This window comes from Macaca thibetana, chromosome 8 (genome assembly GCF_024542745.1).
Source record: "Macaca thibetana thibetana isolate TM-01 chromosome 8, ASM2454274v1, whole genome shotgun sequence".
Classification (NCBI taxonomy): domain Eukaryota; kingdom Metazoa; phylum Chordata; class Mammalia; order Primates; family Cercopithecidae; genus Macaca; species Macaca thibetana.
In genome coordinates, this window is record NC_065585.1 from 20,345,724 (window position 1) to 21,499,156 (window position 1,153,433).

Genomic DNA, 1,153,433 nt, shown 5'->3' on the forward strand with positions numbered 1-1,153,433 from the left:
AGTAACTTCCACCTGAGCCAACTGGCATTTTAAACAATGTCCTGGGACTCAGGACAAACAAGCCCACTAAGGTAACTGGAAACATCCAAACGGGGAAAAAAGTCAGTAAGTTAACAAAAATGCAAGAGTTCCCCTGCCTTGGCCAGCCTTGCGTTTCACAGACGTAAGCGAGAACATTTTGCAGCTGTTCACGTACATATCACTCTTCTGTTCCAACCGAAGTTTCAACCTCACTGTCTGCAGGTTTGTCTGAAAGCCCAATGTGGTTGACAGTGGTCGGAAAAAGAACCACAGAACTGGATCGCTTGGTCTGCGACTATCAGATCTCAACCACAATGTCACTCTAAGCCTAGGGAAGGGTTTCTTTGCCCCTGATTTCTAAGTACAGTTTGAGCATTCCTAATGCAAAATCTGAAATCCGAAATGTTCCAAAATCTGAAACTGTTTGAGTCTCCTTTTGGACATAAAGCCACAGAAGAAAATTTTACACCTGACCTCATGTGATGGGTCGCAGTTAAAACAGACGCATGATGGTTTATTCAGCATCCCTAAGGGAAAAGAGATCCTCCTAGCTGTGATATATCTTTTCTGAGCATACCCGCAAAGGGTAATAAATCCTACCAGGGCAGGCTGGACCCGCCAGCGGCAGGTTCTCCACGATGCAAAGAAGACTTCTAAGACAAAACTGTCACTGATGAGGCAAATGACTCTGGAGGAAAGATTTTTTTAAAACATCCAACAGAATGCCTCCCCCTCCTTGGAGGACCCATTTTCGGTCCCTCAAGTGCGTCCGATGTTTCTTCTCACTGCAAAAAAATAAAATAAAGTACAGTGTACAGTAACCTTTTAGTCAAAACACAGCATCGCAGGTGGAGACTAAAAGCCAGCTGCTGTTTGTTGCTGCTGTTGTTTAGCAACTGATTCAGGTATTTTAGTGATGCACTGTGCTGCTTCTTTACCCTGAACACATGATTTTTTACTGTATTAATGGTATGTCCATTTTGTATTGCTAGGTCCTCATGTGTGAGTAAATATGAGAAAATGATTGCTTCTCAGGAGCATAGAAATTCAGAGTCAGGAATGGTGGTGATGCCAAACAACCACAGATTGTCCATGTGGGTGGCTGAGAGAGTGACATCTTTGCTTTCTGATGGTTCTGTGTACACAAACTTTGTTTCATGCACAGAATTATTAAAGTATTGTATAAAATTACCTTCAGGCTTTGTGTATAAGGTATATATGAAATAGAAATGAAATTCATGTTTAGACTTGGGTCCCATCCCCAAGATACCTCGTTATGTATATGCAAATATTCTAAAATCCAAAATCCGAAACACTTTTGGTCCCAAGCATTTCGAATAAGGGATCCTTCACCCTTATTTATAAAACAAACCTTTAGGTTCTCAAACTCCTTTTCCATCTGTGGGAGGGGCAGAAGGAATGAAAGGCACATGCCTCTTATTCCCTCTTATTCCGTGCTGGGATGGGCATGGGGGAAGTGACTTGGAGTTAACATTTAGTCGACACCTACTGCATGCCAAGACCTTCCTTTTTGTTCTTCGCAGCAGCCTCACAAAGTAGAGATTGTTTTCTGCCATTCACAGATAAAGAAATGGCAGCCTTGGCAGATTCGTCCAACATGCCCAAACACACACCCAATGACAAAAAGAAGAGCCACTGCTAACGTTGGTGAGCACTTCCCATGAGTTAGCCCTGTGCTAAGCACTTTGATAGACATTATTTCTTTTACTTTTCTGAACAACTCTATAAGATGGATAGTACTGTTATCCCCATTCTATAATTGAGGAAACCGAGGTTTAGAGAGGTAAGTGACTTGTGCTGGGTCACACAGCCAGTAGGTTTGGAGGAGAGAGTCAAGCTTTGGTCATGAAAATACAGTTCAGACACTCTATTTAGACTCTTTTGGTCAGCTGGTCTTGAAACTCTGTCCTTGCTTTGTGGGGAAACAAAGTTTACTGGATAAAAAAATGAAGAGAAAGAGTGAGCGCCTACTGAGCACGAGGCTATACTAAAGGAAATAAAAGATGTTGGGCTTGGGCTCTGTCCAGATTGTCTAGTAAAGAGAATAGATGTTAAACAAAAATATAACTCTAGCAACTGTGGTATAATTGCTATTATATAAACAAGCAAATCCTGAAGGAGCCCAGAAGGAGTGCTGATAGTCAACGGAAGAAACTGAAAGGTGTCACTAAAGGTGACATTTTAATTGACATTTACTCTTATTTTCTTGTTTTCAAGTGAGCAGTGGGCGCGCCTCCCATTGCCCATGCCCTCCCCACCATGTTGCAGCTCCCAGCTCGGGTTGACACAGATCCAACCCTCAGGTTCAGCTTCGGGCCCTGGCTACAAACCAGGGAGATCCCCTCCTGCTTGCCTTGCTGTAAGGATGACATGTGATCTAAGCTGTTCTAACCAAAGTGAAGGCCGGGACGTGTGCTTGATGGTTTTCAGTTAAGAAGACTCTTCTTCGTCTTTCTTTCCCAGGTGGCACATACCCACGAGGTCCGGAACCACTGCCACATTTGTGCTACCAGGGGAGCCAGGCTAAAAGCAAAGCCAAAACGGCGAGAACAGTTTGGCCAAAAGAGCTACAGAGAAATAGACCTGGAACACAGGCCCAAGGCCCACACTACTTTGGACAGTTTCAAGAATGAGCTAATGAATTCATTTATTGTTTTAGCCATTTGGAGTTAGGTTTTCCATTATTTGTCACCCAAAGCATCCCAACTGATCCAAAGTCTATTTTTAGAAATGTGTGAAGATAGCCATAAAGTGTTTCACTCTTGATGTCATCAGGATCAAGTATTGGTCAGGGGTCTTCTGGTTTCAAGAGATGGAAAAACCAGCCCAAACTAACTTAAGCAAAAATAAAATGCATCAGCTGAAGAACATGAACAGTTAGGGAATAAGGTGGGCTTCAGGCATAGTTGACTACAAGAATTCAGACAAAATCACCAAAATTCAGGTTTTTTCCATGTCTCTGCTCAATTCTGTCCTCCTTCATGTGTTGGCCTTATTCTCAGACATGACCTCACTTTCCAGGTGTAGTCTAGATCTTAAGACCACTCACGTTCAAGTCCAATGGGAAAGAGTAGCTCCATTTTCATGTTAACCAAGAAAACCACCTCGGGTTTTCTGACTGGACCTTGGCTCAAGCCTGTTTCCTCTCTCCGACTAACCACTGCAGCCCAGGGAAGGGACTTTCCCGGGTGACTTGGACCTTACTCCAATGATTCACCACTGGGACCAACGTAGAGGTCAGCTTCACGCAAAGCACGTGGCTCAAAGTGGGGTAGGTGTTTTCCCCAAACCTAAATCAAGCAAGGTAGAAATAGGCAACAAAATAACAGATGTCCTGCTGGGCCCCGTGGCTCACGCCTGTAATCCAAACACTTTGGGAGGCCGAGGCAGGTGGATTACCTGAGTTTGGGAGTTTGAGACCAGCCTGACCAACATGGAGAAACCCCGTCTCTATTAAAAATACAAAAGTTAGCCGGGTGTGATGGTATGCACCTGTAGTTCCAGCTTCTTGGGGAGGCTGAGGCAGGAGAATCGCTTGAACCCAGGAGGTGGAGGTTGCAGTGAGCCGAGATCGTGTCATTGCTCTCCAGCCCGGGCAACAAGAGCAAAACTCCATCTCAAAAAAATAAAAAATAAAAATATAACAGATGTCCCCTGCAGCTCACTTGAAAGTAATTCAGCCTACATTCCTAACATAATGTGGATTTGCAACAGGTGGGTTTAAGAGCAAATTTTGTTTATCACAGTTAAGCATTCCTTTCCTGTGTTTGCCAGCCTAAACCAGAAATAGTTCCTATGAGGTTTTCATTCTTTTTCCATGAGTTCATTTGTTCTTTCAAATATTTTCTGAGTACTAATGAAGACAGTAAAAATAGTTTTCACACTTACTAAACACACATATAACACATTATCTTATTTAATTCTACTACTAGCTCATCGGTTCTCAAGCAGGGGTGATTTCGCTCACCCAAGGACACGTGGCAATGTCTGGAGACCGTTTTGGTTGTCATAACTCCAGGGCTGCTGCTGGCATCTACTGAGTAGAGGCCTCGAATGCTGCTGAATATCCTGCATTGCACAGGACAGCCCTCCACAGCACGGAATTATCCAACCCCCAACGCTCGCAGCATGGAGATTGAGAAACCTTATACGTGCTCGTGACACTATCTTCACTTCTATAGATGAAAAAAAATGAAGCTTAGAAAAGTTAAGCAACTTGTCCAAGCTTATGCAAGGTACGAAGTAGTAGTGGTGGAGATTTTCATTCAAAGCCCTTGCTTTTATCTGTTGATAATTAAACTTGAAATTGGAACTCAGTGTGCCTCCACTCTATCCCCACCCACTCTAAATTGTGGGTCAGTGGATTGGGACCCATAGGCGTTACTGTAACAGGATTGCAGGTGATGTCAGTGTAAGCAGCTGACAACTGTTTGGAGACCCCTGCAAGGCAGAGGCCCTGCACACATGGGTGCCAGGCCTGGGGGAGGCAAAGATGTGTGGTCTCCGGAGGAGATAGGCTCATGGGCTGCTATGACACACAGTGGGATGAATGTATAATGACTGCTATTTCACATCTCCAATCTTTGCACATGCTTTCTCCTCTGCTTGGAATTCTTTCTGCTCTTCTCTTTTCTAACTTCTCATCCTTTAAGCTCATCTAGAAAGCTTGTCTACCCTCCCTCTCTACAGTCTGTTTTAGGTGTCCTCTGTGGTCCCATAACACCCTAAACAGAATGGAATAGTTCCACTCCTCACACAATATTGTAACTAGAATTTGACTTGGCTGTCTCATCCCCTGGACTGTCAGTCACCTAAGAATGGAACCAACAGTCATGAACCTTTGTGCCCAGCCCAGTGCCTGGTGGTGGGGTATTTGCCACAAATTACTATTTGCTGTTTGTCTTTTTTTTTTTTTTTTTTTTTTTTTTTTTTTTGAGACGGAGTCTCGCTCTGTATCCCAGGCTGGAATGCAGTGGCACGATCTCTGCTCACTGCCAACTCCGCCTCCCGGGTTCACGCCATTCTCCTGCCCCAGCCTCCCGAGTAGCTGGGACTACAGGCGCCCACCACCACGCCTGGCTAATTTTTTTGTATTTTTAGTAGAGACGGGGATTCACCCTGTTAGCCAGGATGGTCTTGATCTCCTGAACTAGTGATCCACCTGCCTCGGCCTCCCAAAGTGCTGGGATTACAAGTGTGAGCCACCACACCTGGCCTGCTGTTTGCTTATTCTAGGAGTCAGCAAACTTTTGCTGTGAAGTGTTAGATAATAAATATTTTAGGCTTTGTAAGCCACATATCATCACAAATACTTAACTGTTGTTGTAACACAAAAAATCCATAGAAAATATGAAAATGAATGAGCTTGGCTGTGTACCAATAAAACTTTATTTACAAAAGCAGGCGGTGGACCAGATTTGGCCCGTGGGCCACAGTTTGCTGACTTTCGTCTATTAAAATAACCATTCTTCCATCAGTATGTCCCCATAAAATTTTAGATGTGCACATTACTGCCCAGCAACCTCCAAAATACAGTTATATTTTCCAGCCAAATACGGACATGTGAATAAATTCTAGCCAATGAGAAGCAGGGAGAAGCATTATTTGGGATTCCCTGGAAGGCTGTTTAAAAGCAGGTGATTCATTTGGGAAAGGCCCCTTTCCTCCCTTCTGTTTTTACTCCTTCTTCCAACCTATGAAGGGCTCCAGGAGCTATTTCAGGGTTTGAGGCGACTTTGAAGAAAGAAGCCACAAGCAAGGAAAGGAGAGCAGAAAGTAGGAGCCAGAGTCCTTGACAACACCAAGGAGCCGCCATGCTTTTCCTGCATGGCCAACCTGTAGACTTTACATGACAGAAAAACGAACCCTGTCTTGTTTAAGCCACTGCATATGTTTGTGTTACTATTGGCATGAGAACGTAATCTTAACCATATACCATCGCGTGGAAACACTCGACAAATATCAGAGCAGTGAGAGGAACGCTCAAAGCATCAGGGAGTGCCACAGAGGAAATGAGTTTTGCCGGGGTGGGTAGGGAGCCATGGAAACAAACACAGGGGCCTCCTCAGGCTTTTCGTGGTTAAGCACCCGGGGTGATTCACGTCTCTGGCCAGTTCCTTCCGGCCTCTTTCTTCCTCCCTACAGGGGACTTTCTTTTTATAGTGTCATCCATCAGCTACTCTCTCTTCGGAGGTATCCTTCTTCAAGTTTGTATGTCATAGAGAATTCAGTTTCCTACCAGAGATTATTCTGTTTCTTGTCAGTTTTACTTACTGGACACCAAAGAAGAGCAGCTGGGAGAACCCCGTAAGTGACAAAAGAGCAGCGCCTACCAGAGTGAGGACACGGAACAGGTCCTTCTTGCCATGGTCACTGATGTGATTGCCTTCTGTTGCCAGCACGTGGGTGGCAGAAAGGGGAAAGCCTGGCTCTAGCGTCAGACAACCCTGAGTTTAAATAATGGCTCAGTCTCTGGACGGTGTGGCATTGGCCAAGTCATGTCATTTCACTGAGAGTCAGTTTTTCAAACTACAAAATAAGTTGATCATCACTTTCTCATAGCAATGTTATAAGAATTAGATAGTGAAAGGGTGACCGGCACAGAGTGAGGGTTCAAATGATGGTTCCGGAAACCTCTCTCTGCCTGCTACCCTGACGATGAGGATGAGAACTTGGCATTGGGGTGGATCCCATGCCACTGCTTTGGAAGGGCAAAACCTCCCAGCTTTCAAACTTAACACTTCCTTCCTTTCCTCTTTTCTTAGCCTGTCCCCACACAATTGAACTTCCCTTGTATTCTTTCACCCGACTTTAAAGTGCTAGCAGAACAATCATTCGAATCAGTAAAAAATACAAAACAAAAAAAACCTATTTTTTTCCCTGACATTATTTCATACAATCAGACTCACTCGAGTCCCGCAGAGACATCCAGTGCTACAAGGACATTCTCCATGTCACGCTTACTGGCCACGCACTTTCACTTTCCGATGAATGAGGCCTTGGCACGGTCATCTCCAACTGAACAAGTGGTCACATGACACTTTAAACCTGGAGGCCATTTCCATAAAGGTGTCTTACAAATACAAAATAGTCCACATCCCAGGAGAGGTCTGAAAAAGCTATTAGTGCTATGCAGTGGAAATGAACAACCCAAAAAAAGCTGCCCGCAACGAACAGGACCGCATGGTATCCAGCGTGGGAGCTGGGTTCCATAGAGCAGCGGTCCACATGGCTGGAAATACAGCACTGCTTCCTGTAAATGGTGTCAAGGAGAAGTGGGCAAGCTCCAGAGAGAGGGCAAGTGAAGGGGACCTGCAGGTGATGGCTCTTTGGAAGAATTTGTGGCAGGGCCACTGATTGAGTATATCAATAAAAAATAACCCCCTCAAAGGGAAAGAAGAGCAAATTGTGGCATAGATCTGGGTGGGCAAGAAGCAAATGGTCCCTCTTTTTCCCTAGCATCTGGTAAAGTGAATGTTTCGCCTTTTTTTTTTTTTTTTTTTTTTTTGAGACAAGGGCTTGCTCTGTCATCAGGCTGGTATGTGGTGGCACAATTATGAGTCACTGCAGCCTTGACTTCATGGGCTCAAGTGATCCTCCCACCTTAGCCTCCTATGTAGTTGGGACTCCAGGCAAGTGCCAGCAGGTCCAGCTAATTTTTTGTATACTTTGTAGAGACGGGGGTTTTTACCACGTTGCCCAGGCTGGTCTTGAACACCGGGGCTCAAGCGATCCTCCCACCTCAGCCTCCCAAAGTGCCAGGATTACAGGTATGAGCCACTGTACCCTGTGTAAATGTTTCTTTTCATTCAACTGGGCATCCAGACCTCACAAAAGAAACAATTAGGCATCAGGAATATATGAACAAAAGCCTGATGGGGCAGAGTAAATGAATGACTGTTTGTATATAGTGAAGCCTTTCTCTTTGGTTGTTGACAATAACCATGGCCTAAGGAGAAAACAGAGTAAATGAATTAGGGAGACTAAATAGTATTAACTTCCAGTGTGTATGGGAGGTTATGTTAGGCCCTGTGCAGATTAGATAGAAGCCACTCATTCATTCATTCATTCAGTCAGTCAGTCATTCCATAATACCTGTTAGACCTGTGTCATGTAGTAGGCCTTGAGGTAGGTAATTGCTGGGGATTTGCTGGTGACTAGGTAGCCATACCTCTGCCCATATGCAGCTGACATTGCAGGAGGTAGAGTGATAGCCATGAGCCTCCACATTCTGGACCTGGCATCAAATTGCCTCTGTAGAATCCTGGTTCCATCATACCCTCTGCATGATGATGTTGGCCAAGTTACTTAACCCTGTCATACCTCAGTTTCCCCACCTGCGAAATGTGAATACTAATAGCATCCCCCTTGTGGGGTCAGAGTGAGGCGTGCATGAGATAATGCACATGAAACACTCAGAACAGAGAGCCATTCTGTGAGTTCTAGTTGTGGTGGCTGTTATTATTATCAGTGCAGGCCAGAGGGGCTGAGAACGCCAACCTGGAGCAAGTAATAACAAATGCACTGAGAATGAGCACAGCTGTGTATTATGGCAACACTTAAGAGGAGCTCATCTGAGAGCTAGATGTGCATTTGGTGGCAGAATCTGGGCTGGGACCCAGTCTCCTGGGTTCTGACCTAGCCTCTTTCCTCAGGCTGCTGGAGACTTACTCAAAACACAACCAACTGCATGGGACTATGGCCCACAGACTAAAATAGAAAAGTAATGAGCCACAGTAGCACACACATTAGTATCACCTGCATCATGGCCAAGCAGAACAACGGTTTGCAGAGGCAGATGGCAACCAGGATAAAAAGTCAAGCTCTAGTGGAATGGACCGGGGCACACCCTAACTCCAGTCCTTGCTAGTTTTGCGGCCTTAAGCCAATTACTTAGCTTTTTCCTGTCCTCAGTTCCTCTCCCTGTTAAATGAGGCTAATGATAGAACCTATCTTACAGGGTTACTGTGTTTAGAATATTCTAAAACTAGCAGCCTTTGTTGTTGTTGTTGTTTTTATTGTTAAATCTCAGGCCCAGGTTCCTATGAGTGTATATTAATCATTCAGTTCCTAAATTTGTACCCTCTGTGTGAAGCTGTTCAGGGTTGACCTAAGTAATCACAGGTTTACGTGGTTCTGAAATCCTGGCTGGGGAGTGATAGCTGGTGCTATGGTTTGGATCTGTGTTCCTCCCCAAAACTCATTTTGAATTGTAATCCCCAGTGTTGGAGGTGGGGCCTGGTGGGAGGTAATTGGATCATGGGGGTGGACTCCCCCTTGGTGCTGTTCTCATGATAGTGAGTGACTGCTCATGAGATCTGGTTGTTTAAAAGTGTGTGGTACCGGCTGGGCACAGTGGCTCACGCCTGTAATCCCAGCACTTTGGGAGGCCAAGGCGGGCGGATCACGAATTCAGGAGATCGAGACCATCCTGGCTAACACGGTGAAACCCCATCTCTACTAAAAATATAAAAAATTAGCCAGGCGTGGTGGCGGGCGCCTGTAGTCCCAGCTACTCGGGAGACTGAGGCAGGTGAATGGCCCGAGCCCGGAAGGCGGAGCTTGCAGTGAGCCGAGATCGCCAGGCTGCACTCCAGCCTGGGGGACAGAGCGAGACTCCGCCTCAAAAAAAAAAAAAAAAAAAAAAAAAAAAAAGTGTGTGGTACCTCCCTCCCACCTGCCTTCCTCCTGCTCTGGCCACGTGAGGTGCTGGCGTCCCCTTTGCCTTCTGCCATGATTGGAAGCTCCCTGACGCCTCCTCAGAAGTAGATGCCGCCATGCTTCCTGTACAGTCTGCAGAACTGTGAACTAGTGAAACCTCTTTTCCTTATAAATTACCCAGCCTCGGGTGTTTACAACAGTGCAAGAACGAACTAATAAAGCTGTTGTCCCCCTTCTTTTGATTGTTCCTGGCCCACACCAGGAACCTGCCTGGATGGTTTCCTTAGAATTTGGCTGAAGTAAGTTGAGGCCATGTCACTGTTATTAAAGAACCAGACATAAACTTCTTAACAAACAGGCAGGCTATTTTTTAAAAAAACATTAATTACACATTTTATTTGTAAAAGCAACATAACAACACCATTAGGCCATTTTTAATTACAGCTTTATTGTCATATGATTCACTACCGTAAAATTCACCCTTTCACAGTGTACAGTTAGCCACAGAGTTGTACAAGTATCACCACTAATTCCAGAATATTTTCATCACCTCCAAGAAGAACCCCATGCCCTTTAGCAGGCACTCCCTAGTCTCTCCTCCCCACTTCCCCAGCTCCTGGCAACTATGAATCCTACTCTGGACATTGCACGGAAATAGAATAATAGAGGCTGGGAGCAGTGGTTCCCAGCATTTTGGGAATCTAAGGCAGGTGGATTGCTTGAGCTTAGGAGTTCAAGACCAGCTTGGGAAACATGGCAAAACGTCAGCTCTACAAAAAATACAAAAAATTAGCCCGGTGTGGTGGTGCACACCTGTGGTCCTAACTACTCGGGAGGCTGAGGTGGGAGGATCACTTGAGCCTGGGAGGTCAAGGCTGCAGTGTGCCGAGACCACACTACCGCACTCCAGCCTGGGGGAGTGAGACCCTGTGAAAGAAGAAAGAAGAGAGAGAGAGAGAGAGAGAGAGAAAGAGAAGAGGGAGAGAGAAAGAGGGAAAGAGAGAAAGAGAGAGAGAGAAAGAAAGAAAGAAAGAAAGAAAGAAAGAGAAAGAAAGAGAGAGAGAAAAGAAAGAAAGAGAGAAAAAAGAAAGAAATTGAGAGAGAGAGGAGAAAGAGAGAAAGAAAGAAAGGGAGGGAGGGAGGGAAGAAAAGGAAAGAAGGAAGGGAAGGGAAGGAAGGAAGGAAGGAAGGAAGGAAGGAAGGAAGGAAGGAAGGAAAGAAGAGAATATTTGGCCTTTTCCTTTCACTTAGCGTAATATTTTCAAGGTTTATCCATGTTGTAGCATGGGTTAGTACTTTATTCCTTTTTATGGTTGAATAATATTCCAATGTATGGTGTAACATTTTGTTTATTCATTCATCAGTTGATGGATATGTTTGGCTATTATAAATACCACTGCTATGACCATTCGTATATAAGTTTTAGTGTGGACATATGTTTTTAATTTTCTTGGATAGATACCTGGAATTGGAATTGCTGGATCATATAGTAACTCTATGCTTAACTCTTTGAGGAGTTGCTAAGTTATTTTCCAAAGAGACTGTACCATTTTTATTCCTACCAGTAATGTCTGAGAGTTCCAATTTCTCTACATCCTCATTAGCACTTACAATTGTCCATTTTTAAGATTATGACTATCCTAGTTGGTATTAGGCAAGTTTTTAAAGAGAAAAAAATCTTACAGTTGTTTCTTTATTATTATTATTATTATTATTATTATTTAAGTTCTAGGGTACACGTGCATAACGTGCAGGTTTGTTACATATGTATACTTGTGCCATGTTGCTGTGCTGCACCCATCAACTCGTCAGCACCCATCAACTCGTCATTTACATCAGGTATAACTCCCAGTGCAATCCCTCCCCCCTCCCCCCTCCCCATGATAGGCCCCGGTGTGTGATGTTCCCCTTCCCGAGTCCAAGTGATCTCATTGTTCAGTTCCCACCTATGAGTGAGAACATGCGGTGTTTGGTTTTCTGTTCTTGTCATTCTTAGCAAACTATTACAGTTGTTTCTTCACAGATCTTCACTCGGCCTCCCAAAGTGCTGGGAGCCACTGCTCCCAGCTTTTATTATTCTATTTCTATGCCGTGTCAGGAGTAGGCAAATCCGTAGAGACAGAAAGTTGAAGGCTTAGAACTGTGCCTGGCATTTAATAGACAACACGAAACATATACTTGTTAAATAAATAAATCATTTTGTCATCTCAATGGGACTATTTCCATTTTGTTTTATTCCTGTCTAATCTGTCTACATAATACATATTTCACACAGTTACAACTATATTTGCAATTCTTCCTGCTTTCTTTCACCTCACATTAAACTTTAAAATATCATGTTTCCACACAGCCTTCATAATTATTATTGTATTGGCTGCCTAATAGTTCATTTATTGGATGCAGTGTAATGGACTAAACCATTAGATAGTTAGTGTGCATGTGATTTTTCAATACTGAGTTTTTAGCAAGTTGGAAGTGAAGGAGAAAGTTGCCTATTTGGCAGCCTTTTCCAAATGACAATGTGATGGCTGGAGAGAGCAGACAGAAAAATACCTGTATTCCAGCCAGGCGCAGTGGCTCACGCCTATAATCCTAGCACTTTGGGAGGCTGAGGCGGGTGGATCATGAGGTCAGGAGATCAAGACCATCCTGGCTAACACAGTGAAATCCCGTCTCTACTAAAAATAAAAATAAAAATAAAAATAGCCAGGCGTGGTGGTGGGCGCCTGTAGTCCCAGCTACTCCGGAGAATGGCGGGAAGCTGGGAGGCGGAATTGCAGTGAGCCCAGATTACACCACTACACTCCAGCCTGGGCAACAGAGCGAGACTCTGTCTCCAAAAAAAAGAAAGAAAGAAAAAAGAAAACTACCTGTATTCATCAGGGCTCTCCAGAGAAAGAAAACTAATGGGGATCTATACATATATAAGTAAATCCCTCTCTCTCTCTTTCTCTTTCATGTGTGCATATATATATACACACACACACAAAATGTATAAATATATTTATACATTATTTCATATATACATATATATTTATATACATATATACACACACACACACACATATAGGTATTTTAGGCTTGCTAGGGCTTTGCAGGCCATATTTCACAAATACTCAACTGTTGTTATAACTCAAAAATATCCATAGAAAATATGTAAATGAATGTGCTTTGTTGTGTACCCTACCAATAAAACTTTATTTACAAAAGCATGTGGTAGGCCAGATTTGGTCTGTGGGCCACAGTTATTGACCTCTGTAAATATATGTGTGTGTGTGCGCGTGTGTGTGTGTGTATAGATTTACAGATGTATAAACATAAATTTATTATAGTAATAAATAAATACAGAGCTTCATTATAAAAAATTCGCTCACGTGATTATGGAGGCTGGAGGCTAGCAAGTCGATTCTGCAGCATGGGCCCACAGGCTGGAGATTCAGGAGAGCCAATGGTGCCAGTGAAGTTCAAAGGCAGTCTACTGGAGAATTCATTCCTGCTCAGGGAAGTTGGTCTTTTTTTCTATTCAGATCTTCAACTCATTGAATGAGGCCCACCCATATTACGAAGAGAAATCTCCTTTACTCAAAGTTCACCAACTTAAATGTTTTTTTTTTTTTTTTTTTTTTTTTTTTTTGAGACGGAGTCTCGCTCTGTCGCCCAGGCTGGAGTGCAGTGGCGCGATCTCGGCTCACTGCAAGCTCCGCCTCCCGGGTTCACGCCATTCTCCTGCCTCAGCCTCCCGAGTAGCTGGGACTACAGGCGCCCACAACCGCGCCCGGCTAATTTTTTGTATTTTTAGTAGAGACGGGGTTTCACCGTGGTCTCGATCTCCTGACCTTGTGATCCGCCCGCCTCGGCCTCCCAAAGTGCTGGGATTACAGGCGTGAGCCACCGCGCCCGGCCCAACTTAAATGTTAATCTCATCCAGCAACACCCTCTAAGTTGACACATAAAGTTAATCATCACAATCCTGAATGGATTCCAAGGTCCTGCTTTGGTTTCCTGTGTTGTGTACATGAAAAAATTACCTAAGAGTCTGACCCACTTATGAACCCTGCCTTCTAAGCTTCATTGCTTAAACAAAGGCAAAATAGAATAAAGAGAGAAGAGTAGAGGTGGCTGCAAAATGAAGAATATTAGCTTCATTATTAGGACAGTAGATTCCAAACCAGTAGGGTTTTGATGAGCATTTCTGTCTTCCTCATTATACTGTCGTTGCCTTATCCTGAGTTTTCCACCTTCAGTCTGTATGCCCTTGATACAGTTTGACTGTGTCCCCACCAAAATCTCATCTTGAATTGTAGCTCCCATAATCCCCATGTGTCGTGGGAGGGACCTGGTGGGAGGTAATTAAATCATGGGGGCAGGTTTTTCCCATACTATTCTCATGATAGTGAATAAGTCTCATGAGAACTGATGGTTTGATAAGGGGCAGTTCCCCTGCACACGTTCTATTGCCTGCCACCATGCAAGACATGTCTTTGCTCCTCCTTCACCTTCCACCATGATTGTGAGGCCTCCCCAGCCATGTGGAACTGTGAGTCCATTAAATCTCTTTTTCTTTATAAATTACTCAGTCTTGGGTATGTCTTTATTAGCAGCATGAGAACAGACTAATATACTCGTTGAAGGCAAAGACTGTGCCTGGAGCCCCATTGTAGCTCTTGGGTTCACCTGTTAAGTCCTCAACAAATTTTGGTCCTTATTTATAAATTGCTATTGTTTGCATGTGTCCTCCAAACTTCATGTATTGGAAACTTAATCCCATGCAACAGTTTTTGGGAGGTGGGGCCTAATAAAAGCTGATTAGGTCAGAGGGCTCTGCCCTCATGAATGGATTAATGTTGTTATAACAGGAGTGAGTTATTTATCTCGAAAGTACCTTTGTTATAAAAGTGAGTCCGGCCTCCTCTTGCTTGCTCACTGTTGCCCTTTCTTGCCTTCCACCTTCTGCCATGAGATGACACAACATGAAGGCCCTCACCAGATGCAGGCACCATGCTCTTAGACTTTCCAGTCTCTGGAACAGTGAGCCAAATAAACTTCTATTGTTTATAAATTAATCCATCTCAGGTATTCTGGCATAGCTGCAGAAAACAGACTAAGACACAGATATTCAAGGTGTGCCTAACTTGTGCTGCCTCTGTGTAAACAGCTTAGGTACATGGTCTTGATTACATCTTACAACAAGCATATGAAGTAGGTACTGTTCTCACGTGCATAGTGGATTGCCTGGTGAAATGGAATTTTTTTTAAAAAGCTTGATGTTTAGGAATTCCTGGCTGCTTCTTTGTGTTGGGGAGAAAGCAAACCTTCTAGAAACATCTTTTGTTATTCTAGGAAAAATCACTTGAATAGCACTTCTTAGTAAACAAATGCGAAGAGGTAGATACCCATTTCCCGGTGAGACAGAAAGGTCAGGATGATGGCTTCCCCTTGTCCTCCTCTTATGAGGTAGACAAAGTCAGCACCTCTCCTTCCATTTCTGTAAGTCCTCACAGGGTATAAAGTTGGCTGCTAGAAGGTAGTAGGAGACAGCATATAGAGACAAGAGAAGGAAAATTCTAGATAAAATCGAGCCTCATGTCTAGTTTACATGCATAGCTGCTCCTGGAGACAGCTATTCCCTCTCCTCCCCAGCCTGGTTCCCAGCTCGGCTCCATAGGATCTCTCCTTTCTCTCCTTTTCTAGAAAGTTCTTGTTCTGCCTCATTATTCCCACCATGCATAGCCTTTTGGTTATGTGTCTGCATTGCATAATTTAACACAGTGGCTCCTAATGTGCTTTTTAAATATGAGACCATCTTTAACCGTTTAAAATTGTATTTATCTGTATAAAACTAACACATACTTGTAAAAATAATACAAATAATACAGAAATGTATTATGTAGAATGTTGGAGTCTGTCATTATGACATCCATTGAGATAAACGTCACTGACAACTGCTTTTGTGTATTTTCTGGATCATTTTCTGCATATTGTACAATAACAGTAGTGTTAGTAGCTAATATCGCAATGAGCAAAGCACTTGCCACACACTTTACATTTTGCCTATATTATTTTTAATCCTCACATCACATTCCTGATATAGGATTATTAGATTTCATTTGACAAAAGAGCAAACTGAGGCTCACAGAGCAGTAAATAAACTTGCACATGGTCCAATTAAGCAAGGGGTGGATCAAGGTTCAAATCTCAGCAACTGAGCTCCAGAACCTTTCTTTGCAATAACCATGATATTTGTTATTGTGTCTACAATTTGGGATAATAATATAAATGCTGGTTTGCAACTTGCTTTTACACTCAGTATTTTTAAAAACTAGTACTTACAAATGCGCTTTCTTCTTTTTAATGCAAGGGGTTGATGCATTGTACCATAAAGTGAAGTGTTAGTGATTCCACAGAATAGGCATTGTGCATTCTAACTGAATTGGTGTTTTGCACATCACAGCAGTAGCTACAAATATTTGAAGAGAAGGGTATGTGTATGAATGAGACATATTATTTCTTGGATTTTTACTGTGAAAATGAACAAAGACAAACCAAACGAGAAAAGCAAAAGCTATTTATTCTGAGCTTGCTATAGCAAGGGAGTCAACCACCAACTCCTTGTTCTGAAAGAGACTCAAAAGGAGGAAGAGGAGTGGAAAACTTATCAAATGGGAAAAAGGGAAGGCTTCAGCGTGCCCTGATTGGAAGCTGTTGTCCTGGAGAAGCTGGAGGCGGCTAATGAGAAGTGGGGCATCCTATGTGATTGATTAGGGTGCATATCTCGCTTTCTCTGGTTGGTCCTAAATTGGAAGCAGGGACAAAAATCAGGAAGGCTGTCGGCTATTAATCAAACCCTAGCCATTTTGGGTCAATTGTTACAGAAGTTATCCTTTAACTTCCTATTTTGTTACTAGGGATAGCAATTCTGGCTTCCTGCAAGTCTGACTTATAGTAAGCTGGCTTTCCGGGCTGATAGTTATAGATAAGTGGGTTGGTTTCCTGGCCACGCTTCTGCAGGTTTTGGGTCCAAGTTCTACTTTTATATATGGTCTGGCCATTGTCCATTTGTATTTTCAGTCTCTCAATATGCAAGGCTTGGTGGTTCATAAGGATGTATGAACCCCTTCAGCACATTCCATGGAGGACCCTCTCTTCACAGCCCATGGAAAGGAATCCACTGCTTTAAAATATCAGAAAATGATGCAGGCATGTATCCCGGGATTAGATGCTTTGGGCAGGTAGCAATCTGGCTTGGACCTCTGTGTCCTCAAATGTCAGATATTTTGCCAGGCATGGAGCAGAGTCCTCAGTCAGTATGCATTCTTCTCCAGGGTAAGAGAATCCAGTAAGGTGGTTTTTAGCTGTGATGCACTGGGGAGATAGTGCTGTGTGTTGTTAAGAAATTTAGAATTAGAAGTTTTGGGTTCTGGTGATATTCTGCCACTTACTTGTTGTGTGCCTTTGAGAAGTCCACAGCTCCAAGCCTGTTTCTGCTCCTGGAATGTAAGTCCAGTTTAGCCCTTTCACAGCCAACCTACCCCCTGTGTCCGTGTGAGATCTGCACAATATCTGTGAAAATGCTTCATAAATTATGTAGAGTTATGCAAATGTGAGTATTATCGGGATTATAGTATGTTATTGCCTGGAATCACGCTTCCAGTATTTTGAAGAATCCATTAATGGGATGCTCTTAAATTTCTTTTTTTTCCCGGCATTGTTCTCAGCCAGGCTACAACAAGGAGTCTTACTTGATCAGTATGGTCTTTACTTAGGTATTTACTCAGCTTTCAGGTCTTTAAAGCAGCACATGATTTTCAAGTGAGTTATTCAATTAATCGTTTCTGTATCACTCTGATGCCCCTTTGGACTGTCTGCTTATTGAAAGCCATCCCATCTGGAGGGGCTGCTCCAACTCCCTGCTCATCCTGCAAACGGATCAAATGGCCTCCAGGGGAAATCCCAATTAATGGCAAAATCAATTAGTCACAAGTTGGGAAGAAAGAGAGAGCCAAATGGTTACCCAACACATAATTTACCTTCCTTTACACAATGCGGTGGTCCAGTAATGCATCTAAATGGGATTTCTACAAATTGAATCAAAATGAAGGAGACTGCCATTTAAAGAGCCCCCGGGGGGAATTACTTGATAAAAGATCTTTCCATATTCATGAATGAGTCTCTTGAGAGAACTGCTATTTCTAAATTTGAATTCTTAAAATCCAGTTTTCAAATTATTATTACATTAGAATAGTTTCTATAATGATAATAGTCATAGAGATCCAATGACTAAAAAGTACATGAATTGTGTGGCTATAGGTTTTTCTCCTCTGGGAGTTAAAGTTTAAAGAGAGATGGTACCTTGGTGATAGGTCCTTTATACAAGGCCCTTCCTTCACTTTGACAAGGGAAGAAAAATTTCAACTCGCGCTAAAGAAAATCTCCAACAATTAGTTATAACCAATAAAGGAATGGGTTGCCCTTTGAAGTATTAAGCTGCCTGTCAGAAAAAAATTTAGATTATAAAGAACAACTTTGTGGAAATCTGTTTTCATTTTATGATTAGTCTTGAATTTGTTCTAGAAAATACATGTCTGTGGAGGTATGAGAAGCCCTCTCTTATTTCAACAGGTTTATATTAAAATAGCTTTAGGGTAAAATAAATATAAACAACAAGTTTTGGGGGAAAGGAACTGTCCCAGTGGCCATTGGGAAGAAGAATGGGTGGCGGCCACCTGCTTTGCCTAGTGATGCGGGCTTCCTGCTGTTTGTATTTATAGACACATCAAGGCGGGGATGGGGCATCAGAGCACATGGGGGAAGATGAAGCATCACCTGAGAAAGGCCTTTCTTCTTTCTCCATGAATGCCTCCTTGAGTCACTGCCTGGAGCCAACAGCACCATCCCTTCCTTAATGTCTTTTCCCAACTGTTTCTGCAACACATAAACACACACATACACACAGAGATAGATGTATACATCTAGATATCTAAAACAGACAAAGAACCCAGAGAGAGCTTAAAATCAGGACTACAGGTCAGCCAGACTCATGTGGAAGACATCACCCGGAAGTGACCAATCCTCTCATTTTACAAATGAGGAAAGTGAGGCCCAGAGAGGCTATGTGACTCACCTGCCACTCAGGTGGACAAGTCATTTCTTTTCCCTCCATCTCCTGATATGCATCACAGCATCTTCCCGCCTTGAGGACAGGGAGCCAGGAGGTGTGGTGCTCATTAGTTGGGTAATGGCTGCCACCACCTTTGAAGCTGCTGGATAGGATCCCAGGTAAATAGCATTACACCCTGCAAATGAAATGGTTCCCTGTACACAACCTGTTTTCACTTGTTGCCTGTGGCCGCTGGCCACTTGTGGCTGGAAAGATTACCACTGAACTCCAGGTCACAAGCCTCCATCTGCTCACAACCTTCAGAAAATAGGAGGGCTGGGGCTGGTTCTTATTATTAAAAGCAAACAAACCCATTATTAAAAGTAAACAAGACAGAACTGCTTTGAAACAATTGATTAAATGTCTCCTGGCTCAGAAGCCTAAATTCACCGCTATTAGCCCAAACCAAGCCTTCCTTAGTGAGAATCTAGAGAGGAAATCTAACAGTTTCTTGTTAAAAAGAATCCCCCTGCCCCCCTGCCCCTGCCCCCACCGTTCTCTTGGGCATTCAGTAACTGCTGCAAGCTAAGCTCAGTAACCACATTATCTCTAATTCTCAAGATTTTGAAATGAGCATTACATTTTGTATTTTATGCAATGGGATGGGCCAGTCAAGTAATTTGCTAACGGACACAGCTGAAACATTGAAACACCAGAATTCGAACTTAAGTCTCTATGACTTCAAACCCCATGCCCATTCCATCTTACACACTGCCCCCATTAAAAATAGTCTCCCATGTTGTTGTCTCTGTTGTTGATTTCAAAGAAAAGCTGAAGACCTAGGAGAAGAAAATCTGCTGTCTGCTCAGGTAAAATCTCTTGAAATTGCAGGCAATCTGGTAGAGTTGTTCTGGGGAGTAAGCTCTGAGCCACCCTGGTTACTTAAATGTATAAAGTGGACAGAGCAAAGACGATAGATGCCAAACTGCTGGTGTTCAACATCTTTCCCCAATGTCTGCCTAATTCCAGTGCCGTTTAATATACTTTGTTTTCCAAACAAACCAGAATACACACAAAGCTTGCAGTGCAAGGTACAGAATCTTGGCTTTGCCAGCAAATCCAGAGTTAAGCTCTCAGTGACTGACTCCTACTAGCCAAACTTACAAGAGACTGACATATAGTCAGACCATTAAGTGACTACAATAAGATTTTGTTTGCCCAAGTGTCTTAATGCTAGAAACATCTAAACAATGGTTTATTGCAAAATGAATTTTAAAATCTTTAAAATCATGCTATTTGAAGACTCAATAAACAATCTGCTATGTGTCCAAATCTGGGGAATGGAGAGATTTACCACACCACCAATGACTATTTGGGGAACTTACAGCAGCCAATCTCTTCGTGTGGATGGATGGTGTCAACTGTTACAAATAGATGGGCAATGACTCTACCAGTTATTTCATGATGTAAAAAACCTTATGAATCATAAGAAATAAAAAACCACTTATGGGAAAACACTTTGTAAGTTCCTCAAAAGGATACACATAGATTTTCCACAGAACCCAGCAATTCCACTATAGGTATATATCCAAGAGGATTGAAAACATACCCACACAGAAACTCACCCAAGTGTTCATAGCACCTTTATTAGTAACAGCCAAGAAGTACAAACAACTCAAATATCCATCAAGTGATGAATAAACAAGATGTGATATAACCAGACAATGAAATATTATTCAGCCATAAAAAAATAAAGTATCGATCCACGCTACTGCATGGATAAACCTTGAGAACACTATGCTAAGTGAAACCAACCAGATTTTAAAAGGCCACACGTTGTATGATTCATTTACATGAAATGTCCAGAATAGGCAAATCCATAGAGACAGAGTAGATTAGTGGTTATGTAGGGCTAGGGACAAGGGAGGTTGTGTGGAAATGGAGAATGGCTGCTAATAGGTAGCGGGTTGGTTTGAGGGGTGATAACAATGTTCTAAAATTGATTGTGGGGATAGTTGCACAACTGTGAATATACTAAAACTCACTGAATTTTGCACTTTAAAAGAGTGCATTTTATGGTATGCGAATTATATCTCAATAAAGCTGGTTTAATTAGAAAGACATAGCCAGTCTTTTTAACCCTAGCACTCATGCCTGTAGTCCTAGCACTTTGGGAGGCAGGCAGCCGAGGCAGGCAGATTCAATGTCTCCTGGCTCAGAAGCCTAAATTCACCCCTGTGACCACAAGCCACGTCTTCCTTGGTGAAAATCTAAAGAGGGAATCTAACAGTTTCTTGTCAAGGAGAATCCCCCTGCCCCTCTGTGCCCCTGCCACCCCCCACTGCCGCCACTGTTCTCTTGGGCATTCAGTAACCGCTGCAGGCTCAGTTAAGTCGAGCTCAGGAGTTCAAGAGCAGCCTGGGCAAATGGTAAAACCACATCTTTACAAAAAATACAAAACTTAGCTGTGCCTGATGGTGCACGCCTGTAGTTCCAGCTACTCGGGAGGCTGAAGTGGGAGGATGTCATGGGCCCGGGAAGCAGAGGTTGTGGTGAGCCGAGATCGTGCCACTGCACTCCAGCCTGGGTGACAGAGCCAGACCTTGTCTGAAAAAAAAAAAAAAAAAAAGACATTTACGACTGAGCAGTAGATGTTCATGCTGAATATTTTCCATTGCTCCCCTGACCCCCAATTCACTCTCCAACCTCCCCTGCTTTGCTTTGTCAGAAAGCTGTTCTGTATGGACTGTACCAACAGGCACCTTTGTATGAGTGATCAACCCATTTATTGTCCAAACTGTGGTACTTTTGAGAAAGAACGATGGGAGCAAACCAGGACTCTGTGGACAAATGTCTGTTGGAGTTCGGTTCTTGCCGTGCAGGTTGGCTGCAGGGCCCTTCAGAGGGCCACAGCTCTTGCCACACCCAACCCCCTCCACACAGCTGGCTCTCTGGGTTCCAGCTCACCCCCTCTTCTTGCTCTCTCCTGGCAGGGTTGGTGATGGCTTCTCACCATTGCTGGACCCCAGAGCTGCGCCATCCATGGTTTTCCCTACACCCTGCCCATGTCTGTGCAAACAGTCTCTTTCTTAAACTTCCTTCTTTCCCAGTTTGAGTGGGCCATCTGTTTCCTGCCTGTACCCTACAGACACAAAACTCCAGAAAATAAGCACGAAAGATAAATTTGAAAGGAAGGGTGTGGTCGGCACAGAGAGCCTCCTAGATATCTTCCAAAGAGCCATTGCGCCGACTCTCCTGTTTCTGCAGATTTCTGTTACGCCAAATCCTGCAAATAAATGATTTTACCACACCCACCCCCAGCAACTAGGATGTTACAACAAATACAATTTTAATTTTTTTTTATTATAAGGAGTTTTTTTGACACTTTGAAAGAAACGAGAAGAAAGAAATTGTAATTTGCAGTGTGAGAATTCAGTATGAAAAAATCCATTCATTTGGCTTATCTTGTTCAGAACTTGCAGTGCTCCCTCAAACTGAGGATTGATGCATTTCAACTCTACAAAATTCTCAGGCAATATCTCTTGGAGTATCTGTTCCCCTTCCCCATTTTCTCTGGAACTAGCAATATGCTGTAGTCTCATGTCCTCCGTGTCTCCTAACCTCTTTAGTCTATTTTCTATTAACATTTCTTTATTTCTGGGCTTCCTTCTGAACTTTCTGATTAAAAACATTTCCTTTTCAGCTCCATGTCTATTCAGTTCTCTAACTTGTCCATACATAGTTCCAAGGCACATGGTAATTCCAGGGACTGTAATTTTCATTTCTAGGCTTTCTTTGATTCCTTTTTCATGATGCTTTTCTCTTTTCATAGTGTCTGTTTTGTGTCCTTCTTTTATATTTGAATTATTTTAAATTTGCTTACCTCTATCAGACTGATGTATTATCTTCAGTTCTTGGTGGTTGAGCCCTGCTGGGAGTTTGCTGATTCTTGAGTGTGATGAGTGCACTGTGGCCTTGTATTGATCAATTCTTTATAGTTCTGAATCACAAGCTCAATTCAGGAGGCTTTCCGTGGGAATATTGCAAGGACTTGATTGAAGGTGTATCCCCTCGGAGCCATTTCTCATTTGTTTCTTCTGGGTTACCCAGGATTATTTTAGACCAGGAACAATTTTTCACAGTAATTTTCATTTTAGGTATTTCGGATCCATTTAAGATATGGCGAACTGAAACGCCCAAATGCAGCTGTGGTGCAGGCCTCTGTCACAATTTTTTCACTGAATGCTTTTCACTTCTTCCCAGATCCCAGACAGACTAAGGCTGCCAGGCTGCTGTGCCGGCCACCTGTCCTGGTGGGCAGATTGTTTCTCATCCACTTGCCCTTGAACTACAGCAGCTATGGGGTGTCCCAGCTCTGCAGGTGGCTCTCAGTGGCATATTCCTGACTTGCATAGGACTGGGAACTTTTTTCTGGTCCTCCTTGGGGGTGAACACGGAGGCTAAGCCCTTGGATTATTGAAACCAAGGACTCCTCCTAGGGCAATTGAAGCATCAGCTATCATACATTCTATTTTTTTTTTTTTTTTTTTTTTTTTGAGGCTGAGTCTCACTCTATCACCCAGGCTGGAGTGCAGTGGCATGATCTCTGCTCATGGCAACCTCTGCCTCCTGAGTTCAAGTGATTCTCCTGCCTCAGTCTCCCAAGTAGCTGGGATTACAGGTGCCCACCACCTTGCCTGGCTAATTTTTGTATTTTTAGTAAAGACAAGGTTTCACCATGTTGGCCAGGCTGGTCTCAAACTCCTGACCTCAAGTGATCTGACTGCCTCGGCCTCCCAAAGTGCTGGGATTACAGGTGTGAGCCACCATGCCTGGCCACACCTGAAACTTTCAATAAGGCCTGGGATGAGGCTGGTGAACGGAGGGATTTTGAGCAGGAAAAGGACAAAAGATCACACCTACCCCCTTAAATTAGATTATTGTCCCACATTTCAGCATCTTTCTGACTTTCCCCTCCTTTCAAAATATCAAGCACTCACTGTGCAGACATCAAGATCCTATTAACATGCAACTCCTTTCACAACTATTTATTTTATTTATTTATTTTTATTTTTATTTTTATTTTTGAGATGGAGTCTCACTCTGTTGCCCAGGCTGAAGTGCAGTGGCGTGATCTCGGCTCACTACAACCTCTGCCTCCCGGGTTCAAGCAATTCTCTGCCTTAGCCTCCTGAGTAGCTGGAATTACAGGCATCCACCACCATGCTCAGCTAATTTTTGTATTTTTAGTAGAGACGAGGTTTCACCATGTTGGCCAGGCTGGTCTTGAACGCCTAACCTTGTGATCCATCCGACTCAGTCTCCCAAAGTGCTGGGATTACAGGTGTGAGCCACCGTGCCTGGCCTGTAGCTGTTTTTAACAGCTCCTAAAAGAAGAATCCAAAGGAAAGAATCTCCATTAGATGAATTTCAACCCCTGTGGTCTTGGAGAAGAGAGATTGAGAGTCAATGAAGTCTTCCCAAAACAACTGCCCTTCCTGCTTTGTGCCAAACTGCCCAGTGGATGATGCGGTTAGAGTGTGTGCTGCCTTCTCCTAGCTCTGTGACCTCTAGGGCAGGTTATCTGATCTCTGCGGGCAGCCTCTATTTCCTCGGGAGTTCCTACCTCACTGGCTATTCCTAGGATTAAAGTGGATGTCAAAGGCCTATCACATAGTAGGGCTACACACATGAGTTCCCTTGTTCCTCAGGAGTGATTCTCAACTCTGGCTGCTCCAAGGACGCTGCCTGGTCCTCAAACTTGGCTGTACATTGGAATCCCCTTGGGAATTTTAAAACACCCGTACCTGGACTCCATTCCCAGTGAGTCTGATTTACTTGTCCTGGGCTGTCACCTGGCCATCAGGCTGTTTCAGAGCTTCCCAGGTGATTCAAATGTGTGGCAACATTAAGAACCCTGATCTAGGAAACTTTCAAAGAAAGTACCCAGGACCAGGTTCTACTCCTAAACAATTTGAGAAGAACCTCTGGTGGGGGTTGGCTATGGGATTTTAAAGAATGTATCATGCATGTTTTATTCTGTCATCACATAAAGACATACAGACATATGTGTGTATGTGAATGGGTGTGTGTGGACAGATTTTGTTAATGTTTGTTTTACAGAAGCAGGATCACAAAACACATACTTTTCTGGATCTTACTATGACACAATAATTTCTGCAGAAATCCTTCCAGGTCAATGAATATTATTCTAATTCATTCTTTTTTCTTTTAATTTTTTATTTTGACATAATTTCAGACTTACAGAAATGTTGCAAGAATAGTACAAAGATATCTCATTTCCTCTTCATTAGATTTCCCAAATGTTACCCTGTTATGGTATTTGCTTCAAGCTTGGCCTTTTTAAAACAATTTTTTTAATTTTTTTTTTTAATTGAGACAAGGTCTCGCTCTGTCATCCAGGCTGAAATGCAATGGTGTGAACACATCTTACTGCAGCCTTGACCTCCTGGGCTCAAGCGATCCTCTCACCTCAGCCTCCTGAGTAGCTGGGACTGTAGGCACATGCCATCACAGCTGGCTAATTTTTTGTACAGATGCGGTCTCGCTATGTTGCGCAGGCTGGTCTTGAGCTCCTAGGCTCAGGTGATCCTCACACCTCCCACCTTCCCAAAGTGCTGGGATTATACATGTGAGCCGCCGTGCCCAGCCAAGCTTGGGTATGTTTTAAAAGCTCCTCAGGTGAGTCTAATGCACAGCCAGGTTGCTCTGTGGGGCCTCCCAGTTCGCTACGAGACTTAAGGCAGTGTTTGTGAAACTTCTGACCTTCGTGAGGGGTCTTTGCATTAGAGGCAGTTATGTGAGGTGGTTAAGACACTGGGCTTGAAGTCATGCTGCTAGGTTTGAATTCTAGCTATATTGCTTCCTCCCTCCTGACCCACCTTCTGTGCCTCAGGTTTTTCATCTGTAAAATAAGGGTAATTGAAGTGCTAACTCCTAAGGCTTTGTGAGGATTGAGTGAGATTACTTGGGATAGTACTTGGCACACAGTAAGTATATACTAAAGGTTAGTTATTTGTGTATTTATTATTACCATAGCTCATCTGTGAAACAAAATTGCCTTAAGCTTGCCCTGGTCACCTATAAGCAGAATTCTTTCTGATCTGAGTCATTAAATTCTTTAGACAAATTAGGGAGTTATCAGTATGTAAGAGTTTCCATTTAGAAACAAGCCCCTTTTGAAAATGGAATTAGTGAGGATCAATTAAAAATATCTGTCACAGTGACTCACCCTAAGAGATGTTTCGTATGTGTTTTGTGGATGGCAGGCTGGAAAATGCCCAAATGTAACCCCAATGTCCAGAATGTGTCACTGGGGCAGGAGACCACTGAAAGGTGATGAACTGATTAGTAGCAAGGCCGAAGGGGGTGGCGAGGAGTGTAAAGAGCAAATTCTCCCCTCAAGGACCAGCTGCCCCGCAGGCCTAGGCCAGGTGGGAATGTGAGCCCTGAATTGCCACATGTTCCTATCTTCCTGGAAATGCTGAAACTTTGTACCTTGAGGTGAAGTTTCCCAATTTCTAAATATTTTTAGATTTCCCAATTTTAGAAACTCCTCTGCAGGCCAGTTTGTAGCTTCCAATCACGGGAGTCAAATAGCGGGGTTGGAAGATCCAAAAGGGGAAAGAAGTCGTAATATTTTGTATTTCTCCAGGACTGTTTGAAGAAGAGAGGCGTATCTGGTGGTTCTAGGTTGCCAGGATATTGTGTCTGCTCTCCAGTGGGGTAGGAACCTGGTTGGGTTCCATTCCTGAGACATTTCTTCAGCACCTGCTTTGTGCCAAACCACGCTTGTTCTCCCAGGAGCATCCAATCTCCTTTGCTTTGCATATGTGCTCCCAAGCTGCCTGCTGACTACTAATTTGACTTCTGCAATGCCTTGATATGGAGAATTGGGCTCTCAGGGGAGCAGATAGCCCTGCTGCAAGTTATAAACCAAGACCGTCTGGGTCCTGATCTCCCTCTCATTAACAGTATTTCTGGGGCTTAGCTCTTTCTGTACCATACAAGCATGATGAGAAAAATATATATTTTATAAGTAAGATAAGGGTCTGGTCAGAGTAGCAATAAAAGAGCATGAAAAACATATTATTTTACAAAACCTTATGTTTACATACCATATGAAGCAATTCAGAAATATATCTAGTTATTTCGAATCCATCAGAGGCATCTGAGTTTACCTAAAAGTGTAAAATATTATACATTACACAAAACCCAACATTTCATCACGTAAACAACAGAAAAGGGACCCCCTATTGTCACAGAGGCAGATTCTATAACCTGAAACACCTCCTGCCATAGTCATGTAGACACAGTTGGTAAAATGTAATCAGAATCTCTTTAAATATATGCAGAGCCAGCCTAAAAGAAGGGAAGTCCCCAACAGCCAGAAAAAAAAGAGAATCTGAAAACAAGGAAAGAATGTATGACAGCTGGCCAGGCACGGTGGCTCACGCCTGTAATCCCAGTACTTTGGGAGGCCAAGGTGGGTAGATCATCTGAGGTCAGGAGTTCGAGACCAGCCTGGCCAACATGGAGGCTGAGGCAGGAGAATCACTTGAACCTGGGAGGTGGAGGTTGCAGTGAGCCGAGATTGCACTATTGCTCTCCAGCATGGGTGACAGAGCAAGGCTCAGTCAAAAAAAAAACAGTGCCAGGTGTCCCTCCCACTTTCCTGCATCTGGGAACACTTTTCCAGCCTCCCTTTCAAGGAGTTTTGGGATGCTTCACTTTCTCATGAGAGACAAGGGCCTGGTGGTCAGGCCAAGGGAAAAAGGTCACAAGAGAGGTGTGCTTTGGCAAACATTGCTAAAGTTGGGGTATTTGGGGCATTAAAATTTAAGCATGTGGTAGGAAAGCTGGACCAAGTGTCCACTGGGCTAAGGCCCCTTATCCCAGGAGTTCAGGAGGCTGGGTAAAAGGGAGACCTGGGGCATGGAAGTCAGAAAACCAGGGTTGGATTCCTTCCAAAAGTGAAATGAGGACCAGAATGATAATTTCCTTCAAGTAGACATAATACATGTAAAATGCCCAGATTGCACACAGTAGACCCTCAGCAACGTCCCTGGGACAGCATGCCAATGTTACAGAATTGAAACGGGGCCAGGGCTGGACTTGAGCCTTGGCCTCATCCCTACTTCTTCTGTTGATAAGATTTATCGAATGATTATTTACTAGACGCCAGGTACCACTTTTGCTTTCATTGATTAGCTCATGTAATGTTCAGAACAGCCCTATCAGGTGGAAGCCATCATTATCCCTATTTACAGATGGATGAGGAAACTGAGGCCCAGAAAGCTTAAGTAACGTACCCAAGGGTATATACAGTTTGTAGGTTGTAAACTGGAGTTTGAATCCCAGCAATCAGACTCTACAAGTAGTCATCTTGATCGTTAGAATACCAGTAGTATTAAAGTCACAATAATGATTGGCGGCAAACTATGTGTCAAGCACCCGTTATTGGCAAGGTGAAGATGAGTCGGATGCATTTGAATGCCCTTGGGGACAGGATCCAGCAGGGGTGATCAAGAGATCAGTTACTTCCTGAAGGTAACACCCTTCCTGGTGATTTCCGGGAGTCGGGTGGGGAAGGTGGGTTGCAGTTAAGAGTTGGGCAGAGTGATCCAGGGGAATATTATCTTTTGCAGCTGTGCTATGTAACTCCATGCATCCCTTTGATCCATAAAGTTTTCAAAGCCAGACCTTTTCCCATTACGGAGTGAATCTGACACAAGTGTACAGCATTTTGACCTTGGTTGCTTTTGGCCCCACTCCCCCCAGTCTTTTCTTTTGTTATGTTTTGTACTTCAAATGGTTAGCTCAAGAGTCAGAGGAACTGTCCGGAGTTAGGTGCTTATGTTTTAAGATCTTTTAAAAGTTGCTCATTTGATTCTCCTCCCTCTGTCCCATTTGGCGTTCATCTGAATGAGGGCTCCTGGTTATGCAGATAGGCAGTGTAGCTGTGAAAACGGACCACTAGGTCCCAAATCAACATGGGCACATTTGTGCTCTTTGCAGGTTCAACCTCTTAGGAGGGCTCCCTGCGGTTATACCAACGCTGGCTGCTCTCAGTGGGCCTGAAAACCATCAACCTTCCAAGTCAGAGGCAGTCAGCAATCTCGATAGACTGATGGATCGTGGACAGAAGCTCTAACGCTGTTTCCATTCATTTAGCAACAGCAAATCAATCCACTTTCCCAGCATCCTGCAACTTTATCGAACTCGGCATCCCATTGCAGGATACGCCCCTGAACTCTCCTTAATTGTATATTTCGCTATTTGCAATCAGGACTGGGCGATGCAGTCCTAACATTAGAGAATGGGCGTTTTCTCAGAAGGCCGCAGTAGCTGCAGCAGCTTTCCCGCCCTACTAAGAGCTCACTACAAGCGGGCTCCGGGCTAGGCGCGCCACCCATGCAAATCCCCGGGGAGCGGCGGTGCACCCTCCATTCCTCCCGTCCCGCGCGCTCGCAGCCATTGTAGGGTGGGCGCTCGCCAGGCAGGGTGCCGACACGCCCTCTCCGCGCTGCAACGGGCGGCCGGGGGAGGAGAGGGTGCGCGGTGCGCACAGGAGGGAGAGGCTCCGGCCCAGCGCCTCCTGCCCGCCAGCAGACCAGCAGGCTCCTCTTTGCGGCGAGTGCCCCACGCGCCTCTCGGGCGCGCGCTCCCAGCCCCGCCCGCGTTCGGCGGCCGCACAGCCACGAGAGCGCGCCCCCGCGCGGCGGACGCACGGCCGCGAGCGCGCGTGCGCCCCTCCGAACGTCCGCGGGAGCCCAGCCAGAGCGAGCGCCGGGGGCCGGGCGCGCAGGAGTGAAAAGGAGGCGGCGGCCGCAGCTGCGAGCAACAGATCCGGACGCCGCGAGCAGACCCGCTCTGGTGTTGGGCGGTTTTTTCTTAATTGCAGAAAAATTTATTAAATTGGAAAATCTTGAGTTTTTCAATGGCGCTGGCCCCGGGTCAGCGGGCGGTTTTCTCTGCATCAAGATGGGCTTTGCCGTTTCCGTAGTGGGCACCAGTGGTGGCCTGATTGTCAGTCTTCTCCCGGCATTTTTAAGGCCAGGAGCCGAGCGCTGCATGTAGGCGAATACCCTACAGAGCGGTTTGGTTTTAAAATTACTGTTGTTATTATTTTGGGCAGAGAACAGTCGGGTTGGTGTACACCGGCCTCGCTGCAGAAGAAGCTGCGAATCCGAGGTGGGTGAAATTCCTCCCGGGGTGAGCGAGCCCCGGCCCCGCGCGCAGTCCAGCGGCCCCGCGTGTGTGCCCTCGCCCTGCCGGCGCCGGGAAAATGGAGGCTGTGATTGAGAAGGAATGCAGCGCGCTCGGAGGCCTCTTCCAGACCATCATCAGCGACATGAAGGTAGGACGCCGGGGGTGCGGCTGCGGAGCCGGCCGCCGGCTCTGACCTCGCCGCCGCGCTTCGCCTCCACCCCGGGCCGGCCGCCCGGCCATTCCCTGCGCCGTGGCCGCCGGCCACCTGCGGGAGCTCCCGGCTCTGGTGTCACCTGCTCACCCGGGGCGCTGCTCCAGGCTCTGCTGGGTCACTAGGCGGGCGGCTTCTCTGGGGGGTGTCTGCTGTCCCACGCCATCTCCCCGCTCATTGTCCCAGGGGGCGGCACCATTTCTTTGCCTCGGGGGCTCAGGGCACTGGCTCCAAGTTTTCCCATTGTCTGTCCCTGAACTGAATGTCTGGGACCCGCGGGGGCTGGATGCCCGGGCGGACACCTGATTCCCCCGGGCACGGGGTGGGGGCGCCTGGCGCGGTGGTGGGGAGGGAGTGAGGGCTCTGCCCGCGCGCAGGAAGGAGTCCCCTAGCCTAGAAGACTGAGAGGGAAAGCCAGTCCCTCCTCGGCTGTCAGGTCTCCTTGGAGTGGGGGATCTGAGCAAATTAGTTATTAATTGGGCTGTTCCGAAGCTGGTAAAGCTGTGCGCGCCCTCTCTCAGCCCTCCCGCGGGGCGCGGGGCCGAAGTTCCCGGGCAGCCTTGCAGGGGCCCCACCTTCCCCCAGCTGAACCTGAAGGCAAGATTGGGGCCACCGAAGTAACTGTATCCCGGCCTCCCAGACCCAAACGGACACACACTCTAAGGTTTTCTCTTGGAAGGGTTGTGAAGATGGTGTGTGTGTGCGCGCGTGCATGTGTGCGCGCGCGCGCGTGTGGGGGCGGGGAACAACACCCTAGCTTTTTCCTGCAAAGGGTGGGACTGGGCATAACCTGATCCTCGGATGTGGATTTTCTGGTGCCTAGAGATAGACCAGGGCCCCGTGTTATTCATCCAGAGGAAATAAAACCAGCCGCGCGAGCTGGCTGGAGGTGGGAATTGGGGGCGGTGGGGGAAATTATTTTTTTAATGTGTATTTAGGGAGCTTCTCTTTGGCTCTGGCCCAGCCCGTTTGCCTCAACAGATCCCGCTCCGGGGAGGTGGTGTTTAATTAAAAGCCCGCTTCCAAAACGAGTGGGCAGGTTTGGAAAGCTGTGCACCGAGTGGGTGTGGACAGCCCCTCTTCAGCCGCTGCCTGGGCGCCTGGAGGAGCTTTTGTCTGATGAAGTGTAAGGTTTAGAGAGGCTCCGAGCCTCGGAGATGGTCTTTGGGAAGGAATGCTCAGCTGTCATGGCCTGCTTCCACCTTTCAGAACCAACTGCCACCTCACCCAGGGTGAACTTTACTAAGGTGCCTCTGTCCTGGTCTTGTCCGTTTTGAAATCTTTCTACAGATCTCGTGCCTTTTGTCACAAATTGTCCTTAGCATAGCATAATCTGCAGCCAGACTCTGCTTGCCCAGGAATGCTTATAATCCAGGCCCTTGGAATTAGATGGATTATTCCCTGTTGAAAGACAGCCCCTTTCATTCTGTTGCCCCCAGTGCACGCTGAATTATTGAAGTGGTCTTTTGAGACAGAGATGGGTCCTCCCTCCTTGGGCTCTGGCCTTAATTTTAAACTTAAATTCTGCACATCCTAGAGTCAAACAGGATTTGGTTTGAGGCACACATGGTGTATTCTGATCTTGTGGGGAGGAATTTGAAATAGGTTGGTAAAGCCGCCTGTGTTTTTTTGAGGAGATAAATGGATGTTTCCCACCCCTCAGCAGCAACAAGGAACCCAGTGGTCTGACGGATCTGTCCACTGCAGTCCTGGAGTGATCACACCTGGAGTTTTTTCTCTCTTTGTTCTTTAATCCAGAATCCAGGCTCGGTTCTTCCCATTCACTGGTTTGAATCAAAAGCCCTTCGGAAGGTGACCTGCCCAAAGGGTGGGCTGTCCTGCTTTCCACCTGCCATCCTGTGGCTGTGTGGCAGTATGCCCTGGCTGGGGCCTCACGGGTGCCAAGGTGGTGTTTTTTCCCTTGCCTGGTTCCAGTTAAAAATAAAGACATCTTCTTTAATGCCCAGTCACGGCGGAATCTAGAGTTTGTGTATCCTGACTTCTTTCCCTTTGAGTTTAGTAGGTTTGTTCAGTATCCTGTGGGAAATCATTTATTTTGAAGTTTTTTTTTTAGTTCGTTTTGTTTTGGCAGTAAAATTTTAAAAGCAAGGTGGAGTGGAAGACTAAAACATGCCTTGGGTTCTGCAGAGTTTTAGACTTTCGGAGATTCGAGAGATAAGGAGAAAGAGGGAGTGTCTGATTTCCTAGATTGTTTATGCATAAGACAATTCGGAATATTTTCTTGGACTTTGCTTCTTAAAAGACTTCATCGTGGATTAGATGCCGATGACATTTTAAATGGAAATTTAAAATTTTTAAATTTGAACAAATCTGATAAGCAGTATGTAGTGTGCAGATGCATGAAGTCACCAGCAACAAAAGTCAGTTTTTAATATTTGAAATCAACTGACTTTCTAATGACCTCTTTTTCTTTTCTTTAAACTCCCACAATGGGTTTATAATGCCATTGGTCTCTTTTCTGTTTGCTCTGAGGGAAAAGCGTAAATGTCGGAAACCCACTTGGAATGCCATCTTGATAAAAATTTTTAGGTTATTTTCTCAGAAGTGATGTTGGCCTGGGTGAGAAAAGGATAAGGAAAATGGTTTTATTAGTAGCATTTGATTCTTCAAAATGTACAGCAGCACAGGAAGGGAGTCAATTTCCTCTTTGGAGAAAGAAAAAAAAAACAGTTAAAAAAGGGAATAATTTCAAGGCCTGGCACCCTCTATCTTCTGAAATCAGAGAACCTCAAGACATGGAAAAAAGCAAGAGAGAGAGGATTCTTTGTGCTTTCTTCTAAAGATACTTCGTCTGAGTCCTCGGCTGGCTGTCAGGGCATGGGTTTTCTCCTTTTCAGGGGGTAAGGTATGGAAGAAATCCTGACTCTTTCTCTACCGGGGAACAGCACCATGTAAAGCAAGCAGCAGCTAGTAAATAAGGTATCGATTCCTTGACGAGAGGAAACCTGGTGGTTTGTTTCCCGTTTATTCTACCCTGCTGTGGTGGTGGTCACTAATGAACGGTGTTGTGCAGAATCACCTACTGGCTGCCTTTCCTCTCATCCATGCAAATTAGTAAATCACTGACCAAATCGGCTGGTGTGAGTTGGTTCCAGAGGAAAGGGGAGACAATTATTCACGTGGCTGGGGGGAAGGACCCACAGCTGGTTTGTCCAGGGAATAGTAGTCTGGAAGTGACTGTTGACTGCCTTCTGATGTGTGGACAATCTTGACTGCATCAAGGAGGTCCTGGAATCTTTTTGGAGTTTCTATCCAAGCCCTGGGAAGGGAGGGCTCCATGTCTCAAACAGCAGCTTTGTGCCTTTGCTTTTGAGTCATTGAACCAGCATCGATTTTGGTGATGTCTGGGGAGTTTTTAAGACCAGGAGACTTTGCTGGCCAAAATTGAGGACAGCTCACTCTGCGGGTGTCTTTCTTCTTTTAATAATTAACTTGGTTAAAAAAAACAAAGTTGGATGTCTGAAATCAAATATTTTCTTCACCCTTGTTGCTCAAGAATCAGCATGTCGAGAGCTGAACTGGGCCTGCTGCGGGTAGAACTTTGTACGAGGTTAGGAGTACATAATGTGACTGGGGCAAGAAAATCCTAACCACACCTGATTCTTCCACCCCATGTGTCACTTTAGACAGGGGTGTCCTGTTACCAGCACCTGTGCTGAGCAGAATAGAGGCCTTGTTCAGTTCCTCCCCACTGCCCCCCACCTGTGTTTGCCATCACTATCCTCTCTCCTAAGTTCTGCCTAAAATGAGAACTGCTAAAGGGACTTCTTGAATTCCATGGAAATCTCTTTGTGGTTTGAAGCCACGTCGTGATATTTTCCCTCCCATATCATAAGATGGAGAATGTGGCTAGTGGGTCCAACACTGGATATTGATTTCTGGGTAGTTTTTTTCCCCCTCACTGCTTTGTTTTGGGGTTCCCATCAGAAGAGAGGTACACTTCCTTGCTGTTTATGAAGGGCAATTGTGTGGAATGCCTTTTGCTTGGCTCTGCCCTAGGAGAGCTCCTTGTCCTGTGGGCTGTAAACAGATAATGCGAATCCAATATGGTGGCTGTGAAGGAAGGGCTGTGGTTCAGCCTAGAGAAGAGCATCAGTCTCTGCAGGAGTTCCCTTGGAGGCCTCAAAAAAAGAGTTTTCTCCAGGACAGTACTGAAAACCCAGCCAAGGCCTCAGCCAGGTGCTCTGAGGGAGGTGGGCCGCTCTCTGTAAATGGTGACAGCCACCCAAAGGCAGGACAAGCAGAGCACTTGTAAAGGACAGATGGGCCCCATGTTGGCTTTTCTCTTAGCAAACGGTTGTATTTGGCCAGGATTTTACAGCTTCCTCATTTCGGGCCCATGGGAGAAGGAGGTGAAGTAAACATGTTATAAAATCGACAGCAGGAACTGCCTGGGATGGGTACCCAGAGATTTTGGACCTCTTCTATATAGATTCATCTTTTTGGTTTTTTGGGTGCCAATCTTGTTGTTTGGAAATCGTTTCTGGCCTGGTTTGGGTGTTTCTTTGTGAAAACCCCTTCCTATTTAGTTTTTGTGAAAACCCTTTACTATTTAGTCAAATTTTTTGGAACTTCTAGCTTGATGCTGTGAACCTTTATGTTCTGAAATTCCACAGTTTGTAGTGCTCCAAATCAAGAGAGGTCATTCCTAGGTCCTGGTTTGCATAGAAGGTAAGCCGAGTTTGGATTTTGCCTGGTTCAGCCATCGCCCAGTTCTTACTAGAGTAACATGTACTCATTCCTTAGTATTTATGGAGCATCAGTGGTGTTTCAGGCACCAAACGTGGCATAATGATTTCAGCGAGTAAACACGTAGGATTTCCCATTAAATTTGCATTTCAGGCATACTAAAAAATTGTTCACTGTTTAAGTATGTTCCCTGCGTGCTGTGTGTTCTCAGTTGCTGACCTCTAGCCCTTTGAACTCTTCTTTTGCACCTCAGTCACAGGGAAAAGGAAAAAAGCTAAAATGATGTCTGTCGATTTGGCTAGCTCACTTAAGGCTGTTAAAATGCTTGGAGGGTGAAAAGGATGAAACTATTGATTCATTAGATGCTTTATCTCCAATTTTCATCTCGGCTTTTTCCATCTTTGCAGGCATGGGCGGCGATAGCTGGCAAGATTCCTTCTCTAGTGAGACCATTTAGATGTTCAAATTGAGTACGGACAAATGAGGTCATTTTGAGTTCCCCATTACTTCTTGGAACTGCCTTCAGGACACTTACCCCCAAAACCCACACCTCTGCAAAAACAAAAAAATACCTCACCCCAAACCAAACCAAAGCCAAAGGACAGATTTAGCTGCCTAGGACGTCAGACAAGAATTTTTGGGGGCCGTTTAAAGGGAACTAACCGATGCCGTGAGCAGTTTAACTCAGATTTGGAGATAGCACTGCTGATATGGCCTTATTTAGTAGCAAACAGGAGAGGCAAACGAAGTTAAGGAGTAAATTAATTGAGCACTAAGGAAGCCCATTGTCATGATTGCTGAGGTTCTCCCTTGAATTAGCAATAGACTGCAGGTTTCATCTGAGTATGAGCCACCAAGGCAAATCAGAAACAACCAACCAACCAAAAACTTAAAAGTAGCAATTCCCAGCACAGAATCCACTCCAGAGCAGCCCCTGTCTCAGCACCTGGAAGGCCTAGGCTTGGGGCTCTCTCATCTCGCCTGCTTCCTCATTTGGTTGGAGGTGACAGTGTTTTTACCTGCTGAGCAAATGTGAGGGTTTGGGTTGTTTAAGATTTTCTGGGAGCTGGGCATGGTGGCTCACCTGTAATCCCAGCACTTTGTGGTACTGAGGTGGCAGGATTGCTTAGGGCCGGGAGTTCGAGACCAGTCTGGGGAACAGTGAGACCCTGTCTCTACAAAAAATTAAAATAAAATGAAAAAATAAAAGATGCTGTGGGGTGCCACTGGGCACATAGTAGGTGCTCAGTATTCACTGCATGCAGTGAGCGGGGGCAGAAAGGGACTTGGTGGGAACCTACTGTGTGCTGTGCCTTGTGTTAAGAACTTGGTGCGCATGATTTCATGTCATCCTCACATCCACCCCACTTAACAGATAAGAACAGTAAGGCTTGGAGGGATTCAGTAACTTATCTAAGGCCATGGGGAGGTGGAACTGGTAGTCAGACCTTAGCCTGTTTGACCCTAACATTGGAGTTCTTTAGAGCATGCCTAAGGCAGGCACGGGGGTGTGGATTTAGTCCTAGCAAACAGCCCTTTACTTGCCTGAGTCCCATGGGAGGCTCAAGGAAGGAATCAAGGACTCATCTCTGTGTCTGTAGCACAGAGCCTGCCCGGAGGTGTGAGCCTGCACTGAGATGCCTCCAGGTGTGTTGTGGGGTGGGCAGCTCCAATTCGGCTGTCACCTTTGTGGAAGTTGTTTCATTTATGACATGTCCACACATTGTGGCTTCCTTCCCTCTCCCACTTACCAACTTCTCCGTTAGACAACTTGGCATCCTCTGTTGCTCATAGTTCTCCCCCCATGAGCACAGGGCAGATAAGCTTTTGGGCCAGGCTTAGGCACGTCACCCTCGATGCCTGGACTTGTCCCCTCATGAGGCCCATGGAGTCTTCTGGTGACTGGCCATAGGTCTGGGGAGTCCCTAGGTCCCTGAGGCTAGGTGACTCTGAAAGCCTGGCAACCATCTCCCAGTCTCATAATCATACGAATTAACTAAGTTCACCCGAAGTTCAGGTGACTCCTGAAACAGTACTCCTTTACCTTGAACTCTTGTTGTGTCCAGCCCCGGACCTCTCTTGTTAAAGAGCTTTCTGTGTTTAATCATGTCCTGGTGGCCCTCCCGTTTGGGTTGAGTCGGTAGGGCCCTTGCATATCTGTGTTTGGAGAAGTGGATGGGCTCATCAACAAAACTCCTTCCTGGCCGGGCGCGGTGGCTCACGCCTGTAATCCCAGCACTTTGGGAGGCCGAGACGGGCGGATCACGAGGTCAGGAGATCGAGACCATCCTGGCTAACACGGTGAAACCCCGTCTCTACTAAAAAATACAAAAAACTAGCCGGGCGAGGTGGCGGGCGCCTGTAGTCCCAGCTACTCGGGAGGCTGAGGCAGGAGAATGGCGGGAACCCGGGAGGCAGAGCTTGCAGTGAGCCGAGATCTGGTCACTGCGCTCCAGCCTGGGCGACAGAGCGAGACTCCGTCTCAAAAAAAAAAAAAAAAAAAAAAAAAAAAAAACTCCTTCCTGTGCTGCCTCTTGGCGTATCTGGCCTTGGTCATAGGTTCTAAGTGGTTTTTCTTTTTCTGTCTAGTGTAAGTGGGTGAAAAAAAAATCAATTGAGTTGAGTGCCTTTTGAACTGTGTGTCTTTTTATTTGCTTGCTTTCTCTCAAAGCAGTAGAAAGTTTCAGCTCACTCAGCACCAGCAGCTTCCTGGGCATGGAGGTGGGCAGCAGGTTTAGCCTGGGTCTCCTCTGCTGCCTGCCACGTGATGGGGGCTCCGAGGGCCGCGGGTGTGGGTCTCACCAGAAGATGAGGTTCTAGGCAGGTGTACCTCATTTGGCAGCATGCGTGTGGTTATGGAGCAAGGTCCATTGGGTTCCCTGGGAGCTTGGAGATGCTGCTGCCTGGGCCAGGGCTCTGATTAGTGCCCTGGGGTACATTCACGACATTAAGATTTTGAAAAGCACCCCAGGTAATTCTAGTGATGGCCAATGTTGAGAATCACCAAGCTGTGTAAGTCTTCCCTCAAAGCCTTTTCTGGTTGGGCGAGGTGCCTCACATCTGTAATCCCATCACTCTGGGAGGCTGAGGTGGGTGGATCACCTGAGGTCAGGAGTTTGAGACCAGCCTGGCCACCATGGCGAAACCCTGTCTCTGCAAAAAATACAAAAATTAGCCGGGCGTGATCACGCACGCCTATAGTCCCAGCTACTCAGTAGGCTGAAGCAGGAGAATTGCTTGAACCCAGAAGGTAGAGGTTGCAGTGAGCCAAGATCATGCCACTGGACTCCAGCCTGGGTGACAGAGTGAGACTCAGTCTTTAAAAAAAAAAAAAAAAAAAAAAAAAGCCTTAATCTTACCCAAATCTGAATATAGAAGTACCTTTAGATAGTTGCACACCAATGTGAATATACTTAGCGCTACTGAATTGTGATGCTTAAAGATAGTCAAGATGGTACAATTTATGTGTATTTTACCACAATTAAAAATAAAAATTAAGCCGGATGCGGTGGCTCACTCCTGTAATCCCAGAACTTTGGGAGGCCAAGGTGGGCAGATCACGAGGTCAAAAGATCAAGACCATCCTGACCAACATGGCCGCAAAAGTCAGCTGGGCATGATGGTGCACGCCTGTAGTCCCAGCTACTCAGGAGGCTGTGGCAGAAGAATCGGTTGAGCCTGGGAGGTGGAGGTTGCAGTGAGCTGAGATCACGCCACTGCACTCCAGCCTGGTGACAGAACGAGACTCTGTCTCAAAAAATAAAAAATAAAAAAAATTTAAAAACCTTAGAGTTAAATGTTAAAGTAAATAAACTGAAACATAAAAATAAACCACAAAGGATCTTTAGACTACTTTGCTGTGATTTATTGATTCTGTCCGATGTGATTTTTTTGCGATGATGGAAATTGTCAAATACATGAGCCACTAGCCACGTTTGACTATTGAGTACATGAAGTGCGGCTAGTGCAATCAAGGAATTAGCTTTATTTTTAGTCACTTTTCATTTGTTTAAACTTAAATAGCCATATATGGCTAGTGGCTACCGTACTGAACAGTTGCAGATCTATAACATACCGTCTAGATAATTATAGTGTGCCTGCTTTGCAACACAGCTTTCTGACTATCTTCTACCTTCTGCTGGCTACGACACTGCCCCTAAACCCCTCCGTAGAAATTCTGGAGCTAGAGTTGACCTTGAAGTTAAAGGAATCTGATTCAAATCCCGTGGGCAAGTTATCTAATCTCTCTGAGCCTTGGTTTCCTCTTCCGTAAAATGGGTCTAATGAACCTGAAAGAGCTGTTGGAGGATTCTGAAATGAAACATTGCTTGTGAAGGTTTTCACACATTGCCTGGTGAACGTACACTCAAATGTTAGAAGCGGTAACTATTGTGTCTTGTAGATTTGGGAATGAGGTATTTTGAAGTCTTAAAATCAGTGGAGTAATTATCTCCACCCCTTCTTAGGACAGACACTGCCCCACTCTATTTACGGAGCTGTATTTAGAGCTTGCAGTGAAGTTGCAGGAAATGGAGAAGTTTGAGTTTTTTTCTTCCTAAGTAAATCGCTCCCGAGTTCATTATGAAGGTCAACTGGCCCAGCAGGACGTATTTGCATTCTCTGTTTGCAAACCCTACTGTTTGTTTATCAGGGAAGGAGAGGGTGGGGTACCTGGCTAGGACATTTGTAACTCAGATACATTGAGGCCCGGGGGAGGGAAGTTGCTTTATTAGGGTCATCGTTTCCCATCTACGTCCTTTGAGTTTCCTCCTTTTTCTGGGGCAACCACCAGAAGTGGCCATCCCGCACCTCTAGTCTGCCCTATAGCAGCAGCTTCCCAAGTCTTGGCCGCATCTGGGTTCTTCCCGTGGGCCGAATGTGGCAGTCCTGCCTTAACCTTTTGTGTGAGTGGCCCCAGCTGAGTGGCCCGCTGTGTGTCCAGCGCTCCCCAGCTCGGACTCCAGGCTTCCTTGAACACAGCCTGTGCTCCTCCCTCTTGCTGTTTGTCCTGTCCTGTCTCTGTCATTGCTGCCTATTGAAATCTTTCTCATCCTTCAAGGCCCCGTCAGTGACCTTATTCTCTGGTGCCTCCTTTTCCCTCAAAGCTGGGTAACCCTAAAGCCATTTTGTACATTCTGTGTGACGTTCTACCTAGTATTGATTATATCCTACCTTAAAAAGTGGTTGTACTTGGGCCTTGAAGTCTGGCTCTAGCACTTCCTAGCTCAATTGCTTTGAGCAAGTTACTCAAGTTTACTGAGCCTTGATTTTCTTACCTGTAAAATGGGAGAAGAGGTGAATAATCTTTCCCTCTTAAAGTTGTTGAGTATTAAATAAAGTAAAAGTCGAGGGCTTGGCATGAAATAAGTGCTAAATAAATGCTCGTATCTATTTGAGCTACCCTAGTAGTTCCTGGCAGAGCCTCCTGCTGCTGGTGGCACTCAGATGTTTCAAAGAATAGAAGCAACCTATGTCTTCACTTTGGTAGTGCAGTAGACGCAAGTGCAGTGCTTTTCAACATTCAACATGTAAGTAATTTGAGATAACACAGTACATGTATTCGTCTAATACGGTGGCAATACCTACTGTGTGCTGAGGCTGCCGGGGGGTGGAGGAACACCTGTGGACAGTATAGACACAGTCATTGCCCTGAAGTGCTCAGTCTAGGAGAGAGGCAGGCAGGTAATTAGAGTTCAGCATAATCTGCACCACCATAGAGATCAGCCTAAGATTGTGTGGGGGCCCTGGGGAGGGCCTCTGATTCCCATTTAGGGTGGGAGTACAGAGTCCAGGAAGGCTTTTGATCTGGGTGACACCCTCGCTCAGAACTGAGTTTTATTTTGGTTGTTTAAAAAGCATTTATATGCAAACCAGGCACTATGCTAAGTGCTTGATACAAACTTACTTAATCTTCCAACCACCCAGCAAGGTAGTCTTAGTAACTATTATAATTCCCATTTTACAGATGGGGAAACGGAGGTGCTGAGCGGTTAAGCCATTTGCCCATGTCATACAGCTAGTGAGAGGCACAGCTGGGAGTTAGTTGGCAGTCTAGCTCCGGGGTCTGTGCGCCTCTCCACCAGACTGGTCTCTCGCTCTTGCACCCTAGCAGTTTCGATTCTGTAAGAGGTGTATTTCATTCATCTCCTTGTTTACTCTATTTGTACCGTTAGGACTCAGAATGAGACAGATAAAACACACAAAAATCTAGACTCGCCTCTGAGCTTCTTCCAGAAGTTCAAGGGGTCTCCCTCTAATTACGAGGAATATGCCCTGGCCATCGACATGAAGTTGTTGGGCTGGGCCAGTGCAGTTTTTGGAGCAGCTGGGCTGTGAGACCAAAGTGTGCAGTAGGATTGTCCAAGGTGGCAGCCACACGACACATGTTTGTTTTGCTGGAGAAGCCCCTCTGTCAAGGGTCGCCCCGGTAACCGCTCTGCACCCCGAGTGATTGAGTGCAAAGGAGGAAGCGGGCAGATATTTGCAGTAGGAGGCTGGAAGAGCTCGGGGATTAGTTCCCAGGGAGACCTCCCTTCTGAGGCTGGACTCCTCCTGCAGCCGAGCACGCAGCCATTAAGGAAGTCTTTGAGTTTGGTTTAATGGCCCCTCTTTGTTTTGAAGTGGCTGTTTACTGAACCTTCAAAGCCGGCTCCGCAGCAGGATGTGATCGAGGGCCTGAATAATTGGATGAGGCACCCCAATAGGAAGCAGGGAGCGGGGAGCAGAGCCAGGAGTAGCTGACAGCCAAGCCCTCTGTCTGAGCCTCCGCTGGAGGGAGTGAGGTTGTCCTGCAAACAGAAGTTGACCTGAAGCAGGGGTCCCCTGGAACCTGGCCTCTTTGATGTTGTGCTGGCCTTAATTAGGAACACCCTAATTAAGTCACTGAGGAGGAAGCTTTTTTCTAAAAAAAAAAAATTAGCAAATGTTTTGAGAGCATTTCATGAGGGATTTACTTCTCAAAGATTATGTAAGTAATGTATTAATGGAAGAAAAACTAGAAACTTCAGTTAAGTAAAAAATAAGTCACCCGCAAGCGCTTGATAAGAAAGTGGGTTATGTTCACATTCACAAGAGCTCGCACATATTCAGCAAAGGGTCAGGGAGCCCCAACACTGTGTTAGAAACTTCTTTCTTCACTTAGCGGCCTGGTGTCCTTGCTTTTCCGTGTGTGTCGTTGTGAGCAGTGTCAGTGTTAATGGCTGTATGATGTTGCACTGCTTTGTATGTCTCTAATTAATTCATTTGGTCAAAACATATTTGAGAAGTTACTAGTACCAGGTTCTGAGTGCTGGGAGATAGCAGCAAACACAATGGACACAAATCCCTGCCCTCCTGGAACTTACATTCTAGTGGAGTGAGGTGCAGGTGAAGCAGACACACGGAATAAGTCAATTCTCTTGTATAGTAGAAGGATTATATGCAGTGGGGAAAAAGCACTGTTGCTGTTTTTATTTTTTATTTTTATTTTTATATATGTTTTTTGAGATGGAGTCTTGCTCTGTCCCCCAGGCCGGAGTATGCAGTGGCGCAAACTTGGCTCCCTGCAACCTCTGCCTCCCAGGTTCAAGTGATTCTCCTGCCTCAGCCTCCCAAGTAGCTAGGACTATAGGCATCCCCCACCACACCTGGCTAATTTTCTTTTGTATTTTTAGTGAAGATGGGGTTTCACCATGTTGGCCAGGCTGGTCTTGAACTCCTGATCTTAAGTGATCTGCCCGCCTTGGCCTCACAAAGTGCTGGGATTACAGGTGTGAGCCACCGCTCCCAGCCTGTTGCTGTTTTTAAGTAGAGTGGTTAGGGTGGGCCTCGCAGAGAAGGTGACGTTAGAGCAACAAGTTAAGAACTGTGAAGATGTGGGCAGGGGGTGGGGGCGGTGTTCAGGGAAAGGGAAGAGAGCATGCGCAGAAGCCCTGAGGTAGAAGCCAGTACCTCCCTCATTTGTGTTTAGGGTGCGTCCAGTTTTTTTTTTTTTTTTACTAATTATAGGTAACCCTACAACAAGTACATCCTTGTGACTAGACATTGATTTACATCAGTGATTTCCCCTGAAGGACTTTTTATCCTTGGTCAAAATGTGTGTTTTTTTCAAGACTTTTGAAACCCATTACCCAAAGCCTACCAAAAAGCATGTGTCAGTTCCCAGTTCCCATGTGTGAGGGTGGTGAGCCCATGAATTATGTCTGAAGGAGCTAGATGTGAACGCTAGGACCTAGCTGACACCCCTGCTTCCAAAGGCACAAAGGGACATGTGGCATCTTACCTAGTGCAGTGTTTCTCAAATCTTGCTGTGTGTAATTTTTAGCAAGCAAAAGTGTCCCTGGAGAATGGGTTAAAATGCAGATTCCCTGGCTGCATCCCAAGAGACTTTTTGTTGATCTGGGGTGGAGCTTAGAATCTGCAGTGTTAGCAGACACTTCAGGTCATTCTCTGGTAGGTCTTGGTGGGATTGCACCAGGAGTAGGTGGAAGTGGAGTGTCTCCTGGGCCACCTGAACCACTGAGAGCTTCCTCTGCAGCTCCTGAAGTATGTAGGAAGCTATCTCCTGCTCATGTGTCCCCACCCCTAACTCCACCACAGATGTACCTGGAATGTGATCAGGCAGACGAAATGAGTTCTGCGCCTAGACAGAGCATAATCTCGACTTCCTTTCATTTGCTAATTCTGTCTTTTGCAGGGAATGCTTCCTCTTTCTTTCATTTCTCTTTGCCCAGAAAATTCCCATTTATCCTTTGAGACCGAGGTGAGGCATTGCCTCGCTCTGGGAACCACACTGTCCAGCACTTTATATCTCGAGTATGCTGCCCTTGGGGCTTTGGGATCTGCAGTTCCACATCAGCTTTACTGACAGTCTGAGTTCCTCAACGCTTTGGTCTCTTTCTCTGTATGGCCTACCCTTCACTGAGTGCCTGCGCATAGTAGGTGCCCATTTGTGGCCCGGTCAGCGTGACTGGCATTGGACATTGAATCATCAAAGCAGAGTTGAGTTCTACTTACTAGTCACCCTTCTAAGCACTTGTCTTTTTCCCCATCATCCTATAATCACCATTTGAGGCAAGGACTGCCATCAGCATCCTTTACAGATGAAGACAGGGCGGCACCAGATGATGAAGTCGCTTGCCCAGGGTCACCCAGTGAGCACATCTGAAGTTCGCAGGCTGACTCTGGAGTCAAGCTCTTAACCACCAGGCCGCACAAGGCCTTTCGGGCTCCGGAATATGGCTATACCTCAGCGTCCTCTCTCCAGGCAAGAAAAATGACATTCAATGGAAAGACACTTAAAAAAAAATGGCTATAGAAATGACAAACACAGTTATCACTGTGACACTGGTGGCCTCTGACTCTTTACTGGCCACCAGGGCATCGTTCCTAGTAGCCTGGGGTGGGAGTTGAGGTCACAGAGGAGGTGCTATCTGTCTCTTGTTCCAAAGGGGAAATCTGCTTCATGGAAAATTGCAGAGCACACTAAGTGTGTACAGCGCACCAAGGCCAGTGCCTGCCCCAGGGTGGATGTGACAAGTTCATCATGCTGCCCTTGGCTGGGGAGAGGTCTCAGTTTAAAAGGGAAGATGGACTAAAAAAAGTAAGGAAAAGAAAACAAATTCAATAGCAACAAAAATAAAAAAAAGAAGAAGAAAAAGAGAAAAAACAAAAAAATAAAGAGAAAAAGAAAAGAAAGAGCAAAAAAAAAAAAAAAAGGAATATGGAATGAATACAGAGGTGTGTGTGTATTTAGGGGAGCAAAACCTCAAACATGATCCTCTCTAGGGTACAGGGTGTTTGCGTGTCTGTTCAAGGTATTGGAGAGATTGGCCCCAAGAGGAACGAATCCCTAAAATGCAGAAGCAGTTTTGGAGTTGGGTGGAGGCAGGTCAGAGCGGGCACTTCCAGGAAAAAGAAATGGGTGAGTGTAAATGGAGCAACATGAAGTCATGCTCACAAGGTCTAACATTTCATAGGGTGTGCAAGCCTCTAGGTGTTCTGCCAGGTTCAATATCTAAGGTGGACATTTATGGATAGGAATAAACATATGAAACAATAGCTTTGGCCTCTACCTAGTATTGATTATATCCTACCTTAAAAAGTGGTTGTACTTGGGCCTTGAAGCCTGGCTGTAGTACCTCCTAGCTCTATTGGAGGATAGGAGGCCAAAGGTTAGAGGGTAGATATTTATTATTCTGGGGAGGATTAAAGGTATACAAATACTAGGTACAAGCAGCCAGCCCCTGTATTAGGTGGTTAAATATTGAGTTCCCAGGTTTCCAGATGTGGAGAGTCAGTCAGTCTTAGTTGAACCCATTATACAATTTTATTTTAAAAAGAACTGGGCAGGCTGGGAGTGGTGGCTCACGCTTGTAATCAGTCTTCTGGAGGCCGAGGCAGGCGGATCACTTGAGGTCAGGAGTTCAAGACCACCCTGTCCAACATGGTGAAACCCCATCTCTACTAAAAATACAAAAAATTAGCTGAACATGATGGCACACTCCTGTAGTCCCAGCTACGCAGAGGCTGGGGCGGGGGGATCACTTGAATCCAGGAGGCGGAGGTTGCAGTGAGCCAAGGCAGCACCACTGTACTCCAGCCTGGGCGACATAGCAAGACTCCATCTCAGAACATAAAAAATAAAATAAAATAAACAACGGTGCAAACTTAGGATCAATTAATGCAGTTAACCAGGCGTGAGGGCAAACCCTTCCCTGACCTTGGGCAAATTACTTAACTTTTTCTGTGCCCTATTTTCCTATGGTTAGTAGGGAAGTGTTAAATGCCTGCTTTACCAGCCGCCCTTTCAGTGGTGTTGTGAAAGACCTCTGTAGTCTCGAATACAGCATACATGGGAGGCGGTGCCTTCTGTGCCCATCATGACGTCAGTTTGGATTCCCACATGGCAGGTTTTCACCTTTGAAAACTTGGCCATACAAATGTCAGGTGGCTGGTAATGCAGGCAGTGACTCACCATAAACCTCTTCCTCTCTCTTTTGATGGGAGGAACTATCTGAAATAATAAAGGAAATGTCATGGCAGTAATGGCCATGGCTCTCACTTGTAATCTCAACATGTTGGGAGGCCAAGGCAGGCAGATTGCTTGAATCCAGGAGTTCGAGACCAGCCTGGGCAACATGGCGAAACCCATCTCTACTAAAAATACAAAAATTAGTTGGGTGTGGTAGTGTTTCCCTGTTGTCCCAGCTACTTGGGGGACTGAGGCAGGAGGATCGCTTGGGCCTGGGAAGTTGAGGCTGCAGTGAGCTGATATTGTGCCACTGCACTCCAGCCTTGGTGACAAAGTGAGACCCTGTCTCAAAACAAAAAAACAGGCCAGCTTCAGTGGCTCATGCCTGTAATCCCAGCTCTTTGAGAGGCTGAGGTGGGCAGATCTTCTGAGGTCAGGAGTTCGAGACCAGCCTGGCCAACATAGCAAAACCCTGTCTCTACTAAAAATACAAAAAATAGCCAGATGTAGTGGTGCACGCCTATAATCCCAGCTATTTGGGAGGGTGAGGCAGGAGAATCTCTTGAACCCCATAGTCGGAGGTTGCAGTGAGCGATATCACACCACTGCACTTCCAGCCTGAGTGACAGAGCGAGACTCTGTCTCAAAACAGACAAACCCAAAATTGGGGAATGAGTTGAATTTAGGGGATGAAAGAGAAGAGGGATTCTGTTTTTCAAGAAATGTGGAGCATGGAACACATACATACATTTTACAGTGGTTAAAAAATAGAACCAAAAGCCTAGCTGTGATTGTAGAGCACCCTGAGGTAGCGACACCCTAAGGGGTGCCATTGACGTGGGGTGGCCATTGCTGTCCAATAGAACTTTCTGCAGTGATAGAGATGTTCTGTGTCTGTGCTGTCCAGTATGGTAGCCACTAGCCACTGCAGAGCACTTGAGGTATGGCTAGTGGGCTGAACAACTGAATTTTACATTTTATTTAATCATACTTTTTAAAATTTTTTTTTGAGATGGAGTCTCGCTCTGTCACCCAGGCTGGAGTACAGTGGCCTGATCTCAGCTCACTGCAACCTCCGCCTCCCGGGTTTATGCCATTCTTCTGCCTCAGCCTCCTGAGTAGCTGGGACTACAGGTGCCCGCCACCTCGTCCGGCTAGTTTTTTTGTATTTTTTAGTAGAAACGGGGTTTCACCGTGTTAGTCAGGATGGTCTTGATCTCCTGACCTTGGGATCCACCCGTCTCGGCCTCCCAAAGTGCTGGGATTACAGGCGTGAGCCACCGCGCCTGGCCTAATCATACTTTAAATAACCTCATGTAGAGCTCCCCTGTTGGACAGCTCAGGATACAGAAAGGAATACTTCCTGGTGGAGAACTTAAGAAATGAAATGACTTGGAAGATACGGTTGACATATTTGTTTGGTTCTTTTTATTTTAAGTGGAGACACCCAGATGTCAGAAAACAGCTTGATATCCTTGATTTGTTTGGTTAGGGTGTTAATAGTTACAAGTGGAGAAGTTTGCGAGGGGAGATGGATGGATGGATGGAGGGAGCACCTTTTGTGGTTCAGTCTTCCTTTTCATAGGCATGTTTATTGCTCTTGTGCTTGGGCAAGTGGGTGAGGGTGGGCGGGCGAGGAAGCAACCATTGATTATCCCCAAGGCTGTCATCCGCTTGATGGACAGGGATAATTAGTGGATTAGGCAAGCCCCAATCAGAGAATAAAAGCCCAGGAATGGTATTTATGATGGATGGGCTTACCCAGTGCCTTTCATCTGAGGATCTTAGGAGCCCTTCATCTCGCAGGATTGGGTGGGGAAGGGTGGTTTTGGGGACAAAGCTATGACAGGCATTCATGGGTCCTTTCTGTCATCCCACACGCCCACTTCTGGAAGCTGAGTGGATTCCTGCCTCATGCTTAAGGAAGCAGGGAGGCCAGAGCCACTGCTGCGTAGGTCAGAAGGTGCCAGCCTCCTCTGGAAGCTGTGTAAAGCAGCTTCAGGGTAACCTGAAGGCTGAGCTCATCCAGGGTATACCCAGCGGAAGAAGAGGAAGGATGCTGTTGGCTATGTTCCTCACACTCACCCTGCTGAGGTCTCTGCAGACCTGGGAAGGGGTCATGGCGGCAGGGGTGGCTGTGGCAGCTGGAGATTTAAGAGCCCCTCCCAGATTGACTCTATTGATCTCCTGGTAGAAGAAGATCAGTTTGTGTGTTCACAGAAAACCAAGATGGGATAAAATTATCCATAATCATACCACAGGTGCCAACAGCTGTGAACCTCTCTGTGCGTTTCTACCAGGCATTTTTCTACCCAAGACATTTCTCTTTGTTGTGTGTTTTGTGTTTTCTTTCTTCCTTTTTTCTTTTTTTTTTCCTGAGACAGCCTCGTTCTGTCGCCTAGGCTAGAGTGCAGTAGCGTGATCTCAGCTCATTGTAACCTTTGCCTCCTGGGCTTTAGCGATTTTCATGCCTTAGCCTCCTGAGTAACTGGGATTACAGAGGTGTGCCACCATGCCGCACTAATTTTTTGTATTTTTAGTAGAGATGGGGTTTTGCCATGTTCCCCAGGCTGGTCTCGAACTCCTGAGCTCGGGTGATCCATCTGCCTCAGCCTTCCAAAGTGCTAGGAGTACAGGAGTGAGGCACTGTGCCCAGCCTCGTGCTTTCTTTTTTATGTGGTTGGGGGTCCTGACCATTTCTAGGGTGACATTACAATCCCTCTGGGCCATCTGCAGTTGTAATCAGGTGCCATGTGTGCAGGGCACCCTTGTCCTCTTCTGCTCTACCTTGTCTGGGCTCCTAAAGAACCCACATAGAAAGCGCGACCCAACCTGCTGTCTAAGCCACTCTTTGCAGCCCTGGGACTGGGCTGGGCTGGGCTGGGCTGGAGGAGGCTGGCTCTGTTCATGTGGTTACTTGCACTTCCCAGAATCAGGGAACACTTGGGCTGCAAAGTCAGATCTGGCATCCAATTGCAACCTGGAGCTCTCTGCTCCAACCTCTCTGGACGTCAGTTTCCTCAGCTCTAAAATAACAGCAGTACCTGCCTGCCTGGGCTGCTGTGAGGATGCAGTGAGAATGCAGGTCAAGTTGGGCTTCTTAGAGAGTGGTGTGTGGACCAGGAGCAGCAGCACCTCTCAGATTAAACGGCCCCGCCTTGACCAAGCAAATCAGAACCTGCCTGGCTGCAAGCTCCCCAGGTGATGGATTTGTAAATTACAGCTTGGGAAGGGCCAATATATATACCTGGCGCCTGGCAACTCTTTAGAAAGTGACGCTTCATGATGATGGTGATGACAGTGATGCTTGTCAAGGTGAACAGAGATACTTGGGAAGTTACCTGGCTGGTCATATACCCCACGGCTTGATTTCTCAGCCAGATCCACTGGTGAACCAGCCTCTGTCTGGCACCTTTTGGGCAGAACAAAGGCCTTTGAGCTGGAACCCCACTCTCTAGAGCCTCTGCCCTTCTGGTTCCTACTTGACTCTCCCCTGAACTGAATTCCTCCTCCTCATGTGAGTCCTCCCTAGCTCTGTGGCTCCTCCAAGTTGTCCTTTCTCTGGCAGCCACAGTTCCCAGCCCCTCTCTGTTCCTTGTGTGGCCATGTGGTGTCGAATTTCCTCAGCTGTCCCGGTGGGGCTGGGCTGGGAGAGGCAGTTGCTGCATTATTTATGGAGCTCCGGTCACCAGCCGTGCCGATGAGTTACACACAGTTATTCTCTGCACCGTGTGTGGGATGCCGTCCTGGGCCTCTGTTTAATACAACACAAAATGAAGCCAAACGACCAGAAGCCAGAATGGCTGTTGGCCGACTGCTGTGCCTTGCTTGTGTCAGGCAAATGGCTTGCCGTGGGTCCTGGCTCTAGGGAAAGTGGAGGAAGGGGAGGAAGATGAGGAGAGGCACTCGGGGGTGTCTCCCAAGCTCCACTTTGAGGGTGGGGTGGGGAGGCCAACTTGTGGATTTGTTTAGGTGGCCACCAAACTCCTCAGTTGAAGGACATTTAGGAGGCCTTTTTTCCTAAAAAGTAAGAAAGTGACTTCATTATTTTCCTCTTTCCCCCAGGAACCAGAGTGATGCCAGGTATGTGACCGTTAGCCAGGTTCTCCCATCACCTGGCTGGTCTGGAATTTATGTCACTCACTGAATGAAGGCCACCCTGGTCTTCCTTGACTGTGCCAAGACCCCACCCTGGGTCTTGTCCTGGAAGGCTGCCCTTGCCCACCTGGGCCACTTTGCCCATGTTCTGCCTGGAGGAGTGGCCAGCATAAATGTGCCACTCCAGTGTCTCTTGGAGAGAGCTGGTCGGTGTCCCCTGCCTCCTTTTGTGTCAGCTGCACCCCCTACCAGAAGTACTTTTCCTTCCTCCCTTCATTTCTCTGTCCTTGTCCCACAGTCCAGAGGGGAAGCCCTTAGGCTCATAGACAGCAAACTGTACGATGTGATAAGTTGGGGAGTAGGCGCAGCTAACCCAGAGGTAGGTGGGAAGGGGGTGTGTCAGAGAATGTTCCAGAAGAGGTGTCACAGCTGGGTAGTGATGGCCGAATAGGAGTTTTCAAGATTGCTGAATCCCCCTGGAGGTTTGAAGAGAAGCAGCCACAGGGTGTGCTGTGTGTGGGGAGCGTGGGTGAGATCATGCATTCAGGGAAGCCTCATCTCTCACCCAAGGAAGTGAGACTGCCATGCAGTTTGATGGAGGGAGTCCTCTTTGTACGCGTGTAAACAAACTGGCTTTCTCTTACGTCTCTTTAATAGGGGCCTTCTCCTTTCTTAGAACCCAACGTAATCTGAGTTGTATTTTCAACCAACGCACTGCCAAGGGCTCCAGAAACTCCCTGCTCTCCTCTCTGAAGACATTCAGGGGGCTCCTGGAGGAGGAACATCTTCTCGTTTTGCCTCGTGACTTTGGACTTGGCAGAAGCCGGGGTGCAGTGGGAGTTTTGTTTTCTTTGATTTGGGTCTGTCTGGATCGTTGTGAAGCCTTTGTGTGTTCTCGGGTGAAATCCACAGCGGGGTCTGTGTGGAATCGTTTTCACGGCTCTGGGAGTGCATTCCGAGGAATTTCCTCAAATGTGGACAGAGCTCAGCCAGCAACCTCAGGAATGAACTTTCTGGGGACTTCTTGGTCGGTGGATGCAGATGCAAAAACCAAGGACAGTTGGGGAATTGCTTCCTGAAAGGCTCTAAGAGCTTCCAGTGTCTCGGGTTGCGGGTTTCTTTCGAAACTTGAGCATGGTCTCCTTTGTGTAGTCTTGCTGTCCAAAAGGCAGGACTTTGTCTCTGCTGCCTTTCCATCTTTCTATAGTTACCTCCTTCCTCCTTTCTTACTTCCACTAAGCTTGGATTATTATAGTAAAACTGCTCTCAGGTGGGTAGAAACTTCTTTTTTCCTTGAAAGAAACTTACAAAAATATCTGGAACAACCCAACATCACCTTGCCTTTACATGTTAATAACATTTACTCACTTTTTTTTTCATTTCTCAACAAGGAGGTTTTTGTCTTCCGTTCTTAGAGGTTGATTTTTTTTCTTTTTTTAGAATCTATTAAATTATATATTGCCTAAAACAGGTGGGCCTGACTTTCTCTGATAGACTGTCAAGTATCATTAAGTCAGGAACAAGCTGCTTTGGGCAACCTTCTGGCTGGGTGGGTGTTCGTAGGCAGGGAGCTGTTAGCTGTACCCCTCGACTAGAAAGGTGACCCCTCCTTTTGTTGCTAATTTGGTAAAGACTGAAGTGATGCTCCAAGTGGGGGCAGATAAGAAGTTTCTTCAGTGGTTTGAGTAGTTGTCTTTTTTCAGGCATACTCACCTCGGGGTTGAGTACTCCACCCTACCATTTGCTTAGCAGCAGCAGAGAAATCGTCTGGCACTGAACACCCACCTGCCCTTGCCTTGGTCTGTTTCTGCCTAACCATGGTTCCCTAATAGGGAGGTGCAGACACTTCCCACATTGGCTGGTTCCACCCCGAGGACTCAGAAAGGGGGGTTCCAGTCTGGATGGACAGTCTGACTTAGAGAGACTTTACGGTTTGTCCCCCACACATCCTAAAGGAGATTACTGAGAGCCTATGGCCACTTGGATCCCTCATATCAAATGTTTGTTGAGCACTTCCGCTGTGCTGGGCACTGCACCGAACACTTTCTGTATATGACCTCATCTGTTCCTCATCCCAGCCCCGTGAAGACGTGACTGAAACCCACTCAGAGGTCAAATGACTTGCCCAGTGTCGCATAGCAAATGGGAGAGCTAGAGTTCAATCCAAAAGATTGGGCTTCTGTACTTGCCTTCTTTATTCATCTCCTTCATTCTTTCAGTGTTCAGTAATTGGTGGTGTTGGTCATGGTGATGGAATTATTTGTTTTGGTTATCATCATTTTAAGGGAATGATCCCTGAGAGGTGAAATGATTTCCCCTAGTCCATGACTGGCAGGGCTGTGACTAGACCTCAGGACCCAGTGCTCCCTGCCCAGGCCACTGGTCCGTTCTGCATGTTCTCAATTAACATGCCTCACCTTTTCCTTTGACTTTTTTACTTTGAGACAGGGTCTTGCTCTGTTGCCCAGGCTGGAGTGCGGTGGCACAATCACAGCTCACTGCATCCTCGATCTTCCGGACTCAAGCAATTCTCCCACCTCAGCCTCCTGAGTAGCTGGGACTACAGGCATTTGCCGCAGCACCCAGCTAGGTTTTTTTTTTTCTGTTGAGATGGAGTCTCGCTCTTTCGCCCAGGCCAGAGTGCAATGGTGTGATCTCAGCTCACTGCAACCCCTGCTTCCGGGTTTCAAGCAATTCTCTGCTTCAGCCTCTCGAGTAACTGGGATTACAGGTGCCTGCTATCACGCCCAGCTAATTTTTGTATTTTTAGTAGAGATGGGTTTCACCATCTTGGCCAGGCTGGTCTTGAACTCCTGACCTCCTGATCCACTTTCCTCAGCCTCCCAAAATGCTGGGATTACAGGTGTGAGCCACTGTGACTGGCCTGGGTTTTTTTTTTTTTTTTTTTTTTTAGAGATTGGGTCTCGCCATGTTATCCAGGCTGGTCTCGAACTCCTGGGCTCAAGTGATCCTCCTGCCTCGGCTTCCCAAAGTGCTAGGATTACAGGTGTGAGCCACTGCCCCGGCCCACCTTTTTCTTAAGAAATACTTTGATCATCTTAATAATATTTCTCCAGGCCTCCCTGAATGGGAGTGGTTGGTGTTTGAGAGAGGAGAGTCTGGCTCCCTGGTCCTTCTTCCTTGTGTAGCTGAGAGATGGTGGCACCTTTGCCTAGAAGTAGGTGAGCAGTGTTTCTGAATGTGCTCAGATTTCTCCGAAAGCTTTTCGTCATGTCTTGTGGCTCAGAAAGAGAAGGAATGGTCAGATGAAGCTGCTATTGGTTGCTTGAGCCTTTGTGTTCTTAGAGGTGCCAACTGCTGTCCCTCTGGACAGAGATCTCCAGTGGCCATCCTGAGGACTCTGATCTTGGCCCTTATCTCTTTAATTGGATATAGGTGTACAAAGACTGGATTAAAAAAATGATATGTATGTTGGGTATCATAATTGGAGTTTCCACTATGTCTTGATGGGCCTTCAATGATAGCCTGAGCTCTCACAAGTTTTCATTTGACATAAGTTAATATACAGTTTTGCTCTTGGGTGGAAGTAACTCCCAGGGCACACACTGGGGATGGAGGCGATGTCGGTGGGAGGGGGGCGGGGGGGGGGGGAAAACAAGACCCTCACACAGGTGTTGGTTGACAGTAGCTCAGGTGTAGCTGCCAAAGGGCCTCTGCCAGGAGCCAGCCAGCCAGGATTCTTGCCCAGCTGTAACTTAGTTTTCCGTAGGGGCGAATTGCCACTTAGAGGAATAAATCCAGAAACCTGCACTTGGGCCAAGCAGGTCTCAAATGCATGAAGGCAGAACTGATGGATGTAATCTAGCAGCATGTGTGAAACAGACTTTAGAGTTTGGGTGGATTGTAAATTCATGGTGCTGTTGTTACCAGAACCTCTAATTTGATCTGAAGTTTTAAAAAATGTAGTGACTTTATTGTTTTCATTAAAATGATACATGACCCTTATAAAGAAAACTCACAAGACTCTAGCCATAGAGGAAAGTACAAAGGAGAAAGCAACACATTGGTCCAGATTTTAACTCCCAGAAGTAACCTGTTTTAATATTTTGTAGACAATTTTCCAGATTATGTACGTTTTCAGACAGAATTGACAGCTACAGAAGTATATAAATAGGCAATTCTATAACAAGGTGTTCCTTGTTATAATGAGTGCTATGCATGATCTTTTGAAAAAACATACTTGGTTGTACTTATTTAGCAGAAGAAAATGAAACTGAAGTGAAGTAATACTGTAATTGGTTCTTCACCACTTTCTTTAAATTGATTTCTCAGATGTGCCTTAAAGCAGTGGTTCTTGACTGGGCGTGATTTTGTCCCCTAGGGGCCATCTGGCAATGTCTCATTTTTGATTGTCCCAAATAGGGGGTGGGGGAACACCGGCATCTAGTCAATGGAAGATAGGGATACTGCTAAACATCTTAAATGTGCAGGACAGCCCCCAAGACAAAGAATTTTCTGGCCCCAAATGTCCGTAGTGTTGAGGCTGAGAATCTGCTCTAAGGGTAAGAAAAAATGATGATTAATACCATTAGGAAGGTAAAACTGTTATGTTTTAGCTGGGTTGCAGTTTTAAACAGTTTTGATTGGGCTTCTGTAATGAAAGATGAGTTGATTAACCTCATTATAATTTCTTCCTCCTTTCCTTAACAAGAAAACCAAGAGGTAGCATATATTGTTTTTACCTTGTCAAGGTTCATAACATTTACACTCTATTCTGAAAACATAATCCCCAGTTGTTTAGTCTTAGTTTTGTTTTATTTTATTTTATTTTATTTTGTTTTTTGAGACAGAGTCTTGCTCTGTTGCCCAGGCTGGAGTGCAGTGGTGTGATCTCAGCTCACCGTAAGCTCTGTCTCCCAGGCTCAAGTGATTCTCATGCCTCAGCCTCCTGAGTAGCTGGGACTACAGGCATGCGCCGCCATGCCTGGCTAATTTTTGTATTTTTGGTAGAGGCTAGGTTTCACCACGTTGGCCAGGAGGATCTCGATCTCCTGGCCTCAAGCGGTCCACCCACCTTGGCCTCCCAAAGTGTTGGAATTACAGCTGTAAGCCACAGCGCCCGGCCCTTAGTTCTGTACTTAAATGATCAATGCCACATACCACTTCTCAGCCCATTGTTTCACGTTTTCTGGGTTGATTTTGAGTCACCTCTTGGTTGGTGGGCTGTTTGATCTTGATATAAATTTAACATGTGTAGGAAGGGAGATGTCGGTCCCCGCTCTGCTTTGCCCTGTTGGACTTGCACCTGCAGATTTGAGTTTGTGTCTGTGCACCATACTTAGAGGAAGAGTAGAGAGACACGTATGAGTGTTTCTGGGATGCTGTCGGGGTGTGAAGCAGGGTCCTGGGGAGAAATGGGGTTGGATGTGAAACTGAATTTTGAAAAGACTTCATGTGGAAGCAGGATTATTGATCTTAACTGAGGGCTCCCAGAAGGTTACAGCTAGAACTGCATGAACATCAAGGACAGGGTGGCTGATAATGGGCTACCCTGGGAAGGTGATGAGTTCCCTGTTAGCTGAAGTGTGTTGGGGAACCACCTGTTGCTATGCTGTCCCTAGGTGTTGGGCTTAAGCCATCAGATGAGCCGCTGCATTAGGTAACTTTCCAACCTTGAGAGTCTGATAGTCTAATTAATGCTTTCTGTAACCACCTGTCCTGGGGAAGCACCCTAATCACTCCGGTTCCCTCCTTTGTGCTGTTTGGGGCAAGGGGGAGAACAGCCAGGGCCATGTTGCATGAGCAGGTGGTTCAGGGTGGAGCCTTACATGTTCTGTACACCTTAAATTTGGATCCACCATCTAACAACTCAAAAGTGTATGTGTGAGGTTCTGCCAAACTCATTTACAAGATTACAGGAACTGAGCACATTCTAAACTGATTCCTGAGCCAATACATGTATATAGAATCCAGGAAACATATCGCAGACCTGCAAAGGAAGAGAACATACACAGATTGTTCCCTGCATGATTGGAATTGGGTGTTCTGTTAATGTAGTAATCAGATGTCTGTCGCAGTGTGACTTACTGATATCTTTGATTTGTCGCAGGGGAGCTATCCAGTTTGGGAAGATTTCATAAACAAAGCAGGAAAGCTGCAGTCCCAGCTTCGGTAAGTAGAAGCATGTGTTCTACAGGAAAAGGACAACATCCTCAGACAAGGATGGAGTGGGACAGACCAAAATGCAGATTGATTAGGGTTGATTCAGGAAGTGCTACAGATAGGGAAGCATGCGGTGGGTTCTGATTGGAGCATGATCACCTGTAGCCATATATCCTGGGCCCTGATTCCCATATGTAAAATGGGACTCATTCATGTCTGCTTTGCCTCCTTCCATAGGAATTTTGAGAGTCAAATGAGGTAAGTACTGTATGTAAGGTAGCAACAGGTAACATTTCTGTGTTGCTCGCTATGTGCCAGGCATTTGTTAACTTGTTTAAATCTCATAACCCCATGAGGTACATGCTATTATTATCCCCATTTTACTGATGAGGAAACTGAGGCACAGGAAAGTTAAATAACTTATCCATCACATCACTAGTAAATGGCAGAGCAAGGATTTGGCTCTCTGGCTTGAGTCCATGTTCTCCTCCATTCTGCTTACTGCCTCTCCACATACAGAGTTTAACACCTTGTGTTGGTTTTTTTTAACTCCACATTAGAATTTAAAACTGGTGTGGTGGCTCATGCCTGTAATCCCAGCACTTTGGGAGACTGAGGTAGGCGGGTCACGAGGTCAGGAGTTCGAGACCAGACTGGCCAACATGGCAAAATCCCATCTCTACTAAAAATACAAAAATTAGCTGGGCATGGTGACGGGTGCATGTAATCCCAGCTACTTGGGAGGCTGAAGCAGGAAAATCGCTTGAACCTGGGAGGCGGAGGTTGCAGTGAACCGAGATCATGCCATTGCACTGCAGCCTGGGCGACAAGAGCAAGACTCCGTCTAAAATAAAATAAAATAACAAAATAAAATAAAACCTTGTGTTGACTATTGTATAATTCCATTTACATGAAACATCTATCAAAAGCATATCTATAGAGTGATGTCAATCAGTGGTTGCCTGGGGACAGGGTGAAGAAGGAGAGTGACAAGTGGGTAAGATGGATCTTTTGGGTTGGTGGAAATGTTCTATAATTGGATTGTGGTAATGGTTGAACAACTCCAAATTTACTAAAAATCATTGACTCATACCCTGAAAAAGGGTGTATTTTATGGTATGTAAATTATGCCTCCGTAAAGCTGCCTAAACAGGATCCAGTGCTGAGCTCTAAGGGGCTGTGATCGCCTAGTCTCGTGCTTGTTCACGTATCATGTGACATGAGATAGAAAATATGTCGGCATCTTCTTGTTAAAGCTCTACCCTTTTAAATCATTGTGGTGAAGGGATGCAATTACACTTAGTGGGTGCTTCATGAAGGACAGGACATTTTAAAAAGGAATTATTTTGATGGTCCTGGTTCACGGCATTTAGGCGATGACATTGGCTGGTTTGGATGGAGGAAGATAAAGGTTCAGAGAGAGCAGGCCAGGCAGGGGTTTTCCAGGATGAATAGCCATGTGGACGACAGAGAGGTGGGAGGGGGTGATGTGATGCTCTCGGGCCTTTGCCTGTGGACACCAGGGGTCACTGCCCAGAGTGTTAGCCATAGGACTGGAGGGTCCATGGCGCCCTATAGACTAAAGAACTCGGGAAGGGTGCGTCTTTTTTCTTTTATTCCTTCAGTTTTGTTTGGGGCCTGGGATTTCTATCCATGAACTGGAGCCTCAGACGGACAATGAACTTGGAATACCGCACCTTCCCCAGTTGTCAAGTCCTGTACTTAAGCCCTGTTTAAGCGCTTGTAATTACTTTCTGCTGGATCAGATACCACCTCCCCTGCTCAGGATTCAGGGCTCCTCACCTGAGTCCTTCACCAGCCTCACCTTATTTAGCTGTATCTACTCCCACCTCCATGTCTGCCATGATTACCATTTATTTTAGGTAACTTCATCTCCATCCTGTGGGAGGTCTCCTCCTGTAGTAATACAGTAAAACATTTAAATATATTTCCCTCTACTTTTTTAAGATTCAGCCTCATTTAACTGTCTGGCAGGCTTTCAGGGTAGACCAAGAAAATTGTTGTCTTCCCCTTTTGTCAGTAAGGATCTTGAAGCTTAAAGTAATGAACGGATCAGCTGTCTTAAACATATTAAGTAAAATTTAAAGTAATCTTAACTTATCCCTATTGGTGCAGGATACATTTTATATTATTAAACAATATTTTGTCCTGAAGGCAGGGACCGTTTCTTTATTATTTTGTTAAACTAATAGTACAGGACTGAGAGCAATATAGAGGCCTCATGCACATGGTTTAATTTTGTGTATTAGAGAAAGGATGAAGTTTAGATCGCAGAAGAGGCATAGACGCCTTGGTATATTTAAGCTGAATCACTCCCTTGTGTTTCTGTTGGTTACAAGTTTGCCCCATCAGAGAGGGCCAAGATGTCTTGTGACTATGTCAGACAGTGAAATATGACTGCCATTTAAAAGCCTCGAAATTGATCACCATCCTAATTTTCAGTGGAGCCCTGGTGACCGTGTAATACACAAGATACCTCTACAGCTGGTTCATTAAATTTGGATGATTGGCGTTGAGTTGGATGAGAATAAATCCAGCCATTGTGTCAGATATTAATTGTAAATCAGAACCAGCTATTTATAAATCCCAAGATGTTTGATAAAGCTAATTTTTCCAGGGTTTGTGTTTGATGTCAACTCTTTAAAAAATATGCTTCAAAGTGGTTTTCTGTATGTGTATGTCATTATTTTTAAAAATGTTGAGCAGAATGTTTTCTTGCTCTACTGGAAAATAACAGGCCTCATTCTGAAGTTTGGCTCTAAGGGACTGTTGCCTAGATTTTCCCAGGATCTACTTCCAGCACCTTCCAGGAACCTTTTGTTTCAAAGCTACTGTTGCTGATGTTTAAAGGCCATTCCTTTCCCTTTTTCTTTCTTTTTTCTTTTTCTTTTTGAGAGAGGGTATTGCTGTGTCACCTAGGCTGGAGTACAGTGGTGCAGCCATGGCTCACTGCACCCTTGATCTCCTGGATTCAAGTGGTCATCCCGCCTCAGCCTCCTGAGTAGCTGGGACTACAGACATGCACCACTGTGCCTGGCTAATTTAAAAACACTTTTTTTTTTTTTTTGTAGAGATGGAGTCTTAGTATGTTGCCCAGGCTGGTCTTAAACTCCTGAGCTCAAGTGATCCTCCCACCTCAGCTTTCCAAAGTGCTGGGATTACAGGCATGAGCCACTACAGCTGGTTTCATTTTTCTCTATTTTGAAATCTTCCCTTTCAAGTCCTTATTGTTATTCTTCCTTCAGCAACTTTGCATTGTTAGGAACACTCAATAAAGACTGGAGTTATATAAGAAATACTTGAAAACTAATACTTAGTTACAAGTTTGATTGTAAAGTCCTTGAATTCAAGTTCTAGGACTTGTTTGTGTGGAAGCCATGGCCCTGGCTTGGAGTGTTGACTACACTGAATGGTGCCTTAGATCATGACTCTTGGAACCAGTAGACCACAGAGGGCTCAGAGCATCTTGTGTCCAAAAAAATATGAAGAGCCCAGAATAATTTCTAGGACATAAATGACTATAGTACCTTCTCCTCATTCTTAACTTGTAGGAATTTGGCAGATTCGGTTGAAACAGTAGTATCTCAGTTTCATTATAACCAGGATCTAGGGAGAAAAGTCACACTGCCAGGATCTTGTTTTATAGTGAGTCAAGCCTAAGCCTGTGAGTCATGAGGCTGGGATACTTGGCCCAGCTCTGGTATGAACTAGGGCTGTGTTTGTGGCCTTGTATTTGTGGCCTCCATTTTCCTATTCCTAAAAACGAACTGTTTGAACTACATGATCTGTCTTCCAGATTCCTTCCCCCAACTGATGTGTATATGTATATATTGCTTTCCTACTCCAAAATTAATTTCACCTCTACCGCTTCTATTTTTTAATGTTTTATTTTTTCTTTTAGGTAGAAATGCCTGTTTTCCTCCTGTAGAAAATTTTGCCTGGTGATAGGTTTTTTTGTTTGTTTGTTTGTTTTTTGAGACAGAGTCTTGCTCTGTCACCTAGGCTGGAGTGCAGTGTCGTGATCTCGGCTCACTGCAACCTCTGCCTCCTGGGCTCAAGTGATTCTCCTGCCTCAGCCTCCCAAGTAGCTGGGATTATAGGTGCGTGCCACCATGCCTGGCTAATTTTTTGTATTTTTAGTAGACACGGGGTTTCACCATCTTGGCTAGGTTGGTCTTGAACTCCTGATCTCAAGTGATCCACCTCCCTCAGCCTCCCAAAGTGCCAGGAATACAGGGGTGAGCCACCACGCCTGGCCCTGGTAATGGTTTTATATACAGTCAGATGAAATGGAATGGGAAGGGCTACTAGCGTTTAGCACCAAATGAACTGGATGTTATTCGAGTGGAGTACTTGGGAAAAAGTGGGTTCAACAAGCCAATGATTGTCCATGCTCAGTTGAGTTATTTCTGGAGGAAGGTTACATGTACTCCTTAGAGGTTTTAGGCCTTGAGCAGTAATGAATTTGCTAGGGAGAGACATTCCTCATGCTTTTGTTATCTGTTTGCATTTTAGGACAACAGTAGTAGCAGCAGCTGCCTTCTTGGACGCCTTTCAGAAAGTGGCTGACATGGCCACCAACACACGTGGTAAGCAGATGGAGGCTGACTCCCAGCGTTAACTGCATTCAGCACGTGATTTCTTTCCCTTGGGTGGCTGCACAAGAAGATGCAGCTTAAGTTATCAGAGCTGAGCTGACTCGTATTTTCCCATTTTTTAAAACTCTGTGGGATTCCATATATTAGAAGTTGCAACTAGTTTTCCGGATAATAAAGCACATGTGAAGAAGAATGAAAAAGGAAGAAAGTGAACCACCGTTTCTGCACGAGTTGGCTTGATGGATTTTTTGATCACTTTAATGATGTGCTGGTTGTGGAAGCTTGAGCCGTGCCTTTGGTTGCAATTTGCGTTTTCCTCCTTCCATGGGTTTTCCTTGTTTGCTCGTGGAATGGGAAGCAGTATGAATGATTGGATAGACCATTTTTCTGAGTTTCCATAAAATGAGGAACCCTTTTAAAATAAGGATCTCATTGCGTTGTATCTATTTATGTGTCCCTCACATTTGACTGCAAACCTGTTGAGATAGAGACTATGACTTACTCACGTCTGAAACCCCAAAACATAGTGCCTAGAGCATAGGAGATGTTTACAGTGTGTTTATTAAATCAATGAAAAAAATTTAATGGCTTTAGCAAGTACTGAATCATATAAAGGTTATTTATAACATGTGAAAAGTATAAAAAGAAAATGAATGCCCTGTATGCCGGACCATCTTTAGAAATGCAACATTATGGTTGGGTGCAGTGGCTCATGCCTGTAATCCCAGCACTTTGGGAGGCCGAGGCAAGAGGTCCAAGGTAGATCACTTGAGGTCAGGAGTTCGAGACTAACCTGGCCAACATGGCGAAACCCCATCTCTACTAAAAATACAAAAATTAGCACTCCAGCCTGGGCAACAGTGAGACTCTGTCTCAAAAAAAAAAGAAAAGAAAAGAAATGCATGCAACATGACCAGTAACAGACGGTTCCCCTATTCAAAGGGAGGAGTGTGCTTTCCTTTTCCTTGCAATGCAGCTACTCTCTCCTGCCTCTTACTTTGCGTTGTCTTTCTGGGTCTCCTTGTTGCACCGGCAGCTATAGGCCTGTTCTTTTCATTGTCGTGGTGACATTGGTAAATTTGGGTTGTAGGAGCAAGTGTTGGGGACTGCTCCCAGGCACATGAAAGTTTCTCCGAACCACCTTCAGTGCAGTGATACTCATTTATCACAGGTGCTTAATTAAATATTTGAATGAATTTGCAGCAAGAACGCTTCTCATTCATTGAACAAACTCCTTTTATTTCAGGCACTGTCATGGGACCACAAGAAGCAATATGACTCTCCTTGTCCTGGAGGGGCTTACAATTGAGTGGGGAAAATGAGATGTATAAATAAAGAATTTCAGCATAGAAATAATATGTTTGGTATGGTAATAGTTGTAGAACAAAGTGCTAGGGGAATATAGAAGAGTGAGCAGTTCACTCAGGGAGTTAACAGGGTTTTACAACGTTCCCTTGGAGAATGCAGCAGATAAATTAGAACCATGGTTTCCTCATCCAGTATGTCAACTTGGTGTGGATCTTATCCAGTATCTTTTTAAAAGTCCTTTAACAAAATTCCATAGCTTATGTGTGTCTGTTATAGAAACTTGAGAAAATACAGCCGTAAAGAGGAACTTAATATGCAAACCATTGCAGGGTTAATAGTATTGCATTTTATATTTTCTTCTACTTCAGCAGTGTGTGGAACTGGACTTGCCAGCCATATTGATATCTTTCTGTAATAGCCATTAGAATAGGTTTTTTTTTTTTTTTAATTTTTTTTTCCGGCAGAATCTCACTCTGCCTCTCAGGCTGAAATGCAGTGGTGCAGTCTTGGCTCACTGCAACCTCCACCTCCCCAGATTCAAGCAATTCTCCTGCCTCGACCTCCTGTGTAGCTGGGATTACAGGCATGTGCCACCATGCCCAACTAATTTTTGTATTTTTAGTAGAGATGGGGTTTCACCATGTTAGCCAGGCTAGTCTCCAACTCCTGACTTCAAGTGATCTGCCCACCTCGGCCTCCCATAGTGCTGGGATTACAGGCGTGAGCCACCGTGCCTGGCCCAGAATATGTCTTTTTTTAAGAAAGCTGCTCTACTGTTTTAAGGAACTTAGATATCTGGCATTGCATGTTTGAGGCTCTGTGATAATAATGTTTTTATATTTTAATGTTTAATTCTTGGATGGATCCTATAGATGGACTGGAAAGAGATCCCCAGATTGTCCATAAGTTCCTGTAGTGGGAACCTGGGATTTTGAAGATGCTGCTCCCAGAATGGTTCCTGGCGGGGCACTGCAGGGTCTGGAAATTGTCATCTTTGAAGGGAAGGAAAACAGCCATTATTTGTGCACAAAGAAACCAAAGAGCCTCACTGCAGAAGTGATGGGGGTAGAGTAGTAGTTTGGAGGGTGATGTATTTCACCAAAGGCAAATAATCTCATAGTGAACAAACCCGTGCTTTGACATTTTTTTTTTTTTTTTTTTTTTTTTGAGGCAGAATCTTGCTCTTGTCACCTAGGCTGGAATGCAGTGGCGTGATGTTGGCTCACTGCAACTTCTGCCTCTCGGGTTCTTGTGATTCTCCTGCCTCAGCCTCCCAAATAGCTGGGATTACAGGTGCCCACCATCATGCCTTGCTAATTTTTGTATTTTTAGTAGAGACAGGGTTTCGTCATGTTGGCCAGACTGGTCTCGAACTCCTGACCTTGTGATCCACCTGCCTCGGCCTCCCAAAGTACTAGGATTACAGGCGTGAGCCACCACACCCGGTTGCTTTGACATATTTTTAGACCATTGGATTTCAGATCATTTTTAGTGATGCCAGATACTTTCTGTTTAAAATCCATATGTACTACTATTTTCATTGAATGTGGGAGTGTGAGAACTCTCAAATGACCTAAAAGTATATGGGTGATAGAAAGAAGGTATATTTTACAGAGATAAGAGAAACTTGAATATCCTTCTTAATAAGTATCAGAAGTGACTTCTATTCATTTTTGCTTAAAAATTTTAAAAATAGAACATTCTCTTTAGTTTAAAAAATTGAAATAAGTAGGCTGGGTGTGGTGACTCACACCTGTAATCCCAGCATTTGGGAGGCTGAGGCGGGTGGATTACCTGAGGGCAGGAGTTCAAGACCACCCTGACCAACATGGTGAAATCCTGTCTCTACTAAAAATATAAAAATTAGCCAGACATAGGGGCGGGCACCTTTAATCCCAGCTACTCGAGAGGCTGAGGCAGGAGAATCACTTGAACTCAGGAGGTGGAGGTTGCAGTGAGCCGAGATTGTACCACTGCACTCCAGCCTGGGCGACAGAGCAAGACTCTGTGTCCAAAAGAAAAAAAAAAAATTGAAGTAAGTGTGTAAAGTAAAATCTACCCTCCCCACCTCCCCGCCCCTCCCGGGAGTTGGGTTTAGTGTCATTTACAGATGTTTTTGCATATATAAACATGCCTGGGAGAAAAAAACCCAAAAAACTAGTTTTCCACAACATGTGGAATGACACATGGAATAAAATATACCTGTGTGACCTTTTTCAGAAGGTAGCCCCTGACAAACATTGTTCCTGTGCTTTTTACAGCATAGTATATTATAGTTACCTTTCCAGTACCTATAGATCCACCTGATTCTTTCTAGCGGCCAAATGGAATTTCTGAATATAGCACTGTCTGAATATAGCACAGCTGAATCATTATTCTATTGATAGATATTTAGGTTATCTCCAGGTATTTGCTACTACAAGGTCTGCTGCAATTAATGCCCAAGTATATATCCTTTTGGAGTCCTACAAGTGATCTATTTTTAATGATGTATGGATCACCAGGGAAATGATAATCTGTAAAAAGCGCTTCAAGCTGTTTTGGTCAGCAGCAAATAGATTTGGGCTTAGGGTTGGTGTAGGCGGTGACTCTAACAGAGTGTGTGATTCGATATCTACCCTCTCCAGAAAGAGTATCCTTGGTTCACTCCCTTGCTTAGCACCTTTACATGTATTTTTTTTTTTTTTAAGTCTCTCTTGATGGAAGTGGTAGGAGGGAATTACAATTATTATTAAGTACATCTCTTCTGGGCAAGTGCCCAGAATTTCAAGCAAGCAGGTTGCTGTGGTTTCCAAAATATTAGCGTCTCATATTGTTTCCAAAAGGAAACAGCTTTGAGTGGTCTTTGTCCTTTATAGGAAATCTTTTGCACTAGCTATTAATAAAATTTACTTAGGAAAAACTTTGCAAACTAGTCACTATAAGAGCAAAATCAATCTAGTCATTATGTACCTATTGTTCAACAGAATGTGGAAATATGTTAGAACTTAATGGCTTTCATTATTTTTTAAATGAAAGTGTGTAAGTGGATATTATAATGTGTGTATTTGTGTTAATAATTAAACTATAATGGAATTCCAATTATTAGCACTAGGCAGAGTTCCATATTTTGTTGATTTTAGACTCTGGATGAATATACAATTTGTTTTAAATATGAAAGTACCATTTTCTGTATTATTGGACACAAAAAATTGGTTTCTAGGTATCTGGTAGACATGGAACCCAAGGCTTTGTGGAGCAGAGTCTCTGCTTCCTTCACATCCATAATGGACCAGCATGTGGCTCTCACAGGAGCTGAGAATGTTTGAGCTGAGTGGCATGCATTTGTCTGGGCTACTTAAAAAAATAAGAAAAGGAAAATTAAGGAAATTAAGAAACAGATGATAAATACCTACCACATAGGCTATGGTGAGAATAAAAAGACTTAATACACATAAACCACTCAGAACAGAGCCCAGCCCATGGTACACATTCAATAAAGGCTAGCTATCCTGATTTTCAGTCTTAAAATCATGCCTACTTTTTAGGGTAACAACTTAAAGAATCTGGACATTAAAGATGATCTAGTCTGCCCGGATCCATTTCCTTCCTTCTGAGAATCTGAAACGTCCTCCTCAGGCATTGGATGTATTATCATCTAAACTTTCCTGAGATGGTTGTTCAAAACCATAAAAGTAATTACAGAGGCACACGGAGGCAGCTGAAAAGGAGAGTCACACAGCACTGCTCTTCAAAGGCCCTTGCTGACACAAGCAGATGGCACACTGGCCAGGATGGGCCAGTGCTGACTCAGAGGGAGTGTATCATCCACTCCGTACTCCGCGCAAGTCCCTGATGTGTCAGGCCACAGGCTTACAGGTGTTCAAATTTCATTCCCCATTTTGATCCTGAATGCGTTAAAAAAAAAAATCTGTGTAGCACAAAAAATAATCTATGTAGTTGAAATAACAAAAGTCTATATGCAGTAGTAAGAGTAACCACTAGCTTGGGATCTGGGATGCGTAGGTTTGACTTTGTGCCTTTGCAGCTATGTGATCTTGAGTAAATATTTCCTTTCTCTGGGCTTCCATTTTCCCACCTATAAAGGGTCTAGGAGACTAGATGATCACAAGTACTTTTTTTTTTGGCTCTAATATTCTATGGTTTTAAATCTTGCCTTGGTGCTCATTAACTATGAATGAAGTTGGACAGTGTAAATTTCCTTTTCTATATTATCTTTAGAGCTTCCAATTTTTGCTCTGACGACAAAGGAAGTAGAGGAAGCAAGATTAAGCCAAAGATAATGGAGAGAGAAGGTTAGAAGAGAAAAAGGGAAAAGTACAGATGGGCATTTGGGTTGAGGCCTCTTCTCAGACTTGAGTGTGTGCAGGAGGAAGGCAGGTGGACACTGGACCTTCTAGGACAGGCATCGAAGGGTGGACCAACAGACATGTGCTTTAGTCAGTGAGTCTGGATCACTGAGGTTGATGAAGAAAATTGCTGACGGCTCAGTTCTTACAAATGTGTTACACGTTTGCAGTACAGATTTTGGTAAATGCCATGGTCTCCAGATCTGGCATTAGGCATCACAGATACTCAAGAAGTTCACTTTAAGGGACAGATTTCAGGGCCCTGTCACTCCTATGGAATCAGAATAACTAGGTGAGCCCCCAGAATCTCCAATTTTGAAAAGCTTTCCAGGAGATGTTGCTCTCCAGTGAGGTATGTTTGTGCTGTCCTGTAAAGCCTCTTGCCATCTTGCCGTAACGCACCTGTCCAATGGCGTCTCCCTGCCCATGGCCGGCCACTGCACCCAGGAAGAACTGCTCACTGTTTGCTGAAACCCTTAAAACCCTTGATCCCTATCTGCTGGCACATGTGCATTCCAGGCCCAGAATGCCCTTTCCAGCCCTCCCCCTCTTAACCCTGTTTGTATGCATGAGGATCTGCTGCGGATCTTCCAGGGGTTTAAGAGCTGTATCACTTGTGAGACCTTTGTCTCCCTTCAGGAAGTAAACTGGGTCCTTGCTCAGGGCCTCAGGGGACATGCTGGGGTTAGAGGGGTCCCCTAGCTGTGCTGTCACTACCTTCCCCACCAGATTGCAAATACCTCCAACAGGGCCTGCTCCTTTCTGAGGAACTCACATTCCCAGATGCTGAGTATCTGGCCTTCAGCAGGCTGCAGACCCATCTGCTGAATGAATGACTGTGCACAAACAGCAGCTTCCACTTTCATGCAGCCCTCATGGATCCTGGTGGGAAGCCCGTCAGCTCTTGGGCAAGGGACCGTTGGGATGGGGTCTTGGCAGGATTCCTCCCTGGAGTTCAGAATTTGAATCTTGGTGACCCCTCCCTGAGGTCAAGTCTCTGGTGCAAGGGACAGCTAGGTAGAAGGCACCCACCCTGCTTCAAGGATAGAGTGGAGGAGGGGAGGGAATCTTGCCTCTGAGGGGAGAAGGTGCTGGGTTATTTGGGTTCTCAGCTGGGTTGTTTCCTGGCTCCAGCCAGACTGCTCTTGTTTGCTCCTGAGTTTTATTTTAACCAGATTGTTTAATTGAGACTTCACTAGCCTTTAACTTCTGGATTGACTTTGGTGTTCAAGCCCAGAACTCTTTCATGTAATTAGAGTCTTAGTATTTCTACCTAGCAAACTTTTTTTTTTTAAAAAAAGATTGATAAATAATAATCTACATGTTATGGGGGTACATATGATACTTTGATAAATTCATATAATGTGTAAAGTTCAAATCATTTGAGAGGCCGAGGTGGATGGATCACTTGATGTCAGGAGTTTGAGACCAGCCTGGCCAACATGGCGAAATCCTGGCTCTACTAAAAGTACAAAAAAAATTAGCTGAGCTTGCTGGAGGGCCTTTAATTCCAGCTACTTGGGAGGCTGAGGCATGACAATCACTTGAACTCAGGAGGCGGAGGCTGCAATGAGCTGAGATCATGCCTCTGCACTCCAGCCTGGGTAATGGAGCGAGACTTTGTCTCAAAAAAAAAAAAAAAATCAAATCAGGGTAATTGGGGTATCTATCACCTGAAATATCTGTCTTCTTATTGCTACCTAGCAAACTCTTTAGCCTCAAATTGAAAACAATTTTTTTCAAATTAAAAACATCATATAAAAGGCCCTTCTTGCAGGTCTGGAACTGAAAATTCTTTGGATATTACCATAAAGGAATGTAGTCAAATTTCTTCATTTGATTAAAAATAAAAAGGCATATCAGCTGGGCACGGTGCCTCACGCCTGTAATCCCAGCACTTTGGGAGACCGAGACGAGTGGATCACGAGGTCAGGAGTTCGAGACCAGCCTGGCGAATATGGTGAAACCTCATCTCTACTAAAAATACAAAAATTAGCTGGGCATGGTGGCAGGCACCTGTAGTCCCAGCTACTTGGGAGGCTGAGGCAGGAGAATTGCTTGAAACCTGGGAGGCGGAGGTTGCAGTGAGCCAAGATCGCACTGCTCTATTCCAGCCTGGGCGACAGAGCAAGACTCGGTCTCAAAAAAAAAAATAAAAAATTCTAGAAACTATCTAAACTGTATATATATGTGTGTGTGTTTGTGTACACATATGCATGTATGTGTATCCATATACTTTTTATATTGAACACTTTTTATAATCTCAGTCTTACGTAAAATACAAATAAAATCTATAAAAATGGTTGATATTTATAATAATAGGCAACATAGCTAAAAACTGTGGTTATTATATAAGCGTAGCTTCAAGATAAATTTCCCAGCTCCTGAGCCTTCTATACACAGATTTTAGAGCTGCCATTGCCTTAGCAGGAGGTGATGTAAAAAGTATTGTTTTAAATGGATTCGTAAATGTACATTCTGCTTTAGGTTTCATCATTTTGATGTTTTGCCACTTCAATTTGTCTTGCGTCATTTTAATTTGTTAGCACAATATATTTAGTCATATACATCTGCGATGAATAAAACATCTTTTTAAAAATGGCCCAGGCATGTGAAGTTAGTCTTACCATTTTCCATTTTTAAAGCTGTCATTTTTTGGAGTATGCTTTCTATGAAACTTCAGTCTTTGTATTGAGCCTAGGACAGTAGAGTGTCATGCATTTTTAGCATTTTTACAACTCACACTATACATAAGGACTGGAAATAACAAATGAATCTGTATATTTATACAGAGTGTTTTTATTTTATAAATTTTAAAAAATACCTTGTTTTTGATGTTTTTCAGTTGATGGAGTTACAGTTGCTTATGTGTTTGATTATTTTGATGGGCAAGTACATATATTTAGGAGATTTGTAACCGTGAACCTAGCATTACCGCTGATAAAACGAATCCCTCCTTTCTAATCCCATCGATCTTTTCTTGATGTAAGAACTGATGCCTGACGACAGCACTGTTCCCCATTTGACAAGTGGCCTTTTATTATTGATCTTTGGTTGGGTAGCAACAGTTGCCGGAGAGAATTGTTCATTGTGGTCAACCAGTGTTCCTGCCTCAGTAGTGATTTGCTTTTAACCGTGTCTTCCTGGAATGACACTTGAAAGGGCAGTCATCATGTGTTAGCCCAGAATGAACTCACCGGAATCCCACATTTACCAGAACATATCCTGGATCCCCAGGGCAGGATGTCACCAGAATTCTATAATCCTCCAGCAGGGATAGTGAGGGATATCAAAATTCCACACCCAAGCATGCATGTCTGTCCTGCTCAGGATTATCTTATCCCTAACAGAGAGAAATTCTTGCCCCATTCAGTGGGGTTTTCCCATTAGGCTTTAGTGTATTACCCCAGATGATACTTGAATTACGTCTGGATGCGTGTATGCTGTTCTCTGTCTAACCTCAGCAGCCTTCACCAATGCTGGTGAATTATGTGGTGGTGGTGGTGGCGGTGGTGGTGGCGGTGGCGGCGGTAACAGCGGCAGTGGGGAGGAAGGTCCAAGGTTGGAGAGGATGTGTGTTTTTATGGGTGACTGAGTTGATTTGTGTGCAGCATGGTTATTTGTGTTGTTAGGCAGTTTACATAATAAAGTGGTTTACTCAGCATTTTCCCTCTTCCAGCTAACAGAGCCACCGTGCGTTTTGTATACAAGCACTGACAATTCTCCTCTCCTCTCCTCCCCCACCTCTTTCCATCCTAGTTCTTACCTTTGCTTCCCATAGATTGGCTTTTTGTTTTGGCTTAATAACTAATACCCCACCCCATCCCCACTGCCACACACACACACACACCTTGTAGTCACTTTTGGTAAAGCATTAGCATTCATGAAAGAATGCAGTTATTTTAGTTCATGCAGATGAAGCAAAGAATTTTTTTTTTTTTTTTTTTTTTTTTGAGATGGAGTTTCACTCTTGTTGCCCAGGCTGGAGTGCAATGGCACGATCTCAGCTCTCAGCTCACTGCAACCTCCACCTCCCGGGTTCAAGCAACTCTCCTGCCTCATCCTCCCGAGCAGCTGGTATTACAGGCATGTGCCACCTTGCCCAGCTAATTTTTGTGTTTCTAGTAGAGACGGGGTTTCTCCATGTTGGTCAGGCTGGTCTCAAACTCCCGACCTCAGGTGATCCGCCCACCTTGGCCTCCCAAAGTGCTGGGATTACAGGCGTGAGCCAGCATGCCCGGCCAATTTTTTTTTTTTAATGTTCTCTTGTGACGAATCATTTGCCATAGAGCTACGAACTTGGTTTGGTCTGCTCTGCCCATCTTAGATAAAAATAACCATGTGGAATGTAAATGTGAACTTGAAGACACTTGAAGTTGTCAAACTAGTATTTTTCTAGGACTGATCTGTTCAGTCAGACCACATAGATTGCCTCCTCTGTGCTCCCTCTGAAAAAGTCTCAGCTAGAAAACACGCACAAGATGTGAAAGCTACTTGGAACTAAAATTTTCACTTTAACCTGCGCTTGTGTCCTCCGCTGTAGGAAAAGTGTTGTTACTGGCAAATAACTCAAGGAACAGTTATAGAATACTAAGAAGGTCTTCTGTCACCGAGAATTTGGCAGTGAATCTTCCTGACTCATTTTAAATAAATTTGATTTGTACACACTTGAAGAAAGCTTAAAGTGAGAACTACTTGGAAGTGGTTTTTTTTTTTTTTTTTTAAAGTAACTATCTGGCCTTTCATTTTTAAGAAGATACAGGATTTATTTTTCTTCTGCTCATGTACTATCTAGTGCAACCTTTTCATTTTTACTAGGGACACTGAGTCTCAGTGAAGCCTCTTGTCCGAGCTTACCCAGCTAGGAAGAAGGAGAGTGGGGATTGTAGCGTGATTTCCCTTGAAAACCACCTAAGCAGTTGTTAGCTCTGCCTTCTGGGTTTCATGGTGAGGGGAGTTCAAGGAGGACATGGCACAGGTTGTGAAAAAAATCTCTGTTCTGTGCTCTCAGCCGGTGATTGTTTACAGACATTTTGGTTTGCTTGTTTGTTAATAAGAAACCCGTGGTCATCTGGTTTCCAAAGCAGCTGTCTGCTTCCATTCTGGGTCTTCGTTTCTCTGTGGAACATATTTTTGTTTTCTGTTAGCTCTTTGGAAGCGGGGAGGCTATTTTTGCTTGTATTTTAATCATTTGTTTCATTTGACATAAGCTTCTTAACTGTAAGAATAATGAGGCTTCAATTCATCTACATTGCCTTCAGTTCATCTGCATGCACACATACACACGTACACACACATATACACATACACACAATATACACACAACACACATGTACACACAACACACACAACATACACACATAGACATGTACACATATGTATACATACACATCATACACGTACACACATACATATACACACACATGCACACACACAAGATACATACAACACACATGTACACATACACACAACATACACATATAGACATGTACACATACACACATACACATGTTCACAATATATACACATATACACACAAAACATACACAACGTACACATACACATATATACACACAACGTACACTTATGCACATACACACGCACACATGTACGCACACACAAATACACATTTTTTGATTCCCAAATGTTTACAATTGCCATGGAACTCCTATTTCTAGTAAAAGACACTGCTGTGGTAATCTGCAGCATTTCCTGCTGTGTGTGCTAGGGCCCAGGGACCTCGGTTACCATGGAAACTAATATCCAGCCGCCCGGGTGGTACTTCCCTTTAGAGCCGCATTTGAGCGCATTTCACAGTTCAATACAATGCTGCTTATTCCTGCCTTTAAAATCAGGAAAGAGGGCAAAGCTGATTGATTACAAGTAAAATGAAAAAGTACTGTTTCTGCTAAGACAGAAAGGGACCTTTAGTACGTGCCCTTTTAATGTGATTGTCAGAAGTAGGACAGTGCACAGTGTCTCAAAGATGGCCAAAGGATCTGATACAATACAAAAGAATTGTGGAGGCGACAGTAAACGTTCTTCTTCCTGTGCTGCTGATCCACAGGCTTCTGTTTGAGAATGACTGGCCTGCGAGGCTGACAAGGGCATTCATCTGCTGGCTCTGGTGGCGTCCATTTGGTTCACCAGAAGGGCTTGAGGGCAGACAAAAGACCTTGAGCTCTCTGCGTGTGCCAGTCATCCTGTGTTTCCTGACCCCTGTCTCTCTCAGAACCCACTCACAGAACCAGATCCGAGAGCCTGGGAGAGCTTGCCCGGATTTCAGCCTTTGAGTTGCCACTTAAGCACGTGATTGCCATCTGTGCTTGCTTAAAGGCGGATGCTGATTAGGAGAGTGATACTTCATTTGGATAATACGATTTAAGCCCAAGTGCAAGATGTGTTGCTTGTGCTGGAACTGCAGGAAATATGAGCCATGGAAACGCACCACCCAACCTCCTGTAGTGGTCCAGGTGGTCCTGCCGGTCACTGTCCACAGTATGTCTGTGTGGGAGACGACAGTGATCCCAAGCCTTGGTTTCCATGCAGGTATATGGACTCCTGCTTAATGAGATTGGAGGATAGTAATTGCCTCCACCCTTATTTAGATGATGCCCATCGCTCTGGCTTTGTGTTTTCAAATGTGTTTGGAGAAAGCGAGTGCCGGGAGAGTGTGCTATTTGGAGAGCTCAGTCCAGCCTCGGTCTTGAGCATCAACTGTGGGTCCTCTGCTATTGGGGCTCTCGACTCACCCGCCAGCTGCCTTATCTCAGGTTGAGGAAGGGAGTGGGAGCCCCATTTGCAAATGAGGCAACTCTTGGTGACTTGAAGTCACCTGGTTAAAATGGCACACAACTTCGAAGCTGCATGCCATTTTAACCAAGTGTGCCAGACACTCGTTTCTGGAGTGTGTATCTCGTCTGTGTGAGGCTCCGGTCCCACATTCTTCCCACCTCAGGGATCAGTTTATGGAAACACCTCAGCATTGACACCAGGGCTTCTCAATCTGTGATTTGGGGCTGGATAAATATTAGTCGTGAGGGGCATGCTGTGCATTGTAGGTTGCTTAGCAGCATTCTCAGCCTCTACCCCCTCTCAGTTGTGAAATCCAAAAATGTGTATTGAGATCGGCCCTGGTTGAGAACCACCAAGCTAGACCTATTTGGGTTTTGTTGGGCAATTTAATGAAACTATGGCTATGCCTTTTTTGAGGCAGTTGTAACCAGCTTGGTTCATTGAAGCTAGGTTTTAAATCATTCATAACTAAGTTATAATGTTAGGAACTGGACAGTCCATGCATTGTTTCATCTGAAAAATGACTACTCTGCCAAGTTGCACGTATACAACTCTATAAAGAGTCCACATCTTACTAAAAAAAAGACCGCTTCCTTTTTACCAGAAGGTCATTTCCCGGAGTGAAAATATGCAGGTCTTTTGTTGTTGTTTTCAGAAGATTAATTCAAATAAGAATAGGAATGGGGTGAACAGAGCGCTTGAGTTCCCATTTGTGTCGCGCTGCCTGCGTGATGGAGAGAGGGCTCAGCGAGGTGGAGCCGGATCGGGAGGCGGCTGCAGGCCCCCTCTGCCTGCTCACAGCTGTGTGGCCCTGGGTGGGTCAGGACAGCCGGACACACCTCAGTTTTGTTGTCTGTGAGATGACAGTCAGGTCTGCTGCACCTGCTTGTCAGGGTGATGGTGGAGTCAAATGAGGTCGTAGTTGTGAAAGCATTTGATAAATTGTAAAGCCCAGGCAGCTGTGATGAGAGGTCGCAGTGCTCTTGTGACTCGGGACTTCAGGGGTCCCTGGCCACCTTCCGACTGCTGGCTCCTTGGTCACTTAGAGACGCGGCGTTCACTTGGGTTCCACCTTCGCCCCGCGTGGCCTGTCCCCTCCCGCTTGTCTGTCTCCAACTTCTGCCGCTGTTTGGGATCCAGTTCAGTCCCTGTTTTCTCCTGAATGACTTCTGGCATTTTAAAATTATTTTTTATAATTATTATTTTAAACAAATATTTTAAGTGTGATGTATGATTATAATGATTGTTAGTTTATTGTATGGTTTGTGATTAGATTTGGGGGATGAATGGTGTCTTGAATGAATGTGGGGTTTTTGGCTGTTTCCCCAGTACATGCCCCATGTGTATTGAATATGTCATCCTCCCCTGCGTCACGCACACTCGGAATGGCCTCTCCCTTCCCTCACCTGCAGGCTCTGACTTACCCTCCAAGGTTATCTCAGGCGGTCTCTCCTCCAGGACGCCTTTCCTCCTTGAGGGGCTTGGGAGCCCCCGAGAGCTCTGCTCAGAATCTGGGCTTTGCTGTTGTATCCCTGTACGGTATGTTAACTGTTCCCTGGTCTGGAGATTCTCCCACCTTGGCCTCCCAAAGTGCTGGGATTGCAGGTGCGGGTCACTGCATCCGGGCTCCTTTCTTTTATTTTTTTCTCATTGAGGTGAAATTCATGTAACATAAAACTAACCATTTTTAAGTGAACAGTTAGTGACATTTTGGACATTTTTGCAGTGCTGTGTAACACCACCCCATCTAATTCCAAAACGTTTTCAAACCATTCCAAAACCATGAAAGAAAGCCCTGTACCAGGATGATGCAAAGGTTCTGGAGATGGAGGTGGTCATGGTTACACAACAATGTGAATATATTTAATGCCACTGGATTGTGTATTTAGAAATGGTTAATTAAAATAGTGAATTTCTTGTTTTATATTTATTTATTTACTATGAGAAAAACACACAAAATCTCATACTCATTAAGTAGTTACTCCCTGTCCCCACCCTTCCCAGCCTCTGGCACTGTTTTGTGTTTTATTGTTATAGCTTTAGCCCCTAACATAGTAGGGGCCAAATAAATCTTCTTTGAATGAATGGAATGAGTTTCTACTTGAACGCACATTTATCTATCTAATGGCTATGTGACGGGCACAGTTATCTTTAAGGACATTTCTTTGAGATGTTTCACTAGCGTTTATTTAAGGGATTTTCTACTTATCTCCCAGCATCTCCATAGACATACCTCTTAAGCAAAAGCTAACTTTGTAGCTTATCTGCACCCCTCTTCATTATCTTTAGTTGACATTTGGAGCCAGTGATGGAACCCGGTGCTATCTGTGTGGCACACTCACAAACAAAGTGTTATTAAATCTCTCAAATACATGTAGCAGGTCAAATATATGCGTTTTCTTAGGATGTTGAAGTTTTCGATTACTGCTGCTTTTATGAGGGAGAAGGAAAATCTACCCATCCTTTTAGAAATGAACGTTCTAATCTCATTGCTTCCTTGAAACATGGCCGCCTTGTCGTTACTTCTTTTCTTTATGCTTGCAACTCACAAAATCTTGTTCTTTTCTGTTGCTCTATAATTTATAAAACTGTATTGCAGTTGGCTTGGATAGAATTTACTTAAGCATAGTTGAGCCTTTAGATTTTCCTTCTGGCATGGACAAAAGCGTCATTAATTATGAATATGAATTCCTTTGCAAAATGACAAGATTGAACATTTCCTCATGCCAGTAACCCAGCTGTCTCATTCTGATGAGCAACAAAGACTTTTTAGAGATTGTTTTTAATGGCCGTGGTATCAGATACTAAAAAATAAGAAACTAAAAGGAATGCAAAGTAGCTTACAGTTCATTTGTCTAGAAAAAAAGAAATAACGAAAGGTTCTTGCTATCCTGTGGCTGTCTTTACTCTGATGGTACATTTGCAATCTCCAAGTTTTGGACGTGGCTGCAGACCAAATGGTTGTGCTGCTCTGCTGTTGTCCGAGGGAGGATTCTGTTTGTTCAGATGATCAGTATTTAAGAATCCTATGGCCCAGGTCACTTTTTCGCTCTCCTTGGTTTGATAATGGTAATGGGAGTGGCGTCAGAGCCCCCACCACGTGTGGGTACCGGCTTGTTATGGCCTCACCACCATCCACTTGGTAACTTATCGACACTGGAAGAGGCTGCAACTGGGCTCCGATTCCAGAGCCTTTAACTGCTGTGTCATGGGGTCTTGGTCCTGAGTGTGTCTGCTCAGCCGTCGGTTGACCATCTTAGTAAGATAGTTTCTGATGTTTCCACCCACCCTGTGTCTTGACAGGTTTGCGGCCAGATTTAGATATGGCAGTGGGCTCCTTCGTGTTGGAAAGCTTGTGTTGTTCCACTCTGTGTGTCTGGATGCTTCCTAGGGCGTGTCCCACCTCTGGCCTCCGGCTGGGGTTTTCTAGTCTGGAGAGGGACCTGTGTTTCTGAGTTCTCTCCAGGGTGTCAGAGAAGCCGACACTCTTGGAAATTCCCTACTAAGTTTGGATCCTTGCCTGTACATATATCTATATATATGTGTACATATCTATATGTGTATATACGTATATATATACACATAAAGCTAGTATTTGATAGAGTACTGCAGGCTATTGTAAGGCTTTGTTTCTGTTCACAATTCTTTGAATGAGGATTTTGGGGTCATTGTTTTTCTTCCTTTTTTTAAATTTCATTTTTTTAAAATCACGGGCCGCTTCCTTTTTAACCAAATGTTAAACATTAAACATTAAAACATTTGTGTGTAAGAAACTTTTTTTTTTTGTTTTGCTTACTTTAAATGGAAGTGCTGTGACATTAAACATCAGGTTTAAATCACATGGAAACAAAATGGGGCCAGACAGTTGAATGTACTGTCATTTCACTACTTTAGGAAACATCAGGAGAGGAACCAAGATGGTCTGAAAAGGTCATAGATTGGGGAAGGAAGGGCTGCGATGATCATTTGTCAACGTTCAAAAAGCAAGACAAAATGGTTATACCTGGTTCAGAGCCCATCCATTTTTGTTTTCTTCAAGAACGTGGTTAAAAATGTGTTTTGGTTTCAGAAAAGCCCTGATTTTCTTTGATATTTAGTATAAATTTGGATTGAAATGCCATATCCCATCATCATCATACGTAGGCACGTGCTTTTTGTGTGTGCTGTAAGTAAAATGTCTACACTGGGTCATTTCCTTCTCCACCCAGTTCCCCTTCGTTGAAGTAGGAGCTGGTTTCAGTTAGCTGCCCTGAGCTGCCCTTGCAGTTAGCCACTGGCCCATTCAGCAGCGTGGTCTCCCCTTGATGACTCCAGGCTTCCTTCTGCCTCAGGAGAGCCAGACCGGCCACTTTGACCTCCTGTCTACTGTATTCTCACCCTGCAGGAATGGAGGCTGTAGGCTAGAGCCTGCCGGTTTGGTGAGGCTCAGATCCAAAGGCTTACTCTCCTGGAATGGGGCCTGTCTCCTGTCTCTGCCGCCCCTCACACCTGTGGCCTCGTGCACTGCTGGATTATTTGCCCGAGGTGAAGAAGAAGCATTGAAGGGATAGCCTTATTAGTTTTGGATTCAGCTGCTTTGCTGCTGATGGTTATGCAACCCCCAGGGACCTGCTGTTTAGCAAATAGAGCTGAGCACAGCCTGGGGGAGGCTGTGGAAGATGAGGGTGGGCACACGTTGATAACCAGTGTCCCCACCCTGCTCTGACTTCACTTAAAAACAACCCCCAAAATGGCTTTAGCTTAAAATGGAAAAGATGGTAAATTATTCTGGCGCAAGGGCTACCCTGTTGTTAGAGGTAAGAAATTGCATGGCTGCTGTTTAAGAACCTTTAGTTGAGCTGAATCCCAGCCTGCACTCTTTTTTTGCAGTGTGACCTTTGGAAAGTTGCCTTAAGCTCTGTGTACCTGTTTTCTGATCTGTAAGTTGGATGTGATAACAGCACCTTTGTAGGCTGTGTGTCGAGTGTTTGAGAAGGTGTATAGAGAGCTGTCAGTGCCTGGTTCATAGTAGCCTTCGATCATTAGCTCATGTGAATCAGGAAAGCTAGTGTTTATCAGCACATACAAATGTGTCAGGCACTATGCTCTGGGCTTGTTATCAGTTATAGTAATCTTTGTAGAAAGCAGTTTTGTTTTGTTTTATTTTGTTTTGTTTTGTTGAGACGCTGTTTTTTTGCTCTTGTCACTGAGGCTAGAGTGCAATGGCATGATCTCGGCTCACTGCAACCTCCATCTCCCAGGTTCAAGTGATTCTCCTGCCTCAGCCTCCTGAGGAGCTGAGATTACAGGTGCCTGCCACCACACCCGGCTAATTTTTGTATTTTTAGTAGAGACGGTGTTTCACCATGTTGGCCAGGCTGGTCTCTAACTCCTGACCTCAAGTGATCCACCTGCCTCGGCCTCCCAAGGTTCTGGGATTACAGGCACGAGCCACTGTGCCCAGCCAGGAGGCAGTTTTGAGAGAGAGGTAGTGTTGATTTAAACTAAGCAGTGGTCATGTATTTCTATCATTGAAATAGATTTGGGATGGTTACATTTTTATTGTGGATATTTAAAAAGACATACCTCAAAACAAAACAGAACAGAAACTGGGAATGGCATAGAAGCAGAACCTTTCCTGCTTGAAATAGCTCCTTCAGCATAAAACACATGTGGGAGTCCTGAGGTTGGCATTTCTCTCTGCCGCTGGGATGCTGAGTGGAAGATATGTTACTTGAGTTCATCATTTGCTTTTTTTTTTTTTTTTTTTTTTTTTTAATGTCACAGCTTCCCTCTGTTGTTTTCAACTCCATAGACACATTTGTGTAAGGTTTTAAAAGTTCAGCTTTTCACTTAGGAGGAAGCTGAGCTCTGTAATTTTCCTTTTTGCCTCTGACACTAGGACATTGGAGTCTCGTTCATGCTGGGGGACCCTCTCTACTCTGGGCTATGCCACTTAATCCTCAGGTGGCCCTGAACAGATTATTAACTTGCTTAGAGGTGATTAAGGAGCTCCTCTCCTGTGGTCTAAAGAAACCCCCACTCTGGCCAGTAGGGTCTTGGTGACCTTGCTGAACCATCCTGCCCTAGGAGGAGAGCCTGAGGTAACATAAAATGCAGAGAAGCAATGACCTCAAAGCAGCTGGGTAGATGTGACAGCTCCTCAAAGCCTTACCTGTTTTGCCTAAGAGGAGTGTCCTTCATTCGTACCTATAGAAACACTAGTTGGCAACAGTGAGTTTTCTCTGACACGTGTAAGTTTCTCTATTTAGAGTCCATTGGAAGTCAGGACCACCTGGGTGTTTTTTGAAAGAGATGACTGTAATAGAAGTATTATAATACTACACTATTGGCATAATAGGTACATTATATGCTATTCATACTGTAGAAATGTTATATTGGAGGCTGGAACCTGAAGCCCCTGCTTGTGGCACACAGATAACCTTTGTGTTTTCCTATAATCCTTTCCACCTTCTCCTTGGGGTGATGCCCCTCCTAGTGTGCTCTCCCCGGGACTCAGCTGCCTCGGGCTTCCTTCTTAGCCACTATTAGCTGAGAGCAGAGGCAGCAGCTCTGGTTGGCTGTGGCCCCTGGAGCTCTGACATCTGGAGGGGACGAGGACCCCGTTCGGATGACTCATGCCCTTCCCTACCCAGGCTGCCTGACTCTTGATCTTACCTAGTACTTTTTCTCAATATCTAATTCCTGAGCCCCTGCGATGGAGTTGTCCTGCTTAGACAAGCCCTTGTGTTCCACATGTGTGGTCTGATCCAGTGAGAAAGAAGTTGCCATTTAAACATCTCATCTTGAAGAACCATTCTGCCTTTCATGCTTCATGTATTGAACGCTGAAACGGATAGGAGTCTTAGCTTTCCCTGTGCGTTTCCAAGGGTTTAATACATACATAATGATCAGGAGAACCTGATTTAACATTTTGCTCACCCTAGTATTTAGAAAAACATTCTGGAGAAGGTAATAAAGACTAAGTTTAAAGAATGTCTTGGCAGTTGTTAAAGGAGATTTTAATTAAATCCCAAACTAGTGGGTACATGAGAATAATTCAGTTTGAGGGTAACTGTTGGGTGTCCTCATTAAAGTCTATACAGTGCATTGTATGCATTTTCTCCTGTTAAAGATTTAGGCAGCTTTAAATGCTGTTTCTCCTAGACCTTGTTGCAAATACATGCAAAATCTCAAGATTCTCATAAACTATAAATCTTGTGTTGGCATTTTCTGAAGTTCATTTTGGGCATGGATAGGGAAGGTTATGAGTCAGGTGACAGGAGTTTCCATACCATATCCATGTTTTTCATTGTGACCATGTGGCAGCTGGTTCCTTGATATAGCCAAGATGCTCTGAGCACGTTCCACAGAGGACTGGGCTGGCTTCTGGAAAGGGCTCTAGAAGCAGATGAGGCAAAGATTTTGGCCCACTAGAGCCAACTGTCCAGAATGTAAGAGAGTGCATGCAACACCTTAATATCTATAACTTTCTAAAAGTCCTAATATTTGAGCCTTACTCCCTGGTAGACTATTTTACTAATCTGAGATGGGACTTGGGCATCAGTATGTTCTAAAGCTTCCAAGGTGGGTCTAAGTATAGCCAGAATTAGATAGCACTGCCTAGACCATGAGCGTTGGAGGGTGATAACACAAGACCCTTGTGAATTTTCAAATGCTAAGCAGCTACTACAGTGTGCGACGGCAGTGAGGATGGTCATACCCTCCTATTAGAGCAGTTGCGAGGATTAAATAAAACCTTCGGTTAAATGAAGAGAACAAACCTGAGTTGAGATGCCAGCGCTAGGCTTGGCTTACTTCTTAGCTAAAGGACTTGCCCTCACAAAACAACCTTGCCTCTGCTAGGATTCGGACCTTGTCTTGGCCAAACCGTAAATTAGCACTTGCTGTGGACCAACGAACTTCTGAATAGTGCCAACCATGAGAGTTTAAGCCTTTGAATGCCAAGGATCTCCTGAATTCATGCTCCAGAGCTGCCCCCAGACTTACAGGTTAAAGTGGAACTAGTAGTGCAGAAAGTAAAGAAGGGATAGGTGTTTTATAGTCAAAGGAGTGTGTTAGGCATGCCTGTGTGTTTCTGATGAAAATAGCTAACGAATGGTCTGCAGGTTCCATGATGGTAGAGACTGGCGTCTACCTTGTTCATCTTTGTGCTCTTGTAGCCCAGTACACTGTAGTAGTAAAATCTTTGTTGAATGAGAGGATGAATTAGGGCCTACCAGGCTGATAGGGCTTGGCTGTGTCCCCACCCAAATCTCATCTTGAACTGTAGCTCCCATAATCCTTACGTGTTGTGGGAGGGACCTGGTGGGAGGTAACTGAATCACGAGGGTGGGTTTTCCTGCGTTGTTCTTGTGATAGTGAGTAAGTCTCACAAGATCTGATGGTTTGATAAAGGGCAGTTCCTCTGCACATGCTGAGGTACCTTTGCTCTTCCTTCACCTTCTGCCTTGATTGCAAGGCCTCCCCAGCCATGTGGAACTGTGAGTCCATTAAATCTCTTTTTCTTTATAAATTACCCAGTCTCAGGTATTTCTTCATAGCAGTATGAAAATGGACTAATACACAGGCCCTGCACTAAAGTGTTGGGGCTATTTGAGAAAGATGTTTTTAGGTCTGCTCTTAAATGGATAGAGAATTTGGAGAGGCTAATTAGTTTTCCCCAGGTCACAGAGCTAAAGAGCGGAACCGGGATCTTAAGTCTGGAATTATTCCTGTGATACTGCTCTGCCAGCTTCCTCGCCATAAATATGTATACTATCCACTAGCCAAAGTCATCTCTAAAATGCATTCAGTGGATGAAAGGGGATCAGCTGAGATCATGGTTTGGGAGGGATCAGTGTCAATTTGTCACCATAACACTGAAATCTCTTGGGGATCAAAATGTTTGCGGGAAAAGGTATATTTTGATGTACTTTCTTTCTGGCGGCATGACCAGTACTGGACACATTAGAGGCATCTAGTGAGTACTTACTGATTTGATTCAGAAAATAGGAGTAACTATTCTTGAATTTCTTTTATTGAAGAGAAAGGAATGAAACATTTAACTTTTAGCAGTAAGCAAGCACATTTTAAAATTTGTGGTCCTCTGCCAACAGGTGACTAAAGGAGTCTTTAAATTTGGTTTAAATGACTAAAGGAGATTCACAGAACAGGGGTAGGTATTTTCTTTCTGAATTATGCTGTTGTAATGTTGTCCTTGCCTTGTTCTTTTCTGGTTTACGCAGAACTTTAAACCTCCCTCCCCCATAAAGAAAGAAAAAAACCAGATACACCATACCCTAGAAAGTTAGCATCCATGATTTAAAGAAGGGGTAGGCAAACTATAGCCTCTGGGCCAAATCCAGCCTGCTATTGGCCCGTGAGCTAAGAATGACTATTAAAGAGTTGGGAAAAAAAATGAAAACAGTAATGTTTTGTGACATCCAAAAATGGCATGAATTTCAAATGTGAGAGTGCATCCCTAAAGTTTTATGGGAACACAGCCCATTTGTTTGGGTTTTGTCTGTGGTTACTTCTGTGTTACAGTGGCATAGGTGAGTAGTCACAGCAGAGACCAAAGGGCCCTCAAAGCCTGACATGTTTACTAAATGACCTTTCCTGGCAAAATGTCCCTGATTTCACTTTAAAGCAAAGTACCTTGGGAGGGAAGGGCTAGGAGTGTGGAGGTACAGGTAGAAAATATATTTCCTCTTACCCTTTCCTTGCCTTTAGTAAAATTTAAGTGTTCAAGATGGAAAAAAAAATTTCTCCCTGCCTCCTCCTGATTTGCGTACCCCGGAATTGAGAGTCTTGACTGGGGAAGACAAAAGTGGGGAAATGAACAATTGGTGATCGCGGAGACTATGAGAAGGAGGACTTTGGTATTTCTCCAGCCAGATAATTCGCAGGCTTAGCACTCCCTTTTTTTTCTGTGTGCCTTTGAAATTCTCAATAGTCCAATTTTTTTATTTTTTGCATCACATGGGGAACACAGTATGAGAATGTTCATCTGACTGACTTTATTATGTATACAATGACGAGTATTGGACATGACACAATGCACCGTGCCAAGTCCTTTTCATCAGCGTGTGTTTTGTGCCTGTGGTTGGCTGATTGATGGGACTGGGTCTGGCAGGCCTGGCTCCTAAGGTGAGATTGCATTTTGCCCCTTCAAGTAGCCTCCTGTGATTGCACTCACTTTATACTGATTTTGAAGCCCCAAACCTTGGATTAAAAAAGAATTCAAGGGAACGGAGACCTTTTCACTTGACACTTGAAGATTCTTAGCACCTAGAGGGAGTTGAGACTCTTTGTTTTGCTGAGGAGTTGTCTTGGAAGCAAACAGTGACAATATTGATATTGACAACATTAGACTCTCCATTGCCTGAGTTTAGATTTGAGCGCGTTCTTTCATTTGGCCAGAGCTGTAGCAGAGCAGCAGAAGGCTGGCCTGGTTGCCTCACATTTGCGTCTGTCCGCGTGAGGTTTTGAGCTGAAAGTCTTTGGATGGTCGTGAAATCTTGACTTGATAAAAATGGCTCTGTTCAAAGAAAGGTCTGAGTGTTCTGGTCACTTAATTAGATGGCAAAGATTTGGAGATGAAGAGCTTTGCTTTTGTTCTCTCCTGTATCATTTTTCTTTCTACGTCCCTGCAGTGTCTTTACTTTTTAAAGAATTTAGTCTTTAATACCGTCTTTGCATTTTCCATGCATGTTAGGAATAACGTCCAGTTTTGAGACAGTCCTATTACACATTCTGAGTTATTAATTTTTAAAAATCAAATCATTCATGAACACCTTTTAATTCCTTCACAAACTCTTCATGTGCCTGACTTAGCCTTAGAAGTTCTTTGCTGTTTTCTTATTATAAAAGTGGAGTGAGATTAGAAAGTGATGGATTAATGAGGAAGGAAGCACAACTGAAACACCATTCATATGACCAGGGTCTACCTCACACACTTGTTAGAATGGAATGTGAAAGTGCCTTAAAAGACGTCACCCGCTACATGAGTGTTCACAGCAACATTATTCACGATAACCAAAAGGCAGAAACATCCCAGCTGCCCGTTACTGGATGAATGGATCAACAAATTGTGGTATGTACATAATGGAATATTATTCAACCATAAAAAGGGATGAAGTGCAGATGCTACAACTTGGATGAACCTCAAACGTGTTAGTGAAAGTCAAGAGACAAGAGGTCTCGTATCATATAATTCCACTTATGGGGAAATGCTCAGGATAGGTAAATCCATAGAGATAGGAAGCGGATTCCAGGTTGCCAGAGGTTGGTGAGAGTAGGGATTGGGGAGTGACTGCTTAGTGGCCATGGGGGTTTTATTTTGGGGCAATGAAAATGTTTCTGAACTAGGTAGAGATGGTCATTACTCACATTATGAATGCCCTAAATGCTTCTGAATTGTTCACTTTAAAATGATTGATTTCGTCATATGTCAATTTCACTTCAATTATAAAACACACACATGCATAATCTGCATCAATGTCACTATATATGGTACACCCTATTCATCGCCAGGACTTGTCAGCCTTGATGTACTTGGTCCCCAGCCCTGTGTTAGAGGGAGAACAAAGCACACCTTTACACACAGGCGACCTGAACAGAGCTCAAGGGCAATGGAACTTGCTCAAGGCCAAGTCATTGGGAAGTGGCAGTTGTAGGACTGGCTCTTGGGTTTTCCTGTTTTCCATGCATCTTTATTCATTATTTCTACATGGCGTTTGCTGGCAGGGGAGGCTGACACATTGGGTAGACTAGTGAAGGATCAATGTTCCAAGAGAAGCTTCTAGTCTGCCCCTCGGAGGGCAGGCAAAGCTCCTCGACATACCCGCCATGAAGCGGAGGCTAGTTCAGCCTTGTTATTTCCTGACTTCTTGGAGCTGGCTTTCTCTATTTCAAAATAGAAAGAGCAAGAATGTTAAGAGGGCTGGACATGGTGGCTCATGCCTGTAATCCCAGCATTTTGGGAGGTCAAGGTGGGTGGATCACCTGAGGTCCAGAGTTTGAGACCAGCCAGGCCAATGTGGTGAAACCCCGTCTCTACTAGAAATACAAAAATTAGCCAGGCATGGTGGCACGCGCCTGTAATCCCAGCTACCTGGGATGCTGAGGCAGAAGAACTGATTAAACCTGGGAGGCAGAGGTTGCAGTGCGTTGCACTGCACTCCAACCCGGGTGGCAGAGCAAGACTCTGACTCAAAAAATAAAGAATGATAAGAGGACTTACCTCGTAGGATTGTTGGGAGTTTTTAACCAGATTGTGCAGTGCCTGGGAGAAGTTTAGTAAATGTAATCTGGCCGGGCGTGGTGGCTCATGCCTGTAATTCCAGCACTTTGGGAGGCTGAGGGGGGCAGATCCCTATGGCCAGGAGTTTGAAACCAGCCTGGCCGACATGGCAAAACCCTGTCTGTACTAAAACTACAAAAATTACCGGGTGTGGTGGCGTGTGCCTATAATCCCAGGTACTTGGGAGGCCGAGACAGGAGAATTGCTTGAAGCAGGAGGCGGACCAAGTACATCAAGGCTGACAGCTCCTGGCAATGCGTGGGGTGTACCATATATAGTGACGCTGATGCAGATTATGCATATTTTATAATTGAAGTGTTTTTTATAATTCAAGTGGAATTGACATAAGACAAAATCATTTTAAAGTGAGTAATTCAGTGACATTTAGTGCATTCATAGTGTGCGATAATGACCACCTCTACCTAGTTCAAAACCCAGTTGCAGTGAGCCGAGATTGTGGCTCTGCACTCCAGCCTGGGCGACAGAGCGAGACTCCATCTCAAAAAATAATAAAAAAAAATAATATATTCTGTGCCTGCCCCTTAGACAGTCTGGTTCTTTAAGTTTCTTGGAAAGGTTCAGGGAAAAGCCCTGTGCCCTCCTAGGTGGCCAGATGAGACGTGACTTGGAGCCCCCTTCCACCCTGCATCGTGCTGCAGCTTGGATCACTGGCCCTGCCCTGTCTCCTGCTCTCTGAGGAGGAGGACCCTTCCTGTGTCTGGAGCAAGGGCCACGGATTTCACAGTTGGGTGGCACTGACAAAGCTGCAAAGGCTCGGTGGCTTTTTTAGCAAGTCACCTTGTGCCATTTTTCAGGTAGATCTGGCTGTTGGTTCCGTGAAATATGGCCACGTTGGTGAAATACTCTTAGGCTTCTGAAAAAGAGAGGGGGAAAAAAAGAAATAGTGCTTTCCTCTGCTCGACACACCACAGTTCCAGCTTCAGGGTGCCCTAACACAAGGCAAGAGAAACGTGCAGCTTTGAATCTGGGGCTCCTTCTCTTCTTGTAGTAACATAAATTGACGCGGCCCATCTGTGCTGCTTCAGAACAAACAAGAATGAAGTCATGGTGCTTAAAATAGCACAGGGTGGAGTGGCTGAGAGCAACTCTCACTCTTCCACCTCCCCTGGGGACTTTTACGCAGGGTTTTGGAATGGTGGCTGTGGGTTCGGCTCCCTTGGCACCACATCTGGGTCATGCATGTGCTCGTGACCAGCTTTTACTCCACGTGCAGGTAGCACTCGTTAAGAGTGATTTTTTTTTTCTTTTTTTTTCTTTTTGTGAGACGGAGTCTTGCTCTGTCACCCAGGCTGGAGTGCAGTGGTGCGACCTCAGCTCACTGCAACCTCCACCTCCTGGGTTCAAGCGATTCTCCTGCCTTAGCCTCCCTAGTAGCTGGGATTACAGGCACCTGCCACCATTCCTGGCTAGGGAGTGATTTTCTCTGAGAGGGAGATTAGCTGTGAAAGTGAGTGTGGTATCTTATCTAATGTTACGTGGCTTTCCCTTCTTTGTATCTCCTGTGCTGTCATTATGTATTTCAGGGCCACTTTAAAACGCAGCTCACCTTCCTAATGTAGTGCACTAGTCCAGCGAGAACATCCGGAAACTTCATTTGCAAGCTTGGGGTGACCCTGAAGGAAATCCTCCCAGCTTGCAAAATTCAGTTCCTGGGGTTTGGCTGTCTTTCCTGGAGAATAAATGAGAGGTCACATTTCTTCTTCCTCATGCCCTTCTTCCTTCTCCATATATATATGTGTGTGTGTGTGTCTGTGCATATGTGTATTTATTTTAGGATGGGATGTTGCTGTATTGCCCAGGCTGAAATGCAGTGGCACAATCTCAGCTCACTGCAGCTTCACCTTTCCTGGCTCAGCAGATCCTCCCACCTCAGCCTCCTGAGTAGCTGGGACTATGGGTGCATGCCACCACACCCAGCTATTTAAAAAAAATTTTTTTTGTAGAGATGAGGTTTCATCATGTTATCCAGGCTAGTCTCAAATTCCTGGGTTCAAGCAGTCGTCCCACCTCGGCCTCTCAGAGTGCTGGGATTACGTGTATGAGCCACCATGCCCAGCCCTTCCCCCCCCCCCTTTTTTTTTTTTTTTGAGGCAGAGTCTTGCTCTGTTGCCCAGGCTAGAGTGCAGTGGTGTGATCTTGGCTCACTGCAACCTCCGTCTCCTGGGTTCAAGCGATTGTCCTGCTTCAGCCTCCCAAGTACCTGGGATTATAGGCACATGCCACCACACCTGGCTAATTTTTGTATTTTTGGTAGAGATGGGGTTTCACAGTGTTGGCCAGGCTGGTCTCGAACTCCTGACCTCAAGTCATCCACCCGCCTTGGCCTCCCAAAGTTTTGGGATTACAGGTGTGAACCACTGCACCCGGCCCCTTCTCTGTACTTTTAAGTGAACAAAAATAATATTAACGTGTTAACACTGTCTTTGTATGTTTTATAGTCTGGCTGTATCTTAGTACTTCACAAATGCTGAAAAAATTACATTCTTAATTATTGTTCCTTTAGAAATTATGAAGCATGCGTTCCAACTGATATCTCTATGGATATCGCTGCTGGATTTTTTTAAAACTTCCACAGAGTAGTACTTGCTATGCATGGAAACATGCACTCTTTGTGTGAGTTGCATTGGTTGGGAAATTTCCTGATGGTCACTGAATATGGCAAAAATTGAGCTTTTACCTTGCCTACACAAATAGTATTGATCATAGTGTGTTTATGGACAGACTCTCAATCTCTTCTCCCTAAGTTATTTTGATAAAGGAAATGGATATTGGTCACGGTATGTGTTTCCTGGGGCAGAATGCTGTGTTCTTAAGTGTCTGGTATTGCTCTGTTGTCTAGATGAAGTCAGGTGTCCAGTAACCACTGTTTACAAACTTGAATCGGTACATCTTGAACTAATTTGCTCTTGCCATGAATCCTTCTCCAGTGTTTGAGCCACCCAGTGGGAATAGGAATGTCCTGGAACACTCCGTCTCCACTTTGGTCATCTTCAGAAAAGTTATCTTTCCTTTAGAGAAACTTTGGGGGTTGCTGTGTATGCCGTGCAATTTTAGAGTAGAAGGCAGCCAGGGAGGGCGAGACTAGTGAAGGAGGGATCCCTGAGAGAGTCATGACTTTCCTGGCCATCGAGGACTCGCCAAGTGGATGGAAAGAGGGAGGACAGCCTAGCAAGAGGGGCCCCATCATTCGAGGTATGGTGTCTAGCTTGGTACCCATGCAAGACTGTGAGGAGACGGGTCTTTGGAGTGCAGAACGGGGTAGAAGCAACGGGAGAAAGAAGGTTGATGCGGGTCATGAGGTCAGGTGAGGATTTGATTCTGGAGGAGGGCTCAGTGGGAAAATTTTGGAGGTCAGAAATCTTATGGGGAGAAAAGTATTTGAGGGAGCCTAGCCTGTCAGGGTGGATGTGGAAGGGAGGCCAGTTTAGAAAGGCAGCGATTGGAGCAATCTAGGCCCAATGAGCTTATTGGCATTGGGATGCAAAGGCTTTTCAGGGGAAAAAAAAAAAAATGTTCTAGAAGATCGTAGCCATGATCTTTATGGCTTCATTAGGACTAATCACTATGGAAAATTAAGGATGCCCATGTCTTATATTTAATATGGTAGCTGTGTTTTCTTTTGGTTGAGCTGGGCTTTTGGCACTCCTGGGCTCTGCATCTTAAGCCATTTTAGAGAGATTATTTGACGTCCTCAGAGGGAGAAGAACGCTAAAGCCACCTCTTTTAATCTATGGTCTCTGGAGTTTTCCTCTTTAACCACTTTGGAGACGGGATGAATTGGTTTCTTAGTAATTAAGAGCTAGGAGCTCTTTTTATTGCTTGTCCTTAACCTCTGACTTCACTGCCCCAGTCTGAACATCCGAATGAGATGATGTTGTGAAAGCTCGTGGTAAGCCCTAGGGTGCTGTACAAATGGTGTTTATCTGAAGCTCACTTCCTTGCTTTTAGTCGTGTTGCTCAAATGATCAATCCTAAGCGTATCATGTTTGCTGACCTCATACATACATTCGTATTTTAATTTGTAGCTTTTTATTGATTTCTGAGACTCCTTTGCAAGTACAACCAAGTCAGGAGTCCCTAACCATGCCTGCAAGGCCGTGTGGGGTGCTGCCCGCCTGAGTCTCATCTCCTTTGCTACCACTGGTCCCTTTTGTTTGCTCCACCATATTGGCCAAATTCCTTTCCATGCTGTTCCCTCTGTTTGGTTGCTCTTCTGCGATCTTTGTGTGGTTTCAGCTCAAATATAACCTCAGGAGGGCTTTTCTGACTGGCCAGCAAAATACCCCATCCTCCTCCCACTGCACACCCCATTTATCCTTTCTGTTCCTTGGCAGTATTTTATGGCACTTAGAATTCTATGAAATTCTTATTTGTTTTCATGACTCATTTTGCCTGTTTCCACCCTCCCACTAGCATGTAAGCTCCATGAGGGCAGCACTTTGTTTTATGTTCTCTGTATCCATAGTACCTGGCGCGCAGTAAATATTTATTGAGTGAATGAAATGAATAAGAAGTTTACATGAATGAATGTTAAAATAGCCTGTGCTTGCAGACACATCCTACTGCAGAGATATTTGGATGCTATTAGTAGAGCAGGAGCAAGACGCGTGTACCATCTGCCTTTATCTAGTGTGGGGAGATTCCTCTAGTGTTCTCTAGCTATCCACTTTCTTTTACCAGTATAAACTCAAAAGAGTAAACGTTAACTTTGCTTAGCCAAATGGAACCAGCAGATTTTAGCACACGATCTATAAAGGTCATTGCTTTGCTTCGTGTCCCTGAACGTATACAGACAAAGACACTGAACGTTAGTAGAAAGCAGCCAGAAATATGTAGGTCACTGTCTTTGACTCAGTTTTGGCTGGGACCTTCTGCAGTGGTCCTACAAAACAAACCCAAAAATAAACAAAATTACCTTCAGTATATTCACTGGCCGGCTCTCTTTTTTTCCCCAAGTCCAAGAAATCTGGCCTTCATCTAAAGGAACTGTTTTCTTATTTGGGATGTCAATCATTAAAGGTGTCCATTTCATGTTTGGAGTGAGCTGTACTATAAACGCTGGGCTGTGTGGTTGTATCAGTTTGTGCAAACAGTAGGAGCCAAGTACGTCTTGTTCACCCCCGAGTTAGCATCATTTGTCGCACTATCTCAGCAGAGCGGAGACGGTGGACACCTACGCAGTTTCTGAGGCTGTGCTTTCTACTGATTGTTTGTTTAATTAGAAAATGAGTAATTATTTATCCAGAAAATAGAATCCAAAGCCGTGGGGCTGAAATCTTCTCTAATTGCACCACGCGATCATGCTTTTCTGAGGATTGTGCTTTTGGTGTGTGTAGGTGGTAGGGGAGTCTTATTTTGTGGCTAGTATTTACTGAGAGATCCATCTTTTGCTCAGCACCTCAAGTGGAACAAAATGAAGTCAGTGGCAATCAACCTGCTTTGTAATAAAAGTTTAAAAGCCAGATACAATCAGAATATCTGTCTAAACAGTGAGGTTTGTGTTCATTCCACAGCTTTGGGGACCGGCTACATGTAGGACATCATTGAAGGTAAACTAATGTGTGGGAAAGGACCCCTGTGTACAAGAAGGTGGTGTTTCGCACTTCACGGGAACAAAGGGAGTCAAACCTTGATAAGCTTTGTGGAATTTGCTGGGCAAAAGCTTGTTTGGGGTGAGATCCTGTCGATACAGCCAAGAATGGAGTTTGGCTTCTGCATATAGGTCAGCTTTTTGATGGGTGACCAAACCCACTGAGGTCTTCATTTCGGCTAACTGCTGATGCCATTTCATTTTTCTTTTCCGGTCCCATTCAGAGGTATGGATTTTCCCTTCCTAATAACCGAGTCTGGCATGCTGTTGAAGAGTGTCAGGGGTATGTGCTAAGTTGACCTTGTAGGTCTGTTTTCCATCCTGACACAGAGGGGCTACTGGGAAGTTTTTAGCCAGCTCTGATGACAGGGAGGGAGGAGTTCACTTGTGGAGCTGGTAAGGGCATGAACGAGAAAGGGGGGTTTTCAAATGGAGCTAGGGCAGGATGAATTCCCGCCGTAGATGTGAGCTGAGGTGTGGAAACCTGGCTTTGTGTCTGCTGGATGAAGCAGATCTGGTGACATCTCCTGTCCACAGCATCACTCTCTATGAACGCACTGGTAGGGTTAGGGACTGAACAGAACATGCCTAACAAGACGGGGCACGTGGAACTGATTGTGCCTGTGAGAAAACAAAAAGCGAATCACCACCTTCCTCTAGCCCACACCTGTGGCCGTTTGCGCTGTGTCCTCCTCAGTTGCTGGCCGGGCCTGTTGACATCTTGGTTTTAGAAAGCCCAGCGGTGGAGGTGAAAGCCTTGGAGACTTATTTTGTTTTTGTTTTTGTTTTGAGACAGGGTGGTGTCCCCCAGGCTGGAGTGCAGTGGCGCGATCATGACTCACTGCAGCCTTGACCCTCTGAACTCAGGTGATCTTCCCACCTCAGGGGTCCCCCAACCGCCCTGCCCTAGTAGCTGGGACTACAGGCACACAGCACCATGTCTGGCTAATTTTTTTTTTTTTTTTAATAGAGAAAGGGTCTTGCCATATTGCCCAGGCTGGTCTTGAACTCCTGGGCCCAAGCGATCCTCCCACCCCGGCCTCCCAAAGTGCTGGGATTACAGGCGTGAGCCACCATGCCCAACCATGCCTGGCTAATTTTCTTATAGTGACAGGGTCTCACCATATTGCCCAGGCTGGTCTTGAACTCCTGGGCTCAAGCGATCCTCCCACCCCGGCCTCCCAAACTGCTGGGATTACAGGTGTGAACCACTGTGCCTGGCTGCTCGGAGACTTTGAATCTTAGCTCGGAGCGCAGTAGCTGTTTGACTTCACCAGCTATGGATCCTTTTTAAGTCCCAGTTTCCTCTTGTGTCTGAAATGATAATAATACCTCCTCCTAGAGTTGTTGTCATTTATTTATTTGTTTATTTATTTATTTTTTTGAGACGGAGTTTCACTTCTGTTGCTCAGGCTGGAGTGCAATGCTGTGATCTCAGCTCACTGCAACCTTTGCTTCCCAGGTTCAAGCGATTCTTCCACCTTAGCCTCCTGAGTAGCTGGGATTACAGGCGTGCACCACTATGCCCAGTTAATTTTGTATTTTTAGTAGAAATAGGGTTTCTCCATGTTGGTCAGGATGGTCTCGAATTCCCAACCTCAGGCGAAACGCCCGCCTCGGCCTCCCAAAGTGCTGGGATTATAGGCGTGAGCCACCGCGCCTGGCCTATTGTTATTTTTGTGCGTGTGTGTGGTAAAATATACATAACATCAAAGTTATCATTTTAACCATTTCTACGTGGATAATTCAGTGGCATTAAGCACATTCACACTGTTGTGCAGCCACCAGCACCGTCCATCTCCAGAACATTTTCGTCTTCTCAAACTGACGCTCTGTACCTGTTAAACCGCCAGCACCCCCACAACCCCTTAAAAGAGCTGAGATTTGAACCCAGGGGTTTTGGCTCCATGTGTCTCGTGTTCTACCATATCATAAGAGAGTTTGTGGTCTTAAACATTTAAGACATCTCCTAAGAACCTATTATGTTAGTTGGTGCTATCTGCAAAAACGCATTTTCTAAATGAACTTAGGCCTCATCCTTGATCTGTCCCTAAGGTTGAATGAGACCCCGAACTAATGAGGTTTGCTGTGTGATTCTGCTGAAAATCTCACTGCGGACGTTGCAGAGTTCAGTCGCCCCTTCTCCGGGCTCATCTTGCCATGTTTTCTCTCATCACTGGACGCCTTGACCACCATGAGGGTTTCCCCCCATCAGCCTCAGGGGCTTCCAGTTCCTAGTTTGCCTCCTGTCTCTGTGGCTGTTCCTTCTTGGTTGTCTTTACTGGAATTTTCATTTTCTTTCCCCTGTTGGCGCTCTTGGAGTCTGTGTCTTGGCCTTCTCTCAGAAACATGTTGCCCTTCCACAGTTGCCCTGAGAGGGTGTCAGAATCCACACACAGCTCCGGACCTGATCTCCTGGTGAGCCCCGCATCCCCTGGGGAGAGCGCCTCCCCGTGAGGGTCATGCCTTCTCCTCAAACTCACCATCTCAAATCAAATCCTAAGATAGGGGGAAGCCCAGGGCGTGGCCATCTCCTCTCTCCTCCACCTGAATCCCAGCCTGCTTCTCAGGTCTGTTCTTCTCTTCTTTTTATACACTAGCGAGACTAGATTTGTCTTGGGTTTGTTTGGACTTTTCCCTGCTTCTTAAATGGGAACTTTTAATTTCTGTCCTTATTCCCACTGGCTTCTTCAACTCTCCCCCTAAACTCCTCCATTGACCTGCTCCTGTCCCTACTGCTGATGGATTTTCTTTCCTTAGTTCAGATCTGATCACCCCTCTTCCCTGTTTGAAAGCCCCCCAGGACCCCCATTAATGGTCACGTGATGAAGCTCACCATCTGCTGACTGGCATTCTAACCCTCTGCCGGCTGGGCTCGCTCTGCACTGATGACCCCTTCTCATTCTCCCTCCACCCTCCCTATCCCATGACCAACACCCTATCACAGGGGCCCTTCATCTTTTTGGACCTCAGACCCCTTCAAGGAGTAGACAGCTATGGACCGCCTCCCTAGAAAGGTACATGTTCACTCAGTTTTCCATTCAATTTCAAGGGGTCTGTGGATCCCGATGGTGAACTTAGCTGAATGCCCATGCTAGACTATACATTCTAAGCCTCTTTGTCTTATATTTGTGCCATTTTCTCTTATATCTTTGTTCCTTTGTCTTTGTTCCTGTGTTTCCATCAGTATTTTTCTTCAGTGCACTTTCCTGTCAGAGTTAATTTTTCCCTCTATCGTGCTTGTACAGCACATTACCAGAACATCTATTTAGCATTTGTATTAGAGTTGATAGTTTGCATGGCCGCCTTGCCCTTGTGTTCCTGAGCACAGTGCCTTGCATGTGTTACACATAGTCATGCGTCCATCTATTCATTGATTCAACAGTTTCTTCAGCTCTTGTGAGCTAGCCACAGTTCTTGTCCTGGGACTCTGCTAGGAAATATGATCCACTCCCCGCCCCAGTGAGATCGGTTTAATGGAGACTGTACACAGATAAGCAGGATGTTATCATGCAGTAAGACTATTGAGCATTTACTGTGTGCTGGGTGCTAATGAGCACATTGTATTAGTATGTGTGTTATCTCTGAATTCTCACAACAGCTTTGTGAAATAGGGTCTAATATTTTAGGGATGAAGCAATGGAGACCCCAGCTAGGTTTAGTAACTTACCTAAAATCATGAGACTCATCAGCAGTAGAGTGGAATTTCAACACTGTAGACTGTCTCTGAGGGCCAGATTTTTTTTTTTTTTTGAGAAGGAGTTTCACTCTTATTGCCCAGGCGGAAGTACAATGGCACGATCTCAGCTCACTGCAACCTCCATCTCCTGGGTTCAAGTGGTTCTCCTGCCTCAGCCTCCTGAGTAGCTTGGATTACAGGCATGCGCCACCACGCCCCGCTAATTTTGTGTTTTTAGTAGAGATGGGGTTTCTCCATGTTGGTCAGGCTGGTCTCAAACTCCCAACCTCAGGTGATCCGCTCGCCTTGGCCCCCCAAAGTCCTGGGATTATAGGCATGAGCCACTGTGCCCGGGTTTAGGGGTCAGATTTTTTATAGCTAGACTGTCTGAGATCATCCTGGCCAAGCCAGGGCCCTGTGAGAGGCCAGGAGAAAGCAGAAGAGAGGAGAAAAGCCAAGCGGAAATCACCAAAGTCTTCCTGAAAGAGTACGGAGAATTGGGATGAAGACAAAGTAACCAGGGGCCCAAAGGTGAGATTGAGTGAGTGGGTGAACTGTGGATGAAATGTTATGAACTCAGGTCTGTGGAGATGGAAAAAGGAGAGAAGGCAGTGCCTGTGGAATGAATCGGGGAGAAAAATAGAATTAGCCACTGAACAGACTATCGAATCGAGCAAATAAATCTTTAAAGAATTCCAAAGATAGAAATGCCTTAGACACAGCAGGAATAATTTTTGTTTCAACATTGGAAGGCAGCCCTGCTTCTTATTATAGACATGTTCAAATAGTTTAAGTGCTGGTTACTGACCAGATTATCTGGTACAAACATTTGTATTACAGCAAGTTATTTACCCTCTCCACGCTTAGTGTTCATATTAATAAGATGGGGATAAAAAATGCTTATTTCCTCAAATCCAAGAACTATCAATTTAGCTGCACCTTTCGTTTATGTAGCACTAAGGGAACAAAAAAAAGTCCTGCCAACTGAACTATGTGCCTTTCAGAGGTGTTACCATGTTGGGGGAAAAGGATTAACTGTAAAATGGATTCTAGGATTGGTCTTAGAATCAAGGAAATAGAATAGTCTGCTTCCTAGTGTCACTGTGAACAGTGCCAGATGCGTAGCAGTTGCTCACTATATTTGATGATGAGGATGTTGGTGGTGACGGTGGTAGTGTTTATGTAGAAGGAAACAGGCCTGGAGGCTGAAGCAACTGTGACTTGATGTAAGCAAAAGCTACTAGTCAAGTGCTCCCGTTGCAGATTTTGCTATTTTAGACTAGAGGGGTCTCCTGACACATGAGAGCCCTGTTGCCTGTAATTCTATGTTACCAGAGGCTGTGAGTGTGTATGCTTTTAGGTATAATATGACCAAGTGTTCATATGCCTATTTAAAACCTAAGGGGAAATGAAGGGCTCAATTTTACAGTATGGCTTCTAATCTTGTGTGCTCCTGAACTCTGGTCTACACACTCCCAACGATTAGAGAGACATTTTGTAACCAGAAATGCTTGGGTTCAGACTAGAATGCTTGAGTGCTACCAAATTAAAGGCCAGTGGGAAGCTACTTGGAGAAGCAGCCTCTGGCACTGTGGTAAAGGAGCATTTATCTAGAGACGGGCCTGGCTGGAAGGAGATGGCCCCGCCTGTGTCTCAGGAGACTTTAATTAGGACCATTGGCTTGGCTGCCCCATGATGACAGGTTGAACTTATGCCTGTGGTTCTGAGCCATGAAATCACCCCTGGGAACAGCCCAGCAGAACCGTGGGTGGCACCCCCAAGGACTGGAGAGGAGGTGGCCCTGCAGGCGCTGGCTTCTGCCTGCCAGTCCAGCCGCTCTCTCCTGGGGTTCTCCACCTGGGCCTCGCCTGCTCCTCCTGCTCAAGTGTCTTCTCACTGACCTGGGCACAGGTTACTTCTGTGCTGTGCTTTGCTTTATTTCTCCTTTGTCTGCAGACACCACTGGGCCAGAACCAGTTCATCCCGGGTGTTTAGACTCAAACTGGGGTGTCATCTCCTGAGGAGCCCCTATGATCTGCGCTTCCTCTCTGTGCTCTGTGATGCCCTAGGCTTCTCTCTCTCATGGCGTTTCCTGTCCTTTCTGTCTGTGTGTGTGTCTCCGCCCTCCCTGAGGAATGGGACCACATCTTACTCATCTTCGTATTCACTGTGCTTTCCCATAGGAGGCTATTTACAGAAGGACACAGGAATGGACAGAGGGGCAAAATATCAAAAGCTGATACTTGAAGGGTCCGCAGAGGAGGAGAGAGGAGGACGGCTTTTCTAAGTAGAGGAATAAGGAGCCACATATGCAGGGGAGCCAAGAAAGGGAAAAGGAAAATTCATAGAATCTGCTGCTTTAAAGAGTGTGGGGAGAGAGGGGAGGTGGGACGGTTCTACTCTTGACCTTGGTGGCAGCATGGATTGGGCGGGCGGGGGTTCTGGGCTGATGGTGCATGCTGAAGCTGGGTTTCCTAACTGGCCTCAGAGGCTTCTGGTTTGAGGGAGGTGGATGGGAGGGCTGAGTGAGTGCAGGGGTTGTCCTCCAGAGGACACGTGTCCTTGGCTTCCTATGTAGGTCTTTGCCAAGGTGTCTGTGGGAAGCCTCCTTAAGCAAAGGGGCCCCAAGGCTGTGGACATGTATGTGTGTCTGCCAGTCTGTCTGTCTGTCTTAGCATGAGGTTTAGCAGGCAGCCTCAGGAAAAACTTAAGCCCAAAAGGGAGTGTCTGGCCACGCTGCTGGTGCTCCCTCTTTCCTAAAGAGACACGTGTGCAGGTGTCCGAGTGCAGGCTAAGTACAGGCTGCCCATTTCGGCTCCAGAACCCAGCCAGGCAGCTCTTGGCACAGCATCCCTGAGGGAGGTTTCAGCGTGGGGCAGGGAGTGGGGCCCAGAGTCTGATATCCAGTGTCTTTGCCTGGCTAAAGGACAGCAGCTGTCCCTTGGTTACCCAGAGAAAACAATCAGGAAAGGCTCGCGGTCGTGTCTCTCAGTCCCTTGGACCGTTAGGTCGTTGCCCTTGATTTCCGTGAGCTTTATCTGACTACAAGGTACGTTCCATGGTCCCCTTGGATACGACGACAATTGTACCTGGTCTGTTTCCTCCCAAGAATTTCTGAGGACTTTAAAATTTAACCTGTGGGAGGGCAGAGAGGGAAGTCTTGGTACTTACAAATAAAAAAGCATTACTGCCTTATTCTCCCATCCCCCCCCAATATTTACAAATATAATAAATACTAGCTTTCATTTACTCTCTGGAGCAGGGATTCTTCAATGTGGAAGTTTACCTCAGAATCACTTGGGTAGCTGTTTGACCGTACGTATGTCTAGACCCTGTCTTCGGAGGGTGCGTCAGGAGGCCTGGGGCAGAGCCTGGATCCTGAGTATTGGGGAAAGGCTCTCCAGGTAATTGTGATGGATGCCCTAGACAGAGAACCAGTGTGTTAGATGGAAAAGCTTCCAGATAGCAGAGACTGCGGCCTCTCTTGGTGTCCTGTGCTGTGTCTGGCATACTGTATTTTTTTAATTCAGAAATATTTATTGACTACCGTGTGCCAGACCCTGGAATACATTCATATCACTATTCTTGGTGCTCCTAGAGCCGTGGTGGAGGGACCCTAATTGTGTTGGATGCCCTGAAACCAGATGGGCTTCTATTCATTCTCAGTTGTCATTGGATTATGGTCTTCCTGAGTGGTGTGAGGTAGGCACCCGGAATTATAGCATTGACGTTGTCCCCTTTCCCAAAAATTGAACATAGCTCACCAAACAGGGGCCCCTGGAACATTGTAACAGATGGGATCAATAGATCTAACATGCCACCCCTGCCTTTCCCATTAACTTTCAGACTAAAGAGCTGAGCTTGGGACAGGACTGGGCTGGATCATTTCCCTTTCTCTTTAATCTAGAAAGAACCTGAAGCTGGCCACTTCCTTGGTGTTCATGGATGGGTGTGAGCCATCTTGAGCCTCTCCTATCTGCTAGACACAAAGGACATGAAGATGAATGGAGCATGGCACTCATACTTTACAAATATCATAGTCTAAGGGGAGTCAGAAATGTAGACAGGGCCAGGCGCGGTGGCTCACGCCTGTAATCCCAGCACTTTGGGAGGCCGAGGCGGGTGGATCACCATGTCAGGAGATTGAGACCATCCTGGCTAACACAGTGAAACCCCGTCTCTACTAAAAATACAAAACAATTAGCCGGGCGTGGTGGTGGGCACCTGTAGTCCCAGCTACACGGGAAGCTGAGGCAGGAGAATGGTGTGAACCCGGGAGGTGGAGCTTGCAGTGAGCCGAGATCACGCCACCGCACCCCAGCCTGGGTGACAGAGTGAGACTCAGTCTCAAAAAAAAACAAGAAATGCAGACAGATGTGTGTGACAGGTCCTGAATGTATGCTGAGCAAACTGTGAGCAAGCTCACAGCTATGGTGGGTTGTGGGAAATATGGAAATCCTTTATGGGGCAGTGCTGATTGGACTTCCCAGGTTCCTTGCTAGCCCCGGCCTTTGAGGGGTGGTGTTTGTAGGGGGCGGCTGACCAGGAAGGAAGCCTTGCCACCCCTCACCTGGGCTGGGGAGGCTCTGCTTCGTGCCTCTCCCAGCAGTGCTTGCACGTTTGGCGTGGCTAGGACTCCACTACCTGACCCTGTGGCCTGTCCAGTTTTCAAGCTGATGGTCACACGTATCTTCCCAGCTGCAGGGCTCCTTTTGTGTTAGCCTGAGACAATCGTAGCTTCTGTTTCTAAGAGCTAGTGCTTTGATGGAAAACATGGCTCATGAACTTGCTCTTTGTCTAGATCCTGTAATAATCAGGTTGTGCAGGCGTGAATTGTTAGTAAAAATTCATTGGTTTACAGAAAAAAAAAAACAAACCTAGAAGGAAATAAAGGGACATGTCTAATGTTGGTGGTGTTTCTGGGTAGTGGGTATATTGGTACCATTTTCCCAAGCTTTTTACTTTTCAAGTTACCCTTTCATTTTGGAAAAAGATGATAAACATTATTTCTTAAAACCTGCATGTGTTAGTGAGCTATTGTTCCTGAAACCCTTTCCTCCAAGGATGAAGGTTCTGAGTGATAAACTTTTTAATGATCAAACTCATCCCACTGCCCTCTGGCATCTTACTGGTGGGTGGGTCTGTTGTTTTTTTTTTCAGACGGAGTCTTGCTCTGTCGCCCAGGCTGGGGTGCAGTGGCGTGATATCGACTCACTGCAAGCTCTGCTTCCCAGGTTCACGCCATTCTCCTGCCTCAGCCTCCCGAGTAGCTGGGACTACAGGCTCCCGCCACCTTGCCTGGCTAAGTTTTTGTATTTTTTAGCAGAGAGAGGGTTTCACCGTGTTAGCCAGGATGGTCTCGATCTCCTGACCTTGTGATCCGCCTGCCTCGGCCTCCCAAAGTGCTGGGATTACAGGTGTGAGCCACCGCACCCGGCCTGGGTCTAGATTTACTGTTCACTGACTGTTCCATTTTCTCTGTTGATTGAAGATGGCCTCAGGGCCAAGAGGTGACTACTGTCAGAGGATACAGTGTGATCCAAATTGTGTGTGTGTGAATGTGTGCGTGGGAGGGTGTGTGTGTGTGTTCCACCTGGCCCTTGGGGCACAAGTCCCTCATCCTTTGCTCTTGTGGGAGGACCCTAGACCAGGCTGCTTAGTATAGAGGAGAACCAGAGTATCACAGGGCACCCAGGAGGAAGAGAGGATGGGTGAGTTGAGGGGCGTTTCCATACTGCGCTAGCATGAAAGCTGTACCACATTCAGAATTTTAGAACACTGATATCATGTGCATTTAGAACAAGCTTCGTAGAAATATTGTGGCTGCTCTGATTCCTCCACTAAGCCAGAGCCTCATGTTTGGTGTGTAGTGGGAGGCATCTCAGCCCCAGCAAGTGGGAGGGAGGGTTAATGCTCTAAACAAGGAACTTCCTCTTCTGTTGGAGGCGTGGGTTAGTGATCTGTGCTGTTGTGTAGGAAACCTTGTTGATTTATCCCCTTGATCTTGCCTCCACCCTTCAGCTTGAGGGGGTGTGTGTGTGTGTGTGTCCATGCGCGTGGGCAACTTTCTAAATACCAAAATATACCTTCTAATTATAAACTAGTGCCATTGGTTCCTTGCCCCCACCCGCCCTTGTTTACTTTCTTTTGGTTAAAGTGCTGCTCCTTTCGAAAGGCCCCCGTCTTTGTGGCACAGCCTATTCCAGATCATTCAAATGGTTGTTTGTGCTTTTCTGATTCCTGACTCTGGGCTGCCGAATGCTTTTTCATCTCCTACAAGTGAGCTCAGAGCCAGAGAAGGGCTTTTGAAAGTTCATTTCTGAAATGTACACATGTGTACTGTCTTGAAGTCCAGGCATATCCTCGGGACAGCTGTGTGGCTTTGAGATCCACTGAGTGGCCATCCCACCTGCCATGTTTCTGGGGGGTGGTACATTTCAGTATGTGAAAAGAGAGACTACTTCTAATACTCTGTGACTCTTATTCAAGTTCAAGTTCCATGGGAACTGAATCACAAGGTCTGGTTTTAGGAGTAAGAGAGAGAGTCAGGAAGAGAGATGATTCCTTACCATTTTGTGTACATGTTATTTATTTCTATTTTGTTGTTGTATTTGGACTCTAATTCTGGGCTGGGATAGCCCTCACTGCCTGAAGTAATTGCTTCTTACGAATAGCCACTGCATTTATTGCTATCTTCATGTTACCCAGGTGGGAGCGGAGCGGCCCAGGTGTTGGCCCATCAATGCACTTGAGTAGAGAACCCAGGGTGAACGCCAGGCACGTTACATGGTTCCCTTGGATGCGACAACAATCGTATCTGGTCTGTTTTCTCCCAAGAATTTCTGAGGACTTTAAAATTTAGCCAGTGGACCAATACAGTTTAAATGTATTACTGCTTGCCAGTAGGAGCCAAATCATAATTCTTAGCCTGTAATCTCCTGAGAAATGAGCTGAGCAGCTCCATGTGATTTTTTAGGTAGCTTTTCTGGAATTAGCCTAGAGTGGCCATTCATGTGTTTCAATCTAAGTGTTTCACTTTATTTAAAGGGCAACCTTCTGAAATATTATCAGCTAAAGGCATACCCTATATACACATAATTCCCAAGATGCAAGTCACAGAAATAGATTGAGTGTCATGGAGAAAAACTTAATAAACTATAAATTCTTATATACACAGAATTTGAACTCCTAAATTGCTATGGTAATTGATACCATTTAGCTATTATTATTTAATTATTTAAAGTTCCCTCATTGTTCTAAACAGGGCAGAAGGAGACTTTAATAATGCACTTTTTATTGTGCGTTATTCATTTCATCGAATCATTCATGATTCTAGTTATATCTCAGGTTCTTAACTAGTGTTAAGTTCTTGCAAAGGAATTGCTTACTGAGTTCAGTTGGCAGGTTAGTATTAAGAGGTATCCTTTAAAACAAAGTTCAAAATTGCTGCGGTTTTGTTCAGATGCATTTGAAATATGCAAAGATATGATGCCTTAGTTCAGGCTCCTAAAAGAAAAACCCATAGCCTGGATGGCGCAAACAACAGAAATTTATTTCTCACAGCTTTGGAGGCTGGGAAGTCCAAGATCGAGGTGCTGGCTAATATGGTCTGGATCTGTGTCCCTGCCCAAATCTCATGTCGAATTGTAATCCCCGGTGTTGGAGATGGCGCCTGGTGAGAGGTGATTGGACCATGGGAGTGGATTTCCCCCTTGGTGCCTTGCTGCTGTTCTGGTTGATGGTGAGTGAGTTCTCAGGAGCTCTGGTTGTTTAGAAGTGTGTGGTACCTCCCCCTTCTGTCTCTCCCTCCTGCTCCAGCCATGTGAAGCTCCTGGCTCCCTCTTTGCCTTCAGCCATGAGTAAACATTCCCTGAGACTTCCCCAGAAGCAGAAGCTGCTATGGCTTCCTGTACAGCCTGTGGAACTGCACAATTAAACCTCTTTTCTTTATAAACTATCCAGTGTATTAGTCTGTTTTCATGCTGCTGATAAAGACATACCTGAGTTTGGTTTATTTATAAAGAAAGAGAGATTTAATGGACTCACAGTTCCACGTGGCTGGGGAGGCCTCACAATCATGGCAGAAGATGAAAGGCACATCTTACATAGCGGCAGGCAAGAGAGAATGAGAGCCAAGCAAGACGGGAAACCGCGTATCAGAACATCAGATCTCATGAGTCTTATTCACTATCACGATAACAGTATAGGGGAAACCACCCCCATGATTCAGTTACCTCCCACCTGGTCCTTCCCACAATGCATGAGAATTATGGGAGCTACAATTCAACATGAGATTTGGGCAGGGACGGAGCCAAATAATATCACTCAGTCTCAGGTATTTCTTTATAGCAGTGTGAGAACAGACTAATACACTGGTTCATTTGGCTCCTGGTGAGGGCCCTCATCCTGGTTTGTAAACAGCTGCTTTCTTGCTATATCCTCACATGGTGGAGGGAGAGATTGTCATTCTCATGTCTTTTCTTATAAGTGCACTAATCCCATTTATGAAGTTTCCACTCTCATGACCTAATTACCTCCCAAAGGCTCACTTCTAAATACCATCACAGTGGGGAGTAGGATTTCAACATGAGAATTTTGGGGGAGGACACATACACTTAGTCCACAGGAGATGGAGTGGGACTTCATTTTGTAAAGCTTGCTGTAATTTAACAGCTTGAAATGGGCCAATAATGCGTATGTGAGCTGAGAGCCTCATGCTTTTTGTAGGGAGGTAGATGCCTGGGGGCACTGTGTACCCTCAGAAGGTCCCTGTATCCTGGTTGAATTTGGACTTGGTAAGGACCATGTGAACCTGCCCTTGTCTACTATGTATGTGCAGTGGGCCTGGAGCCAACCCCAGAACCCAGTCTGTCACAGTGTTGCTGCTGAGTCTTCATGTCATGCTCTCTGTTTCTGCTCAGTGCAGAGGAAAGTAACTTCTGTTCACACCCATCTGTGACTAAGTAATGTGTGTCCTCTTTTTTTTTTTTTTGCTGACTCTGCCTTTAATAACACATGTGTTGAGAAAAAAGGAAAGAAAATTTCCATTTCATTTTTTGTGGCTTCATTTTTTAAACTTCATTATAGGAAGTTTTAAACACACACACGAAAAGGACAATACTATGGTGAACCCCTACTTACCCCATTACCCAGCTTCAGTAACCGTCAACTTTCTACTATTCTTATTTTCAGACATGTTGCCCCCCAGCTCAACCCCTTTTTGTGTCCTGCAGTATTGTAAAGCAAAGTGCAGGCAGTTAGTATTTCACCCCATATACGTGGATGCATGGGCTCTGCTAACAGATTAGACCTAAAAACAACAACAAAACCAACCCATAACCACAATACCATGACCACTTCTAACAAAATTAACACTCATTCATTCACATCATTAGTCTAGATTCCATTTTCCCAGTTGACTCAAATGTCTTGCATTTAGTTGATATGCTGGTTAAATTTATTTTAATCTAATTTATAACAGCCTTCCTGTTTTTGTAAAAATGCCATTTACTGGGTCCTTTGTCCTATAGAATTTTCCGTGTTCTGGACTTGGTTGGTTGTAACCTCATAGTGTCATTTAACATCTTCCTCTATCCCCATGTTGCCTGCAGTTGGGATACTTCAGGGGTGGCTCTGAAGGAACAACTCCATTTTCTTTTTCTTTTTTTTTCTTTTTTTTTCTTCTCGAGATGGAGTCTCATTCGCTCTTTTGCTCAGGCTGGAATGCAGTGGTGTGACCTTGGCTCACTGCAACCTCCACCTTCTGGGTTCAAGCAATTCTCCTGCCTCAGCCTCCTGAGTAACTGAGATTGCAGGCATTCACCACCACACCTGGCTAATTTTTGTATTAATATTTTTAGTAGATACAGGGTTTCACCATGTTGGCCAGGCTGGTCTTGAACTCCTGGCCTCAAGTGATCTGCCTGTCTCAGCCTGCCAAAGTGCTGGGATTACAGGCTTGAGCCACCGTGCCCAGCCTTCATGTTCATTAAAAAAAAAAAAAAAAGGCCCCGGCTCATTGTCCTTTTGGTAGCAATTTAGACAGATCATACTTTTTACTCAAATGCTTGATGCTTTTGTGTGCTTGTTTTCCTCCTATGAATGGATTCAGGCTCATTTAGCTGCTCTTAAGAACTTTATTTTGCAAGCTGGTCTCCCTAGCTCTACACCTGTCCTCCTTGCCAGTTCTCCATAGCTGATTTTCTCTTCCTAAAAAAAAAGAGTTAGTTGGTTTTGAGTTCAAGTATTCTGGCCCCACTACTTAAGCTGTGTAATGTTGGACAAGTTAGTGAGTCGGAGTTTCTTCTCCTGGAAAACGGGGTCTATCTCTTAAGATAAAGGAGATAGGAAATTCAATAGTGCATGAAAAAGGACTTAACACAGTCAGATTCAATGCTTAAGACACATTAGGTTTTTTTCTTCTTCTGATTATATCATTCCAAGTTCAAAGATTTTATTTTCTTCTGCCTGCTGAAGTTCAGCCTCCTAAGTGGGTTTTTACCTTTGAGCATTTCACCATTTGTCATAGACACACCTTTCTAGCTTCTGTTCCCCTAAACTCTGGACACACTATCCTGGGAACACACTCTTTACTGTTGCCTTTGTCTACAGTTTCCCTCTTGGAATGTGGTTCCCTCTGGTCTCTGTCTGATGCTTCAAGGACCAGCTGAGATGCTACCCTTTCTTCCACATCCTCCCATCCCTCTTTCTCTCCCCAATCAGTAAGTAGCATTGCTCGGGTTCAGTCGTCCCACGGTGCTTTATATGTGCCACTGTCATTGCACACATCTCTCTCCAACTTGTATTATGGGTGTGGTTTAAGAGTATTTATCTCCCAGGCAGCTGGTGGTAAAAAGACAGAAAGCTTTCGTCTTCATCTTTGACTTTTGCAGAGCAAGTCCGGGCTCCTGCATATGGCGTGGTGCCAGATGAATATCTGTTGAGTTGTGTTGATTCTGATCGCTCTCACCTGTGTGGAGGCCACTGTGGCAACCCCTCCCTGTTCTGCTGGGATGAGGAAGGGCGTATCTGACTCTCTGTGCTCTTGGGCACCCCGTGTACCTCCAGGCCTAGCCAGGGGAGGTCTAAACCGAAGATGCCAGAAGTGCATTGTCTTTGACCACTAACTGTTGCAACAGAGTCAGCATCTAACATGTTGTTTCTTAGAGTCATTTGCAATGACTTTGAGAACAAAAGCTCCCCTGGGAGGGTCAGCACACTTGGTTTGTGCACCAGGCAGGGCTCCTGGCAGGCCTGCCCAGCAGGTCCCCAAGCCTGGGCCTGAGCCCTGACAGCAGTTGCAGCCACAGGGCAGCTGCAGTTATCAAAACTCTCATCTATACATCATTTTCCAATCCGTGTTCTGTTCTGCTGTTTAAGGGGCTGGAGAGCAGAAAAGAGAAGGTGGAGAAGTGCTTCATTTGCGCAGTGGTTTTATGATTAAGAATAGAGTACCTTTGATATTAAAGAAATATTAAATTATTAAATTAGTTAGAAGTTTCGGCATTGGAAAACTAGAGCCCAGTACCCTATTGTGCTACTTTCTAACTTTGTGGCCTTGGGCAAATTATTGAAATTGTCTGAACCTCAGGTGGTTCTTTGCTAAAGTAGACAGAAGATACTTAACAGGGCTGATGAGGAATGTAAGGAAACTCTAAAGGGCTGTGCACATAGCTTATAACGTTTACTAATAGGTACATTACATTATGCTTGTCAGATAGTCGTGTGAGTTATACCCTCCCTTGTTGGTAACATGGCTGAGACCCAGAAATGTACCCAGCTGGTCAAGGTCACCTTCTAGTAGCGATTACACTGGGTTAGGTCAGTGTTGTTGACTTTCCGGTGTTCTTGGCATAAGGATACACTTCATACTTCATGTGGTCTAGTGTGAACCTTTCAATGTTTATACTTCATGAAACTCTTGTTTTTCTTAAAATTCTCCAGAATTTTGATTGATCATTTCTCCTGATCTTTGAGGAGTGAGGAAGAACTTCTCTGCTATAGAACTCGTTAATGTGCCCCACATTTTCAGAAAGTCCTCTCACCATGGAAAGTGGCAGAGGTGGAGAGAGTGGATGGGAACATGTGCTTCTGGGATGCTTTGCATACCAGGGAATTGTTTCTTTGCTAATGATCCGTTTCATTATAATGAATACTGGATGAGCTAAGACGGTGAAACATTTAACTATAGGTTAGTAATTCATTTAGCAAAGATTCTCACCCTCAGGATTGTATCAGCAACTATCATCAGGAGCACTTCAGGCCTGTCCTTCCTTTCTTTGGAGTTGAGGCTTGAGGAACTTACTCCTTCCACAGCTGCAGGTCAGTAACGATGATACACCTCATTACCCTTGTGTGGGGTAGCAGTAAGAGGTTTCTAGAAGCATCCATCTAGCAGGAGCTCTGGAATGTAAATAACCCAAGAAGTGGCTGTTCTGTGACTTTTTTGTGATGGGAGTCTATGATAGGAAGGAGGCCTTTTCCTGCAACCGGAATGTCTAGCTGCTTCCTGATGGGCATGGAGGGGATCAGTGAGTTAAAGTTTCCAGCATCTGTTGAATGGGATTTGTGTCTAGTAGTTCTGTTGATTATAGGCATCTCCCAGCAGCCTCAAAGAAAGTCACACATGCTTGTATATCCTAGGGGGGAAAGGGAGATATTTTTATACAAAGTAAGTGTTATGAAAGCCTGTTTTATTTTTTTATTTTTGTGTGTGTGTGTGTGTGTGTGTGTGTTTTGTTTTGTTTTGTGTTTTTGAGATGGACTCTCGCTCTGTCACCCAGGCTGGAGCTCACTGGTGTGATCTCAGTTCACTGCAACCTCAGCCTTCCAGGTTCAAGTGATTCTCCTGCCTCAGCCTCCCGAGTAGCTGGGATTACAGACACATGCCACCACGCCTGGCTAATTTTTGTATTTTTAGTAGAGATGGGGTTTCACCATGTTGCTCAGGCTGGTCTCGAACTCCTGGCCTCAAGTGATCCACCTGCCTTGGCCTCCTAAAGTGCTGGGATTACAGGTGTGAGCCACCGTGCCCAGCTTGTTTTTTGTAAGTTAGTAAATATGATCCTTTCTCTGGTGATATGCCAACATAGTTGTAATGAATAAAATGTTACAGAAGACATAATATATGAAAAGTTATTAGCTAACTATTTTATTTCAACATGATGGACTAAACCACACACTGCATTTAGGCATAACTTTGAGCTGATGACTTCCTGTACTGTCCCCAACCAATTGTCACCCCTCAGAGGGCTGCCACGCTACCCTCTTGTTGGCACAGGAATTGATTGGTCTGGGCTTTTTAAATCAGATTCATCTTTCTGAATTCCTTCCTCAGTTTCTCTCCCATCTGCCTAGCTCCTGTGCCCTATCCGGGCATTCCAGGCCAGCCCCCGTGTGTCTGACCACAGAAGTGAATATGTTTGGGATTTAAATAATCAATTACCTTTGAAAGGCACCCTGCAATAGACAGATAACTTGGAATGCAGGTGAGGCAGAGAATTCACTGCCATCAAGTCGCAGTGTAAATAAGATCACAGAGGTGATGATAACCTATTGTGGGTTGACGATAGGTTAGTGATAAAAGAGCTTCAGAGCATTTTAGGTGGATATTCATTAAAGCATACTCAGTGGGGTCACTCTTTAGAATTGCTCTCGATGGCTGTTCTTACAGGCTCCTATGAGAATTGTACTTACAGGCTATTTTGTGAATGTTATACTTTACTGCTATTTAAGAGGTGTGCTTTGGCATGCCTGTGATTATCCTCCTTCTTTTCATTTTTTGGGATGCCATTCCTTTTTTTTTTTTTTTTTTTTTTTTTTTGAGACGGAGTCTCACTCTGCCGCCCAGGCTGGAGTGCAGTGGCCGGATCTCAGCTCACTGCAAACTCTGCCTCCCGGGTTCACGCCATTCTCCTGCCTCAGCCTCCCGAGTAGCTGGGACTACAGGCGCCCGCCACTGCACCCGGCTAGTTTTTTGTATTTTTTAGTAGAGACGGGGTTTCACCGTGTTAGCCAGGATGGTCTCGATCTGCTGACCTCGTGATCCGCCCGTCTCGGCCTCCCAAAGTGCTGGGATTACAGGCTTGAGCCATTCCTTTTATCTCAGCTAAGGATGGGAAAGGGAACATGAGACTGAATTGGTGAGACCGAATTTTCTAGATCTCAGAAATTTGGGACTTATTTGGAGGAAGCAGAGTTGTGCCATTTTCTGCAACAATCTTTTTTTTTTTTTTTTTTTTTTTTTTTTTTTTTTTTTTGAGACGGAGTCTAGCTCTGTTGCCCAGGCTGGAGTGCAGTGGCCGGATCTCAGCTCACTGCAAGCCCCGCCTCCCGGGTTCACGCCATTCTCCTGCCTCAGCCTCCCGAGTAGCTGGGAGTACAGGCGCCCGCCACCTCGCCCGGCTAATTTTTTTTTGTATTTTAGTAGAGACGGGGTTTCACCGTGTTAGCCAGGATGGTCTCGATCTCCTGAACTCGTGATCCGCCCGTCTCGGCCTCCCAAAGTGCTGGGATTACAGGCTTGAGCCACCGCGTCCGGCCTTCTGCAACAATCTTAATCTTAAATTAGGCATTGACTTCACAGAGTGGTGACCAAATTGTGTGTGTGTTTGTGTGTGTGCATTTGTGTGTGTGTGCTCCTGCATGTGTTTGTGTGTGTGTGAGGTATTTCATATCTAAAGAAACCCCTATTCGGCATCTAGACCTTCCTCTGCTACTGCTGATCTATGTGACTTCAGGTAATTTGCTTGTTTTCTGGGTCTCAGTCTTCTTCTCTGTTTTGTCTGAGAGTTACAATCTCTTTAAGTCCTAAGGATCCTGGTCTATTGAGTTCACAGGCAAACCTGGGACTCCTGCATACGCTCTGTTTCTGAACCACGGTAGCCTTTGCTAACTGACATACTAACGTGCTCTCTTCATAGGAAGGAACTGTGTTTTCCTTGTTTGAAGGTGCCGTAGGAATTCCAGCAGACAGTGATATCGAACTGCCTCGTCCCATCCTGTAGCCACTGGCTACCTGTTGCTGTTGAGCACCTGAAATGTGACTGGTCCAAACCGAGATGTGTTTTCCAGTAGAAAAGACACACTGGATTTCAAAGACTTAGAATGAAGAAAAGATATTATGTTGTTAATAATTTTTGTGTTGGTTTCATATTGAAATGACAATACTATGCATATGTTGTTGGGTTAAATAAAATGGACTATTAGGCCGGGCGCGGTGGCTCAAGCCTGTAATCCCAGCACTTTGGGAGGCCGAGATGGGCGGATCACAAGGTCAGGAGATCGAGACCATCCTGGCTAACATGGTGAAACCCCGTCTCTACTAAAAATACAAAAAACTAGCCGGGCGAGGTGGCGGGCGCCTGTAGTCCCAGCTACTCGGGAGGCTGAGGCAGGAGAATGGCGTGAACCCGGGGGGCGGAGCTTGCAGTGACCTGAGATCCAGCCACTGCACTCCAGCCTGGGCGACAGAGCGAGACTCCGTCTCAAAAAAAAAAAAAAAAAAAAAAAAAAAAAATGGACTATTAAAACTATTTTCACCTGTTTCTTTTCTTTTCTTTTTTTTTTTTTTTTTTTGAGATGGAGTCTCACTCTGTCGCCCAGGCTGGGGTGCAATGCCGCAATCTCGGCTCACTGCAACCTCTGCTTCCCGGGTTCAAGTGATTCTCCTGCCTCAGCCTCCCAGGTAGCTGGGATTACAGGTGCCTGCCACCACGCCCAGCTAATTTTTGTGTTTTTAGTAGAGACAGGGTTTTACCAGGTCGGCCAGGCTAGTCTCCAACTCCTCACCTGTTTCTTTTTACGTGACTGTGACCTTTAGAAATTTTTAAATGACTCATGTGGCTTATACATTGTGGCTTGTTTTTTATTTCTGTTGGGTATTATTAATGTATAGAAGACATTCCTCAGCTGGGCGTGATGGCTTATTCCTGTAATCCTAGCACTTTGGGAGGCTGAGGCAGGTGGCTCACTTGAGGTCAGGAGTTTGAGAGCAGTCTGGCCAACATGGTGAAACCCTGTCTCTACTAAAGATACAAAAAAAAATTAGCCAGGCATGGTGGTATGCACCTGTAGTCCCAGCTACTCAGGAGGTTGAGGCTGGAGAATCACTTGAACCTGGAAGGCGGAGGTTGCAGTGACCCAAGATTGTGCCATTGCACTCCAGCTTGGGCAACAGAGCGAGACTCCATCTCAAAATAAATAAAGAAGACATTTCTCTACTGGCTAAGAAGTTGGAGTAAATGTTTACCGAGTCCCATCCAATTATTAAACAGTTTATGATTCTGAGTAAACAGGGAGGATTAGGAGAAGGGAAAACCCTGGGATGGTTGAAATGGGTGAATCTAGCCAGGAGAAGGTTTCTGAGGGGGGAGTCGGCCTTGGAACTGAGTTTTGAAGTTGGAGAGTGAAAATCCTTTAGGGAGAAGAAAATGGACACAACTGGGCTCTCTGACAGACAAGGACTGGCCCACCCCTGCCTCTAAGGCAGCCTGGGGTGTGGGAGAGGACCCAAAAGCCTTCTTCTAGGAGGGCACACCTGGCAACTATGAGATATGAAAGCGAGAACCCAGCAAAAACAGGATGTCACTGGGTCCTCGAGTCTGGGGATCAGGATAACCCAGGCTCAGTGAATTTTCCTGTTTCTGAGCCGCTCAGATGAATTAGCAAGTTCTTCAGGGAGGGTCTTGTCTTTTTCTCCATGGCTGGTACTGTGTGACTGGGTGGAGACTTACGTCCCAGGAAAACCGAAATAACTGCTTTTCTTGCAAATGCTTGCACATAGCTCTTTATCTGGTCTGTGGTTTCGGGGAAGGCCCTTCTGCAGTCGGGAATTGTCCCCAGCCTTTATTTAGAGGGCTAAACTAGGGAAATGGTTTTGAATGTAACATGTTTCTAACTGTGGTGATCTATGCCCATCCCCCACCACCAAAAAAAAAGGCCATGTGGACTGTATTTGGTAGCCATAGGTAGGTAGAGCAGTAAAATATAATTTATATGTTTGTGCTATGTGTGCTGTGTATGTCAAAGCACGCTCTTCATGCGGGCATGTTGCGCTCAGGTTCTTGTTTTGAACTGCCACACGTGACTGCCTGGTGCTATCAGCTTACTTTGTGGTATGTTATCAGCTGAAACCAGATGTCTTTTTGAAAAATGTCATTGTTGCATGGGGCTTTAATACTGAAATCTTAGGAGGTGGCCTTTCTTAGGTCATAATTTTTTAAATTGCTGTAATGCATGTTTAAAGAATGGCAGTGCACACGAGAAGACAAAAAGTGGCCCGAAGTCAGGTCGATTTGATTCAGCAAGTGATGGAAGTCAACATTTAATGAACACTTGCTTTGTGCCAAGCACACTGTTCTAAGCTCTTTAAATATATTAAGTTATTTAGGTCTCACAACTTTATGAGATAGTTTATTATTTCCATTTCACAGATCAGTGAGCTTGGGCACAGAGAGGTAAACTGAAGTCCTCAAGGTCAACAGCTACCAGGTGGAGGAGGTGAAATCTGAATCCGGGCCATACACCATTGTTAATCGAGCATTTGTGTTCACTACCAAGTACTTACTGGGCCCTGAGGATGGCTCTGGAGCAGTGGATAAGTCAGATGGCTCTGATCCTTGCTTGCCAAGCCATACTATCATTCTCAGCTTCAGTTTCCCCAACTGTAAAAAACCAGCACCCAAACCCTGCCCTGCGCACCTGCAGAGATTTGTTTGTTAGGATCAGTTGCATTAATGCAGGAAAATGTGATGTTCATGCATGGGAGAAGGCTGGGTTGATCAAAGGCTATGCATGGCTTCTGTTTGCAAATATCAGGGAGGATGGGGTGAAAATGGGAGGACCGGAGAGAAGGGCAAGGAAACGCAGCTTCTCTGTCTTAGCACGTTCTCAGGATTTGGTTGTGTCAGGTCCCTGCCTTGCACCATATACTGATCATTGCATTCTTGTCCATGCTGTGTGTTCTGACTGGAGTCACACCTAGCATGTGTGGGTGTCAAGTCAGTTGAAGCAACAGAAGTATGGTTTCACAGCCCTTTAAAACATAAGCTCTTTGGCTGGGCGTGGTGACTCATGCCTGTAATCCCAGTGTTACGGGGATCCTTGCTCCCAGAGCTCGCAAGATGGTGGCAGGCCACTTCCAAGATGGTGGCAAGCCTTGTGTTCTCTGACCTGGGGTTCTTGGCCTCATGGATTCCAAGGAATGGAATCTTGGGCCATGTGGTGAGTGTTATAGCTCTATTAGAAGCTGTGGGTCATGGAAGAGAACCATGGAACCCAGTGACTAGTGTTCAGCTCGATTAGGACGAACCCAGGCACTTAGCCATGCAGGAACAGTGACAAGCCTTTAGCCCGATCGGGGGTGGCAGTGGGCGCCTTGCTGGATCAGGAGCACAGTGGACACCCTGCTGGATCCGGAGGGATGGAAGTCAGCGGTGGGTCTACAATGGCGGCAAACAGCAGCGGTGGACGGCAAGCCAAAGCTCAGCTCCAGCTGTAACAAAACACGGACCAGAAGAGTGCAGTTGCAAGATTTAATATAGAGTGAAGACAGAGCTCCCACATAAGGGGAGGGGACCCAAAGGGGGTTGCCCTAGCCAACTCGAATGCCTGGGTTTATATCCTGAACCTTGTCCGCCCTGCTGTGCTCTCAGGCAATAGATGATTGGCTATTTCCTTACCTCCGGTTTTGCCTAATTAGCATTTTAGTGAGCTCTCTGATTGGTCAGGTGTGGGCTAAGTTGCAAGCCCAGTGTTTAAAGGGATGCAGTCACCTTCCTAGCTAGGCTTAGGGATTCTTAGCCTGGGAAATTCCAGCTAGTCCTGTCTCTCACCAGCACTTTGGGAGGCCAAGGTGAGTGGATCACGAGGTCAGGAATTCAAGACCAGTCTGGCCGACATGGTGAAACCCCATCTCTACTAAAAATACAAAAATTAGCTGGGCATGGTGGTGCATACTTGTAATCCCAGGTACTTGGGAGGCTGAGGCAGGAGAATTGCTTGAATCTGGGAGGTGGAGGTTGCAGTGAGCTGAAATTGCGCCACTGCACTCCAGCCTGGGTGGCAGAGCAAGACTCCATCTCGAGGAAAAAAAGAAAAAAGAGGCTCTTCAGTGCTTCTGCTGGCCTGTGTGTAGTTTGGCCACTGTCTGGGGATACCCTGTAGCAATTGCTCTCTGTTAAAAGGATGAAAGACATAATGTTCGGAGACAGACCCTGGATGACAATGATCTGTCTTGGTCTCTTCCATATCTAGGAGGCTGCCGTCAGTTTGGTAATTGAAAGATTCCAACCTGAAACAGCTCGGTGTTTCTCCCCAAGCACAAGAACATTAAGTCCTGACCTTGTGCCTTTCTATGACTCAACACAGAGAGAGCCTTGTGTCCTTTCTTTTGGTTGTCGTGCTGAGCCTATGATCTTTTTGAGGTCATGGCAGTAGGAGCCTTAATGAGTGGAGATGAGTATTACAGGGATTCACATTAGTCCTGCTTTCTTGAGTAATAGTGGTCAGTAGGGTCATTACCATTAATGGAGCACCTTGAGGAGTAGTAATTTGCCTGTGCCGGGAGCTTTTTGTGTACTCTGTCTTGTCTGACCCTCAAGACAGCCTTGTGAAGTAGGTATTGATGCCTGAATTGTATAGCCAGAGGTGCCAAGGCTTGCCAGGGTCATGCGATTGTCACAAAAGATGGTCAGGAAGCACAGCTCCCATCTCAGCGCCCCCAACTCCATCGCCGCTCCGTGCTGGGGGTTTGTTCAGGGAAGGGTTGCTTCCTGCTGATAATGATGGACACCTCTCCTTAGAGGTTTCCATGCTTTGTACCATTTAGGGAAAACTTTTACTGTGAAAGGCCACACAGTAAATATTTTAGGCTTTGCAGACCACCGTGTCTCTCACAACTACTCAACACTCCCATTGTAGAGCAAAAGCAGCCCTAGATAATAGATAAACAGATGGTCCTGGCTGTGTTTCAATAAAACTTTACTTACAGAAACAGGCAGTGGGCCAGATTTAGCCCGCTGCCGTAGTTTGTCAGCTCCTGATTTAGGGTTTGGTCTAAATGGAAATGGTTATTATTAATACTATGATTTTGGGAAAGTTTATGAAGGATGGCAGGTTGCCTACAACAGAGAGAAAGGGAAACTCTCTGTTTTGGAGAAGATTAATCTGGATACATTCCTACTTGGAGGATGTCTCATAGAGGCTGGATGTGGTAGAAGCTCCTTGAGGGTAGCCCAGGGTGGACCCCATAGTATTTGATGAGTGCAGACATGGGCCCAAGGGCATTGGATAAAAATGGCGTTTTCATCATGGCGTACTGATGGCCTTGTGGTGTCCGTCTCACAGCCATCCCCATGTCCTTGGATTCTCACATTTTCTCACCTACCTTTCCTTGGAACACCACCTGGTCAGGATCTGGGGTTGGCTGCTATTTGGGATGAAGATGCTTCCTATAATCCTGAGCCTGAGATGAGAGAGTAGGGAAACTGCTGGACTTTCTTGGAGTCACTGTGCTTCCCACCAACTTTGGTGTGGAGACCCCACGCCTTTCCAAGGTAATGTATCTCTGGGAAATGGGGCTCCGTTTTACAAATGCTGGTTTTGTCTCCCTACTAAGGAGCTGTGATGGGCTGCTTTGTGGGCCTGAGGAGTTGGGGGAGGGAGCGCAAAGTGAGCTTCCAGTGAGATGGAATTCATTGTTGATGTGGTGCTGCTTGGAGGATGTGAGGTTTTCTTAAGCAACTGCTTATTTTGTACCCCACCCAAAACTTTCATAACAGAAGAGCTGCAGTTAAACTGCACCCAAAGAGTCCATTCTAAAGAATTCATTGTTGTTGTGTTGAAATACTCAAAAAGGCTGGCGCAGTGGCTCACGCCTGTAATCCCAGCACTTTGGGAGGCCGAGGCAGGTGGATCACGAGGTCAGGAGATCAAGACCATCCTGGCTCACACGGTGAAACCCCGTCTCTACTAAAAATACAAAAAATTAGCCGGCGTGGTGGCGGTTGTTCGTAATCCCAGCTACTGGGGAGGCTGAGGCGGGAGAATGGCGTGAACCCGGGAGGCGGAGCTTGCAGTGAGCAGAGATCACGCTGCTGCACTCCAGCTTGGGGGACAGAGCGAGACTCCGTCTCAAAAAAACAAAACAAAACGAAACACTAGGTGATAGTAACAACAAACCCTTTCACCGGATCACTCATCTGCTTCTGAATATCAACTCATAATCTTTGGAGCAACTCCAATAGCTCCTTGGTATTCTTTTGCCCCAGTTTTTTCCTCTGTTAGAAAAAGGCTTTGAAATGCTGGGATGGGGTGAGTCTTGTCACCTCTTGATTTCAGACATTAATAAAGAAGCTGATGGTCCATGCCCACTGTAAATAGGATTGCAGAGGCTGTAGTGGCTAAATCTGCTTTAGGCCTGCTGGTAAACTGTATTCCCCCTGCTACTCTTGAGATACTAGGTTGGTTGGAGACATTTGTTTTTAAGATTGAGTTCTCTCAGGACGTAACCCCACCATTGGTGATGAGTTGGATCACACAGCCCACAGGGACCTGTAGGTGGCTCCAGAAGCTCTTGTTCAGCCTCTGATTTTAGAGAGTTCTGGATTTTAATGCACATGACTTAGACCTTGATTCTATGTCCTGTTATCAAAGATACATCTATATAGTCATTCAGGTATTTCAAAGAACTTGAAATGCCTTGCTTATTTTTATAGCTGATTAGCTGTAACCATTGAAGAAGTGAGAAAAGATTTAATTATTTTGAAATGAGCTAAAACATGATAGAAGAGATAGTAATATTTCAACACACCACGCATCTTTTTTTTTTTATATTAGAACATGCTTTATTGAGGATAAACACTGTTGTTGGCTAAAAGGTACAAAGTTTTGGTTAGGATGAAGAAGTTGTGGAGATCTGTTGTATAGCATGGTGACTATGGTTAATAAGAAGACTTGAAAATCTCTAAGAGATCAGATCTTAAATGTTCTCACCACAAAAAAATATCTTAGTCATTTTACAACATATACATGTATCAAAACATAATAAGTATACTGTTAACATATAATAACTTTAATTTCTTAGTTATACCCTTAATAAAACTGAGGGGAAAAAAGAAACGTTGATATCTAACAAATTCCACCCAAAAGAATCATATTTCATAAAAAACTCTAGATATATCCAAACATGAATTACTTAGCCTATACATAAGGCATAAATAGTATGAAAATGTACTTTGAAGTAGTTCTTGAAAATGTAGGTAAATTCCTTCTATTTAAAGAGGAATGGCTGCGTGGTGGCTCATGCTTGTAATCCCAGAACTTTGGGAAGCTGAGGCGGGAGGATCACTTGAGCCCAGGAGTTTGAAAACAGCCTAGTCAACATAGTGAGACCCCAACTCTACAAAAGGAAAATTTAAAAATTAGCTGGGTGTGGTGGCACGTGCCTGTAGTCCCCGCTACTCTGGAGGCTGAGGTGGGAGGACCACTTGAGGCCAGAGTTTGAGCTGCAGTGGGCCATGGTGGAGCCACTGTACTCCAGCGTGGGTGAGAGAGGAAGACTCTGTCGAGAGAGAGAGAGAGAAGGAGAGATATGTAATGGTGCCGATTTTTTTTTTTTTAACCATGAGGAAAATAGCTTTTAGCTGCAGGTTATACAACATGTTTATTTAGTGAAAAATAGGTGGTGCAAATTTTCCTTCAAGATATTAAGCAATAGCTTTCTAATGGCTCTGTTCTCTCTGTGAATGGTTTAAAACTCACAGGTATTTTGTCTTTTAAAGCACTTGAGAAATGCTGTTTTCATCACATCCAAATTCTTCTGTCTTCTCAGTAATAGTTTTAAGTTTCTAGGGATCTTGCTATTGCATTTCTTACAAGCTGTCTAAATTATGAAACTATGGATGTAACTTGCTTTGAAAAGTCGGTAGAAGTGTAAGAGATGCCTTGTTTAAAGGTAATTTGAGAGGCCCCAAGACTCAATTATTCCTTGTGACCCAGGAAAATATTTTTAGATTTTTTAAAATGAATAAATGACTCTATGGTCATTTATTTACCATTAAATGCTGATGGCAGTTATATTCATTATTACATGTTCTCCCCATTATGAAGTGTTCCATATGTAACAGGCTAAAGATAAGCTGGCACAGCCATTGAGATAAAAGACTAAGGCTTTTCATCCCGTTTATAATCCCAGCATTGATAATATTCTAGTGGGATGGACAGAAGAAAACACAAAGGAATTTGAATCCTGCTTTCCCGAAGGAGCCTAGACAAGTTGAGGTTTCAGCGTGGCCCAGGACTGCCTTTAAAAAATGAGTTGAATACAGTTTTTTAAAACCCTCACTGTCCATTAAGTGTTTTAAAAGTGTCTTTTGTTTTACATACTTTTTTCTAAACAGACATTCACAGTGGAGAGGAGGGGAGAACTACGGCAGGAACAACTAGAATTCATTTGCATGAGCAGCTTCTGAAGGAAGATATCATAGTTTCTTTGAAATCGGGTGAGAGACCTTCTTGCCCTGAAAGAGCAAACATTGTTGCTGTCACCACTTAAGCCGAGGAAGCTGGGCGAGGGTTTTGTCTGTTTGGGAACATGGGCAAATACTTTCACGAAGAGCTTAGAGTACTCAAAATAGTAAGATGCTTATGATCCTTCCTGCTTTCTGGATACTCATGATAAAGAGCTTACGTCAAAGGTTGGAGCTTAAAATTGAAAATCATGCTGAGCGCCAACTGAGAAAATGAGATTTGGGGAAAGTAGTTCAAAGAACAAAACAAAAGAGAGAAAAGCTTGGTAAACTGGTGTGCTTTAAGCTTGTGGAAACACACTGGCATAGCTGTTCTCAGATCAGCGTCCGTTGGGTTCTCGTGGAAGAATAATTTCAGTTTATCCTAAGATTTTTGCCATTGATAGCGATCGTGAAGATGGGACCAGCCACCCTGCATTCATTGGAGCCTTGTATTTTCTTCTACACATTGAAAATTGTATTTTTTTTAAAAAAAATTGGTGACGGCCGGGCGCGGTGGCTCAAGCCTGTAATCCCAGCACTTTGGGAGGCCGAGACGGGCGGATCACAAGGTCAGGAGATCAAGACCATCCTGGCTAACCCGGTGAAACCCTGTCTCTACTAAAAAAAAATACAAAAAACTAGCCGGGCGAGGTGGCGGGCGCCTGTAGTCCCAGCTACTCCGGAGGCTGAGGCAGGAGAATGGCGTGAACCCGGGAGGCGGAGCTTGCAGTGAGCTGAAATCCAGCCATTGCACTCCAGCCTGGGTGACAGAGCGAGACTCCGTCTCAAAAAAAAAAAAAAAAAAAATTGGTGACAAGGTCTTGCTCAAGGCACCTGCGTTGGAGAGAGCAGGTAAATATTTAGACACCAGTACTATTTAGCAAAATTGGAGGCTTAAATGTAATTTCCTTGTTTCTTTCACTTCGTGAAAAAGATTAGTTATGTTTATGTGATGCTAAAATTAAATTGTGGTAATATGAAAATCAGACAGCTCAGAACTCAAATGGTGAATGCATCAAGAATCTGTTCTCTAAAATCCGTCGTGGAATGAGCTTGGTGTGAAGAAACTCATTAATTAGAAATTCTTTCTTAGAGAATGAGCATTCTACCATGATCTGCTACTGCCTAGCTGGCAATTGATCTCAGGGACTTTGGAGAACCAAGACTTTTTCATCTGTGGTTGAGATCAAAGAAGACACAGATAAGATTGCCAAGGAAACCAAAATGCGACAGAATCATTTGCTGCTCGTGCATTTAAATGTGGTTTGAGGTTTGGGAGGCTTTCTTTTTTTTCTTTTGGCGCAAATAATAGTACATGAAAATGAGCAATGCCGATGTGCCCAGGTCTTAAAGGAAATGACCACAGGCTTAATGTAACTCAAACCGTGGGCCTGAAGGGAATCATATTCTTTCTCTTCTTTCTGTACTCAAGCATCAGCAATTAATGGTGTGCTTCCAGTTGGCTTCTGGGTTTCTCTTTAGTGTGCTTTGTCCTTCTACATCACAGATACATACCCACACCCACAAACTTTTTAATAACTTTTTCCTGACTTTAAATAAATTATTTGCACAGAATTTCAAAAACACAAACAATTCTCTGACAACGTATAAAAGTTACCTGTAATTTTGCCATTTGGAAATACTTAATGTAGTATTTTGTTGTACTTCTCCTAATATTTACATAGACACAATGGGTACATACTATTTTAAATATATTTATAACATGATATCCCAAAGTTTTGAGTACAGATTTTCGTGGTTTTTTTGAGACGGAGTTTTGCTCTTTTTGCCCAGACTGGAGTGCAGTGGCACGATCTTGGCTCACCGCATCCTCTGCCTCCTAGGTTCAAGTGATTCTCCTGCCACAGCCTCCCGAGTAGCTGGGACTACAGGCATGCACCACCATGCCTGGCTAATTTTTAAATTTTGGGTAGAGATGGGATTTCTCCATGTTGATCAGGCTGGTTTCGAACTCCTGACCTCAGGTGATCCGCCTGCCTTGGCCTTCCAAAGTGCTGGGATTATAGGCATGAGCCATCGCACCCGGCCAGATTTTTGTTTTTAAATGATCATATTGTAATCATTTTTCCATGGCTGCAGAAACAACTCCTATGAACACACAACTGTTTATCTGGCCATTTCCCCCACTGTTTTTTTTTTTTTGGAGTTGGAGTCTCGCTCTGTCGCCCAGGCTGGAGTGCAGTGGCGTGATCTCGGCTCACTGCAAGCTCTGCCTCCCGGGCTCACCCCATTCTCCTGCTGCCTCAGCCTCCCGAGTAACTGGGACTACAGGCGCCCACCACCATGCCTGGCTAATTTTTTTTGTATTTTTAGTAGAGACGGGGTTTCACTGTGTTAGCCAGGATGGTCTCGATCTCTTGACCTCGTGATCCGCCCGTCTCGGTCTCCCAGAGTGCTGAGATTATAGGCGTGAGCCACTGCGCCTGGCCAACTGTTGGTTATCTTTTTGTTTGCAGAGTTCCAGTATTCTAAATGATGCCGCGGAAGGCATTCCTGTGCATCTTTTTGCATATCTTATTTCCGTAGGATGGAGTCCTCATGTGGGATGGCTGAGTGAGGGCCATAAGCATTTGTAGGCTTCTGTTGTATTGCCAAATGCTTCTTTGGAAGTCTTATTAACACTAGGGGTTACCAATTTTTTTCTCTCTGCCAAATTTTATCCATCAAAGATACTTAGTTTACCCCCTTAATTATACAGAGAAGAAGAAGAATAGCAGCTACCGTGGATTGAGGACTTATTGTATGTGCTAAGTCTTATTGTTAGTTCTCACAACAGCTGGCGGAAGTAGGTTTCATTGCCCCTGTTTCACAGATGAGAAAACTGAGGCTTAACATCGTGTTTAAGCACCCAGAAGAGCCAGGCGCGGTGGCTCATGCCTGTAATCCCAGCGCTTTGGGAGGCTGAGGCGGGCAGATCACCTGAGGTCAGGAGTTCGAGACCAGACTGATCAGTATGCTAAAACCCCGTCTCTACTGAAAATACAAAAATTAGCTAGGCGTGGTGGCATGCACCTGCAATCTCAGCTACTTGGGAGTCTAAGCCAGGAGAATCGCTTGAACCCAGGAGGCAGAGGTCGCAGTGAGCCAAGATCACGCCATTGTGCTCCAGCCTGGGCAACAAGAGTGAAACTCATCTCCAAAAAAAAAAAAAAAAAAAAAAAACGGAAAAAACATGGGACTATCTTAAAGACTCATATTTCCACCTTGGGTGGATCACTGTAAATATGTTACTAGCTGAGGAGATGCCTAGAGATCGAATAGTTTTAAAGCCTCCTTAGACTTAAGGTGGGTGATTGGCAGGACGATGGGAGCTAACTGAAACTTCAAAGGGTAGGCTGACTTTGGGCTCCTTCCTTTGAAAATGGAGATGTTTTTCTTTCCAGAGTGTAGGGTCCCCTCCCTAGTCTTGGGTGTGTCATCTTAGCATGTGGAGCTTTTGTAAACAGAAAATTTACAGTGAGTGAAAGCTTTATCTGCTGATTGATTCGTTAAATTTAAAAAAGCCTTCCCTTTCTGCCTATTTTCCATTCCTATCACATCCACAATTGAAAGCATGTATTCTGCACCTGCCTCTTTTCAGAGTGTAAATATCTTTCCAGTGAACTGTGCCCGTTATGAAATGCTAAGTACTTGAAACCAAAACCATATGGTGGTTATTCTGGAACTGTTTTCCTTTTAACTTTTTGAGACTTTCTATTTGTTGAAAACTAAGGGTAAATGATTTATCTTTTCACTGGATTTGCTGTCTATAAATTTCCCCATGCCTTGAAAAAAAAAAAAAATCACATTTATCCTAATGTGTCCTCATTCTTAATAACCACAATTGGCAGGAAGAGGGGAAAAAATATTTATCTGCCAGTGAGCCAGTTTTTCGTTTAACATCTGGGTCTGATACTTTTTAAATTCTCTTCTGTTTGTCTCTTCCTTTTATTCCTACTCTGGTCTCACCATTCTTATTGGTAAAATTAGAATTTGTTTATCTTCAGGTGGGGAACACTCTGACTCCAGCTACAGATACTTGATTCGTTTTAGGGGGGCCAGTTGAGCCAAGCAAGGTACTAAACTGAAGGATTTTTACAGTTCTGACACCAGACCATCTGTCCATCTTTCTGTCCAGCCATCAGAGCTTCTTACTTCACACGGAGAGAGGTACCATGATGAATCAGGCAGAAAGCCCATTTATTGAGTAATTTCTATGTTCCAAGGCCTGGGCTGGGCACTTTCCGTAGGTTCTTATTTAATTCTTGCAGCAACTGCACAAGGAACCTTGTTTTAACTGTGTGTTTCAAACAAAGGAATTGAGGCTCAGGGAGACCCTGGGACTAGAAAAGATTTGTGGTTATTTGAACCCATCTTTATGGTGTCTCAATCCTTTTATTCTTTAACACAGCGCTATTTTCTGATGGGAATGTTGACTGTTTTCCTAAGGTGCTCACAGGTATGTCGGGGTGGAGGGTGCGGAGGGAGCTCTCTTAACCAGCCTGCACTGGGCCTGCTGGCCAGAGTGACTGCAGCCTTCCATTCCCCTGGTCCGTCGGACCCATCAGGGCACTAGGGGCTGTGATTGCTGTCTTCCTTGTCCCGTGCCGTGTCCCCTCCCCTACACAGTAAGCACAGTAAGCTCTGCGCTTACTGGTCAGTTGCGGGTTTTCCCCCAGACTTGTTTTTTTGCCACACGTACTTGTTTTTGTAATTATGTAACCAAAATAGTACATACACAGATGAGATATTAGCGTGAAAAGAGAACTTGTTATTTTGAAAACTAAGTTATGTGTTTTGGAAAGAGTTGCAAAACAAACTTATAAAGAAATTCCTGTTGTTTTAGGTGTGGTTGAGACAATCAGTATAAATAAAGAGGGGATGGTGTAGTTAAAATCTAGAAGGATTGGGGGTGGGCGTGGTGGCTTATGCCTGTAATCTCAGCACTTTGGGAGGCCCAGGTGGGTGGATCACGAGGTCAAGAGATTGAGACCATCCTGGCCAACATGGTGAAAACCTGTCTCTACTAAAAATACAAAAATTAGCTGGGCGTGGCGGCGGGTGCCTGTAGTCCCATCTACTCGGGAGGCTGAGGCAGGAGAATAGCTTGAATCTGGGAGGTTGAGACTGCAGTGAGCCTAGATTGCGCCACTGCACTCCAGCCTAGGCAACAGAGTGAGACTTTGTCTCAAAAAAAAAAAAAAAAATCTAGAAGGACTTTCCCCTTTGTAAGTAGTGAAACTCTGCTTGAAGGAACCTGAAGTCTGACATTGCAGGGTGTGCGGATGGGGTGTGGTTGTTGCCAGAAAGACCACAAAACTCCAGTCAGCAGATCCCCGCTCTAAAGAGAAGCCCTTGGCCCTTCACAAGATTGAAGAATGAATGTTTTCTGTTCCAGTAAATTATTTAAGGTGTGTGTGTATAATTTTTGAGTCCTTTCCTACCTCGACTTTTAAAAATAATCCAACAGCCATCACGTCAGAGAAGGCAACTCTTCTATAGAACCAGAGTGATTGCGTTTCTCAGCCTTGGCTCAGTGAAATAACAGAGGGTGGGGAATCAAGAAGGCTGGGTTTGTATCCCAGTTTGACCCACCTGCCAGCTGTGAGGCCTAGGGGAGGCCAGCCATTTGGTTTCCTCCTCTGTAAAATGAGATGGACAGCTGTCCAGCACTGCAACTGGGGAGGATCCAGGGAATAAATGCCTATAGTCTGGATGAAAGCACCTTTCACATAGTAGGTGCTTATTAAATGTCAGCCGAATGTCCCAAACTGTTTATATTGTTCTGCCTACTTATAATGTTTACCTTATTCACTATTGTGATTATTAGCTATTGGGGCAAGAAAATTGAATAAAAAGGTTAGGCTTTCCAGGTGATGAACATTTAGTTAGTCATAACACTACATAGAAAAGAAATCTGGGGCTGAGCACAGTGGCTCACGTCTGTAATCCCAGCACTTTCGGAGGTCGAAGCAGGCAGATCACCTGAGGTCAGGAGTTCAAAACCAGCCTGGGCAACATGGCAAAACCCTATCTCTACTAAAAATACAAAAAATTAGCTGGGCATAGCGGCACAGCCTGTAATCCCAGCTGCTCCGGAGGCTGAGGCATGAGAATCACTTATACACAGGAGGTGGAGGTTGGAGTGAGCCAAGATAACACCATTGCACTCCAGCCTGAGCAACGGAACGAGACCCTGTCTCAGAAAAAAAAAAAAAAAAAAAAAAAAAAAAAAAAAAAATCTGAGCAAGGTAATACTATCAGAAAGATATAATAGTGTATTTAATAGAATATGTTCTTACAGCACTTTACAGGAACCACTTACATTTTTGTTTTGTTGTAATAATTTTACATCTTCATTAAGGCAACAGTTTTTTTTTTTTGAGATGGATTCTTGCTCTGTCGTCCAGGCTAGAGTGCAGTGGTGTGATCTCAACTCACTGTAGTCTCTGCCTCCCGGGTTCAAGCGATTCTCCTGCCTCAGCCTCCCGAGTAACTCAGACTACAGGTGTGTGCCACCAAAGCTCGGCTAATTTTTGTATTTTTAGTAGAGATGGGGTTTCACCATGTTGGCCAGGCTGGTCTGGAACTCCTGACCTCAAGTGATCCGCCTGCCTCAGCCTCCCAATGTGCTGGGATTACGGGCGTGAACCACCACCTGGGCCAGGCCGCCAACACCTTTTTAATTTAGCCCCTTGCTATATTCGCATTTGAAAAATAAAATTACTTTTTTGTTGTGACAATGTGTAGTAAATGCTTGCCAGTTCAGCCTTTTGATGAATTCAAACTGGCCCGCCCACTTAGTTAAAATTCTTTACCTCATGGGGATTGTTCTGGATTTCCAAAATGATATTTGTTTGCTTGTAACATGATAGTGATAATTCCTAGTGATTAAGAAAAGCCTCCTCCTCTGCTCCTCATTCTTTTGTGGCCTCAGGGCCCTTGTCACCCTCCTGCATCCTGGACAAAGTGGTGGGAAATGCGTCTGTGATGGGTGTTACTCTGAAGACCCCTAGGTTATTAAATGGGAGATATTTCAGCTTCACGCTTGAACGGTGGTAATGAGCTCTGTGGCCCATTTCTGTTCTCCAGGGAGAACTGAGTAGCTCCAAGAATGTGGGGAGAGCAGGTGTCTGCTTATCCCATCACAGAGCCTCCCGTTTCCTGACACTGTACCGAAGGGCACGGATCTCCGCCGGGGAAGGAAATTTGGAAATGGAATGTCTGTGTGTGATCCCCTTCCTGTTTCAGCTGGGACTCTTCTCATTCCCAGCTTATTTTTGGACGATGTGGGCTTCCTTTGAAGCGCCACTTAGCAATATTACTAAACTCTAAGATGGGCCCGGTTTGGGATAGTGGATTTGATCACAGATACTGGTGTGTACCTTCTTAGCTTCGTGGGTTGAAGAGAGAGATGCTTAACAATTGAACTGCAGTTTCCTGACTTTAAGCCTTTTGTAGTTGTGAAATTTGAAATTTCCTTGGATGTCTATGATAAGGTGTGTTACATCTTTGTTAACATCTTTGTTAGATTTATTGTTAAAGGCCACATTCTCCAACTCGTAGGACTACACCATCAGCAAAGTCATTGTCTTCTGCTCTAAAAAGATCCAGGAATAACAGAATTTTATGGGGAGAAAGAGACCCCACAGGGGAAATGTCTCAGGTGATTCTTCTGTACATTACGGTTTGGGAAGTACTACGCTGCTCCCAGCTGGAATTAATCTACTCCCCCCTAAACTGCCAAACCCTGCTTGGCCTCCTTAATTTATCTAACTTGTGTGTAAGTCTTCTATAAGAGGATATGTTCTTTGAGGGCAAGTTCAGCCTGATTTATTTTCATGTTCCCATAGCAACATTTACACCTGGGCTCAGTAAACGTTTGCACGGAATGAATGAATGGGCAAGTGTATACATCCAAAATATAACCACGAAAAGCAGCTGTTTAGCTTGTGGGAGAAGATTACCCCCTCACTTAGACACCCATCGGAAGCGTGCTGCTTTGGGGGGAGAATCTGAGACCCAAATGTGACACATAAATTCCATCCCTTCTAGGGTGTGAACGGAGGAGGTGACCACCTGTTTCCTGTAGGCCCCAGCGTGAAACAGCAGCTGGGCCAAGGCCAAGGCCAAGGTTTTGCAAGTGATCTAACCCCCTCCCTCCTGCTTTCTGCAAGTGTTCAGCGCCCATCTTCCCAATGCCAGATACCCAGCCTCCCACCAGCCCGCCCACGTCAGATCCGTGGCTCCGGTTTTCCCTTTCCTGTGGGAGAAGGGCCTTCTGGGGCCGCAGCCCCCACCCCGGGCTGCTCAGGTTTCTCTCCTGTATATTCCTCGCTCTCGATTGGCCATGAGGGTGCATCACTTTTATGTCACCATCCCAAACCTCCCCGGACTCTGTCTCCCTCTCTAGTTACCACTCCATTTTCCTGGTCCCTTTCACTGAATAGGGTTGAATGAATAGATAAGTTCACTCTAAAATCTAGCCGTCTTATTTGAACTCTTCATATTGAGGGAGTAGGATGGCTCTAGAAAAGCATGAACCAACATGGATGCTTCAGGATCTGACAGTTCTGGGGCCAGGTGCTTCCTTTGTGGTCTCAGGCAGGGCTGTGTTTCCTTGTCTTTTAGGGTAAATGTCCAACTCCCTAGGTGATCGTGCTGTTAAATAAGGGAACATGTAAGATACAGGGCACACAGCAAAAGATTGAAGATTAATTCCTTCCATAGCCATCTTTATGGATGCCAGAGGAAAATCCCCTCTTAGTTCAGAGTTGAACACTTCTGAATTTAATAAGTAAGACCGGGGAGAGGATAATATCAGCAGAGTCAGTTGCTATTGGCTCCTTGCCCGCAGCAAATGCTGACTGTTGGTTCCTCTGCAGAGGATCTAAGGCCATCGTGCAAGGTCCCGATGGGGCCAAGAAGTCCTTGTGCCGAATGTAAAGTGGTTACCTTTCAAGGACACCCTCTCCAATGGTGATGGGTATTCAGGAACTTTCTGATTGCCAAGGAAGACTTTGAGACTCTTGGTCAGCTGTGGCTCTAAGTGGACAGCTGGGTGCGTTTCCTGAGCAGGAGCATGAGGCCTCAATGATCATAGATAAATGGACACAGAGGCAGTCAGGCAAATAAACCCACATTTGTCACAGTTGTCAGAATGATCATGTTATGTTATCTGCCTTTTGGAAAATGTTTTGGAGGTAAGCACCCTCAGTTAATGACCCCTGTTTCATTTTCCTAGTATTTAGAGTCTCAAACATATTTAGAAAATAGAGAAAGATAGGCCACCAAACTTTGGCGGGGCACGGTGACTCACGCCTGTAATCCCAGCACTTTGGGAGGCGGAGGCAGGCAGATCACTTGAGGTCATTAGTTCGAGGCCAGCCTGGCCAACATGGTGAAACCCCATCTCGACTAAAAATACAAAAAATGAGCTGAGCGTGGTGGCGCACACGTGTAGTCTGAGCTACTCCAGAGGCCGAGGCAGGAGAATCGCTTGAACCCAGGAGACAGGTTGCAGTGAGCGGAGATTGTGCCACTGCACTCCAGCCTGGGCGACAGAGGGAGACTCTGTCTCAAAGAAGAAAGTGAAAGACAGTAGCTGAGGTTCCAGCACAGGAACACATATCTGAGGCAGGGCTCTGCTCTTTGGACTCTGCACTCCTAGCCTAGGGAGCCTGTTGAATGCACCCTGCACCCTCCACCCTCCAGTGCGAATGAATGTATTGTCTTTCCTGCCTTAGTGTCTTTTAATGTTAGACAGCTGAGTGTTCAAGGCCTTCCTTAAAGACCCGTTCAGGTGCTTGGTGTATGTAACAGGGCAATTTGTTTGGCCTAGATGAGAATATTGAGGCAGGTAGCCTTTCTCGTTGTTTTGTTTAGCAACTAGATGGAAGGCAAGATAGCAATCCAATAAAATTGGGAACCCGGGAGCCATAAAATATAGTTGATTCCATCTAGAAATAGAGCAATTGCATCAGAGAGAATAACAGCTCAGGACACTCACACAACCAGTGATTGAGCTCCCGTTGTCTACTAGATCTTGCAGTGCTATGGACAGTATAAAGATGATTAAGCTACTGTCCTTAGCCTCAAGCAACTTAGCGTGGCAGATGGAAGATAACCTGAAAGCTGCTGATTAGAATAGACTGGACAGTGATAAGGACCTTCTGTGCTCTGGGTGGGGAGGCATGGGAGATCTTACAGGAACAGAGGTGTTCCGGCATTTGCCTGGGATATGTCAAGCATTACAGATATCTCTGTTGACATAGATTTCTCTGCTGAGCTTTGTAGTGAAGAAGTCCTGAGTCTTCTCAGAATTAGATAACCACATCCGTGTTTCTACAACTAACTGTTGCACCTGCTACCTGAAGGATGACCAAACCAGAGCTTCTCTATGTACAGCCTACTGACTTTAAGAGTTTATTCTCTAAGGTGATCTAGAGTTTTCTCTGTCATTTGACTCTGTTCTCTGTATTTGTTGCTTCCCTCCTTTTCTCTGAAATGCTATTCCTTTACCTTCTCTTACCTTTTTAAACCCTAAAAGCAAGAAAGAACTTTACTTATAGGAAGAAAGAGCTAGAGGAAGGAAGTGATGTTTGGAGGGTAAATAAGTGGAAGTTTGAGCAGCTTTAATGTTCCAGCCTTTGAGCTAGGCATTCAGCATTAACTCTTACAAAAACCTGGGGAGAATAGATGGTCATTTCTTTTTGTAAATAAGAACAGAGAATCAGAGGACAGTTCATTGTTTTGTACAAAACGAAAAGTGCATTAAGACTAGTAATTTTCTAAAAAATCATTTGCTGTCTTTTAAACTCACAGCATAGAATGGCACTTCCCAAACTCCGATGTGCACGGAAGTTGCTTGGGATCCTGTCGAATATAGGTTCTGATTCAGCAAGTCCAGCACAGATGGGTCCCCAGGACACTGCGTTTCTGTCACGCTCCCAGGTGATTGCGCTGCTGCTGATTCAGGGAGCGCACTTTGAATACCAAGGGCATGGACTGTGCATTTGCTAGCATTTTTTTTTTTTTTTTTGAAGCTACAAGAGGGAAAAAAAATTTAGATCAAGGAAACCAGAAGGTTTCTGACTATAGTCAGCCCATCACAAAAATGAGATGAGTATTTCCCCATTGTCATAACCGCTTAGGTGAGGAGTGTATCCTTGGTGACAGACCAAGATCGAATCATTTTTACAAATATTTATGCAGTGTGGTTTGAGAGGATGAAGAAGAAAAGCATGTGGAGACATAGGGGAAATTGGGACTTTTTATATCTCTCATTTAAATAATGACTTGTTGGCTGGGCAGCTCATGCCCATAATCCCAGCACTTTGAAAGGCCGAGGCAGGAGGATCACTTGAGTGGGAGGAGTTTGAGACCGGCCTGAGCAATGTGGTGAAATGTCATTTCTACAGAAAAACTACCAAAAAAAAAAAAACAAAAACCTAGCTAGGCATGATGGTGTGCACCTGTAGTCCCAGCTACTTGCGAGGTTCAGGTGGGAGGATTTCTTGAGCGAGCCCAGGAGGTTGTGGCTGCAGTGAGAGCCATGATTGCATCACTGCCCTCCAGCCGGGGCAATAGAGTGAGACCCTGTCTCAAAAAAAATAAATAAATAAATAAATAAGGACTGGTCTATATTTTATCCTTCTTACTGGTCTCAAAGGAAGCCACCTTGAGTGGGTCATTGTTGTTTGACATTTTGATGAATGTATACTTTGGTACATAAATTTTGAACCAGACCATGTCTTGAAGTGTGAGAGAAATAATTGTATGAATTGCCTTTAGAGGCTAATTCTACCTATTCTCAGTGTGCCCGTTACTCAGACCTTTTGGGAAAGCACTTCTAGAACCACCGTCAGAAATGTAGGCAATATTAGGATCAACAAACATTATTTTAGAAGGCATTGAATATCATAGAGTTTTGTTTTGTTTTTGACACCAGATCTCATTCTGTCACCCAGGCTGGAATGTGCAGTGGTGTGATCTCAGCTCACTGCAACCTCCGCCTCCTGGGTTCAAGTGATTCTCCTCCCCAACTGGGATTATAGGTGCGTGCCACCACACCCAGATAACTTTGTATTTTTAGTAGTGATGGGTTTCACCATGCTGGCCAGGCTGGTCTTGAACTCCTGACCTCAGGTGTCCCATCTGCCTCGGCCTCCCAAGGTGTGGGGATTACAAGTTTAAGCCACCATGCCTGGCCTATGATAGGTTTTCACCTACTCAGAGTGGACTTAATTTTTCCTTTTAGGAATAAGAGTCAGAGCCAAGTCCTAAGACCAAGGCGAGTGACAAAGCCGTTCAACACTGTATGTGATCAGGAGAGTTTGTGAAGGACAAGGACTCCTTTTATTGAATCACTTAGAAATCTAATTCCGAATGCTGTTCTTAAAGATGAGTTCCCAAGAGGTCTGGACCAATCATAGAATTATTGACGCCTTTGATGCCTAAAATGACAACAACCCTTTGGCTGGAGAAATTTCCAGGTTGTGCCAAAATCCATCTTTAAATTATTTTAAATTTTATAATTTTAATTTCTTATGTAGATGGGGTCTCACTGTGTTGTCCAGGCTGGTCTTGAACTCCTGGCCTCAAGTATTCCTCCTGCTTTGGCCTCCCAAAACACTGGAATTGTAGGTGTGAGTTCCCATGCCCAGCACCATCTTATTTTTTACCGACCTTAGGTATGATATGTATGGGTTAATGAAAGGCAGGATTGAGGCCGGGTGTGGTGGCTCATGCCTGTAATCCCAGCACTTTGGGAGGCCAAGGCGGGTAGATCACCTGAGGTCAGGAGTTCAAGACCAGCGTGGTTAACATGGCAAAACCCCATCTCTATCAAAAATACAAAAATTAGCCGGATGCAGTAGCATACACCTGTAGTCCCAGCTACTTGGGAGGCTGAGGCAGGAGAATTGCTTGAACTCAGGAGGCAGAGGTTGCAGTGAGCTGAGATCATGCAACCGCACTCCAGCCTGGGCAACAGAGCAAGACTCCGTCTCAAAAAAACAAAACAAAACAAAACAAAAACAAAAAAAAACAAAACCTGATTCCGAATGCTGTTTTTTTTTTTTTTTTTTTTTTTTTTTTTGAGACGGAGTCTTGCTCTGTCACCCAGGCTGGAGTGCAGTGGCTGGATCTCAGCTCACTGCAAGCTCCTCCTCTCAGGTTCACGCCATTCTCCTGCCTCAGCCTCCCAAGTAGCTGGGACTACAGGCACCCGCCACTTTGCCTGGCTAGTTTTTTGTATTTTTTAGTAGAGACGGGGTTTCACCATGTTAGCCAGGATGGTCTCGATCTCCTGACCTCGTGATCCGCCCGTCTTGGCCTCCCAAAGTGCTGGGATTACAGGCTTGAGCCACCGCGCCCGGCCCCGAATGCTGTTCTTAAAGAGAGTTCCCAAAAGGTTTTTACCAACAAGACAATGATTGAGGGCTTTGATGCCTGAGATGACAACAACCCTTTGGCTGGAGAAATTTCCAGGTTACAGCAAAATCCATCTTTAAATTTTTTTTTTAATTTTTAAATTGTAATTTCTTGTAGAGATGGGGTATTACTATATTGCCCAGGCTGGTCTCAAACTCCTGGCCTCAAGTATTTCTCCTGCTTTGGCCTCCCAAAGCACTGGAATTACAGGTGTGAGCCACCACACCCAGCCCCATCTTATTTTTTGGTGACCTTTTGTATGGTATATATGTGTTAATAAAAGGCAGGATTGAGAAACTTGTTCCTTACCTTTTTTTTTTTTTTTCTTGAGATAGTCTCACTCTGCTTCCTAGGCTAGAGTGCAGTGGGTATGGTCATAGTTCACTGCAACCTGGAACTCCTAAGCTCAAGGGATCCTCCTGCCTCAGCCTCCCAAGTAGCTGGGACTGCAGGCATGCACCACCACACCTGGCTAATTTTTTTTAACGTTTTTGCAGGGATGGAGTCTTGCTGTGTTGTCCAGGCTGGTCTCAAACTGCTGGGCTCAGGTGATTCTCCTGCCTCGGCCTCCCAAAGTGTTGGGCTTATAGGAATGAGCCACTGCACCCGGATGCTCCTTAACTTTTCTCCTCTTTCTCTTTGCTTTCTGTTAAAAACCAAATGACACAACCACCATCAGCAGCAGCAGGCCCAAAGCTCAGATCTGTTATTCTAGTAGCTGCAGTGGAAGAGCAGAGTGAGTGGACAGGCAATGGGGGAAACCTGAGCTTTGCTGCCCCTGCCTTTGGAGGGCCGTGGGTGTGATTCTGTAAGCAGTGGAGAGCCACCCAAGGCACAATGGGATCAGGCCCGCTGTAGGAGGTTGGCTAAGCAGTGGTGCTGAAAGTGGTTTGAGTTGGAGAGACAGAAGCTGGCAGGCCCGAGGGCTTTCATAGTCAGAACCTGAATGGTGGCTTTGGGAGTGAAGTGAGTGGACTGTGGTGGGGGTCAGAGAAATTTTAGTGCCAGAGATGCTCAGACTCAGGATGAGATGAGGGGCAGGGAGGCATTGACCAGGAGTTAAGGCCTGGTTGCATGGTGAGGTCACCAGCAAAGCCTGGGAGCATGGAGGAAAAGAAGAGTCCTGAGGAGGCAGTGGCCTGCAGGCCAGGACGGGGTCTGAGCTGTGCAGTGGTGTTGGGACTGTTGTGTAGAGCTTGCCTTTTCCTAGCATGTGGATGTGCTCTTTAGGGTCCAGAAGGGCTCACATCTTGTGAAATCAGGTTGCTGTGTTTGCTGGCTCTGGAAGTAAAGGGCATTTTGTGTCATTAGGAAGATTGGTGGGTCAAGGTAGTGACCTTTGTCTGTGCTGTCCTCGGGAGCACCCAGCTGTGGCAGCGTGCCTGGAATCCCAGTCCAGGAGACTTGGCCTGTCCCCTGCCCCGCCTTCCCAAAGCTGCTTATTCCTTACTCTCTGCCTTTGACCTCTGTGCTGCATGTGTGTTTCAGGCTCAAGGGTGAAGCCTCGGGCTGCAGGCCAGTGAAATGTCCAAGTGCTCCCAGTCCTCCTTATTTTCCCTGTCTTATACACGTGTATCTTTGGCTCCAGGTGTAGCTGGTAACTTTTTATCTCAGTGATGATGCTGCCTTAACATGTTTATTTAAGAACATGCTGGAAAAAAAAAAAAAAAGAAAGAAAAAAAAGAACATGCTGGTAGGTGGCACAGCGTTGCAATATACCAAGCAGGTTCTAGAACACCATGGCCAAAGGCCTCCAAAGGTTTCCATGATGATGAGAAGTAATGAGAGGTAGAATCTGGTAACTTGGGTTCTAAGCTTTATGTGTTGATAGCAGAGCCAGCTGCCCATTTTTTCGTGTGTGTCACATTTTGTGCTAAAGTGCTTTATTTGCATTATTTTAATTTCCTCTTGAAACCACCTTGTACGCAGGTACTGCTCTACCAGCGAGACAGTGGAGGCGGGTTGGGGCTACGTAGCTCAATGTAGGTCACATAGAAAGTGAGTAGTGTGGCTGGGGCTGGTACCCAGATGGTTCTGACTCCAAAGCCTGTGCTGTAGACCAGTGCTTCTCAGACTGTCCAGCGCCTGCGAACAGCCTGGAGCCTTGTTAAAAATGTGGGCGGCGATGCAGTGGGTCAGGCAGTGTTGGGGCTCCACGATCTTGCTGCTGGCCCATGGGCCCCCTGAGTCACAAGTGGCCATTTTCATCCTCTTCTTCCTCCCAGCCTTTCTCCACCTCCTCTTTCAGGTCCTCCCCTCTGCTCCTGCTCCCACCCCACACCCACCTTTCCTCCCGTGTGGCTGGCCCCACCTTTCCTCCCAGCTCAGGTAGCCCAGGCTGCTTGCCTGTTGTTGACTCTGTTGATGGGTGGCTTGCCAAAAGATGTGGTGGCCCCCATTCAGCCCAGGGGCATGGGGTGGGCTTAGACTGGGGCCTTTTAGGGTCCACAACCTCTTTGGGCTCAGGGAGGAAATAGGTCACTTCTGAAGGTGACCTCTTCCAGGGCAGGTGGAGGGAAGTTTACTCTCCCTGGTCATTTTATTAAATGTAAATGCCTTTGGTCTAAAAGTTTTAAGCAATTTTAAAGATGAATTATATTCCATGGAACAGATGAAGTATTTCAAGGAAGCCTTAGACAGGATTAAGCAAGCAGGGCTGACGCAGTTGGCTTGGCCTTGCCACATCTGTCCTCAGCGACTCAATTCTTTAAAGGGTGATGAGTCAACAGCCACCAGGCAGTAGTTCTGTTTGAGAACGCACGGTGTGTGTAATATGTTTTTAAAAGATGACAGTTAAAATGATAAAGATTAATTATTTGGATGATTCACTTTGGAAAGGCCCCTGGTTCTTCCCAGATGGAGGGGGGCGGCCTTGTGGTATGGCGTCTGGGAGAGAGACCCCTCGCCTCAGGCAGGCTGTGGCCTCTGTGTGTTACCATGGAAATAATACCTGTCCAACCTCCAGCAGGACAGGAGGCCACTTAACATTGGAGGCACTTGGCTGTCTCACCAACCAGGATGTGGGAACTCATGTTTCGGGTCTGTTTTAGGGAGGAGTCAAACCTTGGGCTTCAGAGTTAGGTACCCCTAGAGCTAAGTATCCAGCTCCAGAATTTCTTTCTTTCTTTTTCTTTTTTTTTCGAGACGGAGTCTCGCTCAGTCTCCCAGGCTGGAGCGCAGTGGTGTGATCTCGGCTCACTGTAAGCTCCGCCTCCAGGTTAACGCCATTCTCCTGCCTCAGCCTCCCGAGTAGCTGGGATTACAGGTGCCCACCACCACACCCGGCTAATTTTTTGTGTTTTTTTTAGTAGAGACTGGGTTTCACCATGTTAACCAGGATGGTCTCGATCTCCTGACCTCGTGATCTGCCCGCCTCGGCCTCCCAAAGTGCTGGGATTACAGGCATGAGCCACCGCGCCCGGCCACCCAGCTCCAGAATTTCTTAGCTGTGTAACTTTAAGTAGCTTAACCTCCTTTATTCGAGCCTTAGTTTTCTTATCTATAAAATGGGGGTAATGGTAGTGCTTATGCACAGGGCTTTGGAAAGAATGAAAATGAATGAATGATTGTGTACACAGAGCTTAGACCTAGGCCTGGCTGGTGAGTGCCCAGCACTTGTGAGCTCTCATGATTAGCGCATTTCCCTCCTGCCCCAAGGACCCTCTTGGGAAATAAAAGCTCTCTGAAGATAGTTTGGGATCATGTAAAATCCGTGTGTGTTACTTTCAGGGTCTGCTGTGGTGTAATGGAAGAAGTGCAGACTTTGGAGCTAGACACCACCTGGCACCTTTGAGTCCTAGGTCTACCCACCTATGGCAGGTTTCTCCTAGCCTCAGTTTCCCCATCTTTAAAATGAGGATGGGCAATGAAAGAATTGCCTCAGAGGGTTGTTGCAAGGATTAGATGAAATTATACAAAGTACTTACTGCAGTTTCTGGCTCACTGTAGGCACTTAATCCATGAAAGTTATTATTTAGCTGACAAAATGCCTATAATTAGATGTTAGGGAAATTGCTGTCATCAATGGGGAAAGTTCCCCAATGGAGTTGGAACTGTTGACTTTGGTATCCTGGCTTCTCCAAGTCCTGCCATCGTTTTCTTCCTGCCCCTTCCCAGAGCACCTGCCGTGGGGGCTGGTGGGAGCTCCAGGTTCTACAGCTGAGCCATGGGGAGCAGGAGATAGAACCTTCCTGCTAATAAGGATCATAAATGCCAGCCCCAGGCTGGGCAGGCATCCTGCTGCCGGTTCATATCACTGGATTTAGCATCCTGGGGCAGTGGTTTAATTGGAAGGGATAATTGGTGCCGTGTCCTGGGGAGTACAACCTGGGAGTTGGATGACAAGATGACACGGCTGATGTCTTGGAGCTCAGACTCACAGCCTGGGACGGGAAGCACCCTCTCTCAGCAAACTTTTGGTTTCTGTTTGTATTAGTGACCTGCTCTGTACTTTTCATCTCTGCTAGTTTGTTGTTGTTGTTGTTGTTTTTGAGGCAGGGTCTCCCTCTGTCGCCCAGGCTGGAGTGCAACGGCACGATCTCAGCTCACTGCAACCTCCACCTCCCGGGTTCAAGCAATTCTCCTGCCTCAGCCATCTGAGTAGCTGGGATTACAGGCACATGCCACCATGCCTGGCGAATTTTTGTATTTGTAGTAGAGATGGGGTTTCACCTTGTTGGCCAGGCTGGTCTCTAACTCCTGACCTCGAGTAATCTGCCCACCTCGGCCTCCCAAAGTGTTGGGATTACAGGTGTGAGCCACCATGACCAGTCACTGCTAGTTTTCTCTCTGTGAGAGTTTTTATGGGGAATAGCAATGCCACAGTTTTCTTTCTAAAGCGCAGTTCACGCTGTCTCCCTCTGTTTCTCTCCCGGACTCCCTATGGCCTGTGGAAGCTCAGGCTGACCTCTAAGGCCTTTCACCCTCCTACCTGAGCTTCCTCTTCTTACATTACTCCTTCAGTGATCTCTGGGGGACCCTCCGCCACCCCCGGCCATCTCCCAGGGCTGCCTAGTCTCTGATGCCATCATGTCTGCTCCATGAATTCTTCGTGACACCCTCCTCTACTTTCCTGGTCTTATATTGTCTCTGTCTCCTTGGCTGTGGCCCAGTGCTATGGAGGAAGAGTTGAGAACAAGGGATTTGAAATCTGATGGCCTTAGTTTGAATCCTGTCCTCAGCATATCTTCCCTTTGTGACCATGGATCAGCAACTTAACCTACGTGAGCTTTGGTCCCCTCCTTTATAGGACACAGATGCCTTCCTTGAGGGTTGTGGAGAAGGTGGAATGTTGAATGGCTAATGCATGAAGTGGCGCTCAGTCAGTGTGAGCTAATGTAACGATGATGCCCCAGTGTCTCACTGATAGCCAGCCCTCATCTTTTGAGTACTGACTTCATAACGTAATTGAACTAGGTTTTTAAGTACTGTAAGATGATTCCAGATTTTTAGATAGCTCAGAGGGCCATGGAGACACCAGGGTCAGAGGCCAAAGGTACCAGGTTCCAGGGGAGGATAAGCACAGCCTTACTTTCTCTTTTGAGACCCTGGTGGCAGCCTTGGAAGGTTTTTTCGGTGCACACTTTGGTGTGAGCCACACAGCTGCTGCCTGGTAAAATAGGGATGTGCACAGGACTCGAGGAATGAAGCAATGTTGCGTGACAGGTTCATGTCCAACCCCTGTGTGCAGGCTGGGCGGGGGCTGGGTGCAGGCTGCTGACTCACCAGCTGCAGTGACCAGGACCTGCCTTGGGAGACCTTTCCTCGTGCTGGGGCAGCATGTATCAGACTGTGTGACCGTCACTATGGAGACGTGATGCTTGTTGCCTTTTCCTCTTGTCTGTTGCAGTAGAGGCTGGAGTGATGCCCATGGGAAGAAACCTGGAACCCAGAGTCCCAGACAGAACTTGTAGAGGCCTGCTGATCTGTCCTCACTGCACCATAATCATTTCTAACCACCCTACTCCCGTGACGGGGCGTACCTCATTATCTCCTCCCAAGGGCAGGTTGAGTGCCTCCCCATAAACCACCTTGTTGAATGGAACCTCACTAGATCCTCATCCCACACTCTGCCCTCCCTCCAGCCCAGTGGATAAGATTGCTAATTTCTGGATTTAATGTTTCTCAGAATCCTTTTGACCAGACCTACTTTGACTATAGGATCATGTTTGGTTTTTTAATTTTTATTTTGAAGCATGGGTCTCTCTAGGTTACCCAGGCTGGTCTTGAACTCCTGGGCTCAAGCTATCCTCCTGCCTCAGCCTCCCGAGTAGCTGAGCTGACAGGTGCGTACAACCATGCCTGACTTACAGGATCATTTTTTAGCTTAAGCGTCCTGGCAGAAAAGCTGGTGGTGGGCTGGCCCAGGCCAGTGCTTTGTGTGTAGAATGTTCCTAAGAAAAGAACTGGCAAAACACTAGAATGGCTCAATGTGGTGAGAAATAATGCCACTCCTGGAAGACCTGCATACCTGCAACTTCCTGTCCCATAGCCCTTCGTATTCACTGTGGTGGTGACTTGGTCTTGTCCTTTCATTTATCCTCATTGTGACCATCCTTTTCAACATAGTGCCGTGGTTAAAAGACCTGGCCCTACAGTTCTATTTGGGTTTGATCTGTAGCCTCCCTTTCAGTCTCCGTCAGACTCTGCACAGTTTACTGCTGCATATAGTAGGTGTTCATTATGCTTAAACTAAAGTCACAGCCTACAGAAAATTTGACCCTGGAGCCAACTGAGAGGTGAGGGAGAGAGGCAGTGGATTATCCATTGCATGGATACAATCCTGATGTCTGGATTTGTGGGATGAAAACAGTGTTGTGGATGAGGGTTTGCTCATGAAAATGGATGTGTGGCCTTCCTGTCTTGCAGCAGTGCCTGGGAGTCTGTTCATCATGACATAAAAGGAACTAGATGCATTTAAAGAAGGCACATAGCTACACTTGCAGCTGGAACATTTAAGCCTCTTTCACAACAGTTCTCAAAGCTGCAGTTTTTGTGTGTGGGGTCGGGGGGAGTGCCTTAACTGGCCTTCTCTCTCAGAGCCAAGACTTGGCTGCTTCTGGGGTAGAGTTGCCTCGCCAGCAGATGGTGTATACCAGCTGAACTTCGCCATGAAAGCCGCCTGTGTTGGAGAACTGAACGTCTGTGTCCGAAAATGCTGGTCTGTCTAAAGTTGCAGCATTTGCGATCCTTAAGTTCTCAACCATGCACTCATTTCTCTGGACTGTCATTCTGCCTTCACGAATGAGCCAGAATTACTTCGATAGGTACAATGCCTAGATTAGAAGGATTCAGCTGCTTGCCAAGAAACCCTTGCTCACGTGGAGGGCTTTATATTTTATATATTCCCCTGCCATGTTTTCGATGATCCTTAGAAGAATCTTCCAAAGCAGGTACAGAGCTCCATGTTACAGATGAGCCCACTAAGGCTCAGATAGATCAGGTGTCCTTTCCAGGGTCATGTAACTAAAGAGAGGCAGAGACAGGACGCCAATCTGATCCTGACAGATGAGGATGACAATCATTTGCACAATGCCTTCTCATTCAGTCTCCTTTCTGGCTCCCAAGCCCAGAACCCTGCCCAGAAAACCATTTCTCTGAAAAGAGATTTGCATTTTTGGATCTGAAATCCACACACCCAGGCCTGACAGATTTGGGGCACGTGCTATTACAGCCACTGAGGTCTGTGGCTGGGGAAATATGGGCATGTCATCTAGAGCATTTATCTATGAAACAAGGACAATGAGTGTCAGGAAAGTTCCAGGCATTTGCCAGACATCTGCCATTTTCATGCGGAGGGTAACAAACAGCTTTGTGTGCAGACCTCATTCATTCCTGTGTCCACACCTCCCCGCTCTGGGCAAATCCACCTCTTTGAGTCAGCTTCGGTTTCCCATTTCCAGCCGTCTGGTGATTGGTCTCCATCGATCTGAACAGCATTTATTTCAGCGCCATCAACGTGGCTGGCATGGTGCAGGGATATTTGGCCTTGCCCCTGGCGCCTGAGACTCAGCCAAACCAAACTGCCTTCTCCTGATTTCCCTATTTGTTGGTGGGACTCCCAGGTGGAGGTACGTGGGCTTCCAAGTGTCAGACTGCACTGGGATCCTCAGCCCTGCCTCTGTCACTGCTCTCCAGCTACCAGGCTGAATAGACACTGCCCCTGTGGTTCCCCTGTACTCATCCCTTTCTTTTCTTTTTCCCTGTCATATCGTCAGCCTGAGTCTAGGCTGCTTTTGGTCACCAGTTCTCTGAATGTCTGGTCCATGCCCTTCAGTTTCTCTTTTTACAACCTGGGCTGAGGATCTTCTGAAAATGTCCCCTCCCTGCTCAGAAAGCGGGTGCGCTCTTGCTGTCTGAACACGGAGCCATTTGGCTTAGAGCTCTCTGATACTGCAAAAATAATAAATCGTGGGCTTACTGCTTTCTCCCCCAGACTTTCTCCCCCACTCATTGAGGACAGGGGCTGTCATCTTCTTCTTCTGTCCTATATGAGTCTTCGCACAGTGACAAGTCTTTTCAAATATGAGCATGAGTGAAATGGGGGTTGAAAGTAAGTCTCTCTCCTTTGCTTTAAGCTGGTGTAACAGCACCCATCAGTTCACCCACAGGAAGCAATGGTTGAAACCTTCGATGCACTGACAAGAGAGGAGGCAGTTTCCTTACCTTCCCAAGGAAAGGCAAGATGGCAATGAGTTTTAGAAGGTGCTTAGTGTGGGCCCTAAAGGTGGCTTCCGCCTATAATCCCAGCACTTTGGGAGGCCATCGTAGGCGGATCACCTGAGGTCAGGAGTTTGAGACCAGCCTGGCTAACATAGTGAAACCCTGTCTCTACTAAAAATATAAAAATTAACTGGGCGTAGTGGTGTGGGCCTGTAGTCCCAGGTACCCAGGAGGCTGAGGCAGGAGAATCGCTTGAACCCAGGAGGCGGAGGTTGCAGTGAGCTGAGATCGTGCCACTGCACTCCAGCCTGGGCGACAGCGCAAGACCCTGTCTCAAACAAACAAACAAATAAATAACAAATAACAAACAAATAACAAACAGAAATAACAAACAAATAACAAACAGAAGATGCTTCAGTGTTTCAGGTGCTCTTTTTTTTTTTTTTTAGGCCAAATGCTTAAATTGGACAGTTAATTTTATACATTTCACTCTTTTGGGTCAATTTGTGAAGTCAGCAAGTGTTTATTGGACAGATGAGTTAGTTGTTTGGGGGAAGGGTCAGGGCACCAAACTCTTTTGGGTGTCGGATTTGGTTATGTTAGGTAAAAGAAAAATGTGGCATTCACAAAATTGAGCCTAACCACATTTTCCAATAATTTTCGCCTTTCCCCGTTGCTGCTCGCAAAGGTGGTTGATCAATACCTTACTGGAGAAAATGTCTGGGGACATATGACAGGTTCACTATAGACATATGAGCACAGATGCATGCAGTTTAGTTGTGTGTAGTCTTTGTTTGTTTTTTTTTTTTTTTTTTTTTTTTTTTTGAGACGGAGTCTGGCTCTGTCGCCCGGGCTGGAGTGCAGTGGCCGGATCTCAGCTCACTGCAAGCTCCGCCTCCCGGGTTTACGCCATTCTCCTGCCTCAGCCTCCCGAGTAGCTGGGACTACAGGTGCCCGCCGCCTCGCCCGGCTAGTTTTTTGTATTTTTTAGTAGAGACGGGGTTTCACCGTGTTCGGCAGGATGGTCTCGATCTCCTGACCTAGTGATCCGCCCGTCTCGGCCTCCCAAAGTGCTGGGATTACAGGCTTGAGCCACCGCGCCCGGCCGTAGTTGTGTGTAGTCTTTGTAAGAAGGATAAACGTGTGTGAGCTCAGAGGACAAGAAATAAGGTTGAAGTTAAACAATTTTCAGTAGGGTAACCGTACTCTGAAACAGGCAGTCAAGGCTTGTGGGAGACTCTTCTTATTGGAATCCTTCAGTCGAGACAGTTCTTTGGATTAGGAACCACTTAAATGCTTCCTCTCATCGCAGTGACCTGCCCTCCTGGAAGGCGTGAGAAAGGCGAGCAGGCTGGATTGTTCTTACTGTTACACAGGGATGGGCTCGTCTGTGCTCTGACCTTGCCTTGGGCCCCATCTCCGTACTTTCTGGGTCAGGGAAGATTGTCTTTTGTGTGTTTTTGTGTATATTTAAGGTGTACAACATGAAGTTTTGATACACCTAGTGAAATGACTACTATAGTCAAGCAAGTTAACATTTCCATCATTTCTCATAATTACTTTTTTTTTTTTTTTTGAGATGGACTTCCTGCCCTGTTGCCCAGGCTAGAGTGTGGTGGCTCAATCTCAACTCATTGCAACCTCCACTTCCCGGGCTCAAGCGATTCTCCTGCCTCAGCCTCCTGAGTAACTGGGATTACAAGAATGTGCCACCAAGAGCGGCTAACTGTTGTGTTTTTAGTAGAGACAGGGTTTCACCATGTTGGTCAGGCTGGTTTCGAACTCCTGACCTCAAGTGATCCACCTGCCTCAGCCTCCAAGAATGTTGGGATTACAGGAGTGAGCCACTGCACCTAGCCATTTACCTTTTTTTTTTTTTTTTTTTTCCAATATGGCAAGAGCGCCTAAAATCTACTCTCTTAGCAGAAATCCTCAGTATAATTCAATGTTGGACTAGGAGTCCTCATGCACGTTAGGTCTCTGGCGATGCATCTTGCATATCTGCCTCTTTGTGTCCTTTCACCTCCATCTCCCGTTTCCTCCTTCACCTCCTGCACCCCTGCTCCTTGGTAACCACCGTTTTATTTTCTATGTCTTCTACTTGAAAAAAAAAAAATTCCACATCTAAGTAAGATCACATACAAGCGAGGTCATGCAGCATTTGTCTTTCTGTGTCTGGTTTCTTTCACTTAGCATAACGTCCTCCAGTTTCATCCGCATGGCGGCGGAAGGCAGGATCTCTGTCTTTTTTAAGGCTGAAAAACATTCTCTCCCTCTCTCTGTCTCTCTTTCTCCCTCTCTCTCTCTCTCTCTATCTTTCTGTCTCTCACATTTTCCTGACCCATTCATCAGGGAGGTTCTTAACTGACAGAGTGAAGCCACCTCATGTTGGTGCATCACTGAGAGAAACTAAACCAAACCCAAACCTGAAACATATGGTTCAGGTGCCCAGAACCCACTTTCTGGTTGAATCTTTCCGACTCTCCGAGGGTTAGTAAGGATTTCTCTGGGGGAAAGTGATAGGGGCTGGGCGCGGTGGCTCACACCTGTAATTCCAGCACCTTGGGAGGCTGAGGTGGGCAGATCACTTGAGGTCAGGAGTTCGAGACCCGCCTGGCCAATGTGGTGAAACCCCATCTCTACTAAAAATACAAAAATTAGTCGAGTGTGGTGGCAGGCACTTGTAATCCCAGCTACTTACTTGGGAGGCTGAGGCAGGAGAATCACTTGAACCTGGGAGGTGGAGGTTGCACTGAGCCGAGATGGTGCCACTGCACTCTAGCCTGGGTGACAGAGCGAGACTCCATCTCAAAAGAAAAAAAAAAACCAGAAAGCGCTAGGGACCCATCCATCACGTCAGGGCTGGTGCTTCTATATGATTGGAATGACAGTGCCGTGATGCCCCCCTGGGAGACACCCCTTCCTCCTGCTCATGGGCCTGGCTTCCAGTCCCTGTTAAAGGAAGACTGCCCCTACCAAGTGCCTGTCCCTCCTGGGGAGCTGGCCCCTTCCACTTCACTCCTGAGACCACGGCTGGGGCTAACGAGGCTGTCATTAACCGTGCCTCAAACAAAACCTACGACCATTAAATATTTAATTGAATTATTTCACTGCAGGGATATTGTGGCTCATGTTGAAAGCTAATCACCTGCTTTTTTATCTGGCCCTTAAAAAACACATCTCTGGTTAAACATTTAAAGGTCAGAGTCGTGGCGATTGCAGTATTGTCATTGTTTTCTTTCCTTTGTGGGTTTGGGTGGAGGAAAGGGGAAGAGTAGAGTGCATGGGAAGGACCGAGAGTCATTGGAAGTTGCCTTTTTCAGTGGAGGGATTCAAGGGGATCACAGGAGCTGTGCTGCTCGTTTTCTGGCTTTCCCTGGTCTTGATTCCCCAGAGGGATACCGGGAAGGGGCTGGAATGTGGGTGCGGATGGCCTCTGAACTAGGCGATCCTGTTTAATACAAGAAACTGTATTCCCTGTCCGGCCATTCAGAATACTGTTTCATTTGCTCTATCGGAGCTCAGTGAGCCGTTGAAATTCCATTGTTCTTCTTTTTTAATTTAATTTTTTGTGCAGGAAGATGAAAAGATGTTTTAAAATCCTCATGTTTTTTTCTTCCTCTTCTCGGAGTTATTACTATGTTAACAAGATAGCCGTTCCTGCCACTAACATCTGTCCTCAGCCTGTGGTCGGGTCCTGACTTGAGTATTCTAGCAATAAAACCAATGGACTTAATTAGCTTTTTAGGTGACTCTAGCCTGTGCTACTGCTTGCACCATTTGATGGGAATTTCAGGAGGAAGGAATTAAGGCCCACTGACGTGAAGACATGTGGCTGACACGGAGTTTATGTTGGTAAAAGATCAACTGTGAAGTATTTGGAGTGTCCAGTGCATGCCATGACCTTGCTAGACACCCTTGGGAGGTGCAGAGCCAGTCTGATGCCCTCCGCAAATACCTTGAATTTTCTAGAGAGGAGCGAAAGCTATTTCTCTTAGAAGACTTTAGTGTTAACATTTTCCCATAGACAAAAACGCCCAAGTTTGGGTATGAAGCCCCAACTGCAAAGTTTCTTTGCATCTGTTGAAGATGATGAACAGGAGAAAGTTAAAGCAGTGGATAGAAAAACAGTTGTGTTGGCCGGGCACGGTGGCTCATTCCTGTAATCCCAGCACTTTGGGAAGCTGAGGTAAGTGGATCACCTGAGGTTGGGAGTTCCGAGACCAGCCTGACCAATATGGAGAAACCCTGTCTCTACTAAAAATGCAAAATTAGCCAGGCGTGGTGGTGCATGCCTGGGATTACAGGCATGCAGGAGGCTGAGGTAGGAGAATCGCTTGAACCTGGGAGGCAGAGGTTGCAGTGAGCCAAGATCGCGCCATTGCACTCCAGCCTGGCCAAGAAGAGCAAAACTCTGTCTCAAAAAGAAAAGAAAAACAGTTGTCCTGTAATTTTTGTACTGTTATTCCCTGGCCGAAAACCAGGCCTGCAGCTGATGGCCCTAAAGGGAGCCGCATCTGCCAGGACGACAGAGCGCTGGTGATGTGTTGGACTCAGCACAAAGCAGACACATGTTTCCTGCATTGTGGAGCTGTTGGACCACATGACCTAGAAGCACTTCTGGTGCCAGGAGTCTGAATTCCATGATGCTTACATCCAGCCAGCTAGTGATTTCAGAAAACCTTAAAAAAAAAAAAAAAAAAAAAAAAAAAGTCTGAAAAGATTACCCAGATCTATTTTGTGCAGGTTCATTTGTGTTCCCATTGGCTTTAATGACACCTCCTCCCTCCCGTATTTCACAGTGATTTGTTCCTTTCCTCTTTAACATCATTCAGCGGTATTTTTTGAGTGCTGCTGCGTGCCATGCACTGTGCAAGAGAGGGGAGCCCCACCTGCAAGAAACTTAGTCTTGGCAGAGGAGACAAAAAGCAAAGAGACAATGGCAGGACGGGTGTGACAGGCGTGATGGGTGCGACGGGGCACAGAGGTCTGGTTCAGGCAGAGAGGAAGGTCCCTTGGAGGCAGGGCATGGGAAATACTGCTTAGTCTAGGTGATACCCAGGCAAGGTCTTAGAGGTGCACAGATCCTGTGAGAAGGGCAACATGTCAGCAGTGGAGGGAACGGCGTGTGCAGAAGCTGGGAGGTAAGCAGGAGGAAGAACAGAGCATTTGGGAGCTGCCAGGACGCCTGTCACCTGAAGTGCGTGTGTTGGCAGGTTGTGATGATCTTGTTTCCTGCAAAGACTCTCAGATGCCAGTTTAAAAGAACACTCACAGCTCTGCCTTTTTGTCTGTTAACTTTAATAGATGTCAGCTCCACGAAATTCAGGTGAAATCCTCCTTGCATGAATATTAATCACCTGCTGTTAACCATGTACAAGAAAATTTTAGAAAGGCAAACTTAGTAAACATCTGTCCAAATCATTTGGAGCAAAGCACTACCTCCTCAGATCTTCCAGCCGTCATACCATTCTGGTAGTGTAAAATGACGTTGGGGATGTGCAAAAGTTACTGAGTCTAAGATTGCTTTGCATCTGTCTCTTTTCCTTTGTTCCTTAGAACCTGCTTTTTGTATTTGTTTTCTTCTCCTTTCTTTTTTCCAAATATCTGGGAAAAGCCCCTCTTCTGGCCTGGTGTCTGTGGTACTGTGGATGAGTGGACAGCTATGTTATGGAGAGCTGCCAGCCGCCAGCGTCATTGCAGAGCCAGTGTGAAGGGAAATGCAGGAAGCCTCATACTTGGTGTCTCCTTTGGATTGGAAAGAATGACTTTGGGATCCTGTGCCTAGTTGCTGTCCTTCAACCTGCTCCCAGGTCATAAAGAACAAGTGTGGTTTCGGCAGCATGTTCACCAAGTCTACTCTGCCAGCTGCCCAAGTATTAGTTTTGTCAACTGCGGCTTGAAAATGAAAAAATTGGTCCACAGACCCTGCCCTGTTGAAGTCATCTTTGGGAATCTGTCTTGTGATCATGTGGAACAATGCAACAGTTGCTTACTCTTGGCATGAATGAAGGCCAGAAATGTTGTGAAACAGAAAAGTGTGTTTTGGGTACTTGTCCATTTGCTTGGGAAAAATTGGTCTGCAGAGGGTAGCTGCCTGTTTGCCTTCCACTGAGGTCTGGGACTTTGAAGTGGACAGGCCTAGGGGCAGCAACAGCCTAAGGGATTTAGGTTATAAAGGGTGAAGAGTCTGGTGCATGGACTTTGGGGTCACATGACCTCATCTGAAACCCAGATCCCTTGCATGTTAGCTGTGTGACCCCAGGCAGGTTCCTTACCCTCTCTGTGCAAAGGCATCTTGAGAATGTTATTATAGGAAGTGTTTAGGTAACAGTCCATTTGGAAGGAGTGAGTACTCTTCCATGATACTTTACACAAGACAGAAAACCTGCATAACCCACATAAATAATTCCTCTCCCAAAAATAGAATCAGGGCGTAATGAGGGCTAATGTGCCTGGCCACCTCTTGGAAGTGCTATAACCTGTGTGTCTCGTTTTCCTCTTCTCTGATGGGAATATTCATGCCTGCCACATAGAGTTGTCAGGGATTTTAGAAATAAAGTCTAGACATTGCTTAGCACCAGGTTACCACTTCAAGCGAGGAGTATAAAACATGGCGATAAATTTTGCCAAGTGACTTTCTTGGATCTCTGAGGTCACTGAACTCCAGGTCCACTCTGATTTTTGAGTGGCATGATCAGGTAGGTGAGCTCACGGAGGGCGCCCAGGGGCTTGTGGTGGGGCTAGAGAATGGCAGTCTGTAGAGAGCCCCTGCACCCCTCTCATCCTGTGAAACATCCCAAATCAAAATAGGGGGTCGTTGTATAAAGAATTATTCTCTTGAAAATCTCTGGTTTAGGTGAGATCTCTATTCAAAGTGCAAGGTGATTTTTTAAGAACCTTTCCGGCTCTCATGGTTCTCTCATAAGAAATGGAAGAACTGAATTCCAGGCTTTTTGTAATTGGCCAGGAAAATTAGGATAAATGGGTTAAAGGAGTCAGAGGCCTTTGCGCCTCAGCGCCTGCTCGCAGGCTGAATGGGAGCCCCCTGGGACCTAGCGCGCTCTTTCGTGGGTCCTGGATCTCCTAGAAATGGAAGCAGGTGGCGGCGACCCCGCCCGTTAGAGGCAGCTCCTGGTTTCCTTCACAGAACGGCAAAGAAAGAGATGCCCCGCCTGCTTGAAAATCATTTTTCTTGCCACTGGTATTCTGGGAATGATCTGGAAAAAACATTAGGCATGGACTCGAAGTCTGACCCACTCATGTGTGGTAGAGGTAGACACTGCCCTGGTTCTCTGACCAGACAGCATTTCCGTCTGTTGGTTTACCACTTATGTAATCCTGATGAGAAAAACAGTGGGATTTGTGGCAGGCCAAACATCAGGTGAATTGCTAGTCTCTCGATGAAGTGCCAGTTAATCTGATTGTTAATCGATCCCTATTTTTATAAATTTGAAATGAAAAAGCAATCAAGATTTCAGCAACTCAGTTGCCTCCTTAGCGTAGTAGGTAGCACGTCAGTCTCATAATCTGAAGATTTCAACAACTGAGTGCCTCATTGCTCAAGGAGTGAATTGAGAAGGGCTTAGTTTCTGTCCCTGATACTGTCAGTCAAGGTTCTAAGTCGTAGCAACAGAAATCACTTCAGAATCAGACAGGGAAGTTGCTAAAGAATATGGGGGAGTTCAGAGGATCCCTTTCTCCCCTCTTTGTCGTGTGTTCCTCTACTCTAATACCTGGGAACTATTCGTGCCCGTCTGCTTATGCGTCTCACTCTCCGGTGAGACCTGGACTGACAGTAGGGACAGCCTTGTTTGTTTTTATTTTTCCTCTGCCCAGCCCTGACATATGGGGGTTGGGTCATATAATCTAGCCACGGGTACGATGTCAGAACATACTGAAGCATATTGGTGGGCTGAGCTCCAGTCATAAAGTAAAGCTGATTTTTTTTTTTCCTGCCTGAAGCAGGCACACTTAACAGCAGCTGCAGCAATGACAAAAACCTCACGAGAAGATGCCTGGGTCAAGGGTCTTACTTCCAGCAGCTTCCCTGCAAATCCAATGCAAATAAACATAAACGTAGGCTCTGTTTTGCAGTTTGTTGCCGTGGGAACTTGTCTGTTGCATGCTGAAGCCTAGGATCTTGGGCCTCTTCTGACGTCACAGCAGAGTGTTTGCATGTTCATGTTGAATGTTGGTTTGGTTTATCTGTGCCCTGAATTTGGAATCATGAACTTGCACTCTTGGTTCAGTTGGAGGCAGAGGTGGCCCAAAGCCATGTGGATCTGTGCCGGTGTCACTTCTGATGGTGGCAAAGGGAAGAGTGATGCTGAGGAGGAGGCAGGAGAATCCTGAAGGTCGAAGGCCATGGGGCCCTGGCTGCCGTAGTAGCCACAGCATCTGGGACACTGACCAAGAGAAGGACGGTGGCCTCAGCCCTTCCTCCTGTGTTCCTGAATGGCTGGTTCTAGGGCCACCAGTAGTTCTAAGCTGATCTGGTTAGGGAAGGAGGCACTTCTTGTTCTTACCTCAGGTTCCCCTCCAGATTCATCCCCAGAGTAGAAATCAAAGCTATGATCAGATCACTGTTTTTTTTTTTTAATTTAATTTTTAGTTGTGACGAAATGTGCATAGTATAACGTGTACCATCTTAATCATTTTGAAGTGTAGAGTTCTGTAGTGTTGTGCCACGGATCTCCAGGACTTTTTCATCTTGCAAAACTGAAGCTCTGAACCCATTCAACAACTTGCATTTTCCCCCTTCCCCCCAGTGCCTGATACCCACCATTCTCCTTTCTGTTTCTGTGAATGTCATTCTGCTAGACTCCTCATGGAAGTGGAATCACAGTATCTGTCCTTTTGTTGTGGTCTTATTTCACTTAGCATGATATCCTCAGAGTTCATCCACTGTTGGAGCCTGTGTCAGTATTTCCTTCCTTTTTTAGGCCTGAATAATCCATTGTATGTATATGTTTATCCATTCATCCCCAGCAGATATTTGGGTTGCTTTCACCTCATGGCCACAGCCCTAACTTTTAATCCTTTCCACGGCTGTCCATTTGCCTTGGGGTGAGGGCTCTGCCTACCCCCCAGCATGGTCTTCCTGAAGTCATTTCCAGGCCTTGCCTCTTCCTGCCTCTCTCGCTCTAGCCCCAGTCTCTCACTGCCATGCCACATCCCTGGCACTCTGGCCACACTGGACTCCTTAGAGACCCCCCAGGCACGCACTGTTTTCTTGTACTGCCAGGGAGTTTTTTGCACGTGCTCTTCTGTTCATCTGGAACGCCGCATCTTCCCACCTTCCGGAGCCTCCAACATACACTGTCTTCCTTCCATCTCAGCTTAGACAAGCCCTTCTTGACCTCCAATCACACTGCATCATCCAGTACTATTTATCTGTCATTTTGTACCACTGGGCCTGTGTTTATTTTAGGGCAAGGACTATTTTATTGACTAACCCTAGAGTCTGTGCATGGTAGGTATGGATGATTTAGTAAACACATAAAGAATGGCATTCTTTCAAAGGCAAGAGCCTCTTCCTTTCCTCCCCCTGCTCTTTTCCCCTTGTCACTAAAATCCATGTCCCAGGTTGAAATTGGGTACTTTTTCCTATAGAAACATCGTTATGGCACATGGTCAGGTTCAGTAGCATCTGATGCAGGTATATAATGGATTAAGTTTGCAGGCCAGCCTGAGAACTTAACTACCATTCATGACATTGTTTCTTTGAGGAAAAACCTATCCATTTCCAAAACAGCTGAAGCATAGTCTTCTGGATCCTGCGCCTCTTTAGGAAGTTGGCCTTTGCTGGTGGCTCTGCCATTGGTTTGGAAATCAGAGATGGTTTTCTATGCCCATGATGAGGACAAAGGTGAGTGTCCCCTGTCTCCACATTGGGAAAAGAAACACACCCATACATTAGAAAGCAGAGGGAAATGGTGTGGTCTCACCCTCAGATGAGTAAAACCTCCTGAGAATTTAATGTGTGATTGTTTTTATAAATGTGGCAAGCCATTGGTGTTAGCGCCTGGCCTCCACTTGAGCAAGGTTTCAGTAGCAGGTAATTCCCCTGTTCTTTTCCCTAGTTACGTGGGGCAGGACCCATCTCTTTGCTACCACCTCTTGCCACAGTCCTACCTTTTTTTTTTTTTTTTTTTTTTTTTTTTTTTTTTTGAGGTGGATATTTGCTCTGTTGCCCAGGCTGGAGTGCAGTGGCATAATCATGGCTCAATATAGCCTCAGCCTCATGGGCTTAAGCCATCCTCCCACCTCAGCCACCCAAGTAGCTGGAACTACAGGTGCAGACCACTACGCCTGGCTAATTAAAAAAAATTTTTTTTGGAGATGAGGTCTCACTATGTTGTCCAAGCTGATCTCGAACTCTTGAGCTCAAGCCGTCCTCCTGCCTTGACCTCCCAAAGTGCTAGGATTACAGCTACTGCACCCAGCCATATCCCTAGCTTTTAAACCTTGCCATGGCTGAGAACAAATTAACCTAGTTGGAAGTTTACCAACAGGAAAACAAAAGGAAAGGAAGGGATGGGGCAGCAGAGCAGGCAGTGTCATGACTCAGTTCCACTCAGATCTCATTCTGGATTTGGCTAGGGTAGAAACTTTAGGATGCCCATGACTCATTGTCTATGGAAATAGCATTCTCTGACTTGTGCAGTGAGCTACCTGTGGAACTGTACATAGCAGCTCCCATAGGCTCGAAGGACCTTTCTGTAGCTGTCTTTGGAGGCAGTGACACTCTCCTCCCAATCGTTACACACATTTCTGCATAGCAGTTGATATATGAAACAGGAAACCTAAATACATTTTGCAATGAGTTGAGAAGTAAATCCAAAACCAGATTTAGCTGAGAGTCTTTTGTTGCATGAAGCTGTGCACACAAAGGCAGTGAAGAGGTCTGGAATCAGACAGCTGTAGGTTTGCATGTTAATTGCATGATGATCTGACTCTGTGTGCACAGGGCCTGGTGCTCAGCATCCTACTTGGATTATCCCATTCAATCCTTGATAGCACTGTGGAGCAGCTCCTGTTGGATGAGGAAACAAAGATTCAGAGTAGATGTCACCCAAAGTTATACCATTGGTTGGAGGGAGAGCTGGAACAGAGACCAGGGATATCCAGCTCCAGAACCTTGAATCTTAACCTCTGTGGTATACTCCTGCTCGGTGGGTTGTCCTGAGCAATTGTTCTGCTCTCTGAGTCTTGTTCCTCATCTGTAAGATGGTCCTCGGGTGGCTGATTGTATTGAGAGACAGCCTGGGTATAGATGCATACCTCCAGCATACCTTCAGGAAACAGGCCATCCTTCTAGGGCCACAGAAAAGCCCCTGAGACCTCTCTTCCTGTCATGGCACCGTGCTCTGCTTTCTAAGAACTGAAATTTGCAGGGATAGCCTGCCTACAGAATTTGTCCACTTGTTTAGTGGGGCTGGATGGTGTTGGTCCTATTTACTTAATTCACTTGATGGGTTTCAGTCTTTTGAACTTAAAAAAGTAAGAAAATTGGATTTGTTTAATCTTGTTTTCCAACACAACAGTTCTTAATCTGCTTTCGAGTGTTTGTTTGTGGGCTGAATACCATTCAGTGTTAATCTAGTGACCTAGTATTGCCTGGTGATGAAATCTGTCCCTGCCGTTAAGTTCACTTGTGTTTCTTTGTGTTTCTCTCTCTCTCTCTCCCTCTCCCTCCCCTCTCTCTCTGTCTCTGTCTCTGTCTCTCTCTCTCTCTCTCTCTCACACACACACACACTTTAAAATTGGTCTTTAAAATCTCATAGTGTTTCCTGATCAAGACAAAAAGATCCCTGAAGCCAAGATTTCTACCTGAAAGGTCAGTTTCAGCTTTGTAACAACTGCGTAATTGTCTCCTGAAATAAACCAGCATCTCAGGGACTGCAAGCTTGTCTTTTCAGTTATGTGAATGCAAAGCTCTTCTCTCCTAATGACTGCCTTGCCTGTGCCATTTCCTGTGGGCATGTGCAGTCATCTGGAAATGGCGGCTACCAGTTCCACAGCTGGGGACGACCCTGGCTTCTTTTCTGTAATGAGGATGTGTCTGCTTCTGCCATTGCCCCACTCTTTGTCCTCTGCCTTGTGATCAGGAGCTGCTCTTTGTGCTTTCTTTTACCCCCAGTTGTTACTGCTGGGGAAAACTGTTTGGAGTGGTCCAATGTCACCCCTGTAGGATGCTCACCAAATCGATACTAATTCCTGCAGCAGTTTCCTGCCTGAAACTTTAAAGTTTGCTAATTAAGTACCATTAAGATGATTTGCTAGGTTCTTCCTCAAATGAGTGCTGGGTTCCTGATTGGGAACCTTGGTGAGAAAGCCCAGGGGCTGCATTCTGGCGTTTGGTGAGCCCCACAGGCAGCGGAGCCCTCCCTGGGGTAAGCATTGGTTCTGGGGAGGTCCCTGTTCACAGGTGTCATCTTCACATCAAATCTGCTTCTGTGCAGATACGCCTGAGTGTCTGCTTGGGTGTCTGAGACCAAGACCACTGTAGGTCACGCAGATCTTTTTCATTTCTCCAGTCTTCTTTTGGGATGGTAGACATTACTGATAAGGTACTAAGTAAACTGGAGTTTTAAACACAGGGTGTTTCCTTTTAATATTTCTGATTCTCTTTCTCATATGAAATGGGCCATAAAGCTTGTTCGGGATGGTGGTCCCAGGTCTCACTGTGTCAGCCCGGAGTGATTACTGAAAGATGCCGATGGTATCTAAAGGCCATCTGGAAAGTGTCGAGGTGGGTGGTGAGCTGAGGGATGTGGTGTACTGAAGGGAGCTGAGGGTCTGTGTTCTGCATGGACAGAATGGAAGTAGGCCTGTAGGAGTGTCCCAGGCACCTCTCTTGGTGGAACTCACCGTAATGGGGGATGCCAGCTGACAGCTGGAGGTCGTGTGTTCAGGTCGGCTGGGCCTGAAAGGCTCCTCTACAGGTCACACCGCTTCTTGTAGCAGCAACACATGGGCAAGGTATTTACTTCTCCTTCAGTGGGGCTTGTATCCACTTCTGTGATGCATGCCGCCTACCCAGCAATCCCCCCAGCTCACCTCTGGCTCTTTCTCTCAATCTTGGCCTACGCAAATGTGTTCCCCTGTGAGTTACCTAAGAATCCACGTGCATTTGTCTCAAAAGATAATTGATGGGCAGGGCCCTGGGAGAAGCCATCTTTAGTGATGCTCTGCAGAGGTGACTGTTGAGTCACGTGCTGGGGGTCTGTCTGGTGGGTTTGTGCCCATGTGTACTCAGGCACGTGCACTGCTTCTACAGCATGTGGATACAAGGCACATGGCTGTGGGTTCCCCCATGCAGCCTTCCACATGGTTCACGGAATACCACCAGGGACCTTGGTGCTGTTTCCATGTACCTTAACAGTGACAGCCATGGATTTCCAGGTGGCATTGAATGGCTAGAATTGGAAACCAGCTCTGTACTGGAGACCTGGGAGAAGTTACCTTCCAGGCGTTTTTTGTTTGTTTTTTTCATTTGGGAGCTTATGGCAGGCAGTGCCAGAGCCTAAACCTCCTGCTCGGAAAGGGGAAGGTTCTTCAGGTAATTACTCCCTCCCTTCTTGTACCTCTGTTCACCTCACTCCAGGGATGATTGAAGAAAGCTCCCCACCTTCTTCCTCCTGGCATAAAAGAGAGCAAGTTCCCTGGCCCTGGAGATGTTTCAGCTAAGTCCAGATGACTATTTGGCAGGGATGATAAAGAAGAAATTCTGGTGTCATGTGAAACTAGGTTACCCCTAAAGTCTCATTCAGCTTTTAGATTCTCCTGGATGCTGACGGTTCTTTAGAAAGTGGCTTTAAGAAATCCCAGGGCTGACTGTTGAGAATACCATTTGATAGGTCCCCCGCCCTTCTTTATACGCAGCCATGTGATTGTTGTCATGGCAACAGATCTGTTCCCGCGAAGGCTTTTCTTTAGCGTATAAGGGGACCTGAAGCTTCCGAGATTGTTAGTAATTATCTTCTAAAAAATACGTCCTGAGTATTGTGAGCATTTTAATGGGCCCAGTTCCAGTCTTATGGGGACTTTTGAGGTATCAGCCCCATGTCATAAAATAAAAAGACTTGATTCGTTGTTTTGCTTTCATTTTTTTCTTTTGTGCATGTCTAATGTGGAAGAAGAATCACGATCCTATTGTTAATAATACCTTGCACATAGTAGGTGCTCATATACTTAATATTTGAAAGGCAGGCAGAAAAGCTGAGGATTGATCTAAATATCCTTTATTAGATTAGCAGTTACATATGTTCTTTCCCTAGATGACCTTGAATCTCAAACTAGGCAGGCCTCCCGGCGCTCACAGCTGTATGGTCCAGATCTCCTGTCCCTATTGTTTGCACATCACCAGGGAGAGGGGATCCATGGGTGAGTCTGATATGTATTAAGAAAGTCTCATTCCCTCCCACCCCAGGAGCTCAGAGTTAGCTCAGCTGCCCAAATGTTAGGAGTACCTGCTCTTCAGAATAGGATAATGTCCAATTTTAAAACTCTTTCCCCTTTATCTACAAACATCAATTGAGTCTTTATTCGAAGTCATGCATTTTGCTAGATACTGGGAATTCAGGAATGGCTCACATGTAGTTGTTCCTCCAAGGTGGTCGCTGTCTAATGGAGGACACAGGCCCATGGAGCAGTAAGCCCAGGATAGCACAGTAAGTGTGAGAGTGCACTTTGTTCCCTTAGTCTCTCTTTCCCTCCCTGCCTTTGTTCTCCTTATTTGCAAGGACTGGAGGCCTCTGAATTGCTTCTAATCTCTGCAAGGGAGAATATAAAAGCTTACTCCTTGCCCACCTTTTTATACCAAGTCACTCTGAAGGCTACCTGAATGTCCTAGACATGGGAAAGATAGGAGCAGGTGGGAACCGAGGGACTCTTTCTGACCCTCACTCTTCTGCTGTTGACCCACTTTGCCCTGAGACATTGTCAGCCCTCCCATGCTCTCTCTTTCCTCTAGACCGGGGTTGCCGTTGCACTTGTTGGTAGGAGGATCTCTGGTTAAACGGAAGAGTGTGGTTTGGGATGGGACACTAAGGCGAGGGGTGGAGAAGCTTCATCAGCAGAAGCCTGTCCCAGCAGCAGACCTCGTGTCCTTTAGTGGTGCAACTAGCAAACAGTCGTATTTACTGTCTCAGGACATCCCGTCCAGCTGGATTTCACCTGGCAGGGGCTCTGTGTGGTGGCGATGTTCTCAGGGAGCTGGGAAAAGGATTCTGGCTGGTGAAACATTGGAGCCCCTTTCACTCCAAGTGTGGTGGGTAGTCTAGCAGCAAGTCAGCATCTTCTGGGAACTTGTCAGATATGCCAGATCTCTAGACCCTCTGGATCAGAATCTACATTTTAGCACAATTTCCTGGTGATCCTTGGGTATATTGAAGTTTAACAAGTTGTGTCTTGAGCTCTCTTTTGAGATCCTAGGCCCAGGTTAGCAAGTAAGAGAGTCTGCATCCTTCCACTGTCCTGCAATTGTAGCAGACATTACTAGCTGATCCAGGCAGTCCATTTTCCATCTAGCGCATAACTGTCCACAGCACCCTCCACATAGTGCCCCAGGCATCCATACACCTGATCAGAATTAGCCCAAGAGATAAACCCATTTACCATCCTTGCCTTTGTCTATGAAGAGCTCATTCTAAAAAAATAACAAACAAATGAAAAACAAGGAAACAACTTTTTGCATAGGCCCTAAGGGTTGGGAATTAGGACCCCCATCATACCCACTGTTCATTCATGCCCACTGAACGGACAGATGTCGGCAACCCGAACATGCACAATACAGTGGCAGTAAATCAGACCCTACTGGTTCTTTGCAGTTGGGCAATGACCTTGCTGGAGGAAGTGAGGCCATCATGTTACCCTGGCTCCAGTGCTCATCCTTGGGACATGTGGTCAGCGCCTGCGTCCCACAATCCCATTGCCTTCTGACAACTTCCTAACTGATGACTGAGCCACAGTCAGGTTTCACTCATTCATTGGTAGTTATTCTTATCTGCATTCTGTTAGAAGAACACAGTTACTAAACTGGGTGTGGGGAAGAGAACAGTGCAGAAGGAGAACCGGAAGAGGAACCAGAGTGACTTGGGTTATCTGGTAAAGTCTTCATTACATGATGTGACCAGCTCTCAGAGGGACATCTAATTTAGAGAAGTTTAACCTCAGAGGGTCCTCAGGATGTTAGAATCGCGTCCTATTTTCATGGTAATTGGGCAAGACTGAGAAAACGTTTTGGGGATACACATTTTATCTTCCATTTACAGCAGTGGCTTCTAACCACTGAGGACTCTCCACATTACCAATCTCTACCAACCTACCTCAAGCTTTGTAAAATCTTATTTACCGAACAAATTACATTTTTAAGTAATAATTAAGCCCCCCTTTTTCTTTAGAGATATATAGTAACTGTTAACCTGGGGTCATTTTTATCAGGCTTTATGTAATTCCAACAGAAAGCAAAGGACTGTGGGTGCTTAAGTTAGCCTGAGCAGTAAAGAGGCTTTTAGACTTACTGAGAATAGTTTTTGGATTCACATTACCACTGCTTGACCTGAGACTCGATTTGGGAGCTAGAAACTGAAACCAGTTATGCCCTTCCATTGAAAAGATGGAGGCTGGGAGGCTGGGGCTTGCCTAGCTTGTAGGGACTCAAGGGCACTTTGGTCATGTCATGGTGCTGCTTTCTCTCCTGTGCAAGCCTCACGCTTGCTTTCTCTCTTGAGTAGTAAAAGCCAGCCTCTTATTTGCTATTCCAGGGTTAGAATTTCAATTACTTTTTTAAAAAGACTCTGTTTAGATCAGAAACCATCTGGGGAAGGTATGACTTGAGATAGAAATTGAAGAGGTAGAGGGAAGAAGAAGATAGTGTATGAGTTAGTTTAAATGACCCCAGATGAGTTTGGCCAGGAAATCAACTGCGGAATGCATCCTCTGTCCCTGGCCTGTATCCCTCAAGGGCCTTTGATGGAGGCTTGGCTTAATTGCAGTCACTTTTCCTCTAGAACTTGAACTCAGTAAAGGTGTGCAGTAAAAATGGGGAAGGGGGATGAGGAGGAGCCAGGAGAGAATCGAGGAAGAGCAGATATTACAAGCGTAGAACGAGAAACTTGCCATGGCTGCCTGGGTCCACTTACTCAGTTTGTTGAGCTCCTTCTATGTCTGAAGCTATTTCTAAAACGTCAGTTTCTAGAAAACAGGATCCTGAATTCGGCTAAGCGTGATTCCCAGGGCCATCCCAGGGAAGCTGTCCTGAAGATGCCTCCTGCTTAGACGGGTTGCAGAGGGGAGTCAGTAGCTGAAAGGGTGATTTCAGAATAGATTCTCCTGGCAAATAGGGAGGGGTCCTCTGCATGAATAAGCCGTGCACCCTGCCAAAGGAAGCCGGCAGGAGGTGATTCATGCTGAAGCCTGACAGTACATGTCCACCCTGAACTCATGGCCTTGGATGCGGACAGGCCAACTGTACACAGTTTAGTGAGGAAGTGGCGACAGCGTGGTTTGAATCTGGCTGATAAAACAGATGTTAAGGGGAAGGGTTCTTATTTTCTCCCAGTTATAGGATTGGGGGTAGGGGAAGAAAATCTAATTTCCTATCTGCCAAATGTTTCTATTGGTAATGTCTTGGCAACAGTGAGATGCCCCCAAGAATAGAGTGGTTAAAAGTTCTAGCTATAGACTCAGCCCTGGATGTAAATTCTGAATTCTGTGTGACCTTGGGCAAGTTACTTAACCTCTCTGAGTACCCTTGTCTTCATCTGTAAAACGAAGATAATGATACCTACTTTTGGCGGGATGCAGTGGCTTGTGCCTGTAATCCCAGCACTTTGGGAGGCTGAGGCAGGTAGATCACTTGAGATCAGGAGTTCGAGACCAGCCTGGCCAACATGGTGAAACCCTGTCTCTACTAAAAATACAAAAATTAGCTGGGCGTAGTGGTGGGCGCCTGTAATCCCAGAATCGCTTGAACCCAGGAGGCAGAGGTTGCAGTGAGCCAAGATCATGCCATTGCACTCCGGCCTGGGCGACAAGAGTAAAACTCTGTCTCAAAAAAAAAACCCCACAAAAATTAGCTGGGCGCAGTGGCATTCCAGCTACTTGGGAGACTGATGCACAAGAATCGCTTGAACCTGGGAAGCAGAAGTTGCAGTGAGCCGAGATCGCACCACTGCACTCCCAGCACTCTAGCCTAGACAACAGAGCGAGAATCTGTCTCAAAAAAAAGATACCTACTTTATAATGATACCTATAAGAGGAGTATAATGAGATTTTTAAAAAATGAATACAACATTCCTGCAAGGGTTTGTCATGTTGCAAGCACTCAGTAAATGGTAGCTATTCCTAATAATATGGAAAACTGCAAGATTACCTCCTAAGAGATGATAAAGTCACTATATTCTGGCATAGTCTGGGGATGGACAGAAACCTCCTAAAGGAATAAAGTAGCTCTTAGGCCGGTGACACATGCATGAAACCTGAGTTTTAGGTGGTAGCGGGTTCAAGGATAGATGTTTATCACAGGGAGTTCTCATCTCCAGCGGGAGCCCAGTGAGAGGGCAGGGAGAGAGGCAGTGCGAGGGCTCTCTCTGCAGAGTCCCAGCTTAGAGCCATCCCTTTGTCAGGGATGGATGTAGCAGGCCCTCACTCTGATCCCTCAAACACTAACTCCCTGGTTCTGATTCCGTATTCATCTGGCCACCTTCTAAATTATGTGGTAACCCAAGAAGGCTGCCTGGGAGATAATGCCCTGATCCAGATACTGTGAGCATCTTACCTACCCAACAGTTAAATTTTGTGAACTAAGAAAACGACATGTGGTTTCTGCATCAGGCCACATCTGCTTTGCTGGCAGGAGCTGGCGTCATCGAGTCGCTCAGACACGGCTTCAGCAGGAGCATCTTTCTGTGCCCACGCAGCAGAGGCAGACCGTGGCAGTGGGGGGTTCATGGTGGCAGATGTCGGGGAGACAGCTGGCATTTCCCAGGTGACACCCCCACAGGGTGTTGCAGCCAGACACCATTCCATCCGAAACGTAGACAGGAAAGCCTCCCTGTCGGAATGTGTTTGCTCCTAATATGGTTTTCCCATAGTGTGAGCGTGTCCGTGTTTTTGTGTTTCCATATTACCATTCTCGCTTTGCTTTTAAAACAGCAACAAAGAGGAATATTGGTCTTTGTGACTGCCAGTGTGGTGCATGCCAGAATCTCATGCTTGCTGGTCTGAAGCCGCCAGATGGTGGTAGGATTGTGTGTGGTTTTGTTTCCTCTGCTTTTTTAAAAGTCGTGAAGTGGGAGAGACTGAGAAGTGGGAGATTGGCTGGAAGATTATCATCTGATAACAGTTTGCAGTGTCTTCCACCCTGTGTGTGGGCACAGTGGTGTCTTCCAAAAATGTGACGCTGACCCTACCTAGCGTTTGCTGAATGTGCAGTATTAGCTGTCCCGTAAACACCAGCTGGGTTATTCATTACGTACTCAGCTATATACAGTAGCTGAATAAAACAGGTTTTAAAACACACACACACAGGAAATTTTCTGCATGTTTTTCTCTTCCTTGAAGATTGAAGTGAGTTGTTAGGATTGCCATTGTAGCAAAAGGGAAGTTGTACTTCCTTTGTTGGGGGCTTTGTGGGTTTATTTTTGAAAATCTTTTCAAGTTCTTTTACTTTTGTCCTAAGGAACCTAGTTTCACAGCTTAAAGGACTAATGTTTCTCTTCTGTTAGTTTCCTTGAAATCAGATTGTGTGTTTGTTGCAAGCACATTTAGATTAAGCTTGTCCGACCCATAGCCTGTGGGTCCCATGCACCGCAGGATGGCTTTGAATGTGGCCCAACACAAATTCATAAACTTTCTTAAAACAGATGTTTTTTGCGTTTTGTTTATTTTATTTTATTTTGTTTTATTTTGTTTTGTTTTATTTTATTTTATTTTGTTTTATTTTATTTTATTTTAAAGATGGAGTCTCACTCTGTTGCCCAGCCTGGAGTGCAATGGCGTGATTTGGCTCACTGCAACCTCTGCCTCCCGAGTTCAAGCAATTTTCCTGCCTCAGCTTCCTGAGTAGCTGAGATTACAGGTGCCTGCCTCCACGCCGGGCTAATTTTTTGTATTTTTAGTAAAGACGGGGTTTCACCATGCTGGCCAGGCTGGTCTTGAACTCCCAACCTTAGGAAAACCACCATGCCTGGCCTGTTTGTTTGGTTTTTAGCTCATCAGCTATCGTTAGTGTATTTTATGTGTGGCCCAAGACAATTCTTCCATATGGCACAGGGAAGCCAAAAGATTGGACATACCCAACTGAGATGATCTTGTAAATGGCATAGGCAAAAAAGTTTGTGTTTTGCAGCCATTTCCAAGGCTAACATAAGGTATCAGGATGCTGCTAAGTGACTTATGTGTGATCAGGGTCTCTACTGAGTGGAGAGGGGATACTTGTCTGGTGTGAACAGAGTCAGGTCTCTATGAAGACTTGTGATACCAAAAACTGGTCACTTCTCCATTTTCTCCCTCTCTCCCTCCACCCCCTGTAGTTAAACAAATGTGGAGCATCAAATGATGCCACTTTCTCCTCGTTGTCCGTCTCTCCACGACCAAGGGTAAAAATAAAATGCTGATGAAGCCAGAGGAGCATGGTTTGTTCATTTGAAGTTCTTAATATCCTGAGTGCTGGCTTCGACCTTTAATGAAAATGACGGTCCTCCTGGCAGGGGTCGGCTGCCTCACAAATGTGCAGCTTAAAGAACAAGGACAGTTTCCCTGAACAAGAGAAACAGCAGCAAGCGTGGAAGTCCTCAGTGCATCAGGAACACTCTGCTAATTACAGGCAAGAGTGGGATGCCTGGCCAGGCGTGGTGGCTCATGCCTGTAATCCCAGCACTTTGGGAGTCTGAGGCGGGCAGATCACTTGAGGTCAGGAGTTCGAGACCAGCCTGGCCAACATGGTGAAACCTCGTCTCTACTAAAAATACAAAAATTAGCCGGGAGTGGTGGCGCATGCCTGTAATTCCAGCTACTTGGGAGGCTGAGGCAGGAGAATTGCTTGAACCCGGGAGGTGGAAGTTGCAGCGAGCTGAGATGGCACCACTGCACTCCAGCCTGGGCAACAGAGCAAGACTCCGTCTCAGCAAAAACAAAAAGAGTGGGATGCCCAACAGCAAGGAACTGCTGGTTTGTTACTTCGTGAGTTTTCTAAGGCACCTTCCGGCTCTAAGGTCACCATGAAAATCCATCATCTCCAATTATAGGAGATGTCCACTCTATGAGGGCAGGGGGGCTGTGTCTTTACTTCATAGCACAATAATTAGACCAAGGTAACATTTCCTAAAAATTTGTTGACTATAGGAACACTATCCTTTCTCTACTCTAGCATTTTGGTTGCCAGAAAGAGGGATCATCCGGTCTAACTTGGAGATCACCTAAGAGATCCACCTCATAGACCCCTAGGCTGATGTACCCACCTCTAGCCAAGGTCTGGCTAGCCCCTTGCCTGAAGCTTCCTTACTGATGAGTTATTTTGTTGGTCTGGGTTATAACTGTCTACCTACTAGCCTTTTGGGATTTGCCCCTTGGTCTAGATCAAGCCTGTTCAACCTGCAGGCCTCATGTGGCTCAGGACAGCTTTGAATGCAGCCCAACACAAATTCGTGAGCTTTCTTAAAACGTCATGAGGCTGGGTATGGTGGCTCACACCTGTAATCCTAGCACTTCGGTAGGCCAAGGTGTAGGAATCACTTGAGGCCAGGAGTTTGAGACTAGCCTGGCCAACATGGTGAAATCCCATCTCTACTAAAAACACAAAAATTAGTGCACACTTGTAGTCCCAGCTGTTTGGGAGGCTGAGGTGGGAGGATCGCTTGAACCCGGGAGGTGGAGGTTGCAGTGAGCCGTGATCGCACCGCACCACTCCAGCCTGGATGACAGTGAGACCATGTCTCAAAAAAAAAAAAATTATATATATATGAGATTTGTGATTTTTTTTTTTTAAAGTTCGTTTGCTGTTGTTTGTGTTAGTGTATTTTATGTGTGGCCCAAGACAATTCTTCTTCCAATGTGGCCCAGGGAAGCCAAAAGATTGGACACCCCTGGTCGAAATCTTTGGGTAAAGCATGGTCTTAGCTAGGGCATCATGATTGAACTTTTCCAGGCCTAAGAATTGAGCTTCCTCTTCTCTTATTAGAATTCAGGTTCACACTCTGATGCCATTTGGAAACACTCTTACTTTCCTTTAAAGACTGTGTTCCGTCACTTCACGTTATAAAATAAAATAATCCTGAAACACGCCAGTGCGATTGCAGAAGAGGGGTGCCCAGCTTCGTGGTCAAGTCTGACGCTCGTGTGTGCGTGTGTGCAGAGCTGTGTCAGCTGTGGCTAGTGCTGGCCTCCAGGCATCCCCCGGGGCAGCAGATGGTGTACCCAGCCTTGCCCTGCTTGGTCCAGCCAGAGTGGCAGTGATGCACGCTGAGGCAACTTCTGTGATGCAACACCCGGGCAGTCCTCCAGCCCGCCGTCAAGGTGAAAAGACCCCTGCCAATTCAGGACTTCTGGGCTCTCTGAGAGCAGGGGCTTGAGAGGAAGGAGAGACTATTTTCTCATATATTGAAACTAAAATATTACAACCTGCCATGGGCCATTGCAGAAGTGTCCCTAAGTGGCCCTGAGTGTCCCATGACACAGTCCCGAGCCCTGGATTTTGTAGGAGCTTTCCTTTTCATTCTTGGCTGGAAGGAAGCTGGTGATGGAACTGTTGTGAGCTCTGAAATATAAAAATTAACAGTCAGCGGGGCCGGGCACAGTGGCTTATGCCTGTAATCCCAGCACTTTGGGAGGTCAAGGCGGGTGGATCACCTGAGGTCAGGAGTTCAAGACCAGCCTGGCCAACATGATGAAACCCCGTCTCTACTAAAAATACAAAAAATTATCCAGGCATGGTGGCGGGCACCTGTAATCTCAGCTACTCAGGAGACTGAGGCAGGAGAATTGCTTGAACCCGGGAGGTGGAGGTTGCAGTGGGCGGAGGTCGCACCATTGCACTCCAGCCTGGGCAACAGAGTGAGACTGTGTCTCAAAAAAAAAAAAAAAAAAATTACAGTCAAGGGAAACCTAGGGTCAAGGTCACTATAAAAAGCTATTTAGCCAAGGGCAATGGCCTTCCTGTTTTGAAGGGGTGTGGGCAGAGGATGGAGGCTCGCTGGAGTTGGTTTTTATAAGCCTCCTGGTACCCCAGCTTTTACTTCCATCAAATAACCATGTTGTGGATGCATAACTATTAATAAGTACAAACAGCACTTTCCAGGCAAGCCCTCTGGACTGCTCCTTCTAGGCCTTTGGTCTTCTGAGATGTTTGGGAAGAAGGAACAATTCTGGCTTTCTTGGAAGCTGCCCTTTGCACTGTTCATTTACCCTCTATGTACTGACTTGCCAGCTCCTTAGAGAAGGTAGATATTAGATGTGGGAGGAGTAGGGGTCATGATCTGGTGTCCAGTGTGTCCTTATGGACAGATGCCCCAGCCCAGCCAGAGTGAGTTACTCCGGCCTCTGCCTTCCTGTAGGACTCAGCTTATTCTTGCTACATCACAGCTCTGCTTAATTGGACCACTGATGTAACCAGTGCTCCTTATTTTTCCTATAAAATATTCCAGCCCCTGCCTTCAGGAAGCTCACAGACTCTCTCTAGCATGCACACACACTTCTCACACCTGAGTTGTAGGCTTCACCAGCATCCACTGTGTGCGCTCACAAACCTGTATATGCCAGTTGCACACACTGTTAAATAATTTAATTATAAGGTATGTAAATGTTTGCAATGTGAATGTGAAAACCAAGATTTGTCATTTCTACAAAACAAGTAGAATGTTTAGAAAGATATGATATTCATAGAAGTTGCTTTTGCAAAAAAAAAAAAATGCCATCAAATTAAGTATGGATGAGGCAACTGTAAAAGATTTGGGAACAAAATTTGTAAAAATCTGGGATATTCAGATTGCTTTACAAGAAGCCCAACATGGAAGTCACAGATGATGCATTTTGGGTGTGATTTATGCAACAAAGATAGCAGGAGACACTGGTCAGCATATTTGGGGTTTTTTTTTTTTTTTGGAGTACAACCATCTATGTTTGAGCCCAAGCCAGGCAGACCCTTGCAAAGACCACACAGGCAGGTGTGGGAGCTGAGCTTTGAAGCCACATTGGCTAATTCCAGAGCTAAGCTTTTCACCATGTGGTTCTTCTGCTTATGCTCCTGCTCATTTAGAAGATAGTTAGGAGTCTCTACTAAGACTGCAGATGAACCACTGTGAGAGACACTGTTGCTACTCAAACTCTATGGTTTGCAGGCTGCGTGGGGTGTGCCTGCCATCCAAGTGTGTGGGAAAGAGGAGGGAGATGAGAATACAGCTGCCAAGGAGCTCCCAAGACCCTTTTGGAGGTCAGTTGGGGGAGGAGGGGGTCACTGACCTCAATAGGTAAGTTTTTGGTGTGCATCTGTTTTAGAAAAAGATTCCTGACACAGTATGTCACAGGGGATCCTACACTCACGTGTGTTATGTTTGGTGTGTGTAGTAGTTATGTACCCGGGAGCCAAAGATTTCCACTTTACTTAGATCTTTCATTTCTTTTTTTTTTTTTTTGAGATGGAGTCTCGCTCTGTCGCCCAGGCTGGAGTGCAGTGGCGTGATCTCGGCTCACTGCAACCTCTGCCTCCCGGGTTCAAGTGATTCTCCTGCCTCAGCCTCCCGAGTAGCCAGGATTACAGGGACCCACCACCACGCCTGGCTAATTTTTTGTGTTTTTAGTAGAGACAGGGTTTCACCATGTTGGCCAGGCTGGTCTCAAACTCCTGACCTCAGGCAATTGGCCAGTCTCGCCTCTCAAAGTGCTGGGATCACAGGCGGGAGCCACCGCGCCCGGCTACTTAGATCTTTTAAACTTGAACCCTGGTGGGTACAGTAATCAGTTTCACTGCGGGGGAAGGGGAGCTGCTGTTCAAATGCACGGGGTCCCTTCCATCAGCAGGCAGCAAGGGCAGCAGGGAGGGAGCAACCACTGGTGTCAGGATTCCAGCTGCTGTTTCGTAGACATCTTCAGCGACACTTTGGGGCTGGCTGTTGATTGCTGGTCGGTGTCCAGACAGAAGTCATGAGCCATTGAGTAGTTGGAGGTGGCTTTTTTTATCCACCACCCGTTCTTCCTCTACATTCTAGCTGGGTCCTGTGAAGGAGCTCTTCCTAACCAGACGGTTGCGGCCTTGGATCCTGCTGATGCGGCCTCTCGGGCTCCCTCCCCTAGTTATTTGGGTATTTCCAATATTTTGGACTTGTGCACAAGCTGCCTCTAGTTGAATTAATGCGTCCCTAAGGCCATAGGAGAGGGAGTTAGTTCCTGTTGGCTTTGTGGGAAATGTTAGTTGTGTGTTTTTAAATTAGTGTTTCTTTAATGGCAAATGGAACATTTTCTTCATTATGAGAACGCGCGTCGCCTATTACCTCTGTGCTTATGAAGCTGGGGGTAGGCAGCGAACTTAATAGCTTTTCAGAGCTTCTGCAGTGAGCGTTTGTGGGGAGGCTGCTGGTGCAGTGAGCATGTCAGCTGGCTTCCCTGGGCCAGCACTGGAAACAGTGAGCCCTCCTTATGGAAAAAGGATGCACGTTCCTACGCCAGTGCTTCTCACCGGGGACGAGCTTGCCCCCTGGGGACATTTCTAGTTGTCAGGACTTGAGGGGTGTTACTGGCATCTAGTGGGTAGAGGCCAGGGAGGCTGCAAAGCATCCTACAATACACAGGACACAAAACATGATCATTCCTCTTTTTCTTGCCTTTTTTTTTTTTTTTTTTTTTTTTTTTTTTTTTTTTTTTTGAGACAGGGTCTCAGTCACTCAGGCTGGAGTGTGGAGGTGTGATCATAGCTCACCGTAGCCTTGAGCTCCTGAGTTCAAGTGATCTCCCACCTCAGCCTCCTGAGTGGTTGGGACTGCAGGCGTACACCACCACACCTAGCTCATTATTCTTATTTTTTTTAGAGGTGGGGTCTTGCTGTGTTGCTAGCTGGCGTCGCTTAAAGCCAGAAGTTTGAGACTAAACTTAAGGGATCCTCCTGCCTCAGCCTCCCAGAGTGTTGGGATTATAGGCATGGCCATCGCGCCTGGCCGAAAATGGTCATTCTTGATAACAAAGAATGATCCGGTTCAAAATGTCAGCAGGGATGAGGCCGAGATTCCCCACTCCAGGTGAACCCTCCCGCCCTGTCCCCTCCCCTACAGAGGTGCCTGAGAGCATCCTCCTCTCCTCTGGTTTGGTCTGGCTCCTAATTAGCCTTCAAGCAATGTCAGCTCTCGGGAACAGCAGAGATGCACAGTGACTTACTGTAACGGCAGCATACTTTCACCAAAGCAGTTCTTCAATCTGGCTTCCTCCAGCCCTTCCCCTCCACGCCGCAGAAGCTGGGACTGACAAAACGGCTTTTCAATCCTCGCTCGCCACCTGCCCACACTGTAGCCCCCAAGAATGCCTGCCATTAGTCCCCTGCTATGCGGGGAGATGGCAGCTGCCTGCAAATGAGGCAGCTTGGAGGGATGGGACAATGCCACTCGATGGACCCACTGTCCTGCCTGTCGCTGCCAGGTCTCTGCAGCAAGGGGCAGTCTGACTTCGGACTTTAGGGGGCAAGGAAACTTTGCTTTTCTTATTTCCTCCCTACCCCCGCCCCAAATATGCATTAAACAATTTGTATTCTGTCTGTGACTTTAATGGGCCTCTTTGTCCTCAGCTGGGAATGTCTCCAGCTTGTCGTAGTGGGAGACAGCCCTTGGTATCCGTAGAAGCAGGCTTGGATTTTGTCTCTATTGCTGATCAGCTCTGTGGCCCTCAGCAAGGTCGTTAACCCTCCTGAGGCTCAGGTGTTTTCATTTGTAACATGGGGTTGATAATGCCTACCACAGAGGGTTACTGTCAGGATGGTGTTCCCTGCACTGCTTTTTCTGTGTCCCTCCAACCAATCTTTGTAAGCTGCTCAACGGCCTGGCACCTGTCTTTACCGTCCTTGAAATCACATTAGTTTTGCTGCACGGTAGGACTCCGGCCATGGAGTGCAGTGCACCCCCGGAAAGATAGTTCATGTCCTAATCCCTGGCGCCCGTGAATGTGACCGTTTGGACACATGGTCTTTGCTGATGTAATCAAGTTAGGATGAGGTCATTAAGGTGGGCCCTAATCCAGTAGGACTGGGGTCTTTATAGGAAGAGAGAAATCTGGACACACACATACACACACATACACACAGCAATGCCTTCACACAGGTCTCATGGGAAGATGGACACACACAAGCGGTGAGCCTAGCACAACAGAGGCAGAAATTTGAACAATGCAGCTGCAAGCCAAGGAATGCCAGAGTCACCAGCAGCAAGGAGAAGGCAAGGAAGGACTCTCCCTGTAGGTTTCAGAGTGAGCACGGCCCTGCCGACAACTGGATTTCAGATTTTTAGCCTCCAGAACTATGGTTGCTTTAAGCCAGCCGGTTTGGGGTGCTTTGTTATAGCAGCCCCAAAAACCAATACAAATACTCAGTGAACGCTCGTGGAACGTGTGTCTTCATCTGCAAAATGTATGGTGCTGGGCCCAGCAGTCATGCTTCAGCAGCCCATCCCTGGATGGTTCACTTCTTCCTTTCCACTGATGATTCCTTCACAGATCACCCACAGATCATACTGGCTGGTTTTGTGCTGCTTTATTAGAAGAGCGTTTGCTTGTTATGGGAGAAAGTTTTCACACGTACCACATTGAATAGGGTTAACGTTTTTGCCGTAAAGTATTTGTGCATCTCTAAGCAGTGGCATCGAGTCACCAACTTAGATTTCTTTTAGCAGCACCTTGGTTCCTGGTTCTGGCAAGAAGCCTGAGAGGCCATTGCTCCCTCCTCTCTTCTCCTTTCAAGAAGTAGAATCAAATCAAAGCGGCTCTAAAAATAAGGAAATGGATATGCTTGCAAAACAGGGGTGCCAGGCCCAGAGGAAGAGCAGGCTCAAGTTGGTGGCTAAGGGAGGTCACTGGGGACTCAGGTCCTTTCTCTCTTCTGTCCACAGCAGTGTCATCCTGAGGCAGGTGTCCCCATGGCCATAGGATGGCTGATGGCAGCAGCTGCACAGTCTGCTCCCTTGTTTGTGGCCTATGGAGCCCTTTGGTGTGTTTCTTTTAAGATCAGGAAAACTTTCCCCAGAAGCCTGCCCAGCAGCCTCCTCTCCATGTCTTTGTCCTATCCCCGAACCAGCCACTGCCAACGGGGATGGAGTTAGCATCATGGGCCTAGACCAGCCATGTGAGGGCGAATGCAGTCAGCCACAGTGCCCTGCCACACTCGCCAGATTCACAACTCTGACCCTTTTTTAGTGGTCATGATAAGGGTGCCCCAAAGATGTCTACGTTCTAATCTCTAGAACCTGTGAATGTTACTGTACGTGGCCAAAGGGGTCTCTGCTGATGTGTGCTGATGTGGTTAAGGGTCTTGAGGCGGGGACTGGATGGTCCAGGTAGGTCCCGTGTAATCAGAAGGATTCTCATAAGAAGGAGGCAGGAAAATTGGAGGCGGAGAGAGATGTAAGGACAGAAGCAGAGGTCAGAGAAGGGAGAAGATGCTGCACTGCTGGCTTTGAAGATGGACAAAGGGGCCACGAGCCAAGGACTACGGGCAGCTTCTAGAAGTGGGAAAAGGCAAGGAAATAGATTCTCCCCTGAAGCCTCCAGAAGGTGGTACCTGATACCCCGATATTAGACCAGTGAAACTGATTTTGGACTTCTGACTTCCAGAACTGTAAAATGAACTTTTGGGTTTTTTTTTTTTTTTTTTTTTTTTTTTTTGAGACAGAGTCTCGCCCTGTCGTCCAGGCTGGAGTGCAGTGGCCGTGATCTCGGCTCACTGCAAGCTCCACCTCCCGGGTTCACACCGTTCTCCTGCCTCAGCCTCCCAAGTAGCTGGGACTACAGGCGCCCACCACCACGCCCGGCTAATTTTTTTGTATTTTTAGTAGAGATGGGATTTCACCGGGTTAGCCAGGATGGTCTCAATCTCCTGACCTCATGATCCGCCCGCCTCGGTCTCCCAAAGTGCTGGGATTACAGGCGTGAGCCCCCGCGCCCGGCCAAACTTCTGTTGTTTTAAGCCACTAAGCTTGTGGTCATTTATTACAGCAGCAAAGGGAAATGAATACAGCATTGTATCTCTAGGCTGACGAGGAATCAATATAGAACTTTGCTAAGATTAAGCATCTTGTTTGTATTTTATATCTTTTACACAAGTATTTGAGGATTAAACACAAGACAAACCCAGTCCCTGGTCCTGCCTCCAGATAGGGCCAGCCTGGTGATTTGCTCTCAAAATGGTAAATGTCGGTTCCTTTATTCAACACCAGTGCTAGGTGCCGAGACACAGAAGTAAGGTGTTGTCTTCACTCAAGCTGCTGCGTGTGCCTCGGCCAGCCATTTGATTCCATAAATACGCCCACTCGCAAATGGGAGCTCTTCCAGAGGTCTTCTCTGCCTTTGTAGCTCAGGCCAGTTTCCTCTGAAGCTTATTCAAACCTGCTGATTTTTGTTTAAGTTCTTGCAAGGGTTAGGAAGAGCATAAGACGTTAAGCACTTCCACAGATGGACCTATTTTTAGGGTGCCCCATGTTGCCAAGATCAGTAGTGATTCTGACAGCTCAGTCCTGGGGTCCACAGGATGTCATCTGCCTCCTGTCCTCGTGCCAGTTGGACAGAGACACTGCTGTTTGGAAGTTTTCTTTGTGGTTCTTTATTTCCTCTCTTCTCTCGGGCTTCCTGTTCTACAGAGGCACAGTGGTGGAGCCACATACATTGTGTCTAGAAATTGTTGTTATTGTTCAGCTCTTTCCTTTCCTTTCCTTTCCTTTCCTTTCCTTTCCTTTCCTTTCCTTTCCTTTCCTTTCCATTCCATTCCATTCCATTCCATTCCATTCCTTTTTTGTTGTTGTTGAGACAGAGTCTCACTCTGTTGCCCAGGCTGGAGTGCAGTGGCACGATCTCAGCTCACTGCAACCTCCACCTCCCAGGTTCAAGCGATTCTCAACTACTCCTCCCGGGTAGCTGGGATTACAAGCATGTGCTACCGTGCCTGGCTGATTTTTGTATTTTTAGTGGAGACAAAGTTTCACCATGTTGGCCAGGCTGGTCTCGAACTCCTGACCTCAGGTGATCCACCTGCCTCAGCCTTCCAAAGTGCTGGGGTTACAGGAATGAGCCACCGCACCTGGTCAGTTCATCTGTTTCTGAGAAGCCTTGGGCTTTCCTGGGGATAAGTGACCAGTGGCAATCTATGGGAAATATCTGGGAAGGTGACAGAAGTAATGAAGCGGAGAAACGGAGTGGGGGCACTGACATTTGAGATGATCTTTTCCAACATCATAATTCTATCTTGAGGAAACTGAGGCATGAGTTATGAAGCAGCTCTCCATCCCTGAACTCCCTATAGTAGCTTAGCAAGGATGGAGCACAATCTCTGTGGTACCGATTACACAGCGCCAGGTTCTAGAAGCAAAATGTGAGAGCTGGCTGTAAAGCACTAACACCCAGAATAGCATGTAGACCAATAGGTTTGGCATAGATTGTTCTAGGCTCTCGTCTCTGCTCTGTCCCATCTCCCTTTGTCCATAACAAGTGCCATATACCCGGGGGGATAAATGCATAGATGCTGGAGCTTCAGCCTAGGTTTGAGTTCCACTGACTAGCAACGTAACCTGGGACAAATCACTTGGGCATTTTTTCCTTTGTGTAACATGGGATGGTCACAGTACCGATGCAGCTGGAGGTGCTGCGAGGATTAAATGAGTTGAAGTGTGCAGAGTACTCACGGCAGTGCCTGGCGCATCCTAAGCACTGTACGTCTTCCTGCAACCTTACACATTGTTCTCCAGCGTTGTAAATGACCACGTGCAATTCCATCGCATGGTGGTGCTCTATGGTTGATTTAACCAGATCCCTGTAATGGGATTTTGTTTCCATCTTTTGACGCTGTAAACAACATTTCGATGACTACCCTTGTAGGTAAGGACTTTCTTTCACTCTTAATCATTTCTGCAGGTTAAATTTCTAGAATGAGAATTGCTGGGTGAAAGAAAAATCTTTCAAGGTTTTTCTTGATAGACGCTACATTTTGCTCCAGGAAAGTAGTAGTTGACACTCCTACCATCAGTGAGTGAGTGTGCCAATTTCCTTGTGTAGCCAGGTGATTAACTTTTAATCAAATGAAGGCCCAGAAAGAAATAGGAAATATTTCCGTGGAAGTAAAACGTTCCTCATCTTTGCTTATATGCAGTAAAAAGCTCAGAACTTGGAGAGCGCAGAAAGCAGGGCAGAGTTTGTGAAAACAGCGCCCTCTGCTGGCTCTCCCTGGTGTGAACAGTGGCAGATGGCGATGCTGAGATGGTCGTGGCATCCCCTGCTCTTTGGAGGCAGGTACATTTTTAAGAGACTCTGGTCATAAAAGTCAGACTTGGGCAATACTTGACCCTCGCTTGGGTTCTTTTACAGCAGTGGTTTCAACAGGCGTGATTTGTTTTCCAACACTTGGTACTCTCTGGAGACATTTTGGAGGAACTCAAGTCTGGGGGTAGGGTTAAAGGAAGTCTGCTATTGACTTCTGGTGGGTAGAGGCCAAGGATACTGCTAAACATCTCACACTGCACAGCCCAGCCCAGCAACAAAGCAGCCTTCAGCCCAGGATGTCAATATTGTCCAGGCTGAGAAAACCCTGTTTTTAGAGGAATAGAGGCATTGCCTTAAGAAGGTTTCTCTTTTCTGACTGAAATAAAATGTAGAAATATTAAGATATGGTATATGTGTCACAGTTACTATTATTTGGTTGTAGAAACCTGATGGTTTTGCAAAATGCGATGGAAAACAGGTGGAGCTGAACTAGTAAATGGGGATTTCTAGAAGGGAGGACACAGGAAAAGCCAACCCGTAGTAGTGTCACGAGTACTAATAAGAGAGGGAAAGTTCTTCTACCAATTCAGCATGGTTAAACCTGCTACAAATCCTGGTGGCTTTCCCTTGAAGGTCTTGTCTGTTAAAAATAGTGCTTTATTTGACACTTTTCCCCAAATTCACAAGCACCCGTGTTTTCATAACGTTTATAATTGCGCCCTCCAGTGTTCAGTGCAGAATTACCATGTGTGGTTATAATTTGCTCTCCCACGCCCTAGTAAATGCTGATTCAAGCATTGCTTTTAAGAGGGAGAAGGAAGAGAAGAACTTTAAAAATAGTCTTAGAGAAGGTGTGCCTGAAGGGGAAAAGTATGACGAGAATTTCGGGAAAATCAAACTGGGCTGCAACTTCCTTCAGTATTTGCTGAGCTGTTCCTGGTGTTGCCCAAGCCCATTTAAAAAATGTCCTATTACTGGCTGGGCATGGTGGCTCACGCCTTAATCCCAGCACTTTGGGAGACTGAGGCGGGTGGATCACCTGAGGTCAGGAGTTCGAGACCAGCCTGGCCAACATGGTGAAACTCCATCTCTACTGAAAAAAAAAAAAAGTAAAAAAAAATCAGCTGGGTGTGATGGCACGCGCTTGCAATCCCAGCTACTTAGGAGGCTGAGGCAGGAGAATCGTTTGAACCCAGGAGGTGGAGGTTGCAGTGAGCCGTGATTGCACCACTGCACTCCAGCCTGGCAACACAGCAAGACTCCATCTCAAAAAAAAAAAAAAAAAAAAAAGCCCTACTACCTCATTTTGCTTTAGCCTTGCTATTCTCTGAATTACTTGTATTCTAGAACATTTGTCTTGAAATAATTAGCTAGCATGGCTGCCTTGGCTGTTCTAAATAATGTTAAGAGGCTTATTTTGTCAGAATTGTTGAGAAAAACTACAGCTCTTCCCTAAACAGCAGATACTATCTTGATTATCTTTCATGAGAAGTATTTTTCAAGCTATAGGTCATGGTCGATTTATAGGTTGTAAAGTCAATTTCTAGATTACAATCAACATTACCAAAAAAAACCCAGATGGAATAGAAACTATCACACAGTGTGGTATATGGTAAGAGCAGCCTTTAGTGATACAGAAATCTGTCACCATACGTACAGACATGTTTACGTGTGCCTGTGTGTAAGCACACATGTGCATGATGAGAGCCTTCTAAAGGTGGTGGCTTAGATTTTACAACGTGGTGAAATCTGACTTGTTTATAAAGTTCTCTTTTTAAAGCCCTCCATGATCCCTGCTAGTCTTCTATCCCTCACCTTTGCCTCTGTTGTTTTTTCAGGTGGGACCAGGGAGATTGGATCTGCTCTCACCAGGATGTGCATGAGGCACAGAAGCATAGAAGCCAAGCTGAGGCAGTTTTCGAGGTGAGGAGCATGTTTCAGCCCCGATCGCCAATGCCCTTGCAGGTTTCAGGTTAAGGAAGCAGTCATGCATGACACATAGCATTTAAATCCCCACAACCTGTCTGGCTTGACTCATTCATTGGCTGAGTATTTGTTAGGCATCTGCTGCATGCCAGGCACTGGTTGAGGCCCTGGGGATGCAGCAGACCACCAGCCAGCCAGGCCCCTGCCTTCACAGAGCCTGTGCTCCTGCATGGGTCTCTCCTTACCCTTTGTCTCTGCGAGGAGCCGGTGCAGCCTGCTGAGGCCTTTTGGGACCCCACTGCCCTGTGGGAGCCTCGTAAGAAGAGGGGCTGCGAAATTGGAGAGTGAGATGTGCCTTGGTATCCTGTGTGCATCCTCCAGACTCACTGAGGAATGTGGCAGCTCACAGACCCCTCCACACCGCCAGCTTCCCGTCTGGCTTCCAGGCATCCAGAATAGGGAAGAAATGGTAGTAGCTGGCAACGGAATTGAGTTACAAATGTTGAAGTGAAAGTGGACATTGTTTTCCAAGCAGATCAGCATCATTCAGCAGTTTCACATGATTCTGTTTGGGAGAAAATGAAGGGGCACACCTGCAGAGACCTTCACCCCTCAGTGACCCCGAGGCTGGCGGTGCAGCTCGAGAATTTTCTGGGTCTCTTCACTCTTCTCTTTCTCCAGGCTGTGCACACTTAGTGTATGTTTATGACCTGTCATGCCGCATGCACATCAGAGTCTTGTGGGTCTTTTTTAAAAATAGTGACGCTGGGCCCTCAAAGTCTCCACTGGGGGTGAGATAAGGCCCAGGTGTCTTTGCATTTTGGAGGTCCCTGTTGTGCAGCTAGCTCTCAGTGGTTCTGCAAGTGGACTTGTTAATACAAACACTGGAATATCACAGGGAAAATGGGAAGAAGGTCACTTCTGCCAGTCACATTGACAGCTTCTTAATAGTCATTGAAAAACATTTTTCGGGCCGGGAGCAGTGGCTCATGCCTGTAATCCCAGCACTTTGGGAGGCCGAGGCTGGCGGATCACGAGGTCAGGAGATCAAGACCATCCTGGCCAACATGGTGAAACCCTGTCTCTACTAAAATACAAAAAATTAGTCGGGCGGGGTGGTGAACTCCTGTAGTCCCAGCTACCTGGGAGGCTGAGGCAGGGGAATCGCTTGAACCTGGGAGGTGGAGGTTGCAGTGAGCCAAGATTGCACCACTGCACTCCTCGTGACAGAGCGAGACTCCGTCTTTAAAAAAAAAAAAAAAACAAAACCCAAGAGAAGCGTTCTTGGAACATGACGGTTCTGGAGCCCAGGGGTTTAGATGAGAACGTCAGTTTCAGGTAATTGTAATTTAGGTATGTTTTGGCAACCACACTTCAATCCTGACAACAGAATGTATCTATTTAATTTCTCCCTTTTTCCCCCCTGCTTGCTCAAAGCGCTTTAATTGATTGTCTGATAAACCCACTTCAAGAACAGATGGAAGAATGGAAGAAAGTGGCCAACCAGCTGGATAAAGACCATGCAAAAGGTATAGGGGCGAGACGTCTAGTGCATCATTGCACGCTGGGGGGCGCTGTGGGAAGTTGCCAGCTGCCGCCTGGCCCCTCTGCTAGGTTTATTGGTGTCACCAAAACAGCTAAGGGCCCATTCTGTCCTTGCTTCTCCTGTAGGTGTAAGGGGATGAGGAGAACAAAGTGATCCCATTGTGAGGCTGAGTCCTGTTTCTTTGGTGTGAACCAACATTCAGCAGCTGATAGTCTGATCCCTCAGTGGCATGAATTGTATTCAGCTGAATTAAGAATAAATCACAGCGTGGGTGCGGTGGCTCAGCCCTGTTATCCCAGCACTTTGGGAGGCCGAGGCAGGCGGATCACTTGAGGTCAGAAGTTTGAGACCCCATCTCTACTAAAAATACAAAAAGTAGCCAAGCATGGTGGTGGGTGCCTGTAATCCCAGCTACTCGGGAGGCTGAGACACAAAAATTGCTTGAACCCAGGAGGCGGAGGTTGCAATGAGCCAAGATTGCACCATTGTACTCCAGCCTGGACGACGGAACGAGACTCCATCTCAAAAAAAAAAGAAGAAATCATAGGCCAGGTGCGGTGGTTCACACCTGTAATTCCAGCACTTCGGAAAGCTGAGGCGGGCAGATCACTTGAGGCCAGGAGTCTGAGACCAGCCTGGCCAACTTGGTGAAAGCCCGTCTCTGCTAAAAATACAAAAATTAGCCAGGTGTGGTGGTGCATGCCTGTAATCCCAGCTACTCAGGAGGCTGAGACACGAGAATTACTAGAACCCAGGATGCAGAGGTTGCAGTGAGCAGAGATTGCACCACTGCACTCCATCCTGGGTGCCAGAGCAAGACACTGCCTCCCCCTAACCCTCCAAAGAAGTATAAATCATAATGGCAGGTTTAAATGCCGAACATTCATACTTAAGGCATTTCAGCACATTCTGAAAGCCAGACTTTTAATATAAGCTTACCCTAGGTCTCCTGCCCATTCTCTTTGTGCGTTGTCCCAGCTGGGTGAGACAAGCCTTTGTAAACTGCCTGAATGAGTTGTCAGGGACCTTGATGGTGTGAGAGGAACTAAGTGTAATCTGCAGAGCAAACAGCACTGATGCTTTTGAGTGAGGGTGTTTGTGTTCCTTTCACACAGGCCAACCAGACTGTTTCGTAAGAGCTTCTCATTCCCTCTCCATTCAGGTCATTCTGATGCTTTTTACATGCTAGGGGCAGTGGGGGCTACAGAAGGGTGAGTGGGGTATCTACTGAAACAGAAATAAATTAACCCTGTTACAAAGCAAAGTAAAAGACTGCGATGAAGACCCAACCGGGTGCTCTGGGAATGTGAATGGCGGCTCCTAAAACAGGCCTCGTTGGGACTATGGGGATGGTTTATTCTGCCTGCTTCAAGCTATATAATGAAAATTATTCTATGTCCCCAGCAACTCTCAGTAGCTACCAGAAAGTTGCACGTTCGTTCCAATTATTCATCCCTCCCCTCATCATGCACCTGTGCTCCTGAGTACTTACCGTATTCCATGCCTGTGCTTGCTCCAGAGCCACAGAAATAAATAAGTTGGTCTTGGTTTTTGGTACATGTCCTTTAAATTTGTCTATCACAGACAATAGACTCTTGAAGTCACGTCTTCATTGTTATTGGAAATCTGACTTACGTAGAACTTCAACAAACTATCTTGATAAAAGAACTAGGAAGGGTGATGGCTTCTTTGTGTTGAGATTCAGAAGTATGGATACAATAGCCAAATACTTAGCAGTTATATTTAAAAAGTTAATATAGGCCAGGCATGGTGGCTCATGCCTGTAATCCCAGCACTTTGGGAGGCAAAGGTGGGTGCATCACTTGAGGTCGGGAGTTCGAGACCAGCCTGGCCAACATGGCGAAAACCTGTCTCCACTACTAAAAATACAAAAAAAAAAAAAAAAAAAACAAAAAAAAACCACAATTACCTGGGCGTGGTGGCATGCGCCTGTAATCCCAGCTACTCGGGAGGATGAAACACAAGAATCACTTGAACTCAGGAGGCAGAGGCTGCAGTGAGCTGAGATCGCACCTCTACACTCCAGTGTGGGCAACATAGCAAGACTCCATCTCAAGGAAAAAAAAAAGTGAATAAAAGTTAATCTTTTATCCCCCCTGCCCTAACTTGAAGTTAGGGAGAGAGGCAAATTCAGAGGATTAACTGGATCCCATTGTGTGTTAATCAGATCATGAGTTTTCTTCTCTTAGGTTCACGGGATTTATCCATCTGTACTTTTCATTGGGTAAAAGAAAATAGAACTATTTGAAATTTTTTTCAGATGGGGAAAGAGTTGATAGTTTATGTTTGGCCCAGTTCACCTTGTGTTGGCTGACTTGGCTCATTCATTGGCTGAGTATTTGTCCGGCATCTGCTGTATGCCATGGACTGGTTGAGGCCCTGGGAAAGCAGTAGACAACCAGCCAGCCAGGCCCCTGCCCTCAGGGAGCCTGCACTCCTGCGCGGGTCTCTTCTCACCCTCTGTCTGTGTGAGGAGCCGGTGCAGCCTTCTGAGGCCTTTTGGGCCCCCACCACCCTGCAGGAGCCTCACTCTTCTCTGTTAAATGTTCCCCTTTGCTGGTACAGCAAAGCTGAGACTTCAAATTGGATGTGTAAGGCCTTTTATAAGAGTGGTTGTGCTGAGCCCATAGGGAGAAGGCAGCAGGTCTTACAGAGAGCTCTACTCATCCAATAAAACACAGGTCCCTTGGTTTTCATGGAATATTTCCCCCTCCCTCCCATTCCCACTGCATACAGAGAAGCACGTCTCAATTTGCTTCTTTGGGGTCACATACCGAGATGAAGAGCCTAGGCCTGAATGTGAATTGAGACCCATTGTCTGGCCCTGCATACCTGCTAAATGGCCTCTCCATACAAAGGCCAAGAGACCATGGACTACAAAGCCCCGACCCCCAGCCTCCGTGACACGGCACTTCCTTCATCTTTTTGATTCAGCCTCTAACTCAGGGAGTGTGACCCGAGTAGCAGCCACACACAACCCACTCTGCTAGCCCAGGATGCTCAGACATGACCCAGACACTGCTTCTTCCTTTGGGGAGCTTGTAGGGGGAGGGAGGAGAGACTGCAGGGCAAAGCATAGGATGTTGGGGAAGAGAGATACAGGGAGCCCCAGAGGTTGGAGAGGTTTGGTTGAGGAGTTAGAAAACGAGGCGCCCTTTGGAGGGATCCCAGTGGATGGACATGGTTTCATCATGCTGACGTTAGAGCGGTGAAGGTGCCCTAGCCAGAGAGAAAACCATGCGGAGGCCAGGCGCAGTGGCTCATGCCTGTAATCCCAGCAGTTTGGGAGGCAGAGGCTGGTGGATCACGAGGTCAGGAGATCAAGACCATCCTGGTTAACACGGTGAAACCCCGTCTCTACTAAAAATACACACAAAAAAATTAGGCGGGCGTGGTGGCAGGTGACTGTAGTCCCAGCTGCTCAGTAGGCTGAGGCAGGAGAATGGCATGAACCCAGGAGGCAGAGCTTACAGTGAGCCGAGATCGTGCCACTGCACTCCAGCCTGGGCAACAGAGCAAGACTCCGTCTCAAAAGAAAAAAAAAAAAAAAGAAAACCATGCAGATAGGCAGGGAAAATGGGGGAGTGGCCAGAAAAGAGTGGAGAGCTACCATGCTGCACAGTGATTCCAGGTGTGTATAAATAGGCTTAGGGCCAGTAGAAGGGAAACCTCAGAGCTGGCTGCAAGGGAGCTGGCCAAGTTGAAATGTACAGCAGTTGGCAATGAATTGACTGTGAGAGCAGCAAAGGGGAGAAGTGTCACGGGTGACCGTCATCCCAGGTGTCTATGTCTGGATGATGAGGATGCCAGCAACAGAAATGGGGCAGTCTGCAAATGGGCCAGTGGTGGAGGAGGAAGTGGTTGGCGGGGGATGTGGTGCATGTGGACTGCCCCTCTGAGGGGTTTGTGGTGTCTAGCCACAGGATCCGTGCTCAAAGGAAGGCAGCTGGTTCTTGCCCAGTCTCCCCACTCTGTGATCTACCTTCTCCTGCTGTGCGAGACACTGTTTTTCTGGATTTTAACATCTGGCCAGCATCTTTTCCACATAGGATTTTGCTTTTGTTTTTGTTTTTTGTTTGTTTGTTTGTTTGTTTGTTTGCAAAACACAGTGGATTTGGGCCTTGGGAAAGTAGATAATATTGAAAAATCTTTCCAGATACTTGAGCTGAGAAATTGTGAATTTTTTTCATTTTTGTTAAAGTATTCCCGGCCAGGCACAGTGGCTCATGCCTGTAATCCCAGCACTTTGGGAGGCCGAGATGGGTGGATCATTTGAGGTCAGGAGTTCAAGACCAGCCTGGTCAACATGGTGAAGCCCCATCTCTACTAAAAATACAAAAATTAGTTGGGCGTGGTGATAGGCACCTATAATCCCAGCTACTCAGGAGGCTGAGGCAGGAGAATCACTTGAACTTGGGAGGTAGAGGTGGCAGTGAGCTGAGATCACACCACTGCCCTCCAGCGTGGGCCACAGAACAAGACTCCATCTAAAAAAAATATATATATATATATATATTCCCAAATGGAGCCTCCCTCAAATCTGGTTTGAGTGAATATGACAGGGCAAGACCACTGTGCATTTTGTTTTCGTGTCTCTAGCCCCTTGGGTTGTAAATGTCATGAGATTATCATACTGTATTCTGATAAAGCCGCTGACGGCATGTCACAGTTTATGCTTTCTGTTATAAAGGTAATAGCTGTTTCTAACATATTTTCTGTTAAGCAAAACAGTAAAATTATTCCATATTCTGCTTTCTCTTAGAATATAAGAAAGCCCGCCAAGAGATAAAAAAGAAGTCCTCGGATACACTGAAACTGCAGAAGAAAGCAAAAAAAGGTAACTCCTAAAATTCTGCCACTGATGTTACTTCCCGATGGAGGGCTTGATTTGTCTTTGAAGCGAAAGGTGTTCACTTCAGAGACTTCCTTCGGTATGATGGCCCCTGGAAAACAGATGGGAGCAAATAGGACCTATCTGAGTTCACGTTCTCAAAGTGCAGAATAGGTATTAATTTGAGGCGGTTGCCAAGTGGGACTTGACATGTTCCTTCCCCCACCTTTGTCTTCCCAGTCTGACAGTTTCCATGCCTATTGTGCTTCGTAATGATACCTATAAATTTCTTAGAAGCCTTGGGATAATGCAGAAAGGCCTTTATGCAAATGTTCTCTAGTAATTATTACAGAAATTATGTCATTTTCTCCTGCGGCTTTCACAGCCTATAATCTTCAAAACCCTTTATTAAGTCTTGTGAGAGTGCTAGGAACGGGTGCAGGGGAAGCTGGGAGTCACGGCCACACAGGGGATTTTCCATGGTGTTTATGAGGGAGGAGCTTGATAATCTACCACTGAGCAAAACCAGGCAAGACGCCTTTCCCCCATGTCCTCGTTTATCCTCCTTCGCAAACCAGTGAATCGTCAGATCTTTGACCCACCTTTGTTCCTCCAGAATAGACTGGGAGTTCGAAGAGAAAAATCTAGCGGCATCCACTTCGCAAGCACTTGTAACATTTTACTACCACCTAAAAACGTAGGGACTTTCTCCTGAGCTAGAGAAGGTGACATTCCTTCCAGTCTATTCTTCTTTGACACCAAGTTTCTGAATCTGCTGCTTCACAACTGATAAGATGGGGTTCTTCCGTCAGGCTGCTCTGTGGGTGGTGTTTACCATTAATTTGAGACGACAATGTTTTCGAGTTGGGATCCCCCAGCCTGAATTTTCTCTCCCCTAAACCAACAGTTCTCTGTTGGAAATAGAAGAAGACACATTTGGAGAGATGGGATGGTGGAGGGTGGTGTGGAATGGGGTGATAATAGGACACAGTTTTTAACCTTGAACATTTCTATCAAATGAGCCCCCCACCCCGAATTTTCACAACCACCATGAGCCCATTTCGAGATAAAGGCGGCGGAATTTTCAGCCACAGTCAGATTTTCCATCAGCATTGGCCCCAGCAGTTTCTTTCGTATGTTTGTTTTTGGTCTGGAGCTTCTCAGATTTGTATCCTATCTAACCAGGGCACCTGGGAGCTAGTGTTTGACAAGTAATAGGGTTTGTGACATAGTAACATTTTAGTGACTGTAGAGGTAAACATTTATAAGTAAAATTACTACCATATTCCATGAAGTCCGAGGCCCGGAGGAGAGGAGGCTGGTCACAATTCGGGGCTGAACTCCACGTAACTGACAGGTTGGCAGCTTTGAGAGAGGAGGGATTCCTGGACTGGGAGAGATGGTCCAGGGAAGATGTTTAGGCTTAGAAAAGGTTTGGGAGTTTGGTGAAAAGGATGAAGGAAGAAAAAGTAGCTATTTTCCCTCAACTCTTCCACCGCTCACTTTTCAGAGGCCCTAAGTTCTTGGCTGCAGTGATAGTCCTTTTATTTAAATTCTGCATGGAGGCTGAATCGGTCCTCGTCTGTCACTCAAAGTCACTGGCGTTGCCCAATTAGCAGAATTTATACCTCTGGGTGAAGCCTGATAGGGTGATTGCAGTGCAACATCAAAAGAAGTTTCTGGCAATTAGACTTCCTAGCACTGGCTCAGGCTGCCTGCAGCATAACGAGCTCCCTATCAAGGCTGGATAGAAAGATTTGGGACCCATAGGATGCTGGATTGTGTGTAACATGAAGAGAGGCATCTGGTCCTGAGACTTGGGAATGATTGGCATTTAGTTGTGTGGTTTCTTGGGCCACATTGGCCTGACGGATGAGAGAATGGAGGCTGGAGAATCCAAGGTTTCTGAAGCATCTGTCTTCTCAGCCACAGCCTCACACTGGCAGTCTCTGGCACCATGTCTTTTCCCCATGAGATTGGTCAGATCCATAGCTTGGAATGTTCTGGAGAATGTCCAGTTACTTCAAGGTACAACCAGAAAATAATTTTTATTTCTATCCTTTGTAAAGATTTTTTTCTAAAATCTGTAAGTGCAGTTTTGGACCAGGTGTTTCTATTTGTATATTTCTGAGATGAAAGCAGCCTTTTAAAAGGTACTAGAGTCACATTTGGACTGGACACTTTTATGGAGAGCTTTCCTAGGAGGCATATGTATGGCTGAGAATGGACTGAAGAAAACACAACTCACTTAAGGGCTGGAAGAAATCTGGTTATTTGAGGCTTTCAGTTGTTTAGGGGTCTGGTTAGCTGACATTTCCCTTTCTGCTAGAAAACCTTGAGGGATCTGTTTCAACTCCTTCAAGTGGCAGATTCCCAGACCCGTGGTTTGTAAAAGTGTTAGCAGTTCCTTTTGACGTACCATGCGTTCAGATGGATGAAGCTTTTGGATACATTTTTTTGTCCTGATAGATGGAATCTGATGTATGCAGCCAGATAATCACTTCCTTTTTAATACATTTCCAGGAGATTCTCAAGCAGCTTCCTGCCATGCCTTTTTCAAAAACTCTGATCTTTGATCTAAAAATTCTTCGGACTCTCCTTTTAGCATTTCAGGTGCCTTTGTGCGTGTAAGCATGGTTTACCACCATCCTTGACGTGGGCAGACACACATGGATGTGATTTTTGTTAGTGGCTCACTTTCCTTCTTACTCTGCAGATATCACCTTTTATCACATTCTTTGACTCTTTCTTACTATAGAGAGAGGTAGTTTGTAATCTAAAGGTGTTTAAATATTTCCATCAAGAAACTTTCAGTGGTTTGCCTTTGGTAGGTTTTATCTCAAAATCATTTTTTAGCAACTTGGGATATGCTATGGCTGTGGATGAGTGTGCCTGTCTTTCTTGAAGGCAAGCTTGTCGGAGGCCTACTAGAAGTAAACCTGAGGCAAAGAGTTAGCTAGTCCCCACCCTCAGAGAAATTCTGGGCTCGTGCACAGGATCAAGAGCACGTGGCAGAGCCAACATTGCCGACAGGTGGAGGGACAGAGGTGGCAGGATGCCACCTGGGTGTGGAGCAGACCCAGTAGCCCGGGGTTCTGAACAGTGTCTCTTGAGTCCTCTGCCTGCTTCATATCATCTCATTGCCTTGGAGGTCTTGGAGTTGACCATGACCCAGTGGGGGAAAGTAGGAGAGCATCGGAAATGAGAGGCGCTTTACATTGTATTTACCTACGTATGCCACCCGACTGCACGAACTCAGCAGCCTTATTCTCATTTAACTACCATGTTGTTATCAATGTAAATTAAAAATTAATTCTGGGCTGGGCGCGGTGGCTCATGCCTGTAATCTCAGCTCTTTGGGAGGCTGAGGCGGGTAGATCACGAGGTCAAGAGATCGAGACCATCCTGGCCAACATGGTGAAACCCCGTCTCTACTAAAATACAAAAATTAGCTGGGTGTGGTGGCGCATGCCTGTAGTCCCAGCTACTCAGGAGGCTGAGGCAGGAGAATTGCTTGAACCCTGAAGGTGGAGGTTGCAGTGAGCCAAGATCGTGCCACTGCACTCCAGCCTGGGCAACAGAGGGAGACTATATCTCAAAAAATAATAATACTAATTCTGGTAAAGCCTTCTGTTTCCATCTGTAACTACAAAAAGTTTATCAAGGATTTTTAAAAATAATAATGGCCAGCATTCATTAGGTGCTTATTATAGTCATTGTTCCGCTTATTACCATGACGTCATTAAATCTAAGAAGTCTTGATGTTTTTTTTTTTTTTGGAATCAGCATCTCACTAGGTGGCCCTAGGCTGACCTGAAACTCCTGGGCTTCAGGGATCTTCCCGCCTCAGCCTCCCTAGTAACTGGGATTAACAGGCACACACCACTGCGCCCAGCAGGGACTTTTCTTGAGAGAGAGAAAACTGGAACATTGTAGTATGTTAACTGTACAGCTGACATTTAAATGTCATTGACTCTATCACTTTCCACTAGAGGCTGCAAAGCCAATGATATAAATGTAATCAACAGACTCACAGAGTTCTATACCAGTATAGTATTTGCTGTTATACTACAATTTTAAATTCTTTAATTTTTTTTCCATTTTCATCCCGCCCTAAGCTTTGTCTCCTAGGATTTCCTAGATATTTTTCAAGTGATGGTAAACTACACTCGAAAGGTTTTCTTGCCAAAGCTTGGCTTCTTCTGGGTATATATTTTTCATCTCTCTCTTTCAAAATCCATGCTGTACTCTCTAGGGGTGGTCATTACTAACTGGTAAGGTTTTGTTTAGATGAGAAGGAAAGGATATTAGTAAAGCAGAGAAGGGGGACACGGATGTGGGTTTAATCAGCCCTCAGAGAAAATTTGGTGGTGAGCCATGGACAGTTTAACACACGAAACCAAGGTAAGACTGCTGCTGCTGCTGCTTGAATATCGGTTTGACTTTATTATTTTCCTTTTTGTGTCAATTGTGTATCCTGCACTTTCTCACCGTGTGCCCCCCGCCAGTGGACACTCTTGGTAAGTCTACCATCCCAAATCTCTGGTGGCTGCTCACGGTGTGGTCCTCGCTGTGGGCTTTCCGTGGTTGTCCAGACCTCTGCTAGCTGCCCAGGTTTTCCTACCAGCTCAAAACAATCAACTGTGCCTACCTAATTTTCCACAACTTTAAGAAAATTGTGTGTGCGTTGTGTTTTAATTGTTTTCTTTTTTGGATGTTTAGCCATTTACCATGTTAGCACGCCACCCTGAGAGCCTTTGAATCATCATAATTCAATATTAGACTCATGGAAAAAAGAAATACAGAGTGACTTAAACTGTCGTTTCCACAGTAAATAAGCATTTTTGCATACATATATACCTGCATATATATGTATGTATATATTTACGCCACAAACAAAACATAGAGCTGCAAGCCCCAAAATAATTCTTCGATCAGATTTGGTTGTGTTAAGCTTGCAAAACATCTTTAACATTATCCTCTCTGCAAGACCATATAGCTCTTTCCATAACCAATGATTCATTTTTTTAAAAATAAATCAAAAGTATTTCTTATTTCAGTAGAGTTTGTGAAACGTTCCATTTCAGAAGTATCAGATCTTCCAATTAAGTAATCAGAATGATTCTTCTTGACTGAATGTTGAACTTCACTCTGTGGATGATCATGCTGCTAAAACTTCAAGTTGCTTTTGGAGTCTTGTTGCTGTCGCTCTGTCCCGGGAGGTCTGTCTGCGAGGTGTCCGCGTGGTTTATCTTGCCTGAGTGTGCCCAGCTGTTCTCTGAGCGTTTCACTGAACAGCTCCAAAGAGGCTTTTGAAGTGGCTTCTGTCATTTACAGCAAACCCAGTGCACAAAGTTCTCCTTTGATGGTTGGGGCTTGCACGCCCCACTATCTTAGGGGACACACGTCTGCCTCTGTTTCCCCTCATGGCGATGTTGGGCTAGTGGTTCCCCAGCTTTAAAAAGGATCACCCTTTCCAGTTCTCAACGTTGTGATTATGAAACAGCTTGCACAGTTTCTAGTAAACCTTTGGAAGGAAGGTAAGCCACAGCCACTGTTTTGCTTATGGCAGTAAAATTCACATCACAGAATTTATCATTTTAACCACTCTAAAGTATAAGTTTCAGTGGCTTTTAGTACATTCATGGTGTTGTGTAACCATCACCACTATCTAATTTCACAACAGTTTCATTATCCCCGAAAGACACCTCATGCCCGTTAAGCAGTCCCTCCCTGTTTCCAGGTCTTCCCACCTACCCCGACCCTAACAACCACTCATCCGCCTTCTGTTTCTGGACTTGCCTGTTCTGGACATTGTATACAAATGCAATCATATAGTACATAGCCTTTTGAGGACACAGTCCCTTGAGTCTTGAGTTTTACTGGAACCTTTGCCGAGAGCCTGGCATCAGTCAGTTTGTGGAGTAAATAGAGCATTTTATTTATTTGAAATGATGGGAAGTCAGTTTGGAATGAATAAAGAAACTGTATAGCCTTTTGACTTTGTAAGTTCTAAAGATTCTGCTTATCTTTCAAAGAGAAATCTCTGCAGCCCCCTTTAGTTTTTTCTCTTGTAGGGGCTGGTTCATAGGGCAAAGCCACAGTGAATTTGGCTATAACAACACAAGAAAAGCTCTATGATTTGTAGCTCTTATAAATTTTTAAAATATTTATACAGAGAGAAAAAAAGAATAATTATTTTTAAGAATTGGCTCGGCTGGCCGCGTTGGCATGGTGGCTCATACCTGTAATCCCAGCACTTTAGGAGGCCGAGGTGGGCGGATCACCTGAGTTTGGGAGTTCCAGACCAGCCTGGCCAACGTGGCAAAACCCCATCACGATCAGCGACATGATCTCAGCTCACTGCAACCTCCGCCTCCCGGGTTCAAGCAGTTCTCCAGCCTCAGCCTCCCGAGTAGCTGGGATTACAGGCACGCACCACCACTGCTGGCACATTTTTGTATTTTTAGTAGAGATGGGTTTTTGCCGTGTTAGCCAGGACGGTCTTGAACTCCTGACGTCAGGCGATCCTCTTGCCTTGGCCTCCCAGAGTGCTGGAATTACAGGTGTGAGCCACCCGCTGGCCAGTGCTGGGATGAATATAAGCAAAAGGTGTAACCTGGGGGCAGAGAGGAAGGAGCCTCGCTAAGCCTGGGGGTAGGGTAGTGATAATGAGGAGGATAATGAGGAGGAGGAGGAGGAAGGGGTCAGCTGGTGAAGAATGAAGAGGGGTATTCAAGGTAGAGGGGACAGCATGCACCAACACATGGCTCTTGTCATTTAGAAAGCAGCACTAGCAACGGTGGTGAAGGGTCGACATGTCACACTGTGTGTTTGATGCTCCAGGGACAGCCTTGAGGCAGGGCTGTCGTCCCACCGAGGGTGGACTGTGTGCATAGAGAATCATAGTGAGCCCTGGCTACTCAGCCTCTGGCTTCCTGGACCGTGTCTCCCCACCCCACACTGACCTGCCTCCAGGCCTCCAATCACTGGGCCTCAATTCTGATCAGACTCCAAAGTGGACCCCAAAAGCCTCTCCACATCATTCTTCCTTTCTTGGAAAAAGCCTGTGAAATGTGAATCCGTTCCCGTATGCACAGTGGTTTGCTCATCCCCCAGCTGTATCCAGCCTATGCACTCACCCACAGGAATGTTTCTTGTGTTTACAAAACCAGCGAAAAGCACTCTCAGAATGACCCTGAGACCTGCAATCAATGGATCAATTGCCCTGCCTCTATGGTAAAAATTCAATCTGTCTAGATTCCCTGCAACCCCACCCCCCCCCCCGATTTTGAAGAGGGTTAGTACTAGGAGCTCTCCTTCCTACAGGGATGTCAGTGGAGTGAGGAGGAAGAACAAGGAGCAGACGGTGGGATGGTTCCAGCCAGTTCTTCGAGGCCAAGCCCAGGGCTTAGAAGGCTGATGAGGAAATACAGAATGTGGGCACAGCCAGACAGCTTCTATCTGGGTGGAAGCAGGGGTGGTAGAATTTTACCCTTAGACCTATTGTGACAATCAGGAAGCTGCCCCTGACCTGAATCCATAGATGTCTGAATTTAACTCAGAAATCTCCTGCAAGGCTGGCACAGTGGCTCATGCCTGTAATCCCAGCACTTTGGGAGGCCGAGGTGGGAGGATCACTTGAGGTCATGAGTCTGAGACCAGCCTGGCCCTCATGGCAAAATCCCATCTCTACTAAAAATACAGAAGTTAGATGGGCGTGGTGGCATGCACCTGTATTCTCAGCTACTTGGGAGGCTGAGGCAGAAGAATCGCTTAAACCTGGGAGGTGGAGGTTGCAGTGAGCTGAGATCGCTCCACTGCACTCCAGTCTGGGCGACAGAGTGAGACCCTGTCTCCAAAATAAAAGAAATCTTCTGCAAAGCGATGTTGCATTTCAAGTGAATGCACGTAGCCTTCAGAGGCTGGGCTATTTATTATTATAACTGAGGATTCTAGGTAAACACAAGCCAAACAGATCCACCAGAAGCCTGGAGCTGTGAACTCTTCCTTTGCAAAGCTTGTCTCCAGTAAAACCTCACGTAGACATGGCTCCTTGAGTGCCTTGCCTGTGACTCTGGTCTCAGAATGCCCTGGAGTCCCTGTGCACAATAGTACTGTTAAGGTGCAGGTCACCTGACTTCCCTGTGGCTGCATTCAGGGACCAGAGGGAGACGTATGTAGAGTATGGAGGCATGCCAGGAGCTGAGTACTTTTCTTAGCGTTAATTTTTGACCAAATACAAAACAGCAGAAAAGGAAACAGACAACTTGCTTGAAATATTTATTCCTTGCATAATATGGTTTTCATCTCCCTAGAGAACACTAACAGGATGGGCAAAGCCTGACGGAATGGCAGGGTGGGAAAGCGGTTGCTGCCTGTCTTGAGCTGCAGCCCATCAGCCATTCCCGGTTTTCGTGGGACTAATTGATTCACGCCTGGTGCCATTCTTCCATTCATAAACATCCGTGACTGCTGCAGATGAGTCCTGCAGAACACTCCAGCCTCCATATATCAGTTTGTTCTTTCATTCATTCAGGAAAGGGATATGACATGCCTCCTCTGTGCTAGACTCTGTTAGCTACTAAGGAGGTAAAAGTAGCATCTACCCTCAAGCTGTCCCTAGAACGAAGAATGCATTTATGTTCCAACATCAATTCTCTGACCGCAGCTGGCTGTCGTGTTCAGTTACCTCACTGCCTAGTGTTAGTGCAGACCCCACAAGGTAAGAGTTCAATCCTGTGAGACTGCCCCAAATTCAGTCACCAGCCACAAGTGAGGTCCCCATGTTCCTCACACTTCTGCCCAGCCGACCACAAAGTTGGGGATTTCTATGACCCCCTCGCCCAATAAGTTTAATAATTCTCTAGAAGAAGTCGCAGAACACAGGAAAGCACCATATGTACAATGACTGGCTTCTTATGAAGAATGCAGATTGTAGCCTTGTTTACTACATTAAGGATGTTCAGAACTCTGCTGAAGCCCTTGAAGCCTTTTTGACTTCTAGATAATTCCACCATGACAGTGTGTATTTGGATTAGACTGTGGCTTAACTGGACATCCAGTTAGCAAGTGGTGGTGGTTGTCTAGGTCCCTGGGCTCAGGGAAGTGACCACAGAGATAGAGAGGAAGACAGCTGGATTCAAGAGCTACTTAGGAGAAATGCAAATGAAAGAAGGAAGAGTTGAAGGCGATGGTGAATTTCTGGATACGGTAGCCAGGTTGGCAGATGGTGGAGTATTTCTTTAACCACAAAGGAAGAAGCATTTTGGAGCCGTGAGGATCCTCTGTTGGAGACACTCTGGATGGTGAGCTGCAGGTTGGCATGGGATGTTTTCTGGTTGTTCTCTGAAATGTCTCTTTTTATCCTTTGCTTTGATAAACAACTGGTTGCCCAGGGGGCAATGAAGAATCTTGATGATAAAACTGTTACTTGTAGTGAAAGAATCATGGAATCTTTTGCATTTTCTTACATCAAAAAGGACCTTGAACTGAAAGCTCTCTTTAAAAAACGAACAAACAAACAAACCCACCCGACCGCCCATACTATCACCTGCTAAACTAGCCAGTGTCAGAAGAACAAGTTCAGAGATGCTGCGGCAGCGGCAGCTGATACTGCCTGACATTCAGTGAGTGCTCAGCACATGCTGGGCGTTGTTCTGAACGCTTCATGCGGATTAGTTCATTTCCCCTCCCAGCAGCCCTGTGAGTTGGATACTGTTATTATTTACATCCCACAGGTAAAGGGAAACTGGGGCACAGTAGGTTGAAAAATAATGGAAATTGAGTTTGTTTGAAAAAGTTTAAGGCTAAAAGCCTTCAGTATTACCTAATCACATCTTTTGATTTCCGGTTGGTTTTTTCTTTTGGGAATCAGTCAAAACCCACTGTGGGTTATTAAGAGCAGAAGATGACTTATAAAGGGATAATGAGGATAGCCTCCTTTTGCTGGGAAGACAGAATTTTTTCATTCCAAATTCTAATCTCCACTGTCAACTTGCATGTCTGGATTTATATTTTGTATTTTAGTATTTATATCCCATGTTTCATTTGACTCTGGGATACAAGCAATTGTCAGAGGCACCGTTATTTTCCAGACCACTAAGAAAGGAAAAAAACCTACCAATTAAACTGTGACGCACCATTGATGGTAAGACACACCCCGATTGGTGAGGTGTAAACGTGAGGGAAAGTAGCTATCTTAGAATGAAATACAGTATTTGTGTGAGTCAGAGACAGGTGAAAGTCATTTCGTAAGATTCTAATGGCTTCTCCTTACACCTGTCTCTGAAGAAAGGAAAGACTTGGGGTGATTTGCTGACTCCTGGCAGCATTCTTGGCCCAACGTATCCTGGGTTTGCTCTTCCGCATTGGAGAGCCCTTTGCCGGAGAACAGCCGCTGGCTCGGTTGAGCCATGAAGTTTACCATGCGAGTGCAGCCTGTGTCTGAAGAGGCTGGACCAGTACAGATAACACTAATCATATTTCACTGGCTTTTTGATCGGCTGTTTAGCTCTTGGCAGCTTGTTCCCAGCATTCATGTTTGCTGTGAGCAGGAAACACAAAGAACCTCATCTTCAGAACGTGAAAGACTTGGGGCTGGATTCTGGCTGTGCCCGTGGCTGGCTCAGTGCTGGTGACCGTGGCCCTGTGCACACCACTTTGCTCCCTCAGTCTGTTTCCCCATCTATCAAAAGGGGTATTCCTTCCTGCCTTGAATATGTACGTAATGATGAAGGAGAATAAAATGCAAGTGTTGAAGTTGATACGGGATCTTTATTTCATTCCAGAAAACTCTGTAAAGTTTCCTCACTTAAAAATTCCTTCCTTCTGTGGCCAGGTGCGGTGGCTCACACCTGTAATCCCAGCACTTTGGGAGGCTGAGGCAGGCAGATCACTTGAGGTGAGGAGTTCGAGACCAGCCTGGCCAACATGGTAAAACCCTGTCTCTACAGAAAAATACAAAAGTTAATCGGACGTGCTCTCTTGAACCCAGGAGGCAGAGGTTGCAGTGAGCTGAGATTGGGCCACTGCACTCCAGCCTAGGCAACAGAGCGTGACTGTGTCTCAAAAAAAAAAAAAAAAAAATTCCTTCCTTCTTTAGGGGTGCTGCCTTGGCCCATGACATGGTGCCTTCACAGTGCTTCGCCCCAGGAACATTTTCTGCAAAGAGAATAATCATGATTTCCCCTGGGATGGGGGAATAAGAGGCTCTTGGCTGCTGTTGATCAGAATTCCGCAGCATGAATACACCAAGACCTGGAAACTAGCAGCAGGAAAAAAATTCTCAAGACTGAAGATGCCCAAGATATTACAGAAGAAAGCCGAAAGCAATTCTTTGCTCAAGAATTTTGTCTGGGAAGCTCATCTAAGGCACCCCCTCCCTCCTCCTCTTGGCTGCTTGATGTTGTGGAATTGGCTGGTTCTGAAGCATTAGACCATTTAAGGGCCTGATGGTTGAGGCCAGTGAGCAAACTTGGTCAAGTTGTATCAGTGCTTGATTCATTTGCAAATATTTGAACACCTGCCGCTTTCCAGGCAAGTGTGCTGACTGAGGAGATACACACTGAGCAAAAGCATTCATGGGTTCTGCCCCCGTGGGACTGATGTCAAATAACTAGAGAAATAAAGATGAAATTCAAACTGGGGGTAGTGCTGTGAATAAGTGTAAGGGACTTCAGAGATCAAGGAAAAGAAGCCTAATCTGGGGAGAAAGTTCATGGCGGGATTCCCAGAAGGATTGAGAATTAAGCAAGACCTGTAGGATAAAAGGTGTTAGGAATGTAGCAGAAGGAGAGCGGAGTGAAGGTGGGAAGGGGCCCAGGCCCTGGAGGATGAGAGGGAGAGGAGGGGAGAGAATGGCCCACGAAGGCTGAGGCTATGAGGTAGACAGGCAGTGGCCTTTCATGCCTTGCAGGGCAGGCCATGTTAAGGACATTGGACTTTTCTTGAGAGCAATAGGAGCTGTTGAAAAGCAGTGAGAATATTTGCATTTTGAAAGTAATCCACAGCCGAGTGTGGGGGCTCATGCCTGTAATCCCAGCACTTTGGCAGGCCGAGGCAGGTGGATTGCTTGAGGTCAGGAGTTTGAGACCAGCCTGGCCAACATGGTGAAACCCTGTCTCTACTAAAAATACAAAAATTAGCTGTGCGTGGTGGTGCGTGCCTGTAGTCCCAGCTACTCAGGTGGCTGAGGCAGGAGAATCTTTGAATCTGGGAGGCGGAGCTTGCAGTGAGCTGAGCTGAGATCACGCCACTGCACTCCAGCCTGGATGACAGAGCAAGACTCTGTCTCAAAAAAAGAAAGAAAAAAAAAGAAAAGCAAGTAACCTAGGGCTGCTCTGGGTGAGCTAGTCCAAGTGCAATCTGGGGTGAGACATTAGGGGCTGTTGGCATCTGTTCGGGTGAGAGACTGTGATGGCCCAGTGAGGGTGGAGGTAGCAGACGTGAGACAAAAGCATGGAGGTCGAGTCCGTGGGAGCTGGACTAGCCAGGACCGGTGCTCAAGGACTCAGTGGTGACGCTCCTAACACTGCTGATGGGAGCGAAGTGAATGGGCTTTTGTGTATATTAAAACAGTACCAACACAATTCTGAATTTGTGGTCCTCAAAAGATCACTCTGTCTTAAAACCAGTATATCCAACTAGGACATGAAATAATTTCTTTCACAGTTTTTTTTTAATAAATATAATTACATGTTGTATTAGTGAATTTAATAAACAGACATTGTGGTTTTAGCTTATGATCTATCCTGAATGGAAATGTGCTGACTATAATTATAGCGATCTTTACAGAGTCTACTTATTTTAGAATGCTACAATTTGAGAGTCCTTTAATTTTAATACATATTTAAAGTAACTTGGCTATAATCATAGGATAATTTAAATTTATATTTTCCAAATTAGATAACACTTGGTTCTATGGCCTTTTTTTCTTTCCTATGTAGATATATTTTTTAAAGTCAGCATTATTAATTATGGATAGCCATGTGCCTTATAACTTGTGAAAGGAAGTAAACATACATTTTTCCAATTTCTGACAATCATAGGCTGTAATTTATTTTATTTTATTTTATTTTATTTTATTTTATTTTATTTTATTTTATTTTATTTTTTTGAGATGGAGTCTTGCTCTGTCGCCCAGGCTGGAGTGCAGTGGCATGATCTCAGCTCACTGCAACCTCCCTCTCCCAGGTTCAAGCAATTCTTCTGCCTCAGTCTCCCCAGTAGCTGGGACTACAGGTGTGTGCCACCACACCCAGATAATTTTTGTACTTCTAGTAGAGACGGGGTTTCACCATATGGGCCAGGCTGGTCTCGAACTCCTGACCTCAGGATCTGCCCACCTTGGCCTCCCAAAGTGCTGGGATTAGAGGCATGAGCCACCATGCCCAGCCTTGTAGGCTGTTATTTTTAAAAATTGCTACCATAATCAAAGCCCACCGAGCAAGTTTGGTCAAACACGATATGTCTCAATCTGGTGTCTCCTGACTTCTGTTCGCTGCCCTACACGAGAGTTTAGAACATTCCAAGGTGGTCTGCAGCCCTCTGTGTTTTGTTATTAGAACATCATAGAATAGATTGACAGACTAGAAATAGCCCTCTAGACCAGCCCTGAGTCATGTGGCCCAACAAGGCCCACAATTGGCCCTGCTGTTTTGCTGGTTGCAGAGGAAAAGCGAGGGTTTACAGCTTTCCAGAGCTTCCCTGCTGGCGGACTTGTGTCATGCACACATTAAGTATATGTGGATTAATTTTGCACTAGCCAGCATTTTAAAATAGAAGAGAAAACCCACCGTTTTCATAGTGCTGGTGACACCCAGCCTTCCCTCTGTAAGCCCTTGGCCAAAGGTGGTGGGTCTCTGTGAACAAAGCCCTTGCCCCGAGGCAAGTTCCAGGAGAGACTAGGAGAATGCTTTTACAGGTTTCTTGTCTACTAAAAACACATGAAACCAGTGGCTCAGGCAGCCACATTAATGTATGGTGATGATTACTCCTACATCCTTGAGAAGGAAATTGAAGGCATAGTATAGAATTATTCTGAGGGGTGGAGGTAGTGACTACATGGCAGATGGGTGAGTGAGTCACCTTGAAAATATGCTGACACCCAGGTGCTGTGGCTCATGCCTGTAATCCCAGCACTTTGGGAGGCTGAGGTGGGAGGATCACTTGAGGCCAGGAGTTCAGGACCGTCTGACCAACAAAGCAAGACCCAATCTCTACAAAAAAATTCAAAAACTAGCTGGGCATGGTGGTACATGCTGGTAGTCCCAGCTGGTCAAGAGGCCAAGGCTGCAATGAGCTATGATCATTCCACTGCACTCCAGCCTGAGTGACAGAGCGAGACCCTGTCTCCAAAAAGGAGAGAATTATGCAGAGACTTCTCAAGCAGCAAATTTCTTATATATAGTAGCTCCCCCTTCTCCTCAGGGGATACGTTCCAAGACCCCCCGTGGATGCCTAGAACTGCAGATAATACCAAACCTCACGTATACTGTGGTTTTTCCCATGCATACATGTCTATGGTAAAGTTTAATATATAATTTAGGCACAGTAAGAGATTAATAACAATAATAATAGAACAATTACAACAATATACTGTAATAAAAGTCATGTGAATGTAGTCTCTTTCTCTCTTTCAAAATACCTTATTTTACCGCACCATGGGTAACTGAAACTTTGGAAAGCAAAACCACAGAGGAGGGGCCACTGGAGTATAATTGCTGGATAGCACCCCAACATGGACTTAGATACATACGGTCTACACATTTGTACTCATTTGACTGATGAGAGTTATGTACACAAAGCTAGGCATACTGTATTTACTGGCCATCTAAGGCATTTTCAAGGGTGATCTTTGACTATCTATAATTTTCTCATTACGTGCTAACTTAGAACTTATTTCCTGAGAAGTGACTTTTCCTTACTAACATCTGACTACCTTTTCTATTGGGATGTGCTTTAAGCCTGATTGCCTCTTGCTCCAAATTAAACTTTCTCCTCTGCTTATGAGTGAAAAATACAGAGTATGTTCCTACATCCATGGCAATTTTCCCTGACCCTTTCTTTCTTCAAACCAAATGGTTCATTGCATTTAATGTTCTCTACAATATCAAGAGGGATAGATGGGAACTGCAGGGCCCTTCCTGTGAGGTAATGGGGCAGAGAATAGGTTCAGTGTTAAGGGAATTAGGCAGTGTGGCTCAACCCTGCCTCTGTGCCATTCTTTCTATGACCTTAGACGAGTCCCTCGACTTCTCTAGGACTTGGTCTCCACTGAAACATGAGCAGGTTGGCCCAATTGGATAACCCCTTCCAGCTCTAACATTTTGTGTTGAAACTATTGAGCAGACATTTATCAAGCACCTGCTGTATACACAAATGACATTGTACTAGGGGCTGTGCTGGGAAAGACCAAAATCCTGCCCTGAAGAAGTTTAGAAATTCTCTCTCTGGTTTGAGTGATAGGTGAGGCCCCTGCATAGGCAACCCAGGGTGGAGGCTTATGAGCTGGTGTCCCCACCTACAGATCAGATTTGTAGTAGCTACTCCTTTGGACACGGTGCCTGTTGGTCCATGTTTATCTTTTAGGGCAGCCGACTTCTTTTGTAAGGGGCCATGGTCTGGGGGCCATACTCTGTGTAACACTACTCTGCCATTGTAGGGAGAACTGGTACAGGCAATCTCTACAAAAAAATTGAAAAATTCGCTGGGTAAATAAATGGATGTGGCTGTGTTCTAATAAAACTTTATTTGCAAAGATGGCTTGCTAACCATGTGTTAGTCATTCAAAAGATTAACACCCTGTCTTAAACTCTAGAAATGGTTGCCTCCACCTAACTGGGGTCTGTGAACACGGGCCAGGCTCTGCATAGACCCCACTTTCAGTTTTTCACCCGCAGAGACCTGTCTGGAGGTCTTGTTGTTACTGAGCTTGTTCTATAGGAAGAGCATTCAAGACTTTCCACTAGAGAGTTAAAGTAACTGCCAAGGATTCCTATGGGCCCCCCAAGCCAGGAGAGCGGATGCTTGCCACCTTTGTCTTTAGGAACAGAAACTTCTATCCAGACAGAGGCTCTTTGAGATTGACCCAGCAAAGCCAGCTTGTGTGTTTTTGGAAACACCCACAGGCTCTCACCTTGTTATGTTCTGGAAGGAAAGAATGCTGTCTGGCTCTGTGTCCCAGGGTTTTGTTGGCAGAAGAGTTGGTGGGGGTTGTGCAATGTGAGAAGGCAAGTCATGAAGAGTTGCCCCAGGGAAATACTCCTTGTCACGAATAAATCAGGCTAAATGTGCCCTCTGGGCATTGGAAATTGGAAATGGCTGGTCCTAGAATAACAGCCACCTTACATCCTTTTGGGACATGAATAAATACTTTTTTTATGTCCTGGGAAATTGTGGTTTTGACTCCAGCAAGGACCCCAGGGAGAAGGGGCATTTGTTCCGGAAGCTGGTGTTTCAGCAAGCCGTGCTTGGGTCTCCGTTTTGTGCAGGGAGAGGTGATATCCAGCCTCAGTTGGACAGTGCTCTCCAAGATGTCAATGATAAATATCTCTTGTTGGAAGAAACAGAAAAGCAGGCCGTCCGGAAGGCTTTGATTGAAGAACGTGGCCGATTCTGCACCTTCATCTCTATGCTGCGGCCAGTGATTGTAAGTTCATGGAAAACTCCAGAAGGTTTAAACTGCTGATGTGGAGGTGGCTTCATTCTAATTTTGTCCGTCCACGGTTGAGTCATGGAGAATCTACTGTCAGAATCTAATGTCAGGAATGATGGTGGAATCTCTTGTGCAGACCAATGATTCAGTGCGAGTTGGTGGCCACGTAACTCACTCCTCGTCCACTGTTCTAGCACCACTCGTTCCATGTTACTTTCTCTCACCAAGTCAAGAAGGCCCAGCACAGTGGTTCTCACAGTGGGGTCCCCAGGTCAGCAGCATCAGTGGGAACTGGCTAGAAATGCAAGTTCTTGGGCCCAACCCAGACCCACCAAGTCCAAACCTCTGGGGGTGGGGACCCAGTCATCTGTGTTTTAAAAGAAGCACTCCAGGTGGTTTTGAGACTCACTGTTGAAGCTGAGTACCCAGGGGTGACCATGAGATGAATATCCAAGAGCCTCAATGAATCAATTTAGACCTAATTTTTAAGGAAATCATTTGCATGCCGTAATTGAGAACTTGCACTGTAGGCGTTCTGGAAGCCGACTGGAAGGTACCAGCTCATTTCCCTTAGCCCTAGCAAAATGTCTGAATTTGAATTGTTCCCCTGAGCATAGAACTTTCCATGGATCATTCTAGCCTGGCCCCGTAGTCCCAGCTTGGCACTTTGATAAAGCACATGGGATGTTTCTTCCGTGGTCCCCAGCTTATGTCTGTCTTGTCTTTTATTAAGTTGGTGGAAAAGCACAAGAAAGAAGGGGAAAAGTTAGCGTCTGTTGAACACACAGGCATTGTCACAAAGATCTGGACCAAAATATCTCCAAGTCGTGTCATCCATTGAAGCTTAGCAACTTCAGAAAAGGGCCACCGTGTGAAGAGGGCTGTGCTGCAGGATCCCATGGGAACACACTGTCAGACCATCTGAGCTGGCCTGGCAGTCCCCCAGGCCCTGAGAGGGAGGCCCACATGTTCCCCACTGTCCCCCATGCACAGGTCACTCCTCCATTATGGCAAATTTCTTTTTCCATCCCATTTCCCAAAAGAAAAGGCATGTAGTGCCTTCACCAGAGATTTTCCAGTCCCAATGGTGCCTTTTCTGAAAAACTGAAAGGGTTATACAGAGACCCTAATAAAAACAACTGGACTAGAGGGGTGAAGGGAATTACTCAGGATAATAACATTTCATGAATGGCTTTTCCTTCAGGAAGAAGAAATCTCAATGCTAGGGGAGATAACCCACCTTCAGACCATCTCGGAAGATCTAAAAAGCCTGACCATGGACCCTCACAAACTGCCCTCCTCAAGTGAACAGGTAGGCTTCAGGGGTTCACTTACAGGATCAAACCAAAGAGGTAAAAGCTCAAGGCCATGAGTGTTCCTGTGGCATTTGTCACGTCTTAAATTGTAGTCCTATTCACCATGTCCTTCATGATGTAATATATGGAATCACCATAGCGAGCTGTGACATAGAACCTATTGTGTGTCAGGCACTGTCCCAAGGTCTCTCCATAGCCTGACTTCCTCCATTCGGCTTCACGATTATGCTTGTTTTATAGAGGAGGATGCGAGGCACTGACAGATGGAGTGGCTTAGCCAGGCTCACCTAGCTAGTAGGTAGTGGAACTGGTATTGGAACCTAGTGGTCAGGTTCCAGATCCCGTGCACTTAATTGCTGTGTTCATCTGCCCTCTAGAAGTCAACTCTCATGAGAACACGTCGCTGGTGTGTTTTGGTTGACATTGTCAGCCATTCTCCATTTCTCCCATTCTAATTGAGCAATGCATGGGGAGCTCTCTCATCTTATGAAAAAGATGACATTTTTATGCTTTATTCATTTAATTCACATCACACGAACGCTATGGGAAGAGACGTATTTGAGGGAAGTGATGATTCACACGCTGGCTTTTGTACTTGGTAACAATCTTTTTGTCTCCTTGGAGAGCCGGCTCAGAGGGCAAATTGGGAGCTCGTGTTTTTTTATTCTATCAAATGATATTTATTAGACCAGAGCATGCATGCATTCACTTGACAAATAAACATTTACTGAGTGCTTCTTATGTGAGTGAAAGGTGGACCTTATACTCATGTGGCCCTTTGCCAAGCAAGGGAGATGGATGTAGAAATAATAATGAAAGAATTGGCTTGTTCTTGATTCTGTCAGGCTTTAAAATTTCTAGTGCTGGTCAAATAGGGCAGAAATGAGCACTGAATATCAAATGGTTAAAATGCACTACCAGCAAGTCTGGGAACCATGATTGGCTTTATGGCGTTATAAGAGGAAAATCCTATAAATTCTAGCCTTGGGTATAAATGGCTCTTATAATTGGTCACTGTATTTCTCCCTCTCTCAACTGGTATTTCATGATTTTCCTTTTCCCTTCTCTCCCTTCTCCCTATTAATTATAGTTTTACTTTCTCAGTAAACGGATTATGACATTGATAGATTTGGTAGTGTGGCTCTTCAATTAAAAAAAATTTTTTTAACATGTTTTCCTTTCATTCCCACCTCCATGATGGCAGCCTTTTGATGCTTTGGTGGATGTTAAGCTTTGATGGCTAACGCTTCCCCTCTCAGCCCCTCGTTCACCCAGCTGGCTCTGTCCCCTTAGGTGATTTTGGACTTGAAAGGTTCTGATTACAGCTGGTCGTATCAGACGCCACCCTCTTCCCCCAGCACCACCATGTCCAGAAAGTCCAGCGTCTGCAGGTAAGTGAAGCCGGGGTCCACTCTTGCTTTCAGGACGGGTCATTTTTCTTTATGCTAATATGAGCAATCGAGCCAGTCCTTATCTCTTAGAATGGCTCATTCTCGAACAGGAAATAGGGGGATGATGAGCTGAAAGAATGGTAATGATTTTGGTCTTGCTCTTTAGTCTCTGGATTAATTTTGGATCAGAAAGAAAACCCCATTAGCCCTTGACTCGTGGATGTAGCTTATTGTCTCTCACTTGTATGTTGTCGTGATTTTCCCATTCTATGAGATCACATTTGATTTTCCTGTTTAGCAGAGTGAAAACCTTCTAAGGCCTAAAAAAATGGTGAACCTGGGTTGATTCTTACACAGGCTGTTCTCACTGTTGCCAGAACAAATGAAGGAAGTCACAATGGCTTATGCCCTCATTTTGCTCCATATTTTTGTTTCAGGGTTTCATAAAGTTATTTAGAGTTCTTGCTCTGTCAGTCACTGCTACTACTACCACCGCCGCCACTACCACGGCCACACCTCTATTAGTTAGTACCGTTCCCTACTGGAACAAAATCTGTTGGAATAGTTCCGTCATCTGCAAAACTGTTGTCCAGCAGTTTTCTGTTAGAAGTCACTTGTTCTTGGCTTGCCAAGTAGGAAAATTTATTCTCCTCTTCTTGAAAGATGGAAGCATGATGTACCACTTATCTCTCTTGGTATAGTAGTCCTGTTACTCTTTTCATTTAACTTTCCAAAGCCAAATGAGTTTCCACTTCCTGTGTATTAGCATTGAGAGTAAAGGGCAGGATGGATCTGTTCAGTCTGTCTATGGTGATGTTTTGGTGCATGCTGATGCGTATTTCCTTTCACTGCGGAGCTTGTACACTGTACACTTAGCAGGAAGTTCAGATCTAAGATGCTGCGTCCTGGACATTCTGCCCCCTGAAGATATGGTTTGTTTCTTATCTTTCATCGACTCTGTGTGTGTGTGTGTGTGTGTGACCTTTTTGTTGTTGCCAAGAAAAATCTCTCTTGTTAGTGTAAAAGAAAGTTGCATGAGTATTTTTTTCTTCCTTATAATTTTCGTTTGAGTAGAAAACCATGTTGCACTGACATCTGCAGCTCCGAGGCTGCTGGGGTGGAGTTGCTGTGAGCTTTACTGTCGGTTCCCAACTGCCCCCTTCTGGCTGACTGGAGGGGAAATTTCGGCAAAAGTCATGATATTTATTCCTCACTGCAGCGATTTCCTCCAGCACGCTCCCCTGTGTCTGTCTGAACATTTGCACCAAGTAATTCTAGTGTATACAGTCACACTGCCCTTGAGTACCTTATTAGCTGCCAGATTTTGCAAACCAGAGTCTCTTGCAGGCTTAGGAGCAGAAACTATGAATTTTCCAATCCCAGCCCTAGTTGTTTACTTCATCCCTGCTGGTGCCTCTACAACTGCCCTTTTTATTTCAGCTCTGTTTGTTTGGACCTTGTTTGCTGCTTTTTATGATCTAAGTTACTATACAGAGTGTGAAGCATGGTTTTTTAAAATTATTTTATTTTATTTTATTTTATTTTTTTGGAGATGGGGTCTCACTCTGTTGTCCAGGCTGGAGTGCAGTGGCACAATCTCAGCTCACTGCAGCTTCCACCTCCTGGGTTCGAGAGATTCTCCTGCCTTGGCCTCCCAAGTAGCTGAGATTACAGGTGCCTGCCACCACGCCTGGCTAATTCTTGTATTTTTATAAGAGGTGGGGTTTCACCATATTGGCCATGCTGGTCTCGAACTTCTGACTTCAGGTGATCCACCCGCCTTGGCCTTTTGAAGTGTTGGGATTACAGGCGTGAGCCACCGCACCCAGCCAGGAGCATGTTTCTTGTGAGTGGAGACGGAATGCAGACGGAAATCCAGAGTGGGTGTGTCATTATTTGACATCCTGTTTACTGTGCCATTTCAAAAGCAAACAGCTGAGCATTGATTGCTCTTAGTCGCTGAAAGCTGCCTGCCTCTTGCCAAGTGTGTTATTGTGCCAGACCCACAGATATTTTAACAGAGAAACAGCTGGGGTCAGAGTAAATCCATTAATTAAAGCATCACTTTGTTAAAAGGCAAAACACATACACCAACATCGTGAGTTGATTTGCTGATGTTCTTTACAGTGGGCTTGACCAGACTCACCTAGGATGAAATCACCTCAGCAAATCCATCGGCAGTCAGTGCTTGGCTGTGTTGGCCTTAGTCATGTGGACCCAGATGGTGCATCCAAGAATATTCCAGTCACGCTGAAGCCCCAGTGGGCTTTGCTACAGGCTTATGGTTCCTGCAGGCAGATTAGCCCTGTCCCTTTTCTTGCTACTGACATCAGCTCCTCTCATTTTGGTGGCAGGCGAAGCAGCAGAGTTGGGTGGCACTTGACTTGCCTCCTAAGAACGCCACATGGTTTCCATCGGAGACCTGAGCCCTGGCAGCTGTATTTCCCCCTGGGTCAGCTGGAAAAGCATTTTGTTGACCAGCTTCGTGATTTGGTGTTTTGAAAACATGTCTTGTGGTTTGCGCTGCATCTCCGGGGCAGAGAGCTGATTACATTATGTTGTGCTCCTCCCTCTTCTGCCTCTTGTCTGTTCCCCTCCTTCCTCCTTCCTCTTACCATTGCCCCCCTTTCTTTGCCTTCCGTGCCCACCCCTCACACCCACTTGTCCCCCACAGCAGCCTGAACAGTGTCAACAGCAGTGACTCTCGGTCCAGCGGCTCCCACTCGCATTCCCCCAGCTCACATTACCGCTACCGCAGCTCCAACCTGACCCAGCAGGCTCCTGTGAGGCTGTCCAGCGTGTCCTCCCACGACTCAGGATTCATATCCCAGGACGCCTTCCAGTCCAAGTCACCATCCCCCATGCCGCCAGAGGCCCCCAACCAGGTAAGGGTGCCTTTGGCTCCAGGAGCAGCTGTCACACCTGGTGCCCTGACCACCGTCAATGGCTGCAACCAAAGAAGCACCTTGGCTTAGACAAGCCCCTGCCTACTGACTTGAGAAACCTCTGGTTTAATTTCTCATCTTTAGATGTCTTGCTCCCCAAAGGGAGAGATGCTGTAAGTGGGTTTGAAGCCTGTCTCCATGGTGGTAATGGTTGCATTACCACATCAGTTTGGGGAGCTCTCACACGTAAGTAGATGGATTGAAAGAGGTTTGACCACTCTCAGGCGTCCCTGTAAGTGCCCAGCCTGGCATAATTAAATGCTGTAATTAAAGGGCATTACACAATGGGGACACTTGCTCCCCCACATCTCAGGTTCCCCCTGAATGACTGAGGTTCTATGGTTGAATAGTGCTTTTGATACCATTTCTTGGTGCTCTCAGGTTCCCTTTATCAGTCTGTGTTGAGAATGAGAATGAATTATCAGAGCTTCTGCACATAAATTCTGTTGGCACTTAGATTCTAGAAGGGGAGGTGTGGCAGAATCTCTTCATTTCTCCCTGAATGGCTGAGATGCTATGGTTGAATAACGCTTCCAATACCATTCCTTGGCACTCCCAGGTTCCCTTTATCAATCTATGCTGAGAATGAGAATAAATTGTCAGAGCTTCTGCACATAATTCTGTTGACACTTAAGATTCTGGAAGGGGAGGTGTGGCAGAACCTCTTCAACTACAGCTGGGTTTAATGGTGCTAGGCCCAGCCCAGCCCAGTGGTTCCAGCTGGAGCAGAAAGCAGGAGCTGGCCAGGGTATCCGAACACCTTTCATGTGCATCATCAATGTATGTGATCCCCTCTCTGTTCTCTCTCCCTTAGTGTCATTGGGTTGGTGTTGGCCTTGAACTTGGCAAGTAGCTCTACATACAGAATGCTGGGTGCCCCACAGCCCCACCTGCTGGGAAACCCATGCCAGAGCTCTACGTTCCTCTCCTCACAGCTCAGCGCTCCCATGAGCATTTTTCAACCATCCTGGGGGACTGTGGCCTCTGTCTGTCTTCCTTGGATACACACTCAATTTTAAACGCACTCAGAGCTAAGAGCCACGGCTGTAGTTTGAGAGTGCTTGAGAGTGCGTGTCCCAGCTGGGGTGCTTGGCTCGCTCTGTAAGGAGTCCCCTCTTCCCCGCTGTGTGCTTCACTAAATCCTATGTGCTGCTCGCAAGCAGAGAGGGCAGAGGGTCTGGAGGAGAGCTGGAATGTGCAGTTCCTCCAGGCTGTTCTAGTGTGCAGCATAATTGTGTGTGTGTTTTTAACTGACTGACAAATTAACATAGTAGTGTGCACTGACACCCCTTTTTGAAAAGGAGAGCCACATGCTGCAGCCTTCCCCTCTAAGACCGTGAGTGTGGATGGGGCTAGAGCAGTGTTTCCTGTGGCATAGAGGGAAGCAGAAGAGGGCATGCTGGGTTTACTTAAATCTGAAAACCCGTGCCCAAGACATGCGTGGCTAGCAACTCTAGGGGAGCTTTTTGTTTTGTTGTGTTATGGTTTTGAGACAGAGTCTCGCTTTGTCACCCCAGGCTGGAGTGCAGTGGTGCAATGTTGGCTCACTGTAACCTCCGCCTCTCGGGTTCAAGCGATTCTCCTGCCTCAGCCTCCCAAGTAGCTGGTATTATAGGCACTTGCCACCACGCCCAGCTAACTTTTGTATTTTTAGTGGAGATAGGCTTTTGCCAGGCTGGTCAGGCTGACCTCAGGTGATCCGCCCACCTCCGCCTCCCAAAGTTCTGGGATTACAAGCGTGAGCCACCACGCCCGGCCACTAGAGTAGTTTTAATGAGCTCAGGGATGCTAAAAAACTTAATAGAGAATTCATATTTTTTAAGAAGGGCATTACGACTGCTTATTATTATAAGGTAAAGGGGAAATTGAAGGTCATTGTACAGATCACATTAGCCAGAGGGTACAATCTCCTGAAGGCAGTAACTTCCCCTTTGTTAGGGAGAAAGGGGGCGCACATGTAGGAGGCACAGGAGCCCTTCATTTCTCTACTGAGTAACACAGTCTGAGAAGAAAGCCGATTGATGGAATTGTTCAGAATTCTCTGGTTTACCTCCCTCCACTCTTCAAATTGTGCCTTCACCCATCTGTGCCCAGGAGTGGGGCCTTGTCTTCAATGAGGGTCTCTCCCTAGAGCCATTTACTCTGAGTCAATAGGTTCTTTATAAAAATTAGCAGAAGTCCAAAGAAATCTGAACCTGCAGTCCTGCGGTGGGTTACTGTTGTATTGTTTTGTTTTGGTTTGTTTTTTGAGACAGGGTCTCACTCTGTTGCCCAGGATGAAGTGCAGTGGCGGGATCATAGCTCACTGTAACCTTGAACTCCTGGATTCAGGCAAATCTCCTACCTCAGCCTACCAAGTAGCTGGGACTATATGCATGTGCCACCATGCTTGGCTAATTTTATTTTTGATTTGAGAATACATGTGCCTTGCATACGGGTGGGGATTTGGCTTCTATTTCCATTTCCCAAATAGTGAACATTGTACCTGAGAGGCAATTTTTCAACCCTCACTCCTTTCATCTTTTACATTTTTTATTTTTTGTAGAGATGAGGTCTTGCTGTGTTGCCCACGCTCTTCTCCAACTCCTAGCCTCAAGGCGTCTTCCTGTCTTGGCCTCCCAAAGTGCTAAGATTACAGGCATGAGCCACCACATCTAGCTGTTTTTTATTGATAAAAAATTTGAGGTTTAGAGGGCTTTAAGTTCACAGTTTCTCAACTGAGAAGGGGCACAAATGTAACTTAAATCCAAACTTTGCAACTTCAGATCCTGGGCTGCTAACCAGACACTGAGCTCGGAGTGCAGCTGGGACGTCCATCCACTGTGGAGCCTCTCCTTGCTTTCGGTCCACTGAGCCCCACACGTTGTTGAGTGTCTGATTGGCTCCTTGCCCTTACAGGACAGGAAAGCGAAATCTCCGTTCCTTTGTGGGGACCTTTCTTTTGTAGGTGAAAGGGACAGAAATATGATTCTGGCTTCCCTGATGGTGAATGCAGGAGCACTTTCGGATAAATTACAATAGAGAGGAGTCAACTTATTTAAACAAACTGAGGTGAAGCCAGAGATTGCAGTTAACAGTGAAAAAATTTAAAGCAAGTGCCTGGATGGCCGCGAAGCAGTGCCCAGGAGACCCAATTTACATGAAACAGACGATCATTGTCACTCATTCATGATTTTTTGAGCACCAGCCACATGCCAGGTTCAGGACCAGAAGAAACTTGGGTGTAGGTGAGGTCACAGGACCAGTCCCTGCCCCAGCTGAACATCAGGAAGCCAGCGTGGGAGCGCACGCCCTGGCTGACTAGGACTGCGGCAGGGACCTGGGGTTTCATTCAGATCACCGTGAAGAGATGGTTTCCCAAATGAGACCTCTCTGGAGATGGTTCATTCCACCCCACAGTGGCCATCCGAAACACTGTGGTGACCCGAGGGCTCCACTGCCCCAACCCCCAAAATCACACTCCAGGATGAGAAACCTAAAAGTATATCTTGATGAGTCTTCATAGCTGGAAACCACCCCTCATGGATCCACAGGCTGCATTTGATGAAGGGAGAGTCCAGGAAATCGAGCCATTCCAGGCAGACATGTAGCAAAAGCCCAAGCCAGGATCCACCCTCATGCAATAAATAACACCTGTGCACATAAGAGAGGCGACAGGCAGGGCCTCCCTGGGGACCTGGGCCTGTGGCACATGAAGAAACACCCAAGAGAGCACAAAGTTCCAATGCCATGACCAGATATTCCGGTGCCAGCCATGCTTCTGGGTCCCAGCGAAAGACACACAAATCCGTGTCCTTGGGGACCCACGGTCTGGTGATCTAGGGCTGGCCGGGTCGCACGCTTCTTTTCAAGGGCTTGAAAGCCTCTGCATGGATGCAACTTTGGGGGAAAAGTAACCCTAACACTCTGCTTCTCTCATCCTCCCCTCTTCTGTGTATATGTCTGTCTCTTTCTCTCTGTGCGTGCCCTTCCCCACTCCCATCCCCATTCCTCTCTTTTTATTATATTTTGGTGGCGTGTGGTTCAATTTCTGTTGGTCCTCTCGTGTGGCCCCTCCCCTGCTGCAGAACTCGTCCAGCTCAGCCTCCTCTGAAGCCTCGGAAACCTGCCAGTCAGTGAGCGAGTGCAGCTCCCCCACCTCTGTCAGCTCGGGCTCCACCATGGGTGCCTGGGTGTCCACAGAGAAGGTGACCGCCTGGGTGGCAGCCACAGCGGCCCCACTCTCCCTGGTCCCCCAGCCTGCTGCTCACACAGCCCTCACAGCCGCGGCAACCTGGAAGCTCAGAATCAACACCAAGAATGGGGCTCCTCTTGGGGACAGAGGGTGGGACAAGGCTGAGGGCATTTTCTAGAATGAGTGTCTGGCTGCTGAATAAGGACCACATGGTCGTCCCAAGGGAGAGGAAGGGGTATGGGGAATTTGGAGGTGTGAAGGCTTTCTCCCAGACCAGGTGTTGCGTGCCTATCCATCCTCCTCCCTCCCTTCCCGAGCCACCCACCAGACCGCTGGATGAGCCATGTCACTGTGCCAGAGGCTGTGTGCTCTTCTGCTTTTTAGTTTGCACCCCCACCCCTTGCCCTTGATTGAGAATGTGCTCCTGAGCAATGTGAAGATTTTGGAAACCTAGAATGAACAGATTCATTTGAAGATGCTTTGGAATTTTTAAATTTGCATAATGAAATGAGCAAATCATTATCACCATGAAATGAGGCTTCGTTAGTTACTTAATCAAAAACCATTGAGAAGGCCCCAAATTGAGGGCACTGATCAATTCCCGAACTTCTAAAACGTAGGTCAAACATAGATGCTTATTTGGTGTCAAATTGATGTGCATTCTTTGCACCCCGGCTCTTTTCTCCTGCATCACGGATCATCCGTGAGCAGCGGAGCCCCTGTTTGTTTTACTTATAAATATTCAGGTTTCCCCTCCCTTGAATGTCAATGCCATTTTGTATCTTCGCACTCATCCTGTTATATTAATTTTTTTTCCTTTTCCCCCCTTTTTGTTTGTTTCCAGTTGTCTAATGGGTTTTCTCACTATAGTTTATCAAGTGAGTCCCACGTGGGGCCCACGGGTGCAGGCCTTTTCCCTCATTGCCTGCCTGCCTCCCGCCTGCTCCCTCGGGTCACCTCTGTCCACCTTCCAGACTACGCTCATTATTACACCATTGGGCCCGGCATGTTCCCGTCATCTCAGATCCCTAGCTGGAAGGTTTGTGTCTCTCCCCCTCCTCCTCTCCCCCTGTCATTGCCTCTGTGCTCACCCCTCTTCTGTTCCACCCCCCCTCACCCCGACTCTCCCCTTACCCCCTTTCTTTCACACTCTGCCTTCTTCCCCATAATGCCCCTCCCTCAGGAAACTCCCACTGAGGGAGAACCAGAAAGCAGCCGGCAGCTCTAAGACAGCAATTTCCACAGGTAGCTGGGGCTGAGGGTTTTCCTTCAGGGGACTTTGGTCAACCCCTGAGATAGATGGCAGCGCAGTGTGCATCGCAGGCAGCGGCAGTCCCAAGTTGAAAGGCCCAGTTTTGCATCAAGTTGAAATCTGTGGGTTGATCCCTCCCAGGGGCCACCTGGGGGTGTCAGCATGATCAGAGCTTCTAGGGGGTCCGGAGCGGGGGACTTTCCTTCTGGCCAGGTTTCCCATTTTCCCTGATGAGCTCCCTGCTGGGCTGTGGTAACAGAACCACAACCCAAAGCAGGTTTGGGATGATCATGTTGAGCTTTACAGTACATGCAGACTTTAGTGTTAGTCTTGAGTGTTCAAACATGTTTGCTTTAATATAAAGACAAACTTTGAAAATGATCCCCTAGCAAGTCCGATCAATGCTCCTCCAGGAGGATAATGTGCTCTCTTTTGAGAGGAGGACCCTAATTTGAAAAGTAGGCCCCTCGGCTGCCAGCATGTTAAGCCAGTTTTGACTTTAGCCCTCACAGGCTGTGTGGGCCTCTCAAGACTCCTCAGAATCTTTCTACGGCCCCTGGCTGCCTTCCTTTCCTTCTGAGGGCTTGAGAGGGCAGGGAGCCTGCCATGCCCTTTGAGGCTGGTTTCCTGGGAATGGAGGGAGAGGGGCTGATGTTGCTTTAGTGCTCGCTGGTGGCCGTTCCCTAACTGGAAGTCATCCGGGTTAAGGAGCGACGGTCCCTTCAGACAGGAGAAGCAGGGTGCGCTGTCCACTGGCGGGTCCCCTTAGCTTACACTGGTCACCCGTTAGGTGGCTGCTGGGTCTCCTGCTGCCGCCTGGTGGGTGAGGGTTTTTAATCTTTGGGCAGAGACGAGGAAAAGGGAGGTACACAGGGGGCTCCCAAAGGGTTTTCCATTCCTTGCCCTTTAGAGCCTGGAGAGGGCAGGCAGAGGTCCTGTGGCTTGTCCCAGCCGGAGGCTCCCCTTTAGGGGCCCAGCTGCCTTCTCTGGGGAGCTGTCTATGGGGTCGCTGCAGCCCTCCAGTGGAGGCAGAGGCCCTGGCTCCTGACCGCACTTGTTCTGCGTAGGACTGGGCTAAGCCAGGGCCCTATGACCAGCCTCTGGTGAACACCCTGCAGCGCCGCAAAGAGAAGCGAGAACCAGACCCCAACGGGGGAGGACCCACTACTGCCAGTGGCCCACCTGCAGCCGCCGAGGAGGCTCAGAGACCACGGAGCATGACTGTGTCGGCTGCCACCAGGGTGACGCTCTTGTTCTCGATATTTGGTTGGGGCCACCTCAGCTTGGCTGGGGATCATATTCTGGCCAGCAACTGGGGGGCCGAGGCAGCCTTGCAGCTGGAGGGACCTGGGCTGCATTTCCTGACTTCCTGCCCTACCACAGAGTCCCTGGGAAGAAGCCTTGTGTGGGAATGAGAGAGGCAGAGCTTTCTAGGGTCAGAGTGGGACCCAAGCAAATCAGTAGCCCCCTGGGCCCATAGGCATGTGGCGCTCATGGGGGCAGAACAGGAGTGACATTGAGGCCCCCCCGAAGCAACCTATGTGTCTCTCTCCTCCAACCTGCAGCCTGGCGAGGAGATGGAGGCTTGTGAGGAGCTGGCCCTGGCCCTGTCTCGGGGCCTGCAGCTGGACACCCAGAGGAGCAGCCGGGACTCGCTTCAGTGCTCCAGCGGCTACAGCACCCAAACAACCACCCCCTGCTGCTCTGAGGACACCATCCCTTCCCAAGGTACGAGGCAGCCTGGGGTACGCAGTTAGGCTTTCTGAGCAGCACCAGGTGAGGAGATAGAAAACTGCTGGTCCATTTTAACCACAGCCTCACCACTGGCTAACTAACAGGCGTCAGGATCATTCTCGTTATCTGGGAATGCTTTGGGGAGCTCATCTGTAGTTGTGAGGTAGCTGCCATGTAAGAAAGGGGTCTGGATTTTCACAGCTTTTTGCGTTTTGCAGCATCATACACAAGTCTCCAATTTGAATGGAGACGTGCTGTAGTAAGAATAGCTTCAGGCCAGGCGCAGTGGCTTACACTGTAATCCCAACATTTTGGGACTCTGAGGCAAGCAGATTGCTTGAGCTGCAGAAGTTCGAGACCAGCCTGGGAAACATGGCGAAACCCTTGTCTCTACAGAAAATGCAAAAATTAGCCAGGTGTGGTGGCACACACCTGTGATCCCAGCTACTCTGGAGGCTGAGGTGCAAGGATTGCTTGATCCACGACTGCACCACTGCACTCCAGCCCGGGCAACAAAACGAGACCCTGTCTCAAAGGAATAGCTTCATTTTTGTTTTAGCACTTTGCACTACACACTTTATGGTTATTTTCCCATTTAATCTTTACAGCCACTTATGGGGTAGGTATTTTTATCCCTGTTTTACAGAAGTGGAAATTAAGGTTCAATAACTTGCTCATATTCACACAACCAGTAAGTAGCAGAACTGGAGTTTGAACCTGTGTGTTAGAGTGTAATGCCCAAGTTCTTAACCTATTCCAGCCAAATCCTCTATCAGACCTGCCTCCCTCATCCTCATGTCCACTGCACACACAAGTCAGGCAAGATGAAAATCTAACAGCTGGAATATCTATGATAATTGACCAAAAGCTATGCCATTCATCATTCAAAACCTCTAAGACAGTGAGTCTTATTGGAGGGTGATTTTCTTTCCCAGGGGACATTTGGCAATGACTGCAGACATTTCTGGTTGTCACAACTGAAGGGGTACTACTGGCACCTAGTGGGCACAGGGCAGGGATACTGCTTAAACATCCTGGAATACACAGCACAGCCCCTCCCCACCATGTCCTCCGTAACAAAGAACTATCTAGCCCAAATGGTCAATAGTACGGCGGTTCAGAATCAGTGCTGTGAGCTGTTTAATCTGTAAGCTCCCGCATCATCCTGAGATTGGTCTTATAAGGAAGGGAGCACGTCACACTGATGGAAACTGTCTTCGTCCCTTGTTGTCAGGGACTCACTGTCATTAGCTTTTTTCTTTGTCTAGCCCTTGCCTCTCCAGTTAATCATCAGGGAGATGTTATCGCGTAGGCTAGTCTGTTTGAGGTTTGATCTTCATGTTGAATTCTGGACTGGAGAATTTGTCTGCTTTCATCCCCCTTATCCCTCCCAGAGATGCTTGGAGGGAGCTTCGCTGCAGCCTAGCAGCTTTACCTTCTTCCCCATTGACGATATTTGAGTGCCTACCATGTCCAGCACCGTTATAGGTACTGGGGACACATCAGTGAACAAAGCAAAGATCCCTGCCAGGGAGTTCGTAGTTGGTGAGGCTTTCTGAAGATGGTAGAAAAGCCTGGGGGAAGCTTGGGATGAGACTGTGCGTACCCTGGCTTGCGTGCCTTTTGTCCTCCCAGCACAGAAGAATCAAAAAGCAAAGCTGCTGTCTTGAATATGTCTAATCAAATCCTATAATCAGTTTCAGATTATGATTATTTCTCTGTAAGTGGTGACCAGGAGGCAGATCAACAGGAGTTCGACAAGTCCTCCACCATTCCAAGAAACAGCGACATCAGCCAGTCCTACCGACGGATGTTCCAAGCCAAGCGTCCAGCCTCAACTGCTGGCCTCCCCACCACCCTGGGACCTGCTATGGTCACTCCAGGGGTTGCAACTATCCGACGGACCCCTTCCACCAAGCCTTCTGTCCGCCGGGGAACCATTGGAGCTGGTCCCATCCCCATCAAGACGCCCGTGATCCCTGTCAAGACCCCAACGGTCCCAGACCTCCCAGGGATGTTGCCAGCCCCTCCAGATGGGCCAGAAGAGCGGGGGGAGCACAGCCCTGAGTCGCCATCTGTGGGTGAGGGCCCCCAAGGTGTCACCAGCATGCCCTCCTCAATGTGGAGCGGCCAAGCTTCCGTTAACCCTCCACTTCCAGGCCCGAAGCCCAGTATCCCTGAGGAGCACAGACAGGCAATTCCAGAAAGTGAAGCCGAAGACCAGGAACGGGATCCCCCAAGTGCCACTGTCTCCCCAGGCCAGATTCCAGAGAGTGACCCTGCAGACCTGAGCCCAAGGGATACTCCACAAGGAGAAGATATGCTGAACGCCATCCGAAGGGGCGTGAAACTGAAGAAGACCACAACAAATGATCGCTCGGCCCCTCGCTTCTCTTAGGCTCACAAGAAACACGCCAGTGGGCAATGAACTGTTTCATTAATAAAACCTAATTTGTCTTGATCCATTCCAATCTATAATAAAACAAAAGATTTTGTAGGCAACTCGGAATATAGCTCTTTTGAAAGTACTCGACACCTTTAGATAAGAATTAAAACCAACCTATGTAACTGACATAATCTTGATCTTTTAATTTGTAAATATTGACAATTTTCTTTCTGCACATTTTAATCTTAGTTTCCCTTTTGATTTTTCTGAAGGTGCCAAATTCCATTTAACTTTTTTACAAGTCTTTGTAAAATTTTAAATGCATAAGGGTGGGGGTTGGGGCAGGGCAACCACGAAGTAGTTAATTTTAGAAAAGGATTTACTATACTTCACTCTTCTTTTTCTTCCCCCACAAGCTTTTGTAGAGGCATTGTAGTAGTCTAGCTTAGAAGCAAATGCAAGTTATTTTAATGTACAAACTAAATGGCTAAGAGGTAAAATCCTCATTTAAATATACTATGTTCTAGATGAAAAGAGCAGGAGTAACAATTGATGAGCAATATTCAGAGTGAAGTAAATCTGGAAATGGTAGACTGTGTTGGGATTGGGGGGAGGGCCATGGGAGGGGCACACCGTCAACATAGCCGATCCTGTTACATTTAAGAGTAGCCTCGTAGGTTGAATTTCTTCTAGTAGCTTCATGGTAAATGCATCCGAATAAGCCATACTGGATTGCAGTGTTTGTTTCTGTAGGGTGTTTAAGGACTTCCTTTCTCCCACGATTCCTCTGGACTGCACACAGCACCCACCTCCAGCCCCATGCATGCTGCTGCCGCTGGGCAGTCGTAGAAGCCCCCACTTCAGTTTCTCGTTGATTGTACTCACCTTCATGGAATCCAAATACATCCAAAAGGGTAAGGCAGTTTTAAAAAATGTGAAAACATTTAAAAATGATAGCAGGGAATTCTTATAGTAAATGCCTTTTACTTAACTGTGCCCAGCAGGCTGGGTGCGTTAAAAAGCCCAAATATTTTGAAAACACTCGAACGGATTTGACAAGGGTAGCCAGCTTGGAGTCTAGCAAGCAACTTGCCAATGTGTTTACCAATCTGGGGGCTTGTTTTTCTTTTCTTCTTTCAAATAAATGGCAGTTAACTGGCTTCACAGTAAACATTGAAGAGAGGAGGATTTGGTTATTGTCACTGGGAATCTGACCACTATACTGTCCTTTTTTGTATTCTGGGTAATGTTTTTTGGAAAGGATTTGTCTTTTCTTTTTTAAATGAAAGTTAAATTTGTTATAATGCCCACACCCTAAAACCAACAGAGATTTGTAGATTTAAAGGGATCACATTTGAAGACAATAGTGTTTAAGAAAGCAAGCAAGTCCCTTAGCAGTCAGGTCAGTTAACAGGGCACATTTCTGACCTAACCCTCTCAAGGAAGAGGAGGAGCTTGGTGGGTCTCATACACCCTGCAGATTCCTGTTGGCTCTAACCCTCAATTACCTAATCTTATGCTTTAACACATAACTGCATTGGATGTGAGAGTAACGTGCCGTATGGTCATTGTTCTATATATTAACATTGAACACTGCTGCAATTGCTCAAGGACATTTTATGTTACGGCTTTAAAGCAAAGGCATGATTATTAGAAACTATTTAAGCTTTTTTCTTTGAAAAACAAGCTCCTTTTACAGAATATAAGCAACAGTAGTGCCTGTGGTTTAGCCCACCAATCTTGATGACTAAAAGTAGCTGATGCATTGTGCATATGATGCTTGAGATGGTTTTTGCAAAAGCAGAAATCGCTGCAAGGTAATCACAATAGATAAAAGTGGTATTTTAAGCCTTTGAAATAAATGGATGTAACTGTACCTTGGTACAGCTTTTCACTTGTTTAGTTTTTAAACGTTAGTATAATCTGAATAAATAAAATGTTGCCAAATTCAATGTAGAAAGAATGTGACGACACACCTTGGGTAGTTCTGCTTGTGTTTTTGCATATTGTAAAAGCAGTGTCACAGCTAAAAATAAAGAAATCGTTTCTAACGGTAAATTATTGTGGTTTAGTTGCTAGTTTGTACTGAGAGTTGACCTCTCCCTGTGCAGTTTTTTGTTCTAAACTTGTATAAATAACAATTGTGTACTGTGTCTCCCTTCTACATTGTAACAATTGCTTCAGCCTACGTTATAAATAAAGAACCACTAGATTAAAAAAGTCATGTATTTCAAGTCTTGTTACAATTCAGTTTGAGGTCTTAGTCAAATGTTAGAAGATGGACTGGGACTCAAATAGAGCTTACATAGAAAGTGACAAAATATTTTTGTGATGGCTATAAGATCATTGGTTGCCTGAAACTATTTGAAAACAGTTCTATCTAATGAGGTATCAAGAACTAAAAGCAGCTGTTTTGGGTTGAAAGTTTTAAAAACTGCTTTATCTTTAAAAAACAAGAACAACAAACAAAGCTTCTGAAACATTTAAGGAGTTCTGTTATTCCCTTACCTTTGAGTCCGCAGACAATCCAAGCTACGGTAGCAGAAGCAAAGCTGGAAAACTGCTTCTAAAATAAGCACCACAAAGTTTTATCCCAGATTGGACCATTTAACCCCGACCATCAAACCTCCACCCTTGAGGGAACTCCACAAATTCCAGGCTTATTTGCTGACTATGTACTTCTTAGGGAGAGTTGTTGTTCTAATAAAAACTAAAATTCCATTAGTGAAATCTTTAGAAAACCAAAAAGGTTATTTTTAAATCCTCAGTATTTCTGTTCTTGGCTTTGCTTATTCCTTCCGGTTACCACAGCTAATTAGGCTTTTGACTTGAGCGTTTATTCGCCTCAATCTGGTTCTGCCTCAGTTTTTCCTTACTGGTAATATGTGCTATCCGTGATTTATTGCAGAGAACACAGCTGACCGACTACATGTCCCGTTATTTTCTTCACATGCACAATTGATAAAACAATGATAGTGGCACAGTCACTTGGCATCACGGTAATTCTTAGAAGAACGCCAGTCATACCAGAGACCATTTCATTGATTTTTTTATTAGGGCAAGTGCATGTTGTGTAACGTATTTCACTTGCAAGTATGAAAGATGAGGGGTCTCTCTCTATGTGGGCCGCTCCCGGGGTCTGGTCACAATATACCACCACAGTGGGGGCAAATCACCTTCCTTTCGGGCAGGGGGCAAAGCTTCAGTTAAAGGACCACCAGGTGGCGTTTCCTCCTGCAGCTGCTTAACCTAGAAGGAGGCAAGGAAGGAATCATTACCAAAGGAATCTAATTCACTTCAAAAATCTGTCTGCTGCAGCGAAGGGTCAGCTTTCTATCCATGGTCTGTCACTGACATGACACACTGATCGCAATACTGAGAAGTGTTTTTCGCATACACCTGCTTTATTTTCATACCCACACTTTCAGAAAAGTCTCCTTAAGGGTTTTCCCATTCTTCTAAACAGTAAAGCCTATTCTTCCCCCCACCCCTATTCTTCCTCCCTCCTATTCTTCCCCCCACCCCTTTTCATCACCTGATTATCTGGACCTCCTCTTACTCTGTAGACAAAAGCATGACAACTATCATTCCAATTCTCCTTGTCACAGTCCCCCACTCACTGACCAGAAAAACATTTATTTTTGTGTCTCAGCTAAGTGTTCTCCAAAAGCACCATTAAGAAACCTTAGTTCATAATATGTTGGGGATGTTCCTTGTAAGCCCCCTTCCTAGCAACCAAGGACAAAAATAAACCACAAAATCACATGTAAAAATATGCCCAGTTCTGCCAAATGCTGCCCTACTACCTCCAGTTCTAGTTATAGCCAAGATAAATGTCCTAACAGAGGATAACCCATTCTGGATTGTGGCTGCCCTGGGCTTCCAGTCACATGTGCTGCTTAATAATGCTGAAGTGATGGCATATGTAAAGGAGGAACTGTTGAGGTTATCCCAGTGATCAGTTGCAGAATGAACCCGTGGCTCACCATGAATATACTTCCAGCTTCTAAAGAGTGAGACATTTCTGACAAAACACTGCCCCCTTTGGCCACAGTGCCCTTCCTTCGGGTCACCCTTGGCCAAACACTTGCAAAGGTCAATATCCTTAGTGTTATCACCAGAACCAGCACAACTTCCACATCATGAATTCAAATACCCCACTGTCCAACCACACTCTCCCTTTCCCACTCACTTGTTTAAATGCCTCCTTGAAACTCAGAGAGACTACCATTTCACAGATCTCCCAACTTGGCCTTCCCTCTCTGCATCTGCCCCCCGGCTTAACTTTGTTTTTTTTCAATCCAGCTTAGATTCCATCATGACAATAGCTTCCTCTCGAATAACCTCAAGTCGCTTGTCACTCTCTCTGAGCAACAGATAAACTGAACCACATACCCTCAGGCCTGTGCTCATACAGCTTAGTATTGCTAAAGAGAAAAAAGACACTGGAGCAAATCGGAGTCATTACTCACTAACTATTCCCAACCTCAAAAGGGCCTTCGCCACCTGGCCATCCTAGTACTCTCCAGCAAGCCCCTCCTCTCCCCATGACTATCACACCTTCTCCCCGTGACTATCACATATTCTCCAAACATGCTGCGCCCACTTGTTCTGGGCTTTTCCTCCTATTTCACTAAAAAAAAAACCAAAAAACAACAAAGCTATTACACAAGTCTGTTATCTTCAAAACTTCTAACCCAAATTTATATATAATCTTTTGCCCAATTATAATGGACAAAGAATCCTTTCTCCTTTTCTTCTTTCTCTACACTCTCTCCTAAAGATTCCATACATCTCTCCATGGCTTTTAAAACTGAAAACTCCCAAGTTTCTGTTTCTAGGCCAAATCTCTCCTGGGAGTTCCAGATTTCCACATCTAAAGCTGGCTTCTGATATCTGCACTTGATATGTCACAGGATTCTCAAACTTCAGCCTTCCAAAATGAATTCTCGATTGCTGCTCTGACACCTGTGCCCCCTTCCCCAATCTTCCCTATCTTGGTAAACATCACCAAACTCCAGATGTTAAAGCTTCAAACCCAGAAACCATTCTCTCTCTTTTTTTTTTTTTTTTTTTTTTTTTTGAGATGGAGTCTTGCTCTGTCACCCAGGCTGGAGGACAGTGGTGCAATCTCAGCTCACTGCAACCTCCACCTCCTGGGTTCAAGCAATTCTCCTGCCTTGGCCTCCCAAGTAGCTGGGATTACACGTGTACACCACCACGCCCAGCTAATTATTTGTACTTTTAGTAGAGACGGGGTTTCACCATCTCTAGTTCAGGCTGGTCATGAACTCTTGACCTCAAGCTATCACCCACTTTGGCCTCCCAAAGCGCTGGGATTACAGGTGTGAGCCACTGCACCCTGCCCCGGAAACCATTCTTGATTCCTCCCTGTCCCTTGCCCACCCTCAACATCCAGTCAGTCGTCACATCCCTCCAAATGATGTCCTGAGTAAATTTCTTTCCATATCCACTTCATCCACCCTGGTGCTGATCATGACAACCTTTTGACTAAACTTCTGCAATAATCCTAGAAGGGTCTCTCTGCTTCTTCTCTTCCTCTCTCCAATATAGTCTTCACACTACAGCAAGATTGAGCTTTTAAAAATATAACTGACCATCCTAACATGACTAAAAAATGCCTAAGACTCTAGTGGAGAGGCAGGTTAAGGGACCGTATGGCAAGAAGGCAAGAAAGTCAGGCAAAGGACTAAAGAGAAGGAGATCTGAAGCAAAATCAAAGACAAAGCCAAAAAGACCAGGGAATGCACTTTAACTTACTTGTAAGGTGGTTATAAATGTTAAATTGATACACTTAGATACCACAGTATATCTGAGAAGTAAGGGCCCAGAGTAACTGTCATGTCTGGAATCTGGACCTCTGCACGTGGGGATCAAAACTTGACTCCATCTACATAGCGAACGAATATTGAAGTACAAGTAGAACGCACCTCTCGTTCCCAGCTTTCCCTCCGCAGTTTCTTCCACTGTTCTCTCTTGGCAAAGTAATCAGGATACATTGCCTTCTCAGAAGGATGCCAGTCATCTAAGCACCATTCTGGGACCTGTCAGGAGAGGAAATCATGGTATCAATCCACAGGACACACTTACCTATCCCTGATAGGGCTTGCTCAGGAGATGTAAGACAAAGATCAAGGTACATTTTTATTTTTATAATCACTGCAACTACCAGACTGTTTCTAACTCTAAGCAAGGAACAGCAGAGGATAAGCAGGAACCAATAATAAAGGAAAATGCCTTAGAGTCAAACACGGTGCTGAAAAATAGCACCATCATCAGTCCAAGGAGAACTGGCTTCATTCCTCCCCTACCTGCCTTCTCTAAATATCCAGAGTAGTCTTATCTTACTTGGAACTCTTAATTAGAGTATCTCAGAAATATTAAGCATCAATCCAAGTTGGTTAACTTTAAAGTCTAAAATGAACTTTGTTATAGCAAAAAGTATACTGTATGATCTTGAATCTGAAAGTAGAAAGTCTTAATGACATCTCAGAGAAAACTGACACCTAAAAAACAGTACTGGCACACCTTAGAGATACTGTGGGTTTGGATCCACACCGCTGCAATATAGCAAATATCACAATAAAGCAAGTCACAAAATGTTTTTGGTTTCCCAGTGCATATAAAAGTTATGTTTATACTATACTATAAAGTGTCCGATAGCATTATGATGTCTGTTGAGATGGAGTCTCCTGGTGAAGATTTTGTGAATATTGATTAAATAACAAAGGACTTTGAATAGTACAACTTAGTTGATAAAGCAGTGACAGGGTTTGAGAGGATTGACTCCAATTTTGAAAGAAGTTCTTCTGTGGGTAAAATGCCATCAAATGGCATTACATGCTATAGAAATATTTCGTGAAAGGAAAAGTCAATTGATGTGGCAAACCTCACATAATATACATAAAAAATGTACATAATTTAAAAATACATTATTGGTTGGGCGAGGTGGCTCCTGCCTTTATTCCCAGCCCTTTGAAGGCTGAGGTAGGGAGATTCTATGAGGGTAGGAGTTCGAGACCAGCCTGGACAACATAGCAAGACTCCATCTCTACAAAAAATGAAATAAATTAGCTAGGTGTGGTGGTGTTCACCTGTATTCTTAGCTACTTGGTTGGCTAGGACAGGAGAACTGCTTGAGCCCAGGGGGTCCAGGCTACAGTGAGCTATGATAATGCTACTGCACTCCAGTCTGGGCAACAGAGGGAGACCGTTTTCAAAACAAAAACAAAAGAAATACGTTATTGATAAAAACTCCAACAATCATCTGAGCCATCAGAAAATCAATCTTTTTACTGGTGGAGAGAATTGTGTCAATGTTGATGGCTGGTGACTAAACAGGGTGATGTTTGCCGACGGTTGGAGTGGCTTTGGCAATTTCCTAAAATAACAATGAGGTTTGCCACATCAATTGACTCTTCCTTTCACCAAACACTTCTATAGCATGTGATGCCATTTGATAGCATTTTACCCACGGAAGAACTTCTTGCAAAACTGGAGTCAATCCTTTCAAACCCTGCTGCTGCTTAATCAACTAAGTTGACGTACTGTGTGAAGTCCTTTGTTACCATTTCAACAATGTTCACAAAATCTTCACCAGGAGACTCCATCTCAAGAAACCACTTTCTTATTCATCCATAAGCAGCAGCTCTTCATCTGTTCAAGATTTATCATGAGATTACAGCAATTCAGTCACGTCCTCAGGATCAACTTCTATTCTGGCTCTCTTGCTATTTCCACAACTTCTGCAGTTACTTCCTCTGCTGAAGTCTTGAGCCCTTCAAAGTCATCCACAAGGGTTGGAATCAACTTCTTCCAACCCCATTAAAGCTGACATTTCGATCTCTCCCCATGAATCACAAATATCCTTAATGGCATTTAGAATGGTGAATTCTTTCCAGAAAATTTTACTATGCCCAAATCCATCAGAGGAATCAACATCTATATCAACTATAACTGTGCAAAATATATTTCTTAAATAATAAAACTTGCACGTCGAAATTACTCCTTGATCCATGGGCTGTAGAATGGATGTTAGTAGACATGGTAGCAGGTCTCGACAGTGGGTTTGAAAGATTCAGTAAACCATGTTGTACACAGATTTGCTGTAACTCAGGCTTTGTTATTCCATTTCTAGGGCACAGGCAGAGTAGGTTTAGCATAATTCTTAAGGACCCCAGGATTTTCAGAATGGCAAATGAACAATGGCTTCAACTTAAAACCACCAGCTGCATTAGCCCCTAACAAGAAAGTCAGCCTGTCCTTGAAGTTTTGAAGCCAGGCATTGACTTCTCTCAAGGTATGAAAGTTCTAGATGGTATCTTATTCCAAAAACAGGCTACTTCATCTCCACTGAAATTCTGTTGTTGAGTACAGCCACCTTCATCAACTATCTTAGCCAGCTTTTGTGTAATAATTTGCTGCAGCTTTTCCATCAGCACTTGTTACTTCACCTTGCACATCTGTGTTACAGAGATGGCTTTTTTTCCTTAAACCTCATGGACCAACCTCTACTAGCTTCCAACTTTTTTTCTGCAGCTTCCTCATCTCTCTCGGCCTTCACAGAAATGAAGAGTTAAAGACTTGCTCTGGATTAGGCTTTGGCTTAAGGGAATGTTGTAGCTGGTTTGATCTTTTGTCCCAACCACTAAAACGTTCTCCGTATCAGCAATGAGACTGTTTCACTTATCATTTTTGTGTTCACTGGAGCAGCACTTTTAATTTCCTTAAAAAACCTTTAGTTTCCTTTGCATTCACAACTTGGCTAACCAGCAGAAAAGGCCTAGCTTTCTGCCCATCTTGGCTTCCAACATGCCTTCCTCACTCAGCTTAATCATTTCTAGCTTTTGATTTAAAGTAAGAGATGTGCAACGGATTTAAAGTGAGATACATGTAACTCTTTCTTTCACTTGAACACTTAGAGGCTATGGTATGGACATTAATTTTCCTAATTTCAGTGTTGCTGTGTCTTAGGGAATAGGGAGCCCTGAGGAGAGGGATAGAGGGAGAGGAACTACTGGTCGGTGACAGTCAGGACACACACATTTATGGATTAAGTCTGCTGTCTTATATGGGCATGGTTTTTATGCCCCCAAACAATGACAATAGTAACATCGACGGTGACTGATCACAGTTCACCACAACAGATAGACTAATAATAAAAAAAAGTCTGAAATCTTGCAGGAATTGCCAAACTGAGAAACAGAGACAGGAAGTGAGCCCATGGTGTTGGAAAAATGGTGCCCATAGACTCGCTCAGCACGGGGTTGCCACAAACCTTCAATCTGTAAAAATACAGTATCTGCCAAGCACAATAAAACAAAATGCAGTAAAATAAGGTAGGCCTGTGTCTGACAACTGTCAGGAAAGAAGTCTCCTAGCTACCCCTTAAAGGGCAAGTGATTTCTAAGCCTGAGGTCTGGGACTGAAGAAACAAAGTCTATCTCTCAGAAGGCAGTCATCATCATAATTCTCGCCTACCTTGTAGCAATCGTATCTCTCATAGGAGGTGCCCCCAGGAGAGTCAGGGAAGATGTACGGCTGTGGATGCTGACAGAACCAGAATTCTTCCTCAGCCTCCTTCAGCAGCTGGGTGGCCTTCATCATATCCTTTTCATTCTTATGTTCTTCAAACCGGGCTCTCATCAAACAAGCAAAGTATCGGTATTTGTCTCTTAAACCAAAATGATTTTGAAGATTAGAAATGTTACCTACTCACATGGTCAGAGTTGCTGTCTGACAGGAGGCTGCACTCCTGACACCTTCTGGATGGGCAGTGGGCCTCCCCCAACCCTCCTAATGGAGCAGCCGTATCATCATGGCTGCTTCCTCTAGAGCCCACCAAACAGCAGCAGCAAAAAATAATGTATTAAATATATACCCTAATCATTTTTCTCCTCTTACATCCAACAATGGAAAGAGGATTTAAACAAAAAAGAAAAGAGAATTCGCAAGAGAAACGCTATAACCTCTGTAGGATCATTCAACATTCATTGAATGACAACTTCCATTTCCTTCTATCCTGTGCTAGTCACTATGCTAAATTCTGGAGATACAAAGATGAATAAGAAAGGTGTTACTTGGCAGAAACAGTACTGCTTAGCTCATACAGAGCTGGGTTTGTATCCTGACTCTGACACTAGCTGCATAACCTTAGGCAAGTTAAAGTCAAGTTCTAAAGAAACTGGGCAAAGACCAGCTAGGAGGTTTGGACAGTAATCTAGGACACAGATGACAAGGGCCTGAAAGTAGAGAGCTGTGATGGTGACAGGAGACATGAGAGACATTTAGAGACATTTAGACTTCCTGGTTATGAGAAGAGGCTCTCCAATCAGACTGTGTAGAATCTTAGCTCTGCCACTGCTAGCTGTGTAACCTGGGGCAAGTTAATGTCTTCTGGCCAGGTGCAGTGGCTCATGCCTATAATCCCAGCACTTTGGGAGGCTGAGGTGGGTGGGTGGGTCACCCGAGGTCAGGAGTTCAAGACCAGCCTGGCCAACATGGCAAAACCCTCTCTCTGCTAAAAATACAAAACTTAGCTGGGCATGGTGGTGGGCGCCTATAATCCCAGCTACCTGAGAGGCTGAGGCAGGAGAAGCGCTTGAACCCGGAAGATGGAGGTTGTGGTGAGCCAAGATCACGCCATTGCACTCCAGCCTGGGCAACAAGAGCGAAACTCCGTCTCTCGTAAACATTCAATAAGATAAACACACTTTAAAAAGTGCCTGGTACATCCCAAGTGTTCAATAATGTCAGTTACTAATATCATACTAGAAAGAGAATTTACAAAAACCAGTGTCGAATTATACATGGTGTATGAGTATGTGTGTTATTGGCAAAGAAGGAGCAAATACTTGAGATCAATTCTGAGACTTAAAGCTCAGTAACTAAATTACTAATAATACCATTAGTGGAGGCAGGAAATTTGGGAAAAGAGTCAGAATGGGGAGTGATAGGAAAACAAGTTTGATTTCAAAGAATTTAGATAAATTGAGTTTGAGTTTGAGAGAACAGTTGGTGATCTTTTCAAATTTTTTTTATTATTATTATTTTTTGAGACAATGTTTCACTCTTGTTGCCCAGGCTGGAGTGCAATGGGGCGATCTTGCCTCACTGCAACCTCTGCCTCCCAGGTTCAAGCGGTTCTTCTGCCTCGGCCTCCCGAGTAGATGGGATTAAAGGCACCCACCACCACACCTGGCTAATTTTTGTATTTTTAGTAGAGACGGGGCTTCACATGTAGGCCAGGCTGTTCTCGAACTCCTGACCTCAGGTGATCCATCCGCCTCAGCCTCCCAAAGTACTGGGATTAAAGGCGTGAGCCACCATGTCCGGTCAACAGTCGGTGATCTAACAAACAATTTGAACTACAGCTCTAGAGACAAATGCGCACAGGTGGTGACTCAAGTCCCAGCACTAAATGAGGCTGCCCAAAGTACATACAGCAACATAGTAAGCCTAGGATGGAACCACAGAGAACAGCACAATGAGGGCAAATGGAGGAAGAAATTAAGGCAAGGATTGAGAAAAAATGTCAGATCTAAAAAATGCTGAGCCATAGCTGTCATAGTAGCTAGTTTATATCATCTTCCTCTAGGACTATGGACTTTAGTATTCCCAGCTGTAGTTCAGTATTGCTTGAATTCTTTTCTTTCATGTTTAACTTTTTTTGACACATAATAATTGTACCTATTTATGGGGTACATGTGATATTTTAATACATCCATATGATGTATAATGATCAAATCATGATGATTTGGATATTCATCACCTCAAACATTTATCATTTGTATTGGGATACCTGAATCCTGGATGGCTCAACTTCCTTCATCATCGATTTGTTTACATGTCCATTTTCCCCACTAATCCATGAGCTGCTGCAGCTCAAAAATTGATTACTAACATTTATATATTTAGCATAGAGCATAGAATCTGAATTGCAAATTCTGTCAAATAAATAAATAAGGAAAACTCAAGGAAGAAACTAACAATCCCATCACATTGTACTTGGCCATCTTCCTGCCAAATCAAGAGAAGTATGTCAGTGACTTTCTAATAGTCACATACATGCAATCTGGGCTTCGAGAACACCCTCTGCAATTCTTCCAGGCCTAATCCATTTTCCATGGAGTTTTTTCCCAGAAGCCCTTCTTATAAAATAGGTCTGGGGAGTTCTAAGACTGGAGTGGAGGCCTGGCACTCACACATCTTGGGTTGTCAGCCCACCCTGCATTGAATTTAGGTTATTAAAATCTACAGATTTTAACACTATGCTCTAACACTAGTCTCAGATGGATAGAGAAGGAAAGAGAATTATGTAAGAGGTGAAAAAGATGTAAAGGTAATGAAAAGGACTAGATGAAGCTAAAAAGAGAAAAGCTAATGGGAGGGGTGGACGAATGATGATGATTTGGAGTAAGACCTAAATTTTAACCCTGGCTCAGACACTTACAAACGCTATCACCTTGAGCAAGTTACTAGCTGTACTTACCTCCTTATCTGTAAAATAAGCTTAAGATAATTCCTAACTCCTAGAGTTTTGCTGACTAAAGAAAATAACGCATAGCTTACTGCTGTTAATATTGGAAAGCAGAAGATCGTGAAGAAAACGATTATTTAGCAAGCGCTGGACCCATGACAATTACAATTTTAGGCGTATTCCTTTATTTCACTTAATCTTCCTGCGACCCTCTGCGCTGGTCCTGCGTCCGTTTCACTACACAAAAAGCTGAAGCCCAGACCCGATAAGCAACTCTACAAGATCTCCCGGCCATGGGTGGCGAAGCCTGGATTCGAACCCGGGTCTAGGACAGGATTCTGTGGCGCGAGAGGCCACCTTCCAATTCCGTCCCGAAATCCTTGAACCTCCCGGTACCCAGTGGCCTCTCCACCTCCACGGGGCCCCCAGGGTCGCTTTCCCAAGTCCTGGGTCCCCATCCCTTACCTGTGGACGCACCACGACTCCAGGTGGCGCAGCGCCCGCTTATAAAGCCGCAACACCTTCTGCTGATGGGTCAGGTAGACCCCCGACACCGATAAGGCCATCACTGCGCTGACCTTCCCCGGCCGCGGGGACAGCCGGGAATCCGTAGGCCTGCGGCAGCTGACGGAACAACGCCAGCCGGAAGGGTGGAGCAGCCGGCGGCCACTTCCGCTTCCGCCGGGGAGGTCTCCCATCCGCGGTCATGGGTCGCTTCAAGTTTGTCGGTAAGAGGAGCGTTTTCCACGCCCTTGGGTCTTTTTGACTTGTCCCGGGCGTCGGTCACCAAGGTCACAGGACCCAGGAATTGCGCCCTCCGGCTTTGTAAGGGTTGAAAGGGCCGCTCAGTGGAAAAGGGCGCGGGGAGGTTTCTGGGTGCTGTTAATGTTCTGGTTCTTGATCTAGGTCCTGGATTCACGAGGGTGTGTTTATTTGTAAAAATTAACAAGCCAAGCCGTACAGTTATGATTTTTGTGCTCTTTTCAACATCTGTAATGTATTCTGTTTTAAAAAAAGAGAGAAAACTCCAAAAAGGCCAATCACTGTGTTCCCATTCATCCCACGTGCACCTCCCGGCCCTTGGATGACCGCTTTTAGGGACCAATTCACTCAACCTTTCATTCGTTCATATCATAGTTAATGAGCGCCTCAAGTGAGCCTGGCACTGGCCTAGAAACACAGGGCACAAAGCTCTCAGTTCTGCTGTCATCACCATCTAGTGGAGAAACTAGAGAACACAAGTAGTGGGGAGAAAAACAAAATCTGTACTTGGCAAGTACAGTGATCCAGTCAGTATCAGTAGAACAAGAGAGCGAGAATGCTGCCGGGATTTCAATGGGCATGGTCCTCGTCTTTGTGGGGTTTCCAGCTACTTGAAGGTGGGAAATGACAGCGATCACACCTCTGCTTTAGCACGGTAATGCTGATAGCTATTATGTAGCTTTTGTGGGAAATAGGGAGAGGTAGGGAATCACTTCAAGACTTAAACAAGGGTAATGGAAAAGAGAGAGAAATGGAAGAGATGTGTGCAGCATTTAGCAGTCGAGTGTTCATGGCCGGTAGTAGAGAGTGAACAAAGATGACTCAGGGTTTGGAAAAATATTGAAATATGAAATGGAAGCATGACTAGTTTGGCGGTGAGGAGAGGTACCCAGGTCCATTTGGGTTAAGTTTGAGATAATTATAGGACATCCAGGTAGAGCTATCTGGGCAAGTGGGAATGTGGTCTGGCAATCAAGAGTTAAGGATTATACATTTACATCTGAGAGTTATTTAAGCAGTATTTTTTTTCAAAGACATTGTGCTAAGTCCTGTGGAACCGTAAAATCTAGTGGTGCAGTTTTCAGACTGGAGACCTAAGACCTATGTACTGTACAGTCAAAAGCAAACGCAGGAAAGAATATGTTAAGTGCCAGGAAAAAGGTTTTGAAATTGCTGTGGGAAAGCCTGGAGTAGGGATTTGGGGAGGGGTCCTCAAATAAGACATTGCCGTGTCTTAGCCTTTCCATCCTAACGTTTGATATAATTGATGAGGGAGATGGAATAAAAAGCCATGAAGTCCTCCATAAAGAAAGGCCACATAACTTTTTAAAAGTGTGTTTATGTTATACAACTAAATCCTTGCCTCAAGTTAATGTTTTAAATCCATCCTCCATGTAGACTCCATTTTGGTGTATCCAAAACTAAAATCAGCTACATGTTTCTTTTGCTTCAAATCTCTCATTTATTCTCCTCAGGATAGTCTAAGTACTTTGACACCATACAAAGCCCTTCTATTGTCCAGTCCTGCCCACTTTTCTAGCCCATCCCTGGACTGCTCTATGAACACTTGTGCATGCTGTTTGTTACCTCTGACAAGGTTTTTAGAGTGGCAGTTTGGGGCCAAAATATTCCCTCTGTCCACCAACCCTGTTGCCTGTCTGCCTACCTGCCCTGCCTACCTACCTACCTTATTCCTTAAAACTTATACCACATTATTTGTAATTAAATATGAGTCTGTCTTTCCCACTAGATCAAACTCTTAAGGCAGATACTCTGGTATGGTATTTATATTTTTTTCCTAGGGGCGTAGTACAATGACTGTTTGGGCAAGTATGAATGAGTGGCTTTAATGCTAAGATGATAAGAAAATTAGTAAAGGGATTAGCACCAGATAAAATAAGCAAGAAAAGACTTCTTAGAGAAGGAGACTTTATTGGAATAAATAATTGGAATAAATTTTTTCTGCATAGTCTCCTTTAGCCCCGCTCTCCTAAAGTAACCATATTAAAAGTTTAAAGTATAGCCTTCCCTAATTTTTTAATAGATTGTTATGCAGATTCATAAAAATACAACATATCAAGGTTTTTTTTTTTTTTTTTTTTTTCCTTTTTAAAACAGAAATGAGATTGTATTATGCATTCTATCCTTGGTATATGACTTACTCTGATATTTAATCTTTCAGTTTGTGTCATTTAAAAAAATTCTGTCCATGAATCGCTAGACTAAATTCTTAGCCTAATAATGAGTTCTGAACAAATACTTTGAAAAACACCATATTAAATCTCTGGAAGATTGGTCCATGAACAAGCTTCACATGGGACAATTGCATGAAAAACTAAACCAGTATTATGAAAATTACCTTAGATTTTGGTTTAAGACAGCTGACCATTATAATTCTTTCTACAGTTCTCTCTTTTCTACTTGCATAACAAGTGACTGCCCCTTAGAACTATACCCCAACAGTGGGGGTTTTTGTTTTGAGACAGGGTCTTGCTCTGTCACCTAGGCTGGAGTATAGTGGCTTAGATCATGGCTCCAGCATTGACCTCCTGGGCTCAAGTGATCTTCCTGCCTCATCCTCCCAAGTAGCTGAGACTAGAGACGCTCACCACCACACCAGGCTAATTTTTTTTTGTAGAGACAGTGTCTTGCTATGTTGCTCAGGTTGGTCTTGAATTGCTGGCCTTAAGCAGTCCTTCCACCTCCACCTCCCAAAGTTGTGGGATTACACATGGACCCACCGGCCAGCATGAGAATTTCTTTTTTTTTTTTTTTTTTTTTTTTTTGAGACGGAGTCTCGCTCTGTTGCCCAGGCTGGAGTGCAGTGGCTGGATCTCAGCTCACTGCAAGCTCCGCTTCCCGGGTTTACGCCATTCTCCTGCCTCAGCCTCCCGAGTAGCTGGGACTACAGGCGCCCACCACCTCGCCCGGCTAGTTTTTTTTTTGTATTTTTAGTAGAGACGGGGTTTCACCATGTTAGCCAGGATGGTCTCGATCTCCTGACCTTGTGATCCGCCCATCTTGGCCTCCCAAAGTGCTGGGATTACAGGCTTGAGCCACCGCGCCCGGCCGAGAATTTCTTTAGCCCAACTTACACTCTTTTCTTTCTCCACAAGTGGAATTTTTTATATTCTATTCCCTGGGTGTTATTTACAAACTCTTCCACTCTCAAAAATACTTCTGCCTGCAACTATTATATGCCCAAATTTCTACTGCATTGATCTTAGATTAATTACATAGTACACAAAAAAATGAGAAATATCTGTGCAAGAAGAAAATGCAAAATACAAACAACAGTGAAAATAAAAACATCACATTCCATTCCTGATATTGTTTAGATATTTGTCCCCTCCAAATCTCATGTTAAAATTTGCTGTCCAACGTTAGGGTGGGTCCAGTGGGAGGTGTTTGGGTCACTTCCCACCATCCATCTCAGGGGGTTGGATCCCTCATAAAAGCCTTGATGACCTCCCTGTGGTAATGAGTTCACACTGGTTCCCCTTCCCTTTCCACCAGGGTTGGAAACTTACTGAGATCCTCCCAAAAGCAGATGCTGGTGTCATGCATCTTGTACAAGCTGCAGAACCATGAGCCAAATAAACCTCTTTTCTTTATAAATTACCCAGTCTCAGGTGTTCCTTTATAGCAATGCAAAAGCAAATTAATATAATTCCTCCAAATCACACATAACACTTCCATATCTATCTTTCCAGATCTTCTGTAGGCATACCAAACAAAATAAGATCATACTGAGGCTACTCTTTTGTAATCTGCTTTTTTCAATCACAGTCTCCACCTTTCTATTTCAGGAAATTTTCATCTTAACTAATACCAAAACCATACTCAGACTTTTCCTGTTGTTCCAAAAATGTCCCTTGGTGGTCATGTCCAAAATAGTATCCCATTTAGAGCCACACATTTGGTTGTTCCTTAAGTTTTTAAATCAAGTGCAGAGGTTTGCAAACTTTTTCTTTAAAGGGCCATATAGTAAATACTTTAGACTTTGAGGGCCATGTGATCTCATTGCAGCTATTCAACTCTGCCCTTGTGTGTACTGTGATGTAATAATAAATACATATTTGTTCTGTGCTCCCATTCCTTTGTGCACAACTCCTGAAACCTTTGGAATCTCCTAAGTGCTTTTTGTATGCTACTAAGATGACTGATGACTGGGGGCTCCTGGATAGCCTCAGGATGGGGGTTTGCCTAGGAAAACCAATCATGTGATTAGAGAGTTGGAAGTTTCAGTCCCTCCCACCCACTCCCACCTCTGAGGAAGGGGAGAGGAACTGAAGGTTGAGTTGTTCACTAATAGCCAGTGATTTAATCAATCATACCTACATGGTGAAGCCTCTAAAAACCCATACATGTCTCTTATGTGTCTCTTCCACATGGTCGTTTTTGAGCTGCGATATAATGAATGGGTAATAAGTAAAGGGCTTTCCTGAGTTCTGTGAGCTGCTCTAGCAAATGATCAAACCTGAGAAGGGGGTTGTGGGAACCTCTGATTGTAGCCAAGTTGGACAAGTTGTGGGTAACCTGGGAACCTACTGCTTGTAATTGGCATCTGGAATGGGAGGAGTCTTGTGGGACTGAGCCCTTGACTTCTGCCGTCTGATGTTATCTCCAGGTAGATAGTGTGAGAATTGAGTTAAATTGTAGGTCACCCAGCTGGTGTCAGAGAATTGGTTGTTGGGAGAGGAAACCCCACACCTACGTGTTGTCAGAAGTGAATCTTCACACCTGTAATCCGAGTACTTTGGGAGGCCAAGGCGGGAGGACTGCTTTAGCCCAGGAGTTCAAGACCAGCCTGGGCAACAAAGTGAGACCCATCTCTACTTAAAAAAAAAAAAAAAAAAGAAGTATTCAGAGTATTGTGAGTATGAGAATACAGTTTTCCTATCTCACACCTTGTCATTCAAAAGCAGGTGATAGACAGTATGTAAGTAGGTGTGGCCATGTTCCAGTAAAACTTATGGTCACTGAAACTTGAAGTTCTTATAATTTTGATGTGTCACAAAATATTATTTTGATTTTTTTCAACTATTTAAAAATGTAAAGTCATTCTTAGCTTAGAGGCAAACAAAAGTAGGCAGTGGCTTGTGGGCCTTAGTTTACCAACCACTTGATCTAGCGCATTTCTTTTTTTAATGGCACTGACTTGCCAAAGCAGCTGGGCTAATTGTCCCTGTGAAATAAAAATAAAATTCTAAGCCCCCTAAACTGGCTGAACGGACCCCCCTTCTTTGGCCAAGTAGACTCCAGAAAAACATGAAAAACAAATTCCCAAACATGATAAGATGGTCATGGTCTCCTTCCTTACTAACAAATACCAGACTTTTTTCCTAAAAGTTAAACAGAAACCAGCCTTGGAAAAACAAAGAATGGAAGACTTGCTCCTCTGCTGACTTCAGCCAACTGCCTGACATTGTGACCAGCCTCCCCTCCTTTTTTGCAGTTTCACCATGACAGCTGACCAGTTTCACGAGGCATTCCTTCCTGTACTGAGGGCAGTCACCACCCCCTCAGCCCTCATCAAGGCTACCAAAAAAATACTCCTGAGATTCCCCTCATTGTATATGTTTCTCATTCGATTTAGGCCCTTTGCGCCTGTCCCCTCACTCAGCATCTTTAAGCCAGTTGATTGACCTCCTATGAGATACTTTTCTCCTCCTCTTCTAACCTAACCATAATTTACTGTAACCTCCTTAATGTAACTACCATTTTGCATTTTTTTTTTTTTTTTGAGACAGAGCCTCACTCTGTCGCCCAGGCTGGAGTGCAGTGGCGCCATCTTGGCTCACTGCAAGCTCCATCGTCCGAGTTCATGCCATTCTCCTGAGTAGCTGGGATTACAGGCACCCGCCACCATGCCCGGCTAATTGTTTGTATTTTTAGTAGAGAGGAGGTTTCACTGTGTTGCCAGGATGGTCTTGATTGCCTGACCTCGTGATCCACCAGCCTCAGCCTCCCAAAGTGCTGGGATTACAGGCATGAGCCACCGCGCCCGGCCCCATTTTGCCTTTAATAGGAGATTTATGCACCCAAAGACTGCGTTGTCTTTACAGACACTCTTCTCTCACCTATATAGACTTAAGGGAGACCCCCTTACCCACTGATGGATCCTGTCTGAAAAATTCTGCTGGCTTCCATTGTGCAGCCTATGTGGTGGTCTCTGATGGGAACCACTGAATCAGGCCCCCAGCCAACTGCCCGATATGCCTAACAAGCAGAATTAGCATCCCCTCACTTGGGCCTGCCTCTGGCCAGGGATGAAATGGCTAATATTTATACAGACAGCTTGTATGTCTTTGGAGTTGCCCGTGATTTTGGCATGCTCTAGAAACAAAGAGGATTTTTTTACTTCCTCTGGACAACCTTTTAAGAACAAAGACTAGGCCAGGTGCAGTGGCTCACGCCTGTAATCCTAGCACTTTGGGAGGCCGAGGCAGGTAGATCACTTGAGGTCAGGAGTTCGAGACCAGCCTGACCAAGTTTAGGGGGCTTTCACCTGTGGAGACATGGTGAAACCTCATCTCTATAAAAAACACAAAAATTAGCCAGACGTGGCGGCACGCACCTGTAAGCCCAACTACGAGGGAGGCTGAGGCAGGAGAATCACTTGAGCCTGGGAGCTGGCGGTTGCGTTGAGCTGAGATCGCACCACTGCACTCCAGCCCGGGTGACAGAGTGAGACTCTGTCTCAGAAAAAAAACAAAAACAAAGACTGTTTTGTTTCTCTTAGATGCCATTCAGGCTCATTGAGCCCTAACCGTTGTCATTGTCTAGGGACATTTCTCTGACAAAACAGAAGACAGCGAAGGCAACCTCCTAGTGGATGCCACAGCTAAAGCTGCCACCCTGCAAGTGGCTCCTTGCCAAGTTATATGTATTCAACCCACTTCTCCTCCTCCCCTTGCTCTTCTTCCTTGCTCTCCTCCCCATCTGAAGACCTTTGCAGACTCATTTTCACAAAAGACAGTCTTGGAGTCTTGAAGAGGGAAATGGATTAAACAAAATTGCACTTCCAATCCCCATACAAAATTACAGGAAGGTCCAAATGGACATCCATTCCTACCCAGCACCCTGCAAAGACAAACAACCTTTATATGTAATCTAACCCATTGGAATCCAGACAAAGTGATTCAGCAGGGTAGACAGTACTACTGTTGGTGACTCTCTCCAGCTCTTGCCCCTCAGCTATATAAACTTTGCAATATCTGCCCTCAGTATAACCCAGGTGAACTCCTGAAGCTCCCTCCAGGACAATTTCCTCTCCCCTAGGGTCCCTTAACCATGTGACAACTTGATTTCATTTAGTTGCCACCATCCCACAGATTAAATTTTGTTCTTCTAATGGTTGATGATGTATTCTCATTGAGGTAAGTCTTCCACCTGTAAACAAGCAACAGCCGTGGTGGTGGCCGAAATGCTGCTTGAGAAAAACCATTCCTCTCTAAGGTGTTCCCACTGAATTCCACAGCGATAGAGGCACTCATTTTACCTGCCAAATACTAGAACAAGTTTTTAAAATGTGCCCTTTTATAGCACTTTCACTGTGCCTGCTCCCCCCAGTCCTCTGGGCTAGGTGAACAGTCTAATGGGATCATTGAAAACCAGCTGGCAAAAGTTACACAAACTTAACCTTTCCTGGCCTAAAGCTCTCGCATTAGCCTTACTGATGCTGCAGTCCACTCCCACCAGTAAATGTCAGCTCTCCCCTTTTGAAATTGTTACTGGTTGGTCTGTGCACTTAGACCAGGAAATATTTTCTCCTGCCCAATTACAGGAGGGAACTTTAGGCTTATTGCCAGGGGCTTGTTCAAGCTGTAAAGATGAATCACTGCAGGTTGTAGAATCTTTTTACAGCTTCCCCGACAGGCCATAAACTCCAGTATTACTGCCTCCAGCTTGGTGATGACAAGTAGTGGAAGAGACATCAGTTAAAATGCTTCCTCCAGCCTACTGGATGGGTGCTATTAATTAATCCTTGTGCTGCTAAGTTACAGAGACCTGACTCCTAGTCGCACATGTCTCATCTGAAAACAACCCCTGCTGAAACTTGGAAGTTGGTGCCGGTCTCTACACGAGACTTCAGTTAACCAAAGCCTGTCTCTAGACCCAGAAAAAGGCAATAGTCCACATAAACTGCTTTCGTGACACCCAGGGCCAGGACTGTATTCAAAGACACTGGGTCTTTTACTTAATAATTTGCCTCTATCTAAACTAATAGAATTTGTTCCATGCCTTTCTACTAGATAACTTCAATGTGTAGTTAGCTACCTGTGTGCTTCCTCTTCCTGTCTTTATCAGAACTGAGCAGGGCTTGTGACCCTGCACGCCTGAGGACATCATTGTTCTGTTCCTGCAGTGAGGTATTCTCTTACTTAAGGTCAGTCCCTAAAGTTTGTCAGATAATCTCCTTGGATTTATATGGGATTTATGGTTTTTCCCTTGGTTCAGTTTTCTGAATTGTTAAATGGCTGTTCCCTCCGTTCCTTTTACTCTTATACCCATACTGTCCCCTTCCCCCCTCTGTCTTGTCTCAATGCAGAGAATGGCATGATAACACTTTAGTTAAGCTGTCCCAAATGTTGCTAGTAGAAGGAAACCTGTTGGATTGCTGGATTTGCCAACAATTTCCCTGATCCATTCATGATAGATATGTGCCATTGGTAATATCTGTCACTGACTTCTCAGATGTCCCTAATTCACCACTTACCCAGACCAACCCCTTTCCCTGTTGACTTTCCAGGTCCAATTGCTTCAAAGCCCAGATGTTGTCACCCCTTGTTTTGATTTGTCCTGTGTTTGAGACTGAGTCTTGCTCTGTTACCCAGGCCGGAGTGCAGTGGTGAGATCTGAGCTCATGGTAACCTCCGCCTCCTGGGTTCAAGCAACTCTCCTGCCTCAGCATCCCAAGAGCTGGGATTACCTGCCACCATGCCCGGCTAATTTTTGTATTTTTAGTAGAGACTGGATTTCACCATGTTGGCCAGGCTGGTCTTAAACTCCTGACCTCAAGAGATCCACCTGCCTCGGCCTCCCAGAGTGCTGGGATTACGGGCGCGAGCCACCTCACCCGGCCTACCAGGGGACCTTCTTGACCTAAGAACTACTGGATAGACAAGTGTCATCTACATCAGATAAATAAAGTTAAAAATATATCCCTACAGTGCCCACAATATTTACATTTAAAATAAATGAGTGGATTCTGGAAAGCTTGCAAGAGAAATGGCCCATGCTTCAGTTTGGTGATGTCAGCGCTCCTCATGAATGCATCTGCTGATTAAGACACCCTCAGGAGTATCACTTGTGCCCCCCATTCAGGCTCTGTGTTTGTATGTGGCATAGGGTCTGATCCACCCGCACAGCTTTGGGCACACTGTTGCCTTGACAGCCTACAGTTAGAAGGTTCCTGCTTGGTGGGATATTTTGTAACCCCCATATCCTTCCACAAACTTACAGAAGGACCCCCTTTCTCTCCATTATTAAACTAAAAGGTCTGTATTGGCAGGGTATGAAGATGATACAGATCAAAGCATCCTGGGAATATTAATTCCAAGTGTTGGGATTTATGTCAATAAGGATATTATTTGAAAAGTCTCTGCTACTATTAGTCAGATTGTTGCAGGATTTAGGGGGATGAGAGAGACCTCAGGTTGAAACAGGAGAATCTTTTATTGAGTGCACTCAGGCCCAGCAGACTCATGTCCAAAGACTGAGCCCGGAACAAAGCCAGCACTTGACTTTTAATACACACTTCACAAAAGGAGGTGAGCTAGCTTGAAGCAAGCTTACAGTGGTGTGAAAGCAAGGATACAGAGGCAGGACAAACTCAGGATTGCTCATGACCGTTGCCAAGCAACCCAGACGTCCGTTATCTAGGTTTGTCTAGGCACGGGCTTATCCCATAACCTTCACTATGGTGCCCAGGCAGCTGCAGTTCAAGCCTACTCAGGCTTCTCATGACCTTTGTTATACTTCTTAGATACAACAAAATACTTGAAGTTACTAGTTACAGAGAACAAGAATCTATAAACTCATACCACAAAACAAAGGAAAATTTGATTTTCTTCTCCCTATGTTGAGGGAGTGCTGGGAGAGTCTCCAGAGCACATTAGATAATATCAAGACTTCCTGGGTCTGGGATGTGCCTGTTGCTGCCTCTGAGACAAGTCAGCCTAATACAGGAAAACTTATTTCTCTCTCTTTTTAATTTTATTTTTCTTTAATTTCCCACCTCAAGATAGCTGCAGATGCTGCAAAAAGCCTTGTAGCTCAACAAAAATCCCAAAACTCCTTGGCTCAAGTAGTATTAGGTAATAAAATTGCTGTAGATTTTCTCCTAGCCAAACAAGGAGTCGTTTGGTCCATACCTCCTGTTATGTAAGTACTTCAGGTGAAATAGAAACTGTTAGAAGCCAGGCACGGTGGCTCACGCCTGTAATCCCAGCACTTTGGGAGGCCAAGGTGGACGGATCACAAGGTCAGAAAATCAAGACCATCCTGGCTAACACGGTGAAACCCCATCTCTACTAAAAGTACAAAAAATTAGCCGGGCATGGTGACAGGCGCCTGTAGTCTAAGCTACTCAGGAGGCTGAGGCAGGAGAATGGTGTGAACCCGCGAGGCGAAGCTTGCAGTGAACCGAGATGGCGCCTCTGCACTCCAGCCTGGGCAACAGAGTGAGACACCGTCTCAAAAAAAAAAAAAAAAAAAAAAGACACTGTTAGAGAAAGACCATCCAAACAAACTTAAATGGTTACAAGAGGTATGAGCTACTAATCCTCCCAACGATCTATTTAGTTGGCTTCCAAGTGGCCTGGGAAATCCCTTTCAAGCTGCTGTCTAAGTGTTTGTCATATTCATAGTCTCCATCATACTTTCTTAACATTTAAATTACTTACGATAGGACTGCAAGAAGTCCCCGGTTAAAACCAGAATTATGATGGTTCAGTGCCTAGAACTTACAGGCAAGTTAATTCTGCAGCCATTCCTTTTAGCTCTTATATCTCTTATACCTTATGGGTTAATGAGTGCCTGCCATCTCTCTATTCCTGCCTGATCTAGGATGTCCAATTGGCTGTCCTAGGGAATGGGTGGATCTGGGACAGGTAGCCACACCACCCTGGCAATGACGTGGGACAAAATAAAGATTTGGCTATTGGTGCTGCCTGCAGTAGATCGTGCCTAAAATGGGGAAACATGAAATAAAAATAAAATTCTAAGCATGCCCCTGCCCCACCGACTGACTGAATGGACACCACCTTGGCCAAGGAGACCCCAGAAAAACTTTGAAAGCTCAGTTTTCCAGCCATGATGAGAGGTTGGTTACACCTCAGTACACCCCATTCCTCACTAACTGATACCAGACTTTGTAAGCGTTAAATAGATACCAGCCCTGGAACAGAAACAAGACTCACTCCTCTCCTGACTTCAGCCAACCACCTGACACCACAGCCAGACTCCCCTCCTTTTTCGTGCTTTTGACATGACAGCTGACCAGTTTCACTGCGCTTTCCTTCCTGACAAATGACCAGCAGTCACAGACTAGTTCTGGCTGCTTTACTCAGGCTGTGCACCTTTTGACATATAAAGCTTAATTTTACTGCGTTTTAATGTTAAGTCTCCACCCCAAGAGAACATGGGGTTTGTGTAACGTGTATGTTTGCTTATACATGCATGAGTCCACCATTCATGAATATGCATAGCTCCTTCTATAACCTGTTAAATATGTACATTAGCCAGCCCATTTAGTGTAAAACTCCTGTTCCCCACTTCTTCCCTTGAAATGGTTGCTTTTGTTCCCAGCCAAAGGCTCTGCTTCCCAGCCTGCAGGTTCCACCTCAATATAAGAAATAAAGTTCTTCCCTAATGTATAGATCTCATGATTTTAAGTCAACACCCTATAGAGAGTCCTGTCTCCCGGCTTTGTCTGTTTGCTTAATAGTAGTGTCATTGAGCTTGTTCTCTAATCCCCTGTATTTGCTATAAACTCAGGGTTATATCTAAAGACTAGCCATATCTAAAAAAAAACAAATTATGCCCTATTTGCTGTCCCTCTGTATCCCTAGATCATAGGTGACAGTGATGTGACACGATTCAGTGAGCCCAAACACTGAGGCTTCAACTGAAGAGTTATCGTCTTCTCCTGGTTACAAACAGTGCCGTTTTCTACTCTCACTTTGTTTTGAAAACTAAAAGTCAATATTTGAAGAACTCTTAGATAATAATGTAGGTGCTGCTTTTCAAGCCAGCTATTTGAAGAAAGTTAATGAAAAAGAAACATTACTGATCTATATAGGGAACATGCTACCGAATGTATGAATCCTTCACTTTTCTCCCCTAATCGGAAGTAGTAATTTTCCACTTTGCCTTGTTTTTCTTCCTGTCATTCCTTCCCACCCATATCTCTTGCTTTCTTAACTTTTCAAGCTACTTACTATCTTTAGCTGGATCTGGCTAGACATTGGTTTTCATACAGTATTTGTCTACTTTGTTCGAGTTTACGTGCCAATAGGCATACGTCTAATAGAGACTTTTAATTTTTTTTTCTTTTTTGAGACGGAGTCTTGCTCTGTCGCCCAGGCTGGAGTGCAGTGGCGCAATCTCGGCTCACTGCAACCTCCGCCTCCTGGGTTCACGCCATTCTCCTGCCTCAGCCTCCCGAGTAGCTGGGACTATAGGCGCTCGCCACTACGCCCGGCTAATTTTTTGTATTCTTTAGTAGACACGGGTTTTCACTGTGTTAGCTAGGATGGTCTCGATCTCCTGACCTCGTAATCCGCCCACCTCAGCCTCCTGAAGTGCTGGGATTACAGGCGTGGGCTACCGCCCCAGCCAGAGACTTTTAATTTAAAATATACTATTGTTAACCTCAAATAACCAAAAAGGTCAGAATCTAGTTTACAGAGTTTATTCAAGCACAACAGTTGAGGACTGCAGCCCAGGACACACTTCCAAGTTGCCTTGGGGACTGCTCCAGGGAACAAAAGAGAGGCTCAAGTTTTTAAAGGACAAATCAAAAGGGACGGGGGCGCGGTTACAAAAATTGTTAATCAGGGATTCTCATTGGTTTACAGAAATAACATTGGTTAGAGATTGGCTATGTATTGTTGAACTATAGGGTGTATGGCATTTTACGGCCACTTGGCTTCAGTCTAGAGCCCACATAGCAATTGGCTTCAAGAAGTAATTACTTAGCTCAAAGGGAAGTGAGCATGGACTGCTGTGAACATTTTAAATGCCTTCTGGGCCTGATAATTTAAAGGTGCTTGCATTTCTCAGATACAAGGTTTTTGTTCTCACTATCCCTTAACATAGATAAGAACGTTTTGGACAAGTTAAATAAATAGGATTTTGAGTGGCTTTATTTTCGTGATTACACCATGAGTCTTAATGTTCAAAACATACTGACTCACATTTGGCTATTTGATAATGCATTCTTGGATCAGGAGCCTTAACCACTTAAGGTGGTATGGCAGTATGGCTAAAGCTGATTGAAATTCCATTTGTTGTTGGCATGTTACAGTGTTTGTAATAACACTGTTCCCAATAATTACATGTTAATAGGAGTTTTAATTTGCAAAATGCGTTCATATTCGTTTTTGGATTTGAGCCACATTTTGTTGCTGGAAGGAAAAAGTTTATGTCCATCCTACTAGTGAGAAAACGGAGGCTCAGAAAGACTCACTTATTTGTTGCGGGTGAGCTGTGACTATCTGGGCCAGCAGTGCGAGGCTACAAGAATTTATCAAGACTGGCCGGGCACAGTGCCTCACGCCTGTAATCCCAGCATTTTGGGAGGCCAAGGCAGGGGGAGCTCCTGAGGTCAGGAGTTTGAGACCAGCCTGTCCAACATGGTGAAACCCCGTCTCTACTAAAAATACAAAAAATTAGCTGGGTGTGGTGGTGGGCGCCTATAATCCCAGCTACTTGGGAGGCTGAGACAGGAGAATTGCGTGAACCCGGGAGGCGGAGGTTGCAGTGAGCCGAGATTGTGCCACTGCACTGTAGCCTGGGTGATAGAGTGAGACTCTGTCTCAAAAAGAAAAAAAAAGAAAGATTATGATGATGCCAAAGTGTGGGAGGATGGTGTGTGGTCAGCTGCGATTACCACTGTCCACATCTGCGTGGCCTTTAAGCGCTTCTCCCTGCACTTGGGTCAAGGGACTTTCGAAGGAGTTTTCCTGCATTTCTGCCTGCCCAGATAAACCCAGAGACTATTCTGGGATGTAGGACCTGCTTCCCTCTTCAGCCAGGACCTATAGACCTTTCTCATCCTTCATTTCCCCCATCCCAAATCTCAAATCCCCAAGCAGAATATCCTATCACTCTGGCCTGCCTCCAGCAGAAATCCGTCAAGTTGAGTAAACCCAGAATCTTCCCTCACCTTTGATGTTTCCTCTTAGTAATTTTTCATCTGTTGATCCCCATTCTATTTGGTGGCAATAAATCCTCACTCGTCCTTGTATTCAAAATTGAGCCCAGTCCCTCCCGCTTCTGCAAAAGCTTCCCTGCCGTCAGTAGTCTCTCTTGAATAAAGGCTTCCTCATAGTCTTTGACAAGTGTTATGAATAATTGTTTGCTTAACACTGCACAAAGGGGAAATGGTCTAGAAGTGATACAGACCATTTCTGTTTTCCTAATGATCAGTGATGATCGGTGACCCTAGACTAAACCTCTGCGAAGGATTATTTTAGGCAGAAAGGCCTCTCCTCTTCCCTGGGTTTCCTTTCTCAGTCTGACCCCTTTATCTAATTTCCTTTCCTTACTTTTAAAAAAACTAGATAGTAATTCTCCTGATTGGGCCATTCCACCGGACTCCTACAGTATGTATCGTATTAGATGATGTTTGTATGTTAGTAGCCCTTTTAAAGGGTACCACATCCCACCCATCTTTGTTGACATGTTGGCACTCAAATACCTTTGTCGTTTTCTGCATTTTACTTTTTCCCCTGTTGTTTCAAATGCCTGGAATACTCTCTTCACTATCTCTTAAATTCTCTAAACTCCCATTCACTTTCAAGGTGTGTCTTGTTGGTGGAGCAGACATTCCTGGGGACCAGCTTGGCAGAAATTAAAATGAGAACATACCAAGAAACTGAAACTTCGCAGAAATAATGTAGGGAGTCTGTTGGTAATCAGCTGCCTACCACCACCGCACATTTTGAGATTCTCCTGCTAAAAGCTAAATGATATGTATTTTCAATAACGGGGGCATTTTTCTTCTTGCCTGTGATCAATCACAGTTTGACTTCATATCTTGTTGTTCCCCATGTTCTCTTATATTCTGCAGCAGGACAGAGCTTCCTGTTGCATCCAGTATTTTAAAAACAAGTGTCTGTACCATAGCTGAGTCTAGCGTCTTCTGACCCCTCCCTTCCTTACACTGTCTTCCCTCAGTATCAGCAGGAGATTGGTTCCAGGACCTCCTGCAGATACCAAAACCCTCGCATGTTCCAGTCCCTTACATAAAATGGCATGGTGTTTGCCTATAACCTATGCATATCCTCATGTATGCTTTTTTTTTTTTTTTTTTGAGACAGAGTCTCGCTCTGTCGCCCAGGCTGGAGTGCAGTGGCGCGATCTCGGCTCACTGCAAGCTCCGCCTCCCGGGTTCACGCCATTCGCCTGCCTCAGCCTCCCGAGTAGCTGGGACTACAGGCGCCCGCCACCGCGCCCGGCTAGTTTTTTTGTATTTTTTTAGTAGAGACGGGGTTTCACCGTGTTAGCCAGGATGGTCTCGATCTCCTGACCTCGTGATCCACCCGTCTCGGCCTCCCAAAGTGCTGGGATTACAGGCTTGAGCCACCGCGCCCGGCCTCATGTATGCTTTAAATCATGTCTAGATTACTTAAAATACCTAATTTGAGGTAAATGCTATGTAAATGGTTTTTATACCTTACTGTACTTTTATTTATATATTATTTATTGTTGTATTTTTATTTTTATTTTCTAATATTTTCAATTGACCTGTGGTTGGCTGAATCTACAGCTCCAGATCCCAGAGATACAGAGGGTCAATTGTTCTTCTCTCCAGCAGCCGGAACAGCCTGTAGCTCTTTACAAGCACTGTGCTTTTTCCTATCCTGAGGGCTTTGCTCCCACTGCTTCCTCTGTCTGCAGTTACCTCTGTTCCACTGGATAATAGCCACTCATCCTTTAAGATGCAGTTCAATGATTACTTCTTTCTGGAAGCCTCTTCTGAGCCAGCCACCAGACTAGGTTGGGTGTTCCCCTTCTGTGTCCCATAGTACCAGTGTTGACTTCTAATATTTCATAATTGTGTGATAATGGATCTGCCTTACCAATTCTGCAGTGAGTTTCTTGAAAGCAGGAATTATATCCTATTCATTTTTGTATCCCATGTTTCTAGCACAGTAGTTGACAAGTGGTAGGCACTTGGATATTGTTGGAGTAGATGAGTGTGTGAACAAAAAGTTTAGTAACAGAAGCTTTTTATTTAAGTAGAAGTTTCAACTAGAGACTCAATAATTAATTAGTGATTTTTGCTTTCTACAGATATTGGTATCAACTTGACTGACCCTATGTTCAGAGGAATTTATAGGGGGGTTCAAAAGCATCAAGGTAAGTATTTCCTTTATTAAGGCAAATAGTTTCTCTATGAAGACAAATTTTCTGCCTCAGGAGATCTTGAAAAGCATAATCCAAGCTGGGCCTTGTGACTCACACCTGTAATCCCACCACTTTGGGAGTCTGAGGCGGGAAGATTGCCGGAGCACAGGAGCACAGGAGTTCAAGACCAGCCTGGGCAACATAATCCACTCTTAAAGTTGAAATAATAAAGAACTCATGGCTGGGCGCGGTGGCTCACGCCTGTAATCCCAACACTTTGGGAGGCCGAGGCAAGCAGATCACCTGAGGTCAGGAGTTCGAGACCAGCCTGGCCAACATGGTGAAACCCCATCTCTACTAAAAATACAAAAAAAATTAGCCAGGCGTGCTGGCAAGCACCTGTAATCCCAGCTACTTGGGAGGCTGAGGCACAAGAATCGCTTGAACCCGGCCGGTAGAGGTTGTAGTGAGCCGAGACTGCACCGTTGTACTCCAGCCTGGGCAACAAGAATGAAACTCCGTCTCAAAAAAAAAAAAAAAAAGAGAGAACTCCCTATGCATTTTGGATAAAACTGTAAACAAAGTGAAACACATTTATTGATAAACCATGATCATGAACATTTATAATGAAGTTTAATTCAGGTCTTTTTACCTATAGAAGTTTATAATTTCAAATATAAAACTTCAAATAGCCATTTGCACAAAAGCTAAAAAAAAGTCAAATTTTTGTCTGCCAGGTTTTCTTAATGCAGAGTTTATCTTTTACAGATGACTTACAGGATGTAATAGGGAGAGCTGTCGAGATTGGTGTTAAAAAGGTAACATCTGTTTTGTTTTTCTTGAGAATTTTAAATTTATTTTTTAACTAAATTTTAGTTAAAATTTTGCAGAGTAGAAGGGAACAAGCCAATGCCACACTTGGAGTACAAATTGTCTACTTGTGATATTAGAAAGTTAATTGAAACAAAATATCCAAATATTCTGTTCATAGCAATTTAAGTTACACAAATCTCATATGTAGTTCTTATATATGATAAATGGCAAAACCTCTTTGAAAAAAATTTTTTAAACCTATGTGAATTACCAGGTTTCTAAAGAGGCAACTTTTAATCAATTTTATAATATAATTTAGCATTTGTCAGAATTAAGCAATAATCAAAAATACACCAAGTGTAGCTATTTATAGTTTGGGTATACCACTTCAAATAATAGAGATAATACTTTAATTTTTACAGTAATAAAATGTCTCCGGTTTTTTAGAGAGTTCTAGTAAGCAAATGAATAGATATTTCTTTAAATTAGCTTTAAAACAGAGAGCTAGCCCACACATACACGTAAGAAATAAGGTTAAATTCCATAGTATGCTGTCAGGACACTTGATAGCTACTGCCTCCAAGTTGAATAACATGTTTTGGAAAGTGACACTGCTGACTAAATGAGTTTTGCAGTCTCCAACTCCAAACTTGTATTTGTTATTATTCACAAATAATATGAAAAGATAGAAGTTACATTAATTTCTCATTATGGAGTCATTCTGCTTGGTAAATCACTTTAAACAATGGTTTTCTGAAGACTCCAAAATACTAAGCTCTTAAATTTTCATGTGTTAGCCATGAGTAATTTAATCTTAATGTTTATTCACACACATGCACACACACGACACACACACACTTAGGAATGACGGAACTGAAGTGATTTTTACTTGGACATGGTTCCAAACTGAAATTTAATTCAATACCTTGCATTTATGTTATAGTAGTTAAAAGCATAGTTAGGGCATAACAAACCTGGTGTCCAGCCCCTGCTTCATTTTTTGTAGCTTTATAACCTGGGGTCTTTTATCTCACTAGATTTCAGTTTTCTCATCTGTAAAATGAGAATGATAATAGTACTTAATTAATAGAGTTGTTATGAAGGCTAAATAAAATATTGAACGTAAAGCATTTGGTATTATACCTGGCATAAACAACCTACGTTATGTGTATGCTGGAAGCTGCCACCATGAGATGATCATTATCATTATCCTATACACCAGGAGAGGAGACGATGCCCTCGTGTCTTGCCCTTTTTTCAACTATTTAGAAAAGTTACACATAAAATAAAAAGTAGACTTGGTTAGTATTTTACATAATTTAAATACTGGATGTAGGTATCTGTTCTAGTATTAAAGTTTTAGGTATGTTAGCAAAAAGAAAGTTTTCCCACTATTTTTATTAATGCCTTTTTTTTTTTCTGGAGGCAGAGTCTTGTTCTGTTGCCCAGGCTGGAGTGCAGTGGCACGATCTTGGCTCACTGCAACCTCTGCCTCCCAGGTGCATGTGATTCTCCTGCCTCGGCCTCCCAAGTAGCTGGGACTTCAGGGGCCCGCCACCACGCCTGGCTAATTTTTGTATTTTTAGTAGAGACGGGGTTTCGCCATGTTGGCCAGGATGATCTTGAACTCCTGACCGCAGGTGATCCACCCGCCTCAGCATCCCAAAGTGCTGGGATTATAGGCATGAGCCACTGCGCCCTGCCTTATATCTTATGTTTTACAGGTAGTCAAGGATTTAATTATGGCTATATGTTTCCTGAACGGATACTGAATACCTAATCATATTAAAGATTTAAATAGCTATATGAAAACATCTATTTATCATTTGCAGGTCTACCTTTGTTTTGTGTTTTCTCCCTAAGTTGTACCTAGAATGAGTTCATCATTTTAGTGAGACTCTTGAAGTATGAAACAATATACGTCATTATGCTTGAATCATGTGCTTAGAAGAATGTGCCCCGTACGCAGCACTGCTTCAGTGCTCTCACTATCAACACAAAGCTCTTCAGTGACACTTTCATTTTAACAGGAAAGATGGCAGTCTAGTTACTGGGTGGATCCTAATGGGTCTATGTAGAAGTATGCTTATTTGCCAAAAGCCATATGTTTTCCTACAGAGAATTCATCAGCATGCATTAACTCACTGATTCTCAAACCTTTTGCTCTCCAGTCCCCTTCACATTCTTTATTAGTGAGTACCCCCAAAGAGCTTTTGTTTGTGTGAGTCTTACCTACTGTATATACTATATTAAAAATTAAAACAAAAAATTTTGAATATTAATTCCTTTTAAAATAACAAGAAACTACTGAATAACATAAATAGCATATTTTTATGAAAAACAAGTGTATTCCAGAACAAAAAAATTAACAACATGAGTACAGTTGTTTTTTCAAATCTCTAATGACCATGTTACTAGAAGCCTGCTGAATTTTCATATCTTTTTCTGTAGTCAGTCTGGTGGTATCACACATTGTGTAGCTTCTTGTATACGTTGTGGACACTTGCAGTAGAGTGAGAGTAAAAAAGACAGAAAGTGTCTTATTATTATTATGAAAATAGTTTTGAGTTCACATACCTACTGGGAGTTACCAGACTACACTTGGAGAATTATCGAATCAATCAACACTATTGAATCACTGATGAATTATTCGCTTTTTCATAATACCTGATCTCTGTCCTCAAGGAACTTGTCTAATAGGAAAGGTAGACATGTAAATACATTTTAACATTTTAACAGAATCTAGTGATGAATTCTGCACCTCTACATGTACACACACATACATACACACATCCCTGAGGTGTAGTCAGATACCACTCTGCATAGGAGGCAATCTCCCAGCTGAATTTTAAACAGGGTAGGTGTGTGACAGTCACAGAGGAGAGCAGTCTGGAATAAGGAAGTGGTAGGAAGGCATGTTTAGGAAACTTACTGCTGCCCTATTAAAGTCAGCTTATTTTATTTTCTTTCTATTTCAGTTTATGATTACAGGTGGAAATCTACAAGACAGTAAAGATGCACTGCATTTGGCACAAACAAATGGTATCCTCATATTTCTTTTACCAAAAAAAATATGAATTAAGTAATTTTGAAGAAGTCTTTCTGAAAACTGCTTCAGGTACAATACAATGGATCATGACTGTGGAAACAACAGGAAAATAGACTGATTTCAGTGGGACATGATTAAGATGACAAAATTCAAAGTACTCATTGGTATATCAGCTGTGTATAAAACCGTTTCATAGTACTCAGTGAAGATTATTTTAAGATTTCAGCTAATGAGAATAAAGTTCTCCAGGTACACAGTTTAACCTCAGGTGTTTTTGATGTGGAATTCATGTGTGTGTTTTAACATGTTTAAGATATGAGTTGCTAGCTAGGCACTGTGGGTCACGCCTGTAACCCCAGTACTTTGGGAGGCTGAGGCAGGCAGATCAGGATATTGAGACCATCCTGGCTAACACAGTGAAACCCCGTCTCTACTAAAAAATTCAAAAAATTAGCCAGGCATAGTGGTGGGCGCCTGTAGTCCCAGCTACTCGGCTGAGGTGGGACAATGGCGTGAACCTGGGAGGCGGAGCTTGCAGTAAGCGGAGATAGTGCCACTGCACTCCAGCCTGGACAATAGAGCAAGACTCTGTCTCAAAACAAGCAAGCAAAAAAACCCCCAAAAAACAAAAAGATACGAGTTGCTTTTTATTTATTCTTTTTTAACTTAAGCTGTGAAGGATTATTTTATTAAATTTTTACTAGATGGACCAGATACTGTGCAAGGTACCAAGAATGCAAATAATAATGCTGTATAACCCCTCATATGCTTGCTTTATGTTCATACATTTTGTATTTATTTAAAATCTTGAAAGTTTTAGGATTGATTATTAAAGGAATCTTAGTTACATAAAACCTCATTTATCTGGCATTCATGAATTTAACTTTTTTTTGCATACCTTATGTGCTAGACACTGAGGAATTAAACATTCTACATAATTTTTAAATGTTGTGTTTTAAAATACTGATGTGTTTATGAAAACTTACTAAAAGCTATATTTTTATGGAAATCTCTCTAAAATCCATACTTCTCTTTTAGGATCCATTCACACTTTTTCTTTTTTTGAAACAGAGTCTTGCTTTGTCGCCCAGGCTGCAGTGCAATGGCATGATCTCTGCTCACTGCAACCTCTGCCTCCTGGGTACAAGTGATTCTCTTGCCTCGGCGTCCTGAGTAGCTGGGATTATAGGCGCGTGCCACCACGCCTGGCTAATTTTTGCATCTTTAATAGAGACAGGGTTTCACCATGTTGGTCAGGCTGGTCTTCAACTCCTGACCTCGTGATCTGCCTGGCTTGGCCTCCCAAAGTGCTGGGATTACAGGCCTGAGCCACCTCACCCAGCCCATTGACACTTTTTCTTAGTGATTAAAGAGAGAATCTCTCCCAGGGAGTTTTCGAGATATATAGGAACATTTTATCCTTACTTTTTATCCCCAAACATCTAGGCTTTTTAAAGTTCTTCCACCTCCATTATCAGCCCTCTTCCACTCCTCTCCATGTAACTTGTGTTCTTATAGCCTTAAAAGTGCTTCTTCCTTTGTTTCTAAACATCTGCATGAGAGCCTGAGGAAGGCTTGATACCTTTCCCATGGTTCAAACTCAGCTAAGCCATTCAAAAAGTGTTTTTGACGTCTCATTTGTATTCTATACAAGTCAGACTGTCAGAGTGTCCACCAAATAGGTGAACCTCATTTTTTTATTAGAAAAACAAATTCCCCTTTCCACCTCTTTAACCTCCACTATTAACCTTTTTAAGGGAATACATTTTTATGCTATATTAAATACATGAATCAATAATGGAGGAATTGGTGTTAAACAAAAATATATGAATCAAGATAGTCACATGAATGGTGAATATAAAAGATAAATCATCGCTAGTCATGGTGGCTCAGGCCTGTAATCCCAGCACTTTGGGAGGCCTAGGCCGGTGGGTCGCTTGAGCTCAGGACTTCGAGCCCAGCTTGGGCAACATAGCAAAACCCTGTCTCTACAAAAAAAATTTAAAAATTAGCCAAGTGTGGTGGCATGTATGTGTTGTCCCAGTTACTTGGGAGGCTGAAGTGGGAGGATCACTTGAGTCCAGGAGGTCAAGGCTACAGTGAGCCATGATGGCACCACTGCACTCCAGCCTGGTTGACACAGTGGGGACCCTGTCTCAAAAACAAAAAATTTTCACTTTGCATTCTACAGCCCTAAATGCCAAACTTTAGAAAAAGCTGAATTATTTTATTAATACATTAAAGCAATTTTCATATTCGTATCCTACTTTGTTTTGGTATTCTAAAAATTGTCATATGATTAACATAATGTAGTTCTTATAATGTGAATAATCTATTACCATGTTGAAAACCAGTTGAAATTACTTGATATCCTCTAAATATCATAAGTATAAATATGAGAAAATACTTTGAAAATAATCCTAAAACATTATTTTGTGTTAGATATGTTTTTCAGTACAGTTGGATGTCATCCTACAAGATGTGGTGAATTTGAAAAGAATAACCCTGATCTTTACTTAAAGGAGTTGCTAAATCTTGCTGAAAACAATAAAGAGAAAGTTGTGGCAATAGGAGAATGTGGACTTGGTGAGTGCCAGCCTCGCCTCTTAGAATGACTTTGTTTGAAAATAAATAATTTTTTTCTGTATAAGTTAGGAGTAATTATTCTTCTTTATCTTTTTAAAGATTTTGACCGACTACAGTTTTGTCCCAAAGATACTCAACTCAAGTAAGGAAATTTGTTGGCTTTACAAATTATTGTAAAATCATGAGTGATTTTAAATAACTTTTATTAGTTGAGAATATAGTTGGATTAAGCATCAGAATATTTTTGTTTTTCCCTCTGTATATGAAACGTTAAGTGAAACCAATTCCATGCATACTTGCATGTAATTCATAAGGGGCGGAAGCACATAGTTCCCTGGTCGATTAACCATTTAATTTTATTTTAATGGTAGAAATTAGGGATGAGTTTTACATGATAGAGACTTTACATTTTTTGTTTGCTTGTTTAACACATGCATTCCTACATGAACAGTTCCAATGGAATGAATTAAATTATTTTGGGGAATGTGATTTGTTTCGTTTTTTTGAGACAGAGTCTCTCTCTGTTGCCCAGGCTGGAGTGCAGTGGTGTGATCCCGGCTCACTGCAACCTCCACCTCCTGGGTTCAAATGAGTCTCGTGCCTCAGCCTCCCGAGTATCTGGGATTACAGGCACATGCCACCATGCCTGGCTAATTTTTATATTTTAGTAAAGATTGGGTTTCACCACGTTGGTCAGGCTGGTCTCAGACTCCTGACCTCAAATGATCCACCCACCTCAGCCTCCCAAATTGGAAGATATAATTTAAAAACAAAGGATATTAAAAGTGTATTACAAGCTAGGCACAGCAGCCTGCACCTGTAATCGCAGCTGTTTTGAGAAGCAGAGGCAGGAGAATTGCTTGAGCTCAGGAGTTCCAGACCAGTCTGAGCAATGTAAGGAGACTCCACCTCTAAAAAAAAAAATCAGCAACAAAAAACCGACAAAAGTATTATAAGATCAATCACCAAAGCTAGAAAAGCATAGTTTACTCTTGCTGGGCATTGAATATTGTTAGTCTGGAACTGTGAGATTCCTTTAATAGGAGCCATGTTGAATGGTGGCTTCTGAGAAAACTCCAAAGCTCACAACCCTGCAGGACTTCCTGTAACCCATTGCCTGGAGCTAAATTTGGAGCTCCTGTCATCATACTGGTGAATGAGTGTTAAAGATTGAAAAGAAAATTTAGGTCATAGTCTGAATTTAAAACGTAAGCATTTTGTCAAATTTCAAAAAGATCTTAATTATGAAGATGATAAAACATTAGACTGAGCTTCTAAAGGGGGTTAATTTAGTTATTCATCCATTCAACAAATATTTATGGAGCACTGTGTGCCAGCCACTGCCAAGAACTCAGAGTATGCAGAAATCTGAAGGTAGAATATCTGTCCCTAGAGACCTTTAAGAATAAACAGTCCTCTGTCCTCCTTAGTTTCTTATACACAGAGAATTAGGATCAGATTCTCTCTTAAGATACCATCCAGCTATATCATAATATTTAATAATTAATAATTTTGTCATATGGTGATACGATCATATGATTAAGCCAGTGACTTGATGGCCTAAAGGGATTTTTTAAGATTACGCATGCCAAAAGTGTACCTCCTCCCCCTTCCCTCCCTGCTCCCCACAAATGGGATTCTGATATGTCCCCCCTGGTTGAAAATCACTGTGGGGAGGAGCAGATCTACTAGTGGAGTCTGTCATACCCTAGACCTCAAGCTCCAGAGTTCTGGAGTGTGAAGATCTATAACCAAGTAGAAAAGGATGGGTTAGAGTAATGCTCTGTGGACACGTACTGTCTCTTTTAGGTCGCTCCTTTATACATCCCTTTTAGAACTGCTTAGTTTGTGGCATATTATTTGCTGTGTCTTTCAGGGACATTCATGTGGTTACTAGCAGGGTTACTAAAGCCCTATACCTCTGTCGAATATTATGTAGGCCAGCTCACTTAACCTTAAAAGTTCTCATGTTCACACTGAAATAGAAAAACAGTTGTCTTTAATGGTTCTTCAGGTTAAGCCCACAGATCATATTCCTCAACTTTAATGTCTGGTTTTTGTCAGGATAAGCCTTGTAAGTCTAATAGACTATGTGTTACGACAAGCAAGGGCAATGGCAGAGTCCCCAAGTTTTTTTGCTTGTATGACTTTTCATCCAAAATGAGTTAGAACTGATTCTAAAATGCAACCGGAATACTTTAAACTCAGTTTTGGGGTTAATTGAAAACATTGACAGTATCAGTTTAATTTAACTGTTCTGAAGATTCTTCACCATCATCAGAGCACGTTCAGAATAGCGTCTGATCTTAGAATATGCATATCACAGCTTGTGCTTGAACTCACATACCAGGTGTTGATTGCTAATAGACAAGTTCAAACTCCATTCAGTAAATGATTACCAAGTGCCTCCTCAGCATGACACAAAGGAAAATAAGACTTTTTCCCAATGCCACTGTAGACAAGAGAGGACATAAATAATTAAAGTAGGTTGGAAGTGCTGTCACTAAAGTGTGTGAACAGCAGAGGGAAGGACTGACTTTCAGTGACAGCATGTGACACTGGCTTCTTCCAGAGTGAATAAGCTAATGACAAAATAAGTAGAAGGAAATTTTGATAAGATGGCAGTGAAGATTTTTTAATCTTTAATGATAAAACATCAAATGACTTGGTTAAAAAAATGGCCAGGTATGGTGGCTCATGCCTGTAATTCCAGCACTTTGGCAGGCCAAGGCAGGCCTATCACCTGAGATCAGGAATTCAAGACCAGCTTGGCCAACATGGTGAAACCCTGTCTCTACTAAAAACAAAAATTAGCCGGGCGTGGTAGCGAGCACCTGTAATCCCAGCTACTCGGGAGGCTGAGGCAGCAAAATTGCTTGAACTGGGGAGGTGGAGGTTGCAGTGAGCCAAGATTGTGTCATTGGACTCCAGCCTGGGCAACAGAGCAAGACTCCATCTCAAAAAAAAAAAGACACACTAGTAACAATCACATTTTGATTGTTGTTAAGGACACAAACACCCACGTTCTCTGCCCCTCACTTCTTTTCCCCTAGCGTGTACTTACAGTATGCAATCTTTTCTGTGTACACAGCACTCTGTTTGTTTCAGCACTTAACCACGTTGTACAGGAATAGGTTTTAGGTTATCCCTTCCTCCCCACACAGACAAGTGTCTTTGAGTTCCTCAGAGGCACACACCAAGGCTTACTCATGGGACAGTTCCATAGCATTTAGCACAGTATTCTCAGCACATGGTAGGTACTTAGTAAATGTCTGTTGAATATTTAATACAAAGGGAAGGTTCTTTTTTATTCCTTTTGAGCAGTGTGGATAAAAAGCCTATAATTCAACTTTCACTATTGGGTTTATTTTTGGAAGACTTCAGATTTTGGTCTGCACTTTTCTACCATCTGGAACAACCGGTGTATGGTTTGGGTGTTTTGTTTTGTTTTGTTTTGAGATGTATTCTCACTCTGTCCCCCAGACTGGAGTGCAGGCAGTGCGATCTAAGATCACTGCAACCTCCGCCTCCCAGTTCAAGCGATTCTCCTGCCTCCGCCTCCCAAGTAGCTGGGATTACAGGTGCCCATCACCATGCCCAGCTAATTTTCTTGTGTTTTTGTAGAGATGGGGTTTCACCATGTTGGCCAGGCTGGTTTCAAACTCCAGATCTCAAGTGATCTGCCCGCCTCGGCCTCCCAAAGTGCTAGGGTTACAGGTGTGAGCCACCACGCCCAGCCATGATTTGTTTTTAAGTAAAAATGTAGTCAGGAAAAAGGAGATGTATGAGAAAAGAAAAATAGAAAATTAGGAGGCAAGACAGAAAAATCAATATACAATAGATGTGTCTGAAAAATAATGGTAAGTGAAGGCGGCGTATGACGTTAAAAGGATGAGCTTTGGAATCAGCAGATCTTTTCGTGAGATTTACAACTGCCCTTGATGTCACTTCGTCCCTTTGTGCATCCCCTTTAAAATGGGGAGATTGCTGCCTACCTTTCTTAACATAAGGCACATAAAGCCCATAGTGACATGAGTGGTACATAGTACATTCACAATCATGGCTGTTGTATTACTCATGCTAGAAATATTACCACCCTAAAGGAAGATGCTAGCTATTGCTTTTGTTTGGAACTTTTTAAAGGTTTTGTGTTTTTTTTTTTAAAATACTTTTTTCTTGTTTTAGTACCTAGACTTTTTCTGGAAAAAGGATTTTTTAAAGACTAAGAAAGAGAAGCAAAGAGTGAAAACAAGGAAGAGGCCTGATGTAGTTATGGAAAGTTTATCCTTTAAGCCATACCCTGTATTTTCAATTTCCTGGCCTTATGCTACATTCCTTTCCTTGTTGCAGTTTAGAGCTCTGTTCTCTTGGATAGGAGGAATTTGCTTTGGGCATTTTTCTTGGGGCTTTAAAATGTTAACGCTGTGCAGGTCTTAAAAACTACAAGAAGAAGATTTTAAAACAATCCTTTGGAGGTTTAGGGGACCGTAGAGATGAGCAATTGAGGCCACGTTGCCATCAAGCAGCTTACAGAGGAGGGATTACTACCTGTGTTGAGGTATACCCATGAAACTCACTGCGCTTTTTGGATTTGCCTTGATCCTAATTAATAGCAACTGCTCCTCTGAAGCTGAACTTTTCCAGCTCTTGTCCTTAGATAGTTAAACCTCAACTGTAAGAAGCAGTAATACAATCAGAAGCTTCACTAAGATGAGCAAATCTAACTCAAGTGGAAAATGATTTTCATTTATAAACTTTAAAAAAATAATAAATGAGCAAAACAGGCAGAGAGGTCTCTTAATAGACGCCAATCCCTACCCTGTAACTTACGTTGTTATTTCTAGTTACCATGGTGGGTTTTTCTTCTCTAAAGTTGTTTAGATGTTTCTTCTCTAATAGTTGTTTGATGTTTAGTACTAGTTATCCTCAGTTTGTATCATTCGGAATAATTTTTTACTTTTTTATTTTTTTTAATTTATTATTATTGGCTGGGCGCGGTGGCTCAAGCCTGTAATCCCAGCACTTTGGGAGGCCAAGACGGGCGGATCACGAGGTCAGGAGATTGAGACCATCCTGGCTAACATGGTGAAACCCCGTCTCTACTAAAATATACAAAAAACTAGCCAGGCGCGGTGGCGGGCGCCTGTAGTCCCAGCTACTCGGGAGGCTGAGGCAGGAGAATGGTGTGAACCCGGGAGGCGGAGCTTGCAGTGAGCTGAGATCCGGCCACTGCACTCCAGCCTGGGCGGCAGAGCGAGACTCCGTCTCAAAAAAAAAAAAAAAAAAAAATGTATTATTATTATTTAATTTATTATTATTATTCAATTTATTATTATTTAATTTATTATTTAATTTAATTTATTTAATTTATTTATTATTATTATTATTTATTTAATTTATTATTATTATTATTTTTTTAACCACATGGCTTCTTTATGATACATAGCTAGCATGAATTCAGGGACCTTTCTTTTCTTGAATTATGTCAAATTCTGTGGGCCCACTGCTTGGGCTTCTGTTATTTTCTTTTTCTTTTTTCTCTGAGACACGGTCTCACTCTGTCATCCAAACTGGAGTGCAGTGGTGTGATCATGGCTCACCACAGCCTTGACTTCCCAGGCTCAAGCAATCCCCCGACCTCAGCCTCCCAACAACTGGGACTACAGGCACATGCCACCACACCTGGCTAATTCTTGTATTTTTTGTAGAGATGGGGTTTCACCATGTTGCCCAGGTTAGTCTTGAAGTCCTGAGATCAAGCAATCCGCCCACCTCAGCCTCCCAAAGTGCTGGGATTACAGGCGTGGACCACGCATCCAGCTGGCCTCTGTTATTTTCATAAACTGTATTTTTGCCTACCTTGAGATACGAAGCTAATTTTCCATCCGACCATTAGATACTGTGAATTTGTAGCTTGGTCATGTGGTTTGGTCCATGAAATTTTGTGTGGAAAAAATAACCAGCATAGTGTAGAGCAGTGCACACAATGAAGAGGACTGCCTGCTGTGTGTAGCCAAAAGCCAAATATATTAGTAAAGTTGACATAATGACTAGAGCACACTTAATTGCTGACATTTGGTTTACTTTAGAGGTTATGGAAATAGTGACTGGTTGTATTATTAAAATATCTTTTTGTCCAAGTTGTCATTAATATTTCCTACACTGCAAAATTTCAGCACTTTGTTAATGAAAGGAAAATAGTTTTGCTTATTCTAACCCAGCAGAATCTGAAAAGGAGATTTTAAAACCCAAACATTTGGTAATACAGAGATAGACCACCAATTTTAGGGAGACTGTTTCTATTTTTTTTTTTTTTAATTTTTATTTTTTTTGAGACAGAGTGCTGCTCTGTCACCCAGGCTGGAGTGCAAGTAGTGTGACATCAGCTCACTGCAACCTTTGACCCTGGGTTCAAGCGATTCTTGTGTCTCAGCCCATGGAATAGCTGGGATTACAGACGTGTGCCAACACGCTGGCTAATTTTTGTATTTTTAGTAGAGATAAGGTTTCACCATGTTGGCCAGACTGGTCTTGAACTCCTGTCCTCGAGTGATCCACCCACCTTGGCGTCCCAAAGTGCTGGGATTACAGGTATGAGCCACCATGCCCGGCCTGAAGACTGCTTCTTAAGAAGTACATTTCTATTTCTAATTTTAAAATTTAGCATTTTCAAGAGTGCAAAGGGGGTAAAATAGTCCTGCACGTGAGGAAATATGATATAGGAAAATATAGCAAAAGAGGCTTAAGTTAAACAGAGAAATTGTTTCCCCAAATTAAAGGACTTAGAAGAGGTAAGCACATCTAAGAAAATAATAAGCCACCTGTTATCCTGATTCAGTTGAACCTACCATTTGTGAGAACAAGAGGGAGCACTGTGTTGAAGTGAAAAAACAAACAGAATGAACATTCATTATATCCTCTGAATATTGTCATTATACTCCGGGACCAGAAGGAAGCGTCTCGAAAATGTGACAGGTTTTTGCCGTTTAGGCTGGGACTTGGAATGAGAGCACTGAAGTTCTGGTTCCAAGTGGCCATGCCAGGTATTGTTATGTTGGACAAAGTACGACACCAGCTTTTATCCTTGGGTTATTCTGAGGATCAAATGAGACAAAAGTATGTGGTACTTGGAAAAAGCTTCTTATCAAGTACTCTAAGATATTCAGGGCTACCACTTTATCGTGTAATTTTCTTTTTTTAATAGCATAATTGAGTTATTTGCTGTTTAGCAAATACTTAGATTTGGTTTTTGAGGGAAACCTTGTTCATTTTGCCTAGTGGCAGTAACTTCTTTTATAACAGCACATAAAACACTGGTTGCAAAATGGAATAGATTAGCATGCAGTATGAAGCTCTGCCGGGCTTCTCACTTGGTGAGTTGACTTCCACTGATGGTGCTCCCAGTGGCAAGGGGCCCGTAGATGTTACTTTATGAAAATAATTTTGTAAGCCCAGAAAATGAAGTATTTCTTTCCAAAAATTGTAAGTTATAAAAGCCCTTTGATAAGTCTGATGTGCTTTAAATATTCATGATTATTGTCCTGTAATTTATAGAGAATTAAATACCTTTAACTTAAAAGCTGTTTTGACATCATTACCTTCCTCATGCTAAAATTAAATTTGTAATAAGAATTTTTTTTTGCATTATGCAGATATTTTGAAAAACAATTTGAACTGTCAGAACAAACAAAATTACCAATGTTTCTTCATTGTCGAAACTCACATGCTGAATTTTTGGGTGAGTTAAAACCAAAGTCTCATTTAGAACTTAAGAATTTTGTAGAAATCAAGCTATTTGCTAAAAGTTCTTTGTTTTTAATTTACAGACATAATGAAAAGAAATAGAGATCGCTGTGTAGGGGGAGTGGTAAGTATAAAATTGTCATTTTTAATACAGGTTGAATGTCTCTAATCCAAAAATCCAAATACTCCCAAGTACAAAATACTCCAAAATCTGAAACTTTTTAAGCACTGACATGAGATAGTGACACCTTTGCTTTCTGATTATTCATTGTACATAAATTTAGTTTCATGCACAAAATTATTTAAATTATTTACCTTCAGGGTATGGTATAAGGTGTATATGAAACATAAATGAATTTCATGTTTAGACTTGAGTCCCTTCCCAAAGATTTCTTTTTATGTATATGCAGATATTCCAAAATCTGAAAAAATCTGAAATACGAAACACTTTTGGTCCCACATACTTGGGATAAGGGATACTTAACATTTATGTGACACATAAAGCATCTTGGTTATTAAGGATGGCCCCTAATTCAGATGTCAACATTTAAATTTTTTTTAAAAAAGGAAAAAAAAAGAAAAACATGTGAATTAGATAGAACTCAATAGAATTAGGAGTTTCTTTTCCCATCCTTTGAAAGACATGTAAATTTACTGTTGAATGTATGGGCCAGATGTGGCATAAACACAAGTCAGTTTTAATTATAGTTCCTTTGTTCAAAGTACAAGAATGAGCACAGAATTCCATTCACAAGAAAACCCTGTGAAATTTGGTTTTTGGTTTTTTTGGGGTTTTTTTTGGTTATTGAGAAAGGGTCTGGCTCTGTCATCCAGGCTGAAGTGGAGTGGCACAATCTCAGCTCACTGCAACCTCCGCTTCCCCAGGATCAAGCCATCCTCAGCCTTCCCAGTAGCTGGGACTACAGGCATGCACCACCATGCTCAGCTAATTTTTTTGTATATTTTGTAGAGATGGAGTTTACCATGTTGCCTAGGCTGATCTTGAACTCCTAAACTCAAGCAATCTGCCCACCTTGGCTTCCCGACATGTTGGGATTACAGGTGTAAGCCACTGTGCCCGGCCCTTGAATTCACTTCTACGCAATCTCGGCTCGTCGCAACCTCCACCTCCCGGGTTCAAGCGATTCCCGTGCCTCAGCCTCCCAAGTAGCTGGGACTACAGGCGTGCACCACCACGCCTGGTTAATTTTTTGCATTTTAGTAGAGACGGGATTTCACCATGTTGGCCAGGATGGTCTCGATCTCCTGACCTTGTGATCTGCCCACCTCGGCCTCCCAAAGTGCTGGGATTACGGTTTATGCTTTTTAAGCAACAGTCTTACCCATTTATAAGAATTTCTTCAGCCTTGTCTCTTTTCTTTTTATTTTTGAGACAGAGTTTCACTCTTGTTGCCCAGACTGGACTGTAATGACGCAATCACAGCTCAACGCAACCTCTGCCTCCTGGGTTCAAGCAGTTCTCCTGCCTCAGGCCTCCCGAGTAGTTGGGATTATAGGCATGCGCCACCACACCTTGCTAATTTTGTATTTTTAGTAGAGATGGGTTTTCTCCACATTGGTCAGGCTGGTCTCGAACTCCCAACCTCAGGTGATCCACTGGCCTCAGCCTCCCAAAGTGCTGAGGTTACAGGCATGAGCCATCGCACCTGGCCCAGCCTTGCCTCTTAAAAGTAATTTCTCTTCCAGAAAAAAGAATCCTTGGCCGGGCATGGTGGCTCACCCCTGTAATCCCAGCACTTTGGGAGGCCGAGGCGGGTGGATCACCTGGGGTCGGGAGTTCGAGACCAGCCTGAACAACATGGAGAAACCCCCTCTCTACTAAAAAAAAAATACAAAATACAAAATTAGCCAGGCGTGGTGGCGCATGCCTGTAATCCCAGCTACTCAGGAGGCTGAGGCAGGAGAATCGCTTGAAGCAGGGAGGCGGAGGTTGCGGTGAGCCAAGATCACACCATTGCACTCCAGCCTGGGCAACAAGAGTGAAACTCCATCTTAAAAAAAAAAAAATTCCTGTAACAGAAAATTCATCAGTATTTTAAAACGTGTTTTAAATGGTGCCATAAAATTTCTAAGCTTTCCTCGTGTTTTTGCCTAAGAATACGTCTATTCCTAAACCCCTTCCTGGAGCTTCTGCACTAATGCTAGTGTGGAGACAGCAACACTGCAACTCTGAAGAGAGAAATTCTCAGCAGCTAACGTTTTGCATCATGTCACTGGAGATGATGACTGGTTATAATTGTGAAATCTGATACGAAAATAAAAATTATAGGGACTACCACCTTTGAAATCCTGAGGTCCAAAAACTTACAGGGATCTATATTTTTGCCTACAAAGTCTTATTAATGTTATTTAGAATTTTAAAGAGTAATTACTATAATAATAAAATTATACCTGTATGTCCCCAGGTGCATTCATTTGACGGTACCAAGGAAGCAGCAGCTGCTTTGATTGATTTGGATCTTTATATAGGATTTAATGGTTGGTACGTTCTTAGGTTGTTTTGTTTTTAACTTTTATTTAAGCAGATTTCTTAAATCGTTTTACAGTGAATTGCTGATGAAGACTGATTTTCATTAAAGTTTGTGTGTGTTTACACTGATCTTTGCTGGGAATTTCAGTAATTATGTAAGAAATTAAACAGTACCTTACGATTACAAGTTCAAGCTCAAAAGTTATAGACTAGTACATTATGTCCTAATAATGGAAAACTATTTTGTGTTGAGATCAGCAGCTAGCTTTCTCTAGTAATCCAGTTTATTCTCAGATCATTTGATCCCTTGAAAATGTGTTCACAGCATCATGTATACATATACACATCATGTCTGACTATGGACGAAAGGTTATTCTATGACAGTCGTACATCTCTGCAGGCAAAGAAACCGAGGCTCAAATAAATTAGGAAACAGGTATAGAGTTTCTCCAAGTATGAGAACCCATGTCCTCTGGCTTCTCACTCTGTGACCTTTCTGCTGTTATATCACACTAAACTTCACACACTCAGTACACTCAGCTAGCACGGCTAGGTCCCTGGGTTTGTTTGGTCAAATATGTAAGAACTTCGACCAGTGTCTTTTCACAGGATATCAATGTATCCCATTAATCAGTTGCAAAATAGTATAAGACTTTCTGTCCTTCAATGTCTCATACCCTTAAAGTTATTGTGTTTCCAATTGCATTATTTTTGACGAAAATCTAGGGAAATAGAATCATGGAATTACGTATTTGCTCTAGAGTTCAGAGTTTAAATGTCTAAGCTGCTTTCATATTTAATGGTTTAAATAACTTTAAAATTAATATGCAAGGGAATATATGCATAAAAAGTCAAGTAGTACTCACAGATATAAACAAATATCAGAGTCCCCCCAGCATGACCTTACCCCAGGTCAGTTTTTCTAGCGGCAACAATTTTGCTATTTGTCACCATATTTCTAAATAATATCCATATACTATTGTCTCTTGATTCATCCCCTGTGTCTATTCTCATTGGGGTATATGAGCACGTTAGTTCTTATATCCCGTACTAATCCCCTACCTCCATTATTCTCTGCATATCACTCTCAATGTCGTCATTTCAGAATTTTTGGTTATACGCATACTCAATGTTTTCATTATTATGTCTCTATAAATGTTTCATTATTATTTCTATATAAGTATATAATTTCACAGAGCTATGCTAAGTATGAGAGGGTTTCAAGTTTTTTGGTTTTTTTGGTTTTTTTTTTTAAGATAGGGACTTGCTCTGTAGCCCAAGCTGGAATGCAGTGGTGTAATCACAACTCTGCAGCCTTGACCTCGCGGGCTCAAGCAACCCTCCCACCTCAGCCTCCTGAGTAGCTGGGATTACTGGTGCGTGCCACCACACCTGGCTATTTTTTACATTTTAAGTTGAGACGGGATCTTGCTATGTGCCCAGGCTGGGCTTCAAGTTTAAGAAAGCCAGGTAAATAAAAATATGAGGGAGGTTAATCCGGGAAAACAAAAAGTAGTACAAGAAATGTTAAGCACGGTATACCACATGAGCAAACCTGTCTAGATATAATAGTTCCATCAGTTGCAGACCCTTCCATCTGTCTGTTTCAGTTTGGGCTAGTTCCTATTTTTAGATCCCATGTATTCCTTGTGTGTTTGTTTTAGTGGAACACATTCTACAACAACATCCTCTGAGGACTTTTTCCTAGGAATTAAGTTTCTTGAGATTTTGCATGTTTGAAAATGAATTTTTTTTTTGTTCTTCCTCTTACAAGTTAGCCTGGATAGTTAATGAAAGGGGAGAGAACCCCACTTTCAATTGATAGTTTCTCCGTGCATAAAATTCAAGATCAGAAATCATTTTCATTGAGAATTTATACTGTTCCATCAGTAGGTTCTAGTGTTGATGAAAAGTTGCTACTCTGATTCCTAATCCTTTACCTGTGACCTAGTTTTCTTCTCTTGTGAAAGGTTTTAGTTTTTCATCTCTGATGTGAAATTTCACGGAGGTGTGTGTTGATGGTTTTCATCATGCCTAGTGTTGCTTTTTCATTACCCCTTCCAGTGGGGGTCTCATCTTTACCCATCCTTGGAATTTGATTTTTCTTTTCTATTCTTTTCTTGGGCATACCAGACTGATAACTTCCATTGTTTCCCTCCTTCCAAAAAAAGTGCTATATTTTGTAACCCTTTTTATGAAATTTACTTCAGCGTTTTTCAATTTCTGAACACTATTCTTATACTACAGTGTCTTCTCATCTCTCGAAAGGCATGAACTATAAAGTGACTTTCTGCTTGTCTTCCTGCATTTGTTTCCTCACAGTCACCTCTTCTTCTTTCCTTTGGTCTCTGTGATGATGAAACTTTCTTCAAATGTCAGGCAGTCCTCACTGTCTATTTTTTAAAAAATGCCATTTGGAAGCTCTCTAGAAGGCATTCCAGCAACTGGCAGACTCAGATGGCCAACTGACTTTTTGCTAGGGATTCCCAAATATCAGTTTGTAGAGATCTTTTTCTGGGTTGGTTCAGTTTCTCCAGAAAGGGATCTTGTGTTCTCTGCTGGAAAAGTGGGGAACAGTGGAGGGAAGGGGTTTATAAATGTCCCTGACAGTGTTTTGGAGCAGGATGGGTTAGAGGGTCTCCCTGTTCAGTGGGCTGCCCCGGTCTCCATGCTTAGGCCTGTGCCTGATGCCTGTACTCCTCTGTGCTTGTTGTTCTCCACGTGTTTCTGATGTAGGTTCTCTTGAGACCCAGCACCTCTTTCTCTGCACCAAGTCACAGATATGTAACCTAGGAATCCCATCTATCTTCTCTTGAAGTTTTCTCAAACAATCTCCATTTCAGTCCCTGCCTTACTCCACTTTCTAGGGACTATATCTGCTTCTGGGTTTGCTTGTCTTTCTCTCCAGGCACATAGCATTTAAGTCACTTGGCACTTAAACACTGGTCGTTTATCATTTCTCTGTCCACTTTCAACTTTATATGTTGTGATTTGGGGTAACATATGTCTCCTAGTTTCATTTTTAAAAATCCTGCTTTTCTCCTTGTAACTTTTTTTTAAGAGAAGGGGGTAGAAGATCTTTATTTCACCAACTTAAAACCATTAATTCTTAGATTTTTTTTTTTTTTTTTTTTTTGAGACCAGGGTCTCACTCTGTCTCACAAGCTGGACGACTTACTGCAGCCCCAACCTCCTGGGCTCAAGCAATCCTCCCAAGTATAATAGCTGAGACCACAAGCTCCTATCACCATGGTTGGCTAATGTCTGTACTTTTTGTTGAGATGGGGTTTCACTATGTTGCCCAGGCTGGTCTCAAACTCCTGAGCTCAGGCTGTCCACCTGCCTCTGCCTCCCAAAGTGCTTGGATTACAGGCATGAGGCACCATACCTGGCTCCTGTCTTAGATATTTCTAAATGATCTTGAGTTTATTATGATGTTGCTTTAAGCTAATCACAAAAGATTCTTTTCTCCTACATTAATATTAGCTTCAGAATTAATAGGTTAGTCATTTATTAAAGTGAATGTTTATATTCTTATTTTGAAATCTATTCATTGTCATCTTAATCTGAGTCTCTGAGATGTGATAATCCACTTATAACTTAATATAACTTAATATATTAACTTATCATAATATAACTTAATCCACATATCACATAAAGTCTTTGGTTCCTAAAAGTTAAATTAGAATTTTTCCCCCAAGAAAATGGGAAGATGGCCGGGCACCGTGGCTCACACCTGTAATCCCAGCACTTTGGGAGGCTGAGGTGCGTGGTTCACAAGGTCAGGAGTTCAAGACCAGCCTGGCCAATGTGGTAAAACCCCATCTCTACTAAAAATACAAAAATTAGCTGGGGTGGTGGCAGGCACCTGTAGTCCCAGCTAGTCGGGAGGCTGAGGCAGGAGAATCGCTTGAACTCAGGAGGCGGAGGTTTCAGTGAGCCGAGATCACGCCACTGCACTCCAGCCTGGGCGACAGAGTGAGACTCTGTCTCAAAAAAAAAAAAAGAAAATGGGAAGATGTATTTCAGACTTGACTTCAGAATCGTGTAGTTGCTCATCATTAAATGGGAAACCTTATTAAACAGAAATACTGGCTTCTCTTTAAAATATTTATTAGTATATATATTTGGGCAAATTTTTATAGTCAAAGGATAGACGTAGAAGAATATTAAGCTAATCAGACATGATTTAGTGAGATCAAAAATACAAATAATCTAAAAATTTAGTGAAAGTTTTAAATAGGCCGGGTGCAGTGGCTCACACCTGTAATCCCAGCACTTTGGGAGGCCGAGGCGGGCGGATCATGAGGTCAGGAGATTGAGACCATCCTGGCTAACACAGTGAAACCCCCTCTGTACTAAATATACAAAAAATTAGCTGGGCAAGGTGGCGGGCGCCTATAACCCCTGCTACTCGGGGGGCTGAGGCAGGAGAATAGCGTGAACCCTGGAGGCAGAGCTCGCAGTGAGCCGAGATCACACCACTGCACTCCAACCTGGGCGACAGAGCGAGACTCTGTCTTTAAAAAAAAAAAAAGAAAAAGAAAAAAAACTTTTAAATATACTATCCATACCAACCACATCAATATATTTTACAAAATATCTATATTGACCAAGCTGGCTGAAAATAATAATTTTTTTTTCTAGAGAGCACCAATTGCTACTTAATGTCAAACTAATGACATCCCACCCACCCCTCCTAAAATCCTACTAAAATAAAATTATAGATATTGAAAAAGGAAAGAATCTATAATAGCAAAGAAAAAAGGCCAGTTTTTTGCTGATAAATGTTCTGTAGCTGGGTAAGCCCAGGAGTTCAAGTGATGCTCCTGCCACAGCATCCTCAGTAGCTAGAGCTACAGGTATAACCAGTCTGGGTAACTTAACGAGACCCCCATCTCTTAAATTTAAAAAAAAAAAAAGAAGAAGAAGAGGCCAGGCACAGTGGCTCACGCCTGTAATCCCAGCACTTCAGGAGGCCGAGGCAGGCAGATGACAATGTCAGGAGTTTGAGAGCAGTCTGGCCAACATAGTGAAACCCTGTCTCTACTAAAAATACAAAAAATTAGCCAGGTGTGGTAGTGGGCACCTGTAATCCCAGCTACTTGGGAGGCTGAGGCAGGAGAATTGTGTGAACCCAGGAGGCAGAGGTTGCAGTGAATCGAGATTGCGCCATTGCACTCCAGCCCAGGTGACAGTGAGACACTCCGTCTGTTCTGTGGATTTCTGAAGACGGGTAAAACTGAAAGAGAAAGCTTAGATTACACCACTAAGGGGCCTCAGAGAGATGGGAGCAAGTCTGGCAAACAAAATCCAGTAGGGGGGGCTTTCAGCTTAGAATTAGTGTGAACTAGTACTAGAAAGGATGATCAATTGAGGGCCTATAGAGAGAAAAGATCTCACTCCCATATCCACTCCTGTGCATAGAGGACAAAAGCAGTAAACATTTACACAGGGGCCAGGGGTAGGGGTTTTCTTAAGAAAATTGAAAAAACTATGGTGAGGACTAAGGCTTGAAGTGCTTATTATCAGTCCACAAAGGAAAGCATTTAGAGAACCATGAGCCTAACAATTAGCTCCCTATACTCTTACCTTTAAATGTAGTTTCATAATATACCCTCTCCCACAAGAAGGTCTCACTAAGAATCCCCACTCAGAGAAGAGAACTGGTAGTAAAACAGTCCTGCTTTCACAAAAGCAAAGGAAACGCAACACTAGCAACCTCCCTAAATATAAATGGATATCCAAGGACCACCAGACAAATGCGGTGAACCAGAAGCATGAAAGAAAAGGACCAAGATAAATAGAAAACCTAACCCCAGTGAGACCCAACATAGTGGGATTTGAGATGTTACGCACATGAAATATGAACAGAATGCTAAAAGAACATAAAAGAATAAGAGCTCCTTATATAAATGAATGGTGATGTTAAAATAATAGCACCAATGGAAGAAGTTAGGGAATCAACACATTTGACAGAAAGATACATATTTTCTGTACAAACTACATATATTTGAGCAATCAAGTAATAGACATAGAGAATTTTCGTTTTATGGAAGTACTCTAATAAGTAAAGGGCTGATAGAATTATATCAACATTTAGTAGCTCCTGGTGAATTATGCATTGGGCATCCATGGCTGCCTTAGATCACAAAAATAGAACCAGATATATGCCTGTAGATGAAAGATCACACCACCACCTATGAAATGGTCTTCCCCCAAAAACATCCAACCCCAATCTTATCCAGCCTGTAGATGGTACTCTAGATCTACTATAAGAAATACAGAGGGCAGGCTAGGTGCGGTGGCTCGTGCCTGTAATCCCACCACTTTGGGAGGCCGAGGTGGGTGGATCACCTGAGGTCAGGAGTTTGAGACCAGCCTGGCCAACATGGTGAAACCCCCTCTCTACTAAAAATACAAAAATGAGCCGGGCGTGGTGGCAGGCACCTGTAGTCCCAGCTACTCGGGAGGCTGAGGCAGGAGAATCGCTTGAACCCGGGAGGTGGATGTTGCAGCGAGCTGGGATTTTGCCAACACACTCCAGCCTGGGCAACAGAGTGAGATTCCGTCTCAAAAGAAAAAAATACAGAGGGCAGAGGAGCCTGTTAAACTGGAACACACATAAAATCAGCAAAATCAAGACTAGGGCACTGCACAGGGTGAACAGCTTGGTTTCTTCAACAATAAATGTGAAGGGGGAAAAGACGCAGGAGATTTTAATAGGTTGAGACTTTAGAAGACAATGACCAATTGCAATGTGTAGGCCTCTCATTTGTGTCCTAATTTAATCAAACTTAAAAAGAATGTATGCCTCTGAGACGACTGGAAATTTGAATACTAGAAGATTTGGGTTTTTCTTAAATATGATAATTGTATTGTGGTTGCATTTCTTTTTTTTTTTTTTTTTTTTTTTGAGACGGAGTCTTGCTGTGTCACCCAGGCTGGAGTGCAATGGCCAGATCTCGGCTCACTGCAAGCTCCGCCTCCCGGGTTCACGCCATTCTCCTGCCTCAGCCTCCTGAGTAGCTGGGACTACAGGCACCCGCCACCTCGCCCGGCTAGTTTTTTTTTTTTGTATTTTTTATTAGAGACGGGGTTTCACCGTGTTAGCCAGGATGGTCTCGATCTCCTGACCTCGTGATCCGCCCGTCTCGGCCTCCCAAAGTGCTGGGATTACAGGCTTGAGCCACCGCGCCCGGCCTTCATTGCCATCACATTATATGCTACACCATCCCAAACCTCACTGCCACATTACAGGAAGCATTTATGTTTGCATTCATGGATCTTTGAGTCAGCTGGGTTTTGGCTGATAGAGGCTCAGGCAGCCATAGCAAGACTTGAGGCCAAAGCCAGATTCAAGGAGTAGAGTTCATCCTACAAAGAAACCATGGCAAGGGTGCAGATACATAATTCTGCTCAAGTAGAGTGAAGAATCTGTCTTGGGCTAAAAATGGAAAATTCAGGAAATGAACGTTAACAGCCTTAGGAGCATCTCTAAGTTATGCAAATTACTCAGAAGCAAATGAATTCTTTTTTTAAAAAGTTAAATTTTACTTAGACTGATACGGAATGCTGTTGGAAACCAACTAATAAGCATGGAAAATTGCATCCCCGGAAGGCAGATAGGGTTAAAATAGATCTTAATCTGGATTGTTGAAGTATGGTAGTGTGCAAATACTTTCTAAAGTATACTGAAAACAAAATGCTATGGGGTTTTGGATTGGTCTTGTAGTACTTTAGACAAGTTGTGATATGAAAAAAGGTATTCGTTAATTGCTGCCTTTTAAAATAAATATATGTATACACTTCTTTTTTTAAGTTCACTGAAAACTGAAGCTAATTTGGAAGTTTTGAAGTCAATTCCTAGTGAAAAATTAATGATTGAGACAGGTAAGTTTGTTTTCAGAACTTTGTTTCATATTAAACCATACCAAACAAAAAAGAAAAAGAAATTTGACTTCAAACTTTAAGTGGACAAGTATTTTAAAACAGCATGCTCAACCTCAACAATTGTGCTTTCCAGAAGATCTTTGGGGGTTATTAATGGAAAAATATATGCAAATGATTTTTTTTCAATTTTAGAAGTTTGCTATGTCTAAGCACTTAGAAAATGAGATGTTAGACTATAACTCAGGAGGGCCGGGTGTGGTGGCTCACGCCTGTAATCCCAGCACTTTGGGAGGCCAAGGTGGGTGGATCACGAGGTCAGGAGATCGAGACCATCCTGGCTAACATGGAGAAACCCCCTGTCTCTAATAAAAATACAAAAAATTAGCCGGGCATGGTGGCAGACACCTGTAGTCCCAGCTACTCGGTGAGCCGAGATTGTGCCACTGCACTCCAGTCTGGGTGACAGAGTGAGACTCCATATCAAAAAAAAAATATATATATATATATATATATACACACACACACACACATATATATGTATACGTAACTCAGGAGGTTGTAGTTACAAGTACATAAACAAGGGGCCTTGACTAAGCACATCACACTTCCAAGTTTCAAAATCTGTTCAGAATTTTGTTTACACAGTGTCTTTATAATGGCTTAATTCTACAGCACTTTTTACAGTGCGACAATTTATACTGGTTTAGTATAAGGATTTTAGAATATGTTGCCTCTCAAAACAAGGTGAGGCCAGGCGCGGTGGCTCACGCCTGTATTCCTAGCACTTTGGGAGGCCGAGGTGGGCGGATCACCTGAGGTCAGAAGTTCAAGACCAGCCTGACCAACATGGAGAAACCACGTCTCTACTAAAAATACAAAATTATCCGGGCATGGTGGCACATGCCTGCAATCCCAGCTTAGGAGGCTGAGGCAGGAGAATTGCTTGAAACCGGAAGGCGGAGGTTGCAGTGAGCTGAGATCACACCATTGCACTCCAACCTGGGCAACAACGGCGAAACTCCATCTCAAAAAAACAAAAATTACAAAAAATACAAAAAATTAGCTGGGCGTGGTGGCACATGCCTGTAGTCCCAGCTACTCAGAAGGCTGAGGCACAAGAACCGTTTGAACCTGGGAGACAGAGGATGCAATGAGCCGAGATTGCGCCACTGCACTCCACCCTTCGAGACAGTGAGACTCCATCTCAAAAAAATAATAAATAAGGTAAAAAGCTAAAACTTCTATCTAAACCCTGTCAAGGCTGTCCTTATACCATGGACTTTAGGAAAATCAAGACTGAGCCTTTCTGGAGAAATCACGTTCATTTCCTTGGGCAGTCAGGAAAACAAAATGATTTGATTAAAAGTACGATGCTTGTAAAATGTGTAAACTATTGTAATTCTTTATTTAAAAATATTCAAAACCAGTTTCACATTCAGTAAAGATGGAAATTTGTTTAACTTATGCAAACCTCACTACATGCATAGCGAAAAAGATTTTGAAAACAGAAAAAAAATCTGTTTAAATGTTTTCATGTGGTTACACAATTATATTTAAGGTTTAGGTCTTTTTTTTAAAGCATGCTGCACACCAACAATGGTAGCAGAAAAAAAGAATAAAAGTGAGTTTTAGAAGGTATTTAAGATGCAATTCAAGATTTTGTGCTTTTCTTAGAGCTGTTTTCTGTTGCAATAATTGCGCCATTTTGGAAGCTGAATCATGGTTTATCATTTACAGGTTATGTATTAGTTCGATAATGGTCATAAAAATTTCTTTAATGTAAAGCCCTTAAGAGACACTTTCTTTGCTTAACTAGATGCACCTTGGTGTGGAGTCAAAAGTACACATGCTGGATCAAAATATATAAAAACTGCATTTCCTACCAAAAAGAAGTGGGAAAGTGGGCACTGCTTAAAAGACAGAAATGAACCCTGCCATATAATGTGAGTATTTTGCTTTCACGGTCTTCAAAATCATTAGTCAACCACCAGATGCCACTTACAAAATGAACGCAAGGGACAGAATTAAAATTTTGCAAAATCCAAGTGAAGTTCAGGTTCAAGGCCACCATATTAATGCAGTGATTTGGAGGAATTTGTATACCTAGTTTAAGTCCCATTCTCACTGCAACTTCCTGCTACTCTTTGGTAACAAGAAAGCCTTAGCAGAATATTTTGGATTTAAATGATTTGACAGCCGCTATAAATCTAAGAAATAACACATTTCTTTAAGCCTCAGAACAAAAGGATAAGTGATCTTAAGGACGAACCCCTTTTTCCAAATCAAAGGGGGTAGACGCCCTTTTTCCAATCAAAGGGGGTGGGACTTTAGCACATTTTATTTCCTAAAAAAGCAGCAGATCAGAATCATCTTTTAAATTGTGATGTATAGCACAGGTGAAAAGAGGGACTATTATCCATCTGTCAAAGAGCTGTAAAGGAAACAGGAAAAGGTGGTTATATCATTTTAATGGGTACTTAATCCAATTTATTTTCTTTGCACAGATAATTTAATCTAGATTATATCAGTCTTACATAATTTATCAGTTCAGACAATTGGGCATACTTATAACACATTCACAAAAACTAATTGGTACTGTGTCTTCATGAGGGGTAAAAAAGAAAACAAAATAGATTGTTGCTTTTAAGACTATTCATTGCATATGCACCATCTTTTGTTTTCAGTAGTTTTTAACAGGAAAATAGTATTAGAAGATAAGCCAGATCTAATATCCAGCAGGCAGAACAGTGAAGAATTACTCTATAAAAATACGTTTGAAAGGTTCTTTTCCTTTATTAACATGCTTCAGCTGACAAAGTCTTGAAAACTGAAGCAGCCAGGCAGGGTGGCCTACGCCTGTATCCCAGCTACTTGGGAAGACTGCTTGAGCTCAGGAGTTCAATATCAGCTCAGGCAACATAGGGAGACCCCTGTCTCTAAAGAAGTAACAAAAATTTTAAAAAATAAAGAAATGTAAGTACTTGCAAATTCAGTGATGAAACAGTATTTCTAAATACTGTTTTGGGGGACCATCTCACTCTGTTGCCCAGGCTGGAGTGCAGTGGAGTGATCTTGGCTCACTGCAACCTCCGCCTCCCAGGTTCAAGCAATTCTCCTGCCTCAACCTCCCAAGTAGCTGGAACTATAGGCACGTGCCACAATACCCAGTTAATTTTTGTATTTTTAGTAGAGACGGGGTTTTGCCATGTTGGCCAGGCTGGTCTCAAACTCCTGACCTCAGCCTCTCAAAGTGCTAGGATTATAGGCATCAGCCACCACACCCAGCCAATTTTTGGGGGATCTAAGAGGACACTAGAGAAAAGAAACTGTTATTTTGCCAGCAGCCAGCTTACAGGAAGTAGTTGCCAACAGTGTATCCAAGTCAGTTTTTTATATTTCTTTAATCTTGTATAAGATTATAGCTGTTGACTTTAGCTATACATTTGCAAGACAAAATTTCAAGGTGTTTTTAAATGTAGACTGTTTAAGAACTATGAAGGCTGGCCGGGCATGGTGGCTTACATCTGTAATCCCAGCACTTTGGGAGGCTGAGGCAGGCAGATCACCTGAGGTCAGGAGCTTGAGACCAGCCTGGCCAAGATGGTGAAATCCCATCTCTACTAAAAATACAAAATTAGCCAGGCCTGGTGGCAGATGCCTGTAATGCCAGCTACTCGGGAGGCTGAGGAAGGAGAATCACTTGAACCCAGGAGGCGGAGGTTGCAGTAAGCAGAGACCGCGCCATTGCACTCCAGCCTGGGTGACGAGAGCGAAACTCCGTCTCAAAAAAAAAAAAACTGTGAAGGCTTCATGAATACCTGCTCTTCAGTTAGCTGCAGAGCTTAGGAAAATTTAGCATCTGCAAGCTGAAAAGATTTAAACCACATTTCAAAAATACACAATCATCTGATCTACTGCTAATTATGAGTTGGCAAATTAATTCCTACTTGCAAAGTCATTTTATCAACCTCCATTCTGTTAACAATTTTACATTCTAATTATGTTTATAGAAGTCTTTTAGATATAAGTTGTTTGCAACAGTTATTTTGGAGCCCCTGCCATATGTCAGGAAAGGTACAAGTTACTAAGGCTACACAGAAGAACCAAGACCTGTCTTTATCCATCCACCTGTGCCTGGCACTTTAGATAAGGCATTCAGTGAGTCAGGCGAGGACCCCTGCCCTCCTGGAGCAAATAAGCAGACAGAGTCCAAGATAGTAGTGCTGTTATACAAATAGGAATATATGACCAAGACCATAGGGCACATCAACTGTCTGCTTTGAGGGGAAACAGGAGAGAGCTACACCAAGGTGACATTTCAGTTGTTTACTAGGCGTGACTGGGAGTTAGGTCAGAGAAAGACAAACACCTGGAGCAAAGGCAGACTGCAGAAGGGCCTGGCTAATCCAGAGGAACAAGTGTGGCAGAAAGTGGGATGCACAGGGTAAGTGGAAGAAGTCAAGTCTGGGAAGGTAGAGTGAGCCCAGATTGTGAGGCCTCTTATATGCCAGCATTTTGCTTAGATTTTATCACTACCCAAAGGATTTTAAGCAGGACAGTAGCAATTTTTTTTTTTTAAGCTATAACTGGTATCAGTATGGGGAGGGGCTGGAAAGGAAATAGTGGCAGGAATCATACAGATCTTGTAAGACTTTAAAAACCTTTGCCTGGCTGGGCGCAGTGGCTCACACCTGTAATCCTACCACTTTGGGAGGCGAGGCAGGCAGATCACTTGAGGTCAGGAGTTCAAAACCAGCCTGGCCAATGTGGAGAAGCCCTGTCTCTACTAAAAATACAAAAAAATAGCCGGGCATGGTGGTGGGCGCCTGTTATCACAGCTACTCGGGAGGCTGAGGCAGGAGAATCACTTGAACCTGAGAGGCAGGGGTTATAGTGAGCCAAGATCACACCACTGCACTCCAGCTTGGGCCACAGTGTGAGACTCTGTCTCAAAAAAAAAAAAAAAAAAAAAAAAAAAAAGCAAAACCTGTGCCTACTGTAAAAGTGCCACACTAAACAAAAGCCACTAAATTCTCAGGGATATTAAACAACTTTATATTCCTTTTGGAGTAACTGCAGCTTTGACCACTGAAGATGTATGGAAACGGCATGGCTTGGCTACAGAAGGGTTATTCAAAGATTTCCATAAACTGCATTATCAAATAGTAAAATAGGATGTCCTAAGCTCCAATAGATTTCCTTTTTTTGGTGGGGGGGACAGTCTCTCGCTCTGTTGCCCAGGCTGGAGTGCAGTGGCACAATCTCAGCTCACTGCAACCTCCACCTCCCAGGTTCAAGCAATTCTCCTGCCTCAGCCTCCCGAGTAGGTGGGACTATAGGCCTCCACCACCACGCCTGGCTAATTTTTTGTGTTTTAGTAGAAGTAGGGTTTCACTGTGTTGCCCAGGCTGATCTCAAACTCTTGAGCTCAATCTGCCCGCCTTGGCCTCCCAAAGTGCTGTGATTACAGGCATGAGCCACCACACCCGGCCCAATAGATTTCTTATAAATTAATTTCAATAAAATTGCTATGCAATATAATCTTAGCAAAGCTGCTGTGACCTTCAAAACTGTGTCATCAGCAGCACTAATCAAGAGTTCCAATTCTGAGTGCATACAGAGGGACATTTGGTAGTTTCCGAAGAAACATGGATTTTCACTGTCTTAATTTAAATGTTAATAGATTTGCTTTCAGCATATCTTGACTGTCAGATAAAAATTCAGCATAATGTTTGCTTTGTATAAACATCAAGCAAGGCTTTTGAAAGTCACTATTACAAAACAATTTTTTAAATTCCTATTAATCTTAGATCTCCATCCTTAATTCCTTTAGGTGTTAACATTTAAGATACCCACTAAGGGAACAAAAAGCTTGGGCAAAGAATATTTAAATGTTCAATTTTGACTTTGGAACTTTCCAGTTCAGTATTTAAAATGTTATATATAATATTGCTAGGAGACACTATGGATCGTTATTATTGTAAGCACAGAAACGGAAAAGATGCGGCCAAGCGCCCTGGCTCACACCTGTAATCCCAGCACTTTGGGAGGCCCAGGCGGGTGGATCACGAGGTCAGTTCAAGACCAGCCCAGCCAACATGGTGAATGAAACCCTATCTCTACTAAAAATACAGAAATTAGCTGGGTTTGATCACAGGCGCCTGTAATCCCATCTACTCAGGAGGCTGAGGCAGGAGAATCACTTTAACCCGGGCGGCAGAGGTTGCAGTGAGCTGAGATCGCGCCACTGCACTCCAGCCTGAGTGACAGAGTAAGACTCCATCTCAAAAAAGAAAAAGAAAAAGGAAGAAAAGGAAGGAAGGGGGAGGGAAGGGAAGGGAAGAAAGAGAGAGAAATAAAAAAAAGAGAAAGAAAGAAACTGAAGGATGGACACCTGGACTTCTCTCTCTTGCAGGGGTAGAAGCACAGAAAGCCCTCCCCCTCAACAACCACATAAATATTACTTTTGCAGCAACCTAATACCTTCATTTGCTGTCTCTCAAGGACTAGTTCTGTAGCAGTGGCTTTCCAACTGTGGCCGCTGTCCCCCAGTACAAATTACATTGTGACTTAGGATGAACATACATAATAAAATGAAACAAAAAATGGAACAGTACTTACCCTTACTAAGTACAGTGTACTTGTCAATGTTTGAAATGCTCATCATGACCCACTAATGAACATGCTATGACTCACAATTGAAAAGGACTCTTCATTTCCACTCAGTTAATGCCAGAAGTGGTGTACATAATACAGATGTCTGCTTTAATAATTTACTTGAACCTGGTTCTTAGCTCTAGTTATATGCAAGACAGTCCATAAATCTGTTTGTAGTTACTGGCAGTAAGTTTTTCTGTTGATGCTGCTGAAAAACTTAATAACTGTTAAGCTTTATTCTATTAAAGGTGCTCTAATATTTTCCCTTTGTGTGGAAAATTATTATATAGCTTTAAAACAGAATATATACTTGGAGATTTAACCATTTTTGTTTTTGTTTTGTTTTAGTCAAATATTGGAGATAATGTCAGCAGTGAGAGATGAGGATCCACTGGAATTAGCCAATACCCTATATAACAATACTATTAAAGTATTTTTTCCTGGAATATAATTGGTATATGTCTTCCACTTTCCATCATGTATGTAAAATTTCATAGTAAAACTTACTGATAGTTTCAATAAAGAAATTATCTGCAAGTTGTCTAAAGAAATACTATATATTGGTACACAGCATTCTCCACCATTCCCCTTCTTTTTCTCATAAAATCAGATCAGGATGTTTTTATATCATTGAGTACCTTAGTTTAAAACAATAATAATAACAATAAACTATTTTTGTTCTGTAATATCTCCAAAAGAATGAAAGGACAATTTTATGACAATACTGCAGACACAGAATGGCTAACAAATATACCAATTTTACATAAAAAACATTTAGCACATTCTGGTTTATATCAAAGTTTAGTTGATACAGTTTATTTCCCAACCCTCGGTCTCTGAATCATGACTTTCAAACTCAGCTCAATTACACTGCTACTCAAGTTTCAAAAAAGTTCCTCAGTTGCTTCTGGCAGGCTAATTTTTTCTTTAGTTTTAAAATACTCTCTCATGTCCCTTATCCTCTGGTCAAATTATTTTATTTCCTTAACTTTAATGTGGTTTCCTGATTTGCATTTTCATTCTCCCACCCATTCTGAAGAAAAACTGAGGTCCAAAGTTAGATACGTTATATGATTTCATTGAAGAATCTTTGGCACAGTTGACGCACCATATGATCATTACAGCTATTAAAAAGCTATTTGTTCAAATTTTGTCATAAAAATGTGAAAACATTTTATTCTATGTACAATAATGTACACAAATTTAAACAGGTCACCAAAGAGACCAGAAGTAATTAAAGAGGTATATTTACAGTAGCACATCACAGTAAACGGAAAACCATTCACAGATTCAACATTGATACTGTTTTTGTGCTTGGTTACACACTGAAGGTGAAGGATATCACTCCATTTTGGATGAACTGAATTTTAAACAAATACCTCAATGATTAATAAATGCTATTTTCATCAGTCAGTATCATCATTAAATTCTTCAGCTGCTGCGCCTGTGTGCTCAATCACTCCATTTCTTTCTCTTTGAACATCATCATCACAATCTGTACTGTCATCTTCGTTCAATTCTCTGTCAGATTCAGCAGCAGCTTCTCTTACAGCTTCCTCTGGATTTTCATTGGGTGGAATAAATCCATTGTTGTTAGATACATTTGAATTATCCTTGATATCATCTTCGATGTATACTTTCTGATGGCACATTGGACAAGTATCTTGAATGTACAACCATTTCCGAAGGCAAAGTGCATGGAAATAATGATTACATGGTGTAATACGAGCAGATGTTGTAAACTCATGATAGCAGATTGCACATACATCATTTATTTCTTGTAAGTGGCTCCCTTTTATTTCAGGAAGTGAATTAATTTTCTTCACAGCAGTCCTACGATTCATGAATGTCTTCCAGCCATTTTTGGCTTGTAAGTAGATGTTAAAATATGCATGTAGGCACATCATAAAAGCCCGAATTTTACTTCCTGACTCAAACATCATAGTGTAAGCCCCATTTCCAAACATTACAACTCCAAATATAAATTCAATAATACTGCCTGTTGAACGAACGTAGTAGACATAATCATCAAGCTTTTCCCAGAGGACATTATAGTAGCCATCAATCATGAATAACGTATAAACAGTGAGAGAAACAATTACTTTTAAGCACAGTTCCACACAAAATGCTGTAACTGCAAACAACCATGTATTTAGTGCATAGTGATGCCAAAGAACATAACTGAGTAAGACAGGAAGAATAAACAGGCAAGCAGAGACAAACAGCACAGGAAAATGTCTACGAAAAGATGACACATGAGAGGCACTGAGAGACATTAATACAGGGTCTGTCATTCCATGGATGAAATGCAGGACTGCAGTTAATAAAAGGCACATGTTTCTACTTAAGCGAATAAGTCTCTCTTCTGGTCTTAGCCCACTTAACCCAGTCTGAAGAGCCAAAATAAAAAATAAAACAGGTGCAACAAAGCCAAGCCGCCTGTCATCTTCCTCAGTTGATCCAATAAAGGCCAATATTCCAAGCCCCAAGTAATGGGCTACTGAGGAAATTACAGCACTCATGCCCAGTACAGTTAGTGTAGAATCACATCCACTAATTATAAGATTGCAAATGAGGTCCCAAAAATCATCCCAAGAAATAAAGAAGGAATCAGTTTCATTTGCCATCCTTAAGATGTACATTAACACTGTAGCCTGAGCTGTAACTCTTGTTAGCCAAAAGACTCGCAGTATGTCTGGGAAACGAATCCTCTTCCATGTGTCCTCCATCAACAACTGTAATCCATAAATTCGATACATATGCCTCACTAAAAGATAAACATATCGTGTGGAATAATAAAACCACTTCAGTTTCACTGCCAAGACAAGCACTGTATTTAATGTGAGAATCAAGGAAGAAGTAAACACTAAAGTCTCTCTGATGTGTAATGGTAGCTCTGTGATTAAGCCTATTACAGGAACCAAGAGATCCAAAATAATTAATTGTGAATAGATGGAATGAATCTGGAGTAGTGTAACGTATCCAATTCCAAGTGTTAGCTGTAGAACGATAAGTGCCATCCACAGCGAGGGACCTTTTCGAGGAAGCAGCTCAATTCCAAAAGCTGATGTGTTGTAGGCACCATAGAAGTCAATGTGCAAAGAAGCATAATAATTCACCAACACTGAAGTTGCAGCTAATAGAAAGGCTGAGCTGTACATGTAAAACTTGAAAAGTGATCGTTGTGACAAGATCAGAACAATACTGGATACAAATATACCTGAAAGAAAGAAAGAAAAAGTCATTTGAATGAAGTCTTTGTAAGAATGTTTCCCCACTAATAGTTATGATATTCTTTAATTAGGAAATATGAATATTTTCAGTTATGAACATTAAGCCTCAAGACGATTTAGGCGTAAAGGGCAATAAAGGTTTTGTAAAGTCAGAGTTCAGGAGGACAGACCAAACATAATAAATTATTCTTTAAAGTTTCATTCCTTACTTTCTAATTTCCAAAGTATTTCAAGTAACACTGTGTATGTCCAAGGCACCAAATTACTAAATTATCTCTTCAAGATGAATGTGTAGTGGTACATACATTTTAACAAGTTTTAAAACTCAAAAGAATATGTCCTTTATCATTTCATAATCATTAAAATTAAGATAATTTTAAAAATTGGGTTAAAAATAACCCAAATGGAAAACATTTGTTCCTATTAAGTTTTAGATTCATTTATTATTGATTGATTGAGACGGAGTCTCACTCCATTGCCCAGGCTGGAGTGCGCTGGCGATGCAATCTCAGCTCACTGCAACCTCTGCCTCCCAGACTCAAGCAATTCTCCTGCCTCAGCCTCCTGTAATCAGCTGGGATTACAGGCACCTGCCACCACGCCCAGCTAATTTTTGTATTTTTAGTAGAGACGGGGTTTCACCATGTTGGCCAGACTGGTCTCTAACTCCTGACCTCAAGTGATTCCACCGCCTTGCCTCCCAAAGTGCTGGGATTACAGGCGTGAGCCACCGCGCCCAGCCAAGTTTTAGATTTTTTTTTTTTAAGCATTCTTTAGGAAATCAAGTTCAAGTTTTATACTTCCACCTAATTCCTCCTTTTCTTCAAACTGTGAACTCATGGCAGCTCTTATTTCCTACTCCTTAACTCTGAGCATTCTCCAAAGGATCCAAAATTCAGTTTTTCTTTCCTCCTAAATAGTTTCCTTCAGACTTAGAAACATCCTCCAAGTTCCCTTTTTCCTGTACAATGCTGAATCTGTTTCTTAAAATAGTCATCTCTTTTTATTGTTCTTCACATTACAAAAGTAACACTCAGAAAACCAAGACATGTTTTTAGAAAATGATAATTCTCCTTCCCCCACTCCATAGACACCATCTTTCTTTGTACTCTGACAGAAATGCACATTTTAAGTAGGATTGCAATAAACACATTATTATCCAAGGTTTCAACAATGGGAATGTCATCTGAATACTCACCTACTTTCACTCCTACATTACAACTGCAAATTTCCAAAGTTCTGAAACTCAACTTGCCTTAACCTAGAATCAGCTTTTCCTTGTGATTTGCTATTTCAGTTGAAGGTACCATTATTGTTCTCTTAGAGATACTCCCAACCCAGCCCCACATGCTCAAACTTTGCCAATTAGTTGCCAAATTCTTCTAACACCTCTATCCCCCTTTTCTGTGACACCAATCAATTAGTCTGTCTCAAAAAAACCTTCATCTTGTCCAAATCCATCTACAAGCCATCACCAAATTGCCTTTCTTCATTCCTCTGCTCAAAATACTTCAGCGGCTCTGAAATTACTATTAACTAAAATCTACATTCTTGCTCCTGGCACTCAAGGATCCAATTTGCTTTACAGTAATATTCCTCCTAACACACACACACACAGACTTGGGTTCCCCAAACACATTCTTTTCTCCACTATAGCTACAGCAGTGTTTACATTCTCTTTGCTTGGAATGATGTCCCCACCAACTTCCCAATCCCTGACTGTTCAAATCCTACTTATCCTAGCATCCTACTTTCTTTGATAGAAACTGTTCTTTCAGCATACCTGCAGAACTCAGTGAAACACTTAACACTCATACCACCTGATACTGTAGTCTGCAGTTATCTAAGCATAATCTACCCTATTATACATGTATCTGTAACAGAAAGCAAGGATCCTACCTTGTCCATCTATGGATCCTACAATATTTTGTACAAAGTAAGTACAATAGTATTCACTGTACTTATTGGGACATTGGGAATGACAGTGGGAATGTCTGTCACTTCTGGATGTTTTTAAAGGCAATGACAAAATACAGCCTGCTTGAAAAATAAAATCTATGAAAAAGACAATGAGAAACCACACCCTGGAGTACAGAAAAAGTGACAAACTCCAAGTTAAAAATCCATCTTGGCCAGGCGCGGTGGCTCACACCAGTAATCCCAGCACTTTGGAGGCTGAGGCGGGTGGATCACTTGAGGCCAGAAGTTCGAGACCATGTCAATATGGTGAAACCTTGTCTTTACCAAAAATATAAAAATTTGCCAGGCGTGGTGGCACGTGCCTGTACTCCCAGCTACTCAGGGGCTTGAGGTGGGAGAATCGCTTGAACCCAGGAGGCAGAAGTTGCAGAGAGCTGAGATCACGCCACTGCACACCAGCCTTGGTGACAGAGGGAGACCCTGTCTCAAATAAATACATAAATATTAAATAAAATAAAAATCCATCTATCCACCTTATTTCAGCAGGTAATTAAGACACTGCATATTATTACAGTGGACGCATTTCACAATCCATTGCACATATAGGCAAGGGCTAGTTCCTTTAAATGATGCCTCTGTCCAGGGATTTAAAATGTATTCTGTGCCAAAGTGTCAAGTCATTTGTGAAAAGGAAAACAAAAGGACACAATAAGGTAGAAGACATATAAACCTCTAAATACAAACCACCTGATTCCCCAAGCAAATGGGCCACTAATAATCTCCCAAAGAGTTGTAAACGCAGAACAGGCTCTTTTAACAGGAAATAGGTATTTTTTTTTTTTAAATGGAGTTTCACTCTTGTTGCCCAGGCTGGAGTGCAATGGCGTGATCTCGGCTCACTGCAACCTCTGCCTCCCAGGTTCAAGCGATTCTCCTGCCTCAGCCTCCCAAGTAGCTGGGATTACAGGCATGTACCACCATGCCCGGCTAATTCTGCATTTTCAATAGATACAGGGTTTTTCCACGTTGGTCAGGTTGGTCTCGAACTCCTGCCCAGAAAAGATTTTTTTTATTGGAAACTTCTTCCATGGAAGGTAACAAGGAAATGGAATTAATTCAGCCTACCAGATGCCATATGTAATCTTACATTCTCTACATGGAAAACAACCTTATTTTCCTGAGACAAAACTTCAGAAACTTTAAAACAAATCTTCTAAGTTGGGTCAAAACCAAAACAAAAAAACTCTAGTTCTACTTTATGCCACTTAGAGGGGAGAAAGTCAAGCAGGAACCGTAAATTATTTTTGTCAACTTGCTATTCACAAAGTAGTAAAGTAATCTTCAGTAACTATTCATGAGCTTTGCTATAATTTTATAACTATTTTTTAAAATTCTAATAACTTTTCTCCTGAAGCTTGTTTTTACCACACACAAATGAAGAAATGATTTGGGTTTTAGAAACATTTCTAGTGAAAAAGTGCCATTGTGCTTTATGCAAATGTATCAAAGAAAAAAGGGGAAGGCATCAAATAGACAAATAATGTAGTAAGACTACAACCTCAAAATTTGGATGTGTCCCAGCAAGTAACAATCTGACAATACTCTATCCTGATTAAAATCACACCCCCCAAGATGTAACAGTGAGTTAACATTTCAAGAATAGTACACGTTTTAATTCCTACCCAAAGTTTGTAGGTATATGGGGTTCACAGATTTTCCTTATAGTCACGTTCCTACTTATGGAGTTTGGGAAGAATCTGCTCTCATTTTAAAAGCAAACATCCCAAGTAATAAGTCTCCAAAGTAATCATCTTTCTCATGGCCTTTGCAGAATAATATCAAAGTTTCAGTGCATTCTTACATTAGATATGAAATGCTTTCTTAGTATTTACACTGTAGATCTAAGAAAATATAAAAGTCCAGAGACAGTTTCTCATTAGGATTTGGAAGTGACTTGCACAAGTAATCAAGGCTGTATATAAAGCATAAAAAATTAAAAGAGAACAGAATTTACTGAAATCACAACTCAGAGATCCCAGTCCAATTCTCCTGTGATTAAGAGAGTTCACTAGAGTTTTCAAGGTAGTCAAAAAGAGGGAGGTATCCAAATCAATTCAGGAACTTTGAAACTATATACGAACTCAACTCATGAAAGTTCAGGCCTTCTCAATCTGGATTACCAAAAACAGGCAAATAAAAACAAAGGAAAAAATAAAAAAACTTACTATACATGTTACATAACAAAGTGTTTCACTCTTTTATGTGTAAAGTCTATTCATACCCTTACCCTCTTCTGGAAACTTATGACTAAAAATCAGGGTACAAAACATAATATTTACAATTCTCCAAGTACCCGAAATACCTTTAAAACAAAAAGCAACTTGTTGAAAAACATTTCAATACCTGACAGAATATGGAAAAGCACAGAAATAAATGTTATTACTACCTTACTCCCAAGGGAGCCTTCTGCAATGAAGTTTACAACAAAGTGTCTTGAAATGTTGTTAATCTGTTGGCATACTTGATAAACTATAAAGAAAAAATTTCTATTGGATTCTTATTTTAGGTAAAAAAAAAAAAAAATGGTATTCTAAGTATTAATAACACAAAATTAAACTTTTGCTTTTAACCTGAAATTATAACAAGTATGCTTTTATATTTTTATTTTAAAAATATATGAACATGGATTTTAAAAAGCCAAACCCTACAGAGAGGTGTTAAATGAAGAGTTAAAGCAAGTTTTTCTAGTTTGTCTTTCCCATCTGTGATATCATAAAAAAAAAAATTAGTATTTGGTCTTTATCCCATTTTCTGACATAGCTTCTAAAATCCTTGGAATCTCTGGAGTGATGACTGTTTTGTACAATAATCAGATGACTGGTGCCTGGGGGCCCCTAGATAGCTTCAGGATGGGGGCTAGGTAGCCAGGAGAATCAACCCAGTGATTAAGGGTTATACCTTTGATTCCTACCCCCAGCCCCCACATTTGGGGAGGGGGAAGAAGCTGAAGCTTGAGTCCATAAACCAATGACTAGTGATTTAATCAATCATGTCTATTTAAGGAAGCTTCCATAAAAACCCAAAAGGACTGAGTTCTGTCAGCTCTCAGCTGAACACTGAGGCTCCACGCCCCTTCTCCCCTTCTCTCCTTCTTTGCCTCACCTAGTACATCTCCTTCCATCTGGTTAATTCATCTGTGACCTTTGTAGTTGCCTTTATAATAAATCGGTAAATGTAAGTACAGTAGTTCCCCCTTACCCGAGATTTCACTTTCTTTCTTTATTTTTAGTGATGGAGTCTCGCTCTGTTGCCCAGGCTGCAGTGCAGTGGTGCGATCTTTTGATTAACATAGGTTTTTAACCTGAGTATCATTCAGTTTATCAATCTTCATTATGTATTTGCTTTTATATATTTTTACAGAATTTCTCCCTTAATCTAAGATTGGAAAAATAAGATATTCCATATTTTTTTTCTAAAAATTTAAAGTTCTTCATTTCATATTTACATATACATCTAGGTAAGAATACACTTAGAAATGACTTTTTTTTTTTTAAGAGACAGGGTCTTGTCTGCCACCCAGGCTGGAGTGCAGTTATGCAATCATAGCTCACTGCAGCCTTGAACTCCTGGGCCCAAGCGATCTTCTCACCCCAGCCTCCTGAGTAGATAGGACTACAGGCGCCCACCACCAAGTATGGCTATTTTTTTAAACTTTTATTTTTGCAGAGACAGGGTCTCACTACACTGCCCAGTCTAGAAGTGACTGTTTATATATTGACATGAGGTAGACATCTAGTATAATTTATTTCCAAAGGTGTAACAAAATGATCATTAATTCAACAGTCCATGTTTATCTCAAGGTACTTCAATTCTTTCTCTGAAACACATTATATCTATATATACATTTGTGTCTGTTTCTGGGCTATGTATTTAATTATAAATAAGGCTAAGTACTAATCTATTTGTCTATCCCAGTGGTTCTCAACCAGGATTTGGCAATATCTAGCGACAGCTCTGGCTGTCACATTGGGTTGTTGGGGTGCAAGGTGCTCCTGCATCTAATGGGCAGGGGAAAGGGACGCTGCTAAAAATCTTACAGTGCATTCAGAAGAGCTCTCATCCGCAAACAAAGAATTATCCTGTCCAAAATGTCAATACTGCAACTGTTGAGAAATCTCTGTCTATTCCTCTGCCAGTTATAATTACTTCGGCTTTGTTTTTTCACTTCATAGGTTTTCTGAGGTCTTTTTCAGCACCAAAAATAGCTATCTCATTCCTTTCAAGAACTTTATTGCATGGCTGGACCTAATACAATGAACAGATTTGTATCAATACATATTTAGATTAAGTTTGTTGCTTTGTTATTTCCAGTAGTGTTTGCCCATAGTCCTTTTGTACAACTATATCTCTAGGCCAATTCCCTAGAATTGAAATTGTGAGTCCAAAGTTGTACGAGCCAGGCATCCCAGCTACTCCGGAGGCTGAGGCAAGAGAATCGCTTGAACCTGGGAGGTGGAGGTTGCAGTGAGCCGAGATCACGCCACTGCACTCCAGCCTTGATGACAGAGCGAGACTCTGTCTTTAAAACAAAACAAACAAAAAAGTCAGTTGTAAATGACAGTTGATAGTGCCAAATAGTTTTACACTGATATTAACAGTTTTCCGGGCCGGGCACGGTGGCTCACGCCTGTAATCCCAGCACTTTGGGAGACCGAGGAGGGCAGATCACCCGAGGTCGGGAGTTGAAGACCAGACTGACCAACATGGAGAAACCCCGTCTCTACTAAAACTAGAAAAAAAAATTAGCCGGGGGTGGTGGCACTTGCCTGTAATCCCAGCTACTCCGGAGGCTGAGGCCGGAGAATCGCCGGAACCGGGGAGGCGGAGGTTGTGATGAGCCGAGATCGCGCCATTGCACTCTGGCCTGGGCAACAAGAGTGAAACTCCGTCTCAAAAAAAAAAAAAAAAAAAAAAGAGTCTTCCAAAATTGTATAAATTTACCTAGTTCAAAAAGGTAAATGCTTTTGCAAAACTTTGAACTTTTCACCAATCTGATAAATTTTTTTTGACTTTTTTTTTTTTTTTTTTTTTTTTTTGAGACAGTCTCGCTCTATCGCCCAGGCTGGAGTGCAGTGGGACGATCTTGGCTCACTGCAACCTCCACCTCCCTGGTTCAAGTGATTCTCGTGCCTCAGCCTCCAGAGTAGCTGCAACTACGGGCAGGAGTCACTGTGCCCGGCTAATATTTTGGTAGACACGGGTTGCGCCATTTGGCCAGGCTGGTGTCAAACTCCTGGCCTCAAGCTATCTGCCCGCCTCGGCCTCCCAAAGTGCTGGGATTACAGGTGTGATCCACCATACCTGGTCTTGACTGTATTTAACTATAAGAAAGGCTAAGTCCTTTTTTTCCCCCCATAAAATCAAGCTCCTGCAGGATGGGCTAAATACTTTTTCTCTTGCTTATTGAACATCTGCATTTTGTTAATTGTGAATTGCTTGTCTTAGGGATTTTCCTAAGGGAGTATAAGTTTTTTCTTGTTTTGTTTTTTTTAGACAGTCTCGCTCTGTCGCCAGGCTGGAGTGCAGTGGTGCGATCTCGGCTCACTGCACCTTGCAACTCCCTGGTTCAAGTGATTCTCCTGCCTCAACTTCCCTGGCAGAGTAAAACGCTTACTAGAACGTCAATCACTTATGATACAAGTATTTTCTCTCAGTTTGTCATTTAAAGATTTTTAAAGTTTTGCCATAAAAAAGCTTTTCATTTTTATGTACTGAAATTTATCAGATTTTTCCTTGGAACTTCTGGGTTTGCTGTTATGTTTAAAGACTTTTCCCACCTCAGTGAATTATCACCATGAGTAATACTATTAAAACAAACTCCTAGGCTTGCATTTTCTGCCTTGGTTAAAAATTTAAATTTGCTAACTCAGCATTATGCTGCTCTGGGTTGAGTTTCATTTAGTATTTAACACCCCTTAAGACATGGCTTTATGTTCTTAAATATTCTATATATTGTCATAGATTTTTATTTGGATCTCCAAAATGAGTTGCTTTATTTTCCAACCGGTTGAAATCTCAAATTAGTTTTGATATCAAATGAAGGTACAGTTGTAGCACCACTTTGTAGGTAGAAGGGAGTAAATACTTCTACCACCATACATAAAACTGGTAATGCTTTTTACTTAAGAGAGAGATTTCCATTTTTACACATTAATTTTAAAGAAAAGGGTGAGGTTGACAAGTGGTAAGACTTATACACAGTAGTACTGAGAAGTCTACAACTACAAAAAAACTAACAAGGCAGAACGATTAATTTCAACTATCCATTGGCATATTTTACACACAAACCTGTGTCTTTTAGTAACATATAATTTTTTAGCACCAAAACCAGTTTTTTTCATTCTTATCATCCTTACAAATATGAAAAATTAGCATAATTACATGACATAATATAAGAAGAGTCAGATGATAGATCTGAAAAATATTTTGTATTTCTCAAAGTCTGATCCAGAGATTCTGGGATCAAAATTTTCAAATAAACAGCACCAATACTTTGCTGATGATTTCAAAAGACCAAAATATCTAACAAAATATGGTATTAAATGAAGCATTAAAATAGTTTTATTGTCTTTAACACCCTATGAAACAGATGTCATCATTGTCCATTTTTTTAAAAGGCAAAAATAAACCAAAGCACTGAGCAGTCGCCTTAAGTCACGCCCTTCTTTAAACCGTCAAACACAAACTTTCAAGACTTATTACAAAAGAAGCATGGCTAGTATAAGGAAAATACCAGATTACTTCGTTCAATGTTCTCAAACTACAAATTATTTAATTAAAGAAAATACTTCTTTTCCTTGAAGCTGCCTAGCCTGAAGCTCAACAGAGTATTGCATTAAAGCACCAGGTCCCAAAGGGATTCTCAGAGAATCTGCAGTCATCATGCTGTAAGAATATTCAAAGCAGTCACTACACTATTTCTGGGCTGAATATGCAGAATCCTCTCAAACAGCCCAATTTTTAACACAAATTGTGGTGGTGGTATACGTTAGCAGTGGCAAGTAGGAGCAGCTGGAATCAGGTAGCCGGTGGGTTACAAGCAGCTTGAGCTGAACATCACGTTCACATCTTTAGTTTTAAGATCTAGCATATGATCATTACTATAGCATTCTGTATCTGGACTGCAGCTGTTAGGGAGAAAAGTAAACCATACTTAATGTCAAAAGATTTTTAAGCCCCAGGCTCTGGCAACCACTTACCGGCTGCCTACCAAGAGCAACACTTAACCTCTATGACCCTGTTTCCTGGTTTGTAAAATGAGAATACCACCACCCACCTCTGGGGGATGTTTGAAGGTTAGGTTGATAATACCAGTGAAAATGTTTTGCAAAAGGAAAGTACCAGAGAAATGTAAAATATGGCTATTTATTGCTAAGAACAAAATTCGGCCTTTATTGCCACTCCTCTTTTGAAAGAATAAAAGCAACAGATGGCTTGTAATTCAGAAAGGCTTGGTAAAGATCTCACCCTCAGTCTGCCCTCAGCAACACTTCAAAAGCACTAGCCTACTTAAGACCGATCACCAGAATTACCTCATCAACAAAAATTGCCAGGTTGCAATTACTTAAAAAATTATTTTACGCATAAATGCATCTCACTCTGATGATGTAAGTGAAGATGGAGAGGAAGAAATGAAATATAAGATACTTTTAACACACCATCCATACGAAACAAAGAATTATTTTCAGACGTTTCTTTGGCAAATGGCTCATCACTTTTTACAGTCATCTTCAATACCTTCTCGTTTATTCATGGAAAATTTTAGCATCGCGCTTTCATGAGAATTTTTGGTAATGGTTTCAAGGTCTGACATTCGAAACCCTGTCTCCTTCGCTTGGATGTCATTTACTGCAGACACTTCACGATCCTGTGGACCCTTGGGTGCAGCAGAAGTGACAATATACAAGTACTCTGCATTTTGTAATAAAGGGAAACTGAGGCCCACGCCTTGGCAGAAGTCCAAGGTCACACACGACGAGCCTGGGATACAGTTGTTTTTTCGAAGGCTGTCGCATAGGACGCGGTAAGCCAGTACTCATTTCCCAAGAGAAACGGGCAAAGAGCTGCATGCCCACGCATTCTTGCTTTCTCCCCCTCTCACTGAGGTACAACACTGAGTCCTCGCTAGGGGGACTGCTCCGCTGTCAACTCAGACAAGTATCATCTCCTTCCCCCTCCCACCCCGTAAAGACGACCCTTTCAGAGATGAAACTGTAGTTCCCAAAGGCACATACTCGACCCATGGCCTCGCACGCCTGCCCGCTCCTCGGGGCACATCTCGGCCCGCAGAGCGGTCCCGGGACGCAGGGTACCCTGTTCCCTTACCAAGGAGCCGGAGGAAGATCTGGAGCACAATGCAGAACCGGCTTTGGCTGGAATCGGGGTAGGAGTTGAAGATGGCGTCGATGATGTAAAGGCAGGGCACCCTGAGCGCCACTTCGAGCGCCGCCCAGACCTGCTGATGGGCCATCCGCACCTGCTGCTGCGGGGGCCCCACCGCCGCCATGAGCCGCTGCCACACCGGGGCTGGGCGGGCCGGGCAGGGCCACGCGGGGCAGGGCCCGGGGCCGCGGCCGGGGGCGGGGGCTAAGACGGGCAACTCCGCCCCTGCGCTCCTTCTTCTCCTGTCTCTCTCACGGCCCGCCCCGCCGCCCGCTCGCGTCCCTCGAAGTGGAGCAGGCGGCGGAGGCAGCTACGGCCGAGAGGGCGGCAGCGGCGGCTCCCCAGGAGGTCTCTGGGTTTCGGTGTTTCCGGCAAGCTAAGGTCTGACTCCTCCTCCCTCCACCGCCTCCCCCGCCCGCGGAGCCACCATCTTGACCTCGCCCGCTGGCCTCTGCCGTTGCTGCTGTGGCGAGGCCCGGAGGCTGCGCCGTCAGTCAAGCGAACCGCAGAGTCCGCGCCCACTGCCTGCGTCATAATCCAGCGCTAGGGACGGTCACCACGTCGTCATCCCGCAGGGTTGCCATGGTTTCCGCCCACCTCCGCGGGTTTCTCTAGCTTCATGCCACCCCGTGGCGCATGCGCTTTTCGGTAGCCGCACTTTTCGATAGCCGCGTTTTCCGGCCTTGGGGTTGCAGCTTCACCCTCGCAGAGTCGGCTTAGCGAAGGGGTAGGTGCTTCCGCTGGGCAAAATATTAGCCGTTTTATTAGAGCCCATTAAACGTTGCATAAACATGGTTCAGAGCGTCTAGGGAGAAGAAAAGCCAAAAGATGCCGCCCTCTCGACCTATCCCACCCGCGGGAGTCTGAAAGCCGACGCCAGGAGAAATGCCGCGAAGGCCGCCCGGGATTCTGGTAGGGGCGAAGCTGTGTGCGTTTATGGAGCGCTTGCGGTGCGTGGCACTGGGCTGCGTGTGGTGGGCACTGCCGAGAAAAAGGTTCTTCCCATCCATTTGCACATCACCCTTCCCACCTCCTGCCCAGATAGGGATGTCCAGAAGTGAGGACATTCATCGGCCGCATTTTACTAATGGCAAGGAGATAGCGACTGAAGGGCAAGAACCTAGGGTTTCCTGTCTGATATTTCTCATCTTTGAGGTAAGTACACCTGGACAGTCCTTTCCTTCCTCCTCAGGGCTCATGCTTTCCTGCCTATCCACGTAATTAATATGATCTGCCTATCTTTCTGTTCCGAAACTTCAGCAGCAAATGAAAGTGTAAGTTAGACCTTGCTATCCTAGTTTAAGGGGGATAAAATAGGAATCAAGAAGCCTGGCCCACTTGAGCGCCCAGCCCAAGTGCATTCTGCAATCCAGTTTATATTAGTCCTCCATGTGGGTGGCTATACTTTATCAAGATTCCCCCCCAAGGGGAGGAGGATTATTAGTCACGTTATCAAACTCCCCTCCAACCCCTTTCTCTGCTTAGAGGTATGTGTAACGTGTAGTAGAAAGATCGAATCCCCACGCAAAAGTCCGTGCTGCTACTCATTTTTTTAACTTTCTGTTCTTATCGTTTACCCTACTCCCTAACAATGACCGCCATTTATCTGCTGCTTAATGGATACTAGGCACTGTCCTAAGGGTTTTATATGTTACTCCAATCTTTTCGTCAGCTTTATTTTGGTAGTTTGTTTTACAGAGGAGGAAACTGAGACTTAGGTAAGTTACAAGATGACAGGGTTACTACCTTGTTCAGTTAGTAGTCAGCACGAGTATATCTAAAGATAGTGCGAGTCAGAACTAGGATTATAAACCCAGAGCTACCTGAAACTCACAACTTCGGGCATCTTTGATTTCTTCTTTTCACCCACAGCCAATTCTTCGACTAAATTGTATCCATTCTGTTTTCACTGTCTCTTGTACTGGTCTCCTTTCTATTGTAACTGTCATCATCCTAACTCAAGATCCTTCTGTAGCTTTCCCCGGTTATTGCAATATCCTCATTACGATTGCCACCTTTTCTAATCCAGTCTGTTTACTACTGCCAGGTTAATTTCCCCAAACTGCATATCTGGGGAATAACCTTGTGGTTATGACGAAATTCCCAAAGGAAAGCAAACTTGGCAAGGTGCAAAGACTATGAAGACTTAGAATTTAAGAGTTCTGTGGAGATCTTCAGAGATATAAATTAGCTACTCAACATATCTGTTAGACTGCACTGTAAAGCAAAAAGAGAGAGGCCATTATGGGGGAAAAGATCCAAAAGGACTCCTAAAACACAAGTTGGGTAGAGGAGATAGGTGACTACTATTGTATTATGTTCATGGAAAATAAGTTCATGGGCTTTCCTTTAATTTTTATTTTAAAAGTAAATATACTAAATATTAAATAAAATTGTTTTAAGTGAACAAATGCTTCAGTCTTTATTAATGTTTTAACTGTTGCTGATCTTAATTTGATGTACAAATTTTATTAGTATAAGAGTTTCTGAGACTAAATTCCATCTTGGGCCGAGAACCTTCAGGAGTGGTGGCAGAGTCTTTCTTATCTTTTTCATACAGCTTCTCCAAGCAGGCTCTCTGCCAAGCTTGTCCAGCCCACCTTATTTTGTTACTGTTGTTGTTCTGTTTTGTTTTAGGCTTTTAACAGTTTGAAGCCATGGTTTTTAGCTTCTGTTTCTAGTGATAAGCAGAAAAGAGGGATGAGGAAGTATTTACTGGTCCAACCAGAAACGGAAACTAAGAACCCAAGACTATATTCTCTCCCTTGGACACACCTGCGTAAGCTCTCTTTTTCCATCTATAAAATGAAGGTTTGAATAAGATCCTGGCAACTGTGTTAAAATATTACATTAAAATTAAATTTATAGTAATGAGGTAATTGATAGGATGCTTAGGAATTTTTAAGATAAAAGATATTTCCAGCTGGGTGTGGTGGCTCATGCCTGAAATCCCAGCACTTTGGGAGGCCAAGGAGGGTGGATCGCTTGAGCCTAGAAGTTCAAGACGAGCCTGGCCAACAAGGCAAAACTATATCTTTACAAAAACATTGTAAAAATAGCTGGGTGTGGGCCGGGCACAGTGGCTAACACCTATAATCCCAGCACTTTGGGAGGCTAAGGCGGGCGGATCACAAAGTCAAGAGTTCAAGATCAGCCTGGCCCACATGGCAAAACCACATCTCTATTAAATATACAAAAATTAATCAGGTGTGGTGGCGGGCACCTGTAATCCCAGCTACTTGGGAGGCTGAGGCAGGAGAATTGCTTAAACCTGAGAGGCGGAGGTTGCAGTGAGCCAAGATGGTGCCACTGCACTCCAGCCTGGGTGACAGAGTGAGACTCTGTCTTGAGGGGGAAAAAAAAGTAGCTGGACGTGGTGGCACACGCCTGTGGTCCCAGCTGCTCAGGAGGCTGAGGTGGGAGGATCACTTGAGCCTGGGTAGCAGAGGTTGCAGTGAGCCAAGATCACACCACTGTACTCCAGCCTGGGCAACAAAGTGAGACCCTGTCTCAAAAAATAGGTAGTGTTTCCAAGAAATAACTACAATTAACTGAATCTAATCTTTGCTTGATTTCTGCATTGATTTGAATGTTGCACAACTCAGGTGTACATTTACATTGAGTCTGCATAAACAGTGTGGTTCATGAGTGTGTGTGTGTGTATTCACACAAACATACAAACTGCATACATAGAATACCTGTGTTCGAAAATAACAATCTGTTATAAATCCTTCAGATTTAACAGCTCAGAAAGCCTTTTAGTAGCTTTCAAAACGTTTAGAGGAAGGATGTGTAAAAATTAGTTTGAATTTTCTCTTGACATTTGCATTAATGAAGTCTTTTTTTCCTACAATAGAAACTGATTCTTCTGGGTTATCTTAAGCAAGAAAGGAATTTATTAAGGGGTTATTTTCATTATTCCTCAAGATTTCAAGTCACAGGAGAGACCATCTATATTAGGCCATTCTTGCATTGCTCTAAGTACCAGAGGCTGAGTAATTTATAAGAAAAGAAGTTTAATTGGCTCACGGTTCTACAGGCTGTACAGGAAGCCTAGTGCCTGCATCTGCTTCTGGGGAGGCCTCAGGAAGCTTTTGCTCATGGCAGAAGGTGAAGTAGGATCAGGCATTTCACATGGCAAAAACAGGAGCAAGGGGGTGGGGGTAGGTGTCACACACTTTTAAACAATCAGATCTCATGAGAACTCACTACGGTGAGGACAGCACCAAGCCATGAGGGATCAGTCCCCATGACCCAGACACCACCAGGCCCTACCTCTAACTGGGAATTACATCTCAACATGAGATGTGCAGGGGAGATCCAAACTATATCATCATCCAATTGGTCAAGCTTACTGGATCATGTATCTGCACCCTAGCTTCCTTAGTGGGAGGAAGCAGTAGGAAACGTGCACTTGGATTTAACCCCTTCACTAATATGTATTTTCTACTAATATGTATTTTCTTCAAGTGGAAGATAGGGATACTGGTAGGAAGGGTAGTGTCCTAGTCTGTATTCTGTGGTTTATAACAGAATACCTGAAACTGGGTAATTTATAAAGAAAAGGAATTCATTTCTTGCAGTTAGGGAGGAGACTGAGAACTTCAAGGTGGAGGGACCACATCTGGGGAGAGCCTTGTTGCTGATGGGGACTGCAGGGAATCATATGGTGAAGGGGCTGAGCATGCCCACTCAGGCCTTTCCTCCTCTCTCTATGAAGCTACCCGTCCCAGGCCAGGCGCGGTGGCTCACGCCTGTAATCCCAGCACTTTGGGAGGCCGAGGTGGGCAGATCACCTAAGGTCAGGAGTTTGAAACAAGCCTGGCCAACATGGTGAAACCCCATCTCTACTAAAAATACAAAAAATTAGCCTGGCATGGTGGGAGGCTGAACAGAACAGAAAGTCTAGAAAAACTCCACACATATAGGGTCACTTGATTCATTAGAAAAGTGACACTAGAGTGCAGTGGGAAACGGATAAGCCAACAATATAATAGGACTCTGGATACTGCTTAACAAAGGACAGCGTATCACTTAATAGTGAGACACGCTGGAAGCATTCTCCCTAAAGTTAAGAGTAAGGTAAGGTTGCTCACTGTCATCATTACTATTTATCATTGTATTAGAAGTGGGGGCTGGGAATAAGGCAAGTTAAAATGCTTCCCTGTTTACCAAGATTTAGCTGGTTTTCTCGAATAAAGGCACCTCAGATTATTTCAAGCTTTTAGTTACTTTGTAGAGTTCTGAAAAAGTTGACTGACCATTTTTGCCCGTGTTCTCATTGCTTTTATAGAGGAGCCGATATTTGGAGATGTTTACCCTGCTGTTTTGGAAGTTGTCCATTTTACTTGATATTGGGACGTATCAAGAGACCACTATACCTTGAATGTAAAATACAGGTACATTCCTTCCTTCCGTTATCGTGTAGCAATAACGCTACTTCCTCCTGATAATTGGATTCAATTACCCCAACTAACATGGTGACTTTTCCTTGCCTGCTGGTCTCCTGGCACAAGGACCCTGAACTGGGAAACCTCAGCAAGTTAAAGTTTAAAGGATCTATTATTGTGTCTCTTGATGAAAAGATTCCTCTCTTGGGAATCAGGACTTCTAGACTCAAAGTTGTGGGGATGAGAAGTACAAACTTCTCACATGGGTCACTGGGAGTAAGAGTATGTGGTTATATTAATTTCCTATTGTGCTATGACAAACTTAGTGGTTTCAAACAACACAAATTTATTTTCTTACAGTTCTGGAAGCCTAAAATCAAGGTATCAACAGGACTGCTTTTCCTGAAGGCTTCAAGAAAAAGTCTGTTTCCTTGCCTTTTTCAATTTCTAGAGGCTACGTACATTTCTTGGCTATGGCCCATTACTCATATCACCCCATCCTCCTGCTTAAGTCATTGCATCTACTAAGCAAACCTGCCTCTCCCTTGTAAGAATCTTTATGATTATATTGGGCCCATTGGATAGTCAAGGATAATCTCTGTATCTTGAGGTCATTAACTTAGTCATATCCACAAAGTTTCTTTTATCATGAAGGTAAAATATTTGTAGAATCCAGGTATTAGGATCTGAACACATTTGGGGGCCATTATTCAGCCTACTACACAGTGGGAATTCTATTTATATCCTTCCATCCCCAAACATGCATGCTATATATATATGAGGCACAGCACCATACAATGAGTATTGATTTAGAGTATATGCTGTACCCTGGTGGACAGGGTCATTCCATTTCACAGGCTATTATCTTCAAGCTTTTGCTTCATTTTCACTTTCAAAAGGGTTTTCCATCAGGCCAGCACTTTTTAGGTTGTATAGTATGTGATAGGACCAGTGGATCCCATGGTTATGTACCTGCTGACACACCTCCTTTGCTGTAAAGTGGGTCCCTAAATCAAAGGCAATATTACACAGGATACATGTTGATGGATCAAATACCTGTAAACCTTTGAATAGTAGAGCTGGCCAACAACTTATAGGCAAGGAAGTCAAAACTCATAAATGCAGATGGGCAGTTTCTAGTCAAGGAGAATCACTGCCCATTCTAGGATGGAAGGAATCCAACATAAGTCAGCTTGCTGCCCAAGTAGCTGTTGGGTATCCTTGAGGGTTGGGGCTGTATCGGGAACTTGGTGTTTAACATTGGGGAGTGGCTGGTTTTTTTGTTGTTTTTTGAGACGGAGTTTCACTCATTGCCCAGGCTGGAGTGCAGTGGCGCCATCTTGGCTCACCGCAACCTCTGCCTCCTGGGTTCAAGGGATTCTCCTGCCTCAGCCTCGCGAGTAGCTGGGATTACAGGCATGTGCCACCACGGCCAGCTAATTTTGTATTTTTAGTAGGGACAGGTTTCTCCATGTTGGGCAGGCTGGTCTTGAACTCCAGACCTCAGGTGATCCACCCACCTTGGCCTCCCAAAGTGCTGGAATTACAGGCGTGAGCCACCGCACCCGGCCTGGGGAGTAGCTATTGGATAAGTGGAGGCTGTCTATTGGCCTCTTGCTCACTTGCATTCCTGCAAGATGACTACTTTGTCATGAGCCCCCTATGCCATTCCTGGGGGCAGAGGGAGGAGACGGTGGAGCTGATGGCTGTAGCTGCTGAAGTTAACTGGCTAAATCTGTCTACTTGGTTATTTAATGCTGCTTACATGTTGGATTGTCTCTGGCAGGTAAAGATTCTGTTATACAATACCAAACCCCTCCTTATGTGCCATATGTCATATATTTCTCCACTGCTTCTCCAGACTTCTTGTCCTTGATATGCCAGTCTTATTCCAGACCCCTGATCAACTGGCCAACTTATTTGCCATTTGTCATGAAAATATGTTTTACTTCAAGACAGTTTCTTTCCACACAAAGTTGATGACCAGGAATACTGCCCCACATTATGTCGTTTGGAAGGGTTCTCCTCACTGCTGTCTTTTAAGGCCTGTCCTGTGTGGGCCTGTAGGGCAGTAGCAGTCCATTTTAGTTTTGAACCTGTATTCCAAGAAAACGCAGTGAATTCAGCTCAGGCTTTTTTGTCCTCCATAAGCTAGACATGAGAGCCTCCCAAATGGCCATAATTGTGAGCTGAGGAAGGGACATCGGTAAAGAATCAGATATGACATGGGAGCCTGACCACCTGCCTGTGCCCAGCTCATGATGGGCATCTCTGGCTACATCGTCACTTGATGTCCATAATCAGTTCTTACCAAGGCACATTAGTATGGATAAGTTGTTTTGGGGGGTTTGCACTGCAGATGGCCCAGCCTTGCCACAGAATGCCAGGAGTTGACCTTGTGATTCTCCCATTGGAGCTTGCCATCAACTTTCATGGTTTCTTATCTCATTTACTCGTCCCATAGAATATCCTGAATTGGTCCATGCAACAGGGCTAAATACACCATACCTGCTAGAGAACTTTTACGTGCTATGGATCCCACTGAAAACTGGCAGACTTCTATCTCACCCAGTTTACAAGTCAGAACAGTATTGCCAACTTCTGAATTCCCACAGAGGCCTACACAACTTGGTATGCTTCCTTGGTGGCAGAATAATTTTGGTGAAATGAGTGGGTGAGAAGCAGTAATTTGTCCTTTACTGTGAAGGATATATCTTGGCATTCAAGCAGCCTACTGGGCCCTAAAAATTTCACTGATGTAACAGCTTGCTGGGTCTTAAGGATTATTTCCCATCCTCCAGTGTACAGTATGCTAGCTGCTTATTATTTACCTCACCCAGCTAGCATGATGTCATCAATGTGGTAGGTCATTGTGACATTATGTGGGATGTTCAGATGGTCTAGATCTCTTTGGATTATGATGCAGTGTGGAATAGTTAACATAACCCTAGGGCAATACTATAAATGGGTACTGCTGTCCTATATAAACACAAACTTAATTCTTACCCAGCACCCTCAGGACCCAGTTCCATACCTGTGCTCATGGTTCCTGTTGGTACATGTTGGTTAGGTCCTGCATCTCTTTGGTCATATAAGCCCATTTGGAATTGAAAGTGGACACACAGAATGAGGGCAAAACACCTGCAGAATAGCTGCTTCATCATGGTGGTGTGGGAGTTTTTCATATCAGGTTTTGTTACCTTTGAGTTTTTAAATTATGTGTAAAGCTTTGATTTTAAAAAAAAAACTCAATTATTAAAAAGAAACTGAGACAGTCTGTCTATCCACCTATCTCTGTTTACCTAATGCTATTGTTGTGTGTGTTAATAAAATTCAATTTTAGCTTCATATTCATGCAATATTTTCATTTACCTTTGATTCAGCCTTGACCTTTAAAAAGCCAAAAGGACAAATACCTATTTTGACACTGGTTCTGATCTGTCTGAAATTCTGTGTGACCAATGGTCAAGTAACCTTGCAGGCTGTTTATCATGTCTAATCTGAAAAAAGTCATTGTATTTACTAACATTTTAATATTCCCCTTATAATATAGGTAAGCATTCTAAACATGATTATGGCAAGAAATTCTTATATGCTTTACATGTTGAAATTCTGTGTCAACTGAAGTACATATGTATATTATTGCAAGAGTGAATTTCTTCAATAATGATTGTGACAGCTAGTAAATTTAAGTAGAAAGTAATTATAAATGTCCAAATACTTTTTTAAATGGGCAAAATATATGAAACAATGGCCCTGAAGGCATTGGACATAGGCTGTGAAGGACAGTGAGCCATGAGAGATGGAATGCAAACAAGATGCACAATATAATTGCTCCAACTTGCTGCCTGAAGAAAGGCTTTGGCATGGGGAAAGGGAACCCAGAAGACTCCATGAGGTGAGGAGATATAGGTGGGAGTCCTGAGAACCCAAGGCAACTAGAGTTCACAGGGTAGAATACTAGAGAGGACAGAGCGACACAGAGAGAACTCCAGAGACCTGCTGACCATTCCTCTAAAGTATTAAGCTAAATGATCAGTACATGCATGAGAGGAAATAACCAAAGGCTTGGCAAAGAACCATCAGAAAGGATTAGAGGAAACAATACTCAAAGCTCACACAGGATGGTGAATGATTCCTGATCCCGTCAGCAAAAGTGGAAAAGGTCATAATTCACAAGGTGCCAGTTAGAGTACTAAGAAGGGTCTTGCTTCAGTAGTGGGAAAAAATATCCCTTGACTAAATGCTCTAGAATAACCTAACAAAGCTTAAAAGCAAGACCCAAAAACATTCAAACCGTGTCCAAATAACTTAATCATACTCCAGAAGAAAGTTCAAACTGTTTTAGGGATATGAAAATAATCTACAAAGTAAATTCACAATGGCTGGCATCCAATCAAAAATTACCAGGCATGCAACAGAAAAATACAACCCATAATAAGAAAAATAAAACATTCTAGGCTGAGTGCGGTGGCTCACACCTGTAATCCCAGCACTTTTGGAGGCCAAGGTAGGTGGATGACCTGAGGTCAGGAGTTCGAGACCAGCCTAGCCAACATGGTGAAACCCTGTCTCTACTAAAAATACAAAAATTAGCAGGGTGTGGTGGCACTCACCTGTAGTCCCAGCTATTCAGCAGGCTAAGGCAGGAGAATCGCTTGAACCCAAGAGGCGGAGGTTGCAGTGAGATCGTGCCACTGCACTCCAGCCTAGGCAACAGAGCAAGACTCCGTCTCAAAACAAACAAAAAATAAAATAAAACATTCTGTCAAAACTGACTCAGAAATTACAGATGATGAAGATTATTAGACAAGGACATTAAAACAATTATTATAATTATATTCCATATATTCAAGAAACCAGAGGAAAGACTGAAGATATTACAGAGAAGGTATAAAAAGACCCATATCAAACTTCTAGAGATGAAAACTCCAATGTCTGAGATTGAAAAATATGTTACATGAGATTAATGGCAGATAAGATATTGCAGAAAGAAAGATTAGTGAACTTGAAGACATAGCAGTAGAACCTCCCTGAAACAGAGAGTAAAAAGAACAAAATAAGACACACACCTCCTACCAAAATAAAAAGAGCATCACTAAAGGGTGGGACAACTTCAGGCAGCCAAATGCATGGTGTATAATTGCAGTCCTTGAAGGAGAAGAGTGGGGAGCAAAAAATGGTGGTGGTCTAGTCCAAAGTAAGTAGAAAAAAAAGAAATATGAGAGCAGAAATCAAAAGAAAAGGTAGGCCGGGTGCAGTGGCTATGCCTGTAATCCCAGCACTTTGGGAGGCCAAGGAGAGTGGATCATGAGGTCAGGAGTTCAAGACCAGCCTAGCCAAGATGATGAAACCCCGTCTGTACTAAAAATATAAAAAATTAGCTGGGCTTGGTGGCACGTACCTGTAATTCCAGCTACTTGGGAGGCTGAGGCAGGAGAATAGCTTAAACCCAGGAAGGGGAGGTTGCAGTGAGCAGAGATCATGCCACTGTACTCCAGCCTGGGCGACAGAACAAGACTCCGTCTCAAAAAAAAAAATAAAACACACAGTAGAAATACAATAGAGAAAATCAATGAAACCAAAAGCTGATTCTTTCAGAAGGTAAGTAAGTTTGATAAATTTCTAGGCCGACTGATCAGGAAAGAGATAGAGAAGATGAATTATCAGTATAGGTAACAAGAGGTGATAATACTACAGATTCTACAGTTGTTAAAAGGGAACATTTTGAACACTTTGTATCAGTGTATTTGGCAAATTAGATAAAACAGAAAAATTCCTTGAAGATGCAAACTACGAAAGCTCAGCCAAGAAATAGATACCCTAAAAAACTCTTTTAAAGAAATTGAATTTATAGTTACAAATCTTCCCATAAAGAAAAAAATCCAGGCCCAGATAGCTTCATTGAGGATTTCTAACAAACATTAAGGAAGTAATAACAATTTTACACAAACTTTTCCAGCAAATGGAAGAATACATCCCAACTGAGTCAGCCAGCATTCTGTGAGCCAGCATTTTTCCCATGAAGGTAAACACAAAATGTATTGACTATGAATTATGTATATGAAGCCAATTCCTTGTACAATCCCATGTCACCACAGTTGTTGGAAATGAGGGTGGGCAGATTAAGGAATATTGGGGATTAATGTATGTGTTGAGTATATTTTAAAATGTTTTAGAATACTAGGATTTTGATGAACTGAATTTGCAAGACATCATATATTTAACCATGTCACATTTTTGCTTAGACCCTTCAATGACATCCCATTGCTGTTGGGATGGTGTTCTTAATATAGCCTACATTGCACCCTGCCTGATCTGACCATCACTTAACTCTGCAGCCTAATTAACATTCCTTCACCCCTTACTCTTTCCTCTCCATCCACCCTACCCTTCATTTTGGCCCCTCAAACTCCTCCACATGGCACTTGCACACACTGTCAGAGCCTGGAAAACTGTTCCCCATTTTAGCCACTCATTAATTCCTACTTACCATTCAGCTCGCAGCTAAGTCATCAAATTCTCAGGGAAGGCTTCCCTGACCTTCCTGACCAGGCCAACCCGTCATAGGTTCCAATTGTACCCTGAGAATCTCTCCTCCCAGCATTTACTAGAATGCAAGTTGTTATATGAAATGTTGTATGTTGTGTGTGATTATTAGATAAATGTCTATCCCTCTCATTAGAGTATAAGGTCCATGGAGTCTGGGATTGAGTCTCGTTTTGTTGGCTATTTTACTCCCAGTGGTTGCCACAGTGTCTGGTACATTATGGGGCCCCAAAAACATGTATGAAAGGGCAAGAAGAGAGAGAAGGGAAAAGAGACAAAACAAAACACTCCAGCCTGTGGTCTAGTAGCTAAGCTTCTGTGCTTTTATGGCTACAGCCTGAGTTAGATTCTGTTCAGGGAACGAATCCCATTATTGAGTATCTATTACTTCGATTAAAAAAAAAAAAAAAAGACCAAAGGCAGTCAGTCCTTGAAGTCATGGATAAATTAATTTCAAGAATGAATGAAGTTTTTATTTCCACAGCATTTTCACTGGATGGAAGCATTAACAGTTGAAACATCTGAAAAAAAGAATTGATTCAAGATGCCCTGTTTTGGGTCGTATGAGCTCTGTGAGCATTCCTGCTCAGTTTGTATTTACTCACCTCTATTATATATGTCTCATTTATTTGGTTAATCTAGTACTCAGAATATCAGGTAGAAATATTTGTTTGTAAGTTAAAAAACAAAATTCCCACAGTGACTTAAATAGACTTGGGGGTGGGGTTGCAAGTTATTTTACTTACTTTTTTTCACATGACAAGTTCAGAGATAGACCTATTTCAGGGCTGTGTAGCTGATCAGAGATCCCCTTAAGAAATCAGAGTCCTACAATGCTGCTCTGCCAGTCTTAGCATGCTTGGAGAGATGGCTGCTACATCTCCAGGGTCAGAGACCCAAAGCCCTCCCGGGGGACCTCTGCCTGCAGCTCCTTGCCAGAACTGGTTCACATGGCCACTATCTGTGCAAGAGAGGCTGGGAAATTTAGTACTTGAGTTTTCCAGCTTCTCCTTTTTAAGAGAAAGGGGAATTGGGATGGATACTGTGAGTCAATTCTGGGCTCAGTGAAAAGGTTCTTGGGATCAACTTGGAGAATCTGGAGAAGGGCCTACAGGAAACACACAATGGTAACTGTAAGATTGAAGAGAAAGTTTCAATGAGACAAATAGCTTATCTTGGAGAAGAGGTTAAGGGGCCCTCACTTCCTCTGCCTTTACCTGGTTGATCCTATTCAAAATTGAGCTCTAGGACAGGCACCATGGCTCATGCCTGTGATCCCAGCACTTTGGGAGGCTGAGGTTAGAGGATCACTTGAGCCCTAGAGTTCAAGACCAGCCTGGGCAACATAGTGAGACCCTATATCTATAAAAAAATTTAAAAATTATGACTGGGCACAGTGGCTCACACTTGTATTCCCAGCACTTTGGGAGGCTGAGGTGGGTGGATCGGATCACTTGAGGTCAGGAGTCCAAGACCAGCCTGGCCAACATGGTGAAACCCCGTCTCCACTAAAAACATAAAAATTAGCTGGGCATGGTGGTGCATGCCTGTAATCCCAGCTACTTGGGAGGGTGAGGCAGGAGAATTGCTTGAACTCGGGGGGGTGGGGGCGGGTGGGGGAGGTTGCTACTCAGAAGGTTGGGGCAGGAGGATCATTTGAGCCCAGAAGGTCAAAGCTGCAAGTGAGTCTTTTTTTTTTTTTTTTTTTTTTTTTTTTGTGGGGGGACAGAGTCTTACTCTGTCAGCCAGGCTACAGTGCAGTGGTGCGATCTCCACTCACTGCAACCTCTGCCTCCTGGGTTCAAGCGATTTTCCTGCCTCAGCCTCCTGAGTAGCTGGGATTATAGGTGTTTGCCACCATGTCTGGCTAATTTTTGTGGGTTTTTTTTTTTTTTTTTTTTTTTTTTGAGAAGGAGTCTCGCTGTCACCCAGGCTGGAGCACAGTGGCATATCAGCTCACTGCAACCTCTGCCTCCTGGGTTCAAGCGATTCTCTTGCCACAGCCTCCCGAGTAGTTGGGACTATAGGCGCCCACCACCACCCCTGGCTGATTTTTGTATTTTTAGTAGAGATGGGATTTCACCATCTTGGCCAGGCTGGTCTCAAACTCCTGACCTTGTGATCCGCCCACCTCAGCCTCCCAAAGTGCTGGGATTACAGGCGTGAGCCACTGCACTTGGCCAATTTTTGTATTTTTAGTAGAGACAGGGTTTTACCATGTTGGCCAGGCTAGTCTCAAACTCCTGACCTCAGGTGATCCGCCCTCCTCAGCCTCCCAAAGTTTACAGGCGTGAGCTGGGATTACAGGTGGGAGCCACCGTGCCCAGGCTGCAGTGAACCTTCATTGCGCCACTGCACTCCAGCCTGGACAACAAAGCAAGACCCTAAAAATAATAAAATGCAGCTCTGGTGTTCCTTCCTGTAGGAAATGTTTCCAACTTCTTTCCTTTTTTTTTTTTTTTTTTTCCCCAACAGCTTTGTTGAGGTATCATTCACATACTACAAAACGCACCCTTTTAGTATATATGTTGCTGAAGCAAGTAGGGAAGTTCACCCTTTAAAAATATACAATTAAATAGCTGGTTCATATATTACAGAGTTGTGCAGTGATCACCACCATCTATTTTCAGAACATTTTCATCTTCCCACAAAAGAAGCCCAGTACCTATTAGCAGTCATTCTCCAGTCTCCACTCCCCCCAGCACCTGGGAACTGTTTCCTCGATTTGCCTATTCTGGCCAATAAATGACCTTTTGCAACTGAATTCTTTCACTCAGCATAATGTTTTCAAGGTTCATCCAGAAACCATGTATCATTCCTTTTTACTGCATTCCTTTTTACAGATTCTACTGTATAGATATGACATTTTGTTTAACCATTCATCAGTTGATGGACTTTGGGTTTCCACATTTTGGTTATGAATGCTGCTACAAATACTCATGTACAAGCCTTTGTGTGGACATGTTTGCATTCTGTTGGGTGTATATACCTCTATCACATGTCTTATTTATTTGGTTAATTCACTGCTGCGTCATATGATAACCCTATGTTCAACATTTTAAGGAACTGCCAAACTTTCCCAAGTGAACAGGGTTGGATCTTTATTTTAAACATTTTAAATACTTGTGATCATTTTAAGTAATAGTTTAGTTTGAAAATTACTACTTTTACAGCTTGTGCAATATAAAATGGCTGTACCCTGAGACTGTTCAGAACGATATACACTGGATTTTGTCACATGTGTGCCCAGGGTAGGAGAAAATGAAATTTAAATTCTACCATTTTTAATTTCTGTTCGTGTATGGTTTTGTTTGTTTTTTGTTTTTGAGACAGAGTCTTGCTCTATCGCCCAGGCTGGAGTACAGTGGCGCAATCTCGGCTCACTGCAACCTCCACTTCCTGGGTTCAAGAGATTCTCCTGCCTCAGCCTCCCAAGTAGCTGGGATTACAGGAGCTCACCACCACACCTGACTAATTTTTGCATTTCTAGTAGAGACAGGGTTTTGCCATGTTGGACAGGCTGGTCTCAAACTCCTGACCTCAGGTGATCCATCCGCCACAGCCTCCCAAGGTGCTGGCATCACAGGCATGAGCCACCACACCAGGCCTATTTGTGTATTTCAAAGGCACATATTGTACTCATATATTAGTTAACTCATATAATTTTTTAAAATTACAAAGTTAATAAAGCAGCTCAAGTTTGAGGGAGTTTTAAAAAATTACTAATTTTTAAAAAATCACAATATCGCTATCAAGTGGCTGCATTGACTGGCAACTAATATTGCAGCTTGCATGGGAAGCCTTTAGAGCTTATACAAATTGCTGGACTGAAATGACAAGGACGCCATGAGCCTCCTGAACCCTTCAGTCTTTTTTCCTTGGTTCCATAAGATGCTTCTTCCCAACTAGGGCAACCCAGCAAGTCCTCAAAGAAAATTGAAATGTAAATGAACATGCTTAAGTAGAGAAAAAGCTTAAGGGAGGCTTCTGTTCTTCCATTCACACATTAACTTTTCCTGCTCATTCTTTTAACACTCCCTTAGGCATCCCTGCTCCCACCTTCCCAGTCACCCTGTCCAATCCTCAACCCACATCCTCAAATGAGGGTGGCTGCCTCTCCTATGTGTGCCCATAAAAACCCATATTTCTATCTAAGCACTTAGTAAACAGCATTGACATTGTTTTCTCTGTATCCGTGTCACCAGAGAGTGATCCCATTGTGGGCAGGACTCAGTTTTATTCATCTCTATGTCACTGGCTCCAAGCACTCTCTCTTAATGGAGAGAGTACACAGTATCTCCTAATTAACCAGTGAATGACTTTTCAAAATAATGACATTCTGCCTCAAGTAGGCCAGACATACAGCAACCCCTCACAGCCAAATTGGGAAATGGTGGTTCATCATATACAAAAACTGATAGAATGAAGTGTGAAAGGAAAATAAAATGTCAGACCCCAGGCTGGGTGCAGTGGCTCACACCTGTAATCCTAGCACTTTGGGAGGGGGATCACCTGAGGTCGGGAGTTCGAGACCAGCCTGACCATGGAGAAACCCTGTCTCTACTAAAAATACAAAAATTAGCCGGGCATGTTGGCACGTGCCTATAATCCCAGCTACTCGGGAGGCTGAGGCAGGAGAATCACTTGAACCTGGGAGGCAGAGGTTGTGGTGAGCCGAGATCACGTCATTGCACTCCAGCCTGGGCAACAAGAGTGAAACTCCATCTCAACCACAACAACAAAAAAGGGAGACCCCAAACTTACTATGCCAAAGGGAAAAGTGAAGCTTGGAAACTCAATCATGCAAAAAAACTGCCTTTCCTTTTGCCTAAACACAGCTGCAAGATAGAAGGTTACATATCTCCTCAGTTGGTCTCCCTTACCTTGACAATGTAAACAGCTTATCTTCACAGATACAGCACAAAGACAAGACTAGAAACCATCCCTCTGCCCACCCCAGACATATGCAGATGTGCTGAGTCCAGACAAATACATAATTGACTGTTCCTCTACCCCACTTCACATGTAACGTGGATTCAGTGAGTACTAATCAAAGCCTCATAAGAATATGACCACCTAACTCACTACCTACACTCCTTTTCGTTTTTTTCCTCTACCCCTAGCCCTCCTACCCTCACTTTCCCCTTTAAATACTGAAGCCTTCAAAATCCTCTTTGGAAAAAGTGCGGGCCACAGATCCTACTATGACTCGTGTCTTTTTCCCGTGTGTCCTCGACCTTGGCAAAATAAGCCTCTAAACTGATTGAGACCTGTCTCAGATACTTTTTATTTCACAAAAGTATTCACCACTCAGTGAGTCACGATGATGACAGCTTAACATATATTCATTTACGCCTAAGAACTACCCTATAGGATATGTACAATTGTTTACCCTAATGTACAGATGAGGAAACTAAATCTTGAGAGATTCATGACTTGCCTGAGGTCACACAGAAAGTAGAGGAGTCAGGAGTTGAATGAGTGGAATCTAAATTCTATGAAGGCATTTGGGAGGCCAAGGTAGGTGGATGACCTGAGGTCAGGAGTTCGAGACCAGCCTGGCCAACATGGTGAAACCCTGTCTCTACCAAAAATACAAAAATTAGCCAGGCATGGTGGCAGATGCCTTAATCCCAGCTACTCAGGAGGCTGAGGCAGGAGAATTGCTTGAATCTGGGAGGTGGATGTTGGAGTGAGCTGAGATCGCTCCACTGCACGCCACCCTGGGCGACAGAGTGAGACTCCATCTCCAAAAAATAAAAATAAATAAATAATATGAAGGCAGAGCCATGTCAGTCTTTCATCACTGCACACACAGGGCCCATATATGTTTACATTTTATATATATTATATATATATGAGAGACGGAGAGCACAAGCATGCAGGAGTCCAACAACTGTTGGTCGAATGAATTCAACTGGCCACACCTGACATCAGCTATCTATCCAGCGCTTATGGCAAAAAGGCAAATCCTCAGTCCCCAGAATGACTCTCTGGCTCATCTTCCCCATTGTTTCTCCTTGTTCCCTTCCCATATTGGCTTAACCTCCAGGTTGCTATCTTTAGCATTAATTTGAGGACAGCAAGCCATGGGCACACAAGTGAGGAAAAACCCATTATGTAAAAGAGGAGATGATTGGCTGGGCATGGTGGCTCATGCCTGTAATCTCAGCACTTTGGGAGGCCGAGCCGGGCACATCACGAGGTCAGGAGATCGAGACAATCCTCGCTAATTCGGTGAAACCCATCTCTACTAAAAATACAAAAAAATTAGCCAGGTGTGTTGGCACATGCCTGTAGTCCCAGCTACTTGGGAGGTTCAGGCAGGAGAATCACTTGAACCCAGGAGGCAGAGGTTTCAGTGGGCAGAGATTGCGCCACTGCACTCCAGCCTGGGTGACAGAGCGAGACTCTGTTTCGAAAAAAACAAAACAAAACAAGAAACAAGAGAAGATGATTAAGGTAACACAGGAAGGCCACTCTGTGAGATGGGAATGGAAATAAGCAGGCTGTTTGCTTTTGTGGTGGGATCACATGCTGGCTAACATCTCCCTAGGGGATTACTGTGTATAAGACACAGTGCTTTTTAATCCTTACAACAGCCCCCATCTTCAACACATCTCTCACTGCTTCCTCTATTCCAAACTTATCTAATGACAACATACCATTTTCTGAGGATTCAAACTTTTGCATCTGTTATTCTCTTCTACTAGTGCCTGTTTCTACCTGCAACCGGCCCATCAAAATCTTACCCAGTTTTCATGAGCCAATTCAAACACTACCTCTGAAGACTTCCCTATTCAGTTCTGAGAACTCTTCTTTCCCATCTTTGCATTCCTACAACATGCTACCACTTCCATGGCACCTATCTTACTCTACTCCAAGTCTTTCTTTGAGTACCTTTGTTATTTTGGCTGCTAGGTTGTGGGTTCCTCAGAGACAGGAACTCTATCTAATGGATCGTTATGTTTCCTGTGGCTTCTGTATATAATAGGCACTTAATATTTGTTGGATAACACAAACAGCACCAACCTGTCCTTACTGCTACTGTTGCAAGAGAAAGATGAGTAGCCATGCCCAAATCCAGTCAGCCAAATGTCAGGTACGATCATATAAGGCCACATTTTTCTATATTTCCTTCACCTAGCAAATCAGCCTAGATAGCTTTAAAATACACCAAAACAAAGCTCTGAGTGGTAATCAACAATTAGTCACCCAGGGCCATGCGTGGTGGCTCACACCTGTAATCCCAGCACTTTGGGAGGTCAAGGTGGGCAGATCACTTGAGGTCAGGAGTTCCAGAACAGCCTGGCCAACTGGTGAAACTCCATCTCTACTAAAAATACAAAAATTACCTGGGCATGGTGGTGCACACCTGTAATCCCAGCTACTTGGGAGGCTGAGGCTTGAGAATCGCTTGAGCCTGGGAGGCAGAGGTTGCAGTGAGCTGAGATAGTGCCACTGCACTCCAGCCTGGGTGACAGAGCAAGACTCTGTCTCAAAAAAACAAAAAAGCAAACAAACAAACAAAAAACAACGAACAATTAGTCACTCCAATGGCAAACCATCTTTTATGGCAGACAGCCATAAAATAAGGTGAGGCTGGAAATGCTCTGCAGAATATTTCACATTCCTTATAGCTTCTTAGGTTGTCCCTCGTGTTCTCAGCCACGGTAGAAAGATGAAGAGGGAGTATGAGGCCTATACAAATCTAAGATTTTAATAGGAACTTTAATAGCTATTAATTGGCAGCTATTGCACAAGCTTGAGGCTAGAAATCTAGATTCCCTATGATTTAGAATAGTGATTCGTCCTCAGCAGATGAGCTTTTAAAAAAAAGAAAAATAGACTGGTGATTCTTAACCATATTTCTACCACAAATCAAATTTATAAGACATCCCCCCACAATCATTTAGGAATGCCACAGTAAGGGAATGTAAATACACTAAAATATTTTTTGTTCCCTTCTCTCTCTAATTTAGTCATAATAACAAAGCACCATCATGTTAAGGACTTATTCTGATTCCATTGCTTGGTCTGTCAATTTTATTTGTCATATCCATCTACGTCCCATTACCACCACCCTAGTCCAAGTTACCATCACCTCAGACCTAGACAACCACAGAAGCCGCCTCACTGCTCTCCCTGTTTCCATCTTGGCCCTCCTCCAGTCAATTTTCTATATGGTAGCCAGAGCAATTTGGAAAAAGTACTGTGTCTTTCACTCTTAAAATAATCAATGTCCTGTGTATAGCTGCTTAATAAATAGCGATGTGAGACAATTCAAAGAAACTCTCCTTTTGCAAATAACAAAACCCGAGGCCAAAACATACTGAAACTTCAATTCCAGAACTGAGGTCAGAATTTGGAATTCATAATTGCACAACTGAGCCTCATTTCAGTGGGCCATGCTGCTTCTCCCAAATAGGTATTTCATTTTCTATGTTATCAATGGAAGACAAATGAAATAATTTGAATTGATCTAGAGCCTGCTTTCAGGGCTACAAAATATGAAAAACACTGATCACCAGGGGACAAAAGGGATGACAACCTCGACTGAACAGATACAGTAAGGACCACTCGTACATGGATCCCATGTGTCCCAGGGTCCACCTCCTCTAGCCAACTTAAGGACAGGGGCAGCATTCCAGATCCAGGACTATGTGATCCACATGGGGAGCGTAGGATTTCACTGGTTGGATGTGCAGAATTTGTGTCTTCCACGGTTTCCCATGCACCTGCTGAAGAAGAGTGGCGATTCGAGTTTCTGCAGATTCTGCCCACCTTTGCCACTCTGGCTTGGTGGCTGGTGACAACATTTTTCCCCTAGTATCCCTGGTAGCTCCATTTTTCCATTGGTTGGTGGTAATTTGCTGAGGATACAGCCAATGTTCTTTCTCTGTTTTGCTGACTTCAAGAGGCTGAAGATTCTTCCCTGGGAAAGATTCCACATTTTGGTGGATATGCAAAATGCCTCCAGCATCTTGCCGTAACACTTGGCAGGCAATGGGCCAGCCTTCTTCAGAGCTGGGAATCAGCCCCAGAATCACCCTATCTGCAATATTTGAGAGCTTCAGTTTTCTGTTATCTCCAAAGTGTATTTGGCACCGATCTGCTACTCCATTGATCTCAAGGTTATTTCTCAGAGCAACTACAGCATGGGGATTCCACTCACAAGCATGGACGAAGGCAGCACCAGCATGAACTAGGAAAGGCAACGTAAAATAACCAATCCCTGCATAGAGATCCACCAGCACTTCTTCAGCACAGGACAAGGATGCCACTCGAAGCTTCTCAGTGATGTTTCCGAAGGAGAACATACACTGGGTCACGTCAAACTTATAAAGGATACCATTATCCACATGCTCTACCCAGCCATGGTCACCCAGCAGCAGTGTCACTGCAGGAGTTCGAGTGCCATCCGGTGATACCCGCCCGCGTTTTGCCAAACGCTGGACGCCAAGTGCGGAGGCAACGGTCTCCCAGAGTTCCGGTCCCAGATTTTTCCACTGATTGGCTTGGAAACAGTCTTCACTCAGCAACAAGAGATTACCATGCCGTTGCCATGATCGGGGCAAATCAGCCTCCAACTCGGCTGACCACTTGACTCCCCGGCCCTCCACCCAGCGACTCACCTCAAGACACAATTTTTGGGCAGGTGAACAACCCTGGGCCCTCTTTGAAGGAACAGGATCCGGGAGCCGCGTCAGCATACAGGCACTGCCTGGGGCAACACGATTTCTCAGCTCCTGCAGGTGCTGCTCTGGAAGCGTCTCTCCCAGCACTGGTAGCGCCACCCAGCCATCCGGCATCTTTTCCACACGGTGCTGTGTATCAAAGAGTTTCTGCCTCTCGAGATATTCTCTGTATCGCTGGGTAAACCGAGGCTCAGTCACAACTGCGACAACAGCCACGGGCTTCCCACTTTCTCTCTCCATGTTGCTAACGACCACATTCTCTCCCATCACCTCAGCGATACTCCATCTCCTCAGAGTGGGCTCACCAGGCTGATTAAATTCTGAGTCTTAATAAGGCAGCCGGCCGCTCACCCCGCCATGCCAGTGCCGGAAATGACGTGCAAACAGGCAGGCACTAAATGTATGGATGCGATTGCTGGAGAATGGCGTCGGGTTGCCGGGGAGAAGCTGCGGCCGCCATCTTTCTTATGGTCAACCATTACTTTTTTTCAGCCGGGGAGGAAATTTATAACAGGGAATCTTATGGACTAAAAGACTTCAAATTGGCATTTTCCAGAAACCTCATGCACTCTCTTCAGTGCTGCTCATGAATTCAAAGAGAAAAATGAACATGAAATTGTCAGAGGCGCGTGAGCCAGAGCAACTCCATCTTAAATAGGAGCTAGGTAAAATGAGGCTGAAACCTACTGGGCGGCATTCCCAAATGGTTCAGGCATTCTAAGTCACCGAATGAGATAGGAAGTCGGCACAAAATACGGGTCATAAAGACCTTGCTGATAAAACAGGTTGCAGTGAAGGAGCGGCCAAAACCCACCAAAACCAAAACAGGCACGAGAGTGACCTCTAGTCGTGCTCACTGCTGCACTCCCACCAGCGCCATGACAGTTTACAAATGCCATGGAAACGTCAGGAAGTTACCCTATATGGTCTAAAAAGGGGAGGTATGAATAATGCACCCCTCGTTTAACATATCATCTAGAAATAACCATAAAAATGGGCAACAAGCAGCCCTCATGACTGCTCTGTCTATAGAGTAGCCATGCTTTTATTCCTTCACTTTCTTAATAAACTTGCTTTCACTTTGCACGCAGACTTGTCCTGAATTCTTTCTTGCATGAGATCCAGGGACCCCCTGTTGTAGTGGATTGGGACCCCTTTCCTGTAACAAAATGATTATTTGAATTTGGAGAAAGCTTTCCCATAGCCTAATGCTGCGCTCAGGTTAGCATCAGCAGCCACCTTATTTGCTGAAAGTGAAGAGTCAGACAGCTTCTTTGTTCCCTTTTCATGCAGATATAGTCATCACCATTTCACTGTCCTTTGGTCCAAGAAACAGCTATTTGAAAGTCAGAAGGATCTGAGTTCCAATAAATCATATCACCCCTCAAAATTGTAATCTTCACTTATAAAATGGAATCTAATCTTCAGAAGATTGCTATAGTGAATAGAGATGTTATAGTGCCTCAGACAATAACTAGTAAAGAGTAGGTACTTAAAAAGATACAAAGTAACAAGTTGGCTAGCTCACAGGTACTAAATACCTGTTGAAATGCTTCAATATGCCTAAAGAAGACAAAGGGGAATTCCCTATAGACTAAATCAAATAGTTGGATATAAGAACTGTAAAGAAACCCTATCACTTCTACTTCACTCCCACTGTCAGAGGAGTCCAAACCAGAGTGACTCCATCTTGAATAAAATCTAAATAAAGCAAAACCTGCTGGGTTACATTCCCAGAAAGTTAAGTATTCTCCATCATAAGACTGAGGCAGGAGAATAGGGTGTGGAGGCAGGAAACCTAAGGCTGATTCACACTGACTTCCTAGAACTAAATCAAAAGGAAAACCTCAACTTTCTATGCCTAAGTAACAAAAAGGACCAGAGGTTACTCCCTTTGCAAACCTGCTTTTCTGCAGGGCAAATGGAAAATTGAAAGTACCTCTGATTGGTTGCAGAAAGCCACCAGTCAATCCAAATACCCACTAGAGGTTTCCCATTGACCACTTGGTGTGCACTCCATGCAAATGAAATAATGACCTGCGATCAGACGTTTGCATAGAAGTGCAACTTTGTAACTTCACTTCAGCCTCTGATTGCAGGCCACTACTTCACTTGCATGGGGTGAACACCAGGTCACCAATGGGAAACGTCTAGTGGGTATTTGGACCCCAGAAGATTCTGTAACCTGGCTATTGAGCCCCTAGATAGGGGCTGCTCCCATCCTGTGGAGTGTACTTTCATTTTCAATAAATCTGGTTTCGTTGCTTCATTCTTTCGTTGGTTTGTACATTTTGTCCAATTCTTTGTTCAAGATGCCATGAACCTGGACACCCTCTACCCGTAACAAGACCTTTTGGTTGAGGGAACAAGCTAATGATTCTTACTCACTAAACAAGACCCAGAACTTAAGGAAATGTCCTGATGTCCTGATATCTTGAGAACAGAAAGCATTCTTAGTTTAAGAATAGGTTTCTCTTCAAAGATAATAATATATTCATAACTTTTTGCTGAAATCAATAGTTACACAGAGAATAACACCACTAATACTCTGTCACAAGCGGATCACAAGCTGTTGTACTAAAGCACATGAGACCATTATTCTTAGCTAGCTACATAATTTTTGGTGTGGGGTCCTCCTCTTGCTTTCTGAGAACACCCTACTCTGTAATAGAGTAGTCTTTAATAAACTTGCTTCTTTCACTGTGCTCTGTGACTGGCCCTAAATTCTTTCCTGCCTGAGATCCAAGAACCTGCTTTTTGGGTCTGGAACAAAATTCCTTTTAAGTAACATTTCCTGTGGCAGCTTCCAAGGACTTTATTGAGATGAGACTTTCAACCCAAAAGAAATAGACTGCGCAGCACCAACTGACTGACTTTGGGTAAGTAGGGGAATATATTTTTATACCGATGAAGGACAAGGACTTATCTAAGATTGGGTTTGAGGCCTACTTGGGAGGGTTAAAGGCCCCTCAGAGCTGAAAATGGGTTCAGCACAATGGGATGTTAACCATTATTCAACTGTGGATCTGTCCTCCTTGTGCTCTCTGTAAGAGCTTTCCAAAGGCTGCCACTTGCCAGTTTCCTGATTGCTTTCTCCGCTCTACTGCTGCTTTATGAGAGAGGTCTCGTTGAACCGGTCCTGAGGTTTTTAACTTTCCTTTTCCTTGTTTGCCTTTGGGTTATGGGCCATTTGCCTGTCTGTTCTGGCATGTTGCTAGAAGACACTGGGGACAAATGACTCTGCAATATTTACTTTCTCTAGATCTAGACCACTTAAATGAATTGTTTATTGTCTCTCCTTTTCTGCAAAGATTACCTGGAATTTCGCATTTACAAGTTTTAAATGAAAAGGTCTAATGTGAAATATTAAGCCTGGCAGTAATTATACCAGTCCCCTGTAGGTGAACTGCTCCAGGATGGAAAACCGGAGATTGCTTTTCAGCAGTTCTTTTTCATCTCCTTGCTAATGGAATGACTTTTGCTTTTTGGTTACAAATGGCAAGACCATGTGAATCTTATCCTGCTTGCCACTACTGACCTGAACTTGGACATTCCTTTGTAGACCTTTGTCGTTTCCCTTCCCTAGTGAAACATTTCTTTTTCTGAGTCCCCTATTGTGGTCTTTACTTTTGATTACCTAATTATCATTTGGTTTCTGTGTCAACTTGGACAATTCTTCCCCGTGGGTTTAGGGACAGCCTTTACTTTCTTCCTTTATGTGGCTGAGAAACAAAGAACAGCCCTGAGTGTTCTTGTCCAGAAACAGGGATACATCCCTTGACCCATGGCATATTTTTCTAACCAATTGGCCATGTGGCTTCAGGATGACTCAGATGTTTCAGGGAAGTTGCAACAACTGCTCTTCTCGTAGATGAAGACGATAAATTAACTTTGGGACAACATCTGGAGGTTTTGACCCCACACCAAATAACAAGAGGCCCTGGAAGCTAAATGGCACCAATAGATGAGTAGGGGGTAGTTATTAAAGTATCAGGCTTTATCGCTAAATACTCTTGATATAACTCTTAAAGTATAACAGAAGAACTTAATCCTGGTGACCTATCTACTTGGATCCACAGGCACCCTAGATCATTCATGTACACAAGCTATGGAACAAATTTACTCCAGCTGGCCAGATTTAAAAGATGGGCTACTGGGGCCGGTGTAGTGGCTCACACTTGTAATCCCAGCACTTTGGGAGGCTGAGGCAGGCAGATCACTTGAGGTCAGGAGTTCCAGAACAGCCTGGCCAACATGGTGAAACCCCATCTCTACTAAAAATACAAAAATTAGCTGGGCATGGTGGTGTACACTTGTAGTCCCAACTACTCGGGAGGCTGAGGGAGGAGAATCACTTGAACCCAGGAGGCAGAAGTTGCGCGAGTCAAGATTGTGCCACTGCACTCCAGCCTAGAGACAGAGCGAGACTCCGTCTCAAAAAATAATAATAATTTAAAAAAAGAATTAACACGTACATAAACTCCAAGTATGGCTTCCTGGTGTTCACGCTCATGCTGCTATTTGGAAATAATGGGGACTCTTTAACTGCTAAGGGCTCCCCTATAGAACATTATTTCGGAATTTTAAATCTACTAGATGCTTCCTCGCTGCCTAAAGAAGTTGCTGTGATTCACTGCAGGGGACATCAAAAGGAAAACTCCAAAATAGGCCACGTGCGGTGGCTCACGCCTGTAATCCCAGCACTTTGGGGGACCGAGGCAGGCGGATCATGAGGTCAGGAGTTGGAGACCAGGCTTGCCAACAGGGTGAAACCTCGTCTCTACTAAAAGTACAAAAATTAGTCCAGTGTGGTGGTGCATTCTGCAATCCCAGCTACCTGGGAGGCTAAGGCAGGATAATTGCTTGAACCAGGGCGGTGGAGGTTGCAGTGAGCCCGAGATACTGCCATTGCACTCCAGCCTGGGCAACTTGAGCAATGCTCCATCTCAAAAAAAAAAAAAAAAAAAAAAAAAAAAAAAAAAAGAAAAGAAAAAAGAAAAAAAAAGAAAAGAAAACTCTAAAATAATAAAAGGGCATTTTTCTTTTATTTTGTAGATGCTACAGCTGAGGCAGCTGCATTGAGGGAACCAGTTAATCTGGTAGGCATGTTGCTGCCCACTGCGTTGGTGACGATAAAGCTAGAGCATGGTTAATACTAGAAAAGAATAAAAATGGGCTAAAACCCATGGGTTAACTCCAAACACTTTCAGATGGCTGATGCAAATGATGGATGATATGTCCCAAGGGCTGATCAATGGAAAATAGTTAAGTATTGGCATGGCTCTACTCATTTGGGAAGAGATTTCTCATTTCAATTAATATGGCTCATCTGTTTATAGGAAAATACTTTTTTTTTTTTTTGAGACAGGGTCTCACTCTGTCACCCAGGCTGGAGTGCAGTGGTGCGATCTCAGCTCACTGCAACCTCTGCTTCCCAGGTTCAAGCAATTCTCTGCCTAAGCCTCCCGAGTAGCTGGGATTACAGGCGTCTGCCACCACGCCCAGCTAATTTTTGTATTTTTAGTAGAGACGGGGTTTCACCATGTTGGCCAGGCTGGCCTTGAACTCCTGACCTTGTGATCCACCCACCTCGGCCTCCCAAAGTGCTGGGGATTACAGGAGTGAGCCACCGCGCCTGGCAGAAAAGACTTTCTTAGAACAGTAAAACAAGTGACTTGGGCCTGTGAATTGTGTGCCCCCCTAAAAAACTCAAAGAACCAACCTTTACCTACTCCACTAGTAAAGCCTGTTCAGCATAGGGGATCATACCCAGAAGAAGATTGGCAAACACACTATACCCAAATGCCCCCATGTAAAGGATTCCAATATTTATTAGTGTTGGTTGATACCTTTCTTTACCTGTTGGATTGAAGCTTTTCCTATCTGGCCTGAAAAGTCAATCAAGGTTTCTAAATTTTCATTTAAGGAAATGATTCCCAGATGCAGGTTGCCTAAAAGCTTATAGAGTGATAATGGCCCATCTTTCATAGCAACAATAACCCAAGACACAGCATCCGCTCTAGGAATTCAATATGGTCTTCATTCTGCATGGAGGCCAGTCTTAGGAAAAGTAGAAAGGGCCAATCAAACTCTAAAGAGGATCCTTGCTAAGCTCTGACAGGAAACATCAGAAACCTGGCTGTGTCTATTGCCTGTGGCCTTGCTGCAAGTTTGGGCTACCCCAGTGGAAGGCTGTAGCTCAGCTCTTTTGAAATAATGTATGGAAAGGCCTGTCTGAAAGAATTGCAGATTTCCTAGTAGATATAGATACTTTCAAATTACAGAACTATGTTGCCAACTTAGGTTAGGTGCAAAAAGCTCTTCTTGAATACAGAAATGAGAGACTTCCTTCACTAAGGAAAAAAATCCTATTGTAATCCAGCCAGGAAATGGGGTCCTGTTAATGACTTGAAAAGAATGGTCCCCAGTAGATCAACTTTCCCACAGTGGAAAGGACCCTACCGAGTAAGTACTCCTTAGTACCTCAACCGCAGTTACACTTCAAGGAAGAAGCAGCTGGGTTCATTGATCTTGAATTAAGCCTGTTTCTTATGAAGTCCCACAGGCTGCTGGAACGTAAGAGACTGATTCCACTTATTTCTGTGAACCAACCAGTGATCTCTGGCTCCTGCTCAGAAGAAACAAGAAAGATGAATAACATAAAAATCTGGATTAGTATCCCAGTTCTGGACATATATTGGTATTAGCTAAGAGGCAATCTCTTTGCTGAATGGGCACAAACTCCAGCCTCCCTACACAACCAAATGGATCACCAGGTGTGCGGAGAACTACAGCTCTCCTCCACCGTGGTGCTGCCATAACACATCCCGCCAGCCAATATGAGTTCATGGGATCATCATTATGATTGGAATGAACATCCATCACGTTTTCCCATGTACTACAAAAACAAAGGGTCCAACCCTTTCATTTCTCACAATGAAACAAGGAAGCATCTTTTTGGTTTAATGAGGAAACAGCTAAATTCCACCCTGCCCTGTCATGCTGTGCATGATGGACTTGGGTGGATGACAGCTGTCCAAGTGCTGGTATCAAGCATAGTACCTCTATGCTTTGAAAGAGACAGTAACAGTTACAAAGAGACTGAGACCCGTAATATGGGAAGGTTACCACCCCAACAATGTAATCACACCCTTGTAAGTGACCAAGTGTGGATGGGATGGCAGAATAAGTCCTAGCCACTGGTTGCCTGTCTTTCTCCTTGGGGTTGGCTATGGGCATGTCGGTCTCACGGCTGGCCATATTTACCTTGTAATTGGATTGGAAGATGTACATGGGGTCATCCTTATCTCCCAGGGCATATCCTCACTAAATGAGACTCTCTCTCATCTAACTGGAAAGTTGGGATATCTCATCACACGTGACCAAAGTGGTCTCCCTGGTGATTTTTTTTCTTCTTTTTTTTTTTTCCAAGAGGGAGTTTCACCCTTACACCCAGGCTGGAGTGAAGTGGTATGATCTTGGCTCACTGCAACCTCCGCTCCCCCAGGGTTCAGGCAGTTCTCTGCCTCAGCCTCCAGAGTAGCTGGGATTACAGGCACCCACACCACCACGTCCAGCTAAATTTTTGTATTTTTGGTAGAGAGGAGGTTTCACCATGTTGGCCAGGCTGGTCTCGAACTCCTGAACCCAGACTATCAACCCGCCTTGGCCTCACAAAGTGCTAGGATTACAGGCGTGAGCCACTGCGCCCCACCCTCCTTGGTGGTTTTACTCGGGGGCTATATTACTGCCAGAGGCAGCTGTAATGGATGTCAAGTGGCAAGTCGAATCCCTATCCAACATACAGCTACAGCTTTCAATACGACACAGCATGCTATTATCCTACTAACTGAAGAGACTTCTCAAATTAGACAGGTAGCGTTACAAAACAGCATGGCTTTGGGCATTTTAACAGCAGCTCAAGGGGGATCTTGTGCTATCATCAAAGTGGAATGTTGTTTGTATATTCCATACCATTCACATAATATTACTCAGGCCATGAAGGACTTAGACACCCTTATCTCTGCTGTTGACACACTGTCAGTTGACCTCATATCAGGGTGGTTCCAGCAATTGTCTGGTTCATGGAAAACCTTTTTTTTTTTCCAGATGATTGGAACAGATTCTGTTTTGTTGCTATGGAATGTATTGCTGTTGTAATTTTTGTGCAAGAAAACAAGGTAAACCTGGCCGGGCACAGTGGCTCATACCTGCAATCCCAGCACTTTGGGAGGCGGAGGCAAGCGGATCACCTGAGGTCAGGAGTTTAAGACCAGCCTGGCCAACATAGTGAAACTCCATCTGTACTAAAAATACAAAATTAGCAGGGCATAGTGCGACACAGCTGTAATTCCAGCTACTCGGGAGGCTGAGGCAGAAGAATCACTTGAACCTAGGAGGTGGAGGTTGCAGTGAGCCGAGATCACGCCATTGCACTCCAGCCTGTGTGACAAGAGCAAAATGCCATCTAAAAAAAAAATAAAAGAAAAAAAGAAAAAGAAACAAGGTAAACCTATTAAATAGCTTCTTCAAATTGAACACTTACTAATTTTCCAGATTTCACCTTTTGTTGAAAGTCACAATAATGATTGGTCCTCACCATGCCAACACTTGCTGAGTGAACTCCTCTCCAATCTAAATACAAGGGATCCCAATGGTTAGGGAGGAATATCATTGCCCCTGTTCAGCTTGAAGACATTTCTGAAGATGGACCTCTGTTCCTCTGTACTTAGAATTAAGGATCCCCTTATAAAAGGGAGGAGGAAAATATATCAGAGGTGTCCAAACCAGAGTGACTCCATCTTGAATAAGGCCAAATGAAGTGAAACCTGCTACATTCCATTCCCAGGAAGTTAGGCACTCTCCTTCACAAGACCTTTATGGTTGAAAGAATAAGTTAATGATATTTGCTAAGTAAACAAGATGTAGAACTTAACAAAAAGTCTTGATGTCCTGATATCTCAAGACCAAAAAGTATTCTTAGTTTAAGAATAGGCTTCTTATACTAATAGACAATAGGTTTCTTATACTAATAGATAATAGTATATCCCTAAAATCCTGCTGAACTCAATAGTTACACAAGAGGATAACATCAGCCTGTCACAAGCTGATCACAAGCCTTTATAATAAAGCACATAAGTTCATTATTCTTATCTTTCTTTCTTTTTCTTTTTTTTGAGACAGAGTCCCGTGTTGTCACCCAGGTTGTAGTGCAGTGGCATGATCTCTGCTCACTGCAACCTCTGCCTCCCAGGTTCGAATGATTCTCCTGCCTCAGCCTCCTGAGTAGCTGGGATTACGGGTGCATGCCACCACACTTGGCTAATTTTTTATATTTTTGGTGGAGACAGGGTTTCACCATGTTGGCCAGGCTGGTCTTGAACTCCTGACCTCAAGTGATCCACCTGTCTTGGCCTCCCGAAGTGTTGGAATTACAGGTGTGAGCCACCGCTCCTGGCCAGCTCCCTTTTTATATAGCATTTTATTTGTGTTCACAGTCCTACTCTTGCTTTTTTTTTCTTTTCCTTTTTTTTTTCTTTTGAGACAGGCCTTATCTGTCACCCAGGCAGGAGTGCAGTGGCGTGATAGTGGCTCACTGCAGCCTTAACATCTCAGACTCATGAGATCCTACGGCCTAGTCTCTCTAGCAGCTGGGACTGCAGGTATGCTACCACTTAGGCTAATCTTTTTATTTTTAGTAGAGATGGAGTCTCATTACGTTGCCCAGGCTGGTCTTGAATCCTGGGCTCAAGCAACTATCACACCTCACCTTCCAAAGTGCTGGGATTATAGGTGTGAGCCACCGTGCCTGGCCTCCTCTTCTTGTTTTCTGAGGATGCCCTACTCTATAATAGTCTTTAATAAACCTGCTTTTTTCACTGTGCTCTGTGACTGGCCCAGAATTTTTTCCTGCGAGAGATCCAAGAACTCACTCTGTGATCGGTTCCAGACCCCTTTCCAGTAACAGTTTGAGCAATAAAAGTAGCCCAGGCTGGTACCAAGCACTGATGGCAGATTCATCAAAGGTCAGGACCACCTCCACTCAGAGTCCCTTCTGTTGGATGCCGATTTGTCAACCAAAATATGTCTGACACAAGTCTCAGTCAATGTAGAAGTTTGTAAAGTTTAGAAGCCAATGTAAGGCATATACCAAAAGAAGGCAACACAGAAACCACAGAAACAGTCTGTGATCTGTGCGTTTCTCCAAAGGTGATTTTGTGGGCTTCAGTGTCTAAAGGGGAAGAGTAAGCTGGAGGGGAAAGAGGGAAGGTCCAGTCACATCACAGAATCCACATGTTGCAAGAGACAAGGAGCAGGTGGGGGAATAGTCAGTTGTGTATTTGTTTATGCTCAGTAAATCGGCACTTGATAGATAAGGTGGACATCGAGCAGCTGGAGATATCTGGCCTTTTATCTGTAGCATCTGCTTAGGAACAAAAGAAAAGGCAGCTTCTTGCATGACTCAGCTTTTGGCTTATTCTTTTTCCTTTTGGCAGGCTAAATTGAGGTCCTGAGATTTTATTTTCCTTTCATAAATGAACAAATGAATGAATGAATGAATGAGTGATGGAAGGAAAGAAGAAAATGCTGAGGGAAAAATAGTTCACATCCCAAAGCAGTGGTGTAGTTTTAAAATATGGACACTAGATGGAAGCAGGCACCTGCACCGAGGCAGCTGAGGATGGTGAGGAATGTGAGGTACTTGGCCTTCGGCTGGAAGGGATGTCCAGGGCTCCTCAAGGGCCCCACAGGTTTTTGTCTATGCATCTCCATTAAACATCCCTTATGGCCGGGCACGGTGGCTCATGCCTGTAATCCCAGAACTTTGGGAGGCCGAGGCGGGCAGATCCCCTGAGGTCAGGAGTTCCAGACCAGCCTGACCAACATGGAGAATACCCGTCTCTACTAAAAATACAAAATTAGCAGGGCATGGTGGGACATGCCTGTAATCCCAGCTACTCGGGAGGCTGAGGGAGGAGAATCGGGAAGCGGAGGCAGAGGTTGAGGTGAGCCAAGATCACGCCATTGCACTCTAGCCTGGGCAACAAGAGTGAAGCTCCGTCTCAAAACAAACAAACAAACAAAAACAAACAAACAAAAACCCAAAAACATCCCTTACTGACAGGACAGTCAGGTTCGTGAGTGTGTTTGGCAACAAGTAATGGAAACTTCAACACAATTTCCCTTTGCAGCAATACCAGCCCTGGATCCCTTTTTACTGGGTTGGTGCAAAAGTAATCACGGTTTTTGCCAATACTTTTCATTAAAGGGGTCCAGGGGAAGCATCTGCCCCATGGACTTCCGCCTGCCTCTCGAGGGCAAAATGGGTTCCCATGGCTACTCCTGACTACTGGGGAGGCTGGAAAATGGTTTGATTTTACCTCTCGGTCCCTGTAATCAAGGACACATGAGGGAGAGTGGTGAACACTAGCCAGTTAAGTGGCCTTTCTCTAGGCAGTGCATGAAAGGCCCTGGGAACAACAGAGCCTCTGGAGCGGGGTTTACATTAAAGACAGAGAGGAGAGGAAGAGCAAAGATCAGCAGCTGGGAAAATATGTGAGTCAGACAGGCGAGGTTAAAAGAGACTAGGGAGAGCTGGGTGAGGCTGGGTGCTGTGGCTCACACCTGTAATCCCAGCACTTTAGGAGTCTGAGGCAGGCAGATCACTTGAGGTCAGGAGTTCAAGACCAGCCTGGCCAACATGGTGAAACCCTGTCTCTACTAAAAATACAAAATTTAGCTGAGCATGGTGTTGGACGCCTGTAGTCCCAGCTACTGAGGAGGCTGAGGCACGATAATCACCTGAACCCAGAAGGGGGAGGTTGCAGTGAGCCAAGATCATGTCACTGCACTCCAGCCTGGGTAACAGAGAGCACAACTCCACTCGTCTCAAAAAAAAAAAAAAAAAAAAAAAAAAAAAAAAAAGGGGTTGGGGGCTGCTGGGCAGACTCTTGCTACCTTCACCTTCACCCAGGAGACATATTTTTGAAAATTTGGATTCAGATTTAGGATCGCCTTCTTCAAGAAGACATTCCAGGATTTTCTTTCCTTTCTGTCCCATCTCGGTTGACTTCTAGGACAGTTAAAAAATAAGAAAAAAGAAAAGAAAGCTTTAAAATTATGTAAAATAGTGGCACTGAGGAAAACAATGAATATTCAACAAGTGTTTGCCATGTGCCTGGCCCTGATTCCGCTGCTTTATATTAATTAAGTTTTCTAAGGTTTCTGTGAGGTGTAGACTATTCCTAGTCTTCTTTTGGAAATATTTATTTACTTATTTTTAAATATATTATTAAGTTTATTTTAATTACAACGTATGTCAAATGTACTGAAAATAATATAGTAGACACTTATGTATTTACATTCCAAGTTTTAAAGCATTTTCTTTTTTAAGACAGAGTCTCACTCTGTCACCCAAGCCAGAGTGCAATGGTGCAGTTTCAGCTCACTGCAACCCCACCTCCTGGGTTCAAGTGATCTTCCTGCCTCAGTCTCCTGAGTTGCTGGGATTACAGGCATGAGCCACCATGCCCGGCCCGACAACGTGATCTTGAAGGCAGAGTTTACTTGTTTTACATTGTGAATCCGTCACCACATTTTTGTGATTACAGTGACCAAGCTGCAGCACGCTGTGGCTGTCCCTCCAGCAGGGCCAAGTGTGGGCTCATGCCTGCTGCGGGCTCTGGCAGGTGCTATGTCTTGTTGGCTCAGGCAGCTGGGCTCTGGAACATGGACAACTGCATCGCCCTTGGCAGCAAGCACTGCAGTGACTACCAGGGCTGTCAAGGTCCTTGGTATTATCTCTCGGTCTAGGGGCAGGTAGCACTGAGGGCCTGGCTGCAAGTGTGTTTGTCACGCAGGGACGGGCCGTGGGCACTTGAAGGCTGGTGCCAGCAGCAGGAGCCAGGCATGACTTCAGAAGCCAGCAGAGGTCACTTTTGTTCCTAACTTTGTATGTGTAATTTTGTACTCTTTTTCTTAAACAGGGCCACAAATGTTTAAGTTCAATGCCCCATTAAACCTGGATCTGCTCCTGGCTGTTCTGGGAATGGCATGGGGGTGCTGGAATAAGGGCCTGAGATTGCACTGTTCCCTCAACCTTAACAGCTCAGGGAGTCCCAGCCAGCAGTGCAATAAGGAATGTGAGAAGCACAGGCCACTCATGCATTCTCTTGATTGTGAGTGGACACTTAGCCCCTACAGTTGGAACAAGTAGTAGCTGCCTTATTTTCTATAATTCAACTTTATTTCTATCTCAAGGTGACCTTCCTCCTGGCTGATAGAAAACTGACCTCATCCCCCTAACCTCCCACACTTTTTTTAAGAGACAGGGTCTCACTCTATTGCCCAGGTTGCAGTGCAGTGGTGTAATCATAGCTCATTGCAGCCTCAAATTATTTGGCTCAAGTGATCCTCCCACCCCAGCCTCCTGAGTAGCTGGGACTACAGGTACCTGCACGACCACACTGGTGGTTTACATTTTAAATTAAATTAAAAATTTTAATTTTAAATTAAAAACGTAGTCAACTTTTTTGTGTGTGTGTGGAGACAAGATCTTATTATAATGCTCAAACTGGTCTTGAATTCATGGGCTCAAATGATTTCCTCCCACCTCGGCCTCCCAAAGTGCTGGGATTACAGGCATGAGTCACTGCATCTGGCCTGACCTCATTGCTGGACTTCTCTCCACTGAGGGCTGGGCCATAGTTATGCAAGCCCTCCTGATACCTGAGATTTTGCTGTGATTTTAAGATTTTGATGATGCCAAACTGTGGAAGGATGGTGGGTGATCAGCTGTGATTACCACTGTCTACATCTGCATGACCTTTAAGCGTTCCTCACCGCACTTGGGTCAAGGGACTTTCGAAGGAGTTTTCCTGCATTTCTGCCTGCCCAGATAAACCCAGAGACTATATTGGGAGGTAGGACCTACTTACCTCTTCAGCCAGGACCTATAGACCTTTCTCATCCCTCATTTTCCCCATCCCAAATCTCAAATCCCCATCCCATCAGAATTTTCCTTTCTTCGTTTTGTCCCCAGGCTTCTTGTCAAGACTTTTAGTTTGTCCCTGGGATTCCTTCCTGATCCTGGGGATTAGGCTTCTGGGAAAAAATTTCAGGAAGATGGGCAGGCTATTTCTAATTTCTCCTGTTACATCCATCCTGGGGTGACGAGCAGGGAGCAGGCCACAAACATGCATGGCAACAAAGGGAAAAAGAATAACTGGGAAAAAGAAAACAATGTAAATTAATACTCCAAAATATAGCCCAAAGCATATATTTATTCTCAGTATTTTTCTCTGGCCTTGTCCCATGAAAAACCTTGCATTCTATTTCACTTAATCTGCATTACAGCTATATTAGTCCGTTTTCATGCTGCTGATAAAGACATACCCAAGACTGGATAATTTATAAAGAAAAAGAGGTTTAATGGCCTCACAGTTCCACGTGGTTGGAGAGGTCTCACGATCACGGCGAAGGCAAAAGATACGTCTTACATGGCAGCAGGCAAGAGAGAATGAGAGCCAGGCAAAAGGGGTTTCCTCTTATAAAAACATCAGATCCTGTGGGACTTATTCACTACCACAAAAAGAGTATGGGGGAAACTGCCCCTATGATTCAATTATCTCCCACTTGGTCCCTCCAACAACATGTGGGGATTATGGGAGTCACAATTGAAGATGAGATCTGGGTGGGTGGGGACACAGCCAAACCATATCAACAGCCCTGTGAGCTGAGTTTTATACCTGCTCTATTAACAGTGAAACTAAGCCCAAGAGAGACCAGGTAACTTGCACAAGACCACACAACTTGTGTGTGGGTCTTAACCCAGCCTAGGCAATCCTCCTGTGGTGATGGTGGTGTATCGTGTGGTAAGGGCAGGGTTTGGGGCTTATTGCTATGGAATCTAGGGAAAATCTTGTGTCAGAGAAAGACAGAGCTGGGATTGTGGCTGTACCAGCTCAGCCAATTCATAACTGTGTGATCCTGGGCACATCACTTAAATTATCTGGGCCTCAGTTTCTGCATTAGTAAATTTACAAGGTAGAGCTACATTCTCTGGGCACCAGTTTCCTCACAAGAAAATTTATAATGCGGAACTGGATGGCTTCAAATGCTCTTCCTAGTCCAGAGGTCTTCTGGCCTCCAACCATGTTTTAAATTCCCATTACCAAAGCAATGTCCCTCAAAATGATCCCACTACCTACCTACCTACACACACACACACACACACACACACCACACACCACACACCACACACACCCTGTCAGAATCTAGGGAGCATGCTTAAAAAGTTAATTCCTGGAATCACCGAAGATTTAAGCAAGTCTGAACACAAATCTCTGGGGGTAGGACACCAAACCTGTATTTAACAAGCTACATCTCAGACAATCTAAAATGTACCTTGTGTTACTGACTTGAAGCAAGGTAAGATTTTGTGTTAATGACCTGAAGCAAGGTAAGATTTCGATAAGGGGAGAGAGAAAAAGAACATCCTAGGAAGATAACTGGTTTGAGAAAAGGTCCAGAAATGGGTGTTTTGGGGGAAGTGAATAGACTAGTCTGACTAGAGAGATAGTATTAGATAGTTGCAGAAGTTAATCTGGGAAAACAAATTGACCAAATCCTGAGACAGAATGTACTTTTTTAGTGATGGGAGTGTTCATGTCCATTAGATAAAATGTCCTTACCTTGGCAAGGACAAAGAAGCAATTGCATAATCTAAGCCATTCTCTAGGCTCTAAGCCTTTCTCTTGGTTGTGACGGGAATATAATTTTATTTCAACCATTAAAAAAGCAACAGGCAGACATTTTTCTCTTGCAGAGTTGCATTTTCATGAGCATATTTTAGTGTGGCTTCTCCTCAGTGCCGATTATTGAAGAGTCATCTCACCCACAGTACATGCCTTCCAGATTCTGGTGTAATGGTCATGAGCAGAGGGACTACCTGGATTTGAGCCCCAGTTGTGCCAACAACCAGGATGCCTTAGAGAGGTCATTCAACCTCCCCTTCTTGCAATTTCCTTTTTTTTTTTTTTTTTTGAGACAGAGTCTCACTCTGTCACCCAGGCTGGAGTGATGCCATCTCGGCTCAGTGCAACCTCCACCTCCCAGGTTCAAGCAATTCTCAGGCCTCACCCTCCTGAGTAGCTGGGATTACAGGTACCCACCACCACGCCCAGCTAATTTTCGTATTTTTAGTAGAGACGGGGTTTCACCACGTTGGCCAGGCTGGTCTCGAACTCCTGACCTCATGATCCACCCACCTGGACCTCCCAATGTGCTGGGATTACAGGTGTGAACCGCTTTGCCCAGCCTACCTTCCTGCAGTTTCTACACCTATAAAATGGTGATAATATTACTAATCCCCAACTCATAAATTTTTGTGATTAATTGAATAGAGCAGATGAGCTCTTAGAAGATGTTACTTGCTATTCTCATCTCCTCATAGAGAAGTCTAGTTTATTTTCAGCTCTATCTCAGGAAATAGCTCTCCCTGGATTTTCTCATAATCATTTCTTCCCCTGCCCGGTGGGTCCTGTTTCATATAGGTGCCTGCAGCACTCTCTTCTCTAACCAAAATCATGAAGATGCTTCACAGGGCCTGACCTAAAGCAGAAAGGGAGATAGAGGGAGGAAAATAGGTGAGCCAGGGAGTCATGACTTCATGAGTGGTTTTATATTATTTTCTTGCCACATCTGTGTGGATGGATGTCGTGGTGTGTGGACTTGGCATCAGGCACACCTAGCCATACCCTTACGATCAACACTGATTGAGTTCCTACTCTATAACAGGCACTGTGTTAGGCAATGGGGACGCAGAGGAAACAAGGTAGTCATGTACTTGGATTTTTAGGGAGATTCTTGTGGGTAGGATTCCATTTCTGCCTTCATTTCTCTCTCTCTCTCTTATTTTTTAAGAGATGGGGTCTTGCTATGTTGTCCAGACTGGCCTCAAACTCCTGCGCTCAAGTGATCCTCTTGTTTCAGCCCCCTGAGTAGCTGGGACTACAGATGTGAGCCACTGAGCCCAGCTCTCTGTCCTTGTTGCTTTCTATTGTGTTACCTGGGGCAAGTCACATAAACACTTTGTGCTTCAGCTTCATTTTTTACATTGGTGTTAATAATTGAGCTGACATTATAGGGTTATAGGAGACCTAAAAATGATAATGTATGAAATCTTCTGTATAGTTCCTGGCACATTAGTGAATGATCAAAAAATTCTGGCCACTTCTCTGTTTCTCAGCGGTTACAAAAAATATTCTGCCTATTATTGCTTCATCATCATCATCATCAACAGCATCACCATCATCATCATCCCAAGACAAAATGGATAAGATTTTCTGCGTTTATATTCATCAGGGTTATTGGTGAATAGTTTTCTTTCCTCCTTCCCTTCTTTCTCTCTTTCTTTCTTTCTCTCCCTTCCTTCCTTCCTTCCTTCCTTCCTTCCTTCCTTCCTTCCTTCCTTCCTTCCTTCCCTCCCTCCTTCCTTCTTCCCTTCTTTCCTTCCATCCTTTCTTCCTTTCTTCCTTTCTTTCTTCTTTTTGATGAAGTTTCACTCGTCACCCAGGCTGGAGTGCAATGGTGCGATCTCGGCTCACTGCAACCTCCGTCTCCTTGGTTCAAGTGATTCTTTAGCCTCAGCCTCCCGAGTAGCTGGGATTAGAGGCATCCACCACCACGCCCGGCTAATTTTTATATTTTTAGTAGAGATGAGGTTTCGCCATATTGGCCAGGCTTGTCTTGAACTCCTGACCTTAGGTGATCTACCCACCTCGGCCTCCCAAAGTGCTGGATTACAGGCGTGAGCCACCATGCCTGGCCAATAGTTTTCTTTTCTTGGGATATCTCTGTCTGGCTTTGATATCAATGTAATGTTGGCATCATAAAATGAGTTTGGAAATGTTCTTTCCTCTTCAATTTTTTCAAGGTTTGAGAAGGATTGGTGTCATTTCTTCTTTATATGTTTGGTAGAATTCACCAGTGAAGCCCTCTAGTCCTGGGCCTTTCTTTCTTGGGAGGTTTCAGGTTAGTAATTCAATCTTCATGGTACTGATCAGACCTTTTATTTCTCTGTGACTTAGTCTTAGTTGTAGGTTTCTGGGAACTTACCCATTTCTTCCAGGTTATCTAGTTTATAGACACACAACCATTCATAGTAGTCGCTTATTATGCTTTTTATTTCTGTAGGACCAGTTGTAAAGTTTCTTCTTTCATTTGTGATTTTGTTTATTTGAGTGTTCTCTTTTTTAGTTAGTCTTGGTAAGGGTTTGTCAATTTTGTTTATCTTTTCAAAAAATCAACTCTTAGTTTTGTTGATTTTTTTTCCCATTGCTTTTCATTTTCTATTCCATTTATTTCTGCTCTAATTTTTATTATTTCTTTCCTTCTCCTAACTTTGGGCTTAGATTTGTTTTTCTTTTCCTAGTTCCTTGAAATGTAAAGTTAGGTTGCTTATTCGAGATCTTTCTTCTCTTTTAATGTAGGTATTTTTCGCTCTGAATTTCTCTTTCAGTAGTGCTTTTGCTGTATCCTGTTAGTTTTGGTATCTTCTGTTTTCATTTTTGTCTCAAGATATTTTATAATTTCTCTTCTATTTCTTCTTTGATGCCTTGGTTGCCCAGATTTTCAAAAAGTTATAAGAGTCATCCTTGCATCTTTCCTTTCCTAATTCTCTACAACCATTCTGTCAGCAAGGTTTGTTTACTCTAATCTAAAGCATATCTTGAATGTGTCCACAACTCTCCACACCTATTTCTTCACCCTAGTACAGTCACTATTATCTCTGGTCCAGATTTCTAATCAGAAACTGCAATCCTCATTTGTACCTGGAATTCATTTTCCACGCACTTAAAACCCTCCACTGTCTTCCCATTGTACTTAGGCCATTGTCCACATGCCCCCTCTAAGTCCAGCACAGTCTGGCCCCTGCCCAGCCTTATAAACTGATCTCACATCAATCTCACCCTTGCTCACTCTCCTCCAGCCACATTGGTCTGCAGTTTGTTCTTAAAATGATCCAGATCTTCTGCTGTCTGACAGCATTTATCCCTGCTTCCCCTCTTGGGGATGCTGTCCTTCAGATCTTCACAGGGCTCCCTTTTCATTCATGAGTCTCAGCTCAAATGTCACCTCCTCATTCAGAGCGGCCTCACCTGCCCACCTGGCCACCAAGTGCCACCAAAGGCACTTGGGAAAGTGCCTTTCCCAAGCTGATTTTTCTCGGTATCCTCTTTATTTCCTTAGTGCATTCTTATAACCTGCTCTCTTCTTTACTTGCTCATTACTTATATATTATGTACTTCCATTCTCTTCCAGCAAGTCAAGGAAGGAAACAGAATGGCCTTATTCATCACTGTCTTATTTAACCTTATTCATCACTGTCTCTTCCAGAGCTTAGCACAGTGACCAGTACATAGCAAACATTCAATAAATACTTCCTGATTGAGTGAATACATGAAAAAGGAAGACACAAGGGAATGAATGATGAAATAAATGGTGTTGGGTCCTAGTAATCTCCCATTGTCCTAGATCCAGTCCTGGATAAAAATCTTTGCTCCATTTTGTGTATGGTGGGGTTGAGATACTCAGCCCATGAGATGGGGTATTCTCATCTAAGGACACAACCTGACAGTAACAGAGATTTATCTTACCATACTTCCTAACAATGCCCTTGAGGCTACACCAGAGGAATTCATTCCAGACAAGGGGCATTGGCAACACTGAGGCAGCAAAGCAGTTCCAGTCTACAGCCCATTTCAGGGAAATGAATCTTGAGAGAAAAGACGAGAGCCATCAGCTCCCTACAAATAAATCCACCACAAACTAGCATGGTTGATTGATTGAGGGGCTGCGGCATTTTCTGCTGCACTTGGAGGAAACAGGGGAAGGGGTGGTAAGGTGGAACAAGACAGCATGGATGCCCACAGAACTCTATTAGCATTAGGTGACTCAAAAGTCAGTCTTCCTCCTTTTTCTTTTCTTTTCTCTTTTCTTTCCTTTCCTTTCTCCTTCCTTCCTTCCTTTTTTCTTTCTCTCTCTTTTCTTTCTTCCTTTCTTTCTTTTCCTTCCTTCCTTCCTCTCCTCCTCTTCTTCCTTTCTCTTTCTTCTTTCTCTCCTTCCCTCCCTCCTTTTTCTCTTCCTTCCTCTTTTCCTTCCTTCCTTCTCCTCCTCCTCCTTCTTCTTCCTTTCTTTCTCTCTCTTTTCTTTTTTTTCCTTCCTTCCTTCCTTTCTTTTTCTTTTCTTTCTTTCTTTTCTCTCTCTTTCTTTCTTGACTCAGAAGTTTTTCTTTCCTTTCCTCAAGTGATCCTCTTGCCTCTGTCTCCCAAGAAGCTGAGATTGTTTTTAAAAAGTTTGTGTAGCAATGGGGTCTTGCTATGTTGCCTAGGCTGTTCTTGAACTCCTGGCCTCAAGGAATCTTCTAGCTTCAGCCTCCCAAAGTTCTGGAATAACAGTTCTGGCAGTAACAACTGAGCCTGGCTGTGAGTCAGAAGTTCTAATGTAAAGCCTTTATGTCTCTGCTTCTCATGTTAAAGGCAGACTAAGTGACTTAAGAGACTAAGTGATCTGGCCTGGCATGGTGGCTCACACCTGTAATCTCAGGACTTTGGGAATCAAGGCAGGTGCGTCATTTGAAGTCAGGAGTTTGAGACCAGCCTGGCCAACATGGTGAAAACCCGTCTCTACTAAAAATACAAAAATTAGCTATATATTGTGGATCATGCCTGTAGTCCCAGCTATTTGGGAGGCTGAGGCACAAGATTTGCTTGGACCCAAGAGGTGGAGGTTGCAGTGAGCTGAAATTGTGCCACTACATTCCAGCTTTGGTGACAGAGCAAGACTCTGTCTCAAAAATAAATAAATAAATAATAAAAGAGGCCAAGTGACTTGGCTGGGCACCTGGGGAATGGGAAATGGTCCATACGCCCCTTGTTTTTACTATCAAATGAGTATTAAACTATTTTACTATCAAATGAGTATTAAACATGATTCCTCTTATTACCCAACCAACATTCTCCTCTTTCTTTTACAGGGGAACACATTAACAAAACCTTAAACCCTCCATGCTTCTGTGATAGCTTAAACAATTAATGAAACAATAAACATTCCACAAATAAAAATAAATGTTAACAGTTTATTTTAATTAAAATTCCCAAGAGGCCTGGCTGAGATCCTTATCTACTTAACATATGTAAAGTGATAGACTGTTCCTAACCCTTAATAAACAATTTATGCAAACTGCTGAGCCTCAAGGGCATTCTAACCATGCTGGACTTTCCCCTAGTCTCCACCTAGAAGGAGGGGAACCATCGGTGTTAGGGCTCTGCTAGAGGAAGCCCTAACCCAGGAAGCCATTGTATAAATGCAGGTGGAAAACTTGGCAGTTCCTGGATTTCACTTAAGTTTTCTATGGAAAATTGGGCATCTTCCCATTTATTTTTGTTGTTGTTGTTGCCCTTCACATTTCCAAGATATTTCAACAATAATTGGTTGCATGACCACATCTAAAAATGTTTAGTTCCCCAGGTTATACTTCATTTATTATACATGCCTCTTTACAGCCTGTACGGTTTTATGGATCCTTCGAGGTTCCCTTGGCAAATAAAATGAAGTTACAAGTCACATCATTGTTAAACATATATCAGCAACCAATACCCTTGGGGCATTCTGAAGAATATCCTATTAACAAATGTAGTGGGTTGAATAGTGAGTGCCCACCCTCAAATTCACGTTCATCTGGAATCTCAGAATGTGATCTTATTTGGAAATGGGGGTCTTTACAGATGTAAATAGTTAAGATGAGGTTATACTGGATTCAGGTGGGCATTCAATCTAATGATTGGTGCCCTTATAAGAAGAGGAGATGCCTGAAGATACACGCAGAGGGAAGAATGCCATGTGAAAGTGGAGTCAGAGATGAGAGTGATGTGGTTGCAATCTAAGGAACACCAAGGATAGCCAGAGCTGCCAGAATCTAGGAAGAGGCAAGGAAGGATTCTTCTCTAGAGCCTTCAGAGGGAGAGTGGCCCTGCCAGCACCTTCACTTTGGACTTCCAGCCTCCAGAACTACGAGAAAATAAAGTTCTGTTGTTTTAAGCCACTGAGTTGTGGCCATTTGTTATAGCAGCCTTAGGAAACCACTACATACATACAGTCTTCTGTAGATTAAAAACTATCCTCAACATTGCTCATTCATTCATTTGTACATCCACTCAGCTGTCATTTTTGTGTCTATGTGTGTGTGTGTGTGTGCAGGGGTCGGGGGGCACTGACCAAGGCCTGGAGAACGCATGGATCATAGATGCAGTTTCTGTCCTTGTCCTTAGTACACACACGCTAGGGTCAGGGCAGGCATCGTGGGTGTGCAAGCTGGGCAGTCGTACATGCACGGGGCTCAGGAGGACCCTGTGCTCAGTTTAATGCTCTTCTCTTGCTGTCTTGAAATGCTTAATAGTTTTTGAACTAGAGACTCCTCATTTTTTTTTGAAAGAGGAATACAGATAAATGTATTAGTTAAATAATGATTTTACAGCCATTTCACCTTAAGACAATGTTAACAGGTTTGTGGGTTAGGGAGGGTACATGAGGGGGCCTTCGGAAAGAAAACAACGTAAAGGATGATTCAAACAGAATCTTGGTTCAAAGGTATCCTCTGTTACAGCCAGTAGGATTTTGGAGCGAGGGGACTGGGCATGTGGGGAGGCATGGTAATGCCAGCATCAGCTACAGCTCCATTGAGAACCAGGACAAGGAAGTCATCTCTGTGAGCTCCAGCGTCAGAGGCAGAAACGAAGCAATGTGCAAGCAGAAGGCCCATCCCAGAGCAGGTCAGAGCCGGAGGCTCCCTCCAGGCCCCCATGCCATATCTTAGCAGTCATCTACTTTCCATGAATTTCGTTTTGTTGTGTTTGCTTTGAATTCTTGCTGCAGAATCTCTGGCTTTTTGCCCCCTGGACAAAAGACTTCTGCTGGGGCGAGGATGCAGGTCCAGAGGGAGTCCAGCTGCCGCCTGGCCAGGGGCCAGGAGGAGCAGGCAGCAGGCGGGTCAGCCCTTGGACTACCCCTGCCTCACGAGCAGGATACCGTCTACCTACGCTCTCCCTGGAAGGATCTTGAGGCTTGGCTGAGTGTTTGCCACACTGGCTTGAGAAGCAGAACGTTTTGTTTTTACTCAGAACCCCTCTGCATGTGATGGGGTGAATGAAGGATCTGCAGTGGACTCGAGGGAGTGCCGCTTGGCTAAACTACCCAGCTCTTGTTTTGCCAGGGAACAGACATGTACAAGCTGCACGCAGAGCTGAATCGCTCCAAGCAGGAGGAGGGATTCTAATTTTGAGAGATGTTGGAGGTGAAGGAGCAAAGGCCCGCAGCAGTGGGAAGGCACCTGGGGGAGAAGCTGTGAGCTGCATTTTGACGAAGGTGTGCTGTGTGGTGACTGAAGTGTCCCCCACCGGCTCCCCAGGAAGTGTTCAGTCACTTCTATGTCACACCCCACAGTTTTGGAGTCAGATTTGGTATTGGGGATGCAGGGCCGTGCCATGGCTTAAGAGGATGGGGCAAGGGCAGCTCCCCAGGGGCCAGTTGCATCCAGGTACATGGCAAACAGATGCCGTCACCCTAGAGCAGGGGGACCCCTCATTTTTATTTTGCACTGGACCCCACAAATTATGTAGCTGGTCCTCACTTGAATAATTACAGAATCACGGGTGCTGTCGAGCAGATAGAGAGGAGAACCCATAATCTGGGGGCATGTTTTACTAAGGCAGTGAGGTAGGATACATTAAAGGAAACGTTCGCTCACAGACAAGGTTCATTTGCCAGATGGTCATTTAGGCAGAGGGAACAATGTGTCCGTAAGCATGGTAGGTGGGGGAGTGGGGGTGGAGAGCATATGGGTGATTGGACATCAACAGGACTTTGGTAGTGCTAGTACCTAATGTACCACTAGGGGGTGCTCAGGGAGAATTGATGATAGACATGGGTCAGATCTCAAAAGGCTTTGGAAAGACTATGCAGGCCTTGGGCTTAGTCCAGAAGGTGATACGGAACCATAGAAGATATTGATCAACAGATGACAAGATTGGATCCCCCAATTCTGTTCCTCCAGGATTCCAGGAAAGGCACCCTGTGCTCAGAGACCCAGGCCACAGACTTGTATATCAGGAAAGAATTCAAAGCGAAGCTGGGCATGGTGGTGCACACCTGTAATCCCAGCACTTTGGGAGGCTGAGGTTGGCGGATCATGAGGTCAGGAGATGGAGACCATCCTGGCTCACACGGTGGAGCCCTGTCTCTACTAAAATAAATAAATAAATAGGCGGGCCTGGCATGCACCTGTAGTCCCAGCTACTCGGGAGGCTAAGGCAGGAGAATTGCTTGAACCTGAGAGGAGGAGCTTGCAATCAGCCAAGATTGCACCACTGCACTCCAGCCTGGGCACCAGAGCGAGACTCTGTCTCAAAACAAAACAAAACAGAACAAAACAAAAAGAAAACAAAGCGAATAAGAATAAATCGATCCTCTTTTCTAGTGTCCACTGCTTTTTTCCTGAATACTAATAAAGTATATGAATAACAATATTTGTTTAGAGCCTGTCAGGATTTGCTAGCCTGAAATGAGATGGTCCAGGAGGCCTTTCTAGTGAAGCACTGTGGGCTTGGCCTCTTGGGGATGTTCAGATTGGTCACCTTCAAAATAAGTTTCATGCAACACAGGAGATTTTCAGGAACATTAGACCTTATGGGAGGCTGAATAATGGTTCTCCGAAGATGTCCATGGTCTAACTCCCGGAACTGTGAATGTGTTCTTACACAGTGAAAGGGGCTTCGCAGTTGTTATTAAATTGAGGATTTTGAGATGGGGAGATTAGTCTTGATTACTTGTGTGGGCCTAGTGGAATCACAGGGTTATTATGAGAGAAAGGCAGGAGGAACAAAGTGAGTAGTAGGAGGTGTGACTACAGAAGCAAGAGGCTGGAATGAGGCAAAGAAACAACCACTAGCCAAGGAATGCAGGAAGTTTCTAGAAGCTATGAAGGGGAAGGAAATGGATTCTCCTCTGAAGCCTTCAGAAGGAATGTAGCCATAGCATCATTTTTTGTTTGTTTGTTTTTGTTTTTTTGAGATGGAGTTTTGCTCTTTTTGCCCAGGCTGGAGTACAGTGGCACGATCTTGGCTCTCTGCAACCTCCTCCTCCTGGGTTTGAGTGATTCTCCTGCCTCAGCCTCCTGAGTGGCTGGGACTACAGATATGTGCCATCATTCCTGGCTAATTTTTGTATTTTTAGTAGAGACGGGATTTTGCCATATTGGCCAGGTTGGTCTCGAACTCCTGACCTCAGGTGATCTGCCTGCCTCGGCCTCCCAAAGTGCTGGGGTTACAGGCGTGAGCCACTGTACTCAGCCTACTATTTGAATTTTGGATTGTGTTTCAAAGTATGTTCAGTTTAGAGATTATCTCTATTTGTGGTTTTATAGTCCATAAATGCACACATATGTATACGATAAATATAGATAAACAGGCTGCCCCTCTGTCTGGTCTGTGGACAGATGGGATAATTATTCAGGACTCCAATCCTACAAATTGGTTCATTTATAACTGGGTTTGATTCTAAATTTCCTTTGTGTAGAACAATCAAATCAGTGTCATGTAATTGCAAGTATTGCACAATTACTAGAGATTTGAGCTTACTTTTCATTATTTTCACCATTAGCGGTTATTTACATTCTCACAGTAACATTTTCTCTATATAGATCCACTTAAAAACTGGCCTTAGGAACTACATAAATGAAAAGAACTGGATACATAGTTTCTATTAAATTATTTTTTGGGGTCAGGTGTGGTGGCTCACCCCTATCATCCCAGCACTGTGGGAGGCTGAAGCAGAAGGACTGCTTGAGGCAAGAAGTTTAAGACCAGCCTGGGTAACACAGCTAGACTCCCTCTCTACCAAAAAAGTAAAAATTAAAAAAGATTAAAAGAATACATTCCTTTTTACATGAATTTTTTTTTTGGGGGGCAAAGTCTCACTCTGTCACCCAGGCTGGAGTGCAGTGGCGCTATCTCTGCTCACTGCAACCTGGGGTTGCATTTCCTGGGGTGATTCTCCTGCCTCAGCCTCCCCAGTAGCTGGAATTACAGGCACCCGCCACCAAGCCCAGCTAATTTTTGTATTTTTAGTAGAGACAAGGTTTTACCATGTTGGCCAGGCTGGTCTTGAACTCCTAACCTCAAGTGATCCGCCTGCCTCGGCCTCCCAAAGTGCTGGGATTATAGGTGGCCACTGCACCTGGCCTTGCATTGATTTAAAAAAAAAAAATTTCAGAGAAGTCTCTATGGTTCATAATCAGAACACTATATAGAGGTACGTGGGAAGTTGTTCTTATTTTGTGTGCTAATTTCAGAGGAAATATAAAGAAATTAGAGTGGTTATGTTAAGGGGTCAATTTCTTTACCAAGGTTCTCATACTGACCGATATACAAAAAGGACTGTAAACAACAAATATAATCAGAGGAAATTTTCTCACATGCGTATCTGGTCAATTCATTTTCCTGCTGGATATCCTTCAATGGCTGCCCATTATTTACAGAATAAAGTTAAAATTTCTTGGCATTGTGTTTGAGAGGCTTTGCACTGTGGGCTTAATCTTTCTGACATGATATCTAGCCCCTCTTCAAAAACACCCTGTGCTTTGGCCTTGGAAAATGATCCCTGACCCATGTCGCGCCCTTCCTCCGTCCGAGCAGCACACACAGACTTATTTTTGCCATCCTTTACAATTTGGCTCCCATGCCAGTACGTCCTCTCAGATGTCTTCCCGAGCTGCCTCCCCTTCTCCCTGGCTCAAACTCACAGCTTTCTCCTTTATGGGCCCGTGATACAGCCACTATAATTACTTGTTTACAAGCTGTCATCCCCAACAGACTGAACCACTGCAGGGCCATGACTTCCTTCTTTTCCTCTGAATGCCCTGCCCTTGGCAGATACGGGCAGTCTGAACCTGTCAGTCAGTTCTTCTCAGTTCCTTTTTAGTTCTGAAAGGGTGAAAGTATGGATTCTGTATTTAAGGATTCATATCTTTGAAGACCAGGGACAACTATTATTTGTATTACACTGCATGGATAATTTAAGACACTTATAAAGTTAATTTCTGTCTATACCTGAGCACATTTAAGTGCCTAACTCTTGCATAAGAAAGAATTCTGGCCGGGTGCGGTGGCTCATGCCTGTGATCCCAGCACTTTGGGAGGCCGAGGCGGGCAGATCACCTGAGGTCAGGAGTTTGAGACTAGCCTGGCCAACATAGTGAAACCCCATCTCTACTAAAAATACAAAAATTAGCTGGGCATGGTGGTGGCGGGCACCTGTAGTCCCAGCTACTCGGGAGGCTGAGGCAGGAGAATCACTTGAACCCAGGAGGCAGAAGTTGTGGTGAGCTGAGATCACGCCACTGCACTCCATGGAGCCTGAGTGACAGAGTGAGACCCACCTACCCCATACCACCAAAAACAGGTAGAATTAAACTGTAACAATTTTATACCTGCTATATACACACTTTACGAAACTTTTCAATGTAAGAATTGTAATCCTACATCTCAATAAAGTTTACTTCTAAATGCATTAGCTGAACTGGGTGTGGTGGTGCACACCTGTAATCTCAGCTACTGGGGAGGCTGAGAGGGGAGGATTGCTTGAACCTAGAAGTTTGAGATCAACCTGGGTGGCATAGTGAGATACCCATCTCAAAAAAAAAAAAATCATTAAGGAGCTTACTATCTTATAAAGAAAAGGAAAAATAGCATTAGCCTATCTTTGTGTAACAACAGTATGTTGCTGGATTTGTTTTAAGAAAGGAGCTGTCATAGCTAGACAAAGCTACAGCTATCATGGTTAAAAAATAAAACTGGGGGCCAGGTGCAGCGGCTCATGTCTGTAATCCCAGCACTTTGGGAAGATTGCTTGAGCCTAGGAGTTTGAGGCTACCTTGGGCAACATAGTGAGATCCCATGTTTTTTGTTTTTTGTTTTTTTTTTTGAGATGGAGTCTCACTCTGCTCTGTCACCAGGCTGGAGTGCAGTGGCACGATCTCAGCTCACTGCAACCTCTGACTCCCTGGTTCAAGCGATTCTCCTGCCTCAGCCTCCCGGGTAGCTGGGATTACAGGCACGCGCCATCACGCCCAGCTAATTTTTGTATTTTTAGTAGAGATGGCATTTCACCCTGTTGGCGAGAATGGTCTTGATCTCCCCACCTCAAGTGATCTGCCCGCCTTGGCCTCCCAAAGTGCTGGCGTGAGCCATCGCGTCCGGTCGAGACCCCATCTTTAAAAAAAAATTAGCTGGGCATAGTGGCACACACGTGTAGTCCCCAGGTACTCCAGCGGCTGAGGTGGGAGGATCCTTTGGGCCCAGGACTTTGAGGCTGCAGTGAGCCATGACAGCACCTCTGCACTCCAGCCTGGGATACAGAGCCAGATCCTGAGTCAATACATAAATAAATAAAATGGGTTAATATCTAAATAAGATAATAATCTCAGGAAGAAACAAATTGAATTTTTTGGCATTGATGTTGACAATGAAAACCATTTATCCATTTAAACCGGTGTGGCATCCATTTATTATATTTAGTATTGCCTTTTAGAAACAGAACTGCCTGAACTGCATTTCTGTGAATCAAATAGATCTTATATTTCCTGGTATAAGTCACCCAACACAATATTTTATAGAGCAACTGTCCTCAGGAAGATATACTCTGGTTTCAGTTATTCAATGGGATTTCATAATAAAGTTAAACCAGGATTGAAGGACTTAATCTGCTGCTGCAAACAGTTTACAGTTTTACCATCAGCATTCATTTCTCTGTGACATAGCATAATTTAGAAAATTCAAGGAAAATGTTAGTGAATCATAACATCAAGCCTAAGCAGTCATTGGTAAACCTCTGTATGCCACTGGCAATTTATCATTTGACTTGCTACCCCTCCACCCAAGTTCATAATCTTCTTGACTCCCCAGTTAACATTAAATTTCCAGTTCACACCTACCAAAGGAGAGTTTCTGTAGGATAATCCTGGCATTACTGGCATGGGAATCATCTGGGGTTCATGTGAAAGATGTAAGTTCCTGGTTCCTACCTCCAATCCACTGAATCAGAAATCTTGATGGCGAGGACCTTCCCGACATAGTTGATTAACCAAAAGGTTTTAGTTTTTCTCTTTTCCTCATAGAAACAGGTCCGGAAGTAGGTAAACGAGGGTAGTAATGGCAGCTTCATGCTGCCATCTGAGACCAGAGATCCTTCTGGCTTTCTTATATATTTTTATTCTCATGGTGTCAAAATGGCTGCTCCATCTCTAAGCACTGAGCTACATTCTGGGAAGGAAACAGGGAAAAGAGTAAGGGAGAAACTCGAGAGGCCTGCTGCTGAGTCGGCCATCTTTAATATACTTCCTTAGGAGTTCCACCCAGTGAATTCCACTCGTTTCTCATTGGCCAGAGGTGGGTTACTGGTCACCAATAGCAAAGGAGTCTGGGGAGGTACGCTGTAACAGGGGACATTGACATCCTCACTAATCAGAACTGTATAGGCTGGTCGCAGTGGCTCACGGCTGTAATCCCAGCACTTTGGGAGGCCGAGGCAAGCAGATCACTTGAGGTCAGGAGTTCGAGACCAGTCTGGCCAATATAGCGAAACCCCGTCTCTAGTAAAAATATAAAAAGTAGCCAGGTGGTGGCGTATGCCTTTAGTCCCAGCTACTCCGGAGGCTGGGTCAGGAGAATCGCTTCAATCCAGGGGGCGGAGGTTGCAGTGAGCCGAGATTGTGCCACTGCACTCCAGCCTGGGCAATAGAGCGAGACTCTGTCTCAAAACCAACCAACCAACCAACAAACTGTATTAATAAGAAAGCAGGGAAGAATGGATTTTTAGTAGGCAATTAATGTCTGCCACACACGTCTTTTTCTTTTTGATAACTTTTTGAAATAAGTAGGCAATCTGGTGCTTTAACTTTATGTTACTTTTTATAGTATTTAAATTATATTATATAACGTTCTTAATTACCTTTTGGATGTTTAAGAATGTTTTTGCATCTTTTCATATGGCTTTGTTTTGAAAACCAAAATATTCTTGAAGAACTGTCTTCAATTTTATAATGGTTACCAGTGGCAAATTAAATTTGGTATATTAAATTTTCCTTTGTATCTGGAATAAAAAACTATCAGATGAGAGTACAACTAGCTAGCTATTATGAATCATATGTCTTATCACTGATTGCTGGTATAAAATCAATTATATTCTGATACAAAATCTTCTGGTTCCATGTCTTAACAAAAAATTATGGTCATAATAAGGGAATTCATATTTTCAACTGTGTCTCTATGCAAATATTTTTCCCCTCTTTCTTTACCACAGCAACACTTTTCAAGTTTTAAGAAAGTCTCTAAAACTGAGAGTTTCATATTTGATGGTTAAAAAAATTTATATGTTATCTAATGTGATGTTCAATATATGTAAATACTTAAAAGAATTGTATTTTAAAAGGGAAAGGTAAAGAAACTTAAATGGAATGAAAATTTTAAAATAATTTATAATTGCATCAGAAACATAAAATACTATGGGATACATCTAATGGAGGTGTATAAGACCTCTACACTGAAAAGTACACAACGTTGCTGAGAAATTAGAGCTAGATATGTCCCTAGCATAGGAACCTGCCCTGTGTACCCAAGGACATCCTATATATCAGTGCTTTATGTCTGTGGCTGGGATGCATCTTTGAAGCTTATGAATGTTGGCAGACACCCATCATCCATTAGGCACAGGTGTCTGCTATCAAATGTGGGCCACATTGTCATATTTCCTATTTATCTTTAGTGTTTATTATAAACTACCAAATACAAAATTTCTCATTCTGATGCTGAATACTTGTCAAACCATCAGATGTTTACTGATTATAGAATGGAATCAATTCTTCTTTTTTTTTTTAGAGACATAGTCTTGCTCTGTCGCCCAGGCTGGAGTGCAGTGGTGGGCTCGAGCAACTCTCCTGCCTCAGCCTCCTGAGTAGCTGGGATTACAGGCATGCACCACCATGCCTGGCTAATATTTGTTTTTTTTTTTTTTTTTTTTTTTTTTTTTAGTAGAGGTTTCACTATGTTGGCCAGCCTGGTCTCAAACTCCTGACCTCAGGTGATCTGCATGCCTCGGCCTCCCAAAGTGCTAGGATTACAGACATGAGCCACTGTGCCTGGCCTAGAAATCAATTCTTTCTTCATTGTGTAAACCCATGATAGCTTTCCTCCATTGGCTAGTGCCTCTTCTGTGATGCTCCTCTACTCAGGTACCTTAGTTTGGATTCTCAAGGCCCAAACCCCCTCAGGCTCCACCTGTCCTGTCTTACTTCTCACTACTCTCCAACACAGCAGCATAGAGTAGTGGCAAATCTTAATTCTGGAAATCAAGAATGCTGAGTGCATTGCTGAATGTGCCACTTTTTATGTGGATGTGCCTTTATGCAAATCATCTTCCCCCTCACACAGGAGTTTGAACTCCCTGAATTTCTTTTCCTTTCTTTCCCTTCCCTCCCCTCCCCTTCCTTTCCTTTCCTTTGAGACAGAGTCTCGCTCTATTGCCCAGGCTGGAGTGCAGTAACACAATCTCAGCTCTGCCTCCCAGGTTCAAGTGATTCTCCCACCTCAGCCTCCCAAATAGCTGGGATTACAGGCATAAGCCACCACACCTGACTAATTTTTGTATTTTTAGTAGAGACGGGGTTTCACTGTGTTGGTCAGGCTGGTCTCAAACTCCTGACCTCAGGTGATCCTCCCACCTCGGCCTCCCAAAATGCTGGATGTGAGCCATCGTGTACAGCGAACTCCCTGAATTTTAATCAGAATAATAGCACCACTGCTTGCAGTATTTATCTACACATTCATTTGACTGCATCTTTGCTTCAAAAAAAATTGCCCGATTTTTTTTGTGCATCAATCATTAATTAACCATTAACTAATGGTGCAAAACAATTAATTTGATTTTAATGTATTATTGTTTATTATAATTATAATATACAATATAACACATATTTATTATTTATAATAATGGATATAATTTATTATTGTTTATTTTTATAACCATATCATTTTAAAATTTTATTTTTCTCCTCATAGTGGTGGCTGTGAACATAATATACAAACAAAATACTTATTGAGCCCCTAATTGTACACTGAGATAAATACTGTGAGATATGGCAAGACCTATAAAATAGTACTTACCTTTAGTCAACTTATAGTGTTACGCACTTAACCCAAGTTATTTATTTATTTATTTATTTTTGAGATGGAGTCTTTCTCTGCCAGCCAGGCTGGAGTGCAGCGGCGTAATCTGCAACCTTCGCCTCTCGGATTCAAGCAATTCTCCTGCCTTTGCCTCCCAACTAGCTGGGACTACAGGCGCAGGCCACCACGCCCAGCTAACTTGTATTTTAGTGGAGATGGCGTTTCACTGTGTTGCTCAGGCTGGTCGTGAACTCCTGAGCTCATGTGATCCGCCCGCCTCGGCCTCCCAAAGTGCCCGAATTACAGGCATGAGCCACCGCATCTGGCCTTTTTTTTAGTTTTTTTTTTTTTTTGAAATGGAGTCTCCCTTTGTCACCCAGGCTGGAGTGCAGTGGCACTATCTCAGCTCACTACAACCTCAGCCTCCCAGGTTCAAGCAATTCTCCTGCCTCAGCTCCCTAGCAGCTGGGATTAGAGGTGCGCGCCACCACGCCCTGCTAATTGTGTTTTTTTTTTTTTTTCTTTTTTTTTCTGAGAAGGAGTCTCGCTCTGTTGCCAGTGCAGTGGCGCAATCTCGGCTTACTGCAACCTCCGCCTCCCGGGTTCAAGCAATTCTCCTGCCTCAGCCTCCCTAGCAGCTGGGATTACAGGTGCGTGCCACCATGCCCTGCTAATTGTGTGTGTGTGTGTGTGTGTGTGTGTGTGTGTGTGTGTGTGTGTTTTCTCTGAGATGGAGTCTCACAACGAGATCATTGGCGCGATCTCGGCTCACTGCAATCTCCACCTCCCGGGTTCAAGCAATTCTCCTGCCTCAGCCTCCCCAGTATCTGGGACTACAGGCCTGCGCCACCATGCCCAGCTAATTTTTGTATTTTTGGTGGATACCAGGTTTCACTAGGTTGGTCAGGATGGTCTCCATCTCTTGACCTCGTGATCCGCCTGCTGGGCCTCCCAAAGTGCTGGGATTACAGGCGTGAGCCACCACGCCCGGCCTAAGTTTTGTATTTTTAGTAGAGACTGGGGTTTCACCATGTTGGCCAGGCTGGTCTCGAACTCCTGACCTCAGGTGATCCAGCCACCTCGGCCTCCCAAAGTGCTGGGATTACAGGCGTGAGCCACTGCGCCAGGCCTGAAAGCTCCAAGATTCGAATCATGGCTTGGTCTTTCTGGTAAGCAGCGCCCATCCAGGGACCCAGCAAGAGCCACCTCATTAGAACAAAAGACGCTCCAATCACCCAAGAAACTCCAAAGTATTTAGGAGTTCGTGTCAGGAACCACAGTCAAAAACAATATGTTACAACAAAAGATGCAGCTAGCACCTCTATTGCTCAGCAAATTACAAGGGTTGTAGGAGCTCTGTGCCAGGGACTCAGGGCAGAGAACAAATATATATTTCTTACTATATCACATCACACCTTCAATTCCACTTGAGCTCCCCTTTCTTCTTCTACTCCTTCTCACAAAGTTACCATGAGGAATTCCCTCCAGCTTGTTGGCCGTTCTCTCCCGCTTTCGCTCCCCAGACAGCAGTCCTGCTCCGGGCTCCTATGCACTTTGGCTCCCGCTTACCTGAGCAGCTGGTTGGTGGACTGTGTGGGACCATTAATTGTTATCCATAGGCCCTGATTGGGGGAGGACCCTGAGGTAATAATCCTCACACTATCCCCCTCACCAAGTAATTATGGGGGCAAATGAAACTCTGTCTTTTGGGCTCTTGAGTCACAGAACGCTTTGGCATGACCCTCTGCAGAGTAATGGATATGCAATCTAGACTTTGCCTAAAATTTCAGGGCAGTCACTCTTGAACTCCAGAACTCCTTTCTGTCTGGTGGATGAATCCACGACACATCCCATAGACTCTGGGTCGTAAATACCTGATGCACAAGAGACAGACACCCTATAAATCATAAACACTAACTTTGGTAGAGCCTGTTACCAACATTATTTCCTGGGAGCCAGATGAATACAAACCAAAAGTCTCCCGGTCCCTTTTCTGCCACTGGAGTGTGACTCATGGCAACTCCCTATGCTTTCTGTCTCTCTCTTCCCCCAGGTCAGTCTCACCATCCTGTTTGGGGATTTACATAGTGGTTGTGAACCAAAGATTCACTTTGGAGGGAAACCTGGCCTAGTGATGATCCTTAGGCATCTTGTTATATATTAAAATATATGGGCCGGGTATGGTGGCTCACACCTAGTTCCCAGCACCTAGGGAGCCAACACACGAGGATCGCTTGAGCCCAGGAGGTTGAGGCTGCTGTGAGCCGTGTTCATGCCACTGCACTCCAGCCTGGGCAACAGAGCTAGACCCTGTCTCTTTAAAAAAAAAAAAAAAAGAGTCAACACATTTATATATTGTATTATGTTCAAAAGGAAGTAGCAATTTGGTTGTTTTATTTTGGGATCACTTCAAGTTTATAGACTAGCTTAAAAACACAACGCATTGCATGTTTACTATATCATATACTTATTATTGGCCAGGTGTGATGGCTCATGCCTGTAACCCAGCACTTTGGGAGGCCAAGGCAGGTGGATCACTTGAGGTCAGGAGTTCGAGACCAGCCTGGGCAACATGGTAAAACCCCGTCTCTACTAAAAATACAAAAATTAGCTGGGCATGGTGGTGCAGGCCTGTAGTCCCAGCTACCCAGGAAGCCTTGGCAGGAGAATTGCTTGAACCCAGGAGGCGGAAGTTTCAATGAGCCAAGATTGTGCTACTACATTCCAGCCTGGGTGACAGAATAAGGCCCTGTCTCAAAGAAAAAGAAAAAAAAAAAAAATATATATATATATATATAGAGAGAGAGAGTATATATAGAGAGAGTAATATGTTACATATTACTAATATATTTTTATTACCATTTCATTTATATAGTTATTTCTGTAAAAAGTATGCATTTGTATAGAAATACACATATGCATACATTTCTATAGAAAACTATGTTAAGAAAAGGGAAACCATTGTAAAAAAAATGTGTAATTTTTGTATCTTCCTTATAAATCCTTGAAGACAAACCACTAAATTTAATACATCTCTGATCATGATGATTCATAAATGGTAGTGGATGAAAAATATATGGCTGCTGCTCTCAAAGAATTTATAGAAAAGTAGGCATTTCATAAGTATTTGGTGATGTATAATGCACTGATCTTTGGAGCCTGGGTAACCTGGCTACTTAATATGTCACACCTTGCCGATATCAAATAGACACCCAAAGGTAATGATTTCAAAGGTTATTCTAATTAACAAGGGACTACTTCAGACTCTGACAGAGTATGGTTCACTAAGTACAGTTTAATCATTAAGGCAATAATATTAATTATGCCTGCTTTCTGAGAAAATACCTTATCTCTTTATTCTTATTAATAAGCATCTCAATTTTATAAATTACATTTAAACTTATGTACTGAAGGTTATGCAAAGGCAAGGGAACATTGTTATAGATAGAAACAATAAATTATTTACCCAAAGCTATTCAGAAAACACTAGTCAAAACTGAAACTAGGCTTCCAAACACCCTGTCAGTATTTAAATATGTCAAGGTCAAAGTCAGATTAAGCAACTGGTCTTAGATATTTTTAGCAGTAGCTACAATTAAGATTTAATAACACTACTCAGGTCTGGAAATGTCATAATGTCATACACTGATTATTGTCTTGAAATTCATTAAGAACTCCGTAATCATAAGGATTTGGGGAAACAGGCAATGGAAAGAATATCTTGTTGGTTACCTACTATGAGACTGGTGCTCTATGGTTCATTATGAAAATCATCTCAGTGAATTCTCGTAACAACCCTGTGATGCACATTTTTAAATCTTCATTTCATCAATGAGGAAACAGGGGAAGTAATTTGCTCTGGCTCATCCTGCTAGTAAATGGAAGAGCTGCACAAGTTTAAATCCATAAAATAAAATGCAGAGAAGTACAAAGACAGTTGTATTTAATGACTGTAAAATGTATTAGAATGTAAATAAATAATACCTATCTAAGTCTTTTCCTGCTTATTGATGAAGGTCAATATTTTGAATACCTGGTGAATATCATGACTTTTAAAAATTTATTTATGAGATAGGATCTTGCTCTGTCACCCAGGCTGGATCTTGACTCACTGCAAACTCCGCCTCCCAGGTTCAAGTGATCCTCTTGTCTCAGCCTCCCAAGTAGCTAGGATTATAGACTTGCACTAGCACACTCGGCTAATTTTTGGAGTACCATGGCTTTTATGTGATGTCATCACTGGCCCCTATCCATTCACTTTAGTGATTGTTCTTCAAGCTGAGGCCGCTGTAACAAGATATTTTTTTGGGGGGGCGGGGGGGCGGGCGGGGAAGCTAATGTGACTTCTACGTTTCATCTTTCCAAAAATCTTTTCATATTTGGGGACCTACCTATCTTGATTATGCAAAAAAAAAAAAAAAAATCAAAGAGAACAGCTGTACTTGATTCTGGGGCTGAAATTAGTAAGTATTTATTGAGAATCTACTTTGGTGCCAGGCACTAAGGCTAGGTACTGGGGCTGCAATGGGGTATTGGACAGTCAGACTAGGTCCAAGACTACTTGGGCTTGAGTGTTTGGGAAAGGCCTCTCTCAGGAGGTAACATCTGTGCTGAATTGGAATGATAAAGAGGAGCCAGTGATGCGAAGATCTGGGCGCAGAATAACCCAGGTGGTGGGAGTAATACATGCTCCATTCTGATGCAGCAACACGCCTGGCATGTTATAAAAACAACGAGAGGCAGAGGTTGAGATCAGGTGGAGAAGTAAGCAGGGGCTAGATTATGCCGATTGTATAATCAGCATAGGAAGTCTAGGTTTTCTTTTAAGTACAAATAGAAGCATTGGGAATTTTTAAGCACAGGAATAACATGCTCATGTTTATAAACTTTCACAGTATCTTGGATCACAGGTCTTCAAAACTTAAAGGGAGTTTAGAGATTGCTTAGCTAAAATTTTACTTAAGAGTGAAAAAAAATCTAAATCTCATAGGAGGAATTCCATGATGTGGCCAAGGTGATACAAATAGTGCAAGCAGAGCGAGGACGTGTCCCAGTTCTGGCTCCAGGACCAATGTTCTTTCTATTTCAGTACTTGGCCTTGACATCTTAAGCTAGTACTTTTGAGGAAGAATTTAAAGCATTCTTGGTCTCTTTGAAAAACTGTTCCTAAGCCACAAGATAACCTATTAATATGAACACTGTAGTCATCAAGCTTTAAAGACAGTTGGCACAAAGTCCTTGCCGATGCCCTGAGAAAAGCCAATACTTAGTTGGGGTGTCAATTACACTAGTGTCCCATGAGCCCAATTACTTCTCGGTAACTTCAGACACCACCTGTACCAAATGCCCAACATGTAATCTTGGAATCAAAATTGTCTAATGAAAGGGACCTTTGGGCTCATTTAGTCTAATCTTTTTAACAATAAGGAAATTGACTTACCTGTATTCCTCCAAGGATGTATTCTTCCAGTGGTTTTTCTTCCTATTGAAATACCATCTTAGCCAGGCCTGGTGGCTCATGCCTGTAATCCCAGCACTTTGGAAAGCCTAGGCAAGAGGATTGCTTAGGGCAAGGAGTTCAAGACCAGCCTGGGCAACATAGGGAGACCCTATCTCTACAAAAATAAATAAATAAATAAAAAATTAGCTGGGCTTGGTGGGATGCCCCTATGGTCCCGGGAGGCTGAAGTGGGAGAATGACTTGGGCCTGGGAGGTTGAGGCTGCCGTGAGCCATGATCACACCACTGCACTCCAGTCTGGGCAACAAAGGAAGACCCTGCCTCAAAATAAATAAATAAATAATAAAACAATAAAAAGTAAACGAAAATACAAATAAATGATTTCCGATAACTAAAATAGCTATTTTAAATAATAAAGTGAAATGACATTATCTAGAGTAAATTTGGGAGAAGTAACTCTATGTAGGCTGGTCAGAAAAGGTTTTGACAAGAGTGCAATTTTGGGGAGGTGGGGAAATAGCCTGTTGCATGCAGAAGAAACAACAGCTGCAAAGGCCCTGAAATAGGAACCAGTTTGATCTGTTCTGGAAACCTAAGAGAAGCCTGTATGGCTGAAGTGAAGAGCAAAAGGGAGCATGCAGGAGAGGAATCTCGGTGTGGACAGGGGCCAGAGAGGCCATGGGAGGCCCAGTGGAGCTTGGTGAGCTTGCTCTGTCACCCAGGCCAAGTGTGGTGGCACAATCGCGGCTCACTGCAATCATGACCTCCTGGACTCAAGTGATCCTCCTGCCTCAGCCTCCCAAGTAGCTGGGACTACAGGCACAAACCACCACACCCAGCTAATTTTTTATTTTTTGTAGCAATGGGGGTCTTGCTATGTTGCCAAGGCAGGTCGTGAACTCCTGGACCCAAGTGATGCTCCTGGCTTACCTCCCAAAGTGCTGGGATTACAGGTGTGAGCCATTGTGCCAGCCTAGACCCTATCTCTCTAAAAAAAGTAAATAAAAAATAAAAAGAAGAAAAGCTAGATGAAGAAATAGCCTTCTTCCTAGATAGATAGTAGGAAAATCAGGAGAGTGTATCCCCAGATGTCAAGAAAAGAGAGTATTTCTAGAGTGAAGAATGAGGGAGTCATTCACTATTTCACATATGTTCGAGATTTGAAGGAAAATCAGAACAGAAGAAATAAACGCTAGGTTTGGCAACTGTACTAGTCAGGGTTCTCCAGGGAAACAGAACCAACAGGATATGTAGAGATATATAAGAGAAGATTTCTTATGGGAATTGGCTCATGTGGTTACAGAGGGCAAGTCCTACAACATGCCATCAGCAAGCCGGAAAACCCAGAAGGTGCAGGTATGCTCAGTATAAGCCTTAAGGCCTGAGAACCAGGAGCGCCAATGTCCAAGAACTGGAGAAGATAGATGTCCCAGCTCAAAAAGACAACAAATTTGGCCTTCATCTACCTTATTTATTTATTCTTGTGTTTTGTTTTGTTTTGTTTTTGAGACAGAGTCTTGCTCTGTTGCCCAGGTTAAAGTGCAGTGACATGATCTTGGCTCACTGCAACCTCCGCTTTCCAGACTCAAGTGATTCTCGTGCCTGAGCATCCTGACTAGCTGGGATTACAGGAGCATGCCACCACACCCGGCTAATGTTTGTGTTTTTAGTAGAAACGGGTTTTCACCATGTTGGCCAGGATGGTCTCGAACTCCTGGTCTCAAGTGATCCACCTATCTTGGCCTCCCAAAGTGCTGGAATTACAGGTGTGAACCACCACATCCAGCCCCTCTACTTTTTTAATTATTTATTTATTTTTGGAGAGACAGGGTCTCACTATGTTGCCCAGGCTGGTCTTTAACTCCTGGGCTCAAGCAATCCTCCCACCACAGCTTCCCAAAGTTCTGGTATTATAGGCGTGAGCCACTGTGCCTGGCATTTTTAATTCTATTCTGACCCTTCACTGATTACATAATGCCTACCTACATTGGTGAGGGTGGGCCCTCTTTGCTTAGTCTGCTGATTCAAATGCTTCTCACAGGCATACTAAGAAATACTGTTTCATCAGCTATCTGGGCATCCAGATTTATTTGTCAAGGTGACAAATAAAATTAACCATCACAGAAACATTGACCTCATTAATCGTCTGATAAAGCAGTTTCTGTGGAGTGGTTAGGGTGGAAGTCCAGCTGAGAGGGTTAAAGAGTAAAGGGGAAAAGAGGAAGTAAAAATGCTAACCAGTAATATCTTTTCCCAGAAGTTTTTCCCTGAAGTGGAAAAAATAGGGCTATAGCTTTATGTGAATGTGTGTTCAAGGGAAGATCTATTTTTGTTTTGAAGATGGTTTTATGCTCGTGGAAGTATTCAGCAGAAGAACTGGAAGATGCCAAAACTGAGAGTTAATTCTAGAAGTTGTCTTCCTAAGCAGACAAGATTGAATGAACAAGCCTCTGATAAGAACAGAAACTGTGGCTGGGTGCGGTAGCTCACGCCTGTAATCCCAGCACTTTGGGAGGCTGAGGCGGGTGGATCACCTGAGGTTGGGAGTTTGAGACCAGCCTGACCAATATGGAGAAACCCTGTCTCTACTAAAACTACAAAATTAGCCGGGCATGATGGAGCATGCCTGTAAGCCCAGCTACTCAGGAGGCTGAGGCAGGAGAATCACTTGAACCCAGGAGGCGGAGGTTGCGGTGAGCCAAGATTGTGCCATTGCACTCCAGCCTGGGCAACAAGAGCAAAACACCATCTCAAAAAAAACAAAAACAAAAACAAAAAACAAAAACAAAACAAAGCAAAAAACCCAGAAACCATTTACCTATTGTAAAGGGTGAGAAGGCCCAGAGAGGTAGAGAAAGTTGTGATAAAGGGTCAGGTGGTGGCTCACACCTGTAATCCCAGTGATTTGGGAGGCTGAGGTGGTGGATCACCTGAGGTCAGGAGTTCAAGACTAGCCTGGCCAACATGGTGAAACCCTGCCTCTAGTAGAAAGACAAAAATTAGCTGGGCTTGGTGGCACGCACCTGTAATCCCAGCTACTTGGGAGGCTGAGGCAGGAGAATAGCTTGAATCCCAGAGGCAGGGGTTGTGGTGAGCCAAGATCACACCATTGCACTCCAGCCTGAGCAACAGAGCGAGACTCCGTCTCAAAAACAAAAAAGAAAAAGAAAAAAAAAGTTGTGATAATAAAGAAGATCGCGCCAGGTGCAGGGGCTCATGCCTGTGATTCCAGCAATTTGGGAGGCCGAGGACGGCAGGTCACGTGAGTCCAGGAGTTCAAGACCAGCCTAGGCAAAATGGCAAAACCCTATCTCTACAAAAAACACAAAAATTAGCCAGGCACAGTGGAGCATGTCTGTAGTTCTAGCTACTCAGGAAGCTAAGGTGGGAGGATCATTTGAGCTCGGGAGGCAGAGGTTGCAGTGAGCCGTGATCACACTATTGCACTCTAGCCTGCGTAAGAGAGCAAGATCCTGTCGAAAGAAAGAAAGAAAGAAAGATGAAAGAAAGAAAGACGAAAGAAGAAAGAAAGAAAGAAAGAAAGAAAGAAAGAAAGAAAGAAAGAAAGAAAGAAAGAAAGAAAGAAAGAAAGAAAGAAAGAAAGAAAGAAAGAAAGAAAGAGAAAGGAAGGAAGGAAGGAAGGAAGGGAGGAGGGAAGGAAAAGATTGTGATCGTGATGCTCTTTACTCGCAGGCTTCTGCTCAGGAACAGGTGTGGATAATTAGCCAATTATTTGTTTCAAAGATAGTAATTATAAGGCCATGGGATTTAGACGGGGCTCAAAGGGAGGGGAGGACCTAAGAGGGTTGGTGGGTAATGAAAAAGTTCTAAGAGTCAATAGGTTAGAGACCCTGATAGGGTCAAACAATCGTAGATGTTGAGGAGTAAGAATAAGTCATCTAGAAGAATAGGAAGTGGTGGTCAGGGTGCAGAGCTATGACTGAATTTGAAGTTGTTGAAATTATTTGTGCTGACCAGGCCAGGTATGACCATGAGGAAAGTGGCCAAAATACTGGGAGTAAAGGATCATTGCAGGGAGAGGAGAGATCAGGATGCTTTGCACTGAGCTAGGTAGAAAGTTACCAATACCAATAAATAGGCGCAAATGAAAGACTGGGCTGGGCGCAGTGGCTCACACCTGTAATCCCAACACTTTGGGAGGCTGAGGTGGGTGGATCACCTGAGGTCAGGAGTTCGAGACCAGCCTGGCCAACATGGCGAAACCACATCTGTACTAAAAATACAAAAATTAACTGGGCTTGGTGGCATGTGCCTTTAATCCCAGCTACTCGGGAGGCTGAGGCAGGAGAATCCCTTGAACCTGAGAGGCGGAGATTACAGTGAGCCGAGATTGCACCCCTGCATTCCAGCCTGGGTGACAAAGCAAGACTACCTCTAAAACAAAACAAAGTTACGTTAATCCTTTATAACAGTTTTTGTATTTCGGTGTTTTTTTTGTTTTGTTTTGTTTTGTTTTGTTTTGTTTTGTTTTTTGTGACAGAGTCTCTGCTGCCCAGACTGGAGTGCAGTGGCACAATCTCGGCTCACTGCAACCTCCACCTCCCAGGTTCAAGGGATTCTCCTGCCTCAGCCTCCTGAGTAGCTGGGATTAAAGGCGCATGCCACTACAACTGGCTAATTTTTGTATTTCTAGTAGAGATGGGGTTTCGCCTTGTTGGCCAGACTGGTCTTTAATTCCTGATCACAGGTGATCTGCCCACCTTGGCCTCCCATAGTGTTGGGATTGCAGGCGTGAGCCACAACGCCTGGCCCCAAATGGTTCATTGTAATTACATTTGCATTTCTCAATCTCTCTCTGTCTCTCTTTTTTTTTTTTTTTTTTTTTTTGAAGTAGAGTCTCACTCTGTCATCCAGGCTGCAATGCAGTAGCACGATATCATCTCACTGCAACCTCCGTCTCTTGGATTCAAGCGATTCTCCTGTCTCAGCCTCCTGAGTAGCTGGGATTACAGGCATGCACCACCATACCTGGCTATTTTTTTTTTTTTTTTTTTTTGAGACAGAGCCTCCCTCTGTTGCCCAGGCTGGAGTGAGTGGTGCGACCTCAGCTCACTGCAACCTCCGCCTCCTGGGTTCAAGCGATTCTCCTGCCTCAGCCTCCCAAGTAGCTGGGATTACAGGCATGCACCACCACACCCAGCTAATTTTTGTATTTTTAGTAGAGATGAGGTTTCAACATGTAGGCCAGGCTGGTCTTGAACTCCTGACCTCAGGTGATCCACCCACCTCGGCCTCCCAAAGTACTGGCAATACAGGCATGAACCACCATGCTGTCATTGGTCTTAATGGACCTCGTATTTAGTGCATTTATGTTACAGAACTTTTCCTCAAATGATATGTTTTCTAATGCTTCAGGGACAACATTGCAGGAACAAATTATTTTGGATGATTAAGAAGGGTAGTGAGAATAGGAAATTCAAACTGGAGAGTAATAAAGTCATTAAACATGGAGCTAGTCAGGCAACAGATAATTTATTGAGTGAAGTTGCTACTGGAGCTATGAAGAGGATAAATAGACTTTTGATTTTGAGAAAACTTGAAACTCATGCGGAAAGGTTGCAATGACTCGGTGTCTCTCAGCTGTAAAAACATGTCCATGCTTGAACTTGTTGGGCCTTTGAGGAGAAAAAGCTTTGAACTCTGGAGCCACAGAGACCAGAGATTTGAATCCTGTCCATCATTTATTAGCTGTGTGACCTTGGGCAAGTTACTGAATCTGCATCTCTAGTTTCTTATCTAAAAAATGGAGATTAAAAATAGTTCCTACCTGATAGAGTTATTACTGAAGATAAAGAGACATTATCTGTATTGAGGGTTTAATACTGTAACTGAATCATGGTAAGCACTCAATAATGGTGAGTAATTATCTGTATTGAGGGTTTAATACTGTAACTGAATCATGGTAAGCACTCGATAATGGTGAGTTATAATCACTGTTATTATGGTTAAATATTATCTATAAGTTGGAGACACCAAACGTCACTTTTCAAGGCTAACAGAATTAAATGAGATGACGAATACAAAATACCCAGCACAGTATCTGCCATGCATTGAATTCTAACAAATTATTAGCTATTTCTATGAAATTGATCAGCAAATCTAATGATCTAATCATTTAACTGAGAAGTGATAGAGCAATTGAGAAGTAATAGAGGGAAAAAGCAGAGCCCTCCCTCTCTTGAACCACTTACTCATTAACGTTAGCCTTTGACATTCTTTCCGGGCTGAGTGCGGTGGCTCACACGTGTAATCCTAGCACTTTGGTAGGCTGAGGAGGGTGGATTGCCTGAGCTCAGGAGTTCGAGACCAGCCTGGGCAACATGGTGAAACCCCGTCGCTACTAAAATACAAAAAAATTAGCCAGGTGTGGTGGCGTGTACTTGTAATCCCAGCTACTCGGCAGGCTGAGACACAAGAATTGCTTGAACCCAGGAGGTGGAGGTTCAGTGAGCCAAGATTGTGCCACTGCACTCCAGCCTGGGCAACAGGGCCAGACTCTGTCTCAAAAAAAGAAAGAAAGACAGTCTTTCCAAATGGTAAAGCAGAAACTTTGATGGAAATAGCTTCAGGATATAGGAGTCCTGATGTGTCTGAAGCGATGAGGAAGATTTAAGCGAGCACAACTTCAATTAGCCACATTCTTTTTGAGAGCCTACATCTGTTCTCTATCTGCAGATCAAAGTGTTATGAGCATTTCAACGAATAACCCTCATTTTTTTTCATGATAAGAACTCTGCAGCTCTGTTTAATTCCAAAGCCAATGTTCTTGGCAACTTTGTAATGGGATGTCACCACTGAAAAGAAAGCTTTCACTTATTGAATTTATGTGATGTACTCCAGGCATTATGAGAAACTCTTCATATACATTATCTTATTTGAGTACAGTCATGTGCCACACAATGACATTTCAGTCAACAACAGACCACATGTTTATGTGCTGGCGGTCCTGAAAGATTATAATCTTTATAATCTAACCTATAAGCTGAAAAATTCTTATTGCCTGGTGATGTTGGAGACATTATAACTTCACAGCACAAAGCATTAGTCACGTGTTTGTAGTGATGCTGGTGTAAACAAAGCTGCTGCACTGCCAGTCATAGAAAAGTATAGCACATACAGTTGTAACCGCCCAAGGGGTTCACCTTGCCCACCACCTAGACAGAGCCAGTTCATCAAGACAGGGGAATTGCAATAGAGAAAGAGTAATTCACGCAGTGCTGGCTGTGCGGGAGACCAGAGTTTTATTATTACTCAAGTCAGTCTCTCAAGCATTTATTTGGGGAGCAGAGGTTTTTTTGTTTTGTTTTGTTTTTTGAGATGAAGTCTCACTCTGTCGCCAGGCTGGAGTCCAGTGGTGCGCTCCTGGCTCACTGCAACATCCACCTCCCAGGTTCAAGTGATTCTCCTGCCTCAGCCTCCCAAGTGGCTGGGACTACAGGCACCCACCACCACACCCAGCTAATTTTTGTTTTTAGTAGAGATGAGGTTTCACTATGTTTGGCCAGGATGGTCTTGATCCCTTGACCTTGTGATCCACCCACCTCGGCCTCCCAAGTGCTAGGATTACAGGCGTGAGCCACCATGCCTGGCCTAGGGAGCAGTTTTTAAGGACGATTTGGTGGGTGGGGGGAGTCAAGTGAGCCAGGAGGGCTGATTGGTCAGAGATGAAATCATAGGGAGTCAGAGCTGTCTCCTTGCACTGAGTCAGTTCCTGGGTGGGGGCCGCAAGATCAGATGAGCCTGTTGATTGATCTAGGTGGTGCCAGCTGATCCATCAAGTGCAGGGTCTGCAAAATATCTCCAGCACTGCTCTTCTGAGCAGTTTAGAGAGGGTCAGTAACTTGTAGCCTCCAGCTACATGACTCCTAAACCATAATTTCTAATCTAATCTTGTGGCTAATGTTAGTCCTACAGAGGCAATTTAGCCCCAGGCAAGAAGGAGGTCTGCTTTGGGAAAGGGCTGCCATCATCTCTGTTTTAAACAAAAAACTATAAATTAACTTTCTCCCAAAGATAGTTCAGCCTATGCCCAGGAATGAACAAGGACAGCTTGGAGGCTAGAAGCAAGAGTCGGCTAAGTTAGATCTCTTTCACTGTCTCAGTCAGTGAAATTTCACTGTCTCAGTCGCCTTTGCAAAGGCGATTTCACAATTAGGTACAGTATAGAATACTTGATAGTAAACAACTACGTTAGCAGTCTATGTGTTTACCATACTCTTTTATCTTTATTTATTTATTTATTTTTGAGACAGGGTCTCACTGTGTCGCCTGGGCTGGAGTACAGTGACATGATCTCTGCTCACTGTAACCTTTGCCTCCTGGGTTCCAGCAATCCTCCTACCTCAGCCTCCCAAGTAGCTGGGATTTTAAGCATGTACCATCACGCCTGGCTAATTTTTGTGTGTTTTTTTTTTAGTAGAGATGGGGTTTCACCATGTTGGCCAGGCTGGTCTCAAACTCAAGTCATCCGCCCACCTCAGCCTCCCAAAGTGTTGGGATTAGAGGCATGAGCCACCACACCTGGCCCTTATCATTATTTTAGAGTATACTCCTACTTATAAGATAAACAGCCTCAGGCAGGTCCTTCAGGAGGTACCCAGAAGAAGACATTATCATCATAGGAGATGACAGCTCCATGCATGTTATTGTCCCTGAGGACCTTTATGTGAGACAAGATATGGAGGTGGAATGCAGTGATAATGATTGTGACCCTGTGTAAGCCTAGGCTAGCGTGTATGTTTGTGTCTTCTTTTGAATAAGAAAAGTCTAAAAATTAAAAACTAAGTAATTTTTTTTTAAATGGAAAAAAAGCTTATCCAATGAAGACATAAAAAAAAGAAAATATTTTGTTGGGGCGCGGTGGCTCATGCCTGCAATCCCAGCATTTTGGGAGGCCGAGGCGAGTGGATCACCTGAGGTCAGGAGTTCACGACCAGCCTGGTCAACATGGTGAAACCTTGTCTCTACTGAAAATACAAAAAGTTAGCCAGGTGCGGTGGCGAGCACCTGTCATCCCAGCTACTTGGGAGGCTGAGGCAGGAAAATGGCTTGAACCCAGGAGGTGGAGGTTGCAGTGAGCCAAGATTGCGCCATTGCACTCCAGCCTGGGCGACAATAGAGCACAACTCCTTCTCAAAAAAAAAAAAAAAAAAAAAGAAAAAAAAGAAAATACTTTTATACAGCTGTACAATATGTTTGTGTTTTAAGCTAAGTTTTTTAAAGTTTCTTTTTGTTTCAACAGCTTTTGGGATTTAAGTAGTTTTTGGCTACGTGGATGAATTGTATAGCAGTAAAGTCTGAGACTGCAGTGCACTGTCACCCAAGTACTGTTCATTGTACCTCCTAAGTAGTTTTTTATGTCTCAACCCTTCCCACCCTCCCTTTTCTGTGTCTTCAGTGTCCATTATACGTCCATTCTGGGTTTGTTTTCGTTTTATTTTTTAGAGGATGAAGTTTCGCTCTTGTTGCCCAGGCTAGAGCGCAATGGTGTGATCTTGGCTCACTGTGACCTCTACCTCCCAGGTTAAGGCAATTCTCCTGCCTCAGCTTCCTGAGTAGCTGGGATTATGGGCATGCACCACCATGCCTGGCTAATTTTGTATTTTTAGTAGAGACAGGTTTTAACCGTGTTGGTCAGGCTAGTCTCAAACTCCCAACCTCAGGTGACCCACCCACCTCAGCCTCCCAAAGTGTTGGGATTACAGGCATGAGCCATGGTGCCCTGCCTATACCTCCACTCTATGCCTTTGCATATCCATAGCTTAGCTCCCACTTATAAGCGAGAACATAGAGTATTTGGTTGTTCACTTAGAATAATGGCCTCCAGCTCCATTGAAGTTGCCGCAAAAGACTTATTTTATTCTTTTCATGTCTGAATAGTATTCCATGGTGTATATATATCACTTTTTTTTTTTTTTTTTATATGGGATTTTGCTCTTGTCATCTACGCTGGAGCGCAATGGCACTATCTCGACTCACTACTACTCACTGACTCACCCACAGCAGCTTCCAGTCCTGCAAGCTCCATTCATAGTAAGTGCTCTATACAGGTATACCATTATTTATTTATTTATTTTTTGAGATGGAGTCTCACTCTGTCACTCAGGCTGGAGTGCAGTGGCGTGATCTCGGCTCACTGCAACCTCTGCCTCCTGGGTTCCAGCGCTTCCCCTGCCTCAGCCTCCAGAGTAGTTGAGTTTACAAGTGCGTGTCACCATGCCCAACTAATTTTTATATTTTTAGTAGAGACAGGGTTTTGCCATGTTGGTCAGGCTGGTCTCAAATTCCTGACCTCAGGTGATCCACTGCCTTGGCCTCCCAAAGTGCTGGGATTATAGGTGTGAGCCACTGTGCCCCGCCAGTTATATAATTTTTTAACTTTTATACTGTATTTTTACCGCACCTTTTCTATGTTTAGATATACAAATACTTTCCACTATGTTACAATTGCCTACAGTATTCAGTACAGTAATGTGCTGTACAGATTTGTAGCATAGAAACAATAGGCTGTGTCATATAGCCTAAGTGTGTAGAAGGCTATGCCATCTGGGTTTGTGTAAGCTCCTCTGTGATGTTCACACAATGACATCATCTCATGATGCATTTCTCAGAACATATCCCCACTGTAAGGCAATGCATGACCACATATAAACAGCCCTGGGAGGTAGGTAGCATTTTTGTCTAAATTTTGCCATAGAAGGAAACTGAGGCTCAAGGAGAGTAATTTGTTCAAGATAATTTGCAGCTAGTGAGGGACAGAGGCAAAATGTTAGTCTAGGTTAGTCTGTCTCTGATGTCTCTGCTCTTAACCTTTATTTACACTATAAATACCCACCATGTACTCCTCTTATCTCCTTGAGCCCAGGGTTGGTAGCAGCACAACTACGACTAAACTCTGGGTTACTGTGCTATCTCTTGTGGCTCCTCTACACCCATACCTTTGTAAATGGTCCTTCTGAAAATAACCCCTGTTCAAATGATCTGAGTTAGGGTATACCACCACAGGTGTCCTGCTGTGACCCTCACTGGTATAGCTCACTATGGAAGATATAGAAGAGAAGGAGTTAGTTTAACTACTCTTGCTTCCTTGCTGCACAACATATCTATGGGGTGCATACACACAGACACACACACTCTCTCTCTCTTCCTGTTATAAATCGAATGGGTACCCCTAAACTCCTATGTTGAAGCCCTAGCCCTCAATGTGATGGTATTTGGAGATGGAGCTTTGGTGAGGTAAATAGGTTTAGATGAAGTTAGGAAGGTGGGGCCCTGGTCTGATGGCATTAGGGCCCTTATGAGAGGAGAGAACAGGCCGGGCGTGGTGGCTCACGCCTGTAAATGCACTTTGGGAGGCCGAGGTGGGTGGATCATGTGAGGTCAGGAGTTTGAGACCAGCCATGACTAACATGATGAAACCCCGTCTCTACTAAAATAGAAAAATTAGCTGGGCATGGTGGACACCTGTAATCCCAGCTACTCGGGAGACTGAGGAGAATGGCTTGAACCAGGGAGGAAGAGGTTGCAGTGAGCCGAGATCATGGCACTGCCCTCCAGCCTGGGCAACAAGAGTAAAACTCTGTTTCAACAAACAAGCAAACCAAAAAGAGATAACAGAAGGTGGAAAATTGGAAGCATTATTAGCATACTTCTCCCACTTGGGAAGACAACATATTGTGTAGAAAATAGTGGTACAGATTCATACTGTGAACTTTTTTCCAGTAAGCAATAGGAGAAGTGAAATAAACCACAGGCCCTTTGAAAGAAGTGGCAGGCTAAGGCCTACACCGTGAGCCAGGTGGAAAACTGTAAGTCCCCAGAGTGTGAAAGGGGGATAAACTGCCCCAGGGATGTACACTTACTGAGGGACCTGGCAATCCAGGCCATGGGGGAAGGCTTTAACCCTACCCAGTTCTTGAGCTGATTTAGTGAGTGGTGGGGAGTATACGAGAAGGAGTGGCACCTGGACAGGCTTTGTGTGCATCCCCAGGCTCCAGCAGGGATGGAGCGAGGCGGTTCCTGAACCTACCTCACAGGGGACCCGCTGGAAGTCTGCTAGACCCAGCGGGCAGTCACGGGTTGTGAGAAGCTCCCAACTGAGATTTGCGATATTATGTTGAGAGGGGACAAATGCCCTTGGCCAGAACTGAGGGGCGAGTGGGAAGTGTGCTGCAGGCATGAGGACAGGAGCTGGGTGCCCCTGCTTCATGGGTGGACCAGGAGGGGCACGGCCTGAAAGTCAAGGTTTCTGTCTTGGTCAGGAAAGCTTATGGCTTGGGGCGATTTTGAGTTCTGAGTGCAGACTGTCCGGAAGCAAGCTAGCTGCTGATAGTAGAACACTGCCAGTGTGAGACCTGCTTGCCTCGACAAGTGCATGGGAGCTGGATGGAGCTTACTGCCACCTACTATACCCCATTCCCCATGTGGATTCTTTTGTCCAGCAGAAATAGCTGTGCCCTTCCTGGGGACATTACCCCAGTGGCCAGAGAATTGCCTTCCAATCCCCACTGGGGCTGCTACTTGCCCCGCACATGAAGAGCCAGAGTGCAGACTTGCCTGACCCAGCCCCCACCTGGCTTTACCCCTCCACCCGCCCTGGTAGCTTTACACAAAGGACAGAAACTTTTGGGAGCTCAGTGGGTCTGACCATTGCTTGAGACATCAGAGTACCTCCCCTGGGTAACATAAAGCAAGCGTAAATCCCACCTCTACCACTGCAGCTGGCACTCTTTCAAAAAAGACCGCTGCCTGGCCGTAGGCCGACTGACACGGGTAGAATAATACGTGCCCAGGAAGGAGAAAATGTGTGTGTGACTTCAGCTATCACCATTGCCTGCACTACCCTGGCTAATTAGGAGATCCTGGGTCTGTCTACGTGACCAGTTCATTATTACTACACCTGGCATTTGAGAAAGCCAACACAATAAGGCTATTTATAACCAAGGAATGTCACAAAGTCTGCATCACTCCCGTCACCCCATCAGAACTAGTGCTGGTACCCACTGCTGGAAGACTCGAGGACAGGTCACATCACTGGATCCCTTGATGACATTCCCCAGCACCAGCTTGGAGTGCGGCAGCCCCACTGGGTGGCCAGACCCAGAGGAGCAGCAGCATTCACAGTAGTCTGGCTCTCAGGGACTGCTACTCTTAGGGGAAGGTGGAGCGCACCGCATCAACGGAGCACCTCATGGGACAAAATAATCCAGAAGGAAGGCCTTGAGTCCCAGAACTTTCTGCTTGTGGGAAGTTTTTCTCAGCAGAGGCGCAGGTGCGGTGCTGGGCTCAGCAGGAAAAGTCTCCGGCTGTACCCCAGCAGTCAGGCAGCTTTGGTACTTGTGAAGGGGTTTGGAGAAGGGGACTTCTTTTCTCTCTCATCTGCCACTGAAGATATGTCTGGGATATTCCCACGGAACCTCAGTGAGGGTGTACCTACAGACAGCCTTTCTGGAACACTTTGGAGTGACTGCATCCCCACAGGAGGAGTACCCTCCAGGTTTAGGCTTGCACAAGGGGTAGAGTCACAGTTCCTTTCTACATGGAATATCAAAATTGCTGCAGCCGAAAAGAGGTGCCTATCTGGTCTGAATTGCTGGAACACTGGGTCAAGAATGTAACAAGGAGGTGGATCACTTTCCTGCTGGCCTGAGGTGGCCTGAGCTGAGGTGGCTTCCATCCTTCCCCCTGATAAAACCTCAGTACATTTCACTGAGAGCTCCCTCAGCTGCCTCTGTCAAGACTGGGACCTCTGCCCATCATTTGGTATTGCTTTTACCCACCTGCTTTAGCCACAACCAGTTTCTACCCAGGGATGCCTTCCTTACTGGTCTGAAGTCTGAAATGCTCAACCCAGTAAATCAAATATGTAAATATGTAAATATAAAAGTGCACATCACTGGGGAATGAGATAAGCTTCAAGAGAGCTCTGACATTCCAACCCTACAGGAGATGATGAACCTGCTCACACACTTAGCATATTTCTACTACAACCAGCATCTGAGAAAGCCATCATACAAAGACTGTCTATAACAAAGAAACTCATACAGAGTCTTCACCCCTGAAAGCAATGAGAGCTGAATTTGGCTACAGTAAACTGTAAACATTAAAGTCACATCCCCAAGGGAAAAAAGAAAGAATTTTCTTTTCTTTCTTTCTTTCTTTCTTTCTTTCTTTCTAAAGACAGTTGAATCAAAAATAAACTTAAGAATGACTAGAAGAGGCTACCCGGGTGCAGTGGCTCATGCCTGCAATCTCAGCACTTTGGGAGCCTGAGGCAGGCAGATCATGAGGTCAGGAGTTCAAAACCAGTCTGAACAACATGGTGAAACCTCGTCTCTACTAAAAATACATTAAAAAAAAAAAATTAGCCACATGTGGTGGCGTACGCCTGTAATCCCAGCTATTCAGGAGGCTGAGGCAGGAGAACTGCTTGAACCTGGGAGGCATAGGTTGTAGTGAGCCAAGATTGTACCATTGCACTCTAGCTTAGGTGAAGAGCAAGACTCCATCTCGGGGGGACGGGGTGGGGGAGGGAAGAATAATTAGATGAAACAGTCTACCCAAATGAGAAGGAACCAAAAAATAATTCTGGCAATATGACACAATCAGGTTCTATAGTAGCGCCAAAAGATTGCACTAGCTCTCCAACAAGGGATGCAAACCAAGATGAAATCTTTGAAATACTAGATAAAGAATTCAAAAAGCAGATGATTAAGTTATTCAAGGAGATACAAGAGAAAGGTGACAATCAGAATAAAGAAATTTAAAAAAATTCAGAATATGAACGAAAAATTTTCTAAAGAGATATATATCTTAAAGAAAAAAAAAAAATCAGAACTTCTGGAAATTGAACTCAGCTCTGCACCAAGCAGACCTAATAGACATCTACAGAACTCTCCACCCCAAATCAATAGAATATACATTCTTCTCAGCATCACATTGCACTTATTCCAAAATTGACCACATAATTGGAAGTAAAGCATTCCTCAGCAAATGTACAAGAACAGAAATTATAATACAACAAACTGTCTCTCAGACCACAGTGCAATCGAACTAGAACTCAGGATTAACAAACTCACTCAAAACCACTCAACTACATGGAAACTGAACAACCTGCTCCTGAATAACTACTGGGTACATAATGAAATGAAGGCAGAAATAGAGATGTTCTTTGAAACCAATGAGAACAAAGATACAACATACCAGAATCTCTGGGACACATTTAAAGCAGTGTGTAGAGGGAAATTTATAGCACCAAATGCCCACAAGAGAAAGCAGGAAAGATCTAAAATTGACCCTAACATCACTATTAAAAGAACTAGAGAAGCAATAGCAACCACATTCAAAAGCTAGCAGAAGGCAAGAAATAACTAAGATCAGAGCAGAACTGAAGGAGATAGAGACACAAAAAACCCTTCAAAATATCAGTGAATCCAGGAGCTGGTTTTTTGAAAAGATCAACAAAATTGATAGACTGCTAGCAAGACTAATAAAGAAGAAAAGAGAGAAGAATCAAATAGATGCAATAAAAAAATGATAAAGGGGTTATCACCACCTATCCCACAGAAATACAAACTACCATCGGATAATACTTTAAACACCTCTATGCAAATAAACTAGAAAATCTAGAAGAAATGTGTAAATTCCTGGACACATACACACTCCCAAGACTAAAGCAGGAAGAAACGGAATCCCTGAATAGACCAATAACAGGCTCTGAAATTGAGGCAATGATTAATAGCCTACCAACCAAAAAAAGTCCAGGAACAGATAGATTCACAGCCGAATTCTACCAAAGGTACAAGGAGGAGCTGGTACCATTCCTTCTGAAACTATTCCAATCAATAGAAAAAGAGGGAATCCTCCCTAACTCACTTTATGAGGCCAGCATCATCCTGATACCAAAGCCTGGCAGAGACACAACAAAAAAAAGAGAATTTTAGACCAATATCCCTGATGAACATCAATGCAAAAATCCTCAATAAAATACTGGCAAACTGAATCCAGTTTTCCACCATGATCAAGTGTGCTTCATCCTTGGGATGCAAGGCTGGTTCAACATATGTAAATCAATAAACGTAACCCATCATATAAACAGAACCAAAAGAAAAGCCACGTGATTATCTCAATAGATGCCGAAAAGGCCTTCGACAAAATTCAACATCCCTTCATGCTAAAAACTCTCAATAAATTAGGTATTGATGGGACATATCTCAAAATAATAACAGCTATTTATGACAAACCCACAGCCAATATCACACTGAATAGGCAAAAACTGGAAGCATTCCCTTTGAAAACTGGCACAAGACAAGGATGCCCTCTCTCACCACTCCTATTCAACATAGTGTTGGAAGTCTGGCCAGGGCAATCAGGCAGGAGAAAGAAATAAAGGGTATTCAATTAGGAAAAGAGGAAGTCAAATTGTCCCTATTTGCAGATGACATGATTGCATATTTAGAAAACCCCATTGTCTCAGCACAAAATCTCCTTAAGCTGATAAGCAACTCCAACAAAGTCTCAGGATGCAAAATCAATGTGCAAAAATCACAAGCATTCCTCTACACCAATAACAGACAAACAGAGAGCCAAATCATGAGTGAACTCCCATTCACAATTGCTTCAAAGAGAATAAAATACCTAGGAATCCAACTTACAAGGGATGTGAAGGACTTCTTCAAGGACAACTACAAACCACTGCTCAACGAAATAAAAGAGGACACAAACAAATGAAAGAACATTCCAAGCTCATGGATAGGAAGAATCAATATCATGAAAAGGGCCATACTTCCCAAGGTATTTTATAGATTCAATGCCACCCCATCAAGCCACCAATGACTTTCTTCATGGAATTGGAAAAAACTACTTTAAAGTTCATATGGAACCAAAAAAGAGGTTGCATTGCCAAGACAATCCTAAGCCAAAAGAACAAAGCTGGAGGCATCATGCTACCTGACTTCAAACTATACTACAAGGCTACAGTAACCAAAACAGCATGGTAGTGGTACCAAAGCAGACATATAGACTAATGGAACAGAACAGAGTCCTCAGAAATAATACTACACATCTACAATCATCTGATCTTTGACAAACCTGACAAAAACAAGAAATGGGTAAAGGATTCCCTATTTAATAAATGGTGCTGGGAAAACTGGCTAGCCATATGTAGAAAGCTGAAACTGGATCCCTTCCTTACACCTTATACAAAAATTAATTCAAGATGGATTAAAGATTTAAATGTTAGACCTAAAACCATAAAAACCCTAGAACACCTAGGCAATACCATTCAGGACATAGGCATGGGTAAGGACTTCATGTCTAAAACACCAAAAGCAATGGCAACAAAAGCCAAAATTGACAAATGGGATCTAATTAAACTAAAGAGCTTCTGCATGGCAAAAGAAACTACTACCATCAGAGTGAATAGGCCACCTACATAATGGGAGAAAATTTTTGCAATCTACCCATCTGACAAAGGGCTAATATCCAGAATCTACAAATAACTTAAACAAATTTACAAGAAAAAAACCAAACGACCCCATCAACAAGTGGGCAAAGAATATAAACAGACACTTCTCAAAGGAAGACATTTTTGCAGCCAACAAACACATGAAAAAATGCTCATCATCACTGACCATTAGAGAAATGGAAATCAAAACCACAATGAGATACCATCTCACATCAGTTAGAATGGCGATCATTAAAAAGTCAGGAAACAACAAATGCTGGAGAGGATGTGGAGAAATAGGAACACTTTTACACTGTTGGTGGACTGTAAACTAGTTCAACCATTGTGGAAGACAGTGTGGTGATTCCTCAAGGATCTAGAACTAGAACTACCATTTGACCCAGTCATCCTATTACTGAGTATATACCCAAAGGATTATAAATCATGCTGCTATAAAGACACATGCACACATATGTTTATTGCAGCACTATTCACAATAACAAAGAGTTGGAACCAACCCAAATGCCCATCAATGATAGACTGGATTAAGAGAATGTGGCACATATACACCATGGGATACTATGCAGCCATAAAAAGGGATGAGTTCATGTCCTTTGTGGGGACATGGATGAAGCTAGAAACCATCATTCTGAGCAAACTATCGCGAGGACAGAAAAGCAAACACTGCGTGTTCTCACTCATAGGTGGGAATTGAACAATGAGAACCCTTGGACACAGGATGGGGAACATCATACACTGGGGCCTGTTGTGTGGTCGGGGGAGTGGGAAGGGGTAGCATTAGGAGATATACCTAATGTAAATGACGAGTTAATGGGTACAGCACACCAACATGGCACATGTATACATATGTAACAAACCTGCACGTGTGCACATGTACCCTAGAACTTAAAGTATAGTAATAAATAAAAACAAAAGAAAACTTTATTATGAACCCCCCGAAAAAAACCAAACTCAAAGCTAGCAGAAGAAAATAAGTAGCAAACATCAAAGTAAAACTAAATGAAATTGAAACAAAAATACAAAAGATCAATGAAACAAAAAGTTGATTATTTGAAAATATGAATGAAATCAATAGACCATTAGCTGGATTAAACAAGAAGAGAGGATTTAAGTAAGCTAAATTAGAAATAAGATTGGAGACATTATCACCAACACCACAGATACATAAAAGATAATTTGAGATTACTATGAACACCTCTATGCACACAAACTAGAAATTCTAGAGGAAATGGATACATTCATGGAAACATATAACCCTCCTAGATTGAATCAGGAATAAATAGGAATATTGAACAGAAAAATAATAAGCAATATGATTGATCAATAATAAAAAATTGCCAAAAACAACAAAAAAGCCTGGGGCCAGATGAATTCACAGCTGAATTCTACCAGACATTCAAACAAGAGTTGGTACTAATTCTGCTGAAACTATTCCAAAAAATCAAGAAAGAAGGAATCTTTCCTAACTCATTCATGAAGCCAATGTCACCATAATCCCAAAATGAAGAAAGGACATAGCAAAAAAAGAAAACTAAAGACCAATATCCCTAATGCAAACAGATGCAAAAATGTTCAACAAAATGCTAGCAAACTGCCTCCAACAGCACATCAAAAGGATGGTACACCATGATCAAATGAGTTTCACCCTAGGATCCAGGGATAATTTAACATATGCAAGTAAATAGATGTGATACATCACATAAACAGAATTAAAACAAAAACCACATGATCATCTCAATAGATGCAGAAAAAGCATTTGATAAAATCCAGCATTGCTTTATAATAAAAACCCTCAACAAACTAACCATAGAAGGAACGTACATCAAAATAATAAAAGCCATCTATGACAGACTCACAGGCAACATTGTACTGAATGGAGAAAAGTTCAAAGCATTCCTCCTGAGAACCGGAACATGACAAGGACGCCCATTTTCACCACTTCTACTCAACACAGTACTGGAAGTCCTAGCCACAGCAATCAGGCAAGAGAAATAAATAAAGGGCAACCAAATTGGAAAAGAGGATGTCAAACTACCACTGCTAATGATGTGATCGTGTATCTAGAAAACCCTGAAGATTCACCATTTTTCTCAGAATTAGAAAAAACAATCCTAAAATGCATATGGAACCAATAAAGAGCTTGAATAACCAAAACAATCCTAAGCAAAAAGAATAAATACGGAGGCAGCAAGCACATTACCCAACTTCAAATTATACCAAAAGGCTATAGTAACCAAAACAGCACGGTATTGGTATAAAAGTCGATACACAGACCAATGGAACAGAGTAGAGAACCAATTAATAAAGCCAAATACTTAACAAACGACTGGTCTTTGAGAAGCACACAAAAACCTACGTTGAGGAAAGGACATCCTATTCAACAAATGGTGCTGGGAAAATGGATAGCCTCATGTAGAAGAATGAAACTGGATCCCTATATCTCACCATATACAAAAATCAACTCAGAATGGATTAAATACTTAAATCTAAGACCTGAAACTGTAAAAATTCTAGAAGAAAATATAGGGAGAACTCTTCTAGACATTGGCCTAGGCAAAAAATTTATGACTAAGACCCCAAAAGCAAATGCAACAAAACAAAAGTAAATGGGACTTAGTGAAACTAAAAAGCTTCTGAACAATGGAAGAAATAATCATCAGGGTAAACATATAACCCAAAGAATGGAAGAAAATATCTGCAAACTGTGCATCTGACACAGGACTAATATTCAGACTCTACAAGGAACTCAAACAAATCAGCAAGAAAAAAACAAATCATCTCATCAGAAAGCAGGCAAATGACACGAATAGACATCTCTCAAAAGAAGATATGAAAATGGCCAAGAAACATATGAGAAAAATGCTCATAATCACTAATTATCAAGGAAATGCAAATTAAAACCACAATGAGATACCACCCTACCCCAGCCAGAATTGCCATTATTAAAAGGTTCAAAAACTATAGATATTGGCGCAGATATGGTAAAAAGGGAATGCTTGTATTCTATTGATGGGAATGTAAATCAGTACAGCCTCTGTGGAAAACAGTATGGAGATTCCTACCCTTTTTTTTTTTTTGAAATGAAGTCTCACTCTGTTGCCCAAGCTGGAGTGCAGTGGCGTGATCTTGGCTCACTGCAACCTCCACCTCCCAGGTTCAAGTGATTCTCCTGCCTCAGCCTCCCAACTAGCTGGGAGTACAGGCACGTGTCACCATGCCTGGCTAATTTTCATATATATATATATATTTTTTTTAGTAGACATGGGGTTTCACTATATTGGCCAGGTGGGTCTCAAACTCCTGACCTCATGATCTGCTCACCTTGGCTTCCCAAAGTGTTGGGATTACAGGCATGAGCCTGTAATCTCATGATTAAGAAATCTCCACGCCTAGGCGGAGATTTCTTAAATAACTAAAAGTAGACCTACCATTTGATTCAACAATCCCCCTACTGGTTATCTACCCAAGGGAAAAGAAGTCATCATATACAAAAGACACTTGCATGTGTATGTTTATCAAAGCACAGTTCACATTTGCAAAGGTGTAGATTCAGCCTAAGTACCCATTAAGTGATTATGAGTGGATAAAGAAAATGTAGCATACATATATATGCCCTGTAAAAGAATGAAATAATGTCTTTTGCAGCAACTTGGATAGAGCTGGAGGCCATTATTTTAGGTGAAGTAATGCAGGAATGGAAAGTCAAATACTGTATGTTCTCACTTATAAGTGGGAGCTATGCTGTGCATACACGAAAGCATACGGACAGGCATAGTGGACATTGAAGACTCAGAAGTGGGGAGCGTGGGAGGGAGGTTAGGAATAAAACAATACTTACAGGGTGCAATGTATACTATGCAGGTGGCAGGTAAACTAAAAGCCCTTACTTCACCACTATACCATTTATCCATGTAACAAATAACCATGTGTACCAAAAGCTATTGAAAGGAAAAAATAAATACATATAATGTTTTAAACAGATAGGCCCCATGGTGTTTGTAGAAGCGTAAATCATGATCTATACTCACAGAATCCACAAGCTCACTGGAAACAGAAATCCAGAAGATATAAAAAAGTAAAGTGACTTTGGGTATTTGATAAATTCTTGCATGATTTTTTTTTTCACAGTTTCATATCACTTAATTTAGGAACCATCTTACTATCAGTTGTAACTTACAATGTATGGTGTTTGTCTTGTAGTGTGATAAAAAGTAATGTTGTATTTTAATCCATATAGTTTTGGGGTTGTTTATGGAATATACCATTAAAGATTAAGTCATTTGCTACAGCAAAAAGAAGAGATAACAGAGAACTTGCTTGCTTCTCACCACTTCCCCCGTTTACATGCACACACAAAAAAAGGCCATTTGAGTACCTGGAGAGATGATGGCTGCCTATAAGCTAAGAGAAGAGGTGTCAGAATAAAACCTACCTTGACAGCACCTTGATCTTGGACATTACAGCCTCCAGAACTCAGAAAGTTAGTAACTTTCTGTTGCTTAAGCCACCAACATGGTATTTTATTATAGCAGACTGAGCAGGCTAATACTTCCTCTCCCCAGTCTGCTCAGTTTAGATATATCATAATTTTAGGTTAAATCAATATTCTGTGTTATTATGGTACTGTAAATACTGCTTGTCACCTTTTAATTCATTGTATTTCTTCTCTAATGGAATTCTTATTAGTAGAGTTAAAAACTGTCTCAGTTTTTGTTTGGCAAGTTTTCTAGGAACCTGTTACTAATTAATCTCCAAACTCCCATAGAGTGTAACTCTCCACTCAATATTTTCAAACATATCAGATAAACTGATTATCTCTTTGTTAGAGGCACACCTTCCAAAACTTTCCCTTGCCTTGGTCCCACAGACTGGTTGCTTCCTCGGCTTGTTCCCCTATAATTTCCCTTTGTCATCCATTCTTTTTTCCTCACTACTGTCTTAGATCTTGTTTCCTGGATCTCTTGGTTTATTCCTTCAATTTAATAGAGCACATCTTCCAGGTTCTTCTTGATATGAAGCATGAGATATGAATATTTTGAGTGACATGTGAAGAAGTTGTAATCAGCTCTCACACTAGATTGCTGGATATAGAATTCTAGATTGGAAATAAGTTCCATTGTGTTCTGGCTTCTAGCATTGCTGTTGAGATGTCCAAAACCATTCTAAAAGGGGATCCTTCTTACTTGAACCTTCCTTGATAGTTATCTGCCCTCCACCATTGACTTTGCTGCTAGACACTTAGTATCTTCTCTTTGTCCCTAGTAATCTGAAATGTCATGATGACATGCCTTAGGGTGGGGTTTTTTTTTCATCTAGTTTTCTGAGCCCATAGCAGACCTTCTCAATCTGGGAACTGTGGAGGCTAAAGAAACTCCATCTTGGAAGTTAATCCACCATGTTGGCCTCTAATTAACCCCTATTCCAGGAAGCCATCTGGGATTTCCAACTTATCTGTTGTCCTAGTGTAAAAGCAGGTACTTACTATAAATCCTGCCCCTAGGTCAAACAACCTTGATGTTATCACACTTCAGTTGTTCTAAACATCCTTTCTGAACAACCTCTCCCCTATGATACATAAGCCCTGGGTCTTGGGGTTAATGGTATGTGGATCCACCATCTTATCTTGCAGTTGCCTGAGACACAGACATGGCTTCTGTTTGTAAATCTCTATTAAATGATTTCTTTGTAAGAAACTAGGTTGGTCAGCCTCTTTCTTTGGCCTCTCACCTTCCTCAGACTTTGGGGGTAGGTTTACATAGGACTGCGCACTGCACAAGAACAAATGACCTCCACTTTGGGGAACCTTCCTTCAAACATTTCTTTGACAGTTTTCTCCCTTACATTTTCAAAACTGTTATACCTTCTTTAGCTATCTTGTACTTCCTGACCTAATTCTCTGATTTCATCATTTATTTTCTATTTTCTATGTTTTGTATTATCTACTTTTAAAGCATTTTTTCTCAATGTTATCTTAATCCTTTTTCTACATTTTTTATTTCAACTGTCATATTTTTATTTATTTAATTTCATTTTGGAGAGATGGTCTTGTTCTGTCACCCAGGTTGGAGTGCAGTACAGCAATCACGGCTTACTGTAGCCTCCACCTCGCAGACCCAAGTGATCCTCCCACCTCAGCCTCCCAAGTAGCTGGGATCATAGGTGCCCATTACCAGGCCTGGCTAATTGCTTTTTAAATTTTTTTTAAGAGACAGGGTCTCCTGTGTTGCTCAGGCTGGTCTCAAACTCCTTGGCGCAAGTGATCCTCCTGACTTGACCTTCCAAGGTGATGGGATTACAGGAAGAGGTACCGTACCCGGCCAAACTCTCATATATATATATTTTTTTTCTTTAGATGGAGTCTTGCTCTGTCACCCAGGCTAGAGTGCAGTGGCATGATCTGGGCTCACTGAAACCTCCACCTCCTGGTTTCAAGCCATTCTCCTGCCTCAGTCTCACAGTAGCTGGGATTACAGGCCTGTGCCACCACGCCTGGGTAATTTTTGTACTTTTAGTAGAGATGGGGTTTCGCCATACTGGCCAGGCTGGTTTTGAACTCTTGGCCTCAGGTGATCCACCCACCTTGGCCTCCCAAAGCGCTGGGATAATAGAAGTGAGCCACCACGCCCAGCCTCATATTTCTAATTTTCAAAAAATCTTTTTCATTTTCTAGATATTCCTGCTTTTATAGATTCCTGTTTTTCCACAGATTCAGTTTTTCACAGATTCAGTTTCTCTTCTTATTTTGCAAAGATTAACATTCAGGCTTATTTAAATGTTAAATGTTATTCTATGTTACGCATTTTCAAAAGTTTTATTTTGCTCCCTGTGTCCTCAGGGTTTTTTTCAAAACAATACTATTTTGGTTCTGCCTTTCCATTTTTAAGGCTTTCTTCAATTGCTTAATGATTTTAGGCTTTTGGCTCATATTTCGTATTCAAGACTGTGACAGCCGGCCTGGTGCGGTGGTTCACGCCTGTAATCCCAGTACTTTGGGAGGCTGAGGCGGGCAGATTACCTGAGGTCAGGAGTTTGAGACCAGCCTGACTGGCATGGCGAAACCCTGTCTCTACTAAAAATACAAAAATTAGCTGGGCGTGGTGGCCAGTAATCCCAGCTACTTTGGAGGCTGAGGCAGGAGAATCGCTTGAACCTGGGAGGCGGAGGTTGCAGTGAGCTGAGATTGCACCATTGCACTCCAGCCTGGGCAACAAGAGTGAAACCCTGTATCAAAAAAACAAAAAACAAGCAAACAAAAAACCTGAGACAGCCAAAAGCTATTTGGACACACTATGATTGTCAGGGCTGGTTCATTGGTGGGTTTCACTGTAGGGTAGTCTGGCTGAACTCTTACTGGGTGCTCAGAATGGAGTCCTTTAAAAGCATGGCTACCAGTGTTCTTGAAGCAGACCAGAAGGCTGACAAGGGATCCATGAGGAAGTGTGGCCTTAGCTTCTTGCTTTCGGTATGCCACCTCTCTCCTAGATGTGTTGGTACTCTAAGCCCAATGATGTCTCCCTACTAGTAAACATCTACACTTCCGGGATGTGAGGAAGAGGCATGGATGGGGGAGGGATCTGGGCTTACAACTGCTCCTTTTAGATATCTTCAACTAATCCTTTTTTTTTTTTTTTTTTTTCTTTTTCCTTTTTTTAAGAGACTAGTCTCTAGTGTGTTGCCCAGGCTGGGCTCAAAATCTCAAATTCTTGCGCTCAAGTGATCCTCCCTCTTCAGCTTCCTGAGCAGTTGGGGACTACAGGCATGTGTCATCATGCTCAACGTAGTTCTTTTGTTTTTAGGTCAATTGTATCTCTACTTTCAGAAGTACCTGGTGCCTCCAATTCCTGCAGTCTTTTGAGGCTTTGCTTGAATTAACCTTCTTCTAAGTTGTTCCATTCCAGCTTAATTTTCACCATACTCTGGTCCATTAGGTTAATGACCACTCTTTCATCTGCTTTCCATCTTATATTAATGTATTATTGTCATCTCTTCTCTCGTTAACTCTGGGCTTGTGAGGCTGTCTTTTAAAAACCCATTTACATTCCTTTTAGTGTGATTTTCCAACAGCATGATCATAATTATATATGTTCAATCCACCATTTCTAATGAGCACTTCTGTCCTCAATTTACTTGATTCTGCTGCTGTCTTTGTAACTCTAGACTACTCATTCTAGAAATGTTATTATCCTTTGGCTTCTGTGGCCACAGTATTTTTTTTTCTCTTGAGGTGTCATCTCATTTCTTTCCTAGGTTCTTTCTTCTTCCACTCTGTATCCCTTAAATGTTGTTGTTCCCCAGGTCTCTGTCCTAAGTCCTTTTGTGTTTTCATTTACACATTTGCCATAGACAATAACATCCACTTGCTTGGATTTAATCACTTCCTTAATAATGTTGACTCGAAAATCTATGTCTGTGGCTCCAGACTCACATAAAGGTCAGAAACCGGATAGAGGAAAACAGGACCCTGTCTCTCTATATCCTAATCAGGTCAAACAAACGTCCTAGTGCCAAAATAGGTCCTCCTTTTAGGTAAAGGAAATAGCGGTAATAGAGGAAGGCATTCAACTTTATAAAAACAACAAACAGAGCCAAAGAAGAGCTGCATCACATATGTGAAGTTTTGTTTTGTCTTGTTTTCGAGATGGAGTCTTGCTCTGTCACCCAGGCTGGAGTGCAGTGACATGATCTTGGCTCACTGCAACCTCTGCCTCTTGGGTTCAAGCAATACTCATGTCTCACCCTCCCAAGTAGCTGCAATTATAGATGCATACCATCACACCGGGCTAATTTTTTTGTATTTTTAGTAGAGACAGGGTTTCACCATGTTGCCCAGGCTGGTCCCGAACTCCTGAGCTCAGGCAGTCCGCCTGCCTTGGCCTCCCAAAGTGTTAGGATTACAGGTGGGAGCCACCGTGCCCAGCCTCATATGTGAGGGTTTTTTTGTTTGTTTGTTTTGTTTTGTTTTGTTTTGTATTTTATTTATTTATTTATTTATTTATTTATTTATTTATTTATTTGTATTTTTAGTAGAGATAGGGTTTCACCTTGTTGGCCAGGCTGGTCTCGAACTCCTGACCTCAGGTGATCCACCTTCCTTGGCCTCCCAAAGTGCTGGGATTACAGGTGTGAGCCACCATGCCAGGCATATGTGAGGTTTTGATGTAGTAAGAACCAATCCCCAAATCACACTGACAACACACAAGAGTTTATTTCTCTGACATGAGAAGTCTGCTGTGGGTTGAGGAAAATCCCCAGGAAAGCTGTCATATATTGGCTCACTATTCCAAGTCTCAACAATTTCATGGAACATCAATTTCGGCACAGGTTGCGAATCTCACCATGGTAGGAGATGAGAGAGCTGCATAGTTGAGCACAGACATTCAGAAATGAAATATGTCAGGTCTCTATTCGTTGTCCAAAGTAAGCCACAAGATCACCTCTAACTTCAAGGGGTCAAGGAAGAACAGTTCCCTTGGATCCTGAGAATTGGACACTATTGAATAGCAATAATCCATAACATTTAAAATACTAGACCTTAAACAGATAATTTGGCTTTAAACAAAGTATCTTTCTATTTGTATGCTCCTAGTACCTAGCGTGATAGCTAGTACAGAGTGGGTGTCAATGTGTTGAATTGAGATATGTTTTAGAAGATGATTTGATAGGTATCTTGGAAAAGGTGTTCAGCATATCTGTATCGACACCTTATTTTCCCTTCAACACAAACAGGAACATTGAATGTCTTTCAAACATTGACCTTTCTGCTGGGCTCAAAAGATGGAGCCATTTTTCAAAAATAGTTCTTGCAACATTTCTCAAAAGGAGAGCTACAAATGGCAAACAGGCATATGAAAAGGTTCAACATCATTGATCATCAGAGAATTGCAAATCAAAAGTACAGTGAGATACCATCTTGTTCTAGTTAAAATGGCTTATATCCAAAAGACAGGCAATAACAAGTGCTGGCAAGGGCATGGAGAAAAGGGAACCCTTGTATACTGTTGGTGGGAATGGAAATTAGTACAACCACTATGAAGAAAAATTTAGAGGTTTCTTAAGAAACTAAAAACAGAGCTACCATATGATCCAGCAATCCCACTGCTGGGTATATAAGCAAAAGAAAGGAAATCAGTATATCGAAAAGATATCTGCATTCCCATGTGTATTGCAGCATTATTCACAATAGCCAAGATTTGGAAGCAACCTATGTGTCCATCAATAGATGAATGGATAAAGAAAATGTGGTACTTATACACAATGGAGTACTATTCAGCCATAAAAAAGAATGAGATCATGTCATTTGCAATAATGGAACTAGAGGTCATTATGTTATTAACATAATGTGAGAATAACCAGGCACAAAAAGACAATCATTGCATGTTCTCACTTATTTGTGGGATCTAAAAATCAAACAACTGAAATCATAGACATAGAGAGTAGAAGGATGGTTACCAGACACTGGAAAGGGGTAGTGTGGGTGTGTGTAGGGGAGGCAGTGATGGTACAAAAAAATAGTTCAAAAGAATGAACAAGACCTAATATTTGATAACAAAACAGAGTGACTATAGCCAATAATAATTTAATTGTACATTTAAAAATAAATAAAAGAGTATAATCAGATCATTTATAACACAAAGGATAAATGCTTGAAGGGACTCACACCCCATTTTCCATGACGTGATAATTATGCATGGCACGCCTGTTTCAAAACATCTCGTGTATCCCATGAATATATGCACCTGCTATGTACCCACAAAAATTAAAAATTAAAAAAATAGCTATTGCAGCATCTAAATATTTCAAAGCCTCGCTAAGAATTTGACTTTAAAGTTTGGAGAGAGGGCGTTTTATAGCCTTGCTTATATTTACTTTAATCAAAAACCCTTCCCCAACCTCAAAGGCAAACGTCAGCATGGAAGGGGAAAAAGTTACAAAATATTGCCTCCAAGAGTCAGGTAGTTGTTTGTGTGTTTGTGCCTGTATGTGCATGTGTATGTATGTGTGTGTGTGTCTCTCTGTGTATTTGTGCACATATGCACTTTTTATGTTGGGTGTGGAACAAAGACTTGTTGCATATAGGTGCGTTATTGTAGGTGTTGCATATGAATGTGATATTATAGGTAGATAAACATGAGCCTCATAGAGTATGAAATAAAGCACAGAAGTTTTGAGTTTCCAATTGACAGCCCCTTTCTTATATTTTTCATCCTGTTTTCATGAAATAATATGTCTTGCCCTGTGCTTGACATTTTTTAGCATGTAGATTAAATCTTTTTTTTTTTTTCCATGCAGTCTCACTCTGTTGCCCAGGCTGGAGTGCAGTGGCATGATCTTGGCTCACTGCAACCTTTGCCTCGCGGGCTCAAGCAATTCTCCTGCCTCAGCCTCCCAAGTAGCTGGGATTACAGGCATCTGCCACCATGCCCAGCTAATTTTTGTATTTTAGTAGAGGGGTTTCACCATGTTGGTCAGGCTCGTCTCGAAATCCTGACCTCAAGTGATCCACCCGCCTCGGCCTTCCAAAGTGTTGGGATTACAGGCGTGAGCCACCACACCCAGTCTAGATTAAATCTTTAGAAATGAAGTGCCCCAGTGGTGATGATGAAAAGCTGTATTGAAAGAATGATGTAGAGGAGTACAAAGGACTTAGAGGAGATTGTCTGTTTGAGATTTATCTAGGATTTCTCAGGTATTTTATACCAAAAGAATTCCATAGTTACTTTCTTTGTTTTTGTTTAAATTGTATATGCTTATCATAAACAATTCGAGCAAGAGAGACAAATGCAAAGGAGAAACTTACAAAAATCACCCAAGTTTCCAACAACAAAAATGACCAATTTTACATTACGTGAACATCATTTCAGGCCATAAACCTCACCATTCTCCAGTTTTCCTCTTACCTTGTTGCCTCCTGTGCCTCTTACAAGCTCTCATCCATGAGGAATCCCAGAGTCAGGACCAGACTCTCTGCTCATCTCTATCTTTACCCCAATGGCAACCTGATCAGCTCATAGCTTTAAGTGATACCTGGATGTTGATGACTCCCAAATTTACACATCCAAACTTCTTCCTTTGAAACCTGGACAGCTAGAATGCAAGGGGTTGTTGAGTGAAGGAAAGCTGAGAAAACAGAGATCCTAGTTGTGTTCTCTTTCTTTTAGCTTTAAAGTTGAATTAGTCTCTGACACTTCTAAGTATACGGTCTACTGCTAACACTAGTTTTTAAATCTTGAGGCTTTTTAATACTACCTGTCATTTGTTGAACATCTACTACATGTTAGGTACTGTGTCTTTCTTTTTCAAAACATACATTGTCTCATTTTACCCGCATGATTCTGTGAGGTAGATTTTCATAAAAATCAAACCAAAACCAAAACCAAAAAACAAAGGCTTAGAGTGATAAGCAACATCTCCAAACTGATACAGCTAGTAGGTGCTGAGATTTGAGCTTAGGGGATCAATCCTCTTTCTGGAATGTTATATCTATTTGTATTTCAATGTGAATTTTCACATCAGTTTGACAATTTCCATACACACACATATAGGCACACAAACCCAGCTGGGATTTTGATTGGGATCACACTGAATTCATAGATTAATTTGATGTGATGATTAATTTTATGTGTTAACTTGACTGGGTCAAGGGATGCCCAGGTAACTCGTAAAATATTCTTTCTGGGTATGTTGGCAAGGGTATTTCTGGAGGAGATCAGCATCTGAATGGGTAGGCTGAGTAAAGAAGATCACATTCACCAATGTGGGTGGGCATCATCTAATACACAGAGGCTGAAATAGAAGAAAAAGGCAGAAGAAGGGTAAAAATACTATCTCTGCCTGAGCCGAGGCATCTGTCTCCTCCAGCCCTTGGACATTGGTGCTCCTGGTTCTCAGGCCTTCAGACTTGGACTGGGACTTACACTTGTGACCCCCTGGTTCTCAGGCTATCAGACTTGGACTAAATTGTACCACCAGCTTTCCTGGGCCTTCAGCTTGCAGACAGCAGATAATGAAACTTCTCAGCCTCCATAACCATACCAGCCGACTCCTCATGATTAATCTCTTTCTGTATACATTTCTATATCCTATTGGTTGTGTTTCTCTGGAGAACCCTGACAAATGCATTTAGAGAGAATTGACATACTACTAGTTTTTCAATCTTGAATTGGTATTTCCCTCCACTTACTTAAGTCTTCTTTAATTTTTCTAATAAGACTTTGTGGTTTCCATTGTGAAGAAACAATTTATTCACCACCACTACGGTGGTGCAGAGGCCTCCCAGGGGTCAGGAAACTAAGGCAGGAACTTGATGGACGTGAAGTACAACGAGGAAATTGCAAAAATATGGGCAGAAGAAATGGTTAAAGGTTCCACCAGGTACAGCAACAATTTCAAGAATTTTAAAGCAGAATAGCTGAGTGTGTAAAGTTTCATCAATGGCAGGCAGCAAACAGCTGTGTGTCCTGCCAGCAACAGAGGAGCCAGGAGCTCTGGAGTGTATTTATATGATGCAGCTTGCCATGAACTGATGATTCAGCAGCAATTTTTCATGAGGAGGAAACTGTGATTGTTAACTGAGGTATGATGGCTGTCCTCTTTAAAAGTGAAGAACAGGCTGGGCTGAAGCCAGACCAAGTTTGCCTTCTGGGCCTTCCTTCCTTCTGTCTTCCATTTCCGTAACCCCCTCCAGCCAGCTAGCATTTCCTCTTCAGCACCATCATATTTCCTCGGAACCTCCCCTTTGCCACCTGCATCTAGACCTGCTCTATCCTATACCTCTCCACAGCCCCATAAACGATCCCCAAATCATCTCCCTCCCTAGCTCCTTCATTCATTCATATTTAGGATATTCAGCTGTTCAGAAAAGGAAGTGGTTAGGGGATCCAGTTAATATACATCCATGTATTAAATGACAGATAGCTAGGTGGGCATTTCTCAAATGAGGGTCCAAAGACATAATCCTAGAGATTTGAGAGGTCTATGGGCATTTAGATAATAGCTAGTATTTATTGCATGCTTGTCATGTATCAGGTGCTGTTTGAAATGCTTTATATGTATTAATTTGGTTTCACTATAACATTACAAAGCAGATGTCCTTATCTCTATTTAACAGGTGAGCAAACTGAACATGTTCTTATTCCCATTCAACAGATGGGCAACCACAGAAAGGTTGATCAGCTCAAGGTTACACACCTAATAAATGACAGTATAAAGACTCAAATCCAGGCAGTCTGGGTCTGCAGCTAGTGCTTTCGACCTCAATGCTGCCACCTGGGGCTCAATTGAGCCTGGATGGTCCAAGACGGTGTCATGCATGTCTGGCAGTTAGCTGGGGCTGTTGGCTGGGGCCTCCTCCTCCATTTGGTCTTTCCAGCAGGATATGTCAGACTTCTTTATGCAGCAGCTGGATTCCAAAAGGTAAATGTCTTCGAGGCAATTTTCCCATGTGGAAAATTACCTTGATGCAATGGCAGCCTCCATGTATACACCTACAGGTCACGAAACAGATAGGCTTATAGGCCAAATTAAGAAGCTTAAATCACATTGTTTATCTGGTGGTTCTAAAACATATCCTCAAATGTTTTGGCATTACTCCTATTAAGATGTGGGGTCTATATCCCTTCCCTTGAATGGGGGCTGGCCCTAGGGGTTGGCCTGTAGCCAGCAGAATATAGTGGAAGTGATACTGTGTGACTTCCAAGGAGAGGTCAGAAAAGGCCACAAGCCTGGTTCTTTTCAGACATTCACTCTGGGAAAGCCAGCTGCCTAGTGAGAAGTTCACCAAGCTGGAGTGGCTGTGTGAAGGTGCTCTGCTTCTCAGCCCCATTTGAGCTAGCAGCCAGTCATGTGAGTGAGCCATCTTAGCTATTCAGCCCAGCTGAACTTTCAAATCACAGCAGTTGTGTTGAAATCTGATTGATACTACATAAACGACTCCAATAAAATAACTATCCAAGTAAGTTCTTCCCAAATTTCTGAGCCTCAAAATTAACAGCAAAATAAATTGGCTACTTAAACTACTAAGTTTTGGCATAAATGTGTTTACCCAAAGAGCAGCAGTAATAACCAGAAGAGTTTACCAACCAACATAAAACAGAGTGAGAAGCAAGGGGAAAGAGGGTAGATTAATAAGCTTAGGATAGGCTGAAGGACCACAGCACCTAAATTGTTTTATGCATTGTTCTCATGTCTTATCCCTCTCCACCATCCAGTCTTCTCAGCACATAGTGTGGTTATAAGGACCAGATTGGAGAGTAAGTAAGGTGACTCAGCAAACTGAAGGGGCCTGGGTTCAACATACACTGTTCTGTTAGAGAACTGAGGGGCAAGTGTGTCTGGTTATAATGGTAACTGGCATTAGTTGGCTTTGTAGCTAGGGGTTTATCTCTTTTTCTTGGGCAGAGATTACATAAGGCCATAATAGCGCCACAATGGGTGTTACCAGTAGGTGTGCAATTTAGGGATGACATGGCTGTCAATCTGAAGGTAGTATGTTCTGTACCTTATTAATACTTAAAAGTCCACTTTGTCTTTCTGCCTCTATCTAAAGCAGCATTTTCATTTGTTTCATCCTTTTTATCTACGTTCAACACATATCCATTCATTCTATGTGTAACATTTCTCATAAGTGACTTGCTTCTACATTTTAGTTTCTCTTGTTTTATAATAGAATTAAATATTCTATAATAATATAACAAAAGCATTACAACCCCCAATGAGCAAGCATGTGTCATATCAGGTTTATGATGTCCTCCTATTTATTGACCAAAACAAGTCAAATAGCCAAGCCCACAGTCAATGTAGAGGTGGACTACACAACGGCGTGGATAACAGGTGTAATTCATTGGGGATCACTACTGTAACAATCTAATACTAACACATAGCTAGGAGATGGTTGATCCAGGGATCAAACTTTCCACAGTCTGTCTCTGGAGCCTACACACTAAACTGCTATTCTGGAGGTGGTTGGGAATGGGTTCTTACTGAAGAGCTTCCTACAAACCTCGCTTCCCAGGCCCCGCCCCAGTGAATCAGAATATCTTGGGGGTAGGGAAATTGTGGGGGATGGGGGGTTTCTCCCATGAGCCTGAGACTGAAATAAGTCTGCAGAGGATTCCAGTGCACACTGGGGAACGAAGGGGATTTCAAAGACAAAGAAGATATACTTTCTGCACTCAAAAAGCTTTCATTTCCACAGAGAGTATTCTTAATTATTGTTATTACATCACAGAGGCATCACCTTGGAATTTTAAAAAAGAAGCGATTGCTTTCCATGTTTAAGTGACATCAGTGGTTCTCAAGCTTTCGTGTGTGTTATTAACTGGAGGGCTTGTAAAAACCCACATGACTGGGTCCAATGCCCGCGTTCTGATTCAGGAGGTGTGAAGTGGGGTCCACTATTTCTCATGTCTAAGAAGCTCAGGGACACACTTTGAGAACCAGAGTTAGAGAAGTAGGAGGCTTTAGTGGTAACAATCCTCCATTATTCAGCTTAATATTCTACTTACACGTAGCACATTCACTACATACAAGTTTCTGGGCTGAGTGCAGCACTGTTTGTGATAAGGATGGGATTTAGATCTTGATTACGCTTGAGCAGATTTATTAAGTGGATTTATTCTCTAAGGGTGCCTAAGCGTCATTAGACAGGTTCAGATAAAGCAGAGATCTCCTCCCTTAGGAATAGATTAGGGACAGCTTAATGAAGTAGGAGACCTTTCACCTGGGCCTTGAAAGATGCCTAGGACTTGGACCAGGGGAAATCGTGGACAATCAAAGAATTCTTCCCGCTTTAGCACGGAGACAAAAAAATCACAAGCAACCGCTAGGAAAGGTCTATGACATTCTTGCCTCTGCCTCTAGCATTAACAATTTGCACGCCAGCTTCTGGAATCTGAACGCGGAGGACTGTTCTCGTGTCAAGGGTTCAGTGTCAGACCCTCCTTGGGCAGGGGTGGAACTGGCCTCGCTCTCTCTTTGGGGTGCCCAGTGCGGGTGCATCAGAGCCGGCCTGCTCGGCCGAAGCGGCGGTGGGCGCTGACTTGGCAAAGGGCGCAGCTGGGGCGCTTCGTTCCGGAGCAGAGCGCCGTGACCCCGCCGGGGCTTGGGCGGCAGCGCAGTTCTCCGCCTGGCCAGAGCAGGGCCGCATGCCGGCGCACCTTTCAGAACGAGCTCCAGATGTGGGCTTGGCCCCAGGTTGGGGGCCGGGTGGCAGCTGTACTACCCTGGCGGGCGAGGGGTCCAGAGCTCTTTTTCCCTATTCCGACCTGTAGATTTAACGCCAGCACAGGGTGGCGCACCCTACCTCCTTCCACCTTCACGCACCAGCCAGGAGGCGACGCGTGTGCGCGCTCCTCCCCTAGGCGGGAGCGCGGCCCAAGCGCCTGCAGACTGCGCCTGCGCAGCCCCGCTCACACCCACCGCCCCCCCCCGCACCTCCTTCCCCCTTCGCCCCGCCCCGTTCCCACTTCTGCTGCCGCTAGGGGTAGCGGCGGCTGCTGCTGCCCGGGAGCGTGGTTTCTTTGAGGGCTCGGGAACCCTACAGCTTGGGGACGTGGGGAGGCTAGAGGGTGAGAAAGCCGGCGGGAGAGGAGGGCGGCGCTGGAGGAGGGCGGCGCGTGGCTGACTCATCCCTCTTGAAGATCATACTGGCAGAGACACACACTCGCCCGCCCCGCCCGCCCGCGCCGCTCCACCTTAGCCGGGAGGCGCCCGCCCGCACCGCCCGCCCGCCCTCTGCGGGCGCTGTCCGGGCCCGGCCGTCTCAGAGAAAGTTTTTCCCATCGGAGGGGCCGGAGCCGCAGCGGGCCTTTTGGAAGGGAAGGGGGACGGAACAGAAGGCGAGAGCCGCTCGGGCCCGCGGAGTGCATGGTGCCCGGCGCCTCGGCTGCCTGGCAGGAGGACCTCGGGGCGGGGTCGAGCTGAGCCCAGCTCCTTCTTCTCCCCTCAGCCGCCCCAGAAACCGCCCTCTCGGACGGCCGCGGGGGTTCCCGCTCCTCAGCTCGCCATGTCTCGGCTGCTGCCGCTGCTGAGGAGCCGGACCGCGCGCAGCCTGAGGCCGGGCCCGGCCGCTGCCGCCGCCGCCGCCGCCGCCGCCGCCGCCGCCGCCGCCGCGCCCCGCCCGCCGTCCTGGTGCTGCTGCGGGCGGGGGCTGCTAGGGCTCGCGTCCCCCGGAGGCTTCCCGGGCGGCCCCCGGCGGCTGGGCACGCACCCCAAGAAGGAGCCCATGGAGGCGCTGAACACGGCGCAGGGCGCGCGCGACTTCATCTACAGCCTGCACTCCACGGAGAGGAGCTGCCTGCTGAAAGAGCTGCACCGCTTCGAGTCCATTGCCATTGCCCAAGGTAAGGGGGGACCGGTGGTGGGGAGCCCGGAGACTCCGGCGCCCTCCTCTTCCCGCCAGCCTACCTGGAGCCCTCCCCGGCTCAGGATCTTGGACCCCCGCTGCCGCCCCCCTTCCGCCCCCCTTGCTTGTCTGGCCCCACGCCTGGGACGGCTGGGGGCGGGGAGACTTTCCGCCGCGCGAATTTCCCCCAGGCAGGTAGGACGGGCGCGGGTCGTGCCAGGCAGCCGAGGCCAGCGCCTGGCTACTTCCTCCCCAGCCTCAGAGTCCGGAGCTTCGGCCTAAAATGCCAGTTAACACTGTTGGGATTGTGTTTTGATTTGCCCTGTGCCTCCCCTCCCCAACCCTCCTGTCCCTTAGCCCTTGCTGCTTTCTTGCGAGCGTGCACCTGCATGCTGTGCCTGCTCCCAGAAAGTGCTACAAACCCGCCTGGCAGGAAGAAACTTTTTGAACGGTTATCAAATGAAGATGTATGGGTGGGTAGCCAAAAGAAGGCGTGTAGATTCAAAAGTCAGGGATGCTCTCAGCTGCTTGTTTCCGCACACCTCTGGTTGCGTTCATTTCAGCAGCCAAAGGAAACATTTTCCCCAGAAATGGAAAGATAGATTCAAGTTAAACTCCAGTTTTGGTTTTTCCGAGAGGTTGAAAGAATGAAATAAGGAGGTGTATTTTTTGGAAATCTGCGGCTCTGCAGTAGAAGTCAGACTTGTGCTCAAAAATAATTTGGAACGATGAAAGCAAAACAATTTTTAAGCTGGCATGTTAAAATAGGGTATTTCTAAAAGAAGTCCAGAATGGGGTAGGTCAGAATTTGAGTCTAGGTGAAAAGCCTAAAAGTTCAGAAAATAAAAAGGATGAAAGGAGCAGACGACTAAAGTGGATGTCTTAAAATATTTCTGCCACTTAAATACAGTTATGTAAACAAAACACATTGCTTCAGTTTGTATTACATTCTGATGTGTTTGAAAGTTTTAAAAAAGTTTACTTCCCCCTCTAAATTTGGTAGGTACATAAACATCTCATAGATTCCAAAGTGTAGAGCACATTGATTTAGATCCTGGCATTTGATTTGCCAGACTTGAAAGTATATCTTTAGCTGATGTGCAGGAATGGAGGAAAGAATTATCTACCTCATGTAAGCATGACGTTATCTGTACTACTTCAGAAACTTGTTTTAGTTGTGGGTTTTAATCACATTTTTTCCCTCTCGGTTCAGGGAATTGTGGACCAATTTACAGTGGTCGATTGATTCCAGACATTGTTTACCCACAGTGCTTTTACAGGAAAATGTAACATCAGATTAATTCCATTATTCAATATGTAATCATGATGTTATATGGAATCATAAACACTAGCACATTTATAATCTATGTGTGCGCTCAGTATGCAGTTCAAAAATAGTCAATTCTGAAAATATGCTTTGAAAATCATATAGTCGGTCATGTACTAGAACATTAACTTTTGAACCTTTCTCCACTGACACGACTATTTGAACACACATTTTACCTTTTCCAAGTAATTTCTTGGAAATTCTACATTGTCAACAAGTTACAAGATTGGAAGGCCCTATGAGTATAGTTTCATGGCAGTTCTTGAAAATCATGTCCTGCAAGGTGACTGAATAATTTTTTTCTCATACATTATTATTTTTGTACATGCCAGCAGTATTGCAGTAGCAATGCTACATTTCCTAATAAAGATAATATTTTTAAATTTAACATGGTTTTAAGTATTCTGAAAAGGACCTAAACACTTTAGTCAATGGAGATCGTTAGCATCAATTAAAGTTAGTTATGTTACTAATATGAGAGAGAAATTAGTAATTTAAATTGTTTTCTTTGCTCAGGAGAAACAGTCAATGATATTTGAAACAATGGTTAGTCAGATGCTTATCTCTCTTGTTTATAAGCTAAAGAACATCAAAGTTTAAATCAGCTATTTTTGCTGATGTTGATGACAAAATGATTGTCCTATGAATCAAATGACACAGATGCTGCTGCTTTGTTAGTATAGTCTTGGTGTTCACTTATTTTCAGTATCAATACATGGAGTTATTATGGAGATAACTAGGATCATCACTTAGGAAATTACCTTATTCATTAATCATTTAAGGTAAAAGGGATTTTATTATGTTGGGAATGCATACAGCTCATTCCATTGCTGAAATCAACATGTTTTTTTTCCAGTCAGATAAATGGAAAACTCCCGTGTTTTCTCTTATTGTTGCTTTTCAAATAATGTTTTCAAGTACTCAACCAATGTATTAAATTTGTATGAACTAAGTGCACTTTCTAACAAAATTAATTCCATTAAAAGAGCTATTTCTTGCCATACGAAATCTTATGTGTCTTTAGAAAAGGTGCTTGTATAAACTAATGAAGTGTTTTGGATTTGGTATGGAAATGTTACTGAAAAAATATCATCCATGCTTTGATACGGCAGTGGAATGTGCTGTTGAAATTTGGCACATTTGCCCTTATCTTTCTTATATGTTTATCAGTAGGCATGTGATATAATCTGTGATGAGGTAAAGCTTTGGAATCAGTTTGTAATAGATAAGGCAGACCTTGTGGGATGTCTTATCATAGTTAAATAGAATATTGTGATTTTTAAAATTACAAACTGATTCTTCCCCAATTTTAAAAAAAGTTGAGGTTGCGCCTTGAATTTACCTGCTCAGCCTGATCGCTCTTCTTCCAGAAACAGACCATATTCTGCTGATAGAGCATTATTCATGTTTTTACAAGCAGTACTGGCAAGCTGACATTATTACAGTTGCCTTTCAATGTTAGCCAAAAATTTTAAAACAAATTTTCTTCCCAATTTTTGTAATTAATATTTCCATTTATAATTATTTTTGAAAGCTTTTAAAATATCGCAATTTGGTATTGAAAGATTGACAGTACTCATTGTATTAGTTATCCATTGTGGTATAACAAATTATCCTAAAACACAGTGGCTTAAAACAAGCATGTATTAGCTCCTAATTTCTGAGGCTCACAAATCCTGTAGCATCTTAGTTGAGTATTTCTGGCCCAGGATCTTATGAAGTTGAAATGAAGCTCTCAGCTGGGGTGGCATCATCTGAAGTCTTGACTGGGGCTGGAGGATCCATTTCCAAGAAGTCTCACTCACATGGCTGTTGACTGGATGTCTCAATTCCCTCCCCTGTGGTCCTTCACCGGGCTGCCTGAGTATTCTCAGAGTTTCCTCTAGAGCAAGTGATGAGAGAGCAAGAGAGAGCGAGTGTGTTTGCAAGACAGCACCTGTGAGCACCTAAGCTGGAAGCCACAGACTTTTATAACGCAGTCTTAAAAGTGATAGTCCATCTCTTTTGTCCTGACACATTGTGGGAGAGTACTACACAAGATGTGAATACGAGGGAGTGGGAATCATTGGGGGTACATCTTGGAGGCTGGCTTCCACACTTTAAGGTGGTGTAATTAACGCTCATCAGAGAGTTACACAGGGAGACAAGAACTGGTGTTGGAGAGGTACAATGAGAGATATGTTTTGAAAAAAAGAGCCTCTTAGGGAATATTTTTGTTATAATATGTATACTTAAGATATTTTAAAAATGAGATTCTTTTTACATATAGCAAATAAAATATGTATTGTGGTGAACAGAGCAGTTTTTCTATCAATGTTATATCTTAATTAGCTTGCATTTTTTGGTTCCTCTGTATGAGTGGTAATTGTGTGCTTTTGACATTTTTTACCATTTAGCTACATCTGTATACATTAACCAAATAATTCTAAACTTTAATCTTGTAGTCCCCCAGTTTTTGTGATTGTTTAAGGTAGGGTGAAGAGCTTTGTTTTGAGAACTTGCCATATAGCATAAGAGGACTTTGACAAAATTAAAGACTGGAAGATAAAGAGCTTATACTAAATTGAATATCTAGAACACTTAAAAATAAATTAGGATTTCTTATGGAATCCCTGTTCACTAGAGATCTTGGACCTTTAACAAGATTATCCTCATTTTTTTTCAGCCCATTGCTCAGGATTATGTGAGAAAATAGAAATTCTTTATTTTTTATTTTTTTATTTTTTGAGACAGAGTCTCACTCTGTTGCCCAGGGTGGAGTGCAGTGGTGCAATCTCGGCTCAGTGCACCTGCGTCTCCCGGGTTCAAGCTGGGATTGCAGACGTGCACCACTGCGCCTGGCTAAGTTTTGTATTATTAGTGGAGGTGAGGTTTCACCATCTTGGCCAGGTTCGTCTCAAACTCCTGACCTCAGGTGACTCGCTCAGCTTAGCCTTCCAAAGTGCCGGGATTACAGTCGTGAGCACCGCGCCTAGCCGAAAATATAAATTATTTTAAGCTGTTAGCCTCTGGAATGGATTGAGAATAGTTTGCTTTTGTCCAATAAGAAAAAGGGCGAGAAAAACATTTTATACTCCAAATTAAGATACGTGAATAAAGATATTTCAGTGCCTTTGTTGAGATAGTAAAAAGGAAAAAGGGAAGTATAGCTCCACCTAGGCCCGGCAAGAGGGGAAGAACAAGGACGTGGATAAGAAGTATGAATTGAGGCAAGAGGAGTGAGAGATCTCTGATGAGCCATGGGCTTCTATAAGTTGAGTTAGGCTCAGTTAAATGAAGCTTTGCTACAATCAGTTATTTTACCAGTATGGAAAGAACCTAATTACAGTAGTATATTCCAGCAAACTTAATTCTGAGTTCTTTAGAGTTACTGGGTATGTTGGATTGGTCTTATTACCAGGGATTACTGCCAGTAGAAGACAGATAATCAAGTAAAGTTTTTTTTTTTTTCCATTATAAAAGGCATATATGCTATTTAACAATGTTTAATCATCACTTACATATAACTGATGTCCAGAGTTATATGTGACTTCAAATAACAACCCTTCTATTATATCTCATGATTTTGTGGATCAAGAATATAGGCAGTTGCAGGTAGAGAGTTCATAGGAAATAAAAAAAATAAGAGAAAAAAGGATATAGGCAGGGCTCAGCTGGATGCTGTTTCTTACGGCCTTTATGGAGGTCATTACATAAAGTTTGGCTGGCTGATGGTCTGGTCAGAAGGTCCAACATCAGTTTATTTACATGTCTGGCACTTTGGTAGAGATGACTGGAGGGCTGGACTCAACTGGAACTGTTGACCCAAGGAGATGGATATGGCCTCATCAGCATGACAGTGTTAGCATGGTTGTAATACTTAGGTCAGGGCTCCTAGAGAAAATGTTCCAAGGGGGCTGGGTCAAAGCTGTAAGACTTTGTATTCGTTTTCTTTCTTTTTTTTGAGACGGAGTCTCGTGCTGTCACTCAGTCTGGAGTGCAGTGGTGTGATCTCGGTTCACTGCAACCTCTGCCTCCTGGGTTCAAGTGATTCTTTTGCTTCAGCCTCCCGAGTAGCTGGGACTACAGGTGCACGCCACCATGCTTGGCTAATTTTTGTATTTTTAGTAGAGATGGGGTTTCGCCATGTTGGCCAGGCTGGTCTAGAACTCCTGACCTCAGGTAATCTGCCCGCCTTGGCCTCCCAAAGTGCTAGGATTACAGGCGTGAGTCACCACGCCCGGCGTGTATTAGTTTTCTATTGCTGCTGTAACACCACAAATACAGTGGCATAAAACAACGTACTCTTGTAGAGTTCTCCAAGTTCAAAGTCCAAAATAAGTCTTAAGGGACTAAAATCAAAGTGTCAATGAGGTTCTGTCCTTCTAGAGAGTCCAGGGGAGAGTATGTTCTTTGCTTCTTTCATCTTTTGGGATTCCTTAGTTCCTGGACACATCACTAAAACCTCTGCTCCCTCATTGACCTTTTTGCCTCCCTATTATAAGAACCCTCATGATTATATTTAGGTTTTACCTGGATAATCCAGGATAATCTCACTCTCTCAAAATCCTTAATTTAATTACATTTGCAAAATTCTTTTTGCCATATAATGTAACATATTTACAGGTTAGGGAATTAGAATGTGGGTATCTTTGGGGGCCATTATTCATCCTACCACAGACTTGTTATGACCCAGCTTTCGAAGTTCCAGAACATTATTTCTGCTGCATGTAATTGGTCAAGCAAATCACTAAAACCAGTTCAGATTCAAGGGAAGGGAAATTAAAAGGAGGACAGAAAGGCGATTCCTTATGTATCAGACTCTTCACCTCTCTATTAAATAAACTTTTGGGTAATTGTTTTCCTTGATTGTGTTGTCTCTTCACTTCTCAGTTCTTGACTAAATTCTAAATATTAGAAATTTGGGAAATACGGCTTCCAGGTAAGTCAAACACTTATATCTATAGTTTAATTTACCAGTATTAATTTGCTGTTTTTCACCTTAATAGTCATTTATTGCCTATTTTTTGTGACAAAAAAATTTGTGGATAGGAAAATTGAAGTAATATAAAGTCAGCAATTTATAGGGTCACCCAGAGGGTCAGGTGGAACTACAGATCGTGATCTTGAAAGTTTGGGATGATGTGATATTTTGCCATTATTAGTGGAGATTGTTTTCATTTTTCTAAAAATAGTGATGAGATTGCATAACCACACTCTTGTCTGGTTTCCTTTGGTGTGTTTGGGTATAAAATAACTTGAACAAATAGGGACTAAATCCTTGAGTGTAGATTTTATTAGCATCTTACCCAAGTCATCTGAATTAGTTAGTATGTAGCTTTATAGGACTCTAGCCTTACCTTTGACTCACAGGTTTATGTCTGCTTTAAGTAAAGGAAAACACATAAAAACAAGTAGTTATATATTAAAATTACCTCAGACAGACAATAAGAGGTAAGAGTAAATAAGAGGTTCTTGTGGATAAAAGACTGTAGGTAACAAAATCATTTCTCCTAAGCTCTGAGACATTTACTTTGATTGCTTTTGATGATAATTATCTGCCTTAGTAAAAATATAATGAGCATAATTTAGCTTCTACCAGATGTCGGAGTCCTTATATACTATATTTTAATACAATAAGTTTCTTTGGGGCTACTTCTATTTGTAGACATGCTAGTCATTACACCAAATGCCTCCAGAACACTGCTGTTTCAGTTGGCATGCTTTGTAGACTGCGTCACAGTGGTAGTGAAATGTGTTGGGCTTAGTCTGCCCCTCCCTCCTCCTCAGTGCTCTCAGACTTTTCTACTCTGTTCTCATTCATTCCTTGTAGTTATGGTAAACTCTTTACTGCTGTGTAAGGAGGTCTGCTTTCATGGCATCCTGTTATTGTTTCTAAAGTCTGCTTTTACTTCTACCAATTGTCACTCTTCCATTGTGTTTAATTTTCTTCTTTTTCTTTTCTGTCTCTTTTTGCTTCCTCCCTCTGCTTTTCAGTAGGGTTTAATCCTGAGAGACATTTTAAGGATCACTGTTCTCTTTGTGTTTTCAGCTAACTAGTTGCATCTATCACATTATTCTTGATTTTTGACTCTTTAGCTCTTGCACTAAAGATCTTTCTTTTGATAATATCCCTCATAATAGGTTTTATAGTAGATTCTACTGCAAAGGCTATGGTTGCACAACAAAATCCTTTAAATTTTCTTACTAAAGTTGTACTAGATAATAGAATTGCTTTAGATTACCTACTGGCTAAATGGGGAAGAATCTGTGCAGTTGTTGACACTTCTTGTTGTATGTGGATGAATATATCAGTTATTATGGAGATTCAGTTGTAGGGGATTAATGAACAGGCTGCTTGGCTGAAAATGCACCAGAATTAAGCAGTTAACTGTGGAAATGACTTAAAATTGTCATGGTTAAAGACACAGTTGACAAGAAAATTTGGTTATTTCTGTGACTTACAATAATTAATTTAAATAATCACCATAATTAGGACTGATAACATACCAAGACACTCCAGAATTTTAGGAGGCTCATGCAATTTTGGAATATGTATTAGTAACATATCCATAAACTATAACTCAAAGAATGTTAAACATCATTTCTTATTTGACAATGACTCCCATGTAATTTAACTTACCAGATAAGCTTGTTTATTATCTCTCTTTTGGATGCTGCAAGGACCCTCTGTGTAACGTACCAGAGTTAGTTTGAGGTCAAAAGACTTAACTTTGAATTTGAAATTTGATTTTGGAAGTGCATCAAATTTGTCAAAGATTTAAAGCACTTAATCAAAATAGGATCAAAGATCACTGTAAAATAATTGTCATACTTTTAGCCAAAGTGGTAATTAAAAGGTTTTTAAAAGCAAAACCCTTTATTCTTTGATAGAGGAGGGACTCTGTTTTCCACACAATCAGAAATCCTAGGAAAGATAGCATGAGATGGAATCTGTTTCTCCTCTCCCCTCTTTCTTTTTTTGCAGTTTACTTAAAGGTAAACAAGCATATTTGCTCCCTCTTCTTAATACTACACAGAATTCTTATTCAAAAGAGAAAACCAAATTTTACTACTTTTTTTTTTTTATACTTTAAGTTCTAGGATACATGTGCACAACATACAGATTTGTTACATATGTATACATGTGCCATGTTGGTGTGCTGCACCCATTAACTCGTCATTTACATTAGGTATATCTCCTAATGCTACCCCTTCCCCCTCCCCCCACCCCACGACAGGCCCTGGTGTATGATGTTCCCCATCCTGTGTCCAAGTGTTCTTACTGTTCAGTTCCCACCTACGAGTGAGAACATGCTGTGTTTGGTTTTCTGTCCTTGTGATAGTTTGCTCAGAATGATGGTTTCCAGTTTCATCCATGTCCCTACAAAGGACATGAACTCTTCCTTTTTTATGGCTGCATAGCATTCCATGGTGTATATATGCCACATTTTCTTAATCCAGTCTATCGTTGATGGGCATTTGGGTTGGTTCCAAGTCTTTGCTATTGTGAATAGTGCCGCAGTAAACATGTGTGCGTGTGTCTTTATAGCAGCATGATGTATAATCCTTTGGGTATATCCCCAGTAATGGGATGGCTAGGTCAAATGGTAGTTCTAGTTCTAGATCCTTGAGGAATCACCACACTGTCTTCCACAATGGTTGAACTACTTTACAGTCCCACCAACAGTGTAAAAGTGTTCCTATTTTTCTGCATCCTCTCCAGCATTTGTTTCCTGACTTTTTAATGATCGCCATTCTAACTGGTGTGAGATGGTATCTCATTGTGGCTTTGATTTGCATTTCTCTGATGACCAGTGATGATGAGCCTTTTTTCGTGTGTCTGTTGGCTGCATAAATGTCTTCTTTTGAGAAATGTCTGTTCATATCCTTTGCCCACTTTTTGATGGGGTTGTTTGATTTTTAAGTTCTTTGTAGATTCTGGATATTAGCCCTTGGTCAGATGAGTAGATTGCAAAAACTTTCTCCCGTTCTGTAGGTTGCCTGTTCACTCTGATGATAATTTCTTTTGCTGTGCAGAAGCTCTTTAGTTTAATTAGATCCCATTTCTCAATTTTGGCTTTGCCCTTGCTTTTGGTGTTTTAGACATGAAGTCCTTGCCCATGCCTATGTCCTGAATGATATTGCCTAGGTTTTGTTCTAGGGTTTTTATGGTTTTCGGTCTAACATTTAAGTCTTTAATCCATCTTGAGTTAATTTTTGTATAAGGTCTAAGGAAGCGATCCAGTTTCAGCTTTCTACATATGGCTAGCCAGTTTTCCTAGCACCATTAAATAGGGAATCCTTTCCCCATTTCTTGTTTTTGTCAGGTTTGTCAAAGATCAGATGGTTGTAGATGTGTGGTATTATTTCTGACGGCTCTCTTCTGTTCCATTGGTCTATATCTCTGTTTTGGTACCAGTACCATGCTGTTTTTATTACTGTAGTCTTGTAGTATAGTTTGAAGTCAGGTAGGGCGACACCTCCAGCTTTGTTCTTTTGGCTTAGGATTGTCTTGGCAATGCAACCTCTTTTTTGGTTCCATATGAACTTTAAAGTAGTTTTTTTCCAATTCCATGAAAAAAGTCATTGGTAGCTTGATGGGGTGGCATTGAATCTATAAATTACCTTGGACAGTGTGGCCATTTTCATGATATTGATTCTTCCTATCCATGAGCGTGGAATATTCTTCCATTTGTTTGTGTCCTCTTTTATTTCGTTGAGCAGTGGTTTGTAGTTCTCCTTGAAGAGGTCCTTCACATCCCTTGTAAGTTGGATTCCTAGGTATTTTATTCTCTTTGAAGCAATTGTGAATGGGAGTTCACTCATGACTTGGCTCTCTGTTTGTCTGTTATTGGTGTATAGGAGTGCTTGTGATTTTTGCACATTGATTTTGTATCCTGAGACTTTGCTGAAGTTGCTTATCAGCTTAAGGAAATTTTATGCTGAGACGATGGGGTTTTCTAGATATATAATCATGTCATCTGCAAATAGGGACAATTTGACTTCCTCTTTTCCTAATTGAATACCCTTTATTTCTTTCTCCTGCCTGATTGCCCTGGCCAGAACTTCCAACACTGTGTTGAATAGGAGGGTTGAGAGAGGGCATCCCTGTGTTGTGCCAGTTTTCAAAGGGAATGCTTCCAGTTTTTGCCCATTCAGTCTGATATTGGCTGTGGGTTTGTCATAAATAGCTGTTATTATTTTGAGATATGTCCCATCAATACCTAATTTATTGAGAGTTTTTAGCATGAAGAGTTGTTGAATTTTGTCGAAGGCCTTTTCTGCATCTATTGAGATAATCAAGTGGTATTTCTCTTTGGTTCTGTTTATATGCTGGATTGCGTTTATTGATTTGCGTATGTTGAACCAGCCTTGCATCCCAGGATGAAGCCCACTTGATCATAGTGGATAAACTTTTTGATGTACTGCTGGATTCAGTTTGCCAGTATTTTATTGAGGATTTTTGCATCGATGTTCATCAGGGATGATGGTCTAAAATTCTCTTTTTTTGTTGTGTCTCTGCCAGGCTTTGGTATCAGGATGATGCTGGCCTCATAAAATGAGTTAGGAAGGATTCCCTCTTTTTCTATTGATTGGAATAGTTTCAGAAGGAATGGTACCAGCTCCTTTTTGTACCTCTGGGGTACAATTTGACTGTGAATCCATCTGTTCCTGGACTTTTTTTGGTTGGTAGGCTATTAATTATTGCCTCAATTTCAGAGTCTGTTATTGGTCTATTCAGGGATTCAACTTCTTCCTAGTTTAGTCTTGGGAGGGTGTATGTGTCCAGGAATTTATACATTTCTTCTGGATTTTCTAGTTTATTTGCATAGAGATGTTTATAGTATTCTTTGATGGTAGTTTGTATATCTGTGGGATCGGTGGTGATACCCCCTTTATCATTATTGATTGTGTCTATTTCATTCTTCTCTCTTTTCTTCTTTATTAGCCTTGCTAACCAGCTCCTGGATTTGTTGATGCTTTGAAGGTTTTTTTGTGTCTCTATCTCCCTCAGTTCTGCTCTGATCTTAGTTATTTCTTGCCTTCTGCTAGCTTTTGAATGTGTTTGTTCCTGCTTCTCTAGTTCTTTTAATTGTGATGTTAGGGTGTCAATTTTAGATCTTTCCTGCTTTCTTTTCTGGGCATTTAGTGCTATAAATTTCCCTCTACACACTGCTTTAAATGTGCCCCAGAGATTCTGGTATGTTGTATCTTTGTTCTCATTGGTTTCAAAGAACATCTCTATTTCTGCCTTCATTTCGTTATGTACCCAGTAGTTATTCAGGAGCAGGTTGTTCAGTTTCCATGTAGTTGAGCGGTTTTGAGTGAGTTTGTTAATCCTGAGTTCTAGTTCGATTGCACTGTGGTCTGAGAGACAGTTTGTTGTATTATAATTTCTGTTCTTGTACATTTGCTGAGGAATGCTTTACTTCCAATTATGTGGTCAATTTTGGAATAAGTGCAATGTGATGCTGAGAAGAATGTATATTCTATTGATTTGGGGTGGAGAGTTCTGTAGATGTCTATTAGGTCTGCTTGGTGCAGAGCTGAGTTCAATTCCTGGATATCCTTGTTAACTTTCTGTCTCGTGGATCTGTCTGATGTTGACAGTGGGGTGTTAAAGTCTCCCATTATTATTCTGTGGGAGTCTAAGTCTTTTTGTAAATCTCTAAGGACTTGCTTTATGAATCTGGGTGCTCCTGTATTGGGTGCATATATATTTAGGATAGTTAGCTCTTCTTGTTGAATTGATCCATTTATCATTATGTAATGGTCTTCTTTGTCTCTTCTGATCTTTGTTGATTTAAAGTCTGTTTTATCAGAGACTAGGATTGCAACCCCTGCTTTTTTTTTTTGTTTTCCATTTTCTTGGTAGATCTTCCTCCATCCCTTTATTTTGAGCCTGTGTACGTCTCTGCATGTGAGATGGGTCTCCTGAATACAGCACACTGATGGGTCTTGACTCTTTATCCAGTTTGCCAGTCTGTGTCTTTTAATTGGAGCATTTAGCCCATTTACATTTCAGGTTAATATTGTTATGTGTGAATTCAATCCTGTCATTATGATGTTAGCTGGTTATTTTGCTCGTTAGTTGAGGCAGTTTCTTCCTAGCACTGATGGTCTTTACATTTTGGTATGTTTTTGCAGTGGCTGGTACTGGTTGTTCCTTTCCATGTTTAGTGCTTCCTTCAGGAGCTCTTGTAAGGCAGGCCTGGTGGTGACAAACTCTTAGCATTTGCTTGTCTATAAAGGATTTTATTTCTCCTTCACTTATGAAGCTTAGTTTGGCTGGGTGTGAAATTCTTTTTCTTTAGAATTTCTGGTTTCTAAAGAACCAGAAATTCTTTTCTTTAAGAATGTTGAATATTGGCCCCCACTCTCTTCTGGCTTGTAGAGTTTCTGCCGAGAGATCTGTTGTTACTCTGATGAGCTTCCTTTTGTGGGTAACCCGACCTTTCTCTCTGGCTGCCCTTAACAATTTTTCCATCATTTCAACTTTGGTGAATCTGACAGTTATGTGTCTTGGAGTTGCTTTTCTCAAGGAGTATCTTTGTGGCATTCTCTGTATTTCCTGAATTTGAATGTTGGCCTGCCTTGCTAGGTTGTGGAGGTTCTCCTGGATAATATCCTGAAGAATGTTTTCCAACTTGGTTCCATTCTCCCTGTCACTTTCAGGTACACGCATCAGATGTAGATTTGATCTTTTCGCATAATCCCATATTTCTTGGAAGCTTTGTTCTTTCTTTTTACTCTTTTTTCTATAAACTTCTGGCTTCATTTCATTCATTTGATCTTCAAACACTGATACCCTTTCTTCCAGTTGATCAAATCGGCTACTGAAGCTTGTGCATGCATCATGTAGTTCTCATGCCATGGTTTTCAGCTCCATCAGGTCATTTAAGGACTTCTCTATGGTGTTTATTCTAGTTGGCCATTCATCTAATCTTTTTTCAAGGTTTTTAGCTTCTTTGTGACGAGTTTGAACATTCTCCTTTAGCTCGGAGAAGTTTGTTATTACTGATTGTCTGAAGCCTTCTTCTCTCCACTCGTCAAAGTCTTTCTCCATCCAGCTTTGTTCCATTGCTGGCGAGGAGCTATGTTCCTTTGGAGGAGAAGAGGCGCTCTGATTTTTGGAATTTTCAGCTTTTCTCCTCTGGTTTCTCCCCATCTTTGTGGTTTTATCTACCTTTGGTCTTTGATGATGATGACTTACAGATGGGGTTTTGGTGTGGATGTCCTTTCTGTTTGTTAGTTTTCCTTCTAACAGTCAGGACCCTCAGCTGCAGGTCTGTTGGAGTTTGCTGGAGGTCCACTCCAGACCGTGTTTGCCTGGGTATCACCAGCTGAGGCTGCAGACCAGCAAATATTGCAGAATGGCAAATGTTGCTGCCTGATCGTTCCTCTGGAGGGTTCATCTCAGAGGGGCACCTGGCCGTATGAGGTGTTAGTTGGCCCCTCCTAGGAGGTGCCTGCCAGTTAGGCTACTCCGGCATCAGGGACCCACTTGAGGAGGCAGTCTGTCCGTTCTCAGATCTCAAACTCTGTGCTGGGAGAACCACTACTCTCTTCAAAGCTGTCAGACAGGGACATTTAAGTCTGTAGAAGTTTCTGTTGCCTTTTGTTCAGCTATGCCCTGGCCCCAGAGTTGGAGTCTACAGAGGCAGGACGGCCTCCTTGAGCTGAGGTGGGCTCCACCCAGTTCAAGCTTCCTGGCTGCTTTGTTTAGGTACTTAAGCCTCAGCAATGGTGGGCACCCTTCCCTCAGCCTCGCTGTTGCCTTGCAGTTTGATCTCAGATTGCTGTGCTAGCAATGAGCAAGGCTCTGTGGGCATGGGACCCTCCGAGCCAGGCGCAGTATATAATCTACTGGTGTGCCATTTGCTAAGACTGTTGGAAAAGTGCAGTATTAGGGTGGGAGTGATCCAATTTTCCAGGTGCCGTCTGTCACAGCTTCCCTTGGCTAGGAAAGGGAATTCTCTGACCCCTTGAGCTTCTGGTTGAGGCGATGCCTCGCCCTGCTTCGGCTTACACTCCGTGGGCTGCACCCACTGTTCTGTGCCCACTGTCCAACAAGCCCCAGTGAGATGAACCCAGTACCTTAGCTGGAAATGCAGAAATCACCCATCTGCGTTGCTCATGCTGGGAGCTGTAGACTGGAGCTGTTCCTATTCAGTCATCTTGGAACCTCAGTCCAAATTTTGCTTTTGTATTAGTGTATTACCAATTCTAAAACTAAAGCTAATTTTAATAAAAGCTTATAAACAAATTGGATTTTCATAAACCTTTTATAATCTCTTAGCATTTTTTCCTTCTTTTTTTTTTTTTTTTTTTTTTTAGACAAGAGTCTTGCACTATCACCAAGGCTCGAGTGCAATGGCATGATCTTGGCTCACTGCAACCTCCGCCTCCTGGGCTCAAGCGATTCTCATGACTAAGCCTCCTGAGTTGCTGGTACTACAGGCATACACTACCACGCCTGGCTGATTTTTGTATTTTTAGTAGAGACAGGGTTTCACTATGTTGGCCTGGCTGGTCTTGAGTTCCTGACCTCAAGTGATCCACCCATTTCTGCCTCCCAAAGTGCTGAGATTACAGGCATGAGCCACTGCACCCAGCCAATGTTTTCTATTTTTCTTTTTCCAGTTTGCTATATTAATTTAATTTTATCTATATCTTTAAAAAATTCCTTCATTTTGAAACAACTGTTAAATATCTTCTAAGCTAGATAGATGAAATTATTTTTTCTCAGCAAATACACATTTTCATGCTTTTTACAACTTTCCTTATCAAAAACATATCTTGACCTGGTGCTGTGGCTCACGCCTGTAATCCCAACAGTTTGGGAGGCCAAGGCGGGTGGATCACCTGAGGTCAGGAGTTTGAGACCAGCCTGGACAACATGGTGAAACCCTATCTCTACTAAAAGTACAAAAAATTAGCTGAGCATGGTGGCAGATGCCTGTAATCCTAGCTGCTTGGGAAGCTGAGGCAGGAGAGTCACTTGAACCAGGGAGGCAGAGGTTGCAGTGAGCCGATATCCTGCCATTTCACTCCAGCCTGGTCAACAAGAGCGAAACTCCATCTGAAAAAAACCCTCCAAAAAACCAACCAAAAAAAATCTTGCTTTTTTAAATTTCTTGTTTTTTATTTTTTTGAGACAGAGTCTTGCTCTGTTGCCCAGGCTGGAGTGCAGTGGTGCAACCTCTGCTCACTGCAGCCTCTGCCTCCTAGGTTCAAGCAATTCTCCTGCCTTAGCCTCCTGAGTAGCTGGGATTACAGGTGCATGCCACCATGCCTGGCTAATTTTTGTATTTTGTTTAGTAGAGATGGGGTTTCACTTTGTTGGCCAGACTGGTCTTGAACTCCTGACTTCAGGTGGTTCACCTGCCTCTGCCTCCCAAAGTGCTGGGACTACAGGCATGAGCCACTGTGCCCAGCCTACAGTTTTAACTCTTAGTAGCCTTAATGTCTAGCGAAAACCTGTGAAGTAATCTTGAACTGTTTCATATCAGTATTTGTAAATGAAAACCATTTTGCATTTTTTTAGAAAGATGTTTTCTCAATTTTTTTGTTTATTAACAGATCTAAGTATATTTAGCCTTTCTGTGCCGTATAAATGAATTATATATAACTGACAATTCGGAAGCCAATCCTATTTAATTTTACTCACAATTTAAAAACTAGTTTTATTTATCAAATATTAACACATCTACAGACACACAGAAGCAGATCTTACAGCTTTCATAAATCTCATTTGTTGGCTTTTAAATAATTTTTTTCCCCCATTCTACTACCAGTCTTCCAATTATCTGTTTCATTGCCCTACTCAGTTGTTAGCTGGGCAACCCTCAATTCGCATTTTCAAAGGGATGGCTCTTAGATGAAACAAGGTAGAAAATTTATATCTCAAAGCACAGAGCTGAGATTTCAGGCCTAAATAATTAATTGTGTAATCATTTGCCCAAACCAAGGAAGGAAGTTGTTGGTAAAGGCCCGGCTAAGGCAAGATAGCCAGGAAGAGCACCTTAAACAAAGGTTAGATTTGTTTTGTAAATTCAAACCAATGGTAAGAGTTTCTAGTGACTCGGTTCTCCCTCTCTTCCTGGTGCACCGAGGCAGACGACACCCTTACAAATGGATATATATATATTTTTTCTTTGAGACAAAGTCTCCCTCTGTCACCCAGGCTGGAGTGCAGTGGTGAGATCTCGGCTCACCGCAACCTTGCCTCCTGGGTTCAAGCGATTCTCCTACCTCAGCATCCTGAGTAGCTGGGACTACAGGCGCGCACCACCATGCCCGGCTAATATTTTGTATTTTTAGTGGAGACTGAGTTTCACCATGTTAACCAGGATGGTCTTGATCTCCTTACCTCATGATCTGCCTGCCTCGGCCTCCCAAAGTGCTGGGATTACAGGTGTGAGCCACGGCGCCTGGCCGAGATTTTTTTTTATAGATGTAAATTTCTTTTACAAAAGAGTTTCAAAATAGCCAGCTAAATGCCAGAAACGTATGTCTGGAAGACTTATTTAGTTGAATAGGCAGTCTTTTTAACTTAACTACTGTTTCCTAGCTAAAATTATTGAGTTCAGGTTGAAGGCCATTAAGGAAAAGCACAAAAAAAGCATTCTTGGTGCCTAGACTCAGTATGATAGCTCTGAAAAAGAAGCAAGGCTACTTTACCTGAGGTCCTAACTTTTATAAACACTTTATCCAGGATAGCTTTCTTTTAGCCTTTAGTGTAGTATAATAACTAAGCCAAAAGGTTAGCAGATTTAATTTTTACCAATTTGTTGTTTAAGCTTTTTATTTGCCTTTTATAGTCTTTTTCCTTTCCTGTTTTTTTTTTTGAAACAGAGTCTTGCTCTGTTGTCCAGACTGTAGTGCAGTGGTGTGATCTCAGCTCACTGCAGCTTCTGCCTCCTAGGTTCAAGCCTCCCTCGTGCTTCAGCCTTTCGAGTAGCTGGGATCACAGGCATGCACTACCATGCCTGGCTAATTTTTATATTTTTAGTATAGATCAGGGTTCACCATGTTGGCCAGGCTGGTCTTGAATTTCTGGCTTCAAGGGATCTGCCCACCATGGTCTCCCAGTGTGCTGGCATTACAGGCATGAGACACCATGCCTACTCTCTTTTTATAGTCTTTAAAAAGAGGCAGTAAAAATGTTGAAATCTTTTTTAGAAAGTTCTGCACATCAATAGGCATCCTTAGATGAGACTAATTGAGGAGTCCTCACTTTCAAATGTATGGAATTACCTTTAGTAAGATTTTGCTATCTCTTTAAGTGTTTGCTGCTTCCAGGGCTTAATATTTATACATGTAGAGGTAGGCATAGCCAGAAGGTGGAGTACTCAGTTCTTCAGAAATTAAGGATCTCATCTATTTGGCTTTGGCTCTTAGATCACCTCGATCAGTTTAACCAGTGATTTTTCCCTACCTCAGGGTGAAAGAAAAAGAAACAAATGGGGTAGAACACAAAAATTCCTGTGGATTTCCAAAAGCCAAAGCTTGCATCCCCGGCAGTATTGCCATTTACTACTAGTTTCTGTCTGACCCAGTCAGACGTCTGAGGCCTCTAACTGAATCCAGACCAGTTAAGGATTAGATCCAATTCTGTCCTGGACCCAGTCTAGTTTCTGTCACAACTTCCAAATTCAGTTCAGATAAAAAAAAATTGCTGAAACTCAAATATCTCAAAACATACATCCATGGAGCTTTGGAACCCTAGAGAGAACTTACGCATAATCCCCATTCACTGAGAGAGAGCAGTAGACACAATGGATCTTGTGGATACCTCACTAGTAAACAAATGAATATGTATGTATTTATATATATATACTCTATATTATTTATAGTTCTGTGTGTCTCTCTCTATATAAAGATTCTTTACAATTTCTTCAATACTAAGCTAATACCACAGGGCATGTTCTAGTTTTCTCACTTTCTGTATTTCTAACTCCATTCTCTGATGGAGAAATGCCTAGCTCCTATTATTTTTAATATATTTATTTATTTTTCATCGCTGCTCCTGTCACCAAAATCTCATCACCACTACTGCCCACATATTCCTATACAGATGCCCTCCTCACACCAACTTTGGCCCTGACACCCTGAGCCATAGTCCCTTCCCCTTCCATGTGGAAGCCTTTCTCAACCAACTGGGTTTTTTTTTTTTTTTTTTTCTCTCCTTTCTTTTTCTTTTTTTTTTTTTTTTTGAGACAGAGTCTCCCTCTGTCACCCAGGCTGGAGTACAATGGCATGGTCTCAGCTCACTGCAACCTCTGCTCTCTGGGTTCAAGCAACTCTCCTGCCTCATCTTCCCTAGTAGCTGGGATTACAGGTGTGCACTACCATGTCTGGCTAATTTTTGTATTTTTAATAGAGACGGGGTTTTGCCATATTGGCCAGGCTGGTCTCAAACTCCTGACCTCAAATGATCTGCCCGTCTTGGCCTCTTAAAATGTTGGGATTACAGGCGTGAGCCACTGCACCAGGCCCAACTGGGTTCTGACACCTTGTACCAGACCGACCTCCCTGTGTGGATACACCTCATACTGCTTGAGCTCTAAAAGCCTGTTCTAGGCTACTGTGGCTTCCCCTGCCTCCTACACAGATGCCTGCCTCACTCATTTCTTCCTCATGGCTTTTGGACAGAACTTTTTGGGAAAGGGAAGAGAAATCCCACCTCCCTCACTTACTTAAATCCTGCAATACTGTAAGGCCAAATCCTACCTCTTCTTGGAGTCTGTCTCCCACTTCTTAGGGAAATAATTTCTCCATTCTGGAAACTTACACTGTATTTTTATTTTATTTTATTATTATTTATTATTATTATTATTTTTGAGATGAAGTCTTGCTCTTGTTGCCCTGGCTGGAGTGCAATGGCAAGATCTCGGCTCACTACAAGCTCCACCTCCCAGGTTCAAGCCATTTTCTTACCTCCCGAGTAGCTGGGACTACAGGCACCTGCCACCACGCCTGGCTAAGTTTTGTATCTTTTTTTTAGTAGAGGTGGGGTTTCACAATGTTGGCCAGGCTGGTGTCAAACTCCTGACCGTAGGCCATCCGCCCGCCTCGGCCTCCCAAAGTGCTGGGGTTACAGGCGTGAGCCACCACGCCCAGCCGACTTACACTCTATTTTTTTGTTCTCTAATCATCTCATGTCTGTTTGTACCTTCTGCTGACTCCATGTCATACTTTGCGATCAGGGGCTATTTTCTGTAATTTTTTTTCCCTTTAATAACTTTTAAAAGTTTTTTTTAAGTGATAAATGCAAAGGCAGATACAAAAAACCCTACTAGTTGAAATATGATGGGTTTTTTGTTTCTAAATACAAAATTTAATCATTGAACTCTCCTTTATTATAGATTAGCTACTCTTTGATAGTCGAATGATAGTACAAGGAATTTAAAACATTTGACTTCTAAGAAAGAGAATCTTGTTCCTTCGATTTTACATTCATTTGTATAGGCAGAAAAAATGTATATTAAATTGTAATGCCCTATTATTTCTCTGGATTTATGCAAATTTCATTAAATAATTCATGTTTTATTATTATAGGCAATCCCTACTTAATATAATTTCTATATGCATGAATCTCAGTAACCATGTTTTAGTCAAATAACACCAGTTCCCAACAACTGAGTTCAAATTTCATTTAGTACAGTATAATAACTTCCAGTAATTGCATAAAGTATAAACTTTGCTGCTAGCTCCTCAGTCCATAAACCACTCTGTAAAAACATATGTACATCATGATCATGATCAATCACATTGCTATTTTTAATAGTCTGTTGGTGATTGGTTACTATATATCTGTCATTCAGTTCACACACAGACAGCAAAGCATGTAGGTGTGTTTCCTCCTTGTCTCCTAGTGATAACGTGATGTTTTACAAAGATGGATAATCAAAAGGAAATTGACCAAAAAAAGATGGAAGTGCAGCCAAGAAACAAAAGTGAAAATGCTCAAGTGAAATTCCAGTGAAGTGTAAGTGGAGTATAGAAGAAATAGCTGACTGTGGGAATGTTGACACTACTATTGAACTGCTGCCATTTAAGAGACTCCAGATGTACATCCAGAGGAGGTTAGGGAGGGGGAACTTATAGATATAAATGAAGAAAGTGAGGAGGTTGTGGTGAAAAGATGAATCCCCTTTCAGGGGAAGTGATCCTGGCAGAAAGTTCACATTAAAGGAACCCTTGGAGATATTTCATGACGTTGAAAATATAAAGGATAAAATGTTATAAACTAATCCAGATTTAGAAAAGTATGTACAGTTTATCAAGGTATAGAAAGATGCTCGCTGCATATTGTAAGTTATATGATGAGAAGTTATATGAGAAGACTAGTACTGTTAAGCCTACTTCTCATAAGTTTTTTTCAAAGAAAGAACACACTTTATCAGTGTTTCTAATGTTTTAAAGTATACTAAATAAACATTAGTTTTACTATTTTCAAAATTGTCCTTTACATTTATACCTGTCAATAGGAGAGTTTTTCATGTTTTGACAAAAAAATTTGAAAGGTCACAGAGTAATTACAACTTTTCCCATTGGTTACTAAGACTGCTTTGCACAGCTTAAGCTTGCGTTATCAGTTACATGACCCCACATTACTGTGCAAAGCAAAGACTGCCTGTATCCTAGCATGTGGCACTTCTAAGTTTTATATATATTTTAAAGTTTATATATATTATTTATTTTGTTGCTTGAATATATTTTGATTTTAAAATACTTTTAGCATGCAGATATCCCAAACCTGAGATTGCCATTGTGAAGCGTGCGAAGGAAGTATCCTCAGCAGAGACCCCTGATAGTTTTGGTATAGTACAATCTTACAGTGTTGATTGCAAGTAGTGAAGCATCTATTTGGTGGAACTTCTTGCTTGTTTGAAATAGAATGCCTAATTTTTCTGTTTTTGCATTAGTGTTTTTGAGTGTCTGTATGATGGCACAATAACTGCATGCTCAACTAACTGAAGGATTAAATTTATAACTTTAACAAAAGGCAAAATGTTTATATTTAATTATATTTAAATAAAATATTTAAAAATTGTTGAAATAACCATAGCAGGTAAAACATAAGAAGCAGCAAAGTCTGTGAATTTCTTTAGGACGAATGAGTAGGAAAAAAGGGCCACACACAGGGAAACCTTCAGAATATATTGCAAAGAGAGACTATATTTTAGATTCAGCCACCATTCAGCTTGATCTCTAACTCAGGTTACATGCTACGGTGATGGTGGAAGTGTGTGTGTGTGTGTGTGTGTGTGTGTGTGTGTGAGAGAGAGAGAGGGAGAGAGAGAGTGTGTAGGGGTATGTTATGAAAGAGGGAGTGGTGAGAGAGAGAGAAAGATTAAAACAAATATCTCTCTGTTCCTGTTTTATTTATTTCTGATTACTATTTGATTTAGATACTTTGCCTACGAAGTATAACACAGTGTATGAAAGGGAGTCTGAAATATTTTGTGGACCAATTGAAATTTTGTAGGGAGAAGAGTTAAATAAAACTCAGACTGTGTATAGGATGTCAGGCAAAAACAGCAAAAACTAAGCTGTAAGAACTTTAGAGAAATATAGGCGCATAGTGTGTTTACACACACACACACACACACACACACACACACACAGACAGACATTGATGTATTAGTATGTTGTCTGCAAAAATACCCCAGTATACTCTTACTTTGCCACCTCCAATATTAAAAATTTTAAATCTGAGTTTGCATGTAGAAGTTAAACATTTAATGCAAATATATTTTGAAGAATAAAATGTTAATTTTGAAATATTCTGAAGATATTTTAATTAGCCCTCAAATACTTATTTGATACTTATTCAAATTTATTCAAATAAAACTCTTATTCTATTAAGAATAAGATACTTATAGATTATGGCACACAGTATCCCTAGGAGATCAGGTGCTGCTGAACAATAACTGATAGTAGGACTTACCTGTCAGTGCTCTTGCCTTTTGAAACTCAGTATTTGGTTATATCCCTACTTAGAGTAGTATGCTTCTTTATGAATGTTTAGGTGGTACCTCTCGTGAAAGGATCACGAGGACCTGAACTCATTTTTTGTAACATAAAACTAAGACCCCGAAGGCTTGTAACCTGCTGAAGATTTAGTGACTAATTATATATCAGAGTAGGTATTTGTGTTAGGGCTTTTGGGTTTTTAGTTCAGTTCTGTTTTTCACTCTAATACATTTCTTCAGTGTTAGCAGTGAATTAGCCCTAGGCTATGGTATCCAGTTGTTTTGGAACCATGTAATAGTTTCCAGTGGTTCTGAAACCATCCAGCAGAAACCACCTAATACTTCCATTCAAAAAACATTTTATTTGGTAACTATAATGTATCATTTGATTTTCTCCTGTTTAACTTCATGTTTTTTTTTTTAAATGTATCTGAAGGGAATTACATTTTATGAGAGGGGAAAAAAGCAGTTTGGAAAGGATATTAGTATTTTAGCTAATTGCAGTTTTATTGCAAGTACTAATGAATAACCAGTGTTTTGACGATGTTTTATATATGCACATACGATTGATTCTTGGTTCTTCCGTGTTTTTCTATTGAGAATTTATTAACTGAATGAGAAGTAGAATGGGAAAATGAGAATCTGAGTTCTGGACCTAGCTGTGTGTCTTTGAGTAAGTCACTTAACATCTCTGGGCCTAAGTGGCTACATCTTCAAAGTGGAGAATTAAGTCAGTATTTCACAGTGAGTGTGCTTCTGGTATTTGGGCTGGCTAATTCTTCATTATGAAGGACTCTGTTGCGCATTGTAGGAAGTTTAGAATCCTTAATGCTGGTGGTAACATTTCCCAGTCATTATCATATCCCAAACAACCCTGCATATGTAAACCTCTTCTGGGGGGAGGGACCACTTCATATTGAGAACTACTGGCAAGTGGTCTCTAAGAATTCTTTCAGCTTCAACATTCTGTGAAAGAATTCTTATTTGGGGCATGATTGAAAGGGAAGAAGGTAATATATCATACAACAAAAAACCTCTGCTGCTTCTTAGATATGAAACGATTTTATTTTAAAATGAATATATTTTGCATATCTGTGTAGCCCTCCTCACAGATCTACCATTTATGATGTTCCAAAATAAATTATTTTATTCTAGCTTACCCTAGGCTTTTTCTCTACAGTATTATCCATAGCTATATGATTTTTTAAACTAAAAGTTGTATAGTACCATCTCTATATCTAATAAGTAAAAGCAACAAGATTATTTTTTAAGTTGTACTATTGTTTTAATATCTTAGCCTTTACAAAAGGAATACCATTGTATATAGTAATTATTTTCTTTATCTTTCATAGGCATAAAAGAAGGGAAGCAATATAATTTCTGTGTTTAGAAATATATATATAGTTGTTGAAGTACGCAAGTTATTTGTGTAAAACCACAGATCAGTAGTATATCTGATTATCCTAAAAAAAAAAAAAAAAAAAAAAAAAACTACCAGGAAATGCAATAAGAAAAATAAATTATTGGCCAGGCACAGTGGCTCATGCCTGTAATCCCAGCACTTTGGGAGGCCAAGGTGGGTGGATCACCTAAGGTCAGGAGTTTTAGACCAGCCTGACCAACACGGATAAACCCCGTCTCTACTAAAAATACAAAATTAGCCAGGTGTGGTGGCGCATGCCTCTAATCCCAGCTACTTGGGAGGCTGAGGCAGGAGAATCGCTTGAACCCGGGAGGTGGAGGTTTCGGTGAGCCAAGATCACGCCATTGCACTCTAGCCTGGGCAACAAGAGTGAAACTCCATCTCAAAAAAAAAAAAGAAAAATTATTGTACCTCTAGTACTTACTATTACTTTAGTCAGAGTTAAATAGTTAATAGGGATGGTGCATTAATATGGTTGATAAAGGTGACGATTAATTGAGTACTATAGTTATCTTCGTGATTGCTTATGGCCAACTCCTGTCCTCAACTGTTATACCACTGGCCTCCACCAGTCTGAAATTCATTAGTTACTTCTAGGTAACAGGTTGCAGTGAAGTCCCAGGTCACATGGTAAGTTCCCTGGAAGGTTAACAACGTGACAGTTTTAGTTCTTTTATTTACTTATTGATTTAATTAAAAATATCAATAGTCTTTGGGGGTGCAAGTAGTTTGTAGTTACCTGGATGAATTGTGTAGTGATGAGGTCTGGGCTTTTGGTGTACCTATCACCTGAACAGTGTATGTTGTACCCAATAGGTAATTTTTTGTCTCTCACCTTTCTCTTGCCTCTTCCATACTAAGTCTCCAATTTCCATTACAGTATTAGTTTTTATAAGACATAAGTAGAAATTTCTTTTCTACGTAATGTATATGTTGCAGTAATTACTTTTAAATGCTAAATAAAATTACAAGATTACACTCAAATGCCTTTATGGGTTTTATGTAAGACATATATATTTAGAAATAATTAAAAAGTCCTTTTACAATTAAAATTTCTGTTTAAAGAGACAGGTTAATTAAAATCTACTAAATTAAAAGTTAAGCTTTGCTATTTCTGAAGAGCTTAACTTTAGAAAGCTTAACATTCATTTTTCAATTTTGAATGTCAGGTTTTGTAAGTATATAACTTGACCATATTAATTTGTTTCTTTTTTTAAAAAAAACACTGCCGTGTTGCTTTATAAACCGCTTTTGGTGCATGTTAGACTTGTTGGCATTTGATTTGCTTAAATTATTTTGCTTACAGCATGGTTTGCATTTTAAGTTTGTATTCTTTAATATGTTGTATTTTTATTGTAAATTTTACCTTACCCATTTGAACTTTTGGTTCTATTAAAGGACTAAGCAGTTATTCATAATGTTCAGAATTATGGGTAACTGAGACTCTTGGTCCCCAAATTGTTGCTGAAACTCACTAGTTTAATATCTATTATTTTCATAAATCTTCTAATTAGGCCAGACTGTGATTTGTGTTGCCATGTCTACTTCCTGTACTTTTTTGGGAAAGATATTGGGGGGAGTTTGGAATAAATATTAGGTGGTCAAAGATCAGAAACTGCATAATTAGACACTTAAAGAATACTGAGTTATTTGTAATAAAGGAATAGTATATGCATTAAACCGTTCCTTTTCTGTCATCTCAGGGTGAAGCTGCTTTGATACTTTTCTTATTAAGTTTATTATAAATGATTTGGATTTTTCCTTTCATTTATGATTTTATATTGCTTTTCACATACATGATAATAGGCTGAAATATCACATTAAGAATCATGATTTCCATGAAAGCATAATAAAAAAAAATAGACTAGGAAATAAGACTGTTTGTTTTTCAGATTTTCTTTTATTTCAAGTATGGATTTACGCACCTTTTAAAGTGTGTGCTATAGTTTGGCTCTGTGTCCTCACCCAAATCTTATCTCACATTGTAATCCCCACGTGTCGAGGGAGGGACCTGGTAGGAAGTGATTGGATCATGGGGGCGGTTTCCCCCATGCTGTTCTCATAATAGTGAGGAAGTTCTCACGAGATCTGATGGTTTTAAAAGTGGCAGTTTTCCCTGCATGCCATGTCTCTCCTGCTGCCATGTAAGATATGCCTTGCTTTCTGTTCATCTTCTGCCATGATTGTAAGTTTCCTGAAGGCTTCCCAGCCATGCGGAGCTGCGAGTCAATTAAACCTCCTTTCTTGACAGGGCACGGTAGCTCATGCCTGTAATCCCCAGCACTGTGGGAGGCTGAGGTGGGTGGATCACCAGGTCAGGAGTTCCAGACCAGCCTGACCAACATGGTGAAACCCCATTTCTGCTAAAAAATGTACAAAAATTAGCTAGGTGTGGTGGCATGCGCCTGTAATCCCAACTACTCAGGAGGCTGAGGCAGGAGAATCACTTAAACCCGGGAGGTGGAGGTTGCAGTGAGCCGAGATTGCACCATTGCACTCCAGCCCAGGTGACAGAGCAAGACTCTGTCTCAAAATAAATAAATAAATAAATAAATAAATAACCTCCTGTCTTTATAAATTACCTAGTCTCTGGTAGTAGCTTCATAGCAGTGTAACAATGGATTAATACAGTAATTAAATTTAATGGAACATTCAACATGAAAATGACAAATTATAGTTTCTATTAAATAATAGAACTCACTCTATATGCCATTAGCCCTGTTTCTGTGTTTCAGCATCACCATTGTTGTAAACATGTTTTGTAATTTTATGATGGAGGCTAAAATGTAGAAACTATAGGTGTTGCACATTTCTTTTACTAAAGTCTATTGATTTTCAATTTAGGATGTACCTCTTAGTAGTGTTAAAAGATAATCTTTAGAGAAATTAAAGTTAGCAGAATTCATTTGAACAAAGAGACAACTCATGAGTTGGGCAGCTCCCTGAACCGTTACTGGTGACAAACCGGCACAGGTTTAGAGAGTTCCTCCCAGCAACACATGGGCAGGCAGTATTTATAGACAGATGGAAGTGCTATGCAGAAACAGCTTTTTGTTTACAAGTTGGTGTTTTCATTATTTGGACATGTCTGAGCAGTATGCAGCCTGTCATTGGCTGAAAGGTCAGCTCCTATGATAGGCCAAAGCTCAGCTACTTGTTACAAGAAGATACTCTTGAGATAGATTGCAGTTTGTTTACATATTAAATTAGATTGCAGTTTGCTACATATAAAGGCAGCTCTAGGCCAAATTTAATTTAACAATTTCCCCCTTTTGATCAGTGTCTCAATTTCGAGAGTTGACCAAAAGTTTGGGCATTGACACCATTCTTTGTCACCATCATAACAGACTTGTTTGGTCTCTATGGAATTCACAATTGTTAGTGTCAGGTAAGCTGAAGGTTTATGTTCTTTTCATGTGTTTATTATTCTAACCATAGCAAGGCCATTTGACGTGCATTGGATGGCTATGCATGAGCATTTAATACTCTTGAGAGGATATGGTGCACCAGGGAGACTATTATCATGGCTATCAGGAGGGTAATACTGAGAGACTGAAGCATACTTCTTAACAGGAGCTCCTGTCAGTTGAACCAATCAAAATCAAATATACTTGTTTTAGCAAAGTAGCTTACTTACTGATTTCTGGCAACTGAGTTTCTATCATACCAGATGTATTTATGCAAGTGCAGCAGGAGGTGTTAGCTATTGCATACAGTCTTCTTTGTTCAGACAGCAGGGTCCAAAGCAATGATACTGTCTGAAGCAATTTTAGCAAGATAATTTGAAGAAGTTTGCTGGGCAGCTATAGCCCTTGCAGTAGAATCAGCTGCATGAGCTAATGTTTGAGACAAATTTCTAATCATAACCTCATTTACATTTATGCCAAGCCAGGGAAGGAGTATTTTACCAACAAATAAAAATAAAAATGTCCGTTTAGAGTGATTTGCACCTGCTGACAAATTCCCCTTTATTTTATAGTGCAAATTAAGAGGTATAGACCAGTGTTCATTTTCCAGTTTGTTATGGAGTGACACTGATACCATTAGAATCCGTAAACCACATTGGTTCCTTATTTTCCACTTATTGATACATGTAGTTATGTACATATATGATTGATCATAAAATCCTCCACAGATAAAAATATATCTTGGAGGTGCTCAACAGGCAGTCCCTTATGGAATGCTTTGTACATTAGAGGTCACTATTAGAGAAGCACTAGCAATATTTGTCTAAGGCTCCATTATTGAATCATTGCAAGGTTGGAGGCTACTGACAAGGAATTAGGGTTACACATTTGCCTACGAACTGTCAAATCGTCTTCCTTTGGTTTTCTTATACAATTTCTGGCCTAATTTAACTGCAAAACCCTCACTATAGGTTTTGCCTACTGTTAGTAGCATGACATATCTGACATTCAATTGCAGAAGCTGTTGGCTATGAAATCTTAATCATCACATTATCTTGCCATTATATAAACAGAAAAGGAACGGAGGCCAAAGAGGAAAAAAGGCACAGGTTTCATAGTGACAGAGAAGTCTTGATCTGTAATCTTCGGAAAGCTGTTCACATCCAAGATGCCATCTGCTTCTGGGTAAAATAAAAAGCTTTCCTGGTCAGCCTTACCTTGAGGTCTCTGATTGGTATACAGTCTCAAGAGTCTACAGAGGCCCTCTTAAGTTCAGAGATGTGGATCAAAGACTCGAGACCCTGAAATTTTACTACGGAGAACAACTTGGTATTGTTTCTTCCAACAGAATTCAGGGGTATTCTTTCTATGGTGTCTTTTTCAAAAGACCTAAGCTCCTGGTTCTAGATAGTGAAAGGTCTGATTGTCATCAGTTGGTGGGTCATGGAGGGCTTCTTTTACCTGATGATAATATACTTTGGCATCTTGCATTTAAACCTTTCAATATTGAATCATGTCAATATTATAAGAGTGGTAGATACATGAGGTTCTAATATAAGAGTTTAATAATATAAGAGTGGTAGATACATGAAGTTCTATTATCAGGGACATAGGCCTTCCAGTAACTGTTGTATAAGGTATCAGTCTATGTTTTCTAGTGGAGTGGATCTGATTGCCATCAATTGGTAATACCTTTGACCAAGGCCATCAAGTCAATTCAGTTAGCTTTGTTTAATGCCATTGTGTTTGTAATACCTTATTCAATTGTTTTACAACTTGTCCGTTGAAATGAGCTTTATTTAATGCCATTGTGTTTGTAATACCTTATTGTTTTACAACTTGTCCATTGAAATGAGTACCTGTATTACTGGAGATTTCTCCAGAAATACCCTATAAAGGAAACATATTTTCTAATAACCTTTTAGTTGCTCTTATAGCATTGGCCTTATGTATAATCAGAGAGCTTCTATATAATCATAAAACCTATGTTAAATGTGGTAATTGAATGAAATTCATCTGTAAGTGTTCAAATGATTCATTAGGTGCTAGAAATGTATTACCTGAGGGTTTTTATTATCTTACCAGAATTATGGGTTTGCCAAACCAAACATTAGTTATAAACCACTTTAGCAATCTTAGAACAGTCACTCAAACAGTTTTTCCCCATAATTTGGATCGTTTTGTCTCTTCTATGATGAGTCATGGAGTGCAGAGCTTTTAATAATGGAAGCTTTCAGGAGTCAGGAATGACCAGGCAGCTGTCCAGGCTTTCCATGAGCCCATGCTTAACATCGGATTTATATCCTTCTAAATAATAATTTTATTTCTCTAATTCAGGTGCATAGCACTTGTTTATTATATAAGTTATCATAGGTAGTTTGACTTGGAATATTATCTCATAGAGTTCATTCAAATTGCATATCTTTACAATTTCAGTACTGGCTGACCTACTGTGAAAATCTGCCAAGGCATTTCCTTAGTATTTAATTAATTCTTGTTCTACTTTATGTTAGGTTAGCAGCTTTATGAACCAATGAGTTTCTTCCTTAGAGTTCTTGGACTCAGTTCAATGGTATGATCTTAAAGTTATCAGAAACTTGTACTTCTCAGAGTTCTTTACATGAATCTCCTTGAAGACGTAACCCTTTAGGCTTATGGTTGCTCAGGAAAGTACAAGAGTAAATAATTAACCAAATATGAATGATAAAACTTAAAATGGCCATGACTAAATATTTGATGAGAGTTCATTACAGTGATGATGCAGTTGACAGGAAAATTTAATGATTTCTGTTGCATATAACATTTGAATATAATAACTAGGATGATGACTGATTGCTTTATACCAGAACTATCAGATTGCTATGAATTTCATACAGTTTCTGAAACACATCAATACAAAAGAAACTAAAAGTTTAGCATTACTTATTTGGCAATACTTTTCATATAATTTAATATGTCAAATAAGCCCAGTTAGTTTAATATCTGTCTTTTTATATGAGGAAAAACATTTTTTTTAATGCTTCTCCTTATATAGGAGACGTTTCAAGGGCTTGCCCGGAAAATCAAAGATGAGGTCAAGAAAAATACTAAGAATCTAATTTTGGGAAATGTGTCAAAAATATCAAATGTTTAAAATACGTGATTAAAATAGTGTCACAGGTCACTGTGAACAGTAGTCATTCATTTAACAAAAGTGAAAATTACAAGACTTCAAAGGTAAATACAGAAAGTTACATAGTTGTAGAGAGAACCCTTAGCTCTAAATTTTAATAGAGAAGATTTTGTTTTCTTAAGTGGTCAGACACCTGATAAAAGCAACATGGACCGCAGGAAATTACTTTGGTAAAACACAGAATCTTTGTTTCCTGGATCAATTACCTAAATGGTAAAGAAAAACTTTTCACAATTTCCTATTAAAAGTAGACCAGTAGTCCAAGAAATTCTTACTGTTTTAATATAGGGGACCAAATTCTAGTTTTGTATTAGTATACTTTTGATATTAATGCTCAGTTTTTAGAAAAACTTGTAAATAATTCCCTTCTAATCTTAGCTGGCTTTGTCACACATAAAATTCTTTTTCCAAGATTCATCCTTTGCAAACCTACAACTTTCTTCTGCATTTAGATTTTGTTTTATACTTTTCCTGTTTTCATCTTGGGACGACCATTCATTCTACTTTCAAACAAAAATTACGTTTTCCCTTAATGAAGCAAAACATCCTCATACTTTATAGCTTTTGCTTACCAAAATCATGTATTATTCTTTTATACTTTATATAAAATTATTTCTCTTATTTCTAGTAATTTTAGTAATTTATGTATTTATATTAATTTAGTAATTTATGTATTTATGTATTAGTAATTATTTAGTAATTTATGTATTAGTAATTTGTATTAGTAATTATTAGTAATTATTTAGTAATTTATGTATTTATGTATTAATTTAGTAATTTATGAATTAATTGAATTAATTAGAATGACCTTAATTTCCAAAGGACACTAGGAAGCAAGTAATTGTGAACTATTTGTCACGCCAGCCATCTGAAGATTTGCAAATCTATGAATCATAATATCTGGAAGCATGTACTTTCTCATAGCACAGTTTGTCAGTGTGGGGCAGAGCATGTTTACTAATGGCCCCAAGTATCTTTAGTCTCTGTAATAAGAAACTGTAGAAGCAGCAAAATGTTATCTATATTCTTTGGATTTTTGGCTAGGCCTATTGTTTGTGCACATTATTCTCAGCCTCAAGTTTCCATTCTTGATGATAAGAATGTTAAAACCTTCTGGTACAGGGAAGGCATCGTTCACATGGGACTTTTATCTTACCTCTATTTAACTCACTCGTTTTTAATAATTATTCTTGGATTGCTTAGCAAGATGGGACATCAAACAGCTAGTCATCATCTTAAATTACTTTTCTTGCTGATGAATTTTGTAATGTAGAGATAACATAAGTTTATTTTACCAGTAAACCTAGGTAGGAAAAGTCATGTATCTGTGTTAATTTTAATGTTAACAACTGTGAAGATATGTCTGTTTTAATCAAACCAATAATATTCTTATTTGCCAAAGATTACCCAAGTTATGTGAACTTCAAAAATCATTTGGGTCATTTCCTATTTTTTCTGAGCAAATACTTCATTTATATAAGTGCTTATTTTTCTTCAAGTCAATTAAATAGCATTCTTATACAATTTGACGATATAAGAAAGTAGAAAATATCACACATATGTAAATATACATCATAGATGCAGACATACATAAACATATAAACAGAAACAGATCTTACACCTTTCATTTAAAACTTTTAGCCATGTTCCACGTACAATAATACAACAATCATGAATGATTATTAAAGAATACCTGGATCCAAATTGTTTTTCTGGCCAGCGGAGTAATATTTCCTGCCCAGATAGCTACAGCTTTTGAATGATATTTGTGAAAAAGACTTTAAGATGTTTTTACTTGCCTTCTGTAAAGAACCTTTTAAAGAGGACATCTTTGATTTATCTTTTAAATGCCTCTGCTTGCCAGTTAAAGAATGCATCCCATTGCTTTTGTGACATTGGGATCCTTTCTTTTCTGGTACACCTCACAAGTGAGCAATTTAATCTAGGTTATAACTTCCCTATTGCGGTCACTGTAATTCTAAGTTGTCCTCAGTAAGATTAAGGACTTTTGTTTGTTTGTTTGTTTGTTTTTTCCAAAAATACACAGGTTCTGGGCCTGTAATTCTTTATAAAGTTAGCCAGTGTCCCAGAAGGTGGAGTCCCAGACTCTTTAGATTTAGGGGAAACTACTTTGAAAAGGTACCTACCTGAGTCCAACAACTGGATCCAATCCAGTCCAATCCTGAACCCCATCTAGTAAAAAATGCTCAAATAAAGTCAGCAAGCTCAAAACTCAAATTCATGCTGCTCTAATCAGAGGGATCAATGTGCACAATGGGCTCTGGTTCTTTGCATGGACACTTGGTGCTCCTGGAGGTATACTTCAGATCTCACTTTTGATGCCAAACTGCTGAAAGAAAAACATTAGACAGATTAATTAGAGCAAAGTTTATTTGAGCAAAGAAATAACTCATGAATTGGGCAGCACTCTGAACCTTAAACGGTTCAGAGAGCTTCATCCAGCAATGTGGGCATACAGTATTTATAAATAGAAAAAGGAAATTATATACAGAAATAGCTTTTTTGCTTAAACCTTGTATCTGCCTTATTTGGACATGTGTGAGCAGTTTGCACCCTGTAATTGGCTCAAAGCTCAGCTGCTATGATTGGCCAAGATTCATCTACTTGTTGCAAGAATGAATATATATGTATGTGTGTGTGTGTATATATATGTATATATGTGTGTGTGTATATATATACACACACATACATATACGTGTGTGTATATATACACATATGTATACTTATAATTTTTTTTTTTGAGATGGAGTCTTGCTCTGTTGCCCAGGCTGGAGTGCAGTGGCGCGATCTCGGCTCACTGCTGCAAGCTCTGCCTCCGAGGTTCAAGTGATTCTCCTGCCTCAGCCTCCTGAGTAGCTGGGACTACAGGCGCCCGCCACCATGCCCAGATAATTTTTGTATTTTTAGTGGGCATGGGGTTTCACCATATTGGCCAGGCTGGTCTGGAACTCCTGACCTCGTGATCTGCCCACCTTGGCCTCCCAAAGTGCTGGGATTACAGGAGTGAGCTGCTGGGCCTGGCCAAGAATATATTCTTAAGGTGGGTTGCAGTTGGTTTACATACTGTATCAGCTTACAGTTCACTATGTACTCAGGCAGCTTTAGGCCAAATTTAATTTAACAGTAGCATAACTTATTTAAAAAAGAAATTTATCAGGTGTAGTTTATCCTAAAAAGTATTTTAGATGCATTTGTTAATATTGGACTGAAGGTTTTTTAATAAAGAAGTTATTTTTAAAGGGAAGTGTAATAAAGAGGAAATATATAGGTTAAATCTTATAATGAACATTCAAACTTGTCCTGTTTTATGTATTGGAATCTTGTTGTCAATTAAAATAAGTTTGAAATCATTGCTTGGAACTTTCTTTTAAGGATTTTGTCTCAATGACATTTTGCCTGCGTTCTGAAAACATGAAAATGTGAGTGTAACATTAAAAAAATAAAAATGCAGTGAGATGGGGGTAACTTGACATACTTTTTCTGTGATGAGTTTTGCAGAAATTAAAAAAAAAGCCCTTACATATATTCTCTCTTGCTGTTGCTCTTTCTCGCTCTCTTTGGTTCAGTAATGCCACTTATAAGAATCTATTCTAAGGAATTTTCAGAGGAGTGCAAAATGATTTAGGTACAAGTTACTGTTATTTGAAAGTATGAAAAATAGCAAATATCTAACAATAGGCTATTAATGAAATGACTATATCATGATGAAATAAGTGTTCACAAATAAAATTATTTTCTTAAAAAATTTAAAGATGTGGGAAATATTCATTATTTAATGCTTTGTGGAAAAGGCAGAATACAGTTTTGTGTATGTATCTTTAAACGAAAAAGATCGAAGGGCAATACATCAAAACATTTATTTCTGATAAACTGTGGATGATGCTTTTAAGTTTCTTTCCGCTTTTCTGAATCTCATTAACCATATATAATTATATAACCTTTATAATTAAAAATAAACCAAATAAATTTAGTGTTTTAGATGTTATTTTCTAATTTTTACCTCAAAATTCCTTTTAATAAAAAACTCAATATCCTCATCCTTTTAATATATGCAACTATGAATATGAGTATGTAATACTTTTATATAAAAATGGCTTATTTAATGTAAAATATTTGCAGTCAAACCCTTATTATAACAATCAGTTTTGACTAAAAAGCGGAGTCAAAGGAAAAGGCTTTGTTGACTTCTTAAAACTCTACTTCCTCATGAACAGATTGGAGACTCTCATTTCAAACAATTTTCATTTGACTTACAACAACATAAATCAGCAGTTTATAGTAACTGTCTTATCTTATTTAACCTTTAGCAAAGACTTTAAAATGTGAAACCTAAAGGAAAGAAATTTATATGTAAATATTATCTCATGGATTCTTGTAGATAATTTTTCTATCCTATTTATTTCTACACATGGAATCCTATTAAGAGCAACTTTTCCTTCATTGGGAGGTGTCTAAGAAAGAGGACATGTAAGGAAGTTTGGATGTTGGTTATTTTTGCCACTGTTATGAATAAACTCTTATACTTAGGAAAGCAGAATATTTATTATGCCATTAAAGGCTTTTTGTTCTGTGTTCATGAGGAATAGTCATCTGGTTTTCTCTTCTTTGTAAATGTCTTGTTTAGGCTTTGTTTTTAATGTTATTCTGTCCTTATTAAATGAGTTGAAAGTATTTCCTTATCTGTTTTTTGGAAGAGCTTTTGAGTTTGTAGGATTGATGTTTTTTCTTTAAATGTTTTAACAGAATTCATCAATGCAACTATCTAGGTTTGGAAGGGGTGTGTGTGTGTGTGTTTATGTATAAAGTTTTTTGGTAACAAATCAGTTTTGTTACAGCTAGTCAGATTTTTGTTTGCTTAGTCTGCTAGTTTGGATAGGTTGCATTTTTCAAGGAATCTGTCCATTTCACCTATGTTGTTGAATTTTGGGTATAATGTTTTTCATAATACTCCTATCTTTTTAATATCTGTGGGATCTGTAATGATGCCCCCTATTTCATTCCTGATATGAGTAATTCTTATTCTCTTTTTGCCTATCAGTATAGCTAGGGTCTTATTAATTTTGTTGATCTTTTCAAAGAACCAATTTTGACTCTTTCCTTTATTGTTTGTTTTCTGTTTCATTGCTTCTTTCTACTACTTAGTTTATGTTTACTTTGTAGCTTCTTAAGATAGAACTGTAGATTATTTATTTTAGACATTTCTTCTTTTTAATGTAAGTATTTCAAACTGTAAATTTCCCCTCAAGCATTCATTTAGCTGCATTCTACAAATTTTTATATATTGCATTTTCATTGTTACTCAGTTTGAAATATTTTCTAATTTCCTTTTTGATTTCCTCTTTGGTCCATGTATTTAGAAGATGTTTAATTTCCAAATTTGTTTTTTCATATATCTTATTGTTACTGATTCCATTATAGTGAGAGAACATATTTATGATTTTAATCCAATTTATTAACACGTTTTGTGGATCAGCATATGTCCTATTTTGAGGAATGTGCTATCTGCACTTGAAAGTCATAAGTGTTCTACAGTTGTTAGGTATTGTTTTGTATAAATATCAATTAGATTAACGTAGTTGGTAGTGTTCAAGTTTATATCTTACTGATATTTTTGCCTAGTTTTCTGTCAATTACTAAGAAAAAGGCTTTTATATCTCCAAGTGTGATTATGGAAGTGCTTGTTTTGCCCTTTAATTCTGTTAGATTCAGCATTGCGCATTATGAAATTCTGTTATTAGGCATAAACATGCAGTTGTTATGCCTTCTGATACATTGACCCTTTTGTCATTTTGAAATGTCCCTGTTTTATTTCTGGTAATACTCTTTGTCGTTAAGTCTACCTCATCTGATATTAATACAACCGCTCCAGCCTTTATAAGCCTACTGTTTGTGTAGCATATTTTTTGCCATCCATTTACTTTTGACCTATAAAACTGTAATCCTTGGGATATCATATAGTTGGGCCTCACTTTTTTTATTCGTTTTTATAGTCTCTGCATTTTAATTGGAGTGTTTAGTCCATTAAAATTGAATGTAATTATTGATTTGGTTGGATATAAGTTTACTATTTTACTATTTGTTTTCTGTTTGACCCTCTGCTTTTTGTTTCTGTTTTTCTTTCCTGCATTCTTTTTGCTTTATTGAACATTCCTTCAAATTCTCCTTCAAGTTATTTAGTAGGTTCTTAACTATGTTCTGTTTGTATTTTGTCTGTATGTGTAGTTACTCTAGGGATTACACCATGTATTCTTAACTTTTTGCCGACTCTTATAGCTAATATTGGACCATTTTATTTTCATCATATAAATGTTGCAACTAAAGTACCAAATCAGTCCATTTACTGCCCCGTTCATCCTTAATGTTATGATGTTGTATGTATTCATCTACATATTTTATAAACACTGTAAGACAGTGTTATAATTTTAGCATTAGATAGGCATGTCTATTTAAATTCAATTACTAGGAAAAAGTAATCTTTTATATTTACCCAGACATTTACCATTTCTGATGCTCTTTATTCCTTCCTCAAGAATTTACTTTTCAACTGCTATTTCCCTTCAGACTAAAGAATTTCTCTTGTACTTTCTGTATTGCAGGATGACTGTTAACACATTCTTATAGCTTCAGTTATCTGAAATGCATTTTGCCTTCATTCTTAAATGGTACATTTTTGGATGTAGAATACTGGACGGACACCCATTTTCTTTCTGCATACTTAAGTCATTGTTTTTTTTTGTGTTTAACATGTCATTTATTTCTCACTGCTTTCAAGATTTTTTCCTTTATGATTGTTTTCCCTCATATTTATTCCACTAGAAGTTCACTGAACTTCTTGAATGTTTTGAAACTTTTGTCTTGCACTAAATTTGGGAAATTTGTAGCCATTATTTATTCAAAGAGTTTTTGTTCCTAGTTTCTCTACTTGCCTTCTAATTACAATTATACATATATTAGCATATATTAGCCCTTTTAATATTTAGCCCTCTGTCCCTGAGACTCAGGTTTATTATTTTTTCAATCCTTTTAGTCTCTGTTGTTCAGACTGACTCATTTTTATTGATCTGACATCATTTTCACTAACTCTTCTGTCACCTTGATTCTGCTTGTAAGCCTATCCAGGTTAATTTTTTTTAAATCTTTAATTCTTTTTTTTTTTTTTTTTTTTTTTTGAGACGGAGTCTTGCTGTGTTGCCTAGGCTAAAGTGTAGTGGCGTGATCTTGACTCACTGCAACCTCCACCTCCTGGGTTCAAGCAATTCGCCTGCCTCAGCCTCCTGAGTAGCTGGGATTACAGGTGCCCCCCACCATGCCTGGCTAATTTTTGTATTTTTAGTAGAGACGGGGATTCACCACGTTGGTCAGGGTGGTCTCAAACTCCTGACCTTGTGATCCACCCGCCTCGGCCTCCTGAAGTGCTGGGATTACAGGCATGAACCACCGTGCCTGGCCCCAGTTAATTTTATAATTTCAAATAATGTATTTTTCAGTTCTAGAACTTCTTATTGGTTCTTTTTTTGATATTTTCTTCTGTTTCTCTGATGAGATTTCCTGTCTTATTCATTTAAGTGTATTTCTATTTACATCTTTGAATACAATTTTAATTGCTCCTTTAAAGTTTTTGTCTGCTAATTCTAACATTTGAGTGACTTTGGGATTGGTCTCTATTGTCATCTGAAAATGAGTCACATTTTTCTTTTTCCTTGTTTGTGAAGTAATTTTGTATGTATCCTAGTTATTGCTGTAATTACTACATTGTAGAGACTCTGGATTCTGTTTTATTCATCTGAAAAGCATTGATTTTTGTTTGTTTTAGCAGGCATTTAATGGTTAGGTTCAAACTGCAAACTCTCATGGGCTGCCCTCAAATCTTTACTTATTTTGCCCTTAGCTGGTATTTTTGGAGTTTTCCCTGCACATATGTGGTTCCACAAGTCAGCTGTAGACTTGAACTGAATGTATGCACAGAATTTAGGACTCTTCCTTTCTGACTCTATCCTTTCCAGGATTCCTCCCTCACTTTCTAGTTGTTTGGTTACCTGGCACCTCATCCTCTGGTTCTTCAGACAGATAGACTGAGGAATTTTCATCAGAGCTTTAGTTGCTCTGCATGTTGTGGCTGGAGCCTGCCCACAGGCTGAAAGCTGCAGCAAACACGTAACTAACTCACTTAGTGTCATCTCTTTTTCTGTGTTGATTCCCCTCTAGGATCAACCTGGTTTTGATAATCTTCCAGTGCTTTCAGGTAGTTAATTTGTTGTACTTTTGTTTGTAGCTTGTGGTTGTTTCATGCAGGAGCATTCCTCTGATAAGAGGTTACTCAGCCATTATGGAAAGTAATGTGGCAAATGTGGTATGTTGAAGTACAAGCTTAATAGTTATCTTATTGTTTTAAAATATCCAGAAAAGGAAGAGAGTATGATGTATATAATACACACAGACACACACACACACACACACACACACACACGGAAAGAACTGTTTTAACTCCATAGTTCACTTAATAAAACATTGGAGCAGAACACATTTCCAATGTAAGTGTAGATAGTTTATTATATGTCAAAAGAAAATTCTTAAATTTGTAAAAAACATATGTATATGGAAATAAACCTGGGATTTATTGTGACTATTTTCAGGGATGTTATACTAGCAGTAATTACATTTTAAAACCTAATCAGATGACTGAAATCTTGGACTGATGTACAAGTTCTGTTGTGTATTTTATAGGTAATTTTTTTTTTTTTTTTTTTTGCTTCTGATGTATGTTTTGATTTGATTCAGTTACCATAAGACAGAATAATTTCTGATTTTAAAAAAATTTGGGCTGGGCATGGTGGCTCATGCCTGTAATCCTAGCACTTTGGGAGGCCCAGGTGGTTGGATCACCTGAGGTCAGCTCGAGACCAGCCTGGCCAACATGGTGAAACCTCATCTCTACTAAAAATACAAAATTAGCCGGGTGTGGTGGCGCACACCTGTAGTCCCAGCTACTCGGGAGGCTGAAACAGGAGAATCGCTTGAATCCGGGAGGTGGAGACTGCAGTGAGCTGAGATCGTGTCACTGCACTTCAGTGTGGGCGAGACAGAGGGAGACTCTGTCTCAAAAAATAATAATAATAAAATAATTTGATGGATACTCCTAATAAGATTGTCGCTTTCTAGGAAATGTTCTTTTCATGATTCCTCTTGTACTCCATAGGTTCTTTGTGAAGCAGGAGGCAGAATCTGTGTTTTGATTTTACTTTCCCCTCTGTGCCAGTAGTTTTCCTCCCTGCTGTATCTCCTTTATATTTCTTTCTCTTAACCTTTTTTTATTGCCTCTAGTTTTTAATTTTTTATGTGTAGTAGGAAAGAAAGATTAGGAATATTGATTACATTATTTGAATTTTTTTTTATTACTACACATTTTTTACTTCCCTAGCCCTTTTCTTTGCTGTTGTAGAATATTTTTAATGTTTTACTCAATGAGTTGGGAATTTGAAGAAGTAAAAGCAAGGACTCCGTATACTCTCATTCTACTGTGGAGGTCCTGCTTGTTGAATTTTTAGGTATTTCAAGATGTTCCAGTCAACTGACAAGGGCTTCTCACAGTGTCAGCACTGTAATCATGATGAGACTAATGCAACTAACAATAGTTCTGGTATGTGAATAACCACTTTTGCATGTTAACTTCACCAGAAAATTCTCTGGAGTATAGCAGTATCCTGTATTCTTAGTTAGAAATTTGGCAAACCGCTTGGATGCTTTCAAAGGAGATTTTGAGTTAATCATGCTAATCAAAGAAGAAGAATATGTTTTAATCAGATGTGAAATTCTATAAGATTAGTATATATCTTCATTTCTTAATTCTTCTAAAAAAGGAAAAGTAAAGCTTAAGTTTGCTTTCTCAGAACCTTCTAAATAATATGAAAGTTAATTAAACTTGAGGTTTTAGTGTATTTCTTACTGTAAAGCTATTGTGGAACTTGTAAAATACCAGTCACTAATGTAGACCACATTTCCTTTTGTGTAGGTTATCAGTGGAGATTTATTTGATTTTTACTTTTTTATACTAAATTCCTTAGTTCTTTTGTTGTCATAAAATATAAATAAATATTTTTGAAGATGTATATCTAGTTTGTAATGTGTTTGTTTGGATAATCTGGTTGTACTAAATCTTTAGAGTGATCCACTATATGGGTTCTTCTCTATATGATAACAATTAATTCTGTCCAGTTGGTTGATCATAAAGAAGGCAGAATTTTCTACCCTTTTACCTTAGTTTACTTTTAAACAAATGGTGAGATGGTTATTGTTATGAGACTAGTTAGGCTGCTTCTTGTAATAATTGTTAATTTTTACATATAATGATGACACGTAAAGATACTCTCTGGCTTATACTTGGAAAAACTTTGTTACTTGTGATTCTGAATAACACCCTACTTTTAAAAGTTTTTTTAATGTATAGAATACCCTATTATCCAGTGTATAGGTTCCAAAGTTAAAATATTCAGTTATATTACATATTAGTAAATATATTATATATTAATGTATAATACTATTAACATATTATAAAAGTTAAAATATTCAGTTATATCAACAGAGATTAAGGAACAGAATACAATTCACTGAAGTCATTGTTTTCATTCATTGCTTTAAAAATATTTTCTTCATTTTAAAGATGTCTAGATCTATTTGAATATTCATGTTTTCCACTATCAATGATGCTTGTTTGTGTATTTCTTAAGTCATCTAGGGTTGCCATCTTAAAGAAGAGTAGCTTTATTTCCAAAGTGTTTTTCTAGTGTAATTAATGCAAACAGACTCATTATCTAGATGCAAGGACTTTAAAGAAATCTGAAAAACAAAAAACAATGAACTTACCCAGGGCTAGAGTCCATGTTAGGCTTGTAACTAAGCTCAGTTTCATTTGCTGGCCTTTTGATTTAATCCATACCGATTAATATTTTCTGTATGGACAAGTTTGGTCCATTAACCTAAAGATAATTTATGAATAAACTCTGATGTTCTCCCACATTGTAAATCTGGTATTTTCTTCATTGTAATAAAAAATATCATGCTGTAGTAACTAATTCTTGCCCCATACCCTTTTTCTCCCCTTTAGAAAAATTGGAAGCTCAACCACCCACCCCAGGACAGCTGAGATATGGTAATGGTTCTATACTTGTTAAATATATGTTCATCTATCTTTTGGCCTTGAAATAACTGTATCATTCACTGATAGCACAGAAGAGTCAGTAAATTAAATCTTTCCAGATAGAATGGATTATCCTGTTCATTATACAAAGCACGAAGTTTATAAACTTGGCTAAGGATGTAACACAATATTGTAAAATGTCTAATATTGTTAAAAATATCTAATATTATTAAAATATTGTTGCCATTTAGAAATAGAATTATTTTTATGATAAAAGTTTTCTTAATTTCCAGGAAAAATGATGTATTTACTTTAGTTTGAATTTAAGTTGGGTAAATGCAGAACTAGAATTTGTAGACCCAAGGCTAGATAGAACTGTTCTCTGGTGGAGAAAATGCTTCTGGCTGGCTGTTTGTAAGAATGAAAAAAGTAAAGTTTATTTAAAACTGCCTGAAGAAGGACCTTATTACAATGCTGCTAGTGTTCTTTCTTTTCTCTATTGTGATAGGAATAAATATTCAAGAATAAATAAATGTTCAAGAATATACCAAAATAATGTAAAACAAGTTTGGATGTTATTATAAAGATGGAAGAAGTGAATTATTTAACAGTATAGTGAATTAGAGTAGGTTGTAAATTAAAGCTAAATATGAAACGTGATTTGCTAACAGCTGCCAATTTATAGAATAGTGTTTCTGAGAGTAAATTTGAAGAAGCCACAAATTGGTAGGAGATCATTCCATACTAGAGAGCAAATTTATATAATTTTTTAAAAAGCCTAATGGCCAGTTATTTTTTCTCTGACAGGTAGAATGTAATTTATATTAGAAATTAGTAACTTTCCTCAAATACCAAAACAATTTAAGAATTCTTTAAGACTTCTCTTCCTGGTTAATTTGTTATGGTTCTCCCACCTTAGATTCATACAATCTATAGTTTCTAATACTATATACTATTATCATTTTTTTGTAGGTGATATTGAAATTTACTGTTTATATGGCTGTGTTATCATACCTAAACCCCTTTAGGGCTGGGAACCAAGTCTTATTTATCTTTGTATCTCAGGTGCCCAGTGGAGTGCCCTGTACATGTTTATTGAACTTTTTGAAAAACTTTATTTTTTCCTTTTAGTTAAAATAAAATTTAATTTTTAGGACATAGTTATATAGGTATAAACACTAAAAACATATATCTTATAGTTCAAAGTGATTATTATAACAGAGTGCCTTGGTTTTACTGACCAAGTAAAAATTGCTAAGATAGCAATTACTGTAATCTTAATTTAATGGCCTTATCACCTAATTTTAAGATATTTGTAACTGGCCAATTTTAGAGATGTTGTTAAGTGAATCCCAAAATGCTAATTAATCCTAACCAGTTTCATCATTATTTTTCTGTACTTAAGTAGCTTTCTCTTCACTGTAAATGTTTTATTTAGTGAATTTTTAGAATTTCATTATACTCTTTTAACCTGTTAAATTTGTAATCTGTATTGGTTCTGGAAGCCGCTTTTCATAAAATTTTGAGTGTTCAGTAAATAACCAGATTTAGGCAATAAGTTAAAAAACTAAGGCTAGACTCTTTAATTGAAAAAAAAATCCCATTTTGTTAATGTTCCACTTGATTTTTACCACTTTTAGTAACTTAAGTAATATTCTTTGTAATTAAAAATGTCCTTGATCTTGGACATTCTTACTTAAAAACAAGAAGAAATTTTAAATGACCTATTTTATACCTATTATGTACTGGTTTATATAATATTGTATAGCTATAATAATATTGAATATAATAGTATTCTTATACTGTATATAGTATTGTCCCGTGGTCTTGGTCATTTATAGAGGTTGAGGGTACAAGTGCTTTTTTTTGAGTGCTTATTAGCCTTCCCTGCTAGGTACAGAGCTCTATATAGTAATATCAAATTTTTATAACTTCTGGATTATATTTCAATTATACTTTCTGTGGCAATAACTGCATTAAAAGAAAAAAAGACTCTAAAAATTAGTAAACACATATAACCAGTTGGTTTAAGGGATTTTTTTTTGGATGTAGTATAAAACTCAGCATTTTAATGTTTGTTGAAAAAAGGTCTCAGTTGAACAGATATTCAGTATACCTTGGCAATTTTATAGCTTAATTAGAATAAAGTCTTTTACCTATTCCCAGCTTTTAATCTGTTTCACAGTCTGCCTTCAATTCTCTCAATCTGGAATTCTCTTCCTTTCCAGGTTAGTGGTCTTCAGCTTAATGAAATAATATTTTTTGAGCATCCACCACGCCCTTGATATTCTGCTGAAGATGTAAATATGAAAGAAATGAGAATAAATGTATAAGAATATGTAGGTATTAGTTCTTCCTACTTTTTTTTTTTTTTTTTTTTTAGATGGAGTCTTGCTCTGTCGCCAGGCTGGAGTGCAGTGGCACAATCTCGACTCACTGCGACCTCTGCTGCCTGGGTTCAGGTGATTCTCCTGCCTCAGCCTCCCAAGTAGCTGGGACTACAGGCATGCGCCACCACACTCAGCTAATTTTTGTATTTTTAGTAGTGATGGGGTTTCACCATGTTGGCCAGGATGGTCTTGATCTCTTGACCTCATGATCCGCCTGCCTCGGCCTCCCAAAATGCTGGGATTACTGGCGTGACCTAGTTACACTTCCAATATCTCAGATCATTGAATTTATATACCCAATAGATGAAGTAAGGTGTGTTTTTGGTAGCAAGAGGTGAAGTTACAGTTTGATTTAAATCAAATATTGGTTGTTTATAATTTGCAATGGCATTTAGGAATATTGATGAATTTTGAGGGGAGAAAAAGACTGCACATAGATGAGGTAATAAAGATGAGATAATCACCTTTTTCTAACATTTCTTTAAAAAAATTAGTGAGTAAAAGCACCCAAATAGCTTTTCTGACATTTGATTTAGAACATTTTCATTATTTCTAATACAGAAATCAATTTTATAGTATCAGACTTTAGTCATAAGAGAAAAAGAGATTGATGTCAGTAGCAATCAGGTAAAACGTGGTACTCATATATGTTTACTAATTTGTTCTCTTAATTGTATGTATATATTTGTGTGTGTGTGTGTGTGTGTGTTACCAGCAAGAAAACACAAAAGCCTAACACAGTTATTTTTACATGTTTTATATTTTTTCTGGTTTGTTTTGTTTTTTCCCAATATAGTTTCTACTTGTAGCAGTAGCAGCGTCTATTGGCTCTGGAAAATGAGAATCAAATTCTAGAGATTATCAAGTCTGTTTAGGATACTTTGATCATATCATCTGTTTTTGTTATTCTAAGTTAATAGAAATCTTAAAATATATTTTTCTGTTTTTGATGTTTTTCAGTATTCATCCACAATGCGATACCTTTCATAGGGTTTGGCTTTTTGGATAATGCAATTATGATTGTTGCTGTAAGTTCTTTCTCTCACTGCTTCTATTTTGAGTTCATAAATTAATGTGGTCTACATTTTCCTAATAATTTCTCTATTGTGGTTATAAAGTTTTAATATAATGAACAAGAATATTTTTTACTATATCTCAGACTATAGCTCAATTTTAAGGCATTATATTTATTAATCATTAAGACTTTAGGTAAAGCATTTAGACAAATAGACTTGGTAGAGCATTTAGACAGAACATTTAAGGCCTATATTATCCTATTCTAATTTCAACATTCTTAATAAAGAAAAATAATATGTAAAATGTTCTGATGTTCTTTAGTGGTATTGGCAATTATCATCACATATATAGGTAACTATTTGATTTAGTTCCTTGTTCAATTTTCCAATGTGAAAATGTTTTAAAGCATGTTTTGATACATAGTCTAGCCTTCAGTCTAGCCATTGTTTAAAGTTTCAATTCTGTTAAGTGACTATATCTCCCTTTTGCCTTGTTCCATTGTAGTGTTAAAAAAAATTCACCTTTGCTGTGGTATTTTAATGCAAGGGTGCTCCTTAAAAATGTTTAATCTCAGAGATGGCTGACTTACCTTCCTTACTACTATATAAGGCCTTTTGTTAATGGATATCAATATTGGGTTCATATTCTAAAGTCAGAAATAGATCCATGAGTAAAATGCAAGTCTTCAAAAACTGCCCAGTGCTCTGTTTTCAAGAACATACCAAGTGTTAGCTACAGCTTATGAATTTGTCATAATGGGATTTTCATTACATTTAGATTTGATGTACATTAATTGTTTGAATAATCTAGCCAACTCAGATTTTAGTAGTTTCCAAGAAGGCAGTGTGGTTCTAAATAGTTGAATAAGTTTCTCACATTCACAGATACATAAATTGGCCAATTTTATTCTTATATACGTATTATGAAAATGCCATAATCAGTCAAAAAACTATTCATTTTCTTATTTTGTCCAAGTAAAATAGATTGATCACAGTCCAGTTAATATGTCAGTTATCAACTTCTAATACATATTTTTAGAATACCTTATGTGAAATCATTCTTTTCAGATATTAGCATTAGATTGAAGGTAATAGATCTTCAATACATTTAGTGGGAGGAGAAAAAAATATCATGTACTTTGAATACCAGTTTATGAATTCCCAGTTGGGGTCTTTATTTAAACTCGTTTGAGAAAATCAAAGTGCCTCACAACTAGAAACTTTTCTCATTTAGGACTTAGATAGTTTGCTGTCAGCTTCACTGACTCTAACTTTTAAAAACATTTTGTAAATGATAGCTAAAGTGTAGGAGACTATGAAAAAGTAGAATGACCTTAGGATTGTTGAATGTGAGGCAAATACATATGAGAGATGCAGGTTTTCTTTTTGGTGTTTTGGAGATCACGTGTACTACAAATGGACATAAATAGAAGATTTAGTTTCAAAGTAGGAATTTTAAAAGTAATTTATGTTGTATAGATTATAACATTTATGTAAACATGGTTTATTCAAGAATGGTTTTGTTTGCTATGTAGTCTAGCCTTATGTCCAGATTGATGGGAATCAGCTACCAAACCAAACACCCACATTCTAGAGTCAAATTATTGTAGTAATTTGTAGTTCACTATTTGGTGTTCCCCAGGTGTGTGCCTCATTATTAGTATAACTAAGAGTACACTATTTTTCCAGGCCTGAGTTGGCTGACTCCAAATTAGTAATACTTGTTATTCTGTTTATATTGAAATCCAGTTTCAGGGGCTTATCAACCATTTTGTTTATTTTTTCTTAATTTTTTTCCCCAGCACATCTAGAACACAGAAAATCAGTTTTTTATTTAAATAATACTGAAATAAATGTTTAAGCCACTGACTTCAGTACCTGGTTAAGAGTAGTAGGTATGGCAAAAATATTATCCTGTGATAGTTGCAAACTAATTCAGAGACAATAAAATTTTCCAGTGAGGCTTTGTAATATAGAATGCTGAGACTAAAACATATAAATAATGTAACTGTAGAATCTATGAAAGGTGAAATAAGTGATTATTATCTTAAGAATGTTTTTCATCTTTTAATTAAAAAATACTGATCAACCCCTCTCATTGTGGGATAGCTATAACTGTTTTAAAATAGTAAGTTGAGATAGTTGATTCTTCTTTTTTTTCACACATAGATGTTTGATGTTTTCCTCCTTCCTGTTAGGTGTACTGTCCCACCCTAGTTGTACTCGTAAAAACAAATTCCTCTGTAAACTCTTGTAATAGAGTTTATCTTGGTTGGTATTCATATTAAGCCTTTTGTTTCATAGTTTAAAAAATATTTTTATGTTATTGGATTGCTTTTTATAACATACTTTAGGGTTAGTTTTGGGTTACTTTACTAGCAGTTTAATTGGATAGAATTTGTTAGAATTCTAGAGTAGATTCATTGTATTAAGGATAATGAACCAGGTATAACTTTAAGACAACCATTAGTATTCGGTTTATTTATAATTTCTACCTCACCTATTAACACAAAATTTGATGTTACTATGGGACACAGTAAAGAAGTGGATAGTCCATTGCCCCCAAAGCACCTTTGACTTCATATGGGGCTTTTCCTGCTGTTAGAAGGATCTTAGCTGTATTACATTCAACCAAATGATTAAGCACTTAACTATTTTTTAAATATATGTATTGCAAAGAGATTCTTCTTTGGCCACTGCCAGCGATTCATTGCTGTTAAAGATGCCATATTTATTTATTAGACTGTTGTTATCAGGTGCCTCTCTTCTATATTGGTGCTCCAGTTTTTTTGCATTCAGATAGGATGATACACATCTTTATTCTTTTTCTCTGCCTATTTTTACCTTTTCTTTTCTTCCTCTTTATTTCTTCTTCGAAATCTGTTTCTTGGGGTATATTTACAACCTTGTAATTTGAACTTTGTGCATCAGGACAAAAGACTTTTGAACTTGAATGCATCATCAGGCTGTTGAGTCCATATTCAGCAAGAATGATATCTTAAAGTGATGCAACCAAAAGCTCTAGGGGAAAGAAACTTGAGGAAAACTCTTTTCAGTTTTGTAAATAATTGATGAGTAATGCATTATTTCTACATAAAATATAGGGCATTTTTTCCCTCCACAAATATCATTGAGATTTGAAACATTTTTTAGAAATGTTCATGCATCAGTGTTCAAGAGAACTCTTGAAAATTAAGTCTTCTAATGGCAGCATTGCTCAAGGATTAGAATTGAATTAGCACAATAGATCCTAGGATTTCTTCTTTATTCTATTAGAATAGTTTAATCGTCTTCACTTCAGTTCCTACTCTCTAAAATGAAAGTAAAATGTGAGCCCCTCTTTTCTTCAAAGGAATGATGATATACATATAGAAAGTCTTAAACTCTGTCATTAAATTCAGTGGCGATACGATGGGGCTTTGTTTTGAGTGTAGATCTATTGTACTAAATGCCGTTGCTGCTTATAAATGATTGTACAGTTTCACTATTTAATGATTAAAGAGCTAAGTGTTATAAGGATAATTTTATAAACCCCAATTTCCCTAGAAACTGGTTTAGTCTCTTTTTAATCTTTTGATAGAGTGAATAACAGTAGTATAGATGTATAGTTCAGAATTTAAAATTAATGTGAGTTGGTCTTGTTTTCAAAGAGCTTTAAAGCATTTTTCTCTGTGGTAGAAAAATAGAAATTCTAGATTTTTAATGATGAACTATATTTCTACATGTGTTGCTAATTTTATTTTTATAAACCTAATTTGAATGAATGAAATGTTATGTTATTTCTGTATGAATGCATATATTTAATAATTTAATGAATTACTACATTATATGTGCATATATGATGTATGTAATTTTGCAGCACTAACATGTTGGTTTAACTATTATCTCTGTTTTTATTAATGCTTTGCTATTCTTTTATAGTCACTTCAGCTTTAATTTTTAAGATTAATTTTTTATCATATTTCAGGGAACCCATATTGAAATGTCTATTGGAATTATTTTGGGAATTTCAACTATGGCAGGTATTTAACAATAGTAAATGTTATTATTTCATTGTCTGTACATTTATAAAACATTTCAGTAGATTAAGTTTCGAAGAGGGTAATTTATTTGAATGAGTTTACTCATTGAGATATCTGTTTTCTTCATCGTATTCTTCTGATTCTTAGTTTTGTATATGTAGTACTTTTTCTGAAAATTTTAGGTACTTTATATTATTAGTTATTGGATAACAATACTCTGCTATATTGATTTCATTAAGACAAGATTTTCTGGCAATTCAGTGTTACCCCTAAACATTTCTACCCTTATTTATTTATTTACAGAGTCTCACTCTGCCACCCAGGCTGGAGTGCAGTGGTGCGATCTCAGCTCACTGCAACCTCCACCTCCCAGGTTCAAGTGATTCTCCTGCATCAGCCTCATGAGTAGCTGGGACTGCAGGCGCCCACCATCCTGCCTGGCTAATTTTTGTATTTTTAGTAGAGACGGGGTTTCACCATGTTGGCCAGGATGGTCTTGAATGCCTGACCTTGTGATCCGCCCACGTCAGCCTCCCAAAGTGCTGGGATTACAGGTGTGAGCCACCGTGCCCAGCCTATTATTTATTTATTTTTGAGTTGGGTAGATTTTTTTTTTTTCTTGAGTTGGGTAGAAAAAATCAAAGAAGGAAATACAGGATTAAACATCTGTCTTCTCTGTCCCATTTACCACTCTGTTTTTCATGGAGGTAAAATTTGGGAAGAGTTCTATGTTGTATTTATTGTAGAAAGCATTAGGTAAATGAGTTAATGAAAGAAATATTTTTTTTCTCCTTGACTTTCTTGAATTTCATAGCTGTACATGCAGCTTTACCAATTCCTTTAAATATTATATGAAAGATACTACAAAATATTGTACAATTAATATTGAAACCAAATGGAAATTGGCTGCCATAACAGAAAAAAACCTACTACTTAATGGAGGTAGAATATTATAATTTCAAAATTGTGTTCTATTCAAAACCTTGAGAGTAAGAGCTGTCCAATGAGTTACTTTGAATATAGTTGCTTTAGTTTGAGAAATGTGAGAACTCTTCCAAGATCAGTGCTTTGTTGATTACAGAGTGACATAATTATTCTTCTTTTATGTAACAGTTCATTTGTTTATTTTTCAAATTTTTAGCTGCTGCTTTGGGAAATCTTGTGTCAGATCTAGCTGGACTTGGGTAGGTTCATTCACTTATTCATTTGTATATTCTGTACTTGCTGTCTTTCTGTTCCCCACTCTTCTTTAATTGAGAAGCGTAACAAAGGGATATTTAATTTTTCTTTGTTTTCTAGAATTAAAATTTTGAATTTACTTCTTCTAAACTAATAGTACTAAATCTTTGGTATCCATCAAATATAGATGCCTGGGTGATATCCTAGTTATACATTATTAGTATCTCTGGAGAGGGAACCCTGGCATTTGTGTTTAGTAATTTTCATGAGTGGTTCTGATGTATGCAAAAGTTTATTCTAAATCTACCATAATGTAAGCAAAATGGAATTTGTGTTTACGGAAGTATTTATATGTATTTTGTAGACATCTCTAAGGGTAAGGCAGGATTAAAAGCAAGAACCTCTCTCATTATTCCACCTCACCCTACTCCCACAAAACCCAAAGAGAAAGGATATGGCTCAAATTTAAGGATAGTGATGACTATACATGTTTTTTAGAGGGGGGAGCTTTCAAAGGAAATAATGGCCAAAGCATATATGGGTTTGGCTATTTTTTGCTTTCTTTACTTTATGTGGCAGGAATAATGAAACAAACTAAGGACATCTATTTAGAAAAGGCCAACTTTCTCTCTCTCTTCACATTCTTGTTCCCAGTGGCAGATGGCCTGAGCTGCTTCCTGAGCTTGGGGAAGGCTGGGGGAGTATAAATTAGACTAAGTGGACATTATTATGATAAATATGTTCTCTCTTGCTGTGTCTTTGACTTTGTCTCTTCTTGGCTCATTTGAGTGTTACAGTTTCAGATTTGAATTTTTTCTTAGAAGTTTACATAGCCCTGTAATCTAGGCAAAGCAGCTTTATAAGTGATCTAACCTTAACCTTCTATGTTAGACTTCTGCACCAGAGTCTGGGGCCAAAGCCACTGTTAAAAAAAAAAAAAAAAAGTTTCTTTGCTTTAGAGCCATGGCAAGAATTTTATATTCTTGGAATTCCTGGCATAAATGCATCATGATATCATCTCTTAAACATTCTATTCCCAGTTTCCAACATTAAAGTAAATAATGAGAATATTACAGTCATTGTATAGCTTTCGGATATATTTAATAGAACCAAATGATCTAAGAGATTTTAAAGCCATTTAGCTATATATTGTATCATAAAACAATTATTTTTGTTTAGAGATGAAGATTTTTCTTGAAGTCTTTGTATTTAAAAACTATTTCTCTTCTCTCTTTTTTTGGGGGCGTATCATTAAACAACAAATACCACATTTTATGCATTCTCAGATGCATTTTTACATATCTGATATCAGGATCCATCTTATTGTTGGTAGTATACACAGTTTAATTAGCAATGTTTTTCTTACAGTTCATAAAGTAAGAGTATATCCAATAAATGATGGCAACTTAGAATTGATAAAATACTTGAGATTGGCCTGAAAGTTTAGGGGTTTTGTTAGTTTACCAGTCTGAGGAATTGTATTTGTTAGTTTACCAGTCTTTGGAAACTTTTGCTGTCTGATAAGTTACTAATTTGTATCATATGTTAAAGTGCTTTGCTTTGAGCTTGGAATAATTGCAGAAATTCTAATTATCTGTACAAATTGTTATATACCTTGAATTGTTTTTAAAAATAATAATAGAGAATAATTGCTCTAAGTCAATTAATTTTCCTTTGTGTTAAATATGTTAATAAGAAAATATTTTTAAACAATATATTTATATACAATAAAAATTAAAAGTTGTAAAGAATGTTTATGCCATTTCTAGAGTACCAAGTGCAAATGTAAAATTATCTTGCTTCTCCTTGTGGTAATTAGTTTACTATATGAGGACATTTGCATGTCTTTTTAAAAACTTACATTTTGTCCTCATTGTCTTTTGTTTTGTTTTGTTTGCTTTTGTAAAGGCTTTATTGAAACATAACTTATATATCATATTGTCTTGTTTCTTCAAAGACTTGCAGGCTATGTTGAAGCATTGGCTTCCAGGTTAGGTCTGTCAATTCCTGATCTCACACCAAAGCAAGTTGACATGTGGCAAACACGTCTTAGTACACATTTGGTAAGTAATTTACATGGTTTATGACAATGAATTAGGTAGCCAGAACAAGATACTGTATAGTTCAGGATCTTGAGAAATTTGAGACTAAAATGGGTTTGAATGGAGTTTTTAACAAAAATTGTCCAGACCTTGGCAGTTTTCAGAAGAACAGTAATTTGTGTTATTAACTCCTTATTTTTTGTAGGTATACTGAATTTTTAAAAAATATTTGTGCAATTCACTTAGAATTAGGGAGTATCTCTTATAGGTTGGGGTCCAAAGAACATAAATGAATAATAAACTGTGGTTATCCTTGAGGAACTTGTTTAGGTGAAAACCAAACATGTAAACAAATTATAATTTAGTATGACATATGCAGTAATGAATTATGTACAAGATATAACAATGATACAGGTAAGGGAATTAACACTGTGGGCAGTAACTTCTTTTGGTGGGGAGATTTCTTGGTGATTATTAGATCTAAGCTGATTTTTGAATTATTGATGAGACATTTACTAGATGAATAAGAGGAATTCCAAGAATACTGGCCAACAATTAGAAGAGGATGATAAAAAAGGGTATATTTAGGTAAATACATGAACCTATTTTAGGAATATAATATGTAGTAGCTATAGGTACAAGCAGCAGCAGAAGACAACATTGGAGAAGTCAGCGTGGATCAGACAGGAAAGGTATTGTATGTGAATGCTAAGGAGCTTCAGCCTCTTACCTAAGTGTTGGAGAGCCAGGGGAGTTTTAAATAAGAAGGAAACTGGATGGATCATGATGCCATCAATAAAATCAAGAAAAAAAGGAGGAGGAATAAGCTTGTAAGGGAAGATAATGAGTTCTATTTTGGACACATTGAATTTGAGATACTAGTAGGACATTCAAGTGGTGACACCTAGTAGGCATTTGGGTTAAAGTCAAGAGTTAGATAGGTCCGAGTTAGTGATAATGGGTATTGTCACTCATTCATTCAACAAATACTTATTGTTCACATATTATATGCCAAGTAGATATACAGGAGTTTTGAATACATTGGTTAACAAAATAAGATCTTATTTCTGATAGATCTTGCATTCAAGCAGTGGGGAGACAGACAATAAACAATCTGATAAATAAAAATATTTAGCATATTAGAAGTTTATATGTGTTACGAGAATAAGGGAAAACAGAGCGAAGTAGAAGAGGCTGGGAGTGCTAGGATAGAAGCAGACTGCAATATTCAATAGGAGAGTCACTGTAGGCCTCACTGAAAAGGTAGGTGATTGTTAAAACCATGGGAGAAGATGAACTTTCATAGGAGAGTGGTTCTCAAAATGTGGTGCCAGCATCAGCAGGATCAACATTAACTGGTAACTTCTTAGAAATGCAAACACACAGTCTTCATCTTAGACCTATCTATTATTGTGTAAAAAATTATTGCAGCTGGATGGGGTTGCTCATGCCTGTAATCCCTGCACTTTGGAAGGCTGAGGCAGGTGGATCACCTGAGGTCAGGAGTTCGAGACCAGTCTGACCAAGGTAGTGAAACCCTATCTCTACTGAAAATACAAAAATTAGCTGGGCGTGGTGGCCAGGTGTCTGTAATCCCAGCTTACTTGGGAGGCTGAAGCAGGAGAATTGCTTGAATTTGGGAGGCGGAGGTTGCAGTGAGCCGAGATCAAGCCATTGCACTCCAGCCTGGGTGACAGAGTGAGACTCCATCTCACCAAAAAAAAAAAAAAAACAAAAAACAAAAAACACATACAAATTCAGCAGCTTAAAACAACATATATTTGTTATCTCTCATTTTCTGTGGGTCAGATCAGGAATAGCTTAAATGGGTCCTCTGGAAGACTGCAATCATGTCCAGCTAGGACTTGGTTCCTGTCTAGAAGCTCAACTGGTGATGAATCCACTTCCAGGTTCACCCAGGTCTTTGGCAAAATTAATTTTTTTGTGGCTGTGAGGGACCCAACCTCTGTTTTGCTGTTGCACTCTCATGTCCTAGAGGCCTCCCTCCATCTAGAGCAGGCTTGTGCAGCCTGCTTTTGGTAATCCAAAAGTTTACCAAAAATTGGTAAACTTTCTTAAAACATAATGAGATTTTTTTCTGTGATTTTTTTTTTTTAAGCTATCGTTAGTGTTAGTGTATTTTATGTGTGGCCCAAGAAAATTCTTCTTCCAATGTGGCCCAGGGAAGCCAAAAAATTGGACACCCCGATCTACGGGTCACCTGCAGTTCCTTGCCATGGGGCCCTCTCAGTAGACCCTCTCACAACATGGCAGCCTGCATCTTCAGAGCCAGCAAGGGAGAAAGAAAATGAGTCTGCTGGCAGGATGGCAAGATGGAGCCTTATGTAATGTAATGTAATCGCAGGAGTAACACCCCATCACCTTTCCTATTATTCAAAGCAAGTTAGAGCATCCTGCCCATGCTCAAGGGGAGGAGACTATGCAAAGACTTAAATATCAGAAGGAAGATATCATGAAGGCCACCTTAAAATCTGCCTGCTACAGATTCACAAAATGAAAAATTCTGGAGACAGAACCCAGCAATTTGTGTTTTAATTCTGCTGTACATTAAAATTTGAGAAGTGTTGTTCCAGAGAAAATGTGCAAAATTAAAGAACCCTAGAAAATACCTAAGAGCTCATGGTCTTATGGGAGCTTTCAAGGAAGAAGTTTCAAGAAGCAGTGAATGATAATTAATTCAATTAATTCCTCTTGATATAAAGAAATCAAGTAAAATTTCTGAAAATTTTTTTTTGTTTTTTGTTTTTGGATTTGGTATGTAGTTGCTCATTGATAATCATTTCTGAGCAATTTCTATGGACTAATGGAAGAAGAAAAATCAAATGACAATGGATTGAAACACTAATGGGAGCTGAAGAAGAGTAAAATACAAAATTAATGTTAAATTAGATGGAATTTATTTTAATGAAGATATTAAATGTTTTGGAAGTAAACAGAATTTTTACCTGCAAAATATTCATACAGAGTATAAAAACATACACATAGGTAAAAATTAAATTCATCACTAATCACTTTAAATCACTTTAAATCTGCAATAATTACTACCCTTTAAAATATGAGTAGTAGAAGGATCACAAGTATAGCAGGGAAGTGTTTGGTTTTCAATCAAAATGTAGGAAGAGTGTGGAGAAACAAAATGAGGACCTATTTGCTTGTTGTAATTTTTACTTTATAAAGGTTGAAAAGTCTTTTAAGAAAGTGGAATGTTAATTTTGGGCTTTTCCTTTTAGTTTACATGTGTCCATATCTTACAATTTGTAAGTAAAGTGAGACTAGCCCCTGATACCAGCTGGAGTTTTGAGGGAATAAGGATTTTCTAACATTCTAGCAATTTGTCTTAAAAATTTTAGCATTAAAGTTGGGATCAGAAGTTTATTTTTCTGGGGCATAATAATTGTTTTCTTTCTATATTAAAAGTAGGTTCATTTTCTCTTCTCTATGACAAAAACATCTAAATTACTAAACTAGTGTTAATATATTGAGTGTGTGTGTGTCTGTGTGTGTATTACGGTAAAACCCCTCACTGGTTTATGGCAACAGTGATTCTGTTCCTTAGTTGTTGACTCTGCTTGTTTTATGTTAGAATCGAATCTTCTACTCTGTAACATAACATTTTGATTCTATACAGCCTGAAGTATTTGAAGTTAGTGATCAGCCTTCTACTCATGACAAAAGCTAACTCTGAAATTTACCCGTGATAGAATAAATACAAATACACCTGCAGGTTCCAGTTGACATAGGTGTATTTTAAAACGGCACTTGTAATTTGGTTGTTTGAAATTCAAAAAATATTTTCTTATAAAACAGTATTACAGATGGGACTCAAGTTCTACGATTAGCCCCAATGTGGTTAACTGTGGGGCGTAGAGTATTGTAAGACATAATAATAATGTGTAAATAAATGTTTTCACAATGAAAAAATTTGCTTCAGGTCCTGGATCAGGGAGTAAGAAAAGTGTATCACTTTTTTCTTCCTCACCACCCTATTGACGTTATATCTCTTGAGATAATTGGGTCAGAAATCACTGACTGGTATTCCTAAACTGAAGGGTGAGGAAAGCCTTGGTTGCAACAGGAATTCTAACAGAATGGGTGGGAAGTGAAAGTGGGGCCAAATTACAAGTGAGGTTTTAAAATACACCTATGTCAACTGGAACCTGCATGTGTATTTGTATTTATTCTATCACGGATAAATTTCAGAGTTAGCTTTTGTCATGTTATCTTCTGTATATGGGAAAGTCAGGAGTCTGAAATAGGATATAATGATTTCTCTGTGAATATATTCAAATGAGTAAATATGTTAAAGTAAAAAAACAAGAAGCTAAGGATTAAATTTATCAGCATGTGGAATGAAGAAAGTTTCTGCTTGTTAAAACTCCGCATGAGTGATACCTTTTAAAGTTTTGGCATAATGAAAATAACAGTTTTGACTATTAATATCAAGTATTGGTCATACTACTAATACCACTAACACCACCAAAACCCTCAAAATAACAAAGTTGAAAATTTTTACGCAAGCTATTGTCAAAATATTAATGTCTACTATTAAATTTGGTAGAAAAACTGTAGGATGTGGGCCTGGCGCAGTGGCTCACGCCTGTAATCCAAGCACTTTGGGAGGCCGAGAAGGGGGCGGATCACAAGGTCAGGAGATCGAGACTATCCTGGCTAACACGGTGAAACCCTGTCTCTATAGACTAAAAATACAAAAAATTAGCCGGGCGTGGTGGCGGGCGCCTGTGGTCCCAGCTACTCGGGAGGCTGAGGCAGGAGAATGACATAAACCTGGGAGGCAGAGCTTGCAGTGAGCCAAGATAGCGCCCCTGCACTCCAGCCTGGGCGACAGAGCCAGACTCGTCTCAAAAACAAAAACAAAAACAAAACCCGAAAAACTGTGGGATGTGATAGCTAAACAGACAATGTATAAGAGAAGACATTTCATTCAAGAACAAAGATTACGTAGCTATCATAGTATCTGTAATGTTTGATAGAACTTATTTTGTCTTTCCCTGTGTACCTAACTAGAAGTTCCTGGAGGAGAGAGACAGACGACGTAAGATTAGTCCATCTCCATGGTACACTCAAGTAGAGAGTTTGACACATAGTAGCTTCTCAATAAATATTTGTATGAGGAAATGAAACTTAATTGAAAAGTATATAAACTTGATAGTCATCATAGGAATGCAAATTTTGAAAACCATTTACAAAAATAAAAATTTTAAATTTTTATAATGATCTGGGTGTGGTGGCTCCCAGAGCCTGTAATCCCATTTGGGAGGCAAAGGTGGGAGGATCTCTTGAAGCCAGGAGTTCAAGATCAGCCTGAGCAACATAGGGAGACCCTAGCTCTACAAAATAATAATAATAATAATAATAATAATAAAAGTAACAAAATTATCTAGGCATAGTGGCATGTGTCTGTAGTTCTAGTTACTGGGGAGACTGAGTCAGGAGGCTCGCTTGAGCCAAAGAGTTCAGGAAGAGATCAGGAAGATGGCTTGGGCCAAGACTGCAGTGGGCTATGATCATGCCACTGCACTCCATCCTAGGTGACAGAGGGAGACCCTGTCTCTAAAATAAATTAATTAATTAAAATGAAATAAAATTTTTATAATGTAGGTGAGGTTGCAGGAAAATTGGTATGTATGTCTACATTTGTGTATACTGAACTTGGTATGTAAGTATATGCAGCTTTGTCAAGGATGGACAGCATGACAATCCTTCATGAAGATGCACAAATATTAATTCTGTTTGATTTTTAAATAAATCATTGGTGAAGAACTATACACGGAAATGCTCGTTGTTATTTCACTTATAATGTTGGAGAAGTACCAGTGGCTGTTGTGTAGATTTAAGTAGATTTAAGTAGAGATTTAAGTAGAATATGGACCCGTCAATTCAGTTGAACTTTAAGTTTAGCAGTTTGGAAAAGAGTTTGTAAGAAAATGTGTGGCTATGCAGGGGTATGGATTGAGGAAGAAAACAAAGCTATGTTTACGTAATGATTATATCTACATATAAGGTATACACAGGGATAAATATTGAAGAAGAATATATATGAAGGGTAGCAAATCCAAATATATTGAGAAGAGCTGGTGAGATTTTTTTCCTGCCTTCTTGTTATCAGAGATAAAGTAACTTTTTAAAAATGTTCTCTTTTGTTTCCTTAGGGCAAAGCTGTTGGGGTGACTATTGGCTGCATTCTAGGAATGTTTCCTTTAATTTTCTTTGGAGGAGGTGAAGAAGATGAAAAACTGGAAACGAAAAGTTAATCCTCTTAGAATACCTATAAAAAGATGTAAACTAATGTACCTCAGTAATTAAATATGCTGTCACAACATTTAGGAATTAAGACAGTAACAGTATAGATATGGGATCAAATAATTTAGCATGTATTATGGAAAACACTAACTTATTGTGGCTTGATCTTCTTAGGACATCTTTTTTAAAAAGCTGTTTAGTATCATTTTGTGTAAATTGTTGAAATGCTCTTTCATCAGTAGCAGTCAACATTTTATCTTTTCTTTCTTTTATATTCATAATGTTATTTAAGTGTCATTGATGTACTGTATTGACTTGGGGTTTGCTTATTTGTTACTTAACACGTGTACATGCATGAAAGCATTTTTCGTTGTTCCCTGATAGTTACATTTCAACCTGGGGATTTTTCCAAATTACTGAAGATGTTTAATATCAGTTAAAGATTTTTTTACCCTCTTTTTGGGAACATCAATTTTGTACTGTTACACAGTAAACATTTATAATCATATAATTTCAGTCATTTTCTTAACTCGCACATCTATTGAAAATGGATATAGATACAGATTTTAAGTATTGTAAGTATATATTACTTATTTTAATTTTCTGACTTTACTATTTTAAGGGCCAGAGGTTAATCAGAAAGAGCAATTATGTGGTCTCCCTGCTACGTGAAACCATATATACTAACAAGCATACTATTTTTAGTTGATTTTTTTTTAACCTTTAGTTTCCCAGTTTTGAATAATTACATGGTGGATTCCAACTTTTGAGGGGAAGAAAATGAGTATTTTAAAGTCTTTGAAATGGGGATTGTGGAATTAGATTGAACTAAGGGATTTAATGTGATGCTTGGAAATTAAGAGGCTAAAGCTTTTTTAAAAAAAAGGTAGAAAATAGGAACTGTCAAGAAGGTTTATGGTATAAATGGTGAAGTTGAAGTGATGTTTGAAAGGTTAATGAGATACAAATCGTATTATTTGGTAAGGTTTTTTTTTTTGTTTCCTCCAAAGATGTCATCTTCTCATCTGAATGGAATAAGTCTGAATACTCCGTACTCATACTCCTAATCTCATTATATCTTATTTAGTGAATTTTATTTATGAATAATTTCTTTTGAAGTGAAAACTAGATATTTAATATTTTGCTTTTTTGATACATAGTCCACTCAAAAATTACATGAGGAGAAATCCTTTTTCCCTTTGTTTTTCTTTTTTCTTCTTTTGTGGTATTTAAAGCGTATTTTAGGTTGAAGTTACTTATTTCTAGTCTTGTATATCTGACTTAAGTATAACCATGTAAGAATTATAAATTTTAGTTTTCTGAACCCTTAAACTTTTTTAGCATGTGGTCTGTTACACATACTAAAAAATTACTCTTACTTGTAACAGCGTAATTAAATACATCATGGAGGAGAGAAACTTAAATTAAAATTAAAATAATATTTTGGCTATTGAAGTTATTTGTGTTGCTAAATAGATGCAGAGGATTTACAGCAATTTTATTTTAAGGTTTTATTTATACATAATTACTTTGAACTCTTCAGAGGAGATACTGTTTCGCAAGGCAATTTGTCATAAATTCTCTCATGCACTTCAGAATGAATAAGTGCCATCCTTTAATCATAGACTTTGAGGGGAGAAAGCATAAAAATGTAGCGTATAATCTAAAACTAAATATATAACATGCACAAATAATATGACATTCTTACTGAATCAAATCATGATTCTAGAACTTGAGATCTTAAATCGAATTTCGGTTTGTATCTTCCATATAATATCCACACACAGATAACCACACAAAAAATCCTTTGTAAAATTTCAGATTGATAGGATTAGAGTGCTTAAATTTTTGGGGGGGAAAGGGTGGGAGGTAAAGTGTAAGTGCTTTCTTTTGTCCCTAACTTGTGTATTGATGGCAGTCCATTCTGTTTTCTAAAAATGTATTTTATTGTGGTGCTTAACTTCTTATTAATTAAATCCCAAATCAGAAACCTTGCCTGTGAGTTTAGAAAGGGCTTTTGATTATTGTTTTTTCTTTTTGCTCTTGAAAGTAATCCAGTCCCAGGGAATTATTGGTTTAACTGAACATCTCCAGAATTATTTAAGGTGTCAAATATATATAACCTTTACATTGAAAGATAATTTTAATTTATGGGCATAATAAAAATTTGAATCATTCAGGTAATTAATTTTCAAAAAATGGAGACCATTTGTCTTTAACTGAAGGTATATGTTTTTTAAGATCATAGTCTACACTAGTATGGTGCTTTGCACAAAGTGATTTCTGAAGAATGGTTCTTTTTAAGATAATGACTTCATGTGATCATTGTTTCATGTTACTTGCCACAAAGAACTTTAATTCAGGTTGAAACTGGAACTGTATGTTTCTCATATTAGCTACTTCTCTATTAGGAGCACAAGAACTATAGTTAAATGCAACATGAGCTACTTTAGTACTGTTTGTTTGAAATTTGTGTTGTCCATGTATTATGATTTATTAACTTGTTGATGCATGTAAATTGGGTGCATTTTGTTGCCATGTATGTTAAATGGTGACCAATGTTTTTACAAAGGAATTGAACAAAAAAAAGTATCTTTTAAGAAATTTGGAATGTGGTTTTGATTTTGAAATTTGATTTCTTACTAGAGGACCTTGGTATATTCTATTACTAAAACAAACAGGATTAATGAATACGGCTTTGTTATAAGGTGGCAGCAATGTCACTAAGACAGTGAATGGAACAATTTGCCACCTCCCTGGAATCTGCACCTGAGATACAACATTACAGAGCGTGAGTGAAGAGTGAGCCCGTAGAAAAGCTTTAGATAGACTCACATAAGTCACACTGATGGGTATTTACAGCAGAGATATCTAAGCTGTTTATGTAATAATGTCTCATTTATGCTTTTTCTCTAGAACATAAATTTTGAAGGTAATGGAAGTTTATCTTTTATACCAAAAGTTTGTATGAGCCATTTTGAAGTAATCTTTCTAATTTTAGAATTATATTTTCTCGCCATCTTAAGACAGTATATTAAATATAATATATAAGCATTATCTTTACGTACATTATTATTGTGTGGCAATGCAGTACCTTGAGAATCTAGTTTTTATAGTTTTCATTTTTCTCCTGATCTTGCTTCTGGCAACTTTTATCTCTCTAATCTGCTTTTTTTTCTCAGTTGTCTGGACTTAGAAACTAGTTAGCCTATCTTACCATAAATTATTTGTGAAATACTAAAAAATTGGCTTTGGATCCTGACTGAGATGATGATGATGATAGTGGTAGTAATAAGAATAATAGTTCCCTTTTATTAAATGCTTATTCCTTTATGCACTAGTAATTTACACACATGATTGCATTTAATCACCTTAATGACAACATGAAGTTGGGGCTATTACCATTATCATCTCTATTTTCTCATAGCTAAATTGAGGCATGAAGAGAGTTTGCCACCACGAATAAGTGGACTGGAATCCTATTTTGTCCAAGTATGAAGCCTGTCTTCTTAACTGCTGGGTAGTAGGGATATCAGTTGCATGGGCTTTGTAATGTCTGCTCTCTGCCTAGGTTCCTTTTTACCTCCAGGTTCATGGAGTCATTTTCTTATCTATAATTTAAGAGTATTGTGCTTACAATCTCAAGATTCATTTAAGAAATCTTGTGTTCTTTATTGCGTACTATGTGCTAGGAACTGTTCAAGGCACTGAGTGAACAACCAGAACATCTGTACCGAAGCTTATTCTTTTGGGGTGCGGGGGAGGGTAGTAATAGGGGAAGAGAACCCAGAAAAGCAAATACACTTTTTTTTTTTTTGAGATGGAGTCTTGCTGTCACCCAGGCTGGAGTACAGTGTTATGATCTTGGCTCACTGCAACCTCTGCTTCCTGTGTTCAAGTGATTCTCCTGCCTCAGCCTCCTGAGTAGCTGGGATTTCAGGCACATGCCACTGAGCCTAATTTGTTTGTATTTTTAATAGAGATGGGGTTTCACCATGTTGGCCAGGCCTCAGACTCCTGATCTCAGGTGATCCACCCGTCTCGGCCTCCCAAAGTGCTGGGATTACGGGCATGAGCCCCTGAACCCAGCCTGCAGATATACACTTAAATATTGTTTATGTCAGATGGTGGTAAGTTCTATAGAGATAAATGAAACAAGATAAAGAGGATAGAAAGTACCAGTGGTCACAAGTGAAGATGGTCAGTGAAGACCTGAAAGAAGCAAAGGCACAAACAGTGCAGATAGTCTGTGAAGAGAAAGTATCATGCTAGGTACTAGAAAGTTAGTGTTAAGAAAATCTCAGATACATTAAATATGTTCCACTTTGGAATGCATTGTAAAATGTTTTCTTTTTGTTTCATATGACTAATGTCTGGATTAAGCCTAAAGAGTAACAGTTAAATATTAAGATTAATACTTCTTGCATGTTTACTGACAGCAGTAGGTGGAAATGGCACAGAAGCATGGGGAAGCAACCCTAGAATTCACAAAAGTCTGTGGATACTCCCATCAGCAAAACATTTATAGTTGACCCTTGAACAATGCAGGGATTAGGGACACCAACCCCTGTGCAGTTGAAAATCTGAATACAACTTTTGACTCTTTCCAAATTTTACTTATAGCCTACTATTGGCTGGAAGCCTTTCTGATAACATAAACAGTAGATTAACACATATTTTGTCTATTACATGTATCATATATTGTATTAAGGTAGAAGAAAGAAAATGCTATTAAAATCATCAGGAAGAGAAAATACATTTACTCTTCATTAAGTGGAAGTGGATCATGATAAAAGTCTTCATCCTCCTTGTCTTCATTTGAGTAGGCTGAGGTGGAGGAGGAAAAGGAAGGATTGGTCTTGCTCTTAGCGGTAGCAGAGGTGGAAGGGGAAGCAGGAAAGGCAGGCACACTAGTTGTAATTATGAAAATGCATTGTAACTTCTGTCTGATGTTTTGCTTTTTTTCATTTCTCTAAAAATGTTTCTAAATGGTACTAATCCTTCTTCCACCATTTGCTTTAGTTTTAGTGCTTGTGTGGTAGAAGGGTCCATGTTGTAAAATCAGTCTTGAATAATCAACACAGATTGTCTAATGTTGATTTGTTTACTGGCACTGCTTCTAAATGTCTTCCTCCTCATTGTGTGGCACTGATTCAGAGGCACTCATCTCCAAAAGCTAAGCTTTTGAATTGCTTAGCTTTTGACTCACTCCAGGATTCAGATCTTGAAACGTTTTACCCTCTACCATTTTATTTATTTATTTGTTATTTATTTATTTATTTATTTAACATATCTACAACCTCTTTCACGATTTTCTTGATTGGCTCTGTTGTAAATTCTGTGAAGTCACACACAACATCTGGTTGTTTTCCTCAGCAGTAACTTATTATTTTGGGCTTGATGGCTTTCATGGCTTCTTCTGTAGTAACAATGGCATCATCAGTGGTGGAATCCTTCCAGACTTTGATGATGTTCTCTTTGTTAGAGTTTTCTTGGATGGCACTGATGGTTCTTTGCATAGAGTGCTGTGGGTAATGAGCCGTGAAGGTCCTTATGACCCCCTGATCTAGAAACTAAATTAAAGACATTATGTTTGGGGGCAAATAGATCACTTCGATGCCTTTAGCGTTGAACTCATGCAGTTCTGGGTGGGTGGCCGGGGCATTGTCCAGTATCAAAAGAACTTTAAAAGGCAGTCCTTTACTGGCAAGGTACTTCCTGACTTCAAAGACAAAACATCAATGGAGCCAACCCAGAAAAAGGGTTCTTGTTGTCCAGGCCTTCTTGTTATCCTGCCAGAAGACTGGCAGCCTGTGTTTAACTTTTCCCTTCAAGATTTAAGAGTTAACAGCTTTATAGATAAGTGCAGTCTTGACCATAAACTCAAAAGCATTAGCAAAAACCTATAGCATTAGCCTGTCCCTTTCTGCCTTAAATCCTGGTGCTCACTTCTCTTCTTTACTAATAAATGTACTTTGTGGCATATATATGTATATTTTTTCCAGAATAGGGCACTTTTGTCTGCCTTAAGAACCTGTTCTGGTAGATATCCTTTCTCCTCAGTGATTTTCTTAATGGCATCTGGGAACTCATCTGCTGCCTCTTGGTCATCAGGAGCAGCCTCTTCTGTTATCTTAACATTTTTAAAGCCAAACGTCTTTCTTTTTTTTTTTTTTTTTTTGAGACGGATCTTATCAAGCCATCCTTTGCTGGCATTAGTAACTTCTCTAGATTTTTTTAGAGATCCTTAGCCAGGATGGTCTCGATCTTGACCTCTTTTGCCTTAAATTGTCAGGCTTAATGCCCCACCATCCTTTGCTGGCATTAAATTCTCTAGATTTAGATCCTTCACCTTCCTTTTGCCTTAAATTGTCATATAATGACCACCTTTTCTCCAGTCATGTTAGAGCCTATAGGTATGTCTTTCTTATAGCAATACTGCGCCCACATAAAAGTTGCATTTTCAATATGAGATAAAAAGGTATATCATAAAAAGTACAAGGTTTGCTGGTATAGATGCAGTAAAGGCTTCATAAATTTTCTTAATTTTATTAACAGTGGTCCTTATGCTAGATTCATTTGTCTTGAAGGATGAGCATCTACAGCTGCAGACCAGTACCCATCAAGCAATTTAACTTTTTCTTGTAATGTCATGACTTTGCTCCTTGGGAGCCCTTCCAGCGTCACTAGTGGGACTAGTGTTGTATGGGTCCCATGGTATTATTGCAAGGTTTATGGTTGTGCTAAACATGATGAAAAATAACTGAGAACCATGAGAGATCACTTTTTACTACGATACACGATTTACTGGAGAGAGGAACTGCCCATGTGGAGATGATAAACATCACATGGCATTTTAAGTGAATATGAGCTCACAGCAATAGCAACAGGAGGTAGCTCTGAAATTATAGTAGTAGTGCAGTATGTACTATAGTTAATCTTTTTCAGTTGTAATTTAGTACTACATCTTTGTTTGTCTCAACTGTAAATGGCTCCAATGTAGTCTGTGTATGCATAAGTTTTGATAAATTTTAACTTTTTTTTGGTTTTTTTTGAGATGGAGTCTCGCTCTGTTGTCCAGGCTGGAGTGGTACAGTGGCACCATCCCGGCTCACGGCAACCACTGTCTTCCGGGTTCAAGTGATTCTCCTGCCTCAGCCTCCCATGTAGTTGGGATTACAGGCATGCATCACCATGCCCAGCTAAGTTTTGTATTTTTAGTAGAAACGGGGTTTCACTGTGTTGGCCAGGCTGCTCTTGAACTCCTGACCTCAGGTGATCTGCCCACCTCGGCCTCCCAAAGTGTTGGGATTACAGGCATGAGCCACTGCGCCCAGCCAATTTTAACTTTTTATAATAGATTTGTACATATTTATGGTAGTAAATGATAAAATAGACTAGTGTCTACATATATTTTATGCATTAATGACACATCATTTTCTTAGTTTTTCAATATTTCTAAGCTACATGGTGCATCTGTAAGTTTTTTAAATTATTGTAAATCTCAAAAAAATTTTTCAATATATTTATCAAGAAAATGCATATAAGCGGACCTATGCAGTTCAAACCCGTGTTCAAGAATCAGCCTCTACGACTTCCAGTGTCATTTTGCACCGTTTCTGCAGTTTATCACATTTTGCTTCAGGCAGATTTGGTAAATCTTCAATGATAGTTCTCTAGGCCACTGTTCTGTAACATGAGCAAATGCTTAATGGGAAATATAATATGTATATACATTCCCTGCCTACCAATTATCAAAGAAACAAATACTCCTCAGTTTGACTTGACTTCATAAATAAACTTGTGTTGGGTTAATGGAGTTAATGGTTACTTTACTTTCTGCTGAATCTGTTCTCTAACCTTTTGCCCTAAGGATAATTAATATTAAGTATATTAATCTACAGTTTTTAGAATCTGTCTGCCCCCTTTCTTCTTAACATGATATTGTTTACTGAACTCTGGGCTTAATACTTTTACTGTTCTCATATTTTATAAACAGAACAGTTTTGTGGTTATACTTCAAATTCTTTCAATATCATAAATCAATTATTTTAAACGTTTTGTCCTTAAGATCTTAACATTTAAGAACTTAGCACTCAAGAACTTAATGCTCTGGAAAAATATTGATGTCCCCAAAGGGTGTTTTCTTTTTCTTGCTTTTAAAAAAGTTCGTATAAATTTAAGGGGTACAAGTGCAGTTTTGTTATGTGAGTATATTGCAATAGTGGTGAAGCCCGGGCTTTTAGTGTAACCATTACCTGATTAGTCTACATTGTACTCATCAAGTAATTTCTCATCCCTTATATGCCTGCCTCCCACCATCCCACCCTTCCGAGTCTCCAGTGTTCATCATAGGTGTACACTCTATGTCCGTGTGTACACCTTAGTTAGCTCCCACTTACAAGTGAGGACATACGGTTTTGACTTTCTGTTTCTGAGATGTTTCACTTAAGATAATGACCTCCAGCTCCATCCATGTTGCTGCAAAAGATGTTTCATTTTATTTTATTTTATTTTTAATGTCTCACTCTGTCGACCAGGCCAGCTCCATCCATGCCTCAGCCTGCGAGTAGCAAAAGGCATGATTTTTTGTATTTTTTATCGGGGTTTTTTATGGCTGCCTCCCAAAGTGCTGGGATTACAGGCTTGAGCCACTGCGCCCGGCCAAAAGGCATGATTTTATTATCTTTTATGGCTGAATAGTATATCATATATATATATAAATGATCACACACACACTACATTTTCTTTATGCCGCTTCAGTTTGTGGACACTTAAGTCAATTCCCTATCTTTGCCATTGTGAATAGTGCTCCAATAGACATAAAAGTGTAGGTCTCTTTTTGATGTAATGATTTATTTTCCTTTGGGTATATACCCGTTACTGGGATTGCTGGATCAGATGGTAGTTCTGTTTTTTTTCCCAATTAACTTTTGTTTATGAAGGTTTATATTGACTATATCAGAAATGAAAACTGACAAATGTTAAAAATATATTTGCTAATCTATTTTAAACCAATTTCATGCTAACATTTTATGATAAGTATTTTTCAAAAATAATTTAGCGAGAAGAGCAGCATTGTTAATAACATTTTGCAAATCTTTTCAATGTCTGGCTTAATAGAAGACAGCTGGATTATCATACCTGTTTCTCCATTCAGTCTGATACGTTGTTTTGTTTGAAGTAAATGAAGAAATTCATCCTCATGCAGGTATTAAGTTGTAGACAGGAGGAATATTTTAATAGCCTAGGGTATAGATTTATTCTTGGACACTATACCAAAACTGAACAAGGGGTAGTAGCTAAAAGATTATTTACAATGTAGAATCTGAAGTCATATAAATGAGGCTTTGCATTGAATTTCATTAGACTCCAGTGGTCTACCTTGCACTTTGAGTGAAACTTTTTCCCACGAATAATTTTGTAAAATCATACATTTGGCCCATGGAAACTATTGATTCACTGAGTTATGCACATCTTCCAAATGTTAATATTTTGCCATATAAAATGTTTAAAAATCATGTTCACTATGACCAGCAATCTCATTTTAAAAAGCCTCTTAAATACTGAAAGGCCATCAAATTCAGATGGCAGATACACATTTTCCAAAATAATTTTCACTTAAAAGCTTAAAATTTATCATTGGCAACAAATACTGTTAGTTTTTCTTGAAGTGACAGTTCACTTTGTTCATGTTTGAGGAAATGTCTGTCAAATACCCACATCTGAATTGCCTCCAGACTCACGACTCAAAACGCCCTCACAAGTAGTTTTCCTCAAGACAACCATCATATTTTGGTATCCCCAGAAGTACTTCACATACACTTCTCATTTCTTCATACAGAAAATTTAAAAGACTTAAGAGTAAAGATTTAAAATAAGTAATTTTTACCGCTTTATTAAGGACGTTGGATGAAACCACCCCCTCCCCCAGCCCCCACCTACAGCTGCATGGCAACGAAGAATACAGTGACTACTCGTGCCTCGTTTCAAAGATGCTGGTGCTTTTACCCACAATTGTTTTTGCGCCATTGGTGAATGTGTCACCATAGTTAAAAGGACTTACAATGTCTTAGTATACTTTGAAAATGTTTTGATTTCACAAACTCCCTACAAAAAATTCAGAAGTCTGCAGACCATACCAACACACTGAGAACTGCTGTCCTGAACTTTCCTAATTTTATGAGGCTTAGTTGCAAGTAACAAAACCCCAAAATAACAGCCACTGAAATAAGATAGAAATGAATCTCCTACGGAAAATTATTGTTGCATGTTGTCCAGGGCTGGTATAAGGGTTTTATGCTCTGGAAAGTGGTGGTCAGAGGCCCAGCTTTTCATCCTTCTGTTTCATCATGTACTGTTTTCACTGTCAACGTTACTTCGTGATCTAAAATGGCTGCTTTAGTCCCAGCCATCTTATCTACCTTCTGCCCAGCGGGGAAGAAACTGAAAAGAAAGATAAAAAGGCCTTGCGCCAACTTTTTTCGTATTTCAAAAATTTATTTCAAACTGTGCATAATGGAGTAAAAACATAAGTTGAAAATGTACCTGTTATAAAGATATTATATATCCATGTATAGTTCAAATATATACATGGATTCTCGGCAGACTGATTCAAATACTACAGAGCCGAATATTTTAAAATACAATTACAAAAAACAAAGGGGGAAAACCTTAAAATACCACAATATATTTACAGAAATATTACAAACCATAGGAAAATATTTCGAAAGCAGTAGTTTCATGTGTTTTTAATCTGAACAAAATGGAAAGTTGGGATTGAACAAAAGCTATTATAAATTACCAACGATGTAAGTTTTGCACTTTTGCCCTTTTAGACGAGACCACAGAGATGGTTTGCCAGTACTTAGTTTTTTCCTTTCGTACAATTTTTAAACAATTAAAATGTCGAAATTTGAATAATTTTCTTCTTTCCAGGTTTGCAATTGTGCTAAATTTCAGCTGCAGCATCAAAATGCAGCAAGAAGCTTCTTCTTGAAAAATACTGGCAAATTCTCAGCTTATAAACAGTAGACATTTTGATTGCCATGTTTATCTCGATAAATACTGGACAAAAGTTGCTTGCAAATATTGAAACATTTTTTCATCGCCTGGAGACTAGCTCTAAATATTATTGGTAAAGACTTGCAAACTTCCTGCAAAGCTCCTACTGTACCACTAGAACTTTTTAAAAAAGTTTTTCGTAACTTTCTTTCCTCCAAATCTGCACAAGATCCATTCCTCCGCCCTCCCTACCCCCCTGTTTTTCTCTGTACAAAAACAGTCCCCCAAAAGGAAGTCCAGGATCCCTCTCATAAAAGTTTTCTTGTCGGCATGGCGGTTTTTGCGTGAGTGTGAATGGGATTGGTGTTCTCTTTGGCAGCTGTCATTTGCTGTGGGTGATGGGATATATATATATATTTTTTAGCGTATCGGGTTTTCTCCATGCTGTTTCTTACTCTCTTCTTTTGCACCCCTCCCATTTCCTTCGTTTTTCTTTGAAAATTTCATACCCCTCCAGTTCGCTGTCCGGCCGTTACATGCGCGAGAGCAGTGTGCCGTTAATGGCAGTGCCGGGCACCGGGCCGCTCCTGTAGTGCTGAGACATGTAAAGTCCGCTGGGGCGGCGGGTTCCGGCACCTCGGCGCCGGGAGGTACGTGCTGATCACATCCCGGAGGTCCCTGGCCTGGCAGGGCGCCCTGGAGTGGGAGGAAGAGGTAACCGCAGCGGGGCTGGAGCTGGCCTGGGACTTGAGCACCGAACCCATGGAGCCAGGAGTGCGCTACTGCGAGTAGGACGTGCTGTAGGTGGGAGAGCCGTTCTTGCAGGTCTGCGAGCTGGTCACGGAGTTGTACTGCGGGGCGCTCACGTCGTAGCGGTGTATGGGCTGTATCTGCGCGGGACCGTCCGCGTGGAGGCCTGGGTGCCACGCGTAACCCAGCTGGTCCTGCATCAGGCTGTAGCTGCCATTGCTCCAGCCGTTCAGGTGCGCGGAACTGTGCATCCGCTGCTTCACGCCCGCGCCCAGACCGGTGCCCACCCCGACCCCGTTGAGCCAACTTTTAGGTTGCCACATGACACATCTTCTCCATCAGATCTATGTCACATGATCACACTGAGCTGAAAGAGAAACTTTAAATGTCTTCATTCTGTGTGTCCAATTGTATACCAAAAACTGGAAGAAGGGAAGGACATCTTGGGGGACAACTGGCTCTCTATCACAATCCACCACTTTGAATACCAAGTATTCATGCCTAATTTTTTTTCCCCAGTGTGGAAGATACCCATCCACAAGAGAGTGGGCTGAAGTTTCCGCAAAGTGACTGCATTTACCTCGAAATGTGCCATACTCTCTATAAGGTCTTAAATTAGCTCCTTGCTCTAATCTGTAAATGAAAAGAGTATCTTCCCCTACGTACCCAGAGTGTAGTGACAATTTCCATTCAGAAAGAGGAAGAATGGGCAACACAACTCTCACTAATTCCTAGCAACTATTAAATCCACCACGACTATCCCCCAGCAGAAAAGCTGGATAAAATACGGGTCTCATCTATTTGAAGGCAGTAGAAATCTGCCCAAGCAGGGCTCTGAAGAGGAGTGAACTTTTCTGAGGTGAACTGACCTGTGGCTGCTTTTAGTCTGGGAGCACTTGTCCATTCTGGTTTCAGACAGGAGACTGGTAATTTTGATTTTGTATTTTTTTAAAGTTTGCTTCCAGGGGACGGCAACCAAGAGAGCTTTTGGTAGAGATATGGAACAGCCTCAAACATGGGCAATTTCAACTCAGAAAATTTGCAGTTGTGGTGCTGTTTAGGAGAGAGAACAAAAGTAGGCAGAAAGCTTCATAAAACAAAGATTAAAAATCAGGACTTGCCAGAAGAAGGGATCTGAAGAATATTCTAGGTGATCATTAGAAAACTCTGAGGCTAGGGGCACATCAAAGGTAGAATGAGCCTTATGCCAAGATTTGTAACTCTGCCTTGATTTATCATGATTCTTGGTTGGATTAAGTTCTAGCAGAAGACAGGTTTAACCTCATTGAAGAAAGACATCACCCAAAGCCTGTAACATTAAAACATCTGGAAATCAATGGAAAATTACAAAACATGCCAAAACCACATGGACCACATGATCAAAAACTAAGAGAGAAAACATGACACAAGAAACCAAGCCACAGACGATTCACATATTGGAGTTCACTGGCAAGAACTCTAAGATAACTATGACTAATATGTTTGAGACAATTATGGATAAGATAATAGGCAAAGACTTTTATCAAAAAAGTAATCTATGAAAATCAAATGGACATTCTAGAACTGAATACAGCATCTGGAGTTGAGAACACAGTGGGTGGATGTAATAGTGGATTTGTGTAACAAAAGATAGGATTAGTGAACTACAAGACAGGTCGATAGAAAATAGTACATACTGAAGCATGTATTGGAAGCATGTAAACACAATGCAAAGCCTTTAAAAAGATAATAGGAGCCTTAGAATAGAATGGGGCCAAAGTAACATTTGACCAAGCTCAGAAAACTAAAGCAGAACAAAGAAAAATAGAACCACACTTAGGCCCATCAAAGTAAACCAACTAAAAAGTAAAGACAGAAAACATCTTAAAGACAGCCATCTCCCACAGAAACAATGGAAACCAAAAAGACTGGAATAATACTTTTAAAGTGCTTACAGAAAGTAACTGCTGATCTAGAAATTCATATCCAGCAAAAAACATCCTTCAAAAATGAAGGTGAAATGTGGCTGGGTGCAGTGGCTCACACCTGTAATTCCGGCACCATGCCTGGCTAATTTTTTTGATTTTTAGTAGAAATGAGGGTTGCCCAGGGTGGTCTTGAATTCCTGAGCTAAAAATATCCTCCTGCCTCCCAAAATACTGATGACAGCTGTGAGCCACTGTGCCTGTTTTGTTTTTGGTTTGTTTTTTAATTTCACTCTTTTAGTTGATTTTTGTGGGAGCATTGATCTATAGCAAGTTACTACATCAGTAGTTTCCAACCTCGAGATGATTGTGTCCCCTCCCCAGGGGACCTTCGGCAACATCTGGAGAAATTTTTGATTGTCATAGCTTGGGGTCAGCGAAGATACTACTGGCATCTAGTGATTCAAGACTAGGGATGCTGGTTAACAACTGTAACAGGATAGCCCTCTATAACAAAGAATTACCTTTCCCCAAATGTCAATAGTACCAAGATTGAGAAATCCTGCATTATAAAGTTTTGGTTTTAGTATTTTTTTTAAAAAAGCTCTCTGATTTCAGATATTTTTCTGATTTTACATTTAAAAGACCTTAAATGGTAGAAGTTCAAGCTGATGAACATTGAATTCAATGTAAGTTAATTGAAGAGAATAGCCATTGGATTCTTATGTCACCTTTATTTATCTCTCTAGAGATATATGGAGGATAACTTGGTAGACAAAATACAGTTAGAAGCTGAGAATATTGGTCTCAATTTCAGCTGAGAATTTGGGATGAAACATATATGCTTGGAAGTCATTTATACACAGCTGTTAGTTGAAGCAGTTGCAATATATAGGTCTTCTAATTTGTAAAGCACAAGAGAGCAGGGCCAAGGACAGAACTCTTAAGGGCAGGGGAAGGAGGGAAGATCATTGGTGTTTAAGGACTCCATTCCTCCATATGATCAACTCAATAGATGCAAAAAAAATAAATAAATTGACAAAATATAACAAAATAAACATCCATACATGATGGAAACTTCCAGCAAACTAGAACTAGAAGGGAACGTTCATAGTCTAATAATGTGCATTTGTGAAAACTTACAGCAAGCATCATACTTAAAGTGAAAGACTGAAGTGCTTTCTCTCTAAGATCAGAAACAAGGCAAGGGTGTATGCTGTTACCACTTCTAGCCAGTGGAATAAGGCTAAATAAATAAATGAGTAATTTCCAGATTAGCAAGGAAGAGATGAAACTGTCTTAATTTGCAGATGACATAATTATCTATGTAGAAAATCCTAATTAATCTACCAAAAAGCTACCAGTACCAGTAAATGTTTCTCAAGGTGGCAGAATATAAGATCAATTTACCAAGATGAATTGTGTATCTATATAGAAGGAGTGAGCAATCAGAAATTGAAATTTCAAAAATAACATCAAAAATAAGATATACTTAAGGATAACCTGCCAAAAGACATGTGAGACCTGTTCACTGAAAGCCAGTAAACATTGCTGGGATAAATAAGATCTAAATAAATGGAGAGACACATTGTATTTATAAATTAGAAGATTAAACATTGTTAAGATATCATTTATTCTCAAATTCGACTATATATATTCAATACAATTTCAATCAAAGTCATATCAGATTTTTAAAAGAAATTACCAAATTTATATGAAAATGCAGAGAACCTAGAATAGCCAAAACAATGCTGAAAAAAAGCTAAAGGGAGGATTTACACTACCTGATTTCAAGATCTGTTGAAAAGCTACAGTAATCACAGTAGAAAGAAGGGTAAACAGATATAGACAAATGGAATAAAATTTGTCCAGAAATAGACCTACAGAATTGATTTTTAACAAAAGTGCCAGGGCAATTCAATGGGAAAATGATAATCTTAACAATAAATGGTGCTGGAGCAAATGGATATCCATATAAACAAACAAATATCAACAATGAAAACAAAGAGCGACAACAAAAAACAAATGAACCTCAATCCTTCTTTCATAGCAGTGTTCAAAAAGTATTTCAAGATAAATCATAGTCCTAAATATAAGAGGTAAGGTATAAAACTTCTTGAAGAAAACACAGGAGAAAATCTCAGTGACCTTGGCTTGGCACATGTTTCTTAAACTGGACACAAAAAGCAAGAATTATTAAAGAAAAATAAAATGGACATCATCAAAATAAAAAATGTTTGCCTTTCCAAAGATACTGTTATGAAAATGAAAATATAAACCACAAAATGGGAACAGTAGTTGGAAAACATATATCCAAGAAGAAACTTCTACCTAGAATACATAAAACTCCAATAATAATAAATATTTATAATGATAACTGTAATAATATAAAAAGTATACAGAAGATTTGAAAAGTCACTTCAATAAAGAAGATATATGAATGGCAAATTAGCATATATAAAAAGATGCTCAACATAAGTAGTCATGAAAATACGAATTAAAACCATACCCACTAGAATGGCTAAAACTGAATAGCTAAAATTGAAAAAACTTATACCAAGAATTGACAAAGATGTGGGACAACTGGAACGTATACTGCTGGTAGGGGATGTAAAATGGTAAAACTACTTTGGAAAACAATTTACCAGTTTCATAAAAAGTTAAACATGCACTTATAACTGAGCCATTCCACTTCAAGGTATTTATGCAAGTTATATTTCATAATACTTTGAAATGAAATGAATATATATGTCCACACAAAGACTTGTGCACTAAAGTTCATAGCAACTTTATTGCCCCCTAATAGACTACAAAACCCGAAAGGCCATCAACAGGAATATGGGTAAACAAATCATGGTCTATCTATACAACATAATACAAGTTAGCAATAGAAAGAAACTATTGATACACACAACTTGAATGGATCTAAAACTAATTCTGCTGACAGAAGCCAGACAAAAAGAGTACACATTGTATGGTTCCATGTATATAAAATTCTAGAAAATGCAAACTAGTCTATAGTGCTAGAAAACATATCTAGTTGTCTCAGGATGGTGAAAGAGCAAGGAGGGCATAAAGGCAGGGATTATAAAGGGGCCATAAGGAAAGTTTTGGGGGTGAGGAATGCATTTATTATCTTTTTTTTTTTTTTTTTTTTTTTTTTTTTTGAGACAGAGTCTTGCTCTGTTGCCCACGCTGAAGTACACTGGTGCAATCTCGGCTCATTGTAGCCTTTGCTTCCTGGTTTTAAAGTGATTGTCCTGCCTCAGCATCCTGAGTAGCTGGGAATACAGATGCCTGCCACCAGGTCTGGCTAAGTTTTTTGTACTTTTTAGTAGAGATGGGGTTTCACCATGTTGGCCAGGCTGGTCTGAATGCCTGACCTCAGGTGATCCACCCACCTCGGCCTCCCAAAGTGCTGGGATTACAGGTGTGAGCCACCATGCCTGGCCGCATTTATTTTTATTTATTTATTTTTTTTTTAGAGACTGAGTCTCGCTCTGTCGCCCAGGCTGGAGTGCAGTGGCCTGATTTCGGCTCAGTGCAACCTCTGCCTCCTGGGTTCTAGCAATTCTCGTGCCTCAGCCTCCCGAGTAGCTGGGACTACAGGTGTCTACTACCATGCCCGGCTAAGTTTTTGAATTTTAGTAGAGATGGGGTTTCACTGTATTGCCCAGGCTGATCTCGAACTCCTGAGCTCAGCTAATCCACCCACCTTGGCCTCCCAAAGTGCTAGGATTATAGGCGTGAGCCACTGTGCCCGGCCTTACTGCATTTATTATCTTGATTGTGATAACGTTTTCACAGGTGTTTACATATGCCACAACTTGCCAAATTTTAGCAGTTTAAATATTTGCAATTAAACTATATAAAAATACCCCTAAAAAAAAAAAAGAAAAAGGAAAAACATTAAAAACCATTACTGCTGTAAGATTTTCTTTATTACCATCACCACACATCCTCTGGGTAGGAAATAATTTCTAACTCTTCTTTATCCCCAAATCACTTTTTACTTTCATTATAGTACTTATCAGATGTCTCAGTTATTCATTATCCCAAAACTTAGTGACTGAAAACAGTAATTTGCTATTTCTCACATTTTTGTGGGTTGGTTGGGCAATTTCTCTGCTGGTCTAGCCTGAGCTCACTCAGGTGGCTGCAGCCAGCTGGTGAGTTGGCAGAAGCTGGTGGGTTTAAGATGGCTTTGGCATAGATGGCTTGAAGGTGGTGACTCTCACTACATGGTCTTTCATCATTTTGTAGTCTAAATGAATATATTTTTTCAGTGTCCATAAATAAAGTTTTCTTGGAATACAACTGCATCCATTTATTTACTTTTTTAGTGAGATATGATTGTCAGACCAAAAAAAGCTATATATATTCAATGTATACATCTTGATGCATTGGAAGATAAGATTACACCTGTGAAGCCATCACTATATGCAGTGCCCTAAACTTAACCATCACCTCTTAGGGGACTTTTGTATTAGGGTTCTCTATAGGGGCAAAACTTATAGGATATATGTATATATGAAAGGAAGTTTATTAAGGAGAATTGCCTCACATGATCACAAGGTGAAGTCCCACGATAGGCCATTTTGCAAGTTGAGGACCAAGGAAGCCAGTAGTGACTAAGTCTGAGTCCCAAAACCTCAAAAGTAGGGAAGCTGACAGTGCAGCCTTCAGTCTGTGGCTGAAGGCCCGAGAGGCCCTGGCAAACCACTGTTGTAAGTCCAAGAATCCAAAGGCTGAAGAACTTGGAGTCTGATGTTCGGGGGCAGGAAGTATCCAGCATGGGAGAAAGATGAAGACTGGAAGATTCAGCAAGTCAGCTTGTTCCACCTTCTTCTGCCTGCTTTTTCTAGCCACGCTGGCAGCCAACTGGATGGTGCCCACTCACATTGTGGGTGGGTCTTCCTGAGGGTGGGTCGTCCTCTCCCAGTCCACTGACTCAAATGTGAATCTGTTCTGGCAACACCCAGCAGCAACCAGATACTCCCAGAAACAATACTTTGCATCCTTCAATCCAATCAAGTTGACAATATTAACCATCACACCTTGTACACTATTGGTGGGAATGTAAATTGGTACAGCCACTATGGAAAACAGTATGGAGGTTCCTCAAAAGATGAAAAGTAGAACTACCAAATCATCCAACAAACCTGCTTCTGGGCATATACCCCCAAAAATTGAAATCAGGATTTCCAAGCGATGTCTGCATTCCCGTGTTCATTGCCCCATTATTCACAATAGCAAAGACATGGAAAGAACCTGAATGTCCAGATGAATGGATAAAGAAAATATGCATACAATGAAATACTATTTAGCTTTAAAAGAGATGAGAATCCTGCCATTTGCTATGTCATGGATGAATGTGGAAGACATGCTAAATGAAATAAGCCAGGCCAGGTGCGGTGGCTCATGTCTGTAATCCCAGCACTTTGGGAGGCCAAGGTAGGATCACTTGAGGTCAGGAGTTTAAGACCAGCCTGGCCAACATGGTGAAGCCCCGCCTTTACTAAAAATACAAAAAATTAGCTGGGTGTGGTGGCAGGTGCCTGAAATCCCAGTTACTCGGGAGGCTGAGGCAGGACAATTGCTTGAACCCAGGAGGCAGAGGTTACAGTGAGCCAAGATTGCACCACTGCACTCCAGCCTGGGCGACAGAGCTAGACTCTGTCTCCAAAGGAGGGAAAATAAAAGTCAAACATGGAAGAACAAGCACTATATTATTCTATTTAGGAATCCAAAATAATCAAACTCACAGAAGCAGAAGCAGAGACTTGAATGGTGATTACCAAGGTTTGGGGGAGGGTGAATCAGAGAGATGTTGATCTAAGGGTACATAGTTTCACTTATGCAAGGTGAATACATCCTAGAGATCTACTGTACAACATAGTGCATAACAACTCTGTATTGTGTACTTAACTGAATCTTCATGTGGCAGTCGGGTACCTAATGGATAAATGCAGAAGCCATGAGGTCTCATGGGTTGCCTGGGCCTTAGATATTGCACTGTCACTCCTGCCACCTTTGACCCTTTGTCAAAACAAGTTTTAAAAAATAGCCCAAATCCAAGGGGATGGAGGAGTTGATGCCACCTTTCTGATGTGAGAAATGACTATGCCGTATTGCAAAGGGATGCGGACATGGGAGGCATCGTTTGTTGGAGATCATTATTATAATGATTTGCTCTTCCAGGTTATGCCTTATGGGCATTTTTGGTACCTGTATCGCTTCTATTAAATCATCAGTTCCTCGAAGGCAGGAATTAGATCTTACTTACCTTTGCATTTCCCTTTGCAATGATCACACACATTGCACACTATGTAATAAGTGTTGAATTTTTCCTGGATGACAAGATAAGTAAAAGGTAAGGGCAAAAAAAAACCAGGGTTGAAGACGCATCATTGTAGAGGTAGGGGAGAAAAGATATATTCCAAAGAATTTAAAATCATGATCTCCAAAGCAGGCAAAAGCAAAGGGCAAATATTGATGAGCTATCAGAATATCTTTATTATTATTATTATTATTATTTGAGATGGAGTCTCACTCTGTTGCCTAGGCTGGAGTGCAGTGGCGCAATCTTGGCTCACTGCAACCTCTGCCTCCCAGGTTCAAGCAATTCTCCTGTCTCAGCCTCCCAAGGAGCTAGGATTACAGGTGCCCGCCACCATGACTGGCTAATTTTGTATTTTTAGTAGAGATGGGGTTTCAACATGTTGGCCAGGCTGGTCTTGAACTCCTGACCTCAAGTGATTTGCCCGCCTCAGCTTCCCAAAGTGCTGGGATTACAGGCATGAGCCGCCATGCCCAGCCCAGAATATCTTAATAATAACATTTGTATAGCCAAATACGTAAGGGCAACAGATGAGAAGAGTTGAGTAGCTGCTTAAGTAGCTAGTGCTCTATTTAAATACAGCTTTTCTGATTCCAAATTCTAGGCTTTTTTTTCCCCCCTTCTTCAAATTTTGCAACTCTGGGGTGGTATTATGTTAGGCAATTGAAGAGAGGGGTGGATAATTTAGGGGTTTTAAATTCACAGAGTAAACATTCTGGTGGTTGGTACCATGCTTTTAGTATTTATATTTCCCGGTGTATGAAATAAAAGATTTTAGGAGGACAATGCTGAAGGTGCCTAAAATAAACTTTCCTTATTTATTTCCAAGCCTTTCTAAGGAGTTAGATTCCAAGAGACAAAGTATGTTGTAGAGCTGTTCTGTTTAGTCTTTCCTCCTGAAACTGCAGCCAGTGTTTTGCCTGTCTGCTATTAACACATTACCCTTTGCATGCCATCTGATATTTGGCATGTTTTATAAACAGGCTGAAAGCTCTAAGCTGAATCCTGGCTACATCAGGTTTTGTAATTATATCTTCCTGCAATATTCTTCCCACTCAGACGGCTAATAAATAGTTTGACGAGATTCAGCTTTTCTCTTTGCCTCTGCCAAATTTAGAAACTCAAAATGCAATTCAAAATAAGTATTTTCTGCATGCACTTTTCCCATGACGTATTTGGTGTCCAACAATGAACCAAATTATAAGGAAGGTGAGTCAACAGAATCATGAGATCCAATTCCTTCTCTCGAGGCTCTTATGATATCGGAGAGATTTGCAGTCTATTTATTTATTTATTTATTTATTTATTTATTTATTTATTTATTTATCGGACCAGGGTCTCACTTTTGTTGTCCAGGCTGGAGTGCAGTGACGCAATCACTGCAACCTCCGCTTCCTGGGTTCAAGCGATTCTCCTGCCTCAGCCTCCACAGTAGCTGGGATTACAGGTGCCCGCCACCATGCCTGCTAACTTTTTGTATTTTTAGTAGAAACAGGGTTTCACCATGTTGGCCAGGCTGGTCTCGAACTCCTCACCTCAAGTGATCCGTCTTCCTCAGCCTCCCAAAGTGCTGGGATTACAGGCGTGAGCCACCGCCTGACCAGACTTGCAGTCTTTTGGGTACTCTGCAAGCTCCAGTATTCTGGGATTCGGAGTGACCCACATAGTTCGCAGTGTTGCTGCCAAGTTCTAGTAATGCATTATGTTATACTTTTTCGTTTTTACATAATTCAGCATATTGGGCAATAAGTCACTTTGCTACTGTTCATATTAGTTATCTTTACTCTGCAGTAAGACTTAATGTAAATGCAGCCTTTTAAAATAAAATCATTGAATTATTCCAGTTCAGGAAAAGTACAAGTTGAAACGTAGCAATCTTAGAGGGCAAGACATCAGTTGGGTTTAAATTAGTGAATTAAATTCTGCATGATTTTATGGCTCCCTGTGGATACCATGAACACTCTGTTTTACCTCAGTTGTGCCATGCCTCAACACTGAGCTCCTAAAATGCAAAGGCTATTTCTAATTCATTTGTTGTGCCTTTGGTATTTATCATAATACCATACTATAGATTATTCCTCTTTCTATATGGTTTAAAAATTAGGATCAGTATCAATTTTGAACTTCCGAAGTCTTGATGAGAGAGTTGTAAACTCATTAAAGATAAATGAGTAGATTTAAGCTATTCACCCATCTTCAGAGTTCTTTTTGTGCCTTGAGCCTCTGAGAGGAATGGTTGCTGCTGATAAGCCTAGCTGCCGTCACATAGGAAGATATTAATATACAGCAATTTCACAGCTGAAGGCTTTGGCTTTTCCACAGCTATGTTAATAGTATTTGTCATTTGGAATCAAACAAGTCCAGGTTAATCAATTCCTGGGGGTGGGAACTTACACAACAGAATTAACTTCTCTGAGCTCTTCAAGTGCCCCTGTTTATAAAATGGGGACAATAAAATTTATAAAATGGTGACCTCTATTATAGGGTTATAAAGATTGAAGTTCTACGTGTTTAGTGCCTGGTAAAATCCTTGACATGTAGAAGGTGCTCAGTAAATTATTGTAGTAAAAATACAAGTTTTTGGGGGGCCAGGCACGGTGGCTCACACCTGTAATCCCAGCACTTTGGGAGGCCAAAGTGGGTGGATCACTTGAGGTCAAGAGTTCAAGACCAGCCTGGCCAACATGGTGAAACACCATCACAACTAAAAATACAAAAATTAGCTGGGTGTGGTGGTGCGTGCCTGTAATCCCAGCTACTCTGGAGGCTGAGGCAGGAGAATAACTTGAACTCAGGATGCAGAAGTTGCAGTGAGCTGAAATCACGCCACTGCACTCTAGCCTGGGTCACTGAGTGAGACTCCATCTCAGAAAAAGAAAAAAAAAAAAAAAAAGACATTGGTTTTTAAGAGTCTTTCTCCTCCCTTCAATTTGGTTGTAAAATATTTGAGAAAAAAATTGGAATCTGTCACATGTTTTGATCTGAAAAATAGTGGGAAAGTGAAAACATTCCATTTTCTCTTTCAGCATTTATTGTGTCACTTAATTATTTTAAGTATTGAATTTTCAGTCTGTCAGACACATTTCTGATGAAAGTTAAGTGCGATCAGGGATCACTGCAACCTCAAATTCCTAGGCTCAAGCGATCGTCCTGCTTCAGCCTCTCCACCAGTTGGGACTACAGGGATGTACCACTGTGCCTAGCACTTTTTTTTTTTTTGTAGTGATGAAGTCTCACTATGTTGCCCAGGCTGGCCTCAAACTCTTGGCCTCAAGCGATCCTCCCACCTCAACCTCCCAAAATGTTGGGATTATAGGTGTGAGCCACCACGCCCAGCTGAAACACAAATTTTGAAGTTATTTGTGCCACTGCTACTCCTAAAATAAATATACTGAAATGCAATGATTTGGATCCTCCCAATGTTTTCTTGTGTTATGAGAAGCTGATAAAGTCTTATGAAACTCCTGTGGGATTATTGAAATAATATCTAAATCTAAGTCTTAGGTCTTGTGAGATCCTAGGCAAGTCATTTAGCTCATATGAAAAATGAGTACTACACATTATTATGATCTCAGATTTGCTTTAAGGTTGAACGAAATTTTGCATGGGAAGTGGCTTTGTCATTGGGACAGCTGTTATCTTAAATTATAATAACACTAAACAGGCCAGGTGCATGGCTCACACCTGTAATTCCAGCACTTTGGGAGGTTGAGGCAGGCGAATCACTTAAGTCCAGGAGTTTGAGACCAGCCTGGCCAACATGGCAAAAACCGGCCTCCACTGAAAATACAAAAAACCAGTTAGGCACACACCTGTGGTCCCTGCTACTTGGGAGGCTGAATCAGGAGAATCATTTGAACCCAGGAGGTGGAGGTTGCAGTGAGCTGAGATCACACCACTGCACTCCAGCCCGGGTGACAGAGTGAGACTCTACCTCAAAACAAACAAACAAATAAATAAATAAATACATTACAATAACACTAAACATCCATAGGGTAAAAATGGGGGCTTTCATTTGATGGAAAACTTCAGACACAGCTCTTTTCTCATGTGAAGCAGGACTGACTAAAGTCTGCTGGCTTCCTCAGAATTGGTTAAGAGGAGATACTTGATATCCCAGCACCTTTTTCTGATAGGCTGTCAACTGTAGCCTTAGCCTCTCTCTATCCCTGGCCTGACTCCTCCCCTTCCCTGCGTTGTCTGTATCTACCACATTTTATTTATGATGTTTGGGTTGTGAGGTGAGGTGGGAAACTTGGTATAGGCTAGGTCTCCTTTGCAGTCAGCCTCCCTACAGAGAAATTGGCCATTAATAATTGTATTAGGAAACATTTTGTCCTTGCAGAGGGAGACCCAGGCTTTACAAAAGATTCCTGCGATTTGGTAGCTTGGTCTAGTTCTGGGGTGCAAAATTAGGAAGCCCATCACTGCGGCACACTTCAGCCATATTTCCACCCCTACCTTTATCAGCGGTAAGGCTGTTATTTTTATCTTCAACTATCTGGCTTATTTATTTTCTCAAAAAGTTCAGAACTCAAATGGGAAAAAGTGGTATTCTATATTACCCCACTGAAAAGTAAGGGCTAATTTATCCAAGTCTGGTTCCTCACCGGCTGGCCCCTGAAACACTCCACAGAAACCAGCCACTGCTGTGAGTTTAAGACAATCAACCCAACTTATGGCAGAATTCTGAAGTGGCGGTTTGGTTGGATTGGTGCTCTCCCAAGCTAAAATTCTGAGTTAGTAGATGGTAGACCTGGGCTGCATATGGAGGTTCTACATTATTATGCAGCTGCAGCCCCCAAAGCTTGACCCCAGCCTTTTGATTTTGCCAACTGCTAAGTGCTGAGGTGATGACCCAAAAATGGAGGCCAACGTTCTGCCACGTCATATTGCTGGGACCATGGGTTTGGACCCCAGCCCTTGATCACACTGTGGGAGCAGCTTGTACTCTCTCAATCATGCAAATTTTTTTAAAAGTGTCCTATTTCTCCGCCAGCACCTGTTGTTCCTGACTTTTGACTTAGGAGTTTTCTAATGCGGGCATTGGCTTAAAATGGCCTTGTGCATTATCCATAAAGCCCTACAGCCAAAAGACTGAGGTTTCTCTTCCAATATTTGACGTTTGGCCCTGCTGGATTCTTCCGTGCTGTTCGAATGCAATGGGCAACAGGGATCACATACCTGTGATGAGTCTTGTCTCTGAATTTCTCCCCGATGTTCCAGAAGGGCCTGCTGTGTGTGTGTGCCATGCTTGACCCTTCACCTCTGGTACTGTCACCCCTAACCCTCAGCATCTGTTCAGAAACAGTGATCATAATTCATCCAGAGGTCTCTGATTGACAAAGAAATTTCATATAGATTATCCCGTTTGACCATTACGACAACCTTGAAGATACAGGTATCTCTCCCATTTCTTAGGCAAGGAGCTTGAATTCTGAGAACTTCAAGATCACAATGAATGACAGAGATGGTTCTTTAACACTGAGGTCTTTTGTCTCTAGATTTTATGTTCTTTGCTTGGGAGTTGGTACTTCTTTAAACATCTATTGGGTCACACAGAAATGCCTGATGCCCTTGTTGCTATGGGAATAGTTAAATGCTTTGTCTTCCAAAAGTCTTTTTATTAATCCCAGACAGCAGTTCCAGTGATGGATTTCACTGTAAATAAGAATAGCCCATTTTTCTCTGCCCTATAGAGTTCATTTTTTTCAGTAGATTTTTCAAAATTATACTGAAGCTGAAGTAAAAAGAATATATATCAAAATTGATAGCACCCAGATGCTGCAGAAGTGGCGCTGCAGGTGAAAGATACCAGGCTGAGACGAATCTGGAAAAACGGGACTCTAGTAGTCGGAGCTCCAAGGAAAGACTGGATAATAGAGAAGGAAAGATGGAAAAGTCAGAAAGAAGGAGACGTTATAAGAAAGAAAAGTATACACCACACACACACACACACACACACACAGAGAGAGAGAGAGAGAGAGAGAAAGAGAGGAGAGAGAGGAGGGTAGGGGAGGAGGGAGAGATCAAATTGGCTGAAAATAACAGCTGACCCCAGGCCCAGCTTTCCTGTAGCTAAATGCAGCCACAAGAGTGACTACTGTAAAGACCAGCAGAAGAACTGCTCAGTTGAGCCCCAAACCAGATTCCAGAACTGTGAGAGAATGGAATGATTGTCATTTTAAGCCACTAAATTTGGGGGCGGTTTGTTACGCAGCAATAGCTAACCAAATAGAAGTTAGCACTCGGATGTGATTTCTTCTGTAACAAGAACACAAAGCTGGTGGCCATGGCTTTTGGCCTGGGTGGTGAGCAAAAGCTGGAGGAGGCTCCAGGAGACTGTTAGGGAAGGCTGGAAGGGCAGTGAGCAGTTGGTATTAGAGTCTGGGGAAAAGACAATCTGTGTCATGTAGTGGTTGAAAGTTTGGCAACATGTTGACTATAAAAGATAGCAAATGTGTCTAAAGAACTTGGGGATCTGACTAAGAGACTATTTCCAGACAGAACGTTGAAAGTGCTAACTGTCTTCTTTTAGCTGTGCCTGATAAGGCACAAATAGAGAAGGATAAAAAATAAAAGTGTCAACACAGGAAAACTTTCCAACCCAGGACTTACTGAGTTGGAAAATAAAACTCTTTCTCATTGCAGCTTTTCCAGTCTGCAAAAGGTTCCCAACTGGCCTATGGGAAAAGATCAAATCTAAGGTACTACTAGTAAAATGGAACATGTGGGTCAAGATCAAGTCACAGGCCAGGCACGGTGGCTCACGCCTGTAATACCAGCATTTTGGGAGGCCAAGGCGGGTGGATCATGAAGTCAGGAGTTCAAGACCAACCTGGCCAAGATGGTGAAATCCCGTCTCTACTAAAAATGCAAAAAAATTAGCTGGGCGTGGTGGTGGGTGCCTGTAGTCCCAGCAACTCAGGAGGCTGAGGCAGAGAATTGCTTGAACCTGGGAGGTGGAGGTTACAGTGGGCTGATATCTCGCCACTGCACTCCAGCCTAGGTGACAGAGCGAGACTCCATCTCAATAAAAAAAAAAAAAAGATCAAGTTACAAGTGTGGCTATAAGACCCTTTGTTAAGACCCCAGAAAGGTTAGCAGTAGAACCTCCTAGAACCTCAGTGCTAGATAAAAGTGTTTCTAAGAATGTAAAGGACATCTTCTCATAGTACTCTGACCCCAAGTATAGAGAGGTCTGTCACAAAGAGATTTGCGAGTATAGCTCTTATCTATTGGAATGAAACCTATTAAGACTTATAGGAATCCTACATAGTTTTGAACAGAACTATATTAGCAGAAACACAAAGAGTTGTACTAAAAGAAACAGCTCTGCAGCTGTAAAAAAGAATGAAGTCATGTCCTTTGCAGGGACATGGATGAAGCTGGAAGCCATCATTCTCAGCATACTAACACAGGAACAGAAAACCAAACACCACATGTTCTCACTCATAAGTGAGAGTTGAACAATGAGAATACATGGACACAGGGAGGGGAACATCACATATTGGGGCCTATCGGGGGTGGGGGGCAAGGGGAGGGAGAGCATTAGGACAAATAGGTAATGCTTATGGGGCTTAAAACCTAGAAGACGGGTTGATAGGTGCAGCAAACCACCATGGAACATGTATACCTGTGTAACAAATCTGCACGTTCTGCACATGTATCCCAGAACTTAAAGGAAACTAAATTTTTAAAAAAAGGAAAGGAAAGAAACACCTCGACTTGAAAAGAGGCCTCTGGACTCTCTCCTTCTAGAGGCAGGAAAGAGGATGAGAAAGCTATTCACCCACAGACACTGGCCATCCCTTATGGGAAAAGAAGGAATAGTCAGAGCCAGGCGCGGTGGCTCAAGCCTGTAATGCTAGCACTTTGGGAGGCCGAGATGGGCGGATCACGAGGTCAGGAGATTGAGACCATCCTGGCTAACACGGTGAAACCCTGTCTCTACTAAAAAAATACAAAAAACTAGCCGGGCAAGGTGGCCGGTGCCTGTAATCCCAGCTACTCGGGAGGCTGAGGCAGGAGAATGGCGTGAACCCGGGAGGCGGAGCTTGCAGTGAGCTGAGATCGCGCCACTGCACTCCAGCCTGGGCGACAGAGCGAGACTCTGTCTCAAAAAAAAAAAAAAAAAAAAAAAAAAAAAAAAAAAAGAAGGAATAGTCAGAAAGCAGAGTAAGGAACCATGAAGAACCACTCCTTAGGAACATAACTGTCCCTGGAGCAGGGGGAATTGGTGACATATGCCTCTCTGGACTTCAGAATTGCTGTGGACTGGCGAGTCCTGCATTCCTTCCATTCTCCTTCATTTAAATGAGAGTCTGTTGTGATTATTTTATGCTGGTCTCACCGGTATATAGGGCGAAACAATTTGTCTTCAGATCTAGAAGAAATATACCCGAGGAGTCTCATCTACACCTGGACTTGGTTTAGATGACAAGATCTTGAACCTTGAGCCTGAGACTGCTGCCGTAATGGGATAAGACTCTTAGGGGTCTTGGGAGAGAGTTGAGAGTATTTTGCACGTGGGGGGGGGGGTGCTGTGAGCCATTAGAAACCAGAGAGCAAGCTGTTGCAGTTTGTTTTATTGGCCCCAATAAGCTATGCCTCTTGGTATTCACGCCCTTGTGTAATCCCCTTCCTATGAATATGGTCCAGGGTTATGCCTTGCTTTAACTCATCAAATGCAGCAGAAGTGACACTGTGCCAGTTCTGAGCCTTAAGAAGTACTGGAAGCTTCTGCTTTGGTGCTCTTGGATGCTCTGATCTGCTAAATAGAAAGTCTAACTACCTTGCTAGATGGGCTATATAAAGAGGACTTAGAAAAACTCTGCCATCTCAGCATCTCAGCTGAACCCAGCCCTCAGCCAACCCACACTGAATTCAGCTAATTAGGTGACCACCATCAAGATCAGCAGAAACTTTATCCAGCTAAGCCCAGGCTGAATATCAGAGAGTGAGCAAATACAAAGGTTGTGTTTTAAGCCATTAAGTGTTGGGATGGTTTGTTACATAGCAATAGATGAGTGAAATGGACCCAATTAAAATAGTTGATCCATAAGCATATAACAAAAATCGTTATAACAATACCTCAAAAGCATAAGAAGGAAAATCTTTATGGAAAATAAACCTTTGGTTTCACTGAAGTTAATTGACTAAATTAACTCAACCACAACGTGAGCATAAATCACAATTGAGAAGACTGACTCGGCGGCAGAGTAAATGGAACAGGCTCAAAGAACCGACTATATTTAGCATCTACTTGGGTTTGGTGTGGGATGCAAGTGAGTTTTAAAATCAGGAAAAGGAAAAAACCATCAAGTCAGAGTAGAGCCTAGAGATTTGTTTATGCTTTTTAACGCCAGAAACTTGAGATTGCTTTCCTTCTTTGAGGAAGAAAAGTATGATTTGTAATCTTGCACAGCTGAGAAGAAACGTTTCCACTACCCCTCCAAACCTCACTCCTTGCCTTCCAGCCATGTAAAGAACCAATGCAGCTCCTCAAATGAGCCTCTCTGCTTTGTTCATGTTACTCTTCCTGCTTGTGTGCTGTTTCCCCATCCATCCATTAACTGCTCAATTTCACCCACTTGACCCTTTTGGAAAATGAGGTGAAGCTTCCACTTGGGGACAATCTTTCTGACAACTGTCTCTCTGTGTCCTCAAGCAGGCTCATCACCCCGGCCTTGGGACACCACTGTTCTTTGTTTTCACCTGTATTCTTTGGCTGTACAATTATTAGGATGGTTTGTTTGCTTGTCCTTTACTCCTCCTTGACCATAGATTTCCATTAGAGACAGGGAGAAATCCTACTGAGATGATATGTATATGCAGCATTTATTGCATGCTTATAATGTGGCCTAACATCAGTGGTTTTCAAGGTTTTGGTTGTATCAAGGGTGCCTATTTAAAAATGCATATTTTTAGCTAGGTGTGGTGACTTACGCCTGTAATCCCAGCTCTTTGGGAGGCCGAGGGGGTGTGGATCACCTGAGGTCAGGAGTTCAAGATCAGCCCGACCAACCAGGTGAAACTCCGTCTCCACTAAAAATACAAAAATTAGCCAGGCGTGGTGGCAGGCACCTGTAATCCCAGCTACTCAGGAGGCTAAGGCAAGAGAATGGTTTGAACCCGGGAGGTGGAGGTTGCAGTGAGCCGAGATTGCACCATTGCACTCCAGCCTGGGCGACAGAGCGAGGCTCCGTCTCAAAAAAAAAAAAAAAAGCATGTTTTCAACCCCCAGCCCCAGATAGCCTCATTCACTTGGGGCTGGGAGATCTGTATTTTAATAGGCACCTAGATCACTGTGATACAATTGGTCAGGCAACTCTGTCTTACAAAATATGGGCCTTAGGACCTCCTGTCTTCTCTTGCCTCTCTCTGGCTGACTAACCTGGGCTATCTCCCTACAGTAAAGGGAAAACCAGGGAAGATAACTGGGTGAAACTCAAATCAGGTAAACATGCTTTTTAAATTCTGACCTGGAAGTTGAAGGCGCAGGCTGAAATAATAATTATTCATCAATGGTATTTATTCCCATTTTTCCTGACTTCCTTTTCCGCCACTAGTCAAGAACCGGCCATATTTAAAGTTATGCTGGTTGATTTTTTCTCAAGGCACCCTTTGAATAGCCCTTCAAAGGTAGAAAAATGTAAGTGTTTGGAAATTAAATTGTGATGAGCTTATCTGTCAGCTGCATGATGTTTCCCCAGTCATTCTATTCTGGGTGATAAATCCATAATCACTGAAGTCAAGAGCTGTTCATTACATATATTCACATAACCTGGTCCGAAGGCCCAGACTATCTGAATTGGCAGTAGCAACACCAGCTACTATTTACTTACCTCTTGGTTTGTGCTGCGGCTGGGATCAGTGTTTTACATCATTTTGTTCTTTAATCCTTATCAAACCTTTGAGATAGGTTTTATAGGTAAGAAAGGTGGGGCTCAGAGAAATTTAAAATAACTTGTCCAAAGGGCAAGATGAGGTAGGATGAAAAGATACGTCTGTTTCCCTCAGCACCTGGGATTCTGTACTACACCGTGGGCCAGCTTCTTAGGGCCTGCCTGGGCCCACGGCCAGGTGGTATCAGGGCAAAACTTAAGACCCACAATTCCTGGTCCCCGGCATAATTTTTTTTATGACTTCACACATGGGGCAAAAGGAAAGCTGAAAACATTAATAATTAATTCCGGTAAAAAGAGAGGGTGGTGATATGGTTTGGCTATGTCCCTTCCCAAATCTCGTCGTGAATTGTAGTTTCCATAATCCCCACATGTCCTGGGAGGGACCAGGTGGAGACAACTGAATCATGGGGTAGTTTCCCCCATTTTGCCATCCTGTTCTCGTGATAGTGAGCGAGTTCTCACAAGGGCTGATGGTTTTTATAAGGGGCCTTCCCTGCCCAGTGCCCCCGCCCCACCGCCTTTGCTCTGCATTTTTTTCCTGCCATCATGTGAAGAAGGACTTCCCCTTCTGCCATGACTGTAAGTTTCCTGAGGCTTCCCCAGACATGCGGAACTGTGAATTAATTAAACATCTTTCCTCTATAAGTTACCCAGTCTCGGGCAGTTCTTTATAGCATCGTGAGAATGGACTAATAATACAGGTGGGTTGAGGGAGAGGCCCCTGATTTTCCTTTACTTGTTTGGATCATTGGGAAATTTTTGATTACCAAAAGGCTAAATTATGATGTCATTTGTGGCCTTGGAACAGATTATCTGGGCCTTGCCCTGTTTCCACTAACTGCTATTTCTCTAAGTTTGTGGAAAATGTTAAGACAGTTACCAATTCTTCTTGGTCCATTTCGAAGATTTGCTAAACCTCTAAAAGCCTTGTGAGACCCCTTCAGCCACTGCGGAGCTTTTTAATGGAGAACAGGAAAGGATCGTAACTAGGCCACAGGGGGGTATTTTAGTCTGAGAGCAGGCTGGTTTTATGAAAGTCCAGGCTCCCAGCAGCTTTTGTGAATATTAACGTATAAACCAGGGCAGAAAGTGGCGTCAGCAATGCCCTGAGCAGCGAAGACTGTGACTTGATGTAGCAGAGGCACGTCCAGGTCAGCAGCAGGGACCTGAATTCCAGCACTCTCAGCGCTGCCTGGATCTCGTGAGAACTTGGGTCAAAGCTCTCAATCCGTGTGGGCCTGGTTTTTTGTTTTAAATTCTTCTGATACTACCTCTCCTGTTGGTGGAGGAGGGAAATGGATATGAATGAATGTGAAAGAACTTGCAGGTAAACTGTTCTGAGTGGAGCTCCATCTGCCATCTTGACTGGCTGTAGTTTTCCAACAAAACATCATAGCTGATGTGGTTAAGCAGTGTCGTGTTCACAGCGGGAAGGCAACCAGCATTTGGTGGAATTGTACTGCTGAATATTTATAACTGAAAACCTCAAAGAAGAGTCCACCTCACAGATGTCACCCTTATTGCTTGCGTTCCAACTGTTTAAGAGCTAACCCGTTGTGCTAGTTTCAGATGACTGTTGTTTTAAGTGTGGAGTGCATTTCACTGCGATAAGCAGGATGCTTTGAGATGTCATGTAGACAAACATTTTTATTAATAATTAGGTATTTTTCACTGTGCATTTAAACAAGGTTCATTTGGAAAAGTAAGTCAAAATGGACTCAACTAAAATGGATGAAGCAAGTATTAATACAGGTGTTAGAAGGATATGACAAAATCATGCAGGTGATACGTGAATGAGTACGGTTTAGGATATACTGCTAGAATGTAAGCCCATAACTTGTTAAGCAAAACTCATGGGGCCAGATGAGTTTCATAATTCAGAATATCTCATGCAGTATTTGACACCCCCAGAGGTAACTGAGACAACACTCTCAAGTCAAACACGTTATTATTTCTGCAGTAAAACTTATGAATATTCATCATAAGTGGGATAAAGTCTATAAATGGACTCATCAATTCAGGACAAGTTTTGCAGCCAAATGAATTACAGAAAATATTGTTTCTCAGATGTTTTTGCATTTTGGAATTGTAGATAAGAGGGTTTTTGTTGTCGTTGTTTTGGTTTTTGAGACAAGGTCTGGCTCTGTCACCCAGGCTGGAGTGCAATGGTGCCATCTCAGCTCACTGCAACCTGCGCCTCCTGGGCTCAAGATATCCTCCCACCTCAGCCTCCCAAGTAGCTGGGACTACAGGTGTGCACCACCACACTCGGCTAATTTTTGTATTTTTTTGTAGAACAGGTTTTCACCATGTTGCCCAGGCTGATCTCAAACTCGAGTTCTCAAGTGATCCACTCCCAAAGTGCTGGGATTACAGGTGTAAGCCACTGCACCTGACCAGATAAGAGATTTTTAACCTGTAGTAAAATAGGCCAAGAGGAAAAAGAAGCAAATTCAAGAACCTTAAGCCTGAGCCATACCTTATAGGATGGCTATACTCCCCAGACATTCTCCCTCTCATCATCTGATTTGTGAGGTAAGTCCTCCCATATCACAGATGAGGAATCTGAGGCTTAGAGAGGGTAGGTGACTTAGCCAAGATCACACCGCTGGTAACCAACAGGGCCAGAATTAGGATCCAAGATTAGAATCCAAGTCCTGTGCCTCCAGATATTTGATCTTTTTATACTGTAATCCATACATCATATAAGCCCTGAAAAGGCAGAGGCTGAATTTTTGAACATGTTCCCTGAGTGCAGAAATGTTTTCCTCCAGGAAGGTATCTTACCTGATCCAGTCATTTCCACTGAGGGGGGCTCTGGAGGGGAAGGATGGGAGTGGAAGACATAACCTTGGCCTTTTAATGTTGAGCTACAGATGTATTCAAGGTGCTTGGATCAATCTCTTCAGATAGTGCATGAAACCCAGCTCAAATGCTTGTGACAGTCCAGCTGTATTTCAGATAACCATAGCCTGCTACTTCCAGAAATTCTTTTTTTTTTTTTTTTTTTTTTGAGACGGAGTCTCGCTCTGTCGCCCAGACTGGAGTGCAGTGGCCGGATCTCAGCTCACTGCAAGCTCCGCCTCCCGGGTTCACGTCATTCTCCTGCCTCAGCCTCCCGAGTAGCTGGGACTACAGGCGCCCGCCACCTCGCCCGGCTAGTTTTTTTTGTATTTTTTAGTAGAGACGGGGTTTCACCGTGTTAGCCAGGATGGTCTCGATCTCCTGACCTCGTGATCCGCCCGTCTCGGCCTCCCAAAGTGCTGGGATTACAGGCTTGAGCCACCGCGCCCGGCCTACTTCCAGAAATTCTAATAAGAGTGGACATTTAGTGAGCACCAGGTATATGCCAGACATTCCTTCCTCTAACAATTTAGAGGGTGTTCTTACCATTTCCCTCCCCCAGATAGAGAAATGGGAGTTCAGAGACACAGCCAAGATTACATTGCTGGTAAGTGACAAGTAAGAGTCAGGCCAGGTTTGATTCTGTCCAAGGACCACACTCTTACCCACTACCCTCAAAGAGCAGTGGCAGAGCCTTGATTTCTGATCCACCCGTGGGAGGTATGCCTTTTCCCCTGTCACCAGGGTACAACCAGTTTCTGCATTTTGCCTGCTTGTGTTCCAGAAATTCAAGTGCAAGTTGATGCAGCCTCCTAAGTTTGATGGCACGGCCCTTAGCATTAGGGAAGTATGCAGGAGCTGGCTGTATTCAGGAAGCCACCATAGATGCATATGGCTGGAATAGTAAGTGAGGGCGGGGTTTGGGAAAGAGCTGGGGGCAATTGTTAAATCAGAAAGAGCCTTGTTGTTCTTGCTTAGGCAACATCAATTTTGTTCTCTAGGCAATGGAGAATCACCAAGTAATTTTGCATGGGGCAATGATGTGGTTATATTTCCATGTGTGATGTCTTATTTGGCTTGGAAATCAGGCGCTGCTTCCTGGAGGAGGTATCAGTTAATCTAGGACTGAAAGGATGGATTGGATGTCACCCAGGGACGAAGCGACTGTGACAAGATACAAGCACAGGTGTGTTCAGGATTCACAATCACATGAATCGAAACAAACCACTTTCCTATACTGAGAAGCTACTGTGTGCACTGGCACAGGTACATAGATTATTTCCTTTAATCATGCAGAGCCCTGCAGGGAAAGTCATAGCTCCTAAGATACAGAAGTGGGATTCAGCCCCATTCCTGTCAGACCTCAAAGCTCATTTTCTTTCCATCTCACAAGTTGTCTCTCCCTACAGATTTCAGTCTGGGCTCAGAGCACAGAGGAAAAATAGTGGAGGCTTGGACAGCCTCACCCTTAGAACAGTGGAATCAGATCTCTTTTTTTTTTTTTTTTTTTTTTTTAACACAGAATGTCACTCTGTTGCCCAGGCTGGAGTGCAATGGTGTCATCTCGGCTCACTGCAAACTCCGCCTTCTGGGTTCAAGCAATTCTCCTGCTTCAGCCTCCTGAGTAGCTGGGATTACAGGCACACACTACCACGTCCAGCTAATTTTTGTATTTTTAGTAGAGACAGGGTTTCGTCATGTTGGCCAGGCTGATCTAGAACTCCTGGCCTCAAATGATCTGCCCACCGCAGCCTCCCAAAGTGCTGGGATTACAGGCGTGAGCCACTGCATCTGGCCAGGAATCAGATTTTTAGAGAGCCTTGACAGCTTAGTGGCTGCTGAAACTTGGTTCCTCCAGATACTTTCAGACAGTGCCGTAGCCCTAAGGGGTCTATGCCAATCAAAGTGAGATGATTGCCTGGAGAAGAGGAGCTTGGGTGCTGCTCCTGTGTCTTTGAGTTTCTCTCTTCATTTTTCTGAGCCCATGTCCTCTAGGTGAAATCAGAAGTCAGGAGAAAGAGTTCTGGGAGAAGGCCACACTGAGACAGGGCTGTGCAGAAGGCAACGAGGACCCAGAGAAACTTCAGACAGTTGGCCAGGGTTTGGTGACTGGGGCTGCAACCTGAGCTAGGCCTGTGTAAGACAGCACCAACCACCCCAAGCCTCTTGACAGATGCACCTTCGTGGAGTCCCGGTGCTGACTGTCCCTGACTAATAGGCCCAGTTGAGGGGTAGCATGGAGGGGGACCGTTAAAGCATCATTGGAAATCCATTGATAGCATCAGGTCCTCAACACCCCAGGATTTACCTGGGGGCTTCGGTGGGAGTGGTTAGAACTAAATATCCCAAGGGATAGATTTATTATTAGGCAGGTGCGAAAGTAATTGCGGTCTTTGCCATTACTTTTAATGGCATCATATCAATTAAAGTGAGACCAGGTGGGGACGGAGATGAGCACCCAAAGAATCAGGAGTAGCCTGAGTGTGGTTTCCCTTGGCCCAGGCTCAGACCAGGTGTGACCAGGATCAAAACAACCATGGAGACTTAAAAAACAAAACAAAACAAACAAACAAACAAAGCAGAGGCCGGGCGCAGTGGCTCACACCTGTAATCCCAACAGTTTGGGAGGCCGAGGCGGGCAGATCACTTGAGGTCAGGAGTTCGAGACCAGCCTGGCCAACATGGTGAAACCCCAGTCTCTACCAAAAACAGAAAAATTAGCCGGGCATGGTGGTGGGTGCCTGTAATCCCAGCTACCTGGGAGGCTGAGGCAGGAGAATTGCTTGAACCCAGGAGGCGGAGGTTGCAGTGAGCTGAGATCACACCACTGTACTCCAGCCTGAGAGATAGAGCAAGACTCCATCTCAAAAAAAAAAACAAAAACAAAAACAAAAAAGATATTGTCAGATCCAAAGAATGTAACTTATTTCAAAATGAACAATATGGCCAGGCATGGTGGCTCACACTTGTAGTCACAGCACTTTTGGAAGATGAGGTGGGAAGATTGCTTGAGTCCAGGAGTTGGAGGTCATCCTGGGGAATATAGTGAGACCCCATCTCTACAAAAAAATTAAAAAATTAGCCAGGTCTGATAGCACATGCCTATAGTCCAAGCTACTCTGGAGGCTGAGGTGGGAGGATCACTTGAGCCTGGGGAGTTCAAGTCTGCAGTCAGCTGTGATTGTGTCACTGCACTATAACCTGGGCAGCAGAGCGATACCCTGTCTCTTGAAATCACAAAATAAAATAAACAATGTTTTGCATATGTGTTATACTGATTTCCATGAAATGACCAGGGCCCCTCAATTCTCAGTGTACCTTTGATCCTCTTCGCTCTACATGAATATTTCTTTGTCTTTTAGTACATGTGTTTCTACCATTGAGTCCCTACCATTGAGAGGTACAGTTCCTCCTGCTCTGACCCCAGGGCTCTCTCTTGCTGTCTTTCCAAAGGCTCTAGACCCTCGCCCCATAGATGCTACCTTTCCCCACTCTGGCCTTACCGATCAAGAGATTTATTTTCTTGCTGCCTCTAAAGACAAGCAGATGGACTCCTCTTGTTTGAAGATTTTTTATTCTCAGCTTGTCACAGTGGGGACACAGACAGCTGAGAGACAAAAATAACAAGCACAGGGAGGTTATGAAGTTTTGGAAGCCTTATATAATCCGTGCTGCCACAGACCCTTTCCTGCGGGCGCCGACAGCCGAGCCGAATGGGAAGTATAAGATGGATCCGAGTCCAAACCCTGCTCGAGCCACTTCCTAGCTGAGTGATCTTGGGTGAATTAACAGCTTAACCCTGCTAGCCTCAGTCTTCCCTCTGGAAAATGGGGATAATAATGCCACTGACCCCTTTGTGTTATCTGAAGATCAAATGAGATTACGCATACCCAGTGGCCAGCCTAGTGTCAACATGTAACAGGTGCTGCATAAACAGCTGCGCCCACAGCTTTGTGTTTACAGCTCAGATAGTGTTGGAAAGGTCCGTGGACTCCACCTCTCTGTTCCTGAAGGTAAGGGTTATTCCTTTTCTGTGCCAACCACTTTCAAGCTTGGGGCTGCAGATGGAATGGGTGGCGCCACTGCATCTCCAGCTGCCTTACCTGTTTACCGAGATGGACTCACAGTTCTGAGGCTGCAGGAGGGGCTGGCGGCCTCTTCGTTGGGCCCTGGATGCCTATGGGTAAAGTGTTCCCTTGGAATGCCTTGTACGTTTCATTTCTCACTGAAAAGTAAAAGCTGGCCAGGCAGGGTGGCTCACGCCTATAATTCCAGCACTTTGGGAGGCCGAGGCAGGTGGATCACCTGAGGTCAGGAGTTCAAAACCAGCCTGGCCAACATGGTGAAACCCCGTCTCTACTAAAAATACAAAAAATTAGCCGGGCATGGTGGTGCACACCTATAATCCCAGCTACTCAGGAGGCTGAGGCAGGAGAGTCGCTTGAACCTGGGAGGTGGAAGTTGCAGTGAGCCGAGATTGCACCATTTTATTCCAGCCTGGGCAACAAGAGTGAAACTCTGTCTCACAAAAAAAGAAAACAAAGAAAAGTAAAAGCCAACAATTCTATTTTCTTTTTACATTCTCTCCTCCATCTCAGGGTAGCGAACATAAGGCCTGATTATTGCTCTCCAGGGCAGGAGGCAAAGATAGCCAACAGCCTTGGAACATGCTTTATATCAAAGCAGACTTTCTGTTGGATTATCGAGCATCTCTGCAGCTCTGAGTTAGAGGTTTTGTTGGAATGCAATCTGACCAGAGCTTTCGCATTAGCTGGGAGAGTAAATCACTGTCCCTGCCGTAGTGGGTAGTCACGGGTTAGTCCAGCAAGGCGTCAACACTGCTGTCTCTGAGAATCCACATCCAAGGCACACCTGCCGCTCCAGGTCTCCCTCACACACAGTCGCCACACTTTGATTCTTAGTTAGGATTTGACATTGAGTTGGGGTTTGAATGCCTCCAATTACTCAACAAAAGCTCTCCTGGGGACGTCTGCACCTGTCCCCTTTTCCCTATGATAATGCTATGGGATATGAAGAGTGTCTTAGTCCATTCGAGCTGCTATAACAAATACCTTAGACTGGGTAATTTACAAACAACAGAGCTTGATTGCTCATACTTCTGGCAGCTGGAAAGTCCAAGATCGAGGCACCAGTAGATTTGGAGTCTGGTGAGGGCTCGCTCCTCCCAGATGGCACCTTCTGTGTCCTCGCACAGCGGAAGGGATGAGCAGCCTCCCCCAGGCCTCTTTAATAAGGGCACTTTAATAAGGGCACTAATCCCATCCACAAGGGTGGAGCTCTTAGGACCTATTTACCTCCCAAAGGCCTCACTTCTTAATAGCACCAACTTGGGGATTAAGTTTCAATGTATGAATTCTGAGAGGGGACACAGATGTTTAGATCATAGCACAAAGGTACTAAACATGCTTTATTACTCCTGGAAAAGGAAACCAACACTTATAGACCATCTAATCGTGCCAAGCATGAGTGTGGGAACATTGCAGGCATTGTCTCACACTCTTTTTCACACCAGCTCTTTAAAAGTAGGAAAGAGGCCAGGCATAGTGGCTCACACCTGTAATCTCAGCACTTTGGGAGGCCAAATTGGGTGGATTGCTTGAGGTCAGGAGTTCAAGACTAGCCTGGCCAACATGGTGAAACCCTGTCTCTACTAAAAATACAAAAATTAGCCGGGCCTGGTGGTGGGCACCTGTAATCCCAGCTACTTGGGAGGCTGAGGCAGGAGAATCACTTGAACCTGGAAGGCGGAGTTTGCTGTGAGCTGAGGTCATGCCACTGTGCTCCAGCCTGGGCAACAGAGTGAGACTCAGTCTCAAAAGCCAAACCAAACCAAAACAAAAAAAAAGCAGGAAAGATACTGAACCAGGGTGGAAGCCTAATGTTTCCCTGAAAGCCAGAGGAAAAGTTTCCCTTTGGGAATCAAATTGGGAAAACCCACACCTGGAGGTTAGGAGTGAACCAAGCAATCATCTGTGGATGAGGCGCTAGAGGGCTTGGCGCCACAGAACTTGTACTCAGGCACAACTGGGAGGAATCCCGAGGGGACAAAGCAGGACTCTTTGGAATCTATTCACTTGTACTTTATAGTGTAGTGAAGGAGTATGTGGATCAAAAGTGAGAGACAGCCTGGGAAACAGAAGCAAAAAACATGGAAGTGCCAGGAGCAGGTTGAGCCTTTCAGATTCCATCCTGCAGCATGTCTATTGACTGCCCCATAGATGCCACTGTCCCTATTCTTGGGTTGGTATATCCTGTTATATATCTACCTATAAGCACTCCAACTTGGCATCCCCACTCACCAAGCAAGCTCTGGTTGTAATTTTGATGTCTAGGTATTTGGTGTACACGGAAAGAAGGTTGACATTTTTTACCCCATTTTACCCCATTTTTACCCCTATGGATGTTTAGTGTTGTTATCTATGTGTTTATTTTGAGGTAGAGTCTTGCTCTGTCAACCAGGCTGGAGGGCAGCTGGTTGACAGTTCTACTTCTCTCCTCAAACTAATAAACAGACCTCATGACCTATAGATCAGTCCTAGGAAGTGGTGCGTGCCCTGTAGGCACCGAGGAAGGTTCTTTCCTCTGACACCCCCCGATCTCCACCCCGGCAGTATGATCATGCACAGGCTAATCTATGGAAGGTCTAAGGAACAAGACAATCATTGCTACTAAATCAATCAATAAATCTGTAGGTACTTTATGGAAGGTCTAAGGAACAAGACAATCATTGCTACTAAATCAATCAATAAATCTGTAGGTACTTTATGGAAGGTCTAAGGAACAAGACAATCATTGTTACTAAATCAATAAATCTGTAGGTACTTTATGGAAGGTCTAAGGAACAAGACAAAATCAATCATCTGTAGGTACTTTATGGAAGGTCTAAGGAACAAGACAATCATTGTTACTAAATCAATCAATAAATCTGTAGGTACTTATTGGTTCCTAATGAAAAGTGGCAATCTGGGGAGAACAAAGTCATTAAGTGGAAACAATGAAAGGGGCAAGATTATTATAAGTATTATAAGGTGATGCTCATACATGGACAGAAAGGAGGAACATCAAAATCTCAAGTAGCACCTAATCCCTTCCATTCCCAGAGACAACTGTATAAATCAGGTCGTTTTATCCCTACCGTGCAGTTTACCAATCCAGAGTGGACGTGATCTGATCCAAGGAGCTGCAATATTTATCTAATATTCACCAGAGTCTTTTTCTTTCCTTGTTGACTTTTACTGTTTTTCTCTTTGAAGGGAAACACTTCACTTAGAAATGCCAGTGAATCAGTAATATTTATAAAGGGCATTTTAGTTGCTCAGCATGAGGCCGGGAGGGTAATGAATTGTACAAGACGTGCTTTCTGCCAGGGCCGCTTCGTACAGCTGTGCAGATTGTGCACTGCACAGCCCTAGTGTGTGCTCTTCACATTGTGTTCCGTGCCCTTGTCCCCTACCCCTAGGGTTGCTCAGTGCAATGTGTGGGATATGGGGGACCTGTGCACACCCAGGAGGCTGATGATGAGGAGTTTGGATGTGAAGATTACAGCTACATTGTGGAGCCCGCCACAGTGCCTCTGATGTGAAACACGTTACTCAGTGTGGGAACCGGGACTGGAAACTGTGAATTCCTTTTGTGGGAGGCTTGGTGCCTCTTTATGAGAGGCAAGTTCCTATGAAGTGACTGGAAATGAAGGTGTGGAAGGCTCCTGGCCATGGGAAGAAGCCTGGATGCGAATAAGCAGAAAGTGCTCCTGTCTTACCTTTAGGGGTCAGGAGTCTTTTCAGGGAAAATAATGGACCAGAAGGAAAGGGTCCTCTCCAGAGGTGTAGCTCTTCCCTCCCTGCCACTGTTGAGTGGCCCCTTGAATGTAGCTGGCTGGTAATGGAATCTCTAAAGCCACCATAAAATGAGTCAGCATCGTTTATCTCAACTCGTGAGTTGATGTCATAGATGAGTCTGGATGTTGGGAAAAATAAATAGACTGTCTTAGTCATGGGGGCTGCCATGATGGAATATCACAGACCGGGTGGCTTAAACAACAGAACTTAATTTTCTTATAGTTCTGGAGACTGGAAAACCAAAGTCAAGGTGTTGGCAGGTTTGCTATCTCCTGAGGCCTCTCCCCTCGGCGTCTCCCTGTGTCCTCTCATGATCTCTGGGCACATGCCTCCCTGGTATCTCTCTGTGCCCAAATTTTCTTTTCTTATAAGGACACCAGTGAAATGGAATTAGGGCCCACCCTAATGGCCTCATTTTAACTTAATCACATCTTTCAGGGCGAGGTACTGGGGGTTAGGGCTTCAGCATATGAATTTGGGGAGATATAATTCAGCCTGTAACATAGACCACCAGAAGTATAGTAGGGGAAAGGAAGCTTGTGCACTAAGGGAGGAGGAAAAACACAGGGTCCATATTGAAACTGCAAGGCTGCTGGTCCCAGAGGGCTGTGATTCTAAGGCAGCACGAGTTCCAGAGGCCACATACGTGGTAATATCCGAATACAGTATGCACCATCTTTAGTGGCGTAGAGAGTTAAATTGAGGTGATATGTTTAGCCAGCGATAAATGTTTCAACTGAGTTTGTTGTAATCTTCCTGCTTCTCTCTGGTTCTTCTCATGTGTGTAAAAGCAACAGTAGTAATGAATGATTATTACATTGATTTATTAAGTGCTAGAACTGTGCTAGAAGTTTATACAGCACACATTGCCTTCTTCAATCTGTATAACCCTTTCGGGTGGATCTCAATTGAAATCCAGGACCCAAAGGCAAACTGAAAGTAGGTGTCGGCTCCAGGAATTGGATCTCGCCTGGCTCACTCCACGGCCTGTGCATGTAACCACTGGGCTGTGGTATCGGCAGAAAGGCTTGGAAAGCAGTGCTGGGGTTGAAATCTCAGCTTAGCTAGTAGCCAGGAAGCCCATCCTTCCCTCTGGCTGTTCACTTCCATGTTAGAGAAGGGACTCTGGTGGATACGGATCCCAAGGAAGCTGTGTAGGGAGCTATACAGCTCCCTAAACTCCCTAAGGAAGGATTGTATTTGAAAGAGTTTAAGTGTATCTCTGCCTCTAGACAGCACTGGGTGGTAGCGTTGGTGGGAGGGAGATTAATTGGTGCCTCTTCTCTGATTCTATATTCAATTTCCTTGTCCAGAAAAATTGGATTACTCAAGAGGTTGAGAAAGAGAACATTGGTAATAAAGTTCAAGGAGATGCATTGCACTCGGATGTTTAATCTTTTAAATACCAGGCAATTGATTATATTCTGCCTCTTTGACAGTGAGGGAGGGCTGAGGAACTGAGAATTTCAGCCCTGTTCCCAAAGGATGGCTTTTCATGTGTCTAAAAAAACCCAAGACTGATTAGTAATTAACCTCTTTCTTTAGAGTCTGCCAAGAGGCCAACTATGGTGGCTTTCTAGAGCCCAAAATCATAGTCTGGAAATGCTGGTGACCCTCTATGAGAGGAAAGCTCCATCCTTAGGACTGTTGATTTCCACTTCAGAGAAGCTCAGAAACATAACATGAAGGGTAGTTTCTGGCCTCTGGTAGGAGGTGCTATTTTACGTATTTTTAAAAATGAAGATCAAATAAATGTATCTAGTAATGAGACTGATGACTCTTTGAAGACTCAAGGAATTGCGTTGCCTTGATGATTTGTAACTCACATATTTAATAGCAAAAATCAGTTGAAACATGCTAAGCACTTTCACCTAGTATATTAGGGAAATAACTGATCTTCTGACCAGGAGACCTAGCTCCAACTCTACTCTTTCCTGATCTGTTTATCTCAGTGCAGAGCAGGTAGTCAGCAGACATGTGTGGCCTAAATGGATAATCCAATGGGCTAGGGGCAAGACCTTGAGTAAGTCATTGTATTAATCTGCCTCAGTTTTCTCAGGTCAAACTCTGATAAACCTTGACCTCTGGGCCTCTCAGGAATGTGATGAGGATCAAATGGGGACATAGATAATCAGGAGTGGCTGACATGTGTCAGCACTTACAACATGACAATCCCTGTTCTAAGTGTTTATAGAGATCTCTTTTACTCCAAATAATGATTTTCTAGACCTACAGCAAAAGTCCTCCCAAATGTGTTTAACTATCTCTAATTCTTCTCTTTCTAGTCTCATTTGAACCCCTTTCAGTCAGGCTTTTACTGAAGAGTGCTTATCAAGGTGGCCAAGGATGTCCACATGACTAAACCTATTGTCCTGCTCTGCTTATATTTTTGAATTCTGTCTTTAGCCTGTGCCCCAGTTGGTCACTCCCTGAGAGCCGACTGCTGCTACCACGACCCCATACCTTCCTCACACCCCACCCTACTACCATTCCCCTCCTCGCCCCCAGTTTTCCAGGATTCTTAATTGGGGGGACCTTCCCTGGCTCTGGGGTGGACTTAACGTCCATCCCACTTCACCTCTTCAGGGACTTCACTGTCAGTAGTAGCATGCCTTCCTCCCCCAGCATGTCAGAGTTTTAGGGAAATGGAAAGTCACACACTTACTGTCTAGCTCAACTCCCCTTGGGCGACAGGTGAGAAACTAGAGCCCCAAAGTCACACAGATACCTAAGGGAAGGGCCGGGAGAAAGCCCCAGCCCCTTGCCTGCTGCACCAGGGCTCCAATGCTCCAGAAAACAACATCTCCTATGGAAAACAATAGGAAGACTGTAACAATTCACAAATCAAGGCTACAAATCTTTGCTTCCACATTTGCACTCCAACTTGCAACGAATTCAGAATTCAAAATAAAGTTTGCAAAGTGTCTATCGTTTCACATTTTCTATCGTTAATGAAAAATTTAACTTTCATGATGGGTCTTGTCATCACTCATACCCTATGTCTGTTGGGGACCACAGGGGACCCCAGAGGATACTGTCCAAGGGCAACAGAAGAGTTAGAATAATCCAGGTCAAATGCAGGCAGGGTACGCTACTTATAAGCTTTCTTCACAGATATTCTTAGACCTGCTTTCGAATATATTGTATCATTTATGGAACATCTACTATGTTTCTAGCATCCACTGGTTATGTTTACACATTATGATATTCAACACTCTCAAAACCTTAGGAAGTAATAGTAACTACTATTTATCAGTCACCTACTATTTGCCATGACTTCAGCATTCATTACTGCCAGTCCTCACAAGGCCCCTCTCTTCCTCAGGATCAGAAACCCTAGTCAGAGTTGACTATTTACCACTGGTCCTCAGCGTAAACATGATCCCAATTCCAACTTTACACACGAGAAACTGAGGTCTGAAGAGATTCAGTGACTTGTCTCCCAGTTTGACCTGGAAGGAAGAACTTACTGGGGTCATGGCAGTTAGCGGAGTAGGAAGTGAATAGGCTGGGCTCCTCTGGGGTCAGTGCACAACTTCCGTGTGTTCTTGGACAAGTTTCCAAGTGTCCAAGTTTCTGTAGCAGATGGCAGGTCAGCAAGTCCCAGTCTTTCTGGGGTGGCCCCAAGCAGTTCTGAGGAGGGGCCATTGCTGACCCAGGTTGTTGAGTAAGCTTAGGGAGCTGGGATCACATGTGTCTTCCTTTGGGTCCAGCTCTAGTACATCGTCCCTGGAAAATCACTTTCCAAACAGTGGGAAAAGCATTACTCTAATTACAGGAGCCCTTTGAAAGCCTCTCAAGAAATTGTCAAAAAGCCCCGAATGGTGTTTGTTTGTTTGTTTGTTTTCTGAGATGGAGTTTCACTTCATCCCCCAGGCTGGAATACAGTGGCCAGATCTTGGCTCACTGCAACCTCTGCCTCCTGGGTTCAAGCGATTCTCCTGCCTCAGCCTCCTGAATTGCTGGAGTTACAGGCATATGCCACCATACCAGACTAATTTTTGTATTTTTAGTAGAGACAGGGTTTCATCACGTTGGCCAGGCTGGTCTTGAACTCCTGGACTCAGGTGATCCATCTGCCTTGGCCTCCCAAAATGCTGGGATTATAGGTGTGAACCACTGCACCCGGCCTCCAAATGGTTTTTTAAAGTAAACAAAATTAGAAAAAGGAAAATGAAGGTGGCCCTGTACCAGAGAAGAAAAATATAATTCACAAGAACAACAAAGGGAACAGAGAACAAAGCTGATTTTTATTTTTGTTGTTCTGTTTTACTAAATCATTCTTCTGTGTCAGTGCTGTGCTATAAGTATAGGCTAATTTCCATTTCCTCCTGCAAGCATTGGACAGATTTTACCTTGGTCTTGTCATGATTCAGACAGGAAGGATATTTACTATGTACTGACTGTGTGAAATAGTCAGCTGGGGTGTTAGAGTCACCTGACTAGGTCGTCCTCCCAGAATCCAGCATTATTTCCACTCTCCTCTCACTCACTGGCTGAACTGAATTAGAAGGCAGAGGAGCATGGATAGCACAGAGCTCAGCGGCCAGCCTCCTTGGGCATGGAGGAGGTGGAGAGGGTGCAGAGGGAATCTAGAGGCTGGGTCTGCATGGGCAGATGGAGACTGTCTACCACAGCCCCCATGCTGAGAGCTGGGAGGGGCGCGATGATCAGGGCCATTCAACAAGATGCTTAACCTGGCTTTGAACTTGGCTCATTGCTCCTGCAGATGAAGACTGGGGCTCCTCAGCAAGCCTGGGTCCTCCCATAGAATGTCCTCAGGATCTTTCCAAGGCTGAAAAGTTACACCAGTGGGAGAAGGCGTCTGATAGAGTGGCATCTAGTGGACTGACTAGGAGCCAGGAGACCTGGGATCCAGTGCAGATTCTGCCATGCGGAGTGTGTGACTGTGGGCAGGCCCCCTTTCTGGGCCTGATTCCTCTTCCATGAATTTGTAGATTTAACCTAATCCAGGGGCCTCAGCCCTCCTTGTGTGTCTGAATCTCCCAGGAAACTTTACAAACCATCAGCCTGCCCGAGCCTCACCTCCAGAGCTGCCATTTCTCTTGGCTGAGAGTGAGCCTGAGCACTGGTATTTTTAGAAACACACCCAGGTGAGTCTCATGTTGGGCTGGGATAGTGAATCTGGACTACACCACCACGTCCAGTTCTGGAATTCCACTTCCAGGTTAAGTTTTCCTCTTTTTTTTTTTTTTTGACAAGATCTTGCTTTCTCACCCAGGCTGGAGCGCAGTGGTGTGATCATGGCTCACTGTACCCTCGACCTCCTGAGCTCAGGTGATCCTCCCACCTCAGCCTCCCTGTAGCTGGGACTACAGGCATGTGCCACAATGCCTGATTAATTTTTTGTGGAGACCGATTCTCACCATGTAGCCCAGGATGGTCTCAAACTCCTGGACTCAACTGATCTGCCCACCTTGGCCTCCCGAAGTTCTGGGATTACAGGTGCGAGCCACTGTGACCAGCCCAGCTCTTTACTTCTCCATGGCAGTAGCACAGAAGGAAATAAGCGCTCTGTTGAGGCTCAGCTGGCACATTTGTGAGAATCATTTAGTCCTCACAATAGTTTCTAGGTTGGCATCGTTATCACACCCATTTTTATAGTTGAAGTAATTGAGGTCAGAAAGTTTTACCATCTTTTCATCAATATTTACTGAGCTCTACTGCATGTCAGATACCATTGTAGGTGCTGGGGATACGTGATGAACAAAACAGACCCACTCCCTGCTCTCCAGGAGCCACGTCCTAGCCTGGAGATGGATAATTAGTGACAGTAGGCGGTTTTCCTGGGATTATTAACCCTACCTGTTAACTATTCTTAGCATGCCCTTTCATTCCCAAAATGTCCTAATTTGGGCAATAAATTATATTTTTATTCCATAAATCATAAAAATATGAACATGGCTGGGTACAGTGGCATGTGCCTGTAGTCCCAGCTACTCAGGAGGCTGAGGTGGGAGGAGCGAGTTGGAGGATTGAGTTCTGGAGTTAGGGCTGTAATGAGCTGTGATCATGCCTGCGAACAGCCACTGCACTCCAGCCTGGGCAACATGGTGAGACCCCATCTCTAAAAAAACAGAACAAAAAAGAGTCAAAGAATGAACATCATAGATGATGATAAAGACATTGACGAAAATGACCACAACATTGTCTTCTTAAAAAAATCCTATGACTTATGTATTTCTTAAAGTCTTTAACATCAAGACACTTAGTTAGGAGAGTGGCTGCTGGGATTGGGTGATCACAGAATGCCTCCCTAACGAGGTGACACATGAATTGAGGTGTGAATGGTAAGGAGTTGCTGGCCAGGCAGAAACCCGGGAGTGGGGTGTAGGTGATGGGAACAGCAAGTGCAAAGGCCCTGAGGTAGGAATAAGCTTGTTTGTTTTATCTGAGGGATTAAAGATGGTCACTGTGGCCAATACCTAGTGAGTGCCTGGGAGGTGGAAGGAGATGAGGTCTAAGAAGTTTCGAGGGGCCAGGCGTGGTGGCTCACGCCTGTAATCCCAGCACTTTGGGAGGCCACAGCAGGCGGATCATGAGGTCAGGAGATTGAGACCATCTGGGCTAACGCGGTGAAACCCCGTCTCTACTAAAAATACAAAAAATTAGCCGGGCGTGGTGGTGGGCGCCTGTGGTCCCAGCTACTCGGGAGGCTGAGGCAGGAGAATGGTGTGAACCCGGGAGGCGGAGCTTGCAGTGAGCCGAGATCATGCCACTGCACTCCAGCCTGGGTGGCAGAGTGAGACTCCACCTCAAAAAAAAAAAAAAGAAGTTTTGAGCAGTTTGTCAGCTATGAGAAGGTTTGTATATTATCCTCGGGGCAATGGGAGGCTTAAGCTGGGGAGAGCTATGATTAAATTTAGTGATTCTCAACCAGGGGTGACTTTGCCCCCAGGGAACATTTGGCAATGCCTGGAGACATTTTTGGCAGTCACAATTAGGAAGGGGGAAGTTGCCACTGGAATCCAGTGGGTAGAGGACAGTGATGCTACTAAACAACAAACACGTATTGAGCCCAAAATGTCAACAGTGCTGAAGTCTTTCTTTAAAAGTTCACTCTGCACTGTTGGTGGGGATGTAAAATGGCACAGCGGGCACGGTGGCTCACATCGGTAATCCCAGCACTTTGGGAGGCTAAGGCAGGTGGATCACCTGAAGTCAGGAGTTCGGGACCAGCTTGGCCAACAAGGACAAAGCTCGTCTCTACTAAAAATACAAAAATTAGCCAGGCCTGGTGGTGGGTGCCTATAATTCCAGCTACTCGGGAGGCTGAGACAGGAGAATTGCTTGACCCTGGGGGCGGAGGTTGCAGCGAGCCAAGATCGCGTCACTGTACTCCCAGCCTGGGCGCAAGAGCGAAACTCCATCTCAAAGAAAAGAAAAAAGGAAAAAAAAAAAAAAAAAAAAAAAAAGGAAGAAAAACAGTATGGCAGTTCCTCAAAAATTTTAAAATAGAATTTACTTATGATCCAGCAATATCACCTCTGGGGATATATCCAAAAGCATTGAAAGCGAGGTCTCAGAGAGAGATTTGTCCGCCCATATTCACAGTGGCATTACTCACAATAGCCAAAAGGTGGAAACCACTGGAAGAAAGAATAAACAGAATGTGATATACACACTATGGGCAGCTATTCAGCCTTAAAAAGGAAGGAAATTCTGACACATTCTACAACATGGATGAGTACATTATGCTACGTGATATAAGGACAAACACTGTATCAATACACTTACATGAGGTTCCTAGAGTACTCAACTTTATAGAAACAGAAAATAGAATAGTAGTTGCTAGTGGCTGGGGGAAGGGAGAAATGAGGAGTTGCTGGATGGGTACAGAGTTTCAGTTTTATAAGACGAAAAAGTTCTGGCCAGGCATAGTGGCTCACGCTTGTAATCCCAGCAATTTGGGAGGCTGAGGCGGGCAGACCATGAGGTAAGGAGCTCGAGACCAGCCTGGCCAACATAGTGAAACCCCAACTGTACTAAAAATACAAAAATTAGCCGGGCATGGTGGTGCGCGCCTGTAGTACCAGCTACTGGGGAGGCTGAGGCAAGAGAATTGCTTGAACCCATGAGGTGGAGGTTGCAGTGAGCTGAGATCATGCCACTGTACTCCAGCCTGGGTGACAGAGTGAGACTCTGTCTTAAAAAAAAAAAAAAAAAAAAAAATTCTGAGATTTGTTGCACAATAAAATGAATATACTTACCATTACTGAACTGAACACTTAAAATGGTTAAGATGGTACATTTTTCACTATTTGTATTTTATCACAATGGAAGAAAAAAGATCTCTGGCTACTAGGTGGAGAACAGACTGTTGAGTGGGTACTATGGAAGCAAGGAAACTAGTTAGCAGGTTATTGCAATGATCCAGACTAGAGATGATGGTTTGGATGTGGTGGGTAGCCATGAGATACCTGGACAGATTTAGGGTATCTTATCTGCTACTGGTCAGGCCGTGGGAATTAGATGATATGCTTAATTCCCTAATACGCCTACTACCTAAGGGGTATTAGGATTAGGTCACTCATCTGATAAATGGCAGAGCTGGGGCTTGAATGCTTGGCTGCTTCTTAAGCTCACACTGTCACTTCCTTTCCAAACATCCACCCTTCCAACATCGTCTCTCAGGACGAGACATCTCACTGGGACAGCATTTGCTGCCGCTTTAGTCTGTTTCATGCTATTGGGCAAACGGTAATGACGTCACAAGAGTGACTTCTAAAAATGGCATGACATATATTTCTCAAAGCCATCAGCTTTAAAATACAGGTTTTATTTCAGATTATTACATACTGAGCTAAGGTTTCTGCCAGCGGTTCACAGTTACACCATATCCTTTGCAGTTGTGCTTTTGCGCGGCTTTAATTGTCATGGAGGCATACAGGAATGTGGTTTTATTTACACCCTGTGGGTGGGATCGCAGAGCTTATTTGAGCTGCCAGCTGAGACCCTTCCACTGCTGCAGAAATTCTTCCCGATACCTGGCCAGGGGGCAGCCAGCAGGTTTGTTTACACCTCTGTTTCTTAATGTTCAGGTTGCTAGGAAACCAGACAAACATCACCAAAAAGGCTGTCTGAGGTCACCGGAGGCCCAGCCTGTGTTGATAGCCACAAATTGCAATCAAGCTTCCCTGGTTGCCAAGGTCTCCTGAAGAGGCTGAGAGTGCACCGGTTGCATTGTGTGGCCAGTTTGTTCTCTCTCTCTCGGGCTTTTCCTTACCTGGCCCAAGAAAAGGCTCTCATGGAGGCAATCAAGGGAGGCTGGTGAAATCTCAGTCTGCTGATCTCAGTCATTATTCAGGGTGTGACTGGATCTCAATAAAGCAGGAAGCCTCTGCTATCTCTGAAGAATACATATGTGCAACAAATGATGGTGTCAGCAGTGTGTGTGTGAGTGTTGGATAGGGAGGGTGAGTGGGGAAACTTAACCACCTCTTCAAGAGGTATTTTTAAGGACTTCCCCTCCCTTTTTCTTAATGGCTGAGTCATAGTAATTGATGCTGCTGCTATGACGCAGGTGTTCTCAAACTGTGGTCCTCAGATCGGTAGCATCAGCATCACCTGGGAACTTGTTAAGAATGCAGATTCTCAGGCTGGGTGCGGTGGCTCGCGCCTGTAATCCCAGCACTTTGGGAGGCCGAGGCGGGTGGATCACGAGGTCAGGAGATTGAGACCATCCTGGCTAACACGGTGAAACCCCGTCTCTACTGAAAATACAAAAAATTAGCCAGGCGAGGTGGTGGGCGCCTATAGCCCCAGCTACTGGGGAGGCTGAGGCAGGAGAATGGTGTGAACCCTGAAGGCGGAGCTTGCAGTGAGCCGAGGTCGTGCGCCACTGCATTCCAGCCTGGGTGACAGAGGGAAACTCTGTCTCAAAAAAAAAAAAAAAAAAAAAAGAATGCCGATTCTCAGGCAGCACCCCAGACATGGTGAATCAGTCACTCTGGAGGTGGGGCCAGCAATCTGTTTCAACAAGACCGCAGAGGATTCTGATATGTGCTCAAGGTGGAGAGCCACGGAAAACTCTGGTCTCTGGAATCTAGCATTTACCAACTGAGTGACCTTGGGCAGTTTATTTCTAGTCCATGAGCCTCAGCCTACCGTGATGAGATATTACATGCCCAGAGCCTGGCATATGTCAGACATGCTGAATTGATCCTTTGCCAATAAAACAAGCTTCACGGTGGCCTATGATTTGTTAGCTAGTAGTTGCAGGTAAAATATGTGTTCAAAGAGAAGCTGCTTGTGGGAAAACTGAAGATTACTGTTTTGATGTGTCCTTTCTTATCTCAAAATCTGAATCACTGCACGTCTTCTATGATTCAGACTCTCCGCTTCTCAGAAAAGAGGAAGCTGGGCCAGAGCATCTGTTCTTCCTGTTGCTCACGGTGCCTAACTGAACTCGTAGTGACTCTGCACACAGAAGGTCAAGAAGACAGAAGGGTCCTCCCCTTCCTCATAGCCCCTCAGGTCTCGGAAACCCCTGGATCCATCGTCAGATGCCCTCCCCTAGGAAACTGATCATTCCTAAAATGTCTAGGAACCCAGACACATCCCCCAAGGGCAGCTACTCCTCCACCACCCAGAGACACTGCCCCTTACCTTGGGGGACAATCTTTAAAGGCCGCTCTGTAACTAGGCTGAGGTTTACAAGTTGTCTTGTGCCCCACCCAAACTCTGAGGCAAAGGTGATTGGTGGCAAGCAAGAGAAAAGAGAAATTATACGTAACTCCTCCCAGGCCACCAAGCACTGTTCGCTCTTCACCTCTTAACTCAGGATGGAATACTGAGATTCCAGAAATAATGACTACCAGTCTATCATTATGTTCCAGCCAGATGCTAAGTGCCTTCTATATATCACCTTATTTAATTTTTACAACGACTCCCAAAGAGAGGACTGTATCTCCATTTTACAGATGAGGAAATGGAGGCATAGAAATATTCAGCACTCTGTGGATGCCTATGGTCTCATAACTAGAATTATAATGGAGGCAGGATTCCTATGCTTGGGGGCAGAGCCAAGGATGCCACCTCTCAGGCTATGTGATGCTGGCTGCTGTGGAGTTGTTGTTTGTATTTCCTTCCTTCCTTCTTTCCTTCCTTCCTTCCTTCCTTCCTTCCTTCCTTCCTTCCTTCCTTCCTTCCTTCCTTCCTTCCTTCCTTCTTTCTCTTTCTCTCTCTCTCTCTCTTTCCCTTCTTTCCTCTCTTCTCTTCTCTTCTCTTCTCTTTTCTTTTCTTTCATGGAGTTTCACCCTTGTTGCCCAGGCTGGAGTACAATGGTGCCAGGAGGTTGCTCACTGCAACCTCCTCCTCCTGGGTTCAAGTGAATCTCCTGCCTTCCTGCTTCAACCTCCCAAGTAGTTGGGATTACAGGCATGCAACACCACACTGGGCTAATTTTGTATTTTTTAGTAGAGATGGAGTTTCATCATGTTGGTCAGGCTGGTCTCAAACTCCCGACCTGAAGTAATCCACCCACCTCGGCCTCCCAAAGTGCTGGAATTACAGGCGTGAGCCACTGTGCCCGGCCTGTTTTTATTATTTTTCTTAATGCACGGCACGAAATTTAAAAATATGGACTTCACGAATTTGCATGTCATCCTTGAGCAGGGGCCATGTGACTCTTCTTTGTATCATTTCAGTTTTAGTATATGTGCTGCTAAAGCAAGCACTGCTGTTGAGTTTTGATGGTTCGACATCCTTGTACAACCTGGGCTTCAGGGGACAATTGAAGTGGCTGTGGTCTTAACCTGGGTTACACATGGGAATTGCCCAGGGACTTTAAAAAAAAATCACATCTGGGTCCTCCCCAGAGTTCCTGATGTCATTGCATTGGGTTGAGGATTGGACTCTGGGAGTTTTGAAAGCTCTTCTGATGATTCCAACAGCAGCCAGAATGAAGATACTCTGCCACAGACCTGAATGAGGCTTCAGAGGCATGCAGGCCCCTGGGCGTGTGCAGGTGGGTGGCTGCCCTGTTGATGGAGACTTGGCCTTTATTTTTAGGCCCTTTCTGATGTAATCTCCTTTTCACAAACAAACAAAGAAACAAACAAACACAACAATAAACCTCATCCAGTCCCCCAAGCTTTCCACCAATGTGGAAGCTGGCATTTCTACAAGCCTGAAAGGAGAGGGAAACTTTGCGCCTTTCAGAAGATAGTTTGACTTTGAGGAACGCGTTTGACCAGCGTCTCATTCAAGTCTGTCTTCCTGGATATTAACAGCCCCTTTTTCCCCAAAGATAGAAATAATACATTCTAAATACATCAACCTGTTTTCTACAAAAGCTTCTTATGTATTAGAAGGTAAAAAGTACCTTGATTTGGTAATAAATAAGTAGCATGATTTTATTTTTTAAATAAACACCCCAGAGTTTATAAAAACAAGAGAGTATTTTGCTCCTCAAATACATCTGTTTGAGAATCTATGAGAGGGACCTGTTTTAAGGATGTGATCATTCAACACTCAATGCGATTTTTCTTCCAGAATTGCCTTAGAACTGCGTTAATAATAGACATCCCAAGGTGATTTTAATCATTGCTCTGCTGTTTCATCAAACTGGATTTACTTCATTCTTTGATGACTTTATTTCCCCAATGTGGCTCTGGATAAAGTCTGATAATTTCTGATATTCAAATTATCCTAAGAGAATTAATGCAGGAACTTAAAACCAAATACCACACGTTCTCACTTGTAAGTGGGAGCTAAATGTTGAGTACAGATGGATATAAAGATGGGAGTAACAGACATGAGGAACTACTAGAGCGGGAAGGCTGGGAGGGGGCAAGGGTTGAAAAACTGCCTATTGGATCCTATACCTGGGTGATGGGATCATTTGTACACCAAACCTCAGCAACACACAACTTACCCAAGTAACAAACATGCACATGTACCCCCTGAGACTAATATAAAAGTTGAACAAAAAAATTGGAAATGTTTCTAAAAAGAACATTTCTCTAGATTTTTCTAGAGAGAGATCCTGAGGACTCGTCGTTCAGTGAGTTGTCCTAAATCCTTTTTTGGAATGGTGTTGGTGGGTGGGGAAGGACAGGTAAGTAGAATGACAGCTGGTTACATTGATGGTGCTGGTCTTTGGAGTTAATCTGGAGGTAAAGTTCCAGCCCCATTAAATAATCAAGTAACCTGGCATCATTACCGAACCTCCTGTGCTTCAGTTTCATCAGCTGTGATATGGGGACAAGAACATCTCGTGATTGTTTCATGGTTATTTCCAGAACGTCTGTGAAGCACATGGCACACAGTAGATACTTTAAATGGTAAACTATCATGATTTAATGAAGACATTGCCTGATGAACTTTTTCCTGAATACCTGTTAAATACGGAACAGATACAAACCAAGTAAAATCTTGGCCTCTGATGTTTGAAACTCACATTCATTTATGCAAAGAGCCAACGAATGTTTATTGAGCTCCTACTGTATTCTGGGCCCTTCTAGGTCCACGTGCTAGGAGGGTTAAGAGCAGAGGAATCCCATTGCAGATACCCATACATTTGCATCTAGAGTTGACAAAGTCACCCAGGTGGGGTGGCTACAGCAGGCATAGACCAGTAGAGGGGATAAGGCCCTTCAGGTGAGCCCACTGAGGAACAGACCTTCTGGGGGTCACTAAAAGACCTCCTCAGCCAGGCCACCACCCTACCACTCACTTCAGTCCCTCAAGTTAGGGAGAAGGAGGCTGGAAGCTGCCACCTGTTGCTAGCAGGTAAGCCTGACAAGTGGATATGGGCCTTTTCTTTACCCTTTTTTTTTTTTTTTTTTTTTTGAGACAGAGTCTCTCTCTGTTGCCCAGGCTAGAGTGCAGTGGTGTGTCTTGGCTCACTGCAACCTCCGGGTTCAAGCGATCCTCCTGCCTCAGCCTGCAGAGGAGCTGGGACTACAGGCATGCACCACTGTGCCCAGCTTTTTAAAATATTTTTAGTAGAGATGGGGTTTCACCATTTTGGCCAGCCTGGTCTCGAACTTCTGACCTAAAGTGATCCTCCTGCCTTGGCCTCCCAAAGTACTAGGATTACAGGTGTGAGCCACTGTGCCTGGCCAATGTAGGCCTTTTCTAAATTGAGATTTGGAGTGCAGTAAGTTGTTTGCCTTCATCGGAGGGTGGCAAGTGCAGTCGGAGGGAGCCCTGGTTCTGTACCAGCCTCTTTTTAATTTAATTTAATTTTATTTACTTATTTATTTTGGAGAGAAGTTTTGCTCTTTTTGCCCAGGCTGGAGTGCAACGGCATGATCTCAGCTCACTGCAACCTCTGCCTCCTGAGTTCAAGTGATTCTCCTGCCTCAGCCTCCCAAGTAGCTGGGATTACAGGTGTCTGTCACCACGCCTGGCTAGTTTTTGTATTTTTAGTAGAGACAGGGTTTCACCATGTTGGCCAGGCTGGTCTCAGACTGCAGACCTCAGGTGATCTGCCCGCCTCGGGCTCCCAAAATGCTGGGATTATAGGCGCAAGCCACCGTGCCCAGCCCGCCATCCTCTTTTTTAAACCATTATTAAGTTCTCTCTTTTCTGGCAGGTGTCTGCTGGGGTTCTGATAGGTATTTCCTCTGAGCCATATGATGAATTGTGTCCAAGGGTGATAGATCAAGGAGGAAAACAAACCCCCAAACCAACAAAAGGAAAGAAACGTCTTATATTTGATCAGATTTAAAGGTGTCTCAGTTGTGTCTCATGGGTATGTTTTCCTTGGTTTTCACAGGGATCCCATGAGCTTGGCAGGAGTGTGTGATCTCACTTCACAGGTGCAGGCACAGCACTAACGGAAGCTGAGCACGGATGACAGAACTGGAGACAAGCTACTGGGAACCCAGGTCCCTGGGAGGTGGCCCCGGCCTCTGAGGTGAGTCTGTATTTCTCTCTGTATCAGAAGCTCCTCCTTGGAAATGTGGCCGTTGCGATGCTGTTTGCCTTTTTGGTTCCAATTCTCTGGTTACTCTTCATAACTGCCCTATGCTGCGATGTCTGGCTGTCTCAGCTCTGCTTTCAGGAAAGAAGGGAAGGGCTTGTTCGCCCAACTTGGGCCAGAGTTTTAAGGGAAAGGAGGATGACTCTGGGATATAATATTGGGGCCACAAGAAGCTGAGTAGGATGAAGATAAGACCCAGGAGAACAGCAAGGGGACTCGGGTATTAGGAGAGCACCCTTCTGCACATCTTAGCTGGGCCTGTGTGTGTGACAGAAGTGACAAGTTGCTTTCTTTCCTCTGTTCTTAAAACGACTAATTTGGGCAAAGAAGAAAAAAAATCCAAGTCTCTAAAAGTTGAAAGAGTGCTTGCCCAGTCTTCTTCCTGGAGGAGCAAATGGGAGAAGTGAGGTGTTGCCACCCATCTGCTGGGTTGAATGAGAACCTTGGCAGCCTGCCATGCCTTAAATGTCCCTTGGGCCCTAGTGACTGAGCCTTATCAGGGTAAGCGTAGAAGAGAGGGGCCCAGGACGGTCACTATATTTGTAGCTTGTAACAGTCCTAACTGAAGGGTTGACTTAAGTTGAAACTATATAATCTTATTCATAAAATGGGGATACTTAAGCTGCATAATTTCTGAGATCCTTTTAGTTTGACTTAGTTTAGTTAAATTGTTTGATTTTAAGAGGAGAATGAGAAATTCAAATTTTACCCAGGTATTTCTGATCCATTTGGTCTTATATCCATAAGATAGACATACGGACTTTGAAGAACTTCAAAAAAAAAAAAAAATACAGGTTTCTACATTATCTACTTGGTAGGGATAATCTAATATAGTCCCATAATGCACAACCTCAATTATTATATAAACACTCACTGAGAATATATATGACTACCAGTGTCTAGACGGGGTCCTGCTCTTTTCCTGTTTGCAATAAAGCTGGGGGAAATTCATATACATCAGAAAAAGAACACATGGAAAATTGATTAAAGGCCAAAGCAGAAGTAAAAAATGTTACGGGACCTCTAGAGGAATGAACGGAAGCATTTGGCTTGCAAGAATGAGGAAGCTGACTCAGAAGACGGGCCTTAGAGAATGGCAATGATTTCTGTTCTATTAGAGAGAATGGAGGAGGTGATTCCAGGCAGAGGGGGCAAGCGAGCAAAAACAGGGAGGCCTGGAAACACGTGACGTGTTCAGGTCCCAGTGAGGCATAAGCAGAAGGAAGGGGGTGAGTGACGAAAATATTGGCAAGGAGTTAAACTTGAATCAGATTATGGAGACCTTGAAGGTCAGATAAATACAGACACATAGGCGATAGGGGAATTATTTGTTTAGATCTGTATTTAATTATAAATGATTATTACCAAGTGGCATTATTATCAAGAGGAATTGATTTGGGTGAGACTGGAGGCAGAGGCCAGTCCGAGAGATCTGTTGTTTCGGGAGATTTATACTGTGGGCCCAAGCTGGGGGAGGCTCGAGCATGTGCAGGGAGCTTCGGAGTCTGCTATACCTTCCCATACAGCCGCTGCTGTCATAGCTGGTACACCAAGTCATGCTGGTAGAAATGTAGTATAAGTAATTCCATTTACAACGAGGAAAATGAGACTGAAAGTGGTTAAATGACTTTTCCAAGGTCACCCAAGAACTTGATCCATCATCAAGTGTATTGTCCACCAAGCAATGGAAAGCAGGGGAAGTGACGTCTGCACCTCCGCCAGCATTATCCAATCCTTCTCTGTGTCTGACCTGACTGGCAACGATAGTCTCCCAGAGGGGTCTTCTCATGTACACTCTGCCCGTCTTCCATCTCCACTCCAGCCCCTGCCCATCAGAGCCTCACCCATGAGACAGGACACACTTTTCAAAACGTTTAGACCCATTACCCTCTTGCTTAATCTCTTCAGCGGTTTGCCATTGCTCCTAGATAAAAGCAAACTTCACTGTCCCTCCAAGACCCTGCATGGCTGGGCCCTGTCTAGCTCTTCAGCCTTATCCCTCTTTTGACTTTCATCCCACCAGTTACTTTGAGTGTTCCTTCTTCCTTCCACCACTGGGCCTTTGCAGAGCCCCTCTGTCCAGAATGCTCCTTCCTTCCTTTGGCCAGGGGACCCCTTACTCACCTTCCAGATCTCAAGCCAAGCATCAACTTCTCAAAGAGGCTTTCAGCTGGCTGGCCCCGCCAATGAGATCAAACACTTATGACAGGTTCTCATAGAAGCCTTTGCTTCTCTTCCCTGGCAGTTGACATGTTGTAATTTTGCAGTGGGATGTGTGTGTATGTGTGTGTGTGTGTGTGTGTGTGTATTTGTGTGTGTATGTGTGTGTGGCGTGTGTGGGTATGTGTAGGTGTGTGGGTGTGGGTGTGGGTATGTGTGGGTGTGTGTGGGTGTATGTGTGGGTATGTGTGTGTGGGTGTGTGTATGTGTCTTTATGTGTGTGTGTAGGTGTGTCTGTGGGTGTGTGGGTGTCTGTATGTGTGGGTGTGTGTGTGGGTGTGTGTGTCTGTGTGGGTGTGTGTGGGTGTATGTCTGTGTGTGTGTTTGTGTGTATGTATGTGTGTGTGTGTGGGGGGTGTGGGTGTGTGGGTGTATGTGTATGTGGGTGTATGTGGGTGTGTGTGTGTCTGTGTGTGGGTGTGTGTGTGTGTGGGGGTGTGTGTGGGTGTGTGTGTATGTGTATGTGGGTGTGTGTGTCTGTGTGTGGGTGTGTGTCTATGTGTATGTGGGTGTGTGTGTGGGTGTGTGTCTGTGTTTGTGTATGCGGGTGGATGTGTGGGTATGTGTCTGTGTCTATGTGTATGTGGGTGGGTGTGTGTGTGTCTGTGGGTGTCTATGTATCTGTATGTGGGTGGGTGTGTGTCTGTGTGTGGGTGTGTGTGTGGGTGTGTGTGGGGGTGTGTGTGTGTATGTGGAGGTGTGTGTGGGGGTGTGTGTCTGTGTGTATGTGTATGTGGGGGTGTGTGGGTGTGTGTGTGTGTGTGTGGGTGTGTGTTTCTGTGTGTGTGTGTGTCTGTGTCTGTGTGTGGGTGTGTATGTGGGTGGATGTGTGTGTGTCTGTGTCTGTGTGTGGGTATGTGTATGTGGGTGGGTGTGTGTGTGTCTGTGTGTGGGTGTGTGTGGGTGTGTGTCTGTGTATATGTGTATGTGGGGGGTGTGTCTGTGTGTGGGTGTGTGTGTGTGGGGGTATATGTGTGTGTGTGTGTGTGGGTGTCTGTGTGGGTGTGTGTCTGTGTGTGTGTGTGTGTCTGTGTGTGGGTATGTGTCTGTGTGTGTCTGTGTGTGGGTGTCTGTATGTGTATGTGGGTGGGTGTGTGTGGGTGTGTGTCTGTGTATGTGGGTGTGTGTGTCTGTGTGTGGGTGTGTGTGTCTGTGGGTGTATGTGTATGTGGGTGTGTGTCTGTGTGGGTGTGTGTCTGTGTGTGGGTGTGTGTCTGTGTGTATGTGTATGTGGGTGGGTGTGTGTGTCTGTGTGTGGGTGTGTGAGTGTGTGGGGACAGTGTGTGTCTGTATGTGTATGTGGGTGGGTGTGTGTTTGTGTATGGGTATGTGGGTGGGTGTGTGTGTCTGTGTGGGTGTATGTAGGGGTGTGTGTGGGTGCGTGTATGTGTATGTGGGGGTGTGTGTGTGTATGTGGGTGTGTGTGTATATGTGGGTGTGTGTGTCTGTGTGTGTGTGTGGTGTGTGTGTGTAGGGGGTATATGTGTGTGTGTCTGTGTGTGTAGGTGTGTGTGTATATGTGGGTGTGTGTGTCTGTGTGTGTGTGTGTTGTGTGTGTCTGTGTGTAGGGGGGTATATGTGTGTGTGTGTGTGTAGGTGTGTGTGTATATGTGGGTGTGTGTGTCTGTGTGTGTGTGGTGTGTGTCTGTGTGTAGGGGGTGTATATGTGTGTGTGTCTGTGTGTGTAGGTGTGTGTGTATATGTGGGTGTGTGTGTCTGTGTGTGGGTGTGTGTGGTGTGTGTCTGTGTGTAGGGGGGTGTATATGTATGTGTGTCTGTGTGTGTAGGTGTGTGTATATGTGGGTGTGTGTGTCTGTGTGTGTGTGTGTGGTGTGTGTGTGTAGGGGGGGTGTATATGTGTGTGTGTCTGTGTGTGTAGGTGTGTGTGTATATGTGGGTGCGTGTATGTGTATGTGGGGGTGTGTGTGTGTGGGTGTATGTGGGGGTGTGTGTATATGTGGGTGTGTGTGTCTGTGGGAGGGTGTGTGTGTGGTGTGTGTCTGTGTGTAGGGGGGTGTATGTGTGTGTGTCTGTGTGTGTAGGTGTGTGTGTTTATGTGGGTGTGTGGGTGTGTCTGTATGTGGGTGTGTGTATGTGTGTGTGGGGTGTGTGTGTGGTGTGTGTCTGTGTGTGTAGGTGTGTGTGTGTCTGTGTGTGTAGGGGGTGTGTGTGTGTGTGTGTGTGTGTGTGTGTGTGGTGAATGCTTATTTTCCCCACGAGGACTATAAAGCTCTCAAGTTTCCAGATCTTGAATACTGACTGGCACAGAGTGGGCACATACCGTTTGTTAAATAAATGAACCAATAATGGAAGAGACTTTATTTGTTTTTATTATCTACTATAACCCCCCAGTGACTCGTTTGGTGCTTGGTTACAGTAGCGACCAGCTTAAGGAATGAAGAGGTGATAAAGGGAAGGGAGGGAGCTAGAGAAGAAAAGGAAAAGAGAAAAGATGGGGAAGGGAGGCAAAGGGAGGGGAGGAGAGGAGAAGAGAAAGATTTTCAAGGCTGAAGGGGCTGTGGAAAAGGGAAAGTTATTTTTGCCAAGAGGTAGGGTTAGGGTGACCAAATCATTCTGGTTTGCCTGGGACTTCCTGTTTCTAAAAGTCCTGCATCCCTGGAAACCCCTCAAGCTTGCCTTGCATGTGAGAGCAGACAGAGCAGAACTGGGTGCAGAGCATGGAGCCACTGCAGGCCCCACCTGAAGTCTGAACCTCATGGAATCGGCCCACAGATGCGGATCAGCCTGGGCATTTCACCTTGCTTTGACCTCTAGGTCCTGGTGAACCAGTGTCCCCAAGAACCAGGGAAAGAGATGATGGATACAACAAGAAATGGGTCCCTTGCTACTTGCTTGGGAAATCTGGAAATGGGTTATTTAATCGAGGGAAAGGGTAGGACTGCATAGGAAGTTGTGTCTGGGGGAACGATATGATCTCCTCATTAATATGTCCTCCAGAACTGCAGTTTAAAAGGGTACATGGAGCTGTGTGAGATCTTGGATAGCTACTGTACCCAATTGCCTATCATATAAAGTTATTGTGATGATCAAATGAGACGATGCAGGTACCAGTCAGAGTCTGGGACTTTCTGATGGCCTGGGTAAGTGGTAGATGTGTTGTTACTATTACTACATGGTGGCAATCGAGAGGCACCCTTACCTAGAGGTTCAGAATATGGACTACGGAGTCAGCATATGAGGATTAAACCCTGGCTCTGCCCCTCTCAAGCTGCACGACCTTAGGGAGTTACTCTTTTTTTTTTTTGAGACAGAGTCTGTGGTGCCCAGGCTGGAGTGCAGTAATCTCTGCTCACTGCAAACTCTGCTTCCCAGGTTCAAGCGATTCTCCTGCCTCAGCCTCCCAAGTAGCTGGGATTACAGGTGCACACCACCATGCCCAGCTAATTTTTGTATTTTTAGAAGAGATGGGGTTTCACCATGTTGGCCAGGCAGGTCTTGAACTCCTGACCTCAGGTGATCTGCCCACCTTGGCCTCCCAAAGTGCTGAGATTACAGGTGTGAGCCACCGCACCCGGCCAGGGAGTTACTCTGTAGCTTGCTTTCCTCACCGGTGAAATGGAGATAATACTAGGGACGCACCTCAGAAGGTCCTTGTGAGGATTAAACGAGTGAATGGATGCAAAGCCTTTGGACCAGTGCATTGCAAGTGCTCCCATGTACCCATTATTATGCCTAGTGGTAAACCCTCAGGCTCTGCAGACAGATTGCCTGGGTTCCAGTTCTGGGTCTATGTGATCTTAAGTTAATTTGCCTTTTTGTGTTTAAATTTCCTAGCCATAAAATGGGTATTAGAATAGTACGGACTTCATCGGGTAGTTCCTAAGATTGAATGATATGACGGATGTAACACCATAAGTATTAGGCATTATTGTTACTGTTTTCCACTGATAGATCATCTCCTATGCAGATGACCAGAGCCAGCCTTGGGTACAATCCTGACCCTGGGATAGTGGGTTTCCCAACCCACGGTGCCCTTTTCTACCACTTGTGGGGCCCCTTTGCATCTCAGCAAATGCTTTCTGATGGACGTGTCCACCTTGGCAGGAACTAAGTCCCCGTAGTGTGGTGTGTGCTTCCTGTAGGCAGGGGCACTCTGCCCCTTTGAGGACAGAGAATGCAGAGCAGGAAGGGAAAGCAGTGCAGCGTCCCTGAACCCGGCGCTGGTGCAGGCTGATCTGACAGATTCTCTCTGTACAAACCCAGCTCAGAAAATACTTGTGAAGGGAGTCAATCAAGTTCATTGTCGGTGGGGCTGGAGGGGACTTCTCATCTGCTTTTTAAGGATTGCCTGCCATGCTACCAGTTTTCTTTTCCCTCTTCCCGCTCGCATCTGACTTTTGGTGTCTTCTTACTGCTCTTTGGGTGCCCTTTGGCCTCTGCTGGATGCTCTTGCTGGCCTGAACTTGTCTAGCAGTGTTTTGAGATGGAGGTGAAAACCAGATTTCCCAGGGTTCCCAGGGAGAATTTCAGGGAGAATTTCTGACCTCTCAGGCTCAACCTTTCTACAGCCACAGCTTATGTGAGGCAGAATTTTCAAGGCAGCTCAGATTCCAGATAGACCTTTTGTCTGCATGAGTGCTTGACACATGCCTTGATTTGGGGTTCAGAAAATAAGATTCTGTAATTACAGATGGTCTGATTGCTTATCTTATAGATAGGTACTGATGCGTTTCCCAGGAAACTCTTGCCTTTAATAGGTACCTCTGAGGTACCTGGAAGCAGATACCTCATGCAAAAGAGGGTAGGATTTTCTTTTCTTTCTTCTCTCTCTCTCTTTTTTTTTTTTTCTGAGACAGAGTCTTGCTCTGTCGCCAGCCTGGAGTGCAATGGTGCGATCTCAGCTCACTGCAACCTCCGCTTCCTGGGTTCAAGTGATTCTCCTGCCTCAGCCTCCCAAGTAGCTGGGATTACAGGCACCCACCACCAACTCAGCTAATTTTTATATTCTTAGTAGAGATGGTGTTTCACCATGTTGGTCAGGCTAGTCTTGAACTCCTGACCTTAGGTGATCCACCTGCCTCAGCCTCCCAAAGTGCTGGGATTACAGGTGTGAGTCACCGCGCCAGGCCAGGATTTTCAAACATAGTGTAGCCTATTGGTTGAAGTAGATTCTGGATTTTGGTGACCTTCAAACTCACAACACTGGTTGAAACATTCTTCAAAAACAGTTGGGCTACCTTTCTTTATGTGGACCAGGCCATTGTAGCCTCAACCAGCTCCACCCTTATGCTGCTGTTTATACCTCTCTTAGGCTCTTTTAATTTTATCCCTCCTGTTCTAGCTACTGATGTATTTATCTTTTGATCTTCCCCACTGCATATAAGGTGTTTGAGGGCTTGATGAGATTGTAGCTTCTTTTTACATATGATCATCCACCTGTCTATCAATTTTTATGGCATCACATCATCTTAGACTGTGAGGAACCATAAAGATAATCCATTCCAATGATGCCATTAGACATCATAACCATAGCTGAATGATATGTGTGTGTGTGTGTATGTATGTATGTATGTATGTATGTATGTATGAATGGGTTAGTGTGGAGATGGATGAATGAGTGGCTAGATAGATTGATGGATTGGAAGATGAATGAATGGGTAGGTGAATAGGATGGATGGATGGGTGAGTAGATGGATTGATTGATAAATTGATGGTTTGGAAGATGAATAGACAATTGTGTGGGTGGGTGAGTGGGTGGGCAAGCGAATAAATGGATTGTTGAATTTGAAGATGAGTAGATGGTGGATGAAGGGAGAGATGGATGAATAAGTGAGTGGGTAGCTGAATGGTTAGGTGGCGTGATCTCCCCGACGAAGGGAGAGAAAGAGTGTTCACAGAGAGGCTTTTGGGCTGTCTGCCCCTATTGTATCACCCACACCACTGCCCCAACAACTTGTTAATGAAGGGAAGTCCTAGAGGGGATTGAGTGATAAGAGCATGATCTCTGAAATTAGACTGCCTGAGTTAAGTGCTGACTCTGTTTAACCTCTCTCAGGCTCAGTTTTCTCATGTGTGAGGGGTGAGGCTTTTTCACTGGACAATGTGTATGCTAGCTCTGGGCAGATTTTTGCTTTTTCAGATACAATACAGTGAACTTATTCCAGGGGTAGATGTTCTGGTTTTGGTCTGGCCCTTCTGAATGTTTATGACATTGAGCCCTGTCCCAGCTACAAGGCCCAACACCCAAGTTGATTCATTTATTTCTGTATTAGGAAGCATTGATTCATTTATTTCTGTATCAGGAAGCAAAGGGCCACAGAATATACACATTTTGCCAACACAATGTCATTTTTCATACAAGGAAGTCTTTAGGGATGTTTGAGCCATTGAGTTAAATAAGAAAGTGAATTAGAGATGGGGCTGAATGAGTGGGAAAATCATTTCCACTGTTGTTCTCAAATATAAGGCAAAAACACTGTTGACTTTGCCATAGCACTGCCATCCCCAGGCTCGGTCTCCTTTTCTTTGAGTGGATTACTTGGTGTTAAGTGATTGTGGGAACCGAGACTCTCTGCTTCCTCTTACCTACAATGTGCCTTTGAGCCTGACCTTGAAGCAGCTTATTTCTCTTGGTGCTGATCGTTATCTGCATTAGTGTAAATGCTGCATGATATGTACAAGTCAGGTCTTGTACTAAATGCTTTGTATGCATTTAGCCATTTGACGTACTATATATTTTATGTAGATATTTGTTACCTTTCTGCACTCACCAAAAGGATGAAGATTTTTAAGTCTGTTTTGTTCACTGCTGTAATCCCAGAAGCTGGAACAGTGCTGACTGTTCTAGCTGGATACCTCCATAGGTATCCAGTAAATATTTAGTAGGTAATTACGTGAGTTTTCTATTTCTCAGGAGGAAACTGTGAGCTGAATATTATCCTTCCTACCTCACAGACGGGGAAACTAAGACTCAGATCTTAGATAATTTTGAGGATATTTTCGTTTGTGGAGCCACCATCTGAGGCTCATAGGTAGAGAAATATGCTGAAATGAATCATTTCACAAGGAAAATATGAAGAAAAGAAAATTGATTTAGTTCAGTTTTGCTTTTGGGAGGCAGTTATATGAGGTCTCTATCATGGACTTGCTTCTCTGAATGGTATGCGTAGTCCTCATTTCCCATTTGCATTTGTGTTAGGGAGAAATTATCCTTATGGGCCCTGAGGCATGGGTGGGAGGGAGCAGACCATGAGGACACACTTACCAGGAACCAGGTCTTTATGCAAATGTTTTCTCAGTTCCTCCTCACGCTAACCTGGTTATCATCCCATCTCTCAGGTGAAAACACCAAGTCTGAGGCCAAGAGTAGAGCTGGCATTTCCCCAGGCCACATGACCAAGGCGAAGCTGCCTATCTTTTCTGCTTCCCATTTTTTTCTTTTTTCTTTTTCTTTTTCTTTTTTTTTTTTGAGACAGTCTCACTCTATTGCCCAGGCTGGAGTGCAGTGGTGCAATCTTAGCTCACTGCAACCTGTGCCCCTGGGTTCAAGTGATTCTCGTGCCTCCGCTTCCCAAGTGGCTGGGACTACAGGCACATGCCACCATGGCTAATTTTTTTTTTTTTTTTTTGAAATGGAGTCTTGCTCTGTCACCCAGGCTGGAGTGCAGTGGTGCGGTCTCCGCTTACTGCAACCTCTGCCTCCTGGATTCAAGTGATTCTTCTGTCTCAGCCTCCCAAGTGGCTGGGATTAAAGGTGCGTGGCTAATTTTTGTATTTTTAGTAGAGACGTGGTTTCGCCACGTTGGCCAGGCTGTTCTCAAACTCTGGTTTCAAGTGATTCACCTGCCTCAGTCCCCCAAAGTGCTGGGATTACATGTGTGAGCCACCTCACCTGGCCTGCTTCCCCTTTCTGCTCTGCTCCCCTTCCCTTCCCTGCCCTGCCCTCCCCTCCCTCTCCTCGTCCTCTCCCCCTCCCCATCCTCTCACCTTCCCCTCCCCTTCCCCCTCCTCTTCTCCCCTCCCCTCCCCTCCCCTCCCTCCCTCCCCTCCCCTCCCCTTCCCTTCCCCTCCCCTCCCTTCCCTTCCCTTCCCTCCCTTCCCTTCCCTTCCCTTCCCTTCCCTTCCCTTTTCCTCTTCCTCTTCCTCTTCCTCTTCCTCTTCCTCTTCTGTTCTCTTTCATTTTGAGATGGAGTCTCGCTCTTTCGCCAGCCTGGAGTGCAGTGGTGCTATCTCAACTCACTGCAACCTCTGCCTCCCGGGTTCAAGTGATTCTCCTACCTCAGCTTCCCAAGTAGCTGGGATTACAGGTCCATACCACCATGCCCGGGTACCCATTTCTTTATGAGGTTACTCACATGCTCAGCTCTTTGGTAGAAAAGCCTTTATCACTGTTGTATCTCCAGTGCGCAGCAGAGCATCAGGTATTCAGTGGGTACTTAACAAATGTCAGCTGAGTTGATGAAATTTCCTCAAAGCAAATTCAGAGGCACATCCTATTTTAAAACACTCTCAGCTCCTTGTTCCCGCCTTTCGGTTGAGACTTCATTGTGCAATCTGACTAGGCAGGAAGTGAAATGGGGATTGTTGTGGGTTTTGTCTGCTGACAGCAAGGCACAGACGGTGACTAATTGGCCATTCTTTATTTTGCTCATATGCAGCATTTTCGGTTTTCTGTCCCCCTTTGATTGATTGGGTGGCTCCTGGCTACAGGTGGGTCCATTTTATGCTTGGTTGGTGAGTCCTACAAAGGCCCATTAAATCAATTAAGTTGGCGGGTGTGAGAAAATCTGGGAGGGGGCAGGGAATCTGCCTGACTTTGCTAGTCAGACAAATCCTCCTGGGTCATGCCACGGGAGGGGCTTCCACCCCACCATCTCCTGTCCTGGGTGCTGTGGGGAGATGAGTCTGGATCCTACCTGGATTCTGCCTCCAAGGTGAGCAGCATCAAGTGGAGATGGGACCTCTACACATCACTGAGAACCAGGGACAAGGTGTGAAGTGCTGCGGGAGCAGTGCCGAGGAAACACTCTGACAGTTTAGAGAAGGGAGAGGAGGCACCTGTTGGGGCTTGGGGTGCAGTGGTGATGAGCACAGGGTGATAAGGAAGGTTTTCTGGAAGAGATGGTGTTTGACCTAGAAGGTTGGCGGGATTGGATATGCAAAGAAGGTGGGAAAAGCACTCCAGGAAGCAGGTGTTTCCTAAGCCAGGGCAGAGTTTGGAAAGTGTAGAGAGTGTATGTTAAAGAGTAAGTAGCCCCTCCTGGCTGAAGAAAAAGGCACATGGAAGGAAAAAACTTAGATGTGAAGTGAAATCTTTGGAGTAGGTTTTAGGAAGCCCACGTACTAGGCTGGGAAGAACGTAGGTGCAGTGGCAGAGAGTCCTGGCTTTGGAGTCTGACCTTCTGGGTTCGATATGTGGCTTGCTAGCTGAGGGACCCTGGGCAGCTGCGTTGCTAGGCATCAAAGCACATAGAACTTGCCTTCTTTTTGATCCTATTGTGAAGCTGCAACAAGAATTCAAATAATCCATGGAAAGCACTTTGCACAGGTGCCTGGTAAGGATTTCATAGATGGTAACAACTGTATTGTAATTTTTGTTATTATTAGACAGTGAAATTTCCTGAAAGGTTACCTTGAAATATTTTGGAAAGGACAGTGGATGGAAAAAGAATCTAAGATTCTACTTTGGAATTATCCCAAAAGATCTGAGATCTTTTTTTCACCTCTCTTGTGAGCATCTTTTTATCTTCCTTTTTTTTTGAAACAGAATCTTGCTCTGTCACCCTGGCTGGAGTGCAGTGGCAGAATCATAGCTCACTGTAGCCTCAAACCCCCCAGGCTCAAGAGATCCTCCTACCTCAGTTTCCCAAGTAGCTGAAACTACAGGTGGTGCCACTGCACCCAGCTAATGTTGCTCACTATGTTGCCCAGGTTGGCCTTGAACTCCTGGCCTCAAGTGATCCTTGGCCTCCCAAAATGCTGGGATTACAAGCATGTGCCACTGCACCTGGCTATGTGCATCTTTTATTAATGATGAGTTGTTTATTTTGGCTGCTTCAAGGGCATAACACCATTTATCCCAAGTCATAGTCAACCATTGTGTGGGAGGTCATATTGAATTTGACTTTTAAACAACTAGCGAGTTTAGGTAGGAAGAACAGCTCAGTTCCAAGTTCACTTTAAGATTTATTGAGCATTGGATGGACCAGGCAAGACGGCTAAATAGGAAGAGCTCCAGTCTGCAGCTCCCAGCAAGACCAGCACAGAAGGTGGGTGATTTCTGCATTTCCAACTGAGGTAGCAGGTTCATCTCATTGGGACTGGTTAGACAGGGTGTGCAGCCCATGGAGGGCAAGCAGAAGCAGAGTGGGGTATCGCCTCACCCAGGAAGTGCAAGGGGTTGAGGAACTCCCTCTCCTAGCCAAGGGAATCCATGAGGGACTGTGCTGTGAGGGACCGTGCTATCTGGCCCAAATACTATGCTTTTCCCATGGTCTTTGCAACCCACAGACCAGGAGATTACCTTGGACGCCTACACCACCAGGGCCCTGGGTTTCAAGCACAAAACTGGGTGGCCGTTTGGGCAGACACTGAGCTAGCTGCAGGAGTTTTTTTTTTTTTAATACTCCAATGGCACCTGGAACACCAGTGAGACAGAACCATGTTGTGGGAAGTCAGGGACCCTGAATGGAGGGACTAGCTGGAGCCAAGGCAGAAGAACATAAATTGTAAAGATTTCATGGATATTTATCAGTTCCCCAAATTAATACCTTTATAATTTCTTTTGCCTGTCTTTACTGCAATCTCTGAACATAAATTGTAAACATTTCAAGAACATTTATCACTTCCCTAATAATACTCTTATAATTTCTTGTGCCTGTCTTTAATCTCTTAATCCTGTTATCTCGTAAGCTGAGAATGTACATCACCTCAGGACCACTATTGTACAAACTGACTGTAAAATATGTATGTTTGAACAATATGAAATCAGTGCACCCTGAGAAAGAACAGAATAACGTGATTATTCTGCGGGATCAGGCACAATAGAGCCATATTTTTCTTCTTGCAGAAAGCCTATAGATGGACGTGTGAGTAGGAGAAATATCATTGAGTTATTTTCCCAGCAAGGAATATTAATAATTGATAACCCTGGGGAAGGAATGCATTCCTGGGGGTAGATCTATAGACGGCCACTCTGGAAGTGTCTGTCTTATGCAGTTGAGATAAGGACTGAAATACGTCTTGGTCTGCTGCAGTACCCTCAGGCTTACTAGGATTGGGAAATTCCAGCCTGGTAAATTCTAGTCAGACCGGTTGTCTGCTCTTGAACCCTGTTTCCTGTTAAGATGTTTATCAAGACAATGCATGCACAGTGGGACATAGACCCTCATCAGTAATTCTAATTTTGCCTCGCCTTGTGATCTTTATGGCCCTTTGAAGCATGTGATCCTTGTGACTTACTCCCTGTTCATACAGCCCCTGGGCCCTATTAAAATCCCTAATAAACACTTGCTGGTTTTGTGGCTCAGGGTCGTCATCACGGTCCTACCAATATGTGATGACACCTCTGGAGGCCCAGCTGTAAAATTTCTCTCTTTGTACTCTTTCTCTTTATTTCTCAGACCAGCCAACACTTAGGGAAACTAGAAAATAACTTATGTCAAAATACTAGGGACTGGTTCCCCTGATAGAACCGTTCACTACCCTGAAAAGGGGGCTGAAGCAAGGGAGCTGACTGGTCTTGCTCAGCAGATCCCACCCCCACGGAACCCAACAAACTGAGACCCACTGGCTTGAAATTCTCACTGCCAGCACAACAGTCTGAAGTTGACCTGGGACACATGAGCTTGCTGGGGGATGGGGCATTCGCCATTACTGAGGCTTGAGTAGGTGGTTTTCCCCTCACAGTGTAAACAAAGCCACTGGGAGTTCGAACTGGGTGCAGAACCAACCCACCATAGTGCAGCAAAGCTGCTGTATCCACACTGCCTCTCTAGATTCCTCCTCTCTGGGCAGGGCATCTCTGAAAGAAAGGCAGCAGCCCCAGTCAGGGGCTTATAGATAAAATTCCTGTCTCCCTGGGACAGAGCACGTGGGGGAAGGGGCAGCTCTGGGCACAGCTTCAGCAGTCTTAAATGTCCCTGCCTGTCGGCTCTGAAGAGAGCCACAGATCTCCCAGCACAGCCCTTGACCTCTGCTAAGGGACCAATTGCCTCCTCAAACGGGTCCTGACACCTGTGGCTCCGGACTGGGAGGCACATCCCAGCAGGGGTCGACAGATACCTCATACAAAAGAGCTCTGGCTGGTGTCTGGTGGGTGCCTCTCTGGGATGAAGCTTCCAGAGGAGGGAGCAGGCAGCAATATCTGCTGTTCTGCAGCCTCTGCTGGTGATATCCAGGCAAACGGGGCCTGGAGTAGAGCTCCAACAAACTCTAGCAGACCTGAAGAAGAGGAGCCTGACTGTTAGAAGAAAAACTAACAAACAGAAAGCATCAACAAAAAGGATGCCCATGCCAAAACCCAACCTCAAAGGCCAAAGGTAGATAAATCCACGAAGATGAGGAAAAACCAGTGCAAAAAGGCAGAAAATTCCAAAAACCAGAATGCCTCTTCTCCTCCAAAGGATCACAACTCCTCGCCAGCAAGGAAACAAAACTGGATGGAGAATGAGTTTCGTGAATTGACAGAAGTAGGCTTCAGAAGGTGGTAATAACAAACTCCTCTGAGCTAAAGGACCATGTTCTAACCCAAGGCAAGGAAGCTAAGAACCTTGATAAAAGGTTACAGGAACTGCTAACTAGAATAACCAGCTCAGAGAAGAACATAAATGACCTCATGGAGCTGAAAAACACAGCATGAGAAGTTTGTGAAGTATACACAAGTATCAATAGCTGAATCGATCAAGCAGAAGAAAGGATATCAGAGACTGAAGACCAACTTAATGAAATAAAGTGTAAAGACAAGATTAGAGAAAAAAGAATGAAAAGGAATGAACAAAGCCTCCAAGAAATATGGGACTATGTGAAAAGGCCAAACCTATATTTGGTTGGTGTACCTTACAGTGATGAGAAGAATGGAATAAAGTTGGAAAACACACTTCAGGATATTATCCAGGAAAACTTCCCCAACCTAGAAAGACAGGCCAACCTTCAAATTCAGGAAATAAAAAGAACACCACAAAGATACTCCTCGAGGAGAGCAACCCCAAGATACATAATCATTGGATTCATTAAGGTTGAAATGAAGGAAAAAATGTTAAGGGCAGTCAGAGAGAAAGGTCTGGTTACCTACAAAGGGAAGCCTATCAGACTGACAGCAGATCTCTCAGCAGAAACTCTACAAGCCAGAAGAGAGTGGAGGCCCTTATTCAACATTCTTAAAGAAAAGAATTTTCAACCCAGAATTTCATATCCAGTCAAACTAAGCTTCATAAACAAAAGAGAAATAAAATCCTTTACAGACAAGCAAATGCTGAGGGATTTTGTCACCATCAGGCCTGTCTTACAAGAGCTCCTGAAGGAAGCACTAAATATGGAAAGGAAAAACTGGTACCAGCCACTGCAAAAACATACCAAAATGTAAAGATCATCGATACTATGAAGAAACTACATCAACTAATGGGTAAAATAACCAGCTAGCATCATAATGACAGGATCAAATTCACACATAACAATATTAACCTTAAATGTAAATGGGCTAAATGCCCCAATGAAAAGACACAGACTGGTAAATTGGATAGAGTCAAGACCCATTGGTGTGCTGTATTCAGGAGACCCATCTCACGTGCAGACACACATAGGCTCAAAATAAAGGGATGGAGACATATTTACCAAACAAATGGAAAGAAAAAAAAATCAGGGGTTGCAATACTAGTCTCTGATAAAACAGACTTTAAACCAACAAAGATCAAAAAAGACAAAGAAAGAGATTATATAATGGTAAAGGGATCAATGCAACAAGAAGAGCTAATACACTAAATATATATGGACCCAATACAGGAGAACCCAGATTCATAAAGCAAGTTCTTAGAGACTACAAAGAGACTTAGACTCCCGTACAATAATACTGGGAGACATTAACACCCCACTGTCAATATTAGACAGATCAACGAGACAGGAAATTAACAACAATATTCAGGACTTGAACTCAGCTCTGGACCAAGCAGACCTAACAGACATCTACAAAACTCTTCACCCCATATCAACAGAATATACATTCTTCTCAGCACCACATAACACTTATGCTAAAATTGACCACATAATCGGAAGTAAAACACTCCTCAGCAAATGCAAAAAAAGAACAGAAATCGTAACAGTCTCTCAGACCACAGTGCACTCAAATTAGGACCCAGGATTAAGAAACTCACTCAAAACCACACAACTACATGGAAACTGAACAACCTGTTCCTGAATGACTACTGGGTAAATAACGAAATTAAGGCAGAAATAAATAAGTTCTTTGAAACCAATGAGAACAAAGACACAATGTACCAGAATCTCTGGGACACAGCTAAAAAAGTGTTTAGAGGGAAATTTATAGCACTAAATGCCCACAAGAGAAAGCAGGAAAGATCTCAAATCGACACCCTAACATCACAGTTAAAAGAACTAAAGAAGCAAGAGCAAACAAATTCATAAGCTAGCAAAAGACAAGAAATAACTAAGATCAGAGGAGAACTGAAGGAGATAGAGACATGTGAAACGCTTCAAAAAATCCGTGAATCCAGGAGCTGGTTTTTTGAAAAGATTAACAAAATAGACCACTAGGCAGACTAATAAAGAAGAGAAGAGAGAAGAATCAATATAGACACAAGAAAAGATGATAAAGGGGGTATCACCACTGATCCCACAGAAATACAAACTACCATGAGAGAACACTATAAACACCTCTATGCAAATAAACTAGAAAATCTAGAAGAAATGGATAAATTACTGGTCACATACACCCTCCCAAGTCTAAGCCAGGAAGAAATCGAATCCCTGAATAGACCAATAACAAGTTCTGAAATTGAGGCAGTGATTAACAGCCTACCAACCAAAAAAAGCCCAGGACCAGATGGATTCACAGCCGAATTCTACCAGAGGTACAAAGACGAGCTGGTACCATTCCTTCTGAAATTATTCCAAACAATAGAAAAAGAGGGACTCCTCCCTAACTCATTTTATGCAGCCAGGATCATCCTGACATCAAAACTTGGCAGAGATGCAACAAAAAAAAGAGAAAATTTCAGGCCAATATCACTGATGAACATTGGTACAAAAATCCTCAGTGAAATACTGGCAAACCGAATCCAGCAGCACATTAAAAAGCTTATCCACCACTCTCAGGTTGGCTTTATCCCTGGGATGCAACACTGGTTCAACACACTCAAATAAATAAATAAATGTAATCCATCACACAAACAGAACCAATGACAAAAACCACATGATTATATCAATAGATTCAGAAAAGGCCTTCGATAAAATTCAACACCCCTTGGTGCTAAAAACACTCAATAAACTAGATATTGATGGGGAACGTATCTTAATAAGAGCTATTTATGACAAATCCACAGCCAATATCATACTTAATGGGCAAAAGCTGGAAGCATTCCTTTTGAAAACTGGCACAAGGCAAGGATGCCCTCTCTTCCACTCCTATTCAACATAGTATTGGAAGTTCTGGCCAGGGTAAACAGGCAAGAGAAAGAAATAAAATGTATTCAAATAGGAAGAGAGGAAGTCAAATTGTCTTTGTTTGCAGATGACATGATTGTATAGTTAGAAAGCCCCATCGTCTCAGCTTCAAATCTCCTTAAGCTGATAAGCAACTTCAGCAAAGTCTCAGGATACAAAATCAATGTGTAAAAATCACAAGCACTCCTATACGTCAATAGTAGACAAATAGAGAGCCAAATCATGAGTGAACTCCCATTCAGGATTGCTACAAAGAGAATAAAATACCAAGGAATACAACTTACAAGGGACATGAAGGACCTCTTCAAGGAGAACTACAAACCATTGCTCAAGGAAATAAGAGAGGACAGAAACAAATGGAAAAACATTCCACACTTGTGGATAGGAACAATCAGTGTTGTGAAAATGGCCATACTGCCCAAAGTAATTTACAAATTCCATGCTATTCCCATCAAGCTACCATTGACTTTCATCACAGAATTAGAAGAAACTACTTTAAATTTCATATTTTAAATTTCAAAAAAGAGCCTGTATAGCCAAGACAATCCTAGGCAAAAAGAACAAAGTTGGAGGCATCACACTATCTGACTTCAAACTATACTGCAAAGCTACAGTAACCAAAACAGCATGGTAGCAAAACAGATATGTAGGTGGATGGAACAGAACAGAGGCCTCAGAAATAACACCACACATCTACAACCATCTGATCTTTGACAAACCTGACAAAAACAAGCAATGGGGAAAGGATTTCCTATTTAATAAATGGTGTTGGGAAAACTAACTAGCCATATGCAGAAAACTGAAACTGGACCCCTTCCTTACACCTTATACAAAAATTAACTCAAGATGGATTAAAGATTTAAATTTAAGACCTAAAACCATAAAAACTCTAGAAGAAAACCTAGGCAATACCATTCAGGGCATAGGCATGGGCAAAGACTTCATGACTAAAACACCAAAAGCAATTGCAACAAAAGCCAAAATTGACAAATGGGATCTAATTAAACTAAAGAGCTTCTGCACAGCAAAAGAAAGTATCATCAGAGTGAACAGGCAACCTACAGAATGGGAGAAAATTTTTGCAATGTATCCATCTGACAAAGGGCTAATATCTACAATCTAAAATGAACTTAAATTTATAAGAAAAAAACAAACAACCCCATCAAAAAGTGGGTGAAGGATATGAACAGACACTTCTCAAAAGAAGACATTTATGCAGCCAACAAACATGAAAAAAAGATCATCACTAGTCATTAGAGAAATGCAAATCAAAACCACAATGAGATACCATCTCACACCAGTTAGAATGGCGATCATTAAAAGGTGAGGAAGCAACAGATGCTGGAGAGGATGTGGACAAATAGGAACATTTTTACACTGTTGGTGGGAGTGTAAATTAGTTCAACCATTGTGGAAGACAGTGTGGCAATTCCTCAGGGATCTAGAACCAGAAATACCATTTGACCCAGCAATTCCATTACTGGGTATATATCCAAAGGATTATAAATCATTCTATAAAGAAACATGCACACATATGTTTATTGCAGCACTATTTACAATAGCAAAGACTTGAAACCAACCCAAATAACCATCAATGATAGGCTGGATAAAGAAAATGTGGCACATATACACCATGGAATACTATGCAGTCATAAAAAAGAATGAGTTCATGTCCTTTGCAGGGACATTGATGAAGCTGGAAACCATCATTCTCCGCAAACTAACACAGGAACAGAAAACAAAACACCGCATGTTCTCATTCATAAGTGGGAGTTGAACAATGAGAACTTATGGGCACAGGGAGGGGAACATCACATACTGGGGCCTGTCAGGGGATGTGCAGCAAGGGGAGGGATAGCATTAGGAGAAATACCTAATGTAGATGACGGGTTGCTGGGTACAGCAAACCACCATGGCACATGTATCCATATGTAACAAACCTCTATGTTCTGCACATGTATCCCAGAACTTAAATTATGTATATAAAAAAGGATTTATTGAGCATTGCATATGTGCCAAATAGTAACTCAAGCAGTGACAGTACAAAGATCAGTGGTTCATGGTCTCTGCCCCCAAGAATCTTAACTGGGTAGAGAACACTGACATGAAAATAAACAGAAAACATGGTAGCTTTGGTAAAATAAATTTGTATAGGTTCACAATTTTGGAAATAACTCTAGATAAAAATACCACTACCTGGTGACAGCATACCTAGGTCCACATTTGTAAAAGTAAAACATACCCCTTTCATAGTTAAGTCAGTAATTCAAAAATGTGGAGTTATGGCAATGAAAGCAATAGAATTATAAATGGTTTTGTTTTGTTTTGTTTTGTTTTGTTTTGTTTTGTTGAGACAGAGTTTAACTCTGTTACCCAGGCTGGAATGCAGTGGTGCAATCTCGGCTTACTGCAACTTCTGCCTCCTGGGTTCAAGCCATTCTCCTTCCTCACCCTCCTGAGTAGCTGGGATTACAGGCACCCACCACCATGCCCAGCTAATTTTTGTATTTTTAGTAGAGACAGGGTTTCACCATGTTAGCCAGGATGGTCCTGATCTCTTGACCTCGTTATCTGCCCTCCTCAGCCACTGGCAAGAAAAAATAAAAACAAAAAAAAGAAAAAAAAAAAAAACCAAAAAAAAAAAAAAAAAAAAAAAAATCCCAAAGTGCTGGGATTACAGGCATGAGCTACTGTGCCCGGCCCGAACTATAAATCTTATAGAGCAAGACACCATTGAGTTTTGTTCTGTCCTGAGCAACTAATGTTCAATTCTAGGAATTCTGGAGACACTTGAGACACCATGGGGTGGACAGGTTGACAAGCAATTGAATACTCCCTGCACATTCACACACAATGATTCACTTAGAGAGGGAAGGAGCAGACATTGTCTTATTGCTTCCTCTGAGCCTGGCACTGTATGTGCACCGCATTGTACATAGGCCATCTCCTTTGACATTCAACAATAACCCTATGGAATGGAAATTATTATCCTCATTTTATAGACAAAGTAACAGAACCAGGGGAGCTAAGCCATTTTCCCAAGGTCACGGAGCTGATAAGTGGCAGAACCAGGGTTGGGACACAGGTGTGTTCAAAGTCCTTTCTGCTTTTGCATTCCAGACTCTCCAATACACATGCTTTCAGTTGGCAAGGAACAATTTCTAATCAGTCTAACGACGATGCATTGCACTCTTATGAAGAAATGTTCCCTTTGAGATGAGTCATTGATCATCCACTATACGTGAGGAGGGAAGGTGGAGGTGGCAGTTGCTTCTCTCCTGCTGTGTGGGGTGGCGATGCCTTTCCCACAGAGTCTCTCTCAATGTATCCCCTGTGTCTGACTGCCCAGCACCCCAATTAGGCCCCTTCTCTAATCCTGGCTGCTTCTGGGATAGTCTCCCTCGCAGCAGTACGGAGATGCAAGGGCTTCAGTTCCACGGCAGAGCTGCTCCCCGTCCCTGGGCCAGCCAGCATCTGCCATACCTCTGGAGAGACGTCTGACCCAGCACAGGGCAGAGGCTGACTGGCTCCGTGCTGAGCAGTCCATCAGTTCCCCCTCTCCTGAGATCCACGCAAGTCGGAATTGACTAAAAACTGGATGTGGCAGTAAGAAAAATAAAGTCAATCGTGCTGCACACTTCCATTATTGTATAGCTTAGAGCGAGCTTTCTCATGCCTTCGTAAGGGTAACCAGGCACTGTATTAATCCTCACAGCAGCACTACAAGGTAAGTACTCTTATCATTCCTATTTTACTGAAGATGTAACTGAAGCACAGAGAGACTACAGGGTTTACCCAAGGTCACGAAGATGAAAAGTGGCAAAACAAGGACTCAAATGCAGCCTGGCTCCAAAAGTCAACACAATCATTAAAGGACACTACTCTTTCTTGGGTCAGATAGTATCACGTGGACCCTTCTAGTTCCGCTTGCCTGTGACTTTGTTGATCTGTGAAGTTCTCCATCAGGTTAGACGTGTCTATAAACACTGGAAACTGACTGGGTAGTTACAGGAAGGGAGAGGGCACAGCAAGAACGGACAGCTTTGGATCTGGAGTGGCAGTGAAATGAAGTAAGGGAAAGCTCTGTCCTCTCGGATGGAGAGCCAAGGTGATGTGAGTGGGCCATAGTAGGCATTTCCAGTTGTCAAATGGGTCGAGTGGGCACAGGACATTCTTTCGACCAAATGCAAATGAAAAATATTTTTAAAGATGAAGCAAAGGAAATTACATTTCCTATAGACTCATAGCCTGCTCACTCACAGGCCTCTTTGTAGGTTTATGGGTATTACTTGCATGGATAGTAAGAGGGCAGAAGAAAAGGCACAAGTTAAACTTCTTTTCTCCACATGTGAGTTGAGATCCTTGAAATTAAATTCATTTCTCCCTCCTTGAGTCATGAACTGAATGCTATGCACCTGGCATGCTTGCTGGTGGGTATAAATAGCCTAGTGGGGTGGGGGTGGGGCGCTCTGCTAAATTAGTGTCTCCCAACCTTTCTGCTGAGGACACTCCAAACCACACCTCTCCATCAGCTTTACCCCAGCCTCTCTCAAAGGCATTCTATTCAGCTATTTGAAACTTTTCCTAATCCTGTAGTTCACGAACAATCATAGAGTGAACGTTTAGTGAATGTTTAGCGCGGTTCTGTGACGATGCATACAATTGTAAGACTTACTGCACATCCCCCGGAAGCTTACCATTTGGTGGAGATAAATACATAGGACAATTTGTAAATGTGACACCCATGAACTTCTGCTCTCACCAAGGATAATGTCCTTACCTTAGCTTTCTTTTTGATAATGCTTACTCCAGCACTTTTCTCTTTGGGCCTTCATAAGATTGTCATATTCTGGTTTTCCTCTTCTTTCTCTTTTTCTCCTATCTCTCATTCCTCCTCCCCAAATTAGGTTTCCAAGTGCCAGTTCTTATCTATCTGTTTATTTTCTTGTGTCAGCTTTCTAGTTCCAATGGAGTAATTTGAATTGTACTAACCTGCCCCACATAATGATGAGCCTATTTTTTTTTTTTTTTTCCTTGAGATGGAGTTTTGCCCTGTTGCCCAGGCTGGAGTGCAGTGGTGGGATCTTGACTCACCGCAACCTCTGCCTCCCAGGTTCAAGCGGTTCTCCTGCCTCAGCATCCTGAGTAGTTGGGATTATAGGCATGCGCCACCATGCCTGGCTAATTTTTGTATTTTTAGTAAAGATGGGGTTTCACCATATTGGCCAGGCTTGATCTTGAACTCCTGACCTCAGGTGATCCACCCATCTTGGCCTCCCAAAGTGCTGGGATTACAGGCATGAGCCATTGCGCCAAGTGAGACTGAATATTTAAAAACACATTTGAAAGCTTTGGAGAACAATCAACACAGTCAGGAAGCCGAGGAGCTGTGATCCTTGAGAGATGGGCAGCAAATCAAATGAGCTCCACATCTGCCACATGTGATTACGACCTGAGGATGTTTTTTCATTCTCAGCAAGGGGACTAAAGCCCAGGCAGAAAGCATCACCCCCCTGTGCTAAGTACACAGAGGTCTCCTCAGTGTTGGGGACTGCCAGAGAGGGGAGAACCACAGAGAAGTGAGTCCCCAAATATGAAGAAGGATTCCCTGAAGCCATCAGATGATTTCTCAGTTGCGCATGTGCTGAGTGAGATTCCAAGATTTCCAGAAGAATATAGCAGCAGGGAGGCTGAAGAAGTGAGCAGAGATTTCAGTCATGAATGGTGCTGAGGAGATAGCATTGTCTTACCAAGATGGATGAGGCTTGGTAAACAACACCTTGAGATGTCAGTTAAGACCTCAGGAGGCCCGAGGCATAGGAGCAAGGGCTGTACCCTAGAGCAGTTCTCTCAGAGTAATCACTGTGCTCTAAGAGTAAGAGAAAAATAGAAATAGATCAGCAGTAACAAAGCCTAAAATGGAACCTGGACAGGCTCAATGTGATCTACTGGCTCTTTATCTGCTTGAAGAAAAGAAAAACAATGTCATCTAGAGCCTCTACAAGTTTTGTTCATAATGTCAGGCACCCAATCAAAAATTATAAGTCATCTAAAAACTGAACCACATGTCCAAACCCCAAGAGGAAAAAGATAACAGAAGTAGACATACAGAAGATTCAGTTAATGATCAGGTAGAGCTTTCAAATAACTATATTTTTGATGATTCTGCTTTGGAAAAATCACACCAACAAATATTTCCCTAAGAACATACAAATTATAACTAGTTAATAGCTGTGCCTAAAGTCTGTCTGCTTCTCATGTAGACTGTAAGGTACAGAAACCATATTTGTAATTAATCTAGAAGCAAACTGCCATGTTGCATATGAAATATATAGTAAATTGCAAGATCTATAAAATGGGATGAACAGAGAAAGTCCTTTAGAAAATGAGATGGGACACACTCCAGATCTAATCAGATGCAACTGTACACAAAGTATCCATAAATGGACAAGAAGTGGGGCTCGCCAATTTAGAGAAGACTTGAAATATAGGAGAAAAATCTCTGCTGGCTCTTTTTTTAAAACAATCTTGAGAAGGCTCATCTTGTCTCTAGTCTTTAATCATGACTTTGAGGTAGGTAGTTCCCAACTCTTCACCATTTCCAGAAATTCAGGCCTGATTTTCCAGCTTTCTGATGTGCATGTGCACCTCTGTGGCCCCTTGAACTCTTGTACTCAATGTGTCCTACACTGAGCTAATCATCGTCTCTCACAGACTTGCTTGCCCTTCTTTCTGTTAAGGGCACCACCATTTTCCCTCATTTCTAGGCTTAAAGCCGTAATCGTATTTGGCTCCTTCTTCTTCCCCAAAATCTCCTATAATTAATTTTTCTCCTCCTTATTCCCAATCCTAGGTAGGTCTTGGTGTGCCTTTTACCTGGGCCGTAGACATTGTCTCTTTTTAAAAATTGAGACATAATTTACACACCATATTTAAAGATTACAATTCAGTAGCTTTAGTATATTCATAAAGATGAGTGATTATCACCATTATATATTTCTATATGTGACCTCTGTAGGGAGGCTGAGATGTGGGGAAAAGCAAAGTCACCAGGATAATAAGGTGGGTGAGGGGAGTTGAGGACCCTTCACAGTTGGATCTCCAAAAAGGGAGAGCCAGGACACAAAAGCCCCAGCATCCTGTTGTATTGTTGAGCTTACATCTTGGTGGCACTTTTCATCTTTTTAAATTGAAGACTCATGGCACACTGTGAAGCAGACAAGTCAAGTGTTATTACACCCACTTGAAAGAAGAAGAAACAGGGTCCCACGGAGAGGTGCCAAGATTTGTCCAACGTTACATGACTGGTTCTTGCAGCTCTGGTCTGGGCTTCGGCCCAAGCTCTCTCCAATGGGCCACATCTTTTCCAGAGTAAAGAGATGATGTTTCACTCTATCTTGGGTGATGTAAATACATAAATTAGAAAGGATCTGGATATGAAGTTGGCTCATTTCTTTTAAACTGTTTCTCAAGCATGGACTAAACACTGAACTTGGACTTGGCTATTTGAGTTCTAGTTCCGCCATTTATCAGTTATGTGATCTTGAGGATGTCATTGAACATTTCGGAGACTCAGTTTTCTCACCTGTAAAACTGAAATGATAATACTTATCTCCCAAATTTGCTGTGAGGATTAAATCAGATAACACATACTAAATGCTATGAAAACTGTTAAGTATTAGACGAATGGAGGTTGTTATGCTTTTTCTTTGACAGTAATGGATGCTGCAGATGGGGTTACAGGACTGTTCTTATGCAAAGGCTGTCTCAAGCTACTGAAAACATTTATTCACTTGCTCATTTATCTCTTCAACAAATAATTATCCAGGGCAAATTATATGCTGTTCTAGAGGGATGAACAAGATGGGAAATAAATCAGATAAAATCCCTGCTGTCACTGAGCTTATATTCTTAGGAGAAGACAAATCTAAACTGGTAGACAAATAATTTCAAACAGTGGTAAGTGCTATGAAGGAACTAAACGTGGGAATGTAACAGTGACAGCGGGTGGGTCCTTCGGACAGGCTGGTTGGGGCAACAAAACCAGCTAAGACCCTGAGTTTTTTTCTATCCCCTGGCAGTTTCTCACCTAGATTAATTCCTGGAAAATTCTGCAGAATGAGTTTTACAGATTTTGTGTAATCGTAAAGATTGCTGTTCTGTTCTTCACTTCCCTGGCTCTCCAGCCAGAATCAGCACAGAATACTTTGCTCTGATGAGTCTGTAGAATTTGGGGGAAGGGGCAGAGTGAGACTCAGGTAAAGTGAGCTGATCCAGCCTGTGGTAAATTGATTTCTCTCTCAATATTCACTCGCATCATCTCCTTCTGCATTCCAGTGCACACTGGATTTCACAAGCTGGGACTAGTTCTGAAACATCGCATTTTACCCCTCTGAGGTCTATGAACGTCTCTTGACGAGGCTTCTGAACTGAACTCCAGGGCAGCCCTTGGAGTATGGCAGACTGGGAGGGCAGGAGATAGGCCTTTGGACGTCTCTTTTAATTTTGAAGCTGTTTGATAAAGTTAGAAGTTTGTGGTATGATGGAAGTTCATGTTTGTTCACATTTTTGAGGCTTTCCTGTGCAAATATAAGCATCCCCCTGGTGGCTCTTGGCCCCAGTGAATGAAACATTGGGCCCACGTGCACTGTGTCCAGACTGCCTGCTCAGTGCTCACAACAAAGGCTGCAGCAAGGTCAGCACCATCCTGACCCTGCCTGAAGGGTCTCACTTAGTATGTCTGCCCTCAGTGGTGCAATGGGACCTCGTAGCTGGTGGGAGCTCAGATTCAAAGTGCTGTTTGGGGGTTGTTTTCCTTCAGTTCAATCAATCGGTTTTGTTGTTGTTGTTGTTGTTGTTGTTGTTTTTGAGTTGGAGTTTTGCTCTTGTTGCCAAGGCTGGAGTGCAATGGCGCGATCTCGGCTCACCGCAACCTCTGCTTCCTGGGTTTAAGAGATTCTCCTGCCTCAGCCTCCCGAGTAGCTGGGATAGAGGCTTGTGCCACCACACCCAGCTAATTTTGTATTTTTGGTAGAGACGGGGTTTCTCCATGTTGGTCAGGCTGGCCTCAAACTCCCGACCTCAGGTGATCTGCCCACCTCGGCCTCCCAAAGTGTGGGATTACAGGCATGAGCCACTGCGCCCAGCCAATCAATCAGTTTTTAATTCAACATTAATCGTATGCTCTGATGATCCTAAGAATTAGGGAGGGAGATGAAATTTAAAACTATGTTTTTGTGAAAAAGAATTTTTTTTTTTTTTTTTTTTTTTTTGAGACAGAGTTTCGCTCTTGTTGCCCAGGCCAGAGTGCAATGGCACGATCTTAGCTCACCACAACCTCCGCCTGCTGGGTTCAAGCGATTCTCCTGCCTCAGCCTCCTGAGTAGCTGGGATTACATGCATGTGCCACTATGCCAGGCTAATTTTTGTATTTTTAGTAGGGATGGGGTTTCTCCATGTTGGTCAGGATGGTCTCAAACTCCTGACCTCAGGTGATCCACCAGCCTCGGCCTCCCAAAGTGCTGGGATTACAGACATGAGCCACCGTGGCCGGCCAAGGTTGATATTTTGATAGGAATTGCATTGAATCTGTAGATTGCTTTGGGCACTATGGTCATTTTCAGGATATTGATTCTTCCAATCCATGATTCTTCCATCCATTCTTCCAAATGGATGTTTTTCCATTTGTTTGTGTCATCTATAATTTCTTTCATCAGTGTTTTGTAGTTCTCCTTGTAGAGATCTTTAACTTCCTTGGTTAAGTATATTCCTAGGTATTTTATTATTATTTTTTTGTAGCTATTGTAGAAGTGATTGAGTTTTTGATTTGATTCTCAGCGTGGTCATTGTTGATATATAACAGTGCTAGTGATCTATGTACGTTGATTTTGTAACCCGAAACTTTACTGAATTCAGTTATCGAATATAAGAGTCTTTTGGAGGAGTCTTTAGGGTTTTCTAGGCATAAGATCATATCATTGGCAAACAGAGATAATTTGATTTCCTCTTTTCCAATTTTGATGCCCTTTATTTGTTTCTCTTGCCTGATTGTTCTGGCTAGGACTTCTAGTACTGTGTTGAATAGATGTGGTGAAAGTGGGCATTCTTGTCTTGTTCCAGTTCTTAAAGGGAATGCTTTCAACTTTCCCCTGTTCAAATTGATGTTGGCTGTGGGTTTTTCATAGATGACTTTTATTATTCAGAGGTATATTCCTTCTATGCCTAGTTTGTTGAGGGTTTTTATCATAAAAGGATGCTGTCACTTTCACAGAATTAGAAAAAACAGCTCTAAAATTAGTATGGAAACAAAAAAGAGCCTGACTAGCCAAAACAATTGTAAACAAAAAGAACAAATCTAGAGGCATCACATCACCTGATTTCAAATTATACTATAAGGCTATAGTAACCAAAACAGCAGGGTATTGATATAAAAGTGGACACATAGACCAGTGGAGCAAAACAGAGAACCCAGAAATAAAGCCAAATACTTAGAACCAGCTGATCTTTAACAAAGCAGACAAAAACTTACACTGGGGATAGGACACCATATTCAATAAATGGTGCTGAGAAAACTGGCAAGCCACATGTAGAAGAATGAAACTGGATCTCTCTCTCTCACCATATACAAAAATCAACCCAAGATGGATCAAAGTCTTAAATTTAAGACCTGAAGCCATACAAATTTTAAAAGAAAACCTAGGAAAAACTCTTCTGAACATTAACATAGGCAAAGAATTTATGACTAAGACCCCAAAGACAAATGCAACAAAAACAAAAATTAAAAAATGGGACCTAATTAAACTAAAAAGCTTCTGAGTAAACAGAAAACCTACAAAATGGAAGAAAATATTTGCAAAGTGTACATCTAACAAAGGATAATATCCAGAATCTACAAGGAACCCAAACAAATCAGCAAGAAATTAGTGCAACCTCTATGGAAAACAGCATGGAGATTTCTCAAAGAATTAAAAGTAGATCTACCATTTAATCTACCAGCAATCCCACTATTAGGTAATCTAACCAAAAGAAAAGAAAAAGAAACGTGCACATGTATGTTTATTGCAGCACAATTTACAATTGCAAAGACATAGAATCAACTCAAGTGCCCATTAACCGATGACTAGATTAAAAAAATGTGATATATATACACCATGGAATACTACTCAGCCATAAAAAGGACGAAATGTGTCTTTTGCAGTAACTTGGATGGATCTGGAGGTCATTATTCTAAGTGAAGTAACTCAGGAACAGAAAACCAAATACCTCATGTTCTTGCTTATAAGTGGGAGCTAAGCTGGTACTCAAAGGCATACGTGTGGTATAATGGACACTGGAGACTCAAGTGGGAAGGGTGGGGGGAGAGGAGGGATAAAAAAATACGCATCAGGCACAATGTACACTATTCAGGTGGTGGGAACACTGAAAGCCCAGACTTCACCACTGTACAGTTGATCCATGTAACCAAAAACCACTTGTACTAACTACTAAAGCTATTGAATGTAAAAAATAAAATAAAAGAAAATAAACCTACTCTTGACTGGGCATAGTGGCTCATGCCTGTAATCCCAGCACTTTGGGAGGCTGAGGCTGGCAGATTACCTGAGGTCAGGAGTTCAAGACCAGTCTGGCCAACATGGTGAAACTTTGCCTCTACTAAAAATACAAAAAAGTTAACCAGGCGTGGTGACATGCCCCTGTAGTCCCAGCTGCTTGGGAGGCTGAGGCAGGAGAGTCACTTCAACCCGGGAGGCGGAGGTTGCAGTAAGCTGAGATTGCACCATTGCACAACAGTCTGGGTAACAGAGTGAGACTCTGTCTCAAAAACAAAACAAACAAACAAATACATCTGCTCTTGTAGTAAAAGTGTGATACATCAAAAACTCAATCAATCTATCTTTACTTTGCTTCTCACCTGGTGGAAGTCACCATCATCTCTTTCCTGTACTATTGCACCAGCCTTCTAAATGTAAGTTACATCATGTTTCTCTTCGACACAAAATCTCCCAGAGACTCCCGACTTTGCTCAGAGTAACAGCTAAAGGCCTTTCAATGACTCATCTGTTGTTTCTTGTCCTCCACTCCCTTCTAGTTTCTCCTAGTTCACTCTGCTTCAGCCACTCCGACCTCCCCATGGTCCCAGACCGTGCTTACCTCAGGGCTTTTGCACCGTATCACTCCTCCCTCCGAGGTCCATGTGATTGTCTCCTTACCTCTTTCACGCCCTCACTAAAATATCACCTCACTGATGGGTTTGGTCTGTTTTATTCACTGAAGTGCTCTAATCACTTGGAAGCATGCAATCAGTAAATATTTTTCAATGAACAAATAAATAAAGGAAAGAAGGGCTTGGCAATGTGGTGTGGGGAAACAGGAAACAGTGGAAGCATGAAATCTTTTCTTTGCCACTGTCCCATTCCCTTTACTTGTATCTCTTTCAGCGCTGACCTTGTGTTGAGGGCAGGATGTCTGCCTGATTCTCCTGGCACCTTGGACAGTGTATTGCATATGTTCTATCTCTAGCACTGAGCACTGAATTCTGCATGCAGCAGGTGCCTAATACATGATGGTCTGATGAAAGAAGGATCTGAGTCTTGCAGACACAGGTTGTGACAGTTTGAGGGGGTAGTGGCGATGACTGTGGACTGTAACAGTTAGAGAAACAGAAAGGAACTTGCAGGCTGGGCACTGAGTCTGGAATGTGGGGAACAGAAAGAGAATTCCAGGCAGGGGCCAACGTCAGCAGAGGACTGGAAGCTGGAATGCTCCGGGCACCTTTGGATTGTGGTTTCCTCTGAAGCTGGGAAAGAATGGCCATGCTCTCTGGCTCCTGCATTCTTGCCCTGGGGCCGGTGGTGTGACAGTTTGTCCATCTTCAGCGTCTGGATTCTCTATTCTTTCGGTTCACATCCCTCCCAACTCTATGCCCCAGGGCTTGCCCGTGGGCCTTGTGCAATGGGCCAGGTATTATGTTATCACTCATTGATCCAGCACGCTGGCAAACTGGAAGCTCATCTGATGTGTGGCAACCCCTTCCCCACATAGCCAGACATTCCTGACTCACTGTCCCATGTCTTGTGAGAATCTACAGGCTACCCCATCCTTAGTTCCAAAGTGAACAGTGTTACTTCCTTAGACACCAGGCTGTGCCCTTGGGAATTTGGATGTTTCCATTTCCCCCATCAGGCTGTAAGTCCCTGGAAGGCAGAGTTGGAGTCATATTTATATCATTTATATCTTTTAGGTGGCTCATAATACACTAAATCAATGTGTCTTGATTTGAGTAAGGCACTGAATGAATTCCTGCGTGGATGCTGTTCGAAGAGGTGGGGCTGGCCCCAGAACGGTGCTCTAGCTGACCATGCAGGGGCCACGGGTGCTGCTGTGAGTGATGTGCCTTCCCAAGAAGACAGTAAGGATGTTTAGCATTTACTATGTGCCAGGCCTTGTGCCAGGCGTCTCTCATACTACATTTTGTTTACTCCTCAGAACAGTCCTGTGAGGAAGGTTCGGTTAGAATCTCCATATTTATGCTCCTGTGGAATCCTTCCAACCCCACTAGGCTGTTTTAAGTTCCATGAACAAAACTTCCACAGTCTTTAGGTCTCAGCCTGTGTCATCTTTTTGGAGAAACCTTCATTGACGCCTTTATCTAAAGCATCCTTTCCTGCCTTTGTCCATGATCATAGTGAAGCATCTGTTGCCTTCTAAGCACTTATTACAAAGTGTAGCTATCCTATTGATTTAGTTTGTCCTTTTTCCTAAAATTTCCACCTCCCTTTCCCCTGAATGGTAGCTGTACAAGGGCAAGGGCCTTGGCTCTGTTGCTAACCATCGTAATCTCTAGGGCTTAGCAAAAGGCCTGGTGCATAATAGACACACAACAAATGTCTACTGAATGAATGATTCTGACCTAATCGTTTGTATCTTATGCAGTGCCTATGAAATTGTAAGGACTCCATACTTCCTGTTGCTTCAGGGAGATGCTTTAGTATTTCTCTTTCTTGGTCTAGTTCTTTTAACTTTCAAAAATATTTTCACAGGTGTCTTTTTCACAAATGTTCTGTGAGGCTGGTTATTTTTTATTCAAAAGCTATATATATAACACCTACTCTATGCCAGTAGGCGTTCTAAGCACTTTACAAATGTTAACTCATTTTATCTTCATTACAACCCAGTGAGGTCCGTACTATCATTATCCCCATTTTACAGAAGAGCAAACTAATGCACAGCAAGGTTAAATAATTTGCCCAAGGTCACACGGCCAACAAATAGCTGAGCTAGAATTGAAACCCAGTCCGTCTGGCTCCAAAGTCCATGCTCTTATGGTATAGTGTTTCTTTCCAGTTCACAAAGGAAGAAATGAGTAGGGAAGAGAAAATGGAGAATTGTTATTGATTGAACTCCATCTAGGTTCCAGGTACTTTGCTAAGTCATCTCAAGTAAGCTTCAAAATTGAATATCATCCCATTTTTGTAGATTGCAAAATGATGACTCAAAGAGATGAAGTAACTTGCCTAAGGTTATACAGAGAGTGACAGAGTTGAGATTCAAACTTCAATCTTTTTCGGTGTAAAGCCCCATATTTCCCTTTCTCCAAGCCAAATGGCAGCGAATAAAAGCAGGCTCAGAATTAGAAGCTCGCTCCCCTCCTGGAAGCCTCCTGCTTGTTACACAAGAGCGGGATGCAGTCTCCGTGATTTCGCTGCAATGGAAAAGCAGTTGCTCACAGCCAGTGTGGTTCTTATTCGCATCCCTGCTTCGCGTTGGCCAGGCCGTGCCACATGATGGAACCAGCACTTGGTGAGACATCAGAGCAGCTTGCTCGGCCTCTCTAAACCTCACTTTCCTTATTTGTGAAATGAGGACACTAATAGTCGTGTTTCCTACCTTAGCGGGCTATTGCAAAAATCTAATGACATTATGTTCGCAAGAAGGATTGGAAGACTGTAAACATCTGGGAAGGAAACATGTGACCATGTCGTGCTTGAAGATCAAACTTTGGGGCATCAAGGACAAAAACTTGGCAGAGCCTGATGCTGTGGCAGTTTTGAGTGATTTCTCTGCAGGTGTGTCCTTGACTCAACTTCTGCTTCCAAGTCTTGGTTTCCAGGTCCATTTCTTTCCCATTGACTTTTCTATCCTGGAGATGCTTAGCGAAGCAAAAAAAAAAAAAAAAAAAAAAAAAGTCATTACTGTATCCATCTGCCCAGTTTTTCATTATATAGAGCATTAAACATATAGAGTATCCTATAGAGTATCCTAGTTACTGGGGATAATACACAGTGTCCAACATAATGAACTCCTATCAGCATAGTCCTAATGGGAGAGATAGGCTGCTGTGTGTGTGCATGCGTGTGTGTGTGTGTGTGTGTGTGTATCATGGAGCACTTGAAAATAATAGTAATTTACCTACATTTTCTTATTTTATCCTTATATAATAGAAATCTGACAATGGAGGGATTACACCTCCATTTTACAGATCAGGAAACTGAGGCTCTGAGAAATAAAACAGCTTAACTAAAGCCCAGTTCTTAGAAAGTGTGGAGTCAGGATTCATTCTCAATGATAACTTCCAAGTCCAAATCTCATCCTAGTGATTATACTAAACTATATGAATACAGCTGCTTCAAACTCCCTTTTTTTCTGGTGGTTTTCATAGACTCTGCTGGGTTTTTCAAACACAAGAAGGCTATGGGTATCAGACATAGTATAGAAAAGGTTGCCTGGGCCTGGCTCAGGAATAGACATTAGAAGCTGGCGTGAACTGAAATGGAAATGATATTGGCCTGTAATGGAGCAGAGTCCATCCCACAGTCATGGATGAGTGAGGTTTGGAAAGTAGCATTAGAAAGCAGTTAGTATGTTGGTGATTTATAAAGCTAAGCTTTTAAGGAACCTGCAACCTTTTCTGCCTGACTCTATTGTTCCATGGTCTACCCTCACAGTTTTGTTAGGGAAGCAATCCCACCGTGAGCAATTGGACTAGACGTTATGCAATAGCAGGAGGTGATGAAGAAGCCTATGTAAGCCTGTTGCTTTTATTTCTGGGGCTGGACCTGAAGTTGCTCTAGTTTGGCAAGGCCAGAAACTGGGTAGAGAACCAGTTGAATGTGAAATAGAGAAGGATGAAGATAATTTGGAACCCACAAAGGCAAACTAGAACCCATGTGGGCAAGTTGGAACTTGCATCTTTCTCTCACTGCCTCCAACCTTGATGATGTGGGTGACTTCCAGAAAAAGCTGCTGCTCTTTGCCACAGAGCTGCACATGGACCTGTCTGAGGGCTCAGAGATGCTGCAGAAGAGGACCTGGTGAAATCTGGAGGAATCAAAGACTCAGGAGCTACCCCTGCCAACAACATGAGCCAGCAGATGAGCAACAGTGTGCATGAGGAGTGCCAGCATACAGTGCCAGCACTAACCTTCAGAGCATAAAGCTGCTCTGGTCACAGGTGCAGATTTCACCTGTGACCAGTTCCAGTGTGGAGCCAGAGGCAGGGATTTGGGAAACCACAGTTCCAGTTCAGCCAAGTTGGACAACACAAAACCGCCACACATCCTGATCTCTTATAAAATTTATGGTAAGTCCACAGAACTTAGCACCAGATCAAGTTTTGACTACATGAAATTGCCATGCCTTTCGACTTGACGATAGCTCCTCCAATGTGAACTATACCTTATAGCTTTTATTTGCCAGTAGTGCCTGGTTCAGTGCTAGGCACAAGGCAGCTTTCAGTGAACACCTAATTTAAGTGGATTACCTCCTGTTCCCGTCTATTTAGTCACCTTTGATTTTCACACAGCATATTACTCCCCTAGCAATCACTCTATCTATAATATCTTCAGCAATTGGCCATCTGGTCCCTTTTTTAACCCTTAGTCACAGGAGTTATAACTCCTGGAGTCCATCTGCCAATAGCTATGGCTCAACGTTGCAGAGCAATGAAAAACTTGAGGAATCTTAGATTTTATTGATCTCTTAGCAGGCACCAAGCCATTGGACTCATCCAAGATCCATTCCAAGTCTGCTAAGAACAAGAAACTTGCAATATTTTATGTATTGTTATTATTGTAACTTCTTCAGTATCCTCCAAATTTCACATTCTTTCTATCTCCTTGATAACTCATATTACAAAGGGCTGAAAGAGATGGTTTCTAATCATATCTTGTTCAAGAGTCTTGTTTGCTTTGGTATTCTTAAATTTACATGGCAAACGTAATACACATTAGCCTTTGAAGATTCTTAGCCACCTAAATTTAGGACAATGAAATAGGATTCCATTGGAGGAGAGTTGGGGGGTCTCAATTAGCTGAGACTACGAAAAGAGAAAAGAGAATTTAGGAAAACCATTCTGTAAATATCTGGTAATTCATGGCTATGCTGCATTGAGGTTATGGAAAGTGGGGGAAGGTCTCCCTGAGTTCATACTAGCTCTGTTTAACTTGTGTTTTTGTTTGTATGTTTGAGGTGGAGACTTGCTCTGTCACCAAGGCTGGAGTGCAGTGGTGCCATCTCAGCTCACTGCAACCTCTGCCTCCCAGGTTCAAGCAATTCTCCTGTCTCAGCCTCCCGGGTAGCTGGGACTACAGGTGCATGCCATCACGCCCGGCTAATTTTTGTATTTTTAGTAGAGATGGGGTTTCATCATATTGGTCAGACTGGTCTTGAAGTCTTAACCTCAGGTGATCCACCAGCCTTGGCTTCCCAAAGTGCTGGGATTACAGGTGTGAGCCACCATGCCTGGCCCTTTTCAATTTCTGATTAGCTTTTCTAAAGGAGGGATCAGATATGCATCTATCTCAGTGAGCAGGGGGGTGACTTTGAATAGAATGGAAGGCAGGTTTGCCCTAAGCAGTTCCCAGCTTGAGTTTCCCTTAGTGATTTTGGGGGCCCAAGATATTTTCCTTTCACAATGTCTATATCATAATTTATTTCCTCTTTCTCCTGCTGATGGACATGTACTCAATTTTCCTTGCAATAAATAATGTGATCATGGACATTCTTGTACATGTGTCCTTGTTCATACATGCCGGAAGTTTTCTAAGTACAGTGTCAGGAGTGAATTGCTGGGTTGAAAGGTCAAAGGGACTTCATCTAAGTGATCTTCAAAACAGTTATTTCAATGTCTCACTCCCACCCACAGCCTATGAGTCCCTAGAACTCCATGTCTTCATCAATGTAAGGCATTATCAGGCTTTTTCTTTTTCCCAGCCTGATGGGTTTGAAATGGTATTATTGTGTTCTTGCTTTGCACTTCTTTGATTACCAGGGAGATTGAGCATCTTCTCCTATGTTTATTAGTTATTCATATCTACTTTTCTATGGAATGTTTGTTCATGTCATTTGGTCATTTTTCCATTGGTTGTTGGCCTTTTTTAAGGCCAACAAATTTGTCAAAGTTCTTGATATATTCTATATTTTAGTTCTTTGACACATATATGCATTCTAAGCATCTTCTCCCAGCTTTTGGCTTATCTTTTCACTTAGTGTGTTGTGTTTTTTAATAGACAAAGTGTATTTAAATTTTTATTTAAATTCTGTCAAACTTATGTATTCTCATAAATCACTACAATTTATGCTTTATTTAAGAAATCCTTCCTTACCCCGAGGTCAGGGGTACAGATATTCTACTTTTTCTTCTGAAGAGTTAAAGTTTTGCTTTACACATTTGTATCTTAATTACATCTGGAATTTATTTGTATGTGTTATGTTTGCAGAGATCTGATTTCCTGTATAAATAAGCAAGTAAACCCAGCACCATTTAATTGTTTAAGTATCTTCATTGCTGCACTGGTATGCGATGCCGCCCTGTTTTATGTTAAGTCTCCTTAGATTTGTGGGTGTATTTCTGGACTCTGTGTTGTTCCATTGCTCTATTTGTTTATTCCTGTGTCAATACCTGTCTTAATTGCTTTATCCTATGATGCATCTTTTTACCTAGTGTGACGTGTCCTTTTCTTTAATCTACTTCAAAGTCATATGGCTTTGAAGATTCCTAGATGACTGTTGTTCCATTTAAATGTTCAAATAAGCTTGTTTATATCCTTGAGCAACTCTGTCAGGATTTTGATAGAAATTACATTGAATTTAGATCAATGTAGGGAAGATTGACATCTTAAGGATATTGTCTTTAATCATAAATATAGTATCACTCCATTATTTAAGTCATTCTAATTATCTGTCAGTACAATTTTATAATTGTTAAAAATGTTTTTACATATCTTTTGTAAAAACCTTTAGTATTACAATTGTAATTATAATCAAATATACAGCAAATACAGTGTGCTAGGCATAGCCCTAAGAACTTTATATATATTAGCTCAAATACTCTCTTAACCATCCTATAAAGTAGGTATCACTGTTGTTACTCCTCACTTTTACAGATGAGAAAACTGAGGTACAGAAAGCTTAGGTAATTCACTCAAAGTCATACAACAAGTAAGTGACAGAATTGGAATTTTAATTTGGGAAACACAGCTATACAATTTGTGCTCCTAACTATTATATACATTTGTTCTTTTAAAATCACATATGATAACTTTTTGTGGGATGATATATAGATATGCATTTGATTTTTGTGTGGTACTATTATATCCAAAAAACTTGCTGAGCTCTTTTGTTTATGACAACTATTTATCTGTGGATTTTCTTTTTCAATAATTTAATCGATTGTGAACCATCACAGTTTTCCTTCTCCATTTTCAATCCATATATTTCTTTTTCCCTTATCCTTATTTTATTTTATTTATTTGTTTATTTTGAGATGGAGTCTTGCTCTGTCACCCAGGCTGGAGTGCAGGGGCATGATCTTGGCTCACTGCAACCTCTGCCTCCCGGGTTCAAGCAATTCTCCTGCTTCAGCCTCCTGAATAGCTGGAATTGCAGGCGCCCGCCACCATACCCTGCTAATTTTTGTATTTTGGTATAGACAAATGTTGGCCAGGCTGGTCTCAGCCTGCCTTGACCTCCCAAAGCGCTGGAATTACAGGCATAAGCCACCCTTATCCTTATTTTATTGTGCTTGTCAAACTTCTGGAATAATTTTATGAATAGTAATAGTGAAAAACCTTTTTCTTGCTCCAGAAATTACAGGGAATACTTGGAGTATTTTGTCAGTACTTTTCTTAAGGATCTGTAGACACCTTTATTAGATTTAGGAAATTCTCTTATAGTCCAAGTTTTCTAAGAGCTAGCTTGCTTTCTCTTTCCTTCTTTCTCTTTCTTTCTTTCTTTCTTTCTTTCTTTCTTTCTTTCTTTCTTTCTTTCTTTCTTTCTTTCTTTCTTTCTTTCTTCTCTCTCTCTCTCTCTCTTTCTTTCTTTCTCTTTCTCTCTTCCTCCCTCCCTCCCTCCCTCCCTCCCTCCCCCTCCCTTCCCTTCCTTCCTTCCTTCCTTCCTTCCTTCCTTCCTTCCTTCCTTCCTTCCTTCCTTCCTTCCTTCCTTCCTTCCTTCCTTCCTTCCTTCCTTCCTTCCTTCCCTCCTTCCTTCCTTTCTTCCCTCCTTCCTTCCTTCTTCTTTTTTTCAGATGGAGTTTTGCTCTGTTGCCCAGACTGGAGTACAGTGGCAGGATCTCAGCTCACAGCAACCTCTACCTCCCAGGTTCAAGTGATTTTCATGCCACAGCTGCGTGAGTAGCTGGGATTACAGGTGTGTGCCACCACGCCCAGCTAATTTTTGTATTTTTAGTAGAAACGGGGTTTCACCATGTTGGCCTGGTTGGTCTCGAACTCCTGACCTCAGGTGATCTGCCCACCTCGGCCTCCTAAAGTACTGGGATTACAGGCGTGAGCCACTGCTCCTGGCTGGCTCCCAGAGTTTCATTTTTTTATTTTTTAAATCACCAATGCATAGGGAATTTTGTTGAATGCTTTTCAGTATGAGGAATGTATCTTTTGTTTGTTTATTCTTAATCTGTTCATATAGTGGATTGCATTTTCAGATTTTTCTAATGTTTCGCCATGTTTGCATAGTTGGAATAAACTTGACCATGATGTAGTAATTATTTTTATACCTTTATACAATTTTATACGTCATAAGACTTATTAGGGCTTTTGTATGTCTGCTTGTGAGATTGACCTGACCTGTATTTTTTGTCTACTTTTAGCATCAGGTTATAATGTCCTCTTTTTCTATTCTTTACATGGTTTTTGAATAAGATTGGAATTATATGTGTTGAAGTCTTCCAGAGATGCTAAGCAGTACGCTAGCATGCTGGGCCACTCTCGGTCTTTAAAAACTGAAAGTGTTAGGTATTTGATTCTCACCTGCATTTTTTTTTTTTTTTTGGAGACAGAGTCTCACTTTGTTGCCCAGTAGTATGATCTTGACTCACTGCAACCTCTGCCGCCTGGGCTCAGGTGATTCTACTGACTCAGGCTCCCGAGTAGCTGAGATTACAGGTGCCTACCACCATGCCTAGGTAATTTTTGAAAACCAACGTGGTTTCACCATGTTGGCCAGGCTGGTCTCGAACTCCTGACCTCAGGTGATCTGCCTGCCTTGACCTCCCAAAGTGTTGGGATTACAGGTGTGAGCCACTGTGCTTGGTCCTCACCTGCTTTTATGGAGGCTCCCTCTGCTTCCTGTGCAGAGCTGATTCCACTACCGCTGGAGCAGATGCTAAAACAATAAAATGTGTTAAACAGATAAGGAACTAATTGACAGGGAGGATGGGAATAGAGAAATTCTCAGCCTGCACAGTCTGTTGCTGTTTGGCTTTCTTTGGGAGAATGTTTTAACTAAACTCCTTTATACCCATCTGACTAAATCCTCAAGGTCACAGGGAATGTCCTCCTGGTGGCTCCAGAGGAAGAAGGCTGAGACGGGTTGGATTTACCTATTTTTACTGTGGTGAACTCTTACCAGTTTCAATCTGATACCAAACCCTAAACAGTCTCTTCTCTGACATTTATTTCACAGGCTTTTTACAGATTTCTTAATCTCATCCCGAGCCCTGCAGCTGACACATTTGGGGGATTTATTAATACCCTAAAAACCTTGTGCCTTGATGCAAATCTCATCCCTTCCTCCTTCCCCAACTCTCTGAGTCCCTGCTGATTCTTCAAAGTCACTAATCAGGGATGAGGAGGTGGTGATAAAGGCTTCTGGGTGGTTAGAGAATGAGGTGCAAGAGAAAATAATTATCTCTCAGGTCACTCTGTCCACAAACTACCCTTTGAAATTCCGTTTCTATGAACTGACATAATTAGTTGTTTTTTTTTTTTTTTTTAATCAGTCATCTTGCACTGAAAAGAGGAATGACTTCATGTAGGTTTATAAATAGTTATGGAGAGGCTGATCTAGAACAGAAATCACTACTTATGTGGCCAGTGGTAGTTGTCAGGAGAAATTAATTGGAAAAAGAGATAAATAGTCCTGCAAAAAGGAGGATGTTTCCTGAAAACTCTGCTCAGAAAGAGCTTGGAAGGGCCTGAGACACCCTATGGGACCTTGATAAAGGTCATTGTCCTCTTTGTTCTACCACCCAGTGTTGGTACCCAAGGCTGGGGGCAGGTGTGAGTGGGTGCTCATGTTTGAATGACCCCTCTCCTGGCCCTCCCCTCAGTCATACTTCACATTCCTTATTTCAGAATCTCGATGGAAGGAGAGGCTAATGGGAATATTAGGGCTACTCTTCTGTCTTTATGTCACCAGTTATGAAGAAAGGTTTAGATAAAGTCATTGAGGTAATCTGGTGCTAGGAAAGGGTCATGAATCCTTAGAGCTAGACAATATCTTAGAGCAGAGGTTCTCAAAGCGTGGTGAAGAGGCCCTGGCGGGGTGGAGTCTGAAACTTCTCAGGAGGTACATGCTTTTTTCTTTTTTTTTGAAATGGAGTCTTGCTCTGTTGCCCAGGCTGGAGTGCAGTGGTGCGATCTCAGCTCACTGTAACTTCTGCCTCCCAGGTTCCAGCAATTCTCCTGCCTCAGCCTCCCGAGTAGCTGGGATTACAGGCCACGCTACCATGCCCAGCTAATTTTTGGTATTTTTGGTAGAGATGGGGTATCACCATCTTGGCCAGGCTGTCTCGAACTCCTAACCTAATGATCTGCCCACCTCAGCCTCCCAAAGTGCTGGGATTACAGGTGTGAGCCACTGCACCCAGCCGAAACCTTCTTTCATAATAACACTAAGATAGTAATTGCCCTCTTGCCTTATTTATGTATGTATTTGTTTGTTTGTTCATTTATTTATTTATTTTAACTGTGTTGACATCTGCACTGATACAGCAAAGGCCATGTGAATAAAACTGCTGGCACATTGGTACCAATACAAGGTGGTGGGACCAAACTATTAGTCAGTGTATTCTTTACTGCCATGTATAAACGTAACACATATTCAGGGACATGGAAGCAACTGGAGGCCATTGTCCTAAGCAAACTAATACAGGCACAAAAAACCACATCCTACATGTTCTCACTTACAAGTGGGAGCTGAATGAGGAGAACGAACGCGTGGACACGTGGTAGGGGAACAACACATCCTGGGTGCTGTCAGAGGGTGAATGGGGAGGAGGGAGAGCATCAGGAAGAACAGCTACTGGATCCTGGGATTCATACCTAGGTCATGGAATGATCCGTGCAGCAAACCACCATGGCACACGTTTACCTATATAACAAACCTGTGCATCCTCCACATGTACCCCTGAACTTAAAATAAAGAATTTACTCTAGTGTTCTTGATGAAGCACTAAAAAACTTAATTTTATTAAATCTTGACTTTTTGAGTATACCCTTTTTCTTTTTTCTTTCCCTCTTTTAGACAAGGTCTCGCTCTGTTGCCCAGCTGGAATGCAGTGGCATGATCTCAGCTGGCTGCAACCTTCACCTCCTGGGCTCAAGGGATTCTCCTGCCTCAGCTTTCCAAGTAGCTGAGACTACAGGTACACGCCACCATGTCTGATTGATTTTTGTATTTTTAGTAGAGATGGGGTTTCACCATGTTGGCCAGGCTGGTCTCGAACTCCTGACCTCAAGTGATCCACCCGCCTCGGCCTCCCAAAGTGCTGGGATTACAGGCATGAACCACCATGCCCGGATCCTTTTATGTGTGGTGAAAGGGAAACTATGGTGCCCATCAAACACTTCTGCTGCATACTGAAGCACAACAATTGTCTAGAAGAAATGCAGTTGTGCTATTTGAGTTTTTCAGGAAACACTATTGGTTCTTCTTTTTAAACAAATGACTAAAAAACTACATTTACTCATACTTGAATATTTGGCAGATAGTTTCTCAAAAATGAATGAAGTGACTCTGTTACTTCAAGGAAACGTACTGACAGAATTTGTTAAAGTGATACAATTTGAATTTTGAGTAAAAATTAGCATTTTGAAACTGTTCTATCACTCTGAGCCTGGACAGCCTCCAATAGTAACACTTTTCTGCTGCGATTGATTGTGGTATTAGCAAATGGGATTATTTTTTATTATTATATAATGAATTATATTAACATTGGGAAGATATATATAATCCAGCGAACCATATATTTCCAAATGATCGAGGTATGATGTTACAAAATCCATACGTGGGCAAAAGATTCACTCAGTGTAAGATAAATCAATGGACTTTAATGTAACAGAGTTTAAGAAGTTCACTGAGGACTGGGCATGGTGGCTTACGCCTGTAACCCCAGCACTTTGGGAGGCCGAGGTGGGCAGATCAAAGGTCAGGAGTTTGGGACCAGTATGGCCAATATGGTGAAACCCCGTCTCTACTAAAATTACAGAAATTAGCAGGGCGTGGTGGTGGGTGCCTGTAATCTGAGCTACTTGGGAGGCTGAGGCAGGACAATCGCTTGAACCCGGGAGGCAGAGGTTGCAGTGAGCCGAGATTGTGCCACTGTACTCCAGCCTGAGTGACAGTGTGAGACTCTGCCTCAGAAAAAAAAAAAAAGAGAAGTTCACTGAAATTTCAGATCCTATATTATCATTAATCTTTAAGACACTACCATTTGCCAAGTTAGGTACAGTATCAAACAAGAAGATCCACAATGATCTGAAAAAGTTATTAAAATCCGCCCGCCTCTCTTCCAAACCACATATTTGTGTGAGGCAGGAATTTCTTCTCACACTCCAACTAGACTAGTTATTATGCCAGATTGAATGCAGACGCAAATATGAGAATCTAGCTGCCTTCTGTTAAGCTAGACATTAAAGAGATTTGTAAAAATATAAAACACTGTTACTCTTCTCTCTAAATTATTTTGAGTTGGTAAATACAGATTTTTTTCATAATGTTATTTACATTAATATATAATGGGTTTATTATTGTTACTTTAGATGAATCGATAATAAGTATTCTGAACTTTTTAGTTTTAATTTCTATCTAACAAATATAATTCATATAACCAAAAAGACTGTAAATACCTCATTAATTTTTTGTTTGTTTTTTCTTCGACTTCTAAGTTCAGGGGTACACGTGCAGGAAGCCCAGGGAAAGACCTCACTAATTTTTTATAGTATAAAGGAGTCTTGTGATGAAAAATTTGAGAATCAGCCTGGGCATAATGGCTCATATCTGTAATCCCAGCACTTTGGGAGGCCAAAGAAGGAAGATCACTTGAAGCCAGGAGTTTAATATCAGCTTGGGCAACATAGCAAGATTCCGTCTCTAAAAAAATAAACAAAAATAAGAAAATTCGTTGGGCATGGTGACCCACCCCTGTAGTCCCAGCTACTTGGGAGGCTGAGGTGGGAGGATTGCTTGAGCTGGGAGTTTGAGACTGCAGTGAACTGTGATTACACCATTGACTCCACCCTGGGCGACACAATGGCAACCTTGTCTCTAAAAAAAACAAACTTGAGAACCACCGACCAAGAGAGTTAAATCATCCTTGGGAGAGCCTGTTAAACAATGCTTCACTAAGTCTTTGAAAGAACACACTGTCTTTCACGACATTTTCAAGTTTTGGGTAATTTGTCTTAATGCTTTTATCCATTCTGATGGATAGAGCTATCTATTGAGTGAGTTCTTATGCATTATTAAAATTGGGTATTCATAAACTAAAAGTAATTTTGACTCAGAATTTTGAGTACACCTAAGAAATTTGAGGTGTCATTTCCCAAGACAAAAGTCCCAATGTGCATGCATATGCACGGATATTTGGAGTTCTGTTGGAAAGCAGAAATTAAATGATATATAAGTCATGGAATCTTTTACACCTCTTAAAAGGACAAAGTAAAGTATATGGAGAAACTGCTTATGTAGAGGGAGGCAGGGTATCACAGGTGCTAGGTAAGCAGCTGAGCCTGAGATTAAATTCCAGCTCTCCACTTGCTATTTGTTTAATCTCGAGAAAGTTAATGAACCTCTCTAATTCTCAGTTCCCTGAGACTAATAACACTTACCTCTCAGGGTTGTAGTTAGGATCTAAGGGTAAGTAGGTGTAAAACGTGTTATAGAATTCTAGGCGCAAGATGAGCCCTTCGTGATCATTCTTTTCATTGTCATTGTTATCATATGCAGTCTAACCCCTTGTTTTAATTTCCTGCTGCAGCTGACGCATATTGTTACTACATACTTAGTGACTTAAATGACAGAAATGTATTCCTTTACATTTCTGGAGGGCAGAAGTCTGAAATGTGTCTTATGGGGCTAAATTCATTATGTCGGCAGGACTGGTTCCTGCTCTAGGCTCCTGGGAGAATCTGTTTCTTGCCTCTTCCCATAGTGACACTCCCGGTGGCTGTGGCATTCCTTTGCTGTGGCTGCATCACTCACTCTCTGTGGCAGACATCACATCAAGTTCTCCTCTGCTGTAGTCCAGTCTCCCTCTTGCCTCCCTCCCACAGGGCCATGTGTGCTTACATTTAGGGCTCACTCGAATAATCCAGAACCATCTCCCCATCTCAAGACCCTAACTTAATCACACCTGCAAAGTCCCTTTTGCTACACAGGGTAACATTCCCAGGTTCCGGGGAATAGGACATAGATATTTCAGGGGACCATTATTCAGCCTCCTAGACGCTCTCATTTTACAGTGAGAAAACTGAGTCCCATCAGAGGTGAGGATATTTGCAGAGAAGGTGATGGGGCTAATCTAGAGTGAGAAAAGGCAGGCTCTCTACCTCCACTCCCATCAATCCCTGGTTTGGAACTGCCTGGGAAAGGCCCCTAATCTCCTGGGCAGGGCCTTTTGTTCCTAACCCCCCTGCACCCCTTCACAGAGCTGCCACTGCACACATAAATCCAGGGCATCGTTGCCATCATACTCCACAAATTCATGGACACAATGCATGATTTCCCCCTTGAACTATGCAACGTGGCATCTCTCCCTTCTCAGTGATCAGGGACTGAGAGTCATACATCTATTTCTACAGTTTTGAGGGCATCAAAGCCACTTCATGTCCAGAGTGAAGACTGTTCATGGTATGGTTTGTATACAGGTGCCTAACATAAGACCAAATGACCCAAGGTTTGGCCTCTCTACAGCATCCTCATAATCAGGAATAATATCCAGGTGATTCAAGATTAAGAAAGATCTTAATCTTTCTTAAGACTTTGAGAGGCCGAGGCGGGCGGATCACAAGGTCAGGAGATCGAGACCATGGTGAAACCCCATCTCTACTAAAAATAGAAAAAATTAGCCGGGCGCGGTGGCGGGCACCTTTAGTCCCAGCTACTTGGGAGGCTGAGGCAGGAGAATGGCGTGAACCCGGGAGGCGGAGCTTGCAGTGAGCCGAGATTGCGCCACTGCACTCCAGCCTGGGCGACAGACCGAGACTCCGTCTCAAAAATAAAAATAAAAATAAAAAAATAAAATAAAAATAAAAAAAAAGAGTTCCTTTGTTCCAGCCACATGTTTCTAGCCATTACAGCTCATTCCATCTCATCCCACCACCCCACAGGCTCATCCCCAGGCTGTTTATGTATCACAGGTCCAGGGACATGGTGACCATGGGGCCTCTGCCTATCAGGGTCTGGCAGGGTGGACCATGAATGGGTTCCCGGGAGAGACAGCAAAGAGAGTTTTGCAGCTGACCATGAAATGCTGTCAAGATTTGAGACGCTTGAATAAGAAGCAAGCAAAAGCCCTCCTTCCCAAGCCCATTTTCCTAAGGAAGATCTTTTATAGTGGGTTTAATGGTACCCTGCAGCAAGATCCAGCCTTGTCCTAATCCCAGGAACCTAAGAATATTACTATATATGACACAGGAATGACTATTACCTTATATAGTAACAGATGTGATTAAGGATCTTGAGTTGGGGGAGATTATCCAGGATTATCTAGTTGGGTCCTAAATGCCTTTACAAGTGATTTTATAAGAATGATGCAAAGGGGCCCGGCGTGGTGGCTCACGCCTGTAATCCCAGCACTTTGGGAGGCTGAGGCGGGCGGATCACTTGAGGTCAGTAGTCTGAGACCAGCCTGGCCAGCATGGTGAAACCCTGTCACTACGAAAAATACAAAAATTAGCCGGGCGTGGTGGTGGGCGCTTGTAATCCCAGCTACTTGGGAGGCTGAGGCAGGAGAGTTGTTTGAACTCGGGAGGCAGAAGTTGCAGTGAGCCGAGATTGTGCCATGGCACTCCAGCCCGGGTGAAAGTGAGATTCCGTCTGAAAAAAAAAAAGAGGCAAAGGAAGAGGACAGGACAGTGACACACAGAAGAGAAGGCCATGTGAAGACAGAGGCAGAGACTGGAGTAATGTGACTAAAAACCAAGGAACACCAAAGTATGCCTATAGGAGCTGGAAGAGGAGGGGAAAAGATTTTTCCATGAACCCTTCTGAGGGAGTGAGGCCCTGATAACACATTGATTTCAGACTTCTGGCCTCCAGAACTGTGAGAGAAACAAATTTCCGTAGTATTAAGCCATCCAGTTTGGAATAAATTATTACAGCAGCCTCTAGGAAACAAATACATCTTTGATGGGCTGGGACAGGCACACTAGTAGATTATATAACAACAGTGATAACAACTAGTATTTTATTGGACATCCATTCTCCAGCAAGCCCTGCACTAACCACCTAGTGCATCATTTCGATCAGTTACACAACCGCTTCATCAGGCGAGCATCATTGTCATGCACCATTTGTAGGCAAGGACGCTGCGACTTAGGGAACTGGGCCACACAGCTAGTAAGGGAAGGAGCTGGGATGAGACCCAGGGTCTGTCTGATTCTGTTGGGTATCATCAGTAACCTTCAGAATTACTCCGAGGACAGCTCATTTGATCGAGAAGAGGAGTAAGGGGAAAAGAGCAGAGCAGAGGGCACCAGCTGCTGGCAGAGAGAGATGCAGCTTTCCTGGGGACACTAGGGGCACTTTGGCAGCTGCCCAGAGACTGTGTGAGCTACCCTCAAACCTTACCATGGGAAGGGCAGATGTGTGTGAAGGGGACAAAGGAGTGTTGGGGTTCAGAAATGCTCTTGGTCACTATTCAGAGCCAAAGACCATTTCATGGTGGTTCTCACTACCTGCACCTTCCGCCTAGACTGGCAAGGCAGCCAGGAGGCAGTGTTTCACACGGTATGGACATCAGAGGCTGGTGTTGGTCTGGTGGGTCCTCTAAGACAGTCTAAGGAGAGTCTGTCCAGATCCCTGGGAAGGAAGGCCCTGCTTGTCAAGCCATTGCTATTACATTACCTCATGCACTTGGAGGGAATTTTTATTTTCTCCCCAGGCACCAGTTTCTTTTTGATCTTATATATCTGCTAAGGTCTACGAACTCAGCTCTTGAAGCCAGCACAAGCTCAAAGGAAGGGAAAAATCCAAGCAAAGACCTCTGCTACATCGAACTCAATTTAACGTAGTTAGGGACAGCCTGGGCAGGCTGAGCTTCACGAGATTTCAGATCTTTGGTATTATTACACCAATTGTTTTAGGAGTAAATAGGGATGGGCTCTACTGGGTACCAGGCATATGCAAGTAATTATTTGGGATAAGAAACTTGTTGCATTGGGTGTAGCAGAAACAGATGGAGGACAAACAGACTCCATCAGCAATTCTTTATTCATTATTCTGGGCTGTTAAAAAGCTATTCAAAGACTCTGATCTTTTTCTATAGCCCATGGCTAAGGGTATTTACAAGGAACAAAACTAATAAGGTGAAGGGACAACATTTATTTAGCACTTTCTGTATGCCAGGTGTTTCGCATATGGTATTTAACTTAATCTTCAAAACAATCCTGGAATAAAAATATTATTTCTCACTTCTTTTCTCTTCTTTTATTTTCTTTTTTCTTTCTTTTTTTTTTTTTTGAGAAGCAATCCCGCTCTGTTGCTCAGGCTGGAGTGCAGTGGCATGATCTCAGCTCACTGCAACCTGTGCCTCCTGGGTTCGAGCAATTCTTGTGCCTCAGCCTCCCGAGTAGCTGGCATTACAGGTGCCTGCCACCACGCCTGGCTAATTTTTGTATTTTCAGTAGAGATGGGGTTTCGCCACATTGGCCAGGCTGGTCTTGAACTCCTAACCTCAAACGATCCACCTGCCTTGGCTTCCCAAAGTATTGGGATTACAGGCATGAGCCACCACACCCGGCCTTCTTATATCTTTTCAAATAAAAAAACTGAAGCTCATCGAAGTTAGGTCACCTTACTTGCCACACAGGGTTAGTAAAATGGCAAAACTAGAATTCCACAATCCATACTATTTTCACCACACCAAGCAAAATAAATGAACACTATGATGGAACTGGTAAGTACCATGAAGGAAATACACCAGGGAGATATGATGAAGCATGATGGGGAGAGGGGGGAATGCTCAGGTGAACGGGTCAGAGCAGCAACAGAGAGGCTGATATGTGTGACCCTCACATGTACCAAAGGGATGTCTTGCAAATATCTGAATGAAACACATTGCGTACAATTAAATATGTAAATTCAAAACATATTTTTCTTTGTTATTTTTGTTAGATCTAAGGGCGCGTGCTGATTTCCAAGCCAAAATATCTCCAAAGTAACCCCTCTCAACTGAATGATGGGTTAACTGGCAGTGGCTATTGAAAAATAACAGGCATTTTTGCAGGATTACACCATTTCCTCAGGGAATGAGCCATTCTTCAATTGAACAAGTTTTTAGTGAGTTTGCTGATAACCTCACATTCTCCGTGGCAGAAGGGTCTTGGAGAGGTAGTGGCCCATAGGGGACATGAAGGTGTTAATAGAGGATAATGGGTGCCGTGACCACCTTCTGCCTGGACCTTTCTAGACAGTCTCCTTGAGCTCACTGACCCTTTACGCTCTAGTGCAATGTGCTTCAAAGTGGGGTCCATGGATCAGGGCTGGTCTACCAAATATTTCTTACCCAACTGTGAGGAGGTACAGAGTTCAAGAGTAAGTGTTTAGGAACATTTACAGCAATTTGACATTACCATGACATTTTTTGTTGTGTTTTACAAAACTATTAATCACAATAGATCAGAAATGATAATATTTGGTCTTTCACCACAGATAGTTGGAGAAGTCCATCTGGCATCATCAGAATGAACTTTCTAGCATGCAAATCTGGTCATGCATAAAGCCTTTTGATCTACCAAAAATAACAATGTTTGGATATACATCTATAATTATATAAATACATGTGTTCCATTTAGATATTTTTAAGTCTTCCTGATTCATCTTTATTGTATATGTGAAGGTCACATTGTTGGTTAGTCATAGTGTTAATATGTTTATTTTCCACAGAATGTGAAAATACTTCTATTTTCTATATTTTTTAATAAAAAAAAAATCTAAAATCCTTAGCAGGCAAGCCAGGCCCTTGATGATCTAATCCCAACACCCCCCTTCCCTCCAGCCTCCTTCTCACCATTCTCTTTCATGACTCTGTGCCTTGTCTAGAATGTTTACTCTGCTGAAATGCCTCTTCCTTATCTTAGCCTGGTAAAGTCTTTTTAACTCGGCTCAAGCGTCATTTCCTTCTTGAAACCCTGACCTCCTACTCAGCTTTAGTCATTCCTTATTTTGTGCTCTCACAGGACGTTGTAGACCTGGACCATAAGACTCAGCGGTATTGTAGTTATCTGTCTGTTCCCCATCCCACATCCTTTCCCATTCTGTGCACCTGATGGGAAACCTCTCATTCTTTGAGACTCAGAACAAAGATTACCTCTTCCATGAAGTTTTCCCATACCACATACAGATTTAACAGCTTTCTCCTTGGTATTGCTATTATACATTGAACATGTATGGTTCACTCATTCATTCAACACAAATTTATGTTTTATTGACCACCTACTATGTGCAAGATCCTATGCTAGACTCTGCAGAAAAGGACATGACCCAAAAGGACAGAAAGTTCACATTTTAGAGGTTTTTTTAAAAAGCAAATAAACAATAAACACAATCATTTCAGGTGGTTATAAGTACTGTGAAGGAAATCCATCAGGGTAATATGACGAAGTATGATGGGGACAGAGGGGACTACTCAAATTAAGAGATCAGGAAAGCAACAGAGAGAATGACATGTGGGCCTGAAGGGTAAGGAGCCAAGCATTTTAAGAACAGGGACAAGTGTGCTCTAGGCAGAAGGAAGAGCAAGTGCAGAGGCCCATGGGTGGGAACACATTTGCTATGTTCCATGGATACAGGAAGGCCAGTGGGTCTGGGGCAGGGTGAGCAAGGAGGGGAATGATAGGAGATGATATGAGATCAGATTGGGAGGCACAGGCCAGCAGTCTAGGACTTTTCAGGCCATGGGAAGATTATATTTTATTTTAAATGCAGTGGAATCCGCTTGAAGATTTAAGCAAAGGAATGATACAATCTGGTTTTCACCTTTCAAAGGCCATTCTGATTGATATGTCAGGGATCAATCCTGAAACACTACTTGGGAGGTAAAAAACCACTTCTCAGTAGTTCAGCTGAGAAGGGATGGTGGCCTGGACAGGATGGCAGTGCTGGACATGGGGAGAAGAGGAAGGGTTCAGGTTAGGTTTTGAAAGTTGGACAGACAGAAAAGGTGATGGCTTGGAAGGTGCACCATAACACTACAGCATGCAAGCGTAGGAATGGTAGAGGTTTTTTTGGCCCTGAATCTGGGATGTAGTGAATGGTCCAGACAAAATATCTCTGATAAAAATTTCCACTAGGGAAGCAATGTGAATTTGCTTGTGTGCTAGCAGGAGTGTAGGCATTAGCATCTGAATCTTCAGACATTTTCTGATCCAACACTGCCCTTATGTTAGAGAAAGCAAATACTGGCTTCTTGGTGGAAAAGTGTCCAAATTCTAAGTCTAAGATAAAGCCCTGCACCTCACCCCAGAGACCACTCTCTTGGCTGGCAATGAACCAATGAGCAGCCCTGTTTGAACTTCATAGATCTATCCCAATGTCAGCCAAACAAAGGTGTCCAGAAAACAAAATGGCAGGTCTCTGGACAAAGAAAGGGCATGACAGCCAAGGGTTCACTTTGTTGCTTGGTCCTCTGTTTTTTCCCAGAATGTCAGAACTCCTTAGGAATCTGAGTGAATCAGGATTTGAATTAGCATGACTCCAGAGTCCATATGTGAACCTCAGGGACATTAACTGTGACTGTACTCATTAGCATAAATGACAGGTGAATCTGGGTGTCAATCACACTTCACCTTCCTTTGTTTGGGGAGGAGCTGGCCACAGCTCTAGCAATAGTAATAGCTTCAGAAATGTGAGCCATTCTAACAAATCAGACTTTACTTGTTAAATTGGGGCAGGAAAACAAAAAGGAAGCTTAGCTGATGACGGTCATAATGGGCAGTATGACAAGTGCCAATTTTCTTTCTTAAATGATGTTTTAAAAAGTCTCCTTTCAACAAAAGTCATCAGCATCATATTCATTGCAAAGGACATTTTTGGAATACTGATGTATGTTAATTAGCAAGCATATATTGTACACCTGCTGGAAGCTAGGCCTGGGGGTGGGGAAGGAATAGAGAGACGAATAACATGTAAAAAGTTCCCTGGCAAAGGTCAGTTATTCAACTGATAGATCCTTGGTTGAGGCAGATCTGAAGAAAATGGATATAAAACATGGGTGAGTGTGGTCAAACCTTGAGGAATTGTTGTAAACAAAAGGCCCTAGAAACAGAGAAAGAACCCAAGTGCTTGTATGATATAGAGGCCGTGTAATGAGGATTAACTTTGGGGCCAAGTAGACTGGGTTAGAATTCTACCTACACCACCCACCAGCGTTTTTATCTTGGGCAAGCCAGACTAACTTCTCTGAGCCTCAGTGTTCTCATCCATGACATAGAGGAGAATACTTATGTCCAGAGTTATGCAGTGAAAATAAACGAGATGAAGTATATGAAGTGTCCAAAGACCTAATACATAGTTGGTGTTCAATGAATGTTGAAAACGTTAACATAGATGGTAGGTAGAAAATGTTAAAACAGATTCTTAGTGTGTGGATTGCTCCATTATAATTTCTTTTCCCTTTCTGATGAAAAGTTACCATATTCTGGGGTATCTTAGACTCCCAAGGGAAGAGGAGGTTCTAATATTATCTGTACTTAAATATACCAGATAAACTGATGCAATGTGATGGGTAAATGACAATTAGATAAGATACCGGGCCTGGGAAAGAATCACTAGCTTCCAAATAAATAGTGGATAGAAGGAAAGCAAGTATAGATTTTAGGGCTTGATATCCAGGAGAATTAGGCTAGAGGCCCATGTTGTAAGGGGCAAAGGGAAGAGTAGAGACCCTCTAATTCAATCTCGTCTTAGTACAGTTAAAGATACTGAAACCTAAAGAGGTTGAGTCACTATTCCAAGACCCTCCGAGGAAGAGCTAAGGCTGCAGTATGAGCCCGCGAACTCTGTGTTCTTCCATTTCCTGTTCCTCGTTTCCTGGAGCTCTGAAAGCAGATGGCAGTGCACAAGTCAGAAATACTGAGCTTGGAAAGTCAGAGAAGAATTTAATTTCTGAGCTCAACTCCTCTGTTCAATATGGGAAACCACCACTTAACATTCCATTTGAGAAACATGCTGTAGCAGTCAAAACCCACTGGTTAGGAACCAAGGCAGAAAGAAAGAAGTCAGGTCAACAATGCTTGGGTCAATGTGCTTGCTTGAGCATCTTTAGCTGATTCTAGATAATTGGTTAGTTGGTTGACTTAAACCTGTTCCAAAGGTGGCCCCTGGAAAATGAAGTTTAGATACTGAAAATCTCTTAGGATAATTTAGAGAAATAAAGGAGAAATTAAAATTGTAGACAGAAAAATGGAGTATTACATAAAAGCTACCTAGCTACTCCCTAAACATATTTTCTGAGAGAACTAAAAAAAGAAACTCCTTTCTCCAAGCCTTGGGTAATACGTTGGCAAAGAAAGAAACAGTATCATTGAAAAATGCTGGAGGGGCTATTTGTGAAAACCAGGGATAATGATAGAAGATACTGAAGCTGAATGGCCTTCCTGATGTCACCGAGGATCTGGATGGCATGGGTTACATAGCTTCACTCAACTGCCGGAGGCAATAGCTGGGGTGACCAGAGTAAGCAGCCATGCAGGGGTGGCAATCCCAGTGGTCTGGGCTTTGGTGGTGGTAAATTTATCCTGGAGTCCCAAGGGTGAAAATAGATGGGCAAATCGCGAAGGTTCTACTTGAAACCTTAAAATTGAACACAAAACAAAACACAAAATCCCAAAAGAATTTTAAAACTCTCCTTTTCTGCCTGTAATCCCAGCACTTTGGGAGGCTGAGGGAGGCAGATCACTTGAGATCAGGGGTTTGAGACCATCCTGGCTAACATGATGAAACTCCGTCTCTACTAAAAATACAAAAATTAGATGGGCATGGTGGCATGTGCCTGTAATCCCAGCTAGTCGGGTGGCTGAGACATGGGAGGTGCAGGTTGCAGTGAGCCAAGATTGTACCACTACACTCTAGCCTGGGTGACAGAGTGAGACCCCCATCTGAAACAAACAAACAAACAACAACAACAACAACAACAACAACAACCACCTCTCCTTTTCTGGGAACTAGAGCTCATACCTGAGTCATCAAGTCATCAAAAGAGAATAGAGTCAGTTCACAAAGCTAGAGAACCAAGAACACTTAGAATGAGTGGAAGATTGGGTACCCTGAGGAAGACCCTCCAAAATAATCACAGCTATGTAAGCACATCTTCCCTCCAGCCTTCTAAAGGGTCCTGCGGTCATTTACCAGGGTAATCTTATTCTGAAGAAAGAAGTTACACAGATTTTTAGGGTTCGTGACACCGGCTTTGAGCTATCATTAATTCATGGGGACTTAGCACACTACTGTGGGCCAATAATCGGAGTAATGCCAGCCTCTAAAATGAACTGCAGTATTCCTTGCCTGCGGTATCCATACCCTTGTGGAATCCCCTCTGCTTGAATGTGGGCTGGGTTTATTCGGTCTAGTAAATGAAATATGGCAGAACTTAGGGAATGTCACTTCCACGATTGGGTTATAAAAATATATATATTTTTTGGACTTTGGGTTCTCTCTCATACTCTCTTGGATTGCTCAGCTGGGGGAAGAAAGCTCCCACGTTGTGAGGCATAAAAAGGCCCACATATCAAAGAACCACGGCCTGCCAGTGACCACGTGACTGAGCTCAGGGGTGGATCATCCCTCAGGGAAGCCTTGAGATGACAGCAGGCTGAGAGGGATGCTCAGCCAGGACCATGCAGCCACGCTGCTCCGGCATTCCTGAACCACAGATGCTGTGAGATAGTAAGTGCTGTTCTCAGCTATTAAGTTTTGGGTAACTTGACACATAGCTATAGATAACTAATACCCAGTGTCAGGTTATCAACTCCATTTTTATTGTAGGCTGCCTCGCAACTGACTCGATAGAGCCTTCAGCTCACCCTGTGGTTATTTCTCTAGTCCTGTAGTGTCTGATGGAAATATAGAGGCTCGGCTTGGTAGAATTCCATAGTAGAATTCCATATTGCCTCTGGGACCCATAAATAAAGGCTATTATTGCAGAAGAGAGAAAATGAAAACTCCCCCTCCCTGCCAGAAAAGTAAATCAAGAGCAGCCACCCTTTCCTAAGGGAACTGCAGACATTTGTGGCATCACCAAAGACTTGAAATATAGATGAGTGGTTATTTCTGTATATCACTATATTTAGTGGGTACAGAAAGATACTTGGAGGTTGAAAAATAGCAGTGGACTATCAAAAGCTTAATCAGGAAGAGACTTCTATTGCAGTCACTGATCCAAGATGTGATTTCCTTATCGAAGCAAATTGACAAAGTTCCAAAACCTCAAAAGCCTGTGGTCCCTAATACACAACTATTAATCTACAAATTGCTTTTTCAGCTACCCCAATAAGAAGACAAAAACAAAAAGCAGTTTGCTTTTACCTAGCAGAGACAACAGTACTTCTTCACCATTTTGCTTCAAAGTTATGTCGACTCTGGCTCTGCCATAACGTAGTACAGAGGAGACTTTCCCATCTCATAATTTTGCAGGGGATCCTGTAAGCCTGTTACATTGATGACACATGGTGGATAGTGTGGAGAGCAGAAGAAGCAAGTTCACTTATATCTTGCCGAGACGTGTGTGCCAGAAGGTCCTGATACCTCAGGGAAGTTTCTGGGTGTTACTGGAATATTCTTTCCGAAACAGTATCTTAGTTCATAATAAGCTGCTTAAGTAGCAAGGTGCTGCATGGCCAGGTACAGTGGTTCCCTCTTACTCGTGGTTTTGCTTTCTGAAGTTTCAGTTACCTATGGACAACTGCAATCTGAAAATATTAAACAGAAACCTCCATAAATAAATAACGTATATGTTTTAAATTGCACTCCATTCTGAGTAGCATACAAAATCTTGCTCTGTCCTATTCCATCCTGCCCAGGACACAAATCTTCCATTTGTGCAGCATACTCACGCTGTGTGCTCTACCATTTGCGAGTCACTTAGCAGCCATCTTGGTTATTAGATCAACCAAACAAAATATATAGGGTTTGGTACTATCTGCAGTTTCAGACATCCACTGGGGGTCTTGGAATGTATCCCTTACTGATAAGGCAGGGGGACTACTCTATTAAGTTTCTCCCATGGCCCAGAAATAAGCTGAGAGCTGTTATTTGCCTAAGAAACATGGCTTTATTCTAAAACCAGGGGCCTCTGCTGTGATTCTCCTATGAGGGCTTACAGCAGTTCCCAAAGAGCCTTACAATATTAATTCTAATAACACTGGTACTTCTAACGTACTTCATCAATTGGGTTATGTATTAGGGTTCTCTAAAGGGACAGGACTAATAGCACAGATGTATATATGAAAGGGCCAGTCTGACCAACATGGTGAAACCTCGTCTCTACTAAAAATACAAAAATCAGCTGGGCGTGGTGGCACATGCCTGTAATCCCAGCTACTCGGGAGGCTGAGACAGGAAGATCGCTTGAACCCGTGAGGCAGAGGTTGCAGTGAGCTGAGATCATGCCACTACACTCCAGCCTGGGTGACAGAGCGAGATTCCGTCTGAAAAAAAAAGAAAAAAGAAAAAAGAAAGGGAGTTTATTAACGAGTATTGACTCACATGATCACAAGGTAAAGATTCACAATAGGCTGGCTGCAAGCTAGGAGCAAGGAAGCCAGTCCGAGTCCCAAAACCTCAAAAGAGGAAAGCTGACAGTACAGCCTTTAGCTTGTGGCCAAAGGCCCAAGAGCCCCTGGAAAACCACTAGTGTAGGTCCAAGAGTCCAAAAGCTGAAAAACGTGGAGTCCAATGCTTGAGGGCAGGAAGCCTCCAGCACAGGAAAAAGATGGAGGCCAGAAGACTCAGCCAGTCTAGTCCTTCCACGCTCATTTTCCTGCTTTTATCCTAGCCATGCTGGCAGCTGATTAGATGGTGCCCACCCAGCTTGATTGGGGGTGGGATCTGCCTCTTCCAGTCCACTGACGTTGTTAATCTCCTTTAGCAACTCCTTCACAGAAACACCCAGGGACAATACTTTCCATCCCTCAATCCAATCAAGTTGAGACTCAGAATTAACCATCAAAGGTTATAAGAGCTGAAAGTCTCAGCTGCTTGAACGGTGCCCTGGACCATCTAGGAGAATATTTCTCACTTTAAATATCATGGTAATATCAGCCTTTTAGGTCCCTAGATAAATAAATTTGGGAAGAACAATCAAATATGGTACTTCTCAAATCCAAAGAGGCTCGTAAAGCCTATTTTTCTATCACTGTTAATGTGCCCCAAATCACATATCGAACAAATGGAACCAGGTTTCAAAGCCAGGTCAATTTGGTATAATAGGAGCACAAATTTTCAGTAAGGCAGGTCCAAGGTCAAAATCAAAGTATCCCACTGTATAAGTTTCCTATTGACATCAAAAAAAATTATCACAAACTTAGTGACTTAAAACAATACAAATTAATATTCTTGTAGTTATATAGGTTAAAAGTCTGGTGCAGAGCTCACTGGGATAAAATCATGGTGTCAGCAGGGCTCTGTTCCTTCTGGAGATGCTGGAGAAGAATCTGTTTCCTTCTGTCCAGCTTCCAGAGGCTGCCCGTATTCCCTGGCTCATGGCTCCTTCCTCATCTTTAAAGCCAGCAATATTACCTCTCTCTGACCATTCTTCTATGTTTTCTACATCTTCCTCTGCCTCTCCTCTCCTGCCTACCTCTTCCACTTTTAAGGACCCTCCTGCTTACACTGGGCCTATGAAGATCAACCAGGGGATCTCCCAATTTTAAGGTCAGCTGATTAGCAACCTTAATTCTGTCGGCAATCTTAATTCCCTGTGGCCATGGAAGCTAAGATAGTCACGCTTCTGGGGATTAGGACATGGACATTTGAAGGCAGACACAGTGGGCTCAGTCTGTAATCCCAGCCCTTTGGGAGGCCGAGGTGGGTGGATCACATGAGGTCAGGAGTTCGAGACCAGCCTGGCTGACATGGTGAAACCCCATCTTTACAAAAAATACAAAAATTAGCCAGGTGTGGTGGTGCACGTCTGTAATCCCAGCTACTTGGGAGGCTGAGGGATGAGAATCACTTGAACCCAGGAGGCGGAGGTTGCAGTGAGCTGAGATTATACCACTGTCCTCCAGCCTGGGTGACAGAGAGACTGTCTCAAAAACAAACAAACAAACAAACAAACAAAAAACCACATGAACATTTGAGAAGGGGCATTGTTTCATTTACCATACTCACCTATTAGGTGAATTACCTTAGGCAAATTACTTAAATCTTTATTCCTGAGCTTCCTCTTTGTAAAGTAGGAATAATAATAGCCAAGTCACTGAGATGCTGCTAAATGAGATACATGTATGTACAGCACATAGCACAGTACCACATAATAAATGCTCCATCTTTGTAGTATTCTCTTTCTCAAAAATAAGCAAATACACAATGTAGAACTCCCAAGCCTGTGTCCTGGACCACAATGTCCTTAAATGATGCTTACAGCTCCCCCCTGGCATTCCTCACAGAGGGACGAGACAGCAAAGGCTCAGACCCTGGCTTCCACACCCACTGCCTGCCCTGTCACTGGGTGATGTGGGTCCTGTCTGCACTCTGGGACAACCCACGCTCATGACTCTTGAGGTTTTTGGCACTTGGCAGTGATCGTCCTGAGAAGGAAGTGCTCTCCTGGGATTTCCAGGGGGACAAATGAATCACTGACAGTGGCCTTGGCAAGTGGTTCATTCTTCTATGAATGGTGACAGATACCCAAAAGCAAACAGCAGTCAATGCCCAGAGACTGGCTTTGGATACAAACAAAAACAGTCGTGATATTGACTGTTCCAGACACCCCCCCATTGCTGACGTCACTTGAGGCTTACAACTTTGGGAAGTGGGTCGGGGAGGCATCACCACCAGGCCACTGGGGAAATTGAGGCAGGCAGGGTGAATCGCTTGGCCACGGTGACACTGCTTATCAGTTCCGGTATTCCGACTTCCACACCTGGGGTTCTGCACTACTCCAGGCCCTTGCCTTAGCCTTCTGAGCCAATGGGATGATGAAAGGGAATGAAATGGCTTCACTTGGGTTTCATCTTACCTTCTCTGGTTTGCCGCCGCCTCTGCTCCCACATCCAGGGAGGAGCCTTGCCACAAGGCAGCTCCTGGCTATGCATGTGGGCAGGGCTGTTCCTCCTTCACCAGGATCCTACACCTGTCACTACCACTCACTTGGTACTTAATTACCCTCAGCCTCATGGTGTTGGCTGTCCCTTGTTTGATTCTAATTTCTCCTGATTCTTGGTTTGAGTTGAATTTGTAAAAAGAGGAGAGAGAAGTGGCCGATGCTCTATTTCCATGGTCTTCAGCAGGGGCAGAATCTTCCCCTCCACTGATTCAAGAGGTCTGGGGTGGGACATTTCTAACAAGCTCCAGAGCTTCTGCTCTTCTCACTAAGCTATGTTGACTCTTAAAAGAATGGAAATATATTTAATTAACATTACCGAAGTGGTGTCATGGCAACAATCTATCACTGCTGCTGGTCCAGGGACCACACTTTGAGAACCACTGGGCTACAGAAATGGGAAGGGCAGAACTGGATGGATCTGGCCCCTTCCTGTGAATTTCTCTTTCTCGGAGAGAGTGCTTGTTGTTTGTTTGTTTGTTTGTTTCTCTGAGTCACCTAATGAATCTTCCTGATTTCTGTTACTAAATGTCACTGTTGAGTAGCCTGATTTGAAATGGGGTATGAGGCAGTCCTGGAAACACAGCCCCACCTGAAGTGGGATGAGTTAGGGGTCCCGGCCTCAGTTAGGGAGTGGGCTTCTTGTCCACACAGGCTTTAGGGCTGTTGCTCTCTTCTTGCCTCGGCTGGCATGCGTTGGCCTCCTAGGGCCCGGCAGGGCTTTCTTCACAGCTGGGCTGACTCATCTACCAGGGCAAGCCAGGGCCACAGGCACTTGCTGATAATCTGGGGTAATTTGACACTAGACTCAAATAGACACCTTGAAGAATGGACTGCCTTTTTTCCACCCCCCCGCCATGGTGGCTGTTGGCAGGACGCAGTGACCTGTGACTGCTAAGTGAAGGGCCGGGCACTGCTGAGGACTGGACAGAGGTAGCCTGATGATCTGGCCAGGTGCTCAGCTCTCTGCAGTTGGCTCACTTCCTGCTGTCCGCTGTGCTTGGCATTTGACGACAACTTGTCAACTCAGCTCAGATTTCAATGCTGTCCTGATTTTCCATTCTTCTGTTACCTCCTGTCTTGGGCTCACCACAGGCTCAATAACTTGACTTAACTTGGTGTTTCTGGTCTTCTGTAGAAATAGCTCTGACTCACTGGCCTTCCATCACCCCCTCATCCTGTAAGCCAGCAGCATGGGAAGACAGTGGGGTTTTTCCACGTACCTCTTTGGCTGCCTTATTGTTGATATCAAGCCACTTCAGCAATAGAGATTCATTTCATAAGAGAACTATGTGATGTTCCAGTGATGTCAGGGGCAAGGAAAGCTTTCCATTCATGTGGATCAGAGCTAAGAAAGAAGATGAAATAGAATCGTGGCCTCCTATAATTTTGGCAGCCCCCCATACCCCTGCCCCTGAAGTTCTGGGCACAGCCCATGATCTGTCAGGAGAACAGCAGGGCTCTGCATCTGGTAGGATTCTGCTCCGTGGAATCACAGATAAGTGGTTCCTATTTTTCTTCCAACACTGCAGAGAAATGACAAAATCCAGGGCCAGAGTTTTCATGGATGAAATAGAGTTGGAATGGATCTGAGAGCTCACTGGGCCAAGGGGTGGCAAATGCGTGTCATTTGTGCCAATAGCAATTGTTTGGGAGGGGCTGGATGAAGCGCTGCATTAGAAGCCTACTTTGAGCTCAGGCAGAAATGGTACCCCAGTCTTACAGTCACATCTGTCTGGGGCACAGGATAAGAAAGTGGTCATATATTGCCATCACTGACCCAGCTCCGTTCTCTCCATTTATGGAACAGGAAGCTAGGTCCCAGTGAATGAAAGGCCTTTCCCAGTTCCTACAACTTGTTAGTGGCAGATTTAGGAACAGAATCTAGGTTTTCTGGCCCTATTTCAGTAACATTAATTCAATACATTTTCTTCTTTTTTTCTTGAGATGGAGTCTCACTCCCGTTGTGCAGGCTGGAGTATTGTGGCGCAGTCTCAGCTCACTGCAACCTCCACCTCCCGGGTTCAAATGATTCTCAGCCTCCCGAGTAGCTGGGATTAGAGGCGTGCGCTACCATGCCCAGCTAATTTTTATATTTTTAGTAGAGACGGGGTTTCGCCATGTTGGCCAGGCTGGTCTAGAACTCCTGACCTCAGGTGATCTACCTGCCTTGGCCTCCCAAAGTGCTAGGATTATAGGCTTGAGACAGTGCGCCTGGCTGACATTTTCATTGTCATTGGAATAGATGCTTTGAAAACAATTGAGTCTGAATTCAAATCCTTAATCCATCATTTACCAGCTGTGTGACCTTGAGCATGTCACTTAATGTCTCTGTGCTTCTGTTTCCTCATTTATTAAATGGAATAAACACACCCATTTTACTATTGGGAGGATCGAATGTGATCAAGGTATGCGTAGCTCAGGGCCTCACCTAAATATTCAATGTATTTTCTTTTTCCAACAGCAAATGACATGCATTATTAAGATGACAGTCTTAGGGGCAATTTGCACAGCACAGTGATGGCATAATTGTGTAATTGTAGGTCTAGCTTCCTCTCCTGTGAACTAAGGGTTTGGGACCAGATTACCTTGAATTTTCCTCTAGCTCTAAAATTTCTATGATTGTAAATAAATGACTTTAAAAGATTTTTCTTTAGCTGTTTCTATGAGCTGATACTTGGTCAAGGAGCCCTGGAGGGTTTTCTGGAGTCAAACAAGGGTCTTTCCAGGTGCAAAAGCCATTTTCAGGATTCTAATCTCTTCTGTGCTGTGCAACTGATGGTCCGAGACCTCTGCATTGCAGGAAAACGAATTTTCTTCTCAGCCTCTCAAGGGCAGGAAGTGGTCTGAGTTATCAGTGTCCCAGCACCCTGCATGGGCCTAGGATATGGAAGGTGGCAGACTTCCTCTCTAGGGCTTGAGGAAAGCAGTCCAAGACTCATCCATGGCCAGGGACTTGGAATTTACAAGGCCCAGGACTGAGTGAACCTGTGACTCTGGGACCCTGGCCCAGTTACTTCCTCTGGCAGCCTGTTGATCATTCCATGCATTAAATCAGGAAGCTGCTAGGTGACCCTCTGTCCTGGGTGGGGGTGTGGCTAAATGGGTAGCCAGGAAATGCTGCAGCCTCTTTCACAGGGGGCTGGATGGAGCCGTAACACATTGAACAGCTGTACCTCCGCTGAAAAGCCATTTCAGGTGAACCAAAGCGTTCTGCCCCTAGGACGAAGAAAGGGAGGCAGTGAGGAGCGAATCAGGTCCAAAGAGCTGGACCCAAGTGACATTTATAAATAGGAACATGGAAACTCACAGAAGAAGCCAGGCAAGGCAAAGGAGAATGGGCAAGTCTCAGTGAGACCATTTAAGATGCAAACAGCTAAGGAGAGTCTTTGAGGGCCATTATGTAACTGTTTTCCCAAACCCGGATCACAGGAGCAATTTGTAGCTGGAAAGAAAAGAATTGGAAGCTTTGGTGCTTACCTTTGTTCATTCATTTAATCAGGCACTATTCACAGCCTCGTGTGCCCCAGACTCTGCTAGCATAGGAGAAACGACCATAACAAAGGCATTGTCTCTGTTTCCAAGATTTCAGAAATGTAACCAGGGAGGAAGGTATATAAATAGCTCGCAGAAGCAACTGTAATTATCGCAATGCCATGGCATCCACTGTTATGTTAAATCGGGTTTCTCTTGGTGGATGTTCATTGTGGTGTCTGCCTGGAACTCGTCCGCTTCTCAGTGGAAATGCATCTGCCTTCTTTTAGGAGTATTGTTTCTCAGCCCGTCCCCCTCTGAGTAAGGGCTGTCTGTCTGCATTCCTCTGACCCTAGTGACAGGAGAATGGCTAATGACCACAGTCAGGGCAATCAGAGTTCTTTCCTGGGATTCCTATAAATGGAGCTTGGGAAATAAGAGCTTTTCTTTTTTTCTTGGAAAGTGAAGCTATAAGGGAAGGCCAAGTGCTGTAGAGACCAGTCTCCTGCCTTAGAAAGATTGGCAGTTGAGGCCGGGCATGGTGGCTCACGCCTGTAATCCTAACACTTTGGGAGGCCAAGGCAGGTGGGTCACCTGAGGTCAGGAGTTCAAGACCAGCCTGATCAAGATGGTGAAACCCCATCTCTACTAAAAATACAAAAATTAGCCAGGCGTGGTGACGTACACCTATAATCCCAGCTACTCTGGAGGCTGAGGCAGGAGAATTGCTTGAACCTGGGAGGCAGAATTTGCAGTGAGCCGAGACTGTGCCACTACACTCCAGCCTGGGCGACAGAAACTCCGTCTTTTAAAAAAAAAAAAAAAGGTGAGCGGTTAAGAAAATAAAAGTGATAGCCAGAAAGAAGCAGAGATAAGACACACACACACACATACACATACATACACACACACACACACACTCAGTGTAAGAGAGAAAGTGAGAGGGAGAGAAAAGCAGATAGTTGAGGGCCTTCGAGTCCCTGGTCTCACTCTCTGCTGTACTTCTACAGTTTACGAACACCAGCTACTCACTTACCTTTTTTTGTTTTTGCTCAAATTCAGTGTCTGTTGTTTTACCATTAAGCATCCCATCTAATAATAATGTAGCCCCCACCTAGAAGAGAGGGAAGAGAACTGGCATTCCTACCTACTATGGACCAAGCATTTTTCAGGCACTTTGCAAACTGCCTGACTTAATTCTCTGAACAACCAGACTTAATTCTCTGAGGTAGGGCTCAGCAGCCCCTTTTGATATTTCAAACAGTAAGAGAAGTTAAACAGCTTGCTCAAAGCACAGCAGTAGGAGTGAAGCCAAAGCAGGAAGTGGTATCATGCACTGGGGTTATAGAGGCCGATCGAGAGATGCTGTCTAGACCTTCAGGCAGTTCACAGGATGAAGCACATAGTCACAAAGAAAAATGTATTAGGTTGGTGTAGAAGTAACTGTGGCTTTTGCAACCACTTTTTTTTTTTTTTTTTTGGAGTTGCAGTTTCATTATTGTTGCCCAGGCTGGCATGTCTCGGCTCACTGCAGCCTCCCCCTTCTGGGTTCAAGCAATTCTCCTGCCTCAGCCTCCCAAGCAGCTGGGATTACAGGCACCCGCCACCATTCCTGGCTAATTTTTTTTTGTATTTTTCAGTAGAGATGGGGTTTCACCATGTTGGTCAGGCTGGTCTCAAACCTCAGGTGATCTACCCGCCTCAGCCTCCCAAAATGTTGGGATTACGGGCATGAGCCATCGCACCCGGCCTCACAACCGCTTTTAATGGCAAAAACCGCAATGACTTTTGCACCAACCTAAACTCTGGCAATCATTTTTGAAAATAAAGAGGAAGGAGGTAGAGGAAAATCCTGACTTAAACCAAAGGCTAAAGGATGGGAAGGAGCTGTGGGCAGGAGGGAGGAGGGGCCTGGATAACCCGTGGACAGAGCAGGGGCTGGGAGGCAGGAGGGGCCGAGGCATTTTTGGCAGGGAGCGGGGACACAGTCGGGGGAGGCTGCCGCAGTGACGCAATGACTGCACTGAAGTAGAGGACACAGATGTCAGGAGTAAAGGAGGGATTTGAGGGAAGTGGCGGGGGGACTTGGCAGGACTCAGTCATGGCTTGGACATGGTACAGAAGAGGAAGCAAGGCTGGCTTCCTGGTTCAGAGAAGTAAAGAAAGATTTCCATGGCCAGGCTGACAGAGTGGCAGAAAAAAGTGGATGCTTTCCAGGGGTACTGAGTCTGTTTGGGATGGGGAACGGTAAGATGGAAGAAGAGAAGGAAATGTACTTGTCATTTTAATTACCATTGGGGGTTGGGCTCACATGGCACAGTGGGTAAGAAAACCAAAATTAAAAGCAGTGAAATTTGTCCTGAAAATGGAATTCCTCAGCAGGTTAGAGAACTCTGTGCTAATAGCAATGGTTTTGACAATAGCTCCATGAGGCCTGTCTTAGAGCACGGTGCTTTGCACACTTCTTAGGCACTCAGTGTCTTTTTACTTTTAAGGAGGAAGGAAGGAAGAAAAGGAGAAAGAGAGAGAAATACTGTATTCTAATTCTCAAAACTATACCTCAGTCAGCCAGCCAGCATCCTACACTGAGAACCCAAGTTTGTAGCAGTGCAAAGCCACTGCATCTGCCTTCTCAGGACTTCCTTCCCCTTTTGGAGTCAGGGCCCACTACCAAGGCTAAAGTGTAGTGGTGCTAGCATAGCTCACCGTAGCCTCAACCTCCTGGGCTCGTGTGATCCTCCTGCCTCAGCCTCCTGAGTATCTAGGACTATAGGCACATGCCACCAAGCCTGGCTAATTTTCAAATATGTTTTATAGAGATAGGGTCTTATTATGTTGTCCAGGCTGGTCTTGAACTCCTGGGCTCAAGCAACCCTCCTGCCTTGACCTCTTAAAGTATTGAGATTACAGGCATGAGCCACCAAGCTTGGCCAAGGACCTTCTTAAAAGCTACTTTGATAATTGCAACAATTAGCTATGACATTATTTTACTTCTTCAAGTAATACAGAAAATACTTCATTCATCTGTTCAACGTTGGTCATGGTGTGAATTGAGTGTGTTACAGCCACACTGGTGTGCTCTGCACAACTCTGGGGGACACTGTTCACAGAGGCAACAATGTGTTTGTGTCCTGGGAGTGGCGTGTGCATGACCAGCAGGATTTGACACTGGTCTTGCATGAGAGGACCTCAGCTCAACTTCAAACTTGGTGTCTTCATGGCTGTGTGACTCTCTGAATGAGTCCCAGTCATCTCTCTGGACTTTAGTTCTATTGGCTGAAAGTGGGGAAAGAAAATTGGACCAGATCAATGTTTCCAAAAGCATGTTTGCTGGAACAATCAATTCTATAGGCTATTTTTAGGTGTTATTTGATAAAACAGGTTCCAAGGTCAAAAAGCACTGGATTAAAATAAGTTAAATATCTTTTGCAAAGAAACTGTAAGATACAGATCTACAGAAACTGTAAGATATGGATATGTGATAGAAAATACTTAATGTGGAATTCAAATGGCAGAGTTTGACATTTTTGACTAGGATTTTTCTTTTTTAAACTGGTCCTGCTGTAGCTGGAAGGCTGCATATCATTTTGTGACTGGAGTAGCTATATATATATCTCTATATTACTTTTTCAACTACAAAAGAATGTAAATTGATTATAGTGAAATTGGAAAATAGAGATCAGTGAAAAGAAAATTTAAAACCACTTAGGGAAAACAAATATTTATAAAATGCTTCATTTCAAATGTAAAAACTAAACTTACCCACTGCCCTATAGAAATCCACAGTGGTAACATTTTGTGTATTTCCTACCAGACGTTTGTTTCCCTCTACATATGTCAGCACTTCCCAGATGTGATGATGATATTTGAAAGAGCATGATCTGGAAATCCTGAGCCATGCTGCCACAAGAAAATGGATGCACAGAGGACAAGGCCAGGCAGCGCAGGTCTTTGTTGCACTGAGACTTTTGCCTGAGTCCCATGGTGCCCCAGTGCCCTGGCCTGGGCACCTCAGCGCTGCCTTCTGTCCAGGCTCCATGAGTCTCAGATGGTGGACCCTGGTGAAGGAAGGCTGCGTAGATGCCATGGGTCTTTCCCTAGGTCATAGCCACAGCTGAGCACTTGGCGTCTTACTACTCGGTGGAGAGGAAAAGTGTGCTGAAGGGTGGTAAGAGAGTGTGTCCAGGGACCCAGACCAGAGTGGGCCATGCCTCATCTAGAGAGCAAGCATCTTCCAGAAAGGAGAGCCCTTGGCTCTTTTTACAAAAGCAATCGGAAAAACACTGGGAATCTCTCCGAAGACTGAATGTAAGAGGAAGAAGGGGCCAGGCACAGTGGCTCATGCTTGTAATCCCAGCACTTTGGGAGGCTGAGGTGAGTGGATCATCTGAGGTCAGGAGTTTGAGACCAGCCTGAACAACATGGTGAAACCCTGTCTCTACTAAAAATACAATATTAGCTGGGCATAGTGGCGCATGCCTATAATCCCAGCTACCCGGGAGGCTGAGGCAGGAGAATCACTTGAGCCCAGGAGGCGGAGGTTGCAGTGAGCCGAGATCGTACCACCACACTCCAGCCTGGGTGACAAAGCGAGACTTGGTCTCAAAAAAAAAAAAAAAAAAAAGAAGGGGGTTGTGTGTGTGTGTGTGTACACACAAGTAGGATCAGAAATATGACAGTATTGTCTTTTCCTTGGGTCATTTATCCTGATGATGGATAATGGAGAATAAATGCTGTTGGTCCATGGTTGCTTACAACTTCTCCCTTAAAGGATCTCAGAGACCCCAAGGCTGGCAACAATTGATGAGCAGTTTTGGAAATCTCTCGCATTCTGATCGAAGGATGGAGGTGGGAATTGGCAGAGGGAGACAGGCAGGGAGAGGAGCTGGTCTCTATGGCCCCCCAAGAAATTGTTGTCAATCTCTTTGGAGAAAGACTTTAATCCCTTTACACCATTGCTTCCAATGTATAGCATGAGCACGCCTGGTTCTACTCAGGATGATTTTAGGTCATCAGAAGGCATGGCATGAAACAACACCGAACCAGAGTGAGGCAACAATTCTCTATTTCATTTTCTTTCAGTCTTTCTAGTTATTTGTAGAGAAAGCAGGCCCTCAGGCAGTGCTTTCGGCAAGCCGCAGCAGCAAGTTAGAATCTAATGATATTGCTGCTTTCCTGATACTCATTCTGAGTTACCCTCAGTTGCTGCAGAGTTACAGGGGCAGGCAAAAATCTTCCCAATTCTGGTTTACAATTTATAATAGTCACATAAAGTGTCCTTGTCCTATGAATTTAAGTCAAAAGTGACTAGATTGGTGAGGTGGGCAGATCACTTGATGTCAGGAGTTCCAGCCTAGCCTGGCCAACATGGTGAAACCCCGACTCTACTAAAAATACAAAAAATTATCCAGGCCTGGTGGTGGACCCCTATAGTCCCGGCTACTTAGGAGGCTGAGGCAGGAGAATCACATGAACCTGGGAGGCAGAGGTTGCAGTGAGCGGAGAGTGCGCCACTGCACTCCAGCCTGGGTGACAGAACAAGACTCTGTCTCAAAACAAAAAACAAAAAAGAAACAATAAAAAAAGTGACTAGATTGAAAGTCAGCTCCTGAGTAAATAATAGTATGGGTAGTACAGAAATACGACGAATATTATAAAGATGGAACAAAAATTACTGAGGGTGAGGAGAGGTTGTTGAAGGAAGGAATTCAACAATAGATGAACTGAGGATGTGCAAGCTGGATGTGCCGTGGGGAGGAAAGGTCCTTTTCGCCTACTTTCCAAAGTAGTTTTTCCAGAAAGATAATGAGGCACGCTAGGGCCAGGTCTCCTTGTCCTGGGAAGGGAAAAGACACCTGTCTGTGATTCTGTGGTGCTGTGAGGCAGGTTAGAAAAGTGAGCCTGGGCCTGGCATGGTAGCTCATGACTCTAATCCCAGCACTTTGGAAAGCTGAGGCAGACAGATCACCTGAGGTCAGGAGTTCAAGACAAGCCTGGCCAACATGGTGAAACCTGTCTCTACTAAAGATACAAAAACTAGCTAGGCGTGGTGACGCACACCTGTAATCCCAGCTACTCAGGAGGCTGAGGCAGGAGAATCACTTGAACCCATGAGGTGGAGGTTACAGTGAGCTGAGATTGCATCACCGCACTCCAGCCTGGGCGACAGAGCAAGACTTCATCACACACACACACACACACACACACACACACACACACACACACACACAGAGTCAGGTTTGGGGAGCCGAAGTGGCTGACAGAGGAGGAGGAGAATTATCTGCAATGCTTCTGAAATGCAGGACACTCGCCCCAGTGCATCTCAAAGCCTGAGTCCTCATATCTGTTCTGGGGAAAGGAGAGAAAGAATTGCTGGTGGATTCCGCTGTGTTTTGCCTTGAGGTCACTATGGGCAAAATTTCAGATCTATAAGGCCCATCACTGAGGAGGGAGTGGACCTCTGTGATTCCTCTTGAGCAAAGGAATAAACGTCCTACGTTTGTGAGTAAAGAGTCCATCACATTCTCTCTCTGAAGCGATCGCTGCTGTTTGGAGAGGTGGGAGTTGAGAGAGGCCATTACTGGGCAGAACCTGAGTTTTCAATGAAGATTTGTCCCTTATGAATCCAGCCCCTAGAAAACAGAGCAGCCAGCAGGCCTGTGACATTTCGGTTTGGCTATAAAAACTTCAGATTAATAATAAAACTCTTTTCTGGTTTTAAAATTATATGCACGTGCATCAGCTCACATTTCGGAAAAGCACTTACAACAGCACCTGAAGCAACTTAAGCATCATATAAATGTTGGTTTTGTGATCATTCTTGTTTTATAATTATTATTATTTGTATCCACACCCTGGCAGGCAGACAAGGCCATAGTCAATATTGCAGTCATTTTATGGATAATAAAAAAAGGCAGAGGGATTAAATAACCTATTTAAATTCATCTAGTAAACAAATGGCAGAGCCAGGACTTGAAGCCAGGTTTTTAGGCTGCACATCTCAGCTTTAACAAATGATGAAACACCTGCTGTCACATGTGGCTTTATTTGTCCCCTAACCACCCTCCTGTCAGGTAGGCACTGGGGGCAGTGCTCATGAGCTAGGCTTTTCAGCAAGAACCAGACGTGGATATGTATTGGTTCTGTCACTTACCAATAATCCGTGACCTGGAGCTGGTTTTTTAACCTCTTTGGGTCCCACAATTTTCACTGGTAAATGGAGTAACACTAGTGCTGACATCCAGGACTGTGGATGAGGATTGGGGAAGATATTTTGATATGAGTCTAGTGCTCAGCACACAACGGCAGTGATTATAATCACAACATGGTCATTTTTCAGATGAGAAAACCAGCTCAGAGAACAAATGTGATTTACTAAAGCTTTGGATTTCCTAGCTCCTAATTCCTAGTTCCTGCCACCACTGAAATCAGGACCGTAGATGTTGCTCTCAGCATGACCATTAGTTTAGACAGCTGTAGGTAATCAGAGCCAAGCGATGCCCTCCCAAATACAACAATCACACACAGAAAAACATGGAACCCTTCTGCAGACGCCTTCCCTCACTAGCCCTAACCTCACTCTAGCGTCATCTTTATTTGGTTCAAGCCATACCCAGTATTTCTGCCTTTACCTGGATTTAAATGCCCCTGTGATCACACATAAGCTTTCATGCATCTATGTCTTGTTTCTATCATCATTACAGTGTAAGCGAACATGTAATAGCTGCTCTTCAGACCACACCTCCTCTCAGCAGTGCATACCACAATCATGGTAGGTATTGACAGTATGTCTAGTGGCCCCATCTTTCCTCTGTAGCCCAAGCCACAAATCTTTGTTTCTTCCCTTTACTTCTTTGTTGGCAAAAGTTTGTAGTTGCAGACAACAGAGTCCATTTCCATTTCTGAAAGAAAGAGTTTTCCTTCTTTTGTTGTTCTTCTCTGTCTTTTCCTCTCACTCACAGAATTATTCGAAGGGTAGACATCTGAGCTCTAGGCTAAGCTCCCAGGTCCACATGCAGATTTTCCCCATTCACGACGATGCAGTTTCCCTGAGATGAGAAACCACACAGCTTTTGCTGCCCCCTGTACCAGCAAAATGGATGCCCCCTGTCCATCCTGTGTCCCTGCCCAGGTTACTTCTGGATGGAATTCTCATAGTGGTGTATCTGGCTAGTTGAATCAGGCACATATCTACCTCCAAGCTGTGAGGGAGGCTGGGAAATGTAGGTTTTCTTTCTGCTCTGGGAAGGCAAGGGTAACACTGATGGAAACTATCAACAAGTTAATGGAGCCTTTAAAGTATTTGGGGGACACAGAGCAAAGACAATATGTATAATGCATCTTCAGCGTCCACATGTAATTGGTAAGCAAATTTCATCAGTTCTAAATATGAATACTTCTGGGATTTATCCATTTCTCTCTACCCCACTGCAATCCTTTGGCTCAGTGCTTCTCACATGGACAACGGCGACAGCTTATAAGTAGTCTCTCTGGCTCAGTCCCCTTTCTGCCCTATCTCGTGTATGTTTTGTAGCCAGTGTTACTCCTTTGCTTAAAATCCTCAAAGCTCCTGCTTGCTCTCAGAAGTGAGTTTAAACTTATAATTATGGCTTTTAAAATCCTTTGGAATCTCAGGCCTGGGGTGGTGGCTCACGTCTGTAATCCCAGCACTTTGGGAGGCTGAGGTGGGTGGATCACCTGAGGTCAGGAGTTCAAGACCAGCCTGGCTAACATGGTGAAACCCCATCTCTACTGAAAATACAAAGATTAGCCAGGCGTGGTGGTGGGCACCTGTAATCACAGCTACTTGGAGGCTGAGGCAGGAGAATCACTTGAACCCGGGAGGTGGAGGTTGCAGTGAGCTGAGGTCATACCACTGCACTCGAGCCTGGGTGACAGAACCAGATTCTGTCTCAAAAAAAAAATATTAAAATTAAAAAATCCTTCAGAATCTGGTACTTCTCCAGGCCTTTCCACTTGCTGTTCCATCTGCCTGGGGGGCAATTTTGATGACTGCATACCATTTCATCCTAAAAGGACCAAAGGTTATTTAATCAAGCTGTTACTATTAGAAATCATATTGACTTAAAATATGTGCTCTTTTAAAAAATGTTGTAATAAACATTCTTTTAGCCAAATATTTTGAAATATTATTAGGATAGACTCTAAAAAATAGAATTGGAAGTTCTAGCCAGAGCATCAAGGCAAGAGAACTACAAAACACTGCTGAAAGAAATCACAAATGACACTAACAAAATGGAAAAATATTCCATGCTCATAGATTGAAAGAATCAATATCATTAAAATGGCCATGCTGCCCAAAGCAATTTACAGATTCAACACTATTCCTATCAAACTACCAATGTAATTTTTCCACAGAATTAGAATAAACTGTTTTAAAATTCATATGGAACCAAGAAAGAACAGAATAGCCAAGGCAATCCTAAGCAAAAAGAACAAAGCCTGAGGCATCAAATTACCCAAAATTAAACCGTACCAAAGCTACGGTAACTAAAACAACATGGCACTGGTACAAAAATAGACACATAGACTAATGAAACAGAATAGAGAAGTCAGAAACAAAGCCACATACCTTCAACCGTCTGATCTTCAACAAAGTCAACAATAACAAGCAACGGAGAAAGGACTCTCTATTTCATAAATGGTGTTGGAATAGCTGGCTAGTCATATGCAGAATAAAAAGTAGACCTGTGACTTTCACCATGTACAAAAATTAGCTCAAGATGAATTAAATATATTATTTTATTTTATTTTATTGAGACTGAGTCTCACCCTGGCACCCAGGCTGGAGTGCAGTTGTGGGATCTCGGCTCACTGCAACCTCCGCTTCCTGGGTTCAAGCAATTCTCCTGCCTCAGCCTCCTGAGTAGCTGGGATTACAGGCACCCGCTATCATGTCCGGCTAATTTTTGTATTTTTAGTAGAGACAGGGTTTCACCATGTGGGTCAGGCTGGTCTCAAACTCCTGACCTCAGGTGATCTGCCCACCTTGGCCTCCCAAAGTGCTGGGATTACAGATGTTAGCCACTGCGCCAGGCCAGATTAAAGATTTTAAATGTAAGACCTCAAACTACAAGAATCTCCAAAGAGAACCTAGGAAGCACCACTCTGAACATTGGCACTGGGAAATAATTTATGGCTAAGTCCTTAAAAGCAATTGAAATAAAACCAAAAACTGACAAGCGGGACCTAATTAAACTAAAGAACTTTTGCACAACAAAATAAACTATCAACAGAATAAAAGACAACGTGCAGAATGGGGGAAAATATTTGCAAACTCTGCATCTGATAAGGAACTTAAACAATTCAACAAGCAAAAAACAAATAACCCCATTAAAAAGTGGGCAAAAGACATGAACAGACACTTTTTAAAGGAAGACATTCAAGTGGCCAACAAACATATGAAGAAATGCTCAGCATCACTAATCATCAGAGAAATGCAAATCAAAACCACAATGAGATGCCATCTCACACCAATCAGAATGGCTATTGTTTAAAAGTCAAAACAACAACAGATACCAGTGAGGCTGTGGAGAAAAGGAAACACTTAAACACTGTTGGTGGAAATGTAAATTTTTTCAGTCACTGTGGAAAGTAGTTAGGATATTTCTCAAAGAGCTTACACCAGAACTCTTAATACCATTTGACCCAGCAATCCCATTACTGGGTATGTATCCAAAAGAAAATAAACCATTCTACCCAAAAGACACATGCACTTGTATTTTCATTGCAGCACTATTCACAATAGTGAAGACATGGAATCAACTTATGTTCCCATCAATGGTGGATTGAATAAAGAAAATGTGGCACATATACACCATGGAATACTATGCAGCCATATAAAGAATGAAATCATGTCCTTTGCAGCAACATGGATGCAGCTAATTCCTAAGCAAATTAATGCAGGAACAGAAAACCAAATACCACATGTTCTTATTTATAAGTGGTAGCTAAACATTAGGTACTCAGGGACATAAAGATGTTAACAACAGACACTGGGGACTAGTAGAGGGGGGTTGGAAGGAGGGGGGAATGGATTAAAAAACTGTTGGGTACTATGCTCACTTTCTGGGTGATAAGGTCAGTTGTACCCCAAGCCTCAGCATCACACGATATACCCATGTAACAAACCTATACATGTACCCACTGAATCTCAAATAAAAATTATTATTATTATTATTATTATTATTGAGACAGAGTTTTGCTCTTGTTGCCCAGGCTGCAGTGCAGTGGCGCAATCTCAGCTCACTGCAACCTCCGCCCCCTGGATTCAAGCAATTCTCCTGCCTCAGCTTCCCGAGTAGCTAGGATTACAGATGCCCATCACCACGCCCAGCTAATTTTTGTAAAACATTGGAATTATTTTTTTAAAATAGAAATGTTGGGTCAGAGACTATAATTCTTTTCTTAAGATGTATGAAATGTGTTATCTTTTTGTGCCTTTTAGTGAATTCTCTCATAGATTTCTTAAAGGCTGAGATCATGTCTCATCTCTCCATCCCACCAACCAACCAACCAACCAATCAATCAATTAATCAATATTTATTGGGGCACAGTACTGGGAACTGAAACACATGTAAGAAGAATCAACAAAGTTCCTGCCTTTAAAGTAGGAGATAACTGGACAATCACAAGAGAATGACAGTGGGTATCAGCTTCAAAGTTACTTTCTCTGAGAAGCTTTTCCAGATAAAGCTTCTAGCATGGTCTAGATCAGATCCCCCTACTGAATGCTTACTTTCTATTTTTAAAAATCTTTTTATTTTGACCTAATCTAAAACTTGTAGCAAAGTTGCAAGAATAGTGCAAATAATTCTTGTATATTCTTTCTCCAGATTCCTCAGGTATTAGCATTTTTCTTCATTTGATTTCTCTTTCACTAGACACACATATACACAAACACAAACACACACATTATTTTATTTCTAAAATATTTGAAAGTTGCAAACATGGTGTCCTTTTACCCCTACATGTTTTAGTATGTATTTTCTAAAAAGAAGGATTTTTCTCTTACAGAATCACAGTAAAATTATCAATTTATGAAAATTAAAATAGAACACTATTATCTAATGTATAGCTTTCATTAATATTCCTATCTAATATCTATCTATCTGTCTATCTTTTCACCAATTGTCCCAATACTCACCTTTATAGAAAGAGTAAGTCCTGGATGATGTGTTGTATTCAGTTTCATGTCTCTTTGACCTCCTTTCATCTTGAATAGTTCTAGTTCTTCCTTTGTCATTAATGACATTGACATTTTTGAAGAGTGTGAGTCATTTAGCATAATGCCCCTTAGTGTGAATTGGGTTTCTCAGCTGATTAGATTCAGGTTATGGATTTTTGGCAGGGATATTATAAAAGTACATTGTGCTCGTTTTAGTGAATGATTTCAGGAGGCACACAATGTTCATCTCTCCCATTACTGATGATGTTAACTTTGGTTAAGGTGACGTTGCTTTCTCCACTATAAAGTTATTATTTTCCCCTTTATAATTAATTATTATCTTTTGACAGAGAGCCTTTGAGGCTATATAAATACCTTCTTAATCATTAAATTTTTCACCCACTAGTTTTAACATCCATATCAATAGATGCTTGAATCAATTATTATTATGATAGTTGCCAAGTGATGGTTTTCTATTTCCATCATTCCTTCTACATTTATTAGTGGGTGTTCTAATTTAAGAACGAGTTTCCTTCTTCCATATTATCCATGTATCAGTATGGACTCATGGGTTCTTTTTTTTTTTTTTTTTTCAGACGGAGTCTCTCTCTGTTGCCGGGGCTGGAGTACGGTAGTGTGATCTTAGCTCACTGCAGCCTCCGCCTCCCGGGTTCAAGAAATTCTCCTCTTGACTCGCCTCCACTTCAGACCTCTCTTCTCTGTGAGCATTCCCGGTTCCCAGACTCGGGCTGGGTATTGGTTTCATTTGAATTTAAGGAAAGTAATTGCCAAATTACTGAATCGTATGTCTTTTGTGGCGATGATTGTATTCTGAACAACAGAGTAAAGGCAATGTTTGGACTGTGGAATCCTGGCTCTGCCATTTTCTAGCTCTGTGTTTTCGGGCAAGATGTTTAACCTCCCTGAGTCTTAGTCTTCTCGTTTGTAAAATGAGGATAGTAAACTTCCATTTTGAAAAGACATTGTGAAGAAATAGCCAATAATGCTTTTGAAAATAGTACCTGGTACCTGGTGTTGTTAAATACTGGCTTCCCCTCTCTCCTAGTATCCCTTTGTCAGATCTTGTTGAAGGACTCTGATTGGCCTTGCATGGGTCACAGTCCTTTGTAAACTCATCTCTGTAGCCTGGAGAATGCCGTATTCTGATGAGATGAGCCTGGATCATTTGTCTACCTCTTTGGGGATAGGGTGGCAATAGGATGAAGGGTGCTTCGTTCCACCTGATCCACATGGAGTGTACTCAAACAGGAAAGAAGGGGGAGGGGTGAAAGGTGAACAAACAGATGTCCATGTAGCTCTTAACCCTCACCTGTCCTTCTTGATGACCCCTCTGTTTCTGACTTATCCCTTTCCCCTTTTTGTACCATTATTAAAACATCCAAGCTCAGGATTGTCACTCAAATGGGTCTGATATCTCAATGTTCAATAGATATGCATTGATTGAATAAATAAGTAATGGCTTTTTTTCTTACTCCATCTGGGGAATTTTTAATCTCTGCAGGAAGCCTCCCTATAGGTCTGAAAGGACAAGTGAAGGAATCTATAACTCAAAGGAAGAGCTGTAGAGACGGGCACCCAACAGGAGCCAAGACCTTGGGGGGAGGAATGCAATCAACCGTAGGCAACCCTGTCGGGCCATGCTCTAGGGAATAAATACCCAACCTCATTCTTCTTCCACCTGCTAATCTCCTCTTGATGCCTCTCCCTGGCCATACACAACCCGAAGTCAGAGGGCAAAGCAGCCTGCTAATGTAGTCCATCTGGGTCAGCTTCCTGCGGGCACAGAGCAGGCGGGAGAAGTAGCCAACAGATCTGGAGGAGGAAACAGAAATTATCCAGTATACCCTCGTATCTTTAGCACCAAGCACAGTGTTATCAATGAACTGATTAATTCATTAATTTGCCTGATAATTCTTGAGTTTTTATGTTACCTCTTAGAAGCATTCCCTGATGCTACCAGCCAGAGCTTTTCTCTCTTTGCCCATCACCGCTTTTTATTTATTTTTTATTTTTTTACTTTTTTTTGAGATGGAGTCTCACTCTGTCACCCAGGCTGGAGTGCAGTGGTGCCATTTAAGCTCACTGCAATCTGCCTCCTGGGTTCAAGCGATTCTCCTGCCTCAGCCTCCCAAGTAGCTGGGACTACAGGCATGCGCCACAATGCCCAGCTCATCATCATTATTATTATTATTTTGTATTTTTAGTAGAGACGAGGTTTTGTCATGTTGGCCAGGCTGGTCTCAAACTCCTGACCTCAGGTAATCCACCCACTTTGGTCTCCCAAAGTGCTGGGATTATAGGCATTAGCCACTGCACCTGGCCTCATTTCCCCTTTTAAACACTTTCTGAGAGTTACCATAAGCATCTCATACATCTGTCTCCTCCCCAAGGCCCCTCTGAGCTCCCCAAAACAGGGGCTTGTTTGAATTCATCTGAGCACCTCCAAAACTGAGCACAGGAGGCTGACTCAGAGCAGTGTGTAGAGTGTGCTCTGAAAGTGAACAGCCATGTGGATGATTCGTTGAATTGAACTGATGCAAAAGACCTTGCCTGAGATGGTCCAGTTGTCAGTTCATGGTAGGTGGGTGGTGGAGCATGTTCTTTGCACACTGGCTGTGTAGGTATTAGGACCTTCTGCGAGACTGCAGGGGGACTGTGGGATTGAGGGATTGTGGCTGATTATGGCAGACAGTTGAAGTATGACCCAGTCCTGGAACCCCTTGCTGAGAGTTAGCAGACCGCCGTCATAGTTCTAGCTGCTACGTGTGAGAGATAATCCATCTTGGTAGTTAAGGGGATGAGTATTGGAGCCAGGCTACCTGGTCTCAAATCTTGGCTGTGTGACCTCAGCCAAAATCCTCAACCTATCTACAAAATGGGGATAATAAGTTAACCTGGTAAAATTATTATAAGGACTAAGAGAGTTAATTCACCTAAGGTTCTGGTGACAGCATTTAGCCTTTATTTGTAGATATATTCATTTACTTACTATAACTTCCAATTGACAGATGGGAAAGCTGAGGCACAGAGAGGTTAAATAAATGGTCCATGTTCACGAAGCCACTAAGTGGTAGGGCCAGAATTTAAGCACACACCATTTGGCCTTAAGTGACCTGTCCTGAACCATCGTACCATTTGGCTTTGCTCCATGTGGGCAAGTCCTTAAAGAATATTATTACAGGAGCTGGGAGCTGGAGGAAAGGAGAAGCTCAACACAGAAAGTTCTATAATGACAAGTATAAGGATAATGGTGTTTTATTGCTCAGCAAGATCTGACGGCAAGAACAAATTTCAATTCCCATTTTTCTAAGTGTCTTCTCCCTAAACAAGATAATGCAGATAAATCCATAATAATTAGCTCACTCTCCTCAGACTGGGTCCTGGAAATGAAAAGGCCTTCATCTCTGATGTTACAACCGTAGGCAATGGACCAGTGAAGGTCAGGCACTAATTTTGATGTACAGGAGGGGATGGGAGGAGGAACTATCTAAGACTTTGCTACCCAAATTCTGTTCCTTAGGCCAGCAGTGAAAACCCACCTGGGAGCTTGCTGGAAATGCAGAATTGCTTTCCTCACCCCAGACCTATTGAATCTGAATCTGGATTCAATGTTGAAACAATTTTTAACAAAGCAATTCATATGCATATTAAAGTTTGAAACACTATTACTGATGCTTGAGTCCTACATATCCCCACCCCACCCTCTCCTCCCCAGTCAGAAATTCTTAAGTAATTGGCCTGGGCATTAAGATTTTTCAAAACTCCCCATCTTTCAACATGGGGATTCCAACATACAGCAAAGTTTGAGAACCGCTGTTCTTTTATTATTATTATTATTATTATTATTATATTTTAAATTCTAGGGTGCATGTGCACAACATGCAGGTTTGTTACATATGTATACATGAGCCATGTTGGTGTGCTGCACCCATTAGCTCATCATTTACATTAGGTATATCTCCTAATGCTATCCCTCCCCCCTCCCCCTTCCGCGCACCCCACAACAGGTCCTGGTGTGTGATGTTCCCCTTCCTGTGTCCAAGTGATCTCATTGTTCAATTCCCACCTATGGGAATTGTGTTTGGTTTTCTGTTCTTGCGATAGTTTGCTGAGAATGATGGTTTCCAGCTGCATCCATGTCCCTACAAAGGACACGAACTCATCCTTTTTTATGGCTGCATAGTATTCCATGGTGTGTATGTGCCACATTTTCTTAATCCAGTCTGTCACTGGTGGACATTTGGGTTGGTTCCAAGTCTTTGCTATTGTGAATAGTGCCACAATAAACATACGTGTGCATGTGTCTTCACAGCAGCATGATTTACAATCCTTTGGGTATATACCCAGTAATGGGATGACTGGGTCAAATGGTATTTCTAGTTCTAGATCCCTGAGGAATCATCACACTGTCTTCCACAATGGTTGAACTAGTTTATAGTCAACCGCTGTTCTAAGGAGATGAGCCCCAGAGAAGGGAGCAGCTATGACTGGCATACTGTCCTCCTGTTGAGACAGACTTCAGACTCTACCCAAGTGCTCTGATTTTAATTGCAGATGCTCAGGACAGCCTAGTCCTAGTCCATCAGGAGCCACAAAGTGCCTTCTGCCACTAGCCACAGCCATTTTGCAAAATGCCTGGGCCACAAAGCTGCTTTGCCATGAACCCTGGGCAGAAGTTAGGAGTAGAAGGATGAGTATTATAACTTCCTTCTACTACTTCTATTATTCATTATGCCCAGTCAATGGGTCTAATTTTTTATTTTTAAAAGCTTCCTTGCTATTGAGGAATTTGGCTGATTCATAGAGGTATGTTTGGCAGGATTTAGATAAGTTTTGGGCTGGAATTTAGGAAACCACGAATTCTTCCAGAAAAGGTCAGAGGAAAAGCTACTTTCTGTTGTGAAATTAAATAATTCAAACCTAAAGCTGGTGGAACTTTAAATTATGTTGAGCCTTGAGAGCAATGCGGCCATGTGACCTGAGTCATATAGCATGCAGCTGCAACTTCTGCTTTTTCCTGTAAATGATTAGGAAGGACCGAGTGGTGCCAGAGTTAAGACCTTTCCAGGCCATTACCCCTCCTTATGGAATGTTAAATGTTCCTTGGCATGCAACAAGCTATAACCAATCAAATCACTGTTATATGTACTGACCTTGCATGGAAAATGTTGCAACCCTGCTATACTTCTCTGTCTCTGCCTTATAAGTGAAACCTTGACTTCTCCACTTTGGATGACTGACTCCATTCCTTTGGAGTCTATGTTTCTTGAGTGGCTATCCTCAAGCTTTGTGCTGAAATAAACTCAATACTTCATCATATTTTCTGAATTTCATTATTTGAGGGTGACACTTTAATAACACTCTAGTGGGGAACATTTTCTACTCTTCTCTTTTTTTGAGGTAGGTTTGATTATGAATTGAACAAGGAAACTGGACCTAAGAGAGAGAGAGACAGGCCTCACTGAGTGGAGTTAAAGAGCATATAAGACTACAAAGCCGAGAGATTCAGGGGCCAGCCACATATCTGCCACTGAATACATCTGAAAACAGCCAACCTACGTGCTTACTCTGTGCCAACCTTCATTCTAAGGGCTGTGCAAGGATGACTTAATCCTCATAATATCCCTATAATGTGGGAACTATTGCCATACCTGCTTCACACAGATTATCATCAAGGCTTAGAAGAGTTAAGTGACTTGCTCAGGGTTGCTCGGCTAGTAATTACTGGAGCTGGCCTTCCAGCCCAGACCTCCCAACGGACTTCCAAGCCCACTGCCCCTGATATACCACACTTTCCACTGAGAAGTAGCATGCTGGAATTCTAAGAAGATGTCATTTTAATTCTGAAACAACAGAGGAATAATTTTACAAAGAGGCCAGATGGAAAGAGAGTTGGATAAGGAATAATACGAAAGCACTCTTCAGTCTGGGCAACATTTGGAAGAGGTTACACTGCAACTTAATTTAGGTGAGTCTTTTTCTGGGGACAGGGAAATGTCCTTGTGGTCAACTCAGTAGAATTTTGTTTTAACAGAGCCAGTGGATTCACAGGCTTCTGAGACAAGCACTCCCCTGCTTTTTGTCATTAGCATGTAACTGCTTTAAAGTCAAACTGATATTTAGTGACTATGAAGTAGCAAAAGAAATCTGAGATGAAACTGCAAACGAATCTGCTTGCATACTGCAGTCACCCTCTTTTGCAAGCTTATCAACCAGTGTTCATTGAGTGGGTGCCTTGTAACACACCCTGTGCTTCACGGGCTACAGCGCCCACTTATCCTTGAGGAGTGGGGATAGTACCCCAGGCTAGAGATGGGAGCACTGAGATTCAATGAAGATCTGAAATAGGTCTCAGGCTGACTCCAGAGCCTGTCCTCTTTACTGTATATCCTCTTGACTTTATAGTCCAAGGGATCTTCCTTTATAGACCAAAGGAATCTTTCTCGGTGTGTAACAAGCACAATCTTAAACTTCTTAAGCTTCAGATGCACCTGGGTGTTGGTTAACAGGCAGATTCCTGGGTCCTACTTCAAGTGAATCTGATTCTAGAAGGCTGGCATTGGGACCCCAGAATTTGCATGTTCAATCCTAACCACCAAGTTGAGAATAAATTCAGTGGTCTGAAGACTGAACTTAGTGAGTGCTATGTCAGTGCTTCTCCCAGCTCCAGTCCCTGCCACAAGAAATTCACAGTTCATTCAGAGGAAGCAGACACACAATGGATTAGGACAACATGGCCTCGTAATCTCTAAAAAAAAGGTAGGTCCTAGGACGTTCAGGCATCTGTTGTCCGGGTAGAAAGAAACAGCAGTGGGTGGGAACAAGGCATGGCACAAACGGGAGCAGAGCTACAGCCCTTTCCCCAGAACCCCTGTGACAGCAGACACTCCCTTTATAAACTCAGGCTTCATATTCTTGCAGCTAGCACCACCCCACCCAAACATCACACACACACACACACACACACAGACACACACACATACACACACACATACAGACACACATACACACACACACACATACAGACACACATACACATACAGACACACATACAGACACACACACATACACACACAGACACACACACACATACAGACACACACATACATACACACACACACATACAGACACACACACATACACACACAGACACACACACATACAGACACACACACATACACACACACACATACACACACACACATACAGACACACACACACACAGACACACACACACACATACACATACAGACACACATACAGACACACACATACACACACACATACAGACACACACATACACACACACATACAGACACACACACACACAGACACACACACACAGACACACACACACACAGACACACACACACACAGACACACATACAGACACACACACACATACAGACACACACATACACACATACAGACACACACACAGACACACATACACACACAGACACACACAGGTGCACACACACACACAAACACACACACACAGACACACACACACATACAGACATACACACACACATACAGACACACACACAGACACACACACAGACACACACAGACACACACACATACAGACACACATATACACACACACATACAGACACACACACAGACACACACACACACAGACACACATACAGACACACACACACAGACACACACACACAGACACACATACAGACACACACACACAGACACACACACACAGGTGCACACACACACACAGACACACACACACAGACACACAGACACACACATATACACACACACACAGACACACACACAGACACACACACACACTCTGCACCTCTCATTAATAATCAAATCCTGTTGGTCAGAGCTTCCATATGCTCTGAAAATTGTGCATTCTTCTACGTCCTCACTGCTGTTACTGCAGTGCAATCCTCCATCTCTCCCCTCTACCATGCAATAGCCTTCTAAAGGCACCCGTCCTTGCTCCCCTCTAATTCATTTTCCACAGTATCCAGGGTGATCGTTTGAAAATGTCAATCAGATTTACACATCACCCCCACCCGCATTTTAAGCTTCTCTACAGACTAAAGCCCAGGTCTTTATGTGTCTTGGTCTGCAAGCCTTTTCCCCATCTGGTGCTGCTTGCTGGGCAGCTGCGAGGCTCACCTCCCTTATCCCTAGCACTCCGTGGTCCTCATGCAAAGCTGCATGCAATTCCTCAAACCTGTTCTTTCTCCCTAGCTTTCTAATAGACCGCTCCCTCTGCCTGGAGTGCCCTCCCCACCTCCGTCTGGGTAACTCTCAGAGTGCAGGGCTCTGCTCAGAGGCTACTTACCCCAGGAAGCCTTGTGACCCCTCGTACCATGTGAATTGAGTGCCCCTCATCTGTCTCTCATAGTCCTGCCCATTTCTTCTCCTTGCACTCTGCACCCAGCACCCTGTATTTTGACTGCTTATTGCTCTCTCTTCCCCACTGGACTATAAACCACATGAAGATAAGGGCCCACTTATCTTGACCTCCCTGTGGGTCTGAGTCATGCACAATGCTGTGCTCAGGATGGGCTCGTGCCATATTGTTTGAGTGAAGGAATGGACAGTAGTGGGCGATGAGTGTCATCTGGCCTGGTAATTTGGTCTCAAAGACCTTTCCAGCCTTGTTCCCAAGGACCCGTTACTATTTACTTTCGTCTTGGACCTAAAGGACTTGATCCCATGGTCCAGAAATGTACATTTATGACAAGTTCTGTCATTTGATGCTAATGTAGGTGATTGCTAAATCTTTTTTTGTTTGTTTTTTTGAGATGGAGTCTCGCTCTGTCGCCCAGCCTGGAGTGCAGTGGCGTGATCTCAGCTCACTGCAACCTCCGCCTCCTGGGTTCAAGTCATTCTCCTTCCTCCCCTCCTGAGTGGCTGAGACTATAGGTGTGTGCCACCATGCCCAGCTAATTTTTGTATTTTTAGTAGAGACAGGGTTTCACCATGTTGACCAGGCTGGTCTTGAGCTTCTGACCTCAGGTAATCTGCCTGCCTTGGCCTCCCAAAGTGTTGGGATTACAGGCCTGAGCCACTGCCCCCAGTCCCTGAATCTTACTTGGAGAAATTCTGCTGGGTCATTTTCAGGCAGGGCTGAGGGGTGCGGGGACTCTCTGAAGGGTGGGAGGACTCTCTGAGGGGTGAGGGGTGGGGCCTGTCTTTTCTCTGGAAGGGGGGCAAATGTCTTACCATGGGAGTAGAAGGTGGTAGAAGAGAGCATAAAAGAGGGAAGCGCCAGTTTCTGTGGGCCTGTCCTATGTTAACAACAACATAATGACAGCTAATATTATAGGATGCATGATATGCTCTAGGCCTCATGCTAAGTGCTGTTTGTGAATTATCTCATTTAATCTTTTCAACCACCTGCTGAGTTGGGCACTGTTATTCCCATTGTGCATACATTGAAAGTGAAGATTAGAAATTGTAAGTAAGCTGCCAGTGACTGGCAGATCTTAAATTTGGTCAACCCATGACTTTTCCCGGAATAGAGGGATGGAAGGTGCAGTGATTTCAGACTAAAAATGAATCTAAGAAAAATAAAGGTCCAGATGGAAGTGAAAAGGAGAAAAAAGGTGGGATGAGAAGAAAGGAACTAAGAGGTAGAATTCCAGGTGCATTAACAGCTGGTCCCTCTGATGTTCCCAGCAGTAAGATGCCATTACTACACAGTAAGCCCTGGAAATCCAATTAGTGTGTCCCAGCCCAACCAGCCTAAGACCATCAGGGACAACCACGTAGTCTGACAGAATCAGATTTATTGACACATTGTAATGAGGGAGATCACACACCACGGAATCGTGGAGAGTCTCACCAAACAAAGGAAGACGGAGTTATCATAGGATTTGGGGAAAGTATGGAGGTCAGGGAGAGCTGAAATGAAGCAGAGTTTTTACAAGCACAAAAGAAATCAAGGCTGTGTGTTAAGGGACTATCAGTTCTGAACAACAAAGTGGAAGCAGGCTGCTGTTTCCTTGGAAACTACCAAGTGAAGGTAGACGTGGAATGTTTTGTCTAGAAACCCCTTATCCGAAACTGTAATGGGGCTGGAAATCGATGCTGCTTTTTTGTGTCAAAGTGACTTGGATCCTCCAGGCCAGAGTGGGCTATCTCATTCTTACTGAAATGATTTCAGATGGTAATGTTTCCAATAGTCTATGATTTTAAAGCACAAAGTGTCTCAGTGAGTAAGAAAGTAACAGTCACAGAGAAGGGTTTGCTATGACATGTTGTGGCTCCTGGGGAGAAAGAGCGTCTCCTATCCACACAGCTGTTAACTATATCTGTGCCTGCATTCTTCTCTGTCTTATCTTTTTCTGTTGTCTTAATTGCCTTATTCTGCCTAATCTGTGTTTAGTCTGATGAATGGCTAGGCAGAATTTTTAAATTTATATTGAATTTTTAACATGTATCTTTTTATTCCCACAAATCTCATTTTAAAATTGACAAATAAAAATTATACATGTTTATGGTGTACAACACGATGTTTCAAAATACATACACATCATGGAATGGCTAAATTGAACTAATTAGCACATGCGTTAACCCCATACCGTTTATTTGTGACAAGGACACTTAAAAATCTACTCTCTTCATAATTTTCGAGTATGAAATACATTGTTCTTAACTGTAGTCACCATATTGTACAATAGATCTCTTAAACGTATTCCCCCTGTGTAACTGAAACTTTTGTATTCTTTGACCAAATCTCTGCAATCCGTCAGGCAGATTTTTACTTTCTTATTCTTGGCTAATTTTTATTTTCTTAGGGCTTCCATGTGTATTGGTTTCCTGTGGCTGTAGTAACAAAGTACCGCCACCTGGGTGGCTTAAAACAGTAGAAAGGCACTGGCTCATGGTTGTAGAGGCCAGAAGACCAACATCAAGGTGTTGTAGGGTCCTTTCCCTGTGGGAGAGGCTTCTATTTCTCTCTCCCGGCTTCTGGTGGCAGCTGCCAATCCTTGATATTCCTTTCCTTGTAGATGCTTCACTCCAATCTCTGCCTCTGTGTTTGTGTGGTGTTCTTCCAGCGTCTGTCTTCACACGAGGTCTTCTTTCAAGGACACCAGTCTTATTCAATTAATTAGGGGCCCCCACTACTCCAGGATGACCTTATTTCAATTTAGCTAATTACATTGCAAATACTTTATTTCCAAATAAGGTCACGTTCTGAGTCCTGGAGGTTAGGACTTCAACATAACCTTTTTGGAGGGACACAGTTTAACGTATAACAATGAGGAACAGAACACATTTGTTTCTGGGCCAGGGCCTAATAAGAATTAGTGCTTTGTCGCTACTCAAGTGTGGTCCACAGACAGGCAGCTTCTCCTCACCGGGGAGTGTACCGGAAATGGAGTCTGGGATCCTGCTCCAGTCCAACGCATCAGAACCTATATTTCAATATTATCCCCATGTGATTTGTCTGCGCAGTAAAGTATGCAAAACAGAGTTAGTGCAGAAGCTTATTGCCCAATAGCAGCCCTGGGGACACTGCCAGTTTAAAATCTATTGGTTATTAGGAATTAAGATCCTGAAAGAAACCACCCCAGCCAGACATGGTGCCGCATGCCTGTAGTTCCAGCTACTCAGGAGGAAGAGGTGGGAGAATTGGCTCGAACCCGAGTTCAGCCAGAGCCATATAGCAAGATCTCATCTCTAAAACCATAACAAAAACAACCCTTTGAAGAAGCTGGCAACTGTAACAGTGGGACAGAGCTAAAGAGGAGGGATTGGATTTGGGTGGTAGGTCTGCTGAGGCCTTAGGGAGGGCTGATGGGGAAGGAAGAGGAGGGAGCAGAACTGGGGCTGCTGGAACTATGCTAGCTGCTTTCAAACAGTGCAGATGTTGCATAAGCACTGTAGGCCTCAGTTTCCTCATCTGTAGAATGGGCTAATACCGCCTATCCCAGTGACTGGTGTGAGAATTAAGTGTGAAAATATACCCAAAGTGTCCAGGACAGCATCTGGCAAGGATAAATGCAAAATGAATAGCGGCTGAAGACACACGGATTGGGTCCAGCCTGAAAGAGGCAGCTGGGAAGGGGAGGCAGCTCATTCTGTCATGTCTTCATTCATTCCACATTTAGTACTTCCTGTGTGCCTGATGCTATAGTAACAGGAGTAAGTCCTCCAGTGACTCATGTTTATATAGAGGAGAAAATGAGCAAGTTTCCGAGCACTAACAATGGAGGCTGACTCAGGAACCTCTCACAGTTTGGCCCATGGATACTGAGATGGGCACTCTGGGCCCCAGCTTGCAACAGGCAGGCTAATTCCAGGCTTCACCACATGATTTGATGCTCCTCTGCCTCCTTTCTTCTCATCAGTTTGGTTCCAAAAAAAAATGGTGGATGTGTCTGTAGCTGTCAGATTTAGGTGAGTCTAGCCAGTTAAAAACAATAAGGCAACTTCTGCTCTGGGGAATGTAATGGATAGATTGTCTCATTTAAGTTTCCAGCCAAAACTTTGAGGGGTAGGAGGGGTATACCAAACTGATGTCAGCAAACCTAGGAAACCTAGGTCTGAATGCAGGAGGACTTGAAAAAGCTGCTTAATCTCTCACACCCTGAGTTTCTATTTTTTTTTTTAGACAGAGTCTCTATCTGTCACCCAGGTTGGAGTGCAGTGGCGCCATCTCGGCTCACTGCAATCTCCGCCTCCCAGGTTCAAGAGATTCTCCTGCCTCAGCCTCCTGAATAGCTGAGATTACAGGCCCCCACTACCACACCTGGCTAATTTTTGTATTTTTAGTAGAGATGGGGCTTTCATCATGCTGCCCAAGCTGGTCTCGAACTGCTGACCTCAAGTGATCTACCTGCCTCTGCTTCCCGAAATGCTAGAATTATAGGTAAGAGCCACCGTACCTGGCTTCTTCCTCATTTTTAAGTGGGATAATAATGGTACCTACCACACAGTGCCTGGCACAAAACACTAGTATTTTGTAGTAATACTACAAAAAACACTAGTATTTTGTAGAATTGAATCTTTCAAGTGTCAGTGGCAAGTGGACCCCCTGCTGCTTTTCCCTCTGGGCAACACTAGGTGCTACCCTGACTCTGAAAGAGACACTGTCTGCTCCCCGCAAGTTCTCAGATGCCAGGGGGGCTTCCAGGAGCCCCTGCAATGCTTTAGCATAGGCTTTACTGAATTGTGGAAGAGAAAGAAGAAATTCGACATTCTATTTCAGAGTAATGAGCAAACTGCCATTTCTTAACGTTATTTCTAAGCCATTATGAAGAATTCAACAATCAGCGCTAATGAAGAGAAATACCACATGGGGAGAACTTTGGGCACCAGCTTCAAACTCGTTCTCAATTTGGGCTCTGGGAATAATCCAATTTCCTGAAAAATGCTGCCTTTTTTTCTTCTATCTCTCACCTGCTCTCCAGTGGAGAGGGTAAGAAAGGTTAAAGGGGAAGGAAGGAGATTCAAGTTGCCATCAAATCGGAAGACTTTCCATTATCCTGCTTTAGTTTTCATCATAGAACTTCTCAATTTTCAATGATTACAGTTTGTTTTTTCTGCTTTCTCCCTGCACTGTAATCAAAGCTGCATGAGACTAGCAACTTTGTTTGGTTCACCCTGGCACCCAGCACAGTGTCTGGCACATAGAAGCACATGCTCAATAAATGTGGGTTGAATGGTATACTCAAGAAGTTGCTCTAAACCCTGACTATAATTCAACAATACTGTGGGCTTTTAAAAACAATCCAAGTGTCCAGATTCTTCATCCCAGAAATTGATTCAGAAATTCTGGTGTGGGTCCCCAAAAAGAGCATTTTTAAATGTCTGTTTATATCTCTGGAAGAATCCATGAGAAATCAGTAACATCAGTTGCTTATAGGGAGGGGCATAGAGCAGATGCGGGCCACAGATAACAGGGAGACTTTTAACTGAATCTCCCTCTGTGTTTTTGAAAAATATGAGTAATATATTATGTATTCTTAAAAGAAAAAAATTTAAAAAATAAAAATGTTTAGTCCAGGTGATTCTGATATGCAGCCAGGGTTGAAAATCACCCATTACAGACAAGTTGCTATTTCAAAGAGGAGCTGGGATTGGGCGGCACTATTAAGAGGTGGGTTGCCTGCTCAGCTTGAGTAATTGGCTGTCACTTAGGTAGGCTGGGAGGCGAATTTGCTCTTCCAGACATTGCTGGGTCCTGTAATCAACTGGGGAGAATGAGAGGGAGCCGTTGTCTGTTATTTATTTATTTATCTTTAGATGGAGTCTGTCTCTCTGTCGCCCAGGCTGGAGTGCAGTGGCACGATCTCAGCTCACTGCAACATCTGCCTCCAGGGTTCAAAAGAATTCTTGTGCCTCGGCCTCCCAAATAGCTGGGATCACAGGTATGTGCCACCATGCCAGGCTAATTTTTGTATTTTTAGTAGAGACGGGGTTTTGCCGTGTTGGCCAGGCTTGTCTCAAACTCCTGACTTCAGGTGATCCTCCCGTCTCAGCCTCCCAAAGTGCTGGGATTACAGGAAAGAGCCACCAGGCCCAACCTGTTTTCTGTTATACCAGGTGTTCAGGGACCTCAAATCCTCTGTTTGAGTTAAAAAGAAAAGAAATTTCCTGTGTGCTGAGATAACCAAGGGCTCAACAAGAAGCCAGCGTGTCCATCCTTAATTAGTAATCAAAGGCTTACAACAAGATCAAATAAATTTTTTTATCAGATTGGCAAAAATTACAAGAAAAATAGCTAGCCTTGGGGGAGGAATGAAGAAACAAGAGTCTTGTATACTACTTGTAGGACAAGAGTGCTACAGCCTTTTGGGAGAGCAATTTTGCAATTCAGGCCAAAATCCTTAAAGGTATTTACATGATACCATTTGCTGTGCCAAACCTTTATTAACCTCAATAGGGAAGACACCAGGTTCAAGAGGCCAGAAACCCAGCAAACAAGACATAGCGTTTTATTAGGGGCTTACATACAGCGGGGAGAGTCCAGTGGCACTGGGCTGGACAAGATACCCACCTTATATCCAGTCCAGTGGTGGCAGGCTGGGCAGGAAAAACATCATCACCTGCAAACAGCGTGTAGTTTATATAGCATTTTCGCCTAACAGCTTCCCCTTAACGACCTCCACCTGGCAACTTTAAGATACCACACCACCCCCCCACCCCCCCACCCCAAAACTCAGGGCCTCAATCCTTCCTTATAGCCCATGTTCAATGGGACGGGACAGGGGCTCAGGTGTTTCTTATAAACAAGGAATGAATCTCTGGGTTGGCCACTCCTGGATTCCCTAGTTTGAAACACACATTCAGGTGCGTCTGCCATACAGGTTTATTCTAATTGTATGCTTAAATTATTACTATCAGGGGCATTTACCCTGCACCTTAGTAATGGCGTAGTAATTCTTAGATTTAGTAATCTGGAATTTAGCCCATGGAAGTTGATATGGTTTGGCTCTGTGTTCCCACCCAAATCTCATCTTGAATTGTAATCCCAGTTATAATCCCCAGGTGTCCAGGAAGGGACCTGTTGGAAGGTGGTTGAATCACAGGTGCGGTTTCGCCCACACTGTTCTCGTGATAGTGAGTGAATTCTCACGAGATCTGATGGTTTTATAAATGGCAGTTTCCCCGGCTCGCTCTCGCCTGCTGCTGCGTAAGAGGTGTTCACTTCTGCTTCGTCTTCCGCTGTGATTGTAAGTTTCCTGAGGCCCTCCTACCCTGCTTCCTGTTAAGCCTGTGGAACTGTGAGTCAATTAAACCTCTTTCCTTTAAAATTACCCAGTATTAGGTAGTACTCTTTATAGCAATGTGAAAACGGACTAATACAGAAGTATTTTGCCAAGTAAGCCAATTAATATATGTAAAGGTCTTTATATCATAGTATTTATAATAGTGATTATATTAGTTAGAAACTATAAACAATATAAAAGCCAACCAAGATAGGATCATTTAAATTATGGTATAGTCTTCTGTCCCTTGGTATCCATGGAGGGAACTGGTTCCAGGACCCCCCAACAGAAACGAAACTCTGAGGATGCTCAGATCCTTTATATAAAATGGCACAATATTTGCATATAACCTACTATACACAGTCTCTCATACTTTAAATCATCTCTAGATTACTTGTAATGCATAATTCAATGTAAATGCTATGTAAATCGTTGTTATACTATATTTTAAAATATGTATTTTTATTGTTGCATTGTTACTTTTTATTTTTTTCGAATATTTTCTGATATTGATTCCTTAGATACAGAACCCTCAGATATGGGGGGCAGACTGTACATCCACACAAATCGAATGCCTTGCCACCAGCAGAAATGTGAAAAGAACAACATGACATAACATTAGACATGACAGGTACACTCAAAGACACAAAACTTAGGGCAGAGTATGATGCTATTTTTGTAAAATGAATATACATATATATACCTGGTAAAAAATATGAACTAGTTATTCTATGGAAGTTGATATGGAATAGTAAATGTAATCACACATAGAGAATGTTTAATTTAATACTAAGTGGAATTCTAAATTAAATATCAATAAAATATTAAATTTAATAGAATATTAAAAATAATCACATGGAGTATAATCTTTTAAGATTGATTTGCAGCTGTGTGTGGTGTCTCACCTCTATATTCCCACCACTTTGGGAAGCCAAAATGGAAGAGTTGCTTGAGCCCAGGAGTTCGAGATAAGGGGCAACATAGTGAGACCCCTGTCTCTACAAGAATAAAAATAAAAATAAAAATAACCAGATGTGGTCATTCATGCCTGTAGTCTCAGCTACTCAGGAGGCTAAGGTAGGGGGATTGCTTGAGCCCAGGAGGTGGGGGCTACAGTGAGCCATGCTCACAGCACTGTACTGTAGCCTGGGTGACAGAGCAAGACCCTGTTTTAAAAGAAAAAAGATTGATTTGTACAGTACATACATTTTTATTTTTGCTTACGTTTTTATAATGAACATGCATTCCTTGCTAATTTTCGAATAACCGTTAACACTTTAAAACTTTGTCGAAGAACAGGTAATTGTAGATATGCAGCCTTATTTCTGGGCTCTCTATTCTGTTCCATTGATCTATGTGTGTTTTTGTACCAGTTCCCTCCTATTTTGTTTCCTGTAGCCCTGTAGTACAGTTTGAAGTGAGGTAGCACGATGCCTCCAGCTTTGTTCTTTTTGCTTAGGATTGCCTTGGCTATTCAGGCTCTTTTTTGGTTCCATATGAATTTTAATGTAGTTTTTTCTAGTTCTCTGAAGAATGTCACTGGTAGTTTGATAGGAATAGCATAGAATTGATAAATTGCTTTGGGTAGTATGGCCATTTTCATGATACTGATTTTCTATCCATGAGCATGGAATGTTTTTCCATTTGTTTGTGTCGTTTCTGATTTCTTTGAGCACTGTTTTGTAGTTCTCCTTGAAGAGATCTTTCACATCCCTTGTTAGCTATATTCCTAGGTATTTTATTATTTTTGTGGCAGTTGTGTGCATTCCTGATTTGGGTCTTGGTTTAACTGTTACTGGGGTATAGGAATGCCAATGATTTTTGTATGTGGATTTTGTGTACTGACAGTTTCTGAAGTTGTTTCTCAGCTTAATGAGCTTTTGGGCTGAGACTATAGGGTTTTCTGGATATAGGATCATGTCATCTGCAAACAGGGATAGTTTGACTTCCTCTCTTCCTATCTGGATGCCCTTTCTTTCTTTCTCTTGCCTGATTGCTGTAGCCAGGACTTCCAATACTATGTTGAACAGGAGTGGTGGGAAGAGGGCATCTTTGTCTTGTGCCAGTTTTCAAGGGGAATGCTTCCAGCTTTTGCCCATTTGCTATGATGTTGGCTGTGAGTTTGTCACAGATGGCTCTCATTATTTGGAAGCATGTTCCTTCAATACCTGGTTTGAGAGTTTTTAACTTGAAGGGGTATTGAATTTTATTGAAAGCCTTTTCTGCATCGATTTGAGATAATCATGTGTTTTTTTAACTTTAGTTCTGTTCTTTCATTACCTTTGATCAGTTCTAAACAAGCAGCACTGAGGGAATTTATTTATGGGTTTCATTTTATACCTGGTTCACACCTACATCATTCCTCACAGATGAGACTTTGCTTACTTTTAAAGATCCTCAGAAAAGAGGATTTTACAGTTTCCCTCCATTACTACTTCCTCCACCTATTTAAATGTTACAGGATAAAAACTGTGTCCTTTCCAAATTCATATGTTGAAGCCCTAATTCCCGGTACCTCAGAATGTGATTATATTTGGAGATAGAGCCTTAAGGTGAGTAACTAAGTTAAAATGAGGCCCTAATCTAATCTGATTGGTGTCCTTATAAGAAAAGAAATGTGGGCACAGACATGCACTGAGGGAAGACACCATGTGAGGACACAGGAGGAAGATGGCCATCTAAAAGCCAAGATTAGAGGCTTTGCATCTAAGAGCTATTTTCTCAATGTGAAATATTGTGATGTACACACAGAAGCCAATCAAAGATATTAATTTCATATACTAACTATAAACACAACTTTGAAGAGATTGGAGGTGACTTTATTAAGAAAATTAAAAACAATTCATTCTTTATATGAAGTATCACTGGCATAGGTATTAGAGACATGGCTAAAAAGTTGACTAATGGGAGTGAAAAATAATTACTTATGTTATTGTTTTATAAAACTCAGATAATCAATACAAGATTTTAAAATTTAATCTATATGGACATATGTTTTTAAGTTTTAAAAATTTTATTTCTGAAAAGATTCTGAAGAGAACTATTTTATAGGTCTAAAATATTTTTTAAATGTCAGTTAATAAATCAATACTTCTTAAAAAAAAAAAAAAAAAAAAAAAAAAAAAAAAAAGAAGCCAGCCCTGCTGACACTCTGCTCTGGACTTTCCTACCTCCAGAGCTGTGAGAAAATAAATCTCTGGTGTTTAAGCCCCACAGTCTGTGGTACATTGTTATGGCAGCCCTAGTGCCTAGTTAAGGCAACACGGTATAGGAGAGTGTCTCAAAACATGGTCCTCCAGGCCGGGTGCGGTGGCTCATGTCTGTAATCCATGCACTTTGGGAGGCCTAGGCGGGGGGATCACAAGGTCAGTAGTTTGAGACCAGCCTGGCCAACATGGTGAAACTCCATCTCTACTAAAAATACAAGCATTAGCTGGGCATGGTGGCACACGCCTGTAATCCCACCTACTCGGGAGGCTGAGGCAGGAGAATCACTTGAACTGGGGAGGCGGAGGTTGCAGTGAGCTGAGATCGTGCCACTGCACTCTAACCTGGGTGACAGAGTAAGACTCCATCTCAAAAAAAAAAAAAAAAAAAAAAAAAAAGTCCTCCAATCAGCAGCAGCAGAAGCACATGGGGGATGTTTGTTGCAGTGATTCCTAGAGCTACTGAGTTAGGGGCTCCCCAGGGTCAGGCCCTGTTTGATGGAAATTCCTCTGCAGGGCTATGGAGCACAGAGACCATAAGCATGGACTGCAGAGTTGGTGCAGCCTGTGTTCACGCTGGAGATGTCCCTGATAACTAGGATGACCTTACAATTTACCACCTAAAGGCAACCATTTGCAAGATGAAAGGGGGTGCTCTTAATAATGATTATGAGATAACAGTATAAACTGGGACTGTCCCAGACACACTAGGACCTATGGTCTGATTAAAACCAAAGCTGCATGACCGAGCAAATCATTGAACATTTCCAAGCTCCGTCGAGTTATCTGTAAGATGTGACTAATAGCATCAACCGTTCAGGGGTGTGGTGAGAAAAGAAGTAACTTCTGTAAAGGTCTTACATGCTACAGAGCAATTAATTCCTCCCAAGCCTCTATACTAGCACATTAGGCTGAAATTATAACACAAAGGGAAATTTCCTCCCATGTCATCATTTTCTGGCCTGTGTGGATATAAACAACTTTGATAATTGCATTTAAACTTTTAAAAAGTGCATATTAACTTAATTGCCTTCAGAAATGAGATGCATTATAGAAAGACCAACAGAGTATTTGCACAGCTGTTTTAGCCTTTCAGTTGAATTAATTTGTATTAATTCAGCTTAGCTCTTGAGTATAGTTTTGGAGGTTGGATCCTTACATCTTTGGAATAATTGTATGGGACTACAACTTTTTTTAAAAAGTTATTTTTTTTTAATTAACTGATTGGCAGAACTCTATCAGCTCAGGAATTCGCCAGTCCTTGTGTGCTCACCCAGGTAGCTGGGACTACAGGCATGCACCCCCATGCCCAGCTCATCATCATTATTATTGCTTGTTGCCCCAGCTGGAATGCTGGACTTTCTGAAGCTTCTTGAAGAGGAGGCAAGGGTGGTAGTGGTATTACCCCAAGTGGTATAAGCAAATCTTCTTAAGCTCTCTTAAAATATCCCCTCCCCAAAGTCCCATGCATGCTGGTATCTCTGCAGTTTGTCATTTCTGCTGCCCTCCCTCGTAGGTCCTCTCTCTGATCCCCTCTGTCTTCTTTCTGCAGCTCTTCTTTCTTTAACTCTGAGACATCTCTCCTGCTTATTTGTTAATCCTGTTTTCACAAAAAGCTCAGGAGCACAGGAGCTCAAACATACAATCCTCCTTACAAAATGGGAACATGAGAAAGGCTGGTAATATCTATCTATCTTCTATGTTTTTTGTTTGTTTGTGTTTTACTTGCTGTTTATAAAGTGCCTAATACTGTGCCTGGCACAAAGCCATTACTCAGGAAATCTGAGTGCTCATCTCCTTTTCTTCCTAATAATTCTCTTCTGCTTCCTGCCTCTGCCTCTGCTTTCCCTAGTGGGGTGCAGTGACCTCAGTTTTCCTCTGTGTCACCCTATCCAAGGCTGTCCATTTGGACTGAGGCCCAGAATCCCAAGTTCTCTTTCCAGGTATCCTCAGTTTTTTATCTTCAGTTACTTGTCTGGAGGAAAGGAAGAGAGTTCATAAGCTGTCAGTTTAAAGCTAATCCCTGAGTGTGGCGGGGGAAAAGAGTTCTGAGTTGGGGTATCTGAAATTCTTTTTTTTTTTTTTTTTTTTTTTTTTTTTTTTTTTGAGACAGAATCTCACTCTGTTGCCCAGGCTGGAGTGCAGTGGCATTATCTTGGCTCACTGCAACCTCTGTCTCCAGGGTTCAAGCAAATCTCCTGCCTCAGCCTCACAAGTAGCTGGGATTACAGGCACCTGCCACCACGCCTGGCTAATTTTTGTGTGTGTGTGTGTATATATATATATAGTGTTTTTTTTTTTTTTTTTAGTAGAGACAGGGTTTTGCCATGTTGGCCAGGCTGGTCTCAAACTCCTGACCTTGTGATCCACCCGCCTCGGCCTCCCAAAGTGCTGGGATTACAGGCGTGAGCCACCGTGCCCGGGCACTGGGAATCTGAAATTCTGAGCTCCAGTTAGCACTGGGCAGGCTTTCTGTTGCAAACAACAAAATAAACCCTTGCTATTTCAAACAACAAAGGGATTTATTTAAAGATATTCAGTAGGTCCCAATCTGAGGAAGCTCAGAGAGCTCTGAAGTGTTAGTCAGGATAGGTGCCATGGGAGCTGCTGTGGCACTGCCACCGTCACCATTATCACTTATCCCTGGCACAAGCCTCACTGGGACCAGACCCAGAGTTTCCACCATTGCAGTGCCCACAAAAGTGGATACCTCTGCTAGTACACTTGCTTTCCCAGCATGAGGGCGCCTCCTTAGATAATTCATTTCTCATCGGATCTCGTGTGAATCTAACTGGTGTGAACTAAGTCACGTGAGCAATGAGCTGTAAAGCAATCTAGGACTGTGAGTTTTGGGAATGGCAGGGCTCATAATGTGAAACATTACCAAAGGCTTGACAAGAAGTTGAGAGGTTTGGGGGCCATGATGGCAAATGTGTATGCCCAGTCTCTCTCTCTGTTGACATTTGCTGGTTGTGCCAGTGTGAGCCAGATTCCTCTGAACTGTAGTGTTTGATCATAAAATGATCAAAACCTGGTAGGGGAGGTAGTCATGGGATGAAGAATCGATTTTCTTTGCATCTGGATTCTAACCATTAAAGTGCAGTCCAAGAAACCAGACGGGATTCAGTGCCAATTTTGAAAGTGCCAGCTGAAAAGTGATCAAGAACCCCAAGTGCAGAGCTCTCCCTGGAAAATTCTGGGTTGGAGAATGGGGTGGGGCTGCATACCTGTCTTCCAGAAATGAATACACACAGTCCTAGGGCTGGGCAACTTCAGGTTGTACCAGTCACAGATGGAAGAGCTGGCCTTGTGGATGCAGGAATCAGGAAATGTGAGCTCCCATTGCACCCGGGCACCAGGTGTGACCAGGAGATCACGCTGATTTCCAGAAACCCCTCTAAGTCTTCACCGTGGCAGCTCAGCTGCAGCAACACAGACGGAGCTGGAGGTTGCATTACTGTATGCGCACATCTTCCTGTGCTTAGCACTGTAGGTGTGTGAGCGGTGAAGGAGAAACAGTTTGAAACAAGGCCAGGAGCAACCAGAAGTTACTCTGGGTAAAATTATTCTAGCTATTAAATGTATAAAATTGTAAGTGGTGTATTTGGTTTTCATTAATATCTAGTCAAAATAGAAGTATTCTGCTGTCAGGAATAAATTCTATAACTCAATGTATAAAATTTTAAATGCACCTTTTTACTGATGAGAATTGGACAAAAAGTTATGACATTTTCTGTTTGTAGGACCCAAATCTACAATAGTACTTCAAGGAATGAGTCCATTTTGGCGTGAAGTCTCATGTTTTATGTACTCCAAGATATCAGATTAGCCTTTAGCATATCTGACACAACATGTTCTGAGGAAATCTAATAATTCCAGATGAAATATCCTGAAGCAACAAGTGCATGCTTAAGGGATTGGGTACTAGTTATCCTGAGATGCCCACCGTCACTACTAAGGATCCCCTTTATTTTGAGACTTTAGACCACTCAACGTGATGAAATATAATTCAATGTATTTCAATTCAGCCAATGTGAAATAAAGCAATAATAAAGGGTGGTCACTAGTTCAGAATTAGGGAATAGGGCACCTGGAGAGTTCTTGACTTCAGGGTCCTGGACTGACATGCTTTGGAAAGAAATGCAAGTCACTATTGTTTTTGTTAGCTTGTTGTGCAGCAAGATAGTCGGTGGTGAAATCTAAGAGGGTGCTGAGAAATGCTATGAAGAAAGTCCTCTCTCTCCTAACCAGGCTCAACCTCTGTCATCCTGCACTCGCTCTGTGTGACTGTCATTGCAGCCCAACTGTAACATGAGCTCATTATAGTTTGGCACTAATTGTGGCGTGGAACAGAAGACCAGGAATAAATCAGGCTGGGGCTAAGTGCACGTGTGTTCGTGTGCGCACATGTTTGTGTGTATGCATGCATGTGCTTGTATTCCTGTATCTACATAAGGCCAGTAGTTTATGAAACAAATAATGTTTTCAGTCTATTCACTTTGATTAAAAACTATCAATTTCTGATGGGTGACAGATGCTTCTTTACGAAACAAGGCCAACAATTAAAAAAAAATTAAATGAGCTCTTGAATGACAGAAGAAACCTGGTGTTAGATGAGAGCTGCTCTTCCAAATCCCCCACCGTCTGCCTCTGATTTCACCTGGTCCCCCAGGCCCTGGCCACTGTCTGCCACATTACAATGATGTATCACACCTACCATGTCGCTCGTCTACACCGGGGGGATTCTTTCAAGCCTCAATTTTTAGCTTTTCCCACTGCCCCTCTTACTACTTAGGAATTTAATACTAATATAATTAATTGCCCTCAAAATGAATCTCACAAGTAACAAAATAATGGTAATTTTTGAAAAGTGATATGCCACTATTACCTCGCTGGATTTTTAATAACAATAATATTAATATTGAAGGCACAGAGGGCTGCTGGTATAACATAATTTGCTATAATTTGTCTGGATCTCTGAAGAGCAATTGGTTGCATTTTTTAGAAGCTTTAAAATGTACATATCCAGCAGCTTTGTGTCCAGAAACGTAGCCTAAGGAAATAAGAATATGACAAATATTTAGCTACTTAGATAGTCACTTCAGTGTTATTCATAGTAGAAAAAATCTGTTGGGGGTAGGGAGAACTCTGTACATCTCATCAGACAACTGATTTAGTCAAAGCAATGTGTATCAGTGTAATAGAATGATGTACAACCATTAAAATGATAATATGAGCTATATTCATTTGCATGAAAAGGCATTCCATTGAAAGCAGGTTGTAAAACAAGATGGCAGAGTTTGGCTTCCAGGAAAGTGGAAATGTGTTTCTATTTTTTCCATTGAGTGTAACCAGATACCCTGGACATAATATATAAAACAATATTAGAAGACCCTTGAAGATAGAGACAAGACGGCAGGCTGGAGAGGAACTCAGGACCCCAAGAATAGCCACGATGAGTCCCTCTTTGTGTTATTTTGTTTGGCTTTCTTTGTGTTGCCTTTGTTTTATCCCAGAGTTGAGCTGATAAAGACAGCAGTTTGGAAAGATCATTGGGCAGAGATATTAAAAGCCCCAAGAGAAACCACCTGTGTCCAAACAGGGGCAGCCTAGCAAGACAGAAAACTTAGACAATACTCCTCTACGTCAACTGAACAACACAAAATAAACTGCAAATCCAACCTCATCAGCAAAGTCCAGGTGGGGCACCTAGAGTTCCACACTAACCAAGTTCTATACAGGTGCCTCGACAGCCCCATCAGGATGGGGTCAGAAAAGGCCAAGCAGGAGGTTTTGTTTCCACTGTATAGTTAAGGATACCAAAACTGAAAAGCCAGAAGTTTGATTCTTCACAGCAACTACCAAGTCACAGCAGGTACGATTTCCGTGCTGCTAAACCACCTTTGTGCGCTGTGGTGAAGCCTGTACTATTTTGCTGGCCTTGGCTGAGTTTATCTCAGGGAGACAGAGGAGTGAAGTCTTCAGAGGGAGCAGCAGGGTGGGGCTGGAGAAAAAGGCTTTGCACATTTCCACAGCTTTCTCTCCCAGCATGAATGAATCATTCCCTGTTGATGGTCCTCTATGCCCACATAGCTCTTCTTCTCACATAGAAGACAGTGCTTTCAGGAAGATAACCACTATCAATTGCGTATACCTCGGTGTGTATTTGTCACTAAGTCTTCTCATCCATGGGTCTCCAGAAAGGAAACCATGATTATGCTTGTATTAGGGAGGACTGTGCCTTTCGTTATAGGTGTTGGGATATGCAGAAAGAGGAGGAGCAGATTGAGGTGGTACTTCTTGAATTTCTAGAATCACTTGCTCCTAGACTGCCCTGGTTCAAGGGAACTAGCTGCCAGGTGAATTCAGAAAGCTATCATTTAAGGCAGGAGGAGGACTGTTCCAGGGCGTAGCAACTCTGCCTCTTTATGGGAGAGGTTGATTCTGCTGGTGAGTCCAATTAGGTTTACAGGTGTAACTCCTTGCTAAAGTAAGATGATATTAGCCATCCACTTAAGGACCAAAGATAAATTACTGTGAGGGATGTGTTTTTAAAAAGTTTTTCTTTTAATTAAAATAATGAAACTCTTTCTAAAACAATGTATTTCCAGTCTTAGCTCTAACACGTAAGAGCTTGGAAGTCATCACTCTAGTTCTTGCAAGAAAAAAGCTAAACAAACTGAACATGAATACCTTTTATCAGACTTACCAGGAGATTGAGGTCACAAAGCAAACAGCCACTCTGAAATCTGGAGAGACAGGTACCTCCAGAGACTCACAGCAAAAATTTGCTTACCTGCACCAGACTCCTCTGGAATGATAAGCTAAAAGGAGACCTTAAATGGTAGTACTGACTAATTTCTGGAGGCTGAGTGTGGACTAGCTTAAGAGTCATAAATTCCTGGGGGCCACAGTCTTGCGGGGGATACATTTTCATGGGTTTTATACATCCAGGAACGCTACCAGCATCTCATGATGAAGACCCGGGACTTACCCCTATGGCTTCGGTGGGGCTAAGGGAAAATAACCATTTTGAAAAGTTCAGATTATCCTCCATAACAAATACTTAGCCAGCAAAAGAAAAGACTTCACCAGACCCTTATTCCACTGGAGGGAAGGGCATTCGCCAGACCCCAGACCCCTTCAGCCTTCACTATTTGACCCAAGATAGTGGGAAGAGGGGAAGCTAAGATAAGTGTGAAGGTCACAGCCAGGGACACAGGCCTACCAAACGACAAGATTTAATAATAAAATTATAGGATGGAACTACTCCACACAAAATTTTTTGTGCCCGCCTTATTTTTCTTCACTCTACATTATTGGGGACATTCTTCTGTGTAGGTCAATTTCTAAGTGGGTTCTGATGGAACCCACTCAGATGTGGGGACACCTAGTCCAGCTAGGAGGTTGCCCTGGGAACAGTAACAATGGGTACACATAGCCAGAGGAAAACAATTCAAGGGAAACACAAACTACCAATGGTGGAGGATGCCTTCTACTCTTCAGAAGTTCAGGATTGGGTGAGGCGGAGGATGAATAGAACTGTGATCAAGGAAGGCTGAGTCTGAAGGCTCTGAGCATGGTGCCTTGGGATAAATTAATTCACCTCTCTGAGGCTTATTGGGAAAGTTTTCATTTCTCAACGAACAAACTCTGTGATGCATTGGTAACATCATGTATATGTAACATTCTTCTTAAGGGAGCACCCGGCCTCTGCGTGATGCCTGCAGTGACAGGCAGTGAGGGGAAGGTGAGGCCTCTGCAGGAATGCAGTAAGCTGTCTCTAGCATTGGTGGTGCAGTGGCATTGCTGGACAGAGCAGTGAAAACGACAGAGGCCAAGAAGGCTGATGGCTGTCATGACAAGGAGCAGCGAGTACCACTGGAGAATGGGAGTGCAGCAAGGGGCTAGGAAACTGAAGTTGAATTAACAGAGGAAGGAGGGTTTTGGAGCCAAGTAGTTTAAAATAATTACTCAAGCCCTCAGTGGGTATACAAAAGGGTCATGTTCAGATGAGAAGAAAGCGTTTGCTCCTCAGTTTCCTCTGAAGCACCAAAGCTACCTCCAGCTTCAGAAAAGGTGTTGTTTTCCGTGGGAGTGGCCAAAATCACAGTGGGTTGGGATCAGTTGCGATTCCATGACATTGCCAGGAGAAAAACAAAACGTTCAGCTCTCTCAGCAGGGGGACCTCAACACCCACAAAGTCATGGAGGGGCTAGGACACAAACATACCACACGTACATAGTATATAGGTAAACACGGAGTCTGGGTATTTAGTAGTCTCAGGTTTCCTGGAAGGATCATGCTTTTTGATTCAGTTGGTTGTCTGGGAAATAGTCCAAATCTTTCTTTGCCAAGCTCAGGGGTGGTAGAAACAGAATTAGCATGCCCTCCGTATTTTTCAAAGAAGTGATGGAAATGGATTTTCAGTAAGATTTCTGAACCAATTTTTAAATTCGTATTTTAGACTTTCACGTGGAGCTGTAGAAGTGCATTCACTCTTAAGAGAGTGACACTGTTTTTTAAAGAAACCTCACACCCAAATTGGAATCTCTTGTTTTAATTCTAATTCTGGCACATCACCAACAACCACTGGATGTGCCAACCCAAGGATGTTTTTTTTGAAAGGAGTTTTTAGTTCTGAAGCGTGTGGTTCTACTTGTGGCAGATCTAAAAATGTTGAATAATGAACAAGAATTTAGTTTTGGGAAATCTAAATGTGTTGACTGCAGAACATTTTTAGAAAAGAATCCTGATGCATTTAAACAGGCACCTGCTGGGATTGGGAAAATCCCCTCTCCTCTGCCAGGTGGAAGAAAAAAATTATTAATAAGACAATACTATATCAGTAATTTATGGAATTTGTACCTACTATAAGCCAAGCGCTTGAGGATTATTATTTATAATCTTTATGTGATAGGATATTAAAAGGAGACTTTTTAAGTTTCTTTTTTTTTTCTTGTTGAGACGGAGTCTTGCTCTGTTACCCAGACGAGTGCAGTGGCACGATCTCAGCTCACTGTAACCTCTGCCTCCTGGGTTCAAGTGATTCTCCTGCCTCAGCCTCCTGAGTAGCTGGGATTACAGGCATGTACCACCATACCCTGCTAATGTTTGTATTTTTAGTAGAGGAGGGGTTTTGCCATATTGGCCCAGCTAGTCTTGAGCTCCTGACCTCAGGTGATCTGCCTGCCTTGGCCTCCCACAGTGCTAGGATTACAGGCTTGAGCCACTGCCTGTTTTTCTACTAAAGCATCACTATTGTGGTTTTTTGTTTTGAGTGATTCTTTTTTCGTTATTATTTTTAGTTCTGGGGTACATGTTCAGGATGTGCAGGTTTGTTACATACATAAACATGTGCCATCATGGTTTACTGCACCTATCAACCCATTATGTAGGTATTAAGCCCAGTAGGCTGTTTTTTGAGGATGGTGAATGTGAGCAAGACCTCTCCCACGCAGGATTTACAATGACAAGGGAGAAGAATCTGTTTTGTCTGTTGGCTCCCTTATCTGGTTTAACGTCATGATAGGTGGAGAGAAGATTGTTGGAGAGAGTGGGGGATGCTACCTTCCTGCCTCAAGTCGAGTAAGGAGTACTTTGGGAGACTCACCTAGACCTCGCAATGTCTTCCCTGTAGCCTTGCCCATCAGCTAGGGCCAGAGGATGTGGTTATCACTAAGCAAGAACTGTCCTATTTCCACACTTCCACCTCTCCTCCCCTGCTCTCCTCCTAACCAGGCAGATCCTAAATAGCAGCCCCAGTCAGAGAACAATGAACAGTGAGAGTAGAGAGAAGAAAGAAGGACCTCTTCTTCCCCCCTGCCCATTCACCAAAGCGGGCCTGAGCTTGGAGGTGGGAAGGCTTAAAGCTAAGTCAGGTTCAGAGTTTGGGTCATTAAAAGGAATTGGACTTTTATTTATTCATTTATTTACTTTTATTATATATTTATATATTTTGCGACCAGGTCTTGCCCAGTCACCAAGGCTGGAGTACAGTGGCCCAATCATGGCTCACTGAAGCCTCGACCTCCTAGATTCAAACAGTTCTACTGCCTTAGCCTCCCGAGTGGCTGGGACTACAGGTGCGTGCCACCACACTCAGCTAATTTTTTCTTACTTTTTGTAGAGACAGGGTCTCGCTGTGTTTCCCAGGCTGGTCTTGAACACCTGGGATGAAGTGATCTTACTGCTTTGGCCTCCCAAAGTGCTGGATTTAGAGGCAGGAGTCACTGAGCCTGGCCAGAACTGAACTTTTAAATTGCTGGATTGTGACTGTGTTTGCAACCTAAAGGCTGTCAACTGCCCAAGTCTGAGCAGAACAGGCTGGTGCATTTGTCATTCACAGACACTGGGACACTACCCCCTTCCCCATATGGTCTCTCTATCCTCATCTCCACCACAGGAATAAAGTTTCAAGGGACATAAGCATAAAAACTAAAGCGTGTTTGAGCACAATGCACCGTCATGCTTGTTCAATAACCAGTTACGTTAACAGCACCACCAACTACATGGGGATTATTTTCTCCATTTTATAGATGGGAAAATAAAGGCTAGAGACATTAAATAGTGAGCTGGAAATCAGATTCAGGTTTGTCTTTTAAGTCTGCAGTATGCCACCCTACCTTTGGTTATTGCACCAAAAAGTAAAGGTTATGCTAAAGATTAGAAATGAGAAACCAATTTTTAAGAAGGAAAAATAAGTTTTTCTAATTTATTTTAGATGTTGTCTATACTTTTAGACCACTTTGACAGTTTATTTAAAAGGTAGAAGTAACTTTTTTCCCAAAAAGCCAGGAGTATTTTATTTGTGTGAAACTACACAAAAGTATATTTTTCCCTCTGTACCTGCACGCCCCAGGACAGCATATAGCACTGGGCCCCCTTCCATCCCAAGGGTCTGTCATTCTACATGAAAATTTAAACTTGTAAGTCAGAGAAAGAGCTGAGTCTGCTTTAGAAAATAATTCACTGCAGGCTTTATTTATAAATAACAAGAGTACCAAGTGAATTTTGCATTTCATTTAATTTACACAACTTGGAAGGTAGAAGGACTTTTCAGGATTCCATCAATTTCCAGAACCTCAGAGTTTACCTGTAGTCAAATATATTCAACTTTGTATGGATGACAATCTCCTGGCCAAAAGCATGCCCAAATTAAATTGGAGGAGCTATACTAAGTTTTCCACCCTTTCCTACTTAACCAGGATTTTGCTTTTCTATTTTCTGTTGCTTGGGTGAGAACTATCACTTGACACTTGCCCTAATATCTGAAAAAGACATGCCTTCGTTTGCTGCTGTGTTGTTTTCAGTGGGGGCTCTGGAGCTAGCCCAACTTCCCAACCAAGCCTGCTCTCACCCACTCACCGCCCAGCCATGCCACCCTAGACCTGAAGTTCCTTCCCATCCCCAGCTTTGCCTGATGAAATCCTGCTCTTCCAGGCATGAACATTCCCATCTCCATGAAGCTTTTACCTGCCCCCCATAAAAACAAATGGCATCTTCTACAGAGCTCCCTGTGCACAGTCACCCAGCACCTTCCCACCCCCTGCTTGTACTGGTTAGCTGTCTGCTCTCAGCCTTCCCTACTGAGAGTGAGCCTCTCAGGAAGAGGCTGTGCCCTATTCTATTTGTCTTTGAGGTTCCGTCTCCTCTACTGTGCCAACACCTGGTATGAATGAAAGTCTGCTGAAGGAGTGAATAAATGGGTGGGTGGATGGATGGATGAATAATAAGGATGGGGAGTGAGGCTGAGCCACACTAACAATAATAACCACCCTTCTTGAGAGTCTACCTGTGCCAGGTGCTTTATGTACACAATTACCTGGAATTCTTACAGGAACCATCGATCGTTCCCATTTCACAGAACAGGAGTCTCCAGAGGCTATCTCCTCACTGTCCACTGGATTAGGCTGCCTCTTGTGACTCTTCATGGGAGCCAAATGAAAGGTTGGCTGCCCATGAAGGGGTGTGTGTTGGAGGTGGGAGGTAGAATGGGGATATGGGATGGGGATGGGGAGGGATGTCATCTGCCCGAGTCTCATGTGACCCAAAGCATACCCCGTCATGCCCCCCATCAGCATTCGCAAGCACAGCTCTGTCCTGCAAATGCAAATGCTAAAATTAGTTTAGCTTCATTCTCCAAAGGGCATCTTCCCCTCTCCATGCAGTGAATGCATTTACATAATTTTATTTAGAGAAAATAATTACCCAGCTTTTTCAAAAATGAGCTCTTTAAGTATGTCTTTTTGCCCTCTCCTCCCATCTTTTGCAAGCTGAATAGCAGTTCTGCTCTATGATCTGCGTTCTTTTTTCAGCATTGGTAGACATAACAGATCTCAACAACATGGGGAGGCAGGTAAAGCAGTGCTGGAAAGGTCAGGGGAGCTGGGCTGTGAGAGCAAAAGAAAAGCAGGAGCCCCTTTGCTGATGGCCACACCCCTCTTTTCCTAATCCAGTTGGCACCCAAGATAGACCAGCTGACATCAAAGCTGGTTCAAAACAATCTTTTAAAGGAAGAAAACTATGCAGGCAGGACTCATACAGTGTTAGACACCCTGGGTCTATATGCAGATGGGGCAGGTCCCTTTGCTGATTCCTAACTGAACTTTTCCATCTGGAAAGTGGGGATAATAATACAGAACCTGCTCAAGTGACCTCAACGTGCCACTATTTGATTTGTCTGATTTTTGGTAAGGAGATTGGTTGTTTTAGGATCCCACAAGGTTGGGGACATGGTTAAGACAAGATGAGGGTTCCCAATTGACCATGGAAAGGCTCTCTTATGTTGGCTTTGGAGGCTGGTTGACCTTCCCAGTGTGTTACTAGGTCAACGTGTTATCTCTTTTGTTGTACCTTAAACCTCATTGAGACAGGGGCTGGTTTTCTGCATAAACCAGATATTCCACATATGCAGGGACTTTGGACTCTGGTTTTTCTTTGCTAGACTGCGCTTATCCAGTTGCAGGAGTTGCGTGTTTCTCTGGCCAGGCTCCCGAGAGTGCAGCAGGTGCTCTTAGGATAATTGTCTGGGGGTAATCCCTCTTCTCCAGGAGCATGCTCGGTCTTTATGCATGGGTCCCCATGCTCTGGTCAGTACTATATATATGCCAAGGCTCCCCTTTTCCTATTAGATAATATATTTTTTCCAGAGGTGTCTACCTGACCCATGCTGAGACAACTGAATTGCTTTTCTGGAATTTGGACTTTGGAAGAGAGAAGCAGAGACTGGGATACACACATATAGCTGTGCTGACAAATAAAGGCCGGCAAAACATTGTTGAGTTTACTCAACCACTCGACACATGCAAAATATTCGATAAAGGTTTACTTTATTATTATTGATATTATTCTTTATAATCTTTCCAACAATCCTGCCACGTAACTATTATTTTCTCATTCTAAGGATCAAGTGATGAGCTCAGATATTCAAAATTCATCCCAAGGCAGAGTAATAGAGCTAGAACCCAAATCCTGCTCAGTCTGCTTGCAAAGTCCCTGCTCTTGCCATTGCACCTTGAGCCTTGTTTGATGGTAGCATCATGACCCACCTTTACAGTGCAACTAAAAATAAGAAGCACGCTCACAGATTAGCTTTGAGCAATAGAGTCCAGGCACAAAAGAGCACATACTGTATGTTTTTAAGTTCAAAAACCAGCCAAACTTTACTATGATAACAGAAGTCCAGTTGTTACCTTCGTGAGGGGAAGGGGAGAAGGCACAAAGGGACATTTCTGAGATGCTGGTGATATTCTGTACCTTGATTTGAATGCTGGCTACACAGGAATATTTACTTTGTAAAAATTTGTTGAGCCGTATACTTAAGATTTGTGCATGTTAATGCTCTTGTGTTTGTTATGTATCAATAAAAAATAAGAAAGGAAGAAATGAGAAATAAACTGAATTTAGGGAGGAAAACTGCCCCCTTTCTCCCACCCTTCATATTAAGCAGACTGCTTTTACTCATTTTACTAAATTCAATAGAAAACACGATAGCTTTATTCATTTTCATGTATCTTTTTCAGACTTAGTTCTTAAACATCTCTCATATATATGTAAATATACATTATATATAAGTATAATTGCAGTCATCAGCTAGATGCCAAGTTTTATATTTCTGTATTTACTAATAAGCTTTTTACAGCATAATTATCAACTAAATGGCAATTGAATTATTTCTTTTCCTGATATCCTAATATCCTGTCTTCATATTTTCAGTGATCCAGTTTGTTTTCTTATCTCATGAGTAAGGCCAGAAAGCTGTAATGACTGTTAATACTCTAGAAATTAACAACCATTATTATTATTTTAGCCCACTTATTATGTTTAATATATTGAATGAAATTTTTACTAAAGTATAATACACATAAAGAAAGTCGCACAAATCCTAAGTGAGAACTTGATAAATTGTCCCAAAGTGGGAAGTCCTAGCCAGAGGAATCAGGCAAGAGAAAAAAAAATAAAAGGCATCCAAATAAGAAAAGAAGTCAAATTATATCTCTTCACTGATAATATAATTCTATACCTGAAAAACCCTAACAACTGGACAAAAAGGCTCCTAGAGGTGAGAAATGACCTCAGTAAAGTTTCAGGATACAACAGTGTATTAAAATCAGTAGCATTTCTGTACACCAATAATATTCAAGCTGACAGCAAAATCAAGAATGTAACCCAATTTACAATAGCCACACACACACATAAAATATCTTGGAATACATCTAACCAAAGAGGTGAAAGATCTCTACAAGGAGAAGTACAAAACACTGCTGAAAGAAATCATGGATGACACAAACAAGTGGAAAAACATCCCACACTAATGGATTGGAAGAATAAATATCATTAAAATGGCCATACTGCCCAAAGCAATTTATAGATTCAGTGCCATTCCTATCAGCTATTTCTATCAGAAAAATGACCACCAACACCATTTTTCACAGAATTAGAAAAAACTCTTCTAAATGCATATGGGATCAAAAAAGAACCTGACTAACCAAGCAATTTTAAGCAAGAAGAACAATGCTGGAAGCATCATACTACCTGACTTCAAACTATACTACAAGACTACAAAAACCAAAACAGCATGGTACTGGCACAAAATGGAATCATGTCTTTTGCAGCAACATGGATGCAGCTAGATGCTGTTATCCTAAGCAAATTAATCCAGAAAGAAAAACCCAAATACCCCATTTTCTCACTTACAAGTGGGAGCTGAATATTGCATATCCATGGACATAAAGATGGGAACAATAGATACTGGGGACTACTAGAGGGAGGAGGGTAGGATGGGAGTGAGGGTTAAAAAACTACCTGCTGGGTATATGCTCACTACCTGGGTGACAGGGTCATTTGCATACCAAACCTCAGTGATGTGCAATTTACTTACCCATGAAACAAACTTATACATGTATCCCATGAACCTAAAGAGTTGGGAAAAAAATTATACCAAAGTGAGCACACTTATGTAACCACTCCTGAGGTCAAGAAAGGTAATCTTTCTAGCTCCCCAGAAGTCTTCCTTGTCCCCCTTCCCAAACACTACCCTCTACTTCTCCCCAGGGCCACCACACCAGAGATTAGTCCAATGTGTTAGAACATTATACTGAGACTGAAGCCTCCTGCAATCGCAGTGCACTGTCTGCGTTAACATGATTTTATCATTCCAAAAAATTCTTGCTCAGGAAAACAAAGTTATAGGTAATTTTACTGTTTGTTTCAGGTACTTCCCCTAGATTCATTTATCCAGCCAATAAGCCACTCTTCCAGACATCATCAACCCCTCCTCAGGACAAAGACTAGGCTCATAAAAGGAAGAGCCTGTGTAAGATTGCTGTTTTCCCTTCCTTAAATGTTTGGTGGAATTTACCAGTGAAATCATTTGTTCTTTGTGGGAACATTTCTTTATGGATTCAATTTCTTAAATAATAGCAGTATTTGAGTCATCCATTTCCTCTCTTGTTGCTTTCAGTCAGTTGTGTTTTCCAAATAATTTGTCCAGCTTCCGAAGTTACTGGTATAAAGTAGTTTATTATATTGCCTTATTCTTTTTTACTGTCTGTAGAATTGGAACTTATATCCCCTCTTTTATTTCTAACATTAACAATTTATTTCCTTCCTTGTAGATTGAGTTCTCTTTTCCTAATTTTTTAAGGTAGAAATTTAGATCATTGATTTTAAAAGCTTCCCTTTTTTCTCATATCAGTATTTAAAGCTGTAAATTTCCTTCTAGATACTTTTTAGCTGTATCCCACACATTTTGACATGTTTTTTAAATTATTCAGCCAAAAACATCTTATAATTTTACTATTAACAAATGGCTTGTTTGGAAGTATGTTTCCTATTGCCAAGTACTTGGAGGATTTTCTAGAAGACTGGTTGTTGTTATTAATTTCAATTTCAATTTGGCCAAGAGCATAGTCTGTAACATTTTAATATTTTAATATGTATTGAGACTTATTTTATGGAAAAGCATGTGGTGTATCTTGGTGACTATTCCTCATACCTTAGAAAATAATCTGTATTCTGCTGTTGTCAATTGGGTATAAATAATGCAAATGTCAATTAATTAAAATTGCTTGACAGTATTGATAGTAGTTGTTCATTCTTCCACTAACTACCAAAAGAGGAGGTTACAGTTTTCAAATATTGTCATTTCTCTATTTTTTCTTTCAGTTTTGGTCAGTTTTTGCTTAATGAACCTTTGTGATTTGTATACATATTTATTTTGGATTGTTATTTTTTTCTGATGAATTGACACTTTCAGTATTTAGGAATTAGAAAATTAGTTTTTAGGCCAGGCGCAGTGGCTCCTGCCTGTAATCCCATCACTTGAATCACCTGAGGTCAGGAGTTCGAAACCAGCCTGGCCAACATGGTGAAATCCCGTCTCTACTAAAAACACAAAAAATTAGCCAACGTGGTGGTGCACACCTGTAATCCCAGCTACTCAGGAGGCTGAGGCAGGAGAATCGCTTGAACCTTGGAGGTGGAGGTTGCAGTGAGCCGAGATTGTGCCACTGCACTCCAGCCTGGGCAATAGAGCAAGACTCTGTCTCCAAAAAAAAAAAAAAAAATTAGTTTTTAAAAAGTTAGAAAATAAAGTCCCCCTTTAGTAATTCCTCTTTATCTTGATACCTACTTTGATCACTTTTTTTCAATAATTAAGGTTTCACTCTGTCACCCAGGCTGGGGTGCAGTGGCACACTCATAGCTCACTGAAGGTTTGGCCTCTCTGGCTCAAGCAAACCTCCCACCTCGGCCTTCCAAGTAGCTGGGACTATAGGCACATGCCCCTACACCCAGCCAATTTGTTAATTTTTGTAGAGATAAGATCTCCCTGTGTTGCCCAGGCTGGCATTGAAATCCTAGGCTCAAGTAATCCACCTGCTTCTGCCTCCCAAAGTGCTGGGATTATAGGAGTGAGCCACCATGCCCAGGCAATTTTATTCTATAGCTATAATTACAGTGCTCGTTTGTCAAAATGAAAACAGAAGACAAATATACAAAACTGTTGATTACCAATCATGTATTAAAAGCAGTAAGAGGCCGGGCGCGGTGGCTCAAGCCTGTAATCCCAGCACTTTGGGAGGCCGAGGCAGGCGGATCACAAGGTCAGGAGATCGAGACCACAGTGAAACCCCGTCTCTACTAAAAATACAAAAAAATTAGCCGGGCGCGGTGGCGGGTGCCTGTAGTCCCAGCTACTCAGGAGGCTGAGGCAGGAGAATGGCGGGAACCCGGGAGGCGGAGCTTGCAGTGAGCCGAGATCGCGCCACTGCACTCCAGCCTGAGCAACAGCGTGAGACTCCGTCTCAAAAAAAAAAAAAAAAAAAAAGCAGTAAGAGGTTCCATAACACCAAATAGACCAGTTGTAATGTTTTCCCTAAGATAAATTTAGCAGCTCCAGCTTCTTCAGTGTTTATCAAAATACAAAAGAACCAAGTAGAAGTCGTCTTTATCGATGGTAGATGAGACCCCTGCAGGCTGAGAGAGAGCAAGCTACATCACACTTGGAGATGGGTGCTCCTGAGGGGCTGTGGGTTTAGATGGGCAGCCTGCCCAGCTCTCACTTGCTACTGCCAGTGAGGCCCCAGACATCTCACCCATGTGTCTGAGCAAGCGTGAATGCTGGGGATGAAGGGCCCATTTTGGCCCTCATGCTGACTAAGGGACAGTGGGGCCCTGCATCCCCCGAGCTGGCCACACAGGTGGGCAAGTGGGCAGGTGGGGGCCTCGGCCTGTGGGGGAGAGTAAGATGGCCATGAGCTCCAAGCCTGGCCCCTAGTAACCTTGGGAGCACAGGACAAGCACAAGGCTGTGGAACACAGGGTGACCCACGGACAAGCGAGTTGTGGGGATCTCTATTGTGACCATGCAGAACTGACTGTGGGCTGCCACTCTACTGCCTCACATTCCTGAGGGGAACGACTGAGCTGGCAACCCACATCCAGGCCACAACTACAAACCTAGGCTGGGCAGGTCTCTCTCCTTTCCATGTGGTCAAGTTTTCTTGGCTTGGATTTTTAGCTGTTTTTTAAAATGCACTGAGTTCTGGTTAAAAACCAAGCACCTGGCCAGGCGCGATGGCTCACACCTGTAATCCCATCACTTTGGGAGGCCGAGGAGGGTGGATCACGAGGTCAAGAGATTGAGACCATCCTGGCCAACACGGGAAACCCCATCTCTACTAAAAATACAAAAATTAGCCAGGTGCGGTGGCTCATGCCTATAGTCCCAGCTACTGAGAAGGCTGAGGCAGGAGAACCACTTGAACCCGGGAGGCAGAGGTTGCAGTGAACTGAGATTACACCACTACACTCCAGCCTGGCAACAGAGTAAGACTCCATCTCCAACAAAACAAAACAAAACAAAAATAAACAACCACCAAAATGGATCTCAACACATCTCAAAAGCCAGGGGCACATCCGCTCTCCCCACGCGGTGACTCCTGGAGGCCAGATGCCCGTGGGCCTGCATCCCTCCCCAGCTCTGAACAGTGAGTTGATTTTACTTTTTACAATTAAAAAAAAAAAAAAAAAAAAGCTGAGTAATATTGCATAGGAGTACCAGAAACTGCTGCACTGGAAATAAAAACTATTTACATTAAATAAAAAGACTGGCCGAAATCTTTGTCTTCCACATTTACAGCACAGTGAGATGCATATGGTGACTGAACCACGGAGGCAGCTTCTGGCACTCACACCATGAACTACACATTTGCTACATGAGAGTAAAGTGGAAGGCAAGGGGAGGAGTGAGAGGACCGGGGTTCGTGTTCACTTCCGGTTTGGGAGCTGCTGGGACGGCAATCCGGTCCTTCACAGAGCCTGTCACCACTGATGGTGCGGGTGGCCTGAATGTACCCGTTCCTGTGGTATAGGGAGTGAGTCCCAACGTGTCTGTGATCTCGGCTGCGTTCCTGGTGTTGGGGAGGCCCCGCTTGTTGGTGAACACCTGGAGGACTGCATCCCAAGACTGATCCCACCAGCATCCTCACGAGCCCCTCCTGGACCTCGTCCATGAGCTCTCTGTCATTGCAGTCCACCACGAGGATCAGGCCTTGTGTGTGTTGGAAGTAGTGGTGGTGGCCTTGTCCTGGCCACCCACATCCCACAGGATAAAGCTGATGTTCTCGTACTCCGCGTTCTCCACACTGAAGGTGGGGATGGTGGTCATAATCTTGCCCAACTTCAGCTTTTACAGGATTGACATCTTCCTTGCAGCATCCAGGCCCACCATGATGATGGGCACTTCTTTTGCGCCAAACAAAGCCCTTTAAGAAGTTGGTGAAGATGTTCCCCATGCTTGCGAGTGGGTGGAAGGATGCTGGCCAGGGACACCTCAGTGGCGGCTCCCCCAGCCAGGCATTGGTTCCGCTCCCTACTTTGGTCTTAATAGAAACACAACAGTTCTCTTATGCTTATTTTTTCATAAAATCTTTTCTATCCTTTTGCTTTCAAATGATCTGTGCTCTTGTGTTTAAAATGCATGTCTTATAGACAGCATATAATTGGATCTTGCCTTTTAAAATCTAGTTTGACAATCTCTGCCTTTTAATTACAGTGTTGTTTGGTTCATTTTTATTTAATATAATTATTCACATGGCCGAGTTTAAGTTTAATGTTTTGCCGTTCGTTTTCTCTTTATCACACTTGTTTCTTGTTTCACTGTTGGACCTTTCCAAAACTAAGCAAAGAGTGGATCACCTTAATCAAATCAGGGATTAAATTATTAGAAGCCTCAGTCCTTGGCAGGGATGTTCTAGTTCCTAGTTGCTGTTAACACCTAAATATCAGCCCTTCATGTTTTCCAACTAACAGTCTTGAGTATTTTCCAAAGCTGCTCCTTTTGGGAGAGCTGTAAGCCTTATTTTATTTCTAGTCTTGTGAGAATCCCCAAAACTTTACCCAGCTTCCTGGAAGCTCAACTTTTGCTTTTGGAATCAGCAACCAAATTGAGCGGTAAAGAAGCTGCACTTTCTGGCTTTACTTCAGGCTTTGCTGGATCTTGTCCTGTCAGCTCTTTGCCTCAGTAACTTTCTGATGCTTTCATGGGCATTCTTTATATTTTGTTTAGGTTTTCTTTTTATCGTCTTCAGCAGGATGGTTGGTCCAAAACAACCTAGTCAGTATTGCTGGAAGCAAAACTCATCATTATCATGTTATTATTTACAGAAAAAACAATTCACAGATGTCATGGCCTCATCTCATAGCCTGTATAACTTACTGCTATATAACTTGGAGAAGTCATTGCCCTGCCCTAAGACCTGAGTTCCAACACTGGCCAAACACTCAGAAATATTTGGTCTTTTATATATTTTTTGAGATCTTGCAGGGGTGAACTCCAAAAATAATTTTGTTTTGGTAGTTGATTGTTTTTTAATTCAATGGAATTAACCTGCATTATTGGTGATTATGTAATTAAAGTTCTGAGGCAGTTAACAATTTTTATTATTGGGAAGGGTCAATTCATTTGATGTAATCACAGCATGTTATCAATAGCAAACTTAATTTTGCCTTGTGCTCATATTTCTCCCTAAATATTATTTATTTGCATTTAATTTATTTTAGCTTAACAAAGATTTACCCAACCCTCTAGTGACATTTTCAGGACATGATTTTAAATGACACGTGTTATCCAGTCCCATTACTTTGTCTTATTTATGTTGTTGTTTTGTCAGGATTCGAATAAGTGACATGTCATGATTTATTTATTTACTTGTAAAGAGTTTGATTTAGGGAGCATTGCATTGGAAATATACAAGTAAATTTGGTTTCAAGCATCCTAATCTGTTTTTCACTTGATGAACTGAGATTTTGATTCCTTTTTAATAAAAAAGGGGGGGATGTCATGTAAGAAAGCACCCAATGAAAGCAGAACCCAGAAGGAAGGGTGAGGTGGGAGAAACTGGCTGAGAGGGAGAAGATGTTGAAAGACTTTGGGAGATCAAGTTTGTCATGGAAAGGACAACGGGCTGGGAACAAGAAGACCTGGGTCCTAGTCTCAGAGCTTCTGGCTGTCAGACTTTGGATAGGTCCCTTCTGCCAATGGGAAGCTCAGGAAGATGAGGGTAGGGAGAGCAGTTCTGAGCAAAGTCCATGTCCAAGGGAGGTGGAGGGTCTCTTTATCCAGTTAATTCTGAGGAATTCCAAAAAGTAGATATCCCAGGCCTTCCTTGCATGTACTCTAGGATCAATCTACCAGTAACTTCCTATCTCTAGCCCTCAGTTTCCACATGTATAAAATAAGGAAATTGAAATCAGTAATCTTTAAGACCTCTTATAAGCCCTAAAATTTCAAGACTTTGAAAGGAGATTTTAAGATCCTACCCAGCTTTAGAAGTTTGGAGGACCTTTGAAACTGATGCAAAATTTTGTGTGTGTCATGTGTATGTACAGATGTGCATTTTTGGGGGGAGAGGGTTCTTAATATCATCATTAGGTTCCAGGATGTTCCATGAATGCAAAAATATCAAGAAACAAATGGAAAATTAATCTTAGTAATTTAATTATAATAATCTAACAAGCATCTTATTGAATAGCTTCTACGTATTCCTATGAGCACATAAATGAATAAGATGCAGTTCATGCCTTTGAGGAATTGTTAGTCAACAAATCATCAATGTAAGTTGTATTGGTTCTCCTGGGATGTGTTGAATTGGGTCAAGGGTCCGAAATTCTGGGTTCTAATCCTAGTTCCTGTAATATTTGGCTGTGACTCTGACCCTTGGTTTGCTCAATCAAGAAATAGATTTAATAAAACATATTTTGCTCCCTTCTTAAGGTGGTTCATTCAATCTATAGGTTAGAGCCATGTTAGATACAAGGGATACAGCTGTGAATGAAACTGAGCCTGCCCCATGGAGCATAGATCAGTTGGTAATCTATGGATTTGATTTTCCTGAGATAAATGTTACAGTGTGGGTGAGAAGTGAGAAATAGAAACTGTTATTCACCTCAAACAGGAGCCTGAATAAATGGCTTTATTTTCTCTCCTCTTCTTCCTTTTATATTAAATTGAACTCGGAAAATAAAAAAGCATCTATCTAGACCACCCATTTGTCCACTATGCTTCCTGAATACAGAGAGAGAACAGAGATGGGAACTGTGAGGTTTCTCTAAGGGACAGCCATATGTATTTTGCAAAGTATTCTCTGGGCTTTTGGAGATACTTTGGTTGGAGGATGCTGGAGGCAGCTGCTGGGAACTGAAAAGGATTGAGAGTATATAATGATGCTCCCAAAATGATCGGTTGAGCATAGGATAAATGGCATTGTTTCAAAACCACATAGAAATAACTATATTACTAAATACTTAACAGCCTTCTAAAATAATATAGGGGCATCTCTATAGGTCAGAAACAGAGAAAGAAAACAGTAAACCATCAGCAGTGTGTATATTAGGGACAGACACTTAAATGAATGTATTCAATAATCTATATGAGATAAAAGAATGAATAAAATTCATTGATTTTTGAACAAGGACAGTGATTATGAAGCAAGAACAAGCAGTTAATTTGTTATTTTAACAAGTGCAGCAATTCTGAAGATTATAGAAGAGTCAATCTGTAAACTCTAAGGTTAATTATAAAAAGATAAAGAGGTAGAAAAGATGAAAGTAAAGATAAGTAGAGGGGACAGAGCAAGAAGATACAACATACCTCCAATAGGGGTTTAAAAAAAGATAAAATAAGGTGCTGGAAAGATGACATGGGAAAATTTACTGCCTGAGAAATTCCCAGAACTGAAGGAAGACTTGAGCTCTCAGAACAAAAAAAAAATCTACGAAATAGAATTAAAAAAAATGAAACCTGGGCACAATGTAGCACTGCTTCAGAATAAGCCCCGAAAGGGAAACCTAACAGCTGCCATAAAGGAAAAGCAGATTACCTCCAAAGGGGTACAATCAGTGCCATCAACTTCTGAGGAGCCACATCAGACGCATGAAACAATGAAGAACCAGCCTCAAAGTGCTGAGGATATGTGTCTTTGAACCTGAAACTCCATATCTAGCCAAGTCTGTGTTTTAACAAGCCTTCTAGGAGATCCTGAGGCATGCAGAAGTTTGAGAACCACTAGGCTGCAGCATGCTCTCCACAGACATCTAACTCAATGACTCATTACTAACTCCTTTGCTCCTGCAAATGCCTGGAACTTGGCTTGCCAAATTCTGCTCACTTTTGCCAACACCTGAAGTGGATGGTATAACAGGGATATATCTTAACCTAAATGAGTGAAATCACAAGGGGGTTGAGTTACAGACATTCATAAGGTAGGTTGGAGTGGGACAAGGAGGGGCTGAGATAAGAGGTGTCATTTGGGGATCCAGATGGCTTTCCAGCAGCCACCCACATTATACGGGATGTTGCTTACTTGGGAAATGGACTTGGTCCATGGGGAAGTGAGTCATCCTTGTCTTCCCTCAGCCTCAGTACTCTAGAAGTGGAGGCTCCTCTGGCTAAGCATGTGTCTGTGTTTAATGATTTCTTTGCACCAAGACAGAGTCTGAAAGAAAGTTTCCAATCAATGTATATGAAGGGCATGAGACCCACTTGCTTCATTTTCAAAAGGTGTATTTTCAGTCTCTCTAGGAGATGCCCTGAAGAAACTCTTTAGAGATCTTTCCTCCCAGCTAGTTCGGGTGTTTACTGTCTGTCTTTTCTAGCTCTGAGTCCAGTTTTCTGCTTCAAGGACTTTTGTCATTTTTACAGTGTTTATTTTTCCCCTTGGATAAAAGGGAAAAAAAATGGGACTTTCTATCAGTTAGCAGTGGAAAAGTGGTTTAAAGCTTTGCTTTTCAAATGTAGTGGTGATCAGACTTGTCTCATAGGGACCCAGAGCCCGGAACTAAAAGGAGTGGGTGGAAGATGGTCTGGAAGCCTGCAGTATCACTGTGTACTGTGCCTTGGGCTCAGCCCCAGGTTAGATCGTCTTATTCATCTGAGAAGGAAATGTGTTTTGGATGGAGGGATGAATGAATAAGTGTTTTTATTTTCTGGTTGATTTGGTTTCTGTTTCCTGGCACCTAAGGCAAAATGATCAATCCCTTGATAAATACGTTGAAATCTTTGTATAGCATCCCATAGCATACAGAGTGCTTCTATGCTCACTGTTTTTGACTGAGCCTCCCAGGGGCACTCTGAACTTGGAGAAGTGTCACCCAGTTCCGCCTTTGGGACAAAGAAGCTGAGTCTTGGGAACACTTAAAACTATACATTCAGGAAGGTGCTGAATTGGGACCAAGAGTCTGTCTCTTTAGATTTTCTCCTTAGTTAGGCAGGTAATGGAGCAAATTCATCTACCTTCCATTCAGGGCAGGGGAAGGAGAGAGTTTACTAGAAAACTACAACCATGAGAGTGATAAGGTCCTTGCTGCTATGCAGAAAATGAATTATCTGGTCCCCGTGTGTCATTACCAACTGGTAACAACCTGGAGGCAAGGGGAATAAAAAATTTGTCATCTCAGTCTCCAACATTAATTCCTTGAAAGGGGTCTGAATACAATAGAGAAAATTGTATTTTCAGCCATGCTTGCTCAAAAAGTAATGCTATCTAAATCAAGGGCATAACATTAAATCACCATTACAATTCGATGAAAGAACCTGGAGAGGAAGAGGATAATGTGGTGTGGATTTGGGGAGAATCAAGATTAAACAGTCACTGTTGATTATGATAAAGAAGGAGAGAGTGGTGAAATAGACAGTTCCGGAAAATCGCGATGCTACCACTGGGTATCCAAAGGCTACACGGGGTAAATTTGGAATCCATTTTTCATTTTCCTTACTGGTTGTTCTGCACTGGTTAATAAATATAACTTTGCCTCTCACCCCCATCTGGGGTACAGGAGAAAGTGATCAAAGGATCACATTTTAAAAATGGGTTTTATTATTTAAATGACTGGTCTTCTCTTTTTATTCCTATTGTTTGAAAATAGTTGAGTTCCTTTTTTCTGATTACCATGCTACAGATGTTTATCGTAGAAAGTTTGGAAAAAACAGAAAAGCATAAAGAATGTAAAAATCACCCGTAGTTCCACCACACAGACAGCAGTAATATTAAGGTGGTATTGTATTTACATCTAAAATTTCATCCCCACACCCATACACAATCCACTAATTACCCCAGTTCTCATCAGCCTATGGTTGCTACTAAAACCACTTTAGGGAGAAGCCCTTCTTTTCTTCTCTTCATACTCTGTCCTCTCTTTGGAGGGACACATTGCCAAGGCTTAAGGAAGGTGGTGACCAGTGCATCCTGATTTGCTAGGGACTTTCTGATTTTAGCATGAAAACCCCTACATCTTGAGAACACCTCAGTTCTAGGTGAACTGGGATGGCAGGTTTACCTCTATCTCTTCCTCCCAACCCATCAGCAGAAAGCAAGACTGATTCGGTCCTGGAGAGCTGGTGGGAGGCTGGTACTTGGTGGCCATGTTGCTCTGTTGAGCAAGGTTAATGTGCTAAGGTCACTGCTCATTCATCTCAGGGCTCTTGCTTCCTGTTGGATCTGTGCCCAGGCACAGTGAGCCTCATGAGCACACGATTCCCTGTCTGCCTTAGCAGCACCTAAAGCAAAAAGACAAAGCAGTGGATTGGCTAATAAGTTAGTCCTGCTATGCTTGTCCATCTACCTTCCATTCAGAGCAGGGGAGGGAGACAGTTTACTAGAAAACCATGACCTTGAGAGTGGTAGAATCCTTGCTGATATTGAGACAATAAATTCTCTGGTCCCCATTTGGCTCATTGTGCCCGTTGCCAACTGATTACAACCTGGAGGCAAGGGGAATGGGTATTTGTAGTCCCATCTCCAACACGCAAGTGCCTTGATGTGCAGATCCCTTTAAATCAATGAGAAAACTAAGGGTTTTTGATACGGATGCTAGGTTGGCTTCTAGTGTAATGTAGCTTATTGTAGTATTATCAGACATGAACTGAGTGTTTTGTATATTGTGAATTGAAACATGAGAGAAATTTTTCTTTGCTGGGGAGATTCATTAGAAAATCAGTGAATTTGGGTAGTAATGGCTTGTGATTCTTGCAACAAGTTGGTAGATTTCCTAAGGACAGGGTGTGACTTGAGTTGGTGGCTCTGGCTCAGTGAAGGCTGAATCAAGGTCAAAGATGAAGCCTCTCACTGGAACCAGCTTTGGCAGTCATGGAGCAGGCGTGCTAGTGTACTGTCTTCCCTCTGCTCGCTTTTGCCTCTGTAGCTCCACCATCCTCCCTTTTCCCACACTTTAACTAGACACCTGGCACCAGCCCTTGAGGAACTCTTGAAGCCCTAACCATGCTTCCCATCAAAACTGACTGTCCTGAGGTCCTTTAAGGGGGTGGTAGAAGCAGCAATGATGAATCGAGCCTGACTATCTGGGTGAATTTAGTGTCTTGGCAGCTCCTTCTGCCTATGCCCAAGGTCCCCACCCTCCTCTACGAGCCTGGCGCTGATACTCTCTGAGTAGGAGTTTGCTGCGTTCTGACTCCCACCTTTACTTTGTCTCTTCTTCCTCTTTCTGATCTTCCCACGTTCCATCCTGTCCCCTTCTCTGCCTGGGAACTTCAGAGTCAAGGTCGAGTTTGATGGTCTTCCTGACTGGTTTTCATCTCTACCCAAATTTCTGAGTTTTTTTTTTTAAACTACCCCACATCTCTTGATTCCTCCCTAGTCTTCAAGCATTCTAAACCACCAAGGCCAACAGCACCTGATAAACCAGCAGAAGCCCATCTCTGGCAGCCCTACCAGCCGGCCCATACTCAGAGCAGAGAGCAAGGAATTTGCTTGGTTCCCAAGACAACCATCTCAGATCCAGAGGGGGAAGCTGTTCAGGGACAGAGCAATAGGTTTCTCAACTGATTCCTTTCACTGGGGTTCTTGTGGGTTAAGAGATGGGCCCTAAAGGGAGAGAAGATAGGGAGCCAGCATGTTACATCACACAATAACTGGAATTTGTTCTGTCTCTGTACAACACAGAAAGTAGTTTCACAGCCACAATCTCTATGCTCACACCAAAGGCCTATGGGAGGGACAGCCATGGGCAGGAGGCTGATGAAGGCAAAAGAGCATCAGCTGTGAAGCCTAGCTGCTCAGGGTTCGAATTCTGACCTGGTAAGTCACTAGCAGAGTAACCTTAGCCAGCTACTAAACCTCTCATCTAAATTGGGGAAAATGCCTTTCTCACAGGGTTAGGAAGATTAAATTATATAGTGCATTAATATACTCATCAGGGAATGTGGCCTATTAAATAATAGCTGTTACTACTATGTCTTTTTTTTTTTTTTTAAGTGTATCGTGGGATCAGAATATTGACAGAGCTGTATCAGTCAAGAGCAGTATTCCCCCTTGCTAAAACTAATAGGCAGCCCAAACCTGGCTCCATCTAACCACCTCTTCCAATACTCTTTAACTGGTGGTGCTTTATGACACCAAGCAATGGATGATGATTATTGTTTCCACGAATAGAGTAAGTTCCTTGATTGGTTTAAAATATATAGACAGCCTGAGAGAATAAAAACATCACCATACAATAGATTAATGGTAAATCAAGGTCTTCGTAGTTGCGGCAGGAGAAAAGGGTTGGCTGCTGGAAACAGTATGGTGCCCTGGAGGTTGCCTACGGGAAACAGTATGGTGCCCTGGAGGCTGCGTATGTACACACTTAGGAATTCACATCACCTTTAGCAGAAGATTAGAATTCAATGGATATGAACGCTTATGCAGAATCTTCTTGCCTCCTGAAATAAATTTCACAGGGAATCTCCTCCGTTACTCAGTCTTCCAGCGGCTGTTCAGGGCACTTGTGTCCCTGTTCGAAAGTGTAACTACTTTTCTTGAAGGTGCTATTGAACGTTTTCATTGGCTGTGGTTGTGCAAAGTCATTTCGGAAAGGAAGTTCCATGGAACTGAGGTTGGTCCTGCTTTGTTTGATGCTGGAGGTCAGAAACCCCCAGTGGTGGTCATGGATGCACTGGGAGGTGGTGGAGGAGTGCCACGTCTTCTGGTAGTTGTTCAGTTCTTCTGACAAGTCTGTCAGATTTGCAGAAATGTCTTTGTCCCTTAGCGAAAACAGTTCATAATGAAGAGGATCAAACATTTCTTGGAACCCGATTTTATGAAAAGCAGTTTCGTAAGCCATGACGTTCTTTTGAGACTGTTTCACTTGTACTAAAACAGCAATAATGAGAAGGACTAAGACAATCTCTGAAGTAATGCCAATAATTGTCCCATGAGTTTCAGTGTTTTGTTCAAATAGTCCTGCCTTTTTTCTTTACAATGGTTTTCATCCCAAGGATATGCACAATTTTGGACACCATTACAGACTAAAGGATTATTGATGCACATGTTGCTATGTCAAAAGACAATGCTGCCTGTGCAGGGAGCTGATGATCCAGCAATTTTACTTTTAGCTCTATACTCCACAGAATGGAAAGCAGGAACTCAGTTACTTGCACACCAAAGTTCACAGCAGCATTACGCACAATAGCCAGAAGGTGGAAACAGACAAAATGCCTATTGATGGGTGGGTGGATAAACAGTATGTGTTATGCTCAATGAAGGAAGCAAAGAGCATTTGAAACCTGCTAAGCCAACGACCTTGATCTGCCCACACTTGTATCACTCCTATTCCTGTTTTAAGCATTCCGTCACTGGCCACAGTGCTGCAAAACTTGGCCTTCAGGTTTTCAATATAACTGGTTTCATCATAGACTGCAACAAAGTTTCTCTTGCATTTATTTGAGCACTCCATTTGATAATCTAGGAACCTCAAATCCTAGCTTTTGGAGTGGCTTTCATGGTCCAGATGCAATCAATGACTTGGCCAGGTTTTATTTTCTCTTCTTGTTCTACCTGACTAGAGTGCACTATTCCGTCTGCTCTCGAGAGCTCAAACCCACAATCTGCTAGGTAAGTAAAGTCTGGATCTAGAATAAATGAATATTAGTTCTTTTCATCAGAACTAAACTTAATCCACATGAATCTCCCTGTTGATCTGATTAATGGAGGGCTTTTCATGCTGCAATAACGATCTATAAGGGGAGAGAAACCAAATGACCCATCTGGAACTTCCAAGTGATCAAACCGACACTCAAATGATGGCTCTATATAATAATAATGTTCATCAAAACTCAATTCTTTCACATGGAGCAGCTTCCAAAATGTAGATACACTCCTTGTTTGGATATGAGATAGGATAATTTGGTAAAGCAAAATGACCTCCATTGCTGGTTTGAACCGAAATGTCACACTGGATTGCAGGAATGTGCTTGATTCCAACATTTTGTCCATCTCTGAGGGCTGAGCAGAGCCCCTCCAGGGCCATGTTCCCTAGCTGCCCAGCGCTTTGCCAGGGGCTGAGGCTGCGGCGGCACTGTTCCGTTCCCATCGCTGGCTAGCAGCTGCCTCCCCGCGGGGCAGGGCTCAGGTCCTGCAGTCTGCCATGCTCGAGGGGTGCCACCTCCCGCCCCTACGCACCCCGCCATCCGCCCACGACAGGCGCCACCTCCTGCTCCGCAGTGCCTGGTCCCATGTACAGCCTTGGGGGCCCAGGAGTGCGAACTTGCTGCATGGGGTCACTGAAGTGTTACTACTATATTGCAGATAAAGAAACTGAATCCTTAACACGTGAGTCATTTGTACAAGGTCATATGGCCAATTCGTAGCTAAGCTGGACCTCAAACCCTGCCTACTGATGTCTTACAGCCTTAAAAGAGGAAGGGAGAGAGGAAACAGCGTGTCTTAAGCTTGTGAAAATAGCTGTCGATTTCCAGAAGATTATCACGCAAGACCCAAGCCACAGGTCTAGGTTTTAATATCCTTTATTGAGCACTCACTGTATGCCAAGAATTTAACTTTATTATCACATTTATTCTTCATGGTTCACCTATAAGTTTGGGGCTATGATCACCATCTTTCTATCTCAGAAGGAAGGTTAACTTGGATTTAAATCCAGTTCTGCCATGTTAATGGCTTGTTCTTAATCACTGTGCATGGCCTCTCCTTATGGGTTCACATGCTCTAGTCCTTGCAGGGTTTATGATACAAAGCAGGAAAATAATACTAAACTTGGAAAGAGGCAGAAAGCTGGTCTTACAGGTGGAGACAGGAGGCCTAGGGGAAGTGGAAAAAGCAGCTTTGGTAGGACTTGACCGTGGGGAGGACACACTCCTGACATTCCTCCTTTTCCTTTTTTTTTTTTTTTTTTTTTTTTTAATAGCGTCAGGGTCTCACTCAGTTGCCCAGGCCACAGTGCATTGGTGCAATCACAGCTCACTGCATTCTCAAATTCATAGGCTCAAGCAATCCTCCTGCCTCAGCCTCCTGAATAGCTGGGACTACAGGTGCTCACACCACCACCCCTGGCTAATTTTTTTTTTTTTTTTTTTTTTTTTTTTTTTTGTGGAGATGTGGTTTTACAATGCTGCCCAGACTGCTCTCAAACTTCCTGGCCTCAAACGATCCTCCTGCCTAAGCCTCCCAAAGCTCTGGGATTACAGGTGTGAGTCACTGGGCCTGGCCCTTCCTCCTTCCTGTGTGCTTGTTCCTGATACATTCTTTTCTGCAGTCCCTGGTTTAAAAGATCCAGGCCTGAAGCGAGTGCCAAAATATGACTGGGAGTCTGTGAACCAGAACTCCAATCTGATGAGAATGATTTGAGTTGAAGCTCGACCAGACAGTTGCACAGAGCTATCTGTTCCTTGTCAGTCAGGCTGCTTGGATTTCAGTCTTGCCACTCTCCTTCATTTTTTCCAAAGCAGCAGTTCCCCATAAGGAATGACATAGACAACACCAGGGAATTGAAGAGTCAGTTGCCACTTGTTTTTGCATGTCTATTCATAGAAGAAAGAAGGTCAGGACAGTGACAAATCTTGGGCTTTGTCATCAGAACCAGGGGGTGGATTCTGACTCTGCCACCACTTATTAGCTTTGTAATATTTACCTAACCTCTCTGACCATCTGTAAAATGGGAATAATTAGGGAAGAGGGGTCTGTGCCAGGGAAGACTGCATCAGTGGTACCACCGTCATCCACCACATTCCAGGACCTGATTCTTGCCTCAGAAAGCCCAGAGATGCACAATTGTCAGTGCTCAGGTGATGAGACCTTCCAGACTGTCTGAAGCTGAGTAAAGTGCACACCTGAGTGAGGCAAACACCAGAATCCCAATTGATTTACTTTACAGTGAAAAATAGTTGTCACATGGAGCAGAATGCTTGTATTAGCATGATTAGTCTATTCGCTCCTGCCAGCAAGTCATTGGGAGGTCAAACCTTCAATGGACAGTTGCTTTGATACATATAAAGCAGATAAGGCAGACTTTGGATAATTTTGAGATAAGATCACTGCAGTAATTTAAAATTTGCTTTGAGGGGCTACTCTATGCCTGTTATGGGCTTGTATATCCCTAAAAAAAGTTCATGCTTTGAAGCCCTAACCTCATGTACCTGAGGATGTGACTGCATTTGGAAATGGGGCTTTTAAAGAGGAAATTAAGTTTAAGTGGGGTTATTAGGGTGGGCCCTGTCCAGTCTGACTGCTGTCCTTATAAAAAGAGATTTGGCCACAGAGACGCATAGAGGGAAGATGGTGTAAAGACACAGAGAGAAGACGGCCATCTACCAGCTAAGGAGAGAGGCCTCAGGAGAAACCAACCCTGACAATACCTTCATCTTGGACTCCACCCTCCAGAGCTGTGAGGAAATACATCTGTGTTGTTTAAGCCCCCGACTCTGTGGTATCTTCCTATGGCAGTGCTACTAAACTCATACACAAGGCGGCATGGTATAGGGGAATCTCTCAAAAATGGCCTTCCAATCAGCAGCAGTAGTCACAGCTGGGGGATGTTTTGAAAAACAAGGAGGGAGCCAGGTGCGATGATGCATACCTGTAATCCCAGCAATTTGGGAGGCCGAGGTGGGTGGATTGCTTGAGGTCAGGAGTTCGAGACTGGCCTGGCCAACATGGTGAAACCCCCGTCTCTACTAAAAATATAAAAAATTAGCCGAGCGTGGTGGCAGGCACCTGTAATCTCAGCTACTTGGGAAGCTGAGGCAGGAGAATCGCTTGAACCCGGGAGGTGGAGGTTGCAGTGAGACGAGATCATGCCACTGACTCCAGCCTGGGAGACAGAGAGACTCTGTCTTAAAAACATAAAAAGAAGGAAAGGTGGGCACCAAAAGCTGGACCAGTATCAAAGGGTCAGTCCCCAGCAGGGAAGGCCGGGTGTGAGTAAGGCCCAGGCATCCCCATGGGGTTTGTCTCTGTGCCTAACCCCAGTGATTGACAATGTCTGAATCCTCCACGGAGCATGGGAATGTCAAAGAGCTGTTCCACTTGAAATCTCTTCAGGCCCATGGGATGGAGCAGGCCTCTCCCAGGGACCTCCTGGGGCACACAGTGAGTGTGGAGCAAGGCACTGTCACCCTAGCTGGGCCCCAGCCTGGCTCTGGCACGGAGGAGTGTTTAGCTATTGTAGACAGTGTGGCAGCCTTGGGAAATAAATGGCGACGGTTCCAGCTGAAAACACAGGCTTTAAGTCACTTTGCTGAAAATCAATTTGCTGAAAGCTAATTTACTAAAAGCCCATTCACCAGATGACCTAGTTGCTGAACTATTTAGGAGTTTTTATGAGGCTTTGGTGTCATTCTTGTGCCTGCCTCTGCCCTGCCTCTGCATAAATCAGATTATATGTGAGTTGTGCTGATGTGCTGGGGGAGAGGGGAATGTTGCTAAATGTAGGCTAGTGCAGTCTCTATTTTTGTAGACTTCTGTCCTGCCTCAGCTCCTGAATCTGGCCCGTCTCTGCCTCTTATCTACTATTTTGACTCAAATGAGGATATTTTCCTTTCAAAGCAATTTAATCTCTTCTGTATTTTTGTAGGTATGTGCTTTGGCATTCTGTAAAGTTAGGATTGCTGTTGGCTGCAAGCCACAGAAAACCTGACTAACAAGTTAGAAGTTTTTTGTTTTTGTTTTTGTTTTTCCTTGTAACTAGAAGTCTGAATGAAGCAGTGCAGAGCTAAAGCTTTCTCATACTTCTTGATGTGCTATCATTGACCTTGGCTTCAGTCCTCATGTGGAAAGATGGCTGCTGCACCTTCACACATCACATCTATATTCCAGGCAGGAATCAAGGGACAGGACAAACGGCAAGCAAGAGCTGGGCTACTCCTCATGTCAGAGAAACCAGAGCTTTTCAAAGCCCCAGCCAGCGTACTTCTTACTGTCTGTCACTGGCCAACACTTGTCACCCCAGTCTGTGCTTCTGCCCACATACCTATTCCCACTGCTGTATCTGGAGGGGAAATGATGTTGGGTGAACTATCCTAGGCCTGGTTTAAGGTTTTATTTAAAAGCAATGTTCTACTCCCTAAGTGAGGGAATAGGACTTTTTAAGCAGCTGAAATCTATAGAACACACTGGGTCATAAGAGTCTATGAAATGGGGTTATTACTGTCGTGGTAATCTCATTTCTACCTATCAGTTCATGAGGTCTGAGGAAACTCAGTATACAGAGGTGAATAAGACATGATAAGCATGAATTCTAGAGCCAGATAAAATGCATTCTGGATTATAGGAGAGGTCAAGCAAGGTGTACTCGGATTTGGAAGAAGGAAAGGAAGCCCCTCCTGGTGTGGAGGATTAACATGAGCAGAGTGTCATGTACCTCTAATGCTTATTTTTAAAATTTATGTCACTGAAAATTTATTTCTATTTAGTGGTCACCTTTGCTACCTCTACATGCCTGGATTCTAATTCCTAAGCCTCTAGCTGAGCTTCCTGAATGCCAAAGGAAGAAAAAAGCCCCTTGAGTATTTCCTGACAGCCTCAAGTGGGCTCTTAGGAGCAGTCAGTGACTCAGAAAAACCATAAGAAACATTCACCACAATCTGATTTTTGTTATTTTACTGAAAATCAGTTGGCTTACAGTTAGCAAGCAGTATTGTTAAATCATCATAAACATCACAAAGACTAGCGCAGGCAGAAAATTGGATAGTTCTTTAGGGAGAAAATAGTCTATTTCCAGTTATAATGCAATAGCTACTGGGAACAAAGAAGATGGTTTTAAAACCAAATAGAACTTTCTTATAATTAGCTGTGGAGCCCTAATTTCTTGATCTGTAAATTGGGAATAATTATATCCACATGTAGAAAGCATTACTGTTATTCACCAACATCTGGTTCTCCTTTACTCTGAGCACAGGGGGTCATTGCACTTCCCTGCTCACTTGAAGTTGGGCGTGTCCATCTAACTTGTTCTGGCCAATGAAATGTAAGTGGAAGTGCCAAGTCTTCCAAGTAGAAGGATTTAAAAGTGTTGTAGTCTTATCACTCTATTTTCCCTGACCCAGGAATTGTGGAATTAGTGTCGATAGGGAGGGTTCATATGATCAAAACAGCCTAGAATCCCAGTCAACATGTGGAATGTTGCTCAGACTCAGAGCCACATCTCTGAGTAAGAAATAAACTGCTAAGATAAGGATAAACCTCTAAGGTTTGGGGCGGGTTTGGGGGATGTTTATTACTATGGTATGGTTTGTTACTACAGTACATCCTAGCCTATTCTGACTATAGACATCACAGAGATTAAAATTATAGAAGATCTCCCATAGGAAATTATCTAGAAAAATAGTGTACCTGCTGCAATAAATGTCTGGCAATATTAGTATTATGTATTAACGAAATACAGAAAAACAGTAAGGATATTAACAAACGGTGCTGGGGAAAAAAAAATGGGTAGTCAAAAGCAAAGGAATGAAGTTGGGCTCTTATCAAACACTATATACAAAAATTAACTCGAAGACCTAAACATAACAGCTAAAACAATAAAACTCTTAGAAGAAAACTTAGGAGAAAAGCTTCACGACATTAGATTTGGTAATGATTTTTTGGATATGACACCGAAGGCCCAAGCAACAAAAGAAGAAACAGACAAATTGGAGTTCATGAAAATTTTAAATTGGTGTACGAAAGGACTATCAACAGAGTAAACAGGCAACCATGGAATGAGAGAAAATATTTGCATATCATATGTCCGATGAGGGATTAATATCCAGAATATACAGGAAACTCCTAAACTCAACAACAACAACAAAAATCTGATTAAAAAAAAAATAGACAAAAGACCAAACAGGCATTTATCTGAAGAAGATATATAAATAAATGGCCAATAAGCACATGAAAAGACACTCGAGGTCACTAACCATTAGGGAAGGCAAATTCAAAACCAGAAGATAACACTCCACACCCACCACCCACTGAAAAAGCTGTATCAAAAATACTCAGAAAATAACAAGTGTTGGTGAGGACTGGAGAAACTGGAACACTTCCGGATTGGAGAGCTGCTGGTTGGAATATAAAGTAGTGTGGCCACTATGGAAAAGTCTGATAGTTTCTCAAAAAGCTAAAAATCTAATTACCATATGGCTCAGCAAATCCACTTCTGGAAACGTACCCAAAAGAACTGAAAGCAAGGTGATAATAGATTGGATGTTGTCCCCTGTAAATCTCATGTTGAAATGTAATCCCCAATATTGGAGGTGGGGTCTGGTGGGAGGAGTTTGGGTCCTGGGGGCGGATCCCTCATGGCTTAGTGCTGTCTTCAAGATCGTGAGTTCTCCTGAGATCTGGTTGGTTGAAAGTGTGTGACATCGTCGCCTTCATTCTCTCTTGCTCCTGTTCTTGCCATGTGAGATGCTTGCTCTTGCTTCACCTTCTGCCATGATTGTGAGCAGCTCAAGGTCTCACAGAAGCTAAGAACATGCTAGCGCCATACTTCAGGTATAGCCCACAGAACCATGAGCTAATTAAACCTCTTTACATTGTTTTCTATTTTTCTTGTTTCCAGTGGGGTTGGATTTTTAAAATTTTTTTTAGGTTCAGGGGTACATGTACAGATCTGTTATACAGGTAAATTATGTGTCACAAGGGTTTGGTGTACAGTTTATTTCATCACCCCCGTAATCATAATTCCCAATAGGTATTTTTTTTAATTCTCTCCCCTCCCCCCACCCCCCACCCTTAAGTAGGCCCCAGTATCTGTTATTCCCTTCTTAGCGTCCATGTGTATTCAATGTTCAGCTCCCACTTATAAGTGAGAACATGTGGTATTTAGTTTTCTGTTCCTGTGCCTGTTCACTTGTGATAATGGATTCCAGCTCCACCCATGTTGCTGTAAATGACGTGATCACATTTTTTTATGGCTGCATAGTATTCCGTGGTGTATGTGTACCACATTTTCTTTATCCAGTCTACAATTAATGGGCATTAATGTTGATTCCATGTTTTTGCTATCATGAGTAGTGCTGCAATGAACATATGCATACATGTGTCTTTATGATAGAATAATTTATATTCCTTTGAGTATATGCCCAGTTACGGGATTGCTGGGTCATATGGTACTTCTGCTTTAAGTTCTTTGAGGAATCATCACACTACTTTCCATAATGGCTGCACTAACTTACATTTTCACCAGCAGTGTATAAGTATCCCTTTTCTTTGCGACCATGCCAATGTCTGTCATTTTTTGCCTTTTTCATAATTGCCAGTCTGACTGGTGTGAGATAGTATCTCATTGTGGTTTTGATTTGCATTTCTGTAATGGTTAATGATGTTGAGCATTTTTGTTTCATGTGCTTGTTGGCCTTGTGTATGTCTTCTTTTGAAAAGTTTCTGTTCATGTCCTATGTCCACTTTTTAATGGGGTTGTTTTTCTCTTGTAAGTTTAAGTTCCTAATAGATTCTGAGTATTAGCCCTTTGTCAGATGCATGGTTTGCAAATATTTTCTCTCATTCTATAGGTTGTCTGTTTATTCTGTTGATAGTTTCCTTTCAACAGAGTAAAAGGAAACTAAGGTGCAGAAACTCCTTAGTTTGATTAGGTCCCATTTGTCAATTTTTGTTGTTGTTGCAATTCCTTTGGCATCTTTGTCATAAAATCTTTGCCAAGGCCTATGTCCACAATGATATATCCTAGGTTATCTTGCAGGGTTTTTATAGGTGTAGGTTTTCCATTTAAGTCTTTAATTCATCTTGAGTTGATTTTGGTGTATGTTGTAAGGAAGGAGTCCAACTTCAGTCTGCTGCATGTGTCTAGACAGTTATCCCAGCACCATTTATTGAATAGAGAATCTTTTCCTTGTTGCATATTATTGTGAACTTTGTTGAAGATCAAATGGTTATAGGTGTGTGGCTTTATTTCTGGACTCTCTATTCTGCTTTTTGTGTACCAGTACCATGCTGTTTGGTTACTGTAGGCTTGTAGTATAGTTTGAAGTCAGTAATGTGATGCCTCTAGCTATGTTCTTTTTGCTTAGGATTCCCTTGAATACAAGCTCTTTTTTTGGTTCCATCCATATGAATTTTAAGATTAATTGTCTAACTCTGTAAAGAATGTCACTGGTAGTGTGACAGGAATAGCATTGAATCTGCATATTGCTGTGGGCCATATGGCCATTCTTACAATGTGGCTTCTTCCTGTCCATGAGCATGAAATCTTTTTCCATTTGTTTGTGTCATCTCTGATTTCTTTGAGCGTATTTTATAATTCTCATTGCAGATATCTTTCACCCTCCCTGGTTAGCTGTATTCCAAGGTATTTTATTCTTTTGTGGCTATTGTGAATGAGATTGCATTCTTGATTTGGCTATCAGCTTGAATGTTGTTGGTATATAGATATGTTACTAATTTTTGTATGTTGACTTTGTATCCTAAAACTTAGCTGAACTTATTAAATCTAGGAGCTTTTGGGCAGAAACTATGGAGTATTCTAAGTATAGAATCATGTCATCTGCAAACAGATAGTTTGACTTCCTCTCTTCCTATTTGGATGACTTTTATTTCTTCCTCTTGTCCGATTGCTCTGGCTAGGACTTGCAGTACTGTGTTGAATAGGAGTTGTGAGAGTGGAAATCCTTGTCTTGTTCTAGTTCTCAAAGGGAATGCTTCCAGCTTTTCCCCAGGGTATGATTTTGGCTGTGAATTTTTCATAAATGGCTCTTATTTGAGGTATGTTCCTTCAATGCCTAGTTTGAATGTTTTTAGCATACAGGGGTGTTGAATTTTACTTAAGCTTTTCCTGCATCTATTGATATGATCATGTGGTTTTTGTTTTTAGATCTGTTTATGTGATGAATTACATTTATTGATTTGCATGTATTAGACCAACCTTGCATTCCAGGCATAAAGATTATTTGATTGTGGTGGGTTAGCTTTTTGATATGCTGCTGGATTCAGTTTGCTAGTATTTTGCTGAGAATTTTTGCATCTATGTTCATTAGGGGTATGCGCCTGAAGTTTTCTTTTTTTGTTGCATGTCTGCCAGGTTTGGGTATCAAGATGATGCTGGTCTCATGAAATGTGTTAGGAAGGAGTCCCTTCTCAATTTTTTGGAATAGTTTTAGTAGAAATGGTACCAGGTCTTCTTTGTACATCTGGTAAAATTTGTCTGTGAATCCATCTGGTCCTGGGCTTTTTCTGGTTGGTAGGCTTTTTTATTACTGATTCAATTTTGGAACTCATTATTGGTCTGTAAAATGCTTCAATCTTGGGAGATTATACATTTCTGGGAATTTATCCATTTTTTCTAGGTTTTCTAGTTTGTATGCATAGAGATATTTGTAGTAGTCTCAGAGTATTTTGTATTTTTGTGGGATTGGTTGCAGTGTCCCCTTTGTCATTTCTGATTATGTTTATTTAGATCTTTACTTTATTAGTCTAGCTAGTGGTCTACAAATCTTATTTATTCTTTCAAAAATCAAACTCCTCAATTTGTTGATCTTTTGTATGGTTTTTCATGTCTCATTTTTCTACAGTTCAGCTCTAGTTTTGATTACTTATTGTCTTCTCACAGTTTCAGGTTGTTTTGCTCTAGTTTTTCTAGTTCCTTTAGGTGAAATGTTGGTTGTTAATTTGAGATTTTTCTAACTTTTTGATGTGGGCATTTAACGTTATAAACATCCCTCTTAACATTGCCTTAGCTATGTCCTAGAGATTCTGGTATGTTGTATCTTTGTTCTCACTAGTTTCAAAGAATTTCTTGATTTCCACCCTAATTTCATTGTCTAACCAAAAGTCATTTGGGAGCAGGTTGTTTACTTTCCATGAAATTGTATGGTTCTGTGTGATTTTCTTAGTACTGATTTCTGTTTTTATTGTGCTGTGATCTAAGAGTGTTCAATATGATTTGGGATTTTTTGAATTTTCTGAGATTGTTTTATGGTTGATGTGTGGTCAATTTTAGAGTATGTTCCATATGCAGATGAGAAGAATGTATATTTTGTTGGTTTTGGGTGAAGAGTTCTGTAGATCTCTGTTAGGCCCATTTGGTCAAATGTTGAGTTCAGGTACTGAATATCTTTGTTCGATGCCTCGACGATCTGTCAAATACTCTTAGTGAAGGGTTGAAGTCTCTCACTATTATTATATGGTTCTTTAGGTTTCTTCATATATCTCTAAGAATTTGCTTTATGAATATAGGGTCTCCTGTGTTGGGTGCATATATACTTAGCATAGTTAGGTGGTCTTGTTAAATTGAACCCTTCACCACTATGTAATGTCTTTGTCTCTTTTGATCATTGTTGGTTTAAAGTCTGTTTGGTCTGAAATTAGAATAGCAATTCCTGCCTTTTTCTTTTTTCTGTTTTCTGTTTGCTTGGTGCATTTTTCTCCATCCCTTTACCTTTAGCCTATGGGTTGTGTTACATGTCAGGTGAGTCTCTTGTATATAGCATACAGTTGGGTCTTGCTTCTTTATCCAACTTGCTACTCTATGCCTTTTAATTGGGGCATTTATTAATAGCTTGTTTATAGTCAAGGTTAATATTGATATGTACAAGTTTTTTTTTTTGTTTTTTTTTTTTGTTTTTTGTTTTTTGTTTTTGAGACAGAGTCTTGCTCTGTCACCCGGGCTGGAGTGCAGTGGCCGGATCTCGGCTCACTGCAAGCTCTGCCTCCCGGGTTCGCGCCATTCTCCTGCCTCAGCCTCCCGAGTAGCTGGGACTACAGGTGCCCGCCACCTTGCCCGGCTAGTTTTTTGTATTTATTTTTAGTAGAGACGGGGTTTCACCATGTTAGCCAGGATGGTCTCGATCTCCTGACCTCGTGATCCGCCCGTCTCGGCCTCCCAAAGTGCTGGGATTACAGGCTTGAGCCACCGTGCCCAGCCAATATGTACAAGTTTTATTCTGTCATGTTGTTAGCTGTTTATTATATCAACTTGCTTGTGTGGTTGCTTTATAGTGTCAGTGATCTATGTACTTAAGTGTGTTTTCTTGGTAGCCAGTAACAATCTTTCCTTTCCATATTTAGAACTCCCTTAAGGACCTCTTGTAAGACAAATCTGATGGTAACAAATTCTCTTAGTATTTGCTCGTCTGAGAAGGATCTTATTTCTCCTTTTCTTATGAAGCTTAGTTTGGCCAGATATGAAATTTTTGGTTGGAATTTCTTTTCTTTAACAATGCTGAATATAGGCCCTGAATCTCATCTGGCTTGTAGGATTTTTACTGAAAGGTCTGCTGTTAGCTCAATGGGATTTCCTCTGTAGGTGACTTGTTCCTTCTCTCTAGCTTCCTTTAATATTTTTTCTTTCACTTCAACTTTGAATAATCTGATGACCATGTGTCTTGGGGATGGTCATCTTGTATAGTAAGTATCTCACAGGGGTTCTTTGCATTTCCTGAATGTTGGCCTCTCTAGCAACATTTTCATGGATACTATCCTCAAATATGTTTTCCAAGTTGCTTGCTTTCTCACCCTCTTTTTCAGGGATACTAATGAATCATAGATTTTAGTCTCTTTATGCAGTCCCATATATCTAGGAGGATTTGTTTATTCTTCTTTATTGGTTTTCCCTTACTTTTGTTTGACTGAGTTATTTTGGAGAACTGATCTTTGAGCTCTGAGATTCCTTCTTCAGCTTGGTCAAGTCTGCTGTTAATACTTGCAACCATATGGCAAAATTCTTGAACTGAGTTTTTCAGCTCTAGTAATTCAAATTGTTCTTTCTTAAAATGGCCATTTTGTCTTTCATCTCCTGTACTGTTTTATTGTATTCCTTAGATTCCTTGGATTGGTGTTTGACTTTCTCCTGAATGTCTTCAATTTATGACACTTCAGCCACTTCAACCTGGTTAAGAACCATTACTGGGGAACTAGTGCTGTTTGGAGGCAAGAAGACACTATGGCTGTTTGAGTTGCCAGAGTTCTTGTACTGATTCTTTCTCATCTGCATGGGCTGATGCCTCTGTCTTTGAAGTTGCTGTCCTTTGTATGGGTTTTTTTTTTTTTTTTTTTAAACCTTCTTTGATGCCTTTGGGGGTTTGATTGTGGTATAAGGTGGGTTCAGTCAACTGACTTTTGAGTCTAGTCCACTGCTGAGTCTTGGAGCCCCCTCTAATTAGTGTCACATTTCTTTTGTTGGGGGTTCTGGTTCATGGGGCTCCCTCAAGTAGAGGCTGCAATTGGCAGATAGGCTGTATGCCTGCTGGGTCATCCCTAATCTTCTGTCTGAGTGCTTCCCAGGGAAACACAGTGTCACGCCCACCTGCAGAGTCCAAACAGAAGTGGGACTGTGGGCTGCAAGCTGTAGTGAGTGTGGCCTGTCTGGTTACGATAGGTGGGGATAGCTGGAGTTGCCTGTCCTGTCATCCAGGTATTTCTGGGATGACAGGAGGCTGTTCCCCTCAGCAAATTCAGTCAGAAGTAGGACTCCTGGGCTGAGAGCACTATCAGGTGTGGTTCACGTGGCTATGAGAGGTAGAGGTAGGTGGAGTCACTCAACCCACTGTTTGGCTGTCTCTCAGAACAACAGGAGGCTGTATCTGCTGGCTACGTTCAGACAGAAGCAAGACCACTTGGTTGGAAGCTCTAGCAGCCCTTGCCCACCTGGCTACCAATGGCAGGGGTGGGTGGGGTTGCCCATCCTGCCATCCAGGTGCTTCTCAGGACAATAGGAGGCTGCACCTGCCAGCTGAGTTCACATAGAAGTGGGACCACTGGGCTGGAAGTCCTAACAGCCATTGCCTGCCTGGCCACCAGGGGTAGGTGAGGCCCCCCACTCTGCCATCCGGGCGCTTCCTGGAATGACAAGAGGCTGTGCCCGCAACTGAATTCAAGTGGAAGTGAGACCACTGGGCTGGAATCTCTAGCAGGCATTGCCCTCCTGGGCTACCAGTGGCAGGGGTGGGTAGGGTCACCCACTGGCCGAGTTCACACAGAAGTAGGCTGCTGGACTGGAAGCTGGTGCTGAGTCTTGTCTGGTGAGAGTGGGCAGAGCAATCCTACTGCTCTCAGGCACTGTGACTGCAGCCTCTACTGGGGCCATGACACCAGTGCTGGTCTGCTGCAGAACTCAAGACTTGTAGAGGTCCCGTTAGACTCAAGAGTTTCTCCTGCAAAACATGCAAGTGGCTCTTTGTCTCAGTTTAGAAGCGTGGTTGGAGAGGGTATGCTAGGGTGCCAGGGGGATTTTCCTATTCCCAGTTTTGCATAGATCCCTGTGAAGAGTGTGAATCCCTCAGGAGACTCTCACTCACTCACCCTTTCCCATGATGGAGAGGTTCTTCCAGCTCTGCACTGAGCCAAGACAGGCTGGTACCCAGCTTCCCTCTTCTCTGCTCTCTGTGTTCCCCTGCTGTTTTGATGGATCCTGATGTGTTTCTTAGATGATCAGCCTGCAGAGTCAGCATTCACTAGCCCTTTCGTTTCCTCTCCATGACAGCAGTGCACATGAGCTGCTTCTAGTTTGCCATCTTGACCCAACTCCCTTAAACCTCTTTTCTTGATAAATTACCCAGTCTCAGGAATTTCTCTATAGTAATGCAAGAACAGACTATCACATAGTGTCTGGAGGAGATATTTGCGTACCTATGTTTATAGCCACATTATTTACAATAGCAAAAAGGTGAAAGCAATTCAAGTGCCCATGAATGGATAAACAAAATGTGGTGTATATACATACACAATGGAATTTTATTCAGCTTTTAAAAGGGGAGAAATTCTCATACATGCTACAACATAGATGAACCCTGAAGATAGTATACTAAGTTAAAGTCACAAAAGAACAAATACTATATTAGTCGAATTCATACAGAAAGTAGAATGACTGTTTCCAGGGGCTACGGGGAGGGAGAAATGGGGGGTTACAGGTACAAATTTTCAGTCTTACAATATGAAAACAGTTCTAGAGATAGACGGCAATGATGGCTGCATGACAGTGTGAATATACTTAATGTCATAGAACTGTACATGGCCAAGTACAGTGGCTCACACCTGTAATCCCAGCACTTAGGGAGGCAGAGTCAGGAGGATAGCTTGAGCCCAGGAGTTCTAGACCTGCCCAGGCAATATAGTGAGACCCCATTCTCCATGCGGCGGGGGGGCGGGGAAAGGAAAAAAAAAAAAAACCCTGTACTTGTAAAAAATAGTTAAACTGGTAAATTATGTGTTATGTATATTATACACAAATTAAAAGTAAATTTTAAAAGTTAAAGATGAAGTTTAAGGAGAAGCTCAGGAAATAAAAGAGATAACTTTTACTTGAAGATTCTAACTGTTTGGCTTGGTCCACCAGTGCAAAGGTGTTCCCTGACATGAAATTCTCCATGGACTTTAGCTCTAACTTGAAGAGAAATGTCATCACAAAGGGGCCTAGTGTTACCTGGTCCTTTATTGATCTGAGGTGAAGCAATCAGACAAGGTACTGGAAGGAAGTGGCTCCATTTCTGTAAGGTCAAGGAAAGCTTCTTTATGTCAGCTGGGATTTGATTCAGTTGTGTATAACACCAACACCCCCAAATAACTTTGGCTTTAGAAAGACAGAGGTTTATTTGGCTTTCACATAGAAAACTCCAGAGACACACCAACTAGAAATGGCTTGGTGACTGTACAATCAATGTGACCCCAGCTATCACACCACAGTTCAGATGGGATGAAGGAGGAAGAAGAAATGCATGGAGAGCCTGCCACTGAGTGAACTCCCTTTAATGAGATTTCTTAAAAGCCCTCCCCAGTGATCTCTGCTTGCATAGCCTTGGCTACCCCTAATAGCAAGAGATTGAAAATATGTGCTTTTAGTTCAGCACATTCTCCCCCAACTACAGCTGGAATTCTACCAAGGAGGAGGGAGAAATGCATGTTTATTATGCAGCTAGCAGTGTCTGGGGCGATCGATACCTCCTTCTTTGTCTGTTTCTTCACACAACTAATTTCCAAGTTGTATGCCTGGCTGTGGGGAGCTCAGTTAAGTGTCTGCACTCCGGAGTTTGTTTTCTGCACTGGGAATGGGGAGATTCTCACTAGAAGATGTGTCAAATTTGAAAAAAAAAAAAAAAATTTAAAGGTCTAGGGTAGTATGAATGAGAGATGCCCATTACATTCTCTAACCATCAAATGATGTAGTTAAGGTAAAAAGAGAGGCTCAAAACATGCCCCATAGTGTCGTGTAAAACACATTTGAGATGTTTCAGCGGTGCTAGATCAACCCCTAACACATGAATGAACCTCAAAAAATCACTGAGGAATTTTCTGCCTGAGACAACCCTACCCACCTTAAATCAACCATCAGGCAGCCTCTTAGGAAGGAAAGAGCCAAGGAGCAGAAGGTGGGCTTGGGTCTTAGATCTGTTCCAAATGAACGGGTGATCTGGAGGTTCCTGTAGCTGTTTCCTCTCTACAAAATGGGGTTGTTGGGAGAATTCATGAGAAAATGTATGTATTACTTTGTAATCTATAAGAGCACTGAAGGAATATTAGTTGTCTGTTGCTTAGATAGTAAGCGATTATTAATTTAAATACCTATGATATAGAAGACAATACACTAGATACTTTATAATAATGTTCCTCTACCTCTGTCCCCAGTCATTACCACCACTGCACATGCCCAGCCTACACAATCCTGTAAGATGGGTGTTATCTTCATTTTATGCATCAGGAGCATGAGATTCAGAGCCATTGAATAACTCGCTCAAGGTCATGCAGCTAGTAAGTGGCTACGCCTAAGTTTCAATGGCATTCTCTCTGTTTCCAAAGCCCATTTTCTTTGTGCTAGTACAATGATGCAGAAACCACACAATGCTTCAGAAAAAATGTACTTTTCTCAAATTGCCCTTTATAAACTAGGGAGAGCAAAGAATGTAAAGAAACTACTGCTGCGTTAAAGGTAAAGCTGAACTTAAGAGGTTTATAGGGCTCTCCTGAGGCTGGGATGTGGGAAGAAGTGGCAGAGTCCTGTCACATCTGCTCAGAAAGCACCTTATCCACTGTGCTCTCCAGGATTTAATCAGGGAAGGACAGGAGGGATCCTTCCCTTTTTTTTCTGAGATAATTGTCACTTGAGAAGTTGAACAGCAAGTGAAAACATCTTGTTCTGAGAGAAAAGTGTCTGTGGAGCCTTTCCTTTCACACACCATAATCATCAACTTTCAAACTCCAACTTTCAAAGCTCCACTGAAATGGCTTCCAAATTGGACTGAATTATCATGTCTGGGAGATATTCAATGTGGTAGACGAATAACATCTCCCTCTGCCCCCCCACCAAAAAAAAAAAAAAAAAGCCCACGTCCTAAACCTTTGAATGTTCCTTTATATGACAAAGTGTCTCCACTGCAGATGTGATTAAGGACCTTGTAATGGGGGAGATTATCCTGGATTATAGAGGGGGAGTCAATATTATCACATGGGCCTTAAAAGAAATAACAACTTAAGCTGGACATGGTGGCTCATGCCTGTAATCCCAGCCCTTTGGGAGGCTGAGACAGGCAGATCACTTGAGGTCAGCAGTTCGAGACCGGACTGGCCAATATGGTGAAACATCTCTACTAAAAATACAAAAATTAGCTGGGCATGGTGGTTGGTGCCTGCAATTCCAGCTACCTGGGAGTCTGAGACAGAATTGCTTGAGCCCCGGATGTGGAGGTTGCAGTGAGCCAAGATCGCACCACTGCACTCCAGCCTGGGCAACAAAGTGAGACCCTGTCTCAAAATAAAAAAATAAAATAACAGCTTAAAATATAAGAAGCATTAAAAAAAAAAAACAAGAACTTTTTCAGGTGCAGTCAGATGAGATGTGACTACAGAAGAAAGGCACAGAGAGATGCTGGAATGTTGCTGGCTTTGAAAATGGAGAAAGGGGGCCCGGAACCCAGAAATGCAGGCCGTCTCTAGAAGCTGACAAAGGCCAGGACACAGCCTCTCCCCTAGAGCCTCCAAAGGGAAGGCAGCCCTGCCAGCATCTTGAGTTTAGCTCAGTGAGACCCATGGTGGACTTCTGACCCACAGAACTGTAAGACAGTAAATCTGTATTACTTTAGTCGACTGAGTTTGTTGTAATCCGCTACAGAAAGCAATAGAAAACTAACGCATTCAGGATAATTTCTGGTTGCAAAGTTTCTTAGTCTGTGTAGCAGAACATTTCTGAAAGATCTGATCCTTTTTTCTTGCTGTCCATTTCCAATTAATAACCCTGTTGATTCTGCCTGTAGAAATAATACATGTGACATACGCTACTACCTTTGAGGACTGGCTTTGTGCCAGACTCTTGCTATATACTTTCTGTACATTTTTTTCCATCTTTACACCAACGTTTGCCAAGCAGGTAATACCTCCTTTTTATCAGATGAGGAAATTGAGACTCTGGGAGGCTAAGTGACCTGCCCAGGGAGAAATGGTGGAGCCAGCATCCAAACTCCCTGTCCTATCTGGCAGGCACCTCTGGGAGGAACGTCATCAACATTCTGGAACCTGGCTTTCCCTCTCCGTCCTCACAGCCATGGTCCTGGCATAGGTTCTTATATCCTGCTGAAGTGGCGTTGACGTTGTCTGTCTGGGGTAATACCCGAGGTTGGTTGCCTCATACCAAGGAAATTAAGAATGCAGACACACAAGGAGTGAGTTTAAGAACAGAAGTTTAATAGGCGAAAGAGAAAAGCTCCCTTGTGCAGAGGGAAGAGGTTTGGAATGGATCTCTTGGTTCCCAGTGCTACGTGGTTGGTTTTATAGATGAGCCTGAAGCAGTGTCTGATTTACATAGTGCGCAGAGGATTGGTTGGACCAGGCATTTCATTTACATAGTGCACACAGAAGCTGGCAGCTCCACCCTAACCTTTTATTATGCAAATGGGTTCTCTACCTGGCTGGCGCCATGTTGCCTGCTTCTTTACTGCACACAGGATGACAAAGAAAAGGCGGGAGCCTCCATGTCCAACATACCTGGCTTCCAGGTACTCCTTTTCTATTGGCACAGCTGCTGGCATTTACCTATGGAAACTTCCAGCTTGCTTATCTAGGTTTGTAGCTTGATTTTTCAGGCTGCTTTCTGTTAGAAAAAAAATTATTCTGGGGGCTGATTTTTATTAAAAGCAACTTCCACTGAGAACTCTCTTACCCTCATTATCTGCTTAAATAATTTCTTTTTGGCTCCTCTGTCACTGCCAGGGTTATGTCTCGTGAGTCCTAAGATGTCTCCCACCTCAATTGTCCCTGACGGTTTGTTATGCACAGAAGGCAGAACAACTTGTTGAAATCACAGACCTGTTCTTGCCACTTCTCTGCTTAAACCCTCCCAGGGTTCCCCACTTTATGTCGCATAAATCCAACCTTCTTAGCATGGCATTCAAAATCCTTCACAATCCAGCTCTGAGTTCAGTCCACCCCTTCAAACTCTCCATGCTACAGACCCATCAACATGCTAGCCTTGCACCAGAATATGCCATGGACGTTTCCTCACCATATATATGAACCTCTTCACATGCCAGACTAGGAAACTGTGGATCAGAGATGTGAAGGTACTGCCCTAGGTCACATAGTTTGTATGAAACAGAGTCAACACTAGATCCAAGTTCCCCATTAGACCACCCTGGAGCCTTAAAGATACAATCTCTGATCCCTCCACTTCCCTCCTCTACTGCCATTACTGAGTGAACCCAGCCACCCTCTTGTGGGGAGGGCTACTGATCTGTTTTCCATATGGAATTGAAATCTAACTTACCTCTCCACTGCTTAAAATTCTTCAATAGTTATCCATTGCCCTTAAAATAAAGACCCAAACCCTTAAGGATATGGCCCTTGCATGACTTTCCAGCTCCATCTCAGGACCCTCTGCATCTCACTATGACGCCCTTTCAGACTCCTCTGTGTGCCTTGCACCCTCCCACCATGGGGCCTTTGCACATGTCGTCATCTGTCTCAGAGCTCTTCTTTCCATCTCTTCTTCTGTCATCTCTCTTCAGCCATCTCTTTCCCAGGATGCCTCTCTGATGCCAGACTGGGTGCAGGCCCCCTGTAAGGTGTTCTTTCTCTGCTCCCAGTATTTTGTTTCTGTTTAGTCCATCAGTCTGTAATGATCTATGCGTGTGGTTGTTTTATGTCTTCTCTCCATCAAGCTCTGTGTTCCATGAGTTTGAACAAGGACTTTATCTGTTCACTTTTGTATCCCCAGTGCTGATTATAGCACCTGCAGTGGATAGAACTCAATAATTATCTGTTAAATGACTAAGCACCAAATGGCCCCAGCTGTGAAGTAGATCTTGTAATTTCCGTGTATGTGTCTTATAAAGGAAAGAGCAAGAGGGGTACCAGTGTTTCAACCTCTGGTGACACAGAACTGGATATCCCATCTTGTGGGGTGGTGGTGGTGGTGGTGGTGGTGGTGGTTGTGGTGGTTATTGCTGGTATTAATTTTGTTTTGCTTTGTTTGGGGGAAAAAGATTCAAATGTTGTAAAATACATAAATAAAACCTTTCTGAAACAGATTTAAACTGTAAGAAAACTCTAAGCTGTCAAATGAATAAATTTAAATTAATCTTATTTAAGAACACAAGTAGGAACTCATGACAACTTCTTGGGAAATGGGCTTAAAAAAAAAAAACAACACTGTAATATCTTTAGCACCAGGGCTGCACAATTAGGCATGGAACATTATTTAATTTTTACATGCAGGACAGGCATATGCAATAAACTATGTATAGAATACCAGACATAGCTGATTCCAAAATTATCATTGCTTTCCACTGCTTCTCACACATTTCTTAAGATGCCATCTGATCTGAAAGTGTTTCAAATACTGCTCCAGGCTTTTAGCATTTGGATGTCTTTTGACATCAAAGGAGAGTTAATGAGCTCTGTTTAACTTACAAGGATTTTAAACTTTTAGCTTTTTAGTATGAATTGGAAAAATGTACATTTTGTCAAGAATTTACCTGTCATCTTCCTGTCCACAATCCAGCAGAAAGTAGAATACCTTACTTTCACATTTATCCTAAAATAATGCTGTTCTCCTTGTCAACATCACCAGAGGTGTAGTCATACTTTTTCCTAAACCTCATCCATGAAATACATTCCTTATCTGGTGCCTCTCTTGGATGACCCATAATTTGAAGATAAAATATCGTGGGGAGCTACTGTTTGTCCTATCTCTGCCATATCCCCACTGTCCAGCACATAGGAGACACTCGGTGAATATTTTTAAATGGACACATAAGTTTATTAAGCTTTTTACATGAAAAATAATACCTTTTTATTTTAGAAGTTTTAGGAGAAATAGACAAAGTAAAAAAGATGATACTAAAAGATAATCATTAATATTTTGGCATATTCTTCCTGACATTTTTTGCTATGCATGTATATATATATTTTCTTTTTACAACATGCTATACATACAGTTTTCTAGCCTGTATATTTTCCTACTTACAATGTATTCAATGTATATATTCCATGCCATCAAATATTTTTAACTACACCATTAATTATGGCTGTGCAATATTGCACAGTAAAAATGAATGACAGTTTGTGTAACCAATCCCACTAGAAAACATTGCCAATGCAGTAAATGTTCTATTTCAGCATTTGGGGAAAACAGGGCCTTATGGTTACTAGTGAGTATCTAGGGCCAGAATTCAGTGAAAAAGGCTTAAGTCCAAAATCACACAGAACATGCTTTTAGTCTTCCTTTGATGGACCAGGAACATTCTAAAAATGGCTTTCTATATAGAAGTAAATGTTACCCTTTAGAAGACATCTGTGCTAGACTGTCAAACAAAACAGTAGCCCTGGTGTTTCTGGTGTCAAGAGGGGAACTCCAGCCTAGCCTCCCAACACCAACAAATGACTCTTGCTGATAGAAAAAAGAAATGGTTGTCATATTGATTTGCATACGAGGCGGAAAATTGTGCATGGGAATTGAGACTAAATATTCCAATTCTTCTGTTTCCTTATTATATCTGAGAAAACTGCGCCTCATTTCAAGTCCCTGCCTTAGGTAGGGTGGCAGATTTCTGTGTTATGAAGAGCAGAGGTTTACTTTCGAGAAACACTGACCCCATTTGACAAGTGCGTAGGATATCATTTCTAAGACTGGTTTTGAAATTAGTTTGTGCTTAAGCAGCTGGGTGTGGTGGCTCCTGCCTGTAATCCTAGCACTTTGGGAGGCCAAGGTAGTCAGATCACTTGAGGCCAGGAGTTCAAGACTAGCCTGGCCAACCTGGTGGCCATCTCTACTAAAAATGCAAAAAAAAAAAAAAAAAAAAAAAAAAAAAAACAGGTGTGGTGGCAAGTGCCTGTAATCCCAGTTTCTTGGGAGACTGAGGCATGAGAATTGCTTGAACCCAGGAAGTGGAGATTGCAGTGAGCCAAGATCGTGCCACTGTACTCGAGCCTGGGCGAAGAGTGTAAGACTCTGTCTCAAATAAAATAAAAATTTGTGCTTAAGATTCATGATGAAATCTGGCACATATGGTAGTCAGGCTAAGTGCTGAATAGTGCCAGGGATGGCCATTCATATCATGGTCTATGGGAACACCATACTTGGTGGACCTTGTATATCTGACAAAAGAGAATTCCTGCTGGTGGCATGGAGCTGCCCCTGATCCATCCACGCAATTATATTTCATATATCTTACAACATATTAAAAAGTTCCCATCTGGAAACTGCCACAGAGCATAAATCAAAATAGTTTCTCCAGAGCCAACTACTACTATTGAACATGTTCCGCAAGTGGTGACTTTAATAGAAAATCCACAACATCTCGTCTCTAGATGGAAATTTCAACAATAAGGTATTTTAGATGATTTATATGACATTGTCTGCAAGCCAGTTTCACAGCCTAAGTGAATGTGTTCTGTAAACTATAAGGATTACACAAGGTTAAGATATAAGGGACAGGTTCAATGTCTAGTAATTTGTTATAATATTTTCAGTTTGTTTGCTCTAAAATTTTATTTTTATATTTTTCCGATACAGAGTCTTACTCTGTCACCAAGGCTGGAGTGCAGTGGCACGATCTCGGCTCACGGCAACCTCTGCCTCCCGAGTGGCTGGGATTATAGGTGCGTGCCACCATGCCTGACAATTTTTGTATTTTTAGTATAGAAGGGGTTTCACTATGTTGGCCAACCTGGTCTTGAACTCCTGGCCTCAAGTGATCCACTTGCCTCAGCCTCCCAAAGTGCTGGGATTATAGGCGTGAGCCACCACAACTGGCCTAAATTTTTATTTAAAATAAAGTACTTCTAATAAAATCTCTGACCCAGAACTAAACCTCTCAGGATATAAGCAATTACATAAAGATAACATTGATCTAAGTTAATTTGAGGTCACTGTTGATTACCATGAGGTGAAAGTGCCTTATTTCATGCTGCCCAAGGGATAAAACATGCCTTATGTCTCATAAGTTTGAAACCTGGAGGCGGGGGTTGGAGCAGGGAGAAAATGTTTCTTTTCCATCTCTTCCAAGAAGGGTTGATCTGTCCCCTTAGCACTCAGCACAGTGCCATGCGTTTGACATGTTCTTAGAAGCTCCCAGATGAGGAAGAGAGGATTAGTATATGGGGAGGATCTGGGTCCTCCATGATCCTCTATGAGCCCACAACGATCCTTCGGCTGATGGCTCCTGGCAAGGTGTAGATGAAAAGGACCAGGAAGATGATGAGGATGATCAGAATGAAAGCAATGATGATGTACTTTTTGTAATTCTTCCAGATGAGGTGGTACAGGCACTTAAAGGGGCTCATGAACCAGGAAAAGGAGGTGTCTGGGCGGCTGAGGGGGAAGGAAGAGAAAATCAAAAAGGGGGGTCATCCTGTCAACACTCAGAGTGCTTAAGACACCCAGGAAATGTTTCTGACTCCCACTTTCTGAGGACCCATAGGGAGAGGCCTGAAGATGGGAGAAGAGCATGTGACCTGAAGCAGGAGCAGCCTGACATTGTATGATGAGGATTCCTGTACCATGGTTAAAGGCCGATGTGGAGCAGAGAGCAAGAGTCCAGTTAGAATCCAGCCCAAGGCCCCATCACCCTCCATCTGTCCCACCTACCAGCTCAAATCCCACCTTTTCTATGAAGTCTTTCCTGACAGCCTCAGACCCCAGTGATTCCCTTCACTTCAAGTTCCTAACTCTTTCATCGCTTGACTCACCCTCTTTTGAAACTACGGAGTCTTCTACACTCTAACAACTATTTTATGAATGCGTTATTTTCCCCAAATAGATCAAAAGCTCCTGGAAGGCATAGTTTATGTCTTATATTTCTTCTTATATTTAGCTTTTTCTTCAAAAAGCTACACAGGTTGGAAGGCACCGATTGACTGCCTCCTGGCTTCCTGGGTATCTCACAGGACTGCTCTAATGAAGTGCCCATATCAGACAGCAGTGAGGACTGCAAAGGCCCCTTCCCATTTCTGATGTTCCCACTCACAACTCCACTCACTTGGGCTTGGCCAGGGGCTCTGGCTCCTTTCGGGCTTTTCCAACAGGATTTTTCTCAGCTTCTTCTGCTGTAACTAGGTGGAACTCAGCTTCAACCTTGCCCTGCAAAAAGATGCAAAAGCTTTTGTTTCTAGTCACAAAGACCCACGGGGCCAATGGCAACCTTCTAGAAGTGTTACCAAGTTGGAGAATTCCAGAAAGTATTTTGATTATCCTGCTGCTTTATTTTGATAAATATTGTTGCTTTTTTGGTCCTGGGAGAAGCCATTTTTATGATGAACAGCAAAAGCCTAGGAATGATGTTTCAAGATTTGTGGAAGGAAAGCGTCCCATGTGTCCACACAGACACACAAGCCCAGTCACATGTACTACTCTTCTTGTAGACACTTGATATTTGAAGAAATATTGCAGTAATTAGAAAGGGGACTAATTGAGTGGCAGACCCTTTTGAATCTGATACAGTCTGTCTTCTCTGTCAATTCTCAAGAGGAAATTGATGACAGTGATCCCACATTTGCTGAATGGTGTTTCTTTTCTGTCATTCTTCATTCTTTTTGTTGTCCCCACTAGTGATTTTAGGGTTATCCTTTTATTACAGCACTCCCTCCCTCTTCCCCTGTTCTCTCAATAAGAAATGGCCTATTTTATTTGAAAATTGTGAGTAATGTGTTTCTTTAGAACACTATGCCACAGTTCTCGGCAGGGACATATGTCTTGATTTATCAAAGGATGAGATAGGACCCCCACAAAAGTTAGCCATTCTCCTTTGTTCACTAATTCATTCAGCACTTTTGGGGATCCTTTGTATGCCATGCATTGCTCTAGGCACTAGAGACTTAATGATTAAGAAAAACAGAACTTCTGATCTCCTGGAGCTCCTATTCTTGGTGACAGAGACTCTCATTTCTCCTGCCTCTTTTGGTTTTGTGCATTGAAATTCAAGATGATAGGAGGGAGGCAGAGCTGGTAGGAGTGAAACATTTTATTACACACGATTGCTGATAAAGCTTCTTCCTCTGAATCACACATGAACTGGGCATTACTTGACTTTACAGACATTATTGATTTCTTACCCCAATACAAAAGTCTAAGATTCCGATGAGCCAGTGGTCTTGTGTTAACTTACCCATTCACCCTAAAAAGGCCAGGACTTCTTCACAAGTAGGTTTGGTTCCTGGCAGCCATTAAAATATAATCATGGGAGATGTAAGAAAGATATAGAATACATATGGGGTAAGGTTGCGGGGCAGGAAAAGAGAGGGAGTGGCATGGCTGCCTGAATTAATAAAGAAGTGCAGTGGACTTTTATTACCAGTGAAATCATGAGTTAAAATCTAGATGGTCTCATTCATCCTTTGAATGGAACCCTGGCCCAACTCAGAGTAGCATTAAATGTCCTATGATCTAGAAATGTTTTGTGAAAACATGTATATATGTAGTCTCTCATTCCTGTTGAGAAATCTTAGCCCCATAGGCAATGACTTGCACATATAGGCATTCAGAAAATATTTGAAAACTGTGGGGAAAAAAATATAAAGCTTCTATTGATTTGAATTTCTCCTTTAAACATTCATCAATAGTAGAGTAATAATATGTATAACTGTAATTGTAGTGCTTTACTGATTGCTCACTTTGCCCCAGGTTGGTTTGTTCTATCATTTATCTGTCTCCCTTGTGTAGATACAGAAATGAAACCACAGAGATCAAATAACTTTTCCAAGGTCACACAGGCAACAAGCCAACCAACTGGAATTTGAACCCAGGTCTGTATGATACCAAAGCTCATACTCTTTCCATTATAGCAGGCTGCCTTCCAACTTATTCATCTAATTGCCAGAAAATTGGACTAGAAGGTTTATAAGAGCCTGCCTAACTCTAACATGAGATGACTCCATAATTGTCTTCATGATCACCATCCAATGGCACTTGTCTTCTTGAGTCTCAGTTTTCTGATCTGTCAAATGGCCAGATGCTTTCTAGAGCTATGTGGTTCTAACTTCTAGGATTGATGAAAGGCAGAGTTAAGGACTTGATGGCTGGGAGAGACTCAAGAAATAAGTCCAAAACTCATGGAGAAATGGCGTCCAATATACAAAACAGACTTATTTCCAGAGATCATTCACAGGTAACTTAAGCTCCGCTGAGCAGAATATTATGCACTAGGAACTTCATCCACTTCCTCTAATTTGAAGTAGAGTCAGCTTAAGAGGAGCTAACCAATTGCTAGGATCCAGAATGCTTGGAAGAGAGAAGAGAAATCGACAGAGAGTAAGTTAGGGCCACAGTTAGAGGATCGCAGTTGCCCCTTTGTTCTCTACTCTTAATAACAATAAACTCAACTCTGGCACTTTATAACTTGCATGGTGTTTTATGCATGCATTAGCTCATTTAACCTTTTGGGCAATCTGACAAACTATACGGCATTTTTATTGCCATTTTACAACCAAGGAAACCAAGGCTTGGTGATGTTTGCTAACTGATGTTAAAAAACCCGGATTCGCACCAAGGTCCTTTGATGCCAAACTCCATTCCTTTGCCACTTTACGTGTCTAAATGGCACTTTGTTCTGGAAGAAAAAAGTAGGCTATTTATGTAACAATGAATAAATGTGCCGTTTCTGAACTATTCAGGAGGAACCCCATACATAATTGCTGTCATTGCTCTGGCATTAGTATATGCTTTTGATCTCTATCTGTGGGTTGGCTTTGGATAGCTTGATATTATAGCATAGCATGGCATAGCGTGGCATAGGACAACACAAATAGTCAAGTGAATAGGACTTGTGAATAGACAGATCCGCATTTGAAACCAGGCTCTGCAATTTACTAGCTGTGTGATCTTGGGTAAGTCACCTGCCCTCTTTAAGTCTCACTATACTGAGGCTATTAACAGCATGTACCCTATAAGGTTGCTTTGAAAAATAAATGAAATAACACATATGCAGTGCTTAGCCTAGGGCTTGTTAACTAGAAAGCCTTTAACTATGGTAGTTGTTAACTTCAATACTATTTCATCAACAGAAACATGCAGTTTAACAGAAAACATCTTCTGCCCATAAAGAAAATACCAGAAAAGTCCCACAGGCCCAGATTCCTATAGGAAAACAAATGCAAAGAAAAAGGAGGCAGAGAATATTAAATTACTTCTGCCCTAGAGATAGGAGTCATTTGTTATCATCATGAAGAGCCTTGCGCCAGCTCCACCACCCTGCTAGAAAGGTCACAATGCATCTATCAGGCATTGGGAAGGCTGCAGGGGAAAGGTGTTTACTGACAGCTTCGATAAATGCCGTGGCTCTGGGTATCGCTCCACACACAGGTTTCCTGTCCTGTTTCAACCATCAGCATCCAGCTCAGCACCAAGGAGAGGTCATAAGCTAATAATATCCTCTAAATGTAATTTAAAATCAGAGTTAGTAAAAATAGACAGTCTGAGAGACTATCTACTAGCCTAATGATATTTGTGGATGGGAGACAGTAAGAAAAGATCCTTGAGAAGCCTGGATTTGTCATATCACATATACAATTGATGTGCCAAACTGCACCGTGCCTACAGGAGGGATGCCTTCAGAGGCTGAGAAGTGATTGCATTTGGAATGGACATGCCTTCAGCAATGATTATTGCTTATGAAAACACACCCCTGACTGGAATTACGTGAGGCATTCTCATATGTTAATGGAGGAAAGTATGCTGGCAAAATCTTTTAGGAAAAGGAATATATATATACACACACACACATTGCATATATACATTATATATGTATACGTGTATTTATGTGTATAGTTATATCCACATACATGTGTGTACATACATAAGATATATGACCACAAAAATACAGTTGTATACACATATACACAGGTATACAACTACGTGTGTGTGTATATTATATGTAGTTGTATACACATATATACACGCATACAACTATGTGTGTATTATATGGTCATACATAATCTTATATGCTGAATGTAGGAATTCCATTTCTGGGTAACTATGTTAAGGAAATAATTCAAAACTCAGAAAAAGTGTTATGTACAAAGCACAGTCATTATTCTTTTGGATGTTCAAATTGCCCTATTTGCTCCACTGAGATGTCCCAGACTCATTTTGGATTTTATCTGCCATAGACCTGGAGTCAGCCATTTCCCCAAAGATCCCTGTTTTTTGTTTCTTTGGTTCGTTGGTTTTCAGTAGGAGCTGATGTGTAGAAACCAGGATCTAGGTGCTAGGAGTCGTCTTTGCTACTGGGTGACTTTAATTCTAGATTCTTCAGTGGATAGAACTTACAATGCATTTGTTAAAAATCCATGAATCCATAGTGATAACAGTAACAACAAAAGCAAGAGAAAATCATTAGAGATGGCTCTTATACCAACTCTGAATTGTAAAATTTGGTTACTAAGCGATAGAATTATGTATTTACCCTGTCTTTTTTAGGAGTAGGGGAGGAGGATGACTGATTCATTTCCAATTGATGAGGGAAAGCTCTTTTTAACAGATAAATGCCAACCAATAAATACATTCTTTCAAATGATAGTAGATAGGTAAATAGATCGATACATAGCTTAGACAGACAGATGTAAGGAAGGGTTAGAAAAATTATTTTATAAAACCAATGAAATAATTAAGATCGCCAGTAGTTATTAAAGCCTTTGGGTAGAGCAGAACAGGAATTCCCCATAGCACCACGTTACCCATCAGTTGTCTGCTAACTGCAAAGGGGAAAATGTGCCTTTACAGTGAAGAGATCTTGTATTTACCAACATAGTCAAGTGAGCAAACAGCATCACTAATATGAGACCATCTGATAGCATGTGCCTCCTGGCATGATCCGCTATGGAGTAAACAGCATCACCTGTTAAACAACTTGATACATGCTGTCATATCTAACTTACACTTCACAGGAAATACAGAGGATAGAGAATAAGATAAGCAATATGATGAGAAAACAAGCAGATAAAGCAAGCCTAGTCTCATTAAATAGTCAACATGAGGGGAAAATGTCAGAAGATTGTTTTAAAATAGACCAAAGAGATATAATAATGAAAAGCAATACATAAACCATGATTGAGTCTTGTTTTGAAAATGAAACAGCTATATAAGACATTTTGGGGCCAATAGGGTATTCTTTTTCTAGATGGAGACACGAATATGGTATGGATATCAGATTACATTAGGGAATCATTATTTACTTATATGTGGTGACAGCATTGTGGTTATGTAGGAGAGGGTCTATATTCCTGAGATGCATGCTGAAGTATTTAGGGGTAGAGTGTCAGAATGTCTGCAGCTTAAATTGTTCAGTCAAAAAATAGGCATATATACATACACACAAATACTCAAATATACTTCATATATCGATGGAGTATACGCAAATATATTGACAAAATAAATATGGCAAAATATTAGCAAGTGTTGAACTTTGGTGGTGGAGCTATGGCTGATCATTGTTCCATTTCAACTTTTCTGTGTGCTCACATTTTTTAAATGAATAAATGTTGAGGACAAACACAATGATTAAACTGGCATTTTTATTTTGAGAATATAGAGTTAATAATATTGCTAGTATAATGCAGAGGAATGCTCATAAGAAAACTGAGTGGAACGAAATGAAGAAGGCACTATTTTAAGTATGGAATGATTATGCATAGAGAAAATATTAGGAATAACCACCCCATTAGCAAGAGTTTTCTTTAGATGGTATACATATGTGTGCTATTTTTTCTACCTTTTGTGCTTTTCAGATTTCCTATACATGCACATTATACACCCTATCTTAAAAAGAATCTTTATATAAAAATATCTCCCTCCTCTGCTCCTATCTGATCTTGCTAAATATTATTTAAATGATCTATCTCCCACCCTCCCCAGCTAAGTTGTGGACTTCAGGATGCTAGGAATTTATCTCATTCACTGCTGAATCTTTAGAACATAACATATAAGTATGTAGCCATAATAGATGCTGACAGCTGTTTTTCACACCAAACTGGAAGCACAGAAATCTCCCTTTGAGTTTTAGTTGTTGATGTACCGGGGATGCGATTTACCTTGGCTGTCTGTCAGTTTGTGGGATTAACTTGCAAAAGACATTTTTTGATCTTTATCTATTAAAAGAGTGATTTATTTAAAGGTTGCTTTGAGTAGGATGACTTGGGATAAGGCATATAAAATGCATAGTGCAATGTGCTTCACGAAGAACATGGTCGTAGATATTCCCTTTCTTTCTCCCAAGGGTCCCCATTCCTCAGCAATGCCGTGGAGCTGTTTTTCACTTACTATGAGGACAGCCACATTCCACATTCCACACTAGAAGCTGTGTGGTCTAAATGTCTAAATGATGCTGCTGGGGGGCACTGATAAGCAGCTTTAAAAATAAATCTGGCAGGTGTCCATGGCCATAAACAAACTCTCTCTTGCTTGCCAGGAACTAAAACCAGACAGCAATGTTCGGATACTGGCTTCAAAGAACGGAAGGAGAGGGCACACAGAGTTGGAATTAGAGAATGTCTAGGATGGGCATGCATGTTGGAGGCACCCAGTCTAACTTAGTGATTTTACACACATGGAAACAGAAGTGCCCCCAGGAATGGCAGGAGTTTTCCATTACACCATTTACTCTGGACCACCTAACTTGCTACTCCATTAGGAGAAAGTTATTTTCTTAATATGGTTATTGATTACTTAAGGAGGAAAGAGTGTCAGAGGCATTTGAACCAAAGCAACTCCATCTTGAATAGGAGCTGGGTACAATGGAGCTGAGACCTACGAGGCTGCACTCCTGACGGTTAAGGCATTCTAAGTCACAGGATGAGACTGAAGGTCAGCACAAGATACAGGTCATAAAGACCTTGCTGATAAAACAGGTTGCAGTAAAGAAGCCAGCCAAAACCCACCAGAACCAACGATCAGAGGACAAGAGTGACCTCTGGTCATCATCACTGCTACACTCCCACCAGCGAGCACCATGATAGCTTACAAATGCCATGGTAATGTCAGGAAGTTACCCTCTATGGTCTACAAAGGGAAGGCATGAATCCACCCCTGTTTAGCATATCATCAAGAAATAACCGTAAAAATGGGCAACTAGCAGTCCTCAGGGCTGCTCTGTCTATGGAGTTGCCATTCTTTTATTCCTTTACTTTCTTAATAAACTTGCTTTCTCTTTACAGACTTGCCCTGAATTCCTTCTTGCCCAAGATCCAGGAGCCCTCTCTTGGGGTCTGGACTGGGACCCCTTTCCTGTAACAAGAAGACAGGGGTAGCTGGAATACATCCCTTCTGCAGGCCAAAGCAGGGCTTTCAGGACCAGGTTCCATGCTGCTCCTAGCCTTGGCCAGGCTCTGACCATGGGCCACTGGTATGCATGAAAATGAAGTCGATTCTTCTTTTCCCTTTAGGAGGTGTAAGGGCAAATAAAAATAAAAAATGAGAGGCTTAGTTCTCCCTGTTGAAAATCGGAAGAGATTTCCTTCCCCCTTTTCTCTTAAAGCATTTACGTTAGAGAAATTGTAAGCACTTTCTCTTTTCTTTGAAATGTATATAAATTGTTTTGAAAGCTTTTTTTTTTTCATTATTTAAAAAAATGAAAGCTGATAGGCCTTTTGTCTTTAACACCCAGGAACGTCTTTTTCAAGGATCTGAGAACCATCTCCTTGAAATGTAAACATCAAGAGAATAGCACCCTATACCCCAGTATCTCTGAGAGGGTAGGAGGCTAACTTTGGTGAGCACTTTGCCCCAATTTGCAAAACTACCTCCTGTCATAAAGATTTGAGAAGATTGACTAAATGACACTGCTGGGGGGGCACTGATAACAGATTTAAAAATAAATATGTTTAAAAAATCTCTGGCAGGTGGCAAAAAGATTTGAGAAGTTTGTTTTTCCTTTGGGTAAAACTAATCAAGTAAGATAAATGGTCACCTCAATGACCATGTGAATCTAGAACAATGTGTGACAAATGGGGCTGTGAAGTCCTCTTATTTGAGAACTAGTTATCATTTCTCCCGAAAATACGTATGTAATGGGTGATTGCTGCTCAGCTATATAAAAGGATGAAATTTCTGTCTCCGCAATCTCTCAGCAGGTTGCTTTTAATGACTACTCAATGATAAAACTTCATTAGCTTTTGAGTTGGGAAACTTTGTTCTAAATTGTATTTCCCCCAAAAATATCACTTCAGACTTCACCTCTATGGTGAAGATTGCTGGTGACCCCAGGACAGGTTGGACGTCCCTTCTGTTTCTATGACCCTCTGCCAGAAAAGGAAGTATGGCACAGTGGTTAGGACTCAAGAGTGTAGGGGTGAACTGCTTGTGTTTGAATCTCATCCTCCCTGAGTAGCTGTGTGACATGAGGCAAGTTACTTAAGCTCTTAGTGCCTCAGCTTCCTTATCTATAAAACTGGGATTGATTATATATGTTTTCAGGGGGTTTTAGCAGATAAATGAATTAATATACATTCAGTGTTTTATGCTGTGGAAATCAACAAAGATCACCAAGATAAGAACAAACAGAGGCTATTTATTTAGAGCTGCCCTCACTTAGGTTTGTCAGAGACTCAAAAATAGGGAGAGAGGAAGATTTATCACAAGAAAAGGGAAGTCATCGGATGTGTTCTGACTGAAAGGTGCTCGTGTGGGGAAACTGGAAGCAGGCTAAGTAGGGGGCTGTCATATGTGATTAGTTAGGGGAACATATTTGGAAGGAGGGGCACCAATTAGGGAAGCTTGCAGTCATTGCCCAAGCTCTGACGGTTTGGGGCTCGTTGCTGCAGAGGTTGTAGCTTTATTGTCACGTGTGGTCTGACCACTGCTGTTTGTATGTTCAGTCTTTCAGAACAGGTTCTGGTAGTCAGTTCCTATTGGTAACACTTGTTACTAGGACAGTCAGACAAGAGAAGCAACCGGCAACTGTTCTGTCTTCTCAAGACAGCAGCTCCTTGGGGGCAAGAGCTGCATCCTATTCATCTTTGCATTCAGGATATCCTACCAAAGCCCTGCCCAGAGGAGGCTCACTGTAACTGTTGAAAAATGAACTACTGAAGGAGCAACATGATCATCTAGACTCAGGGGAAAACTACGTTGATAGAAATGAAGAGCATTTAATTAGAAGCCCCTATCCTTAGTATAGAAGGTGATACAAGAGTTAAGAAGAAATCACTTAGGCAGGTAGTAAGGGTATGGGAGTCCTCGGTAAGGCCTTTCTCTTTAACAAAGAGCAGCCTGTAAAATCGAACTGCAGGCAGAGACAAGCGAGCTGGAAGCTTGCACGGTGAATGCTGTCAGGGACTAGACATGTTCAAGATGGCGGTCTCATCTTCCCTTCCCTCAGCCACGTGTACAGTAAAGAACAGACTGGTGCCAATCAACTGGAAAGCCTATTTGCATAATAAGATTAGGGTGGGGCGACCAGTTTTCCTGGGCCCTGTGTAAACGTCATATGTGATTGAACCAATGTGTGAGCCCTATGTAAATCAGACACCACCTTCTCCAGCCTGCCTATAAAATCTGCTGCAGTCTGCCACCTCCCCACCTTTTTGGACGGGTCTCTCTCTCTCAAGGAACTCCTCTCCTTTCTTCTGTCTATTAAACTTTCCACTCCTTAACCCATTCACACATGTCCATATCCTGAATTTTTTCTCAGCATGAGACAACGAACCCCCAGACAACAGAGCCATTTCAAATCTTTAAAACAATCTCCTGTGAAAATTCATTATCATGGCCAATTCATCAGGAGAATCATTTATAAAGTAGTTAAGAGTATGTTGCTAGAGGTTCTATTCCTTCCCCTCCCCGGCCCCCTTTCTTTTTCTTTTCTTTCCTTTTTTTCTATAGAGACAGGGACTCCCTATGTTGCCCAGGCTGGAATGCAAAGGCGTGATTATAGCTCACTGCAACCTTGAACTCCTGGGCTCAAGGGATCCTATTTCCTCAGCCTCCTGAGTAGCTGGGACTATAGGTAGGTACCACCATTCCTGGCAAATTTTAAAAATTTTTTGGAGAGATGGGGTGTCACTGTGTTACCCAGGCTGGTCTCCAACTCTCAGGCTCAAGATGTCCTCCTACTCCAAAGTGCTGGGATTACAGGTATGAGCTACCACACCCAGCCCCTTCTTTTTTCTTACATTTACCAAAAGTGTAACCCCTAAGGATTAGATGTTAACATTGACTAAGATATTTAGGTATTTTGAGTTTGAGGCATTTCCCTCATCTTGGGGCCCAGAAGGAGGTGGGAGCAGGGACTGGTCAAAACAGTTTACTGCTGAGTAAATTTTCGCTCAAGCGAAAATCTGATATTTATTGAACACTTAGTATGTTCCAGGCACACAGATTCTATCTCATTTCATGGTTATGACAGCTCATGAGGTACATACTTTAATTTTCTCAATCTTTACAGCTAAGAAAACTGAGGTTCATGGTAAAGTTCAGACAGCTGGTAAATAATGGAGCCAGGCTTTGGACCCAAGATGGTTTTTCTTATTTCTTAAAGGATGGAATCCAGGAGTCAGTGTTTGTTATTATTACAGACAAGGTCTCACTCTGTTGCCCAGGGTAGACTTGAGCTCCTGGGCTCCAGGGATCCTCCTGCCTCAGCATCGCAAGTAGCTGAGACTACAAGTGTGTGCCACTGTGCTTGGCCCCAGTTAGCCTTGAATGCATTGCTTATCTGCTGACCTGGCGCCGTTCTAGGGTGGAATCCACCCCTCTCATTATTACTGATTGCAATCCCTAGGACAATCCAGAAAGCTTTGAAATTTTTAACACAGACATGCATTTTTTGATGCACATAAGTCCTCTGTGGGATCTTAAATTATAAAATGTGCATGTCCTCATAAAAGAGGCTTCTCTTTTATGATAGGACTGTAAGAGGTGATCTGGCCCCAGTGGCTCTGTTAGGTTTTCCCTCATGAGACAAAGAGGAATCTTCAAATAGAGGGATCTTCAAATGGACCCTCCAAAGCACAAAAGCAGAAAAACTCTGCATTGAGTCAATCAAACTAGACAGTAAATTTCCCACATAAATGTCTCACTTAAGTGAGAACATTACAGTCATTACAAAACTACTCAACAAATGAATTTAAATCACTATAATAACCTGACATACCTAGGCTCTGGCAAGGCAAGGACAGCATGGACAGAAGGTGAAAAATCATGGAAATTGCCACTACTCTGGTACCTAGCAGGTGGGGCTCAGATCATAAGCTCAAATGCTTCTACAGATCTTAATACAGTCTAGGAAAACAGACTGCCACAGCCCAAAGGTTCATCCATGCGCCACTGTGTAATATTCAATCCAAATCTTTTGATCCCCTTGCCATTAAAATCTACCTGTCTTCTGTCATTTCTTTATTCCTCTCTGGCTTCTAAACCGACACTCAGATAATCATATAAATCAATGTGTACTAATATGTTCATTTTCAAAGAACATTTACTGAGCACTTCTTATGTGCCTAGTACACTAAACAGAAGAAAACCTTATAATCTCTTTATAGTAGGGTCAATTAATTATTCTTGAATTAATTCATTCGTTCAATAAATATTTGAGTATTATGTGCTGTGTACATTAGACACTGAAAATTAAGAAAGGGAACGGAAAGCAAAAACATACTTTTTGGACTTAAATTGCTGACAGTAGAAGAACCATGAAGTCCACGGACAACTTCAAATAGTGTGTCAAGAGATACATGTAGGGAAGTAGAAGGCAAGCCCACCCAGGCTGAGGATACCCAGGAAGGCATCTCAGAGGGACAACTGCTAAAAAGAATCTCCAAATATTTAAGGACTAGGAGTTTTCTCAGGGAAAGGGGCTAAGGCAATCCAGGCAGAAGAACCAGTCCACAGACCAGACAAGCAAGAGTCCGGGAAGGGTTTGAGATGGTTGAGAGGGGAGCAGTGAGAGATGAAACTGGTGGGGGTTCTAGAGAGTCTACACTAACCTGCTCCTCATTCACTGGACAATCCACGTTCATCTACTTCTGTCTTCACCATTCCACTAACATTGCTTTTAAAAAACTGAGATAAAATTCATATATCATAACGTTCATTCTGGTTTTGTTTTTTGGTTTTTTGAGACGGAGTCTCGCTCTGTTGCCCAGGCTAGAGTGCAGTGGTGCGATCTCGGCTCACTGAAAGCTCTGCTTCCCAGGTTCACACCATTCTCCTGCCTCAGCCTCCTGAGTAGCGCCTGCCACCATGCCCGACTAATTTTTTGTATTTTTAGTAGAGACGGGGTTTCACCAAGTTCACTCTTTTAAATTATACAACAATTACATAGATTTTAATATGTTCACAAAATTGTACTGCCATCACCACTATTTGATTTCAGAACTTTTTTTTAATCACCCCAAAAAGAAACTCCATACCAGTTGCTCCCCATTCCCTTTCTACCCCACCCCAGCCCCTGGCAACTGCTCATCTATTTTCTATGGATTTGCCTATTCTGAGCATTTCACACAAATGAAATCAGACCAGTATGTAGTCTTTCAAGACAGGCTTCTTTCACTTAGTATAACATTTGCAAGGTTCATCCATGTTGGTGCACGTATCAGTACTTCATTCCTTTTCATGACTGAATAATATTCCATTGTATGGATATACCACATTTTAAAAATTGACTCACCAGCTGATGGACATTTGAGTGTTTCTGCTTTGGGGCTATTATGAATAATGCTGTGGACATTCACAGTGCTGCTTTTTTAAAGGTCACCGGGAACCTCCATGCCATTAAGTCCAATGGGCACATCTTTGTGGCTTCTTCAACTCTCAGGAGCATTTGACACAGCAACCAAGTGCCCTTCTCCAAAGAGCCTCCTCTCTGAGTTCCTATTTCAGCACATTTTAACTCTTTCCTACATTTCTGCCTAGTCCTCTCTCTCCAAGTTTGATCCTCTTCCGACCATTGTCCACACAGCATTAAGGGGATGTGTTTCCTAGGTGAGGCAGATCCCCTCCCTGCTGGAAATCATGCAGTGGCTTTCCTTTGAGAATGAAGTCCAAGCGTTTCACCATAGCCTTGAGGCCTGTGTGATCAGGCTCTAGGGTCCTCTCCATTTCACCAGCGCTGCCCTCATGCATCACACGCCAGTTATGGGAGGTTTTTATTCATTTGGGATTTTAGTTTGTCCAAAGCACTGAACTCATTCCCACCTCAGGCCGTTTGCCTGTGGAATTTACTCTGTGGGAAATGCTCTTCCTCCCATGGCTCGCTACATTTCATTCATCAAGTTTCAACTTAGTTTCACAGGCACAGAAAGGCCTTCCACTGCCACCATAGTGAATGGAAATCCCTGCATTGGATAAGCTTTGATTCGGTGCTGTCTCCCGCCCAGCCCTTGTTCTAAGTCATTCTTTCTTGGAATATGTGTGAGTAGCTCTCTGTGGGTCTGTATGTCTGAACTTGACTTAAGACTGTAAGCTCTGTGATGACAGAGACCTTGTCTGTATTACTCATGTCTTATTCTCAGGGCCTATCATTTGATAGAAGCTCAGAAAATACTTGTTGGATGAAATGAAGAAATAAGTAAATGACATGGAAAATGAAGAGTAATTAGGATTAAATGAAATAACAGGAGTCTGTACATATTTCTCAAAATCTAAAGGAATATAAGATATAATAGACGACTGCTATTATATGATCATGCATCTAAATTTACTGCTTATTAATGTAGACAGATTAGAATGATGTCAAAGGATAACAGTTTGGACTTCTGGGCCTGGCAATCCCCATTTTCCAACCTTGTACTGTGTTCAGGAATTTTGATCAGAGGGTTGTTAGCTTTCTACTGGGAGCCCCTTCATGCCTCCATACTGTACTCATCATGGTTCACTTGGAGGAGACATCTGCTGTTTTTCATCTATAAAATGCCTTTTCATTGTCCTTTGTCCTGTTTGAACCCTCAACTCCATCAGGACAATTGCATCCCTCTCACCTCTCCATTCCTTCCCTGCATTTCACACCTCGGTTATTCCATGCATGATTGGATGTTGACCTGTTTGTCCCTCTCACTGGACTCTGAGACGGCTGAGAGCAGAGGCCATGACTCATTCATTTCTGGTTTCATTCATGCATCCAACAAATATTGATTGCCCAGAACCAAGCCCAGAGACTGGCATGTAGTAACCCCTCATTAAGTACTTGAGGGTGAATGAAACTGGCTGGACCTCTCCAGCAACCTCACCAATCAAGGGGATCCAATTAAGAATGTATAGAAGAGACAAACTCTCAGAAAATATAATAAAACTAGACACCATGAGGTCAGACCAGCAGCTGCCATTTACCCAGTGAGGTACAAGGGGAATCCCTGCCTCACACCCACTAGATCCTCAAGCAGAGACAGAAAGAGAAATAGGTCTCTATCCAGACGTGCTACCAGAAAAATCCTGTCCTAGGTGTGCTTTTGCCACAAGGCACTAGAAGCGGGGGCAGAATGCACTCATCCCAAGGGGAGGCTAGCAGAAAAAAGACCCTGCTATCAGTCTCAGTACCTTTTTCCAACCTCACTAAGTCATCCCTCCTGCCTTACAGAGGATCAGTGAGGGAAAGAATAGGAAGAAGAAACTGTCTTCCCAATATTTGTTGAAGGTCAAAAATTCCTCCAAACACATGCCACACAGTCTGACATGCATTTGCAGGAAGTGGGCAATTCAGGAAAAGGGATACATGGCATCTCCTGCCATCACCTTCTTTGAAAAAAAATCATGCCTTACATTTGAGGATGAAGGCATAAGGTAATTGCATTGAAATTGTATATTACTCAGGAATTCATGCATAATTTTAAGAAATGTTGAAAAATAATTAATGCCAGGGGCATAAGTTCAGGCCAAAAGGATAGAAAATCACCTCAACATAGATTGCTAAGTCTTCATGCATTTATAAAGTTTTAAAAGTTCTTGCTTCTTAGCAGAACCTCTGCATGAAGGGTTCATGTCATTTCAAGGCATTTTACTTGAAGTTCACAAAATGACTCATTGAAACAGCATGATGCCCCCAACTTCCCCCATCTCCTCCACCTCCTATAGCTGTCACTTACTGTGAGTTCTTTGCTCTTAGAAAAAGGCCACCAGCCACGCACACGTTTTTGCTGGAATATAGAGATCTTGGTATCCTCACTTGCATTTTCAAACTTGGCGAGATCACAGGCTTTGGCAGACTTAGCTGCTCGAGGGAAACTGTTGAGGTTCATTTCCAGGGTGCCTGTGGAGAGATGACCCTTACAGTTAGGGAAGCATTTTCTAAAAGTAACAGAAGAGCTTCTCAATAACCATCCTCATTCATTCATTCACCCTTCACTTCCTAGTCATTCAATCAGTACCACATTGGATCACAACTATGTGCTAGGTATTGGGAGTACAAATAGGATTGAGACATGTTTGGTGTCATCAAAAGATTAATCACATGGTAGCAGGTAGAAGACAAAGGAAGAGCTTGCTTTAACTCTTAAGTTAACAATACTTAACTTGCAAGCCTCAGTTGCAGGCAGCATCACTGCTGAGCACCTCCTCTGCTCCCTGAGCCTGGATTATTGGCTTTAACCTTCCCCTGCTTTAGCACTGACAACCCCATGAGATCCTCCTCACCCCACTTCACCTCCCTCTTGGTGTCCACTAAACTCTTCCAGGTCAGAGACTACTAGTCTTATTGTCTTTGTATCTACTCTGCAGGACAGGAAATGAACCTTAGTGGGTTCCCAACACTGTTTTTCCAACGAGTGAACACAAGGCAGAGTAAGAGATTGCCATGAGTTCTATATCTCTTTAACCATTTTTTCCTATTATAAATTAACATTTGTTAAATATGGAAACTTCAGAGCATATATACATGGGCAAAAACATGAGAATGGAAAAATTTTTCATAATTTCATCCCTAAAAAGTTGAGCACTGCTCTGTGTATTGGTGCTTAGCCTTCTCTCTCTGACTATCCCTTTCTCCTATACATATAAATGTAGTTTACAGAAATGAGATTTTTCTTTTTTCACTTTATGCATCCTGTACAACTGTCCAATTCATTAGATAGTCCCATATTTTTAACATTTGCAGGACTGTCACTTGAGTGTGTAAGCCAAAAATAAAATTTTAAGCCCCCCAACCATCTGAATGGACTCCTCCTCTCTGCCAAAGGCATTCTAAAATTAACCTGAAAAGCTAGTTCTAGGCCATTGATGGGAAGGGGGAGTCAGACATGCCTCATTACTGTTAACATCAACAAAGACCTTAAGACTCATAGAACAGACTCTTCAAGTCTGATAATCTATCTTCTCCAAAGCCTGCTACCTTGAGGCTTCATATGCATGAAAAAACCTTGGTCTTCACAACTCCTTATCATAACCCAGACATTCCTTTCTCTTGATTCCAGGTTTTTAGACGATAACCAATTTCCAATTGGAAAACCTTTGAATCTGCCTACGAACTGGAAGCCCCCACTTCCACTTGTCCCACCTTTCCAGACCAAGCCAACATACATCTTATGTGTATTGATGTCTTATATCACCCTAAAATGTATAAAACCAACGTGAGGTCTGACCACTTTGGACACATGTCATCAAGACCTCCTGAGGCTATATCACAGGCCTGTCCTTATTCTTGGCAAAACAAACTTCTAAATTGATTGAAACTTGTCTCAGGTACATTTTGGCTTACAAGTGCTTACTATGTGTGAGGCACTATGGCGTGCTCTTTGTGTTACCACATTTACAGCTCTGCCCCTCTCTGAAATATGTAATATTACTACCCTCATTTTACAACTGAGGCACAGAGCAGACCAGTAATTAGCTCAAAGTTTAATGACTTTTTAGTGGTAGAGCAAAGATCAACTTAAGTCTTTTGGAATATGTAGTGGTCCATCATGTGGATGCACCATCACTCATTTAACTAATCCCTATTAATGGCTATTTGGGATGTTTCCAAGTTTTTGCTATTGTAGATAGTGCTGAAATTATTAGCTTTGTAACTAAATCAGACCAAGCTCTCCAAAAGCTGAAACTAATATGTGCTTGATGAAGTCACTGGCTTACCCAGGAAGTCATCTGAGGACAGCCTTTCAAAATCCCAAACCTGCAGCACCAACACAGCGGGAGTCTTACACTCCATCTTCTCTAGAGAGAAGATGTTCTCCCTCTTGGTAATGACCATTTGCTTCTCAGCTGGGAGATACTGAAACGGAAACAGGAAGCGCCAGTTGAAGTTGCCCTCTCCAGTCAGGGAGTTGTAATGCACGTCTGTCTCCTGCTTGTCATCTTCCAAACCCTTTAACCACCTGAGAAAATATTTCAAAGAATTCAAATACTCAGAGTACGTTCTCCAGCCATCAGGATAATCATAAGCGATTTAGCTCATTTCAGTGTGGTCACAGATCATAGTTTAAAAATCATTATGATTAGATTCAGTTGGAAGTTTCCATTTTAACTTGAATGAGTAAGATAGGGGTCGGAGAGTCTGTCATAACAGAAAAATGGCTCATTTCAAGGCAAGCTGGGGAAGGGTCTTCAATTGCTTGTATAGATCTGAAGCCCCATGCAATCAAGATGGGGAATTCAGGAAATATGAAGTGAAAGTGTAATCTGAATCTCTGTCACCCTGGGAGCCCTCTTTGTAAGGGATGCCACCTCTATACTTGAGTGTTAGAACAAGATTACCCAGTACACTGAGGACTCTGAAATTGGGCTGCTGTAGACCTGTGCCGTCAGGCATGCACTGGGCTGGTATAGACTTGTGTTGTCAGACCTGTGCCATCAGACTAGAATTGGTCCCCTCCTCCCTGATTCTAGGCCTAGAAAGCCCAACAGGCTTGGATTGGTGTGGCATGGAGGGTGGGAGGGCTGCCTGCACCCATCTGGATTCCAACTCTGACCGCACCACTTACTGTGCAGCCATAGGTAAGTTATCTAACCTCCCTGTGTCTTTGTTTCATCTGTACACTGGAAGCAATTATAGCACCTAGTTGATAGGGTTGTTCTGAAAAATCACATGAGATGATGCCTAAATGTGCCTTGGACATTCCAAATTATCTATCATATTCTTTCTTCTTAGTATTACCTGGTCTTCCTCCTCCATCCCCAGCATAATATAAGTTACAATTAGTACATTTATCCCTACTACTTTGTCCATGGTGAATTAATTGAGAATTTTATTCAAACTAGTTGATAATTTCAAACTGTGTGCTTTCTGAAAGCAGACATCCTTCCTTCCCAGGGCAGGGAAGAGGGGAGTGAAGGCCTTTCTCTTCACGGAGGAGTGTCACCACTCATGTATGGGCCCAATTATTTAGCTAAAGATGGTGTTCACTCAACCAATACATTTGTGGTATCTGTTCTGAGGCTATGAGAGAGCTTGACACCAGGGGAGTGTTAGGGAGCACACAGAGATGGTCCTTGCTTCATGGAGCTGTAGTTATAGGGGAAAGGGGAGAGAGGGATATGAGTGAGTGGCAGAAGTCACTAGAGAGAGAGATGTGCAAAGGCTCCGTGGAAGAAGAAGTAAGGATGCAGCCTTAGAAGGTCTTTCTTCTTAGTTCTTCTTGCAGAGAGCGAGGGGGAGTGTGCTATGAAATGAGGCTGAAGGGAGAGGCAGGGGCTAGCTATATGGGATATTTTAGGATGTATTAAGGATTTGAATCTCTGTTCAGAGAAAATGAGATGTCATTGAAGGGTTTTAAGGACAGGACTGACATGATCAGATTGTGTTTTGAAAAGATAGCTCATGTTTAAACATAGAGAACAAATTATTGGAGGGCAAGAATGAATATGGAGAGGCCAATTTGATGGTGGCATTGGTATTGCTGTGGTCCCACCTAGCAAGAGATGATGGAGGAAAAGACAATGGTGGGATGAGGCTAAGATGGAGAGGATGAACAGTGCTGATGGCCACTTGGGAGGTGAAGTGGACAGGCTCTGACAGCACATTAGAAATGGGGAAGTCAGTGAGGAAAGGGTCTGCAGATTTGGGGTTCTCAACCTAATGGATGATGGTGCCAGTCACTACGATAAGGAACCACAGAGAAGAAAGTGTTGTAAGATCATTTTGGTTTTAGAGTTGTTCAGTTTGAGGTGCTGCTTTTGAGGAATCTACGTAGACACATTGGGAACAGGAGTTGTCAAGAATGGAAATTAAAAGGTGACAACTAAAGCCATTGGTTATTTGAACCACTTGATTCAAGCGAAGTGTTAGTTGAAAATGGCAGAGAGATAAAAGAGTGGGAGATGAGAAGTTGGCCCAGGACAATGCTACGAGCTATTTAACTGCTAGACGGCAGAAAATGAGCTTTTGAAGGACACAGACAAGAAGTAATCAAGGGGATAAGAGAAAAAACAGACACGTGTTGCTACAGAAGTTAAGGCAAGAAGGTGTTTCACAAAGAAGAGGTGCTTAGGTGTGACAAATGCTCCTCAGACAAATGCAATAAGATAAGGACTAATTTTTAAAAACACAAGACAATTAGATTTAGCAAAATGGAGAGCACTGTCACTTTAGCGAGACCTGCTTTGGTGGAATATTGGGAAGAAAGCCAGACTGGAGTTGGCTGAGAAGTGAGTGGGAGGGAAGGAGACAGAGAGTGAGTTAATAGACATCTCCTTCAACACATTTTCCAGAAGGCCAGCTTCTGGAAGTCTCAACCCGAACTCTCCCAGAATCCTTCCGTATTTCAAGCCATGGTAAAATACCTATTTACAGGATACGTTAAACTGGTGATGAGACAGCAATTTCAGAGGATCTTAAAATCTTATTTTGGGTCATGCTCCTTCTATTCCTCCTGCTTTGTAAAAGTTTAACTCATTCTATATTTTTATTAAGAAAAAAATGGGAATTTTGAACCACTGGATGTGGTATGACTGCAAGTCATTGATAACATACATTCTGGAGACAGAATACTTCCATTTGGGGAAGGCAAAGAGATATTAGCATAAGGCAGAGGTAGGTTTTAGTTAAGGTACAGATTTAAATCACCTTTTTTCTGATGCCGTACCACCTCATCCCCTTCCCTGACTAGTGGTCAAAAGGAAGCAGAGCCAAGATGTAAAAGAGATATAAAATGCTTCTCTGGGTCTTAGGCTGTATCTTTTTTTAATCAATACCACTAGCAAACAGGAAGGTCTAAATTTTAGCTTTCACATTCACTTTACAATCTGCTTGACATATTAATCTTTCTTTAACAGCACCACATCACTCTGCTTCCTTCTGTTTAAAGATAGATATATGACAAATGTTACTGAATAAGTTTAGGTATCCAATGTTTAACTGAAAGATGTATATGTAGTAAGTTTTCCTCATAAAATATTTTTATAAGCTAATAATTTTTAGCAAAATGACAAAATAAGACAAATATTAGACAAAGAAAGTGGCCTTATCTAACAAAGCAAGATGGCTCCTTTTGTGGGCTGTGGGTTTAGTATCCTCCATGAGGCACAGATTTGGTTAGGGTTTAAAAAGGTGAGGAAGGAAGGAAAAGGGAGGTTGGAGTTGGTTGATAACCTTACCCTTTCACATAAATATCACTTGATTTTTGGCCTGTGAAGAAATTCTCATCCTCTAAAATGACATCTTCAGTGTTCCAGATGGTCACTCTCAATTCGTATCTGGGATGGGAGAAGGATGCATTAAGTTGATGACCTTGAAAGCTGAGTCAGTTGCTGTCTGTGTGGTTCTAGCATTGCCTTTGGTCTGTAAGTTTCCTAAAGTTTGCCAAGTTCAGAAATATCAACACTCAGGGGCTTGGTTCTGTCAGAACCAAGTATCCAAGCTGGAGACCTTAGAACCATCAAGGACATGTATTCTTCTGAGCAGGTCTTCCTTCTATTAACCAGCATTTTTCAGATGAGGAACTGGAAACTCAGAAGCCCCTCCCTTAAGACAGGGGCCACCACCAGCTCCTGCAAAACTGGCCAAGTGGATAGTGAGGTATGATGATCAGGTAACCTGTCAGTCACCAGATAAAATGTCAGGATTCTTTTGTCTGCTACCCTGGTGTCTTCCCCTAAAGCTGGGGCTACAGCTGACATACCCTTTGGGTCGCCTTGGAGAGATGTCAACAGGAGGTCCAGGTTGAGGCATATCCTTGGGAAACATGTCTACCCACATCTGCAGGCGGCCCTTGTTAAGAAAAAAATATCTTCTTTAGCTTTGGGAGGGGGCTGAGGGGCATGAGTAATTGATAATTCATGGTTGTATAAGATCCTTTTAGTAAAAATAGATATTAAGTATAGCTTGGTAGTTTTATAGATGTCTATTTAGCATATCTGTTGACTTCTGTGTGTATATATATATATATATATATATATATTAGGAATTAGAGCATAAATTAAGAGTAGGTGAAGGGTGAGTAAACCTTTATTGAGTATCAACTTAGGGGGTAGACATAACGCTATCTATATACTTGACACACATTATCTTATGAACTCTTGCAACATCCCCACCAGGTAGATGTTATTATTCCTTTTTGACAGAGGAAAAAAATATTTTGCCCATGCTTAATACACAATACGTAGCATAGTCTGTATTCAACCCTTGTGTGTCGACCCCAGAGACCTTGCTCTTTCTGTAAATTCCTAAGGATTAAAAAGATGATAATCCCATCTGTCACAAAGATCATCCTTCAATGTAATTTTACATCCATTATCTCTGTTAATGTTCACCCCAGCCAGGATTCTGTTCTATACATAAACTAAAGCTCAGAGAAGTCAACAAAGTTTATATGACGTTCTGTGGCTAGTTAGTGGCAGAACAAAGCCTCCCATCCATTTCCTTGAACTCCATACATCAGATTTTACCCTGGTACAAGAGATTTAAGAGCCCATGTGAGAAGCCCTGTGGATTCCATGCCCAGCTCTGTTGTATACATTCTAAGAACGCTGTCAGCTCTGGCAAGAGGGGAGTAAGGGATGTGGGTTGGGATGATGGGGCAAGGGTGGATTTTATACAAATGAGGTGGGGCTCCACCAGAGCATGAAGATGATGTAGGATTTGGATGAAAAGGGGCTTTGGCTAGAAAACAGTGGCTCTTCGGAGGAAGAGAAAATGTAAGCAAAGGTTTCACATTTGGGAAGAAGACCAATTGAATAGAGAAAAGCGGGATGATTTATTTTCTAAAGACACATTAATATTCACCCTTAATCAGAAAGCCACATCTGACCAGCCAAATGAAGGATCCTAGTAACCAGATGATTTCAAACACCTGGCAGTGAATTTCAGGAACCAACCATAAGCTTCTACATCTGATAATGGTTTACCCTCTCAACATGCTCCTCCACACATGCAATCACTAGGTCTATATCCCAATACCTCTGGGATAGCAGGGTGAGTGTTTCTGACCTGTTATAATCAAACTCACATGATTTGCCCTTCAGTGAGTGAGTCCAGAGCTGGGGCAGAAGCTGGCTTGGGGTGTGAACCTGGCATGGACCAGGGATGCAAATTGCCTGGGCTAAATCCCATCTCTACTACTCCCCAACTGAGTAATTCAGAGCAACTGAATTGAGCTCTCTGAACCTCGATTTCCTCATTGTAAAAGTGAGGATCATAATAAGCCCATCATGAGGCTGCAGTAAGGAATAAGAGGAAGGTGTCACACACTCCCCTGTTTAGGAAAATCCTGGTGTGTGTTCCTTGTACCAGCTTGATTATTAACAGTGCCCTTGTTCACTCCCAAATGGCCCCAGTTTGAATAAACAATTCTATGGTCATCCTAAATAGTTGAGATAATTTGCGTAAAGGTCCTAGTACACGGAAGGCTCTTCACAAAGTTTATCTTGTCTTCCCTTCTGACTCCTAGCCCAGCTCTCTAGGTATTTTTTCCACACAGCTGCTTCTTACCAGTTATTTAAAGTAACCTACCACCTATTGCTTCTCTGAGAATAGCGTGTGTTATCATTAGGCTGTGTACTTACAGACAGATTTTGGACACAGTCCTGGGCATACCCAATGGGTTAAGTTTTTCAAATCTCCAACATTCTTCCAAAAGTGTTTGGTAACTCAAATCATAAAATGCCCTAGGTTGAACACTGACTCCAGGGCAGAGCTTCTCAAATTCAGTATTATTGATATTTTAGGCTGGATAATTCCTTGTTGGAAGGAAGCTACCTTGTGTTTTCTAGGATGTTTAATTTAGCAGCATCCTTGGCCTCTACCCACTATATGCCAGTAGCAACCCCACCTACCTGTGACAACACAAAATGATTCCAGACATTGCTAAATGTTCCTGAGGGAAGGTCAAAATTGTTCCTGGATGAAAACCATTACCCTATGGTACACAAGATTAACTTTTAGGGCCAGAAAAGTCTCACCCACTACCTGCTCCATTCCTGGCTTATCCTTGTGGTACAGCGGCCGAGTTTCTATGTGCTCGGGAACTAGTCTGCACCCGACTTCTGGGATATCTTCCCAAGAGTGTAAAACCTTGAGGGCCAGGTGTTCATAAGACTCCACTATCTCATCTGCAGAAAAGACAAAGAAATTTGTCAGGTGTGTGTTCCTGCAAGGAGACAGTGACGGGCTGCCATATGCATTTTTAAACACTTAGAGGCTTATTTAAATGTACCAAGGGGCTGGGTGCAGTGGTTCACACCTGTAATCCCAGCACTTTGGGAGGCCAAGGTGGGTGGATCACTTGAGGTCAGGAGTTCAAGACCAGCCTGGCCTACATGGCAAAACCCTGTCTCTACTAAAAATACAAAATATTATCCAGGTGTAGTGGTGGGTGCCTATAATCCCAGCTACTCAGGAGGCTGAGGCAGGAGAATCGCTTGAACCCGGGAGGCAGAGGTTGCAGTGAGCTGAGATCGCGCCACTGCACTCCAGCCTGGGTCACAGAGCAGGGACTCTGTCTCAAAATAAATAAAGTGTACCAAGGAACAGGGAAAGAAAAAAAAAACACAGAAAAAGATAAAAGGATGGATGGAAAGAGGTGGAGATAGAAGGGAAGGGGAAAGAGATAGAAAGTTTAGAGAGAGGGAAATTAGACTAGTTCACAAGAGGACCCAGAGAGCAGTCTTGGTCCTGGAGTAGGGGCTCCACCCACCCTCTAAAGGTCTACAGATCACAAACATGGCTTCAAGGTACTGGAGAGGGTACATTTTTGGAGTTCGCTCCACAACTGTTTGCTAACATGCTGTGAGAGGGCCTGGAAAATCAGGGTGGCTCTAAGTGAGGTGGTTCAATGGGCACAATGTCCATCCATAGGGACATCTTTTGTCTTCTCACGGTTGCTTTAGATTTCTCTCCTACCTACACCCACCCGCAGGAAATGTCCTCTCATCTGCCGTTCTACCAAAGAAGGTCATTCATAATAAAAACCACAGGTGGAAACGATACTCACAACACAAGACAAACATTGTTGAATAAAACATTGACAAAATTTAGAATGGCCTAATCTGATATAGGAACATTGAATTGTCTTTTTAAAAAGGGGGCCACAATGCCCCGTTTTACATGATGTGATTGTGATTATTATATATTGCATGCTTGTGTAAATGTTTTATTTATCCATAAATATAAATGCCTATTATTTACCCACAAAAATGAATAATAAAAATAAAGGGGCCACAAAAAAATCTCCCAGTAGCAATAATTACAATCAGTAAAAGTTGATAGAGACACACAAGAAATCAATGAATAAATCTTTGTTAAAGTTTAAGCAGCCAGGAACTAATCTTATGAACATAATTTCAGACTTCTAGTGGGCAAAAAAGTGGTAATTGTTTAATTATGTAGACTATTGACCAAAGAACTAAATTGGCTTAATAGAGTATATTGTGAATAAATATTTTTCTTAATATATCATTAATATCAATAATCTGCATGTAAGAACCTTCAATGGGTTTCTGGACTTGAAATAATAAGGTAAAAGGAAATCTTGGTATCAAAGTGGTAGGGGTCAACATAGTGTCTAAACCATCCTATGTATGGTTCAATACTTTTGATGCAGTGACCTCATGCCTTTAACTGGGCCCATTGTATCAAAAGTACTGAACCATACGTAGGACACTTTAAAGCATCAAATGCATGAGCGAGTGATATGGTTTGGGTCTGTGTCCCTGCCTAAATCTCATATCCCCAGTGTTGGAGGTAGGGGCTGGTGGGAAGGTGACGGGATCATGGGGGCAGTTTCTCATCGATGATTTAGCACAATCCCCCTAGTGCTGTTCTCGTGATAGAGTTCTCACAAGATCTGATTGTTTAAAAATGTGTAGCACTGCCAGGCATGGTGGCTCACACCTGTAACCCCAGCACTTTGGGAGGCCGAGGTGGGCAGATCACCTGAGGTCAGGAGTTCAAGACCAACCTGGCCAACATGGTGAAACCCCAACTCTACTAAATATACAAAAATTAGTCATGTGTGGTGGTGTACACCTGTAATCCCAGTTACCCAGGAGGCTGAGGCAGGAGAATCACTTGAACCCGGGAGGTGGAGATTGCAGTGAGCCGAGATCGTGCCACCACACTCCAGCCTGGGCGACAGAATGAAACTCCATCTCAAAAAAAAAAAAAAAAAAAAAGGGTAGCACTTCCCCACTTTCTTTGTCCTGCTCTGGCCATGTGAGTGCCATGCGGGCTACCCGTTTGCCTTCCACCATGACTGCAAGTTTCCTGAGGCCTCCCCAGAAGCCAAGCAGATGCTACCATGCTTCCCACAGAGCCTGCAGAACCGTGAGCCAATGAAACCCCTTTTCTTTATAAATTACACAGTCTCAGGCATTTCCTCACAGCAATGCAAGAACAGACCAACACAGTGTGACAGTATGAGAATTCTTCTGTATCATTAAAGTAAATGTGATTTTTTTCCCCTCACTCTAAATGTTATGGAAGCCTCTCTGGGAGTGTTACGTCCCAGGATGTTCATGTGGAAAATCTACTACTTGATGTTAAAATAGGAGAGTTACTGGTATAACATTTATGGGGGTAATTTGGGTTGTGTTCAATTATTTATGCTATATAATATTCACTTCAAGACTATTGCCCGCCTTCTGACACAACAATTTTACTTCTGTGACCTATACTATAGAAATTTCAGAAATACACAAAAATATGTATAAGGAAGTTCATTATAGCATTGTCACTACAAAAAAAAAGAATACAATGTAAGTAAATGGCATAGCCATAAAAAGGCATATCATCACTAATCATTTCAAAGAACAAAGGAGAATCAATATTGGAAATTTTCAAAGCTGGGGACAAAACTACATATTTATAATTCTGTAAAAATGTGATATATTCTCAAGTCACACACAAGTGCAAGAAAATATGCCAGTGAATAGTGTGGTTGAATCTCAACTTGGGGATTATGAGTGATATTCATTCTTCTCCTTACTTTCCATACTTTCTACCTATGAGCATGCATTTTTTTTTTCTTTTAAGACTGAGTCTTGCTCTATTGTCCAGGCTGGAGTGCAGTGGCACAATCTCTGGTCACTGTAACCTCCACCTCCTGGATTCAAGTGATTCTCGTGCCTCAGCCTCCCCAGTAGCTGGGATTACAGGCACCCACCACCACGCATGGCTAATTTTTGTGTTTTTAGTAGAGACAGGGTTTCACCAGGTTGGCCAGGCTGGTCTTGAACTCTTGACCTCAAGTGATCCGCCTGCCTCAGCCTGTCATAGTGCTGGGATTACAGACGTGAGCCACCGTGCCCGGCCACCATAGGTAGAAATATCACTAGAATCAGGATTTTCAAAAGAAGAGCAACAGCAGCAGGTATTTTGCAGGGAGTTACCAGTGTCCTCTTCAGTGAAGGTAGTTTTTCCGGAAAAGACTTGGTTTCCTATCTGTATTTTCCCAGGTTGAAAGTAGGGTCCATCCAGCTTGTTGTCTTTGCAGAGCTTGGTGAGGATTTCAGTGGGTTTGGACGTGTCTCTCCAGGCATTGTATCCTTCTCTGAAAAGTGGAGGGAGGATACACTTTGAGGTCCCCACCAAAAGAGCCACCCAGTATGATTTGTGCAGTTTCCTTCAGATTTAACTTGCTATTCTATGTACCCGGGGCTAGGGATTTTGTTTTCTCTCTTTTCTGGCCAAACACAGCTTGCCTGAAAGGCGAGACTTCTGAGTAGCTTAACAGAAAAATCCTTTGAAGGTAGCTTTTTTGTTGTTTTGTTTTTGTGGGGTTATTTTTGTTGTTTTTTTTTAAGCAATGTACTTCTCATTTTTTAAAAATTGAAGGGAAATTCACATAACAAAATTAACCATTTAAAAGTTGACCAATTTGGTAGCATTTAGGATATTGACAGTGAGGTACAACCATCACCCCTATCTAGTTCCAAAAAGTTTCATCATCCCAAAAGAAAACCCTGTACCCAGAAAGCAGTTACTTCTCTTTCCCACCCCCCAGAAGCTCTGGCAATCACCAGTCTTCTGTCTGTCTCTATGCATTTCTTTGAAGGTTATATTTGTTTAGTTTTATTAATTCCCTAGCAGACTTAATAAAGTTTCACCATGTTGGCCAGGCTGGTCTTGAACTCCTGACCTCAAATGATCTGCCTGCCTCAACCTCTCATAGTGCTGGGATTACAGACATGAGCCATCGTGCCCAGCCACCTTACTTTTATAATTAGATGTCCCGTAGCCAAAATTATCACTAGAATCAGGATTTTCAAAAGAAGAGCATTTCTTTACAGGTTATATTTGTTTAGTTTTATTAAGTCCCTAGCAGAACAGCCACTCGGCTGCTGTTGTTCCAAGAGAAAAGCCAGACTCATCCTTTCAAGGCCTCTGCTTCTTCCCTCCCTTCTCCCTACCCTACCACCCCGCCAAAATCATAGTATATATCCATGTCACAGATAAGGTCTTGTGTTGTTTCTCTAATCAGTGATAAGTTTTTAAATCTCCCCAACCTATTCTTTCCTTAAAAACTAGCTGTTTGGTTAAAATTACTAATTTGCAATGCAGCACTCCCAACCAGCCAGGACCAAGATAAGCTTGATGCCTCTGCTCATTGGGACACTGGGTTCATCAGAATTTAATTTAAGCATTTAAACAAATCAACATGGCTTATAAAATGGAGCTATCAAGTGGTTTCTCCACATTATGCCAGAGAATCCTGAAAAGGTCATCCAAGCCAGTTCCAGAGCCACACACAGGCCTTCCCAGAAATACGCATGCTTGTCTTGTTTTAAAAACTTTTCAGTGAATAAAGGTTGCAAGTCCCCAAACAACTATACTGCTCCCTAACAGGTCAGCCAGAAAATTCTTCTGAACAAAAGATGTACCATTTTCCTGTGGTTTCCTTCCCAATTTCCGAGTGAGAACAGCCAATCGCTGTCTGAATGGAATCCTCTCAGGCACTTGGAAAGCTATGTAAATCCCCCAAGAGGCATATGGTTCCACTAGGGACTGAAAACTAAACGGGCTCTCTAGGCTCCAGGAAGAACAGACCAGAAAGAGAGACTGTATGAAATCATGCCATGAAGGATATAGGCGCTCCAAGTCTGTTACAGTGTAAATTGGCACAACCCTCTGGAGGGCCATTGGGGCATATGTATTAAGAGTCCCAGAATGTGCATTCCTGTTAATGGAGCAGTCCACCTTGCTGCATCAATATTAAGTGAATTATCAGAGAGGTGTGCAGTGGCTTTTGTATGAGAACATTCATAGCAACAATATTTGTAACAGAATAAAGAAAAATACAAATGCCCTAAAATTCAGGAAGGCAAATTGGTTTTACCATCTTATAATTCCTATGATTGAATACTATAGATATATTGAAATAATGACTATAAAGAATAATGACATAAAATGCTTGGGATATAAGGGTGAGTACAACAAGCAGGTTATAAAACTGCATGGATAGTAGAGTCCAGTTAGGGAGAAAATAGCATGGAACATATTGAAAATGAAATACTACACAAGAATTTTTATATGAGTGGAATAATTTGAGAATAATTTTGTACTTTGTGTTTTCTAATTTCAATGAGTATCTTATAGTTAATAAAAATATTTTTAAAATTACACCATATGCTTAATTTTTTTAAGCTATCAGTACAACATGCTTTTAAAAAAATAAAGCTGGTAGTCTATATTTTAAAATTAAGCAGCATTCAAAATATTTGTAAAAAGTGAGAGTTTGGGGGAAGGAGACAGAGGAACACCAAACTGAAACTATACACACAAGATCAGGCGAGCAATCACAGTACCTGGTTTTAACATGATATTAAGCAAAGAGGCACTAAAGAGGGTAAGAAAGACAGTCTCGAATTGTCTATGCCACTCCTCCCCCATTCCCTGGCAATGGCCCTGTGGCATGGAGAGAAGATCTGTGCACTTAGGGAAGGAAGAGCACAATAATTTTCGGACTTCGGATTGGAACTCAGTGCTGCCCTGTCACAGCAGAAACACACACCAGACAGAACTCAGAACTCAGCTGGTGCCCATGGAAGGAGCATTTAGACCAGCCCTAGCTACAGGCAAATTGTCCATCCAAGCTGTTGGAACCTGAGTTGAGTTTCAGCAAACTCCGCCACCGTGGGCTAAAGTACTCTGGGGTCCTAAATAAACATGAAAGACAGTCCTGGCCACAGAGACTGAAATTCCTGTGCAAATCCTACTGCTATGCTGAGCTCAGAGCGAGTGGGCTTGGGGTGCACATGACGTAGTGAGATACCAGCTGGGGCGGCCATGGGAGTGCTCGCACCACCTCTCCCCTAATCCCAGGCAGCACAGCTCACAGGCCCAGGAGAGACTACTTCCCTCTGAGTTTCTTGAGGAGAGGGAGAGTAAAGAGGATTTTGTCTTGCACCTTGAACACCAGCTCAGTTGCAGTAAATACAGCACAAGGCAGAGTCTTGGGGCCTCCATTCCAAGCCCCAGCTCCCAGACATTTCTAGACGTAACCTGGGTCAGAAGGGAACCTGATGCCTTGAGGGGAAGAACCTAGACCTAGCAGGATTTATTTCCTGCTGACTAAAGAGCCATTGGGCTTTGAATAATGAGCAGTGAGAGCCGGGTAGTACTTGCTATTGGCCTTGGGTGAAACTCAGAGCAGTGCTGGCTTCAGGTGTGACCCAGCACATTCTCAGCCATGGTAGCGATGGGGAGAGATTCCTTCTGCTTGAGGAAAGGACAGGGAAGAGCAAAGGGGACTTTGTCTTGCATCTTGGGCACCAGCCCAGCCATCGTGGGGTAGAGAACCAAGTGGGCTCCTGGGGACCCTGATTCTAGGCCTTGGTCCCAGATGGCATTTTTGGACCTGCCCTAAGCCAGAGGGCAGCCCACTGCTCTGAAGGGAGAGACATAGGCCAGGCAACATTCACCACAAGTGAACGTTGGCAGTAGCCAGGCAGTACTCACCATGGGCCTGGGGCGGTGGTGGCCATGGGGAGAGACCCCTCTGCTTGAGGAAAGGGGAGGACTTTATCTTGTGGTTTCGATGCCAGTTCAGCCACAGTAGAGTAGAACACCAGGTAGATTCCTAAGGTTTCTAACTCCAGCCGTTGGCTCTCGGATGGCATCTCCAGACCCATCTGGGGCTATGGGCCTGAGGGGAAGGACAGAAGCCTGGCTGGATGTGCCACCTATTGACTGAAGAGCCCCTGGGCTTTGAGTGAACATAGGTGGTAGCCAGGCAGTGGTCCACTGCAGGCCTTGGGCAAGATTCAGTGCTGTGTTGGCGGCCACTGGGTGTGTGTGTCACCCCTCCCCCAGCTCCAGGCAGCTGAGTGCAGAAAGATAAACCCCATTCGTTTGGGGAAAAGAGAGTAGAACAAGAGACTCTGCCTGTAATCCAGGGAATTCTCCTCGACCTTACCCAAGACCACCCAGGCAATATCTCTACAAGTCTGCAGGAGCCACAGTATTACTGTGCTTTGAGTGTCCCCTAAATGCAGATATGGCTGCAGTAACCAAATATTTAGATTATAATACCTAAGTCCCTTCAAATATTTGGAAAGCCTTCCCAGAAAGGATGGCTACAAACAAGCCCAGACTGCAAAGACTGCAATTAATACCTAACTCTTCAATGCCCAGACACTGACGAACATCCACAAGCATCAGGGCCATCCAGGAAAACATGATCTCAAAATAACTAAATAAGGCACCAGTGACCAATCCAGGAGAGACAGAGATATGTTTTGTTTCAGACAGAGAATTCAAAATGCATTACATTACATTTTGTTACATTAAGGAAGCTCAACAAAATTCAAGATAACACAAAGAAGGAATTCAGAATCCTACTGAATAAATTTAACAAAGATTAAAGTGATTAAAAGGAATCAAACAAAATCTAGAACTGAAAAATGCAACAGACCTACTGAAGAATGCACCAGAGTCTCTTTTAACAGCAGAATTAATCAAGCAGAAGAATTAGTGAGCTTGAAGACTATTTGAAAATACACAGTCAGAAGAAACAATCAAAAAGAATGAAGCATGCCTACGAGATCTAGAAAATAGCCTCTAAGAGGCAAATCTAAGAGTTACTGGCCTTAAAGAGGAGGGGAGGGGAGGGGGGGAGAGAGGGGGACGGGGGGAGAGGAGGAGAGAGAGAGATTGATCAGAGGAGAAAGTTTATTCAAAGGGATAATAACAAAACTTCTCAAACCAAGAGAAAGATATCAATATTCAAGTACAAGAAGGTTATAGAACACCAAGCAGATTTAATCCAAATAAGACTGCCTCAAGACATTTAATAATGAAACTCCCAAAGGTCAAGGATAAATTAAGGATCCCAAAAGCAGCAAGAGAAAAGAAACAAATAACATACAAAGGAGTTCCAATGTGTCTGGCAGCCGACTTCATAGTGGAAACCTTATAGGCCAGGAGACAGTAGCATGACACATTTAAAGTACTGACGGAAAATAAACTTTTAGCTTAGAATAGTACATCTAGGACAAGTATTCTTTAAATATGAAGGAGAAATAAAGACTTTCTCAGGCAAACTCAGGGATTTCATCAACACCAGACCTGTCCTATAAGAAATGCTACAAGAAGTTTTTAAATCTGAGAGGAAAGGATGTCAATGAGCAATAAGAAATTATATGAAGGTGGGAAGCTCGCTGGTAATAGTAGGTACACAGAAAAACACAATGTTATAACATTAACTGTGGTGTATTAGTTATTCATATCTTAAGTGGAAAGATGAACATATGAACCAACCAAAAATAACTACAACAACTTTTGAAGACATAGTATAATAAAAGTAGAAACAACAAAAAGTTAAAAATCAGGGAGATAAAGTTAAAATATAGAGTTTTCATCAGTTTTATTTTTGCTTGTTATTTTGTTTGTTTATGCAGTTACTGTTATCAGCTTAAAATCATGGGTTATATTATTTTCAAGCCTCATGGTAACTTCAAATAAAAAAAAATACAAGAGATACACAAAAAATAAAAAAGCAAGAAATTAAAACATACCACCAGGGAAAATAACCTTCACTAAAAGGAAGAAGGGAGAGTAAACAGCAAAAACAATCAAAAAAATTTTTAAATCGAAGAAGTCCTTACTTAACAATGATAACATTGAATATAAATGGACTAACCTCTCCAATCAAAAGACACAGAGTGGCTCAATGGATAAAAAACACAAGACCCAATAATATGTTGCCTACAAGAAACATACTTTACCAATAAAGATACACATAGACTAAAAGGATTAAAAAAAGATATGCAAATGGAATACAAAAAAACAGGAGTAGGTATACTTATCATAAGACAACATAGATTCCAAGACAAGAACTATAAAAAGAGGCAAAGAAGGTCATTATGTAATGATAAAGGGGTCAGTTCAGCAACAGGATATAACAGTTGCATACACATACACCCAATCATGGACCACCCAGATCTATAAAGCAAAGAGCTAAAGAAAGAGATACACCCCAATATAATAATAGCTGGAGATTTCAACACCCAACTTTCAGCACTGGGCAGGTCATCCAGACAGGACACCAAATAAGAAACACTGGACATAATCAGCCCTGTAGACCAAATGGACCTGACAGATGTTTGTAGAACATTTCATCCAACAGCTGCAGAATACCCATTCTTCTCCTCAGCACATGGAACATTCTCAAGGATAGACCACACGTTAGGCCACAAAACAAGTCTTTAAAAAATTATTTTAATTGAAAGTATATCAAGTATCTTCTCTGACCACAATGGAATAAAACTCAAAATCAATAACAAGAGAATTTTGGAAACTATACAAACACATGGAAATTAAACAATATGCTCCTACATGGCCAGTGGCACAATGAAGAAATTAAGAAAGAAATTTAAAAATTTCTTGAAACAAATTAAAATGAAAACATAACATACCAACACTTATAGGACACAATGAAAGCGGTACTAAGCAGAAAGTTTATAGCAATAAGCACCCACATCAAAAAAGTAGAAAAACTTCAAATAAGTAATGTAACAATACATCTTAATGAATTAGAAAATCTAGAGCAAACCAAACCCAAAATTAGTAGAAAAAGAGATAATAAAGACCAGAGCAGAAATAAATGAAATTGAAATGATAAAAATGATGAAAAGATTAACAAAATGAAAACTTGGTTTTTCAAAAAGATAAACAAAATTGGCAACTCTTTAGCCAGGCTAAGAAAAATGGGAGAACTCCTAAATAAATAAAATTACAGACGAAAAAGGAGACATTACAACCAATACTGCAGAAATTCAAATGATTATTAGAGGCTACTAATGATATGTTAGAAATAAATTGGAAAATTTAGAAATATATTAGTAAATAAATTGGAAAACCTAGAAGAAATGAATGAATTCCTAGCAACATACAACCTACCAAGATTGAGCCATGAAGAAATTCAAAACCTGAATAGACCAAAAACAAGTAATGAAATTGAAGCTGTAATAAAAAGTCTCCTAGCAAAGAAAAGCCCAGGATCCGAGGCTTCACTGTTGATTTCTACCAAACATTTAAAGAAGAACTAATACCAATCTGAAAAACAGAGAAAAAGGAAATACTTCCAAAGTCATTTTACAAGGCCAGTATTACCCTGAAACCAAAACCAGTCAAAGACACATCACAAAACAAAAACTATAAGCCAATATCTCTGATGAACACTGATGCAAAAATGTTCAAGAAAAATTTTCAACAACATACTAGCAAACCAAATTCAACATCATTTTAAAATGATCATTCATCATGATCAAGTGGAATTTATTCCAGGGATGTAATGATCATTTGACATACACAATCAATCAGTGTGACATCATTATCAACAGAATGAAGGACACAAACAATATGATCATTTCAATTGACACTTAAAAAGCATTTGATGAAATTCAACATTCCTTCATAATTTAAGAAACTCTCAAAAAACTGAGTATAGAAGGGACATAGCTCAACACAATAAAAAACATACACAACAGACCTACAGTTAGGATTACACTGAATGGGGAAAACTGAAAGCCTTTCCTCTACAATCTGAAACAAAACAAGGATGCCCACTGTCACCACTGTTATCCAACACAGAACTGGAAGTCCTAGCTAGAGCAATCAGATAAGATAAAGAAATAAAGGGCATCCAAATTGGAAAGGAAGAAGTTATCCTTGTGGGTAGATAATATGATCTTATATTTGAAATAAAAAACTAAAGATCTCACAAGAAAACCATTAGAACTGATAAATTCAGTAAAGTTGCAGGATACAAAATCAAGGTACAAAAATCAGTAGCATTTCTATATGCCAACAGTGAACAATGTGAAAAAAAGAATCAAGAAAGTAATCCCATTTACAATAGCTACAAATAAAATACCTAGGAATAAACTTCAAGAGAAAAGATCTCTACAGTGAAAACTATAAAACATTGGTGCAAGAAATTGAAGAGGATACAAAAAACCAGAGACATATTCCATGTTCATGGATTGGAAGAATCAGTATTGTTAAAATGTCCATACCACCCAAAGCAATCTACAGATTCAGTGAAATCTCTATCAAAGTACCACTGACATTCTTCATAGAAATAGAAAAAACAATACTAAAATTTACATGGGACCACAAAAGACACAGAATAGCCAAAGCTATTGTAAGCAAAAAGAACAAAACTGGAGGAATCACTTTACCTTCAAATTATGCTACAGACTTCAAATTATGCTACAGAGCTATAGTAACCAGAAGAGCATGGTACTGGCATAACAACAGACACATAAATCAATACAACAGAATAGAGAACCCAGAAATAAACCTGTTCATCTACAGTGAACTCATTTTCAACAAAGATACCAAAATAATAGAGAAAGGACAGTCTCTTCAATAAACGATGCTGGGAAAACTGGATATCCATATGCAGAAGAATGAAAGTAGACCCCTGTGTCTCACCATATGCAAAATTAAAATCAAAATGAATTAAAGACATTAGGTTAAGTAAAATAAACCAGGCACAGAAAGACAAACTTTGCATATTCTCTCTTAAACACTTGAACTCATGGAGATAGAGAGTGGATGATGGTTAATGAGTACAAAAATATATTTAGATAGAATAAGATATAGTATCTGAGAGCACAACAGGGCAACTATAGTCAATAATTTATTGTCTATTTTAAAATAACTAAGAGTATAATTGGATGTTTATAATATAAAGGATAAATATTTGAGGTGATGGATATCCCATTTGCCCTGATGTGATTATTATGCATTGTATTCCTGTATCAAATGTCATATACCATATATATATACACACACACACAACACACTTATGTACCCACAAAAATTAAAAATACATTTGAAAAAAGAGTGAAAGTTGGGTCAGTTCTTCCTTCATTTATAAAATGTGGATAACACCTCAAAGGGTGGTTCAGAAAATTCAATGAGATACTCTATGTAAAGTGCTTTATCAAAAGTACATGAATGTTATAATTAGTTTGGACACTGGCATTTGTATTATATTAATTATTCTTCTTCTAGCATTATTATCCACCAGGGGAACCCTATTTCAAGGCACATCTGACTCAGTGAACACATACATTTAGCTCTTGACTCTTGAACCTGCCCTTGGTTCTCAATCAGAGCTGCCTCCCCAGTCACCACGACTCTCAAATGCACTGAACAGAGTCTCCCCAAGCCAGCTCTGCTGATGTGGAGCTCATTTGAGACATTAAAGCTGAGCCTGGTCTGGCCTTCCTAGAGATGGACAACTGGGATGCAGAGTCTGGAGCCCTGAAGGCTACAACAGCTTCAGAATACCAAGTGTCTCCCAGGTAGAAAGAACTTACATCTCATACTGGCTCTGCAAGCCACAGATGGCTCGGTGTTTGCTGTAGAAGCGGTTCTCCAGGTCGATCTTGGTCTCACCAATAAGGTCATCTGTGCCAATCATGTCATGGTCATAGATCAGGATGGAAAGCAGGGACTCCTTTGGGAATGTGGCTTGGATCTCAAATGACCTGTGGTCCAAGCAGAGACTTCAAGAGTAACATTTGGTGACACAGGGAACCATTCCCAGCTTCACTTTTAGCTAGCCCACTATTCATGTGAACTCATGAAATACTCAGCAACTCAGTTAATACTTAGCAGATATTTGTTTGGTTTAATTTTTCATTGCAGTACAAAGAATTTTCAATTCTGTTATCAATTTCAAATAGCCAATAATCTCCCCTTTTCATGGACCACATCTTGTAGTCTTCGACTAGGGTGATGGAGAGGAAAAACTTTGGATTTTGGTTTCAAACAGGACTGATTTTTAATTTTGGTTTTGAATCTGCAACTTCCTGATTGTAAAACTTTGGGAAAGTTATTTAATTCATCTTAACCTCCATATTATAAATGAGTATATATGTCTTCTTTATAAATTTAGCATAGGGTTTAAATGCAGTATTGTTTCTATAAAACACGTATTTTACTTTCAGGCATTCAACTGGTACCCAATACGCTGCCATTCCCCTTCCCCTCCATTATTGCTTCATCAACAAATACTAGCTACATTTATTTTAAATGAAAACCTTATAAAAACATAGAATTGCAAGGCCAAAGTGCTGTCTCTACAAGACTATGAGCCCCTTGAGAACAGGGACCTGCCTTTCTTTTTTTTGGTTTCTGCATTGCTGGAGCCTGCACTTGACCTGCAGAGAGTACATACAAAATAAATGTTTCTGTCACCCATACAAGATCTCAGAAATCACCATATCCAATCCCTTCATTTTACAGATAAGGAAATTGAAATCTAGAGAATACTAGCGACTTGCCCAAGATCATCAATCAGGCCAATCTAAGTGCCAGGTTCTTAATTCCTAGCTCAATGCTCCTTCCATGAAACCACACCAATGCAAGTTGTCTCAAAGAGCATTAATGCTGTTGGATTTCCTGTGATGATAAATTATCCATGCTACTGAGTTCCTGCATTGGGACTGGTACTTGAAAATTAAATGTTAAGCAAAACTCTACATTATAGGGAAATGCCTTCCTGAAAACAAAATCAAGGACACAGCAGTATTCTCCAGCTGTCTAGACTGTCTGCTCTGGTACAGGATGGGCTGGGCTGGGAGCAGTGGACAGAAAGGAGGGGGAGCAAGGAGAATGCGAGCCCATTATTTCCCTGCATGTCCACAGGGCTGTCTGGGCTGCTGCCCTCATGGTCAGATCCACTTAGCCCTGACACTCACTCCCCAGTGAAGCAGGCAGAGCAACTGCAGCATGCCCAAGCCAATTAACCCTCCTCAGAGAGAAAAAAGCAGAGATGCTGGACAGCTCCAGTGATGGTAACTGACAGAAGCGGCTCTAGCAGGCCAGGGATATGGTTGTGTGGGAAAGAAATCCATATGTATGTCTTCCATCTGAAGGCACCGTATTGCCTGCCTGAGCTCCAAGATTTACATTCTAAACTGTAATTGATACTCTGCAGGTGCATCACAAGGAAGCCTCCAGCCATGTGCCCCTGAGCCATCACCATTACCGTCACTGGAAGGACTTATTAAGGGTTTAACTGCTGCTGGCAACCATGACAGAAGACTTAATCACCCTGGCCCATCTCCCCAAGCTGTGGGCCCACATATTAATCTCACCTAAATTTCAAACGAAGCTGTCAATAAAAGTTACCAAAAACAGGGTCGGGCGTGGTGGCTCACACCTATAATCCCAGCACTTAGGGAGGCCTAGGCAGGTGGATCACTCGAGGCCAGGAGTTCAAGACAAGCCTGGCCAACATGGTGAAACCCTGTCTCTACTAAAAATACAAAAATTAGCCCAGCGTAGTGGTGGGCGCCTATAGTCCCAGCTATTTGGGAGGCTGAGGCAGGAGAATAGCTTGAACCTGGCAGGCAGAGGTTGCAGTGAGTCGAGATCGTGCCACTGCACTCCAGCCTGGGCGACAAGAGCAAAACTCTATCTCAAACAAACAAACAAACAAAAAGTTACCAAAAACAGCCCACTATGGTTGAACTTCCAGTCACCCAGGGAAAAATTAGCCTTATACCAACTTGTCAATGAGGTACTATCCCTAGATGCAAGGGTAGTTTGGGAAAATAGAATGTATCATGAAATGGGCCAAAACTGAGACTTGGTGAAAGAACGAAGAGCCTCTGAGCTTCACAGGAACGATGTTCCATTGTTCATTTGGTCATTCATTCATTCTTTAATGTATTCATTTGTTCATTCAGTATTTATTGTGTGTCTACCATGTGCCAGGCACTGCAGTTTTTAAGAGATAAGTAAAACAATTTCTTTCCAGTGGGGAAGGCAAATAAGAATATGGCTAACTCAGGTGGCGGGAGCTCCAACAGAGTTATAGGCAGGGTGTCACTAGTACACCTGTCTAGGGAGGGGTGACTACGGAAGGTTTCACAGAGATGACTCTTTGACTGAGCCTTGAGTGCAAATGGAAGTTCTCCGTGCTCCAGATCTGCAGAACTTCTAATCTTAGCCATTTTCCCAACCAGGTCAAGCTCCCTGACCGTACAGGCAATTTTATATCTGCCTGATTTCTTTTTTAAATTCCCTGCCTCCTCCATAAGGGCGTAGGTTCCATGGAAACAGGGTCATGCACCCTTTATACCTCTCCAGGAGCTGGCACATAGTCTGTCACCAAAATGATGACCTGATTGGAAAGAAAAAAACATTTGCAATCTACTCACAGGGTGATGGTGAATTTCATGTGTCTACTTGACTCGACTATAGTCTCCAGTTATTCAATCAAACACTAATCCAGGTGTTGCTATGGTGGCATTTTGTAGATGTAATTAACATCCACAATTAGTTGACTTTAATTGAAGAATAATCTAAGTGGGCCTTTTCTAACCAGTTGAAAACCCTTAAGAGCAAAAACAATAATCTCATAATAAAGAGGAAAAGCAGTATATATTGCTACGGGTCGAATTGTGTCTCCACCAAAAGATAAGTTGAAGCTCCAGATCTAGCACCTCAAAATCAGACCTTATTTGGAAGTAAGGTCTTAATAGAGGTAATCAAGCTATAATGAGGTCATTAGGATGGGCTCTAATGCAATATGACTTGTGTCCTTGTAAAGAGGAAAATTTGGCACAGAGACAGGTGTGCACAGAGGGAAGATGATATGGAGAGATGCAGGGAGCAGGCCATGTGGAGATGAAGGCGGATATTGGAGCAATGCATCTAGTAGCCAGGGAGCACCAGGAATTGCCAGCAGATCACCAGAAGCCGGGAGGGAGGCAGGGAATAGAGGCTCCCTTGCAGCCCACAGAAGGAAGCAGCCCAGAACATCACACTTTCAGTATCCCAAACTGTGAGAATGAATTTCTGTTGTTTCAGCCACCCAGTGTATGGTACTTTGTTAAGGAAGCCCTGGGGAATTCTCTCTCTCTCTCTCTCCTCTGCTAGGTCCCTTCCTGTGGTGGAACCCTGATTGATACCCACAGTTCCTGCCACATCACATCCTCCCTACACTCTGAACTTTGCAGGGCAAAGAACGCCCATCCCTTCCCACCCCCTCAACACTCCCAAGATGGTCTTATGCCTTCCCAGCGTCTTCACAGGACTTGCAGCAGCCTATGGTAATCACACATTTATTTGATGTTCTGTCAATATTCATGGGCACCTTGAAGGTACAGGTTGTGGCTTGGTCCTCACTGTGTCCCAGCACTTAGCAGTGTGCCTGACACATGGTGGATTCCCAGTAATTGTGAGGAATAAATGAAGTTCTGCAGGTGGACAAGAAAAAGAAAGGCATGTCATGGTGAGGGCACAGCAAGGACAAAGTCCTGCAGATGTGAATGAGTAAGGGGAGGTAGAGCTGATTTATTAACCCATTGTTCAGTTCCTTAGGATCTCATTTTGCTTTATGGTTAATTATCAAGGTGGTGGAGACAATGGGAAACATTCTGGGAAACCATAAGAGCCACGAGGAAGAAACTGTCAAAGCCTACAGACATGCACCATATCAAGATGATGTGGAGATAGGGCCCCATTAAATCCCACGGACAACTGACTGGCCTTTTGTCCATCTAGCCACCCACCAACCCACGCACCCATCCATCCATCCATCTATCTGTTCATTCTACAAATACATATTGAGCACCTGCTGTGTGCCAGGCCCTGTCCTAGGTGCTGGGGATATGGCATTAACCAGACTAGACTAAGTCCCTGCTCAAATACTTCTTACATTCTAGTGGGGAGATGGGAGATGGCCAATAAATCCATAAACATCTAATCCATGTCAGAGGCTACGAAGAAAGGTAAAGCAATGCAAGATACCAGGGCATCAGGGGTTGGAGGCTGTGACACCCTCACGCTGATCCTGAGACACTGAAGTTATGAGGAAGGATTCCACAGACCCCAGGTCAGGCACAAGAATCCTCTACTCTTCCTGTTGGGACACTGTGGGATTGTGCTGGCAACTTCTGTTCCTAAGTAAAAATTAAATACATATCCAACAAAACATCCACATCTGGAGAGCTTTTGGATGAGGTGCTGCAATATCAGAGGCAGGAGGGAACATTTACTTCATCATCCTCTTCTCTTGTTTGCCATAACCATATAGCATGGGTAGTAAAACAAGTCTAGTTCAAGGCACTGTGGTGAAAGTGTCTACCAAGCGGTTGTCACACTGAAACACTAGTTACATAAGTGGCAGGTGACGATAAAGGTCATCTCTAGATGAGGGAAGCAAGGGTAAGCCCCCCAGCACTGTCATTCTCATTAATCTGGACAGGCAAGATCATTTATTGCCCTCATTTCCTCAGGAGCAATAAAATGTAAGAGGCTAGTGCTGATTAAATGTCAGAGGCTCCAAAGTGATCACAGATGTGTAAATGAATTTAAATGGGGCCAATGGAGATTTTATCCCGTGTTCCTGCTTACTCAAGAAACTCAAGGAAGAAGAAATTAAACACACTAAAGATGTATCCGCTGCTACCACAATTACCAAGGTGGAGAGGGAGCTAATGTGTTCTGAGTGTCAATTGTGTGCTGGCATAGCCAATGTGATGTGCTAGATGCTTTACACATTTAATCTTCTAAAGGAATCTGAGATTTAGGTGTCACTGTTGCTGCTTTGCAGGTCAGGAAAACTAGGAACAGAGAGGTTAAGCCATCTGCACAAGGTTGTAGAGCTTGTATGTGGCAGAATGAAACCCAGGCCACCTTGATTCCAGAGTGAACGACAGGTGCACAAACTCAAACAGGGAACAGCAACGCGTAGCACATCCTATTATAGGATCAGTGAGCATGGCAAGGTTGCTGTGAGCTGGCAAATGCCTAGTCCCCTTATGCAAATGCAGTAGCTTTTAACACTTTACAGGAAAACAAAGCACAACTTGAGGACAGAGTTCAACTTTTCGACCTCAGGAGTCACCTCAAATGAACCTCAAAATGATATGATGGAAAAATCCCTTTAGTAGGAGACAAAAGACTAAACTTCTGGCCCATTATCCTCCAATTGTGTCATCTGAACTTGAATATGTTTCTTAACCTCCCTAGACTTTGGCTGCCTTTTATATAAAAAGGAAATCTCTGCTCTGTTCAAAAGCACAAAGCTGAATCCAGTGACCTTGCAAGATGCCTATTAAATCTAAAATCCAGAAAATGGTAATTAGAGAGCTGTGGGTATATATTTCTCTACTTAAGTTCACAAAAAAAGAAAAAGAAAAAGCAAAAAATTATAGTAAAGAAAGCTATGGGTAAGGAGATCACCAAGTACCACCAAATTCCTCAGGGGACCATGGAAGAATTCAATCCTGCTCCATGGACATAGGTTTGCTTGGGTTTTACAAAGAGCAGAAGCCAGCATTTAACCTCCTGGCACCATTTCACCCAGGAACACACACATGCACACATTGTCCCCACAGAAACACAGCAGGAGCAAGCGCAGAAAGGACAATAAAACACAGCCCAGGTGGCCACTGACCTTCCAAATACTGGGTTCAGTTGTTTGGGGATGTATTTATCCCGGTCTTTGATTTCTGTCTTGCCAAGCTTGATCACAATGTAGGGATCTGACTTGCCATCTGGATCAGCTGGACTAAGATTAAATGCCTGGAAAGGAAAAAGAAAATGTATTTGGCTCAATAGCTCTCAACGTTGGTTGTACACTGGGATTACCTTGGTGCTTTCAAAAATGCTAATGCCTGACTTCTGTCTCTAGATAGTCTGATTTAATGGGCCAGGGCTTTGGGCTTTTGAAAACCTCCCTAGATAATTCTAGTGTGCAGACAAGGTTAAGAGCCACTACTTTAGCATCTGCATTTTGCTGTTAAAAATAAAAATTACTGGCTTTGCCCGAATTCAACTTTCTCTGGAGTCATCTCCTCGGTTGGAAAGAAGCTCTTGGCACAGAAAAATGAGAAAAATGCTGGACCAGGAGGCAGAAGGCATGAGTTTGAGTTCTAGTTCTACAGTCATGCACCTCTTTATGATGTCTTGGTCAAGGACTGACCACATGTACAATGGCAGTCATGTAAAATTATAATGGAGCTGGAAAATTTCTATGATCCAGGGACATCATATCTGTTGCAGTGTTGTAGTGCAACACATTACTCATATGTTTGTGGTGATGCTATAAGCAAACCTACCATGCTAACAGTCATATAAGACTATACAATCACGAACAGTACATAATACTTGACAATGACAATAAATAATGATGTTACTGGTTTATTTACTATACTTTTTAAACTTTAGAGTGTACTTTTTCTATTTATTATAAAAAAGTTAACTGTAAAACATTCTCAGGCAGGTCCTTCAGAAGGCATCCAGAAAAAGGTGTTGTTATAAGGGATAACAGCTCCATGCGTGTGATTGCCCTTGAAGACCTTCCAGTGGGACAAAATGTGGAGGTAGAAGACAGCGATATTGATGATCCTGATCCTGCGTAGGCCTAGGCTAATGTGCATGTGTGCGTGTGTGTGTGTGTTTGTCTTACTTTTTAACAACAAAGTTTAAAAAGTAAAAATAAAACAATTTAAAAATAGGAAAAAGCTTATCGGCTAAGGATGTCAAGAACATATTTGTATACAGCTGAACAATGTGTTTGTGTTTTAAGCTAACTACTGTTTTGACCAGAGTCAAGTTAAAAAACCTTAAAAGTCTATAAAGTAAAAAAGTTATAGTAAGCTAAAGTTAATTTATTATTGAATAAGGACAAATGTATTTTATAAATTTAGTGTAGCTTAAGTACACAGTGTTTTTAAACTTTACAGTAGCAGACAGTAACATCCTAGGCCTTCACATTCACTCGCCACTCACTCACTGACTCACCCAGAGCAACTTCCAGTCCGGCAAGCTCCATTCATGGCAAGTGCTCTAGACAGGTGTACCTTTTTTTCAAATCTTTCATACTGTATTTTTACTGTACCTTTTCTATGTTTAGATACACAAATACCATTGTGTTACAATTGCCTACAGTAGTCTACACAGTAACGTGCTGTACAGATTTATAGTCTAGGAGTGCAATAGGCTATACCATCATGTAGGAGGCCATACCATCTAGGTTTGTGTAAATACAGTCTGACACTTGCACAACACTGAAACAGCCTAACAACACATTTCTCAGAATGTATCCCCATTGTTAAGAAATATACAACTATATTTCTTTTTTTTTCTTTTTTCAGACAGTATCTTGCTCTGTCGCCCAGGCTGGAGTACAGTGGCGTGGTCTTGGCTCACTGCAACTTATGCCTCCCAGGCTCAAGTGATCCTCCCACCTCAACCTCCCAAGTAGCTGGAACTACAGGCATGAGCCACCACGCCCCACTAATCAGAGATGGGGTCTTACCGTGTTGCCCAGGCTGGTCTCAAACTTCTGAGCTCAAGCAATCTGTTCACCTTGGCCTCCAAAAGTGCTGGGATTACAGGTATGAGCCACAGCACCTGGCATTACTACATTTCTAAGTAGTGTGTGATATTGGGCAAGTCATGTCGACTCTCTGAGATCTACCTGTAAAATCATGGGGTGGACCTGAAGGCCCTTCCCAGAACTAATGGTCTCTGAATCCATGACCCTATGACTCTTGCATTTAGCACTGACCAGTTGAATGATGATCTGTTTCTGAGAATAAAGTCTGATTCCAGACAACCTAGGCCTTATACTGTCAAAGGCAAATACTTTCTAAGGAAAGGCCAGAGTAGGAGGAGGGTAAGAAATGGTATCAAAAAGATGGAAAAACTCTGCAGCAATGAAAGCTGAGAAACAATTCCATATTTAGGACTCTATCCTGTAGACAGAATAGTGTGAGCCTATAAAGCTGTATGTTCAAGGATGTTCACTAGAACACTGTTTAATAGCCAAAAATTGTAAGCAATGTATTTGTTGATTACTTGGGAAGAAATACAATGCAAAACAGTCCTTCCCATTTCTTCTTGTCACATGAGCCAATTTTAATTCTTTACAAAGCAGTTATCTCTAACACGAATGCTGTTCATTTATCTGTTCCTTTGTTTATTTTTATATCTTCCTAATTCTCACATCACCCTCAACTAGTATGTAATCTCCATGAGAGCAAGAGCACTGTTTATCTTGTTCATTACTTTACCTCTAGGACATAAAACAGGGTCCTCTTAATATTTATTGGATAAATAAAAGAATGCTACATTTATTCAAGAAAACGCTATACAGCTACTAAAAGGAATGAAGACCTGTACATACTAATTTAGAAAAAAATGGCCCATCTATCTTGTTAAGTAAGGAAAAAAAAGAGGTGGGAAAATTTGATTTCTTTCTTTATGCAAGTTTTAAGTAGCATTTTTTTTACTTGTTAGTGTTCTTTTAATTAAAAGATTTGAGAATTTAATTAATTAAATATTAGTATGAGAGCAAACCACACATAATCAAACTACTAGAAATATCAATGAAAAGTATCAACTGTCCATAACTAGTGAATTTGCCTAGGACTGCCACCTTCTGACTCCCTGTTTGTTCAAGTCCCTCCTATTCTCAAGTTCCAGCCCAAGGCCTCCCTCCCCCATGCTACCTCCTGGACAGAAACCTGATCTGTTTCTCTGGCCTTTGCCTAGAAGGTACTAAACACATAAAAGGTATGCAGTAGATATTTTCTGAATGAATACATGAATAAGGAGACAGATCTTTCTCCAATCTCTGTAGTTCACAGAAATTCTTCCTTTTCCTTCCTACTGTTCATACTATTTATGGATTCCCCAAACTGTATCTTAGAGAACTTTAGCTCTGTAAGGTTTTCTGTAGTGGGGAAAAAGATATGAGGCAAAAGTTTAGAAAATGCTGGTCAAGATTACTAAATAGGGTTTATTTGCTTCTGAAAAGCTCAGAGCCTTGAATGTGCTAATGAGCTTTGTAAATCTCAAAGGTTGGAGAAGGAAATACGCACTATTTCTCAAATTTATTTCAACATATGTTCTGTTTCCTAAGGAATGCCTACATCTCCCAAAACACAAGTGACCTCCTGAACACAATTTTGAAAAGGTTAGTCTAAAGCATCCTGAGGGTGGTGTTTCATGTTGACTACCCAACATTGTCAGTGACTTTACAAGTTCTTCTCATCTTTCCAACTACACTGTGACTTCCTTGAAGGCAGAGACCATGTTCTTTTCATCGCAACATCCCTGGCACGTGGTGGTTGTGGTGATGATACAGAGGATGATGAAGGAAACCTGAGAACTGCATGATGGAAAAACATTTATTTCTCCCTTAGCATTAAAGGATAATTCATTTTTATTTTGTGTTACATTTATGTTTCTTTGAAAGAATGTAGGCAATGGAAGCAAACGGTTGACATAAAATAAGAGCATTATAATAAAATACAATTACAAAAACCACATCCAAGGTCAGGAGATTAAAGCAAATCCATGAAGCACTGGGGTTCATACGGTTGCTTTGATTGAGCATTAAATTTGGCCCTGAGCTTCTGCTAATGAGGCCGAAAAGTTTCATAATCAAAGTTTTGTGCTGTCATTATCAGAAAGAAGGAAGCTTAGAGGAGTTAACATTTCTTGGAAACACATTCAAAGCGAAATTGCCTACTGCAATAGTGCAGAGGCATGGCTGTGGGAGGAGAATTTCACAATAACTGCTGCCCTGTTCTGCCTTGGTCCTTCCCCCTAACTGTCTTTCCTGTAGTTTCCTGCTTCCCTCCTATTTGGTTCCCCCTCCTGCCACGGGCAACCACAGGGAGCAGATAAAACTACACAGACAGAAGAGTCCTGTATGCTCAGAAAAGCCATAACATGTCTGTTTTGCCAGCCTAACTTCATACCCCCATATGTTGAACCCCTAACTCCTAAGGTGACTATAGTTGGAGACATGGCTTTAGGGAGGTAATTAAGGTTAAATGAGGTCATAGTGGTGCTGCTCTAATATGGCAGGGCTAGTGTCTTTATAGGAAGAGGAGAATATATCAGAGCTTGCTCTCTCCCTATATACACTTGCACAGAGGAAAGGCTATGTGAGGACACAGCAAGAAGGCAGCCATCCACAAGCCAGCAAGAGAGGCCTCACAAGACACCAACCCTGGTAGCAACTTAATTATAGACTTACGGCATTCAGAACTGTGGGAAAGTAAATTTCTGTTGTTTAAGCCTCCCAGTCTGCCATATATTTTGTTATGGCAGCCTAAGCAGATAAATACAGCCCCTCAAAGCAAACAAGGATGGCTCACCGCGACAATGTATACTCTGATCAGCACTGTGACGGGGTAACTGGGTGGAATCCCTTGCTGGATTCTCAGCTGCCCGCTGTCCTCAGAGCTAGAATCGTCGGGGCTTTTGTAGATGCAGAAGGAGCCCTGGAACCACAAAATGCAACCCATTGAAATGAGATGGTCATATGTCCCACCAAAACCCACAGAGAGCACAGTGCTGGGAAAATGAGCACAGCCTGGGAATCTGAAGGACCTGGGTTGGTGCTAAACTTGCCAGTTGGGTGTCCTTGGGCAATTTATGTAGCCTGCTTGCATCTGAGCTTCTTCATGGCACACCCATGAACTGGCATTGTACATTAACACCCCCACACAGGACTGTTATATGAGGAACAGAACAGATGGGACACGAAGTGCCTTTTACATGTGGGGTGCTGTGCTAGTGCTTCCCCCATTATCTCATTCAATCCTGACTGCAGTATTCCTATTTCCAGACATAGCAACTGAGGCTTAGGGAGGTGAAGCACTTTGTTCCAGATCATGCAGTTGGTTAGTACTATAACTAGGATTTGAATCCAGATGGGCAAACTATAATGCCTGTGCTATTTCCAACATAGCATGCTGCATAGAAAGGGCCCAGCTTGTTGTATGTTTATAGCGAATGCTGGCTACTACTTTGTGATGTTGACACTGTAAGTCTGCCAGATGAAGGGCTGGTGTTGCCTGATTAGTTTAATCGTCCAACTGGTAGGCTTGCATAAGTCACACATTTGGTATGCCAAGGTTGGAGAGAACAAAGTAAAGTTCAGTGTTCCTTTCAGGAAATGAGTCTGTCTCCTTATTTTTCACCAGACTGAGTTCCAATCCACTGGTCACAACCCAAAAATATCTTAAAAGACTGGGGTTAGGTTTTGTGGAGCTCTAGAGAGGGACTTGAGTACAAATTAAGGATTTTCCCTACACACATCCCACACCACAATTCCATTAACAGAATTGAGTCATACCTGACATTTATGGACAGGGAGAGCCAAATAAAAGGATTAACAATGGAACCTGCCTTAAATTTTCCTATGACTCGATCCCCATCAAGACCATGGTCATCTTCTGTAGACTTGCCTCTGAAGAGCTCAAAAGTTTTCACCCAGTCTTCAAAATTGTTGAATTCACTCTCGAGATCACCATCATATATCTTTAGGGCAAAGGAAGAAGATTGTGCTAAGAGGAAGGAAAGCCCAGGATTGATTTAACGAGAAATGCCAAGATTCTCCAAAATCAGCCTTGATATGTGTCCCTTGGGAAAATCTGAGGCCATTGGTAATTTATCTTCAGCAAGATAAGGAACATGGATTGGCTCAGCACTCCTGAAACTGCTACTGTGAATTTTATGAGATGTTTTGATGAACTTTTAAATTCTAAAAAGTATAGGTAAATTTTTTAAAATTGTAATATATAAGTATAGATACAACAAACCTTTTAGAGCTAGTTGATGCCATTGGTTGTTGGATATAGACTATAATGCTTTGAGGAGATTCAAATCAATAATGTTCATTAAATATCTAATTATTAACATATATAAAGCGATGGAATACTTGTTTTTATTGTAATGCATATAGACATGAAGTTTCCAAGTGGAAAATTATATACATGCTTTGGAAATGCAAAATTGAGTTGAGTTTTACGTTTGGTAGTATAATTTACTTATTCAGCTTTCCTATATAAATTGTTTACCTAAATTGGTTATCTATATATATAATTTTCACACTTCAAATTTTCATAGCCATCAATATACCTCTAGCTAATACCCTCTGACTAATATTAAGATTGGCCTAATGGAGCTGACTTTAGTTGGAGTTAAATCTCCTGCTACCTTGAGTGTGTATACATTTGCATGATGATGACAAGCACCTAGAGATGAGCCAAAGGGAGCTCAAATGCTGTAGATTAATTTGCAAGGTCCACACTAAACAATTTAAGTTGTGTCCCTTCTCCATATGAGGGTATAGAAAATGGAAAATGAACAAGCTTCCTGTCTTGGCTTAAATGCACATCAAAGTTTACTTCTCTACATCGATGATAATGAAGACAAAATAAGTCAGTTAAACAAAGGCATGACTAGGGTTGACCCAAGCACTAACAGAACCTCATTGCTGAGCATCCCTCCCCATCCGTGGCACAGATGCCTGTGTCCCCACATACCTGCAAGATGGCCAGGTTGGGGATTCCATCATCTTTGAGTTTCTTCTTGAGCATTTTGTCTTTTTTCTTCTTTGGGCCATCTTCTATATCTACCACTACCTCATCTGGCTTTGCCTCTGTGGATATTCAGCAGAAATTAGATTTCTCATGGCAGTTGAGATGAGAAGGAGCAAAGCCAAGCTCCTTCTTTCCCTTTGCTCTGACATGTCCTATGTTGTGACCCTTCAGAAGTAGTAACTTGTGACCTTTCTTTTTAAAAACAAATAGTAACTTTTTGCCGTAGGATCGTTACATACAGTCGGTACAGTGCCTGACTGCAGGGCACCCCATGCATATATAAATCCAACGTCAGTGGATCCCCTAGGGCTGGGCAATAGGAATAGGGCAATGGCCCTATTCTATGGGCCAATGTGTTACAGTACATGTAAGAACTCATTAAACTAGGCACAGAGAGAATAATTTGCCCATTCACCCAACTAGCAAAGAACAGACTTGGAACTTGGACTGACTCCAAAGCTTTTTGGAGTCACTCTCTCTCTCAGATCCATTAAGGGACTTGAGATACATCTAGTTCAATATGAGGCTCAAATATCCTAAGGGTCTTGTGTGCAAAGTTGTTAGTGGGATTACTCAGTAATTTTTTAGCAGCAGGCTCTGCAGGGGAGAAACCGCCTGATATGGACTCTAGCTCTGTTATTTTCTAGCTGTGTGATGTTGGACAAATTACTTGACCTCTTTGTACCTCTGTTTCATCATTTGCAAGGTGAAGATACTATTTCCTATGACAAGGGGTTGGTCTTAGAATTACACGTACTAATTAGGAGTGGTCTGAGGAACTGAGCCTGGCTCTGGTTTTTCCACCTCTATCAGCATCAAATGAAAGAACATTGACTGCTTAGTGTTACAATTGTATTTAGGCTGAGACCTACTATTGGCCTGAATTGAGTTTGTGGTCATTTGAAATATGAGGCCTCTCATTTGACCTTCTGCCAAACAAGAGCTGTCCAATCCTGTAGACTGAGTTTTGGAACCCAAATCCAGGTCTTTATACTCACGTCTAATCAAGTTTATCATGTTGATTTTGACCGGTCATCCAGATTGCTTCTATTTTTATTCTATGGTTTCTACATTAAGACTGTCAACATAGGAACTTGAGCCAAAGGGTCCATTCCAGCACTGAACTGAATTCAGAAGAACTGAGGTCTGGTTCCAGTCCAGCACCAAGAGCTACATGACCACATTTTAGAGTGCGGTCATCTTCCTGAGATTGTTTCTAAACTCAGGAAAGGAGGGAGTTGAGCTCTAATACACCTCCCATGGCTTCCATTTTACAATTTTCTTGTAACAATGGCCCTATTCTATGGACAAATGTCCCCAGAATAGCTGCTTACCTGTATTGCCTTTTTTTCCCTTGGGATTTCTCTCCTTTGCCTTTGAAAAAGGAGGAGACAAGATTATTGACACCGCAATACTTGATTTATTAATTCTGACTAACAATTCTAATTCAATTATCTCAGCCCTCTGCATTCCCAGAGAACACTATTTTAAAAGAGTATTCAAACAGTCTGTAAGCAGTCCCCCAAAATGAAGCCTCACTGTAAAGATCTGGGGGTTAAGCCCAATAGGATGCCCTATCCTAGAAAAGAGGTATCCGCACATCCAAGAAAACTGTGATCAAGCTGTAGACATCTTTGTCCCCTATATGCAGGACCCTCTCAGCCACAAGGCAAGCAAACTATCTCCCCAATATTTTTCCACCTCCCTAGAGCATCTCCCTGGTCCGCACCATAAGTTGTGTCTGTTGGCATGTCTGGTCCTTGGGATGGTACCATAGATTGGGGAGGTTAAAAGAGAAAGAGGAAAGGGCTGAGTTCTCACAGGAAGTGATAGTGTCCATTGCAGCAAAAGGAGGGAGGTTGGAGGCAGGGACTAACATTTGCTTTTTCAGTATATATCAATATTTGAGAAATAGTTCTAGATGCAACCATAGACTTTCCAAACTAAAGAATCAGAAGAGCATTCAATTAAATATAACATCCGAGTAATTTTTCTTCCCTTCCGTACTTAGGGGTGAGAAATCTTACCACACCCGGTTGCCGAGCTTTTGCCAGACTCTCCAGGCCTACTCCCCACTGGCTCTCCACCTTTATAACTAGATCTGTCTCATTCCATGGACAAGAGGCCCTGCTCTTCCTATGCAAACCCACTTATAGTACCATTTGCTAAGGTCATATGAACTTAGAATCCTGCTGGTGACTTGGGGTCCTTAGACTGGGGTATCTCCTGAGGCCCCAATAATTGATGCCCACCTGTCCAGAGACCCCATTTCTCCCTGCTGGACCCTCCTGAGTCTGGCTGGGGGGCAGATCCTCCAGATGCCATGCTAGACTGAACATCCTTCCAGTATTTACAGCAGAGCTTGTGTCCTAGGGCCAGCTCCAGCCAAAAAGTGGGAATTTTGTAATTCAGGATCTCTGGTTCTTCCAGGCTTCTTACCTTTCTGCAGTTAACAGAACCACACCTGAGTAGGGCCTATGTACAGTGGCATTTAAAAGGAGGTTATGTAGGACTCAGGGTGGGAGAAGGTGCTGTTTTCTTATTGAGTCTCTTGACTGCCACAGGTAGGGGAGACTCTACCTTCTGGGCTTTCTTCAGGGAGGCATAATACTTAGACCACCAGTCAATCACGTTTTCAGCAGATTCATCCGCTATGGTCCTCTTTCTCCTCTTAGTGGACCTCCGGGAAGGTTTCCTGGGATCCTGGCAAGGGATGGGGGAATGAGTTATTAGTTCAACATCATTTGGCTGCATTCTGGTGGTCAACTGGCTTGTGAGGAAGTAAACATTTAGGTGTCCACTGGAAAACACACAGAAGTATCCACTGGTTTTGTGCTAGCAGCTCTCTGTATCACTTCCACAAATCAAAGTTCAATAATCTATTCATCCATTCATTCATTGATTATTGAGCATATGTGAGATACTGTTTTTGACATTAAGGATGTGTGGAGAATTAGACACAATCCCACACTGGATAGCTTAGAGTACAGGAGCTAGGCATGCAACAAATGAGAACCAGACTATATGATGCAATGCGGTATAGCAGGGTTATAAATCATTGAGCAATTAATATAAATGTTGTAATTCTCAGCTTCCTCAACTAGGGGCAATAATACCCACCACTGTCCTGAGGATTAAGTGACATAATTTAGGCAATTCTTTGGTGTCATTTCTGATTTGAATGGGTACAAGTAAATGACTTCTATCACATAAGTGATGGGGTGGCAGGAGAGGGAGTGATAGACGTGTGGTAGAAAGGAGGCATTTGTGGGAGAAGACAGGGGTCCTGCTGGAGCTACGGATGCAGGACTCACCAGGCATTCATCTTCCATTCACTCACCAAGTCATCTCTTGAGTCCGTACCATGATCCAGGCACTCTATCGAGTGCAGGGGATATAGAGATGTTAAAAAATTACCTCTTACCCTGCTGAGGCTCACAATTTTATGATGAATCTGAGATGAACACTGAATGATGAACACTGAATCTGAGAAGTCAACAGAAAGTCACAGGTGCAATGCTAGGGGAATGCAGCAAACCGCGTAAGGCGTCACAGAGGGTCGCTGACCAGGCATGAGATGAGAGCAGCCTGTGCAAATATCCGTTCCATGCACCTATCTCACTTTTCCACTCTTTTTTTTTTTTTATTTCATCCTTTACCATTTGCTGGGCAGGTTGTTCCTTAAGACCTTTTTGGTTTTTTTAGATGGAGGCTTGCTCTGTTGCCCAGGCTGGAGTACAGTGGCATGATTTTGGCTCACTGCAGCCTCCACCTCCCAGGCTCAAGTGATTCTCCTGCCTCAGCCTCTGGAGTAGCTGGGATTACAGGTGAGTGCCACCACACCTGGCTTATTGTTTTATTTTATTTTTTTTAGTAGAGATGGAGTTTCACCATATTGGCCAGGCTGGTCTTGAACTCCTGGCCTTAAGTAATCTGCCCACCTCAGCCTCCCAAAGTGCTAAGATTACAGGCGTGAGCCACCATGCCTGGCCCCTTAAGACCTTCTTAAAATGGCCTTCTCTTTTAATTCAATTGGTACACCAAGATTTTTCACTCAAATATATAATTTAAAAAGATTAACCATATCCTTGTTTTGTGGTTCTTTGTGTACTTGTCAATCTCTCCTTCCAGAATCTTTACTAACTATTTTACTCCTCTTTAGAATCCAAAAGATGCATCTTCTTGGTCCCATATGATCTTGTACAATGTAGGACCTAAATATTTGTGGAACATGCTTGGATGAAGAAGCCCATGGCCTTTCCAAGCTAATGAATTAAGAAGAGTTTCCGTTCAATTAAATATTACTGTCAACTAAATATTAAAGTGACTAGCACTTTAATTTCATGCACATTAACTTTCTGATCCTACAACAAAGCTGTGAAGTGGGTATCAATATCCTCATTTTACAAAGGATGAAATGATACTCAGAAATGTGAAGCTGCTTGTCCATGGTCACACTACAAGCAACTTCATATTGTTTGAGGCGTCCAGTGCAAACTCCAATGAGCCTTGTAAATATGGAGAGGGATTTTGGTCTGACCTTAGGTTTTCCATCTTTTGGTGGCTCCTGGGCTACAGGTTTGTGTTCAGGCTCCAGCATCGGGGATGAGTCAGGGATGTCAACCAGGGTGGCCGGCTGGGCCTGGGCAGAGTCGGGCACCGCTGTGGGAGGTGGCTCAACATCCACATAAATGTGATCTGCTGGGGGATCCTGGGAGGAGCTGTGGGCTCCAGAGGACTCAGGGGCTGTTAGCGAATCTGAAGTCTCTGAAATGAAAGCACATCAGGTCAGGGAGCTGGGCTGCATCACAGGGTGGTCATTTCAGGAACCTAGTACTAGGAATCAGTCAGATCTGGATTCAAATATGTCAGGTTGCTAATATTTCTGAACCTCATTGTCTTATGTATGAAATGACAGTAAAAATATCCATCTCACTTGGAGGATGAAATGAGACCATGATGTAAGGCGCCTGGCACATAATAGGTCATCAATAAATGGTTGTATTTGTTATTGATCACTCAAAGTAATTTTAATCAATCGTGGTCATTGGGATTATGAAAATAAAGGTTTTGGGTACAGATTCTGTGTCGGGGGGGATTGTCTCCCTGTTGTGTGTTAATCTGGGGAGCCTTTGGAGCTCCAGAGAGCCATGAAGCCCCCAACTGTAGGCAGAACCCTGGGCATATAGGTACATGTGCCTGGCAGGGAGCAGGGGTATGCCCAGAGCTTCGTGAGATTCTTAACTGGGCTGCTGATGCCATAGAAAGGTTATAACACTGTCCTTTACTGCCAAAGGTCCTCATCTCTTCGTTTTATGCTGTAGGAGTCAGTACTCGGGAACATTTCCCAGTTTGGTACCCCCATGGCTGCCACAAACTCCGGAGTTTCTCTCCCCGCATTTGCTGACTTTCCAACAGCAAATTCAACCCAACAAACTCTTATGGGTATCTACTTCATACTGGCCATAGAGACAAAGAAACCAGTGAGACAGACTAGAAATCTTAGAAATGGACAGGGGATGTATGGCAACTTGGTTTATGAGAAAGATGGCAGTACAAATCATTGGGAAAATGAATGATAGGTCAGCAGATCCTTTGGGGAGAAAATGGTGCTCTATATGGAGAAAAATGCAGCTGAATCTCCACTTAAAATCATATATAAATGCAGATGATTAAAGATCTAAATGAGAAAGCTAAAACTATAAAGCTAGTAGAAGAAAATATAAGATAATACCTTTGTGACTAAGGGGTGAGAAAAGATTTCTTAAACAAGACTAAAAATATAAACTATAAAGTTTAAAACATGGAGGGGTCTGATTATATCTCAATCAAGGATTTCTGCTCATAGATAGGAATTATAGACAAGGTTAGTAGTTACCATACTAGGAAAAGATATAAACAATATCTACAATCCACAGGATTTTAACATCTAGAAAATACAAAGAATTTGTGAATCAAAAAAAAAATTAAAGCACATAAAATACGGGCAAAGGACATGAACTGGCATCACGGAAGGAAGATGAATATGGCAGCAAGGATATGAAGGGTGTGTAAACAGTAGCAAGCAGAGAAATTCAAGTTAAAATAAAAATTAGATACTAATCTATATCCACAGAGTAGCAAAAAGCTAAAACCAAACCAAAGCAAAACAAAAATCTAGAAAGTTGGAAAATAGCAGGTGCTGCTGAGGAGGAGAAAAATGGGCTTCCAAATGCAGAAATGGCAGTATAGACTGATGTAGACTAGTGTAGATCAGTGCGGCTCTCTGGAGTGCCCCCTGGTGCTAATTAATGAAAATACATGTGCATATTTCCTGGGACCTAGCGATCTCACCCCTGGGTGTACATTCCAGAGAAATTCTCACATAGCATCTTCCCTCAGGGAACACACACAGGGATATTCATTGCAGCACTGATTATGGAAAGGGGAGTTGAGGCAGCCAATGGGTCTAATATGAGAGGAAAGGAAAAGTAAAGTGTTGTAGATGCAGCAAGTCATAGTAACAGGCTAATGTACACACAGCAATATGGATAGAGCTTAAAACAGAGAATTCAGTGAAAAGAATAGGAAAACAAATGAAAATTATAGCATCATATTATTTAGGTAAATTAAATCGACTTAAATTTGACAAGGATGGCGGTGTAGGGCCTGCAGTGGGGAGGGAACTGGGATTAGAGATAAGGAATAAGGAGGACAGTGGATAGAATGAGAGAATCTTTGAATAGACCAATGATGATTGTACAGCATGAAACGGAGACGTGTAATGAACTCAACTTTGTGCACCTGAGATACAAAATAGAACAAACTAAAACAACGTCAAGCATAGAGCCAAGTGAAATGTCAGCGTGGAGGCAGGCAGGAGCGTAAGTCATATTCAGGGAAGGCGTGTTAGAGTTACTGACCCGATGTGAGTCAAAGTAAGAATGTGGCAGCCAAAGAAAGCAGAGACCCCTGCAAGAGCAAGCTCATCAGAAAGATCCACCCAGCCACTGGGCTGTGGGGCATCCTCTTTGAGCCAGTCCCATAACAGGCACTCTGTAGGCACCATGACTTTACAGTTACAGCTACAAAATCTAGGAGCAGCTTCTCACCATGCCCAAGTTGGGTTCCATCCACGTGTGAGATGGGGGCAAGGGGCTCTCTGGATTTACACAAAAACTGCTTCAAGTAGTTGATGGTATAGGTGCCCACAAGGGTACTCCTCCCAAAAGCTCTCCAGTCCACCACGCAGATGCTCAGTGGTGGGTGCAGAAGCTCATTCTCAGGCAGTTCCTGCAGAGAGAGGCTGAGATGAAGAGGGGCCTGGGCCTGGCTGCTTGAGGCCTGGTGACTCTTCCATGGGCAGACCCAAAGCCAGCTGGGCATCCAGCCTACCTTGTCTCTGCCTTGCCATTCCGTCCCTCCTGGCCAGTCCTGCAGCTTGCCAAAACTCTGGAGCAGTATCTTACCAAGCCAGGGAGTAATTCACCGAAATAGGAAGTCTGCCTTAGTAACAATTTGTCCCAGGTTTAAATTACAAAAATCTCTCACTTCTGTACTGTCCCTGACAGTCATTTTCAGACCTCTTTATTTTGTCATTATCTGCCAGAAGAACTCTCATCTCCAACGAAAGCTTATCCAGGCCCGTTATATAAAAGAGATGAAAGTCAAGCCATTTAATACAGAGCTGAGAGTGAAGGGACAGTGTCCCAGCCACCTGTTTTCCCTGGTGGCCCCCGCAATGCAGTGCAGCCTGACACAAAAGGTTTGCAAACACCGCGCACATTCTTCCATTGTAGGCTTTGCTAACTGGGGATATATGTCCAGTGGAGCAAGCTGGGCTGCACAAAGCAATATTTTTCTTTGCAATTAGTTTCAAATCAAAGCACAAAAAAGTATGTTGAAATATTGAAATAAATAAAAGCACAGATGTCAAAAAATCACTTTAGAAGCATAAATTCACATGTAAACTCCTGACATTCTAAGTACAAATTCTTTTTTAAAAAATATAGCCATTAAGCCTATAATCCCAGCACTTTGGGAGGCTGAGGCAGGTGGATCATGAGGTCAGGAGATCAAGACCATCCTGACTAACATGGTGAAACCCCATCTCTACTAAAACTACAAAGAATTAGCCAGGTGTGGTGGCGGGCGCCTGTAGTCCCAGCTACTCGGGAGGCTGAGGCAGAAGAATGGCATGAACCCAGGAGGCGGAGCTTACAATGAGCCGAGATTGCATTACTGCACCTCCAGCCTAGGCGACAGAGACTCCATCTCAAAAAAAAAAAAAAAAAAAAAAAAAAAAAGGAGCCATTAAAATAAATTTTATTACAGTATTTTCTAGGCCAGTGGTTCTCAAATTTTAGTATATATCAGAATCACCTGGAAATCTTGTTAAACTAGACATCTGGCCCTCCCCACAACAGTTTCTAACTCAGAACAGCTGGACCTGAGAATGAGCATTTCTAACAAGTTCTCAGGTGATGCTGATGCTGATGAATTAGGGACCACACTTTGGGAACTGCTATTCTAGGAAAAAGTTTGTCAACCTCCTTTGATTGCTGTATGATCCACACTGGAAAAGTTTCAAAATAAAACAACAACAAAAGTCTATTATATCTCATTCTGAAATTCTGGCTTTTCACTAAATTAATTCTTTCTCGCAGATAATGGACATCTGAAACCCTAAAATGTCTCATCTGTGGAAAAAAGAGGAATGAGCCAGGTCGGGAGAGTGAGAAGCTCGCACCACTTCGAAAGCATCTGCCTGGACGCTGAAGTTCGGGTTGTTCTTGTAGCTCTGGATCACACAGGACTTCACACCTCGTCCTCCACACTCGATGAGAACCTGGGGCCGATCCACGGAGAGGAGCTGCACCTTCTTCATTTCCCGAACTCCCCAGAAGAGAACCTGAGGAGACGACCAGCAGAGCCATCGCCACCCCTCCACGGAGGAGCCCCACGCCTGCCCTGGCTGTGTGGAAAAGTCAGACCTTCTCCCCAAGAACCATGCTATGTTCCTCCAGGAAAGAACCTCACAGCTTTTTGAGGGCTCATTCTTTTTCTCCAGGTCTCCTGCCCATCCCATACCACCTCTCCTACAATTCAGGCGGGGCCGCTGCCCTTGAGTCCCAAAGAACAACTCAGCTCCTACCCTGACCCATACCTCCACTCGGTATTTGCTCAGCACCGGCCGAATGTTGGCAGGAACCGGGTAGATCTGGGTGATGTCTGGTGGCTCAACGGGTGGGAGGCCTTGCAGCCCAGAGGAAGGGACCTACCACACAAGGCAAGTATGAGTTAGACACGGGAGAGACACACGGATGGCAACAGTGCCACACAACCACCTCATCAGTAAGATGTTCACTGTTTTGCCAACAAAAGTAATGTTTCCAGCTTAAAATACAAGGACCATGCATTTTACCATATTTAATTATGTATTAATTGATAAATGCATTCATTTACAAGGGTAACCAACATTTAGCGAGCACTTAAGATGTGCCACAAGGCTAATAACCCAGAGCTCACAGTATAGAGGGGAGAGAGAAAAACAAATACGGAAGATAGGTCTTTACAACTTAATAAAAATTACACAAGAACCACAGCAGGGTAGTGGAGAAGGAGCTTCTACCAGATTCCAAACGTTTGAGTCTTAATGAGCCCCACTCCCTTCGGACTTGTCAAGATCTCCAGAAAAGCCATTATGCAAAATACTACTACGACTACTACTACAAAAAAAAAAAAAAATTTACATTTAATCCAACAGAGACTACGTCTTAATCAGTGGAGCAGAAAATGAAACGTTTTGAAGGCAGATGAAAACTTGTCACTTCTTGTACACTTGGGGTTAATGAAACTTCAGGACAATTTCAGCTTTGCTGAAATTTCATACAAAGGACTTACAGAGTTCTACTGAGAACAGGGTTTTTTTCCTCAGTGTAGGCTATCTCACACTGCCCTCAAAACCTGGTTCGACACATACATCTTTCAAGGTTTCCCCAAAGAAAACAAAAAATAAAAGAAGCTTTTTTTCTGACCCGATCCCAGCTGCTTCTGCCATTTCAATGCCGGTTGAGTGCAATATGTCCTCTATACAGATTTCGTGCAGAAATTAGGAGACCGAGTTTAGAAATAAGGCTCTGCTGTGTGAGCCTGCACAAGTACCTTTCCCTCTCTAAGCCTCAGATACTGGGCCAGATGACCCACCAAGCTCCTTGGGAATCAGATGTTTTATTAAACACTGCGCTGGAGCAGGTGGTTCTCCTTCCTGGGGCTGTTTGTCTGCCTGAACAAATTACAGGGACTTGGCCAAGAGGAAGTCTTTATTTACTTCATTCTCCACGCCCCTCCATATACAGTGAGTTCTTGATAAATGTTTATTGGTTGACTGACATATTAGTCCACAGGCTCCGTATGCTAGAAAAAGTCTAATTGTGCATCACAATCTGCAAAATGCAAATATATCACCATTCCTTTTTCACAGACATATTCTAGTTGGCAACAGCAGATGTGGTTAAGCTAATTACAAGAAAGCTCAGAAAAAGGAGAGCAGATACTGCAAATGTGAAACAGGCTTAAGGTAATGAAGCTGCAGGATGCACCAGCTCAGATCAAGAAGCTGGTAAATGACAAGGATGGCAATGCCCAATACTGCCTGGCATTGAAGAGGTGAGCAATTTAGCGTGCAAGCATCACCTCACTGGGAAAGTCAATAGCCCCTCTAGCTTTAAAGGGAAAGCCACAAAACAGCTGTGATGGTGGCATAGGAGGGGCTGCCTCTAGATGTGCTTTTAAAAAACCATCATATGTTTTATCCTGGGGCTGCTGAAGTATCAGCTTGGGAAATGGCCAAAGAAGTTTTGCTTCATAAATGCCTGAAAAATGCTGTTAAGAGCTCAACACAGCCCTTAAAGGATCCTATAACATGGTGGCAATTAAATGACTTTGCTACCAGCCAAGATTAAGCTTTTTCCAGTGAAATGGGTTGGTTGCTGGCCTGTAAAACCATATGATATGCAGTTAGTCAGCACATAGGGCCAGGGAAAAACAAGGGATTGTTATGAAGGCAAAATAGCAAGAATTGGGGATGAGCAGGATGGGTAGTTGGTCTGAAAGCCAGACTGCTCTAATATCCCCATGGAAGTAAAATATCAGGACCTCAAAGTAGGTCCAGGACAAGGGTGAACCAGTGTGGCACACAGGGTACAAAAATTAAGGAGGCACTCACTCTTAGGGTCATGCGTGACCCTAGTCCCAGCCCTGCCCATCTGAAAAATCACTAATGCTCAGAAGCCTTTCTCCTTTCTGTCTCCCTCAGCCCATAATTTATATTTCTATTATATCTCATCTTTAGTACAGTGGTTTCTTGGGCTCCATCACTTAATAGCTCACTACATATTTTTATGTAGAAATGTCTAGCATGCAATAAAATATGGCAGGCACAGAGATAAGACAATGTGATTAACAAGAGAAACTAACCGAAGAAACAGACTCATAGAGGATTCAGATAATGTGGTAATCTGACATGAACTTTAAAGTAACAATGCTTAATCTGTTCAATAAGAAACCAGATAAAAAGTTTCAATAGATAAATGAAATCTATAATAAAAAAAGAAATGGAAATTCTATGGCTGAAAATTTAGTCACTGGAAAGAACTTAGTGAATAGGTTTTAAAAAAGAGGCAGGAGAAATGAGCTGGAAGATAGGCCATATTATGGATAAAATAAAGCTCAGAGAGACAAAATGATAGACAATGCATAAAAGAACATAAGAGGCACAGAGAATTAAAAGGTCTAATATACATGTAATTGGAGTCACAGAGGAGGCAAAAAGAGGTGAGGCAAGGAGAGGAGAAAGGGGAGAGAAAAGAGGAGGAATAGAATAGGACAGAAGCAATCTTTGATAAAGGCTGACAATTTTCCAAAACTAATTTAAAACATCAAGCCAGGGTTTTAAAAGCTCTATAAAACCCAACAAGATAAAAACAAAACTGTACTTTAGTACAACATAGTAAAACTGCTAAAAACAAAAAATAAAGAAAAATACCTTAAAAACAATCAGATGAGGGAAAAAAAAAAAAAACCAAAGATCACTTTTTAAGGAGCAACAATAAGAATGATAACCAACCTCTCAAAAGAGAAAGCACAGCCCAAACAATGGAATAATATCTTCAGCTTGCTGAAAGAAAATTGTTTCCAACCCAGGCAAACAAAACAAAACAAAACAAAAAAACCTAAGAAGAAATTTAACGGGCCTAACATCAAACAGTGAGATTATGGCAAAGCCAGAACTACCAGAAGAGGTAAGTGTGAGCTCCGGGATAAAGTTGGTGAGTTGAGGAGATTGTCTGGAGGGCTTGAGCAGGGTCTCTACCGGAAGTTTGTTTGTTTGGTTTTCAACAGTCTCACTCTGTCACCCAGGCTGGAGTACAGTGGTGCGATCCCGGCTCACTGCAACTTCTGCCTCCTGGATTCAAGCAGTTCTCCTGCCTCAGCCTCCTGAGTAGCTGGGATTACAATCGCATGCCAACACGCCCAGCTAATTTTGTATTTTTAGTAGAGACGGGGTATCACCATGTTAGCCAGGCTGGTCTCGAACTCCTGACCTCAGGTGATCCACCCGTCTCTGCCTCCCCAAGCGCTGGGATTACAGGTGTGAGCCACTGCGCCTGGCCTGGAAGTTCTTAATATTATGTAAGGATCAGCGAGCTTGCCCTCCTTGACCCTTCACTAAGCCTATTTTAGGGTGGATGCCTTCTGCAAAGTCTTTATTAGCAGGTCAATAATCAGTTAATAACACTTTACCTTTAAAACAGGGAGAAAGCTCACACAGAGATGCTCTCTGAAGCTATTTAAATCATTTAACTCAGACCTCTAATGAGGAGACTTAATGAGTGCCAAGCATCAGAGAAGAATATCTCATTTTTTAAGCCAATAGAACTTAGGTTAAATCTATACCACATAGACAAAGAAGATTAAAAACAAATGAAAAAATTAGAGAACATTCACATGATGGTAAGAGAAAGAGTCCTAGAAAGTTGAATGAAAAGGAAGAATGGATTCTAAGCAGGCGGAGTTAACACATAAATCCACGGAGGCTGCACACGGCACAACTGTAGGGGGTGCCAGCCACATTGACCAAATAGCAGTGGCCCCTTCTGGGGGGGGTGTAGTGCACTACCCCTCTAGGAAGGCTGAGATATTTCTAGGAATTGGGAAGTGTGTTGGGCAGAATAATGACTCCCCAAAGATGTTCATATCCTAATCCTCAGAACCTATAAATACATTACCTTAAATGGCAAAAAGGAATGTGGCACATGTGATTAAATTAAAGATCTTGGGATGAGGAGTTTATCCTGGATTATCTGGTGGGCCCTATGTATCCTTGAGGGTCCTTATGAGACAGCAGCAGGACAGCCAGAGTAGGAAGAGATGTGGTAATGGAAGTAGATGGGAGGTTCTGGGGAAAAATAGACAATGAGAGAGAAAGACTTACAGAAGCTATCTGGCTGGCTTGAAGGTAAAGGAAGGGCCACCAGCCAAGGAATGCAGGCCATCCCCAGAAACCAGAATAGACAAGGAAACAGATTTCCCCCTAGAGCCTCCAGAAGAAACAGGGACCTGCTGATGCACCGATAAGGGACCCTTTCCAACATCTGACCTGAAGAACTGTAAGATAATAAATTGGGTTGTCTTAAGCCACCACGTCTGTGGTCATTTGTTAGAGCAGCGATAGGAAACCAACACAGGAAGCAAAACATTCTAAAAAAGGGAGGTGGACTTTCCAGAAGGAGAATATTCAAGCAGCAGAGGAGAGGAAAACTGTAATAGGAGAGAGAGGGCTCTGAAAACAAGAGAAACATTATAAAAGTAGGGAAAACAAGTGTTCTAAGTATGGAGAATGGAAAAGAAGGCCAAAGTGTGAATAACAACAGACAGTTCTAAGATTGCAGAAGGGGACCCTGCTGTGAGGGGCCTGGGGAATGGCCCGACAGTTGAAATCCGGCTCACACACAGAATTCCATGAATGTTTGTTCATCGAATGAGTAAACAGATGCATTTTTGTTTTTTTTCGAGAGAGGGTCTTGCTTTGTCACCCAGGCTGGAGTGCAGTAGCATGATCATAGTTCCTGCAGCCTCCACCACCATGCCCAGCTAATTTTTTATTTTTTGTACAGATGGGGTCTCGCCATATTGCCCAGGCTGGTCTTAAACTCCTGGGCTCAAACAATCCTCCTGCCTCAGCTTCCTAAAGTGCTGGGATTACAGGCGTGAACCACCAGGCACAGATAAAATATTTCACTGTGAGTCTATGATGTGTAAAATATTGTGGGCTTTTCTGTGTGATGTGGAGTGAACCTCACATGTCAAATCTCATCAGCTGATCCAAAAGACTCTACCTTTAAAATATATACAGAGCCCACCTCTCTTCCTTTCCATGGCTACATTGATTCAAGGTGCCTTTATCTCCAATCTGAGTAACTTCAAGAGTCCCCCAATGGGCCTTTCTGCTTCTCTCCTTGCCACTTCAGAATACACTGGATCCAGTATCTTCGCGTTGCAACCTAAGTCACTGTGCCGAGAGTCCTCTCTTGGCTTCCCATCTCTCCCAGAATAAAAGCCAAAGTCCTTACGAGGCCCCATGTGATCTTTTCCCACTGGCCTCATCTCCTTCCCGCTTCCTATCATTTGTCCACTCCAGCCACATTGACCTCCTTGAGCATGCTGAGCATAGTGAGGCTTCAGGGTCTGGAATTCGCTCTTCCCTCTGCATCTAAAGGCTCTATGCCCAGTTAGCTGCATGGTTGCCCAGTTAACCATGCAGCTAAAATGTGAGGCTACAAAAGTAGTCTGAGGACAAATTTCAGGACAGCTTAACAGCCAGGCTACAGAAATGTGACAGCCTCCTATGGGGCAGATTTCCTCTTCAGGGAATATTAACACTTACCATGAAAAAATGTTCTGTGGTCAAATACATTTGGGAAATACCAAGTTTTGAAAAAGAAGTTAAAAAAAGTTCTTTGCTGCAGGACTTCTCAGTTTCTTTACCATGGTAACTGGCATTTCAGATCCCCAAGAGAGACGTGATATAAAGCATTTCTCAAGCTTTCTTGTCACTGTATTTGGAGGGAGGGAGTGATGTTCCAAAAAAAACCCCAGATTTTGAGAAATGTTCCTGGTGGTATGAAGTAAGAGCTGCTGAAGATTTCTGGAGAGAAGGGTGGTAACACCAGCTAGTGTTCGGGAAGGAAGGTGGAGGATGGAGTGAACAGGAAAAGTAAAGGAGGCCAGTAGCCGAGCAAGGAGGCCAGTGTAACATTCAGATGAGAACTAAAAGAACCCTTGGGAACAGGGGATGGGAACCATTCAAGGAACAATCTACGGGGTGGCCCTGGCTACGGATAAAGACGTGATGTGAAGAATTAAGGCTTACTGAATTTTCAAGCTGGAGTGTCTGGGAGAACAATGGGGCTATGAGTCAGGATTGGGAGGACAGGGGGCGGCTCTCTTGGATAGAGGAAGGAAATGAAAATAATGAATTCAGTCTGGTGCATAGGAGAAAAAAGCTATTACATCCTTCATGTGTTTTTGAGACGGGGTCTCTTGCTTTCCTGCCCAGGCTGGAATGCAGTGGTGTGATCATGATCTCACTGCAGCCTCGACCTCCCAGGCTCAAGTAATCCTCCCGCCTCCACCTCCCGAGTAGCTGGGACCACGAGCATGTGCCATCGCACCCAGCTGAATTTTTATGTTTTGTAGAGATGGGGGTCCCACTATGTTGCTGAGGCTAGTCTTGAATTCCTGGGCTCAAGTGATCCTCCCCGCCTCTAAATCCTTCTGAGCAAGGGCAGTTTCAGTAATGGAGATAGAGAAACTGATGCTAGACATCCACAAATGAAAACTGAGAACAGCTGGTAACAAATGAAGGCATTTTCCAGCCCCTGTCTTCTCAGCGTGTATGAGATCCACATGCTAAGACAGTCATGCTGGTGATTAAAATAGTTTTTGAACAAGCAATCAAATGAGAAGAAGTCCTAATGAAATCCTAATGAATTGTATCTCAGGCTACTTACCTCTGACAGTGCTTACTTTATTATGTCGGCTGTCAGGAAGCAGCAGGGTCTCTCACCAGTGCACCCAGCTCAGGGCTGAGGGAGGGAGGATGAGAAGTGGGGCTACAGAACCCAGACAGCTGAGCCCACAGACAGCATTTGGGAATCCACTAGTCCAGCCTTCATTGGCAGATGCAGGGTCTCAGACCCAGAGCACTTATTAGGACAGCATTGTGTAGTGAAAAGAGAGTTGACTGAATCCAATTCAGTTAGCATTGAGCCCCAGCTTCCTCACATGCAGAATGGGGGTGCTGGACTAGATCTCATTTTCCCAAGTCAGCCATTCCGCGACCACCTTTACCACTTGTACATCCCACAACCATGTTTTTATTAGACACTTTTAGTTTTAAAAGGGAAACTTCATCTTGCAAGGGAAAACAAGTACTACTTGACAGAAATGGAAAGTCACTTTAAAAAGAAAACCAATGAAACAAAATAATGTTAGTGGAATATGCAATGTGAAGCCTTTTTTTTTTTTTTTTTTTTTTTTTTTTGAGACAGAGTCTCACTCTGTCGCCCAGGCTGGAGTGCAGTGGCATGATCTTGGCTCACAGCAACCTCTGCCTCCTGGGTTCAAGCAATTCTGGTGCCTCAGCCTCCAGAGTAGCTGGGACTACAGACATGCGCCACCACGCCTGGCTACTTTTTGTATTTTTAGTAGAGATGGGGTTTCTCCATGTTGGTCAGGCTGTCTCCAACTCCCGACTTCAGGTGATCTGCCCTCCTCGGCCTCCCAAAGTGCTGGGATTACAGGTGTGAGCGACGGCACCTGGCCAATGGGAAGCATTTCTTAAACTTTACTGTATTTGGAGGGACTGGTGTTCCAAGAGGCAGACTTTGGAAAATGTTCCCATAGGTGTCACTGATCTCTTTGTGCCTGGAACCTGTGCTATCTCTTATTAAAAAGGGAGGTTTCAAGTTAAGAGATATTCGAGACAGATGAACATCAAAAGTGGCTTTCTTCTAGAAGTACTCAGAAGGATAAAACATGGCAAAGCTCTCTTCATATCAATCCAACACTATTTAATGCTGATTTTAACCTAAAATCACTCATGACAGTTTAAAGTCACCAGGATTCTCACTTAAGACTGGACCAACAGTTTTGAAGATTACGTTCAGTTCTGATAGTCCATTTTATTGTGCAACACACATCTATTTGACTAGATCTGGTTCTATTAGAATCCCATTTGGTTTTAAGATTTGTAAGACAAAGATTTTTCTAGTCCTATCCTCCTAGGCTGCAGTCATTATGGAACTGGAGCCAATGCTTGAATTCGTGCTAATCCATTCCCCCAAGAACTCTCACCCAGCCTCAGCTCCCCTAACAGAGAGCTCACTCTTTCTCCAACGCAGCCTCAAAAAGTTCTCCCTTACATGGAGCAAAAACTAGACCACACTCAAAGTCTTTGATAAGATGAGCTTAAGAACTCACCACTGTAGCCGTGTGCAACCCCCAAGGCTATAGACCTGGGCGGGGTCTGTGTTTGAATACAAGTGTGTCTAACCCCAAAGCTGCTCCCTTCCTCATTACGCTCCCTAGAATCCCCAGCTCTGGTGGGACTCTCTGGATTCTAGACTCTCACCTGCCATATTGAGCAAGTAATTACCTTTCTAGCCAGCTCAGTTCCTTTACCTGAAATACACGGTAGAATTAGACATCTTGCTTTTATATTCTAAGGCATCATTATCATCTTAAATAGCTGTTTGTGGAGTGTTTATTCCATGCCAGGCACTTTAGATAGACTGACTATAATCCCCATTTTGCAGGTGAAACCCAGATTAAGTAGCTCACGCAAGGCCACACACTAATAAGTGGTGAAACTGAAATTTCTACTATGGAATTTAGCTCTAGCACCTTCATTCTTAACTCATTCTCTTTGTGTTAGGAACACTTGCCTTCTGGTTTCTCAACTAACCGAGTTTTGACTTTATTTGATGTTTTTTGTTTTGTTTTTAAATTGGGATATCTGGAAACTAGGCTTACCTATATAGACATTGTTATGGACTGAATGTGACTCTCCAAATTTCATATGATAAAATACCAATCCCAGTGTGATGCATTTGGAAGTGGGGCCTTTGGGAAGTAATGAGGTCATGAGGGCAGGACGCTCATGAATGGGATTAATGCCCTGATAAGAAGAGGCACAAGAGAGAGAACTTCTCTCTCTCGGTCAGATGAAGATCCTAGTCCTGCCAGGTCTGCTGACACCTTGATCTTGGACTTCCCAGTCCAAGCCTCCGGAACTGTGAGAAATAAACATTTATTGTTTAACCTACCCAGGCTATAGAATTCTAATTATATAATAGCAGCCTAAGACAGAGGTGTTGACCTGACTAAAAGGTAAAGTACCACCAGGCACCTCCTGGTGCCTCAGTGAGTGGGAAGTCAAGGGGAGAAATCTCTGATCCAGGCCCCTCAACCTGCTCACTTCTTTTCCAGGTTCTCTCTACATCCTGTGTGTTCCTCTCCTGGACTGCTGGACTTCAGGGACTCAGCTTCTCTTCCCAGTATCTGCCTCTGCTTTCTGAAAAAGTCTTCCTGACACATGTTCATAAATCCCCCTAGGTCTTAGTGGGAAGGACTAAGAGTTGTCTTTGCAAAACCATACAATGTAAGGAGCAAAAGTCCTTAAAGGTCTAAGGTCAACTCTCAGTTCAACCACCAATCCAGCTGTGTGATAAGTCAGTCAATCACCTCAATTCTAAATTTACTGTCTGTAAAATGGGAATCACACCACCAACCTCAGCAGGACTGAGGGAGCTCTAGTGTGATGAAAGGTATATGAGACAACAATCACCACACCGGACACGTGGTAAGTGCCCACATATGTTTGCTTCCTCCCTGTTTTGTATCCTTTCATGGCCTGCATGGAGCTCAGGAATTTGCACAGAAGGCTGCTCAAGCAACGTTGGCCAAACTCACAAGAATCTTTCATCCTGAGATTCTGACTTATAAGCTCAGGGGATCTAGGAATAGTCCAAGTCACCTGAGTTCTTAAGTGCACCTCCCAGGTCCCCAGGACACACATTCAGATGTGAGATTGCAGCGAGGGATCAGGCACAGCTTCACTCAAGTGGCACTTATGGTGAGGCCACTTCTCTGTCCAGGCAGACCTGATAGATATTTGGTGCCACATCTGGTTCACTCACCTGCAGCAGTTCAAATACAGCAAGGAGATCCCCTCCAGAGAGGTTCCCACAAAAGATGGGGTGATAGCATAACCTGGGGGGCTCATAGTCCTGGTCAGCCAGCTTCACAACGGGAGCAGCCACTGTGGCACCCAAATATTCTGGCTTCCCCTAAAGAAGAAAAGAAATGAGTTTTTATTTCCTGATCATTAATTACCTGGTTCTGATTCACATCAACACAGTTTTACAAATAACCTCCACAAAACCGTCAGCATCCGTGTCTCACTCTCTTCTCCTGCCAAGCTCCTCTTGCCCATTTCTATAGGCCTGGGGGGCAGTGGGTTCCACTCACGCTCCTAAAAGGGTCATCCTTGCTGTGCGCGGTAGCTCACGCCTGTAATCGCAGCACTTTAGGAGGCCGAGATGGGCGTATCACAAGGTCAAGAGATCAAGACCATCCTGGCCAACATGGTGAAACCCCATCTCTACTAAAAATACAAAAATTAACTGGGCATGGTGGCACACACCTGTAGTCTCAGCTACTCAGGAGGCTGAGGCAAGAGAATCACTTAAACCCAAGATGTGGAGGTTGCAGTAAGCCGAGATTGCACCACTGCCCTCCAGTCTGGCGACAGAGAGAGACGCCTCAAAAAAAAAAAAAAAAAAAAAAAAGGGTGATGGAGGGCAGTTATCCCAGGGGCTTTCTGGCCCAAAGCTATCTTAGGGGCTATCTCTCTCCTCATATATTGAGCTCAGTAGGATATAGTTAAAATAATTATCCAGGGAAGACTGGAAGGGGAAAAGGAAAAATCAGGTAGCAGCCAACATTCCAAAGGATCTCCAGGACAGGGCATCACTATGGTTGGGAGCACAAGCTTTGGAGCCAGTTTGAGTTCTCACATCTGCCACTTTCTAGCTCTATGCCCTTGGGCCAGCTGCTCAACCTCTGAGAGCCTTATGCCTAAAAAAGAGTTAAAAACAATACCTTTCCGTAGGATCATGAGGACTAAAGGAATGTTGTATAGGCTTTGCATAGTGACTGGCATACAAGTGCCCACACCTAGTAATGATGAAGATGATCGATATGTTTAAGTGATGGGGGAGTCCTGCCCTATTTTACTTGGTAGTAGAAAAGGATATTAAAATATTTTTGTATGTATGTATGTAGGCCGTATGTTTCTATAAGAACTATGCAATGCAATGGCTCTGCTTCCTGCCTCTTTTGCAAGCCTGTGTGCACATCCCCCCAGAGGCAGCATGGGGCTGGCGCAGTCATTCTGCTGTGCTATTTATCTCAAGAACTGCTAGAATATAAGCTCCCTGTGGGCAGAGTTGCCTGTACTATCCACTGCTGTGTCCCCTGGCACAGGGCAGATACTCAGTGCATGTTGGTTGAGTGAAAGCTGTTGGATAAATGACCTCTGCCATCCAACACCAGTGCCCTTGCTCTTTTTGGCTGAGGCTGGGTTTTAGCAGTCACACTGCTTCATTGCCTCTGGATTCCTGAAGTAACATGTGCAACCCCAGCGGTAGAAGGAAACTGGATTGAGGTGGAAACAAGGCTTTTGGTTCAACCACACTTGAAAACAAGGCTGCCCACTGGTGTCGACTCGTGGAGACAGATCTGTTTTGGGGATGGGTGGAGTTAGGGCAGCTGGCTAGGAAATGAGTGATCTGCCTAACAATTTGTTCATTAACCCAGCTGGGATTGGTTAGTTCAAACTAGCCCTGGAAACAAAAGAGTAAACATATCTCAAGCAACCAATTTTCCAAATATAAACTCATTTATTCCAGAACCAGCAGACTCTTATGAGGACACAAGCCACTGGGAAATGAGGTAAGGTTCTAGACTGGAAGCATAGTTCGAGCAGATTCTGATTCCATTAATCTGAGCATCACCGTAGTTTGGGCCCTGTTTAGCTGCAGCACACAAGGGTGAACAAAAGTTTTTGCATGTCTACATGCATTTCTCTGGGAGCAAAGAGCACATTTTCATATCCCTTTCTCTCCCACATTTCCTTTTCCCTTTAGAGTCAATAATGTCGCTGAATTTCTCTGTAAAGGGCTTGGCTTAGGGTTGGGCCAGGAAAAGCCATTGCGGAATAGAGAACTGGAAGGGAAATGGAAAGCAATGGGGCAGCCAAGGGAAACACAGCCAGCCCAGCAGGTTAGTGTAACAGGACTATAGCCTACATACATACATACAGAAATATTTTAATATCCCTTTTTACTACCAAGAAAAATAGGGCAGGACTCCCCCATCACTTAAATATATCGATCATCTTCATCATTACTATGTATCGGCACTTGTATGCCAGTCACTATGCAAAGCCTATACAACATTCCTTTAGTCCTCATGATCCTATGGAAAGGTATTATTTTTAACTCTTTTTTAGGCATGAGGCTCTCAGAGGTTGAGCAGCTGACCCAAAGGCATAGAGCTAGAAAGTAGCAGATGTGAGAACTCAAACTGAAGGCTGCCTGGCTCCAAAGTTTGTGCTCCCAACCACAATGGTGCCCTGCCCTGCAGATCCTTTGGAATGTTTGCTCTCATCTGATTTTTCCGAGTAGCGCGTTCAAAGACACTCTACTGCTGTTATTGTTTTCTGCATAGAAAATAAGCACTAACAATTGAAAGCATATTGTTAGGAACAAAACTGAAAAGGTAGTTATTTTGTGGTCCTCCCTACAGAGCATCTATACTACATGCTAAATAGTAGAAATCCTCTTCCATAAATATACACATCTATCTCCAACTTATAGATAGGGGAATGGGGCCCAGAGGGAGGGAGTGGCTTGAAGGACTAGAATGTGGTTGTATAGGGGAGAGACTGCTACACTAGCCTCCACCACCTGTACAGGCAAAAGTGGGCACAGGGGACCTGGTTCAGCCTCCAACCAGCTGTGACTTTAAATAAGGTATTTGAGCTTTCTTGTCTGTTTCCTCCTGTAGGAAGCAAGATGGGAGCGTCATGGTCTCGAAGGTCTCTGCTCCCCTTCTGTGATGCTCACTTCTTGATTCCCTGCTGACCTTGGCCCAAAGACAGGGGCTGTCAGGAGTACTGCAAGGAGGTGGGGCAGCTTTAGGAAGGCTTCCTGGAACTGTTTTACTTAATATATTTGTGCTCCTGCAACCTCATGAGGAGATGGAGACATTAAATAAAGAAACAAATCCTTTCCTTTCATTTTAGACTTCCTAATTTAAGAAAAGAATATTTGTGTAAGTTAAAAAAAAATCCTCCAGTAAGCTTTTGACTCTATCCAAGGGTTCAGCACACAAACGTCTTTGGAGAACAAGAGGTTTGGTCCACATCATAAAAGAAAAGAGACAGAGATGGATGTGTTGTGTAGGGCGTAGAAGCAACAAGCGAGAGAGGAAGAAACACAGTTAGAAAGGCTAAGAAAATACCCATCCATTTCTTTTCAGCCAGGTGAGATCAGTAAAAACCTCCCGTTTCCAAAAGGTATGAACATTTTTATTAAACAGCAATAGGACCTGGAATTAGCTGGAGGCTGGGTACGGTTGCAGGTTGCTTTATACAAGTATCACATTCCTGAAGAAGTGTGAAGTATCACAGTCCTGAAGAAGACTGACGTTCTGCAAACCAGACCCAATTTTAATTGCCATTTAAATGGAAATCAGTGAAAAACTCTTTTAGTAAAGCAAATGACCATCACCAATCTTTTTGGTTCTGTGAACTGTTTTCAGAGGTCAGGTTTGCCTCGAGGTACATCTAGTGTTCTCACCACTCACAGCGTCAGGACTTTATTTATTTTAAAATAAAGTGAGTTAGTTCAATGTGGTATTTTATGAGGTGTGGTCAACGCTGGCCCAGAGGGACACTCACCACGGCGTCGCTGTCATACAGCTCCACCACCACTAAGGGCGGGGAGTCTGCCAGCTCATTCACGTCTCCGTGCAGCACCAAATCATTGAACAGCAGCATCTGGTTCCAGGTAGGAGAGAGGGTCTGGGAGATTATCTGGAAGGAGGGACCAAAGAAAAGCAAAAGTTCATTCAGTTGAGTTGTAGGGGCTCTAAGGTTCATTCATCAAACACTTATACAGGGGAAAGAGAACACAACATCATTGTGATTGCTCATTCATTCAATATTCAAGTAACTATGTAAACTGAGCAGCTACTATGCACTAAGCAATGCTGGGGAACACAAAGACTCCCGACTGCAGAGGAGCTTATATTCTTAAGTTTCATGAGCAGAGCCTCGACAATGTTTAACACCCTCTTTGAGTCCATATTTTCAGCTCAGTTCTCACAGTAGTGCCAGTGAAAACACTAGCTACTTTTTTGAGCATTTATAGTGTACTGGGCACTGAATTCACAGGCACTGTCTCATTCAACCCTCACAGTAATTCTGGGAGGTAAGTTCAGTTATTTACACACATTTTCCAGATCAGGAAACTGAGGCTCACTTGTCCAGAGCCAGCAAGTGGTAGAACTGAGATTCCACCTGGACCATCTGGCAGCAAAGCCCAGGCAGTCTGCTAACCTCATCCACTCTCGCCACGTAGATGCTAATATTATCTCCATTTTATGAATGAGAACACTGAGGATTGGAGAGATTCAGTGATTCTTGACTTAGCAGCAAATAAAATTTTGTCATCAAGTATCTTAAAGTTGGGTATTTGACCTAATATTCCTTATGTGGAATTCTACTGTTTTGTGGTTATTGACTGAATTAAATAGATCAAGGTTTTCAAAACCACCCTCACCATTTTGCATGACATCTTTCTTACACTGATAGTAGAAGTGGCTCACAGCCCCCGCCTAGGCCATTTAAGTGGTGCCCTCAGAATGGAGGGCATATTTGGTCTTGCATTTTCTTCTCTGATTGGATGTTTGGAAACCTGCCAATTTCACACAGCCAAAGACTGGAGTTGTTTGCAGGGCAAGAGAACTCTGCACCTGGGCAGAAGCTGTTCCATTAATGCAGGAGACTAGTCCTGGAAAGAGTTCAAAACCACATTTCTTTCTCTTCCAGGCAAATGAGTGATTTCATAGGTGAATGTATCACAGCAGCCACTGGGTCCAGGGGAAGTTTCTGAACTGTGCCTGTCTGTCTGTCACTGTTCAACCTAGGAGGAAAGTCTGGAGAGAGACCTGGCCTGGACTCCAAAACTCACAGCAAACTGTCATCTCAACATTTTACATCGAGTCATTCCTAGTCACAGCATTAAGTCATTTGCACTGGGGTCACAAAGGAATATTTTTATTGCTCTTCTTTATGTGGGTCATAAAAATATTGTGCATATTCATGATTTCTTTCTCTTCTTGCTTTTTCACTTTTATAGTATTTTATGTCTGAGACACAACAAGATTTTAAACATTTCAAAGAAAATCTAACTTTTCCAATAGGAAATGAATGGCTTCAACCAACTAATAACAGGAGTTAAGAAGCTGCACTGCAAAGTTACCCTGTGTCAGTGACATCACAAAGAACCATGTGTTTTATGTTGCTTTTCAAAATAGAAATGTGATCTGTCTTGTAGCATGCACTGGACAGTGTGATACCAAAGCAATTTATGATCTTCACAGCATCTTTCCTATAGAAATATTTTGGTATCTTCTTTGGCACTGGGCTGTAAATACCACTTGATAAGATTCCAGAGGTCAGAATTTGTTCATTCACTCATTCGTCATATAAATATAGGATTCAGGACCTACAACGTGCTAGGCACAGCATTAGACACTAACACAGCACTCTGTGCATAGCAGATGCTCAATAGCTATTTGCATGAATGAGTGTGTATTGACCTGTCCCTGGAGTTGCTCCCATGAGTAAAAGGACAGCATGACCACCTTCAGGAGGTACTAAAAGGTTCACCCAAACAAAAATCCATTCTCTACTTCTCTGCCAAGGTGTCTATGATTCACCTCATTTCTTAAGGGCTTTCTTAAAGAGTTATGCATTAGAACTGAATTAAATGACATTATCTGGAAGTTATGGTAGCACTTAGCTAACATTTTGATGAGGGAGCCAGCTATCATGGACAGAGTATAGCTTTAGAATCAGATAACTCTGGAGTGAAATTCTAGTTTCATTACCTACCCGATGTTGGACTTGGGCACGTTGGAGATTAACCCTCCAAACCTTAGTTTTCCTCATGTAAATGGGGTTAGCACCTACCCTCCGGAGTTATGACCACTGTCCAAGAATAGTAAGTGCTTGGCACACATCGGGTGCTCAATAATTGCTTGTTATCCATCCTACCTGATCCCAGCCCATATTCTTTTATAAATGAGTAAACATTTACTGAACGCCTGACGCATGGCAGCCTTGGTGCACTGGGGTAAGAGACCATCCATGTCCTCAGGACTAAGCCCCAATCTGGTTGTTAGAAATAGCAGTTTCCATGCTCTACCCTCTAAGATTTCCTCCCCTTCTCCTCTAATGCTCCCTCTTAGCCACTTAGTCCGTTTCCCTCTTTCATGCCAGAAGCCTTGCTCTGCGGGAGCTTTCTCTCTTTCCTTTGTATTTCAGTCGCAAGATTTCTATGTCCCATGTCCCCAGTGATGTTGGGAATGACTGGATTCCCCTCTTTGAAATATTTCATTCCATTAAGTCACTTTACAAAGCATTGGTTTTCAGGAGCAGCATTCAGAGGCTTTTTCCTCCTGAGCCCTCTGTGGTTCAGGTGAGTGCTACCAGCTGAACAGTGGCACTTGGCTATGACTGCAGGGGCCCAGGTCCAGCTTTCCTCATCATTAAAAATACATAAAGGGGGCATGTCACCTGCAGACAAGTCCCTCTGTGTTAGCGCAGAAGTGAAACAGGAGAGGGAAATTGGTACCCTTTCTTACCAAAATGGAAGTGGAGTGGTTAAGCAAAGTGACTTTGGTTAAGCAAAGGGACCTGGGTTTCCATCTTGGTTCCACCATCTTCTAGCTATATCGTTTCCAAGCCTTACCTGCCTCATCTGTAGAATGAAGACACTACTAACATCCAGCTTTGGGCTGCAGTGAGATGTAGCAAACAATGCATAAAAAAATGCTTAGCACTGCGCCCAGCACGTGGGGAGCTTTTAGTAAATGGCAGCTATTACTATTTTCAAAAATGAGGTACTTAAATTTTAAAAATTCAAAAATGAGGTACAAAAAATTGGCTTAAACCTATGAAAACAAAGTCCAGAACTCAACAGAACCTATTTTCCCTTTCAAATAATTATTTGATAAACAAAAGTCATCTGTTCCTTTGAGATATGGATCTAAATCAAATGAAGGTGCTGTATGGAGATACAAAATACAAGGATAATTACACAGCAGACCAAGGATTTCATCCAAATCCTGTACTCCACTCAGGGCCCTGGAACTCCACAGTGTTGTGGCAGGTGGAGGAGGGCTCCGGGGGTCCATCCTATGAGAACTCCCTTGCTGTTGGAAGGAAACCTCAATGACAATAACAACAAGCAGTCACATAGAAGCCTTAGTTTTAAGCAAGGTACTGTCCTGGGTGTTTTATCCTCTGGAAGGAATGTACAAGGTTATCATCCCTATTTCACAGATAAAGAAACTGAGGCACAAGGAGAGGTTTGTTTAAAGTCACACAAGTGATAAATGGAAGAGCGTGGATTTTGACCCAGGCAGTGCAGGTCCAGAATCTATACTCATCATCACCACGCTCCATACTAACTCTCAAAACATAGGAAAGAGAAAGTCATCTGTTATCATTTTTATGCTCAGTCACTGAATGAGGATGAAGTCATCTTCCTGCTGAGGTTTCTCCTGACTTCTCTCCCAGGTAGAACTAACCCTTTCTCTACTTGGCTCTTGTAGGACTCTGTACAACCCTGTACCCTGGGGCTTATCATAGTGCAGTGACTCATGTGTCATGAGGCCTGCATCCATGCCTGGATTGCATATTACACTGGAGCAGAGTCTGGCTCCTCTCATCCTCCAGAGTCCAGCATGTGACCTGGCAAAAAAGCCAGCACCTGACAGGCATTAGGTTCAATGAATGTGAGACTGGTTCACATCACGCTGTCAGTGTGCGAGTCATAAATCAAAATGCAATCTACTCTATCATCCAGGTCATGGGCTTTGCCCTGGAGAACAATGTTAGCCCTCTCAACATCAGCCAATGTCATGGCCAGCATTTATCGATCATTTTATAAACTTAACTATCTGCTTCTTCATGACAGTCCCATTTTAAGATGACAAACCTGAGGTTTAGTGAGTTGCGTTACTTGCCCAAAGACATGCAGGCAGAGAGGAGATGAGCTAGAAAGTAACCTTATGGCACTCTGTGTCTAACCCATGGTGCTTAATTTCCTGAGATGGGCAATTCTTTACTGAGCGTCCCTCTCTTCAAACAGCAAATCAGAGAACAGAATAAATTTTTAGAGAATAGAATCTAATGAGAAAAGCATCCTACTGGATTTTTGCTGATTAGGAATCCTTTTCTCATTTTAGTACTTGGTGTATAGGAAAGGGAGAAAGAGAGGAAACAGGCACAGACTGACACTATAGTTTGCATATTTGTCTTTTCCAAAACTCATGTTGAAATTTAATCCCTAATGTCATGGTATTGAGAGGTGGGGCCTTTAAGAGATGTTTGGGTCATGAAGGATCTGCCTTCACAAATGGATTAATCTATGGATCAATAGGTTGTCATGGGAGAGGAACTGGTAGCTTCAGAAGACGAGGAAGAGAGGCCTGAGCGAGCATATTAGCATGCTCCGCCCCCTCACCATGTGATGCCCTGCGCTGCCTCGGAACCTGCAGGGTCCCACCAGCAAGAAGGCCCTCACCAGACACAGCTCCTCAACCTTGGACCTCCAGCCTCCATAACTGTAAAAAATAAATTCCTTTTCTTTAGAAATTACCCAGTTTCAGGTATTCTGTTATAAGCATGCTAAATGTATTAAGACAACCCATCTCCCTTAATACTCACAACATCCATTATGCAGTAGTATTCTCCAGAAGAGGGGGACTGTGAAGCATCGAGATGTTAAAAGCATGCAAAGCTCCCCAGCTGGTGAGTGCAAAGTCTAGAGCATCTTGACCACAAAACTGGCAAATGTTTCTCCCCACTGAGACCCCTCCATGATTGGATCATAAACCTCATGCATGTTGATCTGTGCTGTTTCCTCATTTGCTCCTTCCCCACTGCACATTGCCTTGTGCCTGGCACTTCAGCCTTCTCCTCCTCACTCCTCTTTTTCTCCCAGCCTTCCTTCACCTCAGAGACTTGCATTCTTTGCCCTAGGACAATGATCACAGTGAAACAATAGACCTTCCCCCACGTAAGTCCTTGTGGGCACATATTCCCTTTTCAGTATGAAACATCTACACACCCAGAGATGCAGGTATTTGCAACATGTCCCCATTGTTTCTTTCCTGGGCTCTTCTGTGGGTCAGTTGCAGGCTGCAGGAAAGAAGCAGGCTGTCTTGGTTACCCCGGTTACCTTTGTTGTCTGGCAGTGAGAAAGGAACGTGACTTTGGCAAAAGGGTCTGAAAGTCCATTGCTGTCAGCCGCGATGAGGCTCCGGGCTTGGTACATGTGAGCTCTCAGCTGAAAAACATGCTGTTCTGTGGACAAATCATGGAAGGGGGCAGGTGTTAGTGGGGTTTTCAAGAACAGTGTGTACACATGTGTGTCTGCATGTGATGTCCATCTACGTATCCACAGACAGACAAAAGAAGACCACCAAAAACATCCACCCTCCTCTGAGACAAGAATGGAAGCCCTGAAGAAAAGGAAGAAGTGATATTTACAGGGTACTTTGAACCCAGGCATCTTCACCAGGTTATGTGTCTTATTCTTCACTAAAACCCTGAGAAATAGCACGATCTCCATTTTATAGATGAGGAAAAATGGCACACAACCAGGTTAAAAGACTTTCTAAAGTTTGCACAATTAACCATGCCAGAGCCTAGATTTTATTTCTGATTCTAAAATCTTTTTCTCTTTCTAAAATACCACATTTTACTCTCTAATAATTCTCCTGTTTCTACAGGCATGAGTGTGTGCACATGTGTTCATGTGGGCACATGTGTGTGTGTGTGTGTGTGTGCGCGTGTGCAAGGGACTGCTCCACATAGTTTTCACTTCAACAAACACAACATATGTCTCAAGTCATCCATTCACTCATTTTCCATTCAGCCAGGGTCATTTTGAGCACCTAGTGCGTACAGTCGTGATCTCTGAGGATTCTGTGGTAACTAAGAGAGTCCCTGTCCTTGGGGAGCTCCTGAGAGAAGGCAGAAGACAAGACAAGCACCCACATCACAGTGGCAGAGGGCCAGGGATAAGTGTTCTGTGAGAATGCTGGCAAGGGACAGGGGGACAAAGGGCAGGAGTGAGCACACCCTGTGCCTGGATAGGAGGCAGAGAGAAGGCCTCAGGTTGGGGCAGCTCAGGGTTCAGTGGGGAAACCTCAAGTAACAGTTGAGTTCATCACAGTCCTTGGTCCATGGTACTTTCTGATCACTGCCCCTTGCAGGGTGCCTCTTGGTTTTTATATTCACTTATCCCTTTTTACTTCTCTACCCACTCCCATTTTCCGCACTCTCCCAAAGCCACTGTGTTCAGTGTGTCTGTTTTTGTGCTGACTTGGGGAGTGGTATACAGAAACTCTTGTGCACTAATATGAATAACTCTACTTAGTTAAAGTAAGGGTACAAATACCCTGTGAATTCCCCCGCCCGCCACAATGCGATCCCTAGACTTACCTCACACAGGTCCATATGGGGACTTGTACATGGCTACGAACCCTTATTAGTGTGTCTTTATTTCCTTATTTGTAAAATGGAGGAAATAATAGTTCCTCATAGGGTTATTGAAGGGAACCGAAAGGCTGAGAATGGTGCCTGGCCCATGGGAAGAACTCTAAAAGTGGGGTGAAGATGCTGGAGTGCTGTTACTCTTGCTCACTGCAATGTGACCTGTGGGGAACACCTGGAAGCAACCTGCATGTCCATCACTGTGGTAGTGCCCAGGAAAAATGTCAGGGAGTTTGGGAAAGCAGTTAGAGGCAATGGATTAGAGGTACACTTGGCAAAATGGATGGATCTCACGAATCTAAGTGCTTATAAATGAGAAAAAAAAAAAAAAGCATGAGATAGGAGACACAGTACTATTCATGTAAACTGAGAATATGTGCACACAAAGGAATCATTCATATTTGCCAAAGCACACTCGAAGAAAAAGGGGTAGACCATAGTGGAGGTGGTGCTGCCCTTAGAGCAGAGCCCCTAAAGGTTGGTAACATTTGAGAGGCAGGGATGGAGGTGCCAAGACACTGGAGCAGGATGAGTCAAGACAGGGGCAAAAACACCAGGCTACATGGGGCAAGAATGTAGTCCAGAGTGTCTACAGTCTAGGGACACAGACATCTGTAGTCATATCATGGAGGACCTATGAGGCTTGAACGAGGCAACAAGGAGCTCTTGAAAGTCTGTGCACAGGAGCTGGTGCTAGCAGAGCAAAGCTCCAGGACGATAAAACTGAGTCAAGCTAGCCATGGACAGAAGAGGTGTCGGGGAGGGAAACCAACAGGGAGACAACACTGCCCCCTCTAGGCCAGAAGTTTAAGGGCCAGAGCTTATGCACTGGTAGAGGGGATGGAAATGAGGAGGTGGGACAGATATGACAGTCCTGGGTGCTATAGGCCTTGAGCCCTGATTGGCACGGTGAGGAGGGACAGGAAGGGCAGGGGGTGCCAAAGACAACTCCTTACTATATTATCTTGAGGCTCACACATGTTTCTGTCCCTCCACCCTATGCCACTGTCTGGTTGCATGGGGACCAATATGGAACCTGAGAACATAGCAAACATATCAGACCCACTCTAATCCCGCAAAGGATTTGGAAACTTGAGCCCTGCACACCTCCAGTTAAGTCCGGTATTTGCAGTGGAAGTTCTCCACACTCTGTCAAGGCAGGGGGAACCAGAGAAGTGATTCCTTTGGACTCAATTCTAAGTCCTCCCTCTGTCCCCACTGCCACATACACCAATAAACCCTCACATGACAGGCTGGGCCCTGCTGGCAAGGGAGCCCCTTAAAATGGCAACAGTAAACGATGGAAATGATGCCATCAGCAGATGGCACAGGGATTTCCCGACAGGAGTGTTTCTAGAGATGGCCCACGTGTTCCTTAGCATGCTACATCGTTTGGCAAATTTCTCTGCTGAGAGTGAACTTGGAAATGGTTCACCCGATGAAAATGTTCACCAGCTGCCCCTGAAATGGCTAACCCTGTAATTTAGCAGACCACCCAATGGCAGCCACACAAGCTATGCCCTACACAACTCCAGGGAGCACCATTTACTCAGTGTAGGTTTTCATTTTTCTGAAACCTTGGGTCTTACTAGTTATGTTCCTGGGACTAATCTAGTCACCCTCCTCACACTTTATTGGTACCCCTCTTATGCTATGGCTTGCTTTTTACTTGTGGTTATGAGAGATGTGTCTGTTATCCCCACTTGAGGGCCGGAATCACCTCTCACTCATCTCCATGTCACCCACTAGTTTTTCCACCATGCCTTCCATATATGGGTGCAAACTAATTATTTGCTGAATGGGTATTTTCTGGAGCACAAAATTCTCCAGTAGGTGTGGAAGGCAGCCAAAGCCACCAATGCCAGTGCACGGCAGGAAAAGTTTATTAGGTCACTCTACGAAAACACACTGCAGAGGATCAGAAGCATTGGGAAAAGTCTTTCCTCTGAATTGTTAGTAGCTGGGATAGCAATCACATCTAGGTCCTTGGGTCTCTAGAGATAATCTATAAAAATACGAAGCCAAGTTAGCTTCCTATTTTTTCCTATCAAGTTAATGTGGATGTTTTTTACCCAAAGATGAAAACTCTCTCAAGGTATGGTGGAAGACAGTAGAAAGAAAGTAGGGTTTGGAGACCTTTTATTTTCCCCCATCCTTTACTAGCTGTGTGATCTTGGGCAATTTCTAAGCATCTTTGATACATAACTTTCTTCATCTGTAAGATGAAGAGTCTTCCCAGGGTTGATTTGAAAAATCAATGAGATCTGATGCATCAAGTGTAAGGCACAATGCTTGGCATCTGGTATTATGCATTTTCCAAAAAGACAATGCTCTTATGCATTTATATCGAGCATGGAAACCATGAGCTGAACTATTAGATATGTATTTCCAGAACCTCGTATTATCTGACTATTGAGCAACTTTGACTCCACTGGCAGTCTAGGTTCAACCAACATCAGAGGAGCCTTGGGCCACAGAGGAGACTTGACTGTATAGACAGTTCTCCAGTGTTTCCAACACTGGCTCAACCCAAAACTCAACTTCAGCAGAAATGAAGGTAAAACTGCAGGCTGCTTGATCTGAACTCAGCAGCAAGAGATAACATAAATGAAAGTAATTTGGAAGCAGAAAGTCAAATGCAATTGTAATGAATATTTATAATAAAATTCAAAAATGTATTAAAACATAAACATGATGGCACTTACAGAAAATAACTACATAGAAAGGATTCCATAAAGCATGCTGAATTTTAAAAGCAGCCGAGCCAAGAACCAAGCTGGAGAAATATGAGTGAACCTACTGATACCAGTTTCCACTGGGTTACTACTAGGAAATGTGAATATCTGCTGTTGATAGGTAAAAATCCCCATGCCACATGAAAGTAAAATCTGCCTTAATTCCACAGATCATGTAAGCACAAGAACTTACTGACATTCTGACATTTTTTTGTTTAAAACGCAAACTCAACCTACATAATCTGCCTACAAAGAAACTCAAATTACTTCCTCTCTATTAACAGAGAAACATAAGTGTTTATTCCAGATGCGTTTAATGATTTTATTCTTTTTAGATGGGACATTGAAAGGTAAGGTAGAACACTTAGGAACTGCACTAAAGAAGGCCAATAAGTTGGCCCTAAAATAATGTGCAAAAAACTCATGCATGCTGCCCTCCTTATTATCTTTTCAGAAGCCCACCTGAGACCTCGAATGACCCTCTTTGCCCAGTGGGGACCCTACCTTGGTAGAGGAGGTTGGATGGGGGGTGATTGGCGCCAGCCCCTTTGGAGGACGTTTCTGCTTCATAGCCTACTGGCAAATTGTCCAAGATGGCACTGGCATGCTTGATGGAGCCCAGCCACAGGTACACGTCGACTTTTGCTTGCACAGACCAACCAGCCGGTCGTTTTCCAGGTGGCTGGAGAAAGGTTACAAAAAAGACTGACTTGTTAGGAGGAGATAATTACAGGCGTCCCCTTTTGAGAAAAGAGGTCGTTCCTGGAGACACACCCGGAAGTATGTTCAGAGAGCAGTTCTCAAAAGCTCCTCTTAAATCCAAATAAAAGCAATGTCCCCAGTTGCCTTGATGCACAACTCCAGATCTCCAGAGGAAGATACAGGTTTAGTGGGACCTAAAGCTTAAACCTGCACTGTGATAAGCTCTTCCAAGCTGTGGGTCATTTCAACTTAATAGGTAGTAGGTATGTTTATCACCACCATTTGATAAATGTGGAAACACAGGCTCAGAGAGATAAAGTAAGTTGCCTATGATGCTCAGGTTTTAAGTGACAGACACAAAAGTGAAAAATAAAAGAGAGTCCACATTTAGACTCTAGACTCTGAACCCCATAGCTTGACTATCACTCTGAGCTGAAATCTTCTTCCTGGAACTTCCAACTGTCTGGGGTTCCAACCTGACTTTTTACCTCTTTGCTTCATTTAGAAGAATCCTAGTACTTCTTCCATAAGTCAGGACTCTATGGCTTGGAAGAACCTACCTGGCCTGCCATGCGCTTTCTCCCTGGCTAAACAACTTCACCCCTCCCTCAGGCAGTGTGGTCTCAGATTCCCTTACTGCTCTGCTCTCTCTCTTTTGAATGTGCCCAGATTTGTATTTTTATTTATGTTTGCTTTAATTTCTATGTTTATGTCTGTATTAGTGTGGGTAGTATGAGTATCACAGCAAGTGTGTGCATGTCCACATGTATGTGTGTACATATGCCTGTGTGCACATATGCCTGTGTGTGCATGTAGTTATGTATATGTGTGTATATGCCTGCATGGGGGTGCATGTATTCTCAGAATCTGAAGACAAAATGTAGGCAGTGTGGCTCCTTTATTTTTCAGTCACCAGGATAAAGGTACTCCCTTACCCCTCTAAATAGTCCCAGGCCCCAGTCTTGGCTGTTGCCAGCAAGGCCATCATTCTAAGAGTAACCTATGGCACTTAACTGCTACCTCTCAATATGTTGTCAACCCTTCTTCTAAGTTCCTCTTCCTGGTGTTTCTTAGAATTTCCTGTCAGTAATTTTCTTTTTTTTCTTTTTTTTTTTTTTTTTTTAACATCACTTCCTTTCCATTGAGGGTCACAAAATCCTATTATGAAAGGCCACAACTCGCTCTGTCAATTTCCAAGGACCCCATGGAGAGCCTCTGAATCTGAAATTGAACATGGCTGTTTGCCTTTCTATTGTGCTCTGCGGGTTCCACAAATGGATTTTGAGCAACTCAGCTTAGCAACTACTGCCAGTGCTGCTAGGCCCTTGCTGAGGGAGTGGGGCCAGAAGACTTGGTCCTGGCCCTCCCTCCAGGGCTCACAAAGAGGCCACTCCACTTGGCCACTTAGCTTCACCTACTCAAATGCAAAGAGAGAAAGTGCTGAGGAAGCAGAGAAGTAGCAGCAGTGATTTCCATCCTTCCTTTGAGATTCAAATATTTAGCTGGGCTTTAATGGGCACTTTGGAGTTGGATCCCAGAAAGAGAGGAAAGTGCATGAACAAAGATTTGGGTAATATGAGCTAATACTTAGCAAGTGCTTACTCTGTGCCAGGAATGATGCTAAGAGCTTTCAGGAAAGAAGTCACAACCACTGATCATGAGAGCTAGACAGAGAATGACACAGATGAAGCTGAAGAATCCTGCTTAGTATATGGACGAGCTGGGACTGTATTCTTTAAGCGGTAGGATGCCAGTATTTGTTGAGCTCAAAAAACAAGTAAGTTTATTTTGTTGTTGGTAAAGGCAACCACTCTACAACCTGTAATTTACAAAATTATAATAAGACAAATAATCCTTGACTCATCAATTATCTAATAATAATAGCCAAAATGTATTGAGGAATACATTTGTTCAATAAAATTAATATGTATTGAAAGCCTAAGATTATTTTCCTATAATAAAAGCAATCCCTCTGCCATTTGTAGACATCACTAAAACATAGATTCATAAAGAAAGGAATTTTTGTCTGTTGCTTCACTGCCATGTCCCCAGTGCCTAAAAGTGTTCTTGGCACCCAGGAAGCATGTGGTAAATGTATGTTGAGTGAATATCCTTTGTTTACTTTTCTAACAATAATAATATTTAACAGATGTTGAGCAATTATATTGTTTCAGGCCCTGGTCTAATGTTTCTCTCTTCACACCGAATGTTCTATTGCCTGCCAGCTATCACCAAATCATAGGTTATCAGGGTTAGAGCCCAGACTCTCAGTCAATGCTCCTCACACACTGCTATGAGCACATGGATTGCCAGGGCATCTGGTTAAAATGCACACTCAAATTCAGCTGGTCTCTGGGACAGTTTGACAATCTGATTTCTCCTCATGGACACTAATCCTGGGGTCTACAGATCTCAGTTTTAACTATTTGAGTGGCAATGCTCTTAACCTAGTGTGCTACATTGCCCTAAGCAAAGCAAATCTGAGATTCTGCAGGGTTTTCTTTTCTTTTTATCCCCGTCCTGCCCTGCCCCCATAGAGTCTTGCTCTGTCACCCAAGCTGGAGTGATGTGGTGCAATCTCAGCTCACTACAAACTCTGCCTCCTAGGCTCAAGCCATCCTCCCACCTCAGCCTCCCAAGTAGCTTGGACCATGAGCAGGCACACCCCCATACCTGGATAGTTTTTGTATTTATTGATTTTTGGGGGGTAGAGATGGGGTTTCCCCATGTTACCTAGGGTCATCTCAAACTCCTGGACTAAAGCAATCTACCCCCTTCGGCTTCCCGAAGTGCCAGGATTACAGGCAAGAGACACTGAGCCTCGGCCTGTGTTTCTTTTCTTTTCTTTTCTTTTTTTTTTTTTTGAGACAGAGTCTTGCTCTGTCACCCAGGCTAGAGTACAGTGGTACAATCTCAGCTCACTGTAGCCTCTGCCTCCAGGGTTCAAGTGATTCTCATGTCTTAGCCTCCCAAGTACCTGAGATTGCAGACACATGCCACCACACCCAGATAATTTTTGGATTTTTAGTAGAGATGGGGTTTCACCATGTTGGCCAGGCTGTTCTTGAACTCCTGACCTCAGGTGATGCACCCACTTCGGCCTCCCAAAGTGCTGGGATTACAGGCGTGAGCCACCATGCCAGGTTGGCCTTGTGTTTCTTAAAGTAAAACAAAACAATGACAAAAAACATCATTCATTTCTACTGCTGCTAAACAACATGTGTGCATTTAAACTCGTGGTTAAAACCAAAGACTCAGCTAACGTCTTGGGAAAATGTTCCATAAAGACCATTGCTGCACTCCTAAAGTTAGCAGCTTGTACATTTTTAAAAAAATATACGCAAGTTGGAATTGCTGGCAAGATGATGCAGAGTGTCTCACTTAAGTATCTAAGTTGGATTCATTCAACATTATTGAGCACCTTCCCAGGTGCTTTCAGGAACAGAATCCCATTTTTAATTTCACGTGTACTTTCAGCCTGGTTACATGTCTGCCCCTGCCTTCCCTCGACTGGGGCTCAGAAAACAATACCCCCAAATGAAGGCCTCAGAAGCAAACGTGTTTCTCTGACCTTCTCCTGCCCTCCTCTCTCTCAGTCCCATTCGCCCCCAGGTTAGCCATAGAAACTAGAATCTCTCTTCCCTAGTGCAGATCACAGACACCAGAACCCCATTTCCCAAAAGCCAGCTATAAAACCTAAAAATATGACTCTAACTTTCCCTCTGCCTTTCTATGTAAAAATTGGCTGTAAAGAAATTATCTGACCTACCTTGTCTAACTGTAGCCCATTCCAGAGAGGGTTCTACCCCACACCCAGAAAGAGAGAATGCTACAGACAGGCCAAGAAGTAGCTAGGCAGACAGACCTTGCTGGGTTTCCCAGCTCAGTCCACTAGCATTAGATTATACCATTTTTATTGAATCATATTTCTGTATGTCCATCCATACTTTGTTGAGCCTAACCATAAAAATGGATGATTTCCCCCTATTTTTGGATCTTCCTTCTAAAGGCTCCCATCTATTAATGTGTATATTTAATATATACATTAAATAAATTTGTAAGCCTTTTCTCCTATTAATCTACCTTTTGTGAATTGATTTTTCAGCAAAGCTTCAGAGCGACAAGGGAAAGCTCTCCATTGGCTCCTACAAGCAGCTTCCCCACTCTCCTGCCTCTGTCATGTGCCCCTGACCGACCACAGCCAGGTATTTCCCTTTGAGAATAGCATGGAAAGGTAGGAAAAAAGAAAACACAACAGAGAAAAACAATTAAGAATACAAAAATATATCAAGAAGCTGTGATCATTCATATATAAATATTGCATGAGACAAAATGCTACAGTCTCAGTCTCCCCTGTGCCTCCCCGACTTCCCACGGGGTCCTGGTGCAAGACAACCAGCTCAAAAGGAAGAGGAAGCTTGGCAAGTGAGAGAAAAGAGAGAGAGAGGTAGTAACTCACATGAACTGTGTTGGAGTTGGTCAGTATTAGCAAGAGTGAGGTTTGTTTATGTGGTAGAGGTTTTACTCTGTGGCAGGACAGAGAAAGGTGCTTTTTAGCCATCACTTCCTGCTGCATCCTAGGAAAAGCTAGATGGACAGCTGGAACCTGGAGAACAGGAGATGGACTCCCTGTTGTGGAGAGAAGGTAGGATAGGGATGGCAAAGGGAGTGAGAAGGCGTGGACTCAGCACAGAGCTAACCCCAGGAGAAGAGGAAGGTTGAGCGCCACCCTCTGGGCTCTGAGAGCATCTAGCTCCTTCCTTAGGAAGGGTTTCCTTTTGGTAATAAATTTCCATTTCCACATTTCCAGCCCTCAGGAGCACAGTGGGGATAAGACTAAAAGGAAAGGATCCTAAACTTTTGAGTGGTGTGTTGGGCTGAGTTCTGCAAATTCTGTTCCATCATTTTTAGTAGCATTGTGAGTATGTTTAAATTAGAGAAAAAGAAAGATCATGCAACCCAGGACCGCAAAACCTTCATTGCTGTTACTGATCAATCATTATTTAGCCATGTGACACAGATGAGGCACTTTGTTTCTTGTATTAATAGTTCTCAAACAGGGCCTTTAGGAAGAGAAGTTTCCTAAAACTTACAAATACTATTCTGGATGCATAAGCTTGACAAACGTGGGCTTAAAAAGTTAAAGATGTTTCACATAGTACTGGTACCAAAACAGACATATAGACCAATGGAACAGAATAGAGACCTCAGAAATAACACCACACGTCTACAACCATCTGATCTTTGACAGACCTGATAAAAACAAGCAATGGGGAAAGGATCCCCTATTTAATAAATGGTGCTGGGAAAAATGCAGAAAACTGATACTGGACCCCTTCCTTACACCTTATACAAAAATTAACTCAAGATGGATTAAAGACTTAAATGTAAAACCCAAAACCATAAAATCCCTAGAGGAAAACCTAGGCAATACCATTCAGGTCATAGGCATGAGCAAATATTTTATGATGAAATCACCAAAAGCAACTGCAACCAATGCAGAAATAGACAAATGAGGTCTAATTAAACTAAAGAGCTTCTACAAAGCAAAAGAAACTATCAGAGCGAATGGGTAATCTACAGAATGGGATAAAATGTTTGCAATCTATCCATCTGACAAAGGGCTAATATCCAGAATCTACAAAGAGCTTAAACAAATTTACAAGAAAAAATCAAACAACCCCATCAAAAAGTGGGCAAATGACATAAACGGACACTTCTCAAAAGAAGACATTTATGCAGCCAACAAACATGAAAAAAGCTTAACATCACTGAAGTTTAAAATTCAAAACCACAATGAGATACCATCTCACACCAGTCAGAAAGGCAATTATAAAAAAGTCAAGAAACAACAGATGCTGGCAAGGCTGTGGAGAAATAGGAACACTGTTGGTGGAAGTGTCAATTAGTTCAACCATTGTGGAAGACAGTGTGGTGATTCCTCAAGGATCTAGAACCAGAAATACCATTTGACCCAGCAATCCCACTACTGGCTATACACCCAAAGGATTATAAATCATTCTACTATAAAGAGATATGCACAGTATGTTTACTGCGGCACTGTTCACAATAGTAAAGACACGGAACTAACCCAAATGCTCATCGATGATAGACTGGATAAAGAATATGTGGCACATATACACCATGGAATACTATGCAGCCATAAAAAAAAATGAGATCATGTCCTTTGCAGGGGTATGGATGAAGCTGGAAGCCATCATTCTCAGCAAGCTAACACAGGAACAGAAAACCAAACACTGCATGTTCTCATTCATAAGTGGGAGTTGAACAATGAGAACACATGGACATAGGGAGGAGAACATCACACACCAAGGCCTGTCAGGGGGTGGGGGACAAGGGGAGGGAGGCCATTAGAACAAATACCTAATGCACGCAGGGCTTAAAACCTAGGTGACAGGTCGATAGGTGCGGCAAACCACCATGGCACACGTTAACCTATGTAATGAATCTGTACATTATACACATGTATCCCGGAACTTAAAGTAAAATAAAATATAAAAAAAGTTAAAGATGTTTCCCAACTGCAGAACTTCTTGGAACCTTCCACTGGTTAATGGGCACTGTGAAACTGCAAGAGTTTCCAAGGTTACAACTGCAACTTCTTAAAAGCATTTGAACATGGAACATTTACAGAGCCACTCAAAGAACAGTAGCTCCACAGAATAAAGCTTGAGGAAACTTTAGCTTAGAGAGTTTAGAGATTTATATTCTATGTTCCCCCCCAGCCCCCGCCCACCTTCACTTCCTATTTCCCAGCTAAAAAATTGGAGTGAGTGGCAAATGAGGGAATACTCAGTGTCCCTGGTGCTGCCTTTGTTTTTTCTGGTCTTGCCCATTCAGTGAAGAGAAAGGGGCATGAAGAGAGATGGTGGGTGAGAAGGGACTTAAAGTCAGGAGTGAAAATCAAAACAGAAATGAAAATTGTCTTACTGAATCATCTTATCAAGATATTTTATCAAATTCATATGACTGGATTCAACAAGATCCAGAAAGCTGCTGCCCAGAGCAATTCCAATGGCAGAAGGAAAATACAAATAAAGAAATAAGCTAAGGCCTACAGAAGAAGATAATATTCAGATGATGAATGCTCCACGGCAAAAGTTCTGCATTTTCAACTCTTCTAACCTCTGACTTTATTTGACAGCTGTTCTTTGTTCTAATTTTAAATAGTGCCAGGATACATCAAAATATTTAGAAGTGAGTAACTTTATACCACCTTTCTAGTATTTTTAGCACAGGGCCTTCTGAAGTGATTTGCTATTTTTAAGATAAATATTTCTTGCCTCCTTAGCATTCTTTGAATGGAGAAAGTGAAAGAAAATTCTTGATAATTGTGGTGAATGACTTGGGTGGAAAACTTTGTTTTTCAGTTATAGTTTTACTGGAGTGGGTTTAAAAGCCATTTTAGGCCAGGCACAATGGCTCACATCTATAATCTCAGTGCTTTGGGAGTCCAAGGAAGGCAGAAGAATTACTTGAGGCCAGGAGTTTGAGATAAGCCTGGGTTACTTAGTAAGATCCCATCTCTAAGAGAAATAAAAATTAGCCAGATGTGGTGGCACATCCCTGTAGACCTAGTTATTCAGGAGGCTGAGGTGAGAGGATTGCTTGAGCCTAGAAGTTCAAGGCTGCAGTGAGCTGTGATTTTACCACTGCACCCCAGACTTGGCAACAGAGTAAGATGCTGTCTCTAAAACAAAATCATTTTACATACATGACAGAAAATAACACAGAGAGCCTCAAACAACTCGCTGGATATGAGGGGGACGTAATTACAGCAACGTCCTCTGGGAATGTGGATGTCTAGTTGTTCGAATGCTAGCATTTATTGAGTGATTATTCTGTGAGGCACAACTATATGTTATTTACTTGCATTTATTCACTTGTTCCTCACAATAATCTCCATTTCATGAATGAAAAATAGGATGAACATTTTTTATCCGTTTGAAGGTTGAAGAATATTAAGTTGCCCAAGGTCATACAACTAGTATATATTGGCTCTGGAATTCTGTTATGGGTTTAATTGTGGTACCACAAAATTTATATGTTGAAGTTCTAACCCCCAAAACCCAAAATATGACTTTATTTGGAAGTAGGGTCAATGTAGACATAATTAGTTAAGTTAAAATTACATTGTACTGCAGTAGGGTAGGTCCCTAATCCCATATGACTGGAGTCATAAAAAGAAGGTCAGATGAAGGGATAGACACAGAGGAAGAATGTCATATGGAGATTGGCGCCATTCTAGTAAAAGCCGTGCAACCAACCAGAAGCTAGAGGAGAGGCCTGGAACATGTTCCTCCCTAACACCTTCAAGGGAACATGGCCCTGCCAACACCTTGACCTAGGACTTCTAACCTTTAGAACCATGAGATAATACGTTTCTGTTGTTTAAGCCAGTCAGTTTATGCTACTTTGTTACAGTAGCCCTAGTGATCTCATACAAATTCCAGCCCAAATTCACCTTATTTCAAAGCCCATGCTTTAAACCATTATCCCACACTGCCTCTCATGCTTAATGGGGCCCTTCTGTCTGCACCATTGAACGATCACATCTACAGTAAACTCTTGAGATTGGACGGCACTTAGAGGCTATTTAATTTAGCTGCCTGCTGCCATGTTTGTATCAAATAGTTGCCTAGGGTGTGCTAACACCTCTAAGGATGAGGAATGCATTATGGACTTCCATTTAGGAGACTATTTCCCTGTAATGTCTTTGTAGGGCCTGATTTTTACCTGCTGGGTCTCTCTCTCCCCTATACCTCCCCTCCATCTATGTACTAGCTCCTAAAACACTGAAACTACTCTCTCGTGCTGTCAAATCTTCTCAGCTAAGAATTGCTATCTCTTTACCTGTTCCTCTATGGCATGCTTTTGAACCTTTTCTACCTCCTTGAGTTAGTAAAGGAATGATTATTATATAGCAAGAAACCAGAACTGATATTGGGAGGACAGTCAGCTATGGGTTAGGAAAAGTTAATCAGTTAATTTGTACTCTTGTCAGCTGCTGGTGGGGGTAAAGACTTTGGACCCATTTTCCTCTTATTCATTGATTTCTACTTACTGGGATAAAAATGTATTTGTAGGGGAGGTAAAATACCCAGGGCCTCCAAGCAAAGCTCAAATCTTGAGTTAGAGACAGTAGAATCTGTCCAGAGATACACGTCTTTAAGGGCCCACCCAGAAGGCATCTGGGGACTCTGTCTTGATGAAGGGTGAGGGACCCTCAAGTGGAAAATTTTATATTTTTACAATTTAAAGTCACAAGGAATCCTGAACTAGCTGTTCTGTCCTTCTTATAATTTTCTTTGAAGCTATTTTAAAATACAGATTAACTCATGTGAGAAGATGCCATGGACAAATTACACAAGTGAAAAGGTAGTGAGGAAACTGATAGAAAAACGTTTATTCTAAGAAATCATAGATGACACAAACAAATGCAAATACCTCCAATGCTCATGGATTGGAAGAATCAATATCATGAAAATAAACATACTTCCCCAAACAATCAACAGATTCAATGCCCTTCCTATCAAAATACCCACATCATTTTTTGCAGAATTAGAAAAAACTATCCTAAAATTCATACAGAGCCAAAAGAGAACCCAAATTGCCAAAGCAATCCTAAGCAAAAAGAACAAATCTAGAGGCATCACATTACCTAACTTCAAATTATACAAGGCTATAGTTACCAAAACAACATGGTACTGGTATAAAAGTAGATATATAGGCCAGTAGAATAGAATAGAGAACCTAGAAATGAAGTCAAATATTTATAACCAATTGATCTTCAGCAAAGCATACAAAAACACAAATTGGAGAAAGGATGCCTTATCAATAAATGGTACTGGGGAAACAAGATAGCCACATGTAGAAGAATGAACCTGGATCTCTATATCTTTTTGTTTGTTTGTTTGTTTTATTTTTTTGAGACGGAGTCTCGCTCTGTCACCCAGGCTGGAGTGCAGTGGCATGATCTCGGCTCACTGTAAGCTCCGCCTCCCGGGTTCACGCCATTCTCCGGCCTCAGCCTCCCAAGTAGCTGGGACTACAGGCGCCCGCCACCACGCCCGGCTACTTTTTCTTATTTTTTAGTAGAGACGGGATTTCACTGTGTTAGCCAGGATGGTCTCGATCTCCTGACCTCGTGATCCACCCGTCTCAGCCTCCCAAAGTGCTGGGATTATAGGCTTGAGCCACCGCGCCCGGCCTGGATCTCTATTTCTCACCAGATACAAAAAATTAACTCAAGATGGATTAAAGACTTAAATCTGAGACCTGAAACCATAAAACCTCTAGAAGAAAACCTAGAAAAAAACTCTTCTGGCAAAGAATTTATGACTAAGACACCAAAAACAAATGCAAAAAAAAAATAAAAATAAAAATAAATGATACCTAATTAAACTAAAAAGCTTCTGCACAGCCAAAGAATCATCAGAGTAAACAGAAACCTACAGAATGGAAGGAAAGATTTGCAAATTATGCGTCCTATAAAGGACTAATATCCAGAATCTACAAGGAACTCAAACAAATCAACATGAAAAAAATAATTCCATTAAAAAGTGGGTAAAAGACATGAATAAATATCTCTCCAAAGAAGATATACAAATGGCCAAGAAACATATGAAAAAAAATGCTGAGCATCACTAATCATCAGGGAAATGCAAATTAAAACAATGATTGAGATACCACATTACCCCAGCCAGAATGGCCATTATTAAAAAGTCAAAAAACAGTAGATGTTGGCATGGATGCAGCTAAAAAGGAACACTTTTATACTGCTGATGGGACTGTAAATTAGCACAACCTCTATGGAAAACAGTATAGAGATTTCCCAAAGAACTAAAAGTAGATCTAGCATTCAACCCAGCAAGCCCACTACCCACTACTGGGTATCTACCCAAAGAAAAAGTTTAAAAAGGTACCAGCATGTATATGTTGTGGCACAATTCAAAATTGCAAAGGTATGGAATCAACAACCTAAGTGTCCATCACCTGACGACTGGATTAAGAAAATGTGATATATATACACCATAGAATACTACTCAGCCATAAAAAAAAGAATGAAATAATGTCTTTTGCAGCAACTTGAATAGAGCTGGAGGCCATTATTTATTCTAAGTAACTCAAGAATGGAAAACCAAATACTGTATGTTCTCACTTATATGCAGGAACTAAGCTATGGGTATGAAAAGTCATACAGAATGGCATAATGGACACTGAAAACTCAGAAAGGGGGAGGGTAGGATGGGGATGAGGGACAAAAAACTACCTATTCATACATTGTACACTACTCAGGTGACAGTTGCACTGAAATTCTGGATTTCACCACTATTCAACTTATCCATGTAATCACAAACCACTTGTACTCCTAAAGCTATTGAAATTGAAAAAAAAAAAAAAAATGGCCAGGAACAGTGGCTCATGCTTGTAATCCCAGCACTCGGGGAGGCTGAGGCAGGTGGATCACGAGGTCAGGAATTTGAGACCAGCCTGGCCAACATAGTGAAACCCCATCTCTACTAAAAATACAAAAAATTAGCTGGGCTTGGTGGCGGGCATCTGTAATCCCAGCTCCTTGGAAGGCTGAGGCAGGAGAACACTTGAATCTGGGAGGCAGAGGTTGCAGTGAGCCGAGGTCACACCACTGCACTCCAGTCCTGGTGACAGTGCAAGACACCATCATCTCAGGGAGGAAAAACAAAAACCCTTAAGGTTAATCGTTATTACTACTAGCAATCAAAAAGGTAAAAATTAAAGTAACCCATTAGATTAAAAAAGAAACTTACGTGTGTCTGGTGATGTAACAGTTAAAAAATTTGAAAGAATTCCACCTAAAAGTGGTCTACTGAATTGCAATTTGAACCAAGAGACACCAAGGTGTTTTAGTTATCCTCCTACCTTTGAAAGCACTGGGGAACGGTGAGAGCCATGGACACACACTAGAAAGTCTGAGCCACCCTAGAGAAACAGAAATCTCCCTTCTTTTAGTTACAATACTGCACACTTACTTTGAGGAAGTGAGTTTTGATCTTGCCGCAGTGTTTGCCCATCTGCCCTGTGACCGGGGAATAGAGGAGGTCTTTGGAGGCGATGCGGGCGTAGGCCACTCTCCTGTTGTTGCTGAGCATCCAGATGAAAACATCAGGGATGGTGTGCTGGGGCTGTAGGAGTGGGATTTGAAAGGTTGGTACCGAACAAATGCACTTGCAGAGTTCTGCTATCCTGAAACAGTCCCTCTTCGACAAAACAAATGCTGTGACTGACACCATCTAGGCACTGAAACATCTATGCCATTAGGCAAATTAAGCGCAGTTTCCTAGAGAAGAGAAAGCCTTATTTAGGTCATGAATTAAAAGTGCATACAGCCGGGTGTGCTGGCTCACACCTGTAATCCCAGCACTTTGGGAGGCTGAGGTGGGTGGATCATGAGGTCAGGAGTTCGAGACCATCCTGGCCAATGTGGTGAAACCACGTCTCTACTAAAAATACAAAAATTAGCCAGGGGTAGTGGCACTCGCCTATAGTTTCAGCTACTCAGGAGGCTGAGGCAGAAGAATCGCTTGAACCCAGGAGGCGGAGGAGGTTGCAGTGAGCCAAGATCATGCCATTGCACTCCAGCCTGGGCAACAGAGTGAGACTCCATCTCAAAAAATAAAAAATAAAAAAAGTGCATACAAACCCACATGTCAAATTGCCCATATGAGAACATGCAAGTCGGACCTGTGATCTGGCGTCTTTGGTAGCCTACTTTTCTCCATCTGCAGGACAAACACTTTTGCACAACTTCCCATGGATTTTTTCCAGTCTTGTAATAATGATTTAGTTTTAAGCACTCCTCAGAGCCAGATAACATTTCCAGAATATTCAAATGAAACAACAAAAACAAAAATCTATGCATGTCTTTGAATGACTTTACTTACACTTGCTCTTAGGCAAGTATTTCTGCAAGGAACTGTGTACCTATAATATGATTGCAAAATATTTTATTTCCATTTTAAGTGGTTATTCAGCAGGAACTCAGCTAAATTGCATAGGAAATTAGATTTTAAAGTTGAATTAATCAAGATAGAAGGAGTAGAATTCCATGCCAAGTGGCCCATTAGGTTGTAAATGTTTGAAATGCACATTTCTGAACAAACAAAACTCTCAAAACAAAAAGAGGTATATTGTTATAAACAAGGCTTTGACATTCCTGGACTGGAAGCAGATGCTCTGTGTTTCCAATCCCTAGTGATCGGGTGTAACTAATCCCCGAAGAGGGCATCCCTTCTCTCTTCTGAGTGCTTATTCAAATTCCTATGTCTACTGACTGCTTGTCTCACCGAGTAATATGCCGCCAGGGAATGACTGATTTGCAATAAGAACTGCAATTTTCAAGAAAAACAGAAACAGTAAATCTCTCTCCCTGAAATCTTTCCACAAAAAAAACCCTGTTTTAGAAGTTTCTACACATTTGCAGGCTTCAAGAACGAATGTCAGTATCTGACAGATGCAAATATGAGGGCTCTTTTTAAACAGGTCATTCTAGAAGTCACCAGAAGACACTGTTTACAACTAACTTTAAAATGAGAAGCTGCCGTGCCCTTTACTGGGCACGAATTTAAATCCTTTTATAGTTGAAAACCTATCAAAGTTCCCGGTGCGTATGTTGACTTCACCCAAGCCCATTAGCAAATGTGCCTTTTACTTTGCTGAATGCTCAGGTTTTGTTTTTTAAAAAAATCAATAAAGCTGTACATTTTTGGTTTAATTTAAAAATCTCTTCTCTAAACTAGGAGTGCCTGCGCAGCCCACTAGGGCTGGGGAGAAAAACATTGATTCGTATTTCACCCGTACCAACCATTCAAACCTCCTTGGAAGACATTCAGTCTAACCTTCCAAATGAGGTTTGCCTTTAGAGTCAATTACCTCGTCAACAAGAAAGCGGATTTTTTCCACAAAGTTTTGGGCTTCGTGAATCATTTCATCAAGAGGTAACTTTTTCTTCTGCTGCTGAATGATCCCCTTGGCCTCCTTGCGCATTGCTTCCTAAAACAAGACAAGAGTCAGTGTAGGTCTTTCTAGAGATCTGGACAAGAAGCAGCATCCTGTTGCTGAAGAGGCCTGAAGGTCCTGGTGAGCTCCACACTGAGCCACTCACGTGGACTGTTCCAGGGTCTGCCGCCGTGCACGCTGCCCCCTTAGTGGAAACTTCACAGGATTATGGAGGCAGTAATATCATCTCACCTCCGCTTGACAGATGAGAAGCTGAGGTCCAGAAAGGCCACAGGCTTATCAAGGTTACATGGCTTATTAACCAGCACCTGAATCTAAGTTGATATGGTTTGGCTGTGTCCCACCCAAATTTCATCTTGAACTGTAATTCCCATAATCCCCACATATCATGGGAGGGACCTGGTGGGAGGTAATTTAATCATGGAGGCATTTACCCTCATGCTGTTCTCGTGATAGTAAGGTTCTCATGATATCTGATGGTTTTATAAGAAGCTTTTCTCCCTTTTGCTTTGGCACTTCTCTTGCCTGCCACCATGTAAGACATGATTTGCTCCTTCTTGCCTTCCACCATGGCCTCCTAGCCATGTGGAACTGTGCGTCAATTAAACCTCTTTCCTTTATAATTACCCAGTCTTGGGTATGTCTTTATTAGCAGTGTGAGAACAGAGGCTTTCTGATATTTAACAACAACAACTACGATAATAGCAGCCTAAGGTGTACTGAGATGTTCCTCTGTGCCAGGCAATATTCTAACCACTGTATTAATCCTTTGTTACTCCTCATAACAGTCTTATGAAGTAGGTTCTATTAATTCCATTTTACAGCTGAGGAAGCAGTAATGCAGCTACTGAATGGCAGAGCCAGAGCTGACCCCCAGCTACATCCAGAGTCCAGTGCTTAACCACTGCACTCACCACCTCTTCCTGGAGGTATGGTGGCTGCTTTCAGACCAAGAAGACATCATATGAGAAATGCTGCCAGAAAGTTCAGTGTAAGTGGTTGGAAAACCCAAAAGTGTTTGATTCATTTGTTTAGCTCACATTTATGTGCTTAGGAAAAAAGTATTTACAGTGACTTCTAAGGCCCTGTGTGAGTTGGCCCTGCCACTGTCTGTTTCATCTTATAATATTCCTTCCTCGCTCACTGTGCCTCAGGCACACTGGTCCTCAGAAGCCCTAGAACATGACAAACTTTCTCCATCCTAAAGCTGGTGTATTAGTCTTTTCTCATGCTGCTAATAAAGACATACCCGAGACTGGGTAATTTATAAAGGAAAGAGGTTTAATGGAGAACTCACAGTTCTACATGGCTGGGGAGGCCTCATGGGGAAAATCATGGTGGAAGGCAAGGAAGAGCAAGTCACGCCTTACGTAGATGGCGGCAGGCAAAGAAAGAGAGCTTGTGCAGGGAAACTACCCTTTGTAAACCATCAGATCTCATGAGACTTATTCACTATCATGACAACAGCATGGGAAAGACCTGCCCCCATGATTCAATTACCTCCCAGCAGATCCCTCCCACAACATGTGAGAGTTCAAGATGAGATTTGGGTGGAGACACAGCCAAACCATATTAGCTGGTATGCTTGGTGTTTCCTCTTGCTCAGATGTTCTTCCTAGTCTCTACATGGCTGGTTTCTTCTCATCTTTAAGGCCTCAACTTAAATGTCACCACTGTATTATATACCCCCATGTTTTCCTGATCCCTGTGGCTTTTTAGAATTTCCTTTTGAATCACAATCTGTAATAATTTTTATGTATTTTCTGTTTACCTGTCTCTCTTCTATCTTAACCATTAATGTGTAAACTTCAGTAGGACAAGGACCTCCTCTGTCTTGTCCTTATTGTATGCTCAGTGTCTAACGAGTTTCTGGCACATAGGTGTTAAATAAATGTTTATGGAATGAATGAACTACTCAATCTAGAAATTCCTCAAGGACAAGCACCAAGTTCTTCTAGCTTTGTTCCCAGCATCTAGAGGAGTGTGTGGCACGTAGGAAGCCTCTGCTAATGTTGACTGGAAGAAATGCATACCTGTTATCTACCAGGCACTATGCTTGGAGCCCAGGTCTGGGACAGAGAGAAGAAATAATGCTTCATTTCCCCAAGACATTGACAGGTTGGTGAGGTGAAAACAATACATGCACATAATTAAAATGCATGAAGCACTGTGGTACTAGACAGGGGCAAAGCTGGTTACCTGGAGAGTATGACATTTGAGCTGAATTTTAAAATGTGAATAGAATTCATCAGAGAGTAAGAAGACAGAGGGAACAGTTACATGTGAATATACATAATCATCGAGGATTCAAAATTGTCAGAGCATAGATACATGGGAACAAACTAAAGAGGGATAAGACTGGGATGCTAGGTTGGGGCCAGACATTAAACAGCCCAATATATCATGCAAAAGGGATTTAGACTTTATCCTATGAATGATTGAGAGAATCCAATGATTTTTTTGAATAATGATCTAATCAGGCTTGTGTTTTAGAAAGATCATGCTGGTTGTGGTATGGAAGATGGATTAGAGGAAGACTTTTGCAATACTCTAGAACAGAGATGCTAAGAAACTCAGTTTAGGCAGTGACTGTGAAGATGAAGAAGTGGAGTTCATTCCAGAGTCACTAAGAGGCAGAATCTACAGGACCTAGTATTCAAATGGCTACTTAAGGTGAGAGACAAAGAGCCAATGTTGAAGCTTAGCCCTCTTGTTTGAGCAGTCAGTCTAGCTGGTGGTACCAATGCAGGATGTTGAACAAGTTGAGATAAGGTGATGGGTTCAGTAGGATACACAGAGTTTGGGGTGATATAAGCATGGAGATGTCCACTAGGAGGCTGGAAATGCAGGTCTAGAGATGAGGAGGGAGACCTAGGCCACTAAAAAAGATATTGAAATAATCAGGCCAAGGGCTGTCAGACAATGTGAAGACAGAACTCTGCAGAAAACATGGAGCAGAGGGAAGCTGCAGAGATAGCACTTCAGCCAGAGGTGCTGAAAAAAGCCAGCATAGGAAGAAGGTCTTATTGATGGTGGGAATCTAGCCTCCCTGAAATGTTCCAGAGGACAGAAAAGCAGCATTCTGGGAAGAAGGATGGATGAGGAGTTAGGAGACCTGGGTTTTAGTTTTTGGACTACAGTTAACTAGCTGTGATCTTTAGAAAAAGTCATTTAATCTCTCTGAGCCCCACTCATACTTTAAAATGTCCCTGAGAAGTCAAGCACTGAGTAATCTTTCTTTGCAGAATTATCCTGGCCTCACATGAAATGTCCCTTGGTGCCCTTGCTGGAACTGACATTTCCAATTGAGATAATCCAGGGCCTGACTTGGTCTGGCAATTCTAGTCACCAGTCATTAAAGAAGAACTGGGCAACTATTAGGCACCTAGTACATGCAGGTTCCCAGGACACAGAGGGGTATCAACTCCTGACCTGTTCTCAAGAAGCGCTTACAAATTTTAACACAATTCTCAATAGGAAGAACCTGAAGTCAAGGAGCACAGTTATTTCTTTTGATCTCTTGGCTTGTGGGGCACAGGGCCAAGCAAGTCTACTGCCTTTAACAAAATATGAAGGTCAAGAAAATGAGCTAGAGGGCACCTATTCTCCATCAGAATAGGAAGTAGGACCAGTGGGCTTCTAGTTCATCTTTATAAACCTTCAATAAATGTTCATTTCTTTCCAGCTTAACAAATGTTCCCTTCTCACTCTTGTCTCTGCATCCCAAAAATGTATGACCTTTAAACCTTATCCTCATTTGGTCTGTGAACTATGCCTCATCCGCGAGGTTTATTTTTAACTCTGTCCACAAAGTATAAATAGATTTTCACATACCAGCTCCTGCCAACAGAGCGTAAGTCGCTTCTTATCTAAAGTGGTTTGGTTCAACATCTTGGGCTTTTTTTCTGCTTCAGAGATAAAGGCACTGTAAGAAAAGAATAACAATTTTGAAACCTACTTAGTGAAAATCCATTTATATAATTCTAGAGGTTTGCAAATATCATTTCTGCAATACATTGGAAAGCTTTTGAAGCCATAAAACCAATATTTTTAATTTAGGATTAAGCCACAATGTATTAACTTTTCCAAGAGACAAAATGAGAACTGGAAATGATGCCCAGACCCAACATTAGTTTTGGGGAACAGGTGTTTTTTCCACTTACTTTCAGTACAATCCATTGTGATTGCTATAAAAATTCATAACAAAACCCACAAAATGCTGTTTTTCTTCATCTTACAAATTTAACACACACCAAAAGTTTCCTGAAAAGTTGTATGTAAAACAAATATTTTAGATTCAATACTTAGATGTATCCCTACCATTTAAAAACAATAGGAAAGACTGAGTAGTAACATTTTTTGGAGATGAAGTTAAACATGTATTCAAAAGAAAAATAGTAAAGATTGTGAATGCAATTCAAGAAGAAAAATGTAAATGGACTAAATGCTTGGGGAAATAAAATATTTTCCTTACTAGTGATAACTTAAATGTAAATTAAAATCAATACCATTTTACCTATAAAAATGAATAATATTCAAGGTTGGTGAAGATGTTGGGAGATAGTTACTCTTCTACTTTATTGAAGGTGGGTGTAGATTCTTACAGTGTTTTAGAGGCTACTTGATAGCACCTATCAAAATTTAAATTTGATTCAAAATTAAAGTAAATTATGCTAGAATTCTTACCCTTAAGATTATGTTTACACAATCATATGTATTGTAGCACTGTTCATAGTAGCAAAATAAGTGGGAACAACTTAAATGTCATTAGGGACTAGTTAAATATATCATGGCACATAAAAGCAATTGAATATTCAGGATATCTATTATGTGCACCTGTAGAAAGATGCCTGTGATATTTTGCTGAATGAAAAGGCAACCTGCTGAGCAAATGTGTGATATCATTTGTGAAGAAATGTGTTATTTTATGAGTGTGTACATGAGGATGCGTGTTTCCAAATGCACAGAAAAAAGTCCAGGAGGACAAATCAAACTCTTCTCACTGGAGAGTAGGATTAGAGAGAGAATTGAGAAGAACTTTCATACTTGATATATTTGGTTTTTTTTAAATGATGAGCATGATCATTTCAATGATGAGCACTTCTGATGAAAAAAATCAATTATAAAGGAAACAAAAAGGAAAACCTAAGATGCCACACCACCTAGGACAAGGTCCCATACCAGACTCTACCCACTGGTGGTTGGAAGTCTTACCAGAAATCCTCCTTGGACACACTAGTAACACTACCTTTTCTTTAAATTTTAAAAAGGAATAAAAAGGATTATATTTTGAAGAGGGAATCTTGTTGCCCCAATTCCTGCCTTTTCTTGTGGCAGAAGGAATTCCATGTCACTCTCCAGAATGGATCAGTGCAGGTAGACATGATCACTTCTGATCCCTTTCCTTTCCCCACAGGGAGAAATAATTTGTTTCCTCGTTAAAATTGGGGTAAATGACCATGGCACACGTTTCTGTTCATTCTTCATCGTTCAGACCCAGCCTGCCTGCTAGCTGTGAACACCCCCCTTACCTTCACGTGTCCCATGGCGAGTGCCCTGTCCCTGTGAGAGGCAAGGGCGAGATGGAGGGAGAAGCCCTGTTGAGCTGCTTGGCCATGAACAGGCTCAGGGAACAGGAAGCTTGCCTTGACCTCAGGTCCAAGCTGCTTTCTCAAATCCAGCTTTTCCAATTATAAAACATTTTGATCTCTGTCTTATTCTAATATTTTTTTCAGTTGGTTATAAACTTGAAAAAGGGTGAATGATTAACTGTCATCCCAAGTAATCCCCTAACATACAGAAGTTATTGAGCTATTAATTTGCTCATAAACAGTTTCTAAAAGTATGCATTGTGAAGTTTTTTCAAATGCTTAAAGGGAATTGCAGGTGGCACTAAACAGCTCACAACAGCAGTAGCACTAATGTGTGTTTCTGTGTGTGTGTGTTTCTGTATGTGTGTGTGTTTCTGTGTGTGTGTATATATATCTTTTATAATGAAAAACAAGAAATAAAAACTATTTATTTGCTTTCCCTTTTTTGTAAAGTAAAAATTATTGAGTAGTTGAGAGATTGGGGAGGCAGAACTTAAAAAGCTGAACACCAGAATTTAGCTACTCCCTGCCTTTCATCAGATGAATCTCCACTCCCTTTCCATTAGTTCCATTGTTCCATTATGACAAGTTCTCATATTTGCTCAAATCTTAACCTAGTTAATTTCAAGGGTTAGTCCAAGTTGTTTCCTTAAAGTGTCAGCCGCCTCTAAGACGGCTCCAGCGAGTCCCACCTCCCTCAATTCATGTTACTATGTAATCTCCTCCCTTTGAAGATGGGCTGGGCCTAGTGACTTGCTTCTAACAGAATAGTCGAGAGTGATGGGCTGACACTTCCAAGACTAGGCATGGGAGACTCTGACTTCTGTCTTGCTGGGATGTTCTCTCCAACTCTTTGTGCTTGCTGGCTCGAATGAAGCCAGCTGCTCTGTCATGAGAGGCAGCTTAGAGAGGCTCACATGGCAAGGCAACAGCTAGTGAGAAATTGAAGTCCTCAGCCCAATGGCCCATGAAAAACTGAATTCTGCAAATGACCACATGAGTGATCTTGGAAGTGCATCCATCCCAGTGGAGCCTTAATATGACTGCAGTCAGGGAAGAGACTCTGACCCAAAGGACCCAGCTGAGCCACACCCGGCCCCCTGGCCCACAGAAACAGTGAGATAATAACTATGGTGTTAAGCCACTGAGTTTTGGGGAAATTTCTCAGTAAAAGATAATTAACTATATAGCCTATTTTTTTTTATCTTTTATTATATTGTCTGACCTCTAGAATAAGGGTTACTAATTGGTACTCAATATGTTGTATAAAATTTTCATTAAATTGTGTTGGAACACAGAAAACAATTCCCTAAAATATGGTGCTTCATCATGCCGAGTGCTTTGAAAATTGGAAGGCCTCAGAAATAAGCCTCAGAACCAGGGTTTCTCTCTGACCTTTTCCATGTCTCCCTGTCTCTCTGATCCTCTTTTCCGAGGCACCAGGAGAGACTCTTTACATTTTCCTCTCAGACTAAGAAAGCTTAAAAGTGATTGTCTTAAGACTCCCTCCCTAGAGATCTCATCAAATAACCAGGAAAGATCAAGAGACTGGAATCATCACCTGCCCTGAAAGACTTTGCATCTGTTCTTCTAAGGACAGCTCCAAGAGATTACCTGGGGGACTTTGTATAAAAACTAAGACAACCTGTGTTCCTGTGCAGCTTCATCCCTCACCTTCCCCTAAGGTTGGCCTCCCATCTCCCTGGTCCATTCATTCTTCCTAATGATTTACTGTCCCTCAAAAGAAATGTCTAGATTCTCCATCTCCCCCATCCCGTCTAAAAAAGGATATATAAGCTTCTGTACTGCACTGGGTAATTGAGTAATCACTCCGTGGTTCTCCCCTGTGCACGTGAATACATTTGCATGCCTTTTCTCCTATTAATCTACTTTTTGTCAGTTGATTTCCACTGAGCCTTCAGAGAGGGGAGGGAAGGTTTTCCCTCAGCCCCTATAATAGTATATTTAGTATAATAGTTGATTTTCAGAGAGCCTTCAGAGAAGAGATGTTTCCCCTCAGCCCAACAACAGTATTTTATATATTAATAGCTTATGCTTCTAACCATCTAAGTGTCACATAGTTGCTGAGTGTCTACCACATGCACAGCACCATGCTGGTACACTAACACTACTAGCATTTTTCTTGTTTCCTACACAGTCTCTGTAGTAAGTCTTCCTTTGCTTTTTCCACCTTTGATTTATGTTTGAGTTAAGTGTCGAGAAGCAGTAGTCAGTCCACAAGCACCAGTGAAATTACTGAACAAAATTAAGATGGATACAGCACTCTAAAACACCCATTTGAATGCATAGGAAATCGACTACTCTCTCAAGGTAATGAAAAGCTGAGTCCACAGAAGCTCAGCTCTGCCTATGCCGGCTGTCTCTCCCGGTACCTGCTCTGACTGATGAAGTCACTGAACACTGTTTTCATTTTCTCTTCAGGTGCCTCCTGTGAAATCTTGATCAAATCTCTCACTTCTTCTATACTTTCTTCCTGAAAACAAACCACAGAGGTGGAGAGATGAGGCGGTGGGAATGAGATTGGTAGTAGAGATACTAATTGTAATGTACTAGAAAGAACAGCTAATTTTTTGTTTTGGAAATGAAGGAAGATTTATCTAGTTTTCTTGTACTTGAATTGGAAAATGCTACTACATTCTAACTTTGAACCTTTCTTTTAATAAGTGGAATTGGTCCAGACACAAGTCTTCTCCCATACTGTTCAAACTCATTGTTTCTGTTATAGATCCATTCCCTAATGGGTACCATTTATTTAGAATCTACTCTCTGGGGAAACCTAATAATGTGGGAAATAGCTAACAATGTAGAGTAATTAGATATAATTACCCAAAACTTCAAAAGTAATGTTCAAGTCAATTTTTTACATAGGGATATAATCATATTGAATAATCCCTGAAATTAAAGGGTTCCCTGTTCTTCTGATTACATGAGTTTTGGGCCACGTAATGGGACAGATTGTACATGGCAATGGCCCTATGCTTGTATACTTAATAATCACACTTTTCCTTTGGGACTAAATTCTAGAATTCTATTTAGTGACCTGGAGGAAAACGGCACCTAAGGGGAAGTATATGTGTTACTACGCCTTTGCTAGAATTTATGAAACTGTATTCTCTACCATATCTCAAAGTCTGGTGCCTGGGGACATATGTTCCCCCTCTTTACACCTTCACTATAAGAATAGGAAACATTGTGGCATAGTTAAGGATTTGGGCTCCAGAGTCAGATTGCCTTGGTTCAAATCCAGGCTCTATAACTTACAAGTGAATTAATCCATTTATGCCCAATTTCCTTATCTGTAGAATGAAATAATAACAGAACGCACCTACAACACTATAGGGGGTGTGAATATCCTCAAACAGTGCTGGTAGTTAGTAAACATTCAGTCATGTCTCTCATGGTAGTTAGCCATGATATGCCAAGCATGGCAGGGATGCCAACATTGATAAAGGAATTAGAAATGAATGTCACTATGGCCTCTAGGAAAAAAATTCTGATTTGCTTTGTCAAGACTCTTGGAGATAAATGTCAAGACTCTTGGAGAAAAATGTCAAGACTCTTGGAGATAAAGGATCTGTTTTGTCTGAAGGAGAAGTAAGACCATCCTAACCAAGACAGTCTGGGACCTCCATGTGCTGTGACCCCAGACTAGGTCTCCTGAACACTCTCAGAGTTTATCTCCATGATGCCTGGAATCCCCATGGTCAGAGACAATACTTTGTTTTACAAATTTGGAGACAAGGATTATAAAGCAGATGGGACAGAGAAATTTGTTCTTGACTTAGCATAGGTTTTAGTGGAACAGGAGGGTCAAGACAAGGATGATCTGGTAAGGCATGTGGGACAGAGTAGTGGGAGCACGGGAGTAGGAGAGAAGAATTTATAAAGGGAAGGAGCAAGATATCAGAGAAACAGAGGTCCCAGCTTTCTCTCCCTCCTGGGGCTGAGGTGGGAAAACCTAGCATTGATTGGATATTGATTGGCACTGTTTACAGTATAAAATACTTTCAAACATTCAATTCCATGAATAATTATTTAGCCCCTATCAGGTGCCAGGCATTATGCTAAATGCCATAGAAACAGTGGCAAATAGTTATTGAACAAAGAAACACACAAATATATTGTAAAGTATAAGTGGTCCAAAGGAAAAGAACAGGGCGTTGGCCAGGCACGATGGCTCATGCCTAACACCCCAGCAATTTGGGAGGCCAAGGCAGGAGGATTGCTTAAGCCCAGGAATTCCAGACCAGCCTGGGTAACATAGTGAGATCCTGTCTCAAAAAAAAAAAAAAAAAAAAAAAAAAAAAAAAATCAGGCATGGTTGCATGCGTGCACCTGTAGTTCCAAATACTTGGGATGCTGAGGTGGGAGGATTGCCTAGGAGTTCCAGGCCATCCTGGGCAACACAGTGAGACTCCATCTCTACAAAATATTTAAAAAATTAGCCAGGGGTGGTAGGACATCCCTGTGGTCCCAGCTACATGGGAGACTGAGGCAGGAGGATTACTTGAGCCCAGAAGGGCAAGGCTGCAGTGAGCTGTGATTATGCCACTGCATTCCAGCCTGAGTGACAAAGCAAGACTGCCTTCTCACAAACAAAACAAAACAAAACAAAACAAAACAGGGTTTTATGTAAGAAGATAAGGGGGTAGAAGGTGTCACACTCTTCCCTGAGGAAGTCTGAAACTAAACGCTGGAATTTGGCTGGGTTACAAGAAGACTAGAGAGGGGAAAAGTAACAGAGGAAAAGGCATGGTGGTGGCTGGGAGGCTTAAAGGAATTTGGCTTTTTCAACATATTCAAAGGAGACCAGTGTGGTTGGAACAAAGTAAGGGAGGAAGAACATAGGAAAGACGAGGCTGTAGAGGCAGGCAGGGTCTGATGTTGTAGGTAGTTGTCCACCGTGCCAGGGACTTAGGAATTTTTATTAGTTGAAGCCAGGATCTATCAATTTTGTGAGAAAGTTGTCAATTCCTGCCCTTCGGAGATTAGAAAAACAGCCCATATCTAGATCCTATAACAGCCAGAAGCAGGGCAGGGATTTGAACTTAGGTAGTTTGATTCAAGTCCAGGGATTTTACAAAATGTTATTTCATTCCCCTAGATACGCATGGTAGGATCCACATGCCCTCCAAATGCACCATCCCCCATTTGTTTGTATTTAAACTGAGGTTAACATCCTCTACTAGGTGGATTTTAAAAATCCCTTCCCCGACCAGCTTCCCAATCCTCTAATCCATCACCTGTCAGAGTCACCTACCAGGAAGTCTGCCATTTTCTCCAGCATGTTAGACCAGTGCAGCCTGAAGGTCTGGTCTCCCCAAGAGCTGACGAAGTAGACACAGGGCTTCTTAGCCTCAAATGGCAAATAGTTGTAATTCCTGTGAAAACAATTAGGTCTGGAAGTTAGCTGGTAATCAGTGTTTTCCAGGCAACCCCAGGCACACGTTAATGTTTTGTATGTTCTGGGCAGGACTCGGGAGGCATGGTAACAAAACTATCAAACTTTTAACACCATCCTTAGTCTATAATTGGGGACCTGTGAGCAATGAACAATGAACAGTTAGATGGCTACAATGGAGAGGTATTAACAGCCACCATCAGAACTGGAAGCAAGCTTAGAAACGATCACTAGAGGACAGGATTTTTTCAGGCAGGCCTTTTTCAAGAAGGATGGCTTTATTTTTATTTAATTAAGTAATTAATTTTTAAAAGGCAAGTTCTTGCTCCATCACCCAGGCTGGAGTGCAGGAGGAGGATGATTTTAAATGAGAAGGAAAATGGGAAGAAAAGTAACTTTTCCTTTCTGGTCACTATGTGCCAGGCATGTGTGAAAGTCAAGGTAACAGATGTATTCCACAGTGGTTGTACTAGTTTCATTCCCAACAGCAGTGTGGAAGTGTTCCCTTTTCACCGCATTCATGCCAACATCTATTGTTTTTTTATTTTTTAGTAATGGCCATTCTTGCAGGAGTAAGGTAGTTTTGCGCATTTTGAGTATTTTTGCATTTTGTGCGTTTTGAGCATCGTGGTTTTGATTTGCATTTGTGCATTTTGAGTGTTTGTGCATTTTGAGCATTGTGGTTTTGATTTGCACTTCCCTGATTATTAGTGATGCTGAGCATCTTTTCATATGTCTGTTGGCCATTTGCGTATCTTCCTCTGAGAATTGTCTATTCATGTCCTTAGCCCAGTTTTTGATGAGACTGTTTTCTTCTTGATAATTTGAGTTCCTTGTAGATTCTAGATATTTGTCCTTTGTCACATGTATAGATTGTGAAGATTTTCTCCCACTTTGTGGGTTGTCTGTTTACTCTGCTGCCTGTACCTTTTGCTGTGCAAAAGCTCCTTAGTTTAATTAAATCCCACCTATTTATCTTTGTTTTTGTTGCATTTTTTGGGGGGGGTTCTTGGTCATAATATCTTTGCCTAAGCCAATGTCTAGAAGGGTTTTTCTGATGTTATCTTGTAGAATTTTTATAGTTTCAGGTCTTAAAGAACTAAAAGCAGAACTATCATTTGATTCAGCAATTCCACTACTGGGTATCTACCCAGAGGAAAATAAGTTATTATACAAAAAAGATACGTACATGCATGTTTATAGCAGCACAATTCACAACTGCAAAAATGTGGAACCAGCCCAACTGTCCATTAATCAACAAGTGGATAAAGAAACTGTGGTGTGTGTGCATATATATGACGGAATACTACTCAGCCATAAAAAGGAATGAATTAATGGCATTTGCAGCAATCTGAATGTGATTGGAGACTATTATTCTAAGTGAAGTAACTCAGGAATGGAAAACCAAACATTGTATGCTCTCACTCATAAGTGGGAGCTAAGCTATGAGCTATGAGGATGCAAAGGCATTAGAAGGATACAATGGACTTTGGGGACTTGGAGGGGAAAGGGTGGGAGGAGAGTGAGGGATAAAAGACTACAAATTGGGTTCAGCGTATACTGCTTGGGTGATGGGCAGACCAAAATCTCACAAATCACCACTAAAGAATGTACTCATGTAACCAAATACCACCTGTTCCCCCAAAACCTATGGGAAAAAACAATTTTTTTAAAAAGAAAACAGATATAAATGCATTATATAGGCTGAAATTGCTAGAGAAATGTAAAAAGATAATCATACTATCAATGAGGGTAAAGGCTTTTGTCCCAAACTAAACTTCAGCATTTCATGGCTTGCCCATCTAACCACCTTTCCTTCCATCCACTTTTCCTTCCATCCTTCTTTTCTTCCACCCATCCGTCTGATATTTTGTGTTGTCAGGAACTAATGCCAATAATGTAGGTTACTTGCTTGGCTAAAAGGGACAAGAGGGATAGCAAAGTAGCTAAAAGGGGAAGCCGTGGAGCCAGAAGGAATATTTGAAGACGGCAGTTGGAAATGTGAGCATGCCGATGAGAGGCAGTTAACAGAGTGACAGAGATGACAGAAAAGAAGCAGCTAATTTATATGTTTTAATCTCAAGAAGGAAGGGGATGGGTGTGGAGGTAGCTAAGTGGGGAGAAATATGGCAAAAAGTTGAAGAAGCTCCCTGCCTAATGACAGCTATTTTTTTGACCAGGTTTTCCCCCAAACCCAGTGTAATTTTTTCTCAAATACCTGGGACTGTGTGAAGAGAACTGTGGAAAGCTAAAGTCCATGGGATGGGTGTGACAGGATGACACATGGAGCAAGAAGCCTCTATAAAGTGGTAGGGGGGGAGAGAGACAGAGAGAGCGAGAGCGAGAGCGAGAGAGAGAGAGAGAGAGAGAGACCTTTGTTTCCATTCCAAAAAACTAAAGAGAACCTCAGCCTGAAAGAATGGATGATTGTTCTTTTTAGCTCTTCCACACAAATTTCCTCTGAAGGAGACAGTAAAATTAGTGAAGGTGTCCCATGGTCTGTTCTGCAGAAAACAGACTGGCAGGTGTTTACTCAGAAGAGAAGCCATGTAAGTTTTTGGAAGAAACTGGGTTTGTTATTACAGCAGGAGAACAAAAACAAGTTTAGAAACCAAACTGCTCTATTTTATCCCTTTAAAAATCATTGCACTAAGAATCCTGCAGATAAATAAATTCCCACCCCAAATTTTACTTTATCTCAAGGTTTCTTTGGTTTGGGTCATTTTGTGCTAATGATGTGCAACAAGGCCTTTGTCTCTTTGGTTCTCAGGACCTTCTAGTCTTAGTATGTTTACATGGACAAGGATGCTGTGGCTTCTTAGGCAAACTGCAGGGCAGCTGGAGGGCAGCAGATGGGAAGGTGCTGTGCTGCTTGTGGAAAGAGGAGACTGTCAGTCTAAATGGCTGTGCTGATACAGGACCAGCCTTGTGACTTTGGGTCATCACATGATGACCTGCCATTGGATATCTTATTCTCCAGTCCCATTCCGGAGCTCCAGCCTAGTAAATTAGATGCATGTGAATGCATGTGCTTTGTAAAACTGGAAAGCCCAGAACAAATCCAAGGTGACATTTTAATGGGGGCAGCAAATAAATTGTGTGTGTTCAAATATATGTGCACATGCATGCATATATGTGTATATATGTATAGGGGTCTTTTATAGACATAGACTTTTCCAACTCAGCTGCTGCCTCCCTGGCTTGTCACTATATAGACAGAGCCTCAGTATGGTGACTGAAGAGTGTATAGAAAGCCCAACTGAACCAAAAAAATACCAGCATGACTTATTTTGGTTTCCTTAAGTCAGCAGGACAGCACTAATATGAGGTGCATCCAAGGATGCTTTGAAACCTCTCATCTCCTCCTAAATCCTTCCCTTGCCATCCTCCCCTGAAATCCCCACCAATAGTCATCAATGGCTAATCCATCAAGGTAGAGAATGTCTTCACTGCCTGGCCTCAGTGCAAAGATGCAGAGTACCTCTGAGTAGTCTCAGAACAGTCCCCCAGAACTGCAGAGCCAGCTGTTCACTCACTGATGGTCTCAGTTTTGAGAATAAAGTTAAAAGACAGAGGAATTTGGGGTTGTCTCTGGTGTTGTAAAGAATGACAGATAAACAGGTATGGCATTCAGGGACCCAAAAAAATACCCCAAAGAAGGTGATTCATGGGAGGCCCATGGAAGCACAAGGTTTAGAAAATTCAGGGAATGCTCAAAAACAAGAGGACAAACAGCTAAGACTATTTCAATGGACTCCATTCTGCTTTGTCCTAAATGCTTTCCCTCAATCCCTTAAGCACATTCTCATCCTTTAGGATGTTACTCTTTCTGTGCCTTTTCCCAACTCCTTACCTCCTCCTCAGTGGGATTACTCACCTGACTCTGTTCCCATAGTACTCTGTACCCAATCCAGTTATAGTAATTCCTTAACTTATTCAAAAACACTTATGAGCACGGAGATGAACAGATATGCGTGTGAAGAAGGCACAGTCCCTGGCCTCAACATGCTCCCAGTTTAACAGAGGAGAGAGACAGATAAAAACGTCTTCAATCAGTGCTTGGGGACGTAAGGACAGAAATCCAAATCAGACTGGGGATTCAGGGAAGGGAACCGGGCTTTGTCTCGAACCTAGCAGTTCTGAGGAGGGGGATTATTGCCAGGCATAAGGAAGAGTGCGTTCAAAGGTCCAGAAGCAGTACACAGCAGGACATATTGGGAAACTGCCAGGGGCACCGCAGTTTGGAATGGAAGAGTTTGTAGAGTGGCCAAAAATGAAGGTGGAGAAGTAGACTGGGATCAAATCCATAAGCTATGGCCTCTGGAATTAATCCTGAAAGCCACAGGTCATCAATGAGTGAGGTGAATCAGGGGAGTAAATGGTTCTCACAGTTTAGCGAAGGTCTTGAATAAGATCCAAGTCAGGTAGGAGGTGTTGTTGCTGTTGTTTTCTAGTAATTCAGGCTGAAGGTGCCAATGGCCAGAATTTTTAAATGGCAATAGATTTGAGAAATACTTAAGAACTGTATTGACTGACTTCATCACTGAGCAGATGCAGGTAGGAAGGACAAGAGATCGGTTGACCTTTTTTTTTTTTTTTTTTTTTTTTTTTTTTGGAGTCTTCCACTGTCACCCAGGCTGGAGTGCAGTGGCACGATCTCCACTCACTGCAACCTCCGCCTCCCGAGTTCAAGCGATTCTCCTGCCTCAGCCTCCTGAGTAGCTGGGATTACAGGTAACTGCCACCACACCCTGCTAATTTTTGGTATTTTTAGTAGAGACGGGGTTTCACTATGTTGGCCAGGCTGGTCTTGAACTCCTGACCTCGCAATCCACCCACCTCGGCGTGAGCCACCTCACCCAACCAACAGTTGACAGTTTTCTTGCCTGTGGCTTGGAGGACTCAGAAGGGTGAGCTCGGTCTATGAGACAGGAAAATAGGGAAAGAAGAAAAGCTGTCTGTGAAGACAATGGGCCTGGTGAGTAATCTGGGACATCCAAGCGGAAGTGCTTAGATCTGCTGCTCAGGAAAGAGGGCTGTCTAGGAAGACAGATTTGGGAGTCCCTGTTATCATGAGAGTGGTCATGGTTCAGTCCCCAGAGAGTGTCCAGATTGAAAAGAGCAGAGGGACTGAGGAGCATAGAGATGTAGCCTTGTCGGGGCCATGCAACATCTTCATTCTCTTCGCATGCAAAATGTGGGAAGAAACATGCTATTATGAGAATCCAATAAGATCATACATATTTCAAGATCTGGCAATAAAAGACTCTTACTACACTATCCCTTCTCATTTGATCGGTGCTTGACACCACTTTCTTTTAAAAAGTTCTATAATTTTACTTCTATTTGCAGGTTGAAAATTTGCATGGATTAAAGGAGATCAGTGAGAGTACGTGTAAGTGCCCCCAGCTGTTTTCGGAAATTATCTTTTCTGGTGCCTGACAATTGTTTTTTTTTTTTTTTTTTTTGAGTCTTTCAGTTTGCAAATGACTGTGTCAAAAATAAGATAAGAAATGATGTATTCAATAATCCCATCAAATTGAATTTACATAATAGCACAGAACTCAGATGAATATAATAAGAGGGTTTGGATTGAAATTGTAAGTTCTGACCTTCCTACCTTATTTTGCTTCAATTACAGAATAAAGGGTGCTTTAGATATGATCATCATCATCATCATTGCTCTGCCCTTAAATGAATTACCCAGGTGTGTTATCTGGAGGGTCGTCATGTTGCTAAAGATTCAGTTGAGTGGTACTTACCCTCTTGCTCCAATTTGCACCTTGTTCTCATAGCTGAGATTTAAAAATTATGTTTCTGGCCGGGCATGGTGGCTTATGCCTGTAATCCCAGCACTTCGAGAGGCCGAGGCGGGGGGATCATGAGATCAGGAGATCAAGACCATCCTGGTCAACATGGTGAAAACCCATCTCTACTAAAAACACAAAAATTAGCCAGGCATGGTGGTGTGTGCCTATAGTCCCAGCTATTCAGGAGGCTGAGGCAGGAGAATCACTTGGACCCGGGAGGCAAAGGTTGCAGTGAGCTGAGATGCGCCACTGCACTCCAGTCTGGTGACTAAGCAAGACTCCGTCTCAAAAAAAAAAAAAAAAAAAAAAAAAAAAAATTCTGATTTTAGTGAAGAACTGAAGAAAACAGTCCTAGAAATTGGACAAAATCCCATACCAAAATCCTTGGCTGTTCACCCAGGCTATGTCTCCTACCTGTTCCCTTCCGTCACCAGTGGCTTCTCTGGGTGAGTGGTGGAGGCCATAGGAATGGGAACATCATGGGCCACATCCTCTTGTCCTTCGTGAAGCAGTGGAAGGAGGTCCTCTTCAGCTGATTCAGCTGACTTCTTACTCCCTTGATGGGACCCTCCATCAATCAGGTTTCCAAAATTACCTGCAGAGGCAGTAGCAAGAGGAAAGGGGTCAGGTGTTGGTAACCAGAATCAGTCTGCTTGGCATAAAGGATCCAAGCTCATGTTCTCCCATGGCAATAAGGTAAGCTGTCATTATGAAAGTAGAAAGAGCAATGATCAGACCAACAAGACTGACAATGACGATGAGCTATCAGTTCTATCCATCTTATTTTCTCTTTTGTAATAACTACACAAATGACAGATTAGAAAATACGATCAACTAAAAAGAGTCGCTAGAAATCACAAAACTGTTATAACCATTTAAACATTAGAGTGTATAACCTTGCAAAACTTTTAATAGAGATGTTGGTAAAGAATCATAGATATGTCATTTTGTAACTTGCCTTTTTCACTAAACAAAATATCATGAACACCTTTCCAAACCTGCTTCTTCTCTAAGAGAAGACTTCTTGTCTAAATCCCCAAAGACAAAATTATGTTTGAGAGAGAGAGAGAGGGAGAGGGAAGCAGAGTAGGGAGAGAGGGAAGGAAAACATTATTTTTTCCCCTACAAATAGGGCAGCTTTTGTGCTACAAATATCCTTGTATAGGAATAGATATTCCCTGCAGCCATATTGGTGTCATTGATCTTTCCATTTTATAATCTAATGTCAAATGCTTTAAAAGATTTAGATGAACATTTCTCTTTTGGAAGGAGCTGCAAAATTAGCCATATTACAGAGTTGGTTGACTGTTCAAGAAAGGTTCAGGATCAAAAGTCCACAATCACGTGGACCCCTTAACTTGGGAAGCCTTCCTAACTTCTCCTTCTCTAACCCCTGCCTCTCCTCTCCAGGCAGGCCAGGTATCACTATTCTGTCTCCCTGCAGTAGTCATTGGTGGTGCCCCACCCAGATCCTCTTTACCAGGAAGGAGCCCTCGAACCCCAGATACTGAGATCACTGCTAATAGCTTACAATAGCCACTTTCCATGGAGAACTGCCTTCCCCTGATGGAGTCTGCCTCTCCACGGAAGATTATAAGGCCCCCTTCTTGTGCCTGAAGCCACTCACAGCTTGGTGTGGGGATGTAAAAGCCCAGCCCACTTGCCTCAAAATGGGGCCAAGTCTGTGATGCCACTCACTTGAGAGCACCTCACAGGATCGGGCTGTGGCTGGTCTCCCTGCCCTCAGAGACCTGCCCTATGCTCCATCACCCGCTTCTCCCGAGAGCATGCCACCCAAACCTCACATGTATGAGAATCTTCCCAAGTTTCGTTTCTGGGAACCTAACCTAAACAGGTCCCTAACATCACATCATATTCCCATCATTCCTCTACCATCTTGTTTTCAGATAATTTACTTAGATGTCTATAAATGTCTTGAGAATGAAAATAGTATCTTGCTAATTTTTGTGTCTCCACTGGTCATGGAACAAACGCAGGGAGGGTCTTGATTCGTATTTAGTGAATCAGTGACCTCAATGTGTTTCTATGTCCATAAGAGTCTTTCTCCCAGTTCATTCCAATACATTCTTTTCTTCCCTTCTCCATTATTCTTACCTTAGGAATAATACTAAAATACCTGAGAGAAGCATAATAATATCCTAGAAAGAGAAGGAGACTTAGAGTTAGCAGGCCTTGTTTGAGTCCTCTTTTTAAAATTCACCAGCTATATAAGCTGAGGTGGTTATTCGACCTCTCTCGATATCCATTATGGCTGAAACCACTGAAATTGTTGTAAGTCAATCACGAAGGCAGAGCACGAGAGCAGAGAGCTAGGATAATTAGATGGGGTTTTAATAGCACAACAGGGAAGAGAATTGAGACAACTGGGAAGAGTGTGGCTAAAGGGATGAACCATGTAGTCTGAGATGGACAGAGATGAAAGTGAAACAGAAGAAAGAGTTGGGTATCTTCATGAGTCAAAGGGAAGATATTATAGTAAGAGACAATGAGAAGAATGGAGGGCAGGGCCAGAGAATAGGCTACTGGAGAGAAGGCCAGAGCGGGGGACACTCCCATATGCAGCTCACTACCTCCCTGTGGAACCCAGTCAACTAAGGCAATTTACTGCCTATTGGCAAGTTCTTCCTTGGATAGACCCCAAGTCACCCCACTTTTCACATATGTCCATGTCTTCTTAGACCCATCCTAGAGCCCCACATCATAAGCCTCCTTCCTCTTCTCTGGCCCTTTGATGCTTAAAGCCAGCTTCCAGGTCTCTCTCAGTCCCCACCCAAACCTGTCTTCTCAGAGCTAACCCTCCCGGGTCCCTCTGCCCTCTCTATAAAGATACATGTTCCCAAAACGTATCTCTACTTTCTGGTCATGCAGACAGGAGATTCTTTGTGAGGTTTCCAGCTGTATGGCTTAAAAGGGCTGTATTTCATCTCTATTTTTTTTCTGCTCTGTTCAAAGAGAGCTTCCTGAATATAAATCATGACCTTCTATGATGGAATGCTCTTTCTGGGAATGGCTTTCCCAGTTGCACAATAGCCCAAGACTTGGGGAGTTACATAATGACATCTACTGTATGCATGGCACTTTGTATGCCTTAACTCCTTAAACTTTTGCAACAACTCTATGAGGAATTCATTTCACACATGAAGAAACTGAGACTCAGAGACATTAAGTGAACTCTGGGTAATGGAACCAGGATTAGGAATCCAAGTATGTCTGAATCTAAACCTATAGTCTTAATCACTTTTGTGAAGTATGAAAATAAATGCAGAGAGAAGGTGGAGCAAGATAGCCAAATAGAACCCTGAAGTGATCACCCCCCACAGGAAGACCAAATTAAACAACTATTCATACAAAATAAGCACCTTCATAAGAACCAAAAATCAGGTGAGTGATTACAGTACCTGGTTTTAACATCATATTAAGGAGAGCAGCACTGAAGAAGGTAGGAAAAACAGTCTTGAATTGCCTATAGGTGATTCATTCCTCCCCATCCCCCAGCAGTGTGGAGAGAAATTTTCTCTCCAAATGGTGTGGAGAGAAAATCTGAGCACTTGGGGATGAAAAAAATGCAGTGATTGTGGAATTTTGTATTGGAACTCAGTGCTGCCTTGTCACAGTGGAAAGCAATACCAGGCAGAACCCAGCCATCGCCCAAGGAGGGAGCATCTAGACCAGACTTAGCCAGAAGCAAATCGTCCATCCTAAGTTCCAGCAAGCTTCACCACTACAGGCTGAGGTGCTCTGCGGTCCTAAATAAACTTGAAAGGTAGTCTAGGCCACAAAGACTGCCATTTCTGGAAAAGTCCTGGTGCTATGCTGGGCTCAGAGACAGTGGACTTGGGGTGCACATGCCCTAGGTGAGACATAAGCTGGGGCAGCCAAGGAATTTTCACTCTTCTCCCAACACTTAGCAGCCCTGGGAGGGACTCCTTCCCTCTGCTTGAGGAAGGGAGTGAGGAGAATAAAGACAACCTTGTCTTGCAACTTGTATACCAGGTCAGCCACAGAATTAGCACCAGGCAGAGTTGTAAGATCCACATTTCAGACCCTAGCCCACAGATGACATTCTTTTTTTTTTTTTTTTTTTTTTTTTTTTTGAGATAGAGTCTCACTCTGTGGTCCAGGCTAGAGTGTAGTGGCTTGATCTCAGCTGGCTGTAACCTCTGCCTCCCAGGTTCAGGCAACTCTCCTGCCTCAGCCTCCCGAACAGCTGGGATTGCAGCCACGCATCACCACACCTGGCTAATTTCTGACACCCAGCTATTTTTAGTAGAGACAGGGTTTCATCATGCTGGCCAGGCTGTTCTCAAACTCCTGACCTCAAGTGATCCACCTGCCTCGGCCCCCCAAAGTCCTGGGATTGCAGGCGTGAGCCACCATGCCCCGTCCCAAGATGACATTTCTAAACACACCTTGGAACAGAAGGGAACCCACTGCCTTGAAAGGAAGAAACCAGTCCTAGCAGAATTAATCATCTACAGACTAAAGAGCCCTTGGGCCTTGGATAATCAGCAATGGTAGCCAGGCAGTACCACCACAGTCCTTGGGTGAGGCTCAGCACCATGCTGACTTCAGGTGTGACCCAACACATTCCCAGCTGTGTTAGCTATGGGGAGAAACCCCTTCAGTTTGAGGAAAGGAGAGGAAAGTATAAAGGGGACTTTGTCTCACAGCTTGGATACCAGCTTGGCCACAATGAGGTAGAATACCAAGCAGGCTCTTGGGGCTCCTGATTTCAGGCCTTCACTCTCCTAGACAGCATTTCTGGACCTGCCTTGGGCCAGAGAGGAGCCCATTGTTGCAAAGGGAGAGAACTAAGCCTGGATTCATCATAAGCAGACTAAAGAGCCCTTGGGCCTTGAGTGAACATTGGTAATCACCAGGCAGTACTAGCTGTAGGACTAGGGTGGTGGTGGTCATGGGGAGAGACTCTGCTGCTTAAGGAAAGGAGAGAGAAGAGTGGAAAGAATGTTGTCTTAACAACTTGGATGCCAGCTCAGCCACAGTAGAATAGAAAACCAGGTAGATTTCTAAGGTTTTAGATTCCAAGTCCTGGCTCCCAGATGACATCTCTGGACCCACCTGGGGCCAGGGGTGAACTCATTTCCCTGAAGGAAAGGACAGGCACCTGGCTGGATTAAGCACCTGCTGATGTACAGCCCTTGGTCCTTGAGTGAACACAGGCAATAGCCAGAGAGTGGTCATCGTGGGCCTTAGGCGAGACCCAGGGATGTGCTGGCTTTGGGTCTGAGCCAGCCCAGTCCCAGTGGTGGTAGCAACAGAAGTGCTTGTGTTACCCCTCCCCCAGCTCCAGGCAACTCAGTACAGAGACAGAGAGTTTCCCTCTTTTTCAGGGAAACTAAGAGAACAAGTGTCTCTGCCTATTAATCAAGAGAATTCTTTTGGATCTTACCCAAGATCACCAGGGCAGTACCTCTACAACTCTGCAAGAGCCACGGTGTTACTAGGCTTGGAGTTTCCCCTAATTCAGATGCAACTGCAGCAACCAAAGAATTAGATCACAACTCCCAAGTCCCTTCAAATATCTAGAAAGCCCTCCTAAGAAGGATGGGTGCAAACAAGCCCAAACTACAAACACTACAATAAATACCTAACTCTTCAATGCCTAGACACCAAATAATATCCACAGGCATCAAGACCATCCAGAAAAACATGAGCTCACCAGGCAAACTAAATAAGGTACTTGTGACCAATCCCAGAGCAGCAGGGATAGGTGAGCTTTCAGAGAAATCAAATAGCTGTATAGAGGAAACTCGATAAAATTCAGGAGAACACAGAGAAGCAATTCAGAATGCTACCAGGCAAATTTAACAAAGAGATTGAATAATTAGAAACAATCAAGCAGAAATTCTGGAGCTAAAAAATGCAACCAACATACTGAAGAATACATCAGTCTCTCTTAACAGCAGAATTAAGCAGAAGGAAGAATTAGTAAGCTTAAAGATAGCCTATTTGAAAATACACAGAGGAAATGAAAAAAAGAATAGAAAAGAATAAAACATGACTACAAGATCTAGAAAATCACCTCTAAAGGGCAAATCTAAGAATTATTGGCCTCAAGGAGGAGGTAGAGAGACAGAATTCAGGGTAGAAAGTTTATTCAAAGGGATAATAACAACAGAGAGCTTCCCAACCCTAAAGAAAGATTTCAATATTCAAGAACAAGGCTATAGAACACCAAGCAGATTTAATCCAAAGACTACCTCAAGACATTTAATAATCAAAGTCCCAAACCTCAAGGATAAAGAACCTAAAAGCAGCAAGAGAAAAGAAACAAACAACATACAAAGAAGTTCCAATACATCTGTCAGGAGACTTCTCAGTGGAAACCTTACAGGACGGGAGAGAGTGGCATGCCATATTTAAAGTACTAAACAATAACAACAAAAACCCTTTTATCCTAGAATACTATATTTAGCAAAAATATCCTTTAAACATGGAGAAATGAAGACTTTCACAGACAAACAAAAACTGAGATTTCATCAACACTAGACCTATCCTAAAAGACATGCTAAAGGGAGTTTTTCAACTTGAAAGAAGAAGATGTTAATGAGCAATAAGAAATCATCTGAAGGTACAAAACTCACTGGTAGAAGTAAGTACACAAAGAAACATAGAATATTATAATACTGTAATTGTGGTGTCTAAATTACTTGTATCTTTAATAGAAAACTAAAAGATGAACCTATCAAAAACAAATAACTACAACAACTTTAAGACATGGACAAAATACAACAAATATTTTAAAGTGAGTGGATGAAATTAAAGTGTAGAGTTTTTATTCATTTTCTCTTTGCTGTTTTTTTTTTTTTTTTTTTTTTTTTTTTTTGCTTCTTTATACAGTGTTATCATCAATTTAAAATATGGGTTATAAGATCATATTTCAAGCCTCATGGTAACCTCAAATCAAAAAACATACAACAGATGCACAAAAAATTAAAAGAAATTAAAACATGTCAGAGAAAATTGCCTTCACTAAAAAAAAGGAAGGAAGAAAACGAAGACCATGAAACAACCAGAAAACAAATAACAAAATAGCAGGAGTAAGTCCTTATGTATCAATAATAAAATTGAATGTAAGTGGATAAACTCTCTAATCAAAAAATATACAGTGGCTGAATAAATAAAAACACAAGGTCCAATAATCTGTTGCCTACAAGAAACACACTTCACTTATACACAGACACTGAAAAAAAAAATGAAGAAGGATATTCCATGTAAACGGAAACAAACAAAAAACAGGAGTAGCTATAATTATATTACATAAAGCAGATTTCAAGATAAAAATTATGAAGAGACAAAGGAGTCAATTCAGCAGGAGGATATAACAATTGAAAATACACAGGTGGCAAGATGGCCGAATAGGAACAGCTCCAGGCTCCAGCTCCCAGCGCGAGTGACACAGAAGACAGGTGATTTCTGCATTTTCAACTGAGGTAACAGGTTCATCTCACTAGGGAGTGCCGGACAATCAGTGCTGGTCAGCTGGGGCAGCTGACCAGCGAGAGCTGAAGCAGGGCGAGGCATCACCTCACCTGGGAAGTGCAAGGGGGAAGGGAATCCCTTTTCCTAGCCAGGGGAAATGAGACACCCAACACCTGGAAAATCGGGTAACTCCCACCCCAATACTGCGCTTTACCAAGGGTCTCAGCAAACCGCACACCAGGAGATTATATCCCATACCTGGCCGGGAGGGTCCCACGCCCACAGAGCCTCCCTCATTGCTAGCACAGCAGTCTGAGATCTAACTGCAAGGCAACAGCGAGGCTGAGGGAGGGGCGCCCGCCATTGCTGAGGCTTAAGTAGGTAAACAAAGCCACCAGGAAGCTTGAACTGGGTGGAGCCCACAGCAGCTCAAGGAGGCCTGCCTGTCTCTGTAGACTCCACTTCTGGGGACAGGGTACAGCTAAACAAAAAGCAGCAGAAACCTCTGCAGATGCAAACGACCCTGTCTGACAGCTTTGAAGAGAGCAGTGGATCTCCCAACATGGAGGCTGAGATCTGAGAACAGACAGACTGCCTGCTCAAGTGGGTCCCTGACCCCTGAGTAGCCTAACTGGGAGACATCCCCCACTAGGGGCAGATCGACACCCCACACCTCACATGGTGGGGTACACCCCCGAGACGAAGCTTCCAAAGCAAGAATCAGACAGGTACACTCGCTGTTCAGCAATATTCTATCTTCTGCAGCCTCTGCTGCTGATACCCAGGCAAACAGGGTCTGGAGTGGACCTCAAGCAATCTCCAACAGACCTACAGCTGAGGGTCCTGACTGTTAGAAGGAAAACTAACAAACAGGAAGGACACCCACACCAAAACCCCATCAGTACATCACCATTATCAAAGACCAAAGGTAGATAAAACCACAAAGATGGGGAAAAAGCAGGGCAGAAAAGCTGGAAATTCAAAAAATAAGAGCGCATCTCCCCCTCCAAAGGAACGCAGCTCATCACCAGCAATGGATCAAAGCTGGACGGAGAATGACTTTGACGAGATGAGAGAAGAAGGCTTCAGTCCATCAAACTTCTCAGAGCTAAAGGAGGAATTACATACCCAGCGCAAAGAAACTAAAAATCTTGAAAAAAGAATGGAAGAATGGATAATTAGAATAATCAATGCAGAGAAGGCCACAAATGAACTGACAGAGATGAAAACCATGACACGAGAAATACGTGACAAATGCACAAGCTTCAGTAACTGACTCAATCAACTGGAAGAAAGAGTATCAGCAATTGAAGATCAAATGAAAGAAATGAAGTGAGAAGAGAAGTCTAAAGAAAACAGAGGAAAAAGAAATGAACAAAGCCTTCAAGAAGTATGGGATTATGTGAAAAGACCAAATCTACATCTGACTGGGGTGCCTGAAAGTGAGGGGGAAAATGGAACCAAGTTGGAAAACACTCTTCAGGATATCATCCAGGAGAACTTCCCCAACCTACTAAGGCAGGCCAACATTCAAATTCAGGAAAGACAGAGAACGCCACAAAGATACTCCTCGAGAAGAGCAACTCCAAGACACATAATTGTCAGATTCACCAAAGTTGAAATGAAGGAAAAACTGTTAAGGGCATCCAGAGAGAAAGGTCGGGTTACCCAGAAAGGGAAGCCCATCAGACTAACAGCAGATCTCTTGCCAGAAACTCTACAAGCCAGAAGAGTGTGGGGGCCAATATTCAACATTCTTAAAGAAAAGAATTTTCAACCCAGAATTTCATATCCAGCCAAACTAAGTTTCATAAGTGAAGGAGAAATAAAATCCTTTACAGACAAGCAAATGCTTAGAGATTGTGTCACCACCAGGCCTGCCCTACAAGAGACCCTGAAGGAAGCACTAAACATGGAAAGGAACAACAGGTACCAGCCATTGCACAAACATGCCAAAATGTAAAGACCATCGATGTTAGGAAGAAACTGCATCAACTAACGAGCAAAATAACCAGCTAATATCGTAATGACAGGATCAAGTTCACACATAACAATATTAATCTTAAATGTAAATGGACTAAATGGTCCAATTAAAAGACACAGATGGGCAAATTGGATAAAGAGTCAAGACCCATCAGTTGGCTGTATTCAGGAGACCCATCTCACATGCTGACACACACAGGCTCAAAATAAAAGGGATGGAGGAAGATCTACCAAGAAAATGGAGAACAAAAAAAAAGCAGGGAGAACAAAAAAAAATGCAATCCTAGTCTCTGATAAAACAGACTTTAAACCAACAAAGATCAAAAGAGACAAAGAAGGCCATTACATAATGGTAAAGGGATCAATTCAACAGGAAGAGCTAACTATCCTAAATATATATGCACCCAATACAGGAGCATCCAGATTCATAAAGCAAGTCCTTAGAGACTTACAAAGAGACTTAGACTCCCATACAATAATAATGGGAGACTTCAAAAACCCACTGTCAACATTAGACAGATCCACGAGACAGAAAGTTAACAAGGATATCCAGGAATTGAACTCTAACTCTGCACCAAGTGGACCTAATAGACATCTATAGAACTCTCCATCCCAAATCAACAGAATATACATTCTTCTCAGCACCACATCACACTTTTTTCAAAATTGACCACATAATTGGAAGTAAAGCACTCCTCAGCAAATGTACAAGAACAGAAATTATAACAAACTGTCTCTCAGACCACAGTGCAATCAAACTAGAACTCAGGATGAAGAAACTCAATCAAAACCGCTCAACTACATGGAAACTGAACAACCTGCTCCTGAATGACTACTGGGTACATAATGAAATGAAGGCAGAAATAAAGATGTTCTTTGAAACCAATGAGAACAAAGATACAACATACCAGAATCTCTGGGACACATTTAAAGCAGTGTGTAGAGGGAAATTTATAGCACTAAATGCCCACAAGAGAAAGCTGCAAAGATCTAAAATTGACACTCTAACATCACAATTAAAAGAACTAGAGAAGCAAGAACAAACACATTCAAAAGCTAGCAGAAGGCAAGAAATAACTAAGATCAGAGCAGAACTGAAGGAGATAGAGACACAAAAAACCCTCCAAAAAAATCAATGAATCCAGGAGCTGGTTTTTTGAAAAGATCAACAAAATTGATAGACCGCTAGCAAGACTAATAAAGAAGAAAAGAGAGAAGAATCAAATAGACGCAATAAAAAATGATAAAGGGGATATCACCACCGACCCCACAGAAAAACAAACTACCATCAGAGAATACTATAAACACCTCTATGCAAATAAACTAGAAAACCTAGAAGAAATGGATAATTTCCAGGACACTTACACTCTTCCAAGACTAAACGAGGAAGAAGTTGAATCCCTGAATAGACCAATAGCAGGCTCTGAAATTGAGGCAATAATTACTAGCCTACCAACCAAAAAAATCCAGGACCAGACGGATTCACAGCTGAATTCTACCAGAGGTACAAGGAGAAGTTGGTACCATTCCTTCTTAAACTATTCCAATCAATAGAAAAAGAGGGAATCCTCCCTAACTCATTTTATGAGGCCAGCATCATCCTGATACCAAAGCCTGGCAAAGACACAACAAAAAAGATAATTTTAGACCAATATCCCTGATGAACATTGATGCAAAAATCCTTGATAAAATACTGGCAAACCGAATCCAGAAGCACATCAAAAAGCTTATCCACCATGATCAAGCGGGCTTCATTCCTGAGATGCAAGGCTGATTCAACATATGCAGATGCAGAAAAGGCCTTTGACAAAATTCAACAGCCCTTCATGCTAAAAACTCTCAATAAATTCGGTATTGATGGAACGTATCTCAAAATAATAAGAGCTATTTATGACAAACCCACGGCCAATATCATACTGAATGGGCAAAAACTGGAAGCATTCCCTTTGAAAACTGGCACAAGACAGGGATGCCCTCTCTCACCACTCCTATTCAACATAGTATTGGAAGTTCTGGCTACAGCAATCAGGCAAGGGAAAGAAATAAGGGGTATTCAGATAGGAAAAGAAGAAGTCAAATTGTCCCTGTTTGCAGATGACATGATTGTACATTTAGAAAACCTCATCATCTCAGCCCAAAATCTCCTTAAGCTGATAAGCAACTTCAGCAAAGTCTCAGGATACAAAATTAATGTGCAAAAATCACAAGCATTTTATACACCAGTAACAGACAAACAGAGAGCCATATCAGGAATGAACTTCCATTCACAATTGCTTCAAAGACAGTAAAATACCTAGGAATCCAACTTACAAGGGATGTAAAGGACCTCTTCAAGGAGAACTACAAACCACTGCTCAGTGAAATAAAAGAGGACGCAAACAAATGGAAGAACATACCATGCTCATGGATAGGAAGAATCAATATTGTGAAAATGGCCATACTGCCCAAGGTAATTTATAGATTCAATGCCATCCCCATCAAGCTACCAATGACTCTCTTCACAGAATTGGAAAAAACTGCTTTAAAGTTCATATGCAACCAAAAAAGACCCCGCATTGCCAAGACAATCCTAAGTCAAAAGAACAAAGCTGGAGGCATCACGCTACCTGACTTCAAACTATACTACAAGGCTATAGTAACCAAAACAGCATGGTACTGGTACCGAAACAGAGATACAGACCAATGGAACAGAACAGAGCCCTCAGAAATAATACCACACATCTACAGCCATGATCTTTGACAAACCTGAGAAAAACAAGAAATGGGGAAAGGATTCCCTATTTAATAAATGGTGCTGGGAAAATTGGCTAGCCATAAGTAGAAAGCTGAAACTGGATCCTTTCCTTACTCCTTATACGAAAATTAATTCAAGATGGATTAGAGACTTAAACGTTAGACCTAATACCATAAAAACCCTAGAAGAAAACCTAGGTAATACCATTCACGACATAGGCATGGGCAAGGACTTCATGTCTAAAACACCAAAAGCAACAGCAGCAAAAGCCAAAATTGACAAATGGGATCTAATTAAACTAAAGAGCTTCTGCACAGCAAAAGAAACTACCATCAGAGTGAACAGGCAACCTACAGAATGGGAGAAAATTTGTGCAATCTACTCATCTGACAAAGGGCTAATATCCAGAACCTACAAAGAACTCAAACAAATTTACAAGAAAAAAACAAACAACCCCATCAAAAAATGGGCAAAGGATATGAATAGACATTTCTCAAAAGAAGACATTCATACAGCCAACAGACACATGAAAAAATGCTCATCATCACTGGCCATCAGAGAAATGCAAATCAAAACCACAATGAGATACCATCTCACACCAGTGAGAATGGCAATCATTAAAAAGTCAGGAAACAACAGGTGCTGGAGAGGATGTGGAGAAATAGGAACACTTTTACACTGTTGGTGGGATTGTAAACTAGTTCAACCATTGTGGAAAACAGTCTGGCGATTCCTCAAGGATCTAGAACTAGAAATACCATATGACCCAGCCATTCCATTACTGGGTATATACCCAAAGGATTATAAATCATGCTGCTATAAAAACACATGCACACATATGTTTATTGTGGCACTATTCACAATAGCAAAGACTTGGAATCAACCCAAATGTCCATCAGTGACAGACTGGATTCAGAAAATGTGGCACATATACACCATGGAATACTATGCAGCCATAAAAAAGGATGAGTTTGTGTCCTTTGTAGGGACATGGATGCAGCTGGAAACCATCATTCTCAGCAAACTATCGCAAGAACAGAAAACCAAACACCTCATGTTCTCACTCATAGGTGGGAATTGAACAATGAGATCACTTGGACTCGGGAAGGGGAACATCACACACTGGGGCCTATTATGGGGAGGGGGGACGGGGGAAGGATGGCATCGGGAGTTATACCTGATGTAAGTGACGAGTTGATGGGTGCTGTCGAGTTGATGGGTGCAGCACACCAACATGGCACAAGTATACATATGTAACAAACCTGCACCTTGTGCACATGTACCCTAGAACTTAAAGTATAATAATAAAATAAATAAATAAATAAAAAGGAAAAAAAAAAAAAGAAAATACACAGGCCACCAATGCTGAAGCACCCAGATTTATAAAGGAATTATTATTAGAGCTAAAGGGAAAGATAGACCCCAACACAATAATAGTTGGAGACTTCAACACCCTACTTTCAGCATTGGAAAAATCATCCAGACAGAAAGTCAACAGAAAAACATTGGACTTAATCTGCACCATGGAACAAATGGACATAATAGATATTTATAGGACAGTTCTTCTAATGGCTACAGAATACACATTCTTCTCAGCACATGGATCATTCTCAAGGACAGACCATATGTTAGGCCACAAAACAAGCCTTTAAAAATTCAAACCAATTAAAATTATATCAAGTATATTCTCTGATTACAATGGAATAAGACTGGAAATCAATAACGAGAGAAATATTGGAAATTATATGAGCACATATAAACAATATATTCCTGAATGGCCAGAGGGTCAATAAAGAAATTAAGAAGGAAACTTAAAAAATTCTTGAAACAAGTAATGGATATACAACATACCAAAACCTATAAGACACAGCAAAAGCAGTACTAAAAGGAATGTTTATAGCAATAAGCACCTACATCAAAAAACTAGAAAAACATCAAATAAACAACCTAATGATGCATATTAAAGAATTGAAAAAGCAAGAGCAAACAAACTCAAAGTTAGCAGAAGGAAAGAAATACAGAGCAGAGCAGAAATAAATGAAATCGAAACAACAAAATAAAAATAATACAAAAGATCAACAAAATGAAAAATTGGCTTTTTGAAAAGATAAACAAAATTAACAATCCTGTAGCCAGACTGAAAAAAGAGAAGACCCACATAAATAAAATCAGAGATAAAAAAGGAGACGTTACAACACATACCACAAAAATTCAAAGGATCATTAGAGATTGCTATGAACAGCTATGTGCCAATACATTGGAAACCCTAGAAGAAATGGATAAATTCTTAGACATCAACAACCTGCCAAGATTGAATCATAAAGAAATGCAAAACCTGAACTGACCAGTAATAAGTAGTGTGATCCAAATCATAATAAAAAGTTTCCCCACAAAGATATGTCCGGGACTCCATGGCTTCAGTGCTGAAATTCACTAAACATTTAAAGAAGAACTAACAAGTTTTTCAAGATGGTGGACTGAAGGCATGGTTACCATGACTCTCCCACTTGGAAAGGCAAAATAGTGTATAGAGATTCACACTGTGAGCTTTCTTTTTCAAGAAACAATGCAGGAACTTAACAGGAAAACTGAAAGAAACTACAGACCCTTTGAAAGAAACAGTGGGCTGCAGCCTAAACTGTGAGCCAGGCAGAATATTTTAAGCCCCCAGACTGTGAGGAGGGGATAAATTGCCTCTGGGATACACACTCCCACCAGAGAATCTCATAATCCAGGCCATGGAGGAAGACCTTAACCCTACCAAGTGCTGGAATTATTTAGGGAGCAAAAAGAAATGTAAAAGTAGACACAGCCACAGGAATAGTTACACATACATTTCCAATCTCCAGTACAGATGGAGGGAAGCGATTACTGATCCTACCTCACAGGGGACCTTTTAGAAGCCTGCCAGCTAACTCAGGTGATGGTTGCAGGTTTACAGAAGCCCCCAACTGAGAGGTACAAAATAATCTCAAGTGGGGACAAACTCCCTCGGCCAGAACTGGGGGACAAGTGGGAAATGTGTTGCAGCCACAAGTGCTAGAGCTGGGAGCCTGAGTTTTGTGGGTGAACTGGGAGGTGTGTGGCCTGCAAGCTGTAGTTGCCGTCTCTGCCAGGGAAGGCTTATGACCTGGGGCAGTTATAAGTTCTGAGTGCAGACTGCCTGGAACTTAGCTAGCTGCTGCTGGTGGAATACCATGGGTGAAAGATCTGTCTTGCCAATGTGTGGGAGCTGGGTGGAGCTTACTGCTGCATGCTACCCCCGACTCCTTCTTTGGACTTTTCTGTACAGAAAAGGCAGCTGTGCTCTTCCTTGAAACATTGCCCCAGTGATCAGAGAACTGTTTCCCTAACTTCCCATTGGAGCTGCTGCTTGTCCTGCATGTGAAGAGCCAGAGTATGCACTTGCCAGACCCAGACCCAGACCGTACCTGTCTTTGAGCCTCCACCCACCATGGTAACATAACACAAAGGACAAAATTTGGAAGCTCTGTGGTCCCACCCATTGCCTGAGACACCAGAGTACCTCCTCTGGGCAACATAAGGCAAGCACAAATCCCACCGCCACCACTGCAGCTGATACTTTCTTGCAAGCACCACCTCCTGGCTGGAGGCCAACCGACACAGTCTATTACAGCACCTTCAGGTAGAATGAAACTTGCTTTTTATTCTTCAGGAAGGAGAAAACTTGTGCATGGCCTTAACTAACAACATTGCTGGGCACCCTGGATAAACAGGAGGTCCTAAGTCTGCCTACATGATCAGTTCATTACTACTACAACCGGAATTTGAGAAAGCCAACACATTAAGGCTATTTATAACCAGAGAATCTCACAGAGTCTACATCACTCCCCTGGCCACCCTCATTAGAACTGGTGCTGGTAGCCACTGCTAGGAGACTTGAGGACAGACCACATCACTGGATCATTTGCAGGCATTTTCACAAACAAGCCTGGATTGTGGCAACCCCACTGGGTGTCTAGACCCAGAGGAACAGCAGCATTCACAGTAGTTTGGCTCTCAGGGACTCCTACTCCGAGGCAAAGGGGCAGTGCATCATATTAAGGGAGCACCCTGTAGGGCAAAAGAATCCACACAGCAGGCCTTGAGTTCCAGAACTTCCTGCTAGTGGGAAGTTTCTTTTAACAGAGGCACAGGTGCAGCGCTGGGCTTAGCAGGGTAAATCTGTAACTCTACCCCAAAACAGTCAGGCAGCCCTGGTGCTCATTCAGGATCTTGGAGAAGGGAATGTCTTTTCCCCCTTGTCCACCACTGCAGGCATAGCTACAGCTTCTCTCACAGAAGCTCTGTATGGGTGTACCTATTGACAGACTTTCTGGGTGTCTGCATCCTCACAGGAGAACCGCCCTCAATGTTCAGGCTTGCATGAGGAGTAGTTTCATAATCTCTAACTACTTGGAATATCAACATTCCTGCAGATGAAAATAGGTGCCTATCTGATCTGAATAGCTGGAACACTGGTTTAGGAGTGTGACTGGGAGGTGGATTGTTTTTGTGCTTGCCTGGCATGGAAGCTGAGGTGGCTTCCACTTTTCCCCCTAATAAGTCCTCAGTTCATTACACTGAGAGCTCCCCTAGCCACCTCAGTCAAGGTTGGGACCTCTGCCGATCATTGGGTATTGCATTTACCCACCCGTTTTAGCCAAAACCGGTTACTATTCATGGACACCTCTCCTACTGGCCTGAACCTGAACTCTTCAACCCAGTACATAAAATACTGGGGAAAAAAGTTAATTTAAAAATGCACACCACAGGGGAATGAGATAGGCTTCAAGAGACCTCTGCTATTTCAGCCCCATAGGCGACAGTGAACTTGCTTACACACCGAGCACATGGCTACTACAACCAGCCTCTGAGGAAACCGTAATACAAACTGTCTACAACCAAGGAACTCATACAGAGTATTCACCATTCAAGCCACCAGAGCTGACTTAGGCTCCAAGAAACAATAATTATTAAAGTCTAATTCTTAGAGGGTAAAAAATATTTAAAGAAACACAGTCAAATCAAAATTAAACCCAAGAATAATTAGAGGAAATAGTCTACCCAAATGAGAGGAAACCAGAAAAATAATTCTGGCAATATGACAAAAGAAGGTTCTATAGCACTCCCAAAAGATCGTACTAGCTCTCCAGCAATGGATCCAAACCAAGATGAAACTTCGAAATACTAAAGAATTCAAAAGATTGATCAAGCTACTCAAGGAGATATAAAAGAAAGGTAGAAAAACAACATAAATAAATTTTAAAAACAATTCAGAATATGAATGAAAAATATTCTAAGAAGATGGATATTTTAAAGAAAAACCAATCAACTTCTGGAAATGAAGGACGCATTAAGGGAATTACACAATACAGAGGAAAGTTTCAACAGTAGACTAGACCAAGTAGAAGAAAGAATTTCAGAGCTCAAAGACAAGGCTTTCGAATTAACCCAATCAGACAAAAACAAAAAAAGAATTGAAGGAAATGAACAAAGTCTCCAAGAAATATGGATTATGGCGAAACCTAAAAATAATTGGTGTTCCTGAGGGAGAAGAGAAAGCAAAAAGTTTGAAAAACTTATTTGAAAAATAATTGAGGAAAATTTCACTGGCCTTCTTAGATATCTACATTTAGATACCCAAATATGAGAAGCTCAAATAACTCCTGGGAAATTGATTGCAAAAAGGACATCATCAAGGGATATATCAAGCAGAATATACATTCTTTTCATCAGCATGGAATATTCTCCAAGATAGACCATATGATAAGACACAAGTCTCAAACTTTTTAAAAATTGAAATCATATCAAGTATGTTCTCAGACCACAGAACAAAACTAGGTATCAATTCCAAAAGGAATCTTCAAAACTACAAATACATGGAAATTAGTCTGCTCCTGAATGATTTTTGGTTTAACAATGAAATCAAGATGGAAATTCAAGAATTCTTTGAAATAAATGGTAATAGTGACACAACTTACCTAAATTTCTGGGATACAACAGAAGCAGTGCTAAGAGGAAAGTTTTTAGCACTAAGTGCCTACATCAAAAAGTCTGATAGATCACAAATTGACAACCCAATGTCACACCTCAAGGAACTAGAAAAATAGCAAAAAACAAAACTCAAAGAGCTAGCAGAAGAAAAGAAATAACAAAGATCAAAGCAGAATTAAATGAAATTAAAACCAAAAAAATAGGAGATCAATGAAACAAAAAATGGTTCTTTAAAAACATAAACAAAATCAATAGATCATTATCTATATTAACCAAGAAAAGAAGAAGATGGAAGATGCAAATAATCTCAATTAGAAATTAAAATGGAGACACTACCACTGACACAACAAAAATACAAAAGATCATTCAAGACTACTATGAACACTTCTATGCAAACAAACTAGAAAATCTAGAGGAGATGGATAAATTCCTGGAAACATACAACATTCCTAGATTAAAAAAGGAAGAAATAGAAACCCTGAAGAGAACAACAACAAGCAGTGAGATTGAGTCAGCAATTAAAAAAAAAAAAAAATGCCAACAACAAAAAAAATCCTAGGGCCAGATGGATTCACAGCTGAATTCTACCAGACATTCATAAAAGAGTTAGTACCAATTCTACTGAAACTGTTCCAAAAGATTGAGAAAGAGGGAATTCTTTCTAACTCATTCTGTGAAGTCAATATCACCCTGATTCCAAAACCAGAAAAGGACATAACGAAAAAAGAAAACCACAGACCAATATCCCTGATAAACACAGATGCAAAAATCTTCAACAAAATACTAGCAAACCAAATCCAACAGCACATCAAAAAGAAAATACACTATGATCAAGTGCGTTACATTCCAGGGATGCAGGGATGGTTTAACGTATGAAAGTCAATATAAGTGATACATCACATAAACAGAATTAAAAACGATATGATCATCTCAAGAGATGCAGCAAAAGCATTCAATAAAATATAGCATCATTTTATGATTTAAAAAAACCATCGAAAAAGTAGGCATGGAAGGGACATACCTCAAAATAATAAAAGCCCTATATGAAAAACCCTCAGCCAACATTATATTGAACAGGGAAAAGTTGAAAGCACTTCCCCTAAGAACTGGAACAAGACAAGGATGCCCACTCTCACAACTTCTATGCGGAAGTCCTAACCAGAGCAATCAGGCAAGAGAAAGAAATAAAGGGCATTCAAATAGGAAAAGAGCAAGTCAAACTATTGCAGTTTGCTAATCATATAATATACCTAGAAAACCCTAAAGACTCCTAGACTTGATAAACAAATTCATCAAAGTCTCAGGTTACAAAATCAACGTACACACATCCGTAGCACTGCTATATACCAACAACTTCCAAGTTGAGAATCAAATAAAAAACTCAATCCCTTTTACAAGAGCTGCAAAAAAAGAAAAAAAAAAAGCAACTAGGAATATACTTAACCAAGGAGGTTAAATATCTCTGCAAGGAGAACTACAAAACACTGCTGAAAGAAATCACAGATGACACAAATGGAAGCACATCTCATGCTCATGGATTAGAAAAATTAGCATTCTGAAAATGACCGTGCTACTCAAACCAATCTAGAAATTCAATGCAGTTCCTATCAAAATACCAAATCATTTTTCGCAGAATTAGAAACAATCCTAAAATTCATATAAAACCAAAAAAGAGCACAAATAGCCAAAGCAATCCCAAACAAAAAGAACAAATCTGGAAGCATCACATTACCTGACTTCAAGTTATACTGCAAGAATATAGTTACTAAAACAGCATGTTATTGGTATAAAAACAGATACATAGACCAATGGAACAGAATAGAGAACCCAGAAATAAAGCCAATACTTACAACCAACTGAATTTTGACAAAGCATACAAAAACGTAATTTGGAGAAAGAACACCCTATTTAATAAATGGTGCTAGGAAAACTGGATAGCCACACACAGAAGAATAAGACTGGATCTGTATCGTATACAAAAATCAACTCAAGATGGATCAAGGACTTAAATCTAAGACCAGAAACCACAAAAATCCTAGAAGAAAACATAGGAACTAAAAGTAGATCTACCATTCAATTCAGCAATCCTACTACCGGTTATCTACCCAAAGGAAAAAAGGTCATTCTATCCAAAAGACCCCTGCATGTTTATGCTTGTTTCAGCACAATTCACAATTGCAAAGATATGGAACTAACCTTAATGCCGATTGACTAATGAGTAGATAAAGAAAATGTGTTATATATACACCATGGAATATACTTAGCCATAAAAAAGAATAAAATAATGTCTTTTGCAGCAGCTTGGATGGAGCTGGAGGTCATTATTCTAAGTGAAGTAACTCAGAAATGGAAAACCAAATACCCTATGTTATCACTTATAAGCAGGAGCTAAGCTATAGATAGGAAAATCATACAGAATGGTATAATGGACTTTGGAGACTCAGAAGGAAGAGGGTAGAAGAGGACGAAGGATAAAAAACTACACACTGGGTACAATGTACACTACTTAGGTGACGGGTGCAGTAAAATCCTAGACTTCACCATAGATGAATACAATTCATCCATGTTACCAAAAACTACTTGTATTACAAAAGCTACTGATATTTTAAAAATATTTTTAAAAAGAATTCCAATACAGAAAATGGAAGAGGACAGAATACTTCCAAACTCATTCTCCAAGGCCAGTATTACCCTCAGACCAAAACCATACAAAGACACACCAAAAAAGAAAATTACAGGACAATATCCCTGATCAACATTGATGCAAAAATCCTCAACAAAATACTAGCAAACCAAATTTGACAACACATTAAAAATGTGACCAAGTGGGATTTATACCAAGGATGCAAGGACAGTTCAATGTACACAAATCAATATGATACATCACGTCAACAGAATGGACAAAAACCATATGATCATTCCAATTTATGTTGAAAAAGCATTTGATAAAATTTAACATCTCTTCGTGATTGAAAAACTCTCAAAACACTGAGTACAGAAGGAACATACCTCAATCCAATAAAAGTGATATATGACAGACCCACAGCTAGTTTCACACTGAATGGAAAAAAACTGAAAGCCTTTCCTCCAATAGCTGGAACAAGAAAAAGATGCCCACTTTCATCTGTTACTCAACATGATACTGGGAGTCCTAGAGAGAGAAATCAGACAAGAGAAGGAAATAAAGGGCATCCAAATAGGAAATGAAGTAGTCAAATAATCCTTGTTTGCCGATGATACGATCTTATATTTGGAAAAACCTAAATACTCCACCAAAAAACTGTTAGAACTGATCAACAAATTCAGTAAAGTTGCAGGATGCAAAATCAACATTTAAAAATCAGTAGCATTTCTATATGCCAACAGTGAACAATGTGAAAAGGAAATCAAGAAAGTAATCCTATTTACAATAGTTGTAAATAAAATAAAATACCTAGGAATAAACTTAATCAAAGAAGTGAAAGATCTCCACAATGAAAACTATAAAACACTGGTGAAATAAATTGAAGAGGACACAAAAAAAATAGAGACATATTCCATGTTCATGGATTGGAAGAATCAGTATTGTTAAAACATCCACACTACCCAAAGCAATCTACAGATTCAATTCAATCTCTATCAAAACCAATGACATTCTTCATAGAAATAGAAAAAATCCTAAAATTTACATAGAACCACAAAAGACACAGAATAGCCAAAGATATTCGAAGCAAAAAGAACAAAACTGAAGGAATCATACTACCTGATTTCAAATTATGCTACAGAGCTGTAGTAACCACAACAGTATGGTACTGGCATAACAACAGACACATGGACCAATGGAACAGAATAGAGAACCCAGAAAAACTATTCATCTATAGAGAGCTTTTTTTTTTTTTTTTTTTTTTTTTGAGACAGAGTCGCTTTCTGTCACCCAGGCTAGAATGCAGTGGTACTCTTGGTTCACTGCAACCTCCGCCTCCCGAGTTCAAGTGATTCTCCTGCCTCAGCCTCCCAAGTAGCTGGGATTACAGACATACACCACCATGCCGGGCTAATTTTTGTATTTTTAGTAGAGACGGGGTTTCACCATGGTCTCGAACTCCTGACCTCATGATCCACCCGCCTCAACCTCCCAAAGTGCTGGGATTACAGGCGTGAGCCACCACGCCTAGCCAGTAAACTCATTTTCTACAAGTCTCAAGAACATATGTCGGGAAAAGGACAGTCTCTTCAATAAATGGTGCTGGGTAAACTGGATATCCATATAAAGAAGAATGAAACTAGACCCCTATGTCCCACCATATACAAAAACCAAATCAAAGACTTAAATCTAAGGCCTCAAACTATGAAGTTACTACAAGAAAACACTGGGAAAACTCTCCAGGGCATTGGTCTGGGCAAAGATTTCTTGAGTAATATACCACAAGCATATGCAACCAAAACAAAAATGGACAAATGGGATCACATCGAGTTAAAAAGCTGATGTACAGCAAAGAAAACAATTCATAAAGTGAAGAGAAAACCCACAGAACAGAAGAAAATATCTGCATCCTATCTATCTGACGAGGGATTAATAACCAGAAGATATAAGGAGCTCTAACAACTTTATAGGAAAAAAAAAACAATAATCTGATTTTAAAATAGGTAAAAGAGCTGAAAAGACATTTCAGCAAACAAGCATATGAAAAGGTGCTTAGCATCATTAACCATCAGAGAAATGTAAATCAAACTTCAATTATATATCATTTCACCAGTTAAAATGGCTTGTCTCCAAATAACAGGTTAATAACAATGCTGGTGAGGATGTGAAGAAAAGTGAACCCTCATACACTGTTGATGGGAATGCTAATTAGTACAACCACTACGGAGAACAGTTTGGAGGTTCCTCAGAAAACTAAAAATAGAACTACCATCTGAGCCAGCAATCCCACCGTTGGATGTATATCCAAAAGAAAGGAAGTCAGTATATCAAAGAGATGTCTGCACTCCTATGTCTGTTATAGCACTGTTCACAATAGCTCAGATTTGGAAGCAACCTAAATGTCCATCAACAGACGAATGGATAAAGAAAACGTGATACATATACACAATGGAGTACTATTCAGCCATGAAAAAGAATGAGATCCTGTCATTTGCAGCAACATGGATGGAACTGGAGGTCATCATGTTAAGTGAAACAAGCCAGGCACTGAAAGACAAACTTCACATGTTCTCACTCATTTGGAGAAGCTAAAAATTCAAACAATTAAACTCACTGAGATAGAGAGTGGAAGGATGGTTACCAAAGGCTGGGAGGGGTAGTGGGAGGCAGAGGAGAAGTGCAGATGGTTAATGGGTACAAAAATATCGTTCAGGCCGGGCGTGGTGGCTCACGCCTGTAATCCCAGCACGCTGGGAGGCCGAGGTGGGCGGATCACGAGGTCAGGAGATCGAGACCATCCTGGCTAACACAGTGAAACCTCGTCTCTACTAAAAATACAAAAAATTAGCCAGGCGTGGTGGCGGGTGCCTGTAGTCCTAGCTACTGGGGAAGCTGAGGCAGGAGAATGGCGTGAACCCGAGAGGCAGAGCTTGCAGTGAGCCGAGATTGCGCCACTGCACTCCAGCCTGGGCGACAGAGCAAGACTCCGTCTCAAAAAAAAAAAAAAAAAAAAAAAAATCGTTCAATAGAATGAATAAGATCTAGCATTTGATAGTACAACAGGGTGAGTACAGTCAACAACAACTTATTGTACATTTTTAAATAACTAAAAGAGTGTAATTGGATTGTTAGTAACCAAAGAAAGGATAAATGCTTGAGGTGATAGATACCCTATATACGCTAGTGTGATTATTACATATTGTATAGCTATATCAAAATCTCATGTATCCCATAAATATATACCCCTACGATGTACCCAAAAAACTTCAAAATTAAATTTAAAAGAAAATAAATCTATCCCCTATATATTGACAATAGGGTAGACAAGGAATTGTTCATCTCATTCTGAGATGCAAACCTCCACCAGAGTGCTATTATCTTCATGTAAGGCACTAACTCATTTATTCAAGAAATAGGTACTAAATCCATGCTATGTGCCTGGCACTGTGCTTATCTGTACTTACCAATAGAAACTTCAAAGCTGATGGGTTTATCTCCAATCTTCCGGTCAATCATGGTAGCTTCAAAAAATGCTCCAAAGAGTAAAAAGTCCTCATTTTTTTCTGGTATAATCTACAGAAAGAAAACAAAATTATTAGGCAGAACTGGCTTTTTCTCATTAGGAAGGTGATTTTGCGATGCTGGCCTCATCCAGCATAATTTATAAACATTTGGGTCTCTGTTTCAGCCTGAAATGGCACAGCATTTCTCCCCAAATCAAATGTATGAATCAGGATTTGCAAACTGCAGATCCAAATTTAGTCATTCATCTAGAATGATGCCGTCTCAACCTTCTGAGCTTCTACCTTACAACAAAACTCCTTTTATTTTAACAAATAAACTGGGTGTGCACGTCTTTCTAGGATGCCGCTGGTGAAACACGGGTTTGGAATTACCTTCTGGAGATTGAGGTTTCAGAAAACAGAAAATCAAAGACAAGAAACAGAATTACAGTATAAAATCCTCAGATTTGAGCATAACTTTATGGCTTACACAGGGTAGTCAGATACAGTATGCTATTTGTTCCTCCTTGCAACCTTAAGAGGCCAAAATTTGGATCATTCCCATTTAACAGATAAGAAAACTGAGGGAACTAAAGCTTGAGGTTGTCAAGTAATTTTCCCAAGTATACTCACCACAGACCCAGTGCTCTTTGAATTCGAACATGTATTAACCCAATGCATTAACGCTGACCAGAATCAAACCTTACTTCCCCAAATAAGCAAGCCCAGAAAAAAAGAAACAGCAGATTAGTCACATGTATAAGCACTGGCCAATCATGTGTATCCAGGGTGGGTTACATGCACTGTGGTTGCTGCTGTGAAGGGTACACAGGTCCCAGAATCACAGGTGCCTTCATATTGAAAAGGACCTTAGAGTTCATCTACTCCAACCTCTACCTTTTACCCGAATAAACTAATGCTCAGAGATACTAAGCAGCTTCCCAAGGTCACACACAGCAAAGTAAAGTCAGCGAAGACTCAAGGCCTGGTTTCCAACAAGGCTGCCTTCTCAAGAAGCCCACAGTCTGGAAGAGTAGACTATAACAAGTCATAAGACAGTAGTCATCACAAGGGAATACACAATTATTTGCAAATGACTCTTATTGACAAGGAAAAAGGCTGATGCTTCAGGGAGTGGATGTTGCTGGATCCACTGACACAGCATTTCATTTCTGAGCTAAGAGGCTAAGTCAACTGGATCCATACATTCTGTTCTTCCTGGTTTTGCAACTGGATTTGTTGAACTCTGCAGAAACGGCCATAAGGACAATCTAAGGAAATAGAGCAATTGTGGCCCCAGGGATCAAGAGCTCCATTGGGTCGAGAGCCCGAGACAGGTGCCTCAAAGAGCCAAAGGGTTTCCATACCATTAGGTGAATGATACCCCTTCTTTCATACAGAAGCTACTGTGGTGCCAGTCTTCCTAGGAAATGTTCGTTGTGACCAGAAAATGTCGAACAGGGTGAGGCTCAGTGCTGGATCTTAGTCATCCAGCATACCCTCCTCCTACCACTCTATCCACTGACTATTAACTAGCCTCCTATCTCACCTTCCTGAGGCTGAGTTTACTCTCTAGGAGGAAGTTAAAAACCATGGAGAGAAGCTGGGTGTGGTGGCACACGCCTGTAATGTCAGCTACTCAGAAGGCTGTGGCAGGAAGATCATTTGAGCCCAGGAGTTTGAGGCCAGCCTGGGTAACATAGCAAGACCCTGTCGCTAAAAATAAAAACAACAAAACAAGGAACTACTAAGAGACTTGGAGGGAATGTAGGCCATGTAGCCGAGAGAAGAATTTCAGGATCCAGAGCCAGACAAAAAAATCCTTCTTCAAATCTCAACCCTTCCGCTCCCAGGCTGATTGACTTTAAGCAAATCATGTCTATTCTCTGGGTGTCATGTTCCTCACCTGTGAAATAACCACCATTATTGGGCTTTCAGGGAGGAGAGGGGGCAGAAATGATATCATTCATGTCAAGCACCTAGTAAAAAGCCTACACTTATCACCATAAATGGCAGTGAAAATAAGTATTTCAGCAGGGCAGAATTGATGTCTTAATTCCACCCATCCTACAAGGTTTAACTCAAATGTCTTTCCATTCTGGAAGCACATCTCAGCTCCTCAAGCTGGTAAAATGATGATAGGTAATGTTTACTGACCTCTTACTATGTGTGAGATATGGTATTAAGAATTTTGCCCACATTATATCCTGTAATTCCACAACTACACCAGGAAAGAGGCATTTCTACTTTACTCACTCACAGACGATGACACTGCAGTCTAGTGAGAGATTAAATCTCTGCCCCAAATTATTAAGCATATCTAAAATTTATTGAGCACTATGTATGAGGCTGTGTTCTGAGCATTGTTGCATATATTCATTTATCAAATCCTTCGTAAGAGGCTGAGAAGCAAGAGGTTATTCTTGGAAACAAGCATAAGGAGGTTAAGTCACTTACTCAGATTCAAATGCAGGCAATGTTTCTTTAGAGGCCAAGCAGTAACCACTGCACCATACTGCCACAATTTACACCCAGCTATCTTACTTGGGGGCTTGACATTTTAATAATCATACTTCACTCACTCCAGGAAATAATAGCACTTTTTCTGTACCTCCTTAAAGCACTTACCACTTTCTACTTCCTGTTACATTTATATTTCATACCTCTCCTTCTATATCATAAACTCCATGGAGTTAGGCTCTATTTTTATTCTTACCAATATCAAGGATGACATTTAAGTAAGAAGCTAGTCAGTGTGTTCACAGAATTTTAAAAATGAACCCATTTTTAGATTGGCTATGATCTGTGAAAATTTGGCACAGGGGAGATAAGCTTTGAGGGGTAACGAGGGTGAATTGACAAAGTCAGCATCATAGGATCTCTCAGCTGTCCAGATGGGCAATGAAGGTACCGCTGCAGCTGAGGAGATTGGAGCTTGAGAACCAGTTGAAAAAGAGGATGCCGCAAGAAAGGGCATCATCATGTTGATGAGGGTGAGCCATGAGCTGTTCAGGTGTGAGGAAGGTTGAAGCCCAGTGTGGTGGCTTTAAAATATATCCACAAATGCTTTGCTAATCATCCCCTCAAAAAGTGAAGCCTAATTCTCCTCCCTTTGAGAATGGGCTGGACTAAATGATTTATTTCTAACAAACAGAACATAGCAGATATGTCAATGTGTGGCTTCTGTGGCCAGGTCATGAAAGACAGTTTCAGCCTTGCTCCCTCTTGGATCACCTGCTCTGGGGAAGGCCAGCTGCCATGTCACAGGATCCTCAGTCTGTAGGAGGAGCCACAGAATGAGGATGAGGCCTCCTGCCAAGAGCCAACAAAGAATCACAGTCTCCTGCCATGTGAGGGAGCCATCTTCAAAGTGGGTTTTCCAGCCACAGTCAAACCTTCAGATCACGACAGCCCCTGCCAACGCCTTGATGGAAACTTCATGAGATCCGGAGGCAGAACCACTGAGCTACGCTATTGCCAAATTCCTCATCTACAGAGAAAATAAATGTTTGTTGTCTTAAGCTGCCAAGTTTTGAGATATGTTGTCATGCAGCCGTAGATAACTAATAAACCCAACAAGATACTGGCCACAAACAAGAAGTCAAGATGAAGAGAGGAGGGAGGGGAAATAAGGGTTTAAACAGTGTCTGAATTTTACCTCTCTCCTATTACCTATTGCACAATAGCCAAGATACACCCCCACAGCCTGCAGAGAAATGTACTTTCTACCCCAAATAAGTTCACAACTTCCCTTGCTTTCTGATAGAATCTACTTCAAGTCTTCAGCAAAATATCTTAAAGATATTTCTACTTGGATTAAGAAAATATTTTTCCAGCCTCTTTCTACTTGGCAATCCTTGTCTAGAAAAGAATAGACAGCTTCAACCCACAGCAGGAAAAACGACTACAGGGATAGATGGAGATATCAGCTTAGGTAGCTACTAAGCCACCCACAACTTCTGGTGAAGTTCAAAGTTAAGTCTCCAAAGTTGGCATGTATTCTCAAGAAACACCCCTAAACACAATCCCATATAGATAATGTAAGTTCTAACCATAACAAACTGGCACACACGTTTTCAGACAATATTTTCCAATACAGTATGTGAGCTCAGAGGAGAGAACTGGGGAGGTCCACTAAATTTCCAAAGTCACAAACAGATTGGAAAGCTCTGAATAGCTGCTCCCTGGGGGTGGGAGAAAACCATAGCGACACTGACGACAACAACAACAAATGCATTGCCTGCTTCCTATGTATGTGCTAAGAACTCTGCGAACCATTTTACATGCATTTCCTCATTTAACCCCCGAAGATGCCTATGGCAGGGTAACTATTAACTATCTCATTTTATTGATGGGTAAACTAAAACACAGAGAGGTGTTAGTATTGGAGCCATAATTACAACCCACCCCAAGATTTCTAGCTCTGTGCTCCAACCGCTCACCTACATGGTTTCTTAAAATGTATTAGTGCCACAATAAACATACGTGTGCACAATAGCCAAGACTTGGAACCAACCCAAGTGTCCAACAACAATAGACTGGATTAAGAAAATGTGGCACATATACACCATGGAATACTATGCAGCCATAAAAAAGAATGAGTTCATGTCCTTTGTAGGGACATAGATGAAGCTGGAAACCGTCATTCTCAGCAAACTATCGCAAGGACAAAAAACCAAACACCGCATGTTCTCACGCATAGGTGGGAATTGAACAATGAGATCACTTGGACACAGGAAGGGGAACATCACAGACTGGGGCCTGTTGTGGGGTTGGGGAAGCAGGGAGGGGTAGCATTAGGAGATATACCTAATGTAAATGACGAGTTAATGGGTGCAGCACACCAACATGGCACATATATACATATGTAACAAACCTGCACGTTGCACACATGTATCCTAGAACTTAAAGTATAATAAAAAAAATTTATTAGATCCCAGCAACAAAAACAAATGCCTCTTCCAAGGCTAAGGTGACCTGCTGCTATACTCCTTTGGACTCTCCAGTCTCTCCTAGAAATGAACAGCTCTGGGATTTCAGGCATCGCCTCCCTTCCCTACTCAAAATTATTGCCTAGCCGACCGAGAAGCACACTTCCAGAGGCAGAATTAGCCAAGCTGGGAGCTGGAATCTACCTACCACCATTACTGACAAAACATGAAGCTCTCTCATTTGCTTAACTGCAAGTTACCATTGATAAACTAAACAGTAAAGAGAATATTCACCATTTGTATTCCTCTTAGAGTCTCAGATCTCTTTCCCATAAGACAGTACCGGGCTGGGAAAGTGCTAACATGCTTCATGGTGAGTAATAAGCATTCCCTAAAGTTGTGATTTCCCCCGCAGGTTTGGGGTAGGGGAATAGGTTTCTTAATTTCTTATATCCCAGCTTGTCACCTACTCTTCCTCCTCTTCATTCCTCATCCAAAATTATCTCCCATCCGGAGCTTACTCCAAGCTAACACAACTGAACAAAATTAGGCCACAGATAGAGTTTAATCAATCCCATACCACCCACTCCCACCAACTCCTCCGGAGCACTTTTATTTCTCTTTACTTGGGTTTCCATGGGAATTGTATTTGGGGGAGTGGGGGATTCAAAGGAATTTATCACAGGCAGATGGCTGTGAAGTGTGCAAGAGGGGGCAGCGGACCAGCCTCAGAACACAGCGCTGGGCCAACACAAATTTTTCAGGGGGAATAAGACATATTCTGACAACACCTTCAGGAACCTGTGGCAGGGGCAGTCGCTGCTCTGGTTCACCTCACAGGTAAATTGCCATAAAGCAGTGCCCAGACCTACCTCTGGGGGGACATCAAACGGTTCCACCTCCACCTCGGTTGAGTTAGTTTTGTTTGAAGCCTGTTGGGATTTTCCGTCATCAGTTTTGTCAGCCTTGTCTTTACCTTTGGAAGATTTGGAGTCTTTGTCCTTGGAAGGCAACTTGAGCTCCTTCAGGGCCTTGGAAAATTTAGATTCCTGTGCCCCTCCTGAGAGGATTTCCACAGCAATTTCTACCAAGATTCTGCCCCTGAATGACACGCCTTCCCCAAAGCCTTCGTTCATTTCCTGGTAGTCATCCATCAGACTGTGGTTCCTGGGCGAGCCATACAGGTTAATCCAGGCAGGCCCAAAGGTGGGCAGAAAGCCTAGAGAGACCCCAGGTTTTAGTTATCTCATTCTGCTTTTGCTTTATAAAAGTTGCATACATTCATTTCAAAATGTAGAATATCCAAGAAAGACAAAAGAAAACATTGACAGGATATCCCATCACCAAAAGACAACTATGATTGCCATCTTGCCATATTTCCTTCTAGTCCTTTTTGCATTCATGTTTACACTTGTTCACAGTTGTACTAATATCATAAATGCCAATCTGCATTCTGTTCTGTTCACTTATTCATCAAATATTTACTGATTCCCCCATGTTCTCCAGTAGGCTCTATGTTTAGTGCCAGGTACCATGCTAGATACTAAACAGAGCCTGCTGGAGAACAAAGCAGGTGTAAACATTAAACAAATAATTATTTGCAGTGCAAACACTATGGAGGAAACACACTTTGTGTTGCAAGAAAAAGTAACAGGCTGATGTAACATAGAGGGGAGTTAGGCAGGCAGAGAAGAGAGTGAGTGTCTATTCTGGCTAGAGGGAGCAGCATGTGCCAGCTAGAAAGAGTTTGGAGCCAGAGATGAACTCTGTGGGAGAGTTTGGAGAGGTAGGTGGGTCTTGGGGACTTGATAAAAATTTTGTCCTTTATCCTAAAAACTACAGAAATGTTTTAAAGGAATTTAAGCAAAGATGTGACATAATCAGATGTCTTAAGATCACTCTGACTGTTACATGAAGGGTTAGAAGAATGCATGTGGGCTAACTGGTTCGAGGACCACTTCAACATCAAAACTGAAGATCAGTGTCTTGAACTAGGGTGAAGGTAGAGGAGACTGAGATACGTAAATGTTTCGAGATACGTTCTGAACGTAGAATTAAAAAGACCTGATGATTTGAACTTACTGCTGATATTTTCCCTTCTTAATACATAGTGTCTGAGAAAATGCAGTGTCTATGGGAACATCTCTATGGCAACATCTCAATGACAGGCAGTTCAGCCTGGTGGCTCTGAAGCCTGAGTTCAAATCTCAGCTCTGTCACGTTCAAGCTGTGTGACCTTGGGCAGTTTTTAAACTTTCCCGTGTTGCAGTTTCCTCACCTCTAAAAGGGAGATGCTAATAGTACCTGTCTCATCTATCAAAATTAAAAGAAACTATTAATTGAGTGTTTCACACAGGCCCTTAGAAAGTGCTAAGAATATAGGCTATTATTATGAAAAAGCAAATACATCATGATCTGCTTAACAATCCCCCAGTGTTGACAATTAGGTTTCCATGTATGTTACTATTATTAATAGTTTTATGCCTACACATTTCCGATCCCCTACTCCCATAAACTAGATTCTAGCCCTCCTTTGAGTCGACTTAAATATAAGAATGTTGTATTAAAAAGGATAGAAAGATTTTATGGTCCTGATGTCTATATTTTAAACCACTGACGTTTATCTTCCTGAATGCCATCAAGATGTTCCTAAAAGGTTGTAAATAAAACATGTTTACATCTAGCTGAGAAATTGTATACATGGGCCGAGTGTGCTTTCTGCCTACAGCAATCTTGTGGCAAACACTTCCATAATGTAAAGATTTAGACAAAGGTATTTATTTACTGAGGCCTCTCTATGGTATCTGTTAGGGACACAAAAATGTGTAAATCTTGTTCTCTGCTCTTGACACGCCTTTAGTCTAATCAAGGAAAAAATTAAAATAATTACATTAACTTCATATACAGATGATAGGTGATATATTTATGTATATATATTTGTACATATATGTATGTGTGATTGTATGTATGTAGATATACAAGCATGTGCATGTATGTGTGCAAAAAAATGTCAATTAGTATAAATTCGTAGCACAGAGAAAGATTGCCAGGGAATTTAAAGAAGGGAGGGTTTGTTGGGCTTTTTAGAGAATTATCTGCTAATTTGGGCTTTGCAAATAAAGAGCCATATACTGAGTGGAAATTCTTCTACCTGACCTCCGCCTGGCTGGCTCGGTGGATTAGCTGCGGCTCTCAGCTCCCGCCCTGGCTCACCGTGTCAGTGTACCTCGCTGCTATTCCTGCGCTCTCATGTTCCCATCATTGGGTTGAAGACACAATTTTTGTTGGTACCATTTATTTTGTGGGCCATACTAATAGATGTAGTAGGCCATATTTGGCCCATAGACCTTAGTTTACTAATCTCTGATTTACTCTAAATGTCTCATTTTTCAATTATGGGAAGACTGACTTCCTCAAGGACACATAGCAGTGTTTGTGGAAGACCTGGGACCAGGAGCAAACCTCCTGGCTCCCAGAGCCCGGTGTCATCCATTGCCCTGAACCAACTCAAACCACAGACCCTACAGTAGCATGGAAAGTGCCTAATACATGGAAGGTGCTCTAACCCAGGGGCCCCTAATCCCACAGAGCCACGGGCCAGTATCCATCCTGTTAGGAACTGGACCACAAGAGATGACCAGCAGGCAAGTGAGTATTACCACCTGAGCTCCACCTGTCAGATTAGCGGTGGCAATAGATTCTCATAGGAGTACAAAGCATACTGTGAACTGCACATACGAGGGACCTAGGTTGCATGCTCCTTATAAGGAGACTCCTAATGCCTGACGATCTAAAGTGGAACAGTTTCATCCTAAAACCATCCCCCTACCCAACCATGGAAAAATAGTCTTCCATAAAACTGGTCCCTGGTGCCAAAAAGGCTGGGGACCACTGCTCTAGCCCACCCCTTTTAAAGATGAGGGCTCTAAAGCAAGTATTTTGAGACATTTTCAAGTCAGATGGGTGGGACTTTACCTTTGTCTCCATCCTGTTCATTGGAGATTTTCTTCAGGTCAATGAAATGGGTTGCCAGTGCTACATCATTCATGCTGCCTTCATCCCACACCTGGATTTTCACCCTCCGACACAAGGGAGGGAACATTTCCTTGAAGATCACCTGTTCATGCCACACAGGATCAGCACAGTTCTTTTGCACTGTGGTTCGCCCCTAAAAACACAGCCAGGAGGACATGAGTCATGGAAGGGAGTGACCGACTACAGAAAACTCTTCAAGCCAGTTGGAAATACAAAGTAAGTTTTCAAAGATAATGAACCTGCTTCTGACACCCACGAAAATCAGTTACACTCAGCGAACATGACTGATGACCTGCTCTGTGCCGGACACCATGCCAGGTACCTGGGACAAAGGCAAGTGACAGCCCTCAGGGAGTTCGGATCAGCATACTGGGGTTGGGGTGAAACTAACACCCATATTACAAATGGGAGTTCTGTGCATCTCCAGGAATGCAGTGGATGTAGTTAGACTGTGAGCTCATATTTTGTAGAAGTATGACCTTGTGTGAATCACTTTTCCAGTCTGGACCTCAGTTTCTTGTCATAAAATGGATGTAATGTCTTATATGATCTCCAAGTTCAGCCCAAGTCAAAAATATTTCAGCATTCACCCCTGCCAAGGGGAGACAATCAGGGTAGGTCTGTATTTTAATGGCAGAGACAACATGTGTGTCAGCTGAAGCTTCAAAATCCAGCCAACCATAGTTAATCTCTGACCACGTACCCAGACCCTGATACTTCCAATGGCTTCTGAGCAGCGAAAAGCGATGTCCAGGCTTACATAGGACAAGGACTACCTGGGGAGATTGTGGAACAGGTCAGGACGTGGGTGGAAATTCTACAGGACCTGGGGACTAAATAGCTCAGAGAAGCAGCCGGGGGTGAGGAAGGATGCCTGTCTGCCTGGTTCCTAAACCACAATCCACCCATAGCTCCTTTCCATTTTCTCCAGTGAAGAGTGAGTGGGTAACGCCCCCCTATTTCCCTGCCACATCCCGTTTCCTTTTTTTTTTTTTTTTTTTTTTTTTTTAAAGACAGAGCCTTGCTCTGTCGCCCAGGCTGGAGTGCAGTGGTACAATATCTGCCTACTGCAACCTCCGCCTCTCAAGTTCAAGCAATTCTTATGCCTTAGCCACCCAGTAGCTGGGATTACAGGCATGCACCACCATGCCCAGATAATTTTTTGTGTGTTTTCAGTTGAGACAGGGTTTCACCATGTTGGCCAGGCTGCTCTTGGGCTCCTGGCCTCAAGTGATTCACCTGCCTCAGCCTCCCAAAGTGCTGGGATTACAGGTGTGAGCCACTGCGCCTGGCCCCATTGCCTTTTAGTGACAAGTTTTTGCTTTCAAGGCACTTCCTAATGTTTATTTAATTTGATTTGATTAAACATATCTTGGATAGAGAGCAGGGCCCTGGCCCAGGCGAGGCAGCGTTAGTGACAATGGTTCCTCACCATCTGCCCAGCAAAGGAGACCTCCACAAAGGGATCCACCAGGTCCTTACTGTCACCCACAAATGCCTTGGTGACGTTCGCCATGATGCTTGAATTCATTTTGGGCAACCCTTCTGCTTTGTAGAGTCTCACGTAGAATCTGGCCCAGGGTCTCTCTGATGGAAACCCATTGGGGATCAAAAGGTTCCTTAGAGGGAGACAAAAACAAATGAAAAGCTCTCTCAGTTGAAGAAACAGAGAGAAAAGACAGCAGCAATTTGGAGGCAGAAAGATAGATCCCAATATAAGAAAAATCTGAAAAGAGTTAAGATTCATTGCTGAAATTTTCTTTCTAGTGTAAATGACAGAGAACAGAATGAATAGAGCAAACGCAAACTCATTCAGGTCCTAGGATGATAGGATAAATACTGTCTCCCACTCTGAACCTTAAAAGAGGTGCATTGAAGTCTTCCCACATCACAAACCAGTGATTGAAATTATAATTCCTTTAAAGAACATTCAGTTACATTCAGAAAAATTGGATAAGCTTAGGAGTAGCTTATCTATTATGGGTTATGATAGGCAGACAGACAGTTCCTGTCCTAGAACCTGACCTCCCGAAGGAGAGTCATACCTTAATAAGACACATCTTGGTGCCTGATAGAGCAGAATCCCAGGTGGCCAAGCTGAGGACAAGCACGGTTCTCATGTACCCATAAGAAAAGGGGTGAGGGAGGGGAAAGAGATTAAAACTGGACATATCATTTCTATGCACAGCCCTGGATGGACCTGTCTTACTTTTCTATTTGCTCCTCGGTGTCAGAAGTTTTAGGGCTGGTCTTCAAGATGTCGCCTTTCCCCATCACGCTGATGTCACATTTCAGGTATCCCTTGGTGCCAGTCCTGATGTCACCAGGGTCTGTGAGCAAGGCCCACTTGTCGCAGAACTGATGACCTGTGAAAGCACCCTGACAGCTCACATCCTTCACAGATGGGCCCAGCAGCCCCACCCCTTTCTCTCCCAGGTGCCAAGGGCCCCCAGGCTCTCCTCCTTCTGTTGCTCTGGGTGGTAAATCATCTCAGTTATTTCTAAACCTCATGCTGCTTCCCTCTTCCTTTCCCTCCTCTCCCTTTGCTTCCCACTAGTTCTCCATCTTTTCCCCCAATTTACCATAGATTCTTGGGAAGCCATTGACCTAGTGGAAATCACTGAGACAAGGGTCCATCTTTGATGGGATGGGGGGCATTAATGAAGTGTAGAAGTCACATACATATTATTTACCCACAGGATGTAAATGTGGCTCCTAGGTCTTTTTGTTTGGCCTCACTGTAAGTCAAAACTTCCAAGATGGCTTACATAATCTAGACTTCTGGCTTTTCTTTAAAAATGATAAGTTCTGGCAATACTGGCTTCACATTTTTTTTTTTAGACAGAGTCTCGCTGCAATGCCCAGGCTGGAGAGCATGGCATGATCTTGGCTCATTGCAACCTCTGCCTCCCTTGTTCAAGCCATTCTCCTGCCTCAGCCTGCCAAGTAGCTGGGACTACAGGTGTGCACGACCATGCCCAGCTAATTTTTGTATCTTTAGTAGAGATGGGATTTCACCATATTGGCCAGGCTGGTCTCAAACTCCTGACCTCAAGTGATCCACCCGCCTCGACCTCCCAAAGTGCTGGGATTATAGGTGTGAGCCACTGTGCCCGGCCACTGACATCACATTTCTACATGACAGTAAATACCAAAGGCGCTGAGCAGCCACTGCCCTTGTATATAGAGCACAAGCCCTCCTGTCTCCTTTCCCAGACTCCACTGTTCCTTTATGCCTCACACTCAGGCTGCTGCACACAGCTATGCTCCCTGTCTGGCCGCCGCAGTCACGGGAGTTGGAATCCCTGTTGAAGATTGGGGGCCTTTCATAAAAAGATCTGTGCTGGCTCTGTTACTTATTTCCTCTTGACCTTGAACAAATTACATTGCTTCTCTGAGTTTCTCCTTCCTACAAATCAGGGATAATAATAATTACAGCAAATCTTTTGTATAAGGATACAAAATGCTGTAGTCATTATTATGTGTGATACTCTTTACTAAGCATTTTGTGTATATTAACTTAATTCTCCAACAAACCTAGGAAGGAAGGAAGTTATCCTCATTTCTACAGATGAGGACACTGAGGCCCAGAGAAGTTAAGTCTTTTGCCCAAGGTTGCACAGCTAGGAAATAGAGTGGGATTTGAACCCAGGCAATCTGACTCCAGAGTCTGCATTCTTAGCTCCTATATTCCATATTCTCCTGTCCATATCTCAATTGCACAGAATTTGTGTGAAAAAAAAAACTCCCCAGAAGTAGACATATAAAATAATTTTATCATTAGACTGTAAAACATTTGAGGGCAAGAGTCATGTCTCATTCAACTTTGTGTAACTGGTGCTCAGTGTTATTGAATGAATGGTTACACAGGTGAGTGAATGAATGGGATGACCTCCAGGTGCTGTAAACCAAAGACAAGTAAGAGAGAGATGGGGAGGTGATGCTTTCTTACCAGGTTGGTTGTACACGGTCCCCAGGTCTACTTTGAAAGAGCCAATCAGTACACTTCCTATCAGCTTGTGGTGAAAGACCTGAGGAGAGATGGAGTAGGGAATATGGCAGATTCACCTTGAGGGTAAGAGGCTTGACCCTTGTCTAGCTTTGACCCTGTCTGGAGCACAGTGGAGTCTGGCCATCAAACCACAAGGCTGGAAAGGATCTCCAGAAGCCTCTCACCCTCACCTCTTGCCCTTAGCAGGATTTTAGCTGATATTCCATAGAAGAACGCCTGACAACTCTCAGTGCCTGCGAGCTTCTTTTAACCAAAATGAACCTGAGTACAGCTCACCCTTCAATATCCATCTCTTCCTGTTGAAACTTTCCCTATCTTTCAATACCTAGAACATATGTCACCTCCACCATGCAGTACCCCCAAACCAAAAGTGTCCCTTTTCTCCCTTAAACTCCTTCAACTTTGCTCACAACTTTCTCAGAGAAGTCATCACATATCGCCTTGAATCATTTTGGGCATGTACAACAGTGAGAACAAAGGAGGTGATCACCCTCAATATTCCATCTGATCAGGGCCAGCAGAGGGCCTGGCTTGGTTACAGTCACCCATTTTCATGCTACTGCTCTCAAGATGAGGAAGTTCTAAAGGAAGGTTCAGAGCTGGTGCCAGATTGAGAAGCCACAACATATGAGAAACTGCTGAAGAACCAGGAGAAAAGTTCAATCTTTCCCCCGTAAAAGAGAAAACTGACAGGTGTGGAGAAAGGGCAATGGCAACTGAAGTATCTTTAAATCATATAAATGCTGTCATGCAGAAGAGAGAGTAAGTTCCCCTCTACGGTTCCCAAATAACAGGATGAGAGATTTCCGCTCAATGTAAGACCAATGTTTATAACTGTCAGAACTTCCCAGCAATGGAATGAGCTTTCCTAGAGGTATCCACCTCCCTAACACTGAAAATAGTCAAGTTAGGGCCCAAGAACTCCATGTAGTAAAGGAAGAGAAGGATTCTTGCACCAGTTGGAAGTTATACAAGATGTCCTCTGAGCTTCCTTCTAACTATAAAATCCTGTAAGTTCCTTAAGTCAAGGACAGTTTCCTCCTGTCATTCACCCATCACATGGCCTTGTTCACAACAGATATTCAATAAACATTCAGCGAATTCGTGAATTATTGACTAATTGAATGACAGATGAACGGTTGGCTTTTGCAGCTCCTAACAGCTCCTTTTTGCTGAAGCAAAAGAAATTTAGTTGACCTCAAGAAATGACAGCCCTCCTCATTTCTCTTTCCACTCTCTCTCCCTAACCTAAACTTTCCACAGACGTCAGAGAACGAAGGTGAAGCACAGGCAGCCTGGCTCAAGTAGAGGAGCTACTGAAGGACGTTCACATAATGCTCACTCCAAAACCCACCATGCTTCCAGTTGCTCACGTGTTTTCCCAGAGGCCTGAGAAACAATACAAGGCAGTTTCAAGTTCTGTTCTCAGGTTGAGAGTCCCTGTGGGCAAGGTGAAATGCAAGAGCCCCAAACAAATCTTAAAATAGCATAGGACGCCTCTTAAAGTCATCCATCGAGTACCAGGCAATCCTGGTGTGGTCAAGTGTTAAATCACCAGGACTCTGGGGACATCTCACACGCAGAGTACTGGGAGCCCTGCATGCCTTGGCCACTGAAAAGGGAAGACTGTCTTTGGCAACACCAGGGGTGTGTTACAGGCTGGCTGTCCCAATAGCATCTGTTTACAGCACTCTCCCACTACTTTTCCCATGTCGTATATATTCTGGGCATACTGATTTTCAGTTCATGGACTAACAGAAAAGTTATGTTAAACTTTCCCCTCTCAAGGGAAGATTTTATTTTATAATCTTTTGTCTCTAAGAGTCTTTTAGGGACACTAAAGTCTTCTCTTCTTCCAAGTTAGAGAAACAGAGATAGGCAATAGTAGCTTTGACCATTCTGGACTTCTCTAGAAGTCCACATGTCCCACAAACAGTCCTGACCCTAGTCTATGGCACAATATAAAAATCTAGTGATTAACTGTTCATCAGACAGTCCTTAGAAGCCTCCTATGGAGCTGATTCCACAAACAGGTGGTTGCCTGAGCAATGGAACAAAGTCCTGGGCATTGTCCCAGGTCCTGAAATATCACCTGCACCACTTGTCACCATGCCTGAAATTCAAACCTTAAGATTGTTTGGCTCTAGGTGACTTCTCATTCTTCAAGAGTCACATTCTTCAAGTCTCCTGGGAAGGGTAATGTCATAATTCCACTATTACACTGACACACAAAGTAGGAATTGCGTCCTTTTATAACTGTTTGGAAGAGAGAAACTTATTCTCCAGCCATCCTTCCCCACCTTGGGAGAAGCTGTGGTGATCTCTCAGGCTGGTAAGATACATGCAGTCTGTCATTCATTGGTCTCTGTCCCTTTGCTGAATGGTACAAAGTCTGTAACAATTCCATTTGGCCTGACTTCTCTCTCATTTGGATCAGTCTGATTTCAATATGGGCACTTCCCCTTCCCATTTCTGTCCTCCGTGTGGTGGGCAAAGTTGGATTGGGCCCTTAAAGCAGGAAGCTCTGCCTCTGCACTTCCCCTGGCAGGGCTGAGGAAGAGTCTATGCAGCAGACTCAATTTCCCAAGGGCAGGTCCTGAGGTTTACACTCAGAGACAACTTTTGAAAATCCCAATGGCCACCATTTAGTCCAAATCACATCCTCTGATCAAGCATTACCATTGATGAGACTGATACTTTTTCCTGATTCTTGTTCCTATTTCTTTATTCATTACCCAACTAGGAGGAGGAGGAGATATGATTAATGATCATTAGTGTAGATACCAGCCCAAGAGAGAAACACCAACATTTGTTTGATTTAAAAAAAACAACCAAAACTGGCAATGCCTTAAGATGTCACTTGAAGCACGTGTCTCACATTCCCACACTAGTAAGCTACACAATTCAGTCAATAATAGCTTTACAGTAGCTTACCACTTACTTCCAAGAAGCATAGATCTTCTTGAGGTGGTTTTTCTTCCCAGACTCCTCCATACTGGTGATTTCAAGTTCTGCCTGTTGGTTACAAACTTGCCAACTGACACTTGCCTTCCTGAATCTATTCCCCTCTAAGTATGCTGAGTTGTCCCAGAGAGTCCCCAATGCCCAGAATCTCTCCCACCTCTCCACAACTATCACCACCAATGCTATACTTACTGAGATTTTGATGATCTTGTCAAAAAGATGCACTTGGGGCCCAATGAAGTCGAAGACAAAGTACTGCAAAACAAAGAGTTCATTCTGTCCATCAACCCCAGGCTTGCACCTAAGAATCATGTTCTTGGAGTGGATTTAGATCTTTGTCATTCTAACTAACTGCTGCATGAATATACACCATCAATTGATTGTCAATTTCTTTTTTTTTTTTTTTTTGAGACAGGGTTTTGTTCTATCAGCTAGGCTGGAGTGCAGTGGCGCAATATGGCTCACTGCAGCCTCAACCTCCCAGGGCTCAAGTAATCCTCCTGCCTCAGCCTCCTGAGTATCTGGGACTACAGGCCTATACCACCACACCTGGCTAATTTTTTTATTTTTTTGAACTTTTTGTAGAGACAGTGTCTCACTATGATGCCCAGGCTGGTCTTGAATGAAACGAATGCCATCAATCACATTCTTGGACAGGATATGTGTGAGTAATCCTCTAAAATGAACATGAGAAGTGGAATTGTTGGATCATAGATGAAATGCATGTAACTTTTGAACAGATAATATAAATTTGTTTCCCAAATGGGAATTTTATATTCCCACTGGCAGCATATGAAAATAGCCATCTCTCTATAATCTTACCAACCCTTGATAGTGTCAGCTCATTTTTTTGGTTATAATTATGAGTGAAAATGGTATTTCAGTATGGTTTTAAATTGGAGTGGACTTGACTAACATCTACTTTTCCCAGGATTTTTCAGTTTCAAACATCCCTATGAAATTACCAGGATTTACCAGGGAGAAAATACAAAAAAACTATGGACATGAGGATTTTTAATATTAATAACATGATTGAATTTTGGAGTTGGAGAAATTATCTAGACCAGCCCCATGTTCTACAGATAAGAAGACTGAAGACTAAAGGATTTGAAAGATGCTACCCAGGTTCCTATTGCTAGTTATTGTTGGGTCTGGGACCAAACCTTACTTCTCTTGACATTATCACACAAGGGGATCAAGTACTAGATACTTCACCATCTGACTCTTGAGTCAAGATCCTCCCAAACTCGAGGTTGTACGATTAAAAGATACAGAAAACTGAAGTGGTGTTTTGTCCTGGTTTGTGTGTTCTGGGAAATGAGGGGGACCAGGAAGGCAGGCCTGGTAAGCTGTTTCCTGGATTTTCTTTTTTGAGCTGTAGAGTGGAGGAATGGCCCCTTAGAGATGGACACAGCCACAGTAGGAAAGGAGGAACTGACCAAGTGCTGATGGCCTGCTTTCAAAGGGCAGAACAGAAAAAGCAAAATGTAGAAACCGAAAAATGTCGTCATACATTATAAGAGATCCACAAAATGGTGGTCCTTAGAGATCAACCAAAGATTCCATTCTGTTCAGTGTCTTCTGTTTAAGAAGACAAGACAATACATAAAACATTTCAGGAAATTTCTCATATACATGCTTAAACTTTTTCGGAGTTCTGGTGTTCAAATTTTATGTGGAAAATTCACTTACACAACATTCTTCATTCTCTGAATACACCAGATGCTGTGGATTCCTTTGGATGGACAAATGAGTTGCAATATTTATTACCTTCTGGTGGGATTCATGTTTCAGACTCAACTACCTCACATAGGCTTCCGAGACCTCCAGGTCAACACATATTCCTCTAGCTGGGAAATATTCCCCAGCTCCAACTAATGGGTTCCTTCAGCATCTGATAAACTTTTGGCTTGAGTATTTAGGTCAAGAGTTGTAACAAAGGTTTTTAGATCAACTTTTGTGTTTCTACATGATTTTCTACTGGTTATACTTGGGCCCAGTTTAATGTCATTTAGATCCAGGACTTGGATGCATAATTATTATAATTAATAAATCTGTAGAATTTTGCAGTTTTAAAGCATTTTCATATATTATCTCATATTACATCCATGCCAAAAGCTCTTCTAGGGGTAGAGAGTGTAACAAGAAGGGAAAATCTACTGACATTTCACTTATAGTCAAAGGCTTGGAGGCAGAAATGATGAAGAGGAAAGGAGTCATTAGCTCCAATGGGATTTGGGTATTTTCTGTTGATTTCATTACCCATGCTCTCCCTGCCTTCCTTTCAAATGACCACTCCCATTAAGATTTTTTTTTTTTTTTTTAAGACAGAGTCTCATTCTGTTGCCCAGGCTGGAGTTCAGTGGCGTAATCTCGGCTCACTGCAACCTCTGCAACCCAGGTTCAAGCAATTCTCCTGCCTCAGCCTCCTGAGTAGATGGAATTACAGGTGTGTACCACCACGCGCAGCTAATTTTTGTATTTTTAGTAGAGACGGGGTTTCACCATGTTGGTCAGGCTGGTCTTGAACTCCTGACCTCGTGATCCGACTGCCTCGGCCTCCCAAAGTGCTGGTGTGAGCCACTGTGTCCATCCAAGATAATAAGAATTAAGAATGTACTGCATTTTTTGAAATAATTCATTGTGTCAAAGTGCCTACAGGTAAGCAAATGCTCCTGTCCTGTGCACTGTTCATTTGAGTATAAATTGTTACCTCTTTGGAAGGCAATTGGTGACATGGAAATTTTAAATGCATATACCTTGTGACCCAGTTATATACTATTGTAAGTAGTAGCAAAAGGTTAAAAGCATTTCATATTCATTCATGAAAGACTGACTGGTTTAGTATATTATGGTATATCAAGGCAATGAAAAACTCTTCAGCTAGGAAGGCAAAATGGGGATGAGCTGTACCTCCCCATAGGGTTTTATTTTCAAGATACTTTGTTTTGTGAAGAGTCCAGAACAGTGTGTATAGAATGCTACCATTTGGGTACAATATTTCCTTGTATTCTGGTACTTGCTTGAAGTATCTCTGGAAGGATACACAAATTCCTAGTGAGAATGAATGCTTCCAGGGAGAGGACTAGGGGATTGAGGATCAAAGATCAGAGGGAAACACATTACTCTATATCATGTTATACTTTTTGTCTCTTTTACCATATTTTTTTCACCACGTAATATTTTTATTTTAAAAGGAGAATTTAGCATGTATGATATTTAAAAACCTCTCTGAGATTTTCCTTTACAATTTCTACACAGCTTAGAAAAACGTGACTTTTACTTTGCAAAGCAGTATGCTTGTTTCAAAAACAATAATTAAGTTTCCAATGCCTCTGCCAGGAAAAAGAATGTGTATCTTCTCCCTAACTCATATTCAATCAATTTATTGGCTATAAACCCAGGGCTTATAATGGATGAAAATAAGCTGATAAGAAAACGTGTGTTGAAGACATAGCAATGAATTTAAAATCAGGAGAAATTCCTTGCCTCTCTTTTCCATGACCTTTTCGTGAAAAGCTTTAGGGCGCTGTGTTTGTAAGGAGAATCAGTGAGTTTGCCATGGGCTTAACTGGGGGCCTGGGAGGGAGGCAGGAGGGGCACAGCTCTTCTGTTTGACTGAAGGATCCTGCAGAATGGTGGTGAAGAGAATCTTAGTGCAAAGGCTGTGAGTGACCTCCATGACTTACTTCATTATAAAATGGGCTGTTGGTTCCTTCCTTCACTGTGCTTTGCTTCTTCTCATCCCCAATCTCAATAGTCACAACTGGGTCAATGTTCTCACCCACCAGTTGGCGAGCCTCGGTGATGGTTATAGCAATCTACAACACAAAGCAGTGTGGACACCATTCCGGACATTGCCATCCATGCACACAGGAAGCACTGGGGGAGGCTGGGCAGGAAGAGCCAGTCACTTACTTGATAATTTTGGGATCTGACCTCCCCATCATGGATCTTAGTCAACAGTTTTGATCTATTAAAAGAAAGTTTAATATATTTGTTTCATCAAGGAAGAATATCCATAAGTCATGATAATATTCTCCCAAGTATTTCTAAGTCCTTTCATTTAATATTATTACATATTCTCTCTACATCTCTGGGGGAGATAAGTATAAGCAGACAAATGACTTGACCTCTGAGTTTTTTCATCCTAAAAATGGGGCTTATAATAGCATTTCTGAGATGATTGCTAGAATTAAATGATATAATGCATATAAAGGTTTAACACAGCACCTGGCAAGAATAAATGTCAGTCCTTTTTATATGATTATCAGTATTTTTTAAAATTTTAAAATGAGAAACTGAGATGCCTCAGCAAATCAGTGGCAGAGCTGGGTCTAAATAAGGAACTCCCAGTCTCCTGCTTGATTCCATACACAGACCACTCTGCCATGTCCAATAGATATAATCATAATTGCTTTTGAAAGAATTGGTAAAGGAAAAAATTGAAAGGAATAACTAAAGATACCATCTCCATGAGCTTTCACATTCCAGGGGATTTCATTTATCTGGACTGTCACAAGTAATTGTAAACAGATGTGCAACACCTGGGCATTTAGAGATGGATAACAACAGAAAGAGATGAAGAATTCCTGTTGTCATAGAAGCTGAAATCAGTGGGAAATGAACTGAGCTTGAGTTCCTGTTGCATTTTGTCCCCTTGGTTACTAACAATACCGTGTTGCATTTGACTTCATCCCATTTCTGCTAATTATAACTGAGTTCAATAGAGAACAGATTAAGTTAGTAAAAATCTCAGGGTATTGGAGTCAGACTGATCTGAGTTAGAATATTTGTTCTCCCCAATTTTTGACTTTAGTTTTAATTTCTGTAACTGAAAGTAAAAATAAGAATTCCTACCACATAGGGTTACTCTGAGGACTCAAGGAGACAATGCATGTAAGAAAGGGTAAATATCATTTAACTGGTTCATCAATAAGGTGGCAAATTTGTACTGGTTATTTATTATGTGAAAGTCCAGTGCTAGATTCAGGGGAAAAACAAAAATGAATAAGCCATCTTCCTGGTCCTTGAGAAGTAACAATCTATCATCCATGGGAGAGAAGACAGAATTATATTAAAAAAGAACTAGTAGGCAAGTGTAAAATGTATCATAGGGTAAAGAAAATATGACAGAAGAGCTGTTGAGAAAAAATTCTTGAGGACCAGGGTACACAACAAAGATTTCACTGCAGAGGCTGGATTTGAATTGAGCATTGGTGGGTGGATAGAATTTCAATTGCTGGAGAATGTTCTGACCAAGGAAAAAGAAAAAGGCTGTTATTCCTTATTTCTCTTTCTCCTGCCTTCCTCTACTCAATGCTATCACCCTGGTGAACTGAATGGGAAGAAATGCCTTGAGTATTAAAAAATGATTGAAATCCCTATTCAGAGACTACGGTAGAGGGGTGGTGGTTGTCAGGGTGCAGCAAAGGAAGGAAGGAGATATTGCAGTGAGTAGGTGTGTACACATTTCATGTCTTCTTTTGAGTGTCAACTTCTGAGTTACCACCTTCTCTAATTCCCTCTGCCCTCTAACCCATATATTTGCACCCTGCCATCCTGTCACAACCCAGAAACAACAACTCAGGATCAGCCACATGGGGAAGCACTAATTTGCTTTATTGATAGTAACAACTTTGAGTGGAAAAGAAAGGGAAGGGTATGAGGAATTATCACAAGTGAGATATTGACATAAACAAATATGGTAGACTAGAAAGCATTGTTAGCCCCAGTCACTGGCTTCTCTGTATCCAAACTTGTTGCCCTGTAACTTTTAGTCTCTTCCTACTCTTATGTGGGCTGGGCTAGAAAGTTGTATTGGTCAACAGAAGGCAGCAGAAATGACTTTTGCCAGTTCCAAGCCTACACCTCAAGAGACCTTCTGTATTTCCACTCTCTTAGAACCCTGCCATTGCTACCATTGGAACAAGTTCAGACCAGCCTGATGGAGGATCTGGTATCATGTAGAGGACAGCCGGTCTCAGCTGAAGCAGTACCAGGCCAGGCTACCACCAACCAACTCCTAAACTAGTCAGCAGAGCTGCCAAATGACTACAGAAACATGAATGATGCATCTGTAACTATCTGGGATCAGCAAAACTATCCAACTAATTCATTAGCAATAATAAATGCTTACTATATTAAGCCATAGATCTGGGGGCTGTTTGTTACACATCATTGCTAACTGATACAGCAAAATGCATGCAGAAGGCCAGCTTGTTTTGACTTTTTGTTGGGTAGCATAAGAACCACCTTCTGATTTGAGACAGACAAGAAGCTAAGATAATGAGCACCTTGATGAATCAAAGAGCAGGTAAGAGACAGCTCCTGCTGTCATTCCTGAACTGTGAGTGACATGAGCAACTTCCCTCAGGAGATTTAAGACCAGAAGCTTGTAGAACCATGATCCTGGCCTGATGAAGGCTGAATAGTATCAGCCTTCTATGGCCAGTCCCTCTATGGCCAGCACTGCCATAGAGAAAACTGAGCTGACACAGTCTTCCTGCCTTAGACTTTGCCTGCCTGTAGACAGTGACTATGTCTTACTCTCCTCTCTTCTCCTAGCACCTGCAGAGGTGCTTGGCACATAGGAGATGTTCAGCAAATGTGTGTTGACCACCTGCATCCATACTGTACCTTCTCTTTGGAGGAGCTGAGGAGACAGGAAAGAGAGAAGCATCATCATGGACCAAATCTCCTCTTGGTCCTTCCTGGTGAGAAGGCTCCTCCTGTGGCGCTTCAGTGTCACCTTGACTATCTGTAGAAGAAAACAAAGGAAGAAAATCCTGTGAAATTGACACATGGTGGCAATCGAGCCTCTATCTTATGCCAGCCGGTGGCAGGCACCATAAGTAGTACAAGGAGACTAGAAGGCAGACTCTACCAGCATAAAACTTAACATCTTTTTGGCAGAAATGCCAGATACATCCTTCATTTTTCTAAAACTTATGCATCTTCTGTTTCCAAAAAAGAACAGATTTATGTGGATGGGATTGTGAAAAGAAAAATCAGATTATGAATCTAAAGTGTAAACTGAAAATAAAATCCTAAGAACCCCCCCCGACCCAAGGGGACCCCAGAAAAATCTTAAAAACTGAGTTTTTGGCCAGGTGTGGTGGCTCACGCCTGTAATCCCAGCACTTTGGGAAGCTGAGGCAAGTGGATCACCTAAGGACAAGAGTTCAAGACCAGCCTGGCCAACATGGTGAAACCCCATCTCTACTAAAAATACAAAAATTAGCCAGGCATGGTGGCGGACGCTGTAATTCTAGCTACTTGGGAGGCTAAGGGAGGAGAATCGCTTAAACCCAGAGGGGTGAATGTTACAGTGAGCTGAGATCACACCACTTCACTCTAGCCTGGGCAAAAGAGCGAAACTCCATCTCAAAAAACAGAAACAAAAAAAAAAAAAAAGAAAAAGAAAAAAACGCAAAACAAAAACTCTGAGTTTTGGCAATGATGAGACAGGAGGTCAGGCATACTTCATTATACTTCCTTTTTGTGGTTTAGACACAACAACCGACCAGCATTAATGTTGAAATAGAGATCATAAGACTGACAAAATGGACTCTTTGTGGCAATAAGATACCAAATTACAAACAGGACCTAAAGTCATGACAGGCAAAGGTTAAGTCATGCACGCCTACACTTAAAAAAAAAACAAAAAAAAAAACCTATGTTCTAACTGCCACAGGTTTTTCTTTTTCTCTAGCAGCTGCACAAGCACCAGCCTCAAGATAAGCAATAAACAATTTACTGCTTGCCCACCACTGACAGACACTGAATAACTGACTCCCAGCCCCTGTTCCAGAAGCTATAACTACAGCTTTAATTAGACAAGAGACTGACTTCAGTGACCTTCTCCTGATGAAAAGATCACAGACAGGCCGGGCGCAGTGGCTCACGCTGTAATCCCAGCACTTTGGAAGGCCGAGGCAGGCAGATCATGAGGTCAAGAGATCGAGACCATCCTGGCCAACATGGTGAAACCCCATCTCTACTAAAAATACAAAAATTAGCTGGGCGTGGTGGTGTGTGCCTGTAGTCCCAGCTACTCAGGAGGCTGAGGCAAAAGAATCGCTTGAACCTGGTAGGTGGAGGTTGCAGTGGGCCCACATTGCGCCACTGCCCTCCAGTCTAGGGAGACAGAGGGAGACTCCGAGACTCTGTCTCGAAGAACAAAACAAAACAAAAACCCACAGACCATAGACTGGTTCTGGCTGTTTAAAGAGTCTGCACACTTGAGTGCTTTTGTTTCTTAAAAAGATCTTTTTACATATAGGGCCTAATTCTAATACATTTAAATATTAAGTCTCCACTCCAAGGTAAATATTGGTCATATATAACATGCACATGTGTTTAGTACACATGCATCAAGACCACCTTCATGAATATTCATAGCTCCTCCTGTAACCTGTAAATATTTATATCTGGCCAGCCCTTTCAGTTTGAATTCCTGTCTTACTCTTCCGTTTCTTGAAGTGTCTGTCTCTGCGCTCTGTGGGAGGCTATACTTCCCAGACCATCAACATGGGCACCTGGCAGGCCGTAACCCTTCATAAAAAATATAAAGTCTACTTTCTAAATTTATAAATTGTATGGTTTAAGTTAACAAAAGACATGTTTCAAGTCATGGCCTTGCCGCAGTGGAACTTCAGATGCATCATCTATTCTCTGAGCCTCATTAGCAAAATCTGATGTGCATGAGCATCATCTAGGAAGCTGCTAAAATGCAGATTCTGATTCAGTAGGTCTGGGTGGGGCCCAAGATTCTACGTTTCTTTTTATTTTAATTTTTTTGGAGACAGGGTCTTACTCTGTCTCCCAGGCTGGAGCTGGAATGCAGTGGCAAAATCTCAGCTCACTGCAGTTTTGAATTATTAGGCTCAAGGACCCTCCCGCCTCAGCCTCCTGAGTAGCTGGGACTACAGGCACACCCCATCACACCCAGTGAATTTTGTCTTGTTAACATTTTTTTGTAGAGACGAGGGGGTCTCTCTATGTTGCACAGGCTGTCTCAAACTCCTGGGTGCAAGGAAATCTCCCACCTTAGCTTCCCAAAGTGCTGGGATCACAGGCATGAGCTACCATGCCCAGATAAACTCTGCATTTCTAACAGCTAGATGCCAGACAAGGTTATTCCTGCCGTCTGCAGGTCAATTTTGAGTAGCAATGTGTGATATTCGGAAAAGATGGCCAGTCCTACTCTCTGAAGCCTGTAAATGTTACCTTATTCAGAAAAAAGGTCTTTGCTGATGTGATTACATTAAGAGTTTTGAGATGAAGTGATCCAGGTGAACCCTAATTGCAGTCACCTGTATCCTTAAGGGAGATTTTGCATAGCCAAAAGAAAAAAAAATGGGGGGCAATGTGACCATGGAGGCAGAGATTGCTCCATGCCACAGCAATGCTGCCACAACCAGAAGCTAGAATTGGCAACCAACAGATTCTCTGGAAGGAGTGAGGCCTGTGATTTTGGCCCAGTGATACTGATTTCCAGCATCTGGCCTCCATAACTGAGAGAACACATCTGTCTTCTTCTAAGTTACTGAGTTAGTGGTAGCTTGTGACACACTAGTCTAGGAAGGATCAGTTTCCTAGGAAGCCCTAGGAAACAGTACACACGCATTAGGAAACTTAAATGAACAGATAATAAACATATTCCTTAGAATCTTTTCCTCTCCACCCTAGATTCTAATTTAATTCATCTGGAATGTTGCTTGAGATTGTTGAAATTCCCCAGGTGATCCTAGATGTACAGTAAAGCCTGAGAACCGCTTCTCAACCAGACTTTAGGCAAAAACGAGAGTGGCTGAGCCTTCCTAATAAACCGAGAGACTCTGCATGATGTGGTTCAAAGACCTGAATCCAAAAGATTTGGGTTCAAATTCCAGTCCTTCCACTTTCTAGTTCTATGATTTGAAGGAGTTACTTCTCTCAGCCCCGTTTTCCTCATTTGTAAAACAAGGCAAGGTTAACATCATTTACCCCCACAGGTTTGTCAGGAAGATTAAACAATCTGTATGAAGCCCTTAGGTTTATACAGGGTCTATGGTAGACATTCAAGTCTATGGATTCCCAGTTGCATGACTTGAACAAGTCACCCAGAATTTCTTGGCATTTTTTTTCCTTGCCCATAAAACAAAAGAAATGGGCAAGAAAAGTGGTTTTAAAATTTGTTAAAGCAACAGAATCCTTTTATAAATGTAACTTGATATGGAACTTCAGTATATAACACAAGCCTGTTTATATCACACTGTTTTATGTTCCATGGAATGGAATGCGGACAGGGGCTTCCTGCAGACTGTCACAGCCACCACCTTCAGACACTCCTGAAGCCATGGTTCAGAATCCCAGGGATCCAGGGGACTCACCTTTCAAACCCATCCATTTAATACTTTCTAAAGTACCTTCCAGGTTTGATGCATGTTGGTTCTCTGATTGTAAACAGCAAACCACACACAACAGTACTGCATCCGAAGAAACACAGCCATGTCCAGGGAGCTCATGCACATAGACCAGGCCTTGTAGGTGCTCAGTAGCTACAGAGAGGATCTCTGCATGCATGGAAGTCTGCTTTTATTACCCTTTCACTCAGGAAATAAAGACAAGCCCAACACTACAGAGCTGACAGAAGGAATGCCAGTGCCTGGCTGTGCTCCCTGAAGGAGCAAGACAAAATACCTGCTCCCCTCCTTGACTGCAAGGGCCTTCAGGCTGGGCCTTGCTGTCAAGTTTCAAGTTTCCAGTGAACATTCAAAGACACCTTATATATGCAAGAAAAGGTGCTAGGTTAGATGCTGAGGATGCAGGAATTAGCAAATCACGTACACCTCCCTCTAGGGGCATACATTCTGTACATTCTGGAGGGTGAGACAGACCTCGAGGTAGAAAGGCAGTCAGCTAAAGCTTCTTCTACAGCATTCATTCACTAATTTATTGAGTTACTACTTTGTTCTCTTCAGTCTCTCACCATGGAGCATCCAGGATGACCTTATAGAAAACAGACTGTGTCACTTTTTTTAAAACCCCTTAATGGTTTTCCATTGCAGTTAGAATAAATCTGAAGTCCATACACAATCTGCAATTAGAGACCTGCCCCATCTGGTTCTGCCCATGCTTCCTGCCCACGTGGCCCTCTCACCCACTTCATGCGCTGTATCCACAAGGCCCCCTTTCAGTTCCATCTAACCTCACAAGCTCTCTGCTGCTTGGAATTTTTCACAGGCATCCCCTCCCCCTGCACTGCTCTCCTCCCTGCCCATCGCCCAGTGGGCTCCCTCTCATCCTTGAAGTTGTAGCTTAAATGTTACCTCCCCGGAGAATTCTTCTCTGCCTGCACTGAGAGACTCCCCAGCAGCCCACTGTCTGTTTTGGGGTTTTTTTTTTTCAATAGCACTTTTCTCAACTTACAATGCCATTAGTTACCTCAGCCACAGTCCCAATAGGTAACAGATGGTATAATCAGAGTAAGATGATTTGAGGACATTTTACAAAGATGTTTGTGTAGGAATACCACAAAGGGTCTTGTCATCATCTGGGGCTCGCAACAGCCAAGCTGTTGCCACTCCTAGGCACCCCGCAAAATTAGCAGAGAGAGCGAGCAGTTACCGGAACCCCGAAGGAAAGGAAGTCTGGTGGGGTCAGCCTCCCTGTGAGAAGCAGTGACCCTCCTGTAGGTGAGGGACAGGGTCACCTGGAGCCTGACTCATGCTCCTCCCTCCCACACCTCCTGCTGGGGCACCCCATTGGCCACAGCCAGCCCAAAGGCAGAGGGTAACAGACCTGGTCCATGCCCCCATAGAGGACAGAGAGCAGCTGGCTAAGGGTGGAGAATAGAGCCAGAGGGGCAAATAGAAAAGTCCTGCACAGAGCTGTCCTCCCCTCGGACCATCCAGTCTTTGCCATTAGATTCCTAGAATTTAGCCCAGGGCTGACACTTAGACATTCCACTAATACATTTTGAATAAATGAGCAAATGGATGATTGTGAGAGGTACCCAATAACTATTTGTTGTGTAACTAATGGCTAGGTTAGGGTAGGGTAAAGAGAATTTTAAGAATTTAAGATGTAACTATGATGCCTCAAAATACACAGATAAAAAAAGCAAGAGACTTAGAAAGTTTCCAAACATTTCACCCCAAAAAGCCATAACTTTCCAGGCCAGGTCAAGAAGGCAAGACCAAAGTCTCTGTTCTGTGGGCTTTGTTTCTTCAGTCTCCCACAGGGCTGGCCTGTGGACAGCAGGATGGATGCTGTTTGCTTTCTAGGAAGGGCCGGGTTCCTCCCTGCGCTGTTTGCTTTGTGGGCTGCAGACTCTAGAATGAGCCACAGGAGCAAACTCCTCCTCTGAAATGCCTGTGGTCAACTGCCCTAGGTATCAGGTAGCTTCTCAGGGAGGGCTCTTAACTGGTGGCCGCCCGTGGGGTAGGAAACCCAGGCTCTGATGTAAGACTCACCTGGGATCAGGAGCCAGCTTCTCCACTTACTAGCTGTGTGACTTGGGGCAAACCACTTGCCTTCTCTGAACCTCTGTTATCAAATGGGGGCAACAGAATCTACTTTTCAGAGTCATGAACGATATATGTGAAGAAAAAGCAGCAGAGACCTATTAAATGTGTCATAAATACTAGTTTTCATAAGGTCCTAGAGGGAAAGGACTATGCCTGATTCGACCTTGTGTCACAAGGCCTACCACAGTGTTATAGTTTCAAAGACACCAGGAATAACCCCAAAGTCTTTTCCACACACTCCCTGGTACAGTTTCACTGAATCAACAGGAACTTTTAAGCCTTAAGCCTTGTCCCCACTGAAAATGCAATGTCCCTCATTATCAATCCAAGGCTCTTAATCATTATCAATACCTGTGTGTAAATGAGTTTCCATACTTTTCTACCATAAGGATAGGTTCTACCTGAGGGCAAGGAGTGAAGTTGTTACAACATATGGCTACAGGACATCTGCAGTAGGTGGCAGTGCAGCAGGCCCCCCAGGAGACAAGAGGGGTGAATTAACGAGACCCACGGTACAATTTTGATTTAGGAATGGTCCAGAAAACTAGCCTTGAGCTGGTTTTTAATCAAGGCTATGCAGCAGGAGAAGTCTCCAGAGGACCACCCCATCTGTCCACTTGGAAACCATTGATCCAATTTGATTCAACAAACACTGAAGATCTACCCAATGCTGGGCCTGGCCTCTACGGATGCAGTTCATGCTATAAACTCAAGACTTTGCCCTGTTGGAGAAGGAAGTAGCCCATTCTAAGAGCAGAAAGTGAGATAGCCTGGATTTACATCCCAACGCTGTTGCTTCCTGGCTGTGTACCTCCCATGCTCAGGGCCGGCCGGCTTCATGGATATGTGGTCTGTGCAGCCATACAGGACCCCAAGCTCAGAAGAACCTCATTGCACTTGGCTTAAGCTCTGCTGTCACCATCTTGACACTTTTAATAACTCCTTAACAACCGCTGTGCATTTTTATTTTTCACGGGGCCTTGCAAATGCTGCAGCGTCTCTTCCACACGTTATTTACTCTCTCTGCATCACTGTAAACTCATTTGTAAAACCGAGGTGACAATACCTACTGGGAATCAGTGGAAGGATTCAATGAGATGATGTGTGTGAAGCCTCCCCCACAGTAGCTGCGATCCTCTTATTTTCAAATTCCTGCTTGATCCTCCCCACAGCTGTGTGAGATCAGCCCAGCAACCCACATCATGACATTAGACAAAGGAGAAGCTGAGACTCAGAGCCACCCATCCTAGGTCACAGGACAAATAAGAACAGAAACAGAGTTTGAACCCTGCTGCTGCTTTCTCACGGGGACCCCTTCCATCCCCACTCACCTGTTTGGCCCAGATGACCAAGGGCCTTGGGGGTTATCTTGGGCCCACACCTGGGACTGGCAAGACCTAAAGGGTCAGGGGGCGGCACACTCACACTCCCCCTCACTCCCATTGAGAGGGAAATGCATTTTCAGCCAAGCAGGGGTCCGCTCTGTGACACTCACAGGCCCCAGTGGTCAGCGCCCCACCCCCAGCCTCACCTTTCGCAGCCTTGTTGGCTAGGATTAACCCCTTCTCTGCCTTATTTCTCTTCTTCTTCAGCTTCAGCCCAAACATCCCCTTTCTGAAAGAAGAAAAAAAAGAAACAATAATAAAAACTGAGTCATTCAGGCGTGTTAGGAGAAGGTAGACACACAAACACACCGAGCTTCATGAAGGCCATCAGCCTCCTCATCCACCCAGGATGGGGGCAAAAGACAAGTGTCAGGGGCACCCAACAAGCTCTCCAGGGAGCTCTCCTTTTGCAGAAACCACAAAAATCCCCCCCCAAATTGGAATCGTGAGGTCCACCTGGAATTGCATGTAGGTGAGGCAAACTGAATACTAATAGCACTAGCTGACATTTCTGTTTCTCCTGGCTCACCAGGCACTCTGCTAGGCATAAAAAAGCAGTCACATTGTTTAATCACCACAGCAAACCTCTCCTGCCCATCTTGCAGATGAGGAGCCAAGGCCCAGAGAGGCCAGGCAATGTTTCTAAGGTCACACAGTTCTGAACAACAGAGCTACCACTGGATCCCAGGCCTGCCCGATTTTAAAGTCCAGGGTCTAACCACTGGGCAACCGCAGCCTGTCTGCTCCCTTCAGCAGAGTGAACACTGTTACCAGACCTGGGCTCTCGAGACCAAGGTCAAGAAGGCCTGGAACTTGCTGAGGTCCCACCACAAGTGCACAGCTCAGCTGACACATGGCACATGCCCAAAATGTCCCCTGCTATTATCATCATTAGCCATGAGCAGGAAGCCATTTCTAAGCCTTTCTCCCCACCCTCCACCTGCCCCCAGATGGAGTCTTGCTCTGTTGCCCAGGCTGGAGCACAGTGGTGCAATCTCAGCTCACTGCAACCTCTACCTCCCGGGTCCAAGCAATCCTCCTGCCTCAGCCTCCCAAGTATCTGGGATTACAGGGGCCCGCCACCATGCCTGTAAGCCTCCTTCTCATCACAGGAAGCTCCCCAGTCCATGGTCTCTGACAGATAAGAGCATTCCTAATGCTCTGCCAGCCTCCCACAGAACCCCTTTCTGAGCTAGGGGACTGCTGAGAACAGGGCTCTGGGACACAGACGGATGAAACTGGGCTGGAGGAAAAGTCCTGGCCTTGACGCAGGCAGACTGGCCAGCCTTGGAAAGAGGAGAGGAAGGAACAAGGAAGTGAACATTTGGAGGCAAAGGGAGGAGATGGCAGCAAAGGCTCAAACCCCATTCAGTGAACATCTGTGGGCCTGGAACGTGAAAGGCAGTGGAACAATCACAGTCTCCCATTTTGCTTGTATGTTTAGGACTTAGGATGTGTGGAGTGCAGTAGTTAAGATCAGCCTCCACAGTCGGACTGCCTAGATTCTAATCCCAGCACTATCTCTGCAACTTTCAACAAGTCACTTAGTCTCTCTAACCTTCAGAGTCCTCAGGTGTGAAATGAGATAATAAATGGAAAGCATTTAGCACAGTACCTGGAACATACTATCTGCTCAATAAACCTTAATTATTCTTATTGTCCTAAGGGTAAGATTAAGACCAGTGAGTGGAAGGCACTAGGAGATAGATGTTCACTCAACTCTTTCACTTATTCTATTCACTGATTTGCTCACTTATTCTATGTATGTCCTGCTTTAATTCAGATAAGGAATTAAGGAGCCCCCACATCAGTGCTGTCTGAACAGTGGAGTGAACTGCTTTGGGAGGAAATGAGGTTCCCATTACTGGAGGTGTGCAAGCAGAGGTCTGAACACCACTGTTAAATGATGTTGTAGGGAAGACAAGCATCAGAAGGGGGGACTGGCCTAGGGGAATTCAGGGGTCCTTTGAGACCATGAGATACATTAGGATGGAAAGAATGGACTCTGAAAGCTCCCAGATGTGGACAGGACCCCGAACTCCTTGGGTAAGACCAGTACCTGCCTGCGCCTCAGTTTCCTCCTGTGTATAATGGAAATAACTGCTCTATAGGATTGTTGTGAGAATAAAATGAGGTAACGTAGCAAAGCACCTAAGACAGCATCTGGGATATAGAAAGTGCTAAATAAGTGCCCTTGTTGGAGGTAGCATTTTCCCCTTTGATTTGCCATCATCCTCTGATGAGAACATCATCCTATGTCTCCCAGCAATCTCTGGAGAACATACAGAAGGACGACTTCCAATAACAGTTTTCACGATTCTGTTTTCAAGGGATGCTTCCCAAGCCAGGGACCTAAAGCCAGTACCTTCCCAACCCTGAGTTGGCATTTGTGGTCCCCAGGTGCCCCCTGCCATGAGCAGTTCAAAGATGCAGAATCTCACGTTCCTGGGAACCTGGCCAATGGGCTCTGGAGGCTGCTTGAAGCAGCTAAATGACTTCCATCCACAAATAGGGAGTTGCTAATAATAAAAGACAGTATCTGCCAAGGAGACATAAGGTTCCTTTCGGGAGCTGACATCCTCGTCATGGGTGGCCTCAGCCTTCTGAGTTCTCCTGTAGGGAAGCCAGTGCCTGAGGCACTGGGGCATGGCTGAAGATGCTGTCATGGGCCGGGGAAAAGGAAGAGATGACCCACCTCATAAAGACAGGCACCCCTGCCCTTCTGAAACCGAGAGCTCTGGACCCTGCTGCCCATTGGAGTCACCTAAGGAAGTTTACAAAAGTACTGATGTCTCAAACCAACTTCAGAGATTTTTAGTTACTCTAGGGCAGACCCAGTGTTGAGAAGCAGTGGTCTAGGCACAGCTCAGGCCTCCTGAAGAGTAAGTCAAATAAACTTCCAGGAATGCCCAAAGGATTTACAACCAGCGTGGCCCTCTTGGGTGGGCTGATGTTAGTATCACAAACACACAAGGTTGTTTGCCTGAAACTGTGAGTCAGTCATCAAGGGCACACCCAGCATGACTCCCAGCATGAAAAGGTTTCTTAATGAAAATTGATTTCTTCTCCACAGCCTCGTGTCGTCAAGCAGTAAGAGGAGGCATGGCTCACCAGCCCAGAACGATCTGCCACTGGCAGATCAGGCGGTAGAAAATGAACCCGTTACACAGGGCTCAACTCGGGCACCTGCCTGAATTCATTGTTAGCTCTAGAATTTGGGGTTGGATACTTAACTCAGATGCATATTTCTTCCCATGTGACACAAGGACATTTCTTACCCAATTCACAGGGTGATATTAAAATAGAAAACAATGTTTGTCAAGTGTAAAGTATGCTACAAAGTGTCACAATATTGATAACAAGGAAATGTGAGTTTGAACTTTTGTTTTGTTTTGTTTTTGTTTTTTGAGACAGAGTCTCGCTCTGTCGCCCAGGGTGGAGTGCAGTGGCGTGACCTCAGCTCACTGCAAGCTCCGCCTCCCAGGTTTACACCATGCTCCTGCCTCAGTCTCCTGAGTAGCTGGGACTACAGGCACACACCGCCACACCCGGCTAATTTTTTGTATTTTTAGTAGAGACGGGGTTTCACTGTGTTAGCCAGGATGGTCTCAATCTCCTGACCTTGTGATCCGCCTACCTGGGCCTCCGAGTTTAAAATATTTTTACACCTGTATAAAGCACTCGCTATGTGCCAGGAACATCATTTTACACACATTGTCTCCTAGGATCTCCACAGCATACCATGAGGAAGATGATATTATGATGCTTTCTGACAAAGGAGGGGCTTTCAGGGGTTTCCAGACAATGTATTGGGATCAACCATCAAATCAGGAAGACTTACCTGGTAAGTCACTAGGCAGCTGCCACCACATCCCTGACCTCCTCTACTCTGTAGAGAATTCCAGCATGAGAACCCTCCCACTTCACAAAAAGTATAGGGCTTTCTGGTTTAGGATCATAATATCTTCCCAGCGTCATCCCCAAGAAAAGGCAAGAGGTACACAGGAACCCCCATACCAACCTGGTCTCCTCAGGGTGAAAGCTACTGCGACTCCGATATCTGTATCCAAACAATAAGAGTATTAAATGAGGTATGTGTTAGATTTACTCAGCACGTTCAGGTGGCATCACTCAGTGTTTAACCATAGGGCCTGCACTGCAGGGAGGCAGCCAGCCTGGCATAAGAAAGGGGGACTGGACTGCTTGAGTGTGGGTCTCGTGCAGGCCATTTTCTAACTATGTCACTGGAGCTGGCCCTGGGACCTCTCTGAGCTCCAGGCTCCTCTTCGTTCCTCTTGTTCAGGAAGTGGCCATAAGGTTAGTTCTGCTTTTTCTCACTGGGATGTTACACATATGACTTTATTGATCCCTCATGCTGAACTAGTAAAAGCTCTACACATAGCTAATTTAATGTCATGTCCGTGGCTCGGCAGAGCCAGGATTAGAAAATTGCTTGCAGCCAGAGTTGCCATGTGTTCTCCCACTTGTGTCACCAGATTCCCCTTCTGCAATCACCTTCTCCACCTTCACTGCAGAATGGAGGCAGCTCAGGCCAAATGGCCAAACACTAAGTTACTTGTGTCAACAGCATGCCCAGTACTGGCCCATGCTGCTCTCTTCTCCACCTAAGAGGACTCAGGATGCAGGTTACCCGTGCACCTCACCTTCCAAACCCAAAACCATAATACCCAGTATGGGGCGGGGGGTGGGGGGGACTTCAGCTGAGAATTTATTTATGCGAAATCATTACAAACTAAAAACTATATCTATGTATTTGATGAGTTCTTTTCATCCAAAGAATAAATTTGTATATAATGAGGTCTATCTTAAAAACAAAACAAAATCACAAAATTTTTCCACCATTCAAAGGTTATCTAAAGAGCCTTTGGGTAAAGTCCCAGTAGCCTGCTGGGAAATACCTTCTTGAGGATGCTCTAATTGGGTCCTAATCTTTCTAAGACTGGGATATATTCATTAACGGCAAACCACTACACATAGAAGCAGCTGTGTTGCAGAATTCAATAGAAATTGTTAAAATATAAAACCATGTGACACCCTGCCTTGCCATGCCTCTGTAAGTCTCTCTTTCCATGATCTTCTTATCAAAACTTACTTATTCAATGTTCTAGTTCGTTAAGGCAATGATACCCCAACTTTGGCTACACATCTAATCCATATGTGGGTAGCTTTCTAAAACTGCCCCACACTTGACCAGATCCCATCCCCAAGAGTATGATTTCACTGGTCAGTGATGGGACCAAGGCTCAGTGGTTTTTAAGCTCCCCTGGTGATTCTAATGTGCAACAGGTTTCCAAACCCTTGTGGTTAAGTAGACAGTACCGATGAGCTATCCTCTCAAAGAGAAACCTAAAGGAAATTTAAAAGAAATTCTTAATCAAAAGGAATGATTAAATGTATTAAATTCAGAATCTTTAGTAGATACATTTGGGTACACTGCACTTTACAATCCACCTCCACTTCCTTTCCACTCAACCTCAACCCCTGCAATTAGCCCACAAAATTGGCTACCTTCTCTACTTATACACAGGATTAGCTCAGCCTTGGAGGAACAGAATGCTCAGGTTCAGGAGAAAAACAACAATCCTCTTCTGGATCAAAAATGTCTCAAGCAAGGCTAATGGCCTGAATGGATGGGCCCTGGCTCCCAGTCTCACTGGAAGCAGTTCATTCTTGCCTAATGTGTTTTGAAATCCTTTTATCTCGTTGTGATAGTAGGTGGATGTTTCTGTGTTAGCCCCTCATTTTGCACATTATAGTCTCCTCAACCACTATAATCAGCTTCAAATATCACAACTCAACAGTGATCGAGAATCTTAATATTTCACCTGCAAGAGTCAGCTGCGTCTAGGAAATACACCTCCAAGGATGCTAATTAATTTCTCTTCCTGTGGCTTCTCTGAACCAAGAATGACTCAGGAATAATTCAGAGCCCCACTGTGTAAAGCCCATCCCCGTTAAGCCAGCCTCTCGTAGCCCTTCAGAGAAATTTGCTAAGTGTTCGAGGGCAAAATGGCAAGAGAGCAAGGCTGTAGGACTGCCCCAGGAAAATGGAGGCCTTCTTCTTGCATGCTTCCTGCCCACGCTGGGGCATGCCAACAATGCCCACGATAGAAAGAATCCTCCAAGAGTTGGGGGATCTTTTTCAGCCTGGGGTCACTGGCCTCCATCTTCTCCTGCTCCTCGCCCTCTACAGCTAAGCATCAGCACATCACACATGATGGGGCTGTTTAAAGTGCGAGGAAAATAGAAAAACAAATATTGGCAAGTCAACAATGCAGTACAGATAGGACTACTAGATGCCCCCACTGCAGCCTAAAACTTCCTCTTGCCTGGGCCCCTAACAAAATGGTTCGTCTTTCCTATTCCATCTTCTTTATATCCAGGTGAATTAAAGCCCTACTCTTCACTCTCCTAAACATCAAGAAATCAACCTTTAAGCCAAAAATAGACTACAGACCACTTCTCAGCACTTGGAATAAGCAGATCTTTCTCCCTTTGTCCCAGCATAAATGAATCTTCAAACTCCCATCTTTTTTAGGCTTTCTGCTTTTTCTTCACTCCCCAAACCTTCTTCCTCCCATATATTGCTTGATTATCTTTTGGTGGAATTATTAGAATTTGGCATTAGGTTTACATTCCTCACTTGGGAAGGGTTAAGGTCCAAAGCTCTTATTCCCATATGGTCTTTCTTCCTTTGGGTCTACCTGTCCACAGAACATTTGTATTCTACTTTCTGCTCTGCTGTGCAAGTGGAAATAACCACTGAGCAGGGCTTCTCCTCCCTGCAGCTGAGTGGGCAAGTCCATCTGATTCAGAGGGAAGTATTCGAAAATCAATCTGGACTCTAGTCCAAGCAGCTTCCTCAAATTGAGCTTCACCAGCAATTGAGGTAATATTTTGATCCTTAGTGGATGTCTGGGTTTCTTTCTCAATTGGTTTTGAATGTCTAGGGTAAAGAAAAGGGTATGGTTATAACCTCAGGAACACCAATACACTGACTAATAACAGATTTTATTACAAATGGGAATCATTAAACTTCCTAAACTTACTAAGAGAGGATCTATGAAATTCCTCTGAACCTCATTTTTTTTTTTTTTTTTGATGCTGTGGACATTAAAAATAGGAGAATGGGTACTATGTTAAACTAAATTAAACTACTACCTTTGCTGCAGGATTGTCAGAGCCTTGTACACTGTGACTCTCCAAGAGGGTGCTGTTGTATTCAGACTTTTCCAAATGGATTTGAGCACCACAACTTTATCATTAAATATCTATTAATATCTTCAAGAACAATACTTAGTAGTGCAGAGAAGGAGAATCCTGACAACTTTCAGTGTTCTTTTTTCTTTTGAAGCTTTCCTGAGATGAGCAATGATCAAGGATGACTGGGGAAATGGAGGAACTCAGGACATCTCTCCCATGCATTCCCTCCTCTGTGTCCACAAGGCTCCTGGTGCTAGTTCAAACTTCACTGTTCTGTTCTGCTTCTGTTCTGCTTCTGTTCTCTCCCTCCTGAAACCTACTCTCTATTCCACAGCCATCTTTGCAAATCAGAAGAACAGAGAATTTTCTGAATCTCACAAACAATATTTACAAAAGTCCTTGAGTCAGTATCATACCAATATAATAAAATATCATATCATATCATATCAGTACACAATGTAAATTGTCCTCTGATATTAAAAAAAAAAAAAAGGAGACAGGATGCCTGCTACTTCCCTTCTATTTAACATTGCACTGGAGGCCCTGACCAACTCAATAGTGTCTGTCTAGTTGAATTAGTAACTGAATTTAGCAGGATACCTGGAATCTCTGGGACACATTTAAAGCAGTGTGTAGAGGGAAATTTATAGCACTAAATGCCCACAAGAGAAAGCTGCAAAGATCTAAAATTGACACTCTAACATCACAATTAAAAGAACTAGAGAAGCAAGAGCAAACACATTCAAAAGCTAGCAGAAGGCAAGAAATAACTAAGATCAGAGCAGAACTGAAGGAGATAGAGACATAAAACACCCTCCAAAAAATCAATGAATCTAGGAGCTGGTTTTTTGAAAAGATCAACAAAATTGATAGACTGCTAGCAAGACTAATAAAGAAGAAAAGAGAGAAGGATCAAATAGACACAATAAAAAATGATAAAGGGGATATCACCACCAACCCCACAGAAATACAAACTACCATCAGAGAATACTACAAACACCTCTACGCAAATAAACTAGAAAATCTAGAAGAAATGTGTAAATTCCTGGACACATACACCCTCCCAAGACTAAACCAGGAAGAAGTTGAATCCCTGAAGAGACCAATAATAGGCTCTGAAATTGAGGCAATAATTACTAGCCTACCAACCAAAAAAGTCCAGGACCAGGCAGATTCACAGCTGAATTCTACCAGAGGTACAAGGAGGAGCTGGTACCATTCCTTCTGAAACTATTCCAATGGATAGAAAAAGAGGGAATCCTCCCTAACTCATTTTATGAGGCCAACATCATCCTGATACCAAAGCCTGGCAGAGACACAACAACAAAAAAAGAGAATTTTAGACCAATATCCCTGATGAACATCAATGCAAAAATCCTCAATAAAATACTGGCAAACTGAATCCAGCAGCACATCAAAAAGCTTATCCACCATGATCAAGTGGGCTTCATCCCTGGGATGCAAGGCTGGTTCAACATACACAAATCAATAAATGTAATCCAGCATATGAACAGAACCAAAGACAAAAACCACATGATTATCTCAATAGATGCAGAAAAGGCCTTCGACAAAATTCAACAGCCTTTCATGCTAAAAACTCTCAATATTAATGGGTATTAATGGGACATATCTCAAAATAATAAGAGCTATTTATGGCAAACCCACAGCCAATATCATACTGAATGGGCAAAAACTGGAAGCATTCCCTTTGAAAACTGGCACAACACAGGGATGCCCTCTCTCACCACTCCTATTCAACACAGTGTTGGAAGTTCTGGCCAGGGCCATCAGGCAGGAGAAAGAAATAAAGGATATTCAATTCGGAAAAGAGGAAGTCAGATTGTCCCTGTTTGCAGATGACATGATTGTATATTTAGAAAACCCCATTGTCTCAGCCCAAAATCTCCTTAAGCTGATAAGCAACTTCAGCAAAGTCTCAGGATACAAAATAAATGTGCAAAAATCACAAGCATTCCTATACACCAATAATAGACAAACAGAGAACCAAATCATGAGTGAACTCCCATTCATAATTGCTTCAAAGAGAATAAAATACCGAGGATCCAACTTACAAGGGATGTAAAGGACCTCTTCAAGGAGAACTACAAACCACTGCTCAACGAAATAAAAGAGGACACAAAACAAATGGAAGAACATACCATGCTCATGGATAGGAAGAATCAATATCGTGAAAATGACCATACTGCCCAAGGTAATTTATAGATTCAATGCCATCCCCATCAAGCTACCAATGACTTCCTTCACAGAATTGGAAAAAACTGCTTTAAAGTTCATGTGGAACCAAAAAAGAGCCCGCATTGACAAGACAATCCTAAGTCAAAAGACAAAAGCTGGAAGGATCACGCTACCTGACTTCAAACTATACTACAAGGCTACAGTAACCAAAAGAGCATGGTACTGGTACCAAAACAGAGATATAGACCAATGGAACAGAACAGAACCTTCAGAAATAATACCACACATCTACAGCCAACTGATCTTTGACAAACCTGACAAAAACAAGAAATGGGGAAAGGATTCCTTGTTTAATACATGGTGCTGGGAAAACTGGCTAGCCCTAGGTAGAAAGCTGAAACTGGATCCCTTCCTTGAAAAATTAATTCAAGATGGATTAAAGACTTAAATGTTAGACCTAAAACCATAAAAACCCTAGAAGAAAACCTGGGCAATGCCATTCAGGACATAGGCATGGGCAAGGACTTCGTATCTAAAACACCAAAAGCAATGGCAACAAAAGCCAAAATTGACAAATGGGATCTAATTAAACTAAAGAGCTTCTGCGCAGCAAAAGAAGGAAACTACCATCAGAGTGAACAGGCAACCTACAGAATGGGAGAAAATTTGTGCAATCTACTCATCTGACAAAGGGCTAATATCCAGAATCTACAAAGAACTCAAACAAATTTACGAGAAAAAAACAACCCCATCAAAAAGAAGGATATGAACAGACACTCTCAAAAGACATTTATGTAGCCAACAGACACATGAAAAAATGCTCATCATCACTGGCCATCAGAGAAAAGAAATCAAAACCACAATGAGATACCATCTCACACCAGTTAGAATGGCAATCATTAAAAAGTCAGGAAACAACAGGTGCTGGAGAGGATGTGGAGAAATAGGAACACTTTTACACTGTTGGTGGGACTGTAAACTAGTTCAACCATTGTGGAAGACAGTGTGGTGATTCCTCAAGGATCTAGAACTAGAAATACCATTTGATCCAGCCATTCCATTACTGGGTATATACCCAAAGGATTATAAATCATGCTGCTATAAAGACACATGCACACATATGTTTGTTGTGGCACAATTCACAATAGCAAAGACTTGGAACCAACCCAAATGTCCATCAATGATAGACTGGATTAAGAAAATGTGGCACATATACACCATGGAATACTATGCAGCCATAAAAAAAGATGAGTTAATGTCCTTTGTAGGGACATGGATGAAGCTGGAAACCATCATTCTCAGCAAGCTATCGCAAGGACAAAATCCAAACACTGCATGTTCTCACTCTCTGTGTGGGAATTGAACGATGAGAACACTTGGACACAGGAAGGGGAACATCACACACCGGGGCCTGTCATGGGGTGGGGGGAGGGGGGAGGGATAACATTAGGAGATATACCTAATGTAAATGACGAGTTAATGGGTGCAGCACACCAACATGGCACATGTATACATATGCAACAAACCTGCACGTTGCACATATGTACCCTAGAACTTAAAGTATAATGATAAAAAAAGTCAATTGTACCTTTTATACCAAAAACAAAGAATTATAAATCAAAATTGGAAATAAAAGATTTTATAATAGCATCAAAATTCAAAAACTCAGGAATAAGTCTAAGAAATACAAATAAGACCTATACTCTGGAAATTACATAATAAGATGAATGAATGAATATTCTATGCTTGTAGATTGGAAACTGCAATGTTAGAAAGAGGTCAAACTTCCCCAGTTTGATTTGGAGATTATTTACTATATTTGCTTTGTAAAAATTTTCAATTCATACACTTAGGATTTGTGAGTATGGCTTTTTATGTTTATATGTTATGCTTCAAGATTTAATTTTTAAAAAGAATAGATTTTCAGACTGAACGCCCTGGCTTTGAGAATCAGTTTAGCCACATGCTAATTATGCAACCTTGAGTAAATCCTTAACCTCGCTGTGCCTCAGTTTCTTCATTTGTAAAATGGAGGATGAGTTATGTCTCTCTTACAGGACGATCAAGGATATCAAATGAGATAATAGAGACAACATACTGTTTGTAAACACTGAAGTGTTACATCCTACACATGTTAATTAAATTTAAAAACCAACTCAACCTACTATGAATGTCTCTTAGGGTTCTCCACACTATAGCCTCAGTTCACCAACGCAGCACTTGACCTTCAAACCCTGTACTCCAGTCTGATGGACAGCTCCTCCTAAACTCATCACACTCTCTTGTCCATGAACCATTGCTCACCGTAGGCCTTCCATTGAAGGCGACTTCTCCAATCTCTACATAGCAATACCCAAATCTTTCTCCTAGGCCCAGCTCAACTGCCTCCTTTGATGTGATATGTTCTCCAATTTTGCAATGGAGCAACAAGTCACTCATTCCTCTGGACTCCGCTAGCACTTTGTTCTTATCTCTATTATATACTTATCACGTGGATCATTACAGTTACTTGAAAAAACAACCTTCTCCTTTATTAGATGCTGAGCTTTTGAAGGCAACAGTCATGCCTAGTTTACATATGCACCCTCAGTATCTAGCACCATGCCTGGCACATAGCAGGGCCCAATGAATGTTGGATTATGGATAGATGAATGGACAGATGGAGTCTACAGACAGAAAGCTCCACAAGAATTCAATGGAAGTTCTTTGGTCCTATTTAAAAATGTATCACATAACAAAAAAAGAGTTAAAATCATTCCAAGTCTGAGAACACAGGCAGAAGATAATAATCCTAATATTAATCTTGGAAATGAGGAGAAAAAGGAAATTATTCACTCTGGGGCCTGAAAAACAATTTGTACTCTGTTAATAGAGCAGCAGCTCTGGCTGTCACCCAGCCTCAGTCTCCATCCATTTTTTAAAATCATTTCCTTTTCTAATGCAACCTCCTTTTTTCTTTCTCTTCATCATACCTACTTTTTTTTTTTTTTGAGACTGAGTCTTGCTCTGTTGCCCATGCCAAAGTGCAGTGGTGGGATCTGGGCTCACTGCAACCTCCACCTCCCAGGTTCAAGTGATTCTCCTGCCTCAGCCCCACAAGTAGCTAGGACTACAGGTGCGTGCCACCACACCCGGCTAACTTTTTGTATTTTTAGTAGAGACGGGGTTTCAACATGTTAGCCAGGATGGTCTCTATCTCCTGACCTGGTGATCTGCCTTCCTTGACCTCCCAAAGTGCTGAGATTAGAGGCGTGAGCCACCGCACCCAGCCCCTAGATACCTTTTATTGGTTGGCTATTTCTCTACAACCAGTCCCTTATGGTCATTCAAAAAAAAGTACACAGAGCCTTGTTGCGTTCCAGGCACTGCACTAGGCCCTGCCATTTTGGTCAAGAAGAGATGAAATAATAAAGTCATTTCTATGTCTGACTTTGTGCAGAATGACTACAGAAAAAAAGGTTGAGTTCAAGTAGGAGTTGGAAAACATTCAGTTGTTTGAATTGGGAAGGATTCTAATAATAAAGTCCAGGTGCCTCCACCAAGGGTTCAGATGTGGGAGGAAGAGAGGGAGGACTGAGTATGTAACCAGGAGGCCCAATGTGGCTACCACCACTCCTCTCATACCTGAGGGAATCCATTTTTATGTTTTACATATTAAGGAGTTTGAATAATATGTGAATAAACTTAAGTTTGAAAGTTTGAAAACCACCAATCAAAACCAACCTGTTCAGCCTGGGCACAGTGGCTCACACCTGTAATCGCAGCACATTGGGAGGCCAAGGCGGGAAGATCACTTGAGGTCAGGAGCTCGAGACCAGCCTGGCCAACATGGCAAAACCCTGTCTCTACTGAAAATACAAAAACATTTAGCTGGGTCTGGTGGTGTATGCCTACAATCCCAGCTAATGAGGAGGCTGAGGCAGGAGAATCACTTGAACCCAGGAGGCAGAGGTTGCAGTGAGCCAAGATCGCCCCACTGCATTCCAGCTTGTGCGACAAAGTGAGACTCCATCTCAAAAACAAACTAACTAACTAACCTGTTCATTAAACAGATAGCAAAATTGAGGTCCAGTCTAGAGAAAAGAACGAACCAGTTCAAGGTCATAAAATCTGTTCATTGGAAGAGCTAGTACTTCTGGATGTTCCCTTATCCTGTGTTTAGCCACTAGGAATGCTAAGACCTAAGCAAGCATCAACCCCCCTACAACGCTTCCTCTCTAAACCTAGGCCAGGTGACCTGTGATAACAGATACACTTTGAATCCCATTCAGTCAAAAATTGACTTTTTTTCCAATAGAGTTTCACTTCAGAACTCCTATACATTACATAAAATGTTCCAAGGGGTTAAAAGTGACAGTCTAATTATTTTTCTGTATATACTAAAGATGTATGAAAGGAAGTTCATATCTGTTAAAAGCAAAAGCAGTTCAATGTTGAAAATGAATGACTATGTTATTTCAAATGTGACCTGCAAAGGATCTGACTTTCTTTGCATGTTTGAGTTCTTTAATAGCTTCTATAACCAAGAGGAGGAAAAATTTACTTCACTCAAGCTGATTAGTTCCAAGAATAAAAGCTTTAATTAGCACAGTCAAATGAAGCTCTCTAAATCAGTTAAAACCTGCAATATAATGAGGCAACTCAATGCAATTGCTCACAAACAGCTTCCAATCATCCATACCTCAGACATGACTTTTAAAAAGTCTCCACCAGAAATTTATTGCTTCAGTTTTCATTGATGTCCTGCATAGAAAAAAATAAACCTGAAGGCTCATCTGTCAACCCATGCAATCAAACATAACTTTGAAGGCATTTTGGAGAGGCTTTATAAAATAACTTATCTTCAAGTGAGCCTTTTGTGTGAGATTTACAGGGCCCCCACAACAACAGCATCCCATCAAACCTTCTCTCCCTCTCTGCACCAAGGCTCTGCTCAGGTTCTTTATAAATTACTTTTGCAGAAGCTGAAGTTGGAGCCTCTTGAACAGGGGGAGGAGCTCAATCCTGTCAACTTCTCCAGGAGTCACTATCCTTGAGATTTCAGCCTCAGCTCAGGGTCAAGATGTATTGTTTCCCAAACACACAGGAGCTTCCCAGTCCAGTCCTCTCAGTCTCAACTTGGAAACACAAAAGGAGGTCTAAAGTCATGCCTGGTCTCAGGCCTTGAACTCAGGGAACACAATAAAGATTTGCTACTGAAGATGATAAACTCACCAACTGCACAAACAATGAGGAAAGCTTCATTGATCCCCAATCTATGATGGGAGCAAAATCAGAAATGGAGAAATCCATATATTGAACTTACACATAAACGTGATGCAACACTTCCCGTACCTGCTTAAAAGCTCAGCCTACAGAGAGACATGTGTCACACATGTAAAACAAGGAGAAGGATGGAGCCAAGACCCTGAGTAGATAAATTGTGCCTACAGGTCCTATTCGTACAACGCTTTACACTCCTCCAAGCACTTTGCCATATATGGAACTCTAGCAGAAGCCCTGCGAGGGAAAAGGAGGCTGACAGTATTTTCACAGCATACTGGGTAAGACACAGGCCCAGGTCTGGTTACCCTCTACCTCATATAGTGTGTGTGACCCAGAGCAAAATGCGTAACTTTTCTATGCTTGTACTTCCTCATCTGTAAGATGGGTATCAACTAGTACCTACCTCATAGAGTGCTAAGGATTGAGAGTGTGTGTGTGTGTGTGTGTGTGTGTGTGTGTGTGTGTGTATCACTTAGCTCCTGGCATATGAAAGAAAATAGTTACTATTCTTATTTGAAGACAAGAAAACAGGCTCTGAGAGGTTAGACAACTTGCTCAAAGTTACCCAGTTATGAATTGGCCAAGCTGAGGGCAGAGCTGGGTCTTCTTGTTATTGACTGAATGCTTCTCCTTCTACACCACACTGGGATTGAGCCAATATACAGTTGTTCATTATATATTTGATAATAAAATGGATGACTGTGTGTGTTAAATATATATTAAATATATAATATATATAATAAGATGAATATATTTGTTAAATATATCTAACTAATATATTCATTCATTTTATTATCATTATTCAAGTTGCTCTGGGACAGTCATCATAGCTACCATTCACTGAACATGTAGAATGAGCCATGCATTGGGCTAAAGGCTCTATATACCTTTTTTTCCACTTAATCCTTCCATCAGCCATCTGAATGGGGTGTTTAATCTCTTTTTCAGATAAGGAAATTGTAGTCTAAAAGGTTAAGTAAACTGCCTAAGGTCTCAAGGCTTCAGTAAAACCGTGACCTGTCAGATCTCTCTTCTGTGTTACCTCCCAGATATCCATCACAGCCACCATTTTTCAAGCACCTAGTTAGAGTAGGGTACCATCCAATCCCCACTTACCAAATACAGAACACCTCACCTCGGGAAGGTTAGGGAACTTGCCTAGAGCCACACAGCAGTCTGACACCCAAGCCCAGCCTCTTTGCCCTCTGTCTGCATCCTCACCCATGATGGCCCAGGTTTCTAAGGACAAGCAGAAGAGTGGCATCTCCAAGGGCTTCCAGAAGCCCAGGCTGCAGCAAAGGGTGTGGACAGAGTTCAGTAATGAGAAACAGAGCAACAGACCTCACCTCGACCAGCAAGGCTCCTGACTGTGCCCAGAAGCACTCATACTCACCAGCTCCCTGGACCCCAGGAGGTTGGCCCAGCAGGAAGGGCAGCAGCCACCACTGTCTTGGAAGAAGGAAAGCTCCCCTTGGGAATTCAGCGGTTCAGTGGAGCACAGCAGGCTACCTCCCAGGAAACGCCCTTTCTGTGTGTGTGCGCCTGGCAGCTCCCTATCTCTGTTTGAAATTGAGTGCCCTCTGTTCGGGTTGGCTGCCAGAACCCGACTCTGATCGGCAAACACAGAAGCTCAGAGCAGATCTTGAGAGGAGGGGCCGCCAATAGGTTTTATTTCAAGTCAGGTGCAGGTAATTACAGGTTGATTAAGACTCAAAAGAGCCCCAGCTCCAGACAGTGTCAATGCGCTGGGTCCAGCCACCATCCAGACATACTTGGATTTTCAATCATGTTCACCACCCCCTGCTCATGATTTTACGGTTCATTTCACTACCATGGTTAACATTTATTGAACGCTTTACTTTTGGCAAGTTCTAGCTACCTTTACAAGTGTTATCCTATACAAGCTCCACAACAGCCTTCAAAGGCAGTATTGCTATTGTACCCAATGTACAGATGACAAAACTGAGCCACAGAGAGATTGGCAAGTGCTGGGATTTGAACTGAGGCCACCTGGCCCAGACGCCTGTGCTCTCCAGCCCTCTAGCCTGCCGCCTCCACTCTATGGCATATCTTTGGGACCTGTATTCTGAGGCTATTTCAAAAAGGTAAAGTTTACCAGGGAGAAAAATGAATAAAATAAGTCATTTGGATGGGTCAAATACCTCTGAAATCACCACCTGTAGTGAACTGAATGGTGGTGCCCCTAAAGATATATCCACATGTTGAAACCTGTGAATGTGTCCGTATTTGCAAAAAGAATCTTTGCAGATATAATTAAGGATCTTGAGACTCTCCTGGATTACCTGGTGAACCCTACATCCAATGACAAGTGTCCTTTTAAGATACATAAAAGGAGAAATCACACAGAGAGGAAGACATTGTGAAGATGGAGGCAGAGATTGGAGTGATGCAGCCACAAGACAAGGAACAAAGGAGCCACCAGAAGCTGAAAGAGCCAAGGAAGGATTCTCTCCCATGGTCTTCATGATCCTGCCAACACTTTTGACTTCAGACTTCTGACCTCCAGAACTGTAAGAGGATGATGCTGTTTGAAGCAGCTATGTTTGTGGCACATAGCCAAGGCTGTCCCAGGAAAGGAATACGCTGCCCCTTGTCCATTCCTCTAGCACTTCTTTATGGTGTCATGGAAAAGGAAATGCTGGGCACTCTCCATTGTGTACCTTTGTGTTTTAGGTATAGTGCTGGTACAAGAAGAGGACCTAGCGGTGAGGGCTGAAAGGCCAGCCCTGTGGGTCGGCAATTGTGTGGGAGCCTCTAAAGTGCAGAGCACTGAGGTAGGAGACAGCATGCATTGTGGGGAGGGGTTGGGGAGAAGGTTCTGCAGGTGCAGACTAAGCAGTTAAACAGTAGCTCCCGAGGCAGCCTCATCAACATCCCCCACTGAGCTGCCATCCTCCACTCCATACGTATCATAAAAAGACACACAAAGGAAGGGGCATGGGCTCAGGGGTTCACAAACAGAGTGGGTTCCCTAGTGCATCCCTTCCTGCATTTTCCATCATGATAGAGTTGATTCCACTCAGAATCAAAGATGGTCAGAGTTGTTGAATTCCAACCTCACATGTTACCACTGGGGGAAGTGATTATTTAAAAGATGAGGTGGTCCAAGGGTACACAGCTGATCATGGCACTGCAAGAGCTGGAACCCCTAATCCGGTACCCATTCAAGGCAGCCAAGCCTCCTTCCCGTGTCTGCTGTTCTTTAATTCTTCACAAAAACAAGATCCCATGGCAACTCTTATCAGAGCTCAATAACCCCACGGGGTCCAAAGCTTTCCAAAGTTCAAATCCCACTTCCCAGAATTTAAGTTTATTTCTCCCTTCATTTTTCTGCAGAATTATATCCTTACCATGATGCTACTGTGTGTGATCCAGATACAGTACACATATCAACAGAAATCATCTCGCTACACAGTAGACATTTAATAAAAAGGATTATTGATGGCACAGCACAGGGAAATACCAAATGGGCAACCGTGTAGCCTAATCTCTCTGCTACATCTCCTACTGCATCCCTGTGGTTTGCTCTGTTCTGACCACACCACCTTCCTTCAGTGACTTGACTGGAACATGCTCCCACCCTCCAGATCTCTGCACATGGTCCTCTCTGCTAGAATCCAAATGCCCCTCACATACCTCTTTCTCTGGTTAACACTGTCCCATCCTTCATGGGCCACTTAACATCACATTCTCAGAAAAGTCTTCCCTGATCTCCACGCTTTCCTCATCAGACTAAGCAGGTCCCCTGGCTCAATCTAAGCTCCCCAGGTTCCCAGAGCTTTTTCCTTTTATCACTCATCATAGTTTGTAATTTTATTTATGTGGTTTTTATTCCATTACTGTTCACTTTCATTATTAGACAAAAAGTTTCATTAGGGCTTGAGTTGGTTTGCCCTTATCACCCCAGCAACCAGCATGTAGTAGACATATGTAATTCATTCCTAGGTTCACTCCACAAACGTTTATTGAACAAAACACCAAGCTGGTACAAATAAACGTACAAAAAGAAACAGACAAAACTACCACCCATCAGGAGATTAGAGCCAAACAGAAGGGCTACAGTCAACACTTTGAGAATTACCCCATTACAAATCCCCTCCATGTCTTTCCTTTCCCTCTTTCCCAGTGCTTGTGCCTTAAACATTTAGCCCTGACTAGGACATTCCCAAAACTGAGGAAGGATGAGTTGGTAAAACTCAAAGCAGTCAATGCAAACAGCTCTGGAAAATAAACTTCAGAGGTAGCGGGTGATGCCCTACAAGTATCTAGGATAAAGTTTGGGAATTTTCTTTACAATTCAATTAACATCAGAATTATTTTAGAGATGCAAAAGAGAGATCATATTACAAAGCAAAAAGATGTGAAACTCTGACCGGGCGCAGTGTCTTGTGCCTGTAATCCCAGCACTTTGGGAGGCCAAGGTAGGTGGTTCGCTTGCGGGCCAGGAGTTCAAGACCAGCCTGGCCAACATGGCAAAATTCGTCTCTACTAAAAATACAAAAATTAGCCAGGCATGGTGGCACGTGCCTGTAGTCCCAGCTACTCAGAAGGCTGAGGCAGGAAGACTGTTTGAACCTGGGAGGCGGAGGTTGCAGTAAGCTGAGATCACGCCGCTGCACTCCAACCTGGGAGACAGAGTGAGACTCCGTCTCCAAAAAAAAAAAAAAAATGTTGTGAAACTCTTTCCCTAGCCCTCTTCCCTCTGCCAGGAATAATACCCTTACCATGAACTGCTACACAGGATCCAGATACAAGGGCAGATGATATCAACAGAAATCCCCTGCCACCCTCCCCCATGCTCTGCCTCCTGCCAGAAGGAATGTATTTCAGTGTCTACAATTGTTATCCCACGTACAGCCTTAGTCACAGAGTGTTTCCTTGCAGAACTCACAACAGTTGTTATTGTAATTTAACAAACATTTGATGAGTGCCTATTAGATGCCTAGCACTGTGGTTGGCCTGTGGGAAATCCAGGGCAATGATGAATAAGACAATGCCTTTGGGTCAAGAGCACAGTGCCATGCTAGCAGCTGATACACTTGAAAAGCCTTCAGCCACCCCATAATAGTCCTCTGTGTTTCTGGAATGCTTTATAAGTTGCAAAGAGCTTTCATTTGTAGCTATGTGAGGAAGAAAGGACAGGTCCCCCATTTGATACAGTAACTGTTTAGGTTCCAGAAGCCTTGAGTGACTTATTCTAACAAGGGGTACAACTGGAAATAGGGGTGGTCATGAAAATATGCTGCTCAATCTCCAGCTACAGGGAGCACACACTGACTGACAGCTCCAGCTGCTGAGTCTTCCTGCCGGTCACTGCATCACACTGAGGCCGTGCATCCTGTGGGCTAAGCACAGCAAGCAAACTAACTCAAGCCCCTTCCTGCAAGACATGGGACTCCTCTAATGGGAGACTTGAGACACAAGACTCCCCAGCGACCTGGAGGAAACTTTCTTTGAAGATTCTTCCTATGCAATTTTCCTTCCTTCCTCCTCTGTCACAGGTGTCAGACCCACAAAGCCTAAAGGCCCTTCTTGCTTCTCCTGCTCCTTCCCCTTTATGCTCCCCAAATAAATCTCCAGCACTCCAGCAATGTCATCTTGGAACCTGCTTTTTGGAGGACCTAACAGCACTCTAATTCAGATCTTGGGATTCACAAATAGACCTTCCACTAATAAGGAGGCTCCATTTTGGAATTGCATTTTGAAAACACTGGGGTAAACCTGGTTTCCTAGGACTTCTTAGGCTCAACAATATGTAATAAAATTCATCAAAAATACAAAAGTACCACAGAATGTCATGGCTCCCAAACTGAATGGACGAGATGTTTTCTTTAGCTCACCCCAGTGGAGACTGGAACATTGGTTTTTCAGAGACCACAATTTGAGAAATGCTAAGCCATACCTTCCAGCAAGTACAAACCTATGCTTCTCTTGGCATCGCTAAAGAGCCTCAAAACTAAGGGTTTGATATTTTCTTCCCGTGCTATGCTCAGATGAATGTGAAATGCAATTGCTGAAAAGCAGGCACAAAAAAGCAAGTGACTCAGGCAACCCTCGAACAATGTACTCTTCCCTTGAAGAATAGAAAAGTAATTATCCTTTACATTAAAGCTTTGCTCCTATTTTTAGAAAACGTGATACTTTTGGATATTTGAAATAGGTGTCATCTCAAGCGTCAGGTAAAGGCTGGGCACCATGGCTCACACCTGTAATCCCAGTATTTTGGGAGGTCAAGGCAGGTGGATAGCTTGAGCTCAGGAGTTTGAGGACAGCCTGGGCAAGAAGGTGAAACCCCATCTCTACTAAAAACACAGAAAATCAGCTGGGTGTGATGGTGGGTACCTGCAGTCTCAGCTACTCAGGAGGCTGAGGCACAAGAATCGTGTAAACCCGGGAGGCGGAGGTTGCGGTGAGCCAAGATCGCACCACCGCACCACTGCACTCGAGCCTGGGCAAAAGAGAGAAACTCCATCAGAAAAAAAAAAAAAAAAAAAAGTTATTTAATAGTTAAGACCCTTGTATCAGGATCACCATTTTAACCGACAATGGTCAGGTAAAAAGAGGAGTGAGAGAATAGATTGGGTCTGATCTCTGACCTAGGTATCTAATAAATAGAAGCTTTTATCAATTGTCAGTGGCTCCCTGGAGAACTGGTTCAGAAAGTTTTGAAGCTGGGATAGATTATTTGTGTCTGCTATGGGCAAGATAAAAAAGAACAGTGGTGTGTGTATTTGCTGACTCAACTACTGAATATCCCCTGGAGTGTGACTTTCGACAGCTTGAATGCTACATATCTGCTTGTTGTATTAATAGTCACCCTCTGAACAACTGGAGGACCAGAAAATGCCAGGTGGCTGTGTCCAAGTAAATGAAATGTTGCAGTACCCTTAATTTGCCTTAGAAAATTCAGCACTGTTCACAAAAAAAAAAAAAAAAAAGCTGCAATTATCTTTTATCTAAAAACGTCAATGTACTTTCTAAACTCTGAGAGCAATGTCTTAATTAACTCAGCAGATAATATCAAGGACCTTAAAAATCGGGTAAAAAAGTAGGACACCACACCGTCGCGGAGGAATCAGCTGCTCTGCATACTATCCCCGGGATTTAGCCTTCTCATTGAACTTGTCCCCTGAGCAATGTGGTCTATCTTCTGGTTCTATGCTTGAAACAATGGGTTGGGGGATTCAGAGCAATTTCAAAGTGTATGGACCGTTCGCTTAGGCTGTTGGCATTCCTCCTACAGTAATATCAGATCCCATCATACTGAGAGGTTATTCTTCTTCCCATCCTAATACGCAGGCTTATTCACTCCTTTCCACACCCTCAGCTAACATTGCACAGCTGTTTGAGAAACCCTTGCCAAGTGAAATGCAAACCATCGAGAAGTTCCCAAACCTAGGAAATGCTTTGGAAAAACATTTTCCGATTTGATTTGGGTTTTTTTTTTTTTTTTTTTTTTGCATTAGCCAGTTCACAGGATTTTAAACTCATCACTTTCTCTACTTTCCTTCTACTGGCCCCTTTACTGTGCATTCCCATCTCTACAGACATGACAGCACCAAGAATCAAAATTAGTGCAAGGCAAACATAATCTTATAGTTGGTCTGTTGCTCTCATCATATTGCTCATGAAGTAGAGTAAAAATCACCAGATAAAATCATTTAACTTGTGGTTTTAAATACCATATGCTTTCTGTCTTCCATCACCATGGATACTGCCAGGAGGTGTGCTGAGCAGGTGTTCAGGAGCCTGCACTTCTCTGAGCCCATGCGTCTCCCGATCACCAGCAGGGTCTGCACCCAGAAGCCTCTCACAGACAGCAGTGACTATCCTACTATACATTTCTAGGCACTTCAGTGATGGATAAGGCCCGTCAACAACCTGCTGTTTTTGCCAAAGTTCAGAGAGGTATTTGCCAGTGTTGAATCTGCACTTTGATTCTCACATTCCTAGTTTTGTAAACATTTAATCAGCAGAGGTAAGACACTTTAGTTCAATTGCTCTCTTAAAATGAACGTGGAATATCTTATTATCCCAGAAACTAAGGAAGTGCTCAAAAACTGTTAGAGAAATGTCAAAAGGACATAGCCAAACTGAAGGGGCTCCCTCTGGCAAAATGAGGCAATTTGAATATCAAGATAAATAATAAGAGTGCATAACACGTTAAATAGACAATCCATAAGCTCGTACTGATGATAAAAAGGGAAAGGGGGTTGGAAAGGAGAGGCAAGGAGAAATATCTTTTTTACATGGAGGAAATAGTAGAAAAAAAAAAACTGAAGCCACCATTTTACAGTCTTTATAGTGATCATTAATTAGCTAAGAATCACCAATGAAGGCTGTATTAGTCCTTTCTATAAAGAACTAGCCGAGACTGCATAATTTATAAAGAGATTTAATTGACTCACAGTTCTACAGGCTGAACAGGAAGCATGACTGGAAGCCCTCAGGAAACTTACAATCATGGTAGAAGCAAGCATGTCTTACCACAGCAGAGCAGGAGAGAGACAGTGCAAGGGGTTAAGTGCCACACACTTGTAAACCATCAGATCTCATGAGAACTCAATATCATAGAACATCAAGGGGGAAATCCACCCCCATATCCAATCACCCCTCTCCAGGTCCCTTCCCCAACACGTGGGGATTATAATTCGAGATGAGATTTGGATGGCGATACAGAGCCAAACCATATCAGAGGCTAAAACCATTGGATGAAAGGCTGTTGGGAGCAATCTGGTGGTACCACTTAATCAAATGATCACACTGATCCACAATAATGAACAAATTGATATCACATGCCTCCTCCAGCCAACCATTGAGAACATACCATCCAAGTGCTTCTCTAGGGGAAAAAAAAAGTTCAGCCTGAATCTACTTATAAAGAAATAATCAAGCAAATATAAATTGAGGAAAAAAAATCTGCTAAAGTCTCTAAAATGTCAACGCTGACTCTCTAAAAATGTCAATTTAATGAAGACAAAAGCAAAAAGCTGGGAGAACTGCCCTGTATTAAAGGAGACTAGAAACATTGTGACTAAGTGCAACACACGATCTTTGTTTGGATCCTGGACCAAAGATGTAAATTCCCTTACCTATAAAAGACATTGTTGGAACAAATGGAGAAATCAGAACATGTACCATATTAGATAATGGCACTGCATCAAGAGTATCAATAGTTAACCCTGGAGGCAGACGTTGCAGTGAACTGAGATCGAGATCGTGCCACTGGACTCCAGCCTGGGTGACAGAGTGAGACTTTGTCTCAAAAAGAAAGTATCAATAGTATAGTATTATACTAATTTCCTGAGTGTAGTGTAGTGAGTATTGTGGCCAAGAGAATGCCCTTGTTCTTAGGAAATGATGAATAATGAATTATTTGGTGATTATGCATTATGATGTCTATGACTAAATGGTTCCGAATAAAAGCAAGGACATAGAGAAAATAGAAAACAGATGGGGAAATGTTAACTACCGTATCAAGGTAAAATGCCTACGGGTGTTTATTACTCTATCTTGAAACGTTTCTGCAGATTCTCAAAATAAATATCAATTTTTAAAAATAAAACTTCATGAGAAAAAGCTGGAAAACAAAGTGAGGAAAGTAGTGAAACTGGATAAGATTGGGAGAAAGGGAGGCTGGAAATGGCCACTGTGCCTTGGTTCTAGATCTGAGTGATAGTTACATGACTTCACTTTGATCGTTTATTGAGCTGTTCATTTTTGTTTCATATACTTTTCCTCATGTTGCTCAATAAGAAACTGATTTTCTAAAATCTTGCCTTGTTCAATTATTTTCCACATTTTTTTCATCAACACACTCAGACCTGTGCATGTGTGTACATGCACTCACATGTGTGTGCACACATATGCATAGGAGCTGGGAGCTGCTTGCTATGTGCCAGACACTGAGTTATGCACTAAAACCTGATCCCTGTGACTGGCAGCTCATAGACCAGTGTGAAGCTACACACACACACACATACACACACACATACACACTTACAGAGAGAGAGAGAGAGAGAGAGAGAGATGCTATGATAGAAAGATCAGAATATAGGGGGAAGTGGGTGGGGAGCAGACTTCTCCAAGGGCATGTCAATTAACCATGGCTTTGAAAGATGAGGAGGATCTGAGCAACAGGACATGTTACTTTCTGCTCTGGTTTGGAACACTGTATTTACAGGATCCATTAATGACTTCGGTGACATCCTTTAGTGATGAACTTTAGAGTTGTCCAGAGCCCTCCAGTCAAGGAACAGCAACAGCTAGTCCTACACCCTTTGCTGAAAGATGCTCCTCTTCCTCAGAAAAAGTAACCCTCGGACACACCAGGTGCAGGTCAGGGGAAGGACTGATTTAATCAAGAAAAACCTGGGGCTCAGAGAGGTTGAATGGCTGGTATAAAATCAGGTCATTAATGGCAGAACCAGGCCCAGAACCTAGCCACATTCTGTTCTTTGATAGTTGACCCTTTACCTGTCTGTCTCCTCTACTAACCCATATCCTGCTGTACTTCCTAACTGCCCTTTGCCTTTGTAAACCAAGACGATTTATTTTTCTCACAACAGATGTATACATAGCAAGTGAATAGCTTATTTGGTTGGCCTTATTTTGTCTGTAAACTTCTCAAGGGTAGAATTCATACCATTTTCATCACAGTAGCCTCATATGCATAAGCACAATATTTTGCAAATACAGGTGCTCAATGAATGTGTTTAATACTCCAACCCTCTAATTACAGATAAAGGAAAAGAAGCCCAGAGAACCTGTAAGTTGCCCAGGGTCCTACTGTACTTGCTGAAGGATCTAATTCTAGAAACTAGTTCTCCTTTTGCCCGGTCTTCCCCACCCACCCCTCCATTACACCAATGCTTTCCTGCTTTGGCTAATTTGAATGCTACCTTCAGGAAACTGCCAGATCCAAATCCCTCCTTCACCATTAACTTAATTTTTTAAATTAGCTCATCATTTATTTTTCAAATGAATTTATATTAAAACTTATGTTGTATTTTAAACAGAAAATGAGTAACACATGCCTTAAAAGAAAGTAACTTTAAGAATAAATATGGGGCCTGGCATGGTGGCTCACACCTGTAATCCCAGCAATTTGGGAGACTGAGGCAGGTGGATCACCAGAGGTCAAGAGTTTGAGACCAGCCTGGCCAACATAATGAAACCCTGTCTCTACTAAAAACACAAAAATTAGCTGGGTGTGGTGGTGTGCACCTGTAATCCCAGCTACTCAAGAGGCTGAGGCAGGAGAATCGCATGAACCCAGGAGGCAGAGGTTGTAGTGAGTCGAGATCATGCCACTGCACTCCAGCCTGGGCTACAGAGTGAGACTCTGTCTCAAAAAAAATAATAAAATAAAATAAAATAAATATGATAGGGGAAGAAAGACACTGTTAAATAAATTGCAACTCTAATAGAAGCTGTTGCCTGAGATGGTTCTGAGTAAAAGGCCTATTATTCTCTCCTTATTCAAAAAAGAATTGGCAAGTTTTAGAGAGCTAGCGCTGTTAAAGATAAGATTTCTTTTGCAAAAGCAGAATTGAAAGATAATTTTCAAAATAATAACTTGCTTTTGTGCTTCAATATTATTTAGTTCCATGTTACTGCACTCCCTAAAATTATTGCTTATACCCCCAGCAGGATGTGTCCTGTAACTGGGAAACAGTTCTCTGCCTATATTTTTGTGTTAAGTGCCTTGACTGTTGAGATTTTAATATTTGCAACAAAAAGAAACAGAGACAACAATATTTGATAGCATATAATGAATTGTTGATGATGTCACTTGTAGAGAAATTGGGGATGGAAGAAAACTGCTCAGGCTCTGATCAATCTCACCCTTGAAAAAGAGAAAACAAAAAAAGCATTGTCTTTGCAGTTCAGTTACTAACAGGCCTTTCCTGCACTGGCCTATTGCAGTGGGTTGGGTACTTGGCAGTGTTGTGAGGGTTTCTTAACCCATATCCTGCTGTACTTCCTAACTGCCCTTTGCTTTTGTAAACCAAGACGATTTATTTTTCTCACAACAGATGTGTACATAGCAAGTGAATTTCAGTGGAACCAAGAGAGGTCCAGACACACGAATCCCAGATCAGATTCCTAGTAAACACCCCTCCTTGATCCCACAAAGAGGAAGTGAAAGAGAAAGAGATCTGATTCTTCCTGTCTCCTACCAGCCTCCATGGAAGAAGCGCAGGCTGGTGTAAAATATATCCATTGACCATGCAGTTTTGGTGGATCTGCTGGTACACAAGACCCTGCCCTGGTTAATGGGCAGATTTACAACTTCCCATTAACATATCATCTTCCCCATGAGATACAATAAGAGATACCATGGAAAATGCAGGCAGGGCCTCCAAAGCCTCAAAGGATGTAGGTTTGCTGTTCTCGCCCTTATGGCTTTGGGGTCTCTTGATAACTTTAAAGCCTATCACCAAAGGATGTTTCCGAAGTCATTAATGGATCCTGTAAACACCATATTCAAAACAATAGCAGAAAGGACACGTCAAGAATAGCAGAACCGCAGTAGGGTGGAGGTGGGAGTCAGCCATGGGAGTCTCCAGGAAGATGCTCAACCCATGCCTCCTCACAAAGGCAAGTGTAGATGTGACCTGCATCCCAAGTCATCAGAGGCTCTCCTCAAACTACAAAGACCAAGAGCATGAACAGCAACATCTACTTATTAAGTCCTACCACGTGCCAGGTACTCTGCCCAGTGTTGTACATGCACCAGCCCCTTCCACCCTACAGCAATCCCTGAAGCAGGTACTAGTGTCATCTCTATTTTAAAGATGAGGAACCTGAGCAAGTTAAGCCACTTCCCTGGGGCCACTCAGACAAAACGTGGTAGAAAGGGAATTTGAACCCAGGCACTCTCTCTCTGAGCACAGGAGATTAGTCACTATGCTCGCCCGTCCAAGTCATGAGTGTCCATGGTGCTCACCATTAAGTCCTGCCCAGCTCAAATGAATAGCTCCTTCCTCTGCCCTCCAAATCCACTATGCATGCGTTTATGTGTATATCTTACGGCACTGTTGGTTCATTTAGTCATATAACACAAATTTATTAAGTATCTTTATAGGCACTAAGAACACATGAGACAAAAAAGATAAAGTCAGGGAGGGAGGAAGGTGTCGTTATAAAAAATAGACATGGACAACATGTGGGATCCTAGTGGCAATGGAGCTATTCTGTATCCTGACTGTGGTGGCGAATATACAAACTAATGTGATAAAATTACATAGAACTAAATACACACATTCACATCCACACACATCCAAGAGTACAAGTCAAACTGGGGAAATCTGAATAAGATCAGTGGATTCTATCAATGTCAATATCCTGGTTGTGATATTTTTCTATGTTACCTTTGGGGAAAACTGGTTAAAGGGTACGTGGGACCTGTCTGTATTGTTTTTTACAACTGCATGTTATCTACATTTCTCAATAATTTACAATTATCTCAATAAAAATTTCAATTCTAAAAAAAGAAACTAATGCCATCTAGTAGGAAAATGTACAAGAGCCACAGCCCTGAGGCTAGGAATGACTCAGTCGTGTACATACTTATCTTGCCCACTAGATTGTGGTATCACTAAGGGTGGAACACGCATCTCTTAGAAGGCTCCAGCCCTAGGGGAAAAAGAATGAAATAAATTTTCATGTGCTTTCATGTGCTTCCTCTCTCCCCAGTTCTCACACTTGACTTTATTTGATGGTACTGACCCCTCATGACAAAGACATCTCATGTACCCCAATGTCTTCCCTTCCTTGCATGTTACCCATCAAGGGCAGCCCTCAATACCATGTCTCCAATCAAGATATAAATGACAGAGTCAGCGTAGAGTAGAATTGAAGGGCAGCAGAAAGACCACCAGCCCCAGAAAGAGGAGACCTGCCTCTGTATTAACCAAGTTAATTCTTCCTTGATGCAGACTTCCTCCCTAGAAAAGGGAAGAAACAGCAAGCATGAGCTCTGGCAGCTAAGAGGCACTAGTGTCCTGGAAAGAAAATAGGATTCTGGAACCAAAAGAGCTGAAGTTAATTCTCAATTCTACTAGTTACTGTCTATATCTCTGTGGATAAATTATTCAACTTCTCCAATTTTTAACGTCTACAGTTGTAAAGGCTGTTCTCCTTTCCCTACCTAAATGTGAAAACACTTTGAAACTCCAGAGCACCAAATGAAAGCCCTGCCCAGTTCACTGCTGCATCTCATGCATGTGCATGGGGCAGAGTAGCCACTCAATAAAACAGGTGTTAAATGAATGAATCAATGAATCACATCACGGGCCTCCAAGTAAGACTGTATTCTTTGTTTCAACCACCCCCTTAACACCTCTCAAGTCAAGAACCTGGAACATTCCAGAGGACCTCTAGTCAGGACTTCTTTATAGCTCATCTTTTAATCCTCAGGAGACCTCATTCCCAAGGCCATTGGTGAATTCCAAACTCACTGATTCACACTGATGAGTTCCAAGCTCATAATAATACCTATTTCACTGGTAATTAAGTCACCCCCATTTTCCTTAAAAACACCTTGCCTGGGTGTGCCTCACTTTCTCTAGAAGGCTATTCTCAACAGTGAATCAGTTTAAGTAAATGATGACTCCTATAAGAATGACCTTGCAAATAACCCTATTCTACTGATAACTTTCAACAGTGAAGGGAGATATGTATGAAAGAATCTTATTTCCTTGTCATTATTCTCAGATTCCAGTTGTATCCATTGGATTTCTTAATTGCAAACCACAGAAACCCTCTCTGGCTTGATTAAACAGAAAAAGAATGTGTTAAAGGCTATGAAACCGTTTTCAGATTTTCAAGGAGGCGCAGAGAACCAGGCTCGAAGATTATAAAGCCAGGAACAGTGCTCACTTCACCACAGATAGCCCTGGGGAGACCCCACCTCTGGACACAGACACTGCGCATCCACCCCACTGGGAACTGGAGGATGCTGCAGAACCTCTGCTACTCCCCTCTCTAAGAAAACAAGCCTATTTGCCCTTCCCCACACCAGAATGGTTCACTTTATACCTGTTTATTTGTGCCACTAGCTTTACATTCAAAATCTCAAATGCAAGCCATCTGGTTTGTGAAGCCTGTGTAACATGCCTGCATTCTAGCTGCAAGGGAAGCTAGGAGCAAGTTTATGGCTTTTACCTTGGGAAGAATCTACAAACTGGAAAGGAAATTTAAAGGTGCAGAGCAGCCAAAAAGAAAAGGTCCATTCTACCAATAAAAAACTTCAGTAATTCACCATCAGGCTACAGTGATATTAGTTCATCTAAGTACCATTTTTGCTCCAAAAAAAGTTGAACATATTAGAATATTCATCTATGTTACTTTTGTATGCAAAGGTAAGCATTTATTAAGATTTTGTAAGGAAAATATGAGAATTTTTTTTCAAATGCCAAAGATAATTTACAAATCAATGAAACCTTCTTATATTCCTGCTGATAAATTAACATTCCTGTCTAACTCTCTTACAATCATTTATAACAATTATATAAATAAAATCATCCATTATTCATGATATGCACATTGCATCCATTTCTGGAAAGAAAGAAAAAAACCATGAAAAGAAATCACCAGACAATAAACCCTGTGATATATAAAGTTGTAAGAAGGGATTCAGTAAAGCTTCATAAAGAACAAATCTTGTCAAACTAAACCAATTCAGCTCTCTAATGAGTTTAGAACATTGAGAAGAAGCAATAAATGTGGTCTATTTTTATTTAGTCAGGGTTTGGCATTCTGTCTTATATAACGTGAACATCAATAAAGTAAGATAATACCAGCCTGCACACCCAGCTATTAACTAGAAGTACAAATTCTAAGAAAAACATTAAAGTAAGATTTCTACTAAAACAAATGGTGCTGCTACAAAAAACCAGTGAAAAGGTTTTCAAAACTTAGGATAATTATTACAAAATTTGACAAGCCAAAAATCCAATTTAACAAACAAAAATTGAACTGCTCCTTGGATATTTAAATACAAAACTGTGAATTCTATCAATGTATCCTGGCTACTCAAATGCCCCATGGTTTTCCCAAAGGGTCAGCATGGATTTTACTGTTGCTGAGCAGCCTCATTAGAAACCTGGATAACAGAAAGAAAATGTCTTTCATGAAGGCTCTTGCCTTACCTAGCAACTGCATTTGCTATTATTACTGACTTGCTGAATTGCTTCAGCCAAGTCATGAGTTTGGATAATTTTTTTCCCAAAATGAGATTGGTCGTTGATTCTTGTGGAGCTATCTGACTCACTTCTAGGCCATAAAACTAGGCTCCCAAGAGACCTGCTTTTTTTTTTTTTTTTTTTTTGAGATGGAGTCTTACTCTGTCACCCAGGCTGGAGTGCAGGGGCAGGATCTCAGCTCACTGCAAGCTCCGCCTCCTGGGTTCACACCATTCTCCTGCCTCGCCTCCCGAGTAGCTGGGACTACAGGTGCTCACCACCACGCCCGGGTAATTTTTTTGTATTTTTAGTAGAAACGGGGTTTCACCATGTTAGCCAGGATGGTCTCGATCTCCTGACCTCATGATCCACCTGCCTCAGCCTCCCAACGCCTTTTTTTTTTTTTTTTTTTTTTTTTTTTTTTTTTTTTTTTTTTTTTTTTACTGCCTACTGACCATCTATGACCCTGGGCGAATTACAGAAGTTCTCTGGGCTCCAGTGTTCTTACTAGGGCCAATGGTGGGCCAGCTCTCTCTCATAGAGTATCATGAGTATTAACTACATTGATACATGTAAAGTGCTTAGAATAGTGCCTGGCACATAATAAATGTGCAATAAATCATATATATTACAAGCCCACCTCTTTTACCCCAAATCTTTGGAGTCCAATATGTTGTGAAATTTACAATCTTTCTGATTTTAGGAGACAGAGTATTAAGTAATCGTCCATTAGAGTCTATGACAATATTTTATAATAAAGTACATTATTATTTCTATAGCAAAGATATATATTACTTAGAATATATATTACTTAGACAATAAATAGCCTCACATCAGGTAGTACAACAAGAGTTTGTGCCACACTGAGAGAAAACTTTCAGTTTTCAGAACTGTATGGATTTGGGAATTGTGAATAAGACATTGTGGGTCTGAGTTGTGGCTGTTCACAGTTTATCTTCTGTGCCATTGCCTTCTTATATATTCTACCCCCTGAAGTCTTTCAGGTCTCCCGAGTTTCTGATCGATCCGTGTATTCCTTATATACAACCTTGGCCTAATGTTAGACAAGGTTTGCCTCTACCACCATAACCTGAACTTACATCCTGCCCACTCTAGCCTTCCCGGTAATGAACTCCCAGACCTGGCCCCTGTGCATACTCGGGTCCTTGTGCATGGGAGCCAGACAATCTGGCCCAGGGAAACTGCATGGGCCACCTATTTCCAGCCCACGTGGACATAGTCTTTGTCCCAGAATCCAGAGGAAAGTAAGCTACCAGGATTCTTAAACATAATACTAACCTACCCTCAGAAGGTGGTCATGCAAAGAACACTCAATATGACATCACGACACAGATTCTCTTGAACTTCCAGGAATGTATGCCCAGCATCCCAAGTCTGAGAAGCACTCCTAAAGCATGCACTAGGGGACTGCTGCCACCACGTCATTAAATTCGAATATCTAGTCCCATTCTGAGTGTTAATTTACTCTGCATTGTTTTATAGATGTTGACTGCCATAATTTACATAGCCATTATAAGAAGTCAGTGAGAACTTTTAATGCCTTTTCTGTCATCTCCCAATAAGAAGTGAGCAGGGCCGGTTTCACAGATGTGCCTCTTGTGCACTGGGCTCCATGCATAGACAAGCCCCATGCTTGCTTTATTGCTCTGCTGTGACCATCTTGAAATTCGAAATCATTGTCAAACAAGGAGTTCCATGTTTTCTTTTGCACTCGGCCCTGCAAATAATGTAGCAGTACAGGGAGCTGATGTTTGTAAGCAAAGCATTCTGTTATTTTCAGAAGGACCACACAAATGTGTCTGAGAAAGACCAAACAACCCCAGAGGGCCATGGTCTCCAAGGAAGGGTAGGCATACTCTGGGGTCTGGGCAAGACCATCCATGGCAGTGCAGGAAGGAAATATTGAAACTTCTATTTATGAACACTTTCTCTCATTGTTTATCTCTGTTTTTGAATGTTGCCTCCTGCTATGCTTTCTTCCTTCCATTTCATGGTAATGCCAATTTCACAGAATTGCCAATTTTCGGCTGGGCACACAGCCACCAAAATTCCAAAACTGCCTTTCCTAGCATCCATTGCAGCCTGGTGCCTGATAGCTGATGTGGCCGTGTGATCATTTTTAACTGATAGGACGTTGGTCAATATGATGCTGTAACTTCTAGCTCTGTCCTGAAAGACAGGTGTCATGTTGCATCCTGCCAAAATTTTCTTCTATCCTGCTACTTGGAATGTGGATAATTCAGCAAACCATCCTGGGCCTCACAGATGAGTGAAACACTGTCAGGATTTCACAGCTACACGGACACAGAGGCTGGGTCCCTGTGTTCCCTCATGGAGCAGAGCTGCCACTTTGACCCTAGACTGTCTCCCTCCTAACTATTCCATGACAGAGAAGTCCATTTCCATCTATTGAAGCCACTGTTTTCACTGTACATTACATATCGATAAATCAACATTCTAATTTGTCAGTACCTTAATACAAGAATTTATTAATAACAAATAATTATAATCCGATGGACAATAAAAAGTTTAGAGATTTCGCTTCTAGGAAATTGAATTTTAGATAGCCCATTGAATTTGAGATACATCTGGATCAAGGTCACAAGTTTATCTTAGATAAGCAAGTAAGTGAGCAAACACGAACAACTGGGGAGGCATTCTATTAACATTGTACTGTCCACTTGGTTTTGACAGTGACCATGAGAGAACAGGGAGGTGAACAGGACACAACTAAGTGAAGAGGAAAGTGTGGCTGCTTGCACCATCTAGCAGCCTTTCTTGTTCAGTGCACCTCATTAAAACCACAGAAAATGATTTGTGCGATTTTTTTTCTCAATTCTCCCAGGAATAGTACATAACTAGTAGCATTCTAAATGCATAGCAGAGAAAATGTATTACATACAGTGGATGCCTCTGAGTGCCAGGGCTTAATCCTCTCATGGAAGCCTGGCTGAGACAGACAGAGTGTGCCCTGATTAACCAAATATTCCAATGCACTATTTTCACTTTTTTTTTTTTTTTTTTTTGAGACGGAGTTTCAGTCTCATTACCCAGACTGGAGTATGATCTCGGCTCACTGCAGCCCCTGCCTCCCAGGTTCAAGCGATTCTCCTGCCTCAGCCTCCCAAGTAGCTGGGATTACAGGCATCTGCCACCATGCTCAGCTAATTTTTTGTATTTTTAGTAGAGACTGGGTTTTACCATGTTGCCCAGGCTGGTCTTGAACTCCTGACCTCAGATGATCCACCCACCTCAGCCTCTCAAAGTGCTGGGATTACAGGCATGAGCCACCGCACCCAGTCATATACTTTTTTTTTTTTTCTTTTGAGACAGAGTCTCCTCTGTCACCCAGGCTGGAGGGCAGTGGCTCAATCTCAGTTCACAACCTCTGCCTCCCAGGTTCAAGCAATTATCCTGCCTCAGCCTCTGGAGTAACTGGGACTACAGGCTCCCACCTATATTTTTAGTAGAGACGGGGTTCTCCATGTTGGTCAGGCTGGTCTTGAACTTCTGACCTCAGGTGATCCACCTGCCTTGGCCTCCCAAAGTGCTGGGATTACAAGCTTGAGCCACCATGCCGGGCCAGATTTTCACTGTTTTTTGTTTGCTTGTTTGTTTGTTTGTTTGTTTTTGAGATGGAGTCTCGATCTGTAGCCCAGGCTGGAGTGCAGGGGCGTGATCTCAGGTCCTCGGGAGTGCAGCCACCTCCCCGGTCCCAGTTCAAGCAATTCTCCTGCCTCGGCCTCCCATGTAGCTGGGATTACAGCCATGTGCCAACATGCCCAGCTAATTTTTAGTAGAGATGGGGTTAGGTTCCTCATCTCTAAAAATGAGGTGATAATAGAATCTACCTTATAGGGCAGTTGGAAGGATTAAATGAAATAATGCATGGGCTTAGCATAGGGCCAGGTATATGTTAAGGGTTCCTTCAGAGTTAGCTGCTATTGTTGATATTGTCATCATCATCATCACCATCATCATCACTATGCTTAAATTACTGATTTTTAAAATAACCTAAAATAGATTAGGCTACTCTTATGCATAACTTTTTCTGAGAACTTGGGAGTACTTGCAGAATTTTGCAGTGCCCTGGGAAGCAGCATGACATTAAGTTGAAACATATGAAGTTGCTTACAGTCACCTGTTTTTGACCCATTCAGATGGCAATTTCATACGGTTCAACAGAATACGTGGAAAAAAGCAAGGGCATCAAAGCCAATGGCCGTGCATTGTATCTCATTCTGTAGGTGACATTGACGAAGTTGCTTCATTCACCTCTCTGTGCCTCTGTCCCATCACCTAGAAAACGGAGTTTGTTTCCTCTCCCTCAAGGATCACAGCTGTAAATATCCATCAGCATCTTGCTGTCTGATTCAGACATTTTCTCTCCACCTTTGGAACCCTTGGAGGGGGTTGGTGCAAAACACCTGCTTGGGCCTCCGGCTCAGATAAGTTTTCCTCTGTCATTATCACCACGCGGCACAGCAGCTCATTCGGCAGAAACGCGGCGAGCAACAGCCCCTCCATAGTACAGGGAAAGATGTGGCTAGACTGAGAGCAGACACGTCAAGACAGCATGGGGATGTGGGGGCTGTATAAATCTCAGCTACTGAGTTCTCCGAAGCCAGGGCCTGGCAATGAGATTTAGTGGGAGGGAGGAAAGTGGGGCTTTGGATTACACACTTTGAGTCCAAATCCTGGCTCCACCGCTTATTAGCTATGGAGTCTTCACCAAGTTCCATTAAAATCTGTCTCACTGGGCTGCTGTGACAGTCAATGAGATCAAGGAGAAAAAAGTAAGGTGTGCCATCGATTTATGAACCACACCACATTAATTATACACATCAGTTATAAGCTAAAAACCAAGCGCAACCCATAGACCAAAATGTGAACCTTAGAGTCTAGAAACATGTCAGTTTCTCTTGGCAAAGGGGCGTGGAGGATGGAGAGGTGGAGGATTTCCAGGCTGGTGGTGCCTGTGGGAGCCCACGGCTCTGCTGCATTTATCACCAGCAGGGGGCGCTGCCCTCGCTCGCTAATGGTCTGTGAGTCCCTGGCACGCACATCTTAGTTCCCCTCAGGATGGGCGGCTGGGGCTCTGCACAAAGTCCAGACCCAGGCAATATTCAGAGAGCCTAAGCCTGCTTCTGACCAGGTTTAGGCCAGAAGAATGGCACATCAGCTGCTCTTGCTGCAACCTGAGGATTCTTTCCTCAGTCGGAGGTTTTTCTTTTTCCCATTTCCTCCAGTGACTCAGACAGAAACTCTCCTTATCTCTCCAGCCACAGATGTTACCTTCTGTCACGCAGAATAAATGCCCCTGCCCCCAGCAGGCAGTCAGCTGGACAGCCAAGATCCCAAAGCCTCCCACAGCTACAGCTGAGGTCATCTGAGCCACCAGCCAAAGCACTCAGATGCCAGGGGCTGGGAGCAGGGCGCTGGGTACATGTTGGCTTGTTTACGGTTGACCATGAAAAAGGCTCCGTGCAAGGGGCCTGGAGGCACCAGCTCTGAGGGCTTTACACTGGAAACCACCTGGGGCAAAGGTTGAAATCATGGTACCTGGGGCGAAGGGAGATAAACTGGCCAGACTGTTTCACAATTCCATACTTCCCTCGTGCTGCAGCCTGACGCAGCCCATCCTCTCAGGAATGGAGAAACAGTGGCTCAGACAGATGAATCAACTTGCCCAAGGTCTCGCAGTACATCAATGGCACGTTACAAGGCGCTTGACAAACACCTTTCAAGTCTCTCAGCCCTAGGGCGGCCTCCACACTAACGCCTTTCTTGATGCCATCATCAGTGAGATCCAACCTCCCCACAGCTGCCCTGTGGTGCCCTGACTTGACATTTATCCAGCCCCAGATACCCAACTGCTTGCATCTGTTGACATGCCTGGCCCTCTGCAAGAGTACAATCTTCACACCCATCAAGATGGCTACTACTCCCTGCCCTGGCACACACGCACAAAAAGCTAAGGTGGGAGAATCACTTGTGACCAGGAATTTGAGACCATCCTGGGCAACACAGCAAGACCCAGTCTCTACAAAAAAAAAATCTAAAAATTAGCCAGGCATGGTGGTGTACACCTATAGACCCAGCAACTCAGGAAGCTGAGGCAGGAAGATCACGTGAACCCAGAGGTTCAAGGCTGCAGGGAGGCAAGATGGTACCACTGCACACCAGCCTAGACGACAGAGTAAAATCTTGTCTCTAAAAACTTAAAAATAAAAATACAGAAAATAACAAGTGGTGACAAAGATATAAAGAAGTTAGAATCCTTACACAATGTTGGCAGGAATGTAAAATGGTACAGACACTTTAGGAAACAGAATGGCAGTTACTCAAAAAATTAAAAATAGAACTACCATGTGGCCCAGCAATACCACTTCCGGGTATATATCCAAAAGAATAGAAAATAGAATCTTGAAGAGAGATTTGCACACCCATATTTGTAAAAGCACTATTGATAATAGCCAAGAGATAAAAGCAACCCATTATCCATCAATGGATGAAAGAATAAGCAAAACCGTGATACAGACATATAATGTATGATTATTCAGCCCTAACAATGAGGGAAATCTTGTCACATGCTACAACACAGATGAACCTTGAGGACATTATGTTAAGTGAATAAGCTAGGCATGAAAAGACAAATAGTATATGATTCCATTTACACGAGGTGTGGATAGTATAGGTAGTTACACTAAGAAACAGGAAGTAGAATGGTAGTTGCCAGGGGCTGAGAGGAAGGGAAATGGGGAATTGTTTTTCAATGGGTATAGTTTCAGTTTTACAAGATGAAAAACTTTCAGAGATCTGTTGTACAACAGCATAAATATATTTAACACAACTAAACTGTACACTTAAAATAGTTACAATGGTAAATGTTATGGTTTTTTACAGTTAAAAATTCCTCAGCAGCAGACACAGCCTTCTCTGCCTTTTGTCCCCAGCATCTGGAAGAGTGTGGCATTTGAGTGTGTTGAATGAGCACATGAATGAATACTAGTGTTCCTAAAACTTTATTACAAAAATCACAAAATCTCGGAGTAGGGAGAGGCCCCAAAGGTCACTAAGTATATCCTCCTATACTAAGCTGGAATGTTTTCTACACAACCGTAGCCCTGCTAAGTGGTCACTCAGGATAGACATGGGCCCTCCTAACCCAGCTCTGGCTCCCAGACATGGCCACTGTGCCGTAATCTCCCCTTCCAACTCTTGGGACCACAGAACCAGTGTAATCGCGGTTCTTCGTCACAGCCCAGCATAGAACACTGGATTTCTCATTTGACCTGGACTACGACCCTCAGAGGCTAGAGGATGGGGCCATCCAGGGTCAAAGAAGGATCCATGGATTTGCCAGAGGTCAGACACAAGTCGCAACTGGCACCAGCCTCTCAGGAGCCTTGTTTCCCATCCACTTGATCCATCAGGAGTCCTGATGACCTCATCATGGTCCTGACGACCAACTCCACTTGCTCCAGCGGAATTAGGGTGAGCCTCCGGGTGGGGAGTGAGTGCAAATGAAGTCCGTCAACCTCAAGAACAAAACCTGCAACCAATGCAATCACAGAGTGTCCCAGGCTCAGAAAGGGACTTGAACTTGGGGTGCAATGCTCTGCAGTCACCACCTTGCAATTCTTCATAAGAATCTGAAATTGTGTTTTATAAGAGAAGTCTGATGGGACAGTGTACATGTGCCGGGGGCTTAGGGCCTTCACTCTTGTGTGTTCCTCCTCCTCCCACTGCCTCCCTGCCTCTCCAGGACAGGTTCTTGGCCACCTGCTCCCCCTCCCTGGCCCAGCCATCTCTCCTGCTTTTCGCAGGTGCAGAAGAGTCCGTGTCAGGCACAGGGACCTTAGGTGATTCCTGTGGAGGGGAGCTCCGGGTACCTGGGAGGCTCTGCACTTGCCCCACAAGCATCCCTGTGCTTCAGAGAACATGACATTATTAATAAACCCAAATAAAAACACCATGACAGATCATGAGAAAGACTGTGGAAAATAGAAAAGACTTTTTTCCTGCCTTTTAAACTTCAGGGGCTCTACGTTTTCATTTTGCACTGAGCCATGCAAATGACATGTCCAACCCTGCCCAAGGACATGGCTTACTGTTCCCAAGGTACTGGACCACGAGCAGAGGTGGCTCCTCCAGCCATTGCAGTACTGTGCTGTGGCAGGCCCCCAGGGCAAGCATTGAGGGGCAGCTGTATCGCCTACACTGGCAGGACGCTTTGCAAGTAGAGGGCCTGCTGTCAAACCAGAGTCCTTCCAAAATTGACCTTTATCACATGCCTCCTAGACATCTTTACTTTACATAAAGAGTAACTGCAAAGCCAGTCCTCCCTACGAGGAAGCCCAGCCTAGACGAGTTAAGGAAATAAGAAAGCCTAAGGCATGAGAAGAGGTGGCTGGCCCGGGTGTGGGAAACAGTCTCAAAGGACCAACCCTCCCATTCCTTGCTTTATGCTCTGGCGAGCCTGGACCGCAGTGCCCCACTCTCTCTCCTGGCCTCCAGCCTCTCCACTGCTGAGACTTGGGGCCCCCTCCCCTCCTGCCTGAGGAGTTCTCACTCATCCTTCAAGTTCCCAGTCTCCTATGAAGTGTTCTCTTTGCCTGCCAGCACTGTGCCCACCTAGAGTCAATGTACTGCCTCCCCTGGGGCAGGATCCCACTGGAGCCATCCACTCTGAATTGCAGTTCCTGTTGACCACTGTATGTCCCCTGCTGGACTGAGAGCCCTTGGACGCCAGAAGCCGGTGTGTTTTCCTCCATACCCCACGCCTGACCCTGAGGGGCACTCTCTAAATGTTTGTTGAACTGAAAGGAATCCAGCCCCAAACTTTGCCTTTACACTGGAATCTCCCAGAAATCCCCTATCTGATGCCATCTAGGCTATTCTTAAGAACTCCAAAGCAAGGTAGTTCAATCACTGCTGACACTGATTCCAACGTTCGATGACTGCCCCCCCTCAACCTGCCCCTGCCACCACCAGCTAACAGCATTCACTCTCAGCTTCCTGCTAAACACTTTCTGCCATGTTCTTTGTGCCATGAGACTGAAGTTTCAAGACTTCAGCTAAATCTCAACCTCCCACAGCCTACACTTCTCTTGTCCCTTAATAGCCCCTGACACAAATACAAATTAAAGTTTAAAAACCTTTGACCTCTGCCTTCCCATTCCTAGGAATTTGTCCTGAGGATGCAATTGCACATAGACAAAGCTGAATACACAAGGGTGATAATTATAGAATAATTACGTGGGAAATGTCTCAAATACTTATCAACTGGAGACTAATTTTGTCCACACAATGGAATATCATGCAGTGCAAGCATGTATTTGTTGAATTTTTTTTTTTTTTTTTTTTTTTTTTGAGACAGGTTATCTTTCTGTCACCCAGACTGGAGTGCATGGCACAAGCTCAGTTCCCTGCAACCTCCACCTCCCGTGCTCAAGCAATTCTTCCATCTCGGTTTCCCGAGTAGCTGGGCCTATGGATGCGCACCACTATGTCTGGCTAATTTTTGTATTTTTATAGAGACGGGATTTTACCATGTTGCCCAGGCTGGTCTTGAACTCCTGGGCTCAAGCTATCCACTTGCCTCGGCCTCCCAAAGTGCTGGGATTACAGGTGTGAGCCACTGTGCCTGCCCTGTATTGACTGAATTGAAAAGATGCCCACTTCACAAGACCTAAGCGCAAACTTCATTAGTTCAAGGGGAAAATGCAAGAAAACGATTCGACACAATTCTAGAATGCTATGATGAAAGAAAAAAGAGAATATAGTCCATTTTAATGTTAAACAGTTCTTTTCCATCATTTTCCCAGTAATAAAACTTTCAGTGTATGTTGATAATGTTCAGAGGAAAAGTAGGTTATAGAACAGCATGAATAATGTGATACAATTTGTGTATAAAAATGTATATATGCACAGAAAGATGCCTGAAGAGAATTTTACATCAAAAATAAGTATTTGTCTCTGGGATGTAGGATTTGGGATTAATTTTACTTTTTGTCTTTATATTTTTTCCTGCATTGTTTCACATTTTTATAAAGATTGCGCATTGTTTTTACATTCAGCAAAGATTGTAGAGCTCTTTAAGTTTTTTCTTTGGCGGGAAGGAGATAACATCTGGAACACAGAGGCTTTCAACAAATAGTTAAATGAAAACTGACTCATAGACCTTTTGGCCCTATGTGAGATTTAGACAAATGTCATGAATACCTGAAGTGCGGAAGGGCCTTACTGAATGTTAGTGTGCACAGCAATGCCCCAGCCTGTTCTTTGAGTGGATATTATTGACGTACTGGACACCTCAACATCAGTCAAGTCCCTTGCACTTTCAAAAGGCTTTCCCTCTCGATGTCTCATTTGACCTTAAAAACTAGATTTATGGTAAGTTCCCCAAACTGAATCCCCTAAATATGTGTCTGGTCACCATCAGTCAACATTTCCAGTTTGGCACAGTTATTTATCAGATGGATAAATGGGTGAGTGGGTGAATGGACGGATGAATGGATGGATAAAGGAATGAATTTATATCCCTCTTTCACAGACAAGAAAACTGAGTAGAGGTGAAGCATCATACCTAAGGTGATACAGTTAGTAAATGATAAAAATCAGTGGGTTGGAATCACTACTCTCTGCAATCTCCTGATCAGCTCTCTTTTATCCAAAATGCCCCCAAATCCTGTTTTCTTTAGCAGGAAATACCTCAGTATCACTGACAGACACACTTGGTAAGCAGAGGTAGTAGTCAAAATACCAATGGCATGGGTATTAACCTATCAAAGTGCTCCAGCCGTGGTGCTACTGCAGGGCCCTGGACCTCCTGCTAAACCAGACATTGATGCATTAATTGCTGGATGCAAGTGGGTCTTGGCTGTCAGAAGGGCACTCAGTGGGCCCAAGACAGGAGCTATTCACTTACTGCTATGGAAGTATTTCATTATTTTATCAACTAATATACCCATCCAAATGCATCATGGTTGGATATAAGCCTTGCTAAAAACCTCCACAACACTAAAAGCGTTGCTACCTACACGAGAAATTTTGTTCTGTCTTCACTCAAAGCAGAGCCCTTACTCCAAGAACTATTTATAATGCCACTTAAAACTTGCGATCCAATGAACTCAGTGTGCATGACTAGATGGAACTAATTGCCATTATCCTCTTCTAAAAATTATCCTGAGTCTGACTGTGGCAAGAGGCAGGGCAAACATATGGAGAGGAAAGCATAATTTGCAATGAAGGAGGCAATACCATGAAAGCTCAAAAAATTCATGAGACAGTAGCACAGATCAGTGCTAGTCATGAGCCAGCATCCTGAATACATGTTTGTGTTGAAGGGCATCTTTGTTCTAGGCACCATCCAAGATTCTGGTAGACAGTAAGACTGTGCCTGATCTCAATTTGTTTATAGTCCAGGAGGTCAGAGGGAGAGAGATTCGTTAGCAACTGTTGTATAAAGTGGAAAGTTCCAAGAAGACAGGAGCACTTTGAGAATTCAGAAGAGGGAGAGTTTAATTCTACCAGAGGAAATCTAGGAGGGCTGCCTGAAGAAAGCAGCTTTGACCCTGGGTCTTCTTTCAAAACAGGCAGCATTTACACTTGGGAATGAAAGAAATGCACCCTCAGAGATCAACACAGGCTTACCTTGAAGCAAACATTATTGTCCAAGCATTTACCAGCAAAATATGCAAAATGGACATAGGGTATATTTTACTGAACTTGTCATTCTCAAGTACATCCTGCCTCTCACCTGCCTGTCTTTACTCATGCTGTCTATACCTTCTACCTGGAACATTCTCCCTCACCCCCACTCTCACCTCCACAATCAAGAATGTTATTTCCTATTCATTCTTCACTTCTCAGTTTAGATGCACATCCTCTAAGAAGACTTCCTTGACCCCCCTAAAATGGATTAAGTGCCTCACCCTGCCTAGGCTCCAACAGTATCCTGAACTTGCTGCTATTGTAATACTTGCAACACTCAAATTGTGATTGTCTATTTCATTATAGATCAAGACTACTAATTTGTAAATGTTCTGAGAGAGGGATTTGGTCTGGTCCATTTTCGTAGACCTAGTGCCTAGTAAAAGAACATATTCATAACATGGTCAACAAAAATTTAATTAATGATGAATTGAATGTTAACAGTCAATCAGCAGGCCAATTCTATACTAAATCCCGATTCTGTCCCCTGTTTGAACTCACGACGTACCCACGTAATTCTACCAAATTACTTTGCAGATGAAAAGAGACAAGTGGAGTCTCGTTTCACTTTAAAAATTGTCCAGACCCTTTGTATCCTGCCACAAACCAATGATAAGCCAAGGCTGCCCCTGAACCACATGACAAACTGCCCCTGACCCCCCTGGCTATTGTGGCCATGAAGCCAAAGTTTTAGCCAGCAGAGCTTCCTAAACAAGTCTGAGTGAGGCCAATGGACATCATTCCTGCAAAAGAACTGAAAGACCTCAACTCTCATTTACAAACTGAGAGAAGAGACTTTGAAGCAAAAAGAAATGGCCAGAGGAAGAAAAGAAACCACAAGCTTGGGTTGGCTTTCCAGTTTAGTGCAAATGAATAAGGAAAAGCCCTGGTTGGGAAAAAGAAAAAGAAAAGAAAAAAAAAGCATGTAATACCTTTACAATATTACATGTTACAGTTCAGGGAATAAATTTTTTTTTTAGCATTCAGAACATTAGCAACAATTATCTCCAATGACAATATGAGTTATGATTAAATTCCTCTTAGCATCTACATTTTCCAAATAGTCTAGAGTGAAGATTATTTATTTACTCATCAGAAGAGGAATAGTTTCTTTTAGATGCATGATCAGGCCCAGTTGTCCCTCCTGGCCCACTTTTTCCTACTAAGACTTAAGTCTAATAACCCATGAAATTTCTGAAGGGAGACCCTTGCCCCTATCTCCCAGTCCTTTGACTCTGGTCACACCCATAAGCTTTCCTGTTAAGAGAAGGAAATATGTTACTTGGCTTTGGATGGCTTCTCCATTCTTCCTCTTTTTAGTGGCTCCTCTGGGCTAGGAACACAGCAAAATCCTGATGTCTGCCTTTATCCAGATCCTGGTCACAGGCTTCTGAGTTTCTGAGTAATTGAGTGGGTGAGGCTATTTGTGGGGGTTGGGGGTTGGGGGTGTGGCTGAATCAACACTCATTGCTCTGCATGGCTGTTTGCAGGCATCATGTTACTAAGTGCAATCAAAAGTGCAAAGCAAACTGTCCCACAAAGAGTGGATCAATCTTCCAGGCTTCTTAACCATCCCCACCCACTGATGTATATCTTCTTCCCCGTGAACTACAGAGCCAAAAGCTAAATGCCTTCAGGCTCAAACTCATATTCTTCTAAAAACATCATTAGAAGAGACTGTAAGACCATCTCATGTCAAGGAAAACATACTAATAAGGTCATTCAGTTCTCCTAGAACAGGAATGTCTGATAGAACTTTCTGCAATGATGAAAATATTCTATTATCTACACTGTCCAATATGGTAACCACCAATCTATGTGACTATTGAACATTTGAAATGTGGCTAGTACAACTGATTAAATTTTTTAAAGCTAATTTAGATTTAAATAGCCACACATAGCTAGTGGCTACCATTTCAGAACACTGCAATTTAGAATCCCAAAATGTTAACCCTAAAAAAGACCCCATAAATCATTCAGACCTTTGCAATTCCAAGACCCATTTCTAATACAGAAGATGTATCCAGACCTTTCTCATGTTAACAGAATGTTTAGTGTGTGTTCATGAAGAATGTCATAATGACCAAAATTAGGAAAAATTCAATTGTATTTTAATGTTTTAATTAAGAAAATGAAGATTACCATTAGGAATAATTTTATAACACTTTTAATTGCATTTTGTTAGCCACAACAGTATCCTTGTGCACATATATGATAGACATGTGTGAGGTATTATTTTGCCCAGCCCTCAAACTTGTCCAACACATGGGTACCCAGATCCTCTCCAATAACTCCACAGTCCCCACTCACCATTCCCAGAGTGCAATAGTGCAATGTGGAAACCAATGGCTTAGTCCAGACCCCACTTTGAGAGAGAGAAAAACAAAAACAAAAATGTAGCGCCCAGCAAGGGAGGACACCTGTCCAAATCACATGGCTAATAAACAGTAGAGGCAACCTGGCGGCCAGACCAAGCCTCCTTTCACTGTGCCACAAAGCCCAAAGAGAAGAAACACAGCTGGAAACCTGTAAGGGAGAGGTAGCTGGCTATGTTGAAAATGTCTCTCTTTTCTTTCTCTTAGGAATTGTGGAAAATAAAAAGAATAGATTTTTGTAAATATCAAATATATATATATGTGTGTGTGTGTGTGAATAAATTATTTAACATGAACAAATAATTACATAAGTTTGTCTGTGAAGGGACTATGGAAAAAATGGAACTAACTCCATTTGTATTTATTAAATACAAATACTTTCTGTAGTTAGTAGGTATTAAGTAAAATGTGATAACTTTCAATATTTTTTCTGAAGCTTTTATAACTTGCCCAGTCTCTGTGGGTTTTGTTAGCATCTGTGAGTATCCTCCCAGAAATAAGCAATAAAATATAAATTCTCTCTTAAAAATAAACCAGGTTTATGGGCTCCTTTTAGTGATAGTAATCAAGACGCAGAAGAGCGAGCCAAGATGTCCTCCTCAGTTACCACATTCACCTGGCAAAGAGATGGGTCTAACACCTGGTGATCTGACTGCTCTTCTCTTCCTAGATCGCGCAGACCACGCTGCCTGCAACAGCATACACTGTATTGCTCTTGGTTGGCAGGAAAGTGTTTACTAGAGTCAGTGTTGAGGATTTAGGGCAACAGGCTTTCCATTTTAAATGTCTCTGCCTTTGGATTCCCATAGCATTTGATTTTCTTTTATTTTTAACCTGGATCACAGTGACTATGACCCTGGACTCTGGAGTTAAACTGCTGTGGCTTGAATCAAGACTCTAATACCTACTAATTACAGAAAGTTTGGTGATTTGCTTTACCTCTCTCAGTCTCAGTTTTCTCATTTGTAAAATAAAGATAAAAATTTACCGCATAGCCATGTTGAAAAATTAAGGCTGATTCTCATAAATCTCATAGAATGGTGACTGCCAAAAAAAAAAAAAAAGCTCAGTGCTGTCTCGGAGATACTGTTACAATGAATTATACCTGTGAATGTGTATATTTCCCATGTTGGGCTATAAAATTCCTGAGGGCAAAGACTGTTTTGATTTTCTAACCACCCCAACCCCCTACAGATGCAAAACTTTATAGGTGCTGTGCAGGTGTTTGTGGTGGTTACAAATGTCAGCTTTGATATCATCAAACATACCAGAGAATGAAGGCTATGATCTTCTTACTGTATTTAGTAGGCTTTTTTTTTTTTTTTTAACATTGACAAGTTTGTTAATGTCCCTGGGTCTCAGTTTCTTCATCTTTTAAATGGGCTATTCCATTAGCTAACTTGCAGTTTCATTGTGAGAATTAAAGGATCCTAGGATGTGCTAAGCATTCCATGAAGGCTGGCTGCTGTGAGCATATTAATATGCCATCCCAGCTCCCACTTTCATGAGTACCATGTTATGCTCATGCTAGAAGCTGCTACTAAACAAGAATCTAGGGCTTGGTTTTCAGTGCACTCCCTTATTTGCTTTCTCCATGCCAAACAGATTCCCTATTGCTAATAGAAGCCAGAGGCTAGTCTACCATAAAACCAGGGTGTGCTGTGATAACAGACTTCACGGTGCACATGCCAGCTGTTCCTCCGGGAAGAGTAAATTTGCCCTGTAATTCTCTGGAACAAAACCAACAGCCTGTTTGCACAAGAGCACAGAAATTCAAAACCAGAGATGCAGCCTAGTTTAGATGACAGGTTACGGGTCTGAGTTGGGGGCCTTGAGTCTGAGGACTTGATCTCACTAGTAACTAGCTGCATGCTCTCAGACAATCCATTTCACAACGCCAGGACTCTGTTTCCTTTCCCCTATAAAGAAGGGCCTAGATTAGGCCATCTCCAAGGATCATTGCAGCTCCTGTGTTTCAGCATCCTAGGATGAGCTCGCTAAGCGAACAGGAAGTTGGACACAGAATGCAGAGCCAGAAAGACCTGGGTTGAAACCCCTACCTGTTTGCCTTTGATCCAGCTTCTTAATCTCTCTGAAGATTAACAGAGGGTTTCTTGGGTTTCTCATGAGTAAAGTGGGGGTAATAAACATGACTATTAGAGAATTTGAGACAGTGAATGTGAAGCCTGACACTGCCTGGGCCATTGTAGATGCTAAGTGGTAGCTGTAGTTATTAGCATTATTACCATTGTCACTGTTACTAATACTATTACCTTTCTTTTAAAATGTTAAGGCCCAAAAACATTTTATTGCGTAACTATCATGTGGAATCAAATGGGAATATCAACTCTTCACAAGTAATTTTTTTAATGTGTTAACTTTCTTCTGTGTATAATTACTATTCCTTTTCCATTTTTTTGTCTTGAATCTTTTCATTTCCAACTCTAGAACTTTACTTCCTTAATAATAAACAATATAGGTAAGTATATGAGGAATTCCATGGACTCCTGGCCAATGATCATCATCCCTGTCATCATGATCGTCACTGTCATGATAACTATCACCTTTACAGCTCCATTTTTCAGTACCTGGGGTTCAGCAGAATGAGTGACTCACCCTAGACCTCACTGCCCATCCAACCAGGAAGTCATAGGACCTGGACTTCAGGTTAAACTTCTGACTCTGAAGCCCATGATTATTCCACCTGACCATCAATTTCATGCATTAACTCAAGTTTTTCCTCACTGTCATTGCCTTGACTAGTCTTAAAATATATCTTTTAAAGTAACTGCCCTTTTATATATATGGAATTTGAAATATAGCATTTCTTAAAGTTTAACCCTAACTCCTTGGTCTATCCAATTGCATGCCATCTAACTTAATCACTTTTCTCCCCTACTAGAAGACACTTAAGCAAGTTTTGGAAGACCTCTGTTTTTCACTTGAAACATATCAGGAAGGTTTATTTCGGGTGAATAGAAGCAATGTTTCAGTTAGGTTTTTTGGTCGCAAAAAAAGAGCTAACCAAGTGAGGGATGAAGATTATTTTAAGGATTTCCACTGAATGAAATTATGGTGAACAAAAAGAATGTTAAGTTATCATGAGATATGGCCACACAGAGGATGGGACTGAAAGATGGTTCTTGACCTAAAGCAACTCCAGCAGTGCTGAACATAAAAGGTCTTAGGTCCTCTCCCTAGTGTTCTACCAACTCACCATCTGCCATCTTCTCTAGTGTCCTACCACGTTGCTCCTCTACCCCATTGTCTTCATGCCATTGACTGGATGTCTTACTCTTTCCCCACTCAAGTTCTCTACAGAAGTATATCTCCAGCTCAGCTGATTACCATTATTACCGTTTGAATAGTCTTTTCAACATGACAGCATATCCTAGACCACTGATCAGCAGATGAATCTGCTGCTGCCAGGTCAGACACGGCTTGAGGTATCAAACGTGGCTGCCTAGGATCCAGCTAGGACAGTGGATGGGCCCACTTTACTTAGAAAGGGCTGTAAGCCACAGCAGATGCCATGATTATCACTGCTAACAACAACAGAGTAAATTTTTTCTCTCCAGATGCTGCTACTTATTTCATATCAACCTAAACATGGTGTGTCATTTTTATAATTTTTTGTGTCTCCATATGTTTACAAAGTCCTGACTGATAAGGAATTTCAGAGTTAACTACAATAACGACAATAAAAATCACTTCCATAGATACAGTCCTTTATGATGATGACTTCCTTTTAATGTCCTCTGTTTCATTTGATTGTTACATCATCCACTAGTTGACAAGGCCAGTTATCATTGTCACCATTTGACAGAAGAAAAAGCTAACGTTTAAGAGAGATAATTGGCCCTAGGTTACGAAACTGGTTACAGATCCGTTTGGGTTTTAGACCTGTTTCCCAAGTTAATTTCTGAAGGCACAGAAAGCAACCTTTTTCCCCTCAACCTTTATGTTTAGCTAATCATGAATATGTTTTGAGTCTTAATATACCTCACCAGTCTCCTTCAGTCTAGGCTCAGATCCTCATTAGTTCTCACCCTGGATTGTGCAGCATCCTCCTAACTCACCTCTGCCTCCACTCAACAACCTTTTTCATCCCTTCCTCCATAGGCAACCAGAGAGGTCTTTTAGAAACTGTTTTCAACAAGTCATCTCCATGATCCCAGGCCCTCACTGCCCGCAGAATAAGGTCCGAACTCCTTGGGAGTATATTCAATGTCTTGGAAGATTTCACTCTATCCACTTCTTTGTCTTATCGCTCGCACCCCACCCCCCACACCCCAGCCACTCATGTCCCCATGCACTCCAGCAGTGCTGGCTTCCAAGCCTGGCTTGCATCTTTCTCCCTCTTCATCTTTCCATAACTCACTGTCTGCAGACTAGAATTAGCCTGTAGATGGACTTGGATCACATTGTTATAGGGTGGTTGCTTTATCAAATGCATTGACAATGTTTATGAAGATCTCCAGCTTCTCTTGAAAAATTAGTGGATCATGTTAACGGTCAACCTGAGCCTGAGAAGTGGTTAATCCATTTACTTGGGCCATGCCCCACCAGTTGACTACAATCCCCCCTAGTCCCTATCGTCTTACGTTCAGCTAGCTTCACTCATAATAGTGATATGCTTGACCCCTTTGACATTTGAATTTGCAACCTTTGCCTTATGTTCTTACCATCCAAAATGTGTTTCCTCATATACTTCTATTGAAATCATAATCACCTCTCCAACAATCACTCATCCATAAAGTCTATATTGATTCCCTGAGCTGAAATTAATCTCTTCCCCCTCTGTCTTCCTAAACTTGTTCATTGATTCCTCTACCTATAGCATCTAAAAGACTTCACCAAGTCTATCTCCTCCACTAGGTTATGAGCAATCTTATTCATCTGTGTGTTCCCACACTGCCTAAGATATGGTTATCCTTACTCTTAGTAAATATCATAAAAAAAACTTGTTGAATTAAACCTAATTCAATCAACAGCTAAGCTTTCCAATAGAAGCCAACTCGTCTGTGATAATATTTGCCCATTTGACATCTAGACTTGAGCTTCTGTTAGTATTGATGGCGTCTACCTCTTACTAAAAGTCTTATCTACTGAGGAAACAAACTGTTTTCTAAAGTTCTATTGACTTAAAAATGCAAGCTCTTAAATAAATTATTTTCCAAGGAGAAGCAAGAGCAATACATTTGCTATGGCCCTGAATCAATACCACTCCCAACTGCAGAGTATCTTGTAAGAACCTCAAAAAAGAAGGGACAGAAATGCCCAATCTTCACACCCCCAGGTGAGGATTAAATCACTACATGATGGTTTATTCACAAACTTCCGTTTCCTCAACTAATACGTGTTTCTTACACACATTATTTGCCCAAGAGAACCTATTGTTCTGTCTTTCATGCAAGTTATATTTTTTATGAGTTACTTCCCTGTATTTTTGGATTTTGAGACCTCTTGTAACCTTTTAACGTTTTTTTAACATCCATTTTTCAAGCATCTAACAGTTTATCAGGCATGGTGCTTGGTTCTGGGATGACAAAAAGAAAATACATTTGTTCTCAACTCTGGGAGGTTCACAGACTAGGGTAGAAACAAATACGTCACTTAGATACTGTTTATCAAATGCCGTATGCAAACAGAACAAATTTTTGCTACCACATTTGTTGTGAATGTCCCATGTGTGCTGTGGTGGTGCAATATTTGTAAGTTTACTGCCCCTGACATCCAGTTTAGGTAGTAGACACTGGTGACTTATTTCTCTGCCCATTGTTTGAACCTCCTTCCTATGCTCAGTATTGAGGAGAAATTGGGATTACTACCCTCCAGAATGAGAAGAATATGGTTAAAACCCAGAGAGCTTCCCTGAAGGCCTTTCATACAATCATGTCCAGTGAGAGGCCCTCAGGGAAGCCTCCTGGGTTTTAATCATGTTCTTCTCATACTAGGGAGTGGTAATCCCAATTTCTCCTCAATACTGAGCATAGGAAGGATGTTTAGATAATGGGCAGAGAAATATGTCACCAATGCCAACTAAAGGTTGTCCAACAAAGGTTGTTATTGGACAACCCTTCCAGCCCTATACAGGCAAAATTACCAAACACTTAGACACAGTGAAAGTCGGGGTCGCCCCATCAGAGACTGGACCATAACTAGGTGAGTTACTGACTGTCAATAAGGAAGCATGGCATGGGCCATAATGGAGGGTGGTGATAGCAGCAGCTATGACTGTGTGATCTGTTGATGGAATGAAGTCATAGTCCCTCCCTGTACCTATGTCTCCTTCCTTTCTGTATTCTGGATGATGTGTGTGTGAGTATGTGTACACAATAACATTCCTCCTTCCTCTTTACGGTGCCTGATTGTTATGATAGGGTGTGCTGGTGGTAGCAAAGTGTATAACCCAGTCAAGAAGTTAGCAAACTACAGTCTGCAGTCCTAGTACAGCCATCTAGGGACTTTTTTAAATAAAGTTTTATTAGAACACAGCCACAGCCATTCATTTACACATTGTCTATGGCTGCCGTCATGCAACACTGACAGACATGAGTAGTCTAGACAACCACTGTGTGGACCACAAAGCTTAAAATAGTCACACGGTCCCTTACAGAAAAGTTCGCCAGGCCCTGACCTTCCACAGGTTACAGAGTATCAGTTAGGATCCCTAAATGCTAAGGGAAGAACAAGTATCCAAGACTTGAAACTGGACATCAACGCAGTTGGTCTTTCTTTAAAGAGGGGGTTAAAGGGTCTTCAGATGTGTGAACAATCTTTTTTTTTTCCCGGAGATGAAGTCTTGCTCTATTACCCAGCAGGTTGGAGTGCAGTGGCGTGATCTCGGTTCACTGCAACTTCCACCTCCCAGGTTCAAGCAATTCTCGTGCCTCAGCCTCCTGAGTAGCTGGGACTACAGGCACACACCACCACGCCAAGCTAATTTTTGTATTTTTAGTAGAGATGAGGTTTCTCCATGTTGGCCAGGCTGGTCTCGAACTCCTGACCACAAGTAATCTGCCTGCCTCAGCCTCCCAAAGTGCTGAGATTACAGACGTGAGCCACCGCACCCAGCCACAATCATTTCATTATACTAAATGGGAGCATCTTTTTGTATGTGTTGTTGTTGTCAAACACTAAACATAGGAGAAAGGATGTAGGGTGTCTAAAGGAATAAGCCATACTGGATATGTGTCACTCACCCAGACTTTTCCTATGTTTGGGAATTATCCACAGTGTGGGTTGGGTGGGAGGTAGAGCCCAGCTTCTAGAACAGAGCCTGAAAACACTAGATACTTCATATTACACCATTCCCCTAGAGGTTATGGTGCTGGCATCTAACTGAGGATTGGCCAACTGAAGGTATCTGCCCAAGGCTTTGAATCCGAAGTTCGTTGTGCAAAGAAATGAGCAGAGAATTCACTCCTATGGTTGGGTCAAGGAACAGCAGAAATACCCAGTATTGGGAGCTACAGGGCTAGTGGCAAAGCCAGTTACCCAGGACTGATGGGAGGAGTGGTGTCACTGATGACAGCAATGGATAACCTTACCTGCCTGTCTCCATGACTCTGCCTGAATTCTGGCCCCTTGGCTTCTCTTGGTTCCTGTCTGATTTCTGATCCTGTTCTTCAGTGCAATATCCCCTCAAAAAACCCCGTATTGCTTTATGTAAGTAGGAATTTTTTTGTTGTTTAAACGTAAGACTCTGCTGCTTTTACAGCAGATAACCGGTATACAACTTAGAAAAAATAATTTTAAGTTGTACAGCAATAATTTAAAATTATACAGCAACGTACAACTCAGAAAAAAAAAAAAACTACATTTGTTAAGAGATTATCATGTGCCAGGAACCATGGTAATCTTTGTATATGTATTATCACATGTGATAGTTATAAATAAGGAAACCAAGGCTTAGAGAGATGAAGTACTTGGTTCAGGGCAACACACTTGGTTAGCACCAAGTTTGTACACAAAACCAGGGAGTTTAACCACACTAGCAGCATTCCTTTAGGTCCTGCATTCTTCTACTACAAAAAGTGGGACTGAGACTATTCACAATAGCAAAAACATGGAATCAACCCAAATGCTTATCAATGATAGACTGGATAAAGAAAATGTGGTACTTATATACCATGGAGTACTATGCAGCCATAAAAAGGAATGAGATCATGTCCTTTGCAGGGACATGGATGAAGCTGGAAGCCATTATCCTTAGCAAACTAACACAGGAACAGAAAACCAACACCGCACATTCTCACTTATAATTGGGAGCTGAACAATGAGAACACATTTACACAGAAAGGGGAACAACACACACTGGGGCCTGCCAGGGGTGGCTGGGGAGAGAGAGAGTATCAGGATAAATAGATAATGCATGTGGGACTTAATACCTAGGTGATGAGTTGATAGATGCAGCAAACCAACATAGCACACGTTTACCTATGTAACAAACCTGCACATCTTGCATGTTTCCCAGAACTTAAAATTTAAAAAAAAAAAATTTAAGTGGGTTGAATTAGTTTTCTAGATCCTAGCTAAAATGAAACTCAATGGCTGGATCAACTATGTCTTCAGGGGTGTGCTGCTAAACGAGCTCTTTAGAGAAAAAGTCCTGAGTTGTACTGTTTGCCAATTTCCATGGTGTAAATATTCCCACCATGGCTGATTTCAAACTACCAAACGTTTAACCACTTGTTCACAAATATCCTGAATGTTTAACAACGGACTCTTGAAAGTTAGTGTGAACTGGCACCAACATACCACTGTACCTATGCCGTTTGTTTCTTGTTTGTGGTTTGCCACTTCAAACACTTTATCTTACGCTCTTGGAATCTCAGAGTGGGGAGAGATCTCAGAGGCCATTTAGACTCACTGTGTAACAGTGGAAGACACCCCCTCAGGTCAGCCCTAACTTGGCATCTACCCTCTGCTCAACACTTCCAGTGGCTGGGAGCTCACCACCTTCTAAGTATCTTGTATAGGTTGAAATACTCACTATTGTCCCAAATAACTAAACTAGCTTTACGAAATAGTTGCTTTTACTCTCTGTTTTAGAGGTAGACTTTGAGTTCCCTCCTGTCCTAGAAGCTCTCTGTCCACATATCTCTGCTGAATATGGCTCTCATAAGTAGTTGTTTGGCCAGGGCTCCACTTTTCCCCCGCACATCAGAAGGGGATTTAGGAGTGGGGCCTGGAGGGTGTGCAGTGTGATTATTTGCTGTGAGATTATTATATACAGAGCTAGTGCTAGATGCCTTCCAACCTTCGCTATAGCCTCAAGCAAGGAGGGACCTGCCTGGGAGTGGTGCTTAGCCCCACACATCACACACACACACACACACACACACAGACATACACACAGAGTTTATTCTAAAATATGCAAATGCTTCTGTCACTCAGGATCCAGCACCCAGTGTTGTCATAAGAATTACACACCTACATATGCCCCCTAAACCAATCACACCCTTTCAGGCCTCAGGGCAACAATTCTACACATCTACTGCCCTACATTCTTGAAATCAAAGACATGCATGTGCCATGCCTCCAAGTCTTCTGTGTTATCACTGTCAGCTTTGGAGGAGGCCTCTGCTTTGAAGTGTGGGGAGGATTTGATTGGCAGAAGTGCTTAGGTAGGAGAAAAGATAAGTTAATTAAATTGTCAAATCCTTCTTCTCAGAGAACATGAGATTCTTGCATAACTCTCATTTCCCAACAGTGCCTGGCATCCCTCGTCTTGCTTCCTTTTGTGCTATAACTTGCCTTCCCCAGGGTACTCGGGAGTTAGGGCGGTATTCCCAGCAGTGGCACATTCTGCAGTATGAAATGGTCCATATTGCCCTTAAATGCGTACATATGTAAGTGTAGACTTCATATGCCTGACATTGTGCTGATTCTTTACATTGGCAATTAGACGATCATTTCTCATTTAGGAAAAAAAAAGAGAAGTGCAGGGCTCTGCTAGCCCTCATTTAATTTTACATAAACATGCTCTTTGAGGCTGAAGCAAATCTGACTGATTTTCAGTGTGGAAATAAAATATAAAAACTGTTCTTGGAGTTATTTCTAAACAGAACTAATATCAGAATTGTCTGAATCATCAGAATCATCTATTTCAGAAAAATCAGATTCATCAAGTGAACCTTCAGCCAACAACTGTTTGAGAACGATATTACGATCATGCGTAGGAATGCTACGTTTTCTAGGATTTGACATTTTCAGCGATCGAGAATTACTATATTTTGTAAATGGAAATACCACTACTAAAAACAGAATGTTGTAAATAGAATGATGTCTTTTGTTTCCAAAGTCGATATACTAGAATGACACAAACATAATAATAAAAGCAAGATATGTTGTGGCAAATTTATCGCAGGGTAAATGCTGCAGCCGCAAGCACCACCTGCAAGTATTCTCAGGGCAAATGACAAATGGGTTAAACGTTAAAATTGGCAACAGTTTCCTTTTACTAAGATATAATTGCATTAAAAAAATAAATTACTAAGCATTATATATGAAGGAAAGATAGTCCTTTTCAGACAAACAAGCTGAGAGAATTTGCCATTACCAAACCACCACAAGAAGTGCTAAAAAGAGCTCTCAAGCTTGAAATAAATTCTGGAAATACAACAAACAGAACCTCCGTAAAGCATAAATCACACCAGACCTGTAAAACAAAAATAGAAGTTAAAAAGCAAAACCAAAAAACAAACCAAAGTACACAGGCAACAAAGAGCACGATGAAAGCAACAGTACCTCACATTTCAATACTAACATTGAATGTAAATGGCCTAAATGTTCCACTTAAAAGATACAGAACTGCAGAATGGATAAGAACTCACCAACCATCTGCTGGCATCAGGAGGCTCACCTAACACAGAAGGACTCACATAAACTTAAGGTAAAGGGGTGAAAATGGACACCAAAAGTGAGCAGGGGTAGCTATTCTTGTATCAGACAAAACAAACTTTAAAGCAACAGCAGCTAAAAGAGACAAAGAGGGACAGTATATAATGGTAAAAGGCCTTGTGCAACAGGAAAATATCACAATCCTAAACATAGACACACCTAACACTGGAGCTGCCAAATTTATAACACAGTTACTACAGACCTAAGAAATGAGATAGACAGGAACACAATAATAGTGGGGGACTTCAATACTCCAGGTCATCAAGACAAAAAGTCAACAAAGAAACAGTGAATTTAAACTATACCTTGGAACAAATGGACTTAACAGATATATACAGAACATTTCATCCCACAACCACAGAATATACACTCTATTCAACAGCACATGGAGCTTTCTCCAAGATAGACCATGTGATAGGCCATAAGATGAGCTTCAATAAATTTAAGAAAATTGAAATTATTTCAAGCACTCTCTCAGACCACAGTGGAATAAAACTGGAAATCATCACCAAAAGTAACCTTCAAAATCATCCAAATATATGGAAATTAAATAACTTGCCCCTGAATGAGCACTGGGTCAAAAACTAAATCAAGATGGAAATTTAAAAATTCTTTGAACTGGGCCAGGCGCGGTGGCTCACACCTGTAATCCCAGCACTTTGGGAGGTTGAGGCGGGCAGATCATGAGGTCAGGAGATTGAGACCATCCTGGCTAACACGGTGAAACCCAATCTCTACGAAAAAAATACAAAAAAAATTAGCCAGGCATGGTGGCAGGCGCCAGTAGTCCCAGCTACTCAGGAGGCTGAGGCAGGAGAATGGCTTGAAACCAGGAGGTGGAGATTGCAGTGAGCTGAGATCGCACCACTGCACTCCAGCCTGGGCGACAGAGAGAGGCTCCATCTCAAAAAAAAAAAAAAAATTATTCGAACCGAATGACAATAATACAACCTACCCAAACCTCTGGGATACAGCAAAGGTGATGCTAAGAGGGAAGTTCATAGCTCTACACGCCTAAATCAAAAAGACTGAAAGTGCACTAACTGACATTCTAAGGTCATACCTCAAGGAACTAGAGAAACAAGAACAAACCAAACCCAAACTCAGCAGAAGAAAGGAAATAACCAAGATCACAGCACAACTAAATGAAGTTGAAACAAAACAAAACAAAAAAGATAAATGAAACAAAAAGCTGGTTCTTTGAAAAGATAAACAAAACTGACAGACCATTAGCAAGATTAACCAAGAAAAGAAGAGAGAAAATCCAAATAACCTCACTAAGAAATGAAACAGAAAATATTACAATTGACATCACTGAAATACAAAAGATCATTCAAGGCTACTATGAACACCTTTACACACGTAAACTAGAAAGCCTGGAAGAGATGAATAAATTCCTGGAAAAATACAACCCTCCTAGCTCAAATCGGGAAGAATTAGATAACCTGAACAGACCAGTAACAAGCAGTGAGATTGAAATGGTAATTTAAAAATTACCAACAAAAAAAAAAGTCCAGGACCAGATGGATTCACAGAATTATACCAGACATTCAAAGAAGAATTAGTTCTAACCCTTTTGACACTATTCCACAAGATAGAGAAAGAAGGAACCCTCCCCTCCCTAATTCATTCTATGAAGTCAACATCACCCTAATACCAAAACCAGGGAAGGACATAACCAAAAGAGAAGACTACAAACCGATATCCTTGATGAACATAGATGCTAAAATCCTTAGCAAAATACTAGCTAACCAAATCCAACAACATATCAAAAAGATAATCTACCATGATCAAGTGGGTTTCATACCAGGGATGCAGGGATGGTTTAAAATACACAAGTCGATAAATGTAATACACCACATAAACAGAATTAAAAACAAAAATCACACGATCATCTCAATAGATGCAGAAAAAGCATTCAACAAAATCCAGCACCACTTTATGATTAAAACTCTCAGCAAAATTAGCATACAAGGGACATACTTTAATGTAATTAAAGCCATCTATGACAAACCCACATATTATGACACATATTACTGACAAGTCAACATAATACTGAATGGAGAAAAGTTGAAAGCATTCCCCTGAAAACTGGGACAAGACAAGGATGCCCACTCTCACCACTCCTCTTCAACATAGTACTGGAAGTCCTAGGCAGAGTAATCAAACAAGAGAAAGAAACAAAAGGCATCCAAACCAGTAAAGAAGAAGTCAAACTGCCACTGTTTGCTGATATGATCATTTACCTTGAAAACCTTGAAGACCCCTCCAGAAACCTCCTAGAGCTGATAAAAGAATTCAGCAAAGTTTCCAGATACAAGATTAATGTACAAAATCAGTAGTTCTTCTATACTCCAACAGCGACCAAGCAGAGAATCAAATCAGTATCTCAACCCCTTTTACAATAGCTGCAAAAAATATATATACTGAGGAAAATGTCTAACAAAGGAGTCGAAAGACCTCTACAAGGAAAACTGCAAAATAATGCTGAAAGAAATCATAGACAACACAAACAAATGGAAACACATCTCATGCTCATGGATGGGTAAATCAGTATTGTGAAAATGACCATACTGCCAAAAGCAATCTACAAATTCAATGCTATCCACATCAAAATACCATCATCATTCTTCACAGAATTAGAAAAAACAATTCTAAAATTCATATGGAGCCAAAAAAATAGCCCGCATAGCCAAAGCAAGACTAAGCAAAAAGAGCAAATCTGGAGGCATCACACTACCTGATTCTAAACTATAAGGCCATAGTCACCCAAACAGCATAGTACTGGTATAAAAATAGCCACATAGACCAATGGAACAGAATAGAGAATCCAGAAATAAACCCAAGTACTTGCAGCCAACTGATCTTTGATAAAGCAAACAAAAAGTGGAGAAAGCACACTTTTTTCAACAAATGGTGCTGGGATAATTGGCTAGCCACATGTAGGAGAATAAAACCGGATCCTCATCTCTCACTTTATACAAAAATCAACTCAAGGACTTACACCTAAGACCTGAAACCATAAAAATTCTAGCAGATAACATTGGAAAAACCCTTCTGGACATTGGCTTAGGCAAGGATTTCATGACCAAGAACCCAAAAGCAAATGCAATAAAAACAAAGATAAATAGCTGAGACCTAATAAATTAAAGAGTTTTGCATGGCAAAAGGAACAGTCAGCAGAGTAAACAGACAACCCACAGAGTGGGAGAAAATCTTCACAATCTATACATCTGACAAAGGACTAATATCCAGAATCTACAACCAGTGCAATCAAATCAGTAAGAAAAAAAACAAACAATCCCATTAAAAAGTGGGCTAAGGGCATGAATAGACAATTCTCAAAAGAAGATATGCAAATGGCCAACAAACATATGAAAAAATGCTGAAATCACTAATGATCAGGGAATTGCAAATCAAAATTACAATGCGATACCACCTTACTCCTGCAAGAATGTCCATAATCAAAAAATCAAAAAACAGTAGATGTTGGCGTGGATGTGGTAATCGGGGAACATTTCTACACTGCTGCTGGGAATGTAAACTAGTACAGCCACTATGAAAAACAGTGTGGAGATTTCTTAAATAACTAAAAGTAGAACTACCATTTGATCCAGCAATCCCACTACTGGGTATCTACCCAGAGGAAAAGAAGTTATTATTTGAAAAAGATACTTGCACACGCATATTTATAGCAGCACAATTCACAATTGCAAAATCCTGGAATCAACACAAATGCCCAACAATCAATGACTGGATAAAGAAATTGTGATATATGTGTGTGTGTGTGTGTGTGTGTGTGTGTGTGTGTGTGTAAGGAATACTACTCAGCCATAAAAAGGAATAAATTAACAGCATTTGCAGTGACCTGGATGAGATTGGAGACTATACTAAGTGAAGTAACTCAGGAATGGAAAACCAAGCATCGTATGTTCTCACTGATAAGAGGGCGCTAAGCTATGAAGATGCAAAGTCATAAGAATGATACAATGGACTCTGGGGACTTGGAAGAGTGGGAGGGGGCAAGGGATAAAAGACTACAATTAGGGTGTAGTGTATACTCTATTCTGGTGCACCAAAATCTCACAAATCACCACTAAGGAGCTTACTCATGTAACCAAATACCACCTGTAACTCAATAACTTATGGGAAAAAAATTAAAATTTTCAACTTTATTTAAATAATTTTTATTCAAAATTGGATAGTTATTATACTCATTCTAAGTTTTATATTCCTCTAAGTTTAATAGTTTTGAATATTTTATAAGAAAAATCTGTTAAAACATATACAAGAACTGATTTTTACACTTACTTTAAATTACGTTTTGATTAAACTACAGTACATCCAGATTTTCATATTTTGAATTGCATTTTTTTAATCCTTTAAATCAGAGATGCACAAACTATGCCTCACCGTAAGTATCCAGCCTGCCACTTGTTTCTGTAACTAAAGTTAAATTGGAACAGAATCAGCCCATTCTTTTAAGTTTTGTCTGTGGCTGCTTTTGTGCCTCAACAGCTGAGCTGAGTAGTCATGACAGAGACAAATGTCCCATAAAGCCTAACATATTGATTTTTTGATGCTTTTACAGGAAAACTTTAACAACATTTGCTTTACTGTCAATAGAACACAAATTACATGAAAATCCTAATTATACCAGTAAAGTTAGTGTTAAAATGAAGAAAACACAGTATTATTGAGTAAATAGCCTACAATTAATGATATATTTTTACATTGATTATTCACCCAAACATGGCTGGCCTATCAACAGCACACCTGGACATGCAAAATCATTATACTTAGCTGTCCTTGAAGTTGTGCCATCTTTCAGTTCTATAAAAATAATTGCCTTACATATATTTCTGTATGTAATTATGTTGTAACTATGTGTCAAGGCATAAAGGTAGAACATATTTTACCCAGCACTTTGTAGCTTAAGACTTTAAATCTTTACACATGGGAATTCAGGTCTCCATTTGTCAACAGATCTCAGAACCTGCATGTTACTAGCAGGACTAGCACTTTCCCTACCTCATCTCACTGTGTAAACAGACTCATGTGAGGGGAAATATTGGCCCCATTTTACAGATGGGGAAACTCAGTCTGGAACAGAGAGGAGATGTTGGGGGAATGTAGAACAGGGGGTGACATAATTTGACTCATAATTTGCAAAGAATATCCTGGCTGGTATCCAGAGGGGATAAGGGCAAAAACAAGGGACTGGGTAGGAGTTTACTGCATTATTCTAGGTGAGGATTGAGCGACACCTGGGCTGCAGTGGCAGTTGTAGAGGGGTGGGAAAAGATTGTAGATGTATCGTGATGCAAGAACCTCTGGAATTTACTCTTTTCACATGTGAGATGTGTGAAAAAGAAAAGGATCAAGGGTGACCAAAAAAAGAATTTTGGCCTGAATAATTGACTGGAAAGAGATGCCTGCCTCCATGATGGAGAACACCTTGACAGAATCAGGGTCAGGGCCTGAATTGGGGAGGAGCCAAGAAGGGCTTGGGGGAAGTTAAGTTTCAGAAGCCTATCACCTGTCCTAGAAAAGCTGCAGGGCAGCCATGTTGAGCCTGAAGTTCAGGAAGAGGCTGAGATTAGAGACATGAGTTTGGGAGTTATCAGTATATAGATGGTGTTTAAAGCCATTCTTTTCTACCTAGAGACAGATACCATTTTACATAGTGACAACCACAGACATGGTTTATGTGTCTTTAAGAAGGAAAAACAAATCAAGGCAATAATCTAAAGCAAAGTGGGGTAGAAAAGACATCAAGGTGAAGGAAAAAAAAAATAGAAGTTTTAAAATGAGAGACTCATGACCTTTCAGGCAAAAAGAAAAGTTACAAATCACTACCAAGACATAACCTTCCAAAAATCTTTCCAGAATCAAAGCAGAAGGGCTGGTTCCTTGCAAGAGTCCATGAGAACAGTGTCAAATTTCTTGTGAGTTACACATGCAAATACCATAAGGAAATAAATTCCATGTGTTCTGCCTTATTTTGCTGTGTTGCAGAGCAGAAGCAAGGAAGAAGCCATGCTTTCTCAGATGAACAAGTTAGGAGAACTTGTATTCCAACAGGAACTCCAACAGGAACTGAAAATTCTACTTAGAATAAATAATACATAAAGCCAAGCATGTTGTTAAAACTGGAATCTGGAAGCTTTGGGACTGAGTGCATTTCCCTCTGTAACCCATAGCCCTCACCACTCTCCTGTCTATCCCTGGGTTGGCTTCATTTATTTGTCGCCTCCTGGGACAAGGCCATGAGCGCCCTACCTGGTTTTCTCCTTCCTGGGACAGCACTGCTCTTCCTAGAGCTGCTGCCTCCAGAACAAGCCCTCTATTTGACCCCAAGGACCCTGACTCTGAACCACATTCACAGACAGCCTGGGCTATGCGTGGTGTCATCCTGTCCTCCCTTTGAACCCGGTATCAATAAGGCCAAGAATCCATCCTTATTGTCCCTCCTGTTTGTACTGATCTCCTCATTTCTATTTTCTCAGCACAGAACATCAGTGACACTCTTTGTAGATTTGACTCTGCGTATCTTGTTACACCGAGCTGAGTGATGGGTGAGACCATAGTTAATGCTGCCTGTGATTTTCTTAAGGTTGATTTCATGGGTGAGATGAACAATTTCTCAGGGCTCTGTCTTCAGCCCCTTTCAGCACTCATTTAAATCAAACCCAACCCTCTGGACTCCCTACTTTAGTTTTCTCCATTAGCACAAGTTACTCTCTGACTCGCAATATATTCAGCTTTGTTTGTTTGTTGAGAGGCACTATAATGCAGTGGTAAGATCCCAGACTTCAGAACCCAGCAACCCAGCTCTGCTACCTACCAGCTCTGTGACGTTGGGCAAGTTACTTCATCTCTCTGTGTGTCAGCTTTCTCATTTGTAAACCAACAGTTCCTTCCTCATGAGGTTGTTGTGAAGATTAAATGAATTAATATGTGTAAGCCACATAGAAAAGAGATAGGGAATTACAATGACCTGATCCTTAGACCCTATTCAAGTTTCTCCAACTATACCCATGATGTCCTTAACAGCCAAAGGACCTGGTCCAGAATCACACATTGCATTTTGTTGTCACATCTCTCAAGTCTCCTTCAGTTAGCAATGGTTCCTCAGCCTGTCCTTGACTTTCATGCTGTCAACACATTTTTTGAAGATTACAGGTCACTAATGTTGTAGAACATCTCTTAATTTTTATTTGTATGGTGTTTCCTTGTTACTTGATACAGGTCATGCATCTTTGGCAGAAATATCACGAAGTGATGATGCAATCTTCTCATTTCATCCTATCAGTTGGCATACAATCTCAGTTTGCCTTATTACTACATTTACTTTGGTAAAGATGGAGTCCACCAGGTTCCTGCAGTAGAAGGTTGCTCTTTTTTTCATTTGTAACCAATATTTTGCAGGCAGCTACTTTTAGGCTGTGTAAATACAGTTTAGCACTTGTTTATATCAATATAGACTTACAGTTTTCTATTTTATTCAGTGGATTATATTCCATTACCATGGCTATTTGATGCCCAAATTGTGCCCAACTTAGTCAGTGGGAGCCCCTTCCAGCTGGCTTCTGAATCCTTTCAGCACATCCCCATCACTTCCAGAGGACCTCCTTCTTTTAGGGGACATCTTGTACTTTCCCTACCTCAGCCTTAGGATTAGCCATTTCTCCAAGAAGTTCTGGCTCTATTTAATGGAAACTTGCATTTAGAAACCAAGACCTGGGTGTTATGTGCTATTGCTATTGGAGTGTCACTGTTCCTAGGCCCTCTCAATGAACAATGCTAGGGAACATGTATCCATGTTTTAATGAGAATTTTACAATTGTTTAGTACATGGCATCTTCCAAAGCAATTTCTCATGATTTATCTCGCTATAGTTTCATATTGTTACCAAACACCAGGGGTTCAGTATAGGTCCTGCTGCTCACCACACAGAAAGTCAATGACTGAGAACGATTATTGCCAAGGAAGAAGGCTTTAATCAGGTGCTGCAGTCAGGAAGATGGGAAATCAGTCACAAATCCATCTTCCTGACCAACTAAAATTAGGGGTTTATATAGTAGGGAAGAAATGTAACTACGATGGGAAAACAGGAACTCGGGAAGGGTAAGGAAGCAATCATGATGAATGAGGGGCTTGGCATTTCATTGTTTGGATGTGATAATCTGGTGAGTTTCAGTTCTTTGATACATTTTGAGAGGCCTGATATCTCATTGTCTGAATCTGGTACATTTCAAGCTTCAAAACCAGAGGGTCAATTCTATGTTTATCAGATAAGAACTGTCTATGGAACCTATTGGGTTGACTTCAATTCCCCTTTTCTATTTATCAAGTCCTCAATCACTGGAAATCTGGCTGATGATCTTTCTGACTGCTTCATGCTGAGGAGAGGTGCTGTGGGCAGCTCCATACCAGGGGTGACCACGTGGCCACCTAAGAATCAAAGGTTAATCTAATACTATAGTTTTCTCCTAAAATGCAATCTTTCTCTGTCTAGTCCCCTACTTCCACCAAAGATGAATCACAGCAAGATGAACCCACCTGTAAAACAGGCTTCATTCCCACATACTTGGCTTGATTATGCTAAATGCAGCAAGAATCATTGTCCACGTAGGTTCTCCTAAATTGGCTTTACTGGAACCTCTCACAAGGCCATTTTAGCCAAAGCTCTGGGGAAATAATCAGTTCCTTAACTGTACTCCATTTTAAAAGAAAACAGGTTCTTGGTTAAATGTATGCAAACAAACATATTGCCATGAATTAGGAATATTCATAAATAGTTTACAAATTCTGGAGAAATTAAGCAGAGACAGAGAAATATGACTCGAATTCTGTTTACATATGTATACTCTCTACTCAATATATTTAAAATGTATTTCAAAACTATAAATAGTTCAAAAAATTCTCTAATCTCTGAAAAAGAAAAATAATCAAACAGAAAAAGAAAAATATTTCTAACAGAAAAAAGCCATAAAAATTATTTGTGTCCTCCATTAGTTCAGTTCATGCAATCAACTCCTGTTCTGCTTCATATTGGGTTAGCAATCTTTATAAACATATCAGTCTTTTAATTAGAGTCCTGGAAGTTTTCTCTCTAATCTGGTAGCATAATCTCCAAAGTTGTCCAAAACTTGCATTCAAGAGTTCTTTCTGTGAACTCCTCCAAAGAAGCAAGCTCTGGACTAAGTCACTTTTTGAGAACAAACAAAGCAAAACCACAATTGTGGATAATGAAAGCCTTAGGATAGCCATAACCAGTGACCCAGTTGACAAAGAAATTTGGTTGTTTCTGTGGCATACAACAATTTAACATAATAATCATAATTATTACTGACAGCATGTATTAAAACATATCAGAATTTTAGGACTCTCACACAATCCTGGAATGCATATTAACAACACATCTATATAAATATAATTCAAAGGAAGTTAAACACTACCTCAGAACTGACAGTGCTTCCTGCATAATTCTAACCATAACAATAAGCTTAATATGTCGCTCTTGGACTTCAGAAAAACTAATATCCAAACAAAAGTTACTTTAAGGTTAAAAAGACTAAATTTAGGACTTGAAATTTTGCTGTTGGAAAATCTGTCAAATATAAAAGGTTTAAGCACTTGATACCACAAAATAGAATCACAGGTTATTATAAAATAGTCATTCATTTAGCCAAAATCATAATACAAAAGCATTTACCATTTGATAGGGAGGAGACTCAGTTTCCCAAACAATGAGATCTAATAAAGATAGCATGAGGCCAACTAAATCTGTCTCTCTGGCCAGGCACGGTGGCTCACACTTGTAATCCCAGCACTTTGGGAGCCTGAGGTGGGCGGATCACAAGGTCAGGAGTTCATGACCAGCCTGGCCAACATAGTGAAACCCCGTCTCTACTAAAAATACAAAAAATTAGCCAGGCATGGTGGCGGGCACCTGTAATCCCAGTTACTCGGGGGGCTGAGACACAAGAATCAGTTGAACCCAGGAGCCGGAGGTTGCAGTGAGCCAAGATCATGCCATTCCTCTCCAGCCAGGGCAACAGTGCGAGACTCCATCTCAAAAAAAAAAAAAAAAAATCTGTCTCTCCTCCATCCTTTTTTTCCCGTTTAACCAAAAGAAACAAAAATCTATTATTATCTCTTACATGAAAATGTTGTTCAAAAGAGAAAACCAAATTTTACCTTTGTATGGTATATTATTAATGTTAAAGCTAATTTTAATAAAGGCTTATAAACATATCTATCTGATTTTAATCAGTTTGACCATAAGGTAAGGTTTCTATAAACCTTTTATAACCTTTTACAACTTTCTACTAAACAGTGATCAAACTCCAAGAAAACCCTGTTATTTTGACACATGGGCCCACCTCTTCTGCCATAGTCTCTGGGCTCAGAAGAATTGAATGGTTGTAATTTATGGCCCTGTGTCTCACAAAAGCAGTTCATTTTTATTGTCACCTTCTCTGGGGTGGGTCTGAGGACAAGGCTTTAAATGTTGTCAATGCTCAAGATTTAGCAGAAGTGAGTGCCTTTTTCAGACCTGGGAGTCAAAGCCCTGTAACTTAACAGCACAAGGATTTGTTAATAGTATATCAATACCACAGAAAGTCTTATCATTCTAACATGTCACCAATTAAAACACTGTGATTTCCTGTTTGGGAGTTACTGCCTGCAGCAGTTCTGTATTAAAGTAGTTAGGTTACTCATTGCATATATCTAATTGCAAACATTCTAATGACAGAACTGTGACCAAAAGCATCAAAAATGTAGTAGGTCCTTTGCCAAACTTATTAAAGTAAGACAACTTTTCTCTCCATCATTAAAAAAAAAATGGTAAATGCAAATCTCAGTTTTGGAACTTCAATATGAGAACAAATCTCCTTTTGTTTAAGTATTATACAACTAAACAGGATAAAGTAAGAACAGGCACACAGTAATTCCTTTTCAGCTATCTTAAAAGATCATCATCACACATTTCCAAGACTGATTTCTAGATCCAGTACTGACAATTAAGTAACTTTCATCACTAAAATCTTCATACCAGTGCCACACTTGTACCTATTTTCTTTTCAGATACACACATGAAAGCCCATCAGTGATAAATAGTTTGGGATCAAAGCTCACTAGAAAGTCTCACTTTTTTATTGTTACTTAATCCAAGTGAATATCACTTAATTTTAATAATGATAAACACAATTAAATTAGTTTGAGAGAAATTCCAATCAGTATAATTTCCTTAAGGGCAAGGTGAATCTTTCCTAAACATTAAAACTTTGTACCCATATCTCAATTTTTTCTTCATTACCTAAAGGAAAAGATCTGAAACCAACTCAAATTATTGATTGCATTGAATTACCTTAGAAATAAACACCATTTAAACATCTTTTATTCTCACCTACATTTAAATAACAAAATTAATAATATACTATTTCTGCTCAAAACTTGTAAAAATGTCTTAATAATTGATACTTAACTATTGGTTATCAATTAATAAATAGTTTTGGAGGCTTGGGGGGATTCTGTTGTTGTTGGGTTTTTGTTGTTTTTGTTGTTGTTTAACCAGGAAACTTAAAGCTCTTGTAGCTCTCTAGATCATTGGAGGTAAAAAAAAAAAAAAAAAAAAAATCAAATTTTAAATGGCTAGTGTGCTCTATCAATTTTTGCAGGCTTGACAAAGGTAGCTTAGGAATTCTAAATAAACAGAATAAATGATGACTTGTTAGAAATGCATAGGAAACAAAATGATTATTCATAGAGCCAAATAAAAGCCTTCCAATAAAAACTTTAAAACATCAATTATTTTATATATATGTATATATAAGTTAATCCCAAAAGAGAACAGCAAATGAATGAAAATTAAAAGCAAAAACAAAGAGGAAACCAACCCTCAATTTTTCTCCTACTCAGTCAACTTTTGAGGCTAAAGTGTTACCCAGAGCCTAAAGAAAACACGATAGATATTTTGCTCCCAGTATACAAATTAATGTCTTTAAGTCCACCAATACTACTATACATTTTGTGCCATTAAGAAATTTGCGGTAGGCACATGACCAGTAAGTACTTTAGTACTAGTATTATCTATGCAGAAGAGTAAATGGAGTATGGAAAAAAGCAATGTAAACATTTATGAACAATGACTCCATGTTAAATCTGGCCTCATGCTTAACTATATTAAAAAAGAATCTTTCTCAATTTACCTTCAGCAAGACTAAGAGCTTTAACTATGAGCAATGTTAATTAGCCAAATTTCTCTAATTTTCTTTCTGGTTTTAAAGAATATTTTACTATCTAAACTTTTGTAACTTTGTTTTCTCTGGATGTTCACAAAGATGGACATACAGAGAAACAAGAAAAAAACTACATATGACTCACACAGACTATCTATAACATGCTTGGACTTAGTCTTGTCCTAAATTTTCTTTTCTTTATGCCTTCCTTTCCAAAAACATATCTTCATATTCATAACTTTCATCACATCTCTCTCCCCTCTGCTTCCTGGTTCCTTTCTTCTGTCATAAATAACCTTCTCAAGTCTGTAATTTAAATTAACTTTTAGATAACTTCTGAATTAGACACAATTATTTTTCTTACCACAAACACATCTCCTTTGGCACATTTTATATACAGAATTATGTATTAACTATAAATTTTTTGGTGTATGTATCTAATACTTATTTCCATTCTTTTTCTTTTTTTTATTAAGTATAATTCTTATCCTCAGTAACCTTAGATTGTTGTGAAACCCTAGGAAGCAAGAAATCCTGAACTATCAGATATTAGCATTTTATGGATGCAAATAATTCCACCACTTTTAGAAACATATTTCCCCATACCATAACCCTTTCGTAATTGGAAATGACTCAGGCATTTAATGAGTAGCAACAATAATTTTAAGTTACACAAAAAGTTCAACTAGAGTACTTACTCATTTATATTTTAGGTATTTTATCAGTTTATCTAGATTATTTATACATCATTTCCTTGTTATCTGTTTTATAACCTGTGAATATCAAGGTATCCATCTAGTTAAGAACCTTAAAGTTAACTACATGGACATTTTCACCAATAATTCAGAAGATTTAGCTGTTTTCATTAAACCAACGACATTAAATTAGTCTTACTTATCAAAAAATTTGCACAAAGATCATTTTATTTTGGCTGGGTTTATGGTTTTATAACCTTCTGTGCCAAACCCTGATATCTCACAATTTCTAGCAAAGACAAATGTAAAACCCATACATAAATGTATGTGACAATTCTGAAGACATTTCTATGTTTATGTTGTCAATAATTTTAAAACCAACTTGTTTAGTAAAGTTTTACTTAGGTCGTGTGAACTTGACAATTGCTTGGACTTAATTTATGAGACTCTTTTATTTGTAAGCCAATTTGGTAGACAAGACATAGGACATAATAAATGTACATACACATAAATGCATCTAGACATATACACACACATACACAAAGATCCAATAGCTTTTGCCTTGGAATTCTAGCCATGAGATAGCAGTACAAACAAACCAGTGTATGAACATGTTCACATGGCTGAACTTTGCTAGCCCAAATAAGTAATCCAGTGAAGGCTGTGAATCAAACTTTTGGGTGAAGCAGTTTCCAAGGCAGTTTGATTTTTAAAGGCCAAACCTCCCCAATCTCCAAAGAACACTGGGGCCAAACAGTACCAGAGAAGAACATCACCTGCAACCTACTAACCAGACCCAACCCTGCTTAGAACAGCAGCATAAATGCCTGAATACATGGAACTCCATCCCACTTTCCCATTCAACAGCAAGCTTCCGATTCCAAAGAATATTGGGGACAAAGAGTATTACAAAAGAATATCAGGCCGGGCAAGGTGGCTCACACCTGTAGTCCCAGCACTTTGGGAGGCAGAGGCAGGTGGATCGCAACAGGCCAGTTCAAGACCAGCCTGACCAACACAGTGAAATCCCATCTGTACTAAAACCACAAAAATCAGCCAGGTGTGATGGTATGCACCTGTAGTCCCAGCTACTTGGAAGGCTAAGGCATGAGAATTGCTTGAACCCAGGAGGTGGAGGTTGCAGTGTGCCAAGATCACGTCACTACACTCCAGCATGGGAGACAGAGTGAGACTGTCTCAAAAAAAAACCAGATTATCAGTTCATTGAATTTGAATTTCCCAAGACTGTATCAAACATACACACATGATCACCAAAACACAATCCAACTGCTGCAGTAACAAACAAGTCCCAAGAATGTCTAACCTGAAACAGTCTGGGTACTTGTTTCATCAAGACTAAGAGTTTCAACTATGAGCAATGTTAATTAGCCAGATTTCTTCCATTTTCTATCTGGTTTTAAAGAATACTTGAAACTAGGCCTCATAAAATTTAGAAAATAGGCCTCATATAGAAAAAATTAACACCAGGTGGCTCTGGATAGGGTCCCACCCTGCCTCAATAAGGTCCCACCCTGATAGGGTCCCACCCTGCCAATTCCGGGAAACAACCTCATGGGGTCCCACCCTGCCAATTCCGGGGGTCCCACCCTGCCTCGAAGTTCCCGGAATCAGCAACTCCAAGAAAAAACCTCATAAGGTCCTGCTCTAACCAATTAGCATAAGACAACTTGCTCAGGCCATAGACAGACCCAATTACCACGCGCCTAAAGCTTTGTTTGAATTTCGCGCCCTAAGCTGTGTTTGAACTTGTATTTGCCTATATAAACAGCCTGTAACAAGCAGTCGGGGTCCCAGGGCCAACTTAGAACTTGGGACCCTAGCGCGCTAGTAATAAATAACTCTCTGCTGTGAATCTCGTGTCGGTGATCCTTCGCGGCGACCCCTGCCCAGGAAGGAATCGACAGTTCGGTTCCAACATACTATCTAAACTTTTTCAACTTTCTATTTTATCTGGATGTGCACAAAGATAGAAGCGGGAAAAAATACATATGACTTACACAGACCATCTATAACATGCTTGCAAACAAAAATTCTTTCAGAATTTCTCAAACTAAGAAGAGCTGATCCCACTCTCTGGGACTCGCAAAAGACATTCACTTGCCCAGACACACACACAACAATTTCAAACAAGCCCCCAGAAGTATCTATACCGAAACAGTCAGAGTGCTTCCCTCTCTTAGTTGGACTTGTTCAACCTGCAAATGGAAATTCCTTTAAAAATTTCCCAAGTTGAGAGGAGCAGACCCCACTGCCTGGGCCCACAAAGGACACTCACCTATCTGGATGCAGATGTCAAATTTCAAAGGCAGTTCTTCCAAGGCAATCAGGAACACAGCTGGGGCCAGCCGTGGTGGGGCCAGAGCGAGATGGAAACTGACCTCCAGCCAAGATTAAATGGGCAGCTTTTTACAGGGCTTCTGACACGCCCAGCCCATGACAACTGAGCCAGGAGGGAACCAAATCTGTTCCCAAATCAGGGAACCAAAATCTGTTACCGAAACACCGAGGGTTTGGTCTAGGTCCTGCTGCTCACCACACAGAAAGGCAATTACTGAGACAAAAATTATTGCCAAGAAAGAAGGCTTTATTGGGTGCTGCAGCCAAGGAGGTGGGAGATCAGTCTCAAATCCATCTTCCTAACCAACTAAAATTAGGAGTTTACGTAGCATGGAAGAAATGTAACTACATATGGGAAAACAGGAACTCAGGAAGGGTAAGGAAGCAATCTGATGAATCCCAGGCCTGGTGTCTCATTGTATGGGTGTGATGATCTGGTGAGTTTCAGTTCTTTGATACCTTTTGAAAGGCCTGGCATCTCATTGTCTGAATCTGGTGAGTTTCAAGCTTTAAGACCAGAAGGGTCCATTTCTATGTTTATTAAAAAAAAAAAAAAAAAGTTGTCTATGGGACTGTACTAAACTGTCTATGAAACTATAGCTTCAATATTTGCATAAATACCTGACACTGGTAGGATAACCATTATTGTCCTCACAGATGTGAAGGCTAAGGCCCATTTATTCAACATATTTACGTTAAGTGCCTCTCTGGGACACTTAACATACCAATGCCTGGCTCTAAGCATACAATGGTGAAGTGTAGCGACCATACAATTTATCATACAAATCAGGACACATTAGAGAGTGAAAGAGGGGCTGAGACGATTGGAAATTAAGACTGTCTTAAAGAAACCACAATGTATGGTCTACAAAGTTTCTTAAAGAAACTATAATGTATGTTTTGTGTTGCTACAGCAGAATACCTGAGACTAGGTAATTTAAGAGATTTATGTGGCTCACAGTTCCACAAGCTGGCAAGTACAAGGGGCATAAGACTGGCATCTACTTAGCTTCTGGTGAGGGTTTTTGTGCTGGATCAAGACAAGTCAGTAGGTCAAAGGGGAACCTGACACATGTGAGGGGCCAAAGATAAAGAGCTTCCATCCTTTATAACAACTCACTCTCTCAGTATAATCCATTCTTGTGAGAGCAAGAATTCACTCAACCCTGGAGAGAATGGCACCAAAGGCTCATAAAGGATCTGCTCCCATAACCCAAACACCCTCCACTAGACCACACCTCCCAACACCACAACACTGGGGAGCAAATTTCAACATGAGTGTAGGTGAGGACAAACCATATCCAAACCATAGCACCCTAAGAGTAAGACACAATTCTTCCTCTCAAAGACTTCAGGATTAGTGGAGAAGACATACAAGGAATTGGGCAATCATAATCTAAGTTGATATTGTCCTGATAGGGAAGTACAGAGTGTTAGGTGCACAAAGGAAGTACTCTGAATCCAGTCTCAAGGCAAATGTCAAAGGGAAGACACATTTTACTCATGTGAAGAAGTACATAAGAGCATCTGAGGCAGAGGAACAAAATGCACAGAGTCCCAGAACTGAGAGAACATCACAATGTTTAGGAGCAAGTGTATATGAGGCCCAGAATGGAAGTGGGAGAGGAAGGTGATGAAAGATGGGACTGGAGAAGTAGCCAGGATGTGGCCATGGAGCCATGCTAAGACCTCATCCTGGGAAATTACTTGCCCCTGGGCTCAAGAATGAGCATGGGCCCCTGCCAGAACCCAGGTCTCCTGCCCATGGCCCAGCCTTTCTCCATTGCTGTGCATCAAGAAAGTCAGAGCCACATACTGATTACAACCACAGCTGTCTGGTTCCAAAGCTCACTCTGCCTCTTACTCACTGTGTGAACCTGAGCAGCTTCCTTAACCTCTTTGTGGCTCGGTTTCCTCATCTGTAAAATAGTAATAATACCTACATCATAAGGTTGTTATGAGAATAAAATGAGTTAATATATATGAAGAATAATTATATCAGTGTCTATCACTGGATGCAAACTAAATAAATGTTGGCTATTACTATTAGTAGAGGAGAAACAGATGCAATATTACCTGTCATTAACTCCTTTATCAGTGCATGGTGGTCAAATGCATTTCTGAAGCAACAACTTGCTGAGAGAGAATGAGACACAAGACAGCAGCAGAAGCTTTGACAAAGGACAGATGACCAGAATGTCCCAGGAAGGTGAGGCAAGAAGACAGGTAGACCATTCCTCAGCATGGAAAGAGGAAAAAAGAGAAAATCCACACTGCTATAGCAAGGTATCACAAACAGCATGGGCTAAACCAACAGAAATTGATTCCTTCACAGTTCTGGAGGCTGGAAGTCCAAAACTAAGGTGCTGGGAGGGCTGTGTTTCCTCTGAAGGCTCAAGGATGAAATCTCCCCTCTCCTCTTTCTCACTTCTGATGGCTCCATCAGTCCTTGGTGTCCTGTGGCTTGCAGCTGCGTCACTCCAGTCTCTGCCTCCATCTGTACATGGCCTTCTCTGGATCTCTCTGTTGGTTCTTTTCTCTTTTTTTGAGGGTACTCTAGTTGGATTTAGGGCTGACCTTAATGCAGGCTGGTGTCATCTTAACTAATTGCATCTGCAAAGACTCTATTTTCAAATAGGGTTCCATTCTGAGGCTCTGGGTGGACACAATTCCACCCACTGCAATGCCCAACCTCTGGGGCTCAGGTGAAAATGTATGCAGCAGATGGAATAGCAGAGAGGAAATGAGGAGGAGGGGATGGCAAGGCCAGCTGGGGCAGGGATTTCCAAGCTGCCTCACTGCAGGGTCGGCCATTCCCAACACCAACCCTGGGGGTTCCCTACACTCTGCTTGTATCCTTGTAAATAGTACCTCTTCTAAACTTCTCTTCCCATTTGAGCCTGCCATCTTTTTCCTCCTGGGACCCTGGCTAATACACACATCATTATAGCAGCATCTAGGATCCTCTGGCCCAGAAAAGCTGAAGCAAACTACCATGAAAGAATTCTAGAACCCTCCACAAGGCCAAAACAGCCTGCACTGTGGATGAGAGCAATTCTGCCTCTGCCTTTCTCTTCCCTCTGTCCTTCCCCAAGCACCTCCCCAGCCAAGCTGTGTGACACTGGATAGGGACTGTGGCTTTGGGGCAGAGGACCTGTGTGGATCCCAGAGCTCCCCCTTAGCAGCTTCGTGGCTAGAAGCAAGTCACTTACTGCCTCACTTTCCTAATCTGCCCCATGGGGATAATCGTAACTCCATTCTAAGATTGGAGGACCATTTAGAGGGATAATATGTCTCACCTTCCCTGACACACCCACCCAGGAGAACACCATTACTCAACTCTGCAGCAGCACATACATGGTGTTCTTTGTGAATGGCACCCAGGGCACCTGGGCAGAAGTGGCAACACAGCACTAAAGCACAGTGGTGTGATTTGTAGTGCACACAGCCCTCCTTTTCCACTTCTCCAAGAGCTCCAAAGGGCATGCACTGGTCTTTCCCAGTGTTGTATGTCATAGGAGCTCACTTAAAAATATATTTAAAAAACCATGTGCATGCCATGCTCTGAATGTATCCCTCCAAAATTCACAAGTTGAAACTTAACTACCAACATGATTGTATTAAGTATTGTAATATGAAGTATTAAGAGGTGAGGTCTTTAAAAGGCGATGAAGTCATGAGAAGAGAGCCCTCATGAATGGGATTGATGACTTTATAAAAGAGTTGCAAGAGAGCGGCTTATCCTTTTTATCCTTCAATCCCTGACACCATGTTTGTCCCCTCTGGAGGATGCAGCAAGAAGAAATCATCCTGGAAGCAGAGGCTGAACCCTCACCAAACATTGAATCTACCAATGCCTTGTTCTTGGACTTCCCAGCCCCCAGAACTGTGAGAAATAAACTTCTATTGTTTGTAAATTGCCCAGTCTGTAGCATTTTGTGATAGCAGCAGGAATAGCATAAAAGGACCTGAACAGACATCAGCCTGAATCTACCATTATTTTGTCCTCAAATTTCCCTGTCTCACAATTCTTATTCAACAAACACAAGTGAATAAAAATGTTTACTGTGTGTTTACTGTGCACACAAGGCCTTGTGTAAAGTTTCAGAGACTACTTAAAAACCAAGACTTGCTCTCAGCTGATTCCCTGGCCACTAACTAATGCCTGGATTCCTCCAGGCTGTGATATGCCTGCATGACAATGCTTGTTTGCCCCCACTTCCTTCTTTTGAGGCAGCCTGTAAAGCTAAATTCAGTTCAACATCCATGGAGCATCTCCTGGAGTCAGCCCTGGGCAAGACACAGGGAATGCAAATGTCACAGCACAGCCCCACCTCTGTGCTCCTGCACTTGCCCATCCTTCTGACCAGAAGGCTCTTTCCTGGCTTCTTACCATTACTCTTGCCTTCTCATTATTCATATCTCAGCTCAAATTTACCTCTGGCTTTTTAAGGGTTTTTTTTGTTATTGTGGTGGTGGTGGTGGTGAATTCTTTAATCGACTTTATTTTTTAAGAACAGTTTTAGGTTCACAGCAAACTTGAGAAAAGGTAGAGCATTCCTACACACCCCCAACCCCCACACATGTACAGCCTTCCCCATCATCAATATCCCTGCACCAGAATGGTTCACTTGTTAAAAATCAATGAACCGACACTGACATGTCATTGTCACCCAGAGTCCATAGTTTTTATTATGGTCCACTCTTGGTGTTGTACATTCTATGGGTATGGATCAATGTATAATGACATCTGTCCACCACAATAGTATCATGCGGAGTTGATTCACTGCCCTAGAAATCCTCTGTGCTCTGACTATTCATAAACATTATTTTAGAAAGGCCTTTGATCACCCTATCTAAAAGGGCCCTCTTCTCATTTCCCCGTCATTTGTTTCATATCTATTTTATTTCCTTTAGAATACTTGGCACTATCTCAATGTTTCTTATTTTTGTATTGTGCTTATTACATGATACTCCCACTCTATCAGCTCTGTGAAGATATCTTGTCTATCCTGATCAACAGCTGTGTTCTCAATGCCTAGCATATGGTCAGTGCTCAGTAAATACATATGAATGAATAAACCAGATAGATGTGGGCCCTGTTCCCAAAGAGAAATCGAAACCTCTGCACCCAACCAAGTAAGCACATCTCCATCTAGTTCTAACCCTAACTCTACTCTTCACTAATCACTCTGATTTCGTCTATTCAGGGGCCGCTAACACAGATGGACATCAGGGAGCCAGGCAGCTGAGGGGCTTCATGTAGGTTTGCTCTTTTGGCTCGCTCCTTTGCTCTAAATGAAAATAAACAAACCTACGAGATAGTGAAACTCTCAAAATATCTTTGGGCATCAGGGACTTTATTTAAAAAAGAAAAAAAAAATGTATGTGGTTTTGTGGGTCAGAGTTCCAGGGCAATCCCTTTGGGTTCCAATGTTCTTTAGGCAAATATCACATTCACATCAGATTTTCTTTCTTTGGTTCCCTCAAAGAATCCCCTAAATTAGTTGAAATCTGTAAGCCTTAAATTAAAAGAAGGATGATGCCATTTGATTATAATGGGATAGTTCAAATGGAGGTACAAAAGTGATGATAGAAAGGCTGTGAAACAGTGATTAGCTTTTAGCACCAGGATGTGAAAGAAATGGTGGATTACAAGCAGCTCAGTCCCTAAATTCTTAGCAACTTTAGATGAGCTCCATGAATATGCTCAATCAGCCCCACCAAGAAGGGGACCTGTGACTCCTTTTGCTCTGACACAACTGGAGAAAACAGAACCTGTTGGGACCTGAGGAAGAAATTGTCTCTTCTCCCCAATAAGATGAGGCTGACTCAGCTCCTCAGGGACCTTCAGGCTGCCAGGTCAAGGCCCTTATTAAAATGGGCCACACAGGGTTTGGAGTGTTGAAGCTTTGCCCTTTCACTTTCCTTTGTGTTGGTCTAAGATGGCTGGGAGGTGGCACTAAAGTTTGCTTTTTAAAAACTCATCCCTGGAAAGTCTACATTCTTTGGGCAAAAAGCCCACTTATTTAGAGGGAAAAGAATATTCTCTCGATTTCACTTTTGGAAATAGGAACTCACTCTTCATTTGAACTAAATATCATGTAAGTTAATACTCAAGAGTCTTAAAGGAAAGTCAAACTTAGAACAAAACTTAGAACATCAAAACAAAGAGAACATGTGCCCATTATTTTCCATAGGTGAAATGGGTACATCCTGCATTCTTGCCTTTCATCCCAACTCCCTAGCATCCCACCATTCCACCCTACCCTCACGAAGATTCATCAGAAAGACAACTACATAGAGAAAAACCATTTTTTCTCCACAGAGGGTGAGGACTTTTTTAGTTCCTTCTTTCATTCACTTTTTTGAAATGTCAGTGTATTTTATGAAAAAACATTAATATCCCCAGGTGGGGAAAAGATATTATTTACATCTCTTAGCATTGAACTCTAACAAAACGATCTAATTAAATAAATAAGTAAAAGATAACTCTCAAATTACGCCCACGGTAAACAGTCACCATTGCACATGACTTGTCATTGCAACAGACATGATTACTTACAAGTCATCTTTCCCAAAGGGAAGGGTTTGGGGTTAAGCTGCAGGTGACATGCAATGAAGCTCAGCTTGCACAGCATCAAGTAACAGGCCAGGGGAGGTTCCAGACCTCAACTGGATCCAGTTATGTATGTTAGGCAAAGCTCCCAGAATTGCATCATAATTAATTGATCATCAGATGTCAGGCAGGAAATCCAGGGTCTCTATTTACATGATAGGAGCACAGCCATCATCTTGCTTTTAAACAAACCAGTGCAAGGAATCAGAGACAATGCTGTGTATTCACCATTCCATTTCCTTTCCCTGGGTACCCAAGAAGGCAGCTTTCCCAGACTCCCTTGTGGTTGAGTTGGGCCTTTGCGGCTGAGTGCCACAAAATTGGGGCCATGGGCTGAAGTGATAGAAACCCCTTTAAGGCTGTCCGGCCATAAAATACCCTGGGTCAGCTTCCTTGATTTTTTTCCTGCCCCAAAGCTCAGTGGGTACTGGGTAGTGAGACCACTCAGTGGGAACTGGAGCAAATAAGTTCTCTTTTCTGCAAAACTGGGAGATCAACTTCCATCACTGCTTGTCCCACTAAAGTCCCTCAAGATATTAACCTCAACTGAATAAACTGGACTTGAAGAAATGGCTGCTGTGGACAGAGGACATAACCAAGGTGCTAAGATAAAGCCAATTCCTGTGGATTGCCAGTTAAATGTCATGAAAAGCAAGAGAGTTATATACTGTGGGAGTTAGAAGAAGGCTCAGTTGGTCTGTCAGTTGGTCGATCAGCTCGTCAACCAGTTGATCAGTTGGTTGGTTGATTTGATGAAGGAGAGCATCTGGGAAGAGTGGAGGGAAGTTGGGAACTGGAAGTTGGGAACTGGGAGTTGGTCGGGGAAGAGAGGATGTCCATGAGAAATTTCTTACCAAGAAAATTAATTTGGGGCACGCTTTCTCCGAGAACCTTAGGGATAATCATAATTTTCAAATAGCTTTAAAGTGACATGATCTAAAGCTGTGTTGTAATTCTCTTAATTTACCTCCAATCCTTCAGTAGAATTTGAATCTTGGAGGCAATGTCATGGTGAACAGGGCACAGCATGATCAGAAGTGCTGCCTGCCCCCTGGCAACCTTAACCCATGGCAGTAAGGCAGCATCCAATGGACAAACAGCTTCCGAGATCCAAGAGATGCCCAGCAACATGTGCTCCCTGGCAGAGCTTATAAATATACATAAGATATTAGTGGCACTGGGATTATTTTTAAGTGACGTTAAATAATATTGACTCTGGCCAGGCACGGTAGTTCACGCCTGTAATCCCAGCACTTTGGGAGGCCAAGATGGGCAGATCACGAGGTTAGGAGATCGAGACCATCCTAGCTAACACGGTGAAACCCCATCTCTACTAAAAATACAAAAAATTAGCCAAGCATGGTGGCGGGCTCCTGTAGTCCCAGCTACTTGGGAGGCTGAGGCAGGAGAATCGCTTGAATCTGGGAGACTGAGGTTGCAGTGAGCTGAGATCGCGCCACTGCAGTCCAGCCTGGGCAACAGAGTGAGACTCCATCTCTAAATAAATAAATAAATAAATATTGAATTTTTTTTTAAGAAAGGGTTTTATTTTATTGCCCAGGCTGGAGTACAGTGGCACAGTTAGAGCTCACTGCAGCTTTAAACCACTGGGCTCAACTGATCTTCCCACTTCAGCCTCTGGATGGCTAGGACTACGGCAGCAAGCCATCACACCCAGCTAATTTATTATTTTTAAATTTGTGTAGAGATGGGGTCTTGCTATGTTGGCCAGCCTGGTCTGGCCTATTGAATCTTATGATAAGAAAATTGTTAGGCACTCTCTTTCTCCCTTGATCCTTGTGGTTACATCAAAGGGAAAGTTTCATTTTGGTGCTACTGTATCCTTAGTGCTTAAACCTTTGCTAATCTCACCTTTTAACAGAGAGAAAGTAGCCTCAGGCAAAGAGCCTAGCCCAGGCCATGGAATAGAGCTGGAATCTATTAACATTGTTTTGTTCTCAATGTTTTCACCAAAAGTGAAAACATTTTTGTAACTAAAATATTGGTTTTCTATTTTTAGCAGTGACAAAGTTTTATTTTAAAATAAATACAGTTAAATGTTTATAAAAAGGAATAGCAAAAATAGTATTTGGACAAGGCAAAAAAAGTATTTTATTAATGTACACACAGTTCTTGTTATGTGCCAAGCATGATTCCACATGCATCATAGATGTTAACTCGTTTATGCTCCGGATAAGGCTCAAGGGTAAGGAAACTTACTCAAGGTCACACAGCTAGTGCAGCGCAGGGCCTGGAGGGAGCACTAAGGGTCGTCCTTCTCCTGAGATACGACTTCTACCCCCAGCCTCTCACAGTAGAAGCGACAGAAGTCAGAAATTATTGAAGTAGAGGACAGTGGTGGCTCCCTGAGAGGTGATGGGTACGTTAGAGGCTTGGGCCACAATGATGAAATTCGGGTGTTAATTAATTGCCCAATATTTCACTTACTCCTACCCAGAGATGGCTCCAGCCTCTCATGACTCTGACTCAGTGAACTCCTGCTTACACTGGGCCATGAAAGAGTTAAAAAGCATATTTGGGAGCAAAAAAATGTCTCAAATGAGTCTCCCAATTTTCCCTGCCCTAATTCTCAGTAGTCAGCCAGCATAGCACGCGTCTTCCTGCCTCTCCTCTGGCCTGCGTCCATGCTGGGAGGTTTGGAACTGGGATATATCACATTACTGTACAGCCCCTTCCCTTCTTCCAGATGTTTTTAATTCTAAGACTTGCCCTCTCTGGGAGAATGATGCACGGTGACTTAACAAATTTAAGCCTGACTTCTTAAAGGAGACCCTCCATTTTATTAGAATAAAACATTAAAGCAATCAGAGCATGCGACTGTTCACAATGCCAAAAAGATTTCTATAGAGCTCTCTCCCCCATCCCCCTTTGTTCATTGTATTTAGAACGATAAATCGACTTAAGTAAAGAACCACAATAATTTATCAGCTTCTACTATGACTGGTGATTCTTTTTCATAGTGATAAAAGCTTTTCTAGGGAAGGAAAAAAAATCAATCTCACTGGAGTTAATAATTTCTTTCTCTTTTTTTTTTTTGGAGGGACTGGTGGAGAAGCTGAAGCTAAAGGAAACTTATTTCACATGCATATTCCAGTGGATTTTTTGAACGATATGTTATGGAGGAATCTTGTAAAAATGCTAATCTGAGTCCTGAAAGACGTAGATTCAAGCAAGATGAGGCCACCAATGAGAGTTCTCAGAGAACAGTTCCCCAGACTGCCTCTCGCAGCAGCAGAGGGGATGACGGCTTTCTCACGCCCACCGCTGGAAGGTGTTTGCCATGTCCCCCCACCTCATCTCACTCGATGCCAGTGCTGCCAGCTACAAGCTCCCAAAGCCCCCACAATTCCTTCTGAGCCCCACCTGGGCCCAGAGAACCCAGGCATGAGAGTCCAGGACCTTCACCATTTTATACAGAAAAATACCATCAACCAGAGAAAATTATTTTGCTGTTTTGGAAGCACAGAGGAAATAGGACGTAGAAAAATATGATTAACAGAGGAGGGTTGGATAAAACCGTGGTGGTGAACAAAAAGAAGCCTCACGTTTTCAGACAAATCTGGTGAATCAGCAATAATTTAAAAATAAATGAAAGGATGATTCTTGAGTGACGTTTGCCAAGTGCTTTCATGTGAATTTCATCATTATGACCCATGAGTAAACATTTGTATGGTGTTGTGGTGGGCACCAGAGATACCAGGAGGAGGAGGAAGACCCAGTCCATACCTAGGGAAGTTGCAGACCAGTGTGGGTGAGGAGGGAACTGGACAGCAAATAAGTGGTTATGAAGCTCTGAGTGCAGGATGCAGGGGAGCAGGGAGGAGGGAATGGCCAAGCCATCCTGGGGGCCTCGGGGGTATGGGGTTAGGTAAGGTTCCCTTAGGAAGTAACATGTATTCTGAGTTTTAAGGAATATGCACAGCTTTCACCCACACAAATGTTGACAGGGACCATTCTCAGTTCTAAGGCTATATCAGTGAACCAGTCCCTGCTCTCATGCAGCATATATTACAGTGGAGAGAGAGAAAGATCATAAACATACACTTATGGCATGTCAGCCCCATAAGCACTATGGGAAAAAAAAATCAGAGTAAAGGGAAAAGAGAATGATGGGGTGAAAGTGTAGAAGGAATTGCTTTTTTCTATAAGGTGGTTAAGGAAGAACTATTTGCAAAAGTAAGCTGGGCACAGTGGCTCATGCCTATAATCCCAGCACTTTGGGAGGCCGAAGTGAGAGGATTGCTTGAAGCCAGAAATTTGAGACCAACCTGAGCAATGTAGTGAGACCCCATCTCTACAAAACAAAAAACGAACAAACAATGTAGCCAAGTGTGGTGGCACATGCCTATAGTCCCAGCTACTTGGGAGGCTGTGGTAGGAGGATCCCTTGAGCCCAGGTCGAGGCTGCAGTGAGCCATGATCATGCCACTGCACTCCAGTCTGAGCCACAGAGCAAGACTCATCTCAAAAAAAAAAAAAAGGTGACATTTAAATAGATCTGAGTGAGGGAAAAAGCAAGCCACAAAGAGTATCCAGGAAAGGATGAAAATATCCATATCCCAGAAAGAGGAATGAGCCAGTGCAAGGCCCTGAAAAAGGAGCCTGCTGGGTATGTCCAAGAAAGAGCAGACAGGTAAGTGGGACTGAGATGTACAGAGAGAGGGAAGGGTAGCTGACATGGGGTGAGAGAACAGACAAGGGCTAGACTGCGGAGGGCCTTGCAGAGTGTGAACAGATCTTGAGTTGTATGCTGAGTGAAATGAGGAGGAACTGGGGGTCTTTGAGAAGCAGAGTGACATGATTTGATTGAAGTTTTTCAAAGATCACTCTGAATTCTGACAGGAGAATACTGTAGAGGAGAAGGTATGAAAGAGGAGTGAGTTAACAGAGCAGAACCAACAGTGGCTTGGGGCAGAATGGTAGTGACAGATGGTGGATGTGGTTAGCTTCCGGACAGATTCGGAAGGGAGAACCTGCAGGATTTGCTCATAAGTTGGAAATGGTATGCATGAAAGAGTGGAGTCAAGGATGACTGCAAAGCTTTTGGCCTGAGAAACTTGAGAAATGGAGTTGTCATTTATTAATACGGGGAAGACATTTAGAAGAGCATATACGGGTAGCACAGGTGGGAAGCCAGAGCCTGCTATGAAGATCTTGATGTTTGAGATACCTATTAGAGATGTACAAGGAGATCCGGTATAGGCAGTTGTATATACACATATGTATACACATATGGAATTCAGGTGAGAGGCCCAGGCTGCAGATATAAAATTGGAAGACGGTATTTAAAATCATGAAATCAGATAAGCCCCCTTAAAGGATAAATACTGATTTAGAAGAAGGCAGACAGGACGAGGAGCAAGGCTTAAGCCCTGAATGTCCCAACTTTTTAAAGTTGAAAAGGAGACTGGGAAAAAGTAATGCTGAGATCAAAGGAGAATAGATCAAGGGATCCTCCTACCACATGACATCCCAGAAAAACTGACGAGTGAAGTAAGAATTGTTAGAATTCAGCAGCATGGAAGTCACTGGTGACCTCTTTCAGCAGAGTTGATTCAAGAGAGAATTGGAAAATAGAAAGTGATGACAGTGAGTACAGAAGATATTTGAGGTTTTGGAGTGTTTGTTTTTTAGACAGAGTCTTGTTCTGTCACCAGGCTGGAGTGCAGTAGTGCGATCTCGGCTCACTGCACCTCCACCTCCTGGGTTCAAGCGATTCTCCTGCTTCAGCCTCCCGAGTAGCTGTGACTACAGTTGTGCACCACCATGCCCAGCTAATTTTTGTATTTTTAGTAGAGATGGGATTTTACCATTTTGACCAGGATGGTCTTGATCTCTTGCCCTCATAATCCGCCCCCTTCGGCCTCCCAAAGTCCCAGGATTATAGGTGTGAGTCACCACAACTGGCCTGAGGTTTGCTTTTAAGGAAAGCAGCGAAATGAAATGGTAGCTGGAGGAACATGTAGTATCAAAAAACAATCTTCCAAGGTGGAAGATATTATGGCAGGTTTATATGTTCAATCCACTAGGAAGGGAACGTTTGATGATTCAGGAGAGAGAAGGTAAACCTGACAGAGGAATGGCCTTGAGATACTGATGGAGAAAAACAACTGGAATACAGAGGAGGGGATTGACTTAGATAATAAGATGTACCAGTCATTCAATTCATTTACAGACAAAGTATAGAAAGAAGAGGTATGATACATTACAGATGCATTGGTATTGGTAGTTGTGTCAGTAGATGTATTGGGAGTGGAGTTGAAGCATGTGAAAGTTCTTTTCTGAGTATTACTATTTTCTATGTACAATAGGAAGCCAGCTACCGTTTCTTTAGCACTTACTATGAGCAGGGACCTATCTTAGTAGGGCACATGCATGATTCATTTACTCATAATTCTATGAGGTAGTTAATATTATTACTCCCACTTTACAGAGGATGAGTCTGAGGCATGGAAGACTGAGGGATAGGTAACATGACGCAACTAGTATGTGGCAAAGCCTGGATGCCATCCTAGGCAATCTGACCCTATATTCTAAGACGTGAGAAAAGAAAGTATGAAATAGTCATCTGGGAAAGAAGAAAGAGTGGATTAGGGAAATAAATCAGTAAGAGCTCACTTGAGATTAGTAGTCATGGAAATAAAACCAGTCAACGTGGTGGCATGTTTTTCTCTAGCCTCATTTAGCTGTCTGGGAATAGGCAAAGAATAGATAGAAAGTTGTAATTAACTATGGTTGGAATTTGGCCAGGTGAGTACACTACAAGGAGATAAGAGCAAAAGAGGCAAGGTGGTAATTATAAGATGTTCTACAGAATCTAAACTGATAAGAAGGAAAGTAACAATAAGATTGGCATGAGGGGGTAGTGAGATGATCAGAACAAAGTATTATACGTCTCAGTGTGGTAAATAATTGTTGGATTCAGAGCATTAGAAGACAGAAGCAGAAAGGTCAGAGATTGTGATCAGAAAGGAATGTGATACAGAGGGGATACAATTATTGATAATGACAAGATCAGGGTGTGATTGTGGGAATGGAATGCTGTGGTAGAGCAGAGGATGACATGATCATCCATGTAGACAGAGAAGCCACCAGGCATTGCTGGAGAGGATAATGGTGATCCAGGACCCACATCTTCAAAGAGTGAAGAAGGGTCCTGGGGTTGGGGGGTGTCACCTGTAAAGGGTTGCAACAAAGAGGGCTAGCAGATGCTTTAATCTGATGACATGTACTTCAGAGGTAGGAGAGAGAGAGAGAATGGCTTGAAGCCATCAGTGAGAAGAAAGTAAAACTTTTCTACTTCAAATTTCAATAATACGAGAGATGTTAAGGGGAATAAAAGGTTATCACTGATGAGGCTACAGGAGAAACAGTCTCCTCCATGATGAAACAGATTTTCATTAGAGCAAGAAGGGAAAGGCAACATTCAGAAAAGAGGATGAAGGTGCAGGGGACTGGGATGAGTTCCAAGGAGCACAGTGGATGGATTTGAGGAGTGGGGGAGGAGTGAGAGGTGATGTGAAATTAGAGGAAGTGTGGAGCCACATGGAGATGAGAGTCCAGGTGAGAAGGAATGATCTAGGTGTCCTAGTCTGCCTGAGGTGACTCACATCAACAGGGGTCAGGTACATGGCGGATCTTGATAATCCCCAAAATGGAACATGGTTCTAAGACTGTGAGTGTTAGAGGGAGGGAAGAAATGGAATGTCATGCTTCCCAGGATCACACAAAGCTCTGAAGTCCTGTCTTCACTCCTGCTGACTACAGCCTGGAAGCCAGGCAAGAAGAACTCTTAGCAGGATTTTGTGACTCTCTGGGAGACAATGGGGGAAATGAATTCACAGAGGGAACATCATGTCCAACATACAGCAGCATGAATGAGACAAACATTTATAGTGAACCTTGCATATGTTGATATAGTTGGAGGACAGAAGTTACATGAAGAGCACTGGATGACAAAGTTTAGGAGGTTTTGAGTGATCAGATTACAGAGGACCTTGTATACATGTCAAGGAGTTGGTAATACCCAGTAGATGAAGGGAAACATGAGAAAATACTAAATGGGACTTCTCTATCAGGTATGCTTTTTTTAAATATAAGTTTTTCTTTTCAGAATGCTCTTAGATTTACAGAAAAATTGCAAAGATAGTACAGAGTTTCTATATTCCCCATGCCCAGAATCCTATTATCTTACATTAGTATGTTGCATTTGTCACAATTAATGAATCAATATTGGTATAATATTATAAAATTGGATTATAAAATGTATTCAGCTTGTCTTAGTTTTTCATAATGTATTACTTCTGCTCCAGCGTCCCATCTAGGACACCCCATTACATTTAACTACCATGTCTCCTTTGGCACCTCTGGGCCATTTCTCAGACTTCGTTTTTGATGACCTTCATCGTTTTAAGTAGTACTGACTAGGTATGTTGTAGAAGGTCCCTCAATTGTGACTTGTCTGATATTTTTCTCACGATGAGACTAGAATGATGGTGATAAAGTTTGGATACTTGTCCTCACCCAAATCTCATGTTGAAATATAATTCTCAATGGTGGAGGTGGGGCCTGGTGGGAGGTGATTGGATTATGGGGCGGATCTCTCGCGAATGATTTAGTACCATCCCCTTGGTACCGTCCTCATGCTAGTGAGTAAATTCTCACAAGATTTGGTTGTTTAAAAGTATGTGGCACCTCTCTGTCTCTCTTTCTCACTCCTGCCACGTGAGATGCCTGCTCCCACTACACCTTCTGCCATGTTTGGAAGCTTCCTGAGCCTCCCCAGAAGCAAATACCTGCGTTATGCTTCCCGTACAGCCAATTAAACCTCTTTTCTTTACAAGTTACCCAGTCTCAGGTATTTCTTTATAGCAATGCAAGAACAGCCTAATACGTATGGGTTTTAGAGGGTAGATCACAGAGGTATAGTCCCATTCTCATCACATCATAGCAAAGATATACTCTCAACGTGACTTATCTCTGCTGATATTAACAGTGATCACCTGAATGAGGTAGTGTTTATAAAGGTTCTCCATGATATACTCTCAACGTGACTTATCTCTGCTGATATTAACAGTGATCGCCTGAATGAGGTAGTGTTTATAAGGGTTCTCCACTGTAAAGTGACTCTTTTTGCTCCCCTTATCATACTGTACTCATTAAATGAAAGCCACTATGCACACTTCACCCTTAAGGAGTGGGAAGCTATGCTTTACCTCCTTGAGGTATCTACACAAATAATTTGGAATTTTTTGATTGGGAGATTTATGTATTCTATTTATTTATACATCAGGATGGACTCTTGAATATTTATTTTATACTTTAGATTATGATAAAATACTACTTTATTCCAACCTTGGTCATGCAGACCTCTTTCAATTGGATCTTTCATCCTGTTTACAAACTCTCCAACATTATGTGTGGGGGAGGGGAGTGGGCAGGGGGTTGATGTTTAGCACTTCCTTTTTGGCAATACAAAGTACTCCAGGTTCCTCTTATATAGTTTCTGTGCCGGTCCTGGAATCAACCATTTTTTCCTGAAGAGCTCTGGTTTCTTTTATTGAAAAATGGTGTTAGAAACCAAGATCTGAATGCCAGGGGTGTGTGTTACTACTGGGATGTTATTGTTTCAGGGCCCTGTCAGCTGGCAGCACAAGAAAATATATGTATGCATGAACCTATGAATACACAACCTATGAATACACAAATATTTCTGTATGTAACCATCTGTATGGTAAACACGAGTTCATACTGATGTCACCAACTCTAATCCATTACCAAATGGATTATTATAGACTTCTCCTGTTGCTTGTCTGTAACCAACCATTCCAAAAGTGAGAAAATGGCTCCTACCATCTGCCATTCATTTACTTAAGTATTCAATTCCTGTATGCATATATAGTGGTTTTATAATTAACACATACCCCCATGGGAAACAACTTTACCAACCAAAGTACATTGTTTATGTACTTTTGCCTTTAGTCAACATTTTCTTCCTAACCCTTTCAGTGAGGTTGTTTCATACCTTTTTAATATAGGTAGATTATTCTGTCATGTTCTGTTTCCTATCTTGGGCTTCAACCTCTTACATGATTATTTAAGTTTGTATATATTAAGGTCCACTCTTACTGCTGTAAGGTTCTATGGGTTTTGACAATTATGTGGTGTCATGTATTCACGTTACAGAACCAAATAGGATAGTTTCATCACCCTAAAACATCTCCTATGCTTCACCTGTTTAACCATACTGCCTCCCAAACCCTTGGCAACTGTGACCTATTATATCTATCTCACTCATATATATATATATATATATATATATGTAATTATGCCTTTTTCAGAATGCTATACAAATAGAATCATACTGTACATAGTCCTTTCAGACTGTCTTCTTTCACTTGGCAATATGCATTGAAGATGTATACATTTCTTTGTATAGCTTAACAGTTTAATAGCTCATTCTTTTTTTACCGCTGAATAATATTCCATTGCATAAATGTACTACAACTTTTTTATCCACTCACCTATTGAAAGATATATTGGTTGTTTACTGTTTGAGGTAATAATGAATAAAGCTGCCATAAACATTCACGTGCTGGGTTTTCTGTGGACATCAGTTTTCAAATCAGTTGTGGAAATACCTAGAAACATGATTGCTGACATATATGTTAGGACTATATTTAGCTTTGTGAGAAATTGTCAAATTGTCTTCCAAAGTAGCCATACCAATTACATTTTCACCAGCAACATTTGAGTTTCTGCTGCTTCACATCTCTATCAGCAATTGACTTTGTTAGTTTTTTAGGTTTAACCATTCTAATAGATGAGTACTAGAATCTCATTTTTGTTATACTTTAAAATTCACTAATGACAAATGACTTTGAGCATCTTTTCATATGCTTACTTGCCATCCGAGTATTTTCTTCTGTATAATGTCTGTGTAGATGTTTTGCCCAGCATTGTTTCAGTATTGTTTGTTGAAAAGTCTTTTTTCTCTATCCAATTGCCTTTGCACCTTTGTAAAAGAGCAATTGACTCTTTCTGTATATTTGTGTAGGTGTATTTCCAGGTTCTCCATGCTATTCTGTTGATCCACATGTCTATTCTTTCACCAGGACCACACTATCTTCATTACTATTACTTTATATTAAGTCTTGAAATCAGGTAGACTAAGCCTTCTAACTTTGTTTCTCTTCAGTATTGTTTTCATTAGTCTAATTATTTTGCCTTTTTATATAAACTTTAGAATCACTTGTCAATATCTACAAAGTGACTTACTGACATTTAAACAGATTTTATTAAATATATAACTTGGAAGAATTGACATCTTAATGTTGAGTTGTCCAATTCATAAAATATCTCTTCCTTTATTTAAATTTTAGATTCTTTCATATCTTTAGCTTGAGCTTTAGCGAGTGGATAGCACCACTCATCCAGTCAGATAATACAGGATGAAATGGATTTGACAGCAAAAAAGTAGAAATTATGAACTCAGCTTTGGACGTATTTCCTATGTATGAGAAAATGGAAGGATCTCCAGATGAAGAAGCCCAGCCAGCACTTGGATATACAGATACAGAGCACAGGGGAAGAGATGTGCTGGGGGTACAGATTTGGAAGTCACCTATATGAGGTAATGGTTGAAGCCATGGGTGTGTCCAAGAAGACAAGGGAGATCATGTCTGGGCAATAATAAGAATACTGATAATGTCCAACTCTACAATGAGATATAACACTAAAATATTAACTCTTGCAAAGGTAAAAAAGAAACCAGTCTAATCCTTTGCTTTTTCTAATTTTAGACCTGGCCCAGAAGCAATTTCTTTCATTACGTCTTTAGGAAAAATATCCCTTCCTATTACTTTATCTTAGTCACCTTAAACAAGCACATAGTCTCATCTAGTAGCAATTCTAAATTCAGCCCCAAATTAGATCCAGATGCATAACTCAGACTAACCTGATAGATGACAGCTCACAACTCTCCCTACCTGTCTGAACTACTGATTAAATCATTTGTGAATCTCTTTGCAGGGCTGTGCTCTTTATTTCTCTATGCGATACCTCTCTTAAAACATCTGGCAACTCTTTGGTGACTTCTTGTCTGGTGAAACCATTAGGTCAGAATTTGTTTTGCCTCTGTAGTGAAAGAAAGAATGAATTACCTTGATGTCCTGAAGTTAAGCAGACAACGGCTCCCACTGGAGTATAAAAATAAAGATGAATATCAGTTCAAGTCAACAGCCTTTTATTTACTTTTTGCACAAACGTACCAACAGGTCTGCAGGGAGGGCTGCTTGGGGAAGGAAGCAGTGGGGTCACTTGAGGGCACCTTACAAAGTGTGAGCAGGCAGCAGAAAATCATTTTTCTGGGAGTCATTTTTCATGGAAAACAACTTGTACTTTAGAATGCATTTTCGTTATATAAAGAAATGAGCCTTAGTTATAAATAAAATGATCAGGGAAAATGCTAGTGGGCAATGAAAGAGCTCTCTTGAACAGACTCCATCTAGCAAGAGGCCCGCTTTGAGTCATTGCCCTAGAAATGATGCTGCTTTTAGGCTTTCACTTACCATCAATCTTTCTTCGATTCCTTCCTCAAGGTCCAAATCACTAATTCCAAACTTCTTACCATCTTTGGATTTTTAAGTGTCATGATTTTAATAAGCCAGCAAGCCTTTACCAAATTCCTTTCATTAATCTAAGTAGCCTATTTGCCTACTTGAAAACTCTGATGAAGTCACCCACCCAGATATGTTCCCTCTGTACCGACAATTTATTCCTTTCCAATAAAGGAGGGGAGAGGGAGTGGGGAAGGAAGAAAGGAATAAGGAGAAATCTCACAAATACAATGTTGAGGGGAAAAAGCCAGAGACACAAAAAAGTACATGTTCTATGATTCCATGGATGCAAAGTATAAAAATGGGCAAAAAATAATCTATGCTGCTGCAGTTTAGAATAATGGTTTACTCTCTGAGGGAAATGGACTGGTAGAGAGCAGAACAGGACTTTTTGGGTGATGGTGATGTTCTGCATCTTGATCTGGATGCTGGTAATGAGGGTGGACCCCACTGGTGGGCATTTATTAAGTTGCACATTTATGACGTGTGAACTTTTCTAGAAGTTCATCATGCTTCAATAAAACCACTTGAATAAGAAAAAAATGCCATGCATCTTCATGAAAACAGCTACACACAAATATTAAGGGCAACAATAACGTCCAACATTTAAGGAGAGTTCCCCATGTACCAGCCACTATTCTGAGCATTTTGCAGATAAATCAACTCATTTTTATTCTCAAAACAACCATATAAGGTAGGTACTAAGAGATTGTTCTCATTTTGTAAGTAAAGAAACTGACTCTTAGATAAGTAATTTGCCCAGCATCACACAGATACAACGTACTAGAGTAAGAATTTCAACCCCCTAGAGCCGGCATTCTTACTCAGTACTACATCTTGTATCAGAAAAGTGAGAACACTGGGGTCAGGGTCAGGCACTGGAATTACTGTCCCAGGTTACACTGTGTGGCCATAGAAGAACATCTTTCCCACCAGGGACTTTGACATCCCTATAAAACCAACAGGTTGAGCTAGTTATTTTTTGTGTGGAACTGCACTGTCCCTAACCAGGGAAGGCCAGTGATAGCCCAGAAATTGTCCTAAATGAAAAGGTCACACTATATACAAAGATCAATTCAAAATGAAGAAAAGACTTAAACATAAGACCTGACATTGCAAAGCTACTATAAGGAAACACAGGAGATGACTGATCTCCACAACACTGGTCTAGGCAACAGGTTCTCAGATAGAACCCCAAGAGCACAGGCAACAAAAGCAAAAATAGACAAATGAGATTGCATCAAAATAGACAGCCTCTGCACTGCAAAAGAAACAAAGAGACAACTCACAAATCTGGAGAAAATATTTGCAAACTATACATCTGATAAGGGGGTAATATTCAAAATATACGAGGAACTCAATTCAATAGCATAAAAACAAATAACCTGGTCAGGCGTAGTGGCTCATGCCTGTAATACCAGCACTTTGGGAGGCTGAGGCTGGAGGATTGCTTGAAGCCAGGAGTTGGAGACCAGCCTGGGCAATATAGAGAGACCCTATATCTACAGAAAAATTCAAAAATTAGCCAGATGTGGTGGCATGCACCTGTGGTCCTCACTACTCGGGAGGCTGAGGCAGGAGGATTGCATGAGCTCAAGAGTTTGAGGCTGCAGTGAGCTAGATGGCACTGCTGCACTCCAGCCTAATGATGACCAGTGTTGGCAAGGATGTAGAAACTAGGAAATCTTGCTATGTTGTTGGTGAGAATATAAATTAGCACAGACATTTCACAAAGTAGCATGATGTTTACTTAAAACACTAAAAATAGAATTACTGTATGATTCAGCAATCCCATTTCTAGGTATATATCCAAAGAAATTAAAATTGGCATGCCAAGGATGTATCTGCACTCTTGTGTTTATTTCATCATTACTCACAATAGCTAAGTTATGAAAGCAACCTCAATGCCCATCAAAGAATGGGTTAAAAAAATGTAGTGTGTGTATATTTACATATTTTTATATATGTAGCATTTATAATTTTTATATATAATATATGTACACACAATGGAATACTATACAATCTTAAAAAAATAAGGAAATCCTGACATTTGTGCCAACATGGATGGAAAGGAAGGACACCGTGCTAAGTAAAATAAGCCAGGAACAGAAAGACAAATACCGTATAATTTCACCTATATGTGGAATCTAAAAAAGTTGACCTCATAGAAACAGAGTAGAAAGGTAGTTACCAGAGGCTGAGATTTGTAGGAGGAGGATGGATGGAGAAAAGGCAGACGTGGATCATAGTGTAGAAAGTTTCAATTAGACTGGAATTCAAAGTTGCTAAGATAGATTTTTAACATTCTCACCACACACAAAAAAGCAATAAACTGGTGAGGTGATGGATGTGTTAATTAGCTTGACTGACTCTCTGTAATGCACATACAGATCAAAATATCACATTGAAAATAAATAAATGGGCCAGGCATGGTGGCTCATACCTGTAATCCCAGCACTTTGGGAAGCCAAGGCGGGCAGACTGCTTAAGCTCAGAAGTTTGAGACAAGCCTGTACAATGTGGCAAAACCCCATCTCTACCAAAAATATGAAAATTAGCTGGGCGTGGAGGTGCACACCTGTGGTCCCAGCTACTCAGGAGGCTGAGAAGGGCGAATTGCTTGAGCCCAGGAGGCAGAGGTTGCAGTGAGCCTGGGTGACAGAATGAGACCCCATCTCAAAAAAAAGAAAAAAAAAAAAACAAATGAATAAATGAATAAACATCACATTGTTCCCTACATTTATGCACACAATTATTATTTGTCAGTTAAAGTTTTTTAAAAGCATTCTTTTTTCTTTTTTTTTTTGAGACGGAGTCTTGCTCTGTCGCCCAGCACCACATACTTCCTAATGAGTGGTACCTACAGGGACAATACTGCCCTGGCGGAAAACCTCTGGGCTAAATGACCGCTACCATCCCTTCCGAAGCTGGCTTTCCACTATTCTAACTCTGAAGGTTGATCGTTGAAAGCTTTGGTGCCAGAGACTGATCCACTGCTTCTCAAGCTATCTCACCGCCTTCCTGGACGTCTAGTGAGTCGTGTTTCCCAGTCTCCCTTGCAGTTAGTTGTGATTGCGTCACTGAGTTGTGACCAAAGCATACGAAAAGAAATGACAGATGCCGTGCCCATGTCTGCACTGCTAAACCCTCACATCTGATCTTCCACTTCCTTTCTCTCTTTCCTCATCTGCCAGCAGGTGTTGAAGATGGCACAGTCCCCATCAATCCAGGACCCAGCCTCATTCCACTGGTGACTAGACCGTCAGTCAGCAAGAAATAAGCATCTGGCACTTTAAGCCAGTGGGATTTCAGGTACATCTGTTACAGCAGCTAGCACTGCCCTAACTAATACATCTTCCAAACACTCACAGCCTCTTAGCATATTGACTTTTGTTGTGTCTAAAAATTTTAGCTAAGGCCCCAAAGCTTAAGAGGATAGATAATACATACTCCCATATTCTAAAAAGAACACCAAGAACCTGACAGACGCCATCTCCAGAACTGTCTAGTAGATGCCAAACTGGCCTTGAGACCCTCACCTCACCATCCTTATCAGCCTATGTAACTTTTTTTTTTAAAGTATCGTTTAAAGGAACCTGGTTAAAGCAGGAGAATCCATCAGAGGAGGGAGTCGCCAGAAAAGAGTGGGGAACATTTCCTCTCCTGTTTCCCATGAAGGAGGGGAAGGGATGACCCCCTAGTCCCTGGCCAAGTGAGGACAGCTCCAAAGACTCTTCAAAAAAATGTGGGGATGCCTGCAGGAAGCAGCTGATGTCTCACTCACAGGTGAGATGCTAAGTGCCAGGGCCACTCTGGAGTGAAATGTGGTCAGCTTTTGGAGAGTTTATCAGTCCCCAGGAGCTTGAGAAGAGACGTGAACACAGACATCAGTTTCTGCTTTTTGTCCAGAAAATTTTGGCAGTAGGAGCAGGTTAGAACCTCAGGAAGAGGAGAGAGGGCAGTGGAAGGGCAGTGGCCTCCAAGAACCTGCCGTCTGAGGGGCCTCATGGAGGACAGCCATTGCGCCACTGCTGCTGATACCCACTTCAGAGGCCAGCCGCTAGGACGAGCCCATCCATCTGATACCCTGGAAGAGCCAGGAACAGGAGGGGTGTAGGGAGGGAGAAACAGTAGAGCGTTCTTGACAGGGTAGTCCTGAACTGGGAGGGAAGGGAAAAGCTTTAAAATTTTTATTTATACTAGCCTGGACTTTTTTCTGAGACAGTGTCTCACCCTGTTGCCCAGGCTGGAGTGCAGTGCTGTGATCATATCTCACTGTAACTTTGAACACTCCTGGGCTCTGGTGATCCCTCTACCTCAGCTTCCTGAGTAGCTAGGACGACAGGTACATGCCACCATGCCTGGCTAATTTTTTTTTTTTTTTTGAGACGGAGTCTCGCTCTGTCGCCCAGGCAGGAGTGCAGTGGCCGGATCTCAGCTCGCTGCAAGCTCCGCCTCCCGGGTTTACGCCATTCTCCTGCCTCAGCCTCCGGAGTAGCTGGGACTACAGGCGCCCGCCACCTCGCCTGGCTAGTTTTTTGTATTTTTTTTTAGTAAAGACGGGGTTTCACCGTGTTAGCCAGGATGGTCTCGACATCCTGACCTCGTGATCCACCCGTCTTATGCCTGGCTAATTTTTAAAAATTTTTTGTAGATATGGAGTCTCTGTCACGCAGGCTGGTCTTGAACTCCTGGCCTCAAGTGATCCTCCTGCCTTGGCCTCCCAAAGTGCTGAGATTACAAGCATGAGCCATTGTGCCTAGGCCTGGACTACTTTTTAATAATTAAATATAAATCATGATCACCAAAACGAAACATATTCTTATAACTAAAACCACAGAGAGCAATGAGATTTTTCCCACAGGGCTGGGAAGAAAAATCCACAAGAGAAGGCAGTAGTTGGAAAAAAGTAAACACATTCCCTACTTGTACCCTTTGTGGAGTTCAGACTATCCATAAATCAGGCGCTGTGTCAGTGAGGATACCCAGGAGATGAATGGAATCTACTGTCTTTCCCAGGCTTGTCAAGGCATCTCATCTGAGCAGTTACCAACATCAGCACAGTGGGGCTGGTCTGCCCATCTCCATCGGACCCACCCAGCTCGCCCAGTGATGCATCACACTGCAATAGTGGGACACTGGTTTCTAACAATGGTTCTACTCCCCTGGCGTAAAAGCAAATAAACGGGAATGGGGTATAACTTGACACGAAATTCTGTGAAAATAACTGATTGGCACTGCACATCGTTAATGTGTGGTGCTAACTTGCTACTCTTCATCCAAGCAGACGGAAGCAGATGTAGATGTGCCCTCTTATACAGAGGTGCCGGACAGTCAGACACAGTGAGAAAATGTTTCTGAAATCTCTTCTCAAAAGCATTCAACAGGAATGCTAAGAATGGTGACAATAAAACACCACCACACCAAGTAAACAATGTCATTAACTTCATTTTGTAGATGAGGAAATCGAAGCTCAGTGTGACTAAATAACTTACGCAAGGACATGGCTGCTAAGACATGGAAGAGCTTGGAATTGGACCCAAGTTCTCCCTTCTCTCACGGAAAGATATGCTTGCTGAAAGCTCTGCAGATTTGAAGATTGTGTTCTATATGTTAGTAGGAGGCCTAGGGCAGTAATATACATTAGTCATATACTAATATACAGTAGTAATAATATATATTAGTTATATATATTATATTAGGGTCATATGGGGCTGGCCCATATGACCAGCTGCACTGTGCTGATGTATATACACATGTGCCGATATATATATATATGTACATGGTTTTCACTTTAAAAGCCTCCTTCACATCGTTCTCTTGCTCCACTCTGTTTACAGCTTTGTGGGGTCTAGTGGGAAGACAGCCGGCCCAAGATCATGTTTTTGGTCCATGGCAGAGTCAAGACATAAACCCACACATCCAATTATTACCCACTCCCTTTTTCCCATTCCATGCTAATGCCCTGGATGAGAACTCAGTGCGCTCTAACCAACCCTCTGCTCCACGCCTGCCCTCCATGGCACCAACCTCTACTTACTGTTTAAGTTAGAATCAGAACTTACCAAGGGTACTCAAGGCCCAGAGCACAAGACACAGCAAAAAATCAAACCAACTCCCTGACTGCCGGGAGCTCGCAGTTTTAAATGAAATGCCCATTTGTGGTTTTGTGGCCAATGACTCTCCATTCCAGTCAGGCTCCCCAAACACAAAAATAACAGAAAGCACGCATCACAGCATCCCTCTTCCATGACGCCTGGAACTGTCCTGGATCCTGAACTGTTTGAGCTAAATTCCAGCCTTTGCATCTGTCCCATGGGCAACCTTCGATTCCATCTACATGAAATACTCCAAAACAGGTAAATCCATAAGGACAGAAGGCAGATTCATAGTGACCGGGGTCTGATTGAAGAGGAAAAGCTGGGAGTAACAGGGTTTCCTTTGGAGCTAATCCAGATAGAGGTGATAATTGTAAGCCATCATGAATGTACTGAATGCTGTGGAACTGTACACTTTGAAATAGTTAATTTTATGTTACGTGAATTTCACTTCAAATAATTTTATTTTAACAAACTAGGATACAAGGCAGATTATGGTAAGTGTATAGCAGAAGAATAAATGCAGTGCCAGGAAGCCTGGAGAGACTGACTTTCACTCCCAGTCTCCCACTATGCCCCACCATGCCTGGCAGTCCCACAGCCACCTCTGTTCAAGCTGCTTCCTCCTCCCAGAATGGGCTTCTTTCTTTGTTCTGCTGAGAGCCCATCCCCCAGGCTTAGACAAAATGAGACGGGCCTGTGAAGGCACCCTTGGTAATAAAGTGACAGAAGATACCTTCAGCCCCCTGTTCTATTCACATTTCCTGAAATGGAAACACCTCCTCCATTGGTCCTCTGTCCCAATCCCCATCGTAGCCCACCACACTCAGAAACACTGTGTGAGTAGACTCTTTCGTGGCAATGAATCTAAGTTTCACATTTGAGTTGACATGATGAAGCTGTGACAGCCCAGAAGGAAAGTGACTGCGACTGCAACCACAAAATCTCCCAGAACACGCGGACATCTGGGTGGGCGCCGTGGGAGGAGCCTTGGATTTCCCCAGAGCTTGGAATGATCTAGAGGGTATCAACACCCTACTGGGAAAGGAGTAACAAAATGCAGGTAATAGATTTTTCTCCTCCTCTCAGTGTTGTCATAAGGATAAAATGCAATAACTTCCTCAAAACAGCTCAGAAAAGCCTAGATCATTTTACAAACGTAAGGCATTGCTCATGTTATAATTGCTGCGGTATCATGTAGGAGCCATAACTGTCCTGAGAAACCATCTCACCAGACACCTTTTCATTTTATAGATGAGGAGACACAGGACTGACAGGAGCCTGCTGGAAGTCACACAGGCCTTTAGTGAAGGGCCAGCGCTCAGATGCAAACTTCCTAATCTGGGTCCCTGATGCTTCCGCGAGAGCCACGCCCACAGAAGCCCCACATCCTTTGCTCATCAGAGGTGCACCTTCTGCTGCCCTGTCCGGGCTCTGTGGAGTTGCAGGAGACTGGCAGCTCCGCAGAGTCCCCGGGTAGCATCACTGTGGCTTCATCAAGGCCACAATGTTGTTCCTTCCTATATCTTTCTCAGTGAATGATCCAAACCAGCCTCTGGGCTTGACGCTGTTGGGCTGTCTGCAGCTTTCCGGCCTTTTCCTCCTCCAGGTCTTCATAATAGCCACGAACCTGTCAACTGTATAAGTGCAACTTAGATAGGTTCTCACGCAATACGTTACCCCACGCTTGCCCGTGGTGAAGCGTATCTGCCCCCTTTTCTCTACTCATCCACCCTTGTAAAATCTTCCCTGATTAATAAAATACCCCACGAAAAAAGTAACAGTTATTCAACTGCCTCGGGTCCAAATCATCATCTGTATCATTTCCTCATTAAGACCTTTCTAAGAACTGTTGAATAAAAATGATTTATTCTATTTTAGGCCAGGTGTGGCGGCTCACACCTGTAATCCCAGCACTTTGGGAGGCTGAGGTGGATGGATCATTTGAGGTCAGGAGTTTGAGACCATCCTGGCCATCATGGTGAAACCCCATCTTCTCTAAAAATACAGAAATTAGCCGGATGTGATGACAAGCACCTGTAATCCCAGCTATTCTGGAGCCTGAGCACAAGACTCGCTTGAACCTGGGAGGTGGAGGTCGCAGTGAGCCAAGATTGTGCCAATGTACTCCAGCCTGGGCTATACAGTGAGACTGTCTCAAAAAAAAAAAAAAAAAAAAAAAAAGATTTCTTATATTTTAAAGTCTGAGGGTGGGCACAGTGGCTCGCACACGTAATCCCAGCACTTTGGAAGGCTGAGGCAGGAGGATCACTTGAGCCCAGGAGTTTGAGACCAACCTGAGCAACATAGTGAGGCCCCGTCTCTACAAAACTAAAAATAAAATCGATCTCATAGGTAGCTAAATAGACACATATAATACATCTATATCTAATAAATATTTCATATATGATATGTAACCTTAGGGATGATTACTTTTGCCTCAAAATCCAGTTCCAAAAAATACAATGTGGGATTCCATACTGGCTCCTAGAACAGAAAAAGACATTAGTGGAAAAACTTGTGAAATCCAAATAAAGCATGGAGCTTAGTTAATAGTCATGCTCCATTTTCAGTTTCTTCAGTTTGATAAATGTGCCGTGGTAATGTAAGATGTTCCATTAGGGAAAACTGGGTGAGAAATTCAAGAGAACTCAATTATCTTTGCAACTTTTCTGTAAAATAAAAATTTGTGTTTTAAAAGTCTAACAATCTTTTGAGAGGCCCCACATTTTCTCTGAGTTCCTGAGGCAACTTCCTCATGCTTTTTGCCTCCATAATTCCCCAAAATTCTACCAGTCTCTTTTCTCTCTCCTCCATCTGTCTCACACACACGCACACACACACATGCACACACACACACACATGCACACTCACAACATGGAGTTCAAGCACCAAGGTCAATCTGGCTACGGCGACCACTGAGTGCCCAATCTGCCAACAGCAGAGACCAATGCTGAGTCCCCAGTATATGGCACTGTTCCCTGGGGTGACCAGCCAGCTACCTGGAGGCAGGTTGATTACACTGGACTGCTTCCACTGTGGAAGGGGCAGCATTTTGTCCTTACTGGAATACACAGTTGCTGTGGCTATGGAACTTACCTTCCCTACACACAATGCTTCTGTAAAATCTGTTATCTGTGGACTTACAAAATGCCTTGTCCACCTTCACGGTGGTTCACACAGCATTGCTCTGATCAAGGGACTCACTTCACAGCAAATGAAGCACAGCAGTAGGTTCGTGCTCAAGGAATTCACTGGTCTCACTGTGTTCCCAGTCGTTCTAAAGCAGCTGGCTTGATGGCATGGTGGAATGGCCTTTTGAAGTCAGAGTTACAGGCAACCTCACCAACTAGGTGACAGTACTTTACAGAGGTGGGGCAAGGTTCTACAGAAAGCTGTGTATTCTTTGAATCAGCATCCAGTGTATGGTGCTAGCCAGGACTCACGGGTCCAGGGATCAAGGGGAAGGGATGGCACCACTCGCTATTACCCCTAATGACTCACTAGCAAAATGTTTGCCTCTTGTTCCTTTATTATCCTGTTAGCCTAGAGGTCTTTGTTCCAATAAAGAATGCTTCCACTAGCAGATACAACAGTGATTCCATGGAACTGAAAGTTAAGGCCACAGCCAGCCACTTTGGTCTCCTCATACCTCTGAATCATCAGGCAAAGAAGAGAGAGTTTCAGTGTTGGCTGGGGCAATTGGTCCTGACTACCAAGGAGGAAATGTGCTACTATTCCACAATGGAGGCAAGAAAGAATATGTCTGGAATATTCTTTCCAGATCCCTTAGGGCATCTCTTAGTAGTACCATACCCTGTGATTAAAATTCGTGATTAAATTCATGGAAAACTATAACAATCCAATTCACGCAGGGCTACTAATGGCCCAGACCCTTCAGGAATGAAGCTTTGGGTCATCCCACCAGGTAAAGAACCTCAATTAGCCAAAAGGCTTGCCGAGTACAAAGGAAATTGAGAATGGGTAGCAGAAGGTAATTCTAAATATCAGGTACAACCATGTGCCCAGTTACAGAAATGAGGACTGTAAATGTCATAGGTTTCTTCTTTATTTTGTCATGAACATTTTGTGATTCTAGAAATTCCCTGGAGATTTGGTGGAGGTTCCACTGCCCAGCAGACCTACAGCACATCACTGTTCCCTCTCCCCTCCTGCTCCCTGGGGGAAATGACCCCACATTTCTTGCACTTTCTTATTAAGAATTGTTATGCAAAAAACAAGTTCCCCAAGTCTTTTCTTCTAGCACACACTTCCTGGGGTACTTTAGCAAACAGAGATGAATTCCAGGGCCAGCTGATAGCACAAGTTTGCTCACAGCAGCTATATTCATAACACACAAAAGTTGAAAACAACCTAAATATCCATCAGCCATAAAATGGATAACTAAATTTCAGTATATTTACACAATGGAATATTGCATAGAAACGAAAACAAACTATGACCACGAGCAACAACATGAATCAGTCTCACAAACTGATGAGGGAAGGAAGCCAGACACAAGAGTACAAACTGTGTCATTCCACGTATATGAAGCTCATAGATACATAAAAGATGATAAAAGTCAAAATAATGGTTACCTCAGCTGGGTGTGCTGGCTCACCCCTGTAATCCCAGCACTTTGGGAGGCCGAGGCGATGGATCACAAGGTTAGGAGTTCAAGACCAGCCTGGCCAAGATGGTGAAACCCCGTCTCTACTAAAAATACAAAAATTAGCCGGGCATGGTGGCGGGCGCCTGTAATCCCAGCTACTCTGGAGGCTGAGACAGAGAGTTGCTTGAATCTGGGAGGCAGAGGTCGCTGTGAGCCAAGATCATGCCACTGCACTCTAGCCCAGGTGACAGCAAGACTCTGTCTCAAAAAAAAAAAAAAAAAAAAGAAGAAGAAGAAGAAGAATGGTTACCTCTGGAGAGGGACATTAATTAGGAAGAAGCCCAAGGGAGTTTCCTGGGGCTACTGGAAATTTTCATTTCAGATATGTGTAAACACACACATACCCACACAGCCATTGAGAGATTCTTCCAATTCATGGGGATATCTGAGAAAGGGAAGGGTTGAGGGGCTATTTCATAAATATAGCCCAGCTGGAGCAATGATTTTGGGGGGAGGGGGAATACAGACTCTAGCCAGGATCGTTTTAGACTATTCTCTCTGTAACTTCTCATTAAAAACACATTTTATCTCGGAATAAATTTCAGTTTATTTCATCATTTTTCTTAGTGTTTGAAATGGATCGAGAAATCTCAATAGGCACAAGTTAATTTAGAGGGCTGTATCAGATGGACACAATTAACTTCTCAGATTTCAAGTTACTCAGATCCCACACATGGACCTCTTAGTGTCCCACCAGTCTTCTCATTCATATTCAGAGATGCTGGAGAGGTGGCAGCAAGAATGGAGAATCTGAGCTGTGACAAATTCATGTCCCCCGCAGGACACAACAGGTCTGGACATTTGATTACAGCTCAGTCTTTAGAGAGAAATGACGTGTGACTGAAACGTTGAAACCCTTCTTCATGGATTTTTTTTTTATAAAAGGGAACATTTTGGTAGATGACACTGCACCTGCAGAGGTGATAATAACAGGATGCTGAGCTGTGCATATGTGGCAGGACTTACTGAAGGTGATGCTGTTCTGTTGACTTTCTATGCACTGGATGCTCTCACTTTACCTTACTCAATCCTTGCATCAATCTGGGAGGGACTTCTTACTATCCCCATTTTCCTGATAAGGAAAATGAAGCTCAGAATGCTTAGGCAACCCGTCCAGGGTCACTCAGCCAGTATCCTCAAAACTGATGTTGCTCCCCCCATGATTAAAAAGCATGGCTCTGGGAACTGTTATGCCTAGGCTGCTGACAGGGGCTGCTGCCCTGCTGTGATTGACATTCACAGCATGAAAACTAGAGATGGGTAATTTGGGCTGAACTGAGGAACCCTAAAAGGATTAAAGGAAAAGTTCCAGCATGTAGATATAATTGTGGGTGATCCCCATAGTCTAAAGAACGCATTGAATTGATGGACCGTGTTCTTAGATGAATACTGAGGCATTCAAGGGTCTAAGTAGCTCCAAGAAACTGGAAGCTTAGCTCTTATAAGATAAATTCTTAAACTATGCCAGCCTGTTTTAAAATGAGAGAACGATTCATTACTTCCGACAATAAGGAGTAAGTGAAGATTCCTAAGAATAAAAGCACAGAGGCAAGAAGGAAATTTACTAAGCAGTTTTATGCTAAAGGAAGCTTACTAGGCATTCTTATGCTGCTCTTTTTAGTAACACTGTATCTTTAAATCTTTAATACATTATGGTGAGGGAATAGTTACAGCGCCTCTTTGCAGCTGAGGAAGTCAAAGTTCAGAGAAGTGATGTAATTTGCCCAAAGCCACACTATGTGGAAATGCTTGAATTAGTGTAATGGAGAGAGCACTGAAGTCAGATGGGCCTGAGTTTAAATTCAACTCCAATAATTCCTTTTTTACTAACATAGAATAACTTACCTATTTCAGCTTCAGTTTTCTGGTCTAATAATACTTTATCATTTAGGATGCTTTTGGTTACCTGTAATTGAAAACTCAAATGAAAATGGCTTAAATAAGGAAATGTTACTATCTCACAAAGAAAGAAGTTCCAAGGCCAGGTATCTTCAAAGCTGAACTGAGTGGGTCTGCGATATCACCAGAGATCCAGGTTATTCCCAATTCTCTGCTGTGCCATCCTCCTGCAGCCTGCCTGCCCACACGGTTGCAAGATGGCTGCCACAGTTCCAGGTATCACATTCAGACAGGATAATATCCAAAGGAATGAGAGAGGCCAACTTCTCACACGTCTCTTTTAATCAACAAGGAAAAGCCTTTCCCAGAAGTTCAATGTCTGTAGTTTGGTTCTCAAATCCCATTGTCAAGAATTGAGTCACATACTCATGTCCAGACCCATCATAGACAAAGAGAATGGGACAACTCTGGTTAATTTAGACTAATAAGAATTACTTCTGAAATAAATCCACACAGGGAGGGGTAGATTCCCAAACAAAATCAGGTTGTTTTACTCCCAGCAAGGAAGAAACCTACTGGGTAGACTAACATGAGGGTCTTCTAGACAAGTTGCCTGGTAAAATACAAGACATTCAATAACATTTGAGTTTCAGACCAATTTCAGAGGAGTAGAACATACTTATAGTAAAAAATTTGTTATTTAGGCCAGATGCGGTGGCTCACACCTGTAATCCTAGCACTTTGGGAAGCCGAGGCAGGCAGATCACCTGAGGTCAGAAGTTTGAGACCAGCCTGGCCAACGTAGTGAAATCCCATCTCTGTTAAAAATACAAAAAAAAAGTAGCTGGGCATGGTAGTATGTGCCTGTAATCACAGCACTTGGGAGACTGAGGCAGGAGAATCACTTGAACCCAGGAGGCAGAGGTTGCAGTGAGCTGAGATCATGCCGCTGCACTCCTCAGCAAGACTCCATCTCAAAAATAAAAATACATAAATAAAAAATTAAAAAATGTATTATTATTTACTAGAAATTCAAATTTAGCTGCATATCTTGTATTTTTATTTGCTAAATCTAGCAAAGCCTACTTCTGGAGCTACCAAGGTAACTGAAGAGGAAAGAAATGTATGGAAAGTAAAATTTTGTGTTCTGAAAACAAAGGCCCTCATTATTATTTAAATTTAGGAAAAAGGATGGCAGGGTGTTTTACAAAAACACAAAGCAAAAGTGTGATGGTGTGGGGCAGCAAGAATGATGCACAACTGGTGTTTTGTAATAGACTGTTATCTCTGTTCTTTATTCATTTCTGATCTCAGTCAAAAGAAAAGCTTCTTTATTTTTGCCAACAACGGTAGCTTTGCTTTGGAATAAATTTAGATATTGCACTTGAAACAAGTCATTTTGAAGAACAATATCCAAGCTTGCAATTTTTTCAAAGTACGTATAAAAGAAAATCTATTATTTTTCATATTCCTAATTGATCAAAAAGATAACTATTTAAAGAAGTAATAGATGTAATTTATTGGGTGATTATGGCATAAATATAAGTAAAATAAATAACAGTAAAGTCATAAAAAATGAGAGGGAGGAATTGGGAATACACTATTATAAGCTACTTGAGTTATACTTGAAGTGGGGTATAATTTATTTGAAAATACATTTAGATTAGTTAAAAATGCAAATAGTAAACTCTAGCACAGTCACTAAAAAACTCTTTTTTTTTTTTTTTTAAGACAGAGTCTCACTCTGTTGCCCAGGCTGGAGTGAAGTGGCATAATCTTGGCTCACTGCAACCTCCGCCTCCCAGGTTCAAGCCAAGTCTTGTGCCTCAGCCCCCAAAATAGCTGGGATTACAGGTGCCTGTCTATCACATCTGGCTAATTTCTGTATTTTTAGAGAAGATGGGGTTTCGCCATGATGGCCAGGCTGGTCTCGAACTCCTGGCCTCAAGTGATCCACCTGTGCCTCAGTCTCCCAAAGTACTGGGATTACAGGCATGAGGCACTGTGCCCAGCTAAAAAACTTTAAGGCATCATAATTGATATGCTAAGAGAGGAGGCATAAATAAAATCATATAAAATACTCCAGAAAATGCCAAATAAAATGGGAGGGGGAGATACAAAAAACAAATGCAATGAACAGAAAACAGTTTGAAACATGGCAGATATTAATCCAACTATAACAATAATTACTCTAAATGTGAAAGGTCTAAATATATCAATTAAAAGACAGAGATTATCAAAGTGGATAAAAAAGCAAGACCTAACTGTATATTGTCTACAAGCAACTCACTAAATGTAAAGACTTGAATAGGTTACAAGTAAAGAGATGGAGAAAAATTATAGCATGCTAACACTAATTTTAAAAAGCTGGAGTAAATATGTTAATTTCAGACAAAGTAAATTTCAGAATAATTAAAATTATCAGGAAAAGAAAAGTGACATTACATAATGATAAAAGGGTCAATTCTCCTTTGACATGTATGCACATAACAAAAAAAATCAAAATTCATGAAGCAAAAACTGATAGAACTAAAAAAATAAATCTACAAATCTACCACATAATAGTAGTGGAGGTTTCAACACTACTCTGTCAATAATTGATAGATCAAACAAGCAGAAAATCAGTAATGATATAAATGACCTGAACAGCGCTAGCAGTGAGATAGACCACATTCTGGGTCATAAAACACACTTACAAATTTAAGAAATAGGCCAGGCATGGTGGCTCACACCTACAATCCAAGCACTTTTGGAGGCTGAGGTGGGCAGATCACTTGAGGTCAGGAGTTCGAAACCAGCTTGGCCAACATGGTGAAACCCCATCTCTACTAAAAATACAAAAAAATTACCCAGATATGTTGGCAGGTGCCTGTAATCCCAGCTACTTAGGAGGCTGAGGCAGGAGAATCGCTTGAACCCAGCGGGCAGAGGTTGCAGTGAGCCGAGATCACGCCACATCACTCCAGTCTGGGAGACAGAGTGAGACTCCATCTCAGGAAAAAAAAAAAAAATTAAGAAATAAAATAGAAATTATACAAAATATGTTCTTAGATCACAATGGACTTAAGCTAGAAATCAATAATAGAAAAATAACTAGAAAATCCCCAAAATCTGAAAATTAACATACTTCTAAATAACCCAGGGGTGAAAGAATAAGTCTCAATTTTTAAACTTTTGGATGAAATGAAAATGAATATACAGCTTATCAAAATTTGGCTACAGAAAAATAAGAATGTATAGCACTGAATGCTGTATTAGAAAAGAAAAAAGAAATACAATTGATAATTCAAGCTTCCACCTTAGCAAACCAGAGAAACAACAAATTAAGCCTGAAGAAGACAGAAGAAATAAAAATATTATGTGTTATAATTCTTAAAGGGTAGTCAAAGGAACAATTTTCTGAAACAAAAGTTATGTCTGAGGGGCATCTTGCATATGTTCTTGAACTAGTCTGTTATATTCACCTCTCAATGTCCACTACTTTTTCCGTCTCCTTTCCAGCACCCCTCAGCAATGAACTCAAACCAAGAATCTCACATCACCATTTCCCTTGCACCTATTCTGAGAATGCCCAGGCCATAGGCATTATTCTACCAAAACACCTAAGCTCATAGTCTCCACTTCACATCTCTACCTGCCAGTGAAAACTCAAAAATCTGCTTCTTCCTCTTTCCACTAAAGAGCTCATCCCCACCACGCACATCAACTCACCTGTACTTGCTCTTCCACCTCAGCAAACATGTCCTGACATGTTTGAATATAAGTTTAGGCTCAAAGAGATAACTTCTACCCTAAATGTTCTGGTGTGGGGGTCATGGATTCTCACTTACCTCCAAGTTTAATGTCATTTTCAAAAACCAAATAATACTAGAGAATATTTTTTTAGCATTTTCTATACGCCTTGTACAAAGTAGAGGACTTAGAATATATTGTCTAATATTTGAAATATCTATATGAGGTATATATTATCTCCATTACACACACACACACACACACACACCACTGAGGCTCATTAAGGTAAAGTTACATACTCAAGGCATCACGAACATCAATGATGGAGCTGGGACCAGAGACCAGACTTTTCTGACACCAAATTTTATTGCTTCAGAGAATGCTGAGTGCTTGGATTATGTGTCTGTGAAGCAGTTCTTATGTTGCTATATGTTTTAGATTTGAAAGTTGTCAAGATTATTCACCATGACAACCAGAGTCAGTACTGGTATTCCTTGTGTTCTCTATGAGAAAAACTGACTGTCAGGAAAACACTGAATGCCTGACTTTCCTTTTCATAGGCTTCTTTATGTCATTTTTGTCAGTTCCTTCTATGGTTGATCTAAAAACATTAGGTTATTTTCTTTCTCACAGATGTGATAGAATCTACACCAAAAAAACAGCAAGAATTATTTGAGTACTACGGATAAATAACATTTGGCAATACGTTTAAACATTGAAATTGTCTGAAACACTTTTATATAATTTCAACTGATTGAAAACCTCTGCAGCAAGAAACAGCAATTTTAAATATCTTCACAAGCTGTATTAAGCATAGAAAACAAGACTTAACTCTAAACAGAAAAACAAGTTTAAAATCAGTTTATTAAATACAGCCGAAATGATTGTATAGAATGTATTAGATATAATTATCTCTTATACTAGCCATGTTTTGTGACTTTTAACATCCAAATCACTTGCCGCAAACCTTGACATCCATCAAGCATAGAAGTTTACATTTCAAGAAATAGGAGATGATCTCTGAAGGAGAACAATCTGACGTCAAGAAAGTTCTTATCTCTTTATATAAAGTGTCAGGAAACATAAAAGAAAAACTGATGAAAAACAGACTGCTTGAATTTAATTACAAGACCTTTGTTCCAATCTAGTTAATTATCAAGTAGATTCTTTAACTTTGTATGCCCTTTCGGCTATGTTAAAGGCCAGAAAAGAATATACAACATAGAACCTCAGGAAACAAAGTACTTTTAGAACCAAGTTATTTGCTTCATTTCCCTATAATTAAAGGTGAATCCCTTCTACAAGATATTCATATTTCTGATTTAATATTTTCCCTTTTTGAGAAAGGAGAAGATTAGCAAGAACATCAGCACAATGATGGAAAAGGAAGTCCCAGCACTTGATCCCCCACAGAAATACTGATTTAACAATGATCTACAGAACAAAATAACTTTACGAGAAGTTCAGAATCCAGTTACGAAGTTGCAGCACCCAAGGAAAGAACAAAATCAAGAACAGTCACACTGAAATGAATAAGAAGAGCAATTTTACTTTATCCACATCAGCCCCTTCCCCAAGAAGATGCAGCTCAGCACTAAGAGCTGTTGCCCTGATCCACAACTTCTCCCTGTGCTAGGGGCAGTGTGGCTGGGGGTGAAAAACAGGGCATACATCCAATGCCCTGTACTTTCAAATACTTTCTGAGGGGCTGGTTCTTATCTTGTCTCACCCAGAGCATTGACAGAACTGGTGTAGTTTTATGGGGGCAATTAAGAACAAAGGAAAGGAGGAGGGCAGCTTTCTGTACCCAGCACAGCTCTACAAGATTAGGAGAAGGTACACAACTAAAGGTTTCTACACAGGGAAACGGAGGATAGTGGAGCATGCTTTCAATGTCCTGGCCCACAGTACAGCAATTAGATATCAGAGGGGGCAAGAGATTATGAGATCACCCACCAAAAAAAACAGTAAGTCCCTCTAATGAAGAATTTACACACACAAGACCAAAGAACATACAACCATGGAAAAGGTTGGAGAAACTCCCAGAATCTCCAGCCAGGCTGACTGACAAAAGTCTTTTCCTATTGAAGTCAGTCAAAAAGACTGGGAGAAGTGGCTGTTAATTCAAATATATGGATACCAACATAAATCCATGAGGAACACAAAGAATCAGAAACATGACACAATCAAATGACCAAAATAAATTTCTAGTAATTAATCCTAAAGAAATGGAGATCTATAAACTGCCTGACAAACATTTCAAGATAATTGTCTTAAGCAAGCTCAGTGAGTTATAAGTAAACATGGACAACTAAATAACATCAGGAAAATGATACAGAAAAAAATGAGAATATCAACAAAGAGAAACTATTTTCAAAAAGAAATTTTGGATCTGAAGACTATAATAACTAAACTGAAAAAATTCACTAGAGGACTTCAACAGCCAATCTTATCAAGCAGAAGAAATAATCTATAAACACAAAGACAGATCATTTCATTTAAAATTATCTAGTCAGAAGAGCAAGAAGAAAGAAGAATAAAAAAAGAGTGAAGAATGCCTACGGGACTTATAAATGTTATCAAGCAAACCACTATAGGCATTGTGGGAGCTCCAGGAGAAAAATGGAGACAGAAGTTGTATTCAAAGAAATAGAAACTTTATGAATATGAGGATACATACATATATGTCTATAACAAATATATTTTCCCAAAATGTAGCCTGTATTTTTACTCTTAATGGTGTCTTTTATATTAGCAGAAATGTTTAAGAAAATCATATTTATAATTCATACAAAAATTCCCCTTTAGTGTTTTTGTACCTGTTTTAAAATATTTGCCTACTTCAAGACCACGAGGAGTCTATTCTGTTTTATTCTAAAGGCTTTATTGTTTTATCTTTCATATCTGTGTCTACAATCTATCTGGAATTAATTTTCAGGTATAGCATGAGAAAAGGATCAAGATTTTTTCAGCATGGATATCTAATTGACCCAGTATCATTTACTGAAAAAAAATTGTAATTCCCCCCCCCATTTCACCATAGTGTATTTTTTGTCGTAAATCATGCTGCTGTGTATGTGTGGATTTTTTGGCACTCTATTCTGTTCCTTTTTTTTTTTTTTTTCTGTCTAACCTTGCAACACTATCTAAACTATCATAATGACTAGTTCTGCAGGTCTTATTCTATGGTAAGTTAAGTCCTTTGACTTTTTCTGCAAGATCACCTCTTTTGTTCATGGTTCTTTACTTTTCCATATAAATTTTTAGAATCAACTGGGAAGTTACCACTATCACCCACTAAAAACAACAAATACTGAGACTGTGATTAGAATTTCTCCTACAGAACAATTTTAGAGCACTTAACTTATAATATTAAATCTTCTAATCTTTTCATTTATTAAGTCTTCTCTAATTTTACCCAATAATAAATATTGTATAGTTTTCAAACTATGTATTTTATTATATTTATTCCCAGGTAAACTATTTTTTTCTGTCTGTTGGAGACTGAGTTCATTTTTTGTGTTTTGTTTGCTTTGTTGTGTGTAGATGATCTTGTAGTAAATATAAATTCAGCCAATATTTGAATGAGTGATATTAAGTTACTGCATGACTTTTGCTAATAGATTCCCCTTTCTGGGCCCTGATTGCCCATCTTTAAGTCAGTTGACCCACATTATGAGTTCACATCACAGAATATATCTCTTCTCCATAGTTCTTCACATAGTTTGAATTTTACCCTTGTGTAATCATTGGATGACATATGTTTTCCCCATTAGACTATATGCCCATTGAGGGAAGCGACATACCTTTCTCACTACTACATCACCCAGTACCTGACACAATTCCTATAGCAGAGTAGGTACACAACATGTATTGACAAAAAAAGAACGACTGTAAAATAAGAGCTTTTTTTTTTTACTCCCAAGATCACATAAGTGGACCAGTGAAGAAAAGATCTAAAAAAAGGGTGTTCTGCTATTGAAAAATGTCTTACAGATCATTCTAGTGTCCACCTGTTTAGAAATAATCCCAGTTTAGATGATGTAGCAATCGTTGTTCTCAGCAAAGACAGACCAGAAAGCTCTATTTCTGTGGAAATATTAAGTGCCTCATTCTAACATGGAACTTAGCAAACACATTCATGTCTGTTAAAGCAACAATTTCCAATTAAATCTTGTTCCTTAATCCTTCTATTTGTTGAGGACTCAAACCAAGCTAATGTTTTTATGACTTTGAAGCCTGCCCCTCGTCCTGTCTCTTGCAAAATAGTATATAAAATTCAGTACCTTGTCCCAAGGTAATAACTTACCTTAACTCTCACCTTTACAACAGTTGTCAAACCATTTTTGAGATGAAAAAACTGAAGCTCGGAGAAGTTAGGTAACTTAGTTCACATATCCAGAAAATAATAGTGCCAGAATTCAATTGTAGTTCTGTTAGAATCCAATGTCTAAGCTTTTTTTTTTTCTGCCCACTATACCATGGTTTCCCAACTGTTTGTTTGTAGATTCTCAAAAATGTATAAAGTTTCTCTAAGAGGTTCTTAAAGGTGATGATACCATGTTTTTTGTTTCTAACTTTAATCAATACAATAATTATCAAAAACCTTTCCCTTTAATACAGAATATATTGGAGTGCTTATGTAAGTGAATCAAATGAGCAAGCAACACAATAAGTAGAGATTAGATGAATGTGCCCATGACTCAGTGTATTATTCAACTGAACACTGCTAGCCACCATATGGCTTTGATCATAATACAGCTTTAGATTGCTTTTATTCTTAGACACATATTGCTTCATTTATGCCTCAGTGGATTATTGCAAACAAGAATGAGAAACACAAATGTTGAAATACAGGAAGTTAATGAGGAGCATAAAAGGATTGTAATTCTGCATATTACCCTCAAAATGATCTGCAGAAAGGCTGTAACTCACAATCATCTCATCAGAATTTGTATGTGGTACATTTAACTGTCTCAGGGACTTCAAGAAGTGATGTTTTAAAAATGGAAGACACAATGATCATCACAATTAACTTGGCTTTTCATTTATTGGGAAGAAGTTCTCTCCATAGTCCATATGATAACATGCAGAGAAGTGTAATGATTTAAATATTCATAACATAGTTTTTGATATATGTAATTGTGGAATCAGTTTGTGTGCCACAAAGAGTGAGGAAGTACCACAAAATACTAGAAGATATCACTACATGAATTTTCCATTTTTCCCTTTGCCTTGGACAAATGAAACCCAAGGAAAGAATCATTATTTGACTAGACCTAGCCAAAAACATAACTCAGTGGTTTTCAATCCTGACTGTTCATTAGAATCACCTGGGGAGCTTTTTAAGGCCCAGATGACTGGGCCTCAAGATCAGAGCTTCTAATTCAATTCTCCTGGGGTGAGGTCTGACCATAGATATTTTTATCTTATTCCAGGTGATTCTACTGAATGTGCCTTTACTAAACAAACCCTCTGTAAGTAGACAGCAGCATTCCTTACTAGCAAAAGTTTATTTTGTATCCAGTTTATTCTGAATGTAGTTTAGGAGAAAAGAACACAGGCTGAAAAGCCAGGGGTCCTGGGTTGAAGTCCTGACTTGGCCACTGTGTGATCTTGAGCAAGTCACCTCATTTATTTGGTTGTCCTTGCTCCTTGACATTAGCACTTTGAGCCACTTGGTCTGTAAGATCCCTACTGCCTCTAACATTCAGTTACTTATTAAATGTTTTAACTTTTATATTAATAACAATATAACAATCAGCAAAGCATAATATTGTGGAAAGAGTTTAAACTTTGAAGTCACATCATGTGGGGTTCAAATTCCAGCCCTGCCAACTTTGTAAGTGTGTGCCTTTAGCCAAGTCATCTGACCTCTCTGAATGTACTGAAATGGAGAAAGAATTGTGATAAAGATTCAGTGAAATACAGAACTTTGCACATTATATATCTCAACAAATTGTAGCTGTTTTTATTGCTGTTTTTAATGTTCTGGTTGTTGACATTTCTGCTGTTATCTTATTATTTATATTTATTTACATATATTTAGGCTATTTAATATATTTAAGTACTATATATTTTTTACATAGTCAATATATTTGTTAACATTATAGATAATATATATAAAATATCTAATGTGGTATACTATATGTTTAGTATATTTATATTTATGTTCTTCTATTTCCTTGCATCAAGAAGTGAACGAAGATTCATTTGGAAAAGAGAATAATGTCAAAGGGATGATTGACTTGATTGTCCCTGATTCCTTGGGTTTCCCATCTAGGCCAGCAGGAGGCTGGCATCACTCATGTGGAGAATGTTTCTGTTAGACAGCTTTTTCTCTCCTGTGACCTTCACAAACTTGGCTGCCATCAGATCTTGCAGTGGAACTGACTGTTTCAAAGAGAAGAAACCATAACACTGCTACAGAAAATGAGAAAATGGCTTTCTGCCCCCAGGTTTGCAACAGACATGTTCAAATCTCACCCATCCTACCTTTTACACCATCTCCAAGCCCCTCTCTCCCAAACACCATACCTGGGCAAGTATATCAGTTAGAGCATAGATTCAGCTGCTACAACAGAAACCCAAAGTAATAGTGGCTTAAACCAGATGCAAGTATTTTATTTCTGATTTATAGAACTGCCCGGATGAGACTAATCCTGGACTAGTAGACGGATATCAGAGATCCTGGTTCCTACCCTTCTTGCCCCATTACCCGCCAACCACATGCTCCATCCAGGACAGCTCACTCTGACATTCTCATTCCAGCTAGCGGGAACAGGAAATGGGGATGAATGGAACACAGGCCTCCTCTTGAGGACATAACCCATAAGACACATAGGTAAATTCTGCTTGCTTCCATTGGCCAGAATTTAGTCACCTGGCCACACCTGGCTACAGAGGCGGCTAGAGAAAATGTAGTCTTTATTCTGGGAAGCGATGTACCCAGCTGAAAACTAAATAACTACAGAAGCCAGGAAGAGTGGCTATTGATGGACAAATAGCAGTCTCTGCCACATGAGTAAAGACATGGGGTAGAGTTCAGGGATGGAGAAGACTCCAGATCACTGCAGATTCAAAGAGTGGTTTTCAAAGGACCTTTGTCCCAGTATACATAACTCTAAAGCATCACTAACTGCTGGGGCGCCATTTTTTCTCTGGAAATTTGGAACATGCCCCAACACAAACACATGGTTTTTTTTTTTTTTTTTTTTTTTTTTTGAGTTGGAGTCTCGCTCTGTCACCCAGGCTGGAGTGCAGTGGCACGATCTCAGCTCACTGCAAGCTCCACCTTCCAGGTTCATGCCATTCTCCTGCCTCAGCCTCCCGAGTAGCTGGGACTACAGGCACCCGCCACCACACCTGGCTAATTTTTTCTATTTTTAGTAGAGACAGGGTTTCACCATGTTAGCCAGGATGGTCTCGATCTCCTAACTTCATGATCCACCTGACTCAGGCTCCCAAAGTGCTGAGATTACAGGCGTGAGCCACCGCGTCCAGCCAACATGGTCCTTCTTATGTCAGAAATACAGAGTGACAGACTCCATTATGCATTAGTCATGTTTATAAACAGGTTTGTTTTTCAGGCCACGTCAAAATATCTCTTGCTCAAAACAGTTCTAAAACGTCCCGTTGTCTCAGGCCTTTCCTTTGACGCATGAGAGTTCCATGAACACTTGGAGACAGAATAGCTCTGGAGTCTCGGACTCAAGTCAGGAATTGCATGGCTTTCATGGGAACCAGAAAAGCTTGGCAGGGCTGGGTCTCGTGTCATTTACTTCAGCTCTGGTGGGGCGTGAACTAGTTTGGGTCCTCTGGAGTGCTTTGAACCCAACATTTCCCCCACACTGCTGAGCTACCTACCAGTCACGGCAGCTGTATAAGGTCTCTGAACCTCTGCAGAGGCCACATCAGCTACAACAAAGGCCCCCGGTGTGTGCCCCCCACCTCCTGCTCTCAAAAATCAGTCAGGCTTGAAACAGTGCCAGGTGCATGGTGAGCATCATATAAACAATAGCTATGGTTTTTATTATTACCACTGTTTCCTGAAGAATCTTTAGAGTTTGCCTGTGAGTTGCATAAGGGCATAAATTATCTTTTCTCATTCGTGCCTCCTCAGCATCTAATACAGTTCAAGTCTCATATCCAACTCTATTCAACCTATATATATAAAGCCTCTACTATGTGCTAAGTACCAACCTGGGTAATGGGACATAGTGATGAATAAAAGCCTTGGTTTGTGTTGTTACAGAACTTAGAGTTCAGCAGGAAATAGTTGTGGAAGGAAAAAAAACAAGAGAAGGAAGCAGGAAGGATGAAATGAAAGAAGAAAGGAAAAGTTGATTTTTGACTGTAAGGGCAGGGAATATCACATGTATTGAGCAAAGCCATGAAATTTAAGAGTGGAGAAATTAAAATGCACCTTGACCCCAGGCCACCTTGAAAGCTCTTCTGAGACAACCCAGCTCTAGCCCAACTGTCCATCAGTGCAGCTTTAGCAAAAATACATCAAGCTACTACTACTCCTTGCCCCGAGAGCCCAAATGGTTTGGGGTGAAAAGCAGCCCAGCATAAGTACCTGGATGAGGATTAGACCTAAAGCAATCAGAGCCCTGCAGAATAGGAGCAGCAAAAGGCCAATATTTTACCATAACAAACAGAGGTCCAAATATATCCACAGTTCCCTTGTGTCCCCAAAGTCAAGTGAATATAGATATGCATATTCCTCCAGCAGTAAATAATATATCAATAAACAAAGGTGACAGTGGCTCAAAGCAGATCATTTTTGGGAAGGGACATAGGGTCATCACATGGGAGGGCATATTTGGTTAGAAGTAACTGCTGTGATAAGCAATCCCAGAACCTCAGTGGCACAGTCACAGCCCAGTGTACATAATCAAAAGACTCTGCTCCATACAGTCATTCGGTGCCTCAGGCTCCTTCACCTAGTGGCTTGACTATCCCTTAGAGTCTCAGAGTCCTTGCTGGACCCAGCTGGTAGTCAGGAAAAGGAGCAAGAAGGCTTTCTTGCTAATTCTGCTCACTCATCTCCTCTTACATTTCATAGGTAACATGGCCTCATCCAGATGCACAAAGGCTGGGAAATCTAGTGATTTTCCTGGCAAGAAGTGGGTTTGAGGGAGCATTTAGCAAGCTTCTGCCAAAGAGGGTTTGAGGAGCTTTTTATCTAACCACATAAGAAAGTGAACTCATGGGCAAGAGTGATGGCACTTCATGTAGGGATACCTCCAGGTTCTCTGGATAAAACTACAAATGAGAAGAGTCCCAGTTAATGGGGCTCACTCAGTCATTACAGAAACATTTGAGTGCCTACAACATACTGGGCACTGGGTAAGCATTGATAAACACAACAGTGCCTGTCTTCATGGAGCTTACCGTTTAGCTAGAAGTACAAACAAATGAGTATTCGCAATTCATTGTGATAAGTGCTCTCATAGTATATATACAGAATGCTCTGAGCTTGCAGAGAAGAGCTCCCAACTCAGATTGGAGTGATTAAGGAAGGTGTCCTGAGCATCATTTGCCCTGTCTACCTGGTCCCACCCATCGTAAGGTGATTTTTCTTCATCTCTCACTTCCATGTTTATTACAGGAGTAGCCAATTTTTCTAGCATGGCCAGCCACAATTGGTGGCATAACCATAATCTCCTTCCCTAGGAATATGGGAATTAGGATAGACACAAATCAGGCTCTCTCTGGGTAGATGAGCCTGTAACATGTAAGCCTTGAGAGTAGTTGGGGAAGCAGAGGAAACAAGTTTGGAGGGAGAATGGAACAGGCATATAGAGAGGAGGAAGATTGGAGAATCCTGATCCTAGTTGTCTCTGAGGCTTAATTCAATCTCTGTTCTCCAGTTCCATCAGAACCCCAGGGTCCTCATAATAAATGCCCTCTCTTTGTAAAGAGCGAAATCAAGCCGGTTCCTCTTACAACCAATCAAGAATTCTAACGAATACAAATACTGAGGACTCTCATCTTAGCAAAGACCTGATGGGGCAGGAGTGGAGAGCCCAGTGACGAGATGCAGATGGTAGCATGAGGCTGAGCCACGTGTACCTCATAGGAAGATGTTCATGTGATTTTAAGTGGAAAAAAAAAAAGCCAAGTGCATATAGCATAATAGTATTTATAAAGTAAACCAAAGGAAAAAACAACTTTATGTGCTCAAACAAAATTTTGGGAGACATATAATATTGTTTACAATGTAATTCTGGGGAATGGGGCTGGGTATTTAAGGGGGCTTTCATCTCTTTCTAGTTTCCTGTTTTGTTTGAAATTTTAGTGATACGCATATTATTTTTGTACACTGAGACAGACAGGTGGAGAAGGGTGGAAGAGAATTCCAGCAGAAGAAACAGCACATGCAACTTGTATTAGTTACACAGCTATGTAGAAACACCCGAGACTGGGTAATTTATGAAGGAAAGGGGTTTAATTGACTCACAGTTCCACACTGCTGGGGAGCCATCGGGAAACCTACGCTCATGGCAGAAGGCAAAGCAGCAGGCACCTTCTTCACGGGGCAGCAAGACGAAATACATTCGAGCAGGGGAAATGCCAGACGCTTCTAACACTATCAGGTCTCGTGAGATTCACCCATTATCACGAGAACACCATGGGGAAACGATCCCCGAGATTCAATTGCCTCCACCTGGTCCTGCCCTTGACAAGTGGGGATTATATGGATTACAATTAAAGGTGATATTTGCATAGAGACACAGAGCCAAACCATTTCAGCTACCACAGATCATTTTTATTACTAATTTAGCTTCGAGACTCAAAGTTAAGGTGTAAGAGGTTTCTGAAGTTATGCAGTCACCATTCCCTCCTGAGACCACAGGCAGAGCATCCTTAGCAATGCAGAGTAGAGGAGATGGGAGGCTCCAAGGAGTTCAGGACGGGGTGAGTGAGAGGAGAGCAGATGGCAGGCTTGTGGTTGAGGCGTCTCCTCATGAAGCAATACTCAAGGAGAACAGCAAGGACAGATGGGGTTGACTAGGAGACAGGAGGCCCCTTGCAAGGCAGGACAGGGGTGATAGGGTGAGATGCTATATTAGGGTCAGGGCATATGGCCAATTCACCTTTCTCTCATCCTGAGCACCCAAGAAATATTACCCCCCAACTCCTCTCCAGGCACATCCTCCTCTTTGTTCCCATGGCCACTGCTCTAGTTCAAGCCTTCACCACTCACCCTACCCTTTTACAACCTCCGTCTCCCTCTATCCTTCTTCCCCCTTGTAACCCCTAAAAACCACTAATCTGTTCTCCATTTTTAAAATTTTGTCACCTTGAGAATATTATATATAAATGGAGCAGTGTAGTATTCCACGATATGGATATGGCAGTTTAATCATTGACCCACTAAAGGACATTTGAGTTGTTTCCAGAATGGGGCATTCTGGATGAATAAAGAATAAAGCTACTACAAACAATAACGTACAAGGTTTTATGTGGGCATGACGTTCATTTCTCTGGGACAAATGCTCAAGATTGCAACTGCTGGATCATGTGGTAAGTGTGTCTTTAGTGTTGGAAGACACCGCCATACTCTTTTCCAGAGCAGCTGTACCACTTTAAATTCCCACCAGTGGCCGGACATGGTGGCTCATGCCTGTAATCCCAGAATTTTGGGAGGCCAAGGTGGGCAGATCACATGAGGCTAGGAGTTTGAGACCAGTCCAGCCAACATGGCAAAACCCTGTCTCAACTAAAAATACAAAAATGAGCCATCTGTAATCCCAGCTACTCGGGAGGCTGAGGGACAAGAATCACTTGAACCCGGGAAGCAGAGGTTGCTATAAGCCGAGATCATGCCACTTCACTCCAGCCTGGGCAACACAGTGAGACTCTGTCTCAAAAATAAAATATAAAATAAAATAAAATAAAAATAAATTCCCATCAGCATTGTATGCATGATCATTTTCTTGCACCCTTGCCAGCATTTGGTGTTGTCACTATTTATTCTTGTCATTCTAAGTGTGGAGTGCTATCTCATTGTGGACTTCACTGTCTTAGTAACGGCTAACAATGTTGAACATCCTTTCACACATGTGCTTACTAAATGTGTAATGGAAAATGGATAGCCCTGCTACTTGGTTGGACCTGGGATAAATGTGCCTTCTTGAAGCTCTGCTAAATTTCTTGACCCTTGGATTAATGATGGGAATTGGAAGCAAGGTGAAGAAACGAGGGGAGGCTGCCAAAAAGTAGAGACCTAATGATTCCTTACCCATCATCACTAACCCTTCTTTTACACACACACACAAAATGTCTTCTGTTCAAGGAGAACCTAAATGATTGGCAACATGATTGACTGGTTGATTGATTGAAGTCGTTCATTCAAGCTGGAGAATAGCTGTAATTGTAGGTTTCAGAACATTCTGATTTGCATATCAAAAAAATCTCCTTTTTCTTGTTTTCTTAAAGCCTTATTTTTATAAGCAGGAGAAAGATGCTATATTATCAAGTGAAAAACTACCATTTAAGTAAGAACTCCCAAGAAAGTGAGAAAGAATCCTGTTGCCCAGGGTTATTTGATGCATTCTAGCACTGTGAAGCTTGAACTTGGCTCCTTCCCATTGCTCTGGTGTTCACAGCAGTTTTAGAAGCAAAGATGAAGACATTTTTAAAAGGCTGCAAAGTATGAACTGCCTTTGGCTTAGACTTCAAAGCTTCTATCCATCTTATTGCTGTTAGTCGTTCTCGTCAAGTTCTACACACCCAGCTGACTCATAGAGTAGCCGAAATGCTTTCTTCAAAAGGGGAAAAGCGCTGGCCTCAGCAGACTGTCCGTGTCTGGAATCTGTAGCATGGATAGGGGCTCAGAGGCTACCCCCAGGATCTGCTGCCGACAGCAGATTCACATCCTCATTAGCACATAGCATTCATTCCTGTGTTGTGGGTTTCTGTGTGATTTCTTTTCTCTTCTTGATGCTTCTCTGTATATTCCAAGTTACCCGCGATTATTTTCACAATCCTACAGATATTTGGGTTAAATTTGTATCCATACTCACTTTTTTCCATTTACTAGGATACAACATAGGACTAGTACATTTTACTGAGGTTTCTAATTACCAGAGATGGAGGCATAAGCACCCAGTTAATGAAAGCTGGAAGCTAATATTCCTAGTATCTGAAAATAGAAAACATGGAGTGACTCTTTCCAAAACGAGAAAGAAATCTACTTTCCTCATAAAATATCATTGCCTTTCTACCCAAAGCAATAAACAACAAGCATTTACTAAGAACAAGATTGTTTATTGCTATGTTTTCTATTTTCTTTATGGTAAAACCTGGGCAATTCAGAATGGTAAAGGAATGTTGGCTTTTAGCAAATTGGATTTTCTTTAGGGTATGCGAGCAGGGAAGGGGATCGGCCTGACTTAACAGAACAAGCCCCTGCCTGGAGACGTGGTGCCAGTTCTACGATGAGGAAATGATGAGGATGCTTAGTCAGGGATAAACTGTACTGCCCAAGGATCCCCTAAAGTAAATTCACTCAAGTAGGAAACCGAATGTCCACTACACAGTGGCAGCAAGGTTTAAACTGGAATTTGCCTTGAAGAGAGAAAGTTAAAAATTATGGCAGTATTTACAATAACCAAATGACAGAAACAATCCATGAGTCTATCAACAGATGAATAATCAAAATGTGCTACATCCATATAATAGAATATAATTTCACAAAAAAGCAGTGAAGTATTCAAATATGCTGCAACATGGATCAGCCTTGAAAACAATACATTAACTGAAACAAGTCAGACACAAAAGGCCACATATTATATTATTCCATTTATACGAAATATCCAAAATGGGAAAACCTATACAGACAGAAAGTAGTGGTGGCCACAGGTTAGGGGAGGGAAGAGAAGGTGTGAGAGTTTAATGGGAATGGGGTCTTTTAGGGTGGTGATTAAAATGTTTTGGAACTAGACAAAAGTGATCGTTGCACAACGTTGTGAATGTACAAAATGCCACTGAAAATGGTTAGTTTTATGTTATGTGAATATCACCTCAATACCTCCATAATAAAACCAGGTTTAGTTTATCTTATAGTTAACAAAATGTGAATTATACAGGCGGCGATTCACTAACTCTTGGAATGAAAAAGAAATGGACTAAGTGTTGATTGTTGCTTGGGTATAGGTATAGTCTTCCTGAAAAAAATAAATTGGGTGATGGCAAATGCACCCAGTAATGAGAATATCTCTATTTAGTGTCTGACTTTCACATAATGGATCTCGCTTTTTTTCCCCATTTTGCGGAAATATTTGTTAAAGCAAGTTATGGGCTCTGGGTACCCCAAAATTTATATGTTGAAGTCCTAAACCCCAATGCAACTGTATTTGGAAAAAGGATTCTTAGAGAGGTGTATTAGAGTTCTCTAGAGGGACAGAACTAATAGGCTAAATGTATACAGAACACAGAGTTTATTAAGGAGTATTGACTCACACGATCACAAGGTGTGGTCCCACAATAGGCCGTCTGCAAGTCAAGGAGCAAGGAGGCTGGTCCAAGTCCCAAAACTGAAGAACTTGGAGTCTGATGTTTGAGGGCAGGAAACATCCCAGCACAGGAGAAAGATGTAGGCTGGGAGGCTAGGCCAGTCTTGTCTCTTCACATTCATCTGTCTGCTTTTATTCTGGCTGCACTGGCAGCTGTTTAGACTGTGCCCATCCATTGGCAACACCCTCACAGATACACCCAGGAACAATACTTTGCATCTTTCAATCCAATCAAGTTGACACTCATTATTAACCATCACAAGTGGTAATTAAGGATAAATGATGTGATAAGGGTAGGGCATTAATTTGACAGGATTGGTGTCCTTGTAAGAAAAGGAGGGGACACTAGAGACATCTCCCTCACCCCCACCACTGCAAAAGGAAATGTCGAGTGAAGACACAGCAAGAAGGTAGCCATCTCCAAGCCAGGAAGAGAGTCCTCATCTGAAACCGAATTTGCCACCACCTTGATCATGGACTTCTAGCCCACTGAGCTGTGAGAGAATCAGTTTCTGTTGTTTTTAGTCACCAGTTTGTGCTAACTTGGTACAGCAGCCCACAAAACTAATATGAAGACCATGTTACACCAAGAGGCAATGTGAGCTAAAATAACAGTTTCTAGGAAGACTTTTGATTATGACAAGAGTCATCACGCACCAAACCCAGTGATGAAAGAAAAGCTCTGAGGTGCGAAGGTGGCTCAGACTTGTGATAGGGACATCAGGGGGACAAATGAGGCTTCTCTCTCCAAACTATCCCATTGTGCTCCTGCCAGAAGCAGTCAAGCAGGCAGATGGCTTTTCCCAGGAGCATGAAATAAAGAGGAAGCCTGCACTCTTTTGATTTCCTCAACATTGTTCATTTATTCCTCAACTATTTCTTGAGTCTTAGCCTGCACCAGGCACTGTGGTAGGACTTGGGGCACAAAGGGGAACAAAACACATAGCCTGCCCTGAAGGAACTCATTCTGGTAAGAATAGACAAGGAAAAAGGCAAATGCATTACAGTATGCTAAGTATTATGAGACCACAAAGGTAGAGCTCCTGCCTCGGACCTGCACAATCTGGAAGACTGCCTGGAGGAGTAAGCCAGGTGACAAACACACTGCATCTGTGTGATAACAGATGCAGAAACTGAAGGGAGGGTGAGAGTTCAAACAATATGTGAAAAGAGACAGAAACAAGGGATCATGATGCACTCAGGAAACCACAGTGCATTCAGAATGTCTGCAGGACACATTTGAAGGAATTTGCAGGTGGTAGAATCCCAAGGGCTAGATCTGGGCCCCAGCAAGGTAGGGACCTTGTAAATTTGGTTTAAGAATTTGAAAGGAAAGGAGGTAATTCACTACCATCTGAGGCAGAGTCCCTTTCTCTATAGGAACTGGTGACAGGAAAAAGCAGAGACCACATGAACTCCATTTGGTAAGGGTAGTGACAGGCAGGAGCTGCACTAAGTTCCAGAAGCAACCATGGCAGAGGTTCTACCAGCAGCATTCATGGCATTTGTGGGTCAATATGAAGTGTCCATGCCTAGAACTGATGAGTTCTCCAGGCCAGGTCTAAAGCATGATTTAGGATGGAGTCCTTGACTGTGTAGCCTTCAAGCCTGGCTCTGCCCTTTCTGGGGTCTCAGTGAGTTTTGCAATGTTTGGATTTTTCTTTTGTTTTGCTTTTTCTAAGTCCTCTTACTGTTTAATTTAGCCAAACTTATTTCTGTTTTTTGGAGATTAAAAATCCAAATGGATACATAGCATCAACTTCAATCCATTTCCATGGCAACAGATGCAGACAGCCCCAGTAAGTGGAAGGTGAGGGTGGGAAAATCTGGCCACTTAAAAGCAGGAGTGGTGTGGGGCCAGGGGCTTATAAGCTGGGCACTGACTGTGCCATCCTCTATTCTGTGCCACACTGTTGACACATCCACCCTCAACAAGTAGCTACCTCAAAAAAGCAAGCGAGAGGCGAAGAGGTCTTCCCCCACCCCCAACATCATTTTCAGCTTCCATCATGACTCAGGCTAAAGACAGATATTAATATATCAACACAAATACCTACACAATTATATGAAAGGAGGCTTTTAATACATAGAGAAGTATTCTTTCTACATATCCACTTGTAAAATAGTAACAGCTAATGTTTATTGAGCACTTGCTGTATGCGAGGCACACTTGTTCCATGTATTTTTTCATTTAATTCTAAAAATAATTTAGAGGAGTCAGGATCTCCATTTGCCAAAAGAAGAAACTGAGAAATGAGAGGTTGAGCACTTTACCCAAGGTCACATGGAGGGTTGCTCAGGGTAGCCTAGAGTATGCACTGGTAACAAACACTTCCAAAATCTCAATATATTAGTCTGTTTCACACTGCAGATAAAGACATACCCAAGACTCGGAAGAAAAAGAGGTTTAATGGACTTACAGTTCCACATGGCTGGAAAGGCCTCACAATCATGATGGAAGACAAGGAGGAGCAAGTCACATCTTACATGGATAGTGGCAGACAAAGAAAAAAGAGAGATGGTGCAGGGAAATTCCACCTTACTAAGCCATCATATCTTGTGAGACTTATTCACTCTCATGAGAACAGCAAGGGAAAGACCTGTCAGTATGATTCAATTACCTCCCACCAGATCCCTCCCACATGTGAGAATTCAAGATGAGATTTGGGAAGGGACACAGCCAAACCATATCACTCAGTGATTAAAACAACAAAGTTTTCTCACTCATGCTACCCTCCATTCATCACAAGTTGCCAGGGGGCTCTGCTCCACAGCATCCTCACCAGGGACCCAGGTTGATAGATCCTCTGCCATTGCAGCCTCATCTGTGGGAGTGACAGATGAAGGGAATGAGCAAATTGTGTACTGGCTTTTAAGAGACTTCTCCCTGGAAATGACATCATCACTTTCACTAACATCTCATTGGCCAAAGCAAGTCACATGACCAGGTCTAACTGCAAGGAGATGGGAAGTAGAGTCCACCATGTGCCAGAAGAGGAGAACTCTTAGTGGGCAGCCCTAATGACTACCACTTGGTGGAGCCACAATTTGAACCCAGCCACAATTTTACTCCACTGCCTGTGACTCCACTCTCCCTTTCTCTCCTTCTCTCCCCAGCTCTCTCCTTTTCATTGTCAATTAACCCTCTAGAGACAAAAGAAATACAGAATAAAGAAGATTCTATTATTTGGGTCCTTCATGCCACACCACGTGTAAATTGGCCTAACTAAATGACTCGCACATTTGTTCTTAGACTGATGTGACAATCATTAATGTATTGCCGCAAATGTCTAACCATCACTCAAACTCTGATTTTAATGCATCTTATTTTCTAAAAGCAGCCCATTAGGGATATGTTGCATAAGTCTTTATAAAAAATTGACTCCCCCTGCGTCCACCAAACCATACAAAGTCATACAAAGTCATTTTAGGTCATTTATACTTTGTAGCTATTCATTTGATTGAATTTTCACTATATTTTAAAAAGCAACATTGGCTGCTCAGAATACATTTATTTGACATGCTTGCATTTTCCAAGCAAAATTCAATCATCTGTTTAAATCTTACAAGGTAGTTCTGTTTCAAGGCAAAATGAAAAAGAACACCTTAATTTTAACAATAAAAGTAACCAAATGTAGTTAAAGATATATGAGATAAATAATGCCAGGGATATACACATCTCACAGGTATATCACCATGTACCTCTAGGGAATTGAGAATTCTTTAGTAACCTTCTTTCTACAAAGATATTGCAAACAGGCAGATTGCATTTGTGGCCAAGGTTTCTATGACAGATATACCCGCTGTACAGCTTTTTGTGGACCATTCTCAGATTGTCTTTCTCAACCATCATCAGACTGGGATTTTGTAACAGTTGGATTGTAGAGCTACTTTCTTCAGAATAACCACATTCACTGAGGCGGAAGTAGAGTTCCACTCTGATTGTGGCTCTGAAGTCCCACTGAAGCCCTGGCTCCGGGCTGCTCCACGACTTCATGGGGCGTAGTGGCAACAGCTTGGGTTTAGTGATCACATGGACTAGTTTGAAGCATCTACCAGCTGAGCCACTGACCCACTTTGGCAACAGTTTTCTCTTTATTGGAATGAGGGCGTCACCTTCATAGGGTTGTTTCAAGGATTAATTTGGTAACCTAAGTATGGACTCTACCTCAGGGATGACAAACATGTTTCAGTTATTGCCGATTCCAACGTCTGGAGCACTGTATTAAGAAGGATTCTGATGAAACGCATCTGGGTTCAAAGGAACGTCTGCTGAACTAGGGTGGTGCTAGGGGCAGGATGCTGGTAGCCTAGGAGAGTGTGTTTTCTCTTTTCCTTTTCTCTCCACACTGCTAGAGTATTCACCAGGACCCTCTCAGTTCCCGGAGATTTCCACTCAATTCAAAAGCTTAAGTCAAAATGGGGCTTCATCAGAAGGATGCTGGATTATCTCAGAGAATTGGAGAAGAGCTGCAGGAACCAGGAGGGCAAGTCCAGTGAACTCAGGGACAAGAACTGGTAACAAAAATCATGGCCAGGATGTCAGGATGCACTCTCTCCTCCTGTTCCTTCTCCCCTCTCCCCTCCTCTTCTCTCCCTTCCCTGACCCTGCTCTGCTTGGCTTCACATTCACTCTCTGGGCCTCCAGCCCCTCACCTGTAAGTTTTGAGGGATGGTCCCCAATCAGTGATCCTAAGACACTCGACGTGCCCTGTGTCAGCCCGAGTTCTCTCCCAGTCCCCTTTCTACCTGTCACACGCAGCCTTCATGGCTGCCCTACTGGACATAGCTGGCCTTTGGAGTAGGTCGCTGCCATTTGTTAATGAGACTGTCCTCATTACTGCTGGCTTTTCTCACTGGTGGCTGGCACAGGCCTCCCTCCTCTGGTACCAGCCATCCCTATTGGGCTTGTTTGAGATGCCAGTTATTGTTTCAATGCCGAGCCCTTATGGCTCCGTCAAGCCCAGACCATAGCTGAAATGACTGCCCTTTTCTAGATTGTTGGCATTTGGCAAAGCAATTGTGTATCGTGTGCTTCTCCAAAGAATAAGTGACTAGGGCCATTTTTAGTGACTGCCATCCAGTTCTGCAGAAGTCACAAGAAAGAGCAACTTAAATAAAGAAGCTGGTAGGACCCAAAGGGTCAGGATCTATGGTTTGACCGCCAAAGAACCAGCCTCTGAGTTTTCTTTCCTGGCTGCATTTTGGAGACTGAGACCATCAAACACTGTGCAGCAATGGCAAGAAGGGATAAAAGCTTGGCAGTCAGCCAACGTCACTGGAAGCAAAGGGAGATCTCTACTGGTGCACATTATATCCCTGGTTTAACAAGTGCCTTATTTAGTTTAAATCACTACTGTTTGAGTGACAGAGTGCTAAGATGGTTTCTGCAGATTCCAATAATCCCATAAAAAGGGACTCCATGTATTCTCAAGGAAAGGGAATAAATTAGCAACTGAAATCACTCATTCATCCACTTCCACATACTGTTCTAGTTGGTGAAGATGCAGCAGAGAGAAAAGCGATTGAAACTGCTGACCTTCTGGAGCTTACATTCTAAGCGGGGAGGCTAACAATCAGCGAGACACAGAAGTGAAACACATGCCATGCCAGGCGGGGACAAGTGCTAAGCAGGAGTGGCAGGGCAGTTGCAAGGGGAGGTTTCAGTCAGCGGCTGTCTAGTTTCCTAGGGCTGCTGGAACCAAGAGCCACAAGCAGATATTGGTCCTCTAAGAGTTCAGAAGGCCGAAAGACTAAAATCAAGGTGTCAACAGGGTCGGTTCCTTCTGGAGGCTCTGGGGACAGTCCGTTTGCTCTATGCCTCTGTGTTAGTCCATTTTCATACTGCTAAAAAGAACTGCCCAAGACTCAGTAATTTATAAAGAAAAGAGATTTAACAGACTCACAATTCTGCATGGCTGAGGAGGCCTCAGAAAACTTACGAGCATGGCATGGGAAGCAAGACACCTTCTTCACAAGGCAGCAAGAAGGAGACGTGCCAAATGAAGGGGGAAGAGCTTCTTATGAGACCATCAGATCTCATGAGAACTCACTAACTATCACGAGAACAGCATGGGGGAAACTGCCCCCATAATTCAATTACCTCCACCTGGTCTCTCCCTTGACACGTAGGGGTAATGGGGATTATAATTCAAGATGAGATTTGGCTGGGGACGCAACACCTAACCATATCAGCCTTTCTCGCAGCTTCCGAGGTTCCCATAAATCCCTGGCGTTCCTTGGCTCTTGGCAGCACAACTCCACTCTCTGCCTCTGTCGTATACAGCCTTCTTCCCTGTGTCCCTGCGAGTCCTCTCCTTTTCCTATAAGAACACAGTCATTGGATGTCGAGCTCACTCTACTCCAGTCTTAACTAATGACATCTGCAAAAACCCTATTTCCAAATAAGGTCACATTCTGAGGTTCCAGATGGACATGAACTGGAGGTGGAGGCAGGCTGGGGGTGGGGTGAGGTTACATGACTCTACCCCAATACTGCAACATTTTATTTTGTAAAGACCCAAAGTGAGTAAACAATCATGGCATCAGCTGGGAGCGAGTATTCCAGACAGGGAAAAGAAGGAATGCCAAGACTCTGAGTGAGTGGGTGCCTGGCAATCCCTTTGGAAAGGAAGTGAATAAAATAGAGACTCCTCTGGGTTACGCTGTGCAGAGTTGTGGGGATTCGAGGGAGAAGGAAGACTCTACACCTTCCCCATCACCGCCACCTTCCCATCTGAAATTAGAAGTAATTTTCAGAATAAATCAGGTAGAAAGAAGAGGCAGAGGATGCTGAGTAGACCAACAAAATGGCCCACCTTAATCATGCCACCCAAATCCATTCAAGTCACTTTCCGAGAATGTTCCCATGGTATCCTACACACAGACACTCCCGGGATAAGGCACTTTCCCCTGGAAGTGTGTTCACCATCAACCTGTCCTGTTAAGTCCTGATGTTCTCCAAGTTTCCAGGTGAACTCACCAACGGGTTAACAAGACTGGGGAAGGCGTGGTAGGGAGGTGAAGGGAGTGGGAATATAAATGAATTCTGCTTAAGAAAAATCTATGCTAGGCTCATGCAAATTGAGAAGTCCCTGATAGAAATGAGGGTTAAAAAGTGAAATACTGGCTGGGCTCATACCTGTAAATCCCAGCACTTTGGAAGGTCGAGGCGGGCAGATCACAAGGTCAGGAGATCGAGACCATCCTGGCTAACACGGTGAAACCCCATCTCTATTAAAAATATAAAAAATTAGCCAGGCATGGTGGCAGGCACCTGTAGTCCCAGCTACTCAGGAGGCTGAGGCAGGAGAATTGCTTGAATCCGGGAAGCGGAGGTTGCAGTGAGCTGAGATCACGCCACTGCACTCCAGCCTGGAAACAGAGTGAGACTGTCTCAAAAAAAAAAAAAAAAAGAAAAAGTGAAATACTGCCACCCACTGGAAGAGAAATGGCTGCAAACGGAAGGAGGGACAGAGATGAGGGCTTTCCAAGCTGCTATAACCCCCAGATCCTAAGCTGTCAACAGAAACATTGGCACCTTGCCAGAGTCCTCACCCCAACAGGCCAGGGAGTTGGACGGTGACATGTTTTAAACCAGCGATAAGAGATAAAATTTTTTTTTAAAGTTTAATTGGGTAATTGTGCTGTCTTGGTATTTCTCTTGGTTGATTAACAACACCATTGTAAATCAATGGTGTTGCTTGAAGAACAGAGAGCAGCAATAATGTAAAGATACATTTCTATTTCAAATTTCTGCCTAGAATTAAGTGGATGCCTGCTTGGAAAACTAAAACTGTGCATTGGTTTATCTCTTAGGTAAAACAGACAAAAACAACAAAACACTTTAAAGAGACTTAGAATTTACAGAGCTTTGTCCCTTTTCTCAGACACTAAGAAAAATCACACATTTGATGATTTAGGCCTAAACAATGAGCCTCGTAAGATTTATCCAGACCAAAGTTCATTATACTTTAATCTGGAGACTTTTGTATTAAGAAAATGAGTGACTCATTCATAGACTTTATTTTAAAATAGAACAACTTTTATTTTATTCTGTTGGGATTAGGATGCCACTAATCTTCAAGATCTTTTAAGACAATTTACTTGGCTGGAGCTCATAGAATACAAGGTATATTAATAAAAAAAAATTTTGCCAACATTTAAAGTACAAAATACGTGATATATTTTTTAAAACTAACTTAATTTTCCTGACTAAATTCTAACTTTATTTCTGTAAAGTGGAAAAGGCCAGAGATCAAGCTTCACATAGAGTATTCTAAATTGTTTCAGGTGTTGACATGTGCCTGTGCATTTGTTTTTGTGTGTGGGTAGGGATCACTGGGGGAAAAGTGCTGCATAGAAATGTACCAAAATGTTTATCTCTGAGTAGCAAAATTATGGTTGATATTTTCTTCCTTTTTTTTTCATTTTGCAATTTGTCTATACTGAATGCTAATTATTTCACAGTCAAAAGAACTCTGTAACTTAACAAGCTTTCTAAAAATAAAAAACTTAAAGTAATTGTATAGGCCATGGCTGATGGCAATTTTTAAATATTTGCACAATCCTAATTGCTGAAACAGCCAGAATTGAAGGTGAGCAGTTCTCAAACATTTTGGTCTCAGGATTCCTTTACCAGCTTACAAATTATTGATTATCCCAAAGAGCTTCTGTTTGAGTGAGTTATAACCATTGTTATTTACTGCACTAGAAATTAAAACTGAGAAAATGTGTTAAAATATTTAATTTAGTTAAAAATTACAATAAACCCATTACATCACGTTACCTAAACAACATATTTTATGAAAAATAACCATATTTTCCAAAGCAGAAGTAACTTCATGAGAAGAACAGCGTTGTTCTACATCTTTGCAAATCTCTTTAATGTTTGGTTTACTAGAAGACAGGGGGATTCTCATCCACTTCGGCATTTCATCTGTTGGGATATGTGATTTTGATTGACATATATGAAGAATATCTGACCTCATAACAAATATGTATTTGGAAAAGGGAGGAATAATTTAGTAACCCTTTCAGATAACTCTGGACCTTCCTCCTCTCCTCTCCTTCCCTCCCCTCCCCTCCCCTCCCCTCTCCTCTCCTTTCCTTTCCTTGAATAATTTAGTAACCCTTTCAGACCTTCCTTCCTTCCTTCCCTCCTTCCTCCTTCTTCCTTTCCTTTCCTTTCCTTTCCTTTCCTTTCCTTTCCTTTCCTTTCCTTTCTCTGTCTCTCTCTCTTTCTTTTTTTGAGTTTTGCTCCTGTTGCCCAGGCTGCAGTGCAATGGTGCAATCCCGGCTCACTGCAACCTCTGCCTCCTGGGTTAAAGCGATTCCCCTGCCTCAGCCTCCCAAGTAGCTGGGATTACAGGCATTCGCCACCACTTCCAGCTAATTTTGGAATTTTTTAAAATTATACTTTAAGTTCTGGGGTACATGTGCAGAACATGCAGTTTTGTTACATAGGTATACACATGCCACGGTGGTTTGCTGCACCCATCAACCTGTCACCCACATTAGGTATTTCTCCTAATGCTCTCCCTCCCCGAGTCACCTACCCTCCAACAGGTCCTGGTGTGTGATGTTCCCCTCCCTGTGTCCATGTGTCCTCATTGTTCAACTCCCACTTATGAGTTGAACATGCGGTGTTTGGTTTTCTGTTCTTGTGTTAGTTTGCTGGATAAAGAAAATGTGGCATGTATACAACATGGTATACTATACAGTCATGAAAAAGGATGAGTTCATGACCTTTGCAGGGACATGGATGAAGCTGGAAACCATCATTCTCAGTAATTTTGTATTTTTAGTAGAGACAGGGTTTCACCACGTTGGCCAGGGTGGTCTCGAACTCATGGCCTCAGGTGATCCACCCGCCTTGGCCTCCCAAAGTGTTGAGATTACAGGCGTTAGCCACCACGCCCAGCCGGATATTCTTTTTTTACTACACCACTGTAGGTTCACTACACATTCATGTCTGTCCCAGGCCAAAGGTGGGGTGGAAGGGAAGTCTACTCACTGCAGTCACAGGGCACCCAGGCTGATGAGGCACCCATCATCTTAAATGTTGCCAGTCACCTCCCTAGAGGGAGAGGAGAGTTCTAGGGGATCTCATATTGGTAATTAAATATTTTGTTCAGAAATGACACCATTACTTCTGCTCACCAATGACCACAGGAGTCACTTGGCCACATCTAACTACACAAGACTGGACCTCCTGCCATGGCTCAGGAAGGGCAACAACTGGAAATAGTTGGCAACTAGTCCTAATGGCCATCACAGCTGTGTTTCAAATGAATTTTCATAATTATATATGTGTATATACATATATATAACAATTAATTGTTGGAAAAGGTACCCAAACCGAAGTGATCTGATAAAATTAAAGCCACATCCTTTGCCCTCCCAACTGAATCAAACACCCTCCCCAGAGATAACAACGCTAGTGTCCATGAAATCTCTCAGTACTTACTCTATTCAAGACCAGATTCACCATCCAGCAGCAACAAGGGTGGTTATCTGGCAACCTCCCACTGTTCATTCCTTCAGGATTGGCCTCAGCTTTCCAGCCTGGGCCAGTCTTCTCAGGGTAGTTCCCAGCCAGTGACTGAGCCAGAGGAAAAAGGATCCAAAGAGAGTAGGAATGAGATGGGCACTCTATGTCCAAGCAGAAGGCAGAGATGGCCAAGTGGAAGGTAGAGACAGCCCACAGGCATGCCATCCCACAGGCATGCCAACCCTCTGATTCCCGAGGCTCCATCCAGCACATCCACCACCCCAGTGCCAGTGGCTTCCTCTGAGAGTGGAACTGCTGTCCCCCGAGGAAAGAGGGAAGGTGGCAAGCCTGTGCTTTCCTTAGGGAGCCCTGAGTGTCCAGGACAGGACTGCCCTCACGGGCCGTCCTAGTAGGAAGTTTATTGGTGTGGGAGGTCCACATCCTGGTCCCACGGCTCTCCATGCAGACTCTGCTCCTTCCCTCTCCCTTCCCAGGTGCTACTCCCCAGCAAACCTCCCGCACTCTTAACTGTGTCTCAACATCTGCTTCCTGGAGAACTCGACCAGTGACAGGAAGAAAATTAGTCCATGTCGTATCCAGAAAATATTTTATCTCAGGTTGAAGATTTTCTTCTGACTCAATTTATAGAGTTCTGGCAGGCAGGAGGTTTCATTTTTATTTAGTAGTCATTACCAGTTTTCTTTTTAAATCTTCTGGGGTTGGTGTCATCCTTTAAAAAGTCTTTTTGTATGCCAAATGTATGAAAAAAAAAAAAAAAAAAACACCTGTTTCCACTTTTATGTTAACATTTTAAAATATTTAAACCTTGATCCCTCTGAAGTTTTTGGTGTAAGGATTGAGGCAGAATTCCCCCTATATTTTCTCCAAATATCTGCCAGTTATCCCCAAATCAGTTACTAAATGATCCAGACATTCCTGGATACTAATCTGAAATGGCACATTCGGGTTCTTGTGTATTTAGTTCTGTTTTTTAGTTTTCTGCCTGTATCTGAATAATCTGTCTGTATCTGAATTAGTACCATACCGTTTAATCACTTTAGGCTTACACCTACTGGGATAGATATTTTTAGATTTCTCTTTTACCTTTAAGTCTCCACTGTTTCTTCTTCCAGGTTGAGCTTTAGAATCACTTTGCCAAGTTCCAAAGTTGAAAGACAAAAATAAACAAACAAACAAACAAAAAACCACCCACTGGTATTCTGAAGGAAATTGTGCTTAATTAATTCGTAATATATTTAGGGGGCATTGATAACTTGATGATATTGAGGCTGCCTCTCCAAGAACAGTTATGATTTTCTACACATTCAGGTTTTCTTTTTTGTCCTTCAGGAGTGCTTTAAAGTGTTCCTCAAGGATATCTTGCAAATTTCTCACTAAGCTTCTTGTCAGGTGCTGTGATCTGAATGTGTCCCCCCAAAATTCATACATTGAAATCATAACCCTCAACTTGATGGTATTACGAGGTGGGGCCTTCAGAAGGTGATTAGGTCATGAGGGCAGAGCTCTAATGAGTGAGATTGGTGCTCTTATGAAAGAGGCTTGCGGGAGCTCATTTGACCCTTCCACCGCGTGAGGACACATTGAGGAGATGGCTATCTATGAACTGGGAAAGAGGACCCTCACCAGACCCTGACTCTGCCAGAGCCTTGACCAGGGACTTCCTAGCCTCCAGAACTGTGAGAGAGAAATGTTTGTTGCTTCTAAGCAACTGTGGACTTTTGTCTACCTGAACTAAACTGAACAAACTAAGACATCCAGTATTTCACTTTATTTTATATTTATGCATGGGTACTTATTTATTGAGATTTTTGTTCTTACTATTAAGATCTTTTTCTTTCATTAAATATATAATTTTTGCTATTAAGGTAGCTCTTTTCTTTCATTATATCAACAATATAACTGGCTGTTGATTACAGATAAGAAAGCTACTTACTGAAGTCTGTTTCTAATGTTTCAGATAACTTTTGCATCTTCCTAGTATACAAGTATCTGAAAAATTGTAATTTTTCCCCAACCTTTTAAATGTGACTACCTCTTATTTTATTCTTTTGCCTAATTTCATCAGCTACTAATTCCAATGTTACATGCCTAGTAATGGTTTGGTGGGGATACTTGTGCTTTTATGTCCTGGGAGACTACTGCTTCCAGAAATTCAGAGTTTTAAATGATTCTGAATTGTTTATAGAATAAACTATGTGGTATGCAAATTTTGCCTTAAAATAATCTAGTGGTTGGGGAAATAGTATTGTTTGTGTGTATGTTTATACACAAACATAGATACACATATAAGTAGTCTCTGTTTTGTATATATGAAATGAGGGGCTAAACATGAATCATTGTGGGAACTGCGTGATGGATGCATGAAGCTTCACTATTCTCCCTTCTTTTGTTCCTTAATAAAAGGAAATAAAAACATAATGAGGCTGGGAGGATTTCTGCTTTGAAAATGTTTAAGAACTTTCTGCTCTTCTCCTCTTGGCAACCACCCACTAAAACCACAAGGAGAATGATAAACAGAAACAATCACTGATAAAACTACGAGGGGTTTGTAACCCAAACCACAGGACATGAAGACGGAAAGCAGATACCTGGAACTGGAAGATGGCTTTGCAGAGCAGAGGAAGAGGAATTTAGCAGAAAATAAGAGTTCATTATTAAGAGCATTTAATTCCCTAAATCCCACCTCTTCCTCATCCAGCTAGGATACTAAGGGAAAGCTGAACCAGAGAGGCTGAAATGGAGCGAGGCACAGGACTGGAAAGTGAAAACATTGAAGCTATACCTGTGTTCTTTTTAAATTGTAACATGTTTTTTATATATACATATATATAATGTTTAAAATATATATATAATTAAAATATAACATGTTAAATTTAAATTATAACATCCATTTAATGGATGGTTACAGTATTTTCTAGTTTCTAGTGCTCCCAGCTGTGCTGGGAGTGCTCCTTACTGACATGTAGGCTTGGGTACAGACTGCGGAGACTTCATTTCCCTCCCCGGATCCCAGAATTTTGTAGCTGTACTTAGAATGCCTGGAAAAGGAAGCCAAAGGCTCCCTCCTTGATGTCTCCCTTAGCCTAGGAACAGCACAAATATCCCGCATTATACTGTTATTACGGACATTGCCTGGACCCGTGTAACACCTGCAGATCATAACAGCTGGGAGCACCAGAAACTAGAAAATATTATAACCATCCATTAAATTGATGTTATAATTTAAAAAGAACACAGGTATAGCTTCAATGTTTTCACTTCTGAAGTGTATCTAAATATCTACATATAAATGTGACACAATCATTTGTTCATCCTTCTATTTTATGTTCTAAATTTTTAATTGATTTTTTAGAGCTGAGGTCTCGCTATATTGCCCAGGGTAGCCTCAAACTCCTGGGCACAAAGGAGTTCTATCTTCAGCCTCCTGAGTAGCTGGGACTACAGGTGCACGCCATCATACCCGGTCTCCTTTCCATTGACTTTTGGATTGTTTCCAACGTTTTGCTACAATTACACATGATGCTGCTACTTGCCTCTTAAGACTTTCTTAGGATTAGAACTGCTGGACCTCATGATATGCAAATGCTCAACTTTACAAGATTGTGCCAAACTGTTTTCTACAGAGCTTGAACCAACTTATAACTCACCAGCAATAACAACTTATAGCTCTCTCAGCTCCGAGTCTCACACATGTGTATATCTGGGGATCTATCTTAGAGCTATTATACGGTATATGCTTTGAATCAGTGACCGGCAAATGGTGCTGCCTCTCCAGATATTCTCCATAGCCGCAATACACAGGCTCAGCAATAGAAATGGGAGGATCTTACAGTGGAAAAACCTAGCAAACACCATCTTACCCAATAAAGAAACATCACCAGTGATATTGACATCATGTACCCTATGATATGTTGTACTGGTGGGAAGGGCACATCACCTTTGTAGTATCCTTTTGGATAAAACATAGCTTCAATCTGATCACACGGAAACATCAGACAAACCCGCATTGAAGGATGTCTTACAAAATAACTGACCAGTACCCTTTCTAACGTCAAGGTCATGAAACACTGAGAAACTGTTACATATATTGGAGAAGATTAATGAGGCACTGATGACTAAATTCATGCGATGTGGTATCCTGGACTGGGTCTTGACAACAAAAAGACATCAGCGGGAAAACTAGTAAAAGCCAAATCAAGTATACAGTTTAGAAAAATACTAGTACCAGTGTTAATTTCTGAGTTTTCACAGACCTGCCACAGTTTACAGAAGGTGTCCACATTAGGGGAAGCTCAGTGATGGGTACAGGGAACATCTATCTTTACCACTTTCTGTAAATCTGAAATTACTACAAAATAATTAAGTTTTTTGTGGGTTGTTTGTTTTGGTTTTTTTTAAGTACAGAAAAGCCACAGCACCAAACCATGGTTGTATTTAAAATTAAGACAGGAACTTTCAGAAAATTAAACACATTTTCATAGTAACTTGATCAACACCACAGTTTATTTGTAAACATGTTATATGTGTCAATAATCAAATTGACAACACTTTATAGATTTCATTGTATAATATTAACATCCTAACAGAAAACGATCCACTGTACTCAAGTTACAGTTTGGTATTTTAAAATCCTTAAATACAAATTGTATTTGAAACACTGAACACAAAAAAGAAACATGAATGGCAGAGAAAACTGAAAACATCAAGTAAAAGAAACCAAGATTCCGTCCCCCCGCAAAAAATATAAAATCATCTGATTACACAATTTAAAAAAGAAATAAAAGGAAATCAGATATTTTTAATGATATAAAGTTGCATTTCTTCAAACCCATTTTAGACGTGAAATTGTACCATATTAAATTCTATTTCTTTTTTTATATTTGTTCTTTTTTTTCTCTTGGTTTCTAAAGAATGTTTGCCAGGGTTTGAATTACATTAAAGAAGTGGGGAAAGAAAGGAAGGAACGTGATAAAAAGTCAAATGAAATTAACTATTTGCAAAATAATTGTATATAAATTTTTCATGAAATTTCTTTGGTAAATAACAAAATCTGCATTTTCAATTTACCTTTTTGTTGAAATGGATCAACACTTGTAAGATTTAAGAGATTACATGAGTTAATGTATAAGTAAAACACAGCCAAATTCACAAAGCAAAGCGCAAACTTCAGTTTTTCACATTTTGCTAAAAGCTCTAAAAATGCACTCTCCCTCCTTAAGAGTACGAGAGGTCTTCAGCTCGGAATCAGATGACTGCTCTTGCCTCATTCAACACAAGAAACCAGAGGGGACCCCATGGTTTTTCAGTACTTTCCCTAAAATTCATGATCACTATTAGGTTCTATTTCTTCCTCCTGTATCTCTCAAAGGAAATATAGCAGCAAAACACTCCCATATTTTAAGCTTTAAATTCACAAACAACTGGGTTCACTGCCAACAACTACAAATGTTCAATTGTTTATTAGTGTACATGTCATTACAGTTGGTTTAGATGGTTAATATAGGAATAAATAAAATAACTACAGTTCATTCAAAGGAAATTAAAATGAGATTAAAGAGCCCTGATCAAAAAAAAAAAAAAAAAAAAAATACTTACAACTTTCAGCTGAAAAACTGTAAAAGTTACATACATACATACCTAATGGCACTAGGAATGTACAATATCAATTATTGGAAAAATAAGTGAGTGACTCAGAGTCATAAGAAATTATTTAATATTAGTATTTTTTCTTTTATAGACAAACATAACATACACATGGTTTCTACCTTCTATAAGACAAAGTAGAAAAACCGTTACTGCATTTACCTCAAACACAGCACTAACTGTGCCACAGATAACATGGTCCAAAATATTCAATTCTATAGATAGGCCATGGTATTGAATGCATGGTTAAGTTTTAGGAAAGGCATATATTTCCAGAAGTAAGTATGTTAAATACACAAATATCTATAAATAACAAAAAGTTATCAGCAAAAATGTTTAGGTTATAACATTCCCAAACTTCCTAACATTTTAAGTGTTTTAGATATATGTTGTCTGACCAGTTCGTTTGGTTACAGTTTTAAACTAGCAAACCATTACCCTATAAGAGGAGCTAAACTAAACTATAACACTGCACAAACTTCCCAAGGAAGGTAACTTGAAAAGTCTAAAAAGTGATTCCAATTATTCTAACTAACATTTGAGATGCTAAAAGAATCAATGACTCAAGAAACACTTTGAAATAATTCCATTTTTCTTTATCATTTTCTAAAAAAGTACTCACATAAATTTAAGATCCAGATTGCTTAAGAGTATGTCTTCAAAGTAGGTTTATCACTAAAGCATTCTGATCCAAAGACATAGTCTTAATGCTTCCAATATGTCATTCTAACCTAAAATCACAATCCTTGGTTTGAAAACATCGAAGCTAAGAAACGAAAAAATAAATCAGGGTGAAAATGTGCAGCAGCTATAGCTACAAGAGTGGAAAATAAACTCTATTTTTTCCATAAAGACTCTATGAAAATATAAAGCCCAAAGTCAGTGACAACAGAAGCCCACATATAAATGGTGTTTAAAAATAGAAAGTTTTCTAAAGCGTCTCATGAGATGTCAATGAATAGTCATAATCTGAGTTAAGACCTTAAAAATCAAGGTGAAGTTATACATAACTATGCTGATTTACATACCTTCTACAATGTCCAACTGACATACATAATTTACAGACACCCACAGGAATTCATAATGCCCTATCATATCATCTCTCAATACTGGATGTTTGTTTTATAGTTTTACTACTTTAAGTACTAAGAAGCCTTTTCAGAGGAAGAGTTCCATCTCTTCCCTTGATCCCCCAAAGTATAGGTAACAAAATATAAAATTAAACAAGATTTATGTTTGATAAACTAACATATAAAATTACCATTGCAATTTTCATAGTGACTGCTTATAAACATAACAGTCATCATAAAGCCTATAAAGAATATACTTAGTTTTATAAAAGAAATGCAGATTGTCTCAAGGTAAAAAACATAGTGCTGGCTGCTAAAAAGCACTTTGTTGCAATAAGATGTGCAATAATGAGCAAAACTTCAGAAAACATGAATATGTCCCCCAAACTTTTTAATATTAGTTAAGCAAGAATTGCACTGCAGCAGCAGGATGCTTTTTAGTGGCTGACACTATAAAGCTAACGTTAGAAAGAAAAAAGGCAGAAAGTGTGAGCAACAAATGGTGTAACCAAATTATTGCAAATGGAGATTAGCAATAAGAAGTGAGGAAGGTGACCGTCCACTCCATTCTGATAAGACACCATCTTTAAATATTAAGTTTTTCGCAGGAAGTGGAACACCCATGTCAGCATACGATGACTGTGAAAGCAAACTTGAAAAACCGGGCTCTGTGTGAATATCCAGTGTTGAAGCACCTTCCTAAAAGATCAAGAAACAAGAGAAATGATATTTAATACTTTACCAAAACCACTTAACTCATGAGAGAGACCTTGATTACCTGAGAAGTGTTAATGGATTGCAAAGCAGTCCAGGAGATGCAAAGATCTACACTGTGAGCCCAAAGCAATCAATGATGGGTATGAATATGTGCAAAAATGACTACCAAAGTAAAACTGTAAGTCTTTTTAAATAGAAATAAGAGGCTATGAGACTGTGGAAAAAGCAAAAGTTCATTTTTAGAAGACCTGACCTACCCCAAAGTATTACCTAACAGGAGAAAAATCTTTTAAAAAAAAAAAAAAACTTACAAAGGCCAGGTGCAGTGGCTTGTGCGCCTGTAATCCCAGCACTTTGGGAGGCTGAGGCGGGTGAATCACTTGAGGTCAGGAGTTCAAGACCAGCCTGGCCAACATAGTGAACCCCTTCCTACTAAAAATACAAAAAAAATAGCTGGGCGTGGTGGCAGATGCCTGTGATACCAGTTACTCGAGAGGCTGAGGCAGGAGAATGGCTTGAACCCAGGAAGCAAAGGTTGCAGTGAGCCGAGATCGTGCCACTGCACTCTAGCCTGGGCAACACTGTCAGACTTCATCTCGGGGAAAAAATAAAACAAACAAAAAAACCTTACAAGACACTAAGCACCAGAATAATCCATCTACTCCACGCTTCTCAGATTCATACACTCTGCACAGATCTCTCCCTAGGACTCCAGGCTCAAACATCCACCTATCTGACATTTCGTTTCAGATGCTTCCCCATGCACTCTATACTTAGCATGCCCATCACTGAACTCTCAAATTTTCCCTCACCTCTTCCTCCCCAGTCTTCTCTATTCACATACCCAGCTAATCAAGAAACACAAGAATCATTCATGATCCCTCCCCTTCCCTTCACAGCCCTCATCTTTTCCTCACATTTAATTCATCATCAAGTTTTATCAACCTATCTCCAAAATATATCCAAATTAGTTTACTTTATTAATTCACTATGGCCAAGGCCTTCACTGCCACAACAGACAGCCCAGTATTGACAGAATTTTGAAATTTTTCAATTTATTGCATCCTTATAAAATTTCCATTTTTGCCTATTTTTATAAAATAGTCCATCAGAAATAACATCTCTCCCCTGTTTAAAAGTCTTCAATCACTTCTCTTTGCACTCAGTGTAAAATACAAGTTCTCTAACATATGCCAGAAGGCCCTGCACACCGTGCCCTGGCCCTCTTCTTCAACTTCACCTCTTGCTTCTACCCCTCTTTCATGAGGTTTCTGCCACACTGGCCTTCATTTGTTTCACTGTTCACTGGACATTTCCCAGACACAGGACATACAGACCTAAGTTCTGCCGGAATATTCTTTTCCAACTTTTTGCATTCAGCTTATATATTATCCTGCACCTACTGAAATTAGTTCTACCTGCAGATTTCATCTTAGTTGGCTCCTTCAAAGTACTTATTAAAATCTTTTAGAACTTACGTATCTTAAGATTTATCTGATTACTGTCTTCCACAACACTCTAAGTTCCATTAGTATTTTACACATCACTGTTTCCACAGCACTCAGCAAAGAGTCTGACATAGGTCAGGGTCAAGCATTTAGCAACTGAATGAATGAAGTAAAACTCCAAAATATTGACTTCATAATGTTGAATTAGATATTCTGAATAGAAACATTCTATTCTAAAAATTTACCTATAAATCAAATCTAGAATATTCTTTCTTTCCTTGGGGACGGGGGGAAGACAAAAAGTCCAGAGCACTGGCCTTTGCTGCCACAACAGACAGCCCATCCTGGCAGCGGAGAATCGTTTTAGTTATTGGGAAGTGCACTATAACCAAAAACTGGCACCTAGCACAGTACACGGCCCATAACAGACACTTAACACATTTCTGTTGAATAAAGCACCAGCACAGAACAAAGAGATCAAGCTTTGGTCTCCAAAGACCTGGCCAGTGAAATGTGCACGTAGATTAACTTCTTGAATCTCAATGTCTTCATTTGTACAATAAAATTAATGTTTATTTCATATCTTGCTGCTGTGGTGATCAAAAACAAACAGAAGTGTTGTGCATACTTAAAGCTCTGTACAAGTACCATTTGGACTTTTTGGTTTTTGTTACCTGGAATGAGTGAACAAAGTTAAGGACTTGCAGAGAGAGTTTTCTACTGGAATGTAAGAGGTTTTGAAGGCTGGAAAAAAAAAGACAAGAAAAAGTTTAAACATAAAGGCAAGAATGAGTTTCTCATAAGAGTTCAATTTTTAGCAATTTAAATGCATCTATACATCGGGGCCAATCACAAAACATTTTAAAAAACAATTTCAATGTTTCTTATCAATGAAATTTTTGCTTGTTTTAACAATAGGGAGTAGTCATGCATCAAAAGTCCATTTTGAGCCGGGCACAGTGGCTCACGCCTTTAATCCCAGCACTCTGGGAGGTCGAGGTGGGTGAATCACGAGGTCAGGAGTTCGAGACCAGCCTGACCAACATGGTGAAACCCCGTCTCTACTAAAAAAAATATAAAAATTAGCCGGGTGTGGGGGCGCACGCCTGTAATCCCAGCTACTCAGGAGGCTGAGGCAGCAGAATCGCTTGAACCTGGGAGGCGGAGGTTGCAGTGAGCCGAGATTGCACCACTGCGCTCCAGCCTGGGTGACAGCGAGACTCCGACTCAAAAAAAAAAAAGTCCATTTGAAATAAAATATATAATGCAACTAAAATCAAAGTTATCGTTTCAAAAAAATTCAACTATTAGTAAACCTAACTACTAAATGAAAGAAAACTTTTCAAATGAAGACTTAGGCACTCTGAGGAATGACAACTACGACATAACCTTCAAACAACCAAAGTAATTGCAAAAGACAACCTGATAACAGATTAAACACATACCAACCCACCTTTTTTCAAATATGTAAGTCAGTAAAAATTATAGTGGTAATCTTTAAAGTTCTATAGTACTTCCATTTTTTATTTATGTATATTATTTTGTTTTCAGAGAATAGATGTTGAAATTGTCAACTGAGTATTCTTCATTTTCTGGTAAAAGCTACATTACGCCACCTAAATGAATTATTGTCCAACTTCATTTTCTGAAATAAGTCAAGAAGATCTTGACTTGTGGATTTCACCTCTCCAAGCCACCTATGGTGACAATTAGATTCAATTATATTCTTTCCTGCTAATCCAGTTTGCCTCAGAACTTTTACAACATTGCCTCTTAGCAGCTACTCACAACGGACCTGTGCTGGCATGTAAGATAAAACCTACATGTCACCTTTAAGGAAGAATACATATTCATTTTAGAAAATGTAGAAAGGGAAGCAAAGTTTGTAAAGTCACCATAATCCCACCACAAACACCAGTCACTGTGAACAGAATAGAACATGAGTGTGTGTGTTAGCAGTGAGACAATCCCACCACAAACACCAATCACTGTGAACAGAATAGAACATGAGTGTGTGTGTTAGCAGTGAGACAATTCCACCACAAACACCAATCACTGTGAACAGAATAGAACATGAGTGTGTGTGTTAGGAGTGAGACAATCCCACCACAAACACCAATCACTGTGAACAGAATAGAACATGAGTGTGTGTGTTAGCAGTGAGACAATCCCACCACAAACACCAATCACTGTGAACAGAATAGAACATGAGTGTGTGTGTTAGCAGTGAGACAATTCCACCACAAACACCAATCACTGTGAACAGAATAGAACATGAGTGTGTGTGTGTTAGGAGTGAGACAATCCCACCACAAACACCAATCACTGTGAACAGAATAGAACATGAGTGTGTGTGTTAGCAGTGAGACAATCCCACCACAAACACCAATCACTGTGAACAGAATAGAACATGAGTGTGTGTGTTAGGAGTGAGACAAATGCAGAGACATGTTGTGCAGACACACATTTTTTAAAACCTAGGTTCACACTCCATACTGGCATGCCCATTCCACCACACCCTCCCCTCACCTAGATCACTAAAGAAATATAATCAAAACATGTGCCCAAAACGTTTGCCTGTGACTAATTTCTGATCTAGTGAAATTTACTTTTGAAAAATACAGCAAAACCCTTAAACTAGCGATCTCTATTCAATCAACAAATATATACAGAACAATTACTGTGTTCATGTGTGGAATAAAAGAAAGTAAGATATAGTAACTATTCCCTGACAACTTAAAAATCGATATGAAAATATGACAGTGAATATAAACCCTCACCTCTCTTTTCTGCAAAGGCCATGTGTAGCAATTTTCCTACAAACTTTCTGGTTTAATTCAGAACTGAACAGTGGAATTCCAAAGCACAGCTCAAGAGGAACCCAATCTGCTTCTGTTGTGGCACCTAAGAAAGGATACATAAATTTACTTTATCATATATATCTACTTATATATATTATATATAACTGACAAGGGTTTCTTAACCTGAGGTTCATAGATTACTCCTGTGCCACTGATATCCACCAGTGGGCTTGACAGGGGAGGAAGAAATTGGAGGGGGCCAGTTAATCTCTAAACAGGACAGGCATATTTTGGGTATAAACGTGTCTGAGAAGGTACACAGCTTTCATCCAATGTTCAAAGTAGTCATTTGCCCAAAAAAAGAGTATTGCAAGACATCTGTAAGATGAGAGAATGAATCAAAACATTTACCACAGGAATAAGGTTATTAATAAGTTATTTTCAAGTCATAATTTTACAATACTTGAATTATTTTTCTAAGGATGTAAAAAGGCTTCCTAGAAAACTCTTATTTAAAAGTCTATTATGAATAATAAGAACAGACAAATGGCATGCAAATATCTTAACATAAAAGTTAAACCTCAGAAATTAGTCTAATAAAATTGCAAAAAGTTTTAGCACCATACCAGAGGTTTGCTTTGTTGTTGACTCTATAGTTGCTTCCTCAATGACCATTTCAAATGACTCTGTACTCCCATTTACATCTGAGCCAGAAGCCAAATCAGGTTCTCCTTATAATTAAAGTACACACACACTATTAGGATTCTAGCAGTTAGCAGAAGCTGCCAATAAATCAGTCCTAACATGGAAAAGACTTCAGACAATAGTAATGATGACAGAAAGAAAATGCATAATCCTTGGCTTAAAGAAGTGGTTTTAAACAGGGGAGCAATTTTGATCCCCAAGGGACATGAATGAAGACACGGATGCTATTCAATGAACACTAAACATCTGACCATATACAGGACAATCCTCCACAAAAAATTATCCAGCTCAAACTGCACATAGTGCTGAGGTTGAGAAACCCCAGCCTAAAGAAACCAAATTCAAAAGAAGGACACAAGTTACTGAAGCCATTTGCACCCCTGTGGAAATACACAGCCTGATTATGTTATTACTCTTCAAAGTTCTTTTCTGACTCATTATCTTTAGTACAGAAGATTCTCCAAGACCCCTCAGACCTTACCTATTTCTCTACTCTGATCTTCTACTACTGTCCAACAAATTCTTTCTTTTGGCCACAATGAACTACTGTTTCCTAATTCCCTCTGCCTGAAAGGCTGCCATCCTCTAAAAACACATTATCTTTTGTCTACCTAACTCTTCAATTTTCAAAACTCAAACTTCACCTTCTCTAAGAGGCCTCCTCTGTGCTGTGTTAGCGCTTTATGCAGACCCCATCACAGTCAATACCACCACACTGTATACTGACTCATGCATCTCCTCTCCAGGGTTTTAATCCTTGGAACAACATTGTCTTTTTTATTTCTTTTTTTGTGTGTGTTTGTAGAGGCAGGGTCTTGCTATATTGCTCGGGCTGGTCTCAAACTCCCAGACTCAAGCAATATTCCTGCTTTGGCCCTCCCAGAGGACTGGGATTACAGGCGTGAGCCTGTACCTGGCCGTACCTGGCCTGGTCTTATTAAATTGCTCCAGCACCTAAGCAGGTATTCCATAAATGTTTGTGGAATGAATGACATAAAAAAGGACAGCTGTAGTAGACATACTTTGAAATGACTGCTTAATTAATAGCCCTCTTCTCTAGAAAATGCCCCTATAATATTTGGCAGTCAACTATTTGGCCAAAGACAAGTGAGATAGGGGTAAGTACCTATCTCGATGGGAGCCAATCCAATCTACTGGATGGCAAGTAATCCATCACATTTCCTCAGAATTTCAAACTAAGAGGCTCATGAAATACTGTCAATCAATGGGAGATAATGAAAGATCTCCCAAAGTCAATGGACAAGAACTGGCACCATGGCAACCCAAACCACATATATGCCAATATTATGCCAGAGCAGAAACAACCAGTAAGCATGAGAAGGTGACTTGAAAATGGATTTTCAAATTTAAAAAAAAAAAAAAAGTAAGTGGTATCTAAGAAAAATTAGCTATTGTCAATATGTAGGACAGATTGGAGATAGAAAGGAGAGGCCAGAAAGGCTAAGCAGGGAACGGTTGCAACAGCAAACGTTTAAGGTTTAAACTTCAAGACCCAGACAAGAAGAGCAGTCACAGAGAATTTAAAACGAAGAGAAAGGGGAAGAAATGGACATGACAGACTTATCTAAAGCCTAATCCACAGAACCTGCAAACTAACTGAACATAGTGGAAAAAAGGAAAGAATGAGACAAAGGTAAGATTTTAGACCTAGATAATTAAGACAATGGTGCCTTTTGACAGAAAAAGTTGAAAGGGAAAAACTATTAAGTCAATTTTGGAAACATTTGTATAAAGAGACTAGAGTTTTGAAACCATCACCCTATAAAGCTAACTTAATGCAAAGCCTTATAAACACAGATATGACAGTAAAGCGCCCAAAAACCCCAAACCATTCTGTACCCCAATCCTATTTTCTTCATTTGAACAACTGATATTTGTCCAAATGATGTTCTAAAATATTTCCTCATGCTTCAGTGAAAGAATATTGAGTATTCAATAACTCAGCATCCCCACAAAGGTCTGCAGCTTTTCATATAACACTGGGTTAAACTCAAAACCAATTATCTTAATTCAAAGAATCCAACTATTGGCTAACCTCTCTCATCAGAAGCATCACTGAGTTTTCTATTTGCGAGTTGGCTGGAAGCATTCAACATGGTGACATATCCACAGAGATGCTGTAAGTCCACTCTGTTCCTTAGTATCTGCAATGCTTTATGAACACCCATATTGACATGAGTGAACTCTACGAACAGAATGGACATCACATTAGTGAACAGTTTCTAATAACACAACGCCAACAGCTTAAACATACTTTATTAAACAACTCTTAGAACTACTTTTACACTTTAATACATCATAATTGATTCCAATAAAGAAGTATATAAAGTTGTTATTCTCACTGAAACTAAAGCTAACAATGTACTTGAAATCACATGCCTAAATTATTTATATCTTAACTCAAGTTCTCATAAATATGTGAACTTACAAAAAAGAAAAATGCTCTATATTCAAATATAAAGAAACCTCTTTTGTATAATTCACACAATAATCCCCCATGGCAAAGGATCTACTAAGCAGTTTTTGAGATTTTATACATTTTCAGATCCTGTTGTCACTATCTGCATCTCCAGGTAAACAATTTTTTTTTCCCTTAGACTTTATGAAGTATTAGCCAGTTGTGTGAATGATAAAAAAGGAGAAATAGAGAAAAGTCTTCCGTCTAGGCAGATACCTACTTACTCTCTTTATTCCCAAGACAGACTAGTAGTCTTTCAAAAATCCTAAATGGGTCTTATTCTAACAGTTCTTTGTGGATGGCAAAGCACACGACAAAAAACTACCTTTTGCCAACACTCTTTAATAGCAAAGAACCTAGAACCTAAAAATTTTAAGATTTCCTGCCATGTTTTCCACCAAACTGTTGACATGAGTAATAATTAAAAAAAAAAAAAAAAAAAAAAGTCAATAGATACAATTCAAAAGGTACCTCCTTGTAGTTCTGTTTCATCAAATGGAAATGGGACATGGACAGTTTCTCCTATCCCATGCAAACCATGCCCCTAAACATAAACAAAAGTTAAAAGGTATACAAGAAACCTTCACTTCCAATCACTGATATTCAAAAGTAGATAAGATTGTGTCGCATAATAGTATATTCCATATTAATACCTCATCAAAATTCTTTCAACAATTTTCTATTTTTCTACAGCAAGCAGTGATAACCTTACGTGTGTAATAACCTATAAGGCAATGTTTCTCAAATTGAATGTATAGGCCAATGCAAAAAAAGGAGGCTAATTTAACAGGTAAATCAGGTGTTAGCCAAGTGAAGAGTGAATGAGGTCAAGTTTATTCACACAAAGGTTAGCTAGAGTTCTGAGAAGGAAAATTGGCAGAAGAATCCCCATAATCACATAGCATACCACAGGTTAAGAGTGCAAAACTCAAAAACCTGCCCTGAAATAAAATATATTCAGAATTACTTGCTATAATATTATAATTACATATAATTGGAAACAACCAAAATGTCCACCAACAGGGGACTGGTTAATTAAATTAGGAGACATAACTTCAGTGGAGGTGCATAAATGAAAGAAAGCTATGACCTGCAATGGAAAGATCTCCAGTTGCTAAATGGAAAGGTAAGGAGCATATCTGTGTGCAGATACTTGCATATGCATAAAGACACACAGGAGAAATGAACAGATGAAATTATCTGATTTGGAAGAGAGATGGGGAGTGGAAACTTGGTAGACAGGGTTAGCAGGGGAGTAATACTTTTCTCTCTATACGCTTTTTTTTGTTTGTTTGTTTTTTTAAGACAGAGTCTTGCTCTGCTACCCAGGCTGGAGCGCAATGGCACAATTTTGGCTCACTGCAACCTCCACCCACCAGGTTCAAGCAATTATCCTGCCTCGGCCTCCTGAGTAGCTAAGATTACAGGCACCCGCCACCACACCCAGCTAACTTTTTTTTTGTATTTTTAGTAGAGACTGGGTTTGTCCATGTTGACCAGGCTGATATCAAACTCCTGACTTCAAGTGATCCACCTGCCTCAGCCTCCCAAAGTACTGGGATTACAGGTGTGAGCCACTGCACCTGGGCTCTATACCTTTAATAATATTTTATTTTTGAATCATGTGAATGTACTATTAGTTCAAAAATTAAATTTAAAAAATCTGAGTCTACCCACTTCACTCTCATGTTGCAAATGGTAATTGTTTCATGTACCACGTTCAATTAATATTGTTCATTTGAGTTTTGTTTTAAAGCTTTGCTTATATTTAATTCCAAAATTTGATTTGAATTTGTAGTTGTGTAATAACAACAAGCATGAAGAATTTAACTTAATGTCTACATGTATTTAGAACTGTTATAATAGAAATATAATACTGAGGATCTGTAAATTTTTCCCTTTAAGAGAGACCCATACATTATTCAACTTCAAGAAACCCTGATATATCCGAAGGAAAGCATACTCTTTCCGTTGTTTCATATAACAATTTAAATATATTTCTCAGAGCTCTCTTTTGATTCCCTAAACCAGATGGCTGCAATAAATTATGGTTTTAACTAAAAATCTTAATTTGTAACACGTTTAAAATTCCAATAAGGTAAATTTATTTCCATCAAATTTAATTAAAAAGGCATTTTTCTCTAGCAAAAGCAAAACTCCTTAATAAACACTTTAAAAACAGTGTGGTGGCTCACACCTGTAAGCCCAGCACTTTTGGAGGTCAAGGCAGGTGGATCACTTGAGCCCAGTAGCTCGAGACCAGCCTGGGCAACATGGTGAAACCCTGTCTCTATAAAAAATTAGCCAGGCATGGTGGCGTGAGATTGCAGTCCCGGCTACTATAGAGGCTAAGGCAGGAGGATCTCTTGAGCCTGGGGAAGTCAAGGCTGCAGTGAGCTGTGATCATGCCACTGACTTCAGCCTAGGTGACAAAGTGAGACCGTGTCTCAAAAAAATAAAAACAGGCACTGTCTGCTGATTTGGTTGTTTTTCTATCCATATTTTGCATTAGCCCTCACCCAAAAAAAAAAAAAAAAAACCTAATTTAGCTTGACCTACAGAGTACCACCTACAGAAATGACCGTGGCAACCACCACTCTCATTTTACTTTATTCAAAAAAAGATTTGTTACTATAAATTAAGACAGGGTTTCACTATGTTAACCAAGTTAGTCTCCAACTTTTGGACTCAAGCAATTCACCTCAGCCTTCTGAAGTGCTGGAATTACAGGTGTGAGCCACTGCACCCAGCCACTCTTCATTTTAAAGGTAAGGAAAACTGAAGCTCATAGAATCACCCATTGTTCCTTCACTCTACTTCTACTGCCACTACCAACACAGTAACATTTTCTGAGATCTTCCCATGTGCTAAACACAGTGCTCAAGTCATTCTTTTCAAAAATCTTAAAAAGATAGGAACTTTATCTCCAGTTTATAGGTAAAGACACAAAAGGTATTTAACTTGCCCAAGATTACTAGCAAATGATGGAACCAAGATCTGAGTTTAGGCAGTCTGACTGAAGTCCATGTCTAGCCCATTCTATGATGCTATCTCCCGTGACTACCCCATACTACATATTTTCCCTGGCTAATTTCATCCTCTCATGGTTTCAACTACCATCTCCCAGCTGATGCTGACACACTTAATCACTCTTGTCTAACCTCTCATCTGAATTTCAGAATATTTCCAGTTACCACAGGCACCACATAAACACAATGCATCAACTGCCCCATAAATGTGCTCCTCCTCCTGTGTTCCCTAGAGTAGTGGTATCACCACCTCCCGCGATATCACCTCCTCCCGTGTTCCCTAGAGTAGTGGTATCACCTCCTCCCGTGTTCCCTAGAGTAGTGGTATCACCACCTCCCGCGTTTGCTAGAGTAGTGGCATCACCACCCTTCTACCTTCATAAGCCAAATACCTCAGAATCTTTCTTCCCTCTTCCCATCTCTTTCTCAGATATCTGATCAATTCTATTAATTGTGTATTTGTAGTAGTTCTTAAATCCGTTTTTCCTTTCAATTCTTATTACCATGTCTTTGATCCAGGCTATCTTTATCTCTTATCTAAACTACTACACACAGTCCTAACTGGTCTTCTTGTTGCAGGTGTCTCCCCACTCCCTTCCATTCTCAATATCATCCCAAGGTTGATTCCTAAAACACATTTGACCACGTTAATCCCAGTTACCCCCCTGTAATTGCTACCATGAATCTACAGGTCAACGTCTCAGCTCCACAGCAGAACACTCAAGGCACGTGGCACTGCAGGGCCCACCTACTTCTTCAGACTCATCTCTGACCACAACTCCCTCACACTCCAGCTCACCGCTCAAAAACACCGAACAGCTATTGGCCCTGGCATGCTATGTCACTTCATATTCTTATTTATTTATTCCACAAACACTAACTGGACAACTACTATGACCTGAGCACTGTGCTGGGCACTAGAAAAATAGCAGCAAATTAAAAAAAAAAAAAAAAAATTCCTTGCCCAGAGATTTAATCATCCTGACCCCTCCTTTTGTATTCAGCCTGGGTCTCACTTTCTCTAAGGAACCTCTCCTAAGCCCTTCTCCTTGCCCCAAGGCTGGACTGGATACTTCTTTTTAAGTCTTCCACTATATGTAATTCTATTCGATAAACTGAAACTGAGTGCTTATGCGCCTTTTCCCACCATCCTTAAATTCCTTGAAGATGGTGGGTCTTGTCTTATTTGCATATTCACATTAATTAGCACAAAATAAGCACATTCAATTGTTAAGATGGATGAACTGACAACATCTTTACAGAGAACCGATTATGTGCCAGAAAAGTGTGCTACACATTTGATACGTACATTTTCATTTCATTCTCTCAATTCGATGAACATAAACTGCCTACCTTACCATTAGCGGCTATTATTATAAGTGTTTGTTATTATAAAATAGATATTGGCATCTCCATGTTATAGGTGGGAAATAAAGTGTAAGGTTTATCACAAAAATGCCACACAGCCCAATAAGCACACACAGAGGCTCAACATCAGTAGCCATAGGGAAAATGTAAATCAAAACTATAATGAGATACCACTCTACACCCCCTAGGGTGGTTATCATCCAAAAGCCACATAATATCAAGTGTCTGTGGGAATGTAAAATGACGCAGCCACTTTGCAAGACAGTCTGGCAGTTCCTTAAATGCTTAAACATAGAATTACCATATGACCCAGTAATTCCATCCCTATATATATATAGCCAAGAGAAATGAAAACATATGTCCACAGAAAAACTTGTACACAAATGTTTATGACAGCATTCTTCATAATGGCCAAAAGGTGAAAACAACCCACATGTCCACCAACTGATGGAGGAATAAACAAAACGTGGCATATCCATACAATGGAACATTATTTGGCCATAAAAAGGAATGAAGTATTGATACAACAACATGATGAACCTTGAAAACATTATATTAAATGAAGGAAGCCAGTCACAAAAGACCACGTTATATATGATTCCATGCATATAAATGCCCAGATTAGGAAAATCTGTAGAGACAACAAGTAGATTAGTGTTGTTTAAGACTAGAGGGAAGGAGGGGAGTAGCGGGGAGAAAATAGAAGAGTGATCACGAAAGGATGCAGGGTTTCTTTTTAAGGTAATGAAATGTGCTAAAATTGAGTGTGGTGATGGCTGTACATATCTGTGAACACACTAAAACCCACTAAATGCACAATTTAAATTGGTGAGTTGTACAGTATGTGAATTATATACTCAATACAGTAGTCTCCTTTTATCTGAGGTTTTGCTTTCCATGGTTTTAGTTATTATCTGTGGTCAACCAAGGTCTGAAAATAGCTGAGTATAGTATAACAAGATATTTTGAGAGAGACCACATTCATATAACTTGTATTACAGTATGCTATTTTCTTATTAGTAATTGTTAATCTCTTACTGTGTCTGATTTATAAATGAAACTTTATCATATGTATGTATAGGAAAACACATACTATATATAGGGTTACTATTGGTGGTTTCAGGCATCCCCTGGGGGTTCTGGAACATATCCCCCACAGATGGGGAAACTACTGTAAAGCTATTATTAAAAAAAAAAATTGTTGTCACGCAGCTAGCAGAAGGTAGGCTGCAATGCAAACCTGGGTCTAACCTTAAAGTTCATGTTATTTCTGCCACTCCCACACTGCCAAAGGGCCAGGACTAAAATCCACATCTCTGATTTTTTACATTCAACTTTATAAATTTCGAATGACTGATATTTTATTACAACTCAATATAGAAAGCTAGAAAAATCATCATCTTTACAATCAAAAGTCAAAATTGATTATTTCAAATAAGATAAATGTACCTGAATTAAAACTGCAGAATGTGTTAAAGCATCATTCAACATCGTGAGCACATTTGAGGTAGGAACTACTCCAGGATCATGACCCCAAGATGTTATTAGCAATCGATCATAACTCTATTGAAAAGAAATTAACAGGTAAAATGGCATTCAGAAATAAGGAAAATATTAAGAAGTTATCTAGTGTACTGCTCACACACACACAAAAAAACCATCCAAACCTCACACACATACCTGAAATATATCTGGCAGTTTTCGAAGTCTTGTACCTTTGGACAATAAAAGGGATGGTGGTCCTTGTCCAGTGATATGATAAATGTACAGTTTAAACCAGACAGAGCTGACTTCTGGGATAGCTGGTCCAATATGCTACAATCATAGAACAGTTAAGATAAAGTTATAATAAAATGTTACATAAGTGACCGAGAACAGTCTTACAAACAGCAAATCCCTTCACATAAATGTTAACTGTAATTATCCTCATGAAAATAAATTTTAAATGTTTCATTAAAATAGTTTCAATTTTATACTGGAATTAAGAAATTATGTCTTGTCATTTCAATTAAGAGAATGGACTCTGGAGAAGACTGCCTAGTTTAGAATTTTGGTTTTATCCATCCAGCCATATCACCTTAAGAAGATTACTTAAGCTCTCTGTGCCTCATTTTGCTCAATCTATAAAATAGCAATAAAGAATCTACCTCAAGAGGATGTTGTAAGGTTGTTGAAAAAGCTTAAAATAATACCTGGAATATAATAAACTTGATATTAAAGTGTTAGCTATTATTATCATTAATCACATAAAATTTTCACAAAAGAAATCACCTACCCTTCCATCCATTTTACCATTTATTCGGCAGTTCATGGATTCCTACCATGTCTGGAGGTTGTGTTAAAGAATAAGAGGAGGTTGGGGGGTATGCACAAAGAATTATTTTAAAAAGGTTAGTTAGATGCAAATCTCTTGTTGAATATTAAAGACAAAATTGGTGTGAAGACAGGATCCTCACCGAGGCAGCTAGAACATAGGCAAATGAACTGTACAAGAATCCCTTCCTTTCTGCTACATCATTGAACCCTGCATTATCTAGGAAACCAGGTAAGATGTAGCACTGAAGAACAGCAACATAATCTCCACTCTGAAAATGGCACAGGCCACAACTTCCTTGTTAAGTATACAAATGAATGCAACTGATATATATATTTTTTTTTCTTAAGTAAAAGTCCAGAAGGAATTTTCACATATAAATTATACAGTTAACCAGAGTTCTAGCTTTCAAGCACCATCTTTTCTTTTCAGCTTATTCAGTATCACAGCCCCACTTCGAAGACATTTAACTTTTCCTAATTAAATTTATCTGATCCCTCAGAATGATGCCAGCTTCCTTTTTGGAGCATCCTAAAACATTCTCTTTAAAATATTCTGTAAAGGAATAAATTTTAATCCAATGTGTCACAAGTCACTAGGTGATACATATATAAAATATACCAATTACACTCCACAAATTGAACATATCATCTTACAAAGGCATAAAATACAAAATTGCTTTCTACGATTCAGTGATTTTAATAGTTGGTATCTGCAGATAAAGAAAACAAAACTGACGGGACTCATGACACTACCAAGTGGATCCTCCAAGTAGGTCTTTACCTGAGGGGTGCAGCTGCTGACAGGCCGGATTTCATTGGTGAGGGGAGCCATGGAAACAAGCAGCATGTAATTTTTGTTTAGAACTCTGCTGCAAGTTGCAGGGTCCAGACCAAGAAGGCTTTCACAGCGTAAGAGATCCAGAGGAAAACCTGAGTTATGATCAAGCACACACAGAGAATAAAAGACTGACAGTGTGAAACAAAAATATTGAAGATGCAATATTGATAACTGACTTAAGATTTTAAATTTTCTTTTTAAGGTAGAGTAACTCTATTAAGAAGCACCAAATTTCCTAGGAGACCACCAAGATACTTTAAGATGCAAAGCTAAAACGTTTTATTCTTTGGTCTAGACAGACAATCATCTACTTCAGGTTACTTTTTACTGCAACAAGATGTACTTGTTTTACCGTACTTCCTCTCTCCATCTGGAGCCACTCTACAACAGTGGCATACCACTGACCCTCGAACAGAGGAGTTACAGATGCTGACCCCTGGCACAGTCAAAAATCTGTATATAACTTCAGACTTCCCAATGACTTAACTACTAATAGCCTACTGCTGACTGGAAGCCTTACCAATAACATGAACAGTTGATTAATACATATTTTATATGTTATATGTACTATATGCTATATTCTTACAATAAAGCTAGAAAAAAATCATAAGGAAGAAAAAATATATTACTATTAAGTGGAAGTGGATCATCATAAAGGTCTTTATCCTCGTCTTCACAGGAAATAGGTTGAAGAGGAGGAAGAAGAGGAAGGGCTGGGCTTGTTGTCTCCGAGGTAACAGAGGCAGAAGAGCTGGAAGGGGAGGCAGGAGAGGCAGGCATGCTCGGCGTAACTTTACGGAAACACACTGTAAGTTCCCTCTAACTTTCTTGTTTCTTAACGTTATCTAAAAACGTCTCTATACAGTACCAATTCTTCTTCTGCCATCTGCTTTAGTTTCAGTGTCTGTATCATAGAAGAGTGCACAGAAGTCAAAAGCAGTCTTGAATAATCAGAACCCTGCCAGACGCTCTAATGTCGATTTGTTTTCTGGCACTGCTTTTTCTATGTCTTCCTCACTGTCTGGCACTCATTTGGAAGCACCCATCTCCATCAAGGTGTCTATCTATTAGCTCTTGAATTTCAAGACCCATATCTTTTTTTTTTTTTGAGACGGAGTCTCTCTGACGCCAGGCTGGAGTGCAGTGGCACCATTTCAGCTCACTGCAACCTCTGTCTCCCAGGTTCAAGTGATTCTCCTGCCTCAGTCTCCCGAGTAGCTGGGACTACAGGTGCCACCACCACGCCCAGGTAATTTTTGTATTTTTAGTAAAGACAAGGTTTTACTATGTTGGCCAGGATGGTCTCTATCTCCTGACCTCATCATCTGCCCGCCTCGGCCTCCCAAAGTGTTGGGATTACAGGCATGAGCCACCACGCCCAGCCAAGACCGGTATCTTAAAACGCTTCAGGCTGGGCGCAGTGACTCATGCCTGTAATCCCAGCACTCTGGGAGGCCAAGGTGGGCGCATCATGAGGTCAGGAGATCGAGACCATCCTGGTCAACATGGTGAAACCCTGTCTCTACTAAAATACAAAAAATTAGCTGGGTGTGGTAGCACATACCCGTTGTCCCAGCTACTCGGGAGGCTGAGGCAGGGGAATCGGTTGACCCGGGAGGCAGAGGCCGCAATGAGCCGAGATTGTGCCACTGCACTCCAACCTGGATAACAGAGCGAGACTCCATCTCCAAAAAAAAAATAAAAAAAGCCCTTCACTCCCCACCTTTTAGCCATATCCAAAATCTCTTTCATTATTTCCTAGATTAGCTCTGTTGTAAACCCTGTGAAGTCAGGTACAACATCTAGACAGTTTTCTCCAGCAGAAATTTATTATTTTAGGCTTGATGGCCTTCACAGCTTTTTCTAAAACAATGATGGCATCTTCAGGGGTGTAATTCTTCCAGACTTTCATGAAGTTCTATTAGAGTTCTCTTCCATAGTGCAGACAATCCTTTCTATAGAGTACTGTGGGTAAAGAGCCTTAAAGGTCACTATGACCCCCTGATTTAGAGGCTGAATCAGAGACTGTTTGGGGCAGGTAGATCACTTCAATGTCTTCAGTGTTGAACTCATGCGGGTTCTGCGTGGGTACACCAGGACCACTGTCCAGTACCAAAAGAACTTTAAAGGCAGTCCCTTACTGGCAAGGTACTTCCTGACTTCAGGGACAAAAACATCAAAGGAACTAGTCCAGAAAAGGGGTTCTTATTGCCCAGGCCCTTCTGCTGTACAGCCAAAAGACTGGCAGCTGGCATTTATCTTTTCCCTTCAAGGCTCAGCAGCTTTATAGATAAGGGCAGTCCTGACCAGAAACCTGACTACATTTGCACAAAACAGTAGTAAGCCTGTCCCTTTCTGCCTTAAATCCTGGTGCTCATTTCTCTTCCTTATTAATAAATGTCCTTTATGCCATTTTTTTCCAGAACAGGACACTTTTGCATGCATTAAAGACCTCTTCAGGCAGATATCCCTTCTCCTCAATGATTTTCTTAATGGTATCTGTATTACTCCATTCTTGCATTGCTATAAAGAAATATCTCAGACTGGGTAATTTATGAAGAAAATAGGTTTAATTGGTTCATGGTTCTGCAGGCTATACAGGAAGCGGAATGGCCTCTGCTTCTGAGGAGGCCTTAGGAAGCTGACAATCATGGCAGAAGGTGAAAGGGAAGCAGGCACATCTTAACATGGCCGGAGCAGGAGGAAGAGAGAGATGGGGAACGTGCACACACTTTTAAACAACCAGATCTCGTGAGAACTCACTATCGTGATGACAGCTTTGGTGGGCGGGGGGGAGGAGGGGGTGTTAAACCATGAGAAACTGCCCCCATGATCCAATAACCTCCCACCAAGCCCCACCTCCAACACTGGGGATTACAATTAGACGTGAGATTTGGGTGGGGACACAGATCAAAACATACTAGCATCTGGGAACTCATCTGCTGCCTCTCGGTCAACAGAAATTTCTTCTCCTGCTATCTTAACAGTTTTTAAGCCAAACCTCTTAAAATTATTAAACCATCCTTTGCTAGCATTAAATTCCCCAGCTTAAGAGAATATTATCTTTCATTTGCTTTGTCATAATGACTTTGCTTTTTCTCAAATCATATTAGAGTCTATAGGTATGCCTTTCTTATAGCAATCCTGCACTGACATAAAAGCTGCATTTTCAATATGAGAAAAAGAAAGTATTTTGCAAAAAGTGCAATGTTTTCATGCCTGTTGGCATAGAGGTACAAACAGCTTCATAAATTTCCTTCTCTTATTTAACAATCGTCTTTTACACTGATTTACCTATCCTGAAATGATGGGCAACTGCAGCTGCAGAGCTCAATCTGCAGTACATACCATGCAATTCAACTTTTTCTTGTAATGTTACGACTTTTCTCTGCTTCTTGGGAGAATTTCCAGCATCACTAGTGGCTCTCTGTATGGCTCCCCTAGTGTTATTCAAGGTTTATGGTACTGCACTAAATCAATGAAAAATATGAGAGAACCACGAGAGATCACTTTTAACTGTAATGGGCAATTTAACGTAAAGACACATTGCTCACCCAAAGATGATCAGTGTCACAGAGTATTTTAAGCAGGTACTCAAGTAGATACAACACTTGAGCTCATCACAAGAGCAACAAGAGATATCTACAAAATTATTACAGTAGTATAATATGTACTACAGGTAATTTTATGCAGTTATGGCTTAATACTATATGTTTCCATTTATTTACATTTCTCTCAACTGCAATGTCGCTGTGCAATCTGTAAATGTGTGCATTAAGTTCTGATATGTTTGAATGTTTTATAATGGATCTGTATATATTTTATGGTAACAAATGACAAAATAGACTAGTATCTAGATGTATTTTATACATACACGATACATGTAACTTTTCCTTAACTTCTTCAACATCTGGTTTGCCTGCAAGTTTTTTCAAATCATCACAAATTTCCAAAAAATGTTCTAACACGTTTACTCATAAAAATCAGCCCATAAGTGCATGTGTGCAATTTATAGCCATGTTGTTCACTTGTCAACTGTATTACGAAAGCCTAAGTCCCAGGAGAAGCTATGTGCTTCTCTCCTCCAGTTTCCGATCTCTACAAAGAGAATCATGGCCAAGTCCTCATTTTAGTATAGGGGCAAGAGCTCCTCATTTGGAAATGTGTATCCTAGATTTCTGGTCCATAAAGCATGAACTCACTCAACATACAACAGATTTTCAGCATTCTTATTCTTAATCCTTTTGAAAAATACCAAATCCTATTGCTCTCTAAAAAGAGATATTTAACGTTAAAAGAAACTTCTGAAGATCAAGGTAGCTATCTCCTCCTTCAAGCAAGAATATATCTAAAAAAAAAAAAAATATATATATATATATATATATATATATATATATGTGTGTGTATATATATATAATGGCCTCCTGAAAATGCCTAGAAGCAATGAGCACAACTAACACCAGTATCTTGGTCTCTAATAGCAATCCCCAGTAAAAGAAATTAGGCTTCTAGGAAAAATGGCTGATTCCAGGACTGAGGCAGAATAAACACACAATAAGATCTTACTGCTTGGCCAGAAAGTAAAGAATTGCTTAGGGGAGAAAACTGGAGGCATGTCATAAGGAGAAAGGAGACAGGAGCAAGCTTAAAGGAAATTCTCACGGCAAAATCTGAGAAAACTGGGGCACAAAAATAATTGAGAGGCAACAATGACTAATCACAGACTACTGAAAAAATAAGAATTCCTAAATTCATACAGAGAATACGAGAGAATGCCTGGTCACAACTGTTAAATACGGCAGAAGTGCTAAAGTGGGGGAAAAATGACCAATCTCCAACCATCAAAATACAGAATGGTTCAGGCAAGAACCACCAATGGATTCTAAATCTAGGAGGAAACACTGATGAGGAGTGGGATATCTGCATGGCCTCAAAGTATCTCCCCACAGATTGCTTATCAGTTGTGAGGGAAAAAAAATAGTTGACGATACAGTGGAAAAATCAGACAATCCATTAACTGGGTGATCAAAATTAACATCACCAATGAAGGGTAGATGGAAAGCACTGGGTGTGAGGAAGGGGGATGACAGGGTGAGGTACTGGACAGCAGATCACAGAATGTTTAACCATAAGGTCAGCATATTTTCTGGGAGGGGTCCTAAAGCAAGGGATACACCTTGCTCAGGCTGAGGGTGAGACAAACTTCACGGAGCTAGAAGGGCAGAAGCTTAAACAAGCTCTGGCTAACAAGCATTTTGTTCTGACTGATAATTCAGAACAGGCAGTTCGGCCCACTGCTTATGAGGCAAAGCAAGGGAATGTGGAGGATCTGTTTCTGACCTTGTCACAGGTGAACAGAAAGGAGCGGGGAATTCACCTTTGAATCTCATCTAAGTCATATGGGGAAAAAGTGTGTCCTTGCACTAAGCCCCTTCCCAAAACACAGAAGGGTGAGGGGATGTCTTAACCTTCAGGCAAAATTCAACATTATCAATGTCAAGTATAGATAATACTTAATATATACTAAAACAGGGAAAGTAAGAAGTCCAAAGATTTCATGGTGGTTAGAACACATTTCTAATAGCTTTACAACTGTGATTGCTTTCCTACAAAACGTGGTTTAATTCCCAAACATTTCCACAGTACTAGGCTGCCAAATTATAAACAGTGGTTTTTATGTCTGACTTATACTAATCACAGTTAAACAATGTCTTTTTAAAGACAAAGATACCTGGGGGGAAAATCATGCTTATAAAATGAGAAAAAAATAGACCAAACATCACTTTTATGTACAAGCAGTGTCCCATGCTATTTGAAATCAAAGGATTAAGGACTCTTAGGACTAAGAAACTAGTTCCACGTATAACAGAGTTTGCTTGTATAATATCACAACGCTTTTGTTTTATAATGGATAACAAGTACTACATGATATATTCAAAGTATAAATTATTAGTAACATAAAAATAAAATTCTTTTACTCAAACAAGATGCTTAAAACACCAACACTAGAGGATTTCTTTTTTTTCTTCTGAGACGGAGTCTCAGTCTGTTGCCCAGACTGGAGTGCAGTGGCGCCATCTCAGCTCACTGCAACCTCAGCCTCCCAGGTTCAAGCAATTCTCCTGCCTCAGCCTCCCGAATAGCTGGGATTACAGGTGCCTGCCACCACACTTGGCTAATTTTTATATCTTTAGTAAAGAGGGGTTTCACCATGTTGGTCAGTCTAGTCTCAAACTCCTAACCTCAAGTGATCTGCCCACCTCGAGCTCCCAAAGTGCTGGTATTACAGGCATGAACCACCACGCCCAGCAGAGAATTTCTTTTCTAAAAAAAGAGTAAGGTTCAGTTACCAAGCCCAGTACCTGCAGAAAGCAACATTTCTCAACAGGGCAAGCATGAAGCCTTAATGCCCTAAGATAACCTCTATATCGAACGAATGACCTTTCTCATGCATTGAGAATGGTACTAATGTACACCATCATGAGAAAAACTGAGAAACAGTCATGCCAATCAGTTTCCATGTTCTGCAATTCAGATGAGGAGCTCAGCTAAGAAGTGCTAGTAGCAAAAATGAAATTTCATAAATAATTGCAGGTTTGGTCTTAAGGGGAGGCATTCATCAAATTTAACTTTGGAGACCCAGCAATTATTCTAAGCAATTAAATCTCCAACTAGTGTCAGGAACAGTCTAACATTAAACCCACCTTAAAGGTTAGGATTGCACGGGACTATTTTCATAGAGAATAGGTTTAGATTTACCATTTAACTTACTTCATGGTACACTGACTATTCATGGGGAAAAAGTTTAGCCCAGATTACCAAGCAACAAATGTTTATGAGTAAATCAATACAAAGCTTAGCGTTCAAGAGAAGGTAATACAAGGGACAGGGCAATGGAAAAAAATTCAACAGACATGGATTCAAGTCTTCCATTCCTGGCTCTTCCATTTACTAATAATATGGGCTTTGATGACTAAAAACAAGCAGAAGATTTAGCTAATATAAACTCCAATTTCTTTATCTATAATAGGAGTTACACTTCACGGCTCACCAGTACTCTCTAACATTCTCAGATTCTGGGATAGGCAGGAAAGGACAATGTATTTCAAGACAGCTTTAACAGAATATTTCAAATCATCTAACGCATTACCTCCATAAAGCACTAAAAAGTCCCAGAAATTCCAGGAGTTTTATATCCAAAGACATCTTCAAGACTGTGCCACTCACCACTGCTTCATCACATGATTTAGTATTTATTAACACAAAAATGGTTATCCACCAACAAATGCCTACCCGTAAGTGCTTCAGACTCTTGGCATTTGGTGATTTAATATTCTCAGTTTAAACTATTTATGAATGATCTCAAAAAGAGCCCCAGTATGCAACAATTTGTAATTCTTCAGATAAGGCATATTAAGGCTGCAGAAGTGTATCACTTGATACTAAGTGAGTCTAGCCTCACTCAAGTAAACTACCCAGCATGTGCTTCTCCTTCAGCAGTGCTCTGAACCTAAACCAAGAGAAAATAGACTTTGCAACAAAAATACCACTTTTATGCCATTCACTCTAATAATCATATAAGAGATATAAGACATTATTCAAAAGTAGTAAATCAAAAACTATGTGACAGCTTGTGAAGTAACAGCTGAATCCTCCCTCAATATTAAAAACTGAGCTGAAAAGAAAGCCGGATGCTAGTGAGAGAATAAATGAAAATGGAGATGATTAAGAAATTGATGTTCTTGGCTAGAAAAATAGCCTTTAGGTAAATGAAACTAAGCAAAATTAAATGTTACAGTGGTATTGAGGACCCATGAAGCCCCAAGACACAACAACTCTTGTGAACTCCTAAGAACTTGGGCCAAGTGCTCATGCGGTGGTGCCCAAGCCTAGCTGAGCACTGGAATCATCTTTCAAAAACACAAATTCCTGGGGGCCACGCCACATCTCAAAACCGACTGAATCCAAATCCCCATCTGGGTGGAAATTCTGACACCATCAATTCAAGTAAAGCTTGGGAACCCCCAACTATCACAAAACCGAGAGTGCCCAGTAAGGCAACAGCTCCATTAAAGTTCATCAACACCTTAAAATTGCCACTACTTCTTTTACTCTTTAAAAAGAATTATCTATTTCCTTTTTAAAAGTAAAATCTTTTGGTAAGTATTGTAGTAGCATTTGAGCAGAAGGCTCCTCTTTATTCTTTTCATTATGATGGAATCTTTCATTCTTGAAATTTTATGCTTCCTACATTAACTAAATGTGTGCCCTTGTTCACCCCTCAGAGCTGATGCCTGTTCTAAATTCCATCCAGCTACTTACATAAATTAACATTCTAACACTTTTGTAGGTATTGAACAGATTTAAATACTACAAATGTTAGTGGCACATGAGAAGAGAAAAACTAAGGTTAAGAAATAGTTAACACGCAAGAAATTCACAAAACAGGTCTCTAGTTTTAAATTCAATATGTTATCTATACAAGATATGTAAGTGATGATTATATAAGTGAACATGATCTGTTTAATTTCTTAGAAAAAGGTTTCATATGATCATGTCTTCAAAATTAAATATATTTATCATACCATAATTGGGTTGGTCTGGCTGTGCAGTTTGCGCAACTAGGTCTTTGTTATGACGCAGAAACAGTATTGTGTTTCTCAGAGTAAGTGCATGATCAAAATATCTCTGTGCTTCTCCTTCACCAGTGCTCTGAACCTAAACCAAGAGAAAACAGATTCTGCAACAAAAATACCACTTTTATGCCATTCACTCTAATAATCATATAATAGAGATATAAGACATTATTCAAAAGTAGTATATCAAAAATTTGCCCAGGCAATACTGAAACAAGTTATTAACCTCAGTTTTGGTTGAGTTCCCAATTTTACTGCATCTATGAAGATAGAAATTACTTCAATTAAGACTAACAATTTCAGCAATTGAATAATGCTAAGTTATAGCATTATATGTTACATGTTCCATGTAGGATTCAAATAGAGGGCTTGAACAACTCTAAAACCCATATTCTACTCCATCTAGGAAAGTACCCCAATCCAAGGTCACCAGTTTTACCTATAATTCTCATCACTGTGTTCACAATTCTGCATTACCAGTTACTAGGGACACTGGAGTCTGTGATTCAACAAAGCTGTTCACCATTGCTGAACACACAGCTTAAATTCACTCAACAAAGATTTACTTAGTGCCTCCTATGGACGATGACCTCCCTAGGAGATAAGGATAGAGTAATGGACAAAACCCCTGCCTTCGCTGGCCTTATAGTTCAATGCATGCTTTTCTGAGTAAGTCACCTTTTAATATGTAAAGACACATATATCCCAGAAACAACACAGAAAATGGAATGATAGGTCTACCAATGGGAAAATAAATAAATTAGATTTGCATAAATTTTAAAAAATCAATCTTAATCAAGATCAAACTACTTAAAAAATAGCCAAGAATCCACTTTAAAAACTAAGCCTCAGACTGAAAGGCTTTCTCAAGAATGACTTTGTGATGAAAAAGAACATAGATTTATGAGTGAGTATTAAGAGCAGAAGTGATCTTACGATTTGCTACATTTGATAAAAGACTAGCTGAGGTGAAAAAAAGATAAAAATCAGGAAACCAGGACTTGAAATGTGCAGTAACACAGTAAGAAATTTATTAGTAAAAGATAATATACAATAAGAAATGGGATTAACAAATAAAGAAGCATGAAAAAATAAATGGCAGTATAAAGGTAAAAGTAAAAGAGACCAATTAATAGGAAAGGATTATCTCACACATATTTCTACACTTATAAAAGTAAAAATCCTACAGAGGAGGAGCAGTGAAAAATGTTACTGTGTTTTTTTTTTGTAAGATATAAAGGAGTTACAGAATCATCACAAATTCTCTAAACAGCACATTTAATATACAAAGTTCATCACTAAAGCACAAAAGGCACCAAAATTATTAGTCAAGGAACAGATTAGGCACACAAACTATCTGAATACAAAGAGGACAGAATAAAATATCCAAAGAATGAAAAACACCAATAAAGGGCAATCAGATTTATTTAGAGCTAAGGAAAACTAGGGCTGTACTCACGGGGAAAAAGGTGGTTAAGAGCAAATATGGCTGAAGTCTTCAAGATGCTAAAAGGGATAGTGAGAGCGGACATAAATATGATACCCAGGGACATTGTTCCAGATTCAAGGTAAATGGAACAAAAACTTCAAATCAAACTGCTTAAGAGGTGATCTTAGAGAGTCATACCAGAAAAAAAATTGAAAAGTTATTTTAGAAAAAATTCAACTTAAAAAATTACAGGCTAAAATTTCCATACCCCATTTCTTCATTATATCAAATTATGTTAAGAATTAGATGAGGTAGACATATCACTTTAAAAATCACAAAATCAATTCACCCACTCAGTATGTTTAAGTCTAAATGACTGTCAGAGTACTAAGTTGGGGAATGAGGTAGGAACGAGCAAGAATACACCAAAAGCCCATTCAAATCAATAGACTGCATAACTGGCATTCTGTCAAGCAAGATTCCAAATGCCCTAACATCCCCTAACATGCAACCTAGATTTACCTTTTCTAGTTCTATGAGAAAGCTGTCCAGAGACTCATCTGAGAGTTTGCCTACTTCAAACATTGTGACTGCATGACTTTTCAAGTTCTGAAAAAAAGAAACAAAATATTAAAGCTTTACCTCTCCATTTTTATGCTAATCATAATATCTAATATTTATATTATCCTTTCAAATATATTTAAACTTAACGATCAGTGGGGTGAGGGGCTAATTCTTCCAATTACAAAAGGACCCTCCCGAAAGTTATCATACTCCTCTAAGTCAGTTGTGCTTCAGGAATAAATGTAGTACTTTAAAAAAGATATAAAAGCATTAAATTATTTTATATCTAATATTTACTTTAAACACCTTCATATTTAAACAAGAATTGGGCTTACTGGTGAAAGATTTCCCATCATTAAGAAGGCAGTAAGAGTGGAGTCAAACAGGAATGCGATGCGCTTCGTGTGTCCTGTAGACAGACTCAGGCTGCTTACACTGGCTGTGTCAGCTGAAAAACACCGTAATTTAAAATCATGTAAATGGAAATTACTCTTTGCTTACCATTTGGAGTGAAAGTATTTAATTGCAGCTTTATTTCATAACCAGAAAGTACGTAATTTTAAAAAGGCACTAGCATAGTCATAAAAGGTTCCAGACATACCTATTTTGAAGTGCAAAGAATATTAAAAAGCATTTAACCCTAGGCCTTGTCCACTATGCTGTTTCCCTTTGGGCTTAGCCTCACTATTCCCTCGGGCTGAAATGGCTTTCCTTCCCTGACCAGCTGGCAGGCTCTTCTTCATTCTTAGCTCAAATAATATCTTCTCTGTGAAGGCTTCCCAAACCTCTCTAGCCAATTAAGGGTCTCTTCCTCTTTGCACCCTACAAGCATCATAATTGGTGCCCGTGTTGTTGTAATTTGTTTGGTCACACTCTCTTCTCTCTCCTTAGATTTAATGCTTAGAAGAACGGTACCATATTCTTGTCAATTGTAGACACCCAGGACTTAGCACAGTGCCCAAAACACAGTGAAACACTCGAAGACTGCGTATTGAATAAAATCTAAAACAAAACTAGAAGACAACTATAAGAATACATGCCCGGACATGTGCCGTACCTACAGACAGGCTCTATGTTAAACTGAGTTACTGCTAACCTGGATCTTCTTGACTATTTGTATCAGTGTCAGTTGCCGATGAAGCTTCTTGTACAGGACTCCTACTTTCCCCTCCATCCCATGACAAGAGCATCTTCTGTGGATCTAAGGTACTCCTATTAATGGAGAATGCATTTGCTTTTTAAAAATCATATAAATGACCTTACATTAAAATATCTACTGAAGACTTAAATGATGAACAATCCATCAAAATCCAGTCTCATATTCAAGCCCAAAATTAAGACGCAGCCCAAAAATGCTCTGCCTACATACAACAAGTGTTCCTAACTAAGATCCACAGATAGGCTTCAAAAAATTCAAGAACCCTTCAAGATTTTATGTAAAATATGTATTTGTTTTTTTTCTGGGAAAAGGCTTCTTAGTTTTCATAAGATTCCAAAAAAGATCCATAACACACACAAGATCAAAAATCACTAATATATAGGGCTCACCTCAACTGACAGGTTGAATAAATAAAATTTCTGGGCCAGGCGCAGCGGCTCACACCTGTAATCCCAACACTTTGGGAGGTCAAGGCCGGTGGATCTGTTGGGGCCAGGAGTTTGAGACCAGCCTGGCCAACATGGTGAAACCCCACCTCTACCAGAAATACAAAAATCAGATGGGCATGGTGGTGCAAGCCTATAGTCCCAACTACTCGGGAGGCTGAGGCATGAATATCGCTTGAGGCTGGGCGCGGTGGCTCAAACCTGTAATCCCAGCACTTTGGGAGGCCGAGATGGGCGGATCACGAGGTCAGGAGATCAAGACCATCCTGGCTAACACGGTGAAACCCCGTCTCTACTAAAAAATACAAAAAACTAGCCGGGCGAGGTGGCAGGTACCTGTAGTCCCAGCTACTCGGGAGGCTGAGTCAGGACAATGGCGTAAACCCCGGAGGTGGAGCTTGCAGTGAGCTGAGATCCGGCCACTGCACTCCAGCCTGGGCACAGAGGGAGACTCCGTCTCAAAAAAAAAAAAAAAAAAAAAAAAATCGCATGAAACAGGAAGGTGCAAGTTGCAGTAAGCCAAGATCGCGCCATCGCACTCCAGCCTGGGTGACAAGAGCGAGACTTTCTCTCAATAAATAAATAAACAAATAAACAAATTTCTGTATGTAAAATTAAATGTCTTTTCAAAAGGAAACTCTAATATCTCATACTGAATAAATAAGTTACTTTAATCTGTTTACGGATGGAACATTCTTCCATGATGAATGAAGTTGATCCAAATTTATTACTTGTCCCTTCTTATGGGCAAAGCCCAATCGGCAATACATTGAAACAGCATTCTGAAAGGAATACAAAGGAAACTAATTAGCATTTAAAATAAACTAGACATCAGAATATTTGCAGAGAAAAAAATAGTGTAACAGACTAATAGTGATTCTCAAACATTTTCAGCCCGTAACTAGAAACTATTTTCAGTAGACCTGCTCCTCCCTTAAGGTCTTCCTAAATGTATACGAGGAAATGTTTCCACCTCTCTGGCCTTGCCCTCCCTACATCTACCCCTAATGAAGCAGGAGTTGTTGCTTTAATGGACCTCACTACAAGATACTGTTTGGGCTGCTGCTTGCATGAGTGCTCTCTTTTCAGTCCATGTGTTTGAATCCCAATTCAGGGCCCCTTATCCTGCTCTTTACAAGTGCCCCTTTACTGTGCACACTCTCTCAGACAGCTAACAACAATCTCAATGCCTTCGTTTCTCAGTAGCTTATCAAGATAAAAATCTACTAGTAAAATCCACTCAGTTATCACATCACAAATAAATCAGCACAAAAATAATATACCTTAACCAGGGATAAATCAATCTCAAGGACATTTGCAAGCTGGAAGATAAAATTAAAATTTATTTTTACATTATTAGAATCAACAGCACATTACACAGTTGTAATAGACTAATATAATCATAATTAGCAAAATTTTAAAATTATGAATAATTAGAAGACCTGAATAAATTTTGAATTCAGAACTTTCTTCTTTCCCTATCTCTAAGATCCTTATAGTACAAATCCAGGCAGTGACCATAACAATTTAAGATTTCTTACTCTTTAATTTTGTCTCATTTAAAATAAAATTCCTGGATAGATCAATATAGTCTACAATACTTAAGTATAAAAAGTCATATAGAAAGGTAACCAAATTATAAATTATTAACTTAAATGTTAACATACATTTATAAGAATTAACGTAAGAATAATGACATTTAAGTGTAATAATGGTATAATCTCCCCACCTGGAGATTTTAAAAACATATTACCATATTAAATAATTTTACTTGCTTTACACAAACTTACAATCTTGAGATTATATTTTCATGAGATGTCGTCAAACTTACCTCTGCAACATTTGTGTGCTCATCTATTGAAACAAAAATCTTATAGAGTAGAGTTTCAAAATAATCACCTTGCACTCGATTCATTACAAAACCTTCCAGAGGTGGAACTAAAACAGAAGAGATTTTTCTCAGTGATACAATTTTATAAAACAAGAAAGTATAATTTACATATCTAATTAAAAAAAGAAACCTCTAACTTAAGGACTGAATGCAGCTTTTGATTTATTTATCCACTCCACAGCAGTTTTCTGAAACTCTACAACAATACCTACACAGAGAAGACTCTGAAGGTAGACACAAAATCCACAGAGTTCATTTAATCCACCACGAAACTCTCAGAGCTACTGAGACAGGTAACTCAGAAACGCTGGATGACATGGACTTGGTAGAAGGGCAAGGGAACAGGGGCTGCTTCAGAAAGGGGGAGCCTGCAAAGGGTTTCTAATACATTGTTTTTGATGCCTCATAGGCAGCAGGGGTGAGTGCGCCAAAGCTGAAAAGCAAATGACTGCAAGAAAGAGTTGCTATGCTATACGAAAACCAGGTGGATGCAAAGTATTGGCTCTGTCTGCCCATCATCCCTCCTCCATCCTAAAAAGGGAAATTCATCTGCATGACCGTCACGTTTACCAGGAGTCACTGGGCTAACTTGTTCTTTGGGGCTTTCTATTCTGGTATCCTCCCCAGTGGGCCTCAGTGGGAACAGGGTCAAGATCCCCTCGAGCACAGTGGGCAGCCCAACCATCACTCTCCACTCGAATGTTCATTCATACTCACTTCTATCTCTTTGGTCCAAATGTTCTAATCTGATTTACCAAAGTGCTCTGCCCAGCCAATAAAAAACAAGCTCTATGCTTTCCTTTGCCATTCTCCCCTGTGCATACATTTACCCTGAAAATATCCTAAAAGGAGGAATGTTTTGGCCATAGTAGCATTTGGGTATCCTTATGTCCCCTGGCCCTAATATCATCTAATTGTACCCGAAAACTTAAATTATTCCTAACAGTGAAAAATAAGACAAAATTCAAATGGTCAAAATTAAGACACTGAAAAACTACAATGTGCATACATTGGAGGATAGGTTATTCACTTTACAGATCTGGCTCATGTCATTTTCTAATTTAGCACTACCTATATTTCTAGTCATCTAGATACTTTTAATGATCAATGGTTTCTTTTTAGAAATATTTTAGAAATCCCATATTTGACAACATTAATTATTTCCCTACACTATCAGCTATGTAAATAATAATAGCATTTATTGAATGCTTACTAAGTGCTAGGCTATTACCAAGTACTTTATATATACATTTTCATTTAATCCTCCTAACTCCATGAGTTATACGGTAGTATAATTACCCCTATTTCTAAATGTATTTATTCATTCATTCACTTGCTTATTTATTTATTTGTTGAGACAGGGTCTCACTCTGTTGCCCAGGCTGGAGTGCAGTGGGGGGATCATGGCTTACAACAGCTTCAATCTCCCAGGCTCAAGCAATCCTCTTGCCCCAATCCCCCAAGTAGCTGGCACTACAGTCACAAGCCAGCATGCATGACTAATTATTTTTATTTTTATTTTTGTAGAGAAGGAGTCCCTTTATATTGCCCAGGCTGGTCTCCAACTCCGAGGCTCAAGCGATCCCATGCCTTGGCTTCCCAAAGTACTGGGATTACAGGTGTGAGTCACTGTGCTTGGCCAGTTACCCCATTTGGAGAGATAAAGAAACCAAGGCACTATGCGATTAGAAATTTTCCTAGGTCAAAATTTATATCTAAGCAAAAAGAGTAAGGTGACTCTACATGAAGAAATCTGAAATAGTCTCTAATTCATATTAAATTTCTTTTAAAAGTCTAGAGTACACCATCTGTGTAAAAATACAACCACACACAAAAAAGAATATATACATATATGATACTTCTAGAAGGAAACAGAAGACACTTAACAGTGGCTGCTGAAAGAGAATTGGGTGGCTAAGCACAGAAGTGGAAGGCAGACTTTTTAATACCCCTGTGTAAATTTAGAATTTTGTATCATAATTATTGCCTACTGAAAAATATATTAATAAATTTTTCTTTAATTATAAAAAAATGGTTTGAAGGTTCCTAAAAAAACTAAAAATAGAACTATCGTATGACCCAGTAATCCCACTTCTGAGTATATATCCAAAGGAACTGAAATCAGTGTCTCAAAGGGATACGTGCATTTCCACATTCACTGCAGCATAAGTCACAACAGCCAAGACATGGAAACAACCTAAGTGTCCATCGACAGACAAATAGATTAAAATGTGGTATATATACACAATGGAATACTATTCAGCCATAAAAAAAGAGAAATCCTGTCATTTGCAATGACATGAATAATACTGGAGGAAATTATGCTAAGTGAAATAAGCCAGGCACAGAAAGGCAAATACTGCATGACCTCCCTTATATGTGGAACCTAATAAAGCTGAACTCACAGAAGCAGAGTAGGAAGATGACTACCAGAGGCTGGGGGAGTAGAGAAGGAGGGAATGGGGAGTTATTGATAAAAGGGTACAGTTTCAGACAGAGGAATGGGCAGCTGTTAAGCATATTAAGTTTCAGACAGATGGAATCAGTTTTGAGATTTATTGCACACCACAGTGACTACAGTCAATAAAAATGTATTAAGTATTTCAGAATAAATTTCAGTTGTCTCACCATTAAAAAAATGACAGGTGAGGTGATGAATATGTCAATTAGTTTGATTTAATCATGTCACATTATACACATACATCAAAACATCACATTGTACCCCATAAATGCACACAACTATAATATACATAATATAAATAATATATATATGTATATATACACACACACATATAAATGTCTTGGAATAGCCAAGAAAGTTACTAAAAAAAGACTTACAAGGAAAGTTTAGCCATAACTAATATTAAAAGTTACTCTGAGTTACAATAATCAAAACAATATTGTAGGCTGGGCACAGTGGCTCACACCTGTTAATCCCAGCACTTTGGGAGGCCAAGGTGGGCAGATCACCTGAGGTGAGGAGTTCGAGACCAACCTAGCCAACATGGAGAAACCCTGTTTCTACAAAAAATACAAAAATTAGCCAGGCGCAGTGGCAGGCACCTGTAGTCCCAGCTACTCGGGAGGGTGAGGCTGGAGAATCGCTTGAACCCGGGAGGCGGAGGTTGCAGTGAGCCGAGATCGCACCACTGCACTCCAGCTTGGGCGACAAAGCAGGACACAGTCTCAGAGGAAAAAACAAACAAACAAAAAACAATATTGTATCAGCAGAAGAAAAAGGGGTACCAAAATTAGATCCAATATACAGTGGAATTTAGTATACAACAAAAGTTATGCCTCCATTCAGCAGTAATGAGTTATCGAAAAAACAGTGCTAGCATTTGTCCAAATGCTATTGGTTATTCAAAGAGAAGAAAAATAAGTTGAACGCTTACTCCACACCAAATACGAAAATAAGTTCCAAACAAACTACAAATTTAAATATATACAACGAAAGTTCTCAAGATTTTCAGACTATTTCTATATTCTACGGGTATTCCATTCAAACATAACAGAAATCAGGAAGCTATAAAAGACACACAAAATACAGTTAGAAAATCTGATGAATAATGGAATAAATTTATTTAATAAAAGAGCCTTTCATGATTACTCCCTTAAAAGTATTTCTAACCTCCATTTATATTTGTATCACCAACCATAGTGCTTGTTTCTTTTGTCGTTGAAACGTATCTGAAATGCCTCTTTTGAAATCACCTTGAGGTATTATTTGTACTGAATTTGATGCCTTCCACATTGTCAAACTGCTTTTATGTGTTTATTCTAATGTGCGGAACAGCCAAAGAGGTAACATGGTGACAAGGGTAAGTTTAGCAATTAGCATCCCATGGGTCTGTGTGTACCACCAAATGCCAGCAGCTACTAAGTGAAGTATGGTAGAACACATCAACGTAATGGGGCACCATCCATCTGGCCCTTCTCTGACTGCTTTCTTCAAATGAATTTAGTTTAGCCATAAGTAATATTAAAAGTTACTTTAATGTGAGTCAGTGTTCAAACTGACAGTCAAACTGGACTGAAACGAACTAGTCAAAGACTAATCTTTTTATTAAAAGGTGGATCTCAAATGAATCAACGTCAGCTTATCTGATCAGAGTAGGCACTAGAGTAATACTTACATATTTTCCAACTGTGACAGGAAACCACGACCACCTCTGTCTTCAGAAATCATTTCCTTATCAAAATCTTTCTCATTTTAAAACTAGTATTTTGTTATAGCATCAACTATAGAAACCCAAATTAGTATTTCCTTTACTTTTTAAGGAGTCTTTCCAAGCTTAAAATAGGATGCAGGCCGGGCATGGTGGGTCACACCTGTAATCCCAGCACTTTGGGAGGCCGAGGTGGGCAGATCGCTGGAGGTCAGGAGTTCAAGACTGGCCTGGCCAAAATGGTGAAACCCTGTCTCTATGGGTTTTACCTGTAGAGTAAATTAGCCAGGTGCGGTGGTGGGTGCCTATAATCCCAGCTACTCAGGAGACTGAGGCAGGAGAATCGCTTGAACCCAGGAGGCAGAGGTTGCAGTGAGCCAAAATCATGCCACTGCACTCCAGCCTGGGTAACAGAGTTATACTCCGTCTCAAAAAAAAAAAAAAAAAAGAAAAAGAAAAAGAAAAAAGAATTCACATATGCACAAGGTTTAAAATGTGTTATTAAAGAATCACAAACATATGCCAACCCAAAGGTCTGGACATGCTACAGCATGATATCTTGTCAAGATTCAACACTGATATAAAGAAGTATTTCTGCAATAAACCCTATCACCACTACTTTGTTAATATTAGGGTCATTCTCTGAAATTTTTTTGACACTTTATATTTGATTACACAAATATTCAACATCTAAGTATGATAAAACACAAGAACAATAGTTAAAAGATATGCCACAAGACATACTTGTAACATCTAACCTGAACACAGTAAGTGCTTCTATAAATTGGTAAGAAATATAACCTATAGAAAAAAAAGCACCACTCTGTGTTCAAGGATATTGAACATATCAGTATTGTAGTGGCAAAAAACTGGAAATAATCTAAATTACCAGAAATACAAAATGGTTTAATAAACTGATACATCCATAAAGTGTATGACAAATATACAAGGCTCTTAATATTGGTTTAAATCGGAGAAGCAGGTAAAGGAAGAAGGGAAAAGGAAATAGACAAAAAGACTACAGTAACATGAAAAAATAATGCACTAGTACGTTAACGGAAAGTGAGAACATACAATTCTATGAGATTACCGAACACATGTAAAAACAGCTACACAATGAACAAGGATTAAAAGGTAACACAAATTTATAAAAATATTGATTTGATTTGGGATTGTTAGAAATTTACCTTAGGTTTCTATTACTTTAGTACAGTGTGTACACCAAATACAAAAATGAGAATAAGGAATTTAAGTAAAACCATCGTACTGTGTTAAAATGTAATAAAGAAGAAATATTTTTCTTGAAATATCCTAACATCTAAGATCCTAGAATGGATGATATGCAGTGCTTAGTACCTGATATCCATTCAAAACACAGTGGAAAATGTTAGCACAGACTTACCTGCTATACAACTGTCATCAGATATTGGTACATCCAGATAAATAAATCCTTTGTTATATAAACCTAAAGAAACAAAAGCACCTTGTTTTAGATGGAACACTACACAACAGTGATTTTTCTTTTAAAAAAACTGATTCCTGGCTTTCTGTAAAGATTCTAACAAATGAATGCTATGTGACGAAGAAAGAAGTAAAATAGAAGAGAAAAAGAATTAAGGTTTTTAAATCTCGGTTTCCTGCATATGCTTAGAAGTACAAAATTTTTCTTACCATTCAGTTGCATAAATTTCTAGTGTATGTGACTAATTATAGCCACACTGGAAAACAAAAGACTAAGGTCACATTTCAAACAATAACATGCCTTAGAAAATAGCACTATTTGTACCTACTTGATAAGTAATTGCTAGTAATTATTGATGGTTTAAAACAAGTTTTTATGTTGACAAAAGACCATTTCTACTAACCACTTACTATGTACTACATTGTAATCTAGTGATCCAGAGAGTTGAGGGCCTGAATCGATGATCTTATCAATAGCGCATTTCTCAGGCAAAGTGCATATCTAAGAAAAGCAAAATATTTTTAATTAAGTTCTGTCCAAATTAACTAATTTACAAGTCTCCTGAAATTTATTTATGTTGAAACCAGTGATTACATGTTATTAGCTCAATGAACTACATATTTATCACTCTATAATTCAAACAAAAAACTATGCACATAGCCATCAATTAAGGTGCCAAAATATGCAACATACCAACAGAATGTAGAGAACAAACTTACTGTAAGTACCAACATTTGCTGGTGAGTAATATTTGTTCCTTGTCATTGAATTGGAATTAGATCCATCTGCCAACTCAGAATCTCTCTAATCAGAAGTTTAGTTAAACTGCACATGAATATTGTCAGTAAAAGGAAAGTTCACTAGCTTATTTGAGAGCTCCATTAGGAGGTACTTTAGACTGAAGTAAAATTTCTAAGCCTTCCGCTCATTGGATTTAGTACATACTCTGGAGAAAATTAAATGCAGACTAAAAAGAAGCCTACATACTCATTTACATTGCTTCAGCTACACATAAATACAACCTGGTCTCTAGGTGCCCTCATTACTCCACCCCTTTCCTCTAAATCAATATCCCTTCCAAGATGTGGTCTGACCACTGGGAATATCAACTCTCTTGATCTTGACACTATCGCCCCATAAAAGCACCTACTGCCTCAGTACAACAGTTCTTCACGGTGATTAAGAGTACAAGTTTCATGGCAAACTGCCAAAAAATCCTGGACCTTTACTACTGCTAAGATTTGAGGTGTTACTTAATTGTTCTGGGCTCACTTTCCTTATCTGTGAAATGGGGGTGCAAATAATACATATTAAGTAAGACAATATAAAAAGCACTTGCAATAGAGCCTGGCACATCTAGCATACAGCAGATGTTCAAAAGTGTTAGCCAATATTATTGTTAGTGGTAGCTGTGGCATCATATGTTACTTTACATGAAGTTTCTACCTAATTAACATCCCCAGATAACTGTACTTGAACCAAGTCAGGTCTCCCTCACCATTAGAAAGTATCTCTGAAACTCACCAATATTCTAGTCTACTAAGATCATTTTAAAATTTAAGTTTAAGTTTCATTTTCTTCAGGAAAACAAAATAATGTTACTTTTTTAAAAAGTATAAGCTATAATTAAAAATTGTAAAATAAACTAAAAACTAAAAATCCTATGTTTCACTTTTAAAGATTTCTACCTTGATGTCATCTTCTGTGATATATCCAGCCTGCACCACCCACCACGCCTCTATGGCAATTTCCACCGGCTTTATTGGTAGAAGATCACGGGCTGTTTTCCTTCTGAAGAATTTCTGCAATGGTACAAACACTTGAGAATTTGCAATCTAAAATTATCACTTTCTTCTTTCATCAATCATATCATAAGATTGTAACGGACTAAATAAGTATCTTCTTAAACCTTCATGTTTTAAAATCTTAATAATTCTAGATATTAACATATTGTATGAAGAAAGTCATTCTTAAATTGTTTCAAAATAAATTATTTCAAAACACTAATTGTTAAATCCAGATTTACTTCCAGAAACTCAAGTGAAACCCAAGCAGTAAAAACTGCATTTGAAAATGCGAACACTTATTTCACCCATTAAGTGAACTCTACAAGTAGAATAAGCAAATAAAAAGACTAAGAGAACAAAAATAATTTTTAAAAGTAAATGTTTTATGCATTAAACATTTTAAATAATCATTTAAGCTATAACCTAGAGAATACCGAGGAGTTCTTTTTGTATTGTTTCTGCGTTAAGTACATTTTATTTGGTCACAGACAAACAATTCATTATTTCTACCGCTTAAAAAAACTAATCAAACTGTGTGATGAGGCCAAAACAATGAAAAAGAAAGGGAAAGTACTAACTTACTTTTGATGATCTACATTGATTCATAAGATCAATATACTGGTTTCTTCCTATGCCAAGAAGCCTTAGACCTGAAAAAAAGTCTTTCCTTTAAAAACATTTAATATATCTTGAAATCTCAATACACTCACAAGTGATTGTAGGAAAAGCCTGAATTTATGTTCATCTTTCAATTACTAATCAAATATCAATATCAAATTAAAAGGAAGTCTTCAAAGAAAACATAAAAGCTAAACTTTGGGAGAGATGAAATCAAGCTGACACTTCTAACAAATAAAAACATTTGTAAAAAGCAGAACTCCTGCCAATTTTAGGGAGTCAAAATGTAATTCTCAGCGAAAGCTTCTTAAACAACAGAATTATGACACATTCAAAATACACACTTTGCCAATGTAAGCATAATAAAACAGCAGCAAGTTACTAAAAACTGACCTGCAAAAATACTGTGTACAAGTTTTCCTCCCACATTTAATACACACACAGCCCAAGTATCAGAAAGAACTTCATTCTCTGGAAATATATAGATTAGTCCTATTTTTCTGATTCTACCCCTCTCAAATATTCCTCTCTTAGACATTTAGAGTAAATCTTATACATGCGTCTGGTATCATCTGATAAAATTCCCACTACTTATGTTGCTTACTGTTTTCATTTTTCACATATTTCAGGTTAAAAACACACATTACAATATTAACAGATGACAGGATGCACAGACACAACCTAAACATTACCTTCTTCAGCACAATTAAATACTTACAGTCAGCAGCAGTAAAATTGGGCAATGAATCATAACTTTTCTCACTGTTCATAATATCCTTTTAAAAAGAAAAAAATTTTTAATTTGAAATCTAAAATGTCCTTAAATAAAAATGTGTATGACTACAATATTATTACAGCCAATAACAATGATTATTACAGGAAGCAGTGAGATCATAGTTTGGCTACCTAGAGCATACATGCCACCCTGTGGCACTTCCCACACATGTTCCCAACCTGGTAATTAAAGGGCAGATTTTCAGGTCTGGGTTTCTTACGAGGCTCTCTACGAATCCCAGACAGCTGCCCCATAACTTCTGCCCTGTGGAAGCTATGTAAGTAATGCCTCTACTAGAGCTCAGGGTTCCAGCCTCTCCATATTTCATACCTGATCCTAGATCCACACCATGAGAGAGAAACAAATAATGTGCCACAGCTCCGTCAACATGCACTACCAATGAAGACTGTAACCACTTAGTGGCCTTTGATCCTATAAGTCCCAATTCGTAGAAGACTTAAACTTCGTATCCAGCTTTTTCTACCCCAATCTGTTTCTCCAATAACAAACCCACTGCTTCCTGGGGGCACAAGGCCCATTTTCAACCCAGGAACTATACCCAATGATATAAGAACAGAAACCAGAATGCAGCAACCATGTGGATGTAACTGAAATGAAAGCTGGTAAATGAAACAAAAACTCCACCTATTTTAGCTCCCAAATGTGTGGACTACACTAGAAAAATACAGAGACAGCAGTAACTATTCTACTTCCTGATTAGCTGCCACCTTCATTGTGCTACCCTGGTTCTTCACTAAGGTACCTGCGCTATCGGGCCTCTCGCTTTCCTCTGGTATTTCCTTCAAAAGAGGAACAAGGGATGCATGGGACTGCAGAAGAAGCCCACAAAGGAGGGGCTTTTGCAGATAAGCGAAGGGATCGAACAGCAAAGGACACATCATAAGCGGGGCTAACCTCATGTTACCATAGGTTCCCAACTCCTTTAGTTCTAGGCTCCTCTCTGCTCTTCAAGTGGCTAGTGAGCCCCAAACAGGAGCACTCAAACATAAATAAAGAACAAATGAATACTAAATAAATATTGCCAATCTTTCATAAAGCTCACTTGAAAACAGTATACAACTAGTATTAAAGTTATCCAATACAAGCCTAAAAGCTGTCTTTGGAAAAAGGCTAAAAACTAAAAGTTAATAATTATAGAAAGAGATTAACAGCCAAGACTACTAACATATTTCTCTTTTCTGATACCTGTATTATATAATGTTGGATCTATGTCATCATTTATTTGTTAGACAGTTAGTGAATATGTAAATATATTAATTTTCTTTTTTTTTTTTTTTTTTTTTTTTTTTTTGAGACAGAGTCTTGCTCTGTTGCCCAGGATGGAGTGCAGTGGTGCTATCTCGGCTCACTGCAACCTCCATCTCCTAGGTTCAAGCGATTCTCCCACCTCAGCCTCCCAAGTAGCTGGGATTACAGGTGCACACCACCACGGCTGGCTAATTTTTGTACTTTTGGTAGAGATGAGGTTTCACCATGTTGGCCAGGTGGTCTTGATCTCCTGACCTTGTAATCCACCCACCTTGGCCTCCCAAAGTGCCGGGATTACAGGCTTGAGCCACTGCACCCGGCCTAAATACATATAATTTTCTCAGAGCCTAATGTTCAACTCTGTCACCCACATTTTCAACCTTAATCATGTTTTAAAAAGCAGTAAAATTTACAGATTCTGCTAATATAAATGACTGATCAGTGCTACAACAGCACAAAGGGTCAACAGCACCTTCAAGAACCAGAATAGAAATAGACACCTTCCCAATGTAAAAACATCAACAAGGATAAGTACTTGTACAGTGTGGCTCAAACAGTTAACTTGCCACCAACAGTCCTTTTTACACTTATAGTTCAGAAAGAGTGTCCACCGCAGATGACAGCTGAAGAGTTGATGAACACCTGAAAAAGTCCCAGACATGTAGTCCCATCCCATTCCCAATGGCTCACCCACACTATAAACTCACCTCCATAATCCCAGTATAATATGAAAATGGTGTTATCCTCAAGCCCTTCACCATAATATCCGATAGATGGTAAGGGTACAGCATGAGATGATCTCGGCTGTACTTTAGCAGTTCCTCATAGTATCTGCGTTCATCTTTCTTGACATGTTTAACTGCACAAAAGGGGGAAATTGTCCAGTTTTTTTTCAGGTTTCTTACAGTTATATATTAACTATAAATACTTTACAAACCAACAGTAATTTAAAAGAAAAGTATGTAAGTTACAAGAGAACAAACAAAACATTCTAAGTTGGAACAAAGAAATAATTATATCACATGAAATAGATTTTAGAGTATAGAAGTCAAATGTATAATAGGGCAGATTAGTAGAGAATAATTCTTGCCAAACGAGAAAACAAGCAGGGAACTACCAGCATGCTCCCCCAAAAGGTACAAAACAGAGGTTTATTGAATTGTATTCTATTACTTTACAAAAGAGCCAAACTGAATGCTAGTTTTCAATGAAGTCAAATCTATTTTTTAAAATTATGTGCTATTTTTTTAGTTTTTAAATGTAAAAAGCCCTTTGACTTTCATGGAAAATGTTCAGGAAAAAAAGCAATGTCAGAAATATTATGCTTAAAATAAGAGTAACAAACAGGAGTGAAAGACTACCAGGGCAACAGAATAGACTAACCAAAATAATCTGATAAACAATTTTTTTTTAGAAAGAAGAAAAAAAAACCATGGAATGAACTATGTTTAAAATGTGTCCCAATTATTATGGAAAGAGTTTTTCACATTATTTGGAAAATTTATGAAGACAACTCAAAGTCAAAAATTACTAAGAACTAGTATACTTTTTATTTTATGGCATATTTTCTTGCTTCAGGCAAAAAGAGGACATTTGAATTAGGATTATTTTATAGATAAAATGAGTCTTTAAACAGTACTCTAAAAATAATTTTTATCAGAATTAGAATGAAAAATCTACTTGCTAATACAAATTGTTGTTAGGTGGAATGCATCAGTGTAGAGTTTCTTAAAGTCCGTACATGGAATAATTTCAGTATTACAAAATGTGTATTGAAAAGAAAGATTTACGAATGTGATAAAGCAATGGTCAGTTCCATCCCAATATAAACATGCCTCTACTTACCTAAGTTATTTCTATATCGTAACTGATTGCGGATACTGTACAGGACAACCTGCTTTTCATATTCTCTCTGTGAATTTCCAAGACTCTAGAAGAAATTTCAGAAAGATTTTAAACAACTTCCAAACTGAACAATAGTACTATTTTTCCCATAGCACTTTAAAACCACGACCCCCAGTTTTATCCTGGCATCTCTAATTTCCAGAATTAAATAAAAAATATTTTCTTAAATATTATTATACTACCTTTCCTGCTACAGTATTCACAGCAAAAATTTAATGTATTTTCAGTCTGCCTTCAAGAGTTTACTAAAATTATCCTAAGTATTTAATATCAAATAAAAACCAGTAGGTGAGTATAACTTCACTTTAGTTAACACAGAGCTAAGTTCTGCTTATAAAGATTTCCTTCCGGACTGCTATGTTAAGTGGACAGATAGATGGTTTCCTGCCCCTACATTTATTTAAATTTAAGAATGGCAACTAAGGACAGATATATCCCTCTTTGCTAATTGTTTGTAACTGAGGGTTATAATTATTAAAGATCAGGATTTCTGGAGAATTTACATTTAAATGTACATAAGATTGTTTCTTAAAAATGCAACGTCCTCTGGCCTCATTAGAAAGCATTCAGACAATTTTAGAATTCTGATCTATTTTTAATAAGCTAAAGTCTTTCTAGTTATGCACTTAGTGTTTTGTTGCAGTGTTCATGAAAGCAAACAAGTTTGCCTGATTATAGTTAACATTATTATTCACTGTGTATTATTCACCGTGTATATGTACTATTCATTGTGAGACCATAAACTTAATATATGACTGCTATCCCCCTTCTAATTTCTAGGTATGGTCTTTCCAACGTGCTATAAAGTGAAATTAGACATCTTAGGAAAGTAATGACAGAAAGATCAGAGGATTTAGTTCATCATATTTCTTACTCATAGGTAAGCCAAAACCAAAGAAAGGTCCCTACATCTTTCACTTAAGGCAATCTTCACAATAAGACAGATGAAATTCACATCTAAGTAAACTGACCCATAACTGGACCCATTTGTAGGTAATATTTTAAGAAAAATGGAACATGATGTGTCACATTTTAACTGTACAATTATGTGCGGTTGGCCCTTGGACAACATGGGTTTGAACTGCAAAGGTCCACTTACACTGGGATTTTCTTCCTCCTCTGCCACCCTGAACAGCAAGACCAATACTTCCTGTATTTCCTCCTCCTCAGCCTACTTGATGTGAAGACAAGGATGAAGACCTCCATGATGAGCCATCTCCTCTTAATGACTAGAAAATATTATGATTTTCATAACAGCCTTTTCTTTTCTCTAGCTTATTTTATTACAATAGAGCATATATTAACAATATATACAACATACAAAATATGTGTTCATCAACTGTGTTATGGCTGAGGCTTCCAGTCAACAGTATAGGCTATTAGTAGTTAAGTTTTGGGAAAGTCAAAAGTTATACATGGATTTTCAACTGCACAGGGGTGCAGCACCACTAACCCCATGTTGTTCAAGGGTGAGCTTTCTTCCTGCATCTAGCTTAGTTTATCACAGGCTAAGCCAGAACTCACAGTAGAACCAGAATGTATGTGCTTATCTTATTTTCATCTGTCTTAACATTATAAGGGGTTAAGAGTAGATCTCGTTGTAGAGAAACCACTCTACCATCCTCTTTGTAGCATCAATGCCAGGAACGTTGTACTGACAATATTTAGAGGATTCAAAATAGCACACTTTTTAAAGGTTTTCTCTGTCTCTACTGCTAAATGAAAATCTCTTTCTCAGGGAGCACAAATACACATGCATACTCACACAAGCACACAATTTTGCTAAAATCTAACTGGAGGTTTTGCTCTTCTGTTTCAAAATAAGTCTCTTAATACACTACCTATCAAATTTGTAAGCTTTGGCTCTCAGCATTAAGCAATGACTGATCCTGAACGTATCAATTAATACACGAGTGAACACAAATTTCTAAAACCCACATTAAAAGTTGGCTTTATTCTTCACTAGCCAAGTATGTAATATAAATTGCTTTATTCTGAGATTCTTGGGCTCCCCTCCTACTCCTACCCCACATCTCCCCCCATTCAAATTTTAAAACACTGTTGCCACTAGAGAAGGTAACTTTTTAAAAGGAAGGAAAAAAAAAAAGTCATCTTACCCCGAGACAACTCTAGCCCTGCAGAAATACTGACCAGGTCTGACAAATGAAGCTGGGCTGCATATAAAAGGAACTACATCAGATGAAACTGCGATGTAAGAATAAGACACTAGCTCTAAAGCGCCCATCACAGATTATGCTAAAAGCACAAAGATTTTCTGAAACCTGTGCTCCTACAGACTCCAATCCCAGCATATACATCCCCAAGTACACCCCCGAGCCCTATCAAAAAATTTTTTAAACTGACCCTTCTTGGATGATACAGAATCTTATCACAAGATTTCCCTTAAAATAAAAGGACAATTATTTTGAATAAAGAATACAAGACATTGGTAAACTACAGAAAAATCCTGATATAATGGCCCCATCCACAATTTTTAATATATTTTTTAAAAGTCTATCATGACCCATACCACATTTTTTTAAATGTCCTCTCATCCACATAAAAATGAATTAGCTTAAAATACATTTTTTAAAAATCTAAATCACCTGTCCCCAGCTTACAGAACTGGAAAATGAATCATTTCCAAAGTAAACCCATCAAAACTTACTGGAAACGACATCAAAGTATCTAAAAATCTATAATGCCAAAAGACAAATTCTTTCCATACAAGGAATATTGCCCAAGTTTAAACTGACTGAGCTTTAGGTGCTCAGCCACAAATACTTACTAAAAGCCAAGTATGTGAGAGGTGCCCAAGGTACAAAAGCAAAGCCAGTATTGTAACCACAAAATGCACCACAGTGGGGTAAGCTCTATGATGGGTGAGGAATACAATGCAATGGTAAGATAGCCTAGGGGCAACCACCACAGATTTAGGTCAGGGAAACCTCCCAGGAGCAGTATCTGAGTGAGAATCAAAATAAGCTATTAATACAAGCAATATAAAGGAGACAGGCAGTAATAAGGTTGGGTTTGCATTTCAGAAGCCTCAACCCCAGAATAGCATGAAGAATGCAGGAGAAAGTCCTATTCTAAGAGCAAGAGACCAAAGAGAAGGCTGATAAAGTAATCTCAGATGGAGCTCAGCCTAGGGAAACAGTGATTAGGCTAGAGAAGGTCCTTGGAAGTAAACTTGTACAGACGGGTTTTGCAACATCTACAAACAGCCAATCTTATCCTAAGCTAAAATAGCCACTGTTTCAAGTGACCTTAAAAACAAAAACATACTTAATTTCACATTTAGACCTAATTTTAACTGTCTTGTGATTATTTTTAAATAGTCATGACTACGTTTTAGAAACTCTTTTGCCAATACTAATTAAAGTCAAATATTCATGTTGGATATAACCTCATCACTCACCTTTCTTCCAGTATGCTACATTTATTCTGATGAAAAGAGTACAGAAAAAACAGAAACAAAGAAGAATTGTTTGTTCTTCTTGTGTCTTTGGATTTGCCACAAAACCCTAAAGTACAAGTGTCCTTGAAAGCCTTTATTCAAGATTAACAAAAGATATTTATTCCTTCAGGTTTAGAGCTTTGTTCTCCCAGTTAAAGATAAAAGCCACACGGGCAGCCACTGACACCCAAGAATTCAAGTTCTTTAAATTTATCTTTCTTGCTTTTTGCTATATTAAAGTGAAAGCATTTTCTTGGCCACATGATGCATGACTAGAACCTTAATATTCACTTCCTGGCACTAAACCCCCAAGGGAGGAAGGAAGGGAGCAAAGTAAACTAAACTATAATAATCCTTATACCAGCTTGGCACCGTGGCTCACGCCTGTAATCCCAGCACTTTGGAAGGCCGTGGCGGGCGGATCATGAGGTCAAGATATTTAGACCAGCCTGGCCAACATGGTGAAACCCCGTCTCCACTAAAAATACAAAAATTAGCTGGGCGTGGTGGCGCGCACCTGTAGTACCAGCTACTCAGGAGGCTGAGGCAGGAGAATCGCTTGAACCGGAGATGCAGAGTTTGCAGTGAGCGGAGATCACACCACTGCACTGCAGCCTGGGCAACAGAAGGAGACTCTGTCTCAAAATAATAATAATAATAATAAATATAAATAAATAAATAATCTTTATATACCATCACCACCACCATTCCAAACTTCCCAAAAATGCCACTGCCTAGCGCCAACAGAAAACTGAATTTCACTCTCGACCACGTATAATGTGAAGGTCAATCTATGACCAGAGCAGCAGTGCCTTATCTGTAGCCCATATCACTACTTTTGTAAGACTTAAAACCATCTGCTATGTTACGTATTTATTCATTTATTTGTTTACGTCTATCTTTCTTTAGTAAAATGTAAGCTCCATGAAGGCAGTCTTTGTCTTGTTGACTGTTGCAAATTGCCTGCACCTAGACCAACACACAGCACCTAGTAGGTGCTCAATAAATATCTATTAAACAACTGAGTAAAACAGACGAAAAAAATCGAGCATTAACTTTCAAAAACCTCATGTTACTGTTGTTGAAACATCTCTGATAAACCCATCTTGTCTGGAGGATAAAGTCCAACAAAACAACGCACACGAGCCCCTTCAAAATCTGGCCCTGACCACTTTCCCAGGCTCATCTGCTACCAACCCCGCGCACTCAAAAAACTACAACTCCAAACATATCAATCCAAACTCTGGTGATACAGTCACTTGCTACTCATGAGACATGTTCTTTCACTCATCCAAATTTTGTAAAATGACTTTCCCTCCCCACTGGAAAAATCTTTATTCCCTCTTATTTAACTCTTATTTGTCCTCCAAGGCCCAATTTAAGAGCCTGCCTTACAAATCCTTCCAACTCTCCCAGGATAATTTCTCCCTCCTTTTGCTCTCACATATACTACAATGGAGGTGTGTATGAGCTGCTATCACCCTGTATCATATTCGTTTGTTTCCCATCCCTTTTCCACCATCCTGAAATTCTGGAGGTCAAGGACCGTGTTTAAAATCTCTATCGTAGGTGCCCGGCTGAATGGAGGCTGCTGGCAAAGGCGCCAGTCGAGTCCTGTGGACACCATGCTATCCCATTTAGCAACGGCCCAGTCCTGGCCCTGTGGTCCCACAGCCGTCCCCTCCTCGCCCTGGGCTGAGGGTCTGTCTCCCCAAGACCACGGAGGGGTAAAGGAAGGGAGTCAGCCGGGAGCAGCCCGCTCGGGCCCCACGAGCAAGGCAAGCAGGTGACCGCTGGGCGGGCCGAACCCGTCAGGGGCCCAGTCCCAGGTTCCGGCCGTACCTGTCTCACGTTGGCCGGCAACTTGTTCCAGGGGTAGTTGTGCCGGATGTGGAACTCCACGTCTATGTTCATGATGCCGCGGCCAGGGCCGGCGGCGGGGGCCGCGACCGCGACCCACACTACGCCTCCCGCCTGCCCGCCCGCAGCCTGTCAGCGGAGCGCCGCGGAAGGCCCCGTGCCTCACACTGCAGAAGGCCCAGGCTGCCCCATGGCCTAGGCTCCCGACCGTTCTGTGCGGCCCGGGCCAACAGAACACAACAGCAGCAGCGATGGGGAGGCTGGGTCGCTTGAACAGCTACAAGTTTCTTCCTAGTTTCGGCCCGCCGGAAATGGCTCTAGGCACACGTCACTTCCGCCCGCTGGCGCGCGGCCGGAGGGGCGGGTCGCGGACTGGCCTCTAGCCACGCCCTCCATCCACGCCCTCTACAGGCTGCGGGGCGGGGCGACGATGAGGTACCCGGAGGTGCGCGGGTGAGCGCCTCGCGTTACGCCCGCGCGTTTCGTCTCGGGGTGTCAGTCTCTGAATGAACGGAGATAGTCGCTTGGGTTTGCGTTGCCGTTGCTAATGACCCAGTTTCCTCAAATTGTGAAGCCGGAGGCACTGGGGTCGGTTTTCAGAGAAAAGCGACCTGGGAAGCGGGCCGGCAATGGCTGGCTTTACATTGGAGTGCCGTGAGCTCGCGGGGGTTCTCCACAGGCCAGCCCTGAACCCGAGCCAGTGAGACGGGGCGTGGGGGTGCGGGGGACCCGTCCAGGGCCCTGGGGGAAAGAAAGAATCTGTAAGTCAGATCTTGCACCGGGTTGAGCGAGAAGCATGGGCAGTGGGAGAGCAAAGGTCTGGTAAGCCCTCTTCCCTTCCACGGTGTGCTGCGCGCCACTGGGCTCCACTTCCCAAGAAGATACAAATTCTTACAATGCAGAGATTCAGGGAGCTGAAACTTTAAACAGTGGTGCTGACAGGTGGAGGCAGCCCACAGGCAACCAAGGAGACAGAGAGAGACCCTTGCCAACCTTTGTCATGCAGCCTGTCGGTGTCTGCTTTCTTCTGCTCCACACAAATGCCTCCAGTCACTTTTTAAAAGCAGAGATCCAGCATGTCTTAATTTCAGATGTAGTGATAAGGTCTTTGGGAGTAATTTCTTCCAGAAGTTGTTACACTGCCTTAGCAAACCCAGGACCATTATTCCTGGTAGCAACCAGAGACAAGTTCAGTGTTTCTGCAACTGTTTTTCAGTTTTTAACAATGGTTTTAAATAATGTTTTATTATACACTAGGAGATGTATACTTAGAACTTTTTGTAAGATACCTAGCTCACACCTCAACAGCTAGCAAGTCTGATGCTTAGCAGAAACCCCATTATGTCTGATGAAACAAAGATGACAAGTACACACTGCCGTTGTTTAGATGTTTTGGTCTCCTATTATCCAACTATAATAGCCCAAAGATAAATACTTTGAATCTCATGTTTACAGACCCTCATCAGCATAGCAAAAGTTAACTGAACTCTAACCGCGAGACATTTATTCAACAAATATTGATTACCTGCCCGCCATGTATTAACCCCTTGACTTGGCAATGGATTGTTATTCCTCACAACCCTGATATTCCTACAACAGTAACCACTGTTACTATCCCAGTTTGATAGAGGAGGAGACTGAGGCTTGGCAGGGCTTCGTGACTTGCTTGCAAGATCACACAGGTAGTACTGACAGAGCAAAACTGGAGCCCAAGGCTATCCTTACTCCAGAGCCATCCTTTCAGTTCCCCAACTCAGACTCTCACTCTCTGAACTCTTCTACCTCCTGTTCCAATTTAGGCAATGTTCATTCAAAGTCAACAACATAAACGTCCTCTAAAATAACGCTTTACAGTTCTAAATGTGGAAGAACCCATATTCTTCCGAAGTCTAACTTAGTTCTAATGCAATATAAGTAACAATGAAAATTAAAGTCAACTTAGTTTAAAAAATCACTGTAAACTATTATTTTAGCTAATGATAGCAGTTCAGCAGGTGAATGCCTGATAAACTCACTATATTGAGTTTAATGGATGCATTAAAAACTATAAAAGTGGACATGGGATAAGCAGAGGTGAACCTACACCCATTAAATTAATAAGGCAAACAGACCTTTGAAAATGCGACCCTGTAACTAGAAAAGGTTCTCACTCAGCAAGTAGCTGAGAAAAGCAGACACATGAAGGAGGAAATGGGAGTGAGTCAAAGCTATGTGGATGGGAAGAATTCAAATAACAAGCCTTTATGAGTAGGAACCCGTAATGGACTTTGGCTTAATACACAGTCTTATTAAAATACTGATCTGCCTCATTTCCCACCAAGGAACAATCTTTGAGAGGATAGCAGTTCAAAGACCGTAAGTTAACCCACAGGGCTCCATGACCCCCTCTGCTGGGAAGTTCAGAAACAAGACTGCTTCCCCAAGCACCAGAAAGCTGAAAACAGCAGCTCACTGGACTGACTCTACGTGTAACACTCATTACAGCACCTCATCTTTTCATTTAGCAATAATGTCCTTCCCTTACGTCCTTGACTGAGGCTCCAACTAATGTTTACTTTACTAGACCTTTGGCTTTTCAAATTCCGCAGAGTTCAGAAACTGCAGAGTGTTAGAAGCTCCATCCCAGAAGCTGCCATTCGAATTAACACTGGGTTAAAGGAAAAAAAAAGTGTTCAAAAGCACAAACAAGTACAATGAAATTCAGTGTTATCTGGCTTTACCAGGTCAGATTGAGGAAAACTGTCCAACTAACTTAGGCAATTGGCCCTTTAGAAAGACTATAAAACTATTTCATTCCCAAAATTCCAACAGAAATAATGAGCAGAAACTACCTGAAAATAGAGAGCCATCTAGTGACCCCACTCATAGACTCAAGAATGCCATGCCCTGTGGTAGGAATAATAATAGCCCCCAAAGATGTTCACATCCTAATTCCTAGAACTTGTGAATTTGCCCCTTATATGGTAAAAAGGACTTTGCAGATGCAGTTAAGGATCGTGACATGGGAAGATAATCCTGAATTATCCAAGTGGGTTCAAGGTAATCACGAGGTCCTTATTAGGGGGAGGTAAGGGGTCAGAGTTAGAGAAGGTGATGTGACAGCAGAAGCAGAAATCAGAGTGATGCAGGGCCACAGGCCAAGGAATGTGAACAGCTTCTAGGAGCTGGAAGTAGAAATGGATTCTCCAAAAGGAGCACAGCCCTGCTGAGCCATTTTGAGATTCTGTTCTCCTGAAATGTAAGATAATAACTGTGTGTGATTTTAAGGCACTAAATTTGTAGTAATTTGTTACATCAGCAATAGGAAATTAATATACTCCCCAACAATAAAATATTCCAACACTCAAATAGCTGGTGCATCAAATGTTATAATTAAAGTCATTGTGATTCAAATGTAAATGCCCTTAGGAGGAACAATTCCTTTTAAGCCTTATTATTTTTTAAGTATACTTGAGCTGTCACATCCTTTTCTGAGAGCAAGTTTGAAAGAGATAGAGCTCAGGGATGAAATGAAGCTAGGGAAGCACCTGTAGGGGAGGAAATGGTGTCCAGAAAAAAGAGAGGAAAGGGAGTCACTGTAACATTTTTCTGTTTCACAATTTTGCCTGAGTCCAACCTTAGTCGTGGGTTTCCATACCATATATGCTTTGCTCTGTTCCATGAACCATTTTATCTCCATGCCAGACGCCTTAGCCTCGCTTGTTCCCACCTCCCAGTTTTTACCCTTCTAATCCCCTCCACCTTGAATGCCTTTCCCCAGACCTTTGCACAGCAGGTTCCTTTCAGTCCACCCGCTGTCACTTAGAGTGACCTTCTCCAACTACCTTGTCCACCCTAGCCACTTCTCCCCCCAACCTCCCTCTAACCTCATTACCGCTGTCATTACCTCGTTAATGTCCTTTATTGCAAGGAATTACTGTCCAACATTATCCTGTTTGGTTCCTTGCCTGTTGTCTGTCTCTGCATGAAAGGAAGGACTTTTTCTTGTTCATCAGTATATCTCTAGGACCTAGAATCATGCATCGTATATAATAAGTGCTCAATAAATACCATTGATTGTATTGAATGAATGAACTAGTTATATGATATCTGAGCTCTGAAGTGCTACTTCTCAGTTAAGCCTTTCCTGACCACCTTATTCAAAATCGTAACATATCTCCAACCGTCTGCATCCTCCTCCCCTGCGTTATTTTTCTCCATAAAATGGAGATGGCACTTATTACCATCTAATATAGTCAGTAAATGACTTAATCTTTAAAATTGTCTCTCCCATCAGACAGGAAGCTTCCAAACGATAGGGGCTTTTGCCTGTTTTGTTATCTGCTGTGTCCTCAGGCTTAGGTCAGCACATAGTAGGCACTCAGTAATATCAAATAAACAATAAATGTTGCATAGGAGCAGATTTTCATAAAAGTCCAGATTTGGGAATTCTCTTGAAACTTTAGAAAGTCCTGCAGCATCGCCCTCCTTCATACCAGACAGTGAAGCTGAGAAGAGGCTGCCTCACTTAGGACCCAGGCTTTCCCAAGGGCCATATTCCCCACTACTCCCTACTGCCTCCCTTTCACAGAAGCTGTCAGTTATGCTTTCTTTATTTTGGAGTGAAAAATAATTTTGTAGCCTTGTCTTCGTGGAAAGTAAAGAAAGCTTTTTAGCTAGGCTGGAAAGTTCAGGTATCCATTGTCTCTTGACTCACACACTTCAGAAAGACTAAGACATTTTCAATCCCCCTAAACATGCCCTACAGTTCAATCCCTTTGAATCTCTGCATATAGAATACCAGTTTCTGGAATGCTTATCCTTCCTTCTTTACCTGGAAAACTTTTCATCTGGACACTGAGTAGAATTCTGAAGAATCGAGATGTGAGGACGCAGAGATTGGAAGGGGCAAGAAAATGCAGGGACATTTTTATTTACACTAAAGAGTTTCTAGGACTTTATTTTGCAATTGATGGAAAACAACTGAAAAACTACAAGCTTGTTTTAGAGAGTCAGAGAGATGCCCTGCCACAGAGCCTTTTGAAAGATTAACATTCTGTATCCATGTATACTATAGAGAACGTTATATTTCTGCCATTTGAAATCAGTTTGTGTTTAGGACGTTTGTGCTCTGAGTTGGTGGAAATGAACATTCCAGTGTCAAGCCCCACCACCTCTACACAAACGCCGAACAATTGTAATAGTTAAGGTGACCACCAGGGGCTGATCTCACACAACAATTCTATATTTAAAACCTGCAAATTCCACTTTCCCGTATCTAACTGTTGACTTTAACCCAAGCCATTCCCTCAGGCTTTAAAGTCCATGAAATTCATTTTCTAATTTGTCTACAGTATCTAATAATCCTTGTTGTACTTAGGCCCGCCCACTGTGAAGTGGTCCAATTGAGGTTTGTACAATCTCAAGGTCACCATTTGTGCCCCTTCGTAGCTCAGGTAGACGGGATAAGTTGGTCAACTACAAAGCATGATTTATCCTTAATTGAAAATATTGTCACAGTATCCATGACAAGGAGTAAAATCACATTTTTAGTGAATAGGGAGGTATTCCACATTGGTACTCTGTTTTATTTTATTTTTATTATCAATTTATTTATTTTTGAAACAGAGCCTCACCCCGTAGCCCACGCTGGAGTGCAATGGCACAATCTTGGCTCACTGCAACCTCCGCCTCCCAGGTTCAAGTGATTCTCCTGCCTCAGCCTCCCAAGTAGCTGGGATTACAGGCGCCTGCCACCACGCCTGACTAATATTTTGTATTTTTAGTAGATACAGGGTTTCACCATGTTGGCCAGGCTAGTCTCAAACTCCTGACCTCGTGATCTGCCCGCATCAGCCTCCCAAAGTGCTGGAATTACAGGTGTGAGCCCCCGCACCCGGCTCACATCATTTTTTAGAAAAGGTTGGACTAGCTGGAAAAACAGAGGCAAAAGACATAAGATGATGAAGCCCAGTGGAAGTGAATGCCTTCTGGAGAGTTCTCATATTTTTTTACATTTCTTCCTCAAATTAGTTAATGTAAGTATATGGGTAATCTTGAATGGATAAGATACAGAATGAATAACTTGAATGCCAGTTTTTTTAAAGGGTGAAGGTAGTACTAGGAGCATAAGAATTGCCTGAAAAGTTGTTTAAACTACAAATGTCTAGGTCTCAGAGATCAACTGTGTCAGAGTTTCTGGGGTTAAAGTCTAGGTGCTGCATTTTTTTGCTGGGGGGGATTGCAGAAATTTATTAAAATTTGAAGACATTGTTTAATTAGTCTTCTCTGCCATGAGACTCCATCAGGCTGTCTACAAAGACCACTGGGAGGCTGAGGTTCACTTGCGCTCAGGAGTTTGAGACTGTAATGAGCCTCAAAGGGCTCCAGTTCAGGTGACAGAGCGAAACCTTTCCAAGGGATGAGCTGGGTGCTGCATTTTAAAAAAATATCCCCAGGTAATTCCAATGTACAACAAAAGTTGACCACCATTTATCAGGCCTCTTTGGGCCTCAGGTACTCAATGAGCATTTGCTAAAATGACTTTGTAAAATGAGGAGACTGAACAAGGATAACTTCTAATGTCTAATCCTAACTCTACAACTCAGTAATTCCATGATCATATATAATAAGTTTTGCATATGCAAAACAATTACCCAGTCTAAGATTTTAGTGTAAGAAATAAGCAGCCATCTATTCAACATTTATGTAGACCAAGGACATAATTTCTCTACCCCTTGATAACAATGAGGAAAACTGGGAGATAAATAAAGAATTACACACTATTGGACCAATATGGAAATTATCTGAGTATGTGTTACACAGATGGCACTGGGCCACCTTGGATCTTTTTAGCTTATTTGGGTATATTGTTACAATGCCTTGGAACTTGGCTAAAATGAAATTGTTTTTGTTTCCTTCTACATTACACCATTCAAACTTTACACCTTTAGTAACACGTAATCTCTTAACTGTCTAACAAGAAATACAAATTTGTCTACTAGCTTAAACTGTGATTAGGGATTAAGTTCAAGTAGAGTAGGATTGTTTCATGGCCTCTATAAACAAGATGTGAGTGAGAGATAGGACACTTTCTTGGCTACAACTACAACTAATCCTGGAAAAATATAAATTGGCTATTTCTTGGCCAGGTCTACGTAAGCATTTGTTCTCTCTGAAGAACAGAAATGTTGACTTCTCTTTCTTTTAGATTTAACAAAGTTATTAATTACCACATGTTTTTAGAAATGATATAGCCTTAATGGACAATATTTTATTTCTCTTTTCTTTTTTTTTTTAGGGATATAGAAAGCTAGCTGAATTGTGTACCTGGTAAAAGTAGGCCCAGGAAAACAAAAGTCAGAAAAAGATTAATCAAGAAGCCAGAGACATCTATTTGCCTTTGAGAAAATAAGGCTTATTACAAAGAAAGCCCAAGAGAAAGTCAAAGTTCAGCTTTTGAAATACAACCTAGGATTTTTTAGTCTGAGCAAGACAGTAGTCTTAAAAACCAGGCTTTGTTGAGAAAGGGTTTTCTGAATTCTTTTAGCTCCCATTGGCGTATCTTGGGGAGAAACAGGGTAGGAAGTTGAAATCTTCGAGAGAGCATCTCCCAGTAGAAACCATAGTCCCAGTGAGATGACTGTATTTAAACAGAAAGAGGCCAAATACGAGTCTTTCAATTGATAGATTTAAGCTTCCCCCAACTCCCAGCACTAGCCAGTGGAGTGGGAGTGTAAGAATGATTAGGTCCACCTCAGGAAATAAAGCAACTGCATGTTCTTTGTGTATACGATTAGTCACATACGAACATTTTCAACGCAAAACAACTACCAGCTTTAGTCTGAAGCAAGACCTATTTTCTGCACATGGGAGATAAGGAGCAAGACTGAATTGGAGTGATAATCCCTCGCTATCTGCCTGCTAAGATAGCATCAGTATCCACACATTATCATCCCTGGCTGTCACACAGCAGAGCCTGTCATGAGGTGAAGGAAAGCAGTCTTTCACGGATCACTCAGAAAGATAAATAGCCAAGAAGACCAAAACTGTGACTTACTGAAGAGCCTATCTCTGATGGGAACTGTGAATCTTTTAAAGGATCAAAGTTTTGGTGGGATTATTTGAGGCAGATAATTCTGACCCAGGCTAAAAAGAGTATAGGGATAAAGATTGCTTCATGGACTCCACCACTGAAATGAATACCAAAGATTGTGATTAATTCTCAAGTGTGAAGGAGACAGAAAGCAGTTAAATAAATATTTAGGGCTAAAGAAAAATCCCAGAGGAAAATCTTTTACTCTATAAATAAGGGAAGAGGATGGTGAGGTTGACACTGAGATCCCCCCATAACCCTGATTCTCAGAGTCCAACAACAGAAATAGTGTTTGCAACTGATTATGCCTTGCTGCCAAATATTGATTTCTGATTCTAGAAATCTGAAATCGATCTGAGAAGGATTAATTTAACAAAAGGATACCTTATTTCAGGACTGAATGGTTTCTATGTTCAAGGTGCTACATTAAGCATTTGGGAACACAGAGATGAACAAGGCATGATCTTTACCCTTAAATAATGTACAGTATAGTAGGGTTGAAAATCCAGGTATATAACCCAATGGAATATAAAGTAGAAAGTAATGACTGGTACAAGATGCTAGTAGAAGGAAAGGGAACTTCTCATTAAGGATTCTGGAAGCAATTATGAAAGAGGTGGCTTTTATGCTGGGTTTTTAACATGGGATAGATCTGAAGGGACTGAAGGAAAAGGTGTTTTGGCTGCCAGAGACTATATGGGCAGTATAAGGGAACAAAAATGTACACTAAAATAAAAAGAATAAAGTGATGTTCTTGCTAGACTCTGGTGTTAATGACCAGAAAGCTCCACCTATGTGATAACTTATCCTTTTATTTTTTAGCTCTTCAGTGTTTTATGATATATTATTATATAATGACCATTGTTTTAATTTTTGTCTTTAAAATCCTGACGAACATATTTAAATATGGAGAGTGTACCAAGTTTATAATCTGTCCCATGTTTACATAGAACAAAAAAAAATTCCAAATATGACAAAACACCAAGTCAGGGAAAGAAATGTGGACTGGCCTAAATATTTAAAGAGAGTTTCTTGCTCTGTGTGTGGCCACTGTATTCAAGGGAAGTAAGAAGCTTATTGTTCCATTGATAAGCAAGCCGTAAAGTTAAAGATTCACCACACATTGCATGGAAAACCAGTAGTTGGTACAAGCTGGTACTATATATTTATTTCTGATATGAGAAGCTAAGCACACCTGCTGTTAACAGATAATGACATGATACTGTGAGAGAATACACAAACATACCAGAGCAACTTAGTCACACCATTGCATCATGCTGACGATTGTTGGTGGACTCTTCACTAAGACACTTCAGTACTCCCTAAACCAGTAGTTCTCAACTTGGGGCAGTTTTGTCCCCAGGGGACATTTGGCTATGTCCAGAGACATGTTTGGTTGTTACAACTGGAGAAGGTGCTACTGGCATCTGATGGATAGGGGTCAGGGATGCTCTGCTACAGTGCATAGGACAGTCCCCAAAATGTCAATAGAGCTAAGGATGAGAGCCCTACTCTAGATGACAAACCACTTGGCATGAAAATGTACCGTAAAAGCATTCACTTTATGCTTCTGCGCCCTAATCCCAATTGGTGCTGAAGATATTAGGTGCAATAATTGTGCGGGAACCCATGTCCAATCTATTCATGTCGTCGTCAGGTAGAAAGTAGTGGCCTGAATTCACCTCCCCATTTGACTGTGTACTGAGCAACTTCTGGTTAATTGTTTTGTGCCTCCGTTTCCTTATTTGTAAAGTGGGGATAATAATAGTAACTATCTCATAAGATTGGTGTGATGTTAAAAAAAAAAAAAAAAAAAAAAAAAAAAAAAAAAACCTCATGTAAACTGCTTAGAAGAAAATCTGGCCCACAATGCTAAAAAGTATAAACTTTTGTTATCACTGTTATCATCATCAGTATTACTATTACTTGGCACAAAAAGGAATTTAGAGATTCGCATTTACCTAGACCAGTTTCCAAAACCTCAGTCATTTGAAGAATAATATGCTTTTTTTAGTATCATCTAAACTATCATTAAGACTCTTCTTTAAATTATCACACTTTGTACAAATCTTTTGTGTCATTCACAAGTTTGATATCTTAATTGTATTTTCCTAAAATGCGTGAAATAATGCAGTGCTATCAAAGTAAAGTTTTTTGTGTGTTCCAACTAAAATCATCACATGTGATCCATTGGCAGACATGCAGCAATTATTGAAAATCAGTGGCATGCACAGCCTCAGATTTAGAAAGGAACCTAGATATCCAACCCCTTTCTGTTGGATTTTTGCCATTCATTTGGTTGAGCCCACCGCCCTATAAATGCCAAATATTCTCACTCCCAGCTGCCTTTGCACCTTACACCTAAGCATGTGACCTCAGCTGCATTGATCAGACATGCTCATGCTGGAGTCTGAATCTGAAGCTGGTGCTGAAAAGAAGCAGGGACTGTGTGAATCTTCTCAGTCCCCATAAGATGAGCTTCTGGAGCTGCAGGGACATCCAGCCCTGAGCAGCTGAGGTGGCAGTGATTTTCTCACTTGTCCAATTTTGGTGTATGGTTTTTGGTGGTGTTCCTGACTCTGAAGTTCCAGACCTAGTTCTATAGCCTTCTCAGAAGTTTGTTGAGAGATCCTATATTGCTTAATAAATCTTTTTCCAAAAATCCTTAATTCAGCCAGCACCAGTTCCTATTGTTTACAAATAAAACCCTGGCAGATATACTCTTACTTTATAGATGAGGAAACTGAGACCCACAAAAGTTGTGTTCTGCACAACACAGCCATGGTTAGGTCAAGATTAGAACCCAGGCCAGTGCCTTTTTGACTTTAGCATACTGTATTTCTAGCTCATTTATGCTGGGTCAAATCTTGACAAAGTTGAGTCTGAAAAAAAAAGTTGGCTCTTCAAAAAAAATTTTTCAATTAACACATAATTGTACATATTTATAGGGTACAATGTGATGTTTCAATACATGTATATATTGTGTAATGATCAAATCAGGGTAATTAGCATATCCATCACCTCAAACATTTGTCATTTCTTTGTGTTAAGAATATTCGAAATCCTCTTCTAGCTATTTTGAAATATGCATCATTGTTTGCTATAATCACCATAGTGTGCAATAGAACAGCAGAACTTATTCCTTCTATCTAGCTGGACCAACCTCTCCCATCTCCCTCTCCTCTTTCCAGCCTCAGACAACCACTGTTCTACTCTTTACCTCTACAGGATGAACTTCTTTAGCTTCATATGTGGATATGTCTGAGGTCATCCAGTATTTGTCCTTCTGTTCATAGCTTATTTCACTTAACATAATGTCCTCTAGGTCCATTCATGTTATTGCAAATGACAGGATCTCATTCTTTTTTATGGCTGAATAGGGTTCCATTGTGTATATTTTTAAGATTTATTTTTCCATTGATATGGTTTGGCCATGTCCCCACCCAAATCTCAAATTGTAGCTCCCATAATTCCCGTGTGTTGTGGGAGAGACCTGGTAGGAAGTCATTGAATCATGAGGGCAAGTCTTTCCCATGCTGTTCTTGTGATAGTGAATAAGTCTCACAAGATCAGATGGTTTTATAAAGAGGAGCTCCCCTGCACAAGCTCTCTCTTGCCTGCCACCGTGTAAGATGTGCCTTTCACCTTCCGCCATGATTGTGAGTCCTCCCCAGCCACGTGGAACTATGAGTCCATTAAACCTCTTTTTCTTTATAAATTACCCAGTCCTGGGTATGTCTTTATTAGCAGTGTGAGAACAGACTAATACATCCATTGATGGACACTTAGGTTGATTTTACATCTTGGCTATTATGAATAGTGCTGTAATAAGCATGAGAGTGCAGTTAGCTCTTTGTCATACTGATTTTATTTCCTTTGGATATGTATCCACTAGTGGGATTGTTGGATTATATGGTAGTTCTATTTTTAACTTTTTGATGAACCTCCGTGCTGTTTTCTATAGTAGCTGTACTAATTGACATTCCCACCAACAGTGTATAAGACTTCTCCTTTCTCCACATCCTTGCCAGCATTTATTTTTTGTCTTTTGGTAATAGCTATTCTGACTGGGATAAGGTTGTATCTTATTGTGATTTTGACTTGCATTTCCCCGATGATGAATTATGTTGAGCAGTTTTTCATATACCTGTTGGCCATTTGTCTATCTTCCTTTGAGATATGTCTAGTCAGATCTTTTGCCCATTTTTTAATCTGATTGTTTTTGTTTTTTGTTTTGCTATTGAGTTGAGCTTGTTATGTATTCTAGATATTAACCATTCTGTAGGTTGTCTCTTTACTATGTTGATTATTTCCTTGCTGTGCAGAAGCTTCTTAGCTTGATGTAATCTCATACATCTGTTTTTGCTTTTGTTCCCTGTGCTTTTGAGGTCTTACCCAAAAAAATTCTTCCCCAGACCAATGTCATAAAGCATTTCCCCTATGTTTTCTTCTAATAGTTTATTAGTTTCTGGTCTTACATTTAGGTCTTTAATCCATTTGAAGTTGATTTTTTCAGCAGTGAGAGATAGCAATCTAGTTTCATTCTCCTGCATATGGCTAATTCAGTTTTCCCAGCACTGTTTATTAAAGAGACTGTCCTTTCCCCATGTGTGCACTTGGCAGTGTGTGTGTTGGCTATAAAAATGTGGATTTATTTCTGTTTAATTTTAATTTTAAATTTTTATTGATAATAACTGAATCTCTTTATAAGGTACATGTGATATTTTGATACGTACATTTATTGTGTCATGATTAAATCAGAGTAATAAGGGATATCCATTGCCTCAAACATTTATCGCTTCTTTGTGTTGGAAACATTTCAAATCTTCTCTTCCAGCTATTTTGAAGTATACAATAAATTATTGTTAACTATTGTCACCCTAACATGAACTTATTCCCATTATCTGACTGTATTTTTGTACCCATTAGCCAACCTCTCTTGTGTGAATTTACTTCTGGGTTATCTATTCTGTCCTATTGGTCCATGTGACTGATTTTATGCCAGTGATGGTGGCAGTGGCCTGTCTGGAGCAGCAGCTGTGAGGATGCCAGCTGCAGCAGGGGAGGCATGGCAGGGGCTGTGCACAGAGCTCTGTGGAGCCAGCAGGGGCAAAACAGGTGGGAGCCCACCCCCTAATGAGTTAAAGGGATGGAAATCCCATGTTCCCTGTCACAGCTGAAGCCATCCATGTGCAGCTTCGGACTTTGGTATCCCTGCTTTCTCAGGGGCCTGGTAAGCCCCGCTTCCCCCACAGGCTTAGAAATGCCTGCTTCCTTTCCCTGGCCTCTCGTGGCTTCCTGCACCCACTCTGATTTCAGAGCAAAGTTGTGGCCCAGCCTTGGGACTGTCACAATCTGGCCAAGTGTGCATGCACTCAGGGTGGTGCTGACACGCCAGCCTCTTGCTGCCTCAGCCCCCTCTGGACTTTGGGCACTGACCAGCACAGGACAGAGACTGAGGGGGGCTGAGGGCAGCTTGACGTGGGGCTACAGGCGCCCCTATGCACGAACAGCCTGGGTACCATGGACAACCTGTCAATGGCAGCAGGAGGGAGACAGGCTCCTAGGTGGAAAGGAGTGGGTCCCTGGTGAAGCTCCACTTTCAAGCCAGGGCCAGCCTGCAGCCTGGGTGCCAGGCTGTCAGTTCCAGGTGGAGTCCATGGCCTGGAGTGAGAACTTATGGTGCTTTTTCCAGGCCTGCCCATGTCCACCCAAGGCCCAATAAGCATGCGCTTCCTCCCTTCTGAGCCCATAAAAACCCCAGAACCAGTCAGACTCACACAGACATTGGGATAACCTGCCTGCAGAAAGGAGCTACCCACTGCAGGTCTCCTCTCCACTGATAGCTGGACACTCATGGGGACAACCTGCCTGTGGAAAGGAGCTACCAACGTTGGGTCTCCTGAGAGCTGTTCTGTCACTCAACGAAGCTCCTCTCTGCCTTGCTCACCCTGTAGTTGTTTGCATACCTCATTCTTCCTGGACATGGGACAACAATTCGGGCCCCACTGAATGGTGGGACTGAAAGAGCTGTAACACAAATAGGGCTGAAACAGATCCCTGGTTTGCCACGTTGTGGGCAACAAGAAGGAGAGAATAGCTGCAGCCCTTTGGGGAGCCCAGGCCTAGAGGCTTCCAAGCCAGGGCTGTGAAACCCTCTTGGGGCTCTGCGGTTCCTGGCATCTCCAAACTTCCCTTCTGGGCACCACCACATTTCCTGGTGCCCACAGTGGAACCCTTTTGCTGTACACCTGGTCCAGCCACAGCCTAGCACAAAGCCAGTGCTTGTGCCAGAACCTGGAGCTGCCTGCTCTGCCATAGCCAACACACCTGGCTGTACGCAGTGGCCAGACCCTGCACTCACTCAGACACCCCTTACCACTCCATACCTGGCCCACCCTTTGCAAGCATGGGATCTGGCCCAGCAGCACTCCTGAGCGTAGCCTGCCTGGCCTAGTGGGTAAAATGAGCCCAGTGGGCCCAAGCAAAACTCAGGCAAAGGTTCCACCAGCCACAGAGGTTTCCAGTGGAAAAGTGACACCCTACAGATCCTGTAATACCATGCCATGCTATTTTGGTTACTATTGCTTTGTAGTATTTTTTAAAGCCAGATAGTTTGAGGGCTCCCAACTTGGTTCTTTTTGTTCAAGATTGCTTTGGCTATTCAGGATATTTTGTGGTTCCTTATGAATTTCAGGATTGTTTTTTCTATTTCTGTGAAAAATGTCATTTGGTAGTTTGATAGGATTTGCATTGAAGCTGTAGGTCACTTTGGGTAGTATAGACATTTTAATATATTAACATAATTAATTAACATATTCATGACCACAGGATATCTTTCCATTTATTAGTGCCCTCTTCAATTTCTTTCATCAATGTTTTATAAGTTTTCATTGTAGAGAACAAATTGTCTTATTGGCCAAGTAAACCGAATACAGTGGTTTGCAGAATTGTATTGTATATATTTGGGATATCATTGTATGCACCCTCATCTTTGTATTGTATGTCTTTGGGATATGTAGACATGTTTCCTGTAGCTCTTCAAAAGTACCCAATATTGAGTGAATTCCCAGAATTGCAAACTCTGATGCTTGAGAGGCCAGGCAGGTCATGTAATGTGAATGAGTAACAGGAGCCAGATCAGGGAGTGGTGGGGACTGCATGGAATTGAGCACTCATGCTTCATCCACGTGGGCATCTTTCAACATGGGGATTCCAACATACAGCAAAGTTTGAGAACCGCTGTTCTTTTATTATATTACTATTATTATTATTATACTTTAAGTTCTAGGGTGCATGTGCACAACATGCAGGTTTGTTACATATGTATACATGTGCCGTGTTGGTATGCTGCACCCATTAGCTCATCATTTACATTAGGTATATCTCCTAATGCTATCCCTCCCCTCTCCCCCTTCCCTGCACCCCACAACAGGTCCCGGTGTGTGATGTTCCCCTTCCTGTGTCCAAGTGTTCTCATTGTTCAATTCCCACCTATGAGTGAGAACATGCAGTGTTTGGTTTTCTGTTCTTGCGATAGTTTGCTGAGAATGATGGTTTCCAACTGCATCCATGTCCCTACAAAGGACACAAACTCATCCTTTTTTATGGCTGCACAGTATTCCATGGTGTATATTTCTTAATGTGCCACATTTTCTTAATCCAGTCTGTCACTGATGGACATTTGGGTTGATTCCAAGTCTTTGCTATTGTGAATAGTGCCGCAATAAACATATGTGTGCATGTGTCTTTATAGCAGCATGATTTGTAATCCTTTGAGTATATACCCAGTAATGGGATGGCTGGGTCAAATGGTATTTGTAGTTCTAGATCCTTGAGGAATCGCCACACTGTCATCCACAATGGTTGAACTAGTTTACAGTCCCACCAACAGTGTAAAAGTTGTTTCTGTTTCTCTACATCCTCTCCAGAACCTGTTGTTTCCTGACTTTGTAATGACTGCCATTCTAACTGGCGTGAGATGGTATCTCATTGTGGTTTTGATTTGCATTTCTCTGATGGCCAGTGATGATGAGCATTTTTTCATGTGTCTGTTGGCTGTATAAATGTCTTCTTTTGAGAAGTGTCTGTTCATATCCTTTGCCCACTTTTTGATGGGGTTTTTTTTTCTTGTAAATTTGTTTGAGTTTTTGAACCAACAATAAATTAATATCATGAATGTATTTATGTAGAAAAGGAGTCCCCGAGGTTTATCTACATTGTCACAAATAGCAGGATCTCCTTCTTTTTTAAGGCTAAATAATGTCCTATTTTTTTATATATGTATATGTATGCCACAATTTCTTTATCCACACATCCATCAATGGGTGCTTCAGTTGTTTCCATACCCTGGCTATTGGGAATAGTGCTGCAGTGAACATGGGAGTGCAGATATCACAAAGGGAAATAAGCCAGACAGAGACAGAAAAATACTACATGATCTCACTTATGTGTAGAATCTTTTTAAAAGTCAAATACATAGAAACAGAGAGTAGAGCGTCGTTACCGGAGGTGAAGGGAATGAGGAGACAGAGGTCAAATTGTACAAAGTTGCAGCCATGTAGGATGAATAAGTCTGGAGATCTAATGTACAACAGAAAGGCCACAATTAATAATAATATTTTATGTACTGGAAATTTGCTAAGAAAGTAGATTTTAGGTGTTCTTACTCCCGCCCCACACACACACACACAAAGGTAACTGTGTGAGATGAGATGATCATCACTGTAGTAATCATGTTGCCAGTATATGCAATTCAAAACATAATGTTGTGTACCTTACATATATACAATTAAACAAACTTAAAAAAAAAGAAAAGGAGGCCAGGCATGGTGGCTCACAACTGTAATCCCAGCATTTTGGTAGGCATAGGTGGGTGGATCACTTGAGGTCAGGAGTTCGGAACCAGCTTGGCTAATATGGTGAAACTCTGTCTCTACAAAAATGCAAAAATTAGCCAGATATGGGGGCGCATGCCTGTAATCCCAGCTACTTGGGAGGCTGAGGCAGGAGACTTGCTTGAACCTGGGAGGCAGAGGTTGCTGTGAGCCAAGATCATGCCACTGTACTCCACCTAGGCAACAGAGAAGACTTCGTGCCCCTCCGCCCCCCGCAAAAAAAAGAAAAAGAAAAGGAGTCCTCATTTATGTGGGGATTTTTATATTTGCTAGGAGGAAAACGGTACCTTTTCAATTTTTTTTTATTAACCCAGTTGTAGACACCATGCCTTTTCAATTTTTATCCCTGTTCATTTTTTACGTCCACTGAGCACATGATTCCTCTTTGTGTATGCATTTGTTTTCTACTCAACACCTACTGGGACACGGCAACCAGTTAGGTATCTTCACTCACTGATGGTTTAAGAGGCTTCGTGTTTTCTAACTACTTAACACACGCCTCAAAGGTAAGCTGGAAAGTCTTTAACTTTCTTTTCTCAGGGGGCTGACAAGCCTATGACTGGAATGAAAAAAAAGGAGAATTTCAAAAAATAAATTCAGGGAAAAAAACTAAGTCACTGGATCTAAATTACTTGGTTTGTGCGAAAGTAATTGCAGTCTTTGCCATTATTTTCAAAGACAAAAATCACAATTACTTTTCCACCAACCTAATAATTCCATTTTCTAGTAATGCTTGATTCCATTTGTTACTTTAAGAATTCCATCGCTAAAATAGTCTTGACTACCAGGAAAGGTTAGGAAGTCTTAGTTATCTGTTAAAAAGTGATGGCAACCTTTATTGCTTCAACCTTCAGCAACTACATTTCCCCAGGGCATAGTCAGCTGGTCGTTCATTAGCTTCCTGTACTGTTAATCGTTTATCTCTTATGACTACGCATGACTTAAGCTATTAATACAGTTTTCTACAATTTTTACTATCTGTTTAAAAGATAGTGTGGAAGTATTCATGAGGGCTGAAGCAGACTGAAAAAAAGATTTTTCTGGAACTGCATTTCGTGGTCTTTAGCTTTGCCATGTGTAGATCATCAAAGTTTGGTCAGACTTCTGAGTGTGGCCCACATGGCCTGGTGACAAATCACTTTCAACATGTACCTTCTTGATAGAAAGTTCAGATCTTGGAGTTCGCCAGTACCGTAGAGCCAAAATATGGGGAAGTTCAAAAGACAAGGAAGTCTTATCTTAGGCGTCTTGGTCACAATGTACCCTCATAAAGTAAAACTTAATTTATAACATAGAACAGGCTTTAAGATGCCATGGAAAAATAGCAGTCTGAAAATAGGGATCTTGCATCTTGCTACTGATACTGCTTTGCTTGGAATCATGAAAAGTCAGAAATGAAATTGTTTTCTTTTTTCTTTTTTTCTTTTTTTGCACATTAAGGCAGGGAACACTGATCTTAAGCAAATTTTTGGAACCAAAACCAAGTTTTTTTAAATTAATGTTAATAAATTTTAATAAGAAAAGACTGGATAAATGCTTCTAGCTGGGATCATAGAATCAGAGTAGCCTTAAGATGGAAGGGAATTTACAAGCTGTCTGGTCTACCCCTCCGCTTTAGAGTCATAAAAATGGAAGCCTGTAAAAAGGAAGGGGCTTGCCCACAGTCCTCCAGCTAATTACAGAGAAGCAGAGTCATGTGGTGAGGTGGCCACGGAGGCCTAGAGGTCCCTGAGTGACAGCTGTCTGCTCTTCCTCATCCCAATTAGGCCGACTGTTATTCTAATTGAATGTCTTTGCACACTTTTTTTTTTTCTTCTGAGACAGAGTCTCACTCTGTCACCCAGGCTGGAGGGCAGTGGCGCGATCTCGACTCACTGCAACCTCCGCCTCCCGGGTTCAAGCGATTCGCATGCCTGAGCCTCCCGAGTAACTGGAATTACAGGCACACGCCAGTCACCACGCCCGGCTAATTTTTTGTATTTTTAGTAGAGACGGGGTTTCGCCATGTTGGCCAGGCTGGTCTTGAATTCCTGACCTCAGGTGATCCGCCCACCTCCACCTCCCAAAGTGCTGGGATTACAGGCGTGAGCCACGGCGCCCAGCCCTTTGCACATATTTAATTAAAGTTTAAGTTAAATTGGTATTTATATTAATTAATTATAAATAAAATTATCTGAGAAAAGATTGTACTATTCATGTAATACATATGCTCCTGAAAACCTGTGAGGTTAATTTTTTAAAACAAAATATATTTTGGACACTTTGCTCTCTTCCTATTACTGTTGGGACTATTCAAGAGAGCTAACGACTTTCCTTCTTGTAAAACTCTCATCTTGCCTTTCTAGAAACCACACTCTTCTTATTTTCCTCTGCTCTTACTCACCACTCCTTCTCTGCCTCCTTTGCTGCCTTCTTCACATCCTCTATGCAACAAGTGTGACACACCTGAGTCTCACTCCAGGGCCCCTTTCCCTCCCCTCCACTCCTCTCCTCTCTCTTCCCTTCCCATTCCCTCCCCTCTCCTTCCCCCCTTTCCCTCCCCTCACCTTTCCCCCCCTTCCCTCCCCTCTCCTTCCCTCCCCTCCTTTCTCCTCCCACCTTCCAGCAGTAATGTCCACCTGGCTCATGACTTGCGCACACTCTAATGACTCCCAAATATGTCTCTAACGCACACATCATTCATCCCAAACTGTAACTTGACATCTCCACCTGGGTGTCTAATAAGTCGCAAACTTAACATGATCAAAGCCCTGCTCCACCATTTCTTCCCTCCACCAAGTCTTCCTTGCCTCCATTAGTAGCTCCACCCACCCAGGTGCTTGGGCCCAAAATCTGGAAGAAACGTTCTTGACTTTTCTTTCCACTCCATCCCTATGTCCAACCCATCAGCAAGTCTTCTTGGTCCCACTTCCAAACCTGTCCCCATCTCTAAACCCCACCTTGGCAGTCCAAGCCCCCTGCACCTCTCACCTGGTCTGCAGTGAACGCCTCTTGACCTGTCTCTTCTGCTCTGCCCCACTGACATCCTCACCTATTTATAGCTGGGGCAACCTTTCAAACACTAACTCAGAACATGTCACTCTCTTATCTAAAACACCTGGATGAGTTCTTCTTTCTATACAAATAAACTCCAGCCCTCTCACCATAACCTACACATGAGGCCTGGCTTGGTCTTTTTCCTGTCACTCTCCTTCACCTTCTGACCACATTGACATCTTTTCCGTTCATCACATGTTCCAAAGGCTTTCAGCCTCAGGACCTATTTCTCCCTGCCTGAAATCATTCCCCTAGTTCTTCAAATAACTGTGCCATTCTTGTTCTTCAGGTCTGGCTCCCCTCACACACACACACACGCACTCGCGCACACACACACACACACACACACAGGCCTTTCTTTTCTGCCTTGGCTATTGGCCTCCCCAGTTGCTTGCTGCCATATCACCCTGTTTATATCTGTCACAGCATTGCATGTCCCACAACCTGTAATAGTGCTGTTTGTACATTTGTGTCCTCCTTTATATTTCCCCTTACAGAATATAAGCTCCACCAGGGCCTAGATGTTGTCACCACCAAATCCCCAATGCCTGGCAGAGCTCCTGACACATAGTAGGCCCTCAAGATATTACTGTTTAATTAATGAAGTAGTGGATTTGAATGTGCTTATGAATCTCCTTTAAAAGAATGCTAATGGGAAACAATTGAAGAATAATGGAATCACTCTCACACATACTCATTCATCTTTGAGGGTGTGTGTGACAATTTCAGTCTTCCTGCTCTGCATTGATGAGAAAAACGCATGTGCTTTCCAGCCATACTATCCGTTTATTTATGGAATATTTGCATGAATCAAATTCCTGCCCGAGAAACTTGTATATCCCTTGGGGTTTGTCATAACAAAATCTGGCCTACAACAGACAGATTTTTAAAGAATTTGTTCCTGCCAGTCCCTCATTCAACAAAGACATCTTGCACATCTGGGGCCATTATTTCCATGTGACAAGTGCTATACAAGGCTCCAGAGAGAGAAAGGTGAGGAGGATATAGTCACTGCCCTTGGGGAATCCACTCCGTGTGGACATGTGTAAACTGGAGAGCAAGAAAGACAATACAGAGAGGTCAGGGCTGATGCGAGGGAGACGGCTTGTATCCCACAAGCCGTCTTGTGGGATACAATTTGGTGGTGATTTTGTTTCATCTTGTGTTTATTTCATTACTTTCTCTGATGAACTTTCTGACTTCTTTGAAGGCTTTTTTCTCCTTATCACCTCCAAATGCGCGTTCCTATGCCCCACTCCCAGCCTTCTATTCTCTTTCAACATGTTCCATGCCACCACATCCACCCCTTTAAGACTCTGACACCCACCGTGTGATGACCCCAATCAGGCTCTTGTCCCAAACTTCTCAGCCAAGGCTCATCCCTCTTCCTCCAGCTGCCTCTCAACTCTTCCTTTGGGGCTCTCTGGGCACCTCAGCTTCCATGTATCCCACCTAGAGCAGCTCCTTCTCTGATTTTCCTGTCCCTGAAGATGCCTACACAAAAATCCCAGTCACTCTTTGACAGCTCGCCCTTGGCCACCATCCTAGTCCAGGCGTTCTCATCAATATTAACTTCTCAACCTCATTTCCAAGTCTCTTCGACTCCCCTTGTCCCCTAAACACTCCACACTCCTGATCACCTCCTCATCATTCCCCTAGGGCATTCACCACTTCCTGTGCTGTCTCCGTGATGCCTTCCCTGCCCCCCTTTCCAATTCTTGCCACTCCATACATCCCAGGGTAAAGTCCATGCACCTATGAAGCCTTCCTTATTCCTTTTGGCCACCATTTCTTCTTTTACAACTTCTATGAATTACCTTGTTTATAACAGTCATTTGGTACTCAACTACATCTTGGCTTCCAATTGCACTTTTTAATATCTAACTCCTCACATATAAACGAAGTTCTTGGAGGGCAAGCTTTCTGTTTTTTGTCTGTCTTCTGTCTCATGGTGTCTAGCACAGTGCTGTAACACCCCATGTTGTGGGAAGTCAGGGATCCCAGACAAGGGACTGGCTGAAGCTGCAGCAGAAGAACATAAATTGTGAAGATTTCATGGATGTTTATTAGTTCCCCAAATTAATACTTTTATAATTTCTTACACCTGTATTTACTGCAATCTCTGAACATAAATTGTGAAGATTTCATGGACACTTACCACTTCCCCAATCAATATCCTTGTGATTTCCTATGCCTGTCTTTAATCTCTTAATCTCTTAATCCCATCATCTTCAGCTGAGGAGGATGAATGTTGCCTCAGGACCCTGTGATGATTGTGTCAACTGCACAAATTGTTTGTGGAGCATGTGTGTTTGAACAATATGAAATCTGGGCATCTTAAAAAAAGAACAGGATAACAGCAATGTTCAGGGAATAAGGGAGGTAACTTTGAACTGGCTGCCGGTGAGCTGGGTGGAACAGAGCTATATTTCTCCTCTTTCAAAAGCAAATAGGAGAAATATCGTTGAATTCTTTTTCTCAGCAAGGAACATCCCTGAGAAACAGAATGCACCCTGAGGGTAGTCCTATGAACGGCCCCCTCATGGCGTGCAGTCTTTTATGGTCCAAGCCAAAGGGATGAAATAAGCCCCGGTCTCCTGTAGCGCTCCCAGGCTTATTAGGACGAGGAAATTCCCGGCTAATAAATTTTGGTCAGACAGGTTGTCTGCTCTCAAACCCTGTTTCCCAATAAGATGTTATCAATGACAATGCCTGCCGAAACTTCATTAGCAATTTTAATTTCACCCCATCCTGTGGTCCTGTGATCTCGCCCTGCCTCCATTTGCTTTATGATATTTTATTACCTTGTGAAGTATGTGATCTCTGTGACCCGCACCCTATTTGTGCACTTCCTCCCCTTTTGAAAATTGCTAATAAAAACTTGCTGGTTTTATGGCTTGGGGAACATCACGGATCCTGCCGACATGTGATATCTCCCCCAGACACCCAGCTTTAAATTTCTCTCTCTTGTGCTCTTTCTCTTTATTTCTCAAACCAGCCGAGACACCTAGGAAATAGAAAAGAACTCACATAACCATCGGGAGCAGGTTCTCCAGATAATCCCACACTTATCGACCAATACCTGTGCATTAATGAATGAGTGCTGGGTTCTGAAATTCTGCAGTGTGGGCCTTAAGCAGTGGTTCATCTTCCCAGAGGCATTGAAAATGGAGCCCACCTGCTCCACAAACCAGCAAAGCTCACAATGACAAAGTCCACAGATGGAGCAAGTCAGAAGTGGACATTGCATGAGTGCGCGAGCAGATGTTGAATGTTGGGTACTGGCAGGTCAGCTCAAGAAGATTCACAGACGGCTGCCCTGGACGTGGAAGCTCCGAAGGGAAGGACACTTTACTCACATTTTAGTGTCTCTAATGTCAGGTCTTAGCCTCTGGGGTACCATTTTCACCTTCTCCCATCCTCATGAACTCTCTCTCTCTCTTTTCTTTCTCTTTTGCCCTTCTGTAGTAGACATCTCTTTTTTGGCCAGCCTACAATTACATTCACCCTTCTTTTATTAAAAGCACCCCAATTTTCTCTGGTGACAATCCTTCCCCTACTCTCAGTCCACATGATTTGGGTATGATTGACTTCTCACACAGTTCTAGAGGAGGACATGAAATCTGGTCCTCACAACCTGCCCCCACCCCAACTATGGTGACAAGTTCAGAGATGGGAATGAATCCCAACGTGAGCCAGAGAATCACACCAGGTTGTGTATTCAAACTTATGGGGAAAAGAAGCTCTCATTCCTTTTCACTAGTTTTGGAATTTTTAAGGATGAATACATTGATCCTCTGGCCAACATCTTGCCTTTGAAATGTGGAATCTCTTTGAGAGGGGAGAAACAGCACTGAGAGATGGGGAGAGACAGTGGGTCTCTAAGATATATTTTGAGTAACTGGATCCAGTTATGCCTGAAGGTAGCACATTTTCCAGTTATGTGAGCCAGAAATTCAATTGTTTGCTTAAGTTGTTGTGAGTTAAGATTTCAGTCACTTGCAACCTACCTTCCTAAACCCAAAGTGTTCATAGTAAATGTAGAGATGAAGCCCAGCTGCTCTGTTTACATAGTAGAAAGCCAAGAACTGGACAGAGCGAGTGACTCTGATGTGATCACACACGTAAGTTGTAGCAGAGACCACCCTAAACCCAGGGGGCTTTGCTCTCCCAGGGCTGTGGTTTTTCTGCCACAAAACTAACATTAAATTAAGATGTGGTTTTGTTTATATGGATGTTTCATTTCCCCAACTAGAGCGTAGCATCTAAGAGGGTGGGGTGAGAGTTGTGTCCTGTATTTTTCCTATTCCCTGTAACTCTGCGTGGTGTCTTGTACATGGGAAATATACAATCAGTATTTGCTAATACACCCATGAGTTTCAGGTGGCATTTTGTTCTATGTTATTTTTATTTTTATACATACAAGATGAAATGTGTGACTTTCGCGTTTTTACTACTGGAAAAATATAGGAGTACACTTTCAGCAACTCTAATCATTTCCTGCAGATTTCAGTCTTTTCATCTTAGTCAAGCAACAACTTTTATAAAGCAGGCATTATATGAAGACACTGTGGGAATTTGTTAAGCAATAGTTGTGTTTCTGCTCTTAGAAATGTATTAACTAATGGGGAGGGGGGAGACTATGCACAAACATGACAGAAATCTTAACATTTTTGCTTTTTCTATGTGGAAGAAAGTATCTGTCCAAAAATCAACTGTAATTTTGGGGTTGTAGCTAAATTACACTACATAAATAAAATACTATGAATTCTCCCTGCAGGAAAAAAGATCAGGCAAGTGTTCAGCATTTAGAAAATAAACATTTATGTGCTTTTGTTATTTTAATTAATATTATATGACTATAAGGGAATCTGAAATACTTGTAGTCTTAATATCATCTACTATTTTCCCCAAAGTATTTCTAAGTGGAAATTTTATTAAATGCAAGTTATGCAGCATAATGCAGTTGCTGTGATTCTCACAGCAATCAATGAGCTTTTTGCTTTCTGTTTAAGGTGTTTTGGTTTCCTAGGGCTGTCATAACAAAGTGTCACAAACTGGTGGCTTAAGACAACAGTAATTTATTGTCTTACAGTTCTGGAGGAGAGAAGTTGAAAATCAAGGACCAGCCTGAGCAACATAGCAAGACCCCAGTCTTGAACTCCTGACCTCCAATGATCTGCCCCCCTCAGCCTCCCAAAATGCTGGGATTACAAGTGTGAGCCACCACGCCCAGCCAAGACCCCAGTCTCTACAGAAAAATGGTTTGGAAAATTAGCCGGGTGCGGTAATGCACGCCTGTAGTCCCAGCTACTTGTGTGGCGGAGGACTGAGGCTGGATTATCACCTAAGCCTAGCAGTTCAAGGCTGCAGTGAGCTATGACTGTACCACTGTACTCCAGCCTGGATGACCATGAGACTCTGCCTCAAAAAAAAAAAAAAGAGTCCAAAATCAAAGTGTTGACAGGACTGTGTTCCCTCTGAAACCTGAAGGGGAAAATTCTTTCTCTCCTCTTCCTGGCTTCTTGTGGTTGCTGGCAGTCCTTGGTATTCCCTGGCTTGCAGCTGTAGCATGCCCATCTCTGCCTCCATTGCCACACGGCCTTCTCCCTGTGTGCCTGTGTCTTCATAACGCATTTCCCTCTTCTTCTAAGGACATCCATGCAACCATTCTGTTTTTCACTTTCAGTACAGTATTCAATAAATTGCATGAGATATTCAACACTTCATTATAAAATAGGCTTTGTGTTAGATGATTTTGCCCATCTATACACTAATGTAAGTGTTCTGAGCACGTTTAAGGTAGGCTAGGCTAAGTGATGATGTTCAGTAAATTAGGTGTGTTCAATGCATTTCCAACTTAATGATATTTTCGATTTGTGATGAGTTTATCAGATGTAACCCCATCATATTGTAAGTTGAGGAGCATCCTGCAGTGTAGAATCTTATCCCATCATTCTTTCTACTAACTAGCAGGCTGATGTTGGTTGAGATATGGCCATTTTTCAGGACCAGAATTTTCTAATCTATAGAATGAAGGAGTTGGTCCAAGTGATTTGTCTCTTCGGTCCCACTTGTCCATTTACACATTCTCCATCTTACATACTTTTCCAGTTGCCGCAATTAAGCTTGTAGCGTTGTAACTTCAGATTTTACAGACTTTAAGAGCTGGGAGCACCACAAAAGTTCATAAACTCTTGGTCTGCCGATAGAACCCATCAAAGAAGGAAGGTGGGAGAGGCAGAAGGTCTCCCACCTTTCAAGGGGAGTGGGGCACCATTGGCTTGAGGACTGGACAATTATTTGTTGTGTGGGACTGTCCCATGCAGTGCAGGATTTTTATTATCCCTGGGCTGGGCTCCAATCCCCACTCCACCACTCATTATGGCCACCCAAATACTCCCACACACATTGCCAACTGCCCTGTCAGTGGGCAACATCATGACTTTGAGAACCAAAATCCAAGAGATGTAAAAAGTAGATGTAGCCCAGTTGACTAGAGGAACCTATTACACAGCACCTGTTATAATTTATAATCACTGAATATTTACAACAATACAAAAAGCCCTCCCACCTGTCTTGTGCCTTCTCTTCACCCAGATCGTGTCTTCTCACTCTTCCTTCCCAGATAGCTTCCCTCCTTCTCCCCTCTGGGCCTCCAAGCATTGCATCCTTCCAGAAATGGCCTGAGGTCATAGGAATGTTCCTTCCTTCCCCACTGCTGCTGTTGCTGGTAATTATCCCAGCCAGCTTCCTAAGTACCCATCCACCTGAGGAAGGAGAAAAGGAGGGACACTAGGGATAGCGCCATCTATGTCAAATCAAAACCTGACTATGGCCAAATCTAAATAATCAATAGGTGTCTACGCTGGTAGTGATGTCGAAAAGTAAAAAGACACTTCTGCCTCTCAGCTGTCTGTCTTTCACCTGGAGCCATAAACTGCATTGCTTCCTTAACTAGGCATTTCCTGTGCTCAGTAACTCAGCACTCTTGAACAGTGCTTATCTCTACAACAAGCATTGCACATCAAATTGCCCTGCCCCTCGTGACCTCTGAGACATCACTAATCGGGGTCCCTGGGGGATGTGGTTAGTGACACAGAGTTGGGGCAGAGAGGAAGTGGCCCTGAGAAGTCTGGGCTGGCAAAAGGAGACAGTGGACAATAAAACAAAAACTCAACACTGAAGAAAAAATAATAGTAAGTGTTCGAGGCAGTGGTCATTAACCTACGTCTTCTTGTCTTCTCCTTCATTCTGTTGTCAATTCCTGGAGGAGAGTTTGTCTTGCCCACCACTGTATTTCCATACCCAGCACCCTGTGTGGTACCCAATAGTCTCCAGTCTCATTGACATCTTTACTTTCTCCAGTTCACAAAGCTCTTTCCTATTTTGAGCCTTAGCACAAGTTAAGAACATCCCATTTGGAGCACTTTCTCTTTTTAAATGATGAACTCCTTTTAATTCACAGCTTCAATGTGAGCTCCTTGAAGAGCCCTATCTCCATTTAAAGCAAAGTACACACATACACACACACACATGTGTGCACACACACGGGTTAGTCTTTATTCTAGCATCCTGCTTATCTTCTCCATAGCCCATATGACAATTTATAATTATTTATTTGGGTTTTTTTTGTACAGAAACTTGACTACAAGTTCTAGAAAGGGAAAAACCATATCCATCCTGTCTGTCTTTCTTTCCAACAATTAGCGATTCCAAGGCACTCAACAGATAATAGTTAAAAGAACAAAATAATAAATATATAAAATCAGAATTTAATAAACCTATACAAAATTTTAATTCTATGTTACATGGGAAATTAGCTTTAAATAAAAGTGGCATCTTAGACCAACACTGAAAAAGTGCATTATCTAATAACTGTCTAGGATTGACTGAATAACAAAAACTAAGCTGACTCCCTTTGATATAGTTTGGATGTTTGTCCCCTCCCTATTTCCTGTTGAAATGTAGTTCTCAATACTGGATGTTGGACCTGGCAGGAGGTGTTGAATCATAGGGGTGGATCCCTCATGAATGGCTTGGTGCCATCCCTTTGGTGATAAGAGAGCTCTTGCTCTGCGTTCCCACATTATCTGGTTGTTGAGAAATGTGTGGCACCTCCGCACTTCCTCTCTTGCTCCTGCTCTTGCCATGTGACATACTGGTTCTCCATTGCTTTCCACCATAATTGTAAGCTCCCTGAGGCCCTCCAGAAGGAGATGCCAGCACCATGCTTCCTGTATAGCCTGCAGAACAATATGACAAAATAAAACCCCTTTTCTTTATAAATTACCCAGTCTCTGGTTCTTTCTTTATAGCCATGAAAGAACAGCCTAACACACCCTTCCTTCCTTAATCTATATCAAAATCAATTCCAAATGAATCAAAGATATAAGCCTTAAAAAATTAAGCCATTAAAAGAACTTGGAGGAACACGTATACAAGACGATTTAAGCAACTTAATGCAGAAATGGTTTTTCTAAGCAAGTCAAAGAATAAAAGATTGATATATTTGAATACATCAGAGCTAATACTTTCTTCACATATATACCCTCAAAATAAACAAAGACAAAAGATAACAAACTGGGGAAAAATAATTGTTACACTTCACAAAAGCCTAGATTTTATTATAAATAAAGTGTTTTACAAAGAAATAATGAAGATACTAATAACTCAAAAGAAAAATAAAGACCACAAACAAGCAAACCACAGAAAAAAATTACGCAAATGGCTTTAAATAAATGGGATATACAATTGCAAGGATATCAAATGAAAGAAATGTAAATGTAATAAAACACCATATTTTTACCTTTGAAGTTGGCAGAAATGAAACAGTTTGACAATATTTAGCGTTAGCCAATATGTAGGAAAAATCACACTGGTATATTCATATAGTGGGAGTGAAAATTTCATTTTTTGAAAGTAAGCCTCATGGATCAGCTGGTCTTTGAGAGTGGTCCAGCATTTTATGTCAGTGTGGAGGACCACTTGGCAACAGCTATTGGACTCTTCAGTGCACACAGTCTTTAGCCAGCAATTCTATTCTAAGATTTTATTCTACAGATAAGAAAGCATAGCAAAGATGTGTATGAAATATTCATGCAAAAGACCAAAAACAATCTAAACGACCTTCAACGGTGGACTGATGAAATAAGGTTTGGTTCGTATCCATAACAGGTTACTACATAGCCACTTAAAAAGAAATGTGCCAATGTCATGTATCTCTTTAGTGCCAATGTCATGTATCTCTTTAGTATATGAAATATACAACTCATGAGACCACTCTATTAAGTGAAATAAGCCAGGCACAGAGAGACCAATATCACATGTTCTCCCTTGTATGTGGGAGGTAAAAAATTTGATCACATGAAGGTACAGAGTGGATAGATGGAGAACAGAGACTGGGAAGGGTGAGTTGTGGGGGTGTGGAGAAAGAGGAGAAGTGGGTTAAAGGGTACAAACACACACTAAGATGGAAGTAATAAATTCAACGTTGGATAGTAGAGTACGGTGCCTGTACTCAACAGAAATCTATGGTACTCCGGCGAACACCCTCAATATCCTGACTTGATCACTACTCATTATATACATGTAACAAAATGTCTTATGTACCCCATAAATTTGTACACATAATAAACTTGTCGGCCGGGCGTGGTGGCTCATGCCTGTAATCCCAGCACTTTGGGAAACTGAGGCAGGTAGATCGTGAGGTCAGGAGATTGAGACCATCCTGGCTAACACGGTGAAACCCTGTCTCTACTAAAAATACAAAAAACTAGCCAGGCATGGTGGTGGGCGCCTGTAGTCCCAGCTACTCGGGAGGCTGAGGCAGGAGAATGGCGTGAACCCAGGAGGCAGAGCTTGCAGTGAGCTGAGATCGCGCCACTGCACTCCAGCCTGGGCGACAGAGAAAGACTCCATCTCAAAAAAAAAAAAAAAGAAAAGAAAAAAGAAACATGGTGTAATACCTTCTCAGAAAAAAAAGGAAAGAAAAGAAACATGCAAGGCATGGAACAGAATACATTGTACAAACCCATTTGGCCAGGGAGAAAAGACAAGTTGGATAAAGATAAACAGAAGTAGGTAACTAGACAGACCGACAGTCGGACATAGCTGAATATGCATGGACCACTTCCGGAAGGACTCACAGAAAACCTCTGGGATCAGTAGGCTGACTTTTCACGGGACCTTTTTGTACTATTAAAAACAAATTTACTGTCTGCACATATTGCTTTTTAAATTCAAAACTAAGTAAAATTTTTTAAATGATCTAGTGTAATGCAATGTGGCCTTCAAAAAATTCTCTGTAATAATAATAACAATGTTAGTAAAAATAGTAAGATTTTTCTATTTGGTTAATGTTTTCATTATTAAAAGGCATACTATTTAAAATGAACACCCAGAATATGAAAGAATAACTCAATGATTCAGAAGTGAGGTAGGTTTAGTCTTTTAGGTGGGAAGAAGCTACTCAACTTTAAAAGCCTAAACTTTATTTATTAAGAAGTACATTATTTTAAAAACATGGGTACCAAGGAAACTTGGGCAGTCTAAGTTCATCTGTAGCTAGAGCCACTCCCTACCCATCCCCAACAATGTATTCAAATTCAGTGCCAAAAGTTACTTATTAAACACAAGAGATATTATGCCCGGAGGAAAAACATTGTAAACTTTGTCTGTGGGAGGACTGATCTCTTAGTGAAATACAGAAAAACCATCTCGGAAAAAGGAAAATGGGCAATCATCATGTAAGTACTCATTGCCTTTGGGAATTGGTTTTAATTTTGGTTAGCATGTGGAGGAATTTAAACTATAAAATCATGACTGATACTTGTATACTTTATCACTGTGATTACCCTTTAATATTGGTTTTAGCAACAGCATACCATGCTTTTAAAATGTATTGAGGCGGTGGCTCACGCCTGTACTCCCAGCACTTTGGGAGGCCAAGGCCGGCGGATCACTTGAGGTCAGGAGTTTGAGACCAGCCTGGCCAACATGGTGAAACACTATCTCTACTAAAGAAACTTTTTTTAAATAAAAATTTAGCTAGGCGTGGTGGCATGTGCCTGTAGTCCCAGTTACTGAGGAGGCAGAGGCAGGAGAATCATTTGAACCTGGGAGGCGGAGGTTGCAATAAGCCGAGATTGTGCCCCGGCACTCCAGCCTGGACTACAAGAGCGAAACTCCGTCTCAAAAAAAAAGCTTTGGGAATATTTTTTTCCCTCATTGGCCAAAAATCTCTTAAGAGGGTCTAAAGAGAAGGAAGTATGTAAAATAAGGTGGTAAATAGTGCCTTGCAGAGAGCAAATGGTTAATATGTATCTGTAGAATGTATAACTAAAGCTGTTAGTTTGTAGCAAATTTGTATAAAACTTCATAAACTAAGCCCATTCAGAGTTATGTGGGAAAGATAGGTTCATGTTGCAAATACTAATAGACCAAGGTAAATACTCCTGTAAGTCCATACAACTTGGATTGAAAGGTGAAAATATTCCAGTATTATTTCTAAACATGCAGATATATGGAAGGGACTTAATACTTTAAATTTCTTTTGAAATGTTTAGGCTCCTGAATAGTGTGTCTATAAATTGTTAATGACTAAAAACTGACTAAAACACTACCTTTTGGAACCAACTACACACAAGACAGATCAGAGTTGAATCTTGAATATTTTTTACACGGAAGTATATCTAAAGCTATTCCAATACAAATCTTAATAAGGTTTTATGTACCTGCTATAACTTCCCACAGCAAGAATGATCTATTTCATGCACACTATGAGCAGAGAATAAAACTCCAAAACTTTCTGAACCCTGTTACTTTGTCTATAAGGGTTTTCCTTCGCTATATATTAAACCTGCACTCAGATGTTTACAAACTTACAAATATATTCTTAGGAAAGGCATTGTTTTTTATATCATCTACAAATAGCATTTTCATACCAGCAGAGATTATGAACGATCCATTCATTCAGTGTATCTTTCAGAGAAACTGAAGCCTACTTTTCAAATACTTGTGATAGATGCAGAGGACCCCAGGAATAACTGGACCCTGCATTCACAGCTTAGGAGGAGAATTTTGTCTTTTGAAAGTCAACCCAGGGGGCAGCTGGCCTTTAGGAGTGGACCAGCATTTTTATGTATTTTTTTTAAATCCTAGAGCCAGTCGTACACCCTCTCAGAAGGCAGTCAACAGTTGCCCAAAGGGGACACCCAACCCTCGACTGTCGTGCAGCCTCTCAGCCACCCATCAGGGAATGGAAAGCCAGAGGTCCCACAGCCTGTAAGCACTTTATTTTCCCTCCAAATCATAAGTTTGACCCCTGCTCTCTCTTGGGGCCAATATGAGTCCCCAGTGACCTGTCATGTTGGACCCTCCACCAGCCACCAGCCATCATCAGGCGTGACTTCCAAGCAGGGAAATTTTCCCTGCAAAAAGTTTGTTACTGTATTTACAGGTAACGTAAAAATGAACTCTTGTAGGGGCTTAGTTTCTGTTCCCAACAGTGTCTCATTAATAACCCCTTAAAATCAAGCGCATGAGACTACACCAGGACCACTATGACATTTCAGAAAATAGTAAAGGAACTTAACATGTGCACAAGGAATGAATATACGTAAAAAGGTAAATACAAAATCTTTTTAAAGAGCAAAAAATTATCCCAGTAATGGCTTAACTTATTTGCATTAGAAAGTTACTTGAATATGTACAAACATAAAACTAGAATGCTGGTGGTTTTGAAACAACTACATAACCAAAACAAATACATAAATTAAATGATAATGTTATAAGTCAATGCTGTTTAAATGTATGTTATCAACATAGTGTAATAGACAATGTTATTTTGTTGAGATTAAATGGCTGTGCTCAACATGAAATGGTCCCAATGGCTATAATGCTGGGATTTTTTGAGTTATACTTGGTTTTTGTTTTGCTTTGGTTCGTTTTCTGAGTGTCAGCAAATCTAAAATATGGTGTGGTATGTGACTTCTGAGTTCTTTTATCATATTTCTCTGTTGAACCTACTGAGACACTTTCATTTGTAAGGCTCCTTGTAAGGCCATGGGACCTTCTCTCAGCTCACACACATGGTGTTTCTATTAAATCTCCCTCTGTTCACTCTTCTTTCTTCATTAGCCTGCAATAATTGAAGTATGACTATTTGGCATATAAACAATCATAAATACAAACACAAATGCAGACATTGAAATCATGAGCCAGAACTTGGTCACCTTGATGACCTAGTGTGCTTTATGTTAATTTTTAAGTTATTATCAGCATGAAATACAAAAGACTCCTAGAAAAGTTTTTATTCCCCCAAGAATATGTCCACAGACCAGGGGCCATAGATAATTGACATCTATTATTGCAGAGCCAGTAGAATATTGGCCAGGAAATTGCATTTTTCAAGGTACTATCATCTGAAATCCTAACCAATCCTTAAATGAAAATTACTTTTGTGCTATCCTCAGTTCTTTTGCCACTATTACTGATTTTTTTGAACTGAAGACCTAGTGTTGCTAACTAACCTGTTTGGAGCAGCAGCAACCAAGACACCGGGTCATTATCATTCGCCAAATCACACAATGTTCAAAGAATTTCCTTATCCTGGAGGACATGTCCTTGTGTCCAGTGAGCTTTGCAGATAGAGTGCACACAGAGAGAAAGATCAGATCAGTGGAAAAATCTGCTTAGGTTTAGCTAGATGACTTTTCTATTGTCTGGGTTGTTTTCACAAGAATCACTATCTAGAGAAAAATACAGAAGTGAGATCAATATTAAGATTACCATGGGAGTGTGGCTAGGGAATATGGGCAGAACGACAGAGGGAGGGAGACCTCGTAGAGCCATTGATAAATGTGTAAATAATCACAAACTCAACTGGACTCATGATTTCTGGGAAATTACTTGCAAGGCTAATGAACAGGCACTAGAAAGGACTGCAGCCCTGCTACTCAAAGTATGGTCCCTGGATTTGTAGCAGCATCCACACTGCCTGGGCACTTGTTAGAAATGCAGACGCTCAGCCCACTCGGATCTGTTCATTTTAACAGACTCTTCAAGTGATTTTCAGGCACATCAAAATCTTAGAAGCACTGGACTTTGGAACGCATTCTCAAACCTGCCTGCATTGAGATCACCTGAGGAGTTCTAAATGCCACCGATGCGTGGGTCCCAGCCCTAGAGTCTGAATTAATTGGTCTGGTGGTTGTCCTGGGCATCAGGGTTTGTAAGTGCTTCCCAGGTGCCTCTAATGTGCAGCAGAGTTTGAGAAACACTGAAGTGTAGAATATGACTAATCTTACAAGAAGAGCTCTGCACACTGGGGACAAAGGCAGATGGTCATTGCACATGCTCATAACTGAAAACCGATTTGTAAATGTTAGAACATCTGTTCAGCGGTCTGCCACGTTGTTTGTGAACATGCCAAGTTTATGACTTGCTTGTGCCAATGTTTAGCCAACATAAATATTGTCTCCAGTGGGGAACAGTTTGGGACTTGTGGCAGGTGAACACCAGGCGAGCTCAGATGAAGGTGGACCAAGAACACCCAAAAGCTGCCTGACAAGTGGGGAAATAGGTCCAGATTCCTGAGAGAAGAAGAGAGGCTCTGGAGGCAGGTAAAAATTGGCTGGGAATTTGAAATTAAAATAAGTATGGTCTTAACCAAGGGTTTGCATGAAACTGTGATCCCAAATCCAGAAGACCCATAGTCAAACCCTAGCAAAAAGCAGTCTAAATCATTTCAAAAGATCTTTCTTCAAAATAAATAAAATCCTTATTTATTTATTTAAGATCCTCTTAAATAAATAAGATCAGGAAATATTATTTTTTTTTTAAACAGGGTCTTGCTCTGTTGCCCAGGCTGGAGTGCGGTGGCACAATCATGGCTCACTGCAGCCTCGACCTCCCTGGCTCGAGCAATCCTTTCACCTCAGACCTCCAAGTAGGTGGGACTACAGGTGTGTGCCACCATGCCCAGCTAATTTTTTGTAAAGATAGGTCATCCTATGTTGCCCAGGCTGGTCCCAAACTCCTGGGCTCAAGTGATCCTCCCACCTCAGCCTCCCAAAGTTCTGGGATTACAGGTGTGAGCCACTGCACCTGACCTCAGGAAATCTTTTATCCCAGAAAGTTAGTCCTTCAGAACATCACCGCAAAAGTGTGGGAGGAAGTGAAAGGGCCTCTGATGTCAAAACATGACATGCACCAAAGCATACCTTCTTCATTTAAAGACAAGTCTCCGAAGGGTAGCTACATTTTAGGTATGATTATGGAATCTTAGCCTTTTGGATATTTTGTCTATGGTGGATTAAAAAAAAAAAAAAAAAAAAGCAGCCATTGTAAGGAGGTGGTAAGAAGTCGGCAGAGGACAGATACACTGATAGAAGGAAGAACCTGCAAAATGAAACCTCAACACAAGAATTCTAGAGCCACGGGAGTCTGGGGCCACTTGGTGCAGGGGAGAGAATCCTGCATGTCCCAGCAGCGCGAGCTCGCCTCCCAGTGCCACAGCCACAGCAACAAGAACCAAAACTAAAACTCCCAGTGGTGATGGTTATAACTGGAGGTTTAAATGAGACCTTCTGAAATGTTAATGATAATAACTGACATTTATAAAGTGCTTAGTAGACTGTGAACTATTTTGAGGGTGTGAACAGTGACCCTGGAAGTTGGAGTCCTTCATGCCACCAAGCACTTCACATGTGTTATGTCATTTGGTCTTCATAACAATCCTATCAGGGAGATACTATCATTAGTCCCCCTTTTAAATATGGGGAAAGTAAGGCAAAAAGAGTTTAGGTAAATTGTCCCTAGTTGGACTGCTAGTAAGAGGTCAAGCATGGATTTGGATTTAGGCACAAATTTTTAACACTATGCCTTGGGTTCAATAAAGTTTCTTTTTATGCCAAATAGAAGCTTAACCTATTGGGATTTCTGAAACTGTTGAACTGAATCATCACCTTGTAATCTCTTTACCCCCTTCCCTGAGCTTTCTGCATTCCTTGCCCCCCAAGCTGGATTGAATGCTCTTCCTTAAGGCTTTCATAGTTCTGTCTGCATAACTATTACTCCACTCCCATGTGGTTTTTTGTCTTTGTTTTGTGTTTTGAGACAAGGTCTCACTCTGTTGCACAGGCTGGAGTGCAGTGGCACAATCACTGCTCACTGCAGCCTCTGCCTCTCGGGGTTCTCCTACCTCAGCACCTCCATACCCCCAAGTAGTTGGGACCACAGGCAAGCATGACAACACCCAGCTACTTTTTAATTTTTTGTAGAGATGGGAGGGGAGTCTTCCTATGTTGCTCAGGCTGGTCTACAACTCCTAGGCTCAAGCAATCCTCCAACCTCAACATCCCAAAGTGTTGGGATTACAGGTGCAAGCCACTGCGCCCAACAGAACCACCTGTTTTGTACACCTGCCTCACACTGGACTGATGGTTTCCTGAAGGTAGAACTGTATTTTGTTCACCTTTATATCCCCATCACCAACACAATGCCTGCAGCATGGTAGACGCTTAACAAAATTTAGATAAATTCATCGATGCATTCATTACATTTTCTAAATAAATCTTAAACAAATGAGTGTTTTGCCCAGTTGGAGTTCAAATTCCTATATCTATTTGCATTCCCAGACCAATTCATGTGCAAGGCCCTGGCATCTGTATATTTTTAAACTCCCCAAATGATTCTAATGTATCCAAAGTTCAGAGCCATGAGTCTAACGTCAGGTATTCTAGTGCAGTAGTTTTCAAATGAAGTCTCCCAGGCCTGCATCATTGGTATAATCTAGGATCTTGTTAGGAATGCGAATTCTGGAGCCTCATCCAAGATCTACAGAATCAGAAACTCTGGAGGTAGAATCCAGCAATCTGCATCTGAACAAGCCTTCCACGTGAAACTGATGCATGCTCAAGTTTGAGAATGACAGTTGAAGCATAAGTCTTTCCCATGCCCAGGATGGGGCTATGCCTTGGCATTGACTATGGGGAACTCCCACCATTCAACCTGTAGAGATGCCCAGATGATGGCATTGAAACCCAGGTTAACACCATGCCTTCCTCCCCAGGCTTCTCACCCTGAATGCAGCCTGGAGAACTCCCCCATTCTGCTCCTTTCCCCACCCCACCCAGGCTTCCCTCTCGCCCTGCTGCCATGTAAGATGTGACTTTGCTCCTCCTTCACCTTCTGCCATGACTGTGAAGCCTCCCCAACCATGTGGAACTGTGAATCCATTAAACCTCTTTCCTTTATAAATTACCCACTCTGGGGTATGTCTTTATTAGCAGCTTGAAAACGAGCTAATACAGACAGCAATCGTTGGATTCAGGAAATACTCTAAATCCAGGATGATTTCATTTTGAGATCCTTAACTAATCACATCTACAAAGACTCTCTTTCCAAATAAGGTGAATTCTGCAGCTATGAGTAGACATGAGTTGGGTTGAGGAGGTATAGGCATAGGGAAGCCCAAGTCAGAATCAGGCAAGGGAGTAAAAACTTGAGTGCTGCTTTTAGCTAGACCATGCTGGAAGCTAGTGGAGAAGGGCTTGGAGAGAAACATGGCCAGAGGCAAGTCAAGCACTTGGGAAGCAGTGGCCTTGGAGAGAAATGAAGACCCTCTGCCGCCCTCCGCCCTCATCAGCTAAAATAGCAACAATGGAATTGGGGACAAGAAGGCAGATCGGAGTCAAAGGAACATAACTTGCTAAGTGGGTGCGGGAGGTGAGGGAAAGGAAGATGACAGAGTGACTCCAGGTGTCTTGTCTGGTTTGTGTGTGTGCACAGGTGGATGGTGGCACATCCCAGGGATGTAAGGCAGTGACAGATTGAATTTGGTTTAGGGATCTATAGAGTTTGAGATATCTTTGGGAAATATGAGTTCACAGTTGTTATTGTTTGTTTCTTGGACAACTAGTATGTGTTTGATCAAAAGTAGCACAGCACAGGACTCACTTTGACTTAAATAACAAAGACATTTAATTGTCAATTCTAACAGGAGCTCTGAATTAAGCTAATTCCAGTGTTGATTCAGCAGTTCAGTACATCATTAGGGACCCAAGCTATGTCTGCCTTTCTGTCCTGCCACTCTGGATGTATTAGCAATGTCTCCCCGCCTAGGTGCAAGATAACGGTCATGTGTTCAAGTTAATGCTCTCTCAAGATAGTCACAAGCAAGAAGGAAGCAGATAGAGGGAAAAAATACCTTCTTCCTTATGTACCACTCCCCTATCAGGGAGGAGAATCTTTCTGCAAAGCTCCAAGCAGCAGACATCCCTTTCTATCTCATGGGCCAGAACTGGTCAAAAGCCCAACTCAAGACTGGCAGAGAAGAAGAGGAGACCCTTGAATCATAATTCATCCCTGAAGCTGAGCAAATCATCTTCTCAGTTCTCTCTCTCTCTTCTCTCTATGAATTGGCTTCTTTCTCTCCTACTGAAAATAAGTTTTTTCTTTTCCTGGTGTGGGAAGCAAAAGGGGTTGGTAAGAGGGAGGCATGGCCATAGATAGTTCAGGCACCAAGAGAGCTCCATGGCCTCCCATAGCTCCAGATTAGCAGCCTCAAGGAAAATCTCTTCTTCCTCTAAGTATCTGTAAGATGCCAGGGAAGAATTCTTGTTGACTTGGGTCATGTACCTACCCCATGAATAATCATAGTTGGTAAGGTTGGCTCTATCCTTGGGGATGGGGTATATTGCTTTATCATCACCTCTTTCTTATACTATTATATTTAATAATATTACTACTGCTATTACTACTACCACTACTAATACTAATACTACTAGATGGACTGAAATAGAAAGAGGATGCAAACTTGAAGATCAGATAGAAAGGGAGAAAAATAATTCTCTTTCCAAACAATGGGGACTTGGATGAGAGTGGTAGGAATGAAAAGGAAGATAAAAATGTTTAAGAGAATTTTAAAGAAAGAATTAATAGATTAAAAAATTAATTAATTAACTAAAAGAATTAATTTTTTTGGATCCAATGTATAAACTCTTCTACCAGGGGAAAGAATAACACTCATTGTTTTGATACTGACTGAGACAGAAATTTGCTCACAGCAAATTTAGCTATTTCCCCTTGTTTCCTTTTCAGCAAATCAGAACTTGTCCACATACTGCTGATTGCATCCTGCCAGACAGCACATTTGATGCCATGAAGGCCCCGCTCAGCCCCCAATATTCTCACTTTTCATTTCCAATCTGCCCACTTATCATTAACTCTTGAGGATTCCTGCAAGTAATGAATCCCAAGTTCATACTCTCACTGAATTGGCAAAAGACGAAATTTGGCAATATAAGAAGGAAATGGATCATTCTTTTCTAATGAGAAACGTGCTTCATTTTTCATAACTCCTGAAGGCATGGTTCCTTTCATGGTTGAGAAATAGCCATCATCTCCCCACAACCACTTTATCCTCCAAGTTCTCTTTTGTTGATGCAATACAGCAGTAATTGGATATCTGGAAGTTTAGCACTCTTCAGAGGTCTCCAACTCCCCAAACAATCTGTGGACAACCTCAAAGCAGACAGTCATTTTCCCCAGGACACAAAATCTTGTTTCCAGATAATGAATGTTATTCTGCTTCTACTAGAAACTCCAAGTTCTCCAGCCCAACACAGCACTCAAGGGCCCCTAAGAATGAGTCAACAGAGAGATGTCACTTGGCCACATCACCCTGCCAGTGTAGGCTGGGATGTTCACAACAATCTTGATGCAGACAAAGAAGCAGGAGGTGACAACAGGTTTCTCACTTTGAACTGATCTCAGCTCACACTCTTCCTCCTAGTTACCTTATCCCAGCACTCATCTTTCAGATTTGTCATCTGGGTTACTTTGCAGAAAAATTAAAGAAAGTAAGACATCATGGTCCATTTCTATTCTTCCCTTTTAAGTTATCACAGCAATTTGCCCTTGGTGACTGGCGTCCTTGCTTTAGTCAGTACCTGTGTGCCATTTACCACCAGAGGCTTGGCCTTCTCCACACTTTTTAAAGAGATCCGTTGACAGAATTGTTACAACTATTTGGCCAGGGTTGTAGACCCTTGGCACATTAGTCCTTGGCACTGCTGACATTTGGGCCCAGGTAATTATTTGTGTGTGTGTGGCGGGGTGGTGGGGGAGACGGCGCTGTCTGTTCTGCGCATTGTTGTAGGATGTTTAGCAGAATCCTGGCCTCTATCACTAGATATTCCAGTAATACTCCCCTACTCGTGCCAACTGAAAATGTCTCCAGACATTGCCAATTGTCTCCTGGGAGACAAAAATCGCTCCTGATTGATTGAGAACCACCGCTTAAATAGGAAAACAAGGCTCCAGGGCAAATGTCCTCAGAGTGTCTTTATGTCTCTGGATCTCTACCAGAAATCACCATTCCTGCCCTTCTGGCCCAGGCATGTCCCTACACTGATTTCTTCTCTTATAACAGGAAAAAGTCAGCTTCTCTTGAAGATTGACCCTTGTCCTCCTGTTGATGACAGCAGCAGCCAAGAGGCAGCAGTTTTCTCAAAACTGTTAGCCCATGAGTAACTTCATCTTCTTCTTTTTAAAAGATTATTTATTTCCGTGGGTTTTGAGGGAACAAGTGGTATTTGGTTACATGAGTAAGTTTTGGGGCAGCAGGTGGTATTTGGTTACATGAGTAAGTTCTTCAGTGGTCATTTGTGAGATTTCAGTTCGCCCATCACCCGAGCAGTATATACTGAACCCTATTTGTAGTTTTTTATTCCTCACCCTCTCCCACCCTTTCCTCCAAGTCCCAAAAATCCACTGTACCATTCTTATGCCTTTGCATCTTCATAGCTTAGCTTCCACTTAAGAGTGAGAACATATGATGTTTGGTTTTCCATTCCTGAGTTACTTCACTTAAAATAGTATTCTCCAATCCCATCCAGGTTGCTGCAAATGCCATTAATTCATTCCTTTTTATGGCTAAGTAGTATTTTATTGTGTATATATATATACCACAGCTTCTTTATCCACTCATTGATTGGTGGGCATTTGGGTAGGTTCTGCATTTTTGCAATTGCAAATTGTGCTGCTCTTAATATGTATGTGCAAGTATCTTTTTCGTATAATGACTCCTTTTCCTCTAGGTAGATAACCAGTAGTGAGATTGCTGGATCAAATAGTAGTTCTTATACCAGAGTGAGATGGGTTTCACTGCAGAAACCCCCAGTAACAAGGCTGCTGGGCTGCTGGATTTCCTGTCTAGATGAGCAGTGCTCCCGTGGAAAGACGTGGGCTGGAACCATCAGGAGCTGATTAGCTCACCTCTCCTCTGGTTGGGTGTAGTACCCTGCTTGGACTCCTTATACCAGAGCTCAGTGCATGGCAGGATGACCACATTGTTTACACTCCTGAGTATACCATCAGTACCTTCGGGTACAATGGTGCCCACCACTTTAAGACACAACATATTGAAGGGCCTTCAAGTCAGGTCTCCTACCTCCTACCCTGCCCAGCAGTCACCTTTGATAGGTAAATATCACATCAACACGTGTAACCCAGACGGCATAGCCTAAGGAAGCTTGTCTTTCTGTAAAATGACCTAACTATACCAATTTTCATTAAAAAGCATTGAAGTGCCAACATGGAAGCAATCCCAAATGTAAGAGAAAGGTCATGTTTTAATCTAAAGAATTACACTCATTTTTCAGAACATACACAGTCAACATATGTAAGCAAATCATGTTGAGCTGTGATCCAAATGGATGTTTTTCTAGTTTTAGTTTTATTTGTCAAATGATACAAATATTTCTGCCCCTTTAGAGTGATAGCCAAACACTTAGTCATCATGTATGTCACTGTAACACTGCATCTTGGAAAGGAGGTATCAACAGCAATGAACAATTCTGTAACATTCCAGCACCCTACTAAGGTGGGCAGAGCTCAAGTTTCCTAACACACTTTCCCATCAGCTCTCTGATCAACCCCCACAGACGAATAAACCTCTAATGTGGGAAGAGGTTCTAGGCATGAAGGAATTAGCTTGCTTTTAGTTGGTGTGAGATCATGGAGGATCCTAATGAAAACAGCAATAACTACATGATGAAATATCAAATATTCTTATTCAAACTGTGCTTAAATATACCCAACAGGTTATACTGCCAAATACATATTTTTCTGTTGGGTAGTTTTACTTTTTGCTCTGGCAAGCAATTAAGTGGATTTTAATTAACAAAAAAAAAAAGCAAGGCTTTTTAAAAATCAAATTTATTGTTCCAAGGAAATCATGCCCAAGAAGCAATCGACTTAATGAAACCAATATGTCACTGATCACCCAAGATTCATGCTTCAGATGTGAATGGCCCCTCTATTTTGTTTCAAATTGCCCATCAATCTCTACTAACCATGTCTGTGGAAATGTTACCAGGATATTTTCTGGCTCTGAATTTATGAACGTTAAAAGTACAATAATTTGCATTCGTACTAACTGGCTTCAAAGTGCAAATCAGTAACCAGTTAGAGGTAAAAGAACATTGTTCTGAGAGAGAGAGGAGATGGGTGTCTTCATAAGGTGACCCTGGGCAGGTGACTTAACAACCAGGCTTCAGTTTCTTTAAATGAGGGGATTGGATACATTAAATGTCTCCCAAACTTCAGATTTAAGTACAAACTTCATGATTGTTGCCAAATACGTGGGTCACCTCTTCTACTAATTACTCTGTTAATTATTTTAAATACTCACTTTTTAATATAAATTAATTGATCTTAAAAGGAAATTTTATACTGATACCATAAATGGAAAATTAATATCAATTGACATAAATGTAGATAATTAAATGAAAGCAAAAAGAATGTATTAAATTCTAACTAAATTTGATATTGCCAGTTGAAGGGTAAGGTCCTATTCTCTGACTAAAAAAGGACCTGTCTACATGGTCTACATGGGATACAGTGGGAGTCCACAAAGTAAATAATGAGGATTTGTGGGCCACAGAACCTCTGGTGCAAGTAGGTAACTCTGCCATTGTAGTGCAAGAAGCCATAGACCAAATGTAAATGAATGGGTTGGCTGTGTTCCAATAAAACTTTATTTACAAAAATAAGTAATGGGCCAGATATGACCCTCAGTCTGCAGTTTGCCAACCCCTGGATTAGATGAGTGTGAAAGACCCACTATCACTAAGCACAGACTTAATCAGAAGAGTTGGGAGAGAATTTTAAAAGGAGTTCCTTTCCTAGTTGGAGGTCCAATGGCTTTAACGCTTTCAGCGTTCCACGTCACCCATTTGGAAAAACCTGGGTTAAATTTTCACTTTAAGATTTCATCCTGGCCGGGCGCGGTGGCTCACGCCTGTAATCCCAGCGCTTTGGGAGGCCGAGGCGGGCGGATCACAAGGTCAGGAGATCGAGACCACGGTGAAACCCCGTCTCTACTAAAAATACAAAAAATTAGCCAGGCGCGGTTGTGGGCGCCTGTAGTCCCAGCTACTCGGAGGCTGAGGCAGGAGAATGGCGTGAACCCGGGAGGCGGAGCTTGCAGTGAGCCGAGATCGCGCCACTGCACTCCAGCCTGGGGGACACAGCGAGACTCTGTCTCAAAAAAAAAAAAAAAAAAAAGATTTCATCCTAAACCTCTTCCCTTTATCTTTAGCATCTTGGATAAAGTCAAGGATTTCTTACTCGTGTAAACCCTCAGCACGTTTCTAAGTTGTCCTCCTCCTTTACTGGGATGTCAATGGGGAAAGTTTCTAATTTTTCTCAGACTAATGGTTCTCAACCCTGGCTGGCTGTTAGAATTGTCTGGGGAGTTTTAGAAATACTTATACCTGATATACCACTATACCTCAGATTCTGATTTCATAGGATCAGACTGGGAGCCCAAATGATTTTGAGTGCAACCAGGGTTGAAAGGCTACTAATCCATATCTCGGCCAGGTCACCTTCCTCAGAGTCCATTATTTCCTCCATTTGGTATTGAATTCTAAGAGCCCCAAGCATTATTCAGCTCAAACTGTTTCACACCCGAAGGTCTTAGGACTGCACTTTCATTTGTGATTCCCGTTATGTCTCCAGCTGAGGTATGATTGAGCCCTCCCACACACCTTGGTTAAATTTACTATTCCTCTTTTCATTCTCTCTGCTTCATCACCCTAGAAGGCTTGACACTATTCTCAGCTCAAGATTTCCAGCCAAATAAGTTTCCTGTTCCATTCTTCTGTCCCTACTACTGCCACTGACTCTGACATTAATACAAACTGGGTGCAAGACGAGGATGCAAAGGGAAAGGCATTCAATGTATTCTGTAACATACAAAGGAAGAAGATTCCTCCTCCCATGGAAAGGAAGAGAACATTTACCAAGTACTTACAATGTGTCAGGCATTGTGCTAGGTGCTGGGGATATGAGAATGAACATGACGTAGACCTAGCCTCCAAAAGGCTTACAGTCTAGGGAAGGAAATAGACTAATAAAAAAGCATGATAATGTACCTGTAAAAGGATCTGATTGATTGAAGACTCCAGAACGGAGTGTAGCACAAAAGAGAAAGTCAGTGGTGTGCTAGAAAACGTCTCACCTCGAGCTCTCTAGGAGAAAACAAAAACCTAATTTGTGGTGCTTGCCAATTTCCATGGTGTAAATACTTTTACCGTGACTGATTTCAAGTTACTGGCATGATCTCACTGAGCAGAGTTGGGAAGCGATCACACAATTGGCTCTTGCCAGCTTGCAAAGTCAGCTCCAGCTAGCGTGGCCAACCATCCTGGTTTACCTGGAACTGTCCCAGTTTTAGCACTTAAAGACCCACATTCCAGGGAACCCCTCTGTCCTGGGCAATCAAACAGTTTAGCTTCAGCACACCACTGGAAGAATTCGATTCTTCCCAAGAGGATCAGGAATGGTTTCAGAAAGCGGAGGCTCCAGCTTATTTGCTTAAGTAGAAACATTCTCCACTGTTGCCAATGGAATCAATGGAAACCAAGTGTTTAATAAAAAAGGAGGGTCACGAGGCTCTGTGCTGTCAATCTCAAGTTTCTTTGGTCCTCCGAGGACTCGGGAAGTTGCAGGGAGGAATCTACTTGCAGCATCCCCCCTTTTTCCTCCCCTGCCTTACACTGATGGACCTGTTGGGAATCAAACAACTTCAGCAATCCTTTTGCATAGATTCTGTCAAGCAAGGAGAAGTGATATTTTACCTATAAATATATTTGGCAATTTATCCAGCCAGAAAGCAGGCACCCATAAGAAGTAAGCATATTGGAAACCTTGGCCATCTCACTGGCTTCATGTCTTTTCAGTCTCCAAAATGTGTCTGCTAAAATTCAGCCCCCTGGCACACTGTAGTCCTTTAGCTATGATCCCTCCTCCACTTGAAGGGAAAGATACTTTAGGAAAGGGAGAACTGGAAGATTGGGTGTGAAATGAGGAGGAGAGGAGAAGGAAGAAGCTTCCTAAGGGCAAAAGGGCCACTTCCTCCCCTGCAAGCCCTGACTCATCATAATGAAACCTCCCTGTCCAGCACTCTGACATTGTCTTATATAATCTTCCTGAGATTCTTCAGAGTGGGCAGGTATTAGTCCCAGTTTATAAATGAGAGGCAGAAAACATGATTCCATTAGCATAGGAAGGAATATTGGGAGCAGAATTTGACAACAGTGCCTCTCCTGCATACACACTTTGCTCACTGGGAGATGTCTGTTTTGCCTTGCAAATAGTTGTGACTTCGTTTTCATTTTACTTTCTATTTTCTCATCATCAAGAATATTTATTGATCCGACAGTCATGCAAGAGGTTCTTGGTTTCCCTGGTCACTGGACAAGTCTCAGGTCTCAACTAGTGTTTCTGTAAAAGACTATCATTCTAAGAGTTGAACTGAGCTTTTCTTTCTTTCTCTTTCTTCTTTTCTTCTTTTCTTCATTTCCTCCTTTCTTCCTTCCTTCCTCCCTCCCTTCCTCCCTTCCTCCCTTCCTCTCTTCCCCCTTCCCTTCCCTTCCCTTCCTCCCTTCCTCCCTTCCTTCCTTCCTTCATTTCCTTCTTTCTTTCTTTCTTTCTTTCTTTCTTTCTTTCTTTCTTTCTTTCTTTCCTTCTTTCCTTCTTTCTTTCTTTCCTTCTTTCCTTTCCTTCTTTCCTTCTTTCTTTCTTTCTTTTTCTTTTCTTTTCTCCTTCCTTCCTTCCTTCCTTCCTTCCTTCCTTCCTTCCTTCCTTCCTTCCTTCCTTCTTCTTTCCTTCTTTCCTTCCTTCCTCCCTCCCTCCCTCCCTCCCTCTCTCTTTCTTCCTGAGACAGGGTCTCACTCTGTCACCCAGGCTGGAGTGCAGTAGCGCAACCATGGCTCACTGCAACCTCCACTTCCTGGCCTCAATTATTCTCCTGCTTCAGCCTCAGCCTCCCAAGTAGCTGGGACTACAGGCACGTACCACCATGCCAAGTTAAATTTTTAAAATTTTTGTAGAGACAGGGTCTCATTATGTTGCCCAGGCTGGTCTTAAACTCCTGGTCTCAAGCAATCCTCCTACCTTGGCTTCCCAAAGTGCTGGAATTACAGGCGTGAGCCACCCTACCTGGCCCAGCTTTTCTATTATTAAATTTTTTTAAAAATAATTATTTAGACAATAACCCCCAAAATCGATTAATGAGAAGTCAATAGTAGAGTTTCTGAATCCAGACTGCATGGGTTTGAATCCCTATCTCATCATACTTGTGTGCCTTGGTTTTTCTCATCTGCAAAATAGGAGATAATAATACCTACCCCGTAGGGTTGCTGGGAGAATTAAATGCGTTGTTATTTGTAAACTGTCTGGACCCACGCCTGGCACATATTAAGTGCTCTATATTTTGCTGTCATTCTCAATTTGGAGTTTTCCTCCCATACGTCTCTCTTCAACCTTTAGCCCCTGCTACTCTTTATCTATGAGTACAAAGTGATTTCTAATTTAGGACAAGCTTATGTAAACACACATGTTGAGCTTCCTATAGTAAACTTCCAATTTTAAAGGAACTACACAAAGCACCATGCAAAGGACTCACTCAACACTCAACAGGAATCAGGTCAAGATGGAAGAAAGGAATAAAAATAACACTCAGCACTCGCCACGTGTTGAATATCCTGCCAAACGCTCTTGATCCATATTCTCCTAACAACCCATACGAGGTGGGTACTATTATTACCATCTTTCAGATGGGAAAACAGCCTTGGAAAAGATATGGAGGGAAAAATAGCCTCATGCTTGGTTCAAAGGTAGATGTCTGTGAGAGAGGAGGTAGAACTTGTGTGACCTCAAAGAAGACCCTTCCCCAAACGACTCAGTTTCCCTAACTCTGTAGTGTTCTTAAGATCTATACAAGGCAAGTTTACAATGAAATATTATTCAGCCTCAAAAAAGAAGGAAATTCTGCCATTTGTGACAACTTGAACAAACCTGGAGAACATTATGCTACGTGAAATAAGCCAGAAAAATAAATACTGCATGATTCTACTTACATGAGGTACCTAAAATAGTCAAACTCATAGAAGTAAAGAATAGAACTGTACTTACCGGGGGCCAGAGGGAGGGGAAACGAAGCACTCTTCAACTGGTACAAAGTTTTGGTTATGCAAGATGAATTCACTCTAGAGATCTGGGGTACAGCAAATTGTACCCTATACTTTATTATGCACTTAAAAAATTGTTAAGGGTCAAGTGCAGTGGCTCATGCCTGTAATCCTAACACTTAATGGAGGCCAAGACTGAGGATTGCATGAGACAGGAGAATTGCTTGAGGTCAGGAGTTCAAGCTTATGTAAACAGACGTGTTGAGCTTCCTATAGTAAACTTCCAATTTTAAAGGAACTACACAAAGCACCATGCAAAAGACTCACTCAACACTCAACAGGAATCAGGTCAAGATGGAAGAAAGGAATAAAAATAACACTCAGACAGGGCAACATAGTGAGTCCCTCTTGCTACAAAAGTTTTTAGATACAAAGTATTATTTGTTTAATGGGTTGATGTCAAGTTAAATGTTCTTAACACACACACACAAGGGGACAGAAGGAAATTTTCATAGCTGATGAAATATTTATTACCTTGATGGTGGTGATGGTGTTGTGAGTGTATGCCTATGTCCAAATTCACCAAATTGTATAATTAAATATACAATATATTTTATAGCAATTATACCTCAGTAAAGATGTTTAAAATATTTTTCAGGGATTTTGAAAAAAAAAAAAAACTATAGGCAAGTTTAATCAGAATTTAAAAATTCTAATAAAATTTTTTATTTTATTAAAATAAAATTTAAAAATTCTAATAAAAAAATTAAAGGCAAGCTTAATCAGAATCACCAATATTGGTGCAAGGTGGCATTAACCAACAGTGGCAATGGTAACAGCTTAAACTGAGGAGAGTCAGGTGCGCTCTCTCCAGCACCCCCTTCACCTGCCTCCATTTTGCTCGTGCTTAACAAGCCCAGGCCACTACCTCGTTCTAATCTTGGCCCTGGTATTTAATCTCATTTCATGCCAGCTCAAACAGCAGCTCTCTGTAGATCAGTGTACAGCGAGCCCTCTGCCCTCTGCTCCCTGGCTCTTCCCAGGGGCCCTCCTGGCTCACAGCCCAGATACCAAGTAACCATTGTCAAATATTTACTGAGCAGAGTGCAGCCAGCCAACGCTTCTGAGGAACTGTACTGGAAATATTAAACAGTCCAAACGCCACTCCCATTGCATTTTGATAGTACTTTCAGAGTTTACAAATGACCCTTACATCCTATGTCACCCAGCGTCCCACCTCCTACGTGCCACCACCTGAGTGCTTACTGTAATCCAGCACTGTGCTACTACATCCCAAACACGAATGCATCTACACCTCATACCACCCCATGGGCAGGCGCATCTCCACTTTAAAGATGAGACAACTAAGGCTCAGAGACGTGAATCAGCTTACCCAAGGTGGTACAACCAGCAAAGGGCAAAAGAGCAATTGAACAGAGTAGGTCTGACTCCCAAGTCCACACTATGTGGACTATTATGTCATGATTAGATGCAATCATGTTAGCATATTGATAGGTCATAGTAAGCACACAAGTACACAGACTCCCAAAGCATCAGGCTGTCGTCTCTCCCTGGCATGTCTTCCTTCCACCTCCATCTCTGTCTTTATTTAATTGCTTGCCCTACTGCCCTTTGAGAACCAGCACTAATGTCAACTCCTCCATAAAAATTCCTTTCTCCTCTCAGCTATTTGCACCCAGAAGTGCTTACTGTATTATAATGCAATTGTCATGTGTCATTTACACGTTTATTTCCCTGGAACAGGGACTATGCTTCATAGATCATGGAGTCCACCTCAACTGGGGTAGTGCTTAGCATACAATAGATTTTAATACTTGTTTGTTCAAGGACGGTAAGGGAGGAAAGAAGAGGAGAAGAAAGAAGAAGAAAAAGAGAGAGAAAAATAATTCAGAGTCTAATTTGCCTGCAACATATTTCTTCTTAATTAGTTCACATGCCTCTCATGAGACAATCTATTCCTACTGTCCAGCCTTGAAGCTATTGAAGTAGAAAATCAGGACACAAGGACTGACAAGTATGAATGTACTTAAATGAGTGTATTTCTGGCTGTGTTCTGGAAGATGCTGGTTACTATATAATACACAGAGCAACCAATTTGCAAATCATATCCCTCAGCAAACTCCTTCACACATTCCATCCCCAGCGTTTGCTGCAACCTGGAAGATGTTCCTAGAATGTTCCATTTCTATTATAAGAGTTAAGACTTCCTTGAATTGGACTGGGACAGAAGGCATTTGATGAGGCGTCTGTTTTTCCATTCTGGTTCTTCTGGCTGGGGGTACCAGAATCTTGATTCAGCAGAGCTGACCTCCCTCCTGGGCAATCTGGTCTGTTGCAGCAGGAACATCCCTGAGTCATTTCTCAGCGTGGGTGTTTTCTGCATTCTTTCTGCCAAGGTGACACCGCTTCCTAGGATCAGAGCATCTCAGTTTATTTTCTATGCTTCCTCCTTTGAGAAAAATGGATCATTCATGTCCTTGTTTTAGAGGAGGGAACACAGGAACGTAGATACACAGAGAAGGACATGTAGACCTACTAGAAGGAAGAAAAAACCAAAGAGGAAGTCCGCCCAGCACCAGGGCTGCCTTACTCACGCACCAGGCAGTGCCTTTCATAGAGCTGACAGCACTTGCTTCCATTTTGGACCTGAGGTCCAGGCATGATGGCCAGCACCTCACCAGAGTGGTATCCCACGGAGAGTCTCACACCCAATGAGGTGTGAATTATCACACTCGTCAAATGAGACAGCTAGCAAGGTGTGATGCTGGGACATCATGCCAGGCCACCTGGACTCCACAGCATGACTGCCTGGTGTAAAATATATGTCTGGAACTTCAGATCCAAGCTGCAGGTGACCAATGAGAAATTGATCTTTAGAGTGCCATTTACAAGGGGAAAACTCCTCAAGCAGGAAAGGGGTTTGAAATATTCTGGAAAGTTTATTGCTGATTGGTCTTCAACAAATATCAATTGTTTGCATTTACTAAGACCATGCTGTCAGCCAGGCTTGTTTTAGATGCTTGGCATGAATAACTTTAATTCCTCCAGGAACCTTACGTGGTAGGCACTATTATTATCCCCATTTACCATTGTTAGGTTCTAATTGAGATCCGAAAAAAGTCAGTGGTGTGGCACGTAGCTGGAAAAACACTGGAGGAATCGCAGGGAGTTTCAACATGGCTTCTTTCACTGGGTGCAAGCGAGCCTGGGTGTGGGCCTGGGCGTGAGCCCCAAGCCATAGGTACAGCGTTAGCAGCGTAATTGTACCTTGTACCGACAATAATGGCTCCGAGCCAAGCACGAGCGCATGTGAGTGGTTACTTAACGCGCCTCACGTGGTGTGATTACATAAGTGCAGAGTTGTGCATCTGCACTCCAAACCCGCGGAGACACACAGCGTCGGAAAGTCGCCTCGGCCTACTGCCAACTAGAGTGCAGCCATGTCCCTTACAACCATGAAGAAAGTACGGCACAGAGAGGTTCTATAACTTGCCCAAAGTCACACAGCTAATAAGCAGTTGTGCTGGGTCTCAAATTTACTTGACAACAAAGCCACATTCTTCAACTTTACTATTATTATATTTTCAATGGCCACCTATTATAAATATGATGTTGCTGGGGCATTATAAGATAAATATTTGACAAGTTTGGGAGATATCTATCCATCTGAGATCAACATATATGAATTAGAAAACTATATATCTACATATGGTACGTGTGTGTATATATCTTCACATACATACCTTCCAAACCTGTTCAATCTAAATATGTAGAATTGAAATCTGCATGAATATCACTTTTATGAGATCTTATAAATATCACAAGGCAGAAAGCCAAGAAATGACCCAAAGAGGCAGGGAAAGGGCTAACATTTCTCTAGCTCCCTGTTTTCTGGCATTTGAAAAGTTATTTCACGTAAGCCTCAAGCCTTGCAGCGCAGAGACTGCTCCCATTTTACAGATGAGGAGATGGTGGCTTAGAGGTTAATGGCCCAAGTTCACACAGCTGCTAAGAGGCAGCTCTGCATTCAAACCAGGCTTCCTGTGGGCTCAAAGCCCAGACCTCTAAAATCATTTTTATTGACGTTTAGTATCTTTTGCTGTTTTTATCTGTCTCCTGAGTGTCAGTGCAAGCACTGTCAAAATATGAACAAATTGAAAGAAAACAAAATAAGGAATGTTGCCCTGGCTCTACAATGTCTCATCGTTGAAAACGAGTGGAATATCCGTGTGGTCTCCTAAAGCCTCATAAGCAGGTCTGACCCCATCCTGGAGTCCCCTGCAGCCCATTCTGGATCTGACTTGCATTCTCACTGTATGCAGAAGTTCTGCTTAGTTGCTTCGGGTTTCAAAAACTAAATCTCCGGATAGGCAAACAGGCCTGAGGCCCCGTCATCAGCTGTCTATCCCATTAACAATGAACAATGGACGTGGAATGTCCATTCCATATACATTCCCGAGAAGAAGCTCGGTACCCGGCTCCTGGGAACAAGCCATAGGACACCCGTTCCTTCAGCACTGAGCATCGCTGATGAATACAGCCATTGTGGAGGCAGCCCCCACCACAATGAGGGGACAACGCCAAACAGACTGTTTGCTTTTTCTCTCTCTTTCTTTTAAAATCACATCACATGATTCTTTCACTTCGACATCAAATATCCTGCTGTTACAAGGAACAAGCCTGGATTATCTTCTCAAGCAGATTAGGAAAGATAACCAACATGGCTAACAGTGGTTCCTGCAGGGATTCAGGGCACTGGGACCTCAACCTGCCCTGCTGATGGTGGTGCCTCTGACAGAGAGTCCTACCCCACATTATTTGTTAAGAAAAAAAAAGAAGGCCGGTTGCAGTGGCTCATGCCTGTAATCCTAGCACATTGGGAGGCCGAGGTGGGTGGATTGCTTGAGCTCAGGAGTTTGAGACCAGCCTGGGCAACATGGTGAAACCCCATCTCTACCAAAAATACAAAAATTAGCCAGGTGTGATGGCACATGCCTGTAATCCCAGCTGCTTGGGTGGCTGAGGCAGGAGAATCACTTGAACCTGGGAGGCAGAAGCTGCAGGGAACAGAAATTGCAACACTACACTCCAGCTTGGGCAACAGAGTGAGACCCTGTCTCAAAAAATTTAAAAAAAAAAAGGAAAAAAGGAAAAATTAAGTCCCAGTGTTATCGTCAGTCATAACACATGACTCAACATTCTCCTGCTGCACCTCCCAGATATCAGTTATTTGGGTTTTTTGGTCTTGGGCATGTTGAGAACATTCGTTTGTCTTACCCCTCAGCTCCTACAACTCTATGATATTTGTATCATGGAACGGCCTCCCTAAAACAGAAAGGGGATCAGGGGCAGGCATGTCATTTAGATCTGCCAGAATCAGAAAATCTGGTTCTAGCCTTGGCTCCCACTCAACCACTGCCTGGCCAGGTGATCTTAGACAAGTCTCCACACGGTCTCTGCAAGCCCTCACAGGTTCTTTGTGCAAATGAGAAAAAGGTGACCGTTGAGGGGAAGCAGTCCTGCCAGCACCAGGCTTGGCAATATGCCCCCAACTCAGTCCTGCCCCAGCCCCTCAGCCAGGGCCTCAGGCAGGGCATAACACGCACAGCCATTTGCAGAGCGCTGCGTCTCTGTTTCAGCGCATTAGTTGTGAAGTGGGACAGATCATGTGTCCCACAAAATTCTCTGCACTGATGAGGCTAACAGGACATAGAGAACAGCTTATGAATTAGCCGAGTGATAAGAGATTTCTGTTGCCCTGATTCAATTCTACCTCACTTCCTGGGCACTCCATAATACTTTGGATGAAAAGCAAAGAAGCCATTACTATTTTGAAGTTGCTTCTTCCACACTCAGAGGACCAGCTCCTTCAGAACTTGATCAAAAGTAGGGTGGCCCTTATAAGTGTACGGCCTCTGCAACTGCATAGGGCCCCATGCTCAGAAGGGCCCTGTGCTTGGCTTAATACTCTGATGTTACCATATTGAAATTCTTGGTAATTTTTGAGCAAGGAACCCTGCACTTTCATTTTGTACTAAGCCCAGCAAATTATGGAACTGGTCCTGCCAACAAGCCTTCAAAAGCACCAAATAGCTTTCTTATATCTCACAAAATATTTGAATAAGGAAAACAGGAGGTATCATTCTGCAACTCCAGCGTCATCCAACCCCTCTGTCGGATCATGGAAGCTCTAGTCATAGAATGTGAGGCAGTATTGTGCGCTGCACAGAGCACAGGCTTTAGGAGGCAAATTGAGCTGGGTTCAGTCCTGCATCCTGCCAGACCTTAAACAAATGATCTAACCTGCCTGAACCCAGGTTTCCTTACCTGGAAGGCAGAGCAGTAATGCCCACTCTTCCCTATGCATAATAAAGAAAGGTCTATAAACTGCCTGGCACATAGCAGGTGTACAACAGTATCAGTCCTCTTCCTGGCTTGTTTCAGGAACAGATGCTGCAAGATGGGGCATGCCTTCACGTTCCAAATGGCAGGGAGGTGATAGGTGGCCCTGACGATCCTTTCAGCTCTAGGAGTCTGTTATTCTCCATTAACCAAACCCTCAAGCCAGCTCACCTTCAGTCCACAGATATTAGCCAGGACACTTTGGGTCTCAAGGATGGAAACCCAACTCATATTAACTTAGACCAAGGAAGTTTGCTAGTTAGTGAAACTGGGAAACCCAAGGACACAGGCGCTGCTGTGTCTGAGGATTTGTACAATGTGTTTCTTTCTCTCTCTCCCTTTATGTAGTGGACAAAATGGCCACTAAGAGCCCTAGACTCACGCACTTTCACTCTACCAGACCCAGTAGGAGGCAGACGTGTATCTCTCTCAGTATCTATGTAGCAACCAAGGGAAAGACTCCAATTGACTCTAATCCTGCTTGGATTACATCTTCACTCCTGAACCAATCCTGATTGCCAGAGTCACAGGGCATGTGCCCACATTGGTGACCAAGGGCAGGACAAAGGGGCTCAAGCCTCATGACCAACAACCCCAATGAGGCCACACAATGGGGGAAGGGGAAATAAGGAAAATAAGGATGCCATGCAGAGACAGGCAACATACCCAGTGAGCTGCATGTGGTTTACTGTTCACTTCCACTGGGTGCCAAAGGAAATGAAAGCGGGGAGAACTGAACCGTGGTGGTACTGCCAGTAGCACTTAAACCAGCCTTCACTGAAGGATGGAAAATATATGGACATGCCAGCCGTGGTGGCTCACGCCTGTAATCCCAGCACTTTGGGAGGCCAAGGCAGGCAGATTGCCTGAGCTCAGGAGTTCGAGACCAGCCTGGGAAACATGGCAAAACCCCGTCTCTACTAAAAATACAAAAAATTAGCCAGGTGTGGTGGCGTGCACCTATAATCCCAGCTACTGGGGAGGCTGAGGCATGAGAATCACTTGAACCCAGGAGGTGAAGGTTGCAGTGAGCTGAGATCGTACCACTTCACTCCAGGCTGGGCGACACAGTGAGACTCTGTCTCAAAAAAAAAGAAAGAAAAGAAAAGAAAATATATAGACACATATCACTTAGGAGAAGCTCTGTGAGAAAAGGTAAAGACAGGAAGCTCAGTGTGTTCCTAGCTACCAGCTGCATGACTACAATGAACCTCACAGGTTAATTGCAGTTTTTAAAAGTTATGTGTTTATATTTGTGGTTAACTTCCATTTATGCAAGCAATACTGGGTTTCCATTTTTGTGCTAACAAAGATTTCCTTTTTGAGATAACTTTAAGTAAAAACAAATGTCAATTGAAAGGAAAATAAGCAAATAATAATTATAAGCAAATAGTAATTTGCTTATTAATTAGACATAGGTAACTGTGGACGCAATACTGCATGTATTGTGCCAATGACTGAAGTATGGGAAACAGCTCAGTACAATATATAAACAGGACTTTACCTTTCCAAGGAGCACTAAAACCAGAACTGTGCTTTTACTGGTTCCTATAGTGTCTCCAACAAGCCAAATATGTGTCTCTCATTGTATGGATGGCAAAGATCCAAGTCACCAAATGAACCTGTAATAAGGTCCTAGAACCCTCAGCTTCTGACCTATTCCTTAGACATAACTGTGTCTCCTGGCAAAGGGGGAGGACCAGCACTCCAGTACACTGGCCCAGAGTATTATTCTTTGTTTCAGAGGCAGACACACAAAGGTGGGGTTGATATGAAAATCGCTCATTGCAGAGCTGGCCAGGATGATTGTCCTTGAGGACAGAGGGGCCCATTCTCCTGGTCATCCAAGGCCAGCTGGCCCCAAGGAGTACCAGCCACCTCTCTGGGGCCAGAGTCTCCCCAGCCGATGTCCGCATGTACCAGTGTGTGAAGTGACAGCTGGTCCCTGGTTAGGATGACTGTTTGGTCCTCCAGTTTGCTACTGATTTTAGCCAGAGATCATTAAGGAATGTCTATATTGTCATCTCACCTTTTCAATTATTTTCTCCAGGCTAAAGCGAGCAGTCCTCAGGGTTTTGATGTGGATCGAGATGCCAAAAAGCTGAACAAAGCCTGCAAAGGAATGGGTATGAGAGACATTTTGTTGCTAATTTACTTCTGAAGTTGATTAAACTTGGTCTCATGTCCAACTTTCCCATGATGTTAGGAAGCTGACATCTCACTATCTTGTGTATTCCAAGCTAACGCAAGTCAATCACTTCCACTGACCTCTTTATTAAAGTTCACAAAATTATAGTAGGATCCTATGACTTTTCAGGATTCTATATAACAGCTAGGAGTTGGATATTGTGACATTTAATTTGACCTTGAGGTGAGAGAAACTTCATGAGAAGCGCAGTTCATGCAATCCTGGTGTATTAGTCTGTTCTCATGCTGCTAATAAAGACTTACCTGAGACGGGGTAATTTATAAAGAAAAAGAGTTTAACGGACTCCCAGTTCCACATGGCTGAAAAGGCCTCACAAGCATGGCAGAAAACGAAGGAAGAGCGAGGGACTTCTTACATGGCAGCAGGAAAGAGAGGATTAGACCCAAGTGAAAGGAGTTTCCCCTCATAGAACCATCTGATCTCGTGAGACTTACTACTGTGAGAACAGCATGAGGGAAACCGCCCCCATGATTCAATTATCTCCCACCAGGTCCCTCTCACAACATGTGGGAATTATAGGAGCTATGATTCAAGATGAGATTTGGGTGAGGACACAGCCAAACCATATCACCTGGTATGATCTAAACCCCTCTGATCCTTTCCCTAGGAGATGGTGGGGAATTGAGTCTGATGAGAGCTGGATAAGGGACCTGGAAGCAACAAGTAAAAGTAGATCGGTGGCTCACACCTGTAATCCCAGTACTTTGGGAGGCCGAGGTGGGCAGATCATGAGGTCAGGAGATCAAGACCATCCTGACCAACATGGTGAAACCCCATCTCTACTAAAAATACAAAATTAGCTAGGGGTGGTGGCAGGTGCCGGTAATCCCCAGCTACTCGGGAGGCTGAGGCAGGAGAATCACTTGAACCAGGGAGTCGGAGGTTGCAGTGAGCCGAGATTGCGCCACTGCACTCCAGCCTGGGAGACAGAGAGAGACTCCACCTCAAAAAAAAAAAAAAGAAAGAAAAGAAAAAGAAAAAAGAACTAGATCAAGTAACTGGTCAAGATCAACCATCAAGGGTTGAAAATGGAGAAGCTGTTTACATCCTAAGGGTCAGAGTTGGGGACTCCACAAGAAGTCAAAACTAAGGTAGACCAGGGACCAGGGTGGGATGAGGGAGAGAGCATCTAGGTCTAGGGCCATGAAGAGAGGCCCTGAGATCCAAGAAAGCCACTCATGACACAAGGTCTAGTCCCAGAAGCCTGGAAGAGGGTGAGATCCAAAGCACAGATGGAAGGATTTCCCTTAAACAGGACAAGAAGGGAAGGCGCTGAGACTGACAGCTGGAGTAGATGCCTTCATAGGTGTTGTCAGGGCAGAAATTGAAGGCACCCATGCCTGGTAACCTGACATTGCTCAGTGAGTGGGAGGTGAGTTTGTCTGCTGAAGAGAAGGGTTTGACAATGGAATATGGCGCTTGAGTGGTGGCTTGGAATAGCCCTTGAGTAGTAGAAAAGTGGGAGACAACCAAGAGAAGACTGCTGATATGCACTGAGGGCACTGAGTAGGGAGATCATGGTTTCTCATGGCTCCAGCCCACACGGTTGTGTGATTTTTCCCTGTATCCTTGAAGGTAGGACTGGAGACATTGATTGACCCCAGGTTTGCTGATCAGGAGTTCCAGAACAACAAGCAAGTGAAATCATTGAAGGGGACAGAGGGGTCAAGGGGCAAAGTGAATTAATTTCCCAGATTTTCTTTTTTGCATTTATTGAGAAACTGTTAAACTTTCAGGCATTGGGCTAATCACTTTATATACAAAATCTCATCAAATTCTTACAAAAATCCATTCTCCAGCTGAGGAAACTGAGGACCTGACATTTTAAGTAAGACAGACAAAGTCACCAAGCCATTAAGTGGGGAACACGGGGATTGAACCTGTTCTTGTCACTCACTCCAAATGTCACCAATTTAGAGACATCCCAGCTAGGGCACCTCAGCTACATGGCTGCGGTCCTGGAGGGGGTGGGGACAGACTGAGAAGACATGGCTCAGTGTCATTACAACAGGTAGGAACCATCTCAGTCCACAGAATGTTTTATTAAATTAATTTTTTGCTTATTGAGATATAATTTGAATACCATAAAATGCACCCTTTTGCAGCATGCAATTCAGAGTTTTAGTATATCCACAGGATTTTGTGACCATCCCCACTAATTCCAGAACATTTCATCCCTGAGAAAGAAACCTCACACCTATTAGCAGCCCCTCCCTCTCTTCAGCTCCGGGCAATCACTAATCGGTTTCCTGTCTCCACTGATTTGCCTATTCTAGACATTTCACTTAAATAGAATCATCCATTATGTGGCTTCTTTTACTTGGCATAATGTTTTACAAAAACAAGTGATAGGTTTTTTACGTAGAAGTAGATTAGTAGAGATTTTCTTTCCTAGAATGGGTGTCATAGTAGAATAAATACGGCCACAAATTTATTGTATGGCTCCAGAGGAATAAAACTTGGATCTATGGTAGAAGTTCCAAGGAGACGTATTTTGCTTTAATATAAGAAACTTGGCTGGGCGCAGTGGCTCACACCTGTAATTACACACCTGTAATCTCAGTACTTTGGGAGGCCAAGGCAGGCGAATCACCTGAGATCAGGAGTTTGAGACCAGCCTGGCCAACATGGTGAAACCCTGTCTCTACTAAAAATATAAAAATTGGCAAAGTATGGTGGTGCACACCTGTAGTCCCAGCTACTTGGGAGGCTGAAGCAGGAGAATCGCTTGAACCTGGGAGGGGGAGATTGCAATGAGCTGAGATGGCACCACTGTACTCTAGCCTGGGTGACAAGGTGAGACACAATCTCAAATATATATACACACACACACACACACACATATACACATATATATATGTATATACACACACACATACATATATGAAACTTATCTAGCCATAGAATAGTTGCCTTGCCCAAGAAATGTTGAGAAGTCTGCAGGAGTTGGGATTGGGAAGATCTGGTAGGAAAGTAGTACAAGCGATGGCTACTTATTAAAACCCTACATATTATGTCTAGTGTTCCATTATTGGAACACTAAGCATATGGGAGTTATTTATATCCTACTGCTCAAGGTCATTGCCGAGGTCTGATTGCAAAAATTCAAAAAACTGCAACCTCAGGCATAAATAAGTTAAGAATTCTTGAATAAATCAGAGCTAGAGAATGGGGGGAGGAAGAGAAAGAAGGAGGGAGAAAAAGAAAGAAGATAGGGAGAGAGGAGAGAGAGAAGAGAGAGGGAGGGAGAGAGTGAAGGAGAGAAAGAAGAGAAGGAGGAAGAGAGAGAAAGAAGAAAGAAGAGAGAGGAAGAGAGGGAGGGAGGGAGAGTGAATGTGCAACCTGTGTTCTCATCTACAAAATGAGGCTAACAATGTCTCCTCACATGGAGACGGATAAAGGAGGCATTGCAGGGCCCAGCACCTCATTGGCCCTCATTGTATGTGGATAGCCTCCTTTGGAACAATATGCTGGGATCCAAAATCTGCACAAAGCCAGTAAGATCAGTATGAGCGTTGAGTAGTCACGTCCTTGTTCTCCATCACCGAGGGTGAACTGGGTTGAATGGGGGCTCCCCAAAAATATATGCCCCCAGAACCTGTAAACATGACTGTTTGGAAAAAGGGTCTTTGCAGATAGAATTAAGTTAAGGATCCTGAGATGAGATTATCCTGAATTACCTGGGTGAGCTCTAAATCTAATGACAAGTGTCCTTAGGAGAGACAGAGGAGGAGACACAGAGAAGGCCATGGGCAGATGGAGACAGAGACTAGAGAGATACGGCCACAAACCCGAGAATGCTAAGGGTTCCCGGCAGAAGCCAGGAGGGGCAAAATCAGACCCTGCCCCAGGGCTCCTGGAGGGACTGTGGGCCTGCCGGTGCCAGAATTTCAGACTTCCCCCCTCCAGAGCTGTGCGGGAATAGGCTGCTGTTGTTTTAAGCCACCAAGTTTGTGGTCATTGAATCAGCAGCCTCCCCTCTTTACACTGAGACAGTGGACAAGTGGGAAGCAGTGACTTGCTCAGGCAGGCAGGACTGTGCCCATTCATTACTTCGTCTGTCTTCCCTGCACTCCCATTTCCAAAAGAGAAATGAGGGACCGCGCGGCCCAGTAGAGCTAGCAGAAGAGGGTGACCCTCCAGCACCAGAGTGGGGGCTGCAGCCTCCTGGGCCCAGCGAGGCAGGCTGGGCTGGCACTGGAGCCCAAGGGAAAGCTGAGCCTCCACCACAGCCCTGATCACTGTTCTGCCACACGGGCCCGGGGCCTTCCCACCCTGTCTGGAGCCCCCTTCCTGCTGAAATGTGACTCGGTATCTTCCCAGAAAATTCTGGGAAAAGCAAAACCAAGGAGGCCCGGAGGCACTTCCTGAGGCTGATTATTGCCCCGGCTTTGACCTCTGCTGTGAAATTACAGTGTCCAGTGTGTGGCTCCTTCTTTTCTCATTTTTAAAAAAGCCTTTCCCAGAACCACTGGGGACTAGCCCTGGTGCCTCAAACCATTGTAAGTATTTACAGGAAATCATTCAGCAGCACTGCTTATATGATACACATATTGTGAAATGTAAAGTGAGGTCATTGCTCAGTGACTGGGTAGTAGAAACACCCCCCGGATCAGCCTGAGACTGGACTCAAAGGACTTGGGGGAAATCCAGTGTTGTTTTCATGGCCTTCCCCGACCTCCAGGTTGTTGCTGGGCCATCTCAGGACTGTTTTGCAATCTGGTTTCTCGCCTTTTTTTTTTTTTTAACTTTAAAATTTCATAGACTTTTATTAGTTTTTTTATTATTATTATACTTTAAGTTCTGGGATACCTGTGCAGAACGTTTAGGTTTGTTATGTAGGTATACATGTGCCATAGTGGTTTGCTGCACCCATCAACCCGTCATCTATATTAGGTATTTCTCCTAATGCTCTCCCTCCCCTAGACCCCGACCCCCTGACAGGCCCTGGTGTATGATGTTCCCCTCCTGGTGTCCATGTGTTCTCATTGTTCAACTCCCACTTATGAGTGAGAACATGCGGTGTTTGGTTTTCTGTTCCTGTGTTAGTTTTCTGAGAATGATGGTTTCCAGCTTCATCTATGTCTCTGCAAAGGACATGAACTCATTCTTTTTTATGGCTGCATAGTGTTTCATGGTGTATATGTGCCACATTTTCTTTATCCAGTCTATCATTGATGGGCATTTGGGTTGGTCTCTCTTTTTTTTTTAAACCTTTCCCAGAAAGAACAGCTAAAAAACACTATTATTATTATTATTTTTTTTTTTTCCGAGACAGAGTCTCGCTCTGTCGCCCAGGCTGGAGTGCAGTGGCACGGTCTCGGCTCACTGCAAGTTCCACCTCCTGGGTTCACACCATTCTTCCGTCTCAGCCTCCCAAGTAGCTGGGACTACAGGCGCCCGCCACCAAGCCTGGCTAATTTTTTGTATTTTTAGTAGAGACGGGGTTTCACTGTGTTAGCCAGGATGGTCTCGATCTCCTGACCTCGTAATCCACCCGCCTCGGTCTCCCAAAGTGCTGGGATTACAGGCGTGAGCCCCCGCACCCGGCACTATTATTTTTAATATTAATTTCATTTTCCTGATTATCCAGATGTGGGCTGCACGTGGCATCAGAGTACGGAGGATTTCTATTGATCCTCACTACGCAGACCCATCTGAGTATCACATACAACTTACACCACTTCAGAGACAAGGTTCTGTCGTGATGACATGCAAACTTCCTCATTCATCCATTCATTCATTCATTCGCGTGTGCACACGTTTAAGCATCCGTTCATTCAGCAAGTCATCTGATAAATACTGACGGCCTTCTGCGGGAATACCGTGGTGAACAAACCACTCTGCTCCCGTGGAACTTGCAGTGTGTCCTGGCAGAGACAGGAAGAGCAGGCAGCATGAGAGACACAGAGGGCGAGATGCCTCATCTGTCCAGGAGTGTGCAGGGAGCTGAGACCTGAAGGCGAAGTGGGAGCAGAGGTGAGGATCGGCGTGTTCCCGATGGGGGGAAGAGCCCATGCAAACACCCAGAGGCGAGAAAGGAAGTGTTGTTTGTTCCAGGAGCTGCAAATCATCTACGAGGTGGGTGGAAAGTAGCCTGGGGGAGGACAGGTAGGAGGACGAGACTTTGAGTGGCCAAAAGGCCCCCATAGGCCCCACTGCAGAGTTGAAGCCTCATTCTGCATTTGAGAGGCCTATACTGAAGGGTTTGAAGCAGAGGGGTGAGCAGGCCAATGTACACTTCAGAACGGTTGTTCTGGGGGCAGTGAATGCCAACTGGAAAAAGTGAGAGCAACAGAGGAACCTGCATGTGGGTGGTATCCGTAGTTGTGCTGAGCGATGGGGTGGAGATGAGGATGGAGAGAAACGGGTGCATCTGAGAGGCACTAAGGAGGTGGAATGGAGAGACCTTAGTCTGATCGAATGTGGGGTGAGGGAAAAGGGAGAGCCAGACATGAGCCCCAGCTTCCTGGCAGGCCCAGTACAGTGACTGAGCCTCCTGTGGCCAGAAAGGCTCCTTCTGGGCTTGGCACCTGCCAGGATCCAGGCCTGAGAGGCCGAGGCCATCGTCTGGGACAGGGGTGGCCTGAATAGAAAGAAAGGGGTAGGTTCGAGAGATATTTACAAGCAAAAGAAATCCGTTTTGAAGTGAGATTTCTGACACTCAAAGGTTTTTTTAAAAAATAAAAAAGATAATAATGTCATAGAATGAGCAATTGGATACCCATGATGGAGGTAAAGCTCTGAAGCTCTGGGAGGAAATGAAGGAGGACAACGTGAATCCCAGTGTTGAAACCAAGCCAGCACCAGGCAGGTAACTCACTCCTGCTATTTTTGCAAGTGAGCTCCTCCTAGAATTCTGTTTCTCCAATAGGAACAAAACAGCTAAATGTTCCCCAAGCTGTGGAGGTGAAAATACTCTTTGAGGTTAAGTGAATGATCCAAGGACCCAAAGGTTTGGAACACAGTTGTCACATCAGACCCCTGCTCAGGCCTGTCTTTCTAAGTCCCCTCTCTGTCTTTCCAAAGCGGACTCTGAGGGCTGGTGCTGGCACAGAGGGAGGATTAAACAGCTCACATTTTTTTTTGCCAGGGCTCCCTTTTGTTCTCTTCCCCATCTCCAGCTAGGTTCCCTCCATTCATTTCCCATCCTCATGGCCTAGATTTTTCCTACTCTCAAGCCTTCCATCAAAATGCATTTGCACGATCTTGTTCCTTCAGGATCCTGATGGCTCAGCTGGGTGGCAGCCATCATCTAGGTCCACCCACCAACCAGAGCAAGACAGCAGTGAGTGGCACCATAACAGCACACACTGCCATTTAGTGGCCACTCCCTAGAGCCCAGGTGTCGGGCTCAGAATGTCAGTACTGCAGTCTTAGATAATCACTGCAATGATCCTGGAAATATACATGTAAATAGCGTGCTGTGCCAAAACAGAGGAAGCAGAAACTTAACAAGTGTGGCTGAGATTAGGTGAGTAAGCCTTGGGCTGCTGTGTGCAGAGATGGATCTAGAAGAGAAGCATGACACCAAACTGCAGGAAGTCTCAACGCCACCGTAAGGGATTCTGATGTCATTGTAGGAGTCAAGAGGAATCATTAAAGGTATTTAAAGCATGGTGTGAAATGAACACATGCGAGCTTCCCAGGGTGGACTGCAGAGATCAGAGCCTGGTGTCGGGGTGGGGGCTAAAAACACGTAGGGCCTGTTAGGCAGTGACAGTAGGAATGAAGAGAAGGAACAGGTGAAAGAGTTGTCTCATAGGTGAGATAGGCAGGACTTGGTAATATTTGAGAGTAAAAAAGACAGGTGGGCCCTCAAAGGTGACTTTGGATTTTCTGTAATCCAGGTGATGCCGTGTGCTGAGACAAAGGAACAGGATGGGGAATGGATTTAAAGATAGACAAAATGAGTTCGGTTTAAGCTACAGCGGAAGTTGAAATGCCTTGGGAGATCTGTAGGAAGCTGGCTACAGGCAGCTGGAAATAAGATCTGAACTCAGAGGAGAGATTAGGGCTAGAGGCACTGATCTTGGAGTCATCAGTAAAAGGGCGAGAGTCGCCTGGGAAAGGAGTGACTCCATTAGAGAGGAGAACTGAAAACCGAGTTTAAAAAGCCAGCAGAAGAATAAAAGCCAATCAAGAACGCTGAGAGGAAGGTGATGGAGAGGAGAAAGGAAGGACTGGGAAAGGAGGTACAAAGTCATCTAGGAAGGCGTTTTACTCAAAGAATTGTCAACCGCAGGCCAGGTGCGGCAACTCATGCCTGTGATCCTAGCACTTTGAGAGGCTGAGGCAGGTGGATCACCAGAGGCCGGGAGTTTGAGACCAGCCTGATCAACTTGGTGAAACCCCATCTCTACTAATAATACAAAAATTAGTCGGGCGTGGTGGTGGGTGCCTATAATCCCAGTTACACGGGAGGCTGAGGCAAGAGAATTATTTGAACCCAGGAGGTGCAGGTTGCAGCGATCATGCCACTGCGCTCTAGTCTGGGTGACATAGCCAGACCCTGTCTCAAAAAAAAAAAAAAAAGAACTCCCAACTGCAGAATTCAAATGCTGCAGAACAGTCAGGTACACGCAGGAACCGAGAAGAGGCACTGTGTTGTGCATCAGCTTCCTCATCTGTAAGAGCTTAGACTAGGTAGTCTCTGACGTTTCCTCCAGCTCCCATGATTGCTGACTGCTGTGCCTTGATCCCAGTGAGCTTGATCCCTGGGGTGAGCAATTCATGGAGTCTGGTCCCTGTGCACACCCTGCATGGATGTCAGGCAGTGCAGGGCGCATGGTCATTTACATCCCCTGGTGTCCCGGGTTTCCCACGTGCACTCTCAGGACCACCACAGACTGGACCCACACTTGGATTCTCGCGTTTCATTCTATTGTATATTCTATTTCTATTCTATTGTATACTATTACCCCCATCTTACAGGTGGGAAAACTGAGACTTAGCAAGACAAATCACTTGCCCAATGTCATGCAGTCAGTACAGGGTGGAGCCATGATTTGAATCCAGCCTGAATAAATCTAATGTGGGGCTTGGTGATAAAACAGTCTTTCTCATTCCCACACTGGAAATACCTGGGTCATCTTTCTGATCCTGGTTTCTGGTTCAAACATGGATATTCCCCCCTTCTTTCTTATTCACTATAGTTTTCAGTACTGATCAAATTGCTGCCATAAGCTTATATTACTTTGAGCATCAGGGGGAAAAAAGCTTTTAAAAAAAAGCATAATTTAAAGGTAATAGGAGTTAAAAGGGGCAACCTCCCTTCATAGTTTCAATCAAGACTTCTCTCCTGAGATTAACAAATGTCCGGGTGGGGTTAATATTGTAACAGTTTGAGCCTATATCTTAACCTTGTTCATGCAATTGTAAGCACCCAGAGGCCAAAGAACAGGCCGTCTTTTTCTTTGTTGTTTTTAAACACATTTTTATTGAGATATAATTCATGCACCATATGATTCATCCATTTAAAGTGTTTAATTCAATAGTTTTTATTATACTCACAGATACGTGCAACCGCCACCATAGTCGATTTTAGAACATTTTTATCACTTCAAAAAGTAGCCCTGGACTCCAGCTACCATCCCCCTAGTATACTTCCAGCCTCTGTGTATTCTACTATTCCGGACTTTCATATGAATGGAATTATATAACATGTGATCTGCTATGACTGACTTCTTTCACTTAGCATAACGTTCTCAAGGTTCATCCATGTTGTAACATCTATCCGTAATTTATTCCTTTTTCTGACCAAATAGCATTCCGTTGTGTGGATACTCCACATTTTCTTTGTTCATATTCAGGTGATGAACACTGGGGCTGTTCCGTGTTTGAGCTATTATGAGTAATGCTGCTATGAACATTCACATACAAGCGTTGGGTGGATAAATGTTTTCATTTCCCTAGGAATAAAATTAAGGAACTGGCCATACTCGTTCCTCTTTCCACCACAATGCCTAGCACTGTGTGCCATGCACTGTGAGGCCTCAATGGCTATTTGACTAAGTGAGTGAAAAGAATACAGTTTTCAGCACAAGGCATCAAAGCTAAGGGTCCATTGGGTTCATAGATGCCTCCGCCCACCTTTAAACTGTGAGTCCTGGCTTCCTCACCCTGGACTAAAATAAACTTCCATCTTGTTTCTTGTTCACTGTGGCTTTGTTTGTTTCTCCTGCATTTTAGGAACCAATGAAGCAGCCATCATTGAAATCTTATCGTGCAGGACATCAGATGAGAGGCAACAAATCAAGCAAAAGTACAAGGCAACGTACGGCAAGGTGATTCCAGGGGTAGTCAGCAAGCACTCACCCAGCCGTGGCCTCGGCCATCTCGGCTTCCTCATGTCCCCATGGCCATACAGAATATCTTTATAGCTTTATTGAGTCAGCCTAGGAGGAAAACTGAAATCACCACTTAAAAGCATTAATGGAGTTCAGAAAAACTGAAATTGCTTTGTTAACTCAATAGCCTGTAAAATCAGTACTCTTAAACTCATTATTTCTTAAATTGACTTCATTTTTCTGTTAAGACCCTAGTGTTTTTTTTTTCACTTAATTTGGACTAACTGTACATATGTAGATAGATCAGTAATTTGAAAATCAGTTTCCACAAGTGAGTCTTTATACAGGAATTTTTCATAAGTGATTGTTACAGAAAACTACAAAAAAAAACCACCCTCCATTTCATTAAGCTATCAACACCTTTTTGTTTTACATTTTCTTTCTTTTCTTTCATTCTTTTTATTGTTGAAAATAATGTTATATAGAGAAGTCTTCAAGTATGCATTAGGCTTTCTTATTTCTTTATTAATATATAATGAACACAACTTAACCTTTTCTTAATGTCATTAGAATTATCATTATGCAAAATGAATATCAATTATTATGCTGTATTCTCATTTGTATTTATCAAACTTTTACCATTTCAATCCCTGTATGTATAAATAGATACATAGAAAGATGAAGATGGGTTTTCCTATTTATTTGATATTGAGCAGGTAACAATTGCTTCAGGCCTTGGTCTTTTCATGGATAGAAAGAAGAAGACAACTTAGCTCCCTTCTCAGGTTGCTGGGAGAACCAGTCAGGATAAGGCCAGTATGTACCAATACAGGAAAGCTATGATAACTATGATTGTTTCCATTTTACAACAACACACATCTAAAAAAAAAGAGAGAGAGAACCAGGACCCACATCCAAGTCTCACATCCAAGTCTTCCGACTTCAAGAACAGTATCCATTCCTGGAGGACCCAGTGCCATAAGTAGAGCTATTTGCTCATACACTAGATGGCCCAAATGGCTGTGCTTTTGTGCTTTTTCTGCTTCTCTCCTTACTCTTAGGCTCATCAATGTAATTTTTGATGAAAATAAGTGCATCTTCAGTTCAATTGCATTTAATTGAATGCATGAAGCTGAATTTTTTTTGTTTTGTTTTGTTTTTTTGAGATGGAGTCTCACTCTGTTGCCCAGGCTGGAATGTAGTGGCATAATCTTGGCTCACTGCAACCTCTGCCTCCCAGGTTGAAGCAATTCTCCTGCTTCAGCCTTCTGAGTAGCTGGGATTACAGGCACGTGCCACCACACCTGGCTAAGTTTTGTGTTTTTAGTAAAATTTTTCTATTTTAATTTTGGTTAGGCTAGTCTCAAATTCCTGAGACCTCATGATCTGCCCACATCAGCCTCCCAAAGTGGTAGGATTACAGGCATGAGCCACCGTGCCCGGTCTGAAGGTGAATTTTTATCCCTGTCAACATCCCTAATTCAAGTACCCTCCCAAGACACATTCACCCTACCAATATGAAAAGTCAGGCCAGGCAAGGTGGCTCACACCTGTAATCCCAACACTTTGGGAGGCCAAGGCAGGAGGATCGCTTGAGCCCAGGAGTTTGAGACGAGTTGAGACCTTCATCTCTACCAAAAGTAAAAAATTAGCTGGGTATGGTGGTAAGTGCCTGTAGTCCCTGCTACTCAGGAGGCTGAGGCTGGAGGGTTACATAAGCCCAAGAAGTTGAGGCCTCAGTGAGCTGTGATTGCACCACTGCACTCCAGCCTGGGTGATAGAGTGAGACCCTATGGAAAGGAAAGAAAGAAAAGAAAAGAAAAAAAAAGAGAAAGGGAGGAGGGGAGGAAGGGAAAGAAGGGAAGGAAGGAAAGAAAAAGAAAGAACGAGAGAGAGAGAGAAAGAGAGAAAGAGAGGAAGAAGGAAAGAAAGAAAGAAAACTCAGATACAATGCTTCTTAATCTTTAGTCTAAAGAAGAGTAAATGGGTTCAAAGTGAAAGCCTAGGGATCCTGTTAAAACTTAAATGGGCATGTTCTAGCACAAAACTTTGTGATACTTCATTTGCCAATCATTTGCTTACTTTCTGGTTCTCAGCTGTGTTTCAGAGAGCTGAGACTGCCAAAGAGATGATCTAGAATCCTAACATCACGAAGCTAGAAGATGTTAGATATGATCCAATCTCAGCCCCGCGTCAGTTGACCTCCAAAGAGAATAACCATCCCATGGTAACACAGAGTTAGCAGGAAAACCAGGAGTAGAGCTGAGCTATCCCGAGCCTGCTACTCTGTCCAGACAGAATGTAAACACACATGGATTTGTTGTAATGCCTGTGGCTTGTAAGAGTGGGAAGCTGGGATTTCTCTTCTCTGCAGCTGTATATCATGCCTACCTGGCCTGAAAATATATTTCCAATTTTTAGGTGACTCCACACCATAGAGTACTGACCACAGACCTGCCTTCACAAGATGCAGTGTTGGCTGGAGCAGCCACTGTGGGGCAGAGGCATAATATTACAGCCCCCTTGTAGGACTGCAGATCCCAGGGCTTTGGACAAAAATAATCTGGGTTTTTCTCCCAGGCCAAAAGCTCAGAGCTTCATTTGAGAAATAGTCTATTTCCCTCCTCTTACAAAATTTTTTTCAGCATGGGAGATTAATGATAATAAGCATTTGTTGACCATTTAAAAAGTGTCAAGCACTATGCTCAGTATTGACAAGGATTGTCACATTTAATTCTCCAAATAACCCTGCGAGGTCAGTCTTGTACTGACTCCATTTTCTAGAGCTGAAAACTGACAGCTGGTGGAATTAAGTACATTTCCAAGGTCACAAAGCTGCTGTGGCTGTGTTCCTTGCCATCATACCACACTGCTGGGGAGCTGCCCACCCTATGCTATAGTTCGTGTCCTTGAAATGCCAGCTGGCCTATGGGCCTCCAATCTGAGCTATCCTAGGCTGTCGCTCCACGTGAAGGTCTTTGGTTTAAGTTGGGGCATTAACTACTCTAGGTAGGCTAATGCCCATCCTTGACCATTTATCCTGTTAAACCACATTGTCAGAGGGAGGCAGGGAGAAGGTAATTAGTTCTCTTGTGAAAAGAAGGTGCTCAAAGAAACGAGGAAGACAAGTGCTTGTCAGAATAGCTGCCAGGCTGGGGGTCGTGGTGGCTCACGCCTATAATCCCAGCACTTTGGGAGGCTGAGATGGGAGGATCACTTGAGCCTAGGAGTGTGAGATTAGCCTGGGCAACATAGCAAAACCCCATCTCTACACAAAAAGTTTTAAAAATTAGCCAAGCATGGCAGTGTGTACCTATAGTCCCAGCTACTTGGGAGGCTGAGATGGGAGGATCATCTGAGCCTGGGAGGTCGAGGCTGCAGTGAGCCATGATTGCACCACTGCACTCCAGCCTGGGTGACAGAATGAGACCCTGTCTCAAAAAAAAAACAAAACAAAAAAGATGCCAGTAAGAATTCCATGTACTTCCCCTTCTACACACCTGCGTTCTTCCTCATGTGTGTCCCTTCCAGGATATAGCGAGATAACTGAAGTGACGATATAGGCCGTCAGTCTTCCCATGACAATCCTCTTTATCCCTGTTGTCCTCTGCAATTGCTAATAGTTCCCCCTTCCAAACTGAAAAGCATCCCGATTTGGATGACAAATTCTCCGGTCCTAGAGATAACAGCCCTGTATTTCAGTCCTTCCTAGCTGAATATTTGGGGAAAATGCTTCATCTTCTCAGGTTCAACAGGTCTTGAGGATTTTTCAGCGATCTTGAGGACTGGCTGAAAAAGCTCTCTGAGCCCTCAAATGTTCTGCAGATACTGTTGTTATTGTGATGCATCAGCGAGGTCTCCAGCCCTGAGCAGGGAGCTCCTCTTTGCCCGCCCTGGGGGAAGGTGGTTGGGCAGCTGAGAGCAGGTTGCATGTTCTCAGCAGGGTGCAGGTTCTCAGCAGGGTACATGTTCTCAGCAGGTTGCATGTTCTCAGCAGGGTGCAGGTTCTCAGCAGGTTGCATGTTCTCAGCAGGGTGCATGTTCTCAGCAGGTTGCATGTTCTCAGCAGGGTGCAGGTTCTCAGCAGGGTACATGTTCTCAGCAGGTTGCATGTTCTCAGCAGGGTACATGTTCTCAGCAGGTTGCAGGTTCTCAGCAGGGTGCATGTTCTCAGCAGGTTGCATGTTCTCAGCAGGGTGCAGGTTCTCAGCAGGTTGCATGTTCTCAGCAGGGTGCAGGTTCTCAGCAGGTTGCAGGTTCTCAGCAGGTTGCATGTTCTCAGCAGGGTACATGTTCTCAGCAGGTTGCATGTTCTCAGCAGGTTGCATGTTCTCAGCAGGTTGCATGTTCTCAGCAGGTTGCAGGTTCTCAGCAGGGTGCAGGTTCTCAGCAGGGTGCAGGTTCTCAGCAGGATGCATGTTCTCAGCAGGTTGCATGTTCTCAGCAGGTTGCATGTTCTCAGCAGGATGCATGTTCTCAGCAGGTTGCAGGTTCTCAGCAGGTTACATGTTCTCAGCAGGTTGCAGGTTCTCAGCAGGGTGCATGTTCTCAGCAGGTTGCATGTTCTCAGCAGGTTGCAGGTTCTCAGCAGGGTGCAGGTTCTCAGCAGGGTGCAGGTTCTCAGCAGGATGCATGTTCTCAGCAGGTTGCAGGTTCTCAGCAGGTTACATGTTCTCAGCAGGTTGCAGGTTCTCAGCAGGATGCATGTTCTCAGCAGGTTGCATGTTCTCAGCAGGGTGCATGTTCTCAGCAGGTTGCAGGTTCTCAGCAGGTTGCAGGTTCTCAGCAGGGTGCATGTTCTCAGCAGGTTGCAGGTTGGCAGAATTCATGTCCACAGCACCTTTCTTGTCAACCATGAGCACTTGCAATGGTGCAAGCAGACACCTGCCCCTCTCCTCCTGGGCCATTCCCAGCAGGTCTCTCACTGTCTTCCACCAGGAGCTGGAGGAAGTACTCGAGAGTGAGCTGAGTGGAAACTTCAAGAAGACAGCGTTGGCCCTTCTGGACCGCCCCAGCGAGTATGCCGCCCGGCAGCTGCAGAAGGCTATGAAGGGTTTGGGGACAGATGAGTCTGTGCTCATTGAGGTCCTGTGCACGAGGACCAATAAGGTCAGTCCCAGCTGAGCCCACAAGGGAGCATCACACACCCGGTAGAGATGGTTGCAGACCCCAGAAGGAACCCTACGTCCCAGCAAGCTATCCATGGAGTGAGCAGGTGTTTGGGGAGACATATGTGTGCTTGGTCCATGTGGGAGGACATCTCTTCCAGTCTTCCAGAGGTCAGTCTTGGTGTTGCTGCCCCTTGACAGAATAGATCTTTCCAGAAGAGCTGTGTCCAGCGAGTTTCTTCTTTTCTAAACGGATGCTTTTATATGCAGGAGGCACAATTCTACTTTCCCCACCCAGCCTGATTTTGTGGCTCTTCCGACATGAAAAATCAACAAGCAGCACAAGCATGTCTGTGCCGCTGCCTGGGCCATGGCGGTCAGCTAGCATAGGGTACAAAAGAGACTATAATGAGGAAGAGAGGTGAGCGGTGCTGGGGGATGCCAGTGAACACCTCAGTGGCTGCCAGCACTACCCTGAAGGGTTGTGTGTCCTTCGGTCATCAGACAGAGGGATGTCCCCCGGGCACATGCCACCTTTGCAGGGGCTGAAGAGAGCGTTTGTTAAGGCACAGGGAAGAACTATTTGTCTCTGGCTCCAGAAGCCAGGAGAACCAAGGGACTCATCAAGAGTCAAGAGGGTTCACAAATAATTCATAGGAGAGACCCCTCCCTCTTCAGTAACCATGCATGACAGCAGAATGCGGCAGCCCAGCAAGGAAAATGCCAGAGAAGCCCAACATTCTTGAGGCCTCTCAGCAGGAAATAGAAGCAGAGGTTGGAGCAGACAGCAGGCAAAATGCGAACAGTGCCCTGACACAAAAAAGGCTGGAGAAGGCCTGGGTGCTGGGCCCCGTTCACGCTGCTGAGCCACTTTTCCCGAAGTGCCACCAGGGTCCAGGCTACCGCTGCAAACCTTTTCCGGAGCATCCCTGGATTTCTTTTCTCCCCACAAGATAATAAAAATCCTCCATTTCAAGGAGTCAGGTTGGGATGGTGCTTTTGAGGAGGGTTAGCACAGGCTCCCCCAGGAGTGTGAGTTGAGGCCAAGAGGCACACAACTTCCCCCACTCAGCATCTACCCTTCCCAGAAGCACCAAGGTCCCAGCAGGGAGGCAGTCAACGCTAGGGCAGTCAGCACCTGCCTTTGTGAAAAGGTTAATTTTAATAGTATTTTTCAGGCCAGGTACAGTGGCTCATGCCTGTAACCTCAGCACTTTGGGAGGCCGAGGCAGGAAGATCACTTGAGGTCAGGCGGAGTTTGAGACCAGCCTGGTCAACATGATGAAATCTCATCTCTACTGAAAATACAAAAATTAGCCAGATGTGGTGCCGTGCATCTGTAGTCCCAGCTACTCGAGAGGCTGAGGCAGGAGGATCGCTTGAACCCGGGAGGCAGAGGTTGCAGTGAGCCGAGATTGTGCCACTGCACTCCAGCCTGAGCGACAGAGGGAGACTTCGTCTCAAAAATACATTCATATATATTTTTCTACTCTTATGTGACCATAGCTTTTTCTAAGGTCCTGGCTTCAACCAATAAGCAAGACCTATCTATCAGTCAAATAGATCTGATGGGATGAGAAGAAAAACCTGCAGAGAGCAGGTGCCAGGTTCAGGCAGCTCCTGGTCGTGGATTGGAAGGAGAAAAGGGAGGGAGCCGCACAAGCACAAGTGATTAGCCTCCCCCAGCACCTGGCCTGCCCCTCCCTCCCGCCCAGGAGTGCAGCAGCGAGGCTCCCACCGCTTTCTCCCCATCACCACCTTCTCCCAATCACCACCCACTGACTTTCATTTTAACCAGCTTGGTCGGGGCTGGGGGTGGGGGCGGGGACGGGGCAGGAAGCCTGCTCTTACATGCTGCTGGTTCAAGTGTAAACTGAGGCAGCTCCTGAGGTGCACCCCTTGGCACTAGACATTGAAATATAAAGCAGTTCCTCCAAGAACACACCCTTGAGAGAAACTAGCACTCCTGCACGCAGCCAGTTTGTTACTGAATGAAGCCTTGTTTGAAGAAGAGAAAACTTGGAAATGACCTAAGCATCCGTCAATATGAGGTTGGCTGAGTAAACCACAGCTTATGGCAGCATGGAATATTGTGTGTCCCTTTAAAAAACTCTAGGTGACTATCCATGTACAAGTAGAGCTGGATCTCCGGGACATTATTATTGAGAGAAAAACTAAGTCAAAGAATCATAGGTACAGTATTCCACCTGCTAAACACACGACACCTATACAATTCTGTTTTCAGTAGCGCATATATATACAAATGCAAAAAAAAAAAATTTGTGTGTATCTTTCTGATACGCACTGAACTTCTAACATGGGTTACCTGAGTGGGGGAGAGAGAGTGAGACCAGGTGAGGAGGTGGTGAAAGAAAGTATTAGCCTAGCTGTAAACTTCTCACATTGAAAGAAGGAGAATGTATGCATTTGTTACTTGTGTGTTTGAGATGTTTGCAGAGAGAGAGAGGGGCCCGTCACATCCCCAGGGACTCGCTCCAGGCATACGCCCTGGACCTGTAGGGATGACCATCTTAAGAGGAAGTCTGGAAGGCACCCTGTGTCCAGACATGGTCTCACGCCTCTTCTCTCTGTTTCTCTGTGTCTTTTATTGATTAATCCCTCCTTGGAGTATTGATTTTTTTTTAATTACCTTTCCTAGGAAATCATCGCCATCAAAGAGGACTACCAAAGGCGTAAGTGACATTTCATCCTGGCTTTGAATAAAGTATGTTTCTTTCAAAATACCTCTGGGAAACTAAATCATCTGCTTTCTTCCCACCTTTTTTACTTCCGTCGAAGTATTTGACAGGAGCCTCGAATCCGATGTCAAAGGTGATACAAGTGGAAACCTAAAAAAAATCCTGGTGTCCCTGCTACAGGTGAGAGTAAAGAGGTATCACCTGTTTTATCATCTTAGGAAAGAATCCTTGGCAACGTGGCACCATGACGAAAAAGGGTAACGTAGATAAACATTTCTTTCTTATATTAAAAATGTTATTGAGGGATCATCAACACATGCTCCATCAGCCCAGCTCTGGTGAAATTATATTCAATTGGGATTACTTCCATATAAACAATCTGCCTAGTCATTGGCAGTTTACAATCCCTCTTTGTAAATGAATCAGCTCATTAAGCATCACTTTGTCATTTTGCCAATGAGGAAATGTAGGCCATGAGAGGGTGAGTAACCTGCCCAGGTTCGTGCAGCCAGTAGCAAGAACCAGACCATCTGACCCCAAGCAGGGCCACTTCCACAACACAACTCTGCAATTACTCCCAGCATTCACTGGATCCTGGGCCTGTAAGAACTACCACAAGAAACTCAGCCAGGACATCAGGGCTTTCAGAATTGGCCCTGCTGGGACACAGTCCCCCCAGGACCTCTACACAGACACATCTGTATTCTCATGGACACACCCATCTTTACGAGCTCTGTGCATTTTCTCTGTTTTGTTTCTCCCAATGGGATACACTGACAGCAGAGAACAGGAGAGAGAGGCTTCCACCGCAGCGGGAAGGCTGCTTACGTTTTCTCTTGCTGCAGAACAAATCGCCACAAACTTAGCACCTCAAAACAACATAGATCTATCGTCTCACAGTTTCCATGCGTTAGGAGTCCAAGTAGTACCTTGGAGATCCAGCTGGGGAATATTTGGGTTCGCTTTGGTCACGTTCTCAACAGGCTGAAATCAAGGTGTCGCCGACGGCTGCCATCTCATCTGAAGCTCAGAGTCTTCTTCCAAACTCATTAATTGTTGGCAGAATTCATTTCCTTATGGTTGTGTTTGATGTCCCCATTTTCTTGCTGTTGAGCAGAAGCTACTGTCAGCTCCTAGAGACCGCCAGCAGCTCCCTTCCACACGGTCCCCCAGGGCAGTGTACCACATGGCTGTTGGTTTCTTTCAGTCCAGCAGCAGCTATCTCTCTGACTTCTTCCACCTCTGACCTTTTAAGAAGAGCTCACTTGATTGGATCAGGCTGACCAAGGATAATCTCCCTTTTGGTGAACTCAACTGATTGGAGACCTGAATTATATCTGCAAAATTCCCCTTTGCCATTGAATATAACACAATCACAGGAGCAACATCTCCTCATATTCATAGCTCTCACCCACACTCAAGGGAAGGGGATTACACAAGGATGTGGACCACTGGGTCATCCTAGAATTCTGCCCACCGCAAAGCGCTCAAGTTAGACTTCCATGACCAACTCTCAGGGTTCTTTAGCACTGGTACCTTGAGTGGTGAAATCTGATCTTTTGAAACGAAGAGGACTTGCTTTCCAATGGACTCACTCTAGGGAAAATCAGAGATCGCTCTCAGTCTGCTCATAGGTCAATGGGGTTTGTGGGTGAGTCTGGTTTCTAAAAAAAAAAAAAAAAAAAGGCAAAACCAAGTGTTACCACAGAAGCTACTCGGTTTATCCATTGTGCCCAAAAGATGGCAGCAAAGAGCGGGTGTTGCCTCCTTGCCAGGCTGACCTGAGCCGAGCTGAGAAAGAACTTACCTCTTTCTCCAGTACTTTGTCTTTTTCTTTTCTGTGGTCAAGCAGGAATGCAAGTTAATAACAATGTGTCAATTTTTCTAGGCTAATCGCAATGAAGGAGATGACGTGGACAAAGATCTAGCTGGTCAGGACGCCAAAGATCTGTATGATGTATGTGTGCAGACATGCCAGTCTCTGCAAATTCTTTTTCTTTAATTTATTAGCATTATTTTCAACAAATGTTTATTTCATGCAAAGAGGAGTTACTTGGGAAATAAGTATGACCTTTAAGAAACAAAGATATGCTTATATCTTTAGAGATCACATATCTAGTCTCCATGAATCTAAATGAATGCTTCCTATTCTTATACTCTGGGGTTGACCACATCAGATCCGTTTTGGAACAAAGAATGGCATAAACAATATAAATAAGTATGTGAAATACATTTGTGGGTTAGAAGCTGAAAGGGCTTAGTCCATTTGACTTCTATTCAATGCATAGTTTATAATTTCCTATAAGTGAGGCCTGGTCACGGCACTGTATAATCAGTCTTTTCACAAAAGCCTTTTTCAAAGTGTTTGTATTTGACCCTTGAGGCAGGGGAAGGCCGCTGGGGCACTGATGAGCTTGCCTTCAATGAAGTCTTGGCCAAGAGGAGCCACAAGCAGTTACGAGCCACCTTTCAAGCCTATCAAATTGTAAGTCATAAAGCATTAGGGCAAAAGAGTTCACTCTGAAAGTGTCTTAAGTTATTTCCAAAAGAAGCCAAGATCTGCAATAAGGAATTGGGGATCTTTTACAACAGTAGTTCTCAATTGGAGGCGATTTTCCTACCCAGGGAATATTTGGTAATGTCTAGAATTATTTGGAGTTGTCGCAGTTGGGGGTGGTGGTCCTGGCATCGAGTGAACAGAGGCCTGGGATGCTGCTAAACAGCCTGCAGTGCACAGGACAGCCCACCACAAAGAATCGTCCAGACCCAGATGTAGTACCCAGGCTGGAAACTGGCTGCACAACAGAGCCCAGGGAAGCAAGTGTCCCATTCAGCAGCAAAGCTTCAGAGTCCAAGAGCCCAGGTGCAAATCCTGGGTCTACCACTGGCAAGTGACCAAATCTCTCCATCCTCTTTTGTAGAACAGGGACCATGAACATCATCTTCACACCCCCAGAGTGATTTTAAGGTTAAATAAGATAAAGACTCAGAATAGTAGCTGGCATGTGGCAAGCATACTAACGTTTGCTATTATTACTCCAGTTTCCAGTTGGCTAACAGTGCCCACCATTCTCAAGACAGATATGATGTACCTCAAAGATAGGCTCCAGAAAAGATGCACATACATTGTATTTTAATCCCAGGATAAATTTAAGCCCACAAGGTGAGTTAGTTATTTCAAGGCCCTTAGCAGTAAGTCCTTCCCTGAGAAGCAGTCTTTACTTGCAAAATGCCTGGAGTGGAATATCAGAATTTTTTTTTTTTTTTTTTTGGCATCCTATTTTATATGTGTAGAGGCCTTTTACCTATTCAAAGCACTTCTATGTTCTGTGTCTCACTCAATTTCACAACAACACCATAACTATAATGTAGGCTGAACAGCTATTGTGACCCACAACTGCTGGACAGGGAAAGTCTGTTGAGTGAGGAACCATCTGTAACTTATCAGGACCACACAGCAAGTCGGTAGCAGAGAGTGGATGAGAACTCCAAGATTCCCCGACCTGAGCTCCTACCTCAGCTGAAGCTGGCTGCTCCTCATTCCAAATAGCATTTCCTATGTGTTGCCAGCAGATAAAAAGACAATAAAGCTTTGGAATTTTATCATGACTGTATATAAACCTTTAGGGCCCGCTCCTTTCAAAACGTGCCCAGAGTCATGATCAAAGACAGCCGACCCTGCACTCCCCGGGTCTCTGTTCCTGGAGCTGTGTAGCCTCTGAGCTGGAGGACTTCTCTGTGACCGAGATCCTCTTCCCACACTACAGGGTCCACAGATGGAGTTTCTGGGTACATGCATGTATATGTGTGTGTGTGTGTGTGTGTGTGTGTGTGTGTATGACTCTCTACCTGAAAGTACAGTCTCCAGGCTAATATCTCAAAGTTGATCCTGAAACAGCAGCATCAGCATCACTTGAGAATTTGTTTTAATTGAGAATTCTCAGTCCCCACCAGACCTACTGAATCAGCTTCCCCGGGGCTGGGGTCTGACCATCTGTGTTACAGCAGGTGCTCCAGGTGATTTGTTCGAATGTATACAGTTTAAGAAGTCAGCTTTAGGCTACAGCCATATGTCCTTGTGCGAGTTATTAAGGGTTCTGTGCCTCGGTTTCCCAAACTGTAAAATAGGGATAATAGTACCTACTTCATCGGGTTAATAAGGATTAAATGAGTTAACGGAAATAGGCACTTAGTACCTGGCATGCAGTAGGCGTTCAATGAACATTAGCAATTGTCAGGAGTCTCCCTGGGTGAACAAACGGTGCCAAAAATCAGAGCTAAAGCTTACATGTACAATAAGGTAATCTACGGATTTGATGATTATTTACATGAAACCAGCGCTAAAATGCTATCTATTCATCCATTTCAAAAGCCTTGCTCAAGCGTCATTCTTGATATTTATTGCTGATGCTTTTAGAGTTCAGCCTGCTCTTAGACCCTGGTTCTATGAGTTTTCTGATGGCTTCTGACCAAAAGCACAGAGATGCTAGTCTGAGATCACTGGAGTTTCTTATGTAGCATGAGTCATCCTGGCTTAGGGTTGAATTTTAATTTTCAGCACAAAAACTCAAGGTTTTGCCATTTATTTATGCTGTAAGCCTGAGTTTTAACTTCTGACACTCGCAGCAATCCCAGGCCAAGCAACAGAGTTTCCCAAACTGCTGCATCATGCAGGATTACATTACAGTCTCCAATGTTACCAAATATGAAAGACTTATATAGCTATAAAGCCAAAGGAAAGTCCCGAAACAGGGCTCAGCATAAATGGCAGGTACGCATACCCATATCCCCCTTTGCTGTCTCCCCACTGTGTGCCTCACGCTTTGCCCCTCCCCTGTACATGTTCCCCATTCCATGCCAGAGGGTTCAGCCCTCTAACTCTATCATCAGTGCCAGAGCACAGAAGGCTCTGCTGTCAGCTGCTGTCCATTTGGGGAAACCGATTTTCAAAGAAAGAAATGTCTCCACTGCTCCTCTAATAACCTCCCTGCAGGCATTGCTGCCTGTTTAACTAGTCTTAGAGACTTGTTTGGAATCTACCCTCATAATGTATTTTTCTATTGAGATCAGAAAACCTGCTCCTGTACAAAGAGCCCCTAAGAATCATGTTGCAGTAACTGAAATGAGAAGTATCCAAAGTACAGTCCCAACAGCTTGGGCCAGACCATTGTTTCAGATTGTGTCCCACGGAGATGCCTCAGCAGCTACCAGGAGTGGGGTGGGGCAGGAAGGACACAGGGCAGTACCTTCTTGTTGTAGTGTGTGAATAGCGCCTCCTGGAGTTGTGCAAGGAAAAAACCTGAGAGGGCAAAACCGTGGTATTGATGCCAATGGCTAGGGAAAGAAGCCCCCTCCCACCTCCCAGCACAACTCTGCTTTCTGCTTTCATCTGTTTTGTAGGTTGAGATTCTACAGAAAATTTAAAATCCCTGTTCTAGCCTGGTATTAACAATAGAAATGGAAAATGGTTTAATGTGAGGATTTTTTAAAGTAAACAAGACCTGTGTGAACAAAGTGTTCTCTTGAAGTATGATCTCAGTCTACAGAACAAGAACCTTGTTTCTGGGAAAGGGATACCAGTCCCTTCCAAAATAATGACTCCCACATCAAACCCAAGAAAGACTGGGGGCAGCTAAGGAAGGGACAGTTCCCCCACTCTTCTAATCTGCTTTCTATTGCCACACACCAAGGCCTCCAGATACGCAAACAATGACTAGGAGATCAAGCAACAGGGCTTCATTCAATCTGGACACAGTTCCTCCCCCGACATATATTGTGCTTACATCACAAAGAACATTTTGTTTACCTGTGTTTTCAAAATAAACCACATCAACTCCACTGGTGCATACTCAAAGTCCCCAATTATTTATAGAATCAATTGTGTCATATCCTCAAAAGATAATTTCTAAGAAAGAAGTTTCAGTATTTGTAATGCGTAATTGCATCTCCCCAAACCCAGCAAAGCATTCTCCTTTCTCTTTATGTGCCTGCCCTGAGCTTGGCCCAGGCAGTATTTGTGTTAAGGATAGTCACAATTTACTCTGAACTTCAGCTTCTGTAAATATTTAGAAAGAAACCTAATGTGTAATGCTGTGCAGAGCGATATGTGAGCCAGTGGTGAATATAGGATTATTTGGAATCACCCCAGAGTGAAGACAAGTGGCATTTTGATGTGGTCAGCCGCTCCCCCCCCCCGCCCCCGTTGGCTTCCAGCTCTTGCAGACCCTCCCTCTTAGGAACTTTAGATCAAGTTGTTATCATGAACTTCACCATCCCTACTTATTTCACTCAAACTGTGACTAAGTCCCTGGTGCCAAGACAAGGGAGAGGATGGAGGTGCATATCAGATGATCATAACCACAGCCTCCTGGGAAATTGAAACTGGAAAGGGTGAAGAACACATGGGAACTAAACTACACATCAATGTTTAAAAAAAATCTATGATTATAGTATACATTAATTGTTTCTCCACTCCCAAATTTTACAGATGAGGAAATTGAGATTGAGGGAGTGGCACTAACTAAGGTCAAATCCATTAGGGGTCAAATCCATTAGGAGTCAAATCCAGACTGACTCCTCAGCAATGAGAGCCCCCTCTCGAATGGATGGCAAACACCCCGATCCTACAAGGCAAGAGTCGGGATAGGAGTTCCCTAAAGCCACAGGACTAAATCTGGAAAAATTTAGTGCTTTTTGTAGAGGAACAACCCCAAGAGTACCAAGGTCAAAGGCAAACCTGGAATAACAGCTGATTTTGGTTTTCTCTGCAGCTCATTGGCAAAGACATAGAAGAAGCCATTGAAGAAGAAACATCAGGCGATTTGCAGAAGGCCTATTTAACTCTCGGTAAAGTAAAGTTCGGAGAGTTCTTGTCTTAGGTTGGGCTGCCTGGAACCAGACTCAGACAGAGGTTTGTGTGTAGGAAGATTTGAGGGAATAGCTTTTGGGGGTCAACACATCTAAGCAGCACCGAGCAAGAGAGAGAGTGACTGTGATGTAGTTGCAACAGGGGCGCTGCTGATCCCACAGAAAGCTTGGAAGCTGGGATGTCCAAAGTGGAGCAAGGGGGCCAGGCTTTTGCACCCCACATCAGCCAGTCATGTAACACTGGCTGTACCAGGGGAGCATGCGCAACTTTGGGCAAGCCAGCTCTCTCCCTTGGAGGGAGATTCCTGGGGAGGGACTCAGCTGTGAATGACTGCCTTGATCCTGAATAGGTATCTGAGTGGCACACCACAGCATCCATTGCAGTCCTGCTGTATTAGTCCGTTTTCATGCTGCTGATAAAGACATACCCAAGACGGGGTAATTTATAAACAAAAAGAAGTTTAATGGACTCACATTAAACTTCCACGTGCCTGGGGAGGCCTCACAATCATGGTGGAAGATGGAAGGCACATCTTACAAGGTGGCAGACAAGGCAGAGTAAGACCCAAGTGAAAGGGGAAACCCCTTATAAAGTCATCAAATCTCGTGAAACTTATTCACTAACGTGAGAACAGTATGAGGGGAAACCACCCGCATGATTGAATTATCTCCCACTGGGTCCCTCCCACAACGTGCAGGAATTGTGGGAGCTATAATTCAAGATGAGATTTGGGTGGGGACACAGCCACAACGTATCACCCACTAACACCAGGGGTCCCTGAGTGCACCTGTCAAAACCTAGGACCGTTATCCAGTTTCAGGCAGCCTGATGGCTCACAGGTTTCTTTTTCCATTGGGTTCCTTTCAGTGTTTTCAAAGAATGAAGTTTGTTTGGAAAGAGAGGGGAGGGAGATCAGATCTTGATCGTGCCAACCAAACCCCAGGACCTCCTCTCCAGGTGTTGCCCAAAGGCAGGAAATAGCAGAGAGATGGGCATGAAGCTGTGTCTGGCAGGCTCCTTCTTTCTTTCTGCAAGCCCTGGAATGAAGGCATTGTGCATTGTCCACACTCCTGTGGTGAGGAATCCAGGGCCCCAACCCAAATGGCAGGAGCAATGGAGAGACCTGTCCTCCGAAGAGGAAGAACCAAATAAGCAGCCCTGGAAGTTAAAAAATGTGCTCTAGTTGCCAAACTCTTTTGTTTGGTTTCTTTGGGGTTTTTTTGAACAATGTCAGCAATTGATTTTTTTTAATCTATCCTTATTTTGCATTCAATGAGCAAGACCTCTGCTGTGATATCCGGAGGCCTAAAAATCCTTGGTGTTACTCATGACCCATGCTGGGTATATACACGAGCCCTGGTATAAGTGACTGTGCTTAGGGCCTTAAGCCATTTATGCTGGAGGTTGCAATTTTTTGAATTGCAGACATGTGTGAAAAATTCAGACCTTGGCGATGACCTTGAGCAGTAGGATATAAATAACTCCCACATGCTTAGTATTCCAATAATGGAACATTAGGCATAATTAAGAAGAGGCTTGAGTAGATAATGGGATCTACTCACGGCCCAGTTCTGAGGCTCTGCGTCCTTGCTTGTTGTACTTGCAGTATGAAAATCGGGAAAACAACAGAGTGTAGTCAGAAGATGGTATTACAATTATTCAATGATTTAACATTTACTCAACACAGGCCGGGGCCCAGGGTTTGCGCTGGGTGTGGGGATAAGAGGTAAATAAGGCCAGTTCTTCCTCTTAAGGAGCCTAAACTCATGGTGGATTTTAAGCTGGTGGGTACAAATCCATAGATTAAGCTAAAGATGAAAATAAAAACGAAGAGCAAAGAGGGTACGGATGAAGGAAAAGCCAAGTCCCTGGGGTTGGGGACCGCACACTCTAAGAGTGGGCTGTACTCCAGTGGTAGCAAAGGCCAAAGTGATTAGAAGAGACCTTGAGAATAAGCACACAAATACCAGAATACGGCTTCATGACTATTTTCTAGACACTTCCCACCCCACTCCCACCTAACTGATAGCGATGCCAGTTTATGACTAACATCTAGGAGCAGGGAGCTGAGGTCAAATGGCTCCCACCACATGTAGCCTCTGGAGCAGCATTTCTCAAAGTGAGGTCCATGGACCCCCTGCCTCAGAATCACCTGTTACAATGCAGGTTCCTGGGCCCCACTCCAGGTTCCCATTGAGAACCTCCAGGAAGGGAGCCCGGGAAGCCACACATTTACAAACTGTCCAAGTGACTGAGTTATACTCACTGAAGTTCAGGAACTTGCTCTGAAGGCAAAGGGGAGCAAGATACAGAGCACCGGACTGGCTGTCCTTTCTGCCACTTGCTGTGAAGAGTCTTTCTTTCTTTCTTTCCTTCTTTCTTTCTTTCTTTTTTCTTTCTTTCTTTTTCTTTCTTTCTCTTTCTTTCTTTCTTTCCTTCCTTCCTTCTTTTCCTCCCTCACTCCCTCCCTCCCTCCTTCCTTCCTTCCTTCCTTCCTTCCTTCCTTCCTTCCTTCCTTCTTTCAAGACATAGTTTCACTCTGTCACCCAGGCTAGAGTGCAGTGGCACAATCTTAGCTTACTGCAACCTCTGTCTCCTGGGTTCAAGGGATTCTCGTGCCTCAGCCTCCACACCTGGCTAATTTTTGTGTTATTAGTAGAGATGGAGTTCCACCATGTTGGCCAGGCTGGTCTCGAACTCCTGACCTCAAGTGATCCACCGGCCTTGGCCTCCCAAAGTGCTGGGATTACAGGTGTGAGCCACCGTGCCTGGCTGCAGTGAAGAATTTTATTCCACATCTTCTCTGGCTATCCCTGCCCAGCCTTTTGAGGGATTCCTGCTGCTGCTAACAACAGAGGTTGTTCCCCAAGCATAGATTATAGACAGGAGAAATGTTGAGAGTTTTCTTCCCAAAAAGCAGGTAGAAGGAATGTCAAGGGAGAAGACCCCTGGGCACGAGCGGAACACAGTGACTTCAGGCAGACAACGATCCCCGCATCAAATCGCACTGTACAGAAGAGGATTTTCAGGAAAGCTTTGTGGTGCTCACTAGCTCAAATTGTCTGGGGACCACAGTGAGTCTCGAATATGCTACTCCCCAAAGTAGCGTGCAAGTTTCCCCTGAACCACCAATCCAGCAGCTTTTGGGTTGTTCTCAGGAGAAAGAGGCCAGACATTGTTTCTTTTTCAGTGTGATTTTCTTTTCCATTGAAACTGTGGCAGCTGCCACATGGCCTGTAAAAGGAGACTGGTTCCCAACCCAGACTCTGCTTCCCGAACTCTGCTCCTCTCCCTTGCTTACAAGCATCAATCACACAGACGGTCCCCTAGATAACAACAGTCCCATTACGGGACACAGTAAGGTTGCACATTCCACATTTATGCCAATCACTTACTGTTAATCACTAACATCATCAAGTGTTCTAGAGAAATGTTAACAGCCTAAAGGGCAATTTTTTTTTTCCTCTAACGTGTTAGTCATGATGGATCCATGTGAGCCTGGGAGGAGGGGAAGGAATTATTTATTCCCAGGAGAAGAGATGCACCCTATCACCTGCTTGATGAATAGAGACCATGCTTCATTAAGCTGTGGACAGATCAAAGCTGGAAGGCAAGGGGAGGCCAGGAAAGAGCAAATAGCAGCATCGTAGGAAAGTGATCTTTAAAAAGGATCAAACATTTCATCAAGTCCACATCCCAGACTGCAAACCAAAAGTTCGTGGGGAACCTGGAAAAGGTTCAGAGATGAGGCTTACAAAACAAACCCAGTGAGGAAAAACAAAGGGTAGGGAGGTTGTTGAGCATAGGAGAGCGGGCGGCTGTCCAACTGGATACATTGTCAAGATGATGAAGTTTTATTCCAGAAGGTTGCTGGCCAATCTGTTTCCCTTCAGAACCCTATGACAGCACCAGAGATTTCACTTCGATAGGAAAAGTTATTTCTGCTGGGAAATAATGAGAATAATGGGCGTGGCCGGGAGGGCCTGAGGATGCCACAGCTCTCCTCTAGAGGGTCTTCAGGGGACAGGAGAGGAGCTCTGCCTGAAGTTTCCAGGTGCTCTGACCAGGGAATCTTCCGAATCTCATTTCACAACAGTGTCAAGTCAGCTCCTTTCAAACCTCTGCCTCACCATCCAGTCAGTTCAAAGGGCAGCCAGGTGACACTTAGGGGGGGTCCCCAGGTCATTCCACAAAATGTGAAAGCCTCACACTCTCTTTTCCTTCGTCCTGCCCAGTGAGATGTGCCCGGGACTGCGAGGGCTATTTTGCTGAACGTCTGTACAAGTCGATGAAGGGTGCGGGGACAGATGAGGAGACGTTGATTCGCATAATCGTGACCAGGGCCGAGGTAAGACACTCTCCGACTCCAAAGAGGCGGCTGCAACTTCTCTTTTTTCCACCACTGATGTCATCAACAAATAGTTTCTATTAAGGGCCTATTTACAGAAAAAGTAAAACAGAGACAGCCCTTGCCTTCCCAGAATTTGCAGAAGACATCGTGCTCTGCTTCAATCTGTTTCTTTTTGTAAAAATACAATAATGGTCGTTGCTTCTTTTTTTGTCCTCTGTGGCTCCGGAGAGCTCACGGAGGGGTGCAGAGGCAACCCTGTTGAGCAGTTCTCAGGGGCTGCAGCTATGCACGGCTCCATGTTAAGGAAGACAAAACAAAGACACTTGAAAGAGGTCAGCCAGCAGCAGGGACAAAAAGAGAATGATTTCCGAATTCCTGAGCGAGGCCTTTCCTTAACTGAACACACTGCAGAAGCAAGCACATCAGTGTAAGGCAATGGTTCTCCATCTTGTTAAAAACTATTGCTCCTCTAAGGAGCCCTTTTAGACACATGTGTGTCTTCATTGCCATCCCTTCCCCCCAAGAAATGTTAACACCAGAGATAACACTACAAATCTGTTTATATACCACGTGGATATCAGTGCTTCATACATAAAAAGATTAAGGGTTTTTTCACCCCCTAAAAGTCAATTTGTGCTTGCTCTCGGAAAATGTGTGTGTATAAGGAAGAGAAGGGAGAGGAGGAGCCAACCGCTTGGGAGCAGCCATCAAGACCACAGCTGGCCGGGCGCGGTGGCTCCTGCCTGTAATCCCAGCACTGTGGGAGGCCGAGGTGGGTGGATCACCTGAGGTCGGGAGTTCGAGACCAGCCTGGCCAACATGGTGAAACCCCATCACTACTAAAAACACAAAAATTAGCTGGGCATGGTGGCACACGCTTGTAGTCCCAGCTACTCAAGAGGCTGAGGCACAAGAATTGCTTGAACCCAGAAGGTGGAGGTTGCAGTGAGCCGAGACGGCGCCACTGCACTCCAGTCTGAGTCACAGAGCGAGACTCGATCTCAAAAAAAAAAAAAAAAGTCACCGCTAACACTTTGGGATATGGGGCCACAGACAGAAGGAGGGTACAAAGTAAAGGGGAAGTGGCATTGCATCAGCAGCAGGAGAAGCCTTGGGGAATGAAGTGGAACTAAGCACTTGAAAACCACAGACATCTGCCCTCAAAAAAAAAAAAAAAAGTTCTTAAATGAAGGGGGAGGTGAAGGGGGAGGGACACCAACCCAAATTCTGATCCATGGCTTCTTAACACATAATACTTAACATCTGACTCTGTTTTTAAATATAACTTTGCAATAAGACAGTTCTTGCGTTTTTATTTCTATTCCTGGAATTTCTTCTCCCCTCCTTTCTCCTCCTCCACAACTCGTCTTTTTCTATTGAAGGCCACGTCTCTCTCTCCCCTCTTCCCCTTTGCCAGTCTCTCTGCTCCTGCCATGGCTCTGCCTCTCTCCTCCATGGTGCCAAACCCCTCTCCCTCCTTCCTCTCCAGGTCTTCTGCCTTGTCTGTACCTCTGTCTCTTAGCAACTCAACCTCCAGCCAAAGTCACTAAGAGATGAGAGATCTGGAGGGACTCAAAGGGGGCAGGTTGAACACAACGAAGACCCAGGATTCCAAAAGACCCCCAGAGAGACTGGATCCATCCAAAGGGCTTGTGAGGGTTCCATGATCACTCCGGCGTGGCCCACAGAGTGTTTTATTCCAAGAAGCTCTGTCTCAGAATCAGCCACACGTCCTGGGCCACCTCAACATGTGGGCAGTTCCCTCCGAAGGCTTCAGACCTAGCTAGATATAGTAGTTTGACCAGATTTCCTAATCTCCCAAAGCCACATGGCACTAGAACACCCCATCCCACCCACCTCCACCTTCCTGCCCCTGCCCCTGCCCCAGCCCCAGCACGGGGCAAGAAACCAAGCAGTGGGGCAGGGGGACACACAGGCTGGGGGAGAGACAGATGCCACCTGTCTCCTGTAGCGTCGGCCACCTGCTCAGCATCCACTGCAAACCCTCCCTCACTCCCCTACATACTCCCATCCTGATCATTTCTCTCACTCTCTCAGCTCAGCCCTCTCACTGGGGCAGGAGAAGAAAGAGTCAGATCCCTGAGCCACACTTTTTGGGCCTGGTGTACAAGGAAGGGTCTAAGCCAAAAAAGAACAGAAAAGAAAGACTCCTGGTTAAACAGAGTTCTCTGCTTCTTTTATGAGATCCATTATGTTCTACCTGGAATTACATCTTTTCTGATACAAGTATCACCTCCTTTGCTAGGCTGTAAACATCTATTGGCAGAGCAATGTTTGAATTCATTTTTCTCCTGCGTCCTACCATCACTTCCAGCACCTAGGTTGTTCAAGCTTCCGGTGAATTACACTCACAAGAAATCCTACAAGTTGATAGTGATTTGGATTGTGTTGACTGGTACTAATATCCTTGCTAATCAGGGTATGAGGGAAAAACTGCTTAATTGCTTAATTCCACATCTCTGTGTTGACAATTTTCTTAACTTTATACCAGGTGTCAAGCAACTACAGCCTGCAGGCCAAGTCGGGCTCATGGCCGGGTTGTGTACAGTCCTGCTAGCTTAGGGCGATTCATTTTCAAATAACTCTTAAAACTCAAAAGAAAAACAATACTTTGTAACGTGTAAAAACTGTATGAATTTCAAGAGTTTTAGGGCCGGGCACGGTGGCTCATGCCTGTAATCCCAGCACTTTGGGAGCTGAGGCGGGTGGATCACCTGAGATCACGAGTTCGAGACCAGTCTGGCCAACATGATGAAACCACATCTCTACTAAAAATATTTAAAAAAAAAAAAAAAAAAAAATAGCCAGGCAGTGGTTGACTGTAATCCCAGCTACTTGGGAGGCTGAGGCAGGAGAATTGCTTGAACCCGGGAGGCGGAGGTTGCAGTGAGCCGAGACCACACCATTGCACTCCAGCCTGTGCAACAAGAATGAAACTCCATTTCAAAAAAAAAAAGAAAGAAAAGAAATTTGAGAGTTTTAGTGGAACACACACACACACACACACACACACACACACGGACACCTCTGCAACCTTTGGGGAACTGACCTCTGCCTTCCCTTTCCTGATCACAAAATTGAAATAATGTGATAAAGGAAATAATGATAGGAAATAAAGCCCTATCTCAAAGGGCTGTTTTAAGGCATGAATGAGCAAATGAATATAACGTGTGGAGAAGAGTGCCCACTGTTTGTGAACACACCACAAATGTTCTTGTCTCCATTGCTGTTATTTTTTCTACAGGTAGACCTTCAGGGGATCAAAGCAAAGTTCCAAGAGAAGTATCAGAAGTCTCTGTCTGACATGGTTCACTCAGACACTTCCGGGGACTTCCGGAAACTGCTGGTAGCCCTCTTGCACTGAGCCAAGCCAGGGCAATAGGAACACAGGATGTAACCGCCTTTGTCAAGAGCACATTCCAAATCAAACTTGCAAATGAGACTCCTGCACAAAAACCCTCAAGAGTCCCGGATTACTTTCTCGGCAGCTTAAGCGGCGCAGCCAGGCCAAGCTGTTTAAGTTAAGGGCAGCAACGTTAAGATGCGTAGGCAGGGCACCTTGAACTCTGGCTTAGCAAGCATCTGGGCTGCCTCTTCACTTTCTTTTAGCATGGTAACTGGATGCTTTCTAAACACTAATGAAATCAGCAGTTGATTAAAAAAACATGCATTTGTAATGGCACATTTAGAAGAATATGCATCACACAAGTAAGGTACAGGAAAGACAAAATTAAACAATTCATTAATTTTCCTTCTATGTGTTCAATTTGAAAGCCTCATTGTTAATTAAAGTTGTGGATTATGCCTCCATTAACTGCTTTTCCAAAGATTGTCTTGATAAGTTTGGGCTCTTGTCTTGGAAATATGAGACTTGTGAAATTCAAACATACATTTTTTAGTGGTCACTAATCAAGACTAGTCATAAGGAAACAATTCACTTGCTTTTGTAAAATGTAACTAAGGGTAAAATCCCCTAATCTGCTACCTTGTTTAACTGGGTTTTATTCTCTAGACATTTGACCCACTTGAGTCTTTCGTCTGATCTTCAAATACAATTAAGCTGAGCAAAGTGCCAACAAGATCAAGATCGATGGTCTACCTCTGAAGTGAATTGGTTCCACAGCAATAGATTTTGTGTTCCAAAACTTTAGTCTCATAGCCACGTGTTGCTAGACATAGAGGGATCTGTCAAGAGAACCTGGACACCTTGGCCCAATAATCATAGTTGTCATTCATTGGCTGATTATTTGTGCCTGACACTGAGTAGCCCAATTTCATTCTTAATCCTCCCCACAGCTCTGTGAGGTTAATATTACTCCCAATTATCAGTTGAGGAAACTGACACATTAAGTAACCTATCTAAATTCATTTACAAGTGCCATTTTCACACTACTATAAAGACATACCCGAGACTGGGTAATTTATAAAGAAAAGAGGTTTAAGTGACTCACAGTTCCACAGGACTGGTGAGGCCTCAGCAAACTCACAATCATGGTGGAAGGGGAAGAGGCATACCTTACGTGGCAGCAGGAAAGAAAGAGTGGTGAGCAAAGGGGGAAGAGCCCCTTATAAAACCAGCAGATCTCATGAGAACTCCCTCACTATGACGACAACAGCATAGGGGACACCGACCCCATGATCCAATCGCCTCCCACCAGGTCTTTCCTGGGGATTACAATTGACACATGAGGATTACAATTCGTGATGAGATTTGGGTGGTGACACAGAGCCAAACCATATCAACTAACATTTCATCCAGGGCTGGATGACACCAGGAATCATGCTACTAACTGCCTTTATTGGAAAAATCACTTGAAGTACATGAGAATGGGTCTGTAATCATTCACCTGCTTAATTCCTTACTATCTGCCAATCACTGCGCTGTGCTCTGAGGATACAAAGATAAGTAGAACACTGATTGCCCTTGGGGCGGTTCATTCCCAGGTCAATAATGTCTCTTTTATTCAATAGAATGCTGTAAGTGCATTAAAAAGAGCAGTATATTTGTTCATTTTCACACTGCTATAAAGAACTACCTGAGACTGGGTAATTTATAAAGGAAATGGGTTTAGTTGACTCACGGTTCCAACTGGCTGGGGAGGTCTCAGGAAACTTACAATCATGGCAGAAGGTAAAGGGGAAGCAGAGCACATGTTACATGATGGCAGGAGAGATGGGGGAGGGGAAGTGCCACACTTTTAAACCATCAGATCTTGTGAGAACTCACTCACTATCACAAGAACAGCATGGGGGAAACTCTTCCCACGATCTAATCACCTCCCAGCAGCTCCCTCCCTTGACACATGGAGATTACAATTCAAGATGAGATTTGGATGGGGACACAGAGCCAAACCATATCAAACAGGTAAAGGGCTCTACCCATGAGTAAGAAAAGAGAACACACAGCTCTGCATGGGGAACTGGGGACATTTCCCAGAGATGTGTTTGTGCTGGTTTTAAAGGACGCATAGAAGCTCTCCAGAAAAATTAAGGAAGAAGGGCACAAGTAGAGACTGGAGAAGCATGAGTGGGCAGGGTGTGTTCAGGAAGAGATGAAATCCATTCTCCTGGGGCACAGATGTGTGGAAAGGAAGGAATGGCCCTGTCAGGCAGGCAGGCAAAGCAGCTGTGAAAATAGGTTTGAACCGCATCCGCCATGCTTCTGCCTGCCCAGCATGAGTTTGGTCCTTTGGGCAACAGCAGTCGTTAGAGATGTTTAAGCGAAGAACATGGTCACATTTGGGCTTTGGGAAATCACTTTAGTGGCTGCTAGACATAGAGGGATCTGTCAAGAGAACCTGGACACCTTGGTCCAATAATCATAGTTATCATTCATTGGCTGATTATTTGTGCCTGACACTACTAAGGAGCACAATCTCATTCACACCATTTGGGGTGTGATCAACATATAACAAACAGCCCAATCAGTTAGGGATAGATGTCATAACTGTCTTTTTAGTGGCTGCAAAACAGTGATGGACATATTAAGAAGTTATGTTAACGTCAGTGTCTTCAACATCCTGGTTTATCTACTTAGTAGTCATTGCCATCATTATAAGCTTTAATACATCAAAAAATTATTTCCTAGAACCACGCTCAGTGACAAAACATATTTGTATTTACCTATTTGTTGCCAAAGCTGGTCTTTGCTTTTATAACCAGAAACAAAACAACCAGTTCTTGGGATCTGGTCTCATGGTAAGGCCAGAAAAACAAATCAATAGACTGAAAAGAGATCTATTGAAAAACAGACACAGTTTGAGATTGTTGATGGCCATCATTCACACAGAGACAAACAAGAAGATATTTTACAGGTGGAGAAACTGAGGCTGGTAAGATGGAGAAGCCAGGTAATTTACTCAAGATCACCCACATAAAGTACCAGGGCCAGAATTCAACCCACATCCTTCTGCCTCTAATGCCTGTGCTCTTCGCCGGAACTAGCTCATGGTCCATGAGTGCTTTTGTCTAAAATTTCGCGGAGCGAGACATCAAGGCTCCTTTCTGTGGCTGCTCAATATTGCTCATCACTTGCAAGCTGGAGCCAGTTTCTAGGTACTCGCTTGGGGTCTGGTCCGTCCCAGGTATGCCCCACCCTTCCTCTGCCAACCACAGAGGCAGCTCGGGAACGTCTTCCTTTTTCCCTTCCACACACCCATGCCCTGCCCAGGTCCCTCTGACTTCTCCGAGGTGCCCCCAGCCCACTTGCCTGTGGAGAGAGGGAATGGGGAGGATTAAAACAGAAAGAAGGGAGAGAGGAGAGCAACACTATCTTGGCATCTCCCCACTGCACATCCCTGTTCCTCATACTTGCCCCTTCCTCTAGGGCCACTAAAGGAATGCCAGCTCCTGCCACCCAGATGCTTAGATAGGTAGGGGGCTCCAAACCCCACCTCCAGGGCTGCACAGAGGAGAGCATATCCTGCCAAGGCATGCCGTTCCCCATGGAATTCTGTGCCAGGCCCTGACCGGGCTCCACACTATTGCTCACTCACAGTGAGTCACCTGGGTTTTGTGGGCGAATAGATTCTGGGGAGCTGGTCTGGGTGAACCACAGAAGAAGCTGAAAGTCCTCCCACCCCACCCCAGGAGCCAATGGCGTCCCATGACTTTCTGTGGGAGCTTCATCCCTCCACAGATCCCGCTCAGCAGTGCCAGGGCTTCCACGTGACTCCCCCATGCAGGCCCACCCCTCAAATGTGTGGGTCCAGCCCATCTCTTTAGCTTCTGCCTCTGTCCTGAACTGGGAGGGACTATGAGGGACTATGAGCCCACCCGGCCAACTTCTTTCCACAACCTGCTATGGACCCTGGGAAGAGACCCTCAGCAACCCTGGAAGCCAGCTCAGGGCTCAGCTCAGGGCTCAGGGCTCAGCTCAGGGCTCAGGGTTCAGCTGAGGGCTCAGGGCTCAGCTCAGGGCTCAGGGCTCAGCTCAGGGCTCAGCTCAGGGCTCAGGGCTCAGCTGAGGGCTCAGGGCTCAGCTCAGGGCTCAGGGCTCAGCTCAGGGCTCAGGGGAGGGCATTTTGAAGTCTCAGGTGCTAGGTCAAGAAAAGAGTGTCCAAGCCACAAGTGGGTGTGTCTCCTGGACCCCAAGGACTTCCCAGCCCATGGGGAAGGGCACAGCAGAGGAAGGCAGGGAGGCATCCTCCAGAGTGGGCCAGGGCAGGACGCCAGGGTCCAGAGTGGGACATTGCTCCCGTGAGCCCTTGGAGTGGCACTGGCCACTCATGTTCTTAGTCTTCTCTGGCCTCTAACTCTCCTATTTCTTCTGCTCAGGTGCTAGGACCCTACATGGGCCTCAATCACATCGAGGCAAAATGCCCTCCTGCATGCATGCACACACACACACCCCACTTCCTTCTGCTGCACAGGTGGCACTGCCTAACCTGGACTTCTGAGGCCTGATGGAGACTGGAGGCAATAGCTCTTTGTCATTTTTTTTTCAGCCCCGCCCCTTGTCAGGACTCAGGCTCTCAAGTCCAAACGGCTGGAGGGCAACTGGCCGGTCCCTATTCCAATCATGTAATGAGCCTGAACCGCAAGCCATGCCCTGGGCACTGTGCTGGGTGCTGAGGGTTCCTGGACGAGCCCCTCACACCTCATTCTGCCCTTATGGTGCTGCTTCTGGTTTGCAGGGAGACACACTATTGTCAAGTAAACAAACCCAATCAGAAATTGAGCATGGCTGATAAAGCCAGCCATGAAAGAAAGAAACTGGAGCCTGTGGTGGGTGGTGATGGGGGCTGGGCTGGAAGGGAGGGAGCAGGGAACTTCTTTCCATGGGCAGCCAAGAAGCCTCTCTGAGGAGAGACTGAGGGGTGGGAAGAGCCACCCATACATTAGGCAGGGGGAATCTGGGTCACAGAGCACGTGGGGATGACATATGAAAGAACAGGGGTGGCCGAGGGATGCCTGGACAGCCGGTGGTTGATGCCGTGTGAGGGAGGACAGAGCGAGAGGTGGTCAAAGCCCAGATGGAGCAGCATTCCGCAGGCCACAGTAAGGTGTTTGGGTTTTACTCTAAACGTACTTTTGGGGTCCCACCCCATCCTTGGGGGTGTCCCACACTCAGGCCCCAAGGTTCCACCCCTTTTGGTTCAAGCCCCACATTCCCTATGGTTCCCAGTGTGACTGGGCCCGGGGACCACGTGGTATCGCCCAGCCTTCCCTGAAGCCCTAAACCTTGTGCTGAGCCTGGGTTCCCATTCCAGGGTTCCCTCCCTCTCCTCATGGTGAATTCTTCTTTGAGGATTTTGGTGTCATTTCCCACAAGATGACCTCAGTCAGGACCATGTGTCAGAGAGTTTCTGGAAACACTGGGTCCCATTGGGTCACAGTCAGGGGCTGTGGGGTGTTGGTTGACGTTTAACAATCAGCGGTGGGTGGTGGGAAAGACGGATGCATAGCGTTTGTCCATTTCCATGGTGTAAATACTCTCACCACACCAATTTCAAGAAAGTGCCATGATGACACAGAGCACTGGCTTAGAAAAGCAGAGCAGTAGCACACGGACATACAGTGTTCCCACCAAACACATGCAAGAGACTTCAATGACTTGAAAAGCATAGTCAATAGTGAAATGAAGTCAATAATGAGGAATGAATTTTGAGTATTTATTACATCTGTTATCAATATATTTTCATTGTATGTTTACATAACTTAATTTTTTTAAATGTTTAGCAACCAGCTTCTACAAGTGTTGAAAAATCAGCAGTTGGCTCTTATGAACCAATAGGAACTGATGCCGGCATTATCCTTGGTCTAGGTCTTAATCTCATTTCTCCCAGGGGACTCCAAAGACAATCTTCCCCCTGTCCTCAGGTACCAGCATGAGAAGAAATAATTATCCTGAACGCTCTTTTCCTGGAAAAAGCAGCTGCTACCCACTGTACATTTTCGGGTCACAGTGAATCACTGTATAGGCTGTCTACCGTGCAAAGCTGCCTGGCTGAGGGGATATCTGGGGTCTGAAATTGAGCCCTCGTTCTCCCCACACCAAGACTTTGCTGCAGGTCTGCAGCTGCCTAGAGAGGATGCTTTCTGCTAATTTGCACAGAGGGAGCATCTGGGCTGGTTCTGGCATTGCACACAATCTATTTTACCTAAGAGGGGCTGAGCCATTCAAGAGACTCCTCCCTGGACAAAACGCCTTGTTGCCAGTTTCTTATTTTAAAAATTTTAAGTTCTGATGTTCGAGGCATCCCGTATAACCACATCATCAATCCTTGTAAATCTCTCCTTAGGAGAGTGTTGAAAAGGGAAGATTAAGAAGAAAAGGGAGATGAAAATAATGGTCTAAATGAGACAGGTTTTACCACATAAAGGAGTGAGGTAGAGAAGAAGCGAAGGAAGCAGACCGTGACAAAGGACAAATGGCTGCTTTTCGGTGGATGTCGGCCCACTGAGAGTCAGATGTGACAGCCCCCGGAAGACCCCACCATCCTCAGCCACAGGCAACGTGTTCCTGGCCAAAGGTGTGCAGCCTGACTCCTTCAGTCACAAGAGACGAATGCACAGAACTCCTCCAGATTCCAAACAATGTCTCAAGCCATGTTAGAACCAATCAAAATGCCTCAGATAAGCCCCCAGAAACTAGATAAGCTGAGAAATAAGAGTGCCGGAAAACCAGAAATGGTATTCAGCTCCCTGTGCCAATGAGTAAGAGTCCCCAGAAGAGACATCAAGTCAGGCTGTCTGTATTGAGGTGATTTCTCTCATGATCAGGGCATAGAGTGCAGACCAGTACATTGGGAGACACAGGATCAGGAGAAAGAAAAGAAATGGCCAGGGGTGTGGGAAGATTATTCAAAATAAACTCTTCATTTTATTTTATTTCTGTAAATTTTAGGTTTACAGAGAAGTTGTAATAACATTAGCAGGAGTTTCTATATACCCACTGCCAATTTCCCATATCACTGACACTAATACGGTACATTTGTCATAACTTACAAATGAGGATTGATACATCATACCTGAGTAAAGCCTGGACTTCCTTTGCTTCTCCTTAGTTTCTACCTAATGTTGCTTTTCTGTTCCGGGTTCCATCCAGGACGCCACGTTACATTTGTTCATCGTGTCTCTTTAGGCACCATCTGGCTGTGACAGTTCCATAGATATTCCTTGTTTTTCATGACCTTGACGGCTTTGAGGAGTATCAGTCAGGAATTTTGTAGAATGTCCTTCAGTTTGGGTTTATCTGACGTTTTTCCCATGGCTAGACTGGGGTTATGGGCTTGAGGAATATCATAGAGGTAAAGTACATTCTTATCACATCAGATAAAGGGTACGTGCTATTAACATGCTACCGATACAACATACCACTGTTGAGGTTGACTTTGAACACCTGGCTCAGATAGTGTTGGTCAGGTCTCTCCACTAAAAAGTTACTCTTCTTGTTCCCTCTTTCTGTACTGTACTCATTAAAAGGAGGTCCCCAGGTGCAGCCCATGCTCAAGGGATGTGGAGTTAGGTCCCACCTCCTTGAGGGGGAGTATCTACATAAATTATTTAATATTCTTCTAAACAGGATATTTGTCTGTTCTTCCCCATTTATTGACTTTTTAAAATCAGTATAGACTTAAGATAATTTATTGTATACTTTGGGTTATAACCCAATAGTACATTATTTATTTTGTTGCTCAAATAGTTCCAGCTTTTTCTGTTGGGAACTCTTGCAGTTGGCTTCTGTGTCCCTTTGATGTACGCTCTCATTTTGCTTTTTCAGTATTTCTTTAGTTTCTGGAATGGAAAACCAAATACCATATGTTCTCACTTATAAGCAGAAGTTAAGCTATGGATAGGCAAAGCCATACAGGGTGATATACTTTGGTGGTATACTTTGGTTTTCCATTCCTGAGTTACTTCCTATGAGATGCTCCAGGCTCATCTTGCATATTCCCTTTCCCAGCCCTAGAATCAGTCATTTCTTCAAGGAGTCCTGACTCTTGTTATTGGAAAATGGGGTTGGATACTAAGATGTGGACCCTGGTTCTGCTCCTGCAGTGTCATTGCTACTGGGGTGTCATCACTTCTGAGCCAACTCAGCGGTCAGAAGTGGGAAATGTAAGTATGCATACTAACCCATGTGATATGGTTTGGCTGTGTCCCCACCCAATTCTCATCTTAAATTCCCAAGTGTTGTGGGAAGGGCCTGGTGGGAGATAATTGAATCATGGGGGCAGGTCTTTCTTATGCTGTTCTCGTGATAGTGAATAAGTCTCACAAGATCTGATGATTCTGTAAAGGGGAGTTTCCCTACACGAGCTCTCTTTTTCCACCTGCTGCCATCCATGTAAAATGTGACTTGCTCCTCCTTGCCTTCCACCAAGATTGTGAGGCCTGTCCAGCCACGTGGAACTGTAAGTGCATTAAATTCTTTTTCCTGTATAAATTACCCAGTCTCAGGTATGTCTTTATCAACAACATGAAAACGGACGAATACACCATGTGTACACATATATCTTTTTTTAGTTTCAATAGCTTTTGGGGTACAAGTAGTTTTTGCTTACGTGAATGAATTGTATAGTGGTGGAGTTTGAGATTTTAGTGCAACTGTTACCCAAATAGTGTACACTATAAGAAATATGTAGTTTTTGTCCCTCACCCCCTTGCCCATCCCCACCTTTTAGTCTCCAAAGTTCATTATACCACCCTGTATGTCTTTGCCTACCCATAGCTTAGCTCCTGCTTATAAGTGAGAACATATGGTATTTGGTTTTCCATTCCTGAGTTACTTCATTCAGAATAATGGCCTCCAATTTATCTATAATTATTTATACATATATGTAGGTAGATGATATAGACATAGACATAAATAGAGATATAGACATAGATATAAATCCATCTGGATCTATATTAAACTAAACATGAGTTCATACAATGTCTTCAACATTCATCCAATACCATATGGTTCATGCTACAAGTGTATCTTGAAAACAGCACAGCTAAGCAAGATAGAAGGAAAGAAGCTCCTATAAAAAGGGGCCATGAGCCAGGCAGAGGGGCTTATGTCTGTAATCCCAACACTTTGGGAGTCCAAGGCAGGAGGATCACTTGAGTCTAGGAGTTTGAGACCAGCCTGGGAAACATAGCATGACACTGTCTCTACAAAAAAAAAAAAAAAAAAAAAAAAAGACAATTAGCTGGGCATGGTGATATGAACCTGTAGTCCCAGCTACTTGGGAGACTGAGGCAGGAGAATTGCTCGAGCCCAGAAGTTTAAGGCTGCAGTGAACCATGATTGTGCTAGTGCACTCCAGCCTGGGCAACAGAGCAAGACTCTGTCTCTAAAAAAAGTGGGAAGGCAGGGAGGTCATGAGAAGAATCAAAGCAAATCATGTAATGCCCTACATGTGGACTGATTGTACTTCCATTTTGGATGGCAGAATTTGTGCCCAAGGCAGGCTGTCACCGAGTGCTCCTTGGATCTCTGCTGCCTGGTACCCAAGGAATTGCCCCAAGGTTCTGAAGAGAATGTCCCATGACTTCTTTGTGAATAACCAGAAATACTGATGTCTTTTGTTCATAATGTAAACAACATTAAACAAGCTCAAAATGTGTACAGCCAATGTTAATACCACGCAAGGGAAGGGAAAAGAAAAAACATCCGAGAAATATGAGTAAAAAATGGGGAAACTAAGGAAGCTAGCTTTTCACCAGTCCCTGGGAAGTCTGCAGGGCTTTCATGATGGGATTGGGCCTCTTCCTGGAAAACAGGCCTGCAGCTGGGAGGGCCAGTCTGCTCAGCGAGCATTTGAGTGAGAGGAGTTAGTGGTTTCCACGGGGGCTGCCTACCCCATAGTGTGATGACCGTCTTCAGCGTCAGGACAAGTGGGGTTTTATGTCAGTCTCCTTCTGTTCATGATTTTTGGTCTCCAATAAGTGTCATTTTAGGATTGCTTAGAACAGGAACAGTTCAGAACAAAAGAGACCTAAGGCATTTTTAGACTCTGAGCCAGAAGGAAAAGGCACTGGTTTTGAATCATTCCTTGCTATGAGTAATGTGGACCAGGAGAATATGACTCATAAACCAAAATGGACTGCACTAATTGTCTGAACTCTGAACCCAACCCAAGCAATTTTTTTTTTTTACTGCTCCGAAAACAAAATCAGCTGTTTTTAAAATCCTACTGAACCAGTTCAAATTAGAACCAGTCTTTAGAAAAGATTGAGCCAGAAGGGAAAAAGAACCAGAAAAGCAAAATCATTTCCACACAAGTATTTCATTCATTCATTCATTTCGAGTGTCTGGCATACACAAATATATACTGTGTGTGTATTTCTATCAGTAGGGGCTCTTTTTTTTTTTTTTTTTTTTTTTTTGAGATAGAGTCTTGCTCTGTTGCCCAGGCTGGAGTGCAGTGGCACGATCTTGGCTCACTGCAACCTCCGCCTCCTGGGTCCAAGCGATTCTCCTGCCTTAGCCTCCCATGTAGCTGGGACTACAGGCATGTGCCACCATGCCCGGCTAATTTTTGTATTTTTAGTAGAGATAGGGTTTTGCCATGTTGGCCAGGCTTGTCTTGAACTCCTGACCTCAGATGATCCATTCACCTCGGCCTTCCAAAGTGCTAGGATTACAGGCATGAGCCACCACATCCCACCAATAGGGGCTTTTTTGTATCAGTCTCACTTAACTTATATGCCAGATTAACCAGCACTCTCCATTTACTCTGCAAAGTCTATTGGGGCATGCCCTGGGGTTCTGCAGGCTGTTAGCTGCTGGGGACTGAGTAGGAGCCCTTCTTTCTTCTGGTGGATCCTTCACTTTGCAATAGTAAGTTGGATTTATTCCCAAACCTGTTCTATCTGTTATACTTACTATCGTAATTACCCAATTTAATTAAATATTAAATACACCAATCAATTGTAAGTAAAAGAAAGACTTCCTGTTTCTATGAAAGCTAAATTGGACGCTTTGGAAAGACTAGCTAAAGCTGTGTTGCAAAGGAGGAGGAGGAGGAGGAGGTGGAGAAGAAGGAGGAGGGGGAAGAGGAGGAGGAGGGGGAGGAGGAGGCGGAGGAAGAGGAGGGGGAGGAGGAAGGGGAGGGAGAGGAGGAGGAGAGGGAGGAGGAGGAGGGGGAGGATGAGGAGGAGAAGGAGGAAATGACACTGAATGCCCATCCATGGCTTACTCTTAAAGAAAAGTTCACAGTAAATCAATATACATTGAATGTTTCCTAGAAAAAGTTAAATAATATATGTTGTCTTTTAATGATTCCCAGCTTTAGGCTTAAGTATAAATGGCCAATTGTCTTTCTCAAGTGTGTTAGATCAGAGGGTTTTTACTGTATACACAACTTTTCTTCCTTCTGAAATGTTAGTCTGTCTATTACTATTAATTACACTGGCTTTTCTTCTGGTCAAAGACCTGCATGGTCCTGCCACCACCCTTGTCTCCCTACACCTAACCCTCCATGCAGGAAGTAAGACCAGGGACTCCACTCACAGGCTGTCACTTTGGGAAGCCACCTTGCCCATCTGAAACTCAGTTTCCTCATCTGTAAAATGGGGGTGATGATAATTCCGAAGCTCCCCTACTTAAGGATCAAAAACAAAAGAACGTTTACAGAAAGATGAGAACAAAACTACTTCCAGGACCAACATGGCAACACTGCCTGCTAAGGAGAAACGTCTTTAGAGCCCACTTATTTAGTGTTATTTTCAGCTTACCAAAAACAACAGCAAGAACAATGGCATCTATGCCTTAGCGGAGGAGTGGTGCCTGCCTTGTAGGATCTTTGTGTGGATGAAATGAGATAAAGTATCAGAAGCCCTTAGCACAGGGATGGACCCTTGCCAAGAGCTCCCTCTATGTGGGCTGTATTGTTGTCTAAGCAAGTCACTCCATGCTCTGTGCTGGGTGGCTGGCCCTGAAATGAAATCATGAAGCAGTCTATTGAGCATGGAGGCCACTCTGAGGTGCAGGTGCCAGATGGATTCAGGTCATCATCCTTTCCCATCTAGACTAACACAGCGGACCAGGGTGGTCCCCCAAGCTCCAGGCACCTCCCTCCTCCAGTCTATTCCCACCCCATGTCCAGCCCTGCCTTTCCAACTGCAGCTCTCTCCTGCGCTGTCCTCAGGCATCCTGCCTCCGCAGAAGAATTTGGCAGTCGTATCTCAAGCCTCTATGAGAGCTGCTTCCTCTCCACCAGGACGCTCAATTAGCATCTCATACTAAACACATCCAAAGCAAAAATCTTGATTCCCCCACAAAACCAGCTCCATTCCCAGTCTTCCCCCTCTCAGTAACCACCCCCATCTATCCAGCCAAATGCTTAGGAGTCATCTTGGATTCCTCCCATCCCTCAATCCTCAGGGATCAGGTATCAGAAGTCCTATCAGTTCTATTTCTCCAAGTATCTTCAACTTTCTGTGTTTTACCACCTCTATAGCTACCACCCTAAGCCAAGCCTCTGACCTTTCTAGCCTGGATCCCTGCAATGCCTTCATCACTGAGCTTCCTGTGTCCCCAGCTGCTTTGTCTCTGACTCCTTCTGGAACACCCACTTTCCCCCTCACTCTTCAGGCACCAGCCACCCTGGGCTTTTATGCTGTTGTTCCTCAAATTTGTCATGCTTATTCCTGCCTCGGGACTTCTGAGCTTGTAGTTACTTTTATCTAAAACTCCTCTCCCAAACAGCCCCATGAGCTAATATCAGCACGCATGTCACCTCTCCAGAGGCTCACCCTGGCCACCCTGTCAGGTCTCATCCCCATCAGTGCCCTCAGAACACACCCAAATTCTCTCCATAACATTATCCTGCATTGATTTCACAGAGGTTGTCACCAGCCAATATTATCTTATTTACTTACTGACTCGTTGTCTACCCTACTCCACTATTAGAAAGTTCACCACTGACACTACAGCACCTAAAACAATGCCTGGCACGTAATAGATGCTCAATAAAAGATGATCGAAAAGATGAATGCCTAACACGATGTCCTTCCTCCCTTTCTCCAGCCAAATTTATCCCTTGACTTCCACATTTCCTTTCAGTGGTAGCTCAAGCCTCACCACCTCTTAGAAGGCAAGACTTGCCAGCCCCCTCTCCCATGCAGTTAGTCACCCCCTCTGTGTGCTCCTTTCACACAATCCCATCACAGCACTTACCGTATCTTTCTTTGTCATTCTCTATATCCATATCCCTAATGAGACCAGGAGCTCTGTGAGGCCAAGAACCACGTCTTATGCATGATTCCAGTCACAACACACACAGCAATTTGAAACCAGCCCAATTGTCCCCTAGAACTGATGTTTATGGTTTCTTTTGAATACACATAAAAATTGACCCCCCCCTCCAACGTCTTAAAATCTGAGAAAGTTACAGTTGTCTTATCTGAGTTCTTTTCTCAGGAACCCAGTCATCACCTCCTTTCCCAAGATAGTATAGAGGAGCTGAAACTTACAAGACCACCACATCTGGGCAATGAGACACCAGACCTCTCACCCATCATGATTCCCTATCTGACCACCTGCTTCCTGTTGACCAACTCCTCTTCCTCATTCCTTCCTAATTTCTGTTTTCCCACACATGGTTACATTTCTGCCGTGCTATATAAACCCCTAATTTTAGTTGCTTGAGTAGATGGATTCGAGACTCTATCTCCCACCTCCTCAGCTGCAGCATCCCATCAAAGCCTTCTTCCCTGGCAACAGCCGTCTTCTCAGTGATTGGCTTTCTGCGTGTCAAGCAACAGGACTTAGGCAAAATTCTTGGTGTTTTGGTAACAAATTCTCTATGTCTCTGACCTCCTTGCCCACTAGCTATAAACTGGTCATTTCCTCCCACCCCTTCTCCATCACAGGCTATCTTTTCATCTCTTATCATCATCTCAAATCACATCATCTCCATTGATTTGTTCTGTTTATCTATTGTCTGCCTCTCCCACAGTCAGTGCCTAGAACAGTGGCTGAGGCACAGCATGTACTCAGTCAAGATGTGTTTACAAATGGCTCATTCAACATGTTTGTTAAATGAAGGAATCATAAATTAATTAGCAACCACAGCACTATAAATCTCAGGGTCCCCAAAGAGCAGGGAGATCCAATGCCATGTTTACAATAGTTACTCGTGTGTGCCAAAGACAAACAAGACACAGGGACATGCTTCATGAAAATCACATCTGAAACAAATGTTAGGGGAGGGTGAGGGCAGGAGGAGGTTTGGCTAATGAACAAAATGCATCTTGAATGGCTCCAAGGCATCCCCCACCTGAATTACTGACACGTTGCTTCTTTTGTTTGGCACTAAGAGCCCAGCTAGGAGCAACAGGTCTCTCTGCAGTTCTACTAATCCTATTCCAATTATTTCATTAGAAACAGGTCCACAGATAATTACCCAGATGTTCAATTTCATCCGAGGTCACACTACATATGCAGCCCAAGATTAACATCAATGTTGGCTGCAAGGGGTGACACGCAGCAAAACATGTTTCAAATGGAAATTTTAAGAAGAGTAAAGGAGGTTGGACAGCCCCTTTCCAAGAGGGGGCCTTAGGGTCACCTGCCTTCTTTAGGGCCCTCAAACCAGGCCAGCTGGAGAGTGGAGATATGAGATCTGCTGGCAATGCTGGCATCTTCTTTGTGACATGTAATATCAACATTAAATCACTCTAGGCCCACAGCACTGCTGAAGACACGATAAATCAAAGCTGGGCAATATGGCAGCCACAAGGGTAGCGAAAGGTGAGCCTGGGACTGAGCCAGCCTATGGGGCCAGCAGAACAGAAGCCAGTTCAGGGCTGCCAGCCCCTAAAATAATGTTTCATCAGGATGGCATGTGAGGCCTGGCTAAAGCAGGTCAACCCCATTTCCCAGTGGATGGAAATGTATGGCTGATTCCAAACAGGTTCTCAAATCCAGAAATGCACCCAAGAACTTAGCTGACTGCACTTCACCTTTGGGCAGAGTCTCTGTGAAGAAGACAAGAAGAAAAATTACTCCGTTTTACTTTCTCTCTTACAGTGAGTAAGAGAGGCCAGTGAACTGTGCCTCCAGTCCCTGGGAGATGGGCACAGTGCCTGGCACAGCAGTTCCCAACCTTGGCTGCACAGTGAAATCTCCTGGGAAGCTCATAGAATGCTGATGTCTGGGCACCACCCCCAGAGATTTGCCTTTTACTGGACTTGGACTGTGGTGTAGCCTGAAAATCGGGAATTTTCAAATCTCTCCAGGGACCTTCTTGTGAAGACAGAATGAGAACCACGGCCCTAACACAGCCTCAGGTTGAGGAGGCCCCAAAACCCAGGTTCCATCTTCATCCATGGATACCCCTAGTCATTTCAACCCTCCAGACTCATTTTAAAGCAAAGAGAAAAGAACCACTCACCAACTCCTATCTCCAGAAGGTCCTTCTGAAACATACAATATTCTTCTATATGGGTTTTATTGAAACCTTAGAATTTTCTATAAAACCTTAACTCCTTAGACTAGCCTTCTGAGGCCTCCATCTACCTGTTCATATACTCATCCAACAAATAGTAATTGGGCACCGACTGTGGCCCAATGCTCTTGTTCTCATGGAGCTTTTATTCTAAAACAAACAATGAAATGATACAAATAGAATCATTTCAAAATGTGAAAAGTACAATGAAACAAAACAGGGTGATACAACAGAGAGAGACAAATGGCAGGGGTGGAAAGGGGCTACGTGCTGCTTTAGGTGCTCAGGGAAGGGTCTATTTGATGAAACAATAGCTGAGCTGAGTCCTGAACATTCGGGAGCCAGCCACATGAATCCCTGAGGGAAAAGCACTCCAGCAGAGAGAAGAGGCCGTGGGAAGGTCTCAGTGCCCATCTCCTTGTAGCCCCACTTCAGCCCCTCCACTACCATGCTGGGTGTTACCAGCTCCCCACCTTGGCACTTTGGATTTGCACCATCAGAGGTGCCACCTTCCAACCCAAATCTATTATTTCTTCAAGAAACCCCTCCTCCAAGAAACCTCCAATGAGGAGCAGCTCCTCCTCATTCTGACCACTCCTTGCTTCACCTCTAATGTCTGTGCATGACCTTGGTAAGCTGCATGGGTATAAAAGCATGAGACATGATTGCCACTATTCATGCCTCTTTAGCATCATGCCTGAGTTTACACTGAATCATCACACCCTTGATTTTATTGTCTTGTTGTTTCACCTGGGTACAATTAGTCTCCTCCTATGGGATCATTGGCCCATCAGGGCATAGATCAGATTTTCTGCTCCCTTGGTATCCCCAGTTTCTCCTAGAACAGAGCTAGGCATTCATTCACAGCCCCTGAACATTTGTAGGAGGGGTTGACCAGGTTTTCAATAAGTGCTTAATCGAGTGAAAGAATTAATTAGTAAGCCTTGCCTCAACACCACGCAGCCTTCATTCTATTTTGCACTATCATTATCTCTGTTTTATAGGTGAGGAAACCAAGGCACAGAGAGATTAGGTATCTTGCCCCAGGTCACACAGCTGGTAAGGAGTAGAGCTGAGATTGAAACCCAGGTCTGTCTGGTATCAAATGCTGCACCAAGGTGCATAACATGGCCCCAGTGAAGAATGGAGGTCAGTATTCCCATCCTTGATTTTCAATAAAGAAGATGAAACTCATAAAAGAATTAATAGAGGTGACTTGGTTCATGGATTGAGTTGATACCAGAGCCAGAGCCAGCATTCACAGCTGTGAGAGCCAAGGCCTTTGGCTCTCTGCTTTGCCATGTCCCTTTCAGAAAGGTCAAAATTCTGGTTGGGATTCAACCAAAGGATCTGATCACCACTGTGCCCTCTACTGATTTTAAGTGTCGCCAGGACACTCCTGACAATAGGTGAAAATGTCTAATGAAATGGCAAACGGGCTGAAGGGCAGAACTTGTGCATTCACTTTAAATAATGTTGTCTTTCTCTCCCTCTTTCTCTCTTTTGACCATCTGAATGGTGGAGACAGGGAAGAACAGGAGCAAGAAGCTAACATTTATCAAGCACCCTAAGCAAGTCACTTAACCTCATTTGTAGTATGGGCTTCATGGAAGGCTGCCAGGTTTTGCAAACAAAGACACAGGATACGCACTTAAACTTAAATTTGAGATGATGAGACAATTTTAACATAAGTGTGTCCAGTGCAATATTTGAGACATACTTATACTAAAAACCTGAATCTACCCCATAATAATGATAAGAGAGAAAAAAATATTATTACCCGTAAAAACCTTAAGAATAATCATGAAGACTGTGAGTTCACAGAAGACTGTGAATAACACAGAGAATGTAAAGTGCTCATAGATACCTGGTGAGTAAGTGGCAACACTTTGTTCAACCTAGGTTTGTTCAAAGATCACTTTTCTTCCTTTACACAGACTAGAAAATTGGCTATCATGGATTATTGACTTACAGTTTAATAAGTAAATTCACTTGAAAAACACCTGCTCCCTCAGCATGTGGGGCTCTCTGCTCTCGCCTTGCCCACAGGTTCTGTCCATCGAGTGTCCATTGGTTCTCCGGTGAGATGTCTTGCCTTGGCCAGAGGCAGCTTCTATGCAGGAATTGTACCTAGAGAAATGGCCCTTTCCATAAAGCCGCCCCCACCTGCGAGCAGTTGGATGTGCCCACAGAAAGAAGGGGAAAGGAGTGGAATCGGGAGGCCAGGCCATTAAGTCCAGAAAAGTCGATTCCTCATGAGGAGGGATAATAGAAGGGATAACAGGACAGTGGTTTTGCAAACAATAATAGCTTGGCTGAGCAAGAGGAGAAAATGAGATGGGGAGGTAGTGGGAGGTGGAGGTTAGGAAAGGGAAAGGGCCTAAGAAGAGAACACAAGAAGACTATTTGGGGGAAATGTGAAGTGGGAAAGGCCTAATCAGAATATCTAGCACCTTACGTGATGCACTGGGAGGAGAAAAATGTTTTTCAAAGGTCCTTGGACAAGCTTGGGATAGCTGTGAAGCAAAAGAGTTTGTCTCTGATGCCCTCTCCTCCTCCCCATCCAGAGGTAACACCAAGTCAGACCACCCTCCCTGCCCAGCACTTCCTCAATACCTCAGAGGCATTGTGCTAAGAGAAACACCACCTTAATACCCCAGGCCTGGCCCAGATTCAGTACAGCTCCATTTACCTCTCCAAGGTGCCCCTTTGCAGACCCCAACCAGCTCATCTGACAAGCTAATCACAGCACCAGAACCTTCTTTCTAGAGAAAATTCATGTTCTAATAACACCACTTGGAACAATCTCTTCCCCTCCTTAACCTGCACTTTCCTTTCCATTGTTGTCTAACTCATTATCTGCTCTAATTGGGAGAGAGGGATTTTCAGGTAGAAGAGAGGGCTAGTATATAGCATGGTAAAAATGGGATCTTTGTATGTCTCTCTGAACACACTCTGTGGGCAGGGAATATAACAGGTGTGTAGGAGGGGTTCAATCATTTTGTGTTGGAATGAAATAATCCATTGATATGACCTGGTGGATCTCCCAATTTCAGAAAAGGTTATCCTATGATTGCACAGTGTTCTTATACAATCATTTCTGAAGGAACATCCACTGACATCTGGGACACTCAGTCACGTCATCAGCTTACTCCAACCCTACACCCCATTGTATAACGCTCTACTTTAGGAGCCACAAATAAAGAAAGTCCCCCTGCAGGCACCTGTGTTGAAGAAAATTCTGAAGATGACAAGTGGAATAATGTGCACGTCTCCCAGGCGGAATGGTAGATTCCTGGTTCTATTATTACTACCAATGTTGTGCAATGCCTTTGGGCAACTGGCAAAGCACTGGGTGGAATGAAAAGTTTAAATAGCAGACTCCCCGACCTCCAGCTCATGTCTGAAACTCCATGGCCTGCACTGGCCTGCCCACTGGAATGGAAAACACAAGGAGATACTCCCTACTTCCTTACCCAAAGCCCTGGGGACTCTGGCAAGCTTTCCTAGGAATGGAGGTTACCAAATCAACCATGTTTACCTTTGCCCACTCTTTCTTCTACCTTTTGATTATTCAGGTGTCAGCAAAAGTAAAAAGATGACAAGGGAAGCCTTTATCCATCCAAGGGGCTCCTGAATCCTGGTAGGTTCTGAGGATGTAACCTCAAGAACAAGGCATAAAGCTGGTGTTCTAATACAAAATGGTGTATCTCTAGTAGCACCTATTTGCCACCAAACATTATTTACAAGAAATAGTGAACACCCACCACCCCCTGGAAAAGTAAGACTGATTTAAAAAAAAAAAAAAAAACTTTATCAGAATCTGGGAATCATTGGAATAGTGGGAAAGCAGATGCATTTGGTCCAGGAGCCATAGTGAATGACCTATTCACGCTTTGCCTCATGAAGGAGAGGAGCTCCATCCTTGGAAAATCAGTAAGGAGAGAGTTCATTTCTTCCACACTCCTGCTCCTTCACTCAGAGACCCAGAGTACAGACCAACCTTAAAAACAATCTTAAAACTGACCAGCTATTCTCTACTACACAGGTGACATCTTTTGAGGCAGCCAGAGTACACAGTTACACACACACACACACACACACACACACACACACACACACACCCCATACCATATTTTTCAGAGACTGCAATTCTCAAGCACAGAACAAGGCAAGATGTGGAAGACAGTGAAGAGTGCTCATGTCAAGGGATCGTCTCTCTCCTCAAAGTCGGAGTGGAGTCAGCATAAAAACGAACAAACAAAGAAGGCTATAAATCACTCAATTCGCAGACTTCTATTCTGCAGCACTTCAGCTTTTCCAGAATAAGAGCAGTTTCTAGAAATATTGGAAGAAAAAAATTTGACCCCTAAGTATTACACCAAGCCAAGCTATTGTTCATAGGTGGTAGGAGATAGAGACTCTTGAGGATTCAGAAAATCTACCTCTCCTATATTATTCCTTTAAAAAAACTGCAATTTCAGCAGAGGTGGGCAGATCACTTGAGGCCAGGAGTTTGAGAATAGCCTGGGCAACATGGTGAAACCCTGTCTCTACTAAAAATACAAAAATTAGCCAGGCGCGGTGGTACGCACTTATAGTCCCAGTTACTCAGGAGGCTGAGGCAGGAGGATTGCTTGAGCCTGGGAGGCGGAGGTTGTAGTGAGCCAAGAGCATGCTACTGCACTCCAGCCTCCCTGTCTCAAAAAAAAATTTGCAATTTAATGAACTACTATTGAAAGATGAATCAGAATTAAGCATTTAAGAAGGAGAAACTTGTGGCATAAAAAAACTGGCAGCTTGGGTGTAAATCAGCCAAACACAGAGCTAAGTGTGAATAATTGTCATAAATAAAAGCAAATAGCAAAGTAATTCTTAAAAGATACACTACATAAAATTTGATGACAGTAATCCAAGCCTTAAACCTCAGATTATTTTTATAAAAGCCTGGAAATGGGAAGAAATAAAAGTGTTCTAGATTTGTTTTCTTACTAGCAGGCAGTCAAAAAATATTTCTTTACTCTTATTTTTGATCATTAGAAAAACATAGGTTAAAAAATGTTTTTGGAAAAACTTAAAAGACTAACACTTACAAAAATACAAAGAAGTAAGCAAACAGTCCCCAGGAACACTCTGTCACCAAATTCTATTTCATCTCTGCCTTTACTAATAAGGGTCAAAGGGCTAAGGTTTATTTCTTCCCTCAAAGAGCTAAAACCTAAAATAGGAGAGAGAGATGGAAACACATGACAAAAATTCAGGTGATATGAGAGCTTTTCAAAGATATTTGTATAAAGTTTTCCCTCTATGTTTACCAATAATTCATGGTGGGAGGGCGATGAGATTGCAAGGAGGGAGGTTGGGGAAGGCTCTCCTTCAGAACAATTTGGACACTTAAATTATTTATTTGCATGTCTTTCCTACAAGAGTGTAAGTTCCGTGTAGACCGAGACCTTGTCTGATTCTCTAGAGTCTGTATGTATGGATGAATGGATGATGGATGGATGGAGGATGAATGGATGGATGATGATGGATCGCTGGAAAAATGGATGGATGAATAGATGATGGATGGATGAAGGATGAATGTATAGATAGATGATGAATGGCTGGATGGCTGGCTGGCTGGCTGGATGGATGGATGGATGGATGGATGCTGGATGGAGGATAGATAATGGATGGATGGAGGATGAATGGATAAATGAATGCTGGACGGGTGAAGGATGTATGTATGGATGGATGGATGGATGGAGGAATGAATGGATAGATGATGGATGGATGAATGGATGATGGATGGATGGATAGATAGATGAATGAACAGATGGATAAATGATGGACGGATGGATGAATGGATAAATGATGGATGGATAGATGAATAGATGCTGGATGAATGGAGGATGGATGGAGGGAGTATAGATGAATGGATAAATGATGGATGGATGGGTGGATAGATGGATGGATGGATATATAGATTGATAGATGATGGATGGATGGGTGGATACATGGATGGATGGATCTATAGATGGATAGATGATGGATGGATGGATGGGTGGGTGGATGGATGGATGGATGGGTGGATATATAGATGGATAGATGATGGATGAGTGGATGGACAGATGATGGATGGATGGAGGATGGATAATGAATTGATGGAGGATGGATGGATAGATGGATGGAGGGAGGATAGATGGATGGATGGAAGATGGGTGAATGGATGGATGGATGGATGATGGATGGACAATGGATGGATGGATGTATAGATGGATGGATAGATGATGGATGGATGGATGGATGAATAGATGGTTGGATTGGTGGAGGATGGATGATGAATTGATAGAGGATGGATGGATGATGGATAGATGGATGGATGGATGATGAATTGATGGAGGATGACTGGATGGATGATGGATGGATGGATGGATGACGGATGGATAGACAGATGAATGAACAGATGAATAAATGATGGAAGGATGGATGAATGAATGGATAAATGATGGAGGGATAGATGAATAGATGCTGGATGAATGGAGGATGGATGGAGCACAGATGAATGGACAGATGATGGATGGATGGATGGATGGATGGATGGATGGATGGGTGGATAGATGGATGAATGGATAGATAGATGGATGGATGGATATATAGATGGATAGATGATGAATGAGTGGATGGATAGATGATGGATGGATGGGTGGGTGGAGGATGGATAACGAATTGATGGAGGATGGATGGATAGATGGATGGAGGGAGGATGGATGGATGGATTGAAGATAGGTAGATGGATAGATGAATGGGTGATGGATGGACAATGGATGGATGTATAGATGGATGGATAGATGATGGATGGATGGATGAATAGATGGTTGGATTGGTGGAGGATCGATGATGAATTGATGGAGAATGGATAGATGGATGATGGATAGATGGATGGATGGATGAATGGATGATGGATGGAGGATGGATGAATGGATGATGGATGGACGATGGATGGGTGGATGGATGGATTGATGGCTGAATGAATGGAGGATGGATGGATGGAGGATGGATGATGAATTGATGGAGGATGGAGTTGGATGATGGATGAATGGATAGATGGATAAATGACCCTTCCTTGCTCAATTCCCATTTCCCAAAGAGATCCTAACTAATCCTACTTTAAGGTAATAAACTTTACCCTCCCAGGCAGTCCTTCCCCTGTAAGCCTCCCACCTTCTATCCCACAGCTTGGTAGCAAATTGCCAAACCATTCCTGAGTGGTCAGGGGAAGGTGATGTTTTTGCCTAAATGCCTATCTTGCCACGAGGGAACGCCTGGTCCTGGGGAGCAGAGAGGCCAAGACAGTGTATTATTCTTTGTGACTCACAGTGCTAAAACAGGAGAGTAAGAAAGCATCCTTGGTCCTGTTCTTTCTTTCTTCCCAGTTTGAGAGCCCAGAAAGCTGATCTGTGGCATAAATGATGGATGAGGTCAGACTTTAGTTTGCAGGAAGAAAGAGTGGGGCAGACAGCCGGGTTATACCAACATTCTGCTAGCCGTCCTGACGTCATCTCTGCTGTCCTTTTTTTCCCCCTTATTCTCCCCAGGGGAAAAAAATATGAAGATATTTTCTGGTGATGGAGCAGGGTGGAGGAAGAGTCGGGAATGCAGTCATTTGCACTACTGGCCTAGTCAGAGTAGCCTTAAAATTTTCACTTCTGGAGGATAGTCGTCATGGCAACCCCTGGACTCATGGAGCAGGCCCCCTTTCTGCCTTTGTCTGGAGTACAAAGTCCTTGTTCAGCTTTCCACAGGCTCCTGAAAAAACACACCCAGCCAGATAGATACAGATACAGATAGGCAGGCTCTCACGTATACTTAAAAACATTTAAAATCTTATATCAAGACACAGGTTTCTTCCTACGGCTTATAATGATTCAGTTAATTGCAACCTTACCTGTCTGCTCCTCATGTTTCTCCTCCACCTGCGGGAACAGGAGATTCTCTGATGCTGGCAGGGGACAGCCTTCCAGAGAGATCGCAGCACTACAAGGGCCTTTATGTGCATGTTTGTCCATCCTTGAAACACAGCACTCACCACAGCTATGTTTCCTAATTAGAGTGAGGGGACTTCTCCCAGAATCAGCAGGTGGGGAGCACGGCCCCGAGTGGGTTGAGAGGACTGAAGGTGGGGTTGTGGCAGAGAGTGTTTTGTGGCTTCCCAGTTGTTGTCAAACCTGCTGCTGACAGGAGCCAGCCTGCCCTTTCCTTGGGGACCCAGAACCCGCACACCCAGACAGGAAAGAAACCAAGGCCTCCTGAATCAAAGTGCCCACCATGGCAATTCAAAACTCCAGGAGGAAAATATGAAGATTGACTTACAAACTCATCAAGGGCACCCGTTGGGAGCTTGACTTGGGTTTCTTCTCTGCACCTGGTTTCAGGCCAGAGCCGTGAGGAAGCTCTGAAGAGCCCTCATCCCTCAGTCTCAGCTTCTCCCAGTCCCCGTTCTAGGCCACAGATTGCAGAGAACACCTCAGGGTACAAACCACAGGAAGGTGAAATGGAAGGGCCAGCTGAGGAAATAAGTGCAGAGAGGTTAAGTGACTCATCCAAAGATGCACAGCTGGTCCATAGCAGAACCCAGACTGAACCCCAGGACTCCTGGAGGCTAAGGAGATCATGAGGAACATAGCAATTGCTCAAGGAAAAGGAAAATGCTAGCATGCACAGGGGACCAACTGAGACACTGAAAACCAGGCACCAAGACCTACTGGAATCCAATGAGATTAATTTTAGAGTAATAATGTAATACTGACCACACTTTACTGTGAATATACACTGTGCCCGGCACTTTACTGCATACTGCACATACATTATTTCGCTGTGACAAGGATGGTTATCCCCATTTAACAGATGGAGAAACGAGGCTGGAAGAATATAAATAACTTGCCCAACACCACATGAATACTGAGGGGAAATGCCAAGATTATCCCCAGCCCTTCTGCCCCCAAAGTTCAGGCCTTGACTTGTTATGATACGGACTTTCATCAGAAGGAGAGCTGTGATTCACGCCTATAATCCCAGCACTTTGGGAGGCCAAGGTGGGTGAATCTCTTGAGCCTAGCAGTTCAAGACCAGCCTGGGCAACATAGAAAAACCCTGTCTCTACAAAAAATAGATGGATGTGGTGGCTCATGCCTGTAGTCCCAGCTTCTGAAGAGGTTGAGGTGGGAGGATCACTTGAGCCTCGGAGTTGGAGGCTACAGTGAGCCGTGATCGTGCCACTGCACTCCAGCCTGGGCCACAGAGCGAGACCCTGTCTCAGAAGAAAAACAAAAGAAAAGGAGGGACAATGAGCTGAATGTCTTCATTGATCTCATTTCTTTTAGGTTGCCATATGTTCAGGCCCTAGACTAAGACATCTTCTAGATGAAAGTTAAGACCAAAAGTATAAACCTCCCTGAGAGAAATCAACTCATGAATGGGCTGGTTGGGTTACATGTGGGTGATGGAGATGCTTTCTGGGTCAGACTTGGGCTTATATGTGTGTGTTTGCCGTGTTGAACACCATGACTCTATGTCTTGACATTTGACATTTGACGCAGAACCAGGATCCTCCTGACAGGCCAGGCCAACAAAACAGGGCCTATTTTTTCTAAACATTAGAAACCGAAAGATTTAGCAAAGTTGGTCAGACATTGATGCTGTACACCAAGATCTATCTGAACAACGGACAGGGCTGGATTCCAGAAGGTTTGATTCGTAAGGGAATGTAGGGGAAGATCCAAGATCCTTCCCAGGGAATGGTGCTGTGTTAATTCATTCCTAGGAGCCTCTACCTATTACCCTCAGAACAAACCCTTGGCTTGCTCGCTGCCTGGAAGAGAAATCACGCAGGCGTTTCAGAGCATTAAGGAAGTTATTTCTTCCTCATGTTCACTCCAAGGTCAAGGACAAGAATGCTAGCTTTGGCATTGGGAGGACCTCAGTTCAGTTCCCAGCCTGAACTTGAGTCTTGCAGTGCAGTATAAAACAAGTGTTTTACTTTTCACTTCATCACATTATTGTATTTGATTATGTGGATAATCAGGGCTGCTCCAGAGCACATTTGCAGGGCAGTCTACACAGTAAGCCGTACATGGCAGCTCTGCTAAACCGGCACAGCAGACGGTGGTGTGAAGTCCAGCCAGCAAAGCTCCCTCTCTTTCCCCATTCTCCATTCCTTTCCAGCTCAGTGCAGGAACTGTATGAAATTCACCCCCTATAAGCCAGGCCCTGTGCTGGGTGCTAGGAATAGAGCTACAATGAAGTCAAGATTCCTGCTGCCCAGAGACTTCCACTCTAATAAGAGAGACACAGGCAAGTAAACATAATCTCAGTGAGGTATGAGGCACGCCATTAGAGGTATGTAGGAGAAAGGAAACTGCACAGAGGAATGTGAAATTAATTGTCTCAGAGAGGGTTAAAAAGACGTGCAGAGAGGGCCAGGCACGGTGGCTCACACCTGTAATCCCAGCACTTTGGGAGGCCGAGACAGGCAGATCATGAGGTCAAGAGATCAAGACCATCCTGGCTAACACGGCGAAACCCCGTCTCTACTAAAAGTACAAAAAATTAGCCGAGTGCGGTGGCGGGCGCCTGTAGTCCCAGCTACTTGGGAGGCTGAGGCAGGAGAATGGGGTGAACTTGGGAGGCGGAGCTTGCAGTGAGCCGAGATCCGGCCACTGCACTCCAGCCTGGGCGACAGAGAGAGACTCCTTCTCAAAAAAAAAAAAAAAAAAGACGTGCAGAGAAGTATTACACAAACCACGTTTTGGAGGATGAACAGAAACAGTGAAAATGATAGAGCAAGCAGAGGGGAAGAGCTCATGGAAAGGGATAGAGTATGAACCAGAGGATCCCTGGGCTCTTTCAGGAATGTGGCTACTCACTTATTATGTCACCAGCACAGCTCACCAACTCAGACATCTGCAGGAACAGCTCCTCTGGCCTGCTCCCTGCTTGTGCCTCCATGGGTCTCTGACACCCTTAGCTTAGGCCTCCTGCTCCTAATTCTGGCCTCCAGGCCCGTGGCCCCAGTAACATGTTTTGGATCCATTTCCTTGGCCTTGACCTTCTGGACTCTTGGGCATAATCCACTCTACGATCTGCAACTGTGAATGAGAGACCCTCTTCCTTCCACCCTGTCCTGTGGTGTCCCAAAGACCAGGCCAGCCCAGCTTCCCCAACAGCGACCAGATGCATACAAACATCTGTAAGTGTCTCACGGAGCTAAACTACTACACATGAGTGGCAGTAGACGTGGTTCCAGAGGCAGACAGGACACCAGTCCGATTCCAGCTAAGGAGTCCTGCGGACATGGGGAGCCACTGAAGGGCCTGATGCTGGGAACTGGCAAATTCTGAGTTGCCTTCCCAGGGGCTGCTCCAGAGGGGACAGGGTGGATGTATTGGAGAGAGAAGCACTAGGAGCAAAGAAAAAAAAATGCATGGGAAGCCATTGCACTAGTCTGAGCAAGATTTTGAGTAGGAGACGAAGTCAGGCTTGCCTGCCTTTCGTGGCTAGGACAATCACGAATCTCCCTGACGGCAGGGGCAGGACAGACCTGAGGTCCCCCTCACTCTTTCTCGTGATTCTGATTGTTATTGAAAGCTGCCTCCTACCACATCACTATCCTCATTCCTCCCCCAATTCTCTACCTCCTTCTCTTCCTCCTCCTCCTCTTCCTCCTCTATTCTCTCTCCCTCCCTCTGTCCCTGCTTCTTCTTCCTCCTCATCCCCCTTTGTCTTCTTTCTCTCTCTCCCTAAAGCAATATGGCTTGCCTCCTGCCTCTAGCTCAAGCTGCCAGACCAGACAAAATGGAAAAGTAAGACAGAAAAGGAAGTCTGAACTATAAAAAGCCAGCTGAAGAGCAATCAGCACGTGTCTGGGAGAGGCAGACGTGACAGGAGGAGCTCGGCCTTGCAACTGTCAATCAGAGGCTCCCGAGTAAGGAGACCCGACAAAGGTCTGGGCCTTCATGAGTCTGGAAACCCTGGGGTGCTCAACAAAAACAAAACAACTCTTGTCATGGATTTCATCACCTAGGCTCCTGGAGGAGGAAATCACAGCTCTCCCCAGCAATCCTGCCAGGCAGATGGGGGGAAATAGGGATCCATTGAATAGCACCCACAGGCTCATGCTCCGGCTTCCCTTGTGACCACCTGCCACCTTCACTGTGGCCCAGAACCATCTTCAGTGACTCTCCACAGGTCACAGCAACCTGTTTACAGACAGCTAGAATTCCCAGGCACTTTTAGGACAGGGGACTCGGGATGGTTCCAAGCAGACAGCAAAGTCTTCTCTAAGAGAAGCCACTCCTCCCAATCTATTTTTGCCGATGTAAACACTTGCCAAGGAAACACGGCATGTGGGCATGCGCGGGCCCTGCAGGCCCTCGGGTTGCTGCAAAAGGCAACTGGAAAGTCACATGTCATAACAGTGGAAAGTACATATGCAACTATTCTTAGCCCTGGAATGTATACACTGTCTCCTTGGCCAGCAGTCCTTGCACAAAGCTCTAGAAAACTATGAAAGTGCCTTCAGCATAAACAAATCCAGAAATCTCCCAGGACAAATCATTTGCCAACTGAAAGAAAGGCCTGGAGTTTATGGTTTCCCTCAGAGCTAGAGGTAGAAACTCTCCGGGGGGACAAGCCAGACCAGGCACCAGTGGATGTCACTGCGGCAAAACAAGGTAAGTATCCCTCATGCTTATTTCTTCTGCAGGTAGACAGCCAGGTGTCATCCAATAAACCAGGGGATTGTTTGGTCTTTCCTTCTATTTATTCCATCTTTAAAACAAGACTCAATGAAGTTATATTTAAAGATATGTATCAAAGGTCCATTTTCTTCCCTCATTTCTGTCCAGTGACCAGAGGGCCACACCTCCAGAGTGTCACCTTTGGGGAATGATTGACACCCAGAAAGAGATGTTTAGACAAGTTTACTCAATAACAGATATGCCATCGATCTGGAAAAAGGCTCAGGAACTTCTGCTGGCCAAATGCATGGACTGTTATCTTGCTTCAGACTAACATTTCAGCTTCTGATAATAGAGTAACTTCCAACAACTTTAGTTTGTTTGGTTGGTTGTTTCTCTCAGATTAGCTGAAGATACTATATGCTTATTACTTTCGAAAATAACCATAACCCAAAAGAGCTCAGGTCTGAGATGTATGTGGCCTTCCTTTCCAATCTTCCCTACACAATATCCGTGGCGACATCCACAAACATCATGGGGAATGGAATAGGAGCACTGGTCTTACAGTCCCCGCAGCTGAACCCTCCAGCACCTGAGCTGAGAAAGACTTGACTCTTGCTGACTCTGGGGGCTTCCTTCCCTCTTTGTAGGATGGACGAGGAGTCTCCAGATGGGGTGCTCTTCAAAGATCATGACTTCTCTTCTGACTTGTTGAGGCAGCTCAACAGCTTAAGGCAAAGCAGGATCCTGACTGATGTGAGCATCTGTGCCGGTGCCCGGGAGATCCCCTGCCACCGCAACGTGCTGGCCTCCAGCAGCGCCTACTTCAGGGCTATGTTCTGCAGCAGCTTCCGGGAGAAGAGTGAAGCCAAAGTGCAGCTGAAAGGCATTGACCCCCCAACCCTGGACCAGATCGTCTCCTACGTGTACACGGGGGAGGCACGCATCGATGCTGACAATGTCCTCCCCGTAATGGAGGCCGCCTCCATGCTACAGTTCCCCAAGCTGTTTGAGGCCTGCTCCTCATACCTGCAGAGCCAGCTGGCCCCCAGCAACTGCCTGGGCATGATCAGACTCTCAGAAATCTTAAGCTGCGAGACCCTCAAGAAGAAAGCCAGGGAGGTGGCACTGACGTCCTTCCCAGAGGTGGCCGCATCAGCCGACCTGAAGGAGCTCTGTGCCTTCGAGTTGAGAGACTATCTGGGAGATGATGGGCTCTGTGGGGAGGAAGAAAAGGTGTTTGAGGCCCTCATGGTTTGGATCAAGCATGACCTCCAGGCCCGGAAGCGATACATGCAGGAACTGTTCAAGCAGGTCAGGCTGCAGTACATCCACCCAGCCTTCTTCCAACACTTCATCGCCAACGATGCCCTCCTGCAGTCCTCGCCTGCATGCCAGCTCATCTTGGAGACCGCCAAAAGACAGATGTTCTCTTTGTGTGGCACCAGCGCCCCAGACTGCAAACTCCTATTGCATGTCCCTCCAAGAAACTCTTACCAAGATTTCCTCATCCTCTTGGGCGGAAGGAAGGACAGCCAGCAGACCACCAGGGACGTCCTACTGTATAGCAAACAGACTGGCCAATGGCAGAGCCTTGCCAAACTCCCGACACGGCTGTACAAGGCCTCTGCTGTCACCTTGCACCGCAGCGTCTATGTGCTGGGGGGCATGGCTGTCAGCTCAGGGAGGAGTCTGGTCAGTCATAACGTCTACATCTTCTCCCTCAAACTCAACCAGTGGAGGCTGGGGGAGCCCATGCTGGTGGCCCGCTACTCCCACAGAAGCACTGCCCATAAGAACTTCATCTTCTCCATCGGGGGTATTGGAGAAGGGCAGGAGCTCATGGGCTCCATGGAAAGATATGACAGCATCTGCAATGTCTGGGAGAGTATGGCCAGCATGCCCGTGGGGGTGCTCCACCCCGCAGTCGCTGTGAAAGACCAAAGACTCTATCTCTTTGGAGGAGAGGACATCATGCAGAACCCTGTGCGCCTTATCCAGGTAAATGACTGGTTCTTCCCATCACATAACTGCATGAGTATGTGTGCATGGACACACCCACACCTGCATGCACACACATGCACATGCACACATATACACCAACACACACACATGTACATACATACATATATGCACACATATACACAAATACACATATGTATACATGCACGCACATATATATGCACGAATGTATATTCATGCATACATACATACACGTATGCACATATGTATGCACATACCAACATGCATACATGTGCACATGTGTACACATATGCACACATGTATGCGCATACCAACAAGCATACATGTGCACATGCATACACACATACAATTCATGCACACATACACACATATATCTGCACATACATGCACACATTTATACACACACGTGAACACAAATACATACATGCACACACATGTACACCCATGTACACTCATACAAACACTTGTCATTTGCAAGGAAAGAAGAGAGGAAGGGAGGGAGGCAAGAAGGATTTTCAGCAAGGGTTTAAGGATATCAAATACCATCTCTATGCACAGAGTTTATCTTCATTTGAGGAGAAAAATACATATCTAAAAATTCAAGCTATTATAGAGAATATTGAATGCCAGATAGTGAAGTCCTACAGGAATTTGGCAGACGCTTCTAACTCAAGTCAGTAAGGCCTTAAAAGAAGATTCCCAAGCCTTGGTCCACACCTCTGTGACCAAATCCCCTGGAACCTGACCTCACATCACTGAATCAAAATATCTTTGTGTGAGATCCTAAAATATATGGTTTACAAAAGTACCCATGAGATTCTAAGGGGCAGCCAGGTTGGGAAACCCCTACTTTTAATGATTGGCAGACATTGATTTCACTAACAAGCTCTCTGAGAAATTGATCAACAAAGGTCACATTTCAGAATATTAAGTGTTTTCCAACTTTATGCAAGTTCCTGGTAATCTCCGCAGTTCATCTAATGATATGGGGAACATGAATATTGAGCCTGCCTTCACAGATAATCAAGAAGCACCCACGAGATGTACTTTGCTCATTTATAAGAGTTATCTTGAACACCAACGTGTGAAGGGCCTGGAGACCCAGCAATTTATGCATAGCCCTCAGTTGCAATTCAGATGCTGAAGAAAGGGGTGCTCTAAGAGCACAGGCAGGACGCCCTAAACCAGTCTAGAGCAAGCTTGCCCAACATGCATGCAGCCAAGACAGCTTTGAATGTGGCCTAACACAAATTCATAAACTTTAAAACATGAAGAGATTGTTTTAGCCCGTCAGCTATCATTAGTGTTAGTGTGTGCTTTATGTGTGACCCAAGACAGCTCTTCTTCCAAAGTGGCCCAGGGAAGCCAAAAGATTGGACACTGCCGGTCTAGAGAGAATCTGAGAGAGTGCCAGGGTTAAGGGAATGTTGGAGCAAACCCTGTGAAGTTGGCTGAAGCTGACTGAGCAGAGGGGCAGGAGAAGAGAGAGGAAGGTGAAGATGGAGAATAAAAGAGGAGCGAGAGGGGTGGGATGGGTGCTAAGAAATCACGTAAGGAAAGATTCGACTTAGAGAGAGATGCAGGAAGCTCCTGCACCACCTGAAGCCGGAGTCAGGGTTCTCTCTTGAGGGAGGGGGAGTGGTCCTGGGTAAGGGAGCAGCTCATATGAAGGCCCTGAAGCACAAACAGGTGCAGCTCATGGCCTTGGGCAGCGGAAAGCAGGACAATGAAGTTGCAAGACATAGCAAAGAGGAGACGGGCAGTGTGCTGAGGGGTCGCTAGGGGCGGGTGTTAGTCCTCCTGCGATTTCCATCAGCCCCCTTCTCAGGTTACCAGGAGCAACCTCCTCCACCCACATCACAGCCCCTGAGCCCCTCCTAGAAAAATCCTGGAACCTTCTTGAGGGATGGATATTTGTGCAGATAAGGCTGGCCTGGCTGGGCTTTCTAGGCCTTGTCAAAGAATTGGGATTAGCCTGAGAGGAACAGAACTTCATTGAAGGCTTTCAAGAAAGGTGGACGAGGTAACAAAATTCATATTTTTAGAAGTTCCGTCTGGATGCCTTGTAGAGAAGGGATTGGAGGGGGCCTGTGTGGACAAAGAGGGAGAACTGGGAGACTCTTCTAGACTTCCAGGCATGGGTGGTAATGGCTTGGACTCGGTCAGTTCCAGTGAAGATTTTTTTCTTGCCTTCACTTCTCCAGCCTGTATTTTCAGCTCCTCCCTGACCATCTAGGCAGATTCTGAGTCTTTCTAGAATCACTGTTCCAAATCCCACTCCTCTACTTGAATTGGGAGAGATATTCTGCTCCCCTCCAGGCTCTGACCATACAGATAACAAACTGCTTCCATGTCAAGCGGAAGCCCCTCCTTCTTTTCTATTGTTCAAAATAGAGTCAACAAATACGCTCATTATTTCACATTGCAAAACTGCCATCGACCTTCTGAAAATAAAATGCAAAGTTTAAGCTTCAAGCTAGCATATCAAGAAATGCATGGTATCATCAAACAAGATATTGCAAAGCCGAGAAAATATTAAACCTCTGAGGGATCCTTTTGGACTTCGGGATTAAGAAGAGGGAGAAAGGGGAAAGTATTCATTTGGATACTTTTCTTATCTACTTCGCACTAGCTTTGAAATAGACATTCTACTCGTTCGAATATAGTTTAAAATGAATGCCTGGAGTCGCTTGATGGAGCAGGTTGGATTTTCAGGCACAGGTTGAGAGTTTTCTTCATAGGCTCGTTCATCTGTGTGTACGCGTTCTTCTCAGAACTACGCTGCCCGAGGTTACGATGCAAATCGCGCTGTACGTGTACCTTTCTACCTGGCCTTCTCTCTACCTGTTTCTGGATGGCATTAAGCAAATCCTTTACTATAACAAAGTATCGCTTCCTTCAGTGGTCAAAGTTCATTCTGTGTTATCCTTGCCCCAGTCTCTTTGAGGTATTATGAGCATGGTGAGCAAATGTTTAATCTATTTTTAAAGCCATACCCAAAGCTGAAGGAGAACAGAAGGGCCAGGAGGCAATTATTCATTCAAGTAAAATGCAACCAGTGTTTGCTTTTCTTCCAAGGATCCCACTTTCCAGAGAGTTTGTCACTTACGTATTTTCCAATGAAACAGCCATTGTGACCGTCCCTTCCTCTAGCACTTGGCCTCCTCCAGGCTTCACTGACTTGTTGAAGGACAGACAGAGACCTCAAGAGGTCTCCAGTCTCAAAAGCCTCCCTCAGGGAAGGCCACAGTTTCATGGCTCCAGGCAGAGCCATGAGTGTGGTGGTGAAGAGCATGGACTCCGGGCTTGGTCAGACCAGCTCTCCCACTCACTGTAGTTGTATGACCCTGGGCATGTCATTTGACCTCTCAGAGCCTCAGTGGTCTAATGTGAAAGATGGAAGAAATAATAATACTTACCTCATAGGATGGTTATGAAGCTCAAATTTAGTAAACTGATTATTTAGACATCTTTAATAATGCTGGTAATCTTACTTTATTTTATTTTATTTTTTGAGAAGGAGTTTCACTTTGTCACCCAGGCTGGAGTGCAGTGGTGCGATCTCAATTCACTGCAACCTCCACCTCCAGGACTCTAGTGATCCTCCCACCTCAGTTTCCTGAGTAGCTGGAACTACGGGCGTGCACCACCACACGCAGCTAAATTTGTTTGTATTTTTAGTGGAGATGGGGTTTCACCATGTTGGCCAGACTGGTCTCAAACTCCTGACCTCCATGATCCACCTACCTTGGCCTCCCAAAATGTTGAGATTACAGGCGTGAGCCACCCCACCCGGCCTGGTAATTTTATTTTATAGGAAAAGATTTTCTAGCAAAGAATACTATGCCATTTTCCTCTGTAGATAAATGTTCTTGTTCCTTCTTTGCTTATGTGAAATTCATCCTATATCTCTTGGCTAAATTTTTTCCATAATGAACTAATTTACATTTGATATTTAGATTTAAAACTGAGGACACTCACAGGAGAACATGTTCCGGAGTGTTGATTTGACACACTGTTTCAAAGCACGGCAAAAGAGCCTGCTCCGTTCTCTTGGGTCTTTCTCCCCTTTCTCATGCTGCATTTTTCTAGGACTGTAATGACTTTCAGGCATGAACTGTTCAAAAGACTTCCTCACTTAGCCTCAGATTTATTCTTGGCTCTATGACCTTCTTGGATAAACCAGAATATTTAGAAATTTAAACATGAGCTAGAAATAAAAAAATGATTGGAAAACCATTGGTTTTCTGAATACCCAAGTTTCTTCATTTCTCATTAAAAGAAAAACATGTTCCATGCAAGGTAAGTAAAACACGTATTACAATGCAAAACTATTGGTCTATGCTATAGAAATACAGCCACTGAGTTCCTGGGGTCACAATAATATCAATTTTTAATAATACGCTTCTTCCTGTTTTTCAATACTGTTTTGTTTATTGAGCAGTAGCTACATTTTTAAAACTGGAGAAAAGTAGAAAGAAAAATCTCACTCCTAGTTCACCCTCTTAATTACTACTCCTGTCTTTTTTTTAAGAATATTTCACTTTAAAATGCAGTGCCATGATTCTATTTCTCCCTCAGGTTTATCACATTTCCAGAAATTCGTGGTTCAAAATGGAGACAAGAATGATCAAGAATGTGTGTGCCCCTGCAGTGGTGCTCGGGGAGCGGATTGTCATTGTGGGAGGTGAGTCTGAACAGAGGATCACCGGGCGTGACACAAACTTGGCACGTTCTATGGAAAAAAGGTCACTCATAGACAGATGTTATTCTACAAGATCGTCTTTTTAAAAGCACATCCAACCAACCAGAGGAGCGTGGAGAATCTGACAAAACTCTTTCCTCACCCAGAAGTTTCTCCCTGTCTTTTTCTGTAAACAAGGGATGAAATAACAGCTATCTCCCAGAGCTGTTGTGATAATTAATGTGCTCGTGTATCTAAAGCACTTAACACTCTCCCAGATACACAGTCAATAAAAAATGTTTGCTTCTGCTAATAATATTAGCTACTAATAGTTTGTTTCTCTGTAATCAAAGTATAGTGTCATGGTTAAGAGGACTGGTATTGGGGTCAGATAGACCTCGATTCAAATCCTGGCTCTGTCACTAACTGGCTATATACTTTTTACCAAGTTAAACATCTTTCTGTGCCTCAGTTTGCCCATCCATAAAATGAGGATCCTAAAAGTAACTACCAAGATAGGGCTGTTGTGAGGAACCCACTTCTGAGTTTCCAAAGGATTGTCATAGTTCTTGAGTGGGCATTTGAGAGAGGAAGAGGCCAAGGAGGCTGAGAAAGTTACAGGAATCAGGAGGCTGCTCTCAATCTAAGAATGGCTTATATGCTGCCTTAACTTGGGGTGAAGGTCAGAGTCAGACAGATCTGCGTGCAGCCCCCACTCCGCCACAAAGCAGGCCTTGGCAGGTTAGCTCAACATCCCATGCTCTAGTTCAGGGTCCCAGCCTTAGTCTTGAGCAGTGGCAGGAGTCAGACAGGACTGCTGACCTCCAGTACCAGATGAGCAACGCTGAGCTTGCCCATGTGTCATTTGGTTTTCAGGTTACACAAGGAGGATTCTTGCTTATGACCCTCAATCCAACAAATTTGTCAAATGTGCGGACATGAAAGACCGGAGGATGCACCACGGGGCCACCGTGATGGGAAACAAACTCTACGTGACGGGCGGGCGGCGGCTGACCACGGACTGCAACATTGAGGACTCCGCCTCCTTCGATTGCTACGACCCCGAGACGGACACCTGGACATCCCAGGGACAGTTACCACATAAGCTCTTTGACCACGCCTGCCTCACTCTCCAGTGCATACCCCGCACATCCGCCCTCCCATGAGGTCGACAAGAAACCTTCTGTCCCAGTCAAAATGCCTTCTGTTGCAAGGGACACAAACCCAGTTCCAAAGGGCTTAACCCTTAAAGGCTGCAGGGAGAGCTCACAAGACTGAGGTACCAGAGTCTGGAGGCCTGGAACTAGGCATTACATTGCCAGAACTCTCTCTCTCCTTCTCTCCCTCTCTCTCTATCTCTCTCCCCCACCTCCATCTGTCTCTGTCTCTCCCCCTTTTTTCTTTCTTTCTCTCCCCTATCTCTGTCTGTTTCTGTCTCTCTCTCTCTCTTTTTTTTTTTTTTTTTTTTTTTTTTTGAGATGGAGTTTCGCTCTGTAGCCCAGGCTGGAGTGCAGTGGCACGATCTCGGCTCACTGTAGTCCCCACCTCTCAGGTTCAAGCGATTCTCATGCCTCAGCCTCCTGAGTAGCTGGGATTATAGGCATGTGCCACCAAGTCCAGCTAATTTTTGCATTTTAGTAAATACGGGGTTTCACTATGTTGGCCAGGTTGGTCACGAACTCCTGGTCTCAAGGATCTGCCAGCCTTAGCCTCCCAAATGCTGAGATTACAGTCGTCAGCCACCACACCTGGCCTGTCTCCTTTCTGTCTCAGTTTCTCTGTCTCTCTTCTCTCTCTCTGAGTCTGTCTGTCTCCCTCTCTCTGCTTCTCTCTCTTCTTTGTCTCTCTGCCTCTCTCTGCTCTGCCCTGCCCCTCACTCTCTCTCTCTGTCTCTCTCTCTCTCTCCCCTCTCTCTTCCTCTCTCTCCTCCCTAGGTTTTCCTCTCTCTCTACCTCATCTCTATTAGGCCTCCTTCTCTAGCAAGCTTCTTCATTTACCCATACAGTGTGTGGACAATAACAAACAATAAACCCAGACTCATTTTCCAACTTTATGTCTTCAGGAGAGAACTTTGCTGTTATCCATATATTAAACCTAAAAAACAATGCTTATGGGCCTTTTTTGAATTCCATGACTACCTCTTGAGCCAATCACTGTTGCCAGGACTGGCTAATCCTGGACCACATCCCCACAAACAGAGGTGGGGTTACCTGTTGTAACTGACAGCCCATCCAAACTGCATGTAATGAGTTAGAAGCATTTCCCCAAAGGGAGAAATCCAGATAAAACCACATCTGCCCAGGACACCACTGAAATCTGGAACAAGAGGGCTGAGAGACCCCAGAAGATTCCTGGAACTGCTTGGTCCAGGTGGCAGCGTGAGAAATTGGCCCTGACCTTGTTTTTCTGCATTCTATGGATGTAGTACATTGAAATTCCAGAGACGTATGCAACATTCAGTATCTAACGTTTGTAAAATTATCCTGCACTTGCCAGAATAAAGTTTGTTTCTGGTGCCAAATGATGTTTTTCTGCAGCCTCTGGGGAGCTATAAACCTGCATAATTAATCAGGATGTTCATTTTGGTCAGTGTTACGAGGACTGCTCTTCTGGGGAACGTCAACAAATTCCTTCAGTGCTTACAGCAGTCATTGCCCTCAGATGCCAGGCCTGACTATCTCTATAGCCCCTGTTATCTTGAGGTGCCTCCCACACTGGCTCAGTCCCAAACACAGGAATAAGCTAAAGTGGAGAACAGCAGTTCTCAGCGCTGCCTGCACAACACAGTCATGTGGGAAGATGTTTGAAAACGGGGCCAGCCCCATTTGAGAAAAATGAATAGGGATGCTTTTGGGAGGGGGGCAGGACACTGTAGTTTTGGAAAAGCTTCCCAGATGATTGAAATGTACAGTCAGGGTCGAGAATCACTGCCCTGCTCAGCTGTGGGCACAGAAGACCTGCATGGCTGGTTTCATTCCCCTCCTGTCCTGGTCAGCCGTCCCGAGCCCACCGATGTAGGCGAAGTCCTCTCCCCACCAACAGAAGCATCTGCCATCAGTCTTGCTGCCCTGAGCCTGGCACCAGAGTCCACTCCAAGCTGTAGCCTTCCTCCCCATCTGGCTCTCCAGGTTCATGTTCTAGAGTTTTCCTTCTTTCTAAGTTGTCTTTTTTGTACTTTGGATTCTCCTGCTGGGGTCTGAAGCTCTGCTCTGCTCCCCAGATCTCTTGGCTGTGGTTCAGAGACCCTGCTTGGATAGCCAGCCCTGCTCCTCAGCCTGGACACTGTCCCCTTAGCTGCTGGCTGGCATCTTGTTCTTGAGCAACAGTCAGAGTGATCTTTTTAAAACACAGACCTGCTCATATTATGCCCCTGCTTAAAATGATTCCATGGCTTCCCAGAGACCTTTGCATAAAGCCCCCAATCATTTATGTAGCTTCTAGTGCATTCCCTAATCCAGCACCCACCTATCTCTCTGGTCTCATCTTTTGTCACCCTCACTCCTTGAAGCTGTCTCAGCTCCAGCCATCCTTCTTTCCGTTACACCCTCCTCTCTTGCCTCAGGGCCTTTGCACATGCAGTCATCACTACCTGAAACACACCTCTCTTGCCTCGTCACCCTACATAATTTTGACTTACACCTTACACACCAGATTAAAAGTCACAGCATCAAGGTGTCTTCCATGCTTACCCCGCTCCAGTTTGGATCAGCTCTCCTATTAATACCCCTATCATTCCCCCTTTTGTTTTTTGTTTTCGTTTTTGTTTTGGAGACGGAGTTTCACTCTTGTTGCTTAGGCTGGAGTGCAATGATGCGATCTCGACTCACTGCAACCTCCGCCTCCTGGGTTCAAGCAATTCTCCTGCCTCAGCCTCCCAAGTAGCTGAGATTACAGACATGCACCACCACACTCGGCTAATTTTGTATTTTTAGTAGAGACGGGGTTTTACCATGTTGGTCAGGCTGGTCTCAAACTCTTGATCTCAGGTGATCCACCCACCTCGGCCTCCCAAAGTGCTTGGATTGCAGGCATGAGCCACCACGCCCAGCCCCCTATTCTTCTACTTTGAGACTCTCAACCTGTTCGTAATTATTTGATCACTGTCTTCCCCTCTAGACTTCTTATTCTGTTCTGTTCACCTCTGCATTCTCAGGGCTGGCCTCAGTGTCTGCCACATACGTTATAGATCTTCCATAAACACATGATAAATGAATTAGTAAATGAATGAAGAGGCTGGATCTACATTGTCTCTGAGATCTCCATCACAAATTCAGAGGTAAACGTGTTGAGGCACTAGTTCCTGTGCCCCAGATCCTCTGCTTGGAGTCATTCTGTCCTTTCCTCTTTCTTTCCACCTGACCCACCCTGAACTGAGCCTGGCAAGTCTGGGTGGGGTATGAAGTCACATGGCCCACCTGCATCAAGCCTGGTGGGCGAAGGGCTTTATCCAGGACATCCCATCTGCCTGGAATTAGAAGTGGGAGTCTTGTCTATAAATGCTTTCTGTGGCCTCCAAAAATCCTTCTGTTGGAGGCTTGCTAATCCCTTCACTGTCTTTTCCTTTCCTCTCGGTCCAATATTTCATAAGCTGTCAGAGTCTGTGGCTACTCACAGCTTGTCCAAGTCACCCTGGGGTACAAAAGAACTACATAAATTGCCTCCTGGGATTTATAAAGAAAGATGGCACTAGGGCCAGACACATCGCAGGCCAGCTTTGTGTGTCAAAGAAGACACCTTCATGACCGGCGAATCCACCCACCTGGGCATCCCAGAGGCCAAACCCATTATCTGAATTAGGTTGCAAAATAATCTGCAGAATATGAGGGCTCCTCTCCAACCTGCCGAGGACAATCTCAGCCCAGAAAGAAAGAGAGACGGTTTTGGCACAAGGCTTCATTGGCCTCACTGGTTGGGTAGAGAGTCACAGTCCATGGCTGAGGTCAAAATATATTTAGCCAGCCGCCGTTAAACTGAAACGCTCTAAGTGAAAAATGTCAAACAGCCTGGCTAATCATCTCAACAGGCAATGAGGGAAGAGAGAAATTGAAGGAGATTTCTTTCTTTCAGCAAGAAAACAGAAAGATCAAACACCCCATGCCAATGCAAAGCAGAGAGCAGAGGAGGAGCCAGCAGAGAAAATAGCAATGGCAGGAAGGAACTGAAGCAGGGAGAGGGCAGTGGGGAGCAGGACCTGGGAAGACTGTGGCATTCAGTATCGCACAATTCACCCGACTCCTAGCCGGCATCTTAAAAGAAGGCCTGACTGTCCTGAGGTCTCCATCAGATCACCCACCGGCCAGGGCATGACCAGCTAGTTACTGCATCAGGCCATCCCCAGGCAGAGGGACATGGCCCCAGCAGCACAGAGTCACTGGAATCCTGGCTCCTCCCTTTGAGACACTTCCTGATACTCTGCCCTTTGAGACCCTCCTGATACTCGGCCCGTAAGCAGTGGTGGCTCTGAGGGCGAACCCTTCCGCCCTGGAACCTCCAATCCCCCTCCAGGTGGCCCCTTCCTATGATCCTGCCTCAACCTCTTCAGCATCCACTCTTTCTGCTAACAACACAAAGGATCAAGTATCTACTTCTTAAAACCAAAGTCCCAGCATAGGCTGAATTTACCACTGCCACCTATAACAAAAGCCTGTCATGTCCCAGAGGACAAGGACTGTGACTGGTCTGACTCAAACACATCATCCTGCCCGGGATGTCTGGGTCCTCCCCTAACCCCAACAAGCCATGCACATCATGCCTCTGTGCCTTTGCATATGTTAGTCCCTCTGCTATGACGCCTTTCCCTACCCTTCCTAGTCAACTCCTACTTGACCCACACCTCCTCTGTGGAGCCTTCTCCAACCTTTCTACCCAGATCCCTCCCTTGATTCTAGCCTCTGTCACATTGACGCACAATAGGGACTTACTGAATCAGTCTGGAGTGGGAGCTCTTAAAGGGGGCAAGGACAGAGGCTTGGTGCCCTTTGAACTCCCAGGCCAAGCTCAGTCGGTGTTTGGCAGACGATGTTCACATGCTTGTGGGATGAATGAATGGATGCATGAGTGAATGGGCCCCAAACATCATCAGGGTGTCCAGGCTGCTAAGGGGTGAAAACAAGGGCTAAATTATCAGACAAAGTGGGGGTTCGAATCAGAGAGAAACCTAGATGGCGTCTAACCTTTAAAAATGATTGCAAGGCCAGACGCAGTGGCTCACGCCTATAATCCTAGCACTTTGGGAGGCCAAGGTAGGTGGATCACTTGAGCCCAGGAGTTCAAGACCAGCCTGGGCAACGTGATGAAACCCTGACTCTACAAAAAGGATACAAAAATTAGCCAGGCGTGGTGGTGGGACCTGTGGTCCCAGTTACTCTGGAGGCTGAGATGGGAGGATCAGCTGAGCCCAGGAGGTCGAGGGCACTGTGATTGCACCTCTGCACCCCAGCCTGGGCAACAGAGAGAGACGCTGTCTCAAAAAAAAAAAAAAAAATGATTGCAGTTCTATCTGAGAACAGTGAAAAACACAGTCTAGAGTAGTAAAATATGACAGGAAGAAAATAATATGGATTTTTTCCCAGAGAACCTTATTCAAGACCAGCTGAAAGCATAGAGCAGATGGCCTTCGGATGATCGGGACCCCCAGAACTCCAACAAGGTGCTGTCTTCTTAGATCATTTTCCAGAGAATTCCTCCTCCAGTCCCCTGGACTTGGGAGACGTTAAAACCTTTTTCCGCTGAGGTACCCCAACTTCCTTTCCCAACAATCACTCATTGGCAGAAGCAGCATGTTGTACTGCAGAGAACACAAACTTGGGAGCAAAAGAGACCTGGGCTCCATTCGAGTTTGGCAGTTCTACCACTTACTGGCAGTATTACTTTTGACAGCTTCCACCTCTCTGCACCTCAGCTTCCACCTCTCTGTACCTCAGCTTCCACCTCTCTGCACCTCAGCTTCCACCTCTCTGCACCTCAGCTTCCACATCTGTAAAGTGAAGGAATTTTTACCTCCCTGATGAACTGTTTCAAGGACAGAGAGAAAGATCATAGACATTAACGGACACAGTACAGTATCTACCATAGAGTAGGCAATGGACACCGCTCAGTTCTCTTCTCCTTCTTTCTATTCTGGCCCTTCTTTTTGTCCTGATTGCTGCCTAGTCTGCACATCCCCAGTGCAAAACATTCCTAAATACCCACTTTTACCAAGGATCAGCCGTTGGAGCAGACAACCCCAGAACAGCCCCTCCACGGCAGCGGCCATGGCTTTTCACACTGGAGGATCCACTTCGTGCAGCTTGATCCACCTTACAGCCCCTTTCAGAAGGTTTTGATTTTGCAGTTACCCTGACTCTAAGGGTGGCCCTTTTATCTCCACCAGCTAACTGGTCCACCCTTGTTAGTACTACTCCTCTGCTTATTCATTCATTCACACACTCGGTTATTTGTGTATTCAACAAATATTGGCCATAGACTCCTATGTGTCAGACATCACATTAAATGTGGGAGTGGTGGAGTAGGGTGAGGCTCCTACTACCCAGGAGCTCACAGAGCAGTGCAGGTCTCCCAGCCTGATGTGCTAGAACAAGGAAAGGGGCAGGAAAGCAACAGCAAGACTCCAGTGGCTCATCTCAGATGCTTCCATACCGTATTTGTTTCCTGGGGCTGCTGTTGCAAGTTCCACAAACTGGGTGGCTTGAAAGAACAGCAACTGATTCTTTTACAGTTCTGGAGGCTGGAAGTTCAAAATCAAAGTGTCAGCAGTGCCGAGCTCCCTCTGAAGGCTCTAGGAAGAAATCCTTCCTTGCCTCTTCCTGGCTTCTGCTGGTTCTAGCAATCTTTCACATTCCTTGGCTTACCGCTGCTTCACTCCCATCTGCCTGAGTCCTCCCACGGCCTTCTCTTTCTGTGCCATTTTCTTTATGAGGACACTTTCACTGGATTTAGGGCCCCCTTCCCAGCATGGTCTCATCTTGATTCTTACCTTAATTATATCTGCAAAGACTTGATTTCCAAGTAAGGTCACATTCTAAGGTTCTGAGTGGACATGAATTTGGCGGCAGATACCAGTTGACCCACTGCAGATGCTATCTGCCCCCAAGAAGCCATTCTTGGGAAGCCCTCAGCCCAGTCTGCCCCAGGCTGGGCCACCATGACACTGACTCACCTCCCATGTCCCACATTTCATCAAGGGCATCTCATGGGTGGGGACTGTGTCTTTCATCCCTCTATCCCTCACTTCTTGCATGGGACCTGCCACTGAGAAGATGCTAAGCAAATATGTATTGAACCAAACTAAACCATTTCATAGGGACTAGCAATTTTTTAATGGATTCCAAGGACTACAGGCCAATACATACAAAACATAGCTTCCAAGTACCTTCCCAAAAGTCCAAGGTGAGCAACATTCACCAAATACCACTGGAGAAGGAATTAGGGTCCATGAAGAGAAGCCCAGGGCCAGGCATAAGAAATTATATAAGAAGACTAATCTGTTGGCACAATGTCACCCACAAGGTCCTGTTCTCAATCTTGCCAACATAAGCCTTTGGGGTGACGTCATGGGAGGCTGTATGTTAAAGCAGAAGCCGATGTGGAGGGTGCTGGGATGTGGGTGGGGTCTGGTTCTGAAATGTCAGCTCTCACGCAGTCTTATAGGAATTCTAGGCTCCCGTTCAAATACCACGTCATTCTCTTCATGTGGGGAATTTGGGTTTTGTTTTTCCTAAAGATATCCATGAGTCTCTTTTCCTCTTCATTTCACTTCTTTGATTTAATTAGAATGCCAGGGCCTGCGATCCAGAATTCCCCAGTAACCCTCCCATAACAAGTCAGTGGTCCAGAAAATGGTGCTTTGAGGACACAGACGGGGATTCAAGAATCTGAGGTGTTTGTAAGTGAGGAAGACGCAGGCACAGAGGTCTGTCCTATTCAAAATCAGCAGCTGTCTGTGCCGTTTCCCCAAAAGACCTGTCAGCCCTGTCCACAGTCACAGGCAAGAGGGCCACCTCAGGGCAACAGCAAAATCAAAACCTTCTGAAAGAGCCTTTAAGAGAAGCAATGTGGCGACATCTATGCTGAAGATAAGACCAAGGAGAAAAGCAGTGGAATTCGTTAGCAGGGCCTCTGAGACACTCATCTTTCATGGAGTGTTGGAGAAGAAAACAATTAATTCCCACTTTGCCTATGGATTTATTTGGCTTACTTATCTGAAAAGCAAAACTAAAAGTGCTAATGGGGTTGAGGGAGCCGAGATCATTCTCCACCTGGGACTGAGATCACTGGCATTTAGGCACATGAGCGTAACAACTAGCCCTCAAAAGATTTTTGTTGAACAAATGAATCTGTGAGTGACAATGGCTGACGTTTACTGCCTACTTACTCTGCATCAGACAGAATGCTAAGGGCTTCCCTACATGACCTCATTCAATCATTGCAAGACCCTTCCAGCACCTCCTCAGCACCCTTTCTGACCACCCTATCAAAAGTAGCCCCCACCCCACCTACCACATTATTCTCTCTCATCCCTTGTTTCTTCCCTTCACCCATTTTATCATAACTATTTATTGTTTATTTACTTTCTGAGTTTACTTAGTTGATGTCCCAAACCAATGGAAGATCTACACAGAGAGAGAACATGTCTACTTTGTTCATCACTCACGTCTGTTTCCCTGGTACCTGACACAAAGCAGGCAATCAATAATACATGCTGAATGCATGAATGAATGATGGCAGTCCAGACATTTAGGATGTAGCACAAATGAGAGAGAAGATGTGTGTGTAGGATGGCATGGGGCATGCATATCGGGAAGGGGTGGAATGGTCATGGGGACAGTCTTTGCCCCGGTAAGTGCTGTAGGCAGCTGGGGGAAGGATAGAGAAGACTAGAGAGTATGGATCCCAGCCATTCCCATCCCTGGGAGAGATGAGCTTTTCCCTGGGGATGACAAGCTTTGGCCACTTACGGTAACAATGGGCAGCAAAGGCAGGAGAGGGGACCTGAAACAAGGAGGCAGGATTCACAGAGAATGGATCACAAAGTGGATCCAATTGACCGATCGAACATCACTGAAGCGGATTGGACATCACTGAAGGAGTGAAGCAAGGAAGCGAGAGGGCAGCTCCTAGCTTGGCTGACCCCAGGATGCCCGCACCATCTGCATGAGGAAGGGGAAGTTTGCCCCAGGGCCACCAACCAGGAGGTGAAAGAACCTAGAGAGCCACTGAAGAGTGAGTCATAGAAAAGTGTCTCCTGAGTTGCAGAAAAGTGTCCCTTCCTACAAGTGTTTCCCAAATCTCTCCCATCTTGCCTCCAATCTGCCTTCCCCCATTGGATCATAGGGACCCGTCTTCCGGAGCCCTTTTTAAAACTCACCAGCCACCACTGGAAACAATTCTGACAATGGTTTGTGTGGTGACCTTTGATGTCAGATTCGGAGCCAATGCGCCTGGGGTTCAACCCTGGCTCTGCTCTTCACTGCTGTGTGACCATGGGAAAATTAATCAACCTCTCGTTTCCTCATCTCTGAAGTGGGGACTATGATAATACTTCCCTTCTCATGGCATTTTCAAGGGGATTAACTGAATTAATATATGTGAGTGCGGTCAGGGTTAGCCATTATTACCATTACTGTTATCAAATACAGCGTACTGCAAAGAGCAATGGCCATGGAGCCCATCTCTGCCATCTGCTGACTGTGGCCTTGGGAAGGACCCTTCACCTCTCTGAGCTTCAATGTCCTTTTTAGTAAAATGGAGATGATGACGACATCACCCTGCACTGAGATGAATGATGCTCCCTCCAAAATGATCTCACCTTATTTGAAAAAAAAAAAAAAAAAAAAAAAAAAAAAAAGGTCTTTGCAAGTGTAACTAAGTAAAGGATCTCAAGGTGAGATCATCCTGGATTACTGGGTGGGCCCTAAATCCAATGACAAGTGTCTTTAGGAGTGTCTTTAGGAAAGCAGAGGGAGATCTGAGACATAGACGTATGTGAGCAGACCAAGGCAGAGGTTGAAGTTACGCAGCCCACAGGCCAAGGAATGCCTGAAGCCACTCAAAGCTGAAAGCAGCTCCCCTAGAGCCTCTGGAGGGAATGTGGCCCAACAATACCTCGATTTTGGACTTCTGGCTTCCAGAGCTTTGAGATAATCAATTGTTATTTGTTTTTAACAATCAATTGCTTTAAGCCACCAAGTTTGAGATAATTTGTTGCAGTAGCCACAGAAAATTAATACGCTCCCTCACAGGGCAAGGATTGAAAGAAGCAGTTGGCAAAAAGTAGCCAGCACTCAGCAACTTGTAATGATGGCGATTATAGTTCACTTCCTTTCTCTGGCCCTTCACTTCTCCACCTGTAAAAGAAGATATGAGATGGGATGAAGATATCCAAGCTTTTGCTACCTTGTGCCAGCTCCTTCACCACTCAACTCCTTCACAAGGTAGGCTGGGACGACGTAATTCTCCATCCCCCTTCCTCTCCCTCCTCTTCCTCACTCCAGGGATCCTTGGAAAAGAATGTACCAAGGCCTCATATCTCTGTGTCCACCACAGAGGGTGTGGGCACTTGTCCATGTACCCAGCTCCTCACTAGAGGTGATGATGAGACCACACAATACTCAACTCTTTTGTAAGGTAGGCTGCAACCTCACCCAACCTAAAGCAGTTGCCCTCCAAATCTTCTAACCTGAATAAAGACTCGAGGCAAGTCATCCAATGCCAGAGACATGGTTGCCCAAATGACACTTCTGAAATTATTGTATTCTCCTCCTTCTCAAGGCTGGAGGAGGAGGAAACACCTAAGATGATCATATGAATGTTAAGAGAAATAATAAAGAGATGAATGGCCAAAGGAATAACATATAGAGGTAAAATGTATAATGAGGATAGCAGAAAGGATGGGAAGGAGGAGATGGCACTGCCTCATGGATGCATTGGTTGGGGATGCAATGATCTCTCATCCAGAGCATCAAAAGAAGCCCTCTCACTGCTCTCCCTGGCTCCATCCGCTCCTCTTCCAGCTCACTCTCCCCACTGCCACCACTAGGAGTATGGATTGAAGGGGCAATCCTAGTAAGGGTGGGGGAGGAATAAACCCACTTATTTTTCTAAAAGGTAGACCTAGCCAGATGACTTCTTTCTTTAATTCCCTTGAATGGTTTCCCACCTCAAAGAATTCTGACTTCACTTCCAGATCCCTGAGTTCCCTTATGTGTGGGGTTATAAACAGCCTCCACTTGATCAGACAACAAATAAAATGAAGGCAGAGGGTGCACCCAGTAGGCACTTAGTGGGACTGTGATTTTCCTTGTTGCCCCCACACCCCCTGTTCTCTTCAAAGGGCAAAAAGAACTCTTATGGCCTGTTAACAACGCCTAGCTACTAACGATGGCTGTAGATATATAGAACCAGAGACTAAATAAACCTTGGACACTTGGTCACAAGCGTCTTATCCCATGGGAACAGAGTGACTTGCTCTTCCACGCCTAAGGCTCTGGGCACTTATCCCCTGAGGGCTCAGTCCCAGTGAATGTGGCCAAGTGCTTTGTTTCTCAATACGTTTTCAAGGAAATACTTTTGCCTTCAAAACTGCCCCCTTCTTTTTGTCTGCAATGATGATTTATTTCATTATTCAGTGACTGAAAATTCATGAAATTTTGTGGTTAAAGCAAAAATGTGTCACACAGAATGCCATATGCCCATGCAGTAGAACTGAGAAAATCTAATGACGAACACCATCGTTTCTCCTCCAGAGTTTAATGGGACTCCAACCTGTGGGGCTTTTCTTTCAACTTATAATATTTTTATCTCCTCAATTAGAAGCATTGCTTTTTTTAAAAAGTAGTTCAAGATAAGGCTATATCAACAAAGATAATTGTCAAAATGCTGGAGTTTCTTGGATTCGTTTCAAGACTCATAGGCAAATGTGGCATTTCCTAGTCTTGAAGCTAGATGGAGGTCAGGAGACCAGTTGGTCCAGTCCAGAGAGGCAGCGTGGAGAAATAAAAACACCAGCAGGCCTCGTGAAGAGCATCCAAGGACCTGGGCTTGCAGTCTGACTCTCACTGTATGAGACAATGGCCCCTTGGGCAGGTCACTAAGCTATGATGTCTGTGCCTATAAAATGGGTAAATTTCATTTGCCCAACACTCTTGAGAAAATGATGACAGTAAATGTGAAAGCAGATCGCGGTCTACAGTGGCCAAGGAGAAATATTCTACGTTCTTCACTTCATCTTTCTAGGCTCAAGGCTTGGGGAAGCAGGGGTAGAGGCAGGATTAGAGAAAGCACCGAACACATGTAACCAGCATCCAGGTCAAGACACAGGACATTAAAGGATCCCAGATGGCCCCTTCACACCCACTTCCTGTCACTAGACTCTCCAAAGGTAACCACTATCCTGACTTCCAACACCTTAGATGAGTTATGCCTATTTTTGAATTCCATATAAATGGAATTAGATTGTTTGAACTTTTCAGACAGGCTTCCCTTATGCAATGTTAAGTTTGTGAAATTCACCCATGATGTTATGTATACTGTTGTCACATATAGTATTCAACTATATGACCATCCCACAATTCATGTACCTGTTTGACTCTTAATGAGAGTTTACGTAGTTTCCCATTTAGGGTTATTATGAACATTCTTAGGTATATCTTTTAGTCAACATATATACATTTATCTGTTGAAAATACAACTAGGAATGAAACTGCTGAGTGGTAGGATGTGCCTATGTTCAGCTTTACAGATACGGCTAATCAGTTTCCCAAACTTGTCATACCCATCTCTACCTTCACCAGCGGTGTCAGAGAGTTCTGGTTGCTCCACATCCTCAGTCACACTTGGTATTGTCTGTCTTTTAAAATTTGGCCCTTCTAGTGGGTAGGAAGTGGTATCACATTGCATAATGATATTTTTAAGGGTAAATCAGATTATATTACTCTGCCATTGGTTTCCCTTCAGCCTCAAAATAAAACCCAAACTCCTTAACGTGATCTATAAAGCCTCAGTTCAGGTATGTCTGACTTTCTCTCCGAGCACTCTGTCTCCACACTGTTCTTCAGCTCCACTGCCCTCTTTCTAGTGTTCAAATACGCCAAAGCTGTTCCCACCTCAGAATCTTTACATTTCTGTTGCCCCTGCCTAGAACATTCTTCCTCCACATATTTCCATGGCTGACTCCTTCTTGTTCATCAATTCATTCAAGAAATATTTCTGAGCCATTATCAGGTTTCTTCTCAAATGTCACCTCCCTCCAAGGATTCTTTCCTGACCACCATCTAATGTTGTCATGGTAGCACATTGCAGCACCTACCACTATCTCCCGTTTCCTCTCTTAAGAATGTTTTCGCCTTATCACACTGCAATACAAGCTAAGAGCAGAGACTGTGTGATGGATGAATGGAGAGTGAAAGGGAAGCAGTTGGCAGATAGCATTCTCAAAAATAATTGTAGAATATTGAAGCTAATGGAGCCTCCTCTTCTCCCCAACTCAGTTGATAAAAATGAAGCTCAAAAGATAAAGTGACATGGCCAAGTTCATGGTCAGCAGCAGAAATGAAGCTTGAACCCAAGCTCATGACTTTTAGTCCTGGTACACTGCATTGCCTACAGGAACAAAGGACAAAGTCTTATTCCATGTAAATTAGTTTCTTATTACTGGATGTTGGACATTAGGAACTGATTCATCCTGGAGAAGTCCCCCCTCATGCCATGAAGTCTGACAACACATCAAGAGGACATGAGATGGGAATCATTTCTGGGTCCCCCAATCATCCCTGACCTTGGTCCAGAAGAAGAGAAGGATGCTGAAAGGGTAAATATGAACAGAAGTGATGCTCAGTCCATATTCCATTCTCCAAAGAGAAGAAAGAGAACCATCGTGGCAGGAACCATTTCCCTGGGCTCAAGGGCCTGAGGTCTACCGAGAGATCATGCTGTACCAGGCGCAGGCCCCATCTCACATATTTAGTCTGGGTGAGAATCAGGTTGTACCACAATGCGGGCCTCGGGGCCAGTTGCATAATTGGATGTGTAATCAGTACCTTAGAGAACTTCAGCCAAAAGCACTCCTGACACCACTTCGAACTTGCTGAATCATCTCCAAACCTCATGACTGGATGATTCACTGGTCTCCTCTGGGGTCATGACTATCAGGTGCCAACCCAGAAATGAGAACTAAATTCTAAGAGGAGAGATCCTCTAATTGGAACTCTGACTTTTCCAGCACTTCAACCTACCATTCTCTGGGTTTCCAAAGAGTGAAGGAAGCCATGTTGGTCTCTTCCTCCTCAATGTGAATAAATGAAAAAAGATAATCAGGGACCAACTAGAAAAGATAGAGAGCTAATCTTTGGGATGAAGCCAACCTGGAATTATAAAAACCATATATATCTACAATCTCTTGTTCCAAAAAGTCCAAAAAGCTCCAAAAGCCAAGTTTTTGGCTTATTTGTTTCTTTTTGTATACTTGCAGCAAATCCACTTGGCAGCAAAGCCTGACAGCAAAAACTGGCATAGAACTATTTGAAGTTTTAATTTATCCCACTCCAGACACATACTAATGAATCTGATGCAGAAATACTATTGTTTGACTATGAGATGATGAATCAGATCCCAATGGGGTGTTGCATAATATACATTGTATTGTGTATCTCATCACCCTTTTAAAAGCTGAAAAATTCTTAATACCCAAACACTTCTTGTTTCTAAGATTTTAGGTAAGGACAGTGAACCTGTATTTTTTCACTTATTATTACTTAATCTTTGCAAAAACCCAGGACAGGCAGTACTATCTCCATTTAACATATGAGTAAACTGAGGCTTACAGAAGTTAAATTACCTATGTCCACAATTACCTAAGCCCACACAGGAAATCAGTATCAAAAATGGAATTAGAACCCAGGCATAGTACACATCCATCATTTTCCCTGCTGGCCTTCCATGCCCCTGTCTTCTTGTAACAACACCTCCATTTTGCTTTAGAAAACTACCTGCGTCTCCTCTACTGCTTGCAGACTTGGTGGACCCCACTTTCCCCTGGGCAAGGGAAGGGCACATGCTCTAAGCCAAGTCAACCAGACTCTCACTCTCCCTTGAGACTGGATCCAGAGACGAGTTACTCAAGGACCAATAAGAGTTAGAGCTGAATGGTCCCACCAGTGGTCCCTGAAGAAGTTCTAAGTGTTGATTGCTGCCTGGACTTTCTGAGGCCTGACTCTATAGCTTGCACTTAGAGTCTAGGTCTTAGCCCATATCCTTCCAGTAAACTCCTTTCTTATATACACTGGAGAGAGGTGGTTTCTTTTGCTTTCAGACAAAGAATCCTGATGAGATACCATATTATACACACAGCATGTATGCATTAGACTAAGTAGACAAATAGATATTAAATATATACATATACATACATAGAAAGTGCTTAAAATGGAACATGAAACCTAAAAAACTTTGTATTTCAGAGTTTCTGTGAACATTAAAGATAAATAATGCAAAGTACCTAGCACCCGGTAGTTCATATTCCCAAGTGATACTCCTCTACCTCCCTGTCTTCCTCTCTATATACCATCTTCCCACCATACTTCCATACATCATATTTTTTTCTTTTTTTCCCAATTGCACTTTTACATACACGTTGACCTTCCACTTAGCTTACTCTCACATCTATATGTAGGTATGCATGAGCACTTCTTAACCCTATGAATAATATTAAGGCTTAAAGATGAATCCACGGCTGGCCATGGATTTGAACACCCAAGCTGACATGTACACTGGCTTTTGGGACCTATGTTCTTGGGACCTCCAAAGTTTTTGCTCACACCTAAGGTTATTTTGCAGACTCTCAAGCCTACAAAAACCAGTCAAAACATAAACAGTGCTTGGAGTAGTTGTAATGTTTTTGAAACCATTTTCAGAGTATATAGAATCATAAATACATAAAGTAGAAAAGTAATTGTAGAGAATGTGGAAAATATAAAATAGTTCAGTAAAGAAAATTATCATAATCTCACTCCAGAGATAACTACTCCTAACATTTTGGTATATTTCTTTTTTTTTTCTTTTTTTTTTTTTTAAGACCAGGTCTTGCTCTGTCACCCAGGCTGCAGTGCAGTGCAGTGGCACAATCTCGGCTCACTGCAACCTCTGCCTCCTGGGTTCAAGCCATTCTCCTGCCTCAGCCTCCCAGGCAGCTGGGACTACAGGCATGCTTCACTACGCCCAGCTAATTTTCTTGTATTTTTAGTAAACATGGGGTTTCACCATGCTGGCCAAGCTGGTCTTGAACTTCTGACTTGAAATGATCCACCTGCCTCGGCCTCGCAAAGTGCTGGGATTACAGGCATGAGCCACCAGTTTATTTCTTTATACTTTATTGTCTCTAGCATATTTTGTCATATGGATATATGAAATAATATTCATAATAACTAATATATAAAGTGCCTATTATATATTAGTTATATATTAAGTACCAACATATAAAGTATCTATTAATTAAGAGATTATATGCAAAGTATTTTGGAAGCATTGTATTATTTAATCTTTATAACAACCCTATCAGGTGATGTATTAGTTATCTATTGGTACATAGAAGATTACTTCAAAATTTAGTGGCTTAGCTGAACTGTTCTCATAAATAAACATTTATTATTTTGCTTAGTTTCTTCAGATCAGGGATTTAAGAGTGGCTTAGCTGAACTGTTCTTATTCAGGGTTTCTCATGAGGTTGCAGTTAAGATGCTGGCCCATTATCCAGCATGTTTTATCTGAAGGCTTGAATGAGGCTGGAGGATCCACTTCCAAGACAGCTCACTCTTACAGCAGGAGGCCTCAGTTCCTTACTACATGAACTTTTCCATAGAGCTACTTGAGTGCCCTTCCAACACTGCAGCTGGATTTCCCCAGAATGAATAATTTAAAAGAGCAAAATGGAAGCCACAATGTCTAACTCAGAAGTCAGATTCCATCATTTTCGTAATATCCTACTAGTTACATGGGTCAACCTCTCCAATATGAGAGAGAACTACACAAGGACATGAACACCAGGAAGTGTATATCAGTGGGGGACATCTATGAAGGCTAGCTACCACAACTGGGTAATACAGTTTGTTACATTTCACAGATAAAGCTTTGAGCAGGTGGTCCAAAGTTGTACAGTTGGTGAATTGCAGAGGAGGATTTGAAGCCAGGCTGATCAACTCCAGAGCTCATACTTTTAACTATGACATAATGCCACCTCCTCAATTTACCTGACCATCCTGCTAATGTTGGATATTTAAGTAAATTCCAATTTTGTATTACTATATATAACACCACAGTGAATACTTTCTACATAAATCTATCTTCATCTCCTGTTACTGCCTTAGGAAAAATGTCTAGAGACAGAATTCCTAGATCAAAAGATAAAACTTTCTTTTTAAATTTTTTGTAGAGATGGGGTCTATGTTGCTCAGGCTGGTCTTGAACTCCTGGCCTCAAGTGATCCTCCCACCTCGACCTTCTAATCATTGGGATTACAGGTGTGAGCCACCACACCTACAATCAAAAAATAGAAACTTTTTTAATGCTCTTGACACATCCTGCAAAAAATAATAATAATTTCCAGAAAGGAAACACCAGCTCACAACCTCAGTGAAAGTTCATGTGGATACCTGTTTTGCTGCATCTTTAAAATGACTGAATACTATTATCGTTTACATCTCTGTTGATTTCATAGGCTAAAATTTGATGTGTATTTCTCGGAACATTTCTTTATTTGCTTATTATTATTATGTATTTGCATCATTTAGGGCTGTTGATTGTAAGGAATAGAATCTAGTTGATTAATTTTAATTGAAAAGGGAAGTATTTAAAGAATGCCAGGGAGCTCTTGGAATTAAAGGGAAGGTTGGAAAACCTGAGTCCAGGGCTCTAGGCAACAGGAAGGGATGAATGATGGTCTTGCAAGTCACTATCACTGGGATAAATCGATTTAACTTTCTATCCATCTTTGTGTCAAAGAGCCCTAGCTTGGGTCACATGACTAACCTTGGTTGGGCAGGACAGGGCAAGGTGCCTTGATTCAACCAAGACAGCACTTAGTAGAGGAGAAGTAAATAAATTGCTATTAGCAAAAGAAAGGAGTACTGGATCCTAGAAAGCTAAAGAACAATAAATGTCTACTACAAGGTTTAATTCTGGTGGCTCCCAAACCCATGTTCTTTTCATTAAGTTAAAAGTTCTCTATTCCCGTTAGTTGGTCAAGTAAAAGACTTTTACTTTGGGCCGGGTGCAGTGGCTCACATCAGTAATTCCAGCACTTCGGGAGGCCAAGGCAGGCAGATCACCTGAGGTCAGCAGTTCGAGACCAGCCTGGCCAACATGGTGAAACCCCCGTCTCTACAACTAATACAAAAATTAGTTGGGCGTGGTGGCACATGCCTGTAGTCCCAGCTACTTGGGAGACTGAAGCAGGAGAATTGCTTGAACCCAGGAGACAGAGGTTGCAGTGAGCCGAGATCATGCCACCACACTCCAGCCTGGGTGACAGAGTGAGACTCTGTTTCAGAAAAAGAAAAAAGGAAAAAAAAAAGGCTTTTTACTTTGTTTTTACCTAAGAATTTCAGCATCATTAGAGTCCTCGCCATGGATAAGCTGAGGAAAAGTCTTCTTCATTTGGGTGAAAAGTCTGGAAATGCAGAAACGCGGGGACAAGATCCCCTCAACTTTGCCAAGTAAAATAACCAAGAACAAAGGGATCAAGGAGAGCCCTTTACTAGTGGTTGGCAAACTTTTTCTATAAAGAGCCAGATAGTAAATATTTTAGGCTATTCAGGGAGACACCGTCTCTGCCTCAACTACTCAACTTTGCTGCTATAACACAAAAGTAGCCACAGACAATAAGGAAACAGATGGGCATGGCCATGTTCCAGCAAAACTTTACTTACAAAATCAGGTGACCAGCAGGATTTGACTTGGAGGTTAGAGTTTGCTGACCCCTGCTTTAAACCAAACAATAGCAAAACATAATACTACTGTTTATGGCTATTTCAATCCTGGCTCCAAAATGATAAAATTTCTCCTGTGATTTTGAAGAATTTGCCCTCAGTTACCAACATTTAGGACAGTGTTCACTTGATTTAGCACCTGCATTTTAACCATAAATGACGTCAGGTGATTTTGGCTTAGAGAAAGTATAATGACAACGCTGAACTATTTATTTTTATAGGAACTCAATATCCACATCAACGTCAAATTTACCATCCAATTAGATGGAGAAAGGTAAATGTGCTTATTCCTTCAAGAACAGTCAGGATGCATTTGCTTAGCACCTGTTATGTGCCAGGGACTGAGGCTTGATACACAAAATACACAGGCCCAGGCCTCAAAGAGTCTAAGCCTGGTGGAGAAGCTTAGAATCTAGAAAAACATTCATAGTTGAGTGCTATTCTAGTTGGTGATAGGTGGGTGTTACAGAGAACCAGAATAGGTTTGAATGGCAGTAACTGTCTCAAAATGGAACAGGCTGCCTCATGGAAAGGTCAGAAGAGTTCCAGCAAAGGATGGAAAACCAATGCCCAAAGGTAGTTCCTAATTAGAGTAAGAGCTCAGACTAGATGATCTGTAAGATTGTGTAATCATGAGACATCTCTTGGAGTGCCTTCAGGATTTATAAAAACTCCCCCTTCAATATGAGTGCCCTCCTCAATATGCCAGCAGGAGCCCTCAGTGGCTAAATCTGTACCATGTTTCTATTCAGATGAATCGATTGGACGTGGACTGATGGATCCAGGGGTCAACAGCTGACCCAACTAGGGCACAGCAGAAAGTCTTCAAAGATGGCCACCATCAATTCCTTTGCTCCTTCTATGCATATGTTACTTCTCATATCAAAAGGTAAAGACGATTTTGCCTATGCTTGAATATTAGTTGATCTTTTTCTGGACCAATGGAATATGGCAGAAGTGATGCTGTCTGACTTCTGACTTCAGGAGAAGTCTGGCAGCTTCCGTCTTAGTCTCTCAGAATATTCACTCTTGGAACCCAGCTACCGTGCCATGAGGAAGCCCAAGCATCCCCAAAGAGAGGCAGTGAAATCTCTCCACTGATGAGTCAGTTGAGACCCCAGCTGACCACCAGCACCAACCTGCTGGTCATGTGACTATGCTATCCAGGAAGTGAATCCTTCAGCTCTAGTTCAGCAGCCCCAGTTCAGAAGCCCCAGCTGATGCTGCATGGAGCAGAGATGAGCTACCCAGCCAAGTCCTGCCCAAACTTCTGACCCACCAATCATGAAATCAAATACAATTTTTTTAAGCCACCAAGTTCTGGGGTAATTTGTTATTTAGCAAGAGATAATAGGAACATAAAGTCAATCAGTCTTTCTCTTTTAAGAATTTGAAATCTGGGGTTAAGTGCAGGGGCTCAGGCCTGTAATCCCAGGACTTTGGGAAACTGAGGCGGGAGGATTGCTTGAGGCTAGGAGTTCAAGACCAGCCTGGGCAACATGGCAAAACCCCATCTCCACAAAAAAAATTTTTAAATTAGCCAAGCATGGTGGCCCACACCTGTAGTCCTAGCTACGTGGGAGGCTGAGATCAGAGAATCCCTTGAGCCTGGGAGGTCAAGACTGCAGTAAACCGTGATCACACCACCTACACTCTAGCCTAGGTGACACAGAGAGACTCTGTCTCAGAAAAAAAAAAAGAATTTGAAATTTTGGTTAGAGACAAATATTGGACATTTTGGGATCTGAGTCTCATTAAAAGCAAGCTTTGTTGTGTATTAAAATCACATAAACTAAAAAAAATGTAAATAAATGTCTAGATCACCTCCCTACTCACCCAAACCTCTGATTCAGTAGGATTGAGGTGGAGCCCAGGAATATTTTATGCAAGGACTTTAAACATGCATTCCATATGATTCTGATATCATGTACTAAAACTATAATGCAGATGCTCAACTTAGAGAACCAACACACATACACATTTAGACTTTCCCTCACCCTGTGTCACTTGAGGCCCTGACAGTCCAGCCTTGGCTATTTGTAGCCTCAAATCTGGTTGAGCCTCAGGGTTAAGAAAAGCCCCTGTCAATAAAAAAGCTCAGCGAAAAAGATGGTGGTGCCTGGACCTTCATTAACCATATAGTTAAATCTAAACTGAACTTGAAGACTTAATCATCTTCTTAATTTTAGAATCCTAAAATATCTATCAGTGCACGATTAAAGGTCTGTGTTTCAAATACAATGTGAAATGTGTTATAATCCTTGTTATATTTTTCCTCCAAAACGCAAATCTCATCCGACACCTTGGGGATTTTTCTGGATTGTATCACAGACAACAGAATTCTTTCAGTAAGACAGGCCCCATGACTCCACCATTATCTGCAGACAGAATTTCAAAGGGCAGGTCAGCCTGCGTGAACTCTGGCTATGGCCAGTCACCTTGAGGGAAGAGTTTATTTGAGGCCCTCAGATAGGAAACCTGATTTCCAGGCACTGGACTCCCACAGTCCTGCTTTAGATAAACGTGAATCCTGTCTAGGTATGTGTGTTCTTTCGTGCTTAAAGGTTTATTTGGGAACAAGACAAAGAAAAAAAAAGTTTCTGGGAGTTTATTGGTGGACTATTCACCTCTTCCCACAGCCAGTCCAAAAAGGCAAATACTATTTAAGTGGCCATTTGCTAGGTCTTCCAGTGACAGGCCTGGAATTTTCAAATGCAGAGTCAACGCTAGCAAACTTTAAAGGAGCTGAATTGAAATTGACTTCAACCTTCTCCAAACTCTAATTTTAGTTCCACTTCTCTCCTCCTTTTACTCTGTAGCATCACGTTGCCCTTCTTTCCCTTCATTATTCCCCAAACTAAGGCTCCCCATCTAGAGGGGGCTTATTCAGGAAGAAACTTAGGCTCGGGAGTGTTTGCTCCTCTTTCTTTGAACTTTCTTTAACCAACCCACCCCTTGCATCAAAACATACCCTGCTTCTTCCCATTCCCTCTGACCCTTCCCAAGCCTCACCAACCTCATAACTCATTCTTTCCATAGAGTTAATAGGTGGTAATTTTATTATTATCCTTTGGGCTCCATTTTTGCAATTTAATGGGGACCTCATAGAGGTAATCTCTCAGGGTAACTAGTGGAAGCTTCATTCACCTGGCAGTGAGATGGAAGGGTTAAAGAAATACATGTGCTCTCTTTCTACCAGGCAGGCTGAGAGACCCAGAGCAGCTGTAGGTACTACCACCTTGGTTACCTGAGAATGCAGGTACTGAGGAAAGAATAATTAATTCTTAATGTAGGTGTAATTAATATGTCTGGAGTTTGTAATAAAAGTAGCCTTTCTGTAACTCAATGTATATTTATTCTTTAAATCTGAAAAATAGAACCACCCCAAAAATTAAACTGAAAAAATGGAAACCTGAGACTCATCCTCCCCAGACATTTCTAGCACATTTGGGACGGTGGTTTACATTCAAGGAACGTCATAGCCTTTGGCTCTGGCTTGTAGTGGAGGAGAAGGAAGCACTAAATCAGTCCCTCTGACTAGAGCCACTTTCCAAATCACCTACCTTCACATCTGAGACCAGAAGAATTCTTGACTGGAAATCAGAAGACCCAATTTTTAACCCAGGTCCTACTGCTAACTGTGGGGTCTTGACTGTCACAGGAAAAGGAAGAGAACAAACCTTGAAAAATTCTCTTCACCCTAGAATACCTAGGATTCCAAGACTAAATGTCTCTACTTAAGATACAAACACATTCCCTGAAAGCAGTGACACATTAGTCAACTATTACCCATTACCCCTTGGGTCACAGCTTAACCTGCACATCTTCCCACAGGTCCTAAAGGATGCCACAAAAGACCAGTCATTTAAACAGGGTGGTAAAGAGGGAAGGATTTAGAAGATGGGGTCTGTCTCAAGAGAGGCAAGGAATCCAGCCGAAGACCACACTGGCCCATGGGGAGCATCAGGCTCCGAACTCCCAATTTGGAGGCACCAAAAAGAAAGTGGGGAATAAATGAGGCACAAAAAAACTCATTTTTCCCACTTTATACTTTTTCCTTGGCCGGGCCTAAATAAAAATTGCAAAAAGTCTGTCCTAATGAGAGCTTTTAAAACTTTTGCGGATGCTTATGAAATGGTAAATAGAGTAATAATGATCCTAAGGACTTCCAATTTCATCACTGCCCTGATACGTGTCAAAATAGCCATTCCCTTTACTGTTCCAGAAATGAGACTCACTTTGTGAGGCCAAAAGGGATCAAGGGGGAGAGAAATGAAGAAAATAACTAACCGGTGCCTTTATTCAGCATGCACTCTGCACTCCGCACTGTGCTGATGCAGGACAGAGTCATGGGTTCTCTTGTTGTGGTCTCACGACACATTTGCAAAGGCAATAGTACCATTCCCATTCTACAGATAGGAAACACTGAGGCTCAGAAAAGGTTCTCTTGCCCCACATCACCCAGTCAGTGATGGGCACAGCCGGGATTTAAATCCACATCAGGGTAACACAAAACCCATACTCCTTCCACAATGATCACCAAAAGTGAGTGTTAGCAAATGAGTTTTAGCTTTCCACTTCAGTGATAAGCAAAGTAATAGTTATGGTTAGCATTCAATGAGTGCCTATTATTTGCCAGTCATTCTGCTAAATGTCATCATTTATCATGACATTTAATCCTCACTCTAACCCTACAAAACAGCTACTAGTGTCCTCATTTCACTGCTAAGGAACCTGAGATTAAGCAATTTACCCAGGGACACATGGTTTGATAGCAAAGACTTAGCCAGACAATCTGACACCAAACACCTTAATGGTAACTGCTGCACACGGCAAACTTATTTTCATTCAATCCCCCATAAATAAAAACTTGTTATTGCTCAGAGTATTCAGAGGGATGAGGATAAAAGAGATTTTAACTATGATCCAGGCTGCTGACAGACCCAGAAATCGCTCTTTGACAGCAGCTTGGAGTGACTAAGAGGTGGATGTTTTCAGAGTGTCAGGCCTGACCTCAAAGTCATTCAGGCTCAAAACAAAACTTTCTCTGAGTCCTGATGTTCTTAAAAAACACAGGTCCATTCCCATCGTACAGGGACACCGTACCCCATCCTGCGAAAACAATACCCTGGCCCTCTCCCCTCAGGGCCTGGAAAATGTTTCTGGCATCTTTGCAGAAATGGGAAACTGGAGCAGGGAGGAGGTAAGGAGGAAAGGAAAGAAGGTGGAAAACCCAGTGTCTATGTATGTGAAACGTAGCACAGGGCTGAGCTAATGAAAGAACATATTTCCAAAATTGGAACCAAAACATATTTTACAAACTCTCTTGGCCTTGCAGGGGATTAGCTGCTAACGGACATGACCGTGGGTACCACTCTCTGTTTACAAGTTTCCTGTCTGTCCCGCATGTAGACGTGACTTTCTGTGTCCTCCATGAAGGGCTGATTATCCAGTTACCTGGGCTGCATAAACTCAAACAATTCCCAGAGTCTCTTGGACAAGACTCGAGGAGCAAGATCCAGAGGGGCACTGGCTGTGGACATATTTTCACTGTCAGCTCACAAATGTGTGTCTTCAACGGTGTCCCCACCAGAGACAACAGGACTGAACACTTCAAAAATGCCAGCGTCATGAAAGACAAACAAAGGCTAAGGAACTGTTCCAGATTAAAGGAGATTAAAGGGACATGACAAACAAATACAGTGCATGATCCTTGATTGCATTTGGAGGAGGGGAGTGGAAGTTTCTGTAAAGGATATGATTGGGGCAACTGGCAAAATTCAACTATGGAGTGTCTGTTAGATCACAGCGTTATGCCAAAGTTAAATCTGAACATGATCCTTGTACTGATTCAGGATACGAATGGACAATGGCCAGACCATATGTAAAAATAGAACTTTGACCCACAAGCTGCAGAAGCCTGTCCAGGAAACCAACCCCTTATCTACAATAACCAGCCCAGAAAACCAGCCTGCTATAATTCAGACTTGCAGGAAGCCAGGTTTCTATCTCTAGTGACAATCCAGGAGGCTAAACAATAACTTCTGTAACAGTCTACTCAAAATGGCCAGGACTTGCTTAGGAACAGACAACTTCCCTGATTTTTGTTCCCACTTCCAGTTTAGGACCAACCAGAGAAAGCCAGAAAGGCACCCCTAAAACCAATCACAGAGGACACCCTGCTTCTAGTTCGCTGCCTTCAGCTTCCCCAGGCCAACCCTTTTGTCCACCTGAAACCTTCCTGTTTTCCTCTTTATGAGCATTCCCACTCCTCTGCCTGCTTTTGAGTCTCTGCCAAAAGGCACGTGATGGTGCTGACTCCCATGCCGCAGCAAGCTCTGAATAAACAGACTTTGCTTTTCTCATTTGATTGGTCTTCATTTATTTCCGCAACACCGTGGTTATATGAGACAAAGCACTTGTTCATGGGAAACACACATCCCATGTGTGTTTAGGGGTAAAGAGTGCACCCTTAATCCTCAAATGGTTCAGAAATATGTATGCACACACACATCCAGAGAGGGAGGGAGCAAGGAAGCAAATGTGGTAACCACATAACATAACACATACATAACACATTACAATGGAATGAACTGGTTAAGTCCAACCAGTTCCAAGAACTCAGCTTAGCCTTAAGAAGATGGCCGATCTCCAGACATCCTTGCAATCCTGCGTGAGCCATTGGCATCGTGCGGCCCAGGGTACGTGTGAGAACTGATAATGAGAGCAGCCCCCTGATTCTTCTGTTCACATAACAATTAGTGAACCTGGGTGAATGGTATGGGAGTTCTTTATACCAGCAGTCCCCAGGGACTGGTTTCATGGAAGACAATTTGTCCAAGGACCAGGGGCAGGGGATGGTTTCAGGATGATTCAAGCCCATTACATTTATTGTGCACTTTATTTCTATTATTATTACATTGTAATATAGAATGAAGTAATTATACAGTTGACCATAATGTAGAAGCAGTGGGAGCCCTGTGCTTGCTTTCCTGCAACTAGATGATCCCATCTAGGGGTGATGGGAGACAGTGACAGATCATCAGGCATTAGATTCTCATAAGAAGCATGCAACCTAGATGCCTAAGTTCACAATAGGATGTGAGCTCCTATGAGAATCTAATGCTGCCACTGATCTGACAGGAGGCGGAGCTCAGAGGTAATGCAAGCCACTGGGAGCAGCTGTAAATACAGATGAAGCTTCACTCACTCGCCTGCTCCCCACCTCCTGCTGTGCTGCCCAGTTCCTAGCAGGCCACAAACTAGTAGCAGTTCGTGGCCCCGGGGTTGGGGACCCCTGCTTTATACTATTTTTCCAACTCTTTTGTTAAGTTTGAAAGTATTTTAGTATAAAACTTTTTTTTTAAGTGTTTCCAGCTGATGGCTCACATCCCGACCAAACATCTCACACCTGCTTGCCTAAGATGCTGGACAATGGATTTGAGTCTTATCCATGCTGCTTTGTTTCCTTTTGCAGAACCATGAATGCAGAAGCCCAGGCTCTCTCAGCTTATCCCCTGAAAAATGATCATGTCCTCCCCGCCCCAGCACTCTCCTAACCCTCGTTGGCAGTTCTCTGTTTGGATCACTGACAAGCATAGAGAATCAGGGTGATCTTGAAGTCCCTTCTCCTTTCTTTCTGGGTCAAGAAGAACAGGAGAATCGGGGTGCTGCTCTCATTATCAGTTCTCACACACACCCTGGGCCTCGTGATGCCAATGGCTCATGAACTGGGATTGCAAGGATGTTTGGAGATTGGCCATCTTCTTAAGGCTAAGCTGAGTTCTTGGAACCGGCTGGACTTAACCATTACATTCCAAAGCTGTTGTATGTGACAATTCCCCAACCTGGGCTCCTGATTCCCCTTTGTTCCTTGCAACATATTGAGGTGTCCTCTTAATTTTCAAGCCTCTCTTATCCCTTAACATAGAGTTTCTTAACTGTGGCTGCACATTGGAATCATCTAGAAGCTTTAAAACAACACTGTGTCCCATGCCCCAGCCACTCTTATTCAACCATTCCAAGGTGCAGACTGGGACTGGATTTTTTTTTTTTTTTTTTTTTTTTTTTTTTGCTTTTGGTTTTGGTTTGAAGCTCCTCAGAAGATTCTTATGTGGAATGAGAGTCTAATGTGTGCAACCAAGATTGAGAACTGCTGCCCTAACATGTTGTTCGCAGGAAATGCACTTTACAACATTTAGAGATAGAAGACCAGGATGTCTGCATGTAATCTCAAATGGTTCAGAAAAATATATATATATATATATTTGGAGACAGGGAGGAAGTGATAAAGTGTATATCTATGAAGCTCTTCCCTTCCAGATTTTCCATCATTCTGATAACTTTAGAGAGATTCCTGATCGTTTCCTCCAGGTTTGACCTCCCTGAAGCCCCCACTTAGGGGCAATTTCCCTGAAGTGGTTAGGATTCATTCAACCTTTACAAAAGTGATTTATTTGAAAGTCTTTCTCAACAACAAATTAAGGAAAGATGAGCCAAGTGAAAGCTTGCTCTGATCTATCACAATCAAAGGTAATCATCGCAACAAGCAAACTCACCCTGTCTGTATTTACAAGGTAAAAACCCCAGAAGCACTACAGCACACGTCCCCTCGTGACCCTATGAGTTGTTACAAAGCAAAAAACAACACATCATTCAGACGCAGTTATAAGATACTGAAAATACATGGGGCAAAGAGATGATGAAATTGCACCAGATTTACAGCAACAGGTGGCGGCCTCTCCTCTTAGGCATATATGTGGTCATCTGGCCTCTCGGTCACACGAAAGAGAGAACAAGGAGAGCCAGCACCAGGAAGTCTGTTGAAAGATCTGTGGCTAGGATTCAGAACGGGGGGGCCATGAGACACTGGAAAAGCATGCATTTGCCCAATTCTCAGTCCAAGTGTTCATTAGAGTCATATACGGAGGCTTCTGAAAATGTCTATCTCCAATCCCCAGCCTCATTCAATTAAATCAGTATCTTTAGGTAGGGCCCAGGCACTGGTGTGTTTTAAAGCTCCCCAGATAGTCTGAACGTGCTTCCCGCTTGACTTTAAATATCACTTCCACATGGAATTCTCTTATCTCGCCAGTCAGGCAGGACGCTGAGTTCTTCATGCCTTCTGATCCAAGTTCTGTAGCCACATCACTTTTCTTCCCCCACCCCCATTCCTTCTTCTTCCCCTACCCCCATCCCCTTCACTCTGCCTCTTCTCATATCACCCTTTCCCCATTACACACACATGTACACACACACTCATATATACACACTCACACAACCCTACACACAGGCCAACAGAGCAAAAATCCCAGCAAGCCCATTTGAGTCATTACAGTTTCTGCATAAGAGCCATTTTCTCAATTACACTATGAGTTTCAAGGAGTAGGTATCTCCCCTTACCCTGTGGGGCCCCTGGCAGCATCTAGCAAAGTCTCTAGCTCAGGTAGGAAGATGGCTTGAGCCTGAGAAGCCGAGGCTGCAATGAGCCATGATCATACTACTGCACCCCAGCCTGAATGACAGAGAGAGATCCTGTCAAAAAAAAAAGAAACCAGAAAGAAAGAAAAGAAAAGCACCAATTGGCTAAAGGGTTGGTTGATCTATTCCACCAAAACTATCCAAAAACAGACTCACTGAACCCAAGACTTGGTATCCTAGGGCAGCATCAGACAGCCACTGAATATTAAGTGCCATGGACTGGATTTGAATTCTGGCTCCAACACTTATGAGCTATGAAACTTTAAATAAATGACTCAAGGCGTTTTCTTAAGCCTCAGTTTCTGTACCAACCAAATGCAAATAATATTAATATCCAACTTATAAGGCTGTTAGACAATATTAATACATGCAAAGCACTTTGCAACTTCAAAGCATCTGACAGATAATAAACATTCAATACACGGCAGCAATTTTCAATAGTCACATCTGTGGACCGAAGTCCACAGAAATGACCCCCAAAGTCCAACTCAATCATGTGTAACATCTTTTCTAAACAGTGACAATGGTTCACAAAAACAGTCTCCAGATGGTACACAGCCCACTGCTCTGTGTTTTGCTCCAATATTCCAGTGTCCTGTCTGAGTGACCCTGCAGCTCAATTCTGACTATTTTCACTTTCAAGAAGCCACCCATGAAGTGTCAATCCATGACTCATCTGTTTCATTCTTCCCTTACAACAAGATACGGAGCAGGTGGGAAGACTACTGAGTTCAATTCTAGAAATCAGGCCAAGTATCCAGATTCTTAGGGATGCCCATCAGTCACACAGAAGGCCTTATGCATGAATGAATCGCCTGTAGGGCTTGCCACAAAGGCAGGGTGTGGGTTCCACTCCTAGAGACTCTGTTTCCATGGATCTGGACTCGATCCTTGACCCTTTTTAACAAATGGGCCAGGTGATTCTGAGGCAGGCAGTGGTGGTGCCATTCCTAAATAAACACTGATTTTTTTTTTTTTTTTTTGAAACTGAGTCTCGCTTTGTCACCCAGGCTGGAGTGTAGTGGTGCAATCTCATCTCACTGCAACCTCTGCCTCCCAGGTTCAAGCAATTGTCCTGCCTCAGCCTCCTGAGTAACTGGAATTACAGGCATGTACCACCACACCCAGCTTATTTTTTGTATTTTTAGTAGAGACACAGTTTCACCATGTTGGCCAGGCTGGTCTCGACCTCCTGACTTCAAGTGATCCACCCATATCAGCCTCCCAAATTGCTGGGATTACGGGCATGAGCCACCACGTGTGGCCAGAAGTGTTGATCTTGTAGGGATGACAAACACAGAGAACTCTAAGAAGCAGCATGAGGTTATGAAAAGAATGTGGCCGTTGGCATCAGGCATATTAGCTTAAGTTTCAGTTCGTTACTACATCTCAGTTAGCATAAGTTTCATCATTTGTAAAATAAGAGCAATGAAACACATCTCATGAGATTATTATGAGGATTAAATGCAAAAAAAAAAAAACTATAAAACACTCAATACAGTACACAGCCCATTGACCTTCAGTACAAGCTTGTTCATTATGGACTGAAGGACACACCACAAAAACGACACGGCTTTCTAGCCTGGGACACCAAGAGACAGTGGTGTCCTTGACCAAGATGGCAGAAATCACTGGAATGAATAGGCTGGGAGCAGATGTAGGGATTCCAACCCTCACTGACTTGCTACAGACCACACAGCCCTTCTCCTACCAAGAAAGAGAAGCCCAAGGTCACTTCTTTGCCTAAGTGGCTGTTTTCCCTCCCAGGCCCAGGGACTTCCTTTCTTTCATGCTGCTGCCCCACAGCTAGCCTTCCAGGCTTTCCTTCTTCTGAGAATGACTTTGTGTCCCAACCCTTTGTTGCCCTCAAAGACAAGCCCACGGACCCCACTAAGCAATAGACAATAACATAGAGAACACAGAATGCCACAAAGTTCTTAGGCTCCTGACACTGGCTCCTCCCTGGGATGGTCTCTGGAAGCCCCTTCAAGCTCTTCAGTTCTGCTTTCATTCCTGAGGGTGATACTCACCGAACCATGCCACTTCTCAAGATCATTCCTTGGATGAGACACAGCATCATCTTCCTGTATGGAAGCCCCTCTTCTCAGCCCAAGTCTTGGGGTCAGATCACTGTTGTCTGCTAATATCTCTCAGGTGCCAAGCTGTCTCAGTGGATGACTTGCATATTTGAGGAGCCCAGGCCAAAGTCAAACTCATCTCTTTGGGCCCTGGGTTCTGGGGACTTTCTTTCACATGAGAGGGTGATGAGCAGTGAGTCAACAATATTCACTACGTGCCCAGACGTAAGAGTCACTCATATTTTCCCAGCCATATCTGCCATGGGGGTACAACAGGGTCCCAAGGACAGCACCAACACAGAATTTGAGATGCAACTTGTGACTCCTGTTAGGGCTCAGAACATAATATCCCAAAATATGGTGCCTTGGCACACTGAGTACTTTGAACTAAAGGAGATTGGAAGGGCCTCAGCAGAAAGGTCTTTCTGATCTTCTTTAGTTATTTTGTCTCCCACCCCCTCTTTCTCCTGCAAAGTGAGTCACTTAGAAACCAGAATCCTCTCCCCCAAGGCAGGTCATAGAAACTAGAGCCCCTTTCCCCCAAAGCAAGCTGTAAAACTGCTAAGGTCACTCCCTTCTCCCTTGAAGATCCTCATTCCAGAGGGGGTCCAGCCCCATACCCAGGAGGAAAGAATACTCCACAGAGACTCCTAGCTTAAGGAAGAATCTGGACAGGCCTTGTGGGCTTCCCTGCTCCGTCCATTACCATTAGATCACACTCCTCTGTCCAACCACACTTCCACATGACTGTCCATTCCTCATCAACCTAAGCATAAAAACAGGCAATTTCCCTGGGTCCCTGGGTCTTCGTTTCTGAAGGTTCCCACATCACCTAAAACTTTGATTAAGTAATTCATTATGCTTTTCTCTTGTTAACCTGTCTTTTGTTATACGGGAGTTGGCTGTGACCTTTATGATGGGTGAGGAAAGGTATCCCACCTTTTGCCCCTACACCCCCTAACACAACCACCTCTACCTAGCTGTTTTCCAGGAAGTCCCCAAAAAGATGCTCACTAAATAAAGTCATGTTCTGGGCTTTTGTTTGCAGTCTGTCTCCTGCCACAGTCATATTCCCAGAGCTCCGGCTCCATCCAGAAACAAGGTGGTCTGGCCCTGCCTCAGGCCTCGGTGTCCTGGCTCATTGTGTCTCAAAGGCACAACATCACCTCAGCCCATGCTCCACTGAGTGTGCTTCACAGAGCACTCCGGCCTTTATGCTCTGTCCTTCACAGAGCTTGATTCCAGCCCCATCCTGTAACCACCAGAGAGGGCGTGTGCACCAGAAAGACATTCCCTGCTGGGCTCAAAACCTCCTTCCTTCCAACACCAACCCTGCCCTTCATACCAACTATTTAGGCACCTCCACCTCCACTCTCTCTCACTCTCCTAAGGGACTCGTCAGCCCCTCCTGTTCACACTCCCTAGAAGTCTGGCCTCATTGGCCTCTAGACAAGC

The 1,153,433-nt window shown here is 42.6% G+C and overlaps 12 protein-coding genes, 1 long non-coding RNA gene, 1 other non-coding gene and 2 pseudogenes across 72 annotated transcripts; 7 read left to right on the plus strand and 9 right to left on the minus strand.

Annotated features, from left to right (window-relative positions):
- Window positions 1–30,087: 30,087 nt before the first annotated feature.
- Window positions 30,088–214,215, plus strand: MTSS1 (MTSS I-BAR domain containing 1). 4 transcript variants are annotated; one of them, XM_050801694.1, is made up of 15 exons: window positions 30,088–30,179; window positions 56,072–56,133; window positions 60,661–60,734; window positions 173,655–173,739; window positions 175,180–175,271; window positions 180,072–180,146; window positions 196,634–196,791; window positions 198,002–198,109; window positions 199,407–199,504; window positions 202,179–202,389; window positions 206,517–206,636; window positions 207,468–207,662; window positions 208,943–209,116; window positions 209,441–209,603; window positions 211,307–214,215. In XM_050801694.1, exons 1-15 carry the CDS (start codon window positions 30,108–30,110, stop codon window positions 212,005–212,007), a joined length of 2,388 nt encoding a protein of 795 aa, XP_050657651.1. In that variant the 5' UTR covers window positions 30,088–30,107; the 3' UTR covers window positions 212,008–214,215. The 4 variants fall into 4 exon arrangements, with proteins under 4 accessions (XP_050657651.1, XP_050657653.1, XP_050657652.1 ...); XM_050801696.1 differs by lacking the exon at window positions 207,468–207,662; XM_050801695.1 differs by lacking the exon at window positions 206,517–206,636.
- TATDN1 (TatD DNase domain containing 1) lies at window positions 39,662–273,606 on the plus strand. 5 transcript variants are annotated; one of them, XM_050801710.1, is made up of 13 exons: window positions 39,662–39,665; window positions 225,169–225,222; window positions 241,784–241,849; window positions 242,606–242,655; window positions 245,629–245,692; window positions 248,142–248,285; window positions 248,385–248,427; window positions 255,938–256,023; window positions 256,112–256,152; window positions 258,455–258,531; window positions 266,342–266,412; window positions 268,229–268,355; window positions 273,418–273,606. In XM_050801710.1, the coding sequence occupies exons 2-13, from the start codon at window positions 225,201–225,203 to the stop codon at window positions 273,518–273,520; spliced, it is 894 nt and encodes a 297-aa protein (XP_050657667.1). In that variant the 5' UTR covers window positions 39,662–39,665; window positions 225,169–225,200; the 3' UTR covers window positions 273,521–273,606. The 5 variants fall into 5 exon arrangements, with proteins under 5 accessions (XP_050657667.1, XP_050657666.1, XP_050657668.1 ...); XM_050801709.1 differs by lacking the exon at window positions 39,662–39,665 and having other exon boundaries at window positions 225,141–225,222; XM_050801711.1 differs by lacking the exons at window positions 39,662–39,665; window positions 225,169–225,222 and adding an exon at window positions 225,784–225,911.
- NDUFB9 (NADH:ubiquinone oxidoreductase subunit B9) lies at window positions 215,027–791,088 on the minus strand. 47 transcript variants are annotated; one of them, XM_050801726.1, is made up of 5 exons: window positions 791,085–791,088; window positions 224,960–225,138; window positions 221,497–221,689; window positions 217,947–218,060; window positions 215,027–215,244 (listed from the first exon to the last, which is right to left on the minus strand). In XM_050801726.1, exons 2-5 carry the CDS (start codon window positions 225,058–225,060, stop codon window positions 215,113–215,115), a joined length of 540 nt encoding a protein of 179 aa, XP_050657683.1. In that variant the 5' UTR covers window positions 225,061–225,138; window positions 791,085–791,088; the 3' UTR covers window positions 215,027–215,112. The 47 variants fall into 47 exon arrangements, with proteins under 47 accessions (XP_050657683.1, XP_050657696.1, XP_050657688.1 ...); XM_050801739.1 differs by lacking the exon at window positions 791,085–791,088 and adding an exon at window positions 748,806–748,809; XM_050801731.1 differs by lacking the exon at window positions 791,085–791,088 and adding an exon at window positions 746,727–746,731.
- On the minus strand, window positions 274,218–286,895 carry RNF139 (ring finger protein 139). Its single transcript, XM_050801698.1, has 2 exons — window positions 286,608–286,895; window positions 274,218–276,289 (listed from the first exon to the last, which is right to left on the minus strand). Exons 1-2 carry the CDS (start codon window positions 286,786–286,788, stop codon window positions 274,476–274,478), a joined length of 1,995 nt encoding a protein of 664 aa, XP_050657655.1. The 5' UTR covers window positions 286,789–286,895; the 3' UTR covers window positions 274,218–274,475.
- LOC126961401 (uncharacterized) lies at window positions 287,550–297,599 on the plus strand. Of its 2 annotated transcripts, XR_007728290.1 has the most exons (3): window positions 287,723–287,819; window positions 291,958–292,063; window positions 292,415–297,599. XR_007728290.1 is itself a non-coding variant. In XM_050801777.1 (2 exons), exons 1-2 carry the CDS (start codon window positions 287,550–287,552, stop codon window positions 289,479–289,481), a joined length of 450 nt encoding a protein of 149 aa, XP_050657734.1. In that variant the 3' UTR covers window positions 289,482–290,011. The 2 variants fall into 2 exon arrangements, 1 of the variants encoding a protein (XP_050657734.1); XM_050801777.1 differs by lacking the exons at window positions 291,958–292,063; window positions 292,415–297,599 and adding an exon at window positions 289,302–290,011 and having other exon boundaries at window positions 287,550–287,819.
- On the minus strand, window positions 306,621–308,669 carry TRMT12 (tRNA methyltransferase 12 homolog). The gene has a single exon (XM_050801703.1). The coding sequence runs from the start codon at window positions 308,566–308,568 to the stop codon at window positions 307,231–307,233; it is 1,338 nt and encodes a 445-aa protein (XP_050657660.1). The 5' UTR covers window positions 308,569–308,669; the 3' UTR covers window positions 306,621–307,230.
- Window positions 380,974–442,238, plus strand: TMEM65 (transmembrane protein 65). Of its 2 annotated transcripts, XM_050801714.1 has the most exons (8): window positions 380,974–381,860; window positions 402,919–402,999; window positions 423,280–423,324; window positions 426,663–426,730; window positions 430,686–430,740; window positions 431,882–431,924; window positions 433,877–433,982; window positions 440,153–442,238. In XM_050801714.1, exons 1-8 carry the CDS (start codon window positions 381,524–381,526, stop codon window positions 440,252–440,254), a joined length of 837 nt encoding a protein of 278 aa, XP_050657671.1. In that variant the 5' UTR covers window positions 380,974–381,523; the 3' UTR covers window positions 440,255–442,238. The 2 variants fall into 2 exon arrangements, with proteins under 2 accessions (XP_050657671.1, XP_050657672.1); XM_050801715.1 differs by lacking the exon at window positions 402,919–402,999.
- On the minus strand, window positions 451,565–452,320 carry LOC126960642 (transcription factor SOX-2-like; annotated as a pseudogene).
- Window positions 493,450–493,553, minus strand: LOC126961867 (U6 spliceosomal RNA). Its single transcript, XR_007728454.1, has one exon. It is a non-coding gene; the product is annotated as a U6 spliceosomal RNA (small nuclear RNA).
- Window positions 609,299–610,144, minus strand: LOC126961399 (ADP-ribosylation factor 1-like; annotated as a pseudogene).
- Window positions 618,511–619,395, minus strand: LOC126961400 (neuropilin and tolloid-like protein 2). Its single transcript, XM_050801776.1, has 2 exons — window positions 619,287–619,395; window positions 618,511–619,010 (listed from the first exon to the last, which is right to left on the minus strand). Exons 1-2 carry the CDS (start codon window positions 619,378–619,380, stop codon window positions 618,511–618,513), a joined length of 594 nt encoding a protein of 197 aa, XP_050657733.1. The 5' UTR covers window positions 619,381–619,395.
- Window positions 641,608–928,385, minus strand: FER1L6 (fer-1 like family member 6). Its single transcript, XM_050801779.1, has 41 exons — window positions 928,298–928,385; window positions 811,156–811,238; window positions 803,749–803,869; window positions 801,028–801,082; window positions 800,799–800,930; window positions 797,302–797,364; window positions 794,086–794,164; window positions 792,343–792,499; window positions 791,566–791,752; window positions 790,074–790,266; window positions 786,971–787,317; window positions 781,129–781,237; window positions 757,278–757,458; window positions 750,913–751,033; window positions 748,025–748,125; window positions 743,875–743,965; window positions 739,954–740,073; window positions 738,054–738,206; window positions 725,824–726,001; window positions 721,266–721,390; window positions 715,691–715,825; window positions 711,864–712,013; window positions 701,768–701,878; window positions 701,351–701,512; window positions 699,714–699,894; window positions 697,163–697,389; window positions 695,203–695,325; window positions 693,957–693,996; window positions 692,566–692,681; window positions 691,427–691,558; window positions 690,391–690,516; window positions 685,671–685,798; window positions 679,573–679,743; window positions 670,132–670,292; window positions 666,713–666,855; window positions 664,428–664,516; window positions 663,904–664,002; window positions 660,445–660,686; window positions 658,464–658,627; window positions 643,439–643,539; window positions 641,608–642,771 (listed from the first exon to the last, which is right to left on the minus strand). Exons 2-41 carry the CDS (start codon window positions 811,229–811,231, stop codon window positions 642,588–642,590), a joined length of 5,574 nt encoding a protein of 1,857 aa, XP_050657736.1. The 5' UTR covers window positions 811,232–811,238; window positions 928,298–928,385; the 3' UTR covers window positions 641,608–642,587.
- Window positions 928,386–947,355: 18,970 nt separating this feature from the next.
- On the minus strand, window positions 947,356–997,033 carry FAM91A1 (family with sequence similarity 91 member A1). 3 transcript variants are annotated; one of them, XM_050801691.1, is made up of 25 exons: window positions 996,697–996,795; window positions 995,372–995,489; window positions 991,335–991,419; window positions 990,197–990,348; window positions 988,164–988,221; window positions 987,410–987,477; window positions 986,729–986,842; window positions 985,451–985,541; window positions 984,981–985,043; window positions 979,350–979,456; window positions 978,802–978,840; window positions 978,188–978,300; window positions 977,010–977,125; window positions 976,249–976,361; window positions 975,872–975,958; window positions 973,870–974,002; window positions 965,228–965,376; window positions 963,811–963,945; window positions 963,580–963,693; window positions 958,205–958,277; window positions 957,311–957,460; window positions 955,176–955,280; window positions 954,529–954,652; window positions 952,423–952,492; window positions 947,356–950,282 (listed from the first exon to the last, which is right to left on the minus strand). In XM_050801691.1, the coding sequence occupies exons 4-25, from the start codon at window positions 990,278–990,280 to the stop codon at window positions 950,097–950,099; spliced, it is 2,292 nt and encodes a 763-aa protein (XP_050657648.1). In that variant the 5' UTR covers window positions 990,281–990,348; window positions 991,335–991,419; window positions 995,372–995,489; window positions 996,697–996,795; the 3' UTR covers window positions 947,356–950,096. The 3 variants fall into 3 exon arrangements, with proteins under 3 accessions (XP_050657648.1, XP_050657647.1, XP_050657649.1); XM_050801690.1 differs by lacking the exon at window positions 995,372–995,489 and having other exon boundaries at window positions 996,697–997,033; XM_050801692.1 differs by lacking the exons at window positions 947,356–950,282; window positions 952,423–952,492; window positions 954,529–954,652; window positions 995,372–995,489 and adding an exon at window positions 954,685–954,927 and having other exon boundaries at window positions 996,697–997,015.
- On the plus strand, window positions 990,529–992,623 carry LOC126961407 (uncharacterized). The gene is made up of 3 exons (XR_007728294.1): window positions 990,529–990,625; window positions 992,175–992,274; window positions 992,530–992,623. It is a non-coding gene; the product is annotated as an uncharacterized LOC126961407 (long non-coding RNA).
- A 30,330-nt stretch (window positions 997,034–1,027,363) lies between the features above and the next one.
- Window positions 1,027,364–1,085,982, plus strand: ANXA13 (annexin A13). 2 transcript variants are annotated; one of them, XM_050801706.1, is made up of 12 exons: window positions 1,027,378–1,027,469; window positions 1,028,884–1,029,006; window positions 1,052,680–1,052,755; window positions 1,063,030–1,063,124; window positions 1,068,066–1,068,236; window positions 1,070,895–1,070,928; window positions 1,071,035–1,071,114; window positions 1,072,823–1,072,891; window positions 1,073,318–1,073,419; window positions 1,077,705–1,077,780; window positions 1,082,038–1,082,150; window positions 1,085,419–1,085,982. In XM_050801706.1, exons 1-12 carry the CDS (start codon window positions 1,027,455–1,027,457, stop codon window positions 1,085,536–1,085,538), a joined length of 1,074 nt encoding a protein of 357 aa, XP_050657663.1. In that variant the 5' UTR covers window positions 1,027,378–1,027,454; the 3' UTR covers window positions 1,085,539–1,085,982. The 2 variants fall into 2 exon arrangements, with proteins under 2 accessions (XP_050657664.1, XP_050657663.1); XM_050801707.1 differs by lacking the exon at window positions 1,028,884–1,029,006 and having other exon boundaries at window positions 1,027,364–1,027,469.
- Window positions 1,085,983–1,113,538: 27,556 nt separating this feature from the next.
- KLHL38 (kelch like family member 38) lies at window positions 1,113,539–1,122,961 on the plus strand. Its single transcript, XM_050801699.1, has 4 exons — window positions 1,113,539–1,113,774; window positions 1,114,431–1,115,781; window positions 1,120,345–1,120,450; window positions 1,121,324–1,122,961. The coding sequence occupies exons 1-4, from the start codon at window positions 1,113,689–1,113,691 to the stop codon at window positions 1,121,611–1,121,613; spliced, it is 1,833 nt and encodes a 610-aa protein (XP_050657656.1). The 5' UTR covers window positions 1,113,539–1,113,688; the 3' UTR covers window positions 1,121,614–1,122,961.
- Window positions 1,122,962–1,153,433: the final 30,472 nt, after the last annotated feature.

Coding starts and splice junctions, on each gene's coding strand:
- MTSS1 (XM_050801694.1), top strand. CDS start 30,108: ATGGAGGCTGTGATTGAGAAGGAATGCAGCGCGCTCGGAGGCCTCTTC. Junction 175,272..180,071: donor GGATAAAGACCATGCAAAAG/GTATAGGGGCGA, acceptor GCTTTCTCTTAG/AATATAAGAAAGCCCGCCAA. Junction 209,604..211,306: donor GGACACCATCCCTTCCCAAG/GTACGAGGCAGC, acceptor TCCTATAATCAG/TTTCAGATTATGATTATTTC.
- TATDN1 (XM_050801710.1), top strand. CDS start 225,201: ATGGGTCGCTTCAAGTTTGTCG. Junction 242,656..245,628: donor TCGAGATTGGTGTTAAAAAG/GTAACATCTGTT, acceptor TTTCTATTTCAG/TTTATGATTACAGGTGGAAA. Junction 258,532..266,341: donor TATATAGGATTTAATGGTTG/GTACGTTCTTAG, acceptor TCTTTTTTTAAG/TTCACTGAAAACTGAAGCTA.
- NDUFB9 (XM_050801725.1), bottom strand. Junction 221,690..224,959: donor GAGTCGTGGTGCGTCCACAG/GTAAGGGATGGG, acceptor TTTTGGTTTAAG/AGACAAATACCGATACTTTG. Junction 215,245..217,946: donor GGGAAAGCTGGGAACGAGAG/GTGCGTTCTACT, acceptor GCCTCCTTCTAG/GTTAAGCAGCTGCAGGAGGA.
- RNF139 (XM_050801698.1), bottom strand. CDS start 286,788: ATGGCGGCGGTGGGGCCCCCGCAGCAGCAGGTGCGGATGGCCCATCAG. Junction 276,290..286,607: donor GATCTTCCTCCGGCTCCTTG/GTAAGGGAACAG, acceptor TCTTTCTTTCAG/GTATATTTGTATCCAGTATT.
- LOC126961401 (XM_050801777.1), top strand. CDS start 287,550: ATGCCGCGAAGGCCGCCCGGGATTCTGGTAGGGGCGAAGCTGTGTGCG. Junction 287,820..289,301: donor TGATATTTCTCATCTTTGAG/GTAAGTACACCT, acceptor GTTTTGTTTTAG/GCTTTTAACAGTTTGAAGCC.
- TRMT12 (XM_050801703.1), bottom strand. CDS start 308,568: ATGGGAGAGAATGTGGTCGTTAGCAACATGGAGAGAGAAAGTGGGAAG.
- TMEM65 (XM_050801714.1), top strand. CDS start 381,524: ATGTCTCGGCTGCTGCCGCTGCTGAGGAGCCGGACCGCGCGCAGCCTG. Junction 426,731..430,685: donor ATGCAATTATGATTGTTGCT/GTAAGTTCTTTC, acceptor ATCATATTTCAG/GGAACCCATATTGAAATGTC. Junction 431,925..433,876: donor TCAGATCTAGCTGGACTTGG/GTAGGTTCATTC, acceptor GTTTCTTCAAAG/ACTTGCAGGCTATGTTGAAG.
- LOC126961400 (XM_050801776.1), bottom strand. CDS start 619,380: ATGCTTAAAACAGGAATAGGAGTGATACAAGTGTGGGCAGATCAAGGT. Junction 619,011..619,286: donor CTTTGCTTCCTTCATTGAGC/ATAACACATACT, acceptor GAAAACCATTGT/AAAGAAAAAAGGCAGGACTA.
- FER1L6 (XM_050801779.1), bottom strand. CDS start 811,231: ATGTTTGGGCTGAAGCTGAAGAAGAAGAGAAATAAGGCAGAGAAGGGG. Junction 800,931..801,027: donor TCAGATCCCAAAATTATCAA/GTAAGTGACTGG, acceptor TTTGTGTTGTAG/ATTGCTATAACCATCACCGA. Junction 743,966..748,024: donor GACTTCATCAGTCAGAGCAG/GTACCGGGAGAG, acceptor CTTTTCTTACAG/TGCCTTTATCTCTGAAGCAG.
- FAM91A1 (XM_050801690.1), bottom strand. CDS start 996,768: ATGAACATAGACGTGGAGTTCCACATCCGGCACAACTACCCCTGGAAC. Junction 991,420..996,696: donor TGCCGGCCAACGTGAGACAG/GTACGGCCGGAA, acceptor AATTTCTTCTAG/AGTCTTGGAAATTCACAGAG. Junction 958,278..963,579: donor ATTCTGCAGTTTTAATTCAG/GTACATTTATCT, acceptor GTTTATGTTTAG/GGGCATGGTTTGCATGGGAT.
- ANXA13 (XM_050801706.1), top strand. Junction 1,068,237..1,070,894: donor TGTGCACGAGGACCAATAAG/GTCAGTCCCAGC, acceptor TACCTTTCCTAG/GAAATCATCGCCATCAAAGA. Junction 1,070,929..1,071,034: donor CAAAGAGGACTACCAAAGGC/GTAAGTGACATT, acceptor CTTCCGTCGAAG/TATTTGACAGGAGCCTCGAA.
- KLHL38 (XM_050801699.1), top strand. CDS start 1,113,689: ATGGTTTCCCTCAGAGCTAGAGGTAGAAACTCTCCGGGGGGACAAGCC. Junction 1,113,775..1,114,430: donor TGTCACTGCGGCAAAACAAG/GTAAGTATCCCT, acceptor CCCTCTTTGTAG/GATGGACGAGGAGTCTCCAG. Junction 1,120,451..1,121,323: donor GCGGATTGTCATTGTGGGAG/GTGAGTCTGAAC, acceptor TTTGGTTTTCAG/GTTACACAAGGAGGATTCTT.